Genomic DNA, 1,145,085 nt, shown 5'->3' with positions numbered 1-1,145,085 from the left:
ACAGAGTTAAAAGTAGGACTTTGCTGTACATGCAAATGCTTACAGTGATAACTGTAAGTGCAAAGTGCAAAAATACTGCCAGTCTTATTTTATAACCTTTTTCCTTTGCTTTGTGCCACCTTTTCACTTATTTCAATAGTTATATGGACTGTAGGACCACGCTGATTGGGACCATGTGAGTGACTGAAGTGACCTTCTTTTTTTTTCTGTGACTGCCAGGTTAAAGAGTCGATACAACATTCAGCAATATCCGAGCTCTGGGACAGCATCTGGTCATCTTCTTGGCAAGGCAAGTCTAGTTTCTCTGTATTGACTTACCCTGCCTACTGGCAGTGCAAAAGGTGTTAATCAGAAGTATCTTTTTCCTAGAACCACAGCAAAGGAAATCTAGAAAGTGAAGGTAATTTTTGTTTTAAGAAGTTGATGTGAAGTTAACTTCCTGTATGATGGTTTTCATAAAGTAGTCATGCTTTGAGATCCTTGACATATTATGTGGCTAATAGGGAAAAAGATAAGAAAATTCTAGTAAGTATACTAACAACTAAACCTTTAAAAATCACAAGAGAACTTAGCTAGCTCCATGCTGGCATTTTAGTGTTATCAAATACACGCTTGGAAGCAGTGGAGTTCCACTGACAGTTGATTTTAGCTTGGCATTTCCCCATTGAAAGAAGCAACAAGGGTGTTTGCTTCCTTATACTCACCGTGAATGCTGAGCTCCGTAAGATTATTGTTAGTCAGTTAAACTCTGAAATGCTTTAAGATAAGAGATCATCTGAGCCAAAATAGAGTGCTCTGCAAGTGCGAATGCTATAGATTATAACTGTGCTTTAAACTCTGCTAAGGTAGGAAACTGTCAGGAGACAGTTCTGTATCTCTTCAGTTCACTCCATCAAATACAGTACTTTACATTTTCAAGATTAACAATCTTCACGTACAAACTGCTGAAGGACAGCAGAGTTTTACAGATTTCATTTCTGAGGTGTGTGACAGCATCGACAGATTTGCCACTCTCAGCTGTAGTTTCTTCCCGAAATATTTTGACAGAATTGGGAAGCATTAATTTCTACATCAGCATTAAAAAAGTCTAGCAACAACTTGGTATTTTTCTACCATGTTCAAAGTATGAGTGAAAATACGAACAGTAAATTTCAAGGTCCCTTGTGCATTGCAAGTCCAAAAGACCCCAGTGGGTTTCTGAGAGGATGCTGGAGACCGTGGTATGCAGACATGAGCATTGTAGGGCAAACTCTGCATTTGGATTGTTGCCACTGAAATTGTTGGAGATTCCTGGGATAATGGTGTTTGACAGACCTTGCTGAGGTAAAATGAAGAGGGAATCCAACCTGATCCATTTGTCATCTTTGGAATTATGTACGTGCATCCTTTTTGAGTAAAACCGGATTGACCGTTATATGTTGTCATTGTTACTGTAGGGATATTAATTTAATTGCAATTATCTACAAATCTTAAAATAAGTCAGTAACATTTGAATTTGCATGCATCTTCCCAACATGGTCTCATTTCCTTTTAGTTTTTTTAAGCCTTACGGTTTACCTAAGAAAAAGATTGCAGGGATCGGTTAGCCCCCACCTGTTTGCCCAGTGGATTGCTGCTGTGTTTGGGCTGCAATAATCAGCTATACAGAAATAGCTGGTGTACTTATGCACATTTTAATGTATAGGTTGATTACAAACAAACAAAAAGAAACCTAAGTGAAAGAAACATCCCTCTTTGAGGAAGAGCAAGTAGTTTTCAAAGGGAGAGACAGGATTTTTATACCTTATTGAAAAAAAAAAGACCCAAACAGATTAATTGAGAGAGGTGATTTTTAGTATTATAGAGTAACATTTACATACTTGTGTAAGGGAAAGAAACCAAACCCCCAAAGCACCTTTCATTGTAAGTAGGAGGGTGACTATGGTCTTTTCTGTGCAGCAAGAGAATAGAAGGAGTTTAAGATAAAAGATACTGTCTAAACTGTTGACTGATGCCCTGAGTGCAGACAAGGGTGGGTTACTCTGACTTAGAGACATTCTTGTAAATCTTGGCATATGAACGTGCAAAAGGTGATGTGTGTTGAGTTGGTAGCTCCTGGAATCAGCAGGGCACAGGTAAATTACTTGGAAGGCTCTGATCAGCGCTTCTTTGAAGAACTGTGGCAATCTAACGTCCACAGCCCCTTGCAACTGCTGAACCGTATGCAAAGATGACTTGAAGTCTGTTTCATCTGCAAGAGAAAGACATTTAAATTACATGTCTTGAATAGTTCTACTGTAGGCTTAATTTTTTAACTATAAATGGCACCAGTGGCAACAAAGAGAATAATTTATAGCGAGTTACTGTATTCCTAGTTTTGCACATAATATCTGCCTTCAGAAAAGTGTTACTATATACACCCATGAGGTAATATACAGAACTGATGTAGGATTACCACTTTACTTTCAATTCATTAATCAGATTTAAAATGGTAGGACATACTTACCAATTGAGTAAGTTGCAGATAAAGTATGCTGGGATTATTTTTAATAAACAAAAAAATGCAAGTTACACAAGTTTGAAGACTAAGTAAATAAGAATGGAAAATATTAACGTTTACTTTTTAAAAGGAAAAACAAGAGTCAGAAGAAATGCATATTTCAGGGAATATTTCTGCAGCTTCATTTGAAAGAAATGTTGTAAAATAAAACTTCCATAACCAAATAAATAATGCTGGCTTGATTATAATAAAATTAAACTGAAAGGACAGTAATTTCGTTTGGGCTTATTGAATGTAATTTTGTAGTAGAGGATGAGAAAGGAGAATGAAGAATAAAGTAGTATATGAACACAGATTTGTGTCAATGTGAGTGAAGTTCAAGATAAAATGCTGGTTTTAATGTTCTGCAATGCTAGAAGCTCCAGAAATACAATTCATTGGAATGTACGTTACTCCATTTTTTTCTGTTTTCGTTGTTGTAAACAGCAGTCTAAAACTGAAAATGCCCCAATCCCTTATGCTCAATCTGTTATTTGTTTGTTCTTTCACATTCAAGCCTGGTTATAAAGTTTTAGTGCCATATTCTCTTATTTGTTCATAAAATCTTGGCTTTCAAAAATATTAAGTGACGCAAAGCAAATCTGGAAAGATGGTGGATATTTGCAATTTTCCATTAAGTCAATATGTCTTGCAAATTAGCAGCTGTGCTTTTCATGATGTGGCCTCGTAAGTAGGCAAAATTTAGTATACACTACTTTATGGAACAAAACTTTGTGGAATTGGCAAGCAACACACGTCATTTCCTGTTTGTCCGAAGGGAATCACCAGTTTTTATTTAGTTTGTACTGTGACTTTTCTTTTAGGTAAAACATTTGAGAAAAAGGAAGCCATGCCATGTAGCAGGCTGGGTACCAGAAGCAGCATAGCTGTCCTGGCACGCGAGGTGAGCCTGCACTGTGTCACAGAGTCTCCTGGCTTCCCCAACCATCTTCTTTTCGATGAGCAACACGCTCTAGCAGAAGGCACTCTGGTTTGGCTGCTCTTGGCACTGACTGGCGGCATCAAAACCTGAGTGACTGCTGCCGTACAACCCATCCAGAAACTTGAGAAAGGGACTGATACTACACTCTGAGAGCGCAATGCTTTCCCACTCTCACGCAACAGGCTGAGCAAATAGACGTGAAGAGAAAGAGATATTCTAACTGTATGTGTTTTGTAAAGTATCTAGGCACTCTAGTATGATCATGGAATTCACCGAATAATTGCTCAACAAAGTAGTCGCTGAAAGATGAAAGGACAGCTCATTTTCCACCTTGCTCTTCCCCCATTAGCCTGCAAAGTACTGCAGTGAGTGGCCTGACCATCCTGCTCCTTAGGCTTGTGGGACTTGCTGGAGAAGGCAACCACTGCTCCCCTTCATCTCCCCACTCTGTTCTGCGCTTGCACAATCTGAGAAGAGTCCAGCTAACAGGCAGATTGCTCTGAAGAGATTTATTTAATTTCCCAGGATTTTGCCTGGGTGTGATATAGTTACTGTGCTGGTCCTGGAGGAAGAGATTTCGCTAGGGTCGTTACTGAACTTCAGTATTAGTCTTTTCATTGCTGGCCCTCTGCTAGCTATATTAATCATGCTGGTTACACGTCATTTCCAGTAGCTTGGGTCATCTGCAGTTTTATTGCTAGGTGCCCTGCTTAGTTATCTTCATTCCTAATCGCTCGCATTAGCTGTACTCCTCGTTTTTTCTCCTTTATTTATATTACTTTGTACTTTTGGATGATCAGCTCTTCTGTAACTGTTCTTAGCAATTAATTTCTCACTATCAGTAACTGTAGTGCTTAGGATGGTCAGGCAGCTCAGATACTTTACTGTTGGCTCTCCTGGTTATCAGTGAAGCCACTTTGGTTCCTGAGTAGGAGGGCTGGTTCCACTGTGTATGAGTGTATGTTTGTCCTGAGTATATAGAAACCTATAGTAGTAGTCTTCTTTGGATTTGATGGCCTTAGTATAAAACTTCTTGTGATAAAAATTCTTTGCTCAGGGTTATTTTAAATCATGTCTTTGTCTGCTGGACCAACGCAGCTGAAGGCTTTTGAGCAGGGCCATTACCTTTTGCAGGCAGGACAAACGGTGTGTGTTTTTTTTTAAAAAGCATTATGTTTTAGGACCTGTAGTCTGAGGGAATAATTTTGCTTTATAGAATTATAAACATTTAATGGATTGGTTTTACATATCATCGGCCTATCCCCTAATTAGAATAGATTTTCATATTATTAAGAATTCATTATCATTAGGGTTAAACGTAGCATATAAAATTACCACCCACCAACTGAGGTGGGTGACAGATGCAGGGGGGGTGAAGCTTGTTACCTGAAAACTTGAAATCCTCCTCAGGGATCTAGGAGGAGAGTAACACACCAGTATCAAACAGAACAATAATAAACATACCTATCATGCATCTTCCACATAAATACACCTAAATAGAAGGGAAGTAATTGAAATGCTGAAGTTTATTGTAGCAAGAGTCGTACATTTTCTATTTTATTTTTATTAATCAGCATGACATTAATGATTGGAATATAAAGTAGAATTCTTTGCCTATAGATTTCAGTGGCAGTTTTACCCAGGGTGTAATTAGGAGTGTTGTGAGACTTTTTTTTTCTTCATTTCAAATATGTGAAGCCTGGTTCTACTTCTACTTAAGGCAATGGCAAGATTTTCATTAATTCTCACCTGTGATAGCCCAGACAAGCTCAGAATGAGGGAAATACATACCAGGGTTCTTTGTTAAAGCAATGAGTTTAACAGGGATTAAAAAAACAAAAAACTGAGATTAGCTATAAAACAATTTAAGATTAGTACACAAACTAATTTATCTCCCTCCATGCTCCAAATGTCCCACCACATTAGTATGTAATTATCAATGCAGAAATTGGAGAACTTAGATACCTAGTACTATGTTAGTGAAGTGCTTGGTGATGAAAAGAGAAAGAAAATGATGGTACAACATCTAAAAAGAAAATATAATCTTATAAACTAAAAAAAAGTCTGTAAAGATGTGTATAAATACTAGCGAATATATAAAAAGGTATGTTTGAAAAGAGAAATTTCCCCCGGGAATAACTGGAATATCTTAATATTTTTTGAGTAATGCAGAAGAAATAAATGGAATATACAGCACACCAGAAGACAAATTCTAGGAGAAAATTTATTGTCAACAGGAATTACTTGAAAGAAAATCTTTGGACTTTTATTGTGATTGATTAGCACAGTATACCACTTAAAATAATTTTTTGTGTAAATATAGTTATTGGAGCAAAAGAAGCATTTTATTTATTAGTAAGCCTTGTCAACAGAACTCTAGGCCTCAGGCAGATTTATCTGTAATTTATTCAGATCTGGGCTTGAGTTTTACACTGTATTCTAGAGAGAAATGGTAATCTTTCTATTAGAATTTAAGACTCATTCATGGTATTTTCAACAGAAGTTTTTCTTCTACCAGAAAGGGATTTAATCACAATTTACTAGACTCTGATCAACACTGCTAATCTAGTCTCTTAAAATTATATTTCTTCTCTAGCTCCTATTTTGAAGTAGTCATAAATATTCTTTTTCCGACTAGTCAGTCTTGGTCATATGTTGAAAGATACTCAGCTTCCGTCAGAACGTTTAATGTCTGGGGAGCCGAGTACTCTGAACAATTCTCAAGTATCCTGTAAAATAGCAGCAGTTTCAAGGTATTTATAAAGCCACATAAAGCAGCACTGGCCTATTACTACAGCACAAACAATCAAAAGTCATTAGAAATACAAACCACGTAAAGGTTGGTGAAGTATTTTCAGAAGTGACTGTAGTGCTTTTATGGCTTGATATATAGACAAACAGCTCAAAACACACCAGAATGTTAGCAGACATTTAAAAAGCAAAGCAAACAAAGGAAGGCACTCAAAACTAAAACCAAACCTGAACCTGAAATTTTTTATTCTTTGCCAGTCCAGTCCATGGGATTTTGTTGTTTTTTTTCCCCACGATAGCCACCTGAATTTAACATGTGTGAAAGTAACTTGGTGTGACCATGTGTATCACATGGCTGAGATTATATTATTTTATATATGTTGTCTGCCTACATATCCCACATAAAAATGAGTGTCCAAGGATTTAGTTTGGAGGGGTTTGGGCAGCCAATGTTTAACTCTTACGTGTAAATAGCAAGTTTAAAGAGCTAATTAAGAGTAGATGTATGTATTATTCATAAAAATGAATAAAAGCAATGTTTCAGACTCATTTCCTTTAGCATTAATCACAGAATATGATTTTAACTGTTTAAATAAAAGTGGCCTGATGTCCAGAGCTGTTAATTGCTCACTGTTACTTTTGGTAGGTGATCAGTGGCTTTATTACAGAGGCTACCTGTAGGCATAGCCTTGTTTGAAAAGGTTGGCCATGCTGTAAAGTGCATTTGTCTGTGTATAAAATCACATCCTTAAGTGCGGTAAATTAACCTGTCTCTCTAAAGTTCACTGCTGTGATTTACTTATTCTACAAATCTGGTATGTAAAAATGGATTTTATTTTATTCATTTTTCTTCCCATATGCAAAATCTCATTTAAAACGTTAGTCATATAGGTCTTATATAATTTTTAGAATTGTTAAAAAAAAAAAAGGAGATGTAAACTATTTCATAATCATTAAATTATGCATTGTACTTTTCCCAGAAAAACAGCATCTTTATCCTTTGTCTTTGAAGCATTTTTTAATATATCTTGATGTTATATACTAAAGAAAATACAGTCCGATAGCTGATGTAGAAGGTTTTGACGTATAAAATCAAATTATATTAAGTCAACAGTCCTTAAAGTCAATAGACATGAGTTTGGATGCTGATACATGAACGCATGACAGGCAAGTAAGTGTCAGCAAGTTGTAAGAAGACAAATGACTTAACATCATTTTGCTAAATATTTTCAGTGTGGCAGATTAATGGGTTTTTGTTTGGTTTTGTTGTTGGGGTTTTTTTGTTTGTTTTTTTTGGGGGGGACCAAAATTAGATTTAGTTTTCTTAGCTGAGACTGCAAAATTATCTTTGCAAACTGGGATTGCACGTTTATGTGTGGGCTGCACTAGTTATATAAAGATTTTGATTTGCTCTTATTATGGCATCACTAAATGTTCTTTCACTGAAGCTACTTTTTGTCAAAAGTAATTAAAGTGTTTTTATGAAAAACAATAAGATTTAATATCACTTTGTAGTAGGAGTTAAAATGCTAGTTTTTAATTAGCAGTAACGAATACGTTAGAATAGATGACATACCTTGTGAAAGCTGCAGATTAGATAGCTTCATCTTGTTGTAGTTGACCCACATAAGAGTCCTACCCCTGCATAGACTAGATTATGTAGTTTGAGGGGGAAAGGGGAAGAATTATTTTTAAAACAGGATCTGCCATTCTGTGTTAAAGGAAGGTGCCCTACATCCGTCTCTGCCAGCAAAATTCAGGCTCAGCAGTTTGATGTGACACTAATTTACTTGCAGAGAGATTTATAAAGCTTCATAAATAGCAGAACAATATGATTAGATAGTACTTCTGTTGATTCAGTTACAACTGAGGTTTAAAGATACTAAGAAAAAAATCAAATGGTCCAAGCTTGAATTAAGCTTTCTTAATGAAATGGGGGGAAAAAAAGCAGTGATGAAAAAGAAACAAAGAATTTCTACTGTTATCAAGCAGGGAAACCATTTCTTAAGCTGTGATGTATGTATTGCATCAAAAGATGAAATTCTGAACCACATATCATTCTTGGTTGGGCTCTAGATTTCCCTTGTAACTTTAGTGAAATGTTTTAAAATGATTTATTTTCCTTTCCACTGAAGAGAGTCTTTTCATACAGAATGGGTTATGCACTGGATCACCCCCTCATAAATGCACCCAGAACACTGTGAGAACTTTTTTGGTAGTGGCATATTATGCTTTTATTCCCTTTAAGGTGCAATGTCAGCAGTTCTCTCATGTCTGTTTTTAGGCTGAGCAAGGCAGGAGTATCAAACTAATGTCCAGCATACAAATCTATTTGTAATATTGATAGTTCAGCCATATGTTACAGATATGACGTCTACCTCTTGCTACGTGTCTGCATCGGACAGTTTCTTGTGAGAGGCGAGGATACTCTATTGAAATCAATGGGGCATACGGTTGTAAACTTCAGCGTGTGGCTTAGCATCAGTAAATCCTCCGTCAAAAGTCTCCAGCAGACAAGAATTTATTTAGAAAAAGGTTTTAACTGCCACTATGTAAAGCTTGGCTCACCTTTTTGGCTCAGCTACTTATTTGAAGAAATTTACATATATGTACATACCTGCACATAATAAACTTTTTTCTGTATTTTTGTGGCAAAAGCAATTTTTAGATGCTCTTTCAGGTTGAATGAAACATTTCATATCTGTAAAAATGCTGAAATACTCACCAGGTGAGAGAGGCCATGAAGAAAATGAATACTGAGCCTCTCAGTGGGTAGGGAAGTTATTTGGGAAGTTGACTACCTGCATTTCAGCCCCAGCAGTGACAAATAATCAAATACCATACGATATTTGGTCCTGTCATTCCAAGAAGTACAAGCTGTTTTGCTCAACCCACTAGGTCAGATTGCTTTTTCCCATTCCTGACAGATAAAAATCAGCTGTTTGACCAGTGATGCTGGATTACAATACAAGCCAACGTCTTACGTACTCCAACCCTACACCTTCAGGTCTAAGCAAAAGTGAAGAGAATTTGATGTAGCCGTTGCTCTTAAAAGGCTTGTGTTTTAAGCTGCTAGCTTCCCAGTGAATATGAAACTGAATGAAAACCGGCCTTGTGAATCCCCAGCACTTGTGTCTTTAAGATTGCTTGCTGGGTTTTGTTTTGTGTTTTCAGTTGTTTTGGTTTGTGGGGGTGTTTTGTGGGTGGATTTGGTTTTGTGGTTGTTTTGGGTTTTTTCTAGAGAGGGAGAACAGAAGGGAGGACAGGACAAGCTGTTTACCTGGGTTCTAGTTCCATTCATGTATTCTTTATCATTTGAGCCATTAATTAATTATGGATTTTTTCGGATACAAATGCTTGAGCAAGAGGATGCAAAAGGCCTTTGTAGACTTTGCTACTGAGAGATTCCATAACAGCAGAAGTGCCCCGACATGCTTGTTGTTCTGAAGTATGTCTAACTGACGAATACATTGAGTAACTATCTATGAAGGAACACTTCTTTCTTTTATAAGTACTGATCAAGGAACACAGATTTAAGGAAGGAAGGAATAGAAATTTAAAATTATTTGGCAGTATGTTTAGTAATAGGACTTAAGGGTAAAGGAAAATTTTGCTCTTTGAGGCTATTTTATGCTTAGCAAAGTTTGTGAATTTATTGATGTTCACGCATAAGTGTATCCCTATGGTGTAATAATAAAGTAATAAAATCAGTATATATACAAAGGGATAAGAAGTTCTTTGTAGGATACTCTTGATGGCTTCTGTAGGCGAGCAGAGAGAAGCAACTGGATCTGAAGGCCTTATTTGCCTACGTGTTCTCACGTGGTTTGACGTGATTTCAAGTTGAGTCAAACATAGTATTTACTGAAAATTATATTGACATAGAGAATTGTCTGCCAATTGTTGTATTAAGGAGTATTCTTAACAGTTACTCCCTACACTATGATAGTGTCAAAGGTCCTTGGACTGAGATGGTGGAAGGGGAGAAACTCCTCTTTGATTTGCAGGTTTGGGATCTTGGTGTGTCGCTGTTTCCTCTGAGGGCTTACTGCAAGTGGTAAGCAGTCAAGTCATGATGGAGCGGCATGGGCCACTTTTCTGAGGCTACTGAGACTACAGCAGCTATTGCTTCCCGGCAGGGGATTACTCAGCTAGCAACAGGCCTGTGCCCATTTGTGCTGGAAAAGCTCTCCAGAAACCTCCAACGTGCGGAGTCCTTCAAGCCTGCAAAATGAACGATGATTGCTGTATAATCACTGTTAGAAAGAAGTATCTGATTACCCTGGCAGCTACTCAAAGTGAGAGGAGAGTGACCAGGGTTTTGCCGTTAAGTAAATACTCCGAGAGACCATTTGTAACATCATTACTGTTGATTGTGGCGATTTCCAAAGTTGCTGATTTATTTTCCTTTGCTTTTTTCTTTCTGAAGTATTGTGAATATTTAAACATGAACTAACTTAGCATTTGAAAATGTGGAGGCATTTCTCACGAGGGGAAATCTAGCTGGTATGGCTTATTTCTCCAGTTTTCTGACTGTATCCTTAGAGGGATGGTAGTATCAGTGGTTAGGAGAATCTACACATTGAATTTTTACCTGGGCTGTGGAGAAGATTAGCGCGTAGGGATTAATGCAGTTGGAATTGTATGTAGGAAAAAGGGGTTGTTTTGGGGAGGCTAGGTAGGCTTAAGACCCTTCCTCCTGGTTGAGTCCTTACTCTGAGTCTGTACGTATTTCAATGAACAAAGTTTTTAATAACATTTAACCATTTACTACTGCTGCCTCAGCAAACTCAGTGATGAAATATCCCATCAGAGCTGAGCAAAACACCAGCACAAAGTTACCTGTGGTTCTGTCAGGAAATGAATTAATGGGATCTGAACTTTAAAAGCTGGGCAGTTTCCTGTTTCACAAGCCAAAGAAGGTACCACCAATCCTCATTCTACTTGCGTAGGAAGAGTTACATTGCAGCAGGGTTGCAGAAGCTGTCGAATGAAGACTCAGTAGAGCCAGGTGCTTCTTAATAAGAAAATAAAAAACTTGGTGTTTCATCATATCCAGTCTAATATAACTCAGTTCAATTGCTTGCAGAGGAAATCCTTTGTCTGTTTTAGTTGTCTGCAAGAAATATGATTACACACAACTTGTATAGCAACTAAGCTTACTGCTTGCTGGGACAACTGTATTCTGTAAGACTATTTTCATTAAAATGGTTGGCTCAGTCCCCTTATTACTTTTCTGCTCTTTGGAAGGGCCATGACCTTTCCATGAAAAATATATCCACAATATATCTGGGAATATTTGCCCAGACTGTTCTCATGTTGTCTGCAGTCAGAAGAGTTATGGTCATTTGTTTTCAAATTAGAAAATGAAAATACAGACATGTAGCTTAGAAATGTGAAGAGACTTTTCAGATGCAATCTGCCATTTGAAGGAAAAGGAAAAGAAGAAAAAAGAAGAATACCTGATGGGATTTACCAGTGGCTTTTTCTTTATATTATTCTGTAAGTCCAGGTGCTTTCAAATAAAGTACACTGAGAGGTAACAACATCCAGAGAGAATAATACTGAAACAATGGTTATGGATTTCCAGAAGAAAGATTTCTGCTTCTAGCAAGGTCAGGATCATGTTATTGACCCATGAAAAATATTCATAATTTGAATTTTATCTTTAACAATTCAGAAGATACCCCCTCTCCCCCCAAAACCAAAACCCCTTCCAGTTGCATATTTTATACAAATAATAGAAAGTGTGCAAGTGTGACTAATAATGTATAAAATCATGCACTTATTAATTCAAAAGAATAATTTATTCCAAGTGTTAGAAGTATATAGAAAATGATCAGATAACTGTTAGTCTTTTAAACAAAAGCATTTTCATGGCAGGCAAGAGAGAATGACTTTATGACTTTGCTCTATTCATGTAATCTAATGTTCAACAGAAAAATAAAAACTAATAATTATTCACTCAGTCATGTAAATATCATTAAAGTTCTTTTTGCAGAAAGTGACTGAATTACACGTTGCTTGTTTGAATGCATTTTTGCCTGTCACGAACCAAGGTAGAAAAAAAAAAATCCTGAAAAGTTGAAATCTCTCCTCACCTTGACAAACACAAGCTAAACCAAGGGCTCCAGGTTATCTTTCAGTAAATATTAACATAGAAAAACTTTTGGAAAAGGCTGTTTTAAGCTAGTCACTTCTCAAAAAAACTTCCTTTGAACTTCAGCGTTCAAACATTTAACCATATGTCAGAAACCTTGTGTGACAGTGACTGACCCCCCTTCTTTCCTGTTCTCTTTGATATCAGATATTATCCTGTAGACTTTCTATGAAAAAGCATCTTAGTCGTCTTTGATTCTTTCGTATGCTGGACCTTTATGTCAGAAAGCTGTGGCACTGGACTCCAGGACTGCTATTTTTAGTGTCTCAATATGTTTGGATGAGGAAAATCATCTTGAAATTATCTGTAGGGGTTTGAGCTAAGGAAAGATGGAATGTAGAGCGTTCATTTACATTTCCCAGCACAGACAGCATAGTTACAAATGCCTGTAAAAATAACACCAAAGAAGGAAAAGAAAACGAGTTTAAAGTAGTTAATCAAGATGAAATGATAGTAGTCTCTCCCATCAGTTGGGGATCCTGGCCTGATTTTCTTATGAGATCCTGCTTACTCGCATCATATCCTGTATTTCTGTTTTCCTCCTCAGAGAGAGCAACTATTGGCAAAGTACGTATTTTCTGTCCAATCCACTCAGATCCAATTATCTTCTGCTCCTCTTCTTTTCCTCCAATTTATTTTGCCTCTAATTCATTCAGGCAAAAGAGCAGTGTCAAAGCTGACTAAATCAAGGATGGATTCACCTTTTTTGAATATGTAGATATTCTGCTGGCAGATGGGTCTCTCTGGCCTATCGATGCTTTCCCCGCTTAGCAAAGGTAACCCCCCAGATCTCCGTCCAAGTGATGAAGTGCTCCATTCACACAACTTTCTTACACGAGCTTGCTTACTAACAAATACTGTTGCTAAAAACACTGCAGTGAATTTAGGGTATTCAGCACTATTACAAATACTTGCTCTGAGATGTGGTCTGTTTACAGTCGCTAGCTGTAGAGCACTAATAGCTTTTAGACTGATATTCAAAACACTTTTCTGAGGAATAGCCTAATAGCAGAGAACACATATTAGCCAATAGTATTTAGGCGTTGAAGCTTAGTTGCATAGAAGCAGCATTAATATATATCTGTGCACACCTGAAGATTTGCATACAATATATTAAGTAGGGAGATTAATTGCTTAGCTTCCATTATTGGTATTTTTGCAGTGAGCCTCATGGAAAAATTATGCCTAAACTTTTTGTCTGTATTTACAAATACTAGAATCTAGGTAATTAATTAAACTAAATGTCTATGCTAAGTGACTTGCCTCTAATTTACTGCAAAATTTGCAATGCATTTATTGGGTTCTAGGGTGTTTCACTTGTGGCATGTTAGTTTAGCAAGAGCACCTCTGAGTTTCTATATAGATTCTGAAAGGCATAGTGTAAACAATGTGTTATTGTCTCTTTGTTAAACACCTGCATGCATTTCATTTACCTGTCCCTTTTCTCTTTACTTTTGCGTTGCAAACAAGCTACAGCTGCACACCTCAAGCTGGTGTTATGGAGAGACATTTAAGAAACATTTATGAATTCTAAGGTGATTAAATATTTTAATACAGCTGCTTCAATGTATGTAAAATCTGTAGTATGTATGGCTGTGTAGTAAGGTGTTAGCACAGTTTCTAAAGAATTAGTTGTCCAGTTTTCCTGTTACCTTTGAGAGAAGACACACGTATATGATTTGCTAAGCTGGAAATCTGTGTAGCACACTTCATGCCTTACAGCACATCACAGAAGGTGCAGCTCACATGAGAACAACCAGAGAGGAATCTTAAGGTACTACGGCCAAAAGTTCTTCATCTATTCACATTCTATTATTGAAAAGGAGATTTTTTTTTTTTTTTTAATTGCATTTTGAAGACTTTCTAAAACTTTCTTTAAACAGAACTCTGTCCTGGTATTCTTCTTTCTATGTTTCTACATGCCATACTAGGACTCACACTCAAGATTTGGTGTTTTTTGTCGTTTTATCAGGACTGTGGAGCATTTGAATGGAAAAGGTTTCTTGAGCTAAACTGCAGAAAAGATTGCAGATATTGAAATTGTCTTTTTAACAGCACTTAAGCAGTTAAATCCAAAATTGTGGTTCTGGAAACCCTGCTGAGCTGTTGCCAAATCCCAAAGGGATCGAAACTGTGAATGGACCCTAATTTCAACCTCACGGAAAAACTCCTTGCATCTTGACAGTGACGTCTGTCTTCATGTCCAACTCATGTTTGGGACTATCAGGAGACTTCAGTAGACAAAATTCTCTTAAGACTAGCTGGTCCACCCCAATGTGCTTCTCAGACCTATGCAGAACTGAGTTCTCTGTAAAATGCACTAGTGGTCAACACTCAGTTTTGAAATCTCCTCTTCTCCTTTCCCTTTGCTCTTACAAAATGCACCCGAGATAGTAGATTCTTCTGTTTCACATCTAAAAATCTGGTTATTTTTGAAAATACGTAAGTGACCTTTGGGAAAAGGACAAAAATTGAGGTTTCACTGCCACTCATTTTTGGTTTATTGTTTGGTTGGTTGGTTTGGGTTTTTTCTTCACTTCATGGATGTGTCTATTAAGTGCAAGACAGAGAAAGAAAGTCAGCAGTGCTGCAAATTTCAGCTTTGTACTGTAATCTTTTCTACTAATTTCAGTTTACTTCAATGTTACCTTTAAAGTTGTAAAAAAAAGCTTGAGTGTGTGCAGGAAGAATAAAAATTAGCAAAGCAAGGCACCCCAAAACTAGCATATGTCATAATTACTTCAGCTTCATTGTGTTAAGTGCAATATACTTTTAATAGTTAATTATATCATCACTTTTTTTCCTTTTCCTTCCAGAATCTTTGCTTTATTATTCAGAATATCAGTTGAACAGGACTGTCTAAATGAAAAAAGGGGAAGCCAGTCACTATTTTAGTTCGGTTTCATCTTGAAATGTGTGCTTTGAGGTTTATCTTGCTCTAAGTACAAAATATTAATTTCCTCATATCCTTTTCTGGGTTTCTCAGCAGTATAGCTCCTGAGTGCTTCACAAGCAAGATTTGATGAATTTATATTGCTGAAGTCCTCTGAGTGAGGTATGTGATTTACACCCTGCAAAGGGAGAAGGAAACTACAGCTCCCACTGATTTCAGCTGCAACTGCGAGTCATCTGTGTTTTAACAGCTCAGACCTTCAGATTTCAAGTAAGGTTCCCAGACAACAGGAACACATAAATTCTGGCTGCCTGTGAAGAGCATGCTTCGAAACTACTGGATTGCTGGAGAGAAGCAGCCAGGTGAGAATCCAGTTTTTAAGCACAGCGTCCAACCATCCTCACCTTTTAAAAGGTGATACCGAGCCTTTGTTAATACCTTTTATTACTATAGGGGTGTTACAGACAAATGCATCTCCATGGACCTTGGAGATAATTCATCATATGCTCTGATACCTTGATAGGCGGGGATTCTCTCAGAGTGGAATGGGATCACGTAGTTAATGCTTATGCAGGCCTGATGTAAAGTGCTAAGGTACAAAGATAAGTGTGAATCTGACTTTTCTCAACTGTTAAACTCACAACCTTGAAACATTTATGTCTTGCTGCCACCTGCATATAATTTCCTAATCCCTTTGTTATTCACAGCTTTTTGCTTATAGAAAACAACTATTTCTGTTAATACCATTCTAAAGTGTTCTATTTCATCAGCATTTTTTCTAGTGCTAGCATAATGTTTTAGTGAAATAATTTATCTACTGAAAATACAGTTCAGGACTGAAAAAAAGTTCCCATAGAATTGGGTCAAATTTAGAACATGTTTTAGTCCCATAAATAGGGAGGAAACATTTTGGAAAGTTTTTTTCTTTTTTCTTTTTTTTCCATAAAATAAAATAGATTAGGGTTTTTTTCCTCACTTAAAAAGATTAATTAAATAGTAAAACCCTAGTATTTCTTCACATGGAGACTTTAGTTCCAACTGATCTAAAATATCCTGTATTTAGTCAAACAAAATCCTTATTTTGGCAAAATGATGTCGTTCCTATTTTTCTTGGTTGAGGAAAAAAACCAAGAAGCCAACAAAAACCCCCAACTCCAAGTAACTTCCTCAGTTCTTGCTCCCACCTTTTTTCACTCTTCTTCTTTTTTATTTTTCCAAGCTATCCGCTGCTACTTGATTCTACACTTGCTTGTCCCAGTCTGATGATCTGCTCTTGTCTTTGCTCCTTCATGCTCTGACTCCTGCCTCAGTTCTTCCTATTTAGGCATGTTATCGTTATGGATAGTCATCAAATTATCTCCTAGCAGCTGGAGTCCAGAAGTGACTTGGAGGATCTAGGGGAGAAAAAGCATTTCCCTTCCTCTAGGAGAACCCAATCTTTAACTTCCTTGTGGAGTACAATGAATATAGTGAATGATTATGCAATGGTTGTGCATGCCCTGCACAGTACAGGAATATCGTAAGGGATGGCAAGTCTTTGCAGAACTGCTAAATTCTGACCCACATTACTGCAATATATGCAAACTTAATTTTTATAGATTTACAATATATAGAAAGATCTTTAGGAAATCTGGAAAAGGCAGATCTCTGACTCTAGTCAGTCTTCTTTTCAAGTTACATGTTCTGCTGCAGACTTTGGGATTTCTGTGTGAAGTGGCTCTAAGAGTTTAACAGGACAAACCCCCATATTTCTTTCTGACTTTGTTTTTAGAAATGATTGAGCCTTTTTTGCCCAAGAGTTGTCTAAAAAGTTTAATCTGGGACATATGGCTTGCAAAGTTTTGATGCTGTTGGTCTAAGATTTTTGCCAAAATTAGTTGTAGCTAAATGAAAAAAATACAAAACAAAACCAAACAAAAAAACCCAAACAAAAACCCCCAAAGAATGTTATAAACTGAGAGGTAGAAATACTTGGCAGAGAAATTATTTCCTGATTACTTTAAAAGCCAGGCATACTTTCACCCAACAGAATGACAGGTCTATTCAAGTGTTTCCCCTGGAAGAAAATTCCTGGAGTAGTTTACCTCTCTTTAGATGAAAAAGAAAATATATGAAGACTCCAATTACAGAAGGAGGTATGGATGCAAAAGAATCTAGCCAGGAGTTACACATTTGCAAAAAACCAGGCTTCAATGAGTAGTATAACAACTTCTAGTGTCTGTTTTTTTGGGTTTTTTTGGGGGGGTTGTGGTTTTTTTGTTTTTTTGGTTTTTTTTGTTTTTGTTTGTGGGGTGATTTTTGTTTCCCTGCACTAGTCCCTTGTTTCATTCATCTTGCAGTTTAGCTGCAGGTATACTAACAATGTAAATTACATTTCCATGCTTCATGTGGCAGTTTTGCCTTTATATAGTCACTATACTGTTTTCTAAGCAGCTGATGAATTTAAGCAGCCTACTGTGTTCACTGAAGTCAATGAGGTTTCACTAGTGTGGCTGTAAGGAGAATTTGACTGATAAAATGGTCTTTTTCTTCTCTGCAGTATTGCTTGTGTCTGCTGGTGACAGGGTTGCTTGTTTTATCTTGGTGCTTTTATCTGTTCTACTCTCCAGTAAGGCCCTTCTTCCAAATGGCTCCATGCTTCCAGGCGTATTTTAATAATTCATCGCAAAAAGCTAGAGTAAGCAAGATAAACACAGTGTGATCTATGGCTGCACCTCAAAGGCAGGAAGAACAAATCGTGTTTCACCACATAAAAATCAAGCTCTCATCTCGCTTTACAGACAGGGAGTGGTACACTTGGTAAAAAACCCACCTGATTTATAAACACTTGACTTTTATATATATAAAAAAAAAAAGATGGGTGGGAAAGATCACAAAACAGATGGTAATTATTTAAAAGGAACATTATTCAAAAATATAAAGGTGCATTCATGTGCATAACAGTTTTTCAAAAAAGTATTAATATAAAACCAGCTAAATACATCAGTGGTAAATGTCAGCTCTATTTCTCTTATATTGTATTTCTTGGCTTTCTGTGAAGAAAAACCTCAATAGTTATTTAAGTTCTTTGTTAAAAACTGAGGTCTTTGCGTGCTATTCAGGATTATTTGGACTATTTTAGTAGAACTGGCTGATAAAAATATACTTGACGATGCAACTACTTGATAGTGAACTACTTTTTCCTTTGTCCTGCCTTTCTCTCTGCTTCAGAGTTCCTAGTCTTCCACCTCCCCAACCTCTCCAAATCCTTAGCAAATTCCTACTTCTATACCTGTCCCCACATCTCCTAGCTCTTCCTCTAAATGTTCCTTGGCAATATAGAGAATCTGTCCACTCATCATATTTCTAAATATTTCTTGAAAGAGTTGATAAACTGTTCAGCGTTCACTGCATGCTGCCTGGGTTTTGTGATCCCAGGGACAGCAAAGACGACCTAAACATCCCCAAATACTGGGCAGTCGGGCAGTGAAGATATCAAATGCCAATGTGTAGAGGGAAAGAGGGCAGGTTGTTTTGGATACCCAGTGGAAAAAAGAATGGAAGCTTATAATGTTCATAATAGTATTAGTTTCTGCTCTTTGCCTTCTGTTCCAGCTTATGGATAAGAGAAGAGGATTAGGCAACCATGGGGAGAGCAGGAAGATAAGGTTCACAGTGCAGACGCCAGGAAGCAAACTCTGGCTATGATACGGATGCTCCAGGAGATGTGCCAGCAATGTCCAGTAGCCCCACGGATCTTTAAGCCCACTGGCTTTTTTTAGCACTTTTCTCCTTCCTTGAAGATCCGCAGAAACTATTTCATTCTCTACAATTAGTCACAAATCTAATGCTATGTCTTAAAAAAACCCCTTTAACTTATATATTTGTGTACAGCAAGTTTGCATTCTGATAAATTTTTGGTCTTCAAGTTATGCTTTTCCTTTGGCCTTAAGTACATTATTTGCACCTTTCTCTTCACATCCTCCCCCCCCCCCCAATCCTTTTAGTCTCAGGAAGTGTTGCACTTGTTTGTATAACAGACCAAAATCTAGGTCATTGACTCAAGATATGGGGATGATCAAATGGTTGTGTTTATGTATTTTTAAATAAGAATGATAGTGTAGGTAGATAAAGGTCCCTTCATTCACCAGGATTCTTGATCTCTTCGCCAACTAATTCATGAACTGTAAGTTGTGCAGAAAATTTCAGATACCCATGAACTCTTGCACACTGACAATTAAGATGGTTTCATGTAATTGAAATAATCCTAGGCATGTTAGCTAAACAGAATGAATTTGGACAGCATCCAGAGGGGTTAATGCAGTGTGAATGTTTCCAATGCTTTTTTTTTTACTTTTTAGTGATCTTACTTGGGAGAGCCAAGTATTATTAATCAGTAGCCATATAATGTATGGTATTAATAATTTAACTACCAGATACAATAATTGCTGAAGGAAGTACTTAAAAAATACACTGTATTTGACAGCAGTTAATGTGAGCATATCTCTTGTCTGTCTCTCTCACCCTTTTTGTGCTCTTTTTTGGACAAAAAGTTGCTTATTGCCATGTTAGAGGTCCCATCCTCCTGTCTGTCCTCCTCCATCTGCAAAATGAAATGCACAAACTGGTGAATGGACTTATTGCAGAGGAAGAGAAAGGCATTGCATTTCTGACAAATTGTGCTTGGTGCAGGAAGAAATCTGTATCTTTAATTTAGCTACTGCATAAAATATTTTCCCTGATCTGTTTCAGATACTTAAGTGCTGCCTATAATGAATGCTACTGGAATCAGACAGCAGGTGTTTGCTTCAGGTAGTCATAAAGTCTTTTAAAAGACTTTAAAATGTCAGTATCAGTTAAAAAGTCTTGGTGGGAAGTTAGCTAGTATGGAGACTTTATGGAAATTCTCAATACACTGCTTTTTTTCAAAGAATTATATCAAATTTTCATTCATCTGTGATGGAAGATGGATGCCTCCAAAAGGAAAGCCTCTGTGCACGGGAGTTATGCTGTTACTCCCTGTGCCATTTTTAGGCCATTGCTAGTTTTGTCGGACGTATCATCTCCTGCATGCATTGCATACCGGCCAAGAATTCTGCTTGAAGCAAAATCATCCTGTATTTGGGGTTTTTTTAAATTCTTTTCCCCTGACAAGCCTTTCCTAAATTTCTTATGATTTCCATTGACCCTATTCTGATCGTGCTACTTTATTTTCTCCCGTGCTTCTAAGAAAAGATCTTAGCTTTTCAACCATCTGAATAATTACTGAGAGAATGCATGTGTTGTTATATTGTGGGTGTAAATATCCAGGTAAAACTAGAGTTAGGGACAGACTTTGTCTCAACGGGAGAGGGCTAAAACTTATGAGCTGTTTTAATTTAGAGATAATTAAAAATAAAAAATTAATCAGTTAGCTAACGTAAACTGAATGCACCCAATATATTACATCCTTAGCTTTTCTCCAGAATGAGATACATAACAGTTGTGGTAATGATATTTAAAGCAATATTTAACAAATTGCTATTCACTAGCTGTATAAGGAATATAAATATATGAATATATAATATATCAAATTATTCCAACAGCTAGGAAATATTTACAATGTTTTACATAAAATATTTTACATTAATAATTTTTACCTTTTTATCTGTGATGTTCTGAGAAAAAGTTACATTTCATTCTGTTCTATCTTTCTGCTGACTTAGCTGCAAGAAAATCATGGTAGAATAACTGATCGATACTGACGCACGCTTTAGCAACAACATCACCAGTAGAAAGGAACTAGAGGTAGTCCCTGATGTTATAAAATGGTGCATTGGATATATTTATATCCAAGTTTATGACAGAGCTTCTGAAGTTTCTTATGTTTTAGTAGCATATTGCTTTTTACAGCACTCGGGTTTTACCTCAAAGGGACATGAGAAAGAAGACGCTTTAGACTATTCTGTAAAATAGGTAAAAGATGCATGTTGGAACTTTTGGAAATTTGCAAGGAGGTTTTCTTAGAGCACGAAAAAGGAGCAAGCACTGTGGGAAATAGCCCTAACGCCTGTTGGGAATATCTCATGTGTTTCTGTAAAGATACTTCAGTCTGTTTCTTCTTGTTTTCATCATCTCATGCCATGTAGTGACTGAAGGCCCGCATCTATATATCTTAAAATATATACACACTATTTTTAGAAGTCTAATAAAGAAGATAACGATGGGAGAAAACCAGATGTCTGTCCCCAGATGTTTACAGCTCCTTTTTGTGAGAGTTAATCACCAGAGAGGTAGCAGAATGCAGCACTGATGTTTTACATGTAAACCGCTACGCAGTGCGTGTTTCTGCAAGAAATAGAGGCAAGAATATTTCACTTAGTACTCTAGCATTCCAGTGCAACAACATATAAGGTTACAAACAAAGAAAAATCAGTTTTGTTCCAATCCAGACCCTCTACGATTCTACAAATTAAATTCAGAGAGACAGTAATACATATGACTGTCAGCTGATTGAGTTGATACTAGATGATATGTTTTGTTGAACAATTTTGTTGAACTGTTTTGCTACCTCAAACACTTTATTTGGGTTTTGCATTGCAATTTTTAAATTTTAAAGGACTTGTATTTCTTTAAAGCAAATAGACACAAAACACTGTTATGTTAATTTCAGCAATCCACATATATTACAGTGTAAACACTCTTTTTGGTCACCTGGTTTTCATTTTTGCCTTTAAGATTTCAGTTTCAAGGCACCCTGTTCGTTGTTAATAGATTGATTAAAGTATGTTCTGCATATCATACAGTGCTGTTGCTGTCTTGAATTCTGTATTATTTAATTTAGTTATCATTTTGGGGCAGAGAGAATATAAATATCAACAATAAGATTTCATGCTTCTTTTGTGAATAAATAATTTTTATTGCTTTATTTCCTAAAGTCATCATTGACTCTGTCCTTCACATGCATTCCTGTTTATTGACAGTTAGGATAGGACTTGATGCAAAAGGCCGATTCGACACTTAGGAAGTGGCGAATCACCTTTTCTAGGTGCTTCTGTCTTTCATTTGCTGTATGACACAGAGCTGACACAACCAGCCTGAACATTTGACTTTCAGTCATCTGAAGTTCAACGAAACATCTCCCAGGCACAACGTATAACTTGCATTCTCATGGATTTTTCAGAGGTTTTGTTTCAAAGTTGGTCCATTCTATGCGGTCCTCGAGAATTTGGGTACCAAGAGGACATTTCTTTAAAAGTCGGAGTTCCTTTGCTTGAAACTGCCCAGTCCAGTGGAAATAAGTGTGAGTAAGGAGTGTGGGTGAAGCAGGTGACGGTGCACTGACCACACAGCTGGGCTCTTCTAGTTTGTCTCACAGACTCGTTATTCATGGTAGGTAGCAACGCACACACATCTGAAGTGACATGTAAATTCTCCCTTCTCCCTCTCCACAGTGGTACTGATGAGGTGATTTTTATGAGTTTCAGATATTTTGCTGGCATGATTTTTTTCAAGGAGTCTGATTTAGGTACAGTATTTGATGAATTTTCTTTTTCTCCAAGGTCCTTACATCAGAGATAAAACTGATGTTTTCAAGCTGGCAGAAATCATGATATTTGCCTAAAAAAAGGACAATTTTTAAAGATCACGAAATCAACTCTACAGCTAAGTGTGAACCTCTATGACAATTGAGGTAAGCGAAAATATTCATGACCATGGGTGGTGGTTTGTTGGGGGATTTTTTTTTTGTTTGTTTTTTTTTTTTTTTTAATTTGCAGTCAATTTCTTTCACATTATAGCTTACTTTCATTTTATGTAGATAGTACCAAACATGAAAGGCATGGCAAAAAATGTTTCTCAGTTTAGTACCTTGCAAGAGATTGGTTGGGATGTCTCTCTGCATTTTTTTTTAAAGGGAATGATAACAATGTTTCTGATGCTGAAATTAGTTTCAGAACAATTTTCAAGCACTTTTTAGAATGTCTTATTATCATCTCTCTAATTGTGCTTCTGCATTGCTTGGAAGGTTTTATTACATGTGTTCATGCTGTAAATCTTTAAAAAAAATTTTTTTTTTTTACTTATTTATTTGATGGTCAGACCATTGAAAAAAGAAAGAGACATGAATTCTGGTCTATTTTACTATGTTTTTATTACTTTACCACACCAATTGCAAAGGGGTAAATCTACTTTATCGTTTTTCTAAAGGTTAATGTGACCATTAATCTCTCTTGAATTTATGCTACGCACTATCTGCTTTATTGCATATCCATTACAGAACCAAAGCTCTGCAAAATCTGATCAAAACCAAACACATGCTTTCTCCTCTCATCTTCCCAAAACCCCTTGTCTGCCTGGAAACTTTAGTGTAAGTCTTTTGTTATCATCCCTTTAGTGTTTTGCAGCAAATTAGCTAGCAGGCACAGTAAAAGTATCTAGATGACAGAGTAATTAGATATGCACGTTTCCTTCTCTATCAACCATAGCGTAGTTTAAAACTGTGCTAGCAGTGGAGCTACTTCAGTGGAACCAGTTTTTAATTTGTAGAATTGACTGTTGATATTTCTTTAAAGGCAGAAATAGGACTTAGTTTTCTTCATTAATAATGGTGTTTTGGAGGAAAAAAAAGACTTTGCTATGTGGAACTTTGGCAGATGCTGGGTCCCAGATGCCAGAACCTCTCAGAGAAGGCTCTTTAGGGTGTATGGCCCATTTTAATCTATGGGTAGCCAGCTCTGTTTCAGACATATGAAAAAGTCTGTGAGTCATTTGATATTATCTATTGCCCATATAGGAAAGCTAAAGCAGTAGGTGGTGAGAAGATCTGGAACTCACCCTGCAGCCACATAACGGGTGCTATCTATAGAATGACTGTTTACTGTAGGTTGGACTTAGTGTGGCTTAGATATTTTCACAGAAAATCCCTCATTAAGTGCTTAAGATGTGGTAAGAGACAAGGGCACAAGCAGCAAGAAAAAAGTCCCCGTGGAGCACCAAAGGACCTATTGTGAATTTAGAAGGGAGGACACTCTCCGAAGAGGTGGGTAACTGGTGCAGATATCTGCAAGGTGTAATGCACAGTGCTGCGCGTCGCCTCGCGGATGTGACAGCTTTGGGGCACAGTGCGGTTTAATCATGGCTGCCTGCAGTAGCTCCACGTTTATGAACTCTGCTCGGAGGACTTTACCAGCATGTCGGCTTTTCTATTTGTGTACAACTGTAATCCTTTGGACCCGAGCTGGCTCATTGTCAAACCAGCGCAGATGCTTTCTTATCTTACTTTCCAGCAGTAGCATTGTGCTTACATCATCTACTCTGTAGACATTGCAACATTGAGAGGAAAAAACCTTATCTAGTCTTGCTTAGGTAACCACTGGGAATGGTAAGACAGATGTGTACATTGCTTGTGTTACAGTCCTTCCCCCCCCCGCCCCCGGCAAGTATTCTGTTTTTACTGAACCATGAATAATACTTTGTTTTACTTCGACCATGTGCTTTTGGGAAGAAGAATCACAAATACTTCAATCTGGTCAAATATGTTTTCATCTAGTTCAGGCTTATTAAAGGAATGGGAGAATTGCAAAAATTGCAAGAATACTTAGCCCAGGAAGGAGACAATGGCATTGTTAGATTTATAACTGACAGATGGTACTAGCCAAAAAAAAAAAAAAACTTAAGGTTTTCCTGTTAGAAAGCTCAGCTGGCAAAGCGTACTGAAGAACCAGAGACAAGGTTAAATACAGTGTCTGCTACTCAGTTGTGGAAGGCACACCAGTACTTGCTCTGGGTTGTTGAACTTGCTTGTCAGTTTAGAAAAAAAACAGCCTAGAAAGGGCAGTATGTTTTACTGTAGTTGTAGCTTAATTAAAGATAATGAAGAGATTCAGATATTCAAAGTTATCTTCTGAGCAAGAGCCATGTGTATGACACTGAGCAAAAGATTCAAAACTTCAGGCTCCTTTCCAAATTAAGCTTGTTATATTATCTTCCTAAGTTAAAAATAGGAGGGATCATTCCTGTGCTTTTCTGCATTTTATTTCCTTTGCAAGCGTAATAAGCATATGTCTGCTTATCCATAAGCACAAAAGGGAGGACAGGCTGTCAGCATTTTAAGCCTTATTTATTCCCAAGAATGTCTCAGAGATTACAGAACTAAATAAATGTATGCTATTACGAGTAAATGTTTCACAACCTGCAAGGATTTTTCTTTAACTCGTTTTTCTTTAACTGCTTTCTCTTCTTGCTAGTCCTCCACAACAGACTCAGTTATGACTAATTCTTTGTCTCAGCTACCTATTCATTGCCCTCTGTATTTAATTCAAAATCCCAGGGGTGGCTTTGAAAGGCTAGATCCAGAGTTGCTCAAGATTCACTCTGGAAAATTTAAAAAAAAACAACAGAAAAGGTATCTACCATCCAACACGTTTGACTCTCTGAAGGGGTCACTTTCTGATCCATGAGTTGTTTTTCTTTCTCTTTAATACAGAAGTCCTTAAGGCCAAAATGTATCTTCCACGTCACTGTGCAGTGCAACAGGTCCAGACAATCGAATGCCTCTGCAAGTCTTCACCCTATGCCCCAAGCCAGAAGACAAATTATAACAAGAAAGCATTAGGAAACAGTGATCAACTTCAGGTAGGATACTTAACCTTTCAAAAACTTGCCATTTTTATACAGAAAAGAGGCAATATGAGATGCCAATATGAGAGAATTCTAAGATTTTTCATCACCCTTACTAATCCTATTGGGATTAAACTTAAAAAGAAAGGCACTAAAGGCATTTCCCTTCCGGAAGGAAGGAAAGTCAGCATTTGATGATGCTTGATATCCCAGACTCTCAAGGGTCTCCTTCACAGAAGGAAACATTTGGACGAATGGGCAAGTAGATCATAGAGTCTTCCAGTAACTCAAACCATTTGAAAGTGAACAGCGACAGGACAAAGTTTTTGCAGATTGGCTATGAAATGTTAAACATCAGGAAAACTAACCCAAAAAATCCTCTCATTCTTAACTGTTAGCCTTTTTGGTGGTTTTCCTTACTTTTAATTTCCTCTGTAAATAAAAAGTTTTGAGGAGGAATGAAGGGACAGACTTGAAGATACTTTGCCTGATGGTATAGCAATCAAGTTATATCTTTAATAAAGTGACAGCCAGCAGAATGCACTGAAGATCAGTTAACCATAGGGCAAAAATACTTCATAGATGTATTGTGCTGCACTGCAGAGAAAATGGCCGGGGACTGGCTGTTGTAGAAGGAAGGTGAATATTTCTGATGAACTTGGCCAAAAACCCCAGTGGTTTTCTTTATTATTTTTTTTTCACCTGAAAGCATTAGAGGAAATATATGCTCCTTTTTAAGACTACAAAACTAATTCTGACACCGACTTTTTAAAATATATCTTTTGTTCTTATTTTATTGTGGGCATTCTGACCACTTCTAAAATTTGAAACTGATTTTACAATTCAGTATTGGAGAATGCTTAAATTTTTTTTTTATTTGAACAAAAGAAGCTCTTAGTATGGGAAAAGTATTTCCAGCCCAGCTCTACTCATAGTGATTTTGGATTGCTCCTGGAGATGTTATTTGGATGAAAGCTCCTGTCAGACTCGATAAAATGACTGACAAGGCCAAATTGGCATGCATTAAGGGAAATGACAGGAGAAAAGCTTAATCATGCCTGTACCAATAGATTCAAGCTATTTTGGTGATCACACTGCCATCCTGTGTGTGTCAGTAAGGCTTCACTTTCATCTCTGTCGGAAAAGCGATGAGGCAAAAAGGCAATTGGCCTTGATTACATGCTGAGGAGAGGCCAAAGAGAAAAGTAAAGCTTTCTTGGCACTGATAGGATAACTGGTCACACTAATACACTCTGCTGTGTCCCACAAAACAAACAGGAAGATAGTAGTAAAATGGAGGAATGAATTCTTTCGCATGAAGAAAGCTTGGAAGTACATGCCTCAGTCCCTACCCCGACCCACCTGGGTAAGAAAAAAAGTCAGTGAAAAGTGTGGAACAGTGTAAGATAAACGAAAACTATTTGAGTAACCATCAGGCTGCTCTAATATAATGACTATACTATTACTCTGACTGATATTAATTATAAGCTGTTAATTAAGGAAAGGTTAGTTTAGCCCTTTTTCATAATTCCAAGTGGCCCCATTGAATGTCTACCATGAAGTATGGGGGTTTCTCCATCACCACAGCCTTTGCTGGAGGCTGCAGAAGTTCACTACTGAGAATTTTTGAGCGGCACAGCTGGTGAGCCTTTAGCTTCTTGGGGCAATATTGGAAATATAAGAGTCTGGCTTGCAGATAAAACTCCTGAGTGTCTTCCTCTGTCATACTGACTTGTTAAAATCATAATGTGCAGGATAGTCACGGCAGCAGTGTTATCCTGAGAAGCTGAAGGCTGTCAACCACATTACGACACAGCTTTGGAAGAAGATTTTATTCTACTGACTACAACTGGCCACCCTTTGAGTACAGGTGGGTGTACTCTAGGGCTAAGTTATCTCCTTGAATATTGTTTCCCTGTTTTCCTTATTTTCCTTAAATATTGCTTAAGATTGTTATTAGAGAAAAATCATCTCCGCAGGCCTTCTGCTTTCTGCCAATCCTTTGCTAAACTCCTAGAAGAGGTGAAAATACTAAAGAATTATTAATTCTCTGTGCTTGAAAGAGAAAAGGATGCTGCTTTGTCACACAGGAGTTTATCTGAAGTTCCTAAGCTTAGTTTCAGTCCTCCAGATGGGATCTGCCTAGACATGCTAGTGAGAGACAGAATGACAGACAGGATTTCTTTGCTTTTCTCAGTTTTGGTTTTTATGCCTCATTACTTCAAAAAAAGGAGTGATTGGATTAGGTGGGACCTTCTGGCAGGAGGGGAGCAGCTGAGCGTGCCTGTGAAGGGAAGTTTAGTAGCTGGAGTTCGTGGCAAGCAGGAGAGCGAGTGATCACGAGTAGGAGCCAGGAGCAGGGTACAGATGGCCCTTCGGGTTCCACGCTGACGAAGACACTTCCTAAAGACGAGGAGGGATTTTGGCATTGAGTATCCTGACAGCAAGGCAAGGCCTCATCTGCAAAAAGTGGGTGAAAGTTTTGTTATATATATATATTTAAATTATTATTATACCTACAGTAATCATATAGTATTCTCTACCAGGAATATATCTAGGCAGATCTGCTTCAAAGCTCTGGGGTGCTTTTGCAAGCAGAGACATAAAATATTGGGAATGCAAAGATATTATACTTTTACAGTTTTATCAACACTGGGCTTTTTTCTTGCATTTGTATAGCTTTGTCTACATAGGTATAAATCTAGCAAGAATGGCATTTCTGCCGCCATGTTGTGCAGATGTTGTAATGGTGTTTAGCTGGAGTGGCACTGAAAACTCCAGTAGCTGGATATACCCTCCACAGCAACGTGGCCATGATAGCAGGCAATTACAGAAATTGCATTTATTTTAAGGTATGAGTCAGGATATTATCACACAGTATCGTAATCATGCAGGCCATGAAAGGATTTGTCTCTTTGAACCATGGGGGGGGAATATTGGTGGGTTTCGCCTCTTGCTCTTTTCAGTCCAGTCTTGCATTTCCTACAAGTTTTGTCTGCTTGCACATTTCTTCCCTTCTAGCCCTGATCTAAATGTGATTCCCATTCTTTTCCTACTTCATTCCTTAGTTTCTGCCTACAGTAAAAGGCACTTCACGCGTTCACAGGCACGACCCCTCTTATTTTATGTTATGTTGTCACTGCTTTTTATTTACCACATCTTCAGCTTCTCTACCAATTTTATCAACAAATTCCCCTTTTGCTAGCTACTGTGGGACTTTGTCACAGTTTGGTTCCTTGACACGTTGCTTTCATCTTATTTGGCCTTTTACTTATATTTATTCTTTTCTGTTATTTTTGACCTTGTGTCATTCATTGAGATGACTCCCCTTATGGCATGACAATGTCTTCACCTCTTGCTGTAAAACTGCAGAATGCTTCTGCTTGATGGTGGTTATTGCAGCCTTTCTCTCTCTGATACATTTTTTGTTATTTCCTACCCTGTCTAATACTCCTCATTTTCCATTCTCAGACCAGTCACCATGTCTATTTGCTGCTGATTCTTAATAGTATTAAGATCCTCAAGGGATTTCTTAAGCCTATTTAGTGCCATGGAAGTGTCTGATGTGTTTGTGGATCACGATGCTAGCCTTCAAAGAGTCCAGAGCTTCTATTAAAAACATATTTGCCAGATATTATGAGAAAAGCTATATGGAATTATAAAAATTTACTTTATCTAAGATATAGCAACCCCCCCCCCCAAATTCTTTTCATGTGACATAAAAATATGTGATGCTCTTTAATAGTGCAAGATCAGGCTTTATTAAGACAGAACCAGCTATTAGAGATGACAGTCCCTAAAATAATCTGTGTATTAAAGAGTAGCATGCATGACTTGGTTATTGCTGACAACATGAAGCAGGCTTACACAAACACAAGGCTTTACAATTAATGCTTAGTAGCTCTAGGCTATTAAAAGTCTTAGTTGATATTTCCTTTATGATGAGGATTTTCAACAGAACTTGGGAATTCCAGATCATGTGTCCCACCAAAATTCAAGACCAAAGGGACTTGTCTGAGTTAGATTCTACCATTTTGACATTTACCAAAATTCCAAGCCCGTAGAGTCAGTGTGAGTGTTAACAAGGACTTAAATGAAGTTCAGGTTTCACTCATGGGTCTTTTGCTTCCATTAACCTTAATGGGCTGGGAATCAGAGCTATCGAACAATGGCAATGAGAAATCAATTGCTTACTATAATAAGGTATTGTGTGTGAGAGGGACGGGGGCAGATCCTACCCTTAGATTTTATGCTTTCCTCCATCTCTGAGGTCTATTTTTCATTTATAAAATCACAGACAGGCAACTTCTGTGGATTCACAAAACCACAAACCAGATTCAGATAGAAGTCACTTTAAAGTGGTATCCAAATCTACCTAACACATATCATGTTCAATGAACTAGCTAATAATATAACTTAGTAGGTGGTAAATGAGCTAATAAAATATGTAATATAGTTCTATGTTGGAGTCCAAAGCAAGTGTTAAAATAACATTTACTATTATGTTTGTAGTAATTTGTATAGGCTGCCTGGCAGGAGGTGAGTGTGCTGCACTATTACAAAAATTACAACAGGAACAATCTCACTATTTGTATCTGGGAGGAAAGGAAGTCTGTGAATTTATCCCACAAAATGTGTTTTATGAAGAACTGAGTAAGCACAGAGGTCAGCATTGGGTATTAAAATTTAAAGCCCAACAACTAAAGACAACATTACCCAGTGAGTCAACAGGGACTGGAGTAATTGATCATATTAGCCAAAAAATAAAATAAAAGTGCACCATTGTATGCTCTGGTAAAGTCATAAGATGGCTTGCATGTTGATTGGAGTAATTTTTGCTGATACCACAGAATTATAAAACAAATGAGAATTGAAAGGAAATCTGAACTGAGACACCTAACAGAGAGCTATATCCCCTGACTGCAAATTCTACAGGAATTACTTCGAAATGTATATAAAAAATGTTGTGTGGTGAAATGATCATGCTGGGCTTCATTCTGCACCACTGACTTAATGGGATTTTCCTGAGCAGCAAATGCAGGATTCAGCTCCAGTTAGTGGCACGGCCACTTGACTCCAATCATATAGCTAGTCAGACAGACCTGGGAGTAGAAACCACGTATTGAATTGTATCACCTACCTAAAAAGGGGAAAAATGGTCACAAAACACTTTTTCCAGTATAATAACTGGGACTATGCTCAGTTCTTTTGAACAAAGGGTCAGTTAAGTTGCTATTCAATTGAACCTGCCTTGACTTTTAATGCTTGGGGATACCTGCTCAGGCAGACATTTAAACCAGTGTTTAAATCCAGACCCATACAAAACAGCATTTAAGCATGCACTAACCTTTGAACTTAGTAACTCCACCTGTGTAAGTGCCCTCTTTGCTCTCCTTGTCCTACAGACTACTTCAGCCTACTACTTTTTAGGGATGAAGGTGTAAAACATAGAATAAGATCTCAAAAATGAGTCATTGATGCTTCCTTGGGGTGGAGGATGCTAATCTCAGCTGTGCTGCATTAGCAAGACAGTAGCCAGCAGGTCAAGTGCCATGAATATTCCCTTCTCCTTGGTTTTCATAGAATCATAGGCTGGTTTGGGTTGCAAAGGACCTTAAAGATCATCTAGTTCCAATCCCCCCAGGCATGGGCAGGGACACCTTCCACTAGATCAGGTTTATCAAAGGTCCATTCAACCTGGCCCTGAACACTGCCAGGGAAGGGGCATCCACAACCTCTCTGGGCAGACTGTTCCAGTGCCTCGCCACCCTCGTCGTAAAAAATTTCTTCCTAATATCTAATCTGAATCTGTTTTCTTTCCATTTAAAACAGTTATCCCTCATCCTATCACTACACTCCCTGATAAACAGTCCCTCACCATCTTTCCTGTAGGCCCCCTTCAGGTACTGGAATGCCACAATTAGATCTCCCTGGAGCCTTCTCTTCTCCAGGCTGAACAACTCCAACTCTGTCAGCCTGTCCGCATAGGAGAGGTGCTCCAGCCCTCTGATCAGCTTCGTGGCCCTCCTCTGGACTCAGTCCAACAGCTCCATGTTTTTCTTATGTTGGGGACCCCAGAGCTGAACGCGGTACTCCAGGTGGGGTCTCATGAGAGCAGAGTAGAGGGGCAGAATCACCTCCCTTGACCCACTGGTCTGGCTTCTTTTCATGCGGCCCAGGATACTGTTTTCTTTCTGCGCTGCAGGCGCACATTGCTGAGTTGTGTTGAGCTTTTGGGTTTGCCCTGACCTATGTGCAGGACCTTGCACTTGGCCTTGTTGAACTTCATGTGGTTCATATGGGTTGACCTCTCAAGTCTGTCCAGGTCCCTCTGGATGGCATCCCTCCCTTCAGTGTGTTGACTGCACCACACAGCTTGGTGTCGTCGGCAAACTTGCTGAGGGTGCGCTCGATCCCACTGTCCCCGTTGCAGACAAAGATGTTAAACAGTGCCGGTCCCAATACTGACCCCTGAGGAACACCACTTGTGTTTTTGAGTGCTTTCCACTTGGACATTGAGCCATTGACCACAACCATCCAGCCAATTCCTTATCCACCCAGCGGTCCATCCATCAAATCCATGTTTCTCCAATTTAGAGACAAGGATGTTGTGCGGGACACTGTCAAATGCTTTGCACAAGTCCAGGTAGATGATGTCAGTTGCTCTTCCCTTATCTACCAATGCTGTAATCTCATCATAGGCGGCCACCACATTTGTCAGGCATGATTTGCCCTTAGTGAAACCTTGTTGGCTGTCACCAATCACCTCCTTATTTTCCACGTGCCTGAGCATAGTTTCCAGGAGGATCTGCTCCATGATCTTGCCAGGCACAGAAGTGTGACTGGCTGACCTGTAGTTCCCTGAGTCTTCCTTTTTTCCTTTTTTAAAAATGGGAGTTATGTTTCCCCTTTTCCCGTCAGTGGGAACTTCGCCGGACTGCCAGGACTTCTCAAATATGATGGAGAGTGGCTTGGCCACTTCATTTGTCCGTTTCCTCAAGACACATGGATGCATCTCATCAGGTCCCATGGACTTGTGCACCTTCAGGTTCCTTAGATATTCTTGAACATGATCTTCTCGCATACAGTGAGTGGTTCTTCATTCTCAGCATGGAGCTATTTTGAAGTATGAAAAAAGATTTTTTTTTTTTTTTAATAAAATGGCTAGTATTTATTGTGAAGTTAGGTCATTGCAATCTTCTCTGAGTCTTTTTAATGTTTAAGAGAGACATTGGCTTGTATATGCTTACTATCTGGAAGGTATACTCAGATACGCTATTGTAGATTTTCTTGTTTCAGCTGTTCATGTTACCGAAATACTTTGCTAGTTTAGGGAATGCCAGTGGGCTTCTGGAGTCTCAGTATATGGCTAAAGCAATGTCAGAGAAGGTATAATGCAAGATCATAAAGTACCAGATTTTGTGCAGGCCCTGAAATGCAGATTTTCATAATTTACCTGCCACTTCAACTCTCAATTTATTTTATGTTCTGTTGAAGAATAAATATTGATTACGGGGATTTTTCTGTAATTGCAACTCATAAATACACAAAAACTCAGAAGTCATCCAATAAAGAGTGTCTCCTCAGAAACTGAGCCATTTGTGAGTATTTGAATTGGAATGTTGGAATTATTTTTAGCTGAAAAACTGAGGTTGAGATTGATTTTGAAATATCTTTAGTGCATAACAGTGTAAGGGCATTCTCCTGAGGAACAAGCAAACATAATTGTATTGAGATCCTAATTAGAGTTGTAAACACTGTTACAAAAAGAACTTGCTTCTATTCCTTTCACAAGACCTCTGATTCATAGAAAAGTATTTTCAGTAAAAGAACATAGCAAAACAATTGGTTAGCTTTTATTTCACTCGTATTTCTTCTCACTATAATAAATCTTGGTTCTTCTTTATGGCTAAGATGTCAAGAGCTTTTTAATATGTGTTGTAAATGCTGTGTATCTTTATGTAACCTTCATGTAATAATTTCTTAATACTCTTGTAGATGAATAATTACATGATTTATGAAAAATATATTGAGGTCATTTGATAATACAACTGGTTATTAGTGTAAGAATATTGATACCAACTGGAGAAAGTAATTACCTGGCAACGCTTAAGCAAATTACTTCCAAGCACAGCAAACCCAGAGCACTCTTTCCAGAGGATGCTAACACTGTTTCAGAAGTTGAGAGGATTTGTATAAGAATCCAATAGTTTGTTTCTTGAAATAAAAGAAAAATAAGCACTGATTAAACCCAAATAAAATGTAAGAGCTTACACAGAAAATGAAATGATTAAAAGAAAAAAATATAGCTCCTGTTTCAAAAGGTACCTGGAATTCTAAGGAAAAAGGTTTAAATCACTCCAAAAGACTATTTTTAAAACATCTAGATAAAACTGACGTGGATTACTGAAGTTATAGTATAATACAGAAACCAATTCCTGTAAAACATCAAGTTTTCAGTGATCACGTGTGCTCAGAGAAGAAGCATAAGCTAAGATTTAGTGAAAAGAAAGGAACAGGGCAATTTAATTTGGATTCAGGACTCTTGTTGTTCAATGATTTGCCTGTTTCAAGGCAACTTCATATGTGCCTTTTCTAGGTAAACTGACTTAACTATTGTCTTTGTGGTTTTGGGAATTATTTATAGGTTACGTCCTTTTGTAAGATACTCGGGGTATCCAGTCTGCACAAGGCAGAGTTAACCAACATAAAGAATGTTTGCTTACTTATTTCTTGCTTTAACTAACCATTAGTGATCATTTATGTGGGAGGCAAGATATTCAGGTCCCACACCAGGGCAGGCACTCCAGTGTTTTTAAAAGTGTTTTAATCCAAGGCGTGAAAGAACCCTGCAATTTTGTTTTCTGTTGTCTATTTTGGTTAAATTTTCTCTTTTTAATGTAATAATAGTAATAGTGCTAATGTTGATCGTTATGATTATTTTACTTGTTTCAACCATGATAGCCCTAGGGCTGGGCAAAGGTAACAAAAATAGTAGGGTTACCATTTGGTAATTGCTTCCACAGAGACAGTAAATAAGAGTAGCTGGTTTTAAGATAAAATTATTTGACATTTAGCAACAGACATATAGTAAGCATAATTGCTATAATCAGTGACAGAGAAGCTCATGGAAGAGAAAAAATACCTTACTAGGGATTTACTCATTTAAAAAGCCTTAGAACACTTTGCCTTAGTTGGATGAACAGAACAGCTATTAAGTGAGGACGAAGTCTGTGCCAATAGAATTGGAATGATGGAAGGTAATTTCTGACAACAAGGAAAAAGGAATTGTTCTTTATTGTTTCAGTCTATTAAAATCACACTGGAAAACGCACTTTGGACTATTTTGTAGGAAATACTCCTGCACTAGCAGAGCATGAATGGCAGAAAATAGGCAAAACAGCAATAGGTGGAAAGGTCTTATGAGTTTCTAATTAAATGAAAATTAAAGTTGAAAGGATACTTGTGGTTTTGGGGGTTTTTTCAGCTACAGTAAAGATTTAGGCTTGTGGTGAATGAACTAAAATGTAACCTTTAATGACAAGGAAAGATAGTGGTATAAAAAAAAAATGCCTTCTATGTACTGACACAGCTAGATCAATGTTTGATTAGTTCGCAGATGGTAATTGAATTAAAGCTTGGAAGTGCAATGTATAGAGTATTGATTTTTTTTTTCCTGTTGACTAATCAAGAAGCAACAATTTAGATGCTGAGAGAGAAAAAAAAGGTTGCCAGAAAATATAATTGCTATTAAAACACATGTCGTAAGGCAATGACAAAATCAATAGAAGACTGATACCATGCAAGTCTGAGTACTACTAATTACTCAAAATTATACAGTCTAAATTCTGTATTGGCTTTATACTGCGTACAACCTCATTGATTTCAGCATGAAATTTGGTCCAGTACCTACAGAACACTCTACTCCTTTTTTGTTTTCCTTTCTCACCATGGGTCTTCCCCTACTGAAATCAATAGCAGAACTCACATTAAATCTCAATAATGCATGATCATGGAATATTGCTACTCCAGGAGACATTTGTATGAAAAATGGGAGAAATCACTTCTCCATTGATAATAATGGCAGCTATATTGATGAGGCTGTTGCTTTGCTACATTAGTTTGCCTGGTTTTAATCCAATTTAAAAAATGGCAGTTACGTACAGAGGCTTATGATAAGGAAGAGGACTTGAATAAAGAATCCGGGAAAGCACATCTGTGTATTCTGAACTTCAGCTACGTAAATAAAGTTAATAGAGGTCAATCAGTGGTTTATTCAAGTGTAAAGCTAAAGAAGTGTATAAAGAATTTTGCCTGGTCAGTTAAAGCATACACAATAGGTAACTACACAAATATTTTCTGCAAATGTCCTCCTACAGCTTTATCTTTTTCTCCAAGTGGATTTGTAAAGATGTGTACATTTTGGAGAAGCGGTCTTCCATTTATTTTTTTCCGAACTCATAGCCGTTTGAACAAATACATTGTATTTTAAAATTTTTTTTACTGTCCCACAGAGTTCTCCAGTTACTATGTGGTGAGAGTCAGACAATAGTTGTAGTGTGGCTTTGTGGTCCCCGGCTGCCTTTCAAAATCTGCCCAATATGAGGATTTTCTATTGCTCCCTACGTTGCTGTTTGGGCTAGCCTGTGCAATTGTCGAGCTTTATAGTTGAGTGACATTTAGCGATGAATACTTTTCATGTTTCCACATAGTGTACTTCAGATCCCTATTGAAACTATAAAGACAGTCCTTTATTGTGCTTTAACATATAATCATTACCAAAAAGGGCTGCATTTAAACAAAAGTACTTTCAAAATCCTGAGCTTCAAATGTAATTTGCTGAGGCCTCAGTGACTGAATGAAAATATGCCTTCCTGTCTATTATGCCAGATGTCCCATTAGAGATATGATAGCTATTTTCAATCTCAGTGATTAATATACTGTGACAGCTATAGGTGGATGGGAATTGAAGCTGATTTTATGTTAGGGGATATTATCTGGTAATTTAGGATATGCATATATGTAGACATATATACGCACAACTTTGACTATGTGCAGATGTAAATAGAGTTCTATCAATTTGGCAAACTTTTTTGATGACATAAAAATAGTTAAAATCTATCTTGGTTTTAAACATAGTAATTTTCCTCTAGACAATATCCTGCTCCCTCTCACTAGCCTTCTGAATAGCATCCATGTTACTTCCATCCCTCCTGCTTTACTCTTAAATGGAACCATTGTGTGCTGCAAGCCTCCAGTTCCTGAACGAGGACTTACAACTTGGCAGTCAAATATTTTTTCCCCATGTGAGAAGAAATTAACATTTCTATCATGGCCATACAAAATGAGAGATGTGGACTCTGGCTACTTTAAGAAAATGAGTTGTCTGGGGGATTAAGCAAAATGTTAGTCATTTATTATTAATCAACACACAAGTTCAATGAGCTCAGATGTATTGTTTGGTTGAAAAAGCTGCAGACCTTCTCCAAGCAGATGATTTTGCATACCCAGCCTGGTGGCAGAAAGTAACATGGCTAATTGAAGACCGTATTTTCTCACATAAGAGGTTCAAAGAGTATAAGTGAGATGACTGATGGAAGTAGAATACAGAGTTCAAAAGTGAGAGATGAATGCATCCCTTTCTCTTTGAAGAGAATCCTGCAGAGGGCGGAAGGTAAGATACGTGTTAGACTTGGGAATTTAGGAGTGAGTCACTTTGGGAAAAAATTATGCAGCGAGCAGGGATTGGTTCAGCTGGAGAAACTCCTCTTTTGCCTGGTCTCGGGTAAAGTTCTATCTGCGAGACTAATGGTTACTGTTACCTGTTAGGTGAAGTTCAACAATATTCTGGCTGAAAGTCCTCACTGTCTTTCCTGTAAGTGCTCTGACCTCCAGGTTAGGGAGAAGGGTTTGGTTTTGTGTGGTACTTCAGGAGGAAGGCACTCTTTACTTTGGTTTATGTTTCTTACTACCAATATTTATGGAAGTTCTGACAGGTTTGTGATGTAAGAGCTACTGACTGAAATGAGAAAGAAATAACATTCACTTTTTAGTTGTTGATAACAAAATCTTGGTATTTTCCTCACTCATTTTGTTAAGAAAGGTGAAGATATTAAAACATTAGAGTAAAAATATATCAAAGGCCAGTTACATGTCAGAAGTAGTTAGTTTATGCTTACAAACAGTTCTGTTATGAAAATGGTTTACTGAGAATATTTGGTGAATATATACATTGAAAAAAAAGAGCGACTTTCAGTGAAACCATTATTCTAAACTCAGCTATTTTTTATGCAATATAGTATATGCATCTATTTTTTATATAGTATAGCATGTACTGTGTGTATGCATACATATATGTACGAGCACATGCGTGTGACAACTAGCATAGAACACTGACGGGCAGTTATGTTGAAGGCTAATTTGATGTGATATGCAACAACCATAAAGCAACATTGCATAATAAGAGCAATATCTGAACAGTTTTCCTTGCCTATAGTCACCTCTAGAAATCTGCTGTGATTTTGTGCAAAGTGTAGCCCTTTTGATTACTCCAAATCTGCACTGAACTACTTCACCATGAAATCTGGATCTCTAACTGGAGAAGACTGGGGATGCATTATCTGTACAGAGTATAGGCTTACGCATCTGAGCTTACTTGAATGGAAACTGCCAAGTGCTCATCACTCTTGATATTAAGTCTCTTGCCCTTCGATCTAAATACAGATTCAGAAACCTACTTGTTGTCCCCCATATTTAAAGGTTGCCCTGCCTAGCGGTTGATTTGGGATCCTGTCTCTTAGTGGTAATTAGTGTATTTAGTGTTGTGAATGAAGCTTGAGTAACTAAAATAACTTTATCCTTTGATTTATATTGTGCACTTTGAGATTCATCCCAGTATCTCATTTATATTTCTCAGTTTAGCCACCTAATGGGCTACAGAGTTTAAGGATTTGTCTATAATAGTTCCCAAATCTCTTTTTAGGTCAGTGCCCTGATATTTATTTTCCATTTAGCAGCTATACACTGTCTCTTTTTTCGATCCAAACTCATTAGTCTACATTTATCTGCATTTGTCATCCACCAGCCAGCTGCATTTGTTATTTACATCATTATGTATTGCATTGCTTTTCTTCATTTGATGTTCTTCCCAAGCACAGCTGATAGAGTCATAGGAAATAATCCACAAACTCACCAAATCACTATCTTTCTTTTTACTGCTTTCAAGAAAAGAAACACTGAGTTTGGTTCAGTACAATTTATACGGTTATTTATGACAATTTGGACAGATATTGGCAAATCACAAAATGTTAATTACTGTATGTTCATGAATTATCAACCATAAATCATTATTCACCAGAAATCTGTAGAGAATACGTTGTCCTGCCTGACATTTGCTGTTCTTTAATTGTTGGGGTTTTTTTCATTCCTAAAATAATTCTCATCTCATCTCAGAGAAGAAATCAGCACGATAAGACTGGGGCAAGTAAGCAGACATCTCAAATATCAATAACCCTATCTCTAGTAACTCCTTCAGTGTACTTGCTCGTCTGATGATGAATGGGTTTCTCTCACTAGCACAACTATATCCCTATGCATTTCCATATACTCTGCTTTTCAGATGCACGGACAGAACTGTTCAAATACTCTCTGAATGCCTACAGATATGGATGTCTATCTCTTGTACCAGAGGCCTGCTAATACATCACCTCATCATTAATTTTTTACTCAGTTTCCAACTATATAATTCAATTGAATCATATTTTACTGCTTGACAAGGTATAGAACTCTGATTATAAATCAGATATGCCCTTCGGATATCTGCTGGAAGCACAGTCTGCCCTGTATAAAGCTTTTGGTGTTGGGGTTTCTGTTCTTGTTTATCTTTATTACTGCATTCCACTCTGATCAAAACAACACCATAAAAATAATCAATAATTTTAAAACGTATTTTCCTACTGCTTTCCTATTGTATTATATGGCTTAATTTTTTTTTTTTTTTTTAAAGTTCTGCTTTCTCCTTTTCTTACAAGGAGGAAAGTCCTGACCTCCTTTGCCAGGGCCCGACCCTCAGTTGACTATACTCCTAGTTCAGCGTTTTGGGGAAAAAGTGGTGTTTCTGATACTGTAGTTAGTCTATCCTTAGTGAAGTCTGGCCTGTAAGATTGATGCAACATTATATGGAAATTCACAAGCAGGTATGCTAAATAAGTAAATCCTGGAGCAAAACCCACTTCTCACTGGACGAAGATGGACAGATAGATACACTCAGCAGTAGAAAGAGCGTATGAAAGTTCCTAAAACTCGAAACATTTTTATTTACATGTTAAAGTCAGATGTTTTCTAAACCAGTTTTACAAAAACCACCCATAGTTTTTAAGCATGCTAAGCTATTCATGAGAAAAACAACTGTGTAAATGAATGAATTGGGAAGAGGAAGAGCGCCAGTTCTGAGGTATTTCAGGGACATTTTTCCTGCTGAATGAGACAGGGAATAAACACAGTAGTTCCAAAACTCATGTAAAGCAATAGAAGGACACTTGGCAGAGCACGTCTGCACAGACTGGAAATCCAAGAATGAGACATGATCGTTACCAAAAAATGCAAACTACCCAAGTAAAACCAACTCTCAGTAAGTTGTTCTGACCCTGTTCAGTGCACTATCCTTGTGTAAGCCCTCCATTACAAGCTGAATGCTATGTTCTCTTTCTCTGCTCATATATTGAAAACATATTGAAAATTCCTTCTAAGAAAGTCCTCCATCAACCTTGAATATTATGAGCCATTGACTATTTCTTTGTTCATATCAAATCCCTTCTGATTCTATAATATGCATTTTTACTTGCGTACTGTAATTGCATAAATAATTTCTTAGAGAAGAAGCTGAAGTATAATTTTAAGAGTTTATTTAAGCAAGCATTTTAATATTTATAATACATTTAATCTAGAATGCAGTTAGATCCAAGCATCTTTGATAAAGTGATATTGATTTGTTCAACTGCCCTAAGCAAAATGGATAGTATAATTTCTCTTGTTGTTGATTAGTAAATGCTCTGGCTCTGCTGGCTTTATTTTTTAAATGGTTGACAGAATGTTTGGGGGAAACAGACAATGAATTATCTTTTGAGAATTGCAGCATTAATTTAAATTTGTTTTAATTTATTGTGATGTTATGCTTAGAACTATGATCATTGCAAAGATTTATACCCTCACAGAATGTAGTGATGAAATTTCAAAAAAATGCATTTGATAGTTCACTTTACAGAATGCGAAAATTATTTTAGAAAGAATTAACAACTGTGAATTACACACAGTGACATCTATAATATTCATGTGAAAAATGCAAAAGCAAATGTGAAATTTATGAAAAACTTCAATCATTCATTGTTCCTCAAAACTGAATGAAATCATAAAATTGCTGCTGGAACATTCTCAGCAGGCTTCAAATGTACTTTTCAATTATATAAGCGTCATTCACCATCTGTCAGCCCCCATATCTGGTCATTTATCTATATGATGACTCACTGCAGGGTGCTATCAGTATCACCATTACTTTATTTAATGAGTACCCTGTCTATTTGCACCCCTCTTGACAGCTTGTGTCCATATCATTCATTCATTGTCAGCCTACCATCAACATAGCAGGAAAGGCATCTCTGGCTGCTGTCTCATGATAGCCCGCTGCCTTTGGTAGCATCCGTTCTGCATCCATCCCACCACCACTGAGTCCATTCTTATTGCAGCACCAGTAGCCACAAAGCTGCTTCAGCCCACGCTGTCGCAGTACTTCTCCCAAAGGAGGAATGGAAACTCACCCAGGAAATCTGACATCACTTTTGACCTTGAGAAAAGATGATTATCTGATATAAAGGGAGAGTGAAAAGGAGAAAGGAGATACTGATTCACATAGATCCTCTCCATGGAAAACATCAGAAAGATTCTGATGCAAGGAAAAAAATTGCATGGAATTTCCTTATTCCTGTTGTAGTTCAAGTTGTTCCTTGCGGGAGAGAATTCCTCTTCTCAGTCGTCCCATGTAGGAGATCTGGGGTTCAGGTACATTCTGTGGAGCAGAATTAATACCCAAGAGTATTAATGTAGTACTGAAATACAGAGTAAATTACTATGACCAACATGGGTGGGGTCCGTAGAGAGGTTACTTCAATATGAATTTGAGTCAAAGGCAGCCAAGAGGTACGCCACAATTGATATTGCAAATGTATTTTTCTGAACCCGTTTGGTGGCAGAGTACAGATCACAGTTTGCTTTCACTTGGAGGGGCGTCCAGTACACCTGGAATCAACTGCCCCAGGGGTGGAAACACAGCCCCGCCATTTGTCATGGGCTGATCCAGACTGCACTGGAACAGGGTGAAGCTCCAGAACACCTGCAATACATTGATGACATCATTGTATGGGGCAACACAGCAGCAGAAGTTTTTGAGAAAGGGAAGAAAATAGTCCAAATCCTTCTGAAAGCCGGTTTCACCATAATACGAAGGAAGTTCAAGGGACCTGCACAGGAGATCCATTTTTTTAGGAGTAAAATGGCAAGATGGATACGGTCAGATCCCGATGGATGTGATCAACAAAATAACAGCGATGTCTCCACCAACTAGCAAAAACTAACCACAAGCTTTCTTAGGTGTTATGGGTTTCTGGAGGATGCATATTTCAAATTACAGTCTGATTGTAGGCCCTCTCTATCAGGTGACCTGGAAGAAGAATGATTTCAAATGGGGCCTTGAGAAATGACAAGCCTTTGAACAAATTAAACAGGAAATTGTCCATGCAGTAGCTCTTGGGCCAGTCCGGGCAGGACAACATGTAAAAAATATGCTTATAGACACCTGGGCCAAAGAGCATGGCATTGAGTGGGTATATCACATCTCCTATCATGCACCAGTCTCTGGGAACATCAAATGATACAGTGGGCTGTTAAGGACTACACTGAGAGCAATGGGTGGTGGGACCCTCAAACGTTGGGGTGCACATTTAGCAAAGGCCACCTGGTTAGTTAACACTAGGGGGTCTACCAATTGAGCTAGCCCTGCCCAATCAAAACTTTTACATGCTGTAGAAGGGGACGTAGTGCACATAAAGAATATGCTAGGGAACAGTGTGCATTATTCCTGCCTCAGACAAAGGCAAACCCATCCATGGTATTGCTTTTTCTCAAGGACCTGAGTGTGCTTGGTGGGTGATACAGAAGTATGGGGCAGTCAAATGTGTACCTCAAGGGGACTGGTTTTGGGGTGAGAATAACCAATGATTTAAATTGTATGATGTTAATTGCTATGTAATACTGTATATCATCACTTCTGTGGTGGCTATATTCCGTATCAATGGTATTACAGTAAGAATTACCCAAATTAATGAAGAATGAACTTTGATGAAACTGAGCATGGTATGGCGATTATAGAACTGGACAAATGAAGTGATAATGGAACTAGAACTGGCTTCAGCATGCAACAATCCAACACCGCACACCATCTCTCCTGCCCTGAAGGACTGTTATGACAGATGGAGCCCAAAGTCACGGACTAAATGAACTCAGTGAACATTTTAGAAGGATAGCGCATAGACCAAGGGAATGATATCTGTGTGTATATGTCAAAAGACAGGAAAAGTGGTGGTGATTGATTGGAATGTATTGGAAAGTGTGGGACCTGGGCATGATGTAGATGGTATGGAATAAGGGATGGATAATGTCCTGGTTTCAGCTGGGATAGAGTTAATTTTCTTTCTAGTAGATGCTATAGTGCTGTGTTTTGGATTTAGTGTGAGAATAACGTTGATAACACACTGGTATTTTAGTTGTTGCTAAGTAGTGCTTACACTAAGTCAAGGGCTTTTCAGCTTCTCATACTTCCCCGCCGGAAGCAGGCTGGGGGTGCACAACAAGCTGAGAGGGGGCACGGCTGGGACAGCTGACCTAAACTAGTCAAAGGTATATTCCATACCATATGATCTCATGCCTAGCATATAAACTAGGGGGAGTTGGCTAGGGGACAGTGGTCACTGAAGATTGGTCGGCGAGTGGTAAGCAATTGTTTTTCATTTGCATCACTTGTTTTTTCTTGGGTTTTATTTCTCTCTGTTATTTTTCTTTTCATTACAATTTATTATTATTGTTACTATTATTGTTATAATATTTCAATTATTAAACTGTTCTTATCTCAACCTATGAGTTTACTCACTTTTATCGTTCTGAACCTCTCCATCATTGCACCAGGGAGGGGGAGTGTGCGAGCGGCTGCATGGTGCTTAGTTGCTGTCTGGGGTTAAACCACGACAATTAGAAAGAAAACACCATGGGAGGAAGTGCAAAGGTTGCAGATGCATTTTGAAAAGCAGCTCTTGCTATTATTCCTCATAATTTCAAATTTTATCAACTCCTTCAATTAAACTTCTCACAGTGAATCAGCATATATCAGTACAAAGCCATTAGACAGACATCTAGTATATCTTTCCTTGTAATCTAGTAGTGGTATGCCATCCCTTTTCCCTCGTCTTCCAAACCTAGGAAAGTTGAGAAATGGTTTCCTTTGAAGTCAATTCTACTCTCTTTTTATGCCATATGTAAGTAACCAGTCTGGATGCGCTTAAACAAGGGTTCTTTATTCTGTGTCACAGGAATCTGTTGGGGAAAAAAAAATTACCACGTGGAATTACTAATAATGGAATAAGGTGTCCTAGCTCCAATAGCTTCTATTGGAGGATATACTATCAAATTAATTAGTTTTCATTAGAGAGGGTAGAAGGCAAGTATTGCAATGTTTCTTTAAGCAAAGTAAAGAAAGGAACACTCATTTTAAACAAACTTTTATTTGGTTGGTTAAATTTTACAGTGGCATAAAATAATGTTTCTGGATTTGGTATTCATTGACTGTATAGTTTTAAAATGTATCAAAAGTGTGGGTCAGGTATATAAATGTTAATATCACCGGTAGAATGAAGCAGAATTTAAAATTTGGTGAGAAATGCCTCTCTGAAGTGAGAATAAGAGAAAAGTTATAACAACTTGCAGTGGTATAGGTATACAGGCGGCAAGATTTAGCCCTGCTGATGGGAGAGGTTAATATAATTCTCATTAATAACGAAGAAGAATAAGGATAATAGCATGACATTCATAGATCACTTTCTGTTTGCACTCAGATTATCATAAATTATGACTCTCTGGCATTGGGTTAATCAATGTCCATAGACCCCAGGAGATTTTGCAGGTCTTTTCTTCTGCTGGCTTGTTTTCTGCCTCCTTGGAAAGAAGAGTCACCTTGGAGTGTGAATGATCTTTGCCTCAGCTCAACACAGAGCATCCTCCTGTAAATGATGAAGCAGCAAGCAAACAAACCCCCCTTTCTTCTCAGTTATTTTAAGTTAGATACTCAAGAGTATAAGTGCCTAAAATATAGGAAGCAATTAGTATTCTAGGAGAGGATACCATGAACACAATCCTTTATCTTATATAAATAAAGCAGGTAATAAATATAAATGAGGACATATAGCTACAGCTAAGCTATGCAAAAGAGATGTAAGAGATTAATGTCTGCTAATAAATTTCCCTTGAAGTAAGGAACCATGGCCAAGGAAGAGTTGTCCCAATGATATTAGATAGAAAAATATGGATGGCAATTGCTGGCAAAGATTCTAAATGTGGAAACTCCCATCTGTTTTTAAGTGATTCTGTCTCCAGTATTTGACCAGGATTAATATCTGACACATGTAAGTGGTCAAAATGGAAACTGCCCCACCAAACTTTGAATATGAACTTCAATACAAGAGCACATTCACTAAGAAAATCCTCAGAGGAGATATGGAAAAAATCTAAATCCTTCTCACTACAAGTTCCAGCCCAAGCCTGGTTATCAGGAATCTTCTCCCTATCATAACAAAAGTAGCAATTAAAAGAAAAAACAAAAATCACCATAGAAGCCCAGATGTAACCTAGGCAACTTGAGAAATGTATGAGGAAACACTCACAGAACATACCTCCTGTGTTTGTGCATTCTTGTAAATACATGAAAAGAAATATACTTATTTCCTTCAAATAAACAGAACAATCAGTTCTGAAGCATCTGTTACATGTTATTTTACAAAACTGGCAAGTAAAGCAGCATTTTTAATGCTCACATAATTTAAACAAATATAAATGTAATTGCCTTGAATGAGCTGAGATTTCCTCGGAGTACTCTGAGCAAATACATCACTTTTTCTAACTAAGATGCAAATGAAAATGGCTTCTTGCTCAATAATAAATAAAGCAGACTGGTTAATCAATCTCTTTCTCATTTCTTAGGCTTTGTATTTCTTTTAGATTTCTAACAGAATAAACCAAATCAAAGTCTATGTTATCTAATATTTATTAGATTTACTTTTTCATTACTGGGAGGAGCAATAATTTAAAAAAAAAATAATTACACAATTGTTTCCTGATTTTGGAAAAAAATGAACTCTTGTCAACTCTTAAAAATGTTTATAACTATATGACATAACCACATGAATTGATGAATTTTAAATATTAATGTTTGTTGTGGTTGCACAGATAGCTGCAGGCCAAATTACCCATTTTGCAGGCTTTTGCTGGTATGATCCACTAGCCTAGAGCATCAGAAAGAAGTTCTTCAAAACTGTAAATACAAACACCTTTCTGTGAGTAATCTGGCCAGTCTCTGGTACTTTAGTATTCTACTAGGCAAGACCAAAGCTTCCAGTTAATGAAAAATGAAATGAAAATTAAATTCTACTCACTTAAATTGGGCATTCCCATAAAATTGTCTGTATTGGCGTTCAGGTTTTGGTTTTGTTTTGTTTTGTTTTTTACAAGAGCATACCTGAGATCTTCTATTGCATTTTTGTTCAAGTAGTAAGACTACTAATGGACAAAGTTTAGGTTTTTTAGGCCCTATACTTCAACAGAGTCAATGTTTGGTGCAGAAATTTGATTTAGATTTGTGTCGTATATTACTGAGAAGTTAGCCCTAACATTTTGTAAGAACTCCATCTTAGGATAGTTTATCTTTAAGTAGCCAGCTGATTTAGTCAAGAATTCAAGCTTTCTCATTCAGTAGACCATTTTTCAGTAAAGTAGTAAACCATTTCTTAGTACTGGAGTGGTCTAGACATGTCACTCATTTCTGACGTTTTACAGCTATTCTCTTAATTTATCAAAAACAGATGATATGTTGGTTAGACAAGGATAGAGTTACCACAGAGTAAGGGTTATGTGTTAAAGAACCAGTGCAAAGTCAGCCAGCAGCATACTTGACATCTGGTGAGAATTCTTGGCATTTATTAAATATCAAATCGTGACATTTAGGAAGGCAAAAGCACTTAACATGCTACTAATAAGCTCTCAAGATACTGTTGCCTATATGAGCAAAACTAAAATAGCAGCAAATATGTGTATATAAACACACATACACCAGAAGCTACAAAATCACTAAGCCATACGTTGGTCCATGTATTATTTAGCATATTTGTGTTGGGTTTGCGTGGCAAGGTTTTGGTAGTGGGGGGGCTACAGGGGTGGCTTCTGTGAGAAGCTGCTAGAAGCTCCCCCTGTGTCTCATAGAGCCAATGCCAGCCGGCTCCAAGACGGGCCCGCCGCTGGCCAAGGCCAAGCCAATCAGCGCCTCTGTGATAACATATTTAAGAAGAAGAAAAACACTTAAACAGAGAGAGAGCTTTTGCAGCCAGAGAGAGGAGTGAGAAGATGTAAGAAACTCTGCAGACACCAAGGTCAGTGCAGATGGAGGGGGAGGAGGTGCTCCAGGCGCCAGAGCAGAGATCCCCCTGCAGCCCATGGTGAAGGCCATGGTGAAGCAGGCTGTCCCCCTGCAGCCCATGGAGGAAGGATGAGGGGGTGTAGAGATTCCACCTGCAGCCCGTGGAAGACCTCACGCCAGAGCAGGTGGAGGCACCTGAAGGAGGCTGTGGCCCGTGGGAAGCCCATGCTGGAGCAAGTTCCTGGCCGGACCGGTGGACCTGTGGAGAGGGGAGCCCATGCCAGGGCAGGTTTGCTGGCAGGACTTGTGACCCCATGGGGGACCCAATGTGGAGCAGTTTGCTCCTGGAGGTCTGCACCCCGTGAGAGGGACTCCATGCTAGAGCAGGGGAACGATGAGAGGAGTCCTCCCCCTGAGGATGAAGAAGCGGCAGAAACACCGTGTGCTGAACTGACCGTAACCCCCATTCCCCGTCCCCCTGTGCCCCTGAGCGGGGGAAGGTTGAAGCCAGGAGTGAAGTCGAGCCCGGGAAGATGGGAGAGGTGGGGGGAGGTGTTTTAAGAGTTGATTTTATTTTTCTCATTCCTCTACTCTGTTTTGCCTAGTAATAAATTAGATGAATTCCCTCTCTAAGTTTGGTCTGTTTTGCCCATGACGATAATTAGTGAGTGATCTCTCCCTGTCCTTATCTCGACCCACAAGCATTTCGTTATGCCTTTTCTCCCGTTTAGTGAATGAGGGGAGTGAGAGAGCGGCTCTGGTGGGCACCTGGCCTCCAGCCAGGGTCAACCTACCACAATATTATTACTCATTTATCATATTCTGTCTTCAAAAGGCTACAACATATGTACAACCACTCATCAGTTTTGCCCATCCACACCACTTGGTTCTGGGCTGCCTGCTGATACTCATGTGCATATTGGACTTTGATTTTGTGCACGAGTTTAGTCATACACCCTTTTAAGAACTGTTAGTGGGCAATCTGAAAAGAATCTGAAAAATAACCTACTTTTCCAAGTCATTTTTTGTCCAGGCTTGCTTTTTTAGGATTTACATTGTCAGCCTTTTCTAAAACTCATTTATTGGTCTTATTGCTGTGTAGATGTGTTACATCAACATCAGAACATCAGCAATAGGTGTGCAAGATTTTGACCCCATATGTATTGAAAGTTCACTAAAGAGTTCACTGAGGAGAGCTTTGGAGAGAGTGTTTTGTTTCTAACCATCAAGACAGGAAGGATTTGATGGTAAAGGACCTTGAGCAAGACTGATTTGCTTGATTTTTTTTTCTTTTTATTTTAAGTTCAATATTATTTGGGTTGTAAAATTGTTTCTAGCTTGGGAGTGTTATATATCAACCAGCAGGTGTTATTGTACATGAACAAAGCATGGTACATTGCAAAGAAAATGGACCACAAATAATGTGTTCCGGATATGTAATATATTATTCTTACCTTGGACTATTTTTCAACTGTAATGTTGCTTGGGAATATTTGGTTGTAATTCCTGATGATATATATTCTTTGCTGATATGTATCTACTGCTTGGAATTATTAAGAAGATGCAATAAAAAATATAGATGAGTAGGAAAAAAGAGATGCAAAACAAGGAAATGGGCAGAGGCTGTTTTTTGATTTTTATTCTCAGGTGAAGCAAACTATCTTGAGAGCTCTGTCAGAAAATGACCTGCCAATGCCAGTTTTTGCAAACCTGGAGAGCTTTTTCATGTGTGTTAGAACAACAGACAAAACAAAACCAGGCTTGCCTTCATTGTAGTTTTCTTTTTCAATAGCCTATAAGCAAATAAGAAAAAGAGATTTTTTTAACTAAAGAAATGGTACAATGTAGGCTTGAAAAAGAAAATGCTTAATTCTTGTACTCATCAAACTATTAGCATGAGCTGGTAAACAGATAGATCATGGCTAATAAACTATTAATGGCTTTCTGTAGTCCATCAAAAAACCAAAGTGTAAACAGATAAGCAAACTTTCATGTAATTCTGGGACAGTCTCTGAAGTGTCAGTGACACCTCTGAAGGTGGATGCATAGATCAGATTGCAGTCTGCACATGCTGGAAAGGAGAGCCAGCAGATTCTAAAAACTAAGAAAATGCACATTTCGATATACAAGGTGCCGATTAAAAGGTTTGTATTCAGGCCTTTGAGCAGGTAACTCTGCCATGATACCCTTTAATCAGCTGTAGACTGAAGTTACCACTGCTACTGGCTGCAGAGCTTCAATGTTGGTTTGAACTCTAGGAGGGGACGTGACTGCTTAAACCCAATCCCTGGAAGAGACTAGAAACATATTCAGGAGTAACACTGTGGCCAGTATGGATGATCAGCTCTCCCTGAATTACTGGCTGTTGGTTAGTATTCCTTGCATGCTGGTGCTTCCTAGAGATCAGGTGTAAATCAGTGCCCTGAAGTTTCAGGAGTCTCTGCTATGCCTGCAGGTAGCTTTTGGGATGAATCAACCAGCAAGAAAGGCTGACTCCATAAGGAGCAGGCAACAGAAATCAAGCATAGTGAATTCACACATTGCAAACAACACTAAAAGCAATATGTAATTATACATGATTTCTAGCTGTGCTATGACATTACCTATTTGCTGCCATCACCCCAAATTTAAAAGCTGATCATCAAAAACAAGTGAGATAGAACAGATGTAAAATGAAGCTGCAAGATTAATTTAGCCCAATCTTAATTGCAATGATTTATCATTGTCCACTGGGCATTGCAAAAATATTAACATATCTCACAGAAAGATTAATAGATACCCAGTAATAAACTTAGTCTCCACATCATACATAAAATTAAACATGAACTTTCCTCATGAGACTCAGATTATTATTTAAATACTTGAATTATTATCACTTTAGTGTTTCCATTTTGCGGAATTTCCATTTCTGCTTTAGCTTGAAATGAGATCATATTTATCCAGAATTGTCTTGACAACCTCAAGCGTCATGAAACACACAGTGCTTAGTTCTGCTTTGCCATCACGTGGGTACGTGAGCTTGGCTTCCACCATTCTTGTAGCTCACTGCTCGCAGTGGGAGAAGCCAGGAGCTTCATGAGGTCCTTTATGGGTCCTTCTGCATCAAGCTATTTTCTGAGTGTCTCACCATCACTCCATTTCTGAGTGCATTCCTGTTGCAATAGGCAACCATGAAATGTTCTTGGAGTCAAATGAGTAAATTGATGCTGATAGCAACAATATTAGGATGGGAAGTGCTCAGGGTTCTGTCTCCTAGACCTCAAACGAGAACCCAGCCAGGCTTCCTACATCATGGCCAACCAGACAAAAGAACCTTACAATGAGTTCAAAACCCTGACAGCTGAAGAGGAGCAGCCAGTGTGACAATACATTTATATATTATCCAAAACTTACTGTTATGCAAAACAAGCATGTGACTCAGGACTTTAAGTGAGGAACTCTCTGTTTAGTATATATAGACCTGAAGTCTTTTTTGGAAGCAACCCCTGAGTAGTTGTTTTCTTTCAAAATGTGATAGTAGAAAATCCACCTTTTTACATGTTGCCCTCTGGTTGAAGTGCTCATGATTGGGTTGGTGCAATCCCAAGCACAACTATAGGCTGGGCGAGGAATGGATTGAAAGCAGCCCCGAGGAGAAGGACTTGGGGGTATTGATTGATGAGAAGCTCAGCATGAGCCGGCAGCGTGCGCTTGCAGCCCAGAAAGCCAACCGTGTCCTGGGCTGCATCAAAAGGTGTGACCAGCAGGTCGAGGGAGGTGATCCTGCCCCTCTACTCCGCTCTTGTGAGACCCCACCTGGAGTACTGCGTCCAGCTCTGGGGGCCTCAGTACAGGAGAGACATGGAGCTGTTGGAGCGAGTCCAGAGGAGGCCACGAAGCTGACAGGAGGGATGGAGCACCTCTCCTATGAGGACAGGCTGAGAGAGTTGGGGTTGTTCAGCCTGGAGAAGAGAAGGCTCCAGGGAGATCTAATTGTGGCTTTCCAGTACCTGAAGGGGCCTACAGGAAAGCTGGAGAGGGACTGTTTATCAGGGAGTGTAGTGACAGGACAAGGGGTAATGACTTTAAGCTGAAGGAGGGTTGATTTAGATGAGATGTTAGAAAGAAATTCTTTACTGTTAGAGTGGTGAGGTACTGGAACAGGTTGTCCAAAGAGGTTGTGGAGTCTCCATCCCTGGAAGTGTTCAAGGCCAGGTTGGATGGGGCTTTGGGCAATGTGGTCTAGTGGAGGGCGTCCCTGCCCGTAGCAGGGGGGTTGGAACTAGATGATCTTTGAAGTCCCTTCCAACCCAAACCATTCTGTGATTCTATGATAAGACAGGTCATACATACAAAGTGGTTTAGTGCCTTGCTTGGTCAGAGGACCAAGTCATCTTCCAGGCTCCTGGCATAGTGTCAGGCATGTGCAGCAGGTGACTACAGCACCTGGTCACCAAGAAGGGCTCTTCATCCTGTTTTCCTTGCTGGGGTAACAAGGAAGTCTGAGAGATTTCCTAGGAAGGCTGGAGGTGAGCAAAGAGGAGGCTAACCTATGGGCTTTAGGGATACATAAAACTGGCCTCTCCTAATTTAGAGGGGCTTCTGATCATGTGTCACCATAGGAGAAGCAGCTTCATAACTACAAGAAATAGGGAAATATTTCTCCTTCTCATAGGTTAAACTGGCAAATAATGAATGTTTGTATGACATGATGGATTCAATGGATATGTTTAATCCCTTTGGTAAAACACATTTCACAACTTCTGACAAGAAACATCCATTAACTGCTCTTCCTACCCTTAGGTCATTTCTTTCTGATGTCTTTAATTAGACTTTTAAAAATGGACTGATCTTATCGCATGACATTTTCTACAAAATTCTTATGTGAATAGAATTTTATCAAATGCTTACGGGTACTTCCTGTTTGAAGCGTCATCAATAAAACAAACAAGTAGAGATATTATGGAAATGCAAATAACATTAGACAGAATTATATAAACATTTCATAATCAACATATTTCCTACAAGTAAAGTGATAGGTAGAAAGATGTTTCCCAGAGGATCTTAAGTTTAGGTATATATAGGGCTTTGCAAAAGTTACCAGATGACCATTACAGTCATAAATTTCAGTATGTTGGCTGAGATGTGATGGGTGACTAAGATCATAGAATCATGGAATCATAGAGTGGTTTGGGTTGGAAGGACCTCAAAGATCACCTAGTTCCAACCCCCCCCCGCCATGGGCAGGGACACCCTTCACTAGACCAGGTTGCCCAAAGCCCCATCCAACCTGGCCTTGAACACTTCCAGGGATGGAGACTCCACAACTTCTTTGGGCAACCTGGTCCAGTGCCTCACCACCCTCACAGTAAAGAATTTCATCCTAACAACTAATCTAAATCTATCCTCTTTTAGTTTAAATCCTTGATAGGACATTACCCCTTGTCCTATCACTACACTCCCTGATAAACAGTCCTCACCATCTTTCCTGTAGGCCCCTTCAGGTACTGGAAGGCCACAATTAGATCTCCCCAGAGCCTTCTCTTCTCCAGGCTGAACAACCCCAACTCTCTCAGCCTGTCCTCATAGGAGAGGTGCTCCAGCGCTTTGATCATCTTGTTCCTTATTTATTTGCTTAGGTGTTCCTTTTTAGGAATGTTCTTCTCAAGTATTATCTGTAGGAGAAAATCCTTCATATAGCTTTTAGTAATGAAGTAGCCGAGAACTTGTATATACGTAAAGATGATAGAATTGATGGGTATCTGCCTGTCAGCATCCTGATTGTGTTTCATATTATTACTTTGCTCCCCTTTTTCTATGCATGTGATTTTTTTGAAATGATGGAATATTTGGTTGAATATTTAAAATAAAAAGATACATAAAATAATCAGCAAAAAAGTACAAGAATAAGCAAGAAAATACTGAACTACAAAATGACACACTACAGTAAAACTATAAACTGCAGTACTGGCTTTTCATTCAATGTTTTATGGATGTGCTGAGACTTTATAGTGCCTACGGCTGTTAACACCTCTTGGGCTAATTAGCAGATGCTTAAAATCTGTAAAGATTTGGCCCACAGTTCCTAATTATCTACTGTATGTCCCAGACTGAAGAGAAGATGTAAATATATGGTATATGTCATGCACCTGTCAGACATTCACTCCTTATTCAAAAGAAGCAGCACATGAGGTTTTCTGAAATACCAGGTTTTGGTTACCTTGGGGGGGGGGGGTGGGGTTTTTTAAAGAGTTTAAGATTTGATCACATTCTCCTCTTTGATCCCTCACATTTCAACATTTGATAAACCTGGTAACTTTTTGATACAAGCTTTTAACTGAATAAAATATTCAGGAGAAATGCTAAAGAGAAATGGAAGCAGTACCTATGCTATAAAGAGTAAAGCTGCTCATTGTGTTAAATAGTGTCCATGTAATATTTGTGTGCTGTTTGGCACCAACACATTTAAATTTTACAAAAACAACAACCAACCAACCAACCAAACCCCCTCATTTATAATGGAAGCTTCAGAAAGTTACTTTCTTAGATGGTAGACTGATTCTGTTTGGAAATAACTATGATTTTATATGGCTACCTTTCTGCCTTTTAAAAAATACGTCAGGAATCACTAACAATTGGCTCATCTTTGAGAAAAAAAAAATCTTTCTGCATTTTAGAGATGTTTCAGTGTGTCTGCAAGCAGGTACTTCTGGGTGAACTTATGTACAGTACAGGAGAAACACTGTCATGGTGTTCAAAGTTCCTGTTTTATTATTTTTTCACCTATTTAAACTAACTTCTTTGTGTAATGAACAGAAACACCTATTTGCAGTTAAGCTAGTTTTTGTAATACTGTTATTAAATAATCACGGCTCGTATAACAGTGATATATTTTGTTTCCAGTGCTTTTTACAGAGTAGGTTATTCTTGTTAGCCCAGTTTAGCATAATGACTGCCACAATTGGGCCCATAATGCTTAGAGCTCCATTAGTCCTGTTGATTAAAACACTTATAGCTATCTATTCTTACTTCAGTCCTACAGTATCTAACATCTTAAGGCCTAAAAGACATCTTAAAAGTATAGAGTGGTTCTACATTCCAGAGGTTACCATTCCAAAGGTTCTTTGAAGGAGAGGATCATATCAGATCAGTTAGAAACAAATTCATTAAATCCTGGTGAAAGTATGTTGAAGTTAAACTAATCAGATTTTCCTGAAAAAGATGTTGGACCTCTCACAGGGTCACCTCTTCATTAGAGATGTGCATAGTAGTAATACCCAAATAGTGGCTGGTGACCTCTTTTACAAACACAGACGTAAAATCTGTTCCTGGCTGTGCTGGTTTTGGCTGGGATAGAGTTAATTTGCTCCACAGTAGCTATTATGGGGTATGTTTTGGATTTGTGCTGAAAACAGTGTTGCTAACACAGGGATGTTTTCGTTACTGCTGAGCAGTGCTGACACAGAGCCAAGGCTTTTGCTGCTTCTCACCCCACTCCACCAGTGAGTAGGCTGGGGGTGCACAAGGAGTTGGGAGGGGACACAGCCGGGACAGCTGACGCCAGCTGCCCAAAGGGATATTCCATACCGTAAGATGTCATGCTCAGCATATAAAGCTGGGGGAAGAAGGACAGGGGGACATTCAGAGTGATGGCATTTGTCTTCCCAAGTAACCATTACGCGTGATGGAGCCCTGCTTTCCTGGAGATGGCTGAACACCTGCCTGCCCATGGGAGGTGCTGAATGAATTCCTTGTTCTGCTTTGCCTGCGTGTGCAGCTTTTGCTTTACTTATTAAACTGTTTTTATCTCAACCCATGAGTTTTCTCACTTTCACTGTTCCAATTCTCTCCCCATCCCGCCATGGGGAGGAGTGAGCGAGTGGCTGCGTGGGGCTTAGTTGCCAGCTGGGGTTAGACCATGACATTGGCCTAAGAGTTTTATTTTGTTTGGAATACTCTTAAGGCTTAATTTTAGGATTTGGGGTACTGTTAAAAGCAAGGAGTGTCAGCCTTTGCCAGACATGTATGTTTTAGCAAGCAGAGGATTAAATGGTAGGGAAGGACATTTTATTAGTCAGTAGCTGACTGCTAAAATTTTCCTCAGACTGTAGAGATACGGACTAATGCTATACTTTTCACTTTAGTGGTTGTCTGTATTTTTAACATCTAATCATCCTAATGAATCTTGAAGATCTTACACATAGATATCCTGATTTATTTTTTTAATGAATTTTTGTGGATGTCTTATCAGTAAGCTGGAACTATTCCTGATTGAGTTAGTCTGATGTACTTAAAATCATACTAGGAATAATGAGTAAGCAGTACATAAAATCACAAACCTTAACATAACAAAAATTAGATGGCATCCTGTAATGTATTTTTATTTCTGATTTTTTTATGGTGGCTCAACTTTTCTACTACATTTCATGCTGATGAAAAAGGGCATTATTCATACCTAGTGACACTGCTGCCTGTTTAGCTTCACTGCTGCATTGAAATAAAATAATTTTTGCCTGAGATTCAGAGACTATATTTTTCCAGACAAAGAAGCAGGCCATTCAAATGCACAGGAACGGATCAAAAACTACAATAGTTAAAGGGATCTTTCACTTAGAGGACAAAATCTGGGGTTTTGCTAAAAAAGATAAATGGAAGGTCTTATGGCTTTAGGTGTCGTATTTGATTCACAATTGTGTTCTTATGACAAAAAACCCCCCAGTTTGATAAGGGAAAGAAAAGTTAAAAGAATATAATTTTCTTAATTTTCATATATCTGTTAATTTGTGTCTTCTTTATTGAAGGTCTATAAGGTCTGCGTATATAACCATTTTCTGAGAACATAAAAATGAGTACGTACTAGGTTGATTCAATATTGGTTTCAATAGTAGTAGTAGTAGTAAATGTGAGCATAGGTTTTATACAAGGAAAGTACTAGTTTAACTTCTAAGCGATATTAAACCCCTTATCATTTAGAAAGAAAAAAAAACAAAGAAAGTTCTGGCTCAGGAGAAACTTGCTTGTCTCTGGAGCCACTTCTTTGTTAGGCAGGTTTAGTAATGTATTTGGCATTTGTGTTTGGTTTGTGCTTAATATTTCAATATTTACAAAATTTAAAGTTAGTTTGACTTTTTGGAGTAGATGTATAAGAAATTAAAGATGAAAACAAATAAAGATGAAAACAATCATCAAAACAGGTGTTTGAAATGAACAATGTAAACTTGTTGTCAGTGTTTAGGCTTCTGCCTGCTCGGAATTTGCTTATATGGAAAACTTCAACATTGAGCAAGCTAAATTATGGCAAAATAAACCTGTCATTCACTGTCATCCTGCTTTCTTGGTTTCTATTGTTGTTACTTGCATGCTGTCAGTCATCAGTGTGGTCTGTGAAAATGCATGTGGATCACAAATGTTTTATGAATGCTAGTTATTCAGCTACCAGGCTGATTTCTTTCTGTTTTGTAATTTAAACGCAAAATTAGTTTGCGTGTGAACTGTTGCACAATTCAGTGCATTGATCAATGCATAATGAAGAATACTGGAAATGCGGACTGGGTAACAAGCAGCACCAGAGGCTGAAATTGCAACTGGTAAATCAGCAAATATTTGAATGTTTGTTCCTAGCTTATGACGTTTTGAAGCAGGAATAAAATTTCTTTACAACTTACACATATATAAACAAAGTCCTTGACAAATTATAAACTTGAAACAGATGCAAATGTTAGAAATGAAGGCGATGATGGAAATAGTGACTTCCTCCTATAAAAAGGCCACTGCCATTTTCAGACCCCCACACTTACCTGGAAATTCTCTACATTAACCTTTTTTTTATATTTTTCTGTCCTTTGTCTACTCATGCTTTATTATTTAATGCATTTCTTGTTCTAACAAGTGGATGGCATCAAAACTCACATCAGTATTTCTTCAGAAATCCATACAAGATATTACAAAAATCTTTAAATGGATTTAAAATCTAAGGGAAGGGAAGGTGAGGTGCAAGAGTAGTAAGACTAATGTAAAAGCAAGGTAAGAAAATAAATTCCAGGAAATGTTAAGAAAGTAGAGAGGCACCACTCTTCATGAACACTTTATAGTAAGATTTGAATCCTCTTTTGAAAGTCTAGCATTTAAGGAAGGGACACTTCTTTAATTCTGATCTAGCTAAACTGGAATAATGAAGTGAAATTGAACCATGAAAAACATAAGGTTTTATTGCACTGGCTTTCTTGTCAAGCTTGCATACAGCATCTCTCTTTTTTTCCTTTTAAGAGGAAGTGACTATCAGCCTGACTTACATACGAGTTCCTCTCTCTTCCTGATATAATAAGAATAAAAAATGAGTAAACAGCTGTTACAGCCATAAGAGCCTGGCAATATTACACCCAACAGGTGGTGTAAAGGTCTGGGGATGTTTATGAAAGCTGGAGCATATCGGGGTGTCAGCAGCAGACTGTAAAGTGGTAGCAAAACCAGACAAAGGCAGCAGGATAATCAGCATGCCTATGCTGAATATAGTGGTAAGTCATGTCTGGTTCCTACTATCTCGACTGGCATCTTAATTTTTCACATGTCATGGATTTAACTTAGATGGTTTAGAAAAATATCTAGCACCAAAAGAAATCCAAAGCTCGTTGTATTATTAGTGCATCAGATCAATTCAGCAGTTGCAAAATGTTATCATTTCTGTTCACTGGAAATTTTTAGGCATGCTACGTGATGCACAGACCACAGACGTTACAACAGTGACATCTGCAACTTGACAATGCTAGACAACAAAAGAAAAAAAAGACCCCCTTACCCCACCCCTGAAATTGAAATTTCTGGTAAGTTAATTCATCATTAAATATTGTTTTATGCTATATAAAGTTGACCCTCTTAGAGAAAAGGGAACTGATTTTATTATATTTTGCTTTTAAAATAGCAATCACTAACGTACTGGAGAGTGTATGTGTGTGTGGATGGATGGATGGATGGACTCCAGCATGGATTGCTGCTTCAAAGGCAGGCTTCTGCCTTAGGCTAGGCTCAGCATCTTCTGTTATCATAAGGAAACCAGAAACATATCAAAATTATTGTCATGGCAGCTAGCAGGTGGCAGGGGCAGCTAAAAGAAGCCTCCTACTGCTCAGCAGCCACATCACATTGGAAATATTTGAGTTTATATTCAACTTATGTGCAGAGAGGTAAAGCATTGACACATTGCCATTATTACTGTCTTATTTCAGATTAGGCTGATGAAAACTACTCAAAATAAAATGCCCCAACCAAATAAAGACTATAGTATCTATTTGTCAATATGGTTGTTGCACAAAGGATATTGAGGCAGGTTCACATGAGAAAAGGTTTCATAGTGGGATCTGTAGCTGATGGCATATGTTAGAACAGTGAAAGGTAGTTTTGGGGTAAGATAAAAGCAAAGGAGAAAGAAAGAGAGAGAAAAGGAGAAGGGAAAACACTCCCCAGTGGTCAGCCTCTGGGGGCACTGTGCAGTACAGCAGGTGGAAACAATGAAGGTGATGGGCAACAAAGGTGATGATAATGATTCTTTTGCCGTGCTTTCTCCCTAGTACTATATGCTTTGCACTCAAACTTGCTCAAACTCCTTACAAGTTGTTCTTGCTTACGAGGTTGTTAGCACTGATTGGAGTATGCTAACCAGGCACAAGCCCAGCATCCTTTTTATCTATTAAGTTCCTGCATGCACATATTATCGGATAATATTTACAAAGCATTTCAATGGTTGTTTACGTACCTTATTTTGCACTGTGTTTACCCTTTCCTCATATAAAACCCCTCAGAAAACAGGAGATAAAGGAAAGCAAAGAAGGGCAATGTCCACCAGTGGTATTTGCTTCCCACAAGAACTGCCACAACAAGAACAGCAGGGTTTTGCAGGTGCAAGATCGTGGGACCAACAGCACGAGAACAGCAGCACGGGAGCGCACGGAAAAGGCACTGCCGCAGAGGTGCTGAGAAGAGGCTGCCGCGGCAGCTGAGGGGAGAGGCTCCAGAGTTGCAAACAGGGGGGCTGTAGCACTGCTAAGGTGATGGCACTGAGACACCCGCGGTACTGTGCAACAGCATCAGCCTGCATCTTCTGGGGCTTGGATTTGATGCGTTTTGGAGATGATTTTTTTTGTTTTCTTCTCCTTTGTCCTTTAGAAGTGATACCCCAGTGGATGGCAAGACATGGGTAGCTTTGTAAGGGAGAATAAATCCATTTGCAAAGGGAAGAGACATGATAGATATTGTATGGGATTATAAAATGTTTTGACAATTTACAATGCTTCTTTTTTTTAGATTTTAACATTTTTTATTTTGCATTACAATATTTTTAAACTGTTCTTTTTTTGGATCTTATTTCATAGTCGCTTTATTAAATGCACTTTATTGTGAAAAAAATCTGCATTCTGAAATTCCTCCTTATTATTCAAATAATGTTTTCCATTATTTATGAAAGTGATAGTGTCAGAAAATGATGTGACATCAACCCAACTTTTCTTACTATGGAAAACTCTTAACTGTATTCCAAACAGTTCTTGAAAGGACTTTTTAGAGGGGATCAAGCAAGTTACGACAGAACCAGCTGACTGAATGTCCATATTAACTCTCAAACCCAGGCTTAACTATTACTGCCTCTGCTGCTTCAGTGCACGTAAGAAGTAACAACAGTTAGTGTACCTGGATACCTCTTACCCTTGTACCCGTGTATATATATGTACCTATGTAAACACACACGCAGTGCTTTTATGGACTTTTTCTTTTATCTGAGAGGTTAGTGCCAATTATACTGATTTCTTCCACTTGAGAAAGATCTAAACTAGGAGTGAAAAAAATTTCTCTGGCCAGTCTAAGGCGGAGTGCTTTACAGTCAGTGCTGTTCAGTGCTGGTTGGTGGCTACTGCTATCTACTTGTATAGAGCAAAGCAAAGACAAGCTCTAAATCTAGAAATTTCAATTTTATCTGCTAACTAACTGTTTTTTAAATACATTTTCATTTTACTGGCAAGCGCTCGTACCTATACACACTGTAGTACATGGGAATGAAAATCTTCCAGATAATTCATAATTTAAGTATAAGCAAGTTAGTAATAAATGAAACATGGATAGAGGCATTTACTCTGAGAAGCTTCCAGGCTAAAAGACAGTCAAAATTGCTTAGAAAGATGCAGGGGATGTCAGCGACTTTCTGCGTGTACAGGCGAAAGTCAGTGGCAAGTTACAGAGAAAACTTATGAGTCTCTAGGACAATAGTTATTTGGGGCAATTTGTTCAAGAAAGAAGGCTAGGAGTCTGTTTAATGGGGAGCAGGAGCTTGTGCCACCCTGAGAGCTGGGGAGAGGAACCGAAGGAAGGCAGGATGTGAAAGGGACAAAACCAGAGGGATGAAGCACAATGTGCTGGAAGACAACAGCACGAGAAAGAGGTAGAGCTTTGCTTTACTTGCAGGCTGAGATGGGGAATTAAAATATGATTTGTTACGTGTCGATTGAATGCCATTCCTTTTTCCTTCACGTTGGTATTTTTTTAATTTATTTCCCAACCCCCCACCCAAGGAATCACAGAGTGCAAAAATTTGAAGGCAACCAACAGTTAGTGGAAAGAAGTTTAAGGGGGGATGTTGGGAGGTGGAAGAAGAACAGAAAAGGAGAATAAGTAGGACTTTTACTCCCCATACGTAACTGCATTCATATCATATTCTTAGATTGTGCCTTTCTTCCTGCACACGTGCTTTCCTACATAGTGCCTTTTAAATAAGACAGACTCTTAAAGGTCTTCTTCTCCAGAATAAAATTGAATAAATCTCTCAAAATCAGGCCTAGAAGTTGCGGAGATCTTTAATATCTTCAAATTTATGTTATTTCTGTGGCAATAAGGGACATTTCCCAAGAGGTACGTTCTGAATCCTTTGGTAATGATGAGTAACACATTGCTATGCAAACAGCACCATTAAATTTCCTGTGATGTATCTTTTCTATCACCTTACTTTGGGTCTTAATGAAATTTGAACTTGGATTGCTTCCATCTGAGTCTGGATCATTAGTTCTGTTTATGTGACGGCTTATGCTCCGACTCATCTTTTCTATGTAATATTGTTTCTTCTGCCAGGAAAACATAGGTTTGGACTAGAGCTTGGCTTGTATTTGAACTCTGTTCTAAAACACTGTTACAACTGCATGTGAACACTCTTCCATGGTTGCCCCAGCGCATTTGGTGCCTTATGTTACTCTGACATATGTAAATATTATTTTAACATTTTTTTATTCTTCTTCTCCTTTCCTTACAATGTCACCATGAAAAAAAATTAAAAACCAAAAAACCACCAACAAAAAAAGAACAATGACTAACTGCAAGATAGTTGTAATCCACTGAATAACTTCACTGTTAAAAAGACTGCCAAGGAGCAATATGAAAACATCTTTCTCGGATCTTGTTCTTACAGAACAGCCTAAGATAAAAGGGTAAAGTTGTTGGGTTTTTTTTGTATTAAAAAAAAAAAGGGAAATAGCTTTGCGGCAAAATGAAACCAGCTCTACAGGGCAGTGCCCTATATTTCCCTGTACTTGAAAAGTTTTAATAACTTCTACAATGCCAAAGATGTTAAGGATGAAATTTTAAGAAGAAAGGAGACATTATTTATTATGAAATCAAAACAGAATTTAATAGCAACATGAATTTGCTAGGCTTTGATATCATGTGTCCCTTTTGTCCCTCTGGCCTCCAGGCAAAGTAGGAAAATTCTGTTTTTTTAAAAAAAATTGTTTCATTCTGGTATCCAAATCAAAGTGATTTGCAAAAAGTTTTATAAGCATCTCAATGTTTAACAAAGCCTGTTAAGGTCATTACTAGATATTTATATGCTGTAGTTTATTTTACCCTTTCAGTAAGTGATGTGTGTTAACATATCTTTAGCTAAAAAAAATAGTCGTATTACTTTTCTATGACTGTTCAAGACAGTAATGATTGGGTTAAGTACATAATATACTGTTTTACTACTGGTAAATATAAGAGATCTTAAATTTGGCATTACTTTCCATCAAATGTCTTCTGAGTGTAATATAAATTTTTTACCCCTGTATTGGTTATAGGACAAAAGTTCAGCTGATTCAAATAAATAACCATACATTTTATTTTTAGCTCCTGTTACAGGTCTTCTGTATCAAGATGTCAGTGAACTGAAAGGACAGAAGGTAAAAGCTCTATGATAAGGGTGAAAAAACATTTTTTCAGAGGAACAAAAACCCCGCAACCCTGGCTCGCAATACTTAGTGGACTGTTTCATTTTCCTTTCAGTGTGTGGTTTCATTCTTTTTTCCATGTTAATAATTCTAAGAACAGACTACCAAATCACCTGGAACTGTTAACTTCCATCAGTGTTTCTAATGGCAGAAATAAGCAAGATGTTTGCATGTATGCTGGAAATGAACATTTCACTATCCCTTTTTTTCGTTATTGAGTTCCAGCCCAACATTTTTAGGTAAAAGGTAGGAAGAAAGACCTTCTAGATCTAATAGTTTATCTGAAATTAAGGTAATTGTTGAGACTCTGAAGAATCAGTTTTAAAAAAAAATAAATACAGAATTCTGTTTTGTTTGATTGGATTCTTATGTTGATGTTACATTGCAATTTAAAATACAACAAAAAACCCTGGATGTCTTGTGTTGTACTGAAAAGGGCTTTGTAAATTAGAGTACAGGGCTGCATCATTTAAACTGCTGCCTCATTTAGAGGGAGATGAAAAGCACAGACTACGTGGATATATCTTTCACTCTTCTCCAAGGTTTGTATACTTTATTCAAGACTGTGCATACTCTTCACTTAGGATGCACAAGTTGGATCTCGTTTGTATACTTTATTCAAGACTGTGCATACTCTTCACTTAGGATGCACAAGTTGGATCTCTTTCTTGGGCGATTTCTTTCAAAACTCTTTTCTTTCAGTTTGTCCCTTCCCAAAGGTGGTCCTACTCTCCCACGGTATCTTGGTAGTTAGCACATTTGCCCAGAATACAGGAGAGACAAATTTAATACTTCCTTTTTCAGAGAGTGGTCCAAATCCACATCCTCTACCTTCTGGGAGAATACTCTAATTAAAAAGCTCACATATAGTGTCTGGGATATGACTTTTTTTTGAAAATCTGAATTTGGACAAAAAAAATTCAAGATCTGCTGGTCAGTGAGAGAAAGCTTGAGGGAAGATCCTTTCTCTTGCCACACTGACTTGGAAAGGCAATGCAGAATCCTAGTTCCAGTGCAAGACAATGAAGGTTACATTAATTCTGTTAATGAGTTACATGGTTACACATGCTAAATGTTGCTAATAAAATGTCATATGTCATCAGGGATCAATATGCTGGCCCATTTCAAGTTGGTCTTGACTGAGGAGGGGAAGGGCCATGAAAAGATGGGTGGTTTTGGTTTTTCTTGCTGTATAAATAGTAATTTATCTGAGCAATTGGAAAAGCTGTATTCCATTATGATTTTTCAATTTTCTTTTAAACAGACTTCATTTTTTCCCCTTAAGAAATTGTGTCAGTATACATGAAGATAGCAGTACAATGCTGGGAATATCTCTCAGGCCTCATAACCTTAGTCTTCCTCTGAAAGCTTACAATCTGTCAGTCCCTTCTCTTTTATCTAGACTAGTATTGTATACCCTGCTAGCTTCCTTTCTATTCTTATAATCAAAGCAGCACTTCTTTTCAGCTTCTATCTACTTTCAGTTTCCATTAGACCTCTGAGGTACATTCTCCTTCCTCTGTCTCCTACAGAATGTCCTCAGGCCACCTCATCTGGTTCGATTTACAGATGGTATCACTAAATACCACCCCTGAACTGACACCTTCTAGATCTACTCATCACACTTGACCTTTCACTGTCAGTCTGCTTTCTGCCCCTGCCGTGCTGCTGCCAACTCAAATTCAAACTGGCAAACTCATGTTTATGCTTCAGAGCCCTGCACATCTCTAGTGAAAGGTGATTTGAGTGGCAGATTACCTCTCCTGCATCCCTTTTAATGTTAAACATGCAGCCAGTTCTGCCTGAGCAATGACATTTTTTCTCTTTGTTGCAGAAGGACCTGCAAACTGCGTAGTCAAAGCTCAGTTGTGCTACACGTGTTGCCATTTTGGCAACTGGGAGTTGAACAGAGTCAAGATGGAAAGACCCTTTGCCTGTGTGGCTGTGTAAAACATTGCTGATTGTAGGGGCCCTTTGTGGAAATCGAAGCCCTGTGCTAATGAGGAAATTATTTCAGTGCAGGCAAAACTTTTTTAAAGTATTTAGAGTAGATAGATCATTTCAGTTGGAAGGGACCTAAAATGATCATCTAGTCCAACTACTTGACCCCTTCAGGGCTGACCAAAATTTAAAGCATGTTAAGGGTATTGTCCAAATGCCTCTAAAACACTGACAGGCTTGGGGCAACAACCACCTCTGCAGGAAGCCTGTTTCAGTGTTTGACCATGTCCTTGGTAAAGAAATGCTTCTTAATATTCAGACTGAACCTCCCCTGGTGCAGCTGTGAATCATTCCCATATGCCCTGTCACTGAATACCAGGGAGAAGAGCTCAGCACCTCCCTCTCCACTTGCTCTCCTCAGGAAGCTGTAGATAGTCATGAAGTCACCTCTCAGCCTCCTTCTCTCCAAACTAGACAAGCCCAAAGTCCTCAGCCGCTCCTCACAGGACATTCCTTCCAGCCCTGTCACCAGCTTTGTTGCCCTCCTCTGGACACCTTCAAGGACCTTCACATCCTTCTTAAATTGCGGGCCCAGAACTGCACCCACAGTACTCCAGGTGATGCTGCCCCAAGGCTGAACACAGCGGGACAATCACCCCTCTTGACTGGCTGGTCACGCTGTGTTTGATGCACCCCGGGATGCGGGTTGCCCTCTTGGCTGCCGGGGCACACTGCTGCTCATGTTGAGCTGCTGTTGACCAGCACTCCCAGATCCCTTTCTGCAGGGCTGCTCTCCAGCCACTCCTCTCCCCATCTATGCTTGTGCCTGGCATTACTCCATCCCAAGTACAGAATCTGACATCTTGACTTGTTAAATTTCTTCCCATTAATCATAGTCCAATGCTCCAATCTATCTAGATCCCTCTGCAAGGCATCTTGTCCCTCAAGAGAGTGAACAGCACCTCCCAGTTCAGTATCATCAGCAAACTTGCTGAAGTCCATTGACACTTCCAGACAGCTTATAGTTTTATTTCCTGGTCATTATGTTCGGTTAGTCCTTGCAAGGGAATGATGGCAAGGCCTGCCATTCTTACGAGGTACATAGCATCAGTTCTAATATCGCAGGCTAAACTACATTGCAAGTAGCAGTGAGGAAGATTGCTGTGTGCTGCATTTTTATTACAGATACTGTATCACTGAAATGTATACATAAGGCCTTCCTGTGCCCTTCAATTGATCAAGCCATGACATATGGAACTGTTGAAATAATTATGAATTGAAGATACAAATATAAAGATCCTCCAAAATTGACTACATTTCTGTAATGCATAATTAAAATGTTCATGTCAGCAAATACCATTGATTGCACTTGATAGTGTATTACGCTACTGTTCCATTGAACTGGCAGAGATACTTGCAAAAAATGGTTAGATTTTTAATTGAAAGGGACTGGAAATCTATTTCATATTCTCACTTTGTTTCCTTACATATAATGTGACTTTATACATATATTCTTTAAGGGTAAGTATTGACACCTGGGACAGTTCTGAAGAAAGTATAATAAGTATAAATAAAACAATTGTTTAAAACTTCCTTGGTTTTCTAAATGTGATCAGTCAAAAGAAAAGTGAATCAGCACACTGTATCTTGGGTGGTGAATAACATTCCTTGCAATAATGCTTACAACTGGATAGTCGCCAGCCATTCCAGACTACATAATAAATCAAAACACAGAAAATTTTTTCTGTAGCTCTAGAAGATATAATGCTTAGAACAAAATTTTGCCTTAGACAAATTCAAAACAGTGTAGTTTAACACTGACTTTATTAAAGCCATTCTTGATTCATGTCATGCTATGATCATAACCAGGTTTAAGTTCTTTAATGATACGATTAAAGAAAGTCTTCTAATATATTCCTTCTAGTTTCCTCAACTTCTTTATCTTCCCCAACATCGTTTATTCATTGCTTCTCCGATTCTCTGAATTTGAAATTTTAAGTATGATTTTCTGTCTTGCTCTACTGCTGCTCCCACTGAAATCAGCAATGGCCTAGTATTCATACACTCAGTATCTAGAAATCTATTAATTCCTTTCTTCTAGGTTGGTAATGATATTAACATGCTCTATATGCAGTAGGCAGATTTTCCTCCTGCGGCAGTGTAATTATAGTCTAAGTTTAATTCCACATCTCTTTCCTTGAAATGGGTTTATTAGCTGTGGAAGATATGGGGGCTTAAAAATAACACTTAAAATAACTGAAGGTTATCCGAATTTGCTCTCTGTTCAAATTAGGAAGAGAAACCAATGCTCAATTTGATTCAAACTTTTTTTTTTTTTACTTTCAAAAAATGTTTTAAACACTTTTTCCCTAAACATGAAGGAATGCAGTGAGCGCCATTGCCTTTTCAGCAGTCCATGCTGTTTTTCAATACAGACTGAGGTGAAAAGGTCTGTCTTCAAGTTTTATTGAAGCGAGGGAAGGCAAGGGAAGAAAAAAGAGCAGGAAAGAGTGTTTCCAGTGTTTGCACCAAAATCACCTTGTTATTCCATGTGTAATTTGGATGAATGCCTGCTAATCTCAATAGTTAGGCTTCTGCCTTTGCTGTTTAGCTCTGGGAAACTTCTTACCCACAAAGCGCAGTGTTGCCCTTCAGTCTGACGTAGGTACAGTGGGCAATTAGCTGTTGATTCAATCAGTCTTGAATGTCAAGCTGGGAATGACATGTGCCAGTTTCGATACCATTTAACTCAATGCTCAATGCTATTTAGCTCAACCCATGACTTTTCCAAATGCATAAGACTTGCTTCAAAAAGAATGAAGGAAATCTTTTTTCTTAATTATCTCTTCTTGACTACTGAGATGAGTCCTTTCTCTGACCCCTGATCTTTTCTATTTGCTTTAGGGACTATGTGTGATTTTCAATATAGCACATGAATATTGACTCTCAAAATAATAGAATTTGAAAGTACTCAGTTGGGCTTAACATACCTGTACATGCAAGATGTACAATAATTTTCAAGAGGATATTTCTACACCATCCTTTATTTATGCCACAGTCTAGGCATCCTAGCTTCTAAAGGTACTTAGGCAAAATTTCTAAGTCACTAAAAATATAGGCAGATGCTCAGTGTAATTTTCAGAAGCAGCTATGATTCAGATCAAGTTTCTGTTAGCTTAATGATTTAGATGAAGTTTCTTTGTGCATGAGATTTATATTTGCCAGTTCCTTATGATTCTAAAAGGAAATTGGAATAATTAGTGCAAGGACATGAAACTCCACTCAATGATACGTTTGTGATGCCTGTGACTAGGCAGTGCTCTCAAACATTCCCTGCAAGAAACAATTACAGATGCTGCAATCTTTAAATACTTTCTAACAGTACAGAACAAAAATACCTAGAGGAACATTACGTACTAATTTACATACAATGAAAAAGGAAAAGAAAGAGGGCATTCTAAATCCAAATATTTAGTGACCTAATTCAAAACATAACTTACATAAATACAGTATTTCCACCAAAAAAAAAAAAAAAAGAAGAAGAAGAAAGCCATGTAAAACCAATAAAATAATGGTATAGAATAAAGTTGGCATGTTTGTGAACTCAAGGTTTTGAGGTTTGTTTTTTGTTTAATCCCAGGATAATAAATTGGAGTACCTCTTCAGAGACAGTATAAAAGAATTTGAGTGTATGTGTTGGGTTTGCGTGGCAGGGTTTTGGTAGCGGGGGGGGGCTACAGGGGTGGCTTCTGTGAGAAGCTGCTAGAAGCTCCCCCTGTGTCTGACAGAGCCAATGCCAGCCGGCTCCAAGACGGGCCCGCCACTGGCCAAGGCCAAGCCAAGCAGCGCCTCTGTGATAACATATTTAAGAAGAAGAAAAACACTTAGAGAGAGAGAGCTTTTGCAGCCGGAGAGAGGAGTGAGAAGATGTAAGAAACTCTGCAGACACCAAGGTCAGTGCAGATGGAGGTGTAGGAGGAGCTCCAGGCGCCGGAGCAGAGATCCCCCTGCAGCCCGTGGTGAAGGCCATGGTGAAGCAGGCTGTCCCCCTGCAGCCCATGGAGGAAGGATGAGGGAGTGTAGAGATTCCACCTGCAGCCCGTGGAGGACCCCACGCCGGAGCAGGTGGAGGCACCTGAAGGAGGCTGTGGCCCGTGGGAAGCCCACGCTGGAGCAAGTTCCTGGCCGGACCGGTGGACCCGTGCAGAGGGGAGCCCACGCCAGGGCAGGTTTGCTGGCAGGACTTGTGACCCCGTGGGGGACCCCACGCTGGAGCAGTTTGCTCCTGGAGGTCTGCACCCCGTGAGAGGGACTCCATGCTGGAGCAGGGGAACGATGAGAGGAGTCCTCCCCCTGAGGATGAAGAAGCGGCAGAAACACCGTGTGATGAACTGACCGTAACCCCCATTCCCCGTCCCCCTGTGCCGCTGAGGGGGGGAAGGTTGAAGCCAGGAGTGAAGTTGAGCCTGGGAAGATGGGAGGGGTGGGGGGAGGTGTTTTAAGAGTTGATTTTATTTTCTCATTCCTCTACTCTGTTTTGCCTAGTAATAAATTAGATGAATTCCCTCTCTAAGTTTGCTCTGTTTTGCTCGTGACAACAATTAGTGAGTGATCTCTCCCTGTCCTTATCTCAACCCACAGGCATTTCGTTATACCTTTTCTCCCCTGTTTAGTGAATGAGGGGAGTGAGAGAGCGGCTCTGGTGGGCACCTGGCCTCCAGCCAGGGTCAACCCACCACAGTGTAATTTTAAACTTTATTTTTTTTTTTTTATTTTCTATTTAACACCAAACTGGAGTTTAGATTAGCGATGGACAGAGGCCATCTAGGTGAAGTGCAAGTCTATAGGCAAAGATTCCTGTAATATTTTGGAAAAAAGTATTGGTATACTTCTTGTAGTTCTATCCAGGTATCAAAATTCAATAGAAAAGACCTTAACAAAACATTTCTCACAAAAACTTTATCTGCCATCAGCAAATTCGATGTGATTAAGTAAAACATCCAGGAGAAGTTTTATTCCTTGGTGAAAAATTACTGATTACACAGTTGTTCCTCCATGTATTTTAAGCAGGTTAAGCAAGCATGAAAGATAGTATTCTATTACTAGCACAAAATAAAAAGGTAACTGGTCCAGTTATGGAGAATGCAACACCAATGTTTTCCATTCATGTTGCAATAGTAGACCATTAGTAGTACGGCCATATCACACTCTATTTCCGTCACTACTACAGCTGATCTGTAAGAACAATATATCAATGCCTATCAGAAATCCTGACAGCTGCAGCCACCAGTGCCAGGCTGGTGGGGAAGAGATATGGGAAAGGTCTGAGTGTGTCAAGGGTATGAAGCTACCACAGGTTTGGGATTAATTTGGGTCAGGAAAAGCAGTAAGCAGTATGGAAATATTCACAAAAAGATCCTCTGCAGTGAATAAACGTGTATTTTAGTGGGAGAAACCACAGCCAGGAAGAAAGGACCCATCACACTGTTTAAAACCTGTGCAAATACAGGAAAAACTTCCAGGGAATTTACCAGAGCATTCTTGACTTAGTCAACAGAAATTCATAATCAGAAGCATCCCAGAATTAAATCTCATATCACTATATAAATGTATGCAAAATAGTGTAAATCTGCTAGCATACATCTGGACATTTCCTGTCCCTCTGGCTATGCTCACTGTGCTGTGATGAGAACAGGGTTAATGTTTTGTTTTACCCTCCTCCCAACTGCAAATGAATGCAAGATCAATGGTACCATTACGGGTCTTTTTTCTGCATCAGTGTATTTCTGACAATGTGCACTATGAGCATAAGAGGATGATTTCACCTCTTTATTGTAGTGGGATGTGGCAATTAATTTTTTATTGAAATTTCAATTAGCTTTTCTGTTCCTATAATGTTTTACCTAAATCCTCTTTTTAAGTTCTTACTGAGGTTACCAGAAAAGATCATCTAAGCATGACTGTGTTAAAAGGTAGAGGTAAAGAAAACAAATTATTTCTATTGTGTACAAAATTGAGGTCGCTTTAGGTTAACTGAATCAGATTCCTTGAAGAGATGAAGACTTTTCACATCATGAAGAATCATTCAGAGAATTCTAATTGAAAAAAGAAAGAAACCAGCCTCTTATAAAAAGAAAAAGATACCCAGATTAGTACAACTGAGCAAGAAAACCTGAAACAGATTTTACAGACTGTTGCCTTTATGACCCTTATAAAAGAAGAATTGCCAAATGAAAAACAATGGAGAAAACCCTGCAGATTACAACTTTATATTAAGCTGTCTAGCATCCTGGGCCAACTAAAGAACAAAGGAACTGGGTCTTACAGTTAGAATTCTTATGCATCTGAAATACTTAAATGCTAATAGAAATGTTAATAAAGAAAAACCTACTCTTGCACTTGACACCAAATTAAAAATTGCTGTTCACAGAGACAATTTTCAATTTCATTTAGCAGTGACTGCTATTGCTAAGGTTAAGATGATTTTTTTCTCAGAAAACTGTTATTTTAGTTACATTTGACTTCCTGAAAAACATAGTTGTTAACTGAGATGTTATATTAGCAATGAAAACTTAAACCACTCTTTTTCCAATCTTTAGCCTGCAGCGTGCAGAAGATATTTTGTACTGAGCAATGAAGCTACTTTGAGGAAATGTATATATGTTAAATATAGGGAATCTGAAGTTCATTAGCCCTTGTGTTGTATAAGTGCTAAACCACTATTTACACTTCACTCAGTACCAAAATCTGACTGTGTTCAAAAATGTAACTATATTGCAGAGAGTCCTCTGTTTTCTGTGAAAATTTATGTCATTTGCCAAGCTTGGTCTCTGGGATGTGAATGCATTTAAGTAAGAGAAGTTCATAAATTACATACTAGTAACTTCTATAATAAAGCAAGTCATTCTTACTGTTCTAGCTAAGAAGCCAATAAGCCCATTTGCACAATGATAATGCCAATATAATTCATAGGGCATTTAATTCCATCCAAGAAAGGAAGACTAGATAGATGGGTGCCTGTGCATGTGTGTATGTTGCAGGAAAGCATTGATCAACTATTTTGGTGGTATTGAGTCCCTTTCATGAAGTGCGGGGTGGGGGGGGCAAAGATGAATTATGGCCTATTCTGTACTGAAAGGAGGCTTTTAAAAGATTGACAGGAAGAAATTAGTGCAAGCTTAGAGATTCAGCGTATATCCTCTGATTTGCAATAACACCAGAGACTGGCTGAACTTCACAGCTGATACAAATGAATGCAAGTCCTCTGAACGGGGTGGCATCCTGCCAGCCGCGCAGGTGGACATTTTGTGCTTCCTGCGTTTCCAGTCAGGGATAACGATGCTGCGCAATGGCTAAAATTCTTCGGCGTGTTTCTGTACCTCCAGAAAAGATGTATTTTCTTGAGTTCTTACGTAGCCTATAGGGAGATGTCAACTACCTCCACCTGTAATCAAAGCTGGTTGCCATAGTAACGGCACCTTGTTTTTGTGTTAATGGGAGTCAGATGCTGGTGTAGCCCCAACTCTCTCTTTTTTTTCTGTCTCACAGAGCTACTTTCTCAAACTTTTCAGATGTGCAGTTGGTAATCTGAGTTCAGTTTTACTCTTTTTGGTTTTAATCTTCTAAAAGAAAACAGCTCAAAGCACATCAGTGTTACTGCTGCACGTCCATACAGGAACAGCTCAGGGAAATGAAAAATTCCTTTCATGCATTTTTTTCACCTATCTTTACATACCTGACTGTAGTTATAATCTGTGATTATCCAATGACAAACATAAGGCCAGTTTTCTATATTCCTGTTTTTGTCCTTTAAGCATGTGTCTTAAAAACTTTGGTATTTAAAGCTTGTCTTTAAAGGTAAAGCAACATAAAGAACCTTTCCTTCAGGACAGTGGAGGAATGGCTTGTAGAAGGGCCTACATTGCTACCTATTTACCCCAAAAAATCATGCTTGTGCTCAGTGTACCTAATATTTTTACTCTAAAACTTTTAACCATTACATTTCCTAACTTCTGACTGTTGCTATTCTTACTATCTTAGGAAAGTAGATATTGAGTACGTTATTTTATGGTGGCAATTTTGTCTCCCTTTTTAAAAACGCAGGTGAACACAGATTTTCTTAAAACTGCAAAAATACATTTCTCTCACAAATTGTTCTCCTAGTATTTCAACACAACAAGACAAACCATCACCCATCCAAGGACTGGATAACATCCAAATGAATACATCAATCAATTCGCTGCCAGATCTATAGGTAACGTGGTGATATAAAAAACCACTAAGTAACAAAAATATTTATATCTTGAAATATTTTTCCAGGTGTCTTCAAAACAGCTGAATGTAATAAAGTCCAGTAAGTAAAACAATGATAGTAAGGTGTTAATGAAGCGTATTCTTCACATCTTTTGTGTGCTTGGATTCTCCCTCGGAGAAGTGTGTCTAGAACATAAACATTGTCAAAACAAGTTGCCTTTTAAGTAAATCTGAGGTTCACTGGGGAAGCCATAGGTCCCGACTATGTATGTCTAGTAAAGTGATAAGAAAATATACCTGGTTGTTTTGAGATTGATTTAACAAAATGTGGTCCTGTTTATTTTTGCATGAAACACCTGACACTTTAAGGTTAAATCTGAAGCTTATTCCCGTTTACAACGATCAATAAACTCTAACTGAATGCAGTGGATTTTTCAGCTTAATCTGTTTCTAGCTAAAAATACTGCTGCATCTTTTCTCATTTGTTGGTCTGATGAATGAAGAGTATTTGGTCCAGTGAACAGCCTGAAACAAAACTCACTGGAATGAACAGAAACCTCCCTTTGACTTCAGTGATCTTTGAATTTCTCTAAGGTTACTTTCAGATCACACAGCTGAATTTCAGCAAAGAAAATCATCTAGTATGGATTCAAATGTATGGACAATGAACAAGACTATGACACTTTCAACACGATAAAGAGACTGCATAATAATATAACAATACTAAAAGTTCAAAATCAGCATCCACCAAAAAAAAAAAAAAAGAGCATAGAATGTAAGCCAAGGAAATTTGTGAGCATTTTGAGGAAGATGAAAGAAGTTGCTGCGATTGACATTGCTGAGTTTTTTTCTAGTGCTGACAACGTGTATGTATCTTGTACAAAATACACCACTAGTCTGAAGAAATACATCATAGGAGAAATGGACAATATTGCAGTGGAAAAATGAATAAACAATTACCCTAAAAGCAGATCAAGGATTGTTTTCTTAAATGAAGTTCTATGGTTGTTTTACTATTATAGGCTTAGCCATATTCTTCAGCTAGTCCATTGGATTTTGGGTAATATCCTGCGTACCGGTCAAGCAGGAGAAACTCCAGGCCTTTGCAAATTACTGAAATTATTCAGATTTGTGTTGTTTTTCATTCTTTGCAATTAGGTCATTTTGCTATTCTGTCACATAGCCAGCATGTCTGACAAGTAATGCTGTGGAGTATTTCACTGTAGTTTTAGCAAACAGATTGCCCACTGAGGAATGTTAAGAATGCTATGAAAAGGAGATAGGGTTTTCTGAGGTTATCTTTTGCATAGTATATGCTAGGATGCATGTGTGGTGATTTTTTTTAATTTTTTTTTAAATTTTTTTTTTTTTTTAGAATTTCTGGGTAAATTTCCATTAAAACCAGTCACTTCCTCCTTTTCACAAAAAGCTAATTCTTCCCTGTTAGATGGTTGGGTTTTTTACTTCATAAAGGTCTCCATTAGTCGATGAAAATTACTGGGTTTGTGAATGTTAAGTTTCATTGTTCTATGTTTCTCTCACTATTTCTCTTATTTCTGGATGCTCCCAAATGCTCCTGCATTATGTAACCAGTTCTCCTTGTTTCCTGCCCCCACAAAAGTGTGCATGAAGATCTGGAATGAAACTGTTTTCTGGGTCTGCTTTTCACTTCAGGTTGTCTTTTTATTACTTTAAGATCATATAATAAGACTTCTGTGGAAGAGCTCCCTTAAAGGCTGGAGTTTTGTCAGAAATGTTCTCCTGGGTTTGAAATCCAATTAGGTTTATGTGTATATATAGTGAGAAGGAGACCGAGAGAGAGAAAGAGAAAGATGAAATTTCTGACATGTATTGAGAAAGGTTCTCACCTGAATAAAATTCACTCCAAAAGGACAGGAGAGATGATGGGTTGGTGACACTTTATATTAAAGACAGTATTGGTTGTTAAAGTCGCTAAACTCTTCAAATGTTTATGGATTAGACTCTGAGACTAAAGACAAGCAGGCATCTGTATACTGCCCACAATGTAAATAAAAAGCAGGATTTTCACAGGTCACGCTATGGTTTTGAGATAGTTACCACCAGAAGAAAGAGACATCATCAGGAAAGAACACCAGCCTTCTCACTTTCACATCCTTACAGATTTGATTATTGTCCATTTGACATTACCAAAGGTCAAAGTAAATATTATGGTAACATTATAGGATTCAAGTTTTTTCTTTTATCAGTGGAAGGTTTTCTTGTCCTTGATTATCAGCTACATTTAAAATGTTTCAAAGATCCTTGTGCTGTTACTGCTGGAGAAACTGCTCTTGTATTAATCTCCATTCTCCAAGAAAGCAGAAAACAGAGGAACAGGTCATTAACATGTGCCTGCTTTTAAGGAGAGGCATACTGTCATTTCTAATTAATATATCTATATTAGCAAAGAAGAAGATGAGATTTCTAAGCAATCCAAATAGCTATATACTCCGAAACCATGGAAAAAACCCTCAGCTGTATCATTTTTCCTCTTTATATCTAGCAGGGTGTCACAAAGATTTCAAATCCAAGCAGCTGTACATCAGGCTGAAAAAAGATCCATTTCACTGCAGTTTACATCCTCCTTTTTCAAAATCATATGCAAAACCAAAAATAAAATCATTGTTGTGTTCTTTATGTACTGTTCTAGAAGCATGAATTTCTGTGTCTGTACATTAATTTCTAAGTAGACCAACACAAACCTCCTGTTCTTAAAATATCCTGAAATTTGTCTTGCTTAAAGAAGAGATGGCAAATAGCTTTATCGGTTTAGTTAGTTTTTATCTGTTGGTTTATAACGAATAAGTTGTGTGGTTGACCTATTTTTAACTATTACACTGGATTTACAGGTAATTATAGTCATATGAATAGGTCAGCACGTGCAAATGACAACCTATCTTTCATCACATGCACGTTTATTACTCTCAGGGTATGTAGATCTTGTTGTTGTTTATCCATAGGCCATTTCATTTTGCTGTGGAAATTGCTTTTCCACACAAAGGTGAGGACAGCCTTTATTTAAATAAATACCTGAGTCGAAACATCTCGATTGCATGCCTCTATTTTATTAAGACAAATGTCCTAGTCACAGTAATACAAAAATTATCAATTATATGGTCTTTCTGTTTCCCGTCTTTGAGAGATGAAGTTTATTGTTTATAAAGCTAATAGACATAATGCTTCTATGTTTCCAGCCATATTGGAAGAGAACAACTGTTACCATATCCCACAAGAATTGAATTCCCTCTGTCATACTATTTAGTTTGCACAAATGCATCCTTTTCCTGAGAGATGCTTTGAACCAAACCACTTCCCCGCTAAGTTCCATGCAAATTTGGCTTCTGCTCGACAAAAAGTTTGGAAAAGTTTGGCCATTCCAAAGAAGAATTATTTGGGGAACTCTTCCAGGGGAAAAAGAGTGTAATGCTGCTGCTGGATCCTGCTTTTTCTACATTGAATGGTGAATGGCATCATAACTGTCAGGTAAGCTTCTCTTCAAGTATACAGTTTGTATCAACTGTGCTTTTTATCCTGTTTAACCATTAGGTTTGACTATTTCATACGCTATCACTTGTCACCTGTCCATGAGTAAAATAGTATGCTGCTCCACTACCGTATCACACTTTTAGAGGTAGACCTTGACTATATTCATGACCTGATTCTTGAACTAAGCTAACCTTGCTGAGCATGCATAGGTGACTTGTTTAAAATCACCAACCTTTGTTAGAATGAACCCACAGATTAAAATTCTTACTTTTTACAATTTTTTTTTTACTCTCTTTTTCAAAACCTTATTTTTTTTCAGATGCTTAGATAGACCAATTTCCATATTGTCTTTTCCTCCACTCTTAATTACTCTATTAGGCACTTGGTGGGGGGTGATGACAGGGAAGAAAGTGTGGGGTTTTTTTAAAGAAGCTGTAATTCATTAATATCATCATATGCATTTGTGTTCTGTTGTGCTTGTGATTTGATAGATATATTCATACAGCAAAGGTGTGAATATCTTAGTTTATCATACCACAGAAAGTCCTTCTTCTGATAATGACTTTTTTAGCAACAGCCCATGGTTTACTGGGTGAAACCATGACAAGGCCAATAACGAAATAAGGCCTTAAAAACCCACCCACTGAGCTACATGGGAAAGGCAAAACACTGTTGTTTAGGGCACAATCAATGCTACTCTTAGTCTCCTAGTGTTCAACTACCATTATGCAAAGTGGATTCAAAAAATCCTAAATAGATAATGCATCTGATTTCCTTGCTGTTAATCTGAAACACTTGAGGAAGAGCACCTGAAGCAGTTTAGCAATCTAATTCATAGAGGTAAAGTACATTCGTTGTCTATCCCATTTTACTGAATTTTGCTTCAAGCTCTGTGCTCCTTTAGGTGTTACTAGAAAGATAGGAATGAAAGGGAATTGATGCAGCTAGGAACAAATTCAATTTTTTACTGAAGTATCCTAAAATACTTGAGAAAAGTCAGTATAGGGCTGTGTCTGGATCCTTGTTAAAATTAAACATATAAACTTTCAGGACCTTTATCTGCCAGCTTGGTGGTGTTATAAAGCAATTCCTTAGGTCTTAAAAGAGTGATCCATTGATCTCTGGATTATGAGCACCAGCCTAGTGCCCTCCCTGCTGACCAGCTGCCCTGATAACTCCTGGTAGCCTCACATGGATTTCAGCTGTCGGGGATCAGGTAATCCTGAGCACCGTTACAGGAGCCATCAAGCGTTTGAGGATTTGCACAGCTTTTTTCAGTTGCCCACTGCTTAAAGTGTCTTTTTTCTTACTGAAAGTGTTTACTGCTTTTTTTTTTTTCTAACTTAATTAGATTCATGTGCCTATGTAAATAAGGAGGGCTTCCTGTTTCCTTCTCCTTCTTTTGGGGTAAGACCTAAGGAGGAGAAGGGACACACTTCTTGTACTCGGTAGGATGCTAATAGGCTCCTTAAACTTTGTGTGCCTTGTTTAAGGAACTAATTTGTGTATCCAAGGTTAAATCTTGATGGGGTTTTGCGTTGTTTGGTGGGTTTTTTTGTTTGGTTGGTTTTAATATTTGAAGCTCAAAGTTTTGATAACTTAGAGTTTTGGATCATTTATGAATCTCTTATAACACTTAATAATAAGGGTGGGGTTTTTTAACTTTATAGGAAGAAAAAGTAGATCAAGAATGAGAAAGTGATTTAAAACCACTGGGACTGCCTTTGTGGTTTGGGGAAGAAACTACAGAGCCAAATGCTCAGGACAACTTTGGACTACACCCTCAAAATGTTTAAGAAAGGTAGGAAATGGAAGCAAGAGTCATCTACTGTTTTGCTTAGTATATGTTTGTGTATTTGTTGCCTTGTACAAGGATTATTTTTTTAATTCTGCTTTTATGTTGTCTTATGTTGACTTAGTGAATGCTTGCATATTTATTTTTACATTCATTGCATAAAAACATTGGTTTTTAGAATGTTTTCATGGGCCTGCCAGCTGTTTGCTTTTGTTGCCATAGGCATCTGAAGAAGTTGAGATAGTATGTACTTGAGTCAGCATGGGTTTTAGGGATCACTCTTGCAGTCTGCATTAAAATAATAACAAACTTTGAATTCAGTGTTTCTCTCCAAGGATGGGAATATTTTTTAGTGGGGAAGCTTCTGGTGCTATTTGGTTAAGTAATGATGGAAGCTTTTAAGAGTGCTCCCGTTGACTACAGAATGTAGCTACCAGTTTGAATGTATTCCTTTTGCTTTCGATGGCTATAAATTGTTCTTCAGAAATAGACTTTGTTCCCTCCCTCTCTCCATGTGTTTTGCCCCTTATGTTGATCTGCCACCCGTGTGTTGAATTTGGATCACTCTATTTTCTTGCTAGAGGTGTAACTTTAGGCAATGTGTCTTTCAGATGGTGCAGCCAGTAAGAAAACTATCAGATTTAGGTTCTCACAACAGGTATGAGTGATTAATTTCAGATTAGGCATAGAAAGATTTTTGTTCGGTTGTTGATTTTTAAATGAATTTGTGTATCTTTTCTGAATCTGTGGGGAGAGGTAATATGCAGTAGCATAGGATAAGCATGCTGTTAAAGTCTTTCAAAATAAGAAAATGTTGTTGTTAGCATTGCTATGTAGTACAACTAATTGGTATTTTGGAAAAGTATAATCTCTAGATATATTCACTATATTAATTGGGAGAGGTTTCTTTTCTGTGAGTGATACTAACCAGCAAAATAAACTCAGAAGTATTTGTGATTCATTTGAGAAAGGAAAAAACATTTTTTTGTTTTATTCTGAGCAATCAGAAAGCCAAATACCTATATTACTAGAGCTGTTTTGAGCAATGCGTGTTTTAACTTGTTTGACATTAGTACTAGACTTTTTTCTAGTATATGCATGTTCCCTAATTCTGAGATAAAAACATTGCTGCACTTGGAGGAGAGTCTGCCTCATAGCAGGTGGTAGTTCCCAGATTTCACTGAAATATTATGATGAAAATATAATAGCAGATGTTGAATAAACTTATTTGCAGTGGAAATTTTAAGAAAGTTTCTTTTCTATGGGCTTTCAGTATTACCTAGCAAAAAAAGCCTCTGTACTTTTAATGTTTGCTTGCTTTTGTTTTGTGCTAATGAAAGGGCAGGTTTTCTACAGGGAAATAACAATTTAAGGTAGTTATAATTCAGATGTTCATGTGCACTGACCAATTTTGCTTTCTAATTTAGTCATCTTTAAAGAGTGTTTCACTTCTGTACTCTTATGGATGAAAACTTATTGGAGATGACATTGCAGGCAGAGGAATTACAAATGTGGACAGTTCTGTATCAAGTTCCTTCCCTCACCTCTGACATTCCTTATTGCTCTTTTAAACTGATGTTGATGATTTTAAGGGAACCAGTAGAGATATGTTGTGAAACAGAAATGCTAGGAAAATAAAGAAAAACACTGAATTTTGCTTCTAGAATATGAGTGAACTCTGGCCAGGAACATGGCGATGCTATACAAGATGCTTTTGTTACAGTATATGAGAACCCAAAACTTTGATAAGGAAAGTAAAATTAGTTCACGATTTAATTGTGTTAAATTACCCACAACTTGAAATGGAAGTTCTGTAATTTTATAGCAAAAACCAGCAATAGAAACTGCCCCCCCCGCCTAATTTTTTAATTTAATTTCTTTCTCTCCAAGCAAGAATAGTCTCAAAGCACTGTGATTGACCAAACTCTGCTAATAATTACTTTCATTCTTTTTGGACAAGGGCATTTAATACTATCTTGGTATAATCTAAAGCCTGTTGAGCAAGGGAGTTTCCTTTATACATCCGACAGGAATGATATCATAGGAGAACATTTGAAAGTCCAGTTCTCCTTTGTTATATGATTGTATACAAAACCATGGAAGTGTGCCAGACATATGTTTTAAATTCAAAACTTTAGTCTCCAACAGTAGTTCTCCTAACAACAAATTTTCTTGTGACCATGATCCCTCTTTCCATAACCAAATCTGTTTTAGAGAGAACACGATATCTGAGTTGTAATATGAAATTGATGGAGCTGCTTTTATTTTAGGAAATGTAGAATTTCATTAATGAATATGGACACATGCCTGTAAATGGTCAAGTGATCTGTAAAGGCTCTTGGACCAGAGCTTTACTAGGGAGATAAAAAGGATAACAGATGTAGCTAGACATAAAGGCACTGAATGTATGATGGCTATAAAAATATAAAATCCACTGGCTTGAATCATCACTTGCCAGGTTTGTTGGTCTGTGCTTGAAAATACAGACTGACTCACTGAACCACCTACCCATCAGGAAACTGAATGAGTCAGAACAGGCCTTCAATTTTCATGGCTGGGTTTCTAGGCATGCACGGAAGAAGACAGTGGGGATTTACATGAGCGTATACTGAACCTGCTTCTTTGCTTGTGGTCAGAGCCCAGTAGTAAGACTGTAGAATTCATTTTCAGAAGAGTGGGGCTAGAAAGAAAACATACTTCTCTTATGAAGTGTGCCTTACACCCTATCTCACCCCCCACCAAGTTAATATTTCCCAGTGCATCCATCTGACAGTCTTATACTAGAAGTTTGTGCAATTTATGTGATCAGTTCTTCAAGTTACATAATTAAGTCTGAATGAAGAAACAGTGGAATAAGGACTCTCGGGGGTGGAAAAAACCAAACCCAAATGAACAACTAAAACAAAACCAACTTGCTTTTAGTAACTGGCCAATAATTCCAATATGAACAACCAGGATGTTGAAAGAATACTAGTAATTCAAGGTTTGTGTCTAGTGATTAAACTATACAGCAATCTCGTACTGAAGCGCAGGAAGGGAAGAAACAGTGATCCTTGGCCAGGAGCCAGGGACTTCTTTGGGCTAATACTAACTCTTGTTTGAGACTTCTGGCAATGATTAAGTTTAGGCCAGTTATGTTTTTGCAAAGTAGTTTTTCAGTCTAAGAGCAAAATTCTTATTTAGCCATGAAACTGCAGTATGTATTAGTTGCATACTGAATTCCTTTTATTGGTATTTCTGGCAAGTACAAGCCACTATGTAATGTTAGCATAATTTGTTTATAATGTTCATGACTCACTCTGGGATCATTCACAAGGAAAGTGCTCTATAAACATTAAAGATGACCTCTGACTAGAGCAATTTATCTTGTGCTGCCATTAAATGTCCCTGCAGTGTAGGAAATGGGACTTGGATCCTGTTTAGCTCTTGCTTATCCACTGCTCACAACTTGCAGTACAGAAAGAAAGACTAGGGTGATATTTTCACCACTCTTCTAAAGCTGCTTAGTGTATTTTCCCCTCATATATGGACATAGTCCTCCATAAAGCTAAGGTAACAAACTTTTCTTCTGCATTCTTGTAAGAAAGAAGATGAAAGAAACATTCAGATGTTACAGGGACTGTTATCATTCATGAAGGAAGGCTGAATAGAGCTTTGCTACCTTAGAGAAATGGATCAGAGGTACCAGATGCTTTAAATTTTTGGTTTGATTGTAATGAATTGATCTTAATAAAACTTAACAGCTTACTTTTGTAATTTTGTTTAAATACACTGGCTTCAGGGAACAGAAGTGGTTCACTTCCAAATCTTGATTGATTTTAAGTTGCATACTAGCTGGTAAGAATGTGGAGAAGAAAAAAGACTGAAAAAGGCATAATCTTGAAACACTTCACAAAGACTAGTAATCTTTTTCAGAAGAAATCATGTATTTTTCCAGCAGGTTATCCTGTTTAGGTTCTGTTTTCTCTGCATATTTCCGGATGACTGTAGGAATAACCTGATTTGAATATTCCAGTATCCTATGGATATGACTTTGTTCTGGGATTATTACTATGCCAAGACACATCTTTGATTTAAACAACTCAGTAGACTCTGAAATAAGCTTAGTTCCAAAGTTTCGCCACATTTATGAAATTATTCTGTTTACTACCCTCAAGATGCCTATATTAGCCTGGTATTGTGGTTGCAGTGTACTAAGGTCAAAAGAACATGACTTGATCTCTAGGTTTTGTTCATAAATATAACTCTTAGAACATAACAATGCTACTTCTCTGGAACAGAAGTATCAATTATAATTCAAACCTCGGAGATTCTACAACGCCTATTTAAATCTTGAAGTTTGCTTTCCTCTGCTGACCTAGACAAAACCACTTGCACTATGGAGGTTGTATGCATGGTTCTTTCAGCCTCCTTTGTTCTAAGAAGGTATCATTGCAATCTTATTGATGTAACAGCTTTCACCATTTTCTTTCTTTCTTTATCCACTAGTTCTTATCCTAGCCTTCTTAAACATAGCTACTGCAACTGTTCTCTGCTGCTTTGGAGCGTCAAAAAAAAAAAAAAAAAGCATCTGACTTTAAGCAAATTCCTCCTTATTCTAATGGTCCTTTCATAAACATGGATTTATGAAACAAAATAGTTTTAAAGTGATGGTACTTGAGAAGTCCAGCAATATTATTGTTTTCCCTGTCCATCTCTGATTTGCTTTTATGCTATTTTTTGTGACTATTACTGTTTAGTCTCAGCCTTTAGCCTGATTTACATGGCAGTGATGGGTATGTTGCTCTTTTCTCACCACTCAGTTGGCGATTCTCTTGAATGGCATTGAAGAAATGGTCAGTAGCTGTGTCCTGGTTCTGGCAAGGACAGAGTTAATTTCCCAAGGAGCCAGGACAGGTGAGCCAGGCTGGCCGGGGGCTATTGCATACCGTGTGACATCATGCTCACCATAACAGGGGGCCAGTCGGGCAGGGGCGGGTGCGGTGTGGGTCCGGGACAGGCTGAGCGTCCCGTCGGTCGTCGGATCGGTAAATTGTTCTTTGTTATCACCCATTGTGAATATCTGTTATCAGTACTGTTGTTGATTGTTTCCCTCTCCCTTGCTGTCCCGGTAAACTGCCCTTATCCCAACCCTCGAGGCTTTGCCGTTGTTTTTCCATTCACCTCCCCAGCCCACCGGGGGAGGGGTGAGTGAGCAGTGCGTGGCACCCAGCTGCCGGCTGGGGCTAAACCACGTCAAGCTGTTACACTCTCTGCTCCCTTTACAGGAAGGTGTTGAAGTCATATGGGAAGGGTACTTGCAGCAACGTGGTTAAAAGGGAGTTGATGTGCTTCACTGATAAATGGGTAGGAATTATAGAGGCTATACAGTGGATAACACTGTAGGTGGGGTGTGTATATACGGCAAAGGAAAGACTTCTAGTATTTCAGGGACAACACAATGTGTTTTAGAAGGAAGACATGGGATAGAGTCCTTCATTGCAAGCAGAACAATGTCCGGTGACATAGCGTGTTTCCTTGTGATTTATGTTACCTCCTGGGTGGTTGTGATTAATATTGCTTCCTAGATTGTTGTTAAGAGAAACTGAAGGTGTTTTTTTGGTCTGCCATATACGTGGAAAGGAAAACTATCAGTAGGATTTGTCCATTAAACACGGAGAGAAGGAAACTTTAGACAGGGAGTATTTGGACCTCTTTCTAAGCTGCTTTTTATTTTAAAGGGTTCTAGTATATGAAAAGCTTCATTCTGAACTAATCACTGGATACCTGCTGTCCCTCATTATTAGAACAACCCCATAAGCATCAACAGACTTGACACAGAATATCCTCTTTTGATTTGCCTCTGTGACATCATTGTAATTTTTCAATGGAAACGTTATGGCTTTATGGCTCTGGGTAAAGAATAAGCTTCTATGGAAAACAACTTATTTTTGTTATGTTGGATATTTGCATGGAAACAAGAACTACAAAAATGCTTCTCATAGCAAATTTTGTTGAAAATGAAACAACTGCCTTGAGAGCCTCAGTGAGGCCTTTGACAAAAGGATTCATATCCTTGATCAACGCATGGGCATATACTTACAGCAAGTGCTACAGAAATGCTTATGTTTGCACTTGCAACACTTGGTTATTTACTGTCCACTTTAGCATTTTGAAGAACACTTCGAACACTATGCTTCCAAAAATTTAATAGGCCTTACCTTAAAATTCAGTATTTATCAATAAAAGTGATACACTTGGGGGTGTACCAAAACCTGAAAACTTTTTCTATTTAATTGGAGTATTTTAATTAGCCAGTGAATTACTCAGTCTTGGTCTTCATTATTACCTTCTGTTATGTGTTTTTTTTCTTCCCCCACTTCCTTCCCACTGTTATCCCTTAGGGGAAATAAAAAATGATGAAATGGTACCTGTCCTTTTATAAAATTGGACATGGAAGTAACCAGAATTAATCTATTGCAGGGGATAGAAGTATTTCTAATGCTAAAGCAAATGTGCTTCTGGAAGCCTTTTACCCACTTACCAATTATCCAAATTATTTTTGGGGTAATCAAGATGGTTCTATGCTTTCTGTAAACATCTTGTGCACACAGAAATAATGATATTAAAGTCACAAATAACAGCAGTGAAGATAGAAATAAAATGTCTGCCAACAATTTTTTAGGAAGTATAGATGTCAAACACTGAGTATTTTATCTTCAAAGTTAATATTTGGGGAGGGGTGCCTAATCCAGAAAATGGTTCTAGATCATTTTTATTTTAACTTTTTAATTTTTTAAATGTCTGCTTATGGGAAAAATTACTTTAAAGCAATAAATTTGACAATTTTGGGAAAACATAGAATAGTTTACACTGAAAAACACCTTTAAGATAGTCCAACATGTCACCCATAACAGCAGAAACAACATAGAATTATTCTTAGCCAGAGGATGTGATAAGTTTTAAGCACTTCAGATTTTTGTGAAAAAGTCTGTGGGAGATTGTCTTAAAAGAATGTCATGCAATGCACTCTTTTGGGCCCTATATTTTAAGCAAAATCCAGATGGCTTCCCGATACAGGAAGATGCCTTTAGGTACTTGACTACACTGAAGTATATATCCTGAGAGTGGGATATATCAACATAAGAGCAGGAAGTGAAGCACAGGAACACTGCACATGTTGCTCATACTGCATCATTTTTTCCTCAAGAAACTTTTGGTGTCGAAAGAAACTGCTGTCTCTGGAAAAATCGCTTCTTTCTCCATCTTGGAGTAGTTATGTGTCTGTACCTTTTTTTTCCTCCAGACTTTTAGCCCAAATTTTTCCTGAAGAAAAGCAGACATCCTTTGCCGTGAATTCTGTCTTAAGGCATAGGCTCCTAATAACTGCTCTCCACATCTGGTCCTCAAATCTGCAACATCAGCAGGAGGTTACAAGTGTCTTAAGACATTATTAGTGTGTATCTCTCCACTACTGTGCTACAGAAACTGTTGTGACACCACGTAATGAATATTGCTCAAGCTGTCAGTATTCAGTTAATGTTCCTATTTAGCACTTCATATACCTAAGGACCGTGTGGCAACTTATTTTACCACATTTCAATTCCCTTTTCAGCAAAGGGGGGGAAAAAACCCCAACTATTGGGTGAAATGGTTACATGCTGTATAGATTTTGTTCTTGTCATAGCTACATCAGTGAAAGCCAGTTTATTCTAGGAGAAAAAATAGATTTTAAACTCATGTGTTAACATATGTGAAACTCGAAGGACCCCAGTGTGCAGAGACAGAAAGATAACCCAAAGCAAACCCATCTAACACCAGGGGTGGCTGCTTTTTAATGCTGCATTTTAATCCGCTTGTCTATGCGTTCAGCTCTGTGGTGTACTCAGGCCTTTAGCTCAGGATTGACTGAAGCATATTCTCAGCTGAGGTAAATGGGCATGACTGCCAGTTTAGGTGAGAAATAGACTGTATTTTCTAGCCTTTATTTATGAATGTGTGTTGGGGGGAGCTCATTGCGTGGAGGCTAAGTTTTAGCAGCTCTGTTTGCAGGTTAGTTTTAAATCGGATTCTCCTCCCATCTCTCGCCAGTACAGCAGAGCAGAAATCAAGTGTCTCTGGTCGGATAAAACACTCTGCTGTGACTGGTGCCGTCAGCTGAAGCACGCTAAAAACTCCTTAGACGTTCTGTAGTCTTGGGAGAGAGAGACTTTAAGAATGACTCTTTCTGGAACCCAGTAGATGTCCATTCCTGCTAACGATGCCTGAGGCAGAGGTGAGAACAGCCACTGTAATGTGCCTGCTGTGTCTCTCCCACCACTGAGACTGGAGATTTTTTTATAGCATCAGCCACGTCAATGAAGTACAAAATTGAGGGAGGCATGGACCTCATTTAGGTTAAGTAGAAATGGAGCAGAAACATATGACAAACTTTCTTCTTCTGTCCTGTGCATTTGAAAGGGGAAAATACCATCTTGGCCATTGTTTCAGGATTTGTACAAAGACCCCAGTCCTGCTAACTGGAAGGGAGGATGGAGAGTAATGTCTGGTTGGACTAGTCCTCCTCCTGTGGAGCAGTGCAGCTTGGTTCTTGCTAAAGTTCTCTTTGTTATACGTAGGGATGTATATGTACATTGGCCTTTAAATAATAGACTACAAATGTATATAGAGGTAAACTGTTGCTAACTGTGATTATTAAGGTACATGTCTGTGTGGCAAACAGATGGCTCTTTTCTTCGACAGGCTACTGCATATGTACTTTACTTTTAAATAATAATAAGTAGTTACTGTACCTTTACAAGGAATGCTGCTGCTTTTGCTTTTTCCCTGGTTTCACTCTGGGTTTTTTTAGGAGGAGGCCATTAGCTGAGAGCTCTCAAGTGGGAGAAACTCCCAAAGTGAGAATTAGAGTGGTAGAGAAGGGACCAAGCAAGCAGGGACCTGCAGGAGCAGTGCAGGCAAAGAAACAGGCTTCTGGGCAGACCTAAAGCTAAGTTACTACAGGGCGGAAGAAATGAAACATTCATAAGGGTTCAAGAAGACTCAGAAATCAACCAAGAAAGCCATTAAAAGTTTCCACACTAGAAAATAAAACTGGAGGAAAGGATCTTATGCAATACTGGACAGAGAGGACATCTTTATCTGCTTCATCAATGAGTTCCCACATTCTTTGTTTAGAAAGATCCTGTTCCAGGTCACTATTTCTGTAACACAATATAAGTCATCTTTAGAGCCTGAGACTGCCTAGGCTATTTTACCAAGCTTCTCTTAAGGAAAATACGGTGCAATTCTACTTCGAAGTTCTGGCTGTAGCCATACTTGTTGAGGGAAGATCAAGAATTACTGGAAATAGGAAAGTATGATCAGGAATTACTGAGTTGGCAAAAATTATTACTATTTATTAGGTAAAGCCTGAGTGTATGAAATTATTGACAGATTTTACAGTTACCATTTAACACTTAACCCACCTGAGCTTTAAAAACCATCTAACTTCAAACAAAGTCTCTTGAACTGGTCAGGATTAAAATCTAAATGTTGATCTGCATAAACTCAGTGATGTTCCTTGGTTTTTATTTTCTCTCTTTCAGTATTAACATTTACCTTCAGAACATCTCTATCTGCCACTTATAAATGTTTCTAGTTCATCCTGCTTCTCCATAGGACAACATAATTTTAAAACCCTTTTTGTAGCTCATCAACCTAATAATATAAACAATTTAATTCGAATGTCAACCAAACTATAACTTTTTGTCCTTGCATTGTATATTTTCAATGCTTTAAAATTGTTTACTATGATGTTTCCAAACAAGACTTCTCATTCTTTTCTGATGACATCTGAATTATTGAAAGATTGCATCTTGACTGCAAAACTCACAGAATGTCTGAAAGAATCTAAATCTATTCCAGACAGTATAAATAATTCATGCTCAATTCTTCTCTCAGCTGTGGGAATGCTGCTGCTTATTTACAGCACACTTCAAGGAAAAATCCCTCATTTTATTAACAGTTCTCTGCTATTACATAAAGCTAGTCATATGTTCCTATAGTAGCTACTCAAATCCATTTACTGTGATGAGCTGTAATCATCTTTAACTTTCTATGTTTACAGTTACTTTGTTCTTCATTATGAACTTAAATTAATAACTTTGGGGTTTTTTTAATGTGCTCCAAATGAGATGATAATATCATCAGTGTTTTCCTGTAAGAGATCGTTTCATTTCACTTTCAGAACCAGAGATGGGGAAAGATGTGGAAGACAAGAATTCAAACTTCTCCAGGCTTTGGTTTTTGTGTGCCTGGTTGAGGACAGTAATTGTGTCCATGTTAATATTCAAGATCTTGGCATTAGTTTTCATTTCACTGTAGAATGAAAATAATGCTTTTGAATGTTTCTGTCAATCAAAATTGCCCAAATACTTTCCAACTGAAAAATCCTAGAATTTTTTTCTATGCAGGACTCTTCAGAACTGGCCAGCAAGTCTAGCTTGTCCTAGCCAGTGACCTGCAATAACTTCATGCTGATTAGCTTTCATGAAGTGTTTTGATATCACTGTAGCTTTAATAAAATGTTTGGATAGGCTCTGACTGTTGTGATTGATTCCATCTGAAGAAATAAAGGGGAAATTAAAAAAAATGCTTAATATATACTTACCCATGTTTTATTTTCTATATTATTGGTATGGGAATACTTGAGAGAATGTTATATGTAGGCTTATAACTTTTGGATCTTTGTTTCGTATTTCAGATTGCACATCTCATTTCAAATGTAAACATGTGTTAACTGTTACAGTTAAAGACCTCATAGACTCTATTTTGCACTAATGTGTGATGTGTTTGCGTGATAACTTAGAGGACAACACTGGAAGAAAAGCTTCTGCTGTTACAACTATGTTATATTGTAAGTTTTTTCAGTCACATAAATTAGTAATGCCATGAGTGTACTTCTGGTCTTTGCACTAGACAAACTATTTCCCTCTTGTTGCTGTAAATCCTGATGAATCCTATCAATTGAGGGAATAAGCCACTATAGATGTAGTAACTGCTAACTGTTTCAGAGAAAATGAATGAATTTGATGCTGGAAATTATATAATTACCTGCTCAAGGATGTACTTGCTCTTTTTGTGCCCTACAGGTAATGTTCCCTTTCAAGGAGGTTTCTATTATGATTAGTGTTTATATTTTAACTCATTCCTACAGATGTTTTCACTATACACTAAAAAAAAATCTCTAACCCTTTTTTGAGTGTTATTGCTTTTTGGGAACTTAACCTGTAAGACAGTGCTACAGGATACATAGTAACTCAGGTCTGCAGAGAAGTTCCTTGAGCATTCTGTATCCACTTTTCAGTAGCATTGAGTGGGTGTTACCAACAGTAGTTACCTCCATCTCTTACTTTTCTGTTCCTGAGGTTTCCTTGTTAAATAGGCAGATGCATTTTATTAGAATCCTTCATATTTTTAACCTCTAATTTACACCTTGAGAACCTTTAGATATTTTTTCTACTGACAAAAAGAATTGTTTTACTGACTAGTAAAGATTAATGTAACAAAATTAAGAGTTACAGGAAAGGCATTAAATGTCACTTTTTCAAAATACCTAGAATGAAAACAAATTAGCAGTAAGTTTTTCAAATGGCTTCTCCACACACAATGCTTTAGGATATTTTTCTCTGCTAAGGGGATAAATTGCATTCACAGAAACTAATCCTTTTAGTCCATAAAGTTGTTCCTGTAACAGAAAGGATCATACAGTACAAAATTTTTAATGAAGTATTTGTTCAGAATCACAGAATACTTGAGGTTGGAAGAGGTCTCTGGAGATACTGTCTTCCAACCCCCCTGCTCAGGCAGGGTCAGCTATAGCAGGTCGCCAGGACTGTATTGAGTCAGGTTTTGAACATCTCCACAGATGGAGACTACACGATCTCTTTGGGTCAACCTGTTCCTGTGTTTGACCACCTGCACAGTAAAAGTATTTTCTGTGTTCAGATTGAACTTCATGTGTGTTAATTTGTGCCCATTGCCTCTTGCCCTGTCAGTGGGCACCACTGAGAAAAGTCTCTCCATCCCCTTCATTCCTTCCCATCAGGAATTTATATACACAGATCAGATCTTCCTGAGCCTTCATTCTCTAGGTTAAACAGTCCCAACTTTCTCGGCTCTCCTCATGTGAAAGATAATTCAATTCCTTAATTGCTCTTGTGGCCTTGTGCCAGACCCACTCAGTAAATTCATGCCTGTCTCGCACTGAGGAGCCCAGAACTGGACCCAGCACTTCAGATGTGGCCTCAGTAATGACAAGTAGAAAGAAAGTTTCACCTTCCTCACCCTGTTGGCAAAGATCATCTTAGTGCATTCCAGGATACTGTTGGCCTTCCTTGCCATGAGGGTACATTCACGGTCAGCTTGTACACCAGGACCACAAGGTCCTAAGCAAAGCCACTCTCCAGCTGGTCAGCCTCTACCATGTACTGGTATGTTTCCCCTTGTTGAATTGCATGAGGTTCCTCTCTGTCCAGTTCTCCAGTCTGAGGCAGACTTTTCTCAATTGCAGTACAACCATCTGGTGTAAAAGTTGCTTCTCCCAGTTTTGTCATCAATGAACTTGCTGAGGGTGCCCTCTGTCCTATTGTTCAGGTCACTAACAAAGAGGTTAACAGGGGGGCCAATGACCCCTGGGGTATACCACTAGTGACTTACCTCCAACTGGTTCACAACCCCCTAGGCCTGGTTATTCTGCCAATTTTAAATCCACTTCACTGTCCAGTTGTCTAACCTGTACTTTGTCAACTTGACACAATGTCCTGTAACATCATAGACAAAAGCTTTACTAAAGTCAAGCCAAACGACGTCTACTGCTTTCCCTTCATCCATCAAGCTAGTTGCCTTGTTATAGAAAGCTATCAGGCTGGTCAAGCATTGTTTCTGCTTCATAAATCCATGCTGACTACATCAGATCACCTTCTTGTCCTTCATGTATTTGGAAATGCTTTCCAGAAAGATTTTCTCCATCACCTTCCCAGGCATCAAGGTGAAGCTGATTGGTCTCTGGTTTCTCAGATCTTCCTCCTTACCCTTCTTGGAGATAGAAGTGATATTTGCCCTCTTCCTATCTTCAGGAATCCCTCCCAATCACCATGGCTGCTCAAAGATAATTGAGAGTGGCCTCAGAGACATGAACCAGCTCCCTCAGCCCTTGCAGGTGCAATCCACCAGGTCCCAAGTACTTGCACTTAGACAGTTAAGTACATTTCCTAACCTGGTGGTCTGCCACTGAGGGCATGTCTTCCTTGTTCCAGACTTTCCCTCTAGTCTTGGGGGGCCTCAGATTCCTGAAGGCTGGTTTTACTAGTAGAGGCAGGCAAATAAAGCATTGAATAACACAGCCTTTTCCATGCCTGCCTTTTGCTGTTTTAGGTATGTGTAGAATCTTGTTGCCCTCTGTGTTCCTTACCAGATTTAACTCCAAACCTGCCTTGGCTTTCCTAACCCTATCCCTGATCAATCAGACAGTAACTCTGTATTTCTCCTGTAGTATAATTACAATTTCTTAATGTACAATGAAAAGATATGGAAACTATGTGGGGGAATTAAAGTGTATTTAAGAATAATTCTTGAATATAGACATTATTTATATTTTACTTTTGCCAGTAAAAGATATCTCCCGTCTTATGAAAAATGCAAATATGAATTAATTTTATTTGGTGAAAAGCTACTGTTAGCTATATGAATTCAAAGTTACCCTGTGCTTTGTAGTGGAGTTCTTGATTTATCATGGTATAATTGCACACAGCATATATCCCATTGCTTATTTGTCAGAGAACAAATGTTAGAGAAACCTGATGGAGGTTCTTCCCTAACCCATGCTGTTAATACTCATATTACTCTTCTCAAAGCTTTGACTACTTAGTGATTACCCATCTACTTTCTCCTAACAATGATGGAAAGAATATTGAGCAAAGGTCATAAAACAGCCTTGGTTACCTTAGAAGCACTAAATGGTGGCTCAGAATAAAAGCACTAAAAACCATTATGCAGAGAGATGGGGTTTTTTTTTACTTTGAAGAAAAAGTACATGTTGAGAGCAATGCAGTTGTTATTTTCATACTTGCTATCTGTTAGGTGCAAAAACTAAATGCTAAAATGTGAATCCTGGGTTTGATTTCAAAAGCTGTATTCAAGCAGAACTCTCACTGACTTCTCAAAGTAACTTTGAAATTCATGCCATCCCAGTGACACTGAGAAAGTACCAGAGGTGTGATATACCTCAATGATGGGCTGCCTTTTCTTCAGCAGTGATATTTTTTTTGAAAGCGATTGCAAAAGGAAGCTGTAATAATTCCATTCAGATGCAAATAGGTCTGATTTCTGCTGAACTTGATTTACCAGGGCTCTCTGCTTGTTTTAGTAATCTATACCTGTGTAAAGTGCAGAGCGGGGAGGGAGAAGAGGAGAAAGCCTCTGCTCTATTTTAGTGAAAATCCCTGATTACAAAAGATGCAAGTCAGTGGAGAACTGATCTCGGCTGTGGTTGTTTTGTTAAAGCTGCCTCTGCTTTGTTCATGGGTCCGTCTTGTTTATGTTTCCCTAGTACAAAGCAGTGAACTCTTTTTGGTTTTGTTCTTCTGAATGTTACATTTTAAGAGGTACTTATTACTTTGTTATGAAATGATTTCACTTTTGCCATTAATGTTCTGTGAATTGCCAAAAAAAAAAATCAGACTTGATAAGAATTGCATCATCTGAGACTAAATCTGAACTGCCTGAGGAGAGATCAAAACTGTCAGTTGGTCTTAATATTTTCGTTCTTGATGAAGTTTTAGTTAATTATTTAAGCAAGAGCAATAATTGTTTTCTCAGATCATCTGGAATAAAGGAAAGATTTCTTTCTAGTTTTTTCTTCCCCTCCAAACTAAAACTATGTTTGTGGATATACTCAAACCAATTAAAACTGCTAATGTTGTTCAGTGTTACAACAAAATCTTGTATATGTTGTATTTTGAGACTTTTACTTTACAAGAAAAACCTCTATACGTTTTCTTCTTTCTAACTGAAGGTTAAGGAAAAAGCTGGTGTGCCACCATCTCAATCTTATCCCCTAGCAATTTTTGCTTCAGTGACTCCATTCCCCCTGTGACTGCTTCTTTTTCTTCTGGAAGAGTGTTCTGCCCATTGTGACATCTGTGGCACAGATGCATTCCTCACATTGTACTCAGAAGGAAACTCTCCTCTGACTTCCCCCTCCATTTACCTAGACGTAGATCAGATCTGTTCCCTTTTTTGAAAGTCCGTGGAGGGGAATCTCGTGGATGTTCCCATTCTGCTTAGCATTCTTTTCTGGTTAGGGCATAGAGAACAGAAAACACCTTTCTTTTCTGAAGACCTTGTTCTTTTGCTTGTTCTTTTCAGTCTGCTTCAAACTTTACCTGAAATATTAAGGCTTTCTCTATATAGCTTTTACTAATAATTCTTAATGTTTCCATATCTCCTTCTGTCATCTTCCTCCCCACCCAAGTTATATTTCAACAGCTTTCTAAAGTTATAGGAAAAAGAATTATAGTATTTAATTTTTGTTGGCTAAAATTACCACTTCAAATTTGGAAACTGTAAATCTTATAGAAGATTTTACTACAGGAGGAAAATGTAGTTCTTTATAAACTTAATGACTTTCTGTTATACCTCAGTAGGACTTAAGTGTCTTATGCTTGTGTAGTGCCTGTCATGTTAGATTCTACTTCACACTGGTACAATGCAGACAACAGTAATTAAGCATTGTATTAGCCACGTGGTCATCTGCTGTAGAGGAGCATGTTCAATTAGAAAGGGGATGCACAGTGTAACCTACTCTAGGTGACCCTTTGAGCAGGGCATTAGACTAGATGATCTCTAGAGATCCCTTCCTCCTCACCTATTCTGTGAATAGGTCTGTGGAAGGAGGGGAAGACCAGGTGCCCTGGCTTTTCTAGATAAGCCATATAGATCTTGTGTCCAAGCCCCTCAAAAAACCTTTTTCTCACAGCTGGATACTATCAAGAATGAATGAGATCTTAGCTCTGCCTCCAGTTCTGCTTCCAGGCCAGATTGGCTTGAGGTTGGATGGAGCGAAGGGTAAATTACCAAATGTCCTTTCTGACACAAATAAGTGTACCCTCAGAAAAAGAAAACAGGAGAGAACAATTGTGATTGATATGTCTTTCTGGACTATTGTGACTCCCGGTATCAATATCTCCTGGATAGTAACAGAAGTAGCTAATATACTATCTGTATCTCTCAACTGTGCCTAGAGTCACACTGTAGCCTACAGTGTGCCTGCTGGTGTCTTGATTTGTGTGGTTTGTGTCAGCAAGAAAGCTCCCACTGAATTTACTGATGTGGAAATAGGTCTGTAGCCCTTTAGGGACTAGAGGAACGTATACTGTCTAACCAATTCCATTTCAGAGGTTGATATGTGTTCCCACTCAGATGAGAGATGTGCTACTTGAAGATATGTAGAAGATGCTGGACAGTTTATTTTGTACTGTTACATGGCAGGCTTCTGTGAAAATTACAAATCTGAATCAATTTCTCTTGATCACTTTTGGAAAGTGCGATGGGAGAAATAAATACTACTCTATAGTAGCAAACTCATATAGTTTATATATGGTATTTGGAAAAATTTATGGGCTTTTATTTTAATCCTTGTGCAACTTGGTAGGTTTTGTGGAAAAAAAAATCCAGTATGTGGTAAAAAACACATGCAAAGACTGACTGAAGGAGAACTTGCAGATCCTGCTTCTGACTTCACTGCCACCACTACAGAATTGTCTCTTGGCAGTAGAGGGAAGCGTTCATTTGTGCAGAAAAGAACAAGAAATGGTAGAATTACACTTCTTGTTAGTCCTTGGGAGACCTAGATACCTGGAATAGTCACACTTTTCTGTGACCATATGTAATTTTTCAGAGGTGAGTTCTGTGTACCTGACATTTATTTATCCATGCACAGTTAGTCAAATACTTCCCTTACGTTGTCTCATTATGTTTGAAAGAATTAATCCCCCACTTTCTCTGTGCCTTCCCTTAGTTTAACTTTCTCTCTCTCCTATTCGCTATAGAAATCTAGAAATTAATAGGAGTTATCAGTGAAGGATATTTTGAATTCAGTATCATATTGCTAATCCTGAATATTATCAGAGTCCGAGATAGAAGTGATTGCCTGTATGAATTGCTCTTTAGTAAGATAACTTGCAATAATTTCACTATATCAGAACTGAAGTTTCTTTTCTGTTGCGAGAATTGGAAATCTGAGTATATTTATGCTTAATTTTGTACTTGTAGAGTGAATCTGATCTTCACTTCTGGAAACATTCAGCTTTGTATTAAGATGTCCTACCAATTTATATAGAGTGATTTACAGCATAAGGAGTACTTACTCTGACGGTCTCTTAACTATTTTCATTCCAAGGTCTTATACAAAATGCATGTGGTAGCAATTATATTTTTGTTTATACTGTTATATGCTCCAAACTATCCTAGAAAGGTTCAACTAATGTGGGTTCTGTCTTGCTTTGGGCTTGTACTTGTTTAATAAACAAAAATGATCTCAAAATCCTGCCTAATATATAAGAATACCAATGAAGCTTGGTCAGTTAAGTCTTAGTTTTTGTTCACCTTCAGTAGCTAGCTTTTCAGGGTCAGATCTCTCTGGTACTACCAAGAGCTCGGTGATGAAGGAAACTGCTTGTTGTACAAATAGATTCCTGACTCTCTTCCTCAGTCTGACATGCTAATGCCTATTAAACATAAAACCATGTCCCTTTTAATTTCTGTGAGTCCACTTTTCGCAAAATTTAGGAGCATTCACAGTTAATACCACTCTTGTAAAGAAAAATACCCGTTCCAGGAGAGATTACTTTCTGGGTTAAATTCTTCCTGCTATGGGTTTCCTTTGATGTGCTAGATAAATCCCTTAAATCAGTGCCTTAGGCAAAAAAAATATCTGTGTTCCTTCACTCCTTGTGTTGGGCCATATGATGAGGATATTGGAAAGCTTTTGTGCTAAAAAGCAGCCTGCTTTTCCTCCTGATTTTCTGACCTCCATTCTTGCTGTTTCTTGTCCCGGGTAGAAAATATAGGTAATACAGCCTTTTCTCTTCTAAATATAATCATTCTAATGGTGATAAACACTAAACACTGCACAGTTAATAAGAAAACAAATAATTCTGGGTTCTTAGAAGACCTTGTTAGTGTTCAGAAAATAAGGTATGGGGTAAATATCTGATAATTTTTTAAAAAAATGTGCAGAAGAAATACTTGCCGCAGTAGACTTCTTATGGAGAAAAACAATTGATGACCACACAAGAACAATACAGAAACATGTCAAGTGCGTATTTTGAAATGTCAGTAGGTTTTGATGTCCAAGAGCTTCACTTTTAAAGTATTTAATTTCATGTCTATATTTATCCTTCATGACATATTATTTTGACCACACTTTCCACTTCTATTGCAATGATAAGGTTTATTATAAAAAAGTCAATATCAGGTTGTTCTTGTCAACTGTCACAGTGCCTACAAAATCTTCCAGAGAAGGAAGGAAATGCATTTTATTCACACCAATTTTGAGGGATGGCGCGGTAAGAATGCGTGAGGGGAATAGACAGTCCCTTTAATCTTAGAGATCTCACATACTCCTGCTTCAAACTGTTTCTAGACACTCTGTTCACAAAGTTGAATTTGTTAAAATAAAAAGACTGAAATTCATAAAGGAACACAGCAGATATCTGTACTAATCAGTATTCAGAGGAGGGAAATGGACTCTGAAAAGGAGAAAGAAAATCAACCTGAAGCCATATTGTTGATGAGAGGCCACCTTGACTCTCTGACAAGTACAAAGGAATCTTTGTGTCATGTGAAATCTCTTCAGACTAATTCTTCTGAAGTAGTGAATTTGAGAAGAACCAGGGGACACCAGTCCAGAGATCACATTGATAATAAGACTTTTAACAAGCAGGGAAATGAATAATTCATTTTCAATCATAAGTACGTGATCTTCAGTGCTTGATTGGTTTCATGAACTGCGAGACAGCAACCCCTTTTAATTCATATTTTGAACTATTTAGTTGATTTTTTCTGAACCTCTTCCTTGAAAGGAAGAGATGAGAAGGAAACAAAAACATATTACAGGATTTCTAAATTTATTTGAAGATGGATAGCACACTTTGCTCTCCAGTTGATGTGGCACAAACCAATGCCTTTCTCTGAAGTTGAGGACGGGAATGTTGGGGAAAGGAGGGAGAACTCAAAATGCACAAACTGGTATTTTCTTAGATTGTGTTATGTTATAAAAGACTGTTAGGATCAAGCTTAAGCTTTATTAGATCTGAAATTGATCTCAGTGTCCTAACTATCTCATTCCCTTGAGATATTGGTTTTGGAACTTGCAACACTGAAAGAGTGGACTAGGAGATGTGCTCTCTCAAGATAAAAAATTCTGTAGTTTGCAAAGCTAGCTAAGTGCACAGCAGTGAATTCAGAATCTACCAATGCTTTTTCTCACTAACCTTTGACAGTCAACTTTAGTTTGGTTGCCTTCAAGTCCTCTGTAAAGTGATAGATATCTGTACAGCTAGACTGTATATAGATGTCTAATATAAATATGTAAATAAAAATATCTGAAGTTAAAAGCCTACAAATAGCTTTGAAAGTACACGTTAGTACTTCAGACTACTACTAGATGAAAGTCAAGTCTTCCTATGTGTGGTCGTAGTTTGGGGGATCCCTTGATTTTGCTTCGTTGTAATATACCCTGATAAGGCAAAGAGTAGTGCTACTACAAAGCGTGAATATACAAGCATGCATATATCTTGCTAGCAAATTTTAACAAATTTTTTTGATATATTAGTTCTGTAGAAATTTGAACTTTAGTAATAAAACTGTAATTCCCTCAAATAAAAATATTTATTGACTCTTCCTGTGGTTCCTTCATGTATCTTTTCAGATGTCTGATTATGTCTTATTTAAAGACCTGCTTAGTACTACATATTCCTAAAGAGGAATGAATGAGTAGAATATAATGGTGAGATCTTGAAAAAGCTGTGTACCATTTTCATTTGAAAACATTTGTACCTGCCCAAAACACAAATGTGGCTTCCTTTTCTATTAGGTGAATGATACATGGCTTAGCTCTTAATACACTACCATCACCTCCAAAAAAAAAAAGTACCAAATACCAGCTGTTTCATCTGTTTCTGTTTTGAGACTGATCGTTTTCAGGTTTACTGTGCCTCCCATAAAGCACTACTGTTTTCACTAAAGCATCTTTTCAAGTGTGTACCTAAAAAGCAACAGTTTTTCTGTACCTATTGCTAGTTTTAAAATATTTGAGTTTGATCATGTCTGTTATTAAAAACTAGCTGATGGAACTTAACATGAGAGTGGGGAAAAGAATGGGTGATGAAGTCACCCCTACTAAGATATTGCGGAGCTCTTCAGATAGGGATGCATAAGGCGAGAAAAAGTGTGAGGTACAATGTATAACATGTTTGCACTCTTGTGCCTTAATACTACGAAGACTTGCTAGACTGGATCAGCAAAAGAAGTATGAGCTCCTGAGACTGCATGTGTTGGGCATTAGGGCCAATATTGGGGTTCATTAAATCACTGGCTCAGTATGATCATGAGTTCAGAGGGTTAAATTTAAAGTGTACAAAAAAGGATTTTGTACACTTAACTGGAAATAAGGAGTTCATTCCTGTATGCTGGTGTGTTTACTAACTTCAGTGAGGATGCTAGAAAGCTGTTCCACTGGGATAAGGAACTTTGGATTTCACAGGATTTTCTTGGAAATGGTACATTAATCTACAAAATGGATGCAGAAATTGGCTAGTTCCTTGATTTTATTTTCTTGGGCACTTCCTGTTTTAAATTTTATAGATTGTTTACATTAAAAATTGCTGCATAATGAGATGTTTATTTGAAAATATTTTTAATCAAGTAGTCAAAAGTACTATTAGGAGCAATTAATCTAGACTTCTATTGCACAGAACTCCGTTAAAGTAACTGTAGTTGTCGCTTCCTCTCCCTAAAGGTCTTCATTTTCCTTTATCTGGTCCCAATCTAAAGTCTGTGGAAGTGAATGGAAACAGTTTCTTTAAATTCAGTGTATTTACTTTTTTGTTCAACACTGGTCACCCTTTGCTGTACGTGAAAGGGGTAGCTTATGCTCAATTCTTGCTGACTACTGTCCTTGGCCATGTATGTTGTGTCTTATTTGGCCAATGTAAATCTTACAACCATAAGTACTACAACTCCCCCATCACACGCACACAGTTTTGCTTGCTAGTAGAATTTTCCAGTAGTAGAAATTTTTTATTACTTTTTTTTTGCCTTGCATACCTAGCATGTATTTATATTCAAGTTACCATTCTTAAATCTAAGCAGCAAGTCAGTTCTATGTTGCTCTGGCCAACCTCTGGAGGCAAGGACAGAGAGGCTATAGTACAGTTTAGTTGTGCCTGTGCTTAAGCTGTAGATGTCTGCCAGACAACAGTGCCCTTTCTTACTCATTTCTACAATTTGTGGGTTGAAGGGTTGATTGATTTGACAATGAACGTTCATCTGACTTAGAACTAGAGTTCATAATAGGCTTGACAAGAGCATAAGAAAGTATATTTACAATTAACCACTTCTATAAAGATTATGACTTTGCATTAAACCTTAATTAGTTTACAATACTGTCATCTCCTTCCTGTGTAATGATTTCTTCCTTCTCAGTATTTTCAACATATTCATGAAACTGTGTACTACTCTCACTGTGACTGTCGAAGTTAAATGTTAGAGTTGGTACTAATCAGTGTTTCCATACAATACAAGAATGTTATGCAGAACATTCAATTCTCATTTGGATGACAGCTGGGAACTGGCCAACACGTTCACCTCCACTCAGTCTACCTCTGAGGTAGTCTACTTTAGTCTGGAGACTGGCCCACAAGAAATCAGAAACCTTTGTATATAATCAGTTTTGTTCACTTCTGTATTGCTTATATATGTTTGTTACAAATTAATAGGTGACTTTCTCCTCGTCATTTATTCCTTGATACTTGGTAGTTTTGATTTGTTTCATATTAGTCATATTTAGTTTAGGCTTTTAGGCCTTACATAGGCTTTCAAGAAAGGTTGTCTATAAGTATCAAGGTTCTAATGTGTGTAAAAAAAAAAAAAAAAAAAAAAAAAAAAAAACACCCCCCCCAAAAAAAACAAACCACAACTAAACAAACCCAAAAACCTCACAACTTCATCTATCTATAAAATTGAGTGTTTAATCAATAGAAGAGAAATAGATAACCTTGACAATTCACAAAGTCAACTCAACTGAAAAAAACAGAAAGTAATTACAGAACCTTTCTCAACATGACAAGACAGACAAGGAACCGGACCTACATTTTAGAGCATGGAGTACATACTAGAGAAATCTAAGATTTAATACTGTGATCTTTGTCTAATTGGTATCCAAACTTATGACGTTTAACACCATTGCTTGTGTATTTCTGTTGTGAGATAATGAAGTTGTTATGGAAAATTTTAATTTCAGCACATTGACTGTGTTTTCCCTTTCTATTTGCCGTTTATAGTTTCATAATGAATGTATTGTAATTGATTTATTTCAATCATCAACTGTTTCACATAACATCCTGTTGGAATATTTTAATTGTGGAATGTGACTTGCCATTTTCAACATGAGATTAGTAGACTGATAATGCATTTGGAACAAAGTTTAAGGATATGCAGCTGAACTAGTGCCTAGAGGAATCAAGCTTGAGTTTGACTAGTGCCACCTTGCCAACTTTTTTTTTAAAGTGTATTTATACAACTTGTGTCTAAGCCAGGCAACCTTCATCAGTGTTTGAAAGATAGTGTTAAATCTAAAGTAACCAGAAGTGCTAAAAAAACCCCTTCAAACCCCAAAACATTAAGATTACCTAATGTACAAGGAGAAATGGAGGATGGAGGTGCTACAGTCACAGTAGCAGGGCAAGTCTTGTACAATACAGAAAATATATTGCAGGAGGCTCTGCATATGAATAATGCAAAAGATTCAAGTGGTGCAATGAGGGGGAAAAAAGACAATCTGAATGGATTCTTCCACTGACAGGTTTTAGGGGTTATTCCTAAAGATTTCACCTTAACAAATTGGTTGCATTTAAAAGCCTAATAAAACTTAAAGCTGTGTTACTAGACTGCATCTGCTCTTGGTACAATGGTTTATTTTAAAGCATTTAAACTATGCCTGTCAAGTAAATTACATACCCAAGAAATACAACTGACAAGTACTTTGGATGGAATATTGTCTGAGCTGCTCTGAATTTTAACCACTGTGATATGCATTACATCAGAAACTTTATAATGAAAAACATCCATTTCCATTTTGTGAAATGTTCATGTTCCTTGGAACTCTGGTTCCAATGTGTCCTCCCACTCTGAAATCCTTTGAGGGGAGACATTGATGCCTTCTCTCCAATTATCTTTGGATCTCTTTGCAGTCTTTCTTGGCTTGTTAGTCTTCATATTGATTTTTTTCATTTTTGGAACCTGGAGAGAAAAGTGGAATCTCACAGAAAAGTTAATGGAAAATATTTATTAAGAGATCATACCTAAAGACTATGCTTAGATAGCCCAGCAGCAGAGTGGATTTGAACTCCTTGGTCCTTGTTTTACAGACTATGAATAAAGAAATTGATTTGCTTTAGTATAGTACACAGTATGATTCATAAAATATGGTACTTTGCCTTTTTAGGGGTTGCCAGCAAGCTCAGCTGCTGCTTCACAGTAGTTATCAAATTACTTCAGAATTTCTTAAGATTACTGAATTATCATAAATATTTCATGTACAATATTAATTTCAGTATCAGTCTTACTGCTATGTGGGAAATGCATGCATAGTGGGAGGACGAGTTCTTTCAACTGATGGTAAAGGAGCAAGAAGACAACAAACAGCAAAGGGGTCATTTTGGCCATATGTGGGACTCCTGGATATCATTTCACACACTGGTTTGAACACCTAGCTCCAGCTTGATCTCTGTATGGTTGCCATTGTAACAGAAGGCAAAAAATCACGATGATAAAGGTCTAATGGCATTCCAAAATGCTCTCTGGGATCTGACTCTAAACCACTATGCTAATAGCATGAGCCTGAATAAAATAGCCAACTTCCAGAGCTTAAAGCCTGCAGGAGAATAGGACTTGTCTTAGCTATTAAAATGCTACAGAGGTATTGGTACTAGAACAGCTTGAATGTGTGTGATGATGTGCAGCTGAGGCAGCAGAAGAGCAGCAACTTGGGCTTAAGCCAAAATGAGCATAAACAAATCCTTTAGGTTGTATGTAATATCCTGTTTCTACTAATTTCCTACCCTGTTACAGAAAAGAATGCAGTGCTGAAGAACTTGCTTCCTTGTTCTTCTTCAATAAGGATTAATGATACATTTCAATATTGAGTCTCTTAAGCCTACTGTTCTAAAGTGGCCAAAAGGCAGGTGAGGGGTTGGATTAATTCATAAGTGTAATCCTCTGTGGCTAGACTGAAGATCACAAACAGTATTTGACAATGTGGTTAAAATATGAAGGCCAGGGTCCAACTTGACCCAAAAGGCATCTGTGAAGATACTAAGATGCAAGGCTCTACTTGACCAGGTATGTTGCTTTTTTAAAACACAGTATTGTAGAGGAAGGATTTCAGGTACTTTGAGTGCTTCCAGAGAAACAGAAGTTGTTTGTGATTCATTTCTTTTAAATTGATGCAAAAGGCATGAGATGTGGGAAAGTCAGGACACTCCTACTTCAGCCACTGTTGGGATGAAGAGCACTGACTTGTCTCTTGTATCTTGGCTGAAATCATCAGATTCCAGTAAGGTAAGTTGAGGTTCTCTCCCCACAACCCTCTATCAGAAAGAGCTAGAAGAAGGGAAGAACTTGGAGCAAACCTCAGATTTTTTTTGATTATCAACACATCACTGGAAATCAGTTGGATCATAAGAAGGCAGGGAAATCGTGACTGCTGCAGCATTTTCAATTTCAAAAAACTTGGCATTCCAAAGAAAGCTTTCTCTTTCTGAAGAGTTCTCAGAGATGGTTGCTCTTCAGCTTCAACTTGGTCATCAGCCAGGAGGTGGCTGCAGGAATGACTAAATCTGAGGCCCAAGTCTCTTTCCCCCTCCCCAGTTCCCATATATACATGTTTGTCTCTGTCTGAGAGAGCTCTTACACTGCAGAATAAGGATTGCTTTGGGCTAGAAACCTTCCAAAGACTCAACTAAGTCAAGATCCTTTGTGCTCATTGCTAAATGCAGATACTTCACTTGCTTTCAGAATGACAATATGTCTGTGTCTGCTTTGCTTTATCCATCTGCCTTAATCTCTCACTTACGGGTTAGTTCCAAAACTTTTGCAACATCATCGTGCCATATTCTTTGTCCCTTATTTCTCATTTTTTTATTTGGATTTTCTTTGACTTTTTTTTGTCTTAGCTGAGTCTAAGAACTGTACATCAAGAATCAGATGGCTCATCAAATATACAATTGTCTCCTGTCACTTGCCTGTGTTGTTTAGCAAAATTTTTTTCTTCAAGTTTGAGAACCTTGGTATTACTTTCAGGAGCCAGGAATTTGATTCAGATGAACATTAATTAAGATAAATAGTCTGTCCTTCCTCATCACCTCAATTGAATGAAAAGATGGTGACTGTTTTCAACCTTCCCCCCCTTTTTTTCATATAATGGAAAATGCAATATTGTTAATGAAAGGCAAAATGAATGGGAAACTACTTACACCTGTTTGTGATAGTATTAAGAGCTTAATGAAGGTGGAAGTCTCATTATTGATAAAATTCAACTGATTTCTATTTAATAAAATGCTTTTGTTCTGTAGCATAATTGCAGTTTTAATCATTTTTTTGGAGACATCAGGCTTATTGGATGTTATCTATATTTCTCTCAAGAAATGGCTAATTAAGAAGACAGTATGACCCTTTTATTCTGATTTAATCTGTTTCATTTGATGATATTTACTTGTACTAATCTACAATCCAAGACTCTGATTCATTCTGTAGCAACAGAAGGTAGGAATTGCACCTACTTTCACCATAAGCTGTGACAGCTAAATGGATAAAAGTTGTCCCTTAAATATTGTTTACTTTAGCATTTTTATGATTTTTCTTTTTTCTTATGAATACCTTGGTCCTATTGCATCCTGTGCTATGTAACTTAGCCGACATTTTATCCTGAGAAAACTAGCTATATCAGCTTTTAATATTGATGAAATTATTAGCTTTTAAAAATTGTCAGAAATCTTAGATACATAAAAAGAAAAACAGTCCAGAGAATAAAAAATGGGAGCATTTTAAAAGGATTTTTTTAAAAAATATTTTAATTGTAAAAGTTAATGTAGTGAAGGAGTCAACTCTGTTCTGTGTAAGAAACTTCAAGGGATCACTATTTTGTGTTGTAAGTGGGCTGTATAAGAAGCTGGATCCAACTTGTTGCTGTAATCTTTTTCTAAAGGCTGTTATCAGCTCTTCAAGACTAGATCTTTTCCAAATAGACAATAAAAGTTATAGTAAGTACATGTACAAGGGTGTGTTAGGACATGCAGGAAGGAATTTGTGCTTCCATGGTGCATCTTGCTTGCACAATGTATGGAGGACATCTTAAAATGCAATGGGTTTGGACGATGAATTAGGAGACAAACATTAAAATACTAGGGAATGCATTTAAATCTCTTTATAGCTGTCTTCACTGTCCTTTGGTATCCTCAGGCGCTTGCAAAACTGAAAATCTGATGAAAACCTTCTTTTATGGTTTGTCTTCAGGAAAAGCAGTTATGAATTGTTCATAACTGCTCGTTAGCCTGAGCTCCTGAACTCCATTAAAATGCTTCCTTAACATTTCATGAAAAATCAAAGAAATGAGAGATTAAGAAAAAAAATAGCATGAGTTTGAAGACATTAATATCTGTTGAGCCTAAAGTTTAGATTACAGTAAAGGGGAAAGAAGATGGAATGCACTCATAGTGCATCAAGGGACTGACAAAAGAGAAATAACAAGAGCATAGTATTTCACACATCACTAGAAAAGCGGTTCAGAAAAACTGTTACACATAGAAAGATATACAGTTTCAGAAAAACCAATGGCACAAGGGGAGCAAAGTAGAACCAAGAGGAGAGAAGTAATAAACCAAGCTTTTAGTAATTTCTGTTTAAATTTCAGCCAAGTATCTAACTGCTTTTGCAAGCAGTTCTGCATAGTCAAATATGTCTTGGTTTTGTGGTTTTTTGTTTTGTGGTTTTGTGGGGGGTTTTTGGTTTGTTTGTGTTTTTCTGGGGAGGGCAGGGGTGATTGTGGTTTGGTTTGGGTTTTCTTTAAATAACATTATATTTGGCCTTAAGCATAAAATGCTTCTAGTTAATAGGATATTAAATGTTAACGTTATTTTTAGAAACTCTGTTTTTGTGTGTGTGTTTGGTTTTCAAGTGCAGCACTGAACTCTTGCAAGAATTTTAATTTTCATCTATAGAAAAGTGAGATGTTTAAGGAACCAAGATGTAGAACCCAGTATGTGGAGGTTACCGATTTTGGGTAGAATGCTTGAGTAAGACATTAGACTATGCTTAGATTTGCAATGACATTAATGTTTACATTTGCTACATGCAGTAGCTTGACCTACCCGTGGAGTGCTGAGTCTGAACTTTCTCCATTTCTATACCTGCTTTAACTAAGGAGCTACTTGAAAAATTATTTTAACCTCCAAAACCTATAAGTCATGTAGTGCTAAGGTCAAGTTTTATTTAAGATTAAAGTGTTGATTGCTATTCTGATCTAATAATGGAAAGCCAGACTGCCTGGTCTGGAAAGTCGGACTCCTTACTGCCAAAAGTCAACGGTCGCTATTCATCCTGACTTCGCAAGGTTCTAATATGGGGGTATATGCTAGTTCATAATCAGTACGTTTTATAAAAATGAGAAGGATATTCTAAACCTATACTTGAATGCAATTTAGTAGAATTGTATCCGAAAGGTGGAATAGGTGAAATATTCGGACTGTGGATGTACTTAGAGGTACCAAGAAAACTTGTGTTTGTTTCAATGAAATCTATTAAAATTAAGCTTTTTGAATATGATCTGTCTGTAAATTGACTTGAGAAACTACTGATGAATACAATGTCATAATTACAAAGAATACGGAATAAGAATGTTTTTTAAATGACATTAGTGTCGCAGCATTTTTCCTCCTCTTTGTATAGTAATTGAGGTACGACTGATCTATCCATTTGCATGATAAAAAATATATCTTCTTTCTCATGTTACTAATCATCTAACTTCTAACACTTGTATTAAACAGCAAGTACATGTGCCCCTCTATCAAGGTGCTCATATCACTTAAGTGTTACAGGAAGAAAAATACATATAGAAATGTTGCTTTTTCCACTGTTATTCCTTGTCTCACTGTCCAGGGAAAACACATATTACCCTCCAGAGACATTGAGAATATAGATGAGAAAGCTAGGGAAATAAATGCTAATGCACTAGAACACTGCATAAAAGACTAGAGGAAGGTGGGAAAGTGTGACATGGTTTTAAAAATGCATTTAGAAAGCATGATTTCATGCCAGCACCATGATTACTGAGAAGTATACTGCTAACAAATTAATTCACTTTTCCAGGTTGGATTGAAGGAGGGTTATAGATTTGATATTTAGTACTTTCAAATTCTCATATAAAAAGATAAGGTAGGGAAGAGGCTGAAAATACAACAAAAAGGCGAGCATGCATGTATTTCTGCGCTGATTCACTGTTGTCTCTGCACTTTTTTCATTGCCATCATGACTATTGGCAGCAAGACTTATCCCAACATTTAACAGCTCCAGTTCTAAAGTACAGGATTTTTTCCTGTTGTTAGATCTTTTACAAGATCAGGGATCAGAGCTATACCCTCTGTCCTGATAATCTTGTTTTTAATTTGGTTATCTCCAGTTACATATCTGGTCTACTCTTTGATTGATTGATGTTATGGGCCATGACTGTGTTTAATTACTTGCATAGATAATTAGGTGATGGATGACAAGGTGCTGTGTTTTTAGAAACGGGAATGATGGAGGAAAAGTTGATTTTTGAGTTCACAGCATGGTTTGTTTCCCTAATAAGACAAACTTCCAGCTGGTATAATAAAGTGGCTTCCTAGTTGTATTTGGCTAGCATTAAATAATACTTCTTACTTTGTCACAATAATTTTTGTGCTAGGTACTAAAAGATGTGTGCATGTGCAAACTAAATGTAGCTTTAATCCTCTAATATTAAAAAAATCAGAAGAGAATTATTAGCTTTAAAAATTGTGGTTAAGTAGATTAATGCTGAATCAGTGGCAATGTGACCACTCAGTAGAGTTCAGGTATTAGCTGCTCTGAAGAACCATCCCCTAGATCCTGGGGAAAGAGGAGCTCAGGCATTCAACCTTGAACTCCAATGGCTGTGGTGGTTCTGGTCTGACTTTGAGGTGCTGAGAGGTTACCAGAAGAGGAGCTGGTGGGTTTTCCTGCCCACGCTTGGCAGTGGAGCTGTGACATGGAACAACAAAAGTCTTTACTTTTCCAGGTGTCTGAGGAAAGCCTAGAAATAATATTCTCTCAAATGCATGAGCTGTTGATTAGTGATCTTTAAAAATGAGCTTAGCCTTTTTTCTACTTGGCTGCCAATCAAGTCAGGGGAAAGGGGTTACATCAACAGGCTGTTGTTGATTAGAAGACAAACTTCTAGTTGTTCAGTTTTGAAAAACTTACCTCACATTCTTAGTTTACCGTGCTATGGATACTCTAAATCCATCGTGAAGTACTTTCAGTTTCTGTTGATTCTTAAACTCTTTGCAAGGATGTTATTTCAGACTTCTATTCTCTTATTTGATCAATGTGAGACTGCCTAGCTACAAAAATGTATGAATTTCAATTTTTTAAAAATACAAAGAATTATGACACAGAGAACAAAGCTGGAATAAGTTAGTTAAAGATTACTCAATTGTGATTATTGTATTTACAGATTTACTGCTTGTAAACCAAAAGCTCCAACTTAGTTCCATGTTTGAAGATGCTTAGTTGTAAAAGATGCAGCATTGCTCTATAGTCTAAGAGTTTGTTTTGTCCTCCTTTTCACTTGGCATAACTTCAGTGAATACAGTTAAAGCAGATTAGAATTTAAGTTTAGGTGATCCCTACTCTGGAGTTTCCACTCAAAATTCAGTATGCAGCAACAAATTCATTAGATAAGAGCAGGTAATAAGGCTGATCTAGTTGCCTCAGGGTTTTTCCTCTGAAGAATAGATATACTTGGTTTATTTTTTAAAATTAAATTATGCTGGGTAAGTGTATCCGTTTCTTAATGCAATCTATTTATGAGTGTACTGGTATTCTAGTAGACTTTCAGCTTTTCTGTCCAAATCGCTCTCTACAGATATAATAAACTGTTAAATGCTGTCTGAAGAGTAAATCTGCCCAGGACCCATGTTCTTGTTCTATCACTAGCTGGTTTTTTGCAAACCTTCCTTGGTCCCTGTAGACAGAGGAAGAGCTGAGGAACTTTTTGAAGCAGCAGAGATGAAAAAACAGAAGAGGATAACACATGGGAAGAAGAGAGAAATTGAAGAAAGTGAAGATATTAAAAATAAGTGAGCAAAGAGGAGAGAACAAAAAGAGACTAAGGTTTTTTTAATCAAAAAAAAAACCAAACCCAAACCCCCTTGTATCTGCCTGTTTACAGTGGGTTTAGTATATCAGTGGTCTTGTCCAGGAGATGTGCTGGGGGCTTCTAAAGCAGCCTGGATCTGTTTGAGTCTGGTTCTCAAAACTATAGCATACTCTTGGAAACCATTGACCTAGGGATGGAAACACTCTGTAAGCATCTGTTTATGCTCCCTAAAGTGTTTGACATTCAGAATAAGTTGCTCCTAGACAGAACACAAATATTTTCATTATAAAAAATGACACATTTGGCTACAGCAGTCAAAGGATGGCTCCCCATGCCATAACAAAAGGCTGAACTGGTGCTATGTGCTGCCTTGGTCAACAGGAGTAAGGAATTGTCTATAAAACAGTGAGGAAAAAAAGCAATCATTTCCCAGTCTCCAGATATTTCAACTTTGGGGACCTTCCAGAGACATATACATATTTGTGCATTTGATAACCTATAGTGCATTTCTTGTCAAAATATTTGTCGAGTGTCTCCTTGAACTTATGTAGATGTCTATTAGTTGCAATATCCTCCTGCAGCAAGTCATACAAGCTTATCTGTTGCATGAAAAACTGGCTTTTGCTTAGTTTAAATTTGTCATCTCCTTTAACTTGGTGGCCTTTAATTCTTGTGTTGGAAAAAAACCCCAGTGAATAAGTGATTCTTGTCTGATTTTTAGGAAGAAGAATCTACCAAACATCTCCTCAGCTGTTTCTAGTCTAAAGAGATGTAACTTAGTTGTCTGTCCCTGAAGTCACTGTTACAGTCCATCTCTGAACCTTTTCCAATGCTATTCTATACCTTGGTCAGGAGGCTTGAGGTGTGGTGAGCTAGTTGAATACCATGACACTAAGTTTTCTGTTTTCCTAGAACTAGAAATATTGTAGACCTGACTTCTGTCATTATGATTCCTCCCTCTGAAATGTCTATGTAACAATGGGGTTTATATGCTCTGACTTAAATATTTATCTAAGAAATTAATAAAGTCTTCTTTAAAAAAAAATTAATAAATGAGTGCAGGAAGGGGCAGCCCTCAGGATTTTTTTCTAGAATGCTTGCTGGAAGAATAAGGCAATATAAGTGATACAGAAAGAATGTGGGCTCTTTTTATAAGACTACAGGTTCTGCCATCTACAGAGTTAATCACCTGAGAGATGTGGGGAGCTAACATGTACTGCTCTATCAGCCAAAGTCCTGAAGAACACCTCTTGCTTCTTCCATTATCCTTCTCTAGCTAAGGAAATATTGCAACACTGAACCAGGTGTTGCTTTAATTTGCATAGGAAGAAGTTAAAATCCCTATTATTGAATCTTCTCCTGTGCCATTATCTGACCTACCTACTTTCTGTTGTTTTGTCTATATCTTCAAAGACTTTGGCTTTCTCATCCATTGAAAATTTATTCTTGTCAGCCTATGTCCAGGAGAGCATTTTAAAGTAATTCCACAGTTTGATCTTGGTGAGTTTCTGAAGATCCAGGGAGTTAGGTGTCATGAACTTAATATGTGCTGTGCATTTAAATTTACTTTTTAAATGGTAAACATTAATTGTGGTGGTCTGCTTTTCCTATGATTGACACTGTAGCTCTTCAAAAGCAACTGATTTTCTATGACTGATTTATTTTGAATGCACTTTTAAAATATGTAAACTCTCAAGCATAAGATTGCCCTCTTCAGAGGAATCCTTAAGCCAGACGAATATTGCAAAATGACTTTAATATGTATTTAAATTATTTTTATGAATTTTAATTTTTAATGCATAACTAAATATTTTTCTGTGTATACTATAATTAGTCCATTATTTAATTCTACATGATGTTATACAATTAATAAAACCAAATTAGCTGCTTCTAATATTTAAAAATATCCTGAAATGAACAGATACTGTTGAGATTAGGTAGCCTGGTTTATGCTGTCAGTCAAGCTAGAAGTCTTTATTGCTAGACTGTTGGAAAGGAATGATGGACTAGCTCTGTGGGTTTTTTTGGCTCCGCGTTTAAGACTTCTTCTGCTTGTGAGCAAGTGCCAGCATAGGTGTTCACTTTTCAAAGGTCACATTTGTGTGCTGCTGTGGCTTATGAAATATGAAGAAAATCCCAAATGGGTCTAGGAAGACAAAAGAGAGCTTTCAGAGGTATTGATGTCGAAAAGCATAACAATACAGATCTTCACTTGTGCCAGATGTAGAAATATGTGGCTTTCACAACATCATTTTATTAACACTGGCTTTCATCCGATTTCCTTTCTATGAATCAATTCTGTAAGAGACATCTGGACCTGATTTGTATGTTGCTTTCTGAATCACTCTATTACTTTTTTTTAATTATTAGTCTAATGGTAGACCTTTTAGTTGATGGCTTTTTCTTCTTCCGCAAAAGGAAAAGAAAAATAGAAAGTCTTTTCTATTTGGCTCATGGCTTTTCTTATCCTGAGAACTAGTGTTGTAATGATGGCTGAAAGACCAGTGGAAAAACTTAGCTTTGTGGTAATTTTATTGTTCTATTAGTAGTAGTATTTTACCTGTGCAATATTTGCAATGTAGATTTTAAAATTTTTTTTGCTCCCCGATAGAATAGTCCAGATCAAAACTTAGAAGGAACCCACAGGGAACACTGACTTGGACCTAATTTTTCTTTTTATAAAAAGTAGTTAGTCTGTATTATTAGTTTACTTTCACTTCAGATAGTGTGTGTGTACCTAAAACATCTTTTTACAATAACTATATTTAGCTGTGCTGTAGCAAGATGGCATCCATTTATGTGTGTTAGTGTGACTGTGATTCCTTTTACAATTTCTGTCTGAATGGGAAGAAATTAAGTTTCAGTAAAATTGTATTTCAGACTTTGAAGGGAGGTTGAAAGAGGGCTTAATGACTGGCAAAATAGCTCAAATGGAAAAGGGAATATTCCTAAATCTACCTGTGACAGTAGAACTGCTAAGCCAAACTTGAGATGATCCCTAGAGCGTAAATATTAGAGCAGACATTCCCTTTCTGAGCACCAGAGTTTGTCTCAGTGCTCTGGGACTTCTGATTTCCATCTTGGCTGAAAAGAGAGATTATTTTTTACAGTGACAGTTTCTTTCTTAAATTAATAATTTAAAAGGGAACATAAACTGTTTCAATTCAGGATAGCTTTTACCTTATCTCAACTTTTTTCTTGTTTAATTCATCCTATATTCTTTTTCTCTTAAAGTTTAAAAGAAGCACTGATAATGGAATATCTGAGGATGATACCTACGCTTACTTAAAATGCTGCTAATATTTTATTGTAAAGTATGTACACTCCTACCAAAAAAGCACTTTATACTGCCATGCCCTAGAATCGATTGCCTTTTTTTTTTTTCTTCTAAATATCTGGTAGATAAATATGCTCTGCTCAAAAAGGACAGGACAATTTCCACTTGTTTTTCTTCAAGAGGTGAATGTGCAGGTGGTTGCCCTGAGGGGTCTGATCTCTGTGGTTAACTAGAATAGTGGAAAAGAGGCAGGCAGCTGTGACCCCACAGCTCAAAAGAAATAATTTTTTAGAAAATTCTTTTAGGAAATCATAAATCCTTATGGGACAGCACGCATACTTTTTTCCACTCAGTCTTGAGAGCTGGAAAGAAGTGAAATGATAGGTAGGGTCTGAACTGTAAACAATTAAGATAAATGAAAATATAGTTAGAAGAGCAAAATGAAGAAACATAAACAAGTGAATGGTAGAGTTTTAGGGTCCTTTCAGATGCTCAGCAAAATTGAAAACAAAATCCTTGGAAATAAAAGCTGGCTGTACTGCTTGCCTACCGGTAGCGTTGCATAGTAGTTCCTTGCTATTGACCTGAACTAAAACTCCTTGTGGTAAATTGGAGTGGGACAGGAGGGGGAGGGTGGTAGAGAGGGTAACTCTGTGCTCACTGAATTGAATGGGTGGGAGTTGGTGAGATATGGTTTAATGCAATGTGAAGTCAAACACCTAGTTGATCACTCTCAGGAAGGTATTGTTTTAAGATACTCAAAAAACCTGTTAGATTTCTCCATTTTTGTCTCTGATTAAAAGACACCACTAAATATCTTTGTGTTCAGCGGTGTGAAGCTGCTGTGTGCAGTGGAAGAACACCACCAGTGCCTGGGTAACCTCGTAGAGGTTTTATTTGTTTCACACAGGCTCTCAGATGGTAACCACTTCAAAACACTTCTGATCTGGAATTTCTGTCACACTGTAGAAATATTAAGCTTGTTTTTTCTCCTAAGCATTTACTCATTATTTCATCTAGCCTGTTGCCTCAGCTGCATTAGATCTGCAGTCTGTGCAGTTGACTGATTCATAAAAGATTATTAAATTGAACATGCATGACAGAAGCCACTAACAAGTGTGCCATTAGCTAGTCATTTTCATGCTTGCTGTAAACTATCCTCAGATTGAATAAATAAGTTAAAAGAGAAAGCAGTAATGCAGCAGATATAAGACAAGACATGTTTGAGATGAGGAAGGGGGAGAACCTACTGCTAATTAATGGTCATAAAAATAGAAGTCTGATCACAACTTCTGGAGTTTTTTTGCTGTGATTCCAGAGCACTAAAAATATGATCTGTTGCCTCAGTATGTTGGTAATGTGATATCGCAGTCATCTGATTCTTGCCTTTATAGCAACGATGATGAACATAGCACCTACCTCCAACTTTCTGTACTATCATTTTCCCCTTATTTTATTATGTGGAAAATATTTACCATGCAGTACTTGCTATTCTTTGTCTCAATCCTCTGTAAGCATTTTCTGTAAAAAAACAAGTAAAATTGAAAAATAGTTGTTCTGAGTTGAAACTAAAATACAAAGGAAAAGGAGGAAAAATTAACTCTTGCAGTTTTTTCATAATCTAATTGTTGACTTTACTGAAATGGGAAGTACCCTTAAAACAAGAAAGGAAGGAAAAAAAGATAAATGCAAGTTCCTAGCAAATGGACAATGTTCCAAAATAATTGTGCTCTAGCCTAGGTAAATAAAAAAGTTTATGTTAAAGTGATTAAAAATGGTATTCTGAGTGTGACAATGTTATGCAAAGAAAATGTTTATTCTGGTGAAAGCAATACAGGCATTTGAATAAATGAAAGAAGAATTTAAGTTTCGTTCTAGGTGAAATTCTACAGAATTAATATTTTTCCACTGCCAGGGTGCTTCAACCCTTTGTGTGAAGCAGCTTTGTAAAATTCAGTGGGATGAGACCTAAGAATACGCATTATTAGCTTTGAAACTGAAGAGAAATTGAACCAACGTCTCTATTTTACAATGTAGTGGATATCATCATCATCATCATCATTGCATAAATGTGCACGCTTAACTCTGCTGTCTTAGTCATGCTACCAGCAGTGAGCAATGTTGTTCACGTGAACTTGGGAACCTAACATCAAAGCTACTTGATCTTAAGTAAGTACATAAATGTAGACAAGCATATGAGTAGAAACCTCAGATGCTTCTCTCAGGAATTAATAGAAATAAATTGTTCAACAGCTAGCCTTGATGACTGCTTGCCTGTATATCCATGGAAAGCTAACTTTGCTGTATGATGAAGGTTTCTCTTCTTGTTCATAGCTTCTGAAATTCTTTGTAGGAAAGCAGAAGTGCTTGTATACTTAAAACTCTTCCTTATGTTTTAGAACTTTCTGTGGAAGCATGGATTAATTAGTGAGTTGCATAGGAAGATGCATATGTGTGAGAGCACTGAGGCGAGGTTAGTACTAAACATAACTTGAGACAAGGTAAAAGCTATTTAAGGCAATAGCTCCTTGGGATAAGGGATGGGAGAAAGGAAGAGGAGGGTGGACAACTTCTTTGAGTCTAGATGCTATTATCAGAGGATTTCTCCCATTCTTGCTTATACCATTCATGACTAGTGGTGCCTATTGCTTATACCATTCGTGACTAGTGGTGCCTATTGCGAATAGTTATTGATTAGTGGAACTGACAACAGATTTATAACTGAACGTGATTTCATGACTCCAGGTAAATGAAAATATCATACCTCTCCTTCTCCCTTGTCTTTCAGTCCAGAAGTTATCTTTGTATTCTGTAGTAAGCCTGATAGAATGGTAAACCAAATCCTTGTTTAGCACAGGATAGCCATTTTAAATTAAAAAAAGTAAACTAAATTGTATGCCTAGCAAACTCACAGTTGTTTAGTTCCAAGTAACAAGACAATTTAGTTTTTCCTATATATTATAAAAAAAAGAGAGAAATCGTTCCAGTTATTCTTTCAGAATCTTGTTTCTGGACAGAGTTACTCACACTGGCCAGTAGAAAAATCACATTGCCACAAACTCCAATGTACAGTAATGTTGTCTACTTTGGTGCTATGCTTTCACACAAAAAATAAAAGAAGAAAAAGAAGGAAGAATAGTCCATAGAGGCATCACTCAGAATTATGATTTCGGTAGACTTAATACTTTCCTTCCTCTCAGGCAGAAAACAAGTTGTATCTGCAGTGGCAAAAACTCTCTTCCAACATACACGGGCTAGAGGCCCGTGCAATTTCAACATTGAGTCTGGGAGTAGGTTTGTGGGGTTTTTTTGCAAACTAGCATGGACTTAAGTAACAAGAAAGTGAGTTTGTAGGCTGGCTTCTGTTGGGATATCTATTTTGGATGCTGTTGATAACTTTCTGTGTTGTTCTCAAGGCTTATTTCAGTCTATTCAGGCTAAGCAGCCACTTTCTAGTGTCCACAAGGACATGAGAATCTCTCTTGTGAAAAGGCTCTGAATTAGTTATCAACCTATCTGTGTACAAGTAGGTTAAATTGTTCTTTCCAAAGTACATTCTCTTGTATGTGTTTAAAGCAAATTTTTCACCTGTCATTCTGCTGGCAAATTATACAAAACTAACTTCTCACGGACTTTTGAACAACTAGTCTTAAAAGAACACCATACCTCCTTCTTCCTCAGAAACAAGAAAGCGTATCTGTACCAATTTAACACATTCTATGCTTCTTCCTGATGCTTTCCTGATGCCCCAACAGGATTTCACCTTCTCACATCTTTCAGTCTTTTTGTTACTGAGCTGTTTGTTTGTGATATCGAACAAGTTCCAAACACTATATGTGTGTGTCTCTCTAGTTTATTTTTTGGTAATGGTCCTGTATACTGCTGTTCATCTGCTCTTCAGTCTGCCTTCAGTGATAGCAGCAGTCTTGTTCCAGCTACTGTTGAAATACTACAGACCATAAATGTTCTCTTATGAAGTGCCAAGACCAAGCTGTATTTCTAAATCTGATACTTCCCTCTTGAACTTATAAATGATTGTTCTGGACTCAGCTGGTGAACCTCTTTATTGTTTCATCTGACAAATCTGTTGGCCACCTATTCATTGGGTGTTTGGGATTAAGACACTTAAAATTAGCTGTCTACACACAGGCACCTAACATACTTCTATGTGTGCTAAGTATATCAGTTCCCATTGTAGCTGTCTAGCTGTATGACATGATGTCACCTCCTGGTACTACTTCAGAATGAGTTTTCCATAGATGCTGTGACAGAGCCATCCAACTCACCTTAAAGCAAATATCTAGTGGGTGGTCAAATGAATCTCTCTTGGCTCCAGCAACTGTATTGACCAGACTGCCCTTGACTATAAGGGCAGGTTAGACATCAACCTCATGAGTAAACTACTTAGAGACATGTAAGTTTTGGGGGTTTTTTTGTCTTCACACGGGGGAGAAAATATGGCCCAATTCAGTTGTCTGAAAAAGGCATATAGTGCTCTTTGAGACAACCTAGGATATCTGAAAAGGGCATATGAGGCTGCTAGATGACACCGCACCTACAGGACACTGATGCCCTTCTGAACTAGTAGGTGGAGGACAGATAGTACCAGCAGCAGCATCCTGCCCATCAGGTCTTCTGCTCCGCAAGCAATCTTCAGCTTCCACTCCCTACAAGGGGTACTCACACTACCAATCCCGTAGCTTTTTCTTTCTTTAAAGGACAATACCTGGTTGTTATATTAAGACAGTTTCAACAAAGAAGCAGATTAACCAGATGATTTACATGAAAAAAAAAGATAGGTTGTTCATTAAATTGGAAATTGATAACAACAGTACTACCATTTAAAAATCAATTAAAAATACCCTTTTTCATCACCTTAAGTATCAGTATGGTGTGAGTTGGCTGGTCTGTTCACAGCTGGGTTTGGAGAATTTTAGGAATCTTCCCCTGGATATGAGGGCTGGGAGAAACTTCATGAACTTGTGTGCTGATTCTTGCAACATACATACTATCGTTCAAGTCCTCAGCATTCCAGAAGGACCAAGGAAACTGTTTAAGCCAGTGAATGATGGAGACTAAAAAATGTTACGGAATTGTTATGGCCAGCTCTCAAAAAAATAAATTTGTCTGAAATAGTAGACATGATTAACATGGAAGGTTAGGCAGCCTTAGCATGAAGTAGTTCACAATTTCAGGGTCATCTTCACATCTTTGTTGTAAACAAAAGATTTTTCCTACCATTCAAAATTCCTGCACTTCTTGGGCTTACATTTGCTTATGAATAAATGGGAAAAAGATTTTAAAAAAAAAATAAATAAAAGCAGCTTATCTAAATCAATTGGAATGACTCTTAGGAAAATACTCTTCTTTCCAGAGAGCTAGCTGGAAGAATTTGAGTAATCCAAGAAATACAAGGATTTAGAAAAAAGATTTATTTTTTTTTAAGGACCCACTTTTATTTCAGATACATAAAAGTAAACTTTGAAAGTGAAGAGGTTATTGTGATCAACTTTCAAATGTCTAGATTCATTGAAAAGGGTGACAGAGCTTTAATATGTGTGTGAAGTAAACCAGAGAACTTTAGTAGTTGAAGAACATCCTTATTGATGCCAGCCAGATGCCATGGGAAACATTCTCTATCTCCCACTGCTATTTCTCATCTTTGCCTAAATTTCTCCTTTCTCCTCCTTCATATACCCTAATTCCTGTTTCATTAATTTATTATGGAATAAGGAAAAAAGCCCTTTTAGCCACAAATGGGCATTTTTTTTAGTTTTTTTCCTTTGACATTAAGAAATAAATATTTTACTTAGTTTTGCAAAAGACTTGGAAGTTCTATTCCCTCATTTGCTTAACAGACAGCAGAAATGTACTCTGGTTGATGTATTGCCATCAAATATTGTTGCTTTCCTTTTAATGTCCCAGTGTACGTGACAGATAATGAGCCCTATGCCATCATCAAAAATGAATGGATCAAGTTATCTGTGGAGTCAGAGGGAAAGGGGAGGAGAGACTCAAAGAAGTGACAGTGTGGTGAAATAGTGAGGGATAAATAATAATCAAATACATGCCACTCTCTGCAGTCTGTAGTCTTTTTCTGAAAAAAGTTACTTATAAAAATGAAATAAACTGGATTTAAACTAAGGTATGACTTGCTATTCCCCATTGAGTATCATTAATTAGATAATGAGGACAAAGTTCTGAGTTCTTCAATGAGTTCTTTAAGAGCTTAGGTTTTGGTACATACTACTTTCTAGCATGAACACTTTCAGGCAATAAATTAAGGGGCAACAGAGTAATTAAAAGAATAATTTTGGACTTATGGTGCCTATTTTCACATTCGCCTCACACCTGCTACCAGACCTTATTCATACAGTATTAATCTTGGGTGATGAAACTCTTGCGGAAGCAATATAATTCCCTATCTCAGACTTTCTCTTGTTTTTCTCAATGCTTCCATATTATTGTGCAGAACTTTACACTGATGTCCATACTCTTGTATCTTTGGTCTCTGAATTGGAGAACGCAGAACCAAAAGTTAAGGTTGTGATACTAGTAACTGAGGATCAAAGTAAAAAGGATTTTTTTTTTAATTCTTTACTATTCAGTGATCAGCTTTATGTTCTGCTTAAGGCAACATGAATTCAATGTGTAAGATGGGCAACTAGAATACAGCGTAGTATCTTCTACTACGCTTGCAGTAGCAATACTTCTGGCAGATGTAGAAGTGAAGCTCTGTCAACTCAGAAGCAGAATTGAGTGAAATGGAAAAGAAAGGATGTGATTTGACAGTACTAAAAATCCTAGAGGTTATTTAGTCACTATGGCATCAACTCTTATGTTTTCATCATCATTTTCTTTAACAATACATTTTTTAATGTCTCTTTTATATATATGTATACACACATATAGCTCTTGTTTCCAAAAAGTTTTTAGATTGCAAAAGCAGAACACCACAGCCCTTTTTGGGTGCAAAGGGTCACAGTGATAGTAATGACTTTTAAACTTACAAAATAATAGTGAGAGTGACTTCTGAGTGTATTTCATTCTGTACCAGAGTATCTCTGAACTAATGAAAGACTCAGTAGTAAGAGAATACTGTGACTGAACAGTAAAGTCTGTGCCTTGGGCATATTTTCTCCCATTGCCTTCAGTATGTCTGAGATGTCTATCAGTGTAAATTGCCAGGCAGCTCTGACAGCTCCTAGATCCTGGGCGAGTCACAGGGTAGATATATGTTTGACCTTGAATAATCTCATCCTGTGCTAATAACAAAATAAAATTCAAACATTCACAGAAAACTTCAGGGATTTTTGTTTGTTTTATTCCTCTTTCCAAAGAACTTCTGAAGAAACCTTCAAAACCTACTGTCATTTTCTTATGCGCTTTAAAAATACTGATTTTCACAGAAATATTTGCCAGAGGAGAAGGCTTATGTCTCCAGCAGTCACTTGGAGTCCTTCAGACTGAGGTGTAACTAAACAAGAGCTATGTTCTGGACTGTTAGCTGAAGTCCCTATATACCAGCTAAATTATCTGCTAATCTTCCTGAATGCGAAGAACGTGATCAGGAGTGATTTCAGACTTCTTTATGGGGAGTAACTATTCCTCAGTTTTTCCAGGGTCCACAGAGGAGCCGTAACTCTGCCTACTCTTGCCAGCAGGGATGGATGCAGTTAATGCTCCTGAAGTGAGCCTACCTATGACATCACTTTTTGATACAAAATCTGTAGGAGTCTTCCCTTTGAACTCCAAAGTGTCCCTTGACAGAAGACAACTAATATCTGCTTTAACTTTGTCTCTTACTCTACACAATCATGCTAGTCCCTAGGGGAACTAGGCAGGGGGAATATTTACTTCTGAAACAAGACCAGTTTAGCTTTCTGCACTTAGTTTTACCATAGACCGTTCCAGGCTCTGGATTACAGCTCTTTGTAGTTCAGACTTGGGTTTAGGCCCCCACTTTAAGGGGTAAAAGGATTTAAAGCATTGCTTAATTTTCTTTGATGCTCACTTGCACAGACAGCTGCACATTTAGTTCCACAATAAATAGCAAACGTGTCTAAGTCTCACTGACTTGACAAAACACCAGGGACAAACAAAACAACAAAAAAATCTACTCGTGGTTGACCTCAGAGATCAATCACCTCTCCTTTGCTCCTTTGATCTTCAACGATCCTATCAGTTCCTTAAAACAGCATGTTTTTCTGACACCCGGAGTTCCCCTCCCACTGTTTGCCTTCCTCGTTTCCACTGTCTCTTAAATTCCTACTCTCTCATGGTTAGGGCACCCAAAGCCTCAGTTCTAAGCTCAGGCTGTCCCTCTACACTCCTTTATGACATAAAATCCCAGATGATCAAATAGTTGAAGAACTAAATAAAATAAGACTGGTGTCTAGTAGGTAAGATAAACAATACTAATTGTCTTGCTGGTCTGATGACCCTCTTGGCAGCATAAAATGAGGGGAAAAAAGCATGTGGTCATTTCCTTAAAACTTATTTTGGTTATTCTGCTCCATAGAAATCTATGCCTGAATGTCTAAAAAGAGGCTTAACTAAGAAATGAGGAGGTTGGAGAGGAACTCAGGTAACAGCCATAAGTGATATGACAAAATTCCCTTTGCAGGAATTCTTCTCCTTGAAGCAAGTGAAAAACTATTATGAAGAAAACCTCTCAAATAGAGTTATAAGGAAAAAGGCATTTATAGGGGTTTTTTTTGAGTACTGAACTGTATGGGAAACATATTTTGGATAAATCTGTCCTAATCATAGCTGAAGACTGTTATCCTCGTGCTCTGCACTGAACTTGGCAATAGCTTACTTTACCCAACAGAACAGAAAGCTAGAACTCAGGCCTGGTTCAGATCTAATGTGAATGAAGTAACAGGCTCTTCTGAGATTTTTCAGGACACTAGTGAGAGGGAGGGGAAAAGAGGGAGGTAAAAAGATATTTTTGAAGACCTTTTTTTTTCTCTACTGTCCTTCCTAGTTAGTTTTAGAAAAAAAATACTTTTTTTAGATGTGAGGATTTCTATAGTGTGGTAGAAGTTGAGGTTTTCGTCATTGAAGAACCTTAGGGTTTTTTGGAGCACTCACTATAATGAAAATATCTCATCTGATCCACCTTCAATGTCTGGCCTGTTTGGGATCTTCTCCCTAAATATGTTAACAATTTAATTGATGATGGTTGACAGCTTTTCTGCACCATAAAGGGCAAAATGGATTTCGGTCAGCCAAAGACTGTCTATTCCAGAGTGCATTGCATATCCAGAGCCTAACCCTTGTGATCCAAACTTTCTCTGCCAAGTTCAAGGACAATCTTTTAATGTTTTGGGTTTTTTTTAACATCGGGGAAAAAAGGAATTTGGACGTTTATTTGTTGTCCTACAACCAAAGCTCTTCTGAAGTTTCTGAAATCCAATCCTGTTTATTACTGTCAAATCAAAGCACTCGTATGCATTCATACATGCATGCATTAAAGTGTGCAAGCATGTGCGAGTTGGAATTTTATATCAACTGAAAACCTGATAAAAGTGTGTGAGATTAAGAACTCATCTGTTAAAATGAGGGAGAATTGTGCTGTTTGGAAAATATAGGTACTGCACTAACTGCCTTGTAATATATTACAAATGGATTTCATGTGCACCTTGGTTTAACATTGACCAGAAACTTTAGTCCTTAGTGGTCAAAAGCTACTCTTACTGTATGCAACATACTGCATTATAACCATTTATGCTTGTTGTTATGTGAAATAGTGTTGACATAAACCCACAATTCTCACCGATAAGATGTTTGTCAGTGAAAATCACTTTTACATAGCTATAAAATTCTATATATAAAAATAAATTATTTCATGTATATTTTATATTATATATAGATTAAAATATATATATATACACACACACCAGCTCTAAAGATACAAATATTTTCAAAAAGAATAAATAAAATTTATCAACTGAAGCCATACCAATACCTAACACTTCTGATTTCGGCTCATTGATTATAATGGCATACATACCTTGAGAGGCAATGTGCAGTATCTTTAAGACTGTAATGTCAAACATGTCTTGTAAAAGATTTCCGCCTCCCCCTTTACTCTTAATAAAATGTTTTTGCTGTAGTGTGCAATAGTTATGGTCACTACATAAAAACATAACACGCTTTATTGTCAGAAGATAAAAGACAATGGCCTGAAAGTCTGCTCAATGAATGAATTTTACTGCGTAAGGCAAATAGTGGGAACTGAAATATGAATATATGGAATATCTTCAGTTTAAAATACACAAACATGGAAAAAATATTTGGTTTGACTGATTATTAATCTGAATAAGTGTATTAAACAACCACTCTCAAATATATTGTAAAAAGAGAGCTGAGAGTCTTTAACCACCATAATGTATTAAATTCTCATAGATTAAATAGTTAAATCCTTAACGGGCTTGATCTACAGCTACTCATTTTGGTGTTGAATTGCATATAACTTCATATTTGTGTACTGAGAAAATAATTGGACTCTAGTTTTTAAGTAAAAAAAGGCCCATTTCTTTTGACATCAAAATAATAAAGATGTATGCTGTACACATCCATATTTTCTGTTGCTAATTTTTCCAGCATGTTCGTGGATATTTGTCAACAGGAAAAGTTTTATGTTTATAGTGGAAACCCACTCTGCTCTAAAAGTAAAACATTTTAGGAAAATGTTTGGTTTACAACTTTTTCAGAGGTCAATAATTATAGACTTAGGGTTTAATGCTAAAAAGAATAATTTAAATGCTCCAGCGGAAAACATGCTTCTCAGGGAATTATTCTGAGAAGTGTGGAAGGATGGATCTTCAAGCCAGAACTGGAATGAGAATGTGAGTTTAAAGGACTGGGTTTTTGGAATGAAAGACACGGCATATCTGTCCAGTACGAAGAGAGCTATTTATACTGGACATAAACTATGAAGTATGTAAAGTATTCTTAAGACATCTAGAAAGAAAAGTATAGGAAGCCTTTAGACTAGCCTTTTCCTAGACTTTTCTAAGAGATCGTGACAATAAGGGGTGTACTAGTTATAATGCAAACATTCTAGGATTCATATATACACGCACATATACATACATACTCCAGCTGCTGAAGATAAACAATTTTTAAAATGCTGTGAGTCCGTAGCAAAGAGGACAGTGATGCCATGCTTGTCCTGTTTGTGCTAAGGCTCTTCAGTGCTGGGCAGTTCGTCCAGTGAAAGGGCTTTTAAACTGTGTTTAGTCAACTAAGTTATATTCTCAATATCAAGCACTTGTTTAAAACTTAATATTTCTTCAAAAAAGTGTAACAGGACACAACCCAGATTTCTTATGCCAAGAGAAAAAAAAAAAATAACCAAACCAGATTATTTTATGAAGTCATAAAGAACTGTCTGCCCTTCCATGTCCTTGAAAGTGATGATCATCTTTCATGGAAAGAGAAGTCTAAGAATTAATCAAGACATTTAATTTGGCATACATAGACAGTTACCTGGAAAAGAAGAGCTGTTGATATGAATGTTCATCTGTTTTTATGATTTAAAATCATCATTCTGCTGTATTTATTTTTATGTTTCATCATCTTGTTAATACAGAGGGGGGGAAATGACAAGTCATAAAGTAATATTCTTCATGTTTTTCAACTGTCTTCTTTTTTTGACTTGAAGCAAATATTTCTTTAATGTGAAACTCCAATATGAGTACCTTAAAAAAATTGAGCTGCCTTTGAAATCTAGTCTTCAATCAGGTTCACTTTGAAAATAGTTTCATTTGAGTAATGATAAGTAACAGACGTCAACTTGGGAATTCAGAGTACACTTGAAATAGAACTGGTTTGAATCTAAGGTTTAAAAATTTAGTTTAGCTTGTTTTCTCTTCATCAGCTGTCCCCCTTTCCAGATCTGTATTGCCAAAATTTCTTTTTTTTTTTTTTTTTTTGAAATTGCGAGAAATCCTTATTTTTTCCCAGTGGGGAAATTTTCATGATTTATTTTGTTGAACTACCTCTGAGGCATTCTGGGTGATAGTTCGAGGCAGCTAAGGGCCAGTTGCGATTCTAGCCAGCTGCGCCACAGTGCCAAAATACAGTGGCAGGAACTATGCAATTCTCTGTGTTACTTTACAAGAACCTCAACAGTATCATTTTATGACTTTGGAAAGGTATAGATCGACTTGTAAAGCTTCTTGCTGGTTGCAACAGTGATAAATTATCTCCAGAAACAGATGGTATATCTAAATGACACATGAACTATAACTCTATCAAACTCTTTAGCCATTTGTTTCTCGTGCTCTTACTTCTTTGTGAGTTTTTCCTTCTTAGCTTCCCCATTAGGTCAGTTAGCTCAGTAGTCTCATTCTGTCAGTGGTCAGTCAGGAAAACACATGTATGAATCAGGATCTATCTAAAAGCAAGCTTTTTTTAATACCAATTGCTTGATTCAGTGCTTGATTGTTATTCTGTCTGAAAAGTTCTTGTTTTATTATTTGCAACAAATTAGTAAATCATGTCTAAATCTGTTTTTATACAGAACTCACAGCTAAATTAGTGACCTGGTGCATCTCTTCTAGCATAAAATATTTGTCCCTGGAAGTTTACTGAAAATATGCTGTTCTGAGGGATGGTTGCATAAGGAAAATAAAACATTGTTAACCTATTCAGCTTCATGAATCTGGCTTATTCAGCTAGTCTCCTTAGGCTCCCTCTAGGCTCATAAACACGAAGGTTCTCAAAGTGATTCACCGAAGGATCGCGACTTACATTTTCTGAACTACCTTTTGCAGGAACCCACCTCCCTTACCTATAAAGGCTATTAGCACAAGTGGTAGCAAAAATAGGCCTTTAATTTGTGTGGTGAGAACACCTGTGTGAGTTACTCATAGTAGGAGAATTTGGATTTAAATGCAGACAGAGTAAGGGAGGGGAAGAAATGGAGAGGAAGGCAATTTTTTTTTAAATTGTGATAGTATTTGTGATGCTAGTGTTTCAGAAATAATGTATGATAAAAAAATGCCCTTTGATAAAATTAAAATTCTTACTTTTTTCCTGGAAAAATATTTGTCTTTCTATAAGTGGAATAAAAATAAATTATAGTGATTTCTACTAGGTTTTACTCAAATGAAAATAATTCATCAGAAAGATATATTTGTAAGGTCTTGGAAAGTGTGGTTTCAAAACTTATTTGAACTGTCAGTCCCTGTAAGAGTTAGTGGAGAGTAAGATTTGCTATGATATTTGCTGGTCTGTCTGAGTACCGTAGCTCCCTTTAAAAGAAGGAAATTGCTTAACACAGAAATTTTCCTCATCCACGTAATACCTACTAGAGGACTGGCCCATTGGGTGGTGCAGAAGAAGTGTATAACTTTCTCCACAATGCAGTGGATTATTATGGAGAAACTAATGTTGTTGAGGAAATTGAAATCAAAACATTTCCTCTCTGTTCAAAGAATGAATGAAATATTTGAACATTTCCACTTTTTAAAATCTACAAAGTTAAAAGGAATTGTTCTAATTCGTACGACGATTTTCCCTCTTGTAAAGATACACTCAAAATCTGTGCCTACCTACCTCACTCCAAATCAGAATTTTTTAAAAAAAGTATTTTTTTTAAATGTCCCAAATTACCATTGTTCACAGAATCAAATATTTTTTTTCAATTCTAATTCAAAACCAAGGCCTCCTTTATTGTATGCTTTTGGCCTAAATGTTTCTGTAAATTCTCAGTCCCTGTTGTTTAAAGGACAATAGGAATAAATGTAGGGAGGAAAAATAAAGGTCCTCCCAATAATTTCTTGCATCAGTCTCTTGAAATAGTTTTGCTTATTGTATTTTCTGCACAGCTGTTTCACTCTGCAGGATTGTTTTATAATTAGCTTTAATATTCACAACTCATTCCTTCAAATCTTTCTCTGTACTTGGTGTTCTAAATATCCAAACCTGTGTGTTAACATGACCATACAAATCTTTTGATATCTAATTTCAGTGAAGCTCCAGCTGCAGTGCTTTTTCTTAGTGTGTGGTTCCCCCCTCCCATCTTCCTTCCTCTGGCCATATTGGCCTTTTAAACTCCTCATTTTATTGCTGTGTGTTATGCATTCCATATCCTTTGGGCACACTTTAATCTCATTATACACATTTCAGTTTCTCTCTGCTGTTTCCTCTCTGCTATTTTATTACACTCGATTGCACTCAACCTGCTGAATTTTTTCCCCCTAAACTCTGTTATTCTGAAACCCAGTATCTTCATTTCCCCCCTTTGGCTTTACTCTAGATGTAATTTTACACTTAACTAGATTAAAATTACAGTGCAAAGCAGATTTGGTTACTTTACTTGTTCTATAAACTTTATCTCAAATACTGTCCAGAACTAAAAAATTCAGTACAGTAAGAAAAACACAGAAAACAAAACCACAAAAATATTATTATATGACAAATGCATTAACCCCTCAGACCAAGAAGTGAGGGAGGGTGAAATTAAGAACTTCTTGGAACAGCCTACAAATATGTTAGAGACTGGAAAATAAAACACAAGATGAGAGTAGTGATGTATAAATAACACAAAAGTTACCAAGCATGATGCAGATAGATAATGTTAACAGGTGAACAAGAACACAGACATAAGCCAGCTGGGACTGACTGATTACAATAAGAAAAGAAAGATGTCTGTTGGTCTTCCTTCCTGCCAGTATCATTAGCTGCTTTCTTCTTCCCTATTGCCCAAATTCTCATGTTTTACAGAATTATCTGGCTGAGATTCCCAAATGGGAATTAAAATTTCCAGGGAGCAGTTAATGGTATTTGAAATTGAAATGAACTTTTCCTTCTCTGCATTAGTCAGAGGTGGAAAAGATAACGACTTCACATGCCACATAAACATGACACTAGTTGGGTGTGACATACCCTTATGGACCATTGCTCTTTTGTGTAATCTGTACTTTACGATGGACTTTATCTAATACATTTGTTTGCTTTCACACTCAGTAACATTTTTACTAATTACATTTATACCAGCTATGCTGTGTCCTTGCATGTGTTTTTCTTGTTTTCTAAAGAAACACTCTTTAACCAGAGCAAAATTAAGATTTATTAGTGTAGAGTTTGACCATCACAAAGCTCAAGAGAAATGGAGCTTTTGGGATCCTTAGAATTTCTAGAGGAAGAAATCACTGCTATTTTCTATCAACCTCAGAAAAATTATGAAAGTAATTACAATTTATTTTAATTGGCTTGAGTATTCTATGATTCTGTTTCTCTACTAGCACAAGAAATTAATAACAATAAGAAGTTTATTGCTTTGCCAAAAATATTAACCTGATTTTGGTTCTGTTCAGAATATCACTACATCTTAAAATTATTTTAATATATTATTTTTATTTAATATTAAATATTAATTTAAAGTATTTATTACAATATATATTTAATATATTAAAATCCATATATACTTCTATGTGCTCTTATCTTTTCAGCTTTCACCTTGCCACTTTGATTCCTACTTTTTCTTTCATTTAGAGCTTCCTTCTAAGCAAACCTCATTTAGATGTTATATTAGATGTCTTTAATATACTGTTATCTCTTCATACTAAATTAAGAAATATGCTAACCTGCCTTTTCAATGGATGACTATATCCCTCAGCTTTTTTGAGAACTAGTGAGACAAGCATTAGCAAGTTTTTCATTTTCGTGTAACTATCTGAGGAGTGGTGGGATGCTTGCTCTGGTATCGTTTGATTTTTACACTAGGAATCTGCCAATATATTTTATTTGAAGTCTTGGCTTCTCCTAGCCCCTTCGTGGCTAAACCCCAGTCTGTTTATGCTTGGGATGGAATATTAAATAGGTTTATAGAAAATTGGTTGAGTGTATCAGGGTTCGAAAAAGGAAAACTGTACCCACTTTTCCTCTACATTAAAAAGGTGAAACTACCTTCTGTGTTTATCACCATGTTGTCAACTTTTACTATAACATGCAACTACACTTTTATTTATATAGAAACTATTTCCTTGAACACTTTGACTTTAAGCTCATTCTGCAAGAATTTTCCTGTTGATTGGCTTCCAGCATCTTCCCAAACCAAGCAGTATCGTGTTTTGGTGCTCTGTCAGTAGCAAAATACAAAATCTGAAGTTATGCAGGAGAGAGAAATAATACTATTCTGTATATAAAAGTCTTGTACTCCATATAATTAAAGACTTCCATAAAAGTCTTAACTATCTGTACGCTGTTCCTTTCTGTCCTTAGAGGAATTTGAGAAATCTGGAATCAGAAAAACGTGTAGCTAGAGTACCTTGTACTCCCCACATCTCCAGCTGGATTTGGAGGGGGAGTCAGGCTTTAGGAGCAGGGCTTTTTTTTTTTCTTCATAACCACCATTTGCAGGGAAATTAGTTTTATATATTTCTATCTTGACAAGAATAAAAATTCTTGTTCTAAGTTCTTTTTCAAATTGTTCATCTTCAGAAAAAAAAAAAACCAAAACCTTTTGCCTAAGTGGCTGCAAAACGAAAAGATCCTCAGAAGTAGGAGCTGCCTTCTACTATATTTGGTTGTGCGATATGGATTACATTCATAGAGGAGTGGATAGAGGTCATCTTGAAGGAAAAGGACAATTAGGAATAGGAAGGCCTTAATTCCCAAACCATTTTTTTTAAACACTCAGATACGTCTACTGCAGAAAATAATTGAGGCAAGAGAAAGATCAAGTGTAGTTTTGGTTACTTTGGGGGCTTTTAGCACTGCAGTGCTCTTTCCTCTAAATACGTGGAACAGGTCAGATTATTCCCAATTTTATTTTATTGAGTGATTTAGGAGACACAGTGATTGCTCAGATACAGTATTCTAGCATGTTATGATTTGGATAGGATGTCCTGCTGAGAAAGTCCATTTAAGTTGGATGGAAATGTGGGTGATAAATTGTAATGAATTTAAAAGCACCGAATCAAGTGTGATGTCCTCAATGAAAATGGATTTTTTTTCAGCTGCAATGGGACCATCATTGAAAATGTAGAAAAATAACTTTGGAATTGTGACCTCTCTAAAAGCAGTCTCTAACACAGATCAATATTTAGACCTACTCTTAACTATCAGATGCCACCATCTGAAGGAATATCCAATTTTCAAACACATATTTGGTTCTGTGAAGCTTACTTTTTTTTTTACTTCTACTGCTGAATGTCTTTTTCGAGCTACTGATTTCAAGAGACTGATGAATTTAAGGACATTTAGGATCTTAGGCATGAAATTAATATCAGGAAAGTAAAGAAATAGAAGCATAGAAATGGAATTGGTATGCTGTTAAAATGAAGGATTAAACCAGAGTGGTATGCTCATATATCAAACTAAACTTTAATATTGCCTTGTTCTTATATTTCTGTCCCCTCTTTTCAGCAATCAAAATGTTCGTAAATGAATAACATGATAGAAATGTTGATACTCTAAAATAACTTAATTATTCATGGATCATTCCTCCTGTCAAGCTCTTGGTTGGTAATTACATAGAAGCAATGATCTAAGAAAACAGTGAGATGGGCATTTTTTCATTTCTGCTACAATTTGTTCAATTAGAAAATTCCTGTAAACCTGCTAGTCAGTAAAGAAAGCAAATGCATTTGAAATATTGTTTTAGAACAATAATAATACTTAATTCCATGGTGGATTTGCCATACTTAGTACTATAAAAAAATTTATCAGATTATATTTTCATACATGTACAAACTTAATTTAAAAAGGGACTAAGGGACTTTCTTAGTAGAGAAAATATTCATGGTCATCAGCAATAAAGCACAAACTAATTTAGTATTCCCTTGATTTTTGTACTTGTTGCTACATTTGCTACAAATAATCATTGGAAACTTTTTGTGCGTGCTTATACTGTTACTGTATATGTTTCAGCTTCTTCCTCTCTGAGTCTGTACTATCCCTTTTTTTTCCTGCACTGACATTGCATTGAACTTTTCGGACTACCATCCTACATATAGAAAGGGACTTTTACACTTTGTGATCTGACACAAGTTGACCTAACAGCAGGAGCATAAAGATATGACGACTGAAAAGCTCAGTAATAAGGTATTGTTCTGTGTATCAAATACTACCTAAAGTACAGCATAAATGGGTCTGAATGAATTGTGTATCACTATAAATGATACATAATTCATTTAACTATAATACAAAGTCATCATTTATCCCATGGCTGTCCCCAGGGATGTTGTGATTGTTTTCAGATATATTTTTCATGTATTAATGCCATAAAAACATCAGACCTGAAAATCAGATGATAAACTCAGTTTAGGGGATGGTCACATGTACAGGTAATAACATATAAAATGCTTGTGACCCCATTTTACTACAGATTGAACTATTTTACAGTAGAAAATCAAGTTTGATTTTAGTTTACCTCATAACTTCAAAGATAGAACTTCCCCTTCTGATTGAAAGATGCGGCCCACTGATCTGATTTGTACAGTGTGCCAGAATATTCTTTCTAAAACCCATTATTTTTTCTCAATGGTCCCCAAAACAGTGAGGTGTGAGCCACTGCTGATCTGAAGGTTCTGCGTTTGAAGATGGCAAGCTACTCTGAGAGACCCCCGCAATGGGAAACAATGCAGGCAATGCACATCTATGCCCTAAAGATTGCTTCTGCCAGGATGAAAGGGAATTTGGGAGTCACTAGGAAGCATCGGTACTGTGTTGGTTCATGTTTGACTTTGCTGTGAAACGTAACCCTCTAGAGCAGATAGGCTTCTAACCAAATATTGGCTAGTTTTGAAGGTGCAGCCCAGGCGTACAGGAGACATGGGCTAACAGAAGTTTCTCCCTCTCATACAAGGAGATGGGGGTCTGCCTGGTCAGAGCCTCGGTGGATGATGGGATGGGGAATAGCTGGTCTCTAAGCTGACATTAGGCTGCATAGAGGAGGTAGCAGCAGATGCGACAGAGATCACTGGAGATACTTTTAAAAGTCATTGTGCTGAACTAAAGTATTTCTAGCACAATTATGTGTTCCAGTGCGTGATGTGCCTGGAGTAGTTGCATATTAAAAAAGCATCTGAAGTTAGTAATTTCTTACGGAGCTCAAGCAGCAATGGATTGTAGATCTCAGAGAATCTCCCCTCCTAGTACTCAACATTAAAATCTGAGAGGGACAAATGTACTGGAAGAAGGAGTTAGAACGGGATTTCCCCTTTAGGAAAGGGAATGCAGTAAGTGGTTGCCATGATGGCCAGGGAAAAGGAAAGACCAGACTCCTTCCCTGTGACCAGGTCAGAATTGCCTGAGCACAAAACAGCTCCCTTAGCTCTTACTTGGTTCTGGTGAACTGAAATGGAATAAGAATTGTGCCGCAACTAAACAGATGTGTTAAAAATCTGTCTACATGTGGTGGTGGTCTAACCCGTATTTATTCATTGTGCTGTATTCAATCAGTACAGTGGTTTCCTGAAAAATTTGCAGTCATCATGTAGTGCTACCTAATTTAGCTCTAATCAGATGAGTTTTGAAAACAAGAGTCAAATGAATAAATAATTTCCATGTGATTTCCATCAGAGTTGGAGTTGAGCATAATGTTGGGTGGAATGACTTGCAGCTCTGTAGAAAGGTATAGACAATCCAGAGGACTTTATGCAGTAATGGTTGTTAGGTAGTTTTTATTATTATAATGAACATACTTAAAATTAGTTTATATTATAAATGTTTTAGAAAGCACTGTATTCACGATAGGAAATACTGAAGGAAAACAGTTTTGAGACTGAAAAATGAAAAGACTCTGAACAGAAAAAAATAAGGGAGTGATGGCCATAACTTTTCAATTTCAGTGCTGGCAAATCAGAGGAAAAACTCTTTGGTGACTGAATTTTAGTTACGAATTTTTTTCAGTGGGATCTGTGTATGTACATGCACATGTATGTCTAGGAAGGGAGAGCTTTTAACATTCTTACTCATTTTAACAAAACCATAAGGTTTCTAAAGGTTAAAAGACAGCTTCTGATCTTCTAGGTGGTTTGCATGAATATAGGTGAACAGTAATTCCAGTTAAATAATGCTTGTGAGAAGACCAAAGCACAACAAAAGTCTTAATATCAGTTTAACAAAAGTGTATGTAATATTATATCTGCTGCTGGTTGTTTTGTTCCTAACCTGTAACCATGTACAGACACCTTGATCTTTCTTTTGGTATGTATCCAGTTAAAAGATAAAAAGCAATAGAGAAGTTATTCTCTCCAAAGAAGTTGTAGGTTATTGCATCAGACTGACCTTAATAACAGACCCATGGAATGGTTGGCTTACTGGTAATGAAAATGAAAGCTCTACTTGGTAATGCTGGCAGCTGTCAGCTTGCTGTGTGCTTTAACACACTTGTGATATGTGACCCATATGTATGTAAGGAGTTGATGAGGTTATAGCAAAAAAAAAAAAACCAACATTGAAACTCCATAAGTATATTGAAATGTGTTTATTTCATTGTCAAGCAAAGGCAGAAAATAAAAAAGTACATCTCAAAGTGTAAGAAACCCATGAGCTACAAAGCCTATATCAGAGTGTTTAAAGGTCAGTTAATGAGATGCAGTCCGAGAACCAAAACTGGAAGCCAAACTGAAATTCTGTTTCAGTCTCTAGACCATAATTTACTTCTGGATGCTCTCTTTTATCAAGGCCCATGAGCTGGGAAAACGGGAAACTACTGTGTGTGTACATTATAGTTTTGTGATTTGCCAGATTTCTTTTGCACATCTACCATCTATTATATTTAAGGACTGAGGGAAGGTAGAGCTCATCACACTTTGAGATTTGATCTCATTAGTAGCAAGTCAGTGATTGCAACCCTTTCTGGAAAGTATAGAATCATAATTTAGGTCAGAAGAAACCTCCAGAGATCATCAAGTCCAACCACCTGCTCAAAGCAAGTCTAATTAGATGAATTTGCTCAGGGGCATGTCAAGTTAAGACTGGAACACCTCCAAGGACAGAGATTCCACAACTTCTCTTGGCATCTGTTCCAGTAGCTAACCAACTCTCAAGGTAAAATGTTTCAGCTTGCACATGTCATCTCTTCTCTTAACACCATGCATTTCTGAGAAGAGCCTAACTCTGTCTTCTCTGTACTTTCCTGCAGTTGTAGACAGCAACGAAGTTCCTTCTGAACCTTCTCTTTTCCAAGCCGAACAGACCTGGTTCTCTCAGCCTCTCCTTGCATGTCATATTCCCCTGACTGAGGTCCTCTGCTGGGCTCACTCCAGTATGTCAATATCCTTTTTCTACTGGGAAGCACCAAACTGGACGCACCACTCCAGATGCTGTCTCACAAATGGCAGAGGGGAAGGATCACTTCCCCTGGTCTCTGCTGGCTAACCCTTACTGTTACAGCCCAACATTCAATTTGTCATCCACCAGGAACTGCCCCACCCCATTTCCTTTTCCCTAGAAAGAGCTGCTTCCCACACAGTCAGCCCCTGCATGCATTACGTTGGGTTATTCGAACCCAGACGCAGAACTTCACAATTACTTTTGCAGAATTTCATGAGGTTCTGGTCAGCCCATTTCTCTGGCTTTCCTAGGTCCCTCTGAACAGCAGCCCTACCCTCTAGCATACTGATTGCTCTCCTCATTTGGTGCTGTCTGTAAACCTGACATCCCACTGTCCTGACTGAAGATGACGATAAACAACGCTGTTCCCAGTACTGATCCCTGAGAAACCCCACTAGTTATTGAATGCAAGCTGAGCTTTGAACCACTCTTTTAAACCTGGTAGTCCAGCTAATTTTGCACCTACCTTATCTATTTATCCAGCCCCATATCTCACTGATTTAGTGATAAAGGGACTATTGGAGGCTGTATCAAATGCCTTGATAAAAATCAAGGTACATGGCATCCACTGCCCTCTTGTCCACAGTGACATTCACCTCATCTTAGAAAGCAGCAAGGTTAGGCAGGCGTGATTTGCCCCTTGGTAAACCATGCTTAATGCTCAAAATCACCATCTTGTCTCTTGTTTTAAGAAATAGCTTCTAAGAGGATTTGCTCCATAATCTTTCCAGGGAATAAGGTGAGGCTGATCAATGTGTAGGTCTCTGAATCCGCTTTCTTGCCCTTTTGAAGGTGGATGGGACATCTGCCTTTCTCCAGCCATCAGGAAGCTCCAACGATTGCCGTGACTATAGACAGCAACCTCATGATGACATAACTAGCTCCATAAACCTCAATCCCATAGACTTGTATATGTCCAAGCGGGTTAAATGAGTCATAACTTTTTCCTCCTCTACTTTCTTCCTTACTCCTACAGACCCTGCTTGGAGGACCCAGGATGACTGAGGACAAGCTTTACCACTGAAAACTGAGGAAAAGAAGGCAGCGAATATCTCGGCCTTAGCACTTGTCACTAAACTTCCTGCCCCACTGAGTAATAGGCCCACACTCATCTTAGCCTTCCTTTTGCTACTAAGGAACTTGGAGGAACCTTTCTTATTGTGCTTTACCTCTGTTGGAAGTTTCAAATTCACCTGAGCTTTGGCTTTTCCCTATGTGTGGGCAGTGTTTTTTTTATTCCTCCCAATTAGCCTGTTCCTGCTTCTACCTTCTGTATACTTCCTTTTTGTTTAAGTGAGGAGCCCCACTTTTGTCAATGCTAGTCTTCAATGCTTGCTCAGCTTTCTGCAAATCTACATCTGCTCCTTTGTAATCCTGTTGTTAATCTTGTTCGCTCTTCTTAGAATCTTAAACTTCAGAGTCTTGTGGTCACTGAAGCCAAGGCTGCCCTTGGCCTTTACATCATCCAGCAGTTTTTGTTTGTGAGTAGTAGATCCAACAGAATATCTCTTCTAGTCAGTTCATCAATCATCTGCATAGCTCACCTGCTGTGCGGATATATGGTGTAGGCTAAGCTGGTCCTGGTGAATGCTAACAGGTCTTGTTCTAACCACTGCCCTGGGCACTAAATACACCTGGAGCTGCAGCTCTGCAAGTGGAGCAGGAGCCTTTCTCCTGCTGTGAGAAGCAGCCAGGCACTTCCATCCCCTACACTACCCCGGGATGGGCAGCAGGTGGGCTGCAGCGCACACTGGCAGCACTGCTCACGCCTTCTCCGTGCTCTAGTCAGATTCATTGACCTTCTTTGGAAATATTCTATTTCTGCTCTTACCATTTAGAGATCAGGCAATCAGGCTGAACAGAATTTTCAGAGAGTTTCAAATTCATTAATTTATATAATAGTATTTTAATGTGTTTAGTATTACTCTCATCTCTTGCACAACCTGACACCTTCTTTGCTTTCTGACTGCAGTGCACTGAAGTGACATTTTCATGAGCTATCCACGGTTACACTTGCATTTAAGTTGTTTCAGGTCACTTTGAAAGCTGTCCATATGTATAAATTTGCTGTTTCTTAAAATCTTTCCGGGGTGAGACTGACTTCAGCAATTGTGCCATCTGCCGATTTTGTTATCTCATTTTGTCTTCCTTTTCTCAGGTTACTCTGAAAACACTATGTAAAATATAGACTAAAATGACAAAGATGTATAAAGGTACATGCTATATGCAGAAACTGGAACTTCAGTATGTTTGTGATTGCATTTATTAGTATGCTGATTGTTTAGAAGTAGGAACAAACAGAAAGAGAAGTGGCAGGCAGCAGGTAATCTGTTGTTTAAATGTGGAAGCTTTATGCTAGAAAGATTGTTGTAGGCTCCATGGGTCTCAGTTGTCACTCCAGCAAAGAGGGAACTGTCCAGTCCTTGCATTAATCATTTGAAGTCATAAAGTTACAAAGGGTTTTGAAGTTTTATCTAAGATGTTATCTTCCCTTCCCGAGACAAGATAGCACTGCCTTTAAAGCTCTTTAGTCAGTAGAAATTACTGGTTCTTAATGCTGTCTGAATACTTAAAAGTATGTCAGCATCTGTATTAGTCTTCTACTGAGGTGGTAAAAAATAGTCTTGTCTGTATATGCCTGTACCTTCTTGAAGAACACAAATGAAATAAATTAAAAGATAAATATACACAAAATATTTATATGAACTTTTCTACATTATCATAATTTCCTCTGTTATTGAAAATTTAAAAGGAAATTTTCACAATGGATAACTAGTCAAGCAATAACAGGATAGAGCATCAGGTCTGAGTAAGAATATTCAAATACTACAAGATTAAAAAACCCTACATATACTGTTGATGTTCAATAAATTCATGTGCTCAGTGAAGAAACGTGTGATTATCACACTGGCGTGATAGATATACTTGTTTCTGTTTAATGAATAATGGTAAAAATGGTAAAAGCTTTATGGAAAATGGGTAAAATAATTTTAAAAGTTAAGAGCAATCTTTGAAGCTTAGAAAAGAAACTGAGTAATGTTACAGGACATCAGGGCCAAGTGGTTTAGAACAAATAGTTTATGTGGATCGGTGTGTCCTTTCTTAGTAAGATAATCAGTTGTGACTAGTCATGGACCAGTTCTAAACCAGGGGTTGCCTGGACTGAAGTGTCAATAATCAGCACAGATCACTGGCGAATGTGTGTTGGTAATAAAGTATTAGACTAATTTTTTTCCACAGAGTTTGCAATAAAAATGATCTGGCATGTGTAATTATGTAATTATGAACAAATGCATCATGGTTGGACACTCACTGAAAAGACTGAGATGAACTAAGTAGAAATGATGAATGTGGTAGATGCTGTTTCCTTGTATTGTGTGAAGGCAGACGTCTGGTATGAAATGCACTGGAGATATTCAGTTAGTAATCAGTTATTGTTTGGGAATATGTGTTAGTGTTCCTTCAGAAAAAAAGTATATAAAACCTGTGAATGAATATGAGTGAGAGTTTAGAGTAGTTTGGCATCAACTCTGGCTGTTCTATGCAGATATTTAACTTCTGAGTTTTATAGACCATGGAAATAATTTGTTGGTTTAGGGTTTTTGTTCAATCAGCCCAATCCCTGATTCTTTTAGAAACTAACTTTTTGCATCTCTCTCTTCTTCAAATATACTCATACATGGCTTCTGAAAAATAGTGTTAGATTTCAAATAAAGGAGGTTAGGGTAAAATTTACACTTGTGAAAGGGAAATGCACAATGTCTTACATTTTGGTTAAGTTCCAGTGAAGTCTCCTTAAATATTTCACTCATGAAAATTGAACTGCCATTAAAACCATTTTTGAGTGACTTCTACCTTCCTTAGTTTTTAATTTATTTCCAGATCAGTAACTGTATCTTCTTCTCTCTCAATAGTCAGGTAAAAACAAATAGCTACTCAAAATATAGCTCAAATTAATCTCTGATATAACTCTACTGACTTTGAAGTACCTTCTTTGCCTACTATATGAGTGGAAGTAAGGTTAGTCTGGTGTAGAGCATATGTATTGGTGTATAGGCGCACATACTTTATGAAACACAAACTGAAATAGGTGTAGAATATTAGGGGGAGAAAAACATATGTATCATGACTATATGAAAAATATGTACAATTATATAATCCCTCTATTATAGTTTTTCTTCTGCATGTGCTCTGTCTCCCCATAGCCTATTAAAGTATGGCAACTCATTTACAATCATTTTCCCTATTGTCTTCAAGGTAATTTCCAGATTTGGCATAATATTTCTACAATGCTTAAGTTTAAAAAACCAAAACAAAATAATAAGAACAATAATAAAAATTTCAGTGGAGAGTGCAGCATGAAATTTAACCAGTCTAAGTTAGAAATGGCAGCAAGAACATCAGCAACACGGGAGCCATTTTTAAAAATCTATATTCTGTTTTCTCTATAGTTTTAATACTCTTCACTGGTATTCTAAGAAACAGGAATTCTGAGAAAAGGATTGATATTTCCTTAAGAAAAATAAGTAGAAAAAAAATGGAGAGCTTTATAAGGAGAACAGTAGTACTGAAAAGTATAATTTTTGTGTGACAAAATAATAGGGACCTGGCACTCTAAAGATTCCACCACAGCATAAATGCTAATCACTATTCAAATACAGGGGGGGTGGGGGGGGGAACATTTTTTCCTTCAGAAATACATTTTTAGAACTCTCTTTTTTTTGAGAGAGAGAGAAAAATAGGTCTTTGAAGCTGAAATCAATGTCACACGTTGAACAGCAGGCAAAATTCTGATTGTGTTATATACAAGCCCAAATACAGATAACTGTAAAAAGTCAGAATTTTATCTAATCCTTCTAGAATAACTAGTTTAGAAACAATAATAGTGTACATTAGTCTTTTTATTACAGTCTTATGACTTATGCATGGGAATACAGTCTACCCATGGGAATAGACTTAAGTACTGTGTTTATTCCAAAGTGAAAATCTTGTAGTAGATTGTTCCTTTACTTGCGATTATCATTATGGTGGAAAAGAGTGGGGAGGATGTATACAAAAGAGAAATTCGTATCTTTCCATATCCCTTAACAGCCAGTATTCTTCTTTTAGGCCTTTCTTCCAGCAGATGGGAGTTGTCTTCGTCTCATATCATCACGTTGAAGAATGTAAGATAGCATTCTCAGACCTACTGCATAGTTTCCACCCTGTGTTCGTATTTGCTTATGTGAGCCCTTGAACTGTGCTAGGGATCTTAGCCTGGGGATCGTAATTCAACATTTAGTTCTCTCTGTTAGCCGTGATGAGCCGAACAGTGCAAAACAATTATATTTTGAGATAACACTGTATATCTGTTGAGTCAATGAGGTAGGCTACCTCCTTATACACAGAGCTATTATCAACAGTAGTATTGTATACCTTAGGTGGAATGAGTGAAAAACTCTTGACAGAAACTTGAGAACAGCTGTCTGTCTCAAAAGATAACAGTGGACTTTGTGGCAGTTAGACCATTGTCTTGGAGAAGAGCACTCTTCAGGAATTCATTTCTGAACAGAGCTTAATAAATAAATTGTTTGACACAGATACCTCGGCCCTTCCCTCCACCCATATTTGTCTGATGAACCAGCAGAGGAGATGGTTACGCTTTTGTAGTCTTCTGTACTTGCTCCGATTCAGGTAATCCTCACATCTTCTGTGGAGACTTGAACAATTTCAAGGGAAAGAACTGAATGTGTTACTGCAGATTAATCAGTGGTGTAGTTAAGCTTCCAGGAGTGGCGAGCTGTGGCAGTCAGTAAGGAGGAAGAGGGAATTAAACCACTCTCTGCATTCTAACCCCTGAGCTACAGAGCGAGAATGAGAAGGATTGGCAGCTTCTCCCCCCATGTTTTGAAAGAAATGGACTAACTTAAACAAGACAGATCAATCTCTGGTTTCAGTGATTTTTAGCACAGACTGTTCCCTTGAAGGTATAAATGGTTACTGTTCTTCCATGTGCTCAGAGCTGATAGAAAACTGAACATGCTGTTGATCTTATGTAAATAGACAGTAATATAAATTTCTGTTAAGTTACCCGATTTCACTTGTGTGTTCTTACTTTGCATAACCAGCTGATAGCAACCCTATAAAATTTATACACGCTAACTTTGTAGCTGAGAATGTGGTTTGAAAGAATTAATTTCCTTTAGAACAGTATCATAAAATACTCTCTATCTTGCTATTTTGAACCATTTCAAAGCCAAGGCAGTCAAGAATGCAAGTGATGAATTTTCTGTTGATTGTGCTGAGATATAGAAAGTAATAAACCCAGAGAAGAGTCATGTAATCTATAAACCTGAGAAGAGAAATTTTAAAAATTGTCCAATATCTGAGCTATGAGTATATAAAAATTACATTACTGTGAGCCAAACATTTTTTAAAAATACAGACCTTTTAAAGCTGGCAGAATTGATGCATAACTCTGTTTCATGCTGGCATTTTTTTGTTGACTAATTGTATGTGAATCAGAACTTTTCTACAGATGTGTCTGATCTAAATCAGGGGATATAGAGAACTGATTGTTCTGCTGCCAGTGTTTCATTCCACAATCTAATCATCCTTGTAAAAAATACCTGCCTAATGTCATAGAATCATGACTATCTCGAGTTGGAAGGGACCCATAAGGATCAAGTCTAACTCCCTGCTTCTGGCAAGACTACCTAAAGCTAAACCATATGACTAAGAGCGTTGTCCAGACTCTCCTTAAACTCTGACAGGCTCGGTGCTGTGGCCGCTTCCCTGGGAAGCCTGTTCCAGTGACCAACTACCCTTTCAATGAAGAGCCTTTTCCTAATGTCCAATCTGAACTTCCCCTGACACAGCTTCATTCCATTTCCATTTAAAATTTTCCAATTTAAACATCCAGCCATTGGTTTCTCTGTCCTATGCTTTTTTTTTAAAGAACTTTTGTTTCTCCACTATTTTTCCCTGTGAAGCTGTATAAATACTATAACTAAAGTCATCTCTCAATCATCTTCCTGAGAGGTAGAGCAAATTTTTTTAAATTAGTACACAAAACAGTTTTGTAGCTATCTTTTGGATACACAACTTTTTTAATCTTCTCTTAAATGCTGACTGTTGTTTTGTATTGTCTGCTAGTATTCATCTCACCACTACAGCAGACATCTACAATACCATATCCATACTCCTGCTCACTAGTGATTTTTTCCAGATTGCTGTGTTAGTTGCTCAGATTGAACCCTGTTCTAGTGGTGCTTTACCCATGCCCCATTCTGAAAAAAGTGTGAGATTGCATTTCTCTAGGCAAAATTTAGAAGAAAATTGCAATTCCTTTGTGAACTCCATGTTTAGTATTTTTATCCCTCTATATGTTATCATATACGTGCATCAATTATTTTATTCTGTGTGACCTAGACTTGCAACAGACAATGTAGTTCTGACAGTGTGCTGGAGGATAGATGAAAGTTATCAACACAGTGCCTTCCACCTTTCCTTTTGGAAGTTCTTTAAGGTAATGTATAGTCTGGAAATTGTACCACCCCTGAGCTGCTGTAGCCTCCTTTTCCTGCAGGATGCTTAGGAATGGAGATACAACACTAAACCCAAAATATTTACTGTCTCCACTTCTGTTGAAATCCACCTAAGCAATCCATCTGTGATAAACTTTCATCTCCCTAGCCTTGTAGCTTTTAAATTCCAGAACATAAGCATATTGCACAATAGAGTCATCGGTGTATCAGCTGAGCTGATTTATACCAGCCTTGGGATTAAAATGAAAAATTCTTTAGGTACAATATGGTAGTAGTTTGGTTATTAAAAAAAAATCAGCTGTGTAGTGCTGCTCTATTGTCTTTTGTAGAGTATATTTTTTGACAAACATTTATTTTTCACAACTTGAGGGAATAGCTCAGGTAAATTTGACTACGTTCTCGGAAAAAGGTTAGGTTTTCTTAAAAGAACATTGATAAAAAAAATCTAATCAGTTATGCACAATGTTACTGTGAATAATACCTGTCTCATGTCAAACCTTACAATAAGAGTTTGGAAATTTGAGAGAAAAATATGCTATGTCACAGAAGTGTTTTTGCATATTGCACTTGACTGCAGGCATGTTACTATAGAGATACTGCTAAAACCGGGTCTTTGGCATTCATTGTTGCTTTGAAAAATAACTTTGAAGTCTTTGGAGGTCATTTACAGGAAAACAACACATTCCAAATGTTCCATATCTTGCTCCCATACAGTAGTGTGAAACTATCCCCAGCTAGCAATAATATTGCATCATCAGATCCTGGGATGTCCCATTGCAAGTTGAGCTAGGGCTGGGATGCCTGAGATGCTATCTCTGGAAGCCAGACGTGCAGCTACCACTGTGCTCTTATCTATTGTAAGTATATAAATGTGCCTTACGGTAGGACTGAAGAAATAGTGTATGCATAGGGTCAACCTTGACAGGCCATCTGTGGAGTTCATTTATTCTTATTTCTACTGTTTATTTTATTGCTGTCATACAGCTGTCAGTTTCAGAAAATCTGATTTGATTTGTATGGCAATTAACTGGAACACTTTGGAACAAATCCAGTAAGTTGCTGAGACCATGCTGTTTGGGGTCTAGCAGCACTGTTGTCTCCAGGGCCAGCAAAAGTTTTAATCGTCACAGATGTATGTGGTTTGTTCATCAGCGATTAGCATTCCAGGGCTTAGCGCTCTGCCCAGGCAGTTTCTGGCCAGGAGAGCCTGGTCCTCTTATTTGTCTGCTTTCATCACAGTTGCTATAGCCAGGGATTAAGTATCAATGGTACAGTGTTATGGTAAAGTGGCAGAGTTTGGCAAATACGGGATATAATCAAGACTAGCAAGACAATGTAGTGTTGTTATAAAAGTCAAAAGCAATTGTACAATAAAGCTATATTAAATCTAGGATTTGCCTTTGAGTCTGTCATTCTAATTGCCTCCTTAACTTACATTTGCTTTTTAAAAATGTAAAATCTTAGGGCTGGAAAAGAATTTTCGAGAAGGTTTTTTTTGGATAGTATTTTCATAGCCATATTTGCATTGAAACTTTTCTATGCTTTTCTTTTTTAAAAAAGTAGAGCACATTCAACAAATACAATCCTGAAGGCTGCTCTTGTGGTTTAACCTGTCTGGCAGCTAAAACAACCACATAGCTGTTCATTCACAGCCCCCAACCCCCACAGTGGGATGGGGAAGAGAATCAGAAAGAAAAAAAAAAAGGTAAAACTTGTGGGTTGAGATAAAGACAGTTTAATAGGACAGAAAAAGGAAGAGAATAATAATAATAAATTATAAAAGAATATACAAGTGATGCACAGCACAATTTCTCATCACCTGAAGCTGATGCTCAGCTAGTTCCTGAGCTGCACCATCTCCTAGCCAACCCCCCAGTTATATACAGAGCATGACATCATATGTTATGGAATATCCCATTGGCCTGTCTGAGTCATCTGCCCTGGCTATGCCCCCTCCCAGCTTCTTGGGTGCCCCCCACCTTCTCATTGGCAGGGCAGTATGAGAAGCTGAAAAGTCCTTGACTGCTTGGCAACAACTGAAATCATCAGTGTGTTGTCAGCATTATTCTCATCCTAAATTCAAACCACAGCACTGTACCAGCTGCTAGGAAGAAAATTAACTCTATCCCAGCTGAAACTAGGACAATTCTTAAGCTTTATTCAGGGAAACTCAAGTGAGTTTCAAAATGTCAGTCAAAAAATGAATTTATATTGCCTAAGTAGCACTGGCTTTGGATCACAGAATTTTGTAGAGTAATAAAGAATCAGTCCACAATCAGAAACACCAGTTCTAGACAACTGATAACATTAATAGTAACCTTTGGTGTAAGAATACAGAGTTCTGGGCTGCATGTTCATGATGAGAAATAAATTTTAAAAAAAAAACCAACACAAAGAAAAAAACCCCGCAACAAAAACAACAACAAAAAACCCCATCCAAGCAATTTTCCACTGAAAGAATATATTTTTAACTAACTGGAACTATTTCTTATTCTTCTTACCCTTTGGGACTCTCTCATGCTCTGGTTTAAATCATGTGTAGCTTCATTGAGTTACATTTCCATTATGCCAGTTTAATATCAAAGAGAGTTGATCTCTAGAGCAACCAGTGTACAACATAGTTGGCGCATATGTTTTCTTCCTTGATCCATGAATTTTATTTATTACATTAGCCTTTGCCTAGAGGATTTCAGATGCATGTTGATGTCAAATGCCTTTCCAAAAGTGACTGGTGAAAGAAATAAATACTTTGAGTGGTTGACTTGGGGGAGAAAATGTACAGATAATAAGCAAGTCAGCAACATACAATTTTATTTTCAGATAAATGGCCTGAAATTGGTGACTTGCCCTCCTTGGGAGATCAAAAGGGATCATAAGATTTAGTGAGAGGGAAATATAGAGTGCTTTTTTGCTTGAAGTGATGGTGGAACTTCTGGGGTCTTGGGGCAATGCTGTAAGCAGGCACAGTAGTCTTTACATTTATTCCTCAGCAGGAACATTTGATAACGCATTTTCTGAGAGTTGAAACACTTTATTGGAAGATTCTTATCATAAATCTTGTCTCAGGGTTTCTGAAAGTTAAGATATTTGAAACACTGGTAAAGGCCGATGAGGTTAATGTAAGACGAGGGCCTAGGAGAGATCTGGGTTACCACAACATTAAAGATTCCAGACAGCTTGTGATTAAAAATTACAGAGAAGATTTCTCTTTCATTTCACCTTAGTGAAGCAGTAAGAGTAAAGCAAGGCTACAAAGGAATTTTTCCTTGTGAACTTCTGCGTGAGTAACCCATGCCTATACATAATACACTTTAAAATGTACCAGTTGTCAAGCACTTTGAAAGTCCTTTTTAATTTACATTATTTAATTTCATTTATAGGGATTCTCAAGAACTAAAATTATGTCCATATCTCCAGCATTTGTGATTAGCTGTGGAACACCAGGATCTGGTGACTCCTGTCAGTGTAGTGAAAAGTGACTGTGTTTCTGTTGGTCACATATATTAATGTGAATCAAATGCTAGTAGCTCTTCAGCAGTCATTTTTCCTGTTTCTGTCTTCTAATGTGTATCTCAAAGGAGAATTAGTTCTGGTTTGTTGTGGTTTTTTTTCTTTTTATGAGAGCCTGGGATGTCACCATTAAGTATTCTCATTGTAATAATAAGCAACTAGGTGTTTGCCATGACATTGGCAAACTATTTCTGCAGTGGAGCAGCCTCAGCTTGTTATGATGGTAGTCCTTAAGTTGGATTTGACTGTTGAATACTTGATGATATGTGTAATATATTTGTTTGCAAATTGTTCTCATGTAAATTAGCTTGAGATGAAAATTGCACTTATCACGGAACCACAAGGGCCAGATTCTATCATTTTTACTAAATCATCTTGCATAGTTATTATAATGATGAATAATTGAGATCTGTAGCAGTACAGGCTTTGGGGAATTTGGTCTTTAACAAAGTCTGGAAACAAATGCATTTCATAAATATTTTATGGAAAAATCTGAATGCCATCATGGTCCTCAAAATAGCAGCTAGGGAAAAAAGAATAATCCCTGATTCATATATCTCTTTTATACATTTTCTGCTTTTCAAATTGCCTTTTGTATTTTCCATATGAAATTGTAAAGTATGATCAAATTTGGAAATTCTTAGCTCCACTAAGGCTCCCAGAGTTTCTTTATATTTCCAGATGTTGCCTTCCAGTGTTCAAGTGCTTTACTGTAAGCATTTGAATTTGAAAACCTCAGGCATTTGAAAACTAATGGTAAATGAAAGTGAAACAAACCCCAGTATAAGCAGATATGTTCATTGCTCTGGCTGTTCAAGTTGATTTTAATGTTTGTTACAAGCAAGGTAGACTGAAATTCATCTTAGAGTGCTTGAGGTGCTTGGGTTTCCTTCTTATTCCAGTTCTTTTTTCATACGGCTTTGGCAGAAGCTGAAGGTGGAGAAAACCCTAAGTATTCTTTCTCTTCTCTTTTTGGAGGGGAAAAAAAAAATCGATTAAAATACATCAGAAATCATCAAGAAAAAATGAAGTAAGCTTCAGAAATAGACACCTGTAGGGAGAAAGCATTCAGAAGAACTTGACTAAAATGGCACAAGTTTATGCACTTTTATAGAAAGTACTGAAAATCATAGAATCATTTCAATTGGAAAAGACCTTTAAGATTATTGAGTCCAACCATTATCCTAACAGTGCCAAGTCCACCACTAACCCATGTCACTAAGTGCCAAGTCTACGAGTCTTTTAAATACCTCCAGGGATGGTGACTTAACGCTTCCCTGGGCAGCCTGTTCCAGTGCTTGACAACACTTTTGATGAAGGAGTTTTTCCTAATATCTAATCTAAACCTCCCCTGGCACAACTTGAGGCCGTTTCCTCTCATCCTGTCACTTGTTACTTGGGAGAAGGGACCAACACCCACCTGGCTACAACCTCCTTTCAGGTAGTTGTAGAGAGCAATAAGGTCTCCCCTCGGCCTCCTCTTCTCCAGGCTAAACAACCCCAGTTCCCTCAGCTGTTCCTCTTAGGACTTCTCTAGACCTTTCACCAGATTTGCTGTTGTTCTTTGGACATGTTCCAGCACCTCAATGTCTGTCTTGTAGTGAGGGGCTGAAAACCGAACACAGTAATAGAGGTGCCGCCTCACCAGTGCTGAATACAGGTTAAGGATCAGTTCCTTAGTCCTGCTGGCCACCCTATTTCTTACGCAAGCCAGGATCTTGCCCCTCATCTGACTGTGCTGGCTATGGTGAGTAAAGGATGGCTATATTAGATATCCAGTTTTAGGCTGATGATTCGCTCATTCTTCGTTGGCTAGCAGTGTTGTGGCTTTACTTTATATTAAGGACAACTAGTTGTGCTACAGCGAGTATGTCTGCAGTAGTGTGTTACAGAGCTTAGTTACAGCTGCCAATCTGCTCTGGTATTACAAAGCCGTATCTACTCAAAGTGTCCTCCTTTGTATACTCTTCTTGTACTGTACTCTTTCCTTGTACATCCGTGCATCTTATGGTGGTATTCAGCCTAATGTTCACTAATCTTCTGAAAAAAAAAAAAGAAGGCAAGAGAAATACAAGAAAGAGAGTGGATGGATTCAGCAATGGTAAGTCACTAGAGTTTCCACTACCTTGGTAAATTTGATACTGACAAGCGCATCTCCCTTGATTACTCCTTGCTTCCTTGTTTGTTGACAGTTCTTCACAAATGGAGAAATGTTCAGTGCTGCTATTTCCTCTCTGTTGCAAATTCTCAGGGGTGCATGCTTGGTATTTGCCTAGTTCCAGAATAAATGCCTTCCCTGTCCTTGTGGGCATAAGGATTTATATGTGATAACCTTCACCAGCTTGAACGATGTAGCAGTTGCTTGTAACTCAACATGATTAATTTACAGTTTTGTTTGATTTATTGGTTGCAATTTGTCTGTGAGCAGTTTTTCATGTGTATCCATTAGATAAAATCTGACAAATGGATCCTGTTGTGCATCTTTTCTTCTGATTGGCTCAGAATAATATTTTAGAAATAGAAATGGCATTACATATACAGACACAAATTTGAAATTCTCTTTTTAATATCACCATTTGATAAAGATGGTGAATTTGCTTTACAGAGTTTCTGCTAGACCTCAGCCAGTCTTTTAACCTGAGAGAATGTATGGCTTGTGCCGCTAGAGCCTTGCCAGTGCTTGGCCACAGCTCAAAGCCGAGGGAAAAGTTGGAGAAAACCCCAGTGAGATTATTCTTGGAAGGATGTTTGATCTTCTACAATTTTCTGTAGCTTTCCCTGGGATGAATGATCTTTACAGGGATAGATTTTCCCCTCCATTTTCTTTTAACAGCCTATGTGTATTAATACAGTTTTGAAAAAAAGCCAATGATGATATTCTATTAAAAATAATAATAAAAAGTCTTATAACAAGTATACTTTCCTTTGACAAATTAGGTTTTTTACTTAAGCAAATGCCAAATATATTGAGCTGGAAACAATCTGGACAGGAGATTGACTGGTTAAAATAACTGTAGTCCAGCAGGATATGTGTATTTAGGTTTTTCAACAAAGTTTTGGATGGGGTTAGAAGCATTTGAGCTTTGTCATGGTTTAATCCCATCCAGTAAGTAAGCGCCACACAGCCATTTGCTCACCCCTTTCCCCACCAAGGGGATGGAGAAGAGAATGGAAAAAAAATCTTGTGAGTTGAGATAAAGACAGTTTAATAGGGTAACAAAGGAATATAATAATATATAAAACAAGTGATGCACAAATGCAATTGCTCACCGCACGTGGAAGAAAACAGCCAATGCCCAGTCTGTTTCCAAGCAGCGATCCCACCTCCTGGCTTGCTTCCCCAGTTATATGTGCAGCATGACGTGCTATGGCAGGGAATATCCCCTTGGCCAGGCTGGGCCAGCTGTCCTGGCTGTGCTCTCCCAGCTTCTGCTGCACCTGGCAGAGCGTGAGAAGCTGAAAAGTCCCTGACTGCTTGTCAACAACTAAAACTATCAGTGTGTTTTCAACATTGTTCTCATACTAAATCCAAAACACAGCACTATGTCGGCTTCTAGAATGAAAATTAACTTTATCCCAGCTGAAACCAGGACAATGTCCCTTCTGTTTTGCCATTTGCAAGACAGCAGTCGGGTTTTTCCATGTTGAAATTACTATAGTTGGAAGAGTTGGTGCTGTACTATGCCCTGCCCACAAAGCGGAGGATCCTGAAGGAGTATTGAGCAATCTGCTTTCAGTCTGACCACCTCATCTATCATTTTTACACCGATGAATATAATGTTTCTGAATACAGCTTGTTCCTTCTCATTCACTTGAAAACCACTGTAATATCACTCTTCTTGTCCCAAAAGTGGGATCATTTACCTGGTGTGCAGTATGCTAATATACACACAGAGCAGAGGTATTTTATTTATCTCATGTCTGTGCAGAGATGGGTGCTAGGTGGTAATTCCATAAAGCTAGCACACCACACACAGAATCTACCACATATTCATCTTGTTACAGGATTAGAAAAACCTAAATTTACGCTAATTGGTTATTAGTTATCGCATCATCTACTAATGGTCAAGCATCTTTAAATTAGCAGGCATGCTCCTTGAGGGTGTGGGGGGTGTAACTTGCACAGTCCTTTAACTGGGTAGGTGGTGGTAAACCTGCCCCCCCCAGCCACCTTTCCCATCCCCTGGTTACTGGCGATTCTTGTTGACTTCAGGCCTCTCTGGCAATTGCCCAGCTCTCAGCGTCTGCTGGGGCAGGATGTTTCCTCTTTATCAGTTTTTCAGCTCTCCTTCAAGGATACTCTTTAGCAAAGCATGCTTTTTATCAGTCTTTCAGCTCTTCTTCAAAGGTATAGTCGTCAGCAAAGCAAGTGGTGCATTTAACCCTAAATTAAACAGTGTCTAAGCACTAACCCAAACACATTCCTGTCCCTGTAAAGTGGAAAAATCTACTTTACGGATATCATTCTCACAGAATACTGCTATAGTTAAGAATTCTTGTCAGCCACAAGAATATCATGATTAGACCATGGAATACTAAGGTTTCTTGATATGCTTAAGGCGCAACAGACTCTGCTACCCATATGGAAATAAAAAACAAAAAACAGGTTTGGGTTTTTTCCCCCCTGTAATAAATAGTACAACTTCAGTAGATATAAATTACTATTGTTCCACTGACTTGGATAGTGTTCTTCTAATTCACAGCAGCTGGGAAACTTCCTCAAGATTTCAGGAATAGTAGAGGATACACCCTCTATTGCGTCTTAGAAACTGCAGTTGATCACGACATTTTACAAACTGTTTAATAAACCCAATGCATATGTTACTCTGAACAAAAATGCTAAAGTATTATTTAAACTGTCTTCATAAAAAACTTGCAGTAATTCATACACCAAGGACTTGAAAAGAGATTGAAAAGGGAGATTATACAAAAAAAAAAGCTAGTTACCCATCATGAGATAGGATGCTAATGTAATGGGCAGAGCAGTGTTGGCTGATCCACACAGTATTGAGTAAAACAGAAACACTTTGTTTAAAAGGATAGTGACTAAGGTCGTATTTTTGTTTGAGGAAGACTGTAAGTTGCACACACTCTCACAAAATGAAATGTCTCATAGCTCTTCTGTGTAGGATTTGTATCTTCTTTCCTGTCTATAACTGAAAGTTTTGATGCTGCTGTAATTTAGTTTCTTGGCATTGGTACAGACACATTTTTGTCTTAAAAATGATTGCTTTTGGGGAGGAAGTTTTAACGGACACATCAGTGAGACCAGAAATCAAGGAAAGGGTAGTGACCATTATAAAGTGGTAAAATTTCCTCCACTTCTCAGTCATTATTAAATACCTTCTTGATGTGGAGACGTTTGCAGTTTCATTACTTGCCTGTGTCGGTGCATATACGCTCTGCAGTATTTTTGTTTACCTAGTCTTCACTCTTGAACTACTTCATCAGTGCTCATAATACCGATTCATCATTTTAGGGTTGAGGCAAAGCTTTGTGCGAGGATATAAGAATTAAGTTTTGCCTCTTTGTTTATGATGTTTTTGTTACAGCTTGATAAAAGTGAATGGGAGTAAAGTGCCTCGGTATACAGCAGTACTGAGTCCTTAAGACTATTTAGATGCCCGAGCAAAATTGCAGGTGCCTTCGCTGTTTCAGAATCACTTAGTTCAGTAGGAATTTGGCAGCTAAGTTAGCAAGGACTATCCTGAAGTACTGTTTGAAAAGGTCAGGCAAAATTGACAGACAGTGAAATAATAGGAACTTTGTGGCCTTAATTCTTTGGTGAAACTAATGTTGTTTATCAGTTGACAGGCAATAAAATATGTTTCAAAAGCTTTTTCTCTTCTTCCCCTCCCCATCCCAGCCTAAAATGCCAAACTCTTCCAAGTTAATTATCAGTAGGTATACTGATGAATTTGAACTCTAGAAAGATCAAGCATGGTTTTTAAAAGACATGCATGGATCTTTTCTGCTGGACTTCATGTTGACAAGTCAAATACTTGGACACTATTGAACTGAATGCCCAGCAACTTACTTTTCACTTGAGTGTTGCATTCAGAAACTGAAGATCATTTCCCCCAACAGTGAAAATGCAGCAGACAGGTTTATGCTAGTTACTTCTCTGGAAGACAGCATGTTTATGCCTGAGTATTCCACGTAGGCGAATAGAATCTTTGCTAACTAATAGCAGGGTCGTTTAAGTCAGGGTGGATGGTATTGTTTATGAAGAACCAGACTAAGACAGTAGATCTGTATTCACTTACTGGTACTGTCCCAGCTAACTTAATTTTTTACGCATTTCATTTTCATGTTTGTAAAATTATACTTCATCCTTCTTGTCTGTTTAGAATCAAATTGGAGATGACCCTTGTTTGGCCTCAAAATTTTTTGCCAGCAGTCTTCCTTTGACTGGGATTTGGGCTTGGGGTCAGTTTGATCTTTAGCATCACCTGATTTGTTTAAATTTATTTATTCCCTACCCCCACACCCACCTGCCCACCCTCCCCCCCCACAATTATTTTTTTCCTCTTACAATAGATATATGGTAAACTAGGTTTGGTTCAAAATTATTTGTCTTTCATATACTGTTTCAGATGACATACGCGACATCTAACTAGTATCGGTACTACAGTGAGCAGAGGTTGATTAAAAATGTTGGCTGTTCTTAAACTTGTCATGCTGGTTACAAAAATTGCAAACCATTGCCTGATCCAGAATATTTCTTTGCAAATGGTTTAATGACTGTGTTCTGTGTTTGAAGGAAGCAACCATCTTCTGTACTATTTGTTCACAAGGAAATGAAAATCAATGCAGAATGTTTAATTAATTTATGAACTATGTCTGCAGCACAGGACATTTCTCTTGCATTAAATTTTACCTTACTGCTGCTTGAGCATTTAAGATATAGAGCACTCACGCTGTGATTGCACCAAGTTTTCCAGAGCAGTGGACTCTATTTCCTTGCCCTTTTTCAAAGGATACACATGTTCAGGATAAAGATATTAGAAGAATATTTATTAGGACTGCAAAGAACAGAGGCTGTGAATTACAGCAAAGGGAGCTAGTTTATCTACAATAATGCCAGTGAGACAGCTATAGTTTAAACAGGTCACCTAAAGCTGGTGTGTGTTCCTTGTAGCCAGCTGATAGTGCTTCGCAGAGTGTTTATCTTGTATATTTGACTTTTTCTTGCATGGTCAGAGATAGCCCTGGTAATACTGAGAACATTTGGCCTGGAATTCTTTTTCAGTTGCTGGGAGAGAACGGTATGGTCACTCACACACACACACAAAAAAAAATTACAGTAGAATTCTGAGATTTTCAGTAAAGGAGAAAAGTTATATCCTATGCAGATTTTGCTGTTGATAATGTGTTTTATTTTTCATTATTCCCTTTGGTATGTGGTAGGAATTGCACACAGAAACTTCTGCTTTGAAAATTATTGAGTTCCCCTGCCTATCTCCCACAGTATATGCGTTCAACTTTACAACAGTGGCCCTTTGTCAATCACAGTGTGGTTTTAACAAAGAAAATATTTGGATTGTTTTGATATTTGTTCAGGAGGGCATTTTATTCACCTCTGGAAAGCATGTAAATTATTAAACCCACCCCTGAAACTCTGCAATTGAATGGGACTTCTAATCCTTGTTTGAAAATATAAATTATTCATTGTAGGATTTAATTTAAAAGTTGGCTGTGTGGTTCCTATGGTTGTTTACATTGCATTCTGGTGAAATTGAAAGCACAAATGAATTCCACTAGGTTTTGTTAGAGACCTTCTGACTTAGTATATCTGAAGGTTGTCTTTCTATTTCTTTAAATGTATAATCCCTTTGTTTTTGCTTCCTGTATCAAAATAAAATATAGATAAAAAGAGAAAGTTTCTAAGTGCCTTCAGCAGTAACATTGTACTGAATGCTGCCATCCATTCACACTGGCCACAGTTGGCTCTTGGATGAGAAACATCCAAGGAAAATTGATGTCTGAAGTGGTAGTACTATTATGTTTCATTGTGAGCAAGAAATGAATTGATGTGCTTAGACTCTGGTAATTTAGACGCACTGGATAGTCTATACCATTCTTTGAAAGAGGAATTATAGCGTTTGTGGGCTAGGTGAATTTTGCTAGGATAATTTTATCCAGTGTGAATGTCCTGCTCCCCAATCTTTATTCTAATGACTTAGGAAATTACTGTTATAGTCTAATGCTAAATTTACTGAAATGAGTGGTGTATTTTCTCTTTTTATGCTAGTGTTGAATGCTATTGTGTTTAATAGATCAAACCATAGAGATTGGTACCTAACACCCTCTCCCCAACACAGAGAGATGAACAAGAGCTATGTCACATGTAAAATGATTTCCTAGTGACTGTTATAGCAAAGGAGAGAGGGGTTAGGGAATTGTCTGATCAAACCCTCCGTTTTGTTTCTTCTTTAAAAAAAAAAAAGCGTCAGGGAAAAATGCACAGAAAATTCAAGGACAGAGTAAAAATAAATAATATGAAAGCATGGCATCCAAAACCATGAATATACATTTATGTTAACCTCATAGTAAGTGGATGTAAAGAAAAAATAAATTGAGGATATGCTATCTGAAATTGGGAGATTATTTCTCTGACTCTATTAAAAAAATTGATTCATTGGTATATGTTATTTGTATTGCTTTAGGAATATCTTAAGTATGCTTCTGTAGAGTGACCTTATAGTATGGTTTCTGTGTAAATGCTTAGTTTCAAATTGCTGCTTCCTTTTAATCATCCATACTCAAATACGTTTGTGTTTGTCTAAAAAATGTAATGTCACAAATGGCTGTCATGCCACCCAGCAGATTGACATGCTGCAATCCCATGCAGTGCCCCCACTACAGGTCAAGAGCAACCATACACAGGCAGTTTTTCTGTATCTCTGTCATTTCACATCACATCAACAAGTTTGCCTTTCCATCTTTTTAAAAAGGAGCACTTCAGAAGGAAGTTTATTCAAAATGTCAGCTGAAACAGTGAAAAAATCCAAGACGGAGGTGTTAGTGCAGGGAACACTCTGAGATTATTATATATGTCAGCGAGTCTGAGAACTAACTGAGCTTGTGGGGTTTCTGTTTTAATGCTTTAGTAAAACAGGGCATAAGTAAACACTTCTTGCAAACTTTCAGGAACTTAGCGTGTTTCTTGTCTCTTTTAAGAGAGATCATTTTATTAATAAATATGACATTCAGTTTTATTTTTCTGAAAGCTACTTCCACTGTGTGCAGCATTTCCCTCCACAGTCTCACTAATGGTATTTATCTTTTGCAGCATTCAGGAACTGACAGAAAATTTCATTTTCTTCCCCGCAGGATTTTTACCAATTTCAATGAAATGTGCTTAAGTACCTTTGCATGGGGAGAAAAGAAGGGAAAGAGATTTCTTTCATCAAAAAATATGTACCAAAAGGACATGATGGAAAATTGTAAAATAAACCTTCAGTAATAGAACAGGAAGGGAACATGTTTGGGTTTTTTATTTGTTTTTCTTGAACCTTCTGGACATGAGTTCTTGCTTCTGTCAAATCTCACAGATGACTTCTACATATGTGGGAAAATGGTTCTTTTTCTATATTTGTTGTTTAATATTATTCATAGAATCATTTAGGTTGGAGAAAAACCTTTAAGATCATTGAGCCCAACTGTTTGCCTGACAGTCTTTACCCCAGTACCAATATTCCATAATCTCCAGGAGTTTGTCTTCATTGACTGTAGAATACTTACTACAATGTTTACTAGACATTTCTGCTGTCAAATGTGTAGTCTTTTATATTTGGTTTGGTGTTTGTTCTTCCCCCCCACCCCTTCCCCACGTATATCTCTGATTCCAGTATATTGAACACACCTTTGCCTATAGTTTTCTGCCATATCTGAAAGAACCCCACAATTCCTTCAGTATATTCTTCTAGTTGCTCCTAAAAGTTGATTATATCGTTCTCTGTAGCTTCAAGCATCTAGCTAGAGTGTGTCAAATATGCAGCTTTGCTATCGTAAGGTACTGTCATTTGAATTCGTAGGTTCCTCCTCTCTAAATCATTTATGCAAAACAGAATAAGGAATGCTTTCCTTTCCTGTAGTTATAACCAACGTTAGGTTCTCTAGGCAAAAGGTAAAGCGACATCAAAAAGCAACTCACGCACTGAATAACTTTCCCATCTTCCTAACATAGCTATGTCTATGGCCTGGGCATTATATAGCATTTCCAATCTTAGCATAAAGCACTCTCTAAGGTTTGGTATTAATACCTATGGAATCAAAAGAAGAGTTGAACAGTGAACATGTGCTGTGAATGCTTTAAATTCTGAAAACAAGGAAAGTTATGTGGATTTTCTGGCTTCCAGACTACACTTTCTGGAACAGTTTCTATTCAAAGAATATCATACATAGTCTCTAAGGACTTGGCTTATGGCTGAGCTTTCAGGAAGCAAACCTCAGAAAATAAGAACATAAGATCAACAGTTCTAAGTCAGACAAATCATTTTCTAGCCTGTATCCTTTGGCTAATAGCAGATGCCTAGGGAAATGTGGAAGATCAGAACAAGTACACAATGATACTGCCCTACATTACTCTCCCAACATCCAGTGATTTGTAGCTCAACTTTTATTGAACCAAAGGTAGTTTCTCTCTGTTTAAGAGACTGTGCTTCATCTGTCTGTCCGGCTGTTTTCGAACCACTATATGCTTCTAGCCTCAGTTATATCCTTTGGTTGAGGCTGCAAATATAAACAGTGAGTGCTGGGTTAGACTAAGCTTAGGCTCAAGTGTGTGTGGAATCCTATGACAAACTGTACATTTCTTGAAACTCTTGCCTTCTTGCATGGCAGCATATCCATCTGTCAGTGAAGCTCTTACACGTTTTTTTCTGATTTACTGTAAATTTACATAATGATTATACTCTTCTTTGGATTAATATATTAGGTCTTGCATACTTAAATGGCATGAATGTTTTTGAGCACAATTGCACAAACATTTCTGGTAACACCATTTAAAGGGGAAAAAACCCCATTTTACTCAAGCTGATGCATTAGCATATTGGCTTTGACACAGGTTTTCATTAAGGCTTTTGAGCCTCAATGAATTCTGAAGAGAGAAGAGGGCGGACATGGGACATGGCTTACTGGGAAACATTTTGGGGATTTTTTTTTTATTAAAGTTGGACAAATCAGTATAGTCTTATTCTGCTGCGCAGGAAAAGCAAATTCTGAATATCTCATAGCTGCTGCAGGACTGATTGATTTTGTTTAACCACATGGTTGCAATGCTTTTGACTAAGTGGTTGTCTCCTTCACTATATGGTTCTAACAAGGCATATTTTGAAATTCTTATTTCGTTGTCAGAGTCGTGCTCCTCTCTGTGCTTTGCAGAACAAATTAAGATGAGAGAGATCTTACACAATTCTTTAGTTTTCCCTTTTGATCCTAAAATAGATGATACCAATAAGACTAAAAGTTTTACAGTACATGAGTAATTTTCCTCCTCCATTGGTTGATATACACCACGTACACACTACCGATTTTCCTGCTATATGGTTTCATATATCTTAGAGGATTTCTCAATGTGTTCTGGGGTTCTTTCAGTAATGATATGTTTATGGGGGCAGAGGAACCTTTTCTCTGAGTCTATCTGTGGGAAAGGAGTCATCCAATAATGTAAAAACAGTAGTTCTTGCCTTTGTGAAATAAGTTCGCTGAAGTATAAAACAGAAGAAAAAGATTAATCAGGTTCTGAATGCTGTGTGAAAAGGTCAATTTCAGGTTACACTGGGTAGACAGAGAGTGATTATGATCAATTTATTACAGCAGAGAAGGACCGTATTTTTATTAGGAACAGCCAAAAAACATAACAAATGAACAAGGAGAGTGCTTTGATTCACCATGCCAACAAGAAGCTACAGTTACAAGTCAAAAACAAAGCAAGGAGTCTGCATGCTGATTCCCCAAAGACACAAACAAACATTAAAGCTAGGCTTCTGGAATGCTTCTGAAAGTGATTAATTTTTTTGTAGTGGGTAGCTATTATAAACTAGAACAAGTAGAGAAAGTGTTATTTGCTTGTGTTATGTCTGATTCTGAGGCGCTCTTGAAATCACGGTTCAATAGGGTGGAGGAAAAATTTCAGGAGCCCCTGTGGTTCATTTTGCATAGCAACATAGGCATCTGGGAATACAAGCCTAACTGAAAGTACTTCTAGTCCTTAGAGAATTAGTACTATTCCGCCTTAGGCGTAAGGTAGAGACCTAGGTCTAGCATACCCGTTGCGCACAGCACCGTGCAAGATACCAGTCTGGGCCCTGACAGTAATGCAGTCGTACTAGTGCATACTTAAGTTTAAGTTTATAATGCATTTCAAGGGCACAGCCGTATAACAGTAACGGGGGATTCTCTTCACTATGCTGTTTCAGGAGAGTGGATGTGTTCGTGACTTCAGTTGATATAACTGCTGCCATTCACCTCAAAGTCTTGTTAAGGTGTTTAAGACATTCCCAGATGATAAAAACCTCTCAATATTGAGTGTCTTACTATCTTTCAATGGATTTAATGGCATAACTCTTGCTGCGGAACTCTGGCTTCTATAAATCTCACGTTAAACCAGAGAAGGTGGCATTGATATGACCATTTAAAAATCAATGGCAATATGTCAGATTGTGTTCAGTAGATACAGTATATTCAAGGTTCTAGTATTTATACTTGATGTGAGAAGGAAATCTGAGCTACTGTCAAAGAGACTTCACAGCAAGAAAGATCACTGAAACGATAATTTCTAAAGGATTTGCATTAATTTACACTTCTGTGCACCTTGTTGTAATGGAAACCACACATAGGATGTCTAACTTAGTAAATGTAAGTTCTAAATTAATCTTACTCATTTTTTCATGTCAGCTTTGGAGTTGTCTTGAATTCTGTGCCGACTTGCAATAATTTTATGATTTCTGTCTATGAAGAGTTTCTATTTCAGTAGTATGTGGGGAAAACTGGGTAATGTTACAATTTTTTTCTCAGATTTCAGATCTGCAGGGGTTTTTCTCACTTATGAAATTCAGCAAGGATCTGAGGCTAATGTTGCATCGCAGTTATATCTATCATCATTGCTGGTGATATAAGATTCTGCAATCAGAACTTGATTGATGGTTCTGTTGATATGACAGGTAGAATAGAGTTTTTGCATTGGTAGTTGTACCTATAGCTAGGTTGCTGTCAGTAAAGAAAGCAGATACTTCTCCAAATCTCATGGAATATAGGTGTTGCATATAAAATATTTGTAGAATAACATCTTATTTGAAAATTGCTAGAAATCATCTCAAACATATTTGATTAAATGTTTAACCACAAAGGCATAATTTTTGGTAAAGTGAAAATGTACTGCGGGCATAGAATTTTGACAATTTTCTACAGTAATGTTTCTGAAATCCATTGTGGACTACCTGGTCATGGGACTAGAAAGAAAAAATAGTAAGAGCATGGGAAGCATGAACCTGAAATTTTGATATAGACTGGATTCTTTGACACAGTTCCATATTTGAATTTATTTTTTTCTTGGAGTAAATGAAAGCAGAGTTCATAAACTGTATGCATGCAAAATATTTCCTTTAATACTTTAAAAGCTCAAAATTTTATGACCCCAATTGTGGATTTTTTTTTAAGAGGAGAAGACTGATTCTCTAATGTATTTTTCAAAGTTATGATAAAATAATGTTTTAGCACATTCAAATGCATTTTAAAGTAATTTAGTTTATCTTGTTTCTATATTTATGTAAATGACATGAAGATATTATAATCTTTAATACTTCTCCTTTTGCCTTCAAGTTTGATTTTTTCTTTTTTCTTTTTCCCAGTTATTACATAACATGAAGTAGACACTAAATGCAGTGTGAACAAAGGTTACCAAGTAAGAATTTATATGCCATGTTAAGCTATGATCATGCCTTTATCACCCAAAACACTGCATTTGCAGATGTGAAAGCATAGGAGCAACTGCAGATTTTTAAACCGAACTTTGATTTTGGGTTTTGGTTTTTTGGGTGGGGGTTTTTTTCCGATAATGTAAATTGTTGCATGTTTTACCCTTATGTGGCATATTCTTTTATACCAGAGAAAGTAGATGCACTCAGATCTAGTATGTATTTATGTATAGCCTAGTGGTTAATATGATGCATATCAAAATACTATGTGATATTATGTGGCTTGGTCTAAAAAGAATAGATTGTTGCAGGGTTGAGATTGGTATATTGGGAAAACAAATTCATGAATATCAATTTAAACATGTAAGTAGTTGGTAGAAGCCAAGCAAAACCCTGCTGTATATCTTGCAGTGTACGTAACAGAAAGGAAAATCTATATTATTATTTCTAAAGTTTAGGAAACAAGAAGATGTAAATATAAGACACCCTGGAAAATATTATCTTAAATCAGTGACAAGACTGATTGAACCAAAGAAGATTGATTTGGACTTTGCCAAAATCATGAAAAAGCAGATTGTCCCACTTTGCACACTGAATGAATTTGATTGATTTCAGTTAAGAATTGTTCCACACCTTGAGTAAGAATGAATAGAATTTGCATTTAATGAGGTAAATATTGATTTCCTAGGAAAAAAAGAGTTTGTATAATGAATTTGTATAGGGGTAAGCCAATACTACTAGCAATAAAGATGTAAAAGTTTGCACATTTTGGGGACTGTGATGAGGCTCTTAGAAGTTTCCTGGTGGGATTACTGTTTCCGAACTAGCATAATTTCCTAAATCATTATCTAGAAAATTTGAATAGTATTGTGTCTATGATATCACTTTGGCATTGGAGTGTTAGTATTCATGGGAGATATAAGTTGTATATTTGTAAGCACTGCTCACTTCTGTTGCGTGTTTTATTCTCATGCAGTTTTGCACTCATGGATACAATCACATATTTTGTCTTTTTGTACTGTTTGTTAGCTTATGTAAAAAGATAAAACATTTTCTTCAAATCTTTATGTAGCCATACAATATGTATTTTACTGCTCTATTGATATGTAGCATCTGATACGTTAACAATATTGACAGCTTAGAAGCTGACAATCTTTGATAAATTAGGATTTTTTTACTGAAAAATATAAAATTACTTAAATGGATTTTTCCTCTAAGATATTGAAAGTTTTCTCTTCTTGAAAATAACTTTTAATTTTTTTCAGGATAAAATTAATTTCTGTTTATTGTATATTAACATGATTTGAAGTAGAAGCTTTCTAAAACCCTCAAAATATTTTTTTTATATGAAATAGTAATTCATTAATATTTTTAACTTATTTCTGTTTCCTTATCGCAGTGGGAAAAACTCCTAAACTATCAGTCTTTTTTTCTCTTGAATGGGAAATAAGTTTCTTAATTATCAAAAGCTCTAATTGAAGTCCTGCACAATTTTTAACCCTTGCTACCTCTTTGCTCCAACTTTCTAAAGCTAGTAGGCTAACCAGCTACAGGAAAATTAGATTTAATGAAGATACTGTTCATTTTCTAAACTTTCTCTACTGAATTATAAAAGTTAAATTGGCACTTGTCAATACAGTATCTGCTCTTGAAATTATTTTGTAACTTCAGTACAACAGTGTATTCAAGACTGGTTATTTATCAGCTGTAGCTATTTTGAAAATTCATATTTGCAAAGACCACTACTTTACCTATGACTAGTGCTCTATTTTTTCCTATATATTTAAAGCTCATTGACCTTGCATATTATTATTGTGTAAAATACTCTACATATTTTCCATCCTTGTCCCCGGCAGTATAGATGTGCTACATGGTAGTTTTTAATTGTGAAACAGTCCAGGGAAGCACGAAAGGCTGCTCTTGCCTCCCATAACATGACAGGTATTTGTCCTGTGATGCCGTGTGGAGAGCATTAAACAGCACAATCTCATCAGTAGGATGATGCCTGCAGTGGAGGGGCCCAGTTAAAGAAATTTATTCTTATGCAATTATAGAGCATCAGTCTAAGGTAATCTACGGAAATGAAAGGTCAACATGAAAAATTTCTTCCTCGTATATTGATTTTTATTTAAAATGGGTTTGTGACATTTCTGCCATCACTGAGTTTATTTAAGGTATTTCTCAAAGTATTTGTTTAACTGTTGAACATAACATCATGGCAATTAAATGTGTCTTTGTAGGAGAATGTGGACCTGAGCCAGGCTCTTTAAAATTTAGGTTACATAAACAAGAGGAAATTAAACATCGAAGTGTTCCAGGCACTGGAACTTGATTGTCATGTTGATAAATTGTTGGAACACTTTTGCCTCAGTTTTGACCCACAGGCTTGCAGATGGTTCTCAGGTGCCATTTGGGGGTATGCGTGGTCAGGGGCAGCTTCCAAAAAACAGTTTGGACATAGTCACCTCCTCTTAGAGCATAAGAGAGTTTACAGAAAAAGCCAAGATCGCTTCAGTGCCTGAGGATGCTCCTGAGCACATTAAATACATTAGTGTAAGAGTAGCTTTGTGATCTGTGGCACGTATACAAGGGAAAAGAAGGGAAAGCAATGTATAGAAAGCTTCTTGTTTTTGCAGAGTGTGTTGCAGGGAATTTTCTTTAATTTATATCCTATTAGGTGAGTGATGGTTATTGCTGGAGACCTTCAGGTTCATTTCATTTTTATCAAAAAACGCATTTCTTTGTCAGTCTTGTCTGCTGGAAATCAGTTCTATTAAGCATCCATCCTTTAAGGGCAAGTTGTAATGACTGCATTTTGCTCTGGATTTCAACCTGAATCCACCATGGCACAAATGGGAGGAAATAATATAAAATGGCAGATGTGCCACTCTAGGGGTAGACAGAAGATGGGAGCTTCACAGCAAACTCCCTCTCTTGACAAATGTACTAAAAACTCACTTCTAATTCTGTGTGACTGGGTGTGGATGAAGAATGTCAAGCCTAAAGAAAATCAGAGGTGGTAAATGATCATTTTGTAGGGTATGGCTTTTTCAAGGTCAGCAGAATTTATGGTAGATTTAAGAGGAAACTAATATTTCTCCTATTTTCTGTTGAAGATATAAATCCTTCCACATTAAGGTGAGCTGGAAAAATTCCAAAGGGAAGGTGGTGTAGACACTGTATTGTCACCCAGTCTGTACAGCATTCTGCCTAAACCAGGTTTTTGATACTTTGTCCTTTGTCTCTATGTATGCCTACTGCAGCAAACTTAACTCCATCTCTCACAAACGTCTCCTTGTCCCATAACATTACTTTTCCAGCTCCTTTCATCTCCTTTAAATGCTGTTGTCGTGCCTTCTCTTGTTCCTTAAGTACTGTCATGGGAAGTGGCAGTGAGTGCTGTGGCTAGCTTCAAAATACACATAGTCTAATTAGCCATGCATTTTATGACTGGCTAACTAACAGGTCAGGAGAAAAGATGATGTCGAGCTTATATCACACTCTTTCTTTCTGGGCAACACAAAATTAAGCCTCCTCTACCCCATTATGAAATACGTTGTAAGCAGCTTGTGGTTTCTGTAAGTCTTGCCCTCCTGCTGCCTCCTTTCAAAATTGATTGAAGTGAACCAAATATCAGCTTTAAGTGATGGGCAGTAGGGAATGGATGAGCAGACAGAAACAGTCCCATGAACAGTCTCGAGGTAGTTTGAGTCTGAAAGCTAAGGATGCTGCTTATTTTCAGTAAGAAATATATCTGTAAATATCCAGTTGTCATTTTTATGCTCCCAGCACACTGCGTAGAGTCAAAATTGTTGAAGTGGGTCTTTTCACTGGCCTGAAGTTACAAATGTTTTTTAAACTTGAGTCCTTTCCTCTCCTCTTTTCTTTCTCTTCTCATTTTTTCTCTTTATAAAATCAACTTTAACTTTCAGGTAAGTTAACTTATCAAATTTGCAACAGCTATCTACATCTTAATCTAAAATATATACTTTCCTAAAAAAAAAAAACAAAAACCCAAAATGACAAAACAAAAAAAAGCTTTCAATAAAATTTCAAAATTGGGAATAGAGCATGATAGGCTGTATTTTATTGCTCATCCAGTTTATGATAGACTCAGCAGGGACATGGGTTTGATAGGAGAGTGATTAGGGTTCCCTGAGTCTCAGGTTTCCCCTTGCCACTGGCCTGTTATGTATTTGTTCACTTTGCTCTATCTGCTACGTGTGATCTGGATTGACATGGCGCTTTTACTCTCTTTCCACTTCCAAAAGTGGAAAGTCTCCCGCAGCTCCGTCTTTGGCCAGTCGGGGCCTTCTGTTGGCAAAGCAGTAACGTTAGAGTAGAGCTGATATGTGTAGGACAGATCAATATCTGCAACAAATGGAGGGTTTTACTACCTACCTGTTGGCTGTCCGATTTGTAACCTAGTGATACCTTTGATTATAACAGAGTTTCTTTCTGGTGTACACAATTTTATCTTGAAAGAAGTAGGCGTACTATTCTATGCTTTGATATACTCATTAAGACATTTATTGAAAATGACTAAGACTACTGTGGCATTTGTATCATAACAAAATACTCCAAGCATTTCTTAGGGCATACTTATGAATCTAAGTCATGCAACAAAACATCTATAGATAATTAGTAAACCATAATCAGACTGAATTAAATAAAGTTTTCCTAATTTTCTTATTTTTTTAGCTGGCCTCACGTGCTTTAAATTAAGACTTAATCTTTTACCTTTTCAATCAACTTTAAAATGGGCAGGTTTCCCTGCTCTCTACTTGCAAAAGATAATATTCTAAACAGCATTTTAGGTTTTGAACAAGTTCAACCACAATTGAAATGGAAGGTTAGCAGCTGTAAACTCTAATCCACGCTGTCTTTGAGCTGTGAAGTTTGGCAGTCAGACTTTTAGCCCTGGATGTCCTCTTGGCACTTCTGCTGGGATGTACCTGTTGTTGCCTGGCAAGGCCTGATCCAAGTACAGGTGGAAAACAAACCAAGCCCATCCTCATGATCTTCCTGGAGGAAACACAGCATTCAGTTAAATTAATAGACAGAAACACAGAATATAGTTACTCACTAAATGATCATTTTCAGTCATCAAATATTTGCTACTCCATGCACAAAGCACGGACTTTCCAAATTTTATCTGATCTAACACATTATATTTTTTTTTTAATTATTAGGTATGCCATCTACTATGTATATAAAAATAGGAAACCTTCAATGTAGAAGTTATTTTAGATACCTTTTAATAACAAGGAATAAATAGTTCACTGTTCATTTTGGGAGAAAAGACATTAAAGATTCCTGAAATGTATTTTTAAAAAAAGATTAAAAATATTATCATGCCCTTTCATAACATTGAATAATCTTGCTCAAAAAGTTTGACTGTAATTGCATTTTTATCATCTGCTTATGTTTTATTGCTTCTTTTTTAATGCATTATGATTCACAATAATGTCTATCACTTCAATTAAATATTTCCAAGGTCTATTATAATAATAGATTTGTGTTCATTTTCTGCTGTATTTTCAAGGTAGAGCATTTTTGCATAGAATTTTTAAACTTGATTTCAGGTTTTGCACGGTTGCAGGTCAGATCCATTTCCAGATGCGTTCTCTTTTTTTCCCATCCACCTAAGCTCCCAGTTTTCTTTAATCAGAGGCATTGCTGCCTTTAGTGTCTTGAGCATTAATACAAATTATGAAAAACACTCATACAAGTGGAAGATCCTAAGAAATTCCACCGAGTGCCCAGATGTCTGGTCAACATTTGTCACAGTGTAGCTGGAGTTCAGTCACAGCTGCCTGGATGCTATTTTATATTTCCTGATATTTGAGTTCAGATCTATACCCTGTAGCTGCCTAAGTCTGCAATTGCCGTGTTATCCCCAGGGCACTGTGGTGCTGCTGTCAGGACTCCAACGCGTTTTGAAACAGTTCCTACCTAAAGTTTTGAAAACTGGCACAGATCCACTTTGGCCTAGGTAGCGTGCAAATTTCAGCAATACTTGTGTTAAAAAATTGTTGTATTCCGGGTGCTGAAATGATGCTGTACGAAAAGCCTTGGCATTCAATTATATATTAAAAGAAAGCTCAGCCTTAACATGTTGCATGTAAAAGTTTAAAAAATATGAAGTAACACTGGACTAAAGGCAGTGAAGACATTTCTTGGAGTTCACGAACAGGCTAAACTGTAACACGAATAGAGCTTTGAAAAGCCAGATGGAAGATGATCTGGGTTTTAATTTGCTTTTTTCTAGTTGTTTAATTCTGTAGAAGTGGTTATGATTTTTAGCCCTTGGGACTGACAATGTCAAGCCAGCTACATGTCACCAAGTAATTCACCTTTTTACAGAAACGTACCCATGAAGCGCAACCAGAGCTTCTCTACAGCGCTTTTTATACTGCTTTAATTGAAGCTTCGGCAAAGGCCTGAGCACAGTTATTTTAAATTTTGATCGCTGGTTGGTATGTTATCTTTTCTATACAATAAAAAAATTGATTACAGCACTTAGTGAGGATGTCTAATTAAAGCCTTTCTGCGGTAAGCATTGTGAGCAATTCCAACACTGCTTTTGATACTAGGAAAGTGGGGGCAAGGATTAATGGATTTGTTGAAGGCTGGTGAATGAAAGGCAGAGCTTACAGACAAGGTTAGAATTAGCTGCTCTGTATGGCTCGCTTCTGCTGCTGGAAAAATGGGGAAAAATACTGAGCTGGAGTTAGAGAATCTTCACCCATTAAAATAAATTTTAGAAGGAAATGAAAGCATATTCTACAGTTTTATCCAGAGGAGAACCTGCCAGGCAAGCCTGACTTGCTCTTTTAACAACAGATAATAAAGTTAGTAGACAGTGCATATTTTCATGATGAAATTTAAATTTTAGTGCTGAGAAAACTGAGTTTTTAATTTTGCCTTCTGAGCACTTGGGATTTTTGTGTGTTTGCACATTTGCGCATTTGCATATGCATAGATGCTTAAACAAAAATGTTACATGTATGGAAGAGCATTAAAAATATCAGGCCACTTTTGTTCTCCAGTCAGCAAAGGGATTGATTGCAAAAACCAGTTTCTAGGAACTGCTGACTCCAGCATCCTTCCACTACTCTTTAATCCTGCGAATTGGCTATCACCGATAGGGTGATGTTTTGCCACTTACCAGCCTCTACCTTGCAAAACGAAGCTTAGGTGCTATCGCCTCCGAACTACTTTACATTGGCAGAACAGCACAGAGTAGCCAGAAACAGGAGAGAAATCTTATTTATTAGTCCAGATTATCACCTCTGAACTAAGCTACTAAGGATGAAGGACCAGCCAACAGTTCAATGAGCGCAAATTTCACTACAGCGTAAAGTTAACCTAAAGGAGGTGATGATTTGCTGAATATGCCTGATAAACTCTTAATTTTAGATATAATGATTTGTATCGCTATTGGCTATTATTACGTATTGATCCCTTTGTTTAAACATCAAAAAAATGCTTAGCTTCTAGCTCTTTCAGTTCTTCATGAGCCCCTGCCCAGGCAACAGACTACATATAAAAATTCAGTAATACTGACGAGGTAGTAAGAGTCAGGCTGAGTAATAGAGAGGATGATCTCCTCTGGGAGCGTTGCTGAACTTGTTGTAGTGCTGGTTAGTCTGTAACATCTCCAACACTAAAAAAGCTGAAATCTGGCTCTATTTTAATATTTATGGGGACCTCAGAAGAATTACAGGTCATGTAACTTGTAAATTCTTTTACTTATCTTTTCCCATAGCAGTAGCAGTACTTACCTGCTGTAAAAATTAAACTCATGTCATAGAGCTGGACACCAAGTCTGCCTTTCCCGTGACACATCCAGGTTCTCCAACTTCATGAGGCCTCAGGATTATTGAGTTTATATCTACGGGCTCATTTCCTCACTCTAGTGTCATGAGATAAAGTTAAACTACTTGGCTGGCTTCAAGTAAATTTTTTTTTTAAGTTTAAAGAAAATAGTTTTGAATTATTACTACTACTACATTTAGTTAAATTCTGAATGAATACTTTCATTGGATACACTAACATATAAGAATTCATGAGGGGAAGCTGATGACGTCTTTTTTAATACGTGAATGAACTAAGTGTGCCAAAACCCATGATTTATTTAAATATGTAATGAAGGGCAGAAAAGTGTCTATGTAGTCTCATCCTTGGCACAGCTAATTCAGAGAACTTGCTGAGAATTTTGCCTCAATATAATATTATTAATATGCTGACATGACTTTCATATTATAACTCATAATTCTGTGAATTTGGAGTTTGCCTCATAAATCAGTAATAAAATATGACCTCTTTTCACCCCTTTCATTTGACTAATGTTGTTGTAATTAGTAGCAATGTAATTTGTCCGCTTTAAGGATTCTTGCAGATATTGAAAAAAATACCTCCCTCCCTTGTTCTGTAGACCCACAGAAAAAGGCTATGATCACAGGTCAGTACAGCGTAGACATATATCCTGATATATGCAGTCCTCTGAGTCTTTCTCTTTTCTTCTTGAAATAAAAGCCCAGGAAATTGTAATCCCTGTATTAATTTTTCTAGTGCTATAAAGTGAGCATTGATATCTCTCTTCTGGTCCTTAATTGGCGGTGGCTGCTCACCTTTTCTTTTCTTTCCAAAGCTTTAAAACAGCAGCAGATTCGATGGGAGACACTTGTTTCACTACTGTGTCAGTGAAGTCTAAATGAAAGGGAAAAAAAAAAAGTAGTACGGGAATGTGACTGGTGTTTAGAAATAATCCTTAGCTGCTCTGAAATTAAAACTGAGCTGGTCTTATATCTGCATCAGTGTGCCTGTGCTGGTAGTAATGGGAAATAATAATGACTACTACTACTTCTAATTGCTGAAGTGATCATTACTGCGTCTCTGTTAGCGGCTTTTTGGGAATCAAGGACCAACTCTGAGTAAATACTAAGGACTTTAAACGTATATCCAGACATGTGCATCGTTCAAAGAGGGACAGTTTTGCAAAGAATATAGGTTAACTTAGGGCTGATTTACATTATTATTCTTTGCTTGCTGTCGTAGCCCCAGGCCAGGAATATAGTGCAAATGGCAGAGAAAATGGAGAGCCCTACACTCTAGTATTGACAGGAGGCCACAGGCCAATGCTCAGAGCAAGCTTAGACTTCTTATTCCAACAGCTGTAGCTGCAAAGCTTGATTTTAATCAGTCTTTGAACTAATTTCTTTCAGCTTTAGGTTTTCTTTCATTCTGGCATTTTGCATGTTCAGTAATGTTTGTGGTACCAGAGTAATGTTTATATAAACTTTGCTTAGACCTTCAGCTTTCTTCCTGGAGGAAAGTTCCTTTTCTGGTTAAATTCTAATTGTCTTGTCTGGTATAATTGTGCACACACCACTAATCTGTCTGCCTGCTTTTTTGTTTTGTTTGGGGTTTTTTGGTTGGTTGGATTTTGCTGTTGTTGTTTTTTAATTCTAGACTGTAATCACAATATGAGCTCCTATTAGTCTTTCATGTTAGTCTTCCCCAAATGCCAGACTGTTGCTTTCCTTTTATTTATGGAAAGCAATGTCCAGTTTCCTTTCATTTCTGGATCTTCACCTTTGCAGAGAGTGTGATGCTGCTTACACTTTTGTAATAGTTTTATGATTGATTTCCAATTTTTAATTAATAGAAAATGTAAAACCCACTGAGAGCACCCAAACATTCTGTTGGAGATACAGGTACTTTTTGATTGTCATCTTTCTGTTGACATCCACTGCATACAGATACAGTGCTGAGCTGATTATCTTATTTTATTTTTCTTTCAGAGTTTTAACCTTTGTGGAAGTTTACTTGCCCTAGTCTCCTCCTCAGCTTATTTTATGTTTAAGTCTGGGAATCAGTCAGATGTTTGAGCTTTTCATTGGTGAATTACCAATTATTGCAGTCCCTAGGAAAAAAGTTCCTCTGACATCTCTGCTTCATTCTTCCTAAATTTGGAAAGATAAGCTACTTAAAAGAATAGTGCTCAAGAGTGTACATTATGTACACGCTGTAGCCATTGCATCCCTGAACTGGCTTCAGTGATTACCCATGCAGACAAGAAGGGCACTTCTCTATGGGCTGAGTTACCCGGTTCGTTGGAAAGGGTGTATTTACAGCTGTACCACAGTTTAAATTGGTTTCTGGAATGAAGGCAAAAGTATAATTTAAAAGTTAGAATAGAAAATAATTTTCCCTTGCATGTTACTACCTTAATATGCAGCTGACATTCTGAAAATTTTGTTGAGGAAAGTAAGTTGTTTTTCATCCTTCTGAAAAAGATCAACTGATCATCTAAAAAACCTTTTTCTCAGCAAAGGATTCATAAGTCCTAAAGTTAGAGACAAGTAATTTATAGATTCAAAATGGAACAGATGAAAGAGAGAGCTTTCTAAAAAAGAAGTGAAATGTGGTCTCTTCCAGTGTGACCTCGCTTCCTACTTATTTGAATGTAGGGCAGGTTTTTCTCTAGAGAATGGATCTACATGAAAGTAAAAGATTTTTTTAAAAAATGTAAAAAATTCTAGTTTTACCAAAACCTTTAGGATGGATCAAATCCTGATCTTTGTTTTGAAGAATTCAGCAATAATTCCATTTAAAATAGTAATATATATTTGGAAAAGGCACTTGCTTTTGAAAAAAATATACAGTGTGTATATTACTGAGGACAAAACTGACTTTGCAATGTATAGTAGGTGGTCTTTGAATGATTTAAGCAACAGACAAGAGACTAGATATGTTTGCTTTCATTAATTGTTACTTTGCTTTCTTTTATTTCTTTACTTTTTTAGCAGGACTAAGCTGTAGTTATACATTTATTTCTGATAGATGTTCCCTCTGGGAACCATGCAACTATGCTAAGAGTCTTAGTTTTAAGTAGCATTATATCTCACAGACGGTACCTTGATTAAGATGAACTTTAATTAAGATAAATGGTGGTGGCTTACTCATCTGTTTGGCATGGTGAGACTTGTATCTTCAGACTCGTGCTAGAAGTAATGAAAATTTTTCATTTTCTCAGTGAAAGCACAAATTAGATTTCTGCAGGATTGTTGTCCACCTGTCCTGGTAAGTGTATATCTGTTAGAAAGCAATAGTAAGTAGTGGCATTATACAGATTTTTCTCCATAATGAATTTGTATTATCTTCCCAGTTATCCTATAAGGATGCGAGTCAGCAGTATCTGTTCTGGGAATAATATTATTTTATCAAGATTAGGTTTAACTGCTACTGATGCAAACAGTCTTCATTTCTTAATTCATCAAACAGTTGTTTTGGTGGGTGGGTTTTTATTTCTTTGGGAAGATGATCTGTTCAGAAATCAAGATAAATTGTTCAGTGGAAAAAAACGCAGAACATATACATTATTTAGGTTTGACATTTCATCTTTGTTAGCAGTATTGAGTGTATGTGCTTGACTAACAATCCATAAAGATACCATTTGTCTGTACATCCATAGGCAGGTTTAGATCTTGTGCAACGAGAACCATGGGAAAAGTGCCAGTTCCTTAACATAAGGTTTAAACTGAATACCCTGTTATCCTTCTGGGAGGGATTTAAAATAGCACGGTGTTATTGGTTTGTAAACCAAAGCATTCTCAAAGTTCCACTTAAAGATGTAAAGAAAAAGATGATCTATATGACCCAAATCTGCCATAGCAGAGTTACGCATGCATTAAATTTTTATCCAAAATGTGAGCTCTTTGAGCTTCCATGGTCATGGAGAAAGTCCTGTCCTTTTCCTGGTCTCTGGGCTTTTCACCTGGGTTCCATCTTTCCACTTGCTCAATGCCTCAGACTTTTTCAAGGATGTGTACATGAAAAATTTAACTCCAAATGAATCATGGAAAATAAAATGCAACTCCCTAGTAGACAAAATAATATGAGGATCCCAGTTGCCCAATTTTTTTACACTTTTATGGGAATGGTGTTTAGTTACCTGTGTATTTTGGCTGATACCATGGATTTGTTCTTATCCATATAAATCCGTATGAGGATTTATATTGGAATATGGCCAGATCAATGAATATCTTCTCTCCTACTACTGACTTACAATGCCATCCTTACAAAGGAGGCTCATTTGTCCTCTTGTGGGCAATTATTTTACATTCCAAATGTACGATTAGACAAACCACTTAACGTGTATAATAAAAATCGTGTATGAGCTCTTCAGGACCTCACACTCTTCAAGGTTACTTTTTAATAAATCAGTGAAAGTGATAAATAACCTGTAAAACACAGATCCAACCTAATCTTGGGTCTCACTTAGTAAAATACCTTTGTTCAGAAGTAGATTATGACATCTCTTAACTTGCTTCTGTATGCTTCCTTAGTCAGAAAACCAAAGGACGCTATCAAATGTGTGAAATACAACTATTAAGTACACAATTGCCTTTTTCACTGTGCTAGCACAGTTTGAATCATTCACTGAAACACACATGCAGGTTTTTGCAAATTTAAAGGCTTGTTACTATAGTCATAGTATTAAATTTTAATGTTAATGTTTTCCTGATATAAGTAGTCATACAAACAAGTTATTAGGAGTAAGGAAACAATACAGTTGTACTCTTGCTTCAGATTTGATCTAGAAATGGCATATTTCTCTCAGTTTTTGTTAATGTGTATTGAAAGGACAACAAGCTTTTTTGTTTAACATTTTATCATATAAGTAATCTTGGCTAGATAGGATTTTTCAAAGGATATTTTTGTACTGCAGGCTTGAAGTAATTGAACAATTGTCAATGATGATACCTAACTCTTGTAGAATACTCTCAATATAGTTTTTGAAGTGGTTTAGAGAAAAAATAATAAAATAATATTTTGTTATATGTTCATGCAATATTTTGAATCCACTTGATTGTGAAAGCATGTTATATAGACTTAAAGTTTAAACAAGAAGCTGAACAGAGGCCAGAATTTTATGAAAATGCATGTTGTGAAATTCTACAACTGTGTATTTCATGATTTGGCTTTAACGATATACCATTTACTACTAATTATTTTTTGCTAAAGGCACTTTTTGTATCCAAAGACAATGATAAGGGAAAGAAACCATATAGCTTGAAAAATAAGAAGCATTGTTATTTTGAAAGTTGTACATAGAAGAAAAAAAAATCCAACCATTTGAATTTGACCTCTTAATCTTAGGAAATACAAACAGTATTCTCCCAGACCACTTTATTTATTTGGAATATTTGTTAAATATTTACAATCTGTGATTCATTTGCAAAATGAGATTGTACTGCAGGAGGCTCAAAAAACTCAAAGAGCTTTCAAGTATGTATAAATATTCATTGGTCTTAGTTTATGAGAAATGACAGAGTATGGTTTTAGAATTTTGTAGATCTTGGCATATTTTTCTCTTTTAAGTGAAAGACAGGAACACTAGCTACAGTTTTATGCAGTGTAAAACAGGTATGGGTAATAGTACGGTGTCCAGTTAGGTTTTTATATGATTTCTAGGCTTCCTGTTTATATCTCCTTCATAAGCAATAGAATGTAATAAAGGCAGAACATTTGGTGAAGGAGTAGGGCTGTGTCAGACAGAATCAAACAGATCTCACAGGCAAGATATCCTGTACTTTAAAAAAATATATGAAAACCTCTTTCTGCTTCTTGACCTCTAGTAAATATCTGCAGCCTTCATCTTTCTTGCAGGGGCTTTCTAATCGTTAGTGCAGAGCAGCATTTGTTATTTGATTGTCGCCTTAAGCACAAGTGTCACTATTTCAGTGAGGTAAAGCTTAATCTCTTCATCTTAAAGAATCTATTTCTAGAAGAGACGTGGTTTAGGAAGAAGGTTCAAAACAGCTGCATTTTCCAGTCCTATCAGGGACTTGGAAAAACACACCCAAATAAAATGGCTTCCCACCCCATTTGTCTGACCTTGGCTATCTGGGCTGTCTTATACAATTTTTGTGGATGTTCTCTCTTTTTTCTACCTAGAAATGTTGTTCTGAGGAACTTGAAAGATTTACGTTTATCTGGGATTTCAGTATATCTAGTAGTCTTAATAGACTTTATGGCACCAGCTAGGATATGACTTATGTGAAAATGCTATATATTATGGCCATGCCTAGTAAAGCCATGTTTAATATGGTGGATTATTTTAAAAACCATCAGATGAACTACCTGTGCATGTAGTTAGATTACGTATGCGAAGCTTGAACACATTAAATCTGTTTTATCCCAATAGTGCTGGGCACACAACACCAGCAGAGCAACCACTCAGCACACACAAAACAGACCGTGCCTCCTTGCGCTGCTGTGTACTCTCTACAGATGGTGACGCCGTAATTTCCAGACAAAACTTGGTGGGTGTCAGTATTCACAGTTCCAGAAACATCTGCATGGGGCTGGAATATATAATGCTTCAGCTATGGGTGACTCATGACTGTATGGAAAAGGTGGTGAGAAAGCAGGCAGGATACCCTTTAACACTTCAGTTGACACCAGGTTCATGTGTGAGCATCTGAACTGAGCCCCGGTGTAAGGACACCCGTTACAGGCACAGCCTGATTCCAGAAAGTCTGCTGGAACTTCCTATGGGTTAGTCATAGAAGGATATACAGAGCATCGTATCTATATCTGGATATGTAACGTATATTTTATACATACAGTCGCAATGACATCCTGCAGTGTGTGTTTCGGGTTGTTTTTTTTTTTTTTTAATATAGTCTGCTGTCTTGCATTATTTGAAGCATATGAGTAAAAGGAAGTATTAACTGAAAATGGCTTTGTACTTAAATCTTTCAGCTTGGGAGCATAATAATGAAAAATCACTTTATAAACTTCAAGTATTCTCATGAGATAATGAAAATTTATTGTTCTTACTAAGCACAACGAAGGATTATGCGCATAGTACTGAAAAAACAAACTGATTTATTGGCCGAGTTTTACAAAAACAAAAGAAATATAATGTAATTTATAAAAAGTTTTAAGGTTTGAAGCAACATCTGTACACTTCTTGTTTCTCAGGACAAGAGCTTGTTTTTAGCTATATTTATTGGTTTATTGTTTTAAATCTCACAGTTTATTTGTACTTCCTTCCCATTCTTGGTAGTGGGAGTGTGTGCTGTGCAGAGGATTGGTTGGAACGTCTTACTTCAGTTAAAAAAAGAAAAACATCATCTTCACAAGGTGCAGGGCATGGTTTTGCATATAGAAGCAGTGCTACAAAAAGTATCATTAAAGATCATGACACATTCTTTTACAAGGAGGCTGAGCAAGGGGATTCTAGTTCTCCTTGCTTGCCTGTGTAGTAAAGTACTAAATTAAAAAGCCAAGAGACCACAAACAGATGCAAGCAAGAAGTATCAGGAGGTTTCTCCTAAAAGAAGTACTTTTAATAAAGTGGAAAGTTTTAAAAATATTTTTCACTCCTTTGAGACCTCAAAGATCATCTAGTTTGAATCCCCCTGCCACAGGCAGGGACACCCTCCACTAGACCATGTTGCCCAAAGCCTCATCCAACCTGATCTTAAACACTTCCAGGGATGGGGCATCCACAACCTCTCTGGGCAACCTGTTCCAGTGCCTCACCACTCTAACAGTAAAGAATTTCTTTCTAACATCTGATCGAAATCGACCCTCCTTCAGCTCGAACCCATTACCCCTTGTCCTGTCACTACACTCCCTGATAAACAGTCCCCCACCATCTTTCCTGTAGGCCCCTTCAGGTACTGGAAGGCCGCAATTAGATCTCCCCAGAGCCTTCTCTTCTCCAGGCTGAACAATCCCAACTCTCTCAGCCTGTCCTCATAGGAGAGGTGCTCCATCCCTCCAGTCAGCTTCATGGCCCTCCTCTGGACTTGCTCCAACAGCTCCATGTCTCTCCTGTACTGGGACCCCCAGAGCTGGACGCGGTACTCCAGGTGGGGTCTCACCAGAGCGGAGTAAAGGGGCAGGGCAATTTTTCTCAAATTCCACCAACTCAAAGAGAGGATTTCGAAGGCTTTTGAAAGAAAAGGGAGAAAGACTGGCAAAAAATTGGAAAATGTTCTCAAAGGCAAAGTATTTGAGGAAAACTTTCCAGTACTTTTAGACATTCTAGGTTTTTTTAATTGCCTGTTTCTTTTTATCCTTCATTCCTCTGGTGTACTTTTGACGTTCATGATGTTCAGCAATCCAGTTCTGCGCTCTGCATGATGATTTCTTAATTCATCTTTTCACCTAAGTATTTGCAAGCTGCTTGTGCGTAAGCTTTTGCCCCCGCATCTCCAAGGTACACCAGTTTACAGATCATCATTTCAGTGACACACAATATCTGAACTGTACAACATTCAGAGTTTGCCAAAGATTTAAAAACAAGTACCCTGCAATTTGGGTGACAGAAGTACCCAGTCTAGACAAAGTCATGCCCCCAGGAAGCACTCTTTGGGATTCGGATCAATTGCCTTTCAAGGTTAAAGTTTCTTGCCAGGAAAGCCTCCTCCTGTTCCCCCTCTGACAAAGGGAGCTCACCAGCCCTCCATTCCTCGCAGTCTTTTCTGATTCACAGTCAAGAAAAAATATCCAGTATTCTGTGCCCTTGGCATTTCAATTTCCCATGTATGTATGCGTTTTCCACTTTTCCTTTCATGTTGGATTGCCCTGCCCTCTTCTTTTTCCCTCCTGTATAGAATTATCTTTGTTTGGGCCACTTGTTTCATCCTCCCTGGATCAGACTAGAGCAGATAAAGTTTTGCAGTATTTACCTTTGATTCCAAAGATGTGCAGGACCATGTCATCCTCTATTTGGCTTACTACATATAATTTAGTTTTGTAAAATACCTTAGAATATCATAACATCTCACAGATTTTATAAAACAATTTAGCAGTTCATATCTTTGCTGTTGTTGCTTACCTTTTCTGGGTAAAGTTTGTCTGTGAACACTGGCATTGTATTCTGCTTTTTATGGCACATCTTTTTATTTTGTTTGCCAGTGTTCATGTTGGCCAGGACTGCATGTACAATTAATGTTACTATGACAAATGTTTACAAGGTCCGCATACTTTATGTGGTTATGATATTTGCAATACCGTAGCATCAGTTGGTAAAGGATTAGTTATGAAATAACAAATAGTAATAACAACAAAAAGCCACACCTTTACATTGCATAACAAATTGATAAGGACTCTAAAATTTTGTGTGGTGAAGGGGTAGAGGAAAACATCCAAAAGAATCTTATTGCTGTGGTTTTTGCTTCCATAATGCAAATGGCATTTGAGAGCAAACTCCATGAGAAATCACCTGTATCTTCATCAGTGTCTCTGCACAGTCAAGCACTGGAAGGTATGTCTGGCTAACACTTTTGTCAGCTCTTACGAGCTCTGAGCGGTGATCGTCAAACCAAGGACTACTTTCATTGACTTTCACAGTGTAGCAATGTTAATGAGGTTCAATTATCGGTATAAACAGTCATTTAGTTTAAAAATGCTGAAACCATGACCAACAGAATGAGAGCTGTCTGTCTGACCGGTGATGTGATTTTGTCGCTGTCGTGATGGAACTTTGTACGTTCACATCTGCAATGATAGTTTTGTACTATTTCTAGCCTTGTTCTAAATGTATTTTTGGAGTACTTTTCACTGTCTGTTCCAAATTTATCTGATTGCCTCAATAGGTCTGATAGAAGAGCAGCTGACATCTGTGGGTGCTTTGCCTCTCACAACCCATCAGCTAAAATTGACTCAAAAAAACATCTGTCACTGTCACGGCACAAATTTAGTAGAGGTGTTGTGGGTCACAGATTTGTTTAAATGAGTGAGGAAAGAATGGGAAGAAATAAGTAAAGAAAGAATACTAGGCTTTTTTTGAGGGGAGGAGGGAATAGATATGTTTAAACCTGGTAACACAATTACTTCACAGTTTTATGTGTAATTGTTGTTTTAAAATGGCAATTGTTTCTAACCCACAATGGCTTGGATTTTTTGCTTGGGTGGGGACATCAGGGTAGGAAGAATATGACTAAATCAGCTGCTTTCAGGATGGGAACAATATTTTGGGGGTATTAACTGGACTCTCAGCCAGAAGAAATTATTAAAGGAATGTTCATGAATGCACTTTAAAAAGCAGCCCACCTAACCCCAAACTTTGTTGCTTTCTAAATCTATTAATTGGTAACATTTACAGTTTTAATCTTGAATAGTCACTGTTCTGCTACCTATTTCAACTGGATCAAGTCAAAGGACCTGAAGAAGGTAAATAAAGAAATATATCCATAAGCAAGATAACCCAGCATTTATTTTATCAGATTAGCAAGAAGACAGTTACTCGATTATGTGTGCCTTGCGGTTTGCCTCTCTCTTTGGATTTCATATAAAGTTCTCATACAGGTTTAAATAAAATCAGGACAGTATAGTAGTCATTTAGGTTCTTCCCCAGTATTATACTGAATTGTCACAATCGTAGCCTTTGCACTGGATAAGAAGGTAGCTGGTGTCTCCTTTGTAAATACCCGGTACGTGGAATCTGGAGCGAGTGTAGGCTAGATCTATGTGAAGAGCAAAACACCTTTTTTTTTTTTTTTTTGTTAGACATCAATTTCTCTTTCTTCAAGTTGTTCTTTGTAAAACTTCACAGAAGGCAACAGGAATATTTATTTATTTAGGTAACTGCTGGCCACATTGACACTTTTTTGTCCAGTGGAAAGGTGTTGACTTTTCCAGCAAATAAGGTTTTGCCTTTCTTGGATATCCTAATGTAATTAGTGAGGATTTGAGTTATGAGAGGTGGTACAGTAGGGAGCTGCTTAATGTGTGGGGGTTTTAGGCAAATGTTATTTCTACAGCCAAATTATTAGTCTCTATTTTCTTCATATAGGCCTGTATGATAGAAGCAAGGCAGTAATGCAACTGTTATTTGAAAATAATAATAGAGCATCTAAAATTTTAGAGGTTAAACATACCAGCTTTTGGATGAGACTGCTGTTGGCTCTGCTCAATAAGCACTTGCCCCAGGAGCCTGTGCAGACTCAGAGAGAGGTGACTGTCTATGTGAATCCCATTACAGCACTGAGGCTACAGTAAGCTAAATCAGCAGATGTTGTAAATTTAGAAGAAACACATTCTGTACCAGCTAAAACTCCCTAAAACGCTCTTCTTCTGTCTGAGATGCTTCCTTCTTTTTCTTTAATCTGTTATTTTTCTCTGATCCTTTAAGTGAGGACTGAGTGATTAGTAAATAACATATTCCTTTATTATTCTTGCTGACTGTATAGTTATTTTCTCAAGTTTGGCTATGTTATGTACTGGCTGTTTGACTAAGTGAAATCTCAGGAAACTTAGTGAAAAATTAGTGTTCAGCGAAAATTTCAAGTCAATTTCAATATAATGCTTCTGTACAAGTTTTCCATGAACATGGTCTTCTCTCTTCTTGCAAAAATTTCTTCCAGCAGAAAAAAGTTGGTTTGTTGGGTTTTTTTTTTCACTTGGCACTTGGTTGGAACATTATCATTTTATGTAGTAACTTCTCCTGAAAAAATATTTAGCAAAATATTTAGGATTTCTTCTGATATATCTGTAGGAGAGATGGACCATGTGAGGATTTGTTTTCTCCTCATTTTTGAGTAAAGAAGCCTGGTCCTGATAATTTTCTGTGCATCCAAATCCAAACCATAAAAATACTTCGGTCTGAGTTTTGTTAATTAATCAAATATCGCCATGGAACATTTCACCCACCTACTTTCTCCAGTGACATGTCTCACTAAAGGTATTCATTGAATCGAGGATAAATATAAATGCCTGTAGCGAACAGGATTTTTCATGTAGCTCCCTGGCTTTATGAAGTGTTGGGGCTAATCAGGAAAACTAGGTCCTGATCCTGGGAGTTGTACTTCAGATCTAAACAACCCTGTTGAGGCAGCTGAACTATTCAGATGAGAAAGGACCGAGCGATGGGGGTCTTGCTGCTTCTGCGTTGTGTGCCTAACATGAAATTCCCCGCAGTAGGAGAAATAACATATGCAAAGACTAAACTGCCATTAATTCAAATGCTTAGATTGAAGCTAATTAGATGGAAATGGAAAATGTAGAGCTAACGCACACAGATATTGTGCAGGCCAGGCATAAAAGCTATCCTAGAGCCTGAAGCAGTGGTGATACCACTGAGGTATCACAGAGGTGGCTGGTACCATTCTGAGACAGGTTTCAAAGCAGTAAACACAGCTGAACAAATGCCTGACTCCTTCCACAACCTAATAAATCTCTTGTTTTTAATAGTGCCTGTTTGCAGCGATTTCAGTGAATAAATCTCAGAAAATGTCAATACAGTTTGTAATTTCAATGTTTAAAATGTACAACTACTTATGTATTAGTCTCCATTTGAAATATAACATGTTGCTCAGCTTTACAATGTTGGTATGCCAGGCACCTCAGCAGTCTTTTTTCCCCTTTAGAAGTGCACAAGTGAAAATTCTCAGTTGGTATCACCACAAATTCCTCTTCTCTGTGATGAAAAGCCCTAGGAAGTCTATTGAAGTTATAATTACAACTCATACATGCAGCTAATCTGTAAAGAACGCAATTCATGTTATTACATTCTGACTTATTATGTCTTGAATTGATGACTTGCTTTCAAATTAATCAATATATACAGTGCCTTATATTAAAATTGTTTGACCTCTATGAGATGTCCTGTGAGAAGACTTGGTTGAAGCATTTGGAGACTTTGGTTATGAATTCTGGGAAACACAGTGGAATCCCTTCCTGGTTGCTGTGGGTGATAAAACAATATAAAGATAAAGTTCTTGAGCAAGAACATAGATGACGCAATAGTGTGATAAGTGCTAGTAAATACTGATTTTTAATTAACTCTTGTAAATTAATGTATGGTAATGTATGTAAGCAATATTTAAAAATAGGACATTGCAGAAATGATTGTGTGACATTACCTTTCCTTTCATCAAAGGGGGGAAAAGTACCTACAAACAATTCATGTACACTGTTTTCAAGATAAAAAGCATATAAATAATGAGATTTGCAGTTTTAACCCTTTTAATTCAATAGTACCTATCTCCTTTCTTGCAGCAGTGGCTATAAATGCATTTATTTTTCACTAAATTTAGACTGGCAGCAAACATTTATGTGAATTACTGAGCCTGGCATCTAATTAACACAGTCTTTACAGGTTTAATGAGCAGTGATAAATTTCTATCCTTTCTTTGGCACATTTTAATTAGCTGTAATTATGAGTGGAGTGACCTGAAAAGCTTGTTGTCCCATGGATTCATCATAAATTTGTGTAATATATATATATCGAGAGACAGAATGAGTTTTTATGGAATTGAAAAACCAAAGGTTATTTAAACCATTACATCAGTCATATAATATCCTTCTGTAAAACTCAGGTAAGCCAAACATTGGAAATAAATATTTGACTACACTGCAGGTGACGCTTCCTAAATGCAATTTATTGTCTTTTCTTGTCTGAAGAATAAATAAGCATTGAAACCTACTTCATCTGTTGCTCACAATTGAAACATTGACTGGTGACATACATCTTTAGTGACATAAATTTCAAGAAAAAAGAGAGTGAATGTGTTTAAAATATTTATTTTTATTTATAAATATTTTTAGCACTGAATAGTTGAAGTGAATTGTAAAAGAATATATAATCTTAATTAAGATGACAACACAAGTACAAAGTGTTTTCCTTACATGAGACAAATATGAATAGTCTGTATTAAGGCTGACTAAAATATTCATATTCAGAAGTCAGAACAACATCTGAATGTGTCTGCTTCCGTGACTTGGGGTCAAAACCACTCTCCTGTGATCGCCAAAGCACCAAACAAATTCCTAGCTTCTACATTAGCAGAAATTGGTGACTCCTTTGGTGTCTCTTACTTTTTTCATTTAGGACAATACAGCTTTGGCCAGCTTCTGCTGAATAACATATTTTATGGTAAAATTACTGAACAAGATCTTCTGTTGAACCTGCATGACATGGCAGCCTGTGAATGGGAGGGGTGGAGAAGGAACAGTAGAAAATACCTTGGTCTTTTCTTCCTAATCTATATCCCTTCGCTGACTATGGTTTTTGATTGCTTGAAACTCTGTGGTGATCTAAACTATAGTCTCAGTCAATCCAGAGATTATAATTGGACTAACCTGAGGTGAAATATATAAGAACAGAACTCAAAAAGGAATAGCCACAGTAAAAGGAACAAGGGACTAGAAGTTGAAACAGTACGCCATTTGGAAGGCTTCAAAGTTTTGGAGAGATATTTTTTCCTCAGAGAATCTCCTGAAGATAACATTAAAATAAAGTTAAGCATCACTGTCAAGCTCAGGTCCCAGTTTGTTGTGGTGCCTTATTTTAACGAACTTCTTTCCTTATTCAATTCTTTCACAATGTTTACTAGCCTTGTTGTCTGCCTTAATTTTCACTGCATTTTTTCTATTCCTTTTATGAAAGATAAGTAAATTGGTCTCAGTGTGCATAATGATTGATGACAGTGTCTTCTTTCATCTTTTTTTTTAATGTTTTTGTCTGTCTGTTGGGCTACGCAAGGAAGTGTAGCATTTGTTAACACAGACAGTAACTGCAAGTACAAACGACTTATTTGATGAGAAAGTTGCATTAGGTCACATGTGCAGCTACAGGTTTGTTTCCTAGAGAACATTTACCGTTGCTTTATTAGGCTAGTTTTAAACAGCAAAAAAACCAGTTTCTGTCAGGTTCCCTGGGAGCCTAAACCAGACCTGATCAGGAGGATATTTTCTTTTTCACAGTCATCCTAAATTTTCTTCTTTGGGCATGATTTGTGCAGTCTTAGAAAATGAACTGAGAATTAACATTTCACTCCAAAAGGCACAGGTAAAATTTTAAAATACCTTATTCTGAAAGTAATTTATTAATAGCAGAGTACTTCATTGCCAAGAACTATTAGATGGTCCTATGAAGGCAGGAAAACTGTGACCTTATATTTTACTAATGTGTTCTTCTGTAGTCTCACAAGACTTTTTTCAGGATCTGGTCCACGTTAGCCATCAATATCATATCATTCCAAGGACTGTTTGCTCCCCTGGTAAATTTGATCTTTAGAGTTTGACATGAAAGGAAAGGCTACAGATCATTTATTTTGTTTAGTAAATCAAAGTAACTTCATCTTTTACTTAATTTAAATTCCATTTTTCTTCTTCAGCAACACTATTCTACAAAATGAGTAAATCAAGAGTAATATTTTGGGTGTGGCATTTTGAAACTGAACTATGAAAACATAAATGAGAGCCTCAGGCAGATGAACATCAGATTCGTGAATAGCGTTTCTGAGATTGAACATTAACTTCTCCTAGTAACACTTTTAAATATAAAGGAATCAGACTTTAGCCTGTCGATTTGTTGAGCCGGCTTTTTTTTTTTTTAATGCCCTGCTAAACTCGTCGGGAGCAAAACAATGAGATAAAATGTTATGAGAATCAAAGTGAAAGTTATCCAGTCTGTGAGTCTGAGACAGGTCCTGGAATAATTATCTTTCCCAAGTACTGCTGCTCATAGCTTTTCTGTTGCTCTTGCTACTTCTTGATGACTTCTCCGGTCATCAAGGAGAAAAATAGTTGAGTCCTAAATCTTCTCCACTGTATATATGAACAGAGATAATGAAAACTCTTTGAACTCCATTTGGGGACATAATTTGACCTTTCTTGTAAATTCTGTCAAAACTGCTCTGTAAAGGGGGAAGGAACAATGACAGAGGATACACATCATTGTCCTTACTAAATCTGCAGAGACTACTTAGGAAAGATAATGATGACACACATTAACTCTGACAGGTATCACTTCCAAACAGTGGAACGTCCTTTTGGGGAAGCTTCTAGTATATTTTTAGCTCAATGCATTGTGTGAAGGCCCTGGCCATGCTGTTTTGGATGGGTATGCCCATTTATTTACTGTGCAAGTAAATACTTTCCCATTTGCAATCATGCAAAGGGAAGATGCGGTCCAAACAGTGCATGGACTGAATTAAACTTGTATGTGTAATAATGAGCTCAAATGAGTTAGTTTGCAGCGTTGCAAAGAAATTAAAAGAAACAGCATTTATTGTATGCAAACTACTCATCCGCATGCGCTATTTTCCTGGTTCTGATTGTTTTTAAATCAAACCTGTGTTGATAAAAGGGTGAATGAATGAAATAAAGCTTTCCACTTAAAAATGGCCAGGCCAGCCAGACCAGTGAAGTCAGTGAAATGGTGAAGAGGATAGCAATGTATTTAAAATTAGAAAAGGAGCACTGTATATGTATTCTACTGCATATTTATTGCTTATTAAAAAGTTGCATAGGCCCTTATTCTTAAAGGTCTGTTTTTAGAGTTTGACTGAGTCTGAATTTCATTGGCAACGGGTGAGACTGAAAGTTAGAGCTAGTAAAGGATTTAGGTGTTTTAAGGTCTGGTTTAGGTGTTTAAGTCCAAAATTGTTATTCAAAATTCCTAAATTTATTGATGTTATGGCTTATGGCAATTTTAAAGTATTTAGATGCCTTCTTGATTAGTTCAAATCTCTCTCTTTGGCTGTACAGAAAGTAGTTCCAGCATTGCTTAAACCCTAGCAAAATCCAGTCACCAGATGACGCTCCTCTTAAATTTTCTGCAGGCCCAATTATTACACCTCTTAAACACAGACAAGGTCTTGCTCCTCGGAAATACAGCTGTGGCCATTCTGTTTCAGGGGAAGGTCTGTGATGACAGGTTTCATGGAACTACTGTGGTGACTGTTTGCCCCCAAAGTAGGAAAACGAGTGATTGTTTGGAAGAGAAATAGACCTGAATGCTTTAGCTGCTAGGAGAGAGAGCCATTCCTTTCCCTTATGCTTTTTGTGTGTTTTGTCTCGTTATTACTAAATTCTCTTTGCTAGTAGCAATTAACAAGTTATTTCAAATAAGAGTTACAGTATACCGTAATTAAGGATGTTACCTGGCCAAAGGAGAATTTCTGTCTTCTAAACCGCATCTTTTTCATCTGTTATAACCATGAAAAAGAAGTGGAAATTAGTCAAGTGTAGTGCCAATTTACATACAGGTTGTTTTTATTTGTTTCAATGCTTAGTATTAAAAGGAAGGTTCTTAGAAAATGGAAATTCTGGTTAGCATGACTTTTCAGAGAAGAATTTTGAGAAATATTTCAGTTCTTATTTTTTTCACAAAGTTTTTTCCAAAAGGAACAAGCAAAATATTACTTATGCATTATGTTAAATGAGCGCTGTCCCATGATGCAGAAAAACTGTCTCACAAGAATTCTAATCTGCTGCCGAACTTTATTGATTAAAAAACCCCACAACAACAACAAAACCCTATATTCATCTGTGTAGAACTCTAAAAAGTATCTATTGATTGTTTTCTATGTGAAGGATTATTTTTATTCTGATAAATCAGTTCTTGTCTTTGCAGCTCTCCTTGACTCCAACAGAAGCTTTCCTTGTGTAAACAACTGAGCATATCTATAGTCTTTTCTGTTACAGTAAATGAGATGAAAGAAAAGGTTTAAGTACTATGTGATAGAATATTTTATATACTGTGGTTGGCTTTGGTTTTTAACAATAAATTTGAAGACCTTCCTGCTCTGTTCCCTCTCCATTCAAAGAAACAAAACTGAGAGAACTAGATACTGGTCTGGAAAATATGCACAAAGTCTTTGTCTGTCTGTGTTAATAGTATTTTTGTATTTTCTTTTCCAATCATACATGCCAAAAAAGCAATCAAGTATATTTTAAGAAGCTACCAAGAACCAAAGTACAATCACTAAATTTAAATATGTTTCTACACCTGAGGTTTGTAATTCTTTCTCTCATATAATCAGCGGTCACAGTTACAATAGTTCCAGACCGGACAAGCTTCTACTTTAAGTTCTTTATGATGCTACTGCGGCTGTAAGGAGCAAGATTACTTCCAAGATTGACATGGTTTGTACAAACTTTGGTCTGTGTATAAAGCTATGGTTTTTTTCTCTGGCTTCCAAGTGGTTTCAATAGGTAGCTTTGGTTAGCATGCATTGTAGCTGCTGTCAAAAAGACAAAGATATGGCTGGTTCATGATGGGGACCGCACTTAAAAGTGGTGGCTTCTGTCTTTAAATCAAAAAGAAAGAAGCAGAAGTGTCTTGGTAACAGCTACCTGAATATATTGGGCAACTGAGTAGCTAACAGTAATGTAATATGTGTAATATGCATTTACTTAGTGTTTAGCATAAACTAAATAAAGTTCTACTCCAAACTGCAGTTCGAATAAATAAAGGGAGCTCCTGATATGTAAAAATCTTAGTTCTGAGCAGTTCTACTCCTGCAATAATTGGAGATATTTTTTTTTACTCCACCTTCCAGCATGTTTTTGTGGGAAGTGTTTACTTCTGTTGGATCTTGATCTATATTTTCTTTTTCTTCTCATTCTCCCTCTTTATTGACTTTTGGACCTCCCAGTGTCAGGGTGTAAACTTATGGTTAGCACAGTTGTAAAGGTTGCTGTGCTAGTCTTCCTACCTGGTGGTACTGTGTCATCTCCAGTGGCTGTGTTCTCTCTTTCTCTGGCTTTTCTACTACTGCTCTCTCTTTGCAGTTTTGCACAGAACCAGGACAGAAATACACCTGTATTTAGACATCTGAGGTAATTTGGTGAGACATTTTAGTGTCATGGCAGGCGTAAGGCTGAATTCACTGTGCTAGCGTTCTTTCTCTGCAGTGGATGAATAAGTAAAATGTCACTCAAAACAAATAAAGAGCAATTCATTGTGATCTACATTAAAATGGTTGGGATACTAGCTGGACCCAAATTGGCAAAAACTAAACCAAGTCAGGACTAGAGGGATGGCTAAAAGAAGGCTAGAGCGGGGAACAGAATTGCTACTGAAGAAGAAAACAGTAAACTGAGGGGAAGACAGCCTGAGAAAGCTTTTGCTGATGTCAGAACTGAGCTCACATACTATGCAATAGTACTTGAATAGTATACAAATATTAGTATAACGAGGTGCGTAGCCCACCTCTCAGTGACCTGTCAGGAATGAGGTTAGAGGGATGACTTATGAATTCCCAACAAACATCTCCTCCCTCATAAAGTGCGACAAACCCCAAAATGAATCTTGGGGATGTAAGGTTTATTCATAGTGCTGAATGTTGTTTAATGCTCTATAAATAGGCTCAGGTAAAGAATATACTTTGGTATATACAGTACAGTGAAAAACATAGGGAGAGTCTACCATGGTTTCTAGAATTGCTAATAAAAAAGTAATTAAATTACTTACATAGGAAAGTTTGACTATAGCATGTTGAATAATAAGTGTTCAGCTGAGTTTTGAACAGCCAGAAGAGTATTTTTATTTCTATAAGTTTGGGTGGGGTTTTTTTTAAAAAAAAAAGCTTTCTGTTCTTTCTTGCATGTAAATATTTCCAATCTTTAATTGTGCTTAAATTAGATTTTATTTATATTTAAATCAGTACATTGGAGAATTGTCTGAAATCCACTCAAAAGTGCATTTCAATGGAATTAATTTTTCTAAATTTTTTATAATACTATATTAGGGACACTACAATGAACTGTAGCAATTTAAGTGAATTAAGGTGTAGACTTTTTTCTGGAAGCTTGCCATCACGGAGATGGAGATCAGAGATGCACGTGCTTTCCATTCACCTTTCAGAGCTGCATGTGCTTTCCAAGGTATAGGAAAGTAAAAGAAGATTTTTCCACTGAGAAGAAATGAACAGATATTCTCCAGGGATAGTAGGTGAAGAGAGAATACATATGCATTATGTGTCAATAACATTAGAAAGAGGTTCACTTACACTTGAACGCTGCTGAAAGATGAGTAGCAAACCCGATATATGAGGCTTGAACTGATTTGTGTACCGCAGCTGAATGCGGATAATGCTCCATTCTTTAGCCATCTAAGCATCTGTGTTGGGTTTGCATGGCAAGGTTTTGGTAGCGGGGGTGGGGGGGCTACAGGGGCGGCTTCTGTGAGAAGCTGCTAGAAGCTTCCCCTGTGTCTGATAGACCCAATGCCAGCCGGCTCTAAGACGGACCCACCGCTGGCCAAGGCCAAGCCAATCAGCACCTCTGTGATAACATATTTAAGAAGGGAAAAACCAGTTAGAGAGAGCTTTTGCAGCCGGAGAGAGGAGTGAGAAGATGTAAGAAACTCTGCAGACACCAAGGTCAGCACAGATGGAGGGGGAGGAGGTGCTCCAGGCGCCGGAGCAGAGATCCCCCTGCAGCCCGTGGTGAAGGCCATGGTGAAGCAGGCTGTCCCCCTGCAGCCCATGGAGGAAGGATGAGGGGGTGTAGAGATTCCACCTGCAGCCCATGGAGGACCCCACACTGGAGCAGGTGGAGGCACCTGAAGGAGGCTGCAGCCCGTGGGAAGCCCATGCTGGAGCAAGTTCCTGGCCGGACCGGTGGACCCGTGAAGAGGGGAGCCCACTCCAGGGCAGGTTTGCTGGCAGGACTTGTGACCCCGTGGGGGACCCCACGCTGGAGCAGTTTGCTCCTGGAGGTCTGCACCCCGTGAGAGGGACCCCATGCTGGAGCAGGGGAACGATGAGAGGAGTCCTCCCCCTGAGGATGAAGAAGCGGCAGAAACACCATGTGATGAACTGACCGTAACCCCCACTCCCCGTCCCCCTGTGCCCCTGAGCGGGGGAAGGTTGAAGCTGGGAGTGAAGTCGAGCCCGGGAAGATGGGAGGGGTGGGGGGGGAGGTGTTTTAAGATTTGGTTTTATTTCTCATTCCTCTACTCTGTTTTGCCTGTGATGATAATTAGTGAGTGATCTCTCCCTGTCCTTATCTCGACCCACAAGCATTTCGTTATGCCTTTTCTCCCCTGTCTAGTGAATGAGGGGAGTGAGAGAGCAGCTCTGGTGGGCACCTGGCCCCCAGCCAGGGTCAACCAACCACAGCATCTTTCTGCTTTTTACTGTGTCAAGCATGACCAGAAAGGAGTGTAATGAGAGGAAGAGAAATGATGTAGCTGTCTTGATGCTTAAACACAATCTAAAGAATGGAAACAGCCATTGGTTTTACAATGTTAATTAACTGATGGGATTATGCACTTTGTAAGTGTGTAAAAGAGCTGCCCATGTAAAGTGAAGGCTGGGTAGGAGAGGAGGTGGGGAAAAAATCTCATAATAGCAGTTTTTCCAGACTTTTTATGCTACACCTCTCACAGGCAGCTGTGGTATATAAAGGATACTGCAGCAAGTGAAGAGTTGAATTAATGGTATTCAGCAGAGACAGGAGGAAAGGGTAGAAGATGGGAAAGTGTTATAAGATCTGTGGAGGCTTCTGTATGTGACGGGGAGTTGTAGGAGTGGCAGAGCCAGGAAAGGGAGTTAGAAGGGGTTAAGATGTCATCTCAGGATCTGATGAACAGCCGTTCATTTACCCTTCAGGACTGTGTGGAGAAAATTATATCAGGTAATATCACTAAGGTTTCTATGAGAAATTGTATGCATGCGGAGGGCTACCTGGATTCTATCTGCTCCTAGTTTTTTGGTGTTTGACTCTGAAATCACTGTGGTAAAATAAGATTATTTTTTTTAAAATAATTGTTACTATTGAATTTTAATAAAGTGAAATTTGTGATGATGTAAAAACCAAATCCACTTTTCTATCAATATACAATAGATATCTGAGGACATACTCTGAAAAATAAAATTTAATAAATTCTTTTAAAATCATGCCTACAATAATACAGAGTCATAAAATCTTGCAAATATCAGACTGGACACCATACAGGAAGTAATAAAACATGAATACAAAATGACACACTACAATAAAGTTTGAACTCTTAAAATAGACAATTTATAGGACACTTCAGTAAGCTTTTCAAATTATGAAGAATAAGCATCTTTCAGTGATTATTTTCTTAGACATGACAACTTTTTAGGCATCTCAGAATTTTACCTGCCAAAGAAAAGTAAAATCAAATTGTTAATGACAGCATGTACCTTGTCTAAATAAAATAATAAAAAAAATCTGATTAGAAACACTCCCCTGTGTATATGGGGGAAAGAAATCTTCATTTATGTATGAGTACAAAATGAAAAATGTCTTTAAAAAAAAATCCCTGCATGCTGAGACATGACATACTATGGAATGACGTTCAATGACTAAATGCCATCCTCTGAAATCTTGTCAGCTGGGGTTTTTTTGGTGGGGTTTTTTGTTTGGTTTTTGTTTGGGTTTTTTTTTTTCCCCCAAAAATCAGCATTTCTCTCAAATGATAATGAGACGTAGCTGGTAGACAAGACAAGCTAAACATGTTATCAGAGAAAATGGCAATTTTAGATACGTATGTTACATGGTATTTGCTTGGAAGTCTCTTCATTTATCAGCAAGGAGAGTGGAGCACTACAAGCACAGCAAAACTGAGTTTCTTACCAGCTTTGCAAAGATTTTCCACCATTTGTATTGCCGTATAATTAGAGGCTTTTCTCTTTGCAGAAATTTGGTATACCAGGTAGAGTATAACCTAGAAATGAATGAGCTGCCAGACAAGCTGCCACAAGGGTGATCCTCCAGCACTTGTTTTTCTGAGCTATTGAATTTGATTTGAATTCCTATTCAGGTTGCTTAAATGCCAACACTGTTGTTAACCACTTCACTTGGATTTTGGATATATGGACCTAAAATATGTATGCATGATTGAAAGTTATTTTCCTAGGTACTCTATAGATAAACACATACTTTAGGAAGTGAGACAGTCAAAACAGCTGGGTTGTATTCAGTTTTCACTCACAGGAACAAAATTTTCTTTCCAGTCTCTCTTTTTATCAATACAGAACTTACCCCTGGTGTATACTTTATTTTTGTGCCTATGTTCTTTTCATCTGTCCCAAGCAATTCAAAGACTGTGGGATAGTTTTTCAGTCTAACAAGTTTTACTAGCTGAAAGCTTTTGAGATGCTACAGGTCATCCCTTTTATTTCATTCCAGGTGACATTTCTCCAAGTATACAGTAGAGCTGTTTGCTTCTACGTTTCATACAGGTGTTTTTTTTCTTTACAAAAAGCTCTCTTTGTTCTCTTACAACAGTTGTTTTCTACACGCTCCCATTTATTTTTTGATAAGAAAATATTGAAATAGAAAAGCATGTTCATAGTGCAGTTTCGCCAGTGTCACGTGGTCCAGGCTTGCTTAATGACATGGCAGATCTGTTTTAATAGTCACTCTTTGGTTCCATACCTGTCAATTTGCATATGATTTTCTCCATTTCCAGCATATGAAGACTGCTGTCCTAGTTTCTGCTCTTTTGTAAAAATTGTATTCAGGATTCTGTCGTATCAATTTCTATATTTTCTTACCTTAATATTAATTTGATTTACCCATGTTTCTAATGCATCCTATACCCCCTTTGTAGAGTTCTGTATTCTGACCTGCTAATATCACGCATTAATTTTATTTATACTTATGTAATCTTTAATATGAAATTTGGCTACAACTGAAATTTATGCTGTTTGCTTGCAATAAATCTGGGAAATTTTGACATATTTTGTGGGAATCAACATTAAAAAAAACGCTATCCGAGTTTTGCTTTGGAAACCTGTGGGAGCATCAGTACGTCTACATGTCTTTTCCTCTCATTTTTCTTGTTCTGAATTTTTATCTGTAGAAGGTTAACTTGGATTTCCTAGTAGAGAAATCAGTAAATACAGCTGCACCCCTTTAGAACTCTTTTCTACTGACAGTGTTGTTCTAGGTTGAATCTGCACGAGTTCCACAGTAACAGTAATGCAGACTCTCTAACAGTAGTTTGGAGATCACTTCTGGAGTGTATTTGTAGTAGGTCTTAATACCTAGTTGACTTGTGTCAGCATAACAATGCCAATGACACACATTTATGGATTAACATATTTGTGCCAGTCTCACAGTATAGATCAAGAATTTCGGGAATTAGAAATTGAATCATCCTGTCATGACTGCACCTTCTGTACAGGTGCTGTTGAACTGTTTATTCCAAAGGCAACTGCATTGATGCTATCCAACCTGAACCTTTCTGTTATTAAATTGTCTCATAGGATCATAGGACACTTCTCTTCAGAAGGGTTCTTGAAGGTCTTTAGTCCAGCCTTCTACTGAAAGAAAGGTCTGCAAGGTTAGATGAGCTTGCTCAGAGCTTTATTCAGTTGGTTCTTGAAACTTCCAAGTATGGAGATTGCACAGCTTCTGTGACAAACTTGTTCCACTGCTTGGCTGTTCTCATGGTGAAAACCAGTTCAAACATTGTTTATTTCAACTTAAGCCCATTGATCCATGTCTTTCACTTACTGGGTGTCCTAAACCTGTATGCAGTATTTTATGTGTGATCTAGCAGGTACTGAGCATTTTTGTTTGTTTGTTTTGAGTTCCTTGCTGGTTTTAGCCCTATTGTTAAAGGAGCTCTCAGTGCTGAAGATACTAGCTTCAGTCCTTTCTTCATCCTCAACAGCTTGCAGTTGTTCTTTCCTGGGGGAAAATCTTACTTCTAATTGCTCTCAGAAGACATCGGTGTGAGTCGTTGGAGGAGAAGGGCAAGAAGTACCCTCTCTGCTGTTTGCTACGTTTAGCAGAAGCATGTTGTCTAAGGCATTCTCCTTCTTTGACAGATCTCTTTTCCTTGGGGATGTCACCCTGAATTGTCCAAAGTAATCAGTACTATTGTTATTGGTTGTGGTACAGCCATACTTCAGGGAATTGAAGTACTAATTTACATGGCAAAGTACCGTCCTCACAGAGACAGAGCATAACAAAAATCTTTATCTGGAAGGTGGCTGAACATTTTAGCATGCAATTGTGTTAGTGTAATTACTCAGGACAAAGAGCTACATTTTCCAGGATGGTTTAACCTCAGCACCATGGGAAATGATTCTAGGTTTGAGGTCTTGCAGAGTGTTTGCATTTTCTCCTCTCTAAACATCCCCTGTCCCCAGCACCAGCAAGCTACTTATCCCTAAGCGAGCATCCTTTGTCCAAAACAAAGATGTTTGACTTTCTCCCCTAAGCAGCAGTTTACCAGACCCGCACAGGTATCTGCCTCCTCTTAATGTTCACTGCCTGCAAGCTACCTCCTCCATCAAAAAGCCACTGATGTATACAGATCAGCCCTTCTTCTTGGCACAAAACAGTGGCATTAGTGGGCTTCTCTCCATGCTGGGATGTGGTAGGTATAGCAAAAGCTACTGGAACAGTAGGTTTCAACTGGGAGAAAAAAGGTGGGATTTCCTAGAATCATGGAATCACTTAGGTTGGAAGAGACCCTTAAGATTATTGAGTCCAATCATTAACCTAACATTGTCAAGTCCACTCAACCATGTCACTAAGTGCCAAGTCTACGCATCTTTTAAATACCTCCAGGGATGGTGACTCAACCACTTCCCTCTGCAACCTGTTGAAGTGCTTGATAATGCTTTTGGTGAAGAAATTTTTTTCTAATATCCAATCTAAACCTCCCTCAGCACAGCTTGAGGTCATTTTCTCTTGTCCTATCACTTGCCACTTGGGAGAAGAGACTGACACCCACCTCACTACAAATTCCTTTCAGATAGTCTGGTGGACCATGTTGATTTCTATCAAAGAAGGATATCTTAAAATATTCAGCTATTTTATGATGAACAGTTATGAACTTTAAGGTCTGAATGAACTTCATTCAGCCCAAAGGAAGTTTCTCTCTGCGGCTTTAATACCAAACAGATGCTGTGCTTGGCAGGGATCTTTCCTGCCTAAAATACAAATCACAGCAGCTTCAGGGCTGTTCAGAACTCTGCTAGCTGCTAATCTTGTCCAGTGGATGTTACCATATGGGCTGGCTGAACTGGTACTGCTCAGTGGAAGTTTATTTTTCTATCTGAGGAGTATCCCAGCTTTTCTAGCTTCTTCAACACTGAATGAATGGGTAAGGAGGAGGAGGAAGAGACAGAGAGAAGAGAATGGACTTCTTGAGAAAGAGATAGATGCTAGTAACAGGCTTCTAGTGACAGATAATGAAAAAAATTTCTTTATATATTTTTCTGTATTTCTTTATTTGCTTAGTCAGAAATTATTTTATATCACTCCAAAAAATAACAGTTCATAGATTTATTAGATGGTAAATTTTAAAAATATTTGGTTCTTCTAGAGATTGTGCCTTTCTGTTTCTTTTTCAGGTTTGTTTATTTAATGTGGGGATATATCTCTAAAAAACATTTTAAAAATGCACCAAATCTTACAACAGCTTGTGATACTGACTGCTTTTAATGAATATAGTTTTAGGTAAATTTGGTTTTTTTCATAGCATAATCTATTTAATGACTGTAACTCAGAATAGATCTAGAAACCCAGATTCTTATCTATACCTAAACTTATTCTGCAGCATTCAGTGAGAAGTTGCTTAAGAGAAGGCACTGAAAGATTGCTCAGTATTGTTAAAAAAGCATGTATCTGCCCCTCTGAGCCCTTTCACTTTCTCATATAATTCAAACATTCTGGATTTGTTTTGACCTGGAGTATGATAATGCTGTGGGTTTCTTAAGATTCAGAGTCATGGTCATTTGATCAGGGAAAGTAAATGTAATCCTTCAACGTTTCCATTAGATTCAAACCTGAGCTTTGAGGTGACTGTTCTATGCCCCACGTTGCATCTCTGTTCAGGAATATGAAAGTGCTTGATTCAAGTTCCAACTTTACCTGTTTCATGGCAGAGTTTTGAAACTGGAGTTTCCTGTTGCCCCTCCTTTTTTCTACTTCTCCTTCAGAAGTGACCAGGGAACCTCAGGACTCTGTGGGAGGTCAACTGCTGCACAACTGGCAAGTCAGCTGCTGTTACCCAGTGCAGGCACTGTAAAACCACAGTAAGGACGTATGAAACTGCAGATTGATCTACCTTGATAAGTCTAAGTCTGATACCCCTTGGTCTCAGGTATATTTGTGTAATGTATCCAGCCTGTCAGTGACATGTGCATAAAACAACTTAAACCACCTTCTTGAGTCTATGGATTCATCTGTGTTAATATTTTACCTCAGATCAGAAATGTGCTTTTGAAGCAAATATTCTGATTACTCTGATTTGCCGTCCCGGTATGTTGCATAGTGATCCTACAGTACACAAGGTGGATTTTCTTTACATTAAAAACATGCTGTAGGAGCATGCATGATGTGATCTAAATGCTAATGGTTATTCAATCTGTTGAGATTAGACTAGAGCTATGCCAAAATAAAACACACTGAAATGCTTATAATGTAGACATCAGGTCCTTGGCCTGAGGTGTTTGTTGTTTTTTGTTGTTTTTTTTTTCTCCAAATCCATTCCATGCTGCCTTCTACTGTTCATACTACCTCCATGCTACCACACTATCTCCTACTGTAGTCATACACAGCCTGTTTGCTGATAGGTTGGCTCATATGGAAGTAACTTTTGCCAATTGATGTTGCAGAAACCTTCCAGAAATCTCAACAACAAAATAACATTTTTTCTGTACTTCATACTGTTAGCAAAGAAGTAAACATCAATAATATGTAAAGGTCATCTACTCTTTTATTAAGAGTGTTGTTAGTCATTATTATTGAGCTTTCAGAATGTTTTTTATTTTTGCTAATCATTTTATTCAGTTATTTATTTGGGCTGCAAACCACTTTTTTTTCGTTCCCCCTTCCTGATGGTCTACCCTAAACTTGTTTACCATCCTTGCTACAAATAAACCGGGGTATAATGACCCTCTCACAAACAGCTTAAGTCCATTGTGGGGTGGCAGGAGGACTGGTACTACTAATAAATTATCCATAAGTGTTTGTTTTTTCTGAGGTATCTTCCTAGGTGAAAATAAATATTGATTAATTTCTTTAGATTATTGATTTTTCAGAGGATCTTGTTTTTATCTCTGTGAGAAGGGAAGTTAGATGCTTCAAATTAAACCAGTATGAATAATCAGCTTTGATTTTACCAGGTGGGATTAGCATGGCTTTTATAGCTCAATTTTTGTCAATAGTTTTTCTAATCAAGTTTTCTATCATTTCAGTAATAACTGACTTCTTTAATAGTCATAAATCCCATAAGGTTTTTACACACATATATAATATAGTGGAAGGTCAAACTACTTTTTCCTAAATCAACTGGCAGCTACAGCGTATAGCGAAGCCTCAAATTCTACAAACAGGGAAACAAACAAAAGAAGAAAAAGGAAAAAAAAAAAACAGAAAAACACCCTCAAATCAGGGTTGCAATATACTAAAAGCTCATTGGAATGATAAAAGGCAAAAAAGTTCTGAAGCAACATAACAGAACACTGTACCCGAAACACTCAGAATAAGGCCTCCATCTGCTACATGCCATTCAAATACATAAGATAATAATTACTCACATTGAAAGAACAAATTACACTGTATTTATGCCATTTCCTTTTATGTAGAAATGGAGGGAGAAAGCTAATTGTAGCTCTACCACTCTGAAGAAAGTTGCCTATAAGCATAGACATGTAATATAGCTGTTTTGTATGGTTTCAACTTCTGGAATTTTTAGATTTGTATTCTAGCAAGTTCTCTGTGCAACCACGAATATTGTAATCTCAAAGTGGATTTTTTTTTAGGCATGAGACTAAATCCATCAGTGGATTATCTCACTGTTTTGGGGGCTATTTTGTTGCCCAGCTCTGCCCTAAGGTGGTCCTGCTGCCATGTGCTGCGATTGTGAATTTCAGGAATAGCGTATGATTTCTCAGGGGGATCTCAAGTGGGAATGTTTAGGGCACCTATAAGTGTGTCCACTTTAGTGTAGTATATTAGACAACGAGTCTCTTTACAATTGTGCTTTGGTTCTCTTCCAAGTGTTTTCAGAGTGCTCTAACTCAATTCTTTCCTGATGACCCTGAATTGGTAAGAGGTGCTGTCCTGTAAGAGTGCAACTAATGAGCTCTAACCCCTAATGGGCATTTAGCTCACAGGATCAAACTGGAGCTAGTCAGCTACAACCCTTTGAAATATATATAACACGGACTGCTGGTCCTCTGCAGCGAATGAGTCACTCTACAAATTTCACTCTTGTTGTGCCATGCTACTTGCTAAATTAGATATAGTCTATGTTCATTCTGCTTCTATTGTCGTATTTTCCACTGCTTCAGCAGCAGTGGGAATGTATTTTCTTTACCTCATCTGAGCCAGACAGGATCTGTAAGGGGATACACAACTTTTGAAGAAAAACAGTAATTTTTAGATCCAGTGATTTCAGCTGGATTGAGCTTCAGATGTATCAAGGACAACATAAGACAGAGGTAAAAATAGAGTGGATATTTAATATTTGACACAGCCATGTTAATTCCAATATCTGATAAAAATGCTATGTCCAAACTGATTTCTTTGCTTGGTAGTAAAAGCACATTTCATTGATTTCAGCAGAGATTATATGACAAGGTCAGAGTTCAGCCTTGATCCAAAAGTCACTTCTGCTGAGAGTGTGGGACATTCAGTTCAAGCTTTCAACCCAAGTAAACAAGCATGTTTTAGAATTTTTTTCAACCTGCCAGTTTTACAAATTGGAATTTTAAAGTAACGCATATTTGTCAAGCATGCCAAGGTGTGAGAAATTCACTGGGGAAGAACAAAAGTATAATTTATTGACTGCAGTATTTTTCAAATTATTTAAATGTTATTTCTTTCCCGTCTCCTTTCTCTGAACTTACTATGTTATACCTGAGGACTAGAAATACAAGGTTATGATGAACACCTCCATACAAATGAGTAAATTTGTTTTATTACTGAGAAGAATGAAGGGCACTAGAAGGTCTTGATATTCCCAGAAATAAACCTGCATGCAGTTTGATGTGGTTTCCCCTGTCTGCGATTATGACGGAGACAGCATTAAACCCATTATGTTTGAAACTGATTCCAGTGTAAGTCCTGTAGAAGAACTGTCAATCCATGCACTGACATAATCGCAACACGCATTTAGCAGGGCTTCCTAAGCTGGCAACGTCTGCCAGCTAACCTTCTGCCCTTACAGAGATCCATCTTTCATTCTTTTCTCTGGAAGCTACCTTAACTGTGGTGCTCCCAAGAAATTATGCTAGAAGTAATAGTTTACAGTTTTCAGTTCCTTGACATTAAACTCAGTGGTCTGCCAGTGCTTTCCAGGCTTTGTTTCACACCACTTGCAGTCCTCAGTAACCTGAACCCAGCATCTGTCATCTCAGTTTATTCCTTCGTTTTCAATTCTACTTGGGAGGCTTTTGTTTCACAGCTGAGAATATTTTTCTACATTCCTCATCTCTTTGGTCTGCTGCCTAAATGCTCTAAATTTCCTGGAGTCCTTTCAGGCTTATTCACTAGTTTTGGGCTGACTATTTCAAGGACTTTCTACAAAAATTTAGGCTTGCTATCCTTTTAGTTAAAACTGTCAGAAGACAGTTTTGATACTTATTTGATTAAAGACTTTGTTAGGACCACCACATATTGAGAGGAAGATGGAAGCAGAGGGAGGTGGAGAATCCAGACTGGATGTTTTAAGAAATATTTACGCATTACATATCTTATGTTAAATTTTGTATTAGTATATTCTTGTGCAAATACTCCTTGAAAAAATACTCCTCAAAACATTCACTTTAAACAATTTGTCTTGATTTTGTGGAATCCTTGAAAGAGATATGTGGTATTCATTTGGGTTTTTGTTTAATACATCCTTTAGCCATAACTTTCTAGAGCTGTCAGTGCCGTGATCAAGAAATAGGCTTGGTTTAGAAATTGGAAAGTGGCCTAAGTTAAGGGAGAAAAAAACCCTCTGCTTTTCTGTTGGAAAATTCTGCAGATAGTGACAGAAAACAATTGCCATTGTATTTTTATTTTTAATTCTGGGAACAGAGTAAAATGTCATCACCTTATAAAGTACACATTTATACAAGCTTTCAGAGATAAAGCAAACAGCATGCTCATCCTCTGTGAAACAAACTTTGGAGGAAACTGGATGACCACTTTATTTACTACATGCTCTGCCAACTGTGTTGCAAATTAATGTACTGAAGACTGCTGGGCAAATGGTTTGCAGATTTTCAGTATGAGTGTGAACACTTGCCATAAATATAGGTTTATAGATCAAACACTTGGCAGTGCTGAGAACATTGAGAATGATGGCAGCTCTCCACAGAAGGAAATGGTGTTTTGTGTGACCTTCCAGGCATCTTCCATGTGGATTAGCACAGGCACAGTCTCTGGATTGATGATACCAGGCACAAGCTCAGTGAGAAAAGTACGCGTGTTTATTACTGGAGGGTAAAGGGCATCTTTGCAGCAGGTTGTTCCCTCCCTCTAAAACACCGTTGTTTCCTGTCTTCTAGCTCCAATTCTCAAAACTGCTCTGGGAAAACCAGACTTGACTAGCACAGTAGCCATCACAGTCTGCGTGAACAGGCTCAGAAGCTGTGATGTTGATAATGAAATGAGGTTTGAATTTGGGCCTCATTCTTCACTGCATTAAGGACTCTCAGTTCCACTAATATGATCTGGGGACACTCAGCATTTTTTGCAAGGAATTCAACACCTTGCAGAATTGGTCTTTTGATGAATTCAGATGAGATGCCCAGGACAGGTAATTATGATGAACAGGTATTAAGACACCTTAAGATACATTAAAAGAGATGCTGTTGTGGCTGGTCACAAACATCCAGAAACTGTGAGCTGAATTGCTTACAGAGTATGTAAATACTTTTATATGTTTTTAAAAATTGCTTTCTGATTAATTTTTAAATACCAGGGATCATTATTTTAGGCTTTTCTTTCCAACAAGTAATCTCAGTTTTAACATAGGATGGAAATGCTCAGTCCTGATGCCATACTTCAAATTGCAGGCTACCCCAAACAGTACAATTAACAAAGCAGAAGGTATGGCATCTGCTAAAATAAAAAAAATTTTAAAAAATCTGGAGTCTTGTATGTTGATCTTGCTTTAGGAGCTGAGGGTTAATAATAAACTACAATAAATATTAAATTATTAATAATTATTTAATCTATATGTTATTGTGCTTTACATTAAAATTATATTTAAGTATAGTTAATATTTATTTTAATATTTTAATTATAACAAATATCCAGTAATAAACATTGGATATATTTAAAGACCATATTTTGTCCCAGAGTGTTCTATGCGGAATAACTTCCAATCCCTACTCCCATCCCTGCCTAGTCAATACACAGACTCTAGTAAAATTACAAAAGTGCCAACATTGATTTGTTTTCAGTGCTGATTAATATGTCAGATAACGTTTTCTCATCTTAAGTCAATACTCAGTTTTTTAAAACTATGATAATAGAAACTAAGTAGTTTTGGTTTAATTCTCGCAACTCTAATTCCCGGCGCTAAATGTAGCATATCGTTTTACTGTATAATTTGTTATCTATTTTACTATTATATATTTACTATATAATTTGCCAGAAGATGGGTGCCATTTAGAATATTTTCTTCTTGCTTCAGAAAATCACTTTTTCTGTGATAGGCAGTTATAGCATTAACAGCAAACACCATGTAAATTCATTCTTATAGCTACTTTCCTTCATACTGACTGCAGATAGAGTGCATTGAAGACACTGGACCCAACAGGTGGCCCTGGAATTTGCTGACGAGCAGAGTGGTTTGTTTCTATTTCAGATTTATTAATAAACCTGAGAACTGCAATAGCTTGTCATGAATTTAAGAAGTATGTGGAGGGAACACTGTAACATGTACATGAGAGGGGGGACAAAATTTACCAACAACTGGTTGAATTAGTCAACTCGGTTCACCTCGGTCATGACTGAAGTGACAGAATTTGTTACCTAAAGGACAAATTCTTCTATGATTGCTTTTTGTTATTCTGGTTAAAAATCCTTAAAATTACAGAAGTATTACCAAAGATCGTGAATGAGGAATTCATGTACTAGATGTTAGGTGGCAACAATCATTGAAAGCTTTGCTTTTTGGAACAAATTGAATGAAATGGCTAACTGTAGCCTAACGTTTGATGTTTGAAGGCATGCATGAAGAAATACAGGGCAGAGCTTTTTGCTTAGAAATAGCTTTTTACTGCAAATATATCTGAAATTATAGACTATTAGCATTGTTGTGAATGTGTTTATGAAACAGTATATTAATCTAACAGTAAGTCTTGATGTGTGGTAATTCTTTCAGCATCACTTACTGCTATTGGCCACCCCAAAGAATATTCTGCGTTTTACTCAGGCTCTCTGGGCGTGTTTGTGTAGCAGTTTAAGCTCTGATTGGAACCTTAGGTTTAAATCTTTATCTGCCTTTTTCACCATGATGAAAATCTGCCTTGTGTTGGGGCGGGAACTGTGCCAGTGCCATTGCACAAAGTGAGGCCTAGTCGAGTGGGCCTGTACGCAGTGTTGAATTGGGGTGGCTCCAGCTTGCCTTGTTTAAATTTTTTCACCTCCAGGCCTTTAAAGGCTGTTTCTACTGTTGATTTTCTCACTTTCCTCACAGAGGAATGTGTTTACAAGTTCTTAGCTTCACTAGTAGCAGCCTGCCACTTAAAAAAGTTGCCAGGTGTATACTTGAGAACTAATAACATGCACAGTAAAGTAGTTAAGTTGAATTCAGTCCAAGCTGACATGTTCAGTGACAGGATAACTGCTCATGGGATTGTAAGTAAGTGGAGGAAGTTCCTAAAACTTCATTCCTAATTCCAAAGAATTAAGTGATATTTATACATGGAAGCTTCCAGAATCAATAGTTTACTTATAGTTTTGTACTTAACCCTTCATGGATATAAATGATGAAGCATGAGAGGAATTTTTTGTTTCTTTTTTTGGTCTGGAAATTGTGTATTTGTACTTGCACATGCATGGGTAGGAGAGAGGAGGAAACAATACAGTAATTTGATTTTTAATTTATTTTGAGCAGTGGAATAGTTCTGTGATATGTGGTAATTTCTTTATAGACATTGATCCTTAAAATATGGTATTGCTGTTGTGAACAACATTTCGACACACAATCTTGGTCACTCAGTAATGACAAAATCTCTAAACTAGGATCAAAAGAGATTGCAAATATTCATAGATACATATAAACAATAATGACTAAGAAAAGGACATAAAAATTATTGCCTTTAGGGTTGATTTTAAGGTCATAAGAAGGACAAGTAGAATAGTAGTATGTCAATCCACCAAATATTTTGATTGTTTCTGCACTAATTTGAGAAGTGAGGGAAGTAAACAGGAAGAGCTGAAATCTTAATTAATGATCACAATGGTTACTCAGTTGGCATATGAGACACTCAATGGGATAATTCACATGATTAGAATATTAGCGGGTATAATTTGCTCCAGAAACATATTGCAAGGGGGGAAAATGAGAGCATTTATTACTTTGCATGGCAATAGATCCTTAAAGAGATGACACACATTTTTCTGGATGAGGATAAAATGGTCAAATCAACTGTGAACCACCAGTTAAGATTCTTGGGAGAAACAAGACTTTTTCTGGAAGAAAAAAAAAAAAAAAAAAACTGGGCAAAATTTTGGACTGTACAGACAATAGTAGCAAAATCTTTTCAGAAAATAGAAACAACAAGGCATAGAATTTCCAGCATATTTTGGAAAATGGAGAGGAGAAAAAAAAGGAAAAATAAAAGTAAAATTAGGTATGTAATTCTAAACATTGTGGAGGAACAGCATTAAATGTGAAAGTAGCAAAAAGCCTGGGTGAGAATGACTGTGAAGAGAGAAAGTTTACAGTCCCTTAGAAATGAAAAAAAAAAATAGCCTACAAAATAAAGAAATAAAGTTCAAAAAAGTAGGCTTAAACAAATTCAGAGAACTGGTAGGAAAATGTGATAGGAAGCAAGTTTAAGCAGAAAGAGAGTTCAGAGCAGTTCCATCTCCTTAAACAGATGAAATTAGACATGTATGCATTTATCCTTGGATAGAGAAAGACTAGAATATATAAGCAGGGATGAATTTGATAATATAATGAAATATTCAATAATCTCAAATAAAAGGGTATGTACATAATGAGGAAAATACATCAAACTATTAAGGACATTAAAAATAGCACAAAAGCTCAAGGATAAAATCAGAAGTGTCAAGGTAGAAAATGAGATATTTTTGGCAAAAGGTTATGAAGGGAAAAAAGAAAATATTGTATAAGTAAAATTCTTCCACTTAGTGCTGAGAGAGAGACTAAGGAAGGGGAGTAGATTTACCAATCAATAAGAAGGAAAACCTATTGAAAAATAACAGCTGCAGTTCATTTAAAAGCTGTTGTGGTGACTACATTAAAATTACTCTTTCTGAAAGACTGACTGGCTCAGAATCTGAAATTCTTTTTGCTGGGAATATAAAAAAAAGGGTAAGATTTTAGAAAATTAAAAACTAGCATCTGTTCATAAAAAAGATAAACAAGAAAGCCATGACATCCAGTTTACCTTCCTAGAAAAGTACTGGAGCAATAAACAACTACTGAACTATCCATATACCTGAAAGAAAAGGAGATAGGTCTAACATCAGGTCATCAAGAAAAAGTTTTGTGCCACCAACCTATTTTTTTTTCCTGTATCGAAGTAAAGGATCTTGTAAATAGGAAAGATGCAGTAGAAGTTTTATCCCTTGACTCCAGTAAGTCTGCTTTCCTGTCTTATGGCATTTCTGTAAGAGAGCTAAAGGAACATAGAATACATTACACTGTCAATATCAGAGGAGAAAAAACATGCTTAACGTACCGGGGTTGCTTAACCCCAAAAGCAAGAAAACTGAGTTGGGAACTAGGATGTGAATGAGAAAATTATTCAAGGAAAGTCATCAATGAAGAACAGATTTAAGTGAAAAAAGGTTAGATTTTTAACATCAAGAAAAGAAAACTTCGTGATGCTGTAGACAATGACGCACTGCAATAAATTATGTAGGACAGTTGGAAGTTTATAAGTTGGACATCTGCTAGAAATTATTTAGGTCTTGCTGATCATTCTTGAGGCAGAGAAATGGTGTACATCATCTCCTACAGCCACGCATTGTAGTTATTTCCATGATATCTAGGTACTTAAATTAGCCATGGCCGGTTGCTACTTCCACTATGTTAAACTTACCAGAACTTGTATGTGGTTTTTCCATTTCACTCCTCAGAGAGATAGATTGCACTAGACTTATACAAGTTCTACTGAAAAATCTTACAGTTTCAGATAGTGACTTACATTATTTTCTTTACTTCTACAGGGAGAAAACAGAAACATTTATCTTTAAATTGCAGCATTAGGTAAGTTGCACATCTGTGACTAAGAAGTTGAGTTGTTAAGCAATACCAATAATAATAAAATAGTATCAGCACCCCACCCCCTGGTGGGTGCAACACTTGGAGAACAAAATATTTAAGGAACGTTTATATTCTCCTTTAAAAAGAATTCAGAATTCAAAGTGTACTTCTTGTTCTCTTTCCTGAGAATCAGGCTTTTTATTTAACCAAGTTCAGTGTTCAATTTTCTTCTCTTGATACCTTTTTCCTTGGTGAAAGGGTGTGGATCTGGGAAGCCTGTATTATCATAGGGCTTCCCCAAATGAGGTGGTTCTTCATACAGCAGCCGATAGAGATCTTTACCTGAGTTTGTTGAAGGTGCTAAAAGCTCACATGGGTTCAAGGGAAAACTGAACAAGTTTTTGGAAGAGATAAGCACTAATGCTGATTACATACTTTAAAAAATATATCTGGCTCAGGAAGTCCCTGAACTGGTTGTAGCCCGGGAGGTAATTAAGAAGTACCACCAGATATGCATGCTCTATTCTTCCCACTTCTATCACGGGCGCTTACAGTCATTGCTGAAAATATGATCCTGGCCTGGAGGGATTGTTGGTGCGATCTACCGTACCTCTGAGACTGCGGAACATCAGGATGATCACAGAGCTGGGAAGCTCTGTTCGGCTTCCATAGCAAGGCAAAAGAAATGGGGTGACGCTGAATAAAATATAGAGGTCTGCCTGCAAAGGGCAGTGTATGTTATTTTTTATTTGTTTGAAACTTGACAGGACAATTTTTGAAAGACATTATAAAAATGTGTCTCTTGCATACAGTACATGAGGGAGGTATACATTAGTCTTTTAATCCTATCACAGATGGACCTTTTACTCCCAATCATTATTTTCAGTTCATTAGGGTTAGAGTTAAAAAAAAAGGGGGGGGGGGCAGTTTTAGGTTAGGCAAGCATACTTGCAGTTAAATTGGTATTATGTTCTTTAAAGTTTAGACATAGCTTTTTGTTTCTTCCTCAGTGTGCCAACATTACTGTTTGTACAGCAAGTTGTTAACAATTGCACTGGGAACATTTGGGAAAAAATAGATATTGTGGAGCAGATATCAATTTAACAGCATTAACTCATCCTCATAAATTTGGATTTAATGAGTTCTGACCCTTGAGATTTTACTTTATAGTGTTACTATTCTCAGGTTATCCTTTGCTATATTATTTAATCTTGTGCACAACCTCTAAATATGTAACATTTTTAAAAAAAAAACCCTTCAAATCCATGTTAAAAACTGAAGAGTGGAGCTTGTATCTTCATCAGAATATTACCACCAGTTTTGCTGTCATGTTCTAGTCTGCTGCTACTCCAGGATTGCAAAGCTCCAGTTGCCTGAATAAACATGTCTTACATGTCATTGATAATCACTGATGCAGGAGGAAAAGGAATAAAGGGCATCATTTTTACTGCAAGAAAGTACAAAAATCATAGCTCTAATACCACCTTTAAAATCTCAGATATTTTTTGTATGTGTGTGTAGTCCGATGCACAATGTAAGACTCATATGTCAAATGTGGTGTTCCTATGACTCTAGTGTCAGAACAAACAGGAAAGATAAGGCACATCCTTTAAGCTTTTTGTCACTCATTTGTCACTCCAGTTTCATAGAACACTTCAGTTTGCCCTCTTATTCCCTAGCCTCCTTTGCAAAGGAATTTGTTTTTTGATTGGTTGCTGAGATAATTGCACAAATTCTCTTGCTTAGTCTCATGGTGTCTCAGTATCTCCTCACCATAGTGTGTTCCATCCAGTGGCCTAGGAGGACATCCTGGAGGTGTTCTGAGGTGCTGTGGTGGAACAGTGTCACTGCCTATTTGTCAGAAAAGCAGCAAGAAGGAATTGGCCATTGGCAATTCCTTATAGCAGCTTCTGTTTGAAGGAAGCGGGCAGGCAAAGATGGTGCAAGAAAAAAGGCATCAGATTAAAAAAATATGCATAGAAGTTTACATTTATACGTGAGGTGCTAGAGATACTGCTCTGAAATGTGCAATAACTGTTTATTTGATCTGTGTGGAGTTTATGCATTGCAACTGATTTCTTAGGTGCATCTGCATTGCCAGTCCCGTGGCGGTGACCAGGGTCAGACACAGGCCAGTGATCACCCAGCACAGTTGTAGTGCCAGGACAGGTCCGGGATCAAGCTCTGGATCAGGAAGGTATATGGCCAAGCACAGGGAAGGCAGAGAAGTAAGGACCAAGGGGGTGGTTTGAAGCAGCTCCCAAATGAAGCAAGGGTCAGGTCGTCCCCTGCCCTGCAAGTCTTTTAAGGCTCTTTCTCGAACAGCTCTTCTTCAGAGCGGTGCAAATTGAAATGGGTGCCACATCGGAGAGCTACCCTTGAGTACAGACACTTGAACTCCTGGGAGGCAGGGAGTAAGCTTCAGGACCTGGGAGTTTAGTGTTGGTATGCAGGACTTTATTGAAAAGAAGAATGATACAGAAATATTAACAGGCAAAATCAATTACTTAGAAAATCTGTAATTGCAGGGAACAAATAATTACTTTGTGAACCATTATGATTCAGAACAACCTGACTTCTTGTGAAGTAGTGTTAATCCATGCAAGTCAACATAATGTAATCTGTTTATCTAATTCTCTAATTGTGTGAAATTAACTGATGGAAAAGAGAGTGATCAAGGTTCTAACTGTCCTTTTAAAAGTGTTTAAACAATAAGATGTTTTTCAACCAGAAACAAGTATATTTCCCCTTAAATGTGAAAATTTAAATTACACCCTTTGGTGTATTGCTATACTATTTTGCTTAAAGCAGTCATTCTTCTACTGGAAGGTTGGTAGGTCTCACCAAAGCTGTTTTGGTTTGGTTTTCTGGGCCATGTGTCACCACAGCCCTTTTTTGTATCAATTCTTTTGCAAAGAGTGCAATAACGTTCAACATAACAGTTTTCAGTTTGAAATATCTGTCACAAAAATGAGACTCTGAATAGATTAATCACCCTTTTTAATTTTTAGAACCTTTGTATTTCTTCTGCTGCCTGGTTTATTAGAGGTATTTCCCCTATGATGGATGTTGAAAGAAAAATCCTATCTATTTAGCCTTCATAAGGAGAAAGCTACTCAGGAATTAGTAGGAATTCTCTGCTCAGAATTCAGGCCACTAGTTTTATATACGGTATAAAATAGAGTATGGACAACTCATTCTGTGAAATGCCCTCACCTTTTACTATCTATGTTTAGGTTCGGTTAATGAGAATGCTAAAAATAAATGTAGTTTAAGGTTTCAGATATGTGCAGGGAGGCTTACTATCATAATTATCTATCGAGAGGGTTTATAACCCTATATTTACAGTACAGGTATTAATCCAGCACGTTTATAGGCACATAGAAAGATGCTTTAAGGATATGCTATGCATACATTTTCAAGGCAATTGCCAGCATGTTTTGAAATACAATTTCCATTTAGTATGAACATAGAGTGCAAAGGGGATTGTGTGCTTGCTTTTTGATATCTATTGTAGTCCTCTGTGCCTCCCCATCACTCAGCAGTTCTTCAGTGTACATGCTGCTTATGGGAATTTTTTTTCATCACCCCTCTCAGTCCCTTTGCCAGTTCACTCCCTCTATCATGCCAGCTTTGTAACCTTAATTCTCAACTTCAAAGTAATTTATTTCTCTCCTAATATATAATATATTTGACTTTCCATCTCCTCTTCCTTTATGCTTCCAATCTCTCTGTGTTTTTGCTGTTCCTTATCTCTTCACCTTTCTCCATGTCCACAGGGATATTGCAGGAAGTGCATAAGGGAAAGGGGATTGCATTCTTGAAATGATCTCTCCCTTTTGTTCAATCATAGCTTAGATTGGTTTCCTATATGATGGTTACAAATAGTTAGTGATATAATTACATAATTATCTGACATATCAGATACGTTACTTTTACTTACAGAAAAAATCAACACTTTTAAAATATTATTGCTCATGTCATATACGAAATAGATTTACAGTCAAGTAGTGATGACACTCTGTGAGCAGGCTGTATTTTTGAATTCAATTCCTTATTATTCAGTACACTGCTTGCTGTCTTATGCTTCAAATAATATCAGTCAGATAACTTAATATAATTGTAAAATAATAATTTTATAGTAATTAATTATTATAATTGGTTTAAGAATATTTTTTATATATAGCTCCTGAGAATGAGGGCCCTCATCTGGCTAGTAGCTTCACATTAGGACGGATGAAATCATAGTTACAAATATAACCTGTGTGTGATCTTTTGACACTTACTGATGAGTAATAGCCGACATGACAGAAATTTACGCATAAATATTTCCCAAACCTTTAAAGTAAATTAGGAATGATTACAACAAATAAAAGCCACCTCAGTGTTACTGGAAGGGTGGACTCTGCAATTCACCATTACCATTAATTTCCTGTAATAAGGCTGTGCGTTTTTTGTCTCTTGTAACTTTGCCAAATGCTGAACATTCAGGTTGAGGTCTTCCATGTCATGTACCTGCCCTGAAGTTTAACTATTTTATAAACATTTAACCCCACATGGCTCATCTAAGTATGAAAGCAAGACCAGGTTGCAAATATCTTGTGTTGCAATAGTAAGGAAAAAAAATTCTGAAGCTTTGTGTATTAGTTCATATTTTATATGCAATATATATTTTATTATTACTGCATTGTTTCCTATTGTTGTACGCGGTATAATTCTGGAATCTGTGTTTTTGTAGTGAGAATTTCAAACTTAACAGGGAAATGGTTTCTGTGAGGAAGTGCCTTTTAACTTGTGTGGAATCTACTCAAATATGTCTAAGCCAAAAACTTTTGAAAAATCCTGTGCTTTGCCTAGAAGCTAAAAGCTTTGAGGGACTCTATTATTGGCAGGGACCGACTGCTCTTAGTTCTCTTGCAGCTCCCACTGCAGACAAGACAATGCTCTGTTACCACAGAGAAGCCAGACAGGAGTGCGGCTGGAAGGAGGACAGAAGTCTGTTTCTCCTCTGCTAATAACTGAGGCAGCAGAAAATCACACACCTTGCATGACTTCCAGTTAGAGAGAAAGGAGTAGGCTGTGGCTTTGAAAGCCCAGGGAGACTAAAGCTGGGTCAGAAGGGGATAAAAGTTGGAGGAGGAACAAGGGAATGGAGAACTGGAAAATGGAGAAAAAGCAGAGCTAGCTGGACAGGGGAGAGGAAACTAGTGAGTTTGATGGAGGGAGAGGCAATCTCCATTTGTGATTTGGATGCTCTGTTTATCAGCTTTAATGTAAGTTTGTATATGTAGGGGTATCATTTTCAGTGTTCCGATCTCTCCCAGACAGCCAGGCAGGTGTATAAGTGGATCTGAGATTGTTTTGTTTGCCAAAAAAAGATTAGAACTTGCTTCTCCAAGAACATGATAAAACTTGCAGAAGATCTCACTGACACTGTAATCTATTACTTTCAGGAGCTCAGGGAGAAATTGCTCCTGCAATATGCTCCCACAAGATCAACATTTAAACCCAGAAACTATAAACAACACTTTGAGAATGTGAAAAGTTAGACATTTACTTTGAGGTGACTACATTTGAAATGTTTTAAAAATAATATGGTACTCAAAGGATAAGTTAGATCTTTGTGTTGCTATAAGATTTAAAGTTTTATTGAATATTTGGAGCCTTATTATTTTTTCACTGTATATTCATTTTCTGCTAGCACATGTTTAGAATTAGGCTGATGTGGAACAATCCTGTGAAACATCCTGTGTTGGAAATGTAAGCTGACAGAATCAGCTCTGCTTGGAAAGTGCAATGTTACATTTAGTTCATGTGCATCTCACATGTAAACCTGTAGGTGGTTGTGAGTGGGTGGATAGTTAACAGTGAGATTATGGTTGAAATAAACTTAATAGTCCAACCAAGATGGGCATTTTGGGAAGGAAGTGAAAATTCATGAGTCCCCTGCTGTTTGGCTGAGTGGCTTAGGGTGCACCATGCTGACCAAACTGGCATGTCTGAGCTGTCTGCACAGTAGTCAGCCTATTTTTATTCTGCAGGTACAAATCCATTTTGTCAGACGGCAAAATCTCTTGTGTTATTTTCTTCTCTCTCTAGTCTGACCTTAGTAAAAATTAAGCCTCTATATGTTTTGGTTGAGGTATCTTTTCTTAGAGAAGATTGGCTACTAAAAAGTTCAGATGAAGCAAGGAACTTTACCTTTTGCTTTTACTATGTTTATGCCCGAGTATAATTAGGCTGGAGTTTGTGAGGCAGAAGAAAAATAAATACATGTTCTTACTTGAAACAGAATGTTCTACCTTCCATTTGGCCTCCAATACAAGTCTCAGGGGATCCTAATGTTTGTCCCAAATGTTTAATATGAACATCTATTTCCTTAATCAGCCAGAAGTGTTGCCAGTGTTAAGCCAGGAAAGCAAGTAGCTGGAACTTGGGAACTAGCAGAGCAGAACACTGTGTATATTTTTAATTGAAAGGGAGCTGAACAGAATCTTTCACTTGGATGAATATTACTCAACAACATCTGAAATCATTTGAAGGCAGTCTTAAAATTCACTACCTTGGGTTCTTGCCTACATCCTTAGTCTGTGTGAGGGAAGGTAGAGGGGGCTACAAAATTTCTGCTGTTGAGACCTCAGTCAACATTGCAAATATTATTTGATATGGTAGTTTCACCTACACAAGGACTGTCGCTAATCTTTATCAGGAAAGCATATAAAATATCCCCCTCTTCACAGGAAGCTTTTAACAGTCAGTTCCCTTCTGAGCCCAAGGCAAGATTATCAGTTGGTAGAATACTTTCATATTGATGTCAGCTGCCACTCAGCAACTTCAATCAAGATGAAACCTCCTGAAAACTGCCCTACTAGATCCTGTAACTGGTTAGCCTTGAGTTTTTCCAGAGCTCCCATTTCTAAATCTTCTATTGCTTTCCTCCACTTGACAACAAATGCTTATTAGACAAAGAAAAAAAAAAAAACCAACCCCAAAACAAAACCCCAAAACCGTCAGTGACACTTTCAGCAGTATTTTTTTCTTTTAGAAATCCAAAAATGAATCATAAATGAGTATGATAGTTGGCAAAACATAGTTACTACTCAGGTTTAAAAAAGGAAGGTAATAGACTTGTAATAGATCCCTACAATTGTGTTCATCTCATCGGTTCCTTAGGCTTCAAATGAGAAGTCCTGTTTCTGATGGGTGCATAACATTGTCTAAGCACATATAAATAAATAAAAATCTATATATAAAATGACAAGATGCGAGAAGCATTACTTCTGGTCACCTAAACACCACATGGGTAACGGCACATATATCTTTTCATATTTACTGTACTCATATACTGTTCAAGTTCTCAGGCTGACATGGAAGATAGAATCCTATACTAGACTAGCTTAAATCTCACAGACATTCGATGTCACAGGCATTATTCTAGTGAGATGCTACACACTAAATCTGTATTGCTGGGATAGCCACTTCACTGGAGGAACTGCATTAGAACTGGGGCTGGAAAAAATTCCTAAAACTGTCTTTATAGACACAGTTTGAGAGATCTACTTCCATAAAAAATAACTCTTATCAAAGAAGGGGTCTTCACAAGGGTGGGTTTGGTTTTGGGGGGTTTTTGGGTTTTTTTCATATTATTGCCATCCACATAATCTTGGAATGAAGACACTTTTTCTCACCTTAAAATCCATCTCAAAGTTACTGTTATTGTACAAATTAATGTATGCAAACACAAATTAAACCTCTTGATACTTTGGGCAATGGTATTGCCACAACTGTGTGTGGTGCTGCCATAGTGTCAGGACCTTGAGTATGCTACTAGATCTTAAATATCTTGACTCGCTTCAGCTGGGGCATCCACCTACACATTCTCTAGGAGCTCCATTTATCTCCTGGGCACCTAGATCTTGTCTGAGCTATGTTAGAGCTGACCCATCTTGCTGACTGGTTTTCCTGAATGAACCATAGACCTACATTGTAGATTGCTTCATCTTCAGTCACCCTTTTGGCCATCTCCTGCTGTTTGTGACTGAACTCCCTGAATAGACACTGGGCCTCACTTTGTCTAGGCCTGTTCAGGTACTGTAGAACTGTGACCTTGGTTTTGAGAGCACTATCTGCTCTCTGGTGGTCTTTGGCTCCTGACTTGTCCTCCCTCTTGGACCAGCCAGACTTGCTGCTACTTGACATGCAGCTCAAAATGTCAGTAGTCCAGGTGTTGCTGCATATTGAGGCACAGGTGGATATTCGGACGATGGAACATGATAAGGTCATGAAGGGCTCTTAAAGCTATCCCTGTAATTACCCAGAAGTTGATACTTGTAAGACAGTCCAGGTATCTTATGTTAGTGAGTGTATAAGAACTCTGTGTCCTTTTCAGCTTTACTGATGTTTCTGTTTAAAAAAAAATATATAATGTGAAATAATAAGCTGCATTTTATTGGTTCTCACAGTACATACAAAGTATACAGTCATCCTGTAAATAGTAAGAATGACTTAAAGAGATGGAGAATGTCAGCATTCTTGAAAAGCTGTTGAGCATCTTTCTTCAGCCTTTCTGATTCTTCCATTTCATCCTCACCAAAACAAAATTACACTGGTATAGAGAGTAAACCACCCCAGATTATTACTATGGTAGATTGCTGGAGTATATTGCGTACCACAACCACTATATATGTTGTAGTGAAACTTACTGGCTTCTCTCTGTTGTATTCCAAAAAAATCTTTGAACCAAACTCTCATGTCTTACCTGTAATCAAAATAAATTATAAGAAAATATCCACAAAAAAAGTTGATGCTATACAGAAAAAAAATCCATATGTATGTTCTAATCCTTCCTTTTCTCCTAAAGGAAAACATTTGTCAAGTGAGGGAGATTTGGTGCTGCAGTTAGACAGAAAGAAAAAAGATTGTACTATATACAGCAAAAGGAATGCACTTCCTGCTGCTTAAAAATCTGAAATTTCCTTTTCATGGGAAGTGAAGAACACACAGTTTAAACTGAAAGACTTCTAACCAAAACCTAATCTGGCAAAAATTATTGTGCTCATCTTTCATTCCTAAGTCTAATTGGTTCAACATTGCTGATTCATGTAAGGTATTCATTATCTAAAACTTTCTTTAAGAAATAGAAGTCAAGAGTTCAGTAGAGAGTCTAAAGGAGATATCCACCACACACGTAATATTGGTTGTATTTTGCATTAGATTTTTTTGCCTAGTTCAGTAGTCACAGTTGTGGTTATTGACATTAATTATTACTGTTATTACTTTAATTATTGTCATATTAATAATAGCCATAAATAAAAATCTTGAGGCAAAATGTTGTTAACTGACTCAGATTGGAATTTATTAAAATAAATGTTTATCTAATCCAAACCATGTGAATGAAAACACAATAGAAAGTTGTCAGGGAACTGTTAATCCAAAGCAAAGGAAGCCACATGATTAATACCTTGATAAAGCCATATGAATAAATGAATATCTCATAGAATACCTGATCGAAATGAATGATTATTGCTACATATGAGAGAAGATACTCTATCCTCAGGAAAACAGGAAATGAAAGAATGATAAAGTAAGGTATTTCATATAACATCAGTGAAACTCATTTAATATAACTTAAAACTTCAAGAACAAATTTTATAAAAGAAAAAAAACCAGTTTATTTTTGAGTTAATAATTGTATCAAACAGGCTTTTTATATTTTCAAAGTGCCAAACTTCTTCAGGTTCTCCATCTCTATTGCTTCTTTTGTGTTTGTGATGTGTTTGCATCTCTACTTTAACCTCTAGCACAGTTAGACACCAGAGGGCATAGGGAAAAGCTTTTGTCTTGAAGGGCATCTTGGATTTTGCCATACTCTTTTTTTTTTTTTTTTTTTTTTTTGCAATAGAGGAGGAAAATCTTGAAATACAAGGACAATCTCTCTCTTTTTTTTTTCTTTTTATTCTTCTCCACATCAATTTTCATCTCTGCAATTCTACTAGGTTTTTCACTTGTTGTATGAAGGGTAGTGCTTTTGTGTGACGAGCTCTTTTGCTAGACGGGAAATCAAAGTACCGTTTCGCTTCAGGGGAGATGACTGTATTTCAGAGTAAAATTTGGAGGAAATAGATGTGCAAAGAAAAATGTGGGAGCAAGTTTTAAGCTTCCTTGGGGAGTCCTACAATATGCAAATTTATTCTTTAAGAATCTGTGAATCTTTCAGATAATTTCAGGTTTCCAAATGTCTTGCTAGACCTGTTTGAGACCCATTCTGAGATGTGGTAGAAGTAGTTTTCTTATTCCTTAATATTTATTATTCCTGCCATATGCTTGAAAAGTTTATAAAGCTTTATTGCTACCAAGTTGACTATGCAATAGCAGTAATTTCAGGGTTAAGGGGAGGAGACAGTAGTTATTACTTCAGGGCAATGCCCTTTAATTGCTATATCAAAAATTCATCTTACTTCCTTTGCTTACTGAAAATCAACTGCAGTGTTTTCTCCCAAACTGGCTTTTTGAAGTTCAAATGGCAGCATTAGGTATTTCCTAATATAGTCAGCAAATATTTTAAATCTTACTTATGTATTCCTGATTTCATATTACTAAGAATATTTAAAAAGCGCTTTTACATATTTTCTTTCATCTCTCTCTATTCAACAAGGTTGTGTTGGAGTTTCCTCATGTGGAATGAAACCAAAAAACCAAATAACATGCTTCTACCAAGGGCATATGATTGGAGACTTCTTGTAATGCAGTATTGGTTACTGATAAAGTTTTTAGAGTTTCTAGGCAAAGCAAACCAAGTTTTCCCAAGAGTATTGACTCTTGGAAACTAGGAAATCAAAATAAATAACTAATAAAAATTAAATAATTCTGCTCCCTTGGTCTATTACTGTTAGACTCAACTATTTCTCTATAATTAGAATTAATGTAGCTCAGTTCTACTACTTTTACTTGTGCTAAAATCAATAAAGATTTTATGTCTGAATGGAGTACGTTTATACTACAAAATATGCCCAAGTCACCTTTTAGAGTAACAATCAGCCTAGAAAAGAAGAAAAATGGCAGAGTGGAGACTAAAAGAATTTTGTATGAAAACTCAGGGTAAAATAATTATCTTCTGGTATTCAGAATACTTTATAAAATTAGTCAGTGTGCAAAGTCACTGCAAGAAGAACTGAATCCAGAAAGGAATTCAGTTAGGAATGATCCTAAACCATTTAAGAATGATAACATTGCATTTAAATATGTGACATAGCCATCCCTGGTTTCAAAATACTTGGCTTACGTAGAGTTTATGTGCACGAGGGTCCCTGTGGCTGCAAAACCATGTCAGGTCATTGATAATAAATACTGAGCTCTGGGCTGCTATGGCAACAATGGTAGCTGTACAGGAGTCAGCTAATTTTAGACTAGCTTGGGTATGTCTGCAAAGATTGCAGTTATGCTATTGCCTGTAGTAAAAACATAATCTTAGATTCCTTCAGCGTCTTAAAATATGAAGTAAATCCTGAACATCCAAAAGTGATATTTAGATGTATGTGATGTGTTACTGGATGTTTGAGCAACTTTAGACTTTTTTTTTCTTTTTGCTGTATATTCTAAGATGTATGGCAGTAATCAAATGCAAGGCATAAAAAAAGCCATTGACCTCCATGACCAGAATACATACTTGAGGCAAAAGCAATCCGGTTGAGATTTCTTTCAGTATTTGGTAGATTGAAAATCCAATAATCTCGTTCACAAGAATGTTAATGTCCATACTTTTCCCCTGGGAATCAATGAAATTTTTCAAATTGGCATAATATTCACAGTTCTGATATGAAGATGGAAGAGGAGCATCTAATTTTTACACCAGTAAATAACGTAGTGCAGTGATGGAGGTCACCTTACATTACAACAGATACATGTTGCAGACTTTTCTGGTCTGCACAGAATGGCAAATACCTTGTGCAGGTAGGTCCAAAGATAACTTAAGGCCTTCAGCAGTCCGCTTTCACTTTCCCTCTATTGCTGATGGAACGTTGAAATTAGAATTTATTTATAGACTAATATTAGTAAACTCTTATACAGAGAATGAATATTGTCAGGATGGTTGAGGAAATGAATTAGAGAATTGAGCTGAACACTATCAGCTGCCGTAGGTTTTAAAATACAATACCTCCTGAAGACAGATACACTGACCAGGTAAGAAAAAATATTTTATTGATTTTTTTTTTTTCAGTTATGGACTGATTTAACAAAATGTGCTTGCAAATCTAAGTCATCATAAAGGTTTTGATGAGCTATATATGCTTTTCATTTTTGGAGGGTGCTTGAGATTGAGGGGCCTAAAGTAAGTATGTTTAGTTTATTTGCCTGACACTGCTTCCATTATCAAAGCATGGTTTATTTTAATTTAAACAGAGGTTTGTCTTGATCTCACAGCTGAGAATAGGAGTGATTCCCTTGCTAACATATTAGCTAAATATTCCCACTTTTCTTGCCTTATTACCATTTCATCCTGGGTTAGCTAAGTAACATTGTTATTGCATAAGCTACCTTGTTCACAAAGAGTTGCCTTAAAAAGAGGGCTTATTTTAATGTTTTCATATAAAACACAAAACCAAAATCAGCATTGCTTGGCTTTCCCAAAGGCAAGGGAAAAAAGGCTTGATTTATAAAGGGCTTAAATTAATGTATTGCCTATGTACATGAATACATCTCTGCACATGAGTTTCAAAGCCTGGAGAAGACAGTCCAGTGTGATGCATCCTAAATGGTTCAAGTGACAATTGTTGATAAACAGCACATTGTTAGAGCAGGAAATGCGATAATGTCCACACTTACAGCAGAAATACGTGAAGATGTTGCTGAATATTGGAAATACACGAGTTACTGCTCCTTAAAGTAACAGCAGTGGGATTGCCACATTATCATCTAGGGGAATTTTTTTTCCTTTTTTTTTTTTTTTTTTGTCCTTTGTATAAATGAATTGTTCCAGTGTGTTGGAATGTATTTTATAGCCTTTGAGGCAGACCTTGACTAAAGACTTTTAGAACTCTAACATTAGTTCAGTTCTGGAGTGCTGACTCTCGTAACACAGGTGCTGTCTTTCAGGATCATTGTTTGTTTCCATTTTACCGGTAGTGAGAAGGTGGCAGGAGAAATGGGGAAGTGATTCTGTATGCAAGAACGGAGGAGAGGAAAGTCTTGTTGCTTAGAGCAATAAGTATCGCTTGTTTCTCAGGTTTTTTTACAACATGTTTGTTCTCTTCACCTCACTTCACCAAGCAGTCTTCTTGAGGATTTGAGGATGGTATCTTTTTGATGATTATTTTTCTGATGCTACCTGAAAAATGTGGGTTAGTCATAGAGACATAACAGGATATTTTTTTTTTTTTTTTTAAATATCACTTGGTTCTAGTGTTGATAGAAGAAAGGAGTTTCACAAATTGGGTAACAGAATGGTCATGAATCCAACTTTAGGACTAGTATAACTGAAATATATCTCAGAACTTGATGGATTTTGTGTACGAATAATATTTTCCCTACTTGTGCTATTAGCATAATTTTAAATCTCAATTTTTCAGAAGATTTTATATACGACAACATGAAGGAGATAGAAGGCAAGGTGGGTGAGTGTCACTATAGAGAATGTAATTCTGAAGAGTGTACTGACTACTGAAACAGTAAGCGCCCAACAGATCATTACATTAGAAGGGGAAATGTATTCTTGTTTCAAAATTAGTTTAAAAGCTACTGACGTGCCTATGGAGCTTTCACTGCAGAATTAAAAAATCAAAGCTGATCTTGTGTCAGCAAGATAACACATTAGGCATATTGGAACAATTCCTGAACTCAATTGTTCAGAAAGCAATGTGCACCAACAGGTTGCACGGGCAAGTCGCAGCACAGCAAAATGGCTTCAGCAGTCAGCAGAAAGTACAATCTGATATGTTCCTTAACGCGTATGCTTGAAGGATCTGTGGAAACTATTAAGTAAAGAAATATTTACCTCTTTGGAGGGATGAGGTGGAAATACAGGATGACTAAATTCTACCGAGTATGGAGTAGTAAGGTCTGTGTCTGCTCACCCAGAAATTGATAGGAATTTTGCAAATAGGTTAGCACAAGCAGCTACTGACTTTGGAGAATATAAGCGAGAAACAAAAAGATGAAGTATGGCTGGTAGACTATGAAAGAAACTCCTGAGATATAAACCTGGCATCTGTTCAGATGTGTTTCTGTACAAACTTGTGAAAGGTCATTTCTCTGTATGCAGCCTCTCTCATTTCTAAACTAAGAATAATAGTTGCCTGCCTTGGATTATTTATGATGAAGATTAATTAAAATTCATAAAAGCACTTTCAGAATTTAGTGTTGCAAAAACGCTGGAAGAAGATTTGTAATTTTGATAAAGAGGAGACCTGTGATGAATAGTAAGAGGAAACACCCCATACTAGACAGCTAATGTGGTTAGAAGAACTGTCAAAGTTTTGGTCAGTCTTTGTGACAAAGTGTTTTCCTGAATCTTGTACCTTTTTACTGAAGGATGGAAGTTTTAAGAATTATTATTCCTTATTTTTTCTTGAAACAAAGCTGTTAACTGTACAACAAAACATGCACACTATGGAGATTTTAATGAGAGGCTGGCTTATTTTCATACTGTAGAATTCAAATTATGGCTTTAAATCACATGTTGGCTCTAAGAATCTGAGCAAATTATAATATGGGAAAGTGACCATCAATTACAGTGGAAAAGGAGACTCCATTTTCCTAAAGTAACTTGAAAGGAGTACTTTCACAGGGGAATTTCCTTTGCAGACATTGTGGCTGAGGAGAGGAGAGGAGACTGACAACTCAAATGTTTTTCCGTATACCCTTTTCTGGTACAGGTGCCAGTCACAGTCTGGGCTTAAATTTTTGCTCCCAAATGGAAAGTGTACATAATGTCTGTAATTCAAGTTGTTGCTGGGGAGTTTTGCTTTGTGCTTATTGCAAATACTGCTGTACACTCTGGGTAAGGGTCTCTTCACCTCCTTTGATGCCTTATGACGTTCCTGGTGGAATTAGGAATACAGGCTCTTGAAATGGGTTCTTGTGTAACCACTCATAGAACAGTGTCAAGGCATTTTGGTCAAAATGCAAATGAGATTCATTGAATATATCTAGGAATATTCAAATAATAGCACTGCCTGCCAAATTCTTGTGGTCACCTAGATACTAAATGTTGCAGATGTAAAACTCAATGAAGGACTTAATGGCTCTTCATAAACATAGTACATTCATGAAGTCACATGTGATGGTTCTCAATGCACATCTGTTAAATTCTAGTTTATTTTCAAGCAGAATATCTGATGACGCTATTGAAAAGATTTTTTTAGAAAATAAGTTAAATTTCTTACAAATATTCATTTAATTATTTTGAGGTCATTGCAAAGCATCTATGCATGTATAATTTCCAAATAATACTACAGAAACAAATGTATTTTTTTAAAAGAAAGAATGAAAAATCCACTCAGAGTTTACATATGATCTGTAGTATTTTTATTTGTAATAAAACTAATTAAAAAATAGTATCATTTCTTGGTTTTGAACAGAATGCTTTATAATAGTATTTCAGCTTGCTTCCTTGCTGTGTTTTTCCTTATATTTCCATGTAATTGTAGCATAAAGTAAACGTAATAATATACTGAAATAAAATGGAAATGGTAAAAAAAATTATAGTGAAAAGTCAGAAATATTTTTCAGCAGTAAAAATGTTCTCTGTTAATCAATTTCAAATACCAAGTGATAGCACTTTTCTTTCATTTGGAAGGTTAGTTGAAAGAATATTTGAGTTTATCGTATCTGAAAGTTCTAACTGTACTCTACTATCATTTAAATTCATTTCCCTAGCTATAGATTTTCAAATTAAATTTAATACTAGTAATCTTTAAATTACATTAAAGGTTTTGCTGCTTGCTCTTCTCTTCTTACAGGATTGTCATCATCACAATCATATTAATAAAAATAAAAACATGCAAACATGGGTCACTGACAAATGGAAAAAACACTATTTTATTAATGCTTTCAATGAATAGTCAATGGTTATCATCAGCCACACATTTAATGTCCATCTTAATCTTATTTTATATCCTTTTCTTCCAGTGGAGAATACCAATACATGTGGGTACTGCTTCTTTTATCATTAATTCAACGGTACAATAAACATTCATATCCAAAGGCTCCTTTCCTCCTTTGCAAATTATTTCCTTATATCTTTGCTTTAAATTCCTCTTGGCCTTAAAGTTCTTTGCAACCTTTTTCTTAGTGCTTGAAAGAGGTTCTACATTTTTTAATAAATGACTACTTCCTTGGTAAACTTTTAAAATAACCCAGACATGCAACTGATAATTTTTACACTCCCCACATCTAACATATGCACCCATCAATTATTTCCAGGCGTGCTACCAATTCAGAAGTAGCTGAAGTGAACATTTACAAATAGCGATCAGGTGAGTTTTGAAGAGTCTTTGCACTGTCCGTAGCATTCATGCTTTGTAAAGCATTTGCACGTGAGAACTGCTAGTAGACAGATGTTTGTGTCAGAAGGTTGAGAAAACTTGAGATTCTGTTAGACCAAAGAGGAAACAAATTCCAAGAAACATCCTACCTTTCTATATATTGAGTAAAAATCTAGATATTACTGTGAAAAGTGTCCTTGTTAATTTCAAGCTGATGAATATGTGTCATACATACATGTGTATGAATTCCAGGATAGACTTCAAGTGTGACAACTAGAATTCAAAGTTAATGGTTTTTTAGACCAAAGTTAAGCTGAAAATAACACTTGGCTTGATCCTGGAAACTAAGATGGAAAGCAGAGCAGTCCTGTGGATTACAGAGTTTGTGTGTGTGTAGAATGCCACATTTCCTGTTCCATAAATTATTTATAATTAATTAATTGCAATTATTGAATGCATATTTGCCTGTATAGTTTGGCTCAATTATGTTAATTACTATTGTTGAATAGAACTGACCTCTGTATAGGTGTGGAAGTTTCCATTTTCTCTTCTCTAAGTAGAAACTAATTTTCCTTGTTTCATGTGAAAAAATGCTTTCCCCTATTTTTCAAGTAAACAGTCTTTCATTAAAGCTTGATTTTTCTGTGAAGTCTCATGCAAATCTGTTAATTAGTTTCTGAGTTCCAGTCAATTAAATACTGGCGTAAAATAGTTCCTATTTGGAGTCTCATGGTATTTTGGGCCTCTGCGGTGTGAGTGTTAGACTATGCAGAAATTCAAAAGCTACAAAGCAAATATTAGTTAGTCTCTTTAGGTTATGTAATTATTTAGTTACCTACTAAAAGAGGAAAAATGCTCACTAAAAGAGAAAGCTTTGCAACAGCTGTGTGGTGTAGCATGTGTCCCACTAGTTTAAGCACTGTAATAATAATTTAAAAAGATATGCAATTTTCTTAATGTTGAAGTGGCTCTAGGGTTGTGTTTGGTTTGGTGTTTTGTTTTTGTTTGGGTTTTTTTTTTTAATATAATTGTTAATACTGCATGGGTTTTATTTTTGCAAATACAGTCTAAAGTATTTTTGAAACTTACTGTGTCCGCACTTTTCCCTTAGTACAAGACATGGCATTCATTTTACTCAGTTCATATAAGTTTAACATTGGTGTAATCAGTTGTATTAATTACAGTGGATTAACTAATGTATTTGTAGATGAAAGGAGGTATAGCTGAGAGTCTCCATAACAGAAGGTGCGGACCTTACTCTGTTGTAATATATTCAAGGAAAGAGGAAAATAGACTGAAGACAGACAAAAAGCTTTCTATTGTGCTTTGTACTGGGAAACAATGATTTTATGACTTAAAATACAAATAGAATCATTGGTAGTTCTTATATTGACCCAACTCTGCAAGTTGTAATGGAAACCCTCTGATCTGACTGTTTTGTTTTGTTTTCCTTCTTGCAGTTTGTCTGTGTTTGAAAGATGTTAGTGTTATCATGCACTGACATTGTGATCTCCTATAATTACTATTAGTACTGTTACTATGTTTTCTTATGTCATGGTTTAGCCCCAGCCAGCAACTAAGTACCATGGGGCCACTTGCTCAGTCCTCCCCCCTTGGTTCAATGGGGAGGAGAATTGGAAGAAAAAGGTAAAACTCATGGTTTGGGATAGGGACAGTTCAAGAGGACAGGAAAGGGAGAGGAAAATAGCAACAATTCCAGTAAAAGAATATACAAAGTGGGTGATACACAATGCAATTTGCTCACTGCCCAGAACCCGATGCGTAGCCCATCCCTGAGCAGGGGACATTTTGCAAATACTGATCCTCATCTCTCTTATGTTCATAGTAACCAGCAATAACTAAGCTCAAGAGACTGTAGTTACTTTAATTAATACTATGGGACAGGAAATTCAGCTTGTGAAAGTTTGCCAAATTTCTATTGAATTGTCGAACTTCTGCATCCATGTTAGAAAAGAAATTGTTCCCTGCCCTAGTGAGAGCTAGGGTTTTTTTATTAATGGTGAGGAAGATGTTTAGAATTAGTGTTTTTGCCTTCCACCTGCTCTTTTTTTCAAGGCTTAGGCAAACTGAATTTACACATTGTGAATGCAGGCAGAGTTGTTTAAGATTTAACATTACTGGTGAATACCTTTTAAATGAAAGGGATATTTTACTTCTCTATACATTCGCATACTGTCTGGCTTTAGTTTGCTTTTCTTTTTTAAAAAAATCCTCCTTCTGCCTAGCTTATTGACAAGTTCAAGATACCACCATAGGAACTTCAGTGGCTGAAAAGCTGATCCCTGAGCACAAAAGCTAATGAGTTCTGGTTTCCTGCAGTTCTGTGTCCTTTCTTCTTCCATCACCACTGCCATACCTCTAGCTCCCCCTCACCTTGCACAGTATACTTCTCTTTCTTCTATTTCTCCTAGCTCCTGCTGGTCTACAAGCAGCATGGGCTGTAACTCATTCCAGGCCCAGTGCTGAGGGCCATCTGGTATGCTTAACAGAGCAGGTAACTCTTGAAGTGTTTAATTGAATGTGATTGGAATTTAATTCGCTACCATAAATTAACAACTTGCAAAACTGAAACAATGCTTTGAAAAAAAGAGAACCTGATTAAAAATTGTGAGTTTGTTAGAAGATAGAGAGATGTCCAACTCAGAAATGGAGTTTTAGATTCAGACCCTGGAAAATAAGTTTAGATATTTGAACGAAGTTGGGAGTCATCTAGCTTTGAGGAGTTTGGTTCTACAAACTAAGTTAACATATTTCACAAATTCATTTGTTAGAAACTACATATGTGTTTACTGTAGTTGCTATTTAAATCTCAGCAGTGTTGCATCACTCTCTTATCCTTGTTAGTCATGTAAACCACATAAAGCTCTTCAGCTGCCATTCTCCTTTTTTTAGCATCTTACAAAATATGAAAAAACAACCAGACTTGTTTTAATGTTCTTATATGTACATTTTTACTTGCAAAACATGTACCATTTATTTTTGACATGTCTTTTCAAGAATGAATTGAAATTTCCTGATGAAATAGCTTGATACACTGCTATGAAGAATTACAAATCAAATATTATAAGTTTTTCAATTCTTTCACATGCTTCTTTAGTCATTGTCTCCCAGCTTTTATCTTGCATTGCTTTCTTCTTGTTGCTATTATTTAAAATTGTTTGTCTTCTTTCATTTCACTTGTTGTGATATAGTGATTAAATATTCCAATCAGTGTACTAACAATTATTTAGGGAAACATCTGGTCTAAATAAAAATTCTACCTGTCTTCATTCTTGATTTTATTACTGATGGTTTGAAATTTCATGCACTTCTGATAATAATATGGCAATAAGAGTACTGGCCATAAGGGCCAAATTCCATAAAGTCTTGCATTTAAATTTAGAGTCGGGAGTAAGGAAACTACTGAAAGTACCTCTTATAGTCTCACTTGATTACCTTTAAGTTGTCCTCTGAGAATAGCTATTATATATCTTAAGAAAGCCTAGCTGGCAGGACTGAATTATTATATTGAGCTTCACAGTCTTTGCAGTAGGTCAGTGGAACCAGACTGGAATGGGTTTCTTTAGATTGAAGTAGGCTACTACTCTCTGAAGAGCTGATAAGTATGCATGCTTAATGTAAACAGGTTTGTTTATCAGATGAACACTCATATCAGCATCAGTTTTCATATGTAAGCTTGACTTTGTCCTTTTTATAGTATTCCTTGTGTTGTCCCTTGATGGTGTGTTGTTTAGGGAAATGAAGAAAACATATGTACATCACAGTCCCGCTAACACTTTTAATAAAAACCTTGGGAGGTACTTTCAACCAACAAGGAGCTAGAGGACAACTGAATTCCAGGGATTTGGGGTAGGAGGTGCTTACAGGAGCTTAGGGGAACCTTAGTGACTAGCCCAGCAGTTTTTTCACGTGATTTGAATACGAGCCATTTATACTTTTTTGTTTAGCCAACTGAAAGGCACAGTGGTATGGGTTGTTTGAGAAACTGATTAACCACCTGTAGTATATAGTTTACAAAAAATAAGTATTAGTAGATTCCAAAAATCTTAGCCACATACTTGAATATGCCAGGGAAAATGTTTCCCATTCTTTAAAATGGAATTTTATGTTTAAACCTGTTTTGGATTGTGCCCATTACTAGTGCATGTGCAATTCTTGGTATTTTATTGCTGCTGCAGGGTAGTTTAGCATTCAAATATTGAGTTTATACATGATCTAAAGTGGTCAGCTTAAGAAATGCTAATATTCAGTTTAATGCTATGCTTCCACTTACTTGGAAGCATCTTTTGAAATTGTCACTCATGTTGTAATACTCCTACCTTTTGTTATCTCTTTAGATACTAAAACTGGAAGCATTTTATTTCACCAGTTCTTTTAAATGTATTACTGTGACTCAAGAGGAATTGCTTACATATTTTGTAATAAGAGCACACTCTGGAAAGAAATTGAGAGGCTGAAGGTTTAAACACAAGCAGGCAAATGGCAAAGACTGTAAAGGAACAGCATAGGAAATTATTTTAAATGTCATTAGAGATGAGTTTAGGTTACCTACTTTCTGGGATGGGTAGAATTCAGAATCTTATTTAAAAAGAATCAAATGCTGCATTCTGCTGCATTTTCATTCCTACTGTTTTTATTTAGATGACTAGCATGAAATAATTATTTAGTATTTAGTTTAGCATTAGACATTTTTCTCCAATGATTTAAATGAGATGTTCTTAATGACTAGGTATGTGATTTAGTTCTCAGTATTTATTCAGGCTGATCTCCTGTGTCAGTACCCATGTCAATGCTGAGTTACGTGACGATATGATTTCCTGCTAAGTTGAATGTCTTTCAGAGCTAATGGAGGACCTTAATGAATTTGTTGGAGTCTAGAATAAGGTTTCTAGAGGACAAACCATGGTTTTGTGCACTTTTACTGTAATTATGAACATTAGCAAAATATTATTACTACTATAATTAGGCTACCATAGTCCATATTTAGTCAATTTCACATATTAATTGAAGTTAATCACTTTAGTGAGACTAATTTAAATAACATATGCATAACATTTTGTATATGCATAAAGGCATATTTGCAGGATCGTAAGCAGTCATGTTATCTATAAAAATCTAAAGAATTTACTGCCATTCAGAAAGTATACAGTAACTGTCTGATCGTAACCCATTGCAAGGACAAATAAACATGGATTAGCTTCCGTAACGTATATACAATAAAACCTACCTAATGAGCAGCTGACAATTGAAGAGCTTGCCTACAGTGGAGGAAACTGATTTGGGAAAGACAGAAGGCTCCCAGAAATGTGAATGTTCCAGGAGCTTGCATGAAACAGGCACAGCAGGAACTTACCTTCAAGTTCTTTTACAGTTCAGATGGGTGCTATTAATTCAAAGCAATATGCTATACTTGAATTCCTTTCCTGTTAATAGTTTTGTCAAGACTCAGATAATCCTCTGGGAAGTATCCATTATTTTTCTGCGAGAAACTTGATAGTGTTCTTTCTATGAACAGCAAATGTTCTATTGTATAAATTGAAACTTTTTTTTAGTTTTGTCTGGCAGAAAAAATGGTTAATGCAACAACAACAATATTTAGCAAACTGCGTTAAGTATATTAATGGAATTCAATAGCATCTGGAATCTTAGGCAATTTTAAAAAAACATTTCTGTTTTAAGGATTTTGGTATGAAATAGGTATTTGTATACAGGTAACTCATGTAACAAGATTCTTTTCATTGATCTATCAAACTGGAGCAATAGAGTTTTTGTGGATTGTGTCAATCCAATTGATTGGAGAAGCAAAAGCAGCTTAAAAAAGTTTAATTACTAATTAAATAACGTCAAAATAAAAATCAAAATTGGACTAAACAAAGTCAGGTAAAATCCTGACATCTAACATCCTACTGACATCCAATGGAATCTAGGTCCTTGATTCGTGCAGTCAGAGTTTCATCAAGTCTACAGAGTCCTATTTTGATAAGGATGAAAATTTAGCATGCTCAGAAATTTTGGATAAAAATTATACCATTGTACAGTTATGTATATTCAGATATGAAATAAGAGCAATCAATCATCTAAGACTGATTAGTCATGACATAATTGTTATAACTTCTTGTTCATTAGGTTAAAGTTTCATGAGGAACACAGTTTATGCTAGGCATGATAATGTGATTTGATTTGATTCTAGAAATAAAATGCTGAGAGAACAAAAATAGTAAAATTCTTTACTACTGTCTCAATCCTTCACAACGTAAGGTATAATGAAAAGAAATAAAGGAAGTCAGAGACAAAAAGTAAATGTGAGTACCTTTTTATCATGCTATTTAGTCTATGAGTTGGTGTGGAACTGAGGAAAGTTCATTTTAATAAGGATCTTGGACTGTTGTTTTGATATCTCATTTTCTATAGTGTTTTCAGGCCAGCCAATTTCCCTTTTATGTTATCCATAACATTCATGACAGGAACTTCAACAGAAATGTAGAAAGTTATCTATAACTGTGTCTTTGTCACTTAAACATTTCCTGTGAACACCAAGGACTTTGCAATTCAATTCTAATTTAATTTATGAGTATTCTTCTGTAATACTCTTTTCTTTACTGGTTTAAGTTTTTGGTGTTTTTTTTTTTTCTTTGGGAGGGTGGGTTTGAATAGGCAATATTGAAGCTGGGAAAGATATAATGTTTTTTATTGTTTGTTTTCAATAACTAGTTTTACATTTTTATCCATATTCTCTGCAAAAATTACTCTGATTATTTTAAATTTGTGCTGCAGTTACTGAACAAAACAAAGAAGGCTGCCAACAGCATGTTTTACAGAATATGGATATCAATTTATTTAAAATGCTTTCTAAAATAAATTGGAATGCACTGTACTATAATTTAAGTGTGCTTCTGTGTGGTTACGCAGGAAGCTGTTAATAAAAGAAAGAGAAAAAAAAAAAAGTAATTTTAGTGATACCTGCAGGAAAATCTAGAATAGTGGTCATTCATATTAAATTTATATCAACTTTATGAGGCTTTTGTCATCTTGACACATTTATGGAGCTGTTAAATTTTTGCTGCCTGGGGGATATAATGTACTTGATGTGACCCCACTTATTAAATCGGGACCATGCAAGTAACATTGATGACATGTCATTCAAGAATAAAACAGAGCCAAGTCTTCTCTAGTTCTAGAGGAAGGACATATTTGACAGAGAAATAGGTAGGGAAAAATAGGTATTATGATCTATATCAAGAAGATACTTGAAAAAGGAAACAATGAGAAATATGCAGACGTTTAATCCAGTGTCTCACAAAGCTTGTCCTGCAATTATTCATGGGTGATAAAACAGGCCATGACTCATGCTACAATAGCCTAAAAGACCTTCCATTGTCCTAACATTAAACCTGAGTGGACAAGCAGATATACAGGTTTTGTTATACGTTTCAAATTTCTGTGTTAATGTACTTTATAGAAGCTATTTTTTCTACGTGGATATGCAAGTAAGCATATGTTGTATTGAGCCACTGTTGTCATCACTGCCTCAGAATTCCCATGATCATTAAGTTGAATCAAATCCAATTTAAATACAAAACTTTTTAAAGCCTGATTTATTTATGTTGGAACCAGATCCAACAACAACAAAAGTCAATATCCACTGTAGTTCAGAGAGATCAAATTTAGAATTTTTCTATGTAAAATATTGTATTCCATGTAGAATTTTGTAATTGTTCTATGTAGAATAATTCTAAATTAGGATTCTCTATCATTGATCTGGAAGATTTCAAGCTCACAAGTAATCAGTTCATCATGAGAAAGTGGTTGTGTTTCTACATCTCTGAGCTTTGGATTTTATTCTTCACAATCACTGAAAAACATGAAGCAATTTTTTTAAAGAATGCATTCATATTCACATGTTCATATTCTCTAGCACACATAGTATTTTTAGCTAAAATTTTGGGTCAGAAGGGAACACTTCAACTTTAAATAATTTTTAAGAAGTTGTATAACACAGATATTTTTGGTTACATTCAAATTAATAGTAACACAAATAATTTTGTCGTCAGCAATTTTTTTTTAATTATAACAAACTAAATAGCTTTATATTTGAAATTTTAGAGTTAATTTATGGGTTTATTTTCACCAGTTCATTTCTTTTTTCTGTGGCAGGACACATTCTTCTGGTAGCAAAATGTATTCTCTGTTTCACAGTCAAAATCTTTCTATTTTTACCAGGTACTAACTGCATGGTCATGCACATATTGCTGAAACTCTCAGTAGGAAACATTGGTTATATAGCTTTTTTAGCTTCACTTAGGGAAATCTGATGGTAAATATTCCCATTTCTAAACATAGTACTATGGTATTTACTGAACTGCATTATAGCCACACAGATGCGTAACTTGTGCTTTTCAATGTCCGAAGTCTCTCCTTTTTACATTTTGTTTTGTGTAAAGCTACCAACACCCTGGTGGTTCTCTGATATTAACGTTGTGAACCTATTTACCTTGCCAAACTGGTAAAGAAGTTTTACAAGAATGTGTGTTCTGGCAAGCATTCATTCCAAGTTGTTTCTGCCCAAATGAAAAATACAATGAGTATAGGCTATTCATTAGTATTTTATTACTTTAGTTTTCTAAGTGAAGAAATTCAATGATACATGAAAATGCATATGGGAGTTAATAAAAGTTTTTGTGTATTGGGGCTAGAGAACCCACCTTTTCTTATTCCTTCTGCTTTTTTCATGGTCATTACTATTCCTGATGCATAGGAGTAATCACAAATGATGAAGCCCAAATGATGACTTGTTCCACAAAGGCATACTGTATCATGTAGGCAATAGGTAACTCTCTTCCTCCTATAAATTCTGGAGTGTCCCTACAGGTCATAGATTTCAAAGCTTAAATACATCGTCCTGGTTTCAGCTGTGATGAAGTTAATTTTCTTTATAGTAGCTGATAGAGTGCTGTGGTTTGGATTTAAGATAAGAGTAATGTTGATACCAAACTGAAGTTTTCAGTTGTCGCTAGGCAGTTGTAGACCCTACACTAAGTGAAGGACTTTTCAGCTTCTCATGCCCTGCCAGGTGCAGAAGCAGCTGGGAGAGCACAGCCAGGACAGCTGGCCCAGCCTGGCCAAAGGGATATTCCATACCACATATCGTCATGCTGCAGATATAACTGAGGAAGTGAGCCGGGAGGTAGGATCTCTGCTCAGAAACAGACTGTGCATCTCATTGGTGTTTTTTTCCTTTCACAGGTGGCGAGCAATTGCATTTGTGCATCACTTATTATTATTGTTATTATTATTCTCTTCCTTTGTTATCCTAGTAAACTGTCTTTACCTCAACCCACGAGGTTTTTTTTCCATTCTCCTCCCCATCCTCTTGGGGGATGGAAGGGGTGAGCGAGCAGCTGCATGGTGCTTAGTTACTGGCTGGGGTTAAACCACGACAGGGGTAAGTACATTCCAGCTATTAAAAAAACAAAACCAAAAAAACTCAAACAAAAAAAACCCACTAGTAAATATTTCAGAGCTCAGTATGTCTTCGCTATTCCAACTAGTGACATCTAATAAATTTCTGAATGTAGTACAAAGTACATGTAGTGTCTTCTCTGTGTAGAAGATAACCAGCTATGACTAATTGTAAAGTAGCCACAAGGTTTTCTCACGAGAGTAAATTTTTTATGCTAAACAGGCAAGAGACAGGCAACTTTCACAAATCTAGTTTAATCCACGAATCTTCTTGACAGATTGTATATTATAGCATCCAGAATTTTTCATCAGGGAGATGAATGAATGAAGCTGAAAACAAACGTGTTAATATTATCATGTCAAAGATATATATCCAGTCATGGGCCATATATATAGCACTGAATTTTAAGTTTCTTTTGTTTATGTGGCTATATTAAAAACTTAGAAAATTACTGGAGAAGAGCAGTGGATATAATTTTTGTATTAAAGCCATTTTTACTATGTCTTCAGTGCTTATTTATTAATATAATGTCAGCAATTTAATTTAGCTACTTTTATTTTTATCCTGCTAATGGGGTTTTTTGGTTGTTCTTCCAAAAGATGTGTTGCAAGTTCCATTACAACAGTTTCTCTATATAAGTTTGGGCTTAGTTTTTGAGGACAATATAAGATTTTTAATGAAAATTGAACAATCTGTGTATTTTTACAACTAAAAATAGAATATGTATCAAAACTAAAGTTTTATGCATCCCTATGTTTAGGAAAAGAAGGCCTTCATTACAAAGACTTCTTTATTTTTTCAGACTAATCATAGAATTTCCAGAATTATTCTGCTCTGGGCCACATCTGTTTCATGTGGGTCAGTAATGAATGTAGAGGTGACACAGACTGGTGCAAAACTGTTTTGAAAACCCCACCAGAACCATGTTCAGATTAACACATATTAATATGCTACGTAGTACTGTAGACAGAGTGGTTACTTTGTACTTATGACTTACTCTAATTAAAAAAAACAAACTGTATTTAATATTCAATCTCTGATGAGGTATACAGATGTTAGTACCAAATATTTTAGAAAATAGGGCAAATACTTTGAATTTTACTTGCTTAGTCATATCTGTTTGGAAAATGAGCTCTCCATGTTTCCAGCTATTGTGGGGACAGACCAGTCAGTCTTGGACAATGGCAGCATGAGTGCAACTCTTTCATCTACAATACGCGTCTCCAGTTGCTGTTTTCTGTCATCTTAACACAATATTGGTTCTCTCCACATGCAGATCCAGTACAGAGTGGACCTCGATATTGGAAAGTGGACCTCAGTTAAAAAAAGAAAGTGAGTAGTCATGAAGCATGCTGGCTGTTTCCTGTTTGATTTTCTTCATTCCATGATTTCTTGCATTCATCAACAGATATATTTTTTACCACCAAATGGGCTTAGTTTACAGTATTATTGTCATAGTTTTTGTAATAGTTAAACAGCACATCAAATACGCTTAGTAGAATTAGTGTATTTATTATAAAAATGCAAACCGCTGAAGAAAACTAAACCGCAGGCATTTTAAAGCATGCATATCACACAAAGGAATGTGAGATGTGCTACCTCTAAAACATATTACTGTCTTACTAAGGATTACTATATCAGCAATATGTAAAAGTACCTTATTGACTGAAATATCTGTATAAAGAGATAAAAGAGATTTTTGTCCTCCATGGCAAGAGGTGTCTTTTATAGCCCAATATTAGGAAGAAAATAACTTTTAAGTTTAGATTCATCTAGAGGAGCAGTTTTTCTTCAGCTCTTGACTCTGTACCTGACTTACAAAATATCATTGGAATTTGGGTGTATGGGATGACTATGTTAACATGCCAAAAAAATCTTATGAGATATTGAAAAATGACTGTTCAGAGAGAAAGAAACCTGGAGAAACTTTTTCTATGACCTGATCTTTTGACAACTATATCAATAAGAGCTTCTAGTTCTAAGAGTCATACAAGGTTCCAGCTATAAGTAAGTTTATCTATTAGTTATTTCAATTTTTTCCAGTCTGTGCTCCTGCTATTTATCAAAAGCCAGTCAGACAAGATGAGTCTTCTCTCTAAGGTAGATAAAGTATTTCATTACAATTTCCATTATCATAGAAATAGAGAAAAAATCATTCTGAACTGAAAACTATGTCAAAATATTTAAAACAAATATAAATTGCAGGAATTGAAATATTTAGCTCATTCATCCTGTTTGGGTCTATTTTTAAAGCCAATGCTTTGAAATCTGCTTGTGGTTTTTAAATAAGCTGTTCTGTCAGAGTATGCTTCATTTTCAGGATTTCTTTTTTCAGCTACTCACCTGTCTTCTCATTCATTTTGTTACTAAGGGGAAATAGGTATTAAGCTATTTGAGGGGGTAAATTGCCCCTTCAGGAAAAAGAAGGAAAGCTGCAAACACATCAACGTTTACAACACTGTCTTGGTATCAGTGACAAATATCATGATAAATGAATTATTGTAGTGGACTTTTCACCTGCTAAGCAAAGGAGTGTCATGACCATTTTAGGTGAAATAATGCAAGTTAATGCAGGAACAGATTTTTATCACTTGGATATTGCAGAATCAACAAATAACTAGTGAAGATTAATGGAAAAGAACTATATCATAGTTTACTGTAGAAATGCCACTGAGAATACATATTAGTTTAAGTTAAAAAAAAAAAAAATGTTTCTAACTTTCTGCATTGTGTTAAATTATTCTTGGTGAGAAAAAAAATGGTTTTAATGGTAATATGAAATGATAATTTGTGTGGCATCGAGCCTGTTACTGTCCTTGTAGTAGCTACTTTCTAGTGGAGAGCAAAAGACAACAGCTAATAGAATTGTGTGAAATTCAGGGGAGAGAGTCCTATTTTTGTGCATTTGAAGGTACATAAATGAGAACCATGCAAAATCATAGAATCTTTAAGGTTGGAAAAGACCTCCAAGATCATCAAGTCCAACTGACATATATCTATATTTCAAGACTCCTTTCAGCAACATAGCAAAACCATATTTTTATCTGCAAAAGTAAAACACTTTTGTCCACAAAACTACTAAAAATATGCTTAAGGAGTTGTGCTGTGCTAGAGCCAGTATTTGACATCTTAAGCAGGAAAAGAGCTGTACTGAGTGGGAAATAGAAGAACTGAAGAAGTACATGCAGTGATTTTCCTCCCTTTTTACTTGGTTTTAAGAAAAAACCACATATTTTAAAATAGCCTTGACCTCATGGTAAATGAAGGATATAATAGCATAAGTACAATCACAGTATTATCTCAAAATTACTACAGTCCATTACAGGCCATTTGTTCTGTTGAATGAACCACAAAACCAAAGTTACATAACTGGTATTTTTTCGTTTCTATGGAATTAATGCCAAGGAGTGTAATTTTACTGAGTGCCCGTTGGAACCAATAAATAGTGACAAGCCTTTGAGCATTCACTGTCAGTTTTGGATGCTCAGCACCTTGCACGTTCATTTTCTATCTAATTCTGGAATTTTGTCACAAATAGGAACATCATCTTGTCTTTAAATTAGAGTGATGTGGTTCTGGAGGAGTTGGGTAAATCAGTGTGGTCAGTGTATGTCAGGTTTAGATCTTGATCTGAATCCCAAGCAAGTAAAAGGAAAATTTCCTTAGAACTTCATCACCCAAGACCTGGCATAGTGTCTCAGTGGAGAATGAAGTTCAGACCCAGAGGTGTTTCTTTGTCATCTATTCAGAATATCTTCATGCTTTTAGTTGGAGAAACAAGTTAATCCATGTGTTTGCAAACGTGTAGACAGAAAAAAATCTTTGAAGAATTCATTTTGAAAAGAAAAGAACATGAATACATGCTTGTACTTTTCCCAAACAACAATACTGTTCAGCAAGAAATGATATTTCAAACTGGTCTGTCACATTTACAATACTTATAAATGTGTAAAATATAATGAAGTGAGCTACAAAGCATTTCTCATGTAGCATTTGAAATTCAAGGAAAAATCACTTTTACCATGCTACCCAAAGATATGCATGTATGTAAAGGCATGTTCATATTATAACAGGCATATTAATTATAAACACAGAAAAGCAAAAAAACAAATATCACAAGGAGCTTAGAGAACACAGCAATAAGGGACTGGAAAAAAGAATTTTTTTTTATCCTGCTCAATAATCAGTGTTCTCACTTTGTCATTGAAAAATATTTATTTTGAAGGAACACTGTCCAAAAAAAAAAAAGCCCATCACATCTTTATATACTTTTTTCCTCACACAAAATACTACAATCCAAAGAAATTACAGTTCATATAAGCAAAATTCAAAGCAAATAAGGTTAATTAAGGCTAATATAAGTGGAAATTCCCTTTTCCAGGACATTTTCTAGGTTATATTTTGTTTCAATGAGTTTCAAATGACAAGTTTGTCCAATACACTTTAGATATTAAGCTAAAGATTACTAACTGTAAAAAAACCTTATTTGTAATGTTTTAGTAAATGTTAACCAATATGGTGTCCTTGACAATGAACAATCACTGTTTCTTTTTCCTGAAAGAAGGAAGGAGTTATTCATCCCTAATAGAAGGAGGACAATTTATAGACTAGATAAATGTGAACTTGAGGCTTGGTTCTGTCTTGCCTACTGAATTATTCCTCTCATTCCAATTTGTAAGGCAGAACTTGAAATTTAGATCTCTCATGGAAGACCCCACTTTCCAGGCACCACACTGCCTAAAGATACTTTCTCTACCACTGCAGTACAGGAAGCACAAACTGTATTATTTCTCCAATTCTGTATTTGCTTGGCACTATAACTTAGGCAATAGAGCAGGCTGGTGGCCAATGGCCCATATATTTCCTGAATGCATGAGCTTGGTACAAGGAGCTCTAACAATATGCTAGAGGGGCAGATTCCTGTCAAAAAAAAGAAATTGGTTCAGAACATACATGAAGTAATTGTATTTAAAAGTTTCATAGAACCCTATGGAGAAATCCAGTGACATATGGGAAAATGTATTCAATCCCTTTGGAAATGCCAGCTAGACTGATTACTGGCAGTTCACTGTGTTATAAAAGCTATCATTCATTATACAAGATTTCACTGTGTGTTTGGCCATTGAGTCTTGTAGTCTGTGGAACTGTACATCCAGTCCTCCCACAGAGCGCTCTCTGCTCCTTCCCCTCTTTCATCTGAATTACTTGCTGTGGCTGGTTCAACAATGATATGATTGTTCAAATCCCAAGAGCAGCAATATAGAGTTCAGAAGAAAATATGTGAGTAAATAAATTACAAGTAACAGATGATGATCTAGTTCATGGTGTGCTGAGGCAAGAGGATCACCTACCCTGCCCGTGCAGGTAAGGTTCTATGGCCAGATCAAGGGCTTTCTGTTCTCCCACAAATATTGTAGAATCATAGAACGGTTTGGGTTGGAAGGGACCTTAAAGATCATCTAGTTCCAACCCCTCACCCCCACCCTGCCATGGGCAGGGACACCCTCCACTAGACCAGGTTGCCCAAAGGCCCAACCAACCTGGCCTTGAACACTTCCAGGGAGGGGGCATCCACAGCTTCCCTGGGCAACCTGTTCCAGTGCCTCACCACCCTCATAGTGAAGAATTTTTTTTCCTAATATCTAATCTAAATCTACCCTCCTTCAGCTTAAGGCCATTTCCACTTGTCCTATCACTGCATGCCCTTGTAAAAAGTCCTTCTCCAGCTTTGAAAATACTTTCAGTCCTTCCACTGTGACAGAAGATGAGCAACGTGTGCTGGAGGAAAAAGAGAAATTGTAACAACCAAAGAGTTCCTTCATTATGTCAGCCCAGGAAAGACTTTCTAGCCAGGCATTCCACTTCTGGCAGAGGTAAGAAGACAATGCTCTGGCAAAGGCAGGAGACTTGTGAATTCCCAAACACGTTTCTTCCAGCCCGCAGTAATTTGTGCCTCAGGTAGTCATTAGAGTAAGCTATTTTCTGTCTCAATTCTTGTTTAATTTGATTTTCCATACCTCTTGGAATAGACTATGAAATATTGTTTTCCTCTTACTTTTTTTTATAACATATAGAACCCCATCTTTTTTCCATCAACTGTCTCTCTTCCAGACTGAAGAATCCCAGTTTTAAGCCATACCAGTTGCTTTTCTGTCTGCTTTTCCCAGTTCTTCCATGAACTTACTGAGTTGTAATGAGACTGCATACAATATTCAAGACACCGGTGCATCATGCATTTCCATGACAGCATGACAATGTTTTCTGGTTTGTTTTTTTTTTCCCTTATTGTTTCTTGCATTCAATTCATTTTTTTCACTGCTACTGAGCTTTGAGCTGATGTAGTGAAAACCCAAGACACCACTCCTGAGAAAGCAGAGAGTCCATTTTTTTGTATGTGAAATTCAGATTTTTTTTTTCCATATGCATCACTGTGTATCTATCTTTCTACACCTAATTTTATCTGCCATTTTGTGAGACAATTGCTCAGTCTTTTGGTTTGTTTTTTCCCCTAAAATTGCTCACACTTCGCTTCTATCATCACTATCCTAAATAAACTTATATTGTGAAACTTTTCTTCACCTTCCCAGACAAGTTGTGAATATATTGAACAAAGCAGGTACTAGTACACATCCGGAAGTATTCTCTGTGGAAAGCTGCTCATTCTTTTTTCTGGTTTTTGACCTTGAATTCATCCTTGCAGAACCTTCCCTTTTAATCTAGAGCTGGAAGAATCACTTTGAATGCCTTAGAAATAGACAATTGGATCTTCCTTTTCCACATGCTACTTCATAATCAAGAGACCTGGATGTTCTGTTTTCCTGATGAACCCCAAGAAAGCCTGTGTTGAGACCAATAGAGGAAATGTATTTTCTTTTGTAATCATGATTGTTGCCAATGAAAGGTCTATGGAGTAATACTAATGTAGATTTAGTTACTCCTGAAATAACTTCTTTTATTTCTGAGATATTCAGCCATTTGCAAAGTACGTGGCAGTACAACCTGTATATGGTTGCTTTCATTATCCTCATTTTACAATTTTACTTAGGATTCCAGCCAGGAAGTAACAAGTGGAGCCCATTTGCCCTTAGTCATTATATATCATAAGATATGCCAGAATGCTGACCAAAATTATATATGTTCTACTTAATGTATTACAGTTTGTGCTTAAAAGTAAAAAGATTTACTGATAAAATTATCTTGCCAGTGTTTGAAGTTGAATTCCTTCTCATTCATTCATTCTGTTCTTTGTGCATTCTTAATATTTGCAACTCAAAGGATGGACCCAAATTTTGCCCTCATTTTACACTGCATTGAATCCAATGTGTAATGGACTGAATCCAGCATGTGAAAAACACAAGTAATGTTATCTTTCTTAAAAATTTAATACCTGTATTTATATGCTACTGTTGTGGTTTAATCCAGCAGGCAGATAAACACCACAGAGCTGTTCGCTCTCTTCCCTCCCACTCCCCGTGCGATGGAGGAGAGAACCAGAAAAAAAGGTTGAAACTCATGGGTTGAGATAAAGACAGTTTAATAGCACAAAAAAGGAAGGGAAATAACAATAACAATGACTATAGAAAATGAGTGATGCACAAGGCAATTGCTCACCACCCACTGACAAATGCTCAGTCAGTTCCTGAGCTGTGGCTGCCACCACCCTGGCCAACTCCCAACAGTTTTTTTTGTTCAGCATGATGTCATATGGTATGGAATCTCTCTCTGGACAGTGGGGGTCAGCTGTCCCGGCTGTGTCCCCTCCCAGCTTCTTGTGCACCCCCAGCCTACTCGCTGGTGGGGCAGCATGAGAAGCTGAAAAGCCCGTGACTTAGCGTAAGCACTACTTAGCAACAACGACAACATCAGTGTGTTATCAAAATTATTCTCATCCTAAAGACAAAACAGAGCACTATACCAGCTACTATGAAGAAAATGAGCTCTATCCCAGCCAAAACCAGGACAGCTACTCTCTTTAAGGATGGCTGGGGAAATATATTCTAAACATCACTAACAAAAAAAGTTCTTTGTTCTTGGTCATGTTTGAAGAGGGACAACTTATTTGCAAGACTGATTTACAGTACTCTGAAAGCCATTATCTGTATCCCACTGGCAATTCCTTGTGATTATTATGTACATGTATGTTTTACTAAGAGCTGCCTTTTGAAAGCAGCTCCTCCTTAGACCTAATCTAGGAATAAAGCCATAATGCTGAGTTTATGATATCTTAGTGTGTTGCTATGGAAGTGATATTAGCAATATTACAAATCCAGCACTGTGGGCTGTGTAGCAGTATGATGTGATAGAAACTGAAAGCGTGGATGTGGTAGAAGAAGCTTTCATTTAAACACAAATATCTTTGATTCTTTGGAAAACCATCAGAGAAAAAGAGGACAATATATCAGAGGACAGTAAGTATATTTAGATATTACAGTTTGTCTTGATAAGGATGTCTAGAATGTAAGAGCATCAAGTTCTTAATTGTCAAACAATATGTTTTGAAAAAATAAATTTAAACGTTAAAATCACTGTACGTGAATTAATATTCTTATTAAGAAAAAAGGAAGATTTTTTTTTTTTTTACTGTTTGCTCTTGTGGTCATAGGCTTAGTTTTCTTTCATGTTTCCTTAATTTTTTTCATTTCTTTCTTTTCTTTTCATTTTGATTCTGCAATGGGAAACAGACCAAGCAGATGGTAGCAACCTAGTTCCATTCCTTTTTAGCTGTGATTATTTCTAGTGACAGTTAAGGATGCCTAGCTCTGTCTTGGGCCCTTGTATAGCAAGCCTGTTGATGTTGAGTGATTATTGAATAACTCTATAATACATATTTATGTGCAATTTAAGGTACAAAATGATCAGTTGAAGTTTGTTACAATGTGCTTAGATGCATAGAAAGACGAAAGACTGAAGAATGGATCAATAAAGTCATTACTAGATGGAAAATGCTATGAAAACATATCGGTGATGTACGATTAAACTAAAGAACAAAAATCATATACAATCACTGGTTCCAGCTTTTGACAGGAAACATGAGCCTTTAGGCATAAATGACTGTGAATGGCAAAATGCAGCTGCTGCCTTCGTTTGAATAGCCTAAGGAAGACAGGAGAGCAATCGAAACCTGCCTCAGCAATAAGCAATCATTTCAGAGCTTTAGCTGACTTAAAAAGCAACAGCAAGTTAGACACTGAAGAGTACTAGACAGGATCCTGTGATAGGGCGTTGCCAACCCCTTTGGAGGAGATACAGTGAATAAAGGAATATTTATGAGGAAAGGGACGTTCCATAGGGAATTAAGCAGCTGCAGAACCTGCAGTCTCTGCATGAAGTATCACATACCTTCCAGTTTCTGCAGCTGCCCTTCAGCCTCTCTTCAGCTGCTGAAACACCCATCTTTGCCTCCCTCTTTCTGATCCTAATGAACACTCCCCAACAGCAGCTCAGGACCATTTGCATGTTCTGCAGCAGTTGGGTGCAGTGTTAATGAAATCCGTTATCAGGTGCACTGTTTACATTTACTGCTCCTTTTTTTCTTTTTTCTTTTATTTTGCTAAGAACTTAAAAAGTGAGAGCATACCATTTGCCCTAAGTGTGCTGGAGCTGTATAGCTGTGCATAGTAACTATCACAAATATATTTCTGTTGTGAGTGAAGTTTAAGTACGACTGTGGTTTCAGGAGGAAAGAGATTCCAGAGGAGGTGCAAACTGGAGACGGCGTATCCTCACAGCCTAATGCAGTGCCATTTTTTTAAGAACCCTGGAGGTAATAACAGCACAAGTCTAGAAACAATGGGACCATATTAGCAACACACCGTCCCAGCTAAAAGCCCATTTTAATTTTTCTTCTGGTATTGAGGCAGGCTTGATCAGCAAGAGGTTGAAGGTCAGTATCATGCTGCCCAGTGTATTTTGCAGACATGCCCACAGCTATCTTTAATCTTAGTGACATCAAGTAAAGCATTCTGGGGGGAGATTAGAACAGGTGAAACAGTGTAAAATATAAAAATAAATGATCGACAACTTCAGAGGAGCATATTTTGTTGATCTAGCTCCAGATTTTCCTGCTTTACATAGCTCCATTTCTCTTCATTCACCATTCTCCCTTTTATTGCATTCCATAATTGCCAGAAACAAATGAAATCCAAAAATTCTGTAGAGAAAACCAAGTTAAGCACCCCCAGCTGTTCACAGCAGCATGAGCTGCTGCTCCATTAATTCCAATATCTATGTGCACAGGCCTCAAGCACAGCCTTGCCCCAGCAACTGCTAGGAATGCAGAATTATTGCTTATAATAAATCATTGGAAGCCAATCGGAGCTCTGGATACCCTGGTGTTTTGACACATGCTGTATTTGTGAGAATGGCATTTCCAGTTGTTAAAAAACTATGGGACAACTTCATTTTGCTATTGTCTTGATTTCTGTCACCTTAACATTATTCTTAAAAAATAATAAAAAAGAAGAAACAATTTAGTTGCTAGTGTAAAGAAAATAATTTAAGTTGCTGATAGAAGTGTAGTGCCATTTTATAGCTTTGCTTACATGAGGAAAAATTTAACCCAACAGCTGTATTAACTTGTGAAAGTTTAAACTATGCCTGTGCCACCATTCAGATGTTTTTTGTTGCCTGCAAATGAGTTCTGTATGAAGACGAAACAAGAAATAATGCTGTGTAGCAGAAATTACTAAACTGACGCCAAAGATATCATACTTGCGTTGTCCAAGAAGAATAATTAACTCCGAGTCTTCTTGAAAGGTACGGTGATCAGTCATATGGCACAATTCTTTTTTCCTTGACAGATCATTTCATAATGGCTAATAGTGTTCTGCTTAAAATTTCTTGAAATAATGTGGCCAATACCTATATCAGGTAATGTACTAGGAGATCATAAATAAGGAACTTTTCAGGTGCATCCACTGCCTTATATGAATATAGGAAATACACCAATTCTAATTGGTTTGGATTCACTTAAGCTGAATTGAAGTCTGGTTTATAAAATAAGCCTCATTTTTAATTAAGTAAATGTCCTTGCAATCTTTTACACTATTTATCTATGTCAATTTAAATAACACCTTAATTATTTTTTTGATTGGAAAACGTGAAGGTATGAAATGGTTGTTTTCCTTGGTTTGGTTTTAAAAGAAAGCTAAAAGCCTACTTCTGTTTGTTTGCCTTATTCCACTCTGCTATCTGTCAGTATTTAAGTTAAAAGAGCTCCAGTTCCTTTAGCTGCAGTGAGAAAAATTCAGCTAGCGTTCGCAAGTGGCTTTCAAATTGATACTGATATTTAGTGGCCTGTTTTCACTGCACAGTTAACTGGACACTTTAGCTGTAACTCACCCCAACCTCACCATCTGCCCAAAGGAGCTAGGTTTTAGCATGCTCGCTTCTTTAAATGGGAAGTGTCTATGCACTGCCTCCCAGCCGAAACCCACTGCTGAGGAGACGGATAATGTCAATAAGCCGAGGATAGTCATCCAGTGTCAGGACAGGTGTCAAACTTGGCTGTCAATCACCTGTACGCACTGTGCAGTGAGAAGCCAAAGTATATCATGCAAGTCAGCGCAGTGAAACGTTGGAGCTTACTGGTCTGCACGGTCCAGTGACAGAGTGAGGCTGGGAGAGAGTGAACACAGTGTTGCTTTGGGACTAAATAAACCTGCCGGTGTGGGGTTATTACTAAAGAGCATTCCAAATTGTGCTTATAATTTAAAATCTTACAAAACTCTCCGTGCATAAAATCTGAGTTTTACTCAGTTTATGGACAATTTCTACACAGTGGAGGAATTCACATTGTTAGCGTTTAGCTGAGGATACCTGCCTTAGTAAATGCGCCCTGCTAAATAAAGAGGTAACATATATGGTTTGGGAAGAAATACAAAATAATGCTGGAGAAATGTGATTGCTAGTATCTCTTAATGAAAACAAATTTTGAGTAAAATATCAAAACTGCTGAGTGAATTGCAGTCAACGATTGAAATGCCTTTGGAATTTGAAAGTATGTGAGAAACACGTATGTGCTTTCAGGTGAAGATAAAGCACATTCCTGCTTATATGATATATTATTTTATGAATCACGTACCTTAGACTGTAAATGGTATGTGTTAAAGGAAAACTATCAAAATTGGAAGTGTCGAATAACAGCACTAAGATCAGGAGGCAGTAATTACGCAGTTTATTTGACAGTTCATTGCTTTGTAGAGAGAGCCAGAGTAGGTGTCTACTGATTAACCAAATGCTTTGGGGATAATTGGTCTGAAAAAACCCACAAAACAATAAACAAAAACCAAAAAACCCAAGCTTGAAAGAACATGGAAATTAGCTGTATCACATCCATTGAGTATATGCATGGTGCTAAACTTCCAGAAAAGGTATTGTGGGGGAGATAAAGATTCTTGCTAAGCATCCGTGGGTTATCAGAACACATAAATTAGAAAATTTTCACTGCGTCTCTGTCTAAAATATTTGTGCAGGAAAAAGCAAGTGCATGTTCACGGTGCATATTTTTCGTACAATTAAAAGAAACCAAAAAACAACAAACAATAAAACCCTTCTTTGCACCATAACTTGATCTTTATTTCTTTACTTGCTGTAGACTAGCTAGAAAAAGACCAAAGGAGAGATTTACATACCCACAGGATGTATTGCATACATAATAGAAGTGTGAAAATTAGCATGTTTCCTCATTGAATGAAAAAGATTTTAAAAATATATAATTTACAGCTCCAAACCATTTAAAACATTTGTTACTGTAACACTAGTCCTTTGAACCCTGGATAGAAAAAAAAAAATCATCTGATTTTGCCTCACTTGTTCTTAATCTAAACTAGTTTACACTGTGGAAAAATCACAGAATAAGTCTGGGTGTGATGCAGATGAAATGTAGTAAAATAAATCTCTGTGCAATGGATGCAGTTGTCAGAGCAACCACAGTGTGGAATTGCTCTGACGAGATTCAGAGTAGTTTAGTTTAACCCGTGTTACTAATTTTTTCTCTTAAATCCTTTTCAGTCACTGGTTTATTTCTCAAACTGAGCAGTGTTGGCAACCAACAAACAAAGGGAAAAAACAAAACAAACAAAAAAATAAAGCCAGTGTTAATTCAAAAACATTGTAGCTAGAAGTTAGTGCCCACCACTGTGAATCTGGAGACTGAAGCAAAATTTGTCTCCTCTCAATTTAACAGGAACTTTATTGTAGTTTGAGATTAATGTTGAATTCAGTGGCAGTTCTACAGCTGACTGCATATGACCTTGATTTGTCTGTGGTGAACTCATGAAATTCCCTATCTGTGACCTGGATGTGATTTTTCTGCATTTGGATGTTGTAAGGAGGCTGGAGAGGAGAATATATTTCTTCTGAGGACTGTTAGACGCTGGTACTGCCCTAGTGTCCCATTATAGGATTATTATTGTTGTTGTTGTTTTTATTCGTTTAGCTCTGATGATTTTCATTATACTCTTTTGACTGTACTTTAATAATTGAAAGAGTCTTTTATTTAAATTATTGCTTATTTGTGATGTTAATTTTTATATATTTTTGTACATGTGCCACGGCATATACATTTGATTTAAACTATCTAATAATTGCTCAGAACATTAAATTTATTGATTGCTTGCACAGTGTTTATGCCAAAACATTTTTTTTTATAAAATCAAAAAGGTCGAGTTTATTCTATCATATCCTAGGTTAACAGATACTGAGTCTGAGTTAGCACATCATTGCATGAAAATGTAATGTCTATTTTGCATACCATTTTAACAGTTTAAAGAAAAGTTAGTCTCCTATTGGTTTTTCTCATGTGAATTAGTTTAAATGACCACACTGCTTTGAAAATACTTCATCTATCCAAAATAAAGTTCCACTTCAAGTTTCCATGTGTTCATTCAGCCTATAAAATTAAAATGTTTTATAATAGCTGTACTGAATCATAGTTGGATTTTAGCCTTAGTATTGGCCAGATAGGTATGGCCTCAAGATACTGATCTACACGGACCTTTGTGCCATGACTCCAGAGCACAGCTTCCTCATCCATTTGCCTTACCCTGAAATTCCTTTTTGTTACTCCCCTTTCTTCTAGCAATACTGATGCATTTCTCAGTTCCCCAATATACAAGTATTTCAGATGTACATCAAATAGCAAGCAAGATATTGTGGGATATATGTTGTGTCATACACCTCCTAATTGGTAGTCGTTACTGCATGTCTATCATATATCCTCCACTTATTATACTGTTTGGCCTCTGCACCACACAGTTGACCATGCCTCCATTTTGGGCATAAACTACCTCCTTTCTTCAACACTCAACTCTTTTTCTGATATGCCACTTCATGTTAACCTTGGCTGATGTTGCATCGTCTGGATGATGATTGCTTGTCATCGTCCTGCTGGGAAGGATGTTTCCTGGGCTGAAACACTGTGTGCAAGTATGTGATGCATCTGTACAAAAATGATAGCCTGGCATCTTCCTTCTCTCTCTCTCTTTCCTTGATTCTCACAGTACAGCAGATTTTATGAACTTCCTTTTGATAGTGGCTGTGGTCTTCAGGAACCCAAAGCCAAATATGGGAACAATTATATGATTTTTTTGCCTTTAAAAAAAACCCAAAAAACCACAACACAAAAAAACAAAAAACAAACCCAACTTTAAAGGGTTCTGTGCTTTTAGGAAATCAAACAATGCACAGCTTTAACCATTCTTATAAAAAAGTACCATCAAGGTAATAATTTCCATGTTAAAGGTAACATTTTTATATTACTTTAAACCCTTTTGGTTCAATACCGAAGTTATAAAGGGGAGGGGGGGAGAGGTGTGGGGAGGGTGGGTCTGTTTGAAGACATGCTTCACCCTTTTTACCTCCACCAACAACATCTGTTAGTAGGCTTATGCTAGGACCCATGATCTATGCGCTCATCAGTTCAAGCTTGATTCATATTAAAGCTATTTAATTCTGAGTAGATAGAATTATTTTCTTTTTTGTTGAATGTTTCAGTCACTGGCAGGTGTTTTCTGGTTTAAGTTGTGGTTTCTTCTCTGCTAACTAACATACTCCTATGGACAGTGTAATTTACTGCATTAATTTAATGAAAGTTTTAATTGAGTTTTGAAGCTGATTGATATTTTCTAGTTATAGGAATCTCTTTAGATGAGCTGTTAAATACTACATTGTTACAGTGCGATCAGTTAGAATCATATACTAGTTAAATGTTGTAGAGTATGGCCATTTCTACCAATATTTCCTGTTCTTTTTATATATCGTTCAAACTTGTAACTTTTTCAAATCAAGTAGAAGGGGGTTTTTTATCATGAACAGATGTTCTAGATATCAATCTAGAGGAAAATATGAAGCTATTTAAGTTAATTTGTGGGGGTTTGACCTTGGCTTAAGTAGGAAACATATTCGTTATATTTAGGAAAGGTAATAAATTGATTGGAAGACTTAGACTGTATCATTTATCTTACATCCTGACTTTAACAGTTAGGCTATGATTCTAATCAAAAAATGTCACTTTGGATTTTAAATCTATTTTTATCACCCAGAACATCTCATCTGTCAATATTTGATTAGAGGTCCTCTCTGCTTGAGACAGCTTTTCCCTGTCTGACGGATAATCTGAAGCTCTGAGACCATCGATTCAAGCTTCATCTCTAGGAAGGGGAAAAAAAAAAAAAAAAAAAAAGACCTAGGAGATAATTTTTGATTACACTTCAGTCTGTGGCTTCTGCTTGAGCCCAATAGAAAGGCTGAATTTTCCTGTCTTATCACTGCAAGGACAGACTACTCCAGTATTGATTTAGACAGAGAAGTTCAAATAAGTTCCAACTTGATTATTTCTTCATAATATCTCATCTAAGTTTAAGGGAAACTATCCTATATTTTTTTCTTTTCAGCCTCACTTTTTCTCCTTTTAATTTTCAGTGCCGTAAAAAATAAGTCACCAGTCTAACACAGGCATTTGATATGCCTGTCCACAGTGCTACATGTACCATAAGAAGGTTCAAGCACTCTCTGAGGTAATTACTTTATTACAATATGGTAACTGTCCTGAAGATAAAAAAGAGGCTAAAATTTTAGTCTAAGATATATGTAGAATCAGAAACAGAGAAACCAATTGTTGCTGGAGACCCTGAAATGTCTTTTATGCCAACCTGCTATAGTGACAAGTGCTTGTCTAATCTGTTCATAAATATGACTTTTGAGAAAAATTGCAGGACATTTCTTGGTACCTTTAGGAAAAAAATCCTGCATTTAATGTTTTCAAACATTTAGTTCACAAATCTGTATTTGATAGTAAGTAGCACAAGCATATTTTCCCCACATAGCAATTCTGAGTACTGAAAATCAGGCATTTATTTAGATATGTACCATAAATACAGGGGTAGATTTCTGCCATTAGTTATCCAAGTATTTTATTTTTTTTTATCTAAATGCATAGCTTACATGTATTTCTTATTCTTCCTAGAAGGATAACTTGTGAGTTCCTCCTTCTACTGACATATTTGGATCCCAGATAAGGTAAATTCAGAGCCTATCACGCAGAAATATATTAGCTGACTATACAAAAGCTATTGTGCATATTTTATATTTTAATATTAATATCTACTGTGTTTAAACTTGACATTATTCTAGGTTTCAAGTTAGATTTTATGTCAAACAGAGAAGTGTTGCTGAAAAGCTAAAAGGAAGGTGAAACTTTGCTATGCCTAGGAATGTTTATTATAGACATAGAAAGAGCCAAGCTTTTTGTCTGGTGTCAGAATGAAAAGGTATTGATATTACCTAAAATAATCAGGAACAGGAGTGCGTACCTGAGATTGCAAGAAATCTAAAGATGTAGGGTCAAACTTATTCAACTCAAACACACTTGAAAACAAGAAATACAACCACTAAAAATTTGCCAGAAAATTTTTACAAAGAACTCAGCCCTGTTGACATTCACATTAACAGCTAAGAATTTGAATATGTAGATAGCTGGAAGTCAACATAGGACTCAGAGGGGATGTTCTTGAATTTAGCTGTAAGGTTAGAAATGTGATAGGGACCCCTTAGTAATAGGTGTCCAAACAAATGTACATCAGAGATACTCACAATTATTGGATAATTCATATCTAATTAAGCTCTTCTTTGGGTTTCTGAGCTAATAACCTGATTTGTTTTGACTTGCAGCTTTGTCAATTATGTATTTTCCTTTTATACATCCGTTTTTGAAGCAAATTCACGGTATGAGCACAGAGTAGTGGTTTGCACACATCACAGAAATGCTATCATCTGCCTCGACTCGAGTGTTTCTTAATCGTTCTTGTGAAATGTAATATTTTATCTACTTCAAGTAATCTGAGATTTCCTTGCTGATTTAAGTTTAGATTAATCTACTCTGTCAAAAGCATTGGAAAAAAATTAATAGCTTAGATTTCTTGACAAGAATGGGCAACAGTTATTGGTTTTAAACAAACTTCATGTTTGAAAATCTGGAGATTTTTGAAGCTTGAATCTCAAAGCAGCGAGCAAGAAGAATGGTCCTGCTCAGACTCCTGCAGTTCCAAAAGCTGCCAGCTGAAAAGTAGCAGTTAACTTTAGTTAACTCAGTAATGTTGAGTCATGAAATAACATTTAATGGTGGCTGAAGAAAAGGATATTGGGTATCATGACAGCAATTACGAGTATAGGAGCAATAGAAGGTAAAAGCAACAGGAGAAATGAAATTAAGAGAACTTGTCCTCCTTTGAAGAGAAGGAAAGCTGTTTATAGTGGCAGATATGCAGAAAACTTTCTCTGACCCTCGAATTAAAAGATGAGCAGAATTACTGCAGAAGAAAAAAACATTAGCCTTCATTACTGCAGGAATGAAAATGTCATTTAAAGTGACATATTGAATGCTGCATTTTTAATTTCTAATAACCATAACAATAAACAATATTAGTTAACGAAGTAACAAAGTTAACAAGATTCCCATATTTGCATCAGTCTTTTATACTATGTTAAAATATTAGTGAATAAGCAGCAGTTAAATAAAGATCAAAGATCTTCCAGCTATTATGCTCTGGAGAGCAGGTAGAAGAATAAAAGTCAGTTCTTTTTCTATATACTAGAAAATCCCATCATAGAGGAGGTAGTTGGAATAGGATATTATTTTCTGTCTTTTCATTCACTGATGTGTCATATATCAGTTGTGAACTTCAGGAAGAAAATAGCATATAGATTGTTAATCATTCAACCCACCTTCACATTATAAAAATGCCCAAGGCATTTTTTAAATTTGCTTTTCCTGAAGAAATGAAAAGGCTTAAAATGGGATTGGATTCAAAAGATGAACTTGTGAATTTCTTTTTGTCTTTCCCTACTTCCATTTGTGTTGTATCAACCTATTCCAACTCCAAAATTTCCAATGTCTTTTGTTTATCTATGGCAAACATCTCTGCTTTATTTGTTTGAAAAAAATTTTTTTTTTCAGATTGCTTTGCAAGATGAGAAGGTGACATACTGTCATATACTGTCATACATGGAGATTGAGGTCAAAATACCATTCAGTTTAGTTGACAAACTGAGCTACCCATGACCTGCTTTCCAGATTATTTAGCATTACAAACAGCTCAATGGTACAGTAGTTTAAAGCAAAGCTCCTGCTGACTTCTGTAGCAGATGTTACTATTCAGTATGTCTACATATCAGGATCATAATTCAGAAATCAAGTGATCACTAATTATGTGTTCATCTTTAATCCATGAAAAGTCTTTTTTAAATGGTTTGTTTATTAGTACACAGGAATTCAGTAGCTAAGGAAAGAATATAATTTAGTTCTATGGGTTTTTATTCAGCTGCTTTAATTCTGAGACTGTTTTTGTAGTGTTATAATGCCAGGTTTATTCTTGGGAAGCTGAGATTGGGGAAGAAAGGAGGAAGGCAGAACTGAGACTGAGGAGACAGGCTCCTATTATCAGTGTTAATAAGCAGGCTTGGATCTTACACAGTCCTCACATGCCACCAGGAAAATATCTGGTGGCCTCAGTCTGAAGCATTCTTAGTACAAATGAAATTTATCAGTTACAGTAAAGCTGTTTTTTCTAAGCACATTAAGATTGTATTTTTAAAAGCAGATAATTTTGGCAGACTTCCACAGGCATGGGCAACTCATGCTTCCTATAAGAACATATGCTACATTTTAGGTGCCTGCTTTGAAAGCATAGAATTTCTTATACCTTTCCATTTAATAGTTGATGAGAATCAATCATCAATAAGAATTTCTTTTAATATTAGGGAACAATGTACTTTCTCTAAACTGTTCTTGTTAAAATCAAGACAAAACAGATTAAGGTAATCTTGCAAAGAAAATTTCAGCCTTAATGATTCTATTTTGTAAAAATTATAGATAATTATAACCACTGCCTTAAATAAAAAATAAATACTAGGAGACAACAAAGGTGATACAGTTCTAATATTCAATGGCAGAAGTTAAGAGGAAGATTTTTTCTCTCTCCTCTATCAGCAAAATACACTATGCTCTGAAACCCCTGAAGTGAGCTGAAAATCTGTCACTGGTTGTATATGGACTTCGAACAAAGTCCATAATGAAGCCACAAAATAATTTTTACAAAATTTTTCATCAGAACAGGTGTTTTTCACGCTCTATAGGATACAATTATAAAGAGCTTTCCTGAAATGGCATTTGTAATTGTTTCTTTTTATTCGAAAACACCTTGTCCATCAGTTCTGTTCTTTGATGTAGTTTTTATAATATTGTTATGGCAATTGGCCAGTCAAGTTTCTTTATACCTGTCTCAACATACAGGTTGCTAGAGGCCCCATCTCACAAATGCTAATCTCTTTTATCTATTTATTTGAAACTTTGATCATTCAATTAAGTTCTCCACTGTTCCTTTGAGTGAAGACGTGTAAACGTGCATATATATACGTATGCATGAATACATGTTTTGGTGTACGCACACATATATAGATATATATCAAAATGAACCAAGATATTTCTGGGGTTTATTTCTGTGTTCAAGAAAAGAACTGTCACTATGTAGTAGCTGCTTATAGCTAACCAGATAGGAAAACTCTAAACTTTACTACTCTTATGAGCAAAGATACGTTGACATAAAGCTGGGAGGCTATTGTAACACCGAACAAAAGGTAAAGAAGTATGTCAATTAGATGACAGACTGATAGGACATAAACTGTTTAAGAAAATTTCTGTCAGGTGGTACATTTGTAGATTTAGCTTCTGGGAAGAAGTGTTGGAATGCAGGGATCCACGCTCTTTAGGAAGGACAGACAGGGGAGATGAGAAGGAGATGTTGCCCTCTACATCAATGACCAGCTGGAGTGCATGGAGCTCCACCTGGGGATGGATGAGGAGCCTACTGAGAGCTTATGGATCAGGATTAAAGGCAGGGCAGGGACAGGTGTCATGTAAAAGGGTATGAGTCTGATGCGTGGCTGAGGGAGGCCCTCCTGTTGAGTCCAACGTTCAGAAAGGATCCCCCTTGCTTTCTAAACTCCTTCTCAGAGAGGAGCCTAGGTGTGGCTAGGTCCAGTCTTAGTCCCAGACTTGGTCAACTGTTTATGTGTGAAGGATTATGTGTGTAGCCACTTATCAGTTACTGTTTGCCTATCAGACCCTAAAGGACTTTCACAGAGTCATTTTCGCAAAGTTGAAAAAGATAGGTAATTTATTAAGACAACAGATATAAAAAGTTCAGAATTGCCATTGATAAATACACTTACTGCAACAGTGCTAATATATTATGATAGTGCTAGTAAAATGCTGTCCCGGGTATTCTTCACCAAAAGGTGAAGGCACAATGCTTACCAAGAAGGCATCCCTATCTTGGGTGGAGGAGAAGGAGCACAGCCCATCAACTACCTCTTCTGGATCTTCAGTCTCTTCAATATGGGTACAGAAACAAAGCAAACATCTAAGGAGCTTCCCTTTTACTACTTTATGTTAATTTAAAAGGAGAATTAATTATCTCCTCATCTTTTAAAACTAATGAAACCATGAATGCCCTGTATTATATTGATGCACAGGAGACTCTGGTCTCTTGAGCAAGCATACTCGTTCTCTTTTTTTGTTTGCATGTTTGAATGTCTGACAGAATGTGAGTACATGGTAAAGAAAGTAAATCAAGCTAGCTGGACTTTGGTCATTCCCCATTCCTTGCTGTGTATAGACTGTATTTTCCAGGGGTTCAAGTTCAGTTTCCTTATCTGTGAATGAGAGAATCTTATTTCAGACATGTCAAGAAGTAGTCTTTTAGTCTTAACATATTACTTCAAAAGGGAACTTTACTTCTCGGGTTGAGACTACTGAGTAGATTATACTCTAGATGTACGTATGTATATCACTTCAGTCCTATTTGAATGTTCAGGTTCAGGAACAGCTTTCTGCTGAATCTAGTATTGAACTTAATGTCATCATGAGTAGTCATTCATCTCATGAAAGAACTGGATGCTTCAACAGAAATACAAATGGAAGCTGTTTGGAAAATGCAATGTTAATTCTTTCATCTTGTTTAAAGGAAAAGTGTTTTTCTGATATATAGATCCAATTCAATGCCACTAGTTGGATGTTAGGAGGTCTCTGTTTTTATATCATAATGGTTAGTAAAAAAAGGAGTCTGTGGATTTTATATTTTAAAAAAGTCTGGAAAAGCTTACAGTGAAAAGTACCCAGAAAAAAACAATCATTTCATAAGAAACACTCCTAAACCTCCAAAATATGTTAATGGTTTTACAAGTAAATGGTTTTATAGTTTCATGTACAAAAGAAATTTGGGCTTTTTTCTGATAATTTTAGGGGTTTTTTTAATATCTGCTGAAGCTCACTCTGAATTTGATCAAAATTTCTTTATAGTATGTAGTTGTCAGCTAAAAACAAATACTTTTTTTTCTGGTTTTAATTCCTATTTCTAAAAATCTTCTTTTTAGTTTGGATATCTGACCTTTAGGATGGTATTTTCCTTTCATTCTGTAATAGCTTTAAGACCAGACAATGCATTCCAAACCAAATCAACGAATCACGGAAAGAGATACATGATAGGACTCCTCAAGAAATATTTGTATTTGGTTCTGAGGTTTGTAGATAAATATTCTGTAAGTTTGGAGAAATGAATATATCTTTATCAAATACTACTTTTGTGCCAGTGAGATGGAGATCATTCCATAAAAATTTTATTGCATACGTCAATTACTATTATAGAAAATGTTAAGTTTGTACTCTCTAAACTGCTTTAAAGACAGCGTGAGCAGCGCCTTTTTCAATACATGCCGGTGCAAACTCGAGAAATCAATGGTAACATTTTTGCATTTGAAAGTAACACAGCTGCAGTTCTAATGTTGTGGTTGAAAGATGACAAAAGGTGTACAGTAGGACTAGATCAATGACTAGTATTTTTTATTCATGAGCTTCATTGTTTTCTTTGCTCTGGCTAATCCGCTCAGTGTCATTCTTGACTCCTCTCTATTCTCTTTTGCAGCGCAGTAAGCTTTCTTTCCATTTTATCATCCAAATCCATCCTTTCCTCCTTTCTGTTCATATCCTTGTGGACAATTTGTCCCTTCTTCTTTTGTATCTAAAATTTGAATACTTGATACGTCGTCTTCTCCCACGCTTACCTCTTTCTTTTCAACGCTGGGGTTTTTGTCTTCACATCTCTTGCAGAATCAAATTCAAACCCTTTGCCATGTTTTTTAATAAGGGGTCTCGCCTCACATGTCTAAACTAATAACTACCTCTTGTCCTTTATCTTCTCTTCCCTTCCTTCACTTTACTGGTTTGTTTTTCATTGCTACTTTTCTTGCTTCCTGTGACGTGAATAGTCATTCTATTATATCCTCTTATTACAAAGTCTTTCTAAAAATTACTTGCTTCAAAAAAAATGCCTTACTCCTTTTGTTTCCAAAGGTTCTAGTTCTTATATTTCTGGAACAAAGGTTTCTGAAAGTATGTAGAGGATAGTATTTCTTATTAGCAGTGATATTGATAAGTTAGCATGCTAAAATGAAGAGTAAGTGATCTGACACAATACTGACTGAACTGGTAACACGGGTTCAAATTCTCTGACCCTGTTTTGGTTGTTTTCCCTGACCTGCTACATTAGTTTTACGGCTTCAGCTGGTTTAGATGTAATGATTTACAAAACATGGAACATCAGCTGCCAAAAAAATGACAGAAAGAAAATAGTAATGTCCCTTTTTAGTAAGGAGGCTTGCTTTTTCTTTTTTTCCTTTTACTTTATTCTTTCAGGCATTCAGGAATTACTCTATAGTATATTAAATGAATATGCGGTTGGTCCCTAGATTTTCATCAGTAATGAAGACTAAGAGTACAAAGTCCTGATGTGAAACAAAGCCTAAATGATTCTTCCTACCAAAAGAGATATTAAAGGAAACAGGAGAAATTTAATAAATGAAATTGCTCCCATCTTCACCCTTGAAATGTCTAGTCTTGGATATGGTGTGCTCTGCAAAGCATCAGTATTCATGCCAGAGTAAACTGAATTAATAGTGCTGAAAAATGAATTATTTCATAGCATAGATTTTGGGTTTTACCAATGCAGTCTTTTTAAAAGAGAAAATGAAAATTCATGAACTTTCTGCTATGAATTATTTTCTTTTTATAGTATTTAACTTCTCTAGGCCATCATTGTGCATGTCATTTCTGATGGATAAAATATTCCTGTAGCAGCTGTACAACAATATAATTAAACATGCTTCCTGCTTTTGATGGATAAATTACTGGAAACAGTTATAGGGTGGAACAACTGCATTAGCCATCATTTCTTTGTCTGGTATATTGCACTAGAGAGCCTTGTTCTCCTATATATACTGTAACATAAAATTACAGGGAGGAAAATTACAGTCAGGGTGAAATAGCTGATAGAAGTCTTTTTAGTTTTGACAGTAGAGGTTTCTTGAGGAGTGGTGGTAAAACATTGTTTAGGAAGTAAGAGGTCTGTTTTCAGCTCACTCGAAAGGAAGTTAATCTATTAAACATCAAATTTGCAAATGTGTCAAAATTGGAGATTTTCCTTCCTCTGGGAATTGTAAATATTGCTGTTAGTTTTAACCTCGTAAATTCAATTGTACAAGTCTATTGTTGAACAAACTCCAAAACTTCCAGTCGAAACAATTGCGTTGGTTTGCTTCACATTTAACCTGCGCTCTTTAAGAATTTTACTCCACCATTCTCAATGGGATCACTCAGCCCTGGCTAACCTGTATCTTCTTTCATGCTCCGTGAAGATCTGACTTATATGAAACACAGCAATAGTTCAGTAAGTGGGGGGACCCTGCAACTGGATCAGCCATCTTACCAACCTAAACCTTAGAGACAAACCGGGAACATGAAACACCTGGGATGCATTTCCCAAGAGACCCCCCAACAGCTCAAAGGAAAGCACATATTAATATCCTGTCATTGGTATACGCAGTGCAGATCCCTAGCCTATGAACTTGGTGGATTTACACTGAGGTAGTTTTGTGTTTAATTTTTTTTTTATTTACACTTTTTTTTCCCCCTTACATGTCAAATTGCATTTATGAGAGAAAAAAAGCAAGTAGGGTTACTCTGCTCCCTTTCCATTAGGACTACCTTTGGAAGATTGGTAGGAAGGAAGAAGAGACAGCCACACTGTTAGCTCTGCAACCATCGGACTTGTCAGGTAACACTGCAAGTTGTATAGTGTATAGCTGGGGATAATTCCTACTTCTACATTATAATATATGGCTGCTGGTAGTTATAACTGCTTTGGTGTGCTCAAACCATTACACAATTAACATAGAATGCATCAGTTAGGGATTTAGCATTTGCCGTCAAAAGGAAACTAAACTGCACTAACTGTATCTTGGAAAGGGGTGATCTGGATTATATTTGCAATAGCTTATGGTACCTGGGTGAAGAAAGGATTTAACTGATTATCTATAGATAATCAGTATTACCACTTCAGCTGTTTGGCCATTTAATTTAAGCAAAAAGTTTGTGTGTTCTTTTTCACTGTTGTTTGTCCTGATTTCCCTCCTCTTCTTGGATGGTCAACTCTAAACATAAGTGTACCTGAGTCCTGTCCTGAAACTCCTAACCTATATCTTTCCAGATACAGCAACGTCAGCTACAAGAACAAGAGAGTTCTTTGAAGACTGGCATCAATGTGACTCTAGGTGGAAGAAAATTTGACTCTTTCTCTTTTTCTCTTTTGTATAGGACAAATTCTACTTGCTACAGCCTCGTCGGTATTCCACAAAACAGTCAGATTTCAAGCTCCATTAAAAAATTTGTTCAGCTAACACTGGAAACTCCTTCAGAAGGAAACTTCTCTCTGTTGAAACTACATTTCTAAGCTGTATATGCAAAGTATATACAGATATTCCCACAGTCCCCAAAGTATTTAAAGCAGAACAGGCCATTTGAACTAACTGGGAGATTTTTAATTATTATTCTTTTGAGTCTTTTATGATAATAAAAAGTCCTTCCTTTGAGATGGTTAGCAGTGGAACAAATGCATCTTACCAGAGTCTTGGCTTGCACCATGTATTTATAGGTGATACAAACACCACGCCCTTATAGGAAAAAAGGAACGAAGGTGACAGATAGAAGGGAGTGCAAGGGAAATGAATGGGAGGCTTTTCTGAGATCAGTTCCTGCTTTAATAGCCAAAACATCAGCTCTGGAACCAAATAAAGTCCACCAGACAGATATCATTGTTTTAAGTGAGTTTCAAATATTATTTCAATTTCTTCTTTAGGTTTACATAAGTCTCCTCTTATTAGCTCACATAAGTGTATTCCCAAAACTAAAATGAAATATGAGATGTTTGAAACTCATCCATGATGTTTATTCATGATAAATATGCCTGAGACTGTTCTACATTAGCAGAAAGATCTATGTTCTACTAGCAAAATGTTCAAGCAAATGAAGAGATGTTTTCTTATACGGCTGTGCCCGAAAGAGAAATACTACTTGCAAAGTCCAAACAAGAAAGCTGCGCATTTCAATACTCTTGAAGGGTTATGTTGCATATTATTTTTCAGGTACAATAGTGAAATTTAAATACTATTCAGAGAAGTGGTAATTAAGAATTCATGCCATTCGTGAGAAAACCTAGCCATATGTTATTGAAAGGTGCTAGTATATTGTTTCACTCTCTAAAGTATCTTCAAACATACATTTTTACAGCCCTCAGTGTCTGTAGATACTCTTACTCTCTCTGCCTCAAAGGGAGATTGATCATTTTTGTCGCTTGGTGGTTTATCTAAATGGATAAGTAGAAAAACTTTATCAAATCATTGGCATATATAGAAAGAGTTACTTCTGTTACTAAAGACAACAAATAATGGCAAGAGTGAAAAAGTTAGACCTTACCTGCCTCAATTGCCTGAATATTTGAACCAGAAACATTCTTCAACAATTGAAGTATTTTGATGAATTTCTCTGTCAACTACTTATAGTGAAATCACTTCACTGATTGTGCAATTAAAAATTATGAAGATCTTTTTTTAAAATATCATGAATGTTTCTACTTTTACTTGTCTTTTTTTCCAAAAGCTGATTTCTGATTTTTTTTCATGTAAAAACATGAGTCCATGAGCAAAAAAATTTGTTACTGATGACGTCAAGGGTTGAATGAAAGAAATTACACTGTGTCTACTCTGGTTGTCGCTATTTTGCCTGATATCATCATAAAGAAAAATGTATGAAAAATATTTTGATCATTAGTTCCTGGATCTATAAATGGTAAGCTGTCTTTACGATTCTGAGATCTTGATTTTATAGGACTAGTACATTAAATTTAATGCTAAGTAGGACTCTAGGACTTATGCTCAATCGGTCAGTTTACGGTTCACCTTAAACTTTAGTCTTTATTTAAATACTGTGTAAACACACACAATGTAGAATGACCACAGTAAAAGATTTTTTTTTTTATCAAAAATGCAGCTCAGCAACTTTGTGATAAATGGTGACATTATGTGTATGCCAATCCCTTCTGGAAAACTGGAGGGATTTTAGACTTTGCCAAAAATTTGACATGCCACTCTAAATGTTTAATTAGGGATGCTGTGACATTCAATGTTCCTTGTATAAATGTGTCAGTCTAATTTTTATTAAACCTCTTCAAAATGAAACAGGATCTGCTTCTGGAAAAAAATAATCATGACTGAACCAAACTAATGCTATTAATATGTTTCTCAATGGATATGATAAATAATAATCTAAAATTAACTATGATCCTCACTTCACTGAGCACAAACTTCCCTAGTAAAAGTTTTTGAATTGGAATAGAACTCAGAGGAGCGCTGTGTCAAATTAATGATCATGAAGCAAGGCTCACAGAGCATTAGTAGTCAGATTCTGCCTTGGGTGAGACCAGGGAATAGATGCCATTCAGTCATCTGAACAGAATTTCTATGATAAAATCTGTCCGTCAAAAAACCCAGATGAACCTAACGGGACTTTCCTGTGACTCCTTCATTGGTTGATTCTATTTTGGCCATGGAAAAACATATTGGATTTCAGATAAGTGCCCGATAATCCAACTAAAAAGAATCATTATTAGTCTGTTGGTGCTAATATTGCAGATTAAAAGGGCTATATAAGTTAGTAGTTTTTATCATGAAAAGCTTTGCCTATATGTATTATCTCTTCATTTTTATATATAGCCTGACTTTGTTTAGTGAGACTAGCTGCACAATTTAGGAGAATTAAACAGAATTTAGGATTATGTGTATGAGTTAAACTTCACAACATGGAAAGTATTTTTATATGAATATTCTAGTTCATAATGATGCTCTTACTGGTGTTTCTTCAGATTGTTTCTTATATACATTATACCTGCTATTTATCCATCGTCTGGTGTTAAAAGAAAAAAGCAATTTGGTTCTATTCTATCATGATAAAGAGAATAATGTTTTACTAATGCCAGCTCACCCAGGATTTAATTGCCAGTGCTGTGAGAAAGTAGTGGGCACCGTCGTAGTTGCCATAGTGTTGTTTGTCTGTACTGGCACAGGGCACTGGGCCATAGTGGGTTACTCTATAAACACAGAACAGAAAAAAGGTCCGTAGGATGGACAACGTAGAGATGTATGCACGGAGGAAGTGGAAGGCCAGGAGACAGTGCTGGTCAGTGTAATAAGCAGTGATTTTGACGTGTATGCTCTAAATCTGTGGAAGTTTTACTGAGAGCTCGATTCTGAAGAATAAAAATATACTTTGTATACTTAAATATTAAACAAAGGAAGAGAGGGAGAGTTCTCTGGTTTTATACAGCCAAAGCTTCCAGCCAAGTTGAAAGGAAGGAGGAGATTTTTTTACAGCTGTTTTGCTGCCAATGTTTACAATAAGAAGTGGTACCCTATTCATTTTTTGACACAATAATAAAGTAGGATTCTAATGGCTTGACCAGCTCTGGATTGTAAAGCTAATAACATGCTCTTACTTAATCAACCCAAAATTGCAGAATTGCTATATTTGCTAGTATGCTTTCCTACCAGAATCCTTACCAGTTGCTGGATGAATATATGTGACTAGTGGCAGCAAATATTGTCGTTTTGTATTTTCTTTGGTGTAACGCTGTGTCCCAGGGTATGTACTGCAGCACTTGTACCCAGATCTGATATCCACCTGTGCTGTTGGGGATGAAGGAAAGGTAAGACCCAGGATTGTATTCCAAATTACAGATTATTCTTAAAAAGAAGAATCGGGTGCTCTGGAGCTTTCATGGCTCCTGTATATCCAAGGTTCTTTTGAGAAAGTTGATGCTTAGCTTTTACTACAGACATTCTATGGTTTAAGGTAAAGAAAAATCCTATTATTCACTATAGTCATGGTTCAGCAAGGATTGCGTGATCTACATATGATCAGAAATGTATTGTTTATAAATATAATATGTACAGTATAGTTTTGTAGTGTAATTGTAAAATAAAATATAATGGAATAGCCAGATCTGTAGGAACACAAAATGTTTCTATCATTATAGAGAGCAAATTTCTATAGGAAGGGGGATTTGGGGGTTTTAAGAGATAGAAAAAACTGTTCATAACTTATCCTGCATAAGGTCTAGCAAAATACCAACTTTCTTGCCTGGTCAACGGATCTTTAATCTTATGTAGTCGGACATCATTTTTGTTATGTACCCAGTCATTGTTCTTGTATCATCAGGAAGTAGTTGGTATATCCAGAAACCTACTGAAATGCTGGATTAACCCAAAGAGAGAGCAATTAAAGATGGAGAAAATAATCTAATCTGTCTTAGAGTTTTAAGGCTCCTTTTGTCATGTGGCTGAAGCCCTAAACTTAGTCACAAATGTGTTCTCTCTCTCTAGGCTTGAGAGGAGATTTCTGGAAATTATACTAGACAATTCTGGAAAATAGCAGCCTGCCTGTTTGTTCTTCTGCCCTCAAAAATTTCCTGCTTCCCAGTTACCCTGGCATATGGTTAAATCATGACCTTCAGTCTAATTCATGATTAGATGAAGGACGAGGAGGCTTTAATGTAGTGCCGAGGGCATTATACTCTAAAGGGTTGTTGAGGTCATTGGAATAAAGCATTTTTCATTAAGATACTTTTTTCCCCTTTCAGCACTTTTAATTTTCTGTTTCTCTGTGTTTATATGTAAATGTTGTAATTCTGGAACTTACAAGTATTTCCAGGCAAAACTGAAGAGGCAGTCATGTGAGTCATATGGTCTCTTTGGGGAACAGTGGAGAAGTTTGACTACGGGCAAAATAGTATTGATTTAGTATCCAATGCTATCTTGTTTACTCCACTTGAAATATTTAGGTTGCATTAACAGTAATGCTCCATTTGGGCATTGCTTGGCCTTTGATGACCAGTTAGGAAGAGGAGGAAAAAAAATTCAGGCTGACATGAAACCATCTGTTCACTGTCTGAAGGCAGCTACATCCCAGGTCTTTTAACAGAGAGAGGAAAGAATTCTGGATACAAAAAATCTTCTCACTAAGAATGTGAGGAACAACAGGCCTAAAAAGGCGTTTCTAAAAAACCACCAATGAGAAATCAGATAGAAATATACAGAGAAGATGTTTGCTGTTAAAACTCCCTGTGATTCGATCAGTATGTTTAGTAACTCAGGAAAAGTAGCACTTATATTTTATATATTAGAGAAGAGAAGGAACAGCGGGAGCATAAAATACAGAAATGACTGGGAAAAATGATCTTTTACTGAAGTGCACAAAGTAATGTTTGTATTCTAGGATGAACTAGCAAACAACTGGAGAGCCCTTTTAATCATACTAAAGACTGTATGATGATATACCGAGGCCACAATGTTCCCCAGTTATTGCAGCAGAGTGGTAAAGTCATACCGCCTATTCATATCCCAGCAGTAAAAGCAAGGCAAACTTGCCTCGGTCTTGCAGAGGCAAGTCATCCATAACTTTCCCGTGTGGAAAAGGAAAAAGAGATGACAAAAGCTGTGGAGTCTTCAAAGTTGCCTAAGGTGCCTTTTATGGCAGAATGATTTGTAGCCTCAGAGTAAAATAACTATTACTTGATCAATGTATTGCAGAAAGTACTTTATTCTGTAATCTTATGGAGCATTGTTTAGTTCATAATTTGTTTTTGAAATGTTTTATTCTACAGCATACCCATAACAGTAACTGCCATAACTTTAATGATGTTTTAATATCATGAGATCTCATTATAACAGTCTGCTTATTTGGTTTTTGCGGATAAGTGAAGTAAGAATGCCAGCCGTTCTGGTTGAATTACTGGGGCCATGGATTATTAAAAAGAAAATTAATATAGTCATTATTCCTTTTTTTTCCCTATTGAGTAGCATTTAGAGGCTCCAGTCAAGATTAGAGCCTCATTATAATAGATGCTGTATAAGCATTCAAGATGGCCTTACATGGTAAATACAACATGCTGTTATTTAGTTTAATGTTGAAACAAGCTGAGTTTTGTTTACAGTTTGAGGAAGAGGGGTCATGTTTAAATAATGTTGTTCGTATTTAACTAATACAATTAATTCAGTCATCCAAAACCTGTGTAAAGACTAACAAAAAGTGTATCTTAGATCTGAGATTATGGTGAAAAGCGTCTGAAAACTACTTCACTGATTTTGTACTGACAGCCTAAATATTGTATGGCATCTGGGGGTGGGGAAATGCAAGTAAACCAAATTGTTTTCCATCACAAAACAACAGTGAAAGCAGTAGCACTATTTTATTTACAGCATAGATGTTTATTTAATCAATTTATTGGTAGTAACCTAGAGAATATTGAACCAAGTTGAAAAAATACAGCATTTCATCACATACTGGGAAAAAAGAATGTCCACAGATATGTTGCAATTTATTGAAATTTACTGTGCTTTGAGATATATTGCATACTGCAGGAGAGATAATTTATCTTTATATCTTATGTTATTATCATATGTGTCAAATAGAATTTTAGATTGTCATATTTCTAAAAAATACAGGCTCATTTCAGGAAAGCAGTCATCACTGTATATGTATGTGTGTCATATTTATTTTAAAGTCTTAACCATCACCTCACCTTGATTTTTCTTGGAGTGATAGAAATGACCGTCTTTCTCACTGTTTCAAAGAACAAACTCACCAGCAAACGGGTAAGATCTCTAAAGATGATTGTAGCATTAGCTCATCTGGGATGTGAAATAGAGAAAAAAGGGTGCAGACCATTTCTAACACGATATTCTAGTAAACACTTGGAATGACTCTGTTCTTGGAATCAGGAAGATTCTTACTGAGAGAAGGTGCTACAAAAGCATTATCAGTAATTTAATACATGACCTTTGGACTTCTCATGATGACTGTCAGCAAGTTTCATGCTGGGCAACACCCCATTTGTCTTTATTTTCTGATGCTGTGGTAAGTTCCTAAGAAGACAAAAGAACACCACCAACTGTTGCATAGCCTGGAAATGATAGTGTATGTATAGACTTGTAACAAGCTGACATCATTATGTACAGCTTCTAATAGGTGAAGTACGAATGGTGTCTATTCCATAAGTTAAAAAGTTAGTGGTTTTCTGAATTTTGTAATAACTAAGCTCTTGAAGCTCAGTACACAACAAATTGTTTTAGCTGGTTTAAGGAATCATAGGATCATAGAACAGTTAGGGTTGGAAGAGACCTCAAAGACCATCTAGTTCCAACCCCCCTGCCATGGGCAGGGACACCCTCCACTAGACCAGGTTGCCCAAAGCCCCATCCAACCTGGCCTTGAACACTTCCAGGGATGGGGCATCCACAGCCTCTCTGGACAACCTGTTCCAGTGCCTCACCACTCTAACAGTGAAGAATTTCTTTCTGACATCTAATCTAAATCGACCCTCCTTCAGCTTAAAAGGATAAAGGATAAAATACTACTCAAGGATAAAATACTACCGTCCGCTGGAAGTTCATAGTAGTAGTTTGTAGTGTCAGCAGAGGTGAACAGACAAGGAAACATGGAAATGGTATGGAGCATTTGCATGCATCTGATGCACAGTCTGCTGACATCAGTGGTCAATGCTACTGGCAGCCTCTGGTTCATAAATGTTCATGACCTTGGCTTTGTGGATCAGAAAAACAGAGCAGCCACCTTATTTGGTTATATCCGGATCCCAATGTATGCATAGCCAACCTCCTGTTAATATATGCTGACACCACACGCGCTGAATTTTGCAAGTGTTAGAATAGGCCTATCTAATCTTTTATGACAGAGATGATTATTTTTTTTCTAACTGACAGATTAGTAAAACTACTTGGTCAGTACTAGGCAGCCATAAGAAGCCTCTAAATAACATAAAGGTTCTTATAAACACCCCTCCAAGTCTAGAAGGAGCAAAACCAATTATCTCTGATTAATTTTGATATATATTTTAAAAGTAAACTTTCTGACAAATATAAGTGTTTTTTTCCATTTTTTCCACTGACAAAATAGAGCATTTTTGAAGGGTTCTATTTTAAAAAGTGACTATAGTGAGTCAAAAGTTTACAAAGGATTTTTTTTCCAATGACAAATATTATTTTTCCAAATACAAGGTTTTTAATTAAAAAAAAGCATTTAGATTTTTCTATTTTTAAGAGAATTGCCATATCTGTGTACATTTTTCTAATTCTTAGTGAAAATGCTACATTAAAGGCCATTGTTTTTCATTGTGATTTTTGTATACTAAAATTAACTTCTCAATCATCAAATGGAACTATTGAAGTAATTCAAATGTTTTTAGGTCCGCTTCTTAAAAATAATTTTTAAATCAGTAAGTCGTGCCAAAATGTATCTATTCAGAATTCTTTGGGGAAGGGAAGCTTCAGAATTTTGCCCAAATTTCACTTCTTATAAAAACTTCCATACTGTTTATGCCATCAGTCAAGTTTAACAAAGACAAACCTTAAACAGCAAATACCTCACTTCGTATTTATTATAGTAGTATAATCAAAGATAAGCAGGTCTGTTTCTTTTTTGAGTTATTGGCTACAAGGAGAGAAGTTTCAAGTTTATTAGGCTGGGGTTGGAAAAGGCTTTGAGGACCTGGTAACAAGTCAAGTAAGTGTTTTTCTGCTTTTTGCTTTTGTAAGAACTTTTGCATTTGAAAGAAAAAATACTGCTCAAGATTGTATTATAGTTACTTTATTTTGGTTTTTTTTGTCTTTTTTTAACAAACAAAATGTTTAAAAATTAAGATGAGAAAATGAATTATATTCTTTTATTTTGCATTCAATTACATATTTTCATATAACTAATTATTTTTTGAAAATACATTAAACTTTGTAATTATATCATTGCAAAAATATGTCATACAGGAATAAGAGTTAGCAAAGATCACTTGGGAAAAAAATGCAACTAATTTATATAAATTGATAGCCCAGAGGAACTCAAGAACCACATAATAAATATCCATAACATTACAGCAGATAAATGTAACTTCTGCAGAAATCACTTCCAGAACTTAATTAGAAATGGTTATTTTTGACAGAAATCTTGTGGTTGAATTAACAAATGTAATAAAATATTCAAACTAGGAGTTAAAAATATGTTTTCCTTTATCCTTTAGACAGGACTTAAATGGGAATGGAACAGATACAGGGAATTTTTTATTATTATTTAGCAGTACATTAATACAATGTTATAGGCAAAAAAGAATCTTCAGTGTAGCAATCTTTTCATATTAGTATGTGGTCTATGTTTAGTAGTATACATACAAGAACAATACAGAGCTTGTTTAATCACTGCAATGTTTCCTAGAACCTCCTCATCACTTTTCGCAACAAGTCTGTGAGTATATTTTCTATATTTAGTTGTTTTTTTGACTTTATCACATTCTTTAAGCAGCCGGTCAACAAAAACTCCGGCTATTTTTGTTACTAACCTAAGAGAAATACCAATAATTCAGTTACAGATGATTCATTCACATCCAAACAAATTAATGTCATTTAGTAATGTCAAAATTTGAAGTTCAGCATAACAGAGAAAAATCCAAGAATACTATGTTTGTCTGTATCAGTCAATCTTACTGGTATTTTGCAAGCCTTTTTATTCTTATCATTTTGTCAAAGGTTATACACTCAAGAAAGTTTACTTGAGCATGTCTCAACCATCATAATTACAACACAAATGCTCAGAATGTATAGTAAATATTTCAATTATAGAACAATTCTAGTTTGGGAACATTGTAGTAACGTTTGCAATAGCTCACTGTAACAAGTTTTGGGGGTTTTGCAAAGATTGATTTTATGCATCACACAGGTCAGTCAGAACTCAAACAGTGTATAAATTAGACCTGTGTGGCACTTTTAATGCAGTGTGGTTGCTGATTGACAACAAGTATTGCAGAGTAACTTCAGTAATATATAGGCATCCAATTCTCAGCCACCATACTTCTGTGAATATTTGATATTTTCTCCTTTCTTACTTATAGCTGATCCAGTTATTCCTTACCCTCTGTCATGATTCCTAATGACAAGAATTGTCTGTCAGTGTGCACCTGCAACAGGGAAACTTAGAGACACTTAAATTTGTTCTTATCTAGCCAAACAGTTCCTGTCTCTTTTTTTTTTTTTTTCCTAATTTCCTGTGATTCTGAGCTTTCAGGTTGGGGTTTGGGTTTGGGTTTTTTTTGGGGGGAGGGTTTTTTTGGTTGGTTTGTCGGGGTTTTTTCAGGGAGTAAGAATAGGGGCAGAAAGGGAATGGGAATCAGAATAGTAAATACTCTTGTCTTGAATCATACGATATTCCATTGTCTAGTTTGTTTATTAATACGCCTTATCCTTCTAGGATGCCTACACTATCAGAAATGTTAAGAGAATGTGATGAAATTTATTCTCCCTAAATTTGAGCCCCAAGGTACTCATTTTCCACCTTGCTCAGCTGATTCAAACTCCAACTGATGTATAGCATGGCTGTATTACAAAAAGTTATGTCACATTAACTATGTTATATTTCAATAGGCATACAAGACACTGTGTAATAGCTTCAGCCGCTCACTGGCGTAGCGATGATATCGTCTGTCCTATTATGGCTGCTTGGATGCTCAGAAGAAAGATGACTTTGAAGGTTTCTAAAACTGTGTCTTTTATGGCAGACAGGTAAAGGGATGTGCAAATCAAAGGGCTGTTGTCATTTCTGGCTGAAGGCCAAACAACTTGGAACAATTCAGCAGAGAATTTGAATTGCTCACTCCATCATCTATAGTGGAATAAGACTAATAGTCAAAATTCTCCTTAAGTGATCAAAAATTTATGCCATGGTAGGCTCAAAGTGTTGGAGATACATCTTATGTATCAGGAATTAAAATATCAGATTCGGGTACTTCTGGTAACATCTTTGGTGTTGCTATAATTTCAGCAGCACCTGACAGCTGTAATAGAGATTTGTGAGTTATTGCAAATAAGTTGCTTATTGTGTAGCTTTTCACTGGAAGAATATTTAGTGAAATTAGCGTCAGTGTCAGAGACAGTGAAACCTTTTGGCAAATCTAGCAGGGAATTTAAAAACTAATAAAGAAATAATATACGTATCTCACCCTCCTTCTTCCTGTAATGTATAAACCTGAGGACTCTCATATCAGGTAAGAGTAAATCTCCCATCTAATCTGAAAGAAATTTTAATAATTAATTAGTTACAGAAGTATTGCTATCTCTTCTGAAAATCTGATAGCAAATTGGCCAGAGTTTTCATTTTCTGATAAACCTTAGACATATGTATCTTTGACCAATACATCTTTCCTATTCTCTGTGAGTGGCTGGACAGCCACACAATACAAAGGCAGAGTTTTCTTCCATGTTTATTAAAGATTATCTATCCTTATTTTCTTTAGATATCAAAACACAGTCTGGTCTAAGTGGAGGAAAATACTGCTTGTCTTGGTTGCAGTTGGGGAGATCCTGGCCAAGGAAAGGAAGACCAGAAATTTTCAAAGGTTACGTACCAAGCGTGAAAGGTGAGACTTGGGAGCGGGGGGAGGTGGGAGGGGATGGGCTGAGGCATGGAAATCACACCACACGAGTGGAGGGATGCTCCATACTAGGCAAAACTCACCAGGAGGCTGCTGCTGTCTTTGCCTTCATCTTCCATAGTAAATCTGTACCTAATGTGTTGTCGTCTTTGTGCATCACCTTCAAGGTCTTCCTGCTCTGCTCATAACAAGAATTGGATTATTGCCTGTCCGTTGGGTTCTAGCAGCCACCATGGATTACTCAGGCAAGGAAAAAAAAATTCCTTTTACCTGTGCTTTTGAATGTATCTGCCCATTCCGTTGTGCAAGATTTATATCACATCAGGACAGGAATTCAGGCTCTAAATGACAATAAGATTAAGCATACAGTATTCTGTTGGCTTTTTTTTTTTTTCAATTAAAATTAAATGAGGTTTGATTATATTCATGTCAAGCATTCACTACCTGACTTTTTGCTTTTCAGAATACCTTCAATGCTGATAAAAACGGTTCTAGTGAAGGTTTGCTAAAATGTAAATTCCATGTGTTTACTTCTGCATTTCAAACCTAAATGGTACAAGCAGTTTCCTTTTAGCATTCACTTTAATTCTGGGTTTATTTATAATCTGCTGAGAACAAAAAAAATCTCCGTGTGAGTTGCCTTATCTTAAATAGTGGACAATTGAGCCAACATGTAAAACCATCCATTAGCATGTCAGTCAGAGTGTTATTGTACTCCCCCAAAATAGTAGGTCTACTTTGAACAAGACTGTGATTTATGATTCAGAATCACAAAAACTCTCTTTCTAAGCCAGTAAAGAAGACATCTGGGAAGAGCAGATCTAAGCTATTCAATCCTCAGAGATTTTACCATTTATAAATTCAAATTATCTTCTTTCAGCATTGAAATAGTGTTTCAGAATGACAAAAAGAACTGATCACTGGTGTACAACAGGATGACTTAACCACAGGCTTCACTGGCAGTGTGCAAGCGAGGTTTTGTAAATGTGACATTAAGAGTAACTGATGGTTATCTCGTATTTGGTGTGAGCAAGAAAATAAATTCAAGTAAATATAGATGATAACTCTTAGATGGCAGCTCCCTATAAATTATGTTTAATATTAATAATTATACTTCTGAGAAAATTAAGAAACTGTAAAGGATATTGAATTCAAATTTTAGATGGAGCTTTAAGAACCTTGGGGTTTGTCACATACAGAATAAACAAAGGCAACTGAAGGATCTTCACACACTGAAAGTCAATGTGGTTGAAACAAGGTGCAGAAGTCAAAGCAGAAACGTGGATCACAACTATCTCTAGAGCTCGCGAAGTCATCAGATTCTGCTATGAAGTTTGGTGATGTTATTTTAAATGCCTACTTTGTGCTGAGTATGAGATCTGGAATAATAATGCAATGAATAAGGATTCTGATTCCAGCATATTTGAGAGCAAAACTTTCATTTACTTCAGTTGAGCTAGGAAGACACCCAATAACTATTTTTGCATGTTGTTGCAAATACAGCACAAAATGTAGGAACTACATATTCTGAGATCTGGCTCAGTATATTTGAGCCTCTTTTCTCTCTCTTCTACCTGACCACACCACAGAACTCCTATTCATCCTTTTTAACATGCTTGCCATACAGTCTTTAAAAAAAGAAAAGAAAAAAAAATATACAGAAACTATCAAACCAACTTCTGAATTAAGGTGGAGTATCTTGTAGAAGGTGAATTGGAAAAACTCACACTGAATTTGTCAATGCAAAATGCTAAGTCTTGTTCTATCAGCTTTGTACAGGATTTACCTACCAGATCTAAGTATGTACACAACTGTGCTAAGAAATTTCAAACGCAACCTGCAGCATCACTCTTGTGTAGGAGGCAGAGAACTGCCTCTCAGAAGTTGCTAGTTCTGCATGCACTGAAATCTACCACTGGCTTCAAGTAAGAGCAGGATTTTTCTCTGGAAGAGGCATTTCCAGTAGTGATGAATGATGTAATGGATTTTTTATACGAGCAAATGGACTTTTAGTGTACATAATTGTATTTCCTTAGTATCACTTACCTAAGTTCAAAATATATAATTCATTTAGTGTTTTATAAATTGTTATTTTGGAGTTATGCCAGAAATTAGAACAAAAATTTAAATTACCATAATATTATTTTTTAATATGGAGTGCACACATAAATGGAAGGAACCAAATCAAGACATAATTCAGACTCATTATAAATAGCAGCTTAACACTGAAATGTGCTGATATGAAAAAAATAAGTACAGGATTAATTATACAGAAAAATAAAGTGAGCACATGCAATAAACTAATTAAATGTGAACTTGTTCATAGAAAAAGAATGTTTACCCTGTCTATAGATAGATTTAAGGTCTACTGATAATTAGAAAATCCTACTAATAGTACTACAGGACATTAAAAATTCCTATACAATATGTCATCAAATGATAGAATTTGAAATACAGGAAACTGCATGCACTTTTCATTCCTTTTAGTACCATGTGCTTCAGCAGGTTTTAGATACGCTGCCTTCTAGAAAGCTATATCTTCTGGATGGCACTGGCCTCACACTATTTCTGCTCTACTCTAGTTCTCCTGTACCAGATTGGATTTGGTGTTGAAACTCTTCCGGCTATTTGGAATATTTACGCCTCTTGCATCAAATGTAAATTAACTTGTTACGTGATCAAAATTCATCAGGACAACAACTTACTATAACAAAAGTTCACCTTTTCTGCTCTAAGCATCCAACTTTGGAGACTTTTGTTATGTAGTTTATGGGAAATACTAACTTTAAATGAAGAAGAGGAAATTTAGAGTTACACCACAGGTTGTGTGTCAGGCAGCACACATCCAGTAAGAGAGCTTGTTGCTAGGCTAATGGTGAAAATAGAGTAAGTTCAATTAAATGTTTAGAAGGTTTTAAAAGGCATGTAGCTACAGCTTTTCTTGCTAAACCTGGGTTTGCTTTAGCACAGTATTGTAATTTGCTGCAATTCAAGGATGCTCTTATCACTTGAGCACGGTGTGCAATGCATTCAGATGACATAATGTATCTGCTTTTCCTGTTTGCTACATTCAGTACTCAAGGACACCTTTGAGAAAGGATCAAACATTTTGTGCATGTCTACCAACTTTTAGAAAGGTTTCCAGACTACTATAGGGCCACTTTTTTCGCTATTGTTCATATTTTCAATTTTCAATAACATCCATAGATGCTGGCCGGTAGAATTATCCAAACGACACAGAGGTTTTTATCTGATTTTAATTACAATTATATAGATCTTTGTTATATATATTTATGCAAATTGATGGCTAAAATAATGGCCCCGAACTGAAATGTTGATTCCAAATACTCTGAAGCTTTTTAAATGGGTGAAGTACAGATTCAAATTTTGTGTTTCTCATGAGATTTTAGTTAAAAGGTAATTATTTCTGCCATAATTATTGTTAATCCCAAACTTCTAAGTATGATTCAACCCTGAAGTCTCCACGATAGTAAAGATGTGCTGTCTGTCATGATGAAATGAATATTGATAAAAATAGTGGCTCAAGAACAATAACATTTCTTTATTAGACAAAATTTCCACCCCAGAGACTTCTCGGCAGACTTTCCAAAGCACTGATCTAACTTCAGCCCAACGGTCACAAAAAAGGACGCAGTAGTTTGTGGCAAGTAGGCACGGCTCCGCTCTGGATCTCAGAGGTTTCAAAGCATCAAACAGGGCGTGGACGAGGGTCCGAGGGTCATGGCCTTTCTGCTGATGTCGTCTTAGAGCAGGAGCAAGGTAAAGGCTCTTCCAATAAGTACGTGGAGGCAGTTCTCACTATAGATGAGAGACAAGAAATGAGAAATGGTCTCTAAGCACAGCAACAACTGTTGTTCCTGAGCTTTTTTGTTTCAAAGAAGGAAGGATTTTTTTATTATTGGGTTTTTTCACCCATCTGTGTACTCTGTATACATACATATGTTTCAGGAACAGATGAGAACCTTGTGACATGAAATTCATTTTTTTTTTTTCTTCTTTGTTATGTTTTACCCATAAGAGCTTTTTTCTTTTTTCTTGTTGTGCTTTTCTTTCTTGTTAAGGGGTATTTCCATTTGCATTTAACTTCAGGCCAAAGCCAAGACTCACTGATTAGGAGGAGTGGTTTTGTGGGTTTCAGAGACACCAGGTTTTTTAAATCCCTGAGACAGCACCACTTACAGAGAGCGTTCTGGACCCTTTATGATGTTACATTATGGTGAATTTTATAATTGTTTACTACTGCACAGGGTGCTAATGAATGCCTCTCTAATAGGTGAATACTTTTATTCCTAAAATGTCGATTACTGTAAGTGATTCAGAAATCCTAATGAATAGTTATGTATAAGGGAGTAATTTTGAAAATTAGTTTTTGGAGTACATGGAAACACAAAGAAATGCAGCTTGCTTAGGAGGTGCTGATGAGATCAAAGTCCAGCAGAAAATGGAGTTCTTGGACTTGACAGGAATAATTTTGTTAAGTGTGAGCAGGTATGACTCCCAAAAAGAGTAAGCATCCAAATAAGAGGCATTTAATCTTACACTAAAACAGTGAAGCACTTGCAAACATTCATCAAATCCTTTCTGTATTGGCAAGGAATATTTTAGGCTAGATTGTGACTATCCCTTCTGGCAGAATTCAAGTTATGCATACAAATAGCCTCTACCTAGATGGCTAATAGTAACGAGTTAGAGGATGCCTTAGGATCAGTATGTCTTGGCACCCACAGCTGGCTTGAAAAGAACATGAGGAATGAGGAGGTGACAGGCTGCTTCTAGGTATGATGTTTCTTACGGCAATGGTTAAATTTATAAGTTGGGCTGATATAATTTCCTGGTTGATATACCACAGCTCGGATCTGCATTCTTATGCATTTCTTCCCTGGGTTCATTTCTTTTGGAGAATTTCTTTCTTGTCTGGGCTCAGTCCTGGAATATCCTTTTCCTCTCAGGCGTTCAGTAAGCCTCCTATTTCACTTGTCCTCTAAGTAAAAACTTTCTTTAATATTTCAGGAGTCCTACAGTTGTTTCTACTGTCCTGCTAAACTTCAGGTGCTGGGGAGGTTGCAGTTTATTTTTTGGTTTGGGTTTTTGGGGTGGGGGTGTTTTTCAGTAAAAATGTAAGCCTTTTTTTCCACAGGATTTTTTGAAGTTTTCCCCAGAGTGTCTGAGAAAAATCTTCCAAACAGCTTCTGGCTTCTTACTCTTCTTTTTCAGCTCTGTACACAACACACACAAAAGTTTCTCTCTCCGTTTTTTTCCCCCTCTGTGGAAAGAAAACCTTCAGAAAGGCTGCCTTTTCCTTTGCTTGCTATCTAGTTGTCTCAAACACTCTTTTATTTGAAGTATTCAGGTAGTGCTGAGTGAAATGTATTTATTTTTTCATTTGCTTTCAGGTAAGACTGGATTATCTCATGTTGCCTTGCATTAAAATGGGAGCTATAAAGGGTGATACTGCCTGCATACTGAGCCCCGTGTGCTAAGATGCCTGAGGATATGATGTGCCTGATGTGTAAACCCTTCTGAGATCCTCTTGCACATGTCACGTGCCCTCTTCTGTCCTCAGTTGAGACAGGATCCTAGCAAACCATAAATAGCATGAACATCAGCAATGCCACAGCATTGCATTCAGGCTCTGGGTCCTGTCTTGGTAAAATGCTCTTTTAATTGCTGATTTGAATCCAGAAATTAACACAGAAAAGAATTATACCAGGTGGTTTAGACTGTGAAATGAAGACAGGAGCATTTGAACTGCCAACCACTGGAATGCAAACGGTTCACTTCTATGCTGACTGCTGTGTAAATATGCACTGATTAAACTCTTGTTTAAAATATCACCAATGAAAATCAGGACATAGGCACAGATAGTTATATTACTTATCTCAGAAGAGAGGATTTTGACAAATGGGTACACCTAAAAATATTCTGTGGTAAACACCCGGTTTTGTGAAAGATGATTTGTTCCATGAAGTCTAAGTAGTCATTATTAGGCATTTGACTTTCTTGGAGGAAGTTATTTAGCAGACTGGCATTTAGGCAGTCAGACAGATAGATTTAACTGATGTTACTTGAAAACCAAGCAGTGGTTGGTTATCAGCTGCCACAGGTTAAAGTGAGGTATTTTAATCTGCAGGAAGTCAGAGGAGTCAGGCTTGATGAGCTAGAGCTTCTGCTTTTCTTCTCTTACTTTGGATCAGGAAAGCAATGGCTATAACATACAGTCTCAGAAAACGCTTCTGGTAGTCAGACAACCATTTTCCCCAGAAAATGCAGCGAATGACATGTGTGTTCTCATGGAAGCACCTGGAAGAAAATCCAAGATCATGCAGCTCTTGGGGAAAAAAAGAACTCCAGAGTGTGGCCAGTTCAGCATCCTCCCGGGGATGTGAAAGATGTTTTCAGTCCTTTATGTAAGCTTTTGGTCCCAGATGACTGGGCTCTGTGCTCTGAGATCTCATAAGGCGTAGCACAGGGTTTAAGCTGCCTTCTGTGATTCTTCCTACTCTGTGTCTGCTTTTCTTCCAGACTTTACTGTCACCCACCTTTTCAGAATGGTTTTTTTTTTTTAGACATCCGAATTGATGAGACCTAGGCAAGCACAACTCCACCTCACTTAGAATTTTAATCTGAGCCACATTATTGGTAATGCTTTGTATTTATTTGATATTCTGAAAATGGTGAAAAAAGTCATGGTTTCAGTACTGAGGAAGGACGATGAAGTTTACAGATAGAGAGGGAGCACTGGACATCCTGGAGTTTTCCTACAAGTATTCAGCACATTTTAGATACCAAATTAATAGCTGAAAATGAAGTTATTTGACTGTATTCAGACTTTGTAAAATTTATTAAACAGTGTAATATTTCTAAACTACTAAAAAAGTAAAGAATATTATGCAGACATCAGATTTTTTTGGAAAGGAAAATAACTCTTTGAGTGCAGACACTTCTGGTAACACGGCAAAAAATAAATAAATCACATTATCAGTAGAAGAAGGAAACAATCCTAAAGAACATTTAATCTTTCTTTCTGTACACACAAGGAAAGAACCCATACTGCTTTAATCTGGGGTTGTATTGGTTTCAGTTTGCTCCAGTGATGGATAAAGATGTGATTATTTGTGACAAATATGAATTTCTTGTAGGTATTTTATATAAAAGCACAGAGAAGTGACAAGAAAGGTAATAGACATTCAGGCCACATGGAAAGTTTAATCTGGCTTTGAACCATGTTTAGTTCGGTAGAAGTGTACTGCACTCATCCCTGAATGAGATTTTGTTATTTTGTGCAGAGATTATGATATCACCACAATAAGCATGACAAATGCTCCAATTTGAGCAGGAATCCTATCTGAATGTTAAAGATCCCTTTACAGGCATTGCCTCTGGATTTTTAATCTCCTAACCCTGTACATTATGAAAAATATATGAGACATTGGCTAGTCCATATTTTAATAAAGAAATAGAAAGGAAAGAAGGAAATTGCATCCAATTAAAATTCCCTGGGAAAAGGCTTCTTCCTTATAAACACACACACGTGCACCCACACCTCTGCTTTCTCCGCTACAGAATTCTTCATTGTTTTGGGGCTCTATCTGGTACAAACTCTTCATGAGGAACCTGACCAATATTGTGTTTTATCAGGTGTTCCTAAAAAGTGTTTCCTGTACAATCTCTGTAGGATGGATCACGCAGGTGTAGTTTGAAAACCCTGAGTCCAGTGTAACAAAGTGAAAAGTGAAGGTGTTTGCTGACAGTGACAGTTCTTTCACAGGGAAATGCAAGCGAATTAAGAGTTTTTCATCAGGTCTCGAATGTATGCAGTCCAGTCTTCTTCCAGCAAAAGAACGGTGATCACCTGTGAAACTTTCCAGAGAAATGAGAAGAGGAGGTAATGTAAAGAGAATAGAAATAAGTTTTGCACTTTAAGATTATTTGTGAGGCATTATACATGGCATTAACTGACTTGTTAAAGCTCTCAAATTTGGCTTCATAAGGCATTCCTAAGACTTATGATTAGGGATTCTGGCCTTAAAATGTCCTTGATCTGAGCACACTTGCCTTTTTTTTTTTTTTTTTTTTTTTTTTTTGTATTTGTACCTACCTTGCTGAGATTCTCTCTTAGCATTTTTGTTGTTGTTTTCATTTTTGTATTTTGTGAAACTACCCACTGGCTTCAGTCTGAAGTAGAGCCCTTATTTTGAACCACTACTGCTTCTTCACTGTAATTTTAAACTCTTTTTGGCTTTTTCCTTGTGTATAATAGCTTGTCCTCATAAAATAGCTGCATGTAACCAAAAGATTCTACTGAAGTTGGGAAATTTTAATGAAAATTTGAACTTGGAAACAGTGGCTGATGGTTTGGACTGTCAGTTGGACTGTGTTCATTATGGCCACATGAGTTATCAAACCTATTTTTCATTAACATACTGCCATTAAACATTTTGCAAAATTTCTCTTAAGAAGAGTTGCATAAACTGAGTTGTCCTGTGTAAAATTCAGCTCAGTCACCCAAACCTCTATTTATCTTTTGGCTAAGTTCATGTGATACACAAAATGATGCCTTTATATATATACACTATGTCACTTGTATTTCTGTTTGTAAAGATACGTTCATTAATTACTTGGTGAAAGACAACTGCCAGAATGCAAGACGATTCCAACAGTTAGAAAAGTTTAACCGTAGTATCTATTTAGTAATAAAGGTAAACTTATTTATTAAGAAAAATAAGTCTTTTATAATTGGAAGTAATCAGTGTACTTCATGTAATCTGGCAGTAAATGACTGTGCACCCACAGGGCTACTTAAGTTCAAAACCAATTTGGTAATCTTCCAGCTGGAAATTACAATAAATTAAGGTCATTTCTCCAAGGAATGACGTAAACACTTAAGTAATGGAGCTCCTCTCTTTATGTTGAATCACATAAGTAAAATTGGAGCCTGCTTAATTACATCTATTGTTGAATGCTTTGATTGGGCATTTAAATACCTGCAGTGGGGCTCACAATCACATTTCTCCTTGCTAAGCTGGAAACATTAAACCTCTTAGCAATCAGTGCAGGCATATCTTCTCTGCACAAAAGGCACAGTGAGAAAACAGGCTAACTAACTAGTGAAGCTATCAAAAAAAAAAAAAAAAATCCCAGTCCTACAGATTGTGGGGGGTTTTTTTACATTTCACATTAAAATATGTGTTTGTGTCTACTATACTTTTACACCATGCCATTAGAAAAAAAAAATATCAGTTGCTTATAGTGGCTTATGGTTTGTGGTTTATTTATTTGAAAAGGTATAAGGGTGCAGGGTATATGGGTAAGGAGGTACTTTCCCTTCTTGTTTCTCCATATCTCCATGTAATTTTGCAAGATATATGATATCTTCAAAGGAGAGGCTGATCGGTGTACAATACTGTGTGGGACCACAGCTGGATTGTCTTTAGCCTTCTCTGAACTCCTAAAATGATCATATGTACACACCGTCATTTTCTAGTGTGACTACACAGGAAAAACTCCATGTGCTACTCAGAATTTGCTTCTTGGCATTTTTTATTGATGTCATTTTTAATCAAACAGCAAAGTTATTCAGTGACACAAAACCAGATTTTTGAAAATAAATGTTTAAGATAATGGAATCCTTGATGTGCTTTCCATGTTTCAGTCCTGGCAACCTGATTCTGGCTTTTGAGACTTGCGCAGGTTTTCTGATAGTAGCACTGTACTAAGAAAGATGATTCATCTTGGGGCCACCATGTGTCTTCTAAGAGAACAGACATGAGACTTTGGGGGGGATTCTTTGCTGTTTGGTTTACTCATTAACCTACTTAGTTCTGCACTCCATGATCCCTTGTTTTCCTCCCTTAATTAAGACAGTAAGACCAGAAAATGCTTTCTCACAGGGGTTCAAGAGGTAGAAAGGAAAGATAGTACTGCACTGAGCAGATGGGAACGCACAGATGCAGCAGGATTTAATTCAGGCCATTAGGTCTTGTGAGCAATAGGCACCAAGTCTACAAACACCTGTGAATTTCAGGTTTTTCATGTTTAAACTTTTTGGCCTATTCAGGTAAATTGATATGCAATAAGTTGAGTCAAGAAATGCAAAGGCGGCCTGCATTCAGGTGGATTAGCTGAAAAAGCCCGTGCAAACTATAGTTGATGTTGACAAGTGAACTATGGAGCCTGTGTTTTATTGAATTTTGTTCAGTTCAATAATGTATGAAAATGACAGGAGGAAATGTATTAAACTTATACATATGGATGTGACAGTCATGCATGAACATTCAGGACATAAAAAAACCCTACTTAATCACCTTTCTCAGATAACAGTGTTTGATGTTGTTCTCAGAAGTACTTTAAATATAAACAGATAGTATTAATAAAACAATAGAATTGAATTTTAACAGGAATTTTATTTGAGTTTATTAATATGCATCCAGGTATCTTCTGCTTCTGGACTAGATATCCATGATTTTCAGTGCCTGCATAGCACAACCACAGTCCTAAGTAGTCAGTTAAAAACCCTATTATTCATAACAACATGTGAATAAGCCAAGACCTCCTACATGTCTACAAGTCTATGTTGTTATAGGTAACATTCAATTTCATGTAGATGAAAATTGGATGTTTCTGAAGAGTAATTATGCTTTTCAAGACATTATAATTGGATGAATAAAGTTGAAAATATTTTCCTTTTTATATTTTGTGAAACCAGAACAGTGGTGGTTGAGCGATATCAAAAATACATGAAATCAATTTCTCTTGCTTATTTCACATGGCATTTTATGTTTCATTGTATATTTATAATTAGACTTGGTGAGTATGTAAATGATATGAGTGACAAAATGTTCGCTTTTTAAAGACATATTCTTATTATATTAAACAACTGAGTTAAAATTATTTTTAAAATCTTCTTTTGCTCTGTACAATAATGAAACAGCAAAAAAAAAAGTGAAAAGATGCATTTCAACCTTGCTCAGCAACTAAAAATTTTAAAAATATTTATACTCCTACTATATGTCATTATTAGTGCATGAAACATGGGGTTTTCAGAAAAGAGAGGAAAATAAGGCTAAATCCATCCATTGTGCAAAGATGATAAAGGACTCTCAATTTGTTTAATCCTTGCTTAAGGGTTTGCAAAGTCACTCTTTATTTTATCTCTATGGTGAGGTACTTGCTTCATTGAAAGAAAAAAGTTTTGCCATTGGCTTCAGCAGAAACCAGAATTTTTCCCCATGAAGCGAGATAGTAATGTAGAGATTTCATTTATTTTCTCAATAAGGTGCTTATTATAAGGTATTAGTGAAGTTTCTCCAGATCTATACTAAAATAAATTTCACCCAGTCAGTATTAAACATCATGATGACATTCTGGGTTCCAGTAACTAAATTATGCTTTTAGAAGGATTCAGTGAAGAAATCAAGTAACAGGAATTTCAAAATGCTGTGTTTTGGAATGTGACTGTGTTTCAGAATCCATTTTAAACACAGATGGACTCACCTTCTCTTCATCTTCAGCCCAACTTCCCTTTCCTGGTTGAGTGTTCCCACCTGGCTGGATATTTCCACAGGGATCCACACGAATTGCTCTCTTGTGTCGCATGTGGTTTTTTGTGTCAGAGGTGCTGGTTAGTGTGAATCTCAGCAGCAGTCACTGGCTGGCACCTGAGCAGAAATGCAAACACCAATATATGTGCAAAAAAAGGTTTGATTTAAGGTGCATGTAAGTTAGTAATATTTTTTAACTTAAAACTGTATGCTCTTGAGGCAAGTATTTTTTTTTTAAATTGTGAAGGTTATGTTTTGTATTTCTGCAAACAAAGCACACAACAATCTCCTCTAGCAGGTTAATTGGAGAGCTCAGCTAAATACGATTGGATTGTAGCTTTCTTAATAGCAAACTGTGCTCTGCTGTGAGACTAGTCCTTTTCGTAGCCAGAGATAGAGACTAAGATATGCTTGAACTTAGGGAAATGCTTTATAACATGGCTAGCAGTCATCGCTCAGTCTGTCTCACTTCAATTTCAGTGAGGATTGGAAGGGCCTCTGTACTGATGATATGGATTTTGTGGGAATGCTAAAGTATAAACAAATTATTAAAAGGAATATTTGCTCATTACATATTGGTTGGCTGAGACCCAGTATCACCTGCCTGAATGGTTGGTTTAGCTTCAAAGTTGCAGATCTTGAAGATAATTTAAAAATTCTGCCAATAAACTAAAGGAAAGGTTAGAATATGTGTTCTAGGTTTTCCTTCCTTTCAGTATTTCACTATTAAACTGCTCCTGCAGAAGCAGCTTTTCCACTAGGCTTCTGTGAATACCCTCCCTTTAGGACAGATCTTTTCAGTTTTGAAAGGCAGGGAGTCCTTAATATCCAAACTTATGGACCTTTGATTGTAAAATTGTAAAAACATCAAGCAGTTCCAGTAGCAATAGGGAAGAAAAATTTCAAGCTCCTTTTGTTAGTTTATAACAAGGATCCATTCAGCAGTGTCTAGTGTGCCAGCTAGGAAACTAGAGTCACAGTACTTTAAGCAATTTCATTATAAACCCTGCTATTGAGAAATTTATAACGCTGCTATAAAACTTCACTCAAGGCTGATCAGTGCCAAAGAACATTCCTTTTCCACTTAAAAATAACATGTGGCTGCTGTTTATAAATGACAGGGTTGCAAAAGTGGAGAGAGATTTTCAAAGGCACGAATTGGGATTGGACACCCATTCTCTGTTTCTTGGAATATCAGTCAATAAATTCAAAACAAAAAAGATGAGGCAAAAAAACTTTTACACAATTCCTGTGTAGCAAAGCATAAATTTTGATGAATAGGAGGAAGTAACGATGGAAATTTGCCTGCATAAATTTTCCCCCCCTCAACAGGCTATTCTTTTTCCAACTCTGTCTTTTAAAATTATAATTAGATTTTGGATTATGTTCTTTTGGTGATTGAAACTTTAAAAGGACAAGTTGCTAGATTTTCAAAATTATCTTCTGTAACGTCTCCTTCATATAATTTTATACCTGCCCATATTGTCATTTTAACAGCTTCCTGCTGTGATAAATTGTAATGACCATCTGCCCATGATCACCTGTCAGCTATAAAATATTGCAATATACATTTTGAAATTGGACAAATTAATCTTTGCATGATAGACTTTTCCACTGTCTTATTTCTTATATACCTCTATAATATTTCTTCTTCTAAATTTGGCTGCTTTCTAATTAATAAAATTAAATAAGAAAAGTTAGATAAAGGAAATTAAATTCCAAGTTGCCAAAGGACAAAGAGTTTGAGTAATATACACAAAAAGGATGACAAATCAGGGTTCCTGTTGCACCTCTGTTCTTCAAGGATTTACAGACAATACAGGTTGTAACATCCCTTATTTTCTTTGTTCTTTAGTATGCACAGCAAGTATGTACGGTATTATTAACGCTATATATTTGCTGGGTGTAGTTTCTGCTTTCCATCAACAACACTTTAATTTCTAGTGAGGTGCAGTTGGTCCTCACTGACCTGGATATAAAAGTCTCCCTTATAACCACTCCGCCTCCTCTCCAGGAACACATTTGTCATAGCAAAGCAATTTTGTGCTTTCGTAGCACATGCTTGACCCAGACACAGAAAAAGAAAGGGTAGCTTCAGATGTGAACAAAAGCAATAGGGTGATTTTCAGGAAAAGGGGTTTCTGACCATTAGTCTAAAATGAACAACTGAAAACTAACTCTCCTAACTACTCTGCAGTTTTTAACTTCCTTTCTTTTTTTCTGGTGCTTCCTTTGTATGGTAGAAGATCAAGAGAATGCTGCTGGTGGAAGACAATCTAGTAAAGAGGGATGATTGCGGACCCATCACTAGTAAAGTGATCTAAGCCCTGGGAATACAACTCGAGGACAGCAGGTTTTTGCACCTCACCTCCAGCCTTCCGAGTTCTTGGGTTTTGTGGGAACAGACTGACTTCTGCTTACAGGGTACAGAGCATCTACCTTCTCCCTCTAAAATCCTCAGATACTGAAAAGGAAAATCCCATAGCGATGCCTCTTTGGAGAAGATACAAATTATGCCTAGATCACTAAAATTTCTTACAATGACATTTAGTTGCAGTTAAACCATTAGCCAGATCAAGCTCAGAATTAAAGACGGCCTTCTGCCTCCTATTACATCTGATGACCTTTAGCTCAGAAATCCTAATTATTTTAGACAGCAAGGAAGAACCTGTTACAAATGTGAGGTAAGTTTTATCTAATCTAGCACTGCATTATCATTTCCGTGTTTCTAGATATATATTGCTATACCTACATAAGGAATAAAGGCGAAATAACATTGTTGGTTTTACTGTACAGGTGGTTCACCATTTCATGTATACATATATATACACACATTAAAAAATATTATGTATACTGTGTGTAGGGATGTTTTGTTGTGACATGGAAAATCTGCTTTTCGTAGTAGCACATGATGGCAGGAATTTTTTACCCATATGCAACATGGTACTGAAATATGAGGTGTATGATTTTGTGGGAGAAAAACAGTTTTAACTATATTACGTGTTTAAAATCCCAACTGAACATAATATAACTTTACTAGCTCATTTCTCCTGAGGCATCAACACCATTTATCACTACTACTGCCATCTGGCATGTCTGAACTATCATGATCAGCATTTTATGTCGAAATGAAAGCATTCAATATGGTCTCTCTTCTCTAATGCTCTGAGGTCAGATACAATACTGCTGGAGGCAGTGAAGATGCATTTTTATAACGCACTTGAGAGACATCCATTTAACATATTTTATAGTTTTCTATGTTAAGACCAGCCAAGTTTTTTCTTATTTGCATTGACATGACATGGGGTCATTTGCTGTAATAACAATCTAAGAATAATTGCAATGACTTTTTGTTATGCTGCAGTGTTAAAATTTTTGTACACATAGCCAAATATTTAGGGGCTGAACCCAAAATTTCTAGTACGAGCTTAGAAAGGCAATGGAACCATTTGTCCAACTGGTTTCTCCGCAGGGAAAGGTTGCATGGGGTTTGCTTAGCTGAGGTCTTTGTGAAGAGGTGCTAGTTGCTCTCCTTTTCTCACGGAGGATTCATGGAATGTGGGCTGATGACTTAGTTAAGAGTATCTTGTAGTTTAGGTTTAAAACTTCAGTTCCAGTGTGTAAAAATATATGGCTGTTCCTTTTTACACCGCAAATTCATGAGTCTCTGTCAATTTCTAAGCCTCAATAATCCATCATGTGAGAAGCAGCGTTACCACAAATATGTTTTATCATCAGCTCCTTCACGGCCATTTGTGATCATTTTAAGATAGAAGAGGAATTCTGGAATAAAATATTGAGTCTGTAACTCTCCATAGATCACACTACAATCTTTAATTTCTTTAGAATTCATCCTAATGATATATATCTACTTACAGAATTTCAAACTTCATTTTTGATTGTGACATTAAAATAAACACTTTTTGTATTGACATTAGACAGGTCATGAAAAATACAGGTAAATTTAGTATAGCCAGGATGTGGTGAGTACATGGGAGGTTTTGGATATTTCTGAAAATTTATTCTGAGTGTTGTCTTTTATTGGCCAGTTGTGACTGAATGGCCTCATGCTTCTTGTTGGTTGGGTAGTATTAAGTTAAAGCAAAGTATCTTCCAAATACTAAGAATTACTTAGAATTACTAAGATTAAAGAGCCGAGACTTGATGGCAAGCACTGTGAGTTAGGAGAGAACAAGGTCTCTCTGTAGACTACTGCTTCTTTTGCTCATAAAAATCTACTCATTATCACTCATGGTGGTTCTAAAAAAACAATAAAATTGTTCTCCATGCTTATTGTTTTTCAGTAATCCTCTATTAAATCTACTGAGCAGCAGATAAGGGGTCAAATTCTAATACAATAGCTAGTGCTTTACTCTGATATTGATCTTGTATTACTGAAAAAACCCTGTGGCATATGATACTGTGGTACATGCAGATGACTAGAATCTTCCTCCATGTGATCTGTTTTAAAACCATAATCTCATAAATACATTCAGAAGGCTAAAAATTACTTGATGGAAAATGTAACTTATAAACCACACACCAGTGAAATGTCTTCATTTTTTATTACCCTTGCAAATTCCATGTGTCAGATGTTGTCCTTTTGAAAGACAAGCAGGTAACAATTCCAGTGGCAAGGCGGTTTTCAGATGTTTCCTGAGAACCATCAGCAGTTATCTGCAATCTACAGCATACTTACGGTGTCTACCATGTTTAGAATACCGTTGGAATTAATAGTAGTCTCTCCTTAAAATGTAGTGATGTGACACTACCCAGGAGTTATAGTGCCAGTGTTTTTCCACACTCCTGTTTCAGGGTGGACCTACATTTTAGAAACCCATGAACATTTTAGCAGGTATTTCCATTATTTCAAGGGCCAACACAGAATCAAAACTTGGCATAATTCCTCAGAAAAGTTCCTAAATTCAAACAATATTTTCTAATTCTGGAATATATTTTAACTTCTAGGGGAAAAGTGCTCGGAAAACTGAGATTTTAATTTGGTTTCAGATACTGATAGGAGAAAGGCACAAAATGTAATGAAATCCAGTGTAAGCAATCTAGTGCAATGGGGGGGGAAAAAAAAAAAAGTAGTATCTGTTCTAAGATGCCCGAGTTGAATGTTGTCTCTAACTTGCAGCACAGCAGTGGCAATATATTTTTTTTCCTTATTGTTACTTTCTTTCTAACTTTCTACAATCCTAATCCTGAAAAAAACCTCTTTCCATTTCTTTATTTTTCCATTGTTGTGAAAACTTCTTTTTTATTTTAAACAACCAAAATTCCCAATTTGTACCTGTAGTCATCCGTCATCTTCCACTTGCCAGCTCAAAAATTAGAAATTCACTGTCCACTAAAATATTCAGAATTGAAGAGCCCAGAGTAGGAATGTAAGATTCATACATAGTACAGCACGTGTATCATTTCAAATGCTGGGAGACATTATTTCTAGGAGAGAAAATGTAAATAATTCATATGGTCTCCCTCATCTCTCAAAGTTCTCTTTCCCTCTCCCTTGCATAGTAGTGTCAGTAACCTTGACCATAAGACAATGTACTGAGGAACAACCACTGAAAGTAATTAGCACCAGAGCCAAAATCAAGTTCTGCTTTTGTGAAATAATAGCTCAGGTAAATTATAAACTTAATATTCAGGCACAAGCCACATTACATAAATATATCCATAGTTAAATTATATCGGTAGAAAGCCTCCAATAATCTTCAGCATGCTTGGATCGTTCAGAAACTCTTGTGAGTAATTAAAATAATAAACATGTATAAAATTAGAGTCTTTGCACATGATTCATGAAAGATTTCTAAAAAGTGAGATATAGTGATTATTATTTCTCACTAAGCTGATTCTGGTGGTTACATAATTATCCTTGGTCCTTTTGGCAGTCTGTCCAATTATGGCCCTTGCTATGAGTGTTACAGGTTAACAACACTTTGAAGTCATTAATTTTACTTTGAAAATGAGGACTGTGACTATAGTTCAAGATTAATTTTAAACAAATATAATTTTTAAAGGTTAGTGAAAGATTTTCAAATAAAGTAGATGAGGTATTTGTATAAAATTAATTCTGTGCAGTTAACATTCTTTGATTATGATAGCTGAGGACTAAATTTAAGTAATCATTACTGGGTCATGAAAGCAAAATGTTGAAATTGCTCATTTTACTCTGATAACTCTTGAAATGAAACTTCTATTAAAGTTGCCTTAATATTGCCTCTATCTTGGATTTTTTTTCAGAAATACATACATCCCTGTAGTTCTGTTATATGATATATTTGATGAAAGCTTTTTGAGGGCAGGAAGCATCTCTGTGCTTATATTGAATAATAGGTTGAAAAAATCAGACAGCAAATTCTGTCTAGAATTGGGAGCATTTTTTTCTCAATTACATTTTGCTCTTAAATGATGGTGGTTTTTTTGGTTTTGTGTTTGGTTTTGGTTTTTGTTTGGTTTTTTCACAAATCTTCTCTCATTTACAGAATAAGCTAAGCACATAATTAGCCTCATGAAATAAAAATCAGGCTTTTTTATATCCTTCATGCATTTTTGTGTGATTTTCAGAGATAATAGGGATTTCTTGCCAAGCAATTTTTTGATTTCATATATCAAATAATGAGATAAAAAACAATTAAGGGGGACATCCTACAATAACTATATTGCCAGACCACATGTCCAGTACGTAACAAATAGTGTTCATATTCAGGTTATTTTAATGCAACACTGCAAGAAATACAGTAAAACATTTATTTATAAAATGGTGTTCATGCTGGTTACTTGTGTCTTTGTATCAAAATGTGAAGTCTTTTTACGCTATGCTTGAATTATTACAGAAAAGTCATTTTTATCACTCTTCTAGCAGCTTTGAAAATAATGGAAGAGCATAAAATCCTGCCTTCCACTATATCGCTTGTTCTGTTAACATGGCTCTCTATTTATTAAATCAAATTAAGGGAAATGTCCTACGTAGTGATGTTCAAACTATAGTGTTTAAACTGCTTCTTAAGGATGCTAGGAAAACTAACTTAGACAAGTCAGCTTGTTGTCAGTTGGTCTCTATACGTTACTCAGGAGTCCACAACTTTATAGAGTATACGAGGGGTCTTCTGTCAGAAAAGTCACTTTTCTGTGAAGTAGTAATTATGTAAAAATTGAGCAACTCTGCCATCAGTTCTGGAGGGGACCTGAGGCCAGTTCTCAGACTAAGCTGATGTGTTTCTACTTGAGACAGAAAAAAAGAAATGGAGTAAAATGCCATTCAGATTTAAAAACAAACAAACAAAAGAAAACAGGTTTCACATTTAGGTATTCCCACAATATTACAAGCAATAAACATAACAGTTCAGCTATGGAAATCACAGCTGACCAGAACCCAGGCAGAGCTCAAACAGTTCATAAGAACAGATCTGCTGAATTTACTGTCTTCAAGAGCAATCCCCAAATCATCTATCCTATGCTGGACTAAAACAATCAGCAAGGGGGGGGGGCGGAATAAATCTCTGCTAGCAAAACCTTTGCAATAAGCAGGCTGACTCCCTACCAACTAAGTCTCTCAGAAGCTGACAGGGTTCATGTCACCACAAAGTGCAGAATCATTGGAAATGGAAGAAACTGCAGATGTCAGTAAATCCTTCAAGGCAAAGACAATGTTAAGTTCAAGCAAGGATACAGGAGTCTATGCAACGCTTTTCTGGAAGAAATTCAGAAGCAGCCACTGGGAGCACTCACAACTGAACCAACTCCTTTCATCATCTGCTGTAATACTGCTAGTCAATACATCTTGTACAGGATTGTGTCTTTATTGCTTTTACGTACGTATACCACGAAGACTTCAGCTAAAGGCAATTCTTCTTTACGTAAATCCGGATCCAGCTCATGTTAGGACACAGCTAATGCCAGGTTAAGGCCTGACCTCAAGCCCTAGCTCCGTATGTCCACTCCGATCTGCCATCAAAGCTGGATGTATATACATGTAAACACATGTATCCCCCCATCCGAGAGCATCTTTGGAGAGACAAGGGAAGCTCAGTTCCTAAAGGCTCTTGAGTTTTGGAATACAGATGATTTTTCTACATTCTTTATGTAACACTGAAACCTGACTTAAGCATCCTATTTCAGAGGTTTGAGCAGAGGAAGAACCTCTCTCAGCCCGCGTTAGCCACCTGTGAGCAGAAGAAAACCATTCCAAACCTAGGCAGCTCTGTGCAGGTGATCTCCGAGCTGTGTCCCACCTCCTCCTGGTGGTGGCTCATGGGCGACTCCACCTCTGCCTTACGGTATTCTGCTTGCTGTGAGATAGCAGTCTCGAAGTGTGACCCCAATCTCAGTGGGGGTACCCAGGGGACCAGGAGCCTGTGACAAACCCCACACAGGTACCACCTGTCCAGTGTGGATGGTCTTGATGGTGCCCAAACTCGATCTTTCCCTCTACATTTCCCTCCCACTTAGTTTAGGTACTGTATCACTAAAGTCAAAATTCTTCACGTGTCTTCTTGGGAAGGCTGGTCACTTACGCTAGGATCAGAAATTCTGTTAGGAATACTTCATTTTGGAAGGTAAAGTTTTGAGATGTCTTTGAAAAATCTCCTGTATCAAGCCAGTGCTTAGTGTTGTGTTCAATAGCACACAGATGCAATGCATACCTAGAGGAGAAGAAAACAATCGCGAAGCACTAAAATCTGTTATACACTCTAAATTCAGCTACATTAGTTTTCTAATACAGACATTTAGTTTACTGTTAGAAAACAGATATTTCAGAACCGAGGCGAGGCTAAAAGGCCTTCACTGTTATTACAATTTCTATTAATAGAGTGAAAATTACTTCTGATATATTAGCATAATAATACCAAATATAAATATATTTACATTATCACAACTGTTTTGCACGCATTTTTAAAACATCCATCTCTGTAAATACTGAAAAGCTGAATATTTTAATTATTTCTTTCTTAAATCACTGCCTAGCCATTAATACTTACAAATAGTTTTTCTCATTTTCTGAAAACATACATTTCAGTAGTCATTGAAGGAATTAAAATTAGCACAAATTTGGAGAATTAAACATGACTGACTAGGATAGCAAAGGGTCCTGGGGGAATGGTCCTTCCCAGTTTTGCAAAATACTTTTGGAAACCTGTGGGAAATAACTAATCACCGAGGGGGTTTTTTTCCTAGCTTCATATAACCTTTCATACTCTTCCCAAGAGATAAACGTATTTTATACACTCTCTAAAGGGAAGTAGGAATGGCTTGATTTGTTTGGTGGTTTTTTTTTTTTTTGAAATCTCAGACTTGGAATTCTTTGAGCAGTCAAAACAGAAATGGAAACTCTCAAAATCAGAGTTCCTAAATTACTACCATCCCAAACTAAACTGAGGATCTGTGTGCTAACAATGACAGCACTGACAAGAGGTCCTGAAAGGCTTTAAGTATCCCGATCCAAAGCAGCTGTTTGTTATGCTAAAAACAACCCCAGAGTTCACCACAAATATTGGCTTTTGTATTAGATGAGAGTCATGTAATATTGTATACCAAACAGTATGTCATCAAGAGAATAATTATACATCGATTTATAATTTTTTCCCAGATGGTTTTATATGATTTATATACAGAATTCACATAGCTGTGAGTGACGGATGACAGTTTTGATCCACCATCTCCCTAGTGGCTTTGAAAGTTTTATTTGATTTTTTATCACCCTTCAAACGTACAAACATACTTATTGAGGATTCCTTTTCTTTTTTCTTTTTTTTTTTTAAAGTTACAAATAGGTAATACAATGGGGGAAACTATGAAAACTACCTTAGAAGAACATACATATTTAAGTGAAAAGCAAGGGTTTGTATGTTAGAATGTTTGTGTTTAATCTGAGTTTATATACTGCTTTCCTAATATGCAAGATATTAGACACTGATTTATGACCATTTTTGTAATTCCCCTGCAGTTTTATCATGACAAAATTATATCCTTAGGTAGAACTGAAATGTCAGTTGATGATTAGTGCACTATTACACCTTTTCACTGGATGGTAATGGAAAGTGTCTATAAATCTACCTGTTAAGAAGTCAATACAGATTATACCAGCAGTTAACTTGGATTTTTGCTATTCTTAGGTTGGCAATTACATGTCACATTAAAGACTCTTATTAAGCCAAATTTCCAATACTTGTCAATTAGTATGCTTTTCTGCAGAAACATCAACAAGAGCTTATTTTTCACTATTTTATGGTGATCCGACTGATGCCAGTTTGTTGCAGAAAACATACATCACAAACGAGCTGAGACAAGCTAAACAAACCTCTCAAAATCTAGGACACGGCATTCACTTTCAGTGTGTGCATGATCATTTGTACAAGCCTGAATGAAATCCATTATGTCATCTCTGTTCAATGAGGCTAGAGAAAGCAGAAACACTAGCATCACCCAACTGTCAAAAAGCAGACCTATTTGCAAGCGTTGAGTTTGAAGCACAGAAGGGAACGTTCTGCACAGGATCACCAGCTTTGCCTAGCGGAGACGCGCTTGAGCTGTGGGCCAAACAAGTCTCAGGCATCACAGCTTAAAGGACAGATTTCACAGCGTGTTCACGGCTCAGCTGCTTCTAGGTTTCTATCACGTTCCACAGCAGTGTGTGGTGGAGAGGTGGTGCAGGAGAGGAACCACCCTGAACTAAGTGGAAGCGGGATCATGCCCATTGTGTCAGTTCAAAAACTATTTGTTTTAACTACAGGCAATGCCAGTTAACAGAAACTGCAGTTCATAATTCTAGAGTTGTAAAGATCCTGCAGCAACGAATACACGGTGCCGTCAAAGTTTCGATAACCAGTCGTTGCATGCCTGCACATCGAGATCTTTTTCTTGGGCTTCTGATGGCTGTCTGCGAAGCTAATAGCATGTGAAAGGAGTGAGGTGGCCAATTCGCTTCTTTTAAAAGAAGTTTTGAAATGGCTGTACAGCTGAAAGGCGACATACTGTGAACGGCTCCTTTGTCATTGCCTTTTTCTCTTTTTGGTCGATCCATGTTGCATCTACTTCACAGTGCTAGGTCCCTGCTTATTTATAAAAACAAATCAAAACACAGAAAGGCCGTGTGGAGTAGAAAGGTTCTTTTTAATTAATGCACTGGGACAGTTCCCATAGCAAGGTGCCAAAACTCTCCCTTACCATGAGCACACTTCGGTGTTCATTTATTGGGAAAATTTCTGACTAATAAAGGATAAATATTTGGAGGGTTTGAACCTAGATTGTGCTTCAGTAATTTTCCCTGCAAAATGAGAATGATACTATTTGCTTTCTTCCATTCTTTGTTTACCTTATGTAAAAATACAAATAAAAACATATATACATTTACAGTAAGATTATATGGTTCAAGCTTTTGTGCTTGAACCCCTGAACTGGAACTTAGTCACACAAGTGACCTTTTTTTAAGAAATGTGAAATCCTTTGTTTTCAGAGGGGAATCAGTGTCTGCAAAAAATGTTGCAAAAGAATCTTCCAGAAGAACTCGAGTCTCTGTGTAAAGGTAGAAAATATCAGCTAACCATTATGAAGTCTAGAATTTATTCATGTCGGATCTCATGATGTCAATGCTGCTTTAGTAAAAAGTGAGTAAGAAAATGGTTCAATATTATTTTAAATATAGCCTGTCTTTCTGCCAGTTATAAACAAAATTTTAAAGATTGTTCTAAAAGAAACTGAAAATCCATTTTGAAAGCCAATTCTTAAAAGCACTGAACAGCACTGATACCAGTTTTCCCCAGCTTCTTTCACCTGTTTCCTGTTCTTGCAAACTCTTCTCCATTTCAGATATTTTTTCTCATATTTTGTCTAGTTAATATGTGTCTCCTGAGGTTAGATGTGTATTCAGCTATTCCCATCTACTTTATAAAGCCTACAATTAAGACTGTATCTCATTTTTAAAACTTGACTATTCTTTGGAAGAATTTTGAGCCTCTACTAATCAGTAAATGTAGAAAAAAAAAATTGGTACAGTACTTATTACAGAGAAAAGAATGTCAGCTAGATATGACAACTCGGACCAATTTTGTTTCACCTGGGATCTTTTACAAAATGCCATTCCTTGATTGCTTCCACTTACTTCTGCTCTCATGTGACCTCTTTTCTGCCCTTTGCAGTTTTTCCTTTCTGCTGCTGCTGCTTCTCCCCTCCTTTCAGCTTGCTTCTGTTGCTTTTTTGCCGGGTTTCTATTGAAATATTTGGTGTTCATAATCATTTGGGTTAACAAAAGGTACGCTGTCTCTTGCTGTGTGAATACTTACCATGCCTGTAGCTTAATTAATATTTGTGCTATAAATAGATTGTGATACAATCACAACGCTGAGATTTTTGGGGCATAATTTACATAAAGCAATTGTTCTTTAGTGTAATTAACTGAATGTTACTCGATGGAGCTTGGAGGCTTTACTTCTAAATCTGTACGTTTTCTGTATCCTCAATAATGAAGACACTGAAAACTTAAAATTAGACTAACAAACAATATCAAATCTAAAACTGTAAAGCAAACCAGTAAGTAGTAGCTTGCTGTTCCTTTGCAGTAAGTAGGCATTTAGATAGTAATGGGGCAGTGAATAATCTGTGGATTTAATTTTTTGCTGGAGCTGCTAAACAGTCTTGAAGATGAACCATAGATTTTATCCTGGAAAAAGTATGATCATGAAAACTAGAAATAAATTATACATAAAACTAGAAAAGTAGATGTAAATTTTAAACAGGTAAATGAAGGTAATACCCATCAGGTCCAAAATGGAAGGATAATTAATCCTGCTGCTGAGTTTACCGTTCAATATGTTTGTGTAGGGAAGTTAGGATACAAATACATACTTTTTAAAATCAAAACCACAAATTTACACCCCATCAATCTAGTAACAGGAATAACTTTATTTTAGTTGTCTATAGGTCTAGAACGATGACTTTCCTCAGTGTTGTGAAATAGAAAATGGAATCTCTGATGCTTCAAAGGTTTGATATCTGCAAAGGAGGTCTGTATAAATCCTTGTTAAGTTTTACAGAGGCATTGGAACTACTTTGCTGAAATAAAGAAGATAAACAGTGATTCCTGAGCACGATACAGAAATAGCAGTATGAAGACAGTACAAAAAATAACTTGAGTGAAGGAAGAGAATAGGGAAAAAAAAGTCCACCAGAGCTAAAATTGAAGAAATAGGGAAGAAAAAACATAAACTACAGTGTATCTTCAAAAAATGTGCACAGGTGAAGAGTACGCTACCTAAGGAAACCAACAGTGTTGGGGGTTTTTTATACACTAGATGTACTTAACATTTTTATTTCAGTCAAACAAAAAAGACCAACTATAAATATATGCTACAAAAGTTTGAGAAGTATGACACTGCGCATAGAAATGAAACATTTTTTAGATTTCAGAAATTTATTTATAGGTAAGGCATCATTCTGACAGGGCCAGGCTTGTGCTGAGACCTCCCAAATTCTGCCCTAGTACTGGTTTCATAAATAAAGCTCAGAATGGAGCAATAAACTGAGAATGTAGTTTACTGGGCGTGAGATTACATGGCTTGCCGATAAGCGTGATCTTAATCATTTAGTCCTACCATCACAACCTAACAGTGAAAAAAGATTGAAGGTAACAAAGCAATGATAAGACCAAGTTGTAGAATCAGACTGAGTTGAATTTAACATTGCTAAGTTTATAGGGTAACAGCAGGAAATGTGTTTCGACGCTTACAGAAATTTTTATGAGCAACTGGGAATTTCAGTGCCTGTAATAGATGCCGATGGTAAAGGAACTGAGAAATTACAGACATATAAAGACTCAGAGTAAGACTGGAGAAGAAAAAAAATCCCTGAAATTGCTATTGCTTTATCAAAATGACATAATGCCTATCTACAATGGAAATTTATTTGTAGAGGTATGACACAAAGCTGTCACTTTGAAAGTGATAATCCAAGTCACTCGTAACATAGGAAAAAAACAGTGTGTTGAATCTCAAGTCACTTACATGGAAGACTGGCAAGGAAAAGGTGGATTTAAAAAAAGGCAAACCATGCACAGTATCATTTCAGAGAGGGAATTTTAATATGCAGCTTTCGTTTCCCCTCCTTGTTTCAGAAAAGGTAAGTATTTCTGAACAGAAGTGTAAGATGCCTTGTAAGACAGCTGAGACCCTCATCATACTGCCTGAAAGCGATCATGCATCTCTTGACAGCAGAAAGTATGAGTGACAGACAGCACCATGCTTTTCAGAGGTTAAATGGCATTAATAAATTCAGTCAGTGGACAGATTGCAAATATTTGGAATTACACAGTGCGGTTCTGCAAATTGTTGTTTTCTTTGCCTGGAAAAGAAAGACGTGGAATTAAAACTTATGTACCTGTTCCAACAAGCGGCCTAAAAGCCGTAATTCCATGTAAACCTCATTTTTTATGCTGGTTGGATCTGTCCTGGTATCTTGGTTGGGAGTGTGAGCTTGAAACTAGACAAGCTGATGGATTGTTTGGCAGGTATGGGTCAAACTGATCATCGGGTAAAAGGTGCATTTCTTACACGTATGTTGGGTCCAAACTGATTTCGTACTCAGAGGAAAAACTCATGATACATGAGGTACATATCCTTACTAAACTGTAATAAAAGCAAAAAAAAAAGCATAAGCTAGAGATCTTTGCTATCGGCAATAGCATCCATCTCTCTGGGTGTGACTAATTGAATTTCTTTAAGGATAATACCTTGCCCTTGCCTGCATTCCTGTCCGCTGTAAGAGGTGGACAGTGAGGATTTCAAGCAGCACTTTGTTCTGTGTAGACCCCAGTGAGGTGTTCTGCTGTACGGGTCAAGAAGGGACCAGACTCATCCAGGTTTGCAGCAACTTAGGCAAACTCCTGACTAAATTGGTATGACTTGTACTCCTTGCGTTCGCGAGAAGATGATGAATGTCTGAGCTAATTTGTGCAGTTTACTAGAGATTTAGGTTTTAACAGAGTGCACTACGCACAGCTGTGGTGTCTCATCAAAGCTAGTCCCTGCTCTCTGTGCTTCATAAACCAAGCTCTACTATGACTTCACTCTATTCCCCAGTCATCTTCCTCCTCCTTTCCACCTGCTACAGGGAAGTGTGATGTGTTAATTACCTAATTAACACATCTTCTTTGTCATTAACCTGGCCTTCTCTTTATCCTGGCTACCCACACCAGAAAGAAGGATGTCAGGTGGATCAATTTACAGCAATCTAAGCTGTTTACAAGCATATAGGCAGTTTAAAACAAATAGTATGTTAAAAAGGTCTCAATAGGGAAACAAGTTTTATTACCAGCTACTGAGATAGTAAAAAATGACATTTTCATTAGAATAATATCTATGCTGTGCTCTCTAATGCCCAGCTTGGGAAAAGCTGAGGAGCGTTTGCTAGGGAAAAAAAAAAATAAAAAAAGAAAACATGCCCCAGTGGGCAGAAAAAAGGAAGAGGAAAAGATTACTCTGAAACAATCACCTGCTGGAAGGGTGCAGGATCAGAGAGGACATTTCCTGACAGCAGCCTTTGGGTGAGTCGTTGTCTCCTGCTTGGAGCGTGCTGCTGTGCGTAGGGAGGTCTCCTGGGGAAAATCCTGCCAAAGGGTGATTAGCAGCAAGAGGTTTTCAGGGGTAGACTACTGCTTTGTTCTATTTGATTTAGGTGGCTATTGTTATGGAGGGATTTTGGGTTTAATTTGTATGGTTATGAATGTAACAAAACATTTTTAAAGGCTAATTCAAAAAATGAGAGTTACATGTTGCTTCAAAATACTTCTAGTGCTTTTAAGCTGATTGATCTCCTGAGTGGAATCCAAAACTTGATAGGAACTCTTTGAGTGTAGAGATGTATTTTAAATCCATTGCCCCTCCAGAGCATAGGTGACCTACCTACCAGAGGCTCAAATTTTTAATTTTGTCTGCTTTGGAATGCTGGTGTGGAGAGATTTGTTGACAGTTCTTCTTTAAAAAGAAACATTTAAAAAAAAAAAAAAAAAGGGAAAAGGGGGGGCAACAAAATAACTCAGTGGTTGCACTGCCATTATGTCAATGGTAGCTGATTACCTTGAGAAGTCTAGTCTGTAGTATTTTACATATCTTACCCAGCTAATGTTGCATGAAAATCTATAAATAGCCTTGGCACCTGGTGCTCCCCTTTGTACATAAGGTGTTTGTTGTTTTTTTCTTTCATAGTCGTACATGGTCTCTTTTTACATGGTCTTTCTAACAACTGAGTTACTACATAAAAGGAGTTGATAATACTTTCCCATGAAAGGTTTACAAGAATTAAGAGGCCACTAATATGACTTTATGCATGGCTTTATTCTGAAGGCATTCTGTGAACCCTTTCAAGCAGTAAGAATTGCAGAAAAATAAAAATAAATGCCAGTTATTTATATGATCTTAGGTTTAGGTGGGAGATTGTACGGTCTGTCTGCTGAACTCTGTCAGTACCAAGGTGTTTGTGGAAATACAGAGGCTGCCTTCTGTCTAAATCATACTTCAGATGCTGAAATCTAATTTTAAATCAGGCTACTAAAGCTTAGGTAAGGAGTGGTATAAACCCAAAAGTGTAATAGTTCTATATCTCTTGGGTGCAGTGAAGAACACCAGAACCCGACTTTTTTTTTTTTCTCCCCACCCTTCTCACTGTCTCATAGCCTTTTTCTTAAGGAAAAGTGAGAGTTGGGTTTAAAAAGTCTTCCAGAAAACCTTCTCAGCTTATTTCTAGAATCTGGCCCGTGTTCAAATGCAAGGTAGTAATTAACTCATCCTCAAATTAGGTGATTTTTCAAGTCTTTTCTAAAATTAAAACTCTTTCTGTTGCAAATGAAATCTCAGGAGCACCCTCCTGAGTGCAGTGCGCAGTGCCTGGTGATGCGTGGCGTGAAGGATGCAGCTCATATGCTGCTGTGTGACTCACAGGGGATAACGTCCTCAGTGCGAGGGGATGCTGTCAGCTCATCCTGCATTTTTTAATCTGAGTTCATTTGCTGTAGTTGTTCTTCTGGAAACATGATCAATTTAAAAAATTAGCACCTGAGACACCTTTAACAGATTTGGGTACTTAGTTGAAAGCAAGCAGAACTCCATGACATGTTTCATTTTGCTCTGTTGCAGTCATCTGTCTTGGTCAGAGCTTAAGACCGAGCCTGTAGGTGTAAAGCCTTGCCTTATCTGTATGTCTACAGAGGTAGTTAGGATGGGAACGCAGTCTGTCAGAAATTAGTTTGTGTTATCCCAAACACTTACTAGTTCCGGAGCAAAGACGAAGTGCTTTTTTGAGACATGTCATCAGGAAGCGATATTAATGAATGCAGACACTCAGTTTGCGGCAGGACCTGCCTACCGTCTCGCGTAACAGATACCGTTCTCCGTGTGATCTTTGAAAGCGCGTCTGTACAATCCTGAAGGTCCTTACCAGCTCTGGGCACCACGGTGGTGAGAGCTGCAGTCTTTGGAGATGCCGGGGGTGTGCAGCAGCTTTTGATGTGGACCCCTCTGTTCGGAAGGCTCTGTGCCTTTGAATCCCGGCTGAGAGCTGGCTGCCTCCAGACAGGAAGAAATTGTCTTCCTGGTGTTCCTCTAGGGATGCTACCTGCCTCACAGCTCTTCTCGTGTGTTCTTCAATCCACTTTAAAGCAGTATTTGGAATTGTCATTCACACCAGCACAAACATATGTTCCTTGAAGCCAGCGGGGGCCCTGCACCTGGGCTACGTCCCGCTGCCTTGAAAGTCACTCAGCATCACGAAGTAACCACACGGCACTCAAGAAGGAGGTTCTGTGCGAGTCCTGCAGTTATTTCTTTATTGAGCACGTTACTGCTCCAAAACAATGGGGAGAGATGATGAGCATGGATAGCTGTGTATTTCTAAGTTAAAAAATCCCTACCAATAGTGAGTGAAATAAACTACACATTATATCATGAGCAACAGCCAACTAAATCACCCTGATTATTCCTGACATCAGCCTCTGGGATTCCCTCTCTCCTCCTGAACTGCGTGCTGTAAGAAGAATTTACAAAATAAAAAAATTGCCAACTGCTATTCAAATGATAAGTGGTGCATGCTAATTGCATTTTATATGGCGATTAATTAAAAATAACCATGCAAATGTCTAATTTAAGAGTCACTCAATTCACTAGGTCTTCAGACACCGCCTAGCTGCCCTAGGCATTTGGTGGTTAGGCAATTTATTCAAGCTTTCAAAATATTCTCAAAATGTCTAAGATAATGAAGGCTCTTGGAAAAAGTTCCAACTAGCTTAGAATATATAAACAGAGGTTTCAGAACAGTAAAATAGCACTGCATATATTTGCATTTTTGAACCGAAGTACTCTGTGTATACATAAAAATAGACCAGGAAGGGAATAATAGAGATTCTAAACAATCTGAATATTTTGCTGCAGCGCAGAGTGGACTAGTTCATAGGTTATTTCATTGGCTGAAAAAAAAAATAATCTTACTTAGATCCAACTTCTTTTTTTCCTTTAAATAGGAAGCATTTGATACACGCATAGTCAGGGACTTTGCCTTATTCGCAAATATATATAATTGTATCAGGAGAGCTATGTCATAACTGTGACTTGATTCAAATATAGTGAATTTTAATCAGTGGAATATGCAATCTACAGAAGAGATTACAATGGCCTGGTGGCTGAGAGATTAAAATATATAATGCGAAGAAAATTTTCAGAAAGTAATGAATAAAAATTTACAGAAGGATAATTTACCATTTTTACTAATAGAAAACTAATGTTAATACTTGAATTGCTATTTTAGGATCTCGTTCCATATGCCTTTTTTAGTAGAATTTTTATTGAATTTGGTCAAAAAATAACCAAAAAGAGGACTGAATAAGTGTCCAAGAAAACCCCTGCATTCAACTTCATGGTTTTGCTTACGTAATAAACAGTACTGCAATGACTATTGCTACGATTCTTCCTAGACAAAATACTTGTGGTTTCTGTTCCATACAAAAGAATATATCCTGTTCCACGGCACTGTACTCTTATAACTTACCTTTTTTATTTTAAGTCTCTTTACCAGATACCCAAATGTTTTTCAAAGAGGTGAATGAGTCTTGGGCTATGACAAATGGTCTTAAAAGCATCGTCTGCACTGGGGCAGCTTCACCCCAGTAAAGGAATAATCGATACGGCCATCGTGGAAAAGAGAATGATGCTGTAAGGGCGTTCACCATGCCATTCTGAGCCAGCTAAGAATTGTTTCATCTCTGAAACTGTTACAGTAAATGTGATGTATACAGCAAGTTTATATGCAGGAATATTCTGGTATTAAAACAGAGAAACTTTAGATCAATAAATGCAGAGTACACTTACTTTTCCATGCATTAGTGATGCTCTTAGTGCTTTCCAAGTATTCTATTCATTTTTTAAAAAAAATAATTTAGTAATAACAGATACTTGTTTTCTGGGACTATTCTAGTTTGCAGAAGGCTACAAATAGAATCATAAGTTAGTTTATCTGCAGACATTCCTACCTGCAAACACTACATAAGCATAAAAGTAAATTAATTAGTTATAGTATTAATGATGAAGTATTTCTCCAAGTTTTATAAATAGCAGTATTTCTTGCCATGTACAGTGAAACCCACAGTGGCTGAGATTATATGACTCTCTCCACTCTTCTCTAAAATGAGTTTTACACACAGAATACTTATTTTACTTTTTAATGTTTAAATAAAGTTTACTCTTTAAACACTTCAAATAGCAGCTGTATAGAATCATGAATAGGAGCGATGGAAAAGACATACTGTGGTAGATTTTTTTTTTTTTTAGTTGTCGTTTGTTCATACAGAACTTGTAACTTGTTTTGTAAAAAAAAAAAAAACCAAAACAAACGAACAAAACCCCCAAACAAACCTTGCAGTATGCTGTCAGGGGTTTTTTTAGTTCTAAATGACTCAAGTATTTCAGTGAGGGGATTCAGATTACTTCCCACTGGCAGCACCTGCTGTAGATGCATCAACACTGGAATCTCCGTGTTTACTAAAACCCCTCTTTGTGTGTCCAGAAATTATATGTTTGCTCTCTGTTATTCTGATAGTTTCCCCAAGTTAAAAGAGCTTTTTCTGTTTCCTGATGACCTACCAGTGAGGTGTGTAGTACAGTCTGAGGCATATTTTATAGACTTTCCTAGGTGAAACTTTGAAAAGCGTTTCATAAGTTCTGTCATCGGCTTCTTCATTGAGCTAAGGTCCTGGGCTTTCATAAGCAGTACGTTCAATACATAATTGCTTCAAATTTGGATAAGGTGCCAGAACACATGTTTCTAGCACTCTCCAGATTTGCAAATACACCTCAGGCCCAGTTTTTGGACTCTTAATGATAAAAACCTCTGTTTTCTGAAGTAGCTATTTTTCCCATATAAATTACCTACATGAAAATATCCTTACCCATAGTTCAACAACTAAAATTGATTCCTTGTTTCTGCAGGATGTTTGAATTAGAAATGAAATTAGAAAACTCATTTTTTTTAAAACATCGGTAGGATAATAAAATAACAGAGAGAAAAGCATAATACTTATCTTTAGCAAAATACTCTATTGCACTTCCCTGTTTTGATTAACGTCCCCCATGCTGAAAGTCACCCAGATTGGTTTCATCATAATATTAGTCAGAATTGAGTATTATCTGAGGTCAAAATCAGCAACCATCAGTTGAATATCTCCAGTATGTAAAATAGAGCAATGTTATTCTAGGTATTTCTACTATTTCTCCTTTTCTCATGCGTTGTGTTTTGTTTTGGTTTTTTTGAACACTCACAGGAGGTTTTATTGCTGCAGTTTCATAAGTATGTTTTATTTTCACCTGAGAGCAGATTGGCTCTCAGCATGGAAATTATTTCCTGGGAAGCTTGAAAACTCAATCGAACCATTGCTGAGAACCAGCAGAGTAAGGAATGGAGTTGCTGGTTTTGGCAGAGCGCTATGTATTCAGCGCTGATAAGGCCAGTTTCACATTGGTCAGCAGCACAAGGGATCTGGCGAGGACCAGGAAGTGGTCAGAGACTCCAAAGTGTCAATGTATTGTCTTCCAACCGTGCTCTCTTTGTTGAGACAATGACAAAGGACAAGGCTACCTGGGAAGGCGTATTACTGCTCCGAACCTCCTGCGTGTAGGGTCAAGAAGTCCATGACTTCCCTCTCTCATCCCGCTAGGACCTGCTAGAGCCCACTTCCACCCTTTACTGGTGGCCCCTGTAGGTACGGTTCCACCCCGGGCTCTCTGCCGGCCAGCGTAGGCGGTGACCCTGTGAAACCGTGGTTGTGTTAGCAGATGTTAACGCCCTTTGTCCCGGTCATCTACGCTTGTCTCCTGCGTGCACAAAACAGCTATGTTTAGCCTGCAGAACGATATGATTCCACCGAGTTGCTCATTCTGATGAGCCCTAAATAACGCTGTTAAATCGCTATTCAAATTGCCTAAATGTGACTCTTCTTTTCTTTTCTTTTCTTTTTTTTTTTTTTTTTTTTTGGCAAATTTTAAAATTTGAATGAAATGGGAAACTGGCTAATAGGATGTCTCACTGACCTTCTTGTCCCTTTCCTTTCAGAGTATACAAATATTACATATCCTTTAACATATAAAGAGTGTAAACATAATAAACATTTATATTTCAGGACAATAATGATGATTCCGTATGAATCTTTGTAGTTCTTTTGTTCCATACTTTATCATCTGAATTATTTCTAAAGCATTTTAATAGAAAAACTTTATATAACAATTCTACAGGGAAAAATACCTAAACATTTTCTAAGCTCATTTACCCTTTTAACAGACCCAGTTACCATAACAACGTGAATTGTCACTATAGTAATATTCTTTTATTATGAAACACAGGATTTTTTGTACACAGGATATTTTCCTAAGCATCTTGACCTTCAAAGTTAAAGTTACTTAAAAATATTTTCTGGAAAGTATTTCATAGTTTCATAGGACAATATGTGCAAAGGATAATTTTGAAAAATGAGGTTTGTTTTTTATTTAGAAAAAAATCAAAAAGCTTTTCCTCAGAAATAATGGAAATCTTAGATGCTTACATTGTGAGGGTCTTTACTATCCCCCTACACATTTCTTTTGTTTACTCCCTTAATTTTTTGGCTTATGTAAAGTAGAACAGGTAAAGATTTTTTTTTTAAAGCTTATTTTTGCTTCTCATATGTTTCTTGTCTCACATTTACAAGGACGTTAGTTGCCTTGAAGCTGATCATTTCTATTTATATATGTAAGAACCTGAGGATCAAAAAAACCCCAAAAAAGCAGGTTTGTAGGAAATGCCTTCTCTTTCAAACAAAAATAAAAAGCTATACAAAATTATAATAAATATGTCAGTCTATATAAAGTATATATTGTATTTACATGTAATCATATGTAAAGATAACAAATATATAAATAATAGAATATATATTATTACATATATCATGTATAAAATAAGAACGTTTTGCCCTTTCTTATGCAGACTCGTATAATTTTTAAGAGAAATGTCTAAATTTTCTGTAAAATTATTATTTCTGGCCTCAAAGAATATATTGTAAGGATATAATATTTTTCTATCAGCTTCTGTTTATTTCTTCCTTTGCGGTTTCCTATTTTTTTCCCTTTGCGAAATTTCATCTTACTTTTGCTGTATGCTGAGAAGCTGGTTCTCAGCTCTTGCTCTGGGTCTCTAAGGGCAGAAGACAGTTGATCCCCACTACTGTATTCTAAAGAGAGACTTAGCAAAGGAATCAAAGCAGTCAAAAGTTAGATTCTCTAGAGCGAGTTCTTTCTTTACAAACAAATGACCTACCTAAAACAAGAGAATTGAAGTTTTCAGAGAGATGTTATTCTTAAGCAAGGTTTTTTTTAAAAAACCCTCACGTGTAAACATTGTTCTCTATCAGAATTCTCTTTATTAAAAAGAAAATTGGATTAGGTGGTTGATAATGCAAGTTAGGTATTTTAATTTCATCAGGTCTGATTGTATTTCTCAAATCTATTATTAGAATCATCTTTTCCCCACTGGTGTGTCCTGCCTGAGGGCCACATGTGAGGTAAGAGACGTGCGATGGAGAACTGTATGTTTCCTCCAATTTTTTAAATGTTGCTTTAGCACATAGGCTCAGTGCAAGAGGGTTTAGCAATGGCATCACAACAATTCTGAAAACAAGTGATTGCTACCAATTATTTTTGTTGTGAGTCCAATCCTTTAAAACATAAAAGCAAAATTTAAGAACATTGAATGGAGCTCTTTGGGGGATTTACTGGGAAAATGTGTGCTTTGTGGCTCTTAAGCAGGGTGAACATAAGTGCTGAGCAGAGATTTTTTTTTTTTTTTTTTTTTTTTTCCAGAACTAGGACATATGTAAGAAACTTTAAGGTCAAAAACTTTTTAGAAGACAGTGTAATTAAGCTGCATTATATGATGGAATTTGAGTGGATTTTAATGCTTGCAACTTTGGACTCGGACTGTTGGAAAACTCCAGCCCAGTCCTGGTTGAGATGTCTCCCTTCTTAGTGTCAGTGATACCCTTTCTGCAGTTGTAATAAGTGTTGATAAATTTTCTTTGTGACATCACATAGAGACTGCAGAATATCTTTGTCCTAGTGTAAAACATGCTTCACAAGTGCAGTGTATCTCAATATTGAAGTTTTCTGGTACAAGCATCTTTTTAGATGACTCTTTCTGCTTCAGCCCAGCCAAAGCTTTAATCCTCCATAATGAAGCCACTAAGCGAGTTGACTTATTTCTTGTTCATCCGCAACTTTTTAAATTGGATTTTGTGTAGAAGACTACAATCACTAATCAGAAACTCTTCATTTGAGCAATTTTACACTTCTCTAATTGTGAATGTATTGACCTATGCATATGTGACAATGCTAAGAATGCTGGAGGCCACCTTTGAATGCATTTTAATGCCATAGTTGCCAAATCTACAAGAGTGTTTTCATTTTCAAGAAAGAAGGCCCAAAAGGCATATATGTTGTGAAGAATTTCTAAATTATATTCACTTTTTTCTGTTCACACATTTGACATTTTGTGTATTTTTTTCATACCATACAGCCTTTTAAAAAATATTCACACTTTCAGCAGTTGCGCCGATAAAACATGAAAATTACTTTTAGTACTGTCTTTCATTATTTTTCTTTTTCATCTTACCATCATGATCTCATTTCTCATTACTGTCTAGTCTGACACTATATAATTGCTTCAGGAGAAAGAGTGCTAGCTTTCAAGTAGATAGGAGACCATTTTTATTCCTAATATTTATCTCTATAAGAGTATATCTACTGTATAGACCCTGATAGTATGTGTGCATAGCACATTATTAGTTATATATATCTAGCAATTCATAGTGCACGTACACTATCAGTGTCTATACAATGTTCTATTTCTATATAATACCATAGATAAACTGCAGAAACAGTATCGCAGTCACAAAATTATGGTCCAAACGTAGAGAGTCTGAAGCGATTACACTGATAGGTCTTTGTTTTAATAATGTGAAAATTTATCTTCTACCTGTTGAGAGCAGAAGTTCAACTGTAGTTATTCTAATAGCTTTTCTGGTGAGTTGTTATTATGTAAGAAAGGTATTAAGTCTTTGGTTTAATGTTTGCATAATACTACTTTCAACAAGGGTTTAAACAGTGTATATCAGTTATAAAAATATTTTTATGCCTTGAAAGGGCCAGGATCATATTCAGTGACATTTACTCACCTCTGGAAATGTTAATTTTTGTTATTGGAAACAATGAGAGAGTTCTTACAGCAACAAAAATTAATTTGGATTTAACTCTGATTTCCCTTTATCCTAGTACATAATAAATTCTGTGAAAAATAGTCACCTCTATGAGATCAAAATCCGATACTAGCATTAGGTCTGTACAGAACTGTGTTTTACTCCCAATTATGTCTGGTATGCAAGCTGCTGGAATACAAGATTGTGCTTATGATGTCGCAGGGGAAAATTTTGGCGCAGGAGCCAAGAAGCGCTCCCACCTGCAGAAGGCAGGCAGAGGTACAGCCAGCCCAAGCTTGCCACCGTACATTTCCTCTGTCCTTGCAGTAACATCAAATGATCGATGTCACGCAGAAAATCTGGGACCCTGGAAGAGTTCCAGTACTGTATTTGCAAAGGCCAGTAAGATCTGCAAGTTCGCTCGTGCTCAGGTTAGAGCAATGTGGCTGCACTGTATAAAACTAAATGTCATTCAGCTACTAATATAGGTGCCTGGAGCAGGGATTAGGGAAAATGCTACACTGTGACCTGCTCTTCAACATACATAACGCCTAATTTTTAATGTTAGAGAGGCCTGGGGAATGTGGGGACAGAGGACTGAATAGGTGAAGTGAATATTCATGAGAGAAAGTAGATCGACTTGATTTTCATATGCTGTCATCTATTTATTTCCTCACCGAGGTTTGTACAGAAGGACTCCTACATTTCACCTTCTCTCTTCCCCCACCTCGTTTTGCACTAGAGATACCATAGTAATGCTGTTTGCGAGTCTATGCTGTCCTTTGCATCTGAGATACTAAAAATGCTAATTAATGAGCTTTCTTTCCAGTCCCACCCCTCTCTTCATTTGTAAGCATTCTATAAGCCTGCCAGAACAGTCGCGCAGTACTTGTCAGATAGGTGCATTGAGAATTGGCTTGTATTTTCAGTTTCAGTTTGGAGAAAAAATTTTTGGTGTTTTATGTTATGTGTTTTCTAAAAACGGACAAGGAATTTTCTGTGTCTTGTTTTGCACTCTTATCATGCCCATTCACAAGGCTTTAATGAAAAACCTACTTATCAGTGCGGCTATATGATTAACCGTTCACTATGAGTTTTTTACTGTGAAGGGAAAGATATGCAACCATGCCAGGCTTTATAGCTAATTATGGGATTTTTCTACAAATACAACCAAGTGGTTACACCTAAAATGAGTTCTAAATTATCAAGTTACAAAACCGATGCTTTACCTTTCAGTGGTATCGGGACTAGAGACCTGGGGCACTAAATTTAGTCCCATAAAATTCCACTTAGACTTCTGAATTTGAAAAACATGGTCCATTACTGATTGAACCTTGGTATTAGGATCAGTAGGGTAAAGGCAATAGCTCATTCTTAACTCTATGCAAAGTCCTGCCACTCACCTAGGTGGTCTGCGGAAGAGGACATCACATTAGAAAATGTTTCAGTTGTGAGAGTCTTGAGGCTCTGCTGACAAAACTACATATGGTTAAGTCAAATGAACATTACATTGATTTCTCCTCCAGGTCTTAGTATTTTCTGCTGGAGGGTATTGAAGTCTCAGGTTTTAACAGCATGGAAATAATTTTGTGTGCTAAACTGTAATAGCGCCGTTCTATTAATCTGAAACCTAGTTAAGCTGAGCATATGGCACTTTTCATTCAAAATTTAGCGATCTCTAAGACTGTCTTTTTCAAGATTTTCTTTAATTTTAGCACAGGTGAGGCTAACTGGAAATCCAGAACATCATATGTCTGCTTTTCCTGTGGATGTTTTGCTTCCATGAGACAGAACCACAGTTTTACACCTGTTGTTTGGTTTTTTTCTTTCACCAGTTCGCAATAATCCATATGGAGCTATAATAACAGCATACAGCTTTTGTCACCCAGAAGGTCAGGTGATGAAATGTCTACCAATACCTTCCCTAGTCAGAGAGAAGCTTCATGCAACTTAGATAAACTATCAATTTGTATTAATTTAGCTACCATAGATGTCTTTTACATGCTCTGAAATGAAATATTTACATAAGTCTGCACACATCCTGCTGCAGTTCTCTGCAAAACCTGTCTGTAATATTAAACCAACAGTTTGAGCACTTGCACATTATAACAGTCCCATCACCAAGGACAAATTAGGAGTAGTGGGTAGATCATAGTTAACAGTAATGATATATTAGAAATAAAAGTATAGGACTGTAGTAAACAATAAAATGCATCATCAATCAGTTTTGTGAATCTTATGGTAGTCTAACTGGAACAGTTGTTCCTGTACTGTCACACTTACTCTGCTAATATAAAAAACAAATAAGCCAAGCCAGGAGACCTTCATGAAGCATAGATCCAACTTGGAGTCATTTCATGCCCACTTCAACAAAGATTTTGAAGGGCAAATAGAAGTATTACTGTTCAGATGGCTTGTAAATATTCAAACTACTTGTAAATGTTTTGAAGAACAGTTAATCTCCCCAAAACATGAAAATAACCTAAAAGTTACAGGTCTGTCTTTGGACCATATACCTACATTCATATCTTGTGGAATTCAAATGACGTTAATGGCACTGTATAATTCATTAGCCAAGACATTGTGAGATTGGTCTTTTCTCCTGTTCTTAAAAATATCATCATTGAATGTTGGATTACATTAAACTCTCATTCTACTTTCATATATTCCCCAATAAATCCAAATAACTTCAGGTAAGTCACTTAAGTTACTCTTTCACCAATATTAATTAGTGCACAATATGATCAAATTTATACTTTTTCACAATGAAGCAGTGTATTTACAAGTCACATTATATGGTATTTTATTAACTTACTAAAAAAATTGGTGTTTATAATAAACGATGTCTACCTGGGCTTAGTCACCTTAAAACTTAAAATAAACACTTCAGGAATCACCTCACTGAATTTAAGAAATTCTATTTCCCATGTAACAGTGCTCATAGGTGGCTAAATAAAGATTATCCGAAGCCAAAACGACAGAAAAGAACTGCTAAATCCTTAATGGTTATATAGAAGACCTCCAGTTGTCCAAAGCAACCCTTTAAGGGGCTAATCTCAAACAACGTGAGCTTGCCATTGATTTCTGAAGGCAGAGGATGTTTGGAAAAGGTGAAAAGTCTTAAAATGCTTGTTAAGAATCAGAGGTAAATTAATTTGTAAATTTTAAGGAATGCCTTAGACGTGGGGTCATTGTGTGGAGGGAATAGGGTGAGATTTAACGTTGTGGTGTTGACACATGAGAAAGAATTCATAATAATAAAACATTCTTGAAGAAATTTGAGTAATCTTAAATGAGAAAGAGAAGCGTAATGGTAAGAACTTGATAAAAATAAACTCCCCATTTCTCATGACTCTCACATCCTTGATTCCTAATGATTCCTAGCACAATAAAATATGAGTAAGTAACGACAGCTCAATTTCATGCTCTTCAGCAGTAGTAGCTGAGTTTTGCTCACAAATGAGAAAGCTTGAAGCCCATATTGTTCCAAAGTTCCTCCACAACAGCGATTGTGCATTTGCATTACTGCTCATGTTTTCTGTTTAGATAACAGCAGAGCCAACAACCCATTCAGTGCCTTCTGAAGCGCAAGTGTGTTATTTTTAAAAGATTAATGGTTCTGCAAAGCAGAAACATACATAACATACATAATTAAGAAACCTATATTCCTACATTTAACCTGATTCAGTGCCGTACGCTTAAAAGAAATGTGAAATTTTCCATTCTAGTTGAGTTTTGTCACAATATGAACCAAAAGCAATTTAATTATGGAGCCTGCAACAAAGTAGAATGAAAGCAAGACCAAAATTAGCTTGATCTGGTTAGAATCAAAGGCATCTTTTCATCAGGTAAGAGAGAGGTCAAATTATGGAGCACAGTGATATAATTGTTGTCTCTGAAAGAATTAGGAGCAGTATCGCGAAAGGCAGGCTATGGCTAATGGCAGCATTTACGACTGGTACTTGCAAGGTAATGGAGCCTGCAGTGGTTAGCATGGCAATAAGCTAGAGCTAAGCCATTATATTCAAAATAGTATGTAACTGTAACCAGGAGGTAGCCATAAATTCTAAGATTACTGCATAGGGTATTCAGAGTTGATTGAATGGCTGTTTCCTGTTTCATCATATACATGATATGTATATATTAATACATACTAAATAATATGTATTATATTGTAAATATAATACAATATCTTATATGTAAATATTCAATACACAACACAAAAGCACCAGAGAGCAACAAGAGTAACCAGAACTTTTCTTTATCTTTGCGGTTTTTCTTTATCTTTGAGGTTTTTTTTTTTATTATTAGTGTGGGAGATGGGTCTATTTCTCCATTGATGCTTTTTTTTCCCCCACTAACACTAAGAATATAAATAAATTGGCCCTGATTATGTTTGAAACCAGGAATTGGAAAGGAATACAAATCTGATGTGTTACAGTATGTAGAACTTTAGCATATTCCATCTAAGAGATGTTGTTGAAATGTTGGTTATAACAACTTGTTATAAAACTTGTATTAATTTTTTTTTAAAGTAATTATTCATGTCTGAGGCAGTTTTAGTGATTAAAAAGTAATTCCAACATTGTGAAAAATATTTAACATGTCATAAATTTCAGATTAGCACATGCATGTGGGGAGAAGTGTCATGTGCAAAACCAGGATGCAGCAAATAAACCACATGGAAAAAGTACTCTGAGCAAATTGTAGTGACTAGAAATTTGGGGTTGATAAACATGCAGAGAGATTTCTTAGCTACTTCCAGAAATTCCAAGAGAAACTAACACCTTTCTAAGTAATACTTCTTTAATAATGTGTCTTGACTAAACTGCTAAGAATTACAAAATGGTATATTATGCACTAATATAAAGATATCGGAAAGATATAAATACCAAATTTCCGTTTAAAAAAAGGTTTTCTTTCTGAGAAAAGGCGGCTCAGGCTTATGCATGTGTACAAACACCTGATGGAGGGTATTACCTCCTTGATGGAGGGAAGTAAAGAAGACAGATGGTATTTACTATTGCTGGTTTTTATGAGTGCCTCTAACAGATGTCACATGAAAAAATTTGGGATCTTGGTAGCTGTAGGCAGCTCCACTTAAATAATTACAAATAGTGTAAAGGTTATCATATCTGATTAGACCAGGAATAAGAGAAAATACTGTGACAGGTTAATTAAAGCAAAAAGGCAGAGTTCTTCTGGAGACTTCTTCTCTGTAAGGAAATGTGCTATGATAAAGGAATAAATTCTGCATGGCCTCATCTGTTTCTGAAACAACAGATTAGAGTGGATGTAGTCTTCCTGAACTGAATCCTCCTTGATGTCCAGCATCTCCATAGTAAACACTCTGGTGAGGCATAGGAAGAGGGAAGGAGGAAAGCTAATAAATAGTAATAATATTTGGGAAACATTCATAAAGGCTTTTATGATGGTAAGTGTGATATAAATGTCTACAGAAGCTGAAAATCTCAGTGGATCTCTGATAATAAACATAATTAGTAAGAAGTCCAGAAAATTGCACTGCACGGTTGCTACTCCCTGGGGAAGGTATATTCCCTCCATGACTCACTGCTAGATTGTAGTTTCTGTGTGGAAACTTAAGGCCAATTTAATGGACATTGTCATCTCTGTCTTACAAGACTTTTGTTTGTGTCTTCAAAAAAAAAAAAGCAAAACTCAGCAATGTTTACATTAGTATTTTACTCATTAATTACTCACAGATCTTGCATACTTCCTGAATTCATAGTGTAGCTTCTGACCCAGCAACTACAATGATTCAATTGCATCATATTACACAGCGTGTAGGCTATATTGTACTACTGCTTGTTATGGGCATTATTTTGAGTTCTTGTGTTGGGTCTGCGTGGCAAGGTTTTGGTAGCGGGGGGGGGGCTACAGGGGCGGCTTCTGTGAGAAGCTGCTAGAAGCTCCCCCTGTGTCTGATAGAGCCAATGCCAGCCGGCTCTAAGACAGACCCGCCGCTGGCCAAGGCCAAGCCAATTGGCGCCTCTGTGATAACATATTTAAGAAGGGAAAAACAACTTATGGAGAGCTTTTGCAGCCGGAGAGAGGAGTGAGAAGATGTAAGAAACTCTGCAGACACCAAGGTCAGTGCAGATGGAGGGGGAGGAGGTGCTCCAGGCGCCGGAGCAGAGATCCCCCTGCAGCCTGTGGTGAAGGCCATGGTGAAGCAGACTGTCCCCCTGCAGCCCATGGAGGAAGGATGAGGGGGTGTAGAGATTCCACCTGCAGCCCGTGGAGGACCCCACGCCGGAGCAGGTGGAGGCACCTGAAGGAGGCTGTGGCCCCGTGGGAAGCCTGCGCTGGAGCAAGCTTCTGGCAGGACCTGTGGACCCATGGAGAGGGGAGCCCGTGCCAGAGCAGGTTTGCTGGCAGGACTTGTGACCCCATGGGGGACCCATGCTGGAGCAGTCTGCTCCTGAAGGTCTGCACCCCGTGGGAGACACTCATGTTGGAGCAGTTCATGAAGGACTGTCTCCCATGAAAGGGACTCCATGTTGGAGCAGGGGAACTGTGAGAGGAGTCCTCCCCCTGAGGATGAAGAAGCGGCAGAAACACCGTGGGATGAACTGACCGTAACCCCCATTCCCCGTCCCCCTGTGCCGCTGAGGGGGGGAGGAGGTTGAAGCCAGGAGTGAAGCTGAGCCCAGGAAGATGGGAGGGGTGGGGGGAGGTGTTTTAAGATTTGATTTTATTTCTCATTCCTCTACTCTGTTTTGCCTAGTAATAAATTAGATGAATTCCCTCTCTCAGTTTGGTCTGTTTTGCCCATGACGATAATTAGTGAGTGATCTCTCCCTGTCCTTATCTCGACCCACAAGCATTTCGTTATGCCTTTTCTCCCCTGTTTAGTGAATGAGGGGAGTGAGAGAGCGGCTCTGGTGGGCTCCTGGCCCCCAGCCAGGGTCAACCCACCACAGTTCTCAGCAAAATGCAATATTCAAACAGTAACACTTGCACTATTTTCATTGTAAAACAGCTCCCATATTTATGTTGTTGTTCTCTCGAGACTGGAGGTTAGGCTAGCAATTTCTGGTTCATGGAACAGGTTTTCAGCTGAAATGTGCTATCCTAAGGAGGAGTGGCATATGAACGCTTTTGTATTTCTAGCTATTTGACTAGTGTAGTGCTCTCAGATCATTATTCTTTGCCAACAGAAAGGTACAGTTTACATCAGTTTAAAAGTCTACGAGAAAGAATTGCAGCAAGGCAGGCTGATTCACGTAGCATTGTTTCAGCTATAGAAGCTAGCCTACTAAGATCTTCTAAAAGCTATGATAATCCCTCAATGCCTTCAGCGGGACATAAAAAGTAATGAAACTTTGTAAGTCCACAGAAATATCTGTACCATGAGCTGATAATCTTTCAGTTCATTAGTTGAGGAGAATGTAGTGTAACGATAACTTGGTGATGTGCTGAGAAGCTGAAAGACTAGGCTGGAATGGTGCTGTAGTCTTTAAGAATCTGATACACAGCAGGATTAAAATTAGATAAGATAATTTGTAATATGATATTCAGTGATTGCTATACCCTTCAATATTTACTTATCACATAATACAGAAGGTTTCTTTTTACCATAGCCCGAAGGAAAGACACTTGAATATGAGTTGCTAAAATTGACCTTTACTTACACATTGTGACTTTTACATGGCAGTATTATGATAAACTGACTCTAGCTTCAGATTTATTACTCAACCCTGACCTTTGGTTATATTAGAATATTGCTTTCAAGCAGACTAAATAATAATGTCTCTGTGAATGTAAGGAACTGGCAGATCCGAGATGTCAATTGCCAGCTCAAATTTCCTTTCACCTGGGAGTACAGCATGTCACAGTGCTTTATTGATCTCAGAGCCATTAGAGTTCAGTGTTATAACTCTTCGGTTTTCCACACAGTTCAGTACAGTGCACTGTAATAGAGGTGAAGCATGAACTGGAGCGTGAGGCCGGTCAAGACTGGTCAAAATTTGGAATGTCTCTTTCATCAGAAATAAGTATAATTATTTTGAAATTATTTTTTTTCCTAATTTGGAAAGCAGCCAAAATCTCAGGAAAAACACTAAAAAAGATACTTCAAAAGCTATTATTGCATAGTATTTTTAGTATATTCTGGAAACAAACTGGTTTTGAGATTTAAGTGCTTAGTTTTGATATTATTGGAACACTTCAAATAATTGCATTGTTGCAAATAAATTGTGCTCCTTTTGAGTGCGGTATAGTAAAATATTTCAATTTCATGATTGAATGTAATATTCAAAATTAAAGACATCATTTTACTGCAAAGAAACTTCTTTAGAACTTTTTTTCCTAAATGTCAATGATGTTGATAGCTTTTGCTGATATGTTTTGATTTAATAAAATCAGTATCCACTGATAGAAACTGTTTAGGTAGTCAGGAGGTTTTCAGTCTGCTGTAAACTAGAGGATAATAATGAATAAAAGCACCTCCTTGTCACTTCTGCTCATCACGCTTCAGAAGAACGATTGTATGTCTGTGTAAGAACGTCTTTCAAGTGGTGCAGCGCTTTCATGTGCCTTTGCTTTTCAGATAGGGACTGAAATCGGTACGACTGTTACTTTAGCAAGGACTAAGATTATAATCCTATAGAAACTTGCATTATTAAAATAATAATTCATTTACTTAACACCTGCATAAAGATTAAAGAGTTCGGCCTACTATTATTATTATGTTATTGGTGCCAAGATTCTTCTGGATGCTGAAGCACATGTCTGCTAGCATTCAGGCCTTAGGCAATTTTTAAGCATGTTCATAAACCTGTTAGTTCTTATTGAGTCTTAAAACAACTCATCATGTGCTACCGTCTGCTGTGCCGCGATGTGGATGAAGAGCAGAGCAGCTTAGTTTTTCTTTTTTATGAGGCTCTGTAACTTTTATAATTTAATGTTTTAATATTTAATAAGTAGATTAAGCTATGTTGTCTCTATCCAAATTATTCTTAAGTTATTTCTGTTGACTGAAAGTGAAAGTGACTAAGTAGGTAGGGATATAGAGATATTTTAATAAGGTGTTTTCTAGAAGCCACTTTGTTGAATTCTCTTATTCTTCCAATGACCTTTAATCAGTAGTGGAAAAAGAAAGAAGAATTTCTCCATAGATTAGCACTGCATAGTTTTGTGGTTTAATATTTCCTTCAAAATAAATACATATTGGGGGGGGGGGTGTAAATATTTTAGACAGCTTTGTGTAGTTATTTTAAGTGTACATTTTTTTCTTCCTTACTCCTGGTGGATAAAAACATACTTTAGAATGTTAGAACAACTTAATAATGGAGGTGATAAGTGAAGTAAAAACATTTATATTGTCTTACAAATATCTTTCAAATTCCTATCTGTTAAAACCTAATTTTGTGATTATTATACTTGAAGACATACTTAGGACTGTACATAGTGTTTTACACTTTTAAACCTCATCTTTAAAATTCACTGGTAGTTATTCCACTATCACAGAGAGGTCTCCCGTCATGTTTCTTTAAAATCAGAACCGTTTACAGCAGACACAGGATTTTGCTAGCTTGTTGGCACAAGGTTACCCTTAAAATGTTCATGTTAAAGCAGAGGTGCTTTCTGGAAACAAATTCAATATGTGATGCTTTGAAAGCAGCCATCAGTCAGCAAAATGGTTGTAGCAAAGTATCCAAACAACAATTCCTCATTTCATTTGACTGATTGATCTGATAAGGGCAGTACAGCAGAAGCAGTTTGTTATTCCAAGCATTCTGAACCTAATTTCACTTAAGGGGGGGAGGGGGGAGAGAGAAGGAAAAAATCAATTGTCATTTTCAGACTTCTAAAAGACTCTGCATCTTATTTTACAAAACAAATACTTGTTCCTATTATGATGGAGGAAATAAAAATGCAACTTCTGTCTAGAAATTACTGCTTAGCTTATTGCTATTTTATGAGCATTTCTTCCCCCTGACTGAGAACACAGTTTAATTGCTCAATAAAATTGTAAGGTTTTAAGACAAAAAATCTACTATAAAATTAAATGAGATTTAAAAAATGTATGCTAAACAATGTGTCAGTTCATTACACCAGTTCTGGTGGTTTTGAGAGCTGAGAATTAGAGGGTCAGATTCATTAAAACTATATTGATGTCAGAAGAAGTTGAGGCAGCGTTTTGTCCTGTTTACAGCGTACTCAAATTCAACCAAACACTGAAACAAAAATTCTGTGGAACTGATCACTACTGGGAATATGAGGTCTTTACTCACAGGTAACCCCATCTTCCCAAATGAAAGAAAAGAGACAGATTGCAACACTTTGTTGTTCGGGGGGTTTGGGCTCTGTGACATTCTATCCGTGAATTTCATTTACTGGGCAGTGACAAAGTAGACAAAGAGAATTCTCCATGCCTGCTCTGCTATTCAAAAATTAATGAGAAAAGACAGTAAAGCCAAGATTTTAAAGCTCCTGAGAAGAGGGTGTTGGAGATGCACCACAGGGGAAGGATTTTTGCCTGTAGCATTCTTACAGATTCACAAGATTTGCAAATAAAGCCAGCACCTGACAGTTCGATGTGGCGGCACTCCACAAAAACTCCTGTTTTGTGTTCACCTTCACGAGGTGTGCGTTATTTCTGTGCCGGAAGAAATGCTCCGGCTTCTTTAACCTTCAAACCCCAACCGGGGCACTTTTTTTATACTGGTTTTGGCACCCTGTCAAAACAAAAGTAGAGTTTTTCAGGGACTGCGGCCAAACAGCGGTCAGAGGGACAGGCTCGGGGATGATGTCTAGCCAAGGTTTTCCCCGTGTTCTGCTTGCCCAGGAGATGGGCCCTCCTGGTTTGGGGTGGGACCTGGGTGGCAGGAGGCCAGTCCCCCAGGCTAGGTCAGGGGGCAGCAGGCAGCAGCGCTGCAGAGAGTAGACAGCAGGAAAACGTTCATGAGTTTGACGGCAAGAGGAGGCTTCCAGTTCCGTTTTGATACAAAATCAGAAAACTTGGGAATGATTTGGGGTTTTTAGAATTACTTGCACCAAAGCAAATTTCAGGGGTTTTATAGGCTAATGCGATGTTAAATTTAAATTGTGAATCCTTTCCAGAATCCTGTCCAGGATTAAAGCATATTGACAAAAGAAACATTCTGTCCATTTTTACACATATTTGCTTTCAGGTTTTTATATATATATTGCATTGTCTGTTAAAGCCTTATGTCACTAGAGAGCCTGAAATAACTTTCTTCTAAAGCCAAACCGAAATGGACTTCATTATAGTGAAAATAGCATACTTTATTCTCCATTATTTTTTTGTTTCGCCATTAACCTTTGTAACCTTTGCTTTCCACCTGCTACTTATCTTTGTTCTACAGGTTGGAGAAGAAAGAATTCCATGCTATTAAGCCCAAACTGAGTAACAAGATAAACTCACTGGCCCTACCCTCATTTTCAACCACGGAGACAGGACTTTTTCTGGCAGGTTGTACCACTGAGTCCCAGGCATGCTTGTTGTCAGAGAAGTATAATCTTTACAGGAATATGCTAGCAGAATTACTGAATCTCTCACAGTTCTCATAATCTGTTATTAAATTTAGATTCCATTTTGTGGATATTTCATGAACTCGTGCATTTCCTCTTTGATGAATGGTCACATCGTAACAGAACAGAACATCTTTCACCACACTGCTGAGCAAAAGGTGGTACAAATTTTGAGTCACTGACCACTTTAGAATGAATCATCTACCAGCAGGGAACGCTTCTCTAGACTTTGGTTAGTCCATTTGACACCTCTGCTTTTCTGAGATTAAGTATGTTTCCAGATGCTGTCTGAATATTTGCAGTGATAAAAATACATGCTTGAAGCCTGTGGAAAAATGCCTCTTCTAGAAATGGACAGAAAGATCCAACTCAGAAAAGCACTGGGCAGTGATACATATTGATATTTCTCCATAAAAAGAGACATATTACTAATATTCTATCTATTGGAACCTTGTAAAATGCAGGTAGAAATAAGTCGACTTTTAAATTCATGCTTGCAGTTCCTCTAACATATCTTTCATACCTGAAGGGCCTTCAGGAAAAAAAATGCCTTGTTCCTTGTTTTGTGTTAGAATGTGGTACCTTTCATTTAAAAAAAGAAGCCCTCATATTTGGACAATAAATACTACAAATATTACGTGAAAATTAAAAATATATAAATATGGTGTTCTCTCTTAGATCCAGGGTATGTTATTACTGTACAAACACAACCAGATTCTCAACAATACTGACCTTTAATTAAAAAGCCCAGACCAGACCGTAATATAGTTCAGAGATCCGTGTATTCTCTGCACAAAAGAGTTGTTCCTGCCATTAGTTTGTTTGATCAGCCATGCATATATCATTACCACCAAGATGGCTCTATCATGAACAGTTTGCTGGTCCTTTGGGACAGATCTACCTTTACATCTGTCAAGCAGATTCCCTCCAACCAGCTTTCAAACATAATGCCGCTAGTCCAGGGTAGATCAATTCCCAAGGCAAACTAACCCAAAGCTTTCTTCTCTCTCCTTTCTCCTCAAGGTTCTCCATGATGATTGGTTGACTTACTGCGTACAGCCTGGGAAGTTAAGAAATGTAATTTTCAGCTTAGACCAGGGGCTTTTGATAGCTCTTGATAATTGGTTATTTAAGAAGACAGTTTATGACTGCGGCTGAGATTGCAGCCAGCTGTTTAATCTGACTTAATTTTCCATGTTATTTTTACCTATTTTTATGAGTCAGCCGAGTCAAATATTTATCAGTGCAATAGCATGCGTGCTTATACTATAGGTACCTGAGTAGAGATGTATGCCTTCTTGCATAGAGCTTTTATTAAGAAATACTCTAAGATTCTCTGAATAAACTAATCTTTTATTTCAGTAATGAGAATTGTAAATGTTTTCAAAATAATGTTTGAATAACTCAAAGACACTCTTTCACCCACTCTTGTATTCCCAAGGCTTTTAATTGTGTAACACACTTGGAAAACTTCACTGCAAGTGGTCGAGGCTGTGAGTGACTTAAAGCATTGTGGGAATTAACATGTGCTATTCTGATACATTTATATGGTAAGTAATGCATTCATTTGTTATGAATGAACATTGCAAAATTTGAAAGTAATTGGCGCTGATTCTCCCACTGTGTCATTTTCTGAAGCAGCCTTAGTACTCAGTCTCAAGCACTTTTTCATGCTTTTTGGTACATAAATTATAATGATGTACTTTGATATTTTATTTCATTTTAGAAAACCATGACCACCAATTGGAAGGAACCCTACTGCTCTTCAGGACGTGTAGGACTCAGCAGACAGAAGTGGAAGAAACTTTTTCTTTTCCTCTGACAGGACAACTGGGTCAGTGAATGAAGCAGGCAAAGTATTGGAGAGGTACCCATCTTCACACTAGAGCACCAAGAGAGACATTTCTTTGTTCTTGGTTGTTGTGTTTACTATAATTAAAATATGTTTTTCAATCATTCTGGATACATTCAAGTTGTAAGTGGCTCAGGATGCATATAGTGAATTATTATACTGCTGGTCTTTACTGGAAACTTTATGAGACGTTCTGTATCCTGATTTGTTACAGGAAGATAAAGCAACATAAAAATCAAGCTGAAAGGTACAAAAAGCATTGCTGCTTTGGTTTTCCTATTTATGAAGCACTGAACTGTAGAGTACTCTAATGATAGCTTACATTAATTTTAACAACTTGAAAATCTTGCTGACTAGCCTAACATTTAGGTGCTTTTTCATTCTGTTTCTCATCAACCTTTAGCTTTCTGCTGGAGGCACCACATTTGTTATGTTAGTGTAAATAGATAATTATAAACAGTGGTAAAATGAAACACCACCACTGGTAAACCTAAGAGGCTTTTAAAAGCTTCATCTTGCTCAGTTAAAAAAACAAAAAAAATTCAATTAAAATACATGGATTGTGAACATACCAGTTTCATTAATACAAAACCCATTTTTGTGCTACTTGCTAAATAGCTCCAATTCTGTTAGTAAATACTCTGTTTCCTAAAACTAGCATTTTCTGGTTCTTGCTTTCTACTTATACATGAACAGTGGAATTTGTCTTCCGAAACTACCCAGGGGATTTGAAAAAAAAAAAATGCAATGCCTCTTTTCACAGATTGGTCTTTAACTAAAGGTTAAACCGTATGGCAGTTGAAACTCTGGTGATCCCGAGTCATCTGTAGGAGGTGATCTTTAGCCTTTTGTAAGCAGAGCTTTATTTTGTAAAGACACAGGGGACGTGTTGTAGGGGAGATAGGGTATAATGCCCGGTGTCTTGTATTGGAGAGTTGAAGAAGAGAATACTAAAGAGGGAATAATAAGCATTAAGAGAATAGCACAGGGCACAGCAAGTCCCTCCTCTTCAGTTAAGTTTAGGAAACAAAAAAAAAACCAAAACCACTGGTGGTTCTTTTGGATCCTTAACCCATAGCTGCCTCTACTCATACTGCTTCAAAATTTGCTTATGCCTAGGCAGAATATACTTTATATACGTCCCGTAAATTCTACAGTGCTTTCTTTGGCCTTTGTTCTATGTTCCATTATCCTGTGTGAAATTCATCCTGGGAGCAGACATTGCACACAGGATTGCACGAGAGTCAATGAAGTTGTCAAATTAAAACTTAAATGGGATGTGGACTATGTGTTGGCCCTTTGCCAAGGATGAATTTCACCTTTTTTTCAGCATGTATTTCTGACTCTTCTTCCTTTATGAGAGGTCTTCTATTTCTGTTAAGGAGTCCTTGAGCTCTTTAGAAATGAATATGTATTTTAGTCCTTTATTAAAGAATGTGACAAGAATACTGACAATGAAGTAATGTCTTTCCATTCTTGGACCTTAGTGAGATTGGTTAGAGAAAAAGAAAAGAAGGAAATACATATAGACTGGCACTTCATAATACCTAATTGTAAATAATATCCTCAAAATCATGTTCTTTTTTTTTTTTTTTTTTTTTTTTCCTCCTGTCCTGTTTCAATATCAGCATACGCCCTAGGGGGACATTACAAAAAATTGTAAATATGTTATTACCATTTTTTCATTTCCATGCTATGCAAAAGAGTAATCAATATTGCAGCACTGTAGTTTTTCGATCCCCCTGACTTTATTATACATGAAGAATGCATATTGCATCTGCAGGTGTTTGCTACTAACCTTGTCTTCATATGATTCTTGATAACAATAAGGATAATATCCTGTCTTAAATACGCAGACATGGATGTGTTCTGCAGTAATATTTTTCTAAACATCAAGTTATAGAATTGAATTTTAAAGCCTGTTTATCACTGAGCTACCAATACTTGTGTTTTATAATTTAATTAATTTGCTATTTTTTCAACTATCGTGGTAGTATTTAAAGATTTTTTTTTTCCCACAAAAATTTTGTAAGCAAATATTTACCTATACAGCAATTCAATTTTCTGTATGCTTTGTGAAGGTCACATTTTCAAGGAAAGCATAGACAGTTCAGGGAAAAAATTCCTACACATGCACAAGCACACCCACTCAAGCACACACGCTATCTTTATGACGTATTTTCTGTTTCTGTCATAATAAACTAATTATATTGGGTGTTAGGGAAAATTTTAAGCTAGAAAAAAAATAGTTTGGTTGTTGTCCTTGTGTGAAGAGGAGAAACAGTAACCATACGCAGTTTTCCAGGCATATTAAAATAGTCAAGTGTTAGAACTGTGTAATCAAATCTGTACTGCAAGATGGGAATGAGGCATATGGGAAAGTTGTTGAATATCTTATTGCAGGAGTTGTAAACTGATTTCAATTTAGGTCAGTTACTGACATTCCCTAGAACTCAAACCATAGCTTCAACAATCCTTCTTTAGCGATATTCTGCATTTGTGCCAAATGAGGTGTTTTTAAAAAAAAAAAATGGAAGAATGGTCTTGCATATCTTAAAGTACTTTTAAGAGGCAAAAAGACAATAGAAGTGCTTTATATCAAGCTAAATAACAGAAAAAAAAGAAGAGTGTTGTTTTCAGACTTCTTTTTTATGCTACAGCTTCAAAATGTGATTAACTGGTTGTTACACTCTGTTGTAAATATGCTTCAACTGAAGAGGTGTTCAATTGGCTGTTAACACTTTAAATTAATGACTCTGTACCTCACAGTCAGCTAAAACTCATTTTCGTGATTGTAAAGTGCCATCTTTGTCTTCTACTAGTACAACACATATACATGCTTTTCTCCACAATATCTTTAAAATAGCTCTAAAGTGATCTCCAGGGAGCATATTTGTCATGAGATAATTACTGTCCTGTACTATATGAAACTCTTGGCTGCTCTTCATACTTTAGGATATCCCAGGAGAATAATCACCGTATTACAATGTCTTTTCTATTGTGATTTAATATCTTCTTACACTGATTGACAAAGCAGTCAAGATGAAATTAATTTACCTTGTCCCAGTAGTTCCCCAGCACAGTTGGAAGTGAAAAGACATTGGGTAATGCTGCTGAGAAGTGTACAATGGCCCTCCTTTCCGACATTAGACTTCAGCTCCCTGCATTTAAAAAGCTATGAAACATGACATCTGGCAAGCTCATTCTTCTCAACTTCTTTTTATAATCAGGCTTAAGATTTCACTGGATATTCCGTAGCTGAAGATGCACAAAGCGTAGCTGCTGATACAGTCTTTAGATCTCAACATGCAGAGGTGGTACATAAATACACAGCTGGAGAAGATGCTGACTTTCAGCACTTGAGCAATTCACAGTAGGAGTCTCACTGGGGTTAGGTCACCACTGCCTGGTGGGATTGGCTTGTGCAAAGCTAATAGAGATCCTCAAATACAGAAGTAAACCAGGAGGAACTGTGCAGGGTGACTTCACTGACCAGTGAAGGGAGTGGGTAATTGCTGAGCAAAGCCCTGTGGTTATGTCCACCTCTTTCCCAGGAGATTGACACAACTGCTTCTCTTAGGCTCTCTGAGGGATGTGGTGTAGATCTCAGATCAAAACTTGGCTACGCAGCTTCTGAGGCAAAAGGTTGCCTGTTCCTGACCGCGTGCCACCCTGACTGAGCTACAGAGTCATTTACCAGCATTATATGGTGCAGCTTTTCACCTTAGTCCTTCCCCAGCCTCTGTGGTGCCCAGCTGCCGGAACAACCCCTTCTTACTCTGGGGGCACCGCCTACAGTATTTATAGGATTCTCTGACTTATGTTGGTCAGAAGACCTGTTCCTTTTGAAAGGAAAAGGGGAACGAGGTCAGAGGCAACTTGGGGGACACACACACAAAAGAAGTATTTGCAAATCCAAGTGAATACTTTAATTGTCGAAGGATGACTGCTGCTTAAAGACAGGAGTTTGGTTTTGTGATTGCATGTGCTTTTGAAATATATGCACCTGCTGTCACCAAAAAAACCCCAAAGCCTTAATTTTTAGTACCTGTGTAAAGCAGCAAGGAAGCATATGGAAAGAAGGCTGGAAACCATTTAAATCATTGCATGATTTATTACGAGAGGAAAAGTAAAGTTATACGAGAACTTCTGATTCCTCTTTCTCCAGCTGAAAGACAGAGAAAAAGGACAATATAGCGATGATTCGTGATGCAATTTATGATTTGCCCTTAAGATATTTATGAAACTATTATCTTTATTTCCCCTTTTTCTTCTCATATAATTTGATTTGTGGGAAAATTAATAAAAGAAATTACATACACAAAAGCACAGCCCATAACTGCTGCATACTCAAATTGATAAATGTGAACCATACTCAGTGTGATATTTAACAGAAATGAAAATATGATGGTACTAAAGTTATCTCTTTTTTTCTCTTCATTGGCTCTGCTATTAAATGAAAGGAAATCTGAATATTATGCATCTTGACAATGGACTCTTACATAGTGAAACAGCATTTAGTATTATTAAAATGTGAGTTATTCTTGTAATTGCATTTTTTTCAACACTAAAACAGTGACTGATGTACATAATATTTGCCTGATAAGTCATAGAAAATACAGTAACAGTAAATTTCTTAAAGCAATTAAGTTGTCTTTTGTTAACATTGAAATTACAGCCAAAGAATACTTATTAGGTTAATAAATGTATTTGTTGCATATATAATTGAGATTAAGGTAGAAACTAATCTAAACTGAATCACAATGTATTTTTACACATAATATGCTTCTAATAATATGTCTGCTTGCTTAGACAGACAGCCACAAGCTCAATCTATGCATCTTGAGGCAGAAGTGGAAACACACCATTGGAAAACTCATCACAGAAAGGAAGCTTTGAAAACAGAAAAGGCAGTCCAGTGCTGCTTTCTTTCATGCTGTAGTAGTGTGGTTTCTCTGTTTTCTGTGTAGAGGATAAGAACTTTTCCCTGCCTTATTGCTATGTTGATCTTCGTATGTTGTAGGATCATAAAGAAAGGTCTCAGATGCTATGGTAACAGTGGTTTATGAGCCAGAGAAATCACTAAAAACACTTTATCGTTTGAATAAAATGAAAAATGTATTTGCTTGTAGAGCCTAAGAAAATCAAAAAAGGGTAGAAAAGCCTGGAAGAACGATTTGCACAAAACAAAGAACACAAATACAGCACACAGGTAAAAGAGTGCCATGGTGACATGCACTGAAGGCTTTTATAGCCCAGATAAGAGTGACTTCTAAAATCACTTTAAAAATGGGAATTTACAGAAAGCCATCCCATTGTGGTCAAGAAACCATTTGCCAAACTTCGGCAATGCATGTTCTAAGGTTGTTACATATTTTACAGAAAAAAAAAGTTTAGAAAATATTTTCTTCTTAATTATTTTTGCTATCAATTATTTTTGTGATCATTACCACTGATTCTTGTGCATAGAGACTGAATACTCAGTATGTTGGGCAAAATACTTAATGAGCATATTTTGGAAATTTATGAAATTATCTAAAAAAGCTTAGTCTTGCTGTCATAATCCAAAGTCTCACTGTCTCTTTCTAGGTTATAAAGTAGAGACCTCCTGTGCTTTTGGGAAGTTACACTGCTGGGATTCCTGTTATTGGGGGCTCAGTGAAGCATCATGTGCCAAATATTTCTCTAATGCAAAGTTAAATGTTGTTGGTTTAGGAATGAATCTTAGAGGGAAAATTCCATGTGTGAAAGCAAAGCACCTCATTTTCTTTTAAGCACCGTAGCTGTTTGAAGCTATCCAGAGGTTATACCATGGCTTTGTCAAATTTTCTGTTTTCTTAGAAACATTTCTAAAAGTGTATCTAAGCAAATAATGAGTCTGTTGTGTGCAAATGCATGAATGTTTGTTTTAGGTAAATAGTGGCACTGAAGTCCTACCATGTTTATTTCTGGATCTCCAAATAACCTGTCTAAATTAGTGTTTTTCACCCATGCACTGACTTTTGGCATAAAGAAGAACCAAAGAGCAGGAGAGGCTTTGCTTTCTGGGACTCTAGGTCTCTATGATTTATTCCAAGAAGCTCCACATGAATTTGCCTGGATGAAGCGTGACCAGCACATCAAGGGAGGTGATTCTCCCCCTCTACTCTACTCTCATGAGACCCCACCTGGAGTACTGCACCCAGCTCTGGGGCCCCCAACAGAAGAAGGACATGGAGCTGTTGGAGCGAGTCCAGAGGAGGGCCACGAAGATGATCAGAGGGCTGGAGCACCTCTCCTATGAGGACAGGCTGAGAGAGTTGGGATTGTTCAGCCTGGAGAAAAGAAGGCTCCGGGGAGATCTAATTGCGGCCCTCTAGTACTTAAAGGGGTCTACAAGAAATCTGGAGAGGTACTGTCTACAGGGGCATGTAGCGATAGGACAAAGGGCAGATTTAGATTATACATAAGGAAAAAATTCTTTACTGTTAGAGTGGTGAGACACTGGCACAGGTTGCCCAGAGAAGCTGCGGATGCCCCATCCCTGGAAGTGTTTAAGACCAGGTTGGATGAGGCTTTGGGCAACCTGGTCTAGTGGAGGGTGTCCCTGCCCATGGCAGGGGAGTTGGAACTAGATGATCTTTAAGGTCCCTTCCAACCCAAACCATTCTGTGATTCTATAACAATAGGAGTTTTGCCATCATTCAATGGGATCAAGGCTTCACACCAAACCACTGCCCCGTAATTCAATTACACGGTGTCAGCAGCAGAAAAAAACAGCCTTTTCTTCACATATGACTTGCCTGCATCTTTTCTTTCTACTGCTTTGTAAAATAAATGAAATATGCACACCTGAGCATCCAGCTGTTACTGTTGGCAAGCCTCCAGTAGCACAGGTTATAGCATCCCAGGGTTATAAATGAACACCATCATACAGGGAAAGTGGTTGGTTTGTTTCTTCTTTTTTTCTTTCTTTTTTCTTTTTTCTTTTTTCTTTTTTCTTTTTTCTTTTTTCTTTTTTCTTTTTTTCTTTTTTCTTTTTTCTTTTTTCTTTTTTCTTTTTTCTTTTTTCTTTTTTCTTTTTTCTTTTTTCTTTTTTTTTCTTTCTTTTTTTTTCTTTTTTCTTTTTTTCTTTTTTCTTTTCTCTTTTTTCTTTTTTCTTTTTTTTTCTTTTTTTTCTTTTTTTCTTTTTTTTCTTTTTTTCCTTTTTTCTTTTTTCTTTTTTTCTTTTTTTTCTTTTTTTTTTCTTTTTTCTTTTTTCTTTTTTTCTTTTTTTTCTTTTTTTTTTTTTTTTTTTTCTTTTTTTTTCTTTTTTTTTCTTTTTTTTTCTTTTTTTTTCTTTTTTTTTTTCAGGCCAAGTTTCTGCAAGTATAGCACAGCATAAAGTTATGTTTGTTCTCTCTTGGATGGCAGGACTGACCTTCAACCAAATATTTAAGAAACTCTGTAGAGCCTGACGTGCTCCACGCTGCATGAGTCAACGGGAAGGAAGAATACCTCTACAGGAGGTCATCAAGAAAGTAAGATAAAGCAGCACTCTGAAAGGAACAGCAGCAGGACGTGGCTCAAAATATTATCAAAGGAAGAAAACTGTTTCCTTAAAGGGCGGCAGTCTCCATTGCAGAGGTAATGCATTTGCATTGCAACACTTTTAGAAGGTATGTGATTTTTAAAGGGGTGTCATGGCATTCAGACAGAATGCCACACACAAAACGAGTTTTTGTAATCTATTGTATGTTTTTAAAAACTGCTTGAATGTATGTCTGCTGCTATGAAGAACTTAAGTAGTTAAAAGACAAAAACTTCTACAGCTTCCTCACCTAAATAAAAAATATTTTTTTCCCTTGTCGTGGTTTTACCCCAGCCGGCAGCTAAGCACCACGCAGCCGCTCACTCGCTCCCCCCCTCATGGGGATGGGGAGAGAATTGGAAAAGCTAAAGTGAGAAAACTCGTGGGTTGAGATAAAGACAGTTTAATAGGTAAAGCAAAAGCCGCGCGCACAAGCAAAGCAAAGCAAGGAATTCATTCACCACTTCCCACGGGCAGGCAGGTGTTCAGCCATCTCCAGGAAAGCAGGGCTCCGTCACGCGTAACGGTTACTTGGGAAGACAAACGCCATCGCTCCGAATGCTGCCGCCCCCCCCGCCCCTCTTCCCCCAAGCTCCTTATAAACTGAGCATGACGTCATATGGTATGGAATATCCCTTTGGTCAGTTTGGGTCACCTGTCCTGTCTGTGTCTCCTCCCAACTTCTTGTGCAGCCCCAGCCATCCCGCTGGCAGGGCAGTGCAAGAAGCAGCAAAGGCCTTGGCCCCGTGTAAACACTGCTCAACAAGAAGTCCATAGAACAAAAACATCTCTATATTATCAACACTGTCTCCAGCACAAATCCAAAACATATCCCCACACTAGCTACTATGAAGAAAATCAACCCTCTCAGCGAAAACCAGGACATCCCTTTAAAGGAACAGACACAGATAAATATTAGAAGTACTGGTTGCAACTTTAAATGTACACATCATATAGAGCACATTACAGGAAATATTTCTTTTCAGTCTCATTTTTCTTCTTCAGAATGTATTTCTGAAGGGGGAATTTAGGCTCTTGCATATAAAGGCCAGGAGCAATATTTTTAAAGAAAGATACAAGACCAATACTTTACTGTACAACTTTGTGATTTACGGTAGCATAGTAAGGCCTTTGAGAAGTTTCAGCTGACCTCACTACACTTCTTAAGTCCTACTTGAGCAAGCGTATAAGCGGTTAAAAAATGTATCTCATAGCAAACTGGCTAGTATTTGATTGTCTTCATTCGTGGTTTTTAATGCAATTAGGCAGAATTTGAGACACCTGGAGTCTCCCCATGCACCTTCAAAGTCTTCTACTTTAACATTGCAGCAACTTCTTCAGATAAATATTGAAATTTTGAACAAAGACGTGAGCGACAGGAAGGAGGAGAGTGGAGCCAAGGGGAGCAGCATAACCCTCAGTGAGTGACTAGGCTTCCTCTGGCTCCGCACTAGTGCGAGGACTGCTTCAGGTCCCCATCTCTAGGACATTAGTTGCTGAAAAGGATGATTGCACTGATTTAATTAGTTGTTTATGCAACAGCGCTATACCAGCTGTCAATTCGAGAAGTCCACTCACTGGACGTAAAGGAAGATGTTTCTTCTCCCTATTGTTAATAATCCTATGTAATTCTATATTAGATGCATCTCTGTTAAACATTCAAAAGACTTGAGGAAGCACAGCATTATCTTTTGTATTACTTTTTTTCTGGTAAAGCTACATATAGATCTTTCATATATATATACACACACAAATGTTTATACACGTACACACATGTACTCGCACGTACTCCCACGTAAGCGAACACAAATTTATAATAGATTTTAAAGGATAGATAATGCCATTAGTATTAATGAATTTGTAAAATGTCTCATTTAAAAGTAAATGTTGATAATCATATAAACGCATACTGTCATATAATATTGCAGTGTGTTTTAAATACTCTGAATGTTCTGGGATTATAATACTCATATAGCATTAAGACTATCTGAAGGCAAAGGAATGTCAAAAGAAATACATGATGAGAATAAAAATTACATAAAACTAGCCTTCTAAGTAAGTAACAGTCAGGCATGGCACTGGCAAATATCAAAACAAATAATGATTATCATGTGCAAAATCATATCTGAATGATATTATAGAGTAACTATGCTATGAACCCTGTACCTTGTCTGAATGTTATATAATGTGTCCCTCAGATTTTTCCCAATTTGTTTGTGCTACTCTAGGTTTTAATATGTAAAATGATAAAATAAATGCAAGCATCTCAATTTAAATGATGTGCATAGTAGTAATCTTGTTTAAAAAAGCCACAAAATAAAAACCACCTCCCACCTTTTAAAAATCATAGCCATGACTAGATTTATTAAAAATGCTAACGGAATTATTTCAGTTTTGGACAAACACATTGCAACTTCAAAATATAGCTAAAATTCTATGCTGTGAAACCATCCTGGTTTATCTGAACCTGATTTTATCACCTTAACATCCTCCTCTGCCAAAGTGCTATCGCATTAGAAATTTAGCAATAACAGTTGCACTGGAATGATCCTACTGATCAGAGCAACAATCCATCACTGCTGTACGCTGTACGCCATGTCTGACGATGGCCAATCACAGATGAATAGGGAAAGCATATAGAAAAAAAAGGTAGAGTAGATGCATGATCCTTTGATATTTGCTCCAAGTTTTTTTTAAAAAAGTAAAAATTTGTCTTTTATTATATTATTTTCTCCCACAATCACATACACTAGCCTTTGATGGATTTTCTTTTATTACTTCTTTAATCATTTTTTAATACATTTAGGCTACTGCTAAATGCCATGGCAAAGTTATGTAATTTTACAATTATGTGATAGTGTGTTTCCCCTGCCCCCTCCCCCCCAACCTGACCTTTTCCTGTAACTCTGCTCAAGAGAGAACCACCAGTGATGGCTGTAATGGATGCATCTGGTTGTGATGGCTGCATTCTGCTCAAAGGGGATTCAGAGATGGATAACAACACAATAGCCGAGAGCTAATTTATGGCAATACGCCCACCCAACCACAGTGCTGGTCAATGTCCAACTCAAGCCAAATTTGGAAGAAACTAACATCTGCAGTCAGTACGCAAATATGCCCGTAAGTCAATCATCTCACTCCATAAACAGCAAGCAGCCCAAGAGTCCCTTGAGCTATTCCTTCATGGCAGCTACACACCGGGATCTCCCCTTGAGCAGGGACGCCTCCCAAGGTTGCCTCTGGGAGATTCCTTGCCACGAAAGATCCTTGGTAAGTGACTAATAGCATGCCGAACTTTGAAATCTTAGCTAAGTGATATAAAGGATTGATTGTACATAAATATAATCCTTTAGCCATAAACCGTTGATCAAGTCTGGGACTAGGACTGGATCCAGTTGCACCTAGACTCCTCTCCAAGAAGGAGTTTAGAAAGAAAGAGGGTCCTCTCTGAGCCTCATGGCTCAACGGGAGGGTCTCCCTGACAGTTTTGTCTGACCCTGTCCTCTGTGCAGTAAATAATCAAGTGTACCTTGCCATTGAAGCTTGTTAAACCACTGTGGCATTTACCATTGAACTTCGTTAACTCACTGTTAACTATCTATAAAATATATTCTTGCTTCTCTCTTACAAGTGAAGTGCATGACTCCATTCATGACAAATTGTTATTTTCTTTTGCTTGTTTTAAATTTGTTGCTTGATAATTTAAGCATGTGTGACCTAGTTCAGGTGTTTTGGTAGGAAAAACTGAATATAATTTTTTTTTCACTTCATTCAGAACCTACATAAGCCTACAGCTCTCTATCATATTCTCTCTGAGCCATCCCTTTTTCAAGTGGATAATATATAGCTACCTGTAAGTTCTTCTAGAGAAGCCACTCAATGATTAGCCTCATCACCCTTTTCTCTATCTTTAGTTCTTTTTGAAAGTACTATTTCAAGTCTGTATTACAGAATTTATCAAATTTTTTGCACATTGTTACAGAATAACCTAGATTTCTGTAAGAAGCTGAAATTCCACCAGCAATTCCACTTTCTTCTGGCAATAAAGCTGATTTAAAGGATAACTAATATACTTTATGTGTTGGCAATTTCACATTGAATTATCGAGCAAATATCACATGATCTGTGTGATTTATTAATATTCAATTTATTGATCTGTTTTTGAAAATGATCTATTATTGTGTCTAACTGAAACGATTCCTCAGATTTATCTCCTATAAAGAAAGGCTGTGGTATCAGCTTTCCTTAGGCTTCTCTGTTATGAATATCAAGGAATTGAGATGTTTAAATTTTCTGTGATGGCCTTCTCTTCCCACAGCATCCTCTTTGTACCTATAGGATCTGTTGACCCTGAAATCATGGATCCTTGGCACAGGATCGCAAGTCCATACAGCTGTTTGGCAGATTCCATGCTGATGGTAGGTCTGTAAAATTAGTCATAGCTTTGGGGTATTTACATTTCTCAAATCTTTTCTTTGTTTTGCATCATTAAATGGTTCCAAATGTGTGTTATGAAAGGTGATGCTTCTCCTGGTCTGATTTACTCCTAACTTGCATGTCTTTAATGTATTTTTGCTGTAAGAGCTTCCTTTTTCATTAAATTATGGTACATCATATAAATAAGATGGCCCTTTTTACAGAGAAGGGGGTCTCTTAGATCTGCTTTTGGTGTGATGTTATTTTTATCCTAATTGGCTAGTGCAGTGTCTTTGGCTATTTTCCATGCTGTATTTTGCCCTTTCAGCTGCTCTTTTTTCATTTCCTTTTTTACAAGATTCAGATTATTATATACTGCTGTTAATTGAAGGTAAGCAATAGTATTATGAATAGTTAATGCTGTATCTCTTTCCTTCTATAAGGATATAGGTCACTGTTGCAAAGTCACTATTTGACTGAGACATTTTGAACCAAATCCTGCCCTTGTTGAGAACTAAATCAGTATTTTTTTCCCTTTTTATGAGTTGTGCAATGAGTTGCTTTGAGTAGCAGTCACATATGATATCAAAAATCTATACTTTGCATTATATACTATCTGACATTTATCCGCTGTGGATTATGTTCTCATTTATGGCTTTATTGACCACTCTTAGAACAGGATATCCATTAATCAGTTTAATTGAGCCTTTCTTCTGACCTAAAAATAGATCAATCAAACTTCTGATCTTATTTACTCATATACAGTGAACTGTATTTATTATTAACATGGATCTCAAAATTATTTTGGGAACCTTAATTTCAAAAGGGCCATGGGAAATCTAATTCACAGATAAGGAATGGAAAGAAAACAGTCTTTAAGCAGGAAAGGAAGAAAGGTCTTCCACAAGCTGAAGAAGCTGATACAAAGAGGTGTTAAAAGATCAAAGCAAATTTCTCCAAAGAGCAGAAATAGAGATAACCCACAGAGGAACTCTGGAGTTCTGGAAGAGTGAAATGAAGTTTCCTACAGAGAATAACAGAGAATATTGTAAAACTAAATGATTACTGAGTTACACAAGACCCAAACGATAACTCTCAAAAGCCCCCCCCCCCCCCCCAAAAAAAAACTGCATGATAGCAAATTGCTTTTATATGGAGAAAGAAGAGCTGGAAATTGTGCTTTAATTAAGACTTTTGTCATTTGATTCAGGCGGATTTTGTAATTCAATGTGAAGAGGCTTCAAGATAAATGGAAGAAACAAGTATTTTCCCAAATTACTAAGGTATGTCTCTATTGTGCACTCGCTACACGCTAGGTTTGTATTTAACTCTAATATCCTTTCTCTGAAATGGCAAACATACCCATGGCACTTCATAAAAATGTCATTGTAAATGAAATGCTAAACTGTAGTACTAGCTATGAATCGCCTATCCACATAATCTGTAAATTACTTTTAATAATCTACAAAAGGAAACAGACTGTGTCATGTTAAAGGTTTTTGCTGTATCTCAACGAGTGCAGCTCTGCAGAAGTCAGCTGAGCTCTACAAGTTGTATTTGTTCACTCTGGGCAAATCTCCTAATGCCTCAGATGGAGAAAAGAAAAGTCTTCAGCATGTAATCTCTGTAGCCCAGATCTCCAAGACTGTGCAAGAAAAAGATGTTCCTGCAGCTGTTCAGACAACATAGCCTCCCTCTCTGGCCCACAATCCTAGAATGAATAGTTGAAGTCTGGGGAATAGCATAGTATTATTGAATAGGGAAGAAATGGAAATTGTATCATGTCGTTCTGATTTACCACGCAGCATAAGTGCACATTTTGTATGAAAAAATATAATGATCTTTCTGTGAGAACTCGGCAGAAATGGAGTGGTTACTGTGAGGGTTCTCTTTCAGGTTGCTGGACGTCACCTCTGAACACTCTTGGTGCCACGCTTAATGCCATAATCCCGTCCCTCCAAAGAGTACAACCGGGCTGGGTCCACTTAGAGCAGTGGTCTCCTGTAAAGCTGGCACCAGATCTTACAGCTCCTGTATATATTAGTCAGCCTTAGTCACTGAGGACTACTCAAGTGTTTACAGTGAATTACAAAGAATTTACAGGATCATTGTGACAAGTTTTGTCTTCAGAAATGCTGACAATCTCTTAATATAGAAAGACTGGTATGGGTGCTTTATGATCCATATCAAAGCAAGATTTCGGTGTTGCTGATATTTTAGTACAGCTGCATAACAAGAAACAGTCACAAGAATAAAACTACATGGCTGAGATTCAAATATGCTCATAAAGCACAGTGTTTGGATGCTCAGTGAGCTTTGTAGCCCCAATAATTCTCACTTGTGTCACATCAGAAGCCTTAGGCACTCTTGTCCTATGATGGCATCTTGTTAGCAAGCAGCAGACCCCAGCAGAAACAAACGCTTAGGGCATCTCTGCCTAACTGCCCATGAACTCCAGTTTCCTTAGAATTCTGCCTAACAAGAGACTTGGTTACTAATTTGATTTGTAGAAGAGCAAAACCCTGGCATATTAAAAGCAGCAAACACTCCCAAGTGATTTGCTGCAAAGCAGAATAAATGAGTAACTGCTTTACATGAATCATATTCCATTAATTTCACAGAACAGCAAAAGTAGGATTTTTTTTTTCCTAGTTTATGAGTGAAGTTGTCTTGTTTGAAAATATCCATTATTGGAAGCATTGATAGTAAAGATGGCTTATAGACAAGACTTGATTATGTCAGTCCTTGATTCAAAAGTTGCCATTTAAACGGTGTTATAGATGTCAGGGGACAACCAAGTCATCGTTGCCTTACTCAAAAATTGCTTCAGAGCTCACAAAAGAAATGTATTTGGAAAACAGTAGGAAGATTTTAATGCTTAACATTATTACCACACAATTACGAGGAATGAGAAATATTTCTCACATGTAGACCTCGTAGTCCAGTGAAATAATTGCTCAAACACCTAGGTTCAAGATCAAACAAGCTGGGTATACTCAAAATATACTTTGCCATTGTTTTCCCATTACAAGTTTTACAAGACATTGTAACAAGAGCTAACTGCAGTAGAAGACGTTAAACAGGTGAAAACTGGAACCGATGGGTCTATTCTAGGTTTTGACATACACAAGGATTTGAGAATCCAAAATGTCTTGACCTATTTTGCAGGATCAGAGCTAAGGCAAAGATTCTCAATAATTCTCAAAATAGCAACATTCCCTACAAATATAAAAATATAGAAGAAATGAGGACTTCCAACTATAATGGTAGATAGAATGAAACATTTCTCTTAGCACTAGCTTGCTGTGCTCTTATTCATTCTCCATGCATTCATTCATTCACCATCTTACTATGATTTCTTATCTTCCATAAGCAAAATAAAACAGATCTGTCAATTTTCACATAGAAATCTCTGCTTTTGGTGCTCAGCATCATTAATCGCTTTATTTCCCTTTCTTTTCAAAAACTTTCTTTATGTTAAAGCCAAGCTAAAGCTTAAGTTGTAGAAATTATTCCTCTCCTGATTTTACAAACAGTTTGTGTATTAATCTTTACTCACCTTAGTGGTGCCACTATAGTCTAATGCTTAATTTACATTAATAATTCCAATGACTTCATTTGGTTCCTGCTGCAGGACTGAAAGCCAAATACGCATCTTTAATCACATGCCCAATGAGCCCATTTGGCATTCAGTCCTGCGACAGGAACCAGGTGAAGTCATTGGGGTTATTAATGCAAGTTAAACATGTAAGTATTTTCTGGACTAACAGTCAATTGTCCTTAACTGTTCCTCATAGTCAGTAGACATAACTAAAGTGAACTGTGATTATTACATAATTTCTAACAATCATGGAACCAAAATGTGAGTTCCCTCCTCGGAGGCTGTCTAGGATTGTTTTTTATTCTGAAATATAAAAGATACAAACTAGAGAGTAGGTACAGCCTACAGAGATGCACGCTATGAATAGCACTTAAAAGGATAACTTGCTGATACTTGAGAAAATCTTGAGAAATATGGTGATATTCTCTTGTCATAGAGGGTGCTTGACTGCTATAAACATTAGTGTTATTTCTATGTTCTTAATTATTAAAATATCTATTTACTAGCTAGAAATAAATAGTGGGTTTTCTGTGGAAGGAGGTCAACGCTGGAGTCCCACAGCAATCTCTGAATCCATGTTGATTAATGTGTTCTTAAATACCCTGGAAAGGGAGTCGAATAAGTAAGAGTAAATGGTTTCCTGTTAAACCAAAATTGTGGGAGTGTAGTAAAGAAAAGGACCAACTGTGAGTAATTATAAAAGGACAAAAAAAACCCACTGAGTGACTGGGTGATAAAATGGCTGATGAAAATAATAGTATGTAATGTAAAGTAATAGAAGGAAAATATTTGAACTTTATGTATGCAATGATGAGTTCTGAGCTGACTATTATTATTCAGGGATGAGATTATGGGAGTGTGGCAGATAAAGCTATCCACATTACAATAAATGTTTTCTAAGGAAGCAGCATTTCAATGTACAGCGCTCCAAAAAAGCAAACAATGTCAAAAAGAGGAGCAAACAGAAAAAGTCATTCTGCCGCTCTCTAAAACTATGGCATCCTCTTCTTTTGAAAATTGTGCACAGTGTTCTGGTTTGTCTTCTCAAAAGTGGTAGAGTGGACCTGTAGGCCAAGGTGTGACAAAGATACCACAGGATTTAGGGTTTGATTGGGCATTTGGTCTTACACGTTGTGGCTGTTTTCACAGACTAGCAAGCCTCTGTCAGCAAGATGAATGCCTGAGGGAGAGGATATCCCTTTTGGCCCAAATGTCCGGTCCACTTGCAGATCTGTGGGGGATGGAGAAGCCCCTGTGTAATGCAGAACGCCCCTGTGGTACTGGTGTCAGACAATCAGCGTGACTGCGCGTCCCAGCGCTTATTTCTCTTTTTCTGTCTCAGTGCGACTCCAGCTCTTCAAGGTTCATTCAGTTTGTTGATGATTTTCTCATGTCCCTACGACAGGCAATCACAATTTGATAAAGGAAAACACTCCTGACGAATGATGTAGGTATCACATTGCTTAGTCAGTGATACATCTCAACCTCTCAGCCATCTTTTCCCAGTTATGTTTTCTGTGCTGTAAAGTGCTGCCCTAGATGACAGTGGAGCTAGTCTGACACTTGCTCAGCAGCAGTTAACAACAGACTATAAAAAAGCTTTTATAACACTGTTTATATCTAGTTGCAGTAACATTCACATTTTTCATGTAAATCGGAGCTCTCTTTTTTTTTTTCCCCCCTTTCTTCTGAAACATGTATTCACATAGTTAAGCAGAATAATTTTTCATTCTTGATGTAGAAATCATTCTGAGGTCTGGAAAGGTCAAACAGCTAATAATTATCAAGCTTGGAAATTCACAACAGGAAAATCCTCTGTCTGTGAAGAAGCTGCCCATGGGAAGGTGCTAGGTAAAGAACAAAGGAGAAATACATTTCCTGTCCTCAGCCATTTCTGCCTTTCCGAAGCAGGAAAGAGGGATAGAAGGTAGTTCTCACCACTTAGAAGCTTTGCGCAATATAGACTGTTAGAGCAGTAAAAACCACAGTGAGGATCCTTAGGGTAAGAGTAGATAATCAAAGGAACTAAATTACTAAGGCTAGGTATCCCTTAGTAACTGACGGCGGAGGCTCCCTTTACTTTCTTCATCTGTGTAAATGCACTGGGTTAACATACCATGCTTTAGTTTGTAAAAATCTGGATTTGGGTTGTTTCCTCTGTTAGGCTGAATCTGATGGGGGAGCTACATTTTTATTTGCAAGCAAAAATGCATTAGTTAATCACAAAGTGTGGTATACTCTGTAGATGTGGGAGATGGTCATGGACCAGCTAATGCCTTTGAGTCCTGGTCCCTGTAAGATGGTAGGCGTTACTCTAGGGCTGAATAGCTACGGGGTCAGGAGCAGCGAGATTTTCAGAGATGCACAACCCTATTTACTATGGTCATTACAGTACAAGGACAGAGCAGCAAGAGTTGATGCTTCGTCTCCTCTTCTTGATAATCATTATCCACCAGAGGGAGCTGCTCTAGAAGTATTAAAAAATAGGTTTTTATGTAAATTTTGGCTTCAAGATATAGTTCTTCCTCACCTTCAGCCTAAAGGAATGGGGATGTTTTAGAAGTATATGTACTGAAGTAAAAGATCAATCTTTATACATGCAGTATGCCTCTTTATAACCATGTGTCATGCTTTTATCCTTTTCATAAACAACTTTCAGTCCCAGGGTTTATGAGAAAAGCTAATGTGTAAGGCTCCGTGCCAGTCTGAGGGCATAGTTATTAAGATATGGTATTAATGGAAATGACCTCTGTCAGTAAGATGGACTAAGCTTGCTTCTGAAGCCTATCTGGTCTTTACCAGTTTTATATTTCAGATGCTCCCTTAGGCACATCAGTGCACTGGCACATTAAGTTACAGAATTAAAGGAATGTAAATTCCACCACTAAAAGTATTCCTATAAGTAAAGTGAGTAAAAAAGTTCAGACTTGTTCAAAATCTGTTGAGCCAGTGACTGCTGAATACTAAATAATTTCTTCTCTAAATGCTAGACTGGACTGTGTAAAAGTGGTTGAATCTTTCAGTATTGGACTAATTTGATCTCTTATTTTACTGGTGTAGTATCTTCCTTTTGCTTTTCTTTGTTTCCCAGTGCTCTGAAAGAATCCATCCCAGTTATGGATAAATTTTATTATACTTGGTTATAATTAAAGCTTATTTGTAGGAATAATCCTGTCAATCCTGAAAATTAGATACATGTGTTGTCATACATTAAGCTGTTTACATCTACACAAAATATTTCCCAAATCAACACTTTCAACCGCAAATTACATAGCAATTTAGGTGAGGTCTACAATTTTTAAATTCCAACTGTTTATCTTGGTCATTCTTTGGATTATTTTTCCAAATAGGTGGAAATGAATACGTGGTTTTAAGAATTAGTTGCTGGGAGTGGTTTTGCTTGTTTTTCCACTGAGAGCAAATACAATCATGTTTAAGGTAATTTAAGAGAAGTTTTTACTTTGTACTTGTAGTGGGGTGCATATGGGGCAAACAGGAATGGCCCTTAGAATATATTATTAGCTATATAAATTTTAAAGTTCCATGTATTTAAAAAAAAAAACCAAACAAACCCACAACAAAAAAACCACCCAAAACCCCCCATAGCCCCCACCCCCCCAAACCCCCAAAAACCAGAGAGAGAGAGTAACTGGATGCATTTTACAGTATCTAGTTTATCTGTCTCCCTCACAAAGAAATATAATTACCTATCTCTAGAGCACTCTGATAAAGGACAAAAACTAAACCACTTTGAGAGAAATACCTTAACAGCCAAGGACTACATTTCTTTGCTGGAACGCTAAAGCTGTAGTACCTTATTTTCTAAGGTTATATAAAATGGTAATATACCCTAAATGTTTAGATGCTTTGTTATCTACAGAAAATCAATATTTTTTGCAAGCAGCTGCTGAGTCTGATCAATCATGTGTCCATATTCTGCTCCATAGTCTGCGGATGTGGTTTTTAACAAAGAAGATCTTTTGTATCCAACAGTGGCCAGATTAAATGCAATTTATTGAGATCTTTTTGAAAAGCTACAGGTAGCTGCAGCGAGATGCATTTACAGCTTCCAATAAGCTTAAATCTAAATGATCAGCAGCATGCCTGAGGCTGTGGTGAAAAACTAGGGCAGATTCACTGCCTTAGAAGCCAATAAAGGCAAGTTTGCTACATGCTACAGCTGCTGGCAAGGGAGAGCATCCATTCAGCACCTGCTGTATTTCAAGCTCCATTGAGCTGCTTCTGGGCAGCTCATCTGATAGCCCTGAAGGAGTTTAAATTTGAGCGAAGTCCAAAGGAAAAAAAATCAAGCAAACGTTTTGTGCCTCGGAGCACTAGATGGAAAGAAATTTTATATGTTGCATAAAGTAGGAACTAACATAGATTTGTATATGCTTTACATAATTTTATAGGTTAGTCTTTTGTTTAACTGACAAAGGGAATGCCAGTAAGCCTGACACTGCAGCTTTTTTTTTACGGTTCTGGCAGCAGAGAGAGGTGCTTTGGATGCACTGCGACGTGATGTGATCTTGCCTGTGAATACCCTTAGCGGTCACAGTTCCTAAGAGTCCCAGTCAGGTCTGGATACCGGTCTTAATACATAAATTTGTAATAGGAAATGTATAATAAGGAAGAGTTATTATTACTTGTACTATTGTTGTAATTTCCACCTTTTTGGGGGGTGCCTTGATTCATTCTCTATAAATTCTTGGTACAGCTTCCACACTGGGAAAGAGCATCAAAGCATGTGCTTTGAAGTTCGAAATATATTAATGTAGGTGACCCATTAAATCCCCCATCATCACAGCTTTCTTAGATTGGGACAGGTTGTCCCAGCTTCACATCAGATTATCAGCAAAGTATTTCATTGTTGCCTTAGGCTTTTTTACCAAGAATTACCCTTTAATTTAATTTTAGCAGTATCATGACATGGTATTTCTTACAGACAGAAATGTCATGTTTTAGACACAATCTGTGATTTTTTTTTTTTTAAATATTATTTGGTTTCCTGCCTTTTTCTATATTCAACAGCCTAGACAAAACTGCATGAAAATAACATAGTTTTTTTCATTTTCTCTGATCAAACTATAAGGGCTGGTGAGGCACTTAATGCAGGATATGTAAGGAAAAGGAAACTTCATTTTTCAATGAATTTATTTTTCATAGAGATAAATTTTTCTGAAGTGTGATTAGAGATGAAGAAAGAAAAAGAATTTCAAGGAACTAAAAATTTCTGGACAGCAGCTTCCCAGTTACTAGAGAGGAAGGATTTTAAATGCCTTCTACAAATTTGGAGTTTCTCACCAAAGGATCTGTCTGCTACTTCAGAGTTGATGAAACAAAGAGACACTGGGAACACTGAAATATTAGAAGTAAAGTTATTTTCTTTTCCCAGCACAGAGAAAAGCTATAGATGCTTCATAGAGATATAAAGGCGAAAAGGAACATTCTGAGACGGAAGCTATTTAGTCAATATATTCTCTAAGGGAAATTACAAAGTGATTAACAACATGAAGCAGACCCAGGGCATACAGCCAGAGATTTATATCCTTTGGTAAGCAAGACACAAGAGGAGGCTATGGCAATGGTATTATTCAGAATTTCACTGAATGCAGGTATTATTGGAGCATTCAGCTGGACCTCTATAGTAACGGGTCCTTATCTTTTTGCCAAGATACCCTGTACTGAGTCCACAAATATTCCTGGATGAAGCATGTCTTCCAGAAGAAGCATCAGGTGAGTGCACTCATCCTATTAGTAAGGCATTGCAGTGGTTAATCCCACTCATTATTGAAATCATATCCAATTCACATATGAGTTTGTGTGATTTTAGTGCCTGTTTCTTAATCCTGTCTTTTGTAAGTGTCATGCATAGTGTTCTCGCCATGTGAAGGTACTTAGCACTACTTGAATTGCCACTACTGGTGGTGGTGGCAGGGGAAGAAAAAGCAGCTGGCAAGGACTCTCACCGTAAGGAGTTACTTTGCTATCAGAAGATGCATCTAATTACCACCAACACATTTGACCTGGTAGTGCTTAAATTTTCTAACTTTCTGTAAACCCATTCTACCAATGCATTTTCCACAATGCCTTTAACTTCCTTTATGCCACATGTTTTAAGTTTATATGGATTTATTTTCTATTTCCTTCTTGCTATTTTTTTTTATACTATTAGGTTCTGTCTCCACATTGCTGTGAACCAGGATGCACTTTTGGATGTAATTTTCACCTTGATAACAAAATTGTTACCACATGATTCTTAGTCTTTAGCAGCCATACAATTTTTAAAGAATTTCCAAATTTCTTTTGACATCTTTCTCTTTAAACATTATTTTCTAACCTGTTTTGCTTATTATATCCTTCACTTTGGGGAAAATCACTCTTGGAAATTTATGTACTTGCACAATTCTTAGTGGCTGGGACTATGTTCTTTTTCCTTATGGAGAAATTGATTGGCAGCTGCATTATTGCTATTGGTCTCTAGGTTCTGAAACAATGTCCAGTTTTGTTATTGATTAATCTTTCTTCAACATAATGACATCAAAATTAAATTAGAATCACAATTAAAAGCAGTGTCTTTTGAGCTTGGATGTTATCTTCTTCATTTAGCATTGTTATTATTCTACTGGTTTGCATCCTATCTAATCAAACTGTATTTCCCTAAATCCATGTTTCCTTTATGCATGTTAGAAAGCTACTTAAGAATTACTTTGTCTTGGTAATATTTTTTTAAAATAAATGTTTTCAAATATTTGTATGATCTTTCTTAATCAGTTTGCTTTTTAAATTTATTACAGTGATTCACATGCATTTAGGTTCTGCATTACCAGTACTTGATTTAGTAACAGATTTGTCTAGTATAGACTGACAACTAACTCCCTCCATCTTTTTTCTTCCTTTTTTTTTTTTTTTTTCTTTTTTGACTTTCTCAGTAAGCAGCTTATTGGTGACTTCTTAACATTGCAATAATCTGATTTGTTCTGCCAGGTTTCAGGCAATTCCTTTGCTCTTGTCATGAGTCATAACAATTCTTTTCCTTAGCAAAACAACTGGCATCGGTTATATAAGCAGTTTTATATTCCTTGTTAGCTCAGCTGAACTTGTTTGCAATATGCTGAGTAGGAGTTTGCATGACAGTTGTCATCTCAGCACCCTTTTCTCCCTGTTGCTAATGCAACAGCCTCCTTGATGTCCAGCTAGTCTCTGAGATCATTAGCTCATTATCATCATCAGTGGAGATGCAGCCTGTTCTTGTCTAGCCTCCTCCCTTATGGGGATGTGGTACGCTATTTTGCAAAAACAAATCTTTCACTTTGCACTAGCTATGCAAACAGTAGTATGTCTGCAGCACTCTCAAACTGTGCTGCAAGAGTACCTCTAGAACTTTGTTAATCTCCTGAAATCTTCTGTTCTTGAAGTAGGTCTCTGACAGCAAAGTATGTCATTAGAGGCAGATAATAATTTTATAATTCCATGCAATTTACAGTTGCATTTTTACTTTTGATCCAGGCAATTGGCACAATATCTTGTACTTAGTACTGGACTGAGAGCCTTCACTCTCACCTTAACTGTAGTAATGCTTCCAGCTCTTTTTCTCCAGCTTCTGAAATACTGTGTAAGCAGATACATCTCTTAACTGAATAGCTTACAAATTAGAAAGGTGTATTTTAGTTCAAACAGTACTTCTTAGGATTGATTCTTACTTCAGAGCTTGCTTAACTTCTAACACTGAGACAAATGGAAATTCACTATTAACTTGCAAAGTATAGTTCAATAGCTAGTTTTCCCCCATGCTTAAATGAATGGAGGTGGATTGAGTATGATAGGCCAACGGCTATATATGAAAATGTGCTCTGTTAGTATTCTATATCTACTTCTGAATAGGAAGTACCCCTTCCAAAATTAGTACAAGATGTGCATGCCAGTTGCACATACAACCTAAAATTTGATAGTCCCCCTAATTGCTAATTTACTAAATGACTCTCATACATACAAATGAACACTTAACACATTTTTGTAGCTCATTTGCCTTTATAAGTATTTTTAAAGGGTACAGCCCACAGAAAATTATATCTCCAGAAATTTGCAGAAGTGACATCCTGTTACCACTCTTAAATGAAGAAGAAATTTCATTCCTAGTGTGTTAGTTACCAGTGAAGACACTGTAGGAACCTGGGAGGATGCTGTTAACTCTTTACATCAGCTAGGCAAAACTCGGACAATGTCCAAGGAATCTTCTCCAGGAACTGAAACCTGGGCCCCTCACCTCAAAGAGTGCTTGCTCTAGGACAAGAAACAATCCATTGTAATTAAACATAAGCAAGTTCTTCTGATAACATGATTTTTTTTTTTTTTTCAAAGTGAAGTTTCACAAAATTGTACTGCCATATGCAACAAGAAGCCCTCTCTCTCTCAAATGTAGAGCTCTTGGTTGGTTTAGGAGACTGTCATCCTATGCCTGCCTCAGGTAGGCAGGACTGGCTGTGATAACAGCTCATCCAGAGCAGTAACTTGGCATTTGAAGTCTGTTTCCACAAATTCACAAGCAAAGTAGTAAACTGGTAGGGTTGTCTTTATTTTGAGTATCTGCAGTGTGACAAGAAGAGATGTATTAGGAAGCACCTGTTCTCTCTCCTTCTAAGAATAATCTAGCCTGACAGGACATGCGGAGCAGCATTGAGCTTCACTCACGACTTCACTTTCAATACTCACGACTTCAGTTTCAATGCTTTTTTTTTTTTTTCCTTTTTCCTTTTTTCTTTTTTTCTTTTTTATTGGAAGAGCAGTGCATAGCTAGTACAAAATATCCTAGAATTGCTCTTCTTTTACATCATTATTTTTAACTCATATTATTTTAATGTCTATCTGAGTATTAACATTTATAATGCTCTAAAAAAATAATAATTTTAAAGACCAGAACAGTTTTCAGTTTTGGAAATGAGATTAAGACTTCGCTAAAACCTGATGTATATGGTGCTTTATATTTTAAAATATGCTTGTGAATAGGGAAGAATAGTCTTTGCTTTATGAAGCTAATTTTGGAGTGATGCTTTAACAAAGGAGGGATTTATGCACTTCATCTCAGTTAAGATTCTTTATACTAAATGATACTTTTCATTGGCATATAAAAGTACTTATCTGAAATCAAAGACGCTGACTGTCCCCACGACACTTGATTATAGTCTGAAATCTTTGTGGAATGGCTTTGCTTGTATGATTTCCTTTCTGAAATGGGAATTTCCCCCTTGCTGTGGCATACCTATGGTGTAATCTACATTCAGCAGCACTGAAACTTACTGACTGGCAGTGTACATAAATAACTGGCTATTTCAGTTAATGAAATAGACTTCTTGAAACACTTCTTCAATTGCAGCTAAGTCTAAGAAATCACTGTGATGTAGGGTATGCCAGAACAAAGTGTTCCTGTAGGAAGCTGGATGCTCGAACACTTACATTATGTTTCTGATTCTCTCTCAGCAATAAGTGTAAAGCTCATGCTTTTGGCTCCACCATGGAGCTACCAATTGTAACTGCAACTGCATTGTTGACACTCATCATATGACTTGAATCCGAAACTTAAATGTCTTTATATTACTATCTCCAGCCTACCTCTATTTGTAGTATAACTTCAGACAGTCATAAGATGTTTTAAAAGCATGCGATGTTTTATCAAGAAACATTTAGGAATAGTAGAAAGATTGCTAAGTTATCAAAAGTAATAATTATAGTTTGCAAGTTAATGCATTTTTCAGACTTTATTTAGAAATACAAACGTGATGAAAAAACCCGCTTTTAAAGTCTCAGTGAAGAAGTTGGTTTAGCACATTCCTAAGTCATCAAACAACTCTTTAACTCTCTGAAGTTCTTTATCTTCATTATCATTTTCCTATGCTTATGAACTTTTGGTAGTCATAAAAATGTGCTTTCTTACTGAACCATCTAGGTACATATCTCAAAAGTGCAGAACTTTGGTCTGCTTTGGTGAAGCTTTTCAATGTTGTTTGCATCTTGAAAACTGTTATATACCATTTATTTCATGTTTCATACTGTATCATTTCCACATTACCCTCAGCTTTTAAATTCTATTGCTGTCTTCTGCAAAGGGGGTATCTCCTTCTTCCCATGCCTGTAAGAAAAAAATCTTTAAAAAATAAGCTCAATGCAGTTTGAAATATAAGAAAATGATCACACATACTGACATGTCACATAGTACTCATCTCCTAGTATTCCATCCAATAAGGACATAGCACAGTTCACGTTATTAGACTCCCTGTGGGTTAGACACAGGTAGTTGAAATGCAAGTTGTTAGTTTTAGGAAATGCTTTCTGTATACTGGGAAGAGTCATCAGCCCTTCTGTCTGGTACAGATTGCTGTGTGCGGACTAATCAAGGAGGATGACTAACCAAGCCTGTCCAGGGTCACCGCATTTTGCAATAGATTCTTCTGTTCCAAAATATTGGCAACTTATTCGTGAATCACTTTATGAATTTTCATTCTTCTGAATTTTAAACATTCTGTGACTATGCCATATTAATAAAATAAATGTGTGCAAAGTCTAATTTTGCCTTACTTCAGGAACCCTCTTTGTAAAGTAGGCGCTCTGATGCATAATTTTCTGAAACTTACTGGCATGTAAAATTCTGCCGAACTTCTGTGGAGGTTTGGCCATGCAAAATGCCTGGCACTGCAGCTGGAAAAAACCCAGCATTTGAGACCTTGTTAAACCAGGAACTTTATGGAGTGGATTCCCCCCAAAAGCAGAGTTTTCATATGTTTGAATTTATTGTGACATATAGCAAGGAACTTTGAAAATTTTCAACTTATTATCAATGTCCTTATATGGTCACACTGACCAAAACTACTCAGGTGTGTTAGTAATATTGGAAATTATCCTCTGGGGTTACACACCTTGCTCTCTTCAAAAATAAGCAAGCAAACAAACAAACAAAAGTCTTGAGATCTATTTTTTCTTCCATTTTTGGACCTTTGCTCTGAATCAGCTGGAGAAGAAATGGTAGGCTTGTGTGACTCAGTACATAGTGGGTGACCCAATACATAGAAGCAGCTTTATTGCTTCCCTTAAAAGGTACTCTGACCCAATTTCAGGTTGGTTTCAATAAGGTTTCAGTTGGGCAGAAACAGTACTTCTCTTTCTGTACTTTGCCTGCTTCATCTTCTGTTCTTTTCCTTTAGCAGCTGACTTGTCAAAGAGACTAAGCCATCAGCAATTTGAACTGTAAAAAATTTTCAATAGGATCTAGTTTTGAAATACTAATTATTGAAAGAACTAGACAATTGGAAAACCAGGTAAGACAGTACTCCTGGCCATTGAGTAGGAGGGCAATACATAATTTTGAGAGTTTCAGACTTCTTCAGAACACTCCTTAAGAAAGGAGGGAGGAGTAGCATTAGTCAAATGGATTAAACGAGTCAGTTGAGCCCCTTGGGCCGGAATGGATCCCTGGATCTATCAAGTGAGGTCTCTGCTACTGCATGTAGCCACAATGTATTTTCCTAATCATAAAGTTAGTGAGATCCTTTTAAAACAAATTGAGTTGCTTTCTCCTAATACTCGACAGAATTTAATCTACTAGCTAAAATTTCATTCCCAATTTTCACTGTTTTTTTTTTTTCCCCCTGGACATTTTATATATGATCTTGTCCCAAACTATAGTAAACTCAGTTTCACTTTTATTATTCTAGCCATGAAGGTCATCTAGCTCTTCCTATATAACATTCTAATCTTCTATTTTATTGCTGATGACTCTCAAAATGTCATTAGCATATACCTACTTTTGTGCCAAGATCACTAACATAATATTCAATGGCATTTTTCCCCAAGACCGATGCTTGACCAGCCTCTACAAGAGCTGAATTTTATACTGTGAAGATAGATTAAAAGAAAAAGGAACATATATCTAAATTATAATCTGAAATAGTGCATACCCCCTAAAGACATAAGTATATTTCTCAGTCAACTTGATTGAGTACAGTCAGAAGTTCAAGAATGGAGCTGAAGGAAAAACAAAATACCAAATAATTCATGCCAATACTTAAAAGTGCTTCCAGATACAGGTCTATATGCAGATGACATCCTTTCCTTTCGTAGTAACATTTAATATGGGATATTGTTTAACTTTTTTCTCTGTATGGAACCTCAAGAGACCAGAGGAAATTTTTCAGACTGAAATTTGAATTAGCTTGTGCTAGGAATAATGCTTTGACTGACACGAGGCTGCCCAAAGATTGCCGTAGTGCTCCGTTATTAACCACCAACACTAGGTAAGATTGGCTGAGGCCCTTTCCTTTCTTGAGATTTTTTCCCTGTTGTCTTACACACTGACAAAATAAACCTATTACCAAATAGATGGGTGCAGAAAATTAGGTAGTATAGATGTGTCTTTGCAACTATACTTATGCAATTATGTTTGCTAAACCTACCATGAAAACCACTTATAGCAGTAAAAGCATATTTTCTACATGCTGCCTATGAGCATCTCCTCCAAAACATGCTTCCCTGATAGGATTTTAGGATACTTTTCAAGAAGATGTTCAAACAAGTATGGCTGAGCAGCTTTTTAAGTGCAGATGCAAAAAAATAGCCATTAATTGTATCGTAAAAGCTGTTGGAACCCCAGCTAAGCAAGGGCTGCTGCAAAATACAGAAGAATCTTTCTTGTAAAAGCATGGGGTGTTGGTTGCAAAACAGATCTGTGTTCATAGTGAAGACAGGTCCTTAGTTGTAGTGACCCGAGCCAGCAATTACGTGATAACAGATATAAGCAGGGTGATTGACTCACGTACAATAGCAGCTCCATCTTCACTCAAAACCAGACACAAGCAGTGCTCAGAAAACTCTTTAAACACTGCAGGGTTTCCCCCTCTTTTTCATCAATAAAATTCGTGCTTCTTCACAAGATATAAGGGTATGTGTCATTGTTATTCATGGAAACTGTCAGGCTTTTTAACTCTGTTGAGAAACATGACGAGTGAATGACAGATGGGGACTGCTACCTTGGCAAGGAAGTTCTCTGCTAGCAGAATGCCATGGCATGAGACCTGAAAGAAAGAAGAGGTGACAATTTAAGTTGTTCTTATACATAAAAGTCATCTGAAAAGAGGCATTTCATTGTGAAGTAGCCTGAGATGCCATGATATTTTAACTCCTATGTATTTATTATTCAGTCCTGCCCTTAAGAGACAAATGGTCTTGAAAAGCTAAAAATGTATAAATTAGGTTTAATGCTACTAATGCCAATCAGGTGCTCTGGTGGCTTCCCAAAGACTGGAAAACATTTAACTCAAGTGTGATAGCTTGAGAACAGGAGCGTTAAGATTTTTATAAGAAATTTCAAAATCCCTGCCTATGACTGAGGTGTTCAAACTGTAGCTACTCTTTATCTTGACAAGTGCTTTGTGTGATACATATTCACATACTTATTGTGTATGCTCTTCGGGTCAGGGACCTGCATCAGAGTAATATTAACTCTAATATTGTGCATCTACAGTCGTGATGTGCCAATGTCCTCAATGCAAGGTCATTTAAAGGATGGGAAGGACATAAGTGAAAAACACCGCTCAACTGAGTATGTGGAGGGAGGGAACAGAGGGTGGGCAAGGAGGGAGGCTGACGGCCTTTCTGTGGCTGAAAGGAAAAACTGAAAAAGAAAATTCATTTTGGGCTAAATAAAAGCCTTCATATACATTGAAGTGGAGAGATTTATTTGAATTTTGTTTAAAAAGATCTTAGGGGGTTTTGCTGTTTCAAATTTTAAAAGTTTCCTTACAGTGTTCATGTTTACTTTTTTTTAGGGGGCTTTTTTTTGGCTGTTTAGATTTTAACCAATCCATTTAATTCCACATCAATGCAAATTCGGATTTTTTTTTCCATTGAGTAGTATCTATTATTACAGCAGAAAGCTTTTTTCTATTTTTTTTTCTCCCTCCTCTAGTATATATAAAATTGCAGATTCATGTACCTGGAAAAAGTTCTAGAGAATTTGGGATTTACTGCTTGACAGACTTCATTAATCTCTTCATAAAGAGCTCTTAACATTAGCTGTTCTTAAATTTATCATTAACTTCAGCGATGAAAGTTTTTTGAAAATTCATTTGGCTCTATTCTTAGCTATTTTTTATCCTCGAACGTGGAACGATCCTTTTGATACCGTACTAAGTGACTAAAATTAACTCCCCAAGGTGTGGAAGGCCCTTTATAGCCTAATTATAAAAAAATCTTTTCTCTAAATAAGGGGTGGGTGGAGTAGGAATTCTAAGCTGCATTTGCTAAGATTAGGCATTACCATGGAAGAATGTTTCTGTTTCAGAATGTTATCTTTTTTTAAAAAAAGTTTCTTAAGCCACATGAATGAGTACTATTTTATTGCCTGTAGCCTGATTCACCTCTCATTTACTCTGGATTGCTGTAGCTAAAATGAAGCTGTTCTTGTTCTCACTTTAAGGAAAAACTTCAAGCCAGATACATGTGTTCAAGAGCTCTAACTCTGAAGTGGAAGGACAGGACAGAACGCTTATCGATTCACATTACAGCAGCGCAGGATGTTATTGGCTTTCCCCAGGAACGTTTTGGTGTTGCTTAAGGACTATCAGCTCTCAAGTTAGGTTACTGCAGTTCTAGCACCTGGTGCTGCTCCTGACTATTTGGAGGCAAAACAAGATTTAGAAACATACAGTAAGCTGGATGTTTTGAAACAATGGCCTCATGGATATTTTAACACCAGAAATTGCCAGCTCTCACGAATATTCTTAAAAGGGATAATCATGTGCTCATGGAGATGTTCACATATTTGTTAAAATGGTCCCTGCCCTCAGTTTCTTGATAGTTAGTATCTCGGGTTTTTATTCAGGATATGAGGAGGAAAGAAAAAAGCCAAACAGAAAAAACACCCAAAAAACCCAAATGAAATTAAAAAACCCCTCAGCTTCTCTACATTCAGGGTCACTTAGATTGATGTAACATTTTTTTACATCTGATAGCCATTAATACTTTATTTTATCACCTTTGCGCTATTGTGAAACTCATTGAAATTAAAGGGTTTAGTTCAGAATTTTCAATACGGTTTTGATGAAACTCTTTGGTTAGTTTTATCTTTATTTCCTTCATAATATTCAGTGATGTCTGTATTTCTTATGTTTGATCCTTTAATGTATTCTGAGTCCTACTACTGTTGAATATCCTATGAGCCTGAATGAATCTGAGACTGAAAAGACAAGTTGTGATATCGGAATTGTAACAGCCAAAAAAACTTCCAGTTCTCATGATGGCCATTTTGAAATGTGGATAACAACTTCCATGGAAAATACTAAATATCTGGTTAGTAAGACTGTAGATCAATCTGACAGTAACTATTGGTTATGAAGATACTAGTAAGCACTTTTCTGAGTGGCATTCTAGTGCTTTGTGTTTTACCTTTGGTTGGCTTATCTCTGGTCTTCAAAATTTGCATTTAAAATGTCAAATTAAAAAGCAGAAAAACCTCTCACTAATACCCCTTAGAAAAAAATACTTTCTACTATAAAGTATATGTCCTGAGCCTTGTTGCTTTTAGCATTTATTTTCTTACTTGAATACGGTGGAATCAATATTGTAAATCACATTCACACAGCTCATCAGAAATCACTGGATTTGGCAATTATAATTTTAAATAAAATTAAATTTTCTCCTTAATAATGGAGCAATACGCAGTCATTAGAATCCAGGTTATGTAACTACTGCGTTGCACCCAGAATATATAAAACCTTCATCTTGACTTCTATGGCATCTATGATGCCTTTCTACAGTACACAACAGAATTCAGTGCAGTAATGTAGTATAAATGGGCTGCTTCTTTCTTACTTCATGTTTTTATATATATTTATACTAGAAATTTGCACTGATGGAACTGGAGCTGTCAGCATTACGATCTTCATTTAAATTCTCTTTGACAGTTTCCTCATCTTAAAATTTGAAAAAAGTATTTATATAGCATTTGTTGTCCTAGGTATACTTCACAGAAATTAATAGTCAACAGTCGGTGAATTAGGGAAATGCTACATGTTATTAGTGTTGAACTGTTAGCAGCAAACCAACATTTTAGTTTGCTCTCTTTTCAAGCTGATATCTTGATCTCTGAGGAGAAGGTACAGGCCATTACAGTGTTTGAGGTGGCACGAGGTCTCTGTGCAAGCCACTGAAGTGACTTTCTTCAGACCTCAAGGATGTGTAACGTACCCTAGGGAATGGCGGGAAGGTATGGCGAGGGTTTGGGGCATGTGGTGCTCAGCTGGTTGGGGGTGCATGGAGGATGACAGAAATACAACCTGGTGCCATCTCATCCACTCATCCTTTTATATGGTTAGCTGAAATAAACAATTCCCAGTGATGGACGTAGGCTTATTTCTTGGGAAGAACTGTTTGGAGCAGCCCAGAACAAAACTGGAGGCAAATGAGCAACCAGGCAATGTGGAGCTCCCTCTAGCCCGTTCTCCTGTCCTATTTATAAGGGTAGATATCTCCAAAGTTTGTTGGCGATGCCTCTACTGAGAAATCAGAACTGAAGGTGACATCTGCTACCTTTTGATATATTCTGCACATTTTACAAATTTGGTGAGATGAGACTTTCAATCGTGTTAAGGAAGCTTTGAAGAATGTACTGCTTATTTCCAGTAATGTAATGTTATTTGAGATCCAACCTGGATCAGGGTGTGTGATGAGAGTATGAAGGCCCTGTGTGTTATCAGACAAACGAAACTCTTGGATGTGAAAGACCAGTGTTGATGTGAGGCCTTACTAGATACTTGGAAAATGTATAGTGAGCTTTCTGAAATGGGCCAAAGAGAAGACCTAAAGGGAGGGCTGATGTTCAAAAAACCTGAATGCTTTTCCTAACTAAAACAGAGCTGAGTTTGTTCTGTTCTTGTAAAGCTAATATATATCTTCTCTTTGTTGAAAAAGATGATCTAAAAGAAGAAAACTTTTTTTCATCCAACTTCCTGCAAATGCCATGTTCCTGCACCATATTTAGGTTCAAATTACTGTGGATTTTTGTGAAAGGAAGAATGAGAAACTATTTTTCCTGACATCAGTGTTTTATGATTACTGAGCTATTTAGAAATATTTGATGTTGTACTGATTTTCTCTCTCAAAATAAACTTTTCTGATTACCCTTACATTTCAGTGATTTCTTTTGTGCAGTAGTGAATCTGCAGCTTGTGAGGTAACTGGCAAAAAGTCTGATCCATCAGCATTTTTGTTTGCTTTCTTGAGTTTGTAGTGGCACAGCAACAATGAAGAAGCAATCATCCATCATCCAGCTAGTCAAACAGAATAAAGATTTGAAAGTAGAAATAATTCATGGTGTTAGCATTACTCATTTAAGTTCTATGTGACTTACTGGAGCAATAGTTTTTCCTTCAGAATTTAAACCAAACTTTAGAATTCTGGAATAAGAATTACATTATTTTCTAAATGCCAAACAATTTAGTTATTTTCATTGCTATTAAATTTTTTATTTAAGGTAATGGAACTTTAAGTGTACTATGACTAGAAAATCTCCACCGGCTAAAAAGAAGAGGTCTTCAGATTTATAACTACTTCAATTTTAATAAATGTTTGCAGTATACTTCTCAAGTAAATTTTCTGGCTCTGTGCAATATTACCAAACCTAATAACTTAAAAAATACAAGTCAGGATCCAAAAATCTTGATAAAAGGAACTTTTTGAGGTTTTTTTCTCCAGGGACTTAATTTCTGTATTTCCTATATGAGTAGGAGGGCTCCTAGCTTTCCCTTTCAGCTGAAATTCTCAGTTAACTTTGAGAACAAGAGTTTGATTCTAAGAAAAACCCAACGAATGAGATTTACAAAAAAGTATTTCCACCATTAGCAGCAGTACAAATATGTGATGATGATTTTGAAACGATGACAAAACTGGAGACAGAGGAGGCCAAAATGACTTAGAAACAGAAGGTCAATAAAAACCTGTTACATGTACTGTTATTTATAGCCAGTCTCTATATAAATGAGCATTTCAGTTTTTGAGGTGAATGTGTTGAAAATTTGCTCTGCAGAATACATTGAAAATATATGTTCTCTGTGGGAGTTTGGAGAATCTTGGATTTTGAACTTTTGTAAAAGAGTACTTTCCTACCACATTGAATTTCCATTTCTATTTCTAGTATGTTACCAGCGTCATGCCTTTTCCTTGAGGTTTTGGTCGATCTTAAGACCAAAGGGATAGAGAGAGAAGATGTGAGGTGCTGTGAGGGACCCTTGGAGGCCTGAGGATGAAAACCAGCCATGATAAAAGCATGTCAGTCCCCTAAATAACAGAATCACCAATGGTTTGCAACTCCGTTTCAGATCTGGGTTCTGCTAATAGAAGAACAGACCCCTTTGCCCCTCTTCCTGCCTTTGGGAGGGGTTTGCAATACTGCGTGTTGTCTCTAGCTAAGCAGACTGGAACAAAACATGGGAACGGACCTGGTCATTTTATATCCCGAGTTACCTGGAGGTAAATACTATACTCAAAGCAAACTCCCATTCCATTACCTTTATTCACTCTTTTATGTGGCAGTATTACAGATGGTTAATCATCATTTTACTAGATTCATTCCCTGTTTAGAGCACATCAACCTGTGCTGTTTGTAACAGTGAACACAAAGGTGGGTACTTTATCTTTCATGTGAGTGCAGAGTTTGGCTCCTGCAACATAGGCACTGAATAGTGGCTTTCCTGCATGAAGAGTATTGATTAGCCGTGAGCTAGAGTCTCTTTTGAGTAATTCTATATGTAAAGCCGTGATCTCAAAAAATTTACCTCGCAGGCTGACTTCAGCTTCTAGGTTTGAAATGCGTGGCTGAACAGCTTCTCATGGTCATCTCGCTTGGTAGCTCTCGCCCCTGATAGGGTGTTTTACACTCTGCTCTGATTTTCTGTCCTAGGGCTGTATCAGAAGTCTTGGTGGAACTTTTGGCTTAGGGGAGGACATGTAGGAGTGGAAATGAAAATATGTCCCCAGTACACTAAATTGTGGTGCAAAGGTGTGTGCGGTTTCAGAATGCACCTCTTTCATTCTTTTTCATACATGGCTTGAGATTTCAAACAGCAAATACTTGAAGGTTTGAATGTGTTCCCATTGAAGAATCCATATATTCTGCAGCTCCACTACAAGTTCTTCTAGGGCAAGTATACGTTATTGCCACGTGCCTCGATGTATGTTTGCAGCTTAACTCACAGAACAGTGAAACTTCCCCCCCACCCCCCTTCCTTTAAACTAGCTTAGCGTCTTAAAAATTCAGCTATTCTTATTAGGGCTAGGTGGCTTATGATTATATGAAAAAATGATTTGCTGAAAAATGTGCCTTTATTCTTAACAAAGCAGACCTGAATTTGCCAGTTGTGGACTATGACCCTTGCTACAAAATCATTCTCAGGATTCAGGAAATTAAATCGAATTTCATCTCCTGAGAGCGAACGTCTGCATTCACTTCGACCTCCGGAGGGGGACTTAACCGGCATGCTGTGGAATTCCAGTATGCAACATCTCTTAAATCTTTCCTGCCAGTAGTCCTACTTTTTCTATACAATTATTATATGATCTCATAGCAATCATTTCTATACTTAGGATGGTTCTGGCTATTATGCTTCTCTCACTGAGTGGAAGAACATCAGGGTTGAATCCCTTCAGACGAAAAGGCAGCCGAATCATAAATCTTCTATATGCTGGGTAAGTTTCCTAACCCTGGATGACGAGCTAAAAAAGTAAGTGGAATTTCTGACAAGAAGATCAATGCCCTTTGGTTTTGTGAATACTTCTAATCTTTTGGTACATTCAGCTCTTGAATACAAATCCAATTTTTTAAAATTTGGTTGAACTGAATACCTTCTTGGTTAGCTGCAACAATCAAAAAGTGTAACTGCTTGCATAGCCTTTTTGGTGATCTTCCATAGCATCCTGATAGCCTGGCAGGGGTGAAAAGAAAACAATGAAGTATATCCTTTGTCACTAAGACAGCAGAGCAAAGCCTTGCAGATGACACCTATATAAGCAAGATTAGTTTACACAGGTCTTGCAACTATCAGGTAAGTGCAAAATTGTTTGGGAACTACAAAGAGAGTAAAGTATCAACAGCTCATTCTCCAGTGTGGGAGGATACATTTTGCAGAGCTCTGCAAGGATCTGTCCTGCATCTGAACACGCTAAAGTTCTTGCTAACAGTCTGGATTACAGAATAGAAATTGTTTATTAAATTTGTATATGACAGTGGAAGATAGGCTTAAATTCAAAATGGTTTTGACAAACTGGATAAATATTTGGGGGGGGGGAAGATGATATTCAATAGAGACAGTGCAAAAGGGAGAAGTATTCAGCCGCAGGGATAGAAATAGGAGCAGTGAATTAGGAGGTAGTTAATTCAAGGGAAACGAAACCAACCAGAGCTTAAATTGTATCACAAAAGTGGTCATTAGTTAACAGCCTACTGCTGTTACAACCAAAGCTTGCATTCCACATGGAAGCAATGAAAAAGGGTATATGCTGTGACAAAAGCACAATTATCCTTCTGTTCTTATAAATACTTACAAGGTCCCATAGTAGCATATTATGTCCAGCTTTGGACCTTGCACTTCAAGAAAGATACAAACCAGTTGAAGACAGTCCTGATGAAAGCAGTAAGAGACATCAGCTGTTGAGATGTGCTGGAGTGCCTGTGGACCAGTATCTGGAAGTAGGCTTTAACTATGTAAAGACTGAGGCGAATACTCTGCTCGCTGTCTCTTTGGTGGCTAATGAAATCACAGCAAGGAAGATTCAGGTTAAACATTAAGGAAAAGTTTGTAACTGCAAGTCAGAACAGATTGCATGAGGAGGCTGTAGTGGTGCTGTTGCTGGAGGACTTCAGAATGGGTTAGACAAACACTTGTCAAGAATGACATAGATGTAGCTGATCGTGCCTTGGGGCAGAGCCACGGAGGAGCTGACCTCACAAGGTCCCTTCCAGTCCTACTTTCATGTGAAGAGCATTATGCTGTTTCCTCCCACCCCACCTTCAGCGTTCAGAGTTCTTCTGTTCCTCCCACAAACTTTCCTTTATCTCCAGCTATTCTCCTAAAAATAACCTTTAACTGCCTCTTTTACTATTTTATGCATATGTAGGAAATGCTTTCTGCACAAGACAGTTCTGTGGATGGGCAAGATCAATTTCACCAATGAAAAAGGACAGGACTACTTCTCACCATTTGTAGAGATGCACTTTGGTTATGAAAAGAGGATTCTCACTGCAGTATTTAGACCTAGACATTCAGAAATATTTTAGCCACTGATAGAAATATGGACTGTAATTGAAGTGATAGCTTTTCATATGCAGTGCAGAGAAAGAGAAGGTTGGATATACCTTAGACAGACACGTTAACGTTACAAGTTTGGTATATATTTTCCCGCTGTTTGATGTGACAAAGCTGAAAGGGCACCAGGTCCTAGTAAATTTAACCTAAGTGTCCTCCCGTTTTGCTGAGAGGGGTTAGTTTGAGAAGAAAGGGTAATTGCACTAGGTAGTCATGAACGAGCAGCTGAACTCAGACCAGAAGCCCAAACGGGTCTGATGCAACAAGCAGGGTAGAGCCGACAACCGGAGCGACATCGCTTTGAACATCTCCTTCCCTCGGTGCTGCTCCCGAAGCCGGGGGGTGACCTCAGCCCCGCCGGTGCGGGGAGGGCAGGGGCTGCAGGGCTGACGGCCGGGCGAGCTCGGGAAAGGCGGCGCTCTGGGGGGGAGCCCCCCGCAGGTGAGCGCCCCGATACTGCCTGGTGCAGCGGGCAGGGCTCCCGGACAGGGAGTCGTCCGTGGGCTCTCAGCGCGGTTCCCCCCGCGTTTCACGTAGCGCCGTGGAGGACGGACCGGAACGGGAATTGCCAAGCCCCGTCCCCGGTACGCGGCGGCGGCGCTGCCTGGCCCGTGGTCCCCGCGCCGGGGTCTGCCCCCGCGGGGCTCCGCTCGCCGCCTCTGCCCGCCGGCGCGGAAAGGCGCGGAGCCAGCGCACGGCACCCACGGGGCGGCCGGGATGAGGGGGCGCGGCGAGGCGGGCCCGGCCCGGCTGGCGCACGTGGTGGCGGGGGACGCGGGGGGCGCGGGGGCCACCCCCTCCTTACCGGCCTTCCCGGCGCGGAGGGGCGCGCTGTGCTGCGGCACCAGGCTCTGCGCTGCGTTCGTATTTTTTTCATTTAAACTCTTGCTTCACAAATTGCGCGTGATGAGCTCATGATGCCGCGCCCCCCCGCCCCGGGCCCGGGCAGGCAGGGGGACGTGAGGCGGGCGGGCGCGGCGAGCCGCTGAGGTTCCGCGCAGTGCTTAGCGCTCCCGCGGTGCCCCGGAGCCAGGAGGAGGGGGCGCTCTCCCCGGCTAACGCTGCTTACTGGACTCGGGTTGGGGGGGGGGGGCTTACCTCTTTTTTTAAAAAAAATTTTGGTTTTGTTTTGTTGTTTTTTTTTTTTTTTTTTTTTTTTGCTCCCCCTCCCGCTGGGTGTCGGGCTGTTCGCCGCTCCGTGCGTAGGTGGATCCATGAGCTCCCCCGGGAGCGGCACCGCCGCCGCGCAGCGCCGTACCGGGGCGGGGGGAGCGGCCGCCAGCTTCGGCCCCGCCGCCGCCGCCGCGGGGGGCGGCCCCGCCCGGGCACGGGGTGGGCGGCCGTGAGGCGGGCGGGCGAAGTTTCTCCGCGGCGCCGGGCCCCTCCGAGGGACAGCGGGGAGGGAAGGACCTGGCCCTTAGCGCTGGGGTAGCTGCTGCCGCCGCTGCCACCAGAGCCGCCCGGCTTTGGCCATGAAGAGGAAACAGAAGAGGTTTCTGCAAATGACGCTGCTCTTCACCGCGGCTCTGATTTTCCTGCCTGACATCGGCCTCTGGTCTCTCTACAAGGAGAAGCACCTGGTGAAGCCCGCCGAGCCCGCCGAGCCGCAGGTAGGTGCGAAGCCGCCCTGGAGCGCTGCCCCGCGGTGTTCCGCGCCGCTCCGCGGTGCCCCGCTGATCCGGGCGGCCGGCGGGCTGCCGCCTCTCGGGGCGCGGCCCCGGCGCTCGTTCCCCCCCCGCGGTGGAGCGGGGCCCGGAGGCGGCGGAAGGGTCCGGGTCGCGGCGGCCGCCGGTGCGGAGCGGAGCGGCGAGAGGCAGCACATGTGCTTGTCCTACCTCCGCGCTGGAGAGAGAAAGTTGTGGGCGAACAAATGAGCCTGCCGGGTTGGGCTTCCCCGGGAAGGGCAAGGGTGAGCAGTCACAGAAGCTGGCTGTGAAATTAGGAGGACGTGGGATTTTGCATGCTTCGTTGGTTAGCCAAGAGATGATGCTGGGCTCTAATTCTCATTTTGAGAGGTGGAGTTTTTACCGCAACTTTTATTTGTCTGCCTGTCTGTAGTACTACTTGAACTGCTGTGTGGCTGTAGGTCCGCTAAAATTGCTCGGGATCCATGTAGGTAACTAACCGCCTAGATTTTTTGTTTCCTCACCCTTTCTGTTTGAAAACTCGACAAGAAGTGACTGACAGTCTTTTTCTCTTCTGAATGGCACTAACGTGACCTGATACAACTACACTGCATGTAACTGCTTGTCAGACTCATGTCACAACGAACTTTCAAATATTTCCAGTTTCCAATCTCCTCAGTCACCGTTATTAATAACAGCAGTTGACACAAGCTGGGTTTTTTTCTTAAGTTATTCCTCAACTCGCCGGGTTTATGTATGGCTCATAAATCACAGTATGACCTGCATTAAGTGAAGTTTAGTTTTAGGGAGTTGTAGTGCAGTGCTTTAAAACCCTGCCTGTAATTTACCAAAGCTTGTATTTGTTCTGTTCAATAGTGCTATGCTCCTACAATGCAATTGTCAGTGTAATTTAAATATAACATAAATATTTCATAGATCATTAGTAAGAAATTACGGGATTGTTTGATCTTTTAGCTTGTTTACCACTTGCGTAGCCTTTGTGTTAGAGTGTCTCAGACAGCATCATGTATCATTTTGGTGTATTAGTAGTCTTAATTTCAAGGGTCATCACCCATGTATATAATGCACTTTACACATACTAAATGTATTTAAGTCAGCGGCTTCAATTGAACAATAACATATTTGATTCTTTGTTAATATAGCTATCTATTACAGAAGTTAGTCCTCCAAAGTATCCTAACTTCAGTTAATGAAATATGCTGAATGGAAGATACTTTATTACTACAGGAGGAAGTTAGGGATAGCTCTTAATTTGAAGCTTACTTTATCTTTCTGAGGATTTTAAAATGCAGTAGGTGCTAGAAAATTATACACAATTGTAAGTGTCTGACATTAGTTTACAAGGTGCGTACGGTAGTCTTTGCAGTTTCTAATTTACTTTGTGATTTATGAAAGCTAAAGTATGCGATGCAAATAACGATTTCCATGTTTGTTGCATGGCTCTTTAAAAGACACATGCTTTGACATAAGATGAAATTTCTGATGTTCAAGATTGCACTCTAAGTAGCACGTGACTGGATAGCACTCAAAGGGAAGTAACTTCTGGATAAAATGGTGGAAGAAAACCTTGGAGATCAGCAGCTGAGCATACATGAAGGGCTAGTGAGACATGCTAATGAGACCCCAGCAAATTTTAAATCTTAAGTTTTCTGAAAGGGGCTGTTTACTAGCTTCCGTTTTTCTCTTTTTTTCTTTTCCTCCCCACCTGAATACTAATTGAGCAGTAATGGGATTGTTTAATGGGAAAACAATAAAAATGAGCAATGAAACTTTGAACCTTACAGCTGACTCTAATGTAATTCCGTTATCACTGTCAGAATTGAAGTCATGTTGGCAATGTCATTACCCAATGAGGATAGCAGGTTGAAGTAGAGGTGAGGAATGCAATTACGGTACTCGTGTCTTTTGATGTGCACGTTATAACCCAAAATGCATACAAGGAACAAGGGTTGAAATACAAGTTTTGAGTTCAACTCTTTTAAATATAAAGGAAATTGTAAGAAGATGGTCAGCGTATTTCTTGGAGACTACACTAGAAGTAAGGTCATACTAGAAAAGACTGCATTAGAAACAGTGAAATACTATCGTAGTAGAAATATAACTTTTTTCTGCTATTGAGTTAGCAGGAGATGCAAGAATTTCAACACTCAGTCATTCTTTGCCCTTGAGGTGTTCAATTACTTGATGCTTAGTGTGACTTCACACAAGTTTAACGGTCAGTCCTACTGAAGCTGCAGCAGACTTCTCTCATGTATTCCAAAGTTGTGTTAGGTTGCATAGGGGTGTATGTAGAGTCGGCACATGACAGTGAGGTACAGTCAGCCCATGGAAGAGGGGCAGAGCTGTAATAAGTTAGCCGTAGGCTGAACTGGTTTTTGCCCTCACGAGTAAAATGTGTGTCTAGTGCTATTCTGACCTTGGCAGTAATGTTTATAAATGTGCCGTCTTGTTTTAAGAACAATTAATGTTATTGATCATCAGGTGTTTTTGAGGAGATGGCGTGGTGAAATTCTGATTTTCTGACTAGTTATAAATTAAACTTCCCAATTCATTGCTAAAGCAGACATCCTCAAACTTCCACGTGAATGAGGGCTCTGTCAGCCTCTCCCACCGCCTAAGCTGCTTGCCATGACACCGGAGCGAAGGAGGGATAGGAGGCTGATGGAGGAGGCATTGATATCCTGACAGCACTAAGCAGAGAAGCAGTTCAAAAGCAGTCCACAATGCAAAAATAGGCTGTTTCTATCAATGGTAGAACAGTGTCCCCTGGGGACTGTGTCATTCCCAGTGCCTAGAAGAGGGCACTTGTGCTCTTTAGTGCTATCTAGAAATTCTAACATGACAAAATAGGTTGACTTTTTCTTATTCTTTAAAATAGTGCTGCAATAAGTTACATAAGGGTATTTTTTTTGTCATCGTGCGATTTCTGTTTCTGAGCAGAGGGTTTTCTTTAGGAAAGATTGAAAGATGAGAAAGTGGTATTGACAACCCTGATTTCAGGCAGCATTAATGATTTTGATCACTGTACATTAATTCTATAAGTATTATTAAGCGTTTCATACTAACTTTTTTAAAATCTATCATGTTTTCTTAAGGTTTTCACCTGTGAACGTGATAGGCTTGATATAAATATTTTGATATTGTTATTTACTTTTGGTTTATGGAAATATTTAAAGGGGAGCTTCAGCGGTAAAGCTACAGATATTAAGGTGCTGAGTTACATGGAATAACAAGCTCTCCATAAAATATAGTTTGACATTAAAGTAATACATGTGAGGAAAAAAAAAATATAATCAATTTCTGGTTTAATTCTAAGCCAGTCTTCCTTGCAGTACTATGGAAATAAGGGAAATTGAACAGGATATTTTTATTGCCTTTAAAAAAAAAAAGTCTATAAATTCCCTAACACATTATGGTGTCCTTGAGTTTTGATTACAGTTTTCACAGTTGGTTTAACTTTGGTTTTGTTTTGTTTTTTATCATTGAAATATTGCGTATGTGATATAAGTATCCTGTCTCATCTTTTCTTTTCATAAAATCCCAAGTCCAGGGTGTTTGGATATTAAGTTGTGCTGATAAAACTTAATTTCAGTTTTGTTTTCTGTGGAGGAAAAGCAACAATGTGGTACAACCAGTAGGATGTAATCCTAGTCCAAACCTGGTTATCTGATGCTGTCTGACGTTAGTGCTACTTTATTTGGCTACAGTAAGGCTTTATCTTTGTCTGTTTATACGCTTTCAATATATGAAAAATAACTTCATGTAAAAGAACCAAATTTCGTGCAGCAGCCTTCTAGTGTCTGTGATATAGGTATTTGGTGAAAAGTGTTGAGAGGTATGTTTCTTTTTGTTTTTATGGGATGCCGTTGTGGTTGGCTGAAAAAGAGGGCAGTCTCGTAAACTAACCCCTAATGCGTTTCAGCTTCATTTGGTGCTTTTTTCATTCAGTTGTCATCTCCCTGCTTCCCGGTGTTAACTCTCCTCACTTAAAATTGGATCGAACAGCAGTACCTTTTAGTCACAGACGCTTTGTAATACTTATTCATAGGTGTATTACTGCAACGCTTTATGATGTGTAAAGTAAGGAAAGAAAGTAGATTTCTGACTTTGCTTCACTTACGCGTTGGCGCAGTGGGGCATGCTACTTCAACCTCCTGATTTAGGCACTTCTGCGGGAGGAGCTCTCAATGGCGTTGGCCCTTTTTATTTTGGTGCATGCACGGAGCCTGGAGCAAAGACCGAAATACAGCCATGCTGTAAGGGGAAAGATTTATTCAATGGGACAGAGTCACACTCTCTTTCCCTTGTCCTGTGGATTCTGTATTTCTGTCTGGTTAGCCCTGTGATTAGGTCTTTCTCTTGGGATATGTGTGATATGGATTTAAATGAACTCCTCAGGATAAGGAGAACTTAGTTCATACAAATCCTGGGCCTGTATTGTAGGTAGCAAATAGGCACAAAGTCCACCTTCCCAGTCTGATGGCTGTGAAAGTATTAACTTTGGCTCCTGAATCCAGGAAGCGGGTTCAGCCTGAAGTCTGTCTTGCAAACAGTCATTAGTTTCTAAGGTCCATGAAAGAGGTGAAAATTTAAATTTACCCCAAAGTGCAACATTTCCTACTGTTTATTACACAGGTTCTGATAATCATCATTGTTCCAGGACAGTTGACTCTGTTTACTCACTACTGATGCCAGTGAAGTACAAAGCTTGGGTTGGTAAATTCTGTTTCTGGAGCTACATAAAAGCAGCATCTTCAAAGTGAACGCACGCACACACGCATACCCCTTAGCTGCATTTCCCTTCCTTTTCCAGTTGATTTCAAAAGCCACAAGATCTTGTACTAAGTATGGTTCGGTTAGGACACAAATAGACACCTATTTCCTATGATTGCATGGTCAGGACACTGTCAGTTGCTTCTGTGTTTAGCTGGGCTGTCTCGGTTACTTACCTTTGCTTTCACCACAGACTTGTGAGGCGGGAGAGTTTTGTTTCTCTTTAACGGAGGAGTAAATAAAGTACAGAGTGACCAACAGGCCCAAGTCTACAAAAACAGCTGGTTGACTATTGCTGACGTTAATTTGTACTATTTTGGGAGAGTGCTGGCCGACCCTAAAAAATAATGATAAAACGAAGCCTCACTTCCTATGCTCGGTTTCTCAGTTTCTATGCATGTGCTGTTCTGAGCAAGTCCTCATTTCTCTCCCTGGAGCAGCAGCTGGGACCCGGTGTGTTCAATCCTCTCCTATTCTACAGCCCTGTTCATCGCTGTGCTGATATGTCAGCTTCAAGGGCCCCTACACACAGCAAGGCAAAACAGAGCTAAATGTCTTAAAATACAGTGCATTGGCAATCCGCGTTTGCCGTTTAAGTATTTAACAGTCATGCAGTTAACATTTCTGTAATTCACTTCTTTATCTGAATTGTTCGTGTATAATTTTATTCCCTTGTATATATTGGAGCCTACTGAGGAAAATATCGTTTGAGGTCTAAAACCTTTGTTACTTTTAAGATACAATATTATTTTTGGCAATTAACAGTATGTTTCTGTTGTATTCAGTATACCAGAGGGAGCCCTCCTGTGGTTAATTTAATACCTATCAATTTTCAGGAATGTTGCTAAACAGAGTATATCTTACAGGATAAAATGGACTGTTTTCTATATTTAGTTTTCTTTCCATTTAACTCGGTGGTTGTAATGCATTTCAGCTAATATTATTGTGTGTAGTTACCTTTTTTTTTTAAGCACAGTCATTTCAGATTAATCCAAATCAGAACACAAGGTCAAGAAACATTTGTGCATGCCAACATTTGGACTTGTAGAAAGACCACTGTGGTGAGGGAGCCTTATCAAAGCAGCAGGATGCAAGATTGCTCAGTGATTAGGGGGGCACAGCCAGGCTGTTTTTTGTCCCCTAGCTGGGACGTGATGCTCACTTCTTTCCTAAACCTCCTCATCTCCCTGTGCAGGGAGTGAAGCTCTTGTGTTTGGGTCCAGGGAACTGCAGCGGTACCGTAGGTGCCACCCCGGTTGGGAGCCAGACTGTGCTGTGCCACTGTGTGCGCCATTCAGTGGAGATGAAACCGTGTGTAGGCAGGTGTCTGTTCACGTATAGAAGAAAGAACAATTCAGCTTTTTTCTCTTTTTTTTTTTTTTTTTTTTTGAATGCTCAGACAGGTAACTTATGGTCTTTGTCTACCAATACGCTGATGCGCACATTTATAGCAGTTGACTTCAGCAAAACTGAGTGTATGCTAACTATTTCGATGGATTGGGGCCAGGAGCAGACATGTTTGGTTACTTTAAATAAGGCTGAAAAAAATTAACTCGGAGGTTGACAAGTTAAATACAATGCAGCTCAGGAATCCCAAGCTAAAAATTCTACATCTATCGTAAATGTTCCTCACTGTCAAGAGACCAAATTATGCTGACTGAGAGAAATAGCAGTCCCAGTTTTTTAATGTTCCTTTAAAATGTGAAAAGGCTTTATTAGGAGATGTCAACCTGCTGTACCAACTCTTTTCTGAGAATTCTGGTGTAAACTGGTTTTTAAGGTCAAGCTCTATTGTGATTCATTGGTTTCAAACTATATTTGGAGGAGTTTCACTGGGTGATGGGCTTGGCTGGGTTATCTTTCTCAAAATACATCTTCAACAGAGAAATCCTCTCCCTCTTCTTTATGAAAAAATGCTATAAAAGAGACCTACTTGAGGGCATTTGCTCAAGAGGTAAAGGAGAGGAAGAAAATCTATTGCAGGAATTTAACAGGATTTCATGCTTCTCTTTCAAATTCTTTGCCTTCGTTTCCATAATTTCCATACATCTTTCTTCATAGACTTGGAGTCATGTCATCTTCTCTATGCAAACACCTGGTGATGCAAGTCATCTCCTTAATCACCAAACTACAATAGTAGCAGCATATTAAGATAATTGTAGGAATGCAAATGATGAGGTGTGTGTGCAGCTACCATAGAAATATATGGGCTACAATATCCTACACTTTTCTGGATGTTTGTATCCTGCAGGGTCAGGGCTGCCGTGTTCCTCTTCAGGGTAGTGTTTCATGGGGACAATGTTATCTTACTCTGCAGTTTTAAGATCTTTTGGCAGATCTTATTGGAGGAATTTCCTATTCCCTCTTTTTCCTGGTCAGGTCTTGTTTATTGAAGACCTCTGGCCTCACTTTAGGAAGCAGTCAGTAGCTGAAATATGGTGCTTTCATCTAGCCAAATGTGGATTTAACAGATAACTACAGCATCCCTTTCCCCCCATCACCTCCAGCTGTTGGTTACCATCCAATGCCTGAATTTTTCAGCCACATCTCTAGTGACAGGACATAACAGCATTTGACAGATGCTTCATTGGATCATCTGAAACCACCTCCACAACAGTTTAAGCCTATCTGCCAGACTTTTCCCTGAAGTAGTTGAAGAATATTTGCATGTTGTCTTCAGAGCCATGTGAGCAGTAACTCCCGTGAGAGCTGCAGGAACAAGGAGTTTGGAGATTGGAAATGCCCGGCACTGCCGTGACCGTGCAGTGCCCTGAAAACTGTCAGCTTTGTGCCATCTAAGAGTTACCATGCTGTCCTAGCTTCGGCTGGGATAGAGTTAATTTTCTTTCCAGTAGCTGGTGTAGTGCTGTGTTTTGGATTTAGTAGGAGAATAATGTTGATAACACACTGATGTTTTGGTTGTTGGTAAGCAGTGCTTACAGTAAGTCAAGGACTTTTCAGCTTCTCCTGCCCTGGCAGTGAGAAGGCTGGAGATGCACAAGGAGTCGGGAGGGGACACAGCCAGGACAGCTGACCCCAGCTGGCCAAAGGGATATTCCATACCAGATGACATCGTGCTCAGCGTGTAACTGGGGGGAGCTGGCCGGATGGACGCTCACTGCTCAGAGCCAGGCTAGGCATTGGTCAGCAGGTGGCGTGCAATTGCATTCTGCATCACCTGTTTTGGTGACGATGATTATTTTATCTTCTTTTGCTGTCATGTTAAACTGTCTTAATCTCAACCCATGAGTTTTACTTTTTTTCACTCGATTCTGTCCCCCATCCCACTGAGGGGGTGGGTGGGGAGCAGCTGTGTGGTGTTTAGCTGCCTGCTGGCTTAAACCACAACGCATGCTCAGTGCAGTTTCCTACGCTTTTCAGTTGCTTTTCTTAATACTAAATTTACAGTGCAAATTGGACATAGTAGACCTGAAAATCTGGCCCATACAACCTAAATGTTTTATTGATCAGTGATAAACCAACCATTGGTTCTGTGCTTAAGACAAAATGGCGATTTAACTGTTTACTTCTGTGCTGTACAGTGGTTTATGACAGGATGCGATACTGCTAAAAGATTTAGCTAGGCAGAGTAATTATCTGAACTAGAATTTGGTCAGGACACCAATGTTAATACAGGGTGCTTTAGAAATTGGATTGCTCACTGAAGTGTGTAAGTGTAGATTTATCAGAGTACCTTAAGGTGCTCATTTGCTTAAAGAAGCATAATTTTTCATACTTGAACTTAAAATAGAATAACAGATGAGTTTGTTTAGAAAATTTTAGCCTGTTTACTTATTGTTGCTCTCTGAAAATAGTTTTCTATAAATTAAGTATTAGGAGAATGCAAACAAATGTTTAGGACAAGCAAGAACATTTTATAGCCAGCCTTTGACAAGTTCTGTTTATAGATGAAGGTGGGGAAGAGCAAGGGCTCCCTGTGTCTCTACTCAGAGCCATTGTCTGGAAAATACAGACCCTGCACATGTATTCCTCCAGTGTTAACAGCTTCTGTAGTGTCAGATTAAGTATTTTGTCCCATATGTTTTTGCCTCACTGTGATTAAAATCTCCCAGTTTTGCATTAGATAATTGTCTGTCACAGGCAGTTTGTCTTTCTGTTTTGTCATCCAAGCCCTGGGCTAAAAGTTGTGCTTGTAATGTAACATTTGGGTAAGGATGCTGAAGCGTTACGTGGTTGTGTCGGAGGAGGCAAAGTCAAACAAGTGCACGTGTACTTGGGAGGTTTGAGATATTCCCACCCACAAGAGTTAGCTCCAACAGATAATGGCAACTGAACTCTCTCTTTTGCATGGAATAACTATACCCTTGGCAAAATTTTACCAGTCCCTGGCAAAGCCTGCACAGATGCAACAGTAGTTACCCAGAGCTAGATCACTTGAGAAGAGACTGTAAATTGTACCAAATCTTGTGATGAACCAGTGCCCTTCGGTGGTTCACCAGCTCTGAATCATCTGTCTTGCACAGAGCGTAATACATGGTTTAATGCAATAGTTCACTTTTTTATAATTTTTTTTATATGAGTGGCAAAATACCCACTGTGTCACTTCAATGGGGAAAGCCCTCTTATTTTCAACATAGCAGCACACCTCCATCTCTTGCCTCTTACACTCCTTTTTTGTTTGTTTTTAAAAACACATTTCAGCTTCTTTAATGTTTTTGATATCTCATTTGATTGCTGGGTAAATTATTATGTTGGATTGCTTGAATCTTGGAAATTTTTAGATTGCTTTTTCTACAGAGTGGTAGTTTCACATTAGCATGGGGAATGCATGAAAAAGACACATTAATGCCATCCTACAAGAAATATATTGCTATTTTTCAGGCTCTGATAAATGACTACGTTTTAAGTTGCATTTGATATGGATACAAAATGAATGACAGGCTTGAACGGATATTGTTTTTCCAGAATTGCTCAACATAAACTAAAGTGACAGTCAAATTGCTGATCAAATTTTGCAATTATAACTCTAGTATAAAAATGTAAATCCAGAACTTTTATGACATTAAGTAACAATTTCTCTACTAAAGTTACAAAATCTTTAGAGACACAGCACACGTGGACATAAAAACTACTTGAGATAGCTGTAAAAATTAGCAGAAAACTAAAAAATGGCAAGCAAAAGCCTCACAGCAAAATATTCCTGCAGTATATTTAACTTGTGTTTCACACGAGATTAAATCTTTTTCGGCATAAGGGCACCCTTGACATAATTCCCAGTGATGGTAAAGTGGTGGGAATTTCTCCGAGTATACGGAGACATTCCTTCTAATGATGGTCAGATTTTATTTTGATCTATCTTACTTCTTGATGTGGAGTGATAGAAGAGTGGGTTTATCTCTCCATTTCCCCTCAAGTAATCCGTTTAAGAGATACAACCCCAATGAAAGCGCAGCCAGAACATATATATTAGCCTATGCTTTGCTAACATGAAAGTGAAATTGCATTTACCTCCACCAACTGCCTGTATATACTAACGGAATTTAAAAACAAAATTGAAAGCACTTGAACACTGCGAACAGACATGCCGTGTGTGCAGGTAGGCTTGCAGAGGAGGGCAGGGAACTTGTGGAGCTCCGTCAGGGAAAGCAGCAAAGCTGCAGAGGGGTGGGAAATCAATCCGACTGGAAACACAGTCCACTACCTTATGTGATCTTTCTCCATTTTCCCTGTCCCCTCGTTTCGTGAGGAGAGGATGCACCAAGAGCAGTAAAAATGGTGAGATGTTGTTTAAGCCATCCGTATACAAAGCGTAGAGAAACTGCTTGGCAAGGAGTTGTTATTAAGGTGAGACTTATTTTTTTTTTTTCTAAAACTGAGGTGTTTTCTCAGCAAAGTACTGCTCACAAATTCCGAGTGCTGCAGTTCATGTGCTGACCCCACACAGAGTAATAGTGCAGTCACTGAAGATAAAGGTGTTTTCATTGAAGCAGCTTCAATATGAACAAGCGAGAGAGAAATTTTTCTTCAAATGGTCAAGACACACAACAGATGTCTCCTTCAGAAGCAATGAAGAAAAATTGTATTTTAAAATGGGAGAAGGGAAACGGAAATGGCATCATGCTAAGCAGCAACCTGCTTCTGCATCTGGAATGGATGCATGTGACAAATGAAGACAGGAGATCGAGCTCAGGACACGTGTATTTACCGCCTGTGCACGTTGTAACCCCTTCAGACAGAGGAGGTCTTGGGAAAAGTTGCCTTTTTCTTGTGTTGTAGTAACGTTTGTTCTGTGACTTATGAGACTAAAACCTCACTGAATTGTGTTTAAAGTTCAGTGAATTGAGACTCTTCTTCAATGCATTTTAAAGAAATTGTTAGTAGAATAGGTTCTTCAGAAATGTTTATTAATGTGGGCTTTGAGTTTTTCCTTTTAGATATATGTACACCCCCCCATGTGTATGTTTGTTTATGGGCAGGAGGAGGTAAGGAGACCATCTTTGCTTCCTGCAGGGAGAGGGAGTTTATTTTTCTTAATGTAACATGCCCTAACAATCTTACAAGGAATGGAATGATTTTGTGAAAGACACCGTGCAGATACATGGGAAAGCATATGTTTATGAGTATAAATCCAGTACAATCTACAGTGTCTTTCGCATTTTCCATTTCTTTAATAAATGTGGATTTTTGGTTTGTTTTTGTCTCCCCACCCTCTTTATGCACAGATTGTATGTGGGCTGGCTTTATGTTTGGTTTTTGAACAGTGATAACTTTAGACGATCTACTGAACTTTTTTTTCCGATCTACTTCTAAGTCTTGAAATATGTAGGCAATAAAGATGTTGACACATTTCATTTATGCCCTTGATTCTTTCCAATCTTTCCTGTTAGTTGTTTCTACTCTTTAGACAGTGGACTCTCATATACATTTCTTTAAGAGACCACACACAAGTTTGTTCAAAAAATACTTGCCCAAGGCTGCTGTTTTTACAATATACTTTGCTAACCTGCTTTTCTCCTGACGTGTGATGTAAAATAATCAAATGACTGACCTTCTCTTCCATTTAGTAACCTTCTTCACATTGCAGATTAACCTCCAGTTTACTGATCTGGTTGTTAGAGAGACCAGCTACGCTCTTTTAATGATAATGGAGAGCGAGAAGCTGCCAGTGTGTTAGGATGGAAGTGACAGGAAGGAAACATGAAAGAAAGGAAAATGTACAGCCAGGAGAAGAATAAGGAAAACGTATCCCATCAAATGTATTTCTAGAACTTCTAAGTGACGTTGCTATCATCTTTTCTATGCCTTGTCTTTCATGTTGCTCTAATCTGCATCTCTGACATATATTGTTATCATATTATTATTTTTTTAAATGCACGCTAACTGCAACTTTGCTTCTCTATTAGTAGAGCTGCTTTGGAATACCCTGGATTAATGATGCATTTTAAACTGTTTTAAAATGACCCCAGGCTAGGTCAATTATTGAAGTAGTGCCAGTGAGGAATATTTCATTTTGATTGCAGTAAGCTCTTAGTTTTATGTTAACCGCATCGTACAAACATGACCTGTGGGCTTTTAATGTTGTAGTGAATTGAAAATGTGTGAATAAAGCATGCTTCATATTTTTATGTAGCAAGCTGACGCTCCTCGAGAGGAGACTCTGTAAGCTTGTTTTCTGCTGTTGTGCATGCGGTCACCTTTTTGTACTAGTCTTGTCTTTTGATATAAAGGGAAAAGTTAGTGAGATGCGGGTGTTGCTTGTGACGTTTGATGTCAGTGCACTTGCCCCTTCTGTATCCCCCCGCCTTGATAGACCCACGCTACAACACCTGTACTTGGACAAAATGGTCTCTCTCTTCCTTTGTAGCCTGAAGGTTGGAAGGACTGAGTAGTTCAGAATGTTTTGGTGTGGGAACTGTAGCTCAGTGATGCTCTTTGAGCTCCTACCAAAACCAGGGAGAGATTCTTAGTGGGCCTGCCTTACTGCGCTTCCCAATGTTTCGCGGTCGTTTTGATGTCCGTAACCGGAGAAGGCTTTGTAGAAGATGTCCGAGGAACAGCGGTGCACGTGGCGAGGAGGGCTTCGGTTTCCCCACGGCACTGTAGACACAAACAGCATCGACGCCTGGTAACGCGCTGACACAGGACTTGGGGTGGCCTCCCTGAATCACATTTGCCATGACTGGGGCAGTGTGTGATGTCGGGCAGTGTGTAGATGTGAAGTGATGTAGCTGCTAAAGTGGTCTGTAAGGTACACCAGGCTGAAAATTGTAATAAAGGAGGTGTGCTTTATTTGTAAAAGCAATGCATTTAATTTTTTTCTTGTGAAACTAACATACATAATTACTGCACAGGTAACTTTATATTTCTTTTCTCTTTTAGAAGTGGAAAGTGTTACTTGCTGTGTTCTGCTTTAGAATTGAGCTGGAACGAGGAATTATTGCATATTTTTCAAAATGTAAGAATGTGTTATTTCACATCCCAAGTAGGTCTCCATGTTTCAATCTAGTCTGCTTTTCTGTGTAAAGCAGTACTCTAGTTTCTCCACCAGATTCTAACGTTATGGGCAGCTTATGCCACAAATTAAAAAAAAATAAAAAAATCATCTCAGTAACAAAATGTAGTCTCATCTCCACAAAACAGGCATTGCCCACCCTTCAAAGACATTGGACTTTACAGGTTTGGCAGTGCTTTGGAAGCTTCAATAACTCATTACGTTTCACCAGGAACTTTAGGCTGTGGTTGTAGTTTTTTGTTAAATTGATCTTGTAGAAATTTGCTTAATATAAACAGAATATGCACCTCCCCTGCAATACGTTTTCTACCAGTTTAGAGGTCTGTCAACTATCTAAGAAGGATAAAAACAGTGTTTAAAGTTAAGGCTCCTATCCTGTGTAGGGGAACAGTGGTTTGGCGGTGACTGAGATGCTTAAGAGAGCAGCAGAGATCTTGAACATCAAGTCACTTAAGAGGAGAAACAAAATGTAAAACAAGACCAGAAAGATTCATTCCAGTTGTTTCTGAAGAATCATAGGGAGGAAAATAAAAACCGTTTTACGTTTTGGGGTTTTTATTAGTCTGAGGTACTTCCAACGTGCTTGAAAAGTAAGATGAACCATGCCTAGGAAACAGGGGCATAAACAAATGATCTGTGGGATCACTAGCCAGGAATTGGAAGATTCATTTTAATGGACAGAGTTTATATAATGGAAGAGAGTTAAAACAAAAAATGGGAAATTTGGGGTAGGATACAGGCAGAATTTCACTGCTATAGCTAAAGATCTCTCCACATAATCTTCTGTATTTCTTCGTCTAACCCTCTGAAGTAAAATGTGGATAAATATAAAATAATGTATACGGGGAAGTAAATAATCCTAGTTTTACATATATAGCAATAACTTTTGACATAGTAATTGCTACTCAGGAAGGAGCTCTTGATGCTTATATTAGTTTTATGAAAATGTTAGCTTTCATTTCAAAGAGGATTACATTGTTATGACTACTGTGTAAATTCATTGTGTACTCTCAAATACTGTATGCAATTCTTGTGCAATCGTAATCATCACAGATGGGGTGGAAAAGATACCTATCAAGGGTGACTGAATTAAGTAAAGGCTTCATTATTGAGTGACTGATGAGAGGACTGAAAATACGATAGAGATAGCTGAGAAGAGAGTAACGTGGAAAAGAGATGGAGGGATCACTTTATTCACTCTCTCTTTCAATAGAAGTAATAGCAACAAATTAAATACTGTATCAGTTTCAAAACAAATGACAGGTACAGGTCTTCATGCAATAGGTTATTAAGTTGTGGAGCTTTCTGAACCAGACTTTGTGGATATTAAAAGCTTACGTGGCTTCAAGAAGCAATTGAGTACATTAATGAGGGGAAAAAAGTCCATTAGGGCTAAAGAGAGTGCCTCTGGCTTGCAAAGTCCTTGAACCACCAGTTGCTGGAGGCTGGAAGGGTATTGCAGGGAAGTGAAGTTGTTTGTTTGCCATGTACTGATATCCTTCTTTAGGATTTGCTGTTGATCACTGTCAGAAACAGATAGTTGGCTAGATGGACCCTTTTGTATGACTTTTATAAAAGTCATTCTTAAACTAATAATGAGTAAGCTAAAGTCATCCATAGTAGCTGCTGATAGGAAATCAAGTTGTGGAACAGGAGGAGATTTCGAATGAGTTCCTGGATGCTGGAGATTGTTCTGGTAAGCCAGAAAGAATACTAAATGCCAGCCAGGTTCAGCGTCGCAGCTTCACAATGAATTTGAGGTGTGGCGCACCAAGAAAGCACGCACCTTAGACTAAGCGTAACCGTAACAGTATGCATTTCTCTATTCTAAACCCTTGTCTTGGTGCATAAATTGGTATTTGAGAGAGACTAAAGACACAATTTCAAGATTCTGAACTTTAATTGATACTTACGGGGGCACTGATCCCCATCATCTCCATCCTCTGTTAGGGGCTAGCAATAGGATCCCAGAGTCTTCTGCATACTTAGTTTGTTTTTAATTTTTATGCAACATTTTATCTTTTTCTCTCTCCTAAATAGTGTTACATTTTTCCTCCTCAGCACAAAACAGGGATATGCTGAAATAGTAGAATGTCATAAGGAACTTCTTAAGTCCGGTATCTGTCAGTATATGTGGAACAGCTTGAGGGGGTTGTGGGTTTTTTGTTTGTTTGTTTGGTGGGGTTTTTTGTTTGGTTGTTTTTTTAAATACTGAAGGGAAATATTTGCCTACATTGATACATTGCATGTAAAGAGGAGATTATAACCTCAAAATATTGTTACTCTGTGGAATATCTGCAGAGCTGTACATTCATTCCTCTAACTTGAACTCATGAGTACGTATAGACATGAATGTGATGTTTTGCTATTTCCAACTGGTTCCCATTTGCCTGGTATTGAACTTTGATTGATATCAAGGCTGTATTTTGGATTTCAGTGCGAATAGAATCTACCACAGGAATGTGTACCTTAACTAGTTAAGAATAAAGAAAAAAATCTTTTCTTTCTCCCCCTGCCTCAGTAGAGGTTACTTACAGGAAACCTTATTCATTAGGATTCTATAGGCTGTGCTGGTCAGGGATTTGCCAGGTTCTTACCAGAACACCACTTAAGAGTTTGCTGACACTAATGGGTGAAGATAAAAGCCCATCTTTTTTTTTTTTTTCTTTTTTTTTTTTTTTTGGTGACTAGCATAATGTGAAGTTGCTAATGCAAAACACTATGTCTGAGATGGAAAAGGTGTTTTTAAAGAACTCTCCTGGAATTTATTTTTAGAATCATAGAATGGACTGGGCTGGAAAGGACCTTAAAGATCATCTAGTCCAACCCCCCTGCCATGGGCAGGGACATCTTTCACTAGGTTGGATTGCTCAAAGCTCCATCCAACCTGACCTTGAATGCTTCCAGTGATGGGGCATCCACAACTTCTCTGGGCAACCTGTTCTAGCATCTTAATACCCTCGTTATAAAAAAATTTCTTCCTTAAGCCCAATCTAAATCTACCCTCTTAAAGTTTAAAACTGTTGCCCCTTGTCGTGTCACTGCATGCCTTGGTAAAAAGTCTCTCCGCCTTTCTTATAAGCCCCCTTTATATATTGAAAGGCCACAATAAGATCTTCCTGGATCATTACATACTTATTTGCTAAAACCTGTTCCTACACTGCACTTTTACATATGATGTAGAAATCGGTTTTATTTCTCTTTCCTAAATACATGCCTGCTATATAGTCATAGCTTTTATATACAAGTTGCAGTGTAATACTGTCAACTATACTGTTGACTAGGTGTCAGGGCTTGAATTTAGAATTACACAAGTGCTTGCAGAGTATTTCCTAGCAAAACAAAAGGATTTTGGAAAAAAAAAAAAGTCTTTGTTGCCATCATCCTCATTACTGGAGTAAAGCTCCCATTGCCTTCAATGGAAACTGAGTTTTGTAATCAGTGCTGTCAGTCACCATCTGGACTGACTTTCTCTTTCATATCTGAATCTTACCATAGAGTCCGTCCTTTCTGGAATACCATCTGTCAGGCAGTTTCTTTTGTCTTGTTTCCAGCATCAACCTCTGTACCTTCTTTCATGTCCTCTTTTGTGCTCCGAGCAACCTCTCAAATCTTCATTCTCCCCGCTGTTTTCAAAATATGTTTTGAAAACTGGTGTACACAATGAAGTACCCTAGCAATAACAGCTATTACCAAACCCTAGGCAACATCACAGTCATCTAAAGAAAATCTGCCAGGAGGCCAAGACTTGGAAGGTGTTGACCCCAAACCCTTTTTGCATCTTCTCATCCCTACAAGAGATATTTCAAAGCAGGGGCTGAGGGAGAAGTTTGAGCCACTGATGATTCAAGTCTTTTCTGTGGATAAAAGAAATCGGTTAGTATGGCAGTTAACCTAATAATAACTTACAAAAGTATCAGCTCTTATAGGTTTAAAAATAAGATCAAGTAGCATTAATCTAACAGACTATAACTGTTTTTGAAAGGTAAAGTTTACACAGTAAAGCTATATTTATGAAAACTTAACCTGTAGTTTCAAGCTGATGGTTGCTAAGAGTCCTGCATAGTTTTCACCCTGATATAGCTAATGTTAAATGCCAGCAATTTATTTGGCACTTCATAAGCAAATAGAATGAAAAGTTTGAACCCCAAACCTTCCAATTTGAAAGAGAAAACAAAACATACTATGGATGAGAAATAATAAATACATAACTTTGGAAAAAATAACTTTTTAAAGTAAATCCAAGATGAGCTTAAAGAGGGATGCATCTTCTTAATGAAGTAAAGATCAGGACTTTGCATGTAGTTTACTTCATGAGTTGAAAATATAACTCAGACATGGTATTCACTGTAACTCATGTATGGAGGAGATTTGTATGTATCTGAACAGGAGTCTTTCTTCCAAGTGGTTTCAGGGATATGATTTTTTTTTTCCAAACAAAATTTGAGTGAACTCTTGTTGATTTACAAATTTGATTTGAACTTTAAATAGGGATGATTTAAAGTTTCGAAAAGATAGAAAGCCCAGTAATTTTTATAGCAGTAGGCTTTTTTGAGTGTATATATTAAAAAAACCAAAACCCCAAACTCTCTCACATTGTGACTAGATAGCCTACAGGTAGAAACAAACAAATTGCTATGTTCATATTGTATTCATTCTCAAAGGAAAATATTATCTAGTATGAAAACCCCTGCTTATTTCAAAGGTTAGAAAATGTGGCAACAGACAATTGTGTAACAGAAAATTGAAACAGAGATTTTACAGCATCAAGGCTTGCCAACATCTTACCATGCCATATTTGCTCATGGTTATTTTGCATAAAAATTAATAGGAGAAGACTGTTGGAAAAGTATCACTACATTGTGGAATGATTAAAACCTGCAATATCAGTAGGTCTGTTTGTTTAAATGTATTGAAATAAGAATAAGCAATATTCTTCCTGAGAAGCTAAGTTGGTATAAGACGCATGCCTTTTTCCACGTACCAAACCCATTTATTGCTGGGAAGTGGCATGAATGACCAAGTACTGGCCTGTCCCTAGGTGACTGAGGCTCTGTTCATGACTCTTTGGTCCCTCTGTGATGTCTAGCTTATCACTTTGTCCCTCTGTGATCAGCTTCCCTTATTTTTAAGATGTGGTTAGGAAAACCTCCTCTGGAAAGTAGTTTTCAATTGCAGATGAAGACAGTGATACATAAGAACCAGGTGATTATTAATTATTGTGTGATTAATGTTACTGCTCAGCTTTACCTTACAATAGTTCTTTGAAGGCTTTGTGGTGGATGCTGCAGGCACCTGGCTACTTCTGTGTCTTTTTTCCTAGGATAAGATACCTGTGATTATCTTACACCTCCAACTATATGGTATCATTGAACTGCTCCTCCTTGAGAGGAAAATGATGAAATTTGCCTGACAGAAAAGTTAGAAAGGTTTTTCATCCAGGTTAGTGACACACTTAAGTATTTTTCAGTTTTGTATTAAATCTTCAAGGTTCCCCAGGCAATCAATCTGAATTATTTCTGTTATGGCAAACAGTCCATTTCCCTCATTTGACTCTTCCTTCTAAGCAGCCAAATAGATAGGGGGGTGGGGAAAGAATCATTTGAACTTTGCCATCAAATTTACTTGTGGCGTCTTTCTGCAGAACAATAATAAGTGGGAGCAAGGCTGAGAAGTCTGGCTGTAGTATATCTACTTTCAGCAGCTCTAGCAGTTTACCAGGCTCGTATTTTTCAAGGCAAAACTCCAGCAGCTCCTAGTTTGGCTTTTCTTTCTTTCTGTCTTGGAATTTTTCTGATTCAGTTCAAGTACTCTTAGCTGAAATGGGGGAAAAAATTTAAAATCTGAGGAACAACCACTGTCCTGTTGTCACCTGCCTCCCTCTCCCCAGACAAATTCCATCGGATGGTGCCAGCCCTCACTGTAGTGGCCAGTGAGCTTGTCATGTCCTAATCCATATTGAAAAATCACATCTATGATTAGGCTTTCTTTCCGGGCACTGTATTGTATACAGTTAAGATGCTGCTTAAAACCGAAACAGAGCAATGCATGGGAGTTTTTCATATGCACCAGAAAAATAATTTGTCGTTACAGACTTTGTTGGATGTCTCTGCCTTGAGTGATCTCTTCAAGTGTATTTTGTCGGTATCAGGGCTTTCACTTATTTGTGGGCACAATTCCATCATTTTACTTTTTTTTTTTTTTTTTTTTTAGACCAGGCCCTGAGTTGTTATAAGCCATGAATCAGTCTTTTTTTTTTTTTTTTTTCTGCAAAAGCAGCTAATTTCAAACACCTCCTAGGATACAGTAATCAATTATACATGCAGTCATCAGGGAATTGTAAAAAGACAAGGCATTTAATTATGGGGGATCATATCTAGAGCAAAAGGATTTGGCAATTAGGAAAGATGCTCTAGTGGGCCCCTTGTACTTCTGTTTCTTATTTAAGTCCTCTGATGGTACCTGGTCTGACTGAGCTGCTTCAGGGAGCTTAGTGACATGCCTGAATCTTAAAATTCTTCTGAAGCAGTGGTTTCCCAAGCAGAGTTCCTCACTTCATAAAAAGAATCACTTTAAAAATCTGGTTATTATTAGGAATTAGGTAAAAATTACTACTACTTAATTTTACTATGTAAACTTTTTTAAAATAAACATTGGCTAGCTTTTGTTTTTAAAATGTTAACTATGTGCCTTTTTCACTTTATTTACAATGAATAATCACAATATAGTAACAAAATATGGACTTCTGGGTTGGATAAATCTGTTATATATCCGTTTTGTCAACCCTTCTCCAGCCCTGGCTAGTAAGAGGTGCTATAGAGGGTTGTTTGCTTGTTTGTTTATTTGTTTATTTTTAATTCCTGTGATGGATGATTATGGACCAACATGCTCAGAGGGAAAATTATTTCTTCCTAATCCTTGTCAGTTAGTGGTTGGCTTATGTCCTGTAGTCTGAAGACTTATATCTCATATACTTTACAGCTAAGTTCATACAGTACTTCATTGTAGCCATCTTCAAATTTTGTTCATTACTGACTCTCAGCTTGGGAATATTATCATTCCTTATTGTTCTGCACTTCAACAAAATCAGTCAAGAGGCCATCATTCTAACAGAAAACTGTGACCAATTGCTTTAAAAATAAATGATACTTGCACTGACACAAGAGAGGAAAAAGGTTCATTAAAACTCATGTTGGAGAACTCTCATCACTCTTTTTCCATTGCATTTGACATTGCCTGAGAGACTGTTATATATTATGTTTATTTTTAGAGACTATTGTTCTCTTTAAACCTGCTCTGCAACTTGAGGAAAGCAATAATGCTTTCAAACAGAACTTAAATTTACAGAAGCAAGACATTGCATCTTTCTGTTATTATAAGGGCCTATCTCATGAAAAATCTTTTAAAAAATGTTTGACTTTGGTAGGGAAGAAAAAAATCCAAAGCATAAGGAGAATCACAGGCTGCTTCAGGGCACACAGATTGAAAACCTGTGCACTTTTTAAAATAATGTAATGACATTTATGAGACAGACCTTCAGCACCTCATGCTTATTTTAATAATTTCTCTTGGAAGTGCTGAAAAAGCAAACTAGTTTCATTTAGTTTACATTTTTCCCCCAAGATTGACCTACTCTGCTACTCTGTCCTGCTCATGTACACAACTCCTAGAAAACTAATGTGTTCTATAATCATACAATTGGAAAGGCAAAATATCCTTTCAGAGCTAAATGGCTAGAGTAAATGAATTGGAGTATGTTTCAATTACTTTTTTAATGAATGTAATATAAACCAATAACAGACTGAAAATTATTTTGGTTTTAGCTTACACCAAAGCTAAAATATAAATAGTTTGAATGAAAACACATTTAAATACACAGAAAAAGTGTGTAGTTTAACCAGACAAATTGTAAAACAACAAATTTCCTGTATTTTGGAAATTGGTAAGCAGATTGGGGAAAAGCCACACACTTTTTGTTTGTTTTGCCTTGTTTTCTTTGTCCTCCTCTGTTTTAATAGGTGGTTACTTTCCAGGAGTAAAATACTAGTTTAAAAAATACACTGGCTATTGCAGTGGCCTTCTTCCTCCTTTTAGGTACCTTGTGGGTTTATCTCACACAGTTACATTAAATGCACTACAGGGTTGTAGTTTCCAGGGGCTGTGACTTCAAACCGCCTTTGCAAACCCCTCATTTCAACCCTCAAAACTAACTTTTGGTCAGGTAACCCAGACTCCATCATCCTATTTACTTGTAAAACACGCCATGTTTCTCCTCTTTACCGTTAATACCAGAGCATCATGACTTGCTTTCACCTGAACTGAATGTTTGTAGGGAGAAAGAGATTCGTGACTAAATAAAAATTCAGAAAGTAAAGCTGTCATTACATATTCTACATTGCTGAAGCAGCTAACACATTATAACAGCTGCCAAATTACCTGTAATCAGCATCTACACAATAGAAGGCACTCTGCATACTGATGAAGTTGTGATTAACACCTATTAACAACATGGAATTTGTCAATGAAAAAGTAAAGATGATTCAGTGCAGTATTCAGAAAGAATTGCTGTCTGTGAAGTTTCCTGACTTTGGACATAGTAATTTTAGATTGTTGTCAGAAATTTGCTAACAGTTTAAAAACATGCCTTAAAAAAACCCCTGTGTTCGTAACTGCTAAGAAAAGGAAATGTGTTGCAAAATGATGCTTTAATGGAAAAAGTAGTGGGCACGTCCCCTCTTCTGACTATATTAAACCATCAATTTATTTTTTAGGCATGTCAGATTTTTTTTTCCTCTCTCTTTTTCCTTATTTTATTCTGCATCCAAGCTCTATAAAACTTGCCTAATAACCTAATGTGATTTTGCTTTTTTCTTTTTTTTTTTTTAATACCCTCAAAATCTCAGCAGATAAGTAGGGACACTGAGTAGAGTATTCTAAATATTTCTCAGTTGAATTTCCAGTCTAGGACTTGTCTTGGTTTTGACCAGCTTGGAGCCCTAGGGTATGACTCTGGTTAAGTCATAGAAATGCACCTTTAGAATTTGTGAGTTTGTGTTTTGGCTTGATTGACTTAAGGCTAGGTCTGAAAAGAGGCCTGGATGTTAGAAGTGTTGAGCTTTTCAATACTTAACACTTGGGACAACTGCAAAGTGATTCGGAAGCCTGTTTGACCCTGAGGATTCAGTGTCTTGATCCTATGCTTACTTGTGACCTGCTTTAACTTAAGGACAGGGAAACTGGGCCTGCATGGAAGTAGCTGGAAAAAAGTGCTGCTCGAAATGTGATTCCTTCACTGCATCCTTCTTCAGAAGCGAAACTGAGGGGACATATAGACAGCTTTCATCGACAGTGACCCTGGAGCCATGTTTTAACATCCTTTCTGTAAAGGAGATAGCGATGGGTTGGTTTTTTTTTTTCCCCTCAGCATTTTTCTCTCAGACATTAACATAGCGATGAGAACATGTATAGACTTGGGTTCAATTCCCTTCTTTGCTTGAAGGGAGATAAGGGTCAGTTCTTATCTCTCTGGAGAAACAAGCTACCAATTTTGAGGCAATTTTAAGACAAGAATGCTGCTCTTGCTCCCTGCTGAAACTGTACTTGAAGAGAATTCAACACTTGTTGGTTACCGTCTAGGGAAATGATGTTATTTCAGTGTCTGTCTCTAAAGTAGCTTAACTTTTGGGTATGCTCAGTATCCACAGCACCTAACCGGCTGAAGAAATAGGGGATACTGGGCAACTTGGAGTAAGAGGTTTAATGCAACTGGGCTAGCTACTGAGTAGTCAAGAGGGAGGGGGTCTTTCTGAACTAAGGAAGCCTGCAGATGAGGCCAGCCTATTTAGCATGAGTTCTGGAAATACAGTATCAAATCGCTTAGCTTAGCTTAGCTTAGCTTGGCAACAAAAACATTAGCTTCCTTACCAGGTTTTGTGAAAGAGTACGTTTCTACAAAGCTTGTCTTAAAACACCATCAATGTGTTCTACTGAGACATCTCATTGTGTTGGAGTTCCAGGTTCCTTCTCTTTCTGCAGTGTATTTTGTCAGATTTTTTTTTAATTATTTTAGACTAATCTATTAACAAAATGGGCTTTTCAGATCTCATCATGGTTTAGAAAAGGAATAAATTTAGTAATTGTTAAGTTATTTGAAGATCAGTCAGTCTCTGTGATAGTCTAGTATCTTCTGCCAGCAGAGTAGCATTATTAGCCAAATTTAGGGTCTTTGTTTCATCTGTGTAATCCCCACTGGTGCTAACAGAGGCACACAGCTGTAGCTAAGAAGAGTAACTTGATCCAGAATATGTAAAACTAGAAGTCATATGCAGACAACTCTAATGGCTATGCTTTTTTTTATCATTAAAGAGTATGTAAATTTTAAACAGTTGTGGGGTTTTTGGTTGATTTAAGGATGCAGCAGTTGAGATGGAAAATTTGCAATGCTATGCGGTTTTTTTTCTGGTGACATGACAACTGGCAGAACTCATGTGCTGCTCTGATAAGACTTATTGGGGATAATTAACTTGGGGTTTTGGGCTTTTTTAGTGTATACATCTGTCACTAACGTTGAATCTCGGAAACCGGAAAAATGTGTTTTATTAGGTTAGAAATATCTGAAATTGTTTACAATGGACAGGGAAGAGCTAGGTTCTGATGTCAAGTTATTAGATAAATTTGTATCGATATAGGACTTTTTTTTTTTTTCAGACAGACATTTAAAGGTACAATGAAAAATTATTTCCCAAAGTCAGTAGGCACCTGTGTTAAAGGAAGACAAGTTGAACTATTTGTATGTCCAGAGTTGTTCTATGAAAATGAAAGCTGATGTTTTTAGGACTAGAAGACTACTTTAAACCTCAGAGGTCTGAATTTTATATGTGTAAAACCCCTTAAAAAGGGAAAGAGGATGATGGTGTAGGGCACTTAAGAGTATGTACTGTTATAACTCTGCTATTTTCAATACTACCAAGGTGAGATAGTGTCTGAACTATGCAGAATTTATTGCCTCTTGTTTGTGTGGCTTTGCTTCCCTTGAAGCTGGTGCAAGATCCTGTCACTGGACCTTGATGACCCCTAAGGCCTAGGTAACTGGAACCCCATGGAGATTGTCATGAGGTTATGTAGGGAGAAAATTAGAAAGGCACTGGTAAGACCGCACCTCAAATACTGTGTTCGCTTTTGGGCCCCTCACTACAAGAAGGACATCGAGGTGCTGGAGCATGTCCAAAAAGAGCAACAAAGATGGTGAAGGGTCTAGAGAGCAAGTCTTATGAGGAGTGGCTGAGGGAACTGGGGTTGTTTAGCCCAGAGAAAAGGAGGCTGAGGAGAGACCTTATCTCTCTCTAGAACTACCTGAAAGGAGGTTGTAGCGAGAGAGGGGTGTCAGTCTCTTTGCCCAAGTAACAAGTGATAGGATGAGAGAAAATGGCCTCAAGTTGCGCCAGAGGAGATTTAGATTGGATATTAGGAAAAATTTCTTCACCAAAAGGGTTGTCAAGCATTGGAACAGGCTGCCCAGGGAAGTGGTTGAGTCAACATCTCTGAAAGTATTTAAAAGACATGTAGACGTGGTGCTCAGGGACATGGTTTAGTGGTGAACTTGGCAGTGTTAAGTTAATGGTTGGGCTTGATGATCTTAAGGGTCTTTTCCAACCTAAATGATTCTGTGATTCTATCTGCCAAGAGGGAGGGTAGACGTGTGATGGTGAGAGGGTGAATGAGTAAAGTCCTTTAGACTCTGGACTATGAGTGCGCGTGTGCTGCCACACGTGAAGTGCCATTTGGGGAGTGCCAGCACTCTTCTGCTAGCCAAAAAGAGTCAAGGCAAACCGAGGCCTGTGAAAGAGAGGAAAGTGCTGCATAAAAGCCGGAAATTTCAGTTGCAGTTTTGCACAGTGATTCAAAGAATCACGAGTGAAGTATCAAGACTCATCAGTAACTAGAAGAATACTGGTCTTGGACATCTCCAGTTGTCCTTGGGGAAAAAATGAGTCATTTTATCATCATCTTGTTAATAGACCCACCACGAGGCTGCTTGTTTTCTGAGAGTTTTTTGTTTTAAAGAGAGGAAAAATGGCAATAATGCTGAATGGTGTCTTGCCAAGAGCACAGACCTATACAACCAAGTCTGTGTGGCCATGGAATTAGTTTTTGCAGAATGAAAAACACCATTCAAAGGAGTAATAAGCACCCAGAATAAATTATGAGAGGGCAGTGAAGGCAAGCTTCAGTGGATTCAATGGTAAATCAAAAAATTTCTAAAGAGAGTATAGCAAACATGTAAGTAAAAGTGAGAGATTCAGAGATATGTCCCTACCAAATTAGAGATTCTTAGAACTAAATTTTATCAAATGGCAATGCTAAAATTCTGTTAAAAAGAGACACATTTAAAAAAATAGGTGTTCAAAAAATGTGGTATGGAAGGAAACTTTCAGCAGGTTATGCAGGTACAATGTCAGTGTTTTCTGACTGCTTCCACAGAAGTCTCTAGCTGGCAAAATGTCTACTTTGAAGTAGATGTGTCTACATGAAGAGTCATGGCTGGTGGACTTCATACCATTGCTCTCAGCAGAATTCTCCTGGGCAATTTCCCATTCCACTTTTGTATGTATGGTATTGCAAATATGTGAATACTCAAGACTTCCTATCAAGCTTGGTCATCTGTGAGGGGGTTATTCCTGTGATTCACCAATCAACCAAGAACAATGAAATTCTGTTTACTAATAACTCACTTGCTTTCCCCTACTCCCTAAAACACACTGGATCGCCAATTCTTCTTTATATGCATAGGATTAGTCTTGGAGGAGGAATTTTCCACTGAGAACAGATATAAAAATTTACCATGGTTTCCTGAAAGCAATAAAGAAATGAGAGGGGGGGATAAAATCTTAAATTAATAGCAAATAACCAGCACTATTTGCCTGTATGATTAAAATTTTGTGAAGAAGACAATTGAAAAATATAGCTGGATGATCACATTTTCACAATAGAGAATCAAAATCCTAACCCAAATGTAGTCACATGCCTTGAAATCTATGACCAAAATATTTTAAAGGCTACTATTTATTCTGCTGCCTTTCAAAGGAGATTTGATTCATAATTTTTTTTTTTTTGGGGGGGGGGGAATTAGGGGGTCAGAGAGGAGACAGAAAAAACCAAACTATTAATTTGTAAATGATTCATTTGCAATATGCCGTATGATTCAAGAAGTTTGGTTCTAAAACACAAGGTCATTTCCTTCCTAAGAAACCTAGAAACACAGTTTCTGGGGAAAAAAAAAAAACAACTTGCCACCAAAATTCCGTGTGTTTCATGTTCATTTTTAGATGAAGAAAAGAGTGGGTGAGGCTGTTTGGAGGGGATGGCGACCACCTGCAGAGCTGCAAGGCTCTTGACTGTAGCTAAGGCTGCCTATTCCCCTCAGAGGCCAATTAATCTCTGGGAAGTGCCCTGTGCTTCAGATGCTATGCTTAAATCATTAACCTACAATGTGAACGTCCTCAGGAATGAAATATTGTGATTCACATCTTCTACATAACTATTTTGGTAGTACTTGAACAACCTTAAAGTGACATAATTTCTACAAATATATACGCTGAAATGTAATAAAGTTTCACACCTAGCATGGAAAGCTAATGTCTCATCAAGGTTACTGTTTAAGTTTACTATTTTCTGCTCAGCATCTGAATAACACGCAATAAAGCAATGCAGTTGTTTGGAAAATAATGTAAAACAATGAAATATGAGATTCATCCAGCAAATGGAGGTAAGTGTATTGCAGAGAAGGTGATTGATTTTGGGGGTTTTTTTTAGTGCTTCCAAGTTCTGTTTTCAAGGTGATTTTACCTTATTGAAAGTTCTCTTCCTATTTTTCAAGGACTAAAGGACTCCATATTGTTGCGCTGTGGGGTTTTTTGAGATTTTTTTCTTGTTGTTTCACTTGTGTTTTAATCCGCATTTTAAACATAAGGGACCAATTTTCCTCTGTGTTGTTTGGGTTTTGTTTTAGTTTGGTTTTTAAACCATGTGTTGTCACCTGTGTGCTTTCAAATTGGGAATAGAATGCTATCAAAACAGAACAGCAGTGTTTCACATCTGCTTTGCACCTGGTTCAGAAGATATAAATTTTAACACACAGTACATATCATGCTCTTAACTTAATTCTTGACCAGAATTTTTTTCTTTTTTATGGAAAATAAAGCAACCTAAAATATTTTTCTCTTTCTTTGTTGCTGTAGGGAGTTGCCAGATAGATCTTTACTTGTTTATAGCTATAGTAGCAGACCTTTTGAGACAGGTCTCTTTGCTTTTGCTCACATGAAAGTTCGTATACTTCTAAAATAAATAAAATTCAATCTAATCTCAGTATAGTTTCTCATGTTTGTTTTTGTAATGACATAAGAATGACATGGAATTACACACAATCTTAACTGATGTTCCATCTTTATGCCATGATCTGATATACAGACAAAGTGTCTGGCTGGACTGTATGCTAAAAAGACAGAGCAATTAAAGGTTTCTTTCATGGAGATCATAACTAACGTGTAGACTAAACATGCAGGGATTTTATCAAATTTGAGGAATTTGATAAATTCAGATATTGCTATCTGGACCCAAATTATCTGAGTTCAGATTGCAGTAGTGTTACTTTTATTTTTTTTAATGCTCCTGTAAGGATAATGTGGGCGGACTGTAATCATACTTTCTTCTTGTAGCATCTGACTATCTAGATTTACTAACCCTGCAATGTTACTCACAACGTTACCTTTTGGAAGACAGCAGCTGGTATTTTCTTCTCTCCTACAGGCTATGACAGTCTCTTGCCAGATTGGGGTATTGTGCCTCTTGCTTCCAGACAGATTTGGCTAGTTCATGCGTTTTCAGCTCTGGTGTCTGTCACCTTTTTGCGGTGGTAATCCATCTACACCCATCTGTGCAGAAGTAAGAGGGTATTCAGGTATTGAAGTGGAAAGGAAAGAAAATAGCAAGTCGGATCAAGTGGAATACAGAAATGAATGTTAAATGAAAAAAAAAAAAAAGCTACCTGATAAAGAAACCTCTCTGGTGGAGAAGAGCAGGAGGGAAATGAAGCTGTTGAAAGAGCACAGAAGGGGAGGGGACTGCTAAGAGCAGACATGATTTTTGAATCTGCCTTTGGGTAGATTTTGTCCCTGCCATGGTGGTAGTTTGCCTCCCCCCTCGCAAATGGCAGGCAGGGGGAAGTCATGGCTGTGCCTGCAGCTAAATATACTACTTGTGTGTTTTTTGAGGGGGTTTGGTTTTGGTTTTTTCTTTTTAAAGGTATGACCCCATAGACATTGTTCACATAGAGCTAGATCGAAATATAATAATCCATTTCTGCTTTGGAGGGCAGCTTCTGAGCCGCATGGAAGCCCATGGCTTGTAGAAATCTTAAACAAAATTCATGTATTTCAGGAAACCTAAATGAATTCACCCTGTCGCTATTGCTAGATGAGAAATAGTGTGAAGGATACAGAAACCTCATTATTTAGGCTTTTTTTATATCACCATGCAATGCAAGATAATAAATTAATCAAAATAATCTTGAGGAAAGTCTGAGACCTACATATGCTTTTTTTGCAATGTATTTTCTCAGGTAATTCTGCATTTCCAAAGCAGCTTATTATCCTGGATTCTCATATAAAAAATAAGTCAATGTTTGTTGAGCTGGATAGGACATTAAAGAAAAAACCCCCACACATTAGTTTCACTTATTTTATAACTTCTTGTTTGCATATAAAGTCAGATTTTATGCAACTGGAGTTAGTAACTAAAGTTTTGCTTATCCTTAGTGATTTTCTGTACTTGTTTTTTTTTTTTTCCTCTTCTAATTTTGTAATTAACATGGCACCTTTAAAGAAAGGTATAACATTATTTAGCACACAAGATTCAAATGCTTTTTCTGTCTTTTAAATAAAGTTCCTTTAACTTCTCTTTCTATTAATGTTATTATTACTGTGTAGTACTTGAATTGTGTCCTTTATCTTGGCAATTCTTAATTAAGATTGAGACAGAAAAAGTATTTTGTCTTGCAGATCTTCTGTTGAGTTAAAACATAACTTATTTGTAAGAGTATTTCAGTGTATTCCATGTCCTTTCATGGAATATTTAATTATAGTAATATTTCAAATATTTTTTTTTAATGCAGTGGCATTCTACAGTGGGAGAAAGAGCGGTCAGTGTCACAGCTACTCATCTTCTACTCCTTAGTCTTGCTCTCAGAAATATATGCAACAATTCCTGTTGAAAATGGGAATTTGGTGGCTCTGTACAAACACTTAACCATATGCATGGGTTTCCTTATGATCAATTTAAAGGGCTTCTTATGCTGAATCTGTGACTTGTATGAAAGATTGGTCAAAAGCAGTATAAAGACCCATAAACCTTGCTGAAAATCAGCCCCAACACAACTATTCAGAACTGTTTTATTTCCCATTTCCTCAGAGTTTAAAATAATAATAATAAAAAAGCAATTAAAAGGTCTGTCTCTCCCTCCCTTCAATCTAGCCCAAATTTCTGAACTCGACGTCTGTTTGCTCAGCTTGTCTCACTGGTCATTAAAGCTCCATGAAACATGAAAAGCATTTGGGAAAGGTCTCAGTAGGGCAATTTGAAATTAACCTCGGCCAAGAACAGTTTTGCTTATTCAATATTGTAGATTTTGAGGGGTTTACTGATTATCTTTGAGGTTGCCGACTCATTGCATTTATAGTTCTGAGTTAATACATACTTTGGAAAGTAAGTGGAGATAAAATAATGCTGATATATAATGATTAACTGATTAAAATCAATTATCAATTTAATTTATACAAGTTTTTCATTACTTTAGTGTTGAATGTTTGATTATTCCCCCCGCCCCTTGTCCATGCTTTAATATGTTCTGTTTGCATCAAAATAAGAAATCGTTTCTGGTTGCATACATGTTGGGAGAGGGGGGGATAAAGGCATTTTTAAAACATTATTTAGAGGACTTCATAATCTCCTCTAGGAAAAAAATCTGAATGACTTTAAAATGTTCACTGGTGATGGTCTGCTGAGTTTGTGAGAAAAGAAATGAATTTCTGTGCCATTTCGACAATCACTCCTGCTTTTTTTTGTATCTATCAGTGTTCTAACATAATGACTCACCAGTGTTGAATCCTAGATCTAATAGTCTGGGCTTCTAGTGTTTAGATGGGAATGAATTAATCTGGTCAGTGTCTGACAGCTCTTGCAATCACTGAGATTTTTGAGTATTAGTCTTTTTTTTTTTCTCTTGTACTTAAACTTTGTACTCTGAAAGAGAAATAATTCAAGGTATTACGTGGTTAACAGAATCTTAACATAATTTTGGCTTAGTTTAGGAGTGGAGGGAGTGATGTTTGCAAGCTGTGGGAGAGGAGGGGTTGCGTGCAGGACAGAGCTGTCACCACGGTAGCTGTGCTGGTGGTGCCCAGCTGCAGCCCTCTGCTGGAAACGCACCACATGCCAGGGGACACTTTTCATTTGGCAGATTGAAGTTCTCCTTTTGAGTTGTGGCAGTCAGGTTTTTTGTTTTATCAGTCTACACCAGAGTTCGACAGCACTGTGATGCTAGTTTTGAGGGTGTAGGAAAGGAGGAGGGATGGTATGTTATGTGGGGAATTTTCTATACTGTCCTAGTGGAAATAGTTGTGCTGACAATATTTTGGTGCAAGTCTAAGTTAACCCTACAGCTGTGGGCTGTACTGAAGATAGAAAGCACATTTTACAAGCTGTCAGGAACATGGCTTTGGTGAGAAAGTACTGACTGAATAACTTATGAATGGCCGTTGGCCAGCTCCAGGGGAAACACAGAGGGAATGTGTTGTGTGCCCTCCCCTTACACCGCACCAGCTGGTGGAGGTGACGTGGAGGGGAGGTGTTAAGGGGTGTTAGTCCGCAGTGTGCCACCAACCATGCAAAACTGGTAGAAAGCAGGATCTGTGCCTGATGCTATCCACGAAGCTGTTTGGACTATGTGCGATGGTGTGCCAGGCAAGGGAAACATCTGAAGTTACACGCACACAGACCAACCAAGATCACTTAAGTCAGGTATGAAGTATCAAAACCAACTTGAATAATCACCAAGTTGTTGATTGCCTTTCTGCAGGCACTTGGCAATTCATAAACCCCATTTCAAATAAAACAACTCTTTTTCTAAAATGCAAGAGCTTGAGTTAGTCCATAAGTGCACTTCTGTTGAAAGGCAATAATTATTTGTATAGAAGTATTTCATTAAATGAACAGTGTATTGAGTGGGTTAAATTTGCAGTGGTTCTTTACACTTTTTTACAGGTTTCTCCAATTTTAAGTATGACAGCAGCGAATGCATTTTGCATAGCTATTGACGTGCTGTCACTGCACGTTTACTTCTTGAATAGAACCCTTTTTCCCTGAAATTACTCAACATTGTGGACTACGTCTTTAACTCTGCTCTATTGCTTGGAATCATCCTGGCAATACAAAGTAATTTTTAAATTGTCTTAACTGGACCCTTGGGATTTTCTTTGCTGTGATTCTACATCACTGTTTAAGAGCTCATCACTGATGTGGCCTTCAGCTGCTGGAGAGTGGTAATTTGATCACTGACAGTAGAATAATACACTTTAATTTGAAGGTGCAAATGCAGTTAGGGTAGAATAATGAGTCAGTTCCTCGATCGTATAGATGGTAGCAGCACCGTCGACTTCAGTGGACCTGTGCTATTATACATCAAGTGAGAATTTGACTCAAAGCATGACTAATGAACTCATTTAACTCCTGTGACTCAGAAATATAACTTTTTTTTTTCTTACTGTAGCGTAAAAGGTGAGGTGTATTTAAACAGATTTAATTAACCTGTCTAAATTTGATCATCTGACTAATAGGTGTTCCTGTTCATTTAGGGATGAGGCAGAATCGTTGTGTTTTCTAATTAAGAACTAAACTTAAGGCTGTGTACCTGTTTGAAATATGTAGTGTTTGGATTAGAAGGGCAGATTTGGAAAGAAAAAGCCAGCTGAACGCTCAGTAGAAAGGAGCTTGGTCAGGAAGGAAACATAAGCGTTGATGGTCATTACTTCAAGATAACAACAAATAGATGAGAGACTATGATTTTTTTTCATGTATTTTGCAGTGGTCCTGTGTGAGGCTTTGCACACCTGGTGTTTTACTTCTCTTTCAAATTTACTTCTCATTCAATTTCCTTCTTTCTCCTGGTTCTCGCTGTGAGAACTGAAGCTGTGGGAAGGCTGGGTTTAAGGTTATTTCTTTCAAGAGAGCTCTGATTCATCCCATTTCCGCCTCCAGCTTAAATAAAGCCCTTACAATATAATTGTGATTTTTTTAAATTTTTTTTTTTCTTTGTTTTCTTTCCCAGTTTTCCTCCCCAGTCCCCTGTGCCTGACAGCTCAGGACCTCCATGTCTCCTTTACTGAACTTACCACCTGCTTGTTATGTGTTTTACCAATTCCAATGCTTCTGTGGCATTTCTCTGAATCGTGAGGAAATTCTCTCTTATTCCCCTCCCCTTGGGCTACTTTGTTTTCCTTTCAACGCAATCTGAACCGCTGTTGTCTCTCTCTTCCTCCTCCTGCCCCCAAAACCATCATCTCCTTCTCTGTGAGCTGAAGTGACATTGCAAATGCTGCCTCTGCCTCCCTCCTGGTTGTTCTTGGGTCATTTCTTTGCTTCTGGTTCCCTCCGTGTGCTCTGACCTTGTTACAGCTACTCTTCTTCCTACTGTCCATTCTCTTCTCTCTGGGATGCTCTGGAATTACTGGGCAGGGGTAGTTAGGGCACCACAAATTAGGCACGTGAGTAAATCTTGATGATTACTCCCTTATAAACTGACTCTGACCATCCTGATCAGAAAAACACGCTGTCTCTGGCCTCTACTGTCATTACTTATTGCGCTTGCCTTTTTGTTACATAAACCTGACCTTAATTTCTGCTTTTTAGAACCACTTTCTCTCTGGATCCTTGTTTGCCATGCAACAGTGGGATGACTTTTCTGTTCTCTTTATGTCTCTCAGTTGGTGAGATTGATCTTATTTTACTGAAATTTGCCATATTGAGGGCTTTGTAGAGAATGTGGGGTTTTCTTTTCAGTTGGGTAGTAACTGAAAAAGTAAGACTTGAAGAGAGTTTTAAAATATATAGTGAATAATCATTACCCTTCTTATTCTCCACACCATTAATTATTTTTAGAGATTTTCAGACATCTGTGCTGCTTTCTCCTCAGTCACCATCTTCCCGAGTTCGAGAATCCCAGTCTATTTAATCTTGCCTCGTAAGAATATGGGTTTTGTACTTGTGATCATCCATTCGCAGTGCTACTAAAGCTTCCTAAATGAGGAAGGACCAAAATTTCATGTGTCCCTCAAAATGTAGATACACCTTGACTTACACAGCAGCACAGTGATGTTCTTTTATTACCTTTCTAATGATTCTTGGCATTCTGATTATGTTCTTGGGTATCTGCTGAGTACTGTCTTTAGTATGTACTTTATTTTTCCCTAGCACATATGATTTGTAATTCTGGCCAATAACTGAAGAGAACATGTCAGTGCACTAACAATTTCAGGTAAGCAAAAATGCAAACCATGGAATTTGGGTAAACTGCTGCAATTAATAGACTGGTGTAACTGAGTTTAAGTATACATATCAGTTAAGGCACTAGAGATCACTGTGATGGGAGCGTTTAGAAGACTGATTTATCAGGCCAGTTTTAAACTTTAAAACTAAACTTTACTAAGCTAGGCAATCACTAAACCCATACCTCCTGCTGATAGGGGGTTTTTTTTGTACATTATTAATCTTTGTCACTATTTAAAGCTGTCAGTCCTTAAAACTCACATTCTGCACAAGTTATCGGTATACAATACCACAGAGCTGATGCAGTAGGAGATGACAAATGCTGGCGACACAAACATCACTAGCATGAGCCAAGACAGCTTGAGGTTTTCCCACCTTCCCATTCTACTCTTTAGCTTTTCACAGCAGGTCTGGAGGAATTTTTCTTTTCTCACTCTGAATCATAAGCAGGTACTTGTCAGAGGAAAATGCTGGGAGGAGCTGGATGGCTCAGAGCAGCACTCAGGAATTCAGATATAGTTGATCTTAGGATCCTCATGACCAGACCCTACTCTTGGCAGCATGGGTAGAAAGGACTCCCCTTTGCTTCGGGGTCAAGCGGGTCCTTACAAGCCCTGTTGTTTTTGTGGTAGATCGTATGAATCGATGCACCCAAACCCACAGTGAGAAGTACTTTCTGTGTTGGGAACTGCGAATGTCAACTCAAGCAGCACTCATTCAAGGCCAGCAGGCACTGGCTGTATCGTTCAAGGAGGCCAATATTAACATTCTGTGTGATGATGGCTGTCAAGTCTAGAAAACTAAATTTTTAGAAAATTTCAACTTTGTGAGATTTAGCAACATTAAAAAAAAAAAAAAAGTCGAACTACTGGTACATCGCTAATGTCAGAAGAATTTTGGTTGAGGTTAAGGACCAAAAGGCAAAGAACACATGCCGTGACTGATCTTCAGTTACTGTAACTTGTAGTTTGTAATTTCAAGTCAGTGGAGCTATAAAAATTTACACTGGCTGAGAAACTCCTTAGTTTTTAAAAGTACATCAACAAAATTGGGTTCTGTAAATATGGCATTTTAGCAGCCAGGAATAAGAACGGTTTAAGTCGATTTTCTGTACTGAATAAGTGAAACATTTTTGGTGGAAATTCTGAATATGATGAGCAGTTTATAATAAAAAAAGTATTTATGCACTTTAGGCATCAAATTCAAATACTTTGGCTATGTTTCTTAACATACATATACACGTATGTATGTTGACGATACATATTTCACTCTTCCTAATTAAATTCAGTTGTATCAGTCTAACTGCAGTATTTTACCCAAATTACGTGGTTTGCATTTTGCAAACATAAAATTGTAAATGATATATCCATCTATATGCAGAAATAGATGTTTTCAAGTAAAGATGGAAAGCTGTGTTATAAATTTTTACTAGAACACCAGAATTACTGTATAGAGCATCTTATATACACCCTTGAGAAATGAAGCTTTCAAAGATTTGAAAAATTTGAAGAGGGGAAGAAAAAGAAGGTGGCAGCAGCTTGTCAACAATACTTAACAAAGTACTTTTTAAAAAAATCTTCGCAGATTTTATATTGGGAAAAAATTATACTTTTTTGCATTCAAAATAGAATTCAAAAAAGTGAGTTTAAAGCATCAGCTAATGGAATATGGCATCTGGCAATACTGCCAGACTTGTACGGAAGACACTGAAGTAGCTATGACTTGAAACAAAATGTTTCAGGTTGTTTGGTGATCTAAAATACTTGGGTTTAATTCAAAACAACTCTTAAGAAAAAAATATTTTAAATTTTCCACTTTTTACCTCATCAACCTGAAATTTTCCCTGAGGGGGGAAAAAAGTAATTTACTTGGAAAGTATTTTGAAAATTCCCAATGAGATTAAATTATTACACTTTTAAATTTAAATTATCTCTGTTTCATTATAAAGGGCTATAAAGCCATTATCAATATGGATGTGCAGCCATTTACAAGCTCCTTTAATACTGTCAAATTGGTATTAAGAGATTTAATTTCTGTGTAGAACTCATCTATAGTATATTCTGATTATACTGTGAATTTTTTTGTTGTCCTTGGAATTGCTGTGGGGAGGGAAAGTTCTCTGATTTCTACAAATATTGCTCTAATTTTCCACAATTTTTCCTTCAGTCACATAACACAAACTCCATAGCATCTGTACATTGCAATCACAACTTTCTGCAAAATTCATAATGTGGAAGTACATCTGAAAATTACATGCACAGACTTTCTACTCATGATACCAATAAGCCACTGGAGCTGTATCATACTAATTATTTCATTGCAAAGTTGGGATGGTTCATCACTACAAAGAACTGAATTTTCTTGAAGTAAGGGGCTAGGAAATGAAATGAAATCATATTATACAAAAGAAGGTAAGGTGTCTTATCTAAAGCTTAAGAATTTCTTCTCTAAAAAGGGAGTTCACCTGGAAGTGACAGCTGAATAAAAGCACCTAGTCTCATCAGATCATTAAATAATTGCAATCTACGAATGTGATTCAGCACAAAAAAGACGTGTGACTGTAATTTTATGAGGAAGGAGAAAGGGAAGTGCTAGCACAATCCCACAAATCACTGGCAGTACTGTGCCCTGGTTCCCCCTCTTCCTGAATGACGAATGTAAACGCGCATGCAGAGAGACCTCTGCGGTAACCAGAGGAGGGGAGATGGAGCACGCAGGAGGAGATTAAAAGATCCTCTTGTGTTTTGCTAATTGGGAAGAAGAAAAGAAAAAGAAAAAAAAACCCCAAACAACAAAAAACCACAAACCAACCAAAAACCCGACAAACCAACCTACCTTCAAACATCCACCACAACTGCAGAAAAGAGCTCAAAAAATTACAAACCGGTGAGGAATACATCAAGTTGGAAATATGAAGGAGGTCCTTAAATGTAAAAATCATGCAATGATAGCCCAACAGAGCAGTAATAAAAGGGTGAAGAACCCATGAAGACTGTGTTTGACCAGTTTAAGTAGATTAAGCAGTTTTTGAGGTAGTAGGCAGCTGGAGTCAGTGTCTTGGGGGTTCCCTTGCTGTTTCTACCCTACAAAATACTAAATTGTATTGAAGGCACGCTCAAAATATACTCCAAAAAGTAGAGAAGCCACAGAAATGTTCAGGGACTAATCTGTTTAATATTAAAGATTTTAGCTGCACAACATAATTAAAAATGTAAACAAGAGTTGTGTTTTTAAATCAATATTTTGGAGCTTGGTATTGTACTATGCTAGCTGCTTCTAACGCCCCGGTTTTGTGAAAGTTCAGGGTGTCAGCCCCTCACACGGTTGTACTATCCTTCACTTCTGGTTTGGTTTGATTTAATTATGTTAGGTTTCTTTGAAACTGCCAAGTTACTCTGTGGGATAATACAGGTCTCTTATGCATAGGGGGTTGCAGACTTTGCATAAATATTCAGAAAGGGAATTTTAATAAGCAGATTTACTATGCGTGCCAGGAACAATAATTTACAACCTAATACCAACCAACTGTGTTTCAGGACACAATTAATGAATTAGGTGTCAGCACTTACATATTTCAGTGATGGTTATATACTTTTTAAGAAGTCTTCTAAGCTCCTACATGCTATTTAGATACTTAATTATTATAGGAAATCTGCCTCCTGATTTTTAAATCTATTCAGTATCATTAAAAAAAGTCTGAAAAGAGGAGGGCAGCTTGCTAGCAGTATAAATCACAGAAACTAATTTATAAGAAACAGTCTAAGTTGTTTTTATGATAAAAGATTCAACTCGGGATTTGTGCATATTTTCTGAAGCTGGTGATGCCGTTGTGACAGAAATACCTATTAAAATATTTCCATCTGTATTATACGAAAGGATACCTAGTACACAGTTCAGGTCTCGTACAGTGCCAGAAGGCCTCTGAAGCAGGATGTTTCTGCTGCGCGTGGAAAGGGTCACCACTTACAGCCGCTACGCGAAAGCTGCGGCAGGAGCCGCGGGAGCTTGTTTAAGGTGTGGGCCTTGCCACAGGCTCGTGCTCCTGAGGAGCCATACCCAACTGCCAGGGCCGCACTTGCAATAGCGGCAGGCGCTGCTCTACCTCTGGCACTCCAGGCAGGCCCGCCTTTCATCTTGCGACTCAAGCAGAGGCCTGCTTGATCCTAAACACATGTATGCTTCTATGCTACAACGGTTGAAGTGGTTTTGTACGCAGTAAAAGCAGTGTTCTCATTGCTAAAAACCTTAAGCTTGCTGTGCCTCATGTGAACAGGTATGCGGGCCTCAGTCCTGGCCTTTTATTAGGCTCATTATCAATTAATTATGAGGACTTGCGGTGCAAATAGGGTCACGGTGCCAGGTGCTGCAATGACGTTGTACAGCCTAAGGGTAGGGGTAAGAGCAAAGGCCTTGAAAGCGCGGGCACAGGGTGCAAGCAGAGGCCCCACAGCCACCGTGCCCCGCTGGTGGGCAATGAACAGGGCAGCCTGGAGAGCTGGGAAAAGACTGGTTCTGTTTTAAGAAAATTAGCCAAGCGACAGGATGAGGCAGCTGCTGTGGCCTGGGAAAGAAACACCCGGCAAGTAGTTTGCAGCAGGTGGTGCAGGCCAAGGGGTGGCAGTTGTCTGCAAAATTAACTGTCTGACAAAAGGAGCGGGCAAATCCCCTTTTTGATTCAAGCTGCTCTCCTGGATGAACTCTCTTGAGTCTGCTTGCTTTGCCCCTGAGGGTTGACACCATCAAAGTTGAGGTGACCATCAGCTCAATGGAATTGGAAGACCTGAACAACAAAAAAACCCCAAACCTACTCCCAAATTTTTTTCTATGGTATTAAAATGAACATGTAGTTTTATATCTCATCACTGATAGTGTCATGTTTGCGTAATCTTCGTAACACATCTGTGTTGCACCTTACTGACAGAATATCCTGAGCTCGTATTTTGCAAGTTGTGGTTGGCAGATTTCTGTTTATGACAAGCCCTGAATTGCAGAGTAACAGGTCGTGTGGCACATAGCTCCATCTATTACAGCAACCTCTGCTATAGTAGGCTGTAGTAGTATTCTAGAATACTACGCTAGTATGGTGAACTATGAGAAATGTTTAACAAAGAAATAGCGTATACAAAATGGAAGGTACAGTTGAGCAATAGGATTGACTTTTAAAGGATTGACTTTTAAATTCTGCGAAGTGCTTTGTTCTGGTCTAATACTGGTAATTGCAATGTGGAGCCTTTTACCTGTAAGGCATGAGCTCAAATTGAGTACTGGTCATTGCTTGCTGGCTACCAGCTGTGGCAGGTGCCAGATCCAGTCCAGCTTCCAATAGTCACAACCTTGTTTGTGTAGAGAGAATTGCAATTCCCGGAGGTGGAGATGCTCAAAATCACTAAAAATTATTCAACAACTTCCTTTTTTTTTTTTTAAACATAGTTTGTTCTATCTTCAATCATTTTCCCATCCTAGATTATAGAAGAGAGAGAGTCTTATTTTTCAGCATGACTGAGAACCAGTTCATATTACTTTAGGGAGTCTGACTAATAATTCGCAAGCAAGAAGCTGGAGTGATCTGAAAGGTTCAAGAAGAGAGAGTACTTTTTCTTTATGAGTTACTGAATATAAAAGACTGATTATGTCTTTTGTTTTTGTGGAGGACAGAACTCATCATCACAACACTATCAACACCATCAATCTGAACAACCCGACGATTTAAAATTATTCTGTCATAGTTTGTGGTTGCATAGTTGTTCAGCTCCTTTCTCTAGAGTGAAATAATCTGATGTAGTATTGAAACTGCCACTAAGAATTGTTAATGTATAATTTATCCTTGCAATTAAAAAGCATTTTTAACCATGTGTCACAACACAGTGACAAGTAAATTAGGCTGTGATTTACATTACAGTGCTCTGCAACTTGATTTAGTGTCACTCTGGAGGAACTGACAAACAGCCCCAGTGGAGTAAGACAGTGCTTTCAGTAAAGAATGAATTCATTTCCCATGTGTTAGCAAGGATTGAAAGATAGTTGCTGCCTCGTACTGAAACAATGATTCATATTTTTTGTTTGTTTTCTAAAATGTTAAGCAATACAATAGCAAAACTTTCTAGACAGAAATAATACTTGGGTCAGACACAGTGATTGATAACTCGATGTTTTTATAAAATAAAACTTAGTTTAATACCTTAAGGCTTTTTTTTTCTTGTAGTAAGAAAGGAAGATGAATCTGGTTATTTTATATTTTTCCTTAGTCATTGTCTAAAATTGGGAGCTTTGGAATGTCAGAATATGAAAACCATGAGGAAGTCAGGTTAAATGCTGCTAAATGAAACTCACCATAGGTAAGTGACACACTGATACCATTGGAACTAGAAAAAAATACAGTCCCTTAAATATCATCAGTAATATCAAACATTCACCACATTAGTATTTTGGGATATCATTCACTGTTTTGGATGCTTCCATTTTTTCTTGTCTTATTTTCTTTCTGGTGAGTAAAATAACATTATAGAAAAATAAGTGTGAAACTAATGCTGGTGAGATTTTTGTTGAGAGAAAAAGGAGGAAAAAAATTTCATACAATGAGCTAAATGAGTCATTCTTTCTCCTCATTAGCTATAGTTAGCTGTTTCTAGGGAAACTATACCAACAGTGATGGACTGAGATTTACCAGTTTGTTCCATCTGTACTTGCTCTGCTCTGGTAACTGGAAGTAGCTGAATGAAGTTCTTGGTGTCCTGGTAATGTGAGACATGTTCTTTCAGTCAGTGGGATGACTTGGTACTTGTGTTCACTAGAGGTGCTTAAGCAAAGACCATTCCTGCAGTGGAAAGGAACTTTCATTGTTGTTAGATATTCATAATGTTCAATCTTTTAATCCACAGTTCTTCCCTCTCCTCATGGTAAAAAAAAAAAAAAAAAAGGTAAGGGGGTGAATTCAATTGTTGATGAATTATCTACATTTTATGGACATGTTGTTCATCAGTCAAATAGTTGCTGGAGGTGCGAAACCTTCAGGAAAGCATCTGTGCAAGTGGATGGTGTTCAGTAGTTCACTAACAGCTCACTTCTTCATTGCTGTTTAGCTGCCTGTAGGACAAAGCAAGGAGGAAAAATATCATAAAAAAGTTATGAGTCCAGCCATGACTGTTTTGTTAAAACGCACAATCTTTCGCAGTCCTTAAAATTAGCAAATCATATTGTTTTACAAATACTTCTTGTTGGAAATGTAGAAGAAAAATATATTATGATTTAACTGGGTCTTTTTTTTTTTTTTCCAAAATCTTGCACTGCAGGAAAATTGTCATTTGCAAAGAGCTGGTATTGTAGGGAGGAAGAATTGTGTATGTAGGTAGCATGTTAAGCATTTGTGGGGGCCTTGGAGCGGGTTTAGCAGTAGTCTTTTATACAAGGGAGTATGTCTTGCTGTAGGAAAATAATAGCATTATTATGATTATATATAAATAGTTCTTGGATAAGATGGTATGGTATGACCCTGGCATATTTTAATGGTTTGCCAGATAATAGAAAAATTACAGACCTTATGAAGTGTATATAGTGCCAGTGAATTGGCAATGTACTTTTCTGTGTAACCAAAACGTTGCATAACAAAATTTGGAAAGATGTGCCCTGATTCAGTACCTATGGGAGGAGGTACGGAAAAGCCTGTGGGTAGAAACTTTTAAGATGGGATTAAAATGAGGTTTGTGCCTTGTATTGTCTTGGCTTATGTCTGCTATGTGAATTACATTCTGCCATATTCAGGTGAGTTTCCTGAAAACCAGGCAGGTATGTATTTTGCTTGCTTGCTTTTCTGCAGGTAATCTTGGTTTCACTTCATGAAGGGTGGGAAAATACCCTATGGTACAGGGATTTTTCTCCCCAGCTCCCTTTAGATCCTCTTCAAGAAAGACGATGAAGAACTGACAACAAATCAATCTCATCCAAACAGTTGCAGACAAGTTGAAAAAGGTGACACTAATTCCACATTCTAAGCAGATTAACTGTCTTTCACAGTAAATTATCACAGTGGATATTCATACACAAATGCACATCAGCTATGAACCAGTAAGTGTGAGCTCTGCAGGGCATGCTGTGACCTGCTTAGTCTAAGGTCACAACCTCTCAAGAGCCTGCAAGGAAGGAAGTGTTTTTCACAGTTTACCAAAGCAAGTTTCCCCATCATTTTTCAAACCAGAGTCTGAGCAAATTATGTCAGTTTTGGCAAAAAGTGTAATCCTTTATATCACAAAGTGATTTGACGTTACCATGACTTGGGCTCAAGTGCCAGCTATCGTTAGACAAAATACCGATAATAAGCACACAGGTCTAATGCCCAATGGTATTTCCAAGAACTTTTTCTTCATGAGGGATTACTTCTGTTCTCATTCATCTACAGCCTTAGTACCTTAATAAAGTGTCCTCAAAGATCCTGTAACAAATTGACTAAATTTGGAACAAATTACATGGCTTTCTTTTTTCCCCAGGGAACATTAATTAAGCCCTAAATACAAATTTTTAGCTGGGACTTACTGTACAAGATACTATACTTACTATACAAGATCTTGTTAAGACAAACGTCTTGCATGCCAGATAAGGCAGCAAGAAGGCAAGATGATGTTTTTGGTAAAGCTCAGGTATAGCAGCTTAGTTTCCTGATTTCTCAGGAATACTTTGCTTGAATACTTTGCATGCATAAGGCGAGGTGTGCCTTGGTGTCATCTGCTCCAGAATGCTGTAAGCCAGAAAAGAAAGCATTATAAAGTGAATTTTCCTTCTTGAGGAAATTTCTTTCTGTTCCTGCTTGTGTTGTTGGTGGAGTCAATAACAGAACTGACCTCAGCGCTGTAAGTTCAGTCGTCTTTGGTCTTGCCCATGCAAAAGTCAGGGAGCAGAACAGTGATAAGACTGGAGCAAGGGGTGTTTATTATATACTGATGTGTCTTTATTAGGAGAGCTCTGCATTCAGTCACAGTAAAGAAGAAAAACACTTCTGGGACCTACCCAACAAGAACAACATTAATCTTTTGCACATTTTGTAACTCATGGAAGTTACTAATTTTCAAAAGGTGTTTTGGGATTCTTTGGTTGTTTTTTTTCCCTCCTCCTTTGAATTCTCATGGGATTTGTCATTGGATGTTGATGATCTAATATGTTGAAAAGATACTTAACATAAATGAACAGTGCCCCTTTGGTACCTTTTTTCTGGGTGACCCAGTTAAAATAATAGAGGTATAAATCCAGATGTGTGGTCAGCTTTGTAAAGAAACCATACTGAAAACCTGGATGGACCAATGCCTGCTCTTTCCCAATTTTGGTATTAGAAAGATATATTTTGTATTAAGAAAAAAGTAGATAAGTCTTCCTTTCAAAAGCTATGAAATACTGTTGAGAGCACAGGAGCCCAGTTTGATATTGCTGATTTTTATATATTTGACTTGAAAGGTAGCCAGACTTTAGGATTTTCTGGGCTTAAATTAATGAGATAAGGTTATTTGTACTGTGTTCTCCTTGGTAACTTGCACTCTTCTTGACTTGTGCCCTCCTTTATTTCTCTCCATGGCATAGGTCAGCGTTACAGAAAACCTCTCTTATGTCTGTCTAAAGTGATTGTATTGTGTTATTGATTTATGCATTAAATATGTCTGTTATTGTCCAATGTAAGCTAGATTATATAAGGGACATTACCTGAATGTATATTGTTTTTTTCAAAGTAATGATATCTTTACAGTGCTAATATCAGAAAATATGAAAAAGCAGAATATGGGTAGCAATAAATAGAGAGAAAAGGGAAAATTTGTAGTGTGTCTTAAGTATTGAATAGAGGAGCTACTGGCAAACCATGCTAAGGGGAGGGACTGATTTATTTTTCTCTTTTGTGTGTGACAGATATTGGTGGACTTACATTTAACACATTTCTTATATTTTGTTTTTATAAGTACAATTAGAAGAGAATCTAATCTAGTTTATCTAGCTGGAGGCACAAACTGGTTTCTCTATCCCTTTGTTCCTGCCTTTCTCCAAAGATCTGAGAATGGTGTGGCATTTAGTAAGAATTAACTGCTTGAAGCTGAGCGTGATACTTTCCATAAGACTGTGTGGTTTATGTGTTTATATACAAAATAACCTGGTTATCTACTGTGATTTATTAGTTTTAAACTCATTTTCTGATGCAGTTAGGGTGGATTAGCAACAAAAAAGAGGCAGTAGGAAGGAAAAAAAAGTAAAAGTGGTGGGGCAGGAAACTTCAGGAGAAAGGTGATGTGGCAATTGCAGGAAATAATCCTTCCTGTAAACAGAAAACATGTTTATTACCAATGGAAAGCCCAAGGTGCCTTGGGCTGATAGTGTAAAAGAAAGAAAATCACAGTGCCTTTGAGTTCTCTGCTACAAAGGAGGTTACAGGACATTCATCACAGGACATGGACAAAGAAGGAGGAAGCAAAAGGAAGGTGAAGCAATTTTCTTTCAGGATTGCTTGGCTTGTTTATATTTAGTGTTTTAAAATGCACACTAAATACAGTAATTGCACTGTTGCAAATATTGTTATAAACAACAAAAATCAAGAGGCAAGTTTCTGATATGTTTCTTCCACATCAACAATTTGGGAAGGCGGTAGAGGAATAGATATAATTTCCAAGTCAGTTTAATTTTAAGTGAATATATCACACGCTGATAATTTTTACTTAACCTCTGCTCAAACAAACTAGAGTGCACATTCTTTCCTAAAAATTGATAGATTATTGTTAAATTATAGGGACACTTGCAATAATGTTTGCATATGATAGGAGCTTTACTTAAAGAAGACATACTGTGACTACCTTGTTGATTTATGTAATTATCTATCCTTAAAGCTGTTTCATGTATGGTTAATGATAGGGAGTTTGAAGGTATTTAAGTTTGTGCAATGCAAAGATAGCTGAAAGAAGGAAAGGGTTTGCATTATTAATATTTGTATTTTAGTAGGTCTTGGAAACAGCATAACAGTACTGATTTGGAGGGAATAAAAACTTGATAAATGTTAGGATAAATTGTGGGATAAATTGTTTAACTAAGAAATTGGTATTAAGTGGAATGAAATCATGCTTCTGTACGCTCAAATTCACCAGTTTGTTTCTACATTGTGGTCTTTCGATCTTTTCCAAGTAAGCATCTTTTGTCCTAAAACTTCTCCACATAGCCTTATGGCATGCAATAGAAGTACTCAGCGCTGTGTTGTAAATGCACTGACAAGCTGCACCACAGCCTTCACAGTGCTTCAAGTACATTGAATTGAAAAACACAAGATTATGTCCTGGGCCACAGAAGGGCTCCAAGCTGGGCCAAGTACAATGCCATGCAGGTCCTGTGAGCAGTGTGCACGTGAGCCTCTCTGGCCTGAGAAGCCACTTTGTTTGAGTTCCATATGTTGTTGCTGAGTGTGAAAACATGCGACAAGGTAGATAAACCTCAAAAAATATGTGATGTAAGCTATCTGATTTTATACTGAAGCAGCCAACAGCTGGTATTCAGCATGGAGGTGGAAACTACCAGCACAGCAGAGACCAAGTGAAATGTCTGCTGTCTCTCAGCTGATAGCAGTGCCTGTCTGGATGAGAGTTTTTCAACTGCTTCCATCCAGCTCAGAAAAGTGCTGCAGATAGCGTAAATTAAAGCAATTTGACATTTTGTAGGGCAGAGGAGAACTGAAAGAGACAGACACTGGTCTCTGCTAGGAGGCCCCATGCTGAGGGTGCTGCCCAACTCAGCTGTTTGTCACTGGTGGTTCTCCGAGGCTCACCTCCCTGATTCTTGTAGAAGGTATCTAGCTCCAGCCAAAGTGTCAGAGGAAGCTTTCTTGTCCATGAAGGAGGGCTCAGGCTTTGTATGACTGCGGGTTTATTAACAATTGAAAATGCAACTTGTGCCTTTGCTATTTTGCTACAAGGAGGTAACTCCCAGGCTGATGTAGGGAAAAATAAGAGTTGCTTTTTGTAGCAAAATACAAATGTGCATTCAGGGAGACATCTTACTGAGAAACTAACTACAGTAATCACATACGGAAAAATGTTTGCGTGTGTGAGAGAGCAATATTGTGTATTTTCAAGACTTAAGCTTACAATTGCATTTGTTACGCAATCAAAATAATGCTTTTTTTACTGGCATTCTTTCTAATTGTAGAAAATTTATTGTTTTGTTGGATTCTAACAGTGTATCTGAAATCTCAGAGTGGTACTTTGAGCATTTGCCAGCTTATATTAAGAGAAGTAACTGCAGTCTTTCATTCCCTTTTTCATCCTCCTTTCTCCATTTCCCTTTTCTCCATTTATCTTTCTGGGGAAAACAATGGTAGATTTTGTGTTTATGTACTAAGTATTGTTCAGCACTGAGCGTAACATCCCAACCGAAAGAGTCCATAATATTTAATGCTAGAGAGGAGGAATGAGGGATGCTTCTAGCTGTTGTGGAACTGAAACCCAAGAGATAGAAACATTTAATGTACAGGATGTCTGTGACAGATATCAATGTTTGTTTTTTCTAAGTCTAGTAATTATTTTTTTAATAAATGCAGAGAAAGTAGGAAGCATATAATAAAACTATCTGATCTTGATTATTGGAGAAAATTTAAAAACTAAGAATTCTACTAGTTGTAGTTGGGTTGCAGAGTCACAAGTTCTAGCCATGTAAAAAATTATGACAGCCTTAACAATTTTATACTATTCGCTTTCAATTAAAAAAATAATATTCCAAAGACATGCAAAATTGCAAGTAAACACTTAAAACACCTGTACCAGATTTTAAGTGGTATAAAGTGCTGTAATTTTACTGACTTCAGAATTAATTCTAATGTGTTGAGAAACTGCCTCTTCACTTTGAATCGTCAATAATTTATCACAGTAGCAGAGCTCAGGGAAAATTGCTGTTAGATTCCACAAACCTGAAAGAAAATGAAAAAACTGTAAGGGGAAAAAAAATTCACATGAATGTTTACAATAATTGATGTTTGACATCCTGTTCATGAGCAAAAATGTTTATTGGTGCAGTTTATATAATGGAAAAAGCGTTCTATTTTAAAACTCAGAAGGACTTCAGAAACTGCTTAAGGAGGCACTGAACAGTTTATGGTGAATCTTCTTAGGAGAAGAATTCTTCAATGTTTGGTCTTTCAGTAGCAGCTTCTTTAATGACTTATCTGCTGTTGCAGTATAATTTTTGATACACTGTCTTAAAAAAAGCTATAGGTTTAAGTCCTGTTGCTGAAGCAAATAATTAGCATCAATGCCATTATAAAACTTCTTTTTCTGTTCCCTCAAATTCAAATAAGTGACACATGTGATGCTGGTTACTGCCTTCCAAAGACGTAAATGCTGGAGTCATTGGAGCATGTGTATTTGTAGCATTGGAATCTTTTGTGTGAATCCTTCTGTGCTGAAAGCAGAGCTGATGAGAAGGTGTTTTCTCACATTAACCAGTGATGCTGTGTGGTAGAAGAATGCTATATGTAGAAGACTCAATAAACAAAGTGGAGGTATATATAAAAAAGGTCAGTGAAATATGCAGAACTATCAGGCTGGAAAGAGGGCTACATCAATAAGAATAAAGATTTTTGCTGTCATAGAAAAAGGAAAAAAAAAACCCAAAATAAATTTACAGGTAAAAACACTCAAATATAAGGTCCGGCATAAGCACAAAATTTTGTATGTCTACATGAATAGCTCTTCATGCAGTTTTGTCATTTTTATAGTCAGTGGCTAAGCAATATAGTCCCTGGAGCCTTTAGAATGATTTAACTTATGCTAGAAAGAATTAAGTCTGATAGTCAGCAGAGGAAAAAAAGAAACAAGCAGATTAATGCATTTGTAATTTATAATCTGGATTATGTAGAAACTCCAATGAGGACATAATGTTCTTTATAGACAATTAGAAGTGAATCTACGGTACTCATAGTAAAATCTTGTAAATTGCAGAAGTATATGAAAAAAAAAGTCAGAAGAAGGAAAAAAAAAGAACTTTGCAGATAAGGCAGTTATTTTGGATGCTGTGATAATAAAAGATGATCCTCAGGAGAGGAGTAATGGCAGTGCATTAATGAGTTCTGAAGGAGAGAGAATGGCGAAAAAAAGTGTTAACTTACAATTGCCACAGATGTAGGACTTTTAATTGGGGCAGTGTTCACTGCTTTTAAGGACAATGAGTAAGGGTTTAGTTCTGGGTTCTATGAAGACATCAGCTGGGATGCCTCAACATTTTTATTTTGAATATCATCCCTGCAGTTTTGTGCAATTCATAGCATTCTGTCTTTTCTCTCTTGATCTTTTTGTGGTCATGTCACTTCTTTCAGAGAGTAGAAGGATGACTGGAGGAGATAGACACCTGGTGTAATGAAACTATCATTAGCAAAGATACAAATATTGAAAAGTTATAAGCTAACACATAATATTTAGGTATTTTTGCAGTGTGATTTCTTTCTTTTCCACCACCCCCCACCCCCCCCCCCCGCCCAAGTGGAAATACTTAACTGAAGCCTATTCAGTAAGTAAGGGTTGCTTTTTTTTGTTTGTTTCATTTTCTTTTAAGTGAAAGTATACTTTTCGGTTTGAAATTGGCTGGGCTTTCTGTATTTCTTTTAGAAGGCTCGTTCATATGCAAGTACACAAGCACGTGCTTTTTTCTGCATACAGATACTGTAGCAGTTCTGTGAGAATATGAACTCTACATTGTTTAAATTAGAGATACCTGTAATGCTGCTTTTTTTTATTGCACAGATTACAAAAACAAACAAACCCCCCAAGCTTGACAATAGCTTACATGTTTGTAGTAAAGGAATAGAGTTCTGAAACTGTAATGCATAAATTTTATCTGCTAGTTGTCAAAAATGTCTTGAAACTTCTATTTTGACTTGAGGGTCAGTGAGAGATCTGGATGGGAATTCCAATAGGAATTGGGTTCCTTATTCCTAGTGGCTAACATTTTATAGGTTTTTAGGGAAAACCAGCAGAAACACAATTCTACAGTGCTTTCAATAAAAATTAAAAATATAACCTTCATCTTTGGAGAGAGGGGGGAAAAATAAAATCTCTGCAAACGATAATCTGTATCCCAGAGGAGTATAAGAGTTTTGCATGCTGTGAATACATTAGCTATGCATGCTAATACAACGCTATCAGTACAGTGATCTCCAGCATTACTGAAGTACATTCCATATTTTGGGCTTATCTAAATTTGTTAATTAAATACTGCATTTTATATTTGAAAAAGTATGTTTTCTGTGCATTAAGGACTAACAAGTGTGACACACTGCTTATCTTCTAGTCATCTGCAGTTTGTCTTCAACCAAATTGTAATGGCAGCCTCTGCTCTTTCCTGAATACTTTTAATTTAGACGCTGTAGCTAGAGCAATTGTTAAAAGCATTAAGGAACACCTGAAGTTTTGTCAAATGTAGTGTTTTAAAGTAGTTCATATTTGTCATCATAATTATGAATGCTAGGTCTTTAACTTTTAATATTAATAGCTGCAGAGACTTGGGCTACTAGTAGTATGTTTTTCTTTCATAATAAGCTTCTATAGAGAGGCATACTTTTTTCACTTGAACAAAATCCCGATGCCATCCACTAGCATACCACTGGTCCCTGTGTGTGCCATTTGGAAGCAGGAGCTCTTTAAGATTCATCTCTCATGAAGCATTTCAAAACCTGCTTACCTCTCAGCACAGGATTTTAACCAGCTGATTTCAAAGTGAGACAATGTGTCACATCTGATAAAATGAGGTCTGAGAAATTTTAAGTTAAAAAAAAGAAAAAAAATAATAATTTAATCTACTATTAAGATTCTGAAAGTGGCTCCTTTCAGAGTGTCAGTCCAGGCATGAACACTGCACCCTTGCTGCAGCTGAGAAGGATCCAAAATTGTATTTGCTCTGTATTGCAATGAAAAGAAAACCTTTTGCATGTTGTTTGTAAAATGCCACAATCCTCCTCCAATGTTTTCATTTTAGCCTGGTGATAAGGGCAAATCTGTATCACAGAAGTGTTAGAACTTGAATAAGTTCAAGGCAATGTCCTACTTGATTAAGATAAGAATTACTCACCTCAGCAACCCACCTAAAATGTCGGAGATATTTGAGTTGATACTGCCCGAGTAACTAAATGGTAACTGACATCAGTAATGATGATTAGAGACTAATAATTATGTTTAACAGCAACTGCTTACTGCTTCTGAGTTTGAAACTGCATCTACCCTGCTTCTTTATGGTGTCATTTGGAGTCATCAGGTCACTTAGCCCTAACTCTGATATTTCGTGCCCATACTGTGTAAAGCTCACCTGAGTGGGAAGAGCAAAGACCAAAGTCTTCCCCAGACACGTGACTCTGATCATCTGACCTTAAGGAAAGCAAGCACTGTTTCAGGCACAGCACTGAATAACTGCATGAGGCATCATGACTGGAACTGGTCATTTTTTAGCAGGATGAGTGTACTGTACGTGTTTTCCAAGGTAGTTGGAGAGAACAGCATTGCACAAAATCTGTGATAGTGGAAACACTTGCTGAGTACCACTGAGTGTGATGGATGTTTTCCATCAATGGAGTTCCTGTCCTTGTGTCTTAATGAAGTTACCCTGCCAACACTGAAATATGTACCCAACTACTCTAAAGTGACCATTAATATGCCTTGTTCCTTCAAGTCAATGGAGATACACAAAAGAATAAAGTTATTCATGTATGGGAGGGTTTGCATATCAAATATTTAACAAGAGAGTTGTTTTTTTTCTGAAAAAATATTTATCCAAACTTGACACCTACTGAAGAAGGTTTCTGAAGTCTGCCAAAGAATGAACCAGAAAGAAAAGAAATAATCATTTACATATTTTCACAAGAGAGAGGAAAGCATAATGTAAACATATTTTGCATAGTGAGACACTGCCTACACTCAGATTCTAACTATATTAAAATATAGATGAATAGCAAAATTTCCCTTGTATAGGTGTACTATAAAAGAAAGAAATAAGTGATTATGCAAAATCTGGCGACTGTTTTTTGTTACTAAGGTACCATAGTAGAAATCTGATCTAATCAAAGTCATTGGTGGCATAAGGCATTTTGTCTAGACAAAAGCAAATCTACACCAGAGGTGTTACTAGTTTACGTATAATTTAAAAAGAAATGCCATACACACCACAGTTACCTAGTACAGTTTTAGAACTATAAAGCCAACTTCTCAAACACTTTTCAGTATCAGCCCGATTTCTCTGATGTTATAATGTGCCTGCATGCCAAATGGCTGGTGGTTACCCAGATGGATGCGCGCAGCTGTTCACTCTGTAGGTAGCAACCTTCAGTACAGAGGTATTTCAAGTCCTCAAAGATGTTTGTTTCATGCCCATGCTGCGTAAACACAATGTGCAAAAGGCAGACCTCTAAGAAGAAAGTACCATCGCAACCTTATAGAGTTCAAGAGTAAACTTTGGAGGTCATTGCTCCACCATTTGAAACCACTGTTTAATTATATCATTAATTCAGTTAACTAAAATGATATTGAATTAATTTCTTAATAAATTTCTTTAATTGAATTTAGTGGAAAAAATATGGTGTGGAGAAAGCATATCTAATTACTAGTGAATGCCTAATACTGCAGTTAAAAGCCTCTCTTCAAATAGAATACAGTGTATGTCTTAAAACAAGTTTTAATCTCAAGAAAATTACTCTGTCTCCTGACTTAGGATAGAGTTGTTCTTGTCATTTCTTAGGTCTGTCATTTTTATAACTAGGGAACTTTAATGGACTTGAACGTTTTTATTGTAAACTGATACATATGCATATCAGCCATCTTCCTAAAATGTCTGAAGCATCAAGAACATCAGCTTTGAAATAGCGGGGACAGATTAATGTATAAAGTATGAATCTTTGCAGTCTTTATAATGTAGACATTATTCATAACATTTCTTTCATATTGTAAACTATTGACTGAAAAAGCACAACAATCACCCCATTCTATGTAAGCACATATTTCTATATGTATCTTCAGTGGGAAAAATATTTGGTCTTTTCTAACCTGTTCTGCAACTGGAATTAAGAGTAGGTGTTGTACTAAGCTATTGGTTTTGGGCACAAGAAAATTACATTTAAAAAAGGCTACATGTGCTTAAATGGAAATAACATATATTCCTTATTCATAGGTGATTTAAACACATAAGATCCATATCCTTAGAGAACTAAATCTTGATTTTTAAACTGGGAGCCTAACTCCCATAAGGATCTGAACCCTGGAAAATAAGATCTTATGTGAATCACTAGGCATTACCATTTTAAGTGCTTCCCTTTATTTATTTATAAGTAAATATTTTTTCTTATATTTTATATAAATAATATAAATGTATTTTTATCTTAAAATTTACTGAAAGGTTGAGTTGGTTTGGTAGCTCATAAATAATGAAAGCTTTGCAAATCTGAAATCATGTTAAAAACTCATTAAGTCTGAAGTAATTTTTTTTTGCAGATCTCGTTAATAAATGGTTAATAAAGTATGTTAAAAGATCTTGTCATTCTCTACTAGCTAACTGTGTAAAACCATGCTGTGCAATTTGCAGTGTGAAAATTTAAATTATGAATTCCATTAGTTGATTACCAATTATTGCTAAAATGCTTCTTTATAGCCATTTATTTCTTACATTTCTAATTTTTTCAAATTGCTTGGTTCTTGCAATAAATTTCATAGGAGCCTTAAATGCCACTTGGAACAGCTGTTCTCCAGAGTACTGACACTCCTTCTTGAAAGTTTAGTTTAATTTAGTCTCTGCTTAAAATTGTGTATGGCCCAGTCCCATTATTTTAAAGGAATATTGCAAACAGTGCAACTTTAAAATTGTAGAGTTTCCAAATTTCTGCTTTTGAGAAAATAATGGACAAATGAGATTATAATGTCTTTAAATGTTTTTATATTGGATAAGCAGAAAAATAACTGTGATAAAGGTTTCATACTGCTGCCAACTTTTTTCACTAGGACAAGATCAGTGTGGTTGATATCTTATATGCAGGTGTACAAATTTGTTATTTAAGAAGCATCATTGCCAAATGAGGGCCAAGATATGATGAGGGCACTACCAATATTCTCATTCATTTCCAGTTTTAGGATGTTGTATTCAATCTTAATTGACAGTACTTTAAATTAAACGTCAGATTTGGTTGCATAAGTGGCAAAATCTTCACTAGACAGCGACATCAGGTGAAGAAGGGTATTCTGTTCTGTGTTCAAATGCTTGATTCTCATGTGCAGCTCTCTTAATTTTCAGTGGTAATAATTACCAGGTGAGAAAAAGAGGCCATTTTAATTATTTGTAATGTGGATATGTGTAAATAATTATGTGTATGAGATGTATGTATGCATGCTATTTAGTGTAGGTATAATGTGTAATGATCACATATTTTCATATACATAGATGTAAATTCTTTCCTTATTGATCTGTCACATATCTGTACTACCCACACACAGTATGGTTGATAGTGTAGTATTTTCATAAAAAGGTAATTCAATATAACAGATACCTGGCATAAGAAAATATGGTAATCAAAATGATAGTTTTTCTGAATTATAGTAACTACACATTTTATTATAGGATACACTTTACATTTTACTGTAATATACCTTTTATGATTATTACAGAGATTGTAGCTCTTGAAATAATTTAAATTTTGATTTGACACTAGTACTAAATTACTCCTTACTTTTAGCTGATACAGCTCTAGCTGTTACCTGTTCTATTGCCTAGTGGAAAAAGAATAAATAAAAAATAATGAGAATAAAAGATTCTCAGGCCCAGACTAAGTTTTGCATGCTTGGGCTGTGGTTCCAGTGAAGTCAAAGAGAATAACATTGTTGTGTGGAGCATAATAGCAACATGGATATAGCTTAATGGAGACTCCTGAAACAAATCCAAAGATCTGAAGTGCCAGATTACCTAGTAGGTAGCATCTGTGGTGGGTTGACCCTGGCTGGGGGCCAGGTGCCCACCAGAGCCGCTCTCTCACTCCCCTCGTTCACTAAACAGGGGAGAAGAGGTATAACGAAAAGCTTATGGGTTGAGATAAGGACAGGGAGAGATCACTCACTAATTATCGTCACGAGCAAAACAGACCAAACTTAGAGAGGGAATTCATCTAATTTATTACTAAGCAAAACAGAGTAGAGGAATGAGAAATAAAATCAAATCTTAAGACACCTTTCCCCACCCCTCCCATCTTCCTGGGCTCAACTTCACTCCTGGCTTCAACCTCTGCCCCCCTCAGCGGCACAGGGGGACGGGGAATGGGGGTTACGGTCAGTTCATCACACGGTGTTTCTGCCGCTTCTTCATCCTCAGGGGGAGGACTCCTCTCATCGTTCCCCTGCTCCAGCATGGCGTCCCTCTCACAGGAGACAGTCCTTCACGAACTTCTCCAACATGAGTCTCTCCCATGGGCTACAGTCCTTCACGAACTTCTCCAGCATGGTCTCTTCCACGGGGTGCAGACCTTCAGGAGCAGACTGCTCCAGCGTGGGGTCCCCACGAGGTCACAAGTCCTGCCAGCAAACCTGCCCTGGCATGGGGTCCTCTCTCCACGGGTCCTGCCAGGAGCTTGCTCCGGCGTGGGCTTCCCATGGGGTCACAGCCTCCTTCAGGTGCCTCCACCTGCTTCAGCGGGGGGTCCTCCACGGGCTGCAGGTGGAATCTCTACACCCCCTCATCCTTCCTCCATGGGCTGCAGGGGGACAGCCTGCTTCACCATGGCCTTCACCACGGGCTGCAGGGGGATCTCTGCTCCGGCGCCTGGAGCACCTCCTCCCCCTCCTTCTGCACTGACCTTGGTGTCTGCAGAGTTTCTTACATCTTCTCACTCCTCTCTCTGGCTGCAAAAGCTCTCTCTAACTGTTTTTTTTCCTTTCTTAAATATGTTATCACAGAGGCGCCGATTGGCTTGGCCTTGGCCAGCGGCGGGCCCGTCTTGGAGCCGGCTGGCATTGGCTCTATCCGACACAGGGGGAGCTTCTAGCAGCTTCTCACAGAAGCCACCCCTGTAGCCCCCTCCCCCCCGCCCCAGCTACCAAAACCTTGCCATGCAAACCCAACACACGTTGCAAAGGGTCACAAACCTATTGCTTAAAAGCTGTCTGTGACTGATGAAGTTGAGTGTCAATATAGGAGAAAGTATGATACTCTTCATTATTTTGTTTGGGCATAACTATGTACGATGAGTCTCTCTTACTGGAGATCAGGTTATTGCATACTGTCAGTTTTCAAGCAAGGATGTCATTATAGGTGTTTGTGAGGGGCTGAACTCAGAATTTCTGTGTAAAGAATTAATGTTTTCTACTGTTTTTAAGGATGCTTGTATAGCTTTCTGTTTTCTGCAGAGACAGTATGTCTCTAGTCATGCGCTATCTCCTTAATGAAATGCCCTCTGGCTTATCTCTTCTGTGAGGGTGATACGAGTTCATGTTTTTAAGAATGTATTTAAATTTGGGGAGTCTTGGTAAACAGTCTTCACTTTATCTCACTGACTTCCTTAGGAATATTGCCAATGATCCATTGCCAGTGGATCCAACAAATACTTGGATTTGGTACTTGATGCAAGACTGTTCAAGAACTTAAAATTTAGATGAAATAATGTGAGATAAAAACTAAGGAGCAGGCAGGGATGAAGCTTCTACTCCTTGAACTATTTAACAGACAGAGTGGAAATTTGCTCTGGTGAAGCGTGAGTTTGCTTTAATCCCAGCTGTGCCCATTGGCTTTCATGTCTTTATTAATACGGTATAGGATTCTCACATTTCTAGTCAGTGCAGCATTTGTACGGTGAGCCTGATGCTTCTGGCTTATTGCGAGCGTGTTGGCACATAGTTGCTGATTCAGTGTGGTCTGGGTTTACAGGTTGAGCCTGGCAAGCCTAAGGAGTTGTGATGGTGCTCGATTCAATCCGCAAGTGTCAATTTTACTGCACAGAAAAGTCATCGTGGATACATTGGACTCACTACTAGCACACAGCTGGTCCTGTGCTTATGCTTCTATAAGTTGTGGTTTTATCATCTTTACTTTGGACGAATTTCTGAGGGGAGAAAAAGAGGACTGGGTATAGCAGTTCTGACTTCAAACCCTTTGTGTAGTTGCATATGTTTTTTGTATTGTGAGCAAAATGCTCCTTTGTTGCAGAACTGAGCTGGTATTTGTAGAATATCAAAGGACAGTTAAAATGGCTTGTTGTGAACTTTTCCTTTCAAAACAAAATTCTGAACTTTTTCAGTGTTCACTCATGTCAAAATATAGTTGAATGGGTTACTTTATGACTCCAAGGATTAGTTGGCAATCCAGGACACCGAATATTTCTGATAAGTTAAGAATTTTCCCATATGAGGAAAGTGTTTCTCATGCTGTCTCTAAATTTATGCATAAATTTATTTCCAGGTAGATTGCATAACAAAAAAAGTATAACAAACCAGTCTTTTGAAAGGTTTATGCATAGGGTTTTTTAATGTATGCCAAAGTATTAATACATAAAGAATTAATGGGCACAGGTATTTGAATTTTCTTCAACAGGGAATATATTTGAAAGGAAATGATCATGAGTGTGATACAGCTTAGCGTCATCAGCATAACAGTGAAAAACGAGAAATGGAACAAACCATAATTTGCCTGTGGGGTGGGACGTAAGAAAAGCTGTTGAGGAGACATACTCTAGTTCTTTGGGCCTATCCAAATGTCAGGGAAAAGAAGAAGAAACAGGTGGGCAATAGATTGATTTCCTCCCCCATTAATAAGTTCACTGGCGACTGATTGTGGAACTGATAAATCTGGATAGGAATTTCTGATATTCATTCAGAAATAGTTAATCTTTTTATAAAGTTAGGCTCTCTAGTTAATTTTATTTAAATTGTGTATCTAACATGATTTAGTCATCCGATGACTAATCAGCATCACTGAACTACACTAAAAATGTGTATCCTTAAAAAAAAAATGAGGTTCTCGTCAGAGTTGACAGTCACTGGAAGGTTTTTTGGATTATGCAGTCTTTTAAATTTAAATGTCATCTCTGAGGGGTATTGAGCAGGGGAATAGCTTGTGCTTGACTTAGCATATCTGTGATTGTGCTGTGTATCCTCAGATGGTATTCCCTGGAGCTGAACAACTATATCACTCTGTTTCTGAAAAGGGTAGAAATTGTGGCCATTTCTGACATCAGAAGTAGTTCTTTCTCTTCATTTTAAAACATGCCTTTCTACTTCACAAATGTAAAATAGGAGGGAACATAGGATTAAAATGTCAGAATCTCTTCCTGACTTGGATAATGACTTGCTGAACAGAACTCCTGAGCCTGATGAAGTTGCACTGTTACAATTCTAGAAGAACGTGACAGAAAAAAATAGAATTTTAGATATTTCAGGATTACTTCAGGTAGTTTCATCTGGTTGGAAGGGGCCAAACAGGAATTAGACCTCTCTTCTAGCTTTCCAAGTGCTTGGGAAGATTCAGAGGAACATCATGCTGACCCAGTTCTGTTAAGGTAATTTGTAGCTTCAAAGGAGATGTGCCTCATTGCTTTTCCTTTTGAAGCACAGCTGAGCTGAGGTCAAATCTCTTTCTGAAGCCCCACAGTTACCAAGAATCACCCAAGCTCCTGTCTGCCTGATCTAGCTTTTTCTGACCTCTACTGAGCACCTGTGCATCTATATGAATTTGCATCTGCGAGCTGCCTTTGTGTAGTGTCTGTGTTTGTTGATTAAATGCATGTTTAATATATTACACTGTCATGCAATAAATTTAGTTACTTTCCTTTGATCTCCTTCCTTGCCCAATATTTGAAGAACTACTTCCACCAAGACCATGCTAGTGTCCTGACCAATTAAGTCAGTGCTGGACAGTAACTCTGCTTAAACGTAAATGTATAAATAAATCTATCAAGAGTGTTTCCTTTCTCAAATATGGAATTTATTTCCCTAAAATTACATTTTGATTTAGAGTTAGAAGTCTTTGTTCCTACGTAAGTAATTGCTTTTGGCACTAAGCTGAAAATGAGAGCTCTACCAATGATATGAGGCATACCAAATTCAGTGGGGAAAAGGAACTGGACATACATCCACAGATTTGTATTTTTTCATAAGTCATTTAAATGGAATGAGTTAGATTCTTATAATTTCCTGGCTATGAAAAATTCTAGGAATAAATCCCTTTGTTTTAAGTAGATTTTAGCATAGAAAAATATGTCATGGGAGTAAATCTTAGGGTTTTGGTTATGGGGGTTTTTTTGCAGTTTGAAATGACTGAAGTTATATTGTACAATTAAAAGACATATTTAAACACGTTCTGTGAAACATTGTGATATGATTCTTGACCTTAAAACCATATAAATTATATTAAAATTGGAGACTTTAAAAAATTAATATAATTCCCTTTAAAACTCTATCCAAATTGTATGGCAGATTGTTGGGCATTTTTTAGATATTGTATGGCTATGTCATTGAGTAATCTTTAAGAGGTGTTGATGGTAAAGAGAGAGACAAAGAGTGTGTTGAAAGTAACTTTACCACACAGGCAAGTGTTCTCTCTCCATGGATTAATGCAAAGTATTTGATTAGGGAAAATTTCATTTCTGTGGTGGATCACTTGTCTGCGTTGCTGAAACAGCCTTATCTTTGGGCTTGTTCCGTTCAGTCAGAGCTCTCAAAGTCATCAAGGTGTCTCACAGCAGCTTGCAAAACTGGGATTTTAAGTGTAAATCCCGATGACCTAAATTCCACCAAGGTCCCCGCTTCGTCTTTGTTTCTTTATTGACTGCCTGTAAGCCTCCAGAACCGAAGGTCTCGGGAACATAAATAGAATTCAGACTATCTGGACCTTAGCTTTTATCCTCAAGATGAAATGAGATTCATAGCATGTACAAATTGGTGGTTGTGTCCTTTAACTGGTGTTCCATATGCAAGTGAATTTCACCCTTTAAAAATGCATTAGTATCTGCAGTTCTTAAAAGAGAGGTTTGAATCCTGAACTTTTGCGTTTTCTTTAAATAGCTCAATGCTAAATTTCTAGTAAGTAGGGAAAATTCTGCTTTCATCCAGTCTCATGTGACTTTTTTTTTGGTAAATAAATAGACAACACTGAGAGAACACAGAAGCCATGCCCAAAACAGACAGAGCACATTTAATAGGGAAACTTGGGATATGTAGCCTATCTACACATCACTTTCATAATTCCTGTATGTATTTTTTTTGTGGAGAGGTTTGTGATAACCTGCTTAAGAAGTGTATTCATTTTGAGTTGTCATGCCTGTGAATTCCCTCTTGAAAATAACAGAGGAGATGAGTTATTCTGTTTTATATTTTAACTTCTAGTGATCTTTTGACAGAAGTTTACAGTCTTCCACTTTGGCACCAGGAGAAAACTATTTAGAAGAAAAAGACACACCAAAAAAGTTTTGTTGAATAGAATTCTGTCATCTCTCATTGGACAAATGAAAAAACCAAACTTTTCAGCCTTGATGGATAAAGCAATGTAGAATAAAGCACTGTAGAATAAAAGAACACGATACTAGTTGCAAACTCTTTTTAAATGCAATGTTTAATTGCAATAGGATCCTTTTTTAATTTTTATTATTTTACCCATGACAATTTTTATGATAAAAACCCAAAACCACAGAATAGACACACTTTTCTGCAATTCTTTTACCTGTCAATTAAAATTGAATTTAATTGAAAATGGTAATGGCTTTTGCTAACTTTTTGTACTGTGTTGTACTGTGACCCTGCCTGGAGTACTGTGTTCAGCTCTGGGGGCCCCAGCAGAAGAAAGATGTGGACCTGTTAGGGCAAGTCCAGAGGAGGGCCATGAAGATGATCAGAGGGCTGGAGCACCTCTCCTATGAGGACAGGGTGAGAGAGTTGGGGTTGTTCAGCCTGGAGAAGAGAAGGCTCCGAGGAGATCTTACAGCAGCCTTCCAGTACCTGAAGGGCCCTACAGGAAAGCTGGAGAGGGACTGTTTACAAGGGCATGGAGTGACAGGACAAGGAGTGATGGGTTTAAGCTGAAGGAGGGTCGATTTAGATTAGGTATAAGGAAGCAATTCCTTACTGTGAGGGTGGTGAGGCACTGGAACAGGTTGCCCAGAGAGGTTGTGGATGCCCCCTCCCTGGAAGTGTTCAAGGCCAGGTTGGATGGGGCTTTGGGCACCCTGGTCTAGTGGAGGGTGTCCCTACCCATGGCGGGGGGGGGTGGAATTAGATGATCTTGAAGGTTCTTTCCAATGCAAACCATTCTATGATTTATCATTAAAATGTTTTAGTATTTAACTTTGGTCTAGATGGCTCACATAACCTTTTATTTTATTTTATTTTTTTTTAATTTTCTGTCCCTCAAGATACTACAGTAGCTGCTGGTTTTGTTACCTTTCACAGGATACTCTGGAAAAGCCACAAAGGTGCCAGCTTTGCTTTGATCTCACTTCACATTGCATCAAGGAGCCAGTTCAGTTGCAAAAAGTATCATCTTTCTTAGATCTTTTTGTCTGGAAACCATTTCTTGGGTTCAGAATTTTGCCGCAGGAAAGTTTAGAGAGTGAACCAGCTAGAAAGAAGAAATGATTGGGCCAACAGAGTTGAAGGTAGACTCATAATTTCTGATTTTTTTCTTTCTCCATACTCTTGTAGAACAAAACTCCAAGTGGTATCATTTTTTTTTTCCTGTAGAGTCTCTGTGTTTATGCCTTCATTTCAGTAGTTTATCTGAGTCCTTTTCCACAGGCTCAGTTAGTGGAAATGAGAACATTGAATAACCTATGAAAGAAGAATGATAGGGATGTCTTGCATCACCTGACAGATGAAAAAGGAACAATGGAAAAATGGAATATTGCCCTGCATCCTCTTGCATCCTTACACAAGACCCAAGCAGAAATCAGCCCTATGCTAGTATTTAATTTTTCTTTATGTTGTAGTGGATAGCAACAGATGTTTCTTGATTGAATACAGATTGAAGGAAAAAGTACTTTTTGCTTTTATATGCTTGCAGTAAATACTGCCTTAATCTGCATTCAGACCGCAGAAATTAAAGACATGTCTTTTGCTATCATGTATTGACTGTGACAAAGTATGCCAGAATCCGTCCCAGAGATTTGTATGAATGAAAGGCTTTCATACTCAGTTATTTTTAAGAATATAGAGCTCTAAAAAGAGTGGTAATAAAATTAGAAAAACATTTTATTTCCCACTCCATCTTACAGAATGTTTCTCTGCTAAAGTGGGAAAATAAAGTGCTTATAAAAATGAGTTACTGTATTTTGTACAAGCAATAACATGTAATTCTAGGTGTATGTATCATGGATACTACAAGGAGATTGCATGTAGAGTCACAGAGAGCTAGCAGGTGCCATGGCTTAACCCCAGCCACTTGCTCACCCCTCCCACCCTCAAGGGGATGGGGAGGATAATGGAAAAAAAATAAAAATATGTGGGTTGAGATAAAGTCAGTTTAATAGGGTAACAATGGAAGAGAATAATTGTAATAATAAATATATGTAAAACAAGTTATGCACAAATGCAATTGCTCACCACACGCGGAAGGGGGAAAAAAACCCCCAAAAAACCCCAGTGCCTGGTCTGTTTCTGAGCAGCTATCCTCACGTCCCCAGTTATGTAGGGAGTGTGATGTTAAATGGTATGCAATATCCCTTTGGCCAGTCTGGGTCAGCTGTCCTGTCTGTGCTCCCCCAGCTTCTTCTGCACCTGGCACAACTGAAAACACCAGTGTGTTATCAATATTATTCTCATGCTAAATCCAAACCACTGCACTATTCCAGCTACTAGAAAGAAAATTAACTCTATCTCAGCCGAAACCAGGACAGCAGGGAAACATGCCTTCCAAAGGTGCATAGGGGCTTTTTCCTGAAACCCCCCAGTAAAGATCTTTGTTCCTCAGATAGAAATAAAAGGGACTTTTATGCGCATTATCTGTGTAATCTTTGCTATAAAATCAGAGAAGGAGAAGAGTACAGAAATTATAGCATGGTTAATAACCAAAGAGAAACATAATGAATTGACATCAAGGAATCAAAGACAGATAATATGAATAAATTTGAATGGTTTTTTAAAACATAGGCATGAAATGCTGAAATTGCTTAATCTCTCTTTGGATTTAACTTCTTCAAACTTAAATCTTGTTTTCCTTATACTTCAATACTAGTGATATAGCAAGGTGTAAAATTTAAGCTTTATTAATATGGTTGGATGATTAGTTATAAATGGAAAGTGACTGATGATAAGCATACTTTATTAATCTCCAGTTATCTTTTCTACTATTATAATGCTTCGTCTTTGCCTCATAGTATGCCTAACAATAAAAGAATATTAATACATCCTCAGTGAACAGAGTTGAAAAATCAGTCATATGCTTTTATTTTGCTATTGAATGCTTGTTTCCAAACCAATCTGCTGCAGAAAACAATCGCTATGAATCAGCAGCTGCTATTATCACTAAATAGAGACTGTTGGTTGCTCTGAAGATGGAGTTTTCTAGTCTTTTAAGATTTACATAAGTGTTTTTCTGAACAGAATGAACAGTTAAAATCTAGACATTTGGTGTTTTCATTTGGATCTTCCAGTCTTTCTCTTCTACTAGACCTATCATAATGCAGATGAAATCCATACAAATAATCAAATAAGAACAAGTCTTTTTCTTTAGCGGCTTGCATATAAGATCTGATCTCTCTCATCAAAGTCACTGGCTAAGTCTTGAGTTAAAAAACAAAAACAAACAAAAAAACCCCCCAAAAAAACCCAATCCCAAAAAACTCAACAGAAACAAATATGGAATTTGAGATTCATGTCTTTTGTTGTTGTTTCAGTGAGTTTATTTTACAAAAAGATGCATGCTCTGTGCTCTCAGCTGGTGACAGCGTTCATAAAGCAGCTCTGGCTAAGACTCATATAATCGGAGCTTTTACAAGAGGACTTGCATTTCTCTTGGTGTGGCAACCCCACAATAACTAGTAGCAGGTAGAGCGCGCCCCGGGAAGGGTCATGATCCATGGAGAGCAGCTGAACAAAGCAGCCCAAAGCCAGCAGGCTTGCTAAAACTTTTCCAAGGCAAAATCTGTCCTGGGTGGGAAACAGCTGGTAGATAGGATGTCTTGTTTGTATGTTGGTCTCCTGTTGTACAGCTCTTCGAAAAAGGGAGGTGCTTTGGAGGCAGAATGGTCGTGGAGAATTTTTTGGCACTATTTATGAGTTAATACTTATGAAAGGCTGGAGAAAATGAAATGAATATTAAAAAGAAGATTTAAGGAATCTTTCAGTAATACAAGATAGGTAAAGGTAATATGTGAAATATGATTTAATGGTTTTTAAGCCTAATGTGTAATAAAGCATAGATATTTTAAAATAATTAAATTAATCATGTTTATTACATTAATACTTAAGTATTAGTGAGGTGTATGGTTCTATAGCTCTATAGTCCCTATCCCACCATAACTGTGAACACAATAGTTTGTACAGGGAAAGATGAGGGGTATAGGCTTTATAATGTGCAATAGCGTGGTTATTGCACATTTGAGGACTGTTGACTCCTCAAGGAGACCAGAAAAGCTCATTTTATAATGTCATACAGAGATTTTTAGGATAAGAGGCTGTGATCCATACTGGTGATAAGGGAGCAAAATATCTCTCCCCTTATCTTCAGAGTACTTCCATGACAGCTGTCAACAATATGGATGATTACTGTGTCATTTCAAAGGGAAAATAGAATGCTAAATAAATGTATGGCACAACAGAATATATTCAATGGTTGTATTTTGAATAAAATGATTTTATATTTTCAATATTATCCTCAATTTTAGCTTGTCCCCTGTTGGTTATCTACGTCATGATAATATTTCTGCTCCTTGAAAGAACGTGTGCGTTCACAAGCAGTTCAGGAAGTAATCATGAGGCTTCTGTAATTTGCTCTCTGCAGAATTTGGACTGCTACATTTTCATAGCTTGTTCACTGAGAATGTAAGTTATTTTGTGGAACATATGCACATCATTTATTTTATGTGTACATATACACATTATTTCCCCCTTAATTCTTGCACCTCTAACTGCAGTGCTTTCTCTATTCACTTCACTGATATTTTCACGAAGCCAAGCCTGTAATTCTGGCAAACACTAATGTTATAATGTAAGGCACAGTTTGTTGTTGTTGGTTGGTTTTGTTAGTCTTGTTCCTGCCCCCCTCCAAATGTAGAAGTACCGCAGAAAAAAATTGAGGTGTAGATTTATCATCTTGCTTGCTTTTTTCTTTCTTTTCCCTTTTCCATTTCCCTACCACTTCTGTCTCTATTACTTGTAGAATCAAAGCTTGAGTTAATAGTTGACTGAAATTGGTTTATCTTTTCTAAGAAAATAAGAATTAATTAGTTTTCATTCTATTATTTATTTATTTGCTGCTTCAACTTTCAGTGACACTTGGGTAGGTCAACCTCTCGCAATGCTGTTCTTTCTAAGCTCAAACAAAAAAGTTTTCTGAGCAAATTTTTTTTCCAGAAGAGCATTTAAGTAAAAGAAAAAACCAAACCCCTAGTAGATTATATATACTTTGCAACTTGTATCTTCTTTCAAATATGTTTGCGTGTTTTTGTGTATATATAATTGCAAATGTGATAGAAATAAATGCTACATACATATTGGTACAGTGATTGCAAATCTTATTCTGAGAGGAGCAGGAAAGAATTAAGTATCTTCTTTTATCTTAATACTCCCAAACTTTCCTTCATTAATTTGAATAACCAAAAATTTAATGAAACCATTTTGACAAGGTGAAATAAATGATACTCTTTCTCTGCCTGTTCTTTTGTTGTATCTCAAAACTTCTATCTAACTAGGTCAGAAATTTCTGTCATTTTCACTGTGATTTTTCCATACAGTAAACTTCCTTTGTAGTTGGTGAGAATTTGAACAAAGAACAGCCGTAGGATCAGCCTCCCTCTGTGGAAAGATTTTGAGTCATTGAAGCTAAGCAGGTAAGGATATGGCTCACAGTGATTTAGAGGTTTTGTTGGGTTTTTTTGGTCTCAGGAAGCTCCACCAGACTGTTTAATACAAATGAATGTGCCATGTTTAGTAGTAATAAAACAGATGGATGTAGAACTGTTATCAAAATGGACTGTATCAGAATAGAAGTTGTGGAGAACACCTTAGGCTAAGTACCTTTTTGTTCTTTTGTAACTGCATATGCAAATATATAGCCTCTCAATATGTTTCTCTTCCTGCAGCTGTTTTCTCTCCTTTATCTACAAATCATTAACCAAGCAAATGTCAAAATCCTGAGAAGAAAGGCTTGTGTGGAAAAAATGTTGTGTATTTTGAACATGTATACTGACATGATTTATATATATTCACTGTGGGAAATTTTCTTTATATTTTTGAAGTAATAGTTTTTAAGCAATAAATCAATAAATATGTTACATCTATGAATAGATTCTGAAGTGTCCGCCTGAACATAAAAAATCCCATTGGTATTAAAAGCCATTATGTTCTGAAGCTGTAACACACCTGGAGCTTCTTACACAAAAAGTTCTTAATATAATCAGAGATCTTCACTATAGTTAATAAAAATATTCTTGATACTGAAGTGGGATTTGAATTTAATAATTGTTCCATGGAATGTCTGTAGATGGTTGAGGTTGCATTTATAAGGGAAGCCAGTTTATTGTTTGTATAAATTTAGCTGAGTTTTGTGCAAGAATATAATAAGCTGTATTCCTTAAAACGTGAAGTTGTACTTTGTATTTTGTGAATGGTTAGTGCTTTTTTTTCCTCTCTCTTTTCCCCCCTCCCTCTTCATGTATCTCTATGTTGGTAATCTATGATTACAAATACTGCACTGTAATCAATTTAAAGAGGGAAACCAATATCAAGTAAGAGCTGCTGTAATTCAGAACACACACACCCCCCAAAAGTGTCTGGCTTTCCATTTAAAAATGCAAAATTAAGCATTTTGATGTAACAAAACCAAAACAGTTCTCTCGTAATAGTCTATGAATTAAGAAGTGCCCTGTTCCTGATTAGTTGTGATTGACCTGTTCGACTTCCCCGCAGGCTCGAGTGGCAGAGCCAGCTGCTATCCTGTGCAGATTTTCCATATGCACACACATAGGTGCAGGTGCACACCTGATTCTGTGGGTGGTTTCCATTTCTTTTGCTCTGGTGAAAAAAATTTAGATTAGTATCCTAAATGTATTGTTTGACTATCGTACCTTACTCCTTCCCAGACTGCTTCCAAGAATACTATAGAAATGCTTATGGGTTCACTTAACGGCCAGCTATGTGACATTGGAATGCTGTTCTCTTAACACTAGCCTGTCTTGAAGTATTGAACCTACAAATTAAGTTGTCTTTGTTTTGTCGTTTGTGACTGTCAGCATTTTAAGTGGGATGTTGGAAAAACTTAATGTACGGTTCATTAACAGAAAACAGTAGAGGAGAAGTACTTGGTGTAGAAATATGTAAAAATCACTTTATTTCCTTGATTTTTTTTTTTAAATCCTTACCTATAAAAGCTATGTTGTTCCACACATGTATGTTCTAGACTATAACGTCTTTCTCTACTCAAGGGATTTCTTGAATTATTATTGTGGAACTAATTTATTGGAAAAAGAAAATTAAGCTTCAAATTTATTGTTATTACTGGTGAAATGTTATGCATTCGATAAAGACCATAATCTTTGAAGATCCGAATTATTATTCTTTTTTCATTTCCCTAAGACCTTGTAGTATTCTGATTTACAAGTCACGGATAATAGTGTCTTTTTATCACTAGCATTAGTTCTTTATTGCAAAACAGGTTGCACAAGGTGAAGCAGAGTCATTATAGGAACTGTAAGTCCCTACATAGTAACAAAATCTACTTTCATTGGGGTATGATCTCATCTGGCAGACAAGATAGAGAAAGGAACAGGACTCCTATGTGATGCGAAGCTGTGTTAAGAAATCCCAGCTTGGTGTTAAAAGAAAGTGTAAACGTGTCTATTCATAAATGTCTTGTGTACTTTATAAAGTGATTTAGGAACAAGTAACCTCCAAAATACAGTGCCATCTGCACACTCTACAAACATTAAAGTGAAGAATCTTGTAAACATTGTGTAAACCACAACACATGCAGATTCAACCTGTATTTAAGCTACATGAAATTTTTTGCATAAATTTACCAAATTAAAAGGAAAAATGCACAACTTTTTCAAAAGTAGCGAGCTGGTCACTAATTCCTCTGTTGCCTATCGTGAACACCAAAGATGCGATGTTTTGTTTTAGATGTTTCTTCCCCAATGCAATCTGGCAATTCTCCACAAGAACAATTTTCCAGAGTTGCATAAATATTGAGTAGGTAGGTGTATTTTGCTTTAATCACTCTGTAAAGAGTCTTTCCTCTGAAGCATTGTGCAAAGCACTGGGTAGAATGCCAGGGAACTGATTACAAAGATATCCATAAAAGAAAAATACCAGTCTCATAATTCTGTATTGATTACCTAAGCATTAGTGACTGCTGCACACTGTGTCTCACGAAATCACTGGATAAGAAGTGTGAATACTCTTTAAAAATTTTATTGACTTCAATCTGACAGTTTTATTCTCACATTAGTAAATTGTCTCAAGAGTGCTGCCTTTTTCATGCGATGTGTCTAGAAATTCAGTTACCATTAACAGAACAAAGGCTACATTGCAGGCGTACTCTTACCAATCACTAAGAAAAATATTATCTCCAAGCGCCTAAAACTGCAGAGGAGCCTGTGCACCCAGCTACTGAATAAGTGAAAATGCTCTCTTGTAAATATTTCAATATTGTTTATGAGGGCAAATGAAATCAGTTTCCCTTATTCCACATACCCACCCCTCAAGATCCTGTGGTAGGTGGTTTCCAAATGACAAATAAGGGTATTTTTCATTGTTAGCATCGATTTGTGGCTGCAAACCAGGTTTCCTCATCTGATTCCTGTTGATTTTCATTCTTGACCTTTGTTTGCTTCTGTGGCTGTCGGTTGGGTATCTAAGCTCTGGTTCTTTCTGATGAACCAAATGCCATAAGGTACATCCCTCTTTTCATGATGATGGCTTAGCTCTTTTCAAAGTAGTGCCATTTGAGTTGTAACAGCTTTTTTAGGTCATGGAAAGGTCTCTAGAAATGAGAAAAATACTACTCCTGTTGTCCCTTCTCCCCTCTTTTTGCGGTACCGGTCTCTCCCAGCTGTCGGCAGAGTAGCTCCCACGCTGTTGCTACTGGAGGAGGTAGAGCTTTCACCACACAGCTTCCTGCTACCTCCCAGAAGGTTTGTATTTCAATGTCAAGATAAAACTCAGTTCTTTTGTACGGCAGAGAAAGGTCCAACTGAAACTTACGATTATTTTTTTTAATTTTTGTTGATGGTGGCTGTTAGTACAGCACAGCTCAACAGGATTATAGTGCAGTTCCTTTTATATTAAAGCAAAACCAATGCTCCAACCATTCTTAGTGTTTGTAGAGGTTTTGATCTAGGCATGGCCAGTACAAATGCAGAAACCTAGTGAGCAATTAAAAACCAGCATCTCTAAAATCTCTGTGAAACTATGTAGCCAGACTTGATCCTTGTCATTTGTATCCATCTTTAAGTACCACTGTTTTTTCTTTTTTTCTGTATGTGGCTGCGGGGGTGGGGACGCAGTTGGGTTTTCCTTGTTTAGTTTTGTGTTTATTTGGTGTGGGTTTTTTGCGAAGCTGGGGAGAGAAGTTTCTCCATGGGAAGAAATAATAAAAGAATATTTCCTTTTTCTCATCTTGTTTGTGAAGGCATTACAAGGAAAGTAAGGTTAAAAATAAAATATAATTTGCTGTGGAAGTGACAGTAAATGGGAAAGATATTTTGTTTATTTCTTTTGAACCAGTAGGAGACATAAACAAAAAAGTAAATGTTGTTTTGAGTCAGCCTGTGGTACTTGTCTTATGAAATAAAACTTCCGCATAAAGACTTTTTATTTGTTCTGACATTACAGAATTCTTCAATTTGAAACTAAAATAAGAAGCACATATAGTAATTTGTATATGCCAGTGGCTTCAGTGTTGAAGTGTTGAAAAATTAGCACTGAGGTCAGAAAATGTAAGGTATATTTAGCAATAGTTAAACACTTTAGTATGTTCAGAAACAAACACAATTTTTTTCTTTGAAGAAAATAGTTTTAAAAGATGCTCGTTCATTTACATTTGCTAAGAATATTCATTCAGTATGCATGAGTTTTTCATTTACATGGAAGAATGCACAAGAATATTCATTTCAGAATGCACATTTTTTTAAAACACACTCAATTTCTATGTGTACTTACCTTGATGTAGTAATGGCAGTGATCTAAAGCATGCAGAGAGCTGTGTGTGTGCACACTCCTTTGCATCCAGGGAGCAGTTATCCAATTTGTGAGCATAACTAATTTCAAAATGTGTCTCTGGAGCAGCAACGTTCTTTTCTTCCGCACTCGCAGAAGAAACTCATTTGACTTCTCTGTAAACTGCTTTTCACTTTGAAGGCTTTGATTGGTTTTTTGTGAGTTGCTGCTACTGCCAGAACTGCTGTGGAAAGAGATGATCCTTCCCCAAGGGCCTGCGTTGGTGTGAATACTTGCTTTTTAGGTGAAGTCTGCCACTTCAATGGCACTTGATACTAGCCCAGGTTCAGTGGACTATCCATGTACCTCCTTAATTTCAAATACAGACTTAGGATATATAATTTTGTGCTTAAATAAAATTAGGGTTTGCTTACACCCTTTGCTAAATTGGTCGCTGTGCCTGGTGACAGGAGGAGATAGGACCCCAGGCCTGTAATGTAAGGTTAGTTCTTAGATCTTGGGGCTTAGGGGGGCTCAGAGTCCCAGGAAGTCTTTGGGTTATAGGCATGATGCATCCTCGGGCTTCTCTGTTCACTCTATCTGTGAGAGGGCAAAGAGTTTCATAAAGTTAAGATTTGCTCAGAAGATCTATTTTGTAAGTGATTTTTTTTTTTTACTGCTTCTGTGGACTTGGATATTGGAAAGTTGTGTCTGTTTGTTACAGAAATGTGTTTTCTTCAAAGGTAAGCACATTCTGATTTAATATCATTGGCATGTCATAGACAGAAGTCATATATATGTGTGTTTTATATTACTGTTGTATTATAGGGAAAGCTTTTTGAGATCTAAAGTGTCATAATATCTTTAAAAATATTTAATGAAGAAAATATAGATAAAGCAAATTGTTATCACTGTCCTTTCAAAAATAAATTAGATTGCGATCTCTGAATCAAGATTTCAAGGTTTGTTCATGTTATCTTATAGTATGTTCTTTCTAACAGATCTTTGTAAGTCCTATAACTGTATGTCATATATTGTAAATTATTTAGCAACTGTACACTTGTGTGGAAAATGAGGAATACTCTGCCAATTTTAAGGATATTTTTACCCTATTTTTTAGCTGACAGTATAGATATAATTAGGAATGGACTGATATCCTGGATGTATTTGAGAGTCTTTACAGAAAATTAATAATTGTCCTTTTTCTTTTAAAATAAAACAACTTTAAATGCTTTGTTTCTGTTTTGTTTTGTTGGCAGAGGTGCAGTGGAGCAGGTGTCTCCACATCAGTGTGAAGTCCTGCTGTAGAGGCTGCAGTTTGCAGATTTCTTTTACTAATGGAAGTATGCAAGGCTGCAGGTCAAAATTTTATTCTTTAGAGTCAGTTTATTTAATGCCATCTTTGTTATGGTTACAATCTACCCAAAATACTGTCAAACAGTATTGGTTACCTGGTAGTTTGAAATAATCCCTTGCCAAAGCAATGTTTTGTCTGGAGATAGAAATTTTGAGGGGGTTCATAATTTCTTTATCATAGCCCATGTACATGAGGGTTCGGGGGGGGTGTTTTTGTTTGTTTTGGGGGGGGTTTGTTTGTTTGGGATTTTTTTTTCAGTTTTAGCAAACCCTGAACAACAGCAGAGCAGCAGTTATACAGTTATGATCCTAACTAAAATGTGTCATACAAGATGACATTGATGATTTACAGTTGACTTATTTACAAAATGTAGTGAAAAATGTGTTGGGTTCCCCCGCCTCCCCCCCAACAGTGAAGAATTGCTAACATGAAGGGATAAATTCACTTTTTTTTCTTTTTAAATAAGTAACTTTTCTCTTTCCAGGTTAATGTTGGAGTTTTTTCCCTATTAATTTTGAGTGCTCCCTTGCAGCTTGCATTATGAGAAACAACGTTTCCTTATTCAACTTCTTTATGCCATTCATCATTTTTATAGCCCACTAAGCTGAAGAGTCTTGGAGCTGTTCTTGGAAACTTTTCATGCCTTCGATCACCTTTCTTTGCACAAGGTTTTTAGCTTAATTTTAGTTTAGTCATATGTTTTTGAGATAGGGTGAACATTGTGCAATACTCAAGGTGCTCAAGCACCATAGAGTTATATAGTGAGTGGCCTAATAATTTATTCTCTATTCCTTTATAATAATTCCAGAAGTTTTGTTATCCGTTTGGCTTCTACTGCAAAGAGATTCCAATTTCTGGTTTTTTTCCTAAGAGATAATAACAAATTTAAATCTTATCATAAAAATTATCATAATATGTGACTTTGTTATCAACACTCAGTTTTGTTTCTCGTTTTATCAACTTGCACCTCTTTTCCATTTAGCGTTACTTTTCATTGTTCTGAATAATTTCAAATCATCATTAAACTTTGATATAACATTATTCATTCCCTCTTCTATATCATTTGTTGAACATACTGAAAAATACAGTGCTCAAGACAGATATTGTAAAATTTGTAAATACTACTTATTGTGGAAATGACCATATGTTCTTCTCTGTGGTTTCCCATCTTTAATACATAATCTTCCACAAGAATGCTTTTAGTTTTATTCCATGACAAGTTAGTTTCTTTAAGAAATTTTGAAAAAGTGTTGAAAGTATTTTGGGAATTCAGGTAAGCAATAAGACTAGCCTGTTCTTCCCATACTAATTGGCTTTTAAGAATACAAATATATTTGTGAAATAAAACTTTCTTCAAGTTGATACATACTATATACCATTACATGGAATGCCAGCTGAAGTGTTTTTCTGGTGGATGAAATTTACCCTTATGAGTCGTTTAACTTAGTAATTTTTGTTTAGAAGGTATATAATCAATTGTTTTATGGGGCTACGTAAAATACACACAGGGTAATGATAAATAGACATGGTACTGCATGTCTTCTTTATAGAGATTTCTGTCTGTATTTGCTTAACAAGGCCAAGAACCAACATTATGACTTGACAATTCTAGATAATGCTGTGATGAGGTCTCTTATTCCATCAGTGTCTCCCATGAATTACACCAATACCAATATAATCATTCCGATCTGCAATAGTTTAATGAGGACAAATAGGCTTTCAGAGCTAATCTGCAAAAATATATGTCACGTACATTTTCTGTGTGACTATTCAAGTGTCTTACATGGTCCCGATAACATGTTGTTAAAATAATACGTGAACTCAGTTGGGGCTATATGGTTGTTATATTATTGGATGTAAAAGGCCAGTGATTATAACCAGTCATTTCAACAAAACCCTGCAGCAACAACATAGGATTTAAGAGTGTGAATGGTAAAGAAATGCTCTTTAATAAATGCAAACGCTTTAACAGAATATAAATAAGAAATTGTTAGGCTTGTCATTAGATTTGTCAGCAGGAATAAAGTCCTTTAAGCTAATCAAACATTAATATCTCCTTCTCATTGACATTAAAGTAATTCTGTGAATAATTGAAAACTGTAGATTGTCGTCATCCTGTAACAAGAAAACATTTTCTGTGCATCTTCTTTGTTAGTAAATAGTGATACAATCATTTTTTAAAAATCTTTTCATCTCTCTCCATCCAAGGTGCTCAGCATAGTTCTCTCCTGTCTCTGTGCTGTATTTTTGCTTTGATGGGTAAATAGAAGCTGTAAACCAGTATGACTAAGGCCATAACTCTGAGATTACAATTTCTGTAGCTCATTACTATTCTTTAGCAGCAAACATGCATATAATGTAAAGCAGGTATATTTCCTGTTTCACTGCATCTCTGCTTTATCTGATATTCTACTGTTAAGGACAGCTTCATAGAAAAGACCACTTAGTGGATGTATTTGGAAATGTATTTTTTAAATTATTATTCTGAATACCATGAGTATGTAAATCAGAAAAAATAATTTACCTACATGATGTGTTTGTGAGAGAGTGTTTTACATATATATGGTCTGATATCTTAATCACTTATGGTCACATTCAGGCAGAAATATAGACAGACTCTGTGCCATAAGCTGGATAGCAGGTTAAGGCAGGCTCCCCAACTCATTCAGGTGGCTATAGCAAGACAGAGCGTGAAGCACTGTGTCTTACATGCAGAAGAACAAAATAGAGAAATTTTCTTTGTTTGCCAGAATTTGTGAGAATCATCTTTAATCTTTTAATTCATAACAATATTGCTCATTCTGGAATATCTGTAGCAATCATATATACAGATGTTAAAGCTCAGTCTGTGGAAACGTCACATAGACACTCAATTTGTGATTTTTAATAAGTAAAGTCATGTTGCATAATTAAAATCACAAACTTTTCAGTGCTGTTGTTCTAGTTCAGCATTTTTCACTGCTAAGAGTATTTGCTGTCTTCATTATTTTTGCTTTTTGGCTTACTTCAACAAATGTTATATGAGTCTCAGCAAACACTATCAAATGTATAAATCATTACCAGCTGGAAATCCTTTAGCTTAATTAACTTCTGTGCAGTGTGCTCGGGTCTTCATACAGAGCTTTCCGCTTTTTGTTGCTCATTGTATGAGATAGGATATATTGGGTCAAATACTACCAGGGGATGTACGGAGGGATGCAGTAAACTTGTAACCTGGGAAGAAGCTCTTTCCAGCCCACACTGTATGGATCTTAGGTACTACCTGATGAGTCAGAAAATACTGCTTATGGCAATCCTGGAAATCTCCAGGTTCACATCACTCTGATGTTGACAGAAATACAGGCACTCCAGCAGAAATCTTGAGGTCATGGGGATCACACTGTATTTGGGAATGATGAGAAGATCCAAACTAAGGTGAGGGAAGCAAGGAAAGTTTCTTTACATTTCTGAGAGATGTAGCAGTAATAACATTTTGTGCGTGACTAATTTGCTGAGGTAAGTAGACTTTCTCAAAGTCATAAGACTGAGTGAATTTTCCAAAGTGTTACACTAAACCTGTGGCAAGAGGGGAAACAAAGCAATAAATACCCTTTTTTATTTTCCCTTTTATTTTTAAAATATTTTTTAAAGTTTTGTTGTATTTTTTAAAATTATGTTTTTTAAATTATTTTATTCATGTTTCAAGAACTGGAGGGGGTAGTAATTCTGATATAATTATGGTGGGGGGCGGGTGTGTGTTGGCTGGGTTTTGGGACTTTTTTATTGCATATCTTGGATAATCCAGAAAGTAGGTTTGTGTACCTGGCCATTTTGCTTTGAAATTATTTCATTATTCTATCAGAACTGGAGACCTAGGCTTCAAGGTAAATCACTTGCAGACCCTAAAAGTGAACTCAATTGTGCTGTGATACTGAATTTGCATCTTTTTCAGATGAACTACTGTTTGCCAGTAAAAATAATTTTAAAAAATACACATTCTTTTTTCTTGATGTGACAGAATAATCCAAAATAATTGTTGCTCAGTTGAATTTTGATCTGTTGCTCAGTCCAAGAGTTTTCCTCCTTTTTACCATACTCAGTAATTACTCGGAGTCAGTTCTTAACAGCTTCCCCATGGCTATTCACTCATGGCTAGCATTACTGCTCCTGGCACACATGGGATTGTGTCACTGTCAAACTTGAAACAAATAAACGCCTCATCTCTGTACACACTGAAGTTGATAATTTTCTGTTGCAAAGTTTGTCCAGTCCTCCTGTGAAGAACCTGATCGAATTAATGTTACTTTTCTTACCCTTTTTGGCAGTGCCACACCTGCTTTGCTGTGTTTTTCACATTTGCTTTTTAATCTTTAAAAAAACTTGCAAAATGGATAACATATTGCCATTTTTACAACTTCTTCCAAGTTTAAGTGCTGTGTAGACTTGTATCACTGCAGTTTGTGTGGCTTGCAGTACATGAGCTGTATTTTGGTTTGATTGTTTGTTGGGTTTAGTTTGTTTCTGGTTGGTTTGGTTTCTTTGGTGGAGTTAGATTTTAGTTCTATTTGCTTTTCTTTCTCAGGAATATTGCTCATATTACTTTGCATGATATGTCCATAGCATTGCCCATAGTGCAGTGGGTTTCTGTTAACATCTTCACATACATTATGCAAGCACTAGTGGTTGTAAGCTGTTACAAAGGAATGTAACGTGGATTGTATTTTTGTGTCATTTTCCAGACACAGTTTTAGATGTTGCCTGTTTTGTATACTATTACTCCAGAACAGGTTTGGTTTCTTTTAACTCTCATAAAGTTTTTGCCCATAGTCTCTTCTTTTGTCATAGGGTCTTAGGTTGCTTATAAGATTAGAAAATGTCAGCACGCTCAGCTGGCACATTCTGATAGTTTTTGCAAGAGCTATTTTAAGACATAATGCCAGGATGTATCTTTCTGAGTGTTTTAGTCCAGAACAGTCTGGTCATGTTTCAGGTACTTGGTAGTCTGGAAAATTTTTAGGCAGATTGTAGTAGTTCTGAAATTTGTCGCATTCTTAACATGCTTGCTTTAAGTTAAGCGATACCTTCTTGCCAATTAAAAAAAAACAGTAAAAGAAAGTGCGTAAGAACCAGTTCTCATCTTCATTGAGAAGAAGCAATATTTTTAAACTAGTTCTCAATAATAATTTGAAGTGCTGTGTGAAATTCCTTTTTTCTACAAATTTTCTGTTATTTTAAAGACTCTTAATGTTCTTAATGAATATTATTTAGCTTGCTTTCTATTTTCAGAAATTTAAGTCATGAAGCTCTACTTAATAGTGCCTTTAATCTAATCTGTATACCTCAGTTTCTGCATAAAACAGGAACAGATTCCAACAACTAGTGTAAATGGCCCAAGCCTTTTAATAGTAGACTTCTTCACTTATATTCTGAGTATAAATGATCATGAGGTCAAAATTAGAAATTGTTTTAGTTTCCAGAGAGGTTGTTGCTTCGATACGGCAGGTTTTGCATGTTAATGAGGCAATTTGTTATTGTATGTTAATCTCTTATGTTTCTATTTTTAAAGTATAATGAATGCTTGATAGGTTGAAATATATTTGCATAAACTATTATGTGTCAAATTCATGGATCTTCTCCTCCTTTCTGAGTTTGTAATGAGACATGAAAATATTCTAATTGAAAGAGGCTCTTAATATGGTGCTAGAAGAACGTGACTGTGAAATGTGTCATGAGAAATGGAACAAAAAGAGAACAAGATAGTGTTTTCTCTGAAAGAGATTTTTAAAACACAAACAAACAAGCTTCCTCATCAAGACTGCTTCTTATGCTGTTTCTTCTCTGACTCAATCCAAACTCTATTGAAAGTGACCTTAGGAAAAAGATCAGCAATGGAGAAAACAATTAAGAATTTAGTAAAAATTGTATTCATTTATGATGTGAGACAGGGAAGATGTGTACATTATTTCAGTCAATAAGACAGAGGGATTTGCTGACTTAGAAGTAAATAAATAGGGCCAAGGCATGGCTCTGAGCACTAGCACCCAGTTCACCATACCGCAGTACAGTGAACAATGTAAAGTACATGCTGGTGCTTATGCCAGCTGCTGCTCTCTCAAACAGTGCATCAACAAAATTCAGGGCTTGGGGTGGCTGGTCATCACTCACAAATTTGTTTGGAAGAGGCCATACTCATTTGAGGGCTTGGAGAGTTTGGCACATGGTGTATCAGTTAGTTTCAGGGGCAGAGAATGGTGTCTCTCCAGTTTTGGGGTTTTTTTACCAGTGTAAATATAGGTTAAACAAGTGACTGCAAATGAAGTAATCAACTCATTTTTGTTCACCTTTTGTTAGCTAATGGTGAATTTATGTGCTACTTATTCCAGGTTAGTTCACACAATATAAATACTGTTTTCTTTGAACTGAATTTAAAACTCTTGGCCAGGACTCAGACCTGTCTGTGAGTTTAGCTCGTAATTTCTGAAAGTTGTTTCTCATAGTGTTAAGTACTTATGCAACCTATAGTAACAGAGAGAAAATCTACGTATAGAATATTTTTTAAAGTGATGATAAATAGCGCAAAAGATCATTTCTGTTTTAAGAGTTATGCAATTATAATGTATCGATCAAATTCTATAATGTCATAAATATTGATAGAACAGTAATTTATTTTAAGAATAAGACAGTCTGAAAGATCATGCGAAATGACTGAATAATATCAGAAAACTTGAGTTACTGGACAATTTTCCAGAAGCTGTCCTGAAAAAAAAGAACTGCGGAAGCCATGCTGTCTTCTCCTCTCAATGATGCCTGGTGTGCCAGCACAGCTAAAAGAGTACATTTATTTCCCTACACCTCATTTGAGTCCCTTATTAATGCTGACATCTGTTCAAATCTTAATTACCACATTACCACAAATAGTCCCTTGTCAAATCTAACCTAATTTAAAAATAGCTCAAAAACAGAAGTGCAAAATGTATCTCTATGTAATACAATGATGTTTTATTAATAAAGTAAATGGATAAATCATTTGCATAATATTAAAAAGCATCAAGATTACAAACCTTTTATTCCATTTTTGGAGATTTATGGCATGAAACTATATTGTTGATAACTTTTGTATATATGAAAACTGACTCAACTGCATTATGCTTGGAAGGATGATCCATAATCTTCCTAGAGAAACTTATTTATATGATATACAGTAGTATCCTAGTTATGTGTCCCTAGGTGATACCTTTTGTAAAACAACTGCAAACACTTTTATTAAAAAGAAAAAAAATAAACCACCAAGACTGAAGTATTTTTGTGCCATTTTTGATACCTAAATATTGAGCACATTATCCAGTGTTTGAACTGAGTATTTGAGTAACAGAACCAGAATGTTAGAATATTTTCTGTCATCCAACAAATTAGCGTAAGTCAATGGCCTTTCTTCCTTGATGCACAAGTTTTCAGAAGCATTGAATGACCTTTAAAGGTCATTACCAGGTGTGTGCAATTCCAGGTGTGTGTGCCAGACATCACACTGTTTATATTTCGTAATGATATTGTTCAAGCCTTTGCACAATTTCGTGACCTTAAACCATCAGGTGAAGTGGCAAAATCTTGATGGTAAAAATCACAGCAGAAGTCAAAATTTGCCCCTTAGGCATATATAGATGAATTGTAGGGCTTTCAGGTGCATCTAACCCCTCATAAGCTATAAAAGAGATGTAAAGAATCTCAAAGATGCGTTATACAGGCTAAAAATAAGGGATGCCGTCTGGTATACTGCTCATCTACTTGTAACTAAACAAAACCAAAACGTGAAATGGACGGGGAAAAGTAAATATCTGGACCTTCCTGCCTGGGCATTTAGAACATGCTTACCAAGGCTACTATCCAAAATGTGATTGTTAAGTATCATCTCACCCCAGTTGTTGGCAAAATAAGAGCTATATCAGGAACTTATAAATTTCCCATACTACATGGGTCATTGCTTTTGGGGAAGGTTTTGAGGTAAAATCTACCAGATTGGATTTGAGACCTTCATAATCCTTAGAGTTTTCCTTTGGTACAGCTCATCTGTGCAAAGGGACATTATTAATAGTTCTGTCAAACCTAAGAGTACAAAAATACCACTTTGTAGACTACAACTTTATAAAATGTCAGTTAGTCATTCTCGTATCAAGTTGAATGAAACTGCTTCAGAGCAGGATATGAAGTTGGTTGGTTACTGCTGAAGGCATGTTCTGAGGTGTTGAAGGAACACAGGAGGTTAAGCCTGAGAAGCGATTTCAACAAGCACTTCTAGCCAGTGCACTGAGAGAGTACTTCGTAAGAGGTACGTGTTGAAACAGTCCAAAAATTGTCTGACCCAGCCAGAAGCCGATTTGTGGTTCATAAGCCTCCAGGTATAAAGAAGGGAAGATGTTGTAAAGTATTTGCTCCTTCCCTGTCCAAAAGATCCCTGGAATTCAGAAGACCAACGGTCACATATAAAACTAGCTATGTTGTTACTTCTGTGCATCATCGTGTCATTTTGTGCTTCTCCAGTTAAAACCCAACTGTCTCATCTAGACAGCAGATTTCCGTGGTGATTTAGATGAGGTCCAGAGCCTCAGCACCTCTAATACAGGGACTGAAATGTTTGGAAGATGGAGGATTTCACTCTCACATGTCTTTGTTCTTTGAGTTGTTTTCAATCTGTATAATGTAATTACCATTTAAATACTTTTCTTCTATTGTTTCTGGCAAATTATTTGATTGTGGTAGTCAAGAGCAATGGAGGTCAATGTTGTAAATCAACGTTAGTGACATAATCTATGAGAATTGTTCACTTAGTGTCTGTGCTTTAAGACCTCAGGCCACCACACTATTTAAACTTGTTTCATTTTAAGCATATAAGCACTCCTACTGACTTTTGTGATGATTTAATCTTTGCTTGTAAATACTTTCAATCTCATCATTGGATGGTCTTCTAAATAGTTATCTGATGCAGTTATCTTGTTTGGGTTTTTTTTGTGAAAATAGTGTACAGTAAACAACATGATGCTAAGATACTATAGAGAGGTAAATAAAGGTAACATTTGTTGTGCAGTTCTAAACATATAACGTGCTGTACCGATATTAAAGATAGTGTCCTCTGCATGAACTTTATTCACCCAAAATGCAGGTTTTAATCATTGTGCTTTAATTTAAAGGAAAAGCACAAATAAAGTGCTATGTTGCCTTCCATGTTTATGCATATACTTGTATTTAATTTGCAAGCTGAGAACACTCATATGTTCATATAAAGATTTAAGTGAGAAATATCTTCAGGTAAGCTTGTGAAGAAAAGAATCTAAACCTAGGTCTTGCATTTTCAATTCTCTACGATATGTTTTAACTTCATCTACCACCTACATTTTAGAAGACTCTGGTGATGATATTTCCTTTGAAGGTTTTTAAAACTGAGATCACGTCTTTCAAGGGGTCTGATGAATGTTGGTATTTGGATAATCTATTGTGTATTGAGAATGAGTTTATCTGCTGACTTGTCATACATCAATAACAGTGCTTTTTTTTTTTTTGGTTATGCCTTTCATGAATAAAAAACTGTAAGAATCTTTGGAAGTTTTGAATGAGACAAATCAATAAACTGAAAAATCAAATAATGCCTTCCCCCTAGAAATTATGTTTTCTTGAGGTATTAAGAATATGAAATTATGACTAAAGCAGACAGCTGAATTTGCTATTTTCTCATCTCTGTGCTGTCAAGGAAAAAAGAACATATTCTGTTCATTTTCCCAAACTCTGAGTATGTTGGACATCAATGATTTTTAAAGAGCTTAAGGAGTGGGGAATCTGCTGAACATAAGGTGATTTGTCTCAAATAACTGTTATATGCAAAAAGAACAGCACACAAGTGTTTGCCTTTAGGTTTTCATGTCTTTTTGTTATGCAAAAATTAACTTATATCTGTGATCCAATGCATGCTAGATTCTTTCCTCCAAAGACAATAGAAATCTTCCCTCTCTCCCCCTCCAAGTAAAAGGACTGAAGGGTGGGGAATGCAAGAGAAACAACTTATTCTTGCCCTGGGGTAGCCTGATCCATGCTCAACTGAGAACTGTGTGCTTTGGCTCAACGTTACTCTGCTGTAGACTACGTGTGTAAAAGTGATACCAGGGTGTTGGGTAGTTTCTGGTTTTGTGTGTTTCATTACATCTAGTGGTGAATTTTATTTTATTGTTTGTGTATTCTAGCACAGTTTAACACCATAATACAGCATCGGCTGAGATTGCTGAATACTCTTCTAGTGCAGAATGTCTTACCCACAGCTAATGAGTTACATCTGTGAGGCTCCAGCAAAAGCAGCTGATGCTTAGAGTCCATTTTGGATTACCAAACCTTTATTATTTGTAATCATATGATAGCAAAAAGTCCGCTGACCTTTCTAGCCCACAGCTGGCTGCTGGGGGGGGGGGAATAATCTATTTTCACGGTTAAATGCAGTGGATTTTTGATAGCCAGTGGAAACAGTGTTTGGTGATGCATAGTTTAAGAGTTTAAATTTTCTAATGGGTATCTAGGTAATTACATGCTTTTGCCTGTTAGAAGCAAATGAATGAGGCAAGAATCAGGGAATGCTGTTCAAAATTGTTTTCTAATTATCGAGCCAACTACCTCAAAACATACCCGCAGCTCTCAATCCCTTCTAATTTCTGTCACCTTGCATCTACTTGCTTAGTCCCCTCAAGAGCATTTAAGAACAACAACGCTTTTTATCAGTCACAGCTTGCTGTCTATATCAGCAGTGCTAAGATCAATACCATGTACTCTACCTCCAGAGGAGATCAGTGCATTTTATGCTTAAAACTTAGTGTGTCATCAGCACTTCTGTTTTAGAAATGGTAATATAAGCCTGCAGAACTAAGGACCTCGCTGAAGGCTTACACACTTGAAACCAGCAGCAAGTCTGTTGCTGTAATTGTAGTGTGTTGTTGCTGATTGTTATGCCTGTTGGGTGGGTTGCTTTAAATGTGTGCTTCCTCTTCCATCTTTTCATCTGTCAGTCTCTCAGAAGTGTAAGTCTCTCTTAAAAACAATGTGGGATTCAGTAAATGCATAGATGACATTCAGTGACTTTTGATGGCTTAAAAAGGAGGTAAAGTTCCGAAATGGAAAAAGGAGATTTACCTTTTCTTCCCCAGCAGCTGAAATATTTTAGTCTCCTGGTCCTGTTTACTCCCTTTTACAAATACCATATAAAGTGTTATATCACTATATTGTGAAATATAGTCTATAGGTCTCAGCAACTGATTGATTAATTTTTTTAATCTTTTAATCCTGCAATGATCCAACTGCCAAAATTAAAGATGCATACAGTCAGGTTCTGGATATTATCTGTTTTTCAAGATTGGCTATCCAAGTGTTTACTGAAATGGGTAGAGCTGATCACTGCAGTCCCTTGAACAAGAACAGGTTGTAGTGACTCTGCTTTTCTGAGGGGCAAGCACTTTGTCAGGGCCTTGTCTTGAATCCATCACATTTTCCCATGGGTCTTAAAAATTAGAATGCCTAGGTGGTGAATAGTAAAGTTTGCTATTCCAGTAACAAAATAGCACAGTAGTTGTATGGTCTGCACACATCATAGGGAGATAAATTTACTATATTTGTGAGTATGATGCATCTCCTTGGTCACGACTGTCCTGTAGAGGTGTCCTCAGTTGGTAAAAGTGCTTATGTGACTCAATTAATTGATTTCTGAGACACTATCTGTACAGGGGCATCAAATACGTCTTGCTTCTCCTTCTCTGGTGATGTTAACCGCTATGTACTATACTGAAAACACGGTCTGATTTTAGTCTTTGCAATAATCTGTTTCCTACAACTTTATGTTCCACATTGGTATCTCGGGTAATGTAACAGCACACGCATTCCTATCTCAGTCTTCAACCACGGAACTTGTGTTACTGGAATTACATTTCTGAAATGGCTGCTCACTCAGCATTGCATACTGCAAAGATAAGAATATTTCAAACTGATTATTCTTTGTTTGACTGTTCCCTTGATTTGATACTACCTGCCTGTATTTGTCATTACTCCATGTTGGGCTTCTTTTCTAAACGTTATTTGTCACCTTTCTTTCCAATTCAGTGCTTATCCAGCACTGGTGACGTCAGGTATTCGGTCTCTTCATTCTCTCCTAATTCTTGTTCTTTGCTGAAAGGGAATGTCTATTCATTCATCACAGAAGCACAATCCTCTTTGGCTTCTCAAGTGAGCATTGCTTTTCTTTGAATACATAGAAACGTGCATTCTAAATTCTTGTTCACTGATGGATGGGATCATATTTTTTGCTTGAATATGTTCATTGGACCCCATCTGCTGTGCTTCAGATTTTCTGAGTGTCTACCTACCTGTGCACATGCATAATTGTAATTTATAGATGTATGTACATAAATATCTACACACTTGTGGTTTCCTCCTGTGCAAAACAATGTCCTATGAATTCCATCTTTGCTTTGCCACTGTGTTTTCTTTGACTGCCTCTGATCTTGTCACCTTTGGCACTTCTTTTTAGCCTGTAAACAACATCCTTGTTGCCCATGCATAGATAGGGACAGAGATCTTCCATGAATTCAGGTTATATTTATCTGATGGAGCATCTGTTTATTATTGCTGTTCCTGGATTTTTTGTCTGTCCTTAGAAGCAGGACTGTCTTTTCTCCTATGTCTGAAAGATGTGCAACTTTGACATCATTAGAGTAAACAAATAAGCTCAGGTTGGAAAACGGCATGAGATTCATATCCCAAGAGAAAATTTTCCACCCTGTTAGGCATCAGATTCCTATTTGCTCTTTATCAAAGACAAAGTAATTTGTGGGTTTTACATGTGGTTGTATATATAAGCATATTTCTTGAAACAGGACATGAGCTTATATTTTTTAGAGTATTCTTAGTAATGTGACATTGGCATTTCACCAGTTTTGGCAAAAGAGCCACCTTTTAGTGTCTCTTGAAGGTGGGGAATACCCTCTCTTGAAGGTGGGGAATACCCAGTTTTGAGTTTAGACTAAATGCAGCTTTGTTTTTTTTTCACCTCTGAGAAAAAAGCCCTGCGTTACATAACCAAAATCAATTTGCTCTATATTCTCTTTCCATATGTAGAACATCAGTTTAAAGTCATAATTATTAACACTAATCACTAAATGTTTAAGTATTACTATTCTTAAGTAAGTGTAAAAACATTTTTAAAAAACATGGAAGTAGCCGCTTAGGTAAAACCACTTTCAGTTAGATAAAAATAGATACACTGAAGCATTTTTACATGCAGTATTTTTCTCCCACCTATAAAATAAAGATATACTTTTTGATTACTACACGATGTATATTTTATTCCATGTAGCGTGTAATAGAATTACTGGTAAGGGAAGCATTTGTTGCAGTTAGCTTATTGTGATTACTGTTTAAATTTCTGTAGCTTTCAATGTGCAAACAGCACCATCCAACTAATGTTCTTTTTATTTCATTAGTAAAATGAGGAAATGTTATTTCTGTTAAAATGTAAATAGTTTGCTAGAACAGCATCACTATATGGGCAGAATAAACTTCATTATATGCAAACATTTTTGATTTCTGTGCCTTTCTGAATGATAGGAAATCTTTTTCTGAATTTTGTTTTATTTTAAAGATTTTTATTATTTTTTTGTCATCTAAGGAACCAAGTGATAGAGCTTTTGCTATGTTTCTCTATTCGGTTTGGCCATGATTAAGCAGTTCTGCATCCTATACAGCTGCTGTTAGTTGACTGTGTGCTAAAAACTAGTCCTTGCACTACTCCTTACTGACTATATTGATCCACGATGCCTGACAGTCTATGTACTGAAAGTGGCAAGAAAATTTCTGTAGTCGTCAACATTGCGTAGGCAAGTTCAAATAGTGTATCTTCCTCCTCCTGTGTCCAAGGTGTTCTGTCTCATGAGAAGTCACAAAATAATTTTCAACGTTTTAGAATGGATGAAAAGAGTTTTTCTTTCCAGCCCACAGGTAATACGTGCTCTTTTCAAGGTAATTGTGGTGCTTGTCTCTGTCCCTAAGCACGTGGTCACTCTTAGCTCCACTTCACTTGAAAAACTGCATTTGTCCATCATAGCAAGCATTTCTCTTCCTCTGCTGGGACTGACTTTGCTAAGTGTACTCCACTGAGCACAAATGCAATAAATCCCTAACGAGTGTTAGGAACCTTTCCTTCTGATCTGTAACTTCTGCTAATCTGTTTTCCTGGTGCTCAGAACGTTGTTTTGTCACAGTAGGTAATAATTCACAGGAAGAAGTACTCACTTCTAGATGTAAACTTTATGAGTTCAGGAAATAGCAACTCCAAGCATCTTTTGGACTTTTTATTTATGGAAAATTTACTTGTCCATGACATAGACAAATAGAGTGCCCACGGCACAGCATGTGGTGGCTGTGGCTGTGTGGGTGCACAGCTTCCCATTTAGATTTGCAACCGTTCTTTATAGTAAGCACATTTAATTCAGGTAGATTACATCATTTGATAGTTACAAGGGTTGAAAGAATGCTTGAGATAAATTTCCTTAAGAAGGAAAGGATTGCAGTATTCTAGTGTCTTTCAGGCAAATTCACTGATTTGTATTTGCCTGCTTTGGTTTTCATCATACTTCTCTTAAAAAAGAAAACCTTTTTTTATAGTATTTAAATGCAGATGCTTGGACTTGAAAGTGTATTCTTAACCACATCTCACCCAATTAACCAGTGCATTTCATGAAAATAGTGTCTCATGGCTTGGACAAGAAAAGCTACAATAACAGTAAATAATCAGTTCTTTGTGTGGTCAGCAGTGTTAAGGTGTTGTGGGGTTTTTATTTTTTTTATTATTTTTATTTCTTTTTCCTTAGAGCCTAAGTGAAACATATCCTATAAAGAAGTTTTAGTCTCTGCAAAAGAGCATTCTTCTTGGTGGAGGAGCGCTCAGGGAGTCTGATTACCTGCTTGTTGAATTAGTTCCTGAACAAAATCCACAGTTTTCTTTCCTACAAAGGATTGTGGCAGCTGTTACTGGGTTTTAGTTTTAATTCCATGAGATTTTTGAATGGACAGACACAGCAGTCGTGCTGTAAATGCATGCAGGAGGAAATGGGAGAAGGAAGAAAAGCTAGGGTTCCTTTCGTACTTTGAAAGATAACAACCTCATTGGTGTTGGAAGGAAACAAAAGTCAATTAAAACAATCCATTATCATGTTTGAGTATGTGTATCTATTAATTAATGGAAAATCGTGACTAAGAGTTATGACAAAGTGTATTCCTCTACTTAAAGGAGACATTTTGTGTGTAAGTTCTTGTCTTTTAGCTTTTTACATAAGACATCCCTAGTCTGAAAGCAAATTTTCATTGCAATTCATTTTTCAGCTAGCTATCCAATAGAAGGCCATGAGTTGGCTGTCAATTAATGTTAAATGATTTTTCATTTATAAGTTCTCCCTTAGAATGATTCTGTTAAACCTCAGTTTTAGGTAAGCTGATACCTTGCTGAAGAAAACTGATTTCTAATTATTTCTCTTGCTCATTTTGATATAATAACTTTTATTATGACATAATTTGTCTTTTCTGAGGTTGTTACCCCAAGAAATCTTAAGTGTATTCAGACTCAAAAGAGCTCCAGTCCTGCGAGTTGCCACGTGCCTGTTCAACTATGAGATCTTGAGAACCCTGTTTGATGCAGAACTGGGATCTTTAAGTGTGTGAATCTGCTTTCTCTTAATATTTCCTTAGATGTTTGTATTTAAGAAGTTATATACTGACGTGCCATTACTTTGTCTCTTAAATATGTATTTAAGGTAATGGATTAGCATGGAGTATGGGTTTCGAAGATTACGGCTTTCCTGTAAAATCTTGAACAATAGTGAGACCGTAAAGTAGGAGCTTCGTTTAGGTAAGCAAGGATCCGATAAGTCTCCAAACTGTTAAAGGGTATCAAAGCTGATCTGAGATTCTAGGAGTTTTTAAATCTGGAGTTGTTGATTAGGGCCAGATTTCAGTATTAACAAAGTTATCTGTCCCAATTTTGATTGTCTTATATTGTGGAGATCTGTAATATCTCAATTGACATGAATGAATTTACATCTATGATGTGTGGAAAATGACTGCGAAACTGAAGATCTTTGCCTGTACTTAAATATATATATATATATATATATATAAAAGAGGATGTATGCTTTAGTATTCTTACCTTTTTATGACAGCCATTATGTTTGACATTATTACTGCACTGCCCAAAGAAAAAGAACCATCTCTGTTATGCTTTGCTTTCGTTACTTGAGTTATTTTAAAGAATAAACAAAAATTGTGGTTCTGTTGTTGGAGTGTGCTGCAGCAGGCAGCGTTTAATTCTGCTCTCCTGTTTTTTCATAGCATAAGCAGTAGCTGAATTATTCTGTTGACATTCTCTTTATATTACATTTATTTAAAAATCAATAAAGAAGCCATATTAAATAAATATATTTTTAAACTGTGTGCTTTGTTTTTTCCGTAATTCTGTCTGTTGACATTTTTCCTAGGAAAACAAACAAACAACAACAAAAATGCTGTATGTCCCTTGTAGTTTGCAGTAATGTTGGTTAAGGAGTTTATTCATGAGTTTGTTAGGAAGGCTTTCATGTAGGTTATAGAATTGCTTATACAATAGAAGTCAGTTAACTCTGAAGCCTTGCGAGTTGCAAAAACTTTTCACATAAGCTGCACTCCCAAATGTTTTTTAATAACTGTCTGGAACTGTATTGGGAATATATGAGAGATACTTGTTTTTAAACTCCAAAACCTGATTAATATTTGTAGCTAACCCAAAGCATACTCTCAAAAGAAGGAGTTTTTCTTTTAACAGTGACCTTATAATATGTTTTAATTAAACTTTTTCTTAATTTTCTTTTATAGAATAGCATTAAAATGTAATGACAAATTCTGTTTTCACTTATGCCGTTTTGATTGCATTAGCTGGCAACAGAATGTGGTCACTGGTGTTTCAAAAACATCTATGAAAATTAAATACTTTGTCTTAGGGCAATGTGCTTTCAGGAAATTGATTTTTGAGTTAAACACTGAACATGTTAAATCTGGGAAGCATTTATATGCTACTAATGCTATTTATTATCTGTCAAATAGGGAATGGACTTCCATGTTTTGGAATGAAGTCATCTTTGCCTCCTGATTGAAGAAAACCTGGACACAGTGATATGAAAGCATAGTAGTAGTCACACTGGGGTAAATCTTTGAAATTGGTGCTTATGCTGGTGTATCAGTGAGAAATGCAAGATGAAAATTGCTTTCTCTCTCTTTTTCTTCTTGATCTATAGGAATGGACCAAAAGAAAGAGCATTAACCCCCATATCCATTATATCTAGGAAACAGCACAGAACATTACTGTTTGTTTCAGCAGCAGTTTTGTGTCTTTAACTCTGCATGGGGCTACAAACACCTACCTAGCCACTCCCTGCCAATTGCCAGTCTTTCATGTCATATAGAGACTGGCATTTTTTGAGCTTGCTTTATTCTGTTTATTATATCAGATATATCATGACAATTAAGTAATAGTAGAAAGAAGGGAAATTATGTTCTGTTGAATTAACTGGAGAATTCAGCACAATGTTATTTGGTCATGTCTTCAACTACCAAGAACAGAGTTGAAATCTGGTTTGAAACATTTCTGACACCAGTTGCTCATGTATAGGAAATAGAAGGACTTCAGATAACAACTATTTTGGCTGTTTAACTTAATAATATAGGGACATGGGATTGTTTGTCTTTGATTTTAGATTAAAATGTGCTTCACTTGAAGCTCTTCACAGAGTGTCTATTTAGACTTGATTTTCTGCCTTTTTTTGTTGTCATTGCATTTTTTTATTTTATTTTTTTTTCTAATTGCCAGCTGCATTTGCTAATCACTCTATCAGGCTTCAGGCTTTTGTCATTTTCTGGAGGATTTTTTTTTTACATTAGGAAGAAACTTTCTTCTATTGGTATTTTATTGATCCTAAAATGTTCTCTGAAAGTATCCAGTTTGGTTTTTAGAGAATCTCACATTGTCTTAGGCTTGTTGGTTTCTGTGACGGAATTACCTTTCAACAAATCTCTTTACTTACAACCTGTGAGTAAATGTTCTGATCGTTTTGCTTTTTTCCTACTTTGCTTTTTTTCATACCCTGCCTTGTACACAAAGGTAAGTTTTCAAGGTGTTTAGGCAATGGTCCACTTGATTCTGGAAGTGGTAGCAAATAAGATACTTTATGCACAGGAACTATTTTAAATGTAGTGGAAATCCTCATTGTAAGCAAGGGTGTGGGAAAGAAGGGTAAGAGAGGAATCAACATGCTCAGCAGGATTCCCAGACAGGAATTTCAGATGTTAGTCCAGATCTTCATAGGTGGTTGATGGACCTCGAAGGTCCAGAGATGGCTTAGTGAATGAGCAGGGTCAACATGCACTGGAGCATGTGAAATCCTGAGCTGATTTCTCAGTGGCTGATAATCCAAAACATTAAAGCTCTGTATATTAATTGTTCTACAATTATTTTAACTTAAATCCTGCTACAGAAAGGAATACCAGTAAAGTGACTAAGCTAGATTAAAACCAAGTACAGTCTTTGAGTTTAAATCTTACCACATTTCTGGTTTAAAGTTATTTATTGCTTTTTGTCTGTTCATACATCTTGTTCCTAATTACAGCAGCTATTGAGATTAATGCTTACCTTGAGCACGCATTGTTTGCCAGGTTTACCTTTTGTTTTGTCTGCGTGATGGATGTGCCGAAAGGAGAAGGCTTACAGGATTCCCCCTCAGAAACAGGGAAGATTGATCAACTGTAATGATAAGAACAGCAGCTTCGCTTTAGCTTTACCATGGAGTAAAAGCGTATCAAAATGATATAGTTAAACAGAAGTGAAAATCAATTAGTCAGTGACTGTAGTTTTTCTGTAGGGATTTTGTTAACCTTTTATCACCTGATTAAATTTCTGTTTCATACATCTGTAGAAAATGGAAAAACATGTGCGTGTTTTGGGTTTTTTTGGCTTGGTTTGACTGAAACAGGTGCTACTTTCTTTTAGCATTAACTTTTTGGTTTATTTCATTAACAGACTGTCAGTTCCATTCCTAAAGTAGCGAACATTTGCAGTCATCTCAGTGCAATAAACACACGTTGAAGCTCAATGACCTAGACCACAAGTTTAGTCAGAGGAGTTTTAAAATCTACCACAGGGTAAAGGCAAAATGACAAAAAAGCAGAAAGCTGTCGGAGTGCTTTTCGGACATCAGACCTGTGAAATTTGATGTTTCCTTACTTCTGTGGTCTCAGCATGTGTACAGAGGTCTGCCTTTCCTTCCTTTCTTGTGAAGAGATAAATACTGTGTACAGGATGATAAGGCTGGTTTGTTCAGTTAGGACATATCTGACTTTAATTATGGTGCCAGGAGTTGAGCTAAAATGATTAAAAATCTGTTCTTAGTATATTCTTCAAGCTGAGAGGCACCTTGATATTTAATTAAAAAAAAAGAACTACAGTTAAATAATTTCATTAAGGAGTGATATACAGTCATAGACTCCCCCCCCCCTTTTTTTTTTAAATGTTGTTATTGGGAGGACTGAAAGACTGTGTAATCAAAAATCCAGTAATGACCCCATCTTCTTGAAAAGCTGCATCATTAACCCCATTGCCTATAAATTTTAATTGGGTAGCGCTCCAGTGACCAAGACAAGTTTTTGGTTAGGGTTTGACTGGCTGCCCATGCTGCTCTTTGGGAGCAGAGGGAGGTTTCTGTATCAGAGAGGCATGCAGCCTCCTTGGGGACAGGCACTCTAATACTGCGGCATAGAGATGGCCATACTAGAAAAATCAAAAAAGCAGCCTGTGCAAAGGGGTTTGAAGAGGACGGGTGGAACTGTGGTGGTGTGTGCTGCATGTCAGCCTGGCGCAAGTGCTGAGAGACTCAGGGTGCTCCAGGCAAAGATATTCTGCAAGGTGGACCCCACAGAAAGCAGCAAGGGTCAGTTGCTTCATAATAGTACTTCATATTATATGGCATATCAGTTCAGGAGCTCTTAACTCTCAAGAAGAAATATTGGTCCATGTTGTATACAGAGTAGCATAGGAGGTTACTCACTACTGTGAAGGTAGTCCTTCTCCCATCTTGTTTTTTGAAGAGTAGACGCTCCCAAAATCTTGCACTTGTCCTTACTGATCTAATATCCCATCTAATTAATTTTCTTGATTTGTTTAAAAACTTTTTGTATTCTTCTGTTGGATCACAAAGTGTTTGCTCCCCTAAAATTTGACCTTACCTGCAAATTTAATGAATCATAACTGAAAGCACCAAATAACATGCCATCTTATTTGATAAGGAGCCATTTGCAATGAGTTTTCAGGTATGTTTCCCACAGTCCATAGTGAAAGTGTTTATTAATTAATTGCCCACCTCCTTTTTTTAAAGGTGTTTCTCAACACGTACCTGGATAACTCAAGCTTCCCATTCACACTATGTCTGGGATTTCGGATGCTTCTGTTTAACCATTTCAAAAGCAACTCTCACCCGTACTACCTTTTTTGATGATCCATAATTGGACTTCATTATGAATTGTATGTATGTACTTATATGTGGCCAACTAAATAGCCTTGATAGAAAGAACGAACGTGTAGCATATCTGTAGGACAGGCAAAGCTTATTTTTCTGACTGTTGCACCTTCAAATTAATATGGTCTTTGGAGATTATACTTTTTAAAAAACGCTATTTCGTTGAAAATATAGAAATTAAAATTCTGAATATTTAAATAAAGTTCCATCTGGAGACTAAATACAGAAAACAGTTTAAAAAAGTAATTTGGTCTTCTGCTATAAATTATCCCTGAATAAAGCTTTTATCTAATTTGAACACTTTTTATTTCCTTGTAACACTTCATATGAAAAGTGTATCTTTCTATTATAGTGGGGATGTTCAAGTAACACAGTTGTTTCCTGAAATCTAGGCAAATCAGAAGTCCTATATTAGTATGATCTGTTAAATGGAAAGCTCTATGACTATTGATTTGATCATAAGCCCATATTTCATTTAATCCACTTTTCTATAAATATTATATATGTATATCTTAAAACTGAAACAAAAAACTATGTCATAAACTACTAAAAAAAAGGTACTTCAGAAAAGATTAAAATATGTTTTTAAGAATTTATTTCAGCTACTATCCTTTCAACAAATCTTCTTAATAATAGCCTAATCTGCATTGTTCCTTTTTGTTGTCCTTTGCTTTGTCTCCCAAAGCTAAATGTGCCAAACATTGTAATGAATTCATTATACATTAGATGTCAGAATCAGCTTTGGCTCTTCACATTTGCCAACAGGTAATGAACTAGAACAATTGACAATCTATGCAGATTTCTTACTGTGAAGGCAGTTTCTTTAATTTGAACAGATGACCTGAGTACAGGGTCCATTAGCATAACCATAGATGGTGTGCAAGGGGTATTTAGCAGGAGGAGTTTCTTAGTATTTTCCCCTTTCCTTCTTTTGACAGAAATAGATGGCATTTGATTTTGCAATTAATTTGAGCCAAGAATACTTTTGTCAAGGACAGTGTTTCACTGACAGAAAACCCTAAATAATCTTGACACCAAAATCTAGAAATACGGATTTTTTCATGCGGAATATTTTTACTGATATGTTGTATAATGATCTTCCCACAATATACCACAAATAAATTGCTTATTGAATTAAAAGAGGAAAGACAAACTAGACAGCATAGGGATCAGATCCTGGAGTGTGATGCTGTCTTTTAAATTTAATTCTGTAGGCAAAGTACACTAATTCATTTGCATCCTTCTCAGGCATTACTTCCCTTGACTTTCACCTGCAGTGATCTTCATAATTTTCTATTTCTTTTGATGGTTATGAAAGTGTAAGGTTTTTCGTATCCTGATTCCATCTATCCAATTTTATCCTGTTGAGATTAAATACAATTTTATAAATAGTAGTGAAAATATCCGGAGTCATATTTTGCACTTGAAGGGTCAAAACTTGGTGTGTGTCTGAATTGTGCACTGCAGTGATGAAAAAGATGGCTATTAGGGTAATTTGTTGAGTGCTGACAACATGATATAAAACAGGAAGACATGGCCTATGTTGTAAAACAGCTTGTAAGGGTTAATTGCTGCCTCTGGCTTAGCAGGAATGCAAATGGAGAAAAAACCCCTACAATTCACAGTTTGTAGTTAAAAGTCTCCTCGGGTGGTAGATGTCAGGATTTTGTATAAGTGTCTGGGTAACACAAAGACAAGTAGAGGGAAAAAGGAAAGAATTGAAAGGAAAAAACCCAGCAAAACCACAACCACCTGAAGGATTGTGGAGTTTCTGTGCCAAACCCTATATCGTATTTGCCTTGTTTCTAGGTGCCCTACAATATTTCCTAACCTCTGCCTTTAAGATACTGCTTCTATTGCCTTGTCCTCTTCATAAGTTTAACTAGGAAAGGAAAACAATGAAAGCAAGTCAATACATTTTGCTTTCCACGCTGTATAAATGATAGGACCATGGGTGCCATCCTGTCCATGCTAACCTCCAAGCTTAGCTGTCCCAAAAGAGAGGGAAAAAACCAAAGGGAGGGGGGGGTGTCTGTCTGCTATCCTGTGTAAGAACTTACAATATTTTGCTAAATGAGGATAAGTGAGTACATTGTAAAGTAAGGCTGAGACTCATTAAAGGCAGACAAACTGGGTATCTTCAAGTAGTTCCTCTATTAGTGGAGTACTAATGCAGAAAATAATGGCAGAGGATCTAATTCACTATCACGAGCGTGAAACTTGACATCTTGATAAAGGCAGGCTTTTTTCAGTTCTTAAGAAGTGCTACCTGGGGGAAAAATAGCCATCCTCTTCATAAGCAGGACTGTTTGAGGGCTGATGAAATATGTTTTAAACTGGAAGCAAAAAAATTCTCTATCCATCGCTCAGCTTTTTCTCACATTCCTTTGACCTATAATAAGTTATATTTTTCTTCTCAGATAAAATTTTGAATGGTCTCTATGCTCTCTCTGCTGGCCTCTGAAGGCTTGTTTGCACCCAGCAGCTAATTCCAAGGTTTCCAGTCCTGGCTCTTTCTTGCCTGCATGAAGTAGTGAACTGTGCAGATACTCATGTTTAGGTCAAAGTTCAAAAGGAACAAAACTGTTTACTTGCATCACTTACTGTCCTGAATTTTCTCTTTTTTCTTCCTTTCCAGAACTGTTCTTTTTTATCAGTTTATTCTTGTTTTCAAAATTTCCTGGATATACTGGGAAAACCAGCAAACATTTCTGTTTTATTAAAGAAAACCTAGAATTATGTGTGCTACAAATGGAATGCCTGATTTAAAACAACTTGTTCAAGCATTTTGGTTTAGCCAACCTTAATACACAAATTAGATCCAAAGTAGAGACAGGTGCTAACTAACCGTTCATCTACTCGAACGTAATGCATAAACTGAAAAATAAAAAAAATTAAAAAAAAATGCTAGATGTATGCTTTTCTATTCCTAACACTGCCTTCCAGTTCTGAACAAATGGGGACTCAAGTAAAACAATGGACTTCATCAGAGTGTTAATAATCACTTGATAAGAGAATTGAAACTTTGTATATTTCAGCAAAAAACACCAAAGAAATCAATAAGAAAGTAATTGTGGTCAAAATGAACTCTGTAGAAAATAAGCTTCCTATGCATTTATCTGTGGTTTGGGTTTTGTTTTGTTTGTGGTTGGGTTTGTTTGTTTGCTTTAACTGTGTTCCCTTTGTATTTTTTCAGACCTAAATTTATCAGGACTTTTAAAAAAATACGTTTATTTACTTATTAATTTGTGGCCTAGCAGACCCGTTTCTTCTGACAACATAGTGTTTCCTGTGTGATGGTGAGGGGCGAAGATTTATACCTGGCATATTAATTACAAGTAAAATAATAAAAGGGATCCTGTAATTTGTTTTGGGCTCTTGAGTATACAGCGGTAAAACACATTACCGGTAAGGTGGTAGTCTAGATGTGCTGTTCTTCATACACTCTCTGTAAATTTTCTGTTAATATCATTCAAAAATAGAAATTGTGATGCTCTGCCATCCCTGATGGTGATGAGATGGTGGAATGTTCTTTTCACTGAGATTTGCTGAGACAGCTGCTTCAGTAAACCTTGGACTAGTCATTTGTTTGTTGTTTTTTTTTTCTAAATTTACTTTATAAATGCGAGAAAGACTACTGCTGGTAATTTGTTTAGATACACATTTAGAAAGGCTTCATGGAAGCTCAGGTCTTGCTAGCAATATTATCATGAATGTAGCATTTGTTTAAGAAAAAAGCAGAGATGAATTCTTTATTTTTTTAAGTGTTATGAGCTGCAATAATTGCTTATCTCAACCCAAAGTAAAAGGTTTAAATCCAGAGCTTACCTTCACAGATGGTGAAACAGTTACACTGCTATTGTGCTGCTGGTGGCAATAGGAATTACGCTGTCAACAAAGTAAGGACAGATAGCAGTAGTTAGGCGTGAAACCAAGCTGTCATTTCTCCAGGTCTTTATTCAGTGCATAATCACAGAAGGTCTGTTGTCAGGAGATTACAGAACTCTGTAAATGAAGCTAGAGAACACGCCAAAGAAATTGCCATCTCTACACCAACTGTTAAAGGAAGTTTAAGGTAGCTTCTCTTGCATAATTTGCAAAATATGAAATGAACATTGTTTCTGACAATCATAAGAGAGATTATTACGCTGATTGGGGCAAGATTTGCTGGAAAATATGATTGGGCTACTAATTCAGTAGCAGGTTCATTTTGTAAACTACATCCAATGGAAACGATTGATCAACCTTTCCAATTTTTAAAAGTGAACTGCATCAGGAAGCATGCATGAGTAATGCTAAATGATGTAGCAAAACTATGAAAATTTTTCTTTTTTAATAGGGAGATAACTAGAGCAGCTGTACCAAAGTGCACTGCGTGGAATTGACTCATGATGGTAATTAACAAACTCAGCAACTAAGTGTGCGGCCATCAATCATCCTAAAGAATTAAAGAAAAATCAATTAACAATTTAATTAAAAGTAATTTGATGACCTCAGTTATTCTGTTTAAATAAGATCATCATTTTGCTTCCCAGTTTAGAATTTAGACCAATTATTTAATGAAAATGCCAAAGAAATATTGACCTACCGAAACCTTTATTCTAGGTGTTTTAAATACAGATTATCAAATTATCTTAACGACTACCTATCCCATGAGATAAGAACAGCGGTATTCCTTTTATTTTATGAAAGATTTTTACTGATGGTGTTATCCTTATGCTTTAATATAGAGGTATTTTCTAGCAGAAGGGCACTCATGCTATTTTTATCTGCTCCTCAAATTTTTAGCTGTTATCTGAGGGTTATTTTTCTTTTATTCCCCTACAGTTCTTGTCCATTTTCTTTCACTTTTCTCTGATAAGAAAGCACATTGGGAGTGAATTACTAGTTTTTGTTAATTCTTTTCCAAATGGCTTTGTTGCTGTGGTTTGTCCTTTCCTTATATACAAGAGACATCTCGGTCCTTGACTGAGTTCTGTCACTTGTCTATGGGAACATCTGTTTTCCCAGATTAAGATTTTGGATCGTGAGGTGCAGTTAACACTCAGTTCAGTCATCTAGATTTTATGGCTTCTTCTTTTCTTTTTTTTTTTTTTAAAATGAATTAGGTTATTTTTAAATAGACTATTGTACTGCCTAAGCAATATATATTAGTCAGCTACTGTATTTTTGTTTGATAGGTTTTTAATTTAAAATATTTTTTAAACTTCTGCAGAGTTGTAAAGCTTCCTCTTGCACTTCCATCTCCCCATATTTCTGCTAGTAAATGTGAAAAAAATATTGAGTGTAAAAAGAAACATTGAAATTTAATATTCCTTGAAAGCTCTCATGTCTCGAGCAAATAAAGTGGAGGAGAAAAATACAGAATGTAAAATAAGACAGTATATTGGAAGTCCTATGCTGCTGACATATCTATCCCCATAGACAGTGGGGGACGTAATATGAAAGAAGTAATTACCACCCTCCCTGCCTCTGCATTCTGCTCTGGCACACACAAGCATCCACGACGATGAACATGTATTTCCCCATTGCTAAAGTGTAAGTTTCTGATAACAGAAGGTTATCAGCATTATCACCACTTGTCATGGACGGGAAGAGAGGAACTTGATAACTTGATCGTAATAATTTCCTAGGTATCACTTGGCACTAGGAAAAGCACAAACATATCAAGCAGAAATGGGGCATCCCAGCTAATAGCAGCTACTTAACATGTGTATTTGCTGCTGTGAAAAGTATTACAAAACTTTGAGAAATCTTTATGCATTTCCCTTGAGTAAATTTCAGGAAGTCTTCCTTTGTATACGTAGTTTGAGATATTTCTTATAGGCCCCGCCAATCAACGTTCATGTGGGAGGAAAAAAGGAACATTTGGTAAACTTAGGCTCATGATCATCTTTAAGCGTCCTTTTATGGCAGTGAAACCAGTATGAAGGTTCTGCTTTTGGTAGTGATCACCAGTAGGATATTGGGCTACATGGACCCAGTATAACAGTTATTAAATTCCTTGGAAAAATTACTGAATCAGTAATACAAATAGACCATTAAATTCCGCGCACCATCTTCCCCCGTGCCTCTTGAAGGTGACAGCAGTATGTTGTGGTTCTGCACAGCTCCTGTGCGAAAAGGAACTCTGTCCCTCCCCATCACTCCACACATAGCCTGTTTTATTAAGTAGAAAGAAGGCAGTTTACACAATGTCAGTTTTACAACTCCCTTTGCTGACACAAGGAAGCACTGATTTTTTTCTCAGATTTATATTGCAAAACAAGCTTGAACTATTTTTACAAAGCTCTAAAAGCACCAACTGGTATCTGTGATGACTTACACTAGAAAATGAATAATTTGAGCGGTGTTAGGTTTTTTTTTTAATATGAAAGTTATTCATTAAACTGACTTTTTAGTTTAGACTGTTAAAAGTGGGGAAGATGCATAATGTGATATCTTAGTCACTGACATATTGAAGGTCACATTAAATATTTACTGTGAACAAATTGAAATATTACTGAATGAGTCTCTGGGGACTAGAGGCCTCCATCCTTCAGCACATGAAAGCAAGCTTAACATTCAGAGCTCTCCTTTCTTACATTGCTTTTGTATATAAAATACAAGAAATATCAGAATATACAGTCAGAGAGCTAATGATTTATTTTTTTTAAACAGAAGTCAACAGGAGTATGAAATTTATGTGAAGCGCTGAAGTTTAAACAGTCACTGTATGTACATACACAGTGCACTCAGTAGTTGTACTACAGAGTATATAAGATATCTATGCCATGGTAGATTTGGTACTTCAAGTCAGTTGCTATTACAATTTGATGTCCTAACTAAATCTTGCCCACAGTATATGTAGTTTTAATGTACTAAAATATACTTGAAATGTGATTAAATTGGTTGTCATGTGCTTTGGAACATTTTACGTCCTCTTGTCTACCAATATGTCTTCTGGTTATGCTCACCTCTGAACACTTTTAAACATCTTGTTTCTCTTAAGCAATCATAGTCAGCTGTTATATGTCCATTTTTATTTCACTTGTAGACCTTTATATTGCACCCTGTCATTACGTGCCGCTTCACAATTTATTTTATAACACTCAACTATAAGACAAGGACTGTATCTTGCAGTTTTCTTCACTAATCCAAAATGATGTACTGTGTGATTTAATAGACCAGGTCATGAGCCAGGCTTGGTTCTGCTAGCTGGAGTTTATTTATACTGCTTTAAAATGTGCATTTATCCCTTTCGTTTTTTTCTGCCTCTAAATGTGATGATTTTGTGATTCCACATTTTCATCTTGACTGAAATCTTAAGTTTAAAGCTAATCTTACTGTGGGAGTACAAAATCAGTTTATCTTTTTTGATTTTTTAACTTTAATACTATCCTAGTCTTGAATGCTTGAAATGTGATTTTTATATTTTTTCTGTCTAGAGCTTATATCTCTAAGTTGCTTAAACAAGCATCTGGCTGTGTTAAACTTGACAAAAAATATCTTTTTACAGTATTGTATGTGATTTTCATAATGGTGGTTTGCCGATTGTTGCTTTCTTTTTGTTTGGTTGTAAATATTGTTTTACATATACTTTTTTATGAGTTTTACTTTTTGTTTCTGTTAGTTCTATGTTAATTCTTGCACACTGAATTCCCACAAACATTGGAAATTGGGGTAGGTTCTCCTGGCAGAGGCATCAGTAGCACTAAACACTGCAACTTACTCACCAGTTCTGTGGATGATGAATGATCTTGACTAGTTTCTCTGTTATCTGGACCCATAACAGTACTGCAAACAAAACATGGCAATAATTTATTTTTATCATTGGAAGAAAACAAATTTCATGTTGATGCATGTCATACATCTATTGACAAAAATGTTGCTGATATACTACTACTTTTTCCAAGCAGAGGTTTATGTAAGTTTCTTTAGTTACCCTAAATTAAATAGACAAAGATTTATTTGGCCAAACTAACCTAATGCTGACCCTCCGTAAGTACCAGCTAGGGTAGTATTTACACTACCAGGACATACAGTCCTGTCTCTTCCCCTTTTCCTGCTTCACCCCCTCCTATTCTGAGACTGTGTATTATACTGCTCAAAATGTCATGAAAATTCTTTTTTTTTTTTTTTTTCACAAACAAGTTTAGTAATGCCAAATGCAGTTGTAAATCTTCTTTTGTCTGCAACTTACTAAAATTCACATTATTTTTTGCTGTTTATGACTTTGTTGTATGTAACTGAGCATCCTTACTTCCACAATGTCAGGAAACTGTGGAGAAATGCGTTCTCTTTTAAATCATGTCCCAACACACAGTTGATTTTAAAACTTCTGGGTTTCCATGGGTCACAATTTTTTGCCTTTTTTCTTTTTCTTTTCCTTCAAGAAACTAGAGATATATTTAGCAAAGTGAAAGGTAGGGTTTTCGTAAAATTGGGTGATTCTAAGAACCAGAGATTAACAGAACAACTCTAATATGTTCTTTGGAAATAAGAATCGTTAACATTTTAGTAATTTTCTATGCCATTTCCTTACTCATTAACATTTTCCATCACTTCTGGTAGAGTCTGCATCAAGCTCCTTTTATTTTGAACAGTTTTCATTCTGTTTTAAATTCAGCTATTTATGTGTATTCATATTTTTCTTCATCATCTTACAATATAAAAGAAGGGGGTTAATTTGTTACATGATACTCTGCTTTATATTCCTTTACCACTGCTATAAACTTTGATTTTGTGAAGTATTTTAGCATATGCTCTTTGTGAAAGATATAATATTGTATGAAATTTTATTGTCCTTTTTAAGATTGTGAAGACATCCTGTTAAGTGTAGTAAATTGTTTTAATGTATGGCAATGACTATTAAGAATAATATAGGAACATAAAGCACCAGGAATATATATTTATAGTGGAAAGTTTGGTGATAATTATCTTTCACACTGCATGATGAATGTTTCAGTATGCAAGTAGTGGCAATTTCTCAGTGATAAATCTCTCAGGTATTATAAAGGCTAAGAGCAAAACTTTCTACATCAAAAGCTGTCATTCTTTTCTGGTACAGCTATTTGTAAAAGGCAGCCTGGAAAATAAGGCTTTCTTTATAATGATACCCGAAGTTTCACAGCATGATTTTTTTTAATCAGTATTTCATTTTCTTAACAGACCGTGCTAAAGGTAGTTTATCTAGCTTCAGCCTCATGTGGAGATCATTAGTGTGGTGAAATAATATGGCAAAATTATCTGAGTTTTGTGGTTTTTACTTGCACTATAGAATGACAGGGGGGTGACAAAAACTTTACCTTCCCACTGCAGTTTTCCTTGAATTGCATGTAAATTTTATTAACCTGAAGCTTCGTGATATACTTTTTGTATCATCCTTCCTATAAGGTAATACACATCTTACTTTGCATGAAAATGTGGTCGTATTTAAAGAATATTTAACATAAGTAGAACTTTTCTGGATGAAATTGTGACCTTGAAAACTCCTAGAACCAGTAGAGCTTTGTTACACAAAGGCCACTGCTTCTGCCATTAATCATAATAGACCGTGCCTACAGCTATTGTTGGCTTTTCAAAGTGAATTATTATAGATATAGGACGATGAGAAGTATTTATTGCAGATCATTTTATCAAGCCAAAAGGGCAGGAGTCATTTTGGACGGACTACAGGAAAAGAGATGTTTTTCCTGTCTGCATTTACAGTAGGCCTGTAACTTTGTGCTTTTAGAACACGTCTGCTTAAAATCAGTGTACTATTTAAGGAATAAGGATTTGATAAACCAACTGCTAAATATTAGTGTCTTTATTCACAAATATCTTCAGGGTCCTTTGTTCCAGTGCATGCAAGCTATGCCATCATATTTAAGCAGCTCTCTCCTATTTCAGTGTATTTTTGGAAGCGTACAGGGTGTCATCACAAACTCCTAGAGGCTGTCTGTTAGATAAAGAAACAAATACTTGACTGCCTTTTTATCTTAATTAAATCCTTATTGATGAAATGATGTATTGATTTATAGCTCACAGACGTGCCAGTAACTTGGGGTTTTAGGCTCAAATGACAATACAAAAAATAGTTTTTTAAAACAAAATGAGAATTGAATAGTACTATTACTTCCCCCAAAAGCCCATCATTCTCTTTCTGTTGGGTTTAATTAGTTGAACTAAGGCCAGAAGAAAGAGGAAAAAAAAGTATTATCAGCTCTTGTAAGAAATACATCATTTAAGTGACATATAAATATAGATAATGAAGAACTTCTGAGATAGGTCAAAGTGTGGCCCCATCATGATGCATGCCCACATCACTGAGCAGGTGGATAAGATTTTCCTGGGGAAGGTATGCATGAGAATGTTGGATGCTGTACTGGAATGCATGAATTAGGAATTTATAGTAAATTTCCAGAATTCCATTTACTGGAAGTTCCTAACGGGTGCATCTGATGGCCATGGCCATTTGGAACGGAGCATTGCCCTGTGAGATTGACTAACAGGGTTTCCGATGAAATGATAGCTTGTTTTATGCATGTTTGAAGGTGCATATTTGCTTATTCAGCCTCAGGTATGTCAGAGTTAGGCTCAGTACAAGCACATTGTGCGGCAAAGGGAAGACAGGTTCCTTCAGAAAGTTCCAGAATGAGGTGTCACCACAGAGATGAGTTGGTCCCTATAGATAAGTGTAGAGAAATGGTGAAAGCCATCACCGCTGACGATACTGTGTTTCTTTTTCTTTGAGTTTGGAGAGTCAAGAGGTTAATGAGTGCAAATGGTAACTACATCATTCCTTTGTGAACACATTGAATATGCTCAGATGGCCTATCCCTGGCACTTTTATATTTATAGTATATAAATATTTATTTATATTTTATATTTATATTATTGCTATCTAATCTTCATTCTTGGTTCATTGGATGCCATCAGTTCCACAATTTTTGTTAGTCAGTGTTTGTTATCAGGTTATGGATGCAAATATTCCCCCAAACATATTTATAATGCATTTTTTGTGAGTGTCAAATCAGGAAGGTTTTAAACTTATTGTATGTCCTAGACAATTAATTGCATAACTACTCATAGGTGATATGCATACAAGGATGCATCAATGATGTGACCTTGCAGAGAAAGATATGACCAAAGTCTACTCTTGTAACATGGTAAATTAAGTTTAGAGAATTTTTGTGCCACAATTACCAACTTTATTTGGCCATCTGAAATTCACTGCTCAGATCTATATGTGGATGGAAGTGAGAATGTGTGGCTCGTCTTTGCAACTAACTTTGAAAAAAGAGTATTACAATATTAATACTACTTAGCAGTACAGCAGCTGGTAAGACACAGTTGCGCTTTGCTTTATTTGTGTCAGAGTAGAACTTGAGTTCAAAAACATTGTTGTGAGCAGTGACTCACACAAGTTCACTTCCCTTCTTGAAAGTATCTTCACTCTCTGTATTTGGCTGGCTTAGGAAGTTTGTTTTCACTTTGTCAATGTGAAATCAAAGCTCATGTCTCGGATACTGCTACTAAGGTATTTCAAAGCAAGCAAATATTTTTTTTTTCCCCTGAAACAAGTGGAAATCTTATTTTTCTTTCTCTTCAGGGTGATAATTTGTACACAAGATGCTGTAAACAGATACTTACATTGTATATAATAAGTTGCAGATTTTTTTTTTTATCTGAAAACCCAATTCAGCATTGGCTAGATAAGCTACTAAACCCTCTTATGGATAAAAATGATTTAAATTATTCCATACTTTCCTCTGAGAAGAAAAATCAGGAAAATAAATTTATTTGGACCTAGAAAGAGGACTGGAATGAGACATTGCAATACAGACGTTAAAAGGAGATAATAATGATTTTATACATCTATAGTATTTTAAGCTGGATTTTAGCAATTGTTCAATATTTTAGCTTTTACAGTTGTTACAGGCTTCCTGTGAATCCTGTTATTTAATGAGGACAGTACACAGTGTTGGATGAAAAATCAGAATGCTGTTTTTCTTAGGGAAAAAACAAAGGATTATTAGGAAACCTTAGTTTCTCATACAGTATTAGCTTAGGAGCCCCACTTCCTAAGGAGTCTAAGTACACTGAAGTTCACTGCTTAATTACTGTGCTTGCAACAGTGTGTAGTCTATTCCACAGCTTCATTAAAATATTTTTCTCACTATCTAACATGTATCTTGCAGCAGTTTAGGGCCATTTCTTCTTGATCTGTTCATCAAAGGTATGTTTCTGCTTTACATATTTTAAAATTGGTATCAAGTCACAGGTCAACTCTTACTTGTGTATGAGAGCATCAGTTTGGAGATGAGAATAAATTAATGATGAAGTTATCCAAAATAGTGAACAGTAGCACAAAGACAGAGATCATGATTAGAGACAGTATTTTGAAACCTCCTCTCTGGGCCCTCGGTGGCAAGGTCTGAGATCTCTTGGAAGGTTTGGTGTTTTCCAGGGTGCTTCCAAGCATGGGTGAAGTCCAGGGAATAATGTTAGTATTTCAGGTTTAAGCAGGTAAAGTAAGACTATGTAAGCTGCTGGGCCAGCCTGGGCATGGGCAGCTTGGCCTCACCAAGTGGGGCACTGTCACTTCCAGGGCCAGACACATGCCTTAAATGCGTTTCATGCATTTAAATGTGAACTTGATAGGGTATTTAAAGTGTATTAAATGTATACAGCAGACATCTAGTTTGTTAGCAAATTGCTTGCTGGTATATAGATCAGATAAAGGTATTAAAGGTCCTATTATTGTGTTTAACTCATCATAAATTGGGTGACAGGTTTAGGTACGTAACCCAGGCAGGCTTGATTCTTACGATTTTTATATCCTTAAAATTTTGGGGAAAGTCTTGTATTTCTGAAACACTTTGCCAGTTGGAGGACAGCAAGTATGCTGTGTGATGAGAATTTAACTTTTCTGAGAATTTTGCTCATCACAAATGGGAGAACCAAAGCATAGATAAAGTAGAATTTGAAATTTAAAGTAAAAACATCCCCTGCTGTTGTTGTATTCTGTGGTGTATTTTAATTGTAAAAAATTGTAGAATTTTTTTTAGAACTAATCTAATGACTTTGTGTCACTGTTAGTAGAGCTTAAAAAGAGCTGCATTAGAATGGCCTCTCAGCAGAGAATTTCATTATAAATAAAAATATGCACTTGTTTTAGTTAAGTATATATATCAATATTAACAGGCATTTAAAATCTTGACTGTAATATGTTTCATAAATTTCTTTCAGCCAAAGAAGGAAGAATGTCAGCCACTAGTAATGCTTTTGAAGCAAAGTAATACAGAAAATATAGTGTAGTACTCGCAGAAGATGAAGGTGTGAATTTTCCCATACATCATCTTAATGGCAACATTTTCTACAAAATGACATGGGGCACTCCTTTCATATTTCATGACTTCTGTTTGCCCAGCTTCAAAATGCCAAATGTGCCAGTGAACAGCACTTTAATATTCATGGGTTTCTGGGATGGCTTTGACAGTTGTCAGCTAGAAAAATGGCTTAATTAGAAGGAATCTGACTTGTGATTTCTTCTTCATACTGAGCCACATACACAAACATGCAACATGTATCTCCACATTTGTCTTCTACAGAAAATATAATTCATGAGTGAGAGCATTCTTTTGCCATTACACTTGACTATGTTGATTTAAAATGCATTTTCATTTATTAAAATTACTAGAATAGTACCTTAATGGAAAATATACTAGAATCTGGAGGGGGGGGGGAAATCCTGATCAGCACCAAAACTAATGACTTAAAATTCTAAATATGATTAAAACAGCATTAATATTAATTTATGTTATCAAAGAGGCAAATATAAAACTAAACTACAGGCAACCGTTTTCCAGACAGCTGAGCTATTTGTGTAAGAAATGGGGTTTTTTTAATAGATTGAAGAGGAAGTCAGACTGTTTTGAAACAACAAAGGTTCAGGTGGAGATCATGTTCATACTGAATTATTAACAGCAGGAGGGGATAAGCTAACAAAAGGTTTGGAAAGTAATTTGACTAGTCTGTAAGGAAAATCAAAGGTAGTGGCAGTACGTGTTGTTCTGAGAGCAGGAAACAGAGTGGAATATAAGAATTATCCTAGTGGATGAAGCCCCGTGCAGTTTGAGGTTTTTATAACTTCTCATACACTTTAAATAATAAGAAAGAAACTGTCAGCATGAAAACTCGAAAAGCATGTATAACATCAACTCCTTCCAGTTCATCCAGTACTCATTAAAAATGAGGTGATGATCAGAGTGTGAGCATGTGCTTTAAAGAAAGTCCATTGTTTGGACCACACCAAAGGTCCTTGTTATAAATTAGATATGAAAATGTAGGATGCTAAGAAGCTAAGCATCTTTTAAGGTAAACATTAAATGATCACATACTTTTAAGTCGGAAATAATGTATTTTGTAAATGATAGTATAACAAACAAGCAGGAAGTTTCCTCTGTAGTTCTGCCACACAATATTTTAACAAGGATCCTGAGTTTCATGGGTATGTAGGTAGAATGAGAGGACCATAGGGTCTCACATACAGCTTTACTTAAAAGCTATACAGCCAGATGGGAAGGAGTACAGTCTCTTATTAGTTTAACTTAACTATCTTTCAATAACCTCCCTTGGTGCAACTTGAGGCCATTTGCTCTTGTCCTATCACTTGTTACGTGGGAGAAGAGACCAACACCCACCTCGCTACAACCTCCTTCTACGTAGTTGTAGAGAGCGATAAGGTCTCCCCTCAGCTTCCTTTTCTCCAGGATAAACAAACCGAGTTCCCTCAGCCAGTCCTCATAAGATTTGCTCTCTAGACCCTTCACCAGCTTTGTTGCTTTTTGGATGCACTCCAGCACCTCAGTGTCCTTCGTGTAGTGAGGGACCCAAAACTCAATGCAGTATTCGAGGTGCAGCCTCACCAGTGCCAAGTACAGGGGTACAATCTCTTCCCGAGTCCTGCTGGCCCACACTATCTCTGATACAAGCCAGGATGCTCTTGGCCTTCTTGGCCACTTGGGCAGACTGCTGGCTCATACTCAGCTGGCTGTTGACCAGCACCCCCAGGTCCTTTTCCTCCAGGCAGCTTTCCAGCCACTCTGCCCCAAGCCTGCAGTGCTGCCTGGGGCTGATGTGACCCAAGTGCAGGACCTGGCACTGGGCCTTGTTGAACCTCATACAGTTGGCCTTGGTCCATGGATCCAGCCTGTCCAGATGCCTCTGTAGAGCCTTCTGACCCTCAAGCAGATCAACACCTTTGCCCAAATGAACAGGATTTAGATCTTTATCACTAGAATTTCATGACTTCCACTGTGCTTCCAGTTCAAAGCAATAGCTAACTACTTCAAACTGTTGCAATTAATGGAATTTCTTCTCTGTATCTGAACCACAAGTTAGAGGGATCTTTTCAGCTTTAGGTCTCAAAAAGAAATAAAATCCAAAGACAGATTTTGTGATCCAAATTGCACTAAGAATTATTAAATATATACATTTTGAAGTTTTTTTTCAACCCAGGTTGTGATTCACATGTCACCAGTAGCTCTGACAGTGTATAGTGGCTGTGTAGAGGTGTTTTTTATTTCCACATTTTATTTAGTGCTCAACTTGGTCCTCATATTGCTTGTGGAAGAGTTCTTAAGGAGTTCTGTGAAATCATGTTGTGTGTGAACTGAAGATGCTGTACATTGGTGGCAAATTGCAAAATGGGACATTCTTACTAATTCTTGACAAAAAATATTTTTCCTATGAAATTTGCAATGAAATTTCTATAATCAGAAATCAGTTCTTATACCATCCTAATGGTTCAGGAGTAGTATTAGTTGATCTGAAGGTAAATTCATTATATAGAGAGTTCTTCATCATTTCTTGTCTTTTTCTGCTGTGTAAATATTGCTATGTGATGGTAGATCCTCAGCAGTGGAGATATTCATGTTGGTGAGAAAGTGCTTTCCTGCACTGAGTAGTCACATAACCAAGAGGGTAGCTCTGTAGAGCTAACTTCATGCAAGACACACATCAGAAAAATGAATAAAAATTTTCTTCAATCCATCTGTAGTCAGGGAAGCACTTAAACACTTGTTTAAAATACATACCTAACTTCCTTAGTATTCAGGGAAAAGGTGCGGCATCTGAATTAAGTCTTGAATTCTGAACACAAGGTTTAGACTTGATATGACGTAGGATCAATCCTGAAATTATATCAGCTGTGGAATCTGTGGCAGTGGTCACTCATCTGCCCTTGCAGTAGTTCAGGCTTGTCTGAGTTACTTCGCAATGTTTTATTTGGATTTCAGTTACTCTAGGATTCTAATACATGTTTTTGTAGCTTCTAGAAATGTTTCGGGTTTTTAATTATGCTTATTCCCTGTAAAAAATAATTTTTGAAGATCGACATTTGACATTTGCAGACATATATTTTACCACAAGAGAACCTTTACTGAATGTATTCATTGTGGTCAGTGCCACCGATAATTAAACCTTGAGAGAGAGGGACAGCAGGGAATTAATTGTTTTTATTAAGAAATGAACATGAAGATTCATAAATAACGATGAGAGTAGCCACAAAATGTTACTGTACTGGCTTATTGTTTCCATTCATCAATAATTATTATTTCTGGACTTAAATAGTGATCCTCTAAACACTTTTGTGCATGTTTATATAACTTCAAATGAACTGCCATTAACTTCAGGAAGAATTCTCATAAAATTACATATGCATAAACTGTGCAGAACTGGCATTTCAGCTTGTTAATATTCTAGATAGAAACCAGAGAATTAACTTCCACCTGGCATTCGCTGAAATAAAGCCATAGCATTCGCTGAAACAAAGCCATAGCATTCACTGAAACTGAAGTGATTTATATCACCGTGGTTTTTTCCTCAAAAGTTTTTAGATATGATGATTATCAACATTTGCATTTAGTCAATGAGTATTAGCAGTATTCAAGATCAGCTTTGCCACACAGAGGTCAGAAGTCAAGGAGATTATAAAGATACTGAGGTAACGGTATTTATCTTGGGATCCCAAGTATGCAAGTATTTCCCTGCCTTTTTCACATAACACAGCATTGTGTTACATAAGTAATATATTATATTCCAAAGTAATATATTAAAGTTAAAAAAAAAAATACAGTTCTGTAGTTACTGTTGTCTGATGTGAGATGATCAAGACATTTTTCAGTGCTATGGCACTTTTAAATAAGGAATACTAATCAGACTCTTTCATCATCTGGATGAGGAATAGGTCGCTAGAGAATATAACATTCTCGGGTGACAGGCGATTATACAACAGGGACATCTCTGAGAAATTCTTTGACGTGGCAGTATTTCTTAACATGATTTGCCCAGAGCTGAAGTCAAATTTATTGTAATCCTGCACAGCTAGTAAATCTGCCATCAACCTGTCAATTACATCAGTAAAGCTACCTTTTCCCAGATGTCAGTCCTTAAATCCTTTATTATATTTATTGAGTCACAGATTATTTCACCTCTGGCCTTCAGTTTCTGATAAAAGAACAGAAAGAATTTATTTCTTCCTCAAAAAAGTATGTTAAATTATGGATAACATATGATGAAAAAATCTGCATGCTGTTCACACATGTTGCCCTTGATGTAATTCATTCTATTTACTTCTCTTGTGAATAAAGTTTAGCAAAGTATGGGTATTTTTCATGAATTTAGAACTGATTTTCTTAAAAGAAGTAGTAGACTTCAGTGGAAACTCTTGAACTTTAAACTATAATCTGGTATGTTCCATTTAGAGCGTGTAGTACTTACTACATGTTCAGAAAACAGCATGAAAGTGAATGGAGAAAAGATTGCACTTGCTGCTGTGATGTATACATTTAAAAGACATAAAAGTGGTATGAAATACACTGGACTTTTGCTCATTTTCAATTAAATACAAATGAATTTCAGTGTATCTAGAATCAGTTACCATAATCATGAATTGAGGGGGGGGGGGAAAGACTGCACCAGTTAGCTGTAAATCAAAAATACAAAAAAGCTGTACTTTCAGAGCAGTTGCTCAGAACAGTAACATTTTCCGTGATGTACATTTTACATGACTCTTATTTTCCATCAAGCTTCTGACTGTCTTCACAATACTGCATTATAGGCATGCTCAAATTTGATCTTATAGTATTTTCAACAGATCCTAAATTTTAGCTTATTTTCCAGTGAAGTACAACTCATGAAAGGAGGGGATTTAATTTTTTCAATGACAGGCAGTTAAATTCACGTGTAGATATTCTTGGGTCATTCTCGTGTTGTTTTATACAAGTAAGAATATGTTACGGTACTAATTTTAGTAAGAATAATGCAATAAAAAGTGCAGGTAACATGATAAATTAGGAACATATAGCATAGGCGGGTCCTTTTACTGTTCCATATTATTAAGAAAAAGGCATTTGTTTAAAGGTATAAATTTGAATATTAGCAAGCAATGATAGATAATAAGTCATGCTAGTAAATGGAGTGCTAACATTACAGTGAGACAAGCCATCAGGTACAGTCTTCGCCGGTGGCAATTTTTGATCTTTTGTATAATGATGAGATTGTTAAAACTGGATGGACCTGAGAACGCAAATTCAGAAGAAACAATTGCAATGTGCATGTTTTCTTTCTCTGTTCTTCGGCAGCATCAGGAAGGGTTCTTGGAAAGTATCTAAAATGTTAGTATCTCTGAAGGCAATGAAGATGAGAGGATGGACTTTGGGAAGTGGGGTAAAGATGCAAATCCAAGCCAACTCCTTTTAGCCTGCAAGATGCTAAATTTAATGTTGACAAATTCAGCAGAATAGCATGAAAATAATGAGTTTTCAGTTTATGATATTTGAGGAGGTTGTGCTGAACACTCAACAGAGAATTTCAAATTCTAAATTTGGAGTTTAAATAATAATAATGATAATCCTGTATACGATATACCTCACTTATGTGGCAGTTTCCCCATATCTGAAATACATGCCTATCCTTTTTTAGAAAGATATGGTACAGGCTAATATGTGCTGTGAGTCATTAAAGTATTATACAGTTTCAATCGTTTACTGAGGTCCTCAGTCTTGATGGACTCCTCAAAGTGACATTTCTTGGCACTTATTTTACCAGCTCTGCAGTCTTTCTCTCTACCCCAGCCATCTGTGGTCCCCATTGCACCACCCTCCTGTGTCCTCCCTGCATTCAGAGCCTTCTCAGGCCCTGCTCACCCTTCATTATTCGTTGCTTTTCAATGTCCACTGATTGCTATGGATCTCTGGCACAGTCATCCAAAACAGTCTCCCAGTTTTTCTCTCTTTTCTAACTTGAGTTCTGAAACTGTTGGGATATCTCCATTACCACAGATGATGTATCATCCCTGCGGCAAGGACACTCCATGTCGTCTACATGCAGAAGAGTTTTGATGTGGCTGTGACCAAATTAAATTCATAGCAATCAGCAAGTAGAAAATAGAGAAAAAAAATCCAATAAGCTGTTATCTTACAGCATCTCTTCTTTCTTGCCAGACCTGCGTGACTAATTTTTTAATTCCTTCAGTATGAAGGCATTTCTAGTACATTCTGACTTCATTTCTTTCTTTCAAGTTGTATCCTAACATTGTGGATAGTTTAATAATGATACTAGTAAAGCCTCAAAAACAACTGTACTTACTTAACTGTTTGTATCTCTGTATTTCCAGTTAATACAGCGAGACTATTCATGATTATTAAGTGGCTATATTTGTTAGCAGGGCAAAAGTTAAACAATTAAGTAATAAACAAAGAGATACGCACGGAAGAAATTAGGAGTAGAAATGTAATTTAGAAATTTATCATAAAGGCCGGATCCTGTCTTTATGCCAAAGATTTAAATGGAAAGGTCAATACTTTAATATTCTCTTTGGCTCATCAGATATGCTATTAAATGTCAGGACTTTACTAAGGTGCATACTAAATTCATCTCCAATATTTTGGTCTCTCAGTATTTGTCTGGGCCTGTTGTTTTTCCAAAGTGGCAGAAGACAGGCCATCATTTTAGTTTCCAACAGTAAGTGTACTGGTTTTTTTTTTTGGGGGGGGGGGGGAAATGAGTCACAGTTTTTGTATGACTGCAAAAACCTTACCAGGGACAGTGCTGCTCAACATTGTTACACTGAGCTTAACTGTGGAAAGAGTACCTGCCTTCTTCCTCTTCTACTCACTGTCGCTACTTAATTGACTGACCCATCAACTGCTGTTCTTCAACTGCTGTGTCCCCTGCAGCTCTCTATTGATTTGCTGGTAAAAAAAGTTCACTGACACAGCTGCACTTTTTTTGTTGTTGTTGGACTTTGCTTTCAATTAGTTTAAACAGACAAGTTACAATAGATATATAGTGTAGAAATATATTAAACAGTTATGGTGGCTTAAAACATTCATTAAAATTGAAATACAGTAAACATTTATTGTATCAGCAATAGGAAGCTGCACACCACTGACTAAATAAGAAATGTGTCAAAAAGATGTATTATTGGAATTTTACTTAGCTTTTTTTCTTACACTATAACCTAGAAAGGAAACTCCAAATCTCAAAATGTTGGTTAGGAAAGTAGCTGAGATGGAGCCTGAATTGCTGAATGAATTACATGAAAAGTATATGCTGATTTATAAGAATAAATTGATAGAAATATTTGGTTTTTTCATTTATAGATTTTTAGCACAATGGTTTCACAACCCAAAAAGGAAATTAGTTTTTCATTAATTTGTAAATTCCTTGGTTAAGGGAGTTCTATTTAGTATTACCCTTCTTTTTGTTAGAATGAATAATATATTTGCAGAAAATAAAAGCATTTGGAACAATTAGATTTAAATTCTATTAGTAAAGTGATTCAACTCCCTTCAGCTCTACATGAAATGAAAAGTGAGTGTCTCTTTTGCTCTGTAAAAGCCAGTACTGCAACTTATCTCCTGATATAAAATCAGTTGTGTGTCTAGGCCTTTAGATCAATAGAGAGTCTGAGCGGGGCAGTAAAGTTACTGATAGAGGGCAACCCAGATTAAATTAAATCAGGACACATTCAATTAGGTTTAGCAGAGACATTAAGAGGGAGCACAGCGTGAAAAAGAGCAGGAGGCTTGTGACAGCATCACATTACTGCTGACAGCTGATGTGCACCATGAGTGTCTTTTATATCTGCCTACAGAAATATTATTTATTGACACCTGGGCTGAGTTTTTGATGTGTATATGGGATGCAGTAGTAGTATAATTGCATATAAAAACAACTACTAATCTAACGTTAGTACAGTAGTTGTATGTAAAACACTTGGTTCTTTCAAAGCCATGAGTTTATGAAGCCTGTCAAACTGTTCTGCCTTTCTCAAGCATAAAGCCCTAAAGAATATGATAGAATTACTTTATCTGAAACTCTAAAACTACATGCTGCATATAATATTTTAAAATAAATGAACGGAACACAATGCAGCAATTTAAGTGTTTGTCTGTTTCAACAGAGGGATGGAGTCTAGCCAAGAGTTTTTTCTTGATATAAGAGCATATGACAAAATTGTCCCATTGGCACCGAGTGATTCAAGCCATAAGAATTCCTGGTGCTTCGTATCCATTTACAATTGTGCACAGTCTAATACGAATTCTTATTTGATTAAAAAAGAAGTCAAATATCATATTAATTTAAAATGTAGTAGATTGGAAGGAGAGAGAGAAAATACTAACGATTCTTTTTTTTTCTTTTTTCTTTTTTTCTTCAAAATGAAGTAGTATACCTTGGATTGGTTTAGAAGAAACATTGAGGTCGCAGATAATTCTGTTCATGTAGATAAAACCTTACTCATTAACCTCCAGTGAGGAGGAGGTAAACCTCTTCAATAGTTTCAAAAGATTCCAGAAGTATCCTCAGTACTTTTAAAATAAAACTATCATAATTCACAGTTATTTCTTCTCATTCACAACTATCTGTGGCCTGTCCAGCTAGTTTTAACAATGTGATGTCTATATTTTGTGTAAATATTATAAACTGTGACATCTAAACTACATTTTTCAAGTTGAGTTTCAAAGCTTCTGCTTCCTCACCTGTTGCATTTTCAGTTTCATGAGGTCTTGTAAATGGCCATAACCCTTGCTAGAGATTGTGATATTTTAAAAGGATTGCCATATCTTTTATCTTCAGTTCATTTTTTAATGATTGACTTACATTATCATTACCTACAGTAACTAATACTACAATGTGGGCAATAATTACAACATTGCTACATAGCAGTATCAAAATACACAAAGGCCACAGGCAGTTTTAAGGCCCACAGTGCTGTACCAGCTTCCTCAAAGGCACAATTGGCTCTGTCAAAAAATTCTCCCTTGAGGATTTCAAGGCTTGTTAAGTAAGCCAGTACATTATGTTATTATATGGTTAGAACCTCCATGTATGGTCAGCATGGGATATTCAGTGGAATTAAATACCAGACTCCCAGCCTGGTCTGAGTTCCAGTCCTGGGAGTACTTGCCAGTTCATTCTCCCTGAACGTACTGTCAGTGGTTTCCCTTTTTGCTTTTCTATACCTTTACTGCTCCCTGGGCTGTATGGTAAGGAAATCTGTGATAGGTGAGCTAGCTATGGCCTACGATAATGATGCTACAATAAATTCTGCAATAGAGTTCCGTATCAATGAATTTCAGCCCCATCTGTTTTCCTCAAGAGTATATTTCTGAATATGTGGAAGGTAAAAATCAAAATCCAAAAGAATTAGGATGACAGAAAGTAATCTTCTTTCATCCTCTTTGCTGCTGGAAGGGAGGGCTCTGATCCTGCCCTCCAGCTGCTGCACAAGCCACTGCTGTCAGCTGGAAATGGAGATACGATCTATATTTTATATATATTAGCATCCTATATGTAACAGTTAACTCTTGGACGGTTGCAAAGACTCTCCTGAGCCTCTTGTTTCCCTGCCAAGATTACAAGCTCTTGTTTTTTAAGCAGCCTGTTGGAAAACAATTAATGCAGAGCAGCAATAAGCTACGTCTGTGAACTCTGCAGGCAGTAAGAGCAGGAAGCTTGGACTTCAGATTTTCATTTCACAAGTTTTATTCTGCAAATAGTAATGCACGAAGTTGCTTCCTTTGTGCAGGGTAATTTTTAAGCAACTCCTCTAGAGATTAAATGTTCAGGTTAAACATTCATAAGATTCTTCATTATCTACTGAATTTTTGATTGGAGCTGTGCTGCTCTGCACAACGTATGAAAATATTGAAAAATTGGCTGAACATTTTTAAATTATTAGTTCAACAGAGAAAAAAACCCTGAGTTTTCTGATGTCGGAAGCGTGCACCGCTCACAGCTAGAAAGCAATTCACTATTGTAAGTGTAAGTGTGAAATTACATGAAAAAATTAATGAAAGTAATGTAAAAGTTTTGGAGCAGCATTGGATTTAAATTCGTTCTAGGTACAAAATATGTAATTATAAGTGCTATAATCTTTTTTCCTATAATTATATTCTAAAACTTAGAGCATAATTAGTGCTAAGGAGCATTTTCTTGTATTCATTTCTTACTACATGCTTTTTACAACATTTTAATGTCATTGCACTCAGGGAAGTACTACATTTAAAACAAGTTAATCCTTTGTATTCTAACAAAAAACACTGAAAACAAGGAAGGACATTCTTCCTGCTTTTACAGCCCCGAGTGAGGCTTGTATTATGTTCTTAAGCACCACCTTCTTTTGGGGTCTATATGTACAATTTTGTATTGGCTCCAGGGTAAGGAATTGTCAAAGATCTAAAATGCAGCCAGCTCCCCTGTGAGTCCTGCTTACCTAGCAACTGTACCTGTAAGATACCTTCTCTATTATCAGCAGGAAAAAAGCTTGTTCAAAGTTCGTTCTTGATTGTACTTTAAAAGTAAAATCTCCTTATACTCTATCCTTAGTCTGAATTTGAACACTTGACCCCATTGGCCAATTCTAAAAGACAAAATTGTCAATCATAGCTTTCTTCTGAAGGCTTGCCATTAGACTTAGGAAATTTAGATGCAGATTCCCTAGGGTGCTAGATAGAATCATAGAATCATTCAGGTTGGAAAAGACCCTTAAGATCATCAAGTCCCCAGCCATTAACCTAGCACTGCCAAGTCCACCACTAAACTACATCCCTAAGTGCCACATCTATATGTCTTTTAAATACCTCCAGGGATGGTGACTCAATCACTTCCCTTGGCAGCCTCTTCCAGTGCTTGACAACGTTTTCAGCAAAGAAGTTTTTCCTAATATCCAATGTAGACCTCCCCTGATGCAACTTGAGGCCATTTGTTCTTGTCCTATCACTTGTTACTTGGGAGAAGAGACCAACACCCACCTCACTACAACCTCCTTCCAGGTAGTTGTAGAGAACAATGAGGTCTCCCCTGAGTTTCCTTTTCTTCAGGCTTCTTCTCTAGACCCTTCACCAGTTTCATTGCCCTTCTTTGGACTCACTTGAGCACCTCATTATCTTTCTTGTAGTGATAGGCCCAAAACTGGACACAGTATTTGAGGTGCAGCCTCACCACTGTCAAGTACAGGGGGATGATCGCTTTCCTAGTCCTGCTGGCCACACTACTTCTCTGATACAAGCCAAGGTGCTGTTGGCCTTCTTGGCCACCTGGGCACACGGCTGGCCCATATTCAGCCAGCTGTTGACCAACACCCCCAGGTCCTTTTCCTCCAGGCAGCTTTCCAGCCACTCTTCCACAAGCCTGTAGTGTTGCCTGGGCTTGTTGCGACCCAAGTGCAGGACCTGGCACTGAGCCTCGTTAAACAGTTGGCTTCGGCCCATCGATCCAGCCTGTCCAGATGCCTCTGTAGAGCCTTCCTACCTTCAGGCAGATCAATACTCCCACACAACTTGGTGTCATCTGCAAACTTACTGAGGATGCACTTGATCGCCTTGTCCAGATCATTGATAAAGGTATTAAATAGAACAGGCCCCAGTGCTGAGCCCTGGGGAACACCACTTGTGACTGGCCACCAACTGGATTTAACTCCATTCACTGCAACCCGTTGGGCCAGGCCATTCTGCCATTTTTTTTACCCAGCCTGTACAAGCTGAGAGTAGCCGGTTTCCTCCAGAAAAATGCTGTGGGCAATAGTGTCAAAGGCTTTACTGAAGTCCAGGGAGACAACATCTACTCATCCACTAAGCGAGTCACCTTCTAATAGGAGGATATCAGGTTAGTCAAGCAGGACCTACCCATGATGACTGGGCCTTATCACTTTGTTGTCCTGTATGTGCTGTGCGAGGGCACTCAAGATGATCTGTTCCATAACCTTCCCCAGCACCAAGGTCAGACTGTAGTTCCCTGGATCCTCCTTCTGGCCCTTCTTGTAGGTGGGCATCACATTTTCTAACTTCCAGTCAATTGGGACCTCCCCAATTAGCCAGGACTGCTGATAAATGATGGAAAGGGTCTTGATGAGCACTTCTGCCAGCTCACTCAGTCCCCTTGGGTGGATCTCGTGCAGCCCCATAGACTTGTGTGTAAGTGGTGTAGCAGGTTGCTAACCATTTCCCCTTGGCTTATGGGGGCTTCATTTTGCTCCCTGTCCCGTCATCTAGCTCAAGGAGCTGCATGCCTAGAGATCAACTGGTCTTACTACTAAAGACTGAGGCAAAGAAGGTGTTAAGTACCTGAGCCTTTTCCTCATCCTTTGTCACTATGTTTCCCCTCACATCCAATAAAGGATGGAGATTCTTCTTAGCCCTCCTTTGCTTGCTAATATAGAAACATTTTTAATTGTCTTTAATGGCATTAGCCAGATTAAGTTCCAGTTGACTTTGACCCTTCTAATTTTTTCCCTGCATAACCTCATGACATCCCTGTAGTCCTCCTGAGTTGCTTGCCTCTTCTTCCAAAGGTCATAAACTTTCCTTTTTTTCCTGATTTCCAGCCAAAGCTCTCTGTTTAGCCAGGCCAATCTTTTTCCCCGCCAGCTCGTCATTCAGCACATGGGGACGGCCTGCTCCTGCGCCTTTAAGATTTCCTTCTTGAAGAATGTCCAGCCTTCCTGGACTCCTTTGCCCTTCAGGACTGCCTCCCAAGGGACTCTGTCAACCAGGCTCCTAAACAGACCAAAGTCTGCCCTCTGGAAGTCCAAGGTAGCAGTTCTGCTGACCCCCCTCCTTACTTCTTTGAGAATGGAAAATTCTATCATTTTATGAATACTGTGCCCAAGATGGCCTTGAACCGTCACATCACCCACAAGTCCTTTTCTGTTTGCAAGCAACAGGTCCAGCGGGGCACCTTCGCTAGTGGGCTCACTCACCAGCTGTGTCAGGAAGGTGTCTTCCACATGCTCCAGGAATCTCCTGGACTGTTTTCTCTTTACTGTATTGTGTTTTCAGCAGACATCTCATAAGTTGAAGTCCCCCACGAGATGCTTCACTGCTAACGGCATCACTGGCAACTACCTTTAAAAAAGTTCCAGACATTAAGTATTTTAAATATTAGAAGGTCTTAATCAATTTAGAAATACTTTAAATTGCACAAATTATTTAATGTATTACTTTGAATTAGTTATATTGTTTTAATATAGTGTAATTAGTACAAAGGAGTTAGTCAAGATGATGTCTCTTAATAGAAGCAAAAAGGTAAGCAGACTGGTTATTGCATCAAGAGGAAAAAAAATGTATGCTTGTTACTGATCAGAACAAACCGAAGTATTAGAAGAATATCATCTTTTGAATTCAGAAACTAACATACTTTATTTACTTACTACATTGCATGATAGTTTAGAAATTTATGTACCTACACTATTTGTCAGTACTGTTGTAAATAATTCTCATCGATGGCCTTCACTTTTTTTTTTTTTTTACTTTTTTTTTAAGTTAGAAGAGAGCTGGAATTTATGCTCTGCTCTGTTACTTTTTCCTGGGCATGTCTGACAGTTGAGCTATTTGCTTGACCGTAAGATTTAGAAGTTTGAGGAAGAAAGAGGACAATTCATCTCTCAACCCCAAATTAAAGTCTTTCCGACGTTTTGATGTAGTACTTTACACCTCACTAAGTGAGTGTCGAGTGGAGGCATTGACATCTGACACTACGAAGGCTAAAATATTCATGCGTATTATAAATACAGAATGTAAGAAATAGTGCTCTGTACCCACATTCATTGCTAGGAGTTAAGGCCAATATATTAATCATGTTTTTGGTATCCCCCTCTGTACTTTCACTCACTTTCCCAGAACCAAAGATAAGACATGCAGCTTTTGAGCAAGTTTTCATCTTTCAATGTTTCAAATTCTGCTTGTGTTGGAAAAAGAAGGCAGAAAATCTCTATTTAAAATTTCTGATACTCATACTTTGTAAAATCCTCATCAAAAAATAATTTTTTAAAAGAAGGAGAAAGAAAAGGAATCCAAAATCAAGTTTATATTCTTTATTGTAATAAAGTAATTATTACAATTGCTTTTCTTTCTTACTTTCTGTGCTTTGGCAAATCAGAAACTATTGTCTCTCTAACATCTCTCTAAATAATTTAAAATCTCACACTGTGTAATGATTAGATGGAGCCATTCAGTATGTCATCGACATATCCACTGCAGAAAAAAAAAAGGTGTACAGAGGATATGTATCAATTTGAAGAGGGCCTAATTTCTTCAGAAATTATCTCTTGCACACAGGAAAAACTGTTATTTCTATTCTATTCTGTTCTCATTTTGTATTTCTGTGCACCTTTAGGTTATCTGTGGAAATAAAGAGCCAGCATTTGTTCTGTATCTTTCTTTACTCTTGAACAGGCACTGGGGCAAGCAAGTCAACACACAGTACAAACTGTACTAGAGCTATAATTTCTGCTAACTATTGTCCTACTTCTCCAATATAAATCTTCTTTTGTTAATATTTCTCCAAAGTGATAGTATTTCTGGTGCTGGCAGCTCTTCCTATACTACTCTGTATGCTTGCGGGAAGGAGCTGGAGAAGAGTGGAAGAGAGGAAAAGGTATATTCCTGACCTCACTCGTGGATGTTTGGTTTTAGCGTAATGAGAGGAACAGACACAGCCTGTGATCCACAAAGACAAAAAAAGTTCATTTGAACTAGTATTTCAAATATAAAGAAAATACAAATGGATGTATTCTTTTTGTTTCAGAAAGTTATATTTCTTAGCCATACCTGTGACGGAATAGAGGAAGATAATTACTTTTTGATTTGTAGGGTCAGAGATATTGCTTTTTATAAAACTGATATTTTTTTTTCATTTCTGGTTTGTGAATTCAGTTATCTGATGGGTTTGTGCCAATGTCAGGTTTCAGACTTAATTATATGTGAATTACTTAGAGATACCAAAGAAATGCATGAATTCAGCTGTATTGAATATTTCTTAATGTATTTCTTCAACTCAGTCACTGCCCAGTCAGTTGTTTTATCAAATTTTTTACTTGTTAAGCATAGATTATAAGATATCATTCTTTGTCATACTATAAGCATTTAAACTGTTATAAAAGGGAAACCAAAGAAGATAAATTCAGTTACTTTAGAAAAGTATATTTTCCAGTTATGCACATAACTGACTCCCAGCAAATTTAAGGAGACGTTAGTTTTAACTTGGTTTGTGCAGATCTCAAAAGATGCTGAGTTTGTCAACATGATAAATTCCTTGGTACCCTTACTTTGAAGATTTCTTGAAAACTGGTAGCAAGATTTAGTGGTGTTGACATCAAGTGAGGCTAAAAAAAAAACCCTCCACAAACCTATACAAGTAATTGATTATAATTCTGAAAACTGAGAGAACGTTTACAGTCATTTGAAATCTGGAGGACTAAATATAAGACTTCTTCCAGATAAATATATGAACATTAACCCTTATATGTTAGAAGATTCTGTATTTGTTATAAAATGAAGAAAAACATTAATTACTCAGTAGAGTAAAAAAAATAATATCAGTAAGTATAAATAAATATCAAAACAGATGATACTCAATCAAGTACAAGAGACATGGCTGTTCTGCCACAAATAAATTAAAAAAAAAGTAATAAATTAACTCCCCATTTTTTTCGGTAGAACCTTGATGAAAGCATAGAAATTTAGAAATGTATGTGTGAGAACCAAGAGCATCCATTTTGTCCCTGTGTTTTCTCTAGAACTTCATTCCAAATGCACAAAGAAACAACACCGTTTTCACCTGGAACATCATCTTTGTACTCTCAGCGTAATTTCTTTTTCTATACCAAATGTTCTTGTTTTTTTCTTACTCTTGTTTTATTATTAAATCAATCTATCAATCATAGAAGTATGATTATCACTATTAGGGTTATGTGGTGTTTTTTTTTAAATTGTTCACTATTGGTTTGCATTGGGAATTTCTGTCCCAGGAAGTAGAAGGATTTTCAAAGTATGAAGGAGTTTCTGATATTTTGTGACTAGCAGAGGAGCTCTAGGAGAAAAATAGGAATGGTAGCAAAACCTGGATTACAATGAGACTGTAATAGGACTTTTTAAAAAACAGATTCTAAAGTTAACACTTGACATTACAAAGACAGTTTTAAAAAAATCTTTTTCAACCTCTGGTATTTAAGTACTATAAAAATACTTATATTTGATATACATGATTTTTGCCAGATAATTCTGTAATGCTCTTTGCCATATGTCAAATTGACTTTCCAAAAGAAGTTTAAATTCTAGCTTGAATAGCTCTCTATTGAAAAGTTAAATCAATACTTGAGAAATAAAAGACAATAATTACTAAGAATATTACCTGTGCAATTAATTATTTAAATTTCTAGCTGTGCTTCTAAGATGTTTTCAAGAGTAATTACAGTCTCTCAGTGTTTTATATTGTGAGCAATACTGTCTCTGGAAATGGGCTGAAGTTCTGGAGGCTAGGTGTGATATAAACTCAGTATTTCATAGATACCACGTTTCAATATAAAGAGTTTCTCTTTCTATGATCTAACTTAGTATTATGGAAAATGCTTGTGGTGCATGGATTACGATAGCAATTTTCTTTTTAAAACCAGGTTGTATTATTTTCACTGGTGAAGTAGTTGCTGTACTATAAGTTGGCTAGGTTAGATTCAAATAGAAAATGCTGTAATAACCTTCCTACGAATGAGAGATGCAGTTTCTTCGTGATTCCTGCTCTGTCAATATAGTTGTCTCATGCACTTTTCCCTTCTAAATCCACTCCAAAAACACTTGTCTTGATTGACAAACTGCGTTGTTATAGTGAATTTAAGATGTAAGTTTGTGACCGTTGGTAAATGTTAACACTAAGAAAACCCCTAAATATTGTTTAGCTAGAACATTGCTTTTAGTGCCACAGCAATTTTTCAATATTAGTAAATTTTTAGAAGTTTTCTTTGTTAGTTATTAAGTTATTTAAACTATAGGGAGTATTGTTTTGTTGTTGTTGTTGCCATTTCTTTGTCTGTCTTGGCCAATACAATTTTATGGGTGGTCTTCAAGTTCTTTTTTAGCATTCTTACACAGCTTAAAGTTCTTGGTAGAGTTCAGAGTTTCTTTTTTTATCAGTTTAGAGTTTTTCAGTTTCTTGTTTCTATGAAATTAAGCATTATGTCACAGGATACATGGAACATCCCATATGATATCTGATCTCTGTATTGTTTAAAAAGTTAAAAGCCAAGATCTATGAATATGAAATTGTGTCTCTTCCCCAAGAACATGTATACACTCAACATGAAATGACTATGGCTCAATGACACCATTTTCCTCCTTTTTAAATTTTAAGTTGGAGCAAAAAGAGCTAGAGGAGGGTCTAGAACCTCAAAGATATTTAGAAACCTGTTTTCTTTTTTAGTGACCTGCCTCCTGGATTGAACTTTGATCCTGAAATTTTTAGTCAAAAGATGACCAGTGTCAGAAAATTAATTAAAGCCAGATCCAGAGTCTAACTCATTTTCTAACCAGTGCCTCATTTGGTTTAAATAGGCACAGACGTTTGGCTGTGAATTTTACTATCATCCCATTAAAATAATCAACGTAGGTATTTAAATTTATTTCTAGCTAGAACTTGTTGCTTTATTTCATGTTAATGACAACAGTTTCACTATTAATATTACTGTGCTCTTTTTTTCATGTACTGCCTGTCATTTTGTCATATTACCATACTCAGTAGAGCCAGGACTGACCTTGCATAATACACTGTCTTTTGTTCTTTTCCATGTATTGTTTTCCTTTAAATTTCTGACAACTTCACATATCTTTGGAGAGCCCTTTTTTTCTTAATGGTTGCATCCTTCGGAATTCAATACTTGCACTTGTGGATGATGGGGTTGGAAGGAGAGTCTGGTTCAATGACTCCATTCCAACAGCTTCGGAGTTATTTATGACTTTCTACAGAACACTCATTAGATTTCCCCTCTGCCTCTCTCCAGTTCTTTTGTGAACACTTTCCAAGATGATGACCATGTTGCTGTTCTTTCTTCAGAACAACCCAATTAGCCTCACTAAATATGCTTGCATTTGTTTAGGCTTATTTTTCTTTTCATACTTTGAGGGCCATTTCTTCATGTTCTGACAGTAACTACTTATATATACCTTTTCATTGTTTTTATTAGCTCTCCTTATGTATTTATAAAGAGTTACTGTACTCTTTCCACAGTATTTTTTTCCTCTAGTATGTATTACGTCATTTCTCCTGTTTCTTTATGCAGTATGCCTTCTACTTTTTATCACACTTACTGCTCTTGCATTACAGAATATCTCTTTACTATTCTGTATGCTTGCTATCACAATTCTGACTATACAGATTATCAACATATTTGCAGTATTCTGTGTTTAGCTGTATCAATACATCAGAAATAATTGCCCCACTAGTGCTGTCTGTACAGCCTCTCTATGTACAATTTCTAGCATATAGTGCTAATTTCGTAATTCTGTTCATGTTCAGTATATTACATTTAATTCCTCCTATCTTTTCCTGCCATACTGTTCCCTAGTCAGTATTTTCTGTGGTTTATATTTGTCCCTTAGAGCTTTTCCTCTCCAAGTGTTATCTTGATAAAGTCTCAGTCAAATGATTGTCATATTTATCCAGTAATATTATATCTTTAGTTAACATGTTAACCACTTTGTATCTTTAACTACAAATGAAGTTTAGAGTATGTTTTCTCCTCCTAATTATTGAAAAAATTGTGAATTGCTTACCCTACCTCTTTCCTATTTGACAGAGCACTGGTTAGGACATAATCTTGCTTTTTATCACCTTTGTATTAATGCTGTGCATTTTCAGATTATCTTTTGTACTATCGCTGAAATTCAGGGATTGCCGCTTTCTGTGGTGGTGTGACACTTCTTGTGTTCAGTGCTATAATATATTACCATAAATGTACCAATGGTGGTTTTTTTCTGTGGCTATGTTTTCGGTTATGCAAGCAGTTCTTAGGGTCTTAGTAAGACATAGAATACAGGGTATGGATTTGCACAATCTATTTTTATCTATTATACTGCCTTTCAAAACCTTCCTATTAATAGAAATGCATACTGCAAGGGGAAAGGAAGCAATGCAGATGCTGACATCGCGAAGCAGCCAGTCTAACTAGGGTGAGAGTGTCAGCAGCACGTCACATGCAAAGCTGTTCCAAGCAGCGGTAATTTTGTGGGCCGAATGTTTAAATAAGAGCTCCTGCTTCCACTCTCCTTTGACACTTGACATTGAATCAGCGTTACCTTCTGTGTGCTCTTCTCTTCAGCTGCAATGTGAATTTGAGCTGGATTAGATGCATGGCAGTGTTGCCACCTGTTTCATGTTGCTCGACTTGTTCTTCAGCAACTCTTCAGTTCAGTGTACGAGAGCTCTTGAGTCTGTTCAAGAGTGTCATTGGGGCTCTCTCGGTAGTAATCAGTGACATATTTCAATTGTAAATACAGGAGAAACAGATAGAGTTGTTTAACTTCTTATGGAGGAAATGGAAGTCCGTTAACATAATCATAAGGCTATTTAACTTCTGCAGCTATAGTATCCTCACTAGGCCTGAATCATGAGCGGAAGTGCACATTCAATTCTTGATCTTTTGCTAAGCCTTACCAAGAAAAACGTAGAGTTTCTACAACAGTTGTTTAAGCAACTGGGAAGAACCCAATATATCCCAGTTGAAATCAGTTAGATAGCCAGCTAGTGCTTGAGGCATAGAAAACTGAATATGGCATAAGGTTACACCAATAACAGATCCATTGTATTGTAAAATACCATGAGGTGGTATGCAGGGGACCCAGTTTCTGTATTTTTACTGTATTAGATATTTTTTTTTCTTGGGCCATTAATTGACAGTCATGATATTGCAACATGAAGTATGAACTTGGAGAAGAAATGGTAAGCTACTGAAAAACTTCAGAATATTTAGTTTATTTTCTGAATAAAAATAAAACATTACGTTATTATATTGAATTATCAATGCATAGTTGATTTCTAACTGAACATTTTATTGATTTTTTTTTTTTCTCTTTTAGAATTTGAGAAGGGAACAGCTCTCCTTTGGTTATATGATATCTCACACACTATACAGCACAGAAAGTAAATATAAAAGCAGATCTCTGTCTGTAGTTTGCTAAGTGTAAGGAATGTAGATGCAGAATCCCCATATTCATGATTCTCATGGAGTTTATGTCAAGGATTCAATTATTCCTGTTATTTCTAATAGAATAATATATGAAGGAGTATTTAGTCTTGAGAAAGTAATGAATTATATTACTACTTAATTTAATGTGACTTACATTACAGTAGGGCAATAAATCATATGCATCCTTAGATTGGCTTTGAAACATTTTTATGGCCAAGATCGGGATGTAAATTGAAAAACTGACATACCATTTTAGAAATAATGATACAGCTGCAGCAGGGATAGAGATGGCCAAGGATAAAGAGGCAGCCTCATTTTCTGAGGTAATTGCACCTGTGCTCCTCATGATTTTTGAAGTTGCGGGAGTGAGGCCTCACAAAGTGACTTCAGTTTGTTGTCAGTGGTTCTGTTCTTGTCTGGGACAGGGAAAGTGTAATCTTGGGGTCACATCTCTTATGAAGTAAGTTTTATGATAAAATATTTTTATGAATTAAATTATGGATATGTAGTTTACTAGGAAGCCATGGGCAGTGGATAAGCAATATTTTAGGTCTAATTATACAAGTCTTTTTTGCTTTTTTTTTTTGTGCCTTTGACTGTTTAAATGGTTTCTTTCTCACTCAGTTGTTCGCTCATTTTCTTTTTCTTTCCTCTATCCTTTTGAGTTTAGGTGAATGAGGTTTGGGTTGTTATATGGCATTACAGATCATCTATACATTCTGGTATTTTGATCAAGAGCTACCAAAGTTTTTGCTTTACGAAACATAACTTATGTTTTTTCATTTTTGGAGAATAGCCTTACCTGTCTTTAATTCTGTAGCTAACCTCACTAGCTGTGAATCAGTCGAATGAGTATTAAATAAGAACAGTTATTCAGTTCTTTATCGTTTTTTCAGTCCTAAGAAATCAAGCGTGTCACCAAACATGATATATGAGATTATTATGGAGCTATGAGCCATTTAAAAAGTACCAATACTGTAAGAGATATTAATGATAATCATTATGTTTAACAAGATGTCTATGTAAAGGTAATGCGTCTGCAATTTTATTTGCTTTGGAGAACAGTTTTAATGCAGATGAGCAACACAACAAACTCGCGTTTGAAATATGTAAGTGGAGTTGCACTATATTCAAACTGAGGAGAAGGTATCAATATGGCATGACTGTTAGTATCTAATTTAGCAGGCTAAATTACCTGAATAATCTCCCTAGGATCTCTTCAAAGTATATGGGAGAACATGGCTTCTCCAGAGAGTAATTCTTGAGCAGAAGTCTAATTTAAGGTTCTGAACTGTCCTCTGGAGAAGTTTATTGGTCTCCTTTGAATAAGCTAGGAGCTTGGTTAATAATTACTAATTATTTATCAGCATGCTAAGGTAGGTATCCAAAAAGGAAATCAGAATGAATATGAAATGTTGAGCTAGTTATGGCAATTTGGGAGATTCTGTAATTTTCGACTAAATGGCCCACTTTGGTCTCTTATTTCTATAGTTCCAGGCTTCCTGTTGAGTAACAGCCAAAAAAAGGCTTAAAACAACATTTACCAAAATGTAAGATATTAAAATAGGCCTCACATGAAGAAATCACAAGAGAAACTCACATAGGTGTTGTGCTAAAAGCATGGGGAAGTCCAGACGTACATTGAAAGAGGCTGTTTGAAAGATCTCATCAATCTACAGATTCCTGGGTGTTATTAAGATGCAGTATCTTATAAAGCCCGAGAGATACTCCATCCTCCCTGAATTGTCTTTCAAAGACAGTCTCTGCAAGAGATGCAGAGGTAACAACACAGTCATAAATATTACCTTCCTGAAGGTAAGTGTCTTTCCTGAGACCCTATAAATAGCTACTGTCGAGTTAGAGCTGAAGAACTCAGCTCAGGAATTTTGCAGCTATTGCCTTGTAACTAGTGGAAGCTTGTAGTGCTGGTGTGAGGATTTTGTTGCTTTGCCTTAAAATTGCGTGATGGTTACATTAATTGAAATTAAAAATTTTCAGAAAGTCTTCAAATTGATGTAATAATTATACGCCATTTTCTGCTTGGTAGGTGTGTGTTGGCTGAAAAAAAAAATATATATATATATGCACACACAAGTGCATGAGCCTATCAAGCAAACCGCTGAAGTAAGTTCAGTTTCCAGACTAGGAAAAGCTTCTGAGCAGTACTGAGCTTCCAAAAGCCAGGATAAGCGTCTTGAGATTGAGCCAGTTTACGGCCTTGTAGGACCATCCTAAAATAGATTAAATTTGAGCTAGCTCAACTTTCTGCTTAGATTGTTTCCTAAATTGGAGTAATTGCATTAGAACTGTGAAGAGATTTATTATCCCTTCAGTTCTTCCATCTAATTAATTCAGGCCTAATTGTATCCACCTGACTCAAAAAGAATATTAAAAAAAAAAAAGGAAAAAGTAAATGGAATAATACCACACTAGAAACATCTACCTATTTTTGGAGGGTTTTTTTGGGGTTTTTTTTCGAGTGGGGGAAAGTGGGGAACAGGTTATGAAAACATTTAAAATATCACCTAGGTTTTCCTGACTACTGTGGGTATGTCTGTACTGCAGTCAGAATGTATGACGAGCAGATTAGTTAGGCATACCTGTTTTACCTTTAATAGAGCTGGCCTGGATCATCAGTGATGTCATGGTTGTACAGATTTCTATGTGGATTATACTATCTTTACTAGACCTTGTGTATTAATTTGTGTGTGTTCACTGCTATTGCTGTTTATATTCATAAGATATCACAGTCATGTATCAGTGAAGTAATTAGATAAAACCTCCACTGATGAATTATTGGTATGTTGACTTGATGTAGAGATTTCTAACAGATGTTTAATGTGTTAATAGCATGTCCTATTCATTCTCTGAAAAATGAGAAGCTTGTTGAATAACATTTGTTTAGGTTTGCGTAACACAGCAGAGCAGAGATACTCGAGCTAGCTCTGCCTGGTAGAGCAGTAGTTTCAGATGGCGCGAGATAATTGCATACAGCTGCATGTTAGCAGCTAACACAGTACTCCACCTGGGTTTATATTACTCTGCTTCTCAGTGTAAACAAAGCAGAAAAGATTAAATAAAATTTCCCTCTATTATGTGTATAGGCTAATATAAGTTCTTAATGTCCTGTTACGTAAATGAGCTTAAAGTCGAAGCATTGGGAGCAATGAAACAAAAAATTGTCTAATAATTATGTATTTAGTGCTATCCTTCATTGTTTTATGAGGAGATATTCTTCTTGATGCAGATGGATTATTTTGACATGATTATTTTGGCATGTCTTGTCACAAATAGTCAGCTATGTTTTGTAATACAGAAAGTTTTATTCTCGTAATTAATTGAATATCACAACTTTCCTATTCTCTAATGGTTGTAATTTGAGTTAGTAAGATCCAGTTCCTTATCAAGATGCTTTAATTTACAGTCCTACCGTGACCAATGCCAGTAAAATGTTCTAGTATATTATCTGGCAGTAAATAAAACCTGTCAAAAAAATCGATAAAAAGAACAGTGCTTAACAAGAGACATATGCCTCATAAATAATATGTCATGACAACTAGCAGCCATAGTAACATATTTGAAGGAAAAGGCTGAAAAAAGTAACCAACCAGAAGGAGCTAATGGGTTATTTTTGCTAGAGATATGCCATAGACTTTTCCTGTCACAATATTATTGCATTTGTGATAAAGCAAAAGGATTTGTGCTCTGATTTTTCTAGCATACTACAGAAATTTCAGATAGCAAAGATCAGCTTACATTATTTTTTATAAAGTGCAAGTGTGTCACCCTATCACTAATCCCTTTATATATTAATATTATATTAGTATTACTCCTCTGTCTCAACTCCAGATCTGACTCATTGTTTTTCAAAAATATATGATGCATTTATGGAAAAGGCAGGTTTGACTACTTATGAATCATTAGTTCAAATCATAAAACATAACATTTCAAAAGAAACACATCCTAATAGTTTGGAAATGACAGATAGGTTAATGGATTTGAGAGAAATCTGTATGTTTTGCTTGAACAGGCAAACTAAATAACTTTCAAATCTCTTTATACTAATGTTATTTTGATTTATTTTTTTAAATGAGTATGCTGGAAATATTTGTGGTGAAGGGGCATATTCGCTTTAACACAGTATATGATGTTGAAGTGTAAAATGACAATAATGACATGGAAAAGCCATACCGTCACCCAAAAAAACCCAACCCCCAAACCTCACAATCCTTTCTCCTCAAAACAAGATACAACGGCGTTGTGAAACACTACCACTAACAGTAAGCCTTTAGGGAGATTTCACAGAAGGAGTTAATCAGAGACATGGATGAAGCCAGACTTGATGTCTTGGAAAACTTGGAATATGAAGGCCAAAGAGTTTCTATATAGAAGATTGTGGAGACATGTAATGGAGGGTGTAGGGTATAATGCAGTAGAAAATAGCAGTAAAATAGTAATAAAATAGAATAATAAAGGAAAGCAATTTTGGAATTGTCATCTTGAATTGATTCAAAATTACAAATTTAGTTAGAAAGGCCGGGGAAGAGGAGAGAAAGCAAGGAGAGAGATGGTGTACAGCTTCAGCAGTTGGAGGAAAAGGAATGGATTATGGCACTACTGATTTCAAAGAATTTTTGTACTTTACTTTTCATTTTTCTGTTAGCTTTGCATTTAGCAGGTAAATTAAAATGTAAGTATTCCATGTGTTCTCTGTTGCAGAGAAAGAGGAAAGCAAGCTGTAATGTAAATGCACAAGAGTTCCTTGAGTACTTAATGGGCTGGTTTATAAAAAGTTCAGTACTTGTCCGATTTAGCTGCATTTAATCTGTGGGTGGCAGAACAGCTATAGTGAAGTATTGTCTTCCAGTATTAACATTTAAAAAAAAAAAACCTGCATGGCATTTAAGTTAAATGTGAGGCTTCACTAATCTTAATACATTCATAGTTTTCCTTTGTTTCGTTTGTGATTTTACTGTACAAAGAACTCAGTGCTCCTATTGCTGTTGGTGAATTGAAAGTGTGTTATTATCACATCAGCCTTACAGAAGCTGGTACGCGAAATGATGGCAGGAGCATAACATCACAGCCCTCCTGATGTGCGAGGTGCAGAAGTCGTGCTATTTGCTAATTAGGGACCTTTTCTTCTGTGAACAGAGATACTGAATAAGACCAGAAATGATAAAGTGGCGTTGACTACCTTGTATCATATTTTCAGGAGAGCAGTGTGTCACAATTCCAACAGCAAAAGAGATCTCTTCTTGAAATTTTTAACTAAGAAATTCTCCGTTTTGGGGTGAGGAATGTTATTTCTGTTAATTCAGAGGAGAGGCAAAATGACCCAGTAGCTTCGTAAGTCATTCTGGATGCTTTTAAAAAATGTTTGCTTCAAAAGCACTGTGTGATGCTTTTGGTGGATATGGTGGTATTCAGTATGATTTCAGTGTTTCTGTATACTTACATAGGAAGCATATTGAGAAGAAATACATATTGAGAGAAAAGACAGGTTTGGGTCATGTCAGTACTATAAAGGGGATCATCTCAGCAGTCAAGGAGTCTGGCCCTCTGTGTCATTTGGGAAAAAAAACTCCAAGTAGACAGGAATTTGGAAGGTTTTTAGTATATTTCTGTTTTAATTCTCCATTGATGAGAAAATAGATGATAAATGAAAAAATATTTCCAGTAAAATACTACCAAGTGTTACTTTGTGGCGTTAGCAGATCTGTGGATGGAACTCACACTGCTTAGGATTTTCTACTCTTATGATCAGAGTACAGAAATTTGTCCTACTCAAAACACTACTGCCTATAGATCAGATGGAAATGTTCATTACTCTGTATTGGAAGTGTCTCTTCTGGGGTGGGACTGAGATTAATTATCTTCATTTTGACTTGTGCTAGGCCTGGATGTGTCTAATGTCACATCTCCTGTGTGCTTATTGGCACCTTCCACTAATGTGAATGCAAGCAGCCTTGCACACTTCTCTGTGCCAGTATTGGAAATCTAAATTAAAATATGCTCTCAGCAAGCAGTGCCGCAAAGGTCAATATGAGGAAGAATATTCTGTCTGCAATTTGGGCAGTATGAATGGTAGCCAAAGAAACCAGCTGTGGAAAACAAAAGAAAATATAAGCAGATATTAAAAAATACAAAATCGTATTTAGAAACCTTAAACCACAGAATGGAACCCTAAAAAGGGATTTATGATGTATCACTTTTAATGCTGATTTGCAGTCTGTTATTATGATATAATCTGTGGTTCTCTTTGGGGAACAGCAAACAGCATCTGGTAGCTCTTTGGATTCCCTCCAAACTGCTTTGAAATAGATGTGAATATAGTAAAGTAGCGTGAAGGATAGGCAGCTGGTGAGCGTATCGGAACGATGAGAAATTCTTGTTTTTCAGGGTATTGTGTTCTTTATATTCTGCTAAAGTTCATTGTTATGAATGCTGAGTTTAAAATAAAACTTAAGCTGCTTATTTCAAGTGCTGTAATATTACTTTGCAGTGTGAATGTGTTCACAGCCGTCATTGAAAGTTTCCATGAATTGCATGACATAGAGATGTGGAGGCTAGCTGAGCTTACCGTCAGTCTTGAGCACTGCACTGGAGTGACTGAACCGCTTTGAAGCTGTGTCTGCTTTAGGTTCACTCTCTTTGAAGCGCCATGTCGTGCCACAGCATCGCAGCCAGGGAAGTCTGTCTGGGGATGAGGCAGCATAACTGGGAAAGACCACTGCAGCTGGCTGACTTCTGCAGCTCCAGCAGCCTTTAAAGCCAATAGCTCAAACTCTACTGACAGAAAATCCACATAACCTTTTGCAGATTGATGTGAGCTGAATCTGTCAATAGTTTAGGCTGATGCAAATGAGTTTGCTCCTGAGAATAACTGGAAACTATTTGGTTGTGTTTGCGTAGTGCAGAACGCAAGCTGACGTATGCCATTTTTTAGCGTTGGCTTTGATGGGTGGCCATTGGTGGCTAAGTTTACATCAACAAATAGTGTTGATAGCACAATAACTGCTGCTGAGGACTCAATGACTATTTTACATGCATTCCAGAGGGGTCCACTCTGGAGTAGCTCTGGACTGGTCCCATGCACTGAATGCTCACTGTCTGTTACCTAGTAGAAGATCTGGAAAAGCTCAGTTCTGTGAGCCTGAGCAGTTAGTTCTTGTCTCTCCACAAAAGTTTGTATAGATGTAGCCTAGAAGCCCAAGCAGAAGATGACTACTATGTAGGTACGCACTACAACATTTTCCTTCCTTTCTTCCCTTGGTATTTTAATAAAATATAATCACTTCCTTTGGAAAACTGTATTATGATTTAATTAACCTCACTGTTATGAAATGCCTTTCAGTGTCCTGTCCAATTTCTTTAAATTGTGTCATACTTTTAATTATTTCTTATAATTTTCATACCAGTTCTCTGCTTAAGATTATTGTGCTTGTCGTGGTTTAACCCCAGCTGGCAATTAAGCACCATGCAACCACTTGCTCGCTCCCCCCATGGCAGGATAGGGGATTGAATCAGAAGAGTAAAAGTAAGAAAACTCGTGGGTTGAGATAAAGACAGTTTAATAAGTAAAGCAAAAGCCGCACACGCAAGCAAAGCAAAACAAGGAATACATTCACCACTGCCCATCGGCAGGCAGGTGTTCAGCCATCCCCAGGAAAGCAGGTTTCCATCACATGCAACGGTTACTTGGGAAGACAAACGCCATCATGAACTTTACTTGTAATGTAAGTAATAGTAAAATAATTGACATGATAGGACACACTTTCTTTTAATTCCTCATCAGCCTCCTATGATGTTCTTAAATTATGAAAGATTTTCTATGTGTATCGTACAATTTGCTTGCTCAGAAACAAATTCTTTTTTTCTCTCTGTCTTTTATTCCAGGACAATTGATCTATTAATGATAGGGTCAAGTCATTGAGAACAGCAGTCTCTTAGCCTTTTTGATCTGGAGTGTAATGAACAAGAGAGTTGCTTAATTATTTTTAAAAGCAAAGATACACACAGTAATTGGGAATGTTTGTCTGTGTTTCTGACAACAGAGCACAGATCCCTGTTTGAAGCAAAGAGATTTTTATCGGGGCCTGGATGTGTGAGAACGTGCATATAGCGCTCCCCTCACAGAGGAGAAAAGAATAAGCCTTTCAAAAGCACAGTCATTAGCATGGTCAAAAGTTTAACCTTCCAAAAATAGATGAGTGCTATTTGTTGTCTCTTATTAGGGAAGCTGTATATAAAAATGACTTGGAATCCCAGCTTGTGGATACCACAGTGCTCTTGTAGGAGCAAGAAGTTTTTAGTTACATTATTACACTTAAAACCCACTCACCCATATCGGACCGAAAAGTAGATTACTTCACTTTAATGCAGTGGAAACCTATTTGTTCCTAAAAATCTATGGAGAATATAATGGAGGTCATTAGTAAAGCAATTCTATTACAAGTCTGCATGCAGAGCATTAGCAGTAAGCATTAGAAGCTGCTGGATCAGTACCTTTGCAGTTTGCCTACTGACTCAAGCAGAAATTGTCTTGAACTCTGTCAGAACATCTTGAGTGGTGACTTTTGTTGGGTTCTTTGTCTTCTCTGGAGTTTGTTGGGTTTGGATTGAGTTGGTTTTTGCTTTGGGTTGGGTTGGTTTTTTTGTTCTCTACATATAAAGCATACCTGTTTATGGTGTGCTTTTAGGTTATGAATTATATAACATCAAGTTGAAATGGAAGGTAGTAAATCTTACCTGTGACGAAAAAGCAATCATACTTTGTAAAACTGTATTTATGTATATTGTACACAAGCAATATAAGAAATGATAGACTTAGCCAATTATTTTCTTTCTTTCAAGTATTGCAATTTTCTGAATGATGTAGCAGGAACATTTATGGCTCTTAATGATCTTTACCAGATTTTTAAATTGTGTTCTTTTTGTTTTAGCAACGAAAAATAGGCCTAATCCTGCTTCTTTGAAAGTTAATAGCAACATTTTAATTCAGATTAGCTGAAGGAACTCAGATAATTTAAACAGATTAGTTGATGACATTATTATTAAACTCTCCAAATTCATTATTACAAGTATTGTTTGTCTGTAAATCTCAAAGTGTTTAAAAGACAAGTTTACAAGAGGGATGCTGGTGCCTAAATGTCCCTGCAGGCATCTAAATCAAGCATTTAAATGTCAATGTATTCATACTTCACCTGTCACGTACTGAGAAGAAAACTCCTTTGGATTTTTAATTTCAAATTCCATAGCTGTATAAGCTGATAATTTGCTGCTTCTCAGCATTTGCATGGCTTACAAAATGTGACCAGTGAGCTGAGCTGCAAGGCACCTGTTTGAATCGTTGGTCTTACTTGTGAAAACAACGTATACGCAGCGTGGATCCTCATGTCCGCTATTCCGAGGTTATAGGCAGAGAATGTCCTTAAATGAGCTGATGAGAAAAGAGCTGCCAGAAAAAATAGTGTAGAATGGGTTTGCTTAAAATATTTTGCTGAAATATTGGAAAGACCGCAGTCACACCTCCTCTGTTTTCTAAGATATTTACATGCAGGTTTTCGTGCTAACCAATTGGCTAGTTCTTTTGTAGACTTTCATGATGGAGCTGTTCTAATTAGAATTAAGTACTTAAATATTTTTTAAGCCAGAGGGAAGAACTCTGTAACCTAGTGATTAAGGGAGCCCTTTGGGATGGGGAATCAGGCTTTCAGATTCCACAACAATGAACATTTCAGTATTCTAAATTAAGCATTCATTAGAGCAAGGACTTGAACTCGGTCCTCCCAAGTGAATACCCTAATCATGGAGCTATGGCAATTCCTACGTGTTCGCTGCGATCCAGGAGTATCTCGGGATTCCTTGTGGTGCCAGGGAGGCGTGCTACAGAGGTATGAAGATGAATGCAGAGTCTGTTATCACAAGCTGCTGTGGCACTCTTCTGAAACGGAAAGCAACTATTCAGATACCCTTTAGCTGAAGGGGTTTTGAACCTATGCTTTCTGTTATCTCATGTGCGTGCTGAAACCAGCGAGCGACTGGGTAAAACAGCAACTCTGTCAAACATGTTTTGAAGGAATCGATGCTGCTTAGTTTTAAGACAGAAGCTCAGGACCCTGTTTCAGAAAGTTTCAGACTTACAAATCAGGAGATAAATGCTTTCCTCTACCACAAGTGAGCTGTCTGAGCCTGTGGGAGGGAAAGGACTCGGCTTTCTTGTCAGCCTTTCTTACTGAGCAGCATAGATGCTCTCTGCTCAGTGTGCTGACTGTAGTAAGCTCCTTTCCTAGACACCTGGTTCTCCTTATACATCAGGAAAGTGTCATAGTCTTACATATATACACCCACGTAAATTTGTAACCTTGTCTAAAAATAAAAGTGTGTTGTGCAATAGGTTTGATTTAAAGAAAAATGATATGTTATTTTGTATAAACTTCAAGTTTTGAAACTCTATTTAAAAAAAGGACTCTCTGTACAATCTTCCCTATCATTAAAACCAGCAAATTAGTTTGGGAAGAAATGATAATTGCAAGTGATTTGTATGGCATAAGTGTGTGCTGCTTTGTAAAAATAATTGCAGTTCTTGTGCCAAATACTTTTAAAGCTCTAACTGATTTTTAATATTTTTGACAGGAGGTTCCTTTTGTGAGCTTTAACAATTAATATTGTAATAGAGCAATCTAGGGACTTCCATGATTTAGCTCAAACAGTTTATACTCTAATACATTGTAGAATTTGTACTCAATTACTGTAAGTAGAACTGATGAAATGTCTATTAAGTTTATTCAATATTTCTCAATATAATTTTCAATTTTAAGTGGTTTATGACACTATTGAGCATAAGGCATAATGGCTGGAATTCCTAATGTGAGATATATGCATCAGGTTGCATATTTGAAGGGATATTTTCAGGCAAAATGTGTATTTCAGAAACCCCAAGTAGGAAAAACAGTGTTTTGCTTATTTGTACGTGTTATTTTAAATAGTCGTACTGTCCTCCTACTTTGAAGCGGGAAAGTGAAATTACATGAAGAAGGGGATTTTATCAAATCTATGCTTATTTTCTGCTTCATAGGCCCAAATTTGGACAAGTTTTAAGACTTTTAATAATACTACTTTTTGCATTCCCAATGAAAATGTTTCACATCTTCCTAGGTAGCTCTTCAAAGATCTTTTTGTCACTTAGCATCATTAACCCTGACCATTTCTTAGAGCATCAGAGTGGAATCATATGGACTAGTAGGCGGGAAAGATGGAGAGAAACATGTCATCGTGTCTGCTGAGGGAAGCTTAGGATTGAAAATGTAGCATAGGAGGTCTGTGTCATAAGTGACATGGGAAAGGGGGGGAGAAAAATGGTCATAAAATCTGATAAGATTAGGAGACGGGTATGGGGGAAAGAAGCTAGGACTGAATTTACAAAGGAAAGGCATCAGAAGAAAGAGAAGTTAGGCCTGTCAAGAGAGTCTGTACAATTTCATCTGGTGATGGTAGCACTGGGATAGATGAGGTATTTCGGAAACAGGGCAGTGAAAGTGAGATGAAATACAGATAAGAAAAGAGGCAGATGACTTTGTGGAGTCTTGATTTCACCTGCATTGCTGGAGATTAGATTTGGGAGGTATTTTGAATTAATCCCCTTTTCTCCATATTACAAGATCTGATTCAAAAATAGTTCTTAAACACTGAAGATCATTTGCATTCCGGACAGTACCAAAGAATGTGTTTTAAGTTCCAGAATAAAGTTGCCTCCTAAGCAGGGTGACAGTAGACATGGAAAGGAAAAGACAGAAGAGAAATTATTTTAACTTGATGAAATTTATCATCAGTCCCGCTGGTCTTGCCCTTGTCTCTGGAGCAGTTAGGAACCATTAATATTAGGTATATATTCAAATACGTGTATGATACCTTATTGGCTGATGATTTATTTGATTGCAGATGAGGCTATAAGTTTATTTGCATGACAGAGATACGGCTACAAGGTATAGCTCTTTCAGCATGAATTTTAATTTGGTAGAGATAAGATGTCTATTTTCTCATTTGATTTAGGAGTAGAGATACACACTTGAAATTGATTATTTGGAATGTTAATGCTATGGGAATCTCAAAACAGTTTAAAATGGGAAGTAATATCTGTCTGTATTTATGATTTCCCAGAGGAAGCAACTGTCTCTTTTTTCTTGCCTAGTTTCAGGAGTAAGTTCTAGCAAAATTCAGTGTCGATCAGTAATAATTATTCATTGTCTTTAAATGTACTGACTGCTTTGACAGTGACATCTAATCTACAGATTTCAAACTTAACAAATATGTTTCCTTAAGATTTCCTTGAAATACAGGATCCAGAGGGTGGGTGAGTTCATCTTCTTCATTTGGGAATGCTTATGCCCATGAGTTTGACTGGATAGAGTGTAAGCAATACCTTGATAAATCCATACTGCCATCACCTGGAAGCAAAACTGCACATTTCCTAGCTACGAAGAGGTGTGTGGGAGTTGGGGCACTTCCCCTCTCCTTGCCCCCTACTCTGAAGCCTAAGTGATGAAATCATTAGTTTTTATTTGTTGTTTACCTGAAGCCATACTTGATGAGGAATTTGTGCATTCAAAAATCAGTAAAGATGGGACAGTATATCAGTGGGTCCTGGAAAACAATTTAAGGAAAAATTACACTAAGGATGAAAAAAATTAAATATTTAAAAGGAAACTGCATCACTATTCCAAAGCACTGAACACTGGCATAGATTGCCTAGGGAGGTCGTGAAATCTCCACCCTTGGAAATATTGAAGAGTCGCCTGGACGTGGTCCTGGACAATCTACTCTAGGCGGCCCTGCTTGAGCAGGGGGTTTGGACCAGATGACTGCCAGAGGTGCCTTCCAGCCTCAGCCATTCTGTGAATCTAGTAACCAGATGTTAAGCCTGTATTGCTTAGAGGCTAGATTTTGGGCTGGATAAGATCCTTGGAAGTCAAAAACATATATTAAAAAAACTCCTCAAAACCAACAAAAAAACCACAACAAAAACCCAACAAAACAAACAAAAACCCCCAACCAAAACCCACCACATTTCATTTTATTTATTTTTAATGGTCCAGTTTAACCATTATTCATGACTTTGATTTTCTTTTGCAAGAGTTTTAATTCAAGGTAAGGAATTAACCTCTCTACTCTGATTAGTCTTGGTTTTCTCAGTGGTTTGAAAGTGAAGCAAATACATCTGCAGCAAGATCTCGGCATAATTTGGAAAAGATGTAGTTTAATTTATAATTCATTTATTTGGGGAAATTATATAGCTCGAGAGAATGGTAGCAGAATATATAATCTATCGTCTTGAAATAATCAGTGTAAATAAGGTCACTATGATTAGTGATCAGAGCTTTTTTGGCATTCCATTGGATCACTGAATATCTTTGTGAACCGGACTGAGACCAATCTCATTTCACAGACTTTCCAATGTTTTTTGTGGGGTTGGTTTGTTTTTTTTTTTAACCTCAGGAAACATCAGCTTTTGCTGACAGTTTCCATAGACAGGTTGAGAACTGTTGTGGTCAATCTGTTAGAGAGAGGAGTTGCAAGTGTAATGTATTTATGTATTTGATGCTGCCTGATGCTATAGCTGTATAAAGTAGGTTGTTTCAGGGTCACCAGGTTAGATAATGTCTCTGGGTTTTGATTGCTTTTAGAAATAAATATGTTACTAATTTTCAGCAAAGATCTATAATTTTTAATGATGCCTTAATTTTTTTCTATTATAACAAATCAATTCACTTTGAAACAATTTAGTTAAAACTTTATTGCTAACAATTTTTAATTGCACACAGAAAGCTTCTCTGCTTTTTCTTCTGCTTTTTTAGAGACTTTCACAGATTATATTTTTAATAATTAGATTCTGTCAAAAATCTCGAGTTAGTAAACTCTTGAATTAGTAAAAAATCAAGACTACAAATGACAAAATATCTTAATTACAGAGTGTGAATAAGCACGATTTTTCTGACAGTTTGGCTTAGAGATTTGTAAAGAAAAAAATCCTCTTCCATATCTACTATCAGGCTGATGACATAATATATCCTATGAGGGCTGATGTGAGGCATAACTGTGGAAACGTACTGAAACAAACCTCTGTGACTGCTTCCACCCCATCTATTGGTTGATCAACAGAGAAGCTGCAAAGTTAATTTTTGAATGCCAGGGTCTGAAATACCAACTCGTACTGCTTTCCTGCTGCCAAGCATTCCAGACAATGAAATTATGATATTTTTTAAACACTTATAGCAATGAAAGAATATAATTGACAAGTTATGCATAGATAATTGTTATTTTGGATAGGAACATAAGCATATGAAGAAAGGGGCTTTTACACTAAATGCTCATGAAAAATTAAACTCATTTTGCATTCACTTCATTCCAGGTAAGAGATTAAAAACCTCAAGGTTTGTGAGTTTAAAAAATGAGGTTTAAAAGCTCATAAAAAAAATACTGATGATTTCTCGTGCTCCCCACATAGTATGTATAACCTTCTGTAACCATACGTGCTCACTATTGCCTGTCACTTCATTCCTTAGCATGTGATGGAGCCATCGAGATCTTTGTTGTGTTCTTCAGCTAATACTTTCATCTTAATTTGGACAACCCTGCTGTGTTTGTTGCAGTACTCATCTTACCTTTGTATCTTAAGAAACAATTATGCAAAGACATCGTAAGGAGTCATAAGCTTTTTCCATGCAGGCATAACAAATATTTGATTTGATGGAGGGGACTTCATTGCAATATATTATCCGTCAAAGTCATTGGTAATTACAACTTATCCTGAGACTTTTCAGGATATAGTTGAGTATTAGAAATACAAGCAAGGTCATTCTCCTCTTGTGTATGGAAAGTATGAGATATTTTTAAACTCCATGCTGCTGATTCCACAAACATATACTGTCCAAACAAGATAACTGTTTGCATTATTTGGGACTGTGCAGAAGGAGAATTTCAAAGGTCATTGGAAGCTCCTCCATTAAATCTTTCTCCTCATCCTCAATGTTAACATTCATGCCTTATCCCCTGGTCCGCCCCTTCTCTTTTTTCCATTCTTGACCCTTGAAGATCTTAAATAGACCTTAATTGTTCCCACTAAAAGTTCTAAAATGCCACGATAAAATGTTTGATAACTGTATTAAAGAGGATACCTTGAATGTTACTTGTTAATTTATTTTGGATGAAAACACATACAGTATGTAAGGATTTTTCTGTTTCCATCATATGTGTGCTCAAAGAGCAAATAGTAGAGATTTTGTAATTTTTCTGCAGAGATTTTTGTGATATAAACATAAAGCTGAAGGTTAAGCTCCCTATACTTTTCCTGTCTGTGTGATATATACATAGTTTTGTACTCATCAGTTGTACTTCACTTCTGTCCTGTTTTGTGCTCAGCTTCTACTGACTAACTCTTTGCTGACTTGTGTCAGCTGATAAAGCTTCTGTCTCAAGTTGATTCAGGCCTATGTAGAAGCAGACAGTTAAAAATCATTGCTTCAGCCACTTCTTTTTAAAATAAAATTGTCATTAAACTATGTGCGCCAAAGGTGTGCCCCAAAGTCCCATAACATCCAGGACAGTGATTTGATTTTTCCAAACTTCTATGCCATTCAATTTTGTGCCAACACAAACTTGCCTTCATACCTATAATAAATATGCTAACTGTGATGCGTGCAATGTTTCTGGGATAGAAGGAAGAAATCATACACACCTGCCAAAACATATAAGCCTTTATTCACAGAGCTCAAATAAATTATTGCAGTCCAAGTCTATAACAACATAGCAGGAAAAATTAATCCACTTCTCCGTGTAGTACTCTGTCTCCCGACTGCTATTATCCAGCTATATGGTTATCCAGATTTTCAATATAGTGTGTAGGAGTGAAATAAAGATTATTGAAACCATCCAGACAGACTACCCACAAAGATTTTTTTTTTTTTATGAGTTAAGTTGCAGCTCATATTTTATGATATTTGTGATTCAGTCATTGTGGATCTGAACATAGGTATGGTGCTCCTCAGTTTCTTCAAGAGATTGTTCATTTGGTTGGAAAGATAAAGCTTTTCTTTCAAGTCCCCATTGTGTGACAGATCTTGCAACTGTTGAGCTTTGGAAAGACTGAAAGTCAGTGCCATGCAGAATGAAGAGCTAAAAGGTCCTTGAGAAAACCTGTTGCAATGCGGCTTCTTTGTATAACTAGGATACAGGAGCCTCTGGGACTTACTAGTTGCAAATATCTTCCCCCAGTAAGCTTCGGTAATGTTGCATTACAGTGCAAAAAATGCTTATAAAAGGGACATTGAAGCTAAATCCATTTCAGATAGGTTTAATTATTTTACTATTGCTCTAATATTGAATTTGGAGAAAAGGCTACCTGAAGAGTAATACTTCGTCCTTCTTCAAATAGTTCTCCATGTATGTCTACTCACAGTTTTCCGTTAAAGTAAACAAAGGAAAAACCCATGAAAGTAATTTTGAGAGTATTTCTTTATTCTTTCTTATACAATTTTAAATAAATTCTCTGTATCAGTGGTAACTAAGAACACGTAATTAAGATAAAGTAATTATAATACTTTTAGACATAAACCCCACACTTAAGAAGTAAGCCCACACGTTCAGACAGTCCTTTCCTAATCAATGGCAGAAGTGGGGGCGTGGGGTGAAAAGCAAGAGAGGTTTTGTAGTGGTGGAAATAGGGTGAGGATGAATAATGGCGAGATTACTATTGAGAGATGCAGATTATGCTATGGGGTCAGGCTGTGGGAGACAGATGCAGCTCTGAGGTAAAGTTTTCTTTAGATTACTCTTATGTAGACACAACCACAGTGCGGCTGCTTCACAGCTTTTCTTTTTTAATGTATAGCCTCTAAGCTGCAAGTATGAAAACAGTGAAAAGTGAAAAGGAAATCTGAAGGATAAAATTACCTTTAAAATAAGCTTTTGTCTAGCAGTATATAGCTTCTTTCAACGATATGGTAGTGTAATTATCTAATTTTAAATTGTCACTAGAATGAAACAATGAAATGTGTCAAAATTATGAGGACTGCTTTTAACAGTTACCAGAGCTGATGTGACCACAGTTCACCTACTGAGTGCCTTGTGTCTTTTTTGTGCTTTCATCATAACTATTTCTGATCTGCCTTTCAAGCTGACCCCTTTATGGAATCACATGTTTAACAGATGTCATAGGTACTGGCATTTCACAAATGAATTACTTTGTCACTGGAATCAGTGCTACTATTCTCCTAATATCTGTATTTATATTCTCTATCTTCATGGTTCTGAACTACTTACCTTCTTGAAAGTTGCCTTTTTAATAATAAAGCAAAGCAGAGCACATAGACTTAGCAATGGATCCTTCTATTAACAAGCACCTTGTGGTGTTGCGTACCGTATTTTTTATATTGAAATAGGAATGCTGAATAGAAGCTCTGCTTCTTAAAGGTGCTTGGGACTGTCGTCTACAGATGTTGTCTTTCAAGTGCTTTGAAATCCAGCTTTTGAATGTCAGACTTTACCATTACAGCAGGCTCATCTCTCTACAACTCAGTCTTTCTTTGCACTCAGTCATTTGTTGAGGAGTCTTCTGGCCGCCTTGCTCTTGTTTTGCCCCTGGCAGTGGAGTGGACTCCACTCTGCAAAGAAATACACCGTTTAAAAAACAAAATGGGATGTGTCCCTGTTATTGCTCTGCTGCTGAAATTTATCCAGCTCCCTATCATCAGCTCCTGAGTAAACGGACGTTCAGAGTTAATGGCCGTGCTGGTAGGAAACATATTATTCCAGTACAGAAAAGCTGTTAAGTGCTGAAAGCTCTTGATTCTTCTGTCACGGTTTCCTAAAGTGAGAATGTCTGCTAGCTGTCAAGCTTCTAATACAAGATGGGTACTGTAATTTTCAGAGAGGGTTTTGATCATAAATAGCCCTCGTGTATCAAAATCAAATTCGTAACCTGAGACAAGGTATCTTTGAAAATCCCATGAAAATAATGCTTCTTTCTTTGGAAACAGGAAATTAAGATTCTAGAACTCAGTTAAATTATTGCCATTGGCAAAGTAATTCCTGTCATATTTTGTGGGTTTAATTTTTTATTTTAGGATTGCCAAAGTGCCCAGAAGTCCCAGTCTTGAAGCATATTTCTCTGTTGTAAGCAGAATAAGGCTCCAAGGGCAGCCCTTACTTCCTGTTGTATCATCTTCACTAAAAATGCTACAACTTTTGTAACATTGATGTTATCGTATTTTCTTCATATTGTCTACTGTGATGAAATGTTTATACTAATTCTCAGTTGTTGATCAAGGCATTAATAATTGATTTTAAGTCATTTCGTTATTGCTGCAGAAAAAGTAATATAACGTAGCATACTTTATTGCTCATAACATCCTGCAAGTAGTATTCTTAATACTAATTGGTAATTACAATTGTCGCCACTGAAGTAAGCAAGCAGGGCTCTAATTATAATCCAAAAGTTATAATTTGTTGTAAAACATTGACATTGTAACACGGAAAATTTTTAGAGTTGAGGCTTACTTGGAAAGATCTAAATAATTGCACCAGTAGTCCCTATGACAGGTTTACAATTAAGGAAACGGTTGAAAACTATGCCCAACAGAAAACCCAGTCCAATACCCATTTTCAGCAGGTTCATGATATCACTGTCTTAAGTTTTATTTGGTAGATAATCCCTTAAAATTATTCAGTCATTGGTTTTGCGGGTTTTTTTTTCCTGCAGTTTCATATACTGAAGCTCCTTGTATGCTAATGTAATAGAAATTAAGTATAAGAGTTTAAACCAATGTCTAATCCACAACTTGGACAGGGCTGGAAAGACCAGGGAAGATACTTGATGAAAGAATGTATAAGGAACTTTGAATACTAATGCAAGGCAATTCTTTCTTGATATAGAGGTCTTGAAGCATTGGAGTTTGCAATTCTCATTGTTTTCATTCCAGCAAATATAACTTCTGAGACTAGCCTCAATTTTTAATATAAAGTTTTTAGACAGAAATGTGAAAAAATCCCAATTATCATAAAAACCATCTTGAGACTAAACAACTGAAATTTTAAAATCAAAAGTCTCTGAGATTCAAAATGTAAAGGTTCCACAATACTTATGGAAAGGCATCATTTATTTTCATTACATAAAATCTGCATTAGATAGAAAGCTGTGGATCATTCAGGAATGTGACAGCTGAGGGTAGAAGTATTTTCTCATGAGAGTATAGTGATGCTATCAGAGAAGGAAATAAGGCATCTGCAGAATTCTAATAAAGAAAATGGTGTATCTTGATGGTTTTAAGACTGTGGAAAAAGCTTGTCTAATCTATCTCAACAGTCACTAAAGCAGCTGAACTCATTATTGAAAGGTTGACCTATCTGCTGTACAGTCTATTCAGTTCTGTGTCTTTCAGGAACGGTTTTAAAAGGAGCATGGATGTACTCTATATTATGTGCTTCGGTCTCAACATCACTGAGTTTTTGGTACAGTGATTATGACCAAAAGACCTAAACTCAAGTGTGATTTATTTCCTCCTGTGAAATTCTGCAATTATCTATTAATAACATTAAAAAAAAAAAAAAATTACTGCCCTGACACTAATGACTCACTCCCCACTTCTATTTCCTCTACCTACAGTTCTTATTACAACTGCTAGTGCATGTTATTTATACTAATGTATGTGCAAATAAAAATATAAATAATATGGCACATGAAGCTGGTAAGTTTTTGGTTTAAAATATACTAGAGGTTGTTTCAGTCTGGTCAAATTCTATCAGCCAGACATGATTATCTTCTGTTGTTATTTACTTAATTTCTTAGGTATAAGCGCCTGGAAATTTAGTAAACCTTAGATAGGATCATGACTTCCAAGTTTCATCTGGGGATCATATGAATTTAATTAAGACATTTTAAATGACTCCTTCAACTCGAGAATCCTCTTGACTAAATATATTTTAGGTTTTTTTTTCAGATTCCAACATAGGTAGTATGATTGGACAGCATCAGAACACGGTTGAACAAAATTGGTTTTGAAAGGTTAAAACAGTTCATTTTGACACCTCTGACCTCAAATGGTTTTGTTTTATGATTTTGGGGTGTTTTTTTCCATTTCAAACAATCTGGAATTTCTTTTGCGTTGGTTTGGGCAATGAACAGCAAAAAAAAAGGCTAAATATTCAGGTATCTGATCACCATGTCTGCATGTATAGTCATCCGTATTTTCACACCCTATGAGTTGGAATATTCCTAGTGATGATGGCAGGAGTAGTGATAACACTTTTTAGGTTAATGACAGAAAAATCTCAATTGGAAATAACATTTCCGTATGTTCTCTCCTCTTCTGTACTGTCAGCATGCGTAGGGCATATTCTTTTCTTTTCTTCCCCTTTGCTTTCTGGGGCATCCACTGCACTTGGACTCCACTGTGGAACCTGATCTGCTCACCACTCTTATCACTGTATTACAGGTGTGAGTAATGCTTGTGAGCAGGTGGGGAATTGCTGAAGGTTTCCTCTCACTTTCTGTCCCACAGTTAATTGCTAGATCCTGGCTGAGAGCTAGACAGACCATCAGTTCTGAGCCCTGAGCATATCCAATGAATTACATTCTGCTGAATGAGTTTATTTCCTCTTTTCTGCAGCGTAGAGCAGGTGTCTGTGAGTATTCTTAATTTTACCGCATTTGTAATAATCATTCACTGTGCCCTGTTTACATTATATAAAATTAAACTTAAAAATCTATGACATGATGAAGGAATAGGTTATTTAGCCTGTATTTTTAGACAAAAGCACATACACAGAAATGAAATATGGGCATGTAATGCAAACTGGTAGTGCAATTAATATGGATTACAGTCAAATGAGTATATTTATGATTGCTTACTGTCATAGATATATACATTATTTTCATCATCAATATTCACAATTTATTATCTTTAAAAGGTCATGCACTTGTCACAGCGTATAAGATTTTTAATAACACAAGAAAGCTCTTGTGCTTCAGTTTAAAAATGCGATGGTGCATCATCTCTTCCAGCAGAACTAGTTCCATAAACATCGATCATGCATTGTTTTCTGTTAATATACAATTTAATATGTATCTCCATAACAAAATCTACCAAGATTCAACAAGTTACTCTATGATAACAGGTAACTCTATCATAAATAAAGGTCAGACATAACTTGAAAAATATTTATTATACACAATATATATATTACATATGCATATTATAGATGTGTGTAATATATAAACACAATCTGAAATAGTTTGTCACATTGGGGTAATGTAGGTCTGTTACATAATTAATACAATTTTTTAAAATACCAGATGTTTTAAGAAAAAAATACAATGGTCATGTTAAATACAGCTTTTGACCGTAACCATCATGCTTCAGTGCACATCCTCTGAAATGTGCCTTTTGTCTTTACATATTACCAAAGCCTATGTAAGTGAGAGCACAAGTTTAGTTGTCTTGATATCTGAACAGGGAACTTGTGCTGCTGTAAGCTTTAGACACTCACAGGTGTTCAAGACAATTTGGAGGAAGAGCAGGTGGAGAGGATGAGATCTGCTAATTAGGGTTGTCACAGCCCAAAGTGGTATTATAGCAGTTAAGCTATTTACACAGCTCCTGTTTAAAAGCTCCTAACCCACCCTCCATATTCCTTACTTGCTTGGCACATCTAAAAAGTAAATAGAAGTAAACTCTTTTGACTCTGCTTTAATTTAAGCAGGAACAATGGGGTTTACAATATGACTTGAGGTGTCTTGCACAATTCCAAGAAATTTACTCTCATAGCTGAAATTTAACTTGACTTGAGGACGGACGAAAGTGATAAAAATCAAACTGTCTTTGCCCAGAGCTCCAGATGCTATGGGGGGGGAAGCATCAATAATATCTAGCAATTTGAAATTCATCATTCAATACATGTCCATACATGTTACTGCATGGCCTGCAACCCTCCACATGGTCACAGAGCTGTTGGTCTGAAGTGTTTGGAGATCCTCAGTCTAAGGAGAGAAGCACTAGTTGTTTCTGCTCTGGGTTTCTGGCCACTCCTGTAGTCTTGGGACGCTGGTCCAGCATCCTTCCTTGAAACGCTGCAGTCAGCTTGTTTAAACTCAAATCTGTCTCAGATCTCCCACGTGTCTACCCGATGCTCACTCATGCATACATTCCCTCAGCATCCGATAATACTTAGGCATCACATTTAACCCATTTGTAGATACACTGGATAGCAAACAGTGTAGGCACAGCAGAGGAATTTTATAGCAATAGCCAATTTTAAAAGGACTTGGAGAAAGATAGTTTAAAAATACCCTTACAATTCAAGCTGAGCATTTTGATCGGGCAGAGAGGACACCTTGCCCTTTTTTCTCCAATATACGGCATCAATACATGACATATGGTGTCAGTAAAAAACATCCTCTTCCTTTAAAAGTAATCTCTCTCTTTATTTCCACAAGTTCAGCTGGGAAATTCAACTCTCTTTCCTTAGTCCCACTCATCCCATCTGTGCAAAGAAAATGTATTGCTCCAGGGAACAGATGGAGTCAGTGGCTGTACTTTGTTGTGCTGTGGGCTCCCCATCCTGGATTAGTCACGTTCCTTGAGTAGGGTACATTTCTGCAGTATAATATAGCAAGCACTATTATGTGAGTTTACTAGATACTCAGCATGTAAAAAAAAATGGAGTTCGGAGTACTATTCAATCAGGATCCATTCTGCCCCACCAGAATTTCTCTTTCTGATGGATTTGAATTTTAATAATATCTACCTAAATACTATATATATTTATATATCTATGTGGGTGCTCATAATTTTCTTTATTTTTTGTTTTTAATTATATATCTGCCATGGAAAACAATAATTAATAAACCATTCTAAAAATAAAAAATCCACCCCTTGTAATTTGACTTTAAAAATGTTTGCAGTCCCAGAAAGCACAGTGTTCACCATGCAGAAATGAGTTTCAAGAGAAATTTATGATCAAAAGAATCCTTTTCAGCTTGTTTAACAAGGATAGATTAAAAAAGGTATAAAACCAAATGCATAAGGATAGTGTATGGATGGTATCACAGATATAACATTCATCCCTTGGGTGAAGTCAAAGTTTCTGTAAGAGTTTGCTATGAGACTTGACTGAGATTTGGTATTTAGAGCAGCCACAAAGGGAACATGAAAAAAACTTTCAACAGTATATGAATCATCAGTAGCTACATTCCAATACTACAGCTGCCTAGAGAAGACTTAGGGTTTCTTATTACAGCTATGAAGTTGTTTTAAGATAATCTTCTACATCTTATGGTTAAGTATATTAAATTTAAAGCATTAACAAAATTATCTTCTTTTTTCTTTTGTAGAAAAAAATGCATTTATTTTATGAGTGGAATAAAACTTCCCCCTTTTTTAGTACAGATAGATTTATTTTTCTTCTGAGAACGGTGAAAATAATGTATTGCATCTATTACTGAAATTGAAATCTATGTTAATGCATTTGCAAATAGCAAATTTTCAAAAGTAAACCCAGAATATGTGAAAATAAGATAAATAAAATAGGCATTGAATTCTTTATGCCAAAGTATAACCCCTTTAATTTTTCTGTGGTGGGAATGGGTTAATTAATGGACAAAACAAATAGGTAGAACACAGATGTAGTTTATGCTTTGCTGTCATAAACGCACAGGATAACCTTGTGTGGAAATGATATGCCTTTACATCCACCCGTTTGCCAGAAAATATTCAGTCTGGCAGGTGGTAGTACACAAAGGACCTTATGTTACCCTCAAGAAAGGGAGGCTTGGAGACCTCTGTAAGTTGACAAACCCTTTGCTAACTGATGCATTATCGCTTAGGTCATCTAGATTGCTTGCAACCTGGAAATGCTAGAAGTTTGTGGATGAGACATCATACTTTTACATAATTATGACCTTTTTTCCCTTCTCCTTTAAAAGCAGATACTCATTATTCTCTGGAATCACTGTCGCTTGACTGTCAGAGCATGTTGGGGGGTTTTGTGATGGTACTTATCTTCAATAATGGTCGTAGGTGGACACACAGATTTCTGCAGTATGCCAGCATTTTTGAAAATAGTGTGTTGTTACCCACAAACTGTATCTATGTGAAAAATATAAAAAGATGATGAAAATTCTAGGTGGCAGCTTTGCAGGAAAGCAGACAGACACAGATAAGAATAATTTTAAAGATAACACTGCTTTCACACCACCCAATTAAAATACAGGTACTTTCTAAGGTGCTTTACAATATATAAAAACACTTCTTGAACACTGCTTGAATTAAGCTCCAGTGCACCCTCTATATTTCTTTCTGAAAACTACATTTAAGGATGGTGTACTCTGAGACTGCAGTCCAAGCTATATTTGCATTTTTCTACATTTTTACCCTGTAGGAAAGGGCGTTGTGCTCTTACGGGCATCTCCTGAGTCTTCCCCATATCAAGGTACTGCACCATACAGGAATTATTTAATTCACGTGGTCTAATATAGTTCTTCCTGGCACAATATTTTAGGATGCTGGACTGCATCGGATCTAAAATGTTTGTCCCCACTGTCAGTACTACATGCACCAACAGAACCCCCAGCTCATAAGCAATTATTATCTAGCATAATCCCTTGTGAACAACATGCCAAGTAAAATAAGGAACATGGGCCTTGCACAGCATGCAAAAGGTCAGGGGCCCAGGGCATATGAAAGTTTTAGATCTTCAAAAAAAGTGACAAAACGCAGCAAGGTCCCCTGTCTGTGTCTGTCCTCACCCTTAGACCAGCTGTTCTTTCAGGCAGGCCCTTTCTTGCATCTGCAGGTCCTCTTTGGTGATGGTGGGTAACCAAGAGAAATACTTTATTAAACAGTTTCTTTCTGTTCTTACGTCACCCACTACTCAGCATCACTTCAGCCGTGCTCTTTAGCAAAACCTTCTTTTCAGGGTGAAGTCCTTATGTTGAGATGACAGTCACTGCCAGTGACACTTGTGTAAGCCATCCAGAAAGGTGACAGGCATTCCAGTAACCTGTCAGCAGCTTACCTGTGACAGCTACTCACAGTTGAAATACATTCTTGAAACATGGGTCACACTTTTCCAAAGGCAGCTATAATGTCAAATGAAGGTCACAACTTTGATACAGATGTGTATAGACATGCGTCTATTATACTAATAACTGTGAGGATTAAGCAGAAAACGATGAGGTGGTATTTAGAATAAGTTAGAGACCATGAATTTTTTCTTCTGTCTGCATACATTTTTGACTATAGTAGCTGTAATGCCTTAGTATTTGTGATTAAATTATAGTCATACAATATTTGTGGTATTGATATTTGATGTGGTAAGTAACAGAAAGGTATAGGAAATACCTCTCGCACTTTAATAATTCTCTCTACCGTCAGTTAATAAACATCCAAGCTATAGTAGTTATCAACATATGATAAGTAATGTAACTATAGGTTTTATTTCTATGTCTGCAAAGATTGTTTTATAGATCAATTTTTTTTTTACTATCTTAGATAATATTGCTGTGTCTGTTATGTGTATTTACTGATTTAGTGTACCTGAATTGAAATGCACCAACTGATGATTCAAACCTTGTGAAGTAACTGCAGTAATGAAAATTTGCTTGTGTGCTGCTCAGCGCCCTACTACGCACTACAAGTAATGCCTGTAGTCTTTTCAGCAGGCATTTTGAATAGTTGACATTACTGGCATTAAAAGTGAAAGCTAGGAGTGTTACAGCTAACATTTATAAATATTTTTGTCATTAAGTCAGTTAACTGTGTTTTGCAGGTATGAAAGAGTTTGCTAATATTTTTCATGTTTGTTAAATGTAAATGTTAGAACAGAGAAATTGGATTATGCAATGTGACAGCTGGTATTTGACTTTGTTGCATTAACGCTCTGTCCAAGCAGTGCTTTTCTTGTGTGTAATACCCCAAATTTTTAACTCTGCTATGAATGGTGGCCGACTGTCACGGAGTGGCCAGCATCCACAGTGTGCAGCTCTTGATCTCCAAAACAGGACATACTGATCAAAACCACCCGATGGGGAATTGTTGCTCAGAATATGATTGCTGCAGAGCTGTATATGGGCTAGTTGGCAAGGGACGAAAGTGTGACAGAGATCATTCTAATGCTTTGCAGTTACGAAAAGCCGTGTTCCCATGCCTAAAATTACTCCCAGGCACTTTTAAATGTAGTACTACCGATATAGTCTGTTGCCCTTAATAGGCTGCAATCCACCTTGTCAGAATATTACCCTTTTTAAAGCAACAGCTTACATCAGTTGTCAGTGCTTTCATGTAGTGCCTTGTATAGTAATATCTCTGTTATCTAGACCTTTTTGATAAATGACAGGTTTTTTCAATACTGATTTGACTTACACGCAGTGCAAACGATTCTTCTTCATTATTTTCCCTTCCCTTGTTGGTTTTATTTTACCTTATGTTCCCCTTTTTATGACTGAGATATGTTATAGCAAGTATATTCTGTGATGTGTGGTCTTCGTTTTTGTTTTTAGTAGATAGTATTGCATGGCTGTAGCCTCATATTTTCTACAAAGAGAGACTGCTGTTTGTGGCATTTGTTTTCAGGTTCGTTAATTTAATCGAGCACATTATGGCCTTAGCAGTATGGTGTTTTTCTTGTAAATGATTCGTGTCGGGTCCAGAAGTCAGCCGGCTGCGTGGTTTCACCAGAGGCACTTTGAGGAAGGCTCTAGGCCACCGTAAACTCAGGTTCACCACAAGCCACAGAAAACTGACCTCCATCTGTTGTTCCTCAGATTTAGTTCACCCCAGGCTTAGCATATTTCTTAGGTAACATTTCACAAGCAACTTGAGCAGATGGTCTGCTATGGATGGTGCTGGGTTTGGGTTTTTGTCTTGCACATCACCATGTGGATGGATGGCTCTCAGGCCTCAAGAACAACTTTCTGGAGAATACTCTATGTTGTGACCTTTTCTTAGTTTCCAGTTCACAAAGGTGATGCTGTAGCGGTGGTTGTGTGGCTGCAGTTGTTGACTTTTTAGCTGACTTTATGCTGTTCTTCACATTATGTATGGATTAATTAATTCAATTGTTATTACGCTAAGTATTAATTCGCATTATATAATGACCTACTTACTGATTTATATTTCTGTGAACAGCATATCTCCAGCTTTCTGGTGAGTTATGTGTTTTTTAAGGATATTTAGAGCTGTTTTTCAGGCCTTTTGAACTTGGGAAAGCGAGGAATATTTTCAGTGTAGGATTGGCCAGGGAGCAGCAAGGGCCCAGCAGGAGGGTCAGGCCACTCTCAAGGAGCCTGGTGGGGCTCAATCCCATCCTTTAAAGAGATGTAGAAAATGTTAAAGGATGAAAAAGAAGTTACAGCCAGTTGCCACAGAGTCATGAGTTGAATTAATTGCTTTAGTTGAATTGCTTATTGAATGAATTGCTTAAGTTTCACTTGCTACAGATATTGATATTATATAGAGAGATTAAACGGTGATATTTTTAATCTCAGAAGACACTGCTAGCAATAACTGAATGGGTTTTTTTCCCCCCTCTGGTATGAGAAGGACTAGGTTGTAACTTCTCTTGAAGTTCTTATTTCCTCTACAGGTCAGCTTAAGGAGAACTATTCTCATTCATAGTGAGAATTGTGTGTTGAACTGAAATTGGGTGGCAGAAACATTACAAGAAACTGTTCTTAAACTGCTTATGGATAGTGCTAAATACAGACCATCTGACATAGATGAACACCAGAACACAGATGAATGACAAGTACTGACTTACACAGGTACTGAATCAGTGCTGAACGGTAGTGAATACAGAGCAGCTGGTGAAAATTAAACTCTGCGCACATGACTGGTGAATGTTTCCATACCAGGACGTGTGATGGAGGACTTCTCCAAGTCAGGACATATCATGGGGGTACATGTTGCAATACCCAAGTGATGCACTTTCTGTAGGGTTTGTATGTGCAGTATGGGCTTGCTAATCAGTCAGCTATAGACCTGACAAGGGGCTATATCATGCACAGTGGCACTCAGCCTAAATCATGATCTCCCTTTTGTGTAGGTGCTTGGGAGGAGCACAAGGCAAACTTCTATGAAATAATGTAACTATTCCTTAATTAAAAAGAAAAATCCTTCGTTTTGATGACTGTATCTTCAATTTAGTACTAGTTAGGTTCATAGTGCACTGAGAGTATCATTTTCTGTGCTGAACGATACTGTCTCATTGCTTATATTTCTCTACTCATCTGTTTAGGCTTAGATTGTAAACATATTTGGGCAAAAACTAGGTTTTGCTGCTGAGCACAGTAGCCTTATGATTCTTAACTAGAGCTGTTAGACACTGTCATAGTGAAGGATCTATAATAAAACTTTAATTACAACTGTTCTTGATACTGTTGCTGAAAATGTGTCCATAGGAAAAGCTTATTAAGATTTGTTTGCACAGGTGTTTTTGGGGGCACAGATTTTTCTGCTCAGAAAATGACTTGGAGTAAAAGACTGTCAGAGGTTTGCTTCATTTAGTGTGCGTGGTGACCCCATCATGTTTATGTAAATAACTGGCTTCTTCAAATGGTTTTATCCAAGATCTAAGGGTACAGATGTTAGTATCTTTCTCCTGAAGTCACATGTATTGGTGACTTAATGGGGTGATAGATGCTGTAAGACAATAAAAGGACCTTACTGTATATCTATCTATCTATTTATCTATAATATTTTTCTGAGATATTTTACAAATCACTATTGAGTTGCTAATATTTCATTGTATGATGTGTGTGCCAAGCCGTTGTATACCAGAGTGATAATATAATATTTACAAGTGAAAATTTTCCAGTTAAATTGATAATAGGCATTAAGAATATGCTGTGCTAGCCATCATATGCTAGTAACCCTGATTTTACAGCATTATGTCTTTAAATATAGCCTGGATACACAGTTCTAGTTTGTATATAAAGTTAGGGAGATCTGTGACTTTCAGTTTATTTTTTTATCTACAGAACATCAAGCATAAAATTTTGCCTCTGTCAAATGTGCTAGACTGTGTCTCCAAATACTGAATCTCTCACAGGTTGGTTTTCAATTTGTAACTAGAAATTTTCATCTTTGGGGGGACAGAAGAAAGGAATATTGGTTTTTATACCTGTAGGAAAGGGAATTGTGCATACAAATAAAATGGTAGAGGAAGAAAAGTAAATTACAGATGTACCAAAAAAAAAAAGGAAAAAAAAAGCTGTCACTTGCTTGGCCTATGATTTTTTGCTTTCCTGTTCATCCTTAATTTTTTTTTTCCTTATATTTTGGATATGCTGAGATGCAAATAGCGCATACTACCATATTATCTTTTTTGTGTAACCACTGTGTGTTTGGGTTTTTTAAATTATTATGTTTATAGCTGTAGGCATTGGAGTCTCCAGAACTGGAGATGTGGGAGGAACAGGGGACATCAGGATTGCAGGTATTACTATGATTTTGTTTGAGCTTGTGAATTCTTCATTGTAAGGTTTGTCAGCTTTCTCTACAAGTTGTTCTCAAGTCACCCAAGAGATGTCTGTGGGCTCTCAGTCTGAAGATTACTTTGTTAGAAATACATATGTGAATAGGACTATGTGCTTAATTACTTTCCACTTCTTTGTGTTTTGCATGAAATTTCTGCTTGTGGAAACGCATATGCATTTCTTAATAGCCCTTTAAAAATCAGGTTTACTTGAATCTCTCTTTTTCATCTATTGTATGGTCTGGTTTTATGATAGTTCTGTGGCTGTGACCTTTATTAGCTTCCCTTGTGAACTTTTTCTCTATATACGAGCTAAGTCATAGCTCTCTGATGTTTCACTTTAATGTCTTTGTACCTGAGACCTCATGAATGTTTAATATTCATAGATGAAAAGTGAAATTTAATGTCTCCATGGATTCTAATATATATTAAACTGACAATTTAATGTGTTTCCTTTTTGACTCCTCCCCAGACCCAAGACATTTTAAAGTTCAGGTTTTTTGAGTATTGAAATATCCAGCTAAGAGAAAAAGAGGACTAATAATATTAATCCCTGTAATTTTAACAGTCATCAGTAAAAAGTCAGTTTTTAAAGAACAGCTACTTCATGGTGCTAGCTGAGATAATATCATTTTTTCTCTGTGTCTACATGGTAGTAATGGTCCTGGTTGTAGAGAGAATTGGCCTTGAAGGGGGCCCTGGAGTTTGCCTTAGAGCCACTGAAGCATGGCTGGATATCAGATCTGCTGGGGAACATAAGGATACTGAGTTCAGCCAAGGTAGCGCGGGGGGAATATGGTGTTTTATGTTTATGCATAGAGACTTAGCAAAGGCAGAACAGAGACTCTCCTAAGCTCTCGGCCAGAAGGCCTGCAGGAAGATGCGAGCCTGCTGGGATGAAAGCCTCCGCAAGAGCCAGGGTTAAGCGGCACCGCAGCTGTGACCCAGCGGGAGGCTGGCAGGAAGGTCTCTCGAGTTTACGGGAAAACCTGCCCTCAGAGGAGGTGGTTATGGACACGGTCTGCAAGACCACCCTGCAGCACCTTTTCTCGGGGTGAGGGCTATGGGACGTGCAGTACTGTTTCTCCGTCTGCCGTGGTTTTGCAGAACTTACGTGGCTCTTGAGCACAGTCTTTTCGTGAATTCCTCAGTGCAATGCCACAGGAGGGTCTCAGGTAAAAGAGGCACAGATATAGGAACTAACACTAACGGTTTCAAACCTCAGTGCTGACAGCAGTAGTAGGAGCTGTGGGTGCCTATGAAAATTAGGCTGTTTATATTAATAAGTGAACACAAATTTAAATACCTAGCTTTGGACATGGAGTGGGTTCTAGTTCTCAGAAGACTTAAGGTCGTCTTTAATTAACTCAAGGAATGAACCCACATTGGAAAAGAATTATTATCCTGCATTTTAAAGAAAACCTTTTCAAAGTCTGTAAAAGTAGTCTGTAGCAAAGGTGGATATAGCTTATTTTGCCAGAAGAACTATGATAATTATTTTTAATGTCAGTCTTGGTTATTTTTTGAATAAGTATTTTATGTTTTAAAACCTTCCACATAGCACATAGCTCCAGACCTATCAATTTGGTGTTTATGTACTACAGTGGGAAAAAAGTCTGAGAAAAACTGAAGGTCAAATCTTTGAAGCTACGTTTGAGTTACAGTAGCTTACCCTGTTCAATGACGTGTAACCTTCAGTTCCTATCAAAAGAGTGGGAGACAAGGAATTAGAAATTAAAACTCAGTGTATCAATTAAAGCTGTTCTTTCACCTTACTTTAATATGCTGTTCACATTCTGGCTGTTGATAAAATTAGATTTAATTAATCGCAGTACTCTGTTTAGTGAAATATACTGTGATTGGTTCTGTAATTGAAAACTATTGGCATAAAATGGAAAGGTCAGCTTAAATGGCATTAGACAGAGCAGATAATCTGTTTGTCCAATTTCAAAGTTTTTGGTTCAGAGGAAAAAAACGAGGTCATTGTTTGAATTTGAAATAGTTCATTAAAACCTCTCATAAGTCTTCCCTCCTTCCACTCCTGTTCCTGTTCTCCCACCTGGGGAGGAGTTTCTGTGCATGTCTGAATTCTTTAAATATGGTCTCATTGCTAGTGGAAAAATCAGCATTCATCCAGGCACAAGCAGGAGAAGTACAAGACCTGTTAGATCATCATTGCTAGTAGTTTGGTAATTTTAAGTATATGAATCCCATTGAACTTTAGTATGTTTTCAGGTTTGTGACATAATTCTATCTTAACTCCATTAAATATCTATAAACATTTCAGTCATTTGTCCACTTTAATTAAGAGAATTCACTGCTGCTTCATAAAATACTGTGAGGTTGGGTTGGAAGTATGAAGTATATGAATGCACAACCATGGGTATGTTAGGCTATTTTTTTTGTCAGTCAGAGAGGGAAAAAGCATGTTACAATAAATAATTTAATCTTTCTTATTTTCAGGAAATGATCACCTCCAGGGACTTGTCTTAGTTCTTTGTCCAGTTAGTATTAATATTTCTTGTTGGCTTGTTTGGGGTTTTTTAATAAGCAGTTTATTCTTGCTATTCTTAGTCTTATCCAATTACTAACAAAGTAATGCTGTTCTCTTCAAAGTTTCGTATACTCCCAGGGTCAGCAACAAGAGCGGAGAAGAAGTTGAAAAAAATAAGAGCATTCAGTCTAGAGGAGAGAATAATTTTCATGTGCATGAAATGTAGCTGCTGGAAAGGAAATATGTTATTCCTGTCCCTGGTGAAAAGAACAAAGAAATAAAAGGCTTAAATTATGGCAAGTAATGCAGGTTAGATGAAAGGGGAAGTTTTGTAATTGCAAGAATAATGAAGTACTGAAGTAGATTGCCTTGAGAGATTGTGCAGTCTCTGCTGTTGGAGGTCTGCAAGGGCACATGAGTTAGATACTTCAGGGAAGCGATTTAGGCATATCCTGTCCTGATTTGAGGTGGGGTAAGATTATATCTCAAAGGATCTTCCAGATATATTTTTATGATTCTGCGACCGATTTCACACAATAAAACATGGCTTAAAACTTTCTGTAGCAGTGAATTTATTTTTGGTGTTTCAACAAAAATGGGCATGACAGGACAGCAACAGGAGCTGCCATAATATCTTAGCATTAAGATTCTTCAGAAATTCTTCAGTATTAATTAACCTGTTGTTGCAATCAACTGGATTCAGTTAAAGGAGAGCAAAATCTATTCTCTTTTAGTATGTTAGAGTTATTCATTACTTTCTTGTGTTACTGTTCAGTTGGTACAGAGTAAAGAGATTGAAAACCTTTTTCTCACTAGAAAGGAGTATACTAAACAATATTATTTTGTCAAATTTCCCTCAACGTACTTTATTTTTAGAGAATTACCTATAAAATGTATTTGCGTGGGAATAGCTTGACTTAAAAACACTTAGAAGAAAGGAAGGGAAATGATTGTGGGAATGAGTATGAGGTTGAGAATGGAATGAGCATGGAGTTAAGTCAGATTCGGAAAGCATGATGAGATCCAAAAAAAAGCCCCAACCGCCCCCCCCCCCCCCCCAAAAAAAAAGACCCCCCAAAATTCCTATTTATTAATAGCAGGAAGAAGAGTTATAGTGCAGGCTGGAACAAATGTAACCTAAATGTAATCTAACTTTACATGGAAAAGTGAAACTAAGTCTGTAGCTCATAGTTTAGGAACTGTTTTTTTAAAAAGTAGATGACTCAGACTTCTCTCATGATCATCTGTGACCATGGTAGAACCACTGAAAATTTTAGTTCCTTTACTTCCAAACTTCATCACGCTGGATGGAATTACTAGCAAGACTACTGTTGGCCTCAGTAAACCTGCCCTGAATTCACACAAAGCACAGAAATTGTCATGCTTCCAAAGACCTTGGAAGAGGTCTCCTTATCAGCTTCATATTGTCTTAAGAAGGCTGAACGAGAACGTAAACCTGTCGGTTGTGTTTAATCGGCTTGCTTTCTGCAGCAGTCTGTGGAGTTTGTTTGCAAATCTCTTAGACAATGGCAATTACTATCCAATGCCCACATAATAAAGCATTCTTTGAGAGATGGAGTGATGATACATGTTCTGCAGCATCAGAAGCCTGCTGTTAAGAGTTGGCACTTGCATTTAGGCAGATTAGTTTGATTCAAGGTCTTCTTTAAAGTGCAAGATATTAATTCTTTTCCAACATGGGTTCATTACTTTAGTTAATTAAACAATGTTTTGTTTTCCAGTGTAAACTAAACCACAAATTCCAAAATCAGTATTAATGATGCATTTAATTGGTATGTTTTAATGCCAGTTCTTTATCTGTAGGGTGTTTTTGCAGGAAGAAAGAGACTTCTGATAGGAACAGCATTACTTTCTGCGGAGTTTTTTGCATAAAAGTTTACTTTTTAATGTAGGTAGTCTGGAGTATTTGTGAACAGATTAGGACTATGTGACACTCAGCAAGACAGTAAAGTGTTTTCCTCCTCCATATGAGTGTTGCCAAAAGCTCGAGTATTCTGCAAATCAGTGCCCTTGGAACATGAATTTGGTTGTGGCATGGATCAGCAAACAACTTCAAAAGTACTATTTAAACAAATCGGTATTTTCATTCTGCAGTTTGTAACAATGTTCAGACAATTGCAGAAAATGAAAATTTATTGTATTTCACCTGTATGCAGAGGCTGTTTCATAGTGTGGTAATTTATCTATAGAGATTAGAATTTAAAGCTCATTAAAACCCTCATTAAAGAAAATTATTACTTTTCTATTGTAACAATTAAAAAATGTACTCATAGAGGGCTATTAGCTTTTATAAATACTCTGAGAGGCCAAATTAAGTTTTATCTTATACTGCAGTCAAAAATATGGAATATGCTATCTCATTGCTGCAGAAACTGATATTTTGTAGCAATTTTTTTTATTTAGTGCTAAAACATGCCAGGTAGCCAGTTTGGCTAAAGTTAGTTTCTGCCTCTGACCTTTCTCTTACAATGTTTGTATTACAACAGAATATGCCAAAAATCCATTTCTATTGAAAATATTGGTCAGCTTGCGTTATTTAAAAAAAGCAATAATAAATGGTAGCTATTTTTTTCTAATATTGCTGGGTCTGCTGGGTCAGTGTTATCAGATTTGCTGCAAAGCTGTTATCAGCTGTACCACAGAGATTTGAAGAATGTTACAGTCATGAAGAAAATGAATTTTTTTATAAGTAAAAGGTGCATCAAAGGAGAAAAAAAAAATAGAAAATGCTTCTGAAATTGTTGTTGTCTCATGCAACAATGAATAAGTTGAAGTTTTCTCATTAGTGATAACCTAACTGTAGTGATCAGTCTGTACTGATTATAAAGTATGTTCAGCACTCTGTGAATACTACCTAAGAGAGGATGTGCTTTTATTGAAAGAAATTCAAAGGCAAATTACTTTAGAAGTTAACATCAGAAAATATGATTTTTAGTCACCATTGACTAGATATCTCAATGATTTTCTGCTTAGAACACCTGACACTTGAATCCTACAAAAGCACTTTTTGTCTTGAGTTGGTGTGGTGGCCAGTATAAAACAGCATGATTCTTTCCATAGTGAAAAGAGGCAGTCGTTACAAGTATGCAGCATTAACACAACATCAGATATGATTTTTAAACTTGCTGAAAATTAATAGTCGAGTATGGATGCAAGCTCTTCTGCAAGCTTACCCTTCTGTGCTGGCAAAGCCCTCTTGAGTTGAAGGAGAAGACCTGGAGAAGCAGCACATTGTCAGTGTGTGTTTTAGTTCATTTAGATCTGTCATAGATGCTTGTGTTACTCGAGTTCCGTTTCTCTTCACCAAGTTGGAATTGAGACAAGTGAAAATAAAACATTAAGAAAAGATTGGTTTAGGTGTTTTAGTCACTGAGCAAATCTGTCGGCAGCTTCGATCAGCAGGCAGAAAGAGGTGGGATGTACTTGCTCTGAGGAATCTTTTTTTTGAAGGGATGTACCTTTCAGTGTACATCCTACCATCCTACCTCCTGTCAGCTGAAATTGTGCCTTCGTGTGCCAAGGTTCACCACTTCGGTTCATCGCCAGGCTTTGCAGGTCACCTTTGTCCTCATGGTGTTTCAGTTTCAACAGATACGGAGTCCAGACTCCTTCAGAGTTTTATCCCTTGTCTGTGGAACCAGTAATGCCCTCGCCCCACTCTGAAGGCTCTGGACCATCTGTCATATGGGGAGAAGCTGAGGGAGCTGGGTGTGTTTGGCCTTAACAAGACAAGGATCGGGAGCATCTTACCAGTGTGTATAAATACCTGACTGTGGGGAGTAAAGAAGGGGGAGCCAGGCATTTCTCAGTGGTGCCAAGTGAAAGGGCAAAAAAAGGCAGTGGACACTAACCAAAACACAGATACATCCATTTAGACATCCTGTGATGTGCCCAGAATAACTGCTTGGCACTATTCTGTCCCACTCTGCTGTATTGCTTTTGAGATTTAGAGTACTTTTGCCTGCATTGCCCGAGTCATTCTTAGCAGTCAGGAAATACAAGTGTCAACTTTCAGGTTGCTTCTCTTTTATAGTAATAAGAGATGCCAGCATGAAGCTCATTGTTCATATGACAAATTCACTGAAATTGCCCTGGTCCTTTCACTGAGGTGATAATGGATGTTTTGGAAATGTTGAATGTTAAAAAAAATTATAAATAATTTTTGAGGATAGTTTCAACATGTATCAGAGTAGTGAAGCTCAGAACTGTCCTTGGAGTATCACCTGATGCAGTCAACATAGTAGAAGTCTATGAACCCTTCTTCTGATAACTTGTAAAACACATGTATTTAAAATTCTGCATCCTGAATGGTGGTGCATACTGCAAGCTCTTAATCCATGAATGATGGATGCAAGACAGAATCTGTGCTAAAGAAGCTGTTAGTCTTTTCACACCAATGTATATTATTAAACACCTGTAATCTTCCATAATTTGACATGATAAATCACAACTTTCCAGCATGCAAATGCATCCTTACAGAGTTCTCATTCACCCAGTGCTCAAGCACTCATACACCAGGTCCATAGGAAATTGTGATTTTTTAAAACTCATGGTTTAACTTAGGTTTTTTTCTGCAGTTTTGTGACTTTAACAATATAACCGTAGTGTAACAATAACAGCTTTTATACCTGTCTATAAAAATCTCAGTAATGAAATGCTTGGGGAGCTTGGCATTTTCTAAATAACATTATTAACAGCTTTAATTTGGAATTGATGGCACAATGCTACTGGGTTGTCCATGATATTCTAGAAACTGAAAGCACAGAAAGTCTGATATAAGTGTTTCAAAAATGAAATAACCTTGAGTCATTCAGATGTCGCAGACTAAATCAAGTGCTGCCCTTTTTTTGATGTGCTGGGCTAATTATTTCTACTAATGTAAATGTCAGTGCAATGAACACTTATTTGCTGTGGCATAACAAATAAATGCCACAGGAAATCTGAGTGTATGAAGAAATTCATCAAGTCCTCAACTCTTTATTATATTGCTTGAAGTCAAGGGTTTAGAAAACAATTCAGGTTCATATTTTTTTAAATGTTTTAAAAGTACTTAAAAATAAAGTAAAAATAAAATTAAAAGGCAGTAATTATATCTGCATGTATTCTGATTTTTTCTTCTTTTTGAAAGATTCTAAGTCTTTACCACCTTCTCTTGATAGCAAATAGTAGTTCTCTACATTTTACTGAACAACCTTTTCTTCATCTTCAGTGTCTTTCAACCTAATGAGAATATCCAGTTCTGCAGCAGTCATTTGTTTGAAGTATGTGGGAGGATGGTGCAGTAGGATGAGGTCCCCTGAATGCCCCTCCAGCTCTCTTGTCTCTCCGTTTCTCCCCGGGCATCTTGTGCGTCCCTGCAGCACCGCTCTGATGGGCAGCAGTTTTGGCAGGCAGTGGCTGGCCGGCAGTGGTGCAGGACCGACCGGAATCATCCGTGAGTGGCATCGAGAAGTGGGTGCCCACAGCCTGCCACCGCACCTGCTGCGGCCACTGCTTTCCTCCCAGAGGGACAGCATCCCAGAGAAGGACCCTGAGAAGTATTTAGCCTGGAGGTTCAAAACTCTCAGGTGATATTTTCAGGCTGTGCAATGCCTGCTCTTGGTATCTTTAGAAAAGATCATGGTAGATCCAAATGACTAGGTGCGATACTTTCATTTTATGGTGATGGGAACTTCACAGGCGCTTAAGGACTGTATTGTACCTATTTGCTCTCCATAATACTTATACACAGATCTCAGTTATATTTGGAAGTTCAGATGTAAGCCCTTTTTTGTTTTTTAGTCTTAACGCTGAAGAGATACAGGAAAGGAGAGTCACACAGGCAATGTTCAGAGCTTAAGCATAGAGATGAGATGTTTGGGTTTTGTACCTTTTCTGTAGATGAGCCTACCTTATATCTAGCACATCCTTAGGGGAAATAATATTTTGGAGTTTTATCCCTAATTCCCTCAACCAGTCACTGCACCAGAATGGATGTTTCCTTGTGTGTGGAAGTGGGAGAGCGCTTCAGATTTTGGTGCTATCGTGGTAATATTTCACTTTGACAGTCTCGTGCTAAAATTTAGCATCAACCAAAAAAGAGGAAATCTTTCAAACTGAGTACTTCTGATGACTGTTCCACCTCTTGGGGAATAAGCTTCATGGGAATGTCTGTCTTCCTGTGCTTATAACCAGAACAGAAATTTTGGAATGGGCACTTTGTGATATTGCAGTGGATTTATAATAAGCATATGGTGTTATATCTAGTGATACCACCTCTTTAAAAGATATTCCTTAACTTTATTCTGATAAAGATGTTCCTTAACTTTATTCTGATAAAGGAATTAATTCATTTGCTCGGTGGGCTTTTTTTTTTTCCTTACTGTCTTGTTTGGTCAGAGTAGTAGGTCAGGGCTTAGAGTCCTGGGAATTATCTGTGTTAGGAGGATGGAAAAAAACAGTAAATTATCTGTTTTACACAATACTGTTTACAAACACTATACAGAATCTTTTATTTCAAGAACAAAGGAGAATCAAACAGTGGATGTTTTTATGCTTCTCTTGAAACATCCCTGAAGGTGTCTAATCTCAGTACTTCTTTACCACCTTTCTTTCCCATGTGCATCTTTTCCTGAGCAGGAACAAATACCAGTGTTCTAGGTAAGATTATTTCCCAAAATTCATTAAACAATTGGAAATGGTTGGGCTGATCAGCATATGATTTTTTTTTTAATGCAGTATTTGATTGTATATTGGTGTTTAGTAAAATAACCCTAGAGCTAGTGAGCAAATCCTCAGGCTCAAACTGAATCTGTAATTATCTCTTCTTTTTTTTTAGAAAGGTGCATTTCCATTGATATATCATCTTCCTTTGCCTGAGTCCCCTCTAATTGTCTGCCTCCACAGAGTGAAATTAAAAATAAATGAGTTATTCAATGAAGGCACTTGTTTCTGAGTTCAAGCTTTCAAATGTCACAGCAGAGAAGCTTTTTCCCCCCTCTTGAGGGATCTAATAGTCTGTGAGAGAGTTTTTTGATAATTGTACTGGTTTTTGGGCTTATCGTATTCTCTGTAATTGAACCAGATGTTGAGTCTTCTCTAGAGGAGCAGGATCTTCTGAGTCTGTGTAGTACTGTATCAGTCTTGCATCCCAAAAGGTTTGAGGTTAATGTGAAAATGAAATAGTAAGGCAGATGCTGTACGTAATGTTGCTGTAGGTGGGTAATCCCTTTTGGACCGAAACACAAAAAGTGTGCAACTCACAGCTGCATACTACGTGTAACAAACGGTTGGATGATAAATTGTTGTAGGATTTTTTTGACAGCCAGTCAAAATCCAGCTCTTCGTATGCAGAGTGATATTTGCTATTGTAACAGTGCTTCAATGATAAAAATAGTTCTTGAGTTCAAGAGGCTAAGGGCTGTAGGGGCAGACTGCACTGTTTGTGGGTGACTTACAGAAATGTTTCAGAGAGGAAAACCGTATGTTTCAGCTAATAAGCTGTGCTGGTTTCTCAATCCTATATAGTGATATATCACTAAAGAACACATATAAGCATTGCTTGTATATTAGGGTGAGGTACTGGAGGGCGAGGGTGCACGAACCCTCTCCTTTCTCATACCTTGATTTCCTCTGGAAAGAAGCCCTGCTGCATATGTTGGAAGGAACCGTAACATTCTCCAGTCATGCCTCCCGTTTCTTAGCCCCTCACGTATACCAAAGAGTATTGTTGCGCTCACAGTTACAGACACACGTAGAATGAAGACTTCACACCAATCTCACAGTGCTGCTGCTATTTAAATATATGAGAACCCAGAATGTGCACATAACAAGCATGTATTCTCCAGAATACTTTGTCTCCCACGATCGATGGCTCAGTAATTTGCTTAGCCACAGATCAATAAGCCTTGATAAACTTTTCTTTTATGGGCTCGAACCCAAGTTTATTTGATTATTTGTTTAAACGTGTAACTTCAATTTTGTGCTGAAGTCATAAGGTATTTTATAGCATGAATTTAATCATTTTTAGTCTGGCTGCTCCATATGTTACCCCTAAAATGAAGAATTCCTTTTGTTGCCACCTTTAGCATTTCTACTTATGTGGTGTGGTTAATTTTATCTCAGTTTAGCCCATCAGTTTATGGTTAAATATACATTCAGCAAAAACTCAAAATTCATTGGCACATGTAATCTTGTGAAGTGACTTCATATTCCCCCACTCAGAACTTGTCTTTCTGAGATTGACTGTAGAGGTTGGGATGTGGTTGCTGGGCTATCTTGTGCGTACTTACAAATAGCAAAGCTGTCTTCATTACTATTACCTAGCCATTACACCAGATCGTCATAGCCTGTGTATAACAAAACAAGAGTTTGTTCCAGTTTGATGCAAAATAGTGTAAATTATCAATGTATCCAAAAAGATGGAGAACTGAGAAAGAAAAGTAGAGGGAGTATGTAGGGAGAAGATAAAGCTAGAATAAGACTATTAAATTAGTTTTCCTTTTTTTTTTTTTTTCCTTTCTTTCCATTGCTTACTTGCCAGCTGGAGAAGCTTTAGAAACGGGGGCTCTTCCAATCACTGTCTTCTGGAAAGAGGCATGTGAGCATACTTAGATGGAATTTTACTATGCAGCCTTTTAACAGTTTTAACATTATTCCAGAAACTGTGTTTTAAGGTCTTTCAAAATGCAATTTGTTTACCCTTAGACAGAAGTGAAATGGAGGAACCAGTTTTCTCAAGTGCTTTTGTATCTTGTTAAGCAATATAGCAACATCAAAAAAGAAAAAAAAAAATTCCTTCAGTTGCTGGCAAGGGAGATATTTAGTTGAGGAACTGAAAGAAGTTCTGATTTCTTCAGAGCTGTAGAATTTTCACTGCAAAATTCTTGCTCTTTCCAGAGAGTTTGGCTGTGAAACTCTACATCCTTTCCTAAGCCCTATTTCATGCTCAATGCAGAAGTAAAACTCTAGTGTGTACGCAGGGTGAATTTCATGAGTCCAGTCCCTCTGAGGGCCGCAGTCTACACTCCCCATTGAGATTATGCTGTCTGAATATCACTTTTAGGAAGCCACTTGCGAGGGCATTGTATTTAATTCCCCCTACACAGAAAGGATGTTAGAGCTGAAAAATCACCATGGTATTGATTTCTCTTAACAATATGTATTTTGATCGGAGACAGTTAAGGGATTTATTAAAAAAAAAATCCAAAAAATCCAAACAAAAACCTCAGTCATTAAATAAGGACATATGATGACACCAACACTATGTTTCTGGATTTATTTGTTTCCTGTTTCTTCTTAGGGCAACGTAACCCTTCCAAAATATGAGCCACAGCAAGACTTTAGTTAGCTTTTTGTGTATCGCACAATATTTGAATTTATATTTATGCTTTTGCTAGATTAATTTTAGTAAATGTATTTAACTATATTATGCTTGAAAGAGGGCCCCCTGGTACATTAGACTTGTAAATGTTATCAGGTAAAGTAACTACAAGTAATTAATATTTTTAAGAGTATTGGCATCAGAATGCAAATAGACAACAAGAAACAGGTGTAAACTCTACTACTCAGCTTTCTTTCAGTGTGCTGCAAACTTGCCATTTAAATCACTATTTTTTAGGGAAAGAAGCCAGCACAGGACTAAAGGGTCACAAAAGTAAAGTTTATCCTGGTTTTGATAGTTTTGATAGTCTTGATACTCTTGAATTTTTGGAACAAGTCGTTCACACCAGCTGTACCCATATTGACAAGAGATAGAAGTTTAATTGGAAGCCAATCTGTCTGGGCCTGACTTTTAAAGAGCAAGTTAGTGCTTCAGAGTGGATGATTTTAGGAATTTGGACTCAAGAATCATGGTTAAAGCTGTTGCAGCCTGTCTTACCTTCTGACTTTAAAAACAAGGTATTTAAAATTACTATTAGAACATTAGCATTATTTGAACTCAAGAGTTATTGAAATTAATGAGTTCATTTCAAGGACATGAAAGGTTAAATATTTTGATAGCATGGAATAGTTTTATCAAGGTATCTTCAGTTCTTCTTCAGTTCTTCCAGATGTGAACTTCTGACTTAGATTAAAACACGACAACAGAGTGTTTTCTTGGGATATGTCTGCAATGTTATATTAGAGGAATAAACACAGGCTGAATTGTATTTTGGTGATATGTAACATAAGTTACCTTTAATATCAAAACTAAAAATAGAAGGTCATGCTAGCAGAATGTGATGGATTTTTCTCAGTAACTCGTGGATTTGTTGGAGAGCATTGAGGTCACAACACCTTGCCCTGAATATCCAACATTCACAGAAATATCAGCTGACCTAAAGCAGAGGTTTTCTGCATGGTTCTACCTTCTTCCTTTGCTTAAAGGTAACCAGCCATGCCTGGCATTCCTCACTTCTTGCTTACAACTCTGAAAGCCTTCAAACCCTAATTTTAAGGATGGCCTAGCTACCAGGTCCACATATTGTAGCTTGGCAAACATTTCTCTGTCCTAAAAAGAGACACCCTTACTGAAAATGCTGATACAACTTCACTTGGAGCCACTGTGTATCATCCAGTTTCGTGCTGCCGGTGGTGTAAAATCAGTAAGAGAAGATGGGTGAGTCCGATGTTCATTGGGTTTACAAACTTCATACATGAAGTTCAGAGCATCGCTCTTACATACATATGCATAAGATTTTTGTAGAGCTTTTCCTTGGTAGAAGGCTGATCAAATTTTGCTTCCCTGGAACTGCTTTTCAAGTGTTTTCACGTACTCATTGATAACAACATTTGTAACATACACGTGCCCTTCATTCTGGACATTTACTCATTCAAATCTAGAATTAACAGAACTAGATTTTTCATGTTACGCCTAAGCAGCAATGAATTGCTTCCTCACTTTCTTCACTGCAGATATGGTAGATCATCATCTTTGCTTATCAAAATTTCTTCCACTTCTTTTACCACATTTTTTTGTAAATTAAGCATTTAGAAAAAGACTAACTTTATTTGAAACCTTCTGCAGCTTTGTTCTACTTCCTACAGATCTGAATTTTGTGTAGTTCTAATGTACTTCTAATGGTACCTATTTTATTTTTTATAAAATACCAGCATTTGGCAGAAAGAATGAGACAGAAGAAAAGCTCTAGAAAGATAAATTTGCTTAGAAGTGAAAAGCAGTTTGTAGCCTGACCCAAGAATTTGGAGTCTGGAAAGGGGAAGTCAACTTACCAACTTTATGCTGCATGGGTTTGTTTTCTTGGAAGGTGCTGAGTAACTATAACTCCAATTTTGCACAAGCGATAGTTTATGGAAAAAATCAAGGTACTTCATGAGTTGAAGGATGGGTCATTTTTGAAACTTGTTCAGTTTTACTGGTCCGCTTAAGTTCTGTGAGCTTCTTGCCAAGCAGTCATAGCAGGACAGTGCTGGAAAGAAATGTTAAGCATGAGTTGTTTGACATACTTCAATTAATTGTTTGTCAAGAACTAAATTCATGGTTTTCTCACACTATTTTTCTAAATAGCTTCATTTACTGCGGTAAAGTTTCGATATTTGCATTGGATAAATAATGTTATATTTGCTTGTGCCATATTATTATTATTATTCTGTAATAATGCAAACCATATATGTATGTATATATGCATTTGTTTGTGTGTTTGCTGTTTTCACAGACACTTCCATTGGGGCTGGGAGACGGACAGCTCTTTACCTGGACTGATGGCTTGAAAAGGAAGGACTGGCATGATTATGAAAGCATTCAGAAGGATGCTATGCGTTCAGGTATACATAAGTTCAGAGAAAATTTAAGTGGTTTATTCATTTCTTGTCCATATGGTTACTTTTTCTTTTAAGTCAGTTCAAACACATTCCTAACAGCCTTTTTTTGATTGTAGTATGTCACAAGGACATAATGTTCTGAACGAAGGGGTCAGACCAAGCACAAATACCTTATCTCTGAAAATAGCCAAGTGAAAATAAAAATAATGTTTCATGCTAATAGCTATGTAATGGAAACATTATATATACACAAGGAAACAGGCAAAAATATTATTAAGAAAGTATTTTTCAGGTTGAAATAATTTGTTATCCTGTGACCAAGTATAAGCAAAAGTGTTGGTTTCCAAAGGGACATATGTTACTACTGAAGCTGAGTTGTCCTCAAAGCAGTGGATAAAATCTGAGCTCAGTACTTATAACTGTCAAGAACATCCAAGGTTATGTTAGGAACAAACTTTGACCCTTTTACCATTCTCAAATCCTTTAGTGTCGCTAAAGCTACTTCACTTGATTCTGACAGTCTAAAATTATTTGAAAATGGGAGCAAATTGTATTTGCAGATACACCGAAAGGCACTTTGTTACAGTGAGTAATGTAATTTTAATGTTCCTTCACGTGCTGTATGCTATATGTGCAAAGAAAGGTTGTGTTCCTCTTTCTGTCATCAGAGCATGTTCAGACTTGAATCTTTCTTTTGTAATACCATTTACAACTATTCAACATAAGATGAATTAAATTAAAAGGAAAGAAGGGAAACAGCAGTTGAACTGCACCTTAATCAGTGTCTGAAAGTCATTATTTTACAAAGGCCAATCTACCATTATAAAATAAATTATGCTGTCTTGATCCCACTGTTAGAAGACAGCCAACACCTCCCCCAAAATACCTCTATAACTGAATCTAGTTGACAGATTCATAAGACTTGGTAAGTACTTAATTTTGCAGGGGCCTGAACCAGTAAATTATTTCAAGTGTAGGTTAATTTTATAAACCATTTTTCCCTTTCTCTTTTGAATCTTCTCAATCACTAACAAAAAAAAATTATCCTTCCCTCCCACATGTGCTTAGGAGGAAAAAAGCTGTGGGGGGGATGGAGTTATTCTAAGGAGTTGTCAAATCAATATTAATTTTGTTCCAAATTGTTACGTGTAAAATGGCAAATATCTAACAGAGGTTGTACAAAATAGAAGCAGCATGCATGTAGAAACATGTACATAAGTAGGGAATATCTCATTATCTGATTAGAATGGGTGGTTATCTGGTTTGGCAATGTACTTCTGATTCCCGAGTATGAAATGTGGACCCCATATGTTTTGGAAAATAAACAGCAATACTTATGATTATCTCATGGATAGCTACAGCATTACCAATGTAATGCAAGCCATTGTATGGAATCGACTAAGAACTCAGCAAAACGTGGTATGTAGCTCTGTAATTCCCAGTCCTACTCCTAACATTATAACCGTAGTTGAATGCCCTAGTAGGTGAATATTTTTTTCCAGTAAGCTTCTCCTCTTGGTAATAATAATAATACATTAACTTAAAACATTCTGACTTATTTATACTTTTATTGGCTTCTTTGTGATAGTGTTTGCTGAGTTTAACTGTTTAAGAAAACCGTTTAATGATTTCTGTCATTATTATTCATTAGATTAAATTAACTTTTAATGATTTTTTTTCTTTGAAAATCACAAAATAGTAATACAAATGCAAAGCCAGAGTATCTCCGTGCACTCTTTTGGGACATACTATATAATTTCTATCCCTAATAACAAAACAAAATATAGCCGAAATCAAGTTTTAGTTAAAAATCAATCTGAAGGCATGAAAATAACACCAGTGAAAGGGCTTCTCAGGACATTTCAGAAAAGGCAGTCAATGCTCATTACACAGAAAAGAAGAAAGCACTGAAGTCTTTTTTAATTCAGTTTAGCTGTTTATCTGTAAAGCTTACAATTTCCTAAGAAATTGGGAATGTGAATTTCATAAATCTAATTATGGAGAGGTGCTACTTTCTCCATGGCTACTTTTTCTGTTTCAAGGGCACATATTTTCTTCCCCTTTTATTCCACCAAATTAAAACCAATGTTCCTGAATTTGAGTGGTCTCTCCTCAATAGAAATAATTCAATTATTTTAAAGCTAAAAGAGAAAAGCCATTTGCAAGACATGCAGAAAAATGGTACCATTTCTGTTTATTTTAGGTGTTCTAGCTCATCTTTTTTTGGTTCTAAAATTACAAATTACCTTTCATATAAATGCTGAAGTGAGCTCACGTTACTTTTGGTTTTGTGGGGCTTTGTTGGATCACCCGAGGTTCAAATGTATGTTATGGTGTTTCTACCGTTAGTTCATATTCTGTTAGCATGATAATGGTACTTGAGAAGGACTGGCGTGAATAATGGAGTGGCAAGGCTTTACATGTATAAGCTCCTGATGTAGCCCAAACATAATTAATATTCAAAGACTCTTGCAGAGACAGAGGCTTTAATAACTGGTACTATTTTTTCAACTTCTCACTTATATGGACTTTGCTCATAGTATAGGTCCTAGCAAGGTCACTTCCCTTCAGCTGGAATTATTTGCTGAAGTCCTTTAGAGTGGAAAACACCCCTGTGGGCTTCCCACCTGAGAAAACAAGGGTGGTACAGATGCAATCACACCATAGCTGCTGCTTATTGCCACTGTTTATCTTTGTCTAGAAAACGGGAAATCAGTTATTCATGTGTTCCTGTTACCTTACCTTACCTGTACAGAACTTTTGAAACTCACAGAGCAGCCAGGCGAGACACAGGAATGATGTTGGTCCAGGTGATTGAGAGATGAGTCTGTTATGCTTGAGAAGTTTCCCCCTATTTATTTGTATTGCTGAAAGTTGTTCTTTTAAAAAAACCAAACCAAAACATGTCAACAAAACCAACAGAAAACCCAACCACACTGAGACACGGTATTGAAGACATTTGTGCTGGAATTTATGCCTTGGTTTATGTTCCTTAAAAGACTCATCAAATAGCCAGTGCCTATTCCATTTGCTGTCGGAAGGAATGACTGCACCTGGGTAAACTGTTCGTTTAGGAAATGCATTTCTTGCTCTTTTCAGATACTTTGATAAATAACCTTTCGTATAGCCAGATTTGTCATCCTATACTGTCATAGTAGGTATTCCATATTTAAAATTTCTAATTCTGTCTGGAATCTTCATAGTTCTCTGACTGCTATGATAGAATGATTTTGACAGGTTAATTGTCTATTTTCTGTATGCTATGATGTTTAGTCTTGCTTTTTTATTGAGTTAGGAAAAGCACCACAACTACCTCTCTAATACCAATTAATTTGCTGTTCTATTTACAGCTTATTTCTCTTTGACGAGTTTTTAATGCAGTTTCAATATTTGCAATCTCTCTGAGTGGAAATAAAACTTGCAAAACAGTTTTAAGAATTTAGGTAGTTAATTTTGATGCATGAATGCAAGAAGCCAATAGAGGGAATGTGCTGTTGGCTTGCAGAATTACTAATTACTATGCTGTTGGTAGAATAGTGAAGATAGCCAATTAGTTGACAGTTATCCAAGCCCTGATTTACTCAAGAGCAGAAAGGAGCATTTAATGATTTATATTAAATATACTGCTCATCAGTACAGAATAGATATAGTGAAATGAAAATTATTTCATTCAGTCATCCCAATCACTTCCGTTTTTCTCTGAATATTATTCTGCCATTACCTCGAAACCAGTGACTGAAATACAGAAAAAGGAATGCAAAAGTTTATCTTAGAAAAATGAAGCAAATGAACAGAAACCCAAAAACCCCTTCTTGACTAAACAAGGAAGAAAAAAAAAAGAAATAGAAGTTTACTTGTTTCCACTTTCTGAAGTAACCCATTAAGTCAATCAGATATTACAATGGAGGGGGCAGGAACAGAACAAGCTAATCAGAGAAACTGACTTTATTGGAGCTGATGTCATGCCATCTTTTTGACAAGAAATCAGCATTTTAAACTAAGAGTTGTTTCTATTAATTTAGTTTTCTCTGGGAATACAGCTGATGACATGGCTTGATGAAGAATACGCTTAATTTGCATTAAAAAATATGAGAAGTATAAACAAATGCAAATCTTACATCTGTCATCATTTTTGTTTCGGTAAGTAGTAAACAATGTCTTATGTATATCAGAAGAGCATTCTTGCATTGCAGTTCAGAGTTGTGAGTGCACCCTGTGTAAACGCAGCTTGCGTAGTAATAACCTAGATAGCTACCAGGACGCGTATTAGTCCAGCTGCAGCAACGCTGATTGTATCGGGGCAGTGTAAGTCTGCCTGCATCTCTGGATATAGAGAACCTGGATGCTGAAGCCCCTGGTATAGCCGTTTATCACCTACTGACACAGCAAGTTTCTTCATTTCATCAGAGATTTCCCTACTTCCCTTCTGGGGAGGGCTCCAAGGACATGTCTATCAAGATGTTCATTTCAGGAGCATGGCAGCTGTTGTGGCACCAGTGGCCACTGATTTTCAAGCTTTCTGTGTGCAACTAGGAGTCTGAGATCCCTGAATGCTCCCATGAAGGATGAGATTCACAGGAAAGAGCCATGAAGGCCTAAGGTAGTAATTCAGAAGTATCCATAAGAAGAAATTCTGTTCTCTATCTTTATGTCCTGGGTAGTGAGACTGAGAGTCCTAGAGAGTCAATGTCATTGTTACTCCATTTCTGGAAGTCATTCTATCTATTTCCCTCAAGAAATTCTCAGCTGTATGTCTTCATCAGTTCGTAGTAATAGCTGTAATGATGAATTACAGCCCTTCTCAGATAAGAAGGAGGATTCAAATGTGTAATTCTTGGGCTTTTAAAGAAGTAGAGATTGAATGTTTATACTTAAATATGGTGCTATTTTTGATCATGAAAAGCTATTTGTAACTACATGTGATAGCTCTCCCATTGTAAAATACTGCAAAAAAGGGGAGCTGGAGGAATAGAAAAATGGAAACTATCCAGCTGAGCAGAACTGATGGAAAACAAAAAATAAGGTTTAATTTCTGAATTTTTTTTATCAACTCTATTAATGAAATTAATAGCCTATAAAGTGACGTAGAAAGATTGCATACTGCAAGTTCTGTAGTGTTTTCTATTTTTCAATTTCTGTTTCACATTGTTTTGGAAAGGAAACGTTTCAAAGGACTGTTCTTTAAATATTGTCTTTTTTTTCCCCTTTATAATGGTTTGGAGATATTATTGACTGCTTGCATGTGTATGCTGAAATTATTATGTTCTATGAGGGGCATTGAAAATTCCATGCAATTGAAAGAAAATTTCTGAGAGAATGGTAACAGGTAAGGAGCTGTGTTTATAGCACTAAATAAAAATTTATAAAAACCTTTGTCTGCAAAAGAAAATGGTTAAGGAATTGATAAAAAGACTTCTAAGATGTGTCAATACTTGGATGTTTGACTGTTGAGCCATTTTGCTCCTGTCTGCTAATAAGATCTCAGAGGAAAAGACTTTTAGAATGTAGGGTATCACCCAGTGGTTATCCCAGCAGTTGCTGAGCCATTTGCACAGTCTTTGTTCCTCCTATTGGTATAGTTAAAGAGCAGGTGGAAGCCCTTATGTGCAGGGAATGAATGAAGGTTTTAATTCTTCCCTGTACTCAGTATAGTCTTTACCTTTCTGCTTCTTCAAAATGTTATCTTGACCAGGAGAAGAGGATTTTAAAGATCTTGACCTTTACATGCCTCGGTGCAGACATTTCATAAAGATGACAAACAGACAGTAAGTTCTATAGTTCTACAAACAAACATTCATACAGATTAGTTCTATAAACAAACTAAACAGAAACATTGAAAAAGAAGTGAACTGTATATATTTGTGATGAAAATGGAAATAGAATGAAACTCTATATTCTTCGGGTGGAATGTTAAAAGGAGGCAAAAGAATCAAAAGTGCTTTTGCACAGCAAGAAAAAGTAGTGCACACCTGAGATTTGACTTTTGTGTGACCTAAAGAAATTGTACACTGGTGATTTTTTTTCCCCCATCACTTCTGTTCAAGAATTTTTGAGAATAAAGTGCAGTAGAATAATTCCCCCAAACTTCTGTGGTTAATCCTTATCATTTTGAACAGTGCTCATTCTTAAATTCAGAAGAACTTGTCAAAGCAAAGCCTAGTGCCAGAGTGCATCTAGAAGATATGAGGCAGCATCATAAAGACAGCAACATTAAATGTAATTCCCTACTGGTTATGAAAAAATTAGTTCTGTGATACAGGTAAACATAATCAAAGTTGTTCAGGAAAAGAAGCGTATACTAAATATTGATTTACTTATCCCATATTTCAGATGGGATTACACACTGGGAATTCTGTCAGCATTATATATTAAACAGATTTCCTAAATTTAATTTAGACTTCTGAAATTGCAATTCCTTTAGAAAGATTTTGAGAACTTGCAATATAATTGGAAATGTAGTGGTAGCCCAGGTCTCAATAAACAGTCACAACCTAATTGTTCATAGCATTAATCATGAATATGCTTCATGCGATCTACAATGTATATTTTGTAAAAGGAAAAAATGTTCATCAGTTTATCTTAATGCAAGTCTGACATAATTAAAAAACTCTAAAATACAGTGTTAGTCATTGTCAAGGAGATGGCATGTAAAGGATATGTAATATGAAAGAGATGGATACAGTCTACTGCAGTTACATAGAATCATAGAATGGTTTGGATTGGAAGGAACCTTAAAGATCATCTAGTTCCAACCCCCCTGCTGCGGGCAGGGACACCCTCCACTAGACCACGTTGCCCAAAGCCTCATCCAGCCTGGTCTTAAACACTTCCAGGGATAGGGCCTCCACAACCTCTCTGGGCAACCTGTTCCAGTGCCTCACCACCCTCATAGTAAAGAATTTCTTTCTAACATCTCATCTAAAACAACCCTCCTTCAGCTTAAACCCATTACCCCTTGTCCTGTCACTCCATGTCCTTGTAAACAGTCCCTCTCCAGCTTTCCTGTAGGCCCCTTCAGGTACTGGTAAGCTGCAATTAGATCTCCCCGGAGCCTTCTCTTCTCCAGGCTGAACAACCCCAACTCTCTCAGCCTGTCCTCATAGGAGAGGTGCTCCAGCCCTCTGATCAGCTTCATGGCCCTCCTCTGGACTCGCTCCAACAGCTCCATGTCTCTCCTGTACTGGGGCCCCCCAGAGCTGGACGCGGTACTCCAGGTGGGGTCTCACCAGAGCGGAGTAGAGAGGCAGCATCACCTCCCTCGACCTGCTGGTCACGTCTCTTTTGATGCAGCCCAGGACACGGTTGGCTTTCTGGGCTGCAAGCGCACACTGCCGGCTCATGTTGAGCTTCTCATCAATCAATACCCCCAAGTCCTTCTCCTCGGGGCTGCTTTCAATCCATTCCTCGCCCAGCCTATAGTTGTGCTTGGGATTGCGCCGACCCACATGCAGGACCTTGCACTTGGCCTTGTTGAACTTCATGCGGTTCGCACAGGCCCACCTCTCCAGCCTGTCAGGGTCCCTCTGGATGGCATCCCTTCCCTCCAGCGTGTCGACCACACCACACAGCTTGGTGTTGTCGGCAAAGTTGCTGAGGGCGCACTCGATCCCACTGTCCATGTCGCCAACAAAGATGTTGAACAGTGCCGATCCCAGTACCGACCCCTGAGGAACGCCACTCGTCACCATTCTCCACTTGGACATTGAGCCATTGACCACAACTCTTTGAGTGCGACCATCCAGCCAATTCCTTATGTACCAAGTGGTCCATCCATCGAATCCATGTCTCTCCAATTTAAAGACAAGAATGTCACGCGGGACAGTGTCAAATGCCTTGCACAAGTCCAGGTAGATGACGTCAGCTGCCCTTCCCTTATCCACTGACGCTGTAACCGCATCATAGAAGGTCACCAAATTGTCAGGCACGATTTGCCCTTAGCGAAGCCGTGTTGGCTGTCACCAATCACCTCCTTATTTTCCATGTGCCTGAGCATAGTCTCCAGGAGGGTCTGCTCCATGATCTTGCCAGGCACAGAGGTGAGAGTGACCGGCCTGTAGTTCCCTGGGTCTTCCTTTTTACCCTTCTTCAAAATGGGGGTTATGTTCCCCCTCTTCCAGTCAGCGGGAACTTTGCTGGACTGCCAGGACTTCTCAAATATGATGGCAAGTGGCCTGGCCACTTCATCCGTCAGTTCCCTCAAGACGCGCGGATGCAACTCATCAGGTCCCATGGACTTGTGCACCTTCAGGTTCCTTCTTGAACCTGATCTTCCCCTACAGTGGGCGGTTCTTCATTCTCCCAGTCCCTGCCTTCTGCGACCTGGGCAGTGCGGTTCAGGTATTTGCCAGTGAAGACTGAGGCAAAGAAGTCATTGAGTACCTCAGCCTTCTCCATATCCTGGGTAACCAGGTCACCCGTTTCATTCCGGAGGGGACCCACATTTTCCCTCATCCTCCTTTTCTCACTGACATACCTATAGAAGCTTTTCTTGTTGTCCTTGACATCCCTGGCCAGAGTAATTTCTGTCAGGGCTTTGGCTTTCCTAACCTGCTCCCTGGCTGCTCGGACAGTTTCTCTGTATTCTTCCCAGGCCACCTGCCCTTGCTTCCACCCTCTGTAGGCTTCCTTTTTTTGTTTGACTTTGCCCAGGAGCTCCTTGTTCATCCATGGGGGCCTCTTGGTGTTTTTGCTTGACTTCCTCTTTGTTAGGATGTGCAGCTCCTGAGCTGGGAGGAACACATAAAGTGTTTCACATATTAAAACACATTTGCTCTGTAAGTATGGAGTGCACTAGACTATGATCTGATTCTACCACTCTTCCTTTTAAGCTCTTTCAGCTTAACGGTCTGGATGTCCTATTGAAAAGACTGAGATTAGTTTGAAGCCAGGTGCCAAGCACAAATAAGGGTATTATACTCTCAGATACTGAACTGGAAAGAGAGATTTTTTCAGTCATGCCTCCTCCGGAAGGTTAATCCCTGATATCTAGAAAATACAGTTTATTTTGGTTGTATTTTTTCTTTTGTTTTGTTTTGTGGGTTTGGTTTTTTTTTTTTTTCACAAGTGCTTAAGTTTTTTCTTGGACGACTACAAATTTGCTTCCTCAGATTGTGAAATGGCATCTCACAGTATTATTTAAGTGGTGATTTGGGGTTAGTACGCACCCCCACTGGATCTCAAGTTACAATCTAATATTACACAGAAGAAGCCAGGAAGCGTAAGGCTGGGGCTGTGTAGCATTTGTCTCCCTTGGAAAACTGCGCACATGATAGTACTAACTCTTACCACTTAAACCTATACGTAAAAAGGAGTTTATGTGTGGCTGTAAGTTAGAGTCAAGCTTCCTTTTAAAGCACAATGACTCTGTGGTCTCAGTACTCACAGCAAAGATTTGAGGCACTTCTTGTGGTTGAAGTTAACTGGATTCTTGCCCTGGTTTTCCCTGCCTCCCCCCCCCCCTGCCCCCACCTTTGAAACCTCATCAGCAATACCACTTAAATGTAATTGGTAAGCTAATTTTTAAGGACTACCAGAGAGGCCAAGGACAGGGAAACAGACTTCATAATACATCCCTTTGACTCATATTAATTAGAACACTGGAAATGATCTTCAGTGTACCCTTCTGTACCGGGCATTGGCACGTTGATTTTTAACATGACAGGCAGAAAGAAATTTATATTTCCAGTATCTTGGCAAGAAATGTATATGACTACACCATAAACCAATGATACATATTCTAGCTGGAAATTAATGGTCAGATTTCAAGAAATGCTGTGTTACAAAAAGTATTAAAGTTGCTAGTCTTTCATCTTTACCTATATTTTCATCTGTGGGGACAAGCATGGTGTCAAACCCTTAACAGACCAAACTCTCCCTTCTAGTACCTTCTCCCCTTGTATTTGAATGTTGATCTCAATGCTTACACAATTTTAAAGAGAAAGAGAAACAAACAAGCCAAAGGAAAAATGAAATTTAAAGAAAACACCAAAAAGCAGATGCCATCTGCCAATTAACTTGTGATAAGCCCAAGTATATTATTATCTTTTACGGTGGTGAAGATCTGTCAATGGATTCACATCAGTATTAGTAATGAAGTGCTGATGTTGGTGAATATATTTAATGTGTAATACTTGGGGGTTTAATAGAGTTGCTGCCTGGAAGTAAGTGAAAGAGAAGGGAAACTTGACTTTAGAAGTTTTGGGGGGTTTTTTTGGGTGGGGGGTGTGAGAGGAGGTCTCAGCTCAAATCTGTCTTTTAATTTGTCACTTGCAGTCTAGGAAGGTGTTTTGGTTTTGGGCACGGTTAGCACTGTTGTCTTTCTCCTTTTACTTAAACTTTTTCAGGACTATCTAAGTGAAATTTTATAGGAGCTCATCTGTAGATATCATTGCAGGGCAATTACTGCTTGACTCACTGGCACAAAGAAACGTTGCAGGTTTTTTTGTATTTCAGTTTCCAGTTGTTGCTTGTTTTCCTATGAAAATCCCAATTCAAAGAAGAAGGGGGAAATGAATCCTGACTAAACTGTGGCAAAAGAGCTGGAACAAGTACTTGACAGCAATTATAGCAGATCAAGACCATACTTTTCAATTCAAAAGCAATGACAAAAGGGAATTTTTCCTTACTGCTTTTGTGTTATCTTTTAAGTTTAAAACATGGAATAAGCTGCTGTCAACAAGCTTTAAAGACTATTTCTTTAAAAGTTTTAAGGAAGACATTCCTTTAACCTGAATCCAGGTCAAAAGACCCATAACAGGAACTTCAATTTGAAGATTTGCAAATGATTGACCAAGACTCATTTTTTGGTCTAAGCTATGTAATATTTGAGGGAATTTGCTATCAGCACAGTATGCTGGTGCCACACATATCCTGCAGCACTAGCCATTAACCTTGTGTGTTACAGACTTCATCATCTAGAATAACCATGATGATAATCACAAGGCATGCCATTCCAAAACAATTAGAAAGCCCTTTTCACTCTAAAATTCACCAGTTGCTTTCCTTAACACTGCAATTGTTAAGGTTCTTCAAAGATGATATATAATGTATTGCTGTAAAATTCTATCCATATGCTTCTATTTGACTTGACGTTGTAAGCTTAGTTTTTTTCATGTATGGAAAATACAGTTTAGCAGAGGACATAGTTAAATTCACCAACGTAATTTCAAAGTATTTTTTAGCCTTTTTTTTTTTTTTAATTGTATTATCAGTATTCTTAAAACATGGAGACAGTCTTGCTTTTGGTATTTGTCAGTTCATTTGCTCTGAAAAAGAGGTTTAACTTTTTAAATGATAGCTAAAGTAATTTCAGGTTACCCTATTTTCAGGTTACTTCTATTTTACATGCTGATTAATTGGATAGCATGTGTGTGTTTTGGGAACGGGTCAATGTCTGTGAGGCTATGGATGCTTCTTGTTGCTCCTTGCATTGTTGTTCCATGGCAGCTTACAAAAGGTGAGACTGATCCTGAAGCACAGTGAGTACTGGTGTATAAATCAGGGAAGGAGTAGTCTCCAGAAGACAAGATAGCTGCTTTCCTGCTCTGTCGAAGGAAAGGCTATTCTGGTTATTGAATGCTTAGAGTCACTCTTCAAGGATTTTTTAGTTGAGAGGCTAATCTAGTTTTAATATTGTCACACAAAAATTAAAAGAAGCCTCTAAATAAATAGCATGTTAGTTTATTTGGGTTTTTTGATATATTGTTTTCCTAGTTTTTACTAAAGCAGTTCTACTGGGAAGAAATCCAAACTTCACATGCTTCAGAAAGAAGGGTGAAAGCTGTGAGCTGTTAAAGTTCTAGAGGGCTGACATTTTAATTAGCTGCTGTTATCAGTAAGTTAAGCAAGTTATTAACATACCGCCACTTCAGTATGGTATTTAAATGACTTTTTTTCCCCAGTTTATACAATCAACTTTTTTTAAAAGTCTGTAATAAACTATGATACAGACCGTGTTTTCATATGGGTTTTTTTTCTGAGGAATCTGAAGTTTTACATGGAAGTTATGAGACCCTGACCATTTCTTGGCAATGTCTTATACTCAAGTAACATTTTTTCATTTCCTATCTGTTTTGTTTAGTGGATAATAATTACACATCTCAAAAATGCTAATAAGGGTACTGATAAAAGGATAGATTCTTGGCTACAATTCTAGCCCACTGGTGTGGTTCAGTTCAGACCTATCATTTGAGGGAAGTTTAATCTCACAGTTGTAAAAACTTAGTTCAGGAGCTAAATCTCCATTTTGAGAAGGTCCTTTAATGATAATCCTTGAGGGTAGCTGTCTCTCTGAATGCCTGGATGAAGAACAGTTTATATCTTCAAATATTTCTTGGTCAACTGATACAAACAAAAGGGAAAAGAGAGGAGGAAAGGAATCGATTAGAAGGTTTGTCACTGCTTAGTGTAAAACCTGAATGTACCATGTAGGGATGGGTTTTTATTCATTTATTTTTAGCAAAGACTCATAAAGGCATATTGAAGGATAGATTCTTTCAATAAGCTTAATTGTATTGCATGCACTTTCACAGACCATCTGGATGATGAGTCTATTGTAAAGGAAGTGAGCTCATTACTAGTGATTTCTGTCAGTGACAAGTCTGATTTTAGCAAAAGCATCATGGATTTTGGAAAATGTATTCTGAAAATATAACTAAAAAAAAAATCAAGACTCAGTAATTGGAACAAATATAAAAAATTGAAAACATTTTGAAATGCCAAATGCAGCCTTATACAGAAAGTCTTCCTCTCTGTGGAGCTTTAATTCTTAATCCAGTCCAAGTCCTCTGTCATAATTTCTCTCAATTGCAGCAATACACAGTGAGGCTTTCAACTATTTTAAAGATGTAGCTTTACTATTCAAGAAAGTACAGGAAAGATTATATTAAACATGTGGAGAAACATTCTATAAGTTAAAATGTATCCTATGAATGCGGAGATGAATTAATGGCAACAAAATATACATGCTAAGTGGTTGGGTTTTTTTCTGCTGGAAAATATGAGGAACGATGATTTCTTTCTGCTTTTCTAGTTTCAAATATAGTTGACAAATTAAAAGGTGGAATTTCTGGTAATGCTTCTAAAACAAAGCCTACAATTTAAGTTAATCTCTGCTTTATGTCCTGTTCTTCTGTTACCTGTGGTTATGGAGGGCTAGGGAAGTGTGTATGCTTGCTCTTTAGCATGGTTGCTCCCTTCTCCTAAAAAAATGGATTTATTTTGATAATTAATTTTGAGGGGCTTTTGATCATACAGACAAAAGTAGAACTGAGAATTACTGTGTGCTGCATAAATACATCATGAATCTGCATCATGGAATTTAGCATTTTTAAATTTTTCTTAGTGAGAAAGAAATATTTAGGGAGTTGTTTCATATATATCTGAAAGTTAAAGCTGTGTGCATGTAAGACTTTTTGGGTTGATATTTGAAACTTTGGGTTGATACTTCTGTCTATGATAAAATGAGAAAGTATTGTTTTGGTTCACAAAGAGGATTTTCAAACTGGATGTCTATCATTTGCTAATGTTAGTTAAGTTTTGTCATTTACGTAAGATTTTGAAAAACAGACTAATTTTAAAAGTTTGGGTTTCAAAATATATTTTTTATTTGCTTCTTTTAACCCAGACATCAACTAGCTGAAAGAAATTCAGCAAATATTTTTGGCTGAATCCAAACATCATTTTCCAGCAAATTAACTTTTTCAAAAAGATTCCCAATAGGCATATGCAGGTTCCTGCTGAATTATGCATAACTGTGGTCCTTGGAATAAATATTTAGTTGTGTTCTGGAGGTGATGAGTTGTCCTTTTGAATAGAAAATATTTTGAACTAATTAGTTGAAAATCTGTTCAGTTCGTGGCCTGAAGGTCATTTTTTGAGTCTCCACATCTGCCTCTGCTTGATTCCACAGCATATATTGACTAGAAATTTCAGTCAACTTTAGTAGAGGAAATTTAGTCAAATTTGTGTCAGGGGTTTGAAAAATAGTTGGCATTAATTAGACTCGTCTTATTCAGAAAGAGGCAAATCAATGGCAAGGGAGGAAAAGGGCTGTATAGAGCTTGCTCATAGCAGGTCAAGCATTAAGTTTAGTCCTTACCACAAGAATGTCAGTCAGTCGTAAGGCTCTTTCAAGTGAAGAATGTGTTTTAAACCACAAAATGAATGATAAAAGGCAATATTAATGATTGCTGCATTAGTGGTATCTTGTAGGAGGGAAAGGCAGTCACTGGTATGTGTGGTGGTGGTGAGTAAATGCAGCAGTATATGTAGTATCAATACAGTCTTCAGAAGAGTAATATGTCCAATTTGCCAAAAGAAAACAGGAAAAGAAGAGCACTGAGATTCAAAGTGTCACTGTGGGTGTGGTGGAAAAAAATGTATTATGTTTTAAGTAAAGACGACGGACTTAGGTAGACCAGTTCCAAGAACGTGAATAACTTGAGTTTCAGTTGTTTATCTGCCATAACTGCACCTTGCTATATCTTAACATGTTAATACACTTCCCTGGGCTTATATTCCTTGTCTTCAGGATAACTGAATTTGTAGGGGTGAGGGTGTCTGGGGTGTTTTATTAAACTAGGTAATTATTTGCAGACTCAGCTTCAGTTTCATAATAAACTATCATCTGAGAAATATGGTACTGTATTTTATAATGTATAGATCCAAGTGGACCTGAAAAAGCAATAAAATACATACATACTACCTGAGGAAGTTGCCTTCTTGGCCCTGAGTGTGCAAACTCTACCTTCTCAGCTTTGCAGAAGGAAGGATGGCCTTGTCACTGAGTCACTGTTTTGGGAATCAGGTGGCAGAGTTCTTGTTCCTGGATCAGCCTCAAACTTTAACTGTGAATATGTATTATCTCCATATGTGAGAATGGATTTTTTTATTTATTCATTTTTTTTCCTGATAGGGCGTCTTACAGGATAAATCTAAATTTGCTGGGATCTGTGCCGGCTCATGTATCCTTTCTCTTTAGGATATGCATCACAGAGTAGTGCTCCTAGTGCAAGAGTGACTACGTTATTGCACACTGTTGACTCATACATAGCTAAATTCCTTTTTACAGGTTGTTCCATCTTCTTTGTGCAACCGCCACAAAGCCAGCTTCTAGACCTGGTTTAGGTTGAATTCATGGAGGGGAAAAAAAAAATTAAGGAACTCCAATTAATAGATTTGTTCCATGGAACATCGTGTTTATTTTCCTGTGATGGTATGTGGTAAACAACACATGGTTATAATACGTCTTAGAATGAAGAAAAAAAGAGGAAAAGGTCTCATGTTAATTACAGCTCTTAGAACCCTATCATTTTGTATTTATGGGCTTTCTAAAACTGTGCTTACGCGACTGTAATTTTGCATTAACTTTGTGGAGCTGTTTAGTTCCTGTATATACCATGTTAGTAACACTTTAGTTTGAGATTTTCCAAGAGATCAGTTTGGATACGTGGATTAATTAGAGAAAACCCACTGGTACTAGAGACTGTTAGAATGGTATTCTTGATGCAGTTTGTGTGAATTAATTTATTTAAGCACTGAAACAAACACCTTACCACTATTAGTAGATTTTTTTTTTTCAGGTAATCTTGTTCCATATTAGATCTTTTTTAGCATAGGAGGTCGTTCAGTTACAAACCGTGAAGCCTTTTTTATGGTTGAGTCTGTTTCTCACATGCTTGCTCCCTCGGTGTTTGGCTCTGATTAATGATCTACAGCCAGTCTCTTCTAATGTTAAACGAAAAAAGCATTCCGGTGACTGTGGCATTTGGTGATAAGTAGTTAGACTAAACAGAAGATGTACTGTGCATCCCTTGGCTACAGAGTTATGATTAGATTCAGCTCAGCCTGCAGAATGCTACTGAGGATATTGCTGCTCTGCTGTAGTGATAGAGCTACTCATATCAAAACAGCATGTGTTGCTGCTTATCTTGCATTGTACACTGCGGCGTTCTAAATACACTGGACATACCAAATAGTATGGTCTCTTTTTTAATTCCTTTTTTTTCCTAGACATATTAAAGTGGGAAAGGGGGTAAAATGAGTCTGTCTGCCCGCAAAGTACTTGCAGCAAGTGTTAAAAGCCATAGATTTTTTTAAAACACTCTTATTTATTTTTGTGAAGTGTTTGTCCAAGCCCTCAGACAATTTACTTTTCAGAGTTCATATACAGTCACCCTTTTGCTGAAACACAACAATGCCACTGGTTAACCTCATGATGTATTTTAAAGCAGTCACTTCCTCCCCATGCGCTGTATTTTTGCTCTGTAATGCATACCTTGGAAAGTCAGAGCTTGTATTTTTAATGTTTCAAATGGATGAAAAAGGCAGGGGGTACACTACTGTAAAGTTCCATAAAGCATAGGCTATAACATTTAGGAATTATTGATTGAGAAAATGCACATATTTAAGATAAAGCACAGTGTCTTGATTTAAAATAACAAAAATTAAATGAGTGATATAAAAGTTATCATAAGCAGAGGTGGATTGTTCCAACTGTTAACTGCATAATGCACTTTTTTGCTAGGACACAACTGCCAACAGCAAGGGTCAGGTTGAAGTTTAAAGTGATATCTAGTAAAATGCCTAGATACCTGCAAGAATTAATCTCAAGAGCACTGAGCTCATTTTTTCTTCTTGCAAATTAATTGACTCAGCAAACTATTTTATTAAAGATAAAAAAATAGCACATAAGGTCTAATTCCTTCAGTATAACAATAATAATTTTGCAGTGCTCTATGGCAAGACATCAGCTAAGCCAGCTGATTTTTCCCCACTCCTGAACTAAGACGTTCCTTACTTTTGGGAACTGTGGAGTCCTGCGATGCAACACGACTTAATTGCCACAGCTTTGGTGCTGCTACCTGGGGCTTCTTCCACTCTACCAGACATTGCTGTTTCTTGCTCCACTTGCTATGCTGTTTCATTCTTCTGCTCACCACCGTTACTGCTCCTCTCTTTTAGCTGCTCTGCTTCACCACTGTGTCTTTTGGTAGCAGTTTCTGTTGTTTCAGTTTTTAAGAAGAGCGCATGAGGCACTATTGCCCTCTCCTCTCCAGGAAATGCTCTTTCTTTATTTACCTCCTGCCCAGTGTGGGATTTCTTTTTGTTGAGGGATGGGGGAACACATCACTCCTGTAAGTACAGATCTCATTTCTATGTTAGCAGCAGGTTCCTTTCATTTTTATCTCATCTGAATGATAAACAAACAATACTCTAAAGATCCAACTACAGTACAGTATGTATGTACTCTCGTAAATTTTTTCAGGACCACATTCTTCATTGTTTTTCTGTTGTTGGGGTTTGGTTTTTTTTAGTTCTGGATGTAAGCAGGCAGTGACATAACAACATGTAAAATTATATCTTTTTCTCAATTTTTCTTCCAAAACTATGCTATTTGTTTAAAGCCATTCCTGAAAAGAGAGGCAGCTTAGTTGATACTTCTCCTGCTGACCATCATGTTACTGTAGTAGCAGTCCTGAAAGGACAAGGCTTCATATTTGCTCCCAATGGCATATCCGTACCACTTACTGAGAACTATGTGGTCCTTGAAGAGAAATCCTGTATGTGCTACTGGCATCCGAAGGTTAATAAAATAGTAGGAATTTGAATACTTTCTACCAGAAAACTGGAGTGAATTTTGGATTGTTTGTTTTCTGTAGTAGTTTGATATTGAAACAGTATTATATTTATAAAGAAATTATTTATTCTTGCTTAAAAATGTATTGCTCGGTATTTACTTGACAGGATTTTTATTGTTTCCAATTGCATAAGTAAGATTTGATTACAGCTGTGTCTGTAATACTAAGGAAAAGCCTTTTATATTCCCTCAAACCTTGACAGAGTTATGTAATAAATAATTATAAGTATTGTAAATCATACTGCAAAGGCTTTCCAAGCTGTTACCAGATAGAGTAGCAAAAAAAAAAAAAAAGCACTTTTGATCCAATTTCCATTAATGTAAAATCAATTAAATTGCTTTCCTATAAATTGGGCTCATGAAGTTGTACAATTAGTGGGATACTCTGAGAAGTTTGTGAAAAGTAGAACAGACTTGTGATAAATATATTTCAGTTTCTGCTACAAGTTTTTTTGACTTTGAAGAAAAATAGAATTCCAGCAACTTATCCCCAGTCCTCCTTTTTCTCATAGAGTTCATAGAAATTTAAGATTGGATCAACCTCACTATATGACCAGAGTGGTATCAATAACCTCACTGAGACACAGATTCATTACTTTCTTGACTATGTATGGCTTCCACAATTCCCTGGATTGTCTACCCCGTTGTTTCAGTACTTTTATGGTTAGAAATCTGTTCTTATTTTCTGTCTGAAAAGCCACATGCACATGCGCGCGCACATGCACACACACACTTTTTACTGCTTGGATAGTCCTGTTTGCTATGAAGGCAATTATTTTCATTTGAGGCATGTGCAGATTTAAATTTCTCACTCTATAACAAGCCAGCAAAGAACATTCCTTCATGCATTTCTTGACCTAGAATCTTCACACTTTTTAGTGGAAATGAATATAATCTTGCAAAACCACAAAAGGCATTTGTTCAAAGCAAGCAGTTCCTTCGCTAGTATGAAAGGAGAAAGTGATTTGATAAAATAACTTCCTTTCCCCCCCTTTTTTTCTCAAAGATTAGTCTGTACAAGTCCCTGACTTGACTCTTGAACTAATTTTAGATAAAAAAATGTTCGCCCACATGTCTTCTAAAGGTTTAAAAATACAAAATTTACTGACAGGATGAGAACTCCACCAAATGTAGATACTCCAGAAGAAGCTGAGACAGATACTGTCAAAAAAAAAAATATCCTATTTTCTGCATTTATCCAATCACCTCTCTCTTCAGGATAATTTAACCAGTATTTTAGCAGACCATCCTGTCTGTGAGGATAAGGAAGAATAAAGAACAACATTATTTTGTTTGCACTCAAATGGAAATTCACTTCCTAAAAAAGCAGAATGTGATGGCAGTCTGAATTGATAATCTGTTATTAATCAAAATAATGGGAAGTCCAACTCCATAGCACAAAATGGTAAACTTGTACACAGCTGTGCATTAGGGAAATTCAGAAATGATATAAAAGATACTACAAATTGCTTTAAACACAGTTTTTGCTCTCTGACTTGGCCAGTTGCACTCTGACTCCCATATCAGGGAGCATAAAAGGTTATTGTGTAGAAGTTTATGTGGCAAGATGGTGGAAGATGATGTCTGACTCAATGTTTTTATTCAGCTGATGATCTTTATTTCCCCTTTTACTTCTTACACTTTTTTTTTTTTTGAAGCTGATGTGTGACTGCATTGATTTTGAATTTGTGTTCTTCTGTCTACCCTTACTAAGAAATACAATCACTCTCCTCCCACGGGAATTCAGTGCTGTATTGAAATATTGCTCTAGGCTAAGATTAGATATCTGTTCTCCCCATGAGAACTTTCATGCGAGGGGGTGAGCTCTGAGTTTACATGTGGTATGCACAGACAACGTTGTACTAGATTCTGGATGGAATATTTAGGGGTAGTAGACAAAATTCCCACTATACTTTAAAAAAAGGCAGAATTATCTCATCCAAAATAATGAGATGCCTTGTAAATAAGAAGACACTTATTTTTTGGTTCATGTATTAAAATAAACTCTTTTTATTTAGCAAACCATTTAGCACAGGGAGAATTCTTATTCCCTATTACAAATTGGATTAAAAGATGCTTGTATGCTTGAATTAAAGGGTATGCTTAAATATTTTTGTGAATTATAGTCTTGACTTGGTGTGTTTGTGAAGTCTTGCCTGAGTAAACTAATAGCAGTGAGTATAAACAGTAAATAATTCAGATTTGTACACAGTTCTTCCCCACAGACACTGAGTGGTTTATGTTCTTTATCCACTTAGTTTCGTGTGTTAAGATGTCAAGCAATTGCTTAACTTCCTTTAACTTATATGGCAGAGCCAATTTTTTTTACCATGCCTATTGAATTATAAATAATATTCATCTGAATTATAAGGAAAAAAAAAAAAAAAGACCTGAAACCAGAACCTGTTGCAATGCGTTTTGTAGTTTATGACTTTAAGCAAGGTCCACTATCCATTGCATGCAGAAGTAGTGCAGAACTCCTCTTCTGTTGCATGTTCAAATTGATTTACAACTCATGTATTTTGCCAACAATACCTCTGTTCTCTTTGTAATTATCATACCTGGCAACTGTACCAACATGGCTGATCCAGAGCCATTATTCTGCTATTACACATTTGCGCTGACTATAGAGAATTTTTATTTTATTTTCTCATCTCACCCTAATCTTCCCTTCATGCCATCTGCTAAACAAGAGGGTTTATTCTCCTTCTGCTGTATTTGTATTTCATATAAGCAGAAGATGCTTTAACTGAGGTATCCTTGAACTATCAGTTATCATGAGTTGTCAAGCATAAAACTTAAAACCTTTAGGGCTAGGTATAGAGTGTATTGTTTCCTAGGAGACAGTAGCATTCCTGAGTGGGGCTAAAAAAGCCTTATAGAGCACCTGATATTTGGCCAAGCTAGTACTTTATCTGGATGACTATAATATCTATCTTTACCGTTTTTTTGTCTAAATATCTATGGAGAGGCATTCTGAGATGATGTATTAAAACCCTTACAATAACATGATACTAAGCAATGTAGAGATGTCAGCTCCATCATAGTGTTTTAAGGGAAAAAAAAAAGCATATTTTCAAAATGTTGCTTACATTGAGTACTGAGTTAAAAATCAGTGTAATAACTCTGTAATCACAAAAGTTAGACACCACTGTATGAATTAAACAGTGCTGTTAGGGTTCCCACGCAATGGAGCATTCTGATGGAATTTTTGGGCCCAGGTTGAATGTATGTGTCATTCTGATGCTTTCCCCCCTCCTTGAAAGATCAAAATCCAAGTAGCTGAACTAAAACTGATTGTCCTTAGTTTCTGAGGTTATTTACACTGCAATTGTAAATCAGCCTCACAGACAGTTAGTATCAAGTCTTAGTGCTGGGTTGGTTTTATCCATCACATTTTGGTGAGCCCCCATCAAAATTCACCATCGGGCTTTTTCACTCTCTCTGTTTCCTACAATACTTTATAGCCCTGACACACTTTCTGAATTGCTATTTTGCCTTCAGGCAGAACAAACAGTACAGGAGGGCTTATATCAGTCTATCACTGGGTGTAAAGTAGCCTTCTGTAGCCAGTAATGGGACATTGAACTCCTTCACGTTCTTTTCACCAGAATTCTAAAGTTCTTGCATTGTGAAGTTTCCCCTTGTCACCTTGGTATTTTAGGTAAACTTCTGGATACTCCAGCTCCAAAACAGTGTGCAGTGATGGCAATTTCCATCAGTCATCTAGGAAAGCAAATCAGTGACAGAAGAGAGTTTTAACGTGCTTTTGATAATTTGTAATGCTGAGGAGACTCATACATGACAATTTTCTGTACAAAGGGAACTCATCAGGCCTACTGACTATCCAAAAGTTGTACTTCATTTTTGTCAATACTTATCTTCTAAGCTCTCTGTTTCTCTTCTTCCAAGGTTACTCATAAGAAATGGTCTCTTTCTGAGAAATTAGTCAACTGCTTTCAGCTGGCTCTGGTAGATGACCACCTGATCCCTAGCTAATCAGGCCGAGTTGCAGGGTGAGAGAGCGAACAAACAAGAACGCTGGGAGAAATATCCACGGGATTCATAAAAGCCCACAAGCCTGTGTTAATACTCTAGGTGCATATCTTAATATAGTGTTAGGAAAGAGTCATGCTTCACAACTTACTTATAGTGCACCTCATGGCCCAGCTTACTGTATAAGCACAAAAGCAATTTGTATACTGCAAATGGTCAAATACTTCTGCAGCGCGATATGAGAAAGTTCAGCCTGTTCCCGAGTTCCTCTAGATAACAACCATGATATCTATTCTTTTGGCTGATGCACAGTGATAGTGTTCCATATTCAGTGAGGAAGAGTGGAAGAATTCACTTTAAGAGTACTTAAGTTTCCCTAGCAGGAGATAATATGAAGAACATGTAGTACTATGAAAAATATTCATCTCCTGAACAGGCAAATGGGCTCCTTTAAGAAAAGCAAAATAAAGAATCCACCTTTCTTCATACACGGTGAATAGCTGGAATATACAGAAAATTATATTGTAAAAACATCAATTAGCAATAGTATGTCTTATAGTATAGGTCATTTATTCTGGAATTTCCATTATATTAGTAACTACCTGGATAAATCTCTTACTAAAACCAAAATAGTTAGTTTGGGTCTATTTAGCATATAGAATCATTTAGGCTCGAAAACACCTTTAAGATCAAGCCCAACCATTAACCTAGCACTGCCAAGTCCACCACTAAACCATGTCCCTAAGCACCACATCTACACGTGCTGGAAGACAGTGGCTAAAATTTCTTTATCTTGGGAGTTGAATGACATCAGCTTATTGTTACTGTATTATGAAACAGATTTGATATAATTGAACTATTGAATTTTGAGTGGTACTCTGACTCAGCTGCTGCTTTTTTTATATTACAGTTCCTCCCTGTATTTAGTATAAAATCATAAGAATTCACATAGAATCTTAGTCTCAGATTTTATATTATGTTAGAGTGTGTTATGTGCATTGGGGGATGTTTGAAAATAAAAATGACAAGATACTGTTAGTAATGAAATAGCGTAAACAAAGTGTGTTTCATAATGCAAACTTTTTCCCTTGTAAGTAACATTAATTATTTTCATTAAGAATTCAAATTAAATTGTAATTATATGCACAACATTTGGAATTAAAAAAATGATTCATTTATCTGCAAAAAATTGTAAAATGAGTAACTACAGCTCCTTTAATTGCATTTTCTATGTTTTTAATGTTTTGCGTGTGTGCAATATGAAATAGAGCATTGACAAAGGCTTGGGGGCTTTAAGGATACCACTGGATGTTTCCCTCAGCTGGCAGTTGCTTTCCTCTTCATCCCTTCCTGCAGCTGCTCCTGATTAGCTGAGGATCAGGTGGCCTTGGCCACTTATCAAATCCAGCTGGGAAGTTGATTAATTTCTCTAAAATAGCTCAGGTAAAAGAAGGTATTTTCTTATGAGTGGGCCTGGAGGGAGAGGGACAGAGAGGTTATAAGCTGATCAATTAGATGTAGAAGAAAGTGTATCTTCTTGAGAACCTGAGTAGGCATGAAGGGCTTAGAAACTTCGAAGAGTTCATCCTCTGCAAGAATGAGAAGGATAAAAATAGCTGAGGAGAAGTGAAAGCTTTCATGTTCTGATTTTCTTTGAAGTGTTTTTTGTTTGTTCTCTGCTCTCTGACTGGAAGAGATAGAGGTATAGTTGCCTGAGGTAGGTACTAAGCAAGCCAAGTGACTGATGATGAGAATTAACTTGGGAATAGAAAGTCTGTGCTCTGCCAGCGAATGAGCAGGTGATTTCTTTAGGGAACCGAAGTGACCAGTTTCTGAAACCAGATCAACAGTGCGGAGACATTAGAAGCACTGAGTGTATCTGGCTGGTCCCTTGGAGTGCAAGGGTGTTCAAGGAGCCCAGGGCAAAACATTTGGTTTCCTTGCCATTTGTTCTGGAAAGCTGGACACCGTAAGTTTCAATGCTGAAGTTGGTTTTGGAAAAGGCGTGTGGTGGGGAAGAGTGCTTTGCCTGCTAAAATGCAGAGTAACTGAGGAATCAGGTTCCCCGTATCAGTCAAAAGGAGTATTGCTGGAACTGATCCATTTGTTCACAATTTTGCTATCAAAACTTGATTCTGATGCAAAATGGTCTTATTTAACTTAATTTACAGTTCAGATTTTATGTATAAATGACTTCAAGCTGATCATGTCTCTGCAGAGAAGGAAAGCTAGATGAACTGGGTGAATTCCAAGGGACTTCTGAGTCCTATGCTTTGTACCTGCTTCGTATTTTTGTATTGGAAGTAACAGGAGTGTCACTAAAGACATTGCAAGAAATTCCTTAGAGATGTTCCAGACCCAATGTACTAACTGAAGTTCAGTCTAACTTATTTTTGTCTTTGTAGTCCATTCTATGCTGTCAGTTTGAGGCAAATAATTGTTTTGTTTTGTTGTAGGGAAAGGTGAACATGGAAAGCCGTACCCTCTTACAGAGGAAGACCATGATGATTCTGCTTATAGGGAAAATGGCTTCAACATATTCGTTAGCAACAATATAGCACTGGAGCGATCCCTGCCAGACATCCGACACCCTAAGTATGTAAATTGTTTCCTGCACTATTTGATTTTAAGTTTTTATCTTTGTATATCTCTAAATAATCTGTTTTCTCGGAAGGTCAAGCATGAACCCTCAGCCAACAAAAAGTGACCACTTTATTTAATAGGAAACGGAAAATTTATCACTGTTGTTAAATCATTTGCTCTAGCTGTCTTTTAAACTGACCTGTCATCTTATTAGTAACATGTTTAAGACTATAGAAAGCCTCTTTTAATTACAGAATGATTTTCATGGTATTTCTGAGTAGAGATTTGTTAGGCAATGATAAATAAGATTTCACATTGGTTTTGAGGTTCTCATTTGATAATAGCTGCAGATCTTTGGGCTGGGGGCAGGGTGACAAGTTGCATAACATTTTCATCTCAATGTTTGGACCAAAATGTTGCTTTTGGTTTTGTTACATAAAAAGTGAATGCAATCCAATAGCTACAGCTTATCAGGTGCTGATAGTACAACTTCCTTACACAGCGTAGAATCATGTAAGAGCAGAATGAGCAATGGTGAAATGTCTATGCAGAATCTGGGGGAGTTGAATGATGGTATTGTTCCTTAATAGCAGTAATATCCTACAGAGAAATATGATAAAGATTATTCTGGAAAATAACCACTGAGCTAAAAATGATCATGCAGTTCTCAGCAAACGTAACTTTGTTTTCACGTTCTGTAACTTCTGGCTCACACAAAGAGTAAAACTTTCCGTCTGTAACAGGAAAGAGCATTTATGCCTTTCTAGGCTTTCTAGTCATTCTGAGCTCTAAAGGGAGAGGTGATTTGGTTTGTCTCTTTACATGGTGTTTTTCCCTCTTCTAATTGGGTATTATGCAATTAGCGTATGGGGGAAAAGATACAGGAGTGTGACAAAACTAATTGTCTCCATGACTGGGTTTATATTTTCCTTTGGATAACCTGAAACATCATATAATACAGGGAATTTTAAGACATCTACTCACCTGTTAACATGTTATACAGTTTTGCGGTGTGAATTATTTTGAAATTCTTCAGAGAACTTAACGCAACTTAAGAGCTTGACAGAAGTTCTAGGTGGAGGAGGAAGAGAAATATCATAGCAACTAACACTTATTGTTCCATCAAATTTGAAACCGTCCCTTTCAAATTCAAATATAAACGCATAGTAAGACTTTAAAAAGTCATTCACAGTGGAGGAATGAACAGAAAAAAAAAATTAAAAAGTATCTTTTGTTGGAGGTGTTTCTTATTTAATTGCCATGTTGCACTGTTTTGAGAAAACACTGTTTATCTGTTTCTATGCAAACAATACTATATATATACAAATTAAGTCAAAAGAAATAACTTCTTAAAAAAGCTGTATGTTTTATGTACTTTGCTTTCTACTATGCCAAGTTACCTGAAATTATTTACATAAAGAGAGCTTCCAAGAAGTTTGAGTTCTAATGTACAGCATCAAAGCTGTGTTAAATTATATTGTCGGCATAATAAATATGCTCATCAAGCATCCTTCTCTAGTAGCAAAACCGCAGAGGACAATTACTAAATACAGAAGGAAGCTGACACATTTATCCTCCCTTCATGTTTTTGTAAGTTGGTCTTCTGGCCATTTGTTGTCTGCACAGTCAATGACATTTCCATGCATGTCCCCAGAAGCAACATGAGTGATGTGTTGTCAGAAGTGACATATTAGGAACAAGTCAGTGCTAAACCTACCCCCTTCCCTCTGCACCAATCTTTTAGTGACTTTCACCGAAGCATCTCATTTGGGAAACTTGAATCCTCAGATATGTGCATCACTTTCATGTTCCAATTCAGCTAGGTTCCTATGGCTTTCAGTGAAGTCTTATGTAGCTGATGTTTTGGTAATGTCCTGGGTGAACTGACTGGCATCGTGTTCTTCTAACCTTCCTCGTGTTAAACGCTTTTAACACAAGTAGTCCGTGAGTTGTCTGTATCTTCTGAATGTAAAGATAAAAAATGTTCTTGCACTAAACTTGCTTACTTAGTAGTACACTGATTAAGGAGACAAAGCTGGGCTTTATACTTCTGATGGTTACACCTTGAAGCAAGTCTATGTCTTGAACTTCCAGGACAAATGGAAGTCCGATAATGCTTTCTGACCTACTGTCAGAAACAAACCCATCTCTCAGCTGCTGTCTGTTGAATATGGTGCAGGCCAGTCTCAAACTGCACTTCATTTTTGGAAATGCATCCTCTCTTCAGAAGCATGTGTGAAAAGTGAAGCACTTCATACCTCATAAGGTTGTTTTCTGAGAAACTCCTTGGAAATATGTATAACTTCTATGCCAGAAAAGGATGTTCTTATTGAAATAAAATTAGAGTAGGTAATTCAAGTGAGGTATAGCAGGCAAGATCTAGTTTTGTGAGCTTCTGAGTATTACAAAGGGCTTTTGCTTTCTAGAGCTTCTAACTGCCCTTCAGCCTTTAACTATCTTCTTTTGCGTATTTGTGGGGGATACTATTATTACAGACTTTGAGGTTTTGATCTTCTTTCTCTATTTAGTGTACACCATTTACATAGGGGCTTGTCTGTGCCGAATACGAACTTCCTGAAAACATTGTCTAGGATTTGTTTTAAAGAACCAAATAGAATGGTTTTATTGCCATCAGTAGAGAAAATTCACAAAATGAACCTTCAAATACAATGAAAACCGAGTGGTGAATCCTGTAATTTGGATCGAAAGTTATTTAAATTGAAAAAGCAGTGCCAGTAGTTTCTACACATCTCTGAGATAACTTCATAGAAAATATTTTATTCCTAAGTCTTAGACCAAAAAAATCTTAAGTCCCACTTCTAAGTGTCTGGTTTTCTGGGAGGTGTGCAAAGTTAGCAGATAACCACAACTTGCTTTTTTTAATCCAAATGAACTTTCTCCTTCTTGGGTTTTTTGGTAATTGGGCTCAGGATTTGCAAGATACATCTGGGAGGGGGATGGGTGTAACTAAATAAATGCTTAGACGATTGAGCTCTGAGAAATTCAGTTTTTCAATTTTTGTTATGATCTTGGTTTTTTCCTTTACGTGTAATATATCTAAAGCACTTCAGCAAGATGTATTCAGATTGATGCCTCTTTCCTTTTTAAGACACTAAAATGTATGTGCTGTAAAAATCCCTAGAGAAATGAAACTGCTAACTTCTACTTTAAGGCTGACTTAACAACTTCCCTGTGTCCTTAATATGTTTCTGTTGCATCCCTCTAATATCTCTTAGCTACACTTGAAGGATACTTTTTCCATTTCTGAGTGGTCTGTGATGTCTTGTTTCTGTCCTACTCATGCAAAAGTCTTTTTGCAGTAGATGCTCTCACCACGTTACATTAGTTAATTCTCTGTTCTTTGTCTACAATCACCCCCTGGCTTTAAGTTTAAAAAAAAAAAAAAAAAAACCAACAAAACACCAACAAACCAACCAAAAAACCCCACCACCACCACCAAAACCCCACTTTAATTCCAAATAAAAGTCTGAAACAGGATTATCATCTCGGTTCATTGGTTTTCAGGACTGATTTTGTGAAAAATAAGAGTTCTGGTCACCTAAAGTGGAAGGCAACATTATGCGTTTTGGGTAGTATTGAAAGTTGGCAATGGAATTACAATTTAAGAGTTAGAAGTTCTGTACCAATATGAAAAATTTGTGCCTCGTGCCACTTTCTGTAGTCTGGAATACAACAAACCTGCTAAAGCTAGGAAGAATGCTGGCAGTATTGTTTTCTGTTGTAGAGAGACAAATGTTACTTATTCTAATTATTTAATACAGCAGTTACCATTAATTCTTATCATCTCAACATTATTAAATATTCTGTCATCCATATCAGTTTTGTTCAAACAAACAAAACTGAATCTGATTCACAGTTTGAATAGCATTCAAAATGTGGTTTTAATGAGGCTTGGGGGAATGATTGCAATCATCTACTCTGAACAGTGAATATAAATTTTGTGGTGTATCCTGTTTCAAACTCCTAAGTCCTTTTAAACTGGAACATCCCAATTTTTTAGCTTTTCATTCTTGACTCAAGGAATTCAAGTTAATTCCTGATACCGATAAAGTTGTGAGCATTATCATTTAAAATCTTTGGGTTTGGTATATTTGTACAGCTTGATTTCAACAGCAGGTCTCCTTTTATTTACAGTTTGCAGATTAATTGTTCATAACTTGTGGAGTCACAGATCAGATGCCCAAATCCTTGTTGTTTCGCCTGAATAACCTATCACAAGAAATCCCATCCTTTTTAGGTTTCCCTGGGCGTAGATAGATTAATTTTGTACTGAAATTCTTAATGTTCATATTGTACATGAAGGATACCCAACCTGATTTTTGTGATGTCTGGTTTTTAACCGATATGGGCTGGAGTCAGTGTTTCCAAGTGTCGACTGCTGGTCTTGCTGTTGCTGTGCGACATGGTGACCCTTCGCTGTCACTGCCAGCAGTGTTCCTTTTTGGAAGTCTGAACTATGCTCGCTTTCTTACACATTAATTTTTTCACAGACCTTCAGAAGAAATGTGTTTTCATATTCAAAGAAATACTGGTGTTTAGCTAATGGCTGTGAGATCTTCTGTGTCCTGAACATTAATGAGATTCTTTTTAATAATAAAAAAAGCAAATTTCACTCTACCTGTTCTGCATAACTGAAACTCTCAATTCTTCCTTCTTATCAGTAGCAGAAGCTGAGAGAATGCCTGAATGGTTCTCTCTCAAAATATTTGAATGCAGTGTGGTTGCTGTCCCTTGTATTTTTAAAAAGAGACTAAAATGAATATGTGATGGGATTTCTTGGGGCAGGGGGAGGGGAGGAGTTTGTTTGGCTCGGTATTTTTGTGTGTCTTTGGAATAGTTGCAGACTTACTGTTAATCCTTAATTATGTTTTAGTAAACTTTGCAGAAAGACTAGAATTACTAGACTCACGTGGGAAAGGTATATATTATATAAATATTATAGTTGTATAGTCATGCAGTAGTTAGGATCTGAATCCTCTAAACACTTTTCAGTTATTGCATTGAATGTATTTAATTACTTTCTTTTTATAAATACAGTGCATTTGTCACATTTTAAGCTATGTATATTTCCTTAAAAATAAAATTTAAAAATCCATCTTTAATCCAGTACTCCAAGATAGAATTCTGAGGGAATTCTTTGGAATCTATGATCTTAAAGGCAGGCTTAGGTTGTCCTACTTCAAGACACTAAAAGAAAATTATTTAATCTAATTTAAGTATGCTGAGCTTCACAAAATTTAATAAGGTTCATGGAAGTAATTAGTTCTTTGGATCAATCTTCTATTCAATTTTTGATTATATGTTGGAAGAAACTAGGAGAGTAGGAGATTTCTTTCTAGTTCTCATTCACTTTGGGAAATCAGAAATGTCTTCTTACATACATACTGCATTGCTTCGTACCACTGTTTACCAGAATTACCTTAACCTCATCTGGCCACAGAGCTATTGGCTAAACTCAAATTGTGCTTCTAGTGGGGTAGTGAAAAAGCTGGACATTATTACTCTGACTGCTTTTCAAAGCATTTTGTGTAGTTATGGAATAATGTAGTGAAGGTGGAAAGTCATGCAGTCTAAAACATTGTAGGCAATGTCCCCATTTCCAAGCCTCACCAGATTGTTCTCTGCATTTGCTTCAGGGCATCTCATTCAAAGTGCAGCTCCTCAAAACAAGATCAAGAATATTTTATACTCAAGAAAACTTGTGGCCTTCTGTCTCTGTCACGCCTGCTGTCAGTTCCTCTGCAAGATATGTATTGATAGTAACAAATAACATGGAATAATTCCCAAGTGCTTTCTGGGTGCTTTGTGCGTCTCTTTTTATGGCAACAACAGCTAAAATGTGGCTGAAGATTGATGATTCCCCTCTCGTCCTTTGGTGAGGAACAGGCTGCAGTGCTTAATAGGCCAGGGAAGAGCGTCCAAGCCTGATGGGTCTGTTTCTGTTTACTGAAAAGAATTTGACAAAAGAAATAAGTTGTTTATACAAGTGGAAGAGGGCATTTCTTGTGTGTTTGGATGCCTTGCATGTTACCTAGAATCCGGTAAAGCCTCCCGCGCTGCTGAGAAAATAGCAAGCTGCAGTAGACATAACTGTGAAATCTAAACTTAATAGGGACAGGAATACTGAAGGGTATTTACCTTCCAGCCAGTTCTGTGCATCTGGGATAGCCAAGTCTATTAGCATTTGGCAGTGGTTAAAGCTAGAACATTTAATTCTCAAATAATACAATACTAAAATTGGAAAGTTAATAGTAACTTCCCTAAGATCTGTGAGAAGTGTGAAATATTCCAGGGATCTGTACCTTTGCAGTTCACAGGTGAAAGCAATGCTGTTAATATAATAGTTTTATGAAAAGCCTCAGTATAGTTTCCTTTTTCTTAGAAATCTATTCTTGCTTCCTTTCCCAGCTTTTTTTTTTATATGATTAGGCATGTATCTAATGTGAATTTGCATAAGACTGGATACTTCTAGGCAAATGAAATTTCAGCTCTAATATTAACAAAACATGGCAAGTGCCAGCAGTACGTTCTCACTGGCAACAGAATTAGCTGTTATATCTCATGTAATAAGGACAGCAAATGTGTAGCGAGGCTGGAATGAAAAAGCAACTTCTTTCTATTTTGCCTGGTTTGGTTATGAGTAACCTTATCAAGCTCTAATTTTCCAAAGGCTGCACTGGCCACGAGATGTGGCAGCAGGCATGAGGACTTACTGATCGTGCCGAGACCTGTGGTCCGTGAGGCCTGACAGCAGCACTTTCACAGAGTTTGCTCCCATGTCTACCAGCTGGGATTTTGATGTTATAGACACTGGTCAGACCTAGTAATATCTTGCCCAATATTTTATCTCTATATTGTGTATGGGAGATGATGTCGAGCGAGAGGTGTGAGCCTGGTCACATATTGCTGTGAAAGGCAGTGGAGGAGAGGTATAGGTAGATCATGGAAGGAATATCTTAAAATACTGAAGCAAACTGGACAGAGTAAGCCCATGGGCCCTGATGGGATGTACCCATGAATGCTGAAGGAACTAGATGATCTTTAAGGTCCCTTCCAACCCAAACCATTCTATGATTCTAACTGCTGTCATTTTGAGGCCACTCTCAACTATCTTTGAATGACCATGGCAATTGAGAGAGGTTCATGAGGACTGGCACAAAACTGGGAGGAGTGGCTGATATGCCAGAGGGTTCCTAGAAGCCTACGGGATTGCTTTGGAATGTAAGGGCAAGTGGTAAAAGAATAATTAGGATTTCTGAAACAGAAGTTAAAGGGTAGTTGAACATCGCAGGTTGGTTTGTTCCTGAAGTAGCACGTTTAAAACGCACTTTGAGATGACAAAAATCCTGTTTCTTCTTCAGCCAGGAAAATGGACCTAGACTCAAAATAGAGACTGTTTTTATTGATCATGTTAAGGTCTGCCTGACTTTTGAGAGACAGTCAGATAAGTGTACTTGGTGTGAATGAATGGATTTTGAGTACCTCGATAGTTCTGTAATCTTCCCTCTCAGAAAAAAAAAAAAGTGGTTTGGTGATGTGTCTATGTGTATATATTACATAAATTGGACTGCTTGGTGGTATTTTGAAATTCATAGGTAATAAAGTGCAAGGTTTAAGCTGATATATAATTATAGTACTAAGATGCCTGCTGATCTAAGCTTGCTTGTGAGGCATTTTGAGATGATATAAAATTACTATATACATTCTTTTTTTTTCCCCCCAAGCCTAGATTTAATACATATGGATGAGTAGATAAGTTTCTTAAAGCATGTTAGAGAGTGATTTTTTTCAAATTTTATTTTATTTTTGTAAGATCTTTCCATGAGTGATGATGGCTTTATACCTCACTATCTTGTAAAACAAAGCTTTGCAAACATACATGTGCTTTGTGTCATAAGGCTTATCTGCCTCTGATGTTCTTCTCTTGGTTAGAGAAACCTTTTGGTTTGAAGGATGAAGCGAGGCAAACTCACTGACTTTGATTTCTTTGAAGACATGCAGTGCTGCTGGAGAAATTGTCCATGACAGACCAAAATGATGCAATTTGAGATAAAGTATCAAGCACATAATTCAGCTCTATCAACTTTGATGAAGTCCATACTGAGGGAAACCTACAAAGGAACACAGGGCTTTGCCTACTTATTTTCCAAGACATGTCATTTGTTAGTGCACTTAATAGCAATAATGCAAACTATTTCTACTGTACAATTTAATCTTTCTCTTCTCCCCCCCCCCCCCCCCCCCCCCCCAATGAAAATAGCAATAATGTTTTGGAGAAGGTTTATTTGTTCTAGTTGGGAAAAGTGTTGTGACATTTATTGAGGCCTGTACCCAGTAATGCCTGCTTGCTTCCCAGCTGTAAGCCACTGTGAAAATAAAGATTGCTTTCCCCTCCATCAGCTCACACCCAAGCTAATTTCACAGCCTTGTCAAATGGCAGCAGAAATTACTAGTTATCACTATTTTATCAGGCTCAGTTGACAAGGCTAGATTGGAACAGAAACACCATGTGACTGAAGCTTGTTGCTGTAAATTGAATACTTTGACATGCTAAGACAATTACTATGTAAATCTTCACTGGGAAATGTTTTGTCCTGGTAGCTTTGTAGAGGGCTTGTCAGTAGCTGGGAGACCAGTGGGTGCTGTAGTTCCTTTAATAAAGGGAAAGAAAAGGTCAGATCTGAAAAAGCAGCTCGGCTAAGAGAGCGTGTGCTAACAAAGCCAGTGGGGGAAAAAAAAGGTTGAAAATCTCTTTCTGTTTTGCTCTAACTTTCTCTGGCATTTCCTGTAAGAGGAGAAAATTGGAGAAGGGCTACTTTTATGATCCAGTAACTGCCGTAGTTCACTGCTACCTTGCTTCCTAAATGCAGCAAAGGGATGTCTGCAAGACATTTAACTTCTCCTGCGCTATTATCTATCAGAAAAGGCGGTTTACAAGGTTGTTGATGTGTCTAGAAGGCACAGAGCCTGGTAACTGGCCAAGGCATTGCTATTGGCATTCCTTAATGCGCATAAAATATTGTTGTTGTTATATCCACAGGGTCAAACAAATTGCTGCTTTTATGAATCAGCTTTTGCTGTAAAGTGGCTGAAATGGTGCCAGCCCTGCTCTCCTTTCTCATCGTTTCAGAAGCCCATTTTCTTTCATTTGCTCTTCTACAGAGGTAGTAGGCTTCTGGTTGTTTCTTTTAACAGAGAAGCTGTAAAGATGGATAACTTTGCAGTTCTGCATCTTTTCTTAAGCTAGTATGATGCTTTAGGACTTTTTTCCCTACTTATAAGCTCATCAGGGAATTAAATAAAACTATGCCTATCCCTTGAAGTAAAAGGATGCTATTCTTTATTTCTGCCTGGTAGAGCAGGCTAACCTACAAAATGAAATCATAGTAGTCTTAGGACTCTCAGTAGTGAATGACAAAGAAGTGTAATTGTAATGCCTTTTCGCTACCTCTCTTTTTATGAGTGGTCCTCTTTTCAAGTTGTGTTTTGTTAGTGCCTGCTACAAATAGCTTCCAGGTGTTTCTGTGACATTTTTTTTTTCTTCCTTAGGCAGGTTAGTATTTCAGGAATAGAGGAACCTCTTACTATTCTTTTAACCTTCTAAAAGTCTTCCTGCACCTTTGAAAGTGACTTTTTAAAGTGTTTTATTCAGAAACTCTCTTGATTCGTGTTTCAAGCCGGCAGAATTCTGTATCTCGAAGGAATGACTAAATCAGTATTAAGAGTTCCAAAGCACATTAGGAGGTGTGACAGTGTATCGTTTTTATGAATAAGCCTTGAACTCCTGGAGCCAAATGAGCAGCTACAATAACAAAGTGTAGGAGCAGCATGCCAAATACAAAGCTGGTAGTTCCACTTTATCAGTTATGTATATTTAACATTTTTCACTATACAGATTATTTACAATAAATTCTACCTTACCTTTTTGTAAAGAACTTTGATTTCATAGTAGCCATTTTCTGGTGACTGTGGTAGGTGTGTATAATAAATGGTGTTGTGTAGCTTTCTGAGTTCAGATTTTCAAAACAGTAATAAACTACATAACTGAATTATACATAAGATTAGTACTTAGTAATGTATCTAATAATGGAAGGGAGAGAGGAAGGAGATTCTTTGGCTGGAGATAGTAAAGTACTTACTGCTTTGAAAATGAGTTTGGAAACAGCTCATGCCCTGGTAGAGAGGTCCTCTGTTTTTAAAAAAACTCATCTGAAAGTCTCCAAGGGACAAATTTAATGATGAAGTATTATACTTTGATAAGAAATATCAGATTTTAAGTTCTGAAATATCATGGAAAGAAAGCTTATAATGGAAGGAAAGACAAGATTGATCAAGGATAGTAATATTTGAAAGCATAATTCAAGGTTCATAACTTTTGATTTATAATAATAATCTTGAAAATGTCATTGTGTCTGATTCATCAGCAAATTCATCATTTGGTGCCAATTTTCATATAGACATAAGGAGTGTTTGTGTCTATAAAGTATTTTCCTGGCAAAGTCCAAATTGCTAATATTTTTTTCATAATTCTGAGGATTTGCATGAGGGTCTCCTTGCCTGTTCTCCTCTTCTAAACTCCCTTTGTTCTGAATGCTTCAGTAAGAAAATACAGGTGTGAGCTACTTACCTAGCAGGATGACACTTGTTTATCATGATTATTATTTTCTTCCTAGGTATTTCTACCAAGACGTTTGTATATCATTTTTGGACTTAACACAGAAATTATTCTGAGATTTAAGAGTTTATTAAATAATAAGTTTGCAGAAATCTATTAACATTTATGCTAAGAGATTGTCATTCTTGTAACCCTAGCTACTGAATCTATTATTCAGCATTGTTGCATGAATAAGTGCTGGTGTGCTCCACTGAAATATGTGATGTTTAAATGCGAGAAAAGACACATCTTTAGGAAAGAATTTATAGTACTTTATTAAGGTCAGTCTGTAGTATTCTGTTAAGGTAAAGCAGAAAATACTTATGCTGAGTAGAAGCACTTTTCCAGTTCCAATCATGAGGTTCTTCTCCCCCTTGAATAGTATTCCGCCATGAGTCCTAGATATGTGTGGTTGTTTCTTCACCCCGTTATCCCCTTCCAACTTGTTGATTCAGGTATTTGAATACTACACTTTTGAAATAAATGACCTTACTTTCCAAGGTCTTGAAATAATCTCTTTTGAGGGCAGCCTCTTATTCATTTTGAAAAGCACAACCGAAAGACTAGTTATTATTTGACTGAACTCTGTCTGGAAAGTTCTGCATTTTTAAGTGTCTAGGGCAAATGCGTAGTTTAAACATACAAAAAATTGAACTACACACTTTCTTTAATTTAAAAAAAAAAAGTCCTTCAAGAGAACACAATGGACTTCCACTTCCCAGTTTGCCTTTATAACAGTACTGGAATGCAATAGGATTATACTGCAGAAGCAAATAATTTTAGTTTAATAGCTAACTTGCCATATGGGGTAATAGTAAACTAGTTTTTTCCCTTCTTCTGTGTGATCTTTTCTGACTGAGGGAAAGCAGTTACTCTGTGCACATGTGTTTAGGGATGGAGGAGATATCCTTAGGAGTAACTTAGTTATATTAGTTGTATTATATGTATTAGTTATATCTTCAGACTCCTATCAGGAGGAAAGAGAATAGGCATATCAGTACAGCATGTACAAATACTCCTACAATTACATAGCAGCTAGAAACCACAACCAAGATCAAAATGTTGTCGCTGTGGAAGTCAGTAGTAAGATGGAGTCCCTGCCTCTAGGAAAGTAAGTATTGGGAAGAGGTTCTGTGAGATTAACTGAAGATGATTAATCTCGGGTATAGGCAAAACAGTCCTAATCACAGAAAAATCTTCTGTCAAATCTTTTAAGATTCTGCATGTTAGACAAGTATGATGAGACTGCACAGTGTAAGAATAAGAGACATAACATTCCCATATATCGCTGGATTCCAGTCCTGGCTGTGAAATGAGCAAGCTGCTTGAATTCACCCCCTTGGTCTGGCAGGCTGTAAAGCTAGGAATAATCCCAAATCCACCCTCTGGAGAAGATTGGAGGCCTGGGTCTATTCGGTTAGGGTGTGCCACAGGATGTGCAGGTGCCTGCTGTTCCACGGCACCAGGAGCTGATGATGCTGATGTCCAGGCATGCACCTGCAGATACGAGCCTCTATGTGAGCTAAGACGACTGATCAGGATCTCTCGGATACTGTGGGGAAGACAGCATGAAACATTGAACAATTAAGCCTCCAGTTCTGTAAATGGTGACTTGCCAACCATCGATGAGGAGGCTGCATTAGTCATGTAACTAAACAAAAGAAGCTGAGGAAGAGGTAGTGTGAGGTTTTTTTAACTCTAGCATTTTCACTTATAGGGAGCTGTACCTCAAGTAGAACTTGATGTGTTTCTGGGCAAAATGAATGAATGCTACCTCAAACATTAAACATTAAAAATTCTACCGAGCTATTTGGTTATCTGAGGAAACACACGTATGGAGGTAAGGATGAAAGTGAGGAAAAATATAATGAAAATAGTGGAAGACTAGTCAAATAATGTGCTCTTAGCATCCTTAAATATTTATCCTCTTATTGGTATGGGCATGATGTTGAGTATACATACATAGCCAGGACTGATTACTGAGAACACTTTCATGGAAATTATTGTGATCAAAGCTGAAGCAAAAAATCCGTTTGGTGTACTAATTTCAGGTAGACTGATTTAGTTTTCTGCCTTCAATCCCATAGGCAAAATTATCAAATTTCATAGGAGGTTTTTCTTCTGAGACTTTGAGTATGTTTATACTAACATACATTTAATTAAAATGACTCATTTTACAACATATACAGAACCGAGTTGTCTGAGTCAAATAACCAGTCTTCATCTTCATTTACCATTTAAATCAATCTTGTTACTGCAAAATTCTCATAAGTTATTTTAAAAGTTAATCCAGCTGAAAATGCCACTAGGGCAAACTGTGATCCTTATGGAAACAAACTAATAATAGCAAATAATACCTTACTATTCAAAATTATTTTGAAAGACCTAGTAGTGAACTGTGTTTTCAATTCCCCACTGATTTTTTTTCTTTTATTAATTGCTTAATCAGAATATAATGTGATACTAAAGCTCTACAGTAATGTCTTTGCCTTTATCAGTTGCACTATGATTTGATAATGAAAAGGATAGCATAAAGTAATGTTGATTTGACATCAGCTATGTTACAATCTTTTCTATGTTGAGTTAGATCTTGAAGCAAACCCTTACTTGACTGAAACTGGCTGAACTGCCTGTCTGTTTTAAATCTCCTAACCTTTTTTGAATATTGATTTTAGAATTTATTTCCAGACCTTTGTGGATTTGGCAGTATTCCAAGCCTTAATGAAATTCAATGTGTTCTTTGAACGCTTTATTCCTGTGAGCCAGCAGTGTGCCCTCGTGGCCAAGAAGGCCGATGGTATCCTGGGGTGCATTAAGAAGACCATGTCCAGCAGGTCAAGGGAGGTTATCTTCCCACTCTGCTCTGCCCTGGTGAGGCCACATTTGGAGTTCTGTGTCCAGTTCTGGGCTCCCCAGTTCAAGACAGACAGGGACCTACTGGAGAGAGTCCAGCGGAGGGCTACGAGGATGATTAGGGGACTGCAGCGTCTCTCATGTGAGGCAAGGCTGAGAGAGCTGGGTCTGTTTAGCCTGGAGAAGAGAAGACTGAGAGGGGATCCCATCAATGCTTATAAATATTTAAAGGACGCATGTCAAGAGGATGGGGCCAGACTCTTTTCAGTGGTGCCCAGCGACAGAACAAGGGGCATTGGGCACAAACTGGAACACAGGAAGTTCCATCTCAGTATGAGGAAAAACTTCATTACTCTGAGGGTGACAGAGCACTGGAACAGGCTGCCCAGAAAGGCTGTGGAGTCTCCTTCTCTGGAGATACTCAAAACCCACCTGGACATGATCCTGTGCAACCTGCTCTAGGTGATCCTGCTCTAGCAGGGGAGTTGGACATCTAGATGATCTCTAGAGGTCCCTTCCAACCCCTACAGTTCTGTGATTCTGCCATTCAAACTACCTGAATAACACTTTCTGTCTACATAGTGCCTACATTCATTCAAAGCGTGCAAGTAAGTTGCAGTGTCTTCAGATGGAGGCTGGCAATTGGAGTTCTTGTGTGCAAGTACTTTTATTTTTTATTTTAATAAATTTTGGTCAGATTGCATTCTTCAGGAAATATGAAAGCCCCTTGAATTATAATTTCTAATTTCTTTGGAGAATCAAGAATCTCACTTTTAAAACATTTATTCCATAGGGTAGTGGAGCTATTAACCAAATTAATTTTAGAGAGAAGACTTACTGAAATCAGGGTCTGTATTTTGCTTAGGAGCTCTTAAAACACTGTTATCATGTTACGAATATTTTGGTGTGAGCAGAAAGCATGTAGCCTTGAAAGAAGGTCTTTATGGTGGCTGAAAAATAAAATATTTATTAAGAGGTATGTTAGAACCTTGGAACCAGCATAAATGATAAAGCAAGGCTGGTTTGAAGCTATGATCAAACTTTATGTCAGCATCTCTCTAAATGCACTCTACAGAATTTTTGATAATGAACTAGTGGTGAAGGAACACGTCTAAAAATCTTTGCTGACACAAAATTGTTCCAGTTAATGGTAAAAATATCTTACTAGTAGCTTATCTGATAATTTTGCTGATGTTTCTTGGTTTTAAACATCATTCTCATCAATAAAACACTGATCACTTGTCATACATAGATTTATCTAATATTTCAAGATTTATGGATTTATGTCAGTTACTGTTGCATATAAAAACTTATCTTATCTGCTTAATACATGAATCAGACATCTACCTAGACTGGTTTATTCTATGTTGTATACACCATTAATAAATTTAAATATAATAATAGTTTATGACTATGAACTGCACTCTGACCTAGTAATATGATAGCTAGTTCTTTGATGAGACAGAAAGACCTGATTGCTATTTCAAAGACTAGCAGTTGCTTACAAGAAGTAATGTCTGTGCTTCCAAGTACTCTTCTTGCAGCCAGGGTATTTGGCATCACTTCTAAAATGCAGGGTACAAAGAACCACACTGATGAACTTTGAACAAATGCTGCACGCATGTGTGACTATTCTCTTGGTAAATCCAGTGCCTTAGCAGTGGATGTCTAACTGCATCTTTATCGCAATTCATTGGCCTTTCATGAGCGTTGCAGCTATCCATCAGATCTGTTCTGCAGCCCAACACGACACAGACACGGCTGTACTCTGCTATGGCTAATGCTGAATAGAACTTCAAATAAAATGGATTTCTGTGTTACGCCTTCTAAAACTTAGTGATCTTCTGTTACAGTTAGAATCTCATGTCAGAGAGCAAGGGGCTAAAAACGAGCAGGATTTAACATGCTGAAAAAGGCAAGTAGGCCATCGCTATGAAATTAAACAGACTGTCTTAACAGTAGAAGATGATGAAATTTAAGGTTAACTTTTATGAATTTGAGAATTTGACCAGCTTTTTTGAGAAAAGTAGGAAAAGGGCATTTTGGTGGTTTGTGGCTCTTACTAGAAATCAATTCACAAATAGCCAAGTACCTTTCAATGACGATCAAAGTAAAAGTAAATATAAATGAGGATTAAAGGTCAAAGTGGAACAATGGAGACATGTTAAAATGTAAGATGTTTTCTCGTCTGTCTTCTAAGCATGGCTTTCTTTTAGGGTTAATAGAGCAATCTATTTTGTAGGAAGAATGAAATAGTTTTAAACTAAGTCCGTTGATGTTGCTTTTCCTTCTCACCACTTAGAATACGTGATTACTCTGAAACCATCAGTAAGAATATCCAAATCCAATGACCACCTCCTTCTGTGTACTTTTAAGGTTTAAAATATTGACCATGCAAATACACAAATTTCAGTACAACCTCTTTCAAATGGTATATTGTTATACAGGAGGGGTGACATTTTTAAAAAGAAGCAACCTTCTGATGTATTTGTGTGGTTTGGGTATTTTTTTTTTTCCCCCCTTACCCTCTAGAAGTTGTAGTCTGACATGTTCCTGTGGGGTTCCTTTGCTTGGTTTCATGTGCTCTTTTTGTTTGTTGGCTTGGAGTTTTGTGGAGTTGGAGAACGTATTTTAAAAATAGCATGCTTACCGGGAGTTAAAAATGCTAAAGAAAAAATCTCGCTTTCAGGGATAGCCTAAAAATTACATGCATGTATAGTAGTTGCATTTGTTCTAGTCCAAGAAGCATCCCTGTTGGCAAACAGCTGGCAACAGTAGGTGGTGGTTTTGGTAGGTGATTTTCTTAATTTGCCCACTGAAATAGCTACGTATTAATAATGGGCTGCCTTTGTTGTACTTCTTCCTACGGATAAGAAAAAGAATTTTTACTTAATTCTATTGCTGCAGTGGATTTTTTTTTTTTCCTCCCAAAATGTTAGAATATGTACTTAGCCTTTTCTGTCTCTAGGTAACGAGCAATATTTTCTTCAGAACTTCACATTCTTGCAAAGCAACTGTGCTTTTTCCAGTGTGCGTATATGTTCTGTCAGCAAGCTGTTTATTAAAAAGTTTCAAAAAGTATTATTTTTGCAAATGGCTTGTCATTAAATTCATTGTCACCACATTTTAGGAAGAAATGTCGGAATTACAAATGTAAATCTTTTTTTATTTATTTTTTAGGAAAGCATCCAAAAACTTGATTGTTTATTCACAACTACATAACAGTTAATATTTTGCGAATACAACTATAGTAGCTTTGAGGTTTTTATTATTTCTTTGGAACATTTCTTCAGTATGGTAGCTGTACAATAAATGGGTAAATATTGATTTCTAAGTGACATTTATAAAGTGGCAATGCAAAGTAAACTGCAAATATATGTAAATCAACATTATAACCTACAGCAGTGTTTTATATGCATTGTTATTTTTTTTTTCTGAAAAACAGCAAAGATATCTGTACTCTTCTTATACCTGAAAGTGGCAGGTCTAAGCTTCCCCCCCCCCCTTTTCTTTTTTGTTGCTTTTGTTTGTTTATCACAAAGCTGACATGTTTCTGCTTGTAGGGTTACCTTTATCAGGGTGCGACTCTCTCTTGGGGAATGAGAAATCATTCAGTTACTTTGTCCCCAGAGCTGAAAATGCCACGCTCTGTTAACAACAGAGGAATGTGTCCTTTTTCCTGCCTTTTCAATAAAACATGAAAGATGAGATCCTATCAGTTTCAGTAACATAAATATTATTCATGAAATGTTCTCAGCTATTAGGAGAAACTGAATTGCAAGGCCATTATTTATTTTTCAAGAATGAGGTTCTGCTCAAATATGTAAACAAGTCAATATTGAAAATGGTAAGGTTAAGCACTGATACTACATAGATGTTTTTCAATCAGGATGCTGAAGGTGCAGTGCTTTCCTTTCAAAAAGGAAAAGTTGTTTATATTTTCTTGCTTGTATCAGTCTGCATCTTCAGAATCATGTGCTGGTTTATCTCTATATTTAATAGCAGCAATAATCTTGGATATCTAGATGTGAAGTTCGAGTTGTATTTGTGGATGTTGTTTTGCATACTCTGAGCACAATTCAGGATAATACTGAATTGTTTACTGGAGTTTGTATCTTGGTATAGTAGACTGCTTTTATAATTTTTTTTCTGCTATGGACAAAAAAAGGATCACTTCAGATTTTCTTTTGCTTCATATTATGTTTCAGAATTCTTTCTGATAAGAGGATTTGTTTTCTGGAAATAATGTTATAGAAGACATGTCCTCTGTCATTTTGCAGGAGAAAGTTTCCAGTGAAGGAAAAGAATCTAATTCCAACCAGTGTACATGAACTTTGTTGTTGTTCAGATTTATTCTATGTTTTAAGCAATATAAATATTTTAAATGAACTAGTTATTGTCACATGGAAGTACTGCTTGATTACACTGTTGGATTTTATGCCAGAAACCATGATGGTCGAATGGCCCGAATGGATGGCAGTATTTGCCAACTCAGACTTTTCAGTATGCTTATACAATTATTTTCTTCTCTCTTCAGCTGTAAACACAAGGTGTACTTGGAAAAGCTACCAAATACTAGCATAATCATCCCATTTCATAACGAAGGCTGGACTTCACTCTTGCGAACAATACACAGCATTATCAACCGCACTCCAGACAGCCTGATAGCAGAAATCATTCTGGTGGATGACTTCAGTGACAGAGGTAAGGCCTGTTTTAATGTGAAGTTTATCCTGCGGTGTGATCCATCTACAAACTAAAGGGAAGCAAAAAGTGAGGAGGTCGTACCTGCTGGACTGCTTGCCTTGAAGTACTGTTTGATTGGCTGGAATAAATGTGTCTACTCTTTGCATGAATACTGAAAGTCATGTCAAAGGGAAGAGACTGTGAACTGTTCATTGGCCTTTTTTTAATGTAGTATTTTGAATATATTATTTCTGAAATACTGCAAATTTTAGCATTTCAACATCTTCTCCTTAGGGTTCGCTTTTACTCAAAAAACCTGTTTACTTTGACCATTTTGGATGCAAATCATTAAATTTTAATCCTGAAATTTTATAGAGTTAGACAGTTTCATATACTGGTACAAAATAGCCATACAGAAAAATGAGACTCTCTTTGATGGAATGTGAAAAACTGCTTTAGACTAGTTAATCAAAGTTTACATCATCTATGTATAGTAAAATTAAGAAAACTGCAATTGCTTAATGACCTTTCCCATCATTACTTCTTGAATGCAACACAAGAAACGAATGCTCTAAGTTCCTTGAATGAAATGTAACATTTCTCAGGTAAAGATCATCTGTAACAGTGATGTGGAACTGAGAAGTAGGTTTTTTCTTTCATATTTCTGTATATCTCTTAGGACTTCTGTCATGAAGAGCTTTGACTTTTCTTTGGTGTTTGGGGGTTTTTTGGTTGTTTCTGTTAAAACATCAGTTGCTAGTGTATATGTGAGCCTTGTTGTGAGTAGATTGATGGACAGTGAAGGAGAGAATTGTGCTCTTTGCTAACATTTTAGACAAAACCTTTGTCTTGGCTAGGAACTTATAGGACCAGATTTCTGACCTATTTTGAGAAGCCCCTGGGTGAATGAGAGCAATATTAGTACAGCACTGCAGTGGAATCATTTTTGTAAGGTTTTTAACTTGATATTTCAGGGGTTAGAAAGATTAATGCTGCACACATCTATCTTACCCTCTCATATCTGCCAGTTTGGTTGCAATATGTCCTTTGATGAACTGCCTCTCTATCTGTAATGCAATTTAAGTGAAATTGTAAAGTGACTATAGTTCTGGCTATTTTATGTTTATGAAATCTAGACCGTGGATGAAAGTTTTCAAAACAAAAAGTATAAAATGGCACAACAATTTTTCTGCAGGCTAACAGTTACCTAGTAGTAAACAACTTACAGGGAAGTCTGTATGCTGGTTTTATGAGGTGTCTGACAAGTAAAAATGCTGCTTATACTGAGAGAGCAGCTATTGAGGCTATGCTTGCTCAGTATGGTGATACTGTAGCATTTTTGTAATGAAGATCATACTGACTATTGTTGATATACATTTAAAGTTGTTAATGTTTTAGAAAGTTTAACTAATTCCCAGTTACTAGAAAAAGAATTAATGCCACTAAACAGGCAATACTGTAACTTCTGTTGTTCTTTCTTGCCTGCCCTAGCTTAGGTTCTGCTGCTGGCTGAAATTAAATATTTTGGGAGTAAATATTACCTGTAATATTAATTGCTTCTTAATTCCTATGACACTATAAAAATCTCCCAAATCTTCTTCATTTCCAGTTATATAAACCTATTTAACTTTTCAGTGGAACAATTTTCAGCTGGAAGAAGTGATTCATATAGCATGGAAGTGCTTAACATAAATATCTGGTTCAAAAATCTACAAGAAACCTATTAAGAAGACTTGTATGGGGCTGGGCCTAGAACTGTTGTACCATTAAGAATATTTACTTATCTGGTTCTTGGTATTCTTAAAATAACAATTAGAAATGTATTTTTAAATGGTTGCCAGTTTTGAACTTTAGCATATTTGGTACCATATGTCTTGAGAAGAGCAAATGCATAAGAAAAATGCTGGCATCTCTACTCTGAATTCAGTAACATTGCATTTCAAGTCAGGTGAATCATTTTGGTGCATCTGAAAAGGGTTTAATTCCTGTGTTTGTGATCCTCTGAACTGTACCTAACTGAGGCTATATCATGTTTTCTTGTGCCCTTTTTTATTTTTTCACGAAGTGGCCACACGTAATACAGTTGGGTTATTTTATGTTTAAAAAAATGCTGACTGATATCTATCCCTTTCCCCTCCCAGCTCATAAAATAGTATTTTTTTTTTTTTTAGAAGTGATTGAATAGATGCCTTGTTTACTGTTATTAGTCCTTCACCCTTTAGTTGCTTTTTCCTAGACTGATGAGAGCAGTAAAGCGGTGTGAAAGACATTGAAGACAGCTTAGGACAAAAATTAAATATAAGTGTGTTCAGTTCTTGTGAAAACTGATAGAATCATTGCAAGCAAAGTTTACTGCAGTGTTGAAGCAGTATAGTGATAAATCTGTATCCCTTTTTCTCATTGTATAATTTCTCCATGAAGTTTAATATATCAAATAGCCGACAAATGGCTATTACTTTCTTTTGTGAAATCAGTTCTATACTATTTAAGTGATATTATGTATGCTATACTAGTTCCACAAATCTGTATTACATATAGAGAGTTTTCTACTAGAAACCTAAACATCATTTGTAGATAGTTGAAAGTTAGAACAGGATATTTCAATAGCGTTGTTATTTTAAAAGTAGTGATGAAATGGCAAATACTTTTCTCTAGGGTGTTCTACTGATCAAACTTCTCCTTTTTGCAAAAGTCTAAGAAGTTGTTACGAAAAGCCAGTCCCTGTTAGAAATGCAGATGATGAGAAAAAGTAGAAACTTGAAAGGGGTGTAAAAGATGGATAAAAACGCTGGAGCTTTTTGTTTTCTTAACTAATGCAAATATAAATACTGAAATGCACATAAAGAACTTTTGATAACAGATGATGAAAATGGTTTAGTGCACAGCCAGGTACCCAGCAGTTTGCTGCTTTGTTTGCAAAATTACTTGTATGCCTTCATTTTATTCATATTCACTTCTTCAGCTTTTGTGATCAAACCCAAAAACTTTAGATAGTTCATGCATAATACCATGAATTATGACATTTAGATATTATAAAAGTGAAAGGACAGCTGCACCTTTTTAAATATCAATGTAATGCAGACTAGAGACTTGGTGTTAAGAACGGGGAGGTAAGCAAATGTTATGAAACTTGGAAGTGCAATATTTGGTCGTGGACAAATTTAATATTAAAAAATATTAATATTTATATTTAAAACCTATTCAAAAAATCATGTGTGACAGAAGGAAGTGTAGATTTAAATATAGGTACCCAGAGTTGCAAAATATCTTTATTCATATAATTTTTAGAGAGTTTATATACTTAAAAATAATGAAGGAAAGTGAGGAAAAATATTGATCGAGTTAGTGGAATTATTTCCAACTCTGTTTGTTTCAACAAAAGTAACATTCATTTACATTATTTACATTTGTGTAAACAGAAATGGCCAAATGGTGGTGTACTGACAAGATGAAAGGGATCTGAATCTAGAGTTCACACAAGTTGTTCTGCACATAAAATAAATGCGTTGTCACTTAACAAGCTCTATAAAAGAGAGGCAAATATTAGACTTCTATTTAGTTTGCGTGGGGAAGTTATTGATAAGGGAGGGAGCTGGCTATGCTGTGTGCTGGCAGACTCTTAAGTTTAAGAATGTTTTTTACTCTTTCCAGCCGATTTAGCAGTTGGTTCTTCACTAGAGACTTCCATTGAACGCTTATAACTCAGTTCTAGGTTCAAGTAATGTAGCTTTTCCGCAGAAGTTTAATGACACACATACCTTTGCATACTAAGGTATGCAGAATATTTCTGACTTTGTGATGAATTTTAGGTTGCAAATTATTCCCATACCTGATTCATACAAGCCCTGTATTACAAAGTGAATGTAAATTAAAGGCCTATCAGTCTCAGTAAGTGTCACCTGCCATGGTAAAGGAACACCTTTATGTTGGAGGCACCGGCATAGCTCTGCAGCGGGTATCTCTGCAGTTGCTTTGTGTGCGCCTCTGGTATTGTGAGCCTGGTTTCTGGCAAAATGAGCCTTGTGGAAAGTGACTTTTTTTTTCTGAGAGGTTGAAATGGAGGGGAGGGGGGCTTGCAGGTTTGTTTTGGGGGACGGGGTGTTTATTGTTGTCATCGTTTGCTCTGAAGTTACAGTCTGCTGGCAGCCAGATCTCTGAAAACATGGTAAGAAGCAGAATGTGGGCAACAGTTTTGGAGAAAAGGGCAAAAATTAAAAAGGAAGAAAGTTTTCATTGGTTCTGTTATGGAACAGCTTTCATTTATAAAGGAATACAAAAAAATTCTAATTAATGTTTTAAAACTTTGGGGCAACATAGATTGGCATAGTTAAACAATTCATGTAGGTTGCCAATAGATGATAGGTTTGTATAGCAACCTTTATTCCTTTTGTGTTTAAATGACTTTAATAGTATAGTCAGGCCTGTGAACTGTTTCTAACACAGCATGTGCCTGTGAATGTAAAATTGACTTTACTCCGTAGTTCTCTAACTGGTATAGCATCTATTATAAGAAAAAATAAAAATTGCTACAGCCAACAATTAATTTATTAGCAGTAACAATGATCGGGCAGTTTTTTAGTTGGCAAAAAATTGATCAGATTTGCCAAGGGAAAAAGAAATGAAAACTTAGCAGCCAATAACTGCTTGCAGGGCAGAACTAGTTTCTGTCACTGACAATGAACTGGTGTTTTGGTGGAAAATGGCAAACTGGGAAATTTTCTTTCATGTTTCTTCTCATTTTGTCACCTATTATGTTCTGTCTCTGTCCTCTTGCTTAGCTCTGTTTTCTGCACCACTACTCATTTGATTTTCGGAGTATCATACTGTCCCATATCAGATACTATATGCTTTGCATGAAATGTCTGTTCTGCGAATAGCCCAGATAAATAACGTGTGGGTCAGCCTGCAAAACCAGCCTGTGACTGATTGGTCAGGGCTCAATTTAGTTGGTCAGTGAAATTCAATGGCAGTGATGTCACTCTTCCCACTCAAGAAATACATGCTATTTGTTGCATGATAAAATTCCCTGTATTTTACTTGCAGACAGCTAGTTTATGTATTATGTCACTTGTGATTCCAATTTATGGATGCTTGGCTTCGGATCATGGCAGGATATAACTTTTCTGATGAAATGAAAGTGAAGGTTGTATTGTATGAATGACTATCTTGTCATAGGAAACCTCTGCTATAGACTGCAATTCTCTGATGTGGTGAAAGTTCACTTCTCCAAAAATTGCAATTGTTGTCAAAAAATACAACATTTAAAAAAAAAAAAAAAAAGAAATTAGAAGAGAATGTTGTAATATTGTGAAAGTCGACCTCTACCAAAGAAAATGTGTTTAAGTCTGTCCCTTTCCTTAAGTTTAAGACCCTGTTTTTCAAGATGGTATATAATTGCTCAGCGACTTTTTTATTTTAAGCTAAGCTCTTTAAAGTTACAGAAGTGATTTGTTTTTCTTAATAATTTTCCACCTTTATATACTACAGACTTACACTTTATATACCACAGACCAAGACTTTTGAACCTGGGTGTCTGCTCATCCCTGAAAACTAACCACCCTTCTCCTCAAAAAAGCGTGTGAAGGCATCCAAAGGAGTACATGGACACAGCTCATTAGTAATCTTCCCAGAGACACAGTAGGGCAAGGAGTGGGGCGTTATTAACTGTTAATGGGAGGGTGTTTGGGATTGTCTCCTGGTGCTGTGTATGGCCAGCGTGTCTGCAGCCAGGAAAATGTTCTATGATGTTCCTTTCCCTTGAATAGAAAGGGTATAACTAAAAAGTGTTTGGTAGGAACAGAACTCAAAACCTGGACAAGACATTCTGGAAGTCAGAGAGAATCTCTAGCTGCCATCAGTGGTATGTGTGGAGGTAATAGTGGTGGCAAACAGAGGGGCCGAGGACCATGACTGCTCTTGAAGGCAAGTTAACAGCTGCCTAACTGTGTAAGGCTTCTCAGAAAGCTGAGAAACAAGCTGTTATAAATATAGAGAAAATAATTCTGTGCAAGTAATTTTATGGCAGTATTTTATGACAAATCACTGGGTTTGTATTTGATGGTGAGGTTTTTTATTTTGGTGGTTTTGTTGTTCTCCATGCTGTGATGATATGGGACATTGAGCATATTGAACATTGTTTATGTGATTAGAATACCTCTCTGTGGCAGAAAGGAAAAAAAAAAAAAAGAGGAGAAAAGCAGAAGCAGGAGCATCCCTGTTTCTACAGGTATTACTATACTAAAAATGAGGGTTCCGAGTGAAGTTATAAGTGCCCAACTGCTGCTGAGTAAGGTTAATGAGCTGGTGAGAAATGCTGTGCTTGTGAGACTAGACTGCTTTTGGAACTGATGCTAGCTTGACTGTCTCTCATTACGTTGTACAGCATAAATATCTATCACAGGAGAGCTGTGCTGGTGCAACTTTCTGCTACCTCCATAAGATGTTCCATGGTTGGAAGTTTATACAATAGGAAAAACTTCATCAATGGCATGTGATACAGTAGGATAGACTGTAACAAGTGTTGAGAGTTAAAAAGGATGGGATAAAAGTGCACAGAAATCTGTTGCCTTGACTGAGTACTAAACTGAAATAATTCAGTAGAAAAATCAAGGCTAATTCTGTTTTAGCTTTACAAATGAAAAAAGAAAAAAATAGTGTTATAGTATGTGTACATCAATGTTTACACCAGTGCACTTAAGATGACTTCAATATATAGCAGTCATCTGCAGAACGCTAGTCATTTGGTACAGACTAGAGATATCCTCTTCATTTTGGATCAGCTAAGAAAATAAAACTAAGCGAATGCTGAATTGGAAGCACACTTACTCTAATAGAAGGCATGAGGAGTTTCATTATCTTTTTCATCGCTATATTTTGTGTATCACTTTGGCGAGAACTTTGAGAGATAGCCAATATGATTCCTATACCAACACCAAAACCTGAGTGTGGTGTTATAACTTTCTAAAGCAAACTGCTCGGTATTGTTAATAAAAAGAAACGTCAGGTAATAGGAAAATAAATACTAATACAAGTCCTTGGATATAGCTTGGTACTTGATTTAGTTCTGAAATATTTGAAATGGTTACTTTTAATTTTTTTTTTTTTTTTTTACTAAGAACAGACTGTGAGTGTCTGTGTGGAACTGTAGTGAAAACAGCTATTAAACAAGCTTATGCTTTTGCAAACGTAAGTTCATTATTCCTCCCCCCATTCCTTCCTAGGTCTACCCAAAATACAGCTCTGCCAGAGAAGTTTGTGGTGAAAAATATTGTTATATCAGTAGGGAATGGTTCACTAAAGTAAGTTTCCAATCAGCCAAAACTGCTAGGCCAGATCTTGCTATCTTGTAAAGTAACTGGAGACTGGGGAACCTGGAAGTGACTTGCAAGCGGCAGTTGGGGCCTGCAATGTAAAATGGGCCTTCTGTGAAGGATTAAGCGTACAGTCTCATATTGCCACAGAAGAGCACTCTGTGTTTTCCATTATTGTCTCCCTCAAGTGTCTGTCCTTGTGGTATATCGTGGACAGAAGGGAAACTGCTCAGAACAAGAGGCAATGCTGCATCTGTTAGACCAGCCTAGTTTTTGCCTTTTAACCTGGGAAGCATTAATGAGCTGTTAGTAATAAGGCTGCTTGGTGAACCTATCAATTACAGTATATTGCCTTCTGCAATATCACCCAAGTCACAGAAGGCAAAGGCAGGGACTGGGAGAATGAAGAACCACCCACTGTAGAAGATGATCAGATTTGAGACCATCTAAGGAACCTGAAGCTGCACAAGTCCATGGGACCTGATGAGATGCATCCATGGGTCCTGAGGGAACTGGTATATGAAGTTGCGAAGCCACTATCCACCATATTTGAGAAATTGTGGCAGTCTGGTGAAGTTCCCACTGACTGGAAAAGGGGAAACATAAGCCCCATTTTTAAAACAGGAGATAAAGGAAGACCCAAGGAACTACAGATTGGTCAGTCTCACTTCTGTGCCCGGCAAGATCATGGAGCAGATCCTCCTGGAAACTGTGCTCAGGCACATGGACGATAAGGAGGTGACTGGTGACAGCCAACATGGCTTCACTAAGGACAAATCATGCCTAACAAATTTGGTGGCCTTCTGTGATGGAGTTACAGCATTGGCAGATAAGGGAAGAGCAACTGATGTCATCTACCTGGACTTGTGCAAGGCATTTGACGCTGTCCCGCACGACATCCTTATGTCTAAATTGGAGAGACATGGATTTGATGGATGGACCGCTGGGTGGATGAGGAATTGGCTAGATGGTCGCACTCAAAAGAGCTGCGTCCAGCAGCTCTCCAAGTGGAGAGCAGTGACGAGTTGCATACCTCAGGGGTTGGTGTTGGGACCAGTGCTGTTTAACATCTTTGTGGGCGATATGGACAGTGGGATTGAGTGCACCCTCAGCAAGTTTGCCGACAACACCAAGCTGTGCGGTGTGGTCGACACGCTGGAGGGAAGCGATGCCATCCAGAGGGATCTTGACAGACTGGAGAGGTGGGCCCATGTGAACCTCGTGCAGTCCAACAAGGCCAAGCGCAAGGTCAAAGCAACATCCTGGAACCCTGAGTGATCCCAGCAACTTCAGCAAACCTCTACAGGAGCAGAGTTCCATACAGCAAAGTTTAGAAGTAATGTTGACCTTAATGTTAGCATATTACTACTTCATGTGCACTGCATCAGAAAAATTATGAGACTGACTCTCATACAGGATTAAAAATTAAGTCTTTTTAGCCAAAGTTGATAAAACAATATATCACTATATTTAAAAGGAGATAAAAGAGAAAAAAAAAAGTAAAAGGCCAAATAGAAAATGAAACAAATTGAATTTCAAGACTAGAGAGCTAACTAAACACAGGATTTGCATTTTTATACTTGGGGTATTGAGCTATAAAATGCTTCTTTCATTTCCTCTATAATGCGTTCACACAGATGTTGAATTTTATTAAACTTGGATTTGCTTCTGGACAAAATACGGTACTGTCAGTGTAACAAATACAATTTCAAAGATATCCGAGCATGAGTGGGAATAAACTGATTCGAATCTGTAATACCAAGTTTTCTGTTCTTCACTGTCCATTCTCAATTTTGATTATTTAATATTATTATTTCTGTTATGGGGCTTTTAATCTAAAATTACAGAGTACAGGCTTTTTGCCTTTAGCTCCTTGATGTATCTTGCAATAGGAGTTTCATTACTGAAGGCATTTTGTCTTGCAGAATGACTTTACCAATGGGAAAGGAAAGAGTTGCCCTGAGGTTGAGGAGAGTTCATCTCAGAAGAATAATGGCCATCTTGAAGGCATCTGCAGCCCATATCAAAATGCTTTTCATTTGCTGGAGCGAAAGAATATTGTAATGTTGTGAGAAAGGGAACTTCAAATAATTGAAATTGTACACTTCACCTAGACAGAATTGATTGGGAATGTGGCTGCTGCGGGAGAAAGTTTTGGAATATCCCAACAGTGCCTGCACTCAGGCAACTCAAAACTCAGCTGTAAAAATGAAAACTCCAGTCATGCAACATTAATATAGAAACAAATTTTTACTTTTCACATAGTTCCTTGAATTGGTTATAATAGATAAGCCATTTCACTTTTGAGTACTTGTGGAGTCAGAATACGAAGGTTCTGTTGCTACAATCTCTCTATTGGTCATTCTTGGCTTGCCTACCCCATGAAATGCTTTGCTGGGTGTGCGTTATGCTGATGGCTGTAGGCTGCATCCCTTTCTCGTGTGAATGTGCAGAGAATATTTAAGATAGAAACAAGGTGGTAGGAATGGCCAGCTTGTACTTAGCAAGCTAGCAAGATTGTGTCCTCTTCTAAAAATGTTTATGCCGTACTTGTGTGGAGTGTTGTTCACGAGATACCTGAAGTAGATTCTGAAATAAATCCATGTATGCGCTCTGAGTAATCTTGAAATACGAGAAGCGTATTTATTCATGTAGTAAATTAAATGCATTCTAGTTTTGTGTTTGTTTTTTCTTTTTGTATTTTCTACTACACATATCAGCTTTGATTTACATTTCTTTAAGGTTAAATTGAATTATGGCTGACATTAAATTATTTTTAAAATTCTTTATGTGGAATATTCAAATTTGATCTCATAAATAGGAAAGAAAATTCCTAAACCTGAGTAAACATTGGTTTCTACATTGACTTTTCTCTCAAACGTCAGCTGTTTGCTTTCTACTCGAAAAAGCATTATTATATTGCAGTGATATTTTAAACAACTTGACTAGACACTTGAACAATTAGCTCACGGTTACCTTAATGAACTAGGGAAGAGATGCACATTAGTAGCTGAAAAGTTGGAAAAGATATAGTTCTTACACATTTCCATACATTCCTTCCTCTCTTTTAGTGTTATAAGTTTCAAGAAAATTTTTTTTAATTTTTTTTTAAATGTCAAAGTTGATGCAATGAATTAGGTGATCTTGGTAATCTTTTGGCATTTAGCAATTCTTAGCTAGTACTCCAAATGTTTTACTTCCACAGCTTCAGTGAGTTGTGTAATGGAGATGTTAATTAACTTTTATATCGTTGGATGATGTGTCTCCTGAATAGTGTTCAGCATGAGAACCTGTAGTCAGATGATGTGGGATAGCAGTTGAAGTCCATTGCTTTGGACCTCTTGCAAACAGTCCGTTTAAATCAATCAAATTTTCTTTTCTGTGTGATTCTTTGTTATTAGGTGTCAGGAGTACAGGCCTGAGATCTTACATAGTACTATTTTTCATGAACTAATCAACCAGGTTTTGCCCTACTATTAACATAAAGAGTTCTTGCCAAAATTAGTTATCTGTTGTTTAGAGTCTGTTCTTCAATTTAAAAGCAAAATTTAGTCATGATCTTTTTCATAGCTGATGTTTCAATGTTATCTTTATTTTAAATAACTCATTATCTTCTCATTGTAAGCAGGAAAGGCTAGCAGCTTTCAGATTTTAAAGTTAAATGCAGTTTAATAAGGTGTGACAAGCTTTAGAATTAACTTCCTAGTAATCTTTCTGAAGATGGTAGTTTGTTACAGGCAGGGTTGTCTTAATTGCAACATTTGAGTTCACCTAAGTAGACTTTAAAAATATCTTTCCCCTTTCCTGAATGCAGAGTTTCAAGTAGGCTTATAGTCACCAAGCAAAATAGTAACATCCTTAAAAGAACAGACATTGTGCGTGCCATGAGTTACATTTTATGCATCTTAAAGAAAATAACTTCAGAAAACCTTTTGCACTGTTTTATCGTATCATAAATGTTTAGTGGTTTGTTTTGCCTATCGGCCCCGCCCCCCCCCCCCCTTCTCTCCTGTTTGTAAATCATGGACAAGCCTGAGATCTGCTAACGCTATTCCAAATGTATTACCAATAGTACAAATGAGCAGTTATTTTCCTGGTACCAAACTTGACGTACAGGTGAGAAATAAAGGTGGGTAGTATAAGGAAAACTATGAGGTGACCAAAGCAGGAAATTACGATTGAGACTTGTAAGAGGATTTTAAATCCCGAGTTCTGGTAGTCAACCAGTGTGTATTGGCCTGTAAAAGCCCTTACAGTCAGATACTGGGTGTACATAGTAGCTCCTAATAATTTCTCTGGGGAACGGCTGGGAGAATGTCGATTTGGTTGCTAACTGTATGCATTTTTTTCCAAACTAAATGCTGATGTCTTTTGTAGACTGCTTCTCATATGTAGGATTCCTAGTGAGTGTTTAATTTTCAAATCTTAACACGACCTAGAGAAGGAAAAATTCTGTAATGAGTTTAGCAAATGAATGCCTTCAGAGCTTTATATGTGAGGAACAAAGGTTTGTCCTGTCCTATTAATTTCATAATGCAGACAAAATCAGAAATGTTTAAAGAGCTCTAATAGCTCTTCTGACCTTGCTTCAGACATAGAGTAAAACCGAAAATAATTTCGGTTTCCATTACAGCTCTGGTATATTCTATTTCTGTCAAAACAAATAAAAAAAGCCTACAGAATATTTTCTGTGAGTATTAAAAGAGCTGCAATTCATTTGTATTCATTTAATCTCAATGTTTTTCTGTTGAGATAACACAATAACATAATTTGACAGCATTTGTTTCTGATGATTCTTTCCTGGCTAATGGCAAGCACTTCCACCGTCATCTGTATTTATTTAATTTATTTATCTTGCATAAATGAAGGCCCTGTTGCCAAAAGCATCTATTTTGTTTAGTGTTGTATGCATTTATGCAGATTTTCATTTTGTGCAGTCAAAAATCAAAAGTGCACTTATGCATGTTTGTTCATTGCTCTGTGCATCTTGAATGTCTCACAGGAGGCATTAATGACGTATGGAATTGTCTAGTTACAAATCTTCTTGTACAAAAATACAACTATAATTTTGATTAGCCTGAAAAGGAATATTTTGTTGCTCTCAGAAATCACTATCCAGACATTTCAGTCAACTTTGGGGGCTTTTCTGTATGTACTGTTTTCCCAACTTGAGCTCATGCGTCTTTCAGGCAGATGGGCAATTTTATGAAGTTTATAAATGGCTGAATGCTTTAATGGATCTGTCATGCACAGTTTGTTTTTTAAATGTTACTGATTTGTGAACAAAACATTAATAACTTGTATCTAGCAATTATAGAGGATTTACTTTAATAGCAGTGGTTCAAATCAGGCTTTCTAAAGTAGAATAAGTTTCCCATACAGTGGAAGATTTTGATGAAGCAGAGAGTGCCAGAAGCAAGATTATTTGGTACATGCCACGAGCTTTGAGCATTCCCCTCTGCCTTCCCAAGTCACAGATATAAAATATCTTTGCCTTGGATAGTGATTATGTTTTATTATTACTTTTATTTTTTTCCTGTTCATCCTGGTGTATGCTTATGCATTTTGCGAGCACACGCTTCTGTTTTTTCAGCTTTGCAGGGCTGCTGCATAATTCCACAGAGACACAGAGAGCACACGGAGGCAAACAGATCTGTTGATTTCATTTATGGTCAGTGACTTAGCAACCTTTGTTCCCCTGCTGTAGGAACCCCCATATCTGCCCTCCCCATGCACAAATTCAAGGAATAAGCCTAAGGACAAGTGTTTCAAACCTGAAATTAAGCTAATAATGAAAATAAAATGCATGCATTTGTCAAAAAAAAAAAAAAGTGAAAAATGTTTATGAACAGCTAATATGTAATATATCCCCAGTCTATCAGTATTATTTTGTTCCATAATGTAACACTGGCTGGAGAGGTGACCAGACTTCCCAGGCTTAAGAAAGGCCAGACTCCTGCAGTGTTTCAGCAAAGCAGAGTGCACTACACAGTATGGAAAATCCTAACCATTTAGACAAGTAACTGTTAGGGATTTTGCTTTTATGCGATCGAAAGAACACTTCTAATTACACCTGTATAACATACTGCAAATACGTGCAAGGTATTCAGGGATGCAGATTTCCAATGGCTGCTGATTTCTGGTTTTGGAAGCTTGAGCGAACGTTGCTGTTGTCAGGGAGGCGTGTGGGGTTTTGGTTTGGTTTGTTCTGTGTGGTTTTGTGCTTTTTTTTAAGATATATAAGCTAATTTCTCTTACTGCTAGGTCAGGATGCTTTTCCACAATGTTTTCTAGCTCAGAAAAAGTAACCAGAGGGAATACATAATATTAATTTGTAGGCAATATGTTGATTCTTTACTAGGGACCTAATAATCTTTAAGAGGCAGAAATCTCTCAACAAATCTGGAAGAGGATGTCTGGCTAAGGTCTCTTTTTTCCCCTTTGTTTAAAGGGCAACACACCTAATTCAGAAAGAGAGAGTTGACGTTCTTTGTAAAGGTGCTGTTTGTGCATAGCTCTCAAAATAGCCAACTTGTTGCTTTAGGTCTAGCAGGATAGACGCGAGTTTGCTGTCTTACACCATTTCTGCCTCATTTAATCACAGAAGAGACCCAAATTAATTGTCTTTAGATGTTTGCAGGTGTAGACGTCTTTTGAAGAGACGCCTCCCATGCCTCATGGATTTTTCCGGTGTCCTCTGGCTATACTGAGTAAAGTGATTGCCTGTTCAGTCCAGTATTTTATAGTAGGAAGTGTAGGATTTGATTGCTGATGCTTTTTCTTCGAGGATTTCTAAACATTCTGATCAACTAATTAATTATCATTGCCTCTAGGGAATGCAGCCTGTACAATGGCTGTGTGAGAAGGAGGTGTTTTATAAGAGCGAGGAACCTTTCTGGGTATCACATGTACCCAGTAATCTTAAAGGCCAAAATACCACTGAAGTTTTCTTTCTGATAAAAATGAAATTATATCTGTCTTCCATTTTAAAAGCCTCATAGTACACCATTCTTCAGATTGAAAATCAGCATTGATGGAGAAGGTGAGTTAAAGGAGAATTAATAAGGCATAAGATTTCTGACTTCCACTGATGTATATGTGTAGCAGTTCCTGCTGCAGCTCCACAGAGTAGCTGTGAGCAACTTGCCTTTGCCTTTTGCAGCGTTTTCCGTTTATGTAATACAGTATTTCTAGTCAAAACCAAAAGATGTTCATGTTTAAGACAACTTTGTAAATATTGTAACTTCATAAAGTTTCTTTCTAAAATTTTATTATGCAGTTCTAGTGGAAAGTGATGGTGCTTTAAAACATGTGTCAAGTACAACTGATTCATTTAGATGAGAATTGAAAAAAATTACTTGGCTCTTAGGCCCACAGTCTGTTCCATAACGTAGTTCCAGGTGTGTAGAAGAAAGGAGATACCATGTGCAAACAAATTTAATGATATTGAAGTCAGTATCCTTTAGCACTGCAAAATAATTCAGAACAGATGTTAGTCCTGTTCTTTGAGTGGTTTACCCTATTGCAATTTTTAACTGAAGAAAACAACAGTGTATTATGCTAACGAATGGAAAAATGCAAATAATCCAAACTTATATTTGAGTCTGAAACTATTGCTGTCCTTGAATGTATTTGAAAACACTAATTGAAGCACTTGCTTCTTATATGCAAACCTCTTTCTTCTGTTTTTCTAATGGTAGTTTCATATTAATTGTAGAAAATAGATTTTGTGCTACAAACTGTAATACACGAACATGGTATTGAAGTTTACTACAGGACAAACTAAAATATGTGCATCTAGTCAGAGTGTTATTAACAGGACCTTATATATCCTCTTTTGACATATTCCCTGTTTGGTTTTTTCCTTTGGAGGAAACTTAAATATGCTCTTAACCAGTGAGTGTCAATCTGAATGCCAGCTGTGAATGTAAGGGCACAGAATGTAAAATAGATTGACAGTGCCAAGTATGCTGGAGACCTTTTTTTTTTTTTTTTTTTTTTAAATCTGTACTCCTATAGTACAGGTGATTAAATTTTGAAGGTAATTGATGATTATTACTTTTGAACTGAACGGATTATTTCTGTAGAGTCTTGTAAGTGTTGCTAGTTGAGGTAATTTTAACTGAATTTAGAGCTTCAACAAGAACTGTGAGCTAATTTCTTCTTCCCTTCTCATGTCCCCACCCTTTTTTGTTTGAGGTTTTTGAAGTGTAATCTATTTCAACTTTGTTTCCTTCTTGAAGTGGGCAACTTATGCTGTACCTGCCAAATGTTATGGGTTCTAAAATGTTGTAACTTGATTATGAATGATAGTAAAATAGCAGTAGTTATAAAAATGCAATTAAAAGCAAGTTTCCTTTATTTCAGTGGGATAGAGTTTGGGAGCCCTTCAAAGCAGCATGAAATTCTGTAAACTGTTTGCAAATATCAAATAGTAAGCTATTCTAGCCCCTTTGTGGGTCATGGCATCAAGTCATTTTTGTAACAGACAGTCACTTGCGTTCCACTGCACTGGAGTAGTTTTTGTTTATCCTCTTTGGGTACTTCCAGAATTCTCATAAAGCCCAGTAGAAGGGATGGGCTTGACCTAGTATAAAACAATTATGTTGAAGGAAGAAGATCTGCAATGAAATGACTTGTATCTTTTATAGGATATCTAATTAAGCTGGCAAATACTGGGTTGAATTTTAGCAACCTGCTTTAGGTCAGAAAACATCAAACCTGTCATGCCCAAGAACTATTAAAAAACCAAAACAACAACAACAAAAAAACCCCCCAACCAACCCCAAACATCTCACATCAAAAAAACTTGCCCCAAACTGTCAAAAAGCAGATCACCCCCAGGACTGCATGCTATGTTATGAAATCTTTGAAAAAATGCGGCATAGTCATTTTGTTCTGAGTCTGTTCTGCAATCAGTTTTCCTCTAGGCAGGTGATGTTTTATTTTGGCCTATTAACAAGGCCCACAGGATAGAGTCATCTTCTATTCCAACATGTTGGCTGCCTCACAGTCTCTCTGTGATGTGAAAATCGTAATTCCTGCATTACACAAGCAGTAGCGTGAGCTGTGAGGCAAGTCAGTGGTACAGTGATCTAACTCCATACTAGTCTATATGAAATAATTTTTAACTTTAAGGTGCCAGTCTAATTTCTCTTGCTATTTTAAGTCATATCACAGGTGTATACATGTTTTTTCAGTAATGCATCCTTGCAAAGTGTTTCTGTAAAGCCACTTAAACGTATATGCCTTCTTGTCACAAAAAGGTAAACACAGATGAGGTAGCAGAACCCTGAAAAGAAGGTTATGTCCCTGCATACGTACAAGAGATAAGTAGTGGGGGGAGATACAGAAGCTGTCTCTCTGTTTCCTTGTCTTCACCTTCCTCCTTCAGACTCTGTTCTTTAGCATCACGGGAAACAGATTTTCTTGCTGCTTTTAGATTTTTGTCCAAAAAAGAGTGTTCCTGAAGCTGAAACCTCCTTGTAGCTATGGAATGGGCTGCAAAATCCCAGGGAACCTGAACGATTGCAAGTTTCAGTAGTTGAGGAGAAAAAACAGGGATGGTGGTGAAGCAGTCATTCTTGGAAAAATGTGTATCAGAAGGGGATCTTGATCAGTACAGACTGGAGGGAGCTGAGGGATGACAACGACAATCTGTTTTGCAGGAAATGCAGAGGGGGATTATAGCAAAAAGGGGTGGTAGAAAAACTCAAATCAGACCCAAAACATACTTCTTATACGATTGTTTTAAACTTTGAGATGCATTTGGGTTTTTTAGTTTTATCTTTCAGCATAAGATTGCATTTTAAGATGAATCAGCAGTATTTCTCTTAATTTCTCAGAGCATTAATCAGGTATCAGTCAGACATCTAAAAGCCAGTTCCCATTTGCTGTAAAGGTAAGAGCAGCTTTTCTGATTATATTTGTATACAAATACAATATAGAACTGTAGTTCTTCCCCTCTGCTATAGATAGCTGGACAGAGCTTTGGAATGATAAGGTTACGCTAGTGTTTCTGAGTAGTATGTGATATATAAATCTCACTGGTACAATATGTGTCTTAACGTATTTGTGAGTGTAAATGGAATTATTTAAGTATTAGATGTATATATAAACAATCTAGTAAATTTGGTATTCCTGATCAGAAGCATATTTCAAAATAATAAGTCCAGAACTACGAGTAATTTTGGTTATTTGACAGTAGCACATTCATTAATTTAATTGACTGTTTTATTCAAAGCTATATTGTGAGAAGTATTATATAATGCTTTCTAAATCATTCAAAGAATATCTTGCTGTGAAAAGATTCTTACTGAATGCTCAAATACAACTTCGTGGATTGCTGCCAAATATATATATTATTTTAACTCTGATCGTTTTAGAAGTATTACACAGGAAAACCAGTAATATTAGATTTATGGAAATTGTTCTTGAATTCAACTACTATTTTATTGGTTTGTCAATGTATAAAATAAGATAGATGTTTAGTGTGTACGTTTTTGAAAGAGTAAGTTGTTCTAAAATTATCAAAATGAGCGTGCCTCTTCTGTGGCATGCCAATTCTTTCCTTTAAATTAGTCACAGAAATGCACTGTGTGAAGAAACGCATTAAGGCTTTTATGAGCATCATGCCTGCTTGTACTCAGCTTCGTATGAAATATTACTGAAAAGTGCTCGAATGAGCATTTTGTGTTTTCTTTCATACTTAAATAGAACTAAGTTGCTCCAGGACTGAGGTCAACATCTCTGACCAGGAGTTCACAGCTGCCTCACTGTGTCTCATGAAAGCGAGGGTTGGCTGGCTGGCACCTGGACCTGGCCAAGCACAGCGAATGCAGAGGGAAACGGATTAACGTGACTGTTAATAATGACCCACAAATCTAATTTTCCTCCTTTGCATAAGACTGAGAAAGTCCAGGGGCTGATTAAAATACTTAGATTAAGCCGTGAGAAATCAGAGAGATGCAAAACGGCTCCTTTCTGGGTCTCTGATGAGGCGGCTCTAGGATGATATAAAATGTCATTCTTTGCTGTTTTTCTGCATGGCTTCAGGGGACTAGTAGCTGTCAAGGAGAATTGAAGTAGAGTGATTGATGTGTTAAGGTAAAAAGTCAGTGATGTAATCTTCGTCCCAGAAGGCATGTTGTTCCTTGGTATATCACCTGTTTTACAAGGAAAGGCTTAGAGTAGATTGATTATGTATGAGGAAGAGTAAGCTAGAAGAATTAGCCAAGAGAGTATAGTATTCATCTAGACAGTTTCCTCTTAAAAGTGAACCAAAAAAAAATCTATGCAAGTGATAATAATGAAAAGCAAATAACCTTAGGGTGAAACATAAGTGAGAAATTTATTGTGTGGAAACAAGAAGAAATAAGCTGTCTCTGTATTCATTGCAACAGAAACGTGTGTTTCCAACTACATGTGAATCTATCCAGTGCTTGTCCCTTCTGTGCTGGGCAACTTTGTAAGGCACGCTATTGGACATGATGGTATCTAGAGAGTAGAGTGTGACAAAGGATTAAGATGGTATTATTGCTTTCATGTTGTGTATCTTTCTAATGAAAACTACCATTTTAATTCTAACTTCATTAATTGATATCAATTATATCCTGTGGATATACAAAGTTGTCTAACGTGGCATCATGATTTTTCTTCTATGTTCTTTGTGGTGCTAGGTGGCTGTCTTCCAAGATTTATCTGGGTGGAGGAAGAAAACCAAAAAACAAAACCTCAAAAATGAAAAACTTTGTATTTAAAGAAAAGATTAGGGAATAATGCATCTTATTGATTCTTATGTTGATTACATTATTTCTTCCTGTTTATGTCAGTGGGGCTTCTATTATATAAAACTGTCTAATTTTATGCTGAAACCGGGTGAGTGATGGGTGCTTTTGATAAATTGTACTTCCCCTCTGATCACTACAACTAAGCACTGTAACTTTTGCTGGTTTAGGAAAGAGTTTGAGTATTCTCAAATACCTTCATATTCAAGAGCTGAGCAAAAATTAAAGTACAACAAAACAAAATTAAATTAATTTCTAGGAAACATTTAGAATTTCTCTTGGACACTTCAAGTTCTCCCTTTTCCATTTGGCACTTTGGTGTAAGAAACTTATTTTTAATGGGAGCATGTCTTAGAGAGAGAGGATTTTTTTACCTTAATCCTGTTTTCAGCTTTTTAAATTGTCTTTAAGATCTGCCTTGAATTTCTTTTCTTGATATTGGACATCTGAGAGCATATTTAACTCTGAAGTCTGTCTTGTCTGCCAGGTGTTTTGATATTGTGCAGTAAATTTGCTTTGCCAGTGTCATAATTTAATTTTATTTTTGTCTGTTTCCAATCATTTTTCAATGGGGAAACCAACATCATCTTATTCAATTGAGCAGAATGAACCTAGCCTCCTTAAAATTCCTGTTGCTTTATATAATGGTTTCATACCAGGGAAAGCATCTCATTCACTACTTTGCCCAGAAGTATCTCTAGCCAGCTGGAATGCTAACCCAGCAGATAAGATTATGCATTTGAGAAGCTTCATGCCGAACGGGTATCACTGTTGTTGGTATCCAGCGATATTCCAGGCACAGAACATCTCATGTTAACATCTTATTGTTAACATAATACGAGCAGGGAGGAAGAGATTTGCTGTGGGAATGTTCTCAGGTGGGCAAGATTTGCATACATTTATGCTTGTTCTGTGTTTTAAACTTCTACACGGTTCCCTAGCGCTCTGATCGGATCTTTTGCCTTGCCAGCAGATTATCGCACAGCAATTGGAAACATTCGGTTTGTGGTGCCTCAAAGCACATGTTAATGACTCCAACGTTTGAACAGTAAGACAAATGTTTGTTGGCTGTGGGATGCAATGAAAACAAGATGCATGTAAAGTGCAGCGTACTCTAGTGGCACAACACAAACAATGAATAATAAGGAAAGTTTAAATTGTTTTTGCACAATTTGTTGGAGAAGGTTAGTGTCTTCCCCTTATGCCTGTGTTCTATTACTATCAAATACCCTCCATCTTGGGAATTTGGCTATTACTTGAATGACCATGTATTTCTCAATTCCTTTTGTTTTAATGGCCACTGCAGCTTTAGTTTATGTTTTAATCTCAGTTCTGTAGAGGTTGCAAAGCTTAAGAAAATTGTTTTGGGTGGGCCTGCCTCAGGTAGGTCACTACAGGAGCTAAGGCAGGGCATAGATTTTTCTTAAACCTGCATTCAGCAGAAGGAGACATCTAGGGTTGGTATTTTCCCTGCCATTTAGAACATCTTGAGTGTCGCTATACTGCTGTTCTGGCAGCTTCTGTAAGTATCATGTATTGAAAAAAATATAAATGCCCACGCTGAAGTGCTACTATCTTCTAAAGGGGTTTCCTTAATTGTCTAAAGCAGGATAAACACTGAGGTGAATCATGTTAGGCTCGTTGATCTTACACTGAAGTGGAAGGTCAACAGCTATGTAGAGCAAGTTGCTTCCATAATTTGGTTAACCTTATATGTATCATATTAATGAGTTGCAATTTCAGATTATGCCTAGCCTCAACATAAGTCAGTTTTGAAAATAATTTGATAAATCATTAGGTTATGACCAAAGGGTTAAAATGGTAACGTTGTTTTGGTCATAGAACTGTACTTGAGCACTGACTTTGGTTTTAATAGAACAAATTATTCAACTATCAGCTTAATTTTTCTCTAAAGTAAATGTCAGAAGAGAGTGACGCTTCAGGATATTAGTGAATACACAATACAGCAGCATAGCATAAATTATGCTATAAAGTAAATAAATGAGAGGACTTGCACTTGGTGCACTTGATCCTTAAAACCAATTATCACTGTCTCAATGTTTCCTCACTCTTTATGGAAATCTTTTTAACTCTGCTTGTGTGGGTTTTTTTCTGAAAAGTTGTGCGTTGTAGCCAGAATGTAAAATGGGGATGGCAGAGATGGACAGGAGGGAGTTATCTGTGGTAGAAAGGAGGAGACGAATTGCTCTGAATGTTCTCTTTCTTTCCTGATGCCTCGACAAGGGCTTCGTCACAAGCTCTGCTTGCTTCTCCCCCCCCCTTGCCAGCACTTCCCCGGTTTTCTTTCTTGATGTTGAGAGACAGCTTGGGCTGGGACTGTCTTGTGATGTGATGGACTCTCGTGGTTTTTAGTAACAGGCACAAATTGCTCCCAGGCTGACAATAAATTATTTGGGTGTTTTCAGTGTTCCTAATTGCTGCTTTTACAGCCTTTCTGTGGGGTTGTCAGGTGTGATTTAAGCTGACTGTAGGTCATGACTGAAGCGAGAAAAGACAATGAAAAAGAAGAAAAAGGCATAACAAATTCTTGATGTTATCAGTGCTTAACTTTCCTCTCAGATCATTATGGTTACTTAAAACATCTTCTTAGCTTTTAAAGCACATACTTTCACAGCAATTAATTATATTTAGCATATGATGTATAAAGTATATTGTAATTTGTAATGTATTGCTATTTTAGATACCGAACAAGAAACTACGCATGCATTTCTTATCCATCCGGCATCTGCCAGACCTGGAGGCTGCAGGTCAAGTATAATTTCTGCATTAAATGTGGTCACACGTCTGGAGTATACTGCTAGACGGATGATGGTGAACAATTCATTTGCCTTGTGAGGTGAATGTTGATTTTTGGCTGTTCAGACACTGGAGTCTTTTGCTGTTAACTTTCAAGAAAGGAAGTGAACATAGGTTGTGTTCTCTCTGCAATTTCTAAAGCTTTGTGCTTTTATCCAAGGATCTCCTCATTTTGTGTTGTGGGTGTTTGGGGGGTTTTGTGGTGTGAGGTGGGGGTTTTTTTGTTGTTGGTTTTTTCATTTGTTTGTTGTGGCTTTTTGTTTGTTTTTAAATTAAATCTGTAATGATGTTACAATGTTACATATGAAAATGAAATGCTAGGGGCTTCTAATCTGACCAAGTTACATAGGTGAAGAAAGTAGACTTTTTAATATAATACAGGTTTTATTCCTTTCCGTTCCTATCTGTTCCTTAACGCTTTTGCAATAATGCTGCCGCAGTTTGAGACAGTCTCCAACTTGTATGTGTTTGTATAGATGTCGTGATAGCCAAGCAGGGAATGTATGAGAAATTACAATATATAATCTTGTGAGGAGTCTGAATTCGGCACGTATATGGGCACAGTTATCTTGGCTGCCTTCTGATTTAGTTAAGCCTAATTGCTCTTACCTCTCAGAAGTGATCGTTATTCTAGACATTAACTCAAATTTGGCTTTTAATTTTTCTTAGGAAATTATCTACTGAAACTTGAAGCACAGCATCTGTGTTCATTTTATTTTTTATGCTCTAGGCAGTTCCTAACTGCCTATTAATGACAGCGGCAAAATTCTTTCAATAATGGCAGAAATTATGACAAAAGGGAAACTTATTTTTTTAGAAACACACTGTTAAACTATCCTTGTATCCTTGAGACTGTGTTTTAATACTTCTTCAAAAGGTTTTTAGATGCACATAAATGTCTTGAAAGTGAACAGATGCAAGTATTGCAACAGTAAGGTAAAATAAGAAAAGTAGTAAATGCCGATGTCCCTTTTAGGGCTGAGTTTCTTCAGTTATTGTTTTATCCTGTTGTATGAGCCTGCAGTTGGCTGCAGACTCTCTGAAGCGAGAACTATTTTGGGAGGGAGCGTGTGCCTCTGTGAGTCTACAGAGACAAACATTGCATGATCCTGATCTCAGCTGATGCATGTAGGAATTACTACAACGGACATAAAAATATAAAGAAATGGGTTGCCTCGCAAACAACTCATATTAGTTGTGTCTTTTAAACTAGTAGCAATGGCTTGAATATTAAAGAATGCCTTAGTCTGAGTGAAGCTTACCGTTACGTGAGGCAGTTAAGTTTTTTTGTTCATGAATTAATTCCTTTCTCATTTTGTGTGACAGATGGTACCTTCTTGGACATACATATAGTTTTCCATGGAAATACCTTGTAAAATTTTCTAACACTATATTCTGAAAACTATGGTATTCCAAGTAGTAAATGATCATTTGAAGTGGCTAACTGTTCCTATTTCGTGCTAATATTGTTAACTCCATGCTTCTAACTCTGTTCTTAAAGTTTCCTTCTAGAGCATGAATGTCGATGTGTATAGCATCAGTCTCAGTGCTTCTTAAAGTGCTTTTCTTAGAATTGGATCATGGTTTGGAGACTTCATTTAATTTCAATTAATTCCCCATTTAGCTATGTGTGGACTTGAATTCCTGGACTCCTTAGATCAGTGAATGTTGCTTATTTTGTCTTGTCGTTTCCTAGGATTAATTGTCACAACCCAGGCAACCAAATTTATTCCACTTATGAAACATGAGTCAAACTTAATTCTTCTATGTGAAAGCCAGTAGTGTATTTTAAAGCATCCTGCCACCTCCCTCCCTAGTTAATGGCTTTGTTTGCACTGTGAAGATGATGACCCAAAGCGTTAATGTGAATTACTTTCTTTATGATAAGAAACTGGGAGAGAATTACTTTTTCTGACACAAAATTGGGAGACATAAGGAATGGAAACACGGTAGTAAAATGGTGAGATTTTGCAAAAGAATTCAGAGAAGCTTCTGTGTGTTTGAAAAACAAAACCAACTTGGTGAACTTACCCAGAAAGTAAAAAATGGAAAAAAGCAGGCAGCTTTCTTCAAAACAGAATTACAATTGTGTAAAAAAAGCTGCTATGAAATTCAGTTATAACTTAGTATCCCTGTTATTTGATAAAGAATACAGCAGAAAGTAAAATCAGAATTATTTTAAGGTTATGTGTATGTGGGGGGGGGGTCTACCACTTCTACACCTATCCTTGCATAGACAGCATTTTTGTGATGAGTACACAATATACACGTTATTTTTTTTTTATACAGCTTTTAGCTCTGTAACATTTTTCTCTATCCTTTTCACTTCCCCAGGTCCCCTTTGCAGCATTTGTGTTTCTGTTTGCCTTCATATTTATTGAGGCAGAAACCAAATCTGTGGGCAGCAAGATTACCTCTTTAAGTGGGTATGTTAGGATTGCATCCCCACAAATGCTTTTTACTGTTTTTAAAAGCAATTTTGGTTGTGAAAGTAGCCATATTTTTATTGGTCTTCATCATGATTTTATTTACGTAACTGTTTATATATGTCTATATATTAAACAAGCCTATTATCTCAGCTTAGTTGATTTTAAAGTACTTTATCATCTCTGCTAATCTGCATGCTTTAAGTTCTAGCTGAAAGCAAAATAAACAACCCATCTCCCTCCCCCCTCCTCCTTGCAATTTTTCATATCTTTTGTAAATCTCAAATATGCAAATTTAAGATCTACCAGGTCTGGTTGGATTGCCTAATCACAGCTGAACATTTTCCACTGCAGATATTCTTCTGCTTTATTACTGATCTAAATAACTTCCTAAAGTTTGCTTGCAAAAGACTCTAGACAGTACTTCTACAAAAAACCTTTAGCAGCCCATTGCTTATATGAAATGCTTTAGATCTTTTTAAGGCAAGTTTCATCAGGAACTCAGCATTATTACAGATGGGCCTTAAAGAAAGGCTACTCTTATAGAGGTATTAAGTTGATTCTCTTTCATATTGGGATTTCTATAATGTTCTAAAATGTTTGCTTTTTGCCTGGGGAATGTAATAGCAGCTTACTTGATTGCAGTGAAGTGAATTTATCAACAGCTGTTACATTTGCTACAATTGTACAAAACTAGCAAATAAAGATTTTGATTTTTAAAGTGTAAAATACCCAGTAAAGTAATATGTGTCTCTTTAAAATTATCTAGAATAGAATATCTAAATGCTAATGAGATGAAAAGAATAGAGTTTCTCAATAATCACCAGCCAGTGTAATATTAGCAGTGTAGGCTTATGTCATAATCATCATTATAGCATTCTTCTCAACTTTTGTAAATTATTTTCCTCCCAAAATGGGCTTTTTATCACACTGTCAAGGTCAGTAATTCCATGTATCTTGTACCTCTGGACAGTATACTGAAAACTTGAATTTTGCACAGAACAGATTGTCAGACAGTTCAGACCTTAAACTAACACATGAAAACAATTGGTGAATTCACTTTTCCACTTGCTTGTATACTTTGCAGTAAAACACTATTACAAATTAAGCTCTCTTCAGTGCTAGCTGCAGTGTTCAGTTTGGCTTTATTGTGAACATCTAATATAAAATTTATAAAGACGGGAGTACCAACCAGATTTGTAGGTAACAAAAAGTATTGGTACTTGCTGTTGATCTTTTAGTTATTCTTGAAGTATCTGGAAACCCAAGAAAATCTACACTTTTCCCTTTTGAATATTCACAGAAAATCAGCAATCTTTGTACAGTTTCTCGTTCTGTTTTCCCTGTTGAGCTGACTGGATGCCATTGACTAAAAATTGTAGTTATCTGTCATGAAAGTGGTGCTGGATGTCAGGGACACAGTTAAATTCTTAATTCTGGTGAAATATAAGAGTGACTGTACAGGGTGAGAGCAATGCTCCATATCCTATCCCCATGAGGCTGATAACACAGAGTAGAACAGGTCAAAAAAGCAGTGATGATTACATGAAATACCTTTTCAGCAATCTGTGGCTTAGTATCTCTTTCAGGCAGAAGTATTAACTTCTTTCCTCTTAGGACCTCACGGCTTTTCCTTCCAGGATTTTGTGTAATTCTTTTGAACAATATCTTGTGGCACTGAGTTCTGTTTTTAAATGCGTGTAGTGTAGAACAAGTACCTGTGTAGTTCACTTTAATTTGCTTTGACATTTGTTGGTTCTTGTATTAGAAGAATCAGTAAACAAAAGCAGGGTTATCTTTTCTACCTTTCTTCTGTCCTTCATGACTTCACACATAAGGGTTGCCATCCGTCTTCATTCACCTCTTTTCTACACTGAAGACTCTTAGTCTGTCTACCATTCCTATCATTCCTTGTTTGAAAATATTTTTTCTACCATCTCTTTTGCTCTTTTTTTCGCTGTTTCTACATATCCTATATCTTGGGTGATGGCAGAGAGAGTGCTGTAGATAATAGGGTTTGAGTGGCACAAAGAAGTTTTATATTTTCAGAGTGTTCTATTTCCTATTTTGATTACTAGTGAACATTGAGCTGTCATTTCCACAGAGATGTCTATTTATATCTAGTATCAATTTTTTTTTTTCTGCAGAGTAGTAGTTGTCAGCTCAGTCCATCACATATTTGAAGTTAGCCTTTTCTTTCTAATCTGAGTTAGTTTATCTATGTTAAAATTCATCTGCCATCCAGTTATTGATGGTGGAATTTGGAGTCCTTTTTACTAACCTTTTTGTCCACAAAAAATTGTCATTTCACTATTAACTCTTTTTTTTAATCATATATGGATAAGTTGAAAGCCATCCTTACATAGATCTTTGTGGAATTCCAGTGTTTGGTTTCCCTCTGATGTGAAAACTAACAATTTTCCTACCATTAGTCTTGCGATTAGGCATTAATCCTTTCATGAAAGGAATTTTCTACCCCTAACATTTTAGTTGCTTTCTCTTTTTTATGTTTGGTAAAAACCCACAGAGATTCTGTAGGATGATATATTATCCATATGTGCATAAATTCTGTATTTTTTTGCACTTTCTATCAGTTTTCTTTATACTGGTGTCAGACGTCAGGAGCTGTAGTTTCCCAGACCCTGCAAACACACGCTCCTTAAATACCGAGGCTGTGTTTGCTGCCTACTGTTTCTCTGGTGTCCAAATGCTAAGTGATAGTTTATGTGCTGCGGTTCCAATGCAGCCGTTTCATGCTAGGGTTCCCTTAAACTCCAAGTGGAATAGCTTCTGCTTCTGACGTTCTGACCGTATTATAAACTTGTTTTACAGCTGCTTCTACTAATGATTCATTTTGAGACAGATCTTCCACCATATCTGTGATAAGCAGAAGTTGTAATGTGAAAATCACCACAAACTCTTCTACATTGGGTCGCAGATGCCAAATAACTTGTGTAGATTTCTACCGTTGTCCTATCCGATTGCTTTTATGTAGTAATCTTTTGGCAAGCTTCCCTCTTTGGGAAAGATTTTATTATTAGGCATGTATATGTTTGCACGCTGTTCCTTGATATCTCTTTTCTTTTTTGTCCTATCTTCTTGAGATAGGACACTCAATTTTCTAGCCATGAGGGTTTTTAATCATTTAGATTTGACTTAGAGTATAACCTTATTTTAAAAGGATTTGATGCCTTGCTGTTTGACTAGGCAGACTTCTTCCTCTCACTCTGTTTTTTTTTTTTTTAATTTGTTGCACATTCATTGGTCTGAGACTGAAGTATAGTTTGTTTCAAACAGAACAAAGACTACCAAAACCAAAAATCCCTCAATTCTTCAGGGGTGCTTTTTACCCTTTCAGATGCTCCTCTTAACATTCTTTTACTGAATTTTCTTACTTTGATATAATTCTTCTTTAATTATCATACTTCACTATTTTGCAAAAAATGTAGAATAATTAAAAGTAATTAAAAAAAAATTCTGTGGAAGTTGCATTACATTATTCATACCATATTTCGAGTATTGCTCAGGATCAAGTGAAAACTTGTTTCTCTTCATGTCATATTCTTCACTATGTACTAACATGTAGCACTTATGATATAAAAAAATAAGTCTTTGAAATTGTGTCCTGCTCTGAAATTTACATAAATGGCATAGATAATGAAGTCATTGCTGATTTTGTAATGTTTCCTACCCACATACCTTTCTAATGTCTGTTAGCATATCACGCTGATACAATCCTGGCCCTCAATTAGTTTGTAGCACAGTACTATTTTTCCCTGATTAGGCCTGAAATGTCAGTCCATATCATTCCATATTTCATGCAATTACCTATTTTAACTGTCTTCTCCTTAACATGTCAAACTATTCTTTCACCAGGTGGACGTTGTCTCTTGCACAGATAAAGCACTAGAGGGGAGTCCCTGTGCCCTTCTCCTGCCAACTTCCTGCTATGCCTGCACTTTTTCTAAGATCACCCAGTAGTTACATCTCATCCGTTTGTTTCAGAGGCCTATTATTTGTACAGAAGCATCTATATGTTTGATCATATTTGAGTCACATAAGATAATTTTTTTTTGGAAGCAATCCCTACCAGAGAGCACAAGATAAATCCAGTAATGTAACTCTGGTTCCCATATTTTTTTCACACTCTAGGGGGGGGGGGGAAAATCAGCAGAATAAAGGAAATTTCGCTGCATTGTTGGCTGTTAGATTGTCAAATATTAAGAAAATTGGAGCTTTCCAGTTATATTGATAGGTGACTTACCATGGTCTTTGCTTTAATCTCAGCAAAAAATGAGTGGTTTAGTGCTGCTCAGCAACTCAAATGACTGTCAGTCTTTATAATTTGTTTTGGGATTTTTTTCAAGTAGGTTCTATATGCATATGGTATTTAAGTATTTAGCATCTTGACATCGCTTCTGGTAAGCCAGAAGAGTCCCAAACCTACAGGATTTAGTAACCCTGCTAAGTAAAGAAGGGGAACTGGCAAAGTCCTGCCAAAACAGAGTGGAAGACCTGATTATCCCTCATTGCCGTTGTAAATATATCAGGCTGGCTCGTAATAGCAAATATTGGACTTGTTACAGTGTTTGCCTCTTCAGCGTCAGCCAACATAGTACCTTCATGACATTCACATTTCTATCTGATCCATTAGAGGAACATAATGTAGATAATTATACCTGAATGTCCCTCCTAAACAGACTGTCTGCAAAGGGTGGTTGGGGTTTTTTTCACACACTCTCATCTGTCTCCTCTTTCTAATGTTTGTTGTATATTTTTACTTCTTTAAGGTGCTCTCTTTATAATGAACAGTTGAATGTACACCCAGCACTGAGTTTTCCAATATCCTATTACAGCCTGGCCAGAAGTGATCATGTAAAGGAAGAACTCCTCTGGGATAACCACTTCCATTTCAGCTTCTTCACGACATTCAAACAGTTGAATTAGTCCTCTGTTGCTCTTACTCATCCAAGAGATTGACATGAAATCATGTACCTAGAAAAACGAAACTTTTCAGCAATGTTTTCTAAAATGTAAAAAGCGAAGACTGTTATACTTACTTCTGTTAAGGATGTGCAAAAACAAAGACACAGCTAATAGCTTCCTACTCCTCTTGATCTGAATAGACTTAAGTCTTCAGTGCTGACTGCAAAATAAATCACGATTTCCTGGCTGTAATTTTTAGCTGGTATCTGTGTGTATGGTTAGGTGTTATCATCACTGCAACTTAAGCTTATAGAGAATTTGTGGTACATAACTCTTGGCTCCCTTTTAATTGCACTGAATTGTGACTATTATGTAGCTGATCTTGCAAATTCAAAAATATTCAGTACTTTAATTATCCTTACTTTATTTAAGTGCTAAAGGCCGCAACAGGCCTGCAATTGCTAGAATGCTAACAGCACATAATACAGCCAATTGCAAACAGCAGTCTAATTTGTTGATTTCAAGTGAGGTGTAATTATATTGCTTCATTTGCTGAGCAAATCATATGAGAGCTTCTCTAAATCAGCCTGATTGTGTAATGAAGAGATAATTACAAACAGCAGTGTTCTTGCAGTAAATTTATGGTGACTGCTAATGCCAGGTTGGCACCGGTATGACAATGGCTCATTAGTACATTTACAAAAGCAACAGTGGAACTCTGCCCAAAGCACAGCAACTGTTCTCTATTTCAGATCAGAGTGATTATGTCTCTCCCCTCCATTGCTGTTACTTTGGAAAAAAAAAAAAAAACCCAACCACTTTTGTTATTTCTTCTTGGAAGGAACTAAATAGCACTTCTAGAACAGCCCACCATAGGATGGAATGACTTGTAAAGCATTCTTCCCAGCATTTAGAGCAGGTACCCTTTCAAAATGTTGTTTGACCAGAAGCCTTAGCCATTAGTGACAACTGGAAGTCTGGTATGTCTTTTTGCAATTCCTTTTCTCCCATTTTACCTTCACTGCATGGAATCAAGGGTCACCCTGGCAGTCATGAGGCTAAAAGTGAATTTCTGATAGAATTATATTTGTGTCAGCCACTTGCTGATTAAAAGATTTTAGATTTCTACATTATAATTTTTTTCATGATTTTTTTTAAGTTGAAATTGGTGGTGACCTGATACAGCTTCCATTATTTAATTTGAAATTATGTTTACTGTCAGATGAACCAACTCAAGTGGAAAGATGAACTGATCACTGTACAAATTCTCAACAGAGGATAAGTTCTCTAGTTTTTCTGAAGTTTCCATTAATCTTTTGGGTTTTATTAATTTCTTTGAATTCCATGAAGCATACTTTCTTATAGGTACTTCCAAGCAATCAGAATAATTTATTTCTGAATAGATGTATGTAATTGCCTGTTCGATTTTAAACCTGACACCCACAGTAGATTGAATGCTATTTTACACAAAGGCTTCTAATCTATTAAATGGTGCACTGGGACTGATTTCCTATGAAATTGCCTGATACACTTTCTGTCTTGGCACAATAGCACAGAATAAATTTCTTCCTGTATATCTCCATCCTGCTTTCTTTCTCCTGTAACATAGAATAATGAAGCTGTGGATTCTTATTATTTCCTGTCTAATCCTGCTTAGTGACAGGTGACCCTTGATGAATGCACTGATTTGGACAACCACCCCAAATACAGAAATACATATGCATTAGATCAACAGCAATGGCTTCAACTTACATGGAGCAGACTTCTTTGAAAAATATTTGATATTTAACTCCAACAAAGTAGTGGGGTTTTCCTTCACAAGCTCCAAAGTAGCTGTTTTCTCTGATATCTTTGAGGTTTGACTGTTTCTGGAGTTTGTGCATAGCATGAAGACAGTCCAGGCCAAATTTCTAGATCAACACTATCCCAATTTCAGCAGGGACAGAGTTAATTTTCTTCCTAGCAGCTGGTGTAGTGCTGTGTTTTGGATTTAGGATGAGAATAATGCTGATAACACACTGATGATTTCAGTTGTTGCCAAGCAGTCAAGGACTTTTCAGCTTCTCATACTGTCCTGCCAATGAGAAGGTGGGGGCCACCCAAGAAGCTGGGAGGGGGCATAGCCAGGGCAGATGACCCAAACTGACCCAAGGGATATTCTATATGATGTCATGCTCCACATATAGCTGGGGGGGGTTGGCGGGAGGTGGGGCAGCTTGGGGCCTTGCTGAGCATCAACTTTGGGTGGTGAGAAATTGTGCTGTTCATGACTTGTTTTGTATATCATTATCTTCCTTTTCTGTCCTATTAAAATGCCTTTATCTCAACTCACAATTTTGACTTTTTTTTTTTTTTAAATTTTTGATTCTTTCCCCCATCCCACTGGGACCGGGGGGGGAGTGAGCAAACGGCTGTGTGGTTGTCCTAGCTGCCTGCTGGGTTAAACCACAACACTTTGTGGTCAGTAGTGCATTCTTGGAGAAAGAATATAAAAAAAGTTAGTGAGAATATAGTAGTCACTGGTAATTATTGACTCTATCTGGGCTGTCATTTTGTATAGTCTCCAACAGAAGGCATGTATGTGCAATATAATTTTGAAATTCCAGAGAGGAAATGAATACATGCAAATTTAATCTAATTATACATTTGTTAGGCATGGGGAATGCCCTTTTTTAAAAAAAAATCACTATTTACAAAGTGTTTTGCCTCAGTCTTGTGAATTCTGAATGAGGGATAATAGATACTCTTGATTTTAGCACCATATTCTAACATAAAATCCATTTCACTAAACAGATCTTCTGTTCCAAAACTAATATATTAATTGCTACTAAGATTATCAGGGGAACGATATTTTTATGTTTCATGAGACGTAGCCAAAATATTGCAGTAGATAATTTTTATATTTCCTTAATTGTTTCTTTGTTCTTTGGAGAATGTGGGGAGGCGAGGTTGTAAAGACACTACAAAAATTATTTCCCAAAGTTATTTTCCTAGTTTTCAGACAGAAAGGAAAGGTACTATGCTTGTATATTAACCCAATGTGCATGTTAGCCATGCTACTCTACAGAAAATCTGTAGACAACTAGATTTCTTTCTTTTCTCCCTTTCTACCAGAAAGAAGAGTACTGTCAGTAGAGTACTAAATGGTCATTGTACTGCACTGAAATATTTCTCTCATTTATGGGTGGTGGTCTTGTTAATCTGCGTAGTTAGCAGATGCAGTAATTTCAACTGACTCCAAAATAATTTTAACAGAACTCTGTCATATTCAGGAAAGTTTGCACTTTGGATGAAGACTGGTCTCTAATTTAGAGGTGGTTCCCAGCTTTCTCTTTTGATCTTGGATTTGTAGGCTAGTCTCCTTATCCGCACTTTCAAAGAGCATGCATTCGTCTACTTCTTCCCTTGATCTCCCTAATCAAGATTTGTGTTAGCGATAGACCTTTTGCAAATTATTTTCTTACTTTGATTTCCCATTAATCTGAATTTTAAAGCAGAGTTCAAAACAAATGATTCCTTTGGGTAGAGTTGGAGAATGGAACAGAGGTGCAAACCACCTCAAAATGGGCTGATGCCCAAGCTATCTGCATGAATTTTGTCTAGTTTCTCATGAGGACCAGCATCAACACTTCTTTCCCTTTGGTATTTGCATGTATCACTTTTTGTTGTCCTATATGAAATCTAGATCATGGTTCCTCTGAGGAAAGAACCTGGGTTTCTTGTTTCTGGAAAATAAAATGTACAGATATCTCTTTTGCTCTCTTTTTTTTTTTTTTTTGTTAAAAAAAGTACAAATGAAAGTTTAGGGTGTGCTATAAAGATAGTAAAAACTGTTTTTTGTTAGAGCAAATGTAAAACAAATTCAGACACAAGCCTGTAGCTATAAGAACTGTTTGAAAATCAAACAGTGGTAGGAAGAGATGGCATTGGGGCGGGGGGGTAATAAAATTAAGAAAAGGCTTTCTTTGTGAAATCCTCATGTGAATCAGCCCAGATAAACTTGATCTCGCAGAAGTTACATGAAAATATTTTGAAAGTCAGAATGCTTATTATGGTACTCTAGCTTCCATATACTGTATCTGTACCATATCTTATTTTGCTATTTTGTATGCTTACATTTGACAAGTCATTTAATTTTCATGCTTATGATGCCCTCTTGGATGTACTTTACAAAACCGGTGTCTAGGGTTTGGTTTGCTACTGAAGAAAAAAGGGAATGACATGGCAAGATTGATTAACAATTTGGCCCACAGAGCAGGCTTCATCTATTCCAAAGTCATAGTGACTCAGTTGACTGGGGATGATGAATGGATGTAAACTGCAGGATTATTCATGCATGTGTCTGTGGCAACAATACCATTGAAGAGTATTAATGCAGATTATGGATAAATATGGCATTTCTTTTAGGAATACTAATACTATTTTTTGTGTTGCAGCACTTCACTAATTCAATTGTGTCTGATGTTGGCTGTCAGGGAATAACTTTATTCTTTTTTATATAACACGAAAAATAATTCCAAAGAGTGTTTGAAGTGTATGTGGAGCATAAGAAGTGGAAGATATGTGACTTTCTACATTGATTGTAGAAGTTTGCACATCTGGATAAGGTTTGCGTGTGAATAAGTATAGATGCATGCATTTGTACTCCGCATGTTCTAGGTTGTAAAATGCCATTAAATCACAAATGTCTTTATAAGTATTAAGTAGCTATCTTGCTTAGTGCTTTCATTTAGACAGCATTTTTTACTGGTAGAAGTGTGTCTCATTTTGGTTAACAGATTGCTAATCATTCTGACTGAAATCACCTTGCTTTTGTGATCCTGTTGTGTAACTGTTTGGTTTGAGGGCTCCTGAAGCCAGCTGTACTTGAGTGTGTTCGAGTCTATGTCTATCCTTTAATTGGGCATTTAACAACTTGTGTATTAAAGGATAAGGGTTAACAATTTATTTCTATTTATCACTTCATTAAACACCACTTAATGCTATACAAAATCATGCCCACTACACTGATTTAATGCTAATAGTGTCCTGTTTCAGTAACACTGCTATTAAGTATCATTAGTTAAATCAGTTTCTTGAGACTTCTTAATAAAATGGCAGTCCCAGTACAGCATATCCCAATTAAGCCAAGTATTTTGTAGCAATGTATTACGCTTACGCAGCAGTTCTCATGAGCAGTACAGTCTCTTCAACATCAGCTCAGTTCAGTCAGTGCTGACATTTGAGAATGTACCTGAAAACCCTTAAAATAAATAATGTAAGATTTGTCATGAAAAGCTGTACTTATTTTCCTGTTCCATTCTCTGAATGCTCTATTGGTCTCCCTTGAAGGAGAGGAAATTTCTTTTTTTTTTTTTTAATACACTTTCTTGCAAAATTGCAATTGTGCTGTTAGTGCATCTTTTGGTGCTACTGGAGTAATAGAAGTGCCACTGAAGTACTAATAGCTTGGCACTCAGTTCAAGTTGCCATCTTCAAAAGGAACATTGACCAGACTGTTCCACACCCCCCCATTTTTCACAAATACTGGCAATAGCCTGACAACTGGTTGTTTCTCATCCTCATTGCGCACGGAGCTCCACCTGGGGATGGATGAGGAGCCGACTGAGAGCTTATGGGTCAGGATTAAAGGAGGAGCAGGGACAGATGACACTGTGATGGGGGCCTGCCATGGATTTGATGGATGGATCACAAGTTGGATAAGGAATTGGCTGGATGGTTGCACTTAGAGTTGCGGGTAATGGCTCGATGTCCAGGTGGAGACCAGTGACGAGTGGTGTTCCCTGGGGGTCGGTATTGGGACCGGCACTGCTTAACATCTTTGTCAGCAACACGGACAGTGGGATTGAGTGCACCCTCAGCAAGTTTGCCAACAACACCAAGCTGTGTGATGATCTTTAAGGTCTGTTCCAACCCAAACCATTCTATGATTTCTTTAAAAGAGGGCAAATACATTTGCTCTGTCTAGAATAAACTACAGGTGAATATTGATAATAATTGTAAATGGAAATGTTCATGCAACCTCTTGGAAAAGAAAATAATTTATATTTGTGTCAATTTCTGGTTGAACATGGTAGAAACTTCAATTATCAATGCTTTTCTGCTGCCTTGAATCTATCTAAAAAATGTTTTCTTTTTAAAGTGGAAAAAGAGGGGGGTTTGAGATTACTTCAGCTTTAAGTACAAAGGTCATATATAGACCCCAGGCAAACCTGTTGCATGTTTGTCAGAGATGAAAAGGTGTTTGACATGGTTATGATTTAGTCAATTCAGAATTTATTAATAGTATAAGGTAAATCAAAGGTTAAATTTTAGCAGTGCTTAATGACTGACTAATTTTAAAGATTTACAAGTAATTTAGTTAAATATGATCAAAACAGCGACTTAAATACAGATTCAAAGATGACAAGATTCACACTAACTTACTATAAGGTATCTTAAATCAAAGTATATGGATAGATATGTGTGTGTGTGTATGTATAAAGACAAAGCATAAAACAGATACAGACAAAAAACATTTAGGCCCAACGGTATATGCCACCTACACTCGTAAAGACAAATGCGTGTATTCTATATATATATATGTAGAAAGGTGGATGAAGGAAGCTAGCATATAGTTAGGATTTCCCTCTTCGAGTTTAGAGATAAAACTCACAATGCATCAGCATCCCTCAACAGGTGGTAGTTGAGACTCAAAAGGCTGGAAGCTAGCTTATAGTTAAAATTTCCCTCTTTGGATTTAGAGTAAATATTCACAAGGTTGGCTTCACCCTGGCAGATGATTCTCACTAGGTTTGCCTCTTGAGAGGTGTCTCAGTTCAGGTGGGGGTACTGGTCACAGCCCACTGCAATCCAGGAGAGCTCCAAAGGGTTTCACGTAGAATTGCTTTTTATAGGGTCTGAGAAAATTTACTTTTGTCGGGTACTTTCCAGTTCGGCCCAACTCGGATAACCACATTTTCTGGTATATTCCAGCAGCTGTGCAGACTCAGAATTTTCTGGTATCCCCCTCCCTTTTTGGCCATGGCTCAGGCACAGGTGCACCAGGTTGTCAGGAGGTGATCGATTATCACTATTGTTCCCAAGTAATAAGGGAATGTTATGGTTGGAGCACAGATGTACCAGACCGTTCCCGTTAGTGAGGAAGCAAGAACCAACCAAGCACATTAAAGGGGTGCCTTAATGCTTTAGTTTGTTGCTCAGGTATGTGGCCCAAAAAAAAGGGGGGAGAGATTGCGCCAAGTGTTGAGCGGCTCAAGGCGGGGGAGGTCACACCACCACAATGTTACAGGAACTTTGATATCCCGATAATCGTTTGGGGTTATTTTTTCTGCATAATAAATACCACTATTTCTATTAAAGCTTTGTTGCCATTTCAAACTTGGTAATGGATCAGTAACACTAAGGTGTCTCAGCTGAAAACCACCACTGAAATAAGCAGTTGAGATTAGTAGTAGAACTCTGAAAGTGTCCAATTTGCACAGTTTTGGAAACCAGGATTTTCAGTTGTCAAAACTAGTATTGGCAAAATTTATTTTGCTAGAGAGAAGAAGGGATAGAGAAGAGGAGGAAATTAGGTCTTTTGGTATCAGTTTGCCTTACAGGTGCAATGAAATGAAGTTCTCCAAGGAAATCAGGTAACTGGAAGCAGGTTTCAAGTAGGGCACAGAAACTCCTTCCACTCTTCTGCAGTGTCACTCCCAAGTGTTTGTGATATTATCTAGAGAGCAGAATGTATCATGTTATCAATACCATGAAGTAGACTTAGGAGGATCAAAAGGGCCCAGAATTTTTGAGTCAGCTGTCAGTTCACCCTTTAGGAATTAAAGCTGAAAATCACATACAGTGAAAGGAAACAGATAAGCTTACAAAAAAATTTAAAGTCACCAAGTGAGACATTCTGTGCCTGAATTTCAGGTAAGCCTTATAAAACAATCCAAGTAGAGCAGTGACATATAAATATGTTGCTTTTCTAAAACAAAATGAAATTATGTAGTCATGTCCACATTTCTAATATATGTCAGATTCTTCCCTTTATATGGGGGGCGGGGGGGAAAATCCCAGAGTCGTCAAACTGTCATTCTCTCTCGGGATATATAAATTGCAATATAAATTATGGTATGACTTGTAGGAAAATATTAACTAGAAAGTGCTTTTGTTTTGCTTTCTTAAATTGAATGGCAATTTATGAAAGGATTTCAATCAAGGACTTATAGCTGATATGAAAAACAGTACAATAGGTTTCAAGCATTAAAAAGATGATACTCGTTTAAGCACATGGAATTGTGTTAAAATGTGATATGTTTTTTGCCATTACAGTATTTTCAATGCTGGGTCCAGAGTATTACTAAAATATATTAAACTTAAATAAGAAACTGTCTGATTTGCATTAAATATATTTTGAGCATACTTTTCATGAATTTTCTAGTAAATGAGTTTACTGATGAAAATAGTTATAAAAAATTGAGAGTCTTTAAAAATATTGTTTAATTTCTGTTCTTAAAAGCATCTTAAACTATAAGTCTGGGGAAGCTAAAAGTTTTGCTCATACCATTACACATCTGAAGCTTGTTATTTCTGTGCTGCTCAAGTTTTAACTTTGAGTATTACAGTGAACCCATCTCCAAGCAGAAATTACATGCGTAAAATAATTGGCTTATTATTATTAAAAAAATCATACATGGAAATCTTGATAAGTTCACAAATACTGCAGGAACAAACTGGAGGAAATGACAAAAGCTCATTTGCAACCTTTCAAAAGATTTTTTTATTTTTATCTCAAATTTTGATGGCCTATTGAAAAATGGTGATATCTCTTACCATGATAAAGTACCACACTTAATTCTAGGGAAACTGCTATCAAATGTTTTAAAATAAAGTGGCCAATATTTATGAATATATTAGTCATCCTCCAGCATATTCCAGTCATTCAGTATACCCTCGAAGTCCGACTTCATACTGTCCTAAGGAAATATTTGTTTTTTCATCAAACATCACCAGAATCAAAGTCAATAAACCATCATTACTTTGAGTATACGAATCAGACCATGGTCAAAGTCCTTTTTCCTAAGCCAGACATATTCTAAATTGACAAACATCAATTATTTTCAGCAGGAATTCAGTGCAGCACTATCTAAATGTTTATTTTAAAGAAGCTAGCATGGTATAAGCTGCTGAAATGGAAATTGATTTTCTGTTTTTCTCTTGTTTGGCAGTGGTGTTGGTCAAAGAGATCCTCAGTACTGTTTTACATGTGCACGCACACTTTGCATGATATGTTTGTAATACGTGACTCTGACGTGGTGCTCTTCAAACTACTGGGGAGGCTAGCATCACTGTTTCGGTTCTGCACATAGGGACGGGGAGGCACAAACACAGTCACAGTTTCTCTGAGATCACTAGGCGTATCAGTAACAGGAGAAGGAGTAGTTGGGTTTTTTTCTTTTTTAAAGGCAGTTCTGGAAATTAAAAAAAAGTTAATCCTGTTTACGAAATTGTGTTGTTTGGAATCTTCTTATGTCAAATCACTGGCTTAAAAGCCTTATTATCCAATTTTACAGTATAGGCAAACTCTTCCTACAAACAGTATGCCTTCCTACCTTCCTTTCCTTTTTTCTAATACAGTATTATATAAAATATACTTTAAAAAGTCTCACTTTGTTTTGCCATTAGTGGACAAAATTTTTTTTCAATACTTTTTTGGTCTTAGAAGTTAAATTGGCCTTTATATCCAGGCAAACTCAAATGCTACATTATTTTAAAATAACTAAACCAGGCAGGGTGTTTTCCCATTTTGCCAATCCTACTCAGTGTCTGTCAGCACGCAGCTCTGTTCATGGGAGCCTTAGGAAAATCACGTTTCAAAGTCTCAGGAAGTCAATGTGGATTGTTTTCTGCAAACAGACTCGGTTTGACAAGCAGCTGTTGGAAACACGAAGAGTCTCAATTCTTTGCAGCCTCCAACTTGCATGCCAGTCAGCTGGAGACTGAGATAAATCTCTGCCTCTAGAACAGGAGGTAAACACTTAGTATGATGTGTCAATATCTCCTGATGTCAGGTTCCAAGATTCGCAGTAGATTGCGTTACCTGTTTGGAAATTCATTCAACTCATTTTTTCCGATAGTATTTACTTTTAAAACCCTTGGAGGGCAAGTGAGCTGTACGCAGAAAAATATTCAAGGCATTTGAATTCATGTTCTTTCCTCACAGGTCACTCTAACAAGTTAAGTATTCTTTTACCTGTCTGCAAAATTTAGTTTCACACTTTGAAGGTTAATTTAGCTCGCAGCAGAATTACAATGGCAGATGACTTAAAAGTGACAACATGTGAATGTTCTCGTATAAGAAACCCTGCCCTTGACTCTCGCGTTTCTTAAGCTACATGATAGTTTAGTGGTGAACACTTACAGCCATCTGTGAAGATGGCATGTAGCCCATTTCTAATAGGTGCCAAATAAACATGTTTTTAGATGGGAATCTTGTGCAACGCTGCAAATGCTATCTCAGCTACAGAAAGGTCATGCATTGTGACAGTTTTGCCAAGCATCTTTTTACACTTCATGATATTTGTTGACACTAACATGCCAGAAAAAGAGATTTTTTTCTTAACAGTGAAAGTAGGCACCTGTGCCTGCCCACAAGGAAAATATAATTGTAGGAGTGACCTTGAATAACAGAATTTATCAGAACACTAATGTACAAAAGTCCTGTTGCAATTCTCTAGTATTAATCTAATTCCAGAGTGCATTAGTAAATTAAAGAACAGGACACAGATTTCAAACTTTTCAAAGAAATTGGTAACTAGTAATGAAAATAGAAAGTGCTCCCTCCCACAAATTGTCATCTTTGGGTTTTGGCGTTGTGGTTAGGTGAAATGGGATTTGCCATTTGTCATGAAACTTAGTCATCTTTATTACAGCCAGCTTAATTAGACTCTTAATTCAGCTCAGAAAAGTTTTAACCTTTGTGAAATATCTAATTCATAAAGTTAACTGCTAAAGTGAAACTTTCAGCTTTGTGTTTTCCTATCACTTCTTTTTTTTTTCATTTAAATGCCTGCGTGCCTTTCTCAAGGAATTACTTGGAAAGTATCATCTGCTGTAATTTTCAGCACAGTTCAGTGCACCAACTTGCTAACAGGGTGTATTTAAAACATTGAGTTATCATCACATAAAAGCCTTTGAAGAAATTTTGTATCTTAAAAATATATATATTTTTTTAAAAATAGGGCAAAAACTATATTGTGGATGGCTAGTATTTGGAAATTTTGCTTACATGAAGTTATGTATGTTTGAGCAGCCTGATATATAATTTCAACCATACTTTGTCATTTACGAACTCATCAGAAATTATTTCACACTAATTGTCTCTTTAGTATCTTAATAAAAAATCAGGGATGTTTTTACCCAGAAATTATCTTAGGTGAAGCTCTTCTAAAGAGTACTGTTTGAACCAATTATTTCTCTGTGCAACATTAACATCATCAGTCTTTTATGTTTGAGCTCCAGTTTCTTTTTTTCTTTTTTTTCTCTACTGTACAAGAATATAAGATTTGTGAGAAGAATCAGTGGCATAGCACAATGTTAATCAAAACATAAATAATTCTTGTACAGTCATACTACTCCCCACTGCATATGCGCAGTTTTCACATGGCTGAAGTACCAGAAGAAAGGATTAATTTATCTAACTTGATTATCCTGAAGAGAATAACTTACCTCACAAAACGATGGGACTGGTAGAATAATGAATTTATCTTGGACAGAAAAAAAATGTAATATCTCTTCCAAAATGGTTCAGTTTTGAGTAGTGAAAATTTACAGTATGAAAATGAAGTGATTAATTATTTGTGAAAGTTTTTGCCTTGACTATGCTGATGAACTGTGATCTCAAGTTGTCTTTTCGTAGCTGGAAGGTAGTTGTACACGTGCTGCAAGTTCTGCTCTTATTTTTCCGCCAAGGACATGATTATGGTGCAATGTAATCAGTACTACTGATGTCGTAAACTGCAAGGGTATAATCTGTACCATCTGTGGAATATCAGGAACTGTAACAGAGCATCTCTACGTTGGTATGCAGTTGGAGTTAAGGTATCGTCCTCAGTAATGAATACAAAATTTTTGTTTTATTTGCCCTCAGTTATGACAATGATTTATGTTACTCAAATACAGCAAGTAGAGTTGGTGCAAATTTACTTCAGAGAAGGCCAGTGACCAGCATAGAGCTCATAGTTGCTGATCAAACATGGAAGCATAAAAGGTGGATTTGTTGTGGACTGTGTCTTGCAGCAGTTGATGTGCGAGAAGGGTGGTCCCCGCAGACAGCACTGAGCTTGCGTTCAGGCATCTTGGGGCAGTCGTGGCCTTTGACACGGGCCTGCTGTGTATGTTTTGGTAGCAGTATTTTATATCCTCAACAGCCATTCTTTTCTGATGAAATCATATCTTAGCGGGCAGGGACTATTTGTTATTCTGTACAGTGTCTGGTATAACACATTCTCAAACTTGATTAGCTCCATCTTACACGTTACTAATAGGCCCTCCTCCTCTGCCCCACTCCCAAAAAAAGTTTTGTAAATCTCACTGATTTTTATTAGTCATCTTTCATTACTCTCCACTGTTGGTACCACATCATTCGAGGATTTAAATTTAGATAATTCATTTTTGTGAAACTGCTTCTGTTCTGACTTTTTTGTACGGATTTTATGTGTCTGTTGGAAATAGCCTTTTATTTTTATATGTGTAACTAATTTTTTAGTAATATGTGGTGTCCGTATAATAAATTTTTGAGCACCTAGATGCTACTAGATATGTAATGAATGAAATATAATGAAGACTGATATTTAAACTTGATTTATTTTTTTTTCTTTAGAGCGTTGATGGTACATTGTCATGTGGCTCTATGCATATTCTGTTTAGTGGAGTTTCAATCTAGGACTTTGAAGAAAAAGAGTTTTGTCCTTCTAAAAAAGGACTAGTCATTCATAGGATTAAGGTATAGACTTTGAGAGTCTCTTAAGTACATGATCAGAATTAAAGCCAAATTTCACTTAATGTTGCTGCTGTTTGTCTTCACTTTCATTTATTTCACCACCACTCCATCATGGTTGGAAGCTCAGAATTGTAATTTTTTTCAATCTATAACACATTTTTTTCCCCAAGGAGACGCTACATTTAAAAGTTAATTAGTTTCCTCACAAATGTACAAGTCAATAAAATTGAGTTATGATTATTAAAATCATAAAAATGACATCAGTCTTACAGAACTGGAATATTTCTGAACATGTATTCATCACATGCAAATTTCATTGGGATACAGATCATCTACACTTCATGCTCTGACAAGACAATATGCTAAGACAGGGATGAGCTCCAAGAAAAGAAGGAAAGAAAAAAAAAAAAAAGACAAGGTCATGGTTTTAGTTTTGGGTTTTGGTGGTATTTTTGGTGGCAGTGGTGGTTTTGTTTTTTTGAAAAAGTGAAATGTTGACTGGTGCCAGCCTGCGGAGCACTTTTGCTGTCTGACCTCTCCTTTTCTTCTCATTCACTCCTTTTCCATGGTTGTAGTTTTCATTGGGATAATTTTAGAAGGGTAATTAAGTTACTTGCCTGTGTAAATGTGCTAGTAATAACAGGTAGGTAAATGCTTGAACCAAGCTACCAGTAGAATATCTGAAGAAAGAAAACAACAAGAAGCAAACAGCAAGTTACCAGAAATTTGTGTGGGTCAAATACATTAAAATTTCAAATTGCTATTTTTGACAAACATGATTTTTCAGGAAATTCAGGGTTGTGTGTAGAAAAACGTGTCACTCTGGATATGTGTCCTACTATATAAATAGTATAAGTCAATAGCATGTCCAGTGGCAGGGCTGTTCTGCCTTATTCTCAATAGTGCAATGTGTTGCAGTATTTAAACCTAACAAATGGGTTTAGGAATGGGATGAGAATGTATGTTTTCTGTAAGAAAATATTATTGTTGCTGCTATGGGTTTGAAATTTGTGGTGTTACACTTTTGTAGAGTTCTAGCTACGGATCATTTTAACTGTGTTCAGAAGAAAAAGACTTTTTTCATGAAAAAAGCTTTATGTTTCTTCAGTAAATAAGGTTTTTATATATATTATAATAGTACCCGAAAACCTCACTCAGGTACTAGCATCTGTACTAAAAAATATATAGTAAAGGTCAGAGAAGAGACATGGACAAAATGTGAGAGATGAGTGTAGCTTCCGCATGTTTTTCAGGCTTTCCCAAGGAGGATTAGCAGCAGCCTTTGTAACTAGTGACAATGAGTCTTGATATGTTTTTTGTGAGATATTGCTTAAATAATATGCTTTTTCTTTAAACTGCAGTGTGTAATTTTGACTTCAGTTTGAAAGAGATTTTTCATAATGGAAATCTTTCTCATTCAAAGGAGTTGCATTTTATGAACTTTCCATCAGAATGGATCTTTAGGGATTATGTACTTGATGGTAGAAGCCATTAGCAACAGGACTTTTTCTCTCTTTCTTTTTTTTTTTTTAAAGTCAATTTCCTTCCAAAGAACAAAACACAGCATATCTTCCAAAAGTTGATGGCATAGCTGGTCTTTGAGTTCTAAGTTGTAACAGTTGAGATAATAATAAAAAAAAAATCATCTTTTGCATGCATCAGTACAGCCAAAAGCATTAGAAAATCTGACAGTCCTTTGGGGTAGCCGTAGGTATTGCAGCACTAGTGATTTTTGGGGGGGGGGGGGGGTTCTGTTTTGAAAAGGAAAAACATATGAAGAGTCTTTTACCTCACTGATTTTCTAACATAAATGAAACTTTCCATAAAAAAAAAAGTTAAAATTTTATAATTTACAAATTGACTTGCATTGTTTACACTGTAAATGCCCAGATACATATAGCATATAATTTATTAGGTGTATTTAAACAATTACATATTTGCTGTAAATTTTTAAAAAGAGGCAACTGAATGTTTTGGGGTTTTCCTAATATGTTAACTGAATGCTCTGAAGTCCTTAATTTCTGTCTCGGTTTTAATGGCATGTTTCCCTGGCAGTTCAGTAGCATCTCTCTTGGACAGTAGAGCTGGCCACGTGTCCCTCATAATTAACTGTAGCAGTCACGTGTGCCAAAAAAAACCTAGTCAAACTAGAACTATGTACTTTGGAGGTAGATAATTTAATGGTAAAAATACATAGCTATGCAAGTTAAACTAATGCAAAAGGAAAATCAAATACTTAGAGTGTAAGTATATTTATTGTTATGTATATAACATATACACACTTTTTTAGTATAAAGTGAGTTATACCAAAAGATAATTCGGCATTTTTGTTTTTCAAATGTATTGTTATAAGCATATCCTGATGCTATAAATAAATATCACAAAGTCCAAGTTTGCCTGCTGTTAGGCAAGCATACTTGCACATCCTCACACGATGGGAGTATATTTAGCACCTGTTATTTAATAAGCACTACTTGTATTGTACAGTAGCTAGAGGATATCAGTTGAATCTGGTAGAAGCTGGTTTCTAAGTAAACCAAAGCAAAGGCAGTTTTTTATGAAACACCAATCATGCAGCTGTAGAACCCAGCAGGCAATTCTGCGTATGCTACCAATGTAGATGGGTTCAAGGCAAGACTGGAAAGTTCCTTCAGAAATACACAGAAGCCAGGTGGCTCTGAAACATACATTTAAAGAAAATGATTAAAGTCTTGAAGAGCGCTGTGGGAAGTATTGTGCACATTTGCCCTATTTTTTCTTTACTTTTCCCTAGACATCTCTTGATGGCTTTTGGAGACAGGGTAGTTGAATGAAGTGGTTGCTTAGTCTAATCCTGTGCACGTGTTCTGACGTTGCACCACGAGCTGTAGTTGAGTCTGCTTTTTGAAAGAAAATTGCTGTTACCTTTTTCCCTGCTCCCCAGATTTGTTCATAGGCTATAGTATTTACACAAGGCTCTTGGCACCAAAAACACTTTTAGAAGTTCAGTATTTGATTTTGTATGGAAATGTATTAAAAAGAAGTTGATTAGAAAAATCAAGGGTTTTGTTATATGTATTGGGGAAACAGCAGGAAATTTATAATTTATAGGTACAATATACTACAGTCCTAGTGTGTAATACATATCTGAATTCTGTTTAAACTTCCAATGGAGTCTAGAAGGTTATTCCTGACTCTCCACTAAAGCATAAAGGTCAAGTTACAACTTGAAAACATGTAAATAGACTGATTAAAAGTAATTAAAATTAATGACAGAGAATGGCAGACACTCATTTAAATCCATCAAATATGTAAAATGTTGTAAGCTGTCATTGTAAAATGATGTGTTTGTGCACTTATATTTTGCTTTTTCTTGTTCTTGAGATTCCAATAACCTCTGCCTTCACATTTCCACTGTGATTGTAGTTGTAGAGTATGTTCAAGCTTAAGCAGTACAATGAACCTTATGCAAAAAATGAGGGTTTTCTTTTCCATTAGGAAAAGAAAGTACCTTTCTGCATAATAGAAATCTGAGCTAATTTGAAGAAAAATTTTAATCCTCTTTGGATACTTGCTGGGCAAATGAGAAATTCTTCCAGAAGCTATGGTGAAAGGAAGTGTTTGATCATTTTATGCCCTTTTAAAAGTTGTGTTAATGTTTTTTTCAAGTATAAAACAGATAAGAAATAGATATCATTTTAAGTGCAGTTTTGATCATTTTAAAGAGATGCAGAATCAAGTGTATCAGATTTCAGTGAGGAAGGCTTTTATCTTGCAATACCCACTTGGTGCCTTAATGAGACTTAACAGGATCCTGCTGAAAAATTTTAGAACTGCTTCAGGCAGATGTTTCATGGTGCATTACCTAAACATATATCTTTTGGGATCTCATGGCCTTGGTTACTGGAGAAACACTGGATTTAGTAAGATAGCCATTTTATCAAAAGACAAAAGGTAAAATGCCTTTCTACCATTCAGTTCTTCACGTTATGGTAAAAAAGTTGTCAGATTTGATCTTGTATAGCAAAGAGGTTTAAAGAGAATGTGGAATTATTTTTGATTGCTTAATACATACAACAAAACCAAAATTTTCTGTAATAGATATTACTAGTTTTCATTCATGTATATGCATATGTGTGCAGTGGTCTGTGTTCACGTAGATCTGAACTCAGAGATGGTTTACTTTTAGCTAAGCCTACTTATAGTAGAGAACAATTTCTATGTGACTATAGTGGCCCATTACTTTCTTTCTATTTAATTTGTTTTTATTCAAATCTTACTACTTGAATTTTATTGAAAGTGTTCTGATGAGTAAAGCTGAATAGAACATTGCATTTTGTAACTGATTTTGGGCTAAATCAGGGAGTTGGAAAACGAGCTTGAAACCATCTTTTTTTCCTTGAAAACATGAGTAGAACATTACATAGAATTTACTTCTTTACATAAAACACTTAATTTGGCTGTAAGCAAAATACTTCTTTTTAATCTTCAAATAACAAAACCAAACTCCAAATCAAGGTAAATGTTACACTGAAAACATTTAAAATGAAAATTCTTACTTCAATTTTTTTTTAATCAGAACAATTTACTAAACTTAACATGAACTTCTGTGCAACCATTTTGACTCCAAAACGTATTGTTCAGCAAATAAAATATATTTAAAATTTTAGGAAGATCTGATATTGAGTCTGACTTAGCTATGAGCGCTGACATGTTAACAGCAACCATCTGCTGTATGTAAATGGAAAAAGGAGAATACAAAATAAAAATAGTTAATGATGTACCCTTGTCATATCACAGGCTATGGATTTATTTGTCTATTCCACAGTTTGGTGAAGTTTTTACTGAAAATAAAGTTACAGATCAGAAGTATAAAAATTGTTCGTATTTCTCACATCCCAAGTTTGACATACCATAAATCATTACTGTCTCCTGACTGTGCCAGTTGCTCTATTAATAATATTTCTTCTTAAAGGTTGTTTCTAATTTTATATGTGTAATTACAGTAGCAAATTATCAGATATACCTGCTTAACTAATTACTTCTGTTTAAATTCTATTATTTGTGCCTTCAATTGATTGTGAGCAAAAATAACTTTAAGGGCTAAGACTGAAAAATCAGAACTTGAGGTTTAAAACCTTTTTAAATATATTCTGTCCCGTGTAAAGATTTGTTATTCATGTTATGCCACTCTAGTTATCGACTACACTCAGAAATAAGAGTGTAGGGTAAAATCTTGAACATTCGGAGTTAAGCAGGCTGTGGGACTGACAAGCTGCTTGTGTCTAGTGGATGTGAATCTGCTTTCATCAGAACTACAGATGCTCTTGAACCAGGGCTGAGTGTGGATCTGTTGAGAACAGGAGTGTAAATCCAAAGGGTAGAGACTAATGTGCTTGGGATTTAAGTGTCCTATTTTTATTGTGTATACACTTAATCCAGTGTGGTGGATATCTATTATGTAAGATTACAAAATCTTGGATGTACATGTGGATTTCTGGCCTTCCAGTGGCTTGAGGCAGGCCTGCGAATAAATTGCATCACTGTTGTAATGAGTGACATCACTAACACTGCTAGATTTTGCTAATTCCCTTGTTCCTCTGTTTGTGCGTAACCTGCATCCTATTAGTTCTTTCCCCTGCCGACTCGTGATCACAAGGGCCTGCAAGGGAAAGGAGTTTACAGTAACCCTAGAAGGCAGTTGCACAGTCTGGACTGAAGTTTGAGGCTGTATGGAAACCCCTTTCAAGATCAGCACTTATGTTTATCACATGCCAAAGACCAAAAATAATTTCATATTTATGGAGTGATTTCTAATACAAAACTTATTTCAGAGCAAGATGGGATATGGAGAGATTATGTATTTCCATACTTTTGTGTTGGTAGGCTATTGAATCATTTCTCAGCAACAGCATCAATAAATGTCAGGGATGCTGTTTGTGTTTTGCTGACCCAATCTGAACTTCAGTGTAGACAACAAACCAGGTTTTCTGGTTTCGTTATTTAAAGTACTTCAGTGCAATATAGCAAAACAAGATCTGAGCAGAATCTGTTCTCACTGGTGGTTCTCAGTGGTATGGAAAGTTTGTCTCCAAACCTGGGTGTTTATTTTTTTACCACTTCTAAGCTCATGTAAGCTTAAAGTAGTTATTATATTATAGCTATTTTACTAAGTTGGGTTTTTTCTGGTGGTTTTTTTTTTCTTTTTTTTGCTTGCTTATAACTTTAATGATTTCTGTAAACTTTTCCTTGTTGAATATGGCGAGCTGTTCTTATTGAAGGCTTTTGATTTCTTCAGTGTTTTTTGTTGACACCAACAAATTCATATACAGATTGCAGACACTTATAGACATTTTTTTCCCCACTTTTAAGCATGAATTGAAAACATCACATGGAATACACAGCGATCATATAACATAAGTGCTTTCTTTGTGGTTTTATTGAATGCTTCTGGACTAGCACCACAGGTTTAAGATTTCTTAAAATAACACTGCTCAAATCTCATTGGAACAATTATCTGAGTTGTACTTATACCAGTGACTGATGAACAGCCATCACTTATAAAGCATCCAAATCAGAAATCTTGCTGATGCTAAATGAAAAGTAATGAAAGGGTTTCCAGATTTTCAAATGAAGTCAAATTGAGTATTTGAATTAGTCAAAATAATTGTCTAATTTGGACAATGGATTCTTGGTTTTGATAACTCTGCCTTGAATAAGTATCTTCATTGGTAGACAAAGGATAGTGATTTCTAAGTATTTGTTATAAACATTATTTTGACATGTCTGTTGAACATCAGTGGATTAAATCTAATTGAATTTTGATTGCCTAGCAGATTTATAATGGATTACATAGCAGGAGTCATTGGCTTATATTTACAGCTATAATATACTACTTAAAATTCAACCTCCTCATAAACAATTTCATTTAATGATTCTATTTGGCATATTAGAGTCAGCAATGAATTGCAAGAACTTGCCTATTGCCTATCGTAAGCATGCTTTTATAGAACAAGAAAATTAAAATGTGAGGGGTTTTTCCCTAGTTGGGTGAAGGGAAAATTAATTTAATTATGACTGACTTCTTTCCTACTGTTAAATAAGGAATATGCCATATTGGGAAAAAGGCAGGACCAGATGAGCAAGAATTTGATTTGGTTTTTTTATCTCATTACACTGTGTGACTAAACTTCATGAAGAAATTCTCTCCCCTTGATTTAGATTAACTTTTGATCTATGTTTGTAATAGCCTATTTCCAACAATAACTGATCAGCAGCCTTTCGGTTAGCATAACATGCTGTAGCCTCATTGACCTTTGACCAGATATACTATGCGAGTGTTGCTAGTTAATCTTTTGGTGATAATTTTCCAGTGGGCAAAAACACATTGGGAAAAGGTGTATTGCTGGGACTTTTCGGGGAGTTCCTGTTTGTGCAGGAAAGGTGGAACAAGTGAGGCATCAAATGGAAAAGGGTGTTGACAACTGCAGTAGCAGACCTGGAGTGAGATCAACGTGGATAACATGGATTCAGGGAGGAGGAGGAGGGAAGCACCCAACCTCCTGCCTTGGCAGCCAGACTGCCTTGGTAGCCAGGTCTGCCCAAACTCCTTTTTTTCAGGCACTGCAGGTCTCCCCTGCAGTTTTCTTTAGAGTCAAGGCTGAAAAGTGAAAGTATCATGTCACGAAGCTAGGCTCTCTCTTATTAAGTTTGAATAAAATAAAAGAGCTCATTGTCAAGAGCTGGTAGTTTTACCAGGAAACAGTTTCTCGGCAGGTTATTCATTCTGAATTCTAGTTCATATGCCTTTCTTCTGGTTTGAAGAAGGAATATGGCTGCACATTTCTCTTCAGATGTAGTAAATTCTCCTATTGATGTGTGTGTGCTGACTTTTCAGCTGTAGACTAAGCAGTAGCAGCAGGCTGCTCATTGACCTTGAAAAAGTCTCTTAATGTTTTGCTGTATCCGTAAATGTTCTTTGAAAAATTCCTCATGTTTATTACATGAGTATTAATGGCGCCTGAAAGTAGAAACGACTTTATTTTTGTGATTACCACTTCTTTCCTTTGTAGTGCATAACTGCTTATATACAACATTGTGAAATAGTTGTTGCACTTCAGCAGCTGACAGTACTCTAGTACCCCAAAGTATTCTAAGATAACAAAACCGATGCTATTCATGCAGAGCTCTGTGGACTTTGATGCTGGTGTAGGAGGAGCTTGAATAACTAATTTCCATGAGTGTTCACAGATGCGGGGGAATACAATCAAATATAGAAGGTACACATTAGAAGGCAAATGTTAGACCTGCCTAGTTATTTCTCAGACTAGGCTTTATGATCTCAGGAAAAAAAAATCACTTATTCTAACTTTGAGAAGTGATTTCATCATTAGACTTGGGCAGGGACGTTTTTTTAATACAACATGCTTGAAAATGTTTCTTGTTGCTCATGTTTCTGTTGTAGCTTGTAATGTCCCTAGTGCTTTTGCTGAGCTCTAGTCATCCTTTAAGGAGCTTATTCTGTCACAGATTTAGAAAAAAATAGGCTTTAGGAAGAAAAAAAATAACTGCACATCATCCGTATATTTCCTCGGATGAAGGAGGCAATAGCTTTATCTCTTGGTCATTTGCTGTGGCACTGGCACTTGTCTTTCTAATGTGCTGCAGCAGCTTCTTTGAGGGTCCACACACATCAAGCGAAGGGCCAGAAAGCAGAGGAAAGCATTATCCCTCTTTTTAAGGCTGTCTCTGCTGACTACTGCAGCTCAGAGGCAGAGTGGGGTTTGGTTGCTTTGTACTGCCCCGGTAAAAAAACGCTTTGCATTTGTTAGTGTTTCCCTCTCTAGGTCTGGACTAGAGAATCACACAAATAGCAGGGCGCAAGTAGCGTTGAAAGCTGGGGTTTCTTCTGCATTTGAGAGTCTGCTGGGTGGAGCACGGCTCAGAAGAGAAAGTGACAGAAGTTGCTGGGTTGTGACGAGTTGGAGGAAGAGGGCACAAAAGAACATTCCATAGAGAAAAGGGTATAATAGTTCATTGCTTGTAGCAAATCTGTAAAGGTGAGCATTTGCTTGACCCCTTGCCATGTCAGTCAACCATATAATGACTTTCAGAAGAAGTCTTGTGCCTGAGAAGTCTCAGCTATTACTGCTGTTTCGCTGCTGGTAACAAATTGCAACCAGAACCTGCTAAATTGCCTCTCTAAAGGCGTTAAGTAGATCTACATGACAGCCCTTTGCTGATTCATCCAAAGAAATCTGGCAGCCTTGGGTAGCTTAGAAGTTTGGCAGGAAGTAGTTCCTACAGGGAGCAAGTCTAAAGTTGAAATAAAATAAAATAAAAAATTACTCTTAGGTTGTTCCATTTTTCTTCTTTGCCAGACTTGGTAAGACAGACAAGTGGTCTTTACATATGTCTGCTTGGATTAGTTGATTATTTATGTGAATTGATGATACTAGATTTCATCCTACATACTGGTAGTTTTGCACTCCATGGACAAATCAAGAAAGATTACAGGAGATCTCACTCTGCCACCCTGATTGCACATTTGCACTGTAGAAACAGCTGGACAAATAACCCAACAGTTAAAATACCAAGATTCTGTCAAGAATCTGTTTTTCTACCATATAGACGAATCCTTCAGATGTAAAGGCTTAATGGTTATCTGAAAATACAGAATACAGATTCTTGTGCACATGGTGTGCGTGACAATTATGTAAAGGCAAACTTTGGAGGTGTTATTTGAAAACTTGATTTTAGCTGACTTGCATTGATGCTTTTCTAAACACAAGTCTGAAGATGAGCTGAACTCCCAGAATACTTGCCTAGGCACTAGTTGTGGTCTTCTCAAACAGTGGAGACTTCTTTATTTTTTAATAGAAATTTGTGTACCCAGTATTTAATATAGTATGTATTGTGCTTCTTTATTTTTTTCATGCTGGAGTGATTTTTTTTTTTTCTTTACCGGAGTGATTTAAAGAAAATTTCCTCAGATCTGCTGTGCCTTGTTTCAGTACTTGTTAGTCAGCTGGTCAGACAGCATAGTGCTTTACAACATTACCTTTGTGTGTTAGCTCAGCACTGTATTTACCAAATGATCTGTAATCAGTTCAGTAGCAGGGGGCCAGATTTTGCACTAAAAATTTGATGCACCTTTGTTTTAACATGCTGACCTCTGTGTCCTCCTTGTTTGGATCTGTGCTTACCTGTTAACAACTAATTGGCCCATTTAAATCAAAGTTCCCCAGTGCTAAATTCTGGCAATTCTTTCCCAGCCCTGGGGAAATAAAGAAGAAACTACTAGGTCTGTCCCTCCCAGGTTCTTATGAATAAAATTCTAGTAAATAAACTCAGTTAAATACACTTATTCACCCTGACCCTTCTGAGAGTGTTTCACCACAGATAGAATTAGAGATGCACCAGACTCTTAGTTTGAGGTCTGGGTTTGGCACCAGAATTCTCCTTTCATCCTTTCACGTGTGAAACTGAAGGTTCCCTGCTGGCTTAACGCACCCCTTAACTCAACGGCTGAGCCCTTGGCCACAGTGCTCGAGCTGCGAGTCTCTTCCTACAAATAATTCCTCCCCACGCCTGGTAATCTGGGGAGACAACGAGAAGCAGCGCAGCGTGTGCCTAGTGCAGATTTCTGTACAGTTCTGCTGGCGCTTACAGAAAGAGCAGAGCTACACAATTCAGTGGATCTTTTCCCTTTGTAATGAATGTTTGTACCAGAGGTCTGTATTCAGAGGTCTCGGAACACTTCCAAAAATGACTGTTTGATAAAGATTTTAAAATGAAAAATAAAGTAAAACTGATTAGTGTAGTTATTTGTGAGTACCAGAAAATTCTCCAGTTGTCAACAATAGCTGTAACCGACAGCCTGCGTGTGGAAACCTGACTTGTGCCAAGTGTGTTATTAGCATCGGTGTGAAAGATCAATAGGTATATTGCTTTATACTGTGATTATCTATTTAATGAATCAAGAAAGATTTTATTTATTCACAGTAACAAAGTTGTATAAGAATGAAACATTTTTGCAGTGTGCCTGTTCTGTGAAATTTTTAGGTGATGGTTGCCAATCCTTCTTGGTTCAATCAGTTTTCTTTTCATGTATGATCTAAATCAAAAACCTGCCCACAGCTGGGAAGGCTGACCTCTCACTAAAGAAAATGCTGTTTGCCAGCTCAGATAGTAGTACAGCAAAGAAATTATTTCAAAGCTTTGGTACAGCTAAATGATTGTTCCTCATATTCTTGGTACTCTCACTGACACGTTCATAGATACTTATAGATGGTGATGTTCTGTTTGAAACAATTTAGCACAGACCTATTTCACTTTTAGCTGGAAATGACCTGTGCTTTCTCCACCTTGTTACTTACTGCCCCAGACTTGGAAGGCACCCAACCAGACAGAAAAATCATGTCTTGTAGCATGGCCACCAGGCAGAATAAACTTTAGCCACATACATTGAGTTTCTACCTTATCACAAATACCGTACAAAGACAAAACATACAGATACAAGGAAAATCACTACTTCAGCCCTTCCCAGTTTCTTAAGCGTGGAGCATGATCTAAATGTTGAAAAATAAATAAAAATCAAGCTGTTTTTAAATTGGAGTGAGAAAAAAAAATTCCAACAGAGAAGGCTCAAAGCCTGGACTCAAGGATCCAAGAATGGTATTATAAAAGATCTCAGGACCTTTCAAGACTACATAGATAAATTTACTGTATCTTGCTCTGCCTAAAAATACACAAGAATCTAATTCAAGTGGTGATGCATTAAGTGTAGAGCATCATTTCTGACTGGTGTTTTGTCAGAATACTTTTGAAATCGGCATCCTGTCCAAAACGAATTCTGCACTTGTGAACCAAGGTCCATAAGATTAAAAATGTATTTGAGTGCCTGTCTGCATATTTGAAGCACATCAAATAAAGTGGATGAAAAATACATATATATGGATATTCACAACTCAATGTTTTCAAAAGATCATTACCAGATATTTTCCCATTTTTACATTTTGAAAATATCTACTGATATTTACTAAAATAAAGCAGCTGAGTGTAGCAAGTTATGTTTTGTACTGAATGAAAGTAATCTAAATATTATGTTCTCAAAGAACATTTTCCCAGCTTTTAGGAACAGTGACGCTGGGCTGGAAGTTATGATTTTCCTTTTGCCATGTCACTTTTAGAGAAGAGCTATCCTGCAATAGGTACCTTATCCGGCAGAAGAATATATGTTGAAGAGAATAGAAACATAGTCCACACAGGTTATTGCTTCATGCTAACATGCATCATTTCTATTCTAACTAGCAACAACAGAGATTAAAAAAATTGCACTGCAAGAAAACACAATAAAGGGTGGTTTATATGATATTTTATTTTTTTTATATATATATAAAAAAATAAACATTATTATATGAACAGCCCCTTGGTTAATTTTTGCCCTTGACAAATTACATCCTTTTTGTAGTTCAAGAGGAGATAGTTTTCCTTCTGTTTGCTGTGCACTGTCTCTTACTGTGTGTCTGAAATGTAAGTGAAATAACTTTCTTGTGTACTCACGCTAATATTATTCCTCTTCCCCTGTAATTTACACAATCTATTCAATAAATATATGATGTGGGTTATTTAAAATTCTATGATTCTACCTGGAAACATATGTTTTTGAACACTGACATTTGTGCCCTTCTTTTTAAATGTGGTGGTGTTTGCTGCGAAGCCAAAGACTACTGTATTTGTCTCAGATCTTCTACATTCAAATAATAGCTTAAGAGGCTTTAGAAAAATATAAACTACAATCTTACATAGTATTATGTAGTACGCCTAGCTGAGGGAGCATCTCTTTCTAAAACTTCTGTCATTATAAAATACATTCATGTCTTTCATGCAAATACCTAAAGTAGCAAAATACAATAAGGTCAATGGTAAGATTTTGAGAATTTTTAATCAGGAGGAGGCCTGGCTAAGTGATTGTTTTATTAAATACATAAAATCTCATAGCACGTACACATTTTGGGGAAAAAGTCTTTTGTGTCACACAGTTCTGCAACATGTGAAGAATTATTAGAGAATTGGCTCAATAGTAAAGAACTAGGGTTTTATTCAAATTTTAATACCTGTGTAAAGAAACAAGAGACTTCAAGTAATTGTTAAAACACTTTAAATTATGTGGAGGTGTTGGGTTTTTTCAAGAGAAAAATATTAAAGAGAGCATCAAAACATAAGAATTAACTGCTGTCATCTTCGTCTTTGAAATTAACAGTGTAATGAGCCTAAGGATGAAATCTGAACTATTGTTCTGGTTTAACTATATTAGGATATACCGTTAATTATAGAGAATATGTTCTACTAAAGCTAATAAATGTAAATGATAGTTTTATGAAGTCAGTAATAGTATATGAAATACATTTTAGATTAATTAATAAATTGCAAGAATAAAGGTTCTATGCAGGGCAGCTTCTTGAGCCTTGGAGGTCATATTGTAACTGTATAAATTTTTCATGTTGAAAATTAAAAAGCACACATTACTTGATGTGGGTCAGTGCCCGCTAACCACGTGAAGTGCATTTCAGTTATCACTGAATGGCCAGAATTCTAAAAGTTACTGGATTCCACTAACATGTGAAGGTTTGTATTCATTGCACTGTTGTCCTTTTCTTGGGACAATGTTGAAGGGTGAATTTTATTTTAAAATGCTGACAAGTGAATTCTCAAGGTGAGAATTCAATTCAATTTTCATTCAATTTGAAAAATTGATTGTTTCGTTTTATTTGATGTAAGCAGTTGTCAATCTTAAACTTTGTTACAAACTCAAAAAATACATTAACTCCTGAAGATTAACATTTCTTGGCCCACCTTCATGTATGTGCCATTTTAATGGTTCCTCAGATTATTTTACTGGATGAAGGTGTAAGTGTGGCAACTTTATTTGACCTCCAGCCCAATAAGCAGGAGCAGGGAGTAAATGAGAGGTCGGTCCACTTGTATTGATGTCCAGTCAGGTTTTTCATTTTCAGACTAACTACAGCAACCCAATGTGAGCATCAGTTCCACTCCAAATTGAAGGAATGTTTTAGGGTTTGGAGTTTGGGGGTTTTTCCAGTCTTGAAGTGAATTTAATCTTAGTCCAAACACAAATTCACATCTTGTTTACTTACTCTCATTTAGATGCATAAGTCTCCAGTTGGTATTAATCTTTGTAGCAGTAGGAATTTTAGTCAGTCCTCAATGCAGTGTTTCCAAGTGAAGGTTAAGAACTCCAGAATCCCTGTCATAGACTTGCATGAGCAAAAAAAAAGTATTCATAAAGTATATAAAAAAAAATATATGAGATGAAAATGAGGACTTCTTTTTACTCAAAATGTGTGAAATCTCTACTGTTTGCTTAGTGCTTGAGATTCTAGAGAAAGCCTTACACTCTTACACTTAGAGGAGCAATTTCCGTCGGAGTCATAGTACTGTTCGTGTGTCTGAAATTACATCTGTACTTAAAGGATTTCTGGGTCAAGGAGATGATCAAAGATATAAACAATTGGTTCATTGTTGTTATTTCGTTTTCTCCTTTTCCCTCTCTGTTCACTAGAACTTTGTGTAAATCATTTTACTGAAACTGATAATGGAGCTACAGATGACAAAAAGTTATATTTATCTACTTTGAGAAGAAGCTTGTAGTGCAAGTAAAAATACTTGTCTGTGTCCATCAAGTTCTGCTTCTAAAGAACTTAATAATTTGAAAACCTTCTTTCTGAAAATACTAGCCTACTGAATGCGCAATGATTAGTAAAAAAAAATAAAAGTTACACGTCTACTAATTCTAAAATATGAACATTACATTGTCTAAAATGCAAGCGACCTGAATATTCATGGTAGTTTTCCCAGTATTTCTGTAAATTGTTACACTACACAATCGTACTTTTTGAGGGAGGAAGGAGAGGACATCTAAATCTTCTGTCAAGTACGTGTGTTGGAAAAGACAATTTGCTATTGCGGGTCATTGCTTTATTGCAAGGCCAAAATAGCTATTTTCTGGCTAGTTTCTTCTGGACTGGATTTCAGTAGTAAACATGAACCTTAAAGGATGGGAGTAGTCATCCTTAGTGCCTCCGCAGTGCCTGCCTAGTTTGCTGGAAGAATGATAACTCTGTTAACGTCTCGGTTGCTGCTCCTAGCTGAAGCATTGCTCTGGTGAGGGTCCTTGTACGGAGCTCCAGGTTGTAACTGGAGAGAAGCATCAGGCCCGGAGACAGACCGAGTCCCATGTGTAGCCATGGATGCGAGTGGAGCTCGTGCTCTGCCACGCGCTGGGATTTCCCACTGAGCAGCGGGAAAGAGAAGTCTAACCCTGTAGAGTTAAGCCTCCCCTTAAGTCATTTGGATTTAAGTCCGTGTATGCTCGGGAGCATTTTTGTGCCTTGATATCACCATGCTTTTATTGATTTCTTTCTCTGTGATGACAAAGGGGTAGATCTGTGTGTCTGAGCGACTGCAGAGTGTCACAAAAACTTGTCAGGGTACCACATCTGAATGGAGGTCTGATCTGGTTTTGCAATCAGCAGTCTCAGATATGAGTGTGACTCCATCCTGGTGTGTAGTGCATCTACTTATTCCTTGTTTGAATATTGCGAACAAAGTACTATGTAAAACTTTAGTGTCAACAGCTTTATAAAATTATGTAAATATCCCAGGCTGTATTTGAAAGTGTGTCTGTGTGTGTGCAGCAGGTTCCTTTTTCTGTTTGCTCTTCTGACATAGGGCTGTAATGGAAAAGAATGAAGCTTAAGGTAATATTGACAAAAGTTTTCTTTTAGAAAGTCCATCAGCTTCCTTTTTTTGTAAATATGGATGTAGGTCCGTGCACCATAATCATCAACACTTTTATCGTCTTTTTTGATTTCTCTGTAAGAGACTAATAAGGCAGAATGATGTTTGAAGTAGGGAGAAATTTTCATTCATTCCTTTTATATGCATTTTGTGTTGTCTTTTCATTGCTCACTTTGAATAGTCTGAACAATGTAATTTATAACAGTAGGCTAGAATGAGTAAATGATTAGCTGGCCAGCCTGCGGACTCTGAATTTCTGCTCTTCAGAGATGGCAGAATTTTTCAAATCTGTTTCTTTGCTTTGTGTGCTTTCATAAAGACACACTTTGCATTACCATACTTATAAAAGTAATTTGGAAACTAATTTTTTTCAAAGAACATATTTGAAATGTAATGATATTTCTATCTTCACTATCTTTTGAATTTACTTTTCATTTTACTAATTTATTTCTGTATATTGAATGCCAGTATGTTGCAGTTAGTTTTGAGGAGGTTCACAAGGATTTATTTTTTTATTTTTTTTTAATTCAAGATTGCAGTGAGTGTCACTGAGAAGAATCTGGCAGACATCCACAGCCCCTTTGAGTAAATTTAGTCTTCCAATTAAGTGCAGCCCTCTTCATTCTCCCCGGAAAGCATGTTTGCTTCCTTAAAACACTAAAATCATTACACCATGCTGTACAGGAGGGTATGAGACACTGAGAACCATGCAGTAAGCATTCAGAATTTGAAGGATTTTTCTTCCTGTTAAAAGAACTTCTGTGCGTCCTAAACAATTGGGAACTGTTCTCACCTGATAGTAAGGAGGGAAAGGGCTGACTGACTTAATGTGCAGGCAGTTCAGTTTTGCACTGTGAACGTTAATCTGTTGTTAGTTGCGTGTATAATATGCAAGCGTCCTTAGTGACCAAAGCAAAGATTCTGCTCTTCGGAGTGTAATGATGCTGGCAGGAACAGGACCACACTGTTCCTACTCATGGCAACGCTTCCAAAGCTGTTAGAAATATTATCTCATTGGACTAATACCCAAGACTTGTAAAAACTTTATTTACTAGAGTCATGCTCTAGTCATACTAGAGGCGTGGTGAGATGGGGAGAGGCAGCTCACTACTGAAGCTCCTGTTCAGTGAGAAATGGCTAAAAGAAGAATTGATGGACTGTCCTGAGCAAAAACTGGCTTGCAGCTCTTAATACAGTTAGCAGAACAGATGATACCACTGGTAAACATTTTTGGCTTAGACTTAATTGTGTGGGGGGAGAAAATTGTGAAAGACACTCGCTTTAATCATTTATGTGAAAGCAGCCAGAAGAAATGACACTATCACAATCTCTAGACTAATGGAACTGTCTGAATAGGTAGGCTGTTCTTCTTCGTTATCTGGTGAGTTGATACTTGGGGTACTAAACATTACTGTACATTTTTGTCAATTTTACTGCTTGTGGTTCCCTGTGGGAAAAAATAAATCAGTAAATATTTTCTATTCAAACAGACACAAAAATGCGAAGCAAAGAATGAATTGAAGTAGTAAATTCCTCTTCTCAGTAAATTTTCTTGTTTTGTTTTTTCCCCTTCTCTTTCTAAATTCATTTGCTTCCTGTCATTTCTTGTTCTTTTTTCCTTAATAGCTGGGATTCCATTTCTTTTTTCTTTTTTTTTTCTACTGATGTGTCGTGGTTTAACCCCAGCCAGTAAGTGAGCACCATGCAGGCGCTCACTCACACACACACACACACACACCCCCCAAATGGGATGGGGAGGAGAATGGAAAAAGCCCCAAAACTTGGGGGTTGAGATAAAGACAATTTAATAGGATAACAATACTTAATAACAATTATAACAATACAAATGCAATTGCTCGCCACATCCGAAAGGAAAATACAAACAATCCAATGCCCAGTCTGTTTCCAAGCAGCGATCCTGGCTCGCTTCCCCAGTTATATGTGGAGCATGACGCACTATGGCAGGGAATATCCCCTTGGCCAGGCTGGGCCAGCTGTCCTGGCTGTGCTCTCCCAGCTTCTGCTGCACCTGGCAGAGCGTGGGAACATGAAAAGTCCTTCACTTAGTGTGGGGACTACAACTGCCTGGCGACAACTGAAAACTTCAGTGCGGTATCAACATTATTCTCATCCTAAATCCGAAACACAGCACTATACCAGCTTCTAGAAAGAAAATTAATGCTATGTCAGCCAAAACTAGGACAGGTGTAACAATTCAGCCTGTGTGCCATAGAAAAGCCGAGCAGTAGAAATGCTCTTTGAGCTTCTAATGTAATTAATAATTAATGCAGTTCATATAATGTAATTAATATAATAAAAATAATTCAAGTGAGATCTTTGGTTTTAATCCAAATAAGTTTCCCATTAAATAAGGAGAAAAATACTGTTAAAGCATTTATGTCAACTTTGACATCTGTAGATCCATAGCTTTTAACCAGGTGATAATAATCCTAGTAGCTTTGGTTATGTCAAAGAATGGTCACCATTACTTCCCTTTTTTCTCAATGCTTTGAGTTAGTTACCTCTCAGGTGTGTCTCTCCATGGTAGGCGTCGGGATGCGTGCAGGCAGGATTCAGCCTGCTGGTTCCAGCCTAGGGATTTGAATCACTAGGGGTACAGTTGCCTGACAACACCTAGCCCCTTTCAGGCGTCTTTATCATGATCTAGTCTGCTCAGTACTTCTGTGCATCATCAGACTTTTGGGTGATGAGTCTGGGACACGGATCAAGAACAGAGAGAACTTTCCAGCGTGGTCACAACCAGGTTCTTGATTTCTCAGCTTTGATTTCTTTCACACCTGCTAAGCCTGATTTAGATGACAGTGAAAACTGTTGAGTCAGCACCATGTATCACATTACACATGCTAACGATATTGTCAAGCAGAAGATAACCCCAGTGAAGTATCTTGGTTCCTTGTGAACAGCTACACAACTGCTAATTAAATTCTGCATAGTGCATACACTTGTAAAGGGAAAGTAACTTGTGAGTTGGGAATCATGATGGTTCTTCTGAGGAGGCTGGAGCACCTCTCCTATGAGGACAGGCTGAGAGAGTTGGGGTTGTTCAGCCTAGAGAAGAGAAGGCTCCGGGGAGATCTAATTGTGGCCTTCCAGTACCTGAAGGGGCCTACAGGAAAGATGGTGGGGGACTGTTTATCAGGGAGTGTAGTGACAGGACAAGGGGTAATGGGTTCAAGCTGAAGGAGGGTCGATTTAGATTAGATGTTAGAAAGAAATTCCTTACTGTTAGAGTGGTGAGGCACTGGACCAGGTTGCCCAGAAAGGTTGTGGATGCCCCCTCCCTGGAAGTGTTTAAGACGAGGTTGGATGAGGCTTTGGGCAACGTGGTCTAGTGGAGGGTGTCCCTGCCCGCAGCAGGGGGGTTGGAACTAGATGATCTTTGAGGTCCCTTCCAACCCAAACCATTCTGTGATCAGACTGACTGTCCAGATGTTTGACAGATGTGTCTGGTAACTAGACAAAGCCTACAGTTGTTTCTTTATCAGGTCCTTCAGCGTGTTCACAATCTGGTATCAGGAGGTGAGCTCCTTTGCCCAGGCTGTGGTGCAGTGTTAGATCTCTGAGGTTATGCTGAATGAACTAGAGTTGGTGGACTAAAGGACTCAATGACATTTCAACAAGGAGATGGGCCATTGTAAATGCCTTTTGACCGTTTCAGCTATTTCGTTCATGTAATCTGTTATATATTCGAGAGAGAAGACAAGGAATTCCTTTCACATATGTACTGCCATTTCACTCCATTTAAACTGCAGTATTTGAGCATTCTCTGGGCATGTTTGCTGTAAACGTGAGGCGTAGTCAATGCACTGTGAGCATGCCAGTACAGGGAGAGGGATGAACACAGAAAGGATTCTTAAGTGAGAGGTGATTGTGACTAATTTCTTCTCATGCATTAACTTTTCAGTTATTCAGCTCTGATACTCTGGAGTTCTACAGAAGCTGTGTGGAAGGATTGGGGAAGTGCTAAAAATAATGCAGAGGAAATTTTTTCTGCTTTGCAGTCTCACTTACGATGCTTGCAGAGGACCAGGTGTTTGTGAATTGAAATCTCCATGCTTGTATGTCTGTGCAGGCTAAGCCAGGAACTAAGGAGAGAAAAGTAGTGGAAAAGAGCCCAGCAACATGTCTGCAGTTTCCCTACTTCTAACTTTCTCCTCCTCTGCTGGTACTACCACTGATGTGCAGAATTTGATGAAAATAGGTACAGTTCAGATAAGGGAGAACAGAATGGTGGAAGGTGGAATTTATTTCCAACTGTAGATAGTGCATCCCTCTGCAAATTCACATCTTTACATGAAAATAGTATTTACACACAGTGTATAAGCTGCTGTGTTGCCAAAGGCAGTGTACATCTCCGTATGCAAAGCAATAAGAAACATGCAATGAATGCATCCTGTGAGAGGAATGTCAGCGTTTTATTTTGATGAGTCTTCATGTTTGTATGCATACGCATACGTATGTCCATACTCATGTAAGGTATTTTTAAAATATGACCTAAATTCTTACCACTGAATCCTCAGTTACTCTTGCTTTTCTAGGAAGATGGCGGATAGAGTTTTATTATGTAATATCTGGGTGAACTTTGACCTAACATGTTCACATATTCAACCCTTCTAGGAGCAGGCCCTCACCTGATATACTTGTTAATTCTAGTGAATCAGTGGAGCTACAGCAATATTTATTTATCAGATATAAAATGGATCTTCTTTTCCTGAGAATTGATGTGCCATTTTTCTATGCGGCTTTCTTCTGGCTACCCAATACGGAATCACAGTCTAAAATGTTTACAGCTGTTAAGTTATTATTTTTTATTTTTTTTTAGAATTTTACATAAATAGTTATACTATAGGTGTTACTTTCTGAATATCCAGTAAGTCCATAGAAGTTTTAAAACAAAGTTGGGAATAAGGATTTATTTTCATATAATTTGCCAATCATGTCTGCCTTGAATTTTTTTGTTCCTCTGTTCCAAGGGAAGCCTCTTGTGATATATCACCATCTTTTTTATTATTTCATCATTTCTGTTTATCTCGATTTAGTTTATTACAACTGAAAGCAAAATTCAGCCTCATTATTGAGGGTGTCTGAGCAAAAGTTTCTGCATTTTTTCATTATTTTTTAATTATTTGGGCCAACCTTCTATTAACTATGAGTGAACTACCTTGACTTTTACCCACTGAGATTCAACAGAAGAATACAATATTTCAAGAGGTTTTGCAATCAAGGTTTAAAATTTCCTTTCTGTCCTCTTTTATTGAAGTAATTCTAAGACACACAAGAAAGCAATCTCATGTTAATTAAGATACTGGCATGTAGGAGTTCATACTGCATAACAGCAAGTGGGATACAGAGTCCTTTTTCCTGAGGAGTTTCAGAACAGTCCATAGATGCTAATGAATCTATGAAGACGTGTTTCAGTCTTTGAATATATGAACATAAAGTATATACTTATGCATCAGAATCAGGAAAATAAAAATTAAGTAAATCTCAAACATCAGGAATAAGCTATGTTTTAAGGTTGTATTTTAAGATTAACTTTTTACTCAATTAAATGAAAGTATAAAATGCCATAGTTGCATAGAAAATAAACTAGGACTAACTGCTGGCCCTATCCTATCCAAGATAATTATGCAATTAATCCAGCTTTTTATTTCTATAGATGACATGTCTGTGATCCAAGATGGCAAAAAAATTGTTTTGTAAACATAAGAACAAAGATTTATCAATAAGGAGAAATCATTTAATGTCGTTTCTAAGAACTGTAGTCTAGCATAGTCTGAGATTAGGCGTGGGAAACACTCCTGAAGAGGGTAGGGAAACTTTCTGTAGTTGAACTATAGTTAAAACAGCCAGAATTTGTACGGAATCCTGCCATTTAATTCACTACTTTTCTGAAGAGTTTCAAAAGGGCCTTCACAGTCATTAGTTTGGTGTCTGAGGAAATTAAAAATCCCACCAAAGTCTTCCAAGCACTGGAATCTGTACCTAGCGTTATGTGAAAGCGCTGAAAACTTGAGTATGTCACGCACTACATAGGGCAAGCTAATTCTATAGCAATTCAAAGGAAAAAATTAAATATCTGCAAGTGTTGGATGACCCTCACTGTTCCTGAGTGAGGCCTACTGCTATCAGTTAGGAACATCAAATTTACTAATTTACTAACTCTTTTTCAGTGTTCTTTATGAACCACTGGTGCCTTTGGCTTTTGAAACATTTTTAATATGTTTCTCCTGCATGGTTGTGCAATTAGAGAAGTCTTCAAAAATAAATAAGAGGGAGGTCAGTGAAAGAGGAAAAAACTTTTGAATATAAATATTAAATTTAGTTTGTTATTTAAAAAGTAAACCACCATAGAAAGATATATTATTCATAGTGTTTGCCTCATTACCTTTGCCTTGGTATTGTAAGGAGGTGATGGGGATGAGTCCCAAGAAAGCCACCTGCAGGGAGAGTAGATGGAAGCAAATCAGGCTTATATTCAGAAGAGGTGAACTGTTTATGCTTGTGAAGAATGTGTTTTCGAATGTGTGTGAATGAGAGAGTCTGCCATGGTTTGTGCTTGTGCGGTGCTTGTTTGCTGCCTCCTTCAGCGGGCTTCTCTGTGGCAGGAGTTTCACAAACAGCTGAACGGAAAGTAGCAGCAGAAAACCTCTGATTGGAAAGTCACCACTGCTAATGGCACAACGTACTGCACAAAAATTCTTAGTGAGTTATTTTAATGTTGTTATCAGTGTGCTTTTTCTCCATAAGTAACTGGAAAAATAAGTAAAATGCTGTACTACTGCTATTCTGTGCAAGAAAATCCCATGGCAATGGAGCCCACCTGCTGATTCTTGGGATAAGAAGGTTGGAAACAATCTAGAAACCCATGCCAGCTGCAAAAAGAGGCTTTACAAAGAAATGAAAAGAAAATTTGTAGCTACAAAAAATGCAACAAATCTTGTTTAAAATATTCTAAATGAACATAGGTGATTGAAAGAAGTTTAAAAAAAACTCTGAAATTCCGATTTGCATGTTACTGTGCTTGTGCCAAGCAAAATCATAAAATAGTAATGAAAAACACTAGTAGCTACTTATAAATGAGAATAAGAACTATTTTCTGACTAAAATTAGAATATTTATTTGTTCCTAATCTTTCACTTAAACTATTTGGGTGCTGTTAGCACATGCTGCTATGTTGAACTGTCCCAGGCCAGGGGCTTTTTGCTATATCCCTTTCTCCAAAAAGCAAGCATTGAGTATCTCAAAATTCAGCACTATAGAAAGAAAAGTGGAAAAAACCACAAATAATCATACATGTCAGATTGCATAAAGTTTGCATCTTCCCATAGGCCATCAAGGGTAGGTTGTTTTCAGTTTCTGTTACAGAAACGAGAAAGCACCATACGTTCTTTTGAGCAGAAGATCCTCCTGTGACCCACTAGAGTCAGAGCTGACAGCCTGTCCTGCTGTTTTCCTGTGTTGCCTCCTCTCCAGAGTGAATGTGCGTGTCCTCCTAAAGCAGAACAGACACATGGCCCTCCCACTGGGAGTCTATTACCATATTGCCCTGTATTGCCTTTGTTTCTGATGATGTTCTGTTCAGACAAACACTGCCTACTGCGAAAGCAGGTGCTCTGTTCTGAACAGCACCTTTCCCATGGGATTCCCATCTTCACAAGTATAATGCTCCAGGAGGTAACGTTCCACTATTTTAGTTAATGGGTTGTGGTTTTCACTTTTAAGTGCCTGCAGCTCGTTACTGCTTCATCTTCCAATGTGTGCATGAGGCTGAAAGAGAACAGCTTTAGCCCTTTTCTGTTTTCTACCGATCTCTAAACTATTCTTCATTAATACTCTGTATAAATCTTGCAAGATTAGTCACCAAAGCAGGAGAGCCCCAAGCTCTAATACCTCACTGCAGTATTTTCATTTTTCTCATAAAAGCCTTTTTATACGTGTTCTGGTAGATCTGCTGTAGTATTTGTGTGTGTTTGGGGGGAGGTTCTGATTCCTTTTACAAGTTTTCTTCTCCTCTTGCTTCTAAGCTGTTGCATCTTTTTCTGAATTTTTTATCTTTGGGGGTTCTTCTGGTGATACCTCTCTGGTGATAATCCTAGCCTTTTCCTTCCTGTATTTTTAGTACCCCAATTTTCACCAAAACTATTTTCCTTCAGGAAACTGAAGGAGATATGAAATATATTTCAGTGCCTTGCAGAATTTGCAAGTATTTGGATCTGCTCTTCTGAGTCCCAACATTTGTGAAAACAAAAGTAAAGTGAGTGCTACAAGAGTATTAAAGCCTTAAGGATTAATGTGAGTCAGCTGTAAGGCATGTGTTTGCTTATTTGATGTTTTCCTACGTGTGCTTGCAAATATGTAACTACAATTTGTGCCAGATATCATGTTGTATTTACCAAAACTGAGTTCACAAACATGGCCTCTTAACCAGATTGTGTACGTACGTTTAAAAAGGCCTGTGCAATCCTTTAAAAATATTGACATATGAAATTGAGTGGGTTTTCAGAATGTGTTTTTCTTGCGGTTCTGTCTTTATTTGTTATTTCTGTTTCTTCTTTTTTTCACCCTCAACACAACTCTCACTGATGGCTGTTTTATTGGTTTTTATATTCAGACTTTATCTTAACCAATTCCTTGTTGCAGAATCTCAGTATCTGCCAGTCTGATCTGGGATATCCTACATTGTGCTTCACGATTATCCTGAAATCTTTCTTTGATAACTGTGAATCTTACGGTGTTTTGTCCCGCGAGCAGCTGTAGACTAACTGCCATGTCTTCCTTGACTGTGAACGAATCCCAATCCCTGTATTCTTAATTTTGTTACTAAATCTCTGCATTTGATTTAGACTTTAAAAAATTATATCTGGATCCCTTTATATAGAGGGAAAACAAGAACTGAAGTTACTTGTGTTTCGTAAGGCTTTAATGTTCTGAAATGTTTGTGGATATCAGGCAGTGCTCATTACAAGAAAGTCCTAGGACGTCATCTCAAAGAGCCTTGCTAAAAGCCAAGATGCCGTGCGTTTCTACAGCGTTTCATCCAGTTGGCAGTTAACCTGTTTGAGAAGAAAACCAAATTGTATGTGATACTTTTCTATTGGCAAACTTGTGGTGGTGGTGGTTTCTCATCTTGTTCTTTTATAGATGCTCATGGTTTTTTCTATTGTTTTTTGTTTGGCTTTTTTTTTCTCCTTTTGCTCTAGTATTTTTCTGGGTATTGAATCTCTTTGGACTAGTCTATAAATTCTCAGGTCCTCAATTGCTTTTCCATTTTATAAAAATAGGTACCATGTCTGCCCTTTTCCAGACCACTGGGATGCTCGTCCTCCATAAGTTTACAGTAATGGTGTAGAGGATTGCTTCAGATGCTTCCTTTGTTATTCTAGGCTGAGTTTCATCGAGTGCTGTGGGCTGGGCTGCACCTTCTGTCCTTAAGATTAATCTTGTTGAGTAGCTATATATAATTTACTGTTCTTATAAGTATTCTTTTTTGATTCAAGTTTCTTTTAGTCATGAAGATCTCCTTAAAGCAGTTACATTAGGTCTCTTATGTCACAATGTCTTTCCGCCACATCAAGTTAGTTTTTCAGGAAAGCGTTTAATGTTCCTTTCTAGCAACTTTCACCCTTGCTTAAAGTCTGCGGTTTTCTCAGCAACCCCATTTTGTAAAACCCTCTGCCATGATGTTTCTCTTGATGCGGACTCCAGTGCTGCGCATTTACCTCTGGTGGTATTTGAATGAATCCTCACACAGCAGAGGAATCTGAGCCTGCAGCAAGAAGTGCTGTGCAGCAGAAGATGCTTTGCAGAAGGAAACAGTAGGTGCTGAGGAGCCAAAATCTGCACTGTTATTATTGGAGGGAGTTACTTTGGACTAGTTTTACTGGCATACCATTGCTTGAACAGATATTGGATGTGCTTCTGGAGAGCATCTTCTGATTTAACATTGTCCAAAAGCAATCCAGTTTGTTTTCTCTGAGCCTGTTCCACAAAGCGTACCAAAGCACAGTAAGTGGAGACTATTGGAAGAGTCATTTCAGAAGCTATTTCTGATTTTGGCTACTTCTATATTTAGTTCTAGTTAATGTCTTATAGTTTGGCTCCTGTCAGGTAATTAGTTCATACAGATAATGAACTGAACAACAGGCAATGCCTTTGTTTCAGTCCTCCTTCAAGTGATGTTTGTTTTAATTTGCTATTTTGAGGAGCTGAATGCTCACCCAAAGTTTCAGAGATTTCCTGCTCTGTATGACAGTGATGTGATCTGCAGTCTTTTATTTAATTAGGAGGATTTCCTAATCATCAAACTGTAGGTTATTCTAGGTCTGGTGCCCTGCCATTACTTTTCCTCCCGAGGCTGCACCACTCCCTGTGGCAGTAAGGTGGTGTGAGAGCACAAGAACGACTCTCTGATCCACTCCCAGTGGGCTTACTTCCAGTGCCGATTTCTGAAAAGGAGTGTTTCTTTTTCATTACACTTCCTTGTATGCTTGAAGAAAGCCTTTCTTACATTTGGGACTTCATTTGGGATAGAAACTGAAAAATGTCAAATCCCAACCAAAATATTTTGTTTCATTCCTATCTTATTGACCTCCAAAAAAACCAATTATTTCCAGAGCCAAAAGTCATTCATTGTCATTGCCCTGAAATCTGATCAGCTGAATCCCATCTGATTATGGGATGCTATCTTGAGCTTTGGCAAGGAGATGGGAAAGAAATGATTTTGCACCTTTTCTTAAACTTAAAGCCAACAACAAAAAGATCTTACTGACAAAGATGATGAAATAAGATGAATGCTTTTCTGATTATTTTTTTAAAATATCTTTTTAACTGGTCTCAAATGAACACAGAGTGTTTTATATATTGATTTGTAAAATAAAATTACTCTGATTTTTTTTTAACTGAGTTAAGCAGTTGAAGTGATAGGTTATATATTTTTTAGCTATGATTTTCCTTCACTGTAGCATAGGTATACTTTTATTTTATTATTTAAAGTAAAACAATAAACTGTAGCTAGGATAACTTTGTGTTGTCAAAAAGAAAGTGGAGAAAGTAGTTTCCTATTTCAGTATTACGCGTGAGCTTAGACTAAATGGTAGGGTAAAGAAAAATGACAGTAAAGCCTAAGCATGATTGCGTAGATTTAAATAACTATAGGACCTTGAGCATCTTAGTGAAAGATTTAGTGCATGGTAGCAAAATTACCTAACTAGTCCTGGTCTACATGTGTGTATGCAAAAGAAGATGGTAAGGAAAATGTTGATGTTATTTCTCATTTTCTTGATGTGACAATGCAGAGATATTTAAGAAATTATTAGACTGAAAGGATAAAAGGAAAAAAAATGCTCTTTATCCTATGAAGTATAATTACAATGTGGAATTCATTCTTTCAAGGTACCATGCATGCTGTATGTATAAGTGAGCGTGCAGAAAATTCAGGTGAAGTCATACAGGCCAGATTTATTAATTACTGGTAGAAATGATGCTCCAGATGCAACTTCGTAGGCTGCATTTCCCCAAATCGCTAGCTAGGGAAGCGTTACTGTGGAGGCATCACTCTACACCCAGCTGTTTCCTTCTGAATCTCTGCTACTGAGCGTTGTAAGAAGAGGGACAGTGCGCCACTGTGCTTTCCTCTGGTCCTGGGTTGGAGCAGTTTAGTCTTCAGGGACATGTGGATGGATGCGAGCCAGGTCTGGTCCCTGGCAGATGGCCATGTCCGTCGGAGGCATCAGGCTTGGCCTTTCCGCACCACAGTCAGGCACCTCTCGGGCCTTCGGGCTTGGAACCACACAACTACATAAAGTCAGTTTTGTAACACCTGTTTCTACCCAAATTCATGAGTTTGCTGCAGGATAGAAGCAAATCACATTTCTTTAACAGGAGATGGTTTTCTGATAGGTGATCTGTCTGCTTGGGTAGCACCAGATAGTCTTCTGAATTCAGGGAAGATACAAAGATTGCATTCTAGCAACGCAGTACTGTGTAATACATGTGGTGCTTTGGGAGGGTGAGCATGTAGGTGAATATATTTCTGTCATTAAATGATTCTATACTGCTTTTAGGTGTTATTGTATGAATATTAAGGTAATAATTTCCTAGCTTACATTTTGTCTATACATCCACTGAATCTTTGCAAAGGCAACTTTGATGTACGTGGTGTTGAAACACAAAATAGAATATTTTCTCAACTCTTTTTAGCGATAGAAATAAAATGGTCTTACAAACTCCAAGCGTGTCCTAATAGGTCTTTAGAAAGTTTTAACTGCTTCCCCCCCCACACACACACACAATTCACGTACAATTGCTACTGGTGAAATTGTATATGTTCTAGGATTTATTATAGTGCAGAAGTCTATTTTCTGTGTGCAGTAGTAAAAAAAAAAAAATAATCTGCTTTTGATTTAAATGAAACACAAAGGCCTCAAAGAGGGACAAAAGCAGCATGTTGATGCCAAAGTCATACTGCCTTCAAGACATTAATATTAATCTTAATAAGTTGAAAGAATAAACTCAGTTCTAAAAGTAATTTCTACAGAAGACAGAGAAGACACTTCATCAATGCAGTCTTGCTACTATTTTTCTTTGATTCTCTGTTTAGCAAGACCATTAACTTCCATTGTAAATCCACTGGCATCTTTCATAAATATTTTCCCCAATGGAAAGAAAGACATCGATATTGTATAACTATAGTTACCTTCCATGATCAATAGTATCATTAGACTATATAAACTTACTTACTATAATCTATAATGCTATTGCAGTGGTTTAATGCAGAGTATTTTACATCAGGCAAATCAACCATAAGCTATAGAATACGTTCTTGATTCTGAATTCAAAATTAGGTAACAACTGATTGCTAATTTTTATCCTTTAAAGTAACTTAGGAAAGATGTGAAGATTTACATGTTAGCCCATGTTATTGAACAGATTAATGCAATTAACTGCTATTTTACTTTGGTGTTGACTTCCAGATATATTTTTACTTAGAATCATGGAATCATAGACTGGTTTGGATTGGAAGGGACCTCAAAGATCACCCAGTTCCAGCCTCCCTGCCATGGACGGCAGGGACACCCTTCACTAGACCAGGTTGCCCAAAGCCCCATCCAACCTGGCCTTGAACACTTCCAGCGATGGGGCCTCCACAACTTCTCTGGGCAACCTGTTCCAGTGCCTCTTCTGGAAAGAAATGCTCTAATCTTGCCTCCCAAATGCATGCTAAATCCATGTGAAAATCCATCCCAGGTTACTATGTTATTTAACCAACTACATATACAAATGCAATATGCTATGTATTTATTCCATGTACTTTGATGTCGTTTGCTTTGTTTCAGCTTTCCCTTGACAAATATGTTCAGAAATAGGCCTCGCTCACAGGGGTTTGGGACGTAACTACTGTAAAACAGAAATCCATAAAGTTGCCTTTTACTGTAATTGTTTCATGTTCCCAATCCTCCCAGGAGTATTTTGCTTGCGCATTTCTCTTAGTCATAAATTTGATTATTGTACTGCAGTGAATTACTCTAAGAAAATTAATATAAACTCTTCAAAATTCTCTTCTGTGAGCCGTAACTCTCTGAAGTGCTGTTTAACTTTCCAAGCGTTATAAATGCATTTCCCTAGCTGCTCCATGTGGAAGTCATCTCACAGCGAAGTGTCATTTTCCCAGTGGACCAATGGCATACAGTAATAATAAGTGCAAATAGTAAATATTTTTAAGATTTGCGCTACAACAATCACAGAATACCGCCCTATTTATTAGAAACGTTCAAATAGTTACTTTGCATTTTAAGCTGAAAATCCAATCCTGAGTGCGAGGTGTGATGTGTCAAACAGGTTCAAAGCTATATAACCTGCTGATATAACCTCATGAATATAAACTCAGTAACTTTGTGGATAGCTTTTTGGGCCATAAAATCCAGTTATGAAGTTGTAGGGAAAGTACGTATAAGAGAGATCCAGTGCATCAAAGAATATTCTGAGTCTTAAAATTTTAATGAATAATACTGAAAGGTGTTACATACCTTTAACTACAAAAGACAAACAGTTAACAGGCAAAGAAAAATATATTTTTTTGCCACGTATACCTCATCAGATACTTAATGGAATACCATTAAAATGCTTCAAATGGTAGGTGCTTCAAATATTCATTTGTAATTGCTTCAAATATTGTGTTTCTGACCGTGATGCTAACTGTCTCAATTATTTGATTACAGTATTTACACTTTATATGTAGTCAGATTTTTTTTGTCATACTGGTGAGGAGTATTCTTTACCTAACTCTCTGTAAAAACTCTGAATCATCATTTCCAGAGTGATAAAAATTGTGCAGACAAGTTAAATGCACACATGGGCACAGACACACACATATATGCTTTTTGTGTATAAGGGTCACGTGTCTTTCTGCATACCTATGCAGAAAAAATGTATCATTTTCATTTTTATTGGATGGAGTTTAAGCATCTTTAATTTAGTTTCTGTTACTAAGAAAAGAGAGTTAACATGCAGATGTGAGAACAGAGATGTCAGAGGGTGACTACTGTTTATAATGGGAGCCACTGAATTCTCATCGCCTTGCTGTCGTCCCGTATGACTATACACATTTTGAAGACGGCTAAGGTAACAAATCTGTGTAGGATTGTATGTTGCTGAATGTTGCCTCCAAATGTGAATTGACAAAAGAATACACAGCTTAGCTAGTAAAGCAAGGCATTTGTTCTCTCCAGATCTGAAATGGAGACTGCTCAAGAGTTTCAGAAGAGCATATGTTCTCTTGGAAGAGGAATTAAGAGGAAATTCTCACTTGTTTTTTACAAGGTAGAAGAAAAAAGGTAGCAGTTATCAGATGGTTGAAGATTTAAGTTGCTGTATAAAGTGTGTGTTACTAGACCTTCCTTTAAGATTGCCTGTGACAGCAAGGCCTGTGGCCCAAAAGGTTCCTTCCAAATCAGCAATGTTCAGGCTGAGGAGTCTTATAAATTTGTATTGATCTGAGATAACTTGTGAAAAGAAATTAGATTTTCCTGTGTTCAAGGAAGGGGAATTCTGTTCTTTAACCCTTCACAAGGTAGGTCTCCTCTTCTCTGTCGTTTGTAAACTATTCTGCTAGGACAGGCATGGAGGCTAGGGGAGGAATAGGAAAAAAACAAGACAGTCCCATGTTCTCACTTGCGTTTCATGGAAAGTGCAAATACCTTTAGAAGAAACTGTGGTCATTGTAAGGCAGTGAAATTAGTGTAATATAACAGCTGTAAAGCTGTATCATATTGTGCAGATTACTTGATAATGCTCTAGGTATTTAAGCAAAAAATAAGGAAACAAGTTGTTATACTGATTTCTAATTACCCAGAAATGTTTAGGACTCTGCTAGTCATTAACTCTGTCATAGGCAGGCATATATTAATGACTGCAAGCCTTGTATTTCTGTGGTTTCCTGTTAAGTATCTGTGATGTTTAAAACTATATATAAATATGTTCATGTTCAAAAATAATTCTTCATTATTTATAATGGTTTGGTTTACACAGGAATTTTCAAGTACCTGCTGATGGGATTACTTGATAGCATTTTAAAACTCGTAATGCATGCTCAGGAGTGCAAGAATTGCTTGGATTAGCTTTCCTCTATTATCAAAATGTTATTTTAGTATGTACTTTTGGGAGGGGTGAGGTGTAAATGCATACACAACACACGTTGCTTTGGAATACGCTGCCTGCATAAACATGTATTCTTCAGTTTTCTGACTGTATGTCTATGGTGAATTTATTTTTCTATTTCTAAAACACCATGAGGTTCCTTTTCCATCCATTACAGTGTTTCTATATTCAGATAAGGTTATTTATTATACCCATATTTCCTGTGTCAGATGTAATATCTCTTCTAAGAGAAACCTCTGCCTTTCTTAGTGAGCACTGTAAGGCTGAGGTTCTCTCAGATGAAAAGCAGACTGATGGCTGCAGTAGGTGAGAGGGTCTGGACTGAGGGTGGTTCTTATTCTTAGTAGCTTGTTGTACGGTAAAAACAAACAGGCAGACTTCATTCAAAAGGTATAATTCCATAAAGGTAAATAGAATTTATAATCTATAAAGCCAACCTTACCTTAGACTTTCCAAAGGATGTTATAAAAACTAAATTATCATTGTAAATTAAGGCAGTGTTATGCTACTGACAAGGATCATAAATCCCTTTTCCCATTAGCAGTCACTATGATGTTTCTGTTTTCATAGAAATTTGCCATAATTTGTAATTTTACTGTGGCACAGTTCTTGAGAATGTTTCATCAATAAATGCTCCATGTTTTCATGGTCTTCTGAACACCGCAGAAATTTATTGGTGTTCCCATTGTGCCATCTCTACACAGAATATTTGCTACTGTGATAACCTAAAAAGCGTACCAGCTCAGACCAGTAGTTGATCTACTCATACAAATATTAGTAAAATTAAGAATAAAATGCTAAAATGCTCTTTATAAATATATAAGTTTATAAATACCTGCTTTTTTTATAGCAGCATGGTTCTATAAACTTCACTGAAGCGGTGCCAGTTTACAGCAGCTGAGTTATTATCCTTTACATACCGGTGATAAGGAAAAGCCTTATACAAGGGTGAAGCTCTACTGGGCTTTGTAATTTCCCATGAGTTATTTAACAATTAACAGGTAAATAACACACGCTGCAGTCATTCTAAAATGAGTAATAGTACATCTATGACCAAGAGTTAAGGCTGTGTAAATGAATTTTTGTTTTGGAGCAGACCACCCTAATATAAACTCCAAATTAGGTCAGTCTGGTGCTCCAGTCTAGAATACTTTACTGATTTATTCCTGTACATTTGCCCTTGCCTGCTGAGATTCAGAGAACATCTTCATTACAGGTGTAAGAATTTGCATAAATAAGCACCATGAGACCATTGTCGCATGAGTTTGTTTCAAGTTTTTCAAGTATTGCTTTACTACAGGCATTTACAGTGACATTATACGCTCTCTGAGAAACTGCTCTAATTTTTCTTTTATTTTTCAGTCATAAGTGATTATTCTGAGGATATTGTCTTGACAGCTTTTCTTATAGCGGACCAAAACTTTACATCCAAAATTTCTTTGTCTCTTACTGGCTTAATGATAGCAATGAGAAATCCGGTGGCTCTTTCAATCAGTAGGCAGCAGCTGGTCCTTTGGAGAGAACCTCCTGTCTCATCTGACTTCTGGATGGTCAGACCCTCTTCCATCAATTCACGACACAATTTGGTTTCAACCCAAGTGGATTGTACTTTAGCTATCTTTATCTTCTTTTTACTTCCTAGCATACTCGTTAATGTGTACCATTATATACCCACTGTAGCTTTTACTTCCACCCTTCTTGAGGAGTCACGTCTCTGCATCAATCATGATTGCTAGTCCTTGCTGCTTCTGGTGTGCGTAGCATCTGATTTCATGCCGTGTCGTTCTTCTTTCCCCACCTAGATGTGCCTCCTTTATGGCACTAGGGTACAAATTGTATCAGTTGCTTTGCACTGACCTTGATGGCAAACAGCAACTCTAGGCTAAGTGAGCTTAATTAGTTTGTCAGCCTCAAACTGCTGCCTTTCCAGTCTCTGCAATCTGCCAGTTGAGGGAAATAGAAGGGATTGGGGGAGAGTTAGAAAAAAGAACAATGATACTGTACAGATACTGTACAGGGCGTAGCAGGGAACCCTGGAGATAGGTCAAAATGAGACAGAAAGGAGAAAGCGCTGTTAGATGAATGACTGATTGATTTGTCAGCATCCCTTGAAGATCTGAATTAATTTATCATTAATAACTTCCATGATTAGCATTTAAACAATGCTCACAAGTGAGATGTCCTGAAAACTAGTATATTTCAGATTATGATTTCCTTGGAAAAAGGAGGAATTAAAATGCTTTTTAGTCACAGTTTGAGGGGGTTCACGGAAATACAGAGATTGACCACTCAAGTGTAGAACAAAATAATTTCAGTGCTACTTCAGGGCCCTGTTTCAGTGAATAGCATAGATGTCCATGTTGGAGTCATACTGAAATAAGATTTAAATGTTGTTATTTTACCGTTTCAGACTATAAACACAAATACCAAGTGAACTTTCACTGTGCATACCTGCATCTTGTCAGGATATCTTAATGTAGAATTATTCCTGCTCTGCTCTTCACTCCCAGCCTCCTGCTTATGTGTATTCTGGAAACATTAAAACGATTGATAATTTTGCTGCCAATGTACACTGCTTTTGTGGATACATTGCTAAGCTATGTCATGTATTTATTCAATAATACAGTGATTATTTAATTTGCAATTTTTTATGCTGTTGTGTTAGTCACATAAATTGTAGTTCAATGCATATGAGTTCCTGAATAATTAGGTAGTGTAGGAGCTGGGTGAAAATGTGGGTGAGCAGTCGGTGTTGTTCCTTTAAACATACGCAGCTTGAAAAGCAGATGGAATTGTGTTCTCATGATGTTTAAGGACTTTTAGAGCACTGCATATCACCAGCATCTGGAGACCAATTACTGAAGAGGCTCCATAGGGGTCCTGCCTCAGGGTTTTTAGTTGAATGAATAATATATAAACTCTATAGTTTCCCACAGAGAGCAACTGGAGCAGTATCAGAAGGAAATAAGCCTTTTAGGACTTGAACTGAAAATGGAATAACAGCACAGGATTTAAAATGAAGCAGTTTTGCCTTTACATACAAAGTCAAACATAGTATATTAGTTACAGGAATTCTGATTTTTTTGCCTTTATCATTTCAGAATCTTGCTTTTCCAAATTTTTGGTACACATCTATTTGAAAGCCTTAGCAAAATGCTATAAGGCTTATTCAATTACTCCAAGAACTAGCGTACTAAATTTCCTTTTAAAGAAGTGGTGGAAATGATCTTTAATATCTGCATCATTCATTTTATAACACAGGTTCAGCATTATAGTGCTCAAACCGTAATCAAATTTTATCTCACCTGTCATTGTGTCTGGCTCTGGGTTTACTCACTGCTCCTTTTACACCTAGAAACAGATTGCAAAATGGCATATCCAGTACTATTCAAAACCCTCTTTCAAGTCATGATATGCCTTCAAATTCCTAATCATTATCTTCTATTTCAGTTTACTTGAAAGCAAAACACATTTGAAAAGGAAATAAAAGTATCTGAATGGAGATATTTGGATCTGAGAAGAAGTGTATGTCTCTTGCTTAATTATAACAGAAATCCTTCTCTACTGTTTCATTGCAATACAGATGCAAGTGGAAATTCACTGAGTGGGCACATTAGAGCTGAAGAATATATTAGCTGGAGAACACTATTGAGACCTATGCAGAAGAGAACAGACAAGAGCATAGCTTTTATTTTAAAAAAAAAAAAAAAAAACAAACAAACAAACAAAAAAACCAACCCAGCATTATCATTGGTGCTATGCTTCAATCTGGAAGCTCAGTCCCTTGAATTTGTAATTGTGGTAGTAATCTTCATGAGGCAAGTATTCCTACCAACTTCAGTATAGCTATTCAGCAGAATATACAGCTGAAGCATTTGCAGGTTTGATCATGACCCCAAAATCTCCTAAATGAATTAGAAATTGGAGAGGGACTGTTTATCAGGGAGTGTAGTGATAGGACAAGGGGTAATGAGTTTAAGCTAGAAGAGGGTAGATTTAGAGTGAAAGTTAGCAAGAAATTCTTCACTGTGAAGGTGGTGAGGCACTGGCACAGGTTGCCCAGTGAAGCTGTGGCTGCCCCCTCCCTGGAAGTGTTCAAGGCCAGGTTGGATGGGGCTTTGGGCAACATGGTCTAGTGGAGGGTGTCCCTGCCCATGGCAGGGGAGTTGGAACTACATGATCTTTGAGGTCCCTTCCAACCCAAACCAGTCTGTGATTCTGTGAAGTTGAAGGGAAAAATGTAGCAGTAGAGTGACATTCCTGGGAGAAAAGGATCAGAAGGTATGTGGAAGCTATATATTAACATTGATCGATTTGATATTCAGAGCTTCAGAAAAACAAATGCAGGTTACCCTCCAAGAGAATAGAAAGTGTTGAATTATTAAGTAAATTATTACTGGCATGCAGTGGAATGCTAAAGCCACAACAAAAACAAGGGTGTAGTTGTGTCAGATTACATATCAAACTGTATTGAAAGTACGTAAATTATCCTGCTTTTTTTTTGCGTGAGAAACTACCCATGTAGTAAAGGGCAAGAAAAGTAGCTGCCCAGACTGTCAGGCTAAATTGAACCTGGCTAATATAGCAGAGCTCAAGTTGCACTTTAATGAGATTAAAACAGTCCTTTGGCTGTGACTATTCCAAAACCTGTATCCTTATCTGGATTGTCTTGACTTGTTCATATGCATTATTACTGTCTAGGGCTGGTAGTCTATTTCTGATGATGTTTGAAAAAGTCATTCTTCACCTCTCCTCCATTCCCTGTTCTTTCTTTCCAGCCTCCATTTTCATTCATGAGTGTTGTATCTAGTGTGAGTTGTGGTACCTAATCATTCTTCGTCTGGTCATAGTGGATGGACTGTGCTACTGCTTCATTGTGAAAACGGTATCAAGAAGGTTATTGAAGCTTAAAAGTGGCTAATGTTAAACTTCATGCCTCCAAGTTTGCTCTGGGAGTTTAAAAGGCAAGGAAAAGGTTGGTTTGGTTACAGCGATAGAAATGGAAAAAGGATTCAAAGTGCACAGAGGTAATCAAAGTAGCAAGGGAAATGAATTATGGTAAGGTTGGAACAGGGTACTGAAAACTTAAGAAAAAGAGATAAGTCTTCCAGGTGTCAGCTCAAAAAAAAAAAAAATTAAGATGATTCAGGAAGAGTGAAAGGACCAATTATGACACTCCTTGCTATGAGGAAAAGAAAAACAATGTGAGGAGGGAATTTGGGATGTGCATATGTGTTGTTGTTGCACTGTGGTTTTTTTTAACTAAGAAAAGCAAAGGCTTCAAAACCAACCAAACAAAACTTGATTTGTGTGGGAACAGAATCTCTTGGTAACTTCTAATACCCTCCCAGAACATGCAGGTGAGCTGAATCTAAATCCCTGAAAGCACAGAAGTACATGGTGCAGGTATGAGCTGCTTCCGTAACACAACTTTCGAGCCTGCAATCTTAAGTGATGCTGCTGCAAAGCAATAAAGCAGCTTAGAAGCATTTCTTCTTCTGTAGACACAATGCAAATGGTGCCTGTAAGTTGATCGCTATCAATTTCTGTGCGGAGCACTGGCTTAAGTCAGGCCAGGAGGGCGGGAGCTGCTGGTTTCTGGCCACCTGCACCCATGGACTTACCGTTCCCTCTCAGTGAGGATTGTACCTAAGACGTTTTCTTACCTCATCCTTTGGTCGGCCTCAGAGGTTACAGCCGAATATGCCACCTTTCTTCTGAGTATCTTCATGGCAAGATGAAAGCTCTGTGGGCTCAGCATAGTAAGTCCATAAAATAAGAAGTCTGTAAAAATAGTCAGTAATAAGGCATGCTTGATCCCTCCAGGCACAAAGGCACAGTTCGTCCTATCACAGTCACAGCTCTCCTAAGCTGCTGGAATGAATCCTTCCACTCTTTGGTATAATATAGCTACCTCTCTCGCAATAAGGACTGTTCGATTGTATTCAGCTAGCGGTGAGAATGGAAATGCATGCACCAAAATAAAAATACAAAGAAAAAATGACATAACTCATTCATTTTGAATGCCTTTGTTTTTACTTATGATGGCACATTTACTATGTCGTTACAATTTCTGGGGATGGGAGACAAAATTTTAATACCTGGTTTAGCATGTAGCTAAACTGCTTCGTAGCTGTTTCTGTTCCGTGCCCTTCTGTCTGTGAGAACTGGCTTACACTAACTTTACACATCAGCTGAATACAAAAGATGTAAGCTTTGCCTATGCCTAATTTTAATTGGCTTTTATCCATCTAGCAACTTTACGCACTCATTTTAGTATCAGATATACTTGAGAGTCTAATTATCAATTAAATATAATTCTTATCCTAATTTGTCTAATATGATTCTATTGTTGTCTTTCAGTTTCTGCATAGTTGAAATGCATTTTGCAGAAAATCATAGCCCATAAACTGTCTTTTGTGTAAAGTTTTATTTCACTCAACTAATAAAACAGTTAATTTACAAAAGCAAAACCTTTTCTAGTAGTGGTAGAAAAAGAACAAATGTAATTTGATTTACGTTCTGGAGTTTATAGCATTGAAAATGAGAAAAAAATACTTCTTGATTTGCAAATTGAACAAATCCTGTATTGGACCCATTTGGGGAAAGTATGTATTGATGCTGGAAGAATTTGTCCTTACAAATTTGGGGTTTTTTTTGGAGGAAAACACACTTCAGTGTGTTCCAGTCAGTTGAGGGATGCTTGCTTTGTGTTCTGGGTCTCAGCCTCTGGAGAGCCTGCTTTCTCAGTAGCCTGTAGCGATAAGCGGGGCTATCAAGACTCTGATTTTCATCTCCTTACAACTTTAGCGCTGGACACTTTCTTTGAAAGTTTTATGAAATATTAAAAACTTGTTTCCTCTGGTATTTCTCATCTAATTCAACACATCTGTATGTATTTTCAACAGATCACTTTTTCAAATCTCTCTCTAAACTGGTTGGGTCTTTCAGGAGTAGTTTTGAGCAATCTCTAATGAGAAAAGTTTAAAACCCAAAGGCAATCTGTAACTATTAATTGCAATAAATGCCTTTTTTCTTTTATTTTTTCCTAAAGAACTATTTACTTCTGTTTTCTGTTATGCATGCTGGAAGATTTTTTGAGTAAAAATAATTGTGTTTGCATGTATGTATATGTATGTATATATATAAAAATCACAATTTTATATATATTTCTATCTTTTTGTAATGGGTGTAAAGTAGAATTAAGAATCATCATCTTTGCTTTATATAGCATAATCTGCTATGCTATATTTTAAGTGAAGGGTTGCTTGAAAAATATGCTCGGAAACTTGTTAATGGAAAATTAATTCTATTCCAAAATACGCTGCAGTTTTATATTTTAAGGTTTCTTTAACCTTTTAAAGCTGGTTTCTTCTTAAAGAAGAAATGTTTCAGCTGTTATATGTAGTGTATATATGATTGTACTCCATACTCTTGCAATGTTACAAAATGTAGTATTGAAGTATCTATTAAATAACCTCATTCTTTTTTTTTCTTTTTGCTGCTGATTGTTCTGCCAAAGACATGTTTAGTCAAAAGCTGTCATCTTTCCAGCAAAATAGATCCTTTGTCTGATTCATCCGTTGCTACATGAACCTGGCATTGTGACTGCTCAGCCGTTTCCCAGGAGGTGAATTGTGGGGTCCAAGCAATTGCATAGTTCTTTCCCCATTTTGGACATTGTATTAAGGCAGACTGGTCACAAAGAAAAGAAAAAAAAAATCTCTTTGACCAGAGATGTATCCTGCAGGCTACTTGGATAAAGAGAAAGAAATTACCTTTTTTTACAGTTTACCACAGTGTGGCAGTAATTCTTTTTGACTCCCGTGAGCTGATCTGGCTTCTGTTGCAAAGTTTAGACATCTACAACTCAGCATCCATCTGATACCTTTCAACATATTTCAACCCTTGTCCTACTGAGAGTGGCCGAGTTCCAGGAACGTTAATTACACTATAGTAGAGATATAGTATGATCTTTTAGCATCTAGAGTATTTTCCTCTTTTCCTTTTTCACAGACATTCAAGGCAGAATTTCCTTACTTTATAAAATGGGTAGTTGAGGCTGGGATATCTGTGGCAGGATTTTCCTGGGGTGCACACCCCTGCATGTCTACTGAGAGTCACTACTTTCAGCTTGGAGCTGCCCCCCTCTGTGTTCTTCCTTCAAGCTCTTTTCTGTTGCTTCCTCCATTTCATCTTTCTTGGTGATGGTGGCAATGGTCATGCCATATCTCACCGTACCAGTTGATTCAAAAGGGCATCACAGACTTGCAGCTTTCATTTTTGATTTGCTCGTTAGTCTAGCCTTACACAGGTATGAACTCTAGGTGCAGTATTACTGTGTTAAGGGATGCCTTTGTGACTAAGTTCTGTTTAGTCCAATATCACAGTCTAGTCTAAGTCTATAGACAGAAAACTTAGTATACAAGGTAGCTCTGTGTGTATGCTCATTGATTACAACAACAATCAATAAGTTAGATCACTGAAGTATTAAGAAGGTTGTGCCATCTTCCTTTCAATAACCTGATTCCGTAGAAATGTGCTCATTCATAAAACTTTTAAAAGTGCGGTCCCTCTAAGCTTGTGAGAGGCAACACCACCTGGTAATATGTTCTTTTAAGAAGGTTGGTCTGGAGATAGCATGAAGAGCAGCCTGGCACTTGCTTCCTGCAGGTGCCTGAACACACGTGGCTGCACTCTGATTTTGTTGCATGGAGCATATGCAAGAGATGCTTTTGATGTTGGATGTTAATAGGCACTTTCTTTTACACTCAGAGCAACCAGAGGAAGGCCAACCAGTCTGTAATGTACTTCTAAGTAAATAGTTGAGTGTGTTATGAACTGGATCTTTAGAACAAATGCTGAGCGTTAAACAAAAATAGTGTATTTCCTTTGAGTGACATTTCAGGCTCCCGTGTGAATCTTGCCTATCTACAAGGTCATCCCTACAGAAATTCCTGGTCTGTTGATAGAAAGTGAGAGTATCTGAGGTAGACTTGACTTTAAAATATGAAATTACAGGGGTTTAGTTCCAGCTCTGGTTACTACTTTAGGTACAATGCACAACAATATATTGCTGATATATGGAAGTAGCTAGACTGTTTTGTTAGCAGCCATGCAGAGAATGCTACTACTTTGTCTTCAGAATAGCCATGGAGTACGATACCTGCAAGATGAAAATGTGTTGTGTTTTGTTTTGATTTGGAGGGCTGGTATATGCATTGGGCCCGAGGAACGAGTATATGCCTGTATTACTCGTTAAGAGAGGAATGTTTATCAAGAGGAGGCAGGGGGTTTTTATAGAAAACGCCTTAAGTGTCTGAATCCTGGAAGTTCAGAGAAGTTGATGTGCAAAATTCTCTAACAGGAAAACTAACTGGAGGTTTATGGTACTTTCTCAAGCTACGTAGTAGCTCAGCCACTGGAGGATGAAAGGACAATTGCTGATGTCTGGGTGGTGTGAATGATATCGCACCTCGAGCTGTATCAGCAATGATCAAAGGAAATAACTTCAGCTATGTTGGTTGCATAAGATTTGCTGACAATTCCAGAAATCCAAGGTTTCTTAAAGGGAAAGTAATGGTAAATTAGCTCAGTAAATTTCTACAAGGCTTTGAAAAGTTTCATAACTCTTTCTCAAAGGGGAGGGAGTGAGAATTGTTATCTGAGAAACTGGCACTGTACAATAATCAAAAATCTGATGAATCCTCTTTGTCATCTCTCATGTTGGTGACTTCTTCAAAGAGAGAAAGTGTGGTTATTTCTTAGCTATTAAAAATGAACAGGCTGCAGAAAATAGATAGCAATTTAAAAGCGCCCTCTGATGTTTTGCTGACTAAAAGATGGAGCTATGCTGACTAAAATTAATTCTGTGCACAGTACCTGGAGTTTTAGGGACTATGAAAAATTCTGATGTAGTCCTTCATCTCATATAGTATTTACCGTAAGGACCGTATTTCCTCAGTTCCTTGAGTTATAACATTATAGTTTAGGGATTTTCAGATTTTTTTTTTCCTTCTCAATATAGTTTATCTTGCTGATACCAGCTTAGAGGCATAGCTAAAAGCAGGTAAAGCAGGGTCACTCTGAAATAGTGGCTAAAAATGCCAAATAGGAAAGGAGTTGAGTAAAGAAAGCAGAAACATCATTATGCCATTAATGTACCCTTGATCCATCCACAAATTGAAGGCTGTGTGCAATGCTCTCATCTCAAAAATGGCCCGGCAGAACGGGGATAGATTTGTAGAAGAGTAGCATGAATGCTCAAAGATACAAAATTGCTTTGCTGCAGGTGTTATAGATGCTAAATGATTATATGGACTTGCGAGACTGGAAAACTTTAAGGCAAATTCATTGAGGATTCATAAATATGTAGGCAAGCCCTTCACCTCAGGACTCTCTAAGGCTCACACTTGTAGAAACAGAGAGGTGTGGGAAGGTACAACAGCAAACTCATCCGTTCTCACGTGCTTTCAAAATTACCTGCTATTGATCACTCAGAAGATGCTGGACTGACTGAACTCACAAAGGACTTCTACTCCAAACTGATTCAAGATAAAAGTGAAGCTGAGAAATGACATATGTTAAAAATTCCTTTTACAATAACATAAAATTAGAATAATATGCAATAAAATCCAGGTTTAGAAACAACTTTCACAGAAGTGTGTTAAGCTGCCATAGAGCACTTATATACCCTCTCTGAAATGAATGAAATTTTCCCTGGTTTACAACTGGAGAGTTACTCTACTCTGTATTTTTCCAAGGCAAATAATTTCTAAAAGTATGGTCTGAACAGACAAAATACAGATCAGTCAGTAAATATTTAATGGGAGAGGAATATTTATGGGAAAAGAGATGCTGTTGTTTTAAGGAAATGAAAGGGATTGAGTTTAATGGAAACCCATTTTTTGGTTTTCCTACTGTTACTGAGGTACCATGATGAAGATTTACTGTTGAATGACCATCATATTAATTCTTTATGAGAACTCTTAATGATTCAGAGCTGAATTCTGCTGCTCACAAATAGAAATCTGGAGATTTGTCTCAAATTATTTCAGGTTTGCTCTAAGTTAATCAAGGTCCTGTATTGAGCCACTTTTTTTCTGGTAAAAAGAGATTGAACAATCTAAAATAGATTTTTAGACTATCCAAGTAATGAAAAATTAACCTCTTCTTTAAAAGGTAAAAAACCCCTTCACATGCAGTGTGTTTTCTCAATCTGCAGTTGCCTTCTGCCTTCCCTTGTCATAACAGGAATTGTAGACATTAGTCTTCAAATGTCTGGTCCCTTTCCTGTTCCATGAAATGTGGGACATTATTTCACTTCTGTGAAATAGAGGTATTGGCTTTTCTTATTCATATTTCCTTTTAGTCTGAGATCTAGCGTAAAGGAATAACACATCAAGAAAACAGTACAGCTGGAGGTGTAGGTTTAACAAATTCAAAGAATACGAACCAAAATTATCTGCCAGGGAGTGGAGTTAGACTGGACATAAAGGAAGCCAAGCTCACCGTGTATTGAAAGTCCATAAAGGACTAGTAGAATAATTAGAAAGAAACATTACATAAAACTTCATAATCACTTTCTGATTATTGAAATATAAATTACTGCATCGGTATTTTTTCTGGGTTTATTCTCCTTATATGATCTTAATGTGTACATCTGATACTAGTTGGACAAGCTGTCAAGAATTTGACACTTTAAATAAAAAAAAACCAACAAAACACAGTTTCCACAATGCTAAGATTAAATGTTGAGACTAATTGTCATTTATTGCTACTTTTTAGTTCATACTGTAGTTGTCTACGGAACATGTTAATCATGATAAAAACAGAAAGACTGTTCTTGCCTCAGGAGTTTTCTGTTTTTCTTTCAGATCATATTTTTGACTGGCATTTATAGATTCTATGACAAAGCTGTTAATTTAATTTTGGCATTTGTTAGCCAAGGGAAAGAAAATAATTTCTGCTGTGAAAATAATATAGAAAGTCTTCATAATTTTTTATTGAAATATTTCCCCTTTGGAAAATAAGGTTTCCTGAAAGTCAGTCATTTCTTCTGTGAAGAATCATCACTTCCATTGAAACACTTCAACAGTGTAATAAGAAAAAAATAAATTAAAAAAAAAAAGAGATGAGAAGCGATTTCAAAACCATTTTCACTTTACCTTGCATCATAGTTTACTCTTGGAAATGAAAACAATTCTGACCCATTCTCAGATTTTATGATTGCATATCTTTTAACTTTTTTAGCTTTGCTAAACAGTTTTGAAGCTGTTCAAAGAAGTCAGTCTGTAATTATCCCTACATCTCCTTTCTTTTTTCTTTTTTTTTTTGTTGTTTTGCTTAGCTTTGCCAAACAGGCAAATATAAATAAGAAACAGTAATAAATTATGAAGCATCTGAACACAAACTTGTGCACAGCACAATGCCTTGAAAGCTTTGTAACAAAGACATATCAAAGAGTAGCCCCGTCATTCTATTTTAAGACTTGGGGAAATCTGCTTTTTCAACAATATATTAATGGAAACAGGATTTCCAGCTATTTATTAAAGTCTAATGAAACTTTAAATAAAGTCTAATTAAAATTTAATGAATGTAGAAAATTTTAATAATGTAACAGTGTTGTGCTGTGTATGTGTGCTGTGATGGTGCATGCTGTTGTGAATTAGTTGGCAGAACGTGGGCTTTTATAGTTCGCACCTACAGCTTTCATAAAACTTCCTTTTGATTTTTCCAGTTCTGCAAATCTTTAGAAAGCATGAGCAATTTGAAAGGAGAGCATTGTAATCTAGGGCCCAGGCTGAAAAAAACCTGTTCTCCCTTTAGTTGCAGCTCCTGATTTCCTTTGTGCTTCCAGTATGATATTCGTAGCACCTTGGATCTGCAAATGCATTTTGCTGCAGCTGTCACTCCTTGTTAATGGTTAATCTTAACCCCGTAGCAGATAAAAAAATGTTGAACTATTAACACCACCAACAAACCCCAATACTTTATGAAGTAAAGGTTGTCCTAAAAGTGCCTCCTAAAAGGCTATAAAACCGTCAAGATCCTGTAGGTAACTACGGGCTCAGATAAAGCTGGCCGACACGGCATCAAACCCCAACAGCTCTGTGGCTCCCACGGTACCAAACCTCTCTACGGCAGCACAACACGTGTATGGACTAAACATCACCAGGGCACTGAAAACTCTAGAAAGTCTCTTCCTTTTACTGCTTTCCAAAATGCAAATTTTACAGCTTTCTCATCACTTGCTGGTACAAACAGGATGAAGTCTGGATTTTATCCAGAAAATTGAGTATGTAAGTCTCAGGCAGACAGGTACAAACTGACTTATCTTTTTCAATTTAAACTGCCTGTTAAGGTTTGAACAGCCTTTGTAATATAGAAATGTTATGTTTGACCAGCTTTGAGAAGTTGGTCATTCTTTTAACTGTGGGTTAACTGGGACGAAGTAGTTACTAGAGCAAGTTCCAGGATCCACTTTACAAGATTTGTATATATACGTCCGTGTAGATAATATTTTCTGTATTTCCAGGGCATTTCCTGTTCTGGAACTTTGTCTCTTATCTTTGGAAAATGGGCCAAATAAAATTGGAAAGCTGTAGCAATTATATTCTGTCAAGGTTATTATTGGGGTTTTTTTCTGTAGTTCAAATAGATGTCATTTTTAAAAAATGACAAAATACCTTGTAGCAATTACTTCCTTATAAAACCATAGTGAGTAGATCCAAAACAATTCTAGAGAAAAAATGGAATAGGTGTTTTATTATATTTATGCAATTTTGGGTATTAGAAACAATCCAAAAAGTATAAGGCTTAATGAAATGCAATGATGACTAAAATACATAGCTATGAATTGTGCGTGTGTTTTCAAGTGTACTCAATATGGGGATAAAAAGGAAATTTCAGAAATTTTTGAATGTCTTTTTCTTCAATGACATTTATCTTCCTGTTAATTACTCTCTTTCCATTTGTGCAACCCCATTGCAAACACTCTTTTCAGGCCTTTGAAGGACTGAAGAACTCTAAATTTAGAATTTGGGAAAAAAAAAAATCTTTTAGCACAAACAGACCTTTGGCAGGTTTAACACATCCGTAACAGCTGTTATAATTTGCCATAATTTTTTATGCAACATCATAAAGAAAAGGCCATAACTCCCATCTCTAAATGCAACTGGCATATTTCTTCCTGCTTCTCCTGCTGTGGACTGCCAATTATCGAGAGTGAGTAATGAAACAGTGAAGCCTTTGGAGCAGCCAATTCTCAGAACCATTAGTTTTCTTTTATACTTCAGCCTAATTCCAGGAATGTGCTAGATGAGAAATAAGACGTATCATGTCATTCAGGATAATACCATGTAATTTTGGGGTAATAAAGAATTCATTTCTGGAGAGCGAAGTGATCTGATATGGAAAAGTTCAATTTCTTTCTCTCGAGAGAGCTTTATCTCTTCAGATGTGACCTTGTATAATTAAATATATTTCAAATATCAAGAGAAATGGCAGCAGAGCAGACAATAGAATTCTCTATTTTATGTAGAAATGAAATGAAATTATATGAAGCAGTGTAATATAAGATGAAGTAGATTGCTACTATTCATTGTTTCCAGTGGAATTCCTGCTGTTTGATTTTATTCATTACAGTTTCATGAGAAGGCAATTGTATTGTGTCTGTGTGACTAGAGTTTTAGACTTTCACTTAATTGCATTAATTCAGAAAGTACTGGCAAGAATCACTACTTAATTGCTGTTATTACTTGAATACAAAAAAAGAAAAGAGATGGTGTCCACTATAGGAGAAGTTAAAAATTTCACACATGAAATACCAGGTGCTTGGAAGCTACAGTTCTGATTCTTAAAGGAAGATGCATTTAATAAAAGAGGATCTGAATTCCCTTTTATTCTAACAATAGATTAAATATATTTCAAAGCAAATAAAATCATTTCTTTCCCAAACCACTCATTTTTCCTACAAACAACCAACCCCACTGATCTAAGTCAGATAGGTTTGACTGGTTTAAGACGACAGGCTCAGACACAAAAAACTCCTTTACTTTCTGTAGTTTGAATCCTATTCCGTTAACATACCTGATAATATAACGACAAACTGGGATTATATCAACATGGTTTTAAATCTGGTTTTGTACGTGTCAGTCCTTATCACAGTCCTTATACTGAAGGAAAATGACAAAAGATAACGGTTGGTGACACGTTAACTGCTAGATAGGAAGAAGAATGGCTGAAAATATTGTTCCTGAAACGAGCGTGCATCCTCTACTGCGTTTTCACGTTTCACGTTTGGTCTTTTTGAGCTGTTACTTAACTATAGTGGTTAGTGGTGCTCAGCTCATAATCTTTACTGTGGTGTTCACTGAGTTACTTTCTGAGCAGAGGCGTAGGGTTCCTTCTCAGGCTTGAGCTCACATCTAAGTCAGGTGAGCTGTGGAGCGCACTAAGGGGGAAGAAGGAATTTACCTTGTGTCCTCACCCTGTGTCTCCGCTGCTTGCAGCATGGCTGGACTGGCGATGGCAGGCTTGTTCTCCGGCCACCTGGGCACGCTCATCCTGAATTAGCAGGTACTTTACAGGCGGCAGCGTGGATGCACAGAGCCCAAGTTACAGAAAGCCTGTGCTCTGATGCGTTCTCCAGAAGGCATGGCAAACGTAGTTTTTGTAAATGTTTTCTTTAGCTCTGATTTTACGGCTTTGGCACCAAGTGATATGATAATGTCAGATGCTATCTAGAAAATATATAATAGCTGAAACTCCTCGCAGCGGATTGTCCCTAGACCTTTTCTTTATGAATAGTGTCATTTTTAAAGCAATAACATAACTTAATGTAACATGCTAAATTTTATTCTATAAATGGAGCCTGCTAGAAAATTAGATTTAGATTTCCATTAACTTAGGGTACTTGTGGTTAATGGCATTTCAATACTAGCTGAAAAGGCAGTTTTAAGAACTCGTGGTCTGAGGTAGATTAATAATACAGCAAGGTGACTCTTAGCATTGAGACGGACTTTTTGTTTCGTTCACATCATATCAAATGTTAGGGAACGTAAGACTTGAGCATAAAAATTTGTTAATGTTTTTTCTGTACGTTTGCTGCAAAAAGAAGTGTATCAATTTCAGCATAAAGTATGGAGTGGGGTTGTTGGCGGGGGGGTTGGGGGAGGAGGGAAGTGTCATGCTATTGATTATACATGATCCTCCACTGTTTGGGGTGGGGGAATAGTTCATTAAAGAAAGTCTGTCTCAGAATAGTACCTTATATTTTGGTACATACAAACTCATGTTTTATGCCAAGACAAAGACATGAGTTAGACCTCATTCTTGTAGAAAGCTGCTTCTTGGAGTTCCCCAGGGAGATGAACCATTAAAATCTCTTTGATCAGAAAGAATGTTCTCGACTCTGGCATGGTAGCCTTTTACGCTACAAAAACCATTAATTTTTCCATGACATTATTTATTTCTTTTGAGAAAGATAGTGGGGCTTAGAATGTGATGCACGAGAGGCCTTTTGAGCTGATTTACTTTGCTAGTGTCTCAGCTGTTGGCTGATGCATCTGTGTTCAAAGGATTCTTTCCTCTTCTCTTGCAAGTGTCCTTCTGTGGGCATGATCAAAGCAAGAGTTAGACTAGGAAAGCATTTCATTATACAGGTCCAAATACATGCAAGCTAGCTTAACTCTCTTAATTTGAGAGTCTAGTAACTTGCGAAGTCAATGTGAGGAAGAGTTTTGAAATAGATAGTTTCAACATAACCTCAAAATTAACATTGCATTCTTTACCTTTTGAACTATACTACATCATTTGTGGAAATCGTGCTTTACCGAGAGTTTAAATCATTTCAAATGTAGCGTTGCTGGGCTGTTGTAACTGATGTACAGCTCAATTCAGTTCATAAAAGTTTGTCGTCTTTCTAACTCTAGTAAAAATTAATTTTATTGAAGTTGCCAATTCATGTATTTTTGTACTGCTAAAATATTCACTTTTATTCTGTAAATTGCAGTTTTACATTTCAGTTGCTTCTAAAATTATATGATTAATTTACTGTTTATTATTTTTTCAAGTGCAAATTGCAACTGAGTATCTGAACATGAATTATGCAATTTCACGTTCAGTGTAATATAAAAAGTCGTAGTTTAAGCTTATTAATTTCACTAATATGACTTAATATCAGCTACACACATGAATTCGTTTGAAATGCTTAAGAGTTACTCATATTACAAAGGTCCTAAGAATTTAAATAGTATTCTCTGCACCCCCAAGGGTGCAGAATACATAGAATAAAAATTTATGAGAGGAATACATGAAGCCACCATTATTTTGGTAGTTTGTACTCAAATAGTCAGGAATTGAAGCTGAAGAGTTAGTTTCATACAGATTTGTGCATAGTTCCCATTTGTATGTTCTTTCTTCCAAAGAAAAGGTAGTTGATAATGCGACCCGAGAATTTTATAAAAGTGTAAAATAAAAAGATTTTTCCAATGATGGTTTAAATGGATGGCTGCTACCAGCAGGATAGGGACCTGCTAATGAATGTCACGTGTTTCCCCATCTGTTCCTGTGCGTTGCCACAAAATGACATGATGATGCTAACAAAGGATTTGATAAAAGGATGACTTGTGTACTGTTTATTTTTTTACATCAAAGCAGTGCAAATATTTACATGAAATAATAGTAGGTTTTGGCACAACAGTCTCAGTAAATGACCTTTTCTAGCTTTTCAGCCTTACCTCTGTGTGAGCCTAATATGTTCTCAGTTGTGTTGGTATCTGAAAAAATTGCAATGATTATGGGATTTATATTGGATGTGCTCAGAAATTAGAAAGGAAAGTATTTCCTTAGAGTTTTAAATTTAATTTAAGTGATATTATTTTATAAAGAAATGTTTAAAAAAAAAATTAAATATAATGTTAATTTTTATGTTGCCAGTATCTGAAGTAAAGGTAGATACAGGTTTTCAATGGAAGTGTTATCTTTACTGCAGGTTTACTTATATTAGTAAAAACTGTTTTTCAACTACTTACAATTATGAAAAGTTATTTATCTGTTCCCCTTTCTTCTTCTCCTGTTCATATTTTCTTTCTCGAATAGGACTGTGTATGTATAAAGAGCATGTTTATGTGTGATGGGGCAATAAATCTGTAGGCATATGTATGTAGCTGTCGCTGACTTCCTTTTGAAGTGCTGATCTGTGAATGAAAGGCACGGAGACCACATATTTATATCTGTATGTCAGGCAAGTGCAGCATCTTCTGTCTGGCACCCTGAAAACTCCCTGATCCAACTGAGTGCTACTAGCAGTTTGAGTTTTCACTTTAGAAGGCCTTGAGGATGAGCACAGCTGACACTGCAATCACCTAATTGTGACCTTCTGTTCAGGTTAATTCAAATATTATTCTTTGGTTCTGTCCTGGTTTTGACTGGGATAGAGTTAATTTTCTTTATAGTAGCTGATACAGTGCTATGTTTTGGATTTAGGGTGAGAATAATGTTGATACCGCACTGAAGTTTTCAGTTGTCGCCAGGCAGTTGTAGTCCCCGCACTAAGTGAAGGACTTTTCATGTTCCCAGCCCTGCCAGGTGCAGCAGAAGCTGGGAGAGCACAGCTAGGACAGCTGGCCCAGCCTGGCCAGAGGGGATATTCCATAGCATAGTGCGTCATGCTCCCTATAGAACTGGGGAAGCGAGCCGGGAGGTGGCATCGCTGCTTGGAAACAGTCCAGGCATTGCGGGGCAGGGCGGGGGGAATCCCTTCTGCAGGTCACCACGTGCAATTGCATTTGTGTATATGTTATGTTATATTATGTTATCTGATGTTGTTGTTATTACTGTTATCATCTTCCTTTGTTATCCTATTAAACTGTCTTTATTTCAACCCATGAGGTTTTTTTCCATTCTCCTTCCCATCCCCTTCATGGGGAGGAGGATCGAGCGAGCAGCTGTGCGGTGCTGCTTACCAGCCAGGGTTAAACCCTGACAGTTTTGTAATGGCACAATGTATTTTGCTACAGGCTGCATTTGTAAAATGCTTTTCTTGAGAAGAGATTTTGTGAATGTTCACTAAAGCTTCAGTCACAAGGAATATCAAGTAAAAAGTGTGCAGGGAAGCTCCAAAGAATTTAACTGCTAAAATTTCCATCTCTAGGGAACATGTGCAAACTATGTTGAATAGACTGCCATAGGAATGGCAAAAATGACACAAGTCTCACCCACATCTATCAAATTTCAATTCTCTGTTGTGAAGCAAAGGTTCTCAAGAGGGTTTTTTTCTTTCTGGTCTTGTTTTTGGGGTTTGGGTGAGTTTCTTTTCCAAGGCAAAGATGCTGAGAATTGGTTTTGTCATAGAAATAATGTATTTTTTCTAGTGAGTCGTAAGGTGTTAAGCCATTTTCTAAAGTTACTCTGATGATAAAAAAATGAAAATAAATCTTCATTAAATCCATGACATGGAAAATTTCAGCACTGATCGTTAGATTTTGGCAAGATTGGCATACTGAAAACAGTCTTCTAACAGAAAAATGTTGAGAAACATCATTAGTAAATAATGCTACGATTTCCTCTGTATAAAATAAGAAAGCACCTTCAGCATGTACTGACCACTTTTTAATAGTAATGTATTAGGGCCACTATTGATTAGTATTGATACCATTTTCTTCTAAAAGTCAGATTCCCTGTGAAATACAGAATTTGGTGAACAGAAGGATTTTGCAATATAGCCAGTGCTATGGTCCAAATTTTTCAATTCCCTGTCTTTTGACTTACCTGTACATTCATGATGATGCATTGAGCAAAGAAGCAAGTTTCATGAACATTACAGTTTTCCATGTCAGTACACATAAACTCACTCATTTACAAATGTAAAGTAAGACAAGTTTTCATTTCTACTATTTTTCATTCTAATTGTAAAACTAGTAGTCAGCAACATACATTCTCTAATATCACGAGGGGGAAGAAAAAAAATTTAAATTTGTTCCAAATAACTGTATGGAATTCTTGTATTCATGAGCTACCTTGAACTTAAATGAAAATACCTAACTAACTGAAGCCCTGGATCACGCTACTTATAAAAGAACAGAAAAAAACTTTTCATTTTGATTAATATTTGCCTTTGATCTTCCTTTTGATAGGCAAAGGAATTTTTAGTGCAGGTATTATTGTTCCCATTACCCACAGTTCTCCTCTAGTGATTCTTTTCTCATGGGTTCCCAAGAAATGCCTTGATATCTCATAAGTTTGCAGATTAAAAGAGTAAAAATTAGTAATGTTCCGATCATTTTGTGAAATATTATGTTTTGAACTGCCTTTTTCTTTGGTCTTTACAAAGTTAAGTTTTCATGGACTTAGAATATGTCTCAGATACTAAAAATGAGACTCTTCCATCTATATAGTGGTGAATCGCATCGTATTAAAGTTTTTATTTTTATAATAGTTTTCCAGTAATTACTTACTAAGTAAATGAGATAATAAAAAAGAATATTAGAATCATAAATAATGTACAAAATGAACCAATTGTGTCAAAAATATTTTATTTTTATACTAACCACTTCAATAATATCTCCAGCAGTCTAGGTATGACTTACTCCTGAAAATATGATAGTCGGGTTCAACAAGATTAATCAAGTTCTTACAAATTCTCTGGCCCTATAAAGACAAGGATTCTTTCATCTCTGTGCACTGCACATGAATGTCTCCCATCAAATAATCCAAAGAGATATAAGATGGTAGACTTAGGCATATTATCTTTTTTAACATAGTGAAACAAACCAATCAGAGAAAGTCTGGACAGCAGCAAAGCTGATGCTTTCACAGAGCTAATTATTTGCTTTTTAAAGTGTTTTTCTGCAGTACGTAGAAGGGAAAAGGAGATTAATCTCTGAATGTTTGCTCGGATAAAAAGAAAGCTAGTGTATAACAAAACCCATATATCATTAGCCCTGAAGATTATGAACGAGAGTGCCTTTTCCAGTTTGTAGCACAAACTGAACTGGACGATATTCAGGTGTCAGTACAGGCACTCAAAATTATCAATCCTGATGTGAAGAGCTGCTGGATCTTGATAGATTTTTAGAAAGTCTATTATGTTTCAGTCAGAGTTCTAAGTTTTTCATAGCAAAACTACTTATTGTAATCATCCTTGGCTAATGCATTCTTCATACCAGCAAAGAGCTACAGGACTTGGTAAAAGTGGTTGTGCCGGGTTTAAAGCAATCCCAGTGGCCTGTCTTAAAAAAACTGAGAGAAACCTACTTGAAATTCTAAACTTGTACTCCCTTCTGGCTTTTGTTATTTGTGTTCAGACCAAAATGTCACATTACCTCTTTATTTAGACAACTGTGTGATGGGTACCAAGTTCTCTCTTCGGTTAAGATGATCAGCAAATACTTACTGTCTCTGGAGGATGGTTGAAAAACTTGGAGCAGAGCTACTCCTTTTTCCTCAGCACCTTCAATTATTTTTTTCAGCTTTAGGTGGGTATTTTGAAAGATGTAGGAGAGTAGGGAGACATAACTTAATGCTGTATGAAGTCAAAAAGGTAAATGTTTATTCATAAATATTTTTTATATGGAAAACGGTAACAATGACATTTCCATCCCAAATTCCTACAGCTATTTTTGAGTTTTTGAAAGTGTTCACCAGAACTAGGTTTTGGGGCTTCTTACAAGATTTTATTTCTTGCAGTGTAAGATTTCCCAGCTACAGGTTTAGCTGTCCTTTCATCTCCTGCATATCTGAATGCTTCTGTAGAGGTTTTTAGACATGAATCTTTATTTCTCATGTAATATTTTCAGTTGGAGACAGTACCATGGTGTAGCAATGATTTTTCTTCAGCAGGTTTGACAATCTTCAGTGCTTGTGATTCTTTTCTTGGCTGTGGGCACTAGCATACATAAGAATCAGAGGAGCCTTTTGAAATAACAGTGTTTATATTAACAAGGCCTTTTAAGAGGAAAAACATGTTTGAAAATACTCCACACAGTTATTTTCCTAAAGGTCTTACTACTCTGTAATTTCTAGCTGAACAGTCTTGCTTTCAGTTAACCTCAGTAGAATGTACATCTGTCTGTGCTTTCACCGTTCCTAGTTCCCTGCTGTGTTTGGAGTGTTACTTTTTAAACCTCTCTGTTCTTTCGATGTTTGTTATCATTCAACCGTCACCTAAAAGCAGTCTTTTTCTTTACAGAATTATCTCTTAGCACTCCTTTAGTATTTGCAAAGAACTGACTTATCCTGAGCAGTTCTTCATTTCTCTTTTTGTACCAGACCTTAACCCAAATATATGTTTAGTAACCTGTGTGACAATGTAACGTCACCTGGTGTTATACGTGAGACATTCTCTAGTTTTTAAGTCTTGTTGAATATTTTTAGGTTAAAATTATTTTATCAGTTGTCAACTCTGAGGTTTTGAGCTCATTCTGCATCTTGCAGAATAGTTTGAGCAAAATTGTTTCAGCTTCGAAGGTGAGCTGAAGTACTGCCATGCAGGACCTAGCAAGACACAGACAGTATTCTCTGTTGTGTACTGGTATCCTAACCTACATTAATCGTAAATTAAATTCTCACTTAATATAAATAAGCATCATCTGTTTAATTCAGTATAGCCATCTGGATTGACTCTAGCTGTGGTTCTGTTTCAGTAAATTCCTCTTTGGCTGTCCAGTATGTAAGATTGGACCATTGTTACATACACAGTGGCTATATATTATTCCAGATGCCCAGACTTCTTGGAGTGATGAAAGAGAAAAGCTGTTCTCTAAAGGATGTTGCTAAACCTTTTCTGTAACTTCAACATATACGGGGGGGAAGGAAAAAAAAAAAAGCTACATCATTATTAGCTAATTCTGTCCATTGCTAACACCACTAAAAACAATGAATCTGATACTTTATTTGTACCTTGCTGCTTTCCCACCAATACCTTGATAAAGATGATCAGGGAAAGTAATTTCTGTTTCTCTAAATTCAGCTAAAGCAGTTTTTAGCAGCTATCTTGGAACCACTTTAATCTGCCACATAGTAAGAAGTTTTCCTGGCTAACACTGACTCTTGAAAATGTGTCTTCACAGACTCTGTAATTGCCAGCTAAAGCACATTAAGGGGAGTTAACAGTTTGATATTTTCTGAGTATTCCACAAAAATAGGCGCTAGTGTTTTGTTTAATACAAAGCACTGTAGTATCCAGGATTTATAAACTGCCACTGTGGTGGAATGTCCTGATGTTATTCAATATCCATGAAATCATTCTTAACACTAATAAAATTAAGATAAAAGCTGTCTATTCATTTACAAAATTGAAAATGAACTATATACAGTTTAATGAAGGCAAGAAAACCATGGTTAATTCACTTATCCCTAAACCAAAAACAAAAACCCTTCCTTCATGCAGCTGACAATTAATGTGATCAGGAATTCAACCCTGGTACAATTCTGTTAGCTTTTATGTTTTTTGAGGGAATATTCAAATTCAAATCTTCCTCCTGAAAAAGAGCGTTGATCCTTCAACACTCTCCTCTTGTGAAAATATTCCTTAATTTAAGTGACAAATTAAGCTATAATTCCAAATTATCCATGTTAACATTTTACATCCAAGAATTGATTTAACTGAGTTAGAAAAAAAGACATACAAGAAGACCATTAGTTATGATTTTCCTCTCATATCCCTCTGTTTCTGAATTCTGTGCTGAATATACATGGTCATGTGAAGAAAAGCCAATCCCACTTCACTTCTTTCTTTGGCCTGCATCCCTTAGGTCGTACTTGGCAATACGTGCCCTGCTTGAATCCCTGACATACTGTGAGGATAAGACAAAGTAAGATCTCTTTTCTTTTCCATGCTGCTCCTGACGTCTAGCACCTCCTGTTAAGTCAAAGACTATAAACCCACAAGTTTAAAGTTATTCTGGCTTCTCCTCTTCATCAGAAGATACTTCCAGAAATTGTTAATTGGCAAGTATTTCAAAGGCTCTCATGATACTTCAAATGAAAGCTGGGTACTGTAGAGGGTTCTGTGGGTTTACAGGATGTATTTGCTCCCCTTTGCTGGATTTCAGATCTCTTGTCTGCAGTCACTCAGTTATCACCATAGGTGGGGAAAGTTTCGTCAATGTGAGTTAGTAACCATCTGTAGATTATGGCTATTACTACCAAATTATCAAGAATGCTTACATTTAAGAATTTTAAAGGTTGGGAATGTGATGTCTGGTATTTAATCATAGAATGCTTTGGGTTGGAAGGCACCTTAAAGATCATCTAGTTCCAACCCCCCAGTCTAAGAAAACATTGTCATTTGTGCACTGTAAATGAAAAGGTTTTGCAAACAGGCAAGTACCCCAACCTTCTCTCGCGAAATGCAATCAAACTAGTATTATTTACCATCTTGGTTACAAATGCATCTCACTAATGAAAAGATGACATTAATCTTTTCAGAGGCATTTTCTTCTTTCTTATTCTGTAATAGATACTAAATGAATTCTGTGGCACACATACAGGAAAAACAAGATTAAGCACTTTTTCCCCCTAATTATTTCTAGGATTTTTTTGTTGTTGTTTTCATTTTTCATCTTCGTTATTGGAAGAAACAAAGAACTACAGGTTTCCAGGATTTTAGTTGTTTATTAACAGGAAGATTACAGGATTGTGTAAAGTTATACCTTTAAACCTGTGATTGTGAAACAAATGCAATATCCAGTCTTGCAAATAATCCAAAAGGACCTTTCAGTGACCAGTTTTAATGTTTAGTGGTGAGGTGGTGGTTGCATTGCCACACAGATTCTAAAAACTAATTTTATAGTGCTTAATACTATGAAGCTTTAAGAGCTACAAAAGATTTAATTTAGATCATCTTTGGTTCCAGTTCAATTATTTACTACCTATTTTTACTTTGGTTTCATAGTCAAAATATCTCAGTATTATGATATATTGCTCTCTGTTTCATATAACAGATCCCTTGATAAAAACAAAGTATTTTCAAATATTAATAAATTCATTGGTGAAAGGAAATGAAGCTACAGAGCCTCGTGCAGTTCATAGTAATTAGTTCAAGGCAGTGTAACCTACGCATGTAAGTGCATATGCACTTCCACTGAGCATTCCGTGCTAATTAATTAGGGATAAGATCTTTGACCTTATCCCTTTTCACCTTCCAGGAATTTTGTGGTTTGACACATTATTATTGTTTAAAATACTGAAATACTCTTTGGCTCACATAACTCAATTACATAGGTGCTTTAAAAGAGTTTATAAGGCTACTTATAAAGCTAATCTGACTCATTAAGAAGTATTACAGTCTCAATATACAATTAACATTTAACGAGATGTATGCAACTGCTTCTTTCACTGGTTTGTATTTCAGTCTTCTGTTATTTTTCTTACATTTTTCCGATGCCACTAGGTAAGCAAACATGAGGCAATAGTCGGAGTTGTATTTGGGCAGATGAGGTTTAATGGTAGCCTCAATGTCAAGTCTTAATGTTACTAATTAGTTAGCCTTGGTTTTTAAATTAATAGTTCTGTCTTTCAAATCCTACCCTGATATTCGTGAAATACAGAATCTGAATTTCCCAGAGTCATAGACTGAATCTTCCAATGAAGAGGATGCTAAGTACTTCCCAGGCCTTACAGTGTCAGTGATATTCAAGGGATACAAAATGACTGAGATAAAGTATGTTTCATTATTATGTACGTTAATTGGAAATGGCCTCTCAATATTCAAGCATTTCTTCATTCATGTTATACAATCTATTAGTTTTTTGAGATGGGCATGTTCTTTCACCTGAAGAAGCAAAGATTTGCGTGATTTTTTTTTAATACAGAAACATTGCAGGACTGTATTTTCCTGTATTAAAAAGAACTGACCTCTGTGTACAGGAAGGAAACCAAATAAAGTTCCTTCCCCTTTTGATTCAAATGGCTTAAAAATGCTAAGAATTAAGCTGGAATCAGACAAACGTGGTAATACTGGTAAATTCTATTTTGTTAAGTCCTTTAATAAGTAGTACAAATAAATCGTTGTGTTCTTGTTACCATTGATTTTCCTGTGATGGGGAATAAGGTAGCATACTTCTCAGTGCAAGAATGTGTGGAGCTTCCTTATGTAGTAGAAAAGCTCATAGTGTTTTCCTGAAATGAAAAAAAAAATAAAATCTCTGTTCCTTTCTCTCTGTGTGTCTCTAAGTCTCTTCCCATGTTTACAGTGCAGATTTTGAATAACCAAAGTCATCTGGAAGTCAGGTTGGTCCTCAGTGTTCTGATTCTGCAAAATCATTGAAGTATTTGCCTGACTGATGATTTAGTCTGAATTTCCTATGAAATAGCCCTTGTTTGTTTTTCCACCTAAACCTTTCAAAGACAACACTGCTTAATCAAGGGAATTGCTGTTATTGAAACTTGGCTAATAGGTAGGGTCTAATACCAGCAGTGACTCTCTGTGCTGCCAATAATCCTCAAACTATATTTGAAGCCGGATTTTATCTGTATTTTTAGATACACTTAAGTAGCTAGAAATTAGCTGAAGGGGGAAAAAATGCTGAAGATAGATTAGACTGGGCCTGGCAAGTTATCTGATGTAATAGAGTGAGTGTGGTACCTGCTTCCTTCAAGGTCAGTCACTGCCAGTAACCATACTAAATGCTGGATCAGAAGGAACAAGAAAATACTTTGAGGAACTTTGACTTGAAATTTTAGTGTTTGTGTGGGAGGGGAGGAAATAGGCCTGGTAATGCTTATAATGTAGACATGATCAAGATGTAACACCACTGCAGCTATGGTGTTTAAGATGCCATCAATAACCACTAAACTAGCTTACAAGATAAATGCCAGAGTGGCAAATCTAATGACATACATAAAAATTCAGAGAAAAAATGTTCAAAAGTAATAAATCCAGAAGTGGCACAATAGGAATTTCTCAATGGAACAAATGTCCCAGAGTATAGTAATTATTTTCTCAATTTTTTCGCATCAGACGTATATGAGTACACTTAATTACAATTCTCCAGGAACAGATGTTGCTAAGTTATCCAAATGCAGCAAGAATCACAGAACATAAGATTCTCTAAAGTCTAGATGTGCAGGAACCTCTGAATTGTCATGCCTGCTCAAAAGTTGTCCTCTGTTTCATTTCATAATGGGCAGCAAAAGAGGTTTTTATGGAGGTAGGATAATATAGAAAAGAAAAAATAATTTATTCTAATTCTTCCAATGCAAAAGTTTTATATTTGACAAACTTTTCAAAATTTGAAAAGTTTTATGAAAATCTTTTTTAAAAAATTAAAATTAGAAGTTGAAATCTTTAAAATATTTAAAAGATTGAATAGCTGAAATGCGTCAAAAAGGTCATGTGACCCAAAGAAAAAAGGCCATTGCTTTGTAATTCTTGTGTGTGCAGGGCTGCTTATGAAATTCATATTATAAAAATTGCCTTGAGTTTGACATACTTGCTTATTTCTGAGCTCACAGCAAACCATCATGCATTTGATACCATAATTTTCATGTGACAGAATAAAGATGTTTACGTGGAGAATACAGGGAAAAGAGAGAAATACTCTCTTAGGAGCCTCTGGTGGTCTGCATATGGAGTCCCATCTGTAGTCTTTTGGGGGAAAGAAAAAAAAAAAACCACTCACTAAAAAACTCCCCAACCCAAGCAGTTTTACTGCTTGTTTCACCACATGGGCAAAATGGTATTTATCTTCCCCAGAAGGAGACTGTGAATATCAAATAATTGATAATATTTGATGAGCTTAGGAGGTGGAAAGTGATTTAGCAGTACTAGATTTTTAAATATACCTTTTAAGATACCTGGTAAAATTACTTGATGTCTATTCTGTAAAATAAGAAAAAATGTTGTATTTTGTTGTAGTAATTCAGTATTATCTGTTCATTATTAATACTAAACTCCTGTTGATCCTGGATATTTCCACTTGCTTCAGAAATATGGGGCCTCTGTTTATGATATTTGAGTTAATCCTATTGATCTAAATAGGATATTTTGATAATGTGGAGAAGTAACCCTTCTGATAAACTCACTGAAGAGACGTAGGAACAATGTAGGAAGTCTGCTTATTGGGTTGATGGTATACAGTTACTCACATAGTTTATAAGCAGCCATTTTGTGTATTATGTCTGAGTAAAACACTGGCCTTTTGTGCAACTTCAGTCTCTATTTGATTTGCTTTGTCCTGCTTCTATAGATTTTTTATTATTATTATTTCCCAGAAGGCTTGCAAGTAGTTGTATTTACTTCAGAAAAATTGATACAATGTTATGTTACAGCCACAAACTACTCAAAGCAGAGGAAAAGTTAAAAAATTAGCTTTAGAGCAAACTGTCAGAAATACTATGTGGATGGGGAAAAAAGGTGGGGAAAATGTGACTGTGTCAGGCTGACATCCAACAGCATAGTTCCAAGGATAAAGAGTATCTGTTATGGAAGTATGAGCAGAGGCTGACTGTCCAAGCTGTCTCTCCATCCCTCTCCTAGATCCCTGAAGTCTTTTTATTTGTGAAAAATGGCCTAGGACTCATCCCCATGACAGAAAATTCATTCTTGTACATTGAACTGAGGAGCCTTGAAGTAGTTCTGGCAGCTACTGTGAGACTTGTATCAGGATCCAGTTTTCAGATTAGTCCCTGGCACTCAAGCTGAAAACCTGTATAAGAAATGCACCTCCAACAAGTTGGCTAGCACTGTGTCGTATTTTTTTCTTTTAAATATTTGAGGTCCACTAATGCAGTACTTTTTAAAGTTTTTCTTTAAAATGTGGATCAGTTGTTTCAGTAGTAAATGCCTTTGAAAAAAAGCAAGGAAAGTATGTTGTGACTGGAGGAGAGGAGAGGGAACATTCTTTTCCCTGAAATATTGCTAATTTTTTTCCAAACTGAAAGTATGTAACTATTATGATATATCATTTAGGATTACATGGCTTGATCAGTCAAAGTTTCTTATGGACTATAGAAATCAAAGGTATGAAAAAGATTGCCTTAATAAAGAAGCAGTTTCAGAGAATGTGCTGAGAAAAAATTTCAGTTACTTCAACTGTCACCATGTAGGTGGATAAGAGGGCACCTGTTGTAGACTTGCACTGTTATCTTGCCAATTGGAGTAGGTCTAGATGACCACTGAGGGGCAAATGTAACTCACTATATAGATTCAGTGCTCACTATTCAACATTTTGTGATGGCATAGCGCCAAGTGCTGAGTTTAGTACTCAGTCTGCCTTTAGCAGACCCTGTTAATTCTGTTGGCTTTATGATAGCTGCATCCATCAGGTACGTGGCCTCTGGTCAGTGCAGTGTCTTGAAGAAGAGCTAGGAGTGTCCCCTGTGTTGTTCGGGTACCATTCAGAAGCTAGGAATAGGGCAGCAGCCAAATTTCATTCAGGGCCTTAATTCTAGTGGATGGACCTTGCACAATACGTATGAAGTACTGTTTCAGAAGGATTTAAAAAGAATTTTCATATTGCGGCTTCTCAATATCAGTAGCATATTATAGTATTGATAACATTAATACGGTGCAACATTTCAAATGCCTGTAACTGATATATGAACTTTCAGTGACTCTCCCAAGGTGCCTTGCTTTACTGTCTTGAAAACATGCTGTCTTCAAGAGGCAAGAAATTCCTCAGCTCTGTCTGTCGTCATCTGAGATGAAGGTTTTTCCAGCTGATGGACTTGCATGTTGTCTGAGACTTTCTCAGGCAAAACATTGATTTCATAGAATCATAGAATATCCTGAGTTGGAAGGAGCCCATAAGGACCATCGAGTCCAACTCCTGGCTCCACACAGCACCAGCCGAATCAGAGCATATGATTGAGACCATTATCCAGACGCTTCTTGAACTCAGTCAAGCTCGGTGCTGTGACCACTTCCCTGGGGACCCTGTTCCAGTGCCCGACCACCCTCTCAGTGAAGAACCTTTTCCTGATATCCAACCTAAACCTTCCCCATCACAGCATTCATTCCGTTCCCTCGGGTTCTATCACTGGTCACCAGAGGGAGGAGATCAGCGCCTGCCCCCTCGCTCCCCCTTGTGAGGAAACTGTAGGCCGTGATGAGGTCTCCCCACAGTCTCCTCTTCTCTAGGTTGAGCAAACCAAGGGGCTTCAGCCTCTCCTCATACATCTTCCCCTCTAGACCCTTCACCATCTTTATTGCCCTCCTTTGGACACTCCAATAGTTTTATGTCTTTTTTGTGCTGTGGCGCCCAAAACTGCACGCAGTACTCGAGGTGAGGCCACACCAGCACAGTGTGGAGTGGGACAATCACTTCCCTAGACCATCTAGCAATGCCATGCTTGATGCACCCCAGGATACGGTTGGCCTTCCTGGCAGCCTGGGCACACCGTTGACTCATGTTCAACTTGCTGTCGACCAAGACCCCCAAGTCCCTTTCAGCATGGCTGGTCTCCAGCATCTCATCGCCCAGTCTGTATGTATAGCCAGGGTTGCCCCTTCCCAGGTGCAGAATCTGGCACTTGCCCTTGTTAAACCTCACGTGGTTGGTGATTGATTTGGTACCCTGGATCACATTTCTTAATCTTAAAATTAAATATTCCTCTCCCTAAAGTATGTCTGTGTGTGGGCAACCTTGTACAGTTATAAGCTTGTCTTTTATGTCAGAAAGTGAGCATTGTTTCCTGTTACAGACATACACTATGAGTGTCAAGAAGCAGTAGGAACTCTCAGGTCTTGATTGGTATTGATCAGCTAATGACAGAAATGATTATATGTCTAAGCAGTCTCCACTTTTCATGTGATATCAGACAGATGTGCTTAGGTCCTTTTTCCTTTTTGAACAAGCAATCTGGTTGTGAGTCTTGCTTAGCAGCATCTTTTCTTCAGGAATCTATCTCTGAAGTTGTATTTGTAAAAGGAAAAAAAACCCCAGTGTCTATATTTTCTAGGGAATCTTTATTAGCACCCATTTGGTTACAATACTAGCAGTTCATAGTCAATAATATTTAACGTGGACCTTTCCTACATAAGGCATGTTTTCTTGTGAATAGACATTTTTTGTGCTGATGGACTATTGTCAAAACCAACTATTCTATTTGAGTATAATCAATATGGTACAAGTATATAATCATATAGTGTGTATTACACTGTGAGATGCAAAACCCCTGGGTTTTGCTGTACAATTTTAGAAGACTTTCACCAGATATCTGTGATAACTTCAGTTTTGGTGGACACTACCTCAGAGACTTCTTCATCTTTATCCTTTTTTTTTTTTTGTTCCCCTGTGGATTTCCTGTGTTAACTGGAGAGCTCTCAGGTTGCTTCTATAGGACAAGCAAAACACAAATTTCTCTGTCCAACTCATCCCTGCAAGGAATCTTGATTTCCTTGTTATTTTGGGGCACAGGCAGTGTTGTATCAATTTTAGTAATACTTACTGGCACCATTCATGTGATAGTTCTCTTGAACAGAAATATACTTAGAGGAGACATTGCAATTTTTCTCCGTTTGGGGTTAGTCAGATATTTCTGACCCTTTATAGAATCATTTCATGTCTGTCATCGTGTTCTTCTGTAGATCACAATCTCCTGAATATCTTATAGCACATTGAAAGTGAATATGTGAAGTTCTTTACGTACTGAATAGCATTCAAATGGCAAAAATGGCTTTTAAGGACCCAAGTGAATGCTGTGACCTGGTTATAGCACCTGACAAAATCTTGCTGATATCTCAAAAATTTAGCATCCATCATCTTTCCTACAATTTCTCCTCATACATTTGTTGATGGTACAAAATGTTCCATCCTTAATCTTTAAACACAGAAGCCCATCAACTCTTATTGTGATTAATTAATCTTTTAACTCAGCCATCTAGCAAAAACATATACATATCATATTATTGCAGTCACCAACCATCTCTACTGGTTTTAGCCTTAACTAACTAATTTTTAAAAATATTACTTGATGCAATGTTACCTCAGTACTTTGCTGCTGAGATTCTTAGTTATAGAGGTACAGATACCTCAAAAAGCTAGGCAAGTCTTAAATACTATCAGAAGTTGGCTTCTGTTTGTGTTTTGGGGTTTGTAGTGCTTGGTTTGTGTTAATATTTTGCCCATTTAAGAATGCACAGTTTGGCAATTTACAATGAATGTATCTGATTGCCAGAGGAGTTGTGAAAGAAATCTATTTTTTAAATGACATATCAGGAATGCTATCTTGATTTGAAAACTAGCTCATCATCAACAAGGTATTCCGCAGTGAACAATAAAACAAAATATGTTCCAGAGAGAATTGGAGACAAAGAAAATTCTGTTTATCATGTCTTTAAATAAACTGATTCCCAGATCTTGTAGGATTTGAAGGGGAGGGAGAAGGCATCATAGTAAACAGGTCAAATGTAATGAAATGGTAAGAAATAAAATGTGGGCATGAATAAGGAGCACAGTTCTTCATTCCTCAAAATAAAAGCTATGTAATTAAATCCAGTTATTTATGTTACAAGGGGAAGGCTAGGATTAAATTTCTGATCAGTATTAAAAATGCAAAATCATAGTAATTAGATTCATGTTCCTAAAATTACAATCTGTTTGTTATTCTCTGATAATGTTAGCATTTTCATATGCTTAACTGTGCTTCATTAAGTTTTATTTTCTACCATTAGACTACCCTATACATCAGCTTTCCCAGGTTTTAAGAGATTAATTATATTTTAGTTTTGCAGTAGTCCATACTTGTATGGCCTAATTAAACACATCTTCGCTGCTAATCTAGACAGGTAATTAATAATAATATTGACATATAAAAGTAAACTCTTCTCTGAGCTATATATGCAGAAGGGGTGTAGTTGGGTGCTGAGGGTGGAGGAAGCAACTGCTTTACAGGCAGCTCCTGCTGAGGTATTGACTGGGGCAGCGACGGGTACCTCTCTCAGAGGAAACTCTGGGTCCATGAGGTGAGAGCAAGGCTGCCGCACTCAAGATTTTAGAAATGGAAAAAATGAGTCCCCAGCGTATACAAAGGCAACGGAGTTGTCAGCTGCCTGACACTAAATATAAAGTCTTTCAGTTCTTAGTGAGTTAGTTCTATGTGTGCAAAGCAGTATATTTGATGGCGTATCCTGCCAGGAGCTAAATAATTACTTTCTGTGAGGATCTGCTGTGCAGGTGGATTGCCTCTGACTCTTTAGCTGATTGTCCTGTAAATCTCTTCTAAAAGAGCAGCCTGTGCTGGGATGCCTGCAAAATACCTCTCTTCGCTGTACTGGTAATGCTGATCATACGATCAGTCACACTAGGTGCACTATTACCCTGATTAGCCTCTTGCTGCCTTTTTGTCTTATCCATGAAGTGCAGAGCTTTACATCAGGTGTGGTGGCGGCTCTGATGCTTGACAGTGCTCCTAGAGCTGAGTCTCCGTCAAACCCTGCCTGGAGTTTCCGTGTTCTTTTGTATACGGTTTGCTTCCTTTCTGTGCCTTGAGAATACATTGAAGGGCAAAACTCTGACAGGGTTCGTACCCACAAAAGTGTAACCTCTGCTTCACTTAGCAGAGCTTTTAAACACGGTGTGCTTTCTTGGACAAAGTCCTCCAATCTGGCTCTTATCTGCTGAGGGACAGAGGGCCACATGCCTTGACAGGCATTCCTTCTTTGCAGTGCCACATAACTTTCAGTACTTTGTACTAGACTACAAGCAGTGGGAAAATAAAATAAGCAAAAGTGCTTTAGCATTGGGTTAAGAATTAATTGAAATATTCAGGTTTGATTGGCTAGGTAAGATGTTCTATTCTTTGTGTCTAACAGCTCTCTGAATCTTCTTAATGGACTGATAATTAAAATATTTCTCTTTTCTCTGCATTACCTAGGTATTCCTGGGTTTCAGAAAAACAAAAAGCTGGAGGACCAAAAAACTTGTAAATTAGTTTAGCTTCTCATCAATAATGTATTCTCCAGGGTATTAACATTTTATTTTGTAGTCATAAAGATACTTTTTTCTGTTGCTGTTCATCTGTTAAAGCTCCTACTTTTTGCTTCTGAATTCATAGGCTGCTTTTCTCCTTGCAAGATTCATTAGATTGTTCTATTGTTTACATTTTTGTCTGTGTGTCTTCTGCGTTGTATTTTAAGCTCCTAAAGTAAACGGTTGCCATTTTGTCATCTTTCTAACTGGTTTCAAATCTTACTTTTCTGAGGAGGAATTCACTGACATGCTCGGGACTCTCTGCTTTCCCTAGTCAGTGTATGACCATACTCCCCGTGGCCCCACTTGTAGTTAGTGTGAAATGAGAAACTGGCAAGTAGTGCTCTGTTGGGATGGAGTTATTACACTTTGGATACTGGATGATTAATGAGTTTAGGTTTAGAAAGGAATATTATCATAATCTGATCTCTCTTGTATACTTGTATGCAGTATGCCTCTGTTTTTTAGCGATCATACTGTCGGCAGCACCAGTGCAGCTAGAATGTATTTCCTCTCCCCCTGCACTGAAAATGTCAATAATTTCAGATTAAAAGACCTGCTGTGTAACCAGGCCCCTACAGAAGACAGCAAAACTTATCTGAAGAGTTAATCTCTGGCTGCTAGTGTGTCCTCGTTATCATCCTGAGCAATGATTGATTTTTCTAACAGAGCCCGAAGAGAGAATAACGCCAGTATGATTTCTAGTAGTTGTATAAATAATAGGGTTGTGTATAATATTTTGTGACTGCACAACTTTGTATGCTCTTGTTTAAAGTTTTTGTGTGGGTAGCATTTTTCCCACATGTTTAATTAATTTGAGTCTATTGATTTTTCTGAGTAAGAAAGGTTTTTCTCTTTGAAACTCAGGATAAGGACGTTTATCTTATTGTGCTAAACCTATGTTGCATAGATTTTTGATACCAGGCTTCTGTGACTTTCGTGATGCTGTGATCACTACAGGGTTTCTAAAGCTGGTCTCTTGTCACTTTCTTTCTCCCCTTTTTAAAGCTACCAAGAGATAGAACAGAGAATAATTGTTGCCATAATTACTGAAATTGTTTACACAGCTATACTATTTGTCAAATTTCATTCCGCTTAAAAATGGTTCTTTATAGATCCAATTCACCAAGCATCAATAAAGAATAAGGACAATTAAAAATTGAATTTCAATGCAAATGTGGCCTTTTCCCTGTTCTGCATGAACGCACCATTTATCAGGCTCATAAACCCCGCTGTTGACAGCGTACCATTGAAATAATCAAGAAACAGCCATACTGTTATTGTTTCATGAGCCTTTGATATCAAGATTCATTTCCCTCCAGAAAAAGATTGCAAAAGGTCAGTAACGTGTCATAGAAGTCTGTACAGAAACAGCTTGGGGACATATTTACCTAAATTTGCCGAGTCAGCAACACTGATGGGTGTGATCCCAGCGGAGTGACTGGTTTGAAGAAGCATTTAACACAAAACTGGTCTCATCCTTCATTCATACATTCCATTATTACTGACAAGTTGTGATTATAGAATCACAAAATGGTTGAGGTTGGAAGGAACCTCTCCGGATCATCTCATCCAGTACTCTTGCTCAAGCAGGCTCAGCTACACTAGGTTGCCCAGGACTGGGTCCAGTCAGGTTTTGAGTATCTCCACAGATGGAGATTCCACAAACTCTCTGGGCAACCTGTTCCAGTGTTTGGCCAAATTCACCGTAAAAAATAGTGGGTTTTCATGTTCAGATTGAATTTCATGTGTTTTCATTTGTGAAGTTAAGCTGGTTCTTAACCATACAATAATCCTGCGTATAGGAGATGATGTCACACAGTCTTTCAGGACAGATCCCTCTGTGTATAGAAATCTGACAAAGTTTCAGCAAATATTGCTGCCTGTTATTTTCTTCTTTAACACCTGTAGTACTTTTTAATTAATGAAATCTGTCCCAACTGTTTAGGCAAGGACAGGCAATGGAAATTTGATTTTCTGTTTATTCTGTAGAACTATGCTTTTAAATAAGATTCTTTGCAATCTAACAAATCATTGGATGAACTTCACTGACTAAGAATATTAAAATTTACTTTTCAATTTCACACTCAAAGATTCTGTAATGGGGAAATATAGACGTTTAAATTTGAAGCCACACTAAATGGACTTCATATATTTAAAATCTGAATGTTTGTTTATGTAGAGTAGATATGCTAAAATGACACTTCTGAAAGGCAAATGATGAGTTACAAGACTCATTTCATATCAGGAAAATTCAGTCGTATTCTCACAATGAGATGTAATAATAACTTCTGTGAAATCTAAAATCATAAATGATGTTTAATGCATTGGTGCGTGATATACATAGTGAAAAGTAGACAGTATCAGTCTTGTTGAGACTGTACCACCAAGCAATTTGTTAATGTACAGGGAGACCAGAAGTTAGAATGAAACAACGGTTTGTGACTGAACAGCTGTTGAGTTCCCAGAACAAGCCTACAGCTCTAGGTCAGAAATACATGCCGTGCAAGTTAAGGGTAGAACTGATAAGAAATTGAATGGTGCTTTCTGAAGTATGGATTTATCTTTTTAAAAACTTTACTACTTTATGGCAGTCATGAAAATTATCTAACTCTTTATCCTTTTCTCCATTGTCAAGTAGGGGCTGGTAGTGACTGCTGCTGTTGTTGTTGTTATTATTATTACTATTATTATTATTATTTTCACTAGCATCAGAACTCCCTTGATCATGGCCCTCTTACAATTCAATACCAAAAACCAATACCATAGCAGTGATTTAAGAGATTTCATGGTCTGGAGCTTAGAATCTCTTCCAGCCAGCAGCCAAATTCAGCGTGGAATTAAATGGTCTTCCATACTTGGAGCTAAACCTGCCCTCTACATACAGTGTTGGATTTGGATTTTTAAAATTGTTAAACTTTGTGATTAAAAGCAAGAAAAATATTACATTAAGAGCAGTTTATTACATTAAAGGATCATTTTATATTATGCTATTTTTATACAGTTAAATGTACGCATGTTTCTGTTAGAAGAACAGACATATGAAATTGCCATATATTGATATGATGTGTGATCCTTCTAGTAATAACAACATAAAAAATCTCATTCCAGAAATGATACTGCTTAATAGATTTCCGTGGTGGAAATCATTATCACCATCATATGTCTACAGAAAGTTGTGAACTACTGTCATCTGAAGTGATGTGCCTACAGTGACCTGTTTGCCCAGGAGATCTGGGTGCTCAGCAGTAAGGCCAGAGCCATACAACGTACACTTACTGCACGTGAGCTGCATAGTTGATTTTTGCAAGGGCAGAGTGTGTTTGATACTCTGAATATGTTGGCCATTCACAGTCTTTATTGATAGTGTTTCTTTACGATGATACTCTTTTCAAAATCGCAAGTAATACTCTCCTCAGAGCTTGGAGTAGAATATTTATGCACATAAATATCCATCAAGCTGGAGAAGGAGGGAGAAAACACTTTTCCTATAAAATAAACCCACCTTTTTCAGTTGTGTCGTAAAGTGGATTTTGCTGGAGGACAAAGTGAATGGGAATGCATTTGCATTTGGGAATCAAAGAGAGTCATGTCTCCTTTTATTTTTTTTCTATACTTAAAGAACAGAATTAAAGAATCATGTCCCTACTTAGAGGAAACTTGTACAGTTTCTGTCCACATTTGACAGCTGTTTCATTTATAATGGTAGTTGCTTAGATCAGCTTCCTATTTGGTTCTTCTTTTGCTTTGTAAACCCTTTGTTTGGATCTAGAAAAAACAACATAAAATTCTACTGCTGAGTAAATGTGATGGAGGATAAAGGATCATTCGATCTCACAAGATGAAATGCCTTTGTGGATCCAGAATTCTTTTATGTGTTTGGAACATCAAAATATCACACTATGATAACAGGAAATATAATTTAGGCCATTGGGAAGAAAAATCTATAACTTTATTATATAGCTATTGGAGCAGTGGCTTTTTCAATGGATAACTTTACAAGTGAAGATTGATTGAAATCCAAAGATGATATTATTAAACGCTTAGTAGTCTTGATTATCACTTATGCAACCAGTTCCAGTGGATTTGAACGAGATTATTGTTGTGAATAATTGCTTACCAGCATGAATGAAGGTTACTGAATAAAGCCCCTGAGCATTCAGGGTCAGGCAGATTTTACTCTTTGCATCCCCACCCCCTCCAAAACCAAACCCCACAATGTAAGGGTATACAAGTAAAGCTACGTAGACAGATTTTTTTTTTTTTTTTTCTCTCCATCATTACAGAATCTAGAAGATGCAAATATGTTAAACTTAAAAAACAGTTTTAGGAGAAAATTCACACAGATAACTTCAATTAGATTTCCTGAAGAAGTTCATAGTGGTAGCTGGTGCAGGCAATACAGCGAGGGCTGTGTGCGCTGCTTGGTAGTGATGAGGTGGTCATTATCAGGAGGTTAAAATATTTTATGAAGACAGCCTGCAATGCTGAGGACATGTAAATTCTTTCTGTTAGTTTCATGGCATTTCATGAACTTTTACTGATGTCACATGCCATAATTTGCTTAAGGTTTTTATTGTTGGCTTTGGTAAAATTCCAAACTGAATTGCTAATGGACCTTTGTTGTTCAGTAATATAAATGAAAATATTAGTTATATAAATATTGCCACATGCAATTAATGTCCCCAGTGCCCTATTCATTTGCATCCTCCTGGATCCCAGTTGCAAAAGTGATAGATTTGCTACCAGGGGACATTAACTGGGGGTGGCACTACTTTAGTTTTGTGCACATTCCTATTCAATTGTCTTTATTGTAGCTTGATTATTTTTCATTTGTTTCTAAAAAATTGCATTACATCAAATTACCATAGCATAGCTTCTGATATGATTTTTCTCACAAATTAAAATACTTGTTATCACTATACTTGGGTTAATTTAAGTCCTTAATCATGCTGTGTTTCAGTATTCCCTGGAGGAAAGTTTCAGGAATCACCAATAGCCTAGTACTGCTTTAGTATCATTACATATGAGTTATTTGTGCTTTGAGTAATACCGAGAGAACTGTATTATCGTGTTGGAGGAACTGGATGTCAGTACTTGAAATTATGGAAAATATTTTTTAATGGATAATTTTATTTAGTTTGCAAGTTTCCACTTACCAGGTTACATAGCATTGAGGTAGGAATAATCGCCATAATGTTTAATGATTTGATTATTTGTATACCTTAATTTGATCAGCTCTGAGTTAGTTGCAGGATTGATTTTTATTTATTTTACTGGTAACAAAGATAGACACACATAGCACTTTCTAGTCAAAGTGCTCAATATCTCTTAGGGTCTTTAAGCCTAATAAAGCCTTTAGTAGGTAGGATTTTACTTCAGGCTCAGTGACTGTTACTTAAATGTTAACACAAACTTTACAGACCAGCCCAGAGTACCCACTGCTTCAGCAACACTATTAATTTAGGTGTCCCTGTGCCATTAGACAACACAAACAAACGGCACCTTACTGGTTTCCCGCTGCTTTTCGCAAAGTCTGTCTCCCTGTTAGTTCAGCAGTTACGGTGCCCAAGCGCATCATCAACCGCTGCATTGTCTGTCACCATCCAAACCAGCTGATTTCACGCGAGACAAATACAGCTCACCAGGCCAGGGAATGACACGTGTGACAGCCAGAGATAAAGTGGTTTTGGCTGAGGGGTACTGGTTGTAGAGAAAGCCTTTCTTGGAGACTAATCTGTTTTCTACATTCTGTTCATGCGGAGAGTATTTTACAGTGTCTTTTATAGATAATGCTTTCCCACCATAACAAGAATAACTTGCTTCCATAAAGGTGGAGGGAGAAGAGAATGCTTTTCAGCCAGGTCCAAAACGGGAGAAGAGCATGCTTTTCAACAAGGTCCAAAGCGGTTGGAGTTGATGGTCTCAAAGGTCTTTTCCAACCTGAAAAATTCTATGATTCTAAATCGTAGTCAGTTATATCCGATTATTGATAAAACTTTATGTATTAGTTCAACAGTTTTTCTCTGTCATAACACTTTTCAGATGTCTTTACAGAACTGGTGTAATTAGAGGAAGTGTCATTTTATTTTTTCTTCCAGTAAAATTGTGAGTAATTTGCATCTATCATCTCTCACTGCTCAGAACTTTGGTGACTTCTGTGTGTTTGATCAATAGTTTCCAGACTTCCTTGTCATGTAGTCCTTCTGGATTTAAAAGCTAAACCAGTGGTTTTAAAGTGAGCACTTCTCTTTGAAAAATGCAGCCGGGAGGCAGTCATTAATATACGACTATTTTATAGACAAAGGTTTAAAACATTTGGTTTAGTTTTTGAAAGATGGGTAAGAACGTTCTCTGATGCTCCAGTTCCAGTTCTGAGTTAAGCAGAGGGGAGGGCAGTGAGTAGAACTGCAACTATCCTGTTAAGCGTTTAGCAAAGCAGTCTTTTTCACCTCAAATATGGGAGTATATGCTATACTTAGGGCGTTAAGTCCCTTCCCTGGAGCAATGGAGGACTAGGAAAACAATTCTAACCATGTCATCAAAAGCTTTTCATTAATGGGGCTCTGAACAAAGCTCCTCTCTCACTTTTCTTTAAGCTTTGATGCAGTCATAGTGTTCTTGAGGTTTTCTTTCATATTACTTTTCATGTCTTCAATTTAAGTAAAGACATCATTTCAAAGTAATTTTCTTGCAACAATATTATTCTCGCTCCTTTTTTCATGTTCTCCTCTGTACATTTCTGTGCTCTGTTAATTTCTTTCCACACAATCAGTAAAGCATACAGTAAATCTCAAATTGTTCTGTCATCTATTTCTCTTCCTTTTCCTTTTCTGAAAAAATCACAGGATTTTAGGGGTTTCTGGTGTATTGCCTTTCCATTCTTCTGTTTACTATCTAAAACGTGGATAATGATGGATCTTTCACTACGTTGGGTTTTCAGCACCTATTGAATTGAGTCCTTCATTCTTCTATGTTCATGGCACCCTCTTTCTACCAGACATGGCACAATTCTTAACAGCAGATATGCACATAGATTGCTGAATCAGAAAACTGTGGTGTATATATAACCAATGTGTTGTTCTGTTAAAAACAAAAGAAACAAAAAAACCCAACTCTGTATATATTCTAATAGCAGATCACCTCCTGTTTCTCCTCCAAATACTGTCTAACTTTTCCTCAAATATATACTTTTTTAGGTGAAAAACGCAGTATGCGTGGTGACTAACCACACAGGTAATCTCTAAGTCATTAATTAATCTCTGTGATATCATAGGCCTTCATCCCTTGACATGGAAAGGGGATGTTTCCTCTTCCTTCTTGAAGCTTCTGCTGTGGGATAGCAGTATATGCTTTAAGCAGCGATGCCCCAAGCTGGAACTGCCATGTCTGGTCACAGTTTGTGTTGGGTGGGACCTGAGCTGGTAGGTTTGGGTTTGCCCATCTATGCCAACAAAGGTGCTCCAATCCTGTTAATCAGAGATACGCAAAACATAGGGTAAAACTCATCCTTCCCATATGAGTAACTGTGGTAGCAATGGATCTCTGATTTTGTTGTTGCTGAGATTGCTGTGTAAAGGCAGCCTGGGAAGTAAGTATTATTTCCAATTTTTGTCTTTTTGGAAAAATCAATCTGTGTTGTTTTGTGAGACCCACGAAGGACAGAAATGCTGATTGCTGCTCAGTCCTCTTTTGCATTTTTTTTTCAGCTGCACTTTTTAGCATGTCTTTTGAATACATTGAGCGCAAAATTCTGCTTTGGCATTTGAAGAATGAAAACTGAATGTGATGTCATCTAATAAATGAAGGCAAAACTGAGAACAAAACTGTGGAAAACTTGATATACACTATTTCTAAAAAAATATGTTCAGATAACATTCAATCAGCAATGGTCATTCAACGCAAGGGTGCTTACGTGTTTCAGGGATGTTTATAAAAGTAACTTTAGCTACCCCTTAACTTTGTATCTGAAGGAAAGAACCTACAACATAGATTTTAAGGGATATATTGCACTGAGACAAAAATCTGTTATCTGGGCCTTTGGGAGTTAGTATGTCAAATTGTTTTAATTCTTAAGTAGTAGTCTTAAAATAACAGATGGGCTGCAATTCTGAGTAAAACTAGGGAAGCATTGTCAGCGTTGTAAACTTAATAAGGTAGGTGATGTGGATCAATTCATGCTGTCCTTGACTTTCTGCTTCTATTAGAATTCTGGAAGATCATTAGCCACCTCTGGGATGTATTTGATTAATAGGCTTGGTTAAACAAAAGAAGTGAGGTCAAGCGTGATCAGAAATTATCAAAAATGTTTATTCCAAAGGGAATTTCCACTTTCCAAATTATGAATGAGGGAAAGTACTTTCTGTCTTGACTCTGATTAATCTAACTGTGTTATATCATAGCGATAACCTGTAAGAGCTTAGTTTTGCCTATAAATAAAGTTTCATGCTATACTGCACTGTTTAAAAGCAGTATGTTAAAGTATGTACTAGTAGTATGCATGTTAAAGAATAATAAACTTAAAAGACAGTTCTAAGGAACTAATGTATTTACGAACACCATACAGATTATTTAACTTGGAATAAGACAAGGAAGTGCACTCTTTGATGTCATTTTTTTCCTCTGAAGATGATGATGTAGGCTTTATTTTCCATCTGCATAATTTCATACAGAAGAGAATTCATCCAATTCATGTTCCGTTACCTATGTGCAAATATTTATCTGTGCCAGAGATGGAGCTATTGGCTGGTTGTTACAGATGATGATGCTACGGTGGTGTAGAAAGAGTGAGAATGTATTTTAACCATTAGTAATCTCTGTATTTTCTACTCCCCTTCCTCCTCAGTCCTTGATCTTCCAGAATTTATCAAGCAGATCATTTATTTCAAGCAATGATGAAATGGAAGAATTATGTAGACACATGAGTAACACTATAGTTTGGTTATGTTTTTTTTTCTGTTGCTCCTGTATTCTTCTTCAGGTCCATTGGTTTGTTCGGCTTAAGCACACTTTATAGCCTAAAGATGCTATTTCTGTCTACTTAGTTCCCCATGAGATGAAAGCAATGAGTTTCATTGTATTTATTTCTATGCTATTCACAATTAGGTTTATGGATCTATACTATGAATGTCTGTGTCTTATAAAGCTAATCCATAACTCTCACTTCTCTGATGATGGCAGTGAGTCCCTGGAGATACAATATGACTTAATTTCCTTATTATAACATCCTTTTGGGCTTCTAAATTACTGCTTTCCTAAAAATGCTGCCAACGCAGGTAGTAGGTTTGCACTAGCTGGATCTTAATCTGGAACATTGGTATCATTCTCCTGATTAATAATGAGTCATTTTTTGTTTATTAGCCTTCACAGGCATGAATTTGTCTTTCTTGAATAGGTCATTTTGACCTTTTTTATGCAATTTTTATTTGCAAAACTTTGACAGTTACATCAAATGGTTTACCAATAGAGCAAAGCTTACTGAGTTTTCATCTTTTCAGAGCCAGTATTACTTGGTCAGCATGTGCTTGCTCATAACTTAAAGATCTGTACCAGTTTCTTTAATAAGAACAACTCATTAGCTAGATATCATCTTCCTGCAACTGTCTTGGTTGTCCTCTAAACAAATTAGTTTAATTTTCACTAGGTACAAATGAAATTCAATGTAGTTATATATGTTTACCACAACTGTTTCATTTATTGACAGACTTCACAAAATCTTCTATTTCCAGCTCCATCTGCTGTTTCTGACACAGAAACAACAACATGCTCTCTCTTAAACACAGTCACATCAATAAAGGAAGATGTGCCAGAAACTATTTAAAGCCTAGTGTAGGGGTTTTATTCAGTTGATACGTTTCCTGAGAGTTGTTCAGACATTATGGTCATATGTTATATTTTAAAACTCTGATCTGTTCAGACATTGTGCAGTCAGATTTACAAAAACAGAAAGTAGATTCTGTGTGCCACCAAAAGAAAAAAAAGAGCACTAAATATAATAAGAAGTGGCCATAAGGTCTTAATCTAATGCATAAGGGAAGATCTTTGTTTTTCAGTCCAGAGTTGTATTACTGGATTACGTTTTACATAGTAATTAAGTTGTTATAAACTTAAGCAACTATCATTTTTACGGGTTTTTTCTTGTTTTTATACGTGGAGAATCACATGGAGCGAAATCCTGATGAAGGAAAAACTCCCATTCATTTAGCAAAAGGGCTGTTTTCCAGCTGCCACCTCAGTGAAAAGAACATTTCAGTTTACTTATGGGAAAATAATGTTACAGGAGAAAAAATGACAGCTTTCTCAGATGAGCTTTTTAAGAAGAAAACAATCTTTTTCAAATGTATAATGCAACAGTGGTTTTCAGTTTTTTGCTGCAGCAGCTTGGTTCATGGGGCTCAAGTATTGCCCAGGCTCCTCTTAGAGGTTCTTCTGTGATTCTTCACAACTCATCGTTGTCTTTATTGCATGAAACCCCCCTTCATATCATCAGCAAACTAACGTCACCCTGTGGTTTACCACTTGTTTTCCAGGTACTTTTTAATATATTGAATAGAATATATATAGGGCGTAGTACAGACTATGGCAAAACTTCACTGGCAATCTGCTCTAAGAACTAACCGTTTCATTTTACCCTCTACACCATATATTTCAGTCACTGTATATTTATACGTGTCAGGTTTTTCATCTTATGCTATGGCTTATTAAATTCCTTAAAGACCTCACGGAAATCCAGGTGGACTATGTCAGTTAGACCACACTCATCTCTGTGCAAAAAGTCTGAAATTTTGGGAGGGCAGGATTTCCTTTTGCAGGAGCCACGCTGACTTTTTTTGTATTTATCCAGCTGAGGTGTCCTTCAGTTATACTTTCTCATAATTTGTTACTGAAGCCCGTAATTCCCAAGGTGTTCTTTGAAACCTTCTCTGAAGATTGGTACCTGAATAAGAGAGTTTGAAGCCAGGCAGAGTTTAAAGGCCTTTCTGTTCCACTTATAAAGCATGCAGCTTTCATAGCTTGTATTACCAGCAGAGTTAGTAGTCTTGTAGCTGTGCTAGTCTGAGGGCATCAGTGGGGCAAGGAATAGGTCTTTTCAGTAAAAAAAAAATTAATAAATCCATTGAACCCATCCTTTTATGGTTACATGTAAGCTTTGATTAGTTTTACTGCAGATTCTATGTGTAATTGTATATACATACATATATATGTGCATGTATAACTCTATATTACATAATTGCATGTGGAATATAAATGTATATTATGCTGTATAATATGTAACTCTACCTATATAAAAGGCCGTATTTGTGGCTGTGCATTTACATTTGAATGTGCATAGTTATTTAAACTTCCATCTAAGTTGCTTTTAGATGGAAGATTTTTCATTCCATTTTTTCATACATGGACAAAAAAGACCATTTTTTATTATTATGCTGGGATCTGGAGCACTGACCCATGCAAGTATAGAAGCTAAATCTGAGAGCCTTGAAGAGCCTGGAAATTAGGGACCACAGGAAAAACATCTGCTATGCTAGAGAGAGCTAAGTTGGGTCTAGGGTCTTGCTTGTGCTGTTTCTACTACTGCGTCTTTTCCCTTTGCTGCTCAAATGGAACGTGCCGCCTCCCGTTGTTAAATTCGTTGCATCGCTTTATCGGCAAGTGAAGGTCAAGTCATAGATAAAACGTTACCAGAATAGTTCTTCGTGGTACCTAATTATGAAACGCATCACTCATGTTATCCACACATTTATCTTCTACTCCATGCAAACTGCAGTAGTCCTCTTTATCACATTTTTGGTTGCTCTTTAATAATAATAATGTCAATCTAATGTTCTAGAAAGAAAGAAGCTGTCTATAATATGTATTACTTTTGAAGTCTTAAAACAAACTTTAAATATGGCAGTGCTGAGTTTATGTTTTGTTTTCCTGAATCCCTATCTTGTAATTACAAGAAGATTTTAATGAATTATAAAACACGTATATTTATTTATTTATGTATTTTTAAGGAAATAATATGGAGTAACTGCTTTTGTGACTGCCATCCAAGTCAGACTAATAAAATATAAATGAAGATCTCTTTAAAAATAAATTGGAAGCAAACATACCCATTTGCCCTTGTTATCTAATGATTCTTTTACGTTTTATCTTTCACTTAGGAAATTATAATAAGTTTATTGAATATTAAAATATATATTCTGTGTTACTAGAGCTACAGAGCTCGTTTCAGACAAGTCTATTTTTTTTAAGAACTAAGATCTTTCAAAAAAAAAAAAAAAAAGTAGGGTAGATTTCTGTCTGCACCGTATCTCTTTCCCAGAAAGCACTGAGAGATATATATATACACACACACCTGTTTGAAATGGCAGTGTGATACTACGTGTTGGACGGTTTAATCCGCGTGGTGGATATAAAATATTTGAAGTGATATTTCTGTTGGTTCATACTTTTACAAAGTTTTGGTTGGTTTTATTGTTTTTTAATGCAAGATATCTCTGCAGAATATGTTTTGCTCCTTGGTTGTAGAAAGGATTTCACGCCTTCGCACGCAGGAAACTTGCTTCTTGTGCTCTTGCAGACAGCAGCAAGCTTGGAGGGCTTGCAAAGACATGGAAGGACAAGATTAATATTGAAAATTATTTTGACAAATAAATAAATTAATCTAATAAGGAGATGCTATTCAGTAAGGGCAAGTGCAATGTTTCTACACTTTGAAACAGAATATATTAAAATATATACAGAATATATTAAAATATATACAGAATATATTAATACATATATAAATAGATATAAGAGAAATAAAGATAAATAGAAATAATTAGCAAGTAGAGAACAGGGAAGCTTACTCAGTAGCAATTATTTAGAACAGGAACTTGGGACTACGGTGCTTCACAAACACAGTGTGACTTAATAGTCTTTTTTGTGTTGCCAAAGGTTAAAATGCTTGCAGGTGATATTCCTATACATGCATCCTATATTTCAGAGAAACAGCAATGCCTCTATAGACATACACTGTTCAGGTTTTGGTTCCACATTGCGAAAGGTTCTGGAGTTAATGTTTTAAAAAAAGATGTGGAAAAATCAGGTCTGTAAGTCTACACTGTGTTCATTTGCCCAATTTATTGGCAGCACTATCTCTTACCGTCTGGTAACACAGAGGAAAAACACAAGACAAATACATTAATATGGTTTCAATACACGAGATATGAAGTAAAAGTTTTGATCGAAAGGTCCTGTAAGGATAGACGGTTGCTCTTTGTGGAAGATTTCTGGGGTTTTTTAATTGTAAAAAACAAAACAAAACAAAAAAATCCATGGTAGACTGCCAGGGCAAATCAGTCCCTGCAAATCACGCAGAAGAGCACAAGAGGCATCTTTTATGGCATTTATACTTTTTCCTATTCTTGCTGCTTCTTAGCCTTCCCTCACTTCAGCGCGGCAGTACTGTAGATGAAATGCTAGCTGGCCAGCTGGTTTCCACCATGCACACCACTCTCATTCCTGGAAGCTTTCCTGGGCAGCTCTCCTTTTGTTTTATTTCATTTGACGTCCATATTGAAAAACCACAAAATTCAAAGTTTGTGGTGAAGAATTTATACCTATTTAGCTATGTGCGCTTTCACACCTACTCTCATAGTGAAACAAGCCCCTATAAGCCATTTCACAATTTTTGTTTCAAACTTCACTTCATCAAACTTTTCTGGAAAAGCACTATGAAATGAAACAATAAGAAATCAGTAGCATTGATAAGTTCCATGTTTATGTGCTTTCCCTTATTTTTTTTTTTTTTAGAAGGAAATTATTTCTTGTATGACTTTTTTTCCCTGCTGTCTGGAGGCTTCAAATGTCTTAGATCATTATTTTGCTGGCATTTTAATCTCAGGATCTATAGCAGAAAATACAAACTTCTTCCCAGCTGTTTTACTGTAGCAGTATTTATTTTATCCTTGTGTTTGCTGACATGCTTCTCTACTAACAGCAAAGGAATGTGGAACCCACCATCCTTCCAATTTTTGCTGTTCTTTTTCCTGTGAAAAAAGATAATAAGCAAAATGAATGAATTAATGTAACTAATGAAACAGAGAGAAAAGGATCTGTAACCAGGGGGATAAGAAGCTGTAATTTCATTAGAGTTTATAATGACTGGCAAAAAGATTCAAAAATAGTTGTAGTGCCAGATTGATGGGAAAAAGGAGAAGCGGCCAGCTGTTCATGATGGCTTTCTGAAAAGTTGCAACCTCTTAGATATATTTTCCAAATAGACTATGTTTTGTTGCTTCACGTGATTTAAAATACAGAATATAAACAACTATACCCATATTAAAATCAAGCAACATCCCCATGTCTCATAACAATCCAGTGTCTCTGCACAGACACATTTGTTTCACTTTTTATTATCCATAGATTGACTTTGGAGAAAATATCAAATGAGAGAGAAAAAAAGTGGGGGGGGAAGCAGCACTGATTTCCTGTACACTTCAAAAAGATCTAATGCTTCTAGTTTTAAGGTATTAATCAAACAACTTTCTGTAATACCAAACCAGTAATTAGTTGAACTAAACTGAGGAATTTCATAGTGTGTGGCTCTTGCATGTAAGTTCAAAAGTTTGGACACACTAATGAAGCCATAGGATTTCATTCCCAGGTATGCTGAAAATGTAGAGGATCTTATGTTTTAGTGTTCTGAGCAAATCTACGTGATCTGCCAGGACAACAACAACAAAAAAGGTAACCATTTAAAAGTAGATTCTTTGGAATGATAGAGAAGTACTCTAAGCCCTACAACAGGGATTATTAGTTTGATTGAGAGGGAAATTACTTCTGACCATGAGGTAATCATTTTACATGCCAAAATGTGAGGTTTGATCACCATTGTTAAAATAATTAGCACGGGTAAAAATGCGGTTGGATGTTATAAAACTGCCTGGCAGCTCTTCCAGCTGGGGAACCAGCAGCTTCCTCCACTGTTCTCCCTGAAGTCAGCTGCCAGCTAGGTTGAAACCTCTCGTTTAGTCTGGGCTGTCCGTTGTAAGGTGCTTTGTTCCTAAATTGCCTCTTGGCTAGATTTACGTGGAAAAGTGTTTCCAGGTGGTGGCAGGGATAGGTGCTTTCTTTAATAGCATGTAATAGAAACTCAGCTAGTGGGTTGCGTATTTCTCTTCTGAGCCTGAATAAAGGCATAGTTTCCAAGCCGTTACCTTAAAAAATTATTTGAAGGCTTCGTATGCATCTACATGGATGCGAGTACTTTTTTATGTAGAGAGTCATGGTACTTCAGGTAGAGCCTGTGGAGCATTATAGCCATTCAACTTGTACTTTAAAACTGATAATCGAGGTGCTATAATTTAGAACATGTGCAATAATTGATACAAAAATTAAACATTGCGCTTCAAGTGAATTAAGGTGTAATTTTAGTAAGAATATAATTTTTAATATAAGATCATTTTACATTTCTTCCGTGTCCAGTGATATGATCATATATTGATAAAAAAATCTGATTTGACACTTCTGCTTCGAGAAGTTTTTATTGCCTTTGTACTAGACTCTAAGAGACTTTAAGAGAAAGTTGGTGCAGGTTGCAAACAAGGTGCTTAACTTTGAATGGTGTTTCTGGCCTTTTCACTTATCCTAGAAATATCATTAGGAAGTTCCCCTCTGATGGTGTACAGTATTCATGGAAATTATATATGGAAAATTCTTTTGTTTACATATTATATGACAATTTATTAAGAGTTTTAGGGAATCTTATAGACACAGAAAAGAGACATTTTTATCCATTTGTAAAAAGAAAGAAGTGGAACAATGAAAAGTAAAATGATCAACATAAATATATAGTCTTCCTCTGTATGCCATTGTGAAATGTAGGAATGAAAATCCTAAGTATTTCTGTTCTTCTGTGTAGTTAGCACAGTTTTGTACTAGAGCATACCACAGATAATTACAGCTCTTCTTAATTTCCAAAAATGTCTGTGGTTTGACATAATAAGACAAATCTCCCTTCATAGTAATGGTTGTTTTCTAAATTATCTGGCCATATTAGGTTATAAATGTTATTAGAGCAGTAACTCAAGTAACGATAACTGAAATATTAATAATTTTAACATTTTTAACTTAGTAATTTCTAGTGACTGTTGCTCTGATGTGTCCAAGCTTAAAAAGAAAATAATATTGGGTCCATATTTTTTTGAAACCTAAATTACTTCCTTTCTCAAATACACCAGAATAGCGTGAAATATTTTAGCAATAATATATAAGAAATTATACCGTATTTCTCATACTGTTAGATCTTGAACATGCATTCTACGGCATGTCAAATGCCTGAAACTATATATTATCAGGATTTTATCCACAGCCTAGGAGGTTTTAATAGAAATTACCCATAAATAACATAATGTATGTAAAAGAATTGGTCTTGGCCATGATGATATCAGTTTGGATATCTTGATTATTAACAATATGTTACACTATAAGGTTTTTTCATTGCTTAGAGTTTACACACAAATCTCTCTCATAAATTTTGGAAGCCATGTACCTTTCTGCAGAAATAATCTGTGATGAATAGTCTTCACTTATTAAATGATGATAAGTTGTGTAACATTTCCTTGTCTCACATTTATGAAGGATTTTTCCAATATGAAAGAAGGCTACAGGTGGGATATCTTTAGGACAATATGTTTATAGGATCTCTTTATTAATCAGCAGGTTTGCGGACTGCTTGAATTTATGTTAAAACATACGTACGACCCACACCCTTCTGTAAGGTGCTTTCATATTTCCCTGGAGTTTGTCCTCCAATGCCTGATAGCAGTGAAACTAAATTTGAACCTGTTGTCTTGGAATAGAAAATTACACAATTCAGTCCTCCTCTAAATGACAAAGGTCTCCGTGGTAAAACACCTGTCAAATTACTCACACAAGAGGAGTTTTAACAAAGATGTATTAACAGCAGAGAAGTTTCAAATTGGAAAAGAAAAGCGTATTTAATTACTGAGGTTTACCATTTCTTGTGAGGTGAAGCATGACTGATATTTAGACACCTGATTCCACAGGTCTTTTGTTTCACGGAAATACTGGTGTATTTTTGTCGGAGTGTAGCCATCTGGCTTAAAACTTGCACAACCTGCTACTGTTCTAAAATGTGCTTTGTTGACATATATGAAAGTCACAATGCTTCCTGGCAGAAGGAGGTTCCATAGAAGAACTGTAGTGGAATAAGGGAATATGTATTTCCTTACCTAGGGGAACACAGTCTCTATATAATGGAGTATCTGTTGCCTAACCCTGTCTAATACTTAATAAACCTGTTATGTTTGAGATAATCAGATATATTTCTCATTTTCATATGTAGGCTAAGCTTTCATGCATTAAGTTTGCCTACAGTTTGGGATATTTTCTATGGGCTGGTTATTGTCATGTTGCAGTGTTTTTACAAGTCCTAATGCTTGGCTGTTGATCCCTTCTAATAATAACTTATATAATTTAATATCTTCATATCTACTGTTAGTACAGTAATTACAAGGGGTTTTTGGCTGAAGACATGCTTATTGAGTAGATATTGAGAAATCAAATGATGGGGTTTCTGAGTAAAATTTCTCAGTATAGTCTTATTAAAAATTAATCCAATGTATGCTTTTTGCAATGCAATATTCAGAACTGTTCTGAGCAATTGCAAGCTGCTACTGTCTTCATGCCTTACTATGCTGATTCACCAGCCATATCAGACAGTGCTGCCATTTAGTTTATAAAAATGCAAAACTCTTCAATAAAACACCTTTAGTTTTAAAAATAGCTACAGCAATAGAAACCTCCTTTTTGTTTAACGTTTACCCAGTTAATTAGATTACAGCTGAATTCCTTAGAGGAGACAGTACAAATTTCTGTATGCGTAATCTCATTTTGTAATTTTGCATCTGCAGTTATTAGTGAAAAAGTAGAAGAATACATTATAGCTATTAAGATATTGCTTATGACGTTCTAAGCAGGGAGCGCTTACAGCTGTTATTCTTGGTTGACCCAGTTGTGAGAGCAGTTGGGTTGCTGAATAGCAGGTCTACTTTGTAACCAAGTGCAAGTTGATCTTTGTGCTGCAAGAAAACTATCTGAAGGCATCCCTTTTTTATTTTTTTTCCCCCTTAAAACCTGTCTCATTTTAGCCTGCCGCTCTCATGCAGTTAAGTTTCAACATAGGACTCAGTAGCGTGCAGTCAATCTATGCTTGACATGGTCTGTCATCATATGTCACAAAACAGCATGCATACACAGCTTTCCTGCAGCAGGATTTTTCTTCTCTATCCCCACGATTCTCATTTGACCTTAATTAAGAGCTCCACTCAATAGTTATATTTCTGCTTAAAAAATTCATACTAGGAGGACAGGAAAATAAAAGGTTATGCTTTGGAGGGCCAATTCATTACGAGAAAAAAAATATACCTACCTTTGTTTTCTGGCGATAGCTGACCAGGAGAGCTGAGTGCCCATGCCTGTCTCTTCCATACGGCATGTATATCTGTTTTCAACAGAACTGAATCCGCAAAGGACATGAACAGGAGTAACATTTTCTGAACAACCAGATTATTTACTACTTGGAATACCTGTTGCCTTTACCTACTGTTCTTTGACATACAAAGCAATGTAAAGAAAGAGGTAGGCTCAGAAGGCAATAGTCTCCTCAAATTCTTTGAGAAGGCCACTAAAGACAAGTAAAGAGTGCAAACACAAGTCTGAAAGCAGCCTTTAGAACTTATGAGTCACTTGTGTGACTAAATTTGCTGTAGACTGCTAAAGGGTGAAACGGCAGGTAGTGTCTAGCCCCATAAATAGGTGTCCTTCTGCTGACTTCAGTTTTAAACTCTAAGAATAAAGCTTCAGCCTAAATATAAAGTAATGCTCAGAAGTCTTACAATTTATCATAGTTCAGAATCCAATTTTTCTTTGTTGTCTTAAGAAGAAAACCACAGTCACTGTAAAAGTTTCAAAGTTTTCAAGTCTTTTTATGATTACAATCATGGTTCCTTCCATCAAGGATCAGAAACAGTGATGTGATTTTTAGAAACGATTAAGCAACATACTCAAATTCTAAGTGTTGGATACTATAGAGTCTACAGACTCAACATCTAAAAACGCTGAATTTCCTATGATTTGTTCTGAATTATTCACTCTGCTGTCAGCTATCTATTGGTCTCTGTAGCTAAGGGACTATGCTAACAGCTTTGATAGGCCTTCCTTTTTCTAATTGCATTCTTTGCCCTGTCTTACAAAGTATTTTCATTCACCTCTCAATCCTACTGGTTGGTTGCTCCAGTAACAAGGACTGTCAATGACTGTGGTTAGTAATTATGCTGATAGGGGCAGACAATCCATCATGGTGGATTTTGCATGTGGCGGCTGACAATTAATCATGGGGCCATGGTGCAGAAACTACACAGCAGAGCAGAAATTTGTCTTCTAAAGGCCAGTTCAGGGTTGGAGCATAAAGAATAATGAGCCCATAGCTGGTAGCTCTTGTTTACCAATCAATCTTCCTATTTTGCCTTTTAAACTCCTCTGTAGGGTTTGATGAAATCGTCCATGGAAGTGATAATAATAGCTCAGCTGAAAAAATGCACATTTGAAGATTTTACTTTGATACTCTTGGGTGGTTGGGATTTTTTTTTATGTTTCCATCTAGTACATAGTAAGAGGAGTTAGATACTTGATAAATTAGAAACTGGATATATTCGTTTTGGCACCAGGTGAGGGGGGAGAAATCTGTACAAGGGTGGAAGGTCTTGTTGCTATACTCATGACAGACATAAAGTATCCCCATAAGATCAATAGAGGAGTCCTGAAAGTAACATGAATATTTGCTATCACGCTTTGACAGTATATCCAGAGATGACTGATGTTCTGTCAAGGCATCTCCACTGAGATTCATTGAAAATGTTCTTCCTTCTGAGGATTCAGTATCTTGGCTGTAGCTTATTGTATGAAAGCCATTGGAAAGCATGAAGTTATTTGTAGCTTGTTCCCTGAACTTGCCTAGTACTGGCTAAGGCGGTGGTGTTCCCACAGACGTTGTAGTCCAATGTTTCCGTAATGATAGGATCCCTCAGCCACACTGAATGTAGTCGGGGACAACAGGTTGTACTTAGCTGCAATAATAAAGGTTTATGGAGATTCAGAAGAAAAAAAGACTGGAGCAAGCCAGCATTCATTTTTGTCACTTGACAATAGGATGTCATAGTTCCTCTTTGAAAATTTTGTCGGTTCCTTCTTGTTAATTTTTGTTTTGCTGCTAAGTTTCATCATTCTCAGAGGCTTTCTCAACCCTTGTTGATAATTATTGTTTTACTCCCTCCCACCCCTGGCAGTGGTCAGAGGTATCAGCTGATAATGTGGACCCTTCCTCATGGTGTTTGAAGACAATCCTGCAGGAAGATCTGTCTCACCTATACCTGCCAGTCTTAGAGCTACTCAGTTTTATCCGTTGAGTCCAGGATCTCACGGGGGTGCATTGTTGCATCTGAGTGTTAGAGCGCAGGATGCAGACATGGCAAGCACTTGCAGAGCAATTGCTTAGTGAACACATCAGAAAGAAATTTGGCCTAGTAACCCATAAAGAAGAGCAGGCAACAATGAATTCACTTATTGCAGTCTATGCTTGTTTCTACCTGAAAAATTTTTGTCACAAAAGGCAGATGAGATAGGATTCCACTCCTTTTTCCTTCCTGATGAACACTCCAGCTGAAGCTAGTCTGGCAGAAAGCCAGTGCAAAAGATTAATCTTTGATTTATTTTTCTTTAAAGAAAAATATAAAAAAACCAGTCTATAAAAAGCAGCACTTTAGAAAATCGTTAAACTGAGTGTAGTTTTTGTGGTGCTTTAAAAGTCAGTGTCTGTCTGAAAGCAATAGGATATTGAGTGAGATGGACCTTTAGTCTGCGTCAGTATGGCTCTCTATCAATAAGCATATGATCCACGCTTCTCTGAAAGCCTCGTGGCCACTTATATTCTTTAGACCCAAAGTTGTAGTGCATCCATTATATCCGGTGAACCTTGAACTAGTTCCCAAATATAGTCTAAATAAGCCTTGCCTTCCAACCCAGTGGCTTGGGCAGGTCACTTCTGACTACATCATGTACAGCTATACGATGGGTACTTAATGACACCGTCCTTTTCTACTGAAATGAGAGGTGACTGTTTCATCTACTGACATCAACCAGGACATGTTATGTCACTATGACATTTCCACCAGTGAGTACTTTTAAGTATACATTAGATAAGTATCTGCCACAACAATGAGCTTACGGTTTCTCTTGCCTCAAAGTAGAGCGATGGACTAGCTACCTCTTAAGGACCCTTTCATCTTTATTATATTTTTGTCTATATTTTGCATAAAAACACATCATCTTCTCAGTAGTGTTTCTGGACAAAATTTGACATATGCATGTTATTTATTAACACTCCATCATTTGCAAGGAGCATCTACTCTGCTTCACATACTTGTTAGACAATTTCTAAACATACATGTTTTGTGTCATGTAGTTCACTGAATGCAATGCATCGAGTTCATTGTTTCATTATTGTGTAAATCGTCAGAGTCTGCACAACGTGTATGGACCTTCCTGTCTATTTGGAGTGATAACCGTATAATTCTGCCAAAGTTTTCTTTCATCCTCTGTCTTTTCTGTTCCAGTGAAATCTTTCATAATCTCACCATGTTTTATACTAGAACTTCATTTGTTTTCTGGGGTGCTTCTTTACCTTTCTCAAGCCTTTTTTCTCAGTTTCTGAATACTTGAAATATTTGTTGCTTATTTGCTAGAATTCTGTAATACTGGCCTATTGTATATTGAATATAGGCCCTTTTTAGTGATGTTACTGTCTGATGATGAGAAAGTAGTGAAAATCCAGAGAACTCCAAATAAAATTTTTCTTCTGGACTTTTGTGCAGCTGCTGCCTGATGTTGAGCAAGTTGCTTTTCTCTCTGTGTTTGCTTTGGAGTCTATAAAGTGGGGCAAGATTACCCTCATCTTTGACAATTCTAAAAATAAAAAGTGTTCTTGATTTTCCTATTATTTAGGCATCTGAGACAAAAATGGAGAACTTTTTCTCTTTTTCATATAAATGATTTAGCGTAGGAAAGACGCTGAATAAAGATCTATCATCAACAGGATGAAAGATTAGAGAAGGGTGCCTGTTTTACTCTTTTACCAGAAAAGTAAGGATCTAAGATTTAGCTTGAGAGCATAATCAGATCAAAAGCACTACTCAGTCAGGAGGAAGCTCTCACTGTGAGAACACACAGGAGCAAATAGTGGAAAGTGAAATCAGCATTTGCTCCAACGAGGGGAGATAAACCACAAGCGTGTGGCCTTGATTGTAAAAACAGAACTTTTAATGCTGAAAACTAAAGTGATGCACATAGTTGTCTCATCAGATGTAATGGCAGTCTGTACATGAACAAAGAGTTCTTTTCAGTAATACGAGCTGACGTAGGTTCTCTGCTGGTTTTTTCCCTTACTCCTGAACTTCACGGAAAGAATTCAGTGAAGAAACGAGGTCATCTTCTCTCGCAACAATTTGCTCTTCCTTTTACACTTTACAGTTACACTTTACAACTTCTCAGCAAAACTGGGGGGGGGGGGGAGGGTTATGGCTTGTTTAGAGCCACTACTGCCTAATCTGTTCCATGTCACCCTGTTTCCTGATCTGCTCACCTCCCTTCACTGTTGCATTATGATGTTAAATGTATTAAGTGAGGGTAGGAGTACAACTTGCTGCCCGAGATCAATTCATCTTGTAATTATCACATTTTTGGGCCTTCTTTATATGAATTAATAGTTTGCCTGTATCTTAAGTATTATCATCATCTCTTGAAATATTTTTTTCTTTTACAACAAAAAGATTTTCAGATTTGACTTTCACAACATTTCAGTTTTCTTCTGCAATTAATAAAGCTCTGATACTTATTAAAACATTGGCGAAATTGTCATCATACTTCCTATAAGTAATGTCAAACAAGGCTAGTCCAGTGGACTGGATTCACTAACTGGCAGCCTTTAAAAAAACCTAAACATTACAACAACAACAATGTAGAAAGAGAGAAAGAAAAATAGAGAGGAAAAAACCTCAACTTATTTGTTTCATTGTTCTCTTCAATGAGAATTGGATAATATGGTTAGATTATTTTCTTGTCCCTACACATAAAAATGAGATAGGTAAGTAATAAAGTAGTACTGTCATATGTACTGACTTTAATCTTTTTTTAAAAACATGAAAAATAGTATTAAATGTATTATAAAAATTAAAATGCAGAAGTAAAAAGATCACTGTAGAGCATTCAATGATATCATAAGCAGTTATGCTCTAAGGACAGATTTAAAAGTTGCAAGAGCAAGATGCATTTTGATTAAGGCAAAACTATCTGTAAAAAGGAGGACCGCAAAGCCGAAATAGACTGTAAAAATATTGTGTAGAACATTGGTATCTTATATGGCTTGCAATTACCACACTCCGTATTTATTCCTTCCTTTTGCATTTTCCTTCACCTGTAGCACCCATCCACCTCTCCATCCAGTCAGTCTGGCCGTTGTATCTTTCCACAAACCTACAGCTATCTAAAAATGACCTCTCTCCTTTTCACTTGTCTCTACTCCGCCTTGCCTTGTTTCCTCATTTGGGTCATTAGGACCACTGTAAGTCAAATAACAGTAGTGACTCTCGAAGATTTAAAAAATATGCCTTACTGTTTGAAAAGCGAGGGTAAGGAGATGGGTACATATGTCAGAGGTTGTCTTGTTTATATCAGTAAGAGTTTTGCAGATTATTAAAACTTGTTTTGAATTTCTGTGTGTGCCATTTACATGCTATAAACCTACCTACAGACAGTGGTGTTACCTAGTAAAGAATTAAGACTTCAGACTGCATTCTGTTCATGATTGATACTCCATAGGAACTACCTTTGTAGTTTCCTCCATTCTACCGTGGAAGCCCTTCTTGCCCTTCATTCCTGTGTCTTTGGTTGTTGGACAAAAATGTTGAAAAAATTGCCGTGATTTGATGGGTAAAAATGCTACCCTTGAAGATTGTTTCCTGACCCGTCATCTGGTCGCACTCTAAAGTTACCATCATGTAATTCAGTACTTGAGCAGATGCCAAGAGGTGACGGTATCAGAGGCAGCAGTGTGGCAACGGGATTTAAAATGCATAAGGCTGACCTTCATAAAGCTGCATTAATTGAAGTCAGTACACTGTAAACTGGCAAGCAGAGTGGCACTAATGAAATGTTGAGGTTAAAAATGTATGAATCAGCATAGCAGTATCATTAAACTATAATAAAGAAAACAGCCTCAAAATGTTTTGAGACTACCAAACAACTGTTTTGGCTGCACTGTTAGAATAAGATTTGTAAAGACCCAACAAGATTCAGTAGTGTTGTGTTTTGTATGAGTTAAAAATTTGTATGGTAGCACCAAGCATAAAGATTAGAGGTACAGTAATGGCTTATAATATTAGGCAAAATATTTATTGTTTGCCAATATATATCCTATTTAAGACATGACCCCCCAAAAATTCTTAATATTTCACCTAAGTCACTGAAGTGCTGCCTACCATGGCACTAAAAGTACTAGAGAATCTGTTCTGCTCAAATGAGACATCAGACTAAAATAATAAATAAGAACAAAAATCTGGGTTGCTCTTATAAGAGTGTTTGCCATCACAAAGTAGTTGTTCTTCAGGTGTAGGGGAAAGGTCTAATACCCATTGCATCTTCCTGCATAGTATTTCTAACTGGTTATGTACGCAGTGTCAGTTTTCAAAGAGATGCTCTGTCATGTACCTGTGGGGGTTTTTCCCCTGCTGTATATCAGTACTATCCTACCTGTGATCCACTTAACTGTGACAATTCTGGTTACACTATGGTTTTTATTAATAGCTGTTTCCATATTTTTTTCACTGGCTGAAAGATGTGATACTGGGTTTATAGATGTATAAAAAGAGGAAAAGGTAATAAGTGAGAAGGGGTTTGGAGCTAGACGGTTGTCACAGGGGCAGAAGGGGACTAGCAAGCTGATGCAGCAATGAAGCATGAAGAAATTGAGTTGCATGTGTCTGGTGAGAGAGAATTGTGTTGAAATATGATTTCCAAGGTGAGGTGCGTGCAATGTGTAGGCTTTTAAGGGTGGTTTCCAAGTTTCAGTAACAGTTTTAGTTGGCAGGGATGACTGAAGAGGAGCAACAGAATGCTTTTGAGTCGGATCAAGAGAAACCTGGTTCAAACAGAACAGCTCCTGGGACCACTGCAGGACTGCAAGGTAGAAATGTGTTTCTGGGAACTGCTTTGCAGGAAGGAAAAATTGGAATTTTCTTCATGCTTTGAGTTGGGAAAAGTGGCAGCATATTAGTTATAGGAAGAACGTGGTGATGAATAACTTTTGCAGATGGGGACTGCCCCAGATAGACTTGAAAACTGAACCCATTACTGCTTCTTTTCCTTTCCCTAGGGAGTTTATAGGATTTGAGCCTGAAACTTGGAGTGAGACACAGGCCAGGAGTTGTTAAGAGCTGGCTTCCGATCCTTATTCAATTCCTAAGAATTTAGCAAGAGTGAGTGAGGTAGAGAACAAAGGTTAGAAACGGCCATTTGACCTGCTTTCTGCCTCCTGTATTTCTCCCAAAGAGAATACACTGCACATTTCTGAAGGTTTTTAAGTAGTGATAGCACAGTCCAATTCAAGAGAAATTGAGGGGATGTTAGTTTTCATTTTTTCATAAAGGGAGATTGGACAACAGCTATTTCAGCAACAAACTTGGAAGGGGCATGGTGTTTCCAGGATAAAGAAAATGAAGTGCTTTGGGGAGAAAGAACTGCTGATGTTTTCCACACCTTGCACTACTACGTCCCCACTTGGGGACATTTCTGACAATGATATTCACATTTATGCCATATTTGTTTCATGCTCATCAAAGTTTTACAGAAATTTGACACATCTTTGGATGTTGCTCTGGGGACAGTGGAGGTATGTTCATTATCTACCATGTGTGCTAGCTTCTTGGGAGATAATACGGCGGAGGAGTCATGGTTGTGTGTGACACTCTCAGCTAGAGAAGTCAGGGGAAGATTGCTGGCTTTGTGTAGGCTCTGTAAAAACGTGGTTGAAATGGTAAAATGTGTCTCTGTAGCTGGAAGAACAGGCGGAAAATGATTTTCTAAAAAGATGCCAATAAACAGAAAAGTACAATGCCAAATATAATTTCAGATGTAGCTCTATTTCAATCACTACTAAAAATCTATTAAAGAAAGCAAACAAATGGAAAAAAAAAAAAGAGATAAAAACTAATACTTCATGAAATTTCTTACCGAAAGCCTACAAAATAGGGGAAACAAAGGAATATGTATCCAATTTTCAAGTTGTCTCAAAACCCCAGCTACATAACATTTAGCAAATGTCTCCATAAATACCGTAAATCTCCACTGCTCAATGTCATCACAGTTTAGAGCTTCATCTTTGGCCTTGGTAGAAAAAGTGTAGTAGATCCTTTTGAAACATTAGCAATTATTTTGAAAGCATCATATCAGATGGCTTCATTACTCTTCCCCCCCTCCCACCCCCCAAGTAAACTGTTCATTAACTAAAATACTGAAACTTCCTGTTCTGGATTGAGTTAAACATTTTGATTAAAATGAGACATTTTGGGTTTGGGATTTTGTTTAAATATTTTTTAACTTTTCTTTTAGAGATATAGTGGTGTGAAATTGAGATGAATGATTAAGTCAGAAAGTGGAAATGTTCCATTTGAAAATTGGTTTGACTGCACATTTCAGTGTGTGGGGGTGTTAGTAGTATCTTGGGTTTTTGCTCCGTTTGACAAGAGTGGCCTGGTAACTCTAAAACGAAAAGGTTGCTATTGTTAACTCCACATTTTTAGAGGAAAAATATTTTACTTAGAGTTAGTTTTCTGTAATTGTATATTAGCGTATATATATTTTTAATCTGCTGTGTCCCCTGTGTTCCCTTTGACTGGGGTTTGGAAAGGAAGAGCAAATGCAAGTAGACCGTAGCGCGCTCTTATGACATGAACCTGTTGAATCCAGTGGAAGAACAGCAAAAATGGAGACAACAGGCTCAAGCCTGCATGTTCCTGGGCCTTGTTTAATCCTTTACACCTTTGCCAAATCAATGTGAGGCATAAGCATACTGAGTTTTGTAGCGTGCCAACTTTTCACTCGGTTTTCACAGAATGAATTACAATGAACAGTTGTCCTTTGGGCAACGAGAGCAGAGCATACTTTGACTCTCTTCTGATAAATAGTAGTAGTATGCATATAATCTTTTCTGCAGCCTGTTAAGAGCACGTTAGACTGTTTGCCATTTTAAATAATGTTTTTAGTGGCAACGTGTATATTGTGACCCAGAAGTTAGTTTAATTAGCCTTAGTCCAGCAGGTTCATTCGAAACTAAAATTATGGCATGATCCAATACACTTAAATTAAACAAAATAAGTACGTTAAAATGACTCTATAATCAAATAATTAATTGAAGACTCTCAGGGACATTTATTAAGTGAGATAGGTGCACAGAGAGCACAGGCAAATGCCAGAGAGGAGTCCGTAATCAGCACTCCATACGTTTTTTCGTGAGCTTGCCATTAACTCAAAGTAAACTTGCTGATTACTTGGGGAAGCATTTATTTTGAGATCATGCAGAGCTGGCGGGAAGTCCACGAAATAAACTGGGCTTCAGTGAGTCTGTGGACGGCATTGACAATAAGCTTTCAAGACTTCAAAACAATGGTGCAAAGGTCCGTTACTGCTATCCTTGATGAAAAGAAATGTGTTTTTCTATCCACATATAGTCACACATGTAAATCATTTGGGTACAAAGGTACTACCTTGCAGAGACCGGGCAGAGGAAAATTTCATAGATTATGCAATGCCAGCTATTAAACACTAGGATTCAGTTGTCATGTTACGGATTATATGCTTATTTGTCTTGGGAGAGTTTTAATTGTAGATTGCAAAGAAATTAATTGGTTTTGTGTGGAAGGCAAAAGTAGTTGAACCTTGATAAAGTTTCTTCAAGTGCTTTAGAACTGTAAGTATATTTTTTTCTGAAATAGAACAAAGTGCAAGTATTTTCTGAACTCACTAACAGTATGTATCACATATCTGCTTGCTGTATATTGCCAGTTTGTTACCACTGTCAGGTGGGCTTATTGCTTTGTGTTTAAAATATCAACGCAGATCAATCTCATTATGCATTATCCCTCAGGCTTAACTAAATATTTGTAAAGAGAAAAGCTGACCTCCGCACAGAGGAAAAAAAAAAATTGCCATACATCTTTAATTATTAAGACAGAGTAAAGCAATTTTTTGTTTGTTTGCAAGTATTAATATTAGTAAGTCCTTCTGGAAATCGCTTAGTAGAATTTAATAAAATATATAATGCTTAAGCAGAAAACCTTTTAAGTTCCATAAATAAAATAATTGCATTAATGGGTAACTGAATTAATTATACTTTCCTGTGAAGAAAATACTGCTAAAAGAGAGGAAGTTTGGGCATCTGAGCTTTAAATTCTTGACTTGAACAGCTTTCATGCCTAATTTTGGCACATTTCTGGTTGTCTGTACATCATTCCCTTTCCTCATCTAAAAAATCATCAGCTTCCCTAATCTCCAGCCACACTGTCAAGAGTAATTAACTAATGCCTATAAAAGCAAAACGGCCTAAAAATGAATAAATAAACAAAATAATTTTGACCTGGATTTCCCTAATCTGATTTATAACACAGCTGCATAAATGCTTGTGCCAGCATAAAAGGAACAAGATTAAGTGGCAGGGTGAAAGCATGGGCAAATTGCTTCTTTTGGAGCTACCAGCTTAAAATGTTCATGAAACAGCACCTTTAATGGATCTTAGGGCCCCTGAATACACAAAGAGGAGTCGCAGCCTGTTTTAATCCTACGTGACCAGTTCTTGCTAAAGTTAGAAGGAAAGCTCACCGTGACCTCAAAACAAGGAAGGTTTTAACTCATCTGAAAGAGTATAATTGCCTAAGCTGTTCCTCATCATAACTATGTAACTCAAGCTTAAAAAAAGCTTAATAGTATACAAACTCTGCGCAAGTACTAATTGTTTTCCAGATTTGGAAGCTTTTGCTTTTTTTTTTTTTTTTTTTTTAGAATCAAACAGCAATTGAGGTTGGAAGGGAAGGGACCAACCCTACAGGTAAAGCAGGTTGCTCAGGACCTTGTCCAGTGCAGTTTTGAATATTTCTAGTGGTAGAGACTCCACAATCTGTGTGGTCAAGTGTTTGATCTATGAAAAACTACTTTGACAGAAACAACACTGGTATAGTCAAGCATAAGATTTACATATCTTGATAAATAATGGGATAAAGCTTTCCTGTTTTATCACATCAGTGATTTTAGAGAAGTGCTTCAGATCATTTGCACACAGTCTGACTTGTTCCCATTCCTCATCCTTGTTTGAAAATAATGCTTTTTCCAGGGTTGCTGGCTTTGCCTGCAGGTCTGTCACCTGTGGGGGTATGGCAATGTTCAGCAGTTATCATTCAGGAAAGCTAGGGCTGGTTTCATGGAATTAATTCTGTAGCTGTGTCACTTTATTGAGAGCCTGAAATACCTTTAAAAACAGTAGCGTAGTAACGGTCTATTCACTAGAAAAAACCACCTAAACACTGCATTAAAGTTCTTGTAGTAAAACATGTAGGATCTAGAAGAGACAAAACAGTACAAAAGGCATTTAGTTAGATGGAAATGTAAAGTTAATTTAACTAGTGTTTCTTCATCAATTCATTGAATTTTGCACATTGAATTGGTTCTTTTAATGTCCCTTTCTTTTATTTCTGTCAGTTGAATCAAAATGGAATGGAGGTCTGTCTTTCCTTCTAAAATATTCCAAGTTAAATCCTTCTGGTGTTGAATCTTTTTTCACAAGTATCCCAAGAAGAACTGTCTTTAAACTTCACTGTCCCTCTCCAGCGCGCTAAGTTGTGGCAAGATGTATGTTCAGGAGTTTGAGAAGAACTACTGTTGTTGCAATTAAGACAGCTGCCGTCTGTCGTTCATGCTGTAGTAGCAGCTAAACCAAGAGGGGCTAAGGAAATCTGTCAGACAGGAATCTGGTTTTCCAAGCTTAAAAGCTGCACGGGAAGGTTGGATGTAAGCTCAGGCACTTGCGCCTTATCTCCCTCTGAATTCTGCAGAGGACCTGAATGTGTTCCGACAAGACATTATTAGTTAGCATTGTCATATTTACACACTGGCATGGTTTACAAAAGCTCTCTTAAATATTCAGTACTTCTGTGGGCTGAAATGGGAGTTATAAAGATGCATAATAGCTGTTGGCTCTGCTTCCAGACTATATTAAGATACATTGCTTTTTCTGTACCATTTTGTACAGAATATGTGCAGTGTTGTCTTTTTATGGAGGATGAAAACTAGTCTCACTTCTCTTACTGTTTTGGAGGGGGAAATTGTGTCTACTTTTGTAGGTAGTTATTGAAAAAGTAATTACACTCTCCCTTAAGAGAAAAAAAATCAAATTGTGTACCCGTATGTCATAGCTGAAGAAGCTGTAACTAGTTTCATCCTAAGATATTAGGATTTTGAAAGAGAAAGGGAATAAATATAATGGATAGTGCTTTTTTTTTATGTGTAGATACATTCAGAAGATCAAGAAAGAAGATTTTTACAGGATCATGTGCAGCTAATAGTGTTTTCCATTTACTAATTCTAAGTTTGATTACATGTAATATAAACTTGATTACATGTGGGGAAAATTGATTTTTCTCTTACAAATTGCAGAATTGACACCATTTTATAATAAGCAGGGCAGAAAATCCAACATGATTGGGAAGAATGGCAAAAGATCTATTGGTGTAGAAGGCTTTTTTGTCTTACAAAGTGATACCTGAAGTATTTGCAGTAAGGTCTGTAGTTGTAAGCTAAACAGTACCAGGCAGATGTATGAATACTTAAACTCAGTGATCTAGGTAGCTAAACATTTTAAATTTTTAGAAGGGTTCCTGGTACAGCTTTAGCCTAAACCAATCAACCATACAAAACAGTTCCCAGGCGTGGTTTGGGGGATAGCAGGGATTAGGACTATTCCTACTATGCACTTTGGGGGTTGGTGTGATTGTTTTGGAGGTTCAGAGCCATTAATAGCTTGGTTGTCACCAATCATCAGCTGGCTTGAGGGCAAACTTTGGCAGCGAGTACTTCATTGGTATAGATTCAGTCTGTGAACACTATATCATGTTGACCCTCACTTCATAGGCTACCTGGTCATGCCTACCTGCTGGTTAAGCTCCTTTACACCACAGCTGTACCACACTATACCAACAGACATCCTCAGGTGCCTGGAGCTCTACCCAAGGCCATGCTTTCAACTTTGAAGTGAAGGCAGATGTGGATCTGGTCTTGACTTTGAACCACTCCTTTTATGCAGTTAACTAGGGCTAGCTTCCCATTCCAGATTTCTACAGGGTTAGAGTCAGAATAACTCCATGGGTAACCAAAAAACAGAGACGGAAGATCAGGGAAAAACCTTAACAGGAGGCACATAGTCTGTGCATTAGTGGGAAGAACATGTATAAACTTCCATGGCTTGACCTTGTTCTTTTGTCAGCTCTGTCAGTCCACTGCCATGAACTCAAATGGAGATTCACTGCTGAATAGTGTAAGAATCATGGCATAATTCTGATCGTATGCATAGCAGCATATTATGAAAGCCAAAGAAAATAGTAGAACACTTATGTGGGACGTCCTCATACCCAAGTTCAGTTTGCCCTGGAAGTGGGACATTCCTACCATTTTAGATGTTGAAGAGGAAATGACCGAGTAAAATTCTGTGATCTATATTATGCAAAGAGTCTTGTTAAATGTTAAGAACCATCTCTTCTGGTCCTAAACCTACTGATTTTATTTAGCTGAATGTAAGCTTTTCTGCAGTCCCTTCACTATGATGTTGGAACATCTGTTATTAATCAATGCATTCACACAGCCTCTTAATCAAATAGAATTAAATATAGACAGTTCCGATTTTAAGAGCAGGAATTAAGCAGCAGAGATCACGTGATTTATTGAGAATAAAGTGAGAGAATCTGCAGCAAAACCCAAAGCAAAATCCAGCACACACTACTGTGAGGTGCATTAGACAGTTATACAGACACATATATATTATAAATCAATTTTCTAGTCCAGAAATATAGCTAATATTTAATAAGATTGCAGCTGTTCCACTGGTAACAGAAGTTAGCTGAACTCATCGTAGCAGTAACCAATACAGATATCTCTGTTCCTTCTTATTATATATCTCGTGTGCTGGTTCCTTGCAGTCAAATACAGCGGTATGTCTGTTCCCGCAGACTCTAAGTTATTAACCCATAGCCAGTCATGCAGGATCAGAAGGATCCTTATGAAACCATCTTGTCTGACTCCCACTTCAAGATAGGATCTCTGCGTGCTTGTCCCTGCTGACAGATGTTTGTCTAACTTGCTGTGTTGGGTTTGCGTGGCAAGGTTTTGGTAGCGGGGGGGGCTACAGGGGTGGCTTCTGTGAGAAGCTGCTAGAAGCTCCCCCTGTGTCTCATAGAGCCAATGCCAGCCGGCTCCAAGACGGACCCGCCGCTGGCCAAGGCCAAGCCAATCAGCGCCTCTGTGATAACATATTTAAGAAGAAGAAAAACACTTAGAGAGAGAGAGAGCTTCTGCAGCCGGAGAGAGGAGTGAGAAGATGTAAGAAACTCTGCAGACACCAAGGTCAGTGCAGAAGGAGGGGGAGGAGGAGCTCCAGGCGCCGGAGCAGAGATCCCCCTGCAGCCCGTGGTGAAGGCCATGGTGAAGCAGGCTGTCCCCCTGCAGCCCATGGAGGAAGGATGAGGGGGTGTAGAGATTCCACCTGCAGCCCGTGGAGGACCTCACGCCAGAGCAGGTGGAGGCACCTGAAGGAGGCTGTGGCCCCGTGGGAAGCCTGCGCTGGAGCAAGCTTCTGGCAGGACCTGTGGACCCATGGAGAGGGGAGCCCACGCCAGAGCAGGTTTGCTGGCAGGACTTGTGACCCCGTGGGGGACCCCACGCTGGAGCAGTTTGCTCCTGAAGGTCTGCACCCCGTGAGAGGGACTCCATGCTGGAGCAGGGGAATGATGAGAGGAGTCCTCCCCCTGAGGATGAAGAAGCGGCAGAAACACCGTGTGATGAACTGACCGTAACCCCCATTCCCCGTCCCCCTGTGCCGCTGAGGGGGGGAAGGTTGAAGCTGGGAGTGAAGTTGAGCCCGGGAAGATGGGAGGGGTGGGGGGAAGTGTTTTAAGAGTTGATTTTATTTTCTCATTCCTCTACTCTGTTTTGCCTAGTAATAAATTAGATGAATTCCCTCTCTAAGTTTGGTCTGTTTTGCTCGTGACGATAATTAGCGAGTGATCTCTCCCTGTCCTTATCTCGACCTACAAGCATTTTGTTATGCCTTTTCTCCCCTGTTTAGTGAATGAGGGGAGTGAGAGAGCGGCTCTGGTGGGCACCTGGCCCCCAGCCAGGCCCAACCCACCACACTTGCCATGGTGGTGCTCCCAGAATCACCTAGGCTTCCTTATTCTTCTCCTCGCTTCCCATTCCATTCATATTTCTGGACTGAATCTCTCTGATGCAGCTTACACCCATTACTTCTTTTCTTACATACTGTGGGTAAAAAGAAAGATCATTCTCTTCCAATTTTAGTTCAAATTTCTTCAATCTTTCCTCATGTTTTCTAGGCCCCTGATCATTCTCACTGCTGTCTTCTGGAGTCACTCCAGTTGTCAGAAATTGGTCATGGTGAGTGGTACCCAAAACTGGGCAGAGCATTTCACCTCAGATTGTGTCAGTGCTGAAGGCAGTTTATGGATTTCTTCCTGTTTTGAAGACATGTGTTTGTATGAGTCTTATATGTTTATATTTTTTTCCCAGTATAATGATTGCCTTTTTCATAATAACTTGACCTTATTGACTTGTATTCAGCTTCTGATGTACTATAAATCAGAGAACTGTTTTGAGGAACTACTAGATGAAGGAAACTGTTTCCCATCCAGCCTTTGTACAACTGCTCATTTGTCCCTGAATGTTGGAGGCTCCCCTTTGTTGAAGGAAATCCCTTCTCTTCAGTTCATCTCTCCAGTTTGACCAGATCATTTTGAATTCTAATTCTTCAGTCTCATATCTTTTAGCATTTTTCAGCTCCCCGTCATGTGGAAACTTAAACTGATATGCTATTTAATAAATGGTATGCTCTTTTCCAGATCATTAATGGAAAAAAACAGAGCAAATTCATGACAAATCCATGTATGATACCTCTTTCTGTTTTATAAAGTTAACGATTGACAATGAAGAAAAAAATAATTGACGTTATACTATGTGTAATTTTGAATGGCTGAGAAAAAAAGATTGTATGAAAAATGAGATTCACATTAGTAAAAGATACATGTTTCAAGTTCAACTCATTTAACCTCCTTTAACTTAAACAAAATGTTCTGTATGAATTTGAAAGGTGTGATGGAAATGAATGACAAGTATCTGGCTCTAAAATTCAAGTTTTGTTAGTTAAATGTTCATATATAGCTCGAGTTTGTCATCCTTCCCATCAATTTAATTTTTTAACTTTTCTCTCAATTTGCTTTCTGAGGCCTGATTTTAGGCTATAGAAGGAGTATATTGAAAATTTGAAGAAAATAGGGAGGTAGTGCGACATCTTTCCGATCTCTGGTATTGGGAACCATGGACAGACCATCAAGGCATCTGAAAACGTTAAAGCTACACAGAGGAGCTTGAATAGGATAAAAGTTCTATTAATCAGTCTAATTGAAAATCTCATCTCCTCTGTTAATCAGTTTTTCTTCTGTTAATTTCTGGTATTATCCTGGAATCATTTATGGTCAAAGAAACACCTCGTGAATTTCTCATATTAAAAACAAGCAAATGATACGAGGTGGAACAAGAGAAAAATAACCTTCGTGCAGGTTTTAACGTGACAAAAAGCAAATAAACTCCTAAGGCATTTGTTCCTTTAGTCCAAGACTCCGTTAACACTGAAGGCTGACAATTTGCTGCGTTACCTGTTCAGTCTCTTACAGGCACAGAGCGGTTCAGTCATTCCTCTGATAGACTTTTTGAGCTCCTATTTCTATGGTTCCTCCTTCAGACTGGACAAACTGCTTGAGAGAGTGGGGACGTGAAGATAATGCTTTTCTCTTTGGCTAGCAGCTGCCAGATACCACAGAATATCAGATTTCATTCCTTTCCTGAGGCTGTGTGGAAGCATCTGAGGACAACAAATTCTGTCACATATTCACAGCTTCATAAATATTGAAATCCCTGCTTTTCTCTGTAAAGACAGTGACTGTGTATTTTCATATCCCTAAATAGAGCTGTGAGTACACTCACCAGGAGCTTTATCTGATTGCTGTCTTTAGCACATATCTGCAAAAAATAAAAAAAGAGCCATAAGGATCCAGCATTAAAAGATAGTAGTTAAAATGCTTTTTGATATTTACATGTAGAGAGAATTACAAAATGGCACTCTCAAGCACAGAATATCTTGCTGCTATTTTCCCTGCACCTGATATTTTCACTTGCACTCAGTCAGATGTGGAAAGATCCTGTTTAAATTCAGTGGAAGGACGTGGAAGCAGGTGTGCCAGAGGAAGCCTGCATGGCTTCCCTAGCTGCAGAGCAGCCACTGAGAACTCGTGTGGGGCAGGTAGCACTTGGGTTTTTCTCAAGTGGCTTGCATGGAATACAGAAGACCACTGTTCTGGTCTGCAAATTAGAGTTCAACAGAGAAATTTGACGAATGAGAGGTCTGCTAAAACTGGAAAGAAGCAGGAGATTACAGCCCAAGGGGTTTGTTCTGTCCCACTGAGTACATGAAAACAGAATGTAGCAGCTCCTGAATTGCCACTTGCTGCCTACAGTATTTTTCTACTGTAAACTGGAAGAAGCTGGAGCTGTTTTTTCTCCGGTGCCTTAGAAAGGTTTGCTTTTTGCTTTCAGTCAGATCAAATTACTGCAGTTGTGAAAGCTCTTATTCAGCCTTCTGGGAAGATAAGCAGCTTTAAATTTTAAATCTGTAAATCTTTACAGGGTTTTTAGGCTGACCAAGCACAAAGCAAATCACTGATGCATGAGAAGTTGTCCACTGGTCACCAACAACAGGCAGCCAAGAGTTGAGCTAGAAGTCCTTCCAGAATTTGGCAAAGCTTTAGACGTGTGGAGATTGTTTGAAGAGTTCCTGAGATGTCTTAGATGTCTGCACTGAAGGAAGTGACAAGTCTTCATGTACATAAAAAGCTGCTTTGCAGAGGAAAAGACCATCTCAAATTCACAGTGGACAGGATAGGACAAAATGGGTCTAACTGCCTGCAGCAAGGTAGAGTAACATTAGACTGTAGCAAAAACTTTCTCACTGCAGGAGGCATAAAGCATTGGAGTAGGTGGCAAGGGAAAGTGAAGACATCTTTATTTGTAAAACCAGATCAGACAAAAATACATCAGGAATTATGTCCATATAGGTATCCCACCTTGGGTAGTAGGGAGAGACTTGTAATCCTGAAAGCAGAAGTACCTTGCTTAGATATTCAGTCCTAGTGCACTGCTGCTGAAATAGGGTGTCTGATTCTGGAGTTTGTAATTCAGGAAATACAGTGATAAAAACTGAAAGAGTTTAGAGGACAGCCATAAAAACATGGATTATTTAGGAGGACAGTCTGTGTAAATTAACAATGCAAATTTTAGTTATTTATAGATGTCCACACAGAAATAGAAATGTGATACTAGAACCTTAGGTCTGTGAAACAAAGATATAATCCAGCAGCTGGAAACTGAACATAACAAGAACTCTACCCGAATCACCTCCTTGGCAATAATTAAATCAAGTTTGGATATTCTTCTTTAAAGACAGAACAAAAATACCTCAGTAGGAGTTAACTGATGTACAGACTGTTAGCAGATGAGACCAAACAATAGCTCTGGATTTATGTTGGAAAGGAGAGAGATGGAATTTTTTTCTCAGCTATCTTAAGCATAGCAATAGGAAGCCAGTTCTATTGTTTTGTGAAGGAAAGAGTAGAAAGGAAGTAAGAACGCACAATCATACATTTGTACGAATCTAGAAAAGTTTAATTGTAAGCATACTTCAAGCCAGTTGCAGGGGATGGGGAAGGAAATTGTTTGGATTTTGTTTTTCTTTTCAAATCTAGTGTCTATTCTAATGCACACGGTAATCTAATTAGTTCTGATGACATAAATTATTAAAAACCAGGTAAAAACAAGAAGTAATAGAGATAAAAGAAAGATTTATTTTTTTTTCCAATAAATATAAGAGGGTTCAGGGACAACTGAGTCATAGATTACTGAATCTTTATATTAGTAATCAGTTCAACAATCCTTATCCATCAAACAGCACTTCTGTGTTTATCAGCTTGAGAAAGGAATGTGTTAAAAATATATATATGATCGTTATAATTATCTAATCTATACAAATAATATATATTAAAATAATTAAATATCAGTTTATGTGGTAGACCATTTCATTATATAATCACTTAGTTCTTAATATTATCTATTGATTGTACATGACCTCTTTCTTTATTATCTTCTTAAAGTCACCTAAAGTGTAAGTACAAAGGACAGGGTGAAATCAAAAAGCATTATCTCAGTCTTTCTAGTCTTCAAACTCACAATTTTTCTATGTTCTTTTTAAGACTATTCTTTTACATAAGCTGCTTTTATAGCTTCCCCTTGAAAAGTATTCCACATTTTTATTGTATGTTTGGAGGAGGCAGGGGGCTAGCTTGTATTTCTGCTGAAAGCTTTCTAACATGAAGCTACAACTCTTGAAAGCTCAGCCTACGGCTTGCTCTTTGGAATGCAACATCTTTAGTTATTGTATTTATTGAGAGAAAAATTCTGCTAATAGAAGATTTGCTCTGGATGACAGCAGCTAGTTCATCAACCTGAGGTGTTTTGATTTTTTTAATTTTCTTTTTATGAAAGAGCTTATTTTAAATCTTCAAAAATGCAGACTTTCAGACAATGCTTAAAAAGTAGACAAATTTAAATACATTATTTATTAAAGTGACTTCATAAAGTTTGGGGTCTTTTGCTCAGTGAAGTAGCCAGTAGATATATGGGATGTTATTGGAAACTACTTTGGAAGTGATCTACTAACATAATGACTTCGTGGAGTTGAGGATATTTGCATGAAAGTTAGCACTTTAGAAAGTTTTAGTGACCAAAGTATTTTAGGTCCACTTAGATTAATATTTCACCGTAATTTTAGTAGCTTTGCAATGTAATATAAACATAAAATCTAAGCATTCTCTCGGTGATTGCAATGGGGACCTCTGAGAACTAATTCATAAATATCTTTATGTTGGAAGTGTACTGTACATGTTGTTGTAGACAGGTACCCACCATAAAATGAATTGTTTATTACAAATATTAAAGTGGTCAGAGTATGCTAATGTATGAGCCATATATCAAGCTTCAAGTGCTTGTCCTTATCAATGTCATTTGAAAAAATATTCTACCAAGAAAGAATACAGATCTTGAACAAACAGATGTCTTTTATTATCTTTGTAAGCTATGCAAGATCAATTTTCAAGCTGTCACAAACAATTTTATAAGTATTTATCATATCCTTGTTTTGCTAAGTGTCGGGCACAAGCCGTGCAGTCTGTATGAATGAGTGTATGATGTCACAGGAATGTCAAAGTTTGGACCTAGGATTTACTACATATAGGGGTCAGCTGAGTAACACCGTATGAGCCAGGCTCAGTGACCTGACTGGCTGAGCCCCCGTCATTCAGAGTTGTCAGGAGCACACATGCAGTCTGTTTGAAAATCGTCCGTGACTGACTGTTCAGAATCGGCGTGGGCCTGCTGCTGTTCGGCCATACCTGGAAACTGCAGTTCCACCATCACCTGCTTGCAGTGGCTCAAGGTAACTCCCCTTGCCCAAGATCTGGTACATTTGATACTGTCATGCTGGTCGTATGCTGAGTTGAAATGTATGCTTTGAGAGCATGGAAAGTCATATCCAGCAATGTATAGGGTATTGGTCAGGTCTACAGGTATGGTGTCCAGCAGGCAGTTCCTCTGAAATATGCTGTTCTGCTTTAGAATGACTTTTTTTCTAGCTAAATGATGTTCCTTGAGAGAGAGAGTTTTTCCTAGCCTGTAATGCACTGGGAGAGATGACCAGTAAGCTTAGTACAATATTTAAAAGAATCATAAACTGTAGATTATTCCAGGGCTTTTTGATACTTCCTTACTGTGTTGTTTCAAGGCAAGTGGGCAGTATGGCAACAGTCAGACATGCTGACTGGCATGCTTTTGTGATTGGTGTTGGCTCTTCCCAGAGCTTCACTTTCCCCTCACACTTCCAGGATGTACCTGTGAGTGATAAATCCTTCCATTCGAATAGCCCTTGCATCGCTTCTTTTATGATCTATAAAAGGACTTGCACATATTAGATGCTCTATCTCAGTATTTTCTAGGTGCGAGCACACTCTTCTGTCCCAGGCCAGTATCTGTTGGGAAGATGATTTTCAACTTTAGCATCTGTGGAATTATCAACCCTTTTCCAGAAAAAAATTGGCTGGGAAAATATGGGTGTGAAACATTAAATTTTAAGGAGAGCAAAATATTTTAAAATATCACCAAAGAAAAATGTCCTACATCACTATAATCCCTTCCTGGCCGGAGGTATAGCTCATTTCTCTTCTGATGTACGAGATTTTACACGATCTCACTTGATTTTCATCCAGCAGTGTTGAAGTTCTGAATGATAAATCAAGCTTATTGGAGTACTGAAGGACTTTCAGTGTTAAATTACTCTGAAGATTCCTTACCTGCATTGGAACCTCTCCTCGAGATCTAAATGAGCAGAAAGAACTAAAAGAAAGTGCGCTGCAGAAACAGTAATGGCAATTTCTTTGTTTCATTTGAGCACAAATCAGAACAAATAAGCCTCTTTTATGTTCTGTGAAAATAGAAATGGTTCCCCCTTAATATCGCACTGCTGTTAAGGCTTTCTCTGTGTATTTTTGCAAAGTTGCAAAAATAGAGGGACAACCTTTCAGTTCACTGCAACAACAGTGAAAAGTTTTTACTCTTTCAGTAACAAGAAATTGTTATTAAAAGCTCAAAAAAGTACGGAAACAGTTGTACATATGGTAGAACTAGCTGGGGCAGAGCTGACAGCAGTCTGTGAGCCTCTAATTTTATCCTGACACAACAACAACTTGCAAGATAATGATAATATCAAAAAAAAAAAAAAAAAGACAGGAAGAGAAGAAAAGATTGAAAAATAACCTGTGTATTTCCCAGCATTGCAAGTACTCAAAACGCTTTCCTTTCCCCATTCTTTTTTTTGGGTCAGGCTTCTGTAAAATTTACCAGACCACTCTGCACTGAATTTTCACTTTGATTTGAGAAACGCTTGTGCTGTGATATACATTAGAGGAAAGTGAGCTGTATTAAATTGATGTTAAATTTGCAATTTATACCAGCAAAATGAACAAAATTCAAAATCGTGCTAATCCACATTTGCTGCAGTGAGTCTACCTAGAAATCATGGTACATATGGGAAAAGATACTTTCAAAGACTTTGTGGTACTTTCAAGGGATATAGTGGCATTTGAGAAACAGTTTGCAGGTTCACCTTAATATGAAACATTTTTAAAGCTTTTTTGGGAGTAAAATTGTTTTGGGATAAAAACTATGATTTTGGACTGAATTTTAGCACACAGTTTCTACTTCAGTGCCACCATTTGAAGCAAAGTCTGCTTGGAAAACAGAAAATTCTTGGAAACAAGTCCTGTAAAAAGACACATAGGTGATGGCAGAAGTGAAGCCAACAGTCGTCTGCCGTACTCCTTGATATGATGTAGTAGGCTATGTTGCTACTTCTGACATTTTTCAACAACACTGCAAACCTAAATTCTCACTATGAATCCCCTGGCATGTCACTTTTCCCCCCACTCCCGTGGAACACCCCCTGATACAGTTTGTGAGTTAACTAAATTTTCATCGTTCAATTCTGTTGTAAGTATTACTTACATAAGTATCACAATTAGCTTCAAGTGATTATGGCTCTGGGAGCTTTTTGATGCTTTCTGTCTTCAGTTACTGTGATATTGTTTGGTTTACTCTTGACTTTAGTACCATATTTTTATTTATGAAGAGTATATCTTTTGAAATGAGATTAAAAATCAGTCAACTTAAAAAGCTCTCTGTTTACTCAATGTCAAAACTGTATGGAGCAGGAACATGAGATGCCTTCTTAAACATGACCAGAATGATTTTAAGGAGGAAGGTATCAGTTTTGCTGTAGATGAAATGTATACTGTAAAAAAAGCTGAAGTAAAAAATATAAGGCAAAATGCAAATTCAAGGACTAAAAAGAGAACAAAACCAAAGCAAAACCTGCACAGACATAAAAAGATAAAAGTGAAATTGCATCTCCTGTTACACACTGAATTTATCTCTGTCGTAATTAGGTCTGCCAGCAATGTACTCTGCAAATATGAAACAATATGTCTGTCATTCTAAAGTTTATAAAAGCATTTGTATCCAAATAATTATATGCAGGGCATATTTAATTAAAAGATAATCTACTGTCACTCATGCTAAAGGTGGTACACCTATTGCAGCAAGACATTTCTAACACAGTTATATACAGCCAAATATCTCATAACGTGTCAAGTTCAACCTTCAACAGTATCACAGTGGTAGGTCCTCTGTATCTAAATCTTAATGTCAGCATATCTCTTTTTGTAGGTCATGTTAACAACACTATGATAAGGGTCATCACTTTTCGAAAGAGAAGAAAATTGTTTTCGTAATATAAAACTTGTGGCATATGAAACTGCTACAGAAATCCATAGAATTTAAAATATTTTCCGTTTCTTGGGCAATCAAGTATTGCAACCTGAGCCTCATGTATACTAATATATTGGAACAAAGTTGAAGAGTAAATGATCAGTTTTTCTAGCTTATGTATATACTTATAATATATATACTTTATATTAAAATCTTTAGATGGATGTGAAGTATTTTGGAAGAAAGTTAAGATTGTGATAATGTTTCCTGCATCACTCAGGTGGCCACAGAGGATAAGACCCTGTTCCCAGACAATGGTGACCTTGGGAATGGGTCTCAAAACTCTTTGGAGGACTGCAGACAGTTTCAAACACTTTCCTACCCTTAATCTCTCCTGTGATTGCTGTGTGGATGACTTGTGGGTAAAACCAGCATAAACTTGGCCAAAAGTCTGTGTAAGGAACAGTATATTAAGGTGCCCCCGTACCCGTGAACCAGCTGTAACTCCTGCCTCTCTCATTCCTCTTGAGTGTGAGGTCAGCACAGTGTCTTCACCTGTGCGGTGTGAATCAACCTGTCTGACTTGATGACACGGTGGAGGAGGAGCACTCGCACACTTGGGCATCAGTTTCACCCATGAGATATGGTTAACGGTTAAGATGTTCCTCACAATAGGCTGCTGTTGCTGTCTCACTTTGGAGATAAAATAATTACCATTTCTGTATCGTATTGTGCCATCACCTAACTCATCAGTGTCCTTTACCCTAAAATTCTCAGGTTATTACAGGCAGAACAAGCAAATGTTTGTATTCTACCAAAGTGACTTTTGAGTTAGGGACTTCAAATCTCTCTAGCTGAACTTGAATATCTGCTTGTTACTCAGTTTTAGTAGCGCTGTGTTGTAGTCTGAAAAGAGGGATTTATTCTTCTTGGAGTTGTGAGAAACTTTATCATAGATTATTTTTTCATTGTAGTCTTTTTAGACCCTGAGGGTTTGAGGTTTTGAGTTTACAGGGAGAGTATAAAATTGAAAACTTAGACTTCAAAGTTATCAGGTTTCAGGTGTTTATCATCTTTGTATGAGTCATATCAATCCATTAATGAACTTCAGTAAAATTTTTTTAAAGATTCCGGACAAGAGTTGTAAGCCAAAGCAGGTGACGTTCTCCTGGATTTGGATTTATTTGCATACACTTCATTGGGTTCGTGTCACAATATCTGTGCTGTTACTTTTTGTAGGAATTTGCATAGCCAGTTCCTTTCGTAGGAACTTTAAGCCGGTTTTGTGTCTGTATGTTGTGCAGGGGAAGATATGAATCAGCAAGATAGTTTTAATAGAATGATGTCCAGAAAATGTGTTTGACAGTACTAGATAACTGTCTATCATTTTATTCCTTTTTGTTCTATATTGCTGGTCTTGCATCAATGGCACAAAGTACTTTCTTGTTTGCAGGGCAGTCTATTCCAGATGAAAAGGATGAGCCAAAGTGAATGGCAAGCAAAATAAAACTTTATATAAACCCTGAGCTGACTCAGTACTTGCTGTTGTCTGTATGCTGAGATCCTGAGCTGCTGCCACTCAGTAGCCTCCACAGTGTTCCTCTCGCATCGCAAAGTTTTGACAAAAGCATGGGGTTTATTGTTATAGAAAAGTCAGGATTTTAGAGAGCAGCTGAATGGCAAGCAGTAAAATGGGGGGAAAGGCTACCAGAAACATTGTGCAAGTTAACTATTAATTTGTTTACAAGTCAAAGTGTTGAAAACACCATGACAAACTTCTAGTTACTGATGTGGAACATGGACTTAACGGACCAATGAGAGCGAATGAGGTTGCCTAGAGTAAGTGGAGTTTTCTATATTGCACTGTTATCTCTTGTGAAAATGTAGTCTAATCAGTGCCATGGAGGATAATTTTGAAAATAATGTCATTGTCATGTAAAACAGAACTGTAAGAGGGCCTTCTTGTGTGTGTCACATAGCTGATGATTTCATCTATTCACTTCTGCTAGCCTTGAAAAGCCAATGCAGCTGTGAATGATTGAACGGCATTGTATTCCAAGTCAGCAGAATTGTTTCTCGAAACAAAGCCAGCCCAATGAATAAGTTAGTAGAGATACTTTGGCTCCTGTCTGCAGAATGCATTAATAAATACTGTATTTTGGGGAGTATAAACAAGAATGCAAATGTAAGGTATTCCTAATTGTAGGATATGACCTCTTTGGGGGTGAGTGTGACACTTTTTGAAGGTGCTAAATGGCTGAATTATCCCTCCTGATGATAAAGCCCTAGAAGAGAGATGGAGACACCACGACTCTGTCAGTATCCCTTTTTAGATGCTTGGAGAGTGCTTCCTCTGTCCCGATCGAGGCATTTAATGACTGTGATGTTTATGTATATGCATGTCTGCACAGTTAGGGATTGCTGCTGCTAAGTGGCATTCAAATGAACCAGCACATTGCCTGTTGCTTCTGGTAGGAAACTGATCTGAGGGATTTGTGTAACATCCCTTCGTTATCTTGGGCAGGCTACAAGTGCCTGTTTGCACGCCTTTAGCAAGAACTGCTCTGACCTGTCTCCTGAAGTGATGTACTTTCTTTCAAATAGCAGGAAAGGCTGAGGCCATTCTATAAAGTACGGTAAATGTGGGAGTAAAAATGATGCCATATATACTTGGCAGAGGAAGGGAAAGTTAGTGAGTTATCATTATGTAGCATAGTTTCCCTATGGAAGTGGAAGTTTTTATTCCACAGACTGTTTACATATTTTATTCAACGGGTATTTTATGAAATATTGGCAGCAGGGTGTGAAATAGCCACCCTTTATCAGGCAAAGTGGATATTTCCGTATAGCTGGGTACATGCACGTATGGGCTCACACACATGCACACGATGCTGGGGGCCTTGAAAAGTGCATTACTGGCTACTTAGCTGCTGCAAAGCTCAGCTGGATTCCAAGGACTGTGCTCCTAGACAGAGAAACAGACTGTTCGTAGCGTTTTTTGTGGGTCTCTTCTTAATATTTATTGTTACAGGTCAAGACTGAAGATTTTCTATATGTCGATTGTCTAAAAGTGATAATAGTTCTTTCAATTAACTATGTGTATGTTGTTCATAGGAATATTTGAGAAGCATTCATGTATTCAGTGTTCTTTAATCTGACAGCAATAGATATAACTTTCTAATCCTACCCCCCCAGTCTATCATTCTCAAACAATATTTTGGCCCATGTTATCGAAATTATTTTTTTCTTCAATAAGTACTTTTTAAGAATGATTTCTATGCTGTTAAATCATTCTGAAATTCAAATTGCTATCGTAAAAGCAATGCATTAAAACACTTGCAATTTTTTTCAAAAACACTACTCAGCATCAAAATGGATATAAGCCAATATTTCTTCCTTTGAAAGGCCTCTTGGTATGACTCCGAATGTCTTGAAATTCATATATAATATGAATATATATATATAAATACAACTTACAGTGAAGTGTGGTTTACAGCTTTGAAAGCTAACTGAATTAGATTTATTGGACTAAAACGTTAGATACGACATTAGTTTATAGCCAAAATGTTGTTGTCTGTGGTTTCCAAGAGTTTATATTAGTATTTTTATTTATGGGAAGGAGACTTCACGCTATGCAAGGTGTTCATCTGAAGCTTGTAGTTAGTGCTGACAAAGATCATCTCACTGCTGGGCATGAAGTTAGGAGCACCAAACCCCAGATCTTTTCCACCTCTCAGAGGGCAGCTGAACTTTTTGAAGTTTTGTTTCCTTTTTGAAACCCTGCTTCTTGGCTCTTAGGTTCACAACTCAAGTATCAGCTAATTATCAGCAGCTGAAATTTTGATGGATTTGTGTTTCTGTTCATAATTGAGCTCCCCTAGTTTGGAAGCTGCAGCCTTACCTGCACTGCTGTGTTGGGCATCTCCCACCAGAAGCGTCACAAGGAGGGTTTGGTGTTTCCTGTCTTCCCGGCGAGATAAGAGTCATTTCCCTACTGTAACTCAGCACTATATTAAGTCCCTGGCTAGCATTTTTGCTATGTCAACACAGGAAAGTTTAGACAGTTCCTGTCTTAACTCCCACTGGTGGTTTCAGGCCAAATTATGATGACCCCTGTCAGTGAAGTTGGCCTTATTAAAAAATATCAAATCATTTTACAAAAAATGAATAAAATCTGCTTGCTATTTCCCTAGCCAGCAAAAAATGTTACAGGGTATAAGCTGCTGTCAGACTGCTCCTCCCACCGCACCGACTCCTTCCTCTCACACCACTGATGGTATCAGCAAGTCACCAGAGGTGCCCCCAGCAGATGACACTGCTGCATCTGAAGTGCCTGCCACAGCTTGTCTCGCCTGCCCTCTCGCATCAGCCGGCATAATGCTGGCTCTGGCGCTCTCTCCACTGCACGGCTCACATGCACGAGGTGTGTTCTAGTGATTGAGTTGAACCTTACCTGGCGCTGCCCTGGTTCTAAAAGGCCCAATCCAAACTAACATACAAAGAACCCCACCATTTTAAGCACTTTCTTCAAATAAATGCAAACAAATGATCTGTGGCATACATCCCATCATTCTGTATAAAAGCATCTTGTCCTCAGCTTTCTGCCCTGCAAGTCCTTTATTCCTTAACCTATCAAATCCTTGCTTCGCATCTTTTTTCTACTAGTTTTCCTAATTTTGTTCTCATCGGAATCTAAATAAGCCGATCGCTCCGGCCGTGGCTAGCCCCGCGCTCCCAAAGCCTAGCAGTGCTTTCAGTTTGCTGCTTCTAAGGGTGCTGGTGACAGGAGGAGCACGTATTCTCTCCATGATGTCATTGATAAATCTGTTGCAGAACAAACAGCAAGTCTGAAGTATATCTGTAGTGATGGGATATCAGAAAGCTTCCCTACGGCCTCTGCTGCCTGGAGTTTACTACTCTGTCATGGACCAAAATCCCACGCGTGACATGAACTGAGCAACTTCTCGTATTGAAAGGTATAGTGCCTGACGAGACACCACAACGTACAGTAACACAGTATGCTGACGTCTTCTCTTTTGGTAGTTAGGCAACTGAGGTACGTCCTCGTATAGAATTGCATAAGCTCATTAAAATGTTTAAAGTACCGAGTACTTCTGATGTTCCTGAACTCTGCAGTGATCTGAGGTCTATGCTTGAGACACTTGTGTTTCAGGCAGAGCAGATACCATCCGGTGTGAACCAAAAGTCGTACAGCAATTGTGATCATGGTGTTAAGTCCGAACAAGCACGATTCAGCTGTGCAGAAATTGTGCCTGTTTTGGAGCTGGATAGCATCAGGTCTGTTTGCAGAGTGGCCGGAGCAAATGCACACAAAATCTACCGTGTAGACACATAAACCTTAGCAGTGATCTTTAGCTTAAAAAGCTATTGTATTTTTAGGCTTTCAGGTTAACTTCCAGTAGCAGGTCTTGAAGTCTATCCGCTAGAATGAGGACGCACCAGGCGCACTGCTATTGATTCTCAGTACATTATTTTTCTTGTCTTTGCCCTCAAGTCTTTTGGATGAGCAATGAGGTCTTGACCACTTGGGAAAATGGGATATGATCTCATTTATACTGCTGTATCTTCTGGCTTGAATCCAAAGAAGTTATTTGACCACAGGACTTGCGGGCAGTGTGGTTGATCTAGATTTATGTTAGAGCACAGTGTATGAAAATCTGATCTGTTTTATTTAAGAGTCATAAAATTATGGGCATTAGCCTTAATATCTTGGGGATATTTGAGTTCATGAGATTTTTTGATAAAAATAATGTCTGTACTGTCAATTATGCATAGTAGTCTTCTCTTTCTCCTCTGTACCCCTCCATTGAGTAATGTGCTGTGAAACATTTAAGCTGCTTGAGAGGACTAGTTTTTAATCCTGAGAAGCAATTCCTCTGCAGTTTAAGAACAAAACGCAACACCGAGTTACACAAACATAAATCCAGGTTAACTCCGCTAGTTTCTGTTGCCTGTATTTGTAATGATACAACCGAAGGCAAAATTTCATCTTATATGAAAACATTTTTTAAAGTCAGTTTTAACCTTTCTCAAAACACTGTTTTATATACAGTTGCCGCTGCATAAATCATTAATCTTGTTATACAGTACTCCGATAGGGGTGTCTCGGATTTTCCCTGGCTTGCACCCTATTTTGTTCCCCAGTATTGTAACATACACATGATATATGCTACAGAAATGCTACATCCTGCAGATGAGTGTACATGTTGGAAAGCCACCTTACTCCCCTCCATCCTACCTCAGAAACCAGGACAAATTTAAAGCTGCGCTGGTGAGCTTTCCTTCAACCTTCACACTTTTCCCGCATTGCTTAATTGTGTTTAATAACCATGAATGGTATGCAGTGTCATAAAGGCTGAACATCGTTTGCTCAGCCAGAACCCAGAATACATTTAACAACATATTGAGAGTGAAGTCATATCAATTCAAATGTTTAGTAGCTATGCATATTAAATAGCTGTTAGAATCATCAAAATCAATACTTCATTTGTCTCTCAGGATGTGACTGCACTGGAGTTTCATTCATTCCTTGTCTAATTATCCCTAATCTGCTGCTCCACATGCTCAGCAAGTGAAGCAATTGAGATAATAAAGTTGTATTAAGACGACCCTGGCAATAATGCGAGCGCTTTGGATAATAGAAGGATTTTGTTCATTTTGTTGCTTAGTAACAACAATACTGCAAATAGGTTGTGTAAAAAAAAATTTAAAAAAAGTAATTTTTAGTCAGGTATTCATATTCTGCATATTTATAGATCATGATTAATGTTGCTGCTCAATTTTGACAAGACACCGTGTTTAGGTTTTGAATCTGCAGTAAATCAGCAAATGGAAAAGCCACTTGGCTTGAAATGGTAGTTATACATTCATTCATTAAGATCCCAAAGTAAGTGGCAAATATTACTTTGAGGGAAAAATGATTATAAATTTTATATGTATGAAATGATTTTTTCTTCCCTGTAGAGAACCCCAAGTACGGTTTTAAACAATTTTGCTGTTATTTTGTTAGGCTACGCAAGAGACTGCTAATTGGTGTGAGTGCTGGTAAGAGGGGAGCGCAGAGCATGATAGAGCAAGCGCGTATGCACGTGCTGAGCTTTCTGTGCGACGAGAGCATCTCGTGTACCGTGAGAAGACCTTGATTTGTCCTTGGGTCCCTCGTGCTGCGTGCAGAGTAGACACATGAGTTTGTAGCTTTAGGCCAGTGGATTCTTCTACTTCTTTGTCTGTGTGATGGGACAGGTTTGTTAGCCTGGGCCCAGTGAGAAACTCAGAAATGTCCTGCTGGATCTCAGGAGCGGTTTCAGTGAGAAGAGCCCAGCACAGCCTTTCAGTAACGGAGTAGAGCTGCCAGTACTAATTTCCATAGAATAAAAACAATTGCATACATAATAAGCATAGTCTTTTTCTGGAATACTACCATCCCATTTTGCATATGCGCTCCTGTGTGTATTATGCTACAGCCTTGACCTTAAGAGGCAAAATCAATCTCAGAACTGTAATCCTGCCTTCTGTACCTAGCGGGATGGCCACGGGCACCACAGAGCCGATAGCCTCTCGGCCCATAAGAATTAGTGCAGGGTGTGTTCGTGTAAGAGATCATTTAGAAATCATTTGCTGTTGTTACTCATCCTGAAGTAGCTTAGTGTGAGATACTTGCATGTTGTTTCACTCTCAGTAATAATAACTTATTCCACTTATTAGTGAGGTGGGCAAAGAGTGGAATTCCTAATCTCAATAGCAGAATCACGACCGTCGGAAAACATGATAATCTAGCCCCCCAGGCATTCTAATAATATATACTACTAATGGTCAGTAATTTGAAAGGAGCATTCACTTTTTCTGAATGCTGTTGATTTATAAAGCTTGCGTTGAAGTACACTAGAAATCTGAATGTCATTTTTTAATTTTTTTTAAACAATCCACTTTTGAATTGTAATTATTTGTAATATTTTAATAATATTAATATTTAATTTGTTAATAAATTAATTATTAAATATTAATAATTGAGTATGTAATATTTAATTAGTGAAATTTAATAATAATAATATTTTATTTACCTTTCCATGTTATTTCTAGTAATCTTTAAATAATTATTCATTGTACAAAAATTCAATGGGAAACCAAACAAACTTTAGATTACTGTCTCCCAAGAAGCCCTGTATTAATTATGACAGAAAAGTATAGGTAGTATTGATTTTGAATTTTCACTGTCTTTCAGTAAAAGGCACAATATTTCAAAGGTGCTGAGTTCCTTCAGCATTTCTGGGGAACCCAGATTGTTCGTGCCTGGAGTAAAAGATTTGAAATGTATACTCTTTGCTAAAGGTCAGTCAAAATAATTATTATAGAGGAACTATTGCTACTGAAGCAAAGGAAAAACATTTATTTTTGTAGAACAGGGATTATCAGCATTAGTCCAGAGCTTCCTGCCTTCCCAAGAATTCAGTTGTGATTGAATTTTCATGATATTGCAGTTTTATAGAAAAATCATTAATTGTAAAACATTATGGTCCTTGGACTAAATTGTTGAAACTTCATGTTTTCATTGAGAGGTCCATTTCTGGAGGATTAAAACTCAGTTTCACACACAGGTAAATTTTAAGCATTCAAAGTGAATTCCAAAAGCCATCTTCTTATTTGATTTTCAAATGTATTTGCATTTTAAGTACATCTGATAAGATCCAATTACTATAAGCTTTGAGGCAAACTTGTGTGTCTCTTTTTTTTTTATAATTATGCTATTTTCTAGTATTTTGTCTTGTTACTTTGAAATATGCTGTGAGGACTGGATTTAAGTAGTGATTTCAGTAGCGTATAACAAGCATGTAAAAGTTCACGTCAGACATGGTTTCTGTAGCAAGGTGCTGAATTTCTTTTGTTTCCGATTAGTTGGGAGGTGGAGTAACTGTAAAAACGCTGTTATAATGGCAAGTACAGAGAAAGCTAAGATGCTGCTTCAAAGGTGTGGAAGAAGGGACGTAAATGTCTGTGTAAGTACAAGAGGGTAGTTTGGTTTGGGGAGCTGACAGTATCCAGTAGTGATTGTATTGTTTATGCTCATATCAAGGGATAGTGTAAACCTCATTTTAAGGTGACAGGAATATGCCAGTCAGTCGTTTCACCTATCTCTCCCTTAATCAAAGGACACTGACACATATAGTACAGGAAAAATAGTGCTCAACCTCTTAGAAATCTTTGAATGGCTGAAAAATTCCTCGACCATCCTTGAAACAAATTTGCATTGTATTTATTTTCTCTGTACAATAATAGTACCCCAATATCTACAGCAGATTACTATTCATAACCCTGGATCTCCAGCCCATCTGTTCAAAGACTGTTTTTCTTCTTACTCCATATTTGGGTTTCTATTTATTTTAACTTAATCAAGGGTAGAATATTCATTGCTAACATTGGTAGCAAAAGATCATTTAATCTAATGGGTCTGTATTCACTCCTTGAATTTTTTCTGCACTGTTTAAAATATTTCACGGCAATATTCATACAAAGTCTTTCACGTCTACAAATGTTTGAGCTATTGTGATTCAGCAAGCATTGAATTTCTCTTCATTATTTTTCTTTTTTTTTCAAAGTGTAAGGAAAGTATTGCATTGTTTTAATACAAGAATCATGAATTATCTTCTACAGGTCACTTCAGGGCTATGTTACCTGAGAAATTAAAACCACAATATTCTGAATCTTTTGAAACTTCTGTGGTTTTTTGCAAGTATGTGTTGCTAAATGTCTTAGACATGTATCACTTCAAAGTATAGACTGCTAACCTGAATTCTTCCCACTCACTTCCTTAAAGTGAAATTACTTTTTATTAGCATTTATTTTACTTACGTAACATCTTCTATTAGACCTGATGATCTAATTGAAAAAGAAAAAGCTTTATATTTGTTATATCGCCTACTTTAATGAAAGATTTGATCTGTACTGCAAGCGCTTGTTTCCCCTGTACGCCTAGACTGTTGCAGCTACATAACACTGATATTAGTAATTCTCATGCAGACAATTATCCTAAAGCATCGGGGAGTCTCTTGTCATGAGTGGCATTAGGTAACTAAATTACCTGTGTACTGCTTAAAAGAATTGACATAAAGAGAATGAAAAGATAGGAGACTACCATCAACAACAGCTTTAGTCATTTTCTTCCCCCTTCTCCTTTCTGGGTTTTATCTTGTGTCTTTTGTGTCTCGTATCTTCAGACTTCTGCCTTAGCATAAAATAATGGGTACTAGGAACTTGGTAAAACTTGCTTTCAGCTCCTCAGGAGTCCTCTCCTCATATACTAGAAATTAAACTGGATCTCTGCTCTTTCGGAGTAGCGTTAATAGTTCCTGACATTGTGTGTATGATACATGTTTTAAATTACCAATTCGTGTATAGACATACTGAAGGAGCTTCTCAGAATTGATTTCTCATGATGTTCAATCAATATCTGTCTCAAGTGCCTATCACCTCATTCTCTAATCACTCGCCTGAGCAATAGACTATGAAATTCTTCAGCTAACTTGAGTAAGAATATTTTAAGGACATCTCTGAAAGCTTAACATTGGAAGTTTGATTTTGACTGTTTTCTTAGTCTTAGCACTGACTCTCTGCAAGCTTATAAAAAGCATTTTAACTTTAAACAATAAAATCCCATTTACCTCAATGAGACTTATCTAGATTCTTAAAGCAAAGACTGAGCATAAATATCTGCAGCATTAATTTTTTTTTATGGTTACCTCAAATTAGATGAGCCTAGTTTGGGCTTCTGCAAGATCACACCACATTTTCCAAGTATTGCATTAATGGAAAATATTTAATATAATCTATCTTTCTCAGAAATTAACATTTTATTCATCCTTGGTAAGTCATTGTTAGGTATAGTTGGACATACTTTGTAATGTTCTAGCACACAAATGAGCGTGTAGATAGTAATGTGAGGAGATCTATAGTAGAGTGCAAATATGGTGATGTGGTAAAGTGTAAAGGTCTAAATTAGCAAGAGAAAACCACCAGACTTTCTGTGAATTCCAAGTCAATGCGTTTCTAAAGCTTCTAGTTCGCACCATCATGTATTTTGTATATGCCACAAAAATGAAGAAATTTGTTAACTTTTGAAGGATACATGTTTTTGGCATCTTGACTTATAATGGAAGGGATTGCTGCTAGGATAAATGTAAAGTTCCCTGAAGTGGTTAATATCTTTTACTATTATTATTGAGTGTGCAAGGATTTATGTTCATGATAAATGCCATTACCATCATTATCCTCCTACATGTTCATCATTATCATCATTTTCTTTTCCTATATCCAGTTCAAACATCATAGACCTCTCTCCTCTAGGGTCTAAATCTTCTGTTTCCAGACCTGTATCGTGACCGCAGTTATCAACTCCACTCGGGTAGTGCACAAACTAGTTTGATTTTGCAGGTGTGGAAAGGGAAATATTCCTCTATGGAACTGAATGTATTTGGGGGAAGAAAAAAAAATAGAAAAAAAAAGAAAAGAAAAAAAAAAAGTGGGTATCTGTAGGTGTTGCACTATTATGTTGGAATAAGCTCCAACTCACTTCCCAAAAGAAGAGCCTTACATAGCAAAGTAAGTTTTGCACAATCCAATGTGTAGGTAATTCAGTCTTTGAGCTCACCACATGAACAAGTACCTGCTATATCAGTGCTTAAGTCAGTCCATCATGATTGAATTTTTAATGGGAAATGCTTCTATTAACATTTATAAATCCCTTTATTATATGCATTATATCAGTACCAAAATTTATTCTTACTTCACAATTTTTTTCTTGTTCTGGCCCTTCTTTGGGTAACTGATTTTCTAATGTGTAAGGCATAATATGATAATGAAGGTTGTGCCCCAAATCATTAAATAGACTCACAAGTTTTCTTACATCAGTAATTTAGGGAAACAATCTAAACTGCCAAACAGGGATCCAGATTCTAAATTCATTGAGCCAGTTCAGACCTGAAACGCTACTTTATTTGTTTCCTTGGTTTCCCAGCAGAATGAAAACTGCAAAATGCAAATGCATATTGATATTTGGAATCCTTCATGGGCCAAAGTTCAGAGATAATAACCGCTAGAATTTTTATTAGTTAAAACTGGTTTTGTTTTCTAGAGCTGGTATGGTCTTAGGTTCAGCCTTCACAGGCAGCCAGGATGAGGTCACCTCTAAGGTGACTGCAGCGTTCCAGGCTTCCCTAGACTCAAAGGTACGGGTGCATGAGTGGCTTCATCCCGATTGCAGGACCTGGGACATGTACCTACCACTCCCTGGGCTCTGGTGTCCACTGGAAAGGGACCTACCCAGACAGGGGACGCAGAAGGCTGACACAAAATCGGGGGGAGGGTAGGATGGACCAGAACTGGAGGCACCCTCCACACAATCTGGCTGTCAACAGCCTGACTATCAGTGAGCCACAGATGCTCATATAGCACGGTAATTACTTAACGAAGGCTAAATTGGCCAAAAGAGCTTGCTTTTTTTTGCAAGTCTGATAATGTCTGATGACCAAAAGTGATTTCACTACTTAAATTGCCTTGTACTACATTAGGTACCTCAATAGGAATTTTGTTAGAGTTAAAGTTGTTGGATCGAATTGTTAATTTGTGCAGATATTGAGACAACTTTGCTTACAGTACACTACTTCTGACTAAAGAGTTTCTTCAATGTGTACATTTAATTTTAGTTTAACAGTAGGATGTGTTAAAGCAGACGTAAAATGTATAGTCCTGTACTGTAAATATCAGAGGCTAGAAAAACATCCTTTCTGTGGCATATGGAATGTAGCTATGTACCATGTTATTTAGCTTTGTCTCAAATCTGCTGAATAGATTTTGGTCACCAAAACTTGATTATGTCAAGTTAGAGAAAAAGGAAATATTTCTGTTACTTTTCCAGTTATCTTTCCCACGGTTTTTACCACTGAATAAATGCACACAAAATACATTTTAATGGTATCGTCACAATTTGTAAACACTTCCGGAGAAACATTTCCACTGTGTAAATCAGACTGATAATATTCACAATAATGCATGCAGTTAGCTTGAAAGCTGATGATAAATTCTGAATGTCATGGAGTGGTAATTATCACTTTTAATGAAGAGCATCTTCTAAGGCCTTGTTTAGGATGTGCAGATTAACAGTCTACTGTTTGAGATCTGTCAAGGTCATGGATCAGGTCTCTTTCTGTATTTTTTTGCCAGCAATGGGCTGTTTCCGTATTATTAGTATTACTGGATTATGTTATCCAGTAACATTTGCAAACCTACCTGAAAAAGTACAAGCCTTTTCTGAATGTGCTAGAGAGTGTAACAGTGATATTCCCTTGCTCTTTTCATCTACCTGAAGCTGTCGGTGTCCAAGTTTTATTTCTACTTGTTATCTGCTATTCTGTCAATCTGCATTTGTCTGGCCTCCATGTCCTTGTCCATGTGCAAGTGTTGTCACCTGCGCTAGTAAAGGTGTTTTGTTTGTTTGTCTTCATTTTTTCTGACGTTTATGTCATTGGAAATAAGCTAAGCCTTACTGTCTGCCAGTCCCATCAGCATCGTGAACGTATGTTCTAGCACACGCGTTTGTGCAGCTGTTCTTCGCACTTCGCTGTACTTTGCACTTCAGTCTCCACGTCCCATTGCGATGCTGTCCTTCCATCTCAGCATCCCTGCCTATGGCAAAGCCAATGGCGTGTGGACGGAACAAGAGATTTTTAGTAACTGCTGATGACCAAAATGATGTGTTTTGTTCACAAAGGAAGATAATTGTAAAGCACACGTAATTCATAATGTAACAATCCAATCAGTTATATTAATAGCAATACTCAAAATTCTAGTTTTGCTCACAACTCTCCTCCTTATCTGAGTTGTGGTGCTTGGATTAGTAAGTACTTGTGCACTACTTTTAAGTCATTGTGCAGTGATAAATATTGCTCACTAATTCTGTCTAATTCCTTTTTTCAGGTAGCTTTTGCAATGAACTTGCTGAAGAAAAATAGTAGAAAGTGAGGTCAGAATGTTTTAATGAGAGTTTTAAAAGTATTTAAATAGTTATCTCTCATTGTTATCAATGCTTAAAGACCTTTAGCATTCTGGCCATTTAGTTACCAATTAGCTTATCTGACATAGTGACTGTTAAAAGATTTTCTCTACTTAGTTTAGCCATATCATTTAATGAGAACTTACAAATGTAAGCAAGGAAACTTTTCTAAAAGCACCTGACTGACTACCATTACTTCCTCTCACTTCAGATAATGAAGCAAAGCGATCTTCAGAGATTAAATAAATGACGTCTCTTTTCCTAATGCTCTGCAACATGTGGCTGAACTGTGAAAATTTTAGATTATGTAGAAAAATCTTCCTGCCTGGTGTGTGCAATTCATAGCTGTCTGAAGTTGTTAATGTGAGGAATTGTTGCTAAAGCGTATATTCATAAGTTATCCTTGCAGGGATGAATTGTGCAAAGTGAAAAGAACGTGAATCTTTCAGTGAGGTCTTTTTGAAAACAGTCTTTGCAGTTTGGCCTCAGCAAGAACATTTATAGGATCTAGATTACACTTGAGGAGAAATTTTCAGTTCCGCAAGACAGTAATTTAATTGCTGCTGCAGGATATATCGTTCCGTGCTTCCCGTATGCATTGATCTGTGATAACAGCAGTCACGGTTTTCAACTCTGTGCTGTCCAGCGTACAGTTTGATTCAAAAGCAGGTGTTAATGTGGCAATCCAAGGGGAAAATGCAACAACTAGATAGAAGGCAAGTCATTTAGATGATATTAAATATATGGAAATACAGAATATAGTGCTTCAGAAAAAAAAGAAAATTCAGCAAAGCCTGGATTCATATATTTCTGATGGGTCAAATACTGCATTGTTTGAAACTGAGAGGTATAAGGGAGAAAGAAAACAAAGAAACAAGTTGTTCTTTAGATACAGTTTTCATGACCGATGACAGAAAAAATCTGAGAGAAATTACAGTGCGGATCAGATGACTGTATAGAGCTATTTCTATAGCTTTCTATTTTGCTATATTTTCCAGGAGAAATTTAGTGCAAGGTAACCATTTTTTAAATGCATATATGTTCACCTTGGGTTGTTGGTTTGTTGTTTGGTCGTTTTGGGGTTGGTTTTTCTTGGGGGGGTGTGGTGGGTTGAGCCTGGCTGGGGGCCAGGTGCCCACCAGAGCCGCTCTCTCACTCCCCTCATTCACTAGACAGGGGAGAAAAGGCATAACGAAATGCTTGTGGGTCGAGATAAGGACAGGGAGAGATCACTCACTAATTATCGTCACGAGCAAAACAGACCGAACTTAGAGAGGGAATTCATCTAATTTATTACTAGGCAAAACAGAGTAGAGGAATGAGAAAATAAAATCAACTCTTAAAACACCTCCCCCCACCCCTCCCATCTTCCCGGGCTCAACTTCACTCCCGGCTTCAACCTTCCCCCCCCTCAGCGGCACAGGGGGACGGGGAATGGGGGTTACGGTCAGTTCATCACACGGTGTTTCTGCCGCTTCTTCATCCTCAGGGGGAGGACTCCTCTCATCCTTCCCCTGCTCCAGCATGGAGTCCCTCTCACGGGGTGCAGACCTTCAGGAGCAAACTGCTCCAGCGTGGGGTCCCCCACGGGGTCACAAGTCCTGCCAGCAAACCTGCCCTGGCGTGGGCTCCCCTCTGCACGGGTCCACCGGTCCGGCCAGGAACTTGCTCCAGCACAGGCTTCCCACGGGCTGCAGCCTCCTTCAGGTGCCTCCACCTGCTCCGGCGTGGGGTCCTCCACGGGCTGCAGGTGGAATCTCTACACCCCCTCATCCTTCCTCCATGGGCTGCAGGGGGACAGCCTGCTTCACCATGGCCTTCACCACGGGCTGCAGGGGGATCTCTGCTCCGGCGCCTGGAGCTCCTCCTCCCCCTCCTTCTGCACTGACCTTGGTGTCTGCAGAGTTTCTTACATCTTCTCACTCCTCTCTCCGGCTGCAAAAGCTCTCTCTCTCTAAGTGTTTTTCTTCTTCTTAAATATGTTATCAGAGAGGCGCTGCTTGGCTTGGCCTTGGCCAGTGGTGGGTCCGTCTTAGAGCCGGCTGGCATTGGCTCTATCAGACACAGGGGGAGCTTCTAGCAGCTTCTCACAGAAGCCACCCCTGTAGCCCCCCCCGCTACCAAAACCCTGCCACGCAAACCCAACGCAGGGGGGGTGTTCAGAAAAAAATCAGAACATTCATAAATGCTATTGGGTTTTCAAAAGTGCATGTAGGAGTATTACAACATATATATTAAAAAAAAAATTTGATCCCCATAGTTTTGGGGTTTTGGTTTTTTTTTAGTTTAGGCACTTTTGCAAGTCCTAGACAACATGAAATACATGGTGTCATTCCAGTGCAGAATAACAAAGTGTTTCACAGTTACCAGTAGTAACCATTCTCCATTTTAACTTAGGCAATCATCTTTTTCACTCAGAAATATGAAAAGGGTATTAACTTTAGCCTTTAATATTGAAAAATAACAATTGATAGTCTCTCTTTTTTCCTTAAAAAAGTGCTCACAGACTAATTTTGTTCTTTAATTTCATGTAACTGTAGCTGTAATGGCAATAATGTAGAGTATGTGAAAATATATTTATATATAATTGACTGACTTTAAAAGTCCCTCTCCATTTTGTTGCAATACATCCAGGAAGAGAGGCTGTGAAGAAATGTGGAACCTATGGACAAATAAAATTAAATGCATCACAAGCATTTGAACAGTAGATTCAAAGTTATAGTTATTTTAAACAGATATGTTTAAAACATAGGTGAAGTTTTGGACAAACAAATGGAGCTTCATTGAAAAAAAAAAAAAAAGAAATTAAAGTTTCTGCAGCCTGACAATTAATTTGGTGAAAACACCAAAGTGTAGCAGGAAGAGTACTAAGAAAAGTTCCATTATGGTATTAAATTGACTCCCACTGTTTTGCCAAATCATACTTATATTAACATCTAACTTTTAATTAATAGCGAATTATTTCCTCATCAAACCTAATTTCTTTTCCAGAGTATTTAATTTCCCAGAGGGTTTGACTGGTTTTATGTATCTGTTTCTTCTTAATACTATTTTCCAGATTACTTTTGTGAAGACATCTTGGTGCACATCTGGTTTCTCCCTGTGTTTGTGGATAAATCAATGGCAAATAGTTTTGGTTAAGCTACCTTGCTCAGTTGGTGGATCCCAAGGTATAGCTTTCAGGGACTCCAGGGATGCGACTTGGATTAAGGCCTCTCGTGCGTACATTTGCTGTTATTGGTCCCTGCAGATAACTTTGGTTCAGGAAACTTTTCATAAAATAAATAGGCCTAAGTTTGAGTGGAACTACTTGTTCTCATCTTTAGCCACCTGGCTGAGATGATAATTCCGTTCCCTTTCATTGTCTAAGCAGTCACTGGAGTGAGATGGGAGCTCCACAAGGAGTGAATTGCCCCTCCACTGTCACCACCTGTCCTCATGTATATACACACAGGTGGAGCATGGGATGATTATTAGGGAGCGTTGCCCTAAAGACCTGGTGCTACCATCTGCAGTCCTTGGGCTGCACTGGCTCATCACGGTCAGAAATTTCCCTGCCTCCCCAGCAATTCATAAAGCTCCTCTTGGTAGTGACTCTTGAGCCCTTCATGCTCCTGGGAAATGAGACCCAGGAAAAATGAGATGAGACAGGAACTGAATTGAGGTCCCGCACTACCTCAGCGGCTCTCAGGCAGATTGTACCTGGCTGAGGTGCAGTGAAGCTCATGCTTGTCTGAGCCATCAAATACGGAGATGGCATTATAAATTCTACCTCCTGTTCTTTTGTATATGCTGAAGTTTTCCCTGTGTAGTTCACAAATTATCTGTGTTACGTGAAAGTCCTTTTCAGAAGATCTTGGTTTAAAACAAAGTGCATTTTCATAAACTTCCTAGATGTATAAAGCTATTGCCTGTGTGTGTGAAGTGGCCTCACTCTTATGGCAGATACTGAATCATTACACTAACAAGCCCGAAGTCCCATGGTAAACCATTGTCTGATGAAACAGATAGCTCTGGTGTTTGGAGGCTGCAAAGGGTCTTAAAAGTAAAAACAATATTGACATTGACGAATAGATGAAATACTGCCTTGCTGACTTTGTTGCTTTCAAAGTATTCTGCAGAGTTTTGCTAGAGTAGTTGCTAAAGAAAAACACACTGTAGGGTTATTGAAACAAAAGATTATGAAAAGTCACTAAGACATGTTCAAAGGGAACTGAAGTATTTTTTACTTTATTGCATTCAGTGAGATCCTTCCAAAAGCATAACGTGTTATATATACAATTTAATCATGGAAAACAAAAGAGCACACCTTTGTATGTTGATTCAAGAATTAGAATGTATTGTTAATCTAATGTTTTAATTGCCTAATCAAAACACCACAGTCAGTTAATTTAGTGCAATTTAAATTGTATTTACGCTTATGCAAATTATCTAGTTATACCTTCTTGTTGTGGTTTAATCCCAGCCGGCAACTAAGCACTGTGCAGCTGCTCGCTCACTTCCCCCCAGCGGGATGGGGGAGAGAATTGGAAGGGTAAAAGTGAGGAAACTTGGGGGTTGAGGTAAAGCTAGTTTAATAGGTAAAGCAAAAGCTGCGCGTGCACGCAAAGCAAACCAAGGAATTCATTCCCCACTTCCCATGGGCAGGCAGGTGTTCAGCCATCTCCAGGAAAGCAGGGCTCCATCACGCCTAACGGTGACTTGGGAAGACAAACGCCATCACTCTGAATGTGTCCTCCCCAGCTTTATATGCTGAGCACGCCATCGTATGGTGTGGAATATCCCTTTGGTCAGTTGGGGTCAGGTGTCCCGGCTGTGTCCCCTCCCAGCTCCTTGTGCACCCCCAGCCTACTCACTGGTGGGGTGGGGTGAGCAGCAGCAAAGGCCTTGGCTCTGTGTCAGTACTGCTCAGCAGTAATGAGAACATCCCTGTGTTAGCAACACTGTTTTCAGCACAGATCCAAAACATACCCCATAATAGCTACTATGAAGACAGTTAACGCTATCCCAGCCACAAACAGCACACTTGGTTTTTATTAATAATGCGATTAAAATAGTTGTAAGGCAGCATCATATTATCTGCCCTTTTCTCTGGTGTTATGCTCACCCTCCCTATGCGTTGCTCCGTTAGTTGACTTCTTTTTCAGCAGGAGTATGAAGTTGAGGGTGAGGGTTTCTTCCTCCCAGGGTTATTTACTTAGGTTTTTTAATCCTTCTATGTAGATGCTATAATTTCTTCTCAGGGGGAGAACCATGCAACTACACAAAACTAAGCAAAATGCAATGGGGAAAAAAATTCAAATAATGTAACTAAAGCTCAGAAACACAGGATTAAGCAGCAGCCAATTTACCACCAGTAATGGTGGTGTTACAGCTAGGCCAAGCTAGACAATAATCATCACATCTTTAAGCAAGTTGCAGGTATGGTCTATGTTTCTTACATATTTTTACAGATACAGCAAATCAATACAGAGTAAGTTCAAGATACAGCATAACAAGTCCTATGTCCTGATGTGTTTAATTTTTTTATAAAGACTGAGGCCTATTGGCAATGCCACTCGGCAATGCCAAACTGAGTGGTCCGCAGAGCTGCAATATAAATGAGCGCTTCAATCCTTAATTCCCTTGAAAATGAAATTTACACTTGTGTAAAGCTCTCGCTTTAAAGAGTTAGCTGGTAATCTTAATAAATGGAGTGCATTACCTTTGTACTGAGGGAAATTTCCTGTTAAGGGAGACTCTCGTCCTCAAGAGAATTTCCTCTGGGCAAAGTGGAGCCTGTATCAGTGAAAGAAACCACATAGCATGTTATTTCCTCCTTCTGAACATCTCCAGCTGTTCCTTTGGAAATCAGGTTCATTTGTATTCCATTTGTCTATGAGTTTTAAGTGTTCTCCCTTTCACTCTGAGCCACAAAGTGAACCAAATTATGAGATGTATTGCTAAGATGCAGTCTGCCCTTTGCAGCAGAACTGAAAGACCAACATTTTCTTCAGCAGAATGATAGCCTGGTATGAATAGAAATTGTGTTCGTTTCAGAATATTGTAGTTACTTGTATTTTACCTTTTACTTTTGTGCTCTCTACTGTTTTGATTTTTATAGTATTCTCGTATTCAGCTTTGCCCACTGTAACTTTTATTTACTCACCTGTTATTTTTCTGTTGCTCTTACTTCCTTTCAGCTGCTTCCAAGAAAATATGAACACAGAAACATAACTCTAGAAAAGAATTCAGAGCTCTTGCTCTCAGGTACCTTTGAAATTAAGCTAAACATGTTCCTTGACCTGTAAGTGTTGTCACAGTTTACTTTCCAGAGCCTGACAAGCATCTGCCATTCCAGCTGATGATGTGTGAATCTAGGAATGTCTTAGTTAATCAGAAAATTGAGCCAAGTTTAATTTGTTTTTATTCATTTCTAAAAGTAAATCCACTAAATGAGAACAGTTACAAAATTGGTATGCGGGTCACTGTGGCACTGTTTCTCTGTCTGATTGTACCTGCTTTTACCTATTCTGTGTGGTTTCTACCTGTTTTACTTGGGTCTAAGCGATGCCCTTACAAGAAGAGGGAAAAAAGCAAACCTTGGGGAATAAGGTATTAAAAATTAAACAAAACCCAACAAAAATGGAGAGAAGTGATTAAAACATTTCCACGGAAAAAACTACCAACTTTACAGGTCAAACTACAGGTAAAATGCAAAAATACTTGTGTTTTTTCCAGGCAAGCCATTGCTGGAGCTGCCATAGAGATTAGTGAGTTGACTATTGGAAAGGAACGGCTGCCTGTGTGATTCTGAGTAGTTGGAGGAGGTTATCTGTAATACAGTACATCTTTTGATATGTGACTCACACAATGAAAAGTTTTCCCAGGGAGACTATTTTCTGCCTTGATTCTTTTTGCATTGTACTTACATGCTTACCACAGCAGATCTTCACATGGCTGGTTTTCAGCTCAGGGTGCAGAGGACACATTGATTACAAATATTAAAAGTTTGCAGCAAATGGCAATGACTTTCCCACTCCTTTTATTACACCTTTTTTAGAATACTTTCTCTGCTAAAGGTGGGAAACCTCACACCAGCACAAAATTGAGGGGAAGTACAAGTGGCGCCCTATGTGTGAACCACAGCACTTCCAGTTCAGTGAAAAGGTGGTGAGGGGAAGATGCATATAGTTAAGGTCAGGACCAGTGGGGTTTCTTGGATCAGCCAAGATATTGACAGCCTGCTGAATACTTTAAGTAAAAAGTGCTTTAAAATGAAAATGAGACAATCTTTTGTTTTTCTGTTCATATATTTCTTCAATTCAAGCATTTCTATTATAGGTTTAAATATGGTTTTGGACAAGGTTATTTTTCATATGTTAAGGAAATCTGAAATACAAAGGTTCTTTGCTCTATTTAATCTATAATCTGTAGTTTTATCAGTAATAAAGGTATGAGAATTGTGTTCAGAAGTACAGCATTTTGTCCATCTTTAAGGATCAGTAAAATGCTGTAAAGCAGATACGACCAGTGTGGTTTTGAAATATCTTTCAACTTTCCAAGAGCAATAAAGATGTATTCATGGCAATGATTTATTTTTTACTTGATATCTGCTAATCCGTTAATCCTTTACTTATGAAAGATTTGAAAAGATCACTAGGAAGGAAGAGACTGTGTTTATATAAGTAAAGGCCAGAAGTAGCAAATTCTTGTGTTTGGATCTGGACTCACATGGCTGTCCGTATGGTGGACATGGCATGAGCCTGAGGCTCAACTTTCCACAGGAACTTAGAACAATCCATGTCATCCTTATTCCTTGTATCCAGAGATGACCATGTTAGTGTAAACTTTTCTGACATATAAAGTAAAAAATACTGGATTATATCCTATGTCACATCTGCTGTCTTTTGATGTTGCAAGACAGACAGCAGTTTGGGGGAGGGAAGGTGATGGAGGAGTGTTCAAAATAAGATGTATAGAAATCTGTGAGCATAGTCTGAGCCTAATCCCATTGTCATCATGTGAAAGCTGCTAGGAGCAAAATGAGATCTTCTTGTTAACAGTCAATATAATATTTATTTATTTAAACTTTGGATCTTAGCTGTTCATTTAATATTCAGTATGTCTTTCTGTTTCTTAAATTCACATCCTTAATGAGGGAACCTGCCAGACTAAAGGGGATGTGAAGAGCTTCAGTGATATTGCGGAACAGTTGTGACAGCTGAGAGATAGGAAAAGACAGGTTGATTCAATGCGTAAAACAAAGGGAGAAAAAAGATAACAAAGAAGAGAAAGAACTTCTCTTCCAAAGCTTGATTTATGCAGCAGCTCATTATTTGTTCTTTTTCTCGTTTTAAATAAAAAGTGAAAAGCCAGTCATCTATCCATGAAAAAAATATGGTGTTATTGTTTGATTAATAACTCATACTGATTTTAGGAGATGCCTAATTATGCATCAATGTTTGCCTCATTATGTAGAGGAACATCATCATAGCAGATTAGTCTATGAACAGAGAATGGTTTCCTTTCTGATAATTAATTCTCATGCTTCAAAATAGCAGTCTAGTTCTTTCACTATAAGACTTCTATACACCTAATTTTGGAAGCAAACTTCTTGTTGCAAATAATGAAAGAAGAAAAAAAAAAAAAAGATGCCTGACCTAATCTCAGAAACATGGCTCAAACAGATTGCTTTTCTTTGCCAGTAGGTTGTCAGAGAATTCCCATGGACTGCAGCTTTCTGAAAACCTCTTCAGCAATATTAACTCCATCTTTTTTCACTGTACTCCTTGACATAGCAATGACTGCAAAGGTTATACCGAGAGCATGGCTAACTTTTGCAAATAAATGAGTGAAACAATTTTGAGAAGTACAGTTCTAACTTAGTAAAGACAGATACTTTTTAGTATTGAAGTTTCAGAAGAAGAGATGTGTTTCCACTCTAGACAAAGTTGAAAAAGAGAAAACTCTTGAAATAACTAAGAAAATAAAATGTTTGGATGATGGAATGCAGCAATCAAAGGAAGGAACTGGATACTTGCTTCAACAATAAGTGTTCTTGAAATTTAAAGGCCTGCATTCCAGCTGTGAAAAGTCTAGCAATGCCAGGTGCTGTGTTGTAGGAAATAAAATTCAGGAGATACAAAGGATATTCAAAAGTTTATAGCCACATACTTAGTTCTAGCATTTGCAATACTGGGAATTTAAGGCCTCTCTCAGTAGGTTAGAGAAACCTCATTGAGTATCTTCATGTTTTATCCTGCTGTAGTATGTAGAGCTTAGGTAAATTCATCACTCCGTAATAAAGACTTGGTAACTCCAATTCCTATGTCAGAGAGAGAATTTGTAAAAAGACAAACATTGGCACTAAAGTTGGAAGACGAGCAAATTCTTGATATAATACCAAACTTCAGGGAGAATAAGGTATTGCTGAAACTCTTTTGTATTTTGAAATTTCAGTTTCAAAGCATATTTCAAAGACTTCTTTTATTTACAAGAACAAACCCATGCACTAGGAAAAAGCACCCACTGAATTCTGGAGGAAGAGGACTAATTGCAAGCTGTGTTTAGGACCTGATGATTTACCCAGAATGTTTAGCACATAGAATGGACAAGAACTACAGAAGTGTAGCACCTTCAGTTAGGCAGAAAGTTATTCAAATATTCTGTTAGGAGATGGCCATATTCCAATGTCTTTAGGTTAGTAGAGCCTAAGGTTTGCAACGAGTTATAATGTCAGTAGAATTACTCAGGAAAATAAAAGTGTCCAGTGTAGGGAGCTGTACCAGAATTTGATGCTACTTAAAAAGTAATTACGTGAGTTGTGTGACTTCTATTTTCCCCTTTCCCAAGGACCACTGTTACTATCCTCTGCAAGTATAAGGTCAGTGACATCCTTGCAGCAGTGTTTCACCAGTTCTCCAGTACGATCTGTCCTTGGCATTTGAGAGGTTAAAAAGAGCAGTATGAGAGAAGACTGTTCTCTGAAGACAGCACCTACTGTAAAAGTCAGTGATATATTTTGCCAGAAGAACTAAAAATATGTCAAAGATAGTTTCAGGCAAAACAGAGAAAATGTCAGTGTAAAGGCAGGTCTCAAAATTTGCAAGATTGTTTGCAGTGTTAGAAATATGTTCCAAAAAAAAAAAAGTCTTGCTTGACAGGTCATCGTTTACTATTTTTAACAATTAATATTGTCAGGATGCAAAAGTGTGACTGTGAAAACAAGAGTATGGCATTTGTGAGCAATGTATTGATCTCAAGGAAAGTTACGCTTTCCTGGATTCACTTCAAAACATCATTCTTCTAATTGGCCTTAGACCTGGAATAAACCTCACAAGATGCTTCCCTTGGGGATGAGTTACTGTATAAATACCCATGTACTAAACAGACCTGTTAAAAAGAATCACATTTTAATGCAGCAAGGTCACCCTTTTGACAGGTCTGTACTACATTATTGTGTCCAGAGACTGATCTGTAAAGGCAGCTGTACATTTCTTTATCTTACCGTATACTTACCGTGGTTGCCCTGATAACTAATCCAGTTGCCCAGATTCTTGTTTGCGCTGTAGCCACAGCTACATTTGTTGAATTAATGGTGTAATAAAATGGCCAAAGCAAGTGCGTCCATCCATGGTAAAGTCATTGTTGTAAAAAAGCTGTCTATAAAAAAAGCTTTTGAAACCTCTTCCGCATTCCTTCTCGTCACCGCAGTGGGCAGCATGGTTCTGAGCATGCTTGTGAGGGTCACGTGAGGCTCAGGACTACCAAGGCAATACGGGGAACAAATTCTTCCCAGTTTGGTTGAATTTGATTCCATGAGTCATGCTGCTTCAGGAGTGAAGCTATTCCAGGGAGTTAAATGTTCTGCGAAGTGCCATTCAGCATGAGTTGTATGGTTTCTTTTCACCATTAAGGTCAGGCACTGTACTTTGAGTGCTCTCAACCCATACAGTTCAGAGGAGGACAAGCAGAGAGGAATGCAGCTTTCGTTTCCTGTTTGTGCCCTAAGAGCTCTCTCCCGTTTAATCTGCTGTATCATTAATTGGGTGCAGTTTCTTGATCGCGTTCCAATTCAGGTGATTATTATGTTTACCTTGCAGCAAAAATTATTTCCTGCTAATTAATTTTTACTTCCCATTTAAAACTGTTTCACTGTATATTCTTAACCAACTTCCTCATCCAGCATAAGGGGTTTGCATTTTGTAATGTGTCATTCCTTTGGTGAACAAAATTATTCCTATACATATTTTAGCTGGCAAACTGTTTGGATACAACCAGAGGAACAGAACTATAAAAGTAACATATTTCCTCATTCCTTTTTTTCAAAGCTTTTTGCATACGAAATACAATATTGGGGAAATAGTCACAAATAGGTACAGGCACCTATATGAAGAAGCAAGTCATAGCCTTTCTTCAGGCAGTTCCAAAACTCTTTTGTGAACATGGACACCAAAGGGATGTGAACAGCTTTAATATGTAAAAGATAAGTGCTTTAAAATTAGACACAGCAAAAATACAAAGAAATAGTAACTGTCTTTATTTTAAATATTTTAAATGAAAAGATCTTTCATTTTTGAGGGGATATATTTAATTGTCATGGCTGTAAAAGACAGGCCAAAAAGCAGACGTGGATACAAGGGTTTGGTTTTTTTTAAAAAGATTTGTTTGACTTTGTGTATTAAGCATATAAGATCAATTAATAAGGGGTAAGTGCTGAAGTCCTTTTTGCCTCAATTTTAAGGTATAAAATACATTGAGCATTGATTAATTCCTGGGAGGGTTTAACTGTAAGATGTAAAATACTACTGTGGTAATTTTGTTACTTTGGAGGCTTTCAGATGATAACTAATGATTAGATCAGTTAGTCTTTGGGTAAAAGGCAGGGCCACCTTCCTCCCAGCTGGAGTCCCCTTTCTCAGAGCTAGGCTGATGCAAACATAGCAAATGAAGGAGTCTGCTCTCAGCTGTGGAAAAGACATGAGTTATCATACTACACCACCAGTGAAGGTATCAATCAACTACCTCGTACCACTGGCAGCTGGAATAAATCCATAAAAACAAATAACCATCTTTCATTCTTTCCTTATGGAAGGGGAAAATTTGGAGCCGTGCCAGCACTACCAACAAACTAGCAAGGCAGCCCTAGCTGCTCATGGGGTGGTCTAACTTACTATGCTAAATTACTGCAACCTAAAAATTAAGTGCTTTGATCCTTTCCCTGTTTGCAAAATCTGGAACGGAAAAGCAGCTAAAGAGTTTAATGATGCTTCTGTGACATCCATATAAGAAGTCACCATACCTTATATCTGAGTAACCTCCTCTGTGTGTTCAATTACCTGAACACTCACTTTGTTGACAAAGAGATCCTGGGTGCTTCTGTGCTGGCAACAGAATGACCGTGATAACAGTCACAATTACATGGGCTCAGGGAAGTGGAACAAAGAGATACCAGGATCTCTGCATGTCTCTATTGACCGGAGCTATAGTCTGAGAAAGTCTCAGCAAATCCAGCTAGCCTCACAGATTCTGCAGTCCCAGCCACTCCTTTCATGACTATATGAAAGCCCATACACTACAAAACAGATTTGTTCGGAGAAGTTTATCTTAAGTCTATCATGAATTAAATGAAGCTAAGCTACGTATTCCATCTGCTCTCTTCAGCTTCCTCCTCTCAGTAATGCTGACCTTTTGAGGCTGGAGCAAAGGAATGTGTGTTTGCTGTCGAGTTTGGAGGTTCTTTCAACTTTAACAGGCTGTAGTTGAAACTCAACATCAAAATGAAGGTGCTATCTGGAAGTTTATAGTCATTGATGTGCAAGTGATGAACGGAACTATTGCACATTCAGGATACTCTCCACAGCCTTGCAGTATATCATCCAAGGACCTTGGCTCATTATTAATATCAGAAAAAGAGATTGCATTTTAGTTTGCCCCGAGCCAGCTAACCCAAGCATCACAGAACAGGTTTCCAAGTGATTGGCACGTATGTCTCTCTAAACAGTGCTACTTCCAGATCAGCAGTAACTACATAGGTTTTCTCAAGTGATCTTATTCTTAGGTGTGCAACACTGTTTGGAAAGAATGGGTTATCTAGTGCTCATGCTCAAATGAGATTGCTATTATACCAAGCAGTTATAAATTTTGCTCTTATTTATGTCTATGTCAGACTTACCAAACCAACAGTTTTCACAGTCCTGTCTGCTCCTGGAACTTGTTTTAGTCTGGCATGGCTATGGATCAGATGCGAAAGTCTGGCTGGCAGAAAACCTCCCCATCCTTCCTCCAGGATTACTCAGTCAGGACTAATTAGGAGTAAAAGACTTTGAATCTGGGTATCTGAAGAGAGAATACTATCACAGTCTTCGAGGTGAAAAGTAAAGGCACGACAGAAGATAACCAAAAGCCTGGGCAACCATTGGAAATCTCAGTCAACTAGAATGGGTGACCAACTAGAAAAAGGTGCTACTTACATCTTTGAGAAAGAAGTGGATCTAGTAACTGCAAACCAACAAGCCTCAGCTCTTTGCCTGGAAAGATCATGAAGCACATCTTGTTGGGTGGTGCCTAGCCACCTGCAAATACATGAAGGACATAATATTGGATGATCATCACATATTTACCAACTGCAAATCACATTTGAACAGTCTGATTGCCTTTCATGATGATGGTGGTCAAGGGAAGGGTGATGGATGTAACTTGTCTTGACTTTAAGAAGTTTTAGTCCCTGCAACATTCTCACTGCTGGACAGAGGAAGGATGTGCTGCACAAAAAGACTGTTACATGGATTGGGTCGATGGACTCAAAGGGTAGTTAATCAATGGCTTGATGTCTGTTTGGCAGAATATCTTAGGTAAGTCCTGGGGAGAAATGTTAGTCAATATCTTCACCAATAACCTGAATGATGAGACAGTGTACCCTCAGCAAATCTGTGGATGATACTAAAATGGAGAAAGCGATTGACACATCAAATAGTATAGTGTCAGTTCAGAGAATCTATAGGATTGGGCAAAATAAATCTCATAAAGTTGAACAAGGACTGCTAAATTTTGCACCAAGGTGAATAACCCCATGTACCAGTAAAAATGTGAACTGGCCAGCTGGTGTGCCGTGAAGAATCTGCAAAGGTCATGGTGGATACCAGGTGAATAAGAGAAAGTGATGGCCTTTAATCACCAGGAAGGCAAACTGGATTGGGCTATGCTAGGATGAGAGCGAGCAGATGAAATTATGCTTTTTATGATGTTGGTGCTGCATACACCTGTAATTCTGCATCTAGTTTTGGGCTCTGCAGTTCAAGAAGGATGACAAAAGGTGAAGTCAGTTTAGTGGAGAACTAGCAAGACTGTCACGGTCCAAAAGTATGTGGCATTTGAGAAGAGGCTGAGGAACCTGGGCTTGTTTAGTCTGGCAAAGCAGCAGCTAAGTGGTGATCTAATAGCTGCCCACAGCAGCTTGAATGGGAATTGCACGGATGGCGGAACGAAATTCCTTCTGGTACTGGCAGATGGTACAATAAGAGGCAAGAGCCCCAAGATGCAGCTTGGAAAATTCAGTCTGAACCTTAGGAAAAAGTTATTCACCAGAAGGGTAGTGTGGCAGTGGATGAGCTTACCCAGAGGTGTGACCAGGGGAATTGTCCTTCTGGGAGTCTTTGACTCGGCTAGAAAACTGGCAGCTGACCTGGTACAGACTTTGCAACATTTCTGTGTCCAACCAGCATTTCCAACCAACTGTCTGCAAATAAAAAACTTGAAACTGGAAGAAAGAAGTAGTACCCAAATTCGTGGGGTCACCTTCTATTCTCTCTTCAGACTGATTTGCTTTTGTGGTAGCATATATACAGGTAGTGACAGTAAAAATAATGATAATGCACTGGAGAGGGCTATTTTGTCAATTGCAGCAGAAAACAAATAATAACTGAATAATCATAGGCCACTAAGTTTCCTTTATGTATTTTCTGTCACGCTTAAGACATGAACTGGACAAAAGCATTTCAGTCATCAAAAGATTAAACTGAGGTGCTCCAGGAAAAATATATGCTCAAGGCATTGGGAAAGGAATGGAGAGTATCCTGGCTAATTTTACCTGGGAAGATACTCCCATCTTGCAGAAAAGGGCATAAAGTGATGGAGATCCTTTCCACAATGAGAGCCATGGATGTTGCATAAATGCAGGTTTTTCTGTGCATATTGGGCACAAAGCTCTCTACTGCTGGCCGGAGAGAAAAAAGATTGAGAAAAATCTTCTTGAACTGGCCTCATTATTGCTTCATGTCAAAACAGCCATTTGACCACTTTAATTTTCACCAACAGATATAGTCACTTGCAGATTATTTTACTGACCTAAAATCAGATTACTATGGTTTTGGCCACATTGCTTCATCCCATATGCCTGTGCTGAGGTAATAGGAGAGGCCAGCATACATTTTCTACTACTGTAAGGGTTTTTTGAAATATTTTTATATGGTTCACATTGGGAATGGCAGAACAGCTCAAATTGCATACTTCTCCATCAATTAAAGTTAAAAAGAAACAGATTTAGTTAAGATTTTTTTATCAGGGCATTTAGCAGGGTCTGTTGCTGTTCTTAATTATTTGATAATTTACAGGTCGATGATAATGTAAGAGAGGTTGTCAGTATTTTGGAGCAGAAACTGGAGATGCTGTAGAGGTGCAGAGGGTAAACTGTGTTACAGGCACAGATTTGGGGTGGACCTGCCTGGCTGTCCAGGAGAGATGCTTAACAAAAGGCTTTATTTTCTTTGTATCTTCCTTCCCCTTTCATGGTCCGTGCTGCAATCAAAGAAGTCCTGAAGACCAGCTCCAGCTTTCATATCTTTTTAAGTCTTTCTTACCATCTTCTCAGTAACCTTGGAGAAACATTGCTTGTCACATAGTGCATGTTGCCAGCGGGTACCAGTGTGATAATGAAGTATTCCCTGTATGCATCCCAACAGGAGAGAAGAATTGCAGTTCTGCTTTTTACTACTATGATTATTTTTTTCCCGACAAGGGCAGAATCTTGATTTCCAATTTCTTTCTGGGCACCAAATTGAGTAACTGGGTACTCTGAGTAGATCTTTAATTACTATGACCAGGCAATTGTATGTCTGCTATTCTTTCAGGAAAACTTCTCCAGACTTTAAATGAAGACAGAGAAGGCCCGCACAAAACAATGACAATGGAGAATTTGTTTACAGACTATCGCTAGAAGAGACATAATGCTTCCCTTTATCATCACTTGTCATAGCAGTGACAGCCTGTAAGCCTCCTGCCTGTGCATTATTATTTGTCACTGCCTGTGCCAACTCTTGCCCTGGCAAGTGCCTGGCATGTGTCAAACATATGATTCATGGGTTCATTTGATCAACACTGTGAAGAAAAGAATGATGTATTTTCTTTTAAATTACAAATTAGACATTTACTCCCCATATCTAGTGACAGGGGCTTTGGCTTCTTTATATCCAAAGTGCACCATTTATAGCTCACTGTAGAATTTAAATACTGGCTTCTTTCTCATGCCTAACTCTGAAAGTGAAATTTATGTAATACTACAGCATATAAATGAAACATCCTACCTCTCTGTTTTATTGTCATGGCAAGCTTGCTTGAAATGTTTTCTTTGGTAATAAATGGGCAGAAGGCATTGTCCCCTGGACATTTAAAGGCCTTTTTATTACAGGTAGCTTTCTATTTTACACATGACATTATAATTTCTGTCAGAGAATTTCTTTAGAATTATAGTTTTGCTCTGATATTGATTGATGCATGTTTACTTGGGCACCTGAGTTTACTTGCTTCTAAATGTATATGTGTAATATGTAGGTTTTGTGTGCAAGATGCTTCTTCTGGAGATAGTATTAGCAACAAACTGTGAGAAAATGCAGTTATATTATAGGAAATAAAATATAATTTGATTTTCTCTTCTGTTAAGGAAATTTGTGGAGTTCTGTGAAAAAGGGCAATATATTTTTATATTTTTTGGGAAAAGATAAAGTTTAAAAAAATCAAAAATTGTTTAACATCTAGATGATTTGTTAATCAAAACTATTCCTATACAGAGAATTCTAAACTCTTGTCTAGTCTGTTTTAAGCAACACAAGTTGTGAGATTCCCAGGCATTGTCTTTGTCAGAGCATCTATGTCCTCGTGACCCCTGGATCAAACACGGGCTCTTTGATTAACTATCCAGCCTTTAAAGCCAGCTGCTGACCGCAGGTCTTGCAAAATTGCCATTTTGCTTTAAAGCCTCTTACCTATGATAATACCAGTATATTGAGTAATGTGGGAGGGGCTTTAATGAGTGGTTCGACATGAAAGATATGTTTTTACTACTTATATAAATAGTAGAAAATGCTACAGTTTTCTTTAAAACTGCTACTGTTCTACTGTCTCTGGCTGTTACTCTGCGTTTGTTTATGCCTTTAGAGATTGGTAGGATTTGAAACAGATAGTGCCACAAGACATTGCAGGGGAAAACACAATGTGAGAGTGCTTTCATATTGATTTAAGTTTAAAAAAATCATTACTTATGATCCAAAAGGGATTTTTTTTCCCCTCCACTTTAAGATATTTTCATTCTCACAACCATATTGGAGTGGGTGATTGAACCTAAATAATTCATGATGGTTTTATAGTTATTGAGAATTTTTCCCAAATAAACTGTTGTCTTGGCCAAATCTCAAAACTAAAGATATGGTAGGTATTGTTACTGGTTTCTGTTTGACTATGTCATGACTTATTGTTAGGATATTACTAATATTCAGCTGTTTTAACAAATCTAGAATCCTTATGTATCTCTAGCAATCCATATCCTTTGATTTGTATGTAGACCTGATCTTTTTATGTCACTTGTCTAACTAAGCTCTATAAAAATTAACACTTAATTACTTTTGTTTTCTTCCTGATTACTTCCAGATATGTCTAAATGAGGAGGCATTTAGAATTCTGTGTGGATAAGACATACAAATTTTGTTTGTATACTTCTGCTTTTTTGTGAGTTGCTCTTTGAGAGACAAGGAGAAAACAGTAAAATAATTCAATCATGGGACTAATTGAGTAGATGAAAACAATTTTGTGATATGTGATTCTGGCATCAAAAGATGTGCTGGATGTTTTAATGCAGTTCTTCACAAATCAGATGATATGCTGTCTGAAATGTGTGAAGAGCTGTCTGAGAGAGAGGGAGGAAGGTGGTATAGAGAACTCTTGTTTGTTCCACAGAATTTCAGGTATTATTCCGGGGGGGGGGGTGGAAATTAAAATATTTAAAATTTGAGAGACCTCTTTTCCTCAGTTTGCAAGGAACCTGAAGCAATGAAAGAACAGTATGAACTACCATTGATTTCATGGAGTTCAAGCTCCAGTACAACTGATGACAATCAAATTATATTATTCAGCTCTTTTGTTATTTAGCAATTGATATAAGAACAGAAAAGAATGTATGGTAATATGATAGTTTACATCATCTCTCCCTGAAGTGTTTTCCTGAAGAGATAGGCGCTCAGCTCTCAGAATCTGCTTGCTGCAAGATGTGAAAGGAATGAAATTAAGTCCTTTGTATGAGACTGAATTTATTTTGCCCAAGACAAGTGATGAGAATCAGAATGCATGAAAAGAGTGCATTTGTATTAGTTCATTTAAATGTCAGTGGTGGCCATATTCAAACTGTCTATTGCACGGGCCTTACCTTAGCCATTGTGACACCTAACTAGTGAAGGTCCAATTCAGGTGTGCCTTGAATTTCTCTACAGGCAACAGAGAGCCTACCAACATCATGAACAACTTAGGTCGTTCAAGGCTCCTGCTTCTTTCCATCAGAGAGTTTAGATGCTTCCTTGGTAGCTGCCCTCACGTACAAAGGAGGAAACTGCCTGGAACTAGGTCACAGGGAATAGTAAAGCAATCATATCTGATGCTTAGCCAAATTCAGAGCTAGGTAGTATGATGCTCTGATCAGCCGTAGTCTCATCAGTGTACCCATCTCTGAGGGCAGATGCGTGAAGATGGACGATTTGCACTATAGCCAAGGTGTTAAGTGCTTGATCGCGTAGTTGGAGAGCTGTGTTCAGACTGAGTAACCTGATTTTTCGTATTAGTTGTCTGTGCAGCGTGCAGCAGTGTGTTCTTGCTCTCGCTGCAGGGTTCATATGCACTATATTCGGTGCAAACAAACTTAAGACTTGTGGGTGGAAGAGATCAGAGGGGAAAGGGTTGGATGAACTCAAAGAACTGCAGGAAATTTCCAGTGTCTGAGTCCTAGCGGAAGCTATGGTACCTAACAGATTAGGTTTGATTTACTTTGGAAATATGTAATATCCCATCACTTTGAAACTGTTTCATTTTTCATGGCTATAAGATGATACAATTTACCGCATAGAAAAAAAAATCCAGATTGACAGCCCTAACAGACTTTCTTATATTACCTGCAAGGTCTTTGTATCTTTATTTTTAAGGTCTATTTCCCTTCTTCTATATTCCTACGCTATGGGAATAGCCTCGATGGAGCTCATAAAAACAGGAAAACAGTTCAATAAATATACATTTTAGACAGTCTTGCACGTGGGCACAAAATGATCTAAGATTTGATTAAACCTCAGTTCAGTCATGATGCTGAATTATAGCTGGTACCTAAAATGAGTCAGAGTGGCACACAGCCCTTGTCCCGTGAATATGGTTGATCATACAAAGATCATCATTCAAAGACATAGTACATCTCTTGTCATTGCAGCTGTTGGGGGATTGTGATGGTTTTTATTGAGTACCTAAGTAGCAAAATGGGATAAAAAAAGGGATGCTTCTATTCTTCTTATTTCATAGAATCATAGAATAATTTAGGCTGGAAAAGACCTTTAAGATCATCGAGTCCAAGTGTAGATGAACCATATTTCAGAATTTAAATCCGTGTATTCTGCAATCAACGACAGAGTAGAAGACAAAACATTAGATGTTTATTTGAATGACTTTTTTTTGTTTGTTTGTTTTGTTTTATGGTCTCAGACTTGGCCTTTCTCACTTGATCTGATACTTCTCCTGGGGAGTACTATGAACACAAACCACTCTCTTGACTCAGCAGGTCTCCAAAGCATTCTGTTTCTCCCTCCCAAAACCCCTAGGCTGTTCTGTAATCCTTGCAAGCTGATGTTCCCAGGCCTCAGGCTGCTCCCTCTTCTGTCTCAGCACACATCAGGATTCCTCACTGTGGAGAAGCATCCCATGCAGTACTCTTCCATTAAATAAATATAACTACACACCAATGTTTCTACTCCGTCCTAATCTTCAGGTAGATTTGGAAAGTCTTGTGCATTGGTCAGCTAGGAAGGAAAGGAGCAGAGATATGTGCAGGAAGCTCTATTTCAGTGGAGCTTGATTTTTATTTTCACACAAGATTCTGCACTCTCTGCACTGTGACTTGTTTCTTGTTGCCTTTAATCTGTGTGTCAGCCTTATACGCTCAAGGGTACTGCTAAATGATAGTCCTTTCAGGTAGTCCATAGCAAACTTTTTGCAATCTCTAATGATGCAAGGTCTGGATCGAGGCCTGTACTGACCACACAAGTCCAAAGAATTAGTAGCTGATATAAGAAGCAATCATAACCTGGCAAACCCATTTCAGTGAGGCATAGCTTGCATCACTAAATGTGGCTTATCACCAGTTTTAATTACTGGAGACTAAGTTTTTCTCTCCCTCTTTCCCTGCCAAATGAAATTATCAGATTTTTACAAGGTAATGAGTCAGACAAGCTGAGGTGTTAGAGACAAAAGATCAGTATTTCTGTTGTAGACGTATTTAGGAAGAGGCAAAACTGTAGAGTGGTTTTTGTTGGGGAGGATGTTATGATTTTTACTGTGTGTTTCTAGTCAGAAGAAAAAAGTTCCCAAAGGTGCTGTTTTGTGATACAAACAGAGCCAGGTTATGCAGATAAGAGAACCTATCAAGTGCTCTACATTTGCAGCTTAATTTTTTTATTAGAAAGTCAGCTGTCCATTTGCTTCACGCTGGTATCCAACTATTAAGATCTTCCTTCATGTCTGTTTCCCTTCCCATTACAAAAACAATCTCATCCTGCTAGTTTAATGCTTACTTTTTAAAAACTGCTTTCCAAGCATAGCTCTTCATAATTAGTTGATATAGGAAACCCACCTGGAAAGGACACTGTTTATAAAACAGCATGCCAGAATGTTTATCTGGCCTTGGGCTGCAGGAACCAGAGGATGGATGAATATCCTGCAGTTGTTTTGGCCATGATTATATTGTGGATGGCAGGTTGCCAGTAGCAACTGCAGTAAAAGGTCCGGAGTGTCAGTGTCTTCGTCTGTGTGATAAAACAGAGAACATTTGCACTTTTCGAACCGCCTCAGAGAGGATTTGTGGCAGATTTTGGAGGACTTGAAGTGACAAGGGATGGAAGTAGATAAGCTGCTGGCAGGTTGTATGCCAACCTGTCCTTCTGTTGGCTCCTCCAGGCCTGGCACCACTGACGCTTTTTTTGCCCTTCTTTCTAGAACATTTAAAAGAGAAGCTGGAGGAATACATGGTCCGTTTTGCCAAAGTGAGGATTGTACGTACCAAGAAACGAGAAGGGCTCATTCGGACCAGACTGCTAGGAGCCTCGCTGGCTAGAGGAGAAGTCTTGACATTTCTGGATTCCCATTGCGAAGTCAACGTGAATTGGCTGCCTCCCTTGCTTAGTAAGTGTATGAGTGTTCATCAGCCATTAAAATCAGAGCATACAGCATAGCGTAAGCAATCAGAGCCATGTCCCGCAATAAACAGGACATACACTGTATGGAAGTGTTTGGAGCTGTGCTGCAGTGTCTGAAGAGTCAATATGAGAGAGAACTTAGAGAAATGCAAGCAGCTCCATTTTATGGTTCTTGTGACTAAAGAACTGATAAAATTTTGAAGTATCACTTTGGCCTATAAGAGTTATGATTTGTTTTATTATTACTACCATTTAACACACTACTAAATCTACTATTATGCTATGCCCTTACTATAACCTGAAAACTTTTGTTATGCAGGTATTGTACTCCTTCCTAGTCTTCCACGTTCCATTAAAACAGTTTTTGCTGTAAATGTATCCAAGACCTCAGAGTTAAATCCAGTAACAACTGCATTCACAATAGGAAGCTCAGAAAGAATGATTTGCTATTGACTGCTTTGCTGGATTCCAGCTGCAGCCGGCAAAGCTCCATTAGTCAAAGGAATGGAAAGAATCAATTGTCGTAGTCTAGGGTTTCACTTCAGGAAACAACGTCCCCTTTTCTACACACTTGATTACATGCAAAGTGTATATGCTTTGCAGAGTGCTTTTTTGCTAGCAAAACCAAAGAAAATTTCTGAGTTTACTATTAAAGAAATTTGTATTAATTAAAAGACTATGTCATAAGTACTTGACAGGATAGGGTTTCACCAATTAATGGTTATTGTTTCTTGAATTTTGTTGCTAGGACTGGTTTGGCCACACAATAAGCTTGATAAGGCATTTGCAGCCAAGAAGAGATGCTGTTCTGCTAATGACCTATCACTTGAGAGAAAAAAAAAAAATACTAGTGACTAGTTTTTCTTAGGCTCGGCAACAAGATAATGTACAAAATACTAAATCTACTTCCTTTCTAGCTTCCAATCAGATTACACATACAGTCTATCCCCTTGTTACCACTTTGCCCTTAATCACAACATCAGCATGTTAAAAATAACCTCCATGTCTTCATGTAAAGCCCAAATGGCATAAAGAAGCAGAGGGAAATACAAGTTTCAACAAGCCTTCCACAAGCAGCCCCATCAAGTGGCCGTTAAACACTCTGGAGTATTCTACCTTTCCTCTATTTTCTGGTTTTGCCCCACTGTGCATAATACATTGCCCCTAATGATGAAATTTTAAGAAGATTCTCACTCTTGTCCTCTGAAATCTTTACTGTAAATGAAAATAACCCTTCTATTTTGCTAACTTAGACATGGGAAAATTGCAAGTTGTAATATCAGTTCCTTTTCTTGCTTTCTTGCCTGAAATGAAGGTACATCTAGCTGGATTTCACCCAATAAAAACTGAAAAATGAGTAGAATGGTCACAAAGGATTCATAACTGCAGTTAGGTTGCAGTTGGGTATTGAACTGATGATCGCAACCCTCAGCCTCAAGTGAGAAAATTGGGAAGATGAGAGAAGCTTCATCAGGGACCAAGTCCCAGTTCTCAAGTGGAATGAGATCTTTCTTGTTCCACATGTAGTAGAAATACCCTTAGCTAACCTGCCAGAGGATCTAGAAATTAATCTTGAGGAACGCTGGAGCCCAGGATCAATAGGCTTTATTTTGAAAGAAAAAGTAGAGCTTTACATGAGACCAGATAAATAGAGAATGAACACACAGCTAGTATATTTAAGGATGCCCTTTGCCCTGTTTTCCAAAAGGGATGAGAGAATTTTCTCATAACCATCAGGCGGCAAATATTTACTATACTGAAATCAGATGACACCTGGCTACTAATAATAGTTAATATATTTTTGCAAGTATTTATATAAAGATCTATCTTGTGATTCAGCACTGTGTGTGGTTGAATGTTATTCAAGGAAACCGAAACAGATGTTATATTGGGTATTTATTGCTTTGAATCTTCCCTAATTTAGGTCTGATTGTATCTGCCATATATAGTGAAAAGTCTTCAACAAGAGCCCTGCTCTGGAGTGCACACTACTAGTCTTTGCTGAGAGGAGCAGTTGTTTCCACTGTCCAAAACCATTCTTTTTTTAAAATGAGACCTTGCAAGTTAGAGCATGGGGAGTGGGAAAAGAGTGATCACTTAAAGACTGTTCTCAAAGTTATTTAGGCATCTAACATATTTTCAGAATTGACTTTTAGATGAAAGGAATCACTTTTTAGACCAAAGGAAAACTGAGTTATTGCAGTACTTGTTAGGTACCTGAATTGCTTTGTGGCACTGAGCCATAGTTGTTTTCGGTTACAGTCCTTTGTTCTGTTTTCTTAAAAAACAGGTGCAAGATGGCTTTTCTTTACTTTCTTTAAGCTTTATTTAGTTTATTTGTTTAGCTTAAATGGGTTTCTAAACTGAGAGAAGCCACTCTGAGATCTCAGAGAGTTTTGCCTGATGTTCACTGAGCAGGCAGCTGTAGTCATGTAAAAATGTTGGCAAACACAGCTGTTTGTTATCACTCCTCAGTAGTATAAAGTCAGCAGAAGGCAAGATGTGACTTGGGCTCCAGCTGCTGTAGTTGAGTCTCATGTAGTGTGAAGTTGCAGTTATTGCAGGTTTAAGGTAAGAAACTGAGCAGCAAACCAGGTGCAGGTCCTTCTGTTGATCTTGCTGTGGGAGCAGTAAGAAAGGCGAGGTGGATAATAGATCAGTAGTGCCATAGGCTTTCAGAGCTAAGTTTGACAAAAGTTTTTTTCCTGACCAAGACTTAAAATTACATTATGATTAGATCATGCTTAGTAAGTTGTCAAGACACCTGCTAGCTGTAGCTGTCCATCTCCACATTTATATGATGCATTACTTGCCAGTGGGGAAGGCTGAGAACACAAGTACTTATGACAGCTCAGATAATAAGAGATAACTTGCTGAGCCACTCAAACGTCACCATCTGTAATCACATATATAAGTAGGAAAATAAGTGTATTTGCAATGTGCAATTTGCAGTTGTTACTTTAACCAGCCAATTTGAAACAAGCACTTGAAATTAAAGGGGTGCATCTTTCTTATAAAGATAAAACCTACTTTTTTGAGAGTGACTTATCCAATATTGAAAACTTCTGCTTATTGCCATGTATGCACACTCAGCTTGATGCTAACAGTGCTGAATTCAAATAAGTGTGTATATATTCCTAAAAATTGCTAGGGAGAAAGTTCTGAGCAATGTTGCCTCTTGTTCCCAGGCTTTCCCTCAAATCTACACGATTTTTACATCTACAGTGATGCTTATCTGTCTGTTCTTCCCTTTATCTGCAGCACATATGTGTTGAAATAATGCATGGAAATTTTCAGACCAGTAGGAATTTGTGTGAGGATGATGAGTAAAGGCGATGGAAAAGAAATGGTAAAGCATTTCAGCTGTGGCTTTCAGTGTCTGGCCTTAGGAGCAGGTGGGATAAAGAGCAGTGGCTGGCAAAAGCAGCAGCACGTTCACTTCTGTAAAGCCATGATACTAGCACTCTTGTGAAATATAAGCAAGCCCTACAGCCCTTTTTTCTGTGTCCTAAATTTGTAGTGGGGCTGCATTTAAGCCTAAGAAGTATGTATGCAAAATTCATTATTTTAGGCATACTGAAAGAAACATTGAGGCTGCAAGTTTGATTACTCTGCCTTTTGGTGTGCACCACTACAAACACCCTGGTTTCTTCAAAAGTCAAGATCTTCCTGTGGTTCCTCATCATCTCTAAAACATTTTTGGGGCTGAGAAGTAAGTTCTGCAGATAGACACACAAGAACAGGCAGGTAAGCATCATCTTACTTGCAAAATTCTTGCAGAGTTGCAGAAATGAAAACTGGAATTGAGTTTGAGCATTGCTCAAATAATTTTCTCCCTGACTATCTCTGCATGTGACTTCGAGATCTGCAATCCTTCAGTCTATTTAAAGGCAGCGGTTTTTAAAGATCAAGAGAAGGATGCTAATGTATTATGAGTCTACCTTTGACCTGCTCCAGCCAAATCAATCCCATTTAGTTTCTCTCCTCCGATCAATTTAGAAGGGAGGGGATCAGAGACAGATTATTATAAGCCCTATAACTATTAGCAGGACCATCACAGGAAAGAGATTATGTAAAAATGACTTTACATAATGATTACAGATAACGCTACACAGTATACCAGTGAATGTAATTATATTTGGCAATAGCAACAGTAATGCAGCCATTATGTCTGAGATGAGTTTCCTAGAATTTTGTGAGAGCCTGTGCTTTAAATTATTTTCACTATTAAAGGATAAGGATGTAAAAACCTGCTGAACTTCCAGGCACATTAATTTCTCTACTAGCAGTCAGCATTGTTCCCCCATTTAGACAATCTCTAAACAACTGAGAATAAATATGAAAACTAAAGATGTTTTGCTAACATAATCTTTTTTTCTTAAATTCAATCCTTTAGAAGCAAGGAAGCAGAATATGTATTATTAATCATTACACCAGTATTACCTGCCTTCTTATCTAAGTGTTCGTTCCACTCTCAGCCCTCTGATTTTTTAGGGCGTTATCCAGCACCAGTGAAATCTAGTCCTTAACAACAAAAAACAAGTTTTCCACATAGGCCCTACAATGTATTACATTTTGTAGAGAATCTGGGATACCATTTGGAGAAAAAGCTTTATTATACTTGGAATTTTGAGATTTTGGGTTTTTTAAGGGTTCATAGTTTTTCTACTGTCCTTTCATGCCAACATAGCTACAAATTTTCCCTGTACTTCCTCATTTCAAACCATTATTCTTCTGCCTAATTCTTGCAGCTGGAATATCTTCTTTACTTTTCTCTCTTTTCTGAGGAGCAGACTCAGGCCCACCCTGCCCTTAAACTGGAGATGAGAATTTGATTTAGCCTTATAGTTCTAATTTTTTTTTTTTAAAGCAAAAAGAAACTCTTTTCTTTAGAAAACAGGTGAGTAAGAATAATACTGTGGAGCCTTCTTTATATCTCAAAGTTCGGAATAAAAAAAGGACACAAGCCCTGTTTTGTTCCTCGTGTTGGAGTTTGCCTTTAATTTGTAGCATTTGATCTCAAAGCTGATGCACACTAGAGCCACAGGAACAGCGGCTGAATGGTTGCAAGAGCTGAGATTCACATTTGGGAACACAAATCTCTCTCGCAGGAGCTTGCCATACACACTCCCCACAGCTGAAGGAGTATTTTTACATTTTGCTTGCTGGCTTGTTCCGTAGCTGACAGATTGGGGACAGCTCAGAGTAGCAAAGTGACAGAGATATAGATGGCTGGACTCCTGCGGGTCTCACAGGGATATGCCTCCCTTTAAAGAACTGTAAATGCTTCTAATCATTGCCCAACTGCATTAAGTCCACTTTAGATAAAGGCTTGATACAGATTTGAAAAATGAAATTATTTGGGGGCCATAGGGAACAAAGCAAGCAATCTTCAAACATCAGAAAACCTGTGGGATTCACTTTGCAGTAATATGATAGATGGCTTGACTAGACATGCCGTTTCCTATTTTCTACTTTCATTTTTCAGACCAGATTGCACTAAACCACAAAACCATCGTGTGTCCTATGATCGATGTCATTGACCACAATCACTTTGGCTACGAGGCACAGGCGGGGGATGCCATGCGAGGAGCTTTTGACTGGGAAATGTACTACAAAAGAATACCGATTCCTCCAGAGCTCCAGAGAGCTGATCCCAGCGACCCCTTTGAGTAAGTAGCGATAAAGGGGAGAGTGGGAACATGAAGCAGAACAAGGAAAGATGGTAACTGTAGCAGAAGAATCCAAGCCCAGAAATTTCCATGTAGGCCACTTGGTACTAATGAAAGGTAATAGAAACAAACAACTTCTATGCAGTTTTATAAAACCTCAAAACTGGGAAAAAGATCAGGGCAACAAGTTGCAGAATTCACGAGCGGTGCCTGGAAACACAAACCTTCCCGATCTTTTCTGGCCCAGTGGTTGTGCATAAAAGAAACAGGCACGTGCTTTAGTTAAGAGAAGGTATTGGCGTTGGACAAGGAGTGAATGTGACTACAGTTATTCTGTTTATTCCACAGAGCACCTCCTGAACAGACTTTAGTTTAATGTTTTCTTTGCTGGAGATTGATGCAATACATGCATCAATAGCTGAGTCTACATTCTGCCAGCAGATGCTTTGTTTATGACTGGTGATAATGCTACTGTATATGTATTGCTATAACTTAAACACAGGGCTGTCAAACCTGAACAGTGTGAAGCTGATTTGTAAGTAATTGTTGATAAGCCAGCCTCTGACCCTAATATTGTGGTTATCAGCTCATTCATAAGAATGATATTCTACTCTTCACAAAGGTAGATCCTTTTTGCTTTTCTTTTAATTAGTCTTGTGTAAGGATCAGCTGGAATTAATCTGCATCAGACAGACAGACATGGTTTAGTGTGGCAAGGTCTCCAGGTCTCTCAGCACGCATCCTAGCAGGGCTGGCAGCAGGACTAGCTCTGGTGTTGTCAGTAGCCCTGGCTGAAACTCCATGCTGTGGGTTTTGGCAGTTTAAAAGCTCAGCATTTTCCACTCCCCAAAACAAAACCTGGAAACAATAGCAACAGAAAACTTGTGTCTCTGGCCCAGACTTTGCACTACTTTGAATTAATGGATCTGATTCATGCAGAAGTTGACCCTTATATCCAGGGAATGACCAGCTCTGTACAGGGTAATTGCAGCATTTGGTGGGCTTATTTTCATTATTCTGCTTGTTCCTTTTTACTTATCTCTGCCTAGGCCCATCAGTCTTCATCTTGCATTGGTGTAAGTGCTGATGAAGTACTTTCCATCAGCTGCCAACGTGACCACTCCATAACACAGGTGCAGCTAGTGCAATCACATAACACTCTGGAGTTGCTAGAGCTTCCGTTGCTTTTCCAGAAGTCTTCCTGGTCCTCTGAGCAGCTGCAATTTCTTGCCACTTACTGAGAGTCACCTAGCACATCGTATAATTTGGTTCAGCTTTCAAAGTTTTTGTATAAGTAAAACTTCTATATCGCCAGTGTAGCTACGGGGTTGCTTATCAGCCGTTTCACACGTTTGCAGTGTGTCATAGGCATCTTTCAGATGGCCTGAAGAGGAGGCATTCGTAGGAAGCTTTCTAGAACAGACAAGGCTTTGTGCAGTACAGAACAGATGTAGTTTTGCATGATCTGTTGTTATGATCAGCATGGCACCAGTTGATACCCACCTCCACCTTTCTCTGCATGCATTCATAAGGCATACAGCTAAATGGCTTCGCAAGGAGCAACATACAGGACAATGCGACTTCTAAATCTCTTGTAATCTGAGTCGTCATCTCTCCACAAAGGTGGAAGGCACCACTTTGTGGTTCTTAGACAAATCAGTGAGAGTCTTGCTTTATTTTCCCCATCACAGGATCGGCATCAGAGTGCTGCAGGTGGAAAAGCAGAACTGCACATGGAACCACCATGTCCGTCCCCACACACGGCAGCAGGATTGAAGGCTGGCTGAGCTAGGACAGTATCTTTGCTCAAAAGTACCCTCTGCCTAGAATGGCAAGGGTATAGAAGTGTTTAAATAATCAGTATTAATTTTGCTTAGGGGAGGAATTATTTTCTAATTCAAAGTCAGTATTGCTTTACTCCTAGGGCATTCTCTGTTGATGCCTCAAGCTTTTAATACCTTGCTTACAAGAAATACGGTAAACGTCACAAGCCATTTTAGATATCAGTAACTTAATTGACCAAGACAGCTTCTATTGAATGAAAGAAACAGAACAGTTTTCCTTTAGGTGCATACAGACTAAAACTAGAAATGGCTTCAGCCAACATCATAATTACTATGTTACTATTTTGTAAGCAGTAGGGATTTTTTTTTTTTTTTGGTTAAATATTTTGCTATTGGTATCCTAATAGCTTTATTTCTTGCCAACAGCATCAGATCTGAGGTGATCCTTAATGAACTGGAAAATTGCCAGCATTTTTAGTAAAACACCAGCAAATAATGGGTACATGATCCAAAAATTGCGCTGATGAGTTTTTTCCCCTCACTTAAAATGCCAGCTCAGTATGTGTGTTAAGCAGAAAAGGTCACATCAGCCTAAGAAATAATGTACATAAAACTAGATCAAACTACAGAAAACTTAAGAGCAGTCATTGTATTATCTGAATGATACATTTGCTTTCCATCTGCACATGATCAAAATGTTGCTGCAGCAGACGTCAGCAGAGTTGAAGTGTTGTCAGGTAGGCCTTTGGTGTGACAGTAGTGCAGAGCTTCCTGAACTCTAGTGTTTCTGGAATTAATTTCTCCCCCTCTTTTTTTTTTAATTTAAACCATACTCTACAATGGTTAATGTTTGACAGGCATTCTCCTGTTGGACACCATCTACCTAGGCACAGTCTTTCAGTTCAAAATCCCTCTTGTGAAGAGTCTGGACATTCTCATCCATTTGCGGTGTGAGTGTGGGCATGTTTTATTGTTCATAGACCTGCAGTGCCGCTCAGGCAGCGTGTCCACCCTTCGTTGTGACAGAACTTGGAGCTTCATTCCACATCTCAGCTCTTTCTGATTTACCTGTTCTCAGACCCTCTGCAGTTGTTCATGATGAGTAGCTTTACACCAAGATTTGGCTTGATGTTTATGATTTTAGGACTGTATAACACTCTCAGAAGCTTCCAGCCTGCCCAGTGTCAAATTCAGGTACAGATGATGTGCTAGCACCAACCTGGGAGTCACATGACAAATTTATAACTGCGTTTGGATCAAGCTGCATTCATCTACAAAATTCATCATTTTGGTTCACGTGTAGTTTGTCACTGGCCACGCCAACTTTCCCATAGGCTTTACTGAATCAAACTATGGCCATATAAAATGTATTTTCAACCAAAGCTCCTATGTGAATTGATATTGCTGAATGCTCATTGTAGTGTTCAGGAAAAGTTAACAACTATTCCATAAATGGATCTCAGGTAGCCTTCAAGATTAGCTATTTTTTTTGAAATATCAGTGTTGATGATGTTCAGGATACAGTGAATCCTTAGAAGCATGGAAATTGGACTTTAGCCCTAATAATGTTGCCTTCCCACGCAGAGACTAAATCTGTGAACTCCTGGTTGATTTCCCTTTTTCATGTGCCATGGAAACAACAGTTTTATATTGCATTCAACTGATCTGTCACACTTGCAGCTCCTCACAGTTGGCTGTAGTGATTTTTTTCTCTTGCAATTCATGTACAACTACCCCAATATATTCTGAGGGGGGCTTCATGCTGTTTTCATCTGATGCATTCAGGGCTGTGTAAACAACACGAAGCAAATTGGTGTTCTGATGTATTGTAGGAACTGGTCAGACATGTCATGATGGTGCTCACTGTCTTGATCCCAGGGTCAATGATCATTCGGCAGAATTTGAGATGACTTGGAAAATTTTCTTCTAGTCTATTGGCAGAAAGCACCAGAGATGTTTACCTCCTTTGTGGCAAGGATCACCTTGGCTTACTATCTCTCGCTGGTTTGTTTCTCTGTCATGGCAGAGGTTTGGGAGCATGCCCTTATGGGACGTATGGGTTTGGGACATAAAAGCATGCCCTTCTGTGGCTGGTTTTTTCTGTGGTGTAAGCACTGTAGTCTCTCGAGGAGTTTGCCTAACCCAAGGAATTGCCACTTAAACTAATAGGGTAACCTTGTTACTATAATGGACTGTGATGTACAGCATGTCAGTTTATATGATTTAATAGTCTGTCTGGGCTAAAAGCTCTGTGGAAGTTTAAAGCAGAGGTTTGATATGCTCAAGCCTGCTGGGAATGACTGCTCTTTATTTCCTGAAAGCACTTACATCAATTCATGTTATCACATGCTGGATCTGAAAACAGGCATCAGTGTCCATTCATGCCAGCAGCAACATATTTTTAACCAGACAAGAAAACATCAACAATTCAACTCAAAAAACTATTTGGAAAAAACACAAACTAATCAAGAGGATTAACATAGCACAGATCAATTAGGGTAGGAAAGGGCTGCACGGCTCCTCGGAGCAGTTTCATGGTAGCGTAACTTTATGATACAGGAGGGAGGGAGAGGTGCAGGTGAGACCTTAACAGCAGTGCTATTGAATTGCAACTCAAGATGGAAATGCTAACTGATGAGAGAAGTGTTGTGCTACTTACTGGATGCTGAGACTTCTAGCACCTATCTGGGAAAGTTAGTAGTTTTTTGGTATATGACCGCTCCTTGCTCTCCAAGGGTTCCTTTCTATGACAGCCTGTTTGCCTTCTGATGTAGAACTGTCATCTCCAGTCCTCACTGAAAGGAGGTGAAGCTGGAGAATTCTAGCAAAGGACCAGAAGGATAGTTTGGCAAATACTGGGCTAGCCAAGAAGCAACTTTGTAACCTCTGGTGAGATATTTTAGTTCTTGTGCTCAGTTTCCCATTTATAAAATAGGAATAGAATCACCCCGCCACCACAAGGTTACTTTGTGTGTGAGTCTGGCAGAGATGATAGGATTGAGATCTCACGGTAATAGGCACCATTTGTCATTTATGGATGTACTTTTTGGTAAAACTTTGGACATACTCAAGGGATGAAATCAGGTGATCAGTACATTTTTCTCTTCTCTTGCAACACAGACTCTCAACCGTGGATGTAACATACGACCTTAAGGTTAACGTAGCCAGTTGTGTGTTAGATTAGAAGATTACCTGGCACTTTCTGTTGATTTGCATATGTAAAATCATATTATTATTATGCAAACTGTTGTCAGCATGCTCTTTTATTTGAATATAGCATACTCTCAGAAATACTCTTTTTCTGCAGCTCCTTACTTGCAGTATTTATATATACTTTTAACAACATGTTGGTGCAAAGACAGTCTTTGCCAAGACCACATTTCAAATCTGACAAGTACTTTTACAATTTTATGATCATTTTCTGAAGTTTAGAAAGTGCTTTGGACAATGATTTCTGTTCTATAGCTCCCAGTGCTTTATAGTCTGTGTCTTTTATGGCTGATTTCTGCCTATAAACATATTCATAAAACCTCTCACAACCAGAAACAATCATCTATTTTTTTAAAGCCTGAGTATAATCTACTGTTTTGAACTGTGCTACAGGAATGTTTTATGCAAAGGCATTATTCTATAGAGAAGCAGTCTCCAACCAGTGTGAGTTTCTGTAATTTAAGGTCTTGATTTATTGTTTTGACAAGCTATGGTCTGTAGAAGACTGTTAGTGGAGATAACTATAGCTTTTACAAACTGTTGTCCACCTGTGGCCCCATGAAAATCTCAGAATTTTTTCAATGAAAAATGCTGACACTAACACACCATTTGTGAGTGAACACATGAATTCAATCATTTTCTCCTGTCTTTGATCAGATTTCAGTGTAGACTTTCCATACAACCAGTACATTTTCTCTGAAGGCCAGGTCAGAAGAGATAACTCTACGGAGGAAAAAAACCAAAACCACATCAAAGATAAAAAGCTGCTGATGATATAATTGTTATAACCTCACAAGAATCACTCAAGCAATTATTTGAGTCCTACGTACTAGTTGAATTGGGTAGTTTCAGGTTTGATACACAACTTTTCACTTGAATGTTGCTAATGGGTCATGCCTCCCAAGACAAAAGGGAACAAATTTTGTTCATAATGCCTTAATGTGCTGCAGTGCTGAAGTAGCTATGCTTTTTTCTGCTTCTGTGGAAGCTCGTAATTCCAATTTTCTTTTACACTTGGAGCTTCATGGTTAGCATAAAAATATAAACATCTTGAATGTAATGTTTCTAGAGCTGTTAGCCTGCTACTTCACACAAGTATGAACTTTCGAGTTTGACAGTCTATATGCCCATATGCTGGGGCAGATTCATAGAGTGGGTCACCAAAACTACCAGTAATTAGAAAACTAAGTAGTTTCTGGACATAAATTTAATATTTCCTTACATAAAAAAAGACTGGGATGGTGGCCAAGAAGAAGACAGAGATATGTTGCTCAGTGATTACAGGTGAGCTATTTAATGTTATCAACATGCTATTGATACAGATGACTTGGCTTTCAAAATTATAAAATCATGTCTGAACAATTTTCCATGAAGAAAAAGAATCACACTTTTGAAATAATTATTTCTATTTTAAATTTTATATTTTCTAGCCATTTTCTCTAGAACTTTCATGCAGAATTTGGTGACACCTATTGGTACTAAGAAACAGAAATCCAACACCCTTCTCTTAGATTTTACAGTGTTTACCAGCATAAAGTTGGGATTGCCATCTGCATCCACTTCCATTTCTGTTTGTTTGTGGTTTTTTTTAAAGAATGACCTACTGCTATCTGAAGCCCCTATCTGTGCTACAGTTGCTTCCAACAGAAGGGAGAACAAAGGCTAAACCCAGTGACTAATTTTGTCAGAACCCTCAGTGCTGTAAACAGCTTTCGAATCTGTACATTGATGCAAGTTCTATACGTGCTCGTTGGCTCAATTTTACTAATACTCTTTAGTGTCTGTCCAGTATAACAGTAGTTGGGGGGGGATTATATGTTTGTGTCATTTCCCCCTTATTCTACAGGGTCTGCCAGATACTCCACAGTATCACAGTGCTTTTCTTCCTTTTCGCCGCAATGTCCATGGTTCTTTTTTCAGAGGCAGTGATCAACTAAGCATGGCATAGAAGCATCTTCACCTGCCAATATAGACCTCTTGATTTTTTGTCTACATAAATTAATTCTGACTGTCCAGCTATCTGGGTGTAGGACCCTGTTAGCCCTGGGGTGAAGAGATTTTTCTGGCTTCCACTCTGAAGAAATTAAGCTACCAACGCAGTGTGTGCTGGAAGCATGAAAAGAAGGAGCTGGGAAGAAATTTATATATAGCCAGTGTTTTGGTACTGTGTTTATAATATCTAGTCAGAAACTTTCTTGCCACAGCTTTAACCCTTTTATATTTTGTTATGTACACTGGGAGAAGACCTTTTAAGTACTTGAGGACTCATGTCAGATCAGTTCATTGTTCATTTTCAAGTAAATTATCTTATTTTTTTCAGTCTCTTTTAATAAGTCATTAGTTTCTAGATCTCTTATTATTATCTTTGCTCTCCTCTGGACTTTTTTTCCATAGTGAGAGCAGATACTGCACCAGCCAAAGCCTTATCATTGCCTAGTAGAACAGGTGGGTGACTTTGCTTGTCTCAGAGGCTATGTTCCTGTTTATATTTCCTTGATATTGCTGATTCAAGTCAGGCTTGTTCTGTGGTGTAACTTCCATGTTGTTTTCTGCAGAACTGGTATCTAGCCAAGTGTTCATCATCCTCCTCTTGTAATTCAGATTTTACATGTTTGAAGGTAAGGCATTTGTCTTCATATCTATTTGAAGTGTCATGTCCAAAAGGGTGATCTGTCTTCATTATCCCTAGATCAGTGTGATACTTCGTAGCTGAACATTTTGAATTTTGTCTTTTTTGCCTTTACTTACTTCTCCAATTTGCTATGATTTTTGAATTCTGATTAACCCTCCAATTTTTATAGCCTGTTGCAATGTTATTTGGGCTCTATTTGAGGTTCGTGCAAATGGCAAACTCTGTTCTAAATCCTGATTGTGAGAATGTCTGTTTGGTCCATGCCAGAAATCAAGATATGCAAAGTCTCTGGCTTTCCAACAATACATCTGGTGGTTCCTCCATTTTCCCAGTCAAAAATACAGCATGTACAGTTTGTCCACATGGCCCCGGAAAGTTTGTCAGATTTGGATATCTTGCTTCCTGACAAGCAAACCTTTATAATAAGGTACACAAGATTTCCTCCCCATCCTCTAGATGGCATCAGATTTACTACACAGTGGCAGCTGGCTCTTCAGGTCCCTTTTCAGACCTGAGACCAGGATTTAGGACCTCATGGTACAGTTGTGCACAAAGCCCTGTTTAAAGTGCCATGGAGTAGGGTTGCTGAGCTGCACCATGCAGGTTTTTGATGCAACACACTGAACAGAATCAGATACAGAACAATGTTTGCAGATACTCTCTCAAGATAATTTCCATTTTGATGTTGAGTTATAGGTGATGATTGCTTTTTAGTAATCTGCTTTTTAGCAGTTTTTGCATCTCTCTGACAGTCATTATGTCTCATCCACATTTCTGCAGTTATTAACCCTGGCAATTATCTGCCAAACAGATCTTTTATCTGAGACTCGAGTGAGAAAGAGAGCACAGATTTTATTTAAAATATTAGGAGAGTTCAGTATAGGTATTGACATGGTGAGGACCTTAGAAATAAGACAAGCAAGGTCACATTCTGAATTATCCCCAGACATACTAACATCTGTTTTATTTTCATGTAAGTAACCAAAATACAGTTATTCTTGCTGCAAGATAAGTTTTGTCAAGAGGCAAAGGTAAATGTCTCCAGCAACCTATGGGGTGAAAATTATGATAAATACTCCAAATTTGCTGGGCTAGTTTATTTATAAAATGCTATGTGTATCTTTTGAGAGACCAGGAACAAATGAGGCTCAAAAAAGTTGACATTTGCTGTTCCGTAAACTGCCAAGACAGTGTTCTTTATTGGAGAACAAGACTCATATATCAGCTTTGCTCATTTCTAAAAATACCTATTTCCTTTGTGGCAAAACAGCATATAACTATCCCTTCAAGTGAATTATTTTGAAAATCAACCTCTCTGATGTTTTCTTTTGTCAAGTTGGTGTGTCAGTGTTATTTTCAGTGCGGGAGAGGCACCGTAGGCATTAAATTACACAAGTCCATTTGCCCCCTACAGAGAATGAGGTGCCTGGAAGGAGAGAAGAGACTCGCTCCCTCCACTCTCCTGGTTCTCCAGCAGAAAGTTTAGCTGATTCTGCAGAACTTCCATGGCTTTTTTGTGCTAGGGCAAATAACCACTCTGGTTTCCCATGAGTACAAATGACCTGTGGACGTGCAGTGAATCAGGAGTGGAAGGGATGGTGATAAGCCAGGAGCACAGCGGGAGAACAGTAACAACATTTTTCCCTTTCCAAGCATTGCGAACATGCAAAAGACCTCTCAGAGTACCCAAGGAGAAGGTAAACAGCGGGGAAGAAAGTAGTTTGGAGCAGTATTTTCAGACCACTGTCTGGGGATGTCAGGGTGGTGGTTTCGAAGAGGCTCCCAGAAGGCACTGAAGGAGAGCGAACTTCCAAAGTTCTCAGCCAACAGGAAACGTTTCGAGTCCCCAGCTCGCTGCTCTGCAGTGGGCTTTAATGCCTGGCCCATTTTGTAGTGATCTTGTTTGACAGAATGGCAGTTTAAACAGCAAAACTGTTCAAAGCATAATCTTTGTTTGTTCCTGACTTGTTCGAAGGGCTTTCAGGGAAGAAGAATAGTCCTTTGTTATAGGTTGTTTGACTCCACAGTTGTGGTTACAATATATATAATTAGTTGATATAGCTAAATCATATGGGACCTATTATTTCAGGGGTGTCCTCATTTAACCTTAAATCAAGCAGCATAAACAAAACAAAGACATTATTATAAATGTCCAACTATATTCCCTTAATTTTTTACACTTTGTCTTATTACTGTAATTGTTTGCATTTCCATTTCAGATAAATAGGGATATTATTATTATTCTATAGCAGAGAGATGTTAAGAGACATGATTGCATTTTTCGTAAATCACAAGATATTATCACTATTGCAACCAATTTCCAGTATGAGTTCCTATAATGATAATTTAATAGAATCATAATTTTTCAATACCAAAACAGAGTATTATGACTGTCTTACTTTAAGAACATTCATATATCTACTGGAAGGTAGTAACATGCTTATAATTTATGTAGGCATGAAAGGACTCAAAACTTGTCAAAATGTGGATATTAGGATGACTGAGACTATACATTTTTTATACTTTTTTTTTAATGTGTTATAACAGAGTTATGATCGAGCTTTTTTAAAATACTTGATAACATATGGTCAGATATTAGAAAATATGTCCTTTGATCACCTATTTAACTTTCTACCTTTTTGCTTTCATTAATAGTTTTTTGAATATGGCAGTTTCCTAAGCGCCATGGGCACAGCTGACCACAGGCTGTAAGAACGTCTGTGGCAAGGAAGGCTGATAGATGGGCTTTAACTGCGGACAGATTTCATCTGTCTCATCTAATGCTTATTAAGAAATCTAACCCCAGTTAAATTGTATTATACAAACCTTCAGTTGTAGCCAGGACTGCCAAATAGCTGTTTTCTGCAGTAATTACTGGACTTACATCTCCACCTACTGGCTGATGGGGCAAAGTCCCATTCAAATATTAGTTTAAATGAAATCCAAGTAGTGTTTAGCCTGTAAAAGCTCTTCTTATGATATTAAAATCATTTACAGCTACAGTTTTCAAGGGAAGTTTGTTCAAAGTTGTTTTTCCATGTGTGTAATGAAGCCAGTGACTTCAAACTCACTGACCTATGCATATTAGCCTAGGTATTAATAAAGAAAATATGACAAGATTTTTAAATCAGAAAAAAAAAGTGTTTAAAACCACCTACAGATCCTTTCAGATGCATGAGCACATCCAAGAGCCAAGTACACAGTAGAGCTGTAGAAAGTTATTCCTATGTACCTCAATAAAGCTTAATAGTTACTAGAGAAATGAGGGGTTTTAAAAGAAACAGAAAAATCTGTTGTAGCAAAGAACTCAGACAGTTGACCCATAGGGTGATTACCAGTACTGGCATCCAGCAGAAAAAAAGGTGGGGAAAAAGAAAAAACTAAAACAAAACAAAAAACCCCAACCTAATAGCAGTTTAGAGGTTAGCAAAGAGAAGAGGCTGGAATTTAGTTGCAAAATTTTAAAGTCAAAGTGGACCGATAATGAGAATTTCTTTCAGAATAGATTTCATCCAGTGGTAACAGTAGAGGAAGATAAATGCTCTTTGTAAAAGCTGATCATGGACAGCAACACCTCTGCAGTGTAATCACAGGGGTGAAAAGGGCAAACGCAATCCCGACACTTATTTTGCCATAGCCCTTGACCCTTCATGGTTATGGAATATTTCAGAATCTCAGCTGCCCCCTGCTCCTTTTCCTCACAAGTCAGGATATCATCTCTCAGACTCAGATGGAATCTGTCGTGCTTCTGCTGTCTTTTAGACACTACAACTTTTTCCTCACTTCCCCAGGGAGAAGGGGAGAACGTAGAATAAACAAACGCACAATTCCAGCATAGGGTGTTTGTTCTTTTATACCTTCATTTTCTCCAAAGGTTTTACTTTCTCATTCTTTATGATGCAGCATTCATCTGTAGGAGCAGATGTCACATCCTCTCTACCTGCACCTTGAAATCTTCTGACTGGCTTTTCTACTAAATCTACTTAATTTCTGTTTAATTAGCAAGTTTCTGGCTTCAGCAGGTTTCCTATTCAAGATATTATTGATGAAATCTTAGCTATTGTGAGGAATATTAAGTACACAATCTTCCTAGTAATCATGTAAAGAATAAATACAGTACAGTGCTTGGTGAAACTAGAAGTGCTTGGGCATTTCTAGTGATGCTTGGGCTGAGTAATAGAAACTCTTCCACACACACACTGTTAGTTTTACAGAGACTCAGTTTAGATCAGATGTGCCATCAGGTACATCTACCAAAAAAGTCATACAAGCCACTCAATTTTAAGTATCTTTTTCTACAGAAGCCCATGTTAAACAGTGCTAGATGCTAAATGAACTATGCTTCTTCAATTTTTTTTTTTTTTTTTTTTTTTTTTGCTCTGAGCAATTTCTTCAAATAGTTACAGAAATAAAACAGGAGCATGCCCTGAATGAAAATACAGCTATTACCTAGCTGGAAAAGAAATTTTTCAGAAATGCAGGAGATAACTGAAAGAAGCTTGAAAGGCACTTTGCTCTCTATCTGTAAACAATAGGCACCAGCAGAAATATTAATTACCTAGTGAGACGATAGCTGTAGTTCTCAAGAAAGCTGATTTTTAATGGTTTCATTTGACTCAGAGGAAGTTAATTATGAAACTTTATTAAATGAATTTGTAAATTTCTGCATGTTGTGACATTCTGGATGTAATAGGGAATCCAAAATACCCTGAGAATAGAACTGAAGCAGAAGGACATGGAGTTCAACCCATAAAGCTGTGACACCAGCAGGACTAGGGGGCTTCTGCAACTTGACAGCAGCAAAGATGATGCCTCAGATCTGTGAAAATGCTGGTCTTTGTAGATATGAATTGAGCACACCTAAGCAGCCAGGTTGTTTAAAAATATTTGATCTGTCAGATAACTCATGGTCTGTTGCTAAAGAGAAATCACATTCTGTTTCAGTCTTCACTTCAATAGGCTTCTTCAGCCTCTTCTCAGAAAATACCAGATCCATAATTCCTCTGATTGTTCTGGCACAGCTCTAAGTTTAGTTTTATTTCTCCTTTTTTGAAAATAGCCAGCCAGATTTGTATGCAGCATCGTACTGCATGCAATCCTCAGCAGTCCTATTGATCTATATCTGTTGGAAAGATCTCTACTAATAGATCTTAAAGTTGCGTTTGCCCTTTCCAAAGCTTATCTGATACTTGTTTCATCCATTCCTGAACTGTCTGACCTTGCGTTTCTCAGATATATGGAACAGCTATTCTTGCAAAAGTTTAAATGATCCAGTCTTGGTTCTGATGAGGTAACGGGCACAAGATATACAGGAGAGCAGCAAGATGAGATGTATTTGAAAGATTCCCTGAGAACTTTGATGTTGCTTTTCCAGTACTTGAGTCTATTTTCGTTCAATAAGAGTTGGCATTTTTTCACTTCCATTTCTAATGAAGCCTGAAATTAACATAGCTTTTTTGTTTACTCTCTTATTTGCAACAACATCGTTGATAGTAATAGCATGGCACTGGGAGTACTTCTCGTAAAGCTGGAGGCAGAAGTGAAAAGTATTTTGGATAGGTCCTGTAAGTTGGGAGGAGGAGTGGTCTGAATTATTTGAACCTTCCTGATATAACTAATATTTAATATCTCTACATTTAAACTACTATATGTCGGGGCGGGGGGGGAGGCAATCCATGTGAATCTAAGTTAAAAGCTATTTTGACTCTAAACTCTTTGGTGGCATCACTTAACATAGATGCTGTTTTATTAAAAAGCTCAAGTAAACACATTAATTTTCTTTTTGTGATTTAATTTTCTTATTGTGATTTGCATGTGTAATAGTATGGAAAAAACAATACATTTTTAAGGGAAGAATTATAGCAGTTAATTATTCTGAAATTTCTGAAAAGCATGGATGAGCATATATTACCAGCAAGCAAGATTTTAGCAAGTAAATTTTGCCAGCTGGAAGTGTGGCAGGAATGACTAGCATTTTTATATTTAAAATACACCTTGAGACTTCTGCTGTCTTGTATATTTGCTCTCTGTTTAAATAAACTTGGTGTTAGCCATAAGGTCAGAGTCTGTTAATATTTACATTGGAGAATTCTGCCTTTCTGAGCCTTTTTTTTGTCTCTCTCTGGTTTCTGTCCCTGTAAGACTAATGTTAACAGTATACACATCCTTCCAGAGAAATGATAGTAATGGAAAAAAGTAAACTTTGGTGTCCTTAATCCATTTTTCACAGTTAGGTGTTTCAGTCTGAAGAACGTACTGCTTTAGAGGTTCTCTGGTTGGGACTCAGAAAATCTGTAGATGGTAACAATAGCTGGAGCAGTAGCAGCTCGTCGCAGTGCCGGAGGCAGGGCTGGTAACTGATGTGCTCTCAGGTTTGTTAGCTAAAACAGACCCCTGGGGATTTTCGTGACATCTTTCCTTTCTGCACATTTGATATTCCTTATTTCTGAATTATTCAGCATTGCTGCAGCTAAGTTGGTGTCTCTGGAGCATAATTAGCTAAGCAACGGTTAAAAACAGGAAAAAAGAAATGTCCCAATTATATATTCATTGCTTTGTGAATACTTGAGTAGCAGTTTAAAATACAAACTATAGGTCACAGGAATCTGCAAGGCAGGGCTGGGAAACTCTGGAAAAGATATCCTGGTCTCAGTCAAGTTATTAACAAAACTCCTATAAAACAGGGCAAAAGTTAAACCTCTCAAGATATGTAGAAACAGATAGACCTAAACTAATGCTGAAGTGTGATCCTACATCTATCTCACTGTTAAGAGAAATGGAAGGACAGACCCTTTCTTCATGTATTAAATGCTTTGGTTGTTCTTTTTCCATGCCTCACCTTTTTTGGAAATTGAAATTAATTTATTTCTCACCAAGATAATAATGAGAATATTTAGCTAGTGTTTGATCTACTGCTTTTATTGCTAGAGCTATGTTTTGCTTTAAAAAAAAGAAAAAAAAGGAATGATATTTCAGGACTGGGAGCTTGGTAAGCTTTCGGTTGAAGTATCTAGGTGCTTTAATATGTGTCTCATGGTGAGTCAAAGTATTATATTCCCAGTTGGTTCCCTTTCAATATGAATAGATTAATGTAGCTTAAAAAGCATTGCTTTTCTTGGCAGTCATCATGCATCTCTGATCTATGGCAAAATGTACTATCAGGTACACAGAATACATAACCTCTGTCTTTGCCGTGACTGATGTATATGGGAGAAACAGGTTTTGCTGCTGGTCCCTTGGTCAGTGCCAAGTGAACCCACTTTGGTTTTCACTTTGAAAGACAGATATTTGTGTCAGATGGCCACTGGCTTCCATGAACCCTTGAAATTTCCTGAAAGACGATGGACACACTTCTTCTCGGAATTGAAACAAAGTTTTAAGAAATGAAATGAGAAAATTATTTTGTTAATTCCATGAGCACTTAATGAAAAGAAATTACTTTTTGTTTATTTGACCTTTCACTAGGAGCTTTTAAAGTTCTTTCTTAAAAGCTTTTGTTTGCATCACAAGCTTTAGTGAATGTGTTATCAAAGCATCCCACTGAAGCAGAAATATATTAAGACTGAATTTAATATATGAAGCACAGATCAAGTGACTTACCAGGGAGGCGTGTGACAAATCTAGGAACAGAGCAAAATTCAGGGTAATTACCGCAAATATCTCCTCCCTGTCTTGATGAAAGAATTAGACATTCTGAATTTGGGTCATTTTGATTTATTTAATCATTATTATACCTAGAGTCTTCAGGAAAGAAATAGCACTTTCCCACAGGAATACAGGACTTAAAAGGCTGTGCTCCTTCTTATTGCTGGATGTCACTGGCTGTGCATACGCTTTTCGCAGATACTTGCATTTGAATTTGTCAAGAATTTGTCAACCATCCAATTGTCTATAAACTGTCTCATACTAAACTCAATACACTATGGTGCTGAAGTGTTAAATTCAAGCAGAAGTGTCCATGGAGGACAACTGAGGCCAAATTTTGCTACCACATCTTAGGCTTGCTTCCCCCATTTTCTCCAGCTGTTAACTTTCTTTATAATTTAACTAATTTAAATGAACTAGTTAATTACCTTTTTGGCAGAAAAAAAAAATCCTAAAATATTTTTGGACGTTTAGCTGTCGTGTATAAACTTAAGGAAATAGCACAAAAATAAATTCCACCAATATTTAATGTCAGCTACCATCCCTTTCAGTTTGTCTTCCATTGATGCATGCACATCTTTATTATCTAAAAAATGTTTGGAAATTATATTTCAGCTTTCTGTGTACAAGCCTTATTGGAAAGCAAACGGGCAGCTGTATATTTACACTGAAGCAAGGAGAGAGCAGTATCGTACCAGGTGACTCAGTTGACTGATCACAACAAATATAGCTCAGAAAATGGAACTCTTGATCCGTGAGCATAAATTTCAAAATATTATTAATGGAATAATTTTGAGTGACAAAGATACTCAGAGAAAAATGTGTGCTGCAAGTATTTTATAAGCCTCAAAAGAAGCTGATTTCAACAAGGAAAACGTTTTGAATTTGAGATTTCTGAATGCAAGTGTCAATGTTATGGAAAATAAATGAGAAGAATCAGAAATGCTGGTATAAAAACCAAATGTTTTGTTAGAATTTTTGTGTTTTATCATTATCAGAAGTAAGCTTGATTACTGAGTAGAGCATCCTGGAGGACAGGCTTAAAGCCAAATTAGCCATCTGTCCATATCAGTTACCTGCAGGAGTGATGTCAGAGTTGGCTTCAGGAACACTCCAGCTGGTGTCCTCCAAGGGAAATACTGATTGTCATCAGTCTGAGTGCACCTTGCAGACACACTTTCCTGCCCTGAAAGTAGGGTCAACACACTGTGATAATGATCTTAAAGGTCTTTTCCAATCTAATCAATTCTGTGTTTCTAAGCAGAAGAGGTGAGCCAGGGAAAAGTTGCTTGAGATGGAGGTTATGCTGGCTGTGGCTTCCCCAGGTCCTTCCAAAGCTGGAGTTATTCTGAGATTCTGATTTCAAGCACTCAGAAACCTGCAGATTTGAGGCACCGTTGCAGGTGCAAATGATACTGCTGGGTGCAGCGTAACTGGAAAAGGTGAACATACTCTTCTGGGTCTCAGAAGCAGACTAAAATTCAAAATGCTCCCAGGAGTGCTCTGTCAGGTATGGCAGATATGGGGATTTCCCCAGTGATTTGCAAATCTGATCTAGAGAGCAAGGAGGAGGAGGACTTGTGTGGTATACAATATTATGTATACATGCTATGAAATTCTGGGACAGGCAAGAGGCAGGTTTATTGAATGACTCTGGATGAGGAAAGAAGGGAAAAGAAAAGGATGATGATAGATATTATAGGATGCTTAATCTGTGTTTGGAGGTTATTATAAACCACCTAATCAGAAAGAAGTGAATAAGGCTCTCTCTGAGCATGGATCAAAAATTAAAAAAAAATACTAAATAATCCACTTGCAGTTATCTAAAAGATAATAAAATTATTAATATGTGATTGTTAGGAATTGACCCTGTCCTAGAACTTTAATTTCCTTCTTTGACAGAGGATGTGATGCCGTGAGACACAGGGAGAACACAACCAGCTCCCTGCCACCGGGTTGGGGAGAGGATGCTCCTGCTGTGAGGCAGTCTGTCACACTGCTGACTTAGTGTTGCCTCCTGTGCTTTACAGTACCTGCCTCCAGGAGCCATATAAACTCACTGAAATGGCCAAAAGAGAAACCCAAAAAACCAAACACAAACCCAAAACCCCACACTTGGAAAAAAGTCTACTTTTCTTGCATTTGAGTGAATTAAGCAGTTGGAGGAGGACAAAGCTGTTCCATGGGGAGGAGACCACACACCTGCAAGCTACGGTGGGGAGTATTAGAGTGAACAGGGGGTGAGTTCCCTCCCTTTGGTAGCAGCAAGACATTAGATGTGTTAAGCGGTATTAGGAGCTCGGCTACTCAGAAGAACTGGGAGGCAGTAAATGTGATCTTCCTTCCGAGTCATTTGGTGTTGCCAATGTTGCTTTCTCATAAAGTTGATAGAGTGTGGATACATCTTTAATTTTCATCAGATGACTATGCAACAGGTTGAGAAGAAATTGCTGTCAAAGAGTAGTTGTGAATGGTTTGATGTTAAACTGTAAGATCATCTCAAACGCTGATGCAGGTCCCTGAGGCAAATCTCTCTGCAGAGCCCCGCATCCTAGTTCTGTTCAAGATCTTCATTAATTATCTGAACAATAAATAGGTAGTAAATTTTTAAAAACTAAGCAAGCTGGCATTAGCAGGGTCTTACAAGTCATCGGGAAGACGAGGTCAAAGTGCAAGTTAGTCCTGGCAAATTGAAGAAATAACTAGGAAAAAATAATATGAGATTCGGCAATGAAAAGCATTGAGTGCCCCAGCGGAGGAAAAGTTTAAAGCATAAATGCAAACAGCCTGTTAGTCAGCACTGTGGCAGAAAAGGATGAGACAGTTACATGAAAAAAACAGCAAAGTTCAATTTTCATTGTGCAACTTGTTAACATTGTAAGAAACTGCAGGTAACTGTATGTTGTGTCGAGATTTGGTCACCTTACCTGGGAACCATGCAGTAGTCGTTGGGAGACTCCAGCCGAACTTCAGTTGTTTAATCTAGAACATGGAGGACTGAGAGGGAGGACATAATATCTGGTTTCTGATATGAAAAAGGTCATTAAAATTAGGATAGTGATTAATTGTCTCCATGAAGACTGGGGCAATTTTTTCAAAAAGTTGTAGCATTGTCTCCCCTTTGTTTATTTACTGAGGTTTGCATCAGGCACAGGCAGTGTGTGAAGTGGTCAAGATGACGACAATCTGGTTCATCAGTCCTCAATATTTTAAGAAGTGCTATATAAAACTTTGGTAGTGGTTTACTTGTGCACAACTGTTTGTTTTGCTATGAAAACTGCATTTCCATGAACAAAGAACAGTGCTTAGTGATTTTTTTTGAACTCTTCAGTTCCATCAGAGGGCTTAATTTAATAACTGAGATGTAGGAAGGAGCATTCGTAATCCACTGAAGTACTTCATTTATGTGTTGGTTTCCTAAGAGGGAAATACAACATCATAGTTAAACCTTTTGTGATAAAGTTGAAGTCAGTTTGCAAGGCTTACAATAAGAGGAAACGTTTAACTTTTAAAAGTTTTATTTTACGGTTAAGAGTTATAGTACTGAAAAGTAATTCAAGCAAAAATTCAAATAATATATTCAAAGTTAACATTAGGAGCATGTGTGAAATCATATTTCCAAGGATGTTTGTATATGTAGCTTCCTGCATAGTAGCCCTGAAAACATTTTATTTGGTATTCTAGGCCAGTATTTTAATTCTTAAAATTGAAAATAATGCTTTTTAACATAAGGTGTTTTCAGCAGCTAACTAGGCTGGCACGAATACAGGATGTCTAATTGCACTGAGGCTGTAGGAGACAGGCCCAGCTAGAACAGTTTAGTGGCTGATGAAAGCCCTCCTCATGTATCAATTTCTAAACAAACACCTTTTTGCAAGAATTGATATTTCAAAGGATTATTTACATCAGCAGACAAGCCATGCGCTTCCTGAAAATGGATTATTTTTCTGTTTTGCTACTTACTGCAATAGATTGCACTCTGACTTATTAGAAAATATATTTAAAAGATCTTACATTAATCTCCACCTAGAGTACAAATTAGCTGTGCTTTATCGATAAAACTCTGTAGCTGGAAAACTAAACTCGAAGTCTTTCATGCAAGAAGAAAAATGTTCTTGACTATATTCCTGTCTCTGAAACTGGAGCTTTTTATTACTTACACTATTTGTCAAGAATATGATACATATTTCTTGCTGAATAGTTGGCTGTTGGCTTTTGTCTTGATAATGAAATACATACATACATGCTCTGAACGTATCTTGACAGTGGAGTGAACTTCATTTTTCCACGGAGATGTGAAGATCTATTGTAGGAATATTGCCTCAGTTGTGTAGTGTTCATCATGTGGACACCATTGCTCATGGCAATAGGGGTTTGTGGAGGCTGGTATTATTCATTTGGAGTTTTGCCTGGCACCCATCTTTATTATTAGCACATAGCAAATAATGTGTTGATCTTGAAGAACTACAAGGAATGCGCACATGGATCTTTTGCTGGCATTTAGTGAGTACTTTCAGAGTTCCTCAAGTTACAGAAGCAAAAATAGGAAGATTTTTTTCACTGTTTCTTAATTTTCTTCTTAGTCATTGCTTCAGATGGTATCTGTACAGTTGGTAATGAGAGTCTGTGTCCTACAGCAGTCATCTTTAAAAACCGAACCCCAAACAGACGGCGCATATCTTGCTTCATTGTTCTCTGATTTAATAAATCCCACAGGAAGTGAAATCAAGTCTCAAGGTGAATTCCTCCCCTGTGATGCAGAGAGAGGAAGGTTGTTTTCTACATGGGGAGTTGGGCTACGTTGAGTTTACTCCTTGGGAAATGCAGGTGTATGAACCACCCCCAGATTAATGGAAAGGTATCTAAAGGGTATTGGTACAGACAGGGTGATGTATGAAGGAGGAAAGCCACTAATGCAGAGCATGCTGTGTCAGATTTGCTTGAAGCTGCTGTCCCTGCTTTGGAAAGAGAAGCAACAAAGACAAAACACTGACCTCTGTGAAGCTCATTCTTCTTCTAAGAAAATGTACTCAGTCTTTCTTTCTTGCTATTACTCTTTGTCAAGAAATTGTATCTTCCAGCTAGAGCAGGTTTTGGCCTCCAGGAATAGTTGCATCTGCAAGTGATTGAAAGATATTGTCAGGAATCCACTTCACCTGACCCCACGACACAGCTTAGTTGTGACTATATTGCTTTTCTGCCTCCATTGAGAGATTAAACCTTATCACTAAACAGCAAACTCAATTATGAATGGGGTGCTTTTAGCAATACTTGGAAGCAGATTTTTTCCCTTTGGCTTGTTTGCTTTCCCACTTGCTCCTAATATTAGCTGTTAATGGAATAGCATCTTCTGTAATTACAGTGGAAGCATGGTTCTGCTTTTAAAGTATAGTTATGAGGGGAAAATATTTGCAGTGTGCTGTTCCATTTTATCTTTATTTATAAGCATAGCATTTAGAAGAATAGCATACTGTGTATAGCTTCAGAAGGAAAGCTATAAAAGTGATTCTGTCAATGCTAATAATTTCAATCTTTGACTTGCAATTCTGTGGTTTATAATGTACTTATTTGCGTTTTGCAATTTGTATTTAATTGCGTGTCTGAGAAGGCTCGTGCATAACATTCTTCCTTTAAATCTTTCATTAGTTTTATTTTCTTGCCAGCAGAATGTGGCTGAATGCTACAGCAGCTGTTTTGCAACTATAACTCTTCTCTCGTATTACTGATAATGACAGCCAACAATTTACTGTGTGTATTAAGTTTGGTTATGTGGTGTTGTATAACTGAAGTTTTCAGGAAAATATTTTCGCAAATGTAGGACAACAAATGTCAGACTGACCTAATTACTGTTCTTCTCTACAGTTTCTATGGGCTCTCTTCTTTCCTGCTAGCTGGAGATGAGTGGTTTGAAAATACGTTTGTTAGAGAAGTATTCAGATTTATTATCCTGCTGTTTATGGCATCATAATTCTCATTTCTGTTTAGCTGGTAGTCAGGGAATATTTTTATTTATGAAAGTGAAAGAAGGACTGCCCTAAGAGGGGGGAGTGAAACCTGCTGGTGAGATCCACGCTCCCCGGTTTACGCTAGCAGTCGAGAGAAGCATCCCTTGAGAGCTCCCCACTTCCAGGGCAGCTGGCGGAGTTTCCTGGGGGCAGTTGGGGAACGAGCGAGGACGGGGTCAGAGCAGGTAGTCAGGGGACTCAGGTCGAGAGATGTTATGGTGACAGTGTAGACACAAGCAGTCCTCTCATCAGAGGACTTCTGTCCTTCAGAAGCGTAAGCTTTTAGTCAGTTAGCATAAATAATCTGTGCTGACCCTGGCCATTGCCACTAAAGAACAGACGATAATGTCAAAGATTAAGGGTAGATTACTGAGCAGCACGAACAGAGGTGGTGTAAGTACCTGCAGGGCTAAAGTGATGTCCCGTGGTGAGAAGTTTCTGGGCAGATGGAGCAGTTTGAATCCTTGGGGAAAAGAGCCAATTTGAGGTGTGAAGCCCATCTATATACTGAGACTGAACATGGGTTACAGCAGCACTTTGATCTTTTACCGAAATTCGGTTTACGCTTCCAAGGACAGCCTCCGCATTCGAGGCCGAGAAGCTGGGGAGAAGTCGAAACACCTCAAAGTGTGGACTCAGGGCCTTAAAGCAGCCACTGACAATCCTCTTTGAATCTGCATTTGAAGTACTTGTGTGAGGAGCTAAGAAACCTGTTGGATTAGAAGCACCGAGCACTCTTTGTGTAGTCTGTAAAATGATAACAGTATTACCAATTCCCTCCTATGAATATCATTACTCAACGAGACTATCTGTCAGTAACCATCTAGACAATATAGAGCCCCTTTGTTCGTGGTGGTGAATGTGACCATTGATCAGATGAAACGACAGTTTCATTGGGGCTGGTATCTGCCATTTCTAACAAAGATTATTCTGATTATTTGTTATTAAGGATTTTGGTTTTTTGGTCAGTTGCAGGAGTCCTTATTACTCTCCAGCTTACCTTCCTGTCAGTTCAGGATTTCATATGCCTTTTGTCTGATTTCTAATTTAATTCTGAAGTGATAGGGCTTTCACTAGCAAATTTTTGGAAATGATTCAGGGATGACTGATCGCCCCAAATTTCTCCAACCCTTCAGATGTTTCTTAAAATAACCATATCATTTATTTTATCCGTATACTATTAGTCTAGATAAATGCAAAAGAATAGCGTTTCCAGGAAGCGAGTATAGACAGGAGTCTGGGGATTTGAGTTAATGCAGTTGCAGTGCTTATATGTTATTGTTTTCAGTTCTCAATTTTTTCTTGCAGTATTTTCATTATAGATACATATAGGTTAGGGTGACCCCTCTTGCTCCTTGCGCTGTCACATGGCAGGCAGTGAGATGATGCTGGCACAAGGGTAGCTGGGCTGGAGAAAGCCTGCTAGGCAGCTGCGGTCTCTATCAGTGAGTCACCCAAAAGCCAGCTGCATACCCAGTCCAGCCCTATCCCACATAAGGCAGGATTACTTCTGGGGAACTGCCATTACCCTGCTTTTGAATTACTCCCAGAAGTGCCCTTCTACTTGCTGTTCTCTGAAATCTATCTTGTACCTTCCAGCTATATGAAAATTTTAGTGTGCAACTCCTAGGGTCAGGGAGGTTGGCTGTCTCACTGGATGGAGGTACTCTTCCCTGTGGGGGCAGTTACACTACATAGGGATTCTTGTTTCCAGCTCTGACACCAGTATGGTTTACTCAGAATAGTTTGCACTATAGAGTGTACAAATTAGCAGAACTCTATGGTAGACTCATTATCCTTATTTGCCTTCAAGGTCAGGTCCAGAGTTCACGTACAACAATGTAATTTCACTGGCAGTGTATTTTTCATATACTTAAACCATCTAGAGACCCAGCTGCATGTTTGCAAGATACAGTGGTTGGAAGCAGAATCATATATTCAGCCATACAGATTTCAGTGCTTCACCTCTAGATGTGACCATTCATCAGTAAATAGTGTAATAAATGTACTTGTGACACTTATGTAAATATACACTTATATTTAGAATAAAAGAAAAATGTGATATTTCAACTGGGATAGACAATTCCCCCTCAGCTGCATATCAAAGTATTCACATAGCTGAAAGTTTCTAACAGAAGTGAGCATTCATAACAGCAGTCAGCAACTCTTGCCATCAGAACCTTTTACTAACAGTTAATGAAAACTGCCTGTATTCTGGTTTTGAAAACAATCTGTTCACATCCAAATTCTCAAAGCAAAACACTAGATATCCCTCTTTTTTGAGGAAATAAAATAATCTATTGGGTGTCTTCTGCAATTCCTGACTGCCTTGCTGTTGAAAACCTCAAAAATATTAATCTCCCATAGATCACATTGTAGATATTCTCTCTCTAGCTCATTATTACTAAGGCACATTTCCATGCACTTTTAGTACAGAGCAAATGAGCTTATACAAATGTCGAGAGCTATCCCTAGACCAGACTTTCATTTTATTTTTATTATCAAATGGAGATTTTTTTTTTAATGTGATTTACTATGATGATAAAACAGGAAGGTTCATTCCGTTTAGCCCTGCCTGCCCATCTTTACAACAACATCAAACTAAAAGCAGATGCTGTCGTGGGACAATGAAGTGCTCAACCTCATCAGGTTTCAGCTCCTTCATCCTTCATTGTGAAGTGCTTTCCAGTGTTTTTCTGTCAGTTCCGTTTTTGCAAAACTGCTTTCACTGTTTCACAGTTTTTACAAGAAAATATTGTTGTGCCTGTGGTGCAGACAAGGAGAAATCTTGTTTTAGATAAGTGCCTGCCTCCCCATTACCCTCCATAATAAGGTAACATAGAGAATTATAGACCTCTAATAAATAGCAATGATGCATCTAGCAGCACATTTCCAGGATCCCAGAATACCTTTGGCTGCATATTTGCCTCTTCAGGCATTTTTTTTTTCCTTCTTAAAACTTAATGTTCTTGAAATCTTTGACCACTGGCAAATGGATGACCTGCTTTTTGTAGCAGTGGCATGGCTGCACAGGCTCCAGTCTCCCTCGCTGTCAGCATGTAATCATTTCAGGCTTCTGCATTAATCCCCAAAGACAGACATAAATGAAATATTAAAATTACCTTTTGTCCCTATTTCCTGCCTGCGTTTGAAGCAGCATGTGTGCATGAGGGTAGAGTGGGGGCAGTTGCTGACAGTACTACTGAAGGGCTGATCAAAGGAATAATATGCATCCACATCCTCAGCTCCATGGCAGATCACAGGCCATATCATTAACTGTGTGTCTCATCCACTTAGCCTAGTGTGAGGGCTCTGTCTGCTTGAATCAGAGTCGCTAGGGGTAGTTTGTGGGACCTTGAAGAAAAGCCGATTCCATCAGTGTGCTAGGCAGAAATATTTTAAAAGACTTTGCTGAAAATTCAGGAGCAGGTTATTGAAACTATACTTCCACTTATTTAAAATCTTTGCGACTCAGAAATGTTCTGGAAATGGCCTTCACTAACTATTCAGTCTGATCTGGTGTGTGAACAAAAAGGAAAACCCACTGAAACTCCTGTTGCCATTTCCTTGCAGTCCTTCAATACCAACTCTTCACATTTGCCCACCTAAATCATTCAGTGTTGCACAAATAAAGCTCCAGTCTGAAATACTGCAGGAGAGCCAGGGAAAAAAAGGCTTCTGTTTTGTGTGGAGTTTATGGTGGTGATTGTAATTTGACTGCCTTTTTTGTCTTTTTTCAAAGTTTCCCAACTGTTGCAAATATGCATATGGTGCTATACAGTAGCATGCAGCATATTTATTAGAATGACCTCTTTTCCTCAACTGCCATCCACCTGTAACTTTTAACAGCAGACTGCTAATGGGTTGGATTTGTTGTTGTTATTTATCTAGGAATCTCTCTTGGGGAGGACAAGGTCTGAATTAAAGGACTATTGTGGAAATAAGAACCTATGTTCGGGCCAGTGCTCCTTGAGTTTAAATTTTCCTTATGATGCTATACTGGGCTTCAGTAAATCAATAAAGCAAAAGTAAGCACTGGAAAAGGAAGATAGTTCTCTGTTTTATACCTCTACATCTAAAGAGGGGAAGATAGCATTGTAATTGGATAGTAATTCTGTTCAGCTGCTGCCTCCGTATATTCTGAGAGAACATCCTTGAAGGTAATGATGGGATTTAATGAACTGTTGTTATTCCCTAATGCTTGGGAGGTGGTGATGGAGTTCCTGTGCAACCGGGATGGATAATCTAAAGATACGCTGCTGGCCTTGTTCCTTATTTGAAAATAGAAGTTTCATGTCAAATGAGATGTCCATTTCCCTAAGTGTTACTTTCCATAGATGCAGATTTCCTTGTTAGCTTGAACAGATTTTTCCTGTTTAAAAGCAAGATGTTCACTCAGAGTATTGGCATTGCCTTAAAATTCCAGCCTCATGTTTCATAATAACCTAGTGGGAAAAGATGATGGTAGGAGGTTCACTGTGATTTCATCATCAAAATAATTGGATTTTCACAAGAACCAGGAACATGATGACTTCCTCCACTTCTGAAATTCTTAGGCTTTGCAAAACACTATTTATCTGTTTGATTTTTTTTTTTTTTTGACCTTGGGATAGCTTTAAATGCAGTATCTAGTACAGTTAAGAATCTAGACAAGTTGAGAAATCCTTTCCAGAAAAAAAAAAAAAAAAAATCTTTTTTCTGTTTAGTTTTAGATATGCTTCAAACTGAACCTTCCAAAAGTCAGGAGAGCTAAAGTAAGTTCCTGTTTCAGGGACAACTGGTAACATTTTGCCTCCGATTGATCTTTATTTTTACATTTAATTTTCAAAGATTATATTTTCAAGGAACAACCCTGAATACAAAACGGTAGCCATCAATATGAAAAGGTACTGTAAATTGACAGATTTGTGTGAAATCCTGCTTAGAGGTTGGGGTTTTTCTATCCCAGCATTTTTACTTACTTCCTACTAACAGGCTGAAGGTTTTCTTGCTGCAATTGAGCTCTGCATGTCCAAGATCCGTGCCTGCTCATAACATGAATGTGACTCAGCTGAAGTGCTGCTCTCAGCTCTCCTTTCTTGCTTGTACAGCACTCAGGTCTCAGTCTTGTAAGACTGCTCATCTACTGGGCTCATCTCTTCAGTATGACTTCCAGAATAATATTTCAGCATAATATCATAATACTCGCTCCTCAGTTTTATCCTTCTGAACACCTTTGCCTGTAGGACATTTCCAGAAGCTTTCATTTACTTTTTGTCATTTACTCATTTCTGCTGGCCCACCTCCTTAGTTTGAGTCCTGTAGATCTCCTCTAGCAATAATTCAGAAAGATTTCCCTTGGATTATGAGAGGTGATTATGAGAAGGGGAAGCCCTCTCTTCAGTCTTCCATCTCTACCCAGCTGACTCTCCTCTTCTACAGCTTCATTAATTTTCTAAATATGGGAGGGAAGGCTAAATGGGCCTCAGCATCATTACCCACATAAGGGCTCATCACTCTTTTATAATATGATTTTTTTCAACAAAGTTTAGCAATGTGTTAAGATAAATATGCAAAATATGGAAAGAGGCCATGTGATGAAATCATAGTGCAAATTTTTATGAACAGAACCTCAAACATATTTAGAGTTTTCTCTGTAGCTGAGTCTCTGCAGTTGACTTTCTGGCTGTCCATTGGAGAAGAACAGGGTTTTATCTTAATATTTCAAAAAAAAAAAAAACCCTCAGTCTAATTAAAAAATGTAATGTAAGTATATAGGGACTTGTGAGTTAATTTGAAGTAGTACAGCTTGGCTGCTACATGTTTCAGCACAATGATTTTAATATGATTGGAACTGATAGGTTATGTAAAAACTAAGGCTGATTTCTTTTTCATACTTATAAAAATATTTTATTAAATAGCAAACAAATTTATACTTTTAAACTTACCGTGAGATAGATATAATGCCACTTACACAAGTTTCATCTAACGATGATTGTGTAGCACTTTCATAATCTCAGTCACTATGTAAGAATTCAAATTTTTATCAAAGCTTTTTGAACTCTGTTGGTCATGAGAAATTTGCCACATTTGGCATCACAATAAGGCCTCATTTCAATTTTAGTAGAGAGACTGTTGATTGTGTGGAGAGGCAGGCAAAAGTATGAGTCAAAGTAAATTGACCCCGGTCTCCATCCTGCATAATAGTGCCTTCTGCGCTGGGAAGTAGCAGAGTCAGGAAAAGCTTGCGTGACTTTGTCACAACCTGTCACCAGCAGCTACTATCACTAGTGGGTAATGTTGGTTACATACCCACTTTTCTACCACATCAGCATTTCTCAGGTTTGGGTTGTCCAGGAAAGATGTTACTTTAAAACATAATGGAACTTTGCTAAATCTGAATGCAACTTTACTGTGGTAAAGGGAATTATTTTGTTGTCAACATTGACTAGAATTTGAATGGAGCTGCTTAAAAAGCAAGATATTTGTCATTGAAAGTTCTAGCCTATGGGTGAGTGCTCTTTTAGACTAAATATTTTAGAGATTTTTGGGGGGAAAAATTCAGGAGAGCATTTTGTACAGGAATAAACAGGGGTGAATTTTTAGTACTATGCCTCTTAAAGGACAGATATCTCACAATTTAATTATGACTTGTAAAATAGTTGACTGGATGCCAGTGAGTATAAATGTATGAAACATGCACGCATATGCGCATGCATATTGTAGGTAAGATGGAGACAGTGTGCACCTATATTAAATCTATCAACATATGATGAATTTTGCAAACAACCCATTAGAAAGATATATCGAAGAAAAAATTAACATAAGAATATCCCAACCGCTTAAGAGTGACTATGCAATTATACAGCAGTTTAATTAGAGAATACAGATTACTGAAACCAACTGGATATATGGAAGGAATCTGCACAGTAGGATACAGCTATACAAATTGGAATTTGCGCAAGAGTAGCTTCAGTTTGGTTTGTGAAAATTGCCGGGGTAGCTTACCATAAATAATTAGGACTTCTGAGTTACGTACATCAACAGAGGGAAAAATCAGCTGGCAATTTACAGTGTACTGTGGTAACAGCTTTGAACATACAGTGAATTAATTGCTGGGATGGAGGCAGTTTTTATGGGGAGCAAATCAACTTTAAGACAGACTCTTTCCTTACACAGTTGATCTGCCACATATTTTAAGATACTTTTTCTAGACTTTCTAAGGAGATAATAATGTGGACATCAGGAACACAGTGGTTTGCAAAACTTTTGTGATCAGACTGGGGCACAAATTCATCAAGAGAAAAAGTTGTTCAGAAGACTGGACATTTGTTCTTGAGTAAAAAAAAGGAAGAGTAAATCCCATAGGCTAATGTCACAGATACAGGTTTTACTTTTTAAGTTTTGATGATTCTATAAACATGGAGATTACTCATGTTGTTGGAATGGATAAAAGAAAACAGTGCCTTACAGAAATACTAAATGTAAGAAAGTCAGTGCATTTAAAAATACATTTTAAAATATATTTGGTTAAAGACTTAAGTATATAAAAGATTCCGCTTTTTATTTTACTTCTAGGAGAATTCAGTAAGTCTGATCCACATTCATTCCAGCTACTTCAACATCTTTTTCTATGTACAGTATAGAAAGTATCCCTCAATTTATCTTTAGCTGGAGCAACCTTAAAGTTCATATTTTTGTCATTTATTGCATTAATCTAATATCACTTCCTAGCCATTTGATCAACTTATCTTAATTTCTGTTCCTTTTATTTCTGCATTCACTTCATGTGACCAAGGTTGTCTCTTACATTACCCATACATAGATTTTAATTTTTAGTTTTATAAGAACCTTTTATTATGCAGGATTAGTGTCAGCTTCTGCTGTTTGCTTTAAGAAGCTTTGGTGCAGTATCAGGAATCACTGCAGAGAGCACCAGCAGCAGGAACCACTGAAACAAGGGATTTGAATTTATTCACTCTTCTGAGGTGCCTTCGTGTGCTATCACTAGGGTCCAGCAGCACGCCCCTTGATTAACAAGACATTGAAACTCACTATAAAAAGTGCACAAGCCCAGCTTAAAGCTGTGCTTAGCAGGTCACGAGTCATTTCTGGGACGGTCACTGCGACAGCAGCAGCACCGCTCCCTTCTTCCTCATCTATCTCATCCGAGACTCCACAAGGTCAACAGAACCCTGTGCCGATTCCTGATGCAGGCTGACATTTACCCCAGATTTTGTACAGCGTACCAGTTGGTTTGGCACTGAAGATCAGTTTGTCTAACATATCCTGCATGAGGTGGACGCCTTATTCTGGCATTCATCTATTTCTGTTCAGTAGTTCAGCACAGAGCCTTTAATCAGTCTGGATTACACAGAGATGCATAGTGCAATATGCCATTCACTGGATACTATTATAATGACCAAATTTCTGCTGTTCCAGGCAGGTTATTCTTATCAGTCCTTTCCGAAGTGCCCCAGTATGCAGCAGCATCTCTATTCAAGAATGATCAATACACTCTGTAATATTTTCTTTATGTTGAATAATAGATGACACAAACTTATGTTCATCTCCTGACATATGATGCTAAATAGATGTGTCATACATTGGACGTCTTCCAGTCTCAACATCACCGTACCTACTGCACACTTCATCTAGCACAGATGCTTTCCCATTTCCATTTCCTGAGTGTCTTTCTGCATGCTGTCAAAGCTCCTCTTTCTTTTTCACATTGTCACAAATCCTTTTGGTCCATTGTATATATCACTGTTGCAATGTAATGATTCCAAACCCTGCCATGCAGTTCATTTGTTTGCAATATACCACATTCATTTCTAATGCAAGCAACCTCATGCTCCTTTTAAGTCCATGTCATTCTCTCTGTAACCTTGAAAATTCATAGATGGTCTCTCTTCTTTCTCTGCGTGTACATTATGCGAAGTTACAAAATTCTTTGCTGGCTACAGTTAAGGTACTGTTACACTTTCAATGCACTTTTCCAATCTGTTTGTAAGCTATCTTTTCATGTTAAGTGTTTGCCTGCCATTTCCTCAGTCTGTCTTTTTTTGGAAAAACAAAACAAACAAAAAAAAATTTGTCGGGGTGGGGTTTTTTTGCACTCCTGCTAATCAAACTCTTTTTCCATCTCAGCACAGGAATCTGTGACCCCTTGGGCCATTTTTTGATCAGCTTTTACTTGCAATGCTGTGCTTCTAGGTATAGTCAGTAAGACTGTGCATGTAGAAGGTTTTTATAACTATTTTTAAGTTTAGCAACTTTAGCCTTTCCACCTTTTCTGATATTTTAGGAGTCTTTGTTCTTTTAAGTTTTCGACTATTTTAGAGCTTCCCACTGTAATTACTCACATAATATTATGCTACAGTAGCTCAAGGATGATTGTGTAAATGTCTGAGTAGGATATTTCATGAAAAATGAGTTCTACAAAAACAGCATTGTACTTGACATTTCCATACAGAAGCCATTAAACAAGAGATTAATTCTTCTCTTTGGGCTCAGCACAGTTCTTATCTGTGTGAGTGATCCTATTGACTACAAAAGGACTTTTCATATCAGTCATGATTGTAGGACAGGACTCTTGTCTCCATATTTTGGAGACAATTTAAGGCCCGTTCAGCAACAGCTGCTTGTGGCATGGAGTGGAATATGTGTCCTGTGCCAAGTGGTCAGGTTCACACAGCTTGTTGCTCTTCCCACTCCAATGAAAACCAAAAAGCCATCCTGTTTGTCCTCTCCAGCACTCTTCCTGCAAAGCAACAAGTGTCAGAACATGTTGTGGAATAAAAAAGGATGGAGCAACATTACATGAAATATTTTTCCTTTATTTTTTTAAAGTAAGTGCAAGAAATATGAGTCTGCTGCTGTTCCAGTCGTCGTTTGGTAGTTTTGCTAATTGTAATAAATGTTTCATGAGCTAGCATCTAAATAACAAGGGGTTTCTTTACTCAGTATTACTGGAAAAAATCTACAGTTTAAAGTATCATTTGTAAGTATCTGCCAATTATTTTGCAATTTGAAGTCTGATTTCTTCATCTTCCATCCGATTCACTTGCGTGGATTGTCTTTTTCATGGGCCATTCACTGTGTCAAGAGAAATGCTCATGAAAGATATTGTACCTAAGAGAATTAGAGAAATACTGCATTTCCCCAGTGATTTCTGGGACTTCATTTCTTCTGCCAGTAAAGATTTAGTTATAAGCATTCTCCATGCAAGTCCATCTTTATAAAAGTACATTGTGTTTTGATTATTTAGAACCTGGAGTCACAAAGGGCATGTTGTAATTAGATTTACTTCGGTACGAATTGAAAATGTATTGTAGTAGTCAGAATCCCCAGGGGAAGGTTTCTAATAAAATCTCCATTGAATTTATTCATATGTGGAAAGAACAGTCAATATTTGAGGTATGAAATGTCAATAAAAGTAAAAAAGTATTAGCATTCAGTGTATGTTACAGTGCACAGCCTTGCCAGTTAGAATATCGCAGCTTGGTTTCACAAAGCTTCTATGTGCTTTTAAAAATATAATCTCTAAAGGAAAATAGAATTAGTCTATTAAAAACAGAGCTCCCTAGTCATGAAAATGTGTAGTTTAATATAAGATATAAGCTTTTATATATATATATATAAAAAACTATCTTATAAAAGTGAAGGGTAAAATATCCGTAATGTTTTTCGTTACCATGAATGCAGATGAGAGGATCATCTTTTAACATTCATGCGTGTGGGGATTCACTGGCATCCTAAGGGTGGCAGAGGCCACTCAGCCGTCTGCTTGCTATTTTATTTTCTCAACTGGCTTGGATAAAAGATAGTGTTATAAAAAGTGTTAAGGCAGAGAAAATATGGCAGAATGTTGTTCCATTTACTTGATGTCCTCTTTAACAAGCTTCTAACTTACGCATGGATTCCTGTGATACCTACCAGTCCTGAGTCCACTGCCAAATCCTAAATCAGTGGCAAAGGGTGAAGTTTTTGTTTGCCAGTCAGTTCTTCAGGGATGGTACCATCTGCTTCCATAGCCTCAAACCAACCGCCAATTGTAATTCAGAACAAAATTGCCCCTAGGTGGGATAATTTTCCCTCAGGGGCTGCAGTGTTACAAAGCACATGGCACAGGGTGCAGTTTCATGTCTATTCTCTGATAAGGAAGCACTGCCTGGAAGCCATCCAGGTCTCTCTGACGTTATGTGTCTTTTCTCTTGCTGACCAACCATCAACAGAGATGTCTTCCTTCTAGCCTCTTGCTCTAAAACTCATAAGGCGAGTGTTGACCTGCATTGATTGAGTTGAACAGCTGGGCTGGACTTTCTTCAGCCTGCTGTCTCCTTCCTGTTCAGTGCAGAGCCCTTCATATCCCCCTTCCACCACAACTTCAAGGAATCTGTTGAGCAACATTTAAATCCTGAGAGCTGTCAATATATCTGGTGCATTAAAAACATGGACGTCTTGGTAGTGAAAAAAGTAATCCGCTTAGTTTCCAGTACAAAATTCCTTCTTATACATTTAAAATGCACTTTTTGTTAATATTCTCTAGCACTAACTTTAAATATCTCATTTGTTTCCTATATTTTCTGTGGAAAAGGCTGAGTTAGTTTAAGTAAATTCATGGAATAAATGGAAACATGGGAAACATAGCAAATTGTTTGCCTGTGAGTTAGATTACCACTGTGATACAAAGTTTAGGAGTTTTAAATGCCGCTGTAGAAAAGCAGATATTTAACCCCCAACAGCTGCTCTGTAGCGATCTGCTGTCACCTTTCTACCTTTCTCTAGCCAGTACCTATGAGACTGACATGAATCGGAAGGTTTTGCTAACTTTCAAATGTGAATTACTTCACATGGAGTACTGAGACTACATTAAATACTTTGGCAGGTTTCCAGGGTCCCTTTCTTTTTCTGTTGTAGGGGTTTATTTAGTAATGAACAGAAATCGTTTGGTTTTTTTAAAAAGGAGTTTGTGCATGATTGTCTACCATGCTCTATATCTATCTACATGTCTATCACATTGCCTCTTTCTCATCTAGAGTCCATTATGGGGTGAATAAAGGTAAATGTTTGTTTACCATACCCTTTGTCTACGCCTTCCGTAGCTTTGCAATTGTGGAAGCCAGACCACCTACGTTCATACACGCACACAGTCCAAACATCTTCATTATTGCTTGTATTGTTTTATTCATCCTTCAGGTCTCCTGTAATGGCTGGAGGTCTATTTGCCGTTAACCGGAAATGGTTTTGGGAGCTGGGAGGCTACGATCCAGGATTAGAAATATGGGGAGGAGAGCAGTATGAAATCTCCTTTAAGGTAAGTCGTCAAGTTACCTTATGTGATGCTTCCTTACTTGTTTTGTGCAAGACTCGTGATCGTGATGCTTTCATTTATGCTGGCTCTAGCTAAAATTTTGTTAGTACAATGCAACTTTTTTCTTCAGGAATTCCCACTAATTTCACAGAGAACTATGCCATAAACACATCCTTCGGAAGCCGTACAAAAACCACACTGAGTACAATTCCCTCTGAAAATGTGGTAGCTTACCACTACCGAAGAATGAAGTTCTACCTTGTTCCTTTCATCAAGTCTTCTCCACTTACCTTCTCTCAGACACTGTACTTATTTCATGCTCAAGTGTTGAGCTCAGCTCAGTAAGACAAGAGAGAACTAATCCAGAAAAAAAGAAAATTTTGTAATTTTCTGCCCAGATCAAGAAGTTTAATCATCTCTGGGGGTAGGCTCCCCTGGAGTCACCTCAGGGAAATGAGTGGAAATGGAAAGAGAAAGTCGTAGGAAGAAGGACCCCTTTCAGTAGGAGTGAATCACCAGATCAGCTCAGCTGCTATGAGTTGTTATTTGCTGGCCAAATTTTCAAAATCAGACTATTTTTAAATTCATTTCATAGAATCATAGAATCATAGACTGGTTTGGGTTGGAAGGGACCTTAAAGATCATCTAGTTCCAACCCCCCTGCTGCGGGCAGGGACACCCTCCACTAGACCACATTGCCCAAAGCCTCATCCAACCTGATCTTAAACACTTCCAGGGAGGGGGCCTCCACAGCTTCTCTGGGCAACCTGTTCCAGTACCTCACCACTCTAACAGTGAAGAATTTCTTTCTAACATCTGATCTAAATCTACCCTCCTTCAGCTTGAACCCATTACCCCTTGTCCTGTAACTACACTCCCTGATAAACAGTCCCTCACCATCTTTCCTGTAGGCCCCCTTTAGATACTGGTAAGCTGCAATTAGATCTCCCCGGAGCTGCCTTTTCTCCAGGCTGAACAATCCCAACTCTCTCAGCCTGTCCTCGTAGGAGAGGTGCTCCAGCCCTCTGATCAGCTTTGTGGCCCTCCTCTGGGCTCTCTCCAACAGCTCCATGTCTCTCCTGTACTGGGGCCCCCAGAGCTGGACGCAGTGCTCCAGGTGGGGTCTCACCAGAGCGGAGTAGAGGGGCAGCATCACCTCCCTCGACCTGCTGGTCACGCCTCTTTTGATGCAGCCCAGGACACGGTTGGCTTTCTGGGCTGCAAGCGCACACTGCCGGCTCATGTTGAGCTTCTCATCAATCAATACCCCCAAGTCCTTCTCCTCGGGGCTGCTTTCAATCCATTCCTCGCCCAGCCTGTGGTTGTGCTTGGGATTGCACCGACCCACATGCAGGACCTTACACTTGGCCTTGTTGAAGTTCATGCGGTTCGCGCGGGCCCACCTCTCCAGCCTGTCAAGGTCCCTCTGGATGGCATCCCTTCCCTCCAGCGTGTCGACCACACCACACAGCTTGGTGTTGTCGGCAAAGTTGCTGAGGGCGCACTCGATCCCACTGTCCATGTCGCCAACAAAGATGTTGAACAGTGCCGATCCCAGTACCGACCCCTGAGGGACGCCACTCGTCACCATTCTCCACTTGGACATTGAGCCATTGATCACAACTCTTTGAGTGCGACCATCCAGCCAATTCCTTATGTACCAAGTGGTCCATCCATCAAATCCACGTCTCTCCAATTTAGAGACAAGGATGTCGTGCAGGACAGTGTCAAATGCCTTGCACAAGTCCAGGTAGATGACGTCAGCTGCCCTTCCCTTATCCACTGACGCTGTAACCGCATCATAGAAGGTCACCAAATTGTCAGGCACGATTTGCCCTTAGCGAAGCCGTGTTGGCTGTCACCAATCACCTCCTTGTTTTCCATGTGCCTGAGCATAGTCTCCAGGAGGGTCTGCTCCATGATCTTGCCAGGCACAGAGGTGAGAGTGACTGGCCTGTAGTTCCCTGGGTCTTCCTTTTTACCCTTCTTAAAAATGGGGGTTATGTTCCCCCTCTTCCAGTCAGCGGGAACTCCGCCGGACTGCCAGGACTTCTCAAATATGATGGCAAGTGGCCTGGCCACTTCATCCACCAGTTCCCTCAAGACCCGTGGATGCAACTCATCAGGTCCCATGGACTTGTGCACCTTCAGGTTCCTTCTTGAACCTGATCTTCCCCTGCAGTGGGCGGTTCTTCATTCTCCCAGTCCCTGCCTTCTGTGACCTGGGCAGTGCGGTTCAGGTATTTGCCAGTGAAGACTGAGGCAAAGAAGTCATTGAGTACCTCAGCCTTCTCCATATCCTGGGTAGCCAGGTCACCCGTTTCATTCCGGAGGGGACCCACATTTTCCCTCGTCCTCCTTTTCTCACTGACATACCTATAGAAGCTTTTCTTGTTGTCCTTGACATCCCTGGCCAGACTAATTTCTGTCAGGGCTTTGGCTTTCCTAACCTGCTCCCTGGCTGCTCGGACAGTTTCTCTGTATTCTTCCCAGGCCACCTGCCCTTGCTTCCACCCTCTGTAGGCTTCTTTTTTTTGTTTGACTTTGCCCAGGAGCTCCTTGTTCATCCATGGGGGCCTCTTGGTGTTTTTGCTTGACTTCCTCTTTGTTGGGATGCATCGCTCCTGAGCTTGGAGGAGGTGACCCTTGAATATTAGCCAGCTGTCTTGGGCCCCTCTTCCTTCAATTATTATTGATTATTCATTTGAATAATTGTAATAACAAAATATATAGGGAGTTTTCAAGTGCTCAGATTATGTACAACCAGCCATCGTATATCTTCATGTCCTCTATGTCAACATGTGTATTCAAATCAATTACTTGGATTTTACATGTCGAGTTGATAGTCTTGTTACTTTCTGCATGTAAAATATGCATTTGCATTAGTTTGATGAGGACTAACATTTCTAATTTTGAAAATTGAGTTTATTATGTTCCAGTATACCCAAAGACAAAAGAACTCCACATGTAAAGATTTTCAATGACTTGACAGAATTTCATGACACAGATGAATTGAGTCAAGCATATTTGGATAAAGCTTGGAACTGAAATTAGAATTCACATTTAGCTTCAGGATCTTTCCAACCTACTTCCAAACTCCGACAGTGTAAAGCTCAGTAAATAAATTGAGTATGTCAGCCATGACTAATATCATACATCTTGCTGCATCTGAGTTTCAACAGTGATTAAAACAATAGAGCTGAGGCCATTCTGTTGAACGAAACATACAGCATGACCCTACACTGGACTGCCATGCTGTCTTTACAGGAGTTATCAAGAACAGCAAAATGGTTTGTATTAACTGTGCTACTCTGATGTTTCTCCAAATCATTTTTATACCCCAGCAAAATAAAACTCGAAGGCAGGGGAAACCCAGTAGCTAGACAGTGTATTTAGAATGTATTGATTTACCTTCTGTCCATTTAGGTTGTTTCAGAGGCAAATATAAGTAGTCACTAGTAGCCTCACAATGGTCTTTGACAGGTCACCCAGGATTTTATTATCCTATTTCAAATATTCCTTTTATTTGTCATCACAAAGAATATACTTGTCATGGTCTCCAGTCTTTGTATAGAAATGGTAACAGCACTGGAAATTGAGATACTAGATTGTCCCAGTGTGTTTTGCTCAAGTGATAGATCTTTTTTGGAGGCGGCTGTGTCACGCTGGATCTCATTTCAGTCATATCTCCTGATTCAAGTCATTAGTATATACTGACCTTAGGGTCCCTGTCCTTTTTTATTAGTGTTAAAAGAAGAAAAAAATACTGTGTAGACATGATTACCAAGTAAGAACAATTTTCTGTTGGAAAAATTTAACAGATACAAGTTTTAAAAAGACGACTGCTGTTTTGTTTGGAATGACAAAAAATGGGAGAAAAACCATGGAGGCGGGAGGGAGAAACAGAAAGGACTGGGGTTTATCATATCAGAATCACCAATATCAGCTTGGCAAAGATTTCTGCTTCAACAGTTTCTACTATAGCTATAGATTCAGTCATCTTAAAACTTATTGAAATGAGGACACATTAGCCAGACAGTTTAATCTACCAGCTTTATTCACAAAACTTGCCATCTCTCTGTTATTCACAAAGTCAATGAAAAAAACAGATGACAAGCCTGGTTCAGTTTCCTCGGCTGCTTGAGTGGGTCTGAAACTACATCTTACCTTTCCTCAGAGTGTCCACATCTATGGCCTGTGGAAGTGTTGTAGGACGGGTGCCCTGTGTTGATGCCGTGTCTCACGCTAATGATATTTTGCTTGGCAAGTAATTATTTGGAGTATCCTGCCTCAAGAACATCTCTAACCACCAGACATTTAGCTGTTCTCACTCATTTGTTCTTTGACTCCATTAATTCTTAAGTATTTTGTATAAATGTGACTGGTTTTCATTAAAAAGTTGTAAAAAGCAGCTGATTTGAAATATCTCGTAATTGTGGAAAGTTCATATTTAGAGAACTGTTTCAGGCTGAGCTTTAACCTCAGTGGCAGACGTGGTGTTCCTTTTATGTTCTTCATGTATCATCTTGTTTTTAACTTTGAGATTAATTTCTACAAAAGCTGCTATATAATGGTAAATAAGTAAACATTCTAGCTACTATAAACAGAGACCATGCTGATGACACAACCTTCCTAGTGTCAGACTGGAGATTTTTGTGGCTAATTCAAGTACAGCAATGTCATTATGAGGGGGTGCATGCCAGAGGGAGAGCTGTCATGTGCTCCCTGAAATGAAGTAGTGTCTGGTTCATCTCTGTAGGCTGGAGTGAGGAGTGTTCACAGATCGTTTCTGGTCCTCTACTCAGCGATGCATTTTAAACTCCGTGGATCGACAGAGTACTGTAACCCTTCTGCTTAGCATGTTAACAGTAGGGCCAGGTACTATCGAATAGACAAGCTGTGGCGTTAATTAGCGGTACCAATGTTTTGATGCAAAAGTAAGGTTACAGGTATGTTAAGGAAGATTTTTTGCAAATGTGTGTGTCAAATATCATGTTTATATGTCCAAATTCACTGGTAGCAAACATGGAATCGTGTTTAAGAAGCAGTATATTACTGATATTCTCCGACCTAATTTTATTTGGAGAAGAATTTCCTATATGTTGCAATGAAAGTTCACCCCACAGAAACATCTGCACACCAAGGGGAAGAGATCACTTGACAATCAATATCCTATTAAGGAAAAGCATCTTCTCAATCAAAAGCCTCTGCATTACTGTACCAGAGACATCCAGCCACATCCACAACTCAAGTTACAGAAGTGTTTGCTACAAAGCAGGTGGGAAGCCATGAGTGCAAAGTGTGGGCTTAGAGAGTCAGTGAAATTGGATCTTTCACAAAAGTGTGATGGCTAGACCTGTGCTAGTCAAGACTCAATAGTTTGTCTAAAGTCCTCTGACTTGAGGAATTATTAGCTGCTTCATCATGAACTTAGTATCAGCTACTCTGCTCTGCTCACTGTAATGTTCTACTGCACTTTGCAAACCCCAGACAGGCAATGATTTAAAGTCTGGTGCTGGATCAAGGGCCATCATGCAAGCTCAAAGGAATCACTAATAATAGCAAAGCCATAGTGCTTTATGAGTTCAAGACACTAAGACAGAGTTCAAGGACTGATTAAAAATTAGATTAGCAGGACCAGTGGTTGCCTGGGGAGTCAGGCAGCAGTTCCTGACAAGAAGAGGTCAAACCAAATTTAGGAAAGGTACGCAGGCTGGGAAGCTGGGAGGGAAAGTGTCGATTTTGATGTTTCTCTCTGGCTGTTTCACTAGATGTGACCTGAAGTGACAGACACCAGGCTTCAGTGCAGAGCACGGTCCTAACCAAAAGTCTTTTTCTGAGGGGCAGGTTGCATTATCTCATTGTACAGGGACAGAAGGTGGGTGGTGTGAGAAAAAAATACATGTTTGGGGGGAAGGGTGTTTGACAGAAAAGAAGGATACTACAGAGAGTGAGTCTGCAATGAATCTAAATTTACTGCAGTGTAACTCAATAAGTTTCTCCAAAATGCAGTACGCTTTATAATGTTTCTGTGACATTTGGAATTGTGCCACAGCAGGAAAGGAAACTTCCTCAAACTTCAGGCATAACTATTCCAGGTGCTGAGTTGTCAGAAATACAGAGACAGGTTAAAAAAAAAAAAATGCTGCTGCTTAAAAATTTGCTTGACCTTTATTTCCTTGACTACAAACCCCAACATATCTCTCTCTTGTTCTTTTCTTGCTTGCTAACATTGCTGCCGAGGACAGCCGCAAGTGCAGCACTGGGTTCTATGCTGATTAACTGCTGTTTCCAAATCAGAGCACATGCATGCACATTCAATGGATGGTGAGGCAGCCACAACCCATGTCTCAAAATATGGCCTCTTCATTAAATAGTTTCTTAGATTAACTTTTACGTAAGAAATAATGTACAGCATTTTAAATTTTTGGCAGCATAACCTCGGGATCAATTTTTTAATTAAAAAGATGTATGATAGATATCTTGCTGATGATACTGTTCAGCGTGTGCTAGACTTGTGAAAGCTGGCAAAGCACTGGAACTGACCTGATTAATAGCATCTCTTCTCAATAACCAGGGATGCCACCACTTAGGAAATCCTAAATTTAAATCTGTTAGGCACAGTTTAGGTAGTAATCTCCAAAATGTAGACTAGTGAAGGATACTCATTTCCTGTGTTTGTTGAAGATCCTTTACACTGGACGTTCCTTAGGCATCGTAAATTATACCTTAACAAAAATGCTAATGGTGATGCCCCCTAGTCATTTTGAAGCTAGTCATTTGTATCTAGAGTTGTTTTATTGTCATCAATGCCGATGCATCTTCCAGATTCTCTTGATCCCTGTTTCCCACCACACACCTCCAAGTCCATTAATCCCTTTCTTTATCATCATTATCACCATGATTATCAATTCCCTCCACTGCTGGCAATCTTGGAAGGAGATAGGGAGTGGGGGAGCATTACCACTTGTCAGTGCAGTTGTAATATATATGAAGAACTGACAAACATGGAATATTGCCACTTTTCTCAGAGTTTTAGAGGTGTCAGTGAGTATTGTTGAAATACCCAAAGTCATCAGTTCCCAGTTTACATGATATAATTTTAATAGCCCTGACAGGAAATTCCACTGCACCACAAGTGAATAGTTTTGCTGTTTGTGAACCCGTTGACTACAGATTTGCAGTCAGTGATACTATTTTTCAATTTTTTCTTGCATTTAGTTGGACATTGTCACTACATGGAAAAGTTCACAGGAAAGTATTCTTCTTTCTCCTTTTCTACAACTGCTAAATCTGTTATTTTGGCTTATATTTCAGGAAGAGTGACTGAAAAATCTCATAAAGTTTTTATATTCTTATTTTCTACAACTTTTTCAGCCCCATTGTGGTAATACATTTCTCCTATTTGTAGTCCATCCCTTTTGCACAGTGCTGAGAGCACCAAGCTGACAGCTTTGCATGACATACTTTATATTCCTCTTCTACCAGTTTACTGTTTGTTTGGTTTTTCCATCCATTTCAGTGTCTCTCACTGTTGTCTGTCTTGTTACTGACTCTCAGCAGCAGTATATTTCTCAATTAATTTTGAAGTTTGATCCAAAATCCATTCAGTCCCCCCTCAATCTTTTACATAATTTGCTGTATGTTTATGTTCCTGTTCCACAGCAGCACATCCTCCACTGCTCAAAAATCATGACTCTCTTACTGCAGTAATTATGATTACAGTGTAGCATATGGATTGGAGTCTCATTCTCGCATGCACAGTATTTACATTTTCCAGATAGTCCCCAGGCTGGATCACTCATAAACTAGAGATAAGGTGGGGGGGGGGGGGCGGGGAGAAGAAAAAAACAACACCAGACCACAAGAGCAAGCAGAATTCAATGTTAAAGGCAAAGAAGTGATGTGAAAAGAGGGTGATTCACCCAAAATCCCACAAGAGCTGTAGAACAGAGCCAAAAAATGCATCTGTGACATCTAAACTCCAGTCAGGAACAAAGTCCCATAACCACAGCTTAATCTCTTTTAAAGTTTGCGTTAATGTCTGCCTTTTGCTTTCAGCCATCCCTATAAAGTGTTTTGCAACCTTCTGTTGGAAAGCGCTATATAAAGATAAATTGTGATGTAGTATATTGTTGACACACAAACTACTCTTCTTTTGATCTTTCCAAGCTGACATTGCATTGTTTTGGTTTCATCTTTGGTTTTTATACTTCAGCTGCAGACCAGAGTCATTGCTTTTGTAAGAAGGAGACGTTAGCAATCTTGAGAGTTTCATTGCTTACTTTTTAGGTAAACAGAGAGGCATCGGTGTTGCCGTATCATTTTGCTGAATGTCCCACACTACCTGAATGCCTTTCATGGTACACTGGAGGTCTGTAATATTTAAAACAGAAGTCATTCTCCAATTTCTTGCATTTAGCGCATGTGACATAAAAATGCACATTTTAAAAGACAGTGTTGCCAGAATTGATCTTCCCAGGAAAATACAAAAAATGCTTTTAAAATCATTCTGAAGCTGAAAGATAAACAGGAACAGCTGCTAAATGTCCTTCAAGGCAGCCCACGATTCATTTCAATTACCCTGCACAGTGCACCTCAGGTGCAGCACAGCATTTTCAAGTTTTATATCTATCAAATATAAGCCTAACACAAAGTGTTATTTCCTCCTGCTTGTTATTGCCTCAGCGTATCTGGCAGCGTTTTTTTCTAATTCCTTTACTCCTTTTTGTTTCTTTTCTTTTCTTTTCTTTTCTTTTCTTTTCTTTTCTTTTCTTTTCTTTTCTTTTTTACTGATATCCTACTGCTTTAGAGGAAATGCAATATATGTCTACTTCAACTCTCATTGTCTGAGTTAAAGTAATGCTGGCCTATATATATATATTTCTGCTTGCTTGCCTTTTACATTTGTTCTGTGGCTGACCTTCGTCTGAGTCAAACTGCTGTGCTGTCCACTCTTCAAATGCTAAGAATCACTGTAATATCTTGTCTAGCCTTTGAAACACCACGTTAATTTAAAAACCAAGAACAAATAGCAAATACAGGTTTGCACTTTCATTGGTGCACTGGGTCATTTGAAGATGGCCACAGAGAGGAGGTTCCTGCTAAAACAGGTACAAGTGATGTAACATACAAATGAAGTATTGGTAGAAAGGTGAGTAAGTTTGGGGTTTTTTAATGATGGCATTACCCAACTTATTTTAACACTATCATTTTTATTATTTTTTAATATGTTTATGAACATGTTTTCCAGTAAATTAGGGGACATGGGATTAAACAGGTGAGGATTTCAAGCTTTTCTTTAAGAAGCAAAATTTACAAAATGTTTTTGAAAAGAAAATAACGATCACGTCTACATGGCATTGCAAGGCTGCTCTGGGTGGTAATAAGCTGTTTTGGCATGGAGGCAGAGCGTTCATTTGGGTCTCCATTTCCAACCCACCAGTAAATTTCCTCCCTGAGAAGGGCCGTGCTCACTAGGAGACCAGATGGGATATCCTCACCACAGAAACAGGTACTGAAATACTCTTGATTCCATCAACATATGTGCTTTCATTTGGCAGAGCGATGCCCAGGACAGCTGCCTTTATTACCCTTTGCCACTAACCTGCAAAATTTGTCTCCTCCTCTGAGATGCTAGCATGCACCAGAAGCACCTACCCAGAGCTCCTATGCCTTAGCTAACTCTGTGATTGGAGGCGGCAAGCAGCAGCTTCCCAAGTAGCTCCCAGCTGTACCCGACTGCACAAAGGAATCCGTGGAATTTCAGGACAAAGCCAAACACATGATCTTGCCCCACTTTCGGTGAATTCAAACCTTCCTTAAACATTTAGACTAGCGTATTTAGGTTTGTCCTGCAGTGAGGTGTAGATCCTCATAACCAGGTCTCAGCTGGATGCCGTGGCTAACAGCTAAGGGACTGTAAAGCCAATACACAAATCACCCGTAAGAAGCAGCTTCCTAAATCACTTTGCAACCCAAGCCTTCGCTCTAACGCCCATTTTCTCTGTTCACAGTATGAATAGCACAATGAGTCTTAGGGGCTGAATTCCAGCATGCTACCTTTAGCAAGTGCTTTAAGTCACGCTCAAACACCGAGTTATCCCATATTGCAGTGTTTAGCATCTGGACATCCAGATTACTAAAATTTAGTCCCAAACTCACAGCCACACTGCCAGGACCGGGCGGATATACCCACTGTAACACAAACAGGCAAGCAGAGTGAAAGAGGCCAAACTCTTGCCCATTTTCACTATTGTTTTAAATGAATGGAATTAATCATTTTGTTTTCCTGTGATTTCAAAAAGCCAGTAGCTACAGCCAGCTGGTTGGCAGGACAAAAGAGATGGAATGAGAAATGTATAGTAAAAAAGTGTGGAGATGCACATTGTTCTCTGCAGGCTTTGTACAGAATGTCAAGTATTTGTGATCACATTGTATTTTCCGATACCTCTTTTTAAGGGGCTGGATACTGTTGGTTTTGTTTAGAGCATGTCAACTTTTGGATTAATGCCTTTCTGTAGGGAAAGTGTTGGTGAAACTTTCAGTTGTCTTATGTTCTGCTCTGTTTTAGCCTCAGTCGCAAACTTATTTCACACCATTTCGCTCCAGAGTCCAACAAATACAGATAAAATTCCTTTGTATATGTAATGCATGGACCTAAATTCTCATCCAGATTCATGGAGATGTTTCATGAAGCATCTTTATGCATGTCCACATAAAGAGACATGGAAAGGACAAGCCCTCTCTCTTGCTCAGCTTTGATGTGGTTTTCTTTGAAATTGGGTGGGAGGAGGTTGGGGTTTTTTTGTTTTCAATCTAAAAGGCTGAAAGCTGAGACCACAAGTGTGTCTTACGTGGAATAACAGCCATTCTGTTCTAAACTTGTGGGGAACAAAAAATTGTTTTGCCAGGATTAGGAAATATTGTTTATAATACTGATGTTTTCACTCTAAATTAATTTTAAACTCTTGCTGTGTGGTTGGCTTTAGGATACTTTAAAAGTTCTGCTTGGAGGCTTTGGGGGGTGGTTTTATCATTGTTTTCCATTTCGCTGATTTGAAAAGTCAAATTGGTTTGTTTTTTTTTAAATCAAAAAGTTATGAATTTGTCAGTGTGCTACATAAGTCATCTAATAGCCATGTTGGAGTTTGGTGGAGTGCATTCCCAGAGCATAGAAAATCATGGCCGTAGGTTGGCACGATTGCCATAGCTTCTCTGATACGGCACACAACCTTGGTCTCACATACACTTGGTAAAACCTAGTCTTGCTAGGTGAAGAATTGTGCAGAACTCCTTACTTCCTGCCCGTCAGGATACAGTGAAGTACTTGCAGCTCCCATCAGTTTTGACTGAGTTTTGGTTGCTTGGACCTGAAGCATCAAACCTGTGTACTCCAGATGGTTCTTTCTGTTTTAGCATTAAAGTATTAATGATGAAATGTAGTGGCATGATCTTCCTTCTCTGCCTACATGAATTTGAACAGAAGGAAATTGGTTTTTGTTCCTTTTTCTTTACAAAACGAAGAGCACCTTAGTATTTGAGCTCTGTATTTGCTATTTAAAATTAAATATAAGCCAGGTGTTTTGGAAAAAATGGGTTTTACTTCAAATTAATTGCTTAACCTTCTTTTGAAATTTTGGTCCTGTATGTTTTAAACAACAGACACAATAATAGCTTGGTTGTGTTGCAGGAGGGTCATTGGTAGATATTCTAAATATATTCTATGATTTTATCTTGAACATACTCTGCTTTTGCACAGTGAGATTCTGGGTAGGAGAATCTGCCATATTACCTAACCCCAGCTGTCAGCATGCTGAGAAGGCCACCACTATGACTGTGGCAGGGGTCAATAAAGAATGATGTGCCATTTTCTTATACCCATTACTTAAAATTCTGTCTTTGCCCCATTTGTTTCTAGGAATCATTCTTTCATTTGCTTTGTGTCGTCTTTCCAGGTGTGGATGTGCGGAGGTGGCATGTTTGATGTTCCATGCTCTCGAGTTGGGCATATCTACAGGAAGTATGTCCCATATAAAGTTCCTTCTGGAACCAGCCTAGCACGGGTAAGTAATTGGGTCTTGCTGTTTTTCATTTTCATTCATCGTCAGTCTCTTAATTCCCTGTGAACTAGGTTCCGGTAAACCATTAAAATGGAAAATGAATGTTTCCTTATTTTTCTGAAATAAGATGTGCAATTGCTGCAGTTATGCTGCCTTCCAGAGATAAGATTGCCAAGAATAAAATGAAGGCTTAAAAATACAGGGTTGGACATTTTAGCACAGAAGCACGTTTCATGCTGATTCAAAAGAACCTAGGAATAACCTATGGCATACGATCCTTGAATTGCACAGTGTTGTCAGTCATAGTTTTTACAAGCAGGACCAATTTGAATGCACGTTTTCTTATCAGTCAGCAGAACAGGCAGAATCTCGTGAAAGGAACATTTTCTGAGGCAAAAGGATGGAGTAACAATGATTTGAGCAACTGTCTAATTATTGTGTAAAACCTGTTTGTGGAATACAGCCAGCTTGGAACCATGGGAGTGAGAATTTACAAGACCTCTAGATATTTCTCAAAGACTACTGAACACATCCATATCCATGAGGGGCTTTTTGCTCAAGAGAAAATGTTCTATAACTTTCTAGAGATGTTCATGGGATGTCAAAAGATGGGAGACAAAGGGCACAGACGTAGCTTCCAGGCAAATACTAGTATTTATTCATGCTTGAGTTTAATCTTTTCTGGTTTAGGGGAATTTTTTTTTAATAAAATGACATTAATATTAAAGTCTGCATGTTGCCATAGGGTAATATTTTTATGAATCATATTTTTTCTTAATAATGAAAATGTGGTATGAATACAAGAATAAATTTCTTGCTTTAAGGGGGAGATATTCTTGGTTTCAGCACCACAGGACAAGGCTTGCTGTAGTAACTGCAGCAGAGGAAAGAGGCCGCCTGTGCTGCCTGCCTGACAGCTGGCTAGACAGAGAAAGATTTGCCTTAAAAGAGCATCCGTGCAGACAGTGAGACACACAATAGAGTCATGGGGTTAGTGATGGTGACAAGAAGTGTATTGACTAAATGTGAGATGAAAATCTTCCCCAAATATGTAGTCTCACTTTCCCCATCTGATTTTTGCACTGGCTGAAATAAACTGCTTCGTTTATGGTATCCCCTGCAAAAATCACACACAATTTGAAATAAGAAATCCAAACCTCAGTCTCTGTTTTCCTCTATTACAGCACAAAATTCTCTCATTAGAGAACATGCTCTCTCATGCATTACCTGTAGGAGCAAAATACGATTATTTCTATTTGGACTATTAGCATCTCATACTGTTCAATACTTAACTAGCTTTCACAGAGGCACTGTGCCTACTTAGAGCCATCAGGCAGCCACAGCTGGCAGCCTCCCTGTACTATTTATGTTAGCTTGATTTCAATAAATCACTCATGAAATAGTACCAAAAAACATTCCTAGTTGTAAAAAAGAAATCTCTGCCCATGTACAGACTGACTGCCCTGTCTTGTCTAGATCTTGTGGGAAAAGATCTAGTGTGCTGATAGGGTGGGCCTTATTCTTCCCATTCAAATGATGGGTCATTTCTTCTGTGTTGTGGGGGTCCAAAACATGATACTTAGGTAAATTTCTGGCATGTATTTATTACTGAAGGAAAATTTGAATTCTCAAGTTCCCAGCTTCTTTGCAGTACAATATTCTCAACCAAAACATTGCTCTTAGGATACATTGCATCATCAAGGCTGCCAAGACCACAAGATCTTCTGTACATTTTAGTGTTTGGGGCTATCTCAATAACTAGCCAAGAAAGAGTTTGGTCCCTGACCCATTAAATTGTGTGTAATTTTAAGCCTAAAAATATTTTTTTTCTCTCATCCAAGCCAGAAAAGGAAAAGCAAGGCCATATTCATCTTCAGTATGTCAATCCCTTTGACACAGACCACTTGTGGTTCCGAATAAACTGCCCCAAATGGAGCTGACAGGCAAAATAATACTAGGGGAGTATGCACAGGAGTGGCCTGGAGCTATCTTTGCATTCTTTTCCAAATATTATATTATATCCTCCAAAGATTATAGTCAACCCTTTGTGAGTATTTTATCTAAAACTTCTCTCTAGTTCAAGAATATAATGAATAACACACTCAAGAATATCTGGAAGTATTATCCCTGCTGCCAAAAGCAATACGTTTCACCTCTAAGTAGTTTCCACAAAGGTTTTTGCCAAATCCTTTTCCATCTTCTGCTGTGTAAAGGAGGATGCTGGAGATGCAGTTCGCAAAGGAATAAGCCCTAGGAAGTCCAACTGTGATTGTATAAATGATTGCAAGAGCCTCTTCATTAATCAAAGGAGAATTTCCCCTTGTGCAGATACTGTGTTAAAGAATGACAGATTTTCCCATCCAATCCCACAGCAGCGCCACAAGGGATATGGAGACTGGTGTTAGGAAGAGGATAGAGCTAGACAAACTCGGGCGTAGCCCAAATCATGTCATGGGTTTCCTTTCAAGCTGTTTCAGCTTATGTTTGCCCTGAACAAATAATGCTTAAAGTGAGCATTTTACCTTCCCTTGGGATTTCACCTCTCTGTATCTTTTAGCAGCAAGTTTCAACACACAGTTTCAGTTAGCTATGTAATGCCTGACCAATCTAGATATCTTTTTTTAAGAGCTGTGACCTGGCATGAGGATCACATATGCTTTATTAAATGAGAGACTTGTCAAAAACTCTGTTCTGCTTCCCCTTCACTAAATAACCATTAGTGTACCACACACAACAGTATGTGTTGTGACATCAATTTTCCATGTCCTTCTTACCATATTTCTTACCTTTTTATCTGTCACCCAAGACCTGCAAGGCCTATGCGTATGTTTTGCTGACACATACCCTAAAAATTGAAAAGCATTGTCATACGAAATGCGCTGTCAGTAAAACTGTTTGGTGGTACAGAACAAAAGTAGTAGTAGATTTATAAAACAGACTTTGACAACCAAATGCAGATTAAAAAGCTGAATATTTTTGTCTGGAGATGTCTTAAAATGTCACTGCTTGCCCAATGCAGTCAGTGTCCAATTTACAGGTAATTGCATGTAAAGCAAGATTAATGTAAATGCAGATGTGTCACGGTTTAACACCATCCAGTAAGTAAGCACCACGCAGTCACTTGCTCACCCCTCCCCTCACCAAGAGGATGGGGAGGAGAATGGAAAAAAACTTGTGGGTTGAGATAAAGAGAGTTTAATAGGATTAAAATAATCATCATCATCAACAACCAGATGATGCACAGATGCAGGTGCTCACACACGCAGAAGGGAAAAAAAACAACCCAATGCCCAGCCTGTTTCTGAGCAACAATCCCACCTCCCGGCTCGCTCCCCCAGTTCTATAGGGAGCATGATGCTACATGGTATGGAATATCCCTCTGGCCAGGCTGGGCCAGCTGTTCTGGCTGTGCTCTCCCATCTGCTTCTGCACCTGGCAGGGCGTGGGAAGCTGAAAAGTCCTTCACTTAGTGTAGGGACTACAACTACCTAGCAACAACTAAAACTGTCAGTGTGTTATCAACATTACTCACACTAAATCCAAAGTACAGCACTATTCCAGCTGCTAGGGAAAAAAATTAGCTCTATCCCAGCCAAAACCAGGACAAGATGTCAACACTGATTCCACATTATAATGTAGAAGCACCACATAATTACTCATTCATTCCAAAGATATCAACCTCTGCACAAAACTGCAGGACAAATAACTAATTTTTCCTGTTTGTTTTACATAAAACATATATGGAGAGAGAATCCCAACCTTCAAGTCCTATGCAAGGTGTTGCCCTGTAAAAAACTTCTGAATTGCTTTATGGATTATTGTATTCTTGACTGTTGCATCATTTTTAATAATTCTAGCTAAGCCATTTTCTTTTAGCCAGTTACCTATGAAATAAGATTTTAAAAAATTATTAGCAATTTCTTGTAGGTGTATCCCAGTTTATTTTTAGTTTCCTATTTGTAGAATTTTTTTCTGTTGATGATTCTGTAAAAGCCATAAGAACTTTATCAATAAAAGCTCACTGTTCCATAGGATATGCAGAGATGAACTCAGAATTTCAAAATATATCTACAGAAATTTTTTTCATTTGCAGGTATTTTACACAGCATTTTAGCACTAACTACAGAACATTAGCCCATTAGGCCTTTCTGAAGGGAAGGGCAATCCCACTGAAGTTCAAGTCTGGATGCTAACCCAGCAGCGTGGTGAATCCTAACCTTAAGTTGAATTTCTCCCTGCACGCCAGGACGTGGGATCCCAGAGCACAGTGATCCTCTGACCCAGCAGGCACAAGCACGATGACATTTGCCTCATTACACAGTGTCGCTGAAATGGAACTTGCACGAGTTTGGGGTCAGGAATTCAGCTGATAAAGGTGGGTTCAGATTCCCACCTGAACCATTTGCTCAGCCTTTTGGTGTGGCTTTGAAAGGGATCTTTAAAGAAAATTTCTGTAGCTATACCATCTGGTGCTGTGACCACATTTGCATCTTTTACAGACATTAATATTATGACCTTTTTCTTTTTCCCCAGCTGCAAACAATGTTTGGGGTTTCCTTAAAGTAGCCCATGAACATTTTCTTTTCAGTTTCCAGGCAAGTTAAAGAACCAAGGAGAATCAGTTAGGTAATGGCTATGTTTTCTCGTCACCGGAGCGCAAACCGATAGATGTGGCATGCTGTTAAGGGAGCACTGCTGGCACTTCTGCAATCACCTCTTTAGCACAAGACTGTAGCACAAAGTCAGTTGTGATTCAGCACACACAGTAAGCAGCTGAAACATCAGCTTTGAATAAGCAAATATATTTAGGAATCAAGCAAGAACCACCTTTTTGCAATAACACAGCTATAATATATGATAATGATGATGATTATACAATAAAGCTTTTAAGTTTCCATTCTAACTTTTTTCGCTTAACAGATTTATAAATTCATCATTAAAATTAATTAAACCAAAATCTCACACAGAGTACTTACCATAGAAAAACTTTAAATTAATATCTTGTAATCCTTGAATACAAGAAAGTCAAAGTAATTTTTTTAAATGCTAATTTTTTATATTTTCTCCAATCTGAATAGAAGTTTTGCTTTTAAGATAATAAATGCAACAGGACAGGCAGCTTAACTATCCAAAAGGAATACAAAGAAGATGGAGAGGTTTCTGGACAATAACAACATCAAAGTGGTGGTAGCTACTTTCCAGGATTTGTTCGATAGACTAGCACCGGAACCCAAAGAAACGTATCTGGAATCAAACCCCTGAACTCTCTTCCAGGCTTAGCTGCAGAGGTGGGCTACGGTCTATATGTGCCCTCAGCACATGGGTCTGTCAGGTGAGCACGGCAGTAGCCAACAAATCTGCGGAGATGTCGCTACGCTGTCAGTCCGCTTTCCGCAGCTCCCCAACAGCCAGAGCCTGCAGAGGCCGGCGGCCGCAGGGCAGGAGGTAGGCAGCATCCTCCCGGGACCGTGCCCGTCCGTGCCCTCCAAGCCCCGCAGGCCAGCCTCAAATGAGTCACCGAGCAGAGGTATAGCCTTTTGTCAGTGGGCTGGATTTTGGCTTTCTTCCACTTTTTCCCAGTGTGTAGATCTTAAATTTTTTTGTGGTGGAGATGCAAACCTTTATAGAGAGAATGAAATCCTGGCTGTTTTCAGATGACATCTGTGGAATTTCAGTTCTAGGTATTTGCAGGCTACAGGCAGAGAATAAATAGTCTCTTGCTTCTGTGCCAGCTGTGCTAACTCTCACAAGAGTTATTTATATACACCACCAGCTTTGTCACCTAGTTAGCATACTGTCTTCCATGGAGAAGCATTTCTTTTATGCCTGCAGACATCTCTTTATTTGGTTGGGGTTTTTTTACACAAATACAAACCATTGCTAGAATGAAACACAGTTAAGTTTTAAACACAGTTAAATGTAAAGAACCAAAATAAGATACCCAAGAGGGGGAAAGACTGACAAACACTAGCACTGCCTAAGCTAAAAGGGAGTTAGGCAAGAAGAGGAAAGGGATGAAATCCCTCATTTAGACTTAACTGATGTGGGCAGCTTAGATATTTAGACCTGAACATCACAATGCTGTAATTAGTGTCCAGGAAATGGTTTATTGTGGTTTCACTGTAGAAGTACACAGAAATGAGAAACGCTTATGTTCTGACACTGATGGAAGGACCTTTGCATGAAATTGAGGGTACCATTTTTCTCCTTGTGAGTGCTTGGGAGTTTTGTACCCTGCTGCCTCTGTTGTATGAATCCGCACTTGTTGGATGGGCTCCTCCAGTCATACTTTGTTCTCCTCCTTCATGATGATTGATTGTGACATTGTGCTACCCGTATTCCAGAGGAACATAAAGTATAGTTGTCTTGGCTGGATGGATCCCAATGTGCTTTTTAAATACATTTTACATAAAACAAAGTGTATGCTATTTCCAGCCAAATGAAATACAGCTGCTTCCAGAAGTCAACAGGGCACCCATTTTGAAGCAGCAACAACACCGTGCTTCACAAGACAAACAGTAAAAACCATTTAAATTAGGAAGATGATGTAGGTGGAGTGAAAATAACCACACTGGAATTTTGTTAGGAAGGAAAAGGGATTCATATGTTAGTTGTTGCAGAAACTGTTGTGTTATTTTTAGCAAATAAATAGTCATATGCTGTCTTATATTTCACAACTGAAATATAGTCTGGCCTTAGATGTTCTGTGATGATTCATATTTGGTGTAATTGAAAGTGATTTTTGATGTCCTGGCTGATGAGAGAAATGACTATCATGACAAATAAGACTACACCAGCTGGTGACATCCAGCTTCCTGGAAAATATTCAGATTAAATGTAGGACAACAGGAACTCATTACAGGATCCAAATGTTCTTGTAGTAGTCTAATATTGACAAAAGTAAAGTCTGTGGATTGGGGTCAGGGTTGGTTTCATGCAAACAATGAGACAGGCACAAAAGCGGAGAAAACAGGTTATGCGGGTGAAATGAAACAAATAATAAAACCATTGTGCTGCTTTAGTGCCACCGGATAACAAAAATCTACTTTAGAACATCTGGAGAAACTGAAAACAGAAATGACATTTTTATATTAGTTTAACTGCTGCATCTAGAATGTCAATTCGAAGAAGTGCAGCTAGAGGGTGGAGCTGTGCGGGCTCGCGGTGCGGAGGAGCGTACAGCTAGGGAGCTCTCCTATCAGCGCTGGCACTGCAAGCCACCGCACCAGCCACGCGTGTGAAATGTGGAACTACCCCTCTCGTCCTAGGGATCCATCTAGTTAAACCTTGCTTAGAGGGAATATTTATGAATCTGTCCTTTGACATGTCCCTGCCTTACTCCACTTTTCCATCCTCTTGGCCAGCGTCTACTTTCTTCTCGCGGGGTTTATTTGAGTAATATCATGTCCCTTGAAAATGACAGATGATCTTACACACTTAAAAAGAAGGGACAGTCATTTGATCAGAGAGATGTATCTTCCCCGCTCACTGAAGAAAGTGAAAGGGACAAAATGGCCCATGAAAAATTTCTTTTTATGCAAGTGGAGAAGTCCTCATTTATCTCTCTCTTTCTCCAATCAAGTTGATTTAAACTCTTTTACTGAAGTCCAGATATCAGTGACGTTGTAACTTACTGTCTTGTAGACTATTGCTGAGTGAAAATACAAAACAAAGTCACAGTCTTAAATATGTGAGTTCATACAAACTTAAAGAAAACTTGTCCAAATGTAAGCCTGACAGCAAAGGATTTACCAGAGAGTAAATTTGTAACAGTGACACAAAACTTAATTATATCAAGAATGCGTACATGGGCAACTGATGACAGCTGATGAGTCAGTCTTACTGTGGTTGCCATCACTTTTGTATGCATCTCACAGCTGCTTGGTGACAGCTGTCACAACCTTACATATAGAAATATGCGTCTACTGAAATAGCATTGGGCCTTATTTATTCTCATACAGAAATTTTTCACTGAAAATGACAAGAGAGAGAACAAATTATGATTGGTCTGTCATGGATAGGTCCTGAGAAACTCCTCAGATGTCCATCTAGAGTCCCTGTTACATTGTGTGTCAATTCATATAACTGATTAATATTGAATTGATCTTAATTTAATTGCTCCCATTTAATTTTTATTTTTCCTTTTTTTCTGTTAAAAGACCAGCTTAACCAATCTGGATATCTGTAACCTTGCAATGAATTTGACAACCAAGCTAAGCTACAGCAATTTTCAGCTGTAGAAACATATTTCCTTTTCCCTTTCTGTATGCATTTAGATGAGGTGTTCAGATTGAAGTAAAAGAATCCAAACAAGTGTGATCTACCACAAAGATATCCCAAACCTGTTTCTTCTTATTGATAAAGCTATTTGATGCCGTTTGAGAAACTGGCATTTAAAGGAGTTTTCTTTAGATGATTATGCAAAGAGTAATAGAGACAGAAGTCAAAAAGATTCAAATCTAACTCTTATTTTGTTTGTCCTAAATTCTTTGTAGATTAGCTTCACTGTGAGACTGGAGTGCTTAAATGATGCTATAAAGACGTTCACAAAATGCTACCTAATCTGTTAGGCTCTTAAACTCCTTTGACCTGAAAATTCTGCAGCAGTGTGCACACACACGGTAAAGTCGTAACAAAGTCAAACTGCGTAGCGCCTGTTTTACAGCTAGACTTTGTCAAGATTTGGTAGCCATTCATAACCATTCCCACTAATGAGGCTTAATATGTTGGCAGATTGTGTCTAGCCTCACCTAAGTCTCAGGCAAGGAGGAAGTGACCGTCCTCCTTTCTCCACCATGTCAGACATTCACCCAGATTGTGGGAAGGGCAACTCTAGGGGACTCGGAAAGGACTTGCAATCACTTCCTTACCTTACAGCAAGTCACTTGACCAGTAGGCCTTAAAGTGTTCAGAGATGAACACTCTCATTTTGGTTGTGCTCCACTACCTTTCTGTTGTGATAAGGTGAGTAAAAGACCAGCAGCTCATTGACATAATTTGCAGAGAAATGTTCCTAGGAGGTTCTTTGCACAGAGCAACTTCTCCTGATGTTAGACAGCCACAGAACTGGGATCTCTAACTTACCTGAACTCGCTGATCTTGGACAGCCTGAACTTTTGCTCCAGGAACGTGCTAGGTTAGCGTGTTCTAAATAGGAATGTAAATTATGTTTGCCTTTATTGTGCAAGGTTGCACCAGGCTAGCTTTCAGGACAACAGCTCTACCTGACTGCATTCAATTCAAGTATAGGGATTAACTGCAATTTGAAGTTTTACTACTAGTCTGTGCACGTTTATGTTAAAAGGAAGCGTGGTGATTACTGAGCTTGCATAGTGATAATAAAGATAAGAAATCCATGCTAACTAAAGTCAACAAACCTCTTTAAAACTCAAGTGTCTGGATGCTGAGTGCTTGCTTCCTGGTAACTGGCAACTTCAGAAAGAGCTTCCCACTACTCCAGGACAGAGAGTTCTTTGCAGTCATGTTCATAAACAGTCTGGAGATTTAGAGCTAGCAAATCAAGCGTTTATATTTTTAAAAGGGAACTCATTGAAATTCAAAGGGCTGCCTCATAAGAGTTCAGCTTATGACAGCAATGTATAAACATGCTAAGGATAATACATAGGTTCATTACAGGATCTGGCAAGATTTGGGAGGATTTTTAGCATATGGTGGAGAGAATGGTCTTGGAAGAACCAGGAACAAAGTTTTAAATAGATTTATTTAAAGTGCCTTATCTGATACTTGGGGAATGGTGGGAAGAACTGTTGGTTTGGGTTTTTTTTAATATACTGTTTTGGAAGGTTTATATACACACACACAAAACAGAGATAAAGGACTCACTGGAAAACAAAGAGGGTTTGACTGGTGAATGAGAATTTTGAGCTAGTGACCAGGTATAATATCATGATTTCTGTTGGACTCCTGTTTTATTCAGTTATAATCATCTGAAGCAGAATGCAGTACTTTTAGCGTAGCCAAATAACTAAAGAGAAAGCTCCAGCAGAGCCTACTCTTAATATTGATAGGGTAAGTCTTTGCTGGAGTTAACTTTGAATTTTTTTCTTTCCTAAGAGAATTTTTTTACTATACTTTTACTGTATGGTTCTTTTTATATTATGGGTTTTAAATATGAAAATAGCACTATCAGATAAAGTGATTGCAGAAAATAGTATGATATTTTCTAGAACAGTTTTAAACTGCATTTGCATTGTAGTAAATGAGGTGTACAGCATTACAGTGGAAGATATGCTAGAAAGATCACACCTTTTTTCATGATTGTGCTTAGTGTATCGTGCTTAATCATATTTTGACCTCATCTACCAAGTCTCATCACACAGTATTTTTACTTGTGAGGAGATTTCTGTGTTACAGAGTTTCTGCCAGAAAGGTGTGATTGTCATTTAGATGTTGTTCTTTGATTTGTTCTGGTTTTCTTTGTCCTACCCAGTTCCTGTATTCTTGAATTCTAATTTCTTGTAAAGTAGTTTGGGTTTTCATGAAATTGGAAGTCAACCTTATGTGGGGCATGAGCCATTTTTTATTAGGGATATAAACGTTGTGATTACTTATACTGCTTTAATTTTACTTGCTGTATCCCTGCAGGTTTTAACGTATTTGCTTCACAGAGAGAAAGCACATAGAAACTTATCCTGCAGTGTCAGCTAAAAGTACTTTGTTCTGTATCTTGCTGTCTTTGTATTCAGATAAGCCTTATTAGTTCAGAGACGTTTAGTTTGCGTAGATTTTTAAAATTCAGGAAAGGAATTTTGGAATGAATCTTGAAAGCAAATCAGAGTACAAATCAGGCTTACTTAGATGCAGAGAATGTTCTGAGAAAAAACATTACCTTATGTTGATGATAATCAGATGTATATTGTTCTCCAGTTTATTACAGAGCAAATCTCAGCCTTTTGCAGTTAGTGTTCTATAAAAAGAATATTACAAAACTTGATGATCTTGTTTTTACAAACAAAGCAATAAGAACACCCTAGTGTCTCAATGTCATCCAGTGAGATGTTGCTTTATTGGTAGGATAAGAGGTTATTGGGCAGCTGTGGAAATACAGAATAGACTAAGTCTGTACTCGATTATGACATCTGCATATAAATTTGTGTGGATTAAGTTGCAGGAGGAGCTTTAAAAACAAACAAAAATACAGAAAAATTTTCCCCCAGACTATTTAAACTCCGTGACGCTAACCAACAATAAAATATCTCTCTCCAGTCTCATCTATCCAGGATTTTTCCTTAAAAGTATTTTTTTCTTTTATAATTTGAGTTGGCTAATTTAATTAATTATAATTTAAGTAAATTCTTACACAACAGAACAGCTAATTCTGTTTTCTGTAAAATGCCAACAAAAATAAACTTTGTCAGACATAAGCCAGAACTGAGATTCATGGATCAGAAATAGCCTTAGATAACTATAGGATGAGTGCAGAAAGTCACAAGTTGCCATACCTGTCCCTTGAGCTGCTTTGCCTCAGGTCAGCTCCACTTCAGGATTATGCGTTGTGCTTTTGCACAGACTTTCTAGCACGCCAACACAGCGTGCTAGCAACTGTTCTAGGCCAGAGGTAGTGCAAAACCAGCTGTGAGATGGGGCAGAGCAAGCTCATGACTGCTTGCCCCCATACATACGCACTTGAGAGCTGACCTTAAAATTTAGGTAGGAATTGCTAGGTGACTAACCGGTATGATGACAGCTGAAAAGTCAGCTGCATTTTCAAATGCAAAGCGAAATAGATCAGAAGGAATAATTTGAACCATTCATGCACATTAGTAGGTTCTGAACTAACAGGAAAAAACATAGGTACCAACGTAGGCAGCTGAAAGAAAATTTCTGTTCAACATCCATCATTAATCAAAAACCCATGTGAAGATGCATAAAGAATATGAAGGAAAATAAGACAGAAGACCATATCTTACAAAGTCAGCTGGAAAGCAGAGTGCTTAATACTCTGTAGTGTTTGCTCAACACTGCAATGAAGATAGCATACCTTTACTGGTATTTTTTCATGTTTTAAGACTGAGAAATCAGACCAGCTAAGCTGGTTTAATTCTCCCCATTAGAAATATCATTCAGTCAAAGCATGAAGAAATTAATGATTGCTTTTTTCTGCTGCACAGAACCTGAAGCGCGTGGCGGAGACGTGGATGGATGAGTTTGCAGAGTACATTTACCAGCGACGGCCTGAGTACAGACATCTCTCAACTGGTGATATCTCTGCCCAGAAGGAACTTCGCAAGCACCTTAAATGTAAAGATTTCAAGTGGTTCATGGCTGCAGTGGCTTGGGATGTCCCCAAATATTACCCTCCTGTGGAGCCTCCACCTGCTGCCTGGGGGGAGGTGAGGAATACACAAATTAGATAGAATTTAAATAAGTCTAACATTTTACATTACAGGAAATTAAAATTATGAAATTAGATTTAGCTCCTATGATAAGTAGTGTTATTAAGGGAGTTCACAGTGATTGGAACAATCCCTGGACTAGCCATTAAAATGAGATACCGTCATGTCTTAGGACTATTGCTGTCCCTTTTATAATTCATTACAATTTTGTGCGTACAGGCCATAAGATGCATGCACAGCAAGCACAAGAATGCAGAAAAGAGTAGGTATGCATGTCACAAGATGATTTTAGATGCTGGGAATATCATTAGTAAAAAGGCGGTCTGAAGTCAACTTTTTTTTTCTTTTTTTTTTTCTTTTTTTTTTTTCTTTTTTCATATCCACTTATACACTACCTCCTCTTCTTACAAATAACAATTGTATGTGCGTGGAGTTAGGTTTGATCTGTTTTGCTCACACGTGCAAGTGTGACAAATGGAGCAAAAAGATCGGTTTTGCCCAACTTGTGGTCTGCATTTTGTAGGTGCTGTCATGACCAAGTACCAGTAGCAGACAAACACAATTTCTCATTTGGGGGACGAGGGGAGGGAGGGACCCCCAAAGAGAAGCCAATATCCGAGCATCGCTCCAGAGCAGGGGGCAAGGAAACAACCTGCTGGAACTCTCCACCCATGATCAAAGATGTTCTGCATTCAGACCCCTCTGAAGAGCAGAGCCGTAGCACACCTTGCTTTGACAGTTTGTTTTGTGTAGAAGAAATGAAAACACAAAGAGTGCAGGGACAGGAAATTACTTCCATAGCTACGCTGAAAAATTGCAGTGGTCTTTTCCCCCTAGGAACTGCAGCAGATTCACTCCATGGAATGGCATGCAGAGAGCTTTTTCCTTTCAATTCATTAAGATTTATAAAGAAGGCTTTGCTCTTTCAGTGTATTGTGCTGCTTTTTTGAAAAAACATAGGAATATCTGTACTGTGAGTTCTGGCCTTCTCTGATTTTGCTGGAGATGTTCAAATTCTATGTGTCCTACTGTTTGCTACTTCTTGGCAATAATGAATTCCTTTGTTGTTAATGTTTCTTATATCTTTGATACTGCTGCCTGCACTTTATGGGATTAATGTATACCAAGAGGTAATGAGTTTATCAGTAGAAGTCAGGCTGGATCAGGGTGCTGTGACTGCTACTATTATCTTCCTTCATCATCTTCCACATGTATACATGTGCATCCTTGGAGGACTGTGGTCATGAGATGTGTAATTTCCCTGGCCAGCTGAACAATCCTGAGCTCATTCAGAGGGTCTAAGTGAAAGAGATCATGATTCAGGAATTCATTCTTTTCACAGCATTTTTAAATATACTCTTTGCATAAAAGCAAGACTTTTAAAAAGTAAATCAAAGATCATAACAATTGCATCAAATGTGTACTTTAAAAGCACTTATTGAGTTCTTAGGAAGGAAGTGAAGACCAAAGGCTTTCTGTTTCCTCTAAAGTGTACTTTCTCTAAAATAACAAGAGGAGAAGTTTTGGCCCTACTACTCTATTTTTTCCTGCGACTGTCACATTCCTGTGAAGTTTTAATTACTTTGTTGGCATTTGCAAGGAACTTGAACAAACTTGAAGGTCAATGGCTGTCATAATTAGAAGCTGAAAGAGAAAGACAGACTGTGTGCTATTGCTTTGTAAGAATCAAGCAGCTCTAGAAACCTTGCTGATTATACACACCAAAAGTCTGTGCCAAGACTGATTGTCATTTAGTACCCTCTCTGCCTCCACTTGGAAAGACTTTTCATCTGCTTGCCTATGCCAGTCTGAGAAACAATAAACAATGAGGTACTCAGACAATTTTTGGCTCCAGTATTTTGATATCTAGCTAGTAAAAGCATGTAGTGTGAAAGCAGACATCTCATAAACAGCCTCTGCACAACTTCTCTTTTTTTGCAAACACATTTATTTAAAATCTGACTCTTACATTTCTTGACAAAATCTGTTCATGATGGGAAAGAAGGAAATTCGAAAAACAAAAAACAATCTTCTTCGCTAGACTTGTCACAGCCTTATCTCTTCTGCGTGTTTGTGCCTTTTGTCCTTTGTAGCTGGCAGGGTGTACATTCCCTTGATATTCTGTTCTGCCTTGTAACATCTGAAATATGTGCTGTAAAGCAATGTAATAGCGAATCCAGACAGATTAAAGTTAGTGAGACTGTCAGTTCTGTGTCTAGATGAGATAACTGTACTGTTCCCTCTCCCACCATGTTAAAAAGGAAAGTTTTCAATTAGATTTTGTTCTTATCCTTCCAAATATATTGGAAAGTATGCTACCAGCTGAAAAACAGTAATACCCATCCCATTCTCTTTCTAAGATGGAATAATTTATTTGTAATGTGTATTTGAAATCCTGTTGAAGGAAGTGAAAACAATAGCTGCATTAGGTGAGATTTGGGCACCAAATGTTTTCTTAGGAAGTACTCGTGCATCTACAAGCTGTGATCCAGCATGAATATGTTGTGCAGATATCACAGCTTCCAACAATATCTTTGAAAACACATTTTACAGTAAGTCAATCATATAATGCCAGCCATTGTCATTTATTTTAGACTTCATGAGTCCTGTAGTCAAGGTGGTATGAAAAAAAATAATTTATTTTACCCAGTCAAAAGGGAAATATTTAAGCTTGGTTTCATTTGCTGTTATATGAACTTGTCATTCAGTGATTTAATACACAGCAAGTCGCTCAGTCACTGCAGCTGTGCTAAGCTGTAGGACCTGAACATACTCCTTTCTCAGTCCTCAATTCATGAATTTTACAGAATTGTTTTACTGACATGAAAATGTCACCCATAAAGTTAAATCAAGTAGCACATTTGAAAAAGGATTAAAGCCTAAGAACTCAGTAACTTCTCTGTTGATTACTTTCTCTTTTTTTTAAGTGTCATCCTCATACCCTTAATGAGTCAATCTCGTCCTCCAAGTGTCACACATCTGTTGTACAAAAGCAATATAACCAGCTATTCCCCACTCTGCACAGACCCAGTGCTGCACAGCTGGGCTGGTCAAATTCTTTCATCAGGATCAGTGTCACACTGAATAACAGAGACCCCTGTTTCTTCAGTGAGGTCTTCGGCAGTGCTTGACTTTCAATTTCAACTTTTCCTTTTTTATGGCTCACAAAAGGATAAAAATTTTTAAAATTGCTATGTAGCAGTTGACAGGAAAGGTGGCTCATTTTTCCATATTTGATTTGTAGACATTGATGGCCCTAGGGTTATCTGAGAATGTAAGCAGTGCACTAAAACTGGCTTTAAGTGCTGCTCTAACGAAAAAAGTAACATAAATGAACGTTGCTAATGTCTTCTAAGAGCTACAGACACGTTCTTATTTGAGGCATTAAATCAGATGTATGGAAAGATTTATAAAAACTGATAGCACCAAGATGCCACTCTTGTTGCTCTGTTGGAGCATCCTAAGGATAGTCCCAGCACCATCTCCACGTTCATCGTTCTAACAGATGACCATATTGAACATAAAGTTTTCTTTAGATTGCTGTGCTTTCCCTCTTTTTGCTTTTGGTGCAGACAGTTCCGTGCCATGATGAGCACGCAGGGTTGCTCCCGGGACCCCTGGGAGTGCTTCTCCCTCTCTGACTCACCCCCCTCTGCCCCCAGGAAGGCTGAAGTGACCCTGGCTGACAGCCTAGCTCCAGTGCAGGCAGGGCAACGCTGCTCGAGCCAGGACATCACCCACTACCTCAATAGCAAATCTTGCAGGAACTCATTTGCCTGTCAACAAAGTTGCAGAGCTTTAGAATTGTCAAAGAAAATTGGTCAATATAGCCACTGGACCTTGGGAAGCTTTATTTTCCCCCTGTAATTTCTTTTTCAGCCTAAAGTACATTCCCTTAAAAGGAAGGGGGAAAATCACTTTGCTTTAAAGTGTAGGGGTATGGTGGGAGGTTGTCCTGGTTTTTTCTCTGTTTAACATGGAGAATGCTAGTGTGTCCATTACACAGCTCCCGCCAAAATTTTCAAAAATCTCAAAATTATCAATGGCCTGTGACCCTTCCTTTTCCTCAGAGGACTGTTGCTTTTCTGACAAGATTATCGTGGTAACCAACGGATCCATTGCTTTCCAGTTTCCATTCCATGCTTGCGTACTAATGACAAATAGGATGTTTTTGAGAGTGTAGTACTAGACCATCTTAATCTGCCCCTCCCATGGGGAGCTTATTAAATCATGTAACTGCTGGCTTTCTGCAAAACTCCAACGTTAATTTAACCAGAAGGTCAAGTTATCTGGGAGTCCGTACATTCTGCAATATGTAAACACTGTTTGGGAAGCCCTGATTTTATATTTTTTTAAATACTTTTTTCCTTTCTTGATAGATGTTGAAAATTCTCTTTTTCTTTTTTTTTTTTTTTTTTGTCCTTGAATACCTGTCTATCAAATCAGCAGCTTCAAATGTCAAGAGGTAACAGTGTCTTCCTCAAACCTTACATCTAGGCTTTCAGGCCTTCTGTCCTCCCATGTTCCAGCTCCTATTTTACATCACGTTCCTCTTTCCCTCATCTCAGTGCCAGCAAGCTAAGCTACTTTTTTCTCAAGCCTGGCCTACTCTGGAGAAAAGTCTTTTTGACATGGGAAGCAAGCTGTACTTTTAACGTATGTTAACTGCTTTTCATAAAACCCAAGAATTGCTGTATCTAGGCTTACCCAGTGAGTTCTCCTTATGGCTTACTACCTCATTTAAAGCACAGAAGTCAGCTGCCACGCCATCAGAAGTCCTGCTCAGGTGAAACATCTTTTTTTCCCAAGCGCTGATGCAGCACTGAAAAGCCTGTACATCCTTGCTCGGACACCTCCAGTGTAGAAGAGGGAGAAAACAGACCCCTTAGAGTTCATATTCTCAGTGCTTTTACACCTCATCTGCTCTTTATAAGGACCACGGGACCCATAGTCTTAGTACCTGTGTCCCAACATGTGTAGGATGGCATTTTAAGAACTAAATATGCGCAATGACTTACATATAGTGTCCTATGCTTTTTTTTGGAATGTGTTTAACTCTGAAGCAGCCTTTAAGATCACCGCTAACCGTCCTTGTTAGTCCATACAGACTCCTCAAAAGCATGCTTTTCCCAGACCCATATCTGTGTCTACAAATGATAGTATTTAAGGTTGAGCAAATAAGCTTTCTGTGTAGCAACTCAATGGCCTGCCTGTATGGGTGATAAAATCTATTTCCTGCTCATCCCCAGTCGCTACAGTTGCCCAAATACAAATGTGGAAATGCATGTATTAGGAGTACTAGCTATTTCTTTGCTAGCTATTTCTTTGCTAGTTGTAACGCATAACCTTAAAAATTCTAAATCCATTGTGCTGTGTGACTGGAGACAAGGCAGTTCAAATGCATATTGATGTATAAATGAGAAAAAAAGCCTCTCCTTGCTGTGCTTCTGCTTTCCTTCCTTCGTCCATGAAAGCATCTTAGGGGATTTGCAGGCCATGTGGTGCTGGTGCTCAGCAGAACATTCCCTGTGGCTCTGGCAGCAGCACGACAGCTCCGTTCAATTTCTAGCAACTGCCAAGGCCACACAGAAACGCTGGAGAACAAAAGCACAGACTTGACTGAAATGTCTGTATTACAAAAAGAAAATTAAAAACAAACCACAACCCCTCTGCAGTTGAAAGGAAGGATAAAAAAAGAAAAGGATGAGCTAACATGTAAGCTGCAACATACCAGAGGAAGAACTCAAGGAAACCTTTCAGGAGCAGAGGGAAGAGGAGAGGAAATAAAGAACGGGGGAGACAGATTCCAGCAGTGAAGGAACTAAATGTAGCTTCAGCTCAAACCTTTTCCAGAAATGCATTGAACACATTTACCGCGTAGTCCAAATGACTGAGAATGGGATGGAGCGATGCCATCGAGACAAAATTATGAAAGCCCTTTAATCCAATAAGCATTCATTGGATGTGGAGTGTATTCACTGTCATTTTACAATTCTGAATCACATAAATATACCCCAATTATTAATGGCAATTGGTAGCTGCTCTGTTTTAATTAGCTCACATCCTGTAAGAACAGAACTGATGTATCATTTAATTTTGAATTAGGCCAGTAATCTTTATTTATGCGATGTAAATTTAAGTGCACTGAGAAGTGATTGAACACTCTCAAAAAATTATACTTGGAGTAAGTATTTCACATGAAACTTTAAAAATATAAAACGAAAATCTATTCCCCTCATTATTCTTTCCTGTCTCTTTTGCTGACTGATATGAAAATGAAGGCAGGGTTGTTGAGAACTAATTACCTTTCACCCCTTTTTTCAGTTAACGTCATTCTTTGTACTGTGGGGCTCAGTGCTGGGTTTCTGCATCTGGTTGTGTGTATGAAATGCTAGGGTTTTACCTCATCTATAGCAATTTTTATTGTATCAAAATAAGAAAAAATACCCTAGAATTGGGCTTGTCCAAGTTTTAAAAGAATACTACTCTGAGCGCCGGTGAAGGCTCAAAGGTTCTTGGAGCCAATCGCTCAAACTGATGCTCCCATCATTTGCCTGATCTGCTTTTTTCTAGGCTAAACAAATGCAGCTCCTAAAACCTTTTCTGAAGGTGACATTTTTTAATTTTTTCCCAGTTCCTGTTGCTTTCCCATCTGTCTGAATGTTCTTTCTTAGAACATGGTGAATAGACTCGATTCCAGTCCTCCAGAATCAGAAAAAGAGCAGACTAGCTCTCCCATGTGTCTTACAAGCATGAGGAATGCCCTTCCTTGGCAATGTTTTGTGCTATGTTGAGTTTTCCATTGGATGTGTGTGAGGTAGAGTGGCGATTTTTATATTTGTCTAATGTAATATAGCAACAATGGTGACTTCTACAATATTTTCCATGGAAAATTACAAATGTCAACTCAACTGTATCTCCATTCAGCATCTAGCTTTTCTGGTTTTTTAAATAAGGATCAAAATAGTGGCCAGAATGTCAAAATACGCACCTGTTTTCTCTATATTATGGGCAGAGAATTTGTGTACATCTCCATGCATGTATGTGCACTTTGATTGCTCAGTTTCCATGTATCTTGTTGACAGGGCAGGTTTTTTTAAGAAATTCCCTTCATTCTGGAGGTGTCTAAAGGATTTTTAAATAGCCCAGCTAAGGTACTCAAGGAGAAACGTATATGTATTTGCAAAATAAAATGGGCATTTTCCTCTTTTTGGTGGCAGTGGGCAACCCACTCCTTTTCAACCCTGTCTTCTAAAAAAAATATGCATGGCAGCAGTGGTACAACTGGTATGAATGATAGTCACAGATTAATTATTACTCAGTTACTTCAGTCTCAAAAATGAGATTTTCCTTTTAAGAGTAAGTTACATTGCAGAGTGTTTGCAGAAGGCACGCAGGCAGCACAAGGAAGGAAGTAAAAAGTCATTCCCACCAATTTTCTGTAACTAATGATCAGTCTCAAGCCCATCAGAGCTAAACTCCTAACCCCCTAATGTTCAAAGCTCTACTCTGCAGCCTGGTTTAATGGGAAGTGTTGCTGCTTGGTTTTGCAGATTCGAAACGTTGCAGCCAACCTCTGTGTGGACAGTAAACACGGAGCCACGGGGACTGAGCTAAGGCTAGACATCTGTGTGAAGGATGGCTCGGAACGGACGTGGTCACACGAACAGGTATTTTAATGACAGAAAGAGAAATGCAGGGTAAAATTGTTGCTTCTCTTTTCCAGTTTCTAAACGTTTCTCTGTCCCATTCTCCATTGCTGTGTCATGAAAACATGTTGATTTTGGTTCACTTACCTGAAAATATTTTAAATATAGTACCTGGGCTTGTAAAGCTCTAGTGGTTGTCTGCTTCTATGATTTCATCTCAATAAGCTCCATAAGCGGTTATATTTTAAATTAATATAAGGTATAAGCGAGATAAATGGGTAGAAGCTAGAAAGAAAGAGTTTCACAAAGACAAGGGATGACAAAGACTCAAAAAAAGCTTTTATCTAGGTTGGTTAGGTAGAAAAATGTTAGCTCTCAGGAGTACGGAGGAAAAGAGCTCTGATTTGTACTCATTGTGGCTGTGAGTGCCTTAGGAAAGGGATCGTGACCCCACAGGCTGTGGGTCTGGCCAACGTGAGCAAAGAGAATCCGGATGAAAAGTGCAACCTAATCATTTATTAGCAATTTTAGTGGATGTGCCTTTCACAGGGCACGGTCCCAGATTAGAAAAATCTCCCAATGCTGAGGAGAAAAATTGACCGGGCAGTTGCACATGGCACTTCGTAAAAGCTTAAAAGCTCAGGAGAGGAGTTCTGAGGTGTATTTGAAGCACTGAGGTCAAGAAATCATTCTCTGAGGATACTGAGAAATGCAGGGGGAGAGGTGCAAGTAAATGAACTGGAGAAGCTGAAGGATGATCACAATTTAGGTAAGTGCCAACATGGGGAAAAGAAAGTTGCTGAAAGAAGGCTTCTTCACACAGCTACCAAAGATATAGTGCAGTGATAGGATGCCAAAACTGGATAAATATAATCCTGTTTTGTTTATGAAAGACATCCAGTAAGTGAAGGAAGTTGTATGGTCCAGACTAGATCATCACAGCAGTCTCTCTGGCTTCAAAATCTGCAAACCTGAAGAGCTCCAAAGCCTCCTTTAGTAGAGAGGGAGTCCTGAGGCTGCCAGAGGTAATGAAAAAGAAAGGAGGGAAGAAAATTGGATGAAAGGGTGAGAGAAGAAAAAATTTAGCAGGGAAAGCAGAAAAAAGGGAGGTTTGCGATACCCTTTGAAGGAGTAAGTTCTTGTGAGGAGGACAGAGGGACGTAGAGGGAGAAGGAGGTTGGGGAGGAATCCGTGTTTCAGTGTATTGCAATGTTTGGGATCAGACTCGATGTAAAGGGCTCATTCTATACTAATGATAAAAGGTGACTTCTTTAAAATAAATAGGGTTAAGCTAGCATGAAAGGAGTTCAACCAGCCAGCTCCTCAGAGCACAGAACCAGAACAAGGAAGCCTCAAGCACGTCCACACCTGACACGCACCCCAGGGCCAGCGTGAATTATTGCCGCCGGGCAGGTAGGGAACAGCGCGTACCTTCTCACCGCAGGAAAGTGTGGAAAACATTGCCAGGGAACATCGCTCCCACCAGAGCGGTGCGGTTGCATTGGGAAAGGTCTGCCAAAACCCGAGCCGAGCCATTTCACCCAGTTTGCTGACCGGTTCAGTGATTTCTCAGGGCTGAGGGGAGGGGCGGGGGGGATGCGCCTTGCCGGGCGTTCCTCCTGCAAGGCGGCCGCTTGGCAGCAGAGGGCAGCTCCGGACAAGCGGAATGCAAATAGACCCAAAGGCAGCTTAATGAATTAGCAGCTATTCCACTATTTAACCCTCAAAACAATCCGTTTTCTTTTGTTTCGATTCGTTTGTTCGGGCTTTTTGTGTTTTGGTTTTTTTTTTTCTTTTTTTTTTTTTTCCCCCAGGAGGGAGCACTGCATTTAAAGGTTGTTCTTCCCACTCGTAAGAACTCAGTTACCAATAGTTTATCCATCTGTAAAACTATAATTTATTTATCGATATAAATAATATATAAAAATATAATAGAACTTATTATACTAAATTAATAAATGTAATTTCACTTTCTCCTAGAAAGGAACTTTATTTTCTAAAGAAAATAGAAGATTTAGAAGAAAGATGATTTTGTATCTTACCTTACCAGATAAAGGATGTGGCATAACAGCTACTACTGTATTGCTGGGCAACTTTTTATAGGCATAATTTTAGTAGTGGTAATATCCTATTGGTTTCTGGATTAGTTCAGAAAGAAAGAGAAATGAATTTTACTCAAGTATTCAGACTCCTGGTATGAGACACATTCATCTGGCTGATAGATTTCAAGGGTGAGTTTGTACCAGGTGCAGATTTTAAATATACCAGTTGAGAAAGAACGGAAAGAATTACAGAATCTTATAAACTAAAAGATGAAGCAAACGAGAAGGGGTGTGATCTTCCACTTGCACCACAGTAAGCTATGAAGAATAACTTTGTTAAAGAGTGCTTAGGAACAACTGCTGAACACCTGACCAACCCTCAGAGAGCTCCTCTTTATTGCTTATATCTTCTTGAGTTTGTTGCCTACATGATTTCTGCATATGCCAGTAGAAACTAGCAGTATCGAGCATTTTATTACCATATTTCAAATAGCATAGATCAACACTGAGCCAGTCTTGTAACTTCTGGTATAAAATTACAGGGAGTTCAGTGCCAAAATATAGTAGCTTGATGTGATCAGTGCAGCAGGTGTCAGTGCTGATGCTTGATAGAGACATGATCCTTGTACCACTTGATTTGTGTCCCGTTACCAGGGCAGGAATTAAAAGCTGACAGTCTCAGCAGCCCTTTAGCAGCCCCCAGGACAAGGAGGAGACCTTCCACCCCAGGGCCAGACAAGCCCCGGCAAGCAAACAGCAGACAAAAGGTTCACGGGGCACTTGCAGGCTTTCTGGTGAACAGGAGAAGGGTGGGAAGCGTGTCGCTGTGGTTGCCGGAGACTTCCCCAGAATTGAAAAACAGAGCGGAAGAAAAGGGGCAGGAGGATGGCACGCCACGGTGTTCTTCCACCTCTGTCTTCCCAGAGCTAACTTCTGGCTTCAGGGGAAACCGGGGCTCTGCTGGGCTGACAACCAGCAGCAGAGGAAAATGACAGGCATCACTCTCTCTTCTCAAGTTCCCCAGCCTGGCCAAGGAGTAGGTGGACAGGCATCATCTCTAAGATGGCCCAGCAAGTAGCCATGCAGCCTGCCCAGCTCTTTCTTCTCTACTTGGAGGTACAGTTCAAGTCAGAGCCCAGCTCTGAAACATGGCGTTTCATCTTTGTGCGGGGCACATGTTGTCTGCTCAAGTCTAACGCCATAGTCAAAGCAACGCCAGTGGACGGACCCCAGCCAGGCAGCGAGTAACTGAACAATGTTGACAGGCTGGAAAGCACTAATAGTATCAAAAGGGCTTTTGTCCTGTAGATGGTCCCAAGCCAATGGCTGTATCAGGCAATCATTTTTCAGGCCCTATGCCAATTATAAATGAAGCTGGACAGCTATAGTTTCCCCAGTTACTGCATGGCAGGGCCAGGCTGCATGAAAAGCTAAACCATGAGGGCTGAGGGATTTCTTGGTTGCAAATGCAGAGGGATGGGGCCATGATTTATAGGCTCTGTGGTATGAGAGAAGGTGGAGGAGGAGACAGCATCCGCTGAGCCAGGGCAGAGGGTTTCTTGGGTCCAGCAGTGAGCAGCAGCCCTGCAGACTGCAGGTAAAGAGCCAGCCTGCTGTTCGTTAATAATGTGTCTGGAAATTTAGGTGCATCCTTGTTTCAAATCAACAAGCAGACAGGAATGAATGAAGGGTACAAAGCTTCGGTCAAAGGAACAACAAAATCCAAAGTGACAGGTGGCGGGAAAGTGGAGCATTATGTACTCAGGACTTCAGCTAATAATATGTAGCATTGTTGCACATTATGCAGAGAAAAGATAATTTTTATATCAGCCAGTTGTAGTGTTAACTAGAGAGAATTTGCTGGATAACGGAGGATAGCATAGAATGATGAGATTGGAAGGACCATAGGCTTTCAAATTTTATCTGTGAGTACAAGATTTTAATATAGAGAAGTATAACCTTTTTTCTGATCAATTTTTTTCTCTTCTTCCTAGTCCTAAAACTGCGTTTCTATCCCAACAAGGTTGATTTTTTAATAGTGTCACTAGGGAGAAGACATACTTGTTGATTTAAAAATGAAACTGGAGGCTAAGAAAGAGGAAGAAGAATCTGTGCTAGGCTAAACATTGAGATCTCATATTACACAGATCCCAGTTTTCAGTGGAAGGAAATAAAAACCCCCTGTCTGTTACCATGTCTTGACTTTCAAACAGCACACAGCCCTGGTTGTCTTCAGAAACCACACAGGAGTGGAAAGGGCAAAGGGATACCCCGGATCAGTATGATGTGATTTAAAAGCTAGCTTGAGCTCTTTCAGGTGTACCGATGCATTCAGTGGGGTAGTAGTCCTCGGGCCAAGGTCCAAAGAGCAGCTGGAATTGGCCTCTCAGCTCACCAGTCATGCACAGACTGAGAAATTTGGAGAGGCACCCACTGGAAAAGATGAGGAAGGTCTTGCAAGAGGATCTCTCCCTTGTAGTAGTCATGAGAGTGAGAATATCGCAGAACCACTGTTCCACACCATTCCTCTAGGTATTTGTTATTCATCACTTTGAACTCTATGTTTATTACGTGGCTGTGGGAAGGTAAAGGGTAAGAGAAAGAAAATGGCTTTTGTTGGTTTTTCCTTAAAGGAAAATTATCTCAGGCTCCTCTTTTTCTAAAGAAACAGCAGCATAGCTTTTTTCTCTACCGAATCTTACTTTTGTCTTTGCTTGTGAAATGATAAGTTATCTTTGTAGAGAGTCCACAATGCCACTTGCAGGAAACATGAAGAAAAGTGGAAAAAGACTTAACCTTTTGAAAAGCAGAAATTGCTTTGAAATGGAAGTTAAAGCTGTCCACTGCATTTTACCCAAGATAAATGTAAAATGCACTCCGGGAGAAAAAAGAAATAGGCAGGACACAGGGACAGCTTAAGAAAATGTGGTCTAGAAAACCTGTAATACAAAAGTAAATAGGAAGAAACAGCAGGTAACAGGGAGAACAAGGGCTTTACAATAAGACACACAACAAAAAACCGCAAATATTCAAATATATGCTTGTATTTTGTGCCTGCAAGCCAAGGGAAACTGTAGTGCCTCTCAAATGTGGCATTTGGAGGATTGAAGATGCAGCATTTTTACAAGATGTATCTTTTAGGAAGACCACGGAAAGAAGATGGCTATCACAATGAAAGGGTTAAAACCCGGGACTCACAACAGCAGTGTTCAGGATCAGACCCACATGACATTGAGCTTGGTTTGGATTTTTAGATACTGATTCTATCAGGGAATGCACGCATTGCAGGGAGCAGGGTGCTAGATAAGGACCAAAGGACCCTGAGATGAGGTACCTGCAGAGCTGGAGGCGTTCTGAGCACAGTATGGGGAGCTGCTCCTCCAGGGAACGAGCCTGAGTGCAGTTCCACATGAACCATCGCAGCTAAACAGTTCCCACTAGCAAAGTTTGCTCATTTAGAGAGCTTCACTTTCTCAATGTTACGTTTCGGTTTATACTATGGAAAATCAAAAGCCATGCAGAAAGCCGAAGAATAGCACTGGCACCAAAAAAAAAAGGAAAAAAAAAAACCCTCACAGCTCTCAGCAGAGTTTTCTGGTAGCAATTTACAACCTGCAGCCTGTTTTCTGCAAGGATTAGTCCATGAGAAAGGAAAATGCATTCTGCATCTTTAAATTTGCTGCTGTCAGAGCTGTCACCTTCATCTGATGATTGAAAGACTGCAGTGTCACAGCATCATCTCAGACAGCTGGTGTCTGATTGAGAAGGATTCCTCTATTAACTGTGAGCCTCCATGATTCCTCTCAGGCAGTGAGAAGAAGGGCTTTAACAAGCTGCCTGTAGCTCACAGGGTTTGCAGCAGAAAGATGAAGATCATTTAATGTGTGTTGTTTCAGGGGAAAAAGACAGTCAAGAGAGGGTATGCTAACAGTGTCCCACATAAACTGAAGGAAACCGTTCATTAAACATGGGAAAGATGCTGTGGTGGGAAGATCTCTCTAGGTTGCGTCTTCAGACCCAAATGAGAGCTAGAGAAAAGTCACTAGCAGAGGCTTTCTGAGTCCCAGGTAGCTGTAGCCCTAACGCATACGAGTGCTTCTTTAAAGGCTTTAGTACAGCGTATCCCCTCTACTCTCCACAGAACTGTGTCACCAGAGATTTTTTTCCTTCCCTGCCATAGGGACTGTGCCTTCCTGGGGTATATTCCACGTCACCAACGATGTACTATAATTAAGGCAATTGTCATCACTTAAATGTACACAGGCAGGATCTCGTTTAAACAGCAGCTGGGATGTGCGGAGTAGGGAAACATACATTAAGCTTTGTGTGCGGTTTTAAATGTTTTTTGGCTAGTAATATATCATTGCACTGCCTGATTGTTTTTCTAGCTCTTCACCTTTGGTTGGAGAGAAGACATCCGCCCTGGGGAGCCACTTCACACCAGAAAGTTCTGCTTCGACGCCATTTCGCACAGCAGCCCCGTCACGCTGTATGACTGTCACGGGATGAAGGGCAACCAGCACTGGAGCTATAGGAAGGTTGGAGTCACTCTGGGGCATCTCAGAGGTTCAGACTGTCTTGAGCCTATATTCAGTTCAGCACAGGCTTGTGTTCTCCCATCAGAGATGTTTTGTTTTAAAATCCACCCTGTCTTATTCCAATTTAATTTTGTGGGAATCTCTTTAGAGTATGTTCTTTTTGAGCGTTCAGCTATTTAGGTCAAATTTAAATGAAAATGGATCTGATCCAGCTCAGAGGATGTCTGTGTTGGATCTGTTCCTTGAAAGGTGTTTTACCATTCTGGCACTTCAAGATGCTTGTGTCATTTTAACAGAGGCACTGTTGGAAATATTTTTATCCAATGTGACAGCACCAAGAAATGCTGCTCATGAGTTAAATATTATTATTTTACTACATTTTAAATATTACAAGTGGCAGAAAAATCTGCCTAGAAAAAAAAACCCCAGCATTAAAACCACTGTCCTGTAAGCCCAAAGAAGGCAGGAGTTTTAGTTTTTTATAAACTAAAGATAAGCAGCTTAGACACTACTTTGATCTGCTCAGTTTCAGCCCATTTTTATAAATCACTGGAAACAGGAGGTCAAGCTAGAAACTGTCAGAGCCTCATTTAGGGCAAAAAAGTCCTGGTAATGCTAACTGAGTTGTTGTTAGGTTTTTTTAAATGGTTAATCAGCAAGTTTCCTTGATTAAACATTTCACTAATTAACTCTGTATTCCATGCAGGATAAGGACATACATGTCTCTGAGGATTCCTCTCACACATCCTTTACTTTTCTGTGACCCCTGTGCCTTGCCCACCACCTTGCTTAAGCTGAGGCCAAAGCACCAGGAACTGGACTTTGCCAGATAAACCTCAATACTGCCTTCTAGTTTGAAATTATATGTAGTAGAAAACTAATTCAGAACCATTAAAAATAGGTTCGCCCCAACCCTTTTTCTGAGTGCCTACTTAATTAGCCTGTGCCTTTTTACCCCATCTATGTTGCAATTTGAGATCCACCACAAGATTTTCCAGAAGTGTAATTCCTTTGAAACTGAGGTATTACCCATAATAAAGTTAGGACATATGGGCCAGATATTTTGAAGATATAAATTGTCATGGCTGTGTTGCTGCATATCTGGCTTTATAATGCCATAATAATACCTTCTTGCTTCAAAACCCTTCCAATTTATCTTTTTGCCTACCCAAGCTGCAAGAAAGAAGCTTTCATACCTTTAGCACTTCATTGGTGCTTAATGTAGTCAGTTCATAAGACAAAATGCAGGTCTGGAGCTGCCCTCTATAAGGCTCATCACCTTTGATGTGGACAGAATACAGCAGATAACTAAAAAAAATGACATTTGAAAAAAAATACACAGTGTGAGTTCTATTAAATCCTCTGCACAGCTTCATTTTTCATTTCCAGAAGGCTGACAGGGCTCATATAAAAATTCTTAGTGCAAGGCAGGCATTTCCATCTCGGCAAGAAACACCACAAAATTTTGTTGTGATGGAAGTACTGACACAGTCTTAACTGTAATACCAACCTGACAGCAAGCTGATTAGTTTGCATAAACCTTCAAATTAGGAAACTGCATTGGAATAATAGAATTATGTACACATGGTTTTCTGTAGGTTTAATTTTAGTTTGGCTACACATAAAGTAGTTTATTATTATTTCCCATAGTCTATGTTCTCAGATGGAGGGCAGATTTACATTAGAGCTATACCAACAAAATCTTAATAATATAACCCTTATCTAGTTTTGAGAGCATCTTGGCAATAGGATTTATAGTGTTTCCCAAAAAGAAATAAACTGTACAAGCAAAAGGATGTTTATATGAGTTTAACTGCATCTGTACTAGAGCCCTTTACCTAAAGGATGATATGCAGCTAAAATTGCACCCTAAATAAATAAGAGTAGTAGGCTGGTTAAGCAAAAAAATTTCTCCTTTTAAAAGAAAAGAGCAGGTCAGCAACTCTGTTCTGTTCTCTGCACCACCTAAGGTGCTGTAGCTTCCTGATGGTCACATATCCATCCTGCCAATAATTCTTCCCATGTTTTAGGAAAAATGACCTTGTTTGTCAGTATATTATAAGACGCTTAATATGAATGGTTTTTACCATGCTGTCATACTGTTCCTATAAAACAGAAGATAAGAGGGTTTTATTCTTTTAAGGGTGAGCCTCTTCTCATGATCATATGCATCCTCAAGCCACTAGTAGGAAGAATTTAGGGCTGTGAAGTGATTACAGAGTGCTGCAAATACAGTTTGAAGCCAGGCACTGTTTTAAGATTTTGCATTCTTATAGCATAGAAACCCTAACAACTTGTATGTGGATACTGGCAAATAAAAACAGCTTAAATATTTTAGTGGCAAGTAGAATATGTTAATATTTTACTTTGGGTAAGCAGTGCTCTTCTGAAAAAATTTCCAGCTTATCCCATTACCTGCACTTTGTTTCTCATTGGAGTGCAGTCTCAGAGCGTGCAAACTGGATTCTTTTCAGATGAATGAAACCAAAACTACCACTAATAAACATATGTCAAAAAACTATTCTTATTCCCATACTGCTACATGTTAAAGTACATCTGAGCAACTACTCAAAAGTCTAGTAAGTCTGTGATATTAAATAATCAATTTTTTTAGGACCAGTCCAAACCAGCCAAGTATATCTTTAAGAAATCACTGTAAGAAGTGATGGAGTAGAATGAATCCAAGTAATACAATTAACACTACTGTGGGTTGGAAATAGAATAAAGTGAGTTTAATATTGGGGAAAAAACAATATTGACACAATAATGGGGCTATGACATCAATGACTGGATCACTGTGAGAAATTAGATAAATGTAAATAATCTGAAATTATTAGAGATTCTGGAGAACAGTGGCTTCCCAAGCTAAAGCCATTTCCTTGACTCTCAGATTCTTAAGCATGCCAGAAGCAAAAATCAACAGTGCCTACAAATTTCCGTTCCTCCCAGTGAAGGAATACACCTCTGGTTTTCAATGTAGCATCATTCTAGGTTAATAGGTAATACATTGGTTTTGATAAAGTATGATTCAGTTTATGTGCTCTGGTCCCATTAGTGCTAATTGTAGGGTGGAAGTATCCAAGAGGGGTCTGATTTAGTAGGTCTTTAAAAAGAAACAATTGTGCAATTTCATTATAGGATAATTCTACCCTGAGCCTAGTGATCGTGATAGATGCTAGGCTGACAATGTCAAAAACCATGCCCAGAACAGTATGGTTTGCTCATACTCTCTTCACAGTTTCAGGGACAAACTGTAAGAGTAAGTTCACGCTTCATGCAGTAGGTACATAGATTATTTCCTCAGACAACCAAAGACATGTCATTGTGATAGTGGCTTTTATCGTATGGACATCTGTCCTGCTGAAACTGCGCTGGGGCTACCAACTAATTTCAGATAAACTACTGCAGCCACCAGCTGATAATGACTTCCAGTTGCTGTCGACCTTGGCCATAGTTATAGCAGTGACCTAGAAGAAATGAAAGGCTCTGTGTCTCATTACCACCCCCCTGAACTGTCGAGGCCCATTATCTTACGGAGAAGTTTCTCCTTCTGCAACTAATCTTCAGACTTGCCTTCATGCAGAAGAAAGAAAAAAAAAAAAAAAAAAGAAGTTGCTTTGCTCTTTTGAGATGTTAGAAAAGTCTCCACAGGAGCTCTTGTAGCTTTTTAATATTGGTGTAAAGAGGAATTTATATATTTCTCTTGGAAAGTTCTTTTCAGGGATGCACGCAACTGTTACCCCTTAAAGTCCTGAGCCTGTTTCCACTGAAATCTGTGAGAGCAGCAGGCTTTGACCTTAGGTCAGCGTAAGCTTGAGATGATAAATTAATAGGCCTTTATAAATGGCTAAGTCAGCCAGAAGTTTTTCCAGAGTGGTAACTGTGTCCTGTTCTTAAAAGATGCTCTTCTCTCCTAATAACCAGACTTTCTAAAAGAAAGCACTGACAATGCTTCACTCAAAAATTGCATCCCCCAGATATTTCTGTGAGAAGAAAGACCGTGAGCTCTCTTCAGAAAGGCTGGAGTGTTTTTCATAGCATGCTTTTTGTACTGAAGCCGTTTCCTTTCTTCTTGTACCAGCTATCCTATTAAAGCTTCTAGTATTCCAGCTTTGGCTTCCTAATAGCTTGGTTGACCCTCATGCCCAGCTATGGCGCAAGGAAAACCAGATGCCACCTTCCTCCGGGGCCTCGCAGGAGGCAGGGCGGCCATGGCACAGTCACCGTGTCCTGATTTCGGGCCAGTGCCACTCCATCGCTCTCTCACAGAAGGACAGGAGGAACCGGCAAGGTGCAAATGGGTGTCTGCACCACCCCGTAGGATGGTTGGGAGTTCTTGCAGGCCCACCTCCTAGTAAGGACACTACAGCCCTTTGTGCACAGTACGGTTAGCCCCTTCTTGCAAGATGAAGTATCCTACCTGCTCACCTCGTAGAGCAAAAAGGAGCAGGACCCATTTGGCTGATTCCTGTCGACTTTGATGGCATCCCTCAGAATTACGGTCTTGTGTGTGTGTGTGTTTACCCACTCTTTTGGGGGAAGGGCAGACACTGGAGGTGAAAACCAGTGTTTGTGAAAAGCAGGTGTAACACCACTGCCCTCAGCCAGAGCACAAGAGGCTTTTGACTTTGCTGTCTTGCAAGTGTTAATATAAAAAAAGGGCATTGTACTTTAATAGTGTTTCACATCCCCCCAAAACCAATACCTTTCCTCTTAACTAAATTAAAAAAACCCCTTTCTTTTTAAAAAGTGTTTTTAAATAGCTACTATTTCTTGTTGACTTACTGAGTTATATTTGGTTTTGTCTTCATGCTTCTGTTTTGAATGTGGGGTATTTTTAGTTAAAGAGAAGTTTCTGTATGGTTGTTGCTGAGCACCCAGAGCACTTTTCTGAGTTTTTAACCAATTGCAATTTGACAAGTAGGTTCTTTATTTTTTCCCCTCTCACAAACTGGGCAAGCAGGCACACTCTGGAGTAGTATTAAAATACTGGCAGGGCAAGTTTGGCACAGAGGGGAAAGGCTTGGATGTGATTTACCAAGAGTAATCTGAAATTTATTTCAACAGATACAGTAAATGTATAGTCCCTGGAAACTTTCAAACCGTCTAATCACTCCCACATCTGTCTCTCTCAAACACTTGCGTACATGAACTAAATTTGTTGAAACTACCCAACCCATAATACCATTTGCCCATCTGGGTAGTTTCTGCTTTACCAAAGATTCACAGTGAGGTTACAATTTGCTCCAGTTCTGTAAAGTAAAACTTAATCATCATAAATATCCATTTTAAAGCAACTTAATCCATGCTTATCCTCCCAAAATCTCCATTGGAAGCTAAAACAGTGTTTGGATTTCCTTCTTATTAGGAGAGAGAGCATATTTCAGTGGCTGGTCTTATTGAGGCCATAGGCAAAGTCTGCATTTCATGGGGTGAGAACTGAGATCATCAGTCCTGGGTCGGTCTGTCCATCACACCAGTTAATAACATCTTCCTCAAGTTTAAGAGTATCCATTTTCCAGACAGATTGTTACAGACCGTCCTACCAGAAGCACAGTGGAAACTGTGAAAACAAATTAAAAAAAAACAAAAACAAAAAACCCCCCACATTTAAAACATTTTTGGGGTCCAGGCAAGTACATGATATGCAAAGATTATTAAAAGACATTCTGTTTTTTTCGTTATATTATGTGGTTGTTAGTTAAAGACTGGAAGATGTCTCCTCATTCTTTCTTGAATCCCCAATTTCATGAAGGATAATAACCCAAGGGAAAAAAAACGCTCCATTCTCTACAGCTTCCTAATAGTAGTTGTGGTCATTACACCAGGTTAGTGCACGGAGAACACAAAATCATTTCAGACAGTGCTGTGTCAATCCATGTTCTGTAAAATGAGAACCCTTCCAATGACTTGACATTTGCTACTTAATTCTATTTTTTTTTTTTTTTTATTCCTGTAGGACAAAACTTTGTTCCATCCGGTAAGCAGCAGCTGCATAGATTGCAACCCAGCCGAGAAGAAGATTTTCATGAACAGATGTGATCCTTTATCTGAAACTCAGCAGTGGATTTTTGAACATATTAATATGACTGTTTTAGAAAAATTTAACAGCAAGGCCAGTTCCTAGAAAGACAGGGAAAAAAAAAATGAACACACCCAATTACATACAGACTGCAGACTACATTTTTGCCAGCATCTGGGTCGAAGGAGTCAGGAATTAAATTTCCTAGATCCAGGAAATCTGTTCTGAGGATTAAGAAAATGCCACAGCAAGAGCCAGCAGGCTGCCCTTGTGGATGTACAGTATCTGAAGAACTTGGCCAAGAGCCTCACCGGATGCTGCTGAGAACTTCAGGCTGAAAATTCCCTTGCTGGTCGAGGGAAAAACTTTGTTTAAAAACTGTTTAAAAGTACTCCAAGTTAATAAAGTAAAACAAAACTCTAGAGTTTCTCAGGTCAAATCCTGCTGTAGTGAGTAGCTCAGAACAGATGCTATAGTTTGGGATGGGTATATGGTGTGCATGACAGCTACAGGAACCTGAAGAAATCCCAGGTTTTAGAACTAAACATGCTGGTAGAAGAATAATGATGTCCCAGCACTCCCTAGACAAGATATATGCTCTGTTGACATTCTCTTAATAAAAGGTTGGGTTAAGCAGGTTTAACCCTCAGTACTGCTGCAATTAATTTTAAATACCTCCCTTTTACATTCCATTCATTACCAAAATAGGAATGGTAGAAATCTTAGGGTCTAGAATTACACTGTAGTGAAGCATGAAATAAACGATAAGGTTTTGCCCTCACATGTTCCCCCTTCTGGAAAAAAAAAAGTAAAGCAATCAAATTTCTATACATGATATATTTAGCAATTGTGATTCAAATCCCATTGTCACACAAGGTGAGATACTTTTTTTTTAGTGACAAATATAACAGCAGCAGCCGCAGCATAATGGAAGGCTTGTGGACTAGCTATCTTTGCTAGAGGTAGAATCCTTACCAAAGTATAAATTAAATTGAAATTAGGCTCGAAAAAAAAAATCAGGAGAGTAGGAAATAATTGCATACTGCATGCTGAACTAGGTTAGTCAAATTAACGTTGGTATGCTGCCATCACCTAAAAGTGTGCTGACTCCCTGCAGTGCAGCTTAAAAGATTTTTTAGTGCTCTTGATGGATAGGAGTGGAGAGAAAAATTGACCTGAAACTAGCTGGGTGGTTTCAGAGTTTTTGAAATCCATGATGGAAATCACATGAGCTTACCAGAGTTAGTAAGTGAATGGTAGTGTAGATCTCACAACGGAGGAAACAAGAAGTGCAAGTTAAACGTTACAATAATTTGGTGCTTTAGGCACAGGCACAATTCAGATTAAGACAGACTTCTGTCACGCTGATGATCATTATGGCCCGTGGTGTCCCTCCAACCTGTCAAGCTCTTGGCGTGAAAGGATTCTAGAACTTGTTTGGGGGAGCTATGGTTCTTCTCAGCAGAAATCAGTTAATACTGATGTGTGGAACCTAATTGATAAGTCTGGGAGTTTTCAAGGTTAGAGCAAGTATAAATTTATATCAAGTAAGCAAGTACATGGCCTGCTTTTACTTGAAAGGTGAATTTACAGATGAAAGCACTATAAATGCAGATAGATCACATCCTCTAAGAGGTGGTTGTGACAGTGCTTTCAGGTTCCAAAAATATCATATGTAATTAAGTTGCTTATTCTGATTGCTGGAGAGGTGGCTGACTAACCAAAATACTGATGTGCAATCTACCCTGTTTCAGAGAGTAGGGTGACTGTGTTTTCTTTCTTGCTCCTGAAGCTGTGTTTATGCACAAAGAACATTGATTGCATCCAGAGGATGGTTCTAGCACCAATAACCATATGCTATTTTATGGTAGCACCTTGTAGTTGTAGATTAAGGCCCAAAATTATAGGTCATAGGAACTTTTTAGGAGGGGAGTGAGATCCTGTAGCACTCAGGATGCATGCACTTGGAAAATTGTGAAATGCATCCATACGTTGAGCAATTGCTGCAAGTTAGTGAAGAGATCTTTCAAATAATCTGAAAGAAATGTGTCTATAGAGTTAGACTTCCTGTTTTATGATTTTAAAATAAGTAAACTTGTTTAGGTATTGTTTAAATTTAATTTGAAGATATGGTGCAGTCAGGAACAGAAGCAGTAAGGCTACTGTATGAGGATGCTTCAGATTTATTTAGCTATCAGTACACAGAACCAGACTAGGCACTGCAGACTGTCAGCCTCCCCAGGTGCAGTGCTCGTAGCATCATTTATTTGCAGCCTGAACATGAGGGAAGAGGGTTTGGAAAAAGAAGAAAATGGCTGCCTAAAATGTAAATGCAGCCCTCAAGCTGCTGATTCTACCTGGCCCCAAACTGTCAAAGTCCTGGAAGCAACACCGTATGCCCAAAATAGAGGCAAAGGAGAATTGCTAAACCAGCTAAGCACTTTATGTTATGCACAGATTGGTAGGGTTATATCATTCAGTGTCTGACTGCATCTCGGTGCTCTGATTTGGATATGCCTAATGGGAACTAAGCTGCTGTTGGGGCAAAGAACTTCTGTGCCTTTTACAACCCTCATCGAGTGATATTGCAGCCTGCACGGCCAAAGGAAACCTTCCCCTTACTCATAGCTGGACACTAATTGTAAGCTGTAGCAGTCCTTGTCAGAAAACAATCCACATAACTAATATTCAGATGTTCTGGGGGAAAAAAATATCTACATAATGTGTTCATGTTTTATAGGCAAAATATAAGAAAAATATATTGGAGTTTGTTGTGGGTCAACAGTGAGCAACTGTTGATCAATCTGGAAATATAAAGGTTAAATGAAGATCCAGATCTTGAGGAAAGTTTAATAAGAACTTCCCACAGTGCAGCATAGAATATATATATACGTATGTCTATGTGACCAGTAGAAAGAGGTAGATAGAGGAGAGAGGTTTGTTTTCACTTCAGGGGCTGATCTTTCAAATATTTTGTATAACCAGAACTGCACAGAAAAAAAATCATAGGATGTATTAGACTAGTAGTGAAGACAGTTATCTCACTGTTTTCAGCTTAAGCAAATTACTCTTTTTTTTAAAAACTGAGACAAAAAAAAGTCTAGCATGCAGCTTCACCACAGACAACTGTAATCCTCCTACTATGGGTAGAAGGTGGCCCTTGGGACAGAGCGCTTCAGAGCTGTGCTCCTGTAACGTTTGGGATGATGGATTCGCAAAATGGTTGTGACACGCTAAGCACAGGGCTCCTTCAACAGAAAGTTCTATTAATAATAAATGATCATCTCTACCTCTAAATTAAATTCTGTCTTGGGTGTTCTCCAAAGCTTTCCACTGATAACAGTATTTCATGACTAATTTAACATTCAGAATTTCTTTAAGTCTTCCTACAACCATATCTTTCCCACCCAACAGACATCTGAACAACTTGATAGGATGGACAGATATATCTTCTTGTCATATTTCACCAGGAGCATTTAGCTTTAATATGCATTTCTTCAAAAGACTATGAAGTTTCTTCACAGATTCTTTTTTTTTTTTTTTTTTAAATACCAGATAGTTCTGAACATATCTTGAAACTAGTGCACAGGTAGCATTAACTGATGTGGGCTGATCATTGTAGCGGAGCTATACTAATCTGCCCCAACTGATGACTTGCTTCAGTTTGTTCAATTAATTATTTTATGGCTGAGAGGGCTTTAATCAACATGCCTGAAAAGAAGATCTTGGTAACTTAAGAGTTCATCAGCACTTACCCTCAACTTTTTCCATTTAAGGTTATATCTGACTCTTTTTTTGTGGCCAGCAAACTACTGCCATAGGAGAGAGCAGCAGGAAAACTGGAATAAACACCAAGTGCAACTAAAATGCTAAAATCGTATGTGTTTCCCTGCATATATTCCGATGTCTCCACTAAAGAGAAGCCTTGGGGGAGAGGGCTTAAAGGAGAGAGGAGGAGCTGGAAACAAAGCAGTTCATGTGTCAGAGAGCAACCTTGTTGCAGAGGCATGACAAGACTTCATTTTTCATTGGGCACGGTTTTTATTTCAGAAAAATGAGGTTGCTTTAGAACAAATATTTCTGCAACAGTATGGATATTGTAGTGATGTAATGCATACTTCCTGGGTGTTATCAGTTTATGAATAAATGGTCTGTAGCCGCTGAGCTAGGTCTTCCTCATGATAAAGATAGACTAAGCTTGAAAGGAAGCTGACAAGCACTTAACAACCTTTGATTACTGGCAATTTACCAGGCATCAATGTCTCCATGACCTCAGTGAATTCGGATGCCACAGAAATCATAGAAGAAATGTATATAAATAGCTTAACCAAATTGATTTGATGGGGTGCACTTCTATCAGATGTCACCTTTGTTAAAAAAAAAAAAAGTTACCATAATCAGAATTCATTTGCATTTTTACTGACAACTTCTGCCAGGGAGTGAGTGAGTGGGACCCTTTTAACCTACCCAGACAGATTGAGGATGGAGCATTTTAGGAAGGCAGTATTGGAAGGCTTTCATCCATTCTTTGTTTAAAGAGCATCAATCTTTAATGCTGTTAGCCCAGCATTTTTCAAGAGAACACAAGATGCACATTAAAAAAAGAATATGATGATGGGTTTATTTTCTTTTTTAATCCATCAAGGTTGTTAGGGAAACAATTTCAAAACCCTGGAAAATGAAAAAAAAAGCTGATCAGAAGTAGCTTTTTTTATAGCTGGTATATAATGTCCATGAATTAATTTGTTAAACTCCCTTCAAATCTGGTCCATATATCCTCACAGAAAGAGCACAAGGGTCCAACAGTGCTTTTACGTAATATTTTGAGGATCTTGCCCTGTCTAAAAGAAAGTTTTGAAAGACCTTTAAAAAATTATCAGGTATAAAAGGTAACCAAAAAAAGGAAAAATAGCTGGCTATTATGTCTAGTGTACTAAGAGATTTTGCTCAACTTCTTGTTCTAAAATAGTATCCGTTGACTGGAAAATTTTAGATGAATAAGTAATATAGTTTAGTAAATCTTTAGTCTGTAGTGCTGTCTATTTAAGATTTTTACTCTTAAAAAAAATCAAATTCATATAGTTAGTTGCTGACAGGGTTTTTTTAACTACATGTAATAGATAGATCTGTCCTGAGGTCTCCCATAACCTCGTATTTCCTTGTTATAATTCTGAATGCATTGGACAGAAGAAAAATCTAAGCGGGGGGGGGGGGGGGAACAACCCAAACCTCTAAAAACTATCTAAGAAACCTGTGCAAAAACAAACAATGAGAAAGTTTAGGTAGACATGATCCGAAAAATGCATCACATTTCCAAAGCTTCAGCAGCACTCTTAAAATACATTTGCTCTGTATGGTGGCTTTATATTCTTTCAGTGCACCATTAATATCAGTGGTACTACTCCTGAGGCAGGACTTCTGAAAATGATGCGCTATCATTTGGCACAGTAGATGGGCAGCATAGTGCTAGAGAAAAAAAAATCACTTTCTAGGAAGAGTTCCTGAAAAAAATGCATTCAAACATTGCAGTCTGGTATGCCTTAAGAGTCTTAGCTATTTATAAGGTTCCCATTATCTTAGGTTTTTTATCTTTTTTTACAGGACCTCATAGTGTGGTAGGTGCTTCAATGGCCCTTATGAAAACAAGGCAGACAACAGGGGAACAAAGAGGACGTGGGTTAAAACAATAAGAATTTGTGGTTACCTAAAGGCGTTATGCGTGTGAGCAGGTTAATTATACAGAAAGAGAAATCTCCTCCTTTGGTGTGGGCACTGTGGTAGATGCCGAGCTCCGGGGAATATTTGAATGAGAAGGAGCCATGTAAAGTGGGTCAGCAGGAAAGCCTGTACACAGCAGAAGATGCAGAAAAAGTCACGATGACCCATTTTTTGAGAAGCAGGTGAACAGGGCGTTGAGATAGATACGACAGACAGTGCAAGGGATGTGAGGGAAGCTGCAATGAGGAAGTCGGGTAAGTGGTACTATCTAAAAGACATTAAGACATAGGAAAGGAAAACTTGGTCCTCATTAACCTTAGCCCTCATTAACCTTGGCAGTATCCCTAATGCTTTGTCAAAGTATTAGTTGATTTAATTATGTTAATCCTTCATCTCTCCCAGTTAAATGACTCAAGCTGGAAGGAGTTACAGCCCAAGCAAATTTCTGTTGATCGGCTTGGAGCATCTAATTGGCACAAAACACCGCTAGGCACAGTTTAGTCAAAACCCCCGACTGGCACCAGAACTAAAACAATATTATCAGCCTGAAAGATCTGTAGGCCCCTCACACCCCTCTGTGAAAAAAGATTTCACTTGCCTGAAGGAGTGATTGATGGTAATGATCCTAGATTAAGAAGATCAGGAGTCATGAGCTTGCCCGGAGGTGAAAGGCCAAACGGTGAGATTAGGAGATGGCAGTTTAATTGAGAAAGGAAGGAGGAAATAGGTGGTAAAAGGGAAGAAGCATCGGGTTTATTTCTGGATATGAAGGAAGCATGACCTACAAAGGTCAGCCACTGATAATTTTGGATACTTCTTCATACCAGGGTTTGCATGTTTATTTCCATCACAAATACTGAGGAACTGAGAGGCAATTGGTTCCACCCCCTCCTGCAAAGGACTTCAATTTAGAATAAGGAGAACTGCATAATCCGCAATGTATTGATCGTGAAATACATGAGCACAACTAGAGCAAAGCTTTGCTGGCCACCAAGCCAGCGCTGAGTTTTTCACCAAAGGTACGTATACGCGCTCCTGAGGATACTTTGTGGATAGTGTGTAGAAGCAGAACGTTATGATCGCTGTTTTACCTCAGATTAATATTTCTCTGCATCTCAGGTTTTTGTGAAAGAGGAAAAGTGTTTAGCTAAATTTTCGAGGAAGCGTCAACCCAGATCAGTACAAAGTAGCCCTGCCTACTCCCTATGTGGATCAAGACAACATGTGTTTCTCTTAAGACATCACATACAGCTCTTAAAAAAAAAAGAACAGTGTGGCTCTGCCTTCATGACTCTTGCAGCGTTCAACTCTTTTTATCCATTTCAGTTATTTTCTTTATTCTTTTTCTGATTTGGTGTTTCTTTCCTTCTGCTGGCTCTCCATTTGCAGGATTCTGCCAGTATGCTCGTCCTCTTTCTTCTCTCCTTTCTGGTTTGTGCCAAGAGGTGTTTCTGCTGTTGCAGATCCCTTCCTCAAGATAAGAGTGGCTAAATCTGCTTTGATCTTGACTTGGCAGAGCCACAAGCCCTCTGCCTCAGGTACTTCGCTTGCTGCAGCTTGTGCGAGCAGAGGGAGGTGGGGAGGAAAAGGCACCTGAGGAGAAGGCAGAGGTTCTGTCCCTATGGGTCAGCCTCACTACAGATTTTGTCCATATAACAGATGTAGCACAGAGAGACAAACATCTTTGAAGCAGAAAATTGCACTGGTGATCTACTTTCTCACCCATCTTCAAAATTCAGTGCTACCCAGAGAGGGGAATATGTAAGGACAGAAGCATGTTATTCTGTTGATATACTTCTTATATGTTTAGAAGCAGCTGAACTTAACCTTGGCAAGCAGGTTTTAACTTGTGATTATCTTTGTTGAGCTAACATAGATGCAAGAAACTGAGTTAGAATTATATTCAAATGTGGTTTGTATAAGCCACCAAGGGGTTATAACAACTTGAACTGAAGGCATTATTTCAAATCTGAAATGGATGTGTGATCTCCAGTGAATGAATGATACACGCTAGTGTCTAGTCAAGCTGCAGAGAGTCAGAGGGGCTTTTTTTACAAAACCCCAAAAAGAGAGAGATTGTCCAATATGCAGCAGCTTTTGCTTTCAGCTGTACAGGGCTCCAGTTTATTCCCCAATATGTCAGCAAAGCTAATCTATATAAAAAGATGTCCCCATGATTCTCATTATCAAAGCAGCATTTGCAGAGATGGCAGTAAAACATCACCTTTTCTTTCCTATTAGCAGAGAACCCTTTCATTTGTTTTCTATTTGTTTTTATACACCTCTGGAATCATTTATTTGTAACCAGAACACGTGGATAGAAGCTGTACCCTGACCCTTCACTGAACGAGTTCCGTGGAGATGAGAGTACCAGTGTGCAGGCTGTACAAACGCACTGTTAAAAGGATTGTCAGCCAAGCAAGAGGGATTTCATATAGAAGAAAAATAAGCCCCCCTAAAGTTTGTTTTCCTTTATTCCTGTCATACCAGCCTCCAACTTGCAGCTACTGCTCTACATCTAAACCTATCATGGTAATCTACACCTGGAAGGATAACGATGGTTCATCAGGGCTCTGCTGCCGGTTTTCCATACGAGTCTGCACCGTGGCTATATAAACCTGATCTTTGGGGTTGGCAGTCTTTTTTTCATGGTTGCTGTCCCTGCAAGGGGCACATTCCTTCTGACTCTGGCCTGACCTGTAGTTTTCCACTTCAGACTCTGTTGGCTGAAGTAGCTCGGTATTGACCAGCTCTTCAGATGATCTGGTCCATCGCACATCTCGTAACGCTTCACAGCAGTCCAGCCCACATAAACACACACACGGTTTACCAAGCATTAGGCAGCAAAATAGAAATTTGTGGTCCCTTCTGAGCCTCTGAGATGCTTCTATTTATCAACTAGCCTTTCTGATGGTCAGAGTGTTTTCCAGGCATCTCTGTGAATAAACACCCTTTCCTGCAGGTATCCTGCAAAATATCCATTTCTCTCATTTTTCTGAGAGTCTGGAATTACAGCCTTCACTTGCTGTTAAACAACATTCAGGACAAAACATTCCTTGGCAATTCAACTATTATAAAATATTTTTAAAGGGCCAAGAAGAGCTGGAGACAACTTTGTGTAATCCCTATCCAATATGCTTGTAGGCAAGGCAGCCAGTGATGAGCTGGGCTTACAGGCAGCTAGTAGAGCTCCATCAACAAGACCGAGTTGTCTAATTTTCTGGGAATCAAGGTGAAATTATTTGTTTATTGTAATTTAGGAAATACAGCTCTCTGAAAAAATGGGGAAAATATTTTCAGGTGTGTGCATTTGAAGTATTATACAATAGACTACAATTACTAATATATACATTATAATAAGGAAAACATACACTTCTGTGCTGACTAGTCTGAGATAGTTGGCTTAGATGTTATTAAACAACAGCTGTAGAAGCTTTGACCAACTTACTGGTGCATTAAAATAATGTTTTCAAGACATGCTTAAAGGATTTACAGAGAGCACATGCCTGTAAATTACTAGACTGTAATTAAGAAGCTGAACTATGGAATAAAAATTGTACACCTGTCCTATTTTATATTTGGATGTATTATGTGACAGAATACAAAGTAAAAGATTGCTGAAGTACAGTTTAAAAAAAAAATTAATTACAATGATCTGAATTAATAAATACCTCTCAGAAGCTACAGCATTAATGTTTCAATTTGTTCTACACATACTGCTGGTAAAATAACCTGCTACGTCGAGCGGGTGAAGGACCAGACAAGCCCAACCAGCTGCAGGGCTGCCCAGGGCCGTACAGCTGCTTGCTGTTCCCACAGCCCCCGGCCACACCGGCTGCGTAATACCAACAGAAAGAGAAACCAAAGTCATCTTCTCCAACGAAGAGCAGTGTTAGCTCTGGCAATATCAGAGCTCATATCTTGAATGGCCACTTAAATAAGAGGCAAACACAGAAGTGAGTACAAAACAGTCGTACACACATAATAGTCCTCAAGTGACACGTAAGGAAGCATAGGAAAAGTCAGTGAGGACTTGATTCTAGTAAAAAGTCATCTATGTAGAGATTTATTTATCCCCCTTCCACACCAAAAAAACCCCCTCAAACCCACACAAGAAATTCTTAGTTCTTCTTCTATTTACAACTGATAAGATATAAAATACATCATCTTCCTAAGCAGGATTAGCTTACTGAAAGTGGGTACCTGCACTGCAGATGTTTAGGAGTCATACAGGGGAACAGCAAGAGTCAATCAATCATCTTTAAAGGCCAGGGATGGAAGAGTTGCTTATTACCTATTTTTTTTATTTCTCTGTAAAGGAATTATTTCTTTTTTTTTTTTAATTTGCATCTCTTTAAGCCCTATAACTGAATTTTATGCATACCCATAAACTTCAGTTCTTCAGTGCCATACCTCTACCATAAAACTTTCTAATCTAAATTAGTTGGTTAAATTAATCCCTAGTATCCACAGCATATGGTAGAGTTGTGGTAGGATTTAACTGGACATAATCTATGTTTTAATTATCCAGGCAGCTTTCTGAGGGAACAGTTAAAGTGAACATTGCTTCTGAAGACCCCTGAATGTCAAAAGTAGCAGAAACAAGAAAACTATACGCATGCACTGAAAATGCACGACTGTTCCTTGTTCAGAGAGCTTAAAAGGGTGCTGCAGTCAAATGCAAGCTGAAGGCATCTCCAACTGCAAAAAAAGAAAAACTCTTATTTTCCACCTAAACTGTTTGGGACTAATTCCTTACAGGCAGTTCCACTGAGCAAGCCTTGGTAAATACTATACCAGAATGATGATAAACTGAAATGATGATTACAACAACAAAGCAAAGTACAAGTGAGGGGGATTTTGTGAATAACAAAAACTCCTATCAAATCCCTAATGAGGCTGGAGCCGTTAATGTTACAGGCACTACCCTTGGCAAGGGAACAACTAGGAACAAAGAAAAAATATTATTAAAAGAACAATAAAGTGCTTCAGATACATCAAAAACAATTAGGCATTAGTTTTAACGTAGCCTAAAGTTAAACACAGTAGAACAACAGAGGCGTCTCCCATTTGCATCACTTAAAGTTCACAGCCTGGGGAAAGAACCGTGTATAAAGAAACCAGAGAGCCTTATGTGAATTGTGTATCAATTATCTAATTACCTTTGATAACATCAGGTGCAAACCTTCAAGGAAAAAGCTTTAAAGAGCTTTTTCAGGTAAGGGTGCATTAGGAGAGTACTAAGACCTGAAGTGGGGAGAAAAGAAAGGAGAAAGGACTGCATCCCATTCTGAAATGAGTGGCTTGCCCCAGGTTGCAGGGACAAGCAATGGATGGAAGTTACGCAGCAGTTACTGGTGCACGATCATCAACTCAGAACAAAGTATTTCTGCACAGGACGAGGAAGCTGAGCAGGTTTCTGTTTTGACCCTTCTTTCACTTCAAGGCTGAGATGTTGCCACTTGTATTCCTGCTGATCTGGAAGCAGAGGAGCTTCCAAGCCTGGATTCTACCTCCTTCCCTTCCTCCTCTACCATGCCTATGGATGGGGAAAGGAGAGAGCAATTTGTGATCCTCCTGGCTGGGCAGCTCCTCGTATAGGAGGGAGTCTGGTCCAAGAGAGGAGGTCAATGGCACCTACAAGATCTCAGCCTTCAGGTACAGCTCTGTGATAGCAGTAGCGGTTTGGAAGCACTTGCAGAGTGCAGCTGCCCACAGCCTGAATTTCCATCATGAAAAGCTTGTGACACCACTGGCTTGTGCAGTAGCTCTGTGCATTAGCTGTCTGTTAGCTTACAGGTGGCACTTAGGTCCCTGCTTCTCTGACCGATAATTCCCTGCACCAGCTGGAGAGGCGTTGCCTGTCTGCACAACTGGTAATGCTTCACGCTTTGGTCAGCACTCTGCCCCAGCTGGGCGGGAAGGAGATGCAGCTGTGCGTCCCTACCAACAGCAGGGTGTCCTCCTTGGTCTTGAAGGGGTATTGTAGTGACCCCTTCAGCTGGAGGCCTTGGGGAGGGGAAGCAGAAGAAGGTGTCTGGTGTGGGGTGTTTGGATTACTTTAGTTAGACTCTTTTTTTGGCTTTGAGATAAGTGGGGAAAAAAAATAATGAATTTCTTTTTTGTTCCTCTGCTCAACTGATTCTTAAGTGACCTTTACTGCTGTCTTAGTTAAACATGTTTCCTGATTTGGAACTAATAAGCTTCTAATTTAAGGAAATGCCAGGGTAAACTTTCATTCTGGCAGGGGGAAGTAAAACTGAGAGGTAGAAGGAAAGTAGCTCCCAACAGGCAGACAGACGAGTGGGAAGAGCTGAGAAAGCCCAGCCAGGAGACTAACCCCAGCAGTGGTTCCTGCAAGCTTGTAACTCACAGCCTTTTGCTAAAGGGGTTGGCTTGGTAGCTACTGCCCGAACTACTAGAAGATGGACACTCTGTCCAGATTACTTGGTTATCTTCATCTCCTCAGTGCTTCCCAGAACCCAAACTGAGAGCAGGAAGCCAGTCATCAGTGGGCATCCCCCCTGGAGTGCCTCCTTAGGCCACCCCACACACTCCAGGGGACCCAGGAGGGTCCATGCTGGCACCAGCAGCACCACCAGGACAGGGGGCTTTAGTCATGGGGGGGGGGGCTGTTGCCACCTGCACAATCCCATATCTCCCAGCTTTTCACCAATCCCACATAGCAACAGAACGTACCAAAGGATACATAAAGCCTTTACAGATTCACTCTTGGTTTTTTGAGCTGTTTTGCTTCAGAGGCTCCTGTCTGTACCTTGTGATTAGTGCCCAGCTGTGGCTTCACCATTTTCATACCAAGAGACCTGCACTTGCAGCCTTCTGAGAAGATATGACCCTGACTCTCCAAGTACTGGGACACACAACTGAAAGGAGGTCATGCAAACCCAAAATCAGGTCAGTGACCAAACTATTTGATGTTGGTGGGAAGTCAAGCGTCAGTACCATAAGGGAGCTTATGAAGCCATTTGTAGTTGTTGCTTAGACCTGAGAGCAAAACCTGCCTGTTTCTGAAACAGCAGCTGGGATGGAGAGGAAATGGTTGGGAGACTGGGGTGGGTAGGAAGACAAAATTGCAACATGATCCGCTGAGAATGCAGATGTCTTTTGCTACTAAAGGCTTACGAATGTGGTACCAACAAGGGACGCTAGCTGACTGGCACATAGGTCTTGAATAACCATGGACAGAGGACTATAAAAATTCATGACAAGCTGCATTTGCTGGTTGCAGTTTCTTTCTTTTAAACAGCATGCTACAAAACTAAGATCTGTGGCCCTGACCTTTTAGGAGCTCTAACCTGCTTTTCAAGGCTCTCGCTCAAGACATTACAGCCTGCCGTATCTGCACACCGGCCACTTGGCGAGGATGATGGTGCAATGTGCGCCTTGCTCAGCAGAGGCAAAATGGCATTGCTTCCCACCCCACCTGGCTGTCAGCATGCCCGGTGCTATTTGTGTCGCTGCTGCGCTCGGTGCCATTCGTGCTAAGAAAGGAGGAGACACTTTTTTTTTTTTTTTTTTTGCAGTATAGGCAATGCCAGCAGCCTCGTAGGCTGATAGGCAACATGGCATGGCCTAGGTGAGCTACAGATGGGAAAAAAAGGCAGCTTTATATGTATTACCTGGCAGCATAGCTAGCGAAATGTGATGCTGTGTGGCAGATTAGCAAACATTTCTCATGTAATTTTTTCGTGTGTAATTAGAAGACAGTTTAGTACTTTGTTAAAAGCTTTGAGCACAACGTCCTGCCTCTTCCCTCTTTCTGACAGAGCTTTTGCATTAAGAAATGCAAAGTACTAGAAGAGCACGTGTTGGGTTAGGAGCTACCACATTCCAGCTTCCAGTAAATGAAAAGCAAAAACTAGAAATGTCATGTCCTCTGTGCTAGCTACTTTTAGTATAGGGGATGTTGCTGAACTTTTGTGCCATGCAAAAAAAAAAAAAAAAAAATCTTTGTCTTGCATCAGTCTTTCATCTCACCGGTTAGTGAAGAGATCTTCAGCTAGATCAGTCTTTAAAGTCTGTGGTGATTCTCAGCACAGACTTGTCAATGCATGTGTGAAGAAATTAAGGCGAGTCTAGCCACGAATAAGATTTATAATATTTTTCAGGTTCCCTGAGAGCTTCCATCAAAGTAAGTCTATGGTATATTTCCCTTTTTAAAGTGCATATTTGAAGCAAGGTAAACTAAACTTTTTTATTATTTGCCTGCCACAATATTCTTTACTTGGTGTCTGAGCACAGTGGTTGGCATATGCAAATATTGCAGCTAGCATAAATGTTATATCAGTAATAAAGAAAAGAGTTTGCATTTCAGATGAAGACACAACAATATATCAGAAAATATTTACTCTACCCAGAACTGCAGCAATTTACAGACAATTTAACAGCCATTTAAGACTTTTTTGTCAGCATGTGTATATATTTAAAGCTTACAGCTTTGTTTTTAACTACAGTTCTCATTTATATGTTAAGCAATTTCCTTTAAGTAAAAGGATTAGATTTTGACCAGCATGTATCTTTTGAATTTATATTCTTCCAAAAGCAGTATTGATTTAGATCTGAGTTTTTATAGCATGTGGCGTGTAAGGCATGTTTAGCTGCTTGTGGAGATTCTAGATTTATTTTTTTAATAGATTATAGCCTTTATCCTCTTTTCTGGAGAGGGTTAACATATGCTCATAAGTGTTCTGCTTTTAAGCAAGGTAGAAAATTAATATCTTTGCCTCTCTTAGTTTAGTGATCTTAGACCATTCCCAAAACAGGAATTTTTTCACTGAGAATGGATCTTAGTCCTTCTTTTTCACTCTGGCTCTTAAAAAAAAAACAAACAAACAAAAAAAACAAAAAACAAAAACAAACCCAAAAAACCTCCCCTGCCCATGCCATCTGTTTTTCCAAAGATCACGTCGAGGTGATGACAAGTGAGGGGAGGAAGTGGCTGGATGTAAGGAAGCATCGGAAGAGCCCAGTTAACGCGTAGCTCCCGGGCAGGCTCTTGCAGTGCCTTGGTCTCGCTGTGTCCCATGAGCAGAGTGAACTGGCACAAGGGAGTTTCGTACGGCCGTCGCTGGGGTGCACCTCGTCCCAAAACTGTGTTGCAGACTTCTCTTTAGGCTTTGTTGATTGTAATGGCAACAGCTGCCTATGAGGACCAAACATGAGCTTACTTGCACGGAGACGTTCCCGTAGGCAAAGCCAAACCCCAGCGAAGGCACGCGGGCTCCACGCCGCTCGGCGGTTTGTGAGTCTGCAGCTGCTCACATGGTGGGGGCAAGGCGTCCGCTAGCTCTCAGTGAGGTGCAGGTCACAGGGACATCCCTGGTTGGGGCTTGGCTTCTCTCCAACAAGATGGAGCTGGTGGAGAATGACAACAGGAAACTGTTGCATGGTTTGGTGTCACACGTACAAAAAAAGTGTCAGTAACGTTTGGTTTGTGCAAACAAAAAAAATGTTATTTTGCCTGAATGGCTGAGGCAAGGGGGACCTTGCTGCCTGCACAGGCAACTTTCCTAAAAGGTAAAGTTTTTCTCGGTGGTTTTAAATAATTAAGATATTGTTTTGCCTTTTGTAAATGAAGAACAAGATGTGTTTAACAGGGAAGGAAATATTAACACTGCTTGGTTTTGAAAGGGCCACAGGATACTGCATTGGACCAGTAAAGAAGCAAAGGGGAAGCTGACAAACTCAAGCGTGGGTGCCAGGGCTCCCCAGAGGTGCAGGGTCTGCTCTGGAGATGGTGGGCGCAGGATGCCCTCACCTCCCTGGTGGGAAGGGTGCTGTAACTCCCCTTGCAGGGTACACCACCACCCACCATGCTCAAGCACGTGCTCTCAGGCCACGGTGGATTTTAATTCAGTATAGAGGAGCTCCCAAAATGGACCTTTTGAGTTACCAGATTCACAAAAAAGTAATTCGCTCCATAAACCACATAGCTACCTATCTGCAGCAAAGGATGCCACGTCAGATAACCCAGGCAGCTTATATATATCCTTGCGATACCTGAAGGTTTCAGCTAATTGCCATCTTACTTGTGGCAGCGATGCCTCAGAGGAAATTCCCCAAACCTTTTGACTGGAGCAGGGGCCCTGGCTCCCACTGCCATGGCAACAGAAGTCCTCCCGGCTGACAAAGCCAGCCAAGTCCAGAAAAGGTCACCAGACACCTTTAGAAAGCCCAGAAAGCTTTATCCTCAAAGAAAGAGGAAGAGGCACAACTCTAAAGCCGGAAAGACAGAATGGTTTGCCAGTGGCAAGCATCCAAAATTCACCAGTTCACCTCAAAAAGTATATTCTTAATGTGTTTGCATTGACTTTAGGGCTATTTGAGCTCTCAGTGGCTTTTTGGGGGAGTGGAGGGTGATAGGGCTTGGGGATTGAGGATGGAAAGACTGCGTTTTTATTTAGTTGTCATGGCTAGAAGTTATTCATGAAGCTGCAAGGACTGAGACCTTACGGAAAATGCCCCAGAGTTGCAAGAGCTGGCATCAGAAAGGAGAAAAATATCTTTCCTTTGGCTTCTTTTCTGCACCCTCTTGCTCCAGCGCTTGGCAGAGCAGATGTAAAACACGGCACGCTGCTTTCGGGGATGCTGGTTGCAGTACGGGATCTGGGGTCATCGGAGACAGCTTGGACCTACCGCTTATGATAGGCTGAATTTGTGGGAACTGTTGGGTCCATTTACCGGATCCAGGCAGGATCATCCTCTGGCTGGAAAGCTTTTTAAAGAATTACAATTTTTGATGCACTCTGTCATGCTTAAGGCTGTATATGATCGCAGGAGTTCACTCTTGCGTGCTTAAAGCATTTCTGTAACGCTTCCTTAAACCGGTATAAACTATAACTGAACATGTGATGACAATTATTTTGAGGAAAAAAGCATTTTTCCCCCAAAGGTGACTTAAGACTGCTGGGGTTAATACAGGGAAGAGGCTGAATGCAGAGCAGCAAGCACAGCCTGGCTCACTGACCTGAAACTCCGCTAGCCAAGGAACAAAAGCCTGACTCTGCTCTCCTTTCCTTCCCCTCTCCTAAAGAGGCTGTGCCAAGCAGCCTCCCTGGGCAGCAAAATGAAGCAGAAAGAGACACACACCCATCCCTCTTCAAATAAAGAGGATCAACTACAAGGTGCTGGGAATGTGTATTGAGGATTCAGCCACATCCCCGTACTGCAGCCCAGTGCATGCTAAGCACGTAGGGGATTCTGAAGGCAGGAAACGCTTTCTTCAAAACAAAACCACTTTAAAATACCTACAGAACATGCTTGGTGTTAAAGTTGTATTACTAAGAAGTTAAGGATTTAAAAAATAATTATAAAAGCATAGTTGTTACAAGGGAGTAATAGAGCATAGAGAAGCATGAAACCTTCTAAACACCTTAACATGTGGAAATACTTAAGTCTTAACTTCTCTTTATGCTTTATCTTCCTACCTGTCATTCAGTTTTTCATGTCTAGCTGTAATGCGTGTTACTCTTGTAACCTTAGTGTTTTCCGGGGTCTTTAAGAAGTCTGCAACTAATAGTTTAATGTTTCTTTCTTCAGGGAACAGTTAAATCCCGTCAGTGTTTACTGCCATCTTAATTATGGAAAAGCCAATACACTTACACAGCTTCAGGCAGTGTGAAAACTCGTGAAGCACAGACCCAGCACAAGCCTTAGTACCTTGCTTCTCAAGTGATGGCTTAGGTATGTGTGTAACTGTGATAACAGGGTCGTCGTACAGTCATCACCATCCCATAATCCCTGAGGAAGGGGATGGCAATCGAGGCCCTGCATGAAAGCCTATACGTGTACTAGATAGCTTTTGCTTTGCTTCCCTCCCAGGAGACTTGCATAGCATTCCTGTTCTCTAGGTATTTGTAACTACGTGTCACATAGCTCATTGTTAGCGGGCTCAGCTAGTTAACCAAAAAACTTCCAGCGAAGCAAAAACTTGGCATTCAAAACGTAGTCTATGGAGGAAGCAGTAGAATAACGTGGGTTTTGGGGATGCAAAATGCTTCAGCACGTGCTTTGATTAGCTCAGAAGAAAAGAGCAGGATGAGAGCTGGTTTAGTTGTGCCGGGGCAGGCAGGTGAAGGAGGAAAAAAGGCAACAATACACTTGCCTGCGCCGTGGTCCACATCATGGAGCGCTCACCTTGGGTTTCAGCTCGATGGCCAGCCGCAGCAACCAGGGAGAGCGGGCACGGGCGGAGGAGGGCCAGGGTTACCTCACGCAATGCGAACGCTCCGGGAGCAGCCGGCACGATCAGCGAAGCCAACGCACCCGGCCTGGCCCTGCCAGCTAGCCGCGTGGCACGCCGGTGTGCCCATGCTACAGCGTCAGCGGGGAAGCGAACAAAGGTGTCCACGCTTAGGCTCAGCAAACCCAACCCCAATCACCAAGGCAAGCGTTACTGTAGACAACGATTAAATGCTAGGCAGGCTTGCTTGTCACGAAACTTGATGTGAAATAACAATACAAAGAATAACACACTATGACATGTCAGCAACAGTCGTGGCAACCAAGCCAGCCTGCAAAACCCAAGCGTTTGAGATTGAGATTTTAGGCATTGCTAACTTCAAAAACGTGGCACGTGAGTCTACCGTTTCGGATTGGACCGAAACTTTACGTAAGGTGCCTACAAGTTACTGCCGCTTCCACTTTACAGAAGCTGTCTACGAGCTGCTGCCACTTATCAGTGGAAACGTTGGTCATGCAAAGAAAGAGAATGTGTCGCCCGTTAAAGGAGTGCCTAGCACAAATATTTTACGCATACAAATGCTAAGTGCGGGCTGGAGGCAAATCGGACAAAAACTGCGGAGCGTATCAGCTGCTGCTAAGGCTGACGCACCCTTAGGTCATAAAGTTGCATGTTAAGGGTAGATGTTCACAAGCTCTTCACGCACAGCGAGTATCTTGGAAGAGAAAAGAGTGACTGCGCTGTAAAGGATGCATGCTCTGAGCACAGTGTTTACAAGCCAGCAGCACAAAGAAACTAATTTTTTCAAAATCTTTTAACTCTAAAGAGTAAATCTTTAAAGCAGTGCAAGGGAGTCATGCACACAAATCTCATTATTCTGAAAGCTGCTTAGAAACTTTAGCCCTTAGAGTCAACATACCACAATGCATTCAGAAGTACAATTTCAAAGAGTTACAAATGCTTCTAACAATTAGCGAATTTAAAAAAAAAAGACGATGACAAAAATAGGATTTAAAAGGATTTAAAAGGAAAGAATTACAGAGGGTTTATATGTTAAGAAGGAGGTAATTGAAAGGGATTGAGAGGGGTACAGTAGGAAGTGGATGTGGTTAAGGCATTCGCAAGATTAGTTGAAGTCTGGTAAAACTGGAAGGAAAGGAGGAAGCCAGATCCTGGGACAAATGAATATAGTTTCTTTGATGTATTTGGAGCTGCGTGATTTATACATATTCAGCATCTGGCCTGTGGACCTATAAGACTGATTGGGTAAAAATAGTGATGAAAGCCTATTAAAATACAACCAGAAAAAGTAGTATATCGTACTTGATGTACAAAAGGTACTTGTATTTTCTGAGATGAAATAACCAGTCAATGGTACTGAACAGCTGCAGGTATTTCAGCCTAAGGGGTCTTAGGGAATTAAGCAACTTAACCGTAATGGAAGCTGTGACTTGCTATGCAAGCTGGTTTATGGAAAAAAAAATTGTCAGAGGATTTATTATTGCTTTAGAGATGGATTGTGAGTGTGAAACTCATTTTCAAATGTGTCCTTAAAGAAGCAGGATGATATGAATGTTAAAAGTGGGGAGGGGGGGCAGTTGGAGGTGATGAGGAAAGCTCTGGCATGCAAATGATACTGATTCTAATTAGTGCAGATACACCTTTAGAAATTCCTGCAAGTTTTTTGTATCTATAGAAAACATATTGAAACTCCTGGGTAAAAGTAAGTTGTGTGTGTGCGTGCTTGAGGTCTCAACTTCTTCCAGGATTAAGAGACTGTAAGTAGGTGCCCCATCCTGTCAGCGCTCGAGGAACAGACTGGACTAGGCTGTGCTAGGCACTGAGCAGGCACGGGACAAAGACACACAACAGACAGCGCACAGAGCAAAAAGACTGCAGAGAAAGATAAATAAAGCGCTGAACCAGGTCAGTACGATAGTACCCAAACTTTGTACTCCCTTGCTGGGCTGCAGAGCTCCTAGGATCTTCTAGCATTTTGCATACTGAAATTTCAAAACCAGAAGGCAAGGAACTCTCTGTCCTGACATTAAGCAGACTCATTTCTAAGATGACTCTTATTTCATTTTCATTGCTTCAGTGAGCCAGTGCCGTGTTCAGAGCACTGTCAGCACTGAGGAAGAATAGACAAGCACTGAGAGTTCCATGGTCATAAAAATAAACACTGTCAGCGAGATACATACAATAATGTATTGAGTTTGAAACACAATATCACAGGAGCATGAAGAAAAACAGATGTATCTGCTAAGCATTTCTGGACAGATCAATCTACATAATGCTGTTTTTTAGCTGTGTAACTTTATTTTAAACGTCAGACAGGACAGTGCTCCAGATATGGGATAACCAGCAATGGATACCAGATCTTTATTAGGTCAAAAGAAACAAAAAAAAGCACCATCTTTTCTACCTCGGTACAAAACTCATCAGGATGATCATCCCCAGAACCCCTGAGCTTATACTTGGTGGAAAGTTGGGTGTGTTTAGACAACTACGTGAAAATTTGTCAGCTTGGTTTCTGTCACTTCTTTAGAGTCCAAGTGCCGGCACATTTAACACAAGGACTGTTGTAACGAAGACATGTGCTGTTGTGCGGAGGTGAGGAACCTCAAAGTCATAAACTTGGGCAGGGTGCAGGTATTTGTTAAGGACTGTCCGTCAGAAGTTCTTGAACCATGAGAGCCACTTACTGAATGCATCTGCTTATTCTTTGCCTTTTACACCACGTCTGAGGATACGTCAGCGGCAGACTAGCATCACCCTGAAGTGCTGGAGGCTTGTCTGATCGCTGCGAGAAGCTTCTCCCACGCCTGCAAGCAGCAGAGAGAGGTCTGCAACACCAGAAGCTTTAAAAAGGTCTGGCTTTTTCTTAGTCTATGTAGTGAGTGTAGATGCTGATGCTATTGCTGGTCCTCTCCATGCACCATGGGGCAGGGCGAAACACTTGCCTTTGTAATGGAGATTATTGTGGATAATTGAACAGGGAGAATCATTTAACTGTGCCCAGATAATTGACCAGAAAACTGGAAATCCTGGTATCAAGGTTGGAGCCTGATGAGGAACTTATACTGAATAAAACAATTTTTTCTTTTCTCTTCTCTCTTGTCTCTTTTTTCTCTTTTGTCTTTTTTCTCTTTTCGCTCTTTTCGCTCTTTTCGCTCTCTCCTCTCTCTCCTCTCTCTCCTCTCTCTCCTCTCTCTCCTCTCTCTCCTCTCTCTCCTCTCTCTCCTCTTCTCTCTCTTCTCTCTCCTCTTCTCTCTCCTCTTCTCTCTCCTCTTCTCTCTCCTCTTCTCTCTCCTCTTCTCTCTCCTCTTCTCTCTCCTCTTCTCTCTCTTCTCTCTCCTCTCTCTTTTCTCTCTTTTCTCTTTTCTTCTTTCTTCTTCTTTTAGGGAGAGAAAAGAATGACAGACCAACAAAAGGGCAGTAGCAGGAAAGGAAGGATTTGGTGAAAGCTTTGAATGATCAGAGAGGACATCATTAGAGATGAAGCAATTTCTGGGAGGCATACAATGAACTGTTTTAATTCTTCAACAACAATGAACTATTTTAATTTTTCAACAATTCAAGCTGTGCAGCCATTCATAAAAATGTAAAAGCTCTTTTTAAGATAATTGCATGCATTTTACATGTACTATATGCACTTACTCTTTCAGAGAGTGCAAGTTATTGATCACTCCTGCCCAACTTAATAGTGCATCTCTGTCTGGATTGCAAAGTGATAACTACTTGTTTAATTAACTTCTGTAGGCATTACAAGGAAAATTATGCCTAACAGAGTCTAAAATCCAGATTCTTGAATGTAGGAAATATTTAAGTTGACTAATACACTCTTTGAATAACAAATTTGTGGTGTTCTGCTGCGTACAGGGCAATAACACTCCAAGTTTAGAGTCCGTATAATCCACACAAATAACTCCTCTCTCCAGTGCCCATCTATCTCTGTCTCGTCAAACTGATATGAAGACAATAGTCAACTCCAATAACTGTAACCTTCACAAATAGTCTACAGCCTGCTGAGCTACTTGAGGCTGCTGAATTTGAGCAGCCAAAGTGGTGAAAAATTTAGTAGCCTAGTGAGCATTGTACATGATGGGGAATGACAAGGTTAGATTGCATTTGGTGTCTTCATATTGCTCTCACCGCCACCAAACCACGGTTTGCACAATGTTTAAACTGAGCACCAAAGCACAAGAAGAGGTAACATCCCTAAAATATGCTATAATCTCTCAGTAATTGTACTCTATCCCACACCATCAAACTTATTTCAGTACCTTAGAGCATAGCATCAGGAAGCCCATTAAGGTTAGAAATCCAATTCATCCATCAGCTCTGAATTCAGCTGAAAATCCGGGCAGACCCTACCCGCCTTAGCACACGCTGTTGCCGCACGTGCCTGTAGGACTCTGAGATACAGCTAGAAACGCGGGCCATGATGGAAAAGATGAGAGTCCCTCTCCTATGGTGAAGTCCAGTATCACAGCAGGGGGACCCCAGTGGAAGGGCAATGGGAATTGTGACAGCTTCCACTAACTTTGAATATTGTTAATATCACATCACCAGCCTTTGTGCATTTTTACCTGTCAAAATGACATTATTTTATTACTCATTTTGGGGGTTCATCCTTAAACATTAAGTGCAAGACAGTGGGATTTGACACTTTCACAGCATTGGCTATGGAATGCGATATATCTATATGTACTTTGCTGCAGGTGCACTTATCTCACAGCTAAGAAAATCTGTTTTCCTGCTTCTAATGTGAGCTTAAACATAAGATGACTTCTCAAACACAGTACGTAGATGTGAGGCATGTTAATGCAGTATCAGCTGACCCACAAGCGCACATTTGAAAGGCAGGTAAATCTTAATTCAGGCAAAACTGATGGCTGACACTAATTTGACAATTTCTCAAACTAAATTAAAAAAGAAGTCTTTCAATATGGATTTTAAAATGCGTTGGTATCAAGCATTTATGAATAACATTTCCTGCCTTAGTAATCAACTCTCATAGGAAAGAAAAACAAGTGTGTGAAAAATCTGCATCTTATTTACATTTGTAATATTACATAATTCTGAAGGTATCAGTAGAAGCATTTAAATGAGGGGTTTGACAACAGTGCTGTACCAAATGCGGTGAAAATCCTTTTGATGTTTAAATAAAGGAGATTGTAAGGACATAATTTGAAAAACTGAGGGTGGGGTTAAAAAACGTACTTCACCCACTACAAAAATGTCTGTGCTGTTCTTGGCCTGTGTTTTAAGTGCATACTAATAGATCTCCAATAACAGGTATTTCTTGTTCTGCAAGGAATATGTCATCTTGTCTTCCAGTACTTTATCATCAGGTATAAAAAATAATCATCTGACTTCATGCATACTAGATGAATGCATGTTTATAGAGCATTGATTTAAAAAGACACAATACTTTGCTCTCAGGATGCAGACATGGTACTGCTTGAGACTCTCAGCACCTTGCATAATTGCATATAAATTTAGCATTGCTAATTAATGCTCTATTTTTAGTTCTGCGGTTCTGTGCATCACTATTGTGATACACAGAACATGGATGCTGCGTATCCTTAGTTCAGTAAGTGTGCTAGGTTATTTTTCATTGGTCACCAGTTGTGTATCCACTGCTCCAGAGTGGCAGCTCATCTTGATTTCAGCATTTCCCCAAGCTGACGAGTGTCTTTGCAAACTGTTTATGTAATTCTAGTAACGACCACGGAAGACTGTAGTGCACAAAAAATGCACAAATACAACTCAGCCCCTTAATTTCTGAGCTGGAGTAGGCTTTTAGGTGATGTTCTTATTTTCTGGTCTTAATTTGATTAAACACCTTGCATACACATTTGGCTTAGAAAAAGAAAGAAAGATGTGATTCTTTTGAATAGCAGCACCAAATTTTGAGTTGAGAAGGCTATAGCTGGTAACTTTTAGCCTAAAAACAATGGGAGGTGAAATCTTGGCTCTATTTAAATCAGTGGCAACATTCCACTAATTTCAAGTGAAGGTATTCACTCCTACTAAATACTTTTTATGCAATAATTTACATAGCCCTTAGGATATACATTACATAGACTATAAAAATCCCCGCCCATTTGCCTTTAGAAAAGGGAAATTCCTCACCTAAGGTAAAAGTCTTTGCTGCCAGGTTTCTGTGGGAAAAGCTGACAGAGGTAATCCAGCAGTGATGGAATATTCTGGGATTAATTAGACATGGCCTAGATACACACCAGAGAGCATCAGAGCTGACCTAAATGTTGCGAGGAGCACTGCCTCTATCTCCTCCTTTCAGTTAATCAACTCTGACACCAAAGGTTAGCAGAGCAAGTTTGAAGAGAGCATTTGGATAGAAGCCTGAAAGAGAGGCAAATTTTTGCATTACATTTTATTGATATTGTAAGTCGGCTTATTTCAATCTAAAATGTATGAAAAACATGTTTTAGCTTCCTGTATCTTGTAGATTAGTAAGAAGTCAACCACGTTTTTCAAGCAGTTAGCCAAGAGTCTACAAAGCCCTGCTGTGGATCACCATGCTTTAAAAAAAAAATGAAGTTTTCCTACCCCTTCTACTTTGTTCCAAAGCACCATTTCAGGGGGTAAAAGAAAAAAAATCAATTAATTACACAGATGCTATGTTCATTTTCGGGTATATTCCAATATGTCAAAGTTGTTGATAGTAAACAAGGAATGGAATCAACTTCACTTTGCCATAAGGTTTACAGGAGCAGCTTTCATAACTCAAAACATCAGGGAATGGGAATAAGAACAAATCAGCAATTCTTCAGTTTAATTTGAAATATTTTTAATTGGAATAGTCTTTTGTTTTATAAGCATGCTTTTCAAGTTGCAACCAGTGAAGTAAATTGATTCATTATTTTTTTAAAGACAAAACTCTTAATCTTTTCCCACTTACTCTGTAAAGTCCAGCTAACTTCTAAACCTAAAAGATGTCCCTGAGTTGATCAAACTACTCAGAACAAAGATTTAGTTAAGCCAGTATTAAAATAAAAGTACAAACTAGAGATCTGCTTCCTGTAATTGTATGCACCTGGGAATTTTAGAAAATTTTTGGTTTATTTGGAATACTCAGCCAATTAGGTTTTAAGTCATTGCAGTTATACATTAGAAAAAGGGGGTTGAATGACAGTGAATTGAGAGATCTGGAAACCTGCAGTATTTGAAGATGGATGAGATCCTGCCATTGTCACTATTACTTGTCACGGGTGACTAAAAAGCAGTGGAGTTCAGCTTGCCAAGGTGATGACTTTATTACAGTTCTTCACCTTTATTTCAAAGTCTTTTTGACAGGTCTAGGTTTTTTTTCTTGTTTGGTTTTTGGGGATTTTTTTTAACTTTCAGTTTGGGAAAAGGATGGAAAACATACTCAAAAAAAAAAAGAATTAAAAGAAGTATCTATATCGACACTAAAACTCTACAAGCTGGAAATAGTTTCATTTATATCAAGTAAGGATATCTGTATGTAACTTTGGACCTGAAAAAAGGGGAGAAACTTCCACAAAATGATGCATCTACATGTTGTACTAAAGCCCTTATGAAATGTATTTCATTATGATTATATTTAGTAAAAGACTTGAATGCGTGCGGTGTTACGATCCAACAGCTGCTATTGCCTGCAAATCCATGAGCAATTCTCACAAAACATGCCTTTTATGACAGGATCATTTCATTGAATTACTAATCAATACAACTTAGTGTCAGATGACACATAACAGAAATAATCTACTGCTTAAGAATTTAAGAAAAGAGGCTGCTCAGCACCCTGGCATTGCCTTTTTACCACTGGTAATATCAAACTTACAGCTTAGGAAATCTGCAAAGAAGTAAGAAAGCTCGGCGCCGTCTAGAGATGCGTTTATGATTCATTGCTACTAAGACTCTCAACTTCCAGTTATGAATTTGCGATGGAGGCTCTGTACCGCAAAGTTTAAATGGCTAACGGCAATAGCCTTGCTGTCGTGCTCCGTCGCGGGCACCTCGCAGTGTGCCACATGCCCCCCCCATTCCCCAGGCACCCAGGGACCCCGGGTTGAAAATCAGAGTCTGGCTGATCTCCGTGATGTCATTCAGTTTCTATTATTTCAATGTTAATGTATAAACCTATCTACTGGACCGGACTTTTCCAGTAATTATTAATTGACCTTTTACATATTTATGTAAGATGAGGCAGATGACACTTCCTGAAATAGTACTTTGCTCACCTATCCTGTGCTAAGTTAGGGAACACCAAGAGATACTTGTTTTAGGGACTAGTCACTGTTGCCTGTCTGTGCTTTTCTATATACCAACTTTTGAGTGTCTTGTTCTATTTGCCTGTGAAGCTTCGTAGGGCTTTATCTTGTTCACATTTGACATGGTGACTTTATTGAACTTACCCAATGCTTTATAAATGTTTAGTATCTTCAGTGGTTAGGTTTTGTTTAATTTTGAGCAACCGAACGGAATACATCCTGAAGAAAAAGCTGTCAAACTTGTTGAAGATTTATAGTGGATATAGCGGTTATGATACTGAATCGATAATACCTAAGTTACCAGTTATTTGCTAGACTATCAACAGTTTAACAATAAATACTAAAAGTCCAGATAAATATGAAAATTTAATTTATAGTTGTAAAATGTTCTATTTTGTACCTCCAGTGTAGTTTGGATCTTGTCAGGCTGTCCATTTCATTGAAGTAAATCCATTATTTTATTATATTTCAAAAGTTTTTAGGAAAAGTAAATCAGGATCTGAAATGTGGGTGTTAGCACCATTTGCTTTTTCAGCATAACAGAAATCACAGCAACCTATTTCAATTTTCTCTGCCCTAGATTCAGGAAATGATGCAAGTTAATTTCTGTTTGAAATGCTCAGATATATGACAACTTGGAAAAGGATATTTTCTGGACCTGAGATATATGACTACTTATAACTACATCTGGCTCAAAGTACAGGTGAGAGTTCCTAAAAAAAGCTGTTTAAAATATATATTTTGCTTTTATATTAAAATGGCAAAACTGTGCTTAGAATCATTCCAATTCTTTTCAAACTTAAATGAAACACCCACATAACAGACCATCCCATCCACTATTTTAACAAGATCTAAATCTGTCAAGGATTGTCAACACTTATCACAGTGTGGATATTTTGAGGACTTGCAAATCCAAAAGAGGTCAAATTTCTTTAGACAAGAGCAGTATTAATAATACAACAACATCGTTCATAAACATTGATTGGTACTCAATACCAGAAAGTGCAGCTTAAAAAAAAAAATAGATTTTTTTTTTAATTTTTTTTTTTTTTTACAATCCAGTCTTCAGGACATAGGTAGAATGCAGACCAGTGGAAAATAATGAGCTCACTTACTGCTGTGTGTGAAAAGAGAAGAGGAGCTAGAGGTGATATTGTGGGAGGAAAACCAACTAAGCAGGCATGACAGGAGTATGGGGGCTAAATGTAATGACAGGAACTTCATAACATGTTCTTCATAAAAGTGACAGGAAAAGCAAAGGAAGCAAACTGCACTCTGCCAAAAGCATCCATTCAAATCCTGAAATACCAAAGGGTAATTTTCAGTAGGACACACGTTGCTAAACCTCTGGCTTTAAAAAAAAAAAGGATAGATGAGAATTACAGGAAGAATGGTACGCAGGACTAGACACAATGAACACAAAAAAATGAAAATTAAGCACATCTCAGTCTCATTTGCAAAAGCATGTATCAAGTATTACCAAGAGCCACTTATTTGATTAAAGTACATTTAAAACAATCACAGAAATTAAGAAGAATTTTAAATACTAGTACTTCAGTTCTTTTTTATCAACTCCAAGGTTAAATATAGACACATTGTAAATATTTAGGGCATAGCTTTATCTCCATCGCAGTGTATGCCAAACTCTGCCCTTCTGGATTATTCCAAGCAGCGACCACCTCATTAATAAAGGATCTTTCTGCAAATCACTCAATGCTGGGGACAGTGTCAGAAAGGCGTGTGAGTTGGTTTAACAGAAGATAAGGTAGATCTGGCCAGGCTTCTCCAGCCACACATTGAGTTTCTACCTTCTCAGATGCAAACTAGGGAAGGAGTGTCTTGGATTCCACCTGGACACCCCAGGATTTCAATATGCAGCACTAATAGATCTGCTGTAGCGCTAATACACTGCACTGTCAATGCCCAGCTAGCCTTAGATCCAAAGTAACAATATGGAAAACTGTATAAACTTTGTTCAGAGATAACCACCTAAATGCAAATGACCTTAGAAGTGTTGACAGTGGAGTCGGGAAGGTCAGAAGGGATGGGAAAAGGGAATGTATGGACTGGGAAGTTTTCACCGGAGCAGAGGTGGTGTTTGTGTTGAGGGTATTCAGTTTAGGAAAGCAAGTTACTGTCCACCAGCTGGCATTTTCCAGCACTTTCTTCTTTAATCAAAGCATGACCAAGTTTGCTGCTACATGATGCCTAGAGTATATCATGTTGTGTTGGGTTTGCGTGGCAGGGTTTTGGTAGCGGGGGGGCTACAGGGGTGGCTTCTGTGAGAAGCTGCTAGAAGCTTCCCCTGTGTCTGATAGAGCCAATGCCAGCCGGCTCTAAGACGGGCCCGCCGCTGGCCAAGGCTGAGCCCATCAGTGACGGTGGTAGCACCTCTGGGGTAACACAGTTAAGAAGGGGGGGAAAGAAAACAACAAACCCATGCAGCTGCAGCCAGAGAGAGGAGTGAGAAGGTGCAAGAGAAACAACTCCGCAGACACCAAGGTCAGTGCAGAAGGAGGGGCAGGAGGAGCTCCAGGCGCCGGAGCAGAGATCCCCCTGCAGCCCGTGGTGAAGGCCATGGTGAAGCAGGCTGTCCCCCTGCAGCCCATGGAGGAAGGATGAGGGGGTGTAGAGATTCCACCCACAGCCCGTGGAGGACCCCACGCCGGAGCAGGTGGAGGCACCTGAAGGAGGCTGTGGCCTGTGGGAAGCCCATGCTGGACTCCTGGCAGGACCTGTGGACCTGTGGAGAGAGGAGCCCACGCCGGAGCAGGTTTGCTGGCAGGACTTGTGACCCCGTGGGGGACCCCACACTGGAGCAGTTTGCTCCTGAAGGTCTGCACCCCATGGAAGGGACCCACACTGGAAGACTTTGTGAAAAACTGCAGCTTGTGGGAAGGACTCACGCTGGAGAAGTGGAGGACTGTCTCCTCTGGGAGGGACCCCATGCTGGAGCAGGGGCAGAGTGTGAGGAGTCCTCCCCCTGAGGATGAACGTGTGATGAACTGACCACAACCCCCATTCCCCATCCCCCTGTGCTGCTCAGGGGGAGCAGGTAGAGAAAATTGGGAGTGAAGTTGAGTCCAGGAAGAAGGGAGGTGTGGGGGGAAGGTGATTTAAGATTTAGTTTTTATTTCTCATTACATGACTCTGATTTGATTGGTAATAAATTAAATTTATTTTTTCCCAAGTCAAGTCTGTTTTGCTCGTGACGGTAATTGGTGAGTGATCTCTTCCTGCCCTTATCTCAACCCAGGAGCCTTTTGTTACATTTTCTCTCCTCCGTCCAGCTGAGGAGGGCAGTGACAGAGCAGCTTTGGTGGGCACCTGGCCTCCAGCCAGGGTCAACCCACCACACACGTAGTAAAATAGTGCACTAAATGAAGTGTTGGTACTTAATTCTGGAAAATTCTAAGGAAAGTGAAATTACTTGAGGTCGACAATCCACTGCTAATTTCAAAGAACCTATTTACATGAAAAAAACCCCACTCGTGTTTTGTGCTCGCTTCACTCAGTAGCAAGGGAAGTCAGTCTGACTTGCAGATTTTACAAAGGAGACCTATGCGTTGTTGGCAAAACACCTGCAGATGAGCAAAACCGGAGATTTTATATACAGCGAAGCCTTTACAGCAGCTTGTTGCATTGTGGAACTTTGTACCACGATTTTCATCTTGATACGTACGAAAGTCTATAGGAATTTCCCTTCAAACACTGTGTTAATGAACAAGCCGAGTGCTTTACTGTGGCCAAATATTCAGGACAAGAGTTACGAGGCATATCCAGATCCTGATGCTTCTGCAACGTGAGCAACTGCACAGATGTTGATATTTGCTAATGACCCTGCTCCAGACACCATCCCCCAAATCCCCGGCAATAAGGCAACTGCATGGCTTAGGGGATTGGTAATCGGATACTTCACCTCCAGGTCATCGTAGGTCTCTGGTTCAAGAGCAGCAAGGCTTTGTAATGACTTAAACACCATCGGATATTTATTTGGAGGCACATGGAGAAATGAACATACAATTTCTGTGCATCAAGCAGTAGACATGTCCACATACAGATACAAACATTATGACAGTTTCCAGTCTGTTAGAAACACTTGAATGACAGAATATCAGTCTAACAGAGATTGATTAACTCCCTAATAACAGTCATGATTGTGTCTTGTTTTAGTGCTGGCTGGGTTGTACAAGCATCACGGTTTATACAGTATTTTGCAACTGAGAGGGATAAAATCATGTTTAACCCTCTCTCTCTCTCTCTCTCTCCCCCCCTCTCTCCAGGTCATAAAAGACTTTTTAAAAGTGGCTTTGAATATTACTGGAGACAACCCAAAGCCAACGTTAATTTGCATTTTCTGTCTTAGCCAGTGTAAATTCAACAAGAGCGAAAATATATTCGCAGGTATTTTTAGGCACTTTACTACATAGGAGAAAGTACAAGTGCAGAATTTGAAACTTCAACTCGTCCTTTGCAGATAAAACTGATAAAAACTACTTCCAAGGTCAGTATTAACCTGATACTTCTGGAGTCAGATTGTATGGCCTGTGCCTGAGAAAAAAGGGTGGATGATGCTCCCTGTCATGGAGGGACCAGGGCAGGCAGGTGTAATAGTAAAACAGAAACATGATGCCTTCTCCCATCTCCTGTCCGTGGCAGTGCCAGGAGAGAGGGGCTGGCTGGCATCCCCACCCCCTGTCCTTTGGCCCGCACTGCCTCCCAGTGGGCATCAGCTACTTCTCTTTCGGGGGAAAAGGCAGGGATTTTTAAGATGACAGGTACAGAAGCCTCTGTCCTGGGACAGCTAGCTATTGGGGGCGTTCACTGACAGCGAGACTTTTGGTTTCTAAAACCAAAACTCCTGGCCACCTTCAAGGTGCAGCTCTCTGTGACAATCATCATTCACCCACCCGTGGGTTTCTGCAGGATGCAAGCCTCCATTTAGAAAAAAAAAAAAAAGTTTTGCCAGGCAGCCTTACAAGCGTGAACTCATGTAGTATCAACTCACGCAGAGGGCTCTGTCCCTGTCACTCACAGCTTTGACAAGCAGCAGCAGAGCAGTATGACATCACATGGCTACGGCCAGTTTTAGAGTACCCTCTGTGCAGTGTGAGAGTAACTTATTTTTTCTTTTCACTCTACTTGAGTGTGCTCAGAGCACCAGTACAGGACAGTAAAAAGGGATCCCAAAAATGGAGAATAAAACAACCGGAGGAAAGAGCACCTTTTGCTGCAGTAAGGTCTCCAGAAAGCAATGAAAGAAGAGTTGGGGGGAACATTTCCATACCTCTTTGCCAGCCTAGAGACCTTCACACTTTGCAGCCCCAACCTGCCTTTTCCTACTGGGCTCAGTGAGCCAAGGGATCTGTTCAGAGCTGGGCACCTCAACTCTCTGCCTTTCCCAGCAAAAAAAACCCAGTCCCTCCCAGCCCTGTGCAGGTGCTGTTATCTACCTGAAAAGAGTCACGTAAAACTCAGTGCTGAGATGTTTGTCTGGTTACTGCAACCGCAAACAGGGAGGGGGCTTTGGAGAAAACACCTCTGGGGATCTGTGGAAGTCACAGAGATGTGCAAACGCTCTTAAGGATTAGAGCTGTTGTCCACACTTTAAACATGGTATTTGTCTATATCTCATACCACGATCTTATAGAATGGGGGAAAAAATCACTTGGTGCTAGAGCACTTGTACTAGCTCTATGAATAAACAAAGACTTCTGTGTCTAGGTGTGTCCAACTACAAAGGTCACTTAGGTGTGGGGTTGTTTTTTTTTTTCCTCCAAAGTGATCCTGTTCAGGGTGTGATATCCTGTTTTATTTCTACAGAGCTTATCGTTGAAAGTTAACATTCAGGATCCTTAGATCCGATATCCTCCCAGTGCACACAAGAAATAGAACTGAAAACTGTCAAAGCAAGTGGATAGTACTGAATACACAGGAAAGGCAAAAGTATTACATTGGAAGTATTGTTCTTGCATCACTCTGCTTTGTGCAGTGCTCACATAATCAGCTTTGTGTGTGTGCACGCATAAGACTCCTTCAAAGGAGGAAACAGGATGCCTAACTTTTAGTGCAGAAAATTAGTAGCAAATACACACAAGCTAAGGGCTGATAACATCTCTGTAATCTCATACTTAATCTGCTATCCTCAAGAAAAATCGGGTGACTACAGGCTATCCTGAATACATACCAGTGTTATTCTGCCCAGGCTGCACACAGTAATTAATGGGCCTCTGTCACCCTAGTCCTATGGCAATCACTAAAGTTAAGCGTTTGCACCTTAATTTTTACAAGTCGGTGCCCCGAGCGGAGTTGCCCACCCAGCTGAGAAAAGAGAAAACCCCCACCCGAGCTCTTCCCTTCCTTCCTATTTTCCAGGCGCGGTTAAGCCCAGCAGCAATCCCGGCTGGAGCAGGTGCAGCGGGAGCCCACGCCCGGCGGCGGGGCGGGGGCCGGGGCTGGGGCTGGAGCGGCGGCCCGGTGCGGGGCGGCCACGTGGAACCGCAGCTCCCGCGGCGGCTACTTCCTGCTCCGCATCACCTCGGCTGCTGCGCCCGGGGGGGAGGGAGGCAGGAAGGCAGGCAGCGCGCAGCGGGGGAGCCTACCGGGGAGGAGGGGGGTAGGAAGAAAAAAAGAGGAGGAAAAAAAGAAAAAAGAAAGAAAAAAAAGGGGGGGGGGGAGAAAAAAGGAAAGAAAAAAAAGAAAAAGAAAAAAAAGTTTGTACGTGTAGCGGCGGCGGGAGGAAAGCCTCCGCAGGCGGGCGGCTGCCGGAGAGCAGCGGCGGCCGGGGGAGGAGGGGGAGAGGAGGAGGAGGAGGAGGCGGCGGCGGGGCCGTGCCGTGCCGGGCGGGGGGCGGAAGCCCGCCGGTGCGCGGGGCCGGGCGCTGCGTGCGCGGCGGCGGGAGGGAGAGGGCGGGCGGGCAGGAGGATGCGGCTGAAGCTGGGCTTCCTGCTGCGCGCCGTGCTGCTGGCGGGCAGCTTCTTGGGGCTGCTACTGCTCTGGTCCTCGCTGTCGCCCCGTACCGAGGAGCCGGCTCCCCCGGGACGGACGCGGGTGAGTGTGTGGCCGCGCTGGGCGGCGGGGCGGGCGGGACGCAGCGGGTGGCGGGGCCGCCGCCCGGGAGGTGACCGGCGGCGGCGGCGGCGGGCGGGCGGGGGGTGTCTGCCCGGGCTGCGGCCTGCGGCGCCTGCAGGCCCGAGAGGGGAGCGCGGAGCGGCGGGGCCGGCCCCAGCTGTCCACCCCGATCCGGCTTCCCTGCCCGGGCGGCGCCGCGCCGTGGCCCGCCGCCGCCGTGGGGCTGCCCGTGCCGGGGCCCGGGGCCGCCGCGCTCCGCTGGGCCCCGGCGGCCGGGCCCGACGGGTGTCCGGTCCGCCCCGCCTCACCCGGCGCGGGGCCGCCGCAGCCCCCCCCCCCCCCCCCCGCCCGCCGGGGGCCGGGCCGGGAGCGCACCGCCGGTGTTCACTGCCGGCGTGGGGGTGCGGGCAGTGCCCCGGCGGGGCCCTTCCCCGGGACCTCCCCGCCGGCGATGCCCTGGGCGCCAAACCGCGTAGGTCCGTGTCTCCTCCCGGGGCTTTTCCATCCCTAAAATAGCTGCGCTGGGGTAAGCTGCCTAAGTATCCTGCAAAGGGCTCCCTCAGTGCTTCAACAAAGGGTGCAGGTGTTCCCTCTGCCACTCACCCCGCCGCCACGGATCAGCTCCCTAACGGGTTACTAACCGAACGGCAGGTTTCACCGAGGAGAGGCAGCAGACCAAGTAATTTAAGGCCAGAAGGAGCCGAATTGATCATGCAGGCGGTGCACATCTCCCACCCTGAAGCCATGAGGCGCTTTGGCTGAAGGGGATGGTAACCTCTAGAAACGCTTCAGCAGGTCAGGCAAACAAATCTGCGAAGCGAGCCTTGCCGTGGCCTTGTGCTAGTCACATCAGGTGAGAATGATCTGACCCTTCGACACCAGGGTCTCAGAAGGAGTCCAACTGCTTTTCCATCTTCACCAGATGTCTGAGCCAGGTAATGTAACTGGACTTAAGGGGATCTGCTTGAAGTAAGATTAGTCAAGATTATTTTAATCTTGGTAAAGTCATAAAGTTTTACAGCGATTATCTTAAAAAGTGATCTTTTATGTGTTCACTAATGATCTTGGTCCTCTCTACTGGGCTGCTTTGAATAATTGTGGAAAGCAAGCGAGCTGACAGAATTCTTGCTTTTGAAAACTGGAAATGACTTTGGACTCCTTCAGCAGATGCTCTGTCTTCTGAAGCTGTTACAGTTTGTTGTATCTTGGCAGTTACTGCTGAGATAATAGGCCATAGCGGTTCTTTTGGAGATAGGCACTTTATTAAGTGGTAAAGTTTCTGTAATCTGTTCTTCTAGGCACAACGTGGGCTTTTCTGTGTACAGAAAAATCTTTAGGAATTTTACTTGTATACCTTCCAAGAAAACGTCGGGCAGTAAACATTTCACGTCAAAACCAGTCAAATTGCTTTTCCTGCTTAGGAAAGGATAACAGACCTGTAAAGTGACATCCTCTGGAGGAAAAAAAAAAAAGTAGTTACAGTTGTGTTGCTGTGTAGGGCAGTGACCATCTTCAGACGATTATTCTGGGGTGACAACTGAAGTACTGCAGTTCTACAGTGTGCGTGCTGTACCAATTCATGCAGGTGCTGTAGTGAATCATACTGTCCTTTCTCACAAGCCAGAAGGCTTTCACTTGGGTACTTCTGAGCCGAACCCTTGCATCCACCTCCATTCACATATGAGGTCTGATTCGGAAATGGTTTCTAGCTGGTGCACGTGGCAATAAAGGAGTCGGAAGAGGTTTTACAGTCCGGCCCCCACTGAAGAAGCATTCTGTCTTGATTGCCCCTGCCTTGACTGGAGGAAGAAATATCTGTGACAGCCACCTCAGGAAATAATTCAGTTTTTGTTGGGAACAAATATCATTATATTAAGTAAACACTGTCAAAGATGAAATCTAAACAGAGTATCTGGTTCATTAGCTAGATCAGCTATTTACTTACTGCCGTGATATATATGAGAGTGGGTAACACATGCTTCTTCATCGTTTTCTGGAAAATGGTATCGTTAGTGCTAAATCCGTGTTTTGGTTTGGACTGCTTTCCTCCTCAGAAGCTGCTCAGATGATGAATACTAGTTAAACAGCAGTGAGCAGGCTCGCTACTAGCAATGCTCTGGCATATTACGGGGGGGAGCTGCCAGCACCCAGGAATACATCCAAAGTTTAGGGCTGGCGTATCCTGCATCCTGCTAGGCGAGACAACGCTGACCCCCTGAGGTGGGCTTGTATCTCGGGGTATGCTCCCTGCAATGCCTGGAAACAGACTGTGCGTCGGTATGGTTTCGGCATGTTGGAACTAGGAGTTTAATCGTAACTGCTGCTCTGAAACGCACTGGCGTGCACTTTGTTCAGTCATACAAATGTGTGTTTGCTCTTTTGTTAGCTGCCAGAAAGTTTGTTAAGCTGAAGATAACAGAATAATTATTCTTCCCTTACAACATCCTCCTCCCTTTGCTTGCACTGAAAGCTCTAGCCAACAAATGTAAAATTCCTCCTCAGACAGTACCAGCTTACAATAGAATCTGACTTTTTATAGCTAACCTAAGGCAGTGCCCTTTTCCTCTCTGCACGGTAACCCTGGGCACTTTTTATTAACACCAAGGCATTAAAGAAGCAAAAATGAAAAGTTCTGCTATGTTGTTCTTTTTATGTTTATAACCTTGAGTCTTTTCCTGCTTGTAGCAGTAGACAAGCATAGATAATACGGAAGATCTTGTAGTAGTGTTGTAACAATGTACCTTTTAAAAAAAAAAAAAAAGTATATTCTCCCTTCAAATATTTTGTTACATTTTTTCTACTGATTTAAAAGGTTTCACAGCGGGAAGGTGATTAATGTACAGACAATTTTCAAAGAAAAAGTGAAAGCGGAGCAGTGGCTGTTTAGAAAGGAAATGAGAGAACACAGAGGTAGTAACAGTAATATAGACAGTTGGAGACAAGACCTTTCTTTCTGATCGAAGACTACCACAGATGTACGTGTTCACTGAAAACATATTCAGAAGTTGGGGAGACCAGGCCCTTCTCCAGGTAACCCAACCGTAGAACTGTTTCTGCAGGACACCATTTGAGGAAAAAGTGTTTGCAGGATTCAGAGGGAGAGGTTAAGTATTTATCTGCATTGTCAGAAATATCCCAACAGAATAAAATAATCCTTATCCTGAAGAGCTTTTGGTTTCCAATTTAAACCAAGTAGAAACAACAAAAATATATTAAGGTTTGTCCTCAGTGTATTTAAAAGCGTATCTGCTTCTGTAAGTAAGGACACCTGCTATGTGACAGCAAGCATTACGAGGGTACCGAAGATTTAGGCAGGGGCACACACATTCTTGTTTATGGCTGTGAGAAACGATAAAGCAGAATCTTTGATTTGATGATTATATGCATGTTGTGGGGTCTTTTTGATGTTTTCTGATACTTTTTGCGCTTCTGGATCAAGGGATCACGGGTTTTGGAGCTAGCAGGAAATGATTGAGGCTACTCATCCTAAGAAGATTGCTGTAGGGATCCCAGCTATACTACTCATAGGTCTCAAGCGAGATGTGTCGCTAATGATCAGCCTCAGAGGTACAGCCTTAAAAGCTCGTGTCATCAAGGAGTGGGTAGTACAGCAGGCAGAACAAATGGGCTGAAACGGTAAAGAAAGATTCATTACTGAAAAGTTGAAAACAGCATATTTGGAGAAGTAAATGTAGTATAGGTCAACTTTAACTCTCCGAATCTGACCAATTACAAAATATTAAAGTGACCAAATTAGTACTCGGAAGCTTTAAGTTATGTGTAATTGAGGTCAGTGGTTTTGGTTGGGTTTTTTTTGAAATACCTGTTTAGCCTACCTGAGGCAAAGCTCAAAGTACAACCTCCCGTGCTCATGCTCTATATGATAGCAGTATGATCGGTGGTCCCACACTTCCTCTAATCTTCACTGGAACGCTCCAAGAAGCTGATAGAATGACCCTATTCATTTGTCCATATGAAGAAAAGTAAGTAAGAAAGAGTGTGCAGCGTGTTATTTATCCCCTTCGGGAGCCTGGGAGGGTAGTAAAAGATTTGCTGGTAGCGCACGGCTGACTTTGCACGGGTCAGAAATGTGGCGGTGAGATTGCAAAACCCACAAAATAAATTTCCTGCTCTGCCGTCCTCTCGCGTGCAGTGAGGAGAACTTTGTGAAATCTTGGCACAGGCTGCCTAGCCTCCTATCTGGGAACCTGGTGCTTCAGATTTGAAGCATTACAATACTTGCGGTATTTCCCAACCTTAGCCAGCCCATGACCACCGCACCTGAGCCACCGATGGGCTGCTGTTAACTTGCCTTGCAATTAATTTTCCATGTCTGGAAGTGAAGTGTTCTTAATAGGCTCTTGTTTAGGGAGTATTTGTTTATCAGCAACAGTTCCTAGGCTTTCTGGACTGGGTTCCCAAGGCTTATTTTGTGTGCTTAAGTAATTGGACAACTGTTCCTTTCCTCCTAGCACCCCTGAAAGCACACGCATCTCCAACACCAGGTGTACTTTCTGTCCTCTATAACAGGAGCTTCTGAGGTCACAGTCTCCCACCCTTAGACATTTATACCATCCTCCCCCCACCAGGATGTTAGCTGTCCTTGCTGCCAGATGTCACGGCAGCCGTGCCGTAGCGAGGGAAGAGCGATTGCCCTCGGATCAGGAAGGGGGGCTCTGCCCAGGGCCCTGGTGCAGGTGGCGATTCTGGCATGTCCCTCTGGTTCAGGAAACCAGATGATGGGCTTGCAGCCAGGGCTGTGGGCCCTCACCAACCACCAAGTTTAAACATTACAATTCCCATGCGGCCACTAGAAGGTGGAGAATTTATGATGTGGAGGTGGAGGAGTTAGAAAAAAAGAAACAAAAGCTGAATGGACATTTTCTGAGCTTTCTGGTGACACCCCTTCTCCCCCACTTTAAGGACTGCTAATATCCTGTATGCCGTGGCTGGATTGTCACTGAGGACTTAATGACAAGTTGCAGACTGAACTTGAAGTGTTATTGTGGTTTAAATTAGATTCTTTACAGTGGAAGTCTCAGTGGAAATTCTCCACTTTCCCTTACTGAGTAACAGCAAATGTGCTTAGGAGAGAAACCAAGACACGGGAATTTGAAGTTGATATTATTACTGGAGGAAAGGCGGGAATTGGAATAAGATGACAAATCTGATGTAACAGGAAGAGTGGTGTTCAATAGTGAAGGGGTTCAAGTTGTCTTGAGTTTGGTAAAAATGTGATGCGTTGTGGTAGACAGGTGATCAAATAGCAAAATAATCTCTCTCTAATTGCTTTGCATAGTTATCTATACCTCAGTCATTTTTTTAGTTTCCCTTTCTCTAAGTGGGTGAGATCTCACACAAGGAGTGCCACATCAGCTCTGCCACTCTGGCATTACCTGAAAGCTCAATGCACTCATTCATCATCTGGGTGTGAAAAGCTCCCTACAGGTGCAGGACTAGACGTAGGCACACCTTCTAGAATCAAAGCCATAATAAGTCACTACTTCTTGTGTGACACTCAGCAGAAATGAGCACCTTGACAAATTTTTCGTGTTCAACAAGTTGTGCTTGAAATCTTGTGCGGGGCAGCAGCTTGCTATAGCCCAAGTATTGCTGTTCTAAGAAGTAAGGATCACTTTCTTTTTCTCCTCTGTTTATTACAGTAATCTTTAGTGTTGCTAGCAACAGTAGTAGGCAAAATGTTTTGAGATATTAAATGCTAATTTTTTTTAATGTGTGCTTTCATCTAAATTGGCTTTGAAAAAGCTTGCAAAAATCTGTCACCCTTGGGAGAGTGTAAAAACCCCAATCCCTATCATACTAAAAGTGAAATCTTTTGACAAATGCTTCCAGTTATGTTGCAGAATAAATGACCACAAAGTGGTTTCCTGAATAATGTGAAGAAATGGGAAAAAAACCCCACATAATTCCTACAGTTTCTGTCTACATACATAGATTGTATTTAAACTTTCTTGAACTCTTTTGTCAATAAGACCCCTTCTAATGATTTAGGTAAGTAACTCATTATTATCTGAAGGCTATTAATTATGTAAAGGTCTACTCCTCTAGAGAGAGCAGTTTCACACCATTTTATATATATGTGACAAGATTCACTTTGTCCTATTCTAGCCCCAAGTGTTACCATTTGTGGTAATACCTGAAAAATCAAAGATCTTAAGTTAAGGCTGGTGTTTTCTTTTTAGGAATCCCATTGCAGGAGAAGGAACCAGGGAATCTTTGGCAGGATCCCCACCATGGGATGAAAGGTGGCTCTACTCTCTTAGATGAGATTATGCAGCAAAAAACTTAATAATTGTGTCCAGTTAGAGAACTGAACAGGTAAAATTATTAACGGAGAAACCAGAGGCAACAGAAATCAGGAAGGATCAACACAATAGGTTAGGTGGCTTGTCATTTGTTTAAAAAAACCCCAAAACCAGAAGTGGTAATTCATGCTGTTTAGTGGCCAAACAGTGGGGCATTAAAAATAGCATGTACTAAAATCCCTTTTAAAATAAAAATCTAGGTAATAGTTAACTTTCTATTTTAAAGGTGGTGAATTAAGAGATGATGGTGAAGCTGAAGTAGTAGAAAATCTGGTGCTAGTAAATTTAGTTATTAGAAAAGGTCCAATGGGTCATCGGGATGGCAGCCTTGAGAGAAGGCATGTCGTGTCCAGAAGTATGTACGTGGGTTTTCCGCCCCACGGCTGAGCAGCATGCACCTTCCCTAAGCCAAGCTCAGCAGAGTTAAAATTGCTTGTACTGAGCTGACGTTCCCTAATGAAAAATGACAGTATCTTTGTCCTATTTTTGTCAGATATTAAATCAGCATTACGGGAGACTGCCAAGTGGAAATAGGGCAGGATAAGCTGTTACATTAATAGGTTTGACTTCTACCTTGGGGGGGGAGAGAGGTGGGGGGATGCTTTTTACAGAAACTAGGCCATATAATCTGAGAGAAGGATTTCAAGTCTGGTAACGGTTACATTTAATTACTAGATTTCCTCCCTAAGTATGGAAAACAAACATCTACTGTGAACGATTAGTTTAAAAATAGCAAGATGCTGCCTTAAAGGCTGCCTCCTCCATCAGTTTTCTTTAATCTTTTTGTGAATTAAAGGGAATTTACTTGTTTGAATCTGCCACAGTGCTCTAGATTTAGCCGCTGTTTTGGTGGGTGAGGTTCCCCCCCCGCCCCCAGGACTGATAGGAATGCCTAGGTAAGGTGTTCGGTAAGGCAGATGTTGCCAGAATGGCCCAACAAAGGGGAGCAATGAGCAGCCAGCAGCGTGCATGTCTTTGCAACCTGTGGTACTGTTTAGGCTTGGATTTGGGGGTATTCTGGCCTTTCACCTAATAATTGGGGGGGGGGGGGAGAATTAAACTGGGTAGATTACTGTAAACTTAAACCAAAGGTTAAGGTTGTGCTTTATAGCAGATTTCTAGATTGGGGTTTATCAGTTTAATTGTAACCTCTTCCTTGAAGGAGCTTGCTGGGAAAGTATGCACTTTTGTGGAAAAGGGGTGTTTTGTTGTTAATAATTGTAAAAAGATATAGAGAAGGCTACTACTTGTATTCTACCTTTGTTTTTCAAATGAACATCCTTATTGTGTTCCCCTTGCTTGGGATTGAACAGTTTTGAAATGTTTGCTTACTCATTGGAATATCATTTGAATGGGTAGTCTGAAAAAACAAAATCTTTGCTTAGTGCAAGCTGTTTTTTAAATAGGTTGGTGCTTTCTTAGGGATGCATTTTATAGCACAGAATTCCTATCTTCTGAAAACCCATTGACTTCTTATGTGGGAATAAAAATATTATTCTTAGCAGGCAACATACATACATAATTCCTAAAACAAAAATGGCTACTTTTTGCAACGAAGAGATGATGCTTAAAAAATGATTGTATTAAGCAGGAGTTAAACCTGCTTCTCCATACATAAGCATGCTTTCTTGCAACTTGCAGAACATATTATCTTTTTTTGTTCCTATTATAATAAACTAATTGTTTGTTGCTCAATGGTGGTTTGTGTTTCTTTTAAATTTCTCTCTTGCTATGTCGTTTTGAGTCCTTCACTCTATTCGCTGACTCCACTAATGTTTTTTAGTATTGCTCTGGCTTTCCTAAGCTACAGCTTACTTTCCTTTGATTTCCTTGTGGAACGTTCAGTTGCAAATAGCAGCAGTTGGCACTGATGTGCAGTAAACCCCTGAGCAGCAGGAGAGAATTGTAGGAAGGTATAAGGTAAAAACAGTATACCGGTTTGCATGCTGTTTACATTTGGAAAACTTTCTTTACAGTTGAAGGTCCCAAAATATAACTGTTAATGAAATTAAAGCATAAGCAGATGGTGCTTAGCCCACAAAGTTTCTTGCTTAGTTTGTTGTCTTTTAAAAAATTGGCAGTGAAAATGGCTCAGCAAGAACTGTTCTGACTTGAGTGAATAGAGTTGATTTTTTTAATAAGGCAGAAAGTATTATGTTAAATAGTGTGCTTTAGAAAAAATACAAGATTTTTAATGAAATTGAGTATAGGCTTTTTCATATTTGAACCTTTTTTCCACAACTAGGGGATTAAAATTTGTTTTGGTTTTAAGCTGTAGTAAAAGATTTCCCTTTTACGGATGACTAAAAAAACCAAAGGAATAGCATTTCAATAGGGCCGAAGCATTGCATTTTATTTCTCAATTCCTGCCTTTATAGATTTGAGATATTTAAGCAATGTCTTTGTTTTGAGCTAGTTAATAAGAATTCTAGATATGTGAAAGAAAGAGGTATTTATTGTTTTAAGTTGGCTGTAGAAAATGCCTCGTTTGTAACAACATTTTGAAGCCAAACCAAAAAAAGTAACCAAGCTACCTCTTAAAAGCGTCTGGGATGGTAATGTCACGAGTTTTCTATTCTTCCTATCAAGGGAAGAAGACCAAGACAGACAATGTTGAGATAACATGTTCTTCAGAGAAAGTGAATTGTTCTCTGCATGCTTTAGTCTTGAAACAAGATTTGCTACACTCTCACTTAATGAGGCCTTGAAGGCAGCTCTTCAAGGCTTGTAATATATGTCTTTTATAAGCCATGCATGTGTCAATGCCTCAGAGAAACTTTGAACAGCAGCTACGAAATACGTTGGGGTTTTTTCTGACCTTTTCCACGTTTCCCACCCTTATTTCCCTCCCCTCTGTGAAATATGTTCTTACTGCACAGAACCAGGACTTTCACTCGTGATTACCTTAAAAACAATATCTCGGTAATCTGCAGAGGTGGAAAAGGGTGGGAGGTGGGTTTTTTGTTGTGTGCTTCTTTGGATGGAATATGAACTTTCTGTAGTTGTCTAAGTGTATCACCTGCCTCGGATCAGAGAGTTCTTAGCCAGCAGCTCTCAAGTCCAGAAGGATGGTGCGTGGGTTTCCCATGCCTCAGCCCCTGCCACTGAGGGAGAAGAATCTCCTGCTGCCTCTTGTATCATTTTTTTGGAGATCCTCAGTCCCAAATGCTCATATTTCACTCAATGTAAGGTACTCTTAGGGCGTGAGATTTACTGAGTGTGTAAAGCGGTCTTGAGTACTCTCTGTGGAGGTATTCCAGCCCTGGTTGTCTGAAGTAAGACTGCAGATTAGTTTCTGGGATGCATTTGTGTGATCTCGGTGTTCAAAAGCTGAAGACTCTTCATGTCTTCTGTCCCTCTCTGTGTTTTCCAATACCAATCTAAAATATTTGTCTTGAACGCTTGCTTATTTTTTAGATATGTAAACAGTACAAGAAAGGTTGGGCTAAGGAAAGCCAAACCCTCACGTTGACAGTGAGGCCGTCAAGCTCTTTGAGCAGGTCCAGGCATGAGCTCCTCCTTCAGGGTCACCAGCAGAAAAAACATCCACAAGGAGAGCAGCTACTCATGGCACCAGAATCAAGACTGGGAGAAGACCTTGATGTCAAACCTGGGGCAAACAGTTACTCTGGTGCCAAAGTTACAGCTTTGGTAGTGTATGAGACCCTTGACTGCTCATATACGGAGCAGTGGGTAGGTATCCAAAGTGTCAATACCATCGCTGTTATTTCACGTAGAGAGCCAGAAGGGAGGAATCTCTCTAAGATACAGAGTCACTGTATTAGAGAGCAGACTTACCTTTTCCATGAACAGTCACGTCAGTCAGCTCTCGGGGAGTTAACAAGTTTTGCTCCTGTTATTATCTTATACCAAGGCTGATGATGACAGGGGAGTTGTCAAGCTGTTGTGATAAAAGGGAGCAGACTGCCAGGATAGTTCATGTAGCCTTTAATCTTTGTGTATGCCTGAGGGGCCTTGGGAAAAAGAGGATGGCAGGGAGCAGGCTGGATTAATTTTTCTGGATGAAATGGATATGTCCTGGGGGTTGGCCTACTTTAAAAATAATTAGAATTCTTTGAAATCGGCTGTCCTTGAGTACACTTCATCTGTCCTGCGTCCCCTTTCTCTGATTCCCATATGTCTAGATCTTATGGTTGAGAGACGCCTCGTGCCTCTTTGGGAGGTGTTTGTTTTGGCGATATTTCCCAGGGGTGCATAATTTCTAAACCCAAGTTGACTTGCATGTATGTGTGTGGTGAAATGCGCACAGGGACTGCAGGTAATCAGAGGTACCTAGTTAGGTTTTTGCTGTTAAGCTGAGAACACAGAAGCTGCTGGGCTTGTAGTAAGGCATGCGAGAGACAGATTTTCAGATTTTAACATCATTTTAATGTTTACTGAAAACAGTAAGATTTTATTTTTTTTAATTTTTTAAACAGTCCTGTATGTTTGCGTTGGGTGATGAAGGTATGATTGGATCCTTACAAGGAGGCTTGGTGGTGATCATTGATTGACTGCAGCCAGCACAGGTCCATGTTAGTGTAATGAGGTGCACTGATCTTTGTTATTTTGGGTTCTTACTCCAATCCCATCCTCAGCTGAAGAATGAATACCTTATTTCTTCTTTTTCCTGGTGAATTTTTTTTTCCTTGATCATTCTCTGTGGGAATTTGGGGAGTTAATTAGGCTTATTCTCACGATCCACTGTTCAACAGCTTAAGAGTTTTCTTGCATTGCAGTAAGGTATTAAGTGATATGGATATCTGGGAGTAAGGAGGAAAGATAAATGATCAGACTGCTTTTCTTGACTTTATTCTCTGTAATAGCTTGGGCAATCTATCTTCTAACAGGTTTGTCACAGGGTATAAAATGCTAAGGTTTTTATGGGAATAAAAACTGTTTCACTTTAAACTCTACAATTCATGTCTACGATTAAAGAAGTCTTCACAGCCTTAAACATTAAGCACCAAAGTTTTCACTGATAGACTTGGCCAGTTAGCGTTGCTGCAAAGGAGAGGCAGCTTGAACAGGTTTTTGAACAGGTTTTATCTTGCACGATATTTGTAAGAATTTAGCCTGTACTGATAACTTGTCAAAATACAGTTTGCAGTCTAATCCCAACAATCCTAATTTTCAGGAATGGTTCACGGCTGTTAATTTTGAAGAAACAGGCAGAACTACTAATCTATTAATTTGGTTTATCTAACAACCATAATGTACTACTTAATGTTACCAAAGGCATAATGTTGCAAACAGAATTCATTATCCTTTTTAGGTCGATGCTTTAGAAATATATTTTAATGGCTTAACTGAATAATCTTGACTCTGATGCCCTGAAATACTCATTGGTGAGAACACTTTTGCATATCAGAAATAAGTATATTTTATCATCTTCATTTTTTCATTCTCAAACCTGAGATTTCCTAAGTCCAGAGCAATATACTTTTTACGTATTTACTAAAATGCATGGGCATTTATTTTTAAGCCCAGTTTTACATATGAGGAAGTTAAGGTTTCAGATACAGAATCAGTGTCTTATAGCTGAATCCATTAAATATTCCTGTATGTAGTTGCATGTAGCTGACTTTTGTAAGTCACTTTGGCTTTACAAATGGAAGCCTTCCAGCAATGTATATTTAGGAGATCTATTCATAGTCTAACACCAAACCCCAACAACTTTCCTGTAGGAAGTCCATTTTTCTCCCCCACATGCATTTGTTAGTTTTTTCAGACCTTAATGTTGCTTAACTGTTTTTGTACTGTATCAGCTATAGGACTCAAAGAAACTTTAAACCATATGAAAAAGACCAGTTATGGCAACTCTAATGTTTTATAACTAGTGCTGGTTTTATCCCAATGCATGTTAACCTCTGTGGTGTTCCTTTCCCTTCATACATTTTTGCTTTTAATGTTTCTGTTTCTTTACTTGTTTTGATTTATTTTGCCTGTAGACTGAAGAAATGTGGCCGGCACTAGACTGGCACATTCCCTAATACCCTTTCTTGTCTAGCTGTAGTGGCGTAAAAGATTGGATACAAGAGTGAGAAAATAGTGGGAGGGAGTTCTGCCTGACATTTTGGGTGCATTTTCTAAGGACAGGGTAGGACTGGAGATCTGGAAATACGTATTCAAATCACCATGCTGTGAAAAGTCACCATTTTTATGTATTTCTAATGAGAAGTCTATTGAGGCTTGCAGCTTTCCTGAAAAGGGAGAAGTGCCCTCACCTAGTGCAGGGTTGCTGGTTGTGCACGTCTTCCCTCTCCTCCCAGAATTTAAGAACATGCAGCTGTTTCCTTAATTCTGCAATAAGAGGGAAAATAATCTTTTTGTAGCTTTGGTTTAGAAGAAGAAAGGGAGGTTCATACCGCTAAGAATTTCTAACAGAAATGTGCTTTTGTTTAGAGCATAACCGTGTTCCCACGCTGCCATTAACACTTGCCGCAGGAAACGCTGGAAGAGCAGCCCTGGGTGCCGTGGGAAGGGGAGCAGCAGCCACTGCCCGGGCCAGGCTGTGTTACTGCGACAGCCTTTCCCTCCATAGGAACACATTTCTGAGATGGGGTCTGGCTGTGGTGACTCAGGAAACCACACCACTGGGCAAGTCTGCAGAGTTTTTTCTGATGCTGTTAGCGCACCATGAGTGTTTGGCCCTAAATTTAGTAGAGACGTGTGTGTGCTGCCTTCATGCCTCCGCTTCCTCAGCACAGAGAGTGGGTCTCCTCCAAGGGAGAAGAAAGGTTTAGAGAGGGGCACTCTGGGTTGGGTTTTTTGTTGGCTGGTTTTTTTTTATTTAGTTGTGTGCTTTTGTTTTAAAGGTACGAAGGAAGCAAACCCTCTCTTGAGTCTCTCAGGAGAGTCTCTCTTGACCCCTCTCTTGGGTGTTGAGCTGCTCTCCCACCAGCCTGCAGGTACTTGTTCTCCCCAATGCCCTGCAGAGGTCCAGAGGAGGGCTCTGAGCTGGGCTAGAAATCACTGGAGGAGAGCATGGCCCTTTTCTCTCATGCGTATGCCTTGTGCGTATGCACAGGTAATGGGTTTAAATGCCCTGGGGAGGCAGCTGTGTTCTGTATGTGTTGCTACTACAGCACTCTCCTCTGTTTTTCAGCTATCCCTTGCTTCCAGCCGTATGTTTTGGGGTTTTTGTTTTTTTCTGCCACACTCCTGTTTCAAACTAGCTCGGCACTGGTGTTCACCCTGCTTATGGATGCCAAATTTGTTTGGCTTGCCTGCACAGCTTGCTTCAGGAAGTCCTTGATTCAGCTCAGCATGTGGCTGTAAAGGTGCTTATGTCGGTGCACAGGCAGGACAAAAATGCATAGCGGAGATATAAACTGATTGTAGAAATGTATACATCCTACTCTGGAACAGCAGCTTGAAAAATCACCAAACGTCCAGCATCTATCAGATGGAGGTTTAAGTCCACAACAAATTGGCAAAAACAAAAATGTAAAGGCAGCTTGTCTGCAGCAGCTAAAAAAAAAATAGTTTTCATTAATTTGTTCTGCAAGAGCTAGGTGCATCTTGTATTCATATTCCTGGTATTCCACAGCTTACCTTGCAGCAGAGATGAAAAATATCACCGTCAGGTTTTGCTGTATATCTGCAATCTTGAGAAGATAAATGTCAATGTAATGTATCATAGTATTGACATTCAGAAGTCTTCCAAACTTTGCTTTTTAAATAAAACAGGGAAGTCAGACTTGAGTCCCCTTGCTCAGTGGGAAGAGTAGGCAAGCAATTTTTTTTTTTTGCCACATTTTATATAAATCTAACTTCCTTTACAAATCTACAGTTGTGTCATACTGTCAAAATCTATTGAACTGGAAATGCCATGCTAAATAAAAGGAAAATATGCTGTTTCCAGGTAAAATATTATGTCTGAAGTGACTTTTATTACTTGTGGCTTTCAGCTGCTCTTTAGTAGAGAGATGCACAGAGTTTCTGTTATTCATGTTCTGTTGAAATTATGAAAAATGGAAAGCTGAATAGTAGCTTATTTGTAAGCTTTTTTTTAATTGGACTGAGTTAAATGCAAAGTGGAAAAACTCCAGCTTTAATAAAATCAGAAAGGCTGTCCAAATTTTATCCTATGATCCTGTGCAAAATTCAAGCTGGAAGGGACCTGAGGAGGTCCCTCGTCCAACTCCTGTTCAAAACAAGATCAACTATGGGGTTGGACAGGCTGCTCGAGGCTTTGTTCAGTTGGGCCTTGAAAACCTCCTAGGAGGGAGACGGCACAACTGCTCTGCCTAACTTGTCCTACTACTTGGCTGTTCTTGTGGTGCAAGGCTTTTTTTATATATCCAGTTGGGTATTCCCATCAGTTTCACCAAAGAACACACTGATGTCTCTTCATTGCTGTCTATATTTTAGTTTGCCATGAGACTTAAAACTGTAGAACTGTTTAATTGTAATTTAAGAGGAAAAAAAATAGTGGGCTTTCCGGTTGGTTTTTGTGTTGGGGATTTTTTGTTTACTTTAGTTTACTGGAACTGTTTAGTGGGACAGTGTTCAGTATGGTTTTCTCTATCTTAACTTAGAAGATTTGTCCAAGTCTACATCGTGTGATAAACTATTGAGAAAATGTTGATTTGGGTAACTTGTGTATTATGGTTTTAAACAGAGCATATACCTTTTATGTGGTGCTGTTGTCGCTAGTGTGCAAGAACTTTTAAAAAAGAAAGCACCTCATCCCAAAAGACTCCTGATTAATGACAGCAATAATATTGGCTTGGTTGCCAACCATGGGAATGCATTGTCTCTTACAGAAAAGGCCCTTCTATGTTGCTTTTCCTTACCATTTTCAATATAATAGTTTTGCAGGTTATTGAAAGGTAGGAAAACACAGTGGGTTTTATTTCTTTAATATTTTGATTAGAGTATCTTCCTTGTGGATTTTTGGGTTTGTTTTGCTGATTCTGTTTTGATGTACAGTAAACAAGTCTATATTGTTTACTATCCTGTCCTGGTACATCTGTCAGTTCATTCTTCTCTGGTATTTGATGGCTCGTGTATGTAGCTTCTCTTTCATATAGAAGATCGAAATACTGACATCTTTCTTCTTTGGCAGCTCTTCCTCTTGGGAGGCACTGTCTCTCCCCAGCCAGACATAAGTATGAACCGGCCGCCTTACTGACTCTTCCTGCTCCAGCTGCTGGCCAGATTTTGCCCTGTCAGACAACAGGCTCTCTTTCTCAGGGACTGCAGAGGGCTTTTGAAATTAGTTTTCTGACAGGCTTTAATAAAATTGTCTTTGTTAGAAGTTAAAGTGCAAGGCTAGCATGTTCAGGTCTTGATTCAGTGACTTGTATTCCGATTTAAACACCCGTTTAATGAACTGGATAGATTGTAAGTAAGCTTCGCTAATATCTTTTCTGTGTTAGACGCAATAAGTGAAGGGGACAGTTTTCATAAATGCGGTTATTAGCAGCTCCATTTGAAGCCTACCAGGAGCATGCATACTTAGTGCCTGTGGAAACCACTCCAGCTGAGAACAGTATTATTTGAGGGACCTTGACAGGCTGGAGAAGTGGGCCCATCTGAACCGCATGAAGTTCAACAAGGCCAAGCGCAAGGTCCTGCACGTGGGTCAGTGCAATCCCAAGCACAACCACAGGCTGGGCGAGGAATGGATTGAAAGCAGCCCCGAGGAGAAGGACTTGGGGGTATTGATTGATGAGAAGCTCAGCATGAGCCAGCAGTGTGCACTTGCAGCCCAGAAAGCCAACCGTGTCCTGGGCTGCATCAAAAGAGGCGTGACCAGCAGGTCGAGGGAGGTGATCCTGCCCCTCTACTCTGCTCTTGTGAGACCCCACCTGGAGTACCGCGTCCAGCTCTGGGGGCCCCAGTACAGGAGAGACATGGAGCTGTTGGAGCGAGTCCAAAGGAGGGCCATGAAGCTGATCAGAGGGCTGGAGCACCTCTCCTATGAGGACAGGCTGAGAGAGTTGGGATTGTTCAGCCTGGAGAAGAGAAGGCTCCGGGGAGATCTAATTGCGGCTTACCAGTATCTAAAGGGGGCCTACAGGAAAGATGGTGGGGGACTGTTTATCAGGGAGTGTAGTGACAGGACAAGGGGTAATGGGTTCAAGCTGAAGGAGGGTCGATTTAGATTAGATGTTAGAAAGAAATTCTTCACTGTTAGAGTGGTGAGGCACTGGAACAGGGTGCCCAGAGAAGCTGTGGAGGCCCCCTCCCTGGAAGTGTTTAAGACCAGGTTGGATGGGGCTTTGGGCAACGTGGTCTAGTGGAGGGTGTCCCTGCCCGCAGCAGGGGGGTTGGAACTAGATGATCTTTAAGGTCCCTTCCAACCCAAACCATTCTATGATTACTGGGCAAGTATAACCTGAGGAAAGGCTCACTGTTGTTTTGAGATCAAGTTTAAACTAAAATTCCATTCTGGTTATTTACATGGAGAGTCTGAATTGCCAGGACTTCTGAGTTCATAACAAAACTGTTTACAAGGAGTGAACATTTGTTAAAAAGATTACAGTACTTCAGAGAAATGCCTCTTGCTGCCCTGTTTGGATGGTGGGAGTATCCTGTGGTTAGATTAGACCCGGTGCTGAGTATGCTGACTTCCCTTTGTTGCAAGCAAGGGGGATCCACATGCATCTATCTTTGTGTGCTGTAAGCCAAATAATTTAGATGGTAGAATGCTACAGTCCAGTTGCAAAGGAATTGGTGCATGCAGGAGGATGATGTTCCAATGCATCTTCTCCAGATGTGGTCAGAAATGACAGCCAGAGCAGAGCGTACCTGAGCTGGAGACACAAAGGTCACGTGAAAACTCTTTTTCAGGTGGGTCCCTTGGAAGATGTTCAGGGCTGGAGGCTGACCCTTGGTGCCTTGTTAAGAGAAAGCAGTAGGATGTCTGTTCCCAAAGTCGGCTTTGAGACTAATGTTTTGAACGTTAGTGTCTGGCAGCTTCAAGTTTAGATTGCTGGTACCACTGTGGATCATCTGCACTAGCAAAGTAGGTGTCAAGGCGGTCTGTTTCTGAAGTCCAGGTACAGCATGTCTGCCTCTGCTCGGTGTTGTGGTCTCAGCATAAGCATGGTGACTTCCATAGTTGAAATAAAAGATAGTGTGTGAAGAGGACAGAGCTAAGTGCAAGTCAGGAAGGGTAGTGGAGAGCAGACAGGTTCAACGCACTCCATTTGAAGAAGTTTGTGGATTATATTATTGTATTCTTGCTGGCTGTCTTAAAAGATGCAAAGACCCTGGCTGTGCTCACACATGATGTGGCTTCTAAAGCAAAGCAATGAAATAGGTTTTGATATTCATCATGTCTACTTCACAGCAAAACAAGTAATGTCACTAGCTGTATTTGTCACAGAAAGAGTAGTCGATTCCCCAAGATTGATTTATCTGTTCAATAATTGGTTCTTACTAGTTCTGTATTGTTGCAGATCTTTTTTCCTTCTTATGCTTCAAATGCATGTATTGTGTTGATTATTGTTTTATTTTAAGTATTTAGGACAGATAAGAACTTACCTGAACAATTCAGTAGAATATAACTAACTTATTGGCAGATATCACACAGATTCTCTTTAATATCCTACACAGGAATGAAGGGTCAAGGAAAGATGAGAGGGAGAACACAATTGATCAGAACAAGTGATTTTCCCCCACTTATCTAGTCAAGCAGTACACAAGGTAATTACATAAATACTCTCAATTTTTGAAAACTTTGCTAGTTCAGATGAAACTTTCAGAAATGGGTTTTAGACGTGTATAATTTTCATACAATGCAGCTTTTGGCTTTGGCTGGCTGTTTCTTTGAGAAAGCTTTCAAAATGGTAAGGTTGATCGAATTCTGAAATGCAATTTAAAAAAAAAAAGACAGAAATAGGCCGTTGTAAAGCTTGAGAATGGTAACGATATTTCAAGATAAATGAAAATCTAATCATGCAGTTTGCTTCTTAATAGCAAGATACATGAAATGAGATTGACGTATGTGTCTTTAAAAAATTGAGGCAGACAAGATATAGCACAAAAACCTGCATCCCTTGATCAACCGTGTCCATGAGCAATGGATTTATTGTATTGTAAATGTCATTTATTCGCTAAGGTATATAAAACAAATGCATGCTTTTTAAATATCCATCTGTCTCAGATGATTGAGAAATAAGGATGAAGTTCCTCTGCGGGCTTTAACCAGTGCAGTGTTCATAGCTGATGCCTGGAGGGCCTGAAAAGCTGTCCTCGGCCGCTTAGAACATGAGGATTGATAGTAGGGCTTGTTTCTGAGGCTTCCTCTCTCTGGAGGGAGAAATAATAGAAGTTGGATATCTTCAGCAGCAAAGCTATGGATTATAAATTGTAGCTCTTTGGTCTCTTAAATGCAAAGCAGCTGTTTGTTTTTACCTGCTTAACTCAACAGCTTAAAATTCGATTACCTACATTTTTAAGTCCAAAAGAAACAGCTTCATCTGTTTCTTCAGTCTACACAGAACATTCCAAAAAGGGGCTTAGTCTTAGTAAAACGTAAAGCCTTGCCCCCTCATAGTCCACTGTGTAACACTACTACACAGGAAAAGGAGAATAATCCCTCCTTTATGGAAGGAAATTAAGCTGGACAGAGGACATCTAACTTAGAAGTCCTTAAGAATCTCTAATGTCCATATGAATAAATATGAGTTCTGTTTTTAAGATCCCGCTCAAACATACACATAAAGTGAAGGATATTCCTGGAGTGAGACAGAATGTGCAAAGAGCAGTGACTCAACTAGAAAGGTCACAAGCTTCATTTAATGTTGAAATGTAGTGACGAGAACAAATCTTGTACTGAACCTCTTCAGAGATGCTGTGTTTTAAGCCTTTCACCTTAGAGAGCACAACTTCCCAGGAAAAAAAGATGGAAGTGGTTTTCAGGATGGGAAAGAGATGGCTTGTTACTGCTGAACCATTAAGGGCTGTGGAAGAAAGTTCTTGGCAATTGTAGTGATGCCTTGAGCATAGGTGTAGGACTGTATGAGACCAGCTGCTGGGCACAAGAGACAAGGCCATGCAGCTGAAGGTCACGGAGTGCAGGAATGAAATGACAAAGTACCAGAGAGAAGGTCTTAGTGATAGAAATGATAGTGTTATGGATTATGGCAACATTGCAGTGAAATAAAGAATTCATTCTCATGGCTGTTTTCTATCTTTGTTTTCCATTTGATTGCAAACACTATTGGAGTTGTTGGTCAAGCACTTGAAAGCATGTGCGTGTGTGTGGCAGTAGTAGAATACTACTACAGAAATAGTTAAACCACATGGATCAACATATACCATATTCACAAGACTATATTTCAATGCAAGGCTATATTTCTTTTCAGGTATTAGAGATCATTTGCTCTTAATTTTTGTTAATTGTTAAAGTTGAATAGTCTTAGAGATCTGCAAAGGAAGGAGGTAATTTAAGCAAGCGGGTCGCATTTCCTAGCTATGTGAATACTGTTTTACTAATCTGTTAACGGATATCTGCTGTTCTGCTAGCCTCTAATCGGCAATACAGAGGAAGATTGTAAAGCTCAAATGAAAAATCAATGCTTCCCCCCTCCCCCGAAGAAGGGAAGAAATAGTCCAGGAGTCGTAGATAAAGACCTTATATCTGGAGGCTGTTTTGCATCTCACAGTCAACTCTGATGGAGATGATGTCTTAACCAATTGTCCATTTTGTTCTTAATGCTCATAATTTTTTCCAGTCAAGCATTTACAAAATCCTTCTAGAGAGAAAAATTGTGGACAGTTGTCTACTTATGGTATGGTCCCCATTCTCCTTATATCCTGGGGAAAAACTTCATAGGCCAGCAAGGTGTTGGTTATTCAGACTATTATGAAGCAATTTATTATAGCCCAAGTATGCTTCCAATTAATTTTATTGTAAGTGAGAGATAATAAATGCCCTTATCTTCACTCTGGTTTGCAGGTCTTGACTTGAAAGTCTATTTTTCTATTAACAAAAAATGGATTTCAGTTTATCAAGCTGCATTAGTAAATTGTATCTTATGGTTGTGAGGTGTTCTATGTTACATGGTCCAAGTGCATGTCTCTTAGGAAAAGCTTAGAGAAGATGGAGAAAAGCATCTAATACTTGACTCTGAAGACCTTGTATGCAAGTTGAAGGGAAGAGTTATGTTTTCCTTTTCATTGATGATTTTACTGTTTTCTAGATTGTGTTACGTGAGCCATTCAACACTGTTTTCAAAATCTGATTGAATGCATAGCATCACTCCAAACCACATAGCCATGTGCAAATGTGGTACTCCTGATCACTTGGAGGGAGGAAACAGGAGAAAAAATGTTGCATTTTCTGCCATCCATTTCTGAAATCCACTTTGCAAAAGGGATTTCCTGATATTCAGCTTTTGTCTAGAAGAAAGAGTTGGAAAAAATTTTCGCCTCCACCTTCTGCCCCTCTAAAACAGGGTAAGCAATGGCACCATCTTAATCAAAGTACTGTAAACAAAACTGAAAATGTGAGATAAATTAAAAGGAGAACAGAAGGTTGCATTTGAACAAAATACATAACAACAAATGTTTACAGAAGTGGGAGATGGTAATATTGATTAAAGCCAGCCAGAATTTTGAGCATTTGGAGACTTCCCACAGCCTTCATCTGCTTAAACATTTTTCTGAGGTTGGCTCTGTCCCTAGAAGCAGTTTGTTGCACTTTTTGTTCAGAAATGCATCACTTCATCTGCTGCTTTGCTCCTCCTGTGATACCTGCTACACTGATTTGCCAGCAGTTGGCACGTTTACTTAAGGAACACATCACCTTGCTGAACCTTGTGCAGCAGGGTACCCCATGGATTGCCTCCAGGTTGAGAAGTTGAAAAAGAATTATTTTCATTAAGTTTCTTCAATGAAAACAAGGTTTAACTTTCTAGGCAATAAGCCTTCCTCTGAGCAGATGCAACTTGACATCACCTAAGACTTCAGGTGGAGAGTTGCTTCAGGAAAAAAAGGAAAACTGAAAGCAATTGGGTCCTTAGAGTTTCCGCTCTCAAGGCTAGGCAAGAAACTAAATTTTGCTTTCAGACGTAGGGATCAGCATCTGGTGGGCTTTGCTTACCTGGGACAGTTTTTCCCCTGCAGTAGAATGATAACTGTGCCCCAGGGCTTGGTGCTCTCTTTGCTCTTTGGCCTCTTCATGGGACTTGGCTGTTATCATGACAGTGTTCTGAACAACTAAATAACAATAAAATATTTTAAATGGCTGAATTTAGCATGAAGTGAGTCAACCAGCATAAAAATTTGATTTTTTAATTTTTTTTTTTTTTTAATTTGTGTGATGTCTTAGCTATGGTATAGCAATCCGTATGGTGCATTCAAGGACAAACATGCCAAACAGGTGCTGCTTTGCTGGCTTGGAGATCTGAGTCACTGTAGTCTCTGTTTGGAATGAATTACTGTGGATGGTGCTCTACAGAAGCTTGCACTTGAAATACCGTGCTAAATACATGCTAATGACAATGTAGGCTGCAGTACGTATAAATTAATGTGCAGAGAAAGAAGGAAGGTTATGGGTATTTGACAAGCAGTTGATGGTAGACTGTTAGAGTTGAAACGCAGTCTCCGTGTCGGCTGGTGGTTGATTAGACCAGCCTTAAGTACTTAACCTAAAATGATTTACCTTGTATGATGTACAGTATTTGTCTTTTCTCAATTTGTATCATGTTCCATTAAGAGCAGCAGGTCAGGATCAGTGCAGGCAAGGAGAGCGTGTGTGGTCCTTTGTGGTCTCTGGTTTCTTGGGGACCGGAGAAATTGCACTTTGCTGCAACAGAGAACGCCACTTAATTAGCAAGGACATAGTCTAGAAGCAAAACACACCTGAAAAGATGCACTGTGTAGGGAGATACTTGCTGTTATGCTCTTATTTATATTGTCCCACTTGATCAGTTTTTACTTACTTTCTTCTACTAGCAATGTAGATTATTTTAGTTGTAATAAACTTGTAATCAATTCTTGCTGTTCGGAGTTTAAAGGCCTTTCTGTCATCTTTGGTGTGCTGTCTATAAGGGGAGGATCTAGGAGGCGCTGGATCATGCTTCTGTCTTATCCAGGGTCCTGTCAACTTTTCTGTTCTGCAGAAAGCAGCTACAAATGTATGTTTTTATTGCATAGACTGCTACTGCCAGCATCTTTCCATTTCTGGGACATGGGAGAGACTAAAATATAATGTGACCTTGGGTAATACAGCAGATTAATTTATAATTCGGTTTAATAATATTTGTGTTACTCGAACATGATGGTATTCTTAACTATAAGAGGCTATTTTGCCTGCTTTAAAACTAGTCTTAAGTTACAAAGTTAAGCAGAGAATTCTGTATCTGTTTATTCAGGTATTTGTCTGAGTCTGTCTGATTTAGATCTCCTTAGTTACTGTCCCAGATTACACAGAGCCGCAAGGAGAGATGCATTGCCCATGCTTACCTCCACAGAATTCTCGGGCATCTCTTAAGTGGAGGCTTTGAGTGAAGTGGATCTCTGGCAAGACTTCTTTAACACAGCATGACTACTGAACTACAGGTGGGACCAGGGGCAGTTTGGGACAATGAACTATGACAGCACCAGGAATGAAAGGATGCAGTGTGTGAAAGCTGAGGGTGAGTTGAACCGCAGGCAACAAGGAAGGCAAGTTGAAAGGTTTAACAGCTGATTTGATATTCCCCAAACACTGACTGCCAGTAAAAATGAGGACAATAAAAGACTGCTATTTTTGTCAGTAATTTGTTCTGAAGTGCTCAGTGTCTTTATTTTTACTTGCTTTCGGTCAGACAGAGGAGTCTAATTGTGAAACTGCCTGTCGCACAGTAATTCAAGTGCTGCGCCTCTCTTAAGGAGGCACCGCGTAATATGGGTCAGGTACGGGCCATGTATTCACTGTCCTTTTTGTACTCTTAAATCTCACTGAAGGGGAGAGGCAGAGAGAAGTTTGCAAGTTTTGGGTGGCCAGTGGCGTCCCCCGATAACAGACTGGGTCTGGCACGAAGCACTCGGCTCCAGGTCTCCTGGTAATCTCTGCTCCTGATGAAGGTCACTGAAATGTGCTAAATAAAGGAAGTCGCTCAGTCTGGATGGGACGCATGAGTGTGACCATTAGGCTTATAGAAAATCTAGACTCCTGCAGGAGGAGGAACATGAAGCTCTACAGCAGGAGGTTGTTGTGGGGGAGCAGGGACATCAGAAAAGGGAGTGTAGGAGCAAGGGCAGGGGGTAAAGCAGTACAAGCCGAAACAGCGCTTGTGGCAGGATTGTGTTGCTCTGCAGGAGTTTAAGTGATATGTGCACAGCAAGGCCAAAGAGGATGACAGCAGCATCATTAGCTCAGACATCTTTCACTTGTAAGGGGAATTTAATACTGCAACAGAACCATTTCATTTAAATGTGATGCTTAGATGGGGATCATACTGACTTCTCTGAATGCAGATATATATCTTTAAACAAGGTACTCTGCAGGTAAATGGGTAAAACTCAGGATTTATGGTGTTCCCCTCTGTTAGGCAAATAGCTGGGCAATGACGTTACTTCAACTGAAAATAAGTATTCTTGCATTGTTAGAAATCTGAATATCAGAGTTACTTATATTTACAGATATGCCACAAAAAAAGGGAAGGACAAGGGGCGGAGGCAATCTCCATATGATTTGTTACCTGAGGGCTTCTGTAGCTGAATGCAGCTTTGTATGCAATGACCTTATGAGACGTTGGCTGTAAATGATGGCAGATGCAAGCAATAGCCTGAAGTCACTCGCCTAGATGAATGCTTCTGCTGTGACAAAGTAGATGGTATCTTCACAAAAATCCAAGGAGACGGGAAGAGCTAGTTGGTCTTTTTGCCCAGGGAACTCTTACAGCAACTGCAACCATTTAAAAAATAAAATAAAGTTGAGAAACTGAGCTTTATCTTCCTCAGTGGCTTTCTTCCACTCACAGGTTCAAACACCAGCAGAGAGAAGCTCTGATGTTTGTAATGAGTCTAAAACCTAACAATATTCACTAGGTAACAAGAAGTTGTTTTTACTGTCTTTTGGAATCAGTGATACAGATTAATGTAAGTCACTCGGAACTTGAATGCTAAATTCTGTCAAACTCCTTCGTAATATAGCAGAACATTGAGTTTTGCCAAATTCACATTTTTACAAACAGTTCCTCTCCTTTATTATGTGCCCTTTTTATTTTTGAACATGCTGGTTGCTTTTCCATAAGCAATGCTCTCAAACCTCGGGAATGTCAACCGTAAGACAGAAGAAAATTGTTGATCTTACTCCCTGAAGTTGTTTTGCCTCAGCTAACTCAGGTGATTTGGGGGCTCAAAGATACTGCTACTTTACTTTTATTTTTTTTTTTCAGTGGGTTAATTTGATATTAACGGATGTGGTCTGCTGGTATCTATTGAAAACTAATATTACTTCTGTAACTGTAGAAGCATAAATACTAGCGATTGTCCCGTTCTGCCTTATCAGATAGGATGTAAGGAATGAGTAGAAGAGGATTTTCCTCAATGCTGCTGACTAGCAAAACAGTTCCCTCTCCAGGAGCTCCTTGGGAACTGAGAGAAAGGGGGCAAGAAAAAGCAAGCCGCAGGGCACCAAATAACGTGTCACATATCAGCTTGATAGATGCTGTGAAATATAAGCAGCAGGTGAAGGGGAAATTTCCTTCCTTTTTTAAAAATAATAATTTTTTAAAAAGCCATTTTATTTTTCAGTCTTCAGATGTAAATGGGAGTGCAAAACACAGTAGTATAAAACTGTTGCTGAACTCACATTTCTCCAAAGCTGCTTGTGGCCCTTGCACCTCAGTTGTATTTCAGAGTTACATTTTTTTTTTAATTAATAGAATATATATTAAAATTATGCATATAATGATTGCTTGTTTATATCATCAAGTTCTTTTGAACTTTTTGGGGAATTTTCTTTGTAGCTCATAAGCGGCTTCTGACCAAGTCTTGTGCAGAACACTCCAAAAATTAAACTGATGGAGTTATTGTCCGGTACGATTACTTGCTCTTTGGAGGTGCCATCGCAGTAACGTATTTGTGGTACAAAATTGTAGTCAAGTAAGTTCTGTCTACCAAAACTTATTCCAGGTTGGTATAACATAACTAACAGTTTTAGTGCTAACAAGTATGATTTAGGTCTTGTATAAGTGCGTTTTGTTTCCTCCAGACTGTTTAACAGGGCAGAAATATCCTATGGAGAGATGGCACTGGTTGCATAATGGACTTCCCTGTTGTCAGAACATCTGTCAAAATTGAGGGCAACCATGGACATAAGAACATAACTTACAGACTTACATTTTCCTGGAAATGCTGGTGACGAATACCATCAGCAGTATGTTTTTTTTTTCATGTGGGTTGCACAAAGCATGCAATTACAGTGATTTAGCAATCTGTCATTTTTACAAGCATATATTTCTAAACTTCAATAGTTTTCTATAATTTAGTGTAAAATTGTATTTCTTTCTGTGCTTCTACAGTTCCCATAAATGCTCTGTTCTCTAAGTTTACACAAGTTTTAAAAGTCACTGTAGGAGCTACTGAGCACATAAGTGTGCACTCCATCACCTTTGGAGTGCCTCTGAAAAACACTGAGAGAAGAAGCCAAAGCAAAAGACCGCCAGCTTTGCCCAGGTACTGTGACAACGAATGGCCATTTTGAGCCAGGTGGCTTGAATGCCACTGCTTGTATTTGACAAAAGAATTCTGGTCCAACTTCTGCCCTAATTTGAGTCAACACAGTTGCCTTGTGATGTAATTGTTTGATGGAAGGTTTTGCAAAATATGACTTGACGGTAGTGCTGCATATGGAGCTTAAAACAGACCTTTTAGTGCAAAAAATTGTAATGATTACAAAAGGCTTTTTTACTGTTTATTTATTTTCTGAAGTGATGGCAGTTGTGCCATCGATCTTTATCCTTGTTGGAGAAGCTGTGTTTTTCCATTTGTGTGTGCTTTTGGTTGTTCTGCTTTCCCATCTGCAGCTGGTCCTGCAGTAGCTAGAACTTCTGATTGCTTGGATGGAGGTTACCGCGTGTGGTGGAAGTGGAAGCGGAAGCTGTGCAATCTTACAGGGTCCCTTTGACAGTCAGCCCATTGTGTTGTGGGAATCACTGCTTATTTATTCTGAAGTTAACGGGTATCTAGAGTGAAATCTATTTACAAAGACATTGTTTATGTGTTGATTTTTTTCCCTTTTGTCTGTGTGTGATCCTGTATTACAAAGGCATGTAGTGACAGGACAAGGGGTAATGACTTTAAGCTGAAGGAGGGCCGATTTAGATTAGATGTTTGAAAGAAATTCTTCACTGTTAGAGTGGTGAGGCACTGGAACAGGTTGCCCAGAGAGGTTGTGGCTGCCCCCTCCCTGGAAGTGTTCAAGGCCAGGTTGGATGGGGCTTTGGGCAACCTGGTCTAGTGGAGGGTGTCCCTGCCCGCAGCAGGGGGGTTGGAACTAGATGATCTTTGAGGTCCCTTCCAACCCAAACCATTCTATGATTCCATGTATTCTGAAAAGTCTTCCAACTTTTTGGTCATAAGAGTGTTGTGGAGTCTCTTTCTATCATGTGGCACAAAAATAGTTGCAAGGCTAAATAATTCGGTGTGGCACTTTATTTTTTCCATGCATGCCCTGAACTGTAACCTGGTAAGATTCACATATAATGATTCAAAGCAAACCAAAATATATTACATGTTGGGTTTTTTTCTCTGTTATTAGCTGGTAGAGCAGAATAATGCTAGAAGCTTGGCTGAGAACAGGTGTTATTTTAGTATCTTCCCAGCATAAGTCTAGTCAATAAGGAAATCTGTGAATTCAGCTTGTTGACTTTTTTTTTCTTTAACAAGGTAACTGAATAAATTAAAACCACCTGCTATTCACTCAAAAAATTGAAAATGCTAGGCTCTATATCATTTCTCTCGAGTGACCTTTTCTCTCCCATAAACTAGGAGCGTAGCTGCATTGAGGCAAACAAATCAAAATAAATATGTTGAAATCCTTGCTGAAGTACCAAACTTAAACTGATAGGTGTGCAGTCTCTGAGTATCAGTGACAGAGGCTCTATTCAAAATGCTTCTTTTTGGCATAAAAGAGGAACTTGCATCAGGGGAACTCTGAGAGCTATTGGTTCATCCCCAGTAAAAGTCCTTGAACCCTTCTTTATGGTAGAAGAACATACATTGTATTTGCCTTTCGTGGTAAATGCAGTGGTGTAGATGCAGCCAAGCATTAAGAAAGGTAAAAGCTGGATTGGAGGAAACAGACCTATGTAGGGATTTACCTCCTCGGTTACCAAAATATTAAACTGTAGCAGTTTTTATAGTTTTTCATGAAGAGCACCAGAATATTGCAATGCTCAGTATCTGTCTTTAATCAGCTGGGTATGAACATGTGTATTCTGAGAGTGTAAGTTGGTTTTTGGGTTTTTTTAATTTCCTTTTGCCTCCTTGGGTAATGACAATACTACTGGATTCTACTTAATTATTCCTCTTTTCATTTTTTTGTGTATCACTGTTTTTTGTCTACATGAGCAAGCTGCTTTTATAGATGTTGCTTTGAATTAGCAAACTTTTTTCAGTATGATAATCTACCATTTTAGAAATTAAGCAAATCCACTTTTTTAACATCAGTTTGAATTTCAGACATTATTTCATAGGGAGTTTTAGGGAGTTGCCAGTCTTGCTTTGAAGAAAAGCAGATTATGCAACTTTGACATTTTCAGTTTTATTGCCAGCTACAACTCCAACCCTCCTACCAGTTGACCAGTCTTGCTGCCCTATCAAGACTTCTAGTTTTTTCTTTTACTTTGTATAATTTAGAAACATGTTTCCAAAAGGATATGGTTATGTTTCTTATACCATTAATTGCATCCTCTCTTTTGTAAAAAGGAAGAACCTAATTTGCAAAAAAAAAAAAAATTACACCAAATACCTCTTCTTTTTTTTTTTTTTTTTTCATACAAGTCAGGGATTGACTGTATTTATATCATCTCACTGTTTCCGAAACACCCATTGCAGTGACTCATACATAATCCCCTAAGGAGTGAAAAGAACACTTAAAAAATGAAGAAGCATGCACTGAACTGGAGCTGGAAAAGCTGACAGGAAATCCTAGATTTAGCCCTATAGAAAAAAATAATGATCTGTGGAATAAACATTTTTCTGTATTACTGCATGTAAACAGCTTACTATGTGTCCTTTATAAAGATGTAATGAGATCTTGTTGTTGTTGTTGTTGTTTGTCTTCAGATGTGAGAGAACTCACAGACTGTTGCTTCGCTTTCCTCTTTTTTGGAAAACCCAGCAGTGCAGTGTCGTGCTCACTTCTTCCGAGCCCTCCCTTCACCTTGTTGTCATTGATTTGGACTCTTCCAAATTTTTTCAATTAATTTGAAGACTTATCTTGATTTTCCACTTAAGAAAGATTGTTATGGTGGTTTTGGTTTTTTAATTATTTTTTTTTAAATATGCCTTTCGGTTTGACTGTCATTGTTGTATGAATCTTTCAGAAGTTTGATGCTACATTTTTAGCCAAGCCAAAATTTTAATCAGTGAGCAATACTGATTAAAATTATTTAAATTGTTTTGATATGTCATTAAATAATTTTTTTTAAAAAATGAGGAAAGTCATAATTCATAAAAGAGGAGAGATGCCAGAAGTTCCTAAATAAGGCATTGTGACTTATGTGGTAACCAAAATAGTTCTGTGATTTGTGGTTTGACTCTGCTTTTTTTTCCAGACAGTATTTGGAAAAACTTTGTCTCAGTTATCTCTGCAGAAGTGAATAACCTCCAGGAGCTGTGAACTGCCGCACGTGCTTAAAGGCTGTTAGTTCCCTTTTTTTTTTTTTTTTTTTTTTTTTTTTTTAATGCTGAGACAGACTTACCTTTCTTCATAGCATCCCATGTGATCCTGCATTTTAGATTTGTGACCAAGGTGGGGAGGGAGGAGTGAGCAGCTGTGTGGTGCTGAGCTGCCTGCAGGGGTTAACCCACAACAAATGCCTTCCATCATTTTTGTCCTAGGTACATAGAAATTGGAGGAAAGAGGTGAATGAGTGTGTTTGTGTATCCTTTTCTTATTCTATGCAATATTTTCCAAGGCCTGCAAAAATGGAATATATTTAGTACCTGGAAGGGAAGAGCAAATAAATGCATTGTAATACAAATTGTGCATAACAGTTATAATGAGGCTAAATGTAATAGTCATAGTTCTGACTTCAGCAAAATAAATTACTTTGAGAAGTGTTATGGTTCAGTCAGAATGGGCTAAGTGGACGCTCATAACTGTTTTATAGGTGGTGGAAGTGGAATGAAAGGATGTTTAATTTCACACTGACCCGGGGTATAAGAAATTCCTGCCTGACTGAGATTAGTGATCCAGGATTGTGTCTGAGAGTGACACCAGGACACGCATGAAAACCTGGCTTCTTCCTATGCTCCCTTCCCTTTGGACTCTTTACCAGCATCCACAGCTGTTGAATTAAGAGGTTTTAGAAGGTACCTCCCTGTCCAGTTTTATAGTCCATTTATGGACCTGTCATCCATCACGTTGTCTCATCCCTTGTTCAGCTGTTGGTACCGTCTCTCTCCACAGCCTCCTGTGCAGCATACTCCAGAAGATCACTGTGCAAAGAACATTTTTTTTTGTTGTTGTTGATCTCCTATCAATTTTGTCAAATGCCTCCAGTTCTTGTACTTGGGGTAAACAATGGTTTTCCATTCAATTTATCCATTGCCTTCATGATTTTCTAAACTTCAGTTGTATAACCCTCAGCCATCACATCTCCAAACTGCAGAGTCTTAAGATGAAAGGCCAGCCTTTCTGGTCTTTCATCTTAAGGCACCTATACACCTCCTCCTTTGTTCTGGTTGCCCTACTCTGTACCTTCTCTAAGTCCTTTTGAGATGCAGAGACCAGAAGTAAATATTACTGAAGACATGAATGCCTCAAAATTTTATGCAGTCAAAATGACACACTCTTTAAGCATCCTTCCTGATGATGCCCACCATTTTGTTGGCTTTTATAGCTGCCTCCGCACTTGGAGCAGGAATTAGATGCAAGTTGGTAAGAGCTGAGTGCTCAGCAGTGTTCTGACAGTTGAGTGGCAAAGCCTTCCTTTTGATTTCTAGGGTAAGTGTGAGATGATGCTCTCTTCAAAAGTCCTCTCAGGGCTTTATTTAAATCCATAGCAGCCTTCTACCTTCTTGGAAAATGTGCCTTTTCAAGCGCTCTTATCTTTCCCTTTCTGACGCTGGCTTTTGAGTTCCTCAAAAAACAGCGATGGAAGAACAAAATAATGTAACACTTCCGCATTTTGTACGCCTTCCCTGTTTAAGGTAGACCAAGCAGAGAGGTCAGAAGATTTCAGGAATAAACTATATTGGAGGCCAGTCTGACTCCCGTTGTTACTGTGTTAACCTAGGCATATTTTATACTGGATTTTTTTAACTTCTGAAGTTTTATTATGCAGAATGATAACGTGAGGATAATACTGTAACGTAGTAGTAAGTGAGAGCGAGCTTAGGCACCAAGCAAAAGCATGTAGTTTGTTTCCTGACACATGGCGTTAACCAGCCTGCGCCTGGAGCACCGTGTGTAATTGCTGCTCCGCCACTGCCCAGCACGAGAGATGTTGGCAGGTGGAGAGGACCTACCAAAGACCTGCTAAGGAGCTTAGAGGGCTGCAGCGTGTGACACAGCCATGCAATGAGTAGGGGAGCTCGACTTGATTTGGCCGGAGAAAAGTCTCATGGGGAATCTCATTGCACCTTTTTACCTTCAAAAGTGAGGTTACAGAGAAAATAGAAATAAAATCTTCTCAGGGTTGCACACTGAAAGAACAAGAGGCAATCCTCACAAGATGCAACATGAGAAACTTCTGCTGAGGTATGAGGAAAAATACCTTCACTGAGACTGGTCAAGCAACTGGAACAGGTTGTCCTGAGAAACTGGAGTTTTTGAGGGTGTGACTGGATGAGCTTCTGAGAAACCTGATCCTAACTATGAAGCTGTCCGCGCCTCCAGCAGGTTTGAATAGGTGACATCCTTCTGATCTCAATTTTCTGTTTGATTCTCTATTTATAGTGATACGTTGCTAAAACGTGTGCATTGTTCTCTGCAGATTTCAGTGTGATCTAACATCTGTCCTGTTTACAAACAGATAGTTTTAGCAGGAAATCTGAACTTTCAGCAATGTTTCCCTGTTGTCCTCTTGGACAGTAGTATCGGAAAAAGCAGTGACTGTGTGTTTTGGGGAGCGTTCATGGGTGGGGCTGTTGTACTCTGGAGACTTCACACTCAGACGCTTCAGAGCCTTTCTGTCCGGTTTCTTCCAAAGTCACCCGCCCTTGTACGAACTCCATCAACCTCAGTGATCACAGAAAATGCCAAGTGGTTTTTGAAATCCCAGCCTTTCTTCTCAGTGAGAACTTAAAATCTCTTGGGGGGTGGGGAGTGCTGTAAAATGGTAAAGTAGTTTTAAACAAGGATGCAGATGTCAATGCCTGCGGCAGCTCGCTTCAACCCCAGCACCACTTCCCCAGGCAGGTCTGTCTGTGTAGGCGTGCAGCAGATCAGATCAGGGCTGCATCCTGGTTTTGCCTGCTGTCCCCGCTGCCTTCAGCCTAGCTCCCAGCTCTGGAAGCAGCGCTGCTGTTGCAGCAGAGGGAGACGTGCTTGGTGGGAGCAAGTCGGGGTGGGGGGAGAAGGGTAGGGATTGGATGTGGCTTGAGGCTGCCGCCAATGTGCGTCCCAGGAGCACGTTGAGGCTTTATGTGGCAACCACTGAAACCCTGTAGAAGTCTCAGCAGCCGGAACAGAAACACCCTGTCCAAGAGTGGCCCCAGGGACGCTGTGCTCCGCATTGTAGCGTTGTCTGCCTCCGTACCACCCTCTCCTCCCTAAAATGCTCTGTTGGTCCTCCCCGCGTGTGGCTGTGGTGTGCAGCCTCAACTGTGTTCAAGTTAACTTGTCCTGTGTGGGTGTTTAGTCTTTGGGAATGCTTTGGGCATTGCTCCATTTCTAGGACCTACTCACCAAGGTAAGTGTGGGCACCAGCTGGTGATGTTCTACAGCAGCCCGATGCTTTAGTAAAAAGTGTTCGACCCCTCAATAGAGACTTCTCCCTTCTTGCTCAACATATATTTAGTACCATGTCTCAGTGCATTAATGTACTGGATCTAAATAAATAAAGGGTCATGAATTTATATATGATCTGCTGTTTCTCTGTGTGTGTATATAGGATGACAAGGAAGCCAACAGACCCATGCCAAACAAAGGAGACCATGGACTAGGAAACGAGAAGTTCAAACCTGTGGTACCTTGGCCTCATGTTGAAGGTGTGGAAGTAGACTTGGAATCCATTCGAAGGAAAAATAAGGCCAAAAATGAACTAAATCATCATGGTGGTGGTGATAAACAGCAAAACATCATCCAGAGGCAGTATCTCACATTTAAGCCTCAGACATTTGTGTACCGAGATCCTGTTTTACGACCTGGAGTCCTTGGTAATTTTGAACCCAAAGAGCCTGAGCCTCATGGAGTTGTTGGTGGCCCTGGAGAGGAAGCGAAGCCATATGTTTTAGGACCGGATTACAAAGAATCCATTCAAGCCAGCATTAAAGAGTTTGGGTTTAATATGGTGGCAAGTGATATGATCTCACTAGATCGGAGCGTTAATGACTTGCGTCAAGAAGAGTAAGCAAACTTTTTGTTTTCTTTTAGTTCTGTTTTGATGGGATTTAATTATTTTCTTTCCATATATCCTGACTGATGCTTAAAATAATATTAATTAGGCCACATACTTAAGGCTTCGTGTCCTGACAGACAAGAGTGCTGTACTAAACCAAATGTTTCCATATATTGTTCTTAATGCTGTTGCAATGATTCCTTTCATGAATATTTAATCTATATTGATTTATCTCTGAAGTCATCTGTTTCAGTGTCTAATTGCGTGTATTTGCATCTTCCAGGTCCAACCACAGTCTTCATTGTTATATCTTATTTTCTTAATGCATAACTTCTTAAGATTTGTTTTTAAGAAAGAATGATTTTCTTTATCACTTCCTGCAGAAATTCCTATACTAGTTTTATTCAGTTTTAGTTTCACCCTGGTGCTTTAAAAATTAAAAATGAATAGAACAGAAACTAAGAAATATTGTTCCCTTTAACTGCTTAATTTATGTACATTAACAGAAGTATAGATCTGCCATAGTGGTGTTTGGAGCTGACGGAAGAGTAGTCTTCTAACAGTTTCTTACCACATTTGTCATAAAGAAGGAAGCAATCTTAGAAAAAAAAAAAAACATTCTTATTTGCTGGGAGGGTGTCCACTTTGGTGTGGTGAAATTCTGGGAAGTTAGTAACATTTGCTCAATGATTACTAATGGCTTTACAGAGTCTCTTCGGATCTTTGGTATATGCTGTAGCCAAATTTGCTCTCAGGATAACCTGCATTGGATATAATTTTCCTTGTTAAATATCAGCTAAGGACAGATCTCTGAGCCAACTGATTGATGATTGGATTTTTTGATTTGGAGTTTTGTTTTGTTGTTTTTGCATTTGGAGGAGAGAGGATATGAAATGAGGTACTTGCCTGTTCTCACTTCCCCCTCATCCGTAGCAATGGAGCTGCGCCCATGGCAGGACTGGGTGCCAACCTCTGGGTTGTACGTTCCCAGCTGTGGCAGCTGATCTGTTTGGCTGGTCAGCGGCCAGTTACGGAGCCCTGCTGTGGCCTTCCGTCCATTTTGTGGGGTAGGACAGAACTGCCCAGCACTGAGTCTGACCCATGCCTGTGCATGTATTGGCTGCTTGAATTTGCTACCTGGTGTGTACCTACTGAAAGCAAATGAAGTGCTCAGAGTACAGCGTTTCCCTTCCTTCGTGCCGGGTTCCTCCAGTGACTTACTACAGGTTTCCACTTGCTGGCAGCGAGAGGAGAGGACCGTGCCTGTCCGCCGCGGGTGGCGAGGAAGCGTTGGCTGTGCTGGGGTTCACTTCAGGTTTCTTTCTTCGCTGCAGTCAGCAGTTGGGCCTCTGTGCTAAAGAGATTTTTCTGAAGGGGAAGAAATGATCTGGGTAACCTGTGTAGGTCAGCGTTGTCTTTTAGGAGGTTATTCCTTAGACACTGCTGCTTCTGCTGAGGCATTTGCAGCCACTGGGGCCCCTTTTGTAGGAGGCAACAGGACTAAGGAAGCTCGCAGAGAAAAACCATTTCCCCATGGGATGTTGTGATTAACTGAGCAGAGGGGAGCTGATGCCAGCAGTTCACATTAGCAGAGCTCGCTTTGGCCCTGCCTTGCCTAGAAGGGGGGGGAAGGAGGCAAAAGCACGCTGCCCTCCTCGTTCTCCGCTCCACAAGCTCAGCAAAGCAGAAATGGCAGCGTGTCGCATGCAGGTGGGACCAGGCTGCCTCTGCCCAGGCTGGTAGCCGTGTCTTTGGCAGCAGAGCTCAAGTACATCCCCCCCCGCCCCCTTTTTCCCCAAGGTGGAGGACATCAGAGAGCACACATATCTGCCAAATAGTTCCACACCTATAGCTTCCTGAAGTATTTTTGGCATAATCTTGGAGTTTGTCTTTACTTCTGTTCTGAAGGAAAGTAATAAATAGAAATTCCTGAAGAAGAATTAAATACTTCTCATACTTTGAAGAGTAGGAGGGACAGCCATGTGACCGATAAGAGCAGAAAAGATGAATTTTAGAAAGAGTTGTCTTCCGAGCACGCTTGCAGATAAGTCTTCCATGGACATCAAAGCCAGCGGCTCAAATCAAAGTTAGGTTTTATTATTTAATGTTCTAAGCAAACAAAACAGCATGAAAAACAATACGAACAGAAGGCATCTTTCAGACAATTCTATAACAAATATTTTATGTATTGAATACACGGGATGCTTGCAATTGCCCTAAATAGGTTAAAGGCTTCTAGCTTCCTTATGTCTCCTGTGAATGGCAGAAGAAGAGGGGAAGCAATGTAAGATTGGCTGATATTGCTATATGCTTTCAGGTATCAACATATACTCTTTGCTGCTCATCCCCCGATACTGGCAAGAAATGCAGCAAAAGGTAGCGGATTGCCTGTTGGATGCACCATTTATTTTCCTCCCACTGATGTGTTTAAAAAGCCCAGAAGCCATTCTGGTTGATAAAGCTGGTCAACATTGAGTTTCATCCTACTGAAGAGCAGTATAATCATCTTTTTTTGGTTAATGGTATCTTGGCATTGCTAATTGAGGAAGATCTTTCAGGCGGAGACCAGGTTATTTGTTCATAGACATTCAAATCCAGGTAGACCTCACTTCAGCCTTCTCTTTCTTCTAAGCATCAAAATTTTTAAGCGTCACCCTAAGCAGTCAGGTCAGTTCAGTGAAGTATGCCAAATGCGTTCCCAGGCAGTGCTAGCGGGAATGAAGTAGTGCTGCAAGGACTGTCTGTCTCTCTCGGCTCAAAAGGCATGTAGCCTTAGGGCTTGTCCCTGCTGGAGAGGGAAGAAATGCCAATAAAGAGGGATTCAATCCTGCTATGTTTAGATTTGACTTTGGGGTGGGACGTTGCCAAGATGATTTGCCAGCTGCCTTTATTGATTCCGTAGGAACTTTGCTGGTGATTCTGGCGGTCTCGGCTACTGTAAAAAGCCTTAACTCTTGCTGTGCCCTGTAGAGGGGAATAATGTTGGATGGCGCGTGGAAGTTGTTTGTCAGGTACATCAAAACATTTCCGTTTTGCCGGTTCTGCGTGCTTTTGCCTTATAGATTTTAACCAATCTGTTTCGAGGTTGAAGCCAAGTACTTCTGTTGGCATACAGCAAGTCATAGGTTTGGTTAAACAAAATAAAGAACGTATGGGGATATGTAAAAGTTAGCGTACAAAATTTCAAAGATGGCATCATCTCACTGCAGCCTTTCAGCACTCTGCAGGAGGGCCAAGGAAGCCTTAAACTGGGTTCAGGTGGAGCAGTACCTGTTTTCCACCTTAATTCTAGTTGCAGAGAAGTAGAGCAGGCTTAGCAGGCCCTGTCCAAAGCCTCTGTACAGTTGCTGGAAGAAAACTTTTTCTTAAAACTTGGTGATTCTACCATTTTTTTTATTTTTTTTAATTTATTATTATTATTATCCTGATAGGTGGCAGCCTTTTACTTTTAAGAGCAGTTATTTATGTTGAATTTTACACATTGTTCCTGCCTCCTAGCAGACTTGTGATAAAACTAATGTTAGCTTTAGGGAAGAAGGATATTAATTTGATTGCTCCCTGGATTTTTTATTTGGTTTTTTTTTTTAGTGATCAGGAGTCTGCACAGAGGTAGAGCTGAAGTAAAAATAGAGTGATAATGTTTCTGGATGATCTTGGATTCAAGATAAACATCCCATGCTAGGGAAATAAAAAATGGACCTAAGTTTGAGGATGAATGCTGTCAGGTAACAAGTTGTGTCCTCTCAAAAAAAAAAAAAAATCATAACTGAAGAGAATTGCTGCTAGGGAGAACAAGAACCGAGTTGTTTTTCCAGCATAATGAGCCACTTGTCCAAGGTATTTTAAAATACAATTAAATTTAAAACATATGGCTATACTGGGTCTAACCAGAGATCATTTTTTCTTGACAATCTTGTCTCTAGCTCTGACCAGTAACATATGCATGGGAGAAAACATGTAAGAATGGACTAAGTTTCATTCCTGGCAACCAGTGGGCTGGGACACTTGAGCCAAAAATTGCAACAGGATTGTCATGCTTCATAGACCTTTTTCTGTGCTCAGACTTGTCTTTTAAATGCATTTATACTCTTGGAATTAATGACATTCTGAGTCAGTGACTTTTTCCAGGCTGAAGAACATGGAGTTTGTTTAACCTCTTGTCCCGGATGCTGTCATGTACCTCTGTTACTCTGCCACCCTGTGATACGGGAATATTGGAGATATCTGCGTCAAGCTACTATAGAGATGTTTCATATTCCTTCCCTATTGTTACTACTATTCTATTTGCCCTTTCATTAACTCTGAGCTAAAATGCTCAAAGAGCTATCCACGTTTGACTCAGATTTTTTTTTTTTTTTTTTGAGTGGTAATGCCAAGTTTAGGTTCTATCACTTAGTATATGCACTAAGAGTGGTCTAACACTCCATATACATTCATTTGCGTTTGCAATGAGCTCTCCTGCCAGCTCATTTCCTCGGTAGTGTCCTTGAATTATTCTGCAGCTGTTTATAGTCATTTTAACTGCAACTACCAATAACTTTTTTTATTGTTCAGTAATGACCTGGAAGAGGAGGTGGACAGCTTGGCTCCCAGCACAGACACTTATGCTGCTACAAGTCACAAACTCGCTTAAAAAATTGGAATGAGTAGACAGTTTTTACACGTTAGCAGTTAGTAATCTAACAGATCTTCCATCTTAACCCTGCCATACTTTGATGAAGAACTTTGCTTGTAAAGAAAGCAAAGAACCTCATTAAAGGCTTTGGAAATTCAATAACTCTATTAATAGGCTCACCCCTGTCCACGTAGTTTTTGATTTCTTCAAAAGATAGTAGTATGTTTCTGCGGCATGGCTTTCTTCCACAAAAGCTGTGTCTATGGTTTACTAATTTTGTTATTTATTACTAGCTTCTTTTCAACACAGAAGTCAGACTTAGTGGTCTGCAATTCTTTAGCTCCCCAAGGCCCTTTTATAAAAATTGGTGTCATGTTTTCCTCTTTCTCTTTGTTTGATAATAAGGCTGGTGTCAGCAATAGTTATGCAACACAATAGTTTGTCAATTTATGTTGCATTCTTTTGGAAAAACTGGGTTTATATAAAAAAAAAATAAATGAAAAAAGCAATTGGGCTTTTCATGGCAGAAAAGTCCAGTGGAAGCTATCATGCAGATATGTGTTATCTCTGAATTAAAGTCCCTCAGCTTTAGGTAGCTGAAGATAGGAGCATATAGTGGGAAGTATCACTGTGTGCTTGCCCTGGTTTTGTTCTCTTCCCTGGGTATGTGGCGTTGGGTCACTGCTAAGAGTTCAATGGAAATACTTTATCTAGCTTCCCTGCTTCTGAAGCGGTCTCCGTTCATTTTGATCATCTATCAGCCCAACAGACTTTCTGGCAAGCATCCTACTTGTGGTGTTTGAAAAAAATATTTCAATAGCAGCTTTTGTACTTCAGTAAGCTATTTCTCAAACTTTTTTTTTAAATCTATCTTCTTATTTACATTCAGTTTGCCTGAATTAGTGCTCATTTCTGTTTTCCTTGTTTGGACACCACCCTGTGCATTTAAAGAATGTCTGTCTTACTGCTAACAGCATCTGTGTTTTAATCATGGTGGCTTTCCCTAGTTCCTCTCTAAGCTTTTTCTATGATTAATGATAAACACTCTCAGCTTCTAATATGATGTCTTTGAAAAAGCTCCGTGCTACCTGAAAGCATTTTACCCTTAATTTATCTTTTCAGCAAGCCTGCTCAGTTCTTTACAGTTCACCTTTTCAAAAGGAGGTGTGCCTGGGTGTTACTGGGATACTTGAGTGCATTGTGGCTACAATCAGAGCGTGGCTCCTACGCAGGTATGTCTTCAGCTGAGCTCTGCATCGCACCAAGGACTCAAAATGTGCTGCTTTTCTAGTGCTGCCCAAAACGGCAGTCTCTGGAGCACAGTTTATATTTACTGTGTCCCCGGAGGTGGTGGAAGTCTCCTTCATGTGTCTTCTGTCCTCTCAGGTGCTCAGATTCCTCCATACACATAGCAGGTGCTGTCTCAGTCCTGCTTGGGCAACCGGTACTTCTGCGTGGTTGTGTCAATGGCATCCCCTTGTCTTCATGTTAGAAGTTCCCTGGCACATTTAAGCTCTAGTAATCTGTTTCTGGTTTATTTTAGAGAAGGCAGTCCTTTCTGGATAAAGTTAATCATTTCCAAAATCTTCACCAGGTACTAATGAATTCAAAACATGCTGCTGTACGCCATTTTTTCATCCAGGCACTGAAGCTCTGCACTCTTTTTTTTTTTTTTTTTTTTTTTTTTGCCATTGCCTGGAAACTTGGTAAATTTAGCTATTTTCTCCCTGTTTCCATCTGGAAAAAATAAAGAAATTGTCCATGTCTGGTTGGCCCCATGACTGAGGGTAAGAGATGCTGAATGAGTCCTTGGGCCAGGCCTCTGTTGTGCTGCTTCCAATCTGTTTTGCTACTTTCCATGGCATAGCTAAAGATAAGCATGGCAAAGCAGGCACAGTGCTGGCCAAAGGGGCTGTGGCATTTGGAGCTGTGGGTGCCTAACTGAACAGACCTGCTGCAAAATTAGTCCTCCAATTCAATAGGTTTAAAATAGAGACCTAAGTGAAGTCATTATCACTCTTAGAAGTCCAATTACATGAAGTCTGTGGTTAATTGCCATGTCAAATCAATGAAAGAATGTTCTTTCTTATGTTCTCATGGAAGACAATAGTTCTGCTGCATGACTATCTAAGCAGAAAGTGTTGTATAATAATCTCAGTATGTTTAAAAAATATTAATACAAATCCCAGTGTTAAATGTTGCAATTGTGTGTTGGCCACCTCCTGACGAGGCAGAATCAAACTGCATTTTGCTTTTTAGGTCATTATCCTAAATGGATCCTTGCGGGACGTAGCCTTACGGTTTTTATTCCCAGTGGCTGTTGTTAATAGCTGGTTTGTTGGGGGAGAAGATATTAATTCAGAGTTGGAAGCTTTTTCACGGTCAGGATGATGGATGTGCCCTTGGTAAAACAACGTTTGCTATTCCCAGTCACCTTCTCCTTCATGCACTTGGAAATGGCTTCCAGCAGCATATGTTCTGTCATCTTTCCAGGAGCTGAGATTAGGCTGGCTGGCCATAATTCCCTGGATCCTCTTTCTTGAAGGTGGGCATGGTATTTGTCTTTGCCAGTCCTCAGGAACCACTGTCAAGCACCCGGAGCTTGTAAAAATGGTAGAGTGTGACCTCACAATGACATCACAAGCTCCCTCAGCGCCCTCTGGTGTGGCCCATCCAGTCCCATGGACTTGTGCTGTGTTTATCCCATTTGCTGTGATATGTCCAGTGAAGTGGTCCCTGACCCACCCTTTCTCTATGGTGGATATTCCTTCATTTCTGCAGACTTTGCCACTAGATGCAGGGACTTGGGAGGTGTGAGAGCAAACCTTGCAAGTAAAGACTGAGGGAAATCAGTCAGGTGTTGAGGGTCTCAGTCTTTTCTGTGTCCTTTGACACTAAGTTGCATCTCATTCAGCAGTAAACCCATGTTTTGTGTTTCTTCCTTTGCGTACAAGCCCTTCCCTTTGCATATAAGCCCTTCTTGTTGCCCTTCCCATCTCAGGGTTTTCAGCTCCGCTGGATCTTTTCCTTTAATTCTCTCTGCATGTGCTCAGGCAATATTTCTGTGCTCCTTCTAGGTAGCCAGTCCATGCATCTACCTTCCCTAGTTCTCCTCTTTGCATTGGAGCTCCATCAGGAGTTCTTGGTGCAGCCAGGTGGGCTTTCTGCCATGCCTGTTTGGCATGGGAATGGGCCGTTCTGGTTTTTTGGGAGGTTGTCCTCAAAGAAGCCATTCCTGGGCCCTTTTTGGCAAAGCTGTAACACCTAAAATCATGAACTTCTTATGGCAGATGTTAGGAAACATTGAAATAATGATTTCTGTGTGAAAGAGTCAATAAGAGAGAGAAAGGTGCCTGATGGACAAAACCACTGATGACTGTGGGTGCGGAGCTCGGAGCAGAGACTGTGTGGTGTATGGCTCGTTTCAAGAGCTGCACCTGGTTACACAAGACCAAAGCAGGTGAGCTGTTCCAAAGAATCTGTATTCAGTATTTCTAAAAAATACGTATCTACAATGCATTAGTTGCAGAAGTCTCTTTGTAGTGTTTTTGAGATAAAAGGAACTAAGAAGCAGTGCAGGTTTTCCGTGATGAAGTTCACTTTCACAGTAGAATACTCCAATCCACATCTGCCATTTCCATTGATATATTTTGCTGGGCTTGGGTCATGCTTATTGCACTTTCGGTTGAAATTTAAGTCAAGAAGCATTCTCTTAAAGTTTATTCTAAGTGATGCTCTGTAAAACTCCCATCTGTCCTATTAACTAACTTAGAATACTGTAGAGCCCTTAAGCCAAGGATGTTCATACTGTTGATCAGATTTCATGCCAGGGTAATTAACTGTGTTGGCTATAAGAAAGGATCAGTGCTCAACATGCTTTGCTCAGGCTTGATACGCTGTTGTTATCCAACCCATGGAAGACTTGCTTACAAATTATTCTTAGTGACCCAGAGGGTTTTAATCTTATGATTCTATTTAAGCTGGATTTTTTTTGACAGCTTCTTTTGACAAACATTGCAGGAATTTTATCCTGAGTAGTTTGACTGGAAGAGGAAGCGTCATGACTCTCTGTGAATGTTTATGGCATGAGACAAATTATTATCTTACTGGATTTTTTTTTCAATATAGATAACTGCTGTCTGCTCACCAGCGTGAGCCAGAATTTCAGCTCCATCACCCACACACATCTGTCAGTTTGATCATGGCAAAATAAATATTTTTAAAGTGTTTTTTCCTTCCGTGGATTATCCAGTTTGACTTTTCCTTTTTAATGATGTCATTGCTGTTTCTGGGCATGCCCCCTGGACCATACAAATTTGTACTTGAATAACTGGATCTGTTGCCGTGGCTCACCTTTTTACTTGAAACAGCAACTGGCAATACGCTTTTGTTGAAAAGCGAAAAAAAGTAACTCTTCCTTGCTTGAGTACAATGCTCCTTGTGTACAGAAATGTATTTTTGGACAACTGTTTTTGCAGCTCATAATATTTTATAAAACAAATGAAAAGGGAGTGACAGTTGGCTTGTTTTTAAAAATCGTACATGTAGTTTTGAAAGGCGTTGGGTTTATTTTTTTATTATTTTTAGTACAAGCAGAGGAGAGAATTCTTGCCAAAAATAAAGACTTCTGACTTTACTTAAGAATATGCACATGCAGAGCTGCGTGTTAATAAAGCAGAGCTGTTAGTAAAGATGTTTTTCCTATCATAGTTTGATGGTGACCGCTTGGGCCCTTTGGTTGGTCCAAGTGCTATCAAAAATATCAAACTGAATAGAAATTTTTTGGTGCTGGACATGGGTCGAAAAAATACTGAAATCTTAAGTTGTAAACTTAATATGAAATAAGGCAGATGAATCTTGGCTGTTCATTAGAAATGGATAGTCTTTTTACTCTGGGTAAATAACATGAATTTATTATGTTCTCTCACAGTAAATAGTTAGTTGTCCAGTCAATCTTGTTGTAGCTAAGGAGGTTGAATAGAAAAGCTCTGGAGTGGAGCCTGCTTTCTTCAGGAATGTGATTAGTTCCTTAATTACAGCACTGTGCAAATTATATATTTGATACTGTTATACGAAAAAAGATGTCAGTAATTACGGTTGGTATCTGTGTCGTTGGAAATGGAGCATTAGAGACTTGGTTTCATTTCACTTGGTACCTTGGGAAAATCTTTTATTCAAGTGCCTCATAGTACACTGGAACTGTTCTGTAACCAAGAAAACTAATTTTATAGTATGCGCATAAATCTTTGTGTGTGCCTCAGTGAGAGCTGGGCTCGGGAATCAGGTGAATTATAGTGGTCACACTAAATCAGGAAGGCTGCTTTCCATTGCAGGTTATCAGCTGCCTTACTACTGGCAAGACTCCTGGAGGAAAAAAAAGCGTTTAAAATGTAATTAGCCATGTATTGTTAGAGCATCTCCTTGTGGTCAGGAAAGATTTGAATTTCAGACATTGGCCTTAGAGCAGAACCAAGCATTTTCTGTTAACTTTTCAGGTCCCAGTAGTGAAAACTCCAGTGAAGATGGATTCTGTGTCCCTTTGGTGTTGGCTGCTAGCATTTCAAATTTTAAGTTTCAACAGAGAAACAGTTCACCCAAAGAGTATAGAGAAGTTGACAGAGGGACTGGGTGTGTTACCTGTAGTTGGGTTTACTTATCTGTGCGTGTGTGCACACCGGAAGAGAGAAGACTGAGCTCTGAACAGGACCTCTTACTCAACAAAAATGTATAGCACAGCGTCTGGAGTATATTTAAATTCTGCCTTAAACCTTGACTTCGGAGGAGGGGGCAGAGGAGAGTCTGAGAGGTTTCCTGCAGCTGCTTGTGTAGCCTTCCAGGTGCTGTCTTGCGTCGTAGAAATTTTGGGGCAAACGGAGGAAGCATTCTGTCAAATGAGTTATAATCAGAATGTGAAACTAAAAAATTAAATGAACTTCTTATGCTCTGTCTTGTTCCCATTAACCAGAACTTACTGTGGTAGAGCATTTAAATAACCTTGCAGGATATAGTTCAGTCCAGCTGAGCGTGGGTGGGAACTTCAGGGTTTAATATTTGATGAGCAAGGCATGGTGGAAATAAAGTATTTCTGTGGGACTGAGCCCACTGCCCCAAGCTTCTTTCTAGCCTTTTGTTTATTATGTTAGGTAAAACCTGTCAATGTTTGATAAAGCCAAAATTATGCACAGCCTGGAGTCTTTTGAGCAGTATGCAAGCAGATGCTTCAAGCCTAAACTTCCTAAATTAGTGCCCACCTCAATGGAGAAGTGACGAGAACTGCCATATGCAGCGACCTGTGGCTTCTTGCCAGTGTTTTCTGGGGACGCAGCAGTAGGCGCTTCAGAGGGGCATCACAGCAAACCATTCTCGTGCAGCAGACCCACAGCAATTCTTGGATCACGCTGATGCCAAGTGATCCACTTGCTCCATCTCCTCCCTGCAGTAGTGCACGGTGTGGAAGAGATACAACCTGAGACACTACGCTGCTCAATACAAACACTGTTTGATACCAGAACAGGAAAGGAGGGGTTTGGCTCCATCTGTCTCTAAGGTGGCTTCCCCTTCCTGAAGCAGGGAATTTATTTTAGCTGCCTAGCTACCCCAGCTCTCCTGCCCTATGGTGTTCATTGCTTCAACTTTTTCAGTGTTGGGCAAGTGATACTATGGGCAAGAATCTTGTGATTAAAAAATGCAAAAATCTTACTCCTTTAGTATTCCTATTCGCCCTAATGTTGGGTCTCTGTACAAACCTTGCCCTGATTTTGGATCGTGGCACTTTTAGAGGTATCGCAGGAGAGGTAGCTTGTGCTTCCAGGGACACTAATGACAAAATTCAGTCACATAGACTTGCAGGCTACTCCAGGAGTGGAAGCAGACAAAGCTTGTAGCTATTGTAAAAATAGGAAGTGCTGTTTCAGCATAGGTTTAAGCTGGTAGGTAGTGTGTAGTAGAGGTTTTGCTGCTGTCTGCTGAAGGGAAAAACATACTCGGCTGAGCAAACTGTCCTTCTTGGGTTGTCCACTTTTCTTCCAGAACCTCTCTTTTGCAAGTTGACTAATTTAATATTAATGTTGATGATGCATAAAAATATCCTGTAAGGATTCATAGGTAAAAAATACAGTATTTATTAGATTTACTTAGTCATATCTTAACAAAATGCCCCGTTCCATAATCTGCATCTGTCTACTCTGGACTTGGGCAGCGATCCCGCTGGCTTGGAGGCAGTCAAGCAGCCGGTCTCAGCCAGGACCTTGGTGGTGTCACTGTACAGATGAGCAAACAGTTTGAAGGTGTTTTGTGAAAGAAACTCTCATCCGTCTTCTTAGAGGGTAGATGGAGTTTACTGCAGTACTCATAATAAATATGATTTAAAATAACAAGCAGCCTTGAATTCAGTATTAAAGTATGTAAACATCGTGCTGTCTGCTGAATGATTGTCTCCTTATAAGAACAGTGCTTACTAGAAAAGGAAGCGGCAAATGAAAACAGAGCTCCTAACTTATTTTTAGATTCTGCTAGAGCTAGAGCCCCTTAAAGAGTAAGAAAAATGCATGCACTATAAAGCAATTATCAGGAGGTGATAATTGATATCACTATGAATCTCATACCACTGTAAACGCTAAATAAAACTTATAATACAATTTAAAATTGTGAACAGTTTGATATTAATGGAGAAGAGAGATTCCATTTTTTAATGTCAATTACAATTTCAGGATAAATGCTAAATTGAGACCTTCAGCTTTGTAGTGATTCAGGGCTCCCAGCTTGGAGTAGCTGACTCGAGCTTCTTAGGAGTTGGCTGCTGAGCGGTTACAGGAATGCGATGGCAGCTGCCTGCTCGCTCGGAGAAATCTGTGCTGCTACATCTTAGTCTGAGCACACAAGTACAGTGCTTTAAAATCCAGAGAGGGGACTGATATGCCTGTGGTAAGCACAGGTGCTAGATAGTTGACCTAAGGAAGATAGTCTCAGGAAGGAGAGTCGGTTTTGGCCACGTTATCTTTTGCTTTTCTCTGGAGCTTAGGTGCCGGTCTGCAAGGGAAGTTAGGAATTCAGGATGACATGAGAAGTCCTTCTGCTGGCTCAAGACTGCAGATTGTCCTCTAAGTATCTATCAGAATGGAGCTCACTCTTAAATTGCTGTCGCAGCGCTCTCCTTGTTCACGTCTTGCATTTTTGCTTGCTGGCTGGAATACTCTTCCAGATGAAGCTGCCTCTAGCCTGGGCTTTTTTTTAGCCTGAGAAAATTTGAGCCTATATCTGCAGCTGCGGTGATTTCCAACAGGGAGGCTGTAGGCTCATCCAGTCCTTGGACCATGCACCCACCATCACTTCTGTGGGGCCAGGGGACATCAGTAAGAGCAAGCCAAAGAATAGAGTACAAAGCTGGAAGAGCAGAAATTTCCTCAAGCCAGGGAGTGCTCCACCCCAGATGTCCAGTTTCTTGTGCCCCATAAAAGGTCTCCTCTCCTGCTGTGGTGGGTGCGCAGCTTTGTGATGGAGGGACAGGGACGTTGTTGTGGCGCAGTCGCTGACAGTGCTGTTCCCTCCCCGGGGGTGGAGAGGCATTAGGACTCATTCATATCCTAAGTATGCAGGCTGATAGTCAGCAGATATGTTACTCATTCTGTTTCTCCATTAGATCACTACTGTTTCTTTCAAAAGGTTTCTTCTCACTCCAGTGATGAGTCAGTCTGTGGTTTTGCTCAGTACTACCAGTGCTGATTTGGGAACAAGGAAGTTTTTATTCATGGACTGATGTGAAGATGTAGCTTCTTTTCACCCACGAGTTCCCCGAGGAAGGGAAGGGAGCAGAGCTGCTCTTCCTCCGCAGCGCTGCCCAGGGACGGTGTTGCCAGCCCTTCGCAGATCTGTGCATGCCTGCTCCTTCTTGACCCATACAATAACTTTTTACAGGGGTCAGGAAAAGTGATGTGAGGTGTCTAGAGTCAAGACTAGCTTAAGGATGCTACTGTCCCATTCCTGCATTTCTGCTGCAATGTGCCATCCTCTCAGATCTACTGATAAGAATTCAAAATATTTGTGGATTTGTTTACTAATTTGGCTCACAGCGTATCACCAAAGCTGGCCTGCAGGCTACACCTGAAAGGGCACGGTGCTGCTGAGTGTGGGCAGGACAGAGCAGCCAGGGGATGAAGCTGGAGGTTGAGATGTATTTAAATCCTCTTTGTTGCAGACCCTTTTGTACTTTGAATCTGCCCGTGCTGGTTTTAAATAGCTCTCAGCTTTTGCCTGAATGCCCATATCTACTCGATCCTACTTTTAAAACTGAAGCATGAGTCTGGAAATTCAAGCTTTTTATATTCCTTTTCTGGTGCCTAAAACTTACAGGGAAACTAGTACTGTAAAATTCATCTTCAAACACAAGGAAAATGCATTTATGGTTTCTTGGTGTTTGGTTTGCCAACCACTGGATGTCAGTGCTGCTCCGCTGAAGAAAGGCTCTTCCCCACTTCCTTCCCTGTGGATGTGAAGGAAATGAGAGCAGAGGCTCCTGACTTTTGTCGCTCAAATACTTGAGCAACATTCGCGTTTCTTGGAAAAAAAATATTGCCACAGAGATTAAAATATTTATTAATTTCATGTATCTGAAACAACTACCATGTTTCAAACCTCCAATTCTCAATGCAAGGTGAGAGACATGATTGTGCATAGGAGTTACTGCAGTATGTTGGAGCTTATGGGCTTGATGAGTCAGGCTGTGGACTGTCCAATAAGTGAAATAAAGCCTCTGGAAAAAAACTAAAAGTATGATCTTATTAAAGGTATAAATGTAGTGCTTTTATGGCTTGCAAATGGAACATTTAGCAACACATGATTTTTCAAGTTTAAAAAGTAAAACGTGCTGACAGGCTTGAGGAGATTAAGTTGGATATGTAGCAAAAAGCCTGTCTAGACCTCTGGTTTTATGTTTTAAAAATGTATGAAATACAGATCAAAAAATGCTTATAAATTGCTCACAGATGTGTTGTTCAGTTCAGGCTTTTGTAATAGGTTTGGCTTTTAAAAATTATGTTCAGTTACTTACTGTCTTTCATTTTTGTGCTCTTCACCATTTTGTTCCCAAATATGACTTACCTACAGTACAGAAAGAGGGAGGAAAAAACCAAGCAAAAGATTTGGGTTTTTTGCAGTGTTTGCTTTGTTATTGAAGGCAATCTGAAGTGTCATGGCTGTCTTTAATCGGAGAGCAAAAAGTTTCCTGGCTAAACTTCTGAGGGTGGAGGTCAGCGGCACAGTGCAACCTGTATCAGCTATTGCGCTCTCCTTTGAGGCAAAAAGTACTATTATTTTCCACTACCTTTTATATAGAGCTCTTGAATGGCATTCAGCTGGCGTGCCGATTTTGAATGTGTAACTCCCCATTTTAACATAACTGTATCATCTAAATTAATCCAGGTAAATGTATGTGTAAAGCAACACAGTTCTGTTATTAGTCTGTCATTAAACACACAATGGAAAAAATCTTTCTTTTACACAGCCGGCTTAACACACCTAGGTAGCATATCCATTTTATCTCCGCAAATAGCTAAACAAGTTGTTGACAGCTTGAATGCTTGTGCTGCAAATGGAAGTATTGCGACCTGTAATCAGCTGAAGTCTTCTGAGAGGGATCTGAGGAAGGCAGGCATCAGTGGCCCGAACCGTGCCACGTTTTAAACAGTCAGCCTAGCACTTGCATATTGATCGTTTATAAATATGATGAGCTGCGGCTACTTTAGGCATAAAAACAATTGAGCTGGAGGATTTTAAACAGTAAACCGGCCATGTAGAGATCATGCTGTTTCAGAGGTTGCTTACAGCATGCCTGACTAAGAGACGAAATGCCTTATTAGAGCAGACTTATGTATAGACTGCTTTGATTCTGTAATTTTCTTTTCCCACAGGACCAAAATGAATAGTGTGTTCCTACCAATTTCTTCTTTTTTCTGGTGGGTGAGAAATATATATTGATACTGTTTCCTGACAATAAGTGAAATATGTCCTTCTTCACCAAAGAAATGCTCTATAAATACCTATATTACATAGATCTGTTATGTGAGCTCTTTCCATGTTTAACTTAATTTAGTTTCAGAAACTCTGGTAATTTCTGATGGTTAAGGTCATTTCTTTACCAACACAGGAACGTTTCTGTGCATTTAAGCTCTTTATTGTATGTAGAGAAATACAACTACGGAAGTCTGTGCAAGTTTGAAAGTTTTAATTTGTCAAGAATAATTTTTTAATACGTGATAGTTGTCTTTGAAAAGTCAGATTCTCTCTAGTAGAGACGTGACTTGCTGAAAGATGAAAGGAACTCTTTTGCCCATTGAGATCAAAAGTGCTATGTCTCTGGATTTGGTGACAGGAATTGTGTTATTACAGTTGGAAAAGGGGCTAGTGATCAGGTAGGGAAACGTTCAGGTAAGGAAGTACCTGGACTGGTTGAAATCGGGGAGACTGTGAACACTGTCATTTAGGGAAATAGGCATTGCAATTGCAAATGAAACACATTTTTGATAAATGTGATATTGGAAAGTGTGGAGTGAACTACTCATATTGCTTGTTTCTAAATCATCTGTAATACCTCAGGAAAAAAGACTTGAGTGAGGTCCACAGTGAAATTGAAATATAAAACATTTTAAATGGATACAGAAGTGCTTTTCATGGCATGCCAAGCTGGAACCCTGAATGGATTTGGTGACTTTTCTTTTTTTAGTGACATTTGTTATACCTGGAAGTTTAACCATGAATAATAAACAATAAAGATCACGTCTTGTCTGCCACGGGATTATGTTTTTCCCACAAGCAACTGTGCTTTTCTGAGAGTTTTTGCAAATGGAGATCGTTTTATGCAGAACAGCTGATGTGAGCATTTCACGTGCTGCTGCTGTACTTCTAGCAGGTTTACGTGCTATGTTTAAATCTATTTTATTTTGAAAGGGCAGAAGGTAATGACTTTTGATTGCCTTGCCACAGCAATGTGTGTAACTTTGCTATTTATGCAGATTCTGCATGTAGACTGTATAAAGCCGACAGAAACACTTCATAGACAGTCCTTCTACTGGGTAAACCTGATTTAAAGAGGCTTAGGAAAAAACAGCACTGTCTTACTGTGTGTTATGCAGTAGGTGAGCCAAACGCATGGTCCATCCTAAATCGTCGTATCTGATGGTCTGAAGATGACCCCTGTCTTGGCAGCCACTATTTGGGGCGTTTCTTCCAGTGTTCTCTACTGACCGCACAAGCTGCAAGGTGGTGGTGGCAGGGGTGTCTCATGGCAAGGTCCATGCAGTGCCATCCGCCTGCACAGGAGGAAGCATGTAGCTGTTGAGGCAGCAGTTGTTGTTCACTGGCTACATCCCATCTCAGGAGGAAAAAGGCTCGCTGACTGGAAGCAAGCTGCTGTTTGGGCCACATACCTCTGTGACGCACTTAAACTATATTGCCTTTTATATCCTGTTTAATCTGTAGGATAGCCATCAGTGAAGATTTCATTTGCAGAAAGATGTTGTTAAGCAGTTCTGTAAATCATAATGTGAAAGCTAATAAAATAAAATCTTTTTACAGATGCAAATACTGGCATTATGATGATAACCTGCTCACCTCCAGCGTTGTCATTGTCTTCCATAATGAAGGATGGTCCACCCTCATGAGGACAGTCCACAGTGTCATTAAGAGAACACCAAGGAAATACTTGGCAGAAATTGTGCTGATTGATGATTTTAGCAACAAAGGTTTGGAATATTTGGAATATTAACACATAACTTTTAGAAAAGGAAATTTGGTTTGTTTTTTTAAAATAGTTTTCTTTTGATTTATTACCTGCCATGGATTAAGTTGACTCTGCAAGGAGAGCAAGTTGCTTCTTCACAGTCCTTTCAGTTTTCAGTGAAGGGAAAGCTCTTTTCTGATCCAGTTTCATAAAGGCAGCAATCCTTTATGTATATTCACCTGTTTGAAATACAGGTTTTGTGGTGGGCTGTCTTCCACAGTTGTGGAGCTATATATAGTAGAAAGCTAGGATAACTAGTACCTCTCTTAGCCCTTGTGAAAACAAGTAGTTTTAAGAGTATCGAAGCAGTTTGAGTTAAGCCTGTTAGGAATAATTTCTTTCTTTATTCCATAAGGAATCCAGATTTTTTTTTTTTTATATATACACTATAATAAAAATGTATCTAAAGCTATTGAATTATTCTGATTCATTTTCACTATCTTTTTAATTTTTAACACCCTTTTTTTATTGAACATCATGTTGAGGTGGTTATTGTTTCTTACTGGGGGAAGAGGCTTTGAAGAATTTAAGTATGTTTTAATTTCTGCCTTTCTCTGAGTCCTGCATATCAGCGTTTTCAGAAGTCCAGATATTTTTCTCTTCCTTTATAATATACGTTGTGGTCTTGGTTTATAGTCATGATGTATATACTTATGTGTGATTCTTATATTTATAAACATACACTGACTTTTTTTCCTTTAATGGTGCTATCTTCAGTGTTAATGCAAATCAAGGCTGAATACAGAGAGGAACTGAAAGTGGTATGCTAGAGATAGAAGATGATTTATATAGAGGAAATCAGCCTGGTTTTAAACTTTAAACAAATTTCAAAACAGTGCACCAAAACTGCACATTCTGCAAGAGTTTATTGCTGCATAGTTCTTGAATAGAAGTTGACAGAGAAAAAGAGCAGACGCATAAATAAAAACATAACTTTGAGTGTGTGGGATGACAGTCTCTTCTAGACAATGATGATGATGGCTTTTAGGAGACCGGGCGAGTGTGAACTGGTCAGCGGCATAGGATACGTTCCCTTTACCCTCCTCTTTGTTTTTATAATAGCTGAATTGGGTAGTGGCATGGAAGACAGATGACTCTGTTCTGAAACTCTCCATTTTATCAAGTGATCTGGGCTTCTCCCAGTTCCAGCCTCGCGGGAGGAATTGGTTTTTTGCAGGTATACCCAGTGTAAATTTTAAAACCGAACTCATCACCTAGTCAGGGTTGCCTATTTTGAGTATAAATCACTATTAAAAATAATTATTGTATGTTAATTTTTACATCATACTTGTAGGTAGGTATCATTTTTTGTCTGTTTTGACAGGAGAGGAAAAGTTAACCTATTGTAAACTTGACTACATCTGGCTTAGTCTAATACAGATACTGAACACTACATTATAGTGTCCCGTATCCTTTTACAGCTTTTGAGAATTTGGCTTAGATGTACACACACGCTATAAAACAAAAATACCTTCTCTCCTGAGCGATATGATTTTAATAACTCAGTCAGCAGACACGTGCTGTGTTTTTCCTTTTCAGCTTCCCTTCAGAGCTATTCAGGGGCTGATTTAGCAGTGTAAAATAACTGACACTGATGGTCTCTAGAAAAACTACCAGGTTTTTTTACTAATAATTGGACTCAGTACCTGGGTTTCACATGAGTCATAGCTGACTCTGTGCTATGTATGTATAATTCATGGAGTGAGTTTGTCTGGCCTAACAACCAGTACTACGGTTTTCCAATATGTGATGACTGTTAAATAAAGGCAGTATTTTTCAAGAAATTTGTTTTGAAATACAGAACTTATGCTCTCTGCTCATATATGAATGGTTAGCAGATACAGCTACCCTGGACCTAACATGGCAGCAAACCGTTGTGTCTATATTTCCCACACTCCATTTTCCCAGATAACTTTCTTGAATCAGAAAATTGAGTAAAGCAAGCTCAAGATGTGGTTTTCTCATGTATGAGTGACTGGCAAACAAGCACGGACTGGAATGGCTCTGAACACCTTGCTGCATGCAACTCTATTGTTTCACTATAATAATTCTTCAAACTGCTTTAGGCTATTACTTGGTAAACATAATTAACTTAATTTCAGTAACTCAAATTGCATTCTAGATTAAAAATGGCCGAGAGAGTAGAATCTTGCTCCACTTCTTTCTCCCCAGAGAGAAGCATGAACTAGTACAGGCTGCAGAGCGTGCCAAGCTGCCTGAAGAGATCTCCAGTTGTTAGGAGAGCTGCAAAACACAAACACTCTTAATCATAGCAGAGCTGCTGGTGGCTTTTTGCTCTTCCTGCCAGAAGAAAAGCAGTGCTGACAGCACAGATACAGGATTTTCTTCTTACACTCTTTGAGACCAATGTTGAGGGACACAGATGCTGGACTGGGTAGATGTTTGCTCATGCTCAGTGTGGCTGTCCTTATTTCTTAGCTGCTGCCTTCTTCAGTGATATGAAATGAAAATGGAGCTTAATAGTTGCAAACAGTTCGAAATGCTGGCTCATAAAGAGCCCTGCCTGTCCTTCTTTATGAGAAATCCTCTTTGATCAGAAGGGAGTTACAGCTGCGTAGAAGCTTATATATGTTATGCCTTACAGGGAGGAACAGTTGCAATGCTTGGAAAATGTTATTTTCATTATAATTCTTTATACAAAGTCAGTTGGGAGCAGTCTTTTTGCTGAACAACACTCTCCCTTCCTTCCTTAATCTCTTCTGCAAACAGCAGGTCTGACTGTGGAGAGAGATGTGCTGAATTCTGCTCAGACATTTTTTCCTTTGTCAAAATACAAAGGGAACTGTAACAAGAAGATGACGCCAAGCTAACTGAATGATACTGGTTCTGATATTTTCAATGGAGACCTCTGTATTAATGCATGTTACGAGTCCAAGAAGTGTTGCAGCAGCTTCTACGGCAGTGTCAGTGTGGGCACGCTGCTGCACATAGGGGTCAGGGGTGGGGGGGGAAGTGTCCCAGTTTTTCTTGTGTTTCTTGATAGAAACAGTTTATTTTGCTGTGAGTGCTAGCTGTGTGGAGGGTACAGCTGTTCTGGAAGGGCAACGAGAATTCATAACACCGGATTTTCTGAAGCTCCCTACAGTTGCAGTTGTGTATATAGGTCTTCAACAACTACTTGTTATGTATTTAGGTATCAGCTTTATTTCTTTCTGAAGCATAGAGGTCAATATCTCAGCTGATGCAGCTCGCCTTTGTAGCCTGTGCACCTGTAGAAAGTGACTGCAAGGTAAATGCCGATGTTCCTAGTAGCTTTTAAAAGCTTTGTCTACCTTTTGCGTTTACATATTTTTTTCTTTATCGCTATTTCCCACTGATGCAGCATCCCATAATACAACCAAAGGGGAAGTAATGAGCATAGACAGGTAACAGTATTTTTATTAACTTGCTTAATGGTGCTTGCAGTGAGGAAACTGAAGCATTAATCAGCGCTTGTGTTGGAGCTGAGCGCCCCACGTTAGTACTACTACAGTACAGGGGGCTCAGAGGCAGCTGCTTTAGGAAGGACTTGTGATACCATTTTTCTAGTTCTCAAACTGACATCCATGAGTCGAGGGGAAAAAAACTGCTTTCTTCCTCCTCCCCCCTTTGTAGTCTGCAATGCCTAAGATCTTTTGGAGAAAGGACATATTTTAAAAAACATTGATTCATGCTTTGATCATGCACTGAGACGTGAGAGAAGAAAGAACCTAAGCAAGGGAAGACCAGATTGGTGGTTATAGTATTTTGAAGGGTAAAATATACATTTTTAAATGAAAAACAGAATGCTGTAGGGCTGTTGACAGATATCATAAATACACATTCTAGGGGAACAAAATTTAACACTGGCCAAACAGTATTTCTAACTGTAAAAGTATCAGGATTTTATACACTACTGTCATGCAGGCTTTGTAGTACGGGAAGGATGGAAAATTCAGTTTTCCTGTGGGAAACAGCACTTGCTGCTAACCCTGGCACAGTTTCAGATAATGGACTGCAAAGTCCTGAGACTTGTACTGTAGAAAAGGTTTACACAATCAATATGACAGGTTTTTACAGCTCCCTGTGAGCCTTACATACTTGAACATTCGATAACTAAAACATTTGGCTTCATAGGCAGGAGAGCTGGAAATAACTTCAGGTTTTAAATCTTTAAAACATTCCTGACAGTCCTTCTGTAACATGTACTTGGAATATGCAGAGTAAATAATGGTGTGGTATAAAGATTCTCTTAGTACCACTTCACTATGACCTCATAACTCCGTTGATTTTTATCCTATAAAAATTTATGTCACAGCTGTCATATTACATATTCTATATATATTACATGGCACATTATTCTATATAGCATATGTGATAAAATTGTTCTTTCTCTAATTTGATATTTATGTATCCTTGAAGTTGTCCTAACGCACAAGGATTTAGAAAAGAAATTGTAAATGTGCGTGGGAAAGGAGAAGAGGATACGTAAAACTTTTAGTTAAGAAAATTTTTTTTTATAAAGGCAAAGAGGAGGGATAATAAGAGTATTAAAAGATGGCGGTTTCAGCAAGATTGGGTTTTGATAGAATTGCTGAATTTCCAAGTTTGGAAACTTCACTTCCAAAGCCCACCATTTCCATTTCAATTATTTATGTGTAGCTTTTGTTTAAACTAGAATTTTTTTAATACTGTTGGCAAGACTATAAAACATACTGAAACGTACGTTGGAGCAAGCTCCAAACTTCGATCGTTTTCATCCAGGGTGCAGAAGGTGTTGCTACTGAAGCAACCTGATGGCTCGTTGCAGCTGAAAGGGACATCCTTCTCCTTCCACCTCTGCACGTCCCCTCTCCTGTTAGATCAGCGCAAGCGTGGTATCCTCCTGCCCCTCAGAGCTGACGCAAACCCGTGCATGGATGCCTCGGCTGTAGCTTAGGTGGCTTATTTTGGTTCCTGACTGAGAGAAACTGAAGCTGTAGGCAATTCTTACAAGCCTTTCAGTACAAAAATAGATTTGAAGTGAACACGAGTAGTTAAATCAGCGTAGCCTCAAACGGCAACCGCCTGACTGCCAGCCCTTCTGCCTTTGTGAGTTTTCTCAACAGAATCATCTGTGCAAAAATATTATGCAACACTAGGATCCTTTTTTCAAATTGCGTGGTAGGAATGTGGTTTCCAGATTAGTTTGGCTAAGGGAAATGTGCAAATACAAATCTGTAACCATTTAAACACGGCCCATCTTGATTCTTACACTGTTACTCGTCCCTTTACTGACCAAGTCCCTTTGGCTGAAGGTTTCCTATCTCTTTTCATTACGTAGGGTCTGTAACGTGCTCATCAGTAGGATACGCCACCGCTCGGTCACTGCAGTTCTGGCCCTCGAATTATTCTTACTAATTTCATTAGCAGATTAGCATAAGACCACCCTAACCCCGAGAGGGGACAGGTCTAGATGAGGGAGAAGAAGAAAGTGACTATGGCGGATTTCTGTCTCAAGCTTCCAGCTTTAACAGGCTGACAGAAAAAACTGCGAGGCAAAAAGAAAGTGAGCAAAGAGAAATGTTTAATTGAAAAGCCATGCCTTCAGTTGTCCCATGAGGAAAGACCATGTGTTTGCCCGCCTAGTTGAAATACAAGCAAAGACCTGGAAGCCACTGTGTGATATATTGAAGTGACTGGGAATTGTCCACCCAGCTCCCCTGCGGTGTGGCCAACCACTTCAGCTGCTTTTTCTTCAGATGTAGCGGACACAAACCAGTGCCATGAAGTCAGAGAGCTCCAAGTCTTGATCTCTTCACATTTAGTGTTTGTGAGCGGTAGTACGAGCAGTTGAATTAAAGATCCTCTTAATCCTAAATGTCTGTAGATATTTTTAAGCACAGTTGGATTTGGGTTGTATTAAGAGTACAAATTGCTTGTTATTAAACCTCATAATAATATAATATTTTTTTCTGTTATTTGATAGCACACTTAAAAGAGAGGCTGGATGAGTACATTAAGCAGTGGAACGGCCTTGTAAAGGTATTTAGAAATGAGAGGCGAGAAGGTTTAATCCAAGCTAGGAGCATTGGAGCCCAGAAGGCTAAACTTGGACAGGTAGGAGCCAGTTCACACCCAAGTCTGTCTTTATTTTCTTTTTCAGGGGGAGAGGTGGTGGTGGTTCTATGTTCAAATAGATGTGTAGAGATGTTGTATTATCGATATTGTTTTAAAAAAAGATGAATTATACTCATTTAAGCTTCATTTTTTTTGTTTATAATATGAAAGTATTTCAATGTAAATAAGCTTAATTAAATCATCATGATCTCATACACAGAAATATAAATGTTTACTTTTTTCTTTTGAAGGTTTTGGTTTACCTTGATGCCCATTGTGAGGTGGGAATTAATTGGTATGCGCCACTTATAGCTCCTATATCTAAGGACAGGTAATGTTCTCCTGTTATTTCCAGTGTCTGGCCTCTTAGGAAGAAAACGTCACAGTAACAATCTTCACTTTTCAAACTATAGTCAATATGGTTTATATCTATATCAAAGTATATCGATATGTGCTGTATGATGTTTTTATTATCTCCCAGCATATAAACTATGTAAGGAGGAAGGAAAATAGTCAGTCATAAATCTCCAGATAGTTTATTTCAATAGGCATACTGAGTATTTTGCTTAGTATAGATTAAATATAAGATAACTCTCATCTTTTGCAAGACTGTTACAAAAACATTCTGTTCTAGCTGAATAAGGACCCTGATTAAACAATATAACTAAACAAAAACGTGATTTTTGGTAGAGGAAAAGTAGCAGTAAGTGTTTCGATTTAACAGGGATTTAAAGCCCCTGTGATCTCAAGAGTTTTATAACTTTCTCATCTTTGGTCTTGCAATATGGTCTTATTTGTTTCCTCTGAAGCACTTTGGAGCGTTGCCCCTAGCAAAGAGAGGCCAGGGCTTGAGCCTCTCCCTGCCGTGAGCCCAGAGGCTTGCTAGGAGTCAGTGGTGGAAATGCCTGCACTGTGTGCGTGGGGTCTGCGAGAGGTGACACAGGAGGGAGATCCCCAGGGGCTTCATGTCTTCCAGCTGTTGAAATGCTGTTGTTGCTGTGTGCTGCTGCACTCCTAACTCGTGCAGTCGGGGGGATATGTGTGTTTAGGAAACCATGTGCTTGTTTAAACTCTTTAATCCCATAAAATAACTGCTTAATCCTAAAAACTATTTATTAACCTGTCGTACTACCAGAACTTCCTTGAAGAGTTTTTTTTGTATGTTTTAAAGGCCATAACTCAGCGTAAAGACTGTATTTGCTCTAGGATACTAGGTAGAAGATGGAAAAGCTTGTGTGCTTCCATCAAATGTGTGTTACTGTTTTACACGAGAAAGGCAAGTGAGAACAGGCAGCTTCAGAGGCGTCCTCCAGCACCCGCCTGCAGAGGCGGAGGTTACGGGAGGACCAGCGATGCCAAAGGACGTGGTGCCAGCAAGCAGTGCTCGGCAGCCTTCGTCCAAGCCCTGGTCCCCTGGGTGCAGCATGCTGCTGTTTCGGCCTCGAAGAAGCGTACGGCATTAGCATTTCTTTCCCCCCCTCCGCTTGTCTTTCTGTCTCATAGGATTTGACTTAAAAAGATGGAAGTGCTCCAAGTTTGGTCACCAGGAAACCCATTTGGAAAATTTGTGGAAAATTACAAGATAATGTCTTTTCCTTGGTGAATATTCTATATGATAGATCACAATGAGGACCGTATTGCAAATCAAAAAGGGAAAATTCTACTGAAGACTGCTGCTAGGAGAGCACCAGTAACATTTTTTGATCATGAGCGGCTGGATTTGCAGTGCAGTTGAATAGGACAGAATAGTGAAAATGCATGTTTACACTGGTAAAAGCTAAGAGCTTATCATACTTGTTGACAGCTACAATCTGATATGAATAGAAATTATGGGAAATAATAATACTCTGGGAACCCTAGCCCTCTAAGGGCTCCTCTGTTGCCGCCAGCAGTGCTTTATTAGAAGATCAGGGTCAAGAAGTACACATAAAGGAAGAAGTATTGATAAATGAATTGATATATTAGCATTTCAGACCTATCTTTTCTCCTTTCAGAACCTCTTAAAACAACATAAAGGACTATCTCTTTTTTTATTCTAATGAGGCTTCATTTTTTAATAGTATGTTTACAAATGACTTTTCATATAAATTGCTGTATAAGCTAAATAATTAATGGTGTAAATTTCAGATTAGACAGATTCCTCTTCTGAAATTATATTTTGCTCTTTCTTTCCCTTCTATAAATGTTTCAGAACTACATGTACTGTACCTCTAATAGATTACATAGATGGGAATGATTATTCCATTGAGCCACAACAAGGTGGGGATGAAGATGGTTTTGCCAGAGGGGCCTGGGACTGGAGTTTGCTATGGAAACGAATTCCATTAAGCCACAAGGAAAAGTCCAAACGAAAACATAAAACTGAGCCTTATCGGTAAAGAGAGCTGTTTACATACTGTGAATCGTAATGAATAATTGTCTAAACCCTTTCGTTTTTCCCTCCCCACCCTCTTTTCCCATGAACTACGGTCGGTGCACGTGTACCACGCGGGTCCTTGCACATAACCGCATCTTCCCTGCCACCATCCGCCACCCCGCAGAACCACATGCACTGTGCCGCTTATAGATGTCATAGATGGCAACACTTATAAGATTGTGCCGCAAGGGGGTGGTGACGAAGATGGGTTTGCTAGAGGAGCGTGGGATTGGAGTATGCTATGGAAGAGGGTTCCTTTGACCAAGCGAGAGAAGGAAAGCAGAAAGACAAAAACTGAACCGTATCGGTAATCACTAAATCACTTACCCATTTCTTTTTTTCTGAAGTCGATATTGATCCACTAAAACTTGCATGTACCTCTAGCCTGAAAATCTTCATATTTCTAACCACACCAGCTGCTTCGTTTAATCAGACCTGTTTGCCACAACTGACTACTTGCTCAAAATCCCTTTGCTACCTTGTGCTGCCTCTCCATTCCTGCTCTTGTGCGGTTAATAGGCTGCACATTAGAATGACAGGGTTTTGTTAGGCAAAACAAAATACTGTACGACTTTGTTTCCAGGGAAAACTTTATTTAGCTATATTTTTTTTTAAGTAGTGTTGGAAACAACACTGCTTATTTAACCATTTAATTTGAAATAACGAGCATGCTGTGAGTATTTATAATAGCTGGTAATGCATAAAATCTGTAGCGTGCTGTCATGGCTCGATGCATGCATACAGCTTGTGGATTATGCATGTGCATCAGAAAAATCCCTTTGTCATATTTCTCCCACTCGCTTCATAATAGATCACATGTGACAAAGAAGTATACTATTTAAGAATCTTGACTATATCTTTTCAAAGGTCTCGGTATGTTTGGGGATTTTAATTTAATGCACATAACATTAAAAAAAGAAAAAAAAAAAGAAACCACCATCTTATTTTTTGGGAAAACTCCAATAACTTCCACAGAAGTCTGACCTTTTTCTTACATTTTGAAGGGGTGTATGTTTTCTTCCCAGCAAACAGAAACTGGCTAGAAACCCTAGCTTAGAAACCAGGGTTTCTGGATGGCTTTTCAAGACTGGGAGACTGTGGTTCTGCTTTTTTTTTATTACTTTCCCCTTCACACTTAACTAAGCGTGTTACTACATTTGAATGCAATCCTCACATCTTCAGAATCTAATGTCTTCTATTGCTTGTATATGTGATTTAAACATTGTAAGAACCGTTGTTGGTAATTCCCTATCCTCACCCATGATTGTTCTCTGCTAAAATGGCAACACATGCAAGGAAGTTATGAAGCTTTGATCTGTTTTGTATACAGTATAAATAATACCATTTTCTGACAAGGCTGTCCACGTTGGAACTTTAATATTCGCTTAGAGGGGGATAAGCTATTTCAAACATTGCTGTTGTGTTCTGTGTTTACCATCCAAACAGGTCTTAAAATCGTTTAAACTGTTCCCAGAAACACAGAACACATGTTCTCAGAATGGTTTAAAAGATTACTTTATTTTTAATAATACTTTCAGAGTTACAATGTTGCCTCTAAAAAGAGACATTCCCTGCATCTGTTTATGTCCAGGCTGGATGCATTTTGTGGCAGCAATACCAGGGCAATTAAGACCAAGTAAAAGTCTTGCCGAAACCATAGCCAGGACTGCCTAGTTTAAAAAGAAATCAAACCAAACCAAAATGCCTCAACAGCTTAAAGAGCAGGAACAAACTTTTTGTAATGTGAGAATTGCCCCAGGACTGTATCCTCCTTTCAGAAATGTTGTGCTTACCTCTTCATATCCTATAAAATAAACTACTGAGCTTATGCGGATTTTACTGTGTTCTTTAACACACTTGACAGCACATTGGAGGCCAAGACTGAAACTTCAGTGTCTGAGGCCTCTGCACTTGCCAAGTCTTTATGGTGCCGAGGAAAACCAAAAACGCAGGAAAGGCGCATGGCTGTGCTGTGCAGCATGCTGCTCCCCACTGCGCTCCCCGGCTTCCTACCCGTGGAACCCCCGCGGTGCAACAGCCGCATTGGAGGAAGACACAGTAGGCAGACAAGTAGAAGGGGGCGTTTAGGAGTAACTCAGCGTCTGATGAGGTCATTTAGAGAGCAACCGAACTGATAACTGTTATGCTTAACTCAGCTGACGGACCCAGCAGCTCTGGTTTTGTTGCTGCCCTGCCCCTGCTATGCGGAGGGGGATGTGCTGACCCTGCGGGTTACTTTTTCTTAAGCAGTTCTCTTCCAGACATTTACTTGAAGAAGGGAAATATGTAATAATTGTTGTTAAAAGGAGCACCGCTAAATTAAAAATCTAATGGAATGAAAAGACTCAATAGTGCTAGAAATGACCCATCTCTCAATACTTTGGTCATGAAGGAATATTTCACCTGTGTTTTACTTGGCTCACCAGAGTGATCTGGACTCTTGGATCCTCTTCCTTTCGGTGCTGCGTATCATCTGAAGTCAGAAAGAATTCATTTTTTTCCTTACCAGCTTTTTTTTTTTTTTAAAATTGCCAACTTAGTGGGGACTTCAGCTTTTATCCATTAGGGTTTTTATATATTTATTGATCCTCAGGTGAAAAATACTTGGTATGTGCACTGGAAATGGCTTAACGTGTCCTACTCTCTATTTCAGTGTGAGCAAGGTACCAAAGAATTTTTGTTAGAGCCATTCTGCAAAAGTGCTCTAATCCAAACCACAACGTCTTTTTGACACATTAAAACTTGCTAATTGAACCTTGGCATCCATGGAGGGATTTACAAAGCCATTAAAAAAAAAAAAACCAAAACCTAAACCAAAATGGAAACATTGTACAACTTGATCCAGGCCCTTTTAAAAATTTCACTGAGTATAATGAAAAATGTCTCATATGGCAGTGGTAGAAAAAGAGCCAGAGGGAGAAGATAGAAAGGTATCATTTAGCTGGAAGAACTCTATTGCTTGTTTAATGTGGCAGCTCATCAGAACATAAAACTAAGTCTGTTATATGGTCTCATCTGTTATCTCAGCAACTGGAACGACTTTCAAGAGAGAAATGTCTTACCTTTTTTATTTTAATAGAAACACGCCGGCTGACTGAATGGATAATACCAACCAAAATTTTGTGTAATTAAAAAAACCCGAAAAAACCATACTAAAATCTGTGACTTCACTAGAAATTATACAGATGTCACTTCAGAAAATTGTTGGAAGCTGATGACAAAGCTTTATGATTTTTCAGTGTATTGCCATTTATCTAATCTTTATTATATGATAACAGTGGATTGCTTCCTTAATTAATGCTTTCTCCAAGTGTTATCATACCCTTTTGGCAGAAGGATTTACATGGTCTTCCTCTTTCAGGTCCCCTGCAATGGCTGGTGGATTGTTTGCCATTGAACGTGATTTCTTCTTTGAGCTGGGTCTCTATGATCCAGGGCTTCAAATTTGGGGTGGTGAAAATTTTGAAATTTCTTACAAGGTAACACCAAAAGTTGAAAAGTAATTCAGTTTAGTAGATATTTTTTCTGTAAATACATCTCTTTGGAGTTCAGACAGATCTACCTCTGATTTGCACGGCCTCATGAAGGTTTTGTTGTGAGGAGATTTTGTGGCAGAAATGCATCTTCTCAGTGTTTCCTTGTGGGCTTTGGGGCAGAAATGTTCAGAGGGGTGGTGTAGTGTTGAGACCCGAGTGCTGAGCAATCTCGATTTTGTTAATGGTTTGGGATCACACACCCCTAAATATCTAATCTGGAACCAGACTGGCAAATTTGATGGGGAGGAACTGAGTGCTCTCGTGGTGAATATAGAAAAATGTTGTTTCTAATGAAAGTGATTATAGAGAACAAGTAGCACTCAGTTTATGCATAGATGCCTGTAAAGTATATAACAATGCAACAAAAACTAATCTGCTCTGGTTTCCTCCTCCCTACCATTTTTACAGGTGAAAAATGATCTCATGTACTTTTCAAAATTTCAAGAACTTCTTTACAAGAGAAGTCTTCATAATTGAAACACTACTGCATAATTCATAATCACTGCAGAAGATTTTATTTTCACTCCTAGGCATATGCGTGCTCTCCAGTTAGCAGGAAACGTAAGATGATAATCATTAGCTTCTTGTAGCTTCAGTATTCATAATGACACAAGTGGCAGACAGCAGGAATCTGTCCCAATTAACAAACAAAAGTGGAGACATCTAATAGCCTCAGCAGCGATCTGTGAAATCATAGCTGAATTTTACTAAAAGTACATTCAGAGCTCCCCTAGCTGCTCTTGCTCTTCATGATTTTGAGGAAAGCTCTGAGTGCATTTGCTCAGCTGTGCAAAAGGTAGTTACTGAGGATGTTACGCATGCAGGGTCTTTTATCCTTCTAATTCTCCATCTTGCTTAAAGCTAAATCATGATTGAAATTACATACAGTAGTTTTGTAATTGAAGTGCTGATTATGTAGAGACCTTCAAATTGGTTTCATGTAGATCACAACCAATCTTTAGAAGAACTAAATAGCGTTTATCAGTCTTGCATGCTGACTCCTAGTTAGCAGATATAAAGGCCTTGCATATCTGAGGAGGGTTTTTTTCACAAAACTTAAGAAAATCAATATCATGATGCAATGAAGGAAGTAAACTATTCGGCCCACCTTTCCTAATACTGTTAAGTGATATTTTTAATGTGGAATTCAGACTAATTCAGAACATCCCCCAAATTAGCTTGAATTTGGATTTGATGCTATGTTTCAAACTTGTCAAAACAATGAGCAGCTAAATTCAGATTTAGGTATGTTTTCTTTTCCTCGTAAATGGATTATCCAAGAACGTGTGGGAGGGAGGGAATTTCAGAATGGTAATATGTTTTACCTATTTTTTATTTTCAGCTACTATAGTTAAAGAAAAATCTGTTTGTACTTGGAACAATGGGTTACCAAAGACATCCTTATCTCCTAATAGCCTTTATTAAGAAAAACTTAAATGTGATGGGCATCTAACCAAAATCCATCTTAGTGATGGTTATGTGAATTGCTTTAATAAAATCAAAATATTATTAATTCTGTCATAATAAAAATTACCCAGTTCCAGATTTTGTGCACTCATTCATTACTGTTGTTTTAAAATAGCAATAGAATGAGATGGCAAACGTTTTTAAAAGCTTTTTAAAGAAGTAATTTAGTTGAGTAATTTCATGGCTGAGTTGAAGATGTACTCAATACAGCCTTTCATTTCAGAGACCTGTTATGTTTATGCTTACATCTGAAGTGAAAATATTTAAATATATCACACAGTTGGTACAGTAAGAAAAGTAGCTGACATATCTTCCTTAATTTATTATCTATTTGTCTGTCTTAAATTCCTGTGCATATATATATATTAATAATACCTTTGCTTTAACTTGTAGATCTGGCAGTGTGGGGGAAAACTGTTGTTTGTTCCCTGTTCTCGTGTTGGACACATCTATCGTCTCCAGGGTTGGCAAGGAAATCCACCCCCTGTGTATGTTGGGTCTTCTCCTACATTAAAGGTACTGTTTTGCTGCAACCGTGAAGGTGTTTTTTGATTTCTTAGATAACAACAGTTTTAGATAAACCTATTTAAATTATCAGTAGCAATTTAGAGAGCACTTCCTCCAAAGCTGTTTAGTGTCTGAAGCTAAGATGGTCATCCCCACGGGAGGGGAAATCATTGTGCCAATCCCACTGTTAAGAGCAGAGATTCCTGGAACCCATCTTCTTGCTACCCCTCTCCCCATCTTTGAGGTACAAATCACGTTTCCTATTACTCTCAGCACCCCAAGCCTTTGCTGCGCTGTGCTCAAATGAAGTACGAAAAACTCTAGTAACTACAGCACACTCCTGGAGATGATGATCCTGGGTTTGAAATCCCCCTTTGGCTTGATAGGGTGTGATCCTAGGCTGAGTTAGTGAATGCTGTAACCTAGTGTCTCTCAGACCTTCTCTTGTGCAGTGTTTGAGCATTGGTAAATCCTGTTCCCAAAGACCCAGTTCTTTGTGAATCCCAATCTCAGAGCAGTCTTCGTAGACATTACCTGTAACCATGACTACTGGTAGGGTTACAGAGTATGGCTCGAGTTGGTTCTGTTGAAAAGGTTCTGTTGAAAGCTTAATGGTAGAAAACTAACCTGGCACCCAAAAAAAGAAAAAAATAAAAGCCTCTGTTAGTAATGTGAAGTAAATTGATGAACATTTTGATCAGACAAGCACTAGGACCAGTACAAGGGAGGGAGGAGGAAATGGGCGTAGCTGGGAGTGGAGACAGGATAGCAAATGATCGCTCCATTGCTCAGTGCAGGCAAGATGTTTGTTTGCCTTGTCTGAAATTATAAAAACCATTTCACTCTTTTGAAAAGCTAATCAAAGATATTTACTGCATATCTGAACACCTTACATGAGGCTGCTCGACTGCTTACTGAACAAAACACTGATGAGTGGTCTTAAATATTAAGTTGCTTCTCTGTACAAGGCAGGATGCAGGAATAGTTTTCTCCCTCTTTGGACACCCTCCGATCTCCATAGTAAATGCGCTTTTTTTATAGCTTTGTTCAATTCATGATGGATGTGGATTAAAGTAAAACTCAAAATCATTTGTGCCTTTAGTCAGATCTATTAAGACTGCTTTAACACCAGGTTATTAATGCTAAAAGAATTGTACAAAGTGAGGTGTGTATCTAGAACATGTACAGGTAATATAGAGATAAGAGCCATCAAAGAGACTGAGAATACAGACGTGAGGGAGAGGCTAGTTCACCAGGCGAGCTATCCATTTTTCCCCTTCTCCAAGCAGCAATAAACTATTTCAGAAGATAAAATCTCCTTGGTGTGTCACAGCTGACCTGTTTAAGACTTAATTTTTTCACCCTTAGTGGATTAATGCATATGATTCTCTGTATTAAACTGTAGAAGGTGAATAGAAACTCTAAATTGCAATTCTAGTACACAGCGAATGATTGATAGAATCAGAGAATAGTTTGGTTTGGAAGGGACTTCAAAGATCATCAAATATTGCAACATTTTATTGTACCCATAACTGAAGAATATTTTCAGATAAACATTCTCTAAACTTAGAAAAAGACTTTGTACTCTCATTAAGCAAGCCAGTTTATTTTGATGGTCCTAAACCGTCATTTGAAAATAATACGCATGTGTCTTATATAATCTGCTGAAGGTGACAGATTATTAGTGCTATATAATAATTTCATGCTGTCACTTTTGAAGAGGAGAAATCCTTAAATTTCTGGAATTAACATGCAGTTGCGTCTCACCTGTTGTGTGTGCTTTGAGGTCTCAGCAATGTTGTTCTTCACAGAACTACGTCAGAGTTGTAGAAGTGTGGTGGGACGAATACAAAGATTACTTTTATGCCAGTCGGCCAGAGACAAAAGCACTACCCTATGGAGATATATCTGAGCTGAAAAAGTTCCGTGAAGATCACAACTGCAAAAGTTTTAAGTGGTTTATGGAAGAAATAGCATATGATATAACTTCATATTATCCCTTACCACCTAAAAACGTGGAGTGGGGAGAGGTAAGTACAGCACATAACCTGTATTTATTTTAGGAGCTTTTTTTTAAAAACTGGGAATTCAAAAGGAAGCGATTGTTATGTGACATCATCTGGGAACAGGCTCTTTGATTACTGCTACACTAAGGTATGTGATACTAGCCAGAGAACCATAGAGATATAACCCTAGGAAAAAAATTTTATATATACTTCAATAGGTGCAATTTTTTTAATTAGCTCCATAGGTCCTTGAAGGATGATTTTCTCTCTCGCCCTGTCTTCGATTATGTCTAAAGCTCTTTTTTCCATAATTGGAATTTAGGGGGGGTTTAAAAGAAAAAATGTGAATCCTCCATGTGTAGGAGTATTGGCAAAGACTAATAGATGAAAATCTTTTTCTGTGAAGGGCTAGAGAACAGATCATGAAATCCAGGTGGAGTACATTCTTCCTACATTTGCTAGCCTGGAATGTACTCACGGTTACAGCCTCAGTAAATCCCTTATCTGCATGTAATAATTTTATATGATTCCTTAACAGTCATTTCAAGCATTAGTGTATATTAGGATAACTATGCTTTTTAAGATGTGCTTACAAATTTGGCATTTTTGTCTGGTTGACAGAGATGTCGCTAGGTGAGTGCAGGACATCTCACTGAACCCTGCCCATTTCGTTCTGGCATTTAGCCCACACCTTGGGGAGCTCTTACTGCAGGTCTCCTGCCTGCTTTCACTTTCTCCCCCCCACCCCACCTTTCAGTTGGTTCCAACCTTGCCCCGTCTCTCCTATTAATTTCACTTTTGCAGATTGTGGAGGCAAAATCAGAAAATCATCTTGCTAGCAAAGGAGGACTCCTGTGTCCTACCAAATTTAACAACCTTCTTTCCCAAGATTCGGTGGAATCCAGTTTTGTAACATCAAAAGAGCATTAGAAAGTACAGATCTACGCTGTTTCCTATAGCCAAGAAAGTGTCATCTCTAATTTTTCTTGAGGAGTTAGTGACACGGAGTGTGTGCATTGTGGAAGGGGGTACAAATAGTCTCGTATCTGAGGGACCAGGTGAACAATGACACCTAAAAGCTAGCACAAAGCATCAGTTACTACATTAGCCTTAGACCTCCTTTTGAATCCACATAAAGGGTTAGGAAGGCACATTATATATAACTATTCACTGAGGTAAAAGTACCTGAAGAGGATAAAATAGTAATGGCCACCTTGTGGGAAATCATCCCTGATAAAAGCAAGCGGCTCTGGTGAAGCAACAGGGAAGTCTGAAGTTCAGAGACTTCTCTGAAGTTTTCTTCAGCTCTCCTTCACTCGCTGCTAGTTATTCTACATCTGAGAAATTCCCCCCACCCCCATTTGTAACACCACACTAATTGCATTTCCAAGCTGTCAGGAATGAAAGTGTGAGGTTCACCTTCCCTAACACCCTCTCTGGAAGTCAGGTCTAAGCTTAGTCCTCCAGACTTTCTTCTACCGTCACAAAGAAGAAAGAGGCTCTGGCAAAGAAAATAGGTCTGGAAAGAATGTTATTTGTGTCGTAAAGTCTTTGTAAAGCTGTTCGTTGGCCCTTCTGAGAAGGGAATGGGATAATCAGCAGTTGAGGCATGCTTTCTGACAGGACTTTTATTCTTTATCCCTATGCCTGTGCCTGCCCCTCATCGATATTATCTTTTTTCCCCCCGTGTAATTGCTGCTGCAGAAGGTACACGTGAGCAGCCAGGTCAGTGGGCTGTGCCTGGCTGCGGTTAACAACTGCCGTGCATAACTTCTTTGCATCCCGTTTCTCTCATCCACAAGATGAGAGCAACTTAGCTGAGCTCCTGCTTTATTTATGAAGACCTGGGAGACTGAACATAGTTTGATAGGAGATTGAATAAATTAAAATACTTGAAAGTCCTACATTTTGGTGTCATTAATTTGGAACTCAGCTTTACAACTCTAGCTTTATCAGTGTACTCTAACTCACATAAGAGCCTGCAAATTAGCATGGGCAGCTTGAAGCTCCATCTCCCAGAACGGTTAACATCAGTATTTAAATTTCATACGCAGGTTCGTCTCGTATCTCTCTGTAGATATCTGTTTCTGGTTTGAAAGATAAGTGGGAATTTTCTTAACTCCTTTGTGCTTATTTTTTCCTTGAGACTAACTCAGAGTGCAAAACCTCTTTTCCAGATTAGAGGCTTTGAAACTGCTTACTGCATCGATAGCATGGGGCACACCAACGGTGGCTTCGTTGAGCTTGGGCCATGCCACAGAATGGGAGGAAATCAGGTGAGGAGCTTGGAAGCAAGTCTGAAGGAGAATTGCTTGCCGTGGATGATAACAGGCCAGTTTTCTGTTAAGCCTGTACATAAAAAGTCACTTAGGTGCCAGCTACAAAGATAGGAGTTAGGGATTTTCCATAAGCATACTGACATTGGTAACATATGGGAATTTGAAAATATCATTTCAAACACAAATGGTACAAAACTGATGGCAGATTCGTAATCTGTTTTGCAGTGAGGCAGGTACGTGAGGAAGCAAGAACTGTGTTTTACAGCAGCCATATCACTGCATTAGAATAACTGCAGCTGCTAGCATTGCTGCTAATTCATCATTTATCTTCACTTAATAATTAATCCTTCAGGAAACAATCTCCTTGCTTGCTTTGGCTCAATTATTTCACAAAGTTGTTTTGCTCTAATGGAAGTATAAAACACTTTTGTGCAGTAACTCATCTTTCACCACAGGAGACAAGAAATTGAATACAAATTTGTCTGTGCTTCATTTACAAATTAATTGGCAGAACATAATTACTAATAGATTGTTGCAGTCCAAGTTGCTATCGTGTTTGACCTGTATCTTCACAAACCTACCCATGCTACCACATAAACATGCTGTTCTGTCTTTACTTCTCCTTTTTTGGTTGGAAAACTTTTCAGAATTTAGTCCTTATTTATGCTGATGTAGACTTGAACCAGACAAGTTTTGTCATGGCAGTCACGAAAACACGTGCAGGATGATGCTTTTAAAGATCATATTTGGGTTAGCTCTTAGTAGCCCCTGGAAATGTCTCTTTTATTTTAATATTTAATAAAAAAGTTCCCTAAACTTTTTTTCTGTATATGTTACCCCCAAAACCCTTTTAACAATTATTTCATAAAAAGTAGCTAGGATAATATTTTTGTATCTGGATGCATTAGTTTGATTTCCTCCATGGGTAAAATGCCAAAGTTTTACTGTCTTCACACAAAATTACTGTCCAAAACCAAGGACTTGCTACCAGACCTTTAGAAAGATAGTGCACTGTTTAGCCATCAAATCATACAAAGGCTTTTAATCAAACACTTTTCAGAAGTCTCCCAAATAGTAATCCCTTTATTTTTATCATTTTTGTCTTGCTGGCTAAGTTTCTTAGCCTTCTAAATCCTACAGGAAAGTTATCCATGAAATTGAGTGTCATGATAGTAAAAGTGCATTAGATCATGTAAAATAAAGAACCCTCCTGAAAAACAGGTGTAATAACACCAGAGAATGTTTTGAATAATGCAATTTCATTGGTATTTTCAGTTTCTAAAATACTCATTATTTTGAATCAACTGTTATAAAAAGGTGGCTTTTTTTTTGCTGTTAGCTTTTCCGAATCAATGAAGCTAATCAGCTCATGCAGTACGATCAGTGCTTAACTAAAGGACCAGATGGATCCAAAATTATGATTACACACTGTAATCAGAATGAATACAAGGATTGGCAATACTTCAAGGTAAGCAACAGATATATAGTGGAAAAGAAATTATAATTTGCATCTTGGTTTTGTGCACCTTTTTATTTATGTGTATCTGAAAATAAAGATCTACGAAAAGGTTAACTGAACCAAGTAGAGTAAATCGTTAATTGCACATTCTCGGAAATCCATGCTTGCCAGGAAAACTTCCTCTAGGAAAGATGCTTTTGCTAGCCGTTCTAGTCGCTGTCTTCTCTAGCAAAATCTTTAAGGAAAATCTCCTGAGGCTACATGTGCTGCCACAGGTATGTTAGGAGTTAGCACTTGTCTTGGAGGAAGTAAAGAGACTGTCCACTACCAGTGACAGAGTTTCTATAAGTTTTTAGTGCCATCACCCTCTCTGCTTGTATGCTTTCTATCAGGAAAGTTTCTTTATCTAATGTATGCTGTGAGAAGATTACTTAAATGCTGGGGTGCATTTAGCAGCTAGGGTCGATATTATATCTAATTTTGGGAGGTCTAAACTGAAGTGTTGCTCTGTTTAAAGACAGATCTTTTTAAGCTTCATAGGAATAGGTAAACATAGCGTTACTCTTTGCCTTTTGTGTTGTCTTTGCCTTCCTCAGTATTTCTTTTTCCTGTTCATTAGCTGTTCTCTAATAACATGCTCTGTTGTGAATTCTGGGTGTGGTGCCATTATAACGCTATTGCAAAATCTATGAATTTTTAATAAAGACTTGGAATGTTGGCTGATACACGTGAGGGCTGCTACAGCCTATTTAGTCACTACATCTGTAAATCCTCTATTAATACTAGTTTTCAAAGTGTTACTTTAAAAAATGTCTAAGGTTATATTTCTGTTTGTCTCTTAAAAAATGAGACCGAATAGTCTAAGGGTGACGTTATCCTTGGATATAGGCACACATAGCTTGGTTCTGTGTGTAAGAAACTATTCTGTGTCAATTTTTCTTCAGTCTATCTAGCATATTGCATATTTATTAATTCATTTGCTGGTTATCTGGATTACGTTTGAAAGATGTAGGCACTGTTGAGTGCAGCAAAATCTGTTCGTTATCCTTTAAGCCACTCCACTTTTTATGATACTTGCATTAGAGCTAGGAATTATCAAGTGCCATAACGCCAATTCCACCCAGCTTTCTTGTGCCATATAGACAGACAAAATTCTTTAAACCTGGAATTTAAAAATCAGTAAGTGGTGTTTCGGTGCCTGCCGACTTCTGCTTTAATATTGGAATAAAATTGGAATAATATATAGCACTTGTTAAGTCTCCAGCCATTCTAGTGTGTCCCAGCATGTTACTTATAGAACAAAACACTGGCTTCCAGAAGAAGAATAAAAGGCAGGGTATGAGAGCGAAAGGACCACCACAGGTGTGTAACCAAGAAAATACTAGAAATTTGGCACACTCTGCTGTGCAGTACAGAGAGTATGACCGCTTCTTCTAATGAGGAGGGTGTAAGGAATGAAATGCTGAAAAATGTTGTGGCCTCATATGAATGAAAGCTGCCAGCAGATTTTATCTGGTTGGTCGGTTGGTTGTTTCTGGAATGAACGCTGGTGTGCCAGTTTGGTGAGCGTAACAGCCGTGCTGCTGGAGCGTTGAGCAGCAGCAGGGCTTCGGTGCCCACAGGCGAACGTCCCGAACAGGGCTGGCGGTGCTCTGCCTCTTGCTTTTGTTCAGACATCTGCTTACCTCTCCACACAGAGGAGCCGCCATGTCTGGCCACACGGCGGGAGCAGGTATCGAGCTAAAACGACATTTGGATGCACGCACGCGTGTGGGAGTGACGGGGTGACGGAGAGGGTCCCTGTGCCGGGGGGACCTGGGCTGCAGAGCCCCAGTCTGCAGCTACTTAGGCAGCCTCCTGTTGCTCTCATCCCCTCTTTTCTTCCTTCAGCCAGCCGAACAGGGAGCAAAGTTACTGCCTTTTTTTGTTTTTCCCCAGGGTGGTTAACGTTGGTGTGGTGCAGTTGCTTTATGCGAGGGCTAACCGGAGGAGGACCTGCCCGGTGAAGTCAGTTCTCGCTCATAGAGCTGTCCTCCAGAGTTAATCTGTTGGTTCGGTTACAGGATGGATGAAAATGCTGGAAGCATTTTAGACACAGTTTTTCTCAATGTCTTTGCAGTTAGTTACCTAAGAGAAATGTGAGGCCTTTCAAGCGAACCTACGCATATCAAGTTTCATAATATGTGAAAATCTAGGTTTAACGAGTAGTAAAATGAGCATAGAATTGATCTGTTCTAGGACCCTGAAACCTGGTTTTGTAAATAGCTATACTGCAGTTGTGAAGAAAATGTTAAAAAAAACAAACCAAAAAAAGAAGAAACAACACATGTTCCTGATGGTTTTGTTTTCCAGAATCTGCACAGATTTACTCATATTCCGTCAGGGAAGTGCTTGGATCGCTCCGAAGTCCTCCATCAAGTTTTTATTTCAGAGTGTGACTCCAGTAAAGCAACGCAAAAATGGGAAATGAACAACATCCTTAGTGTGTAGACAGACAAAACCTACCTACTGACACGTTAATTTGTACAGGACTGAAAATAGCCTGAAAACTGCTGCAATTATTAACTTTGTACAGCTGCGAGCCTCCTGACTTGGATGAAGGACATAGACGAACTGTGATTATTACAATAACATTATCATCCGCAGTTAATGTTTACAAAACTGCTTTACCTTAAACTCTGTAGATGTTTACATCTTTTTGTTTTAAGATGTTGGTAAATTAATGTGCTGTTAGCTATGTTTCATAGGAACATAGTTAAAAGCGTTGTCGTCTTCTTTGGGATTACACTCAGGGGTCTGAAGGCAGTTTTTTTACACACACTTGAAAAGGTTGGAGTAACCAGATTTTCATAGAACTTGGTGATTATCAACCTGTTGTATATTTTTATTTAATTTTACATCTTACTAAGCACTGCCACAGGTTATTAGCCAGGGTGGCCTTCTCTCACAGTCATGCTGCTTTTTTGGAAGGTGAATTTCAACATATTTAGTGCCTCTTTCATTTCTCTCTTTCACAAGAAAAGCATTTGTTGGAAATTATACAATGGATTTTTCTGAGCTGTCACCAGGGGTAGGGACCAACTGTACTACCCTGTGTAATTATTGTGTTACTGAAGACAAATTTCTATTGCCAGTTTGGCCGCTCTACTGCAACTGGACGCTGTGTACAGTGCAAGGAAGAGCTTAGTGTTGAGTTTAGCGCTAATGTGGTACATTTTGATGGAAGTAAGCACCCTCGCGATTCCAGTTAAGAATTTATAAGCACTAACTTGCTCGTTTAAACCATGCCTTACATAAAAATAATTAAAGAAAAAAATAAAATAAAGCTGCACAATTATGTAAAACTTAGAGAGAATCCAATGCTTCATTTATATTGTTATTTTAAATGGAAATCACTTAGAGGTGGACTAAAACTTTTACTTAGGAAAAAACATCCAGCTCCTTAACACATCTGTGTAATTCTTTACAAGGACATCTGTCAACTCGTTTGGATGCCAGACTTAGATTTGAAAAGAGAAATGGAAAACCTGAAACCACGTTTATTCATACTAATTTTCTTCTTATTTTTGTCATTGGAAACTTTTCCTGAGGGATTAAAAACACAAAACATAACCGCTTGGTGCTATAGTGTACAGACTAGAATGTGGAGAAGTTGTTTCTAAAAATGTCCTGGAAAGGAGTTTATGCCAACTCCCTTAGGGAGTATAAATATTTACTCTGAATGAACAGAGAGGTGGAGGAGAAATGACTTATCTTCACTTCCTTATTCCAGATTTTGTGACTGTTAAATGTTGACATCAGTGTACTGATTTCCTAAGAGTTATGCCTATAACATGTCACACTATTAAATATGACTAAATACTTCCCTGAAATCTAGACTAGCGTTGCATGCAGCTTCCATTGAAGTTAACAAGGGTTATGTATCATGTTTGGTGACAGAGTTTGATCTTTCTAGGGCTGTCTGCACTGATCTGTTAGTTCGGGATCTTTCCTAGTTTCTTTAAACTTCTCATCTATCCTTTCAGAGCTATGAAAAATAGAAAATAAAGGAGGGAGAAACTGGAAAAAAGAAAAAAAAAAGGAAAATAAGGGTGCGTGCCGGTACTTGTTCCTTGTGTGTATGAAAACTGACTCCATTTTTGTGTGTTGGGTAGATTAATTTAATCATACGACTATGCATAAGAGAAAGAACGGTGGCACATAAATTGTGCGGGTGTGCGTTTTAAATGGGTATTTTGTGCAATCCATTGAAAGCTGATGCTGTATGTGAATATGAATCTGTATGTGAGACTGAAACCTTACAAAACATGACATAGTAAGAAGCTGTTGCTGTAATGACTTTTTCCTACTATAGCCGGCTTGGAAAAAAATAATTCCCATATTCTTGCTGTGTAAGTTGATGATAATATCACTATGCATTTCTACATATTTTATAAATTTGATTTATGCAGATTTTGATACACTGTATGTTTCTGTAGAAATTGTATAAATCTTTAAAAAATTTATTAGGGATAAATCTGGGAAACCTATGTATATCTTACTTATGGGTTGCTTGTTTTTTAGGTGAAGTAAATAAAATATTTGAATTTTTGGGTTTACTATACTTTTACAGAGTAAAAATGGATTATTATCTTTATAGAAACCCCGTATCTTGAAATCTAGACAACTTCAATGTTACAAACTTACAAATATTAAAAGTGTTTTATTTTACTTTTTATCTAGGTACCTTTTGTCGTATCTGTGGGGACTCAGGTTTTTTTCCAGTGAAGTGAAAAATGAAATTCCCTCTGAGAGCTGCCACGTGGATGCATTTGGATTTTTGTATCACCTGCCCTGATCTAATTAGGTAGATTTAATATGCTCATTGAAAATGAACTTGAGAATGATTTGTAAAGTAGAACCAAAAGTCAGGAGGACTAGTTGGCAGGTTTTTGACTGTGTATTTTTTCTTAGTCTGTGTATGTTTCCACCAGCAAGCATGTTTCAATCAAACTTTTTTTTTTTTTTTTTGAGAAAGTTTCTTAGCAAAAGAGAATGCAATTAAATCAGGTCACGGAAGACGCAAGAATCTGGCCCAAGAGCAAACCTAAAAGCTGAAATCTACAGCACTTTATAGATGGGATTCTTGTTTGCCAGCCATGTCTGTCAATGCACTTCTGTGTATTCAGATTTCAAAGGGCTCCTTCGGCAAAGCAGTGGGAGTATAGCAGTGGCCAGTTCATACAGGGAATGCCCTTTTTGTGTGGAAACAGGGACTGATAGGAAGGAGGCGACATCTTTCTTCATTTCCAGAGATCCTAGCACCAAGAGAACCAACAGCATCCTTTGGGCAGTACCAAAGGCACTGTCCCCATGGATGGCGTCCTAGAAGCAATTCAGTCTCTCCCTAATAGCAGTTGATCTCCTTCAATACCATCTCCCTCCAAGTTGCTGTCCCTAAAGTCATCAGTCAAGATCAACTTACTGCTCTGAAACTAGACCAAGAAGCCTGACATCTATTTATTACACTATGCCAGAGATATAAAAATTTTATGCTTATCTCTGATCTGTGAGCCTTTTCAGAAGAAAAGAAAACACACACCAGCTGCCTATAAAAACACAAAAGATGCTTTGCTAGATTTTGCTGTATATCAAGCATGATTTTTCCCTTTAGGTTAAAAAAGGTCAAATTGTGCAAGATCTGTGGAGGCATAAGGATAAGGAGGGGAATTTTACAACATGCAGAAGAAATTATCTATACTATTGAACGCAAACTGGTTTTTTTGTAAAATCATTTATCATTTGTTCCCTGCTGGTGAGCTTAGATCCATCAATTGTAATAGGTGAAAAGAAACAGCTCAGGAAAAACAAATTAGCAGTGTTTTCTGGTTTTGGTTGTTCTTTTCCTTGCTATAAAAGGCATGGGAATACTAAGTCATGCTGCATTCTGAAATCTTGTCTTGCTACATCTATGAGAGTAACCCTTGAGAAGTGTCAGTGGTTATCATCCAGGGTAATGTTTATTTTCTGGGAACATCAGAAGTGGTTGCCAGCACTTAGTCCTCTGGTTGTTGACTTGCCTTTACCTTAGAAGCCTCCTCTGAGCTCCTGTAGCGTTGGAATAGCAAGGTGTGTAGCGTGGCTGGCACTGTACAGGAGGACTCCCTATGTAGAATGAGTCTAGGCAGAGAAAGTGAGAAGATTATCAAAACATGTCGGTGAGTTTGCCTCCCTTTGGGTTTAAAAAAAAAAGTAAATAAACTGTGAGTGACCCCTGCAGACTGAAGCCACTTTGGCCTTCCTTTCACCGTGGGGAGCCTCTGCTCATCTTCCCTCACGCCGCTGCCACAAGCGTGTGCACGGTGCGTGCTGCCTCGCTCATCGCGCCCTTGGCTGCGTTAACTAGTCTGGAGCACAGCAAAAGTGGGAAGAGGTGGTTGTGTGGATTACACATCTCATTAATCCACTTAATGGTTAGTAACCTTTGTTTTTTAAATCTTAAAAACAGTCTGTTCTTTACACTGAGAAACAAATTAAGTGTTCTTCGTTACCCCTGGTAAAAGGAAAAATAAGCTGTCTGCACAACCCTTAGGTTTTTTTACCACGTTGCACTGCTTTGTGGCTGTTCTGAATGGAGATGGAGACAAGGTGGTGGCATAGCTTATGGTCTGATGGATCTTAACTGACCAATGAAAAATGCACGTTCCTTCAGTTAACAGGTCCACGAAGGTGACGAGGATCAAAGCCTGTAAGGAGGAGTTAGAGCTGTTCAGATACCACTATGAAAAGTTACGTTGGTGTGTTAGATCCCTTTTTTTTTCTAAGAGTATACATCACTGAAAAGAAACGTGATTGCTTTAGGGACAAGAACCATGCCCCATCCATGGTGGAGTGCAGGTAAAGCAGGGCTGAGGGCTCGGTGGGTCTTGTGAATGCCATCAGCCGGGGTAAAAGCACACCTGCCTCCGGTGGGCTGCCAGCGCAAACAACTCAGCAATGTTTCTTGTGCAAGAGTTTTCTCCTGCACAGGAAAGGAGCAGAAAGGTGAGAGAAGCAGCATAGCACTAACCTATATTAAATAAATAAACACCCCCCCCCCCCAAAAACCAAATTCTGATGCCCAAGATGCGCGTGATGACAGCAGCGGACCCCTCTGGCTGAGCATCCCGGGGTCCTTGAAAGGGGAAAGGAGAATGAATGGAGATGGTTTTTGTATTCCTTCAAAGGGCTGCTGGTGGCAGTGTGTGTCAGTCAAGAAGGCAGCATGCCCAGACGGTTGTTAAAGCAGTCTTCAGATGAAGATGAAGAAGTCCTGCTTGGAATAGGCTTTCTGAATCACTTTAAGGCACTAGAGTGAAAATAGGAATCAAAATACAGCCTTTTCCCTTGAAATTTGTGGAAGGGTTTCCCCAGGAAAATAGTGTAGGCCAGTATCTTTGAACAAGCCCTCACATTAAATAGTGGTGGATCTTTGAGTATACAGTCCTCTGGGTCTTCTCTGCGTGGGTGCATGTTCTCTGGGTTTGGCCAGCCACAGGGGTACAGCATTAGCACTTACAGGTAGCAGCTACAGCCAGAGCCATGAAGACTGGTGCCTGCTTTTCTGAGGGTTGTCGGGTGAAGATGCGCCATCTGCAAGCTCTGCTTCCACACAGCCAGGGATCTTATCCCTCTGGGGAAGCACCGTGTCATTCTGTGGTAGGCTGAGGAGATCCTGAGCCCTACCTGGCAATGGATGTCTTGCCAGCCTGAGCCTGCAGGGTGGCTACACCCTCTCGCCAGAGTCCTCAAGCCCATCGTGGTTGCCCAACAGGCAGCTACAGTTGTAATTTTCATATTTTTACTTCTGAGGCGGCAGCAGAAGCAATGAATGAAGGTAGAACTGGATGAAAGTAGAAGCCTTCTGGAGGATTCTTGGGGGTTCATAAGAAGGGAGATTTGGGAAGAGCTGACCAGGACAAAAAGCACGCCAAGCTCTGGAAGTGCTTCTAGTAATACTGCTTTTTCAGTTGCACTGAGGAATGCCCTGAAGTCCTTCCTGTCCTGAAGATGCCAAGGAACCTCTAAAGGCAGAGCCAATCGACCTGGCGATGGAGGGGAAAGCTGTCTGTCTTGCCGTCAGGGAGTGAAGGTAAGATGGTGTGGGGTGTTGCTGAGCAAAACAATTCTGGAAACCTACAGCAAAGTGGGGTGTGGTTACTACTGATATTAAAGCTACTGGGGATACAGTAACGTTGAACTGGGCCATTCCCAGTTGGAGATAGGAACCACTCTTTCCTTCTGCGCAGTTGGTTGGTTGTTTGGGGGGGGGAAGGGTTTGCCTCTTACGGTATCCTATCATCTTCCATGTGATGGTTATGAGAGGAATGGAGCCCACGCTCCAGAAATATCAGGACCCTTTGTCTCTGATGGATAAAGTTGAAAAATATTTTGACTGAGGATAAGAACTGAGCTTAACGTAAGAACTTAAAAAGTACATGCAAGATCAGACCAAAAGTCCAGCTAGCACAGTAGCCTGTCTCTGTCGGTGGTCAGTATGATCAATGTGGTCAAGGAGCATGGGGGAGAGTGAAAGGATGGGCCGAGGATACTTGTCTAACATTGTCCCTACTTCTGGCAATATACAACTCATGCACTTTCTGAGCTAGAGATGGTATTTTCTATTTGTCCAAGCACTGTTTGAATCTAGGCAGATTTTAGTCATACGTCACATTTGATTATGCAAAAAGTTTCAAGGATTCCGAAGAGGCATGCTGGCTCTGCAATTCACGCCTCTGCTGAGACAAATCAGTGAGATACAGGAGAATTATGAAGGCTTGTTAAAGGCCTTAATTCCCGAAGGAGTAGTTAATGTTCGGCTAGTGCTGGGTCCAGCCAGCCAGGAACCAGCTTCAAGGTGGCAACGCTGACAATAATATCATCACAGCAAATTTTTCAAAAGGCCTTTTAGAAGGATGTGGTCTTGTCCACACGAACATCATCCCTTCAGCTCTGCTCGAGAACTGATTTACAGGTACAAACTTTACCATTAGATGTTGGGGCAGGAAACATTGAGAATAGCCATACAACTTCCAGGTGGAGCACCAGATGTGCTGGCCAAAGATTTTTTTCTGGTGGTTGACTCCATGTTCAGTCCTGGAACATCAAGAGCCTCTCCAACACTGAGGCTAGGGGGGATAGTTGATTTCAGGATATCAGGATAGTCAGAGCGACGTATGGGTTCGCTCACTAATTGGTGCAGGCCTGTGACAATTCCTTAATTGCACTGATGAAGAGAAATTTGTGTAGGCAGTCAACTTTTTGACTGGGTAGGTCTGAATCTCGTGCGCATCCCATAGTTAGCAGAGTTTGGCATCCCTCAAGGGCTGCGTGCATCGGAAAGTGCAACAGCAAGCTCGACATCTGGGCTCCGTTATGGGATTCTTGACACTGGATTCAAAAGGGATCATGGAAAAGCAGCCGGGGCTGTGATGCGGCTCATACGAGAGGCCCAGCAATTTCAGAAATGCAGGGGTTGCTGGCAAAACACTTACATATTTCAAGATGTGGAAAGAAATACAAGTCAAAATGAGAAAACAAACAGAAAAATAAATAGATGGTAAGGCAAGTGAAGCAGGATCAGTGACAGTCGCCACCACAGCAAATAGTCCAGCAGTACGAGCAATACATACTAGATTATGTACCAATGTTATATACAAGATGCCTGAGACACACTGTTATGAAACAGTTCAACAGATCATTAGCTAATCAAAGATAACACTCCTATTCCATTTTTTCTGATTTTATCTCCGCACCCATTTGCAATTTCTTCTGTGTTATTTGAGTTCTAAAGCCTTTGTATACTGCAGTCAGTTCCCAGGTCCGTAGCTGTTCTAATTAAGGTTTTCCTTTTGAAAACACACCAAAAAAACCCCCAAAACCAAGAGAGGCCTATTTACTGTTCTTCAGACCACTGGTTTTGCTTGGGAAAAATAAGACCAACTTTGTAAATAGGCTTTGTTCTGAGTTGATCTAAGAAACTTTCTATTCCTTTGGGAAGATGGTAAGGAAATACTAAATATTTGGTTTGTTCTTAATCCTTTACCTAATAATGCCTAACATGCTATTTGTTTTCCTAGCAAACATCTATTACATCTTCTCTGAATTACCTATTATAGTTCCAGCATCTCCTCCAGACTGCTGTAATGTAGTTTATTGTCCACCCTCATTACCCATGGCATCAGCGTTAGGCCTGCTTCTTCCCCTTCGCACGTGTTGGGGGAGCACACGTTAACGTGTAATACGCTTTGTATTAATGCTGTGTTTCACCTGCTGGTTTCATTATCCTGTCACGTCAGGCTGCAGGCTGGCTTCGCAGGTCTTCGCTGTTAGCTCTCATCTTTCTTGCAGCACCATCCACCCCAAGTCATTTATTGTTTAATATAATCACTAGCCATTAACCCCATCTCAAAAAATAACCTATGGGTTTTCACAGGTGATTTTCCTCCACTGGTGAAACTGATGACTAATTCCTATTTTGTTCCTGTATTGTTAACCAGCTATTTGTTCATGCAAGACCTTCAAGGGCGACTTATTTCTTTTATGAGAAGTAGACCAGACCAAACTCAAGTAGACCAGAACTACCTGATCTCCTTTACCTTCATGTTCCCTGATTTCTTCAAAGAATACTTACAGGTCTGTGGAGCAGGATTTCCTCTTGTGAAATCGCAAGTGCTATTTAGCCATTTGTCCAGCAACTCTCAGCTGTGCTATGGCTCCTACCAACTTGCCGTATGGGCATTACTGGTCTGAAGTTCCCTGTAGCTCCATAGAATGCTTTCTAAAAGTGAGAGTCATATTTGTGACCTTCCATTCCTCTAGCACTAAGGCAGGTTTAAGTGAAAAAATGTAAAGTACAGTTCACAGTTCAGCCATTTCATCTTTGAGTTTCCTTAGAACTCTTGGATGAATACCATCTGTCCTGTCATTTTGTTTCAAATCCTTTTACACTTGGATTTGAGACAGATGCTCCACCATGCCTCTCCCATTAAAAAGTTCTGTCATGAAAACTTCCTGAAGCTCCTCTACAAGGTTAAAAAAAAAAAAAAAAAAAAAAAAAAAGACGTTTTCTTTTCCTCAAATCTTCTCTAGGCACTGCTACTATATCTTGAGCATCTATTGTCCCTAGGACAGCTTGGCTGGCCTCCTGGCTCTGATGTGCTTGAAAGTTGTTATTAATCCCTCTGTTTCCTCAAGTTGCTCTGATGCTTTTTCCCTGCCGCAGATTGCTGTGCCTGGCCTGCTGGGGTGCAGGTTTCTTCTGGTTTACTGGTTTAGAAATCGCTTCAACTTTTTAAAGACTGCTTTCCTACATTGGTTTTTCTCTCATACCTGCTCTTTATCCACCTCAGCCTTATTTTTGATGGTCTTTTGGTCTGCTTTACTGGGTGGTACGCCTCTATGCTGGACCGCTAGTGCAATGTGAGCCGTCTCCCTGATGCCTGCAACCGTTTTGGGCATCCCTTTTAGTTTTGATTTGAGACAGACCTGCCAGTTCACCTCCAGTGAAAAGTTTCCAGTGAGTCATTTCATAAGATTGTCCATATTGAACACGGATGTGAAAAACTAATTTAGCTTTTCTTCTATGGCCTTATCTATTCCGAACATTCCCATTAGACTTTGATCACTTACTAGTCTTTCCCAACGCTCGCTCTTTCACTGCTCACAGATGGGCATTATCTGAACCCCTTGACCTAACATACCAGACTTTTTAAAGCTTAATTTGAAAGCAGTAATTTCCACATGCTCTTTTCCATTTGCCTTTAATCTGTATTCAACATCCTTCATATCGAAAGGACAAAATAGTATTTTAAAAAATTACTAATTACCTTTAGTCATGACATCGTTCTCAGTTGATCGACCAGCCCGATGCAGAGCTTTGCTGTGGCTTGCTGCAGCTCATGCTGACACGGTGTGCACACAGAATGATCTGTGTAATGACGTGCGTCAGGCTAGCAGAGCGGTGCGGTAGACTATTTTTTTGCAATAAAGATCTCTCCAGCCGTCAGGATGTATTTGTAACTGAGATCATAAACAAAAGAAGTAACTCACAGGTGGCTTTTCACAGAGCATCGTTAGGATGTGGGACAACAGGGGGGCAGCACTGGGCAGTTCTGCGCCGCTTTGTGCAGAAGTTGTGCTGAAGCTAAATTAGCCAATTAATGCTCAATGAAATGGAACCCGCCAAAGCCATTTTACCTCACTGAGGAAAATATTAGAATAGCTCTTTTATTCTGAATTACCTCAAGATATGGTCTGATTCTGACGCAATATTTAAAATTCTGTAACCCATGCAACTTTCTAGGACACCTGAAGGTTCAATTTCATTTCAATTTAAAAGCACTTGAGCAGAAGTAAAAAAAACATTTCAAGTAATCAAACCAGTCAATTTACTCTGATGCTACTGCTCCACTGCAAAAGATTATTTAAATCTAATCAGAAAGACTTCTTGAAACATCACTGTTCTGTTCAGGGAGTCTGAGAAGCTAGGGGAGGTGATGGTGTGTTTCTGCAGGGGAATCTGAACAAACTACGCTGAAAATGAGCGCGACCAGAAGAGTCTCGGCTACACGCTACGGCAGGGAATTGCCTCTAGCTGGAAGATTTTCTGAGTTAAGGATAAAAGTGCTCTAGGATTGCAAACACTCTACAGGAGAAGATGTTCCCAAGCACTGGATGCTCTGCGCACACAACCACCTCTTCCCAAAACCATGAGCTTGCAGAACGGAGCCATCAATCGCTCTGCGCCGAGTCTCTGGCAGGTCCAATGTGAAACAGCCGCTGATCCTTCTGATATTACTTTAAGTATCTCAGGGGCAGGGTGGGGAGGAAGAAAACAGCTCCAGGTTTCTAAGGCCTTCAAAGATTAGTACCTACTTTAGTACAGAAATGCTTGCATTGCCTTTACAGTTACCTTATTTCCACACTTTCAGGAATACATGAAGTGTTTTTGTCAAGACTCTTGTTTCAGAAAGCGCTATATTATCATTAACCTATCACAGTGACGTTTACTATGGTTATAGCGCTGAAATCACTTTTTATCTTATACGTGCACAATGACTGTACGCAAACTTATTTCAGAAGTTGATGGACAAGAAGGAGACAGTTTAAAAACAAAGTTGGAAGACTGTCCTTTATAGTAGTAATTCAGACCGTGTTTTTTCAGTTCTTGGCTTTCAAAGGCTTGTAAAAGCTATTTGCCTACAATTTCTCTCAGCAAATTAAACTTAAGCTATTAGTTTAGCTGTGGGATCTCCAACTTCCCACTCACAAATATTAAGGTATTTAGATTTAGACTCTTAAAGTAAAAAAACCCTGGAAACTAAGTAGTAGTGTAACTGGCAATACCGTTAGCACCACAAACAGGAACGTATCAGGAGCACATGTTCTTTATAAATGCCTCTTCTCTCTCCTGCAGGAATCTACTGGCATGCGCGGAGATAACATTCCAACATTTTTCATGCTGTTCTGCAAGCTGTGTATTTTACAAGAAGCCACTAATACTGGGGCCGGAGGAGAGGGAAGGAGCAGGGAATATCTGGGAAGACATACCTCTACCCACATCTGTCTTATAGCCAACGTTCCTGTCCTGGTACGGACAGCAGAAAAGGCCAGTGACCCTGAGCTCTGGGAGAGAAAATTCCTAAGATTCACTCATTATCAGCTAATACACCAAGACAAAACTCGGAGACCTCTGCTTCAGTAGTTTGGGGGGTGGGGGGGAATCCAAGAATATCAGCAACTTTGACACTTAAACTTTTTTCACTCAGAGTGATATAAGGAAATTCTTGGAAAGGAAAAGCATCAATTACCACTAAGGGTAGTGTATGTGGGAAAGATAATTATGGTTAGAGAAGGAAAAAAAAAGTTTCAAATCCAGTATAAACTCCAGGACTCGCCAATTTTGCGACAACAGCAATAGCCCAAGAACGATGCAAAGCCTTATCCTGCACAGGGCTTCAGTGTGCTAGGAGTCCCCAGCTGCTCAGAAACACCAAGAATGCAACAATGATCATGTACAACATTTTATTACAAAAATTGTTAAAAAAGTAATACAATGCAATATACTACAAAATATAAGATCAGCTATTAAGCTACCTCCTTTGTTTTACTTAGCTATAAAGAAACACCTGGCTATCAAGTCACTGAATTTCACCAAAACCATTAAATATGCAGAAACATTCCACAACTTTTTTTTTTTTTTTTTTAACCGAACCGTAGCAGCCCTCGGCTACTACTTACATTAAAAATAGAGGTCTCCCTACAAAGGACCACATTACCTATACACAAGTCTGTACAGATTTTTATACTGAAGCTAACAATGAGCTGCACTTGAGTTCACATTCTTAGCAAAATATTGGATTTTGAGCATAAATCTTTACAGCAGGACATTCATTTATTCCTCATCCTCATCTTCTTCCTCCTCTTCCTCATCATCATCTTCCTCCTCCTCCTCTTCTGGTTCCGCCTTCTTCTTGGATCCTGCAGGCCTACCTGGGCCCTTTTTTCCTGTGTCACTCTTGCTCTTGGCACGATATGCTGCAATATCCTGCAAGAAAAATCCTCTTTAGTTGCTAGCAATGTAACTCTGAAGACAAATTTGTACCACTTCAATCATTTAATACTACTGCGCTGTGCAGATCAAATACAGCGTGTGCAGAAAAGCAAGGTTTCAACTTTGGGACTTTCGTGCTCACACCTTTTGGCAAGAGAACACACGATCCAGACAGTTTTAAAAATTTTTATGACCGCAGTGCTTTGGAGTATGACTGTGTATTTTACTAAGCAGGTGACCTGGTTTCTGGAAGTAAAGCACCTTACTGGTAGAGTCTCTAGACATGTAAAAACCACATCCAGGTTCACTGTAAGGGTTCCAGATACCTCCCACGCCACACCTTTCCATGCGTTCTGAAGCCTGACAAAGGTTGACATTAACATTTAGAATTATGAGCCATATATGGTTTAGGTGCAAAACAAATGCCACAGGTTTAGAGTAACTTCTACAACTTTAACCGCTATTTTATCACTTTCACTGTACCTTTTCGTATTTCTCCTTTAGTTTTGCAGCCTTCTGTTCATATGGCTGTTTATCTTTGGCCGACTGTTCAGACCACATTTCACCTAATTTCTTTGCTGTATCTCCAATAGACAAGCCGGGATGATCATTTTTTATTTTTGGACGGTGTTCAGAGCAGAAAAGGAAGAACGCAGATCTAAAATGAGAGACAGTGATTAAAAAGTGTCAGACTATTAGAACTAGTACTTTATTTTTCTTTTTTGGTCACGCAAACACTCACGGTGGTCTTTTAGGAGCATTGGGGTCCTTTTTCTTTCCCTTCTTCTCGCCTTTGGGAGGAACATAGTTTTTCATCTCCCTGTCATAACGAGCTTTGTCTCCCTTAGCCATTTCTTCAAACTTTCCTTTTTCCTTGCTAGACATTGTCTGCGGACACACAGAGGGGAAAGGAGAAGAGTCTGGATCAGATAAAGCGCCCGCTGACCCACTAACGTCTAAGCAGCAGCTGCTACCAGGGATCTTTTCCCGGCAGCCCACCGCAGGGGCGGAGGCCGGCCCGGCAGGGCTCAGCACGGCTCGGCCCGGTCCTGCTCACCTTCCACCGCTCCGAGCACTTCCGCGAGAACTCGGCGAAGTTGACGGACGAGTCCGGGTGCTTCTTCTTGTGCTCCTCGCGGCAGGTCTGCACGAAGTAGGCGTACGAGGACATCTTGCCCCGCGGCTTGTTGGGGTCGCCTTTGCCCATGGCGAGGTCGGAGGCGGGTCCCTGCGGAGGGGCGTGAGGGGAGAGGCGGCGTGAGGGCGGGGCCGCGCCGCCAGGCAGAGCCACCGCCGGGCGGGGCCGCGCCTCGGGCCGCTCCCGCCTCTCGCCCGCCGGCGCCTTCCCGCCCGGGCACGCCCCCCGCGGCCGCCGGCCCCTCTCCCGCCGCAGCCCCTCGCCCTCCCGCCCGCCCGCCGCTGCCAGGCGCCTCCACCCGCCCCCCGCGGCGGCGGGCCCGCTCCGCTCCGCCGCCCGCGCCCCAGCCCTCCCTGCCGGGGTCGCCCGCCGCCCTCCCCGCGCGAGGCCGGCCCCACCCGCCCGGCGGGAATTCCCCCCTCAGCCCCGGGCGCGCCGCCCGCCCGCCCGCCCGCACTCCCTCCGCGCCCGGCAGCGGCGGGGGCGTCCCCGCCGCCCCGCTCTCCCTCCCCCTCGGCGCCTTCCCACTGCCCTGCGGCCTCCGCCGGCGGGGGGTGCGCGGGGCCTTGCCTGGCTGGGTGGGGCGGGCGGCGGCGGCGCGGGGCTCTGCTCCCTCCGCTGCTGCTGCTAAATGGTTTCCCGGCGGCGCACTTACAGCCTCTTGTTTTCCACAGCCCTACCCGCCACAGCAACTTGACCCGCGGCGCCCGGAGGCCCGCCCCCCGCCGCAGCGGATTGGCTGCCGCGACGGTTCAAACTGCCTGCGGCCCCGCCTCCTAGGGCCGGAGCCACTGGGGATTCGCTCGCTGCCGTTCCGACGTCAGTAGCCGAGCAGCTCCTCGGCTAGGTGGAGCGCGAGGGGGTCGTTAGCGCTCATACTCGTTGGAACCGGTTGGGGTGAGGATAGTGGAGGGGGCGGAACTAAAAGCGCTGGGTGGCGATTGGGGGAGAGGGACGGTTTAAAAAACCGCGGGGACCCCCGCCATTGGCCGCTGGGGACTGTGCGCGCTTTGATTGGGCGGAGCGGGATGCTGTAGCGTGGTTTAAAAATACAAAGGGAGCGAGGAGGGCGGCGGGGCAGGCAAAGCAAGAGCAGCCGCGGAAGGGGCGGGCGGAGCTCGGGACAAGCCTCTGCCGGTGGGGCGGCTGCCCCGGTAGCGGCCTGGCCGCTGGCGGGTGTGGGGCCTCCTCGCGCGGCGTCCTCGGTGCTCCCTTCCTGCAGCCCGGGGTGGGGGGCAGCCAGGGGCGGGCCGCGGCGGCGAACGCGGCCGTTCCTCCTTCCTTCCTTCTCGGGCGGGGGCGGCGGGCCCGCGGCTCCCCGAGCCTGGCGGGCAGCAGCCACCAGCTGTAAAACGGGGTTTTAACTTGGGTTGCGCCGCCCGAGCGAGACCCGCTCCCGGCGCAGCGGTCCTACCCTCGCCCCGATCCGCGGCGGGGCCTGGGCTGCGCGGGGTTCCACCGCGGGAGGAGGCCTCGGGGTGCTGGGCCCGGCCTGCAGCGGCCCTGGGGCAGAGAGAGGCCTTGCGCGGGGGGGAGCGTCTGCTTCATCCTCAGGCCGGCGGGGTTTAAAAGAAGAGGCCGCGGCTGGTTGCGAGGGCTGGGCTTTCCCTCCCTGCACCGCACTAAAAGCACGGATGCTGGGAAGGGAAAGTGTCGCTTCTTTTCGTGTTTTGTTGTCCCTGTAAAGTGAAAGGCGCAGCAGTGGAAAGCCTGGGAGCAGAGCTCGGTCGAAGATGTAATGCCTATGGTTTGCATTAATGCTTTCAAGTGAACCGCCAGCGGTGAATCTGGCCCTTTCAGTTTGGCGATAAAACTGAAATTTCCATACAATCATTTAGTCTGCCTTATTGTGATTTGACCCTAGTCTATGCGATATGGGGTTTGCTGATTTTGGTTTTCTTCCATCTGGTTATTTTCATCCAATTCTGTAGTTAGGGTCAGTTTAGGTAAATATTGTTAGGCATCTGAGCGGTTTCTAACACTCTCGGGTGTAGTTTATAGCACTGGTGGAAAGCAGGTTATAACTGTGCTTACTGAAGGTGCCATGCTTTCAGTAGAGTTTTAATCATGTTAACCTAGCTCAATGGTAAAAAAAAAAAAAGAAAGTAACTTTTGAAAGACAGCAGCAAGAATCCCTAAGCTATCTGAGGGTGTTGACTAGTCGCAGGTGTGAGAACAGTCAATGTCTTGATCTCCAGAGCCTCCTCTGTTCCCGAGTTGCTCAGTGGAAGTGTTGAATAAGCACTTACAAGGTCCAGTCCTTCAAGCTCTTCCCCCCCCGCCACAAGTACGTGTTCACACAGAACAGTTCATTAATATGGTAGTAAATGCCTCCTTGATCCCTGATTCATTTTAAGCTTTATGTGTTTGCCCAAACGGCAGCCCTAAAAGACATGATGTAAACTGGAAAAAGTTAGTCAAAACCTTTGATGAAGAGAGGGTAACTGGGAGGTAAATCGACAGAGCAAAGCAGAGATATGTGTTTCCTTTGCAGATGTCAAAGCCTGTCAGAAGCCAGTTACCGGAATTGTTATATCAGCTAACTTAGGTGGCTATTCCTTTTGATAGTGTTTAACCTATAAACAAAGCTTACACCTGTCTTCTAAAATAAACATTTACCCAGGGGATATGCCATGTTCAGTTTTGGCTCTTTGCTACTGTCAGCCATTCTACTTAAGTACCAAATTCATGTTCCCAGTTCTGTGGTACTGAATTCTGTGAAGGCCTAGCCACTTTGTAAGGAGTAGTTTTAATTTGTTACGTAGCTTTAGAAATGCCTTTGCTTCATATGTTACTTGGAAAGCCCTATTTTGTTTGGTGAATTAAGCTGCTAGAGGGGTTACTTATTCACTTTGTGGTAAACCACCTGTATATGACAGTTTCTTGCGGAGTGTTCTCTAGTTAATAAAGTAGTTTTGTAACAGATGGCAGAATCTTACAATACTGGTGTGTACTGAATGAATCCTAGCATAGCCATCAGTATCTCTGGTGTAAAACCATTCTTTGTTCACCAGACTTACCTAGAGCTCTCCATATCACACCATTCAGACAAATTCAGAGGTACCTTCTGCATCATTTACGGCCATATAAAAATGTAGGTTAACTCCATCAAAATCAGTGTTACTTCTGGATCCTTGCCGATGCAGTTGAAAGAAGAATGAAGTGGTCCACTAGTTTTCAGGAAACTGTTTTCTCAATGTCAGTGCTTCTAAAACAGCAAGTCATAACTTCTGGGAGTTTGTCACTGAAAAGTTATCAGGATGGCTACAGGCACCAGAAATTATTTTTAATGGTTGAAAGGAGAGAAGAATTTTTCTCATTTTACCCTTCCAAATCCATTCTCTGTCAGGTCTTGAACAACAAGAAGAAAAAAGCTTTACATAATTTTATTATTAACATATTTCTTACTCTTCCTTTTCACATTAATATAGCAAGTTCATGAGAAAAATTACTTTGGAACAGTCTTTGGAAATTACAGGATATAATTGCAGTGAGGCTTCCTCTGTTGCATCTGTTTTCATATCTGCTCTAAGAATGAAGAAAATGATTGTGGAAAAGCAGGTAGAGTGAGAAAGTGTAATTACTGCTATGGGAAAAAATGAGACCTGCCTTTCAAATTATTTAATCAAATGTTTTAAGAAAGAAATTAGGTTCTTTGTTCTTTTAAAGGTATTCTTTTTCTAGATTCTCTTCTCTGAAAAAGAAAGCTTTTGTACAATCAAATATATACATAGAGGCTAATGTCACGCAATGTCATGCAACATAGGGCAGCATAAGAAACCAAACAGTTGTACTCTTTAACATCTGTCTGTCCTCCAACAAGGAAGGCAGTATTGAAAATTTTCCACGCTTGAACATGATACTGGAAGCTTTCCACAGCAGCGCCGACGCTGAAAGCTCCACGCAAGAATGCTGACGTTAGAAACTTGTCAGTCCCAAAGCCGTGCCTGGAAAAGTGCTTCTCTGTGCGCCTGGTTCCACGCTAAGCTGTCACCGTTTTTTCATCACACCGTACTCTTCCTTTTCAGACAAAACCACAACTTCTGTCTCGAGAGATTTAGTCACTGTTACCCTTCTAAAGCAGCGATCCATGCTGTACTGACTTCGGTCAGTCCGCATAGTTAATTTATTAACCACATGTGGATGACAGTTGTGGGGAAGAAGCATAAACTCCAGGACTTGAAGCTTACTTCTGCTTGAATAATTCAGCTCATGAAATGACTGTTAAGTTTTATAGCTCCCTGGCTTTGAGCCCTTTTGAGTTTCTCATCTGCCCCACAATTACAATTTTGGGCACTATTGTTAAATTCACTTAATCTTCAGGAAACTGCACGTGAGGAGAGATAAACAATATTGTGACTAGAAAATGCTGGCTAGAAGGAAGAGAAAAGACCAGGCGGGTGAGACCAGGTTACAGAGCTGAGAAATGGCTTTAAGGAAAAGTATGTCATGGACAACAAAAATGTGTGATTGGAGTGATAATACTTTACATCATACTGTATCTCTTGGCTTCTGTGGGCAGCTTCTACAGCCTTCTGGATACTGGTGTCAGTGTGGACAAAGCAAGGGAAGAAAGTAACAAAGACCTTTTATCTGAATTAACGTTTCCATCAGCGGATCCATTGCAACAGATGCCATTCAGCTGAGGAAATCGCAAACTACAGTTGCGTGACCTTAACTCTGACCAAACTTTCATTCTGGTGTAAGTGTGTTCTGTGGTGACACTGTCAGTTTTAATTCAGTCAGTTAGATGGAGAAGCTCTACTGTCTCTCCCCACAGACTCTGCTATTACCCAAATTCCTGTATGGAATATGCCTTAGTGGCAAGAAAATTCTGCTTTGGAAAGTGATTGTTCTTGATTGATTACTGCTGAAAGGGTCTCTCTTACGGACCTGAGAAGTCAGGCTCTACTGGATGAATAATGAAAGCAAGTTACAGCTGCTCTCGATTTTAATGTCACCTAACTTCACTAATAGTAATGCAAGATTTTGAAAGAAAAAGCAATTTAGCTTTAATCAGCCATTTTTTGTTACAGAAAAAGATTAAAAACCAAGACTCAAAAGGCATTTAAATAGGTCACTGCTTTAAAAACTCCCTTTTAATGTGAGTTACAAAGTCTACAGGCAGCAACTATGGTTTTTGGCCTGTCTCACGTGAGTGTCTCATACTAGATGTACGGTAGGAGCTTTAGGATGAAAAGCAAAAACTAGAACTACCTAGGCTACTGCTTACCTAAATTCAAAACAAAACTTATTTTCCTGTAGTGTTCCAGTTATAAGCAGTTACTTTCCTTGTACTTTGATAAAAAACATATATAACTGCAGCTGCCCAAAAGTTCGCAAAACTAGTATTTCTGTCAATATCTTGAAGAATTGCATTTAAGATATTAGAACTTTTCCCATTTTTTTCTGTTGTATAACATGCTAATAATAAGTATTTTATAAAAATGAATATATTTACCCTTTAAACATTATGGTTTTATTATATGTGCTATTGTAAAGCCTGCACAACCAGTTAAGCAGCTCGTAGGCAAACAGCGGCCGTGTTACACCAGGCTGGTTTAGTCTCAAAGCTCAGGAACTTGTTTTGACTTTGTGCTGTGTACCACATACCTAAAACAAAGGCAGCCTACATTAGACGTTACCCGGACAGCTGCGGAGCAGAGACTGAACTGCAGTGGTCATATGATAGGAAATAAATACAACAAATCTCTCGTGGTACTAGTGCAGATAATATTAGGAACACCAGCTGTTCCTGGTCACAATAATTAGTAACTGTACTTTTTCAGTCTTAATTTGACAAGAACTTTTTTCCACTTGCATTGGGTTAACATGCTTTCTTTAATTATTATTTTTTCTGTTTCTAGACCTCACTTTCATTTACTTTCTTATTCACATTCAAAGCGATACTCACGTAACACTTTTTCCCTGGAGATCTTAATAGACCTCCTTTATATTTTGCCATATTGTTAATGCCTTTCTTACAGGTATGAGAAGAAAGCAGCACTTTGCCTTTGTTCATCCATTAGATGGTTTCATAGGCAGTTTAGAGGGGCTTTAAAATGTGGGTAGCTGTAATTTAGACTATGAAATTGGTTTAAATGGGTAAAAAAAAAATGTTTCTATCTTTCTGTCCACACCCCCCAAACTCTTCCAGCCTTGGTAAACATTGGTGCTTTACCTGAAAGGTATACAGGACTTAAGAAATAAAATGTAATTACTAATAAAAATGTTGGGTTGTTTGGGAATTGCAGAACATAGTTCCAGGATTTATTTTTTTTCTCCTTCTAAGCAGTAAGACAAAGGGTTGGACTGTGTCTGGCCCTGGAGGCGAGCAGATCCAATGGGGCTGTGATCGCTGTCCGTCTCCCGAATAGTCCGAGCACTCGTGTGGGGCCAGCCACTGGCACTCACTGCTGCCGCAGTGAAGTACGTTGACAACCTATGGGGACATGCAAGTGTTGAAACTTCCCCAGAACAAACCAGAACGTTCTGTTTGTACCTTGTTCGTTCTGAGGGACTGTTTTCTTCTGCAATTTTGAAGGCTAGAAATATAATAACAAGCTGGACCTGGCAGTAGAAGCTGCTTCCTATGTAATTGCAGCTCTAAAATCTTTTAGGAAAGAGAAAGAATAGGGTGAGTTGACAAGGCTGCCTGCCACCGGCCACAAGAGGACGGAGGAATCGTACCCTCCTGTCTGCCACAGCCAGAAGAGAGAAGCAGGTTTGGCTGATAACAGCCTGGTTCCCTGTAAGCACTGTGGTCAACACGCTGGCCTTGGGTCCACGTAGGGGAAACAAATGAATTTCAGTGGGTCTCATTAAACTTAAATGGGTCTAAAGTTTTGGTCACATGGTGTACATCCTGTGCTGTTGGTAATGTAGATGTTGTCATGGTAGAATAATGAATTTCTCCTCTTATTTCTGGCGAATAGTGCTGTCACGTGTCATAGAAATGATCATAGGATACACAGGTAATCTGAGACTAGAAAGAAAATGCTTAGGAAATTTTGAAATTGTTGATTCATCAGTCTCATTTTTAGTCATGGGTGCTGTGGGATTTTTCCAGCAGCTGATGATATAAAAGTATAGTTTCTCCAGAGGATCCCGTTGTAAACCCTACTCTGTACTGTCAAGTGTTTTACAGGAACAAGGAAGGTTGTTTCAGAGATCTTATGCTACTAGAAAATGTGCCTGTCTATAATACCAATCAAAAGCTAATGCTTTTACTCCACAGCCCCACCTCTTGTGGAAAATAAAAAAAAAAAGTCTTAAAGACGTTCAATAATAACCCCTTGGGCCTGTGATTAATCCTCATCATTTAGTGTGACCACGTGTGAAGCGAAGTAGAAGCTCTCCCTAAGCACTGGCAGGGATAAACACCTACTGCAAATGAAAAAGAAATAGTGAGGAGCACAGTCGTGCATTTGAAGAAATAAACAGGGAAATATCAAGTGAAGTTGTTCTGTGTCAAAGAAAGGCTGGCTTATTCAAAGTTAAGGAGAAATTATTGTAGTATGTACAAATATTAAAAGCATAAAACTCCCATTCTCCTTTTCCAGTAGTTAAAAATTTACTTTGTAAAGATGTAATTCATTTTGGAACAGACTTTCATGATATAAGTAGAAACACAGATCATCAAAGTCGTGGTTTAAGAGGTAAAGGATCTGTATTGTTATTTTCCTGATTCTGAAATAATCTAAAAGATCATGTAAAATCATGTAAAATCCTGCTCCGCAGTCACTTCTGGAGAGGGGTAAGGATCTTTCAGTGCCTGTGGATAGCTGTAATAGCAGAATCAGGTCTCATCTGTGGTGTTTATAATACTAAGAAATACTAACGACCAAACACTTAGATAAAGAAAAACCAACTTCTAAACCCATATCTGTTTAAAAACCATAATGTCGAAACTGGAGGGCAGGGGTCTCTTTTTGTGTTCTATGTTTTAGGATATGTCCTTGACCGGATCTCAAACTTACCTTCACGACTAAAGGCTAGAAGCTTTATCAGTTATGGAAGCTGAGACTCTAACGTTACCTTTCAAGTAAGAGATTTGAGGTTTGAGGAGCATTAAAGATGAATGGCAATATCTAATGAAGCAGCAATGCTTTTGATCAGCTGCTGTATATTGAATGATAGCAGTAGGTACTATCCAAATGTAGGAGCACTGCTACGTTCTGCCTAGTGGCCATTTTTTTGTGAAAAAATTTGCAAGACATTTTATCTGATCCTTTTCCCATAATATTTCTCAGTTAAGGGTTTATTGTCAAGTAACGTCAGCCAAAAGCAACGGCAGTTCAAAACCGTCATTATACTTGAGGTTTTTAGAGTATAAGCCTGTATCTTTTACCCAGAATGAGCTCTGCAGGAAGTCAGGAAAACATTTAAACACCAAACCCGCATGTAATTTTACTCATTTGTATAAAAATACCTGTATTAGTATCAGACTCTATTTTGTTTTTACTGACAGAATCCAAATACCTTCTAAACGATGCATTCTGGACGCGGGTGAAGGAAGTGTTCACCTGCCCCCAAGGGGCACTGAAAATCTGCTGTTAACTTCAACAAGAGCTAAGTCAGACCTAGAGATGTATATATCTATGTTATAACTGTGCTGCAAAGACAAGGGCACTGGAAGAGCCTTCGGGGCTACAGAAGTTTCCCATTTTCCTTTCTGTAAAATGAATCCATATCAGATGAGGACATGATGGTGTAAGGGAGCACTGTAGTTTCTAGGATCCTCTGACAAAGCTGCAAAGATGGTGTAATCTAGAATCATAGACTGGTTTGGGTTGGAAGGGACCTCAAAGATCATCTGGTTCCAACCCCCCTGCCATGGGCAGGGACACCCTCCACTAGACCACGTTGCCCAAAGCCTCATCCAGCCTGGCCTTGAACATTTCTAGGAAGGGGGCAGCCACAACCTCTCTGGGCAACCTGTTCCAGCGCCTCACCACCCGTAAAGAATTTCTTTGTAATATCTAATCTAAAGCCATTATTCCTTGTCCTGTCACTACACTCCCTGATAAACAGTCCCTCTCCAGCTTTCCTGTAGGCCCCTTCAGGTACTGGAAGGCTGCTATAAGGTCTTCCCAGAGCCTTCTCTTCTCCAGGCTGAACAATCCCAACTCTCTCAGCCTGTCCTCGTAGGAGAGGTGCTCCAGCCCCCGATCAGCTTTGTGGCCTTCCTCTGGACTTGCTCCAACAGCTCCATGTCTCTCCTGTACTGGGGCCCCCAGAGCTGGATGCAGTACTCCAGGTGGGCTCTCACAAGAGCGGAGTAGAGGGGCAGGATCACCTCCCTCGACCTGCTGGTCACGCCTCTTTTGATGCAGCCCAGGACACGGTTGGCTTTCTGGGCTGCAAGCGCACACTGCCGGCTCATGTTGAGCTGCTCGTCAACCAACACCCTCAGGTCCTTCTCCTCGGGGCTGCTTTTAAACCATATATGTTATTCAAAGCAAAAAGCCAGTGCCTAAAGACAGTGTCAAATTTGAATTTCTATAAGTAGAAAATAGTGGTTCACAAAACTTAAGACTTTTGCAAAGAGGATACAGTGCTTTTTGTGGTATCAAGAGTGCATTTGAGACCAGAAAAATATGCTGAAAAGATATGACAGTGTTTCTCTTACAAAAACAAACAAACAAAAAAGCTGAGCAAGCTTTTTATTTCTTTCAAGGGATTAAAAAGTAACTCTTAAGCAATATACTACACCTATCTGCCTATTACTCATAGCTAAATTTGTATTGCGTTACTAAACAAAACCTCCGGGGGTGATACTTTTTCTCTATATGTTCCAGATAGTTGCATTACATTTCAGAAAAGCACGAATGATGATTTTATTGTGTCTCTTTCTGACTGCGAGATCCAATATAATGTGAAACAAAATATTAATCCAAGGAACCTGGATGGACAAAGGATTGGTGAAACAGTGACTCTGAAGCAAGCAGATGGATGTGCACTTCTAATTTGGCTGAAGGGGGCCTGTGAGGAGGGGGGGGTGTTGAAACCTAGCGGGTACCTCAGGGCAGAGCTGGAGGTTGGCTCCTCTGCCTGCTTCCGTGCACTTGCTGGGTTTGAGGTATCTCCCTTACGCCACATTTACTGATGCTTCAAGAACCGAAAGTAGGTGTCATGCTTCATTCTGTAAGTCCCCCAACAAACAATTTGTCACCTACATTCGACAAAGAACATCTAAAGTTCCTCTACCAACGTTTCTGTATTTTTGCATGTAGGAAGGAAGCCTTGGAACACAAGGTCTTTTCATGCCTCCTCTAACTAATGGCTTATTGCGAAAGTGAATTGGCACAAACTGTTAAGGGGCATGTATTACAAATCTTTAAAGCTTTTACAGTACACAGGCTTATCAGTTTTAATCCCGTAACACCTAGATTATTCTTAAAATACAGTGTTTATTTTTGGACCCTGTTTACTGCTTTAAATCTTTTAATAAAAGCTTGTGTTACATAAACTCATACACCCTTAGTTTCCATTGTACAAGGCAGAATGCTTAAAAAAGGCACATTGGTTTCAGCTGGATTACTCAAAGACCTGGAAATACCAGGTTTGCACCAATATCACTATTCAGGTTAAAGGTATGATTTTTCTGTCTTACTATATTACTTGAATATACAATAAGCTCTATGTGTGCTAATAGAGATTAAGATTTGTCATACAATTAACTATCCAAAGTTACATTTTTAACTATCCTCATGTAAAACATAGAAAGAACTAAAAAAAAAATACAGTTTGTAGGTAAGTCCCAATATTCCTGTGCTTTGGGCTCAATGCTGTAACGCATTTAGACAATAAATTGGAGGCAGAGCAACAGGCACTATCACGATTAGTTGGTGCTGGAGTGGGAAGAGAAAGAGACTCGACAATCAGAGAAAGGAGAGCGCAGTAAAAAGAATGGGACTTATTTCTGATAAGGAAGGAGAGATTTGGTCACTGTTCTTTATCACAGCCAGTTGCTCTTTTATCAAAAACACCAGGGCCTGCGGTGGAATTTGCAGAATTTTTAAAGTGTTTTAAAGGAATCTGTTTTTCATTGAAATAGTTACAATCCAAACAAAGAAAAATGTATATTTCCTGTGAAAAATGTATACCAATAGTTTTCCTTGTTATTCCATTTGCTAACAGGTGGTGCACAGAAGCACACTGACGTATACTTAGATTTCAAGTGAATGGTACCTTTTGGGGAAGGGAATAGTCAGCCCCAGTCAAACCTTATCACGTGAAGATGTATACACAGTTACAAGCCACATTTCCTTTCCAAGTTTAATTACTAGTAGTACATTTGCGGTGTGCTTGCAGTATATCCAAGGTGATGCGCCCAATTATCATTCTTCTCTCTCGAATTACAAAACACATCAGTCAAAAGCTAACAGGAGCTGGGACATATGGCATCTCAGAGAGGCACAAGCTGCTCAGCTCCCACCTGCGCCTCGCCTGCCTCGGTGCCAGGAGGGGCCACGGACTCCCGCCGACTTCGGGGCCCGGGAGCTGCGAATTCAGGCGCGCTTTTCAAGATGCTGTAGCTCCAGCTTCTTCTGCATGCCGCTTACAAGTCACCCATGCTGTGTTTTTGGCACCCGTGAGGGATGTAGATTACTGCTGCCTTCCGTACGATTCAGCTCTGCTCGCGCGCGTGGCCCGTAAGTGCTAGTGAAGTCTCGTGTACAGAGTTGCTGGCTTGGAGCTGCCGTTTCCTTTGAACTGATTTAATTTTTGAAGTTTTACTCTAATCGGTATATTGTTGCAATACTGCATGGGTTTATGTTTATTTAAAATCTCTCCCTATATATGTTTCAGTTATATCTGAATACTTCTACGAACCACTACTACAGCTTATGTTATAAAATCATAATTTTAAACAACATACTCTGTGACGAGTGATTTATTTCACAGGGCCCAAGCTTCATGAAAGTTTGCAGATCCATCCTGTAGTAAGCTTCATACTGCCTGATAAGCCCATCTAGCTGCAGCTCTTTGTATTTTTTGATCCCACATATGATGCAAGATTAAAAGTGACATGATTTCTTTGTTACTGTAAGCAGGCATTCATACCAAACGAGGTGGTCATCCGGTGATCTCCGGTCACACGGTCCTGCCCTTCCACTGGACCTTCCTGTCTGCTGGGGCATCACGCAACTGAGCAGTAAAGCAGATCAGAGTTAAACTTAACTGATTTTCTTGTTGCTGGTCTAGTCGTAACCCAATACAGTTTGCCGTGCAGCCAGAGAAATGCTTTTACAGGCACAAAGAAGGACGGCACAGGTGTGAAAATGAGCAGCTTACGGCAGAAGGAGAGCCATCTTTCTCAGCCCCACTACTGTCTTATCGTGATCTAATCGTGAAACTATGATACTACTCTACTTGAAATTCCGCTTATAAATTAACATATTGGCAAGCACGGCTGGCTAACATAATCAGGCTTTTAACTGCTCACAAAATGTACAAAGAGGATCAGAAACATTTAAAATGCTGAAATGATCTTTCCATTGTACCAAATCACAGCAGCCAGACCCAGATTGACATATTTTATGCTCACAGTAAGGTCAAATCCATCTGAAGAAATAAAAGGGACCTCAAAAGACATAGCCTAAGAGTCTAGAAATTGCTATTCATGACCCAGATTTCCACTGAAGAATTCCTGGAACTCACCCTTGTCCCACTTTCCCAGCTCGTGCTTCCTATGTTCTTCTTTAAGGCCTGCTATCATTGTTATTAGTTATCGGTGGTTTGGGTTTTTTATTTTAACGTTATTACATTTTTTGAAAGTGTGAAATCACAAGATTTGAAAGTGTGAAATCACAAGAAACCTCAAAAGTGAGCAAAACATCTGTTGTCTGAGATCATACAGCAGCAGAGCGTGGAATTAAACCCAGGCACTCCACAGTCTTCAGCTCAGCTGGTAACAAAACCGGGTTTGGTATTTTTCCCAACTGTTACCCAGTTCCCCTCTCTAATCACCAAAACGTGCCTTTGAGGTAAGTGCTGTGGGTGACTTGGTGCTCAGCTTCACTTCCGTTACTGTAGCCTTCATTCCGTTGCGACTGCGGGGAGCGTGGAGTGGGACCTACCCTTATTCTCTAATACCAGGTTATGCAATCAGATTAAGGAGCCATCTGCAGCGCAAACTGAAGCTGTGCTATAATCGCGTTCCCGGCTCATGCAGAACTTTGGCTTACGCAGGATCTGTGTCTCCTCGAATCATTCACCGGCCTCCCCGCTACTGCTCTCCTCCTTCTGCAAGCTAGAAACACACGGCAAGCGATACGATCAAATATTTCAGTGATTAAATCATTACGCTTTGAGTACGGTCAGCTCAGATGCTGTTTCAGAGATTTAAAGGAATATTCGCAGTAGTTCAAAAGGAAAGCAAAACCTCGCCCTTCATTGCGTGCGCTTTGAGTGCGCTTGAAGGAAAATAGTAGGTCAAAGCTTGCTGCTTCTGCCGCTCTGCTGTCAACAGCCGAATTGTTAAACGGTTTAATGCCAATGCATCTCTTAGGTAGTTTTGTGAAGTCTCAAAACTAAAAATACTTGCCTTTATCAAGTATTTTGACAGTATCTGTTTTAGCTAGTCGCGTGCACAGCGAAGTCTCGGTTCATCACCAGCAAAAATAATTGTGCATTCTCAGTCTTTTTTGTTGTTAGTCACCTTTATTAACAAAAAGTCCTTTTCAATGACAAAACTGGAAACTCGCGTTGCAAGTCGTCTTTGTCTTCAGAGACCTTCACTAAAGGAATGCAGGACGAACCCCTGATTACACGTGTGTTAAAAGCAGCTTTAACAAAGGACCGAGGTTCGGTTGTTCTCGGCCCGCAGAGCCGCAGTGGGCGGCAGCGCCGCGGCTCCCAGGGAGCCCCCCCCGCCGGCGGGGCAGAGGGACAGAGACCGCCCTCCCTCGCTCCGGCCAGCCGGACCAGCGCTCCGGCCATGGCTGACAAAAAAAAAGAGGGGAAGAGAAAAGAAGCAGCGAGGCAGGGAGGGAAGACGGGGGAAATAAATAAACAAACAAATGCTAGACAAGCAGCCCGAGACGCGGGGCTCAGACGGAAACAGTACAGCTAGAAAAAGTAAAGCGGGGGGGAGTTAATGCCGAGGCGAGAGGACAGGCAAAAGGAAGCGCGGGCGCCTCAACCTTTTTCGGTTGAAGCAGCTTCGGCGGTTGGCCGTGCGAGGGGCAGCGGCGATCCCTGCCCCGAGAGAGCGGCCGCCCGGCCTCCCGCTGCTGCCCCGCGCGTTTCTCGCCTTCCCGCCTCCGCCCCAGCAGGGCCAGACTCGGCCGCCGCCGCACCGCCGCCTTTCAAATCCCAACGGCCGCGCCGCCGGGGAGGAGCGACAAGGCGGGAAGGGGTGGGGGGTGAGGGGGTTGAACGGGGGCTTTTAAAAGTGGGCTGAGCCGCCGCCGCTGCTCCCGCACGGCGGGCCTGGCCTCCTGGCGGCGGCGGAACGGGAGCGCAGTGCGGCGCAGGGCGGCCCGCTCGCTGCCGCCGCCGCAGCGGACAAGAGCAGCGGCTACCCCACCGCCACCGGGACGGCATCGCCGGCCTCAGCACCGCAAAGCGGCACGCCGAGCCCCCCGCCCGCGCTCCCGCAGCCGCCGCCCTGCACCTCGGGAGCTGTAGTTCTTTGGCCGCGCCGGTCGCAGAGGGGGCGGCGAGGGGAAGGACTGCATTTCCCGTGGTGCCCCGCGGCGGGGAAGCCGGCATGCGCGGCGCGGCGGGGCGGGGCGGCGGGCAGGTTGCTGTTGTTACATAGGAAACAGCTGAAGAGTCTCCACATGACAGGGGGGGAAGGAGGAAGTGGGGCGACCCGCGGGGCGCCGCCACCGCCGCTCCGGTAGCCGCGGGGCTAAGGCAGCGGCAGCCGGCGGGAAGAGTCCTTCCCGCGGCGTACGGGCTGGCCGCCCTTGAGGGCGGGCTTGCGCCCCGGTGCCGCCGCTGAGGGCAGGCAGGGAGCACGGGAGCGCCCCGCCGGGCCGCGGCGTTTCGCCGGGGAAGTTTGGTGCGGGGCGGGATCCCGCCGCGCTCCTCCGGGCTTCCCGCCGGCTGCGTAGGTGGCGCCGGGCATGAACGGCTTCGCCCCCGAGGAGGTGACCCAGCGCGGGGCGGACCCCGCCGCCGCCGTGGTGGGCAATGCGGGCTCCGCCGTGGAGGTGCCGCCGCCGCCAGCGCCGCCGGGGCTGGCTCCGGCCTCCGCCGCGGGCTCGGCGGGTGCCGGGGGTGCGGGCGGCCCCGGGGCCGGGCAGCTGTGCTGCCTGCGGGAGGAGGGGGAGCGGTGCGGCCGCGCCGCCGGCAACGCCAGCTTCAGCAAGCGGATCCAGAAGAGCATCTCTCAGAAGAAGGTGAAGATCGAGCTGGACAAGAGCGTAAGTCCGGGGAGGGGGGGCGCACGGGACGGCCGCCGCCGGCGGGGCAGGCACACAAAAGCGGCCGGCGGGTCCCGGCGGTGCGTGCCCGGGCAGCGGCGGCGTGTCCGGCCCCAGACCCGCTCCGCGGGGGCCGGTCCGATAGCTTGGTTGGTTTGGGGGCTTTTAGTAAACTTTAGGGAGGTTTTTTTTGACGACGGGGAAGTTCTGTTTCCCCCTTCCCTCCCTCCCCCCCTCCCTTTTCCGTAGCACGGTGGAGTTTGGCTGGCGCTGCAGGAGCACGGCCTGAAAGTGCTCTCACTCTGCGGGAGAGGGTTGGGGGGGAAGCGCCCGCCCCTCCTGCCTGCTTCTGGGGTCCCCTCTCAGCCCTGGAGAGCCGGGAGCACCGGCTGCGTTTTCCCCCGCGTTAGCTGGAGGGTGAACAGCGTGGCCGGGAAGCGCTCCTCCTCCCCGGAGCGGAGCCTGCATGGCTCCCGGCGCGCTAGTTTGTGTCTGTTCCTGGCGAGGGCAGCGCTCGGCTGCTCCGCCTCGTGTTGCAATGTTGCACGTCTCCCCTTGCCACTGTATCTTCCGCTCGGCAGCCATCAGGCGCCGTACAACGCGGCTCGGCGCGGCCGGGCAGGGCGAGCGGACCCCCCCGCGGCGGAGGGGGTGGCAGCCGGGCCGCCTTCGGGCGTCTTTCTGCCGAATGAAACGCCCGGGCATTTCGGAGGGGTGCTTGCCCTTGCCCGGTACTGCGGGAGGGCTTTACCGGCGTGGGGGAAAAGCAGCTTAAAATGCGCGGGGGCCGGCGTGACTGCTCCGCGGCTCGGCCCCGGCTTCGTGCGCCCCGAGGGACCCCCCGGCCCCGGGGGCTCCTCGCCCTGCAAGCGTAGTCCCTAAGCGCAGCTCCCGGCTTTCACTGCCATTAAAGCACGCAGCTCTGAGAATCGGGGTTGGTACGCGCCGGAGAGTTCTCCCAAAGCGTGCAGATCCGCACAAAGGGAAACTTTCAAAAAGGAAAGAAGGGGGGGGGAATGCGTGTTGCTTGACCTCGCCTAGGTAGTGAAGTAAAACAATGGGGGGGGATATAGATGGGAAATGAGAGCCGATGTTAAACGAGAGGCGGCTTCTTGCCCTCCAAAGAACAACCGAAAGCTTGTTTTGTTTGTTTGCTTCCCGATCCCCGAGTTGCGATGAGTGGCTGGAGGGAGGGTTGGACTTGACTGATTCAGTAGCAGCAGGCTGCAGACACACGATTGCAGCACTTCAGCGTCCTCTGGGCCGAGCCGGTGGCAGTGATCTGTAGTATAACACATTCTTTATTTAGAAGAATCCAGTAGAAGAGCTTCCTGAACTCAGTTAACGTGGCTGTGGTTGCTCGAGGGTTGTCTCAAGTCTGGGAGATACGTGGATTTCATTGAAAGATGCCGTATTACTCTTCTAGGCAAGACATCTGTATATTTGTGACTTCCACAAAAACTTAATTCAGAGTGTGAGAAATAGAAGAAAGAGGAAAGGCAGCGATGATGATGGTGACTCACCAGTACAAGACATCGACACTCCAGAGGTAGCTAAATAGCTGTTTTTTTCCAGTTGTTGTGTTAAGCTTGTTCTTAATGACTATTGAGTCTGCACAGATACCACTTTTCCACCCTTGCAGCTCTCCTTATTCTGGGTCGTGTGAGGAAAGGGAAGCTTCCCGACTCACTCAGTTCATAATACAACAAAAGCTAACTGAATTTTACGGTGTATTTTCTGCATTAATTGTGCAGAGTAGAATGAACAAGATTCTCTAGATTATTTTTAAATGTCTGCTAGTTCTCTCAGAAAACCGCTGTTTTCAATTTTCTCCTTTTTAGTGCTTCCTCTCCAGCATCCTACTAGAAGAGATGCTTTGCTACATATCAGCAAAAATCTGTCTTCTGTGGGAGTTGACAACTCAAAGGGAATTGCATGTAGGATTTGAGATATAAATGCTTCGCTGCCCTGTCCCCCCGATCCTTTCCTTCTGTGTTAAATGTGTTGCAGATGACTCTTGCAGTTATTCCGTTGGCTTAGTCTAACTAGGAAAGTTTGATGATGGTAGCTCCTTGTTTTTACCCCTTGTTGGGGGAGGAAACATTTGGAGAGCTGTGCTAGAAAGGAGTGGAGAAGGATGGTGCTTTTCTGACCTGTTTTCTTCACTGCAGACCAGTGAAACCTCTCACCTGTTGTAAAAGTGAACTGCAGCTTTCAAACCTTTTGTGTAGTATAGTGGGAGAGACTGCACCTATGGCTCTTTTTCCTACGTGTGCTCTGGATTATTTCTGATACAGCCTGGTTTAGCAGGTGCTGTTCAGTGTGTTAATTCTGAGCAGAGGCTGTTATACCTACCTGGTCCCTTCTAAGAGGGATTTTTTTAAAGCTTTCTTCAGAAATAGCTCTGTAAGTATTAATTTAATGGCATCCTTACAGTCAGCATTTGCAGATACCAGCAGCATAAGTGATGAAACTTTGTGTGAGAATCCTTGCCTAAAGGCACATGGCTCCAGTCTGAAGGCTCTGACTAAGAGGATTTTAGGGGATTGGGAGTAGTTTGATGCTGGGCTGTATTGTTTGTCTGTTAAGTATGTGGGATTGCTTCTTTGAATGTTCTGTCTACAGCTAATGTTCTGTGTGACTTCAGGTAGCTCTCTGGCAAGCCTGCTTTGTTTTCTCATGCAAGAATTATAAAATATGTCATAACCAATGGATATCTCTAGAACAAGAAAGCAAGCTTTTTTTAATGGAACTACTGCAGAAAACTGCCTGGGAAGTATTTTTGAGGAGTTTCAGCTGGCCATTGGGACAACGACAGTATGTTCATCCCACGTGATTACCGTGTACCTTAGATGCCTGTCAGCCCTTGACCTTCTTTACTTTCAATTGCTATCCAGTTTATTAAGGGGGGGAAAGTATCATTCATCTGAAGACTTACTTGTAAGGCCCTCCTGTTTCTATCTCAGTCCTGACCATCATTACCTGTTAGAAATTATTCCTGCAGGAGGGGAAGAGGCTTCTGCAGTACTGGTATGTTCTGGGACTTGGTGGAAAGCTGCTACTAATCCTCCACATGATGCTGTGTCTTAGGAAGTAGAGTTTGTGTTGTGTAAACTTAAGAATACTAAAGGATACCCATCCTCTGTCATGCAAAGCAGCATCACATCAAGCATGGCCAGGTTACCAAGTTTGCAGTAGCGCTGCTGCTGCTAAGTATTCTATAGTGAGACTGCTAAATGAATTTAAAGCAAAAGTGAATGCCTCAATCTTTAATGCAGTGAGTTGGAGAATACTACTGTAATTGCAACTGATCTAGCAGAATTTCTCATTCAGCCTGCTTTCTCAGCTTGCTTTCCCACTCAGTCATCTGATTAAGCTCTCTTACACTGTCAAGGAGGGTGGGAGGGTAAGCAGTTGCTGGGAGAAGTGACTGTTGATCAGCGTTCATGGGATTAAAAACTGAGGGAGTACTGGGTTAAGGTTGTGTATTTATATCCCTAAGAGAACCTTGTGCAATTCTCTCAACTGTCAACTCACACTGAAAAATAGTTTTGGACAACTATGCCCGTGCACATAACTCCTGCATTGTGCTTACGTAGCAGGGATATGTTTGGAGAGCAAGAGCAGCTGTTTTCTTCTCTCACCTCAAGCCAAGAAAACTTTGTGGTCTAGCCTTTTTCCCCGATTCTAATACATGCTATCTCATGGTGCAGATGTGCTATATCTCACATGTAACTTGTGTAAAATTTGATGGCTGAAATCACAATATAGGGGCCTCCTTTGAATCAGCATCTTCATAGATGTTATATGAAAGTTGTTACTGGGCTTTGTGTTAATCATGCATGAACTGGGGAACAAACAAAAAACCCAGAACTGATTAAAGTACAATAATGAGTTCCAAATATTGTCCACAGCTAAAGGGAGGCAGAGCCATGCTCAGTAACAATGAAATGCTCTTGAGCTGAGCTGGGCTGTTTTCCTTTCTGCTGGAAGGTGCAGGGTGGAGTTTGGTTTTTTGTCAAAATGAGATCTGCTGAGCTGACAGTTCACACTTATGTGAGATTCCAAAATGTTTTTGAGAGTCGAACTATTAATGAATGAATCCTTAGACTGTTTTCTTCCCCTTCCCCCCCTTTTTCTTCTAGGTTGATTTATATCAGTTACAAGTAAACACACTTCGAAGGTACAAAAGACACTTCAAGCTACAGACCAGACCGGGACTTAACAAAGCACAGCTTGTTGAAGTACGTATGAGTGTTTGTTCCATAATAGAAATTGCAACTTGCTGTGGCATGTGGTTTTCTATACAATGTGATCCTTGCATAAAAAGCATATGTTATCTGGATTTTAGGAGAACAAAAGGGAATTGCTTATCTAGCTTTCTTCATTGGCCACGGCTCCTGAGCCAAGTAAATCAAAAGTTCTTTCCAGAGGAGGGAGTTTTGACTTCTGAAAGGAGTGTGTGCTGCTTAAAAGCATGAAGTATTGAGTTGGAACAGTGAGATGATCTGTGTGTCCCTGAATATCATGGAGTAACGGATTTATAGTCTGTGCATCAGTCACACCTTCCCACAAAGTGTCCTGCTGAAAAGAGCTAGAAACTGGGAGGTGGCAGTGAAGTTCTAGCAAGGTTCAGACTTTGCTTTAAAAAGCTAGTTAATACAACCATAGATGTTTCTGTGTATGTAAAGTATGGAAATCTGAAAAACAGGCTTCTATTGATAATTATGTTAATCAAAGCCACTGGGATCTCTATGAAATTAGGGGGTTTTTTCCTTATCAATATTTCTGAAAGTGCTGAAGCTGTATGTGAGTACAGCTGTATGCAAGTGTCTTTGCTGCACGTGTCATTTTAAAGGAATTCTGCACTGCAAAGATACAGTTACAGCATGCTGATGTAAATACGTGGGAGGACTGGTGATTTCTTAACAGGGAGGCATAGCAACTCTTTTCACTTTTGTGCAGTGGTACACTTAGTTGTACTTTGCAGACATTTTGTTAGTCTCTCCCTTAATCTGTGTGGATTAAAGGCAAGGTTCTTAAATGTGTGGGAGATCGCAAGGCTGAGCTGTAAAAGAACAGTGCTGCTGCCACTACGAGTAAAAATCAGTCTTCTGTTTTGTTATACGTGAGTTGAGATACAGCTAGGTCTTGAATTAACAGGGCTGTGGATTTAAAAAGCACAAGCAGTTTTTGTTCTGCAAAATTGGCATTTCTAAGGATCTGGTTTAGGTACGTCTCATGAGATATTTGCGCTTCTTATGCTTCTTATGCTGCTTGATGCAAATAGGCAAAGCTGCTTCTGTCACGCGCTTTGAATGACCTGCTGGTATTTGTGAGCTGTAGCTGCAGAACTTCCTTAGTTTGCAGTGCATGTGATTCCTTGTAACCTGTCCTAATGCACAATAGACACTGCTCCAGCTGTTACTTAAAAGTCCACTTCAAAGGACTCTGTCAAACTGTTTCTCTGTGATTTTTGGGGTGGGGTTTAGAAAGCTTTCTAACTTGCTAATTAGGCTAAACACTTATATCCTGTGGTAGTTAAACGAGCAGTCCCATGTTACTCACTTGCTAATTTTAATCCACCAAAATATTCTGCAAAAAGCCAGAGAATAGACTTGGGCAGGTATAATATTTTGCATGCTTTATTTTAAAGCTGGTGTTTGTTTTGATGAAGGGAAAGACTTCTGGAATGACAAAAGTTATTTGAGAACTGTTTAGCAATTGTCATTTTAGTGGTTACAGCATGGTGAATTTTCATTGACAGCTCTGTTTTGAAGAGCTGAATGTTCGGTTTTAATTCTCAAAGATTCTCATATTGTCTTAGATGTTTTTATACATGATGATGCAGATGCTCACCTCCAACCTGAGTAATGAGCAGTCGCCTCTTATTTCTGTGCTGTAGCTCTCTTGATATTCTATATTCATTACTTGCTTTATAGTCAAGCTTTAACTACACAGATGTAATCATACTCCTGTATTTGTTTTGAGAAGTCTTTTTTTTTTCTGAGCTTTTTACTTAGGAAATTAGGGTACAATCTGCTATTTTTAATTCATAGTTTCAATAAAATGGTTCCTGTTTACCTTTTTTAATAACTATTATACTTGAAGAGAGGTAGATTTTCCTTTTTATTTTTTTTAAACTTGATCATGCTTTTAAACTTTGTAGTCAATTTAAATCTGAATCTTTAGTTTCTGCATATAAGAGTTGTTATTTAATTTCCTTGCGTTCTTCCTTTATAGATAATTGGCTGCCATTTTAGGACAATTCCAGTGAATGAAAAGGACACCTTAACATATTTCATCTACTCGGTGAAGAATGACAAGAACAAACCAGATCTAAAGATGGATAGTGGGGTTCATTAGACGGAAAAGGTTGGGACTGAGACTCAGGCCGTAAATCAAAAGACTGAGGGTTTTTGTTGATACGCAAAAGCTTTCTTTGTAACTTTCTCCCCAGAGAGTTTCTCTGTTTTATTTTTCATAACCTTGCTGATTTGTTTGAAAACCATCTCTTACAAAACAAATTTCCTCAGCAAAAGTATTTTAAATAAATATCACTGATATTGTTGTTCAAGTGGGTGTGTCTGTAACTTATTTAGTGAGTTACTTGTACCTAATAGTTAAGCTTTGAGTAATTATGTAATAATATTAAAATATTTTTCAATTAAAGTGTGCCAAGGATATATTTATGAATGTACTTCAAGTTCTCATGATGCAATGCCTTAAAAAAAAAAAAAAAAGCTGTGGCAAACTTGGCAATAGGTTCTTTTTCCTGAGGTAAAAGGCTTTAAATGACAGTTCCAGTTGTTAGCTGGGTAGAAATGGCTGAATGACTTTTTTTTTCCCCCCTTTGGAAATAAGAATTGATGGGGGCTTTTCTGATTTGTTTGTTCATCTTGTCATTGCTGGGATATGTGCTTCCAAGCACCAAGGCCTTCCTGCTCCTATATTAAAATGGAAAAGAAAAAAAAAAAGCAGGTCTCAAATTTCAAAGCTGTAAGTATGGATGAAAAGACTGCTGCAGCTTACTGTGCCGAGAAATCCTTCCACTCGGTAAGAAATCCTTTAGCTGCTGACTTTTCCGTTCATCTACACAGGCTGCGGCTAAGAACTGAATTGGACAATGGAAGACAGAGTCTGTGCTGGGTCAACATGGAATCTCCTAACAGGCATACTGTTTCTTTTTCATAGCTTCTGTTAGCTCAGGCCTGTTTAAAAACAAACAAACAAAAAAACCCCACCCCAAAACTTATGGTTATATATGAGAAAAATATCCTGTGATACTTACGCTTTTAACTGAATATCTTCCTAAAGTCTGATGTTGAAGATATTATGAATGACTTCTCGTATTGTCCTTTAATTATTGTGCCAATCAAAGTGTGTGTTGTATGGAATATGATTTCTTTCTGCTTTAAGCTGAAAAAAGGGCAGAGCGAGAAGAGCTCTCATCTTAAAGCAGAGGAGGACATGACTTCAGCTTGTTCAGTTAGCAACTCTTAACCTTATCAGATGTTTGAAGACTTTTTCTTAATTTGGGAAAAATGAGAAAGCAGTATTTCTATGGTCCAATCTGCTCGATGTTAATCTTGTTTCTTGAAAACTACTATTTTGCTGGTATCACTGCAACTAAGATGTTCCGCTTTGCTTTTTTTGACCTGTGATACTTGCATAGAACTGAATGATGATAAACCCTAACCTCAAACTGGCTGCCTTCCCAGTAGCTCTCAGTGGTCTGATTTCTTTCACTTGCAGCGTCTTACATATTTCCACAATAAAGTTCTGCGGCGTTGGCCTGAGTTCAAGATGGTTAGCGATATCTAGCTTAGTGGCAGCTAAAATTGGTATTCCTTTGAAGGGATGTTTTAGAGCCCATTTCACTAAGACTGTAAAGCTGTTTGCTAAATATCCTTTGCACAAATTCGGCTCATCGTCTTCGAAGTACTAGTTAGCGAAGCAGCCAGGGAACCTGGCGGTGGATAGGACATCTGAAGGAGAAAGGCTTTTTCTCTCAGTCTGCGGCAGGGGTGAGTATTCTCACCTAGGCCTAGCAGAACCTGTAGAAGAAGCTTTGGGAAGGAAGGAGAGTGGGGAGAGAAACAAAAGGAAGTCCCTGTGGGAAGTCAGTCTTAAAATAGTAGCCTAAGTGACCCTGTCCTGCTGCATGTGGAGGGCAAAACTTTTCTCCAGTGGATTATGGGTCTCGCTTAGCCAGGAGCGGTGGAAGGAAAGTAACTGGAAAAATCACCTGCTAACTTTTACTACCCAGATTTTCATCTGCCTTAATTTTTTTTTCCTACTGCTGCTTTGGAAAGCTGTGAATGCCAGGCATATGCGATGTGATTTGTGTAGAAACGAGGTGGCACAACCAACAGAAGTTACGTGCCCTTATTACTGCTGGAAGCTCATAGAGGATTTTGTACAAGAGCAGATACCATGGGGGTTTTTTAGCAGAGCACTGACTTTGGATATTTTGACTGTGGGTTGTCAGATTTATGGGTTTGGGGTTTTTTTACCCTTAATTGATGATTTGGTAGGAAGCCCAAATGACTCAGGAATAATTACACAAACCAGGCTCAAAAAGCCTGGTGACACAAACTGTTTGTTTGACAGACAGTAGCGTAAGAATTACTTGGCAAAAATAGTACACACAAATTTACTTGAAACTTTTATTATTAGCTATGTATAATCACACTACTAGCCAACCCTCATTTACTAACAGGAAGAAAAACAGTCATAGTGATATTTCATACTACCTGTGAAATAAGTCTGGTAAACTGGTGGTAGCAGGTTTTGTGGTGTAACAGTGTAAAATTATTAAATGAACAGTACACTTTTTGAGTGGAAGACTAATTACTTCTGTACTACATACATTCCATGTGACTGACTTGATAGCTGAAGAGTTTTTATATGTAAGGCAATAAGCCAGGCTTACTGCCTGTAAGCCTAGCTTGTTCAGGTGGGTTTTCTTAAACTTAAAGGGACATAAATTTTTGGCCGTTTTTCTCTTGTACAACAATCAGTGTTGGTAGGTGTTGAGAGGTGACTGTATAGCTACAGGCTAGATCCTGATACCTCTTAAACATTAAGATGATTACCTCTAATATTTTGAGATACCTCTTTGTCTTCACTTCCCTAGTTATTTCCTTACAGAGCTAGCCTAAAAAATAAAAAGCCAGCATTTTAACTTGCTTCTGGGGTACTGTATTTCAAACAATGCTTGATTTAAAAAGCTGCTTAAGTGTGGATTTTTATGTTGCTTTAACAGACCTTGCATCAGTCCTGCTTTAGACATCTTTCTGAATATATATACACACTATTGTAACTGTTCTAGTATTTTAAATGTTCAATGTTAAGATCAAGCAATTTAAGGTTTTACAGATTGCATAGTTAATGCAGGTGACCAGGTAGACATAATTAAGACATAAGTGTGCTTTAGTACTATTAATGTGAAGTTTGACTTTTTTTTCCAGTGGAATTTTCAAATATGAATGGTGCATGTATTTTAAGATGCCTAAATAGAATGTGGGAGCCTGTCTGCAGAAGTGCCAGGGGATGAGTAGCTTAAAACAGCATTAATTGTGTGGTGCCCATAAAACAATAGGAAGCTGCACTGCTGTAGTTTGCTACGAGAATCACGTTCCTAATGACATGAAGGCTTAGGCTTGAAGTTTCTTCATCCAAACTAATTGAGAACGTTATGCTAAATAACAGAAGTTAGGCTTTTTGCTAGGGGAAGCATTAAGAGCTTGTACAGTCTTTTACACAATTACAGAAATTAAGTCAGCTACCAAATTTGAAAGGAGAACTTCTTACATATTGGAGATTCTGAAAAGGTGTAGAAAGGAAATTTTTCTACAGTGGCACTGTCTTGTGGTTAGAAAGGAAGTTTGTTTGTTGGTAGTGGTTTTGGTTTTCCCCTTGAAAGCATTATTATGTGATTGTAGAATGATGTCTGTTCGTCTTCACCGGCAGACTTGATGTCCATCACTGACTGTTGCAGGGTATCACAAAAGATATCTTTGGTCCAAAGAAAATATCCCTGAAAGATATTATCAGATATTTAAATAATTAGATCATTGGTTTATCAGAACTTTAACATCATATGCATTTCCAGTTGTGGATTTTTTTTTTTTTTTTTTTAGCTTGTGGTGGGATATATGTGGGATTACTGTGTTTGTGGGATGCCCTTCCAGCAATGCAAATGCAACTGCAGGTCTGGATGAAGATACTTTTCTACCTCTGCTGGCCTGGTTTGGAAGCGATGGCAAAACTTTCATTGACTGATCAGAGTGCTAAGACTCCACCCTGGTATTTCAGCTTTGAGAAAATAAACTTACCGAATATATAATATTATAAAAATAAAGAAATTTGGCATGTGCGTGCATGCATGCTATGTAGTACAATTTGTCCCGAGAGCAGACCTGCAAAGTAGGTCTTCTGTACCTCAAGACGGTTGAAGGAGGACCTCCTGATGTGTTTGTGTCAAAGAAAGAGGCTTTGTCAGGCTGCTCAAAGCTCAGAGGTTGAAGCTAGAAACCCAAAATGTGCTTCAGGTTGAGGACACCATATCTGGTTTTAGGGAGAGTGAAATATGAAAAACTTATTTAAACCCTGCTCTCAGTTTGAACGTGAGGTTTCTAGCTTTAGATGTCATTCCCACTTGGTTCAAATCTAGTTCCCTATGGGAGTGCTGAGAAGTTGCCTTTTATTGGATTTTACATTAGTTAGGTTAGAGAAACTTGGGTGGTTAGAGGAGCACACGTAAAAAGTCATTTTTTTCTTCCCAATATAAAGCCATCACATTTTAGTGTCCCCGAAGTATTGGTAAGTTTTGAAGTGTTGATATTTTTAATCTAAATTTCCTGAAGTAAAGATGTTGCTGGAAAGCTGAATGAAATAATACCTCTTAATACATTTTATTACTTCAAACCAGTGTGGGCTGGTGGTGTCTATTAACTCAATATTATTTTTGTTGGGATGTACGTTCTTTCTGTAAAACAACAGCAAAAAAACCCCAAGTTAGGTGAGAACTTCACCGTTCAGCTTTGTCAGCAGAGCCAGTGAGCCAGAGCAGTGTAGATGTTCTCAGGCTAAATCTTTTCCCTCCCTTGCAGGCATTTGTGAACCTCCATTTCCCCGTTTGCTTTCTCACTTTCAACAGCTGTCGTCACAGAATCATTTATTCGACTGATGTATCTGCATACGCCTTAGAATAGTGGTATGGTTCTTTACCATGGAACAGAAATCAGATGGTTTTGTTTGTGGTCCCGAAAACATCTTCATTGCAAAGTGCTTTGAATGAAGATTTGAAGTAGTTCTCTTATTTAGTTTAGATCAAGCAGAAGAGTCAAAAGTTGGGTGATTTAACTGCTGAAGTCCCCTGTAATAGGACATACAAGTTTACCAAATATGCTAAGTATGTCCTAGGTGGGCCCCTGAAAAACAAAAACTTAAAGCTGGCAGCGTATCAGATAATTGGCTATATCTTGATATAATTTCAAACCATCTGAAGTGATGCATTTCTTTAAAATGATATCTTATTCCTCCAGTGGAAACTGTGAAACGATGGACATATAATGGGTGATGACACGGAACTGTACAAGTTGATATGAAATGAGCACGGCCTTACTTTGGGCAGCAGAGCAATGCGTCCAAGTTGCAGTAACAGATCACCTCGCAGCCCTTCCCTTCCCAAAAGTGATCTCGCAGACCATCATCGATCTGTCGAAGGTTCTCCATGCCTTCGGGGATGTCGTGGCAGCTGTGGTCTTTGAGGACCCTCTTGTAACAAGCGGGACGCCGGGAGGGCGCCGCAGGGGCACCCAGGAGGGTGCTCAGCAGAAGCAGTGCCGAGACCATCTTCATTTTGGCGAAGCTTCCTGCAGCGGGGTGCTAAAGAGAAATGAGGTATGTGACACGGGTGTAGGTGTTGAACAGATCTCTTTCCCCAGTTTGCTTTCTGGCTTGCGTTTTTCTTTTCTTTCCTGTGAACTTTTGGAGGTTTGAGCCTCTGTGCTGGAGAGTGTTTTCTCCTAGGAGGTAAATAATATTGCAGCAGAATTGATATTCATTACTTTCTCTACAACCTTGGGAATCTTTTTATCGGGAATTGAGGCTTCTGTTGCTGGCAATTTTGTTGTTTCTTTGGCCTCTCACCTTGAGAAAATTGCCTTGAGCTGGCAGTGTTCTCTCAGTGGTGTAAGTGAATGTATCGATTGCTGCCAAACCAGGGGAAAATGTCCGGGTGTGTTTCCTTCCCTTCCTGGCCATTTTGCCTGTCGAAACAAGAGTCACTGGCATAAAATGAATGGTATCTTTCCCCATCAAATTTGTGGAAAAACCATCTGCTAATTGAATCCTCTGTCATGGACCGCCCGACAAACCGAAGCGTTAAACAGCAAAGGAGGGTGAAGCTCTCAGCGTGCTGCCAGGTGCCGCTCTCCTGGGCTGCCGGCTCTGCTATGATACAGCATTGCTGAGAATTTACCTCCCCCCCCCCCCCTTTTTTTTTTTTAATATCTCTTTTTGGTACTGCAAACTGCTTAGCTGAGTCTTGCTACAGGAGGTCATTATGGTTAATTGGCTTTTTAAAAGACAGGCTAAATTGTCCCTTGCAAAACTCTGCTGTTGGTGACTGGGCTTTCCGTCGTCTGCGCGAGCTGCTTTAGCGTTAGCTGTGCTGTTCTGTGCTGCTTCGCACAGAGACCGACCGTGCCACAAACTTTGGATAAGACCCTTGAACTCGTATTCACTTTTAAATTAGCGTTTTGAACAATGCTTCAACCTAGATGTTGTTAGTATTAGCAGGGGGAGTGGGGTTTTTTTTACCTTTCCTTATGCTTGAATGAAAGGGGTTTGATACCTTACTGAATTTAGGAATTCTGCTCTGGAAACTAACCTAAAGCAATGGTCAGGTCTGCCCAGCGAGCTATCCCTGAGCGATCCTCGCTCGCCTTGCGTTAGCCTCAAGGAAGACTTTGCTGTCCTTCATCCCATTGGCGCTTCGGAGTCGATCCCCTGACACTATGTCATTATGGCCTGGTTCTAGTCTTTCCTGCGGGGCTGCAGAAGACAGTGCTCCAGCCTAACCCAAAAATAACTTCGAATAAAGCAACGTCTGATCAAAGAAAGACTATCAAATGCCAAGGTAAGATGGCAGAGCTATTACTTAGATAAGAAAAAGAAATAAGTTGTAGAAGTCACTAAGACAATAGTCCCACTTGAGTTATTTTGTAAAGCTCTTGAGGTCACCTTTGGGAAAAAAAAAAAGCTATTAAATATATAAATTTACTGTATTTCATAGTAATTTTTCCTGGGTAGTTACAGCACCACCATAGCTTGCTGATCTTCCATTTCTTCAGGCAATGACTGACACACCAGAGAGTGGAAGAATTTGGATTCGTATTAGGGATAAAATACTACACCTTGATGCTCTTAGATTGTATTTTTCCGTAAGATTTTGAGTAAACTTGTTTTTTGAACACCAGTAGCCAAATAATATATTAAAAAGCAGCCAATACATTAAAGAACATGACTGAAGTGAAAATAAGCTCTTGTGTATTTTTGAACTTCTGTCATAGAAGCAAAATTCATTGAATGATTCCTTTTACTTTCCATGAACTTGCATATGAACTTTGAGTAGGAGACTCCTATAAACTACTAGTAATGGAGCCTTGGGGATCTATTTTTTAATTACCTTAGAGTGCAGCATTGAATGGCATACTATCTTTATTAGTTTTAGACCTCAAAACTACTTCTGAAATAAAGTAAACATTGTTCTGACTTTCCCTGATGTTGTTTTTTAGACTTGAGTAAAGAATCTGTATTATTATAATAATGGTTTTATTTTGTAGGAGTATAAACACTGCAGTTATGAGGGTTCTGCTCAGAGAAGTCTAATGCTTAAAGACTACAAGTTTGTTTATACTATGCCTTGATAAATGCCAATGTCAAGGAGTACAATTTAACATTCTTCTGTTCAAATAATTGAGCTTAATTATTTAAGTATTTAATGGAAGAAAATTTCCATGAAAGAGAAGTTTAGGAAGCAGGGAGTTTATGCCTTAGTTTCCTGTGATGGGATTATTCTGTGAGTTCTTCCTCTGAGGATGAGGCATTCATCATATCTTGCTTTTGTGTACATTTTTTTTTTTATTCCTAATAATTTGGGTAATCTTTCCCTCCCTGGAGTTCAGCTGGATTACTCATTTGAATCTGTCTGTCTGCTCAAAATTTGTAGGAACTCATTCTGTCCTGAAAATGGGCAGATTATCTATAGACTGTCAAATTGCTGGATTCAAAAATCGCAACCTACAGTTTAAGATAACTCACTACTTGCCTTGGAACAGAACAGGATATTGCTATAGTGCACCGTCGAGAGGGCTTATATGGATAACTGCCGAAATCAGTACCAGCAAAGTCAATCTGCTGCTGAGCTACGGGTAGACAGCTTCATTATCAGCTCAGTTATGCATCTTACCAATGTTCAGCATTGTTATTATTCAGAAAAACCATTGTATTTATTTTATTACAATTTTATGTCTGGTTAAATATTTCCTCTGGGTGTTGTGGGTTGGTTTTTTTTGCAGATCATAACCAAAAGGTGAAAAGACCTTTCTTCAAAAGATTATTCCTTTCCTGCGAGAGAAAGGTCCCTATTTGCAGGTGAAAGATTGCCAAGGAGACCTGAAGCATTTCATCGGCTCCCTGCACAGGATCGATGCTGATAAACTCAGCAGACCTTTCAGATGCAGCATCTTTTTCTGACAAACTAATGCAACTTCTCCTGAATATGGATGCAGAGATGATGGAATGTCACTGATTGCCTAGGTAAAGAACAGAGCTAGTGTATGCATATTTATTTCACAACACATGTCAAAGACCTTACCTGCTTTTGCATGCCACGGAAACGGTCTTTTCTCATAAAACAAATCAGGGAAATGTGATGAACAAATCCAGTCACTAAGGTGACTCAAAGATTCATTGCCAGCAAGCACCCTCTTACATTTCTATATTTTATAAAACCTTCTGAAAAAGTGGCAATGCCAATCATTCTAAGCCTGACCAGGTGGCTCTGTCAAGATTATATCTTTTTAAATTCTAAAAAGAATAAAGCCATCTAAAGCTATTTAAAATTAGCTCCCTGCATTTGCATAAGTTCTTTTCAATGAATTACTTTGGTTACTTTGACACAGTGTAAGTAAAGTTTGAGAGCAAATGCAGCTGGGATAACAAGTGCTTTGAAATCATTTGGTGTTTTGTGTAAAGGAGAATGGTTAGTTTGGGAATATGCACGGGGAGTCAGGAATCGGTGCTATCCCCGCTCGTTCAGCCGAGAGCATTTGAATTATCCTGCCAGGCAATTTGGCACCGTATAGTCTTTGGATCTGCTAGATGTGGAGGTAGTCAGAAAAGACCAAAGAGGAAAAACTCACATTTCAGCCCCCTTGGCCAAGACCAACAGGGTAATATTTCATGAGAAGTGATGCCCTTTAAAGGTCACATGGTATTAGTAGGAGCTCAGGTGTTAGAAATAAAGGATAGAAACAGGGAAAACTGAGAAATGGCACAAAATGTGTATTTCAGCACCTCTACAGATCCTGCGTGTTTGGGAAAATACAAATATTTACAATTTGGTCTATCAACTACTAAATACACCTTTGAGAGTTATTAAGCGCTGTGCATCTCCAGTTGCCTAACGTTGAAAACAAGGAACACACTAGCTGGTACACTTTCGGTGAATGATATTTTCCCATCTGTCCAGTGGCATGTGCTGAGTTAGCAAGTTGCACTTAAAGTGGAGCAAATTTAATATATATTTGCTTCTTAATATGCATTGAGTTCAAGGGCTAAAAATACCTATTCAAAATAAAAGTCTTTTATTGTTTGTTTGTCAAGTTTCCATTTCAGAAACACCTGTAAAATGCTGAGCTAAGCATTTAATTATTTAGGTGTGTTAGTGCCTAATAGTTAGGTTTATTAGTGAATTCCTAAGAAATCATTACACAAGAGCTGCATAACTGATATTATTATTATTATGAAGTTTTTTCCATACCAAAAAAAAAAAAATTCTTCAAATCTATTTTGCTTGAACAGTTGGTGCATTGTAAGGACAGCAGCTAGTCCACTGAGGATGAATTCAGTGAATTACTGCTTTGTAATTACCATCAATACCGTGATTCTTTCCAAAAATTGAGTTCTCATTAAAACCCCTTTAGTTTTCTTAAAGACAGTAATTCATTGTGAACACCCCTCTCTCCATATTCGCCAATTTTGCAATAATATTGAGCACTGGAAGGCAACATAGTGTCTTTAATGACTTCAGATGTTAATATGTACCATCCAACTTTGAAGAAGAGCGAGATAGTGAAGGAATTATCTTTAGCTGGATCATATCCATGCGTCTGCCTGGAATAGCAAGTCCTGCCTACAATGTATCTGCATCTCCCAAATCTTCTCCTGCACGTTCCGATATACGTTTCTAATTCTGCATGCGGTAACTAGCATCAGCAGAACAAGTGCACAAGGATAATTTCAGGAGCAAGACATACCTTTCTCTTCTGCTTCACTCCTTTCCACTTTCTTGGCAGCTCTATCTTTTCAGAGGTACCCAGAGAGAGCGGGAGCTAGTGGGGACGAGAAGAGGGGAGGGCTGACGGGAGATGCTGTACAAACAGCCCTTTGTTTGTCCTGACTTCTGCCTGTGACTGACGTGCTCTCCTCTCCAGCGAGGGGCCAGAGGATGGGCTTCGAGAGCTACCTCTTTCCATCACTGCCAGCCTAGGCTAGGGCGGAAAAAAAGAGCGTATCCTTTCCAGCAGGAAATTATTAGTTCATCCAGGATCCAATGCGAAGGTGTCTCCTCAGAGAGCAAAGCGTAGCATCCACGACAGGGGAAGAGGAAACACCCCGTGGAGTAACCATGTCTTGCTGTGGAGCATGAGCAGGCTGGGGGGAGCGGGAAGGAGTGGGCTCCCAGGATCCCACAGGCAGAAGAAGGTGGTTGCTGGACAGATGCCTTGCGTTGCATTGGGGGGGGAAACACAAACTCACCAGCAATCTCATGCAATACTTTAATTCCTGGCTTTGGGATTGTGTCATTTTTTTTGGAAATAATAAAAAAACCCCTGTAATTATTTTAAACAGACTGCTAGTACAGCAAACTCTGCGATGTCATGCATTGAGTTCATTACTGACCAAACATTTAATCAAGAGGTAAAGCATTACATTGAACAGTATTTCAGGGGAAGTTATTTTAGATTAATATAGCTAATCCAAATGATCTGGTATCATAAAAACACATAATGAGGTTCTGAAGTGGAATTGAAGTATTATATATTAATGAGAAAATAGTCTTGGGGGTAAAGCATGTCCCCTCATATTTCTGTTCCAATTTGGCCCTCATTCTGTTATGGCCATTCTGGATCTATTTTGTGATGTGGACAGAGAAGTATGATTGCACCGTAGCTGTTGAGCTGTAATTCTTTCATTTTTTAACCTGCGTCGTTTTGATTCTGATGTTGCTTTGTAAGAGTTTGGTTGTCTCTATCTGTTGGGCTGCTATCAGTACAGAGGTTTGTTAGGAGTGCAAAAAGGTGCTTCTGCTCAGCTGACTCATTTTACAATTTGATGTCGCGGTGCTCGTTCAGTTTGATTTATCATATGCCCCAACTGAACTAGAACCTCTGTAAGAAGTGCATGTCCCATTTCCTGCTGTCTCGGCAAGGGAAGTAGGCAAAAGGGCACAGATGCTTAGAAGCAAACCTCTTGAAACCGAGCCTACCTACTTGTGGTGGTGCCATCCCCCTCTCTGCTGGAGATGGACAGCCGGGACAGCAGAAAGCAGGATGCATGGTTGTACCTCTGCCTCTAATTCAGATTAGAAACATCAGGCAGGACATTTTTTGTTGCTGCTGTTATGGGTACAGCGACTTAGAAGGGGAGCGAGGAGGTTGCTGCAGGCAGCTGCTGTCAGAACAGGGCATCCTTGCCTTTTCAGGCTGACAAAATGCCTGGTGCTGGCTCTGCTTTTCTACAGAATTTTTTTTTTCTGGCGTGAATCCTGGCCACGGCAGTCCGTGCCTTAAATGAGATTATCCTAATGCTTCTGGGAGCACGCAGTGTTCCAGGGCAGAGCTGTACTGCAGGAGGAGGCTGCGAGCCTGGTGCGGGTGGAAATCAGCAGGACGCTGGCTATAAGCAGGGATAGAACGCGGAGGAGGGCATGACAGCATATTGTGCCGATGCTCGGAATTTGGATGCCTTTTTAGTTAATTGAAAATAAATTTTGGTATGAATAGTTTGAAGCTTTTGTCAGAAGATGTAATAAAAGTGTATTAGGATTATTCCCTCGCTGCTCATTTAAGGTGTCTTGTGTTTTCCAGGGAGTAACTGTGTTGCCAGAACTCGTTTTGCTCCCTGGGAAAGCCCTGTTTGGACTGATAGTTTTGTTTATAAAGTGTGTGAGGGATAGTTTTCTTTGGGATATGTCCTGCTGCATTTTCAGAAAAGACAGTTCTAACAAAGCTGGTGATTTTTTTTATCTCCCTCCATAGCTCCACATATGATGTTTTCAGTCACTGAAAACATTCAGGAACAGGAGGGAAATTTCTCACTCGTGATGCCGCTTCAGAGGAGAGACTAGGAAGAAAATTGGGATTTGGAGGAAGCAAAGGTTTTAGGGAATTTCGGCAGGGAAAAGCAACCCAAGACTACATAGGAACTACATAGGAGTTGTGAAAAATGAGGTAGTTTATGGGAAAATGCATTGAAGGGCAATGCAGGTGGCTTGTGAGGGAGCAAAGTACAAAGTCCTGCTTCCAGATCTTACCTCCTTTCCCTTCTCCTCTTTGCCCCTAACCCATTGCCCTGAATATCTCTTTCGGTACTGACTCTACCGCTCTCCCTGTCTCCAGCCTTGGTGGCCCGCCCTTTCTTTTCGGTTTCCCCCTGCCTTTTTGCCCCAGCACGGCATCCCCGGCGCGGTGGGGCTCTGCAGCCGTTGCCTGTCGCGGGCTGTCAGGGTGCCAGCTGTCACAGAGGGGCATTGAAAATCGCAGGGGCTTTTTGCTCTCCACCGTGGCATCTGGGACCTGCAGGAGAACCGTAAGGAAATCTCCCTTTTTCACCCTCCTTCATCTGTGTAGAGACAGTAATCATGAACCGAGTTCAGCGCCTTACATTTAGAGACCCTTTTTTTAGATGTATACGTAGCCCTGTTCCTGTCTGAAGAGGTATGGTAACATCAGAGGTAAGGTAAGATGCGAAGCAGAGCTCGTTTTGGCTTTTTTCTTTCTCCCCAGGCTGGAGCTGTTGGAGCCAGCAAGAAGTGATGGCCCACGAGGAGGCAGCGGCAGATGGAGGCAGGAGGGGATAGCGACAAGGTAGCAGCAGCAATGCAGAGGAGAGAAGTAGTTTTCAAAGGAGTACGGCCCCTGGTAGGGTGAGAAAGAAGAAAGAAAAGGCAGCACTGAAATTCAGCTGCAAAAACGTGGCTGTGTCTGACACACAGCATTACTCTAGACTAAATTTGTGTAACGTGCTCTGGAAAAATAATCTTTCTTTTTGATTTAGGGTTTTTTTGGGGTTTTTTTTTTTAAGTACTCTGCATTCTAAATGCGCTTTGCATTTTTAATGTGGGCCACACAGGTTTAACAACAAGGTTGAGCTTTTTTCTGTAAACAAAAATCAGTTTGCATCTTACCGTATCCTTGATATCAACATTCAGCTCTTTGCAGACTGACAGTGAGAAATACCGATGTTTCTCCACTCACATTAAATCTTCTTAAAAGATACCACTTAACCTGTGAGTCAGCCAGCTCATTAATACACAGAGTTTATATGAGGAGATCTATAAGGAACCTGAAAACCTGATTTTGGCGGGTGATGCAATCCAAAGCCTATACTTGAAGGTTATAAAGGAATGTAAGTATTGTAGGGATGCATAAAGTAGTAATGACCGTGCCAGTACAGCTAAGATGTTAGCTGCAATCATTATTTATTGCAGGCTCACAGTAGGTAGAGTGCCTTGGGCTCAATCTTCAGCACAATGGATTTTTAAGCAAAGATAAAAATCTTATATGCTCATTTTGCAAATATTCACCTATGTAAAACAAATACAATCGCATTTCACCCCTGATGTCACCCTTTCCATCACTTAGCTTCTATAATGTCAGTCAAAAGTTTGTGCCTTTTACTTCATGTAACTTTGATTTTGTGCCCTTTGTTCTGTTGAGGATAGATTTTAGAAAACCTCTGCACTCTTCGATGCTCTGCAATTGCCTTTGCAATTCCTGCATCTGGTAATTTGCTTTATACCTTGTACCCGCATTAGCCTGAGTCTTCTGGAACACTGTTCATCATTCTGAAGAAACCAGGGGGTACAGCAGTTCTTGCAACATTTCTTTTGCCTCTTGCCTTTCTTGTTGGGTGCTGCTCTACTTCCAGCAGCTGTTCTCTGTGGAGTCCCAGAGCCCCTCTCCTTCCTCTCTCTTTGATTTTTGGCTTCCTGATTTTGCTGTTCGTTTTCTCAACTTTTTTTCTGCAGGCTGCAGTCTGTGCTTGGTTAAAATATGTGACACAAAGCGCTGGGCTAATCAAAGGCATCTTTTAGTGTATTTCCTCAGATCAATGGTTTATTGGCATGCTCAGGCTGTTGCTGCTTTTCAATGAAGGCAGAGAGGATGCAATATATTCAGAACCTGCTGATGCTATGAAAACTGTCAATTCCAGACAGGCCAAATGCGTTAACGTTTTATGTGTGTACGAATAAAGTCTGGTGTCTCAGACTGGCAAATAAATCTAAATGTGTCATGGAAAAATTACTCTAAATTGGGAAACTATTCCCAGTTACCAGCCATCACAGATATTGGTTGTCTGATACCTAGAAGTCCATGCCTAGTCTGATTCTTTGTTGATTCAGAATGTTATGGGGTTTTGTTTGGGTTTGGTTTTTTTGGTTTGTGGTTTGTTTTTTTTTTTACTGCTTTGCTAGGAATTAATTGTTGATACTTAAAGGTGCCTGGCCTTGAGGGTGTGGAGCATTCTGCAGCTGCTGGAGTGGTTTGGTGCCAGGAGTCTGATAGAAAACCGAGAGATACCTTTGCCTCTATTACCTGTGCTAATTTCTCTGTACTTAAAGGGGGGGAAAAAATGAAAAAGCAAAACACAAAAAACCAACTGTGGTGGGTTGACCCTGGCTGGAGGCCAGGCGCCCACCAGAGCCGCTCTCTCACTCCCCTCATTCACCAGACAGGGGAGAAAAGGCATAACGAAATGCTTGTGGGTCAAGATAAGGACAGGGAGAGATCACTCACTAATTATCGTCACGAGCAAAACAGACCGAACTTAGAGAGGGAATTCATCTAATTTATTACTAGGCAAAACAGAGTAGAGGAATGAGAAAATAAAATCAACTCTTAAAACACCTCCCCCCACCCCTCCCATCTTCCCGGGCTCAACTTCACTCCCGGCTCCAACCTCCCCCCGCTCAGCGGCACAGGGGGACGGGGAATGGGGGTTACGGTCAGTTCATCACACGGTGTTTCTGCCGCTTCTTCATCCTCAGGGGGAGGACTCCTCTCATCGTTCCCCTGCTCCAGCATGGAGTCCCTCTCACGGGGTGCAGACCTTCAGGAGCAAACTGCTCCAGCGTGGGGTCCCCCACGGGGTCACAAGTCCTGCCAGCAAACCTGCCCTGGTGTGGGCTCCTCTCTCCACGGGTCCACCGGTCCGGCGAGGAACTTGCTCCAGCATGGGCTTCCCACGGGCCACAGCCTCCTTCAGGTGCCTCCACCTGCTCCGGTGTGGGGTCCTCCACGGGCTGCAGGTGGAATCTCTACACTCCCTCATCCTTCCTCCATGGGCTGCAGGGGGACAGCCTGCTTCACCATGGCCTTCACCACGGGCTGCAGGGGGATCTCTGCTCCGGTGCCTGGAGCTCCTCCTCCCCGTCCTTTTGCACTGACCTTGGTGTCTGCAGAGTTTCTGACATCTTCTCACTCCTCTCTCCGGCTGCAAAAGCTCGCTCTCTCTAAGTGTTTTTCTACTTCTTAAATATGTTATCACAGAGGCGCTGATTGGCTTGGCCTTGGCCAGCGGCGGGCCCGTCTTAGAGCCGGCTGGCATTGGCTCTATCAGACACAGGGGGAGCTTCTAGCAGCTTCTCACAGAAGCCACCCCTGTAGCCCCCCCGCTACCAAACCTTGCCACGCAAACCGAACACACCAACAAAGTTAGGTTAATTATAAGGTCTGACTTAGTTTTCCTTAATCATCACGACTGAAAACATTACAGATGCTGCACTGACTTTGGAAGTATTTGGCCGCACTGCTGCTGTTTGCGTTACGGGGAGCTCTGACCCTACGCGAGGCTGCTGGCTGGGCGCTCAGATCTGGGGTGTTGCAGAGAGGCTGTAAAGGCTTGTCCAGCCCTCAGACTTTTACCCCCACTGCTCATCCATGCGGTCACCAACAATACAGCTGGCAGAGACCCGGAAAGTATCAAGCGTGACTGCGTGGGGCAAAAGCATCTTTGCCAACAGGCTGGCCAACCTGGTGAGGAGAGCTTTAAGCAAGGAACAAGGGAGGAGGGAGATGGCAACGCACAGTTGAGTGAGGAAGAGGTGGCAACCTCCGGAAGCTTGCAAATGAAGCAGGAGTGGAGGGAGGAGACCATGTACCTAATGGTCAGGCTGCCACTCAGAGGTACTGGAGAAACAGGTTGTCAGGAGCACCATGACGTTCCACAAAAGCAAAGTCCCACACCTGGGGAAGAATGACCCCATGCACTAGGATAGGCTGGGGACCAACTGGTTGGAATGTAGCTTTGGAGAGTAGGACCTGAGGGTCCTGGTGGACACCAAGTTGAACATGAGACAGCAATGAACCCTTGCAACAAAGGCGGCCAACAGTGTCCTGGCCTGCATTAGGAGATGTTGCCAGCAGGTTGAGGGAGGTGATCCTTCCCCTCTGCTCTTCATTGGTGAAACCCACCTGGAGTTGCTGGATCCACGTATGGGTGACCTAGTATGAGAGAGATGTGGACAAACTGGAGTGAGTCCAGTGAGGGGCCACGAAGGTGATTAAGGGACTGAAGTGTCTATTGTACGAAGAGAGTCTGGGGGAGCTGGAACACTTCAGCCTAGAGAAGACCCAGAGGAGATCTTATCTATCTAAAAATACCTGGTGGACATTGGGTAAAGAAGATGGAGCCAGACTCTTCTCAGTGGTGCCCAGTGACAGAACAAGAGGCAACAGGCACCAGCTGGGACACAGGAGAGTCCATTTCAAAATCTAAAGAACTTCTTTACCTGCGAGGAAGATCAAACACTGCCACGCAGTGCCCACCGAGGCTGTGGAAATCTCCTTAGAGATATTAAAAACCCAGCTGAATACAGTTCTGGGCAACCTGCTATGCTGACCCTGCTTGAGCAGGGGAGTTGGACTAGATAGTCTCCAGAGGTGCCTTCCAACCTCAACTACTCTGTGATTTCAACGTCATGCTCAAATGGAAGTCAGTTAACAGTTCAGCACAGGCTGCAGAACTGTAATCACCCATGTCGAGTGCACCATCTCGATTGAGCTCATGTAATTGTGGTTTGACAAAGCAAATCTTTCATTTGCAGATTCCTTATCAGTTCCGACCCCTCTTTGTCAGGTCAGAGATGCCCTGCCAGAACAGCAACCTCCTTGCATAGTGGCAACTGGCCATGTATGCTATTGTTTGTTTCTCAACTTGAAGAGGACTTAGTTTCCTTAAGAGCCTCTGATGAGGGATTTTTGCCAAAAACTTTCTGGAAACAGAACTACTGCAATAGAAGCTGAATCACCCTCATCCACTTAGTCACAGTTCATCTCACAGTGGTGTTCTTCCTCATGCTTTACCTGCCAGAAATAGTTTTGGGCATAAAAAAGCTGAAAGGACTTTCACCATTGAGTCTCACCAGAACCTCTTCGTTTGTTGGTAGATAATAATGAGGTAATTCTAAATGCTTATTGAAAGGGAAAGGATTTGTGTTTCTAATAACTAGCATAGGTTAATGGTTATGGTTCTTAAGTAATCATCCCCTTTTTGCAAAGTTGTCCACCCAGACTCTCTCATCAAATGAACTGTTACCTTCAGCACCTATTACACTGTCCTTTGGTAACTTCAAGATAATTTACAAAGGTTTTGTATCTGTAAAGGGTTGTAGCTTCTGTGCAGAACTGCTGTTGTCTATACCAAGTCTTTATGACTCCTACAGCTGCCGATAGCAAATGTTACCAGCTTTAGGGATAATACACAACGGCCAGCAAATCCACTAGTGTTAATGGAGCTAACAGTGTTCATAGCTGTGTGCTTAGATTATCTCAAACCTTGTGAGATGAAGACTTTGAAGACTTGTTAGCTACACCTATGTATGTACCCCAAATGAAGCCCCACACAGGGTGTTTTGATGTTTCACACAAACATTAGTGCTGTTGGCAGATACAGCACTCTGCAGCCCTCTCAAATACATCTAAAAAAGATAGATCCTTGGTTCTTAGGCAGACGTGGCTCTATTAGAGGATGAAGGTGGAGAGAGGAACATCTCCGCAGTCCCATCTGGGGACTTCCCGATGCAAAGCAGGACAGTGTGCTTTACTGCTGGAAGGACTGTGTTAAGTATGCTGGAGGCCCTAGGCTAAATACTGTCGGGGCTTCTCTACCATAATGAATAAAGAGGAAATTTACTAAAATCACTTTTGAATCCAGACTTTTATTCTGGACTGAAAACAACGCATCAAAACATCTTATGTGTACAGGCCACAGATTGCAGTCGTATAACTGACATTTAGAAAGTCTGCTCCCAAGACTTTTGGGTAGCAAAACTACAAATCACAGCTGAAACCGGTTTTTTTTTTTAAAGGATATGAGGCTTGACACTCACCAGAGACAAATAATATGGTCTTATTTGTAACATATGTCAGTGCAGCTCATTTTTAATCAGCTTTAACTACAAAAGAAGGCCACTTACTGTTGTGGTTTACTATCATTGTAACCTAAGAAAATCCACAAAGGAATGTTATTTGTGGAAATGTGAAATTCAGCTTATCAATTTTTATTGCTGAGCAGAAGCTGAGTGTGGATGATGATGATTCTCTCCCTGAGATGTACAATTTACAGTGAATACCTTTCACGTTGCTCTTCCAGGTCACTATCGTCATGAGCATTAATTTTCTGATACTATTTTATTTCCTCAATATTCATAAACCTTACTTAAACTGAAAAACTAAGTCATATACTGATGTCTCCATGTGCTTTTTTTGGTGGCCCATAAGTCAATAAAGAGTATATTTGTGCTTTTGATTTCCGTAAGTAACAGTTTCAGTAACTCTCCTTCAAGGGTACTTAGGTGACTACTTCACTGTTGTATGTTTCTTGCCATCTCTGTAAACAGTTTCCAGAGCTTTTAACTTTGCATTAGAATTGAACGTGTCAAGCCTTGTGGTATATCTCTGATTTCCAAGGTTTGGTAAGAATACCCATCTTTACAAGGCATCTTTTACAAGATATCTAATGTCACGTATATATAGGTCCTCAACTACTTCTTACACAGTCTTCTTTGGTTTACTGGAATGATTGAGAACTTCATCCAAAGAATAGTCAAAAATACTTTCCAGACTGCCCCTGCTTCAACAGAGACTAAAAACTTCATGTTCAGAGTACCCAGAACTGAGTTATTACTTTATAATCTTTGCACAGACCCTTGATTGTATTAGCAAGACCTGACAGTCGAGCGTTAGGTAAACATTATGCAACTCTTCAATTTGGACCTAGTAGAGTTCAACATGTTTTGACAGTAAGTAGCCCAAGAAAAAGGACAATTTTGCATAAAGCAAAAACTATGAAGCAATTTACTGCTGTCTTCAGTAACCTTGGCACTTGTTAAGCTTAATATATGCCCAACGCATGGAAAATACACAGCACTCTCAGGTCAAATTATTTTTGTATATTTATGTAAATGTTTATTTAAAAAATTAATATTTTCAATGTATTGTCCTATTCCTGTCACCACCAAATTAGTCAGGCCGTATCTTTCTCCTTAAAAAATTTCATCACCATATTTGCAAGATACTCAGCTCTATGGGACTAAACTGTAGAAACAGTTCCATCTGTGCTTTTGTTTATATATCACAGCATAAAAGTTTAATTGCCTGTATGACATCCATTTGCACCAGAGTTCCCACTAAATGATTAATATTTTGTGGGTTCTTCTGGTTTATGGTTTCTCTTTTAATAGTTCAGAAACAACTGCAAGCAAACCTTTCTGTCTGGTAGGGTGACAAGAGAAGTGTGAGCCTTCTTCATATTTCTTGAGGCATGCTCTTTAAGGAGAGAGCTGGTTAACTGGTCCAAAAGGTTAACCAGTTCCCTGTTTCCTACATACTCTTGTCCTGTTGTCCTGTAATGGGACTGTCTCCCTGGGATTCACAGCTCGATGTAACGATGATCACTTGAGTTCTAATTACATTTAACCCCTCTCGCCAATGCTATTCCTCACAGTTGAACTTTGTTAATCCTGAGTCAGTTTTAGCAGATTGCTTTTGTCAGTACTAGCACATTAGCATACACAATTCAGAGACCATTTTTGTACCCTGAAATGAGATAAACTGACTGAGCACAGTCACTAAACGAGTTTGTACAGTTTGACAAATCTGTGCTTGAAAATCACTGGCATGCAAAGCAGCAAATTGACTTCTAGGTGGTGAATATTCACCATTTACAAATTCATCATGAAGAGTTTGTGCTTGAAAGCTGTTTGCATTAAATATCTTGGATTTGCTTTCTCACCAACTGAATAAACATAGGAAGGCTTACTTAAATCCTAGTCCTCGTTCTGCCAGTTCTTGAGGGCTTTTAGTTATCTAATAGGAATGTAATTCATTGTTAATTGTATACTATAAAGCTGGATTTGCTGAAAAGCATGAAGACTGTCTCGTTTTGAATACTCCTGCAGTGTTTACTGTAATGTCCTTTTCTTTCCTTGCCCTCTCCATTGTACATCGTATGTAATTAATGACTTGGTAAGTTTGCCTTTTGGATAAGGATTCATTTCTGCTCTTGCATTACTTGACGATGAGCCTAATATAATGTGAAAAATAAACTTAGGCATAGCTGACTTTCTCCTTTTTCTTACCTTTTTTTTTACTATTCCACTGTCTTATCACATGTATAGCTCAGACAACCACCCTCACTCTCAAAGCATTTAAATTGTAAAAGTATGAATGCTGTTGACAGCATCCCGTAGCAGCAGACCTAAGGTGGATTCTGAGGTAGAATAAATCAGCCTTCCAGTGACCACAACTTAGCCCTCACTGGTCACATTTAATCACTAGGTAGGTAATGATTTTTTTCTTAAAAAGGTCACTTTGGTAGACATCACATATTGCTTTAGGTTTTTATTTTCCCAGTTTACGCCTTGAAGAAGACATGTCATTTATAGGCTGTTTTGGCACTGGCTGCTCTGTGGCTGAGATTCCTCTTAAATTTAAACCCCAAGGCTTTGCTCTGTTCCAGGTGGCCAATAGAGGAGGGGGATATAGTTTCCTTGTACCAGCTCCCTGGAACATCTGCCCTTGGTCTATTATCATCATTAAAAGTATGCAAGCCATGTATGGGAGGGGGAGGTAGGAACTGCTAGGAACTTCTTTCCTTGATGATTTTCCCTAAGAAATAAGATTTTTAACACAAAGGTTTTGTGCAGAAAGGTTAACCCATAATGGGTAATGTTGTTGCCAGATGGATGGAGAAGGCTTTCCTGCACAAGGTTAAAAGGCAGAGAAAGAAGACGAGCGAAGGACTGTACAATTCAGGAAGATGTCTGAAAGTCTGTGGCTGTCTCCATCGTGTGAGACCTTATGAATTAAACATGCCAGGGGTTTTAAGAGCCCTTGTAGCCCAGACTTTTTTGGAGGCAGATGCCTAAACTCCCTTGCTCGGAAGGAAAGCAAGAATCTGGTCTTCTCTTTCCTTGAGCTGGGAAGGGAACCATACGGTAGTTCAGTGGTTAGCCAACTATACCAAGATAAGAGGCAATTCCTTTCTCCACAACTTAAGAGAGTGCTGTAAGCTATAGTTTGTGTAGGATAATTGGCAGCTGTTGTGTTTTGAGTAATTACTTTTATGTTTGTGGAAGGGAAAGAGGAGAGAATATCTTGTCTCCATTAGAGGTAAGACAAACTGGCAATTACAGATCGGCCGTCTCAGTTCTAGATGGCCCACCCGAAGCACGATTAGTTCCACCCAGGCTGATCTTTGTGGTCATGGTGAGTGAGCTATTGCATGAAACTTTCCCCTTGCCACTGCCTGCATTTTGCTTGGTGCTCTGGAGGACACAACCGAACTGGGCCCTGAGGGTGAGCGTTGTAAGGAATGCTGGGCTTCAGATAAAGAGAGTTTGGGATCACAGTTTTAGATTAAATTAATTAAGCCCCTTTGTAACTCTGGCTTGTTACTGCTTAAATTTGCAACGTGTATCCTAATGATAGAATGGTGGCAGAAGAGCACTTTTTTTTTTCTTTTTTTTTTTAGGTGTACAGTCTGCTAGTTTAATACATATGTTATTAAGCATCAATCTCTTGAAAAGTAGAGGGGGTTGGTTAAAAAGAAAAATGAGGTGTTATAACAAAATTCTGTGGAATGTAAAGTAATTTTTTTTAAATAATTTTTAATTCTAGTAGGCAAACACTATATCATTGTCATAGGAGTTATAACTTTGAAAGTATATAATACACAAGAACCAGGTCTTGTCACATTGTTCATGTGAGTAGCTCTCTGAGAAAAGTTCTTTATATGACTTGCTTGAATGAGAAATGCTTTGTAGGAATATGCTCTTGACCTTTTATCACAGGGATCTGATCCCCAGTTCTCCATATTGTGTACTTGGGGTCCAATCTTGCAACCTTTTACTCATGTAAGTAATATTTGCTTACTTTAATTTGTCTTTATGGAACTATGTGTGGATGCAAGAGCAGAATTAGTTTGTTTGTGAGGCAGGCAGTTTCAGAGCAGATAAGTGGGAGATATGGCTAATAAAGAATTCTTAAAAATAGGTCCTTTAAACTTTTTTCACCCTGTCAAAAGCAAAAATACAACCTAAATCATGATTTCCTTTAGATATGAATGGCCAGTGGTAAACAATGCAACTACCACAGAAGAAAATGTGAAAGTTATCATTTGCTGAAGCTGATATTCGATTTCTTATACCCGTCACCATCAGCATCACCTTAAACAATAATCCTGACATGCAGAAATTGGGTCTGAAGTTTGCAAAATTGCATCACCCCCTCCATCCTTCCCGAACCTCTACTTGCAGGAAGGATGTTTCAGCAACGCACTTTGTCTCTTCAGCAGTGGAGGGAGAGAACACCCCTAATGCTATTGAACTTGGGAAGGACGCCAATTCTGCCATTTAAGAACAAGAAATTCAAGACAACTGCCTGATTGCTCGTTATGATAGAAAATATTTTAAAAGGTTCATGGCCTAGTTGAAGTTCTGAAGACATCTAGCGTGCAGAGGATCTGGCAGGCCTGGTCTCAACCTCCAATTCGAATTGTACCCTGGCAGTGTAAATCGGAAAGGAAAGAGGAGGTAAGACGGGAAACATGTTGCATAGAAAAATGTACATCATTGCTGTATCAGAAAGCAGTGAGGTTTATATAATTAACTTTAGACAACTTCAGCTGCAAAATGCAGTGGTAAGTATTAAAGTGCAGAACTGGCTTTCCTTATTGATATTTCTTAAACAGGTCATTTGACTTTTTTCCAAATGAATTCTCCTTTCAAATTACTTTTATTAGTTAAAGCCTGACTTGTACACAACTTTTCTAGCTGATCAGACAGGTGGGACACGTCTGTGACTTTGTGCTGTATTTTTTCCTTGTTCTGACTGTGCTAATCACACCCCAAACCTGCCATCACCTGGAGAAATTACATAGTGATAATTGTGAACCTGTCCATAGGGTTAGTTCGCTAGCATGATGGTCTTACAGCATGTGCGTATAGTATGAACATGCCTATTTTTTTAGATAATATGGTGTATTTTATCCAGCCTCCCACTGCGGCTGCAGGGGACTTCAGTGCCTCCCTGTTGCTCTGCCCCAAGGCTCTGAGGATGCGCAGCCTGCGAGAGCTGGTACCCAGGGGCCGCATCTTACCCCCCCGAGGCAGAGCAACCCTCGGGCTGGGATATCCGCACTCCATCTGGTGGACAATCTATAAGAACTTCTTGAACTTCTTTTACGGTTAAGACCTGAGGAAGCTTCAGGGTTGTTTCTGCTTTTGAGTTTGGGCAACCTTTTTCTGTTGGCAAGATGTGAGTATATAAGTTCTGATCACTCCCCTTTGCATCCCGCAAAGGAAACAAAATTAAATAGTTGGCATCAGATTGACCATTTGTGGCAAGTAAAAGATGATTATTCAAATAACTGTATTAACTTTGTGTAATCAGGATTCCCTTTCCCTCACTTTGCAAATTCATCTACAGCAGTACTGCAGCTTCTCAGTCACTTACATGATGGTCTTCAGGTGTGCTCTGTCTTGCACATACCAAAAAAACCCAACCGGAAAAACTTTATTGGTTATAGCAATGAAAATTTGAAGTAAAACTTCACTGTGATCAATATAGAGATTTATGGCTACCTAGCAGGTAACAGTGTTCTGCATTTGTCCTGGTTGTTTAATTTTTTTTCCTCATCCAATTATTTCTGATTTTGTCAAACAAGAAATGTTTTCTGAGGGCCCAGGCGATCCACCAGCTGCCTGAGCGGCTGTTCAGTGGGATCTGTACCCGGGTGCTGGTGAAGGTCCAGCACCTAGTGAGCTATGGGAGCAAGAGATGATTCCCTTCCTAGAGCTTGTAAGGCTGCATCTAGGGCGCTACATCTGGGTTTGGGCCACACAGTCCAAGGAGGAGGCAGCAAACTGGGGAGGGTCCAGTGGCGAGCATCTAGGGTGGTATGGGGGCTGGAGAAGGTAACGTGTGAGGAGAGGCTCAGCCTTGGGAGGAGAAGGCTTTGGGGGACACCCCAGAGGTGGGGAGGAGCATTGAGAAGATGGAGCCAGGCTCTTCCCAGGAGTGTGTGGTAAAAAGTGCATGGCAAGTTGCAACAAGGGAAACGCTGACTGCATATAAGGAAAATATATGGGAGTGGCTGAGAACTGGAACACATTTGCCAGAGATACTCTGGGATTTCCACCTTAGAGGTTTCTACAACTTCATAGGAGAAGATGCTGAACTACCTGGTCTATATTAACTTAGCTCTGCTTTGAGCAGGAGGACTGCAGTCTGTGACTTCCAAAAGTCTCTCTCAATAATTTTATGATTCTGTGGAACACTACAGTGCAATGCCTTCATACCAGGTACAGTTATAATGCTTCTAAAATTATAATTGAGTATGGAAATGTTGGTAAAAGCAAATCAGCCAGCTCCTCCTCTTGTGCTATTGGAGTTCTGAGCAATAGTCTCCCGGGCGGAAAAAAAAATCACCAACCTTTCTACCCCATCCCAGCACAGTAACACAGGACCCAGTTCTGTGCTAAGCATACAAAATTTGGCAGTTAGGCTATTGCAAAGAGGGCAACCTGTCAGACTAACCAAGATGTGGGGCTAGATATTGTGTCTGTCGGTTGTCCAGTGTGTCCCATGTGTGCTTACACACTCTGAAAGCGTGATTTCCCTCCCTTCCTCCAAAGTACTGCCCTCGCTCTTGTTGGCGTGTTACTATCAGATGGAGTGGCGTTGGCCAATGTTGGGGACAAGGAGCACCCCACTGAAAAATCTGGTGACTTTGTAGTGGTTAATTAGAAGGACTAATGACTGATCTGTTTCCCAAAGTGCTTGTCCTCTTCAGATAGGCATTTGTTGGAAGTTACTGAGATGGTTACTGCTGTCAGGTCCCAGGGTGAGCGTCTGTGCCGGCAGGCAGAGCCTGGGCTGCCCGGCTGCCCCACCACCTCTCTCCATCTCTGTCTAGATGGAGGCATTGCTCACGGAGGCATTGCTCTTGGTGAACTCACCCCAGATTCCTGCTGAGGGTTTTTTTGTTTGTTCGTTGGTTTGGGGGTTTTGTTGGTTTGGGGGGTTTATTGGTTTGGGGGGTTTATTGGTTTGGGGTTTTGGGCGTGGGTTTTTTTTGTTTGTTTGTTTGTTTTTTACATTCTCATTGCACATTCTTGTGAGATCTTTTCACCAACTTTTTCCCAAAAAATGAATGCTACAACTCTATTGAAACTTGTTATTTGGTGCCACCTGGTGTTTAAATGACCAGTCTGGGGAAGGAACCATTCCTGCAGAAGAGGAGGCTCGTATTTTTGGGGCACAGGCAGAAATCATCATATGGTGCGGTAAAACGGAGCTACAGCTTTGCTGCATCTTGCAGGTGGGGAAATGGACACAAAATGAGAAATCTCAGTTGTCCTGAATGGCTTTCTTAGCTGGTGCTTCTCTTAGGGAGAGGCGGTCAATGTTCACTGAAATTCGCCAAGACAGACGGCAGAGGGCATTAATGAATGCCTTAAGCATCGGGGTTTGCTTCCCAACTAAAATCTGAATTTCACTGGTAGTGTAAATGTGCCCTTTTCCTTTACCCTTTCTTTTTCTTCTTTTTTTTTTTAATCATGATGATGACTATGCTTGTCATTAATTCGTGCATACCTTGTTTTCATATCTGCATATTTTTCTGTATATCTCCTGTATATAAATAAAGTCAAATATTGCTGGCAAACCCAGGTCTGCTCCGCCTGAGGTCATGGGAATGTACTCAGCAGAAAAATACTAAAATGTTAGGCATATGGTTGAGCGAGACTAAGCTTCATAAAGAATAACGAAAAAGCTGAAAGCCATTTTTCCTCCTTACTGTTCAGTTACGGCAAAAAGAGTCAGCTGAGACGTCCTTTTGATAGGAGTATTGCTGGTTTTACCAGACCCGGTGGACTGCCCTTTTAAAGCTGTAAGATTGATCAAAAGAAACTGCTCGGCTACTCTAACACTTTATAGGCATGTTTCGCTCTTGTACTATTTAATTTCTGATAGGCAAGTTCAGGACTGGACTAATTTACTCCTGGCATGAAGCCTAGGATGTAACATGCCAAAGTGCAGTATATAATAACTACAATTGGACGGAGGAGTGTAGGTCAGCACACGTTTCACACCCGTCCTTTTACTACTGGAGTCATGGGGTAAGATCTACTCTTTTTGCCAACTTTGGTGAAGGTGTAAATGCACATGCACAATGTAATGGCTTTAAATCTTGGATTCCTACTTGTATGCACCAGATGGATCTTGTATAAATGTTCCACTTTACAGCATGTTAGCATTTGCTAGTAGTTAGCTGGAGGTTATAGCTGCCAGACTTTTCTGTGGCAGTTTCCAGGCTTTAAAAAAAAAAAAAAAAAAAAAAAAAAAGATAAAAGATAAAACACAAACACAAACAGACAAAACAATCGCCCACACAAGAGGGAACATCAGGATAATAAATAAAACTAGTTTTAACAGTTGTAGATACCTGTATTTGTTCTTGAACCATACTTGATTTGTCTTGTCCTGATTTGAACTACATGGGGTACATGAATTTTAAGATTTGTAAGGAAAACTATCTCCATTTATCAACAATGATTGAAAAAGTCTTACAAATGTTAGTGCATTGTACACAGGATTATGATTATCTTAGGAAATATAGATGTAGATGTGTGTATATTTTTCTTAAAAACAAGTCTGGTGCCTAGATAGGTTCTAAATTAATTTAATCATAATTTCATTTGATTATATAGGCCAGAAGTATTTTTCAGCATATGCACTACCATATACGAAATGCATTTGTACTTTCTGCATTTGTTAAATGCTTTTGACTTTGTTAACTGGAAGTATAATTCTTACAGATTATATCTTTAAGACATGACAATATGCATTTTAGTAGGCTATGAATTCTTGCCTCAAGTTCAAATTTACTTCTCTGTATACCTGAAGCATATATTAAGACTCTAGTAAAATATGCTTTAAGTGCCTACTTTTTATATTTCTCCTCTTCCTTTCCCTTTCCCTTTCCCTTTCCCTTTTCCTTTCCCTTTCCCCTTCCCTTTCGCTTTTTCCCTTTTCCCTTTTCCCTTTTCCTTTGGAATTAACCTTGTAGCTGGTGAAAAAAAAAAGACAAAAGGAGGTTCCAAAAATGCAGAAGAAAAATTCACCAGTTTTATGATGCATATGTTTAAAACCTACAATATTGAATCATAGAATCATAGACTGGTTTGGGTTGGAAGGGACCTCAAAGATCATCTAGTTCCAACCCCCCTGCTACGGGCAGGGACACCTTCCACTAGACCACGTTGCCCAAAGCCCCATCCAACCTGGCCTTGAACACTTCCAGGGAGGGGGCATCCACAACCTCTCTGGGCAACCTGTTCCAGTGCCTCACCACTCTAACAGTGAAGAATTTTTTTCTTAATATCTAATCTAAATCTACCCTCCTTCATCGTAAAGCCATTAACCCTTGTCCTGTCACTCCATGCCCTTGTAAACAGTCTCTCTCCAGCTTTTCTGTAGGCCCCCTTCAGGTACTGGAAGGCTGCTATAAGGTCTCCCCGGAGCCTTCTCTTCTCCAGGCTGAACAATCCCAACTTTCTCAGCCTGTCCTCATAGAAGAGGCGCTCCAGCCCTCTGATCAGCTTCATGGCCCTCCTCTGGACTCGGTCCAACAGCTCCATGTCTCTCCTGTACTGGGGCCCCCAGAGCTGGACGCAGTACTCCAGGTGGGGTCTCATGAGAGCGGAGTAGAGGAGCAGAATCACCTCCCTCGACCTGCTGGTCACGCCTCTTTTGATGCAGCCCAGGACATGGTTGGCTTTCTGGGCTGCAAGTGCACATTGCTGGCTCATGTTATGCTTCTCGTCCACCAACACCCCCAAGTCCTTCTCCTCGGGGCTGCTCTCAATCCATTCCTCGCCCAGCCTATAGTTGTGCTTGGGATTGCACCGACCCACATGCAGGACCTTGCACTTGGCCTTGTTGAAGTTCATGCGGTTCTCACGGGCCCACCTCTCCAGCCTGTCAAGGTCCCTCTGGATGGCATCCCTTCCCTCCAGCGTGTCGACCGCACCACACAGCTTGGCATTGTGGGCAAACTTGCTGAGGGTGCACTCAATCTCACTGTCCACATCTCCGACAAAGGCTACACAAATTGTTAAAAACAGGGCAAAACCAGGAATTTCTTAGCTGGCTCTTCTTTCTCTTTTCTGCTCCTCTTCTCTTTCTTCTCTTTCCTACCACTGCCTCTTTCCCGCTCTCTCCCACAATACTCTCATACTCCAACAAACAAGTACAGTTTTGTCCTCATAAAAACCACATCAACCCTTAAATCCCAACATTAGCATTACAGGTGTATAATAAGAGGTACATGATGCTGCTCCAGTGACTTACAGGAGGTTTCCATCATGATCACATAGAGGGACTGGGGGTGCCTGTGGCACTGCTGTGAGCCCCACCGAGCACAAGTGACATCTGCCCCATCCCTCACCCTCGCCCCTGAGTGTGTCGGAAGTGGAAACGCTTAGTATAATCCATCTGCAACCCTGAACAGGCAATGCCTCTGGAGGCGTGGAGAGGAGCATCCAGCCTCGTTTCATGCACCCCCAAAAGTCAGTGGCTGCAAAATTCCCCTGCCTCGGGGAGAACAATTTCAATAGCGCTGGAGGCGTGGGAAGTCGTGCTCCCGGGCTCCCACGCCGCGGAGAATGACATGTGTGCCCGGTTTATGTGCTGTGAATAGTCCTGCTGAAACGGCTTGTTTCAAGTTAAGCGGGTGCTTACATACTTGGGGGGATTAGGCTGGCGAGGCCTGTGTCTGTCCTCTGATAAACCCGGGCAGCACCACTGACGGCAGTGGGCTAGTTTGTAGCATTGTGATTTTGTTCCTTTACAAGGGCAAGTTCAAAGTCTTTTGCTGTGAGGGAAAATTTACAGGGTTTTTCCCTTAAGTTTCTCCCGTACATGAAGAAGAAACCACTCACGGCTGTGACCGTAGCCGTATGGTTGATAATGTCACATTTCCTTAAAATGTAGTGAAAAATATCTGGAAATTTAACAGTTGCACTTCCCACCGTGGAAAGCACATTTGCAGAAAAATGAATTGTTACCAATAGCTCTAATTGCCAGTTTGATCATTAAACTTTGCCTTGGGTCAGCCTTTCACTCTGCCAGAAGATTATTAAGTACAGATTAAGAGGCCGTTGCTAGCATCAACTTTGGCCTCATAAGGCATGGCTGTTCGCAAATACTGTGTATTTTATTTGAGCGAGCTTCAACAGCAGGGCATTTTTCTCAAAACATTCATTAGCGACCGACTTCCAGAGAGACTGAAGACCGTAATCGGATTATTCGCTTCCCGCTGGATGCGGAGGATACAGGCTTCTGCTTGTCTCACGCTGCCGTTGGATCCCTCCCCGCTCCCTTTAATAGCCGAGGTATTGTTGAACGGCCGCGGTCCAGGGGCCGTGTCCTTTTGTGCCGCGAGGGCTCGCATTCCCTCGTGCTCTCCGCCGGCGTCTCCTTACTGGAATGCTCGGTGGAACATTTTAATCGTTGGAAGTGTTTGCTTCTGAGCTCACCGTGCATTTTAGTTCTGTGCTGCTGGCCAGGATTGATATATGCGGGGAAGAGAGCTTTAAAAGGCTGTTGGATGTGGTTTGCTAAAAGCTTATTTACCGTATGAATGGTAAAAAAAAAAAAAAAAAAAGAAACGTGCATATCGTGCCGGGCCGTGCACAGTTTCCAGGCATGTTTTACCGATAAAAAAAAAAAAAAATCTTTCCTGCCTGTTGAATTTATGGCTGAGATAGCCAGATTACTAGAAACACTTATGTGTTTAATCTTTTCATGTTTTGAGCGGGAGAAGGTAGGGCAAGAGAGTCGCCCAAGGAAAATGCAGTGGAATTGCTTTTTATTTGCTGGAGATTGTAAATTCTGTTATGGAAAATGTAATAAAGAAGCAGCTTAAACAAAAAGAGTGGCTGTGTGAAATCGCAAAATTTCCATTGGGTGAAAACAAATCCTAACTTTATGTACATTTCCCTGGAGAGATGTAATGTGAATGCTTACAGCTGTTTTTAGTTTCTTATTCCCTGATTAGGTTTAAATTAAAGGAAAGATGTCATATTGAATTATGAAGAATTACTTATTTTACATATTTTGGTTTATACATACCTTCTATCACAGTCTTGCTGTGGGACTTGCAAGGACATATTGAACATGTGCACGCAAATAATATTAAAAGTAAACTGGCTGCAGCGTAGTGGTTCTGACAGAGAAATGCGTACAGCTCCCACGTCTCCCTCCCCAGTACCTTCACCGGGAAGGGAAAACTACCCCGCCATACCTAGCCTTCCCCTGCAAGACGGGTCGTTTGCCGCGCAGGGAAGAGGGGCTGTGCCTTTGGGAAACCTCCCCCGTGGGACCCTCTGGTCCATGGCGTCCCGCTCAGGACCGGCAGCCCGGGGCGTCTCTGCCGACCCGGATCAGAGGGGACGAGCTGCCGGAGACAGCCAGCGTGGCCGAGTCTGAGCGATACCTGGAGCGAGCTGAGCGGGACGGGAGGGGAGGAGGAAATGCCGCGGCCGGCCGTGCCATTCCTAAATGCAGGCTCTTTGCTTCACGTCTGCTTTCAGCAAGCGTCCAGGCGATCCGGCAACCCAGAGGTTTGAAGTTCACTCTCTGGGGAAATTTATGTCTCTCTTCCAAAGGGAAGTGTTTTCTTGCTGGGGAAGCCGGCATTGTGTGACTTACCTAAGCAATCACAGCTACGTGGCGCAGCTCAAGCTGGGTGTAGGTTTGGTTCCGCCACAGATGAAAATATTAGCAAAGCTCGGTTTGAACAATTGGCACATTCACAGATTTCCAAATCAGTTTTATAGTATTCCATGGGATGCTTTGACTGGTAATTTTCTCGCAAATTATCAGCTCTGCAGGAGTTGCAAGACATAAAGGATTCATTAATGGAAACTAGTCTGGTAAATATATATATATAGACATATGCACACACATATATATGTATTTAAAATAGAGTAGGAAAAAAGGATAAAATTAGTGAGTTGGACAGAGAAAGAGTTGATTTGAGTAAGGGTGTTTACAGAGCTCTGCCGTGTAGTACAACATACAGTTTGGGCTTGGGGTCAAAGTGGAAGAGATCTTCCAGGAGCTCCATGCCTGATGGGCGTCTATGCTTTGCACAAGTGAAGAGCCTGCTAGCCACAGTCTCTGCCGTGCGAGTTGCAGTAACATAATCTAGAGGTGCAAAGCAGTTGCTGTCTCGCTGCAGCTGGAAATCACGCTCCTCTTAGTTGTGCAAAGAGCTGAACAGCCCATCTACACCTATGTGCTTCTGTAATCGTCTCTCCTCTTTTCCCTTCTCCATCAGAGGTTGTGTACAGCATGCTATGTTTGTGAGTGGAGGACGAGGAGCCTGCTGCTGATCTGCAGGGTGACTGCATCAAAAAGAGAGGACCATCCTCTGACAAGTACGATTCTCGAAGCTGGCAGGCAAGGGAAAAGGAGGGTGGAGATGGGGCTGTGTGAGAAGCAGCTTTGAGGCGAGCCTCCGGGCATCCAGGGGAGCAGCATCTCTCAGGTGCGCTTGCCTTGGCCCCCACTGGGCTCCCCCAGATGCTCTGTCCCCCCCAGTCCCAAACAGCAGTAACCCTCCCTTCTGTGAGGACAGGGCATTTGGGCCAGTTCTGCCGGACGGGAAGGGGAGATGGGCTCTGGAAATGCAAACAGGGGCAGAGTCCGGAGGTGGGGGTGCTGCAGCCCTGCTCTGGGGTGTCCTGGTGGCTGCGGTCTCCCTCTGCGCCTTGGGGCCTGGGGGGGGGTAGGAGGAGGCCATGGAGTGGGACGTGGGGTGAAAGAGCTGCTGGTTGCCAATCGGCTTTTTGAGAGACTCTGCTGTAAGGAAAAGAGAAATAATAATCATGTCATTGATATATGGTAGAGCTGGCCATTCACTTATAATTAATTAGCGTGACTTTAAGGGTAATTCTCCTGTCCTACCATTCCACCTAGAATAGTAAAAACTCCTCAGTGGGCTTAGAAATGTACAATCTGATGACCCCTACCAGTGACCATCAGCACAACTCCCGGTTTCCATCATCCCAAATAAAGAACGATCTGAAGACGATGCCACAGTGACAATTTGCCAGTCACAGTGTGTTACGCTACTACTAATGTTCTCCAGTCAAGTCCCACTTTAGGTTTAACCTTCGCCACAAGGCACGCAGAAACTGGAAACTACGCAGTCTCTGCAGGGGCTGGTGGCTCCTTCCCGGTCCTTATCCTCTAAGAATTTAATATATCTTGTTAAACAGGTTACCTTCCCTTAGCGATGTCTTATTCATCAGCTCTTTCCTATCTGCTAGTCTGTAAAGTCTTTGGGATGGTTGTAGTCCCCAGCAACAGCTTTGTAGAATAATAATAATAATAATAATAATAATAATAATAATAATAATAATAATAATGGTCTCTTTATCCTAAGGATTCAAAAGGTCAGTGGCTATCATTCTTTGAGAATTTTACCCAGAAATTTTCAGAGATGTAAGTTCATCTTGCTCTATCACTGCACGTATCCCATCCTACATCGGGGATAGCTCTGAATATTTCTGTACCTGTTTCCCCTCTGTAACATGGAGGCAGAAGAGACATCTGCTTCTCAAAAGTACACTGTAAAATTAAATATCTTACTGTTTTGAAGCACTTTAATAGAATATGAACAGGAGTCATAAAAGTTCCTTAGACTGAGAGAGGATCTTTTATTGCACATGTTTTGGAAAAAAGCCCCTGCAGAAGACGCAATGGATACTTCATCATTTTCTTTACCTCCCTTTTTAAATCTGCTGTGAGACATACAAACTTGTAACTTGAATTCATTGATTTTTTTTTCCTTTTCTTTATTCTATGTACATATTTATGGCTTATTGCAGCTTCTGTGTCTCCTTTCAGCCAGAATACTTTTTCCTATCAATCTGTAGTGTTTTGAGGAGCAAATAAAATATCCTTGAACAATACCACTTTTTAGTCAGTCATGCCACTGATTTATTTCAGCTTTGGAAAACTGACCCTTTTCAAGTTCCCAACGTACATATTGCGACCGGTGTCATGTTTTGTCTGCACACAGCAAATGCAACTGGATTAAAGTCACTGGTACCAAAGAAACTCCTAATTTTTTAGATCAGTGAGTAGGTCTCTGGCCTTTCTCATTCTCAGGCTTTATGGAAAACAGGGCAATAGCCAAGAATGGTTAAAACGTACAGGTACTTGCCCAACACACACACACACAAAAAAAAAAACCAACAAAGAAAAATATAAAAAGTTCCCTCTGCTTTGGAGAGCTGAGATTTTTCTCCTGCATGTTCTTGACTGAGATAGTGACCAAGAAGGACATTTCTTCTGCCTGTAGGTCCCCGGTCTCAAAAAGAGAAAACAGAAACAAATTTTCCAGTATCAACTACTCAATTACACCCTCGCCATCAGGCGAGGTGTTCCATGAAGTGAGTTGGTGTGTCTTGGACATGTTACTGAGTGATGCATTTAATCAAGAACACCTCGCAGTCATGAGGCTTGTTTTTTCCTTTTTCTTTTCTTTTTTCTTTTTATTTTCCTTTTTCTTTTTTCTTTTTTTCCTTTTTTTCCCCTCTCTCCTCCTGTCTCTCACCTTTCTTTTGCTTTTTCCTCTCTCTCTCTCTCTCTCTCTTTCTTTCCTTAATAGCCAAATCTATTGACAAGTAAATCTCCTCCTTCAGTTACTTTCATACCACGTTTGCTCCACCTTATTTCTCAGCTTTGTTATTTCCACTGCTCAGTAAAATCTATCACCTTTGAGTGAGTTATTTGCTTTTCTGGACTGCAGCAAATACCACCCACTCTGTTAAGGTCAGGCTCCAGCTCCTTGACTTCGCTATTGTTCCGTCCCTTCCTTACCCACTCTGTCATTGCAGCACGACAGCTCCAGCTGGGAGGGCAGGGAAATCACTCCCTCAAGAGCAGTTTATCATGGCAATAAATGTTATGTGTTTTACTAGGATGCCATCAGAGTTCACCATCATGCTGAAGCCAAAACAATTGTTCCTTTTATTCATCTATTATACACACTGTATTGGGTAGGTGTCTATATCCTGCTGCACAGATCAGCATCCTGAAGGTGCAAGACGTTACTTCTAGCTTCTGCTGCATTGTGAAAATTACAGAATTTGCAGAGAGGAACATTATAATATTTTAAATGAATTACTGCTTCTCAGTTTTCTTCCTGTTCTCCCTACTGCCTGGGTTTTAATAACTTTGCTCACATAGGTGTCTCCAAAGTCACGTCAATTAAACGGTATACGTGGCCTTTACATTTCTTTCTGGTTGTTTTCTTCTTTTTATGGTACTGCCTGTGCACAGCTCTGCTGACTTCAAAGCATCGGAGGCCTGAGACTTTTGTGACTGTAACTGGTACTCAGCAGAATCCAGCCAGCCAGCTGAATTGGTCTGTCATTCATGAAATTAGATATTTTAATTTTTTTTCAGATACTAGAGAGAAAAGAGAAAGCTTTCTGCTTGCATTCCCTCCCCCGTCTTCCTATTAAATATTGATCTTTCCTCAGCCAAGAGAGCTTAATAAAAACTGAGAATACACTTTACTACATTAATTTCATCCAGCAGAATTGCTTGTAGCAATATGAAAACAAGTTGCTGAATGTGTGACAGGGTAATTCACTGAGCACTAAAGGAAATTGCTTAAAACAAAAAGAAATTTGTTATAGTCTAAGCTCTCAGTGACATATGAGAGCTCCCAGTATTCTGGTGGGAAAAATGGTCAGCAGTCTTGCACTGACATGTGTTAGGTATCTCAATTGCCTGAAATGCAGGTTTGGATTGACTGAAACTATCTGGGACTTTAGGTTAAATTCCCAGCAACATTTTCAGTCAAGAACATGAAGGAAAAATCTGAAAAGTCAGAGTATTTCATGTCAACATTTTTCTACAGAAACCCCTTTCATTCTTCCCCCCCCCGCCCCCCGAACACTGTGTTTCTCAGTCTGGCTCAGCTTAGTGAAGGGAATAGAAAGCAACACCCAAACCCAACGTTTAGAAGTGAGAATAGAAGTGGCACTGTGGTTACCCACAATGATGGGTGCAGAGGCAACGCTGTGGCTCCCAGTGCTCCTGATGACCTATTTCACCGTGAAATAGAGGTTCAAAGTCAACCAAGCTAAACCAGAGCCACTGCTTTCGAAAACACCTTTGGGATGAACTGGGGACCTTTGCTGTAAAGACAGATCAGAGGTTCAGTGAGAGGGCTCCATCCCCTGTCCCCCCAGGGTAGGTACCCTTGAGAAAACTAAGTATTCACTGCTAGCATCTTAATTTTAGGACCGCATATGATTTATTTCATTTTATGTTGTGCAGGAATGCCAGCTGCAGACAAACAGAAGAAAGCTTTGCTAATGAGTGTTGTGATGTATATTAAATCTGCAAGAGGAAGAAAGGAATAAATATCACTGGTGCGTGGGACTTAGCTTCAAGGAAGTAAATATCAAATGCAAAAATAAAGGATCATTAAATGAGATGATACAGCAGGACTGTTGCTATTGGTGTCAACAGCTGTTTTCTTTCTCTTGATATGATCAGTGTTCACTTATTGGCACTCAGTTGAGCTGGATTAAAAGCTTTTGATCAAAAGGCAAAGAAGGATATATTTTCCTGCTGCATATTTTCTTGGGTTTTTTTGGGTTGTTGGGTTTGGGGGGTTTTTTTTTGGGGGGGGGGGTGATGGGGATGGATATTTGTCCACAAATATTATAAAAAGTTTGTGTCCTTGCCTCTACGGGCTTTCAAGAAAGAATGCTGACTGGGGGTTAGGAAGGTTACTCAAAGCAAGTGCAAATGCTTGGATCTGGAAGCAGTGTTTTCTAACTGTGCTCCTGCTAGGACGTAGCGTGCCTTTCCACCGCCTCGGCTGTTGAGCACTGACATGTAGTTCAGTACACCAGGCCAGGGTTTGGGCTTGGTTTGGTGGTCTGTAGCTAGAGCAAAACCAAGAGCTGGATGAGGCTTTTCAGGCGAGATAATTCAGCGTTTGTGAAGTGGCACTGGCTTGGGTGATGCCCATGGTTTCCGTGGGTTCGGTCAGCTTCAGTCAGGACAGGTTTTGTCCTCCACCAGACTCCTGAACTCGGGTGTCAGAGCAGGAAGCAGGAGATCCAGAAAGCATGGCACACTTCCCACCTGGCTACCATATCTTTGTTTTCCAGTCCAAACGCTGCCTCCATGTCGGGATGTGCATTTATTATTTATTTCAGGACCCCCAAGAGCTAATGGAGCCTGCGTACAGCCAGCCACCGGAGGGGAACGCATTTCTCTTGTGTGCTCTGTTTATCCACGGTTTTACCTAAAGCTGAAATGCTTTTGGGCATTGTTAAGGTGTTATCCCTAATTTTTATCTCTTGGCTCACCTTCGGTTCTGACTAATCAGCTGGGTAAATGGTAGTAACATAGACTGACACTGATGGCCAAAGAATGATTGCTTTTAAATATTGCTAAAGGTTCCTTAGGGCTTTGGGTGGCTACACAGATAGTGCAGTTTTGCATGAACGAAAAGATATAAACAAAGCATAAATGTATTTTTTGTAGCTAGGCTGAGACTGAAGTCGAAGAGATGGCCTGTTACCCATCTCAGCCAGCTACAAAATGGGAGATTATTTAAATTCAGCATATCAGCAAAGCTTTGCAGTAAAGGCATAAACGGTTGGGGGGTAGCTCTAATGCTTTCTAAGGTCGTAAAGAATAATTTGACTTTCATTTTGGTTCAGATGGTCAGGTCCCAGAGACCAATAGCCGAATGGTCTTGGGAATATGCAGGTGCTCTTCTAGTCACCTGACTTCTGTTTAATTTGGTTTAAAGTGTTGCCTCTGGTCAAGGGAGTGACTATGGCTTCCTGTGTTGAAAAGGCTTTTCACATCCCTTCTCTGTGTAACCAGAGCTGTTCAATAAAATTGTGGTCTTCCTGCCATTACCTTTTAGAGCTGTGTTACATCACAGCCAAGATAGCCCACTATTTTGACCCCCCAACATGAAAAACCAAAAAAATAATGAAGTAAAGCCTTACCAAGCCTGTAGTCCTTTTGCATGGCTGTGCTATCTGCAGCTCAAACCTCTGACAACTCAATACGAGCATGTTTGGTTAAAATAGTGGGGTCGAAATGATAGATGGAATGGCTGCATCATATCTTGGGAAAACATTTAAAAGGGTATTTTGTTTCTGTGAGCACACTTGGGATTTGATGTAATAGTGCTTGCAAGAGTTGATATAGAGGAAATTATTGCTTCCCAATAAAATTCTCCATTTTTATTGGCTCACGTACAGAGAATGGCAGCCAGCTGATAAAATACTCGGTGACATTTTCCTTCCATCTAGCCATGTACTCTACAGCTATGAAGTGCATATTTTTTTTAAAGTGGGTAGATTATGATTGTTTGAAAGCATTTTTTGTTAATCATACTACTCTTTAGGTGGGAGTCTTCACATATTTTGTACTTTAACTGAAACTTGGGCTTTTAAACCTGCTGGATGTGACAGTAAAGAATAATCATAAAAATAATTATATAAATCTCTCTTGCGGATATTTACAGGCAAAGTAAGATGTATATTCTGAAAAAGCATTTTTAGCTTTTCACATGTGATATGGATTCCTTATAGAATGTCTAGTTAAGGAGATATATATATACACACACACACATACATATATACATAATATGGGTTTGTAAGACTGAAACTGTAAACAACATTTGCAAAATATTACTTCATCAGGGGCATGAAAAATCTAGAAAACAGATCAGCCCTACTATCTTCTCTAAAATAAACACAGACTTCCTCAGAAATTTAAGCTCTGCAGCATTACTTGCATTTACTAATAACAATTCCTTAACTTTCCACAATGGAAAATCTTCCATTTCCTACTAATTTATTTACTGGAAAGTAAGAAACATTTCATTACATTAAACTGGGTTTTCTTTGTTTGCAAGGGGGAATTTGATTCCTAAGCTTTAGGACCAGAAGAGGACCTAGCTGATGGGTTTTAGGTGCCTGCTCTCTGGAGCAGATGCCAGGCTCTCCGTCTTCCCAGGCTGTGCACAGACAAAGCCGGGCTGCCCCAGGAGGGAAGCTCCTGTAACCAAAATTACACAGAGCTACCCTGCTCTGTGGCAGGTACAGGGCACCGGGTATCTTAAACCTGGTCCCCTCCGCAGAGCTACAGGGGAGGCCCTTCTCTGCATGGCGTCCATGGGTGGTTCAAGGGACTTCTGCAACAAGAAGGGTAAACCATGTCTTTTCTACCCAAGACACCAAAGAGCACTCTCCTGGTGGGTAACTGTGAAAACACCGAAAATCACCAGTGGGAGAGTTTTCACTGCTGTTTGTGAGGAACTGGAGCCCAGCAGTGGGGTAAAGTGTGTTTGGGGAGGGCTCCTGCAGCATCTCCTCCAAGCACTCAGGGCAGGGATGCTAGTTCATCTGTCTGGTTAATGGGTGAGCTGAGTTCTGCTGCAGTCCTGGCAGATGTGGCTGCTGGGCAACTGTTAAAATAAAAAAATAAAAATTAAAAAAAAAAGCAAAGAGCGAGTTGAGCTTGATGCTGCAGAGCTCAGCTGAGTAAAGTTTGCAGAATCACAGTTTTGAACTTAAGCAGCAATGTATCACCTGAACTCTGCTTTGCCTGCTGTTTCCTGACCTGGCCTCCTCTTTCAGTGACATTTTGGCTAGAACTCGGCAGGGGTTGGGATCAGCTTTGTAAAAGCCTACTTATCCATGGCAAAGCAAAGCAGTTCAGTGCTGTCCAGACCTGGCCTAGCAAGTTGTGGAGGTGCTGATGTATTATACCTGCTTTCTGGGCAAGCAACAGCTGAGAATGGGATCTTAGTGGGGACTGAGGTGTCTAAGTTCATTTCTTGGCCTCGCCCTCTCCAGCATTTATGTACTAGTGATACGCTCAGTCTACCTACTTTCCCGTCACTGCGAATTTACAAACCATCATAGCTTTCTCATCACTGTCCACTTTGGCATCTTGGTCACAGGATGCTCCCCCCTGGAAAACAGATCAGTTCTGTTCATTAGCTCCTGGGGGTGGGAGGCAGTGGAAAAAACAAGCAAATGTGATGGTGACCATTTTCATATCGTTTATCAGGTCAGGCGATGACTGAGCTTTCCCCATAGCCATGGAAGAGACAGATCCTCTGGCTCCTCCTGCAGAGGCTAGCAAGGAGAACAGGGATGAGGGAGAGCCTTAGTCATGGAAAACCATTTCCTTTAATGTGTAGCATCCTCCACACAGAACCCCACAGGACACATCTCAGCCCCTAGACATGTTAGCCCAGTTTCCAGGTGGCTGGTGTGATTCACATGACACAACCCCTGAGGTGTGTCCACGTGATGCCTGTTTGCCTGCACTTTGTATACATAAATCAGCTTTCACCTGAAGAACAGGAACTCCTCATCTTTATTGTCAAATGAGCGTGAGCCGTGAAGACCCTGCAAAGTGCATTATAGCACTCCTGAATGCTTGTCAGCTTTCCAGAAGGGTTACACCATTAGTTGGAAACGTCTCCTTGTTCAGTTCCTGGAGTTCTCCAGGCCTAAAGTGTCCTGATTTGAATTGTCAAACAGATCATTGTCACCAGAGACAGCTGGCACAGGAAATAATGCCGTGGAAGACTCAAGTGATATGGTATTTTTGCAAAACTTTTTACAAATCTGTATTAAAGCCAGCCTTTTATTTCTAATTAAATTAACATCATACCATGCTGAAACTTTTATGCTCTAGTTTAAGAGTTACAGCTAAATGATGTTATGAACTCATTATGTCAATATACAGCAGCATTGACCCAGACTTGTCTCCCAGTCCTCCAAATCTTATCCATTCTACACTTGGTTTACCACAAAAGTGGCCTGGATTACTACAAACTTAAAACAAGAGGACACGCTTTAACATAGCTTCTGTGTTTCAAATGTGCAATGATGGTCTAGTTAACAAGAAGCAGATTCAAGCATGCTCCAGACACTCTGGCAATTAGGCATTCATTAGTTCTCCATTCTGCCAGAGCACGGAGTGAAAGGAGATATCCCTTCTCTGGAGTGTGGAGGGGACCAGTTATGGATCTTAGGAAGTATCCAAATAGAAATAGTAGTTTTTGAGTAAATAAGTGGTAATACTGAATTGCATTTCTGTGCTGCCCACTCCTGGGAATCGCTTCCTAATGGAAAATTGTAGAGCAGGTGAAGGCACCTTCTCAAGTGTGCACAGCAGAAGGACAATAGGCAACAGACACTGGCTGGAAAACAGGAAATCCCAACTCGGTATAAGGGAAAAAGTTTTTGCACCGTGAAAGATCCTGGAGCAGATTGTCCAGACAGGTGGTGCAATCCCTGTCTTTGGAGATACTGAAAACTTGTCCAGACAAGGTGTTGACTGCCTGCTCTAAGAACCTTCTTTGAGCAGGAGGGTGCTCTAGATGACTGCCTGAGGTCCCTTGCAACCCACATGTTTCTCAGATTGCATGTGTGCAAGAACTGTGTGTCCTGCAGCACTAGCACCACAGGAAGCTGGTTGCAGATACCATTCAGTGAAGGAATGGAGGAAACAGGGCTGCATTGGATGGAGCTTTCTGGAGTATACTTGAGAAATCTGCTGGAGAGCAAAGGGAGGTGACTTGGTCAGATGGATGTTGGTTTGACGAGCTTTTTTTTATTTTTAAATATTTTTCTTAATGCACTTTTTCTTCCTTCTGCTTCCCTTAGTAAGCTCTAAACTAGACGAAAATATACATTTGTATGCATTTATTCACAGGGACAAACAAACTGTGTCAAATATGGTTGGGATGAAGATTCAGCTACAGCAAGAGAGCGACTAACTCTGTTGTGAAAAGGTGCAGGAAACTGGAACATGGTGAGAAAGCAAGAAGTTGCAAGGAAGAAGATATGCAAACAGAAGAGACTGCCATTGGTGGTAAAGTCTCAGTGATGCCTGTCATGTCCTTTGTATTTCTACAGTGTTCACTATTGCAGAGCACAACAGCCAAGGGCACATGAGCGTTGAGCAATAGTGTGGTGGTTGCTGTTGATGCCAGGCAAATTGACAGGAAAGTTTAGATAGTGGAACTATGCAATGTGGTTCTTTAGAGCAATAATCAGTATTTTAGTGATTGCTTTCAGAGTCAGTTCTAAAAGATGATTTGTGACCGCCCATATGGGGTGTACATCTGATCTTACTCTTAGTGGAGGGAGCCATCGTTTGAGGCATTGGTGAGGTACTTTTGTAGTTTGGTTGATGACTGTCTTTCATTTCTTCAGTAGATTTGGATTAACATCATTGGCTGGCTTCAAGCAAGCCTCATTATAACAATACTTTTGACAACAACTGAAACACAAAAATGGGCATTTAAAATTTATTATAATCCTAATAATGTAAAGAGCATTGCTTTCTTTTTTTCAGATTCACATTCACAAGTGTATAGAGATGTCATGTATGTCCTAGACACATTAATTTCTGATTTTTTTCCTTTAACTCTCTTAATTGGAACAAAATATGTTGCTGCTGATTTATGAACTCTTCAGAAGTGCCAGGGATCATTTTAAATGTACACAGCTGCTCTGCAGTAGTTTAACTTGGCAGATAGTATTAAACCATTGAATTGTGTCATTTATTTGTGTATGCACACAATAAGTTCCTTGTGCAGGTTCTTCAGAAATAGTCTCAATGTTGATTCGGAAATGTGGCCTAAAAATAACCTAGCCCCATGATTTATTGTTTTGGTGCTTGTCTCCAAACAGTACATCTAAAATGAAGAATGGGATACCATGTATATCCCAGATAAGGCAACGGAATGGAAACCATCCGTAAGAGGAGCAGTAGACCGAGGTCTAAAATGTAAAAGTTCCCAGGGTGAGCGAGCAAGACACATGATGGGAATCGACCTGTGGTGCTGGTATTTGGGAACGCTGCAACCTATTTCATTGCTAGGCAAGGGAGTGTGTGATGTTGTGTAATGAGAAAGAGCAGCAGTCATGACAGCAGTATCACTGGTTGTAATGGAGTATAAATCAGGGCAATTTACTCTGTCATTCCATTCAGGGCATCATAAAAGTAACGCCTGTCGTCTGGAAAAAATCTAAACTCAGAGAATAATATAATGCATTTCGCATATGCCCTATTGAATGTATAAAATCCTACAGCGCCAGAAAATAAAACACTTAGAAATAAAGTCTTTTTATACTGAAGGGTGACATCTGCAAATATATTCTACAATCAATACTATGTGACTTGATTTATGTCTTAAACAATTCTATAGGAAAAAAAAAGCAGTATAGATTCTATTATAGCTCTAAAAAATAACTTTTTAGGCCATGATACTAATCTCTTTGATCCACACCACTTAATGTATTGGGAAAAAAAAGAACTTCCCTTATTTCTCCTTTGGCTGCAAAATGGAATAAAAACAGCCTTCAGGGAATCGTAGATTCAGTTACATCCTCAACAAGAGAACCTAACGGGCAGTGTTTAAAGACTGATTGATAGGCATCATCTCTTGATGACCATAGCAGAACTTTTTAGGCTGCTGATTGCAAGCACAGACATGCTGGAAAGCAAAATTTATGCCTGTCAGGCTTTCTGCCGTGCTTTGTCTCCTCTTTTCTTCCCTTCCCCTCAAACCAGATTTCAGCAGTCTGACATGGAAATCAAGAACAATGGCCAAACAAACCTGAGCCAAAGACTAATCTCAGACCCATAAGTTTCAAATATTTTTCTTTGGTAAATGGTATAAAAGAGAGAAATTAAAAATTAAATTAAGGGTAGGTTTCCCTTAATCCTCTAGAAAATGATGGAATTTTAGCATGTTGGAAGCTTTAGGAGCCATAGGGACTTGAGAAGGTAGGTGTAGCATCATTTATTCATTACAATTCAATTCTTTCATTCATCACTGTCACAAAATCACCGTGTGCTCTGGGCAGGCACATCATGGAGAATGAGCTGCTTTCAGGAGGTCATGAAATTTCTGTTACCTTGTTATGAAGGGCTGTAAAGCATGGATTTACTTCTTATCCAGGACCAGTGCTGGCAATAGCTGATGAAATTGAAATATCGACGGGATTTCCCTTTTTTCTGCTTGCCCTCTGAGGTGGTGACTCGGTGCTACCTGTTACATGGTTGTGGAGCCATTCAGCTGCCTTACCCAAGATGGCAGTGTAAGGGAGCTCAGACCACCAAGGTGCAAAAACTGGAGCACCTTGAGTCTTCTTCTTTTAATGAACTGGGTTAGTATGCTGCCACTCAAAGAGTTAAAACAGAGAGAAGTATTATCAATTATCTGAGTGAAGAACCTGTTGGACAGGTTGATCAAAAGGCTGGAGCACCTCTCCTATGGACACAGGCTGAGAGAGTTGGGGTTGTTCAGCCTGGAGAAGAGAAGGCTCCGGGGAGACCTTATAGCAGCCTTCCAGTACCTGAAGGGGCCTGCAGGAAAGCTGGAGAGGGACTGTTTATCAGGGAGTGTAGTGACAGGACAAGGGGTAATGGGTTTAAGCTGAAGGAGGGTCGATTTAGATCAGATGTTAGAAAGAAATTCTTCACTGTTAGAGTGGTGAGGCACTGGAACAGGTTGCCCAGAGAAGCTGTGGATGCCCCCTCCCTGGAGGTGTTCAGGGCCAGGCCGGATGGGGCTTTGGGCAACCTGGTCTAGTGGAGGGGGTCCCTGCCCAGGAACTAGGTGAACTTTGAGGTCCCTTCCAACCCAAACCATTCTGTGATTCTATCATTCTATGATTCTATAGTTGCCTTCTTGTCTTACACAACCTCAGCCCTCAATGTGGAAAAATAAGAGGGCCCAGACACTAACATGGGGTACACGTGGCATATTTATGAGGTGGTGGGCAGTATGCTGGAGAGATTACTTGGGCCATCTAATTTAACCCCCACTTTTATATGGGACTTCTTCGTCCCATTCGTCATTCCCACTTCAGTGGTACAAATCATGAATCTGGTCCATCCTGTTTTTCTAATCTCTAGTTCTCCGTTGCAATAACAATTTTGGGTTTTTCAGGCATACATTGTACCTTGGAGAGTAGAAGAGGCTTTTGCTTAAGTCAATAGGGAAGGAAATAAATATTGATATAAATAACAAAAGATTTTATAATTGCCTTGGTAGACTGATCTTCTGTGGTCTTGTACTTTTTATTTGGACAATCATAACATAAGACATTTTTTCAACACTTTTTTTAATGAATATGCTTTTATGTTGACATTATCCTGAATTATTTCATTTTAATGTTAAAGTATAGAGGCAATTGTTGGAAGTGTTGTCTGTGCATCATATCACTTCACTGCTACGCAGGCCCAACACAATGGGCAGAACAATAATCAGTTTACCGAAGCTGCAGCTGTAGCCCCATTTCTTCCATTAGCTGATGAAATCTTTATGGCTGATACAGAACATAATTTTTTTTTTAAGCAAACTTATTACTAGGCCAACAGTGCAGCTATTCCGTGGATGACATCTTCCTCTTCATGATTAAATTCAAGTACTGCATATTCAGGAACTAGTGAACAAACAAGTCCCAGAAACCACCTGTAAACTTGAACAGGACTAATGTTTCTGTTTCTGGGATGCCAGGTTTACAGCATCGGCAGTAACGATACCCAGATAACTTGGTAAACAAATAATGCTCTTATCTAGAACTAAATTTTCTATATTCTGGGAAGAAAGAAACGAGTAGAGTGAATTTGTTATTTCAGTCTTTTAACTGCATTTTATAGTATTTGTGATAAAAAGAGGAGGAAGAAATAAAAGTGTTTAAGTAGGTCCTACAGAACCATAGGAGGTTTCTATCTGACAGTATTGCAAACCGTGGATAATTCTATCATACAAACAGGAATCAGCCACAGCAGTTTTGCATCCCAACACCAAGTCACCATTAACAAGTGTCTGGAAGCCACCTGGCCCCACTAGGAGAGGAGTATGAGGAGAGCAACTCAACACAGTGAACCAGGTTTGAGGGTGGAACACATATCTGGGATGTTTTAGGACTGCTTCAGACACCAAAGGGTAAACATGCAAGGGCAAGGGGCCTGACCGCACACCCGAGCAGCGTGTGGTGGACCTTAGTGCACGGAGTGAAGTGGGGACCACTTTCAGTCCTGCTCCCCCACCTCTGTGTCCTGGTATCTTTGCCTCCCCCTCCAGCCCAGGAGCCGTAGCACAGTCCACGCTATGGACTGGCCTGCAGTATGGATGAGGTATAGCTATACCGCAGTCTAGAAAGTGCTGCAAAAGTCAGTCCTGCAGGAGAGCTCAGTTTTGGGTAACCATTCTTAAGGAAAATTATTTGGAGAAGAGCTAGTGATCTCTCTCCTTCAGTCTTACAAGGCAAATGTCAGTGTTAATCCCTTCGCCAAATATATATTCCACTTTTGTAACAGTGCACATTAGCAGGGAAAAGAAGGCTTAAAACTTCTTTTTTTTAATCTCCCTTATGGAGGACTTTATAAAGGCATCTATAAGGCACAGGATGCAGCCTTATTCTTCACAGATGGGTCTGTTTCTTCAATGGTATGGTCTGAATATCTTTTGGTGCATTTGAAATGCAAAGCAAGGCTTTACTGCTCTGACTTACTTCTAACTGTGAATGAGAAAGACTGTCTTGGTGGTACTGAAGAGGGACAGGCTTTTGATTGTGGTTCCAAAGCTCGTCAAATACTTGGCTTTGATTTCACCACCTTTCACCAATCTGAATGAATTGGATTAATTAAGTGAAATGTATGTCTTAACATCCTAAAATATTTTGAAAAATTTCTTCAAATAAAAGAAAATTAATTTGAAAGAAAACCAGAACAACAAAAATGTTAGTTCTTGTGCAAAAGTGAGAAAAATCAAATATTCATGGCTCAGGAGGGTGCTAATGTTCTAATTCATGCCAGAGCAGATTTTTGGCAATTTTCATTAGGAGGAATCCGAGGGCGCCAGAGGCAAATACCAAGATCCTGACCTTGAGAGAATTTGGAAAATGCAGTTATTGCTGCAGAGACACTGCCATCCCCACCCAGAGATGCCAGATGCAGGTCAGCGGAGGCAGATTCTCAAATCCTGCCTGTCAACTGGGTACGTGATCTAGAAAATGATGGAGAAAACCTGTGGGCCAAGTATCAGCTTAGAAAAGGCCATATCCTCAGATGTTGGGACTAGGAAAAAGCTATATTTTTGACAATAAATATTGGTAGTTCTAAAATTTTTAAGATCAAATATTTTTAAGGAAGGAAAACAGTGCAGTTTTAATCTCTGCTGAGCAGAACCTCACTTCCTCGACCACTAGAAAAAGCTTACCCTCTAACGGCCGGTTAACCAAGTACTTCTGAATAAAGACATGCAAATTTTTTATGACAAAACATAAAACCAGGCAAAACCCCACCTGGATCCAGCATTTTTTAATGAGCTTGAAATTCAGATTCAGATTCACTGAAGATTCTTAATTACTGGAGAGAAATTTGCAGTTCAGGTTTGAAACATAATTCTCTGCTTGCCAAAACTCAAATGCATAGCAGATATAAAGTAAGTGTCATAAAAAAATAAAAACTGCCACTGCTATCCAAGCTGTGGGATTTATTTTTCTAGGACAAATACTTCCATAACCTCATTTTTGCGATTCTTCATTTTCTGTACAACTGTATGTGAGAGGACTCGAAATTTCTATGGAATTATGGTAACTAGAAATAAACTAAACGGCTCCCCCCCAGAAGTCCTCCCCGAGGTGTGTTTGAAAGCTCAGGTTAGAAGCTTCTCAGCTTTGCATGAAGTAAATTAGTCCTGAACAAGAACCCTATATTAATCAAAATGAAAGAAAACTTTCCTTTAGCTCGAGTGGCAAGAGGCCTGTGGTTTGGGAGCAGAAGGTTGTGATTACTGCTTGATGGGCTATATCCAGACCAAATTCTGCTCTGTTACACTGGTGTAAACCAGCAATAACTCAGCTAAGTATTGGGATTTATATCATAATGCATTGGAAGTCAGAAGCTGGTTCTTGGAAATGAACTTTCACTGATCATTTTAACATCGGTATTACTATTGCAATTCTTCTGTTAGCTAATTCAGATGCCCATTTGGTAGGCACGCTGGACAAACAAATGCCGATCCATCCAGGGCGCTGGAGAGCAGGGGGGTTACTCTGACCCTTAAGTGCCAGGTTTGGACCCTTCCATGCACTTTCCCAGTTCCCACCATCCCACTGTCCCTTCTACTGCTGCAGTCCTTTCCATTGTGCCTGTAAAACAACCCTTTTGGACCTGCTTCCCAGAATGGCAAGATGACTCACGCAGTAAGGCTTCAGCAGGAAAACATCAGCTGACGCCTCTGACACCAGCGCCAGGCTCCAGCACTGCAACCCCAAAGCCATAGAAAACCTGATGGATGGGAGATTGATGCTGCCCCCGCACGGTCCTAAGACACAAGTGGTGAGTTATGACCTAATGGGTTCGATAGAGGTCAAATGTTGCATTAACACAATAATTTTGTTTACCAACATGGTAGTAAAGTTAATCAATAACTATTTTAAAAAATAAAGCTCTTTTTAACACCTGATGCTCAGTGGTTTTAGATGTATGTGCTTGATTGCTGTCGTGGCACAGCTGAAATGGGTCTTCTTGAACTACATTTTGGAGAAGGAAAGTCTTTGGAGAGCTGCTGTGTTGGGACCAGTGGTGCAGTACGCTCCATGGGAGGCGATGTATCTGCACTGGAACACTCTTCGCTTCTCTGAAAGCACAGACCTTCAGCCAGGGAGGACTTTGTTACAGCCGGCCAAAGCTTCGGACTTGTTATCATCAGGAAAATTTGCACGTACTCGTTCCAGTGCACCCCTTCTTGAACCCTCCTTTTGTTTTGGCCCAGGTACTCCCTGCAGGATCTGTGGGTGGAGGGATTCCTTCGGCAATCTGGCTGTTCCCAGCAGGCAGCGAGAGCCAGCCAACACCTCTGCAGGGACCAGAGATGTGCTTCCCCAGCAAAGACTGAGAGTGCGTGCTCACCTACAGGTCTTCAGCTGTAATGTCATTCTGCTGGAGCTGCTGTTGGACATTAGCGGTATATAAAACAGGGACAGCAAAATCAGATTTGGACAAATTTTTTTAGCTCATTTGTTGGTTTTTGTATCTTGAATACCATACGTGTGAGCCAGAAAAGTAGAGTGTGTTTTGCAGGGAGACGTTCATGCAGGATTTACTTAATTATTGAACATGGCCCTGAATAACAACCAACAAGTTGTATATAAGAAAGACGTTTAATGAATATAACATAACTACTTTCTTAAATGTTGCTATGAAATGTTGACTTAGCTATAGACAAATCATACATATATGTAATTTATTGAATTTATATCTACATAAAAATTAAGAGAAACAGATTTGAACTTACCCTTTTCTATGTTTTTGCCCTCGTTAGACTCCAAGAACCCGGACATTCCTTTCCCTTTATTTCTGTGAAAGCTTATGAAAATGGAAGTCAATAATCCAGCAATCCTGGATTTAAATTCCTGCTTAAGCAGATTAATTCTTTATTCTTAAAATAAAAAAGAATAGCTGAGATGTAAGAATTGCAAATAGTAGCAGTATTATTCAAGTATTGGCAGTTGCTCTTTTCCCAAGAGCCTTGTGATAGTGAATGCTCCTCAATAGGACTCCTGTAACCTGCTCATGTGTTTCATTCTGAACTTTAGTGTTGCAATTCTTTTTTTCTCCTGAGTTAGATTGACAGGGATTGCTGATGTTAATGTGAGGTGTGGGCCACTTCCTAGGCTGTGTAGGGAGTTGTATGTGATGATTATCTGCTGGTGAACAGAATAAAAAAAATTAAGAATATTCTCTTCCTCTAGTATCTTATAGTTGCAGGTGTTGTTTTTTTTACTGTGGGTGTTATGGTTGTTACAGAGGAGGAGGAAAGAGTTTTGCAGGTGTGAGAAGTAAATATCTTGTGTCTCCTGCCCAAGTGCATGGTCGCACACTGGTTAACCTGGATGGGTTAACCCAAGATGATGTTGCTGTGACTGTAGGGGTGTACCCTGTCTTCTGGGTAGCTGGTTTCCTTCTCCCACAATCCAGCAATTTTTTCTCTTCTTTTTTTTTTTTTTTTTAATGGATAGCACTAAACTTTGCACTACGTTCCACAAAATAATCTCCATCATCCGGACACGTCAACAACTTTCCATTCTCCATCCCTCTTACTTCATTGTGGCCAAATGCCTTGCAGTAGATGAATAATGGGTTTATTCTTCCTTTGCGTACGTACCTTTATGTTATCTCTTGGAATATTTTTGCTTCACAGGCTGGCACCAAACAAAATGAAAAACATTAATGGAACTTCAAAACAAGCCACCTACTCTTGGAAACCTTACTAGTAACTTTGTCTGCTGTATTTTGATTATAATGTATTTTAAGATGTTTATCTTGGAAATGCGAATGGTGGCCAATTCCAGCTTTCATGCCTCTCATTAGTTTATTGCATCTAAAAATGACTGCGGAAACTCAAATCTATTTCTAAGTACAATATTATGATTCTACATATCTGTTTGGAATGAGGTCAGAGGCACAGCTTCCAAGTGAGCTGACTCTTTGGTTTGGTCCTTACACTGCCATTTACACGGGTGGAAACACTGCGCACTCCAACGCTCTTGGAGTGTTGCACGCCCGCTTGCTTTGGGTTGGAGTGGAGTGGAGTGGAGTGGAGTGGAGTGGAGTGGAGTGGAGTGGAGCGGGTGGAGGATCCCCACACGGCGTTCAGCTGGAGCAGCATCAGGCTCAGACCTTCAAGCCAGACATCCCCGCGACTCGGGGACGAGCTGCCCGCTGCACAGTGCCGGGGATTGTCCTGCTGTAACTTCAGGCAGAGTCTGGCCCTCAGCCGTTTATCTGAGCAGGGTGAAACTCCTGTGCTGCGTGTAAGGGAAGATGGAAATTCTCCAGAGTCCTGCCCTGATGGGTGCACTTGGATAAGTTCAGGTCGGTGCTGGCTTTGGCCCAAGCTGCTTCAGGAATATGAGTAGCAGGAGCAGGAGTGTAAGTGTCTGAGCACGGACCTTGTCCTAGCAGCAAACCCATCTGTTAAACCAGCATTCGAGGGAGCCAGCACACGTTGCATGTGCTCTTCCAGAAAGGGAGACCAACTCACAGGATTTGTTCGGACATGGGGACAGAGCTGGGCACGAACCACCAGATGTGCTGGCTGCTCCATGTGCAGCCATCCCTCGGCCAGGAAAAGGTGCTCCCTCCCTGCACTAGCAAAATGTCCTCCTGGGAAGCTCTGTTTCATTGGCACCCGTGTCCTGAGAGCCAATGGAAAGGAAGTTGGATCCCCTCCGTGAGGTTTTATGTTGTTCCCACTGTTACTATGATAATTTTCATATTTTGAATACATTCCAAGAACATTTTGCATCTTCCTTTTTACTACAGATACAAGCAGCTGTTTTAAAAGAAACTGATAAATAGATGAAATTTTGTGTGTTTTCCAAGTATTCGCTTAACTACAATGACTGCATTGGGAAAAAGCAGTTTCTGGACTGAGGCTTGATTTGTAAATAGCCAAATTATGCAAACACTTGATTTATGATCCAGTGGGTAGTAATTTATTCAGTATCATGGGACCAGACTGCTAGTCTTATATTCATTATTGATATACATAGTTAAATGAAAATTAAGAAAATTCTCTTCAGGAAATTCTCTGTTCAAAGAGAAATCTTGGGCTTGCTTTACACCACTGATAATTTAGAATTCCCCCCAGAATCCACCTTGGATTAATTCTCAGCCCTTTCACGTTGGCAGCTGGAATTCCCACTGATCTCTCTGGGGACAAAATTTCATCCACGTATATAACCAAATTGAGACCACAGGTATAGAAGAAATCTATTTCATTCCTTAATGAGAACTAAGAGCTCCTTTCTATCTGTTGCCAAAGTTGTTTCTCCCTTGCTTTGCACAACAACCAGGCCAGAATGATGTATTTTTTAAATAAAGATTCCAGCAGAGGTATTCAAGTCTGGAGTTATCTGTCAAATTAGTCATGATACTTATTTGTAAGTAATAACAACTGGAAAATTTCACATTACATGCTAGAAGGAAAATTAGGCTAAATAATTCTTGAGCAATGTTCAGATGTGAGGCAGGAAATGCTGCTCGCATGGGACCACATCACATGGTACACCTTTTTGGGGCTCTCTATTGAGAAAGGATTTCTGTTTCCTTTTAAAACAGCAGAAGGGCTGTAGCAGAGAGGTGAGGAGGTGCCTTTAGCTGCCAAGGAAGATCTGGTATCTACTGAGGGCAAACTTAGGCAAGGCTCAGATTCCTGAGCACGGCACGTTCTGGGACTGACTGAACTGAGTGAATTTGGGGTGTATCATCACTGGAAGTGGACCACCTGAGCCTGACACACCCCAAGGAACCCCTGGCGTGCCCTGAAACGACATAGGAGAGAAAATGCCTGTGGCATGAGTGCACCAGCCTGCCCACAAGCAATACCAGGAGATTTTGCTCAGGACCAAGAACAGGTTTTTGATACCTACAACACAGGAGAGCAGATAAGAAAGGGTGTGATACACAACAGCACCCATATGAGCGTGTCGGGGGAGAGCAGAAGGGGTGCTGTACATGCCCCCGCCAGAAGACAGTGCTGGTTCTGGAAGCAGAAGTTACCAGGGTACTGAGCTAACCAAACGTCTCTGGGGAGGGATGAGGTACTTGCGCTGGGGCTGGCGAGCATGTCCCCGCAGGGCTGCTGCCAAGGCAGGCCAGCCGAAGGGCAGGTCGTGGCTGTTGGAGCTGCGCTGCCTCGCCGGAGTTCAAAACCTGCAGGGGCGTCTGGCACCTCGGCACCACACAAGCATACACGCCACAGGGATTATTTTTGTTTGCTTGCTTTTTGCTTAGATACGGGCCCAGGCTAGGACTCCTGCTTTAGACCCTGGCGCTCACCCTGCCATGGGGCTCGGCTCGCGCTGGGGCTCAGGTGGGCAGGGGGAAGGGAGCCGTCCCACCGGTGCTGTGGTGTGTGCCCAAATGCCCATCCTGCCTCTGGGCAAGGAGCTCAAGCGAGGGCGAGGTAGGCATGTCAAATGCATCAGGGAGGAGGGGGGAGAAAAAGCAAATTTGAGCTTGATTTTGCAGTCCAGCTGTGGGTTGAGGAAGACTGGGAACCTAAACCTTCCCCCCTGTGAAAGTGTATATGGATTCATTTTACATTAAACATTAATTGAGAAAGAGGGACTCTTCCATTTCCCCTTAGTTACCACCAGGCTGCTGATGCCAGCACACTCCTGCCAATTTGGGGAAGGAGTTTTGTGTCCTTAACTGCAGAACAGCCAAATTTCAGCTGAGAGTTGGGTGGCAATGTCCTGTTAGCCTGCTGGCTTGGGTGTCCGTGTATGAGGGTCGACCCTGTGAGGCTGCAGGCAGACCAGGCACTGCGTTGCCCAGTTCCAGACCAAGTCCTCTGACTGGGATGTTAGGAAAAAGCAAGCCACTGCAACCACTCCTGGCTTTTTCTGAACCGAACTCGCAGCTGTCAGTGGATGATAAGCATGCTTAGGGTAAGCTTAAGGAGCCAGGACCTTCAAGACATTAACATCTCCTCAGCTTAGTCAATAAAGGTTACTATCAGTATAACCTTTGGTACCTATGTTAAGACTGTGATTCAGCTATAGACATCTATAAGGTAAATTTCTAAATCTGATTTGCCCTTTTAGAGTCCCTTTAGAACAATTGGAAAGAAATAAGCACTTTAAAAGAGTGATTAATTTCACCCAAAAGCAGCCATACAAAATGGATTACATAGATTTGCGCCCAAAGAGGTTTAGAAGGACCCTTAATTGTTTACCTTATATCTATATATGATTTTTTTCCTAACTCGCTGTGCTGAACATAAATGCTTTTGGTAACTCTGAGAGGCGTGGAGTCCTGGAGGAATTTAAGCCTGAAACGGTTGCTCAGACTGAATAGGCCTGCCTTAGCTGAAGACTTTTTCCAATGTGCGCTAGCGGAGCTCCGTGTGAATATCTGTGATTGTCTATAAAGCAATGTGATTACTCAGCACAAGGCTGGATATGGACTGAAAATGCAAGACGGAATGCCCATCCACAGCAAGACAGCTAGATAGCCCAAAGGTGCTTTTCCCTAGCCTTCTCGTTTCAAACATAGACTTCTTAGGGCCAGTTTCCATAGACGTGTGCAGGGAGATGCACACCTGCTCTGCCCAAGCTTGGAGCTGCTGGATAAGGGTCAGTTCTGGAAGCCATTTAACACCATAGCAAATTCACATTCCTCAGGCCTCTTTAGATCTCTGCTGCGGTGCCTAGAAAGCCAGTCCTTTGATCAGACTCAGGGGCTAACCTTTAACTATTCCCTCCTTCCCTTCCTCCCTCCCTTTTCCTTCCTTCCTTTTTCCTCCCTTTCTACCTTCCTCCCTTCTTCTATCCCACCTCCCTTTCTCCTCCTCTTCCCACCTGCCTGCGTCTATGTAACTCCAATAACTTAAAACAATATATTAATTACTCATTACGATTAAATAAAAAATAGTTCTGGTTCTTCCCCCTGTGCTTCTATGCAGTGTCTATGTCGTTCATCCCTATGTCTCTATGTCGTTCTGTGTGACTTCTGGTTTCCTTTAAGCCAAGCAGGACACAAAATGTCTATGCTATGCGTTTATGCAGCAACCATTGCAACTATATTTATAGGCAATTTTTGGTGAAATGAAACAAGTTTTAGTATAGTAGTTAATGAAACTACCTTAGAATAATAATTTATTGGGCAGAGGAGCACGTGAATATTATCTACTTCTAAATATTGTTACAATGAAAGGAAAAAAAGAAACTACATACCTATACTCCAGGAGGATATTTAGATGATCAATATACTAGTGGGGATGCGAACACAAATAATGTGCAGAAAAGAATGGAAACAAAGCAAAAAAAACTCCATTGTTTGGTTGAACTGCATACAGTATAACTGCACTGCTATTATTCTTGTTTGAAGAAAACCATATTGAGTTGGCATTTCTTCCACATTTCGTAGGATGCATGGGCTAAAGAAATGACTTTATGAGAGATCTCAACTCCTTTCACATTTTCATCAGGCCTGTAAAAATGTTGGGCATAACAGCTTTGCTCAGTTCATGTTGAATTACTGCACTGAGCCTCTGAAGCCGTAGGTGCTCTCCCTGCCTCGCCAGCAGTCTGGTGCGTGACCACTTCACTCTAGCTGTGCTGCATTTTCCCCATCTGTAGAATGGGTATAGCAAAATTGCCTGCTTTTATAAAAATAATACAAATAAATAAAATTTTTAAAGCTGGCAGAAAATACTATGAAAACATTATGTATTATTTTTTGGAGTTTTTTAAAAAAAACTTTCAGACTATAACAGCTAATAGAAGTAAAAAATTTCTAGGAGCAAAACACATCTTAGTGAGACTGAAGAGTCAACATTTGTAGGTTTTTTGAAAGCCACAAGTTTGCATGTGGATGGTGCTTGAACTTTGCCTTTTCACTTACAAAACACTTTAGCGTCATTCAGTAATTCAGGAATTGAATCAAGTACAAAGGTGTCAGAGTATAAATTTCATAGAACAAGTCACACTAAGGTCATTACCCATACTAAAAATAATCAAACCAAAATTCTTGAAACCAAGCATTTTTCCTATGGAGAAGATAATGTACAAGGACTGATTTCTTAGTAGTAGGGGTTTTTTTGGGAGTGCGTTTTTGTTTTAGTTTCCTTCCTGAAATTTGCACAGACTTAGTGAACATGAAAATTGAGCCTCAATTTTCAGCTATGAATTTCCTGCTACTGTCAGGTGGGTGTATACAGAAATAAGCTGATTTGTTCTTGTAGCTCCATTTTGCAGCCTAATCTTCAGTCCAACCCACAGCCCCAAAAGAGAGTTTTCACCTTTTCTGAAAATATGCCCAAGGATAATTAACATGACAGCAGTTAGCAATTACTTCACTCTTCATCTTCAAAGCACTTATCAAATCTCTGCTGCAAGTCCACTTAGATTTGTGACGCCTTTTTCTGTAGGCAAAATCGTTCCTCTCGATGTATTTGTGTCACAAACTGTCCTCTGTGAGCTGGGTTTGCGCTGTTAGAAAATACAAAGCATCCAGAGCGTATCAGCATATCTGGACCTTACTCAGTACCTTAGGATGGTTTTATGTATCCAAATGACCCCTGTGCAAGGCTCGCCTGAATTTAAATCTCTGAGTAAATGTAGGGAGTAAAAGCATTGCTTTGTAAATCACCACAAATTACTTGCTCATGGAGGTGCACAGCTTTCTGACTTCTGTTGGCTGGAGGCTGCAGTCAGAACTGACAGTACTTAAGCAATTGTAGTCTTGGTTAATATTTGTACTGAGCGCATCCGCCCGGCTCCCACCTGCCCCAGCGCTGAGGACCGCCTGTGTTCTGGCCATCAGACCTGGCCAAGCAAAGTGAGCCAGCTCCAACTGGAAGTTGGTGGGGTGGAGTACCTTGGAGACTGTTTAAGAGAAAATGATTCTTTAATGGGAAAAGTGTGATTTTTCCAAGTAATTTGACCCGAGTGGAAACAAAGCTTGTCAGAGACTGTATTACGTGAAAATGTTTGCAGAATGATGTCAGTGTGTTAGCACTGTTGGTAGACAGTTGGGGCTTTATTCACAAAAAGGGCACATTTTCACTGCATGTAGCAGATTCATAAATGAGACTTTCTGTGCGCAAGTGAGCTCCGTGAAAATACAGCCCTTCCGTTTTGAGGAAAACAACATTTTTTGCATCAATGGGCCAAACTGGTTTGCAGCTCTCTGAATGCAGGTTATCAAAAGGCCTTCAAGGGTTCGTATGTGGACATGAGTCCCTCTAAGCAAAGGGTAGGGGAAGGAGACTGGGGCACAGGCTCAAAGGGGCTTCCCAAGCATCAGGTGCAGCCCCCTGCTCTTGCTGTGGTGGCTCAGGTCAAAGATCCACCTACCTCTGCCTCTTCTCTCCCTGGCACTTGTTTAGGGAAATGTGTAAGAAGCAAGGAATGTATGAAGTGATCCGTTCTCAGATATACTGCCGCGGCTCTGACAGTCTCCACAGCAACCACATCACACAATCCGCTCCGTAAGACAATTGGAAAAATATGGTTTGTTTGGGTGTTAACAGACCTTCCAGCTCGGTGACGTGTGCTGCTGGAGATGATAAACTCGAAGACAGTGCGGACAAGCAGTGAACGTGGGCCGAGGGAATTGGAGGCATGTTTTGCAGAACCTGGGAAGCCTGGAGTCGGTCTCGAGCCCAGAGGCAGGCAGCCAGTTCTCAGTAATATTTTGGGGATGCTCAGCCACCCGTTTCCATGTGGGTGGGAGTCTCTGAGTGCTAATGAAAGGACGAGATTCACAGTGCTGGGCAAGGGGAGGCAGAGGCTACTTGGTCAGCTGTGCTGTATGAGTTGCCTTTTTCAGTGCTCCTGCTGGCCTTTGCCTCAAAACCAGCACTGAGGAGCCTGTGGAAGAATTCAACCAGGAAGGTCTTCAGTAAAGCCTTCTAATTTTCTGTAGCTGGCCTTTGCTCCTCTCTTTGGGAGCAAGGAATGAATATTGCCTGTATCATTTACAGCTTGCTGCCATCAATTTCTGTGGAATAAAATAATCCCCTTTCCCGCCTGCTCCAGCTTTTCTGAAAAGAAATGATATATAATCTGCAGGTGGTCTGTGGGATGGTCCCTTGCCGGTGATTTCATTTTCATTGTGGTGCAATATATTGCTATTGTTATTTGCACATCTTCAGTAGTAACATGCTAGGGAAATGCAGATACTTTTATTAGAACAGGCTGAAGCATCTTAGCATTTGGGAATGATTTGGCTTTACAGTACTTGCTGTGCCATGCGTTCAGTGTACACTTGTGCAAGCCCATCCATAACAGAAGGTAAAACATACGTCTTCAGCATCATTTCCTATGCCCTCCCATACGGGTTCCCACACTGGACTGTTCACTAGTGTCTGAAGCCTAGTGCAGTAGTGCATGAAGTGATGTGACTAACATCTGTCATGCGTTATGCTCTGAAGGAAAGTGTGTGCAGCAGATTTAAATCCCTCCTTAGGCCTAATGCACATGTATTTCATTTAAAAGTCTGACACAAAAAAAAAAAAAAAAGGAAATAAATCAACATGGTCTTACCCTCACTGTTTAATTAGTTCTTATTGTATTCATAGCCCATTTTCACTTCATTATTCATAACTGTCAGTTCACTTTTTTTTCCTTGTTTAATTAAAATTATTTAAGAGAAATCAGAGTTAGGCGAGGGTGCCTGACTTCCAGGCTTGGGGACCAAGTTCGTTCTTTCTGCATAGGTCAAGTACAGTATAGGCAGCTGCAGCGAAAGCTGATCTCTGCTAATCTGCCACAAGCCACGATTAAGGGAAAAGACAAGGTAAAACTGTCTCCTCATTAATTTCTCCAGCCCGGTTTCTTCTTCCTTCCTTCCTTGGTCTGACTTGTGCCTGTTGATACCTAACTTCAGTGCATCGAGAGTGCAGAGGTGAGCCTCGGCCCTCCAGCTATCCGCTCTCCTCAGATCTTCCTGAGAGACAGTATAAAGCAAGTCCAAAGTCAGACAGAGTCCTTCACAGCAACCTCTTGCAGAAGTCATGAGCCAACAGGCTTCTGACAAAAGCCAAATCTCTGTATTTGTATCTCTGCGCCTGTTGACCTGTGGTACAGCAGTTGTAAAGGTTGGAAGCCTTCTTCCCTGTAAAGAGGACCCTGAAGATGGCAGTCATGATTGCTCATTAGCCCCAGGAGCTAGCTCTGCTTCACTTGTTTGCTTTGCTTGTCAGGCATTTTTGGGAGACCATGTGAACAATAGCCAGATGAGACTTCTGCCTGTTTCATTAGAGGCAGCTGGGGCAGATGCCGGGCTCACGCCGTGCCACGGGGACCCTCGGCCTCGGAGCTCAGGTGGCAGCAGATAAAGGGACTAAAGGGGACAGCCAGTGATAGGGCTGTGGGAACAATGATGGCAGCTCCTTGGGCTGGGGCATCTTTCGTTCACACTGGGGCACTGGAAGGTGTTTCCAGACAGCACAGCCTGCAAAGTGCTTTTAGTCATTAATGATGAGACGAGAAGCTCCAGCTGCAGGCAGCCGGGGAGAGAAAGGCCAGCCTAGCTCCTCGGGGTGCCCTCAGGAGAAGTGGAGCCCAAATGGTTCTCCCCCTTTTCCATGTTCTCCATCTCGGCAGAGGAACAATAACAACAGGGTTTGCTGGGGTGCGGGGGGGGGTAAGGGCAAGGCTGTATGCGGGTCCTGGGAGGGGAACAGCAGGAGAAAACAGAGTGCAAAAACCCACGTGTGAGAGATACAACCATTGCGTCGCACACAGCTCAGTTGGTCCTCCCAGGGAGCGGCTCACTCCGGATTGCTGCTCATTTCCAGGTATGCTTGACTGACCAGAAAAATTGCCTATGCTGTACCACATTTCTCTGTGGTATTATTGCAGCAGCCGAGGAAAACATTTAATCTCAACATCTGGTGGAAACCATCCTTAGTGAGGAATCTTTAGCTGTTTTCATTTTCTCCTTCCTAAACTCTGAATGTGCCTGTTCAGGTAATGCTGATTTTATTGAGGGATAAGGGGTGCAGGGGTTTACCGACAGAGGAAGAGCTTGGAGGACTCAAGGGTGACCAGGATTTAGATATTTTCTTCTGATTTTGATTTCCCTGATACTAACGAGACTCTAGAGTAAGCATATTGAAACTGTAATCATTGTAAAGAGCTAAACTGGGGCATTACTCAGCTTGTGTATTTTACAGTGAACGCTCGTTTTTGTGCCTTCTGCACTGGCATAATTGGGCCACTGTTCAGGTGCATATTGCTCTTCAGGAAGGACACATAAGCATGTGTTTAAGACCTATGAAATCACAAGCCTTTTTTGCCTTTCCTAAATCAACAGGACTTAAGCATGTGCTTAAAGTGTTTTTTCCGAACTGGAGCCTTAAAGAGCTGAGTTAGCTTATCCACCTTCCTCTTTAAAAGATGGATGTGGAAAAATTCCCAGATTATACATCTGCTCTTCCAATTTACATCACGGAGGGTAAGGCTGAGTACAGAGGGAGCAGAAAAGGGGAAAGAAAAGTAAAAACAATCCTGAGCTGGCAGCCTGGCAAAAAAGAAACCAAAACAGCTGCCTGCCAGATTTGGAGGGCTGCGCGCTGTGCGCACCACGGCGGGGCCATCTGCACGCCAGGCTTGCACCAGGTGCTGTATTTAGAATAGAAGGAGATGGCAAGTCTGTCAAGAGAAAGCAAACCTGCTTACGGTCAAGAGGTGTCTTATTTTGCAGTCTCCTCTTGCTATTTCATCTCCATCTGATACGTCCCTTGCTTCTTTCCTGCAAACTGTTGCAGTGGTACCAGTCGAGGAGAGGACTGAGGGGTTTAGGGATGCTTCTACCTTGGGTTTGCTTTTTCTTCCCAGCACTCTGGATGGAAATACAAAGGGAACTCCTGCCATTTGAAGAAGTGACATTGGGGGTGCCCCACAGACAAAAAAGGGTTATTCTGTGACAAAGCCAGCCTTTTTTGGGGGTGTGACACTTCCCAGGGGTGGTAGTGCAGTTGAAGCGCGAGGAGGACAGGCAGCTCGGTGCCCGCGGATGCACATGTGCTGCCCACAGCCTGCACTTCTGTCCCCCCGCACAGGAGTTTTGCATTAGTTGCATCCACGGGTGAGGTGAGCCGGTCTCCCCGCGCCGGTAGGGAAGACGTGTTTGCTCCAGCGGTCACACGACTGTGTGGGTCACCAGCGAGGCTGGCTCAAGCCTTTAGTGAACAAGACACTAGAGACACAATCTGTGATCCTCCAGCTTTCACCCGCATGTGCTTCTCGTCCCTGACGGTTCCAATGAAAGTTTTTTGGTTTACTTTCACTGTATTTCCACCCCCTTTTCTGAAAGTTTTCTTTCATTGCAGTGAGGATTTCGTTGGTCTTCCACTGAGGCTATGATAAAATAAAGCAGTGGTGTGAGCTCTTGCTGCAATAGCAATATGCTGTAGTCAGAATTCATTGCAGGCCTAATTGCATGAAATTTTGTGATATGTGCGGGGTTGACACTCTGAGGACGCCTCTGCCCTTAAACCTGGGGAATTTATGAGCCTTATCTTGGCTGCTAGACCATCCTTCTCTTCCTTTACTTGTTCCTTACTTCCTCTCTTATAGTTTTAAAACTTTATCTGGACTTAGGCTGTTCTTTACATCACATACTCTCTCTTTGATTTCAAAGATGGAAGGGAAGTTATATAAAAATAGGCTCCATCATAGACAGCGTTCTGGTAATTAGGCACGGAGCTAGACCTCGTAAGTACATCTGTGGCTCTGAGGGAGGTCAGCGTGGTTTAACTTTTGAGGAAGAGAAGAAAATCAAACTGTTTCACCATTTGCCTGGTGAGAGTCAGAGATCCCTTTGTATGAATTTCTTCATGTTGGTGTGTGACTTTGGCTTTTTTATTCAGCTTTCCATTTGCTTTGACAACATAGTAGGTGAAAAATGAACTCCACGTAAGAGCACTTGGTGCTGATGGGGCTGGGTGGCCAGCTGGCATGCTGTGGCTGCACTACACAGTTCCCAAAGAGTGACCAGAGCATGGCTCTGAAGACACTTGTCTGTTTGAAGCTGGGATGAAACAGCCAAACTGATTGATCTCTTATTAAATACCAATTAAACAATAAGCTTTAATTGCTCTTTTTTAATCACGCTGGTGCTCTGGTGCTGACTTTCTTCTCAGTGAGGTATAAACTACTGAAATCCGTGGATGTGTTTCTCCATTCTTTACATCTGCAGTAGCAATGGGCTGCAGAGGATACAGCAATTTCAGATGATAGCACTTTATACCTAGCATGGGTCACTTGGGAGAGTTCTGCCTGGGGACAATCTGCAGTGTTACCCCACAGGGAAAATCAACTCATCCCCTGTGCCTCCGTTTCCCATCTGCAGCATAAACATTAAGTGCTTTGCAATCAAAGACTGAAAAGCTCCAAAAAGAGACATAGATTATTATTACTTTGCACATGGCACAAGCAGTGAAGAATCAGTCTCAGGGAAAACAGCAGAGGTGAGAGGAACATATGGCTATCTGTATGTCATTAGCAATCCCCAGAGCCTCTTGTCCTCCCAAAGCTCATAAACAGCGATATGAACATTTTAAAAGTAGCTTTTTTTAAAAACGTAAAAGGCTACTTTAATTAAATGAACATATCTTTTCTCTTAGATCATAAACTTGGATCCCAATAGCTATGTTGGGAATTCAGAAGCATTTAAAATAATTAAAAAAAAAAAAAAGAGTGATGTTCTTTTATAGTTGGCAATTTTTCAGGCTCCATATATTAAACCAGCTTTTCCTTTTGTTAAAAGCAAGCTGAAAAGCTTTTGTAATAAGATATTAAAAATTGTTTAGCATCCTGGATCATTAATAGAAATGCTTGAATGTAGACTTTCAGACTTAAAAAGGATGATGCAAATCTATATATAAAATTGATTCCTTTATCTGCCTCTTTTTTGTTTGACAGAACAGGATCTTACAAAAATAAAAGCATTGTGTGCCAAAGAGGGACTTTCATTCTGAGTAATAAATAGAACCAATAATCTTGCTTTTAAATTGTTTAATCTACTGCCATCCCCAGCGTACAGGAGACAAGAGCTTGGCTTGTGGTTTGGGCTCAGTCTGGATGACACGGTGGCTTGCAACGGGCGAGGGAGAGCAGAGCAGTTGTCTGTGGCCATGGGACAGCAGTCACGGGTTTGCAGACCCAGGTCCCTGCCGCGGTGCTCTCTTGGGGCTGGGGCAGCACCGCGTGGCCAGGCTGCCAGACTGACCGCCCGGCACAGGGCAGGCCTTGCCTGGGATGCACAGGCAGCTACTTTTCCGCCAGACCTAGAAAATCTGCTGCTGCCAGTCCCTTAAAAATAACGATGGTCAGAAGATATCTGTTTCTTTGTCTCCCGCTGGGACAATATGTAGCCCTTTCTGTCCTTCAGGATCGCTGAGTAACAAGAGACACAGACCTCCTTGTTGCAGGCGGGAAGACAAAGGACTGTTAGCTGCATTGGCATTCCTATTTTTGACTAGTTTTAAGTTGTCAAACTGCAGCATTTGTTGTGAGGACCTGTGAAGTATGTGTGGACACTGAATACAACATTTTTATGTCCTTCTTTAACTCATAAGGCTTCTGGTCTTTGCAACATACAGACATGAACGTGAAATTAAAAACGTTAAAAACACTGTTGATATTTCTCAGGTGACCAGTAAAAGTAAGACCCTTGTCAAGGTAGGTTTTATTTCCAGGTAAATTTTGGCTGAGCACTCTTCTCATGTGTTCGGGATGCTCTCAACTATGTGTGGAAGTTGAGGTGACTCACTTATCATTGTTTTAATGCCTGCCTTGGCCTGACAAAATTTTCTAATTATGTAGCTCAACTTTAATGGCTTGTTTAATACTGACTGTTAAGAGAGGCAGAGACTTCTGGCCACAAACACCAAGAATTAAAATCAGTGCTGGACTATTCTGGATCTTGTCTCCCAGGCCAGAGAGCATTCCACTACGGTGCGTTCCCCATCTGGTACCTCCCTTCCTTCGTCGAGAGTGGTTTACATGAAGTACGATGCCTGGGACCTCTTTGAACCTTGAAGATCAGCTTCATGGGAATTCATGCCTCTCCGCTGCTGGAAATCTGCTGATCAGGGCTCATAACTTTTTAGTCGTCTTCTGTCATCAATGCTTTTCAGTTGTTGCCCATCTCACACCCACTGTAGTGGCTCAGTTTAATAGAGCACTGACACTGCCGAGATGGAAATGCAGCTGCGTTACGTGTTTGCTGAATGGCTCTGAAGGAACTCATTTGTAACAGTCAGCATGTTGGTAAATGGTAGCTAGTTCATAAACAACAACAAAAAGAAGTTGGATCTACAAGTCACTATAAATTATTTACGGTGTCCAGATTCATTTGCAGCAATGAGTTTGGGTGCAAGAAAATCTTGAATTTTGGCCAGAAATCCCTTCTTTTGTTGTTAGCATTTACATCTGCTGCTTCTTTCTTCTAGTGCTGTGTAGATCTCTTTAATCCCTAGAATGTGTTCCCAATTTGATTGTATTTACATATATGTCTATATCTTCACTGAAAACACCAGCCCTATTCTTCATCACATTTCCATGCTGTGTTAAGGTTTGGTTTGGATAATGTCACTTTTCTTGTGCCTGGAGAATTTGGCTTCCTGTGAGCTTTTGGAATTTGACTTCTTCCTTTATATAGCCAGAGGTTTTTTCTTTCTCTCTTTTTTTTTTTTTTTTCTTTGTAGTTCTCTTTTCGGTTTACTAAGGGAACCAAGGATGTGTACTGCATACCCTCTGGCCTGCCACAGTTAATTTAGATGAAGGCTCAGTATGAAAAATATACATGAGAATTTTCATTGTGTTTGAAGTGGGTGCAAGCCATGCTCCATGGCTGAGGGTCCTGCTGGAACCATCGTGGAGATACAGGAAGTGGCAATGAGTCATGTCTGAAGCAAATTCAATTGAACCAAACAAAATAAAACCAAAAGAAACCAAAAAAACTGTTATATCTGAGCTAATAGATTTTCGTGTTTGGCTTCTGTAATCAGAGCTAATGTTGCCTCATGCAGACTCCTGGCCAACGCAATCCCTAAAGTAAGTGCTGCTGGTTGCGAGCTTGCGCTCGAGAAATGTGATGATTCACTGTCCCCCAAGGATAGCCTGTGCCTCATTAAGAGATAAAATCCAGAAGCCTAGCACTCATGTTAAATACTAAGCCGTGCGCTGATATCTGACACGGTCAGAGCAACAAAGTCTCTCCCACGGGCCTCAGAGCCAGCAGCCCCCATGTGTGCTAGCAACCGCCGAAAGGCAGAGATGCCCACGCCATGCCACCACCCGCCTCTTCCTGGCTCTTGTGCAGAAAAGGAGCCGGCATCAGCCAAATGCCTGTGTGAGCCAAGGGCACGCAGCAGCGGCACAGGGAACTGCTCCGAATCCAGCCCCAACATGAGAAGTTTGGGTTGAGAAGAGGTTGGTTCCCACAGTCCCCCTGGTTGACCCCCCAGGGGGTTGCTCCTAGTTTCTTGGATAAGGAAGGGCCTCAAAGGTGCTGTTGTGTCCCACACCAAACCTTTACATCGTGGCAAGGCTTTTTACACATCATAAGCTGCACACTCATACCCCTGGGAGTGGGTTTTCTAGGGGCTTGAAGTCTCCACAGAGGCCAGTGCTCACAACTTTTTAGAAGTCAAAGGTATATCATGACAATCACAAGAGCAAAATGTTTCTTAATATGTATTTTTTCCTGTTGGTACAGAAAAGGCAAAACATTTTTGTCCTTATATTCTTAAAATTATACACTTAAAAGAAATCTGTTTCCAGAAAAGATACCCAACTCATCACTTCAGGAAAATACTGACTAGTCACGGCTGGTAGTGAAAAAAAAACCAACAAACCAAACACCAAGCCAGTTCTGCGAAAAATTACTAACCCAAGGTTCATGGAATGGATAGATGTGACTTTATCCAACTGATGGGATATTTCCCATGTTTTACCACCGAGCTTATGAGGGAAAAGTAGATTAATTTTAAAAAGATATTATCAACATCTTTCACATTAAAAATCAACATAATATACTGCGTCTCATTCCCTTGAAGTTTAAGTAGAAACTCACAGTTTTCCCAACTCAAAAGAAGTCATCCTGCTTCTCTGGTTGAACAGATCTGTTGCATTAATTTACCCAGAACATCCACTTGATTTAGTTGAAATAACACTTATAAAGTAATAAATGTTTAGTTTAAGAGGAGGTTAATGAGCAAAGTTTATTACTTACTGGAAAATCATTGAAATTGAAAGCCACATATATTTACATAAAGTATGCAGCATCTGAAATAAATCCAAAGAATTTTGTTATTAATTTCCTGTGTTGTTTACATGTGTTAGAGCTATGTTTATTCCAGAAGAATCACTCACCAGGAGTGATAGAAATCAAAGTGAAAACTGGTTTATTTTTCTCAGTAACTTATTAATAACAGCATCAGGTTTTAGTGTTAGATAGATGATATGCAACAGACATTTTTCTTCAAATATATACACAACAAGTGAGAAAATTAAGCAAAGGACTGTGCAGTCAAGTGAGTTTTTTATTAAATGAAACAAAATAAAACTCAATACCATTTTTGCAATCTTCTCATTTTTTCTATTAATTCCAAAATATATTGAATAAGTTGCAACAGATTTTACAGTGCAATATTTAGTGTATGTTTTAATAACCAAATACTTACACAATGAATTGCTAATCAAGATCATAAAAACATCAAGGGTTTCGTTATGTTTTCTCACAAACGTATGAATTAAAAAAATAAATCTAAAGTTGCCTCAGTAAATCAAAGACGATAGAGTTTATAAAGTCTCCTTTTAAAGCTGGAAGGGAACACGTATCACATTTTTATGGCAAGTTACTATATGTTAAAGCAATTTCTCATTTTTCACATTTGGTATGAAAATTATCCCACGTGTTTCTTAACCTCAGACCATCTCCTCTTAGTTTTGGCACAACTGTAGAAAGCAGCTGGCTTTTTCTAAACCAGCTATGAAGGAAATTATTCATGTTGTTTCCTTAGCTCCCAGTACCGACTCCTCAGTCCTTAGGTCTGCAGAATCCTCCCTGAAGTACATGAGAGCTTTGCTATGGAGTAGGTACAGCAGCTCAGGGCTCATTCAACCCGCTTGTGGACCTGGAAAAAAAACAAATGATAAGGATAAGGATAAGGATAAGGATAAGGATAAGGATAAGGATAAGGATAAGGATAAGGATAAGGATAACTCTTGCCTTTCCAAGAGGCGTATTTTTGCCCTGGAGCCAGTTCTCATTTGTTTTAGTGAAGACAAAGGTGACCAGGATTGAGTCTTTCAAGAAAGAGTCTTCTCCTAATGCCAGATAAGTAGGTTATATTTCTGGTTTACTGTGCAATATGTGGAATCAGTCCTTTCTTTGTCATCTGCCAAATGTTTCTGGGTTTGGAGTTTGTCTTGCAACAGCTGAGGTACTCTAACAATTTAAGGATGCAGTCCTCACACCGCCGGTGTACGTGCAAGCCACCCCTCTGCTACCAAGGGACTGCCCAAGTGCTCCGGACTCTGCACACGGAAGTGAAGGGTGGAGGGGTGACAAACCACCTCCTCTGGAGGGCTTGTGAGCATGGCACTTTGCTCCCAGTGAGAAATACGGATTTTAATCCTGCCTGGGGTGCACACGTCAGAGCAACCTTCGCACCAGAGGCACGGGTGCACCAGATCCTCGCTGTGTGTGCCTCCTTGGAGCGGTCTCTGCGGTACTCTTCTGCAAGGGGAACAGACTTCTAGTTTTCAGCCCTATTGCCCTCCGAACCCAACTCTGCTGTGGGAGGTTTTAACACTTACTTAATGAGGACTATGTGTGAGCATACATATGGATATGTGTATATCTGTCTACACATACACACAATATAAATTAACTAAACATGTTACTAGGATACATCAGGAAAACCACATCCAAACAGAGAGTCCAATATGGAAAAAGCTATTAAAAGATCCCAGTGTTTGAGCTTGTTGTGTACAGGAATAAATATGATTACAGGATACTAATCTTATATTTTGTTCTTTTCCTGCTGGCATTTATAAGAGGTGTTGTCCTTCCAGGTGTAAAGGGAAGACTGCAAACAGTAAAGCAAATCTGGTCTTCACAAATAATGTGATGCTCATAATTAAATTGTCCACCTCAGGAAAACTTGGGGATGAGCTTCATAGTTAAAATGAAGTTTGGGAATTGGTACCAGCTTTTGTTTAAACAAAAGGTCCAAGAGCCCTGCACTTAGAGCTCTTAAGAGAAATGCAGTCAAGAAGGATCTTTGTGCTCCAGGTGCCCAGAAGATCAGAGTACCCTCACATGAATGTAAGTTCATTACTGAAAGACAAAGGCAAGCATGAACTTTACAATCTCCTTTTCATCACAACCTTCTTTTAGGATGCCTAGTTAGCCTAAAGAATTTTCCTCCTTCATCTGAAATGCAAAGACACATAGTCAGAGGACACAAGAACTGCAGGCTCAGTGCTGGTGTGCACCATCCTGAGGCAGCCCTCAGGCTTGCAGGAAGGAGGAGAGCCTGGAGATGCCCTTGCAGCCCTAAGGTGACGATGGCCCTGGTTTGCCAGGGCTCTGCCACAGTCCTTAAGCAGCTCATGATGGACCAGGATATGCCAAATTAGCCAGCTGGCTAATATTCCTTGCTGAGTCAAGGGATTGAACCGGATATGCTTTCCCTGTCACAGTTACCTGTTTAGGTCTTGTGATGCTCTACATAGCGATGGTCTGGTTTTTGAACACCCTGCTGCCTGCTGTACTACTTCCCCTGAGCTCTGCACCCTACACACAATGCTGTAAAGACAGAGAAATAGCCAAGGTACCAAAGCTCAGCTCTGTGAGTCAGGCTTGGATAGGGAGAACAGAGGTCTGGGCAGTTAAAATAAAAAATAAATTAAAAAAATTAAATTTAAAAAAAAAAGTGTCTCCCAGGTAGACTCTTAGAAAGATGCGATACAGGCCTGTAGTTCCCCTGGGAGCAGCGCCTGGTCCATCTCACATGCTTCAGCTGACATGATGGTATAGCAGTTGACATTTCCACCATGCTCAGGCTGGTAATGTGCAACTTCTCTGGGCAAAGCCAAATGTCCCAGCCACAGATGCTTTCTGAAGTGTCAGAGCATGTAATGAAATGCTAATTTAAATGGCAGTAGTCATGTGACTAAAAGGCTGCGATTTTTTTCTAGTCATGATTTTCCAAACTGGAATTCCTCTTGGAATTGCCTTTGAAGTCAGTAAAGAACCTCCCATTGGGTTTAATGCAAATAGAATCAGCCCTCACTGGAGATTTTAGTAGAGCAGAGAAAAACATTTTTCCTGTTAAAAGATTTTCCTATTAGTACAGACACATAAAAGCCTTCTCAAAGCTATAATGTTAAGTATTTTATTGTCCTGCCAAACCTCATCAATTCTCATTGTTTAGCAAAAATGGCACAGACATTCTGAGTTGCTAGCTATGGCATTTTCTGCATATTAAGATCAATAATATGCTTTACAAGGAATAAAGGGTTGTCTAATGAGAAAAGTCTTTCAAAAGTCAAGACAATTCCAACTGTTATGAATGATTACAAATTATGTGGTTAATTTTATGGGCTTGGAGTAGGGGAAGATTAAAACCTTGGGCACATGAACCGTACTTCTACACTTCCTTTCTTCACCAGCAATTGTACCTCCCCAAAACGTCCCCTGCTGATCACCTGTGTGAATTCTAGGAAACGTTAGTTTGACTGCCAGCATAAGGAGCTAAATTTTCTATTTCAGCGCCATCCCTGGGCTCTTAAAATATTTATGGGAATAAATTTCTTTGACAGGCTGTACTAACATATACAGAAGGAAGACTTGGTTCAGATCTCTCAAAAGTTGTGCTTTTTGGACCCTATGCTCTACTCCTTATTCAAACAGCCTCAGCGACTAATAGGTGCATGGGTTTGGGCCTTTGAGTTCTTTTACATGCAGATGCACATTCAAAGACCCCCTCACCTGTACTGAGCTTGGCTTGGCTCCACAAAGGCTGTGTGTGAGGTCAGGCTGAACTTCCAGGACTCAATTTTTCAGATGTTAAGGGCAACACGAACTCCGAACGAGGAATCTGTGGAGGGAGAGCAGCCACAGCGAGGGGATGGCAGCATCAGTGGGTGGCGGAGGAGGAGGTGGCTGCACACAGCTTGTAGGATTTGTCCTCAAGAAGGGTAGGCATCCAGAGTGTGTGTACTCCCCGGGGGCTCCAGCTGCTGTTAGCCCATGCCAGCAATGCCCCACATAAGTGACATGCTGCGCTGGTGCCTTTGAGGAGATGTGTTTCCTGCTTTCCAGCCACACGGGCACAGCTACTCGCTGTCCTTACCCAGTATCTAGAAGTCCCTCACTACTTCATGCAGCCTAAACAGGGCAGTCCAGTTTGGACCTTTTCCAAAGCCTCTCCACCGACTACTTTGGGACAGATCGACATATCAGATGCTTAAAAAAACTCCCACCCTTTTTTCCAAGGGAACAAAATCTCCTGCAAGCAGCTCAGCACTACCTAGGTTTGTCAGGGACCTGATTGCCCAGCTTAATGGCTTATAGTCCTTTCCTGAATTGTGGTGGTGGAAAATAAATCTTTTTAATCAGAAACTGAAAAATATGTTATTTTTTATAGAAATGAGGCTCTGGAGACCTCATTCACTTCCTTAGGAAGGTTAAACTTTTACTTCCCACCCTCTGTAAAAGTATACTGGTGGCTGGGTAGAAGCTGTGCTGGTGTTGGCACAGAAGAAGGGAGAAGAGAAGAGGGACCAAATTATTAATTGTGCCATGCAGATTAACGCAGCTTCAAAGGAAAGAAGACTATTTCTTCTCCCTGTCCTTTGGATGCCTGATATAATGTAAGCTACAGACCACAGTGATGGGACATGTGGTTGTGAATTCCCTAAAGCAGAGAGATGAAGAAGATGGACATTGCTAGCTCCCTCAACTCCTGCATGACTAACAACCTACTCTGCAAAATGGGGCTGACTGCACTGTCTCACTGATGGCATTTCCCCACTGTGCCCCGGTGCCACCGTGTTTTGTGCAGACCCCGTTTGTGCGAGCATGTGTTACACGTGCGCTGCCAGAGCCGGCTTCTCCAGGGAGGAGGAATGCTTTGTCTGTGAATCTGGATGGGATTAGGTGTGAGATACACACTCAGCCCTGTCAAGACCAAAAGGCTTCGGTGCATGTGCAGAGCAGAACTTCAGGCATCTCAGAGACTTCCCTGGTGCCAAGGGAGTTACTCGGTAAAGGCATGATGATATGAAAAAAGATAGTCTGCATATAAGCACCAGATTTCCGCCTAATCCCCGGTGTTGGTATGTTTGTGAGCTGGACTTGTGTCCCAGTTAAGTAATAGGAGCTTCCTAGGTGCAGACAGTATGAAGTATTGCAGTGACCCTTTCTAAACGCTGTGCCTTGGAATCTCTGCAAAGACGTTAAGTTTTTCTCTAGATTTGTTACAGCTATGAGATATGAGTACACATATAAATACATAGCATTTATTGTAATATACTGCAGCATATTAATTGATGCACACAAACATACTGCTCTTTTTTATAACCTCTCAAAACAACATGGTATGAATGAATGAAAAATTTTCCAAAAAACTATAGAAACAAATCATCATTAAATATGCTCCAAATCCCAGGTTCCCTCCTAAATCAGAATTTTATTTAATTTATTACCTAAAACATTTATAAGACTGTTTTCTTGAATACTTACACAGAACCAAATGGTCTTAATTTCATTTCCAATCTTCTCTCCACTCCCCACCAGTCCAGAGCCTTAAAATCCTCCTCCATTTCCCATCACAACCCATCTTGGATCCTGCTGTGCCTCCAGACCCTGGCAGATCACAGTGGGGAGCCACACACAGTCGCTAAGCAAGGCTAAAGGGACATCCATCAAGTCCTTGGACTTGAGGTGGAGACAGTTGCTGTGTTTGGCTGAGCTAGGAGTTGGCTGGTAGGGTAGATGCGAAGCAGGTGAGATGTTGATTGCGGCGGCTGAGTTTGAACGTGGGTGTTGGATTGATGCCCAGTTTGTACAGCGAAGTGGCAGAAGATGAGTTAAATCTGCAGAGACCCAAAAAGATAATTAAAAACACCCCTGGATGACAATGGCTATTAACTTGCCACAAGTCGCTGCATCCCACGGAGGAAGAAAGGAAACAAGCAGCTCCTTGGGCTCACTTTAAGAAGCTGTATGCATGTAGTATATATGCACAGCCCATCTCTACAGGTCTATAGGTCCCTGCTGCTTCTTCACAGTCCTGCAAGGGTGCTGGGGGGCTAGGTCTGGTAGGGCGGAAAAACGCCAGGAAACACGTTTTGACAGAAAAGGTTTTGCAAGCCTCCCATGTGCACTCCACATTGCCTATCACGTGCCCTTTGATGTTGGGTTTGGTTCATAGGAAGGCGTGACACCGGATCCTCACCCCGAGACGGACAGTGCCAGCCCTGTGCACCAAGCTGTGCCTATGGCTAGCACCATCCATCCCGGGGTGAGGAGCCAGCCCCATTCCCAGCACCACTCCTGCACTCCCAGGCTCACAAGGTGTTTCTTCCCTTTCCCCTCCGCTTTTTTTTCCCCTTTTTTCCTTTCCCCCTTTTTTCCTTACCCTTTTTCTCACTTTGTTGTTGTTGTTGTTGTTTTCTTTTTTCTTTTTTCGTTTTTCATTTTTCTTTTTTCTTTTTCTTTATTTTTTATTTTTTATTTTCTTTGCTTTTTTCCTTCTTTTTTCTTCTTTCATTTTTTTTCCACTAATAACTAAGAAAGAGCTTTCTGTGTTCCTCGCTGCAAATGCAGTTGTTTCCTCCCCGACTGAAGCACGGTCTGAAATTCCTACTCTACCGGGAGGCGCAGCCCCGGGCCTGCCCCGGGCGCTGCCCCGCCGAGGGGCCGGCAGCCATGCCCCGCGGGGAGCCGGCTGGGCGGCCGGCCTGGCCGCGTACCTGCCCTGAAAGGCAATCCCCACCTCCCCCGCGGGAAGGACGAGCTCCTCAAACCCCCGACCCACGGCTGGGAGCTTGCAGCTCCCTGGCTTCAGGGGCTCGGCAGCTCCCTCTGCCTTACTCTGTGCCCGCTCTCGGCTCTTCGTGCAAGAAACCGATGGCAAAATACTAACCATAACCAAAACGGGGGGAGGAGAAAGGTCTTTTTTCTTTTTTCTTTTCTCTTTTCTTTTCTTTTCTTTTCTTTTCTTTTCTTTTCTTTTCTTTTCTTTTCTTTTCTTTTCTTTTCTTCTCTTTTCTTCTCTTTTCTTCTCTTTTCTTTTCTTTTCTTCTCTTTTCTTCTCTTTTCTTCTCTTTTCTCTTTTCTCTTTTCTCTTTTCTTTTCTTTTCTTTTCTTTTCTTTTCTTTTCTTTTCTTTTCTTTTCTTCTTTCCTTTTTCTTTTCTTTTCTTTTCTTTTCTTTTCTTTTCTTTTTTCTTCTCTTTTCTTTTCTTTTTTCTTTTTTCTTCTCTTTTCTCTTTTCTTTTCTCTTTTCTCTTTTTTTCTCGTCTTTTATCTTTTCTCTTCTCTTTTCTTTCTTTTCTTTTCTTTTTCTTTTCTTTTCTTTTTCTTTTCTTTTCTTTTCTTTTCTTTTCTTTTCTTTTCTTTTCTTTTCTTTTCTTTTCTTTCTCTTCTCTTCTCTCGTCTTTTTTCTTTTCTTTTCTTCTCTTCTCTTCTCTTTTCTCTTCTTTCTGTTCTTTTCTCTTTTTTCTTTTTTCTTTCTCTTTTCTTTTTTCTTTTTGTTTCTCTTTTCTTTTTTCTTTTCTCTTTTATTTTATTTTCTATTTTCTTTTTCTCTTTTCCTTTATCTTTTCTTTTCTTTTTTCTTTTCTTTTCCTGTTGGTTGCAGGATTTTCTTTCTTTCTTTCTTTCTTTCTTTCTTTCTTTCTTTCTTTCTGTCTTTCTTTGATGGAATCAGATTTGAAATCGCTATTCTGGAATGTCACACGGTGACTTCAGAGGAGATTATTAAAGGAGGGGTGCATTTATTCATTTCTTTTGTATCCTGTAGCCGCAGTTATAGGAGGAAAAAAAAAAAGACAAGACAAGACAAGAAGTCGGGGAAATGCCTGTTCTTTCATAAGAAGGTGTTTGCAAGCTCTGGACTGTGCCACGTGAATTTTGCAAACGGCAGTTTTGAGCTGGCATCTCACGTCTTCAGGCACTTGGGAAAGCTTTGAAAAAAAGAAGCACGAAGAAAAACCAGCCTCGCCTCCACGCGGTGCACCGAGAAGGGACTTCATCCCGTTTGCTTACTGTCAACAGTGATATCTCTCCTTCTAGCTTCTTTTTTCTTTTTTTCTTTTTTTTTTTTTTCCCTTGGGGCGGGGGGGGGGGGGGGCGGAAATCTGCTAGTAACTCCAGGCGCCCCTTGCCTGGTCTGATAAATAAGACTTAATTCTGCAGAGAAGAGCCGGAGATGACACCATGCTATCAGGCAAGGCACTCGTATCTGCCTGCCCCACCTCGCCCGAGCACGGGGCAGCAGCGGCGAGGAAATCACGTCCCTTTCCCACGGGCCGCAGCCACGGCGGCCGGAGCCCACGGGGATCGCGGGGGTGGGGGGTGGGGCACAGCTGCCAGCTCTGGGAGGGGGATCCTGGCAGACCCTGCCGCGAGCTTCACATCCAAAGGGACACTGTACTACATCGCATCACATCACATCTCCCATCCTACCATATCCTCAAACCGGAGCTTTTCAGTAAAATTCACATGGGCGTTTATGCATACACGTTGATGGGTGTTTACATATATATAAGATAATATATTCGTATATGCTTGTATTTATTTAATATGTAAAATGTATGTTTACATATTCGCCAGTTTGCATTTCTTGCAGATCTTCAGACGCATGAAACAAAGGGAAACAGCGGGAGTAACTCACTATTATTTAATAAGGTAACTAAAATAATATAATATATATTCGATTGTATTAATTTAACATCTATTACTCGTACATGTGCATGTATTGATAGACCCATATGTACAGATATTTAAGCAGACGCGCTCACACGCACGCACCTACATGCTTTGCCGAGTCCAGCCCGGGCTGGGGCTTCCCGGCCAGGCTTGATGCCCCCTCCCGCCGCGCTGAGCCCACGCAGACCCGCCGCGCACACGCGGGAGCAGCCGCGCCGCGCCGCTGCCCACGGAAGCACCTGGGGCGGGGGGTGGGGGAGGGCGGTGTTTGCTCCCACCGCTGCTGCTCTCAAACCTGTGGGGAGGGCGCGATATTCGGCTTTAAACCCCAGCAGCCTACCCTGGAAAGAGGGGTTCCCACTCTGCCTGCACCTCTGCGGTACGGGCGGCAGCACACCAAACCAAAAACAAACAAACAAAAAAATATCCCCCCCCCAAAAAAAAAAACCCACAACAACAAAAACCCAAAACCACCTTAAAACACCTTTGTCCGCGCCACGACTTAGGTATTTTTCTCTCTCTGCGTGTTTTGCGGAGAGGGAAGGGGAAGGGGAAGGGGAAGGGGAAGGGGAAGGGGAAGGGAAGGTGCTCGGCGGCAGCAGGCGCGGGGGTGGCACGGCGGTGCTGCCGGCGGTGCGGGGGGGGGAACTGGCAAACTGGGGCATGTGGACGGCTGCAGCTCGCTAGTGCCACCCGCTACCTGCCCCGCGGAAGGCGGAGAGTTTGCGGCTACGGATATTACGCGGAGACAGCTCTCTGCGGGTCACACCTGTTAGTAAGAGCCCTCTGATGCTCGGGTCCCTATATCCTCACCCTCACCTGGCGTCTGACGAGAGCATCCTTTCCCTGAAGATACTGTTAGCTCTCGACTTGTGAGTCTATAAGCTATTTTAATAAATTATATCACCAAGCTGAAATGAGCCCTACCCTCAGGGCTCTGGCCTGCAGCAAGGTGAGAGAGGAGACCCTCCATAATTACACCTGAGCAGTGGGGGCATCTTCCTGGTTTGTGTAGCACCACCACCGCAGGTCCCTCACTTTGCACAGGGTTTAGGGTCCTGCTGAGGCCTGGGGAGGGTGATGGAGGAAGTGGCCCTCTCCGTACGGGCATCCGGATCGGCAACCGCTGCAGGGGGCTGGGTAGGCGTGGGGAGGAGCCGGAGGCTGGAGACCGGCGGGCAGTGAGGAGGGTCCCCGCGCTGCGCCTGCCGCCGGGGGGGTGCCCGCCGCCCGTCCCCCCCAAGGAAAGCGAGGAGCAGCGGGCTGAGCCCCGTGGGATCGGAGTCCTCGGGTTGCAGAAGGGGTATGAACCAGGTCGTTGTCTCTGCTGTGGTAGTTTCTTCCACTGGGTGGGTGGGAAGGGGGGAGGCCCTCCTTTTCTGTCTGTTCGGATGGTCCGGCTGGTGAAAAGTAACGTGAGGGCTTGCAAACTCAATGGGAAGCTATAAATGTCGGTAAGTCTCTTCGTTCGTGCCCGGACACGAAGTGTCCACTTCCCCTGTCATACACAGAGATCCCCGGGTCACTTTGTGAGCACAGCCCGCGGGATGTAACCCTGCTGAGGTGGGACCCGGCCGGGGCAGCGCCGCCGTGCCGGCTCCCAGGAACGGCAGGGAGAGGCTGCAGCCAACCTGGGCCTGCCCGAGGGGGGCTGTGTGTGCCTCGGGCAGGGACAGGCAGACGGGGAAATCTCTGCGTCCGCCGCCTGGGAACCAGCCTGTCTCGGAGATGTCCGCAGCCTGATCCTCGGGAGCCGTCCTGGCAGCGCACCCGCGGTTTCTCCCCGTGCGGCACACACCGCAGCCGGCCTGTGGTGTATTTCCAGGCGGCGATGGGAAAAGCCAAATCAGGGCAACAGAGTGTCCCGCCAAGTGCATATTACTGACGGATTTCCCTTCCCTGCCACAACATTTTAAAAGGTTTTGAACGGAGAGCAAACGCGGAGCTGAGGGATGCTGCGACGTTTACAACGCTAAGAGCGCTCACACGTAGGCGGGGGATGGAGTACCTAAAGGTGCATGACGCACACTTACTGCCCACCGACCTGGTGTTTCGGCCTTCCCCGGAGCAAGAGAAGGACTGCTGGTGAGCTGAAGGGTGCAAGGAGAGACGCACCCCTGTGTGTACCTGCGGGGCGGGGAGTGCTGGAGGGGAGCACGGCAGACCTGGGCTCCAGAGATGCGCTCGCTTTGCGCCGGAGACAAGCCCCGGTTTTGGGGGGCCAAACCCGCCGAATAAAACCCTTGAAGCTCCGAATGCCAACCTGCAAGTCCCACTGCCTCAAAGGCTGAGCACAGCTGGCCTGCCCGTCAGACATTGCAGGATCAGGCCTTCTGGGTGAATTGTGTGCTTCTCGGAGACGAGGGCTCTTGCTGCGAGGTGGGGAGATCCCCGTCGATCGGTTTTGCTGGGGACAGTGTTTCCAAGTTTGGAAAGAAGTAGCAAGAAATGTCATCTGGAATGTCCCAGGGATTACTTCAGTGGGAAAAAAGGACGGGAAATGCTCCCCCCGATCGGGTCTTTCCTGCGGCGTGGGTTGTTATCGCACCGTCCCTGTGAGCTTCGGGAAAGAGAGGTCCTCTCCCTGCCCTTGGCGTTGCGGAGTGAGTGGTGAGGCTGGGGACACATCAAACGCGAGGACAGATCCCGGCCTGGCTGCATTTCTGCATTTTGCTCTGCCGGAGCCGAGCGGCTGCTTGCCGGGACTGGACACCGGCCGCCGGGCCGGGGCGGGGCGGGGCCGGGGCGGAGCGGTACCGGCTGCCGGCGACCGCGGCGGGAGGCGGCTGAAAGGTGCGAGACTCAACCACAGATGCGATAAACACCCACACCCCCAGAAAAAAAAAAAATACGCCGGCTACAGGCAATATCTAGCCTGCTTTTGATCTCCTCCTCCTCCCCCGGGACCTTTCCCTCCCGCCCGGCGGTGCTGGCTGCAAAGCCCGGACCGCATAGCTGACCCCGAGCCGGCTCTCCACGCCGACGGACTGGCATCTGAAACATTACCCAGGGAGCTGGAGCGGCTCTGGCAGTATCCCCCAGCTCTTCCCGAAAAGGTATCCCGGGAATCTTTCCCCTCCCCTGCCCTTCGAAGCCCCTGCAAAGAAAGCAGGCCCAATGTGTTAGCCTAAGCACGAAGCATCCGAGGAATTTCCACCAGGGAAACGAGCCCTTTCCGCGGGGCTGGCGGCGCTCCCCGCCGCTGCCGCCCGGCCTGCCCCGGGGGCTGGGGGCCGGCAGGCACAGCCCCCGGCGGGACCTACCTTCAGGCATGGAAGCATTTAGCGGTTTCGGCAGTATTAACTCCTAACAGGGTGTGAAAAGTATTGGGGATTGAAAAAGCAGTGGGAAAGTGGAGGCTTTCCAAGTCAGGCGGGCTGGAGCTTTCCTCCCCTCTGCAGGCGGACACCTTGAGCTGCTCCCGCCGCCGGGACCCCGAACGAGCAGCCCCTTCCCAGCAGCCATGGGTTAAGCAGCCCGGCAGGTGCGGTGCTTCTCGCTGTTTGACCGTGAGCTTTTATAGCTGGAAAACATGGCATCGCGTTTTGCCACCAGCCCGCTCTCCCGCATGACCCTGCCGGAGCCACGTCGCCGGGCGCGGGAGATGCCGCTCGGTGGGGCCCTGGCCTCTTTTTTGCTCCGGGTGCAGAGGCTGGGTCTTGCTCTGCCTCCAGCCGCAGCGGCCTCACACCCCCGTGTCCTTCCCGGGGAGCCCCTACTAGCCCCGCTGCCGCAGCCGGCTGAGGGGCGCAGGCACCGCCGTGCTCCTGGAGGCCCCCGGCCAAAACCCCGAGGTCTCTTCTCCTCTTCTCCCAACACCCTCTTGCCGGTTTGGTTTTTTTTTCTGTATGTTTTCTTGGGTTTTAATCTTTTTTTAAGTGTGAAAGGTCCGAAAAATAAACACGGGACAAATATTTCAGATCTGATCGAATTTAATCAGCCGTTAAGACTTGTTCTAATTTAAGCAGAGATTCACACAGCTGGCAAGGCCTCCTAGAGGGAGCATTACTATCTATAACCTGTGTCCACATTCAGAAGCTCCCTTTTTCCGCGGAGGGGGCAAACAGTGAGGTTTGGAAAAAAAAAATCTTCCGCGGCGTAATCTTAAGCCCCGGTGCCAAAAAAAAAAAAAAAAAAAAAAAAAAGAGAAGGTTTGGTTTCTCCTCGCCGAGAAAGACGGTGGATGGCGCACGAGCTCGCTCCGGTCAACCTGCACTCCCCCCGAGCACGGTGGCCCCGGAGAGAGCGGGCAAGCCGCAGGCTGCGCGCCCCGCCTGCGCTGCCCCAGGCTCCGGTGCCGCCGGTCTGCCCCTGCCCGGCCTCCTCGCCCACCCAGAGCCGCCCCCCGTATCGAGTTGTGTCGGGGTCCAGTGATGGTACCGGAGAGCGGGGTGGAGAAGCCAGGAAGGAGGATCCAAGGGTTCCCCGGGGAGGAGCGGTGCGGGGCGAGCCCCTGGAGAGGGAACCGAGCAATGCATCGCTTACCTGGCTTGCGCAAAAAGCACAAAGGAAAAATCCTTCCGCTGGGAAAAAATAAAAATAAAAATCCTCCTCGAGTACCCACGGAGCTACGCCCCGAGCGGTGCCCGTAGCCAACGGCGGGGAAAGGCACCGGCGCCGGCTCCTCCGCCGGCCGCTGCGCTCCCATCAGCCGGGCAGGGCAGGAGTGGCTGCCGTGTCTGGCTCGCCCAGCGGTTCCGAGGAACCTCGAGATAAAAAGACAGGCTCCTCCTGTGAATAAATCCATTTCTGAGCATCAGAGAGAGGTTTTACATAAATAAGGAAAAAAAAAAAGCCCCCTCCGACCTGTGATTGAGGGACAGTTAAAAATCATTGCCCGTGTTAAGAGGCAGAAGACCAGGTTACGGGGAAAACTACCTTCTTTCAAAGCCCGATAATGGCCATACGATTCATTAGGTTACTTAATCCTAATAACCTCGCTAGCATCAATCCCGGTGACCCAGCCCATTAAGCACCACCAGCGAAACCCTATAAAACAGGCAAGGGGAATGTCCAACATATGAGCACATTTATTAGCATTATGTTCCTGAGATAACATGCCCCCGGCTCCCCTGCTGCAGGCAGGTTGGGGAAAGAGGGAGTTCTGTTTTGGCAAGGGCTGAGCGCAGGACCAGGGCTCTGGAAGAAGGGTGGCTAGTCCCACCGTCACTGTCACCCACGGTCTCCCGTCCTCTCTGTTTTCCTCCTGCGGTCCTCGTCCCTCCAGCCAAACAATAGCTACATTTGTGGCTAGCATTTTTTCTCTCTGATTAAACCCAGGCCGACCAATGGCAGCCAGAACGAAATAAAACGCACAGAGTAACATTTCGATCATAAACGGGAGTTAACAGCTTAAAAAGAAAAAAAGGGGGGGAATGGGGGGAAGGAAGACAAAAAGGCTCCCTTCCATCAAAACGTGTCAGTGAGTCATTGCAATATCACCCTCCGTGGAGGAGGAGGCTGAGGGGGAGACAGGGGAAAGGGAAATCAGGGAAGCAGCAAGTCCGGTTTCTCCCGTGCCTTCCAGAGCCGCAGACAAACCGGATGCCTCCCCGGCATCTCCCTGCCAGGGTGAGGTCTCTGTAATTTACGACACGCGAGTTGTTACGGTATTTGCCACGGCTCGGAGCGGGGCTGCTCGGGGCGAAGGCACATGCAAGCGATTAGGGGAGCGGGCGGCTCCCGCCGGCCGGGGCGGGGGGGCACCGCTGCTAGCGGGGCTCCCCGGCGGGGCGGCTGGGCCTCCCCTCCGGCCGTCCCCAGAGAGGCAGCGCCGCTCCGCTCCCGGCTGGGAGTTAAACCCCTCCCAGGATCTGCAGAGGAACAAACCATCCTCGAACGTTGACTCTCCACAATTCCCCCCCAACATCCCTTTTTTTTTTTTTTTTCCCTCTCGGTTTCTAGAGAAAAATCCACCCAGAGACAGCGGGATGGTGGTGTTTGCACGCTGGCCGCACGATCAGAGGTGCTGGCCCGGGGTAACGAGGGCGCCCGGCAGAGACCGGCCGCAGGCCCCCGCCGTGCCCGCCCCAGGCAGGAGCGACGGGGCGGGCGGGCAGGAGCCGTGAGCGCATCCCCCGGAGACGGCACAACTCCCGGTTCTAGGTGGCCGGGAAGCGTCCAGCCCTCACAGAAAGCTGACGTGATCCCTCGCTATTTTCGCAATAGTTCTAACACGCTGGCAGCGATGAAAGAAAGAAAGGCGGCGGGGAGGGAACAGCAGCGCCCTGCCGAGCTGCCCGTTCCCGGTGCTGCAGGCTCTGCAGAGGATTTGCCGGTGATAAACGCTGCGGGCTGACCCCGCAAGCCCTCCTTCCCGGGAGCGGCGCCCACCCCGTCCCACGGGGTGCCCGGGGCACCGGCTGCTCCGCCGCTGTGGGGTTGGGGGAGAGGTGCGCCCTGCCCCACACCTCCGCAACTGACAGCGTTTCTGTTATTAAACCCTTTCACGTTTTTTTTTCTTTTTTCCTCAAGGGCTTTTTTTAACTCGTTAAATGTTTCTCTGGCTTGGAACTTGTCATAACAGGAGCCTGCTTTATTTATGGGGTTATTTATTCCTTTTACGCGCAACAACAATATCCCGATCACAGTCCGTTTGGAAGAAGGAGTTGCCAAAAACAAGAAAAAAAGGGACAGAGAGAGGGAGAAAAAAGAGGGCAAGAAAGAGAGATGAGAAAGAAGGAGGGAGGGAGGGAAGGAAGGAGAAAGAGAAGGGAAGAAAGGAAGAAAGGAAGAAAGGAAGAAAGGAAGAAAGGAAGAAAGGAAGAAAGGAAGAAAGGAAGAAAGGAAGAAAGGAAGAAACAAAGAGGAAAGAAGGAAGAAAAAAAACACACATGCCAGCCCTTCAAAATTAAAACAAGAAGCCCCGAAGTATTCTTTTTGGTATTAATATTATTTAACATTTAAAACTCCGGGAACTTCAAACAAACTTTTTTTTTGTAGGGAAAAGAAAGAGGAAAGAACTATTCTCTGGAAACCATTTGTTCACAACTCGAACTGTGCCATTTTGGCTTAGAAACAAAACTCGAGACGCCCAACCCTGTTCCCCCCTCCACCCGGCATATATCTTTTCAGCACACATTTTAAAATAAATATCCTTACGAGTCTTTCCAGAATGCCTCCTTGTTATGAATTGATAGGATACAACATACCCCAGCTGTGTGCCTGGAAGTTGGGATTTAGTCCTTTAAATACCAGGACAACATCTGCGGGGAAAACAATTACGGCGGCTTCAGCCCCCTTCCCTTACGCGCTGCCGGCTGGTGACTGGGGGGCGGGGGGGGCGAGGATGGGGTAGCCCCGTCCCTGCGCTCAGGAGATGTGGGGGGGCTCCCCGGGCACCGGCCAGGGGGGTTCGCTCCGGGCTCTCGGGGCAGCCCCGCTGAGCAGCAGACAGGCACTTCGTGGGCTGGATGCAGATAACCCGGGGAGAGAGCCCCCAAATAGCCTTTGCTTCGGCGAAAGAGATTTTTTTTTTTCTGGCTCTCCGTGCAAGCCCCTTTTAATTTTACCAGCGTTTTCGTTCCTCTAGTCAGGAAGTAAAAATAAAGCAAATTCAGTAAACTATCTCCACTGAATTTAAGAAAATGATGAAAAAAATTGCCGGAGCTCTACTCCAAGGTGTCCGGTTTGGGAAACACGGGGCGAATCTGACACGTTTTTCGTCCCAACGGAAGATTAATGAAATCTCGAGGATATTTTCGTAGGGCGTTTACTTAGTAAAGTTTTTCTGTAGCTATTTTGTCTTCATTTTAGCATTTACAGTGTGATGTTCTGTTTTGGAGCTTACAACAGGTGTCAGGGCTCTCTTCAGGGGCATATATATATGTGATTAAATAAAATGATCACTTTGTCTATTTTAAACCATATGTGTGCAAAATAAATAACAGAGAAATGTCAAAGTTTTAAACACCTTCTATGCTTATACAGCTTAGAAGCTTAGACTCAGTCAGAATGTATTATATGACCTTATCATGTTTCAGTCTCTATTTTCTTGTCACTTCTAATGAGACGCTGCAGTGGGAACTATCACTGCCCGTCTTTAATAAGCTGTACTCTTTTAATCTTAAGTTAGTGTATGTCTTCTTAGGGCTGAACAGTTTCAAAAATAAGAAAGACGCGCGAGTAATGGCATTACAAATGACGTAATAAATATAAGAGTATTGACATCTACTACGATGATCGGCCATCAAAAATACAAAGTATGATTAAGGTAATCACCATGCTTGAGGTGATTTACCTCTAGAAAATGAGTTACAGCGTGATATTCCCTGCCCTCAACCAAGACGGGGGGAAACAAACAAACAAACAAACAAGGAACATCGTTTCTAACAGATGATTTACAGAGTGGGACCCAGCGACCAAAAAACCTGAGTACTGAGCCCCTAACCCAAGGGGATGCAGAGCTCCCTTATCCATGCCCTCACATGTATGCCTACGTCCAAACACTCCTATAGCTAGCGTCTAACGCACCAGCGGTGTGTTACTCCGGGTCATAGAGCAGGGTATAAAACCCTCACAGGTCTAGTGATTTTAGGTTGCTGATTGCTTTAGGGAAGCTCCAGAGAGTTTAAAAAATGTGTCTGAGGATATTTTTTTCCTTTCTTTTCTTTGGCACCCCCCTCCCCGGCTGGCGAGTGCAGACGCCCGCCGCGCCAGGCACCGGCTGGGCAGGGAAAAGGGGGTCCGAGGCGGGCGGACCCGGGCTCCCCGGCCATCGCCTTGCCCCGCCGGGGGATGCGTGGGCTGCCCACGGAGCTCCCGCCAGGGCGGAGCCCGGCACCCCCTGCGCCCGGGGGTAGGGGGAACGACACACCCCCTTGCCTGTGGAAGGCTGCTCTCCAAACCAAATCACGGCTTGTCTCTCCTCCCTAGCTCCCCTCGGGACTCCCACCCCGGAGTCAAGCCCGAGCCGGTTTCCTAAAGGCGAACTGCCTGTTTCAGAGCCCTTTAAATCCCAGCCTGGCCCCAGGATACAACGCACTCGAGGATGATACGCGGCCGCGGGAAGGATGCCAAGGTAGCCCCAACGTGGGGGCTGGGGGATATTTAAGGCGAGGGAGCAATGAAATATTGAAAGGACTTGCAGCGCTCACGGCAAGGTGAGGTCCAGCGGGGACAGGGGGTCCCAGCCCCTGGGGTGCTGCCCTGCGCCCACCGCACACGCCCCTGCCAAGTGCGGCCGCAGAGCTCCGGCAGCGGCAAACCGCTTTTTTTTTTCTTTTTTTTTTTTTTCTCCCCCCTCCCCCGAAAGTACTAAATTCACACGCAGAAAATGGCAGAAGGGGAACGAAGGGCTCTGCCCCTGCACCCCGCCCTGCGTCCCTCCAGCCGCCGGAGCTCCCCGAGTCCGTCTACCTCTCCCAGAGGATGGATGTGCTTCATACCCCTACCACGCATGGAAACCCAGGCCATCCTGCGAACGACATGTTGCCTAAATAAAGATAAAACGTGCTGTACATCACAGGCTTTCCCGGTTATTCTCAATGACTTGTCGATTCCTCCCCTCCCCACCCCACCCCGGCACACGTGCAATGATAGAAAATGGTTTTAAATGACGAGGGGTCACGTAGAGCCATCCTGATCGTTTAGTAAAAATAACAGAGCTATTATAGAGCTGAAGGAAGGACCCAGGGAGTCCATCCACACATGCTTCAATATTGTGTCTCGACTGCACGCACACAGAGTCATATATATATGTATACACACACACACACATATATATAGCCGGATCGTCCCATGTGAGCCTCCTCAGCACTCTCTCATTAGGCCGTAAATGCGCGCACAGATGACGGTGTGCGCCCATGTGTGTCTGGGGAGGGGGACACGGACACGGACACGCACACGCACACGCGGAGGGGCTGCTTGTATCTTCGGGATGGAAACGCACGTAAAGCCTTTTATGAGAGCTCGGGAGACAGCATTTGCTCACTAGCCTACACTTTTTTTTTTTTTCATCTCTATTGCCGAAAACTGGAAATAATTAAATTCTTTAAAGGTTTACTTTTGAAACCATGGCTGGAGTAAACTATGATTCAGGTGTAAATAATTACCAAAGCCATGAAAACGGCAACTGCTACATGTGGTTTATTCATTGCTTTTCTTCATCTTCTTCTTTTTTTTTAATCGTTTGATCATTTTAATACTTAACTGTTTGCCAAATTCACATATTTGTAATTTACTAAACTTTATTGTCTATACCAGGATAGGGATGTTGTACATTAGATTCCAGAGCCGTCCTGCCCTGCCCCGGTGGAGAAGCTTGGCTGGAACAAACTGGATGGTCCTCAAGAAGGGGTAACGCTATTACCCCGGTACATGGAAAAGCTTTCCATATCAGATTAGAGAAAATAGAACTGAATGAAGATTCTTTCCCTTTCATAAACGCTACCAGACCTACTCGATTGTAGATTCCAGAAAAGAAATGTGTTATTGAAGAAAAGAAATTGTTTAAACACAATAGATCCATGCCCAAATGAGAGCATTCCCTGGGGCAAGACAAGCAGGATTTGGCCTGAGAGCATAAAAATAGAAGTATCCCTTAAGCAAAAGTTCAGGAGAAACAGGAGAAATGTGGACATACAATATACACCATATAAACAAAAGTCTAGGATTTATTTCATCCCCATTTTCTTCAGTGTGCATCTACTTTTTTTTCCCCCTCCTTCTTTTGCCTACTCTGCAATTTCAACCCATTTGTCTCTTCAGGAAGCCATGGTAGAAAAAGGCAGAGAAATAAGCTTTTTTTTTTCGCGTGTGTCCTCTTTTAAAATCTTTTTGCATAGTAAGACACCACTTGAACATGTTCTGGTGTTGTAAAAGTGTTTTTTATCAGGCTGTAAATTACTGCCCCTCTGACAGAGCAGCCGGAAATGTAAATCACACCGTTGAACTAAAGTTATGAAAAAGTTTGTTCCCTTTTCTGCGTCCTAGGAAGATTGCGGGGCTGCTGGATTAGGAAGGGAGAGGGGTAGGCTTGTTTACTATTTTCCTGCTCCACCAAACTGTTGGCTCCACGATGCCTGGGACTTTGATGAGAAAGAATGGACAATGTGCAGAGTCCCTTCCTATGACACCCAGGCCACCGCCACTTGGGAGGTCCTTTGGCCTAATGCAACCACAGCTAACTGCTCCCAACAGGAGGCTCTGTGGATCAGGCAGGGTCACAATTATACTTCTGCTAAAGGCAAGAGCCTTTCTTTTTTTTTTTTTTTTTTTTTAAAAAAGGAGAGAAAAAGAGAGAGGGGAGGGGGCTGGGTGAGCGGTTGAATTAAAGCCTTTCAATTCATCTGGGGAAGGAAAGACCGAGAGAGCAGGGTTAGTAGGGATCGCTTCCAACAGACGAGCAAAATCAGGTTGTTTCCATCCAGAGGAAAGTGACGGGGGATGAGGTCTGGGGCGCTCTGCACGGGGGTCACCCCCGACCCCAGGGCTGTCACGCCACATCGCTCGTCGTTGGGAGCGGCAGGCCTCCCCCGCGGCCGTGGGGGCTCATCCGCTGGCGGGAGACCTCGCTGATGCCAGAGAGATTACATGTGCATTGCTCCTCTAGGGTGGGGAGGAGAGGACACCACAGCCACAGCCCGCAACAAACCCTTAAGCATCACCCACTTGCGCCGAGGGGGGAGAAGGGCTCTAGGAGGAGACGCTCCAGCCCCTTGGCCTTTGATTTCGGCACTCGGGGGGCGCGAATATTTTCCAAGGGTGGTGGGGAAAGGCGGGAGCATTGATACACGCTGTGTGTTTCGAAGAAGGGGCTGAGTTCCCCGGCGCTGTTAAACCCCGTGCTTCTTGCAACGGTGAGGAAAAACGAAGGGGCGGGGGGGGGGGGGAAGAGACGGGAGACGGGGGGGTCTCCCTACCTCCGCCGCTTCCCAGGACGGCCGGTGCCGGTGATGGAAGCGGTGCTCCCTGGGCTGCAGCCGGCTCGTCCTGCCCGCTCCCGGCGGCCCGGTGGGGTCTGCGCCCAGCACCCGCCGGCAGCCCTTCCTCTCCTCCACCCGGTCTCCCTTTAAAGCCTCCGAATTCACCCCCGCTCCCGGGAGCCCGAGCCCGACGGGGCAGGGTGGGGGGTCCCACCTCGTCCCGCGACCCCCTCCCCGTCTTGCCTGGGGCAGGGAGACCCCCCCCTCGCCGCCCAACTCTAGGCAAACACACACACCACCCCCCCCTCCGGTCGCCACCGCCAGGCAGCGAGACCCGACCGGGGGAGGGGGGACGGGCGCCGGGGACCACCCCAGGTTCGGTCTCCGGCCCCGCTCGCCGCCGCCCCCCGCTTACCTGTATGAGGGTCCCCGTGCTCGGCGGCGTTGCTCGCAGCGGGCCGGGGGCGAGAGGGGAGGCCTGGGCCCCCCGGGCGGGGAAGGGCCCGGTCATGGCCCACCTCCGAGAGATCCGGCGGGAGGAAGAGAGAGGGAGGGGGAGAGGGAAAGCTTTTTTTATTTTTTCCCCCTTTCTCTCCCCGTTTGAGCCGAAGTGACCCGCAGTATCTGGAGAAGGTTTTTGAAGACGTTTGGGAGGGAGGGAGAGAGTTTTCTGCTGAGAAACTCAATCTGCCATACAGTAGCGACTGCATCTGGGATCTGTCACCGCTGACAGCACCACAGGGCACAGACATGATCTTCCGCACAACACTGCAACTCCCCAAAATACCCTCCTCGTTCCCAAGGTGTCTGCCGGGTTGCATCGCGCTCCTTCGCCAAAAGGGGGAACGCAACCTGAATCCCCGGCAAACAAAACACCGAAGGGAAGGCAAGAGAGAGCAATACTCCCCCTTCTCCCTCTTCCCCTCCGCAATGTTAAACACACAGCCGCCGAGGAAGCAGGGCGAGAAGCGATGTCATGCTCGGATGGCGCAAAAGGCCATAAATGTAAGAGCTAGCGCCGCGAGATTCCCGAGAATGACTTTAATGAATAATTTCGGAGACAGTTATGGCTTTAGGTAATTACTGCGCGGCTCTATGAAAACCAGATCTGGGAGAGAGGCAGTCAAGGCCAGGCCGTGCGCCTCGGCTCGCCCCTGCCAGCCCGCCCGGGTTCCCCCCCGCGTCGCTGCCCGACCCCCGGGTGTCCCCGGACCTCTGCACCCCCCCAGCTGCCGGGGTCCTCCTTCGGGCAGGGCTCCAAGCAAATCTGTGGAGGCTTCAAGCTTAGTTGGGGGGGAAGCTAATATTATTATTATTTTTAATCTCTTCCGCCTCCTGTATTTTCTGGCAGGACATTTCATTGTCTTTTAGGCCAGTTTTAGAAAACTGCTATGGGCTTGCATGCGTATTTAGCTTTTTTAAACGTTCATTATGCGCAGCTGTTTCAGCCTATAGCCACATATGGCATGCAAATAGAGACCCCTATAGGAGAATCGTCCTCTCTATTATCCCCACATGTTTGTTCAATATACGTGGCCGGGAAAACGACTCTACTGCTATACATTAAAACATAATTTTACATTTTTTTCCCGAGTACTTTGGGCAACGCAGGGGCTCGTTCCTGCTTTGAACAGCCTTCACGGTTAGCAAATAAACGGCTCCGAGATGCGGGCGCGCTGATCTCCATTGTTTCGCTAATATATTACTGCTGTTCCCAAAACTCTGCTCCCGCCTGCAGCCGTACCTAGCCCCCCGACCGGCGGGGTTGCAGACCCCTGCGCCTTTCCCCGGCGGGCCCGCAGGTCCCGGCCCGCTCCGCTCCGCGCCGGGTCTGGCCGCCCCGGGGGCCGCCCGGCCTCCTCCCGTAGGGAGGCGGCTGCAGCCTCAGGGCCAGGGGCTCCCTGGGGAAAGGTGCCGGGGCGACAGCCTCAGCGCTGCAGAAGAGCCCAGCGATGGGGTTTGGTAGGATTTTTCAGGTTCGGTTTGTTTCACAATTTCTTTTCCTTTTTCTTTCTTTTTCTTATTTTTTTTTTCCCCTGCCCGAACGCTGGGGTCGGTGGCTGTGGTGTGAAGCTGAGTGCACAGTATACCGTTTGCACTGATTCAGAAAGGAAATTTCCTTTTTCCTTTCGAGATTACAGAGACACACAGCGGAGCGTTGCGGTATCTTAGGGGGTTTATTTTATTCTGCTGGAACAAAGAAATGGGAGCATATTTTTTATTTATTTTTAGGGTTACACAAGGCTTTTTCTTTGCTTTTTTTTTTCCCCTCCCTCCTGGCAAGCGTTTTTTTACCTCGAGAATTTAATTCTTCAGAGAAATAGTCTAACATTATCTCTTTCCTCATGAGACGAGATCAACTGCTTTCTCATCCACTCCCCCCCCCTTCCTGGTAGTAGCAATGATAGCAATGTACAGCTGGACAAGTGTCAGCCGTCTAAGACTCTGCGAACAGCCAGCGGAGGCTCAAGCTGTGTTTATTCAATTATTATTTTTTATCTCCTTGGGGGGAAAAAAATGGTACGAAACGTACAAAATCTGAAAATTTGTGAAAATAAGCGTAGCAAACGTGGTCTGGGGTCTTGCTGAGCCAGAGCTACCACGCTGGCTGTTCGGCGTTTACCGTCAGCCAGCCCCAGCTCTCAATTACAGGCGATTCATTAGGATTTAATAGCAGGTGCAAAGCCATCTCCTCGCCAGCAGCACTGACGTTTGGGTAGGGAATCGTCTTGTTTTACAGCAGCCTCCAGCTCTCCCGACTGGTTGTAAACCTGACTACCACTTTGGATAGCGGGGTGTCAGCGCGCCTGCGATTGCCCGCACATAAGCGTTGTACTTTGCTTGGCTAATTTCTCCCTGCCAAGACATAAGGTGGAAATCTGCCTGGCTCGATATTTATTTTGGAAGACACTGCTGTGAGCGAATGCTCCGGGAGAAATCGGGCTGAGATAAAACAAGCGCTGGGCCGGGGGCTGGGCGGGAGCGGACGGGGGAGGGAAGCACCGCCCGCGGAACGCACCGCTTTTGCTTTCTCAAAGTCCCTAACAGACAAATAAACAAACAACCTCGGCAGCAAACTCCAGAAAAGCCGGAGCCTCCGGGGGCTCCGGGGCCGAGGAGCCCCGTGGCGGGAGCGCCGCGTCCTGCAGCACCCGCATCCCAGCTGGCGGCCGCGGCCGGGGCTGGAGCTTGGAAAGCGCCGCCGTGATTACACCCAAGTGGAGAGCAGGATGGCTCCTAGCCGTCTGATCTGACGTCAACATGTCTCTAGCTCCTCGCTGCAAGATAGAGGGAGCAGAGCCGGGGGAGGGAGGGCTCTAATCATTCCCAGATGTCTCTAATAGCAGATATAAAGACTTATATAGTGTCTGAGAATAAATTTGTAATCAATGCTCTACAATCGGATCATCAAAGCAACGACATTTCTTGAGGAAAATGGGGGTGGAGGGGAGCTGGGGAAGAAAGAGACACACACCACGCTGGTTTGGAAGGAGGAGAAGGGGGCACAGGGATTCCCAGAGAGGCGCTGGCCCCGCGCATCGCTTGGCTTTGCTAGAATTTATGTGAATATATAATTCAAATAACAACTCCGCTTTAATCCTCAGTATACGGGACGAGCTGAAACAGCTGAACAGTAATTGGCCAATTAGAAATAGAAAAGACTGGAGCTTGTTTGCAAAGGCACATACTTCATGGATTGAAAAAAAAATAATTCCCAAATTAAAAATATATAAAACATTGATAAGCCCCTCGTTACAGCAGAGGGGATTATGTCTGCAGGCGTGCGGAATGCGTTTCCTTCCCATCGCTACTTGGAGATTTCTTCTGGGTGTATTTGTGAGTCGTTGGGAGAGTACGTGCGAAAAAAGAGGATTAAGGTTATGTTTCCAAGCGCAAAAGGAGGATATTTTGCTTAGAGGTTTTATTATTAACCTTCTCCCCCCGCCCACCTTTCAAGCTCACGTTGTTTCAATGGCATCCCCTGGCCGTGTTTATATCCTTACAGTTGCCCGCGGATGACTCGGCGCTTGTTCTAGGGGTGTCTGCGGCTTGGCCGGAGAGGCCCCGTTACACCTCTTTGACAACGATAGCAAATTAGCACTAATTATTGCAATAATCTTTTGACGCAGAGAAGAGCTCCTGGGAATGAGGGAGTGGAAAAAAATTCCCAAACAAAAACAAAAAACCACAACACAAAGCAAAACGAACAAAAAGGCCCCACCACAGTTTATCTTCCCGCCTGCAGGAATGCAGGCATGCCACGCACGCCCGATAGCAACGAGGGCACGCAAAGCAACCCCATGAGCAGGGGCAGGGCTGGGGGTCTCGCAGGGGTCCCGCACATTGCAGAGAGCCCCCCAAAACCCAGTACCGCCAGCAGCCGCCTGGGCTTGCTGCCGGCGGCGGGGCACGGGCCGGCCCCTCACTGCCTCCCCGGTCCCCAAAACCACGACGAGCTCTAAAAAACTACACTGCTTTTTGCCTAAACTGGGCGCCCTCGAGGGATGCGCCGCCGCCGGGGAGGTCCTCGCCTTCCTCAGGAGGAGCGGCCGCGGTGCTTCGGGCGTGCAGCCGGGCCCGCACCCCGGGGAGCTGAGGGGACGCTTCCTGGGAGGGCAGGGGAGGCGGGACGACATCCGGGGGAGTTTTGTTGCTGTTTCTCTTCAAGGGGAAGAAAAAAATTAAAAATTATATTTTCTCTTGAAGCACAGCAGAGATTCTCACTCCCGCCAGACATGAAACGAGGCGACAGGCTAAAATACGAGCAACTTTGGGCTATGGCTCCGTCTGCGGAGACAGGGCTTCAACTACCCGGCTGCACTACACTGGCCCCCTACTCCCTCCTCTCTTTCTTCCTGCCCCCACTCGCACAGCGCAGAGAAATGCTGCAGAGGGGGACAGGCTGCCATTCCTCCTCCTACGTGCCTTTCACCTCTGAAAAAGCTCCCAAAAAATGCTTTGGCCCCGAGGAATTACCGGGCAGGCCGCCGGGGCGGCGATGCCCCCGGGTGCGGGCGCAGCGCTCCGCTGTTATCAGGCCTCGACTCCGCTGGCGGAGAGCTGGGACCAGGGCACTGACATCCCCATCTACCATCAATTTACCTCTGCTTCCCCATTTTGCTTTTAACGTCAAAACCTACATTTTTGTCGGCTCCGGCCTGTCTAGGGCTCTTGTGATTTAGCTGCGGGAATGACTGCTCCTGAGAAAATGGCAACATCCTCATTAGCGAGCAATTAAAAGATATAGTCCTTAGCGGATCCAGAGGAGCTCCCGGTCCTGAGAAATTAACGTTTCAGAAATGGAAAATTATTGATGGGGAAATATCGGAGAGGCGATTCTCCAGGCGGCGGGACCAGGGGGCGGCGGGTGGTTCCGTATCCCGCGCCCAGCCGCGCATCCCCCCGGGGAGCTGCAGCCCGGCGACTCGGTCAAGGGAAAAGACAACTTCTGTAAAGAGGCTGCCCGGGACGTGCCACACTGCAGTCCTCCCAACCATCCCTCGCCCCCCCCCCCCTTTTTTTTCCGTGCAGTGGGGGGAGAAAAAAAAAAAAAAAAAAGGTTTGGGCAGGGGGGAGTGCTAGATGCTCCAGTTTATCAGCTGGGTAACTAACAGGCAAGGAAAAGCAAACAAGGTGGGAGATTCTTCTCTTCAAGTGTTATAAACAAAGGCAAGTGTCTGTAAACACAGACCCACGCCGGAGCGCAGAGCCGGGCTGCATGACCCGACGGGAGGGAGGGCACATCACTTTTGTCTGGTTGTTGTAACCCCGCAACCTCCGCACTGTCAGCAGGGGCGGCGAAACGGCGCAGGGGCTCCCTTATCTTTTTATGGGCAATTGCACATCTACCTACGCTTAGTGCCGGGTCTCGTCGGGAGCCACTTCCTTAGGCGCGGCGGCAGGGGAAGGCAGGCAGGTATGCAGCCCTGGACCTGGAGAGAGAGCCAGCTTGGTTTAAGTTGAGATGATTTAAGTAAGGGTTTAAAATACGAACCCGAATTTTATTATGGAAAATGTAGAAAACCTTGCCCGTAACCGGGAATTGCAAAAAAATACCTAGAGCAGCTTCTTTATGTAAAAAGCTTTAATTTTTTTTCCTCGCCTGCCTGCGATACAGGGGGATGCCACTTATTTCCCAGCGCTGAATGTCTGCAGCTCTCCCCGGCAGCGGGGAGCAGAAAAGCCACCGGCCTGGCACCGGGACCCCTGTAAAGGGGTCGGCAGACGGGGCGAGAGATAACCGCGCAGATAGAAGAGAGATCATGCTGGGGGAGCGGATAAAAGTAATAAAAAGAGCCAGAGCACGGTCTGCTGCAGTTGCAGTCAGAAAAAAGGTTAAAAAAAAATATGCGCACTGTAGCGGACTGGAAACGTGCAACCCAGGAGAGTTTTGGGAACCACAAAGTTAATATTAAGTTCACCGTAGCTCATTGTAAATCTTACATATCCCCCCCCCGCCCCGCCCGCAAATCCCTTGCCTTGTTCGCTCTTTCTTGCTTGACGTAAAATTACCTGCTACATAATCACTCCGAGCAAAGCCCTCAGGCCTCCCTCGCCTGCCCCCGGCACCCCTCCGGGGAAGCCGCCCCCGCGGGGCCGCCCCCGCCGCCCGGCCCCGCTCCGAGCTCGGCTCCCGCCAGCGCCTGGCACCGCCGCCGCCCGGGCTCCGGCGGGAAGAAAACCGCGCATATCTGCGATTTCTGATCCGCCCGGGGTTTGCACCCTTGTCCGTTTCCCGTTAGCAGTAGGTCTCCTGCATGGAGAACACCACCACAAGGAATTCCTATTCAGCTGAACTGCCGGTTTCTGTTCAACACTCACGGGGCTGGCGAGATCCCTCCCTCTACTCCTCCTTTCACTCAGTCACTTGTTTAAAAATAAACTTAGGAGCCATCTTTATAATTTAGTTTACTTTCGAATATTTTAAATATTATGAAAAAAAGCCATAAACAACGCTGTTATTCAAAACATTTTGAGGTATAAAACATAAAAAGATTTGGGTTTTCTTTTTTTCCTTTTTCTTTTTTTTTTTTTTTGTTTTGTAAAAAACACACACAGTGGTTTATTGAGTACTTACAACGTTTACACCTTCAATATTAATTAGATTCCACTTTTTCCCTTACGGACGGAAGTGCACATAACCAATAACTGTTGAAAACATCTTCAAATACTGAACGACCACAACAAAATTACAACACTAAATACCGAGTCAACCGAAACATTGGTGCAACTGCTTCTGTTGAAATATAACTTTATAATCCCATGAATATTTATATCCAAAAGGCCAAGTATTAAAGATACACTTCACATACACACTAATGCCAGGGAGGGATTTTTTTCTTTTTTCCTTTTCTATGATTCTGTTTTCCCCGTGTGTTTTATACAGAGCAAATAACATTCACGAAACTATTAGAGACATTACCCCTTACCAAGCTGGAGTTTCCTCTTCATATATGGAATGCTTTTTCCCTCTCCTTCAAATATCCACATTTTGGGGGGGTTGGGGGAGAAATTGCACATAAATAAACTGGACGATTCCAAATACAAAGAGTCCTCGGAGGAGAGCTCACTACCGAGACTAAGAGGACGGCTCCTCCAGTCCTGCCGTGCTCACTGCTTGAGCTCCAAAGCCCAGACATGCTGCGGCCAGCCAGTCCTCCCTTTGGTTTTCTTATCGTTGCTGCTAACTGTGCTTTTCAAGATTTCGTTCTGGGGAGACAGGATGCGAAAGGAGAGAAAGAGAGAGAGAAAAAAAAAGAAGGGGGAGAGGAGAAAAAAAGGTTAGAGATATTCCTCCCCTTTCTAAGTCACCACTGCCCTGCCCTGAGAGGGAAAACTACGAGGGGATACGGGCTCCTGCCGAGGCCTTCGGGCTGCAGGGGACAAAGCGGGGCGGCCTCCGCGGGGTCTCGCCGCGGGTGAAGCCGCCGCCCGTGGGAGCGGCCCCGCGCTGTGCGCGGCCGCCCGCGGTCTCCGGCGAAGGCCGAGCCGTGCTCCGCGCCACCACCGCTGCCCTTCCGCGGCCGGACCCCGGGGCTCGGAGGCACGGGGAGCGGGCTGGAGGCTGAGCGGCGCCAGCCGTCTACGGGGAGATGGGGATTACGATAAGGTCCGTGCTAAACCATCCCCTGCCGGGCTCCGGGAAGGAGATGGGCACAGGCACGTATCGTCGAAAAGCATCGGGCCTGCGGCCACCGAAATCTGCGACAACATCGCCCGAGCGTGCCGTAGGGCCTACACAAAATTGGGTTTGCTTTGCTTCAAAGCCGACTCTTCCCGTTATGTCAGAAAGTTCAAGCGCAGAGCGCACGGGCAGGAAAGCCCCGCGCTGCGAACCTATTACTTGCCGAGGGTTTAAAGCCGGGATGGGCTTAGCAGGTAATCGCGCCTCTAGCCTTTCATTTAAGGGAGCGGAGGCTTGTCTCTGGCGGGACCACGGTTTGGGATCCCGGACAAGTCCAAGCCCGGGAATGGACCCCCCTGGGGGGCCCTACTGTCACGGTGTTTCCCCCACGGCTACTCGCAGCCGCCGGGCCGGATCCGGGCGCTCTGCGAGAGCCGCGGGCACCGAGGGCCGCCCGGGACTGTGCCCTGTCCCGCTCTCGGCCCGCAGGTATGTCCCGGGACGGGCGGGACCGAGGCGTCCGCCACGGACATCACCCGGCGACCCGACCCAGCCGAGCGCCGGGTGCGCAGGGCTGGGGCGCCGGCGGGCGGCCGAGCAACCTCCTCTCTGCGGCCCCCCCCCGCCCCGTCCCGCCCCGCAGCACTGACCAGCTCTTTCTTCCTCTTCTCCTCCTTCACGTCTGTCTTCTTGATCTCTGCCTTGAAGGCCTCCGCTTCCCCGTTCTGGTCATCCTTCGCCAGCAGGTCCATGAGGTAGGCGATGTAGCTGGTGGCCAGGCGGAGGGTTTTGATCTTGGAGAGCTTGGTGTCGGCGGGCACGTTGGGGATGCACTCCCGCAGCTCCGCGAAGGCGCTGTTGATGCTCTGAGTCCTGCGCCGCTCCTTGCGGTTCGCCGTGCCCCTGCGCTTCACCGGCCGGGGCCCCCCGAGCCCGGGCGGGCCGTTCCCGGGAGGCACCCCCCCGTAATGGGAGTGGTCCATACCCGGCGCCCCGTTGGCGTACTCGGGGCTGTAGGACAGAGCCATGCTGTAGTCGGGGGGGGACATCTCCGGGTGGCTGCTGATGAGCCAGCCGTGGAAGTAGGGGTTCTCCTCGTGGCCGCAGCGGGTGGCGGCGGCGGCGGCGGCAGCGGCGGCGGCGGCGAAAGGGTAGCCCTCATGGTGTACCACCGGGTGGTGGGGGAAGCCGCCCACTAGACTCATCCCCGCTCCCTAGTGCACCCCACCCCGCCCCCCCGGGCCCCAAAACAAAGGTTTCCCCTCCCCGCCCGCCCCCCACCCCCCGCCGCACCGGCGGGAGATGCTCCCCGCCGCTCACCCCTCAGCACTGCCCCGCTGCCCGCTGCCTCTCCATAGGGCGCTGCTGCAGAGTCCCCGCGGGTGCCCGAGCGATCCCCCCTCCCCAGGCGCCGCCGCCGTCGCTCATGCGTTGTGCCTCCACCTCCTCCTCCACCTCCTCCTCCTCGCCCGGGGCCGGGTCTTCGAGGAAGCGCGCACAGGAAAAAAAAAAAAAAAAGCTATGGAGAGAAGTCGACCAAAACAAAATGGCTTGGCTTCCTAGCCCGGGATCTTCCTCGCCTCTTGCTTCCCTCCACTCTCGCCAAGTCCGCCGCGGCCCGGCCGGGTGGTACTTACACGCGGCCCCCCTCCATGCGCCCCCGGCTCGGGGCGGGCGGGCGGGCGGCGCTCCCCTCTGCCCTGCGCGGCGGCGGCGGGGGCCGTCAGTGCCGGGCGGGCGCAAGCATCCCTGCCCGCCGCGCCTCGGGGGTCAGCGCCCCGGCGCTCCTCTGGGGCATCCGCGCCGCTCGGCCGGGCGCGGCGGCGGCGGCGGGTGGCGGCGGGGCTCGGCGCGGGGCACTGGCAGGGCTCCCCGGCACGATCTCCATGTACAGCTACATGTTTAGGGCCGCTCGGGTTAATATATGTCGTCAGAAGCGGCGGCCGCCAATGGCTGGTGGCGGGGGCGGGGCCCGCCGCCCTCCGCAATAAAACTTTTTGATGTTCGCCCTGCTAATTGCCGAGCTCCTCTTTTAGGATTGGCTGCCCCTCCGCATCCATAATGTAATTAAAACAAGGGGGGAAAAATTATCATGGAGGCAGAGGTTAATGCAAGTGTTTAGCAGATGCCTTACTGTAAATTCTGCATTAAAAAAACCCCCAAAAACCAAACAACCAAAAAACCGACAAACTCATTAAAACTTAAATATCGGACAATCTCAAACCAGGTACAGTATGGATCCAAGGAGTTTCTTGGCAAAAATCTCTGCGAGAGCTTGATACGCTCCGAGGTTGCTTTTACAAAGTGCTTTGTGCCGGTGCAGTAGAGGAACAAATAAAACCAGCTTCGGAGGGCACCTTATCGATTGCCCGGTGTGATAGCCATACCCCAGCAGCGCTCCGGCTTATACTTTTATTGCTGGTTAATATACACAAAGAGATCACTAGTTCCCGTGAGGAGGGAGACGAAGTTTCTCTGCTTTGTCTGTCACCGGGCTTGCGATCCAAGTTAGCAAAGGCTGGCTCCGGCTTCGCGGCTGCTGACTTGCCGAGGGAGCGCAGAGCTCAGGGTTTGGCCAGGGACGGTATTTTCTTCCAGAAAGAATTGCTTTGAAACACTAACAATAAACCCGACTCTAACTGATTCTCTTCCAGCTTGCTGCCTGCGCCTACGCACCTCGACCAGTATTCACCCGACTCACTTATGCTCCTGAAATCAGTTTCATGCTTGTTTAACTGGTCTGATCGGTAAGTAACCGAATATTTTTTACAGCATGTTCAGAGCTTATTTTCTAGCTTTTACTAACAAATATATACATAGTTCACCGCATTCCTGCTTCTGCAATAAAAAAGACCAGCATCTGCGGAAAGTAGGTTTAGTTATCGAAAGGGAATAGTTAAATGTTTGTTTAACGGCCAGGCCAGGAGGAAATCTCCCGTAGCTATTTAGGTGTTTTGCTTTGGTAAGCTTGAAGACATTACAAAGGGAAAATGGATCTCAAGCTGTAATTCATGGATAACTTGGAGGCGAGGCGAATTGTTGTCATCTTCAAATGGAGCCGAGCGTTACTAAATAGCGGCGAAATATCAAATACCCACCCTTATGTGTGTTGGCTGGCGGCTAGGCGGATTCGGCGTATATTACAATGCAATCCTACAATATAGGCAGTGTGGAAAACTGTGTCAACAGGAGCTGAGAGGTCATAAATTAAAGAAAGGGAAAGATAGAGATGGAGGAGTCTGCGAAAGGAGGCAGCAAGAACCGCAAGTCCAATTTCTGCAGCAGCTCAGTGCGCTCTCCGGTCCCACGGCAGAGCCGGTGGGGATGCCTTGGGCGGGGGCGGGGGGGAGCGCTGGAGGGAAAAGAGGGCGAAAAAGCTCCTCTGCAGGGAACCAACTCAACGCCTGGGGAGAGGAGACGAGCTAAGCCCGAGCGCTCCCGGTAGGGAGAAGGGCTGCCGCCTGGCTCGCCCTCGGACGTGCCGCCGGGACACGGGGGCTTGCTGCGGCCCGGGGGCTTTGCGGATGGGTCTGCGGGCTCTCGGGAAGGGAAAGCTCTGCAGGGAGGTGGCAGTCTCCGCGGATGAGACCGCCCGCCAAGGAGCAGCCCACGGCGGTACCGGGGAGCTGGCTTCGGCGGGGAAATACCGAATGCGAAGCTGGGCGCCGGCCCCGCGTTTCGGCAGGACGGGGAGTGCAGAGCTGGACCCGTCGAGGGGACGTGCACAGAGAACAGAAACGCAGACGTACATTTGTATAAGTACACATATGCGTGTGCGTCTGGGTGTAAACTGAGTACGAAAGTGAAAAACTAGTCCAGATGTTGAACTGATGTATATACACATACATCTTATACGTACACACACATGCTTGTAACTAAAATGACTGATGGATATCCGTAACTATATATGCACACGCACACACGTATATATTGTATAATCCTAAGGAAATAACGTGTCTCCAGTGCGGATTTTTAAATTTAAGAAAGGCCGTGGGCACACCGTGCAGGCAGAGCCCTGGAGCGGCCAGGCAGTGTACCCCTGCCGCTCGGGATACAATGTCTGCAGGGCGCACCCTGGAAATCCACCCAGTTTCTGCAGCAGTTTCCAGTTTTATTTTGCTGCGATATTTTCCTTGATGCGAAGAAGAAGCGGGCATTGTCAAGGCCGGAAAGGTATATTGGCTTGCAAACAGGGTTGTGTTTCTTTGCACTCTTCTTATTTGTGTAGGAGCTTTCCAATATACTGCAGGCTGTGACAGTCTCTGTGGCAAGCCACTACGGTCACTCCGATAACATCTCCAATGATGAAGGAAACGGAAAACATGAGGCAGAGAAAAAGTAATAAAAGATACAAAAGATATCGATCAGAACACCAGTCTCCAAAGCTAGCATCATTATTGCTTAATTAGCTTTGGAGAAAGAGGGTCTCTAGATAAAGCACCCAGCAGGATCTGATATATATATTTATATATATAGATATATATTCCTTCTATCCCCCAGCAGTTATTTATGCGTTTTATAAAGCGAGTTTTAGAGCAAATGCAACTTTTGTGTCCTCCCTCAGGTTTTAACTACTCAGGCTGCCCGATCAGAGGTTATAGCCTTTTCAGTTTGACCAACGCTTTGGAAACCACTGCAGCCCAAAGTACCTTTCCCAAGACTAGAGTCCGCTAAAAAAGACGAGCGTGTTGCTGATCTTCCACTTATTGATTTGATTAGATTTTTTTGGTGCACAAATCACTTTCTTAAAAGAAAAAAAAAAAAAAGAAAAAAGCTCTAGCCTTATGTCACTTATTTCCCTGCCAAAATGGTTGCATGTTAGGCGGCGATTTATCTGGGCTCTGCTGCCAGAGAGGACTTTCCTAGCTCACCGTAATTAAGAAATTTTGGTGGCGACCGTGCTGAGATTGGTTTTCCCTTTCTCCCCTCCTCCCCCCCCCGTTGTTTTTTTTTTTAATTTTATTTTTTTCGGGGGTGTGTGTGGGTGGCTGTATCGTTGCTTTTGCCCCGCGGTTGTTGCCTGTCCAGCACGACAGCCTTCCGCGGCGCTGAGCGGGAGGAAGGGGGCTGCCCTTGCTCCCGGTGGGTGCCCCGCCGTGCCCGGGGATCCGGAGGCAGGAGCCCGAGGAGCGGGGCGGCGGCGGCGGGCGGCGGGGGGCGGCGGGCAGGGCGCCCACTCAGCGGGGCCAGCCCCGGCCGGGGCCACCCGCTGCCCTGTCCCGGCGCTCATCCGCCGCCGGGCCGCTTATCGCCAGGTCATTTCTCTCCTCCGGGCCAAGGGTAGGGTGGGATTTGGGGATAACAAAACAATAGAGCTGTGCTTCCCCAACCTCCCCCCCCTCCTCCGCCCCCGTCCCCACTCCGGGCTTGTGTGAATTAAGCTAAATTGCAAATTAAGCTAATTTCTCCGAATCAGACGAAACCGCATGGAAACGGGAAAGAGGTGCCGACGCTGGGTGGTCGGAAACCCACATCTGCTGGGGACTCTCGGGCTAGCCGGCTGGGAGAGCTGCAGGCACACCGGACCCGGCCTTTTAATGAGCAGGCCAGGGACATAAAAGCTCCTGGCCGGTGCCTGAGCAGCGAGCCTCTCATTCGTTTGCTCCTTTTCTGCACCTTCTTGCCGAGGAGCGCCCGATATCGGCGGGGCGATGTTGGGGGTCATGAAGCCGCCCGGGGTAGGGCAGCAGAGGGAGCGGCGGGCCCCGCGCCAGCGCTGCGGTGCCCGGTACCGAGCCCCGTCCCACGCGTCCCCGCTCCGTGCAGCAGCGCCGGGTCCTCCGTTCTGCTTCAGAGTTTTCATTAAAGCAAACAAACGATCAGAGCCACAAAAGCACCCCAAGGGCACCCCGTCCCTTGCATCTGAGGCGCAGCCCTGGCCGGACAGTCCCTCGACGGCTTTCCTCCCCTCCTAAACTCCCGGGGGTGCGCGGCCGGGGGTCAGGGGCTGCAGGGTTCCTCTCCTTCCTCCTCCCGCCCGGCTGCCTACCACATCGCTCAAACGCCCGGTGCACGGCTTGAGAAGTCGAGACGCGTTTGAATTTATAGAGTGCATGATGTCATTGACCCGGGACCAAACGTATCAGAAAGGGGTATCGTTCTCGGATGGATTTGGGGACGCCGAAGCAGCCCGTGTCCCAGGGATGCGACGCATCCTATCCCTGGGCCATCGCTTAGGAGTTCGCAGAAGAATGTAAACCCGCAAGAAAATGGATTTTTGTAAAGAGGCACCGGAGAAATATCATTTGAAGGTCAACCTGTCAGGGCGGGTTAATGAAAAGGACTTGTGCCTAATGGGCCTACTTATACCCTCCGTTACGCTCACACAACCTGGATTTCAACGTCCAGGGCAGAGGGCAGAATCGGGTCCAGCAGGCCCGAAGTAATTGCTGCCATTGGAGGTAGAGGAACCCTGGTTTACGTTACTATTATCGGTAATGAACGCCCACATATTTCAGGCATGATAATCTCGCAGCCGTTGTGTATACAAAAAAAAAAAAAAAAAAGCAGGGACGAGAAAAACCCAAGACACTGACCATTTCGTAAGTCGCAATGATTGGCGGTAAGCGCGGGACCCTACGCGTTTTACCACTGCATGTGTAAGCAATTATTCGAGGATTGCTTATATTTGTGACCGAGGATCCAGAGTTGCATTTAGACCCTAGACAGGAATCACAGAAAGAAAAGAAAAACACAACGAACTCCAAGCAAGACCCCTTCTTTGTCAGAAGAACAATAATAAAGACCTGATAAAATTCTCCAGGGGATGCACAGTGTGTCTCTATTTATTGGGTTTGTCATATATCTATCCTATACATACACATGTATAAACAGGCGCATAAATGTATACAGACATGCACACTTTTTTTCACGTAATGTTGTTTGCATTCCTGGGAAAGAGCATCTTAAGCGGCTCTTGAGTTCGGAGCTGATGAAATAACTCGCGGATGTAATTGCCTTCATTAATAAATATTTTGTCCTCCAGCATGTGATGTTCAGGCGTTGGAGGAAGCAGAGGTTAGGCTGGCATCGTTTTGGGTTTAGGCTAACAAAAATCAACAGTTCTATTGTCATTCTGCATGGAAAGTCTCCATTTAACACGGCTAGGATTTAAGCAGCATTCATAGATCAAAGGCAACCTCGCTTGGCTTAAAAAAAAAAAAAAATCCCTCTGGAGCACTGACAATTAACTGCAATTTCGCCCTAACTGCACGCCCCAAAATGTCGGTGTCGTCCTGCCGGTGCCCCCGAGCCGTGTACCTGCTGCACCGCACCCCGCTCCCGCTTGCGCGGGACCGGCTGAAGCACAAGGGCTCGTCTTAAATCTCAGCAGCTGACTCCTGCAAATGTCGGCTGCACACTTGCTAGAAGCATCAGCCCGGACCACAATTCCTATATGCGTATCTCGGTGTAATTGATCTGGCTGAGTGAGGTCTTTTTGGTAATTTGGATACACCAAGTCTCCAGTTAATGACATATAATCAGCCTTTAGGTCACTTGGTCATTCTCTTATTACAAACCCCTCCTGCTCTCTCTGATCTCCTTTCAAACTAAATTTCACACAAACAAATAAAGCAAGACAGGGACAAGTCCTTAAAATACAAGAGAGAAATATTGGAGAATTGCTCGTGGGGAACTATAAACATCTTTAAAAGAAAAAACCGAAAAGATAGGAAAGAACATCTTATCGAGAAAGAGAGTATTGTGTACAAAACACGGAGGGAAAAACGGTCTGGCTTCTGTTAAAAATGACATAAAATTAAAATAAAAATAATTACAAACAGAAATGGCATAAGATAAACAGAAGGCAGGAGGCTTTAATAGAAATGCGCGGCCGTACTGTAATTTGTTCTTACAGACGATACAACCAATCCGTGGATACGCAAAATCTTTATTTGCTTCACTTTAGCTGGGGGGGGGGGGGAGAAAAAGTCTTTTCTCTTCAGGAAAGTAACTGAAGAAGCCGGGAAATGGAGAACTGAGTGTCATGTACCTCCTCAGACCTGCAGGGAAACGGAGCCGTGGCTAAAATGTTGGGTGTAAATGCGACAACAAAAATAAATATTTTACCTCATCGTGCAGAACATATTTTACTAAGTCAACACTTTGTTTTTCTGCTTTTCATTTTTCTTCCCTCTAGGAAAAGACAATGCTCCCTTTTTATTAGGTATTCCCTAAAAGATTATTTTGATCTCCGTCCAGGTATAAGTATGTGTGTGTATATATATACATATACACGTTCAACAAAAACGCAGACGGTGATGTATGTGCAGAAGATGGTGCGATGGCCGGGGAGAGGAGCGAGTGGACATGCCCTAGGTAAGATCCGAGGGCCCTGCAGGCTGTAGGCAGTTTATAGCGAAAGCGACCCCCTTTATTCGGAACTACGGTTGATTTATAAAATCGAGAGCAGGGAGATTTCCTTATCGTTCAAGTGTTAGGGCTTCGAGGAAGAAAGCTAAAAGAGGACTGCAATCCACATTCCTGTACAGGCATTAGCACCTTTCAAAATATTATCAACATGCGTTTTACCAAAGATCTCATTTGTATTTAACACGGGATTCAGACAGGCGCTAACTGAGCATGTAAGCGTATGTGAGGTTGCGAGAATGAGCGCCGAGGCAGGCTCACACAGCAAGAGAAAACGGAGCAATGGATGCATGGAAGAGATTGTCACAAGGCCCCGGCGCAGGGCATATTAATGTGACACATCTTGTTATTTGTTCACTACATTCCCGGTCTTTTCAGCATTTCCAGGGGTGTCTCTCCCCCCCCCCCCCCCTTTTTTTTTCCTTCCCGCCCGCCCTTGAGCGGCTGGGTTGAAGCATTAGCCCGCAGCCACCCGACGAGCCGACCCAGTAAATCAAGGGGCGTCGGGGAGGCAGAGCCCCGACGCCGCGGTCCTGCCGGGGCGCACGCCCGGGGCCACCGGCCGCCCCCGCCGGGAGAGGCCGGGGATGCCCGGCCCTGCCCCGGCACTGCCCCCGGCGGGGCCCGCCGCCACCCCTCCCGCTGGCCGGGGGTCGAAATGCTAAAGGCCGAGGGGGAGGAGGCGGGCTGACCCCCGCTGCCCACCGCGCCTCCCGGGGGCTGGCGGCCCCGGGCCCCCCGGCGGCCCCGGCGGCGCCCCGCGGGCGGTGCCGCGCCCGGGAGGAGCCCCGTCGGGCTGGGGGCGGCTGGAAAGGGTTAAGCGCTTCCCCTCCTCCTCCTGGAGCCCCCTGAATGCCACGGCTTTCCTCTAGAGGTCTCATTAGGGAAACCCTAACTGCTATTTTCAACGTTTCCTCAATCAAGCGCCTTTAAATAGAGCTCCACAAACAAATTGGCGGCAAAAAGCGCAGATCTTGTCACGGGCGAGGCTGATCCAATATTTCACCCTTGTTTGCTTTGTAATTACGGCCTGGCTTGTGGCTACCTGCCCGCTGGGGAGAGCTCCCCTTGCCCCCCCCGCCTCTCCCCGCACAGCCCCGAGGACACCTTTCGGGGGCCGGGGGGTGAGCGGGGCTGCTCGGAGGAGCCACTTAGCAAGTGATCTTCAGGAAAAAATAAAAAATCGGAATAAACCCCAGAGTGTCCCGGTCCAAACGCTGCTCGAGGTTTTTGCAACGCTGCTCTGAAGCCACGAGCTTTCCAGCACAAGAGATTTCCCCCAAGCCCCCCCCTTGCTTCCTAAGCCGGGGTCAGGGATCAGGCAGGCGTCCGGCCTGTCCCCACGCAGGGCTCTCCGAGCGGTTGGGTTTGCTTTGCGGGCTTCGCTCCACTTCTCTCTGTTAAACCGCTCTTATGATTTGTTATATTTTCCACAGCTGCTTATTCTTGTTTGACTGTTGTACAAAGCCACTTTAAATCTTCGGCAGGAAGAGTAAAAGTTAAAACTGCTTGGACGGGTTCCTACAGACTTGCGGGCTGGTGCGGGTCCATTTCGGTCCCTGCATAACGACCCCTCTGCACACATCAGGTCTTGATAAGCCTCGTTACTGCGGCTCGGGGCAGCAATCCACTCGCTAGTATCAACAAAAGTAGGAGCTAATTCAATTATGTCTGAAAGCCGGGTGTAACAGAGGGAAACTTTGGCGCTTATGAACTAAGCTGCTATATTTGCTTTGCTATAAACCGACGAGAATATTTTATGATGGAAGGGAACAGTACAACACAAAAGGGAAATATGACAATAAATCTCTTTTTATGGATTCTCTCTAGCAGAAAAACACAAGGATTCAATAGTTTTACGACTCAACTATTTCACAGGTACATCTGAAGATACCTACATGGAAAAGAATACCCCATATACTCCCTCCCACCGCCCCTTTTTTGGGGAGACCCAACTCTGCCCCCCCCCCAGTTCAGTGACAAAACTCCTTGTGACTTCTATGGGAGCAGCACTGGCACAAGAGTTCACATCTGACCACTGCAGGGATATGCTTGGATTATTTATGGTGCCACTGCCAGTACCCTTTCATAGTTTACTGATATGCAAAACTTTAAGTCAGAAGTAATGCTCTACCATCCATCTCATAATAAGCACATTAGGCTATTTTTTTTCTAGTTACTCCTAAACTATTAGCGTTTGAGATTGTTTATCCCCCCATGGAGCTAAATTACTGCTTTAGTTTCACAGGACCAGTTTTTTTAGAGATTTTTGCATGCTAAAATAAAGATAGGTACTTCAAGGGGAGGATTTCAAAGTGGCAAAGGGTCTAATGCTCCTTGAAATAAGTGCAGGTTCAGCATATAAATCCCTTTGAGGATTTAAACCCTGGATGCTTTTGGAAACCAACATACACAGGTTTCTGCATCTCAATACCTTTTAAAAACTGCTTCATGGAAAATGTATTCTTCAGAGTCCAGTTCCACTGTAAAACAGTATTCATACATCCTAAAACTGTTTTATTCAATGCAAGCATGCTTGCATCTAAGGTGCTAGGAATGTTTTGCTACCTGTCTCCATGCCTTGTTTTGGTTCTTTCTTATTGTCAAGTCCTGACATTGCTTATGAGCACTCAAATCTGGGTTTAGGTCACCTCCAGAGCAGGGAATAGCTGGTAGGTCCAGTGGTTTGCTGCTGGGCAGTGATTTGGAAGTGCAGGACTTGAAACAGTTGCTTCACATATAATCTCACAGTGCAGTGCTTTTCCTATCTCATCACACACACATGCACGCAGCATGGCTTTTTAAGTGACCGGTCACTGGGTAGTCTAGTAGCTTATGAAAACAGAAAGCAGAGGTAGCATGTGCATTTAAATGTATTCTTTCAAATATAAGTCCTTTCAGTTAAAAAATGTCTTATATATTGCTAAATGAAAGTTACATTGCATTCCCCCCCCCCTTTTTTTTTAAATAGAACAGGCAAGTGATTTCAGAGCCCTAGCTTTATTAAGAAAGGTTGCAGAATTATCTACAGTTCAAATATGTCAATCTTAATCACGTATTGAACAACGTCTATAAACTACATCCATGGGAAAAAGAAAGCTCACAAAACCTCACAGACACAGACCTCATCAGTACAAGATGTGCTACTTAACACAACAAGGCTGCTCATCAGAGTGGCACCTATTTGTATGATTTCAAGTTTTGCATGTGTCTACTGTTAATGGAAACAATTTGAACATACCTGAGCTAGCTCATATACCAGTCTTGCATAGGAAGGCAGAGCACAGTGCAGGCTGATTTTACTCAGTTTCTCTCTGAGCAAAGTAGCCTGCGCTGAGCTCTATGCTATTGCAAAAAGGCGCTGCAAGCACTGTTTTGCAGCCACTTCAAGGACCTCTACGCTAGACCGCAGTCTGCAGTATAGACAGAGTAGTGGGAAAAGTGAGTATTGGATATACATAAATCTTTGCTTACCTGGAGGCCAGGGGCTCTGCCCTGCATACCCTGGAGCTCATGAAGGGCTTCCCCTGACTCCATTCATGTACTATTCATAAAGATATGTCCTAGCTTGTAAAAACAGTGCATGCCCATTTTGTATGATATGTGCATGCACACATCTGGGCTGCATGTGTGGAAAAGTAAAGACACACACCGCAAACAATTTTACATGTGCAATTTTCCAAGTATGGGTCTATGGGTCTATAATGTGGCATATCTACAGTGCAGAAAATGACAGTCTTCTGCACTGGAGGGCATTTTACATGACTTTCAAATAAAAAAAAAAAGCACCATTATTCTTGGTAGCACAGTTAGTAGCATCTTATTTCTCCTATGGCTCCTGAATTTTTCTGCAAACCCACCAAGATGGAGTGTTACTCCTGAACAGCAACATGCACACAGCAATCAGAATATTTCAGATTTTCATTTCTATAGGCTGATGTTATTAAAATTAAAAACATCTGCTTTAAGGAATGCAGATTTTCTGGATGTAAATGCTTCTCTACTCCCACAGTAAATTCAGCTACTCGGGAAACAAAATGTGATTCTAAACAGTCATTGCATTGTTCGACACAGTAGCAAATGGAACAATGCTGCCCTTAATGTTGTTGTTCAACCAACAATTGGAATTGGATAAAGGCTTTCAGCTGGGAACACTTTTCTAATACCTCTGTAGGTAACGGGATCGCTATTGTGTGCTGCTCTCTGACCATCAAGCCCTGCATACTGGGCAGAGGTTCACCCTCCTATCGCCAAGACAGCTCCCAAAGACATGAGCTTGTGTCTGCGATAGGCTTGTAAATGTTTTTCTGTTATCAGCTCACCGACACAGTTTGGCAACTGGGGAGGGCGGTGAATGGAGGACCAGCTGCCTGAGTTTCAGATATTATCATTTAATCCTGATTAGAGGCACCATGGGCTGAAAACTCCTCCGCAAAGTCAGGGGAGAGAAACCTCCTCCCTTTTGTGCGGCCCTTAAAAATCGTTGGGGAAAACTTCAATATTTGTGTTAGCTCCTCTTATATTGAAGCTAAGCTGTGTGTGCCTGTTTAAGAACGAACAGTTATCTGTATTGACCACCACAAAACACATTGATTGCTGTGCTAATGACGTAAGTGCAATCAATATCAAAAGTGGAGTTGCACTGAACACTGTGGTACGTCCATGGGACGTTTTGTTGCTTTTGCTTGTCAGGCTGACTCTAAATAGAGAAAAAAAGTTGCAAATAGGAAGAATCGATCCTGCTGCCGTGGGAATAAAGAAAAATAGAAGATAATCCATGGGAAGACATTGTCCTAAACTACATGGATGTGGTACATGACTAAGAAAGCTTTATGTGACCTAGGAGTGTGTACGGTACTACCCAGAAGTAAATAATGGCAGTTAAAGTCCTTTTCTTATTCTGACTCTTTACAAATCTACCACTGAGTAAATATGGGGGTTTCAGAAATGATGTATAAATGAAAACTTAGACAAAACATGGCATTAGTCTAAACTAAGTAAAAAGTACCTTGATGCCTATCTATCTTTTAGAAAAGAGTGTAATACATTCAAATACTTTTCTGTTTTGGGAAGAATTGGCCCTTCCTTTGGATCATAGGTAAAAGAGTTTGGAGACAGGTTCTCTTCCATTCATCTGAAACCAGGCCATTTTAAACACTGATTGCCACTACAGCTTCCCATAGTGGCTGTCAACAGGAAATCTGCTATTTGTGGGATAGATGCTATGAAGTTATAAATAAGATGAAACCAGGACTTTAAATTCTAATATTGTTTATATCCTATATAAGTTGATAAACACACATATGCACATGCACATACACGTATATATAGGAATTTGAAAAAAACCAGGATTTAGTCATGTCCTTTCAGTATTTACATCTTAACCACGTTAACTAACGTCCTAGTTCAAAAGAAACATTGGAATCTGGCAGGATTAGTAATATTTGAGAGCTATCCAGCTCTTGAAAAATGTCTGATTCTGCTTCCTTGGGATTCTCATGGATCATGGTCTTTGTGGAGGCAGGTGTCTTCATTCCAGCTGGCCACATGGAGTTTCACTAAGTAATGTTCACAGAGAGTGCTTCAGATGTCGGTCACTGCAGAAATGTAAACTATTTGTGCCTTCAAAATTTGGGATTAAAATAATGAGAAAAAGAAAGTAAAATCCATTCATTACATCTGACTTGAAGGAAATGTTTAAAGAAAGGAAACAGCTGATTATGAGACAAATCTGTATTTCTTATGGTTATGGCTGTGAAACACTGGTTGCACTTCTTGTATGGAGTAAGGAGTGTTGCCAGTAAACTGTACGTTAGACACTTACTCTGAGTGCAGGCGCGACACATTTTGTTTCCTTGATCTGTGAAGAACAGAACAATAGTTGCCAGGCAGAACTCCACTGTCGAAATCTACATATAGATCTGAAGGGGCACATGAACACAAAGATTCATTGCAGTCCAGGGGATGCTACCTAGGACGATGGATACAATTTAAAAAAAAAAAAAAAGCTAGAAAAGTTTTTTTTTTCCCAGTGACTTAAAAATACTGCAATTAAAACTATTATTAAACTAGATTAAATGAAGCGGAAATTTGCTTTCAGGTTTTAGAGCCAAGAATGTTCTTTGTGCCTCTATCCATTTCTGTGCTCCACGTACCCTGTGCTGTTTACACAAGGATTATCTTGTTTATTTTACAGTTATTATGCTTCATAGAAACTAATCAAGAGAATATTTCTTTTTTTATGACAAAAAGTGGATGTTGAATTGCTCTAGTTGCTTTTATACAACATTCTTGGGTTTGCGATAGTGTGATATTTAATAAAGTGTTTATAAAGGCAGATATAATAGTTTATCAGATCTCAGGCAGTCATAATAACAAAATTGCCCTTAGCCTGAGTGCTATGTACTGTACTTTGTAATTTACAACACAGCACTTTCTAAATTACTTCATAAACTAAGAAAGCTGCCTACCAAAGAATCAATCTTATAAGAACTAAGAAATCTTTTCCTAAATATTTTTTCTGTTACTTAGTCTCCATACAAATCATTATTAATAGCTTGGACTCAGACAGAAACTACACTCCCTTGTAGCATGCAACACATGCATGCTGTAAGATATTTTCATGCAGTCCAACCTATTTAAATTTCCAATGGCAGAGATCTTTCAGCTTAAAATACTACGTGTCTATAATGGTATCCTGCACAAACAACAGGATAAAGTAAAGAAAAAAGACCAAAAGGAAGCTGAAGACCTTACAGCGGGAATCTAATGGAGTAATTCAAGTGGGAGTTAATAGTTTATGAGACCATGAATAGAGAATGGAGCCTTTCATTTCTGTGTGGCTAGTCCAAGTCCCTACCAACTTATCTCAAGTCTGTTTGGTGGATTCAGTGTAACGGAATGCGTACAGGCTTCTTCAGCGGGAAACAAAGCCTGTACCAATGAGTCCAGTCTTCCTCCCTGCTGAAGGACCTGCCCTGAGAAATCCTGCCGGCAAACAGCGGGAGATCCGGATACGCATCCTAAGCTGATACTAGCTTCTCCCCGTTCTTCCACAAATTTCTTGTTATTCCCTGTGCACAATCTATCTGCTATTGCATGAAAAATAAAGAGAAGATAGTCATTTAAAAGTGGAAAACTGCTATTTGTAATTCAAGACCAATTTTTGGTCTGCAAATAGGCAACTACCTCCTTGATAGTCTAGCATTTACTTAATCCTCATACTGGAAGCAACTTTGCAGTTATTCACGACATGCACCTGTAGATACAAAACATGCCTTAGATCTTCCTTATGGTCACTATGAAATCATCATCCAATTACACTTTAACCTTCTATATAGTTTACACTTTAACCTTCTATACAGTAGAGGAAGAAAAGTATCATTCATGCATGTTTACATTGCTTATCTTCACATTTTTAGGCAGCATAAATAAACATCAAATTCACATCCCTCTGTAAGCAGGTATATCTCCTAGGTGGGCGAAGCTTCTCCTCGTGTTTCTAACAAGCAGTTTGAATGCACAAAATTGCCATCATTCTTTGCAAAAAGGACTGTGGATTTTAATTCTTGATCAGGTTTTGATCCAAGAGAAGTACAGAGATTGCACTCTGCTGGAGTGCTCTCTCACAGAAAAAGGACCAACTGACAGGTGTGCAAGGAGCAGTGGCTTCCTTTCACATCTAAGAATTTCTTATCAGATTGCAAGAAATCTAGGAAAGATGAGTAATTTCTGTCCTTATTGCTAGTTTTAGAGGAGATGTATGGCAGTCCAAGGTGATTATTTGATATCAGAAGAGAAACAGCATAGAAAGGGGAAGGTTTTGTGGTTGAAAGTGATACAGGTAAATAATCAATTTTTGCCTACGAGACATGGTAAAACATGTTCTTAAAGGGTTTTGTGGGAGACCATCAAATACATCTGATCTACTGAATGTTTTTTTAAAAGTAAGGATTGCAACCAGGACTTTATCAGGATGGGGTCAGCTCCTTGGGTTCTTGCAACGTTTCCATGGATTCATACCACATCGTTACCGGTAGATAGACCGAAGGATAAGAATCAACACTTTACAGGACTTCATTGAAGGATGGACTCCAAAACACTAGGCGGTTTTCTTATCCTTAACAGGAATATATGCAGTTGAAAAGCTGCAGACCTGGAATATGTTCATAGATAATTTCTTGCAAGCGAATTTGTTCTCCAAAGTTGTGTTTCCCCTAGTTTATATCTGTTCAGAACAATATCGCTATTTCCGTGTTCCACAACTAGAGTTGATACTGCAACAGAATTATTCCAGGATGAAGAAATTCCTAATGGAGAATACCTGTGATAATCAAAAGCCTTCTGCTGTATAGAGAATGGACAGGACTCGTGATGAATTCCAAGAACAAAAATTGCCGCCTTCTTAGCCCTCTTGAGCAATAAGAGTTCTTGTCCACTAGCTGGTGAGAAGATGTAGGCAATAGATAATTTTTTCCTGATGGGGTGTGTTAAGAAGAAAACTGCAGAGGACTGGGTAGCAACTTGGAAGTTTTGTATGGAGATTTATCATGGTATGCCATTTCCTTTACTCTAAGAACTGAGGGGATGGAGAAGCAGAGCAAGTTGTGAGTGAGACAGCATCAGATAGATGGATACCATGACAGTGGAGAAGAAGGTTACATTTGGAACTGGGCAGAGTGTGATGATTTAGAATTTAAAGGAATGCAAGCTGAAGGTGTAGAAGAGAGAAATTAAGGATTTTGGTGAACCCCATGTCACATTCTTAAATCCCACCAAAGTAAGGGGGAGCCTGACTGTATTTGAGAACAGAACCTTTCCCCACATCAGCTCACTTCTTTATGTCTTTGCTGAAGATTTTGTAAAAAGGTATAGTATGCAGAGTTACACAAGAAAATTTGTCAAGAGCATGCATGTAACACAAAATTCATAGTGTTGTGATAAAATTAGTGACTACAAATTTCTGGGAGATTTTGTTCAATAATTGAAATGAAAAAGTAATAAAAAAATGGAAAGAAAAGAAAAGAAAAAACTATGAAGACATGCTAATAAAGGTCCTATCTTTTCCTTGACACTTTCATATAGCTGTAACAGTGAATAACAGCATCTAACATTTCTTGTGGCTGCCTCATCTTGGCGGAGAGGTCCCACTTCTATTACACACACCTTTGCTATCTTCCTTATGAACTAAAACAATACTACACAGCTGAGCAGGGAGATGTGAATGTGTGAGGAGCTTCAGACTGGTAGCAGAGCACCGTAGCAGGTCTCCCTACCAAGCAGCAGTACCTCCTACCCACCCGGCGCAGTCTTTGCTGGCTTCCCGTGAAGCAGCGCAAGGTCTCATCAGGATGTTCAACAGCTTCTGGACACTGCAGGTAAAACCACTGACTGTAACTCTAGAACAGGCAACCTGCCTGGCAAGTCCAGTCCTTCACTTGGGATGCTAATTTCTGTAACCATAAGAAATTTAATCTATGGAAGAGACAGAGCTTTCCTGTGGTCTGTTAACGAGGGTGGGGTGACATCCACAGTTACTAAGAGCCATCAGAAAGGGGGATCCACCAGCTCCAACATAGGAAATTTTCTTCTTGTTTTTCTCCTTCACATCTAACCCCCTAAGATGTGTACTTTGAGAAACAAAACTAGGATTAAAAAAATCTCCTAGCAAAGAGTTTAATGCACACAGGAGAAAGACACCAAGTCACTGACTATCCCATTGCTCAATACCACAAGCTACTGCACATGGTGCTGAGGGCTGTGTGCCTCTGTGAAGAAGAGAGCAGTCTGGAAAGCAGAGAGTTCCTGAGAACATCCCTGTCACTCTGCCTGTGTTGACAGGCTTGACGAGAAAATCACGTGTCTCCTGTTGCGTCCATGACGGGACAACAAAATTAGTAGCTTGGGACATGCCAGTTCTGATCCAGACGTTCTCTATCATTTTGGGCAAGGTCTGTCATTTTGGGTAAGTCAAAATAAGGGTGCCTAAATCCTCAAGCCAGTATTTATCAGTCTGGAAATCATTCTTAGTTTATAACTATTTAGAGCTCTGAACAAGTGCTGTAGATATTACTTTGAATGTAATGGTTGCCTATCCCTCCACTGACTTTATAAAATCATATATTTTTCAGAAAGGTCACACAGGCTAGGAAAGAAACTGGCTCCTTCACTACCTGAGGTGGGGTTTGGACCATGCAGATGGAGATAGAGGGTCACTTATTCCAGGGTGAGGAAAGAGCTGCAGGTGCCAACACTCAAGAGAAGACCGTGAGCCTCAGGGACACCTTCATAAACTTAGGCTTCATAGACTTAAGGGTACGAATTGGCTGGATTTCCTGAACATGTTCTCTTTTTCAGCCCAGAAGCATTGTTTGGGCAGCTGTTGAAAAATTTATACATTTGTTAGGATTTCAAGCTGTTTAGGAGCTGTGGCAGGTCAGATGCTCTGCCCAGGCTGCTCTACAAGCAGGTTGTATACAGCCTGGTGGTAACCACAAGACTGCATGAACCCTCATAGTCAGGCCAACACTTTTAGAGAGCATCATATTTATTGTGCACATGTGACAAAGTCACCGCATGCCTGCACAGTAAGGTTTACACTTCTGGGGATTGTCTAATGGACCTACTGCCCATGTGCTGCCCAGTCATTGGGAACATGCACAGTAAAGGCTCTGTAAGTCAGATTTACTGTGAATATGCAGAGCAATGAAATGCTGCATGTGCAGCAGGACGTGTTGCTTCCTGAAGTGTGGGGTGGAGTGCACATACGCTGCACAGATTTCCCAGACAGAAATATGGGAGCTCTGTACTGGCCAAATGCTTAAGTCTTGAGGAGGGGCAATATTTTAAGATGTGTTCGGCATGAGGGCCACAAGAAATTTGCTGCTCAGCGCAGTGACTGTGCCGACTTCATTGCAATGTGCCTCATACGCACTGAAAAAACAATGCTCAGTGCCTGCCTCATGCTGCCTGGTTCAACTACCAGGCAGGCGTCACAACTGTAGGCGATGCAGAGCTCGTGTTGCTCTGTGGCATTAGTCCATCTACGCCTTCATTTCCCATCTGAACAGGAATATATAAATTCATGATAACAAGGATGACCAATAAAGATGCTATTAACATAAATAAAGATTATGAGTCAATCAGAATTTATATTGAGTCGACACTATGTAAATAATTTTTATTCCAACAGCAACAACCCCTGAAAGGCTGAGAACACCTTTATGGTAATCCTCAATCCCTCGTAAGACAGGGCATTTGGTTACAATTAAAGACAAAGGCTCAAACTACTTATTCGTACCTCCCTGAACTTCAGACAAAAAGAGATCCTGATTTGAGCCACCTCAGGGTATTGGCTTTGCAAAAGCAAAACAAAATTCATGGAATTTTTTAAAACCCAAACCATCCTGACTTTCAGTTTCAATGGAATTCACTATTTTTATTTTATTCTTTTTGTCCTCACACAAGAAAAAATGTGAACAGACTAGAAGTTAGGTTGATTTTGTGAGGTTGAGCTGAGGTCAGCGAAAAATTGATAGCAACTTTTGAGATGAAAAAAAATCATCAAAGCTAAAGGAAGCTTCTCAAAGTGGGATTTAATAGCAGCTATCATATTGCCTTCAATGGCTTGACCATTTCTTCTGCAGCTGTTTTATTTTAAAAGATTTCACCCCCATCCCACATGTATAGGCCTATACACTGACCTGAGTACACACATCCAAGTACTTTGGTCACTCATGATAACTATAAACCCTTCAGTGAACTACCAGAAAGGTAGTTCAAATGGAAATGGTGAAATTCAATATAGCGTTTAACTAAGTCACTGTCTAAGGTTAAGCCCAAGGAACAATCAGTAACACTGGGAGGAAAGGCAAATATATTAATTGGTACGTAGACACCAGATATATGTGGCTTTCCTGAAAGCTGCCAAATAACCACAGTGGTATTTCAATGTGAGTGAAGCAAATGAGTCTATTCAAATATATACTTTAATTCTTTTCTACATATAAGTGTGTGTGTGTATGTAAATATACCAAGATACAGATTTAGGCGCAAAAGAAAAATTAAAAGACAAGAGAGTAATTTTAGCTGGTAGTCCTGTTGCCTTTCTGTATGTCTAATCATGGATAGAGTGAAGTTCTCGGAAGATCCTAAGTGTGCCAGGCACCCAAGCCCCATTGACTCTCAGGATAGACTAATTTCTGACTTACTATGGGCTTCATGAAAACTCCGCTTTTGTGTGTTATGCAAGCCACAACTGAAAGCCTTACCTGTATCTCATACCAAGATATCACCTTTTATCACTGTAAGCATAGGCTAATATGTGTAATCAAGATGATGATAAAATGATGAATAGACTTTCATTTGGAAAGTGTGTGTGTGTGCATGGCTCCATATATGTGTTTATTATGGTACAATTCCACTGCTATGTTTTTTTTATTTTTTAACTGAGCTTCCTCAAAAGATGGTCAAGAAGCATTCCTTCATTTCAGTGGAGGTTGAACAAAATTAAAAATCCACATTTGATTAACTAAAGAAATATTTCTATTTACTCCTTTTTCCCCTCATTGATATGAAAAACATACCAGTAATTTTGATGAAGTCTTGTACATGGAAATAGTATGCCACAATGCCAGTCATGAAGCTGAGGGTAAAAGGAGAACTGGGAAGTAACTGCTTCACTACAGATTGACAGATGCAAATAATTTTAACTTCTTTGAGATTTTTTTCTTCATGAGATGCCTTTTTTATAACCAAACATTTATCAATACCAACAACAAAAAATGAATTGCTAACTGATTCTTTCTCATCCCTTGCTTATCCTCCACTCCAAAATCACCAACACTCCTACAAAGCCACCCTATAGTTTATAGTTTAAAAATGGGAACTTCAGTGTCCTACCATGGTGTGAAAAGTAAATGAATTGTAGAATGATGGGTCATAGTAAGCCAACAGATACACAGACAGATACTTGCAAAGCTATTTTTGTCAGAGCTTTCTCTTCCTGCACATACAAGTAAGCTTCTGGCATGAGTCGTAAAATCTGTGAAACAGCTGACCTGTCTCACAGCTTTCCACATAAGTGAATGATCCGTACTCTTAATTTCAAAATTGTCTGAAACAAGCTGAAATTTCTTCAGGATGACTGTAAATCTGAGATGCCATTGATTGCTACTATCTGTAGTTATCTGTAATCACTGAATAATCAAGGCTGAAGAAACTTCTGAGGTCTCCAGCCCAAAATCTGTCTCAAAGCAGGGTGAGCTCTGGGGCCAGAACAAGCTGCTCAGGGCTTTGTCCAGTCGAGTCCTGAAAACTCTTGAGAACAGAGACTGCACAGTCTCTTTGCACAAGGTGTCCCAGTGCTTAACTATCTTCATATGATCCATTTTTGGCAATATCCAGAACATTCCATGTTTCAGTTTAAGAAATAGTCTTGGTGGCCTTCCACTGGTCTCTCTCAGGCTTATCAGCTGTGTTCCCTGTCTGTATGCTGCTTTCTCCCATTCATTTCTAAATGATCACCGGTAAGGTTTACTAGTTGAACTTGAGAACATTGATCGGGCTAAGTTAATTTGAGAGATATTTTTTCCTATGTCTTTCACTTGCTTTGTGCTTCTGCCAGTTACTCAGGTGTTGGTCTAACCAGCATACTTGCGCTCAGAACCTGCAGCGTAACAACTTAGAGGGTACCAGGAAACACCATTAGCGTTCAGTTTGTCAAATGAAGATTGGGACTGAGGCAAACAAAGGTGTTCATTTCCATTGTACCAGCTCTTCAATCTGTACAGCATAGGAAAATGAGTAACTCACAATATGTTTGGAGAGAAGTATATATGTTCAGCAGAACATTAGAACAGTGAATTATTCCCCGATCAACCTGTGGTTGTTGTTTCGTGGAGGATCAGGTATTATGGAAGAGATCACTGAGTCTTCACTAGTGTTCTCAGAGAGGACACCTAGGTCTAGTTAGTGTAAGCATCTCTCGTACTCTATAAGCATATCTTAATTTTACACAGTTGATATATTCCCCAAACTAAGCTGTCACCTGAGATAATCAATATCAGGTGTATTTGGCCCTCTTCAAAGAAAGAATTACAGGAAGAGATGATCTCTAACTATTCACACAGTATTTTTGATCACGTGCAACAGGAAGAATGATTGATGATGCAAGGGAAAATTTGAGCTTAATCGTGCTAAATTCAAACTAACTGAATCAGTTAACTCAGGGGCTATTTAGAAAAAGCTCAGAACAAAAGATTGTAATTGATAAAACAATAAACGGTTCTTCTGCATGCCATGGAGTGTTTTTAAAATGTATGGAAGAGCATATGCAATATATATTTTTAGTGTAAGGCATTGAATGTGTGGAAACCCCGTTCAGCAAAATCTTCCAAACTATAATTTATCACCTAACCTTTGATTCAGCTTTTTTTTGAATTCTTGGGCATTGATGAAGTGCATTAATGTCAGAAAACCTTAGGTAGTAAAGCCACCAACACTTCTCTGTGTGAAATCCTCTCTCTTTAGAAGTCTGTAGTAATAAGTCCACTGGTGCTTCATCTTCACTCAGTAGTGTATTCATAACCTCTCTAACTTGCTTTCTATAAAGTATCCAAGTCTGCTAGTACTTCATTATTTTAAAATTACCTTGCTGTATATTAGTTCTCCTACTCAGATTTTTTGTTACTGTCTGTAAAGAGATTTACAAGTCAAAATGTTTTTTTGAAGTAATATGTATAAATACTGGAGGATCCTAATTTGTCACTAAAAGTTTGACTAATAAAATCTGAGGTTTGAATGCACAAGAAATGCAGAATTATTTAATAGCTGAGACCTTATGAAGTAATGATATTTTCTTTGATATCTGTTTTTAAAATAATAAAACATAAGAGATGTCTCGCATTAGTTTATAGGCCTTTTTTTACAATCACAGTGATAGCCACGAGTATTATCCTTTAAGAGGTTTCAGCTATTTGCAGGGCTTTTATGAAATTTTAAAAATAGTATCTTATGGTTGTTCACAACTGAACAGCAAACTGAATGTGTGATAGTTATCTGTGTTACTAAAGATAAAACCGCAAAGTTATTAGGCTACGTTTATCTAAACAGCCCAAGGAAGATGACATAGATTTAAAGTTACAGCCCAAGATCAAAGAACGCAATAAACGATGCAGGAAACAACAATTTAAAAAGGAAAATTTCTGTGAAGCGAAACCTCATTTGTTAATATGAAGGCTGGTTTTAAGGTGGGAAGAAACATCATTTGTAATAGGATTTTTTTTTTTTCTTTTCTGTGAAGCATGATCTAAATTAAACTTGTAGTTTAGTAGAAGTATGATAGCTTTTCACCTTAATTTCTTAGGCATTGTAAGCCTGCTCCAACAGCCACTGATAATCCAAAGGTGACTTGCACTAAGGCTTTTGAACAGGGTCCCCTGGAAATTCAAGGCTGATTTCCCCTTGCTTTGCTAAAAAATGAGGAGCTGCCCTGCTTTTCTCCTGTCCTGGCTGCTGGTTCCTCGGGAGACGAGCACGCAAGGAAGACTGAGGGCAACCTGAAAAGTTGGTAGTGCCAAAATGACCAGCATCTTTCTGCTGAAAAAACAACTGCATCCAGGGAGGAAGAAAAAGCATCCAGATCTGTGGTATACTGCAGGATTAGTCTGTTCCTGGACCAGATGACCTACCATCCCTTCACTGAAAGAGAAATGAACACTGCTTAGACTGTGGAGGAGAAGTCTTTCCTTCAAAATACTTTTAAGATCTTGGAGAACCTGCACTGTCTGTTTCAGGTGGCCTGAAGTTATGGTTTAACCCCAGCCAGCAACTGAGCACCACGCAGCTGCTCATTCACTGCCCCCCACCCCAGCGGTATGGGGGAGAGAATTAGAAGAGTAAAAGTGAGAAAATGTGTGGGTTGGGATAAAGACAGTTTAATAGGTGAAGCAAAAACCGCATACGCAAGCAAAGCAAAACAAAGAATTCATTCCCCACTTCCCATGGGCGGGCAGGTGTTCAGCCATCTCCAGGAAAGCAGGGCTCCATCATGCGTGACCGTGACTTGGGAAGACAAATGCCGTCACTCCGAACGTCCCCCTCTTCCTTCTTCCCCCAGCTTTATATGCTGAGCGTGATGTCGTATGGTATGGAATATCCCTTTGGTCAGTTGGGGTCAGCTGTCCTGGCTGTGTCCCCTCACTGGTGGGGTGGGGTGAGGAGCAGCAAAGGCCTTGGCTCTGTGTAAGCACTGCTCAGCAATTACAAAAATATCTCTATATTATCAACATTTTTCAGCACAAATCGAAAACACAGCCCCACACTAGCTACTATGAAGAAACTTTACTCTATCCCAGCTGAAACTAGCACATCTGATGGAAGAGACCGCTCTTCTTCAGCTTTTAGAAATGTGATGTGTTTGCCTCCGTACATATTTCCCATTTTTGCTGTAGATAGATGGTATTACAGGTAAGTGTTGAGAGCTGAGTACACAGGGACATATGCAAATACTTATGTTTACTTCCCTTAGGATAATTAAGAGCTTGACTTCTCTCCTCTCTCCTTCACCTCTTGTGCACACAATGATGAAGATCCAATGTCAGCATACTAACAACTGGAAACATTGGTTATTTTCTTTTCCTTAGCTTTAATCACTCTCTGAATTACCCTAGTTTGTTATAGACGCTGTTGAGGTCCTTAACAACCTCAAAGGAACCTCTTCTTGGTCCATTTTCCAGCATTAATCTTAGCTCAGAATTTGCTATTCCATTACTTAATCTGTTGCCACTCTTGTGTCTTCCCTTATGTCATCACTAGGCCTGGGTTAGTTTCTTTGCTTCTTCCCCAACAAAAGATACTTCTCCACTTCTCTACAGCTTTGCTTCATGTCAATTGTGTTGTATTAACTGTTTTTTTCCATATATCTGTGAAATGTAATGTAAATTTGGTGCTGGCTGTAATAAATGTATGATGAGCAGTTCTACTGGCAAGAGATGGGATGATTTTTCCTGGAACCGCTGTTCTCATATTGCAGGTCAAATGTACCGTGGTTCTTCAATGTCTTTGAACCTGCCATTCTGACAGATATCAGTACCAGTTGGGAACTCTTTATCTGTGTTAGTAAGTGTTTAACATTTTGCAGACTGAGATTTATAGTGTTTTAATATTCGAAGACAGTAAAATGCTTGCAGAAATAAATAGGCAATTTTGTTGGAATCTAGACAGTTCATCAGGCCAGCTGGATGAAGGCACGGCAGCTCAGCAGAAAGTGCCACAGACCAAATTGCTGTACATAGTACAGTGTCCTTCAGTGTTTGACTGAATGATCCATCTTGATGATCAAGAATCAATTTATACATGTAATACTCAGAAGGGACCTTCTGTATAAATTTGGAAAGGGACCTTGATACATGCTTCAAGATACATCAAGAGATGCATTAAGAACAAGATTATATGTTCAAAGCAAGAACATATATAGGGTAACGGACACAGTAAAATAAATGAAAAATAATGGTTTAACTTATATGTGGGTATGAGATATGATGCTGGGTCTAAAAGAAAGATACTGAAACTTCCAGTTGTTTGCCAGAGATGGCAGTGAACTTTTTGGAACAGTAATCCTCCAGTTCTTACTGTAACTTTTTGGAATTTCACCTGCTTAGGAGTTAACAGTGTGGAATTGCTACTGCTGTAACTGTCTGCCCTATAGTTGATTAAATCTGCCAGTTCATTTCAGTGTTATCTAAATATTGCTGGGCTTTAGTTTTTTGCAGTTATCAGAAGAACTATATAAAATTATATACAATAGAAACCCCATTCTGCTGGTATTTCTTTTATTCTTTTGTAGAATTACCTTCTTAGTCTAATGTAGATATTATTTGCAGTTCATTTCCCCCAAAAGTTTAATCTGTAGCTTAAATTTTTATGACAAGTACAAAACCCCACTTTGAAATACAAGTACGCAACTCCCCATCCCCAAAAAAGTATCCGCTCCTTTGACTTCAATAGTCCATATCATCTGTTTTTCTTCAAAGTGATTTTGCCTTACACATTCTGTAGGTAAGCTTTAATTTGCAATATTTAAAAGCTGTTTGTAAAAGCTCCAGTTGTCTTAGCACATGGGTGTATTATACCACTTCAAGCAGAAAATGGTTCTGTCGTCCTCCAGACTACAGAAGTTAATAATGCATCCCCATTTTCTGTTTTAAAATAATGGCTTAATAAGGGTCGATAAAAGGCCTGATAAAACAGATGGTCTTGGATGAGGTCCTAAGTTTGTCAAATCTGAGCTCTGTTTGACTGTAAGAAGGAGTACAACGTACAGGGCTTAGCGGGAGGAACAGGGGGCTTGGATATTTAATATCAGGAAGAACAAAAGTACTTGTGCATGGCAATTTTTTTTTTTTAAACTGCAGTCACTTCATACATGATTACAAAGGAAGAGTAAAGGACTTAAGGCAGGGTTGATGGCAGTTGGTAAGGGCCACAGGGGCAACTGGGACTACACTTGCGAGCATTAAGTAAACAAAAACTACTCTCAAGTTATGTTCTCAATGGAGAATCTTCATACATAGAAACACGGATGACTGTTGAATGCAGCAACCAAAACAAAACCAGTTATGGATTAAGAGGAAGGAACTATGTGCACATATGGAGGAGAATAATCTAGGAGCAAAAAGACAAAAGAGAAATATCCCTTCAATTAAATGTTTGTTTCCAGATAGGAAGCAATCTCCTCTAGGTCTAGTTCAATGAAATTCTGAGCAATACAAAACACTTTACAAAAACTCTTCAAATCTGTCACTACAGAATCCATATTCTTTTGCCTGAAGTTTAATTTGGGAGATTCGGGCTTCTTGTGCAAGCTTTACAGTTCCGTTGCAGAAAAGTTACTGAGATGTAGGTAGCAATGGCTGGATTTATTTGTCATCCAATTCTTAGTAGACACTTGAAATATAGTACACCTAAGCAAACAAATTTACAGTGTTTATACATTTAACTTTTGCTGAATATGGGATATCAGATTTATTGGTTTGTTTTATACCAAACATAGCAGAACCACGTTTACCAGAAAATGGAAACAAACTTTGTTGAAATAGATTTTGTAAGTAAAACAAGATGTTTTCAATGCAAATATTATTCCAGGACTAAGCCAACTGCAAATATTGGGGAAAAATTGGTGTGGTGCTTCAGGAGAAAGATAATGGCTGTAGCCCACAATTTTTTTTTCCTCTAGCACCGTCCTAAGGAAAATTAGCAATGCCCTGCACCCACCTGATTTGGGAGTCATGCTTATGTTAAGGGAAATGCATAGGAACCCAGTTTTCCTAAAGATTTTTGGTTCAGGGTGTCTTTAAATCATCTGATATTACACCTCTTGCATATGAAGGAAAGAGCTGAAGAGAAATGAACTACCTGTAAGCAAGGAAATACACTTAAGAACTATCCACTGTTTTGCCTATACAACTTATGAAGTTTTGCTATACTAAATGACTAACCAGTATATTTCTTGCTGCTTTGATAATAAAGAAATAATTTGTTTCTTCCTTTCAAAAAGTGCTGCCTTCCCCCCCCAACTCCCCAACAAATCTTGAAGAGGTAGTTAAAGCATCAACACCTATTAGAGAAAATGGAAAGAATACATCACTGGAAATCTTGGAAACTTTTCAGCAGTGTGTTTGTTTCAGAATAAATGAAGGCCTCTGAACTAATCCTCAGATGAAAAGAGGTTCATATACGTCTTTAATTAGATCATGCTATTGGAACACAATATTGTGATAAAGAAGATTTAATAAAGCATTTTGTCCTTTTATTACTTTCGTTTCATGCAACATATCTCCTTATCCAAGCAAGATGTTTGACTTCAAAGGAAGTGCTATCCACCCTCCCTTTGCTCCATAAATAACTCCCAGAGGAGTAAAAACAATATATGTTTGTAGCTTTGCCGACGCTGCTGAGTGGTGAGAAGATCAATCATTGTCATTCTGTTCTGTAGGTGTAGGCCTAAAATGAATCTCTTCCTTAAAGAAATTTCTGTATAATTTGTTACGTGTCATTAACCCTTCACTTTCAGGAGAGTGCACCTTAATAATAAAATGAAATCAAGTGGAGAACATTCATCTGAGCAGGGGCTGACCTTGTGCAGAGGGCCCTGTCAAAATTCATAGTAATAAAGGAACTGAAAGGTAGCTGAAGAAGTGTGTTGGATGGATGGTGGCACAATCAGAAAATGACCACTAACTTCTTCAGTGTGAGTATGCTGACGAGGCTTTTGACAGCACAAAACAGTCTTCTTCTATTTTTCAAATAAACAAAGCCAAAATGTTTTCAGAAAAAAATTAGACTCCAAGGCTGTCAATATTAAAGTTAATTTGTCCAGATATCTCAGCTTACACTGTGAAGACTAAAAGAAGTCAGAGGAAACAAAAGGCTGGATGGCATATATTTCACCTTTTGCTGCAAGGTGTGATCGTCTGTCAAGAGCAGCATACCTGGCAGAGGTTTGTATTTTCACAGATTTCCAGAGATGACTCCTTTCTTCTCCAGGTGATTTATTTCAGTATTTCTCTCTCACTGACAAAAGTTGTTCCTGAATCTTCATTGAGTCTTCTACTGCTGCTGCTGAAGCCTGCTGCATCTTCTGGTTACCATCAACATGGAGAGCAGGCTATTCTTTTCTTCTTTATAGCTGACTTCTAAATATTTGATTAATATGTTCCTCTTCAGCATTCTTTTCTTTACACTGGAAAACTGTTTTAATATATATTTTTTTTTAAATATTACACTTCTTAAATGTCTAGTGTGTTTTCCTGGCTCTTTAACTCAACTGTACCTTTCTTGAAATTCTATGGTTAAGACTGGGCACAGTAAGGCAACTAGACCTCTCCCGCATTGAGTGGAATTGAAGGTTTTCCTCACTTATCTTGCAGCCTGCACATCTGCTAATATCTGCTACTAGCTGTTTGCTATTTTTAATGGTAATGTGATGTTGATGGTTTATGTTCAGCCTGTGTTCCACAATAATCAGTAAATTCTTCCCTAAAAAATTATGCCAAACTGGGATCTCTCCATCTAATTATGCAATTGATGACTCCAGAAAGTGTAATAACTTTCTATTTTTTCCCCAACCACTTTTCCATTTTATGAAGATCATTTTGAATTGCAGTCTTGCCCTTCTGCCTGCATGAAGCTCTTGCTAGTTTGATGTCATCTTTTATGTATAAAATTTATGTCTAAAATTTATGTATATTCTGTAGTTTATCATTTGTATCATTCATGAAGCCATTGACAAGAATTAGTCACCAGACGGATCTCTTCAGAACCCCACTTGATCAACCTTTCTGTTTGCAAAACAAACCATTGATAACTATTCTGTGGATACCATTGTCCAACTACTGGAAATCTGAAAATCAAGGACATGTGGAAATGAATGTCCAGCTACCATGTGATACATGAAATCTTCCAGATAAAGTGGTTTGAAAACATACCACCCAAAAATCTCAAAGTGAAGAAGATTTTTTTTTTTATGCTCAGATTTTCTTCTTCAGCACCTACAGTTTCCCGAGACTTGCGTGGAATTTGGAAATGTACAGCTTTAAAGATCTGGCTTATTATTTGTACATAACATCATCTGTGGAATGGAAAAAAAATGTAGAAGGAATAAAACCGTGGTTACCACTGAGGATTTTTCAGTCTAAATTAGGTATAAGACTGCATCTGAGAGAGAAACATGATGTCAGACAAACAAGAGCGAAGGAAGGTTATGAGCTAGTTGTTTTGAGATTGTGCTTTTCCATTCTTTCTCCTAAAGTTTACTTTTAAATGATGTAGAATTTGGCAGGCTTCTGAGGGAGTGTGTGCTTTGGCAGCAGATTTCAAGGAGGAAACAGGATGGAAGAATGAAATTGCCGTTTGCGATTTAACTAGAATTAAAGGAAGAAGGGGTAAATTCTGCTTTCAGTTGCACTACGGGAATTTCCGACCATGTAGGTATGCACAACGAGCTTTTATTTTAAACTACTGTGTCACTTCATGCAGCTTGAATTAAAAGTCCCATTGAATTTTAATTTACCTGTAATCCGCAGAATCTATTGCAATAAGGTAAACCTTTTTAAAGGCATCCTTGTGTGTTATTTTTCCTCGTTTATTCAGCTTGGTTTAATATTGTTTGCTTTTCACTTTGTATTTTAACAAGCTTGCTCTTCAGTTTTAGAGTAATTTGTGATCACCCCCCACTGGAAGTTTATTTTATTTTAGTGTTTCTTTCACAACTAATTTGAACCTACATCTGGGTTTAAAGAAATATTTAGATAGAAATAACATGAAATTGCATGGTGTAAATGTAGTGCCATTCAACTATGTAAATAGCAGCAAAGATGCTTAATTGAATATAAAAAAAAGCCTGGTAAAATGTAAACATTGCTTGTTTTTGTTCCAGTTGCTTTATGCTTGAACTTGGATGATACAAATGAAGAGAATTAATTGATAATGGAAGTTACAGCCTGAAATGTGTTCTCACAACTTCTCTTTACATGTAGAAATCTTTTCTGCAAATGCTTGTTCCCCTGGTGCCACTCACTGTGCCTCTAAAATGCTTCCACTGTCTTCAGGTTATTCAGTCCTGGAGTTATAACTACTGTCACCACAGTGCAAAGTCATGCCTTACTGTGCATAAAAACAAACAGGTAGAGCCCCCCCCAGTCCCCCCCAGTCCCCCCCAGTCCCCCCCGCCTTTCAAGGTGGTGTACTGGAATAACAAAAGCTGCAAGATGCAGATGGATGTGGGACTGTTTTTAAAATAACCTCTTATTTGCATCTACCAAATTTAAGGAAGGATTATGACTGAATGGGAAGCTAGCCAAGCAAAAGCAGTAACGCCTGGGCTTCTGACAGGGGGTGAGGACTCTGTCACATTCTGCTGGGGTCACTTCAGGCACCAAAGCCTAAAGTCTTGAAGGTGGAGGGGCCAGTACTGTGAGAGGTGATTACTGCCCTAAGCACTCTGATCCGGAGGGCCATCTCTGCTTTTAATTGAAGGTTTCACCCATTAGTTTTACGTTGCTGAAAAGCATACCCACCTCTTTGACCCGGGAGAGCTTTTTGCTGCACAGGACTGACAGCCAGAATTCTTGTTCTGTCTGTCTGCACTCATGTCTCATCGCTGCTGTGATTCATGGCATGATTTTACAGCTTCAGAGGAAAGTGTAGAGACATCTGAAGGCAGTGAAGCAAGGAGCTGTCTGGTCAGGCAGCTCCATCGTGACAAAGGAAGAAAAAAAACTGGGCGAAGAAGGAGGCTGAGGGCAGCAAAGTGTGTTAGTCCATTCTCATTCCCCTTAGCCATCCTGTTCTCAGGTGGGTGCTGCCACCAACTTGCCCAGCCAGTTATACCAAGGACCCTGGCAGGCACATCAGGTCAATCTGTCTGCTTTTGATGTGAATTAAACACGCGGAAGGATCAGAGCACAGAGCTCAGCCACAGCTGGAAAGCTCACGGGGCAGGACAGGGCACCCATCCCCACCAGGGCTGAGGGGTCCCCAGCCAAGCCAGCTCCTGGTAAGGCTGATTGTCCCAAGGGCAGGACCCCAGCAGAGCCTGATGTAGTTTCGGATGCATTTACGTACTTTCCTTTTTATGCTCCAATCCTGTGCCTAAAACCACTCACGTTCTTACCCTAGAATCAACTTATTTTCAGTAATAAACAGTACTTACTGATAAAAAAAAAAATCTCAGAAATACTACTTCACTTCTTAACCTTTATTTTCCCCCTTGAATTCACTGTCCTGTTGTCTTCAGCTTCACACTGTTCTGTCATCTTCATACTGTCATCTTCAATATGCATTCGATATCCATTCATTGGGCTTTCAGCTGCCGCCATTCACAGTAAAATGATACAACTCAGTGTGGTAGATGCAGAATAACTGCAGGAAGGAAGATACCACAATGTGTACTGTCCTCTGTCCAGTTGATTTAGAGCAAGGGAAAAGAGACTGGGTAGAGCAGTGCAGCACTATAATTATTAGCAAGGTTTAACTATTATTGCAATGTTTTTTTCCATGATTATTGGCTTTGACACTTGCATGAATGAATATTGAGCCTGTTAATTCTCCTTCAATTAACTCTGGATGGAAGCTGTGGCTATAGAGATACACAGACCCATTACACAATCTTTATGCTGAGATATCATTTTCCAGTCAATGTTGTAACAAAGAACAAGAATATTTGCTGAAAGGCAGCTTTTAAAGTGAGAATTATTGAATGTTCACCACATTTTGGATCTGAATGTGAAAATTATGTCAGGATAAACTAATTGTGACAATCTTAATCACCTTATCAGGACACATTATTACTACTTCACAAATAAAACATAGTAGTGCTACTAAGTGAAGCCTTTATTGCAGTATAAAATATGGAACATTCGTGCCTGTGCACCACAAGAATAGTGTAAGACAAGACTTAAGATTTGGGTGGGAATGAGGAAATGGAGCAAAGAAAAATAGATGTCTTTAGCAAATAAATAGACTAAATTAGAAAACAAAAAGATGTTATTCTCGTCAAATTATATAGCTTGGTCATGAAAATATGATTGCTGGCTAACCACACTAGCTTCCAGTTTTGTCTTTGAAATGCTATACGTGGAAAACCTGCTAAGTAATGGGTAAAGAAAATGAGTTATGAATTTTAAGAAAATATTAATCAAGTAATTCTGAGCAATTAATATTGTTTAAATCAATCTCAGCGTGTTTTGTGAGTAAATTACAAAGAGAAAATTAAATGGAACTGTGTCAAATTTGTTTACCTATTACTTATACCTAGTTAACATTTACCAGCTATGATATTCTTTCAAAGTAGAAATTATACAAACACTTAAAAAATTGTTAAAGCTCTAAAAATGCTTACAGATGCTTTGATTCAGAACCACTATACCCAGTCATTTCTACCCTTACTTTTCCACAAGATGTTTCTCTTCTTCTTTTTTTTTTTCTTCCTAACATTTTATACAGCTAGACACCGAGAAAAAAACATGTTCAGGGAAATGAAAATGTTGTACATATCACCAAGATTATTGACTTTAGCAGAGAGAAGCAAGTTCATTCAAACGTAAGACTGCAACTTGATGTTTAATCAATGCAATTTTGCCTTAGTAGAACAGGAACTATAAACAGGAGTGATTTCCCAAGCCGTGTTAGTCTTGCAGGGAATAGAAATCAAACATGGTGAATTAAGGACAAAATTGTGTATTTCTCTTCATTTCTTTCAGCTTTTCTAGTGTTTATCAATCTTTGCATTATTTGAATAGTAATTGAATTTATAGATGATTTTAAACCATGTGTTTAAAAACCGGCATGTCTGGGGTGATGTTATTAGCTTGGGTAAATGCAGATAATTCTGCATGTCAAAGACAATTAACACGTATCCTGTGGTCTTGATTACCAGGTTCAAGGAAATTCTGCCCAGAAGAAATTCTTACTAAAGCCTCATGGAAAGTTAAAGGCCCCTGCCCTACAATTAAAAGGGGAAGGTAATGGACCCCCCACTTTTTTTTGGTGATTGACTATAAACCTTGGCTCAAGGGACTGTTCTCAGCGGAGAGGGTTAAAACAGTCAAGAATAAAAAGAGGTTGTTTTAGTTGTGAATGTGTCTACATTCCTCAGTTGCTTTTCTAAAAAAAAAACCCCCAAACCCAACAAAAAACAAAAAAACCCTTAAAAAAATCTTAAAAATAAAAGTAGGTAATGCCACACTAAGTCTCACACAGGAAGAACAAGCAAGAGAGGCACCAAATGTAGGTCAGGCATGTTTGTACTTGGACTATGTGAAAAGTCTTTTCTTTCTGTGTGTTCCACATATAGGCAAGTCACTTTATATACCTGTTCCAGAATAAGCAGTCCATTTCTCATAAGCCCTTGAAAAAATTAAATCATTAACTGACATCAAAAGAAAACAATTTAGAATACTTCTTCTGTGGCTAATATTTTTTTTAGCCCATTGGCAATAATTAATCCTTAAGTGTGCAGAGAAGAAATCTTAACAACTGAATCTTAACCTTTTAAGTCAAGAGCTGAGGTGGGCTGTTAGCAGGCTTTTTTTCCTGTTGTCAGGAAACTGTGCTGTAAGCCATGGCGGGATGCTGTCAAACGCAGGAGTTCAGCTCCACTCCGGTGCAGGGTTACGCTCGGCATACTTTACCTGATGCTGGCAACCTAACCTAGAAAATGCCGTACAGGTGACCCTGGCCAACTTAGAAGAGCTGATTACCAGACAGAGTAACCATGATAATTTTCATGTGTATAGAGTGAAGGGAGATGAGGTCAGGAGGTTTGGAGAAAGCTTTAGGTAGTCACAAGGAAAAATGGAGGGATTGGACTTGAGTTTTGGGCTAGGGTTTGTCCGAGAAAGCTACATAGAAGAAAGAACACCAGGGACAACAAATAACTGGGAATGTAATGGAATAATCAAGAAAAATGACGAAGCAGAGGGGACAATGTAGAGGTGGAACATGTACCTTTGTGCACATTTAATCTCCAGAAGCAAGGCAGGGGTGTCCCCTGGCACTCGCGTTAATCCCCTTTCCATGCACCACTCCTGTCCATGATCACACCTACTGCCTCTCCAACAGCTGCCTAGCAGCCTGGCTGACTTCATTCTCTTTTGGGTGCATGCAGACACGTTTCCACTCCTTCCGGGATATCTCCCTGTCATTACCAGACTGGGGATCAACCTTGTCACTACTGCAAGCGTGCAGGGGTTAGAGGACAACAGTCCTAGCAGCGTTACCAAGCCTGAAAGTCCAGGGCAGGACAGGAACATCAGAAAGGGAAGGAGCAGAGTTGCTCAGAGCTATTGGTCTGATTCAGATGTCTCTTCCCCTCCTGTACCCATGCTGATGGCTTCTTGAGGGGCAAAAGGCTGATGCCTGGTTCTTGAGTAGCCCTCACCAATTGCCAGGCAGAGGGCAGACAGCCACTATTAGCTTAATTTAGGGTGCATTCAGGTGGGGAACCCACATCTGAGGAGAAAATCTATGGTCCACAGTGGAGTTAGTGCTGGCTGAATTTAGGAAACTCCAGAGTTAGGCTGTGCTCAAGAGTAGAATTTCTTAATCTCTGGCTTAGATATGAGGCAGCTAAAATACTTGCAATTCCTGTCTTGAGCACGGAAGACAACGTTGGTCTGGATACGCTCTGAATCTCATTGTGGATTTCTCTTTTTGCAGCAAGAAAGAAAAGAGGAGAAAGCAGGGAGAAGAGTTACTTGGCTACGAGGGAGAAGAGTGAAGGAAGCTCTAAGAAGCTCAAAGGTTTGAGAAGAAAAATTTGGTCCCATGTGTTGAAGGTAGCAGAGATTTCAGTAAAAAGGAGTGGGATCTGATGAAGGAAAGGTTGTTAGTCACTTTAATGAGAGCAGTAGAGAGGACAGAAGCTAGATCAACATACTATCAATGTTAATGCCTAGTGCAAGTTTAATGGCCCTGCAGGAATACATTTCTTCTCTGTAGATTTTTTCTTTGGACACAGCCCAAAGGTGAGATCAACTCCTCATACCATAAAAGGGTAAACCCTTCACTGGATGATTAGTTTTACACCCACCCCCTCAAAAAAGAAAAAAAAAGAAAATTAAAAAAGAAAGAAAATAAGGAAAAGTCTGTGGTTTCAGAGGAATGAATTATATGCTTTAATGGTATTGGAAGTAAAGCAGCAGCCTTTCCATTATACTTAAATAAGGAAATAAAACAACAACAAAAAAGGCAATGTCAACCTTCCCTGACGAATAGTACAGGTTAGGAGTTTTCCACTTCTGGTTAATTTTTTTCTAAGCTAATTGCATGTGTTATGCTTATGTGCCCAATTTATTGGTGTGAATCTCCCCGTTGAAAAATTCATGACTTGTATGAGCGCAATAGGTGTTTGTATTTCTCAGTTTGGCCCCACAGCTCTGTATGCGCACAGTTGCCAAGGCTCACTTTACAAATCTAGCATGCTAGCTGCCAGCCAGCTTCTACAGTTTTTCTGCAGTGTCAGTGGCACCTCCTAGCAAAAATTGTCAGCAGGAAAAATAACGGTGCTATCAGCTAGCTATACCGTTCCCTACGAAACAATGGCAACAAATGTCATGAGTAGAGGAGTGGGAATATATTTATGGTTTATTTTGGATAAACCCACTTGTTTCTTCAAATGAATGTGTATTGCTGTAAAATCTCTGTGAAGAGGTGTTAGAAGAGTGAACTGAAAGCACAGCAAATAGGAAATCTGCTGGGCCATGTAGACTCTCTTTCACATACGCTCTTTTAAGAGTTCTGCTTGCACATACTTCATCATCAGGATTTGTGCTAAGGATGTATACTCTTTAAAGACTAGTTGCTCTTGAAGGCATAAAGTCTCTCTTAAAATCTATTAGTTTTGTTTGTGCTGAAAGCATATAGTTGCCATTCAGGTACAATGCTCCATTTGTATAGCTTTCAGCAAATGTGCTGTCACATAGTTAGCATAATGATTAAGGGCACTTTGAGAAGCTTACCACCTTTGCTTGTAGAGAGAGGGTACCTTGACCTATAAAAACCCTAAGTGGTACACTTAATAAATTTATCATTTTGCTAGATTTGTCTGTGGATGTTTTATTTATAATTCATTGTTATTAGAATATTTCTATAGTGAATGCTTGAGTTAACTCTTAGCTGTCTCTTAACTCTATTTTGAAGTATTCAGGGGTGAAGTAACAGAGAGCATAGCTCAATGAACCATTCTGTTCCTATAAGAGGAAAATGTTTGCATGGAGAGTGCAATTTTGAAGGACCAAGACCTTAATGTGAAAGGTGCAATACTACATAATCTCAGGTATTGTGAAAAAACACTTTCTTCCACCAGAAGAACTGAGCAAGAAATAAAGTTCTTGCTCTGAACCTTGCTGGAGATCATAATGGTTAGTTCCACACAAGCGATTCACCACTTCCCACACTTAAGGTGAACACTGGCATATTAATTTCCAAGTAAATATAAATATTCTGGCAAAACCCAGACCAGAATCTTTGAAGCAGTGATTTGAAGCAGTGATTAGCTATAGAAAAAGATTAAAAGAAAAAGAAAGTATGTCCTTCAAAGAGGTTTGAGACCTATGATGAAATAAAGAACTGATAAGCTTGAAATGGTTCATCTTTGCGAGTCAATGAGTTTAGGTCAATTATCAATCAAATACTGTTGTATTGATTGGAAAACACCCTCCCCTTGAGTACCCAAAGTAGCTACAGAAGCTTCTGGGATTCAGGCATGGTCAAAACTTAAAGGCTGATTTTCTTCAATTTTTTTTTATTATGTGTCAAGCTTTCAAATAGAAAGCAACATGCTACACATGTGATGACAACCAAACAACGCATTTTTCACAGAAATAGATGGTTGGTAGTCTCCGTGTGTCTAAATATCAGTCAGAGCAAAGGCAGGTTAACTAATGGTAGCACTGGTAATGACTGTGGGTGTCTTGTGCATATCTCAAATCAACAATGACAGAGGCAGTATAAAAACAATTTATGAACCACAGTCCTCTTGGGAACTACATTTCAAGCCATAATTTCATCTAAACTGTTTATCGGCTGCTTTTATTTAATGTATGAAGTGTCAAAAATTTTCTTTGACATTAGGCTTGTTATTGTCTTTTGATTTATGTATTAAAGCAAAGCACAGTAAATACAAAGATTGCTTAGTGGTTTTGTGTTTGAAAAAATATTGGAAACATTTGCTACAGTGGTAAAATCATTCATACAGTAGTTAAAAATTAAGAAATAAGTCATGAACTTTTAAAACTTAAATAACTTAGGACAGAGAAGACAAGAACTGTAAAATTTTTTACTGTCCAAAGCCTATCTTTCAAAATACAAATGTTTACGCTGTGAGGAGATCCATGACCATATACGTGCAAATAAATAGCTGGGCATGGCTTTCACATCTGGGAACGCAAAACATTCCTTGGTAGGTGTGTACGAAGACATAAATCCACGTACCCAGAAATTCCTGGGTGGACCTCTCTATGCATTTGGCATTTATTTAATTCAACCAGTGGCTATCTGCATCCTCTTATCTGTAAGGTTTTGATTTTAATAACCACTGAAGTATTCCTGAAATCCTAAACATACTTACAGAGTGCCGAACCAGCACAAAACCCTTCAGTGTGAGTCTACTTTCCCTAAACAGAACATGTCAAACCAGCATGTAATCCCAACTACAAGCCAAACTCCCATGTATGAGATTTCCCATATAACTGCACTTTTCTAGGCATGTACTGTGACTGCCCTTGAAGGCTGGTACATAAAAAAGTTTGTAAACAGCTTTAGAATTTGGCAATTGAATATCTGAAATATCAGACTATGAATCTGGAGGGGGTAACTCTCTTGTTGCCCCCTCCCTTCAAAATGCTTAGCAGGAACTGAGGTACTTTTCCTAGATTAGATGCATTCCTGAGGAGGATGAAGGAGACTCATCCTGAGGATATGAAGGGAACAACCTGCTACAGGTCTCCATAAACAGAGACAAAAGAGTGTAGGACACTTCAGCTTGGGGTGATGGGGGAAGCATGTGGAAGGAGTTAACAGTTGTCAAGACCATCGGCATGTGGTATGGCCATTTTGGGTAGCGATTCACCCAGAGCTTTCCTGACACTGGCTGGAGAGCTGCTGCACATAGCAAGACTCTATGTAGGACAACAGGGTCATATAATACGGAAATGTCAGATTTAAATAAGGGAGGGAAACATGAGCATTCAGGACCATCTTGCACTACATGTTCAGCCCATCTTTATTTGAATATTCAAGCACCTGTTTTGTTGGGTTATTTTTTGACCAAGAGATTTTACCTTGGCATGCTTTTCCAACAGATGTATAACCCACAAGTACAAGAAAAGGATTGTAAAGAACAGCCAAACAAGGGACCTGGTTTTAGTGCCATCTGTAACCGTTATGAGTAAAGTTCATAAAACACCAGCAGGATTGATATTTAACACTTATGTGAAATGGGATGTAAGTGGAAAATTATAGTCAGCTGTCTGATATTAGTGCAGTAACACAGAATTTACCTGGTTTTTATTTTCACTTTCTGGCCACAAAGTGTATCTTGCAGATATCAAGTGGAGGAAATTTGTGCTTCGCAGCCTACTTTGCTTGTCTTGGTTTTTGAACCTCCTGCACACAAAAAGAGAGCCAGTGTTGATCTAGTAAGTGTATATAGTATGCACTTAACATATATGTAAATGATCCCATTAACTTCATAGATTTAAAGTGGACACATGTTTTGTCACCTCATACTGTAGGTTTGCTGGTCTTCAGCCTACATGGAATTACACCTGAATATTTACTCATGGGCATCCTTGAAAACTAGAGTGATTTTGGGTTCAGACCCCCTGTGAGTAGATCTCTGGGATGACTCATAGATGGAAGAACTGCTAATCAATAAGATTAACAGCTGCAATAGACTGAGAATGCAAATATGTTTTAATTATATTTTATGCTTACCTTGCATGTCTCCCAACTTATCTCTGCTCTTTTTATTTGTGAAGGGAGGTTCTCTGGGAACTGGGAGATATTCACTCGCACCCTGTGAATGAAATTGGTCTGAAAACTCATAAAGTCTGATGGGTTTGTGCAGCTCCTAAAGCCCTCTACCCTGTAAAAGCACATTTTTAATGAATTTGCTGGATCCAGCAGGTTGTGCTCATTTAGACGAGGAGAAACCCACTAAACCACTGTAACACCAACAATTCAATTTCATTTACTTAATAGGAAATGAGAGTTTTGATAAATAGGTGTTGAACCTTTTTTTTTTTTTTTTTTTTTAAGATGCATAAAATCTACCTTTCCACATGGCTTTTAGGGTCTTTCTAAATGATACAGTGCTTTTTCAGAAGTAGGGACTAAATGCAAGAGGCTTATTTGTTTATTTGCAATCCAAAGAGGCTTAGAGTGTAAATGATAGAGCTTGTGGCTGTGTTTAGGAAATTCCTCTTTTCCCTTTTCTATAGATTCCACAGATCTATACTGCACTTGCAAGCAGACTTCTCTTGAGGCATTTATTACCGTTATTCTCTTAAGCCGAGCCTGTCAGGAAAAAAAGCCGAACAAACCCAAAAACTTTTTGAAGACAAAGAAATGACTTGCCAGCTGAAGGCTTCATCCTCGATGAAGAAAAAGGTGTTTCACACTGAAGTCTCTTTACACTAAATGATGACACATATAAACAAACATTAGCGTCCTTTACGTAGTGCTCTAGCTAGATGCCTGCATTAAAGGGATGCAAATCTCTAGAAAATGTATATTGAGCCTGAATTTTCATTTAGCTTTCAGGAGAATTTGATCTAGCAGACATGATAATGGGTCTAAGTCTGGTCTCATAAGAGCTGTACAATATGTTCATACTTGACAAGACTGGAGATAACTCCTCATGTTTGCCAGAGATGAAGCAGAATCAGGCCCCTATATTTTAAAAATCAATTTATTAAAATTGATCAACGTACATAAAACCAGCCGAAACTGGATCAGTACTTCTGGGCCTTAGAAGTCTGGTAAAACTCCAGTTGTAAAGTGTTACTGATGAGTGCACACACATATAATTGTATTTGATGCATGTTATGAATGACAGAAGTGAGAAAAACCACTCCTTACTTTTCAGTTTTTAATGAGCTCTGATGTAATGTAGGTTTTTTTTCTTTCTGCTGTTAAAGATCTGTGAATATCGTCTTTGGCAAGCACGCTGCTCCGCGCAGGAGCCTGCAGTACAAACGGGAAAAGTATGGCATCAGGCTTTCACCAGTGAATTAAAGGCACAATATTAAGTGCCTAAGTTCTGAGTATGTATTGTCTTTAATAGGAAGGTATATCACATGGGATATCCTTTCAGTGCATTTGGAAAAAAATATTCTTTTCATTTGAAGAAATACATATTGTAGCATTTTTAAAATCACAGCTATAGAATATAAATTGAAGCAGTGAGCTCAGAACAGAGCAGCAAATGCTTTGGGGAAAATTAATCAGAACACCATTAAATAGAGGTATTAAATTATAAACAATTTACAAGTAAAAATTTTTATAGCTGAAAATTTTTCCTTATGCAAAATGCTGACCTGACAGTTTGACAAGTTTAACAGGAAAATATAGGTTTTGCTAACTTTTTGTAAAAAAGTAAGAAAATGTTTTATTTTCTAAAACCCAAACCCTTTACAAGGTATTTTATTTTATGAAAAAAAGTCCTACATTCCTTTTTTTTTTTTTTTGGTCCTTCTTCAGGTTTTCAAATTCATGCAAATACACAGGCAGAAATTCAGTCTGTAAGTTCAGAATTAATGAAACGGGTTCATTAGTTTCTTAATTTTGCCATGGGGTTTTTATCCCTTCCTCAGCTACTTTTATTTAGGTAGTCTCTCAAAGCTGTGTCTTTTCCATCTTGTCACTATCAAACCAGCAAAAAGGAGCAGAAAGCTGAACTGCTGCAGCTCAGTGTGTGATCTTAATGTGTCTGCAAACAACAAGAAGAGAAACACGGTTTTCTCCAGAGTACTATTTGGTGTTGAAATGATTTAGGTCTGGAAAATCAATCTGTTCATCCTTCTGGACAATTTCTGAAACAAATATTTAGCAAGATTTATAGTGTTGTACATATGCAGGCCAAAGGATTCCACTGGAAGGCAGATTTTTGTAATACCATATAATCGTCTACTCAATAAGAACTTTTATTGTTTTGGGTTTTTTTTCTGAGTAATAAATACAATTCTGCAACATGTTTTAGGGCCATATAAATATAACGAATAATTTGACTTTTCATTTATTCTGTAACTAGATGATTTTATATTATCCTGTTTATAGAATAGATACAAAAACACTGGAGGCCTTTAGATGAAAGCAAACAAACAAAAACCTAAATGAAACACCTCCCCTTACATGCCCTTTAATTACTGAAATTTCATTTTCAACTTAGTCGTTTGAACCCATTAAAGTGTAGACTTTTCAGAAATGCCTGAATAACATAAGTTCAGCTGAAACCTTAAAGCATAAATGCAATGTGAAAACAGGCTTGAAGAGTGAAAATCATTAAGGTCGTTTTTAACATGTTAAGGCTATTTGCTTGTTGTTAGTCATACTCTTAGTTTACTCCAATCACATAGTCTGGGAATATTGTCGCACAGCGGTATCCCCTGGCACACTTCCCCTCTGCAAACGCAGAGCAAAACCATCATCTGACAGCCCTAGCACTTGTGCGTGAGATGAGAGAAAACAGATAAACGCAGATGTGTGTAGCCAGGAGAGCCCAGGCAAACAGTGCCGGCTAGCATCACCCACGCTGGGATCGGTGCACCTGTATCCGCACAGGTGACGAGTTTTCAATCGCCAACGTGAAGATTGAGAATGTTGTAGCAGGAGACTTTCACAGGGAAATCTTGCCAGGTGTGAGGAGCTGCTCAAGGAAGGCTTCAAGGCTTTAGCTTTAAAATGCAAGTGGTTAATGAAGCTCAGAGCAGGCTCAGTGCCTTGGGCAAGCAGAAGCCACAAGGGCCAGTTAGGTATGAGCTTGATAAATCAGTAAAAAAATGCCCAAGCAGTGTATAGTCCACCACTGAGGGCAACGGGACTTTTGATCCTTGTTATTTGGGCTTATGCTAGTCACCTGCAGTCTCCTCAGGTAAGTATTTTAGCCGTTACGAGGTGGAGAGGAGGAAGCAGGCGAGCTCGGCTGAGCCCATGTGTGCCCAGGCACCGCGAGGACGTGTGCCACCCCAAGCAGAGACCCCCAACCCACTGACGGCACCATTTGCAGCAAAAGAAGCTGCAGCAGGTCTGTGTGCAAAGCAAGGTGACATTATTTTCAAAACACAAACCACCTTTGCAGCAGCATTTTTTAGGGCTGTGAAATGCTCAGGTGCTCTGCGTTCAGCTTCCTCTGATCAGCTCTGTGGGGACTGGGGATGTCCCACGCATGGGAGCCAGTTCTGAAAGCCCTGAAATTTCTCCCCATCCCTGCCTCTCCCTGCAAGGACAAGCTGCAGCATGGCACCGACAAGACTCCTCCACCGTCCCTGGCTTTGATGCTAAAGCCTTGTGGCCTCACAAGGCATGGCGCATCTCTCGCACAATCTCAGACTAGGCTGAAACGTGGGCTCACAATGTCTAACGGGAACCTCACAGGAGGAGAAAGGAGAGAAAATATATCTGGGCGGTCTTGTGAGCAAATATTTTATTGCTACGAGTTACTTCTCTATTTATTTATAGAAAACTTTTCACTTAGCTATAAACTGGAATGCACTCAGAATTTCAAAGGTAAAATGTGTGGCAATGTAATGAATAGAATAGACAGTCCTGGCAAAATTAAGATGTATCTGCATCCAGACACCAGACTTTTTCTCCTCCATCCTCTGTATTTTGATAGCAGTAGTGAAGCCAGTCAGGGGCCAAGACACCAGTCTTTTGACAACACACAGAAGCAGCATGAAGATGTCTGCTATAGTTATAGCAGGCCAGAAATTAGATTTGAAGCCAGGGAAAATAACTACTGCATCTGATCAAATCTTTAAAGTGGTTAGAACAAGCTGCACGAAAGCAGGTTTATTCTCCCTGCCCTGAGCGTAGTGTTTTAGTTTTAGAAATTAAGATTAAACTAAAAAAAAAAACAAACAACAAAACAAAACAGTTACATTTTTGTGTATAATCTTGGGCTTTATACATAATAGCCTTTATACATAATAATTCTTGAAACCCTTGTTAACCATAGAAAAGACCAAATGATTTTTGAGTCTTCCTAAAGCTTAGAATCACTCCTCAGTCTAAGTATGGGATGAATAAAAAAATAATCCCTTTCCCAGTTTTGAATTTGCTACTTTTCATTTTCATTAAACCTTTTGTTGTTATCTTGTATGAGACAAGGCCAAAAGGTCTTTTTAGTCAGTCTTATTAATGCTTTTGTCAGCATCTTTCTGTGATCTTTTAATGACATAAAGAATCTTGTCAGTTCCTTTTCATATGAGGCTTTTCCTGCAAACAGCAATACTTAGAATTGGTAAACCCATTCTAATTCTTCAACAGCCTTTAAAAATGAGGGGAACACTGCTGCACAGGTTGCTGAATACCATACCTGTTATCTCAGAAAAGTCCAGGTTCTCTTCTAACCCATTACGTATCCATCCAAACAGTGTGTTTACTCTTTTGACCCCATTGGCTCAGCTGGAACAATTTTTATGCGATACCATCCTTTCCTGTTTTAATTATGGTGAGCTAATAATCCTAAAAAGTGGAAGAATCAGCTGAATTTTTCACTTCATGGTCAATAGAAAAGTTTTTCCTATGTGCCATCTCCTCATCTTTTGGCAATTAATTGCACAATTAACTAAATGTAGTGAGAAAATCCTCCTCTCTGCCTGTTAGCAAGTGAATCCACTTATTTATGTCTGAATAGGAACGTTTTAGAAACTTTCCTTGGTCCATCTCTGTCTTAGAGCATTCAACAGCTATCTCCCTGTAGCTGGTCGTATCCCGAGCAATACTTGGTGGTTTTCCTTGATTATTATGACCAACCACAGTTTTTTTCCATAATTATTTCATCAAGAGTACAACTGAAGCTGAATAAATTAAGTCTTGATTTTTGATAATGATCGTTATTCTTCTCCAACATGCATCTAAAGCATAAATTTGTCTTCTCTTGTCACCAAGAGAAGCTCTGGAGTTTCACTGGAGCCATTTGTCAAACACTTCTATTACTTCCTAGTCAGCTGCATTTGTTTCTCCTGATCTACATCCACAAATTGCTCTGGGAAAATTCTTCACCAGTTGAACTTTTCTATGTTTTGAAATACTACACTTATCCCACATTTTTCTCAACTTAGATGTCCCTAGGTGGTACACGGAGACGGAACAATCTATTGTTAATTTTTATATCAATTGTGTTATTAAATTTCCTTTGTTTACCTGTCAATTTTGAAAGAAAATTTTGCCTTTCTATGATGAATTGGCATTTTTCTGCTGCACTGATCTCTGTTCTGCTTCTGTTTCTCTTTGTGTGACTTTCTCTGAATTAATGCAACTATTGACTGGAGGCATGAAATCAAGTCTACAGTTTTTCCTTTGCCATTCTGTTTCTATGAATAATAATTTGTCAGTTGTTTTCTGCTTCCAACATTGCTCATTTTCAGCTACGCACATGTCAGTAGGCCAGACCCTCCTGATCGGACACCTTAACTCTGAATAATGCCACTGACCACAGTGGAAATGTACAGTGTCATCTTTGGTAACACTGATACGGCCACATGGTGCAGAACTGTTTGAATAAACTTAAGTTACACCAATAGGGATTCAAATACATTCTGGAGATGAAAAGACAGATGTAAATTCTTTTCCAACAGAGCGTATAAGCAGGTGCTTAGGTTTAAGCCAATGAGTTTTAAGTGCGTGCTTCTCCTCTAGAGGTATCAAAACCTCAGTAGTATTTTGATAGGGTTAGCAGCTAATTTTCAAAGGTGCTCAACTTCCATTAAACTGGCTGAAGTCAACAGAAGCTGCATATGATCAGAGGGCATTGAGACAGAACAACTGAGTCCCACCAATTGGAGAGAAATGTTCTGCTCTACTTGCCATGGCCAAGGATTGCCAGGATTTTGAGAAAATAGGTTTGTTTTCTCACTTGGAACACTCTTTTCTGAAAATGGCATGACAGATACATGCTGAGAGCGGACAAGTAACCTAACTTGTAGATGAGCTTCAGTGTCACACATACATAGTGCTATAGTTACGGATTGTTTTTATAATGCTCATAGTAGCAGAGCTGAAAGGCAAAGCCCTGCCTGCAGTGTGCAGCAGTTGGTCAGAAAGCCATCACGTGATGGGTAATTTTCCAGGGAGACCTGAAGGGGGCAAGTTGCATTTATGTGATCTAAATCCACTGGTCGCATTCAGGGGGGATTAACATCTGTTAAAAGTATTATGTTTATCATGCAGGTGTTTCAATATTTGTATTTATTATGTGTTGCAGCAACCGTCTCTGAGAAAACATTCATATAACAATCTGGTTGTTTTATTGTCTGAATCTGTCAGGACAGTCATTTTGTTACTCCAACATTGTGATCCCCTTGCAAGCTGTAAACTATTTAATGAAGTGAGTATATGGAGAAAAATGACAGACTTTCAAACTTTTGGAAGACAGTTTTACATCAGAGACATTAGGTTTTGCACTTGGGATTGTTCCTAATACATGTATGGCAAAAATGTTGAATTAGATTGAACATTTCCAGAATTCCAATGTATTCCCCTGTGCAGTTCTATATTTGACATTGCTTTCATTTTGTCAATAAACAATGCGCTTAGATTCCAATATTAATGGAAATAAATATTCCATGAAGTACCTCATAGAAAGCGCAATTATATCTGACTTTGAAGAGCTTTGCTTCATATGTCTATAATGCTTTTATTGCTCAAAAAGTAACTCTGCAGATACAGTGACTTGCAGGAAAGGCTGTTGCCTGTTAAAAAGAAAAAAAAAAAAAAAAGATAAAATTTAAAAGCTTGACATCTGCTGATTTGCATTGCAGTGTAATGTGACACTGCCAGTACCACAGACAAAACAGCTATGTTAAAAATGTTAAGGCTGCAAAATCAAGTGCTCAAAAGCGTGAGGAAATACAACAGTTTAGGTCAGCTGTGTGATCTTAATTTGGCCCCCTTGAGTGATTACATTATGATGCAGTCTTTATTATATTATCATGGATGTTTTTGTTCACAGGACCTCTTGAATCTGATCCAGCTCATACTGGAGCTAATGGAAATATTTTCATTGACTTCAGTGAATTTCAGGCCAGGTTCCAAATGGCCATTTTTTTCCTTTGTATTTAACCCATATTTCTTGAAATAACATAGGTGTATATAATGACGAAGTTTATCCGGTGAGTAAGACATGATCCTTGTCCTGAACAATTTACAAAGACTCTGTTCATATGATGAACTGGAGGTGATTGGTTCCCTCTGCCTAAATGGATCACTATTTTGCTTTGATTACTCCACAAAAATCTAAGTTTATTTTTATATGAACTTCACTGTTGTACCAAAAAGAAACAAACAAAAAAGAAAAAAAAAGGCACTAAGATTATTATTTTTTTTTTTTTAGCAAATAATTTATACCAAGGACAAAGACAACACAGCTCATTTGCAGCAGGTTGCATAGTGGTGACTGATTGTGGAAAAGGTAGGAAGTAGAGCTGAACGAACAGGTATTTTTTTCTTTTAGCATTTGCAGACCAACAGATTATACAAATTATAATGATTACTGTAGAAAGAGAATTTTTAATAATAAAAGTCTAGCCAAAAATGGTATTTAGATGTGATATGATCAGTCATGAAATGACAGAGTTACTGCCAAAGACTGAGATGGGATGAGATTTGTATCAGCCATTTCTGTTGGATAAGTTCTCCAACGTACCGTTTTGCTTGTACTTGTCCTCATTTTGGTCCTAAACTTGGCCAGGCATTAGCTGCAATTAAATGACTCGTCTCAAATTGTTAGAATTGCATTTAAAGCACAGCTTCCAGGAAGAAGCTTCCATTTCCCCCCTCCACGTATACTGAGAACTAAGATGATTTAATATATCACCACCTCACCGTAACACATCCCCTCATATAGTCTTTCAGATGATGTCCATCCATTTCTATTGCGGCCTTCAGAAAAGCAGGATCACACTAAATTTATTTTCTATTTTCCACCAGCGATTTAACTAACTGCATGTCCTGATTCAGTAGGACTCCTTCCTGACCATTGATGTCTTTCAACAATATCAAGAGCAGCAGCAGCATTCATTGGTTTAACTCTTGCATTTATTGATCCTATGGTCAAAAGAGTATGATTGAAATGTTTATATGTATTATGTACATATAATTTTATTCTTTCTTTTGGCCTTCTGAATTAGTAACATCTGTTACCACTGATGGAAAATATCCTCTGGGCCACAGAGGAATCACAGTCACATGTTGCCGCTGGAACAGCCTGTGTGAATCAGCAGTAAGATAGACTCATCACTCTGCACCTAATAGATATAACACCAAAATGGAGCCAAGACATTCCTGTCCAAAGTGGGAGGTAACGGTTTATCCTCTAGCTTGAAAAGAGAAGCCTCAAACCATTTTCCGAGTGCTTGCAGCCTAACAGGCAGAGCTTACTTAGTCTGACTCAATGTAAGCTTCACATTTTCATCAGACCTTTATCTTGCCTTCTTAACATAAGGAATAAAGTGGTCCATAAGCTAACTGTGGGAAAGACAACAACAACAACCAACGGCAACAAGATTCATGAATATAGAGTGCACACACAGCATGAGAGGCCCCTGAGTCCTTGCATTTTTTTGATTCTGAAGGATGACTTTGGAGTACCTTTCAGCATTTTTCATTTGTGTCAGGTCTAAAAATTTCCCAGGTCTATAAAATATCACACATTACCAATCGATTAGTCATTGTCGGAGGAGGCTGCAACAAGTAATCAGCAGAACATTACCCTTCGTGATGCTGATGCCGGAGAAACAAAAGGAAAATTTTGGTTTGCAAAGGGGCAAAATTTCTCCACCTTTGGAAAAATGACCCAGGATCTTTCATATATGGTATCCAGAATTACTGTCTTGAGTACCAAATAAGTGACACAGTCTCTTACTCAATGTAGTGCTGTTCTAAAAGTTGTGTGCACTGATCTTGATGCACACTAGCAATTAAGGTAGTAATCAGGTGTTTTGTTTTATGTTTCTACGGTGTCTAGCACACACACACAGCTGGAGCTTGTGACCAGGTCAGCTACTCACGTTAAGTCATGCATACCCTAAGCCTCTTAGTCAGATAAATAGTAGAAGCATAATAAATATTTATCATTTTGGTTTAAAAAAATTTTTTTGAAAGACCCATGGTAAAAGGCTGCGTTGAGGGAAGTCTACGGCAGACTGCACCTTTGAGTCTTACATCTGCAGTGAAGACAACTTTTTGTGCAAACTAGCTCATGTAGATCACAGATGACCAATAAGAGGATGGGTATATATATAAATGTCAGATTTAATTTATAGAGAGTCTATTTCTGTGCAATGCTTTACATGTGTTATGTTAACTTAAAAAAACCAGTAAAATATTATGGTATCCAAACAGAACGATGAATGATTTATCTTGTGTCTTACAGCTCTATATGTGCAGCAAGCCTATCTGTGTTACATAGTTAATTATGTAATTACTTATTTATATTCTTCTTCTACCTCTCTTTCTTTCTACCTTTCTTCTGTATTTATCTCAAATGCAACTATTCTGGGAGGAGAACCTCCAGAATGTATAAAAAGAAAACCTTAAAAAAATCTGAATTTGATAAAGCCAAATTAATTTACTAAATGCCATAAGCCACATTACATAGCTCTTTGTAATATAATTTATACTAGAGAGAAGGAAAGGCTCCAGGAATATAAAAATCCAGTCCTCAAGTCTCTGAGTCAACGTAGCAAAGCTAGATTGTATTCTTGATTCTTTACATACTTGCACTGATTTGCCCTTGCTATTATCTCTTGAGCAACATCATGGCAACACATTTTGCATGGTAATAAATTATCACAAATGGAGAGATGCAGTGCATGGCTAAAAATAATACCCACATTTTGCACAGCTGTAGAGTTTTAACTAAAAAGCTTAAGCAGCTCTTCAGAAAGTCACAACATCTGATCTGTAAGGTGCTATCTACCTTCATTTTCAGTGGAGGTTGAGGACGTACAGTCCTCCAGAGACGTGACACCTATAGAGGATATTATAGAAGTCAAGTAACTGACATGTGATAGTGTGGTTCATCCAATAAGGAACAGATTGTTTAAAACAGACAAAGTGGAGTGAGTAACTAGCTATCAGAGACAGTTTTGACATAGAGCCATAAAGTGGGAAGCGGCATGCCGTTTTAGCAGGCATTAATGCAGCAGACAGACCTTCCTAATGATCTATAAATAAAACAGAAAAAATGTCTTCCTGGCTTAAGTGAATTATTGTTGCCATTAAAGATGATAGCACGACATGGGAGGAAAGGTAGTGCTACTTCTTTAAAATGGAGTGTTCCTCCCGCACACTCGTTATTAACTCCAGCTAGAAACTGGAGTAACACAAACACAACCTTCTTCTGTCCAGGTTTGACACTACATCCACACAAAAGGAAAAGATAGCTTTTTTCCTGAAAAAAGCCAGGCAGCCCCCTGTAATACTTGCAGTTGTTCTTTCCCCAACACCAGTTGCCACAAGGAAAACTTTCATACAAATATCCACCTGTATCCTTCCCTGCTTTCTAGTAGGAAATGCAGTTCCAGCACGTGGGGAGAAGCACAATTTTTTGTAATTCATTAATTTTTAACAATTAAATGGCTGGCTGCTTGCTTGCTTGTTTTGGCTTAAAAATATGTTTTTGAAGTAATCTCAGCTGAAATAAGGAATTTAATCATATGATCATAGGTTAAGTGTTTGTAGGGTACGTCATGAGGTATCTAGTGTAATCTCCTGCTGAAAGCAGGGTCATCCATGAGATCAGACCAGGTTACCCAAGGTTTATCCAGTTGAGTCTTGAGTACCTTCAAGGATGGAGCCTGCACAACCTCTTTGGGAAACCTGTTCCAAAACACATGACTGCTTATGGCCAGTGGGGTTAGGTTTTTTTGAGTATTTTTTGAATATGAGATAGGAGATAAGAATAATCTCTGTGCCTTCCCTATTGCTGAGCAGCATGATCAGGTTGTTAGGAATGAATGGCTCTGTGAGACTGAGGATGACGATTTTTTAAAGGTCTGTACAAATACTTGGAATTCTCATCTGGATCTGAACATGTCTTTATATGGGGCCACATTTATTTCTTTTTCTAGCAGATTGTGGTAGGACTCTATGTTTCTAGTAACTTTCAACCTACTTTGCATCAGCCGTGAGAGCGGTTGCTGACATCTCCAGAACATGTAGAATAACCATGTAGAGCACTACCTGTACCCATGCTGTTGAAACGTCACGGCTTGATCATACACGGCTGAGAGAAGATTGAGGCGAATTTGCTTTTGCTGATACACCTTTCTTGATGTCATCTTTAACCTTCATTCAAGCACTGCGAAACATACCGAAAATGTTACTTTACCTCTACTGCAACCCTTTTTGCCCTCCTGTGTTTCCTTTCTCCTTTGTCTTTTCTAAAGAGCATATTTGCAATTTAGAGAGAGAGAAGGGGGAGGTGTGCTTGGAAGTTTTGTGGTACATGGATCCTCTATTCAAAATCCTTCTCTTGGGACTTGAATTCAGAAACTTAGATTTGGTTATCATACTGTCAGTTTTAGGCCAGAAGCATATCCAAAGGAAAGATTTTTTTTTTTATTATTCTTCATTTACTGGAGCAATATTCCATTCAGTACTTCAAAAATTTAAATAATAAGCCCATCCCTCTCTCCAGAGACGTTCTGAAGATGCTAGTATATCATGTTCTGGGTGCCAGCAGATGTACCCCTAGGCTCCAGCTCATGTCCTCTGCTGGCTAGGTTCTCCTGGTTCATTACATCATGTGGTTGCTGAGTTTTCTACCTGGTATAGGACAGCTGTGTTGCTTATCTACTTTGAAAAAAATCTGTTTGCCCAGAATTTATGTATGTACATTACTCTTTTAATTGTAAGCAAATACAGAAAACTCAAAGTGCTGTATTTAAATAGATCAAAATTCAAGGTCTTGGATCATTATTTAAAAAAGATTGTTAAAATACTCCAATCATTTTCATGTTTGTGGCTCTAAAATTTAATTTTATAATTCAAAATGCTATGGATTTTCTTAATTTGAAAAATATGGATAAAAAAATAAATTCCCTTGTCTTAGGCATGCTTTCTTAACCTAGAGATCAGTTCAGTAAATCATACGAAGTGCCCCTCAGCACTTTTCCAACGTTTTACAGTGCTTCATTACTGCAGATAAATGTAGTTATAGTTCACATAATAGGAACCCAGAATTCTTGTGCAGGTACTTAATTGAAGCGGATAAATTTTTACGCAGCAGTACTTTGTTCCTCCTAAATCTTTAGTAGTCCATGGGTAATAATATAAGTGGTAGTAGTGTTAGGTAAACTTTTTTAATGAAAAGAAAAAATACTGCAGTTTGTTTTGTGTTTTCAGTCTCTGACAATGAATGAAATGAAGGAGGCTTATAGTCCAAGGAATTATAAAGGGTTAAAAAAACATAGATCTCCATAAAGAAACAACATTTGTAAGTTTTATGGTTAAATCAGCCATTGCTTTGCTGACCAATAAAATGGAAAATGTGTGCTTTTATAGGTTTATAAAAAAGGCAAACTCTAGTTGCATGAAAAATAACTTTCACCGATTGAGTACAGGTGGTGACTTGTTTAAACTCCGAAGATGTAAAGGCTTAGTATGTATGACTGAAAAAGGGAACATGGCACAATAAAAAGTCTTCCTTTCTTTACTCATCAATCCTTTGGGTATTCCATGTCAAATAAATGTTACAACAATTTACAGTAAAAGTATACAGTGGAAGTGCCAACGTTAACACTTCTTAGGATTGGACAGGGTCCAAATTTTTCACACCAATATTTAATGTGAAGTAAAATGTCTTTTCCATTGGAAGTGTCAGCTGTAACATGCTTTCCTATATTTGGCAACATGCTCATGTGAAGTATAAAGTCAAATGCACATGATGTTCTTTTTATTTCAACCATGATAAATTGTGTTCATTTGTTTAAGTGCAAGTGGCAGTTTTAGTGTTCCTACTATAAATTTTGGTTAGCTTCTATTGACATGCTGTATTAAACTTAAGAAAAACAAATTACACTTCACCCATTTTAATTGACTAAATGTGTCAAAAACACAATAAGTATAACATGAAGGGTCAGAGTCTCAGACTTCACCATAATGGGTGTCATGGCAAGGGTCCAGCTTTTCGTACATTTCATTTTTCATAAAGTTTTAGTATGAGGCATACATTTAACATTCACTTCCACTTCAGATTTGTAGCTTAAAAAAAAATCTCGTGTTCTGTTCCCATTGCAGTCCCGCTAATATTGTTAAAAGTTCTGCTTTTTTTTTTTTTTTAAGGTGATATTACTGATGAATATTGATGATCTGCTATAAACGTAAGATTTCAAAATTGACTGCGGTATTTGAAGGAATGAATTAATGATTTATGTGGTACAAACAGATTTGTGTCAAAACCCGTGCCTGAGACCATGGTTAGGAATCCCTGAGACCACTTTTCTAAATAGACGAGCGTGGTTGAGTGCCAGATGAAACTTGGCATGCCTCGGTCCCAGAGGATTTGAATGGAGCCTGTCACTTTTAATGCACGCATTTCATGCTAAAGAATTGATGTCTATTTTTATCCTTTGGAAATCTTTACCTGTTTTCTGGATTTTAACAAGTGAAAATTAAGGAAAACCACTAAGAGATGGTATGAGTATTGGCAAAATGCCCCTAAGCATTGAAGTACCTTGATGGAGTTCAAGCCATTTGAATGTCTTGGTGTGGATTCATTCTTATGAATTGTGAACAAGGGATCAGCGCTTGTTACAAGTGCCAGAATATTTTTTTTTCTTTCTCCTCTTGTTGCTGTGTTAAGCCTGAACCCACTTGAAAGGCTTTTAATCTCAGCCTGAACCTCTGCCTAGTTAGATGTAGCAAGGTGGACAGGTTGGAGCGCAGAGGAGCTCAGACTGCACACAGACTTTCAGCAGGCTTTCTCAGCTCTCATGGGTTTCCAGCAAATCCTTTCAACTGTGTTCATCTCCCAGTGCGTGTCATGAAAAGGATGCCACGTGCTGCCACGTACCGACAGGCCGAACCGACACGAACGGCACAACTCGCCTGTTTTGCACGTCTGCAGCTCGTGTCCTCCTGCGACAGCTAAGTAGCGGCAGGCAAAGCCTTTGCTTGCTCCTGCTTGCTGTTGCTACAACGACTTTCCTCTGACCTGCGCAGCATCAGAGCCTGACTCTGATGCCAGTGGTAAAGACGATGGGTCCAAACGTACATTGGCATTCTCCAAAAACAGAAAGCAAAATTTTCAGCTGCAACAGGTGTATTTTTAGCCTGAAGTGTTTCTGTGCGGAAGTCTATTCATCCAAAACGCTCTGACACTTCCCTAGCTTTGGGAAATTGGATGAGATGTATGAACTCTGTACTTGTTAAGAAAGAATGAAGAGGAGCCAGAGAACTGGGTTAACCCTCATGGGAGCTGTTTGGAGGCAGTGCGGTTGATTTCCACTTCCCTTCAGAGGGGGTGGCAGCTGGGAGCAAGTACCTCACCCTGAGGGTGCTGCTGGTCTCAGCCTCTCTGCGGGAGAGGAACGAGGAGAGCGCCGGTCTGCCAGCGTGACTGCTGCAGGGGTGGCTGCCCAGGTGTGCGCCAAGAGAAAGCGGCTTGAAGAGGAGTCCAGGAGGAACCTGAACCTTGAGCCTGTGGTAGACATCCAAGTCCAAATCCTGCTGGAAGGATTCCAGTGAGGGAACTGGGCCTCCTCACTGAAAGCGTGATTAATCTCATATTTGCAGCCTTCTCCATTTGTGCTGAACAACATTCCTTCACCCACAGGTTTCGTAGTTGCCTCCTTGTTGTAGGCACTTCCACAACAGATAGGTTAGCTCCTTAGCATGCAGCACATGGCACGTTTCCTTACTTTTGAATTTTTGATGCAAAAGTTTGCTCTTTTATTCAGAGGCACCCTGCTGTATCCATCTAACTAGAAACTGTTAATGAGAGCGTCTTCTGTTTCAAGGTAAATTTTATTTGCTTTGGGGGTTTTTATGATCGTGTCACAACGGAAGCAACTAGTTTCATAAAGGTATTTTTTAGCTACCAGAGAAGGCTATGCATTCCTCAAGACTGAAAATACATCAGCTGGGATCATATATATACAACATCCCAAAGGGAACTTAAAACTTTCTTCATGATAGACTAAATGACAAAAACTCTCCAAAAGTTATAGTTCAGTAGGTAGGAAACCAAGCTAACTCTGTGCATATTGTCAACAGAACAGGCTGTGCTGTCTGTAGCTCCATTTTCATGCCATTTTCAATGTAGAATCAGAGAATAGGCTGTTTTTAATATGAATTTGCCAGACTAACTGTGCATAATTCTTCTTCGTTGCTTTTTTTTTTTCTTTTTTTTTTTTTAACCTCTCGTGGAATATTTCTCTTTTGAGTATTTGCTCTATCTGGAAAAAAAAAAAAGAAAAAAGGTTATTGAGAATCTCTCCTGTACCCAACCCATACAGCGTTAAAATTTGGAAAAGAAAATTATTCCATCTGCTGTTCAGAAAATGCCTTTTACTGTATCTCTAGTAATACACCTAAACTTGGCTAAGCTAAACACATTGAACACCTTCCACCCCAGCAACAGCATCAAAGAAACGCTGTCTGCTGGGACCCCCCCTTAGAGTTTAGCAGCTAATTTGCCGAGTATTTTGTTGGGGCTGAGCGTGCTCCAGCCCAGAGCTGGCCGGCTGAAAGGTTTCCCTGGAACTGCAAATTCTGGCTGTTGTGGGACAACATGATGCAGAGCATGAGGAAGCAGAGACCACCTCACTAGTTTTCCTTCCTTTCATACTGGGGCAGTATAAAGAAAAAAGAAATTTCACTGTAATGAAAAGGAGAACTGATCTGGGATTGTGTGTGTAATAGACTGTAAAGGTAGAGAGGCCAGGACTGGGAGCTGATAGTGTAAAGAAAACTTTTTTTTTTTTTTTACTGTATAGTTAAAGATTATTTAATATTGCACAAGCAAAATAAGGATTTGTACAGGGCAGTTGAACTCTGATGATTCCTACCTCTGGTGCTTCACCTTGCTTTAAGCGTTCCTTTAAAGTTTCTTGTGTATGTGTTTTATATTTTACCTTGTGGTGGCTATGCACAACTAGAGTTTGCTATTTATCACTATAGGAAAATATAATATTAATATTATACTATAATACAATTATAATATCACAGTAAATAATATGGCAATTGAGCTTATGAGAGGTGTAGAAAAGAGCTCCAGGTCCATGTGGCTCCTGCAGTCTTTCATAAATTTGACTAGAAGTTTTCTATAGGACAGAAAGATATAATTACCTGAAAGATCATTCTCATCTTACAGTAGGAAGGCAACTCAGGAAACGTCAGGAACAACTATTGGAGCTAAATGAATCTGCTGACCTAGGAGACAGGAGAGATGACAATGACTAAAATCCGTCAATTTTTTACAAAAGCATCAGCTGATTGAAGCATGTTTGTCTCAAATGCTGCTTTGCAAAAAATTTGCTTTATTTTTGCCTCTCATATTTGGAAACAATTTGTATCCAGTTTTGACAGTAGTTATTTTTTATCATCTTGACCTTTGAAAAGCTGGACCTGCAAGTATAAATGGGGTACCTTAATAGTTTTGGCAATCTTAAAAATACAGTTTATCTGTTCATTGAATGGATGCTAGGGAAAATTGAAAATACGTAGATAACTATTTCTTTGAAAAAGAACTTGCTTTATGATACTCTTAGTGACAGCGCTACCCTGCAGAAGCCTCTGCCCTTCAATAACCCACAGTACTACAAAAAAAAGTATTATCTGATTACAGCAACCAAATGCCGGTGAGTTAAACAGATGCACACAGTCCAACTCTTACCGAGAAACATTGGTGTCTCAAACGTTCAAAAAATTATTTTGACAATTCAGCGTGGAAGAAACATGACAAAACTGTCAGTGCCACTGAAGCTCTCTCTGACAGTGATAATACAGACTTTCACAGCTCCCCTTCACCTCAAAGTTAAAGGCAAAACCCAGCTGGATTTGACTGAAGTTAAAGTCCTGCTGTTTTTAATATAACCTCATGACTAGCTCACGTCTTCCACTATAAAATTCTTGAAAATAGTCCGTGTTGTAATGTAGGTGTTTCTAGAGGTCTCTTTCCTGATGCCTCTAAGACATACTCTGAGAAACACTCCACCATGCTTAATTGCTGCATATCATGACAGTGCATCCGTATCACCCCCCTCCCCATCCTTCTTTTGCGTTGTATGTCATAGCACAGTGTTTTTCATCCCTGTCTGTTATTTAATAAATAACATCAATCAACTAGTACTCCATACCAATCCTTACTGCTAAAACTCATTCATCACGGCAAGGTATTTGCCAGTTCCTCATCCAATTATCAAACAAGGTCAACTGAGTCTTTTTATCTTATAGAATCCTCTTAGGTTTTTTTCCCCCCTACATCCAGTGCAGCAAAGTCTTGAAGTGCCTTCACTTGCACACACACAAACAAACACTGCTCTGGCTGTAATTTAAAAGTAACATCTTCATATACACATTTCTGTGTAAGTATAGAAATTATTTCTTATCAGATCTATCTGTTCTTGCCTCTGTTTTGGATCTTGTTATTGTGGGCCCAGAACTGACGTTGATACTAGCTATAAAAATGCACATATTTATTTTCCTCTGAGTAACATTCAGTTATAAAATTGTAGTCCCCGGAAACTCAATAAAGCTTTTCATTCATCTAGAAAATATTTTTCCAAGTAATTGGTAAAAAATTCAGTAGATTTTTTATAGTCAGATGTAGTAATTCATGATCTGTATAACATTCTTCTGTTAGATCAAGTGTGTATCTCTATTTTAGTGTTGATTTGCTTTTGTTGTTTAATACTTGGAATCAAAAGTAAAGCCTGTATTTAAACACTGGATAAGCTATACAAAAGCATGAGTTCTTCCTTTTTTAATAACTGCATAAAATAGTTTAAAACTTAGAAAAATTAATAACTCTCACATTCTTAGTAGAACATGTATCATGAGAGTGTTAAAAACTAAGTAGATGCCAAACTTATCAAAGGTATGTGTAGGAAGAAATATGAAAATTTCTTAAGCTACAAGCTCTGAAGCTCATAAATGGAGGCTGTGTATGGCATCGCTGCACAGCAGAAACAGCTGCTTTGCTACTTTCTTTTCTGACTGCTGGGGAGATGCTATCCACATCTCTGAAGTTGCTGATGCACTAAGGAATTTGTTCTTTGGCCAGGAAAATGCAGGGATGCTGCTTGTGTCCTCATGGCAGCATGGGCTCCAGCCCGTTTGGAAATTTGTCAATGAAATATTATCGTAATACACCTGCACGGACTTGACCGGATGCGTCTGAGATTTAGCAGGGATTGGTAGACAGAAAGACACTATTCCAAACCCATGAGCCTCTTCCATATTTCCGGGAGACTCTTTTTTCCAATAAGCTTACACCACTGAAAACCCAAACACAGGTCAACAGTAATGAATGATCTTCATTCACTCAAATAGTCATCCTGCAGAAGGAACCACTTCAAGATCTGAGAGGTATGAGAAGCTTTTACAAGTATTTATATTAAATTACTAAGTGGTTTATTATAGAAAGAAGACTCAAGTTTTTTCTTATTATGTGTGTTATTATTATCAATTTATAGAGTACTGCTCTTGTTGGCAGTGCTGAACATCATGGATAGAGACAGACCTTGCTTCCAAGAATTAACTAGAATGAGCTGAAAACATTTTCCTCCTTGAAAAATTTGCCACATCAGGGAAATTCATGAAGTTTCAAGGTATTTATTGCTGAAAGCAGACCAAGGCAATTTTAACAGGTTTGATATAAGGTATGAATATGAGAGAGCTGTAGGTATGGTTGGGCTAATACATAGATGTTCCTTGTGGCAGTGTTCACAGCAGATAGCTCCCCCAAGATTGCCTGGAAAGTGCGCCTCAGACCTTGCAGGTTGCAAGCATTCACACAGATGAGAGATACGTAAGTCTCAGATATGCGCTCCACGTGCAAGAGCACACGATAGGTTTTCCAATCCATCTAACTGGGAAGAGTTATGTAGCTTAATAGGGTGACATATAGAGATACCAAAGCCAGCTCATTTGGGTACGGCTACTAGACATTACCTTGGGCAACTGGACATCCCAAATTTCTGTGTGACAGCCCCAGTGGAAACATGGTTTCATGTGCCATGCAATTGATCTGCTCACAACTAGTGGTCATTTGTTCACAATTTCCAGATGTTCAACAGCCCAGTTGAGCTATTTTTTTTTTTTTTTTCAGAGTACCAGATGTCCAGAAAGCACAAACAAGCAGCTAAACTCTTCTTCAATCAAATAAAATTTCCAAACTGAAAAGGAGGACTTGTCCACCGAATAAAAGTATGATAGCCCAGTTTACAGTAGATATGTCTTTACATACAAATACATATTTGGAGTGGTGACTTGAACTAGATATTCAGGGTTGCAGGTTCTTTCTCTCACTGAAAGCTATCAAGGACCTGAAAGCTTTTCAACAACATCTGGCGCAGTGCCACAAAATTTCAGTTTTGATAAACTACTGTCTTTCTAGTAAAACACGGTTTCATTGGAAAATTCCTGACTCACTAGATTCATCTAAACAGATGCTGACAATATGGTTCAAACATACGGGATACATAGGAAGACGGAGCAAATTTCAATTTGTATTTGGACTCCGATCCTACACTAAGAAATGTGTAGCCTCACTCCTGAGCACTGGTGAAGCCTTGATGTGGGATTGGGGTCATGGTCATGGTCAGTTACGACTGAAATTCTTCCCAGAAGAAATTTGTATGGGCCTCGGCATAATTCTGCCATCACATTCTCACCTCTGCAGCGTGAGTGAAGGTATTCAGCGTGCGCCTTTTACCATATCTGCCCGGACCGCAGACATGACAGTGTAGCTGGCAAAGTTGCAGGCCAGATGTATGGCTCTTCTGCTTTCCTTTTGGGATATTTGGCAGAGGTTCAGTGATGTAACAGTGTTCTGCCTTCTAAACCTTGATGCACATGACAGACCAAGACTAATGGTTTCCTTTAAATCTGGGGCTGAATACCATTGTTGGCTTTGAAAATTCCAAGAAATGTAATTTCACTTTAGATCACTATAAATTTATAAGCTGTTGTACAGTGAAGGAGTAATCTCCTGGGAAATGAACATAAACCTATTATATTTTCATTAACAATCTGTTTTCACCATTGACTTAATCCACATTTACTGTTGTGGAATTTGATTATGCATTATAAAGCACCATAAAACAAAATTAGGTATGTATCAAAGTATCCATTTCCCTGGTCATGTTGAATTACTCATTTCCTTGGTTTAAAACCTTGGGCCCTTTCTATCTAACTCAAACAAAGCTAGTCTGTGTATTTACCGTCATCCACCTGAAAAGCAACATAGCAATTTATCTTTGTTTTTTTCCATTCCATTAATGCCCTTTTTCTACAAGAAAAGAAAAGAGAATAGATGAAAAAGGGAAGGGAAAGGAAAATGGAAAGACATATTTTAATAAATTTGGTATATTAATTTGAATTGAAAGGGCTTTTTTATGCTCCGCACCTTTCTTTTTATTTGATTGTGTAATAGTTAAACATGCAGACTTCCTCCCACAGCTCAAGATTGCAAAACACACCAAAAAGAAATACTGACCCATACAGTGTAACCCGCTTCCTTGGGTTTGTTTTAGAGGTGTGGTATGATCAGGAGTTGGAGGAGAATCAGTTAGGAAGGCTTTCAAGTTGGCACACGTGGTTTTGGAATAAACCCACATTTTAAGTATGATGTGAATGTTTGTGTCACTTTTGTCTGGATGATTATTCTGAAATTTAGCATTCCTTACTGTCACACATTGACAGCTTCTGTGTTTTGTGAATTAGACAAAATAGCCCATAGAAATGTCAGGCTGCTTATTATGTACTTCATTGCCTTGTGGTCAAATAGTTTTTCTGCATTTTGAAAATATTACTACTTTTAAATTATTACTTCTGTTTAACCATTAAAGCAGGAAGCCAGCTACTTGAAACTAAGCTTATTGATCAGCATTAAGTAAATCAAATATGTTAAATTTCACATAGCCCTCAGATAGTTGGCCGGTACTTTATGGCAGCTGCAGCTACAGAGCACTGACAAGAACTTCATGTCAGCATTGCAGTTTTGCAAATAACATTTCTAACTCAGTCAGCTGCACCAGTTTTACAGCAAAAATCAGGTCCGATGATGTTAATCACTGTTTTAAAATTTACTGAAGAGTCTGTGAAAGATACAGTGACAACACCGCACGGAATATTTTGCATCCACCAATGCAGCAGGAGAGAAATTAGGGTTAAAGAGAAGCGTGTGGTTGCAAGGGAGAGATTTTATGCATGAAAGGCATTGCAGCTTCTTTATTACTGTTCAGAATGGATCTAAAAAGATCAAAAAAAGAAGGAAAAGGAGTTTCCCTTCATGTTCGCAAGTTTTCTATTTAGCAACTTGCTTTTACCTACTTTGATAATAACACTATGTACAAGCACAGAGAAAAAAGGGGAAAGGTCTTGGAAGTTATATTGATAAACTACGTGTGGATCCCACAGCTGGCATAAAATATCTTGTTTGGGCTGTAAAAATATATTAGTATGTCATGTTATCTTCATAAATTCTTCCAACACATAAGGTGGGTAGTGTCCCCCTGAATCCCAAGACTCATTACCATTTCTGCTCGCTCTTACCATTCATCAGCCGCTTTGTCATACAGAGCAGGCGCGCGGTTGGGGCCGGAGCATTACGATTCTGGAGGGGTAGATACTGAGTGAGTTATTAGCTGTGGCAGACAGCCCTGTTCCCAAACACTCCTGAGAAGGTTCTTCACTTAGGCAAGCAACAATTATGATGGCATTCCCAACCTGGGGAATGCCAGAAGGTTCTGAATATAGCCTGCAGGTTTCGGTTTTCCCTTTACGACGACTCTGATTAGACATTAATCATGATTTCCAGAGCTTTCCAAAGTTCACCAAAGAAGTTCAAGCATTTAGGACATTCACAAGTATTTGTACTCCACTAAAACAGTCTGACCTGCATGCTATTCTTGTTTGTAAGTAAGCTATGTATTCTATTCCTGTGTGAAGAGCTAGAATCTGAAACCCCAAGCAACTGAAAATTTGGGGCTTCGGCATAATGTGAAACCGGAATGAAACCTGTAAATTAACACATGAATTATATGGCTTTTCACAGCTGTATGGATTTAGAAGTACTAGAACATTTTCCCTTTCTTTTTTTTTAGTTGTTTTGTTTGTGTATTTCTCAAATTTACACATTTTAAAATAGCTATATTTAAGAGGATTTATTATCTCTTGGCTCTAATGATGAACGTTTGATTTATTTAAAATAAAAGTATTACCTTTTTCTCACTATTTGGAGGCAGGGAGAACAGAACACTTTTCCAGACAGCTACTGCCAGATTAAAAATTAAAGGTATTATTTAAAAGTGATGTTGATTGATTTTGATAGATAAAGCCTGAGTGATCTAGGTATCTGCCTCTCTTACTTTCAAGTGACTTAGGAACTAAATCACTTTTAGTGGGAAAATAAATAACTTTGGCCTGTAATATTATTTAAGATTTAAAAACAACCCTATTTGCTGTTTAGGATTTCACTGGTCTGGTATGACAAAGCGACCTTTGCTTTTAGTCAGATCAGCTTTGCTGTTTGTTTCACTACAGCACTAAATCTTGCAGAACTAAAACTGGTGACAACTTTCCATTTGCCGTTTAATACACTGTGCATTGTCAACAGCAAGATGAGAACTTGGACCAGGAGCACCCTATAGGAATTTTTAATGAAAACACCTTTCTTTTAATCAGAAAAATGCTTACGTTATATATTCATTATTACTTTCTGTTCTAATAACTAAAGGTTTAATTTAAACTACTTAAATCTGTCTGCTGTTTAGATTATCATTATAGGATATATATAGAGATGGGAAAATACCCAAGAAATGTTATGATAAAAATAAGAATAGCAGTCTAAAAAGACAGCATGGGTCAGTTTATAAGATTTTATACTGAAAAGCATTTTCTTTGATAGTAAAGGAAATTTCCGCATCCACTTTGATGCATAACTCTCAGTAGAGCGCATATAAATATTGGTCATTTTCAGAGCACATCATACATCAAACAACTGCAGTTTTCATATCCATTTTTATATACTTCCGTTCTAATTTTGCTCTCCTTTCACTTCTAAACAAAGACAAAAACCTCCTCTACATTTAAGACTGTTTCCCACATTTCATTCCACTGAGCTATTTGAGAGTACAAGTGAGAGTAGAAGTTTGAGATTAGAAGTGAGTTTAGATGCTCGTGAAAAATATTTTCTGTTGCCCAACAACTGGGCAAAGGCTCACACTGATGCTTTCACTTAACAGGAAGAAATTTTGCATGAGAGCAGCATCTGATGATCTGCCTGGAAAAAGACAATCACAGTTTTGTCTCCAAAGCTAACGTGAGTCTTGTAATTGTGCTCTTCCACTTGGTTTTCTTGCCTTCTCCAGTGTCATGCCCAGTATGCTATACTTCACCCAGCCTGCTCTGGCGACAAGCACTTTAGGAGGGAGGGCAAAGTATCTTGCGCAGTGCCACCCATTCCTACTCCTGTCCTGGCAGTGAGGACGTGGAAAGTCTCGACGCCAGCCTTCCTGCCGGTGCTGCAGCTGAGGCTGCAGGAAGCTCTCTCCAGAGAATTTTATGTCACTCCCTACATCAAGTGATGATCTAAATCTTTAGTGAAAACTGATGTACTTAAACTCCCAACATCGCAGAGATCATAATATGGGCTCTTGCTTCCTAGGTGATAATTTTTCACACTAGTTCTGTTATCCTTAGCAATTGTAACATGTTATTTCATTCTTTTTCCCCTTTATTTTTTTTCCCACCAAAGTACTTTACTGTGACTTATAAAACATTTGGAAAAGACTCTTTCAAAGCTAGGCTCTATAATCACATCGGAAGGAAACAAATCTCTCTCACTCTCTTCATATTGGATTATGTCAAAGATTAGCTTCTATTTAAGCAACGTTGTATGAAGTTTTCCAAAGGATTTTCTTTTTAAACTACAACCATATGTTTTACTCCATTGAAACAGCTTACATATTGGGTATATGAGATTGATTGATGACATTTGCTCCAGTCATTTCACTAGTCATTAATTCATTTAAGGTTAGGTTGAGAATGTTTATTAAATGATTGGCAAAGTAACTAATTGATCATCATTCCATGTTTCTGGATAGAAGAAACTGAAGAGCAATTATTTTAAACAAAAAAAATATACTACATTGTTATAACATGACTACACAGGGATATTCATTATTGTTCTGCAACTTCTTTATCATAAATTCTTATAACAAATACATTACGTTTTCCCCTAAAAAAAGACCCCAAACAAGGCTATAGAGTGAACAGTGACTGGCCCAACAGCAGCCTAATCCTGTGCCTCCCTCTTTGCTCTGTCTCCCACTCACCAAAACAGATCGTAGCACACATCATCCTCATTTTCAGTTTTCTTCATTGGCACAGAACTGAATATTTAAAGACGTCTTCATTCTGTTTAAGACTCTTGAGGAAATGGATCCAAGATGCTGAAGAGGCCACCTTACCTCTCAAAGCTGCAGCCTCCCTCTCAATGCTCTCCCTCTCAGTTTCTCAGCAGTTGAGCTTTCTCTGTCCTTGGTGATGTTTTCAATAGACTGGAGCTTGGTCTTTCCTGGCAGACTGCCCAAGACAACAAAATTCCTTTTTTCAGGAAGGAAGAGCAACTCGAGCAGTCACTATTTTCAGGTTGCACGTAGAAACTTCTTTCTCTGATTTTGGTCTTCCACAAAGCAAAAGTAATTGTGGAAAGGTAAGGCAAGGCAAGGCGTATCTTAAAAAGCAAGGGAAAGAAATCAGAATTATAAATAACTCCTCTGAGGAGGATGGAGACTTTATAACAGCTTCAGTCATCTTACATGAGTGTTGTCTGAAACAGATTTTGGGTAATTCCTGAGTAAGGCTGAGGAAGGCAAAAAGGGGAGTGAGCAAGCAGGCACAGGGAGCATCTGCAAGGCTGACTGGTGCAGTCTGAGGAGGAAAGACTGGGATTTCATCACACTGGTGGGTTACTGTTCCAGGACTGTATGTCTGCCTCAGTCCTTCATGGTTAGTGAAGCTCACCACAGTGGCTGGTCCCAGATCAGCACATGCTAGATGTTTGTTAAGAGTGAGGCTTTATGAACCAATCAACCTCACCTCCATTTCCTGAAAATACCAGAATAAATGTCTGTAAGCAGAAATAAAAGTACAGGTGATAAGAAACAACTCATAAGGATTTCTCAAGAATCAATAATATCAAGCAATATTCATCAAACTCCTTCTGCTAATGACCTTGTGAAAGGAAAGGAGCAGTAGATATGATACAGTTCTACTATAGTAAAGTTTTTGGCATGGTCTCAAGTAGCATTCCTGGAAGCAAAGCAGTGTAATATGGAGGAACTGAAATTGCTGTCAAGTGGGTGAACAACGGGTACAATATTCTGTAGGAATAGTTGTCAGACTGGAAGGGTCCATCACCCAGGCACCTGCAGGAATCTATGCAGGGTCCAGAGCTATCATTGCTGAGAGTCTTTGGAGTGAATACATGTCTTAGTCTGTATGGGCCATCAAACAACTTGGAGAGTCCAGATTAGTGTTCGAGATGATCTCAACAAACTGGAGAGATCATCTGGTGTAGCTATGAGATAATTCACAAAGTGCAATATAAAGAGCTACACTGGAGCTAGAATAAATCAATCACGCAACTTCAGGAAGGGAAAAAACACAGTAAGCAGCTCTGCAGTAGACCGTAAGGTGAATATAAGTATGAACAAAAAAGTGCAGAGATGTAAAAAAAGCTATTGTCCAACTGAGTTATATACAAAGAAGAGTTATGAAGACGTACCATGTGAAGACTCTGTACATGTTGCTTAACACTTTGGACTGAGTTACGGTGGCCATAAAAAGATTTGGAGCAACTGAAGGGTATTGGCAGGACAAAAAGGAACGACAAGAATGATCAGACAATGGTCCAGAAAACATGAATTGGAGGCAAAAGAAGACACAGAATACACAGAATAATAGTACTCCAACATTGAAAAGTTTTTGCAGAGATAAAGAAAAAATATTCCTTGCCACTGGTAGTAGAACTAAAAGTAATGAAGTCAGTGTGTGTCATGGTTTTGCCCCAACTGGCAGCTAAGCACCACACAGCCGCTCGCTCACTTTCTGTGGCAGGATGGGGAGAGAATTGGAAGGGTAAAAGTGAGAAAACTCATGGGCTGGGATAAAGGCAGTTTAATTGGTAAAACAAAAGCCACACGTGCAAGCAAAGCAAAGCAAGGAATTCATTCACCACTTCCCATGGGCAGGCAGGTGTTCAGCCATCTCCAGGAAAGCAGGGCTCTGTCACGCATAACGGTGACTTGGGAATACAAATGCCATCACTCTGAATGTCCCCCCCTTCCTCCTTCTTCCCCCAGCTTATATGCTGAGCATGACGCCATATGGTGTGGAATATCCCTTTGGTCAGTTGGGGTCAGCTGTCCCGGCTGTGTCCCCTCCTGGCTCCTTGTGCACCCCCAGCCTACTCACTGGTGGGGTGAGGTGAGCAGCAGCAAAGGCCTTGGCTCTGTGTCAGCACTGCTCAGCAGTAACGAAAACATCCCTGTGTTATCAACACTGTTTTCAGCACAAATCGAAAACACAGCCCCATACTAGCTACTATGAAGAAAATTAACTCTATCCCAGCCAAAACCAGCACAGTGTGGAATAAGAGAGATTTAGCAAAGAACCAGTTTGACAAGCTCTCTTTAGATGTGGTCAAAGCACCCTTGATATCACTATGGGATGGGAATATGACTCCTTCCAGTCTGCTTTTTTAAAAAAAAATATTTTTGTGGAAGAAATCAGGCAATAGAGCTTCTATTAATTTACACATTTGGGTGTTATTTTCCAATATACAAGAATTGATATAGTAAGATTATAGCACTCCTACTTTGGCATAATTAAGTATGCCATCTAGGAATGCAGATGAGTCTAGCAGAACTCCTCATTTCAAATTTAAATCATCTTCCATACTTAACTTCCCCAACTATATTGTAAGACATGTAATTTCCTGAGGAAAGGGCAGAGAAAGAAGCTCCTTAGAAGCAGCTAGGCCAAGTTGTCACCAATTTCTGGCTCCAGAGTGTAATGTGTAATCCTAGAGAAGAAGAGAATGATGGTTGGAAAGGTGCTCAACCACGTTTCATTCACCTGCATTTTCCACTTGACTGTTCTGAGGAAGGAACATCAGAAAGGATTGCCCTGCTGCAGAAGACTCCTCTACTAGGAATTAGCTGAGTTGAGGTGATACAGGGATTTCTTATGTGTTTGGCCTAGACATATGCATGAGAAAAAGATCTTTTCTGACCTTCCTACCCTGGGTCATGTACAAAGCTGGCAACTTCAAAGGAGATCCAGTCCTGGTATGGTTGAAGAGCTTTAGACTTGCAGAGTCCTGATAGACGGGATCAAGAGTCAGGGACCAGCTTTGAAGTCTATCTCGTCCAGTGCTTTGGGTGACTTTAGGGTAGTTGTAGACTGACTTGGGGGAAGAGTTTGGAAAGCCCCATCCTGTTGCTAGAAAGTAATGGCAAAAATAGCTTGAGACAGTCCTTGTCCCTCGCAAACATCTGTGGGTTGTGTTTGATGGGCCTGCTGAACAACATGCCTTTAAGGGTGTTTCAAGGACTTTTAGAATAAATAGAGTCTTTATATAGTGCCAATGTGAGTATATTTGGGGAAGGTCAAAGGTGCCACACAGGCCTGCGAGGTGAGGCCTGAGGGCACTTCAGCAGGAAAGGCGTGTGCTCAGGTGACCATTAGCAGTGTATGTGTGGCCTAAAGCTCAGCCTCTGCAGAAGGCAGGCTATTATATCACGCTTTTCATAGAATGACCCCAAATGTTAAGGAAATAGTATTATAATGAAAATGATTCCCTTAAATTCATGAGTATCTTATCCATATCATAATAGCATTTGTGCAAAATACCATATGAAGTGCGTATACACTCCCTATGAATATAAAGGCCATAATTTGCAGCAGAGGAGTTTTGCACTTTGTTTCAGAATAAATGGAGTTTTATTGTAAATGATATTTGGATAATCGTTGCATACAGGAGTTGCTACCACCATCCAGAAAAAAAATTTAAGGGAAAAATTACTTTATCCATGTCTATTCAAAATGATTTCACACATGTTTATGCCTGTAGCAGCTATATCTGATACTGCATGTAAATAATGCTGAAAATAAGGAAAGAACAGTCTAGTGAAGGGCTGCAAAATATTGAGCTTATCTGCTCAAAAAAGTAGCTGCAGTATTTAGATACATAACAATGTACATTTTGATGTTTTGAAAAACACATTTACAGTGTTTATGAAACTTGTAATTTTGTCATCAGAAAGAAAACAAAGGTATAGCAGCTGATGCACTGAAGGGAGCATACAAATTTTACGTTATAAGTTACTTCTAATAAGTAGTTTGTTTAGTTTATTGAGGAACATTTAAGGATAGAGGAAATGAATAAGCATGAAGTACAGCTGGCATATTAAAAGGGAACCTACATGACAACTGCCAAATACCCTGCAGCAAAGAGGTTTAATAAAACAAATAGAAAAAGCACCAGGATGCTTTCTTTATTGCAGCATTACCAAAGTGTAATAAAGAAACCAAACATACAACAAACAAAGTAAACTAAAATACTGATCCTACATTATTGGACTGTTAATAAATCATACTGATGGCCCACTGTTAAATGCAAATGGATTTGTGAGCAATAAGTAACAAATATGAAAACTCATCTAAAATAGTTGGTGTAGATCCTATTGAAGATAATGCCTTCCAGGAAGTAATCACTGTAAAATGATGGGGAAAAAATCAAACTAATTTGATAGTCTATTTGATGCAGCTGGTGGGAAACCTAAACAGCAGAGTAGACTTTGTGTTTACTACTCTGTGAGGGCTTCACCACCACCAATAAACTGGGTGTGAATTCTGGGTGATGGCTTCTAATCAGTCCAGTATTACTCCCTACATCATTAAGGGCTTGACCCAGGTGAAAGTGGCCTCCATGGCTGCCTGCCCACACTAAATTAAAAAAGAAAATAAACTCCATGAGCCGCTTGGGACCTGCAGCTACAGAAGCTTCTTGTGACTCCAAGAGCAATATTTCCCCTGGTGACCACAGAATACTGGATGGAGAATGAACAATCACCAGCTCGGCTGCAGAGACCGAATCTGCTTATTCGATTGCTGGCCTGTACCTGGAGCACAGGCTTTTCGGAGTGCTACTATGGGACTACGCTGCATGCATTCAGAGAAAGCCGAAACTTTCTAACGTGGTTGTGTCTTGTGCAGTCACACAATAAATGAGTAGCAGAGCTGAGAACAGAATTCTCTAAGTCCTGCCTCCTAATCCCATTCTTCAATCAGTAAAATAAACTAAAAGAAACTAACCTTCTTTATAGGTACTGGCCAAATCCATTCGTGTTGTGGTATTACTCCAACGTCCCATGATATCGGAAAATCTTATAATCCATGGACACATGGATAGTTTATAAATTTAAAATTTGCTTGACATTCAGTCCTTTCCAGGATTGGAAATCATTTCAAATGCATTTCTACAAATGTCTCTGCCTGAGACTTTTACAGAATGCTCACAGCTACAGGTTTGGCTATTAAAGATACATTTCTGTGTTAAACAAAGTTGTCTTCCCTATTAAAATTGACAGCCAGGTCCATATGTTCCATAAAATAATGGAAAGGGTCACTGTGAACAGTGTTGCAATGGATCCCAAAGTTCTCATAACTGTTCAGAGTGTGCTTTCGTAGTAAATTCACAGGAACCTTTCAGAGAATATTGCTTTGCAGTTCAGTCTTACCTCTCACTTACACGGAGTGGAAAAAGGAGCCAAAACCAAATTCTGACCACATTTGCTTATACAGGATTCCAAACACGTGCAATAGATTGCTTGCCACTTCAAGAAGGAAGAAAACAACTTTTTGGTGTAGATGGTTTAGGAGCTCGTATTCAGTCTGCCTCAGTATTTGTTGGGCTTAGTGGTGCTTTCTCAGTCCGTCGGTGTCCCAGCAATGCCCAGCAGTGCCGGCACAAGCGCTGCTTTACCCTGCCAGCCCCAGATCACCCACTGCCACCCTGCCTGGCTGCAACCAGCCTTTGGGCAGTGAGTACAGCATGCCTCGAGTTGTGCCAGTCTGGTAAGGTGAAGAAGCACCCAGAGATTTAAGCCTCCTAAGGGGCTCGAGTGGGCAATTTGGGACACATGCCAGTCACAAACTGACCGAACAGCTTCTCACAAAAGATAGTTGGAATTGCAGAAGAGTGATAAGGTAGAAGATACCTACCTTGAATATAAGAGGTAGATTGTCAGAATAAGGGAGATCCAAGTTTATGAGGCTGAGAAATTCCAAAAAGGCTTTTTCCAACAAGCTGAGAGAGGTTTCTCACTGTAAAACTCAAGGCAGGACAATTCTTTACTGTTGGAATTGCTGTTGTTGTGTTACATGATTGTAGAGAAAATAATGTAAGATGAACAGGTCCTGAGATGAATTAATAGTGCAGATATGAGGAGGTGTCCACTGGATCTGTTACCTGCAATGGAGAAGATCACTTCCAATACCTTTTCTCTCAATTCACATTTACTGGTGATTGGATAAAACATGTTAGAGTTTTAAAAGAAAAGACTAGGACCTGCTCTATTTGTCCAAATCTCTTCCCTTGCAAGAGTGTTTTCTGTACAGTGAAAGTCCCACATAGAAGTAACCACTTACGTTCAACCATATTAGGGGTAGGACTCAGCCCTGTCCGTAGATGAGGTTTCTTCTTCTCCCTACATATCATGGCTCATTCCAAGTTCAGAATTCCACTTTAGAGGCCAGGGATCCCAGGGTTTTTTTGATGTGGTCCCAAATATCTTTAAAAAGATTATTTCATATATTGTGCACTTCTGTGGTAGTCCACTTAGTCTCCTCTGCCTTCTACCTTACTGTTTCTTCTTTTCTCAGAAGCTATGCTCAAATTCTCCCTCCTTCTCACCTAATGTGGAAGGTCATCTTGTGCTGTTAGCAGAGGTTTTAGGGAAAGGTTGCAGCATTTGTTGTTTGTAAGGAAACTAACTGCTGTCAAACCTACTTATCAATTTGTGATTCCTGCCATTTATTTTTTCTGGACATTCTGCAAAGTCTCAGTGTCACACAAATGGCTTTTCATACACTTAATTAACAGTGGAACATGCCTAAGATTTCACTCATGGATACACTGTGTATTAGCTTGGAAGCTATATTATTCCTTTCCAGTTGAAGATATAGGTTTCATTAGGTGGGCATAGCTGTCACAAGTTATGACAAAAAAAAGATGTTACAAGAAAATACTTGAGTAATCAGTGATAGTCTCCTGCATTTTTCCGTTGATTGAGCAATCAATCCTGTAGCCAGTCTAAAGATGACTGCTCAATAGTTCATCTGAACACACACACATCTAATCTAATTAAAATATTTAGAACATTAACAGTTTGGATTAGAATACGTTTACTATCTGCACCCACAACTTCATGTGTTGGGCTTGTATTGGCTGTTGCAGGCAAGGTGAAAGTAGGTTCCAGCAGCACTTGGAACTGCAGCTGCTGCAGAAAGTTATGCCTTTCCTCCTGTGTCACTTCTAAAGAATGAGCTCCAGGACAATGTTAAAAGCAGCATATTCCAATATAGGTCCCATAGTTTATGTAAAAGGACAAACATGTTTTGTCTGAAAGGCAAATGGAATTATTTCCATGTTGTCACCTATACTTGGCTTTTTTTCTGAGAGTTCATGAAGTTCTTTCCTATGATTAATCGTATCATTTTACTTAGAGTTTCTCACTAGCCTTCCACTCATTTAAGCCAACTTATTCTTATACAACCCTTCCCCTGGCTTGGCTACCCAGGGAGCAGCTGCGTTGCTGGAGAATATCTTCTGTGCTAATTGCTGTTCTGAGCAAAGGCAGTCAGGTGCAGAACATGGCACTGCAGCTACTGCTTCCACCGTGCTACTAGTTCTCTCCTCTATGCCACTTCGATTATACTTGAAATAGCCCTATTGTCTCCTTCTGCTTCTCCACCTTTTTGGGGAGAGAGGTATGGATGATAATTTTTCTCCCCGATACGGGAAGAACTCAGCCTACGTTTGTCCTCCTCTTCTACTATTAAATGCTAACAAGCCCTTCAGATTCTTTATACCAGATCCACTCCTAAGCTATTGAATTAGCTGCTGCCCAAAATAAACTCAGTTACCTTTACCATTTACTTATTATTGCGATACATGAGCTATTGTACATCTTCATTAAGTCTTCTTTTTTTTTGTTATTGTTCTGTCATTGGTTTTTTAGTGGAGTTTTTCTTTAGATGTTAGAAAGAAATTTTAGATGTTAGAAAGAAATTCTTTACTGTTAGAGTGGTGAGGCACTGGAACAGGTTGCCCAGAGAAGATGTGGATGCCCCCTCCCTGGGAGTGTTCAAGGCCAGGTTGGATGGGGCTTTGGGCAACGTGGTCTAGTGGAGGGTGTCCCTGCCCATGGCAGGGGGGTTGGAACTAGGTGATCTTTGAGGTCCCTTCCAACCCAAACCATTCTGTGATTCTGCGATTCTACAATTTGCTCTGATAGACATTTGGGATAAGTCCGCTGCCAGTGACTAGTTTTCCTCTCTATAACCTCTCAGCTGAGCTTTCCAATATATTTTCTTCCCCACAAAAATAGCTGCTAAATTCCCTATTCTCTTTTTTCAGTGGGAAATTATCCTCCACCATCTTAGATAATCATGAGCCTGTTGCAGTCCAGACATATTAAAACCTAGCGATTTATTGTAGCCAATGCTATGTGATTATAGTATTTTAGCAGCTAGTGCATTTCTTTTGTGCATAAGCTGTTAAATAGAACAAAGGCCTATTGTGTTCAATGTGGGAAAGCAAATCATTTTTAAAATGTGATTAATTGTGTAAGTATGGACCTTTTAAGTACATGTGGTAAGCCCTGTGCTATGGGAATGGCACTTACTGCTCTCTCAGCATGAGTCTGACGAAGTAAACAAAAAGTTAAAATACAGCCGATAGTCTCCCTGGCACTCATTAACATAGCATAGAAAGCAGAAACTAGCCACATTTTATATAAAAAGACTCTAGAAATCTGTGTCTACTTACATTAACATTAGTCAATTGGTGGGTGCCAACTATGCACATAGCATGTTTTATTTATAGGTCTATATAGTAGTCAAAAACATTCTATCACGGAAATGTGTTATTCATTAATTCATATTTTGCTTAGCCTTACTTTACTTCTTGAACCCATCCAGGTGTTTTTTAAATGATGAGGGTAATTTAATACCAAACAGCATTCACATTCACCCTATTTTTCAATTCCATGTAACTAAATATTCCTCCCGATTTTGTCTATTATTTACCTTTAATTAGCTCACATATATTGCAAACTAGAGTTTGTCTGTGTTTTTATGACAAAATTCCACACAATGGTAAAAAATAACGGTGGAATAAATGGTCAACTTACTGAACAGAGTATTTAACATTAAATTTTTCTCAAATATCCATTCTTTATATCAACTGGAATGGTAAATAGTGCTATAGATATATGCTTCTGGTGCCTAATTTGTTTTTAAAGTGTTCATTTAAAATGTTCAAAATGTTCATTTTAGCCTACTGTTTCAAAGCTCCGTATGAGATCTAGTCACACATTGCAGAACATAGATCATATCAAATGACCTCAACAAATCCAGCAACATGCAATGTATATGTGTTTTCACTAAAGGAGCTTTATATGTTTCCATGACTTAACCTATGAGGTTTAAGGGGGTTTAAGGAGGAAAAACAAAACCCTTTTCTTGTTGGTTCTTTTTATCTTATACGTGAATGTGAACTCAACATAATCTAATTTTAATCATGAGGAAAAATTAAAACAAAGTTAAACCAGGAACAATATATCAACACTAAAATGCTGTCAATTATTGCTTATTACCATATTTGTCATGTGAATCAGTCATATAGGTCATTTATGAATAGCCATAAAGCAACTTCTTCCATTTGCAAGGCACACAACCTTTGCCATTCAGTGATGTATGTAAATACTCGTGTCAAAGCTGCTTCTAAAACACCACCACTGGGGAGAGAGAGAGAAACCTTACTGCCATTAAGACATGCAAGCCTTCAAGCTCTGAAGAAAAATAACGGTTAAGCAAGCAACAACTTTTTATAATTAGAGTTGATAGAAGAGAAAATGTCAACGTTGTAAATGATTTCTGCTGGGGTACAGAGTGTTAAAATGGGGTAGAAGACTTTTGATGAAAATTCACAAATTTTTGCTAACATCCTTGAAATACAAAAATATTTTTAAGCCTTCCTTTTGCAGGGCAAGACAATTGTTTCCTGTTAGATGTTTTTATTTTCTTTTAATTTATTTTTGAATTGAATTGAATTTAGTTTAATTTAATTATTTTATTTTTTTTTAAGCTAATGACCATGCTGTCACATGTCTTCTGCATGTTTCAGTTCTCAGATAGAGATAGACTGAAAAATTATGTTTTTCCTCTTCTGTGGAAACTATAAATTCTCAACCACTTACAATATCCTTCCTGAAGTTCACAGCCCCAGATAAATATGTTCTGTTTAGTGGAATAGTACAACATTTTAGAAGGGTTTCAGGTATAGCCAACATTTTTTGATCTTCTCTGCAGTCTTTCCAAAAAGATTTCAGAGGATGCAACTAGGCATTTGAAAGGATAACCACAACAAGTTCAGCTCCACAATTCCTGTTTAAAAGCTTGAATATTGTGTTTCACACTTTGACTTTTAGAAGCCTCCAACAGAGGTATCACCTATCTGTCTCATTTCTTGTATGAGTCTTAAGGCAAAAATAATAATAATAATAATAATAATAATAATAATAATCGGGCTGAGTTTAACAACTTCTATTTCCTCGGACTCTATGAGATTTAAGGGCTCCTCTCTTCAGCCTTACCCAGCAGTAGCAGCATTCATGTTACAGTGATCCTGTCTCTTAGCCCAGAGGTCTTAGATAGGAAGATTGCAGCTGCTCATGTATTTGGAAGAGAAAAGACAACATCAAGGTCACATTCTACAAAATGAGGCTAGGTTAAGTCTGAAGGACCTATCGATCAGACTGAGGGACAGCTGAAGAAAGCCAGAGAGTTTAGATGGAAACATTGCCTTGGGTGAAACTTTCTCATTAGAAACTTTACCCCTGACTTTATCAGCTGCCTGAAGTCCAGAACGAAGGACCCTCTGCTACTCCAGGGAAAAGCAGACTTTCTTTAACAGTGTTTCCCTATAAATAATAGTGGTCATAGTCATTCGCCAAACACTGACTTTACGAGACATGAAAAGCATTTGCGTCTAGCACACAATTTAGTCAGAGATTACGTTTCCATGTTCGAAACAACTAACCTTAATCATTACACATCCTACATTTTGCTATTATTCATGTCTACAAGTATCATAACCTTAGTCAAATTGAACCTATCTCTAAAATGGTTTAGGACATCTGGAAGTCCCTTGAGGGGCCTGGTGTCTTGCACACTGGCAGAGGAATCCCAAACCACTTTGTCAGCAGCAAGGAGTCTAGCACAAAGCAGAGCACTGGAGCCACTTTCACTAAATAAAATAATTTTTAAAAAGAGTAACCCTTGACTGTTTGCATGATTAGTGACTACTAGTTAGAGATGAAAGCACTTTCCCAGGAAATGGGAGGCCTGATTTCAGCTCCCTGGCCCAGTCCAAGACATCCAGACTTCCTTCTCTCAGGAGAAAGGGAAAGCCATGCTTATGGTGTTAAAAAATTGCACAGCCCTGGTGCAGAAGTTACACTAAAGAGCCACTGAGGGAGAAAGAAAACCAAGAACAAATACATCCCTGTTAGGACATATTACTGAAATGAGATCTGCCCGTTGGCAGTGGTCCTTGTCTTTAGACAGTATTGTTTCTTGAGACAATTTTTGAAAGGGAAAATATCTCTGCTTGCTGCTGAGGCTATTGCTGTTCAAAGACCACAGTGTTTAGTCAACACCTAACACTGAGGACATATCCAGAATTTGCATCATTGATTCCTCTTCTAGTAGGAACATGATCTTAGACATATGCAAAAGTACAAAACTGTCTTTTTGCACAGAAAGAGCTGAGAAAAATGTAATATCTTTCCTATCTCTTGTTACATGATGTGTATAATTTTGAACCTGATGGACCAAGGCAAATGAGCCTTATATCTATATCCGTATTTTTCTAACAGGTGTTTGAACAGAATTACCAAGTGGAAGCCCTTCAATCACTCAATTTTAGATCAGAGCAGAGTTTGTTTTCCCATATTGCTTTGAGATATCCTTTTGTGAAGTCAGCTGTATAAAATAAAGACGATGA

The 1,145,085-nt window shown here is 38.9% G+C and overlaps 7 protein-coding genes and 3 long non-coding RNA genes across 22 annotated transcripts; 6 read left to right on the top strand and 4 right to left on the bottom strand.

The window, feature by feature from the left end:
- Positions 1 to 25,732: 25,732 nt before the first annotated feature.
- On the top strand, positions 25,733 to 39,908 carry LOC129206220 (uncharacterized). Its single transcript, XR_008577056.1, has 3 exons — positions 25,733 to 25,858; positions 27,598 to 27,713; positions 39,462 to 39,908. It is a non-coding gene; the product is annotated as an uncharacterized LOC129206220 (long non-coding RNA).
- Positions 39,909 to 236,896: 196,988 nt separating this feature from the next.
- Positions 236,897 to 245,129, top strand: LOC129206193 (uncharacterized). The gene is made up of 3 exons (XR_008577040.1): positions 236,897 to 237,026; positions 244,540 to 244,634; positions 245,084 to 245,129. It is a non-coding gene; the product is annotated as an uncharacterized LOC129206193 (long non-coding RNA).
- A 107,325-nt stretch (positions 245,130 to 352,454) lies between these two features.
- GALNTL6 (polypeptide N-acetylgalactosaminyltransferase like 6) lies at positions 352,455 to 842,639 on the top strand. Of its 2 annotated transcripts, none has more exons than XM_054825417.1 (12): positions 352,455 to 353,253; positions 521,546 to 521,654; positions 545,742 to 545,880; positions 563,934 to 564,100; positions 749,139 to 749,324; positions 754,827 to 755,010; positions 788,466 to 788,583; positions 800,538 to 800,645; positions 812,774 to 812,995; positions 820,552 to 820,668; positions 827,078 to 827,227; positions 833,187 to 842,639. In XM_054825417.1, exons 1-12 carry the CDS (start codon positions 353,116 to 353,118, stop codon positions 833,352 to 833,354), a joined length of 1,806 nt encoding a protein of 601 aa, XP_054681392.1. In that variant the 5' UTR covers positions 352,455 to 353,115; the 3' UTR covers positions 833,355 to 842,639. The 2 variants fall into 2 exon arrangements, with proteins under 2 accessions (XP_054681392.1, XP_054681393.1); XM_054825418.1 differs by having other exon boundaries at positions 827,078 to 827,255; positions 833,187 to 833,369.
- Positions 842,640 to 866,353: 23,714 nt separating this feature from the next.
- Positions 866,354 to 940,779, top strand: GALNT7 (polypeptide N-acetylgalactosaminyltransferase 7). 5 transcript variants are annotated; one of them, XR_008576849.1, is made up of 12 exons: positions 866,354 to 866,486; positions 899,071 to 899,525; positions 916,700 to 916,866; positions 922,852 to 922,982; positions 923,234 to 923,313; positions 925,523 to 925,705; positions 928,760 to 928,877; positions 930,795 to 930,917; positions 932,720 to 932,938; positions 935,092 to 935,245; positions 936,533 to 936,661; positions 939,005 to 939,143. XR_008576849.1 is itself a non-coding variant. In XM_054823925.1 (12 exons), exons 1-12 carry the CDS (start codon positions 866,361 to 866,363, stop codon positions 939,140 to 939,142), a joined length of 1,968 nt encoding a protein of 655 aa, XP_054679900.1. In that variant the 5' UTR covers positions 866,354 to 866,360; the 3' UTR covers positions 939,143 to 940,779. The 5 variants fall into 5 exon arrangements, 4 of the variants coding, with proteins under 4 accessions (XP_054679900.1, XP_054679901.1, XP_054679902.1 ...); XM_054823925.1 differs by having other exon boundaries at positions 935,092 to 935,190; positions 939,005 to 940,779; XM_054823926.1 differs by lacking the exon at positions 925,523 to 925,705 and adding an exon at positions 925,174 to 925,356 and having other exon boundaries at positions 935,092 to 935,190; positions 939,005 to 940,779.
- A 9,902-nt stretch (positions 940,780 to 950,681) lies between these two features.
- HMGB2 (high mobility group box 2) lies at positions 950,682 to 953,076 on the bottom strand. Of its 2 annotated transcripts, none has more exons than XM_054823932.1 (5): positions 952,933 to 953,076; positions 952,282 to 952,452; positions 951,967 to 952,112; positions 951,708 to 951,882; positions 950,682 to 951,218 (listed from the first exon to the last, which is right to left on the bottom strand). In XM_054823932.1, the coding sequence occupies exons 2-5, from the start codon at positions 952,429 to 952,431 to the stop codon at positions 951,066 to 951,068; spliced, it is 624 nt and encodes a 207-aa protein (XP_054679907.1). In that variant the 5' UTR covers positions 952,432 to 952,452; positions 952,933 to 953,076; the 3' UTR covers positions 950,682 to 951,065. The 2 variants fall into 2 exon arrangements, with proteins under 2 accessions (XP_054679907.1, XP_054679908.1); XM_054823933.1 differs by having other exon boundaries at positions 953,018 to 953,074.
- Positions 953,077 to 966,823: 13,747 nt separating this feature from the next.
- SAP30 (Sin3A associated protein 30) lies at positions 966,824 to 975,465 on the top strand. Of its 2 annotated transcripts, XM_054823929.1 has the most exons (4): positions 967,081 to 967,742; positions 969,169 to 969,291; positions 971,888 to 971,986; positions 973,986 to 975,465. In XM_054823929.1, the coding sequence occupies exons 1-4, from the start codon at positions 967,443 to 967,445 to the stop codon at positions 974,106 to 974,108; spliced, it is 645 nt and encodes a 214-aa protein (XP_054679904.1). In that variant the 5' UTR covers positions 967,081 to 967,442; the 3' UTR covers positions 974,109 to 975,465. The 2 variants fall into 2 exon arrangements, with proteins under 2 accessions (XP_054679905.1, XP_054679904.1); XM_054823930.1 differs by lacking the exon at positions 969,169 to 969,291 and having other exon boundaries at positions 966,824 to 967,742.
- A 937-nt stretch (positions 975,466 to 976,402) lies between these two features.
- On the bottom strand, positions 976,403 to 984,416 carry SCRG1 (stimulator of chondrogenesis 1). 2 transcript variants are annotated; one of them, XM_054823935.1, is made up of 3 exons: positions 984,296 to 984,416; positions 979,375 to 979,637; positions 976,403 to 977,784 (listed from the first exon to the last, which is right to left on the bottom strand). In XM_054823935.1, exons 2-3 carry the CDS (start codon positions 979,608 to 979,610, stop codon positions 977,730 to 977,732), a joined length of 291 nt encoding a protein of 96 aa, XP_054679910.1. In that variant the 5' UTR covers positions 979,611 to 979,637; positions 984,296 to 984,416; the 3' UTR covers positions 976,403 to 977,729. The 2 variants fall into 2 exon arrangements, with proteins under 2 accessions (XP_054679910.1, XP_054679909.1); XM_054823934.1 differs by lacking the exon at positions 984,296 to 984,416 and adding an exon at positions 979,902 to 980,015.
- A 54,775-nt stretch (positions 984,417 to 1,039,191) lies between these two features.
- Positions 1,039,192 to 1,061,172, bottom strand: LOC129206130 (uncharacterized). 4 transcript variants are annotated; one of them, XR_008577009.1, is made up of 3 exons: positions 1,046,124 to 1,046,708; positions 1,045,226 to 1,045,578; positions 1,039,192 to 1,040,606 (listed from the first exon to the last, which is right to left on the bottom strand). XR_008577009.1 is itself a non-coding variant. In XM_054824845.1 (3 exons), exons 1-2 carry the CDS (start codon positions 1,061,098 to 1,061,100, stop codon positions 1,045,289 to 1,045,291), a joined length of 696 nt encoding a protein of 231 aa, XP_054680820.1. In that variant the 5' UTR covers positions 1,061,101 to 1,061,148; the 3' UTR covers positions 1,039,192 to 1,040,606; positions 1,045,226 to 1,045,288. The 4 variants fall into 4 exon arrangements, 3 of the variants coding, with proteins under 3 accessions (XP_054680820.1, XP_054680822.1, XP_054680821.1); XM_054824845.1 differs by lacking the exon at positions 1,046,124 to 1,046,708 and adding an exon at positions 1,060,695 to 1,061,148; XM_054824846.1 differs by lacking the exons at positions 1,039,192 to 1,040,606; positions 1,046,124 to 1,046,708 and adding exons at positions 1,040,616 to 1,041,211; positions 1,060,695 to 1,061,149.
- A 6,123-nt stretch (positions 1,061,173 to 1,067,295) lies between these two features.
- On the bottom strand, positions 1,067,296 to 1,069,612 carry HAND2 (heart and neural crest derivatives expressed 2). Its single transcript, XM_054824848.1, has 2 exons — positions 1,069,055 to 1,069,612; positions 1,067,296 to 1,067,989 (listed from the first exon to the last, which is right to left on the bottom strand). The coding sequence occupies exons 1-2, from the start codon at positions 1,069,607 to 1,069,609 to the stop codon at positions 1,067,891 to 1,067,893; spliced, it is 654 nt and encodes a 217-aa protein (XP_054680823.1). The 5' UTR covers positions 1,069,610 to 1,069,612; the 3' UTR covers positions 1,067,296 to 1,067,890.
- An 828-nt stretch (positions 1,069,613 to 1,070,440) lies between these two features.
- LOC129206414 (uncharacterized) lies at positions 1,070,441 to 1,105,372 on the top strand. Of its 2 annotated transcripts, XR_008577128.1 has the most exons (5): positions 1,070,441 to 1,070,631; positions 1,071,059 to 1,071,151; positions 1,076,607 to 1,076,723; positions 1,102,210 to 1,102,294; positions 1,103,991 to 1,105,372. It is a non-coding gene; the product is annotated as an uncharacterized LOC129206414 (long non-coding RNA). The 2 variants fall into 2 exon arrangements; XR_008577127.1 differs by lacking the exon at positions 1,076,607 to 1,076,723.
- Positions 1,105,373 to 1,145,085: the final 39,713 nt, after the last annotated feature.

This window comes from Grus americana, chromosome 4 (assembly GCF_028858705.1).
Source record: "Grus americana isolate bGruAme1 chromosome 4, bGruAme1.mat, whole genome shotgun sequence".
NCBI classification, from domain to species: Eukaryota; Metazoa; Chordata; class Aves; order Gruiformes; family Gruidae; genus Grus; species Grus americana.
The sequence above is the reverse complement of the archived record's forward strand: the minus strand, read 5'-3'. Positions and strand labels throughout refer to the sequence as shown.

Bases quoted from the DNA above. Each gene is read 5' to 3' on its own strand.
- LOC129206130 (XM_054824846.1), bottom strand. From the start codon at position 1,061,100: ATGCAACCCGGCAGACACCTTGGGAACGAGGAGGGTATTTTGGGGAGT. The intron at 1,045,579-1,060,694 runs GTAAGCGGGGGG...GGGTCTCTGCAG, and splicing joins GCACGGGGACCCTCATACAG to ATTTAACTCATCTTCTGCCA.
- HMGB2 (XM_054823932.1), bottom strand. From the start codon at position 952,431: ATGGGCAAAGGCGACCCCAACAAGCCGCGGGGCAAGATGTCCTCGTAC. The intron at 951,883-951,966 runs GTGAGTGTTTGC...CTCTCATTTTAG, and splicing joins AATGCTCCTAAAAGACCACC to ATCTGCGTTCTTCCTTTTCT. The intron at 951,219-951,707 runs GTACAGTGAAAG...TTTTTCTTGCAG, and splicing joins TAAAGGAGAAATACGAAAAG to GATATTGCAGCATATCGTGC.
- HAND2 (XM_054824848.1), bottom strand. From the start codon at position 1,069,609: ATGAGTCTAGTGGGCGGCTTCCCCCACCACCCGGTGGTACACCATGAG. The intron at 1,067,990-1,069,054 runs GTCAGTGCTGCG...CTGTCTCCCCAG, and splicing joins AGAAGAGGAAGAAAGAGCTG to AACGAAATCTTGAAAAGCAC.
- GALNT7 (XM_054823925.1), top strand. From the start codon at position 866,361: ATGCGGCTGAAGCTGGGCTTCCTGCTGCGCGCCGTGCTGCTGGCGGGC. The intron at 899,526-916,699 runs GTAAGCAAACTT...ATCTTTTTACAG, and splicing joins AATGACTTGCGTCAAGAAGA to ATGCAAATACTGGCATTATG. The intron at 925,706-928,759 runs GTAATCACTAAA...TTCCTCTTTCAG, and splicing joins ACAAAAACTGAACCGTATCG to GTCCCCTGCAATGGCTGGTG.
- GALNTL6 (XM_054825417.1), top strand. From the start codon at position 353,116: ATGAAGAGGAAACAGAAGAGGTTTCTGCAAATGACGCTGCTCTTCACC. The intron at 545,881-563,933 runs GTATGTAAATTG...TTCTCTCTTCAG, and splicing joins CCAGACATCCGACACCCTAA to CTGTAAACACAAGGTGTACT. The intron at 564,101-749,138 runs GTAAGGCCTGTT...CCTTCTTTCTAG, and splicing joins GGATGACTTCAGTGACAGAG to AACATTTAAAAGAGAAGCTG.
- SAP30 (XM_054823929.1), top strand. From the start codon at position 967,443: ATGAACGGCTTCGCCCCCGAGGAGGTGACCCAGCGCGGGGCGGACCCC. The intron at 969,292-971,887 runs GTAGCTAAATAG...TTTTTCTTCTAG, and splicing joins AAGACATCGACACTCCAGAG to GTTGATTTATATCAGTTACA. The intron at 971,987-973,985 runs GTACGTATGAGT...CTTCCTTTATAG, and splicing joins ACAAAGCACAGCTTGTTGAA to ATAATTGGCTGCCATTTTAG.
- SCRG1 (XM_054823934.1), bottom strand. From the start codon at position 980,015: ATGGCCAGGAAGGGAAGGAAACACACCCGGACATTTTCCCCTGGTTTG. The intron at 979,638-979,901 runs GTGAGAGGCCAA...ATTTCTCTTTAG, and splicing joins CTCAAGGCAATTTTCTCAAG to CACCCCGCTGCAGGAAGCTT. The intron at 977,785-979,374 runs GTAAGGCCGTGC...AATATCTTTCAG, and splicing joins GCATTGCTCTGCTGCCCAAA to GGATATTTTCTTTGGACCAA.